At 40.8% G+C, this 1153433-nt stretch overlaps 1 protein-coding gene and 2 long non-coding RNA genes across 5 annotated transcripts; all 3 read right to left on the reverse strand.

Annotated features, from left to right (window-relative positions):
* Positions 1–67056: 67056 nt before the first annotated feature.
* On the reverse strand, positions 67057–79958 carry LOC122462164. Its single transcript, XR_006284554.1, has 3 exons — positions 79853–79958; positions 72230–72315; positions 67057–68520 (listed from the first exon to the last, which is right to left on the reverse strand). It is a non-coding gene; the product is annotated as an uncharacterized LOC122462164 (long non-coding RNA).
* A 103375-nt stretch (positions 79959–183333) lies between these two features.
* Positions 183334–722825, reverse strand: NCAM2 (neural cell adhesion molecule 2). Of its 3 annotated transcripts, none has more exons than XM_037905715.2 (18): positions 722578–722825; positions 434642–434716; positions 431435–431641; positions 427699–427842; positions 418802–418939; positions 408301–408418; positions 401714–401874; positions 386433–386578; positions 356064–356214; positions 332463–332650; positions 325530–325626; positions 312087–312260; positions 269828–269947; positions 264129–264250; positions 242407–242587; positions 205562–205766; positions 201816–201935; positions 183334–190742 (listed from the first exon to the last, which is right to left on the reverse strand). In XM_037905715.2, exons 1-18 carry the CDS (start codon positions 722627–722629, stop codon positions 190631–190633), a joined length of 2511 nt encoding a protein of 836 aa, XP_037761643.1. In that variant the 5' UTR covers positions 722630–722825; the 3' UTR covers positions 183334–190630. The 3 variants fall into 3 exon arrangements, 2 of the variants coding, with proteins under 2 accessions (XP_037761643.1, XP_043394267.1); XR_006287979.1 differs by having other exon boundaries at positions 190727–190742; positions 201816–201930; positions 722578–722782; XM_043538332.1 differs by lacking the exons at positions 183334–190742; positions 201816–201935; positions 205562–205766 and adding an exon at positions 225322–229586 and having other exon boundaries at positions 722578–722784.
* A 288624-nt stretch (positions 722826–1011449) lies between these two features.
* On the reverse strand, positions 1011450–1029901 carry LOC122462165. Its single transcript, XR_006284556.1, has 3 exons — positions 1029891–1029901; positions 1019673–1019678; positions 1011450–1011733 (listed from the first exon to the last, which is right to left on the reverse strand). It is a non-coding gene; the product is annotated as an uncharacterized LOC122462165 (long non-coding RNA).
* Between the last annotated feature and the right edge of the window lie 123532 nt (positions 1029902–1153433).

Here is a 1153433-nt window from a genome sequence, read left to right on the forward strand (position 1 = left end):
GTCCCGCTCTGTGCGCCAGAGTTTGGTCCTGGCGGAAGTCATGAGAGTCGGAGACCTCCTGGACTACGACCAGGGAGACTGGCTGGATCCCCTGACGCTCGGCGCATGGGGCCTCTCCAGACCTCGTACCCCCCGGCGCGTACTTCAGGAAGTGAAGGCCGCCTTGACGCCCGCTGCTCGGGCTTATCTCAACCGAGCCCTGCGCGAGGGTGCACCCCGCCCACCCTCTACCCCAGGCCCGCCGGACCTTTCAATTGGGCCCCTACCCCGTAGATCCCAACAAACCCCTCACCCTTTCACTGCGAGCCGGCTGCATGAACTGCAGCCGGTCAGCTTCCAAATCGCGCCATGGAAATATCTATACACACTCATGCTTCACACCCTTCACGCCCACACCCTGGTGTCCCGCCCCAATACAAAGTGGTGGGACCTCCTGCCACCTTTAGAGGGTGAGCAACCCCAGTGGGCCAGCCTGTATTCCACCTTGGTCCCGAGGCCCGTCGGGGACATTAGTTGGCGGCTCCTTCACGGAGCTCTGAGCACGGGCGTGTTTTTGACATGGTTCACTGCCATCCTGGATACTTGCCCTTTTTGCAACGTGAGGAAAACCCTGGCGCACGTATATTTAGAGTGTGCCAGGCTGCAGCCCCTTTTCCGGCTCCTCACGAATATTTTATTACGCTTTTGGCTACACTTTTCCCCTCACCTTTTTATTTACACACTCCCCATCCGTGGCCCCACAAAATCACGAGATCTCCTGGTTAACCTCCTCCTAGCCCTAGCTAAAACAGCCATTTATAAAACCAGAGAGGGGAGGTTGGCTAATGAAGCGTCCTGTGATTGTAGGGCCATTTTCCGATCCTCAGTACATTCACGTATCCGGGCGGAGTTCCTCTGGGCGGCGTCCACCGACTCCCTTGACGCCTTCGAGGAGCGGTGGGCGCTGTCCGAGGTTTTCTGCTCGGTGACCCTGTCTGGTTCCCTCCGTCTGACCCTTTGATTGAGGGGAAGAGCGAGAGACCCCAGCCCTCGCCGTTGCCGCTGTGGATACCATTATTGTTGTCACCTAGGAGGGGTCCTATCACACATGGTGTACGTCCCCCGCACACCCAAACCGCCCACCCCACAGCCGTGCCCATCTTGTCGGGCACTCTCAGGAGATGAATAATCGGTGACACTGGGCGTGGCACTAGGTAACTCGAGGGGGTGGAAGACCATGAGTATCGAGGAAGCCCCCCGCTCTGGTCCCAGGCTAGCCTGAACACTCCTCCCTCCTGAAGGCTGCTGTGTTATACCTTCTGTTTGCTTTTGTTTTGTTGCATAGTTTTGCTTTATCCTTTTTGGTGATTTCTTGTAAGTGTTACACAAATAAAATTCTTTTGTGCTTCAAAAAAAAAAAAAAAAACACTCTCCTGCTACCCTCTGCCCATGATATATCACACTTCCTTTCAAAGTCAGTGCCAAGGCTCTCACTGACTTCAGTGAGAACAACATCAGGTCTGTTATAAGATGTTCTCTTTAAAATAAACATTCAAAGCCCTATCCTACTCAGAGTGAGGTCAATAGAAAAACTCACAATACTTCAATGAAAAGAAGATCAGCTCTTCATACTCTACAATACAAGATCTGCTCCAGTTTTCAAATGAAGCCATAGAATTTCCATTGCAGTCCACTCATTAAAGCAATCAGTGCATAGTCCTTAGCCTTTTCAATGGATGATAAACATATTCCTGAGTTTATTTTCCAGTGAAAAGACCCGGGGGAAGTGACCAACATTAGCTATTTCTGTGCACCTTTCTTCTATATGAGATGATTGTGCAACCTATACTGCTATATAGGTGCAAGGTTAGATTGCACAATTAGGGCATCTTTTAAAAAAATACAACATTGGAGCAGTAGTTGCATTCCTTCTCGTATTCACTTCCCTATCGGTCAATAGAAGAGCTAGTAAGGATTCAATTTTCTGAAAAATCAGGCCCTCTGTGTATATGGGCACAAGTCAAACTATGTCATAAATGTTAACCTGGAAACATTGTTTCATATTGTGAAGTAACAGTATATGTGAACATTAGATTGTTAAGTAATGTCTGGCCCTCCTCAAATCGTGTATAAAAACATTTACCAACTTGGGAGGAAAAACATTGTGATAGTTTTTCTGTCAAGCTCTAGCGTAAGCACTAGATAAGGAATTACTGCTGCAGAAGTCAGCCAAAACTTCCTTCTTGACAGCTGCTGTGCAAGCTTTGTAGGATATCATAAAACATATGTTTCCCTTTTCTCCCCCAAGGACTGCTCACATTATTTTACTCATACCATACTCCCAGTTTTGAGGTCATAACCACCACATGTGTGAAATCTGCAGATCCAAACTTGCATTGATTAATTTATTCTATATCATACCTACTTTGATAACAGTTCCTGCAGAATGAAAACCTAAAAAGTTTTCATAAGTACACAGTACAGATCAGATAGTAAAATAAAAGCTTTTTTCAAAAGCGATATACATAGCATAAGAAAGACTAATTAAAATACCAGGGGCCATAAATACATGACAAAATCAGCTGGGGTAAATCAGCACAGCTCTATTAATGTCCATGGAGATATGCTGATTTATAGCAGCTAATGATTTGGCTTCAGATGTTATTTTTAATTGAGATACTAATAACTTGAAGAAAAAGTTATCATTTTCTTATAGTGAAATGGTATATAACATTCTTTGCAAAGATACCACTATACAAAACAGATACTTAATTTAGTCTCATCTATTTTAAAAATGAAAAGCCAGAGATGGGTTGTATCATTTCAAAATATGAAAATCTCTTCATAACCTGGATATACTGGGAATAAGTGATAGTGTCAAATTATTTCTTCTGAGTATTTTTGTAAGTGTAAATAATTGTGTTTGTGAACAGTTATGTAAAATATTTTAAACTCATTGTCATTTACCATAAGAGCACTTCTCAATTAATAGTGGATAAATCATTGAATAGCAATAGCTAAGTCTTAATACAAACAAAATCCATCAGTATAAGCATATGTATTATGTCACAAGGCTATAATTAATTAATAAAGCAGAAGCAAAATAGAAATCACAGCCAGAAGTAATTACGTTATTCCACAGCTTCATTTGATAGTTTTTCTGAGACATTGCCATGAGAAGAAGAATAGCTATAAGCTTAGCTGATGGGGCTAGATGGTGCAGTGGAGTGTTATACTGTCAAAACCCATTGGCCTTTTAGTTGTGTAAATGGGTTCTGTATTCCAGACTTGTACAGTTGTAAAATCCTAGAAGTAAATTGAGCTAAAGGAATTTCTGTGAAGAACCAGTCAGAAACATATTAAAATGTTGTTTGAATAATTTACGATTTGTAATTGTAATGATGTGATGTATCATTTGTGATTATGACCAGCTTTTTTCATTAGCTTTTCAGAGTTAATTTCAACAAATGAATTCCTGTTTAAAGATCAGTGTGCTGTGTAAGACTGAGATTGCATCAATGTGGAACATTTGATGAGAAGAAGAGTTTCTGTTTTTAGTTGACATTTTATGGCCTAAGGTGATAACAGTTAAACAAATGGGAGTTGTGCTTGTTTGACATTCTAGATTCCCTTAAGCCTATATTCTAAAGCTGTACGAATTTTTCAGATATGAAATTGAGCTGCCTTAAAGCATGATATCAAAAAATATGGATCCAAGTGGCTGTTCTTCATTACCCTTCCTACAGGATTGATTATATATGAAGTTTACTAAGGCAAAACAAACAATTAAAAACAAAAGCTTTATGGAATGCCTGTAGTTCTTAATTACTCTTAGCCATGCCCTTTTTTCTCTGCTTTTCAATCAATAGAAGTAGTGGTCTCGCAAAATACCAATTACATATTTTAATCAGAGACTTACCACCACTGCACATTTTGCTCACATGAAGTTGGGAACTAATGGTGCAAACATGCTATAAAGCAAAGAGTTACTTTACAGTGTTAAACCTGTGAAAAAGCATAGTGCTCCACAGCCTATTTTCTGAGCCTCTTGCTCACTAGTGATGGGGCAAGAGTTTTTATAGAATACTATAAGAACTAAATATAGCCCTTGATAACCTTGAGCTCAACTCAAAATCAAAAATAAGTTCTGAAAAAGTTTAACTTACCCTAGTTTCAGTTTGCTTGAAGCTCTGAACTTCCAGGTTATCACTAGGGCAAAAAGTATCAGTGTCATAATACTGAGAAACAGAATCTTCTTATAATATTTCAGGCCTGGCCTCAGATTGGCAGTACAGGAAATCCTGAAGAAAACAAAAAAGCCTATCTCAATAAAGTATTCAGCCCACTTTTTCAGACTTAGTAGTTTCATACAGGTGAAAAAACTTTTGGACAAGCATCTGAAAATATTTCAAACTTTTAGATGCTCAGAGATCACTTGTTCAAACTTAGTACTTTGACATAGGCACAATTAGATAGTATTGTGCTGGTAGATCCGGTTTTCTCCAGCATTGATAGCTTCAGTTGTAATATTTTGGGAGTGCTGACTGGCTAACTAATGGAGTGTGTGGAGTGAGTTCAAAAAGCAGTACCTCTGCACAATAGACAGGCACACTCACAAGGGGTGTTTCACCTGAAGTTGGTCCTGATGCCTCACTCAGCCCTCGCTACTGGCTCCAGGTAGCTGTGCGTGCACCACAGTGCCAGACCCCAAGACCTTGCCTGAGCTGGCATGCTAAACCTAAGGAGGGGTAGCAAGCTGTGATCATTAGTGAAAGGGCATGTCTGGTGCTCCAACTGGATAAAGTATCCTATGGTGAAGCCAACAAAACAACTTCCAAAATACAACATTGATGGACCCAGTGCTGGAGGAAGCGAATGGATAGTTTAGAACAATGTTGCAGATGGATTATGATACACTGGTCAAGGAGAAAGCTAAGGACTCATGGTCAAACACATGGCAAATACTGAACCATAGAAACTTAATGAAAAATGGAAAGAGAAACAAAATTATACGAGCTCAGTCATTGCCACGAGAAACAAAGACTATGTTCATTGCTCAGATACCGAGGCAGGAGCAAAAAAAAAGTATGTGATTGGCGCAAACATAACATGCAGAACAAGGAATTAAAGAATGAACACAAAGGATAAGACATTTATCAGATCATAAGAACATTCTACCAGGCTGGACCATTTTTGATAACAATGCACATGTTGAAAAGTTGAGCAGGGAAACGTTGGTTTAAAACAAAATGAGATGGGTAGACAAAGGAGAATTCTACCATGATGAACACAGGATATTGACACTGGGAAGAGAAGATGGTGGACACCAACATGGAGTCACATTGATGCTAAAGCTGAAGGCAAGCCAGGCTCTTATGGCATTTAAACAGATAACTCTTTGTACGCTGAAGGCAAATCAAATCCTGTGCAGTCATGATAGTACAAGTATATGTGCCCAAGGAAAAAAAAGACTAATTTTATAACAATCTTCAGAAAGCAATACAAGAAGTTTCAAGACCAGACTTGCTGTTGGTGATCAGAGATGTAATGTGAAAGAAGAAACATATTGGAATTTTTGGGCTGGAGCAATAAGCAGATTCAGACTCAGTGAAGAAAATGAAAAAGGGAAAGGGTTACTAAATTTCTGCTGAAGTAACAATCTGGTGATGATGGACACACTATTTCAACAAAGAAAGCTGCAGAAGAAGTGGTCCTGATGGGCAAAGAAAGACCATGACAGACTTTGTACTTGTGAATCACAGGTGAACATCAAGTGCGTTGTCGTGCAAATCATTTGCAGCCAATATTAGAGCAGATCATAAGTTAGTGCATCAATCAGGTGGATGCTGAGGGCAACTGAAATAGTGCTGAGAACTTAGATTTATGATGTGGACAAACTGAAAGAGACAGACATCAGGAAAGGATACAAAGAAATCACATGGAAAAAACCATGGCTCTTGTGAAAGAAGAAAAGAGCATTTAAGAGACATGAATCAGTATAAAATATGGGAGTACAAGAGCAGTTGAACTAGTACTGGGCTACAAAGCCAAAATGAAGAAACCAGCGTGGATAATGGATAAAGTTCTGCTGCTGAGTGACAGGTGTAAGAAGTTGAAGAAGAATACAAAGGAAGAGACGAGTCTAAGAGCTGAGTACAATAGACGGACCAGAAAGATGAATCGGAAAAAAGAGACAGAAACAACTGGATAAGTGAAAATGTGAAGAGAAATGCAAGATGGGTTGTACTGAGTTAGAGATATCAACAGTGAAAGACAGACAAGCAGCAGCAAATAACTGAGGGTGAACAAGAAGAAGCAATGGACAACATATTTTGAAGAGGTGTACTATGTGCACAACACCATAAATGAACAGTCCTGGAGAAGCTTTCCAGTACAAATGAGGGAGAGCAGATTCCAGGATTCTCAGAAGGAAAAGTAAAGATCTCAATAGAAAGTTTGAAAAAGGAAAAGCTGCAGGAATGTGACAAAGTGTTACAAATAGGTGAGGAACACATGGCAAAGGCAATGCATGACAACTCCAAGAAATTGATCAAGGTTACAGAAAAAATCTACAGCAAGTTGATGAGTGTAGTCAAGAAGCTGATGAAATGACTCAGGACAACCATAGCAGACAAGGATGCACGCTATTGGACAGATCTGTTCAACTTGGTACTGGAAGCAGTATTCTTCAGAAGTCATGGCTGTAGCACTGAGAGATTAAATGAGAGGAATTATGTTACGTCAGAGGTATGTGAATAACTTCAGATATGCAGATAGCAATGACCTCAGAGGATTGACCAAGTAGGAAATAAGTGACAAGGTAGACCAGGAAAGCAGAAAATCTGGATGGAAGATCAGCATGGAGAAGACCAAAACTTTGGCAATTGCAAGAGAAGGGGAAGATGCAAAGTCAGAGACAAAACTGGAACATGTAGAAGAATGTATGTACTTTGGAGGTCTAGTGTTGAAGAATGGGAATTGTGAAGATGACATAAAAAAAGAAGAATCAGACTAGTCACTACTGCATTCAAAAAAATCTGCAAGTTTTGGAAGATGAACATTTCAATACAAAAAATAAAATCACTGTAAATGAGACAATCATCATGCTGATACCAACTACAGGTTGGGACATTGGAGTATGAGGAAAGCTGATAAATGTAAGGTATTTACTGCAGAAATGAATACAATTAGGGGAAGACTGAGAGTTTCAAGACAGCAGAATATGAAGAAATGAAGTGATAAGAAAATGGCTAGGACAAGAAATAATGGTATTATTGAAGATTTGAGAAAGATAACTTCAATGGTTTGGACACACGTCAAGAACAAACCCAGAAAGTGTGTCATACATGGCAATACATAATACAGTGCAAGGAACTAGAAACAGAGGAAGACCAAGGATGTGTTGGAAAGACATGGTGATCAATGGCATAGGACAAAAAGGTTTTAAAATGAACAAAGCTGTGAAGCTAGTATAAGACACAAGGAGGCAGAAAAGCTTCATTCAGCCCAATCACTGCTGAGCTGAAAAATGGTGATCAAACAAGAAGAAGAAATTGCTGTAACATTGTTCCTAAAGAAACAAACTTGAGGAGTCAGCATACCTGGAAATAGCAGAAAACCGGAAGACCTCATGGGGATATGATGATAGAGACAAAGGATAGGCTCAGAGTTGAGCTACCACATTGAGACTCAGGAGATATAGATTCAGTTCCTTGGCCTGCTACAGATTTGTTGTGTGAAGTTTGGCACTTCACAGTCTATATGTGCCTCATTTCCCCATCTGTAAAATGGGGATAAGAGCACTTTTTATCTGAAAAAGGGGATTAAGGCTGCACAACCTAGTGTCATACATTGTGATATCCTCAGCAAGCCAGTCTGCCTAAATGCCAGCACCTGTGTGTTGCTTTCTTCCCAAGAAGTTGCCAGCGGTTACAAGTTACAATGCGTCTCTTTCTCAGCACACTACCTTTTTTCTTAGGATAAAAATATTAAATAGAAAAAACTATATAAACAACAAAAGTTCCTACATATTTACCAAACAAACCAGAAGTCACCCATTTTCAAAATGGGAAGTCTGGTAGGCCAATGTCCCTTCTGACGTTTCAGCAGGATTTGGGGTATATTTTTGCCTCAACAAAATGAAGACAGAGTCTGTTTAAACTCATTTTTTACATGCTCTAAGTTTGTTCTGTGTCTCTTGGTCTCTGAAAAGCACAGTTTTCAGTGAGCCAAAGAACCCAAAAACATGTCTTAGCCGTAGACCACAAAGGAAACTCAGAATCTACAGAAGTCTTAGATTTTGCTTTTTACATTTTAAAATGCAATGAAGAGACACTAAGTGAAATCATGATCCCATTGAAGTCAATGGCAAAGCTCACAGTATTTAAAATAATATTGTCTATATTATACTCAAAAAAGCATATCAATTCATAATTAAATCTAAAAGTCCATATTTCATCTAGACACAGCCGGATGTTTAAAGGCCCTAAGGTGATCTTTCATACACCTTACATTCTGCGCTTACTCAAGACAACAGGTAAATTAATATCATACTTTAAAATCTTCATTTCTAAGTTACCTGCTCTTGGTCCTTCAATCATTCTCTTAAACCACACACCTAAAAAAAAGTTTTAATATAAGAAATGGACTGAAGGAAAATAAATGGAATAATAGATTTCAATACAGAAACTACAGCTGGTTGTCATTGTTTTATGTAAGTTCTAAACATCTGGTCTGGAAAATATTCCATTGCTTATATATTGTAATGGTACAATGTGCTATTAGTAAAACCCTCGATGTAACACCACACGACTTAATCTTTTGGCAGAGTTTAATATTTTTGAGGAAACGTTTTTTGGGAAGGGAGAGGTGAGATACTTTTTTATCAGTTTAAACTGCAGGTGCTTGCTCTAAAATTATTGAGCTTGATGGGTGCCAACACAAAGTCTATGTTAACCATGGTGTCATGAATCTGAGTGCTAGCTGGGAAAGTATAACATCCTAAGTTTCTTGATTCAGAATTCCTGTCATGCTTGTTATTGCAATGTGCAAAGCATACTGATTCCGTGGGGGATGAAAAAAAGCAACATGATAAACTGATGATTTATTTCCTTTGAGATCAACAGAATGCAGAGAACTGTGACAAATGAGGGATCTAGTGGGACTGTGAAACATTATATTAAAACGTCAAAGGCCTGATTACCTTATCTTCTGTAATTTATCACTCTTTCCTCTCATGACTTATCATCATTGCAAGGCAATATCTGAGGTCTAGAAAATATCTGCAGATTGGCCCTGTAATGCTGAAATATATAAGGTCTTCCCAGAATCATGGAAAATTAGTTAAAATAACAAACTCTAATGCTGATATGATTTCTTTCTCTTAAAAGGAAGTCAGTGAACAAGGATGTGCTTCAGACATGTAAAACCTTAGTATAGGAGTATGTAAAAGTAATAAATATTTATTTCTGACAGCAATCACCAATTATATTTGTTTAACATTGTGGAAGTTGAAAGAGTACCAGAATACTAAGGGGATGAACATTATTTCTATTGGTCAAAAAATTGGATGTGCCTCAAAAATATCACCTTCCAGCTTTTTATATATAGATATAGATATATAGGGAAATCACAGATAGATTGAGCTTAACTAGTTTAACTCCACATGAACAGAGTTACCCCAGAGTAAAATCAGATTAACACCATGGTGAAAAATCACAGAGCAGGTCCTCAAGGAATCAATTTTGAAGCACTTAGAAGAGAGGAAAGTGATCAGGAACAGTCAGCATGGATTCCCCAAGGGAAAGTCATGCCTGACTAACCTAATTGCCTTCTATGATGAGATAACTGGCTCTGTGTATGGGGGAAAGCAGTGGATGTGTTATTCTTTGACTTTAGCAAAGCTTTTGATATGGTCTCCCACAGTATTCTTGAAGTATGGGCTGGATGAATGGACTATAAGATGGATAGAAAGCTGGCTAGATCGTCGGGCTCAGCGGGTAGTGATCAGTGGCTCCATGTTTAGTTGGCAGCCGCTATCAAGCGAAGTGCCTCAAGGGGTGGTCCTGGGGCCGGTTTTGTTCAATATCTTCATTAATGATCTGGAGGATGGCGTGGATTGCACCCTCAGCAAGTTTGCAGATGACACTAAACTGGGAGGAGTGGTAGATACGCTGGAAGGTCAGGATAGGATACAGAGGGACCTAGACAAATTAGAGAATTGGGCCGAAAGAAATCTGATGAGGTTCAACAAGGACAAGTGCAGAATCCTGCACTTAGGACAGAAGAATCCCATGCACTGCTACAGACTAGGGACCGAGCGGCTAGGCAGCAGTTCTGCAGAAAAGGATCTAGGGGTTACAGTGGATGAGAAGATGAATATGAGTCAACTGTGTACCCTTGTTGCCAAGAAGGCTAACAGCATTTTGGACTGTAAAGGTAGGAGCATTGCCAGCAAACTGAGGGACGTGATCATTCTCCTCTATTCGGCATTGGTGAGGCATCATCTGGAGTAATGTGTCCAGTTTTGGGCCCCCCCACACTACAAGAAGGATGTGGAAAAATTGGAAAGAGTCCAGTGGAGGGCAACACAAATGATTAGGGGGCTGGAGCACATGACTTATGAGGAGAGGCTGAGGGAACTGGGATTATTTAGTCTGCAGAAGAGAAGAATGAGGGGGGATTTGATAGCTGCTTTCAACTACCTGAAAGGGGGTTCCAAAGAGGATGGATCTAGACTGTTCTCAGTGATACCAGATGACAGAACAAGGAGTAATGGTTTTAAGTTGCAGTGGGGGAGGTTTAGGTTGGATATTAGGAAAAACGTTTTCATTAGGATAGTGGTTAAGCACTGGAATGGGTTACCTAGGGAGCTGGTGGAATCTCCTTCCTTAGAGGTTTTTAAGGTCAGGCTTGACAAATCCCTGGCTGGTATGATTTAGTTGGGGATTGGTCCTGCTTTGAGCAGGGGGGTTGGACTAGATGACCTCCTGAGCTTGAGGACACTTAACAGTATTAGTTTTGATTGAACTAGTGTGCTAGAAATAGAGCGTAGCCATGGTAGTACAAGAGGCAGAAGGGGCTAGCCATCCTGACTGTGCACCCATCTGAGACACTAGGCACGTGGGCAACTAGGCACATTGGGGGCAACTACTCCCTCCCATTGCTCTGAATACCAAGGATACACACTATTTCTAGCATGGTGGCTCAATCAGAGTGAGAGCAGATATGTCTCCCTGAGCTGGGAATTACACCTGTAGCTCAAAGTGCAGACATAACCTTAGACCCTATACTCCTCGTGTGGTATATCACAACAATTCTTCAGTTGAGCTACACCAATTTACAGCTGCTAAGAATCTGGTCAATAAAATCTGCTAGCAATGCTTTAAGTGGCTGTTGCCCCACAAATCTATAACCTTCTAGTAATTTAAAATCCCATTTTCTATTCAAAGAATCCATTTCCAAAAATTGATTCATTTGTTATTTTGACCTTTGTGTATATTTTTAGCAAAGATGAAGGGGGGGGGGGGCAAGTTAAATGTCGGAAGGCAGAGTAAATTGTGTGGTGTGCCAGTGAGAAATGAAGGATTATAATGCAGAGGCGAACAAGCTGATCTCTTTATTGTTCATCGCAGACATTCTAATCTTTGGAATTTTTAAAAAGTGTCTAATTTTTGTAAAAAAAAAAAAAAAAAAAACAACCCCAACTGTTCTGGGATATTAGCTGAACACCTCTGAAACTCACTTTCATACATCAATCTCTTAAGGATTTTTAAAAATTTTATAAAAGTCTTCAATAATTATGACTGCATATTCAGATTTCACCTCCTTACTGTATTATTTTTGCTTACTTGGACAAAAAATTACCAGCAGCTATGGTAACTAAGGCATGCAGACTTTAGGAGTGTTTGTTTCCTAGCAACAATGGCCAAAATTATATAACCAAAAGTTTCCTTTCAATTCTGGATTGTAAGAGCCAGAGCCATAAGGATCATTTTATATCTCTCAAAACCAGACCGTCATAATTAAATGTTCAAATATGTAGACCTACTGTGCAAACAGAAAAATAATATAGAATTATTCAAATCACCTACAGTAAATAGTATTTTTAAAGGCTGTTATTTTGAAGTGTATGCATAATTTCTCTCAGGGCACTGCAAAACTAATTAGCATAAAATTTATGGCAAGGTTCTACCATCATTACAGTGAATAGTATTTTACAAATATAAGTCCTATTGGTTTACTTGGAGCTACTCATGAAGTAAAGTACAACTCAATTTCTATAAATGTGGCAGTTTTTGTACATTTTATGCCCTATATTAGCTAAAGATATGTTTTGAATTTGATAACATACTGTACCACATTAATGCATTTATGCTAGTATATTTAACTAAATTATTAATATTTTAACTGACATGCCATTTTGTCTGTGTCAAACTCCAGAGTGCAGTTGTTTCCTACGACTCCATCACTTAATACAATTGAGCGGGAAAAAAAACTTAGTTTTTATGGAGAAACTGTAGTTAAAGCACAGCCACTCTACACAAATAATTCATACATAGACTACAGATTTGCAAAGAAACATCTTGTAATTCAGCGTGTTATATTAGAAGCCTTGTACATGCACAAGACATACTCAGTAATATCCTAACTTTATTTGAGGCATCTTGCTTCACACAGCCTCTGCAGCATGGCAACAATCCCTTTCATCCCATGGTCCGAGAGGAAAAGACTCATTCATGGCCAATACTAAATGGAGGCAGACACTATAGTTAAGCTGAAAATGGACTCCCAAGTGGAGGTTGTCTCTTTGGTATAGTATCCAATTTGGGGAAAGAGCTGCAAGAGACAAATTGTGATTAATTTAGCAACTGTAACAAAAATATTACTAAGGATTATTATCCAGGAATATACAATACAACTGAGATTTTCCATTAAAATCTATTATTTTAGCAGCTTAGAGCTGGTCAAAACATTGTGCTTTGTAACCTTCTTTTTTAAATGTAGGAGAAAAGTTAAAATTTTCATGAAAAAGGTTTTCCAAACCAGCTCCACTTACAATATGCTTTAAAAAAGATTCAAGGCTGAAATTTCTCGTGATCATTCACAGGTTTTGTACTCTTTTAACTATGTCAGTTCAAATACAGTTACGGTTAAAGTGGTTCAACAACCTAAGGGTAGACATAGTTATCTCAGTATAAAGGTGCTTATATTGGTATAGCTTATTAGCCTAAATTAAGAGCAATAAACTGTGCCAATATAGCACTGTTATAGTGGTATAGTTGCATTGTTCACATTTCAGGGTTGCGTCACAAACTGTATCTGTTTCTGAACTGATAAATTTAAATTGGTATAAAAACTGTGTGTAGACAGTGTGGTAAGTGACACATATTTTTCAGCTAAACCTTTTTAAATTGGAGAATCATTATCTAAGAGCAATATGACTTTGCCTTTTCAATTGTGCCCAAAGGAAAGTTTCCTGGCAAGTTTTCAAGGCAGGGCTAGGATAGAGAGGTGTATTTAGTCTATGGGGCTGTATGTCTAACTTTAAGCTAGTGAGTAGATACAGATTTCAGTGGGGCTCCATGAAAGCTTAAATTAGACATCTCCTTGAGTATATTACTGAACAAGGGCCTTAAGGATTTGAGAATTACTCTTAAGAGTAACATCAGCCGAAAGAAGATAGATGGATTCTCCCTCAAATTTAAAATTAAGGTACAGTATCAGTATTGAAGTTTAATTTTGAAGGTTGAGTCATAGGACGCCTTGTTCCAGGAAAAAAGACCAGTCATCTCTGTGGTGTTGGCTGAGAAACTGCAGCATAAGCCAAGAGCAATCAGACTCCCAGAGTGGGATTCACAAAAAGTTATTAAGCATATGAAATGGGATTTACAAAAGTATTAACGTAGAGAACTCCAGGGTGACTTTCCACCTGGGACTCTCTCACATTACTAAGTCCCTCCTACAGCACTCTTGTAACTGCAGGACCAAAAATTCTTAGTGTGTCTCAACCTAACAATTTCTGTAAACAGAGGGAAAATTTGCCTCCTGCTCTTATTTTAGAAGTTACTTATTAAAGCCAATTCTTGGAGGCTAATACCTACAGACACATTTACTAGATTTTTAAAATATTTTTATTGTCATGTAAAGCAAAATAACTACATCTCCTTTCACTGTTTTTTTTTTTTTTTCACAATTCAAGACTGATATTTCAAACCTTAGCAATTTAGCAAACAGTCACAGATCATCACTACTGAAGTTTCAGGTAATGAACCTACGTTTATAGGTAACCCCTATGAAAAGTCATTCTTTATCCTGTTCTGTAAGACTAGATGCCAAGCATGTACATCTTGCCACGAGTATACAAATTCACATTGGTAAGCTTTCCATAATTTGTCAAATAAAAAGCTGAAGGAAACATTTATTTATGTTCAAAATGCAGGAGTCAATCAATGACTCAATGTTCTCAGTTTTATCTTTTGAGATTTTTTTAATTGACATTAATCTTAGCTTAATTAAAATACATTTCCTTCCAAGCACTTTAATAATGTACAGTTCATGAAACTAAACTGTAAAATATAGTATTACACCGTGCAGCTAAATACGCAGAAAAAGTTAAATACCTTTGAGTTATGCAGACATCCTTTTTATCATGCCGATTAGTGTTGGTTTGTAAAACTACAGCTGTATTACTATACTAAAATCTTTTATTTTGCATTATGTAATGTGGAGCACCCTAGGTTTTTCACCCTCTCCCACCCGTCATGGTGCATATTCATCCATACCTTCAGACTTCTATAACATCACCAATTCAAAGACTTTTCTAGTTATTGACTTTTATTATAAAGAATTTTAATTCAATACCAAGTATGCGTGATGAAATAACTAGATTTCTTACATGCTTTTATAGAAACCAATATACAGTATCAATCACAACATGATTCCCAGCAGCTAAGAAGAAGGTCTGTCTTTTATACATATTTATAAAGGGTTGGCACACCCACCTCTTGCGAGTGCCCCCTTGTTTGGGTATGTGTCTGCACTTCTTTCAGTCCATGGTGACCCCTTCTGGCAGTTTCTCCCACAGTTTCCAGTCACTCAGCCTCTGGCTGGCGTATTAGTCCAACAAAGTCTTAAAGCCAGTGGTGGGCAACCTGCGGCCTGCTGCTTTAAAAATTCCCTGGAGACTCTTCATCCACTTTAGTGTGTTCTGGCCCCAGCTCTCCAGCTGGGCCTAACAGTTCAGATCCCCTTCCGGTGGTTTATCACTGTCCAATTGTAGGGCACTTCCCCTGTGGCTTATGGGGTGGACCCAGGCTCACCCACTACTCCAGATCCCAGCACAGGGACCCTAAGAATAGCAGCTACACATTGCTATGTCCCTTTAAGAAAACTGCTTTCAGTTATCTGGGTCACTTCCCTATGGTCCCAGCTTTCACCAGTGCTTCACCTTTACCTCAGGGTTCTTCTATGTTCAGGCCCAGCAACAAGCCAGGAGCTCTTTCTCACTTCTCCAGTCCCTGCCAGCACTGAGCTGTCCGTTGTCCTGCAGTCCTTCAGCCCACTAGGAGCACCACCTTCGTTCCTCAGACTCCAAGCAGCAACTGACTCTGGTCTGCACGGAATCTCCTTTTACACTAGCCTTAATTCCTCTGATTGGCTAGCCCATTGCAGCCTCCCCCTGATTGCATAGGATGTGGCCAGTTTGGAGGACTCCTCTACTACTCTTTTTCTGGGACAGGTGTGACAGGAGCCTGAGACCTCCAGCAGGAAGCCTCTAGGCCTAGTCCACCCTGTCATAATATGATTGTACAGGTCAGAGCTCTAAAAATGTTAGATTTCATCTGGAGAAATGCAATAGTCTCTAACTACTTATATGTTAAAACAGTAAATTATGATTTTTATAGTTCAATTTTTAGATTATGTGACAAAGTTCCTCCTCTACCTTGGTGGGTCTTGCGCTTTTTGGCGGATTTGCTCGCCTTGGAGTTTCATGGCAGCCCTCAGTTTGGTCGTTTTCGTGAACCCACAGTCCAGATCAACTCCTCCTGTGTCTGATCAGGAGTTGGGAGGTTTGGGCGGAACCCGGGCCACCCTCTACTCCGGGTTCCAGCCCAGCCTAGTGCCCTGTGGAAGGCAGCTGTCTAGAGTGCCTCCTGGAACAGCTGTGTGACAGCTACGACTCCCTGGGCTACTTCCCCATGGCCTCCTCCCAACACCTTCTTTATCCTCACCATAGGACCTTCCTCCTGGTGTCTGATAATGCTTGTACTCCTCAGTCCTCCAAGAGTATGCGTTCTCACTCTCAGCTCCTAGCGCCTCTTGCTCCCAGCTCCTTACACACGCACAACAAACTGAAGTGAGCTCCTTTTTACACCCAGGTGCCCTGATTAGCCTGCCTTAATTGATTATAGAAGCTTCCTGATTGGCTGCAGGTGTTCTAATCAGCCAGTCTGTCTTAATTGTCTCCAGAAGGTTCCTGATCATTCTGGAACCTTCCCTGTTACCTTACCCAGGGAAAAGGGACCTACTTAACCTGGGACTAATATATCTGACTTCTATTACTCTCCTGTAGCCATCCGGCCTGACCCTGTCACAATTATTTCAGAATTTTTTTTAATAATATCCCTTCAACTTGGTTTCAACTTGAACCTGCTCTATTTGTGTCAGGTAAATATATTTTTCTCTCTTAGTTTATATGTTTTTTTAAATTATTTTATCAGGAAAGCTTTTTGAGATTCCTGCATCTTAGTTTTAGAAGGGTATCAGACACACAAGAATGGCAGCAGCACTACAAAGCTTTCTAAATATTAGATACAGATAAAAGGATCCAAGATTCAATTCTTTTCAAGATTCCATTCATTTCCATTCTGTGTTCTGCTACACATGTTCAAAGGTGGAACTCTGAGGTGCTCAAAAAGCAGTTTGGTGATGAGGGAGTTGAAACTGAAATACTATACTCAACTAGAATATCTACAGTAAGAACATTTTTGGGATAGCAGTGCAGCCACCATATACCGTACAAAACAAGAGCAGCTATCTGTATAGAAAATATGGAAAGTGTCAAGCATGCTATGATGTCATGATGTGGGGCCACATCCTTGTGACTTCAATGGAGTTATGCTATGAGGACCCCAATCCTGCAAAGACTTGGGCACATACTTAACTTTATGCATTGCAAGTAGTCTCAGTCTTCAATGGGACTACTTTCAGTGCATAAAACAGATGCATAAGTTTTGCAGGACCAGGGCCTAGCTAAGCAACTGGTGTTACCTTTATTTGTGAAAAGTTAATTTGGATGAAACACCTGGTAGTCTTAGCACTCTATTCACTCTAATAGACAGATTCAGATCCCCATTCTGTCCTAGGGGCCAGGAGATGAGGTGCACTTAAAATCTAGAATTTTCTGTCTTCACTTCTCTAATGCTAACCTTCTATAAATGCTTATATATATACACACACACACACTGACAGTTTTAAAGTAATCAAACAAATACTTGCCCTTATAGCTCACATTTCCCTGCTGAGTTTAGCAAATGAGAAAAAAGCAGTTAGATATAAAACCCTATAAGCTACCAGAACACAATAGAACCAAACTTAATTTTGAACTCCCTGATAAACATCTGTTCTTTTAAAAAGTCCACCCTTTCAGCAATTATAAGATTACCAAGGAGCAAATAAACATCCAAATAACCTTTATTTCATTTCATCTCCCACAGAGAGACGCTGGAACATCTATTGTCATATCTCTCTCTCTCACACACACATCTTCTCTGTTCCCTTCTGTTACCTCTAAATTGTTTGCCTCCTACATGTATGCTTCAAAGAAAAAGTCTTAACTTCAGCTGTTTCCCCATTGATGTGTGTCATAAATATAAAGGGAAGGGTAAACACCTTTAAAATCCCTCCTGGCCAGAGGACAAATCCTTTCACCTGTAAAGGGTTAAGAAGCTAGGATAACCTCACTGGGACCTGACCAAAATGACCAATGAGGAGACAAGATACTTTCAAAAGCTGGGAGGAGGGAGAAAAACAAAGGGTCTGTGTCTGTCTGTGTGATGCTTTTGCCGGGGACAGAACACGAATGGAGTCTTAGAACTTAGTAAGTAATCTAGCTAGATATGCGTTAAATTATGATTTCTTTAAATGGCTGAGAAATTAAGTTGTGCTGAATAGAATGAATATTCCTGTCTGTGTGTCTTTTTGTAACTTAAGGTTTTGCCTAGAGGGATTCTCTATGTTTTGAATCTAATTACCCTGTAAGGTATTTACCATCCTGATTTTACAGAGGTGATTCTTTTTTACTGTTTCTTCTATTAAAATGTTTCTTTTCAAAAACTGAATGTTTTTTTAATTGTTCTAAGATCCATGGGTTTGGGTCTGTGGTCACCTATGCAAATTGGTGAGGATTTTTACCAAACCTTCCCCAGGAAGTGGGGTGCAAGGGTTGGGAGGATTTTGGGGGGAAAGACGTTTCTAAAGAACACTTTCCTAATAACAATAAACCCAGATAAACGTTTGGTGGTGGCAGTGGAAGTCCAAGGGCAAAGGGTAAAATAGTTTGTACCTTGGGGAAGTTTTAACCTAAGTTGGTAAAAGTAAGCTTAGGAGGTTTTCATGCAGGTCCCCACAACTGTACCCTAGAGTTCACAGTGAGGAAGGAACCTTGACAATGTGTTTTAGCTCGGAAGTCGACCCTAATCTGTGCCGGTTGTAAAAGTGTTGTTTGTGTAAGTCACCTTAAAAATTATCCTCTTGTTAATCGCCTGCTTCCTCCAGGGCTGGTATCACTCAGCATAAATTAAGGAACTTTTCTTCTTCTTGTGAAAATAAATATCTGTCTTTCTCCTTATGAAAGAAAACACTTTATCTTTTCCCAATTCCAAAAAAATGTAGGAACAATTAACACTTCGGCATTTTTTTATACCCTGAAATTTCTCAACTGATGTGACTTTACTGGAATTTGCTAGTGTTTTAATATTTATAAAAAATATTTTTGCATTACTGAGACAAAGGCTTTCCTTTCAATTCTACTAACTCAGACAATGAATGTTTCAACTAACTGATCTGGCTAACTGATCTCTATCTCATGAACCATGAAAGGCCAGATTCTTCTTCCTCTAGGCCACATTCTGATTCCCTTACTCACATAAAGTATTCCACAAGGAGTCCCACTGGCTTCAATGTCACATCTAATTCTGACATGGTTAGGCAAGCACAGGACTGAATTTTAGCCAATTAAAGTTGAATAATAGAATATCAGGGAAGAGCGGCAGTAGTTGGAGCAGCACTATTCTTCCCTTACAGCAGGGTACCAAATTTAGTCCAGGAAATGAAGTGCATTTCAGTGACAGGTTGTACAATGCAAAACTAAATACAAAGAAGTACGTAGCCACTCAGTCTTAGATTTGTGGAACTACAAATAAAACTAGTATTAGTGGAAACTTAAATGGTTTACACCACTTTGTTCTGCAATGTACAAACATAGAAGAAACATAGACAGTCTGACAGTAAGCAGAACTTGGTGAGGTGATGTGTGGATTAGTTTGCTAGCCCATCACTGCAGGTTTAAAACCTATTTTAGGTAACAAGAAGAAATGAAATGAGATTGGTGGTTCACATCCCATCCCCTGTTATGCACCTCATAAACCTACCTCTCTATTCAGCATGTTTTGTTGTCCCTCTCAGAAGAAGTCTCAAAATGCAAGGTTTGCACAGGGGCATATTAGTAAAACTATCTGGAGAGGCATAAGCAATTCTTCCCATGCATGCCATGTCTCACTAATATGAATCTGAATTAGGCCTGATGTATACTCAAATGGTGTACCGACAGGTTGGCATGTTTTCATATGCAAGTCTACCTCCTTGAGATGAAACCCTCCACATTATGAAGCATATTATACCCCTTTTTGAAGTGGCATAACCCCTCTTCCAATGGAGTGATATTGGCACAGTGGAACTAAGGCCTGGGACAGGGAACAGGGGGGTTGGATAGGCCTGGGAGTCTCGGGGTGCCTGTCAGTGGGAGGGGTGTGGATAGGGGTCGGGGCAGTCAGGGAACAGGGAGTGGGGGGGTTGGATAGGGGGTGGGAGTCCCGGGGACCAGTCAGGGGACGGGGAGCACCGAGGGTTGGACAGGCGTGGAAGTCCCAGGGGGGGCTGTCGGGGGCAGGGCTGTGGATACAGGTCGTGGCAGTCAGGGAACAGGAAGCTGGGGGGTTGGATAAGGGGTGGGGTCCTGGGAGGTGGTTAGGGGTGGGAGACCCAGGAGAGGGCGGTCAGGGGACAAAGAGCAGGGGCGGTTGGATGGGTCAGGGATTCTGAGGGGGGCAGTCAGGAGGCAGGAAGTGGGAGGGGGAAGGGGCCAGGCTGTTCAGGGAGGTACATCCTTCCCTACCTGACCCTCCATACCGTTTTGCAACCCCGATGTGGCCCTCAGGCCAAAAAGTTTGCCCACCCCTGCTTTACAAACACATTAAGTACCTTGAGTTAACAAGCAATCAATTAACTAATGACAAAAAATTCTAATGTAGCCATATTCTAATGGCATTCGAACAACAGAGTTGCAATAGGGGAAGAAACCAATGGGAAGTTGTAAACTTACTAACACACACTTGTTGATTACTTTTTCTGTTATGATACCATTGCTGTTAGTGTGTAGACTATACCAATTTATGCCATAGTACAGTTACACTATCATTTACATAATTTCTGAAATTACCCTCTATGTATGCATATTACATACTAGTAGTAATAATTAGCATTTTCATAGCACTTTACATGATCAGAGCCTGGTACAAAAGTTAACTAATTTTCACAAGCCAACTGGTATGCAGGAATTATCATTCTGTTTGTATAGATGGGAAAAATCAAGGCACTCAGAGATTTGAGGCCTAACTCAAAGACTCTAATTGTCTTCAATGGGCTTTGGCTCAAGTCCTAAGTAATTTATCTAAGGTTACTCAGTGAGGATAATTTTTTCTATGGTGAGCTGAAACTTGGAAAGTTCAGGAAAGGTGGTTAAAAAAAAAAAGCTTCAAAGACACCATTAAGCAGAATCTCACCTCATGCATCATAAGTAGAGTAGAACCACATTTAACCTGCTCTCCATTATCTGGTTCTCTTTTTTAACCGAACCACCAGCCACCTGGTACTGAAAGAGGTGGGGCCAGGACTGACTGACCACCACCAATTCTCTGGTTTATCCAGGGTGTTAGTTATCCAATCTGGCCTTAGTCCCATTTAGATCAGGTTATAGAGGTTTCAGGGTATTGATACATCAAAGACATAGCCACAGATCTGAATAGAGATCAACTAGCAATAAAGGTTGTAAACACTAGGAGGAAGACAGAAGTGAAAAACTAATTGAAAAAAAGGCCCAACATCATGCCAAGACTTCAGTGGGAGTCTGAAAATTCCTGTGTGATATCTGTACTCAAATTTGCTCCTTATGGATTGGACTATATAGGCACATCAGAATACATGTGATGCTTCATGTCATTGTTGGACACAATGCACAGCCATACTCAGTAAATCCAAACTAGAATAAGAGAGTTTCTGATTCTCAGCTCCATATTTATTCTTCTGGATCACGCAGCCTTTCTGAATACCCATTTACAGGTAATTATTTACATTTTAAATTCTCAGCAAATGTTTGTTGTGCTCTTTTGGGTCACATAAGAAACTGACACTATTTCTCAACATATATTTCTAAGGCCAATAACCCAGAGTGAATTGCAATAAATTTCAATGTGATAATTCATGCTCAAATCATCATGCCTCAGTAAAAAAAAATATTATTTACAACAACTCTTTCCTATCGCAAAGAACCTGTTGCTATCTGGCAAGACTATTATTCAGTATATCAAAGTAACATTTATAACCATACATTTTCAAATTTAATACATATTCTGCACCCCTAGTATTAAAAGCAATGTTAAGTAACATCTTATTTACTACAGGAGCAACACATCATAGATCTCTTCGGTCTTCGGATTGAGGATCAGCAATCCCAGGAGTAACTTTTGCTTGTAAAGAGTTTTCCTAAGTATCTTGATCTAATAAAAGTAACAATCAGCCACCTAAAGCAAGCTTTGTCTTGGTAGTAATCAGATAAAATAAATCATTTGATTCTATAAGAGCGCCTTAGCACTGATGCATTTCAAAAAGAAATATCTTTGAATACATACCTTGCTCAAAGAAAATATTGTTGAATAAAAACCCCATTGTATGATTCTATGTACCCTCATTTCAGCAGCTTTGTTTTAGATCTCAGGAAATGTCATCCGTAATTTTGAAAGAGGAGTTAGTTTGATATTTTACAGCAATGTAAACTTCTGTATAACTTCTTTCTCTGATGAAAACACAAGCTGGAAGTCAGGAGACTTGAGTTCTATTCCCTGGTTTTGATATGGACCTTTATATGACTTTGAACAAGACACCTGAGAGTTCAGTGCCTCACTACCTCAACTGTAAAAATGGAGCTAATAATGATTCTCCCATGTGTAGTGCATTTTGAGATAATCAGATAAAGGGCACTCTGTAAACGCAAAAAAATATTTTTTATGTTGTTGTTCACCATTTTGGGACCTGATCCATGTTATCTGTGCATTTAGAAAAGCAGCATCTGCATGATATTGTTGAAATATTCAAAATGTCTTCACTTTCCACTGGATTGTTGTGCAATCTTAAAGTCACCATGGAAACCATAGTCACCCTTATATATATTATATACACATAATATGTAGTGCTCAGATACTCATTCTAGTGGGCATATATTCCAAGTGCTACATGTTTTCTGAGATTGCTTTGAAATCTCTGTAGCTTCTCACCACAATCCTGTAGATTTCTTCTATCTATCTAACAACAGAAATTGTAGGATCTAGCCTTAAGTGATTTATCCTAATCCCATCTTTTGCAGAAAATAATTTAGGTCCTGTTAATTTTACAGTTAAAATCATTTTATGCAGATCTGTGTTTTCATGGATCTCTGGTCCATAACATGGTATTTGGAGGTAATATGTCCATGGATATACTGCCTTTGGCATCAACTGCATTCTTGACAGCCTCACCTGCACTCTGTCCACTAAGACTGGGTCAACTTTTAATATTCCCAATAGATGAGAGGATTCAAACAGCTACTTTTTAAATCCACCTTCCAAATAATGTTGTCTTCTTTTCCACAAAAGTTACACTGGCCAGAGGCAGAGGATGGGCAATAGTCATTGCTGAAATAGTGGGAAGTTTAAAGTATGCTGTCTTTTGATCTAGCTTTGGGAGCTTTATACCGTTGGAATGAGGATGTTCCTTGACTCCAGTAAGATACACCTCACTTGCTTCTAGCCCTGTAGAAAATATGATTAGTGGATCTGATCCTTTGGGGTGTGTCTTACAAGAAAAAGTTCTAAAATTCTAGTGTGGACAAGGCAGTGTGGATTTTTAACTGCTTGTTGATCAGGTTGAATTCAACAAGCTTAGCATACAATAAATTATAACTTCTTTTGTTCTGCAACTCTAGCGTAGACATGTAATTCAGAAATTTCTAGCTAACAGTCTAAATAAAAAAACAACAACATAACCACATTTTTATTCTATTCAAGACCAAGCCTTAGTGATCCAGCCGAGCTAGTGTTTATTAAGCCTGGTCTACAATTTTGATCGTTACAACTATGTCACTTCCGCAAATGCCATAGCTATGCTCAGCTAAACCCCAGTGCAAATGCAAGGTCAACAGGAGAATGTTTCCATTGAGTTAACTACTGAAATCTGGGCATGTGGAATACCTACAATGATGGAGGAAAAAACTTTGCCATTGCTGTAGGAAACATCTATACTACAGCATTACCACAGCATAGCTGCAGCACTGTAATTGTTTCAGAGTAACAGCCGTGTTAGTCTGTATTCGCAAAAAGAAAAGGAGTACTTGTGGCACCTTAGAGACTAACCAATTTATTTGAGCATGATCTTTTGTGAGCTACAGCTCACTTCATCGGATGCATACTGTGGAAACTGCAGAAGATATTATATACACACAGAGACCATGAAACAATACCTCCTCCCACCCCACTCTCCTGCTGGTAATAGCTTATCTAAAGTGATCATCAAGTTGGGCCATTTCCAGCACAAATCCAGGTTTTCTCACCCTCTGCCCCCCCACACACACACACAAACTCACTCTCCTGCTGGTAATAGCCCATCCAAAGTGACCACTCTCTTCACAATGTGTATGATAATCAAGGTGGGCCATTTCCTGCACAAATCCAGGTTCTCTCACTCCTCACCCCCCTCCAAAAACCACACACACAAACTCACTCTCCTGCTGGTAATAGCTTATCCAAAGTGACCACTCTCCCTACAACGTGCATGATAATCAAGGTGGGCCATTTCCAGCATAAATCCAAGTTTAACCAGAACGTCTGGGGGGGGGAGGTAAGAAAAAACAAGGGGAAATAGGCTACCTTGCATAATGACTTAGCCACTCCCAGTCTCTATTTAAGCCTAAATTAATAGTATCCAATTTGCAAATGAATTCCAATTCAGCAGTTTCTCGCTGGAGTCTGGATTTGAAGTTTTTTTGTTGTAAGATAGCGACCTTCATGTCTGTGATTGCGTGACCAGAGAGATTGAAGTGTTCTCCGACTGGTTTATGAATGTTATAATTCTTGACATCTGATTTGTGTCCATTTATTCTTTTACGTAGAGACTGTCCAGTTTGACCAATGTACATGGCAGAGGGGCATTGCTGGCACATGATGGCATATATCACATTGGTGGATGTGCAGGTGAACGAGCCTCTGAAAGTGTGTAGTTGTTATTTTCCTACAAAGCCCATAGTTTAGACATAGCTTTAGCTTTCTGGCATGTATTTTTCTTACTTTAATGAGTTATAATGTAATGCTTGTTTTTATCCATGATGTGGTCAGATGCCAGTGTAATGGGTGCACCATGAATAAGTGACATAAATAATTAGACTTGAACATTGAAGGATTTTAACAAGCAGGGTGTTTCAAAACCCAAGTGTTCAAGTGAAGGGGTGTGAAATTTACCAGAACACATTCCTAGCATCTCCAGTCAAAGAACTCCTCAGAATGTAACCAAATATATGGAACTAATGCCAAGATTAAAAACAAGATGCCCTGTTAAATTAAGTAATCAATTTCAGTATCAATATCTGTCAAGGTAAAGGAATTAGGATAGTAAAGCACATATTAAATATTGCTTTAGTATCCCTAAAGCACTTAATTAAGCTTATCTTATAAAAATCAATGACTTCACATTTTGAACTAGACTTTCTCACCTAATTTGCTATTAACAATTGATTTCCATTTAACACAAGCAACTTGTGTCTCAGTAATATAAAGAAAATGGAAAGTACAAAACTGGATATGCAAGTAAATGAGGCATCAGAGTGGACAAACTTGTGCATTTTGTTCCACAACCAGTATATTTCAGGGTGTGGCATTTAATAAGTTTAACATCATGTAACAATTCTTGACAAAAATGCATCAGTGCTATATAACAAATGCAAGGTATTTAAACTAAGTTTTCTGGTAGCGTAAAGAGAAAGCAGAAGCTAACTGTCAAACCCCTCACTCTAGGGTGTTCAAACATTTCAAGCAAGCAAGCAAGCAAGCTTTATCCCCCAAAGCTAAATGGATATGGCTGACTTTTTAGAAATGTTAATAGCACCCAGAGGTGCACTCTAATTCTCATTGATAAAAATAAGAATGACCAGTTGTGATGGAAAGAGAAAAAAATATTGGTGGCCATCCTTCAGGGATAAGGACCCTCCAGGACTGCACGCTCTTCCATCGCTATGATGAAAACTGTTTTTGAAAATGTCTCAAAGCAAAGCTGACAAGATTCACATGAGATGGTGTGCGCCACCAGTCTCTGCTATAACAAAGAATTTTATGAGGAGGCTGCTGGTAAATTGCACTCCTGTCTAGAGTTGTGTGAATTTTTTTTGGCCAAAACCAATTTTTGGCTAAAAATGCTGATTCAGCAGCACTGAAGTATTTTAGGACTTCATGTCCATTTCACCAAGCTATTCATCAAAAAACAAAATCCAAAAGTTAAAATATTCTGTTTTGACATTTTCAAAATGAAACAACTTTTTCTTTCAAAATGTCTCAATTTTATTTCAATAAACTAAAAAAAAACCCTTTAAAATCCTCAAAATCAAAATGAAAATGTATTTCCAATTAAACATTTCATTTGACTCATATATATATATATATATATAATTTTTCAAATATTATTTTTGAAAAATTTTGAAAAAAAATCATTTTCAGGTTGACCTGAAACTCTTCCCCCCCGCCTCAACCCCCCCTGAATTCTCAGTGAACTGAAAAATCAGTTATTTAACACCAGATCTTGAGTGGATGGTAGCTGCAGGTGGCCAGTTCCCCATGTTGATATCCCCAATGTCTTCCTAACAAGTGTAAAACCCCTGAAACACCGATGTCCTTACGGTCTCTTTCTCCGTAAGATTACTACTTCCTCTGAATTCATTCCTTCTACAGCTGCCTTGCAGCCTCACTTAAATAAACAGAATTGCATGGAACATAAATCAAGGAAGAATTTGGACACCACATTCCCCATATGCTCCCTGCATAACACTTTCCCTCATAAGTTCCTACTATTCCAGTAGAGACATTAGAGGTTTCCCCATGTTTTCTTCCACCACAGGACAGTTCTTTCTTCCTCTCCTCCACAATAAGAAAAACCTGAGACATCATTTAAATTCAGAGATCCAAAAAGGAACAGAAAAGGGATGGACATCCTACCCCCATCCTCCATGAATTCTAAAAAACCTAGCAACAGAAAATGCAAGATAATTGGTCGCTGATGCAACAGATATGGATGGGTGTCAGCTTTGGGGCTGCCACAGAACAAACTTTCCTTATTTTATTAATCCAAGTAGCAAACTGACTTGTTTTACTTCAGCAGTAAACAGCTAATTTAATAAATAACATGAACAAATCATTCCCAAGAACATCATGCCTTCATGCCTCCCTCTCCCCTTCCCCCCCCCACACAACTCTAGGGCATTTTTTCTGTAGGTGTTTTCACAAATAAACAAATACATAAATGTGTTCTATTAGCACTACATTTCCAGGCTCAGACAGTCTATGTCCCTAACATCTCTTTGTCTACAACATGTTCACATTGATGTAAGAATCATAGAAACATAGACTTTAAGGGACCATTATGATCAGAAGGGACCATTATGATCATCTAGTCCAGTGGTTCCCAAACTTGTTCCGCCGCTTGTGCAGGGAAAGCCCCTGGCGGGCCGGGATGGTTTGTTTACCTGCCGTGTCCTCAGGTTCGGCCGATCGCGGCTCCCAGTGGCTGCGGTTCGCTGCTTCAGGGAGCTGGTGGAAGTGGTGGCCAGTACATCCCTCGGCCCGCACTGCTTCCAGAAGCTCCCATTGGCCTGGAGCAGTGAACCGCGGCCACTGGGAGCCACGATCAGCTGAACCCATGGACACGGCAGGTAAACAAACCGGCCCGGCCCGCCGGGGGCTTTCCCTGCACAAGCAGTGGAACAAGTTTGGGAACCACTGGTCTAGTCTGACCTCCTGCACAACGCAGGACAGAATCTCACCAACCCACTCCTGTAACAAACCCCGAACCTACGTCTGAGCTATTGAAGTCCTCAAATTGTGGTTTAAAGACTTTGAGGTGCAGAGAATCCTCCAGCAAATGGCCCGTGCCCCACGCTGCAGAGAAAGGTAAAAAAAAAACCCAGGGTCTCTGCCAATCTGCCCTGGAGGAAAATTCCTTTCTGACCGCAAATATGGCGATCAGCTAAACCCTGAGCATGTGGGCAAGACTCACCAGCCAGACACTCAGGAAAGAATTCTCTGTAGTAACTCAGATCCCACCCCATCTAACATCCCATCACAGGCTACTGGGCATATCTACTGCTAATAGTTGAAGATCAATTAATTAATTGCCAAATTAGGAGTCAGACGTATATAGAAGATGTTTGATGGCCATGTTCTTCAAATGGTCCAACAACACACAAACAATAAAAGCAAACAACAAAGTGAAACTAAAATTGTAAAATAAAAATATTAAAAACATAAGTAAAATTAATTGTCAAGCAACTTTCTGGATGTTTGCTCATATGGGCTAGATTGTAGCCTGTTCTATGCACCAATACAAGGGTGTAAAGGAGTGTAAGGTACTTCCTTTCTCTCTTGTGCCAGTATGCTGTTCCACCACTTCCAGTGTGAAGGGGCTAGGAGGCTCCAGAGAGCCACTTCATCCTTACTTGTGTCATGGTCTGACTTGGTTTCTGGAGAGATTGGAACACCTAATGTTAAGCTAATACAATACATAAATCTATACCTTTTATGGACATTATGCATAACTCAAAAGAAAGAATTAGGTGAGCATTCTAATCCCTTGTTATGTTTTCTAGTAGGGATAACCCCCCCCCATGAAAGCCACATCAAAGTCACGATTCTGAAAATAAAGAAATAAAAGCAGGGGGAAGGTGCGTATGTGTGTGTGTGCCCGCACAGACATGCATGCAGATGTGCACTCACATATGTAATATTTTTCCTCTCAGCGCTCTTAATAAGCAGATTCTCCCTCCCAGGCCACTCTCATAGTCAACTCAGCCTGCACCAGTCCGGTTTAGTTAGTCAAAGGAGGGCAAGAAATGCTTTAAAAAAATAATAATCAAGCAGTTCTTAATCAGTCAGGTTATTTTTCCTCAGCTCAACTTTATGCAGCACACAATCAGCTTCCTTTAGGCCCCTAATTTACCATGGTTGACATCATATTGTCCTGACAGTTTAGAATGGAAAAACAGGAAGCATCCACAAGTTCAAAGTGCAGGCAAACTCCTGTCAATAAGGGAAAGAGAAGCACTCACATTTACCCAACATGTGAAGATCCCCTTTCTGGAACCCTAAAACAAATTTAGCAATCTACAACAGGAAGACCCCCTCTCCACATTCCACCTCTTTCCTTAGTGTGTTTCCCTGAAAGAAAACAAACCAAGCCCTCTTCCCAACTTGGTTTCATTAAGACTTTCTCCAAACCTACCTCTGTTGCTGGTGCCTTGATTGCTTCAATTATCTTTCTCCCATGATTACAGAATTCGTCCTTCCTTCTAGTGCTGCTGCCATGATTGCATTTTGAGTGTGGTAATACATAATGTAAAGGTTTGTTGTGCTAAATGGCATTTTATTTTTTATTACTAAGTGTACCCTCATTAAAATTGGTATTTGTACTCTTAGTCTATGTAATGCTGATGCGCACTTTAAGAGGGAAGAATGGCTGTGTGTTACAGCACATCATGAGACCTTGGCCTAAAGTTTTAAAAGTGATACGATTTTGGGTGCCTCAGTTTTTGTGTGCCCAAACTGACACCACATAGAGCTTGATTTCCAGAAAGTGCTGAGCAGCTACCCTCTTTAAACTAGGCCTAGTTAAGGTGTCTCAAGTTGGGCACCCAAAATCAGAGTCACTAGTCACTTTTGAAAATTTGGAGTCTGGGCTCTAGTTCTCATTCTGCCGTTGACTTTTTGAGCAACCTTCGGGAAATCATTTAACTTCTCTGTGCTACAGTTTTCCCATTTATAAAATGAGGATCATAGCACTTTCCTATTTTACAGACGTGGTGTGAAAAGTAATTAGTGTTTGTAAAGCACTGAGAAAGCCTAGAATGGAAGTGCAAAGCATTCTTATTTATTCTGTTGTGCTTCTTAACAGTAGGATGTGCAGAAGAACCAATTAAAATTCAATGTTTGCCAATCATGACCAGATGGTGACTATAGCTACCTCCAGTTCTAAATAGTACCAACTGGATATGGGACTATGAGCTTGGATATGGGACTATGTCACTTAGTGCTGACTTTTTAATGGGAGCCAGTGCAAATGTCATTACCTAACCCAATGTAATTCTCCCCATCAACCAATATTAATAATGCAAAACTTCACTGTATTATTATGGGCACACAGAGAAAATGAGAACAACAAGGCATCAATCTTGAACAGAGCTCTGTGCAAGAGAATCCCTGTGTGGAATTTACGGCAGGATCAATGCCTGGGAAAATACCCAACCCAGTTAGCCTACATAAAGGAGAAATTGCTCATTTTGAATTTCCAATCAGAAAATATTTGCACCTCTGATAACACATTTGTGTGTTGATTCTCCAATATAATTCTTTTCTCTTATGCTTTCTACAATCTGGAAGGCCACTTAAGGCATGTCTACACTGCAAAGAAAATCCCATGGCACCAAGTCTCAGTGGAAACATGTCCCAAGTGGCCTTCCACATTGTAGAAACCTACGTAAGACTACAGATGCCTTAGAACTTTAGTTTTCTCATCTTGTGTACAGGCTTCAGCAGTGCAAAAGGTTATTCTATTTTTGTTAAATTGAGCCCTTAAAGAATAATATGGAGCTTTCAGCCTGACCAGAATTGATCTGTGTATTGATATTGTTTTGCTTAGTTAAAATGTATAATACAGCAAAAAGTGGGTTGGTTTTTTTTCATATGAGAGTTATGTGGACCAAATGCACTGACAATGTGATAAAAAGTTCAGTCTTCAAAATTAATGTTTGTAGTACATTTTTAGTAACACTTTATCCTAAGTGTCCATTATCCAGTGCTTAACTAAAGCTAAAAAAACATGAAACATTTACAGAAACACATGTAAAATGTACATGAAAACTCAATGAATTCATTATTAAGTTGTGACACTTAAAATGTTAGCTATTTAAACATATATCTGTAGAGAGAGAGAGAGAGAGAAGCAGAACAATGCAATTTAACATTTTTCAAACATCAGTGAAACCATTTACTGTTACTTTAGAGACATTAAAAGACAGGACTAGGATGGAATGCAATTTTTTAAAAAATACCAATAATCCACACAAAGTGCATTATCAAGGCATTTTTTATTTCCTTTCAAAATTAGCAATTGGGCTAGAATCTTAGTGGATATTGACTTCTGTTGCATGTTAGTAAATTACAACCCAGAATTGTGTGGGGGAGGAGGGCATTACTACCTGGAGTTTCTCATGTTTAGCGTTGAGAATAAACCCAGCAAAACTAAGAATTTCAGTTGTCTTTTCTCTGTTATTGGAAAACACAGACTGAACATATAATGTCGTGGAAGCTCTATTTCCATTCTCATTTCTAACCTATCGTCTTTTCTCAATTACTCTTTCAATTAAATACGATGTACTCAAGATGGATATTCAAATAAATATAACATAATGAAATGCTGGGTTACTCATTAGGTTAACCTCATTAGCATGAGATTAATGTAGTGATAAATAGATCGAAATGTCTTTAAGTGATGACAAACCCAAACAGATAACTAAATACACTCCAATTGCTAATTATATAGAAAGAAATTTCAATTTTGAAAGGTATTTAATGTGGTATGACAACTCTGCTTCATCTTTAGTTAAAAAACTGCATTTCTCATTGATATTTTAAAATAAAATAAAAATTGTTTCTTATAAGGTATCACCACATTACCTGTAATTTATTGTGATGAAGTGTTTTCTGAAGTAAAACCTGTGTAATGAACCTATTGTCTGAATTGGGAGAACAACATGGGATAGGGCTGAATCATTATCTCTGCCTTTGTATATTGAAACAACAAAAATCTTGTCAATTCCTGCTGGGGAGGACTGAAGAAAGGGCAGCGCCACTTATGAGGCACCTCCACCCCACAGAAGCCTGTCCACAGGGGTTTGTAGGGATCAGGACGTGTGGCAGGGGAGTGGATGGGGCAAAGGAACCATCCACATATCCCCACATAAGCTCTGCGGTTAAAACCCTAAGCTAGCATTACCTCTCCTTCATGCTTTGGAAACCCCTCCAGGGGAACTCTGAAAGCACTGGCTAGCATTTCAGTCCCTGACAACATGATTCTGACTGAGCCATGCTTCCATAAAGCCGGAGAAGAGGGTTGCAGGGGGCAGAGCCAATGCAGAAGCATAGGACCTCTGTGTGAATGGCCCTGTCTTCTGTGAATGCCTTGAGTATAATCACCTGGTTGGTGGGGGCAAACTCTCTGCTCATTCCACAGCTGGAAGTAAACCTCACCCTCAGAGAGAACAATGCCAGCAAAAGTTCCCCTGAGTTTCCAGTTTCCTGTGCAAGTACTTCACAATGAAGGGACACTCTTCCAGCCTGTGGTTGTTCTGTGTGAGTTTAGTCTCATCCCTTTGCCCCTGTGTCTTGAATGCCATTAACAATGCTAACTTTGACCAACCATTTATCAGTTTTTTCACCAAAGTGTCCCTGTTAGGAATGCCCTTCCTAACCCTATTCATATGGTGACAAGACTCAGGGTTTGGTGGTGGGAAAAAAAGGGGGAAATCCTTAGAAGCTCCTCAGAGAAGGGATCATTTTCCTTGAGTGTTAGGAAAGTTCCTAGCATGTAGTGGGTGCTACCTTAAATGAATAATATTTACTACTACAAATAATACTGATTTTTATATATGCATATTAAGGTATATTCCCTTCTCCCCTCATCTGTCTTCTTAGATTAACAGTGACCATCTCTACCACTGTGTTTATATGAGCCTCACCTGGCTCAATGGATCCCGCCCCCGACCCCATTCCTGAGTTAGCCTTCAGGTACTATTATAATACAAGAACCAAAAATATTAAAAATCCTGGTTATACTCCCCATGGTACCCAACCAGCCTGTAGACACTGCAAGCCAGTAAACCATCCTGCCTGTGACTTCAGTTCTAGAATCTTCCACAAGATATGGGATCCGGGGTGGAATGTACAACATGAAACAAGAAGATTTTATATGAATGTCTGCTTTCATTTTGAAATGTACAACTTTCAGTGGTAGCACTCAGAATTAACAGCCAAAACTGAGGTTGCAGCAGCGACAGTGTTTCAGAGGTGAGTAGGATAAAAATTACAACCATCCTACTCATAAATAGACGGACATTTCCATTTTGATGGATATCTGCCTAGATTAAAAGTTATCTTGCCCATTTCTAAAAATGAACTGCAGCATGATCCCAGCTAGCTTAAAAAAAATTGTATTTAGATTGACTAACACTCTATTGTCTTTATTAAATGAAAACCATGAGAACAGTTCTGAGTGGCCAATAGCAAGATCTAAACTCACATTTCTAGGAATTTGTCCAACAATCCATGAGATGCAATACTCAGTTACTTCATGAAGGAAGGATGATAGTCTATCATTCTTCGCATTAAAAAATATTTACCGAACAATATGCAGCACTTAATTCTGGGTCTGCAGCTCAGATTGTTGTAAGGATTTAGTGTTCAAAATCAGAGCTCTATGATTGGTCACCTAAGTTACCCAGCACATTTCTTCTCCCTTATTATATTTTTGGACCCAGGTTTCTTCAAACATTTGGAAAAAAATCATTTTAAAATTCAATCTCTGTAAATATTCTCCAATATCTACTTGAAGCTGACAGTTTCTGAGAGCATTTTGCTCAATGAACTTTGTCAGCATCCTCAAGAGACCTGCTAAACTGGCTTGAGGACTCCTTTGTTGCATCAAAGCTGTGCAAAAGGATTGTAGCTGGACCAAAATCAATATTCAATCTTAGTTACACCTCTGCAACCCCATTTTCTCCAGTGAGATTGAATACATATAATTGGAGGGAAGACACAGTATTTGTAATTAGAATTTGGTTAATAATTCTGTTAGCCATGATGAGCTAGAAGAGAATCCATTTCCAATCCAATCCAATCTCTCTGAGTTTTGTTGGCTCTGTAGGACTGGTAGAAATAAAGAAAAGAAGTACAACCATATTTTTATCACCAAAGTAAACATCTATAACTCTGAATACACACAGAGAGCACATCTGTTGCCATACTGATATAGTTACTTTTCCTGAACAGAATTACACTTTAACACTGCCTCATTGGGTATATGCAGTACAATACAGATAATTCATCTTATATTCATGGACACTGGGTAATAACATAAAATATTAAACAAATAAAAAACTTCTTTGGAAGTGAGCACCGAGGTATATAGAACAGAAAGATAAATACTGAGGCAAAGCCAAGCCAATCAATAGCGAAGGCAATGAGTCAAAGTCTGTTCTCAGATAAGTATGCTGAACTCCAACTGAAAGCAATGGAAGTTGTGCATTCTTATTTGATGTGAACTTTGGACAGGAGTGTTATATGCATTATGCAGAAAATAAAAAAAAAATCTCATTGTTATGAACATCATACAAGTTTCAGGGTGAAATCCAGACTCCACTGAAGTTAATAGGAGTTTTGCCATTTATTTCAAAGGGGTCAGGATTTCAACCACTGACTGTAGTGGGGAGGTGTCTTGGAGTACTGCTGCATGTACTGCACCCATGAAGACAGCTGTCTCCATGGCTGCAGATAACAGGAAAATGAAAGAGAAAACATTTTTCGTGGCTGTACAGACTTTGCTCCAATAATTGCATCTAGAAAGAGTCATCAAAGCAGCATCTCATCCAATTCTGTTGATGTCTGAATATTCTGATTAAACGAAAACTAAGATATATTATGTTAATTCCTTCAAGCCAAATCAGATTTTAACCCTCAATAAAACATTACTGTATGCCCCCACAGAATATCAGAGACCCATTAATACAACCAATTAGGAGAGAGAAGTATTTTTACATCTACTATTATCACCCATATCAATAAGAAAGACATAGACAGTCACTAAATACGTGAGGTTAGAATGTTATTATGTGATTGACATTTGTCAAGACTTCAACAGTGAATTAATTATAATCACTGCTATTATTATTTCTGAAATATGACATAGACACAGGTGATTTTATAACAAAGTATGAGAAATATTTTCCTGGCCTCAGGTAACATATTATCCCACATGGGAAAATGAACATTCAAAGGAAAAAGTAATTTCTTAGGGCATGGTTACACTAGAGAGTTTACAGCAGCTGCTATAAGCTGATGGTGGTAGCTATGTCAGCAGGAGAAGCTCTTCCACCAGCATAGCACTGTCCACTCCAGAGCTTATGTCAGTGTAACTTATGTCGCTCAGGTGGGTGATGTATTCACACCCCTGAGTGACATAAGTTCTGCCAACATAAGCTGTAGTAAGAAAAGGAGTACTTGTGGCACCTTAGAGACTAACAAATTTATTTGAGCATAAGCTTTCGTGAGCTACAGCTCACTTCATCGGATGCATTCAGTGGAAAAGCTGTAGTGTAGACATAGCTTAACTAAATACTTCCCTAAGGGAATTATTTCTTATTTTATCTGCTGCTAAAGAGTTGTCATAATATTAGAGCACAAATTCTTAAAAATTCTCCTAGGATTGCCATAAACTGTTGAGAATTTTTGCATTTATTTGTAGTCTTTTGTGTCAGGTAAAACTACATTATTCTATATTATTTTCTCATTTTTTCTTGATTTTTGTTACAAAGCAGCTTGATATAGTTAAAGTCCAGTGGCTCAGCAGGGAAAAATTTTTTGTTTTTATTTTTAATGTCAGAGTTTGAATTTAAAGGTGAGCACCAAAATTATTTCTGGGACATTGGAGTCACATGAAACTACTGATTTTTGCTTTCCAATGGTTCCTCCGCCAGAGCTGAATTTGTATCCCACAATGAAGTGACCTGTAGCACCCAAACTGGTTATGCCTGCTTGCAAACTTTAATTTAGTGATGTTAAGTTGTATATTTTTATCTTGATGAACCAGTGGCCACACAGGTACCTGGCGTTCGTATCAGCCCATCACATTAGGATTGTTGAGGCTGTGACCTCATAAAAGTCTATGCCTTGGCAAGCTAGAGGAACTGAGCCAGTTGTGCTTTGACTTGTGCCATCAGCCCAGAAAGCTAGAGGTGCTGAGCCAGAAAGTTCACAAGAGTCCTGGCATCTGCCAAGTAACTAAAGATACTGCAGCAGTAGTTCACAGATGCCCTTGAATTATCAGCTCAGTATGCTAATTGTGGCTTAAAATAAGGGGGGTGGGGGGCAATGTGGGAATGTAGTTGCCCCCTGTCTGCTAAAATCAGGAGAGTTTCCCTTCTCTCCTCTTCTGATGGGGTAGAGGATGCTCATCTCTCCCAGCATAGTCCTCCTGCTGCTTTTTCCTTTGCTGGTGAAATAAGGACTCATTAGGTAATCTAAACGGGTATCAACAGTGAGCAGCTCATACCTGGCTGAAGAGTTTATAGGGCTCCAACTCTACCCACCATTAAGTGGGGCTGCACAAGCATCTGATGCAAGAAGAATCTTCCAAGCTAGGAGTCCCCATCTGCCTCTGTCTCCCTTTTATCTACAGGCAGATCTGTCCCTCTGCTGATCCCCTCATCCCTTAAGAGAAGAGGGGAACGAGGAGAAGCCTGTCACCTCCAGGTTTTCCTTCCCCTACAGGGTAAAAAGAGGCCCTGACATTGGCTTCTTTTTTAAACAGAATCCAGTGGAAAACAGATCAGTTCCTTCTCCACAGTGTCCCGCTACTGTGCATGTGCTATTTTGAAGATTTAATAACAAGCTCTTGGCTACTTATAGGGATACAAAACAAGAGTTGACACAGGAAAAGATACTAAAGAACCCATTTTTAATTAACTTTAAACTTGATTTGGTTTAAAATCTTGAAAATTCAACCTGTTTTTACAGATCTTGCACTGTCATTCTGAGGAAGATAAAGTATATTCTGCACAAGAGAATATCTGCTTTAAGTGAAAAACTCAATGTCACCTTGAATATGGAACCAACCCCTCCACAATATCTAGTTAGTGAGGGTCAAAGTTTATATTATTGTGTATTTGCTGTTTTATTTAATAATTTTTCTGTTAAGGTTTTCATGCCTTTTTGTATACTGGTGTAAATAAATCTTCTGTGTGTATTACCCTAGGAGTGAGATGCTTAATTAGAGAAGTGAAAGAGGCTAGAAAGATACTTATAGCCTATTCTGTCTGCCTTCAGGGCCTGTTAAATGATCAGTGAGAGATACAGGAAAGATATCAAGAAGCTCCACTATGTAAGGTAAAACAATTAAGTGGCAGAGACTGCACATAAATCAAAAGAAAAGACCCACCAATACAATTTGTTACAAACTCAGGCGGTACTAAAGGAAGTTGTCCGTGACAGAGCCATATTGGCATTTCTGCTGCGTTGTGCCCAGTGCAATTTATTCTCTACAGGGATTTTAAGTATCCTCCTATGCAATCATTTGACTGGCATTTTGGAAAAATGCCATTTTCCTAACAGTTGATAAAACTGAGGCTAGATTATTCAAAGAAATGACATAGAATTTGTCACCGACCCAAAGTCACTGTTTTGGGCCAAGATATTTAATTCACTATGGTGCATAAGTAAAATGGGAGGATTCTACATTTTTCATTCCTCTTTTAATTAGATCATGAGTTTTCAAAAAATTGCTAGTGAACAGTTACTGAGGAGAAGGGTGTCTGAGCACAGAATACTGTATCTCGAGTACAGTGGCCATTTCCACTGTTTTTAATTTGTTTACTCCCAGTTTACTCCACTGTTTTTAATTTGTTTACTCCCTGTTCTCGCTTTTCACTTCTAACATTCTCATCTCCAGCAGCCAATGTTATTTATAAACAAGGTTGTATTCCAGCTTCTATACTAATTTGCCCCCAATTTTTTGCTCATAACTTCCCTTTTGAGCTGAAATTTTCCATATTTGATCTTAGACATACGTGTATTCCTCAGTAGATATACTGGCTGAGCCATTTTTAAGTTGTGTGTGCAAGGAAAAAAAACCAACACTGTCCATGTGTTGTGATGAAACTTTACGCTTGCATTAATGACACACACGTGAGTCTAGACCTGGGTGCGTTTGGCTTGTTTTAATGGCCAGACTGTGATTAGATCTGACACAGCTGTGCAGGGAATTAAGGATTCCTTGATATTTCATTGAATGGCTATATTAGGGCTACCTAGATATTAGCTTTGGGCCCTTGGGAGCGCAGGAGCTACACGCTTCTCCTGAAAGGAAATGGGCCATGGACTTCAGGTAGACCCAAGCACATGCTTAAGTGCTGTCCTGAATAGAGATGCTCTCCTAAATTGGGGCCAAAATATTTAACTGAGCCCTAACACGTGAAAAACAGTCAAGTTCTTGACTCACTGCATATTTAAACATTTGCATTGCATTTGAATATGCAAATTTACACTCTGGCCCCTATCCCACAAGCTTGTGCAGATGTGTTCATGCAGCCACACAGAATCCCATTGATTTTATTCAGGCATCCATTTTTATGGAGCAGCTTTCAGGATCGGGGCCTCTATGAATAATTCTTAACAGTATCATTTCACACAGGTTCCTAATGCTGATACTCAGCCCAAACTTCTGGAACAAAATATTTGCCATTATTTGAATTATTAACATTTGAAAATATTATATATAGTCATTAGACCTGAATGTTTCACTGAAATGCTTTACTTAAAAAAAAAAAATCACTGAAGGACTGCAGTAGCTTTACAAAGTGTGTGTTTCAATTCATTAAGTTGCAAGGCCATAGCAGCTGCTAGAGGAAGAACTACAAAGCTGCACAAAAAAAATATTTTAAAGTCACCATATCTCCAGTGGCAGAATCTATGATCTAAGAGAAAATAATAATAAAAAAGATTTAAAGTTTGTCATATTTTTCTTTGATTTCTCCAGAATTTGAAAACCCTTCATACCTCTTTTCTTAAATTCTGTATAACCTTTGGTCATTTAATTTGTATAGGACACTTAGAATACATGGAAAACTAGCTATTTCAACTGTGTAATAAAAAAGTGGATTTTGCCTTTTCAGTTCTTTTCTTTACACCACTTCACTGTGCTTATAGTGCACATGAAAGGGTGAAATAGATACAGACTGTAATAACATCTCAGAATGAAAGGAGCATCAGCAGCTATCTATGACCAGTGTCCTATTTGTTTAGTGTTGGGACCCAGTTATGTTATTTCCTATCTCAATTGCTTGTCTTTTTATGTGGCCCTGGTGAATACAAACACTTACATCGTATGACATGTTACAGTACAATCTCAGTAATCCACAGCTTTTGAAGAATACACAACTCTTAGATCATGAGTTGAGTCCATTCTGGAGCCTCCCAACTTTGAACACATACTTCAAAACTACCAGTTCTTCCATTTACAGAGCTACTGAGGTACACATTAAAATATTGATTTTGAGTCGCTAGCCCTGTAAGTGACCTGCAGAATTCATCTTATAGAGAACCAATAAATTAAACTGGACAGATTCTTCCACTGAATGTGTCTCCCACTGAAGTCTTTAGGAGCCATGGGCAATGATACTGCTGGGCTAGGGGGACTCATCTCCATCAGAATAGCCCTCCTGTTGCTTCTTTACCGGCTGGTGAAATGAGGACTTCTCAGGTAACCTAAATTGGGATCAGCGGGGGGGTTGTGTTGCACCACTACATCTTACTAGTCTCACTTTACAGTCCATAACTCAACCCCACTAAGATTTCCTCTCCAACATCATATCAGTCTGGCTTTTGTTTCCATCACTGATGTATGTAACCAAATGACTCAATCTTTTGCAGCCCTGTATTGGCTATCCTCCATTGCGACAATACACACTTCTAGTAGTGCTTTCCCTTCATCATTCATAGTGCATATGCTGCATTTTCCTAAACACATTTCTTGCCCCTTTCTGTTTTAGCCTCTGTGCACATTCAGATCACCCAGCACCAACAACAGGCTCCTCAGAAGCTGTTGTGTTCACTAGTACCTGCAAGTCTTGGTGGAAATTCTCCTTCTCCTCTTCATCACATTCTTGTTAAGGTGCATGCACTGATGTCACACACATGACCCACTTTAACTTGGCTCATACAACCATCAGTCTGTCACTTCCTCTAATAACTTTAAAACACATCTTTCCTCAACTCTTCTCTCACCCACCCCCCTCCCCCCCGACACCTTATGCTTCCTTTTGTCATCTGTGTAGGTTAAGTTGAAAAGTGCTTGGGGTCCAGTTAGAAGGCCTCTTCATATATTGATCTATCTACATTTGTGAGCTTAGAGGAACCTAGCATTGATTAGAAAAACAGCAAATCCTCTTAAATAAATTCCTTTACCTGCTGATAGAAGTCCTCTATTGCACTGAGACCCAAAAGTATCATTCTGCAAACCATTAGCTGCCTGTGTTTGAACTTGAGCACATGGAAAAGTGTGCATGAATTACAAGCTGGCCTGTTTGACCCTAGTTCTTATTAACGTACCTCATCTTAGAAGTTATATTACTTGACCCTAAACAACAGGATACATGTTTGTGCTTTGATGGAACTATTTATTAATCTTGGGTAATCAAAAAAGCCATATTTGTTTTCTTTTTTCTTCTCAACTGTATATTCTTCTATTATATTCCCAGCTTTTGTGCCCATTTAAATATACATATTCATTTAACAAAATTGAGAAATACTATTGTTTTTGAATGAATGAATGGTTATTGATTAGGATATTAATATTAAGTGATCTGATCTAAGATTACTGCCTGAGTAACAAATACTTTACTGAACGAACTGGATGTTGAAATAGTAGGCAACATTCCCTCACTACAAATCCAAAAGCAGTTATAAAAATTAATAATAAGCCTCTAATAAATTACTAATGAATTAAAACATAATTATATCAATTTAGTTTGCAGGTTTCTCCCTAAAATCAACTGGCACCCTAATACGAATTAATACTTAGGCACCCCGTCATCCCTTCTTTAAGCATCATTAGATAATTGTCTATTTTTCCCCTTAGCTGATAGCGAATTGACTCAGTAACCACAGTTACTGCACTGGCTTCCTTTTACAGATACTCACTATATCCTTCCCAGTGTATCAATACATTTCTTTTTCATGCATCATATAACCAAATACTATGTTCAGTTGAAAGCCCTCCAGGCTCCTCAATCTTGTTTCTATGTGATTCTTTTTTTAAAAAAAATGTTGAAATGCAAATGTAATCCCAGTGTAGGAAAATTAATGCATTGCATCCATATGAAATTCATAGGACATTTCACATACTACAGAGTTTTAGAGACAGCTCTTTTAGAAGTTTGTCTGTATACCACTGAATGCTAACACAGTATTAGATATCTAACTGGAGATGCCTTTATATTTATTCCACCTGATTATCTGTGGGGGAAGTACTTGTAATCTAAAGAACTCATGTTTTAAATCAATTACAAATTAACAGCCCAATCCTGCAATCTTTATTCACACGAATAGTCCTTCATGAAAGTAAGGACTGGAACATAATTAACATATTCAAATTCCTTGCTCAAATACATATTACCATTTGAGAGTTGATCTCATTCTCTGATACAGATTCCTTGTTGTACTTACCACATTGGTTCAGTTTGTAGCAGCATTTCCAATATAAATAATTATTTATCAGGAGATCATATTTTTGTCATAGAAATTCCTATCAGACTGAGTCTAGGCATATTATCAAATTTGGAAAAAAATATTTTTGAATATTTTTTAAGTTAAACAGGTTAGTGGTTCTATATATTTCTACTCTCTCCTCTTCCTCCGATTTCTGTAAAAAACCCCAACAAAAACCAACACCCACAAATATATAGGGTTGCATTCTCGTCACAGTTACACCAGCATAATCCTGGAGTATCTTCACTGACTTCCACAGAGTTAATAATATAACTGTGATGTGTATCTAGGCCTAATTCTTTTTTTCACAAAAATGTTGAAGGCCATGAGTTAAAATATGAGTAGTTGCCTATAAAGAGTTTATTTAACAATTACCAGTGGAAGGATACCTTGTCCAGACAATTGCCCACTGTGAATGCAGAGTACTATCTTAATAACCAAAAGCAAGGGTCTTCCTTGGCAAGGAGCAGAATCTTGCACGGAGTTGTTCCTTTACTGGAGGCATCCACCTTCCTGCTGGGGGAAGGATGTTCCAAGGGGAGCAGTGGGGGCAAAAAACCTAATTGGCATCACAACTGAGCTTGATAAGTTTACGGAAGGGATGATATGATGAGACTGCCTACAATGGCATGTCGCCAATCTGCAACTGCTAATAGCAAATATCTCCAACAGCTGGTGGTGGGACACTAGATAAGGAGGGGTCTGAATTACTACAGATAATTGTTTCCCAGGGTCCGGTTGGTGCATCTTGCCCACATACTCAGGATCTAACTGATCGTTATACTCTGGGTCTGGAAGGAATTTTCTCCCAGGTCACATCAGCAGAGACCCTGGTTTTTGTTGTGGTGGTGGGGTTTTTTTGCCTTCCTCTGCAGCATGGGGCCCAGGTCACTTACAGGTTTAACCTAGTTACAAGTCTCTGTAACTTGAAGTCTTAAAATCATGATTTGAGGACTTCAGTACTCAGCCAGAGATTAGGTGTATATTACAGGAGTGGGTGGGTGAAGTTCTGTGGCCTGCAATGTGCAGGAGGTCAGACTAGATGATCATGATGGTCCCTTCTGACCTTATAGTCTATACTGCACTTTCTCCTCCCCCCAGCTCCATCCTCTTCAGTGGCCTCTGCTCCTAATGGGTAGTAAAGAGCGGGCGCTCTAGGTCTTACTCCCCCACACACATACCCTCTTCCAAGCTATGGAGAAGAAAGAGAACTTCAAGCACTTCTATTCTGTCTGTGGCCATTACTGTTTCTTCTGGCCAGGGGGAAGATGCTCCCCACTCACCTGAAAACACTGGGAGATGGTACTCATGGAGCAGTAGTAGTGGAGAAGTACTTCATGGAATTCTCTGTAATGGAACATCAGCCACTGCTGTAGGAGAAACTTTTAGTTTTGAAAAATAATAGGGGGAAATGATCATTCATCCTTAAAAAAATAATTCAAATGTAGTCAATGCACAAGATTTCATCGAGTTTAAACTATATGGGAAGTTGGAAGAGCGTGTTTTACTGTTACTGAGATAACTCGTAGTGTGTGGGGATTGAAGGGGAAGGATAAAAATCTCCAGTTTTGAATGCTACATTTCTTAAAGGATTCCCTTTAAAAAAAATCCTTAGTGAATTAACAGATTTACCTGTAAATTCTCATAAAATTTATTCTGTACTCAAAGAGTAAGAGCCATAATTTAGGGGAACATATTTTTGGTGACTGAATCCCTGCTTTAAGCACAAAATTTAACTAGTGCTTAACTATGGAGTTGCTACTGATGCTTCATAGTGATTTGAACCTAGAAGATAAGGCATCTTCACTTGGCTCAGCATCTCAAATATTTTACAGTTTCAGTTTCTCTCCAGTTCTCTGCCGAGGAGAGGAGAGAGATCTTTCTACCCAAAGATTCAATTTGCTCTGGCTCTGTTAGCCTGTCTCTCTCACCGGCACTTCCTTCCTATGCCTTCTTATACTACCTGTGTTAATGGACCAATTTGCTCATTAGACCTCCTCCAGCCCATACTAATCAGGGTGAGTCAGGTCCATCCTAGGGGTAGTTAATTTGTATTTAAGCAACCTGAGTGCTGGCTCAGCATCCGGTTCCCAGAGCTCTGTCACAGAAAGCAACAGTTTTACTTCTGGAAGTGCCACCTCTGATTTACCAAATGTTTAATGTCAAATGTACTAAAAAGAATAAGAATGGCATACAGGGTATATCTTTATACATGTACAGATTAGCTCCCAGCAAGCCATATTACTCAATTTATATGTTTCAACTGTTAATTCACCTGCTTTCTTTCAAGAAATATTTCTAAGCCCGGCAGATTCCCCACATCATCATATTTTGAAAAGAGATTTAAATTCAGTTCTTAATTTTATACTGAAAAAATCAATTTCTGTCCCAAGAGCATAAATGGCTAAAAACAATTCGTCACTTTCTCCCAGAATTAAGGTTAACTGATCTACGGTACTTCTTGTAATCCAACATAAACATTTTACTATTTTTTATCTTTTACATAATTCCTACACAAGGACTAATTTTAACACTGAATTCACTAAGGAGCAATACAGGAGATTGGTCCAAAAATGAATAGGATTAAATATACATTCACCAGTATCCTTTATATTTTCCCATCAAAATCTTGTCAGAAGATCAAAGATAGTTGTTCAATAACATCCTTTTGAGTTTATTACAAAGTGGAACCTTTTCAATGAAAAGAGGTTTTTTTTTTGTTTTGTTTATTTATTTATCCATTGCTTTGTTTTGTTTAATTTCTCAGGACACACTCTTCTTTAGTGTAATGAGAAATACTGAAGGCTAAGTCAAAAAAGACAAATTATCTCTTATTCCATTAAAAAGGGCATAACACACTCCCCCCCCACCCCTTCAAAAAACCCACCCTATACTAAGAGACATTTTAGTTTGCATGGTTTAGCACTCAAAACTCTGGGAACACCAGAAGTTAAGGTTCCATGCACAACCTTAGCTCTGTCTCCCTGTGTGTATGCATTTCAATGAAGTCTTTGATTGCATATCACATACTATTTGTCAGCTAATACAGTATATTATTTTCTCTGCAACTATATGACATTCAATCAAAGGTTATATATGAAGTGCCTACCCCTGATTCTAGGCACTTTTCCAGCAATTAAAATATATAATAAAAAAATAAAGATCATTCAAAATTCAAATAGATGCTGGACTGCCCATAAAAAATCCACAACAATACTCATAATACACATTGGAAAACTCTTTGCCTTCAGTCCCTAAGAATGCATCCGCTACAAACATATTAGGAAAGAAACATGAACTCTGCAGTATGCACTGAATATTTTCTAGTTGGTGAATGGGAGAGGTGGGTTTCAGAGCCTTGGCCTCTTGTAGAAAAAAACTCTCCCACCAGCCACCTTCCTTTAAGACAAATGGCTATGTAAAATATTACAGCTGGACTAGACAGATGTTCCTAAGCTTTTGACTGCCAGAAGCTGCGAGTGGACAACAGGGGATGGATCCCTTGATAATTGCCCTGGTCTGTTCATTCCCTCTGAAGCATCTGAAGCAATATGATGACTCAGCAAGCACTACCGTTTGCAGAGTGCTGCCATTTTGATGCGCATACCTGTCAAAAGACCTTTTCCTTATATTAAAGATTGCAGCGCCGCAGACTCACATCTTGAAAATAAAGCGTTCTTGCAATTTATCAGACATGTAGGGGAGGGGCTTCCCTTAGTGGGCCTCTGGTAGCTGCAGGCTGCTGAGGAGACTAATGCTATTTCTGAGACTAACACCCCGGCTATGATGCAAGTCCTTTTACGTATTTTTATTCACATGTTCTGTGTTACAGCAAAGTGAAACCATTTTTTTAAGCCCCCAAAGAATGGCATTTAGATATCAGATACATGTTCAAAACATTTTTGATTTACTTTCTGTTTTTATAGTTTTCTTGTAAAAGGATCCAGTGTCCATCCAAGTTAACTAAATATTTTGATTCAAGCAAATAATTCTGAAAGGGGGAAGAGCAAAAATGATATAGCATAGTGCATGTAAAAAATGCACAACAATTTTAACTGGCAAGGTTAACATTTCTGGGCATTCAATCTATCTTGAGAATATGCATTGTTGGATCTTGGTACTACCAAAATACATTTCCCTAACAATCAGTCACCACCATGATTGCCATTGTTGATCTGTAGAGTCAGTAACTGAATCTGTCCACAGAATGCAACATACGCTATCTTAATATTATATAGCCCCATCTTTGGGCCTAAACACATTGAACTGTCATATGTGTGTTTACATCATTTTTACTTGAGGGGACTAGTGAGAGTTTTCCATCTTTACTTGTTTTTAAAATACATCCAAGACTAAACTATTGTATCCTGAAAACTCCATTTCATGTCATACTTTGTCTCCTGTTAGCATGGTTGCAAAGAATAACAAATTTAATAACTTTTAAACAGCAAGGTATTGGAAATACCAGCATTAGAAATATTTAAATTAGACATTTGATATATAATTCTTCAGTTCCCATCAAATGCTGTCTAGCTTTTGTTGCCCACTTCAATGGACAGGGATATGTGAATTGTATTTTTAAGGTGCTTTCTTTGATGTGAAAATAAACAACAAAGTTCAGATAAGAAAATTCAATATATTTGCTGTGTACTTCAAGTCAACGAATGAAATAGATGAAGTGCACTTGTTTTATTTTGACAGGGGAAAATATCACAAGGCACATTCAAAATGAAATGTAATAATTGCAGGAAAATATACTTTAATGTTATTATAACAACAGGATACTGGAGATGAAAGAATGGAAACAACATTTCAATATCTCTGCTAAGGGATAGCTGAAAATTGTGCACTGAAACTGTACTTTTTACCTTGATACAGGTCCAGTGATGAATCTCAAAACACTTTTCAGTTACCTGAAAGTTCACAGCATTCTTTCTTCTCCTTGGGCTGCCACCTTGATGTGGTGGAGAAGCTTGCGTATACTTACGACCCTAAGAGTGATGCACTCGGGAGTCCTTTACTGCTGGTTGGGTCACCCATGGCAGCAAGGTCGAAGGCGAGGTGCCAGACAAAGTGCAGCCCAACACAACCCAGTATAAGACCTCAACAGCAGAACAGGCAGATGAAGCAGGATCACCTCTCAATGGCTGTGAAGGCAGACGAAGGCTGCAATGGAGGAGAAACTCCCGGTCGTCTTGGACCTCCTTGCCACTGGACACAGATGCCTTTTCTGCCAAGAGTTGTGTTGCTGCTGGTGCACAATAGCTCCCCAACACTAAACTACTCATGCACAGGCTTCTTTCACAGGAAGAATTTCTGCCCCACCCTTACCCATAAAAGTCCTGCAGCAATGGGCAAGTGGCAATGGGGATAGGTGAAATGATCACCAGGAGTCCCTACTCACAGACCCACATGCAGGTGCTGCCCTCAAGATGCTTTTCATGTGCCCCTGGACTGAGATAGGGGCGTGTTTTCAGCAGCAGTGGTCATGACTGAGCAGATCTTTTTAGGAACCCCTTTGTTCACCCCATATGGGAAAGGGGCTATAAAAGATGCCCCAAACATAGGCTATCCCACCATCCCTGACTGCATAACTGCATCCAGAGGGATTACTCCCAATGCAGTCATAAAACCAAAATGTTTCTTGCAACTTGGAATGTCCATACCCTACTAGACAGATCAAAAGGTGAAAGACCAAAATGCAGAATGGAAATTGTTGCCTGAGAACTCTCGAGATATAACATCAACATTGCTGCTCTCAGTGCAACAAGGCATGCAGATGAAGGCCGCTTAAGGGAAGAGGGCAGCAGTTACACTTTCTTCTGGAAAGGAAAACCAGCAAGCGACATGTGAATATAAAGTGTTGGCTTTGCAATCAAAAACCTTCTAGTCAACTGCCTGCCTGAGCTCCCCATCAGCTTCAATGAGCGCCTTATGATCCTCCCCATCCAATTGGTCAATAAGTCATTTGCCACTGTCATCAGTGCATATACACCACACTTGACACTGGAGAACAGAAAGAATCCTTCTACACTGACCTTGATGAAATTTTGTCATCCATTACAAAAACAGATAAGATAATCTTCTTAGGGGACTTTAATGCAAGAGTTGGCCAAGACTCTAACATATGAAATAGCACTGTTGGGAACGAAGGAGTGGGCAAGACCAATTCCAACGGCATCTTTCTACTCAGCAAATGTGCAGAGCATGACCTTGTTATCACAAACACGCTCTTCAGAAAAAGCAACAAGTACAAAACAAGTTGGCAATACCCCCGCTCAAAACTGTGGCACCTCCTAGACTATGTCATTGTAAGAACACAGAATCTAAGAGATGTCTAAATCACCTGGGTCATGAGAGGAGCTGATGATTGCTGGACTGATGCTGCCTGGTGAGGTCAGTCATGGCCATCAGAATTGCACCGAAACATAGAAAGCAATCCAAATCACATAGACAGCAATACAAAATCCAAAGACTTCAATCCTAAATGCATCAAGAGAACTTCCAAACACTCATCAGTGAAAAACTGACCATGTGCACACCAGGAAATGAAAACACAAGTGTTGAAGAAGACTCGGAAGCTCTAAAACAGACCATCCATAAGGCTTGTGGGGAATCCATCATCCTTGTTACGCGCTGCCATCAGGAATGGTTTGACAATGACAACATTGAGATTACATCCCTTTTGGACCAGAAGAGAAAAGCTTTCTGTGACTGGCAAAACCAACCACTATCCAGTCAGAAGCAGAGCTCTTTCCATCAGCTCAAAGCTGAAGTTCAAAGGAGGATTCAAGAAATCAAAAACAAAGTGTGGGAGGACAAAGCAAAAGAAATCTGAACATTTCCTGACAGACATGATATTTGGAGCTTTTTTTGTGAGACAAAGGCCCTGTATGGACGAAGCTCATGTGGCCTCACACTGCTGAGATCCAAAGATGGTAGTACCCTTCTTAAAGATAACAAATCCATGAAAAAGGACTGGAAGGAACACTACCAAAAGCTTCTAAATCGAGAATTGACTGTCACCGACAACACCGTCGACTCCGTCCCTCAACACACAATCTGGGAAACTCTTGCCAACCCACCAACACCTGAGGAGGTCTTCAAAGCAATTAAACAAATGAAGAACAATAAAGCACCAGGTCCTGATGGCATACCAGCTGAAGTACTGAAAGTGGGGGGAGAAACCCTGACTGGCAAAGACTTGTCAGAGAGGGAATGTCCATTTTTGAGGAAAATAGCCTTGCCCTGGATGCAGAAAAATGCCAGAAAAGAAAGGAAAGACAACTGTCACGCAGCAATTGCGGCCCAACCCTGTCTTCCAACACCATCCACAATGTCTGCCAATGAGCCTGTGGCTCAAGGATCTGACTCCTCAGTAACCAAAGGACCCATGAAAAATAAAACCTGTGAAAGAAATCATCCTCAAGGGATCGCCAGTGATGATTACAGTATTCCTTAGCTACAGGAAATATAGAGACATTATCTAGTTAGCTAATGCAATTATTGAATAATTGTTTTTTAAGAGTGATTGCTATTGTTCAATGGCCTGCACTTTACACTGTCCAAAACAGGTTAAGAGTAACAAAAGTCCAGCTTGGTAAAATACTGATACAAAATGGATGTTTAAGCTAAAAACTAATTTGAGATCTTCTAGGCTTCTGGTGAGGTCAGAAAATTGCTATAGCTACTGATAGAAGCAGTGCTAAAAAAAGACAGATGAAGCCATAATTGGAATCAGCAGATAACTGTGTAACTTTGATGGGAGGAAGTTGCCACCTCTTTCTGGACATTGCTTTTCTGGGAGTAACTTGGTAATTAGCTTAAACTAGCTAGCAGAATAAACAGTTTGAAGGAGCTAGTTTTAGCTTTATGGCTGATACCTCCCCAAAACTTGCTCAGAACATATTATTTATCATCATGCTGTTGCACCTTCATTGTCCCACATGAAAAGACCACCTTCATCAGGTTTGGCTAAATTCCTGAGCAACAATGGAAATATGAAGCCGACATTCCTGATGTTACCTCCTCCTTAGCATCCCTCCTAAAAGGAATAAAGAAAAGTGTAAAGATGAAATTTTTATTAACTTTTTAAAGTTTCAATCACTTTCAAAGTTTTTCTACCTTCATATTTGTATTTAGTGACAGATTTAAGCGTTTTTGTCCCCCATTCCTCCTAACTTCTACTAAAATGGAAGTATACCAGAGTTAGCAAGGATTTTAAAAATACCTTATCTCAGCTGAGCCCAAGACACCTCTTCCTAATCAGTTCAACATCTATAAAATTACAGATTTCATTTCCTATATATATATATATATATATATATATATATATATATATATATATATATATATATATTGGATTCTGTTCTATTCTATGCAGATTCTTATGCTGTAATTGTCACCACAGGATCTGAGCAAAAAATTTACAAAGGAATAATTTGGTACATTTTGACTTCTTTTTTCCTGTTCACATGTTGTCCATCAAATTTCAAGATACTGTTGTTATTAGAAATTATTCATTTTCCAGGATTTCTACACAACCCTTTGGAGCTTGGTAAATATTGTCCCTAGGTTTACATCTACAGCAACACACCACACCACACTGTAACTCCACACATCAAATTAAGCTCAGCAGCTTGTTTTGTTAAGGACCTAATACTTGGTCTGTTTGTTTCACAATTGCGAGATGAGTTGGAGTGAAATCACATAGAGCAGTCTGAGCTCACCAATGTACTGAGAACTAAATGCATTTTAAAACTATTTTCAATTTCTAGGCAGAGAGGTTCATTGGCTAGATGGTGTCATTTCACCTGAGGCTAACAAAGTATCACTTCAAGCTCCACAGAAATGTCAACACACTGTAGAAATTATCAAACAGATTTCTTCTCTCTACAAATGAAAACGAAGGTGAAATTAAAGAAAAGTAATAATCTGCAGCCAGATGGTGCTGTGTAATTCGCAAGGGGGCATTCATAGCTCTGTAACATCTTAGCTGCTACTTGTAATATAAATGATGTGAAATAATGGGGAGAACAACATACCAGTTTTCAGCAAAGGTGGCCTAACTCTGCTCTCTTTGAGGTTGATAGCAAAATTACCATACAGGATCATATCCAGATGTATTAGCTTTAAAGTGTTCTCATAATCTTTATCCTTCATTACTTGTACAAAATATACTACAGTGTATTTACTGTATCGTCAATAAAAAACTATTGTCAGAATAAATTACTAGTAGAACGATGCAGACTACAGTGCATAATACAGCCTCTAACAGATACTAGAGCTCACCTTTCCTTAATATCTAAACAGCAGGTGCACTCCGTACCTTCTAAATTTCTGTGCAATCACTATCACACAAACTCCACTGACTGCAATGTACTACTGTGTAATAATAATCTTGAAATTATTGCATTTCATGCAGGAGAGTCTGGTTATAATTTAAAATGATTCAGGTTTATGCAGGTGTGTATCAGTTATTTTTATGCAACACTGAAAATATACAAGGAATGAGAAATTATACTATCTGTTTTCAGTTTTAATGAATACTGTACTGGAATGTGTAGAAGTACCATGAGTTAGCAGTTAGAATCCTCTTGTCAAATTACACAGATGAGCTGTGATAACTTTGCTATGGATTCTTTATTTGCCGACACAGTACAAAATCCGGGTTGCCAGGTTTTTCAACAACTAGCCCTCTGGCCTCTCAAAACAAGCTCTAAACAACCCACTTCTTAGCCAACAAACATTAAGCACTGCACTGCTGTTTAAAAGTTATAGTAACACAAAATAGCAGCAATGAACTTACAGACTGCATAATATAACAATGGTACAGAGGCTTTGTTCAGCCAATTTTTCTAGCTGTTGGGTATACATATACTGAGAGTAAAATAGACTAATGTTCATTATGGTGCTACTTTTCATTTTTAGTTTAGCTGGCTATTACCATAGTACAGATCTCTATCTTTAGGTGTTTTGTTTTGTTTTTACTGTGTTGAAGTGGCCTGTGTATGTCGCAATTAAAGAAAAGTTCTCCACATAAAAAAAGTAAATATGAGCTTAGCATCTCCGCTCCTCAGACAAAACAAGTTCTCTCCAATACTCTGCCTTTGTCTCTCTGCACAGTGTGCTGGCAGCTGTAGTTCGGAGCCCCTTGTCAGTTCTTCAACTTGCATCCTTCTTTATTAAGCATATCACTACCATATTTGCAAATAGCTTCCTGAAGTCTTGCTGAAAACAACACGGCAACCTGATTTACTCATATTAAATAGCTGAAAGAAATGTGTCTTTACAGTGTGTTTTTCATTGTTGTTTATACTCTCTATTTTCTGGGGCATGTAAAACTACATATGGTGTTGTGCAACAGTTTTTTTTAAACAATAATTATACAATCTGTTTTCAATTTGCCCAAGGTTTATGACTTATATGAAAAGAGACTTTTTTCCTGATTTGCTTTTGAATAGCCTCAATCCAATTATAAAAAAAGCAAAAAAAAAAACCCCAAAACCTGCAGAGATGTTGAGCAGTGCTGCAGAACGTGAAAAGCCTGATATGAATATCTAAATACAGGGGGGGAAACATGCACTAATAGTGAGCCAAATAGGTGCCAAATTCTATTCTGTTCCATGTTTGAGATACTGGGCAAATGATCAAATAAATTAATTAGCATATTTGCATATAACCATAAACTTAATCTCATGGTCAACACACTTTGTTTCAAACAATGGTGAGAGTAAAATTAGGAGCTGCACAAAGTTGGTAGCTCTGGTGGAGATAGCTGGGTGGGGGAATCTGAATAGAAATCTAACCAGTAGCTGGGTGAGTGCCTGATGGGGCTGTTGGTACTTCTGGGGGTTAAGCTGGTGCTAGGGCTTCTGGAGGGCAGGTATTTGGAGTAGAGATTGTTGGAAGGATCATGGGGCTCTTGATGGGGAAATACAGGGGCTGGGATTCCTGAGGTATAACTGGGTTGTGGGGAACCAGGGTCTCTTGGAGGGGAGGTAGGAGGGTTATCAGGCAGCTGTGGGAAGCCTGGTATAGTTGGCTGCAGAGAGAAGGGGAAGGGAGTCTGGGGCAGGTGTGTAACACCTCACCTTGTGCTGCTACATGGGCCTCTGCTACCACCTCCCCACTGCTTGTTCCTGGCCCTGATCCAGCAGGGAGAGGTGGAGCTTGGTGGCTTGCTCAGCAAGCACAAGAGCAGCCTCCAGTAATCAAAATGCAAAACTGCAGGTAAATGCTTGCTGCCTTCCAGAAACTCAGAAGCCTGGTGCATGAGAGTCCAGATGCGACTGACAACGGGGCTGCCAAATGTGTGGCGGCCACTCCAGCTTCATGACATTGTCTTTAACTATAGGTCTGCAACAAATAGACAGCAATATCTCTGTTGTATGGTACCTGCTGCCTCTGGGCACTGTATGAACCACTCTGTGGAAGATCACTGGGGCTAGATCTCTACAAATCAGCTGGGAGAGATCTGGGGCTGATAAAGGTAAGTAAAACATATAAGATTATGATGGCAAAAATCTGACTGTAGAAGATTTAATGAACCGGATCCTCACCCCTATAAAAGCCACATTGTGCCCCCGTAAAGTTTCCCTAACTGGGCAACTATCTCCCCATGGTATCAGAAATAGCATAACCTGTTGCTAAATAGTCCTCCCCTTGCTCCCCCAGAATAGAGAGTATGTTAAATATTGGCCTGGGGAGGGGTCATATCTGGAGTGCTGCTGCTCTCAGTCAGTTGCTAGGTGATGAGAGGACCCTTTGGGCATCTTCACAGTGCACTAGAGGGGACTGCTTAGTTGTTATACATCAAGATCTGCACTAGACATAGCTTGGTTGGACCCACAAATTGGGGTCTGTGGATTCCCCCCCTACCCCCCCCCCGGCGTACTGTAATCTGGACAGAATTAAAAGATGAACACTGGGTGATGATTTAGCTCGACCTTTAACACCAAATGCACAAAGATGTGCAGGATGATTTCAATGTACAAATGTCTAGATAGAAAGTTCAAATAGACTCATGTTTGTTTTTCAATGGAATCTGCCTGCATTTTGGAAACAAGGTTCAGCAAGTCAATAATATTGTTCTAAGTAAGACCCCATGATGTGTGCCAGGATCATCTAATACTGTTCAGAACTATGACCAGTGTTGGAAACCAACATATCACAGCGAGTGGCTAGTGAAATAGCTTTGTTTATCTGCACAGACATATTGTACTGATAAGTACAGCATAGGTGTAGGTCCCAGATAGATTCTTTTGCACGTGCTATAGTTCTACTGAGATTATGCCGTTTTACAAAGAAAACTGGGGAGATGAAAAATTGACCAACTAACTTGCACATAATCGGTTTGAGATTGATCTATTGGATTTATTGCTCTTGAAAGGTTCTAGTTCAGCTCATTATACCTCTTGTTGTGGATTTCCCTAGGTTTATATGTTAAATGTAAATTTGTGACATTTAACAACAGAGCAGTGAAAGAACAGAGAAACATCAATTTACAAACAAACAGAACGGCCTTGTTTGAATTCCTTCAGGTACAGAAACAACTTGTTAAAGAATTGAAAAATCAACATCTGCCCTACATAGCCTGATGAAATACATGTAAGGTAAAATGTCCTACCTATTATTCAAGACAAATATTTTCAGAATTCCTGATCTGAATTTCCTGTGTTTATTCCTAATGGCAGTGAATCAAAACTTAAAAAAAAAAATAGATTATTTCTTTTCATGGTAGTTTGAATTTTTTTCTGTGGTTTGCTAAGTTAAATTTTAAAATGCTTCCAAACTCAAAGTCTGCTGAAAAATCCCCATCAAGCAAGAGTGTAACAGGGACTGCATGGTGAAGAATGGTTCCAATGACCCTCCCTGCTTTTCATCTTTCTAGGCTCACTCATACCATGCAATAAAATATGTCTGCATAGTTCTCTCTCAGACGCAGCAGGGTAACCAAGTCTCCTATGCCTGAGAGCCTTCACATTGTCCACTCAAAGGGAGATCTCCTCCCTCATCTTCAGCCATGGGAAAGGACTTCCTGTGTGCAGAGCCCGCATAGCAGATACTATACCATCCCTCGCCGCATTCCATGGTGAGGGATGTGCCTAAAAAGTTATGAGGGATAGGAGGTGGAGTGGCCAGAGTGCTGTACTCTTCAGCAATCTTCAGCTGTGGCAGCACCCACTTGGAGTTCCAAACTGCTCTAACTAGGAGCATGATACATTAAAAAAAAATTGTCTCCACTCTCTTCAGCTCTGCTAAGCAGAACTTTGGCACAGTTAAGGATCTGGACTTCAGAGCTGAATAATGACCTATGAACAGAATTTGCTTTATATCTTGTATGGCTCCAGTCATAATAGCAACGGTCCTAACAGAAGGTGAGTTTGCAGATGCAGTCCCATCATCACCAGCACAAAAGGACTTTCCTCACTTTTCTTGTTGGGCCCAATTTTCTGTGCCTACTCTGCTTATAATGGAAATGATAGGCCTCATTGCCAGTTTCACCCATAATAATTTATTGTTTCTACAGCATTAGACACACATCATGGAATTATAGTCTATGTCATAAAAGAACAGAGCTTTCTAAAGGAATGCCTATTTCATGTGTTCATTGTTATTAGCAACAAGGTTATAGGAGTTTAAATTATTTAAATTAATCCGTTAATCTAAATGCACTGCCTCCAAGGAGGGATTTATTCCAGAAGTGCTGATTCTACATATTGGACAGGGGACATTGAGTGCTCTGAACTGGCTAACCTAACCCCTCACCTAATATTAGCTCATAATAAAAAATGACATGTTTAATCAAATTATTTAAATTCAAATAGATGAGACCAGACACTGACTATTTCCAGAAATGCCTATTCAGCAGTGATGAACAAAATGCATAGACAATTTATAGGAGTCTTTGTGGCTTAGATAGGCAGTGCACTAAAAGTTATTATAGCAGTCTGTGTGACCAGGACAGGTAGATCTGTTGCATGAGCTAAAAACGCTATTATTCAACTGCTGCAAGAGTAGGCAGGTATGTACCAAGATGACATGAGAGATTCAACACTGCTAACCTCAGTGGTTAGATTTGCTCATAGAAAGTTGGTAATTTATTTAGTACCCATGCGTAGCTAGTCATTTATAAAACTTTAGCATTTGTATCTATTTATATCTGTATCTCATGTCATAGCTAAGGATTTCTGAGAAGCGAGCTATTTGATATCCTTAGACATACTTGTCTGCGTTTCTCACAAGAAAGACATGGTGCTGTCATTCCTCTCCAGCTGCACAAGAACCCCACCAGCTTCAAATGGCCCCTCCAAAAAGCCACATGCACAAAAATCTCATGTCTCATACAAATGGCCTATAAAATATTTATTATGAGATTCTAGTTAATATATGCCTCTAAAGAACTGCATTAAAAATAATCAGGTTAGCAGTAGCATGTAGGGATGGCACAGCATGAGATTTGGCCTTCTCCTCTGTTACCATTCTTGAGCAATGTGTTTCTAATGTGGTCAGTGCTTTCCTAAATATTTTTCATGGCAGAAGCCATTTTTTAAGTGGTAGTGCCAAAAACCTCGTCTAATTTCAAATTTATCATAATTACTCTGCCTTAAAAAGTGAAAACAACATTAATAAACATACAGTCTCATGGAAGTGTTTACTTAATCATGGTGCAAATGCAGATTGTAACAAATTTAGCAGGACTGATTTGCTTTTTCTCTGTACATATTAACCCCAATATATTTCTTCTACTGATGTAAACAACAGCTCAGCCTGTAAATCCCTTCCCCTGCCCCCTTCCCTGCCATTGCCAACATCAGGAAGCCCTTCCTTTTCCAATGTCTGGCAGTCATAGACATGGTGCATCAGACAAAGGAAGCTATTTGAATCCACCTCTACTAGAAGGAATAGGACTACAGTTGATCAGAAATTTTCTGGCAAAACTTAATTTTTCCATTGACTTGAAGGGGCTTTGGATAGTACTCATAGTCAGTTATTTTATCTGGCTTGCTATGTTAACTTTTCCAGTTGAGCAATGGAGATGTCCGTTAATCAAGGTTACATCTGTAGCCTTCCCAATCTCAGGGGCTGTTGCCATGGCAATGTAAAGTAGCCAGTTTTTAGCAAAGAAAATACATCAACCAGAATAATAATCAATGAAGTTCAGGATAATCTGGGGGTAGGCCTTAAAATTGTCCAATAGGGTTACTCAAATCTTTTCCAATAACGTGTTAGAACCAGGCAAAGTGAAAGCATTTGTAGTAAGTCAGACCTTTCACATCTGGCTGTCTATCTAGATTACCCTTTCAACACAACAGTCAGACTTTTAAATCAGTTTTATATAAGCTGTTGGGCACCCAATAAAGAGATCCTGCTCTCAATGAGAATTTTTCATATTGCTTTCATTGGAAGCAGGATTGGCCTCAAAATCTAGCAACAAAATTTTGTCTTCTTGAAAATGAAGTGAGAAGCAGCAAGATGTAAACTTAATAATGACATATAGCAAAAGGTCGTTTTTCTATTTTATATATCACCTTCACCATTCCACTATCAGGGATAGCATAATGGAGAGACCTTATGTAGCAGTCACCTTTAACGACTGCCAGCCATTATTTTTATAGTCACACTTAACTATAATTGATTCTAGGGAAGACATTACTATTGATTCTTAGTACTCTTCAGTGGAGCAGGCAGTTGAAAGAAAGGTGGGTATATATATATAGTGGGTACCACAGAATTCACTACAGCACCCATTAAAATCAAGAATTACTTACATTTAAACTTTGATTATATTATTGTAGTGCTCAATGGCACTGATCAGTAAAAACACATAAGACAACAAATTTTCCAAATTGATCCAAAAGGTAATCTTTTCAGTCCCTTCCAATAGCAGCCCATGATATCTAATTAAAAAAAAAAATAAATTCCATGGGTGCAAGATGCACCGAACATGATATAGTTTAACAACCAAAGGTGTGGTGCAAACAATTTTACAGATGTGATTAACTTCAGATAAGTAGTCTCATTGACTACAATGGACTTTGCACATTAGCATTTCATGCACAATGCCCAATAGTTAAGACCTCTGTGACAGATTCTCAAGAGACCTTAACTCCCATTTAGGAACCTAAATAAGTGGCAAGAGCTCAGCATTCAGAAGCTACCACTGAGACGAATGAGAGTGAGTGCTGAACTCTGGCCACTTATTGAGGCATTTCCGTTGGAGCGGAGGTCTCTGGAATATCTGGCTATCTATCTGTTGTTAAACAGTAACAAAAAGAAAGATTTACGACCCTGTGCAGACTAAAGAAATGTCATGACAACACGTTTTTCATTACTCATTCTTCCCATTAACAATGCAGCTCACCTCTGCACACAACAAAAATTGCCAGTACTCTGACCACACAGACACACACTTTCTATTAAAATATTGTGTTTCGGTTAGACACACTGACCTCTTAAAGTTGTCAGAGATTAGATATTAATTATTGATCATGTAATAGGTCAGATTGGACATTGAACTTTATATGCAGGGTTTTATCTTTAAAGACAAATTCCATTCAAGTGCTTAAGATTTCTTGGTGGGAAAAGTAAGTAAATAATAATAAAAAAAAAGTTAAAATTTTGGAAGATCACACTGCAGATTTATCCGAAACCAGAGTTTGCCAAATTGCTAGTGAATAAGTAAAAGGCCATACTGTAAGTACGCTATTAGAGGTGGTCAAAATTTTTCGGTCAAAAGTGATTTTCCATGGAAAATTTGGTTTTTGACTAAATGATTTTTTCTATTAAAAATGCTTTTCCTGAGCAATTTCAATTTTTGGTAAAAAATGAACATTTTAAAATCTGGTGGTTTTTTCTGTTTTTTTTTTTTCTTTTTTAGTTTTCATCTGCAAAACACAAATTTTCATTCAAAAACTGAAAAAGAAAAAAAAAGATTCTGAATCGCTGCTGTGTACCACAAGAGAGATATCACTCAGGTGCTTCAGTGCCTAGTCTCTTTAGGGGCTGCTCTTCATCTCACATAATGCACTGTGCAACTGCTATGATGTACCCTTATCTCTACTCACCAAGAAAGGACAATATGGAGCCTCAGGGGAAATTTAATCTGGCCAAGGACCTCAGCCTCTCAATATTAGATGCATGCATCACTTGAACTCAGCTTCCAGGAGGCACCATGGTGACATTTCGGAATCAAAATAGTTTGGACAAAATATTTGAAATTTAGATTTTTTTGGAAAACTCTAAATTTTCAGTGGAAAAAAAATTCTGACCAGGTCTAATAGTAATGCACCTTTACTTTTGTATTATTGCAGTGTCTAGGAGCCCCAGTTGTGGACCATGACCCAATCATGCTAGGCACAGTACAAACACAGAACAAAAGTAAAGATGGTCCCTGCCCCAAAGAACTCATGAAGATCTACACAATCTATTTTGAGTGACTGCCTCATTTCGGGTTGGCTTTTAACAACAAATGGCAGACTGACCGTTGTGTGTGGTTGGTTTCATTGACCCAAAGAAAAGCTCAGCTTTCAAAAGCTTAGGATATAATGATTTAGTGTCTGAACAGAACTGTATCGAAAACAGAAATGTGTTTAATCTGGCAATATAAGTAGCTAATAGGAGTGCAGAAATGAGTGGTGATGGAAAAATTTGTATAGTGGGGATGATGAGAACCATTGAACCAAACTGTAAACCCTATGTATAATGGAAACCACTTCAAGCCAGAGGGTGCTGCAGCACCCATGGCAGAAATTACAGAAAATAAATATGAAATGCATTACTTTCCCTATCATGTTATATTGCTCATCATATGTAATTCTCATCCTAAACTCTAATATCGAGGAACTATTCCATTCACATAAAATGACAAAATAAAATTAGAATAAAAAAACATTTGCCCTAATCCCAAATTCTTTGTGCTTTTCACAGTTACACATTTAACACACAGATACTTTCAAATGAAGGCTCCAGGAGACAGATGTTTCAGTGCCCCACAGTATATAGTCAGTTTCAAAGTGGCAGCAAGTCCAAGACTTCACTGAATGGCCATGGTAGTCACTACATACCTTTGATACCAAGTATCAGAGGGGTAGCCCTTACACACAGCCCCCGCAACCTGAAGTAAATACTTACCAGCAACTACACACCACACCACGGAAACACTAACCCAGGAACCAATCCCTGTAACAAACCCCTTTGCCTTCTCTGTCTCCATATCTACTATAGCGACACCATCATAGGATCCAACAACACCAGCCACACCATCAGGGGCTCGTTCACTTGCACATCTACTAATGTGATATATGCCATCATGTCCCAGCAATGCCCCTCAGCCATGTACATTTGCCAAACCAGACAGTTTATACGCACAAGGATAAATGGACACAAATAAGACATCAGAAACGGTAACATATAAAATCCAGTAGGAGAACACTTCAATCTCTCAGGACATTCAATAACAGATTTAAAAGTAGCCATCCTTCATAAAAAATAAATAAATAAAAAACAGACTTCAAAGAGAAACTGCAGAGTGACAATTCATGTGCAAACTTAACACCATTAATTTTAGCTTGAATAGGGACTGAGAATGGCTGGCTCACTACAAAAGCGATTTTCCCTCTCTTGGTATTGACACCTCCTTATCAATTATTGGGAGTTGACCACATCCACCCTGACTGAATTGGCCTTCAGCATTGGTTCTCCACTTGTAAGATAACTCCCTTCTCTTCACGTGCCAATATATATTTATGCCTGTATCTGTAATTTTCACTCCATGCATCTGACGAAGTGGGTTTTTTACCCACAAAAGCTTATGCCCAGATAAATCGGTTAGTCTTCAAGGTGCCACCGGACTCCTCAATACCATTGATAGGTACTTTCAAAAATGAGTGCATGAGAGAATTAAGGTAAGTTATAGCACCACACCTAACACTCTGATTTAGGAGTACCACTGATATGCCAAGATGTCTTTCAAAATGTACATGCACATTGCCATACAACTCTGCTTGGGATGTTAAGAAAACTAGTACCAGACTTGAATAAAACTATACTTTTAAGAACACTGAATACAACAAGAAAAAATATGATTAAATCAAGCATTAATAAGCAAAGAGTTACCACAAACAAGTTCAATTAAGCTAAATTAATATCACATTTAAATAATGAGAAACCCTTTCAGCCTTGAACAATTAAAATAGTCAACAACCATGTCTGAATCTTTTCAAAAGCAGTGAACTCAAAATATGCAACTATTAGAACAGAACAAAATATAAATTATGTATGAGAGAGGGAGGGGTGCAGACCAAAACATTACTCTCAATGAAACTATAGCCTTTTAAGTAAACAACAAACTAATCACCCTGGGGAACAATGTCAAAAGCCATATGAATTTTAGAAAAAATATTATATAATTACTAAAGGGGGTATGGAAGAAAATATTTCCAAGATCCTAGAAAGTTCATGGGATTGATGATGGAATACAGAACCTTTTCCTTTAGGTTATTGGCTTGAATCCAGCCTAGACCAGTAATAAATGGAAGTTACCTCTGTTCTGCTATTTGCTCATTCATATTCAATATGTTGAACAAGTTGGTGGTCAGTCCAGTTTCTAGTGAACATATCTATGTAACAAAAATCGTCATTGCAGTATTAACCAATATAATATTCTTAGCATAGCTTATTGATTAGGGCTCCATTTCAGGAAAGCAACTCATTTCAGGAAAGTACTTTATCATATGCCTAACTTTAAGAATATCTAGTGAAGTCAAAGGAATTTAAGCACATGCTTAACTGTTGCGCTGAGGAGGGATGGACTTAAGCACATGCGTAAGTGCTTTCCTGACCTGGAACTTGAAATGCTACAGGCCAAAAATTGATTGCGATACCATCAGAGACACACTAGCAGTGTATTTTCTGTCTATTTCTGTCTATTTTGCTTGTGCACTTTTCACCATCTAATTGCTGATATTGAAAAGCATGTAATATTTTGTTTGCTTGGGTGAGTATAGGCTGGAGGCAGCAGCCACACCAAAGAATAATGATTCAATAATTGAGAGAAAGAGAGAGACCGACACACACAGGACTTATACAGGACTTTATTCTGATTGGCACAACAAATAAAAAGTGCAGTATAGAAGACAATAGGCATAATAATATCTCTAAGAGCCAACTGTTTATATATTCAGAGAGATGGAACTCTGTGTAATATTGCCATCCAAAGGCTCCAATGAAAGGAAATGTAGTTTTCCCTAAAGCTCACTTAAATTTCCTTTTGCTTAAACTATTTTCCAAAGGCCAAAACTGAGGTACTGATTATTCTGGATAAACCTGCAGCATTTTATTGTTCAAAATATAAACAAATGGACACCTCTGCCACCAAGAAAATTAACTACAAGTACATGTGACAGTAGGTAGCCATTACATATTTTAAATGCTTGAAATATCACACCCAACAGCTTCATTGCCCATGAACTACAGTTCCCACTATGCCACAGTCAAATCCATCACTTAACCCTATTTTCTCCATAGCTCCAGAGAAATATACTGAATGTTTAGCTTAAAACAAAAGGATTTGATATAAACACCACATATTTTAACAATAACTATCTTTTTAAAATTAAATTAGTGGGATTTATATCTTTATACACCTTAATGATGATTCTGTAAATATAGGTTTCAGAGTAGCAGCTATGTTAGTCTGTATCCATAAAAAGAAAAGGAGTACTTGTGGCACCTTAGAGACTAACAAATTTATTAGAGCATAAGCTTTCTTGAGCTACAGCTCACTTCATCGGATGCATACTGTAGCTCACGAAAGCTTATGCTCAAATAAATTTGTTAGTCTTCAAGGTGCCACAAGTCCTCCTTTTCTTTTTTCTGTAAATATACACACTGTGATGCTGCCAAACTAAATGCCAGCTCATGACAGGGACCCTATCTCTCAAATGAACAATGACAAATACATAGCTGGAATTAGTCCAGCTCATCTGTATATTAGTATTGTTAAAAGAGATGTTACGTTTATAAGAATGTGTTTAGTGTTTAGACTTTATGAAACATTTGTAGGATGCTGCATATATTAATCTCATTTACAACATCTGCTTCCCATGTCAAAAGGTCATACCAAGTGTTTGCTTGGAATCCTCTGTAATCATGTAAGTCTTCAAACAAAAAATAAACATTAGTTAATGTAAAATGCTGGCATCCTACAGAAGGCCCATTGAAGCCAAATGAGCCCTTGTGAAACATCAAAGACTTTGTTATTGCATTCCTTCCCACTCCCTCCTGAAGAGGAGACATGCCTCTCCCATCAGCTTGAACTCTGTGGGGAAGGGAATAAAAATTCCTTAACAAGAAGAAACTGTATTTTTATGGTGCTTGGACTTTGGGAAGGTAAGATTTGTAAGCATAAGAAAGGGATCCCCAGATTCTTAACCTGGGTTATCCCTAAAGGACATAGAATTTCCATATTATGGCAGCTTCTATTACTTTTTGGAACCTAAGACTAACTCATTTGTGTATATGTTTACCTGCTTTAACCTTGTAAATTACTCTCTCGTTTCCTTTTCCTAGTTAATCAATATTTAGGTAGTTTATTATAAGACTGGTTACAAGCATTGTCTTTTGTGTGATATCTAAGGTACAATTGACCTGGGGTAAGTGACTGGTCCTTTGTAACTGGGAGTAACTTGAGTATTGCTGTGATCTTTGGTGTAAAGGGCCCTCTTTCACAAAGGCAAACTTGCCTTTGTGGAAAGATAGACTGGAGTATCCAAGGACACTGTCCGTGACTCCATAGTTAGACTGTTATGGAGCCTGAGGAATTTACCCTTGTAGGTTGGTAAAATCTAAATATGGAACTTGCAGCCAATTTGGGGTTTGTGCCCTGCTTCTTAACAGAATGCCCTGGGGTTGGAACTCTTGCTCCTGAGCCACTCCCAGACAGCTAGACACACACTATTTACCACATCCCACCCTTACTCACATTAGTAATCCCATTGACTTCACTGTAAATGACCTAGGATGGCAAGCTCATTTTCCTGTTCTGGAACACTGACAAACTCTATACAACAATTCAGGTGCATAGATACGGTTGCTTATTAAACTCACCAAAATTAGATCAAAACTTTACCTGTGGCATTGTGCTAGGATTTTGCCAAGCCAATGGTCTAATAAGAATGCAGAATTGCCTTATAACATGACTGAAATCATTGTAGGGTTCAGCATTTTATATACAGTCTTTATTTAAAAAGGCAGAAACATCCGTGATTCAGAAGAATTCAATGTATTTAAAATATAATAAAAAATAACTTATACTTCCTATCAGTATAAGTGTATTACAAATATTGCTATGAAAGTTAATTTTTAAAGGAAAATAGCTTAACTGTGATTTTCAGTCAAACAGCCAGCATAAACTCTGGTCTCTAATGCACTTCTCTTCATAATCCACTTCAAATAACTGATAAATGGATTAAAAACGAATTAAGTTAGTTAGAAAGCCCAATGCTAAAAATATACTTCTAAATTTAGTGTTCAAGTAAATAAATGTGTGCATATATACACACACAGACACTTCTATTTCATATAACACGTTAAATGGACTATTCTGTTTGTGACAACAGAGTTCAGAGTTATTCAATGCATTGTCTTGTTTGTGTGGCTTATTTTTTCATGAGGATTAATTGAAAAATCTTCCTTTCTCTGCATAGTCTGTCAATTTTTCACTCAGAACTCTGCATATGAACAAAGACTCTGATCTCCTTTACACAAAATATCATTACTATGCCTCTATTTTAATTGTGCACGTGTAGTTTCAAAGTGGCAAACTGTTCCTCAACATGCAAATGCTGCACTGAGAAAAACATTTAACACATGCCCTGTATATAGCACTAGCCCCTATTTTTGCATTCGGTGAACCACTGGTTTAGTTTAGTTTTTTGTGAATACAGACTAACATGGCTGCTACTCTGAAACCTAGTTTAGTTAGCAACTTGAAGTCTGTGCACACACTGTAGAACTATTACACTTCACAGTATTCACATTATCTCTCAGATTTACACATATTCCAAACTAGTCATATTGAAAGAAGGTGCTATTGGGCTGTTAGGAATACAATCCTGTCCTGATAGTGCCTATCACCTCCAGAGAAAGGGAAGTGCCTAGAAAACGTAAAAGGAAACTTAGTTTGATAGCATCCTGTCTGGCAAGAACTCACTTATCAATAGCTGGGATGTGAAATCCTCACTTCTGTATTGTTTTGTCATTATAGTTCCCACTTTGCTATTGTTTGTCTGTATACTCTCTGTCTGGTTCTGTGATTGTTCCTGTCTGCTGCATAATTAATAAATAATCCCTGCTGTGTGGCTCTAGAAAGATACAGTTACCTAGCCCTGTGAATAAAAGCCCTGATGAATAAAATCTGTCAGTTGCTATAAGAAATGTTACTCCCAAGCCCTGACATCTCCAGCGTTTCTCCTTGACTATTTTATTTTTCCACTTGATGAGCCTTTCAGGCTAAACTGGGCCTGTTATCCACAGCGGACATGAAGGGTGCACAGCTGCAGGGACTAAGTGCTGGTAGCTTGAGACATTATGTTTGTGTGTGTGATGGGTAGATGCAGGCAGAATTATTTGGGAGGTTGTGGGGGAAGATATTATCAGCCACCTCTACAGCCCCAATCCTGCAAGCTGATCAGCGTGGGCAGACTCTTATGTCCAAGGGGAGTCCCATTTAAATTGAAGCTCCTCATGGAACAGTCTGCAGTATCATGGCTGAGCTCTTGACCCTGTGAAGTGATAGAACATCTAGAACTCCCAATAATTTCAGGGAGCTGAGGACACTCTGTACATCTGATAAGAAACACAGTGCCTCACAAGGTAAGGCCCATTAACAGATATATCTGATGCTCCCAGTGTCAAAATGCTAGCATGTTTGCAGGAGTAAATCCCTAGCCTTGCTCTAATCCACTACACACCTTCCCTTTGGGACACAGAGCGCCACCACCAGCCATGGTAGCCAGTCCTCTTTCATGCTCAAATAGTGCTAGCAGGAGCATTTGGCCTGGTTCCTACACAGGTGTGCAAGTGATGGACAAAGAGTTTCCCTCTGCCCCCTTCCCTTCCAGCACAGATAGTAAGAAGAGCAGGTCTAATGTGACCCTTAACATTTGTGGTTGCATAAAAAGTTGGTCATTCTCCTACAGGAAATTAAAATAGAGGAAAATATTATATTAAGTGTATAGTCTTCTCTCTCAGTTAAGCACTACCACAGCATTTCAGTTTATACTCAAAAATCAATCACAATTGCCCCTAATCTGTGTAGTGCATCTATGATAGTCCTGTGCAGCAAGACAACTGAATATCGCTGTTGCTTTGGAACCCTGCTCCTGGCATACCTTCTCCGCTGTGAATCCTTATAAGGTTTTATAGAGGGAGTTTGCTGTTCTGTGTAACACTCTCCATCAATGCTAATGCATATTTTTACAACAGCACTTGCATAGACCTGTTTCAATCTATTAAATTAGACAAGTGAGACTTTTACCATCGTCTTGAAGAAGGGATGCATCAGCTGTTTCCAAGTTCTAAATATTCCATCTATAACTACAAGGTGAAGTCTATAGTCATCATGTGAGGAAAAAATTGTCCATGCACATGGAAACAAAAGATGCCCCATTGTTTTAGATTAGCAAGCAGTGACGATTCATAAACTAAGCTATATTCAAGGGTTCTTCCTCCTGCATTTATGTCTGAGGAAAGCATATATATGCATAGGAAGCAAGTACACATACATAAATGTGAGGCACATACAGTGCCATAAATAGCGTTTTGCAGCTAACATTTTATGAATTATGAATTTTTCCCTGGTGGAAAATTTACCTTTTGTAGTAAAAAGTATTATTTTTTCAGTGAAATGAGAGTATTCCATCTGTAGCATTTACTTTTCTCCTCCAAGCTTTTTCAGCTTAGGTCCCCACTTTTGTCCTGTTGTTAGGACAGATCAGAAAGCAGTCCCCTTTGGGGCCACCCATATGAACCTCCAGGTGCCTCTGGAAAGCCATAACCATTGGGGCTACATGCTTGCTCCTTGTGGAACTGAATGTTCCATTCAGAGCTAGTTGAAATTCTTTTGAAGAAGAATATTTTGGTGAAAAAGGCCCACTTTATAAAAAGTTCTTCTGTTTTTATAAAGAATTGGCCCCATCTTGTCACTACTTTTCATTTTTTCACTAAATATTTTCCTGATACAATATTTACTCACACACACACACAATATTATTGAAATGGTTACCAAAACCAGTTTTTTTTTGTTAAGGAAAAATGTGATAACCATTTTGATAACATTTTTCCAGCAACATTTTTAACAAAATTCAACAGGAAGTACAACAGTTTGGGAAACAAATTAAACCTGGGTCCATTTTGAACACTCTGAAATGAAAACAAACAAAGAAACAAACCCACCACCCTTTAATTCACTTCAAAGTAAGACTTTATCAATAGCTATGTAAGGGCATTGCACCATAGTGTCTGAGCACTATCCACATATAATCAAAAGCAGTAGGGAAGAACCTAGAAGTCTCTGGCTTGCCTCCCTTTTGTGGATATGTTTTTATGGTTTAAAACATAAAAAATCAATCAGCTGTCCTCCCAAAAGGAGTTTATGTTTTATCTTTTCTTGGGGGTGTTGGGGGGGGGGAGGGAAGGGAGGTTGTTCAGATGGGAGTGTCGATATTATGAGTATCATTCTTGCTATGGTGGAAAGGCTTTTTTTCCCCAGACAGGAAGGTTTTGCAGGTCTCATGACAACAAAGAGACTCAGGATTTGCTAAATCTCCTCTGGAAGTTGTATCCAGGTCCAGATCCTTTTGACCAGCAATCCTTTGTCCCTCTCTCTCATTTACTTTGACCAGTGTTTATATAACAGTATAAGGAACCACCCTACTCCCGTTTTGTTAGACTGCTGGGGACAGCCCTGAGGCTCCTCCATGCATTTTATTTGTGCAGCTATTTTTTTTTAACTATTTACCTTGTTTTAGCTCTACTGTATCTTTTTTGTTGATATTGGCACTAAAAATAACTTTCCATACTTCTTAGTTTACAGAGCTGGTTGAAATTATTCAAAATTTTGAAGACATTTTGAAAATTGGTCAAAGGAACATATTCAACAAGATTTTGTTGATTTTTCAACCCAGAGTAGAGCTAGCAGAAATGTTCTGAATTATGAAATTTTGAAGTTAAAATTTTGAAAAAAAAAATATATACTATGAGAAAAAATATTGAAATATTTTTTTCACAAGAAGTTTGTCCCTGGATTTTTAGACTCGGTCTATTAGTTAGAGTTCCATATGGATATAGTGTCCAGTCAGTTACAGTCCCTTATGATGCCAAACGGCTTGTTCTGCTTCATTAAAACAAGTTCCCTCCCCAGGCAGGGTTTCAGCACCAGGCTTCCTACAACAGCAAGATGTAGATTTCAGAGACAGTTGTGTCCACTCTCTTCAGTGCTCCAGGGAGAGCCATTTCATGAAGTCTAGTTCTTCTTGTGAAGACATCGCCCTAAAGGCAAATGCTGATACATTTGACTTAAGACTCTTCTAAAGGAAGGAGACTATGTCACAATAAGTTAAACATCAAGTTTTAAACCCACTAGAACAAAATGTGTCAGTTCAGGCAGATGTTCCAATGACTTTGCCAAAAGCATCTGAGAAATAATATTGAAATGGTTCTCAGATCCAAAGACTGGCTCCAGAAATCCAAGAGAGAAAGCCAGTGTGGACCTCAAGATCACCAACAACCCAGAATTTCAGAGAAGCATACCAGTTCAAGCAACTCACCAGGTTCCAGCTCTGAACACAGGGACAGGAAGTGTGATGTCATTTACAAGGAAGATCAGTACAGCCCTTGCATCAGCATACTTTGAAATTCCAGTTCCTGCCGAGTCCCATCTCGAAATAAGACCTTTGGTTGGGCATGGGTGCTTTTTTTGTCTTTTGTTTTTGTTCCCTTATCTTTTCCAGACTAACTTTAAAATGAATTATGTTTATTTTCAGAAGCAGTCAGGAGATTTACAGCTTGACAGATAGAGCACTGCATAATAGCCAGATTCTTTGTACTGTAAATCCAGAGGCAGTGAAATTTGTTTTGAGTAATTCTTGTTCCTTTGTCTGAGAAGCTGTTGGAATAATACAGAACATCTGAGAGGTTATGGAAAACAAATAAATTATGAACACCCTAAAATTATAACAACAATAAAAAAGCATTATGGAATCATCCTCTGGACATTAATAAAAAAATCTGTCACAATGCCTGCGGCGTGTTTTTTATGTTTTTCATTGTGTCAGATGTAGCTCTCATCCATAAACTAGAAATGTGAGCAAGTTCAAATTAAACATATATTTTCTGTGTATCTTCTAATTCAACTGTCACCTTCTGACTTGTTTAAAAGGAAGCTAAAGGGGAAAAATCACTTTGTATCTGTCACTTGCTTTGATTGAACATATATATTAAGTGGTGTTTTCATTTTGCTGATGCTCCAGTCAATATACCTGCAATGTTTCCTCTGTGTTAACCATAAGTTTGTGCTGGGCCCCCTTGGGAGGAAAGGGCATGCAGAATCTTTCACCACCTTGCATTCCTGTGTAGAGATCATGCTTAATTACAGCCTTTTTGTTCCCTGCCCTGAGTTCAATGACTATATGTGAAGCTAGCATTCGCCTTGCTTGCCTACTCAAAGGAACGTGGAGGACTGTCAGGCCTGTAGGGGCAGGAGCAGATTGGGGCAAGAGCAGTCTCTCAGACCTACCAGGCAGCTGGGTATATCCCCCGAAAGGTAGTGACATTAAAGAGACTGAAGTGGCTGCTTTTACTACGAACCTATAGCCTGCCTTGGGCTCACCCGGTTAGGCCCTCGCTTGGAGGTGGTTGAATGGATGGCTCCTCCCTGCATATCCTTGTAATAATCAGTAGATAGGCTTGGAAGCACTGGATTATTGGTAAATGTCAGTTAAAATCAATTTCACTGTACGCACACAAACCAATGGAAAATATTTCTATCAATAATAATGAAACTTTATAGACAGGCAAAGTAAGAAAAATGCTACTTGGGAATTTATCAGAGTTTGATGTAAGGACATATACTTTGTATATTTTGACACGATGTTGACAATTTGTGTTTTAACAGTTTTAAAGCTTTAACTTTTCGAATCTCAACATCTACTGTCATTAGATAATTATTGTCTGACCCCCGCCCCATAATTTCCCTCAATTGTAAAATCTCAATCTATAAAAAAGAAAAAAAATGATTAAAAATAAGCACCAACATTATGCATCAACTTATAAAAAAAACATAAAAATCTAATTCTGCCAAGCCTATCAATATAGATGGCGTCTCACTGGAAGGGAATACATTCTATGCCTTTTCAAAATCTAACACGGCAGCCATGCTCTTCCTGCATTCCCGGAGGCATTATGCGTGCCTGTACTACAATGCCTCCAGGAGATCCAGAACACGTAGAGATGCTCAAGACTCTATCTTAGGCACAGAAAAAAATGACAATTTTTGAAAGTAACCTGCCTTTTCCCCATGGCATTTATTTACCACTAAGTACTTTATCAGCATTTTACAAACATCAAATAAAAAATAAAGTTGGAATGTACTTACTATATTTCCCCTGCAGCATATATCTAGCCTTTATTGAAATAATTTATCCATTACTCTTGGAGATTGAACTTTCAGTGGCAAGTTAAAGCACTGGTCGTTTAAATAGTAAATATCGCTTTTGTGTTGCAACACTGTCCCTCATCTAATTTGTTTCTGTTTTTCACAAAATTACGTTTACCTGTCAACATTTTTAAATTATCTGCTTTATGCAGGAAATGTTTATCACCACATGGGCCCCTGAGAAATAAAAGCCACCACATTTTCTCTATTACCTATCACTATAATTCCAAATTAACGTGATATCAATAACAATTACATCCCAAAGCACAAATTGCTGCATTTGATAAAAATTAAATTATGCAATTTCCTCTGTGATGTCTCCCATTTCCTCTTTCTTTCCAGGGATTTTTGAATTATTTATGTTGCTTTGTTTCTTTTGCAAATGTTTGAAATCTCAGTACAACCTAGTTCTTGCAACTGCCTGCTATAAATATACCTTCTGCTACCTGTACACCATCTCCTGAATCTGTCCTTTTTGAGATTGTACAAACACAGTGTTGTTGCTTAGCCTGATTTCAACTGAAAATAAGTCACTGTAATCAATGGAATATTAATCAGTTCAAAGGATTCAAATATGCTTTAGCAAAGGCAGAGCCATTCTCAGCAAAGGGAGTAGCTTCACTGCCAGAATTATGTTGCCTAGAAACCCACAAAGAGGTGTCTCTTACAACACTTCCAAGAACTCCCACCATTACAGCCACCTCCGTGCCTGGGGTATGGGACAGCATGACTCTGTCCTTTAGGCCCTTTCTAGTGATGTTACTTTGAATTCCCTGGGCTTGCAATAGTTGCCCTTTGGAGACTTTGTGGTGGGTTGGGTAATTTCTGGTATGTTTAGTAAGTGTGTAGGAATTTTAATTATTTTATAGATTTTTTATGTGATGCTTTCATCCTTAAAATAAATGTACTCTGCTGAAAGAGAGCTGTGTGGTGACTTATAAGTCCTGGCACACACTGTTCATAGATCTCAGACAGAAAGAAACACACAAGTATTGGCCTTTAGGAAGACTGGCTTGTTGGGGATATCACAGTGTATTGGAGAAAACTATTCAGCCTTACAATCCCCAGTCAGAAGGGAGTAGGACTTGAGTCCCTGCCCAGAGACAGGTGATGGATGAAGGCCTGAGATCTGACTTGGCACTCCTGGAGTGGACCATAAAGAGGGGATATAGGTTGAAGTTGAAATCACCAAGGATAAGGGTGAGAGTTTGTGAAGAGAAGGAGAGCCAGGAGTAAAAATTAAATGAGAAAGAGGAAGGTGATCAGTCATGAAGGAGGGTTGGGGGGAGGTGATGTTTACATAAGAGAAGAAGCAAAGGGAATGTTGCTTGAAGAAGGTGAAGGAAAGAGAGAAAAAGTGAGGGGCTGAAAGAGGCCAGAGAGAAGTCAGACACCACATCACATTTCTGAGGGATAACATTTGATGGGAAATACATAAAGAGTGACTTTTGTAAGAGAAAAGGAGTACTTGTGGCACCTTAGAGACTAACAAATTTATTTGAGCATAAGCTTTCGTGAGCTACAGCTCACTTCATCGGATGCTTATGCTCAAATAAATTTGTTGGTCTCTAAGGTGCCACAAGTACTCCTTTTCTTTTTGTGGATACAGACTAACACGGCTGCTACTCTGAAACCTTTTGTAAGAGAGTGGCTGTACAGGCAGATTCAGTGGTGGGGACCCAGGTCTCACTGAGTGCCAGGAAATGCAGGGATTGAGAAGTGAAGAAGTTTTGAAGGGTAGTGATCTTCTTAGAGATGGGATGGGCATTCAAGTGGGAACAGAAGAAAGAAAAGAAGGGAAGAAAAAGGATGGGGATGGGGGTAAGACTTAAAAGGTAGAGATGGTGACAGAGACGGATGAGGGGGGTGGTAAGAGTGGTGATGGAGAAAGGAAGGGCCAGGGGTGTGGGAGATGTCACAATAGGAACATGTGGCAATACGGTGTAGGGTAAGGGAAGAGAGGATGAAAAAGACAGAAGAAGTGAAAAGTGGAGTGTAGAATGAAAGGGGAAATGAAGATATAGGGAGGGGATGAGGTAGATGGTGGAAGGAAGAGGAAGATAGGGATTAGGCACAGAAGTGTGAGGAGCATGGAGGCTAGTCAGAGATCCGAATGAATAGTAAATCAGTTAAATATGAAGCAAATAACTGAGTTACTTACATAAGCATAAGATCAAATCTAACAGCTGGCAAGATCAGTCAGTGAGTCACAAATGAGGTGGTTACAGTTTCAGTCATTCAGCTGAGCTGGAAGTTAATTTGGGAGGCAAAAAGAAAGAGTGATTATTTCAGAGGATATAGGAGACACAGCTAGAGACTAAAACACCATCCCCGGGGGATGAGAAGGTGGGCTCCTGGCCACACTGGGCACAGCCTGTGGTGCACTTGGAATTTTAAGAGAGAAAGGGTCGAGGACCATGGTAACATGACAAACACCAACAAGACCACAGAGTGAAGCTCTAGTGAATGCAGTGGGAGGATACAAACCCTTGGTTCCATGAAGCAGATTCTGTCCTAGTTGGCCACAGAGTATGGCTCAGTAAACTGGTGATAGCATTTTAATGAGGAAGGGTGTTTAGTTCAAAAATGTTTATTAAATGCTTTAGAACCTGTGATGAATGGTGCTATTATATATAATTCTTTCCATTTTTTATTTTTATTTTTTTTACAGGCAGGCTTGTGGGGGCCCATCACTATAGTCTCTGTGCAACACACATATTAATTATTTCGTTATATAATTATTAATCATTAGAGACAAAGGATTTATGTATGAAGATTTACTCTCCACAATAGTAGGCACAGACTAGAGGGGAAAAGCAAGGAAGTTAATGAAGTTCCTGAGGGAGACACAATATAAGGTTACTCATCCACTTGCCCTTTTCGCACTATCCCTCTCTCTCTCTCTCTCTCTCTCTCCCTCCTGACTTTAGGAAATCTCAAATGAGAAAAACAATGCATGCTGTGAGATGAGTAATTTAGCCATGTGTCATGTTTTCCACTTTGATTTGATTGACTCTGATCTCTTAAACAAACACCAGAATCACTGAGTAAGTAAAGCATGCTTGGCCAATGAACATAAACCATGTAATAACAAGCTCACTTCACCTGCCCTGTGTTGTCCACCAAACCTCATAATGATGGCCACTAAGCTGCAATACAATCTGTCTCTGCAGCAGCTCACAAGGAACTACCAAACAGGTGGAATATAACTCTCTCTAGGCTTGAGTGATTCTCTGTGAAGAAAGTAATTAATCAGAACAGTGATAGGAGTCAAGGGGGCACTCAATGTCTGACACATGTTCAGATGAGTCTTATGTTTAGAGTGTTTATATCCAGTGACCTTTTGAGGATGTTAACAGAAGTAGCAAGAAGCAATTATGTTCATTTCAGCTGCAGGTGGTTGAGAAGTTTTGCTAGTCAGGTAAAAAGGGAAACATTTATTTATAACTATTTTGTGAAAACTACTTCCCTTGTCCCCTGCCACTGGTGAAAATACAAAGACTTGCACCAAAGTAGGACAGACTCATAGATATTAAGGTCAGAAGGGACCATTATGATCATCTAATCTGACCTCCTGCACAATGCAGGCCACTGAATCTCTCCCACCCACATCTGCAATAAACCTCTCACCTATGTCTGAGCTATTGAAGTCCTCAAATCATGATTTAAAGACTTCAAGGTGCAAAGAATCCTCCAGCAAGTGACCCATGCCCATGCTACAGAGGAAGGCGAAAAACCCCCAGGGCATCTTCCAATCTGCCCTGGAGGAAAATTCCTTCCCAACCCCAAATATAGTGATCAGCTGAAACCCTGAGCATGTGGGCAAGATTCACAAGCCAGATGCCCAGGAAAGAATTCTCTGTAGTAATTCAGATCCCACCCCATCTAACATCCCATCACAGGCCATTGGGCCTATTTACCATGAATAGTTAAAGATCAATTAATTGCCAAAATCATGTTATCCCATCATACCATATCCTCCATAAACTTATTGAGTTTAATATTGAAGCCAGATAGGTCTTTTGCCCCCACTGCTTCCCTTGGAAGGCTATTCCACAACTTCACTCCTCTGATGGTTAGAAACCTTCGTCTAATTTCAAGTCTAAACTTCCCGATAGCCAGTTTTCGCCATTTGTTCTTGTGTCCACATTGGTACTGAGCTTAAATAATTCCTCTCCCTCTCCGGTATTTATCCCTCTGGTATATTTATAAAGAGCAATCATATCTCCCCTCAACCTTTTTTTGGTTAGGCTAAACAAGCCAAGCACCTTGAGTCTCCTTTCATAAGACAGGTTTTCCATTCCATCCTAGTAGCCCTTCTCTGTACCTGTTCCAGTTTGAATTCATCCTTCTTAAACATGGGAGACCAGAACTGCACACAGTATTCCAGATGAGATCTCACCAGTGCCTTGTATAACTGTACTAATATCTCCTTATCTCTAATGGAAATACCTGACCTGATGCATCCCAAAACCGCATTAGCTTTTTTCACGGCCATATCACATTGGCAGCTCATAGTCATCCTAAGATCAACCAATACTCCAAGGTCCTTCTCCTCCTCCATTACTGCTAATTGAGGAGCCCCAGCTTATAACTAAAATTCTTGTTATTAATCCCTAAATGCATAACCTTACACTTCTCACTATTAAATTTCATCCTATTACTACTAGTCCAGTTTACAAGGTCATCCAGATCCTCCTGTATGATATCCCGGTCCTTCTCTAAATTGGCAATACCTCCCAGCTTTGTATCATCCGCAAACTTTATTAGCACACCCCCACTTTTTGTGCTGAGGTCAGTAATAAAAAGATTAAATAAGATTCATCCCAAAACCAGTCCCTGAGGAACTCCACTGGTAACCTCCCTCCAGTCTAATAGTTCACCTTTCAGTATGACTCGCTGTAGTTTCCCTTTTAACCATTTTCTTACCAACCTTTCAATTTTCATATTGATCCCCATCTTTTCCAATTTAACTAATAATTCCCCATGTGGCATGGTGCCATAAATATAAAGGGAAGGGTAAACACCTTTAAAATCCCTCCTGGCCAGAGGACAAATCCTTTCACATGTAAAGGGTTAAGAAGCTAGAATAACCTCGCTGGCACCTGACCAAAATGACCAATGAGGAGACAAGATACTTTCAAAAGCTGGGAGGAGGGAAAAAACAAGGGGTCTGTGTCTGTCTGTGTGATGCTTTTGCCGGGGACAGAACAGGAATGGAGTCTTAGAATTTAGTAAGTAATCTAGCTAGATATGCGTTAGATTATGATTTCCTTAAATGGCTGAGAAATTAAGTTGTGCTGAATAGAATGAATATTCCTGTCTGTGTGTCTTTTTGTAACTTAAGGTTTTGCCTACAGGGATTCTCTATGTTTTGAATCTAATTACCCTGTAAGGTATTTACCATCCTGATTTTACAGAGGTGATTCTTTTTTACTTTTTACTTTTTCTATTAAAATCCTTCTTTTCAGAAACAGAATGCTTTTTCATTGTTCTTAAGATCCAAGGGTTTGGGTCTGTGTTCTCCTATGCAAACTGTTGAGGATTTTTACCAAACCTTCCCCAGGAAGTGGGGTGCAAGGGTTGGGAGGATTTTGGGGGGAAAGATGTTTCCAAAACAATGCTTTCCTAATAAAAATAAACCCGGATAAACGTTTGGTGGTGGCAGTGGAAATCCAAGGGCAAAGGGTAAAATAGTTTATACCTTGGGGAAGTTTTAACCTAAGCTGGTAAAAGTAAGCTTAGGAGGTTTTCATGCAGGTCCTCATATCTGTACCCTAAAGTTCAGAGTGGGGAAGGAACTTTGACACACGGTATCAAACACCTTACTGAAATCTAGGTAAATTAGATCCACTGTGTTTCCTTTGTCTAAAAAAATCTGTTACTTTCACAAAGAAGGAGATCAGGTTGGTTTGGCACGATCTACCTTTTGTAAAACCATGTTGAATTTTGGCCCATTTACCATTGACCTCAATGTCCTTAACTACTTTCTCCTTCAAAAATTTTTCCAAGACCTTGCATACTACAGATGTCAAACTAACAGGCCTATAGCTACCCGGATCACTTTTTTTTCCTTTCTTAAAAATAGGAACTATGTTAGCAATTCTCCAGTCATACGGTACAACCCGAGTTTACAGATTCATTAAAAATTCTTGCTAATGGGCTTGCAATTTCATGTACCAATTTCTTTAATATTCTTGGATGAAGATTATCTGGGCCCCCCGATTTAGTCCCATTAAAATGTTCGAGTTTTGCTTCAACCTCAGATATGGTAATATCTACCTCCATATCTTTATTCCCATTTGTCATGCTACCATTATGCCTAAGATCCTCTTTAGTCTTATTAAAGACTGAGGCAAAGTATTTGTTTAGATATTGGGCCATGCCTAGATTATCTTTAACCTCCACTCCGTCCTCAGTGTTTAGCAGTCCCACTTCTTCTTTCTTTGTTTTCTTCTTATTTATATGGCTATAGAACCTTTTACTATTGGTTTTAATTCCCTTTGCAAGGCCCAACTCCACTTGACTTTTAGCCTGTCTCACTTTATCCCTACATGTTCTGACCTCAATAAGGTAGCTTTCCTTGTTGATCCCTCCCATCTTCCACTCCCTGTATGCTTTCTGCTTTTTCTTAATCACCTCTTTGAGATGCTTGCTCATCCAGCTTGGTCTACAACTCCTGCCTATGAATTTTTTTCCCCTTTCTTGGGATGCAGGCTTCCGATAGCTTCTGCAGCTTTGACTTGAAGTAATCTCAGGCCTCCTCTGCCTTTAGATCCATAAGTTCTTCAGTCCAATCCACTTCCCTAACTAATTTCCTTAATTTTTGAAAGTTAGCCCTTTTGAAATCAAAAACCCTAGTCACAGATTTATTTTTGTTTATCATTCAGTTTGAACTGAATTAGCTCATGATCACTTGAACCAAGGTTGTCCCCTCCAACTATTTCTTCTATGAGGTCCTCACTACTCACCAAAACCAAATTTGCACCAAATGTGACAGGCAATTTACACTGTGATAAGATTGGTCTAGATTTGGAAAAGTGGTTGAGGTTAGCTCACGGTTAGTTATCACATTTCAGGTAACCCCTAATTTTATGTTGATAATGCAGTGTCTCAAGCCCAACAAGGAGTAAGTGCCATGATTTCAAAAATTACTAGTGATTCTGCTGTCTTAGTTTGTGGCTGCCCAAGTTGAGGTGTCTTAAAAGAAGCATCCGCCTGATTTTTGGAGGTAGGGTGCTCAGCCCTTTCTGAAAATCAGATCCCATCAAGGTGTCTCAAATTAGTACTCCAAAATTGAGGCATCTAAAGTCACTGATTACTTCTGGAAATCTTGGTCAAGATTTTAACTGTTATAGCAGACAGTTGTGAGCACTTGTTCACTGGCACAACATTAAACAGTTAAGTGTGAGCCAGGGTTTCATGTCAAGTTTTCATTGGTGATTCCCATTGTAACAACCACCATTCAAAATCTTTTTAACCTTTTATTAAAAGACACAAAAAAGAAGGAAAAAAAACAGTTCAAGCATTAGGAGCTTAAAATATTATGTAAGGCTTTTAATTTAATATTATTCCTCATACGTTTTAGTTGTATAGAGTCTTTTATAGGGCCTCCCATTTAACTGTTCAATTTCTAGAATTTTTCAGCTCATTATGCCAACCCATGACTTTACCAGGATCCTTGCAGTTTACTGTTACTGTTCTTTTAACTTAAATAGTTAAGACAGCTGTTTGGTATTTGGCCACTCAACCCTCATTTTGTGTCTAAAACTCAATACAGCTCTTTGAGTTGCATAAGCAATGAGATGCCTTTGTATAAGTCAATAGCATGCCCTCTTCTGGACCACTGTATTTCGTTATGGTTATCCTTTCTTATAAAAGGATATAGCAGAAAAAAGGTGGTTCAGAGACTGACTTAAAATGACTAGAGGCATTCCATAATATCCGTATGAAGAGAGATTGAAAAGTTGAGACTTAATTTTGAGCAGATGCATTGGCAAGAATATGATAAAAATATACAAAATAAGGAATGCTACAGAGAAGATAGGATAAATAGAAGTATACTTTCTCATAGTACAATAGTGAAATGGTATGAAAAAAATATTAGAGGAAAAAATGTTTAAAACATACACTCAGGATTGCTTGTATATGCAGTTACTCAGGAAATTGATTGAAACAATAATCATATGATTTTAATCTATCAGAATTGAGAAACCCTAATCATGATCAATCCATATATTAAAAATAATATTTAAATAGATTTGAATAACATATAATGCTAAGGAATTCATGATCTGTTTGTTGATATTGGATGAGAAGAAAAAAAGGCTATACTTGTCAAATACTTTTTTTATTATCTATTTGTTCAATTCTACGTTTTTCAGCATTAAAGGTGTAAACTGAATTACAGTATTTATTAAAGTGCTGCCTAAAAATGCATTAAACAAAAAATAGCCACTATCTCCGAAATGGAAAAATCAACAGTTTTCCACATATCTTTCCAAGGATGTTGCATATCGTATGATTTTCTACCAATTTTGCCTAAGTCATCAGCTCTAATCCTCTGCTGGCAGATAGGACAGCTACGAAGAATCAAGTCTTAATGGATAAATAAAAGGCTGACACTGAAGTCAGAGGCTTGAAGGGACAGCTTATCAGGGCCCTCAAAACTAGCAGAAGGGCCCATGCTTCCAAGTGTAGTGCTGGACTCCTTATTCCCCCGTGGTTGTTTAAATATACAAAAATAGTTGTGTTGCATTATCTGATTAAAACAAGACATGCCTTACAGTAGCCTAGAACCTTCTCAGAGCTAGTGTGACTCCTCTCAGTGGTTTATGCAATGAGCCTTCTTCTCCTTGCTCCAGAGTCCCTGGGTTACTTGGAGACACAAACAAACTCCCCAGTCCTCCAGGCTAGTGTTGGTTGTGAGGGATCTGGAAGACAGATGGGTATGCAGCCTCTACATCTACTGAAGTCACAAGTCCCTGTGGGACACCATAGAGGCCAGGGACACCATCTGAAACTTTATTGAGCCTTTTGGAGTTGAGAATAGCTCTGATACCCCCCATTGTACTTCTGTACAATGAAGAAGATAAGTTCTCTATGTTCTACAATTTCTACTGAGGAAACACTCTCTATCACATTCATACCCAGAATGAGAGATATTTTCATTTTGGATGAGATTATGTTTTATGCAGTCATTGGAGCTGTATGACTGGATAAAGAATGGATGGGGTGGAGCCCTCAGCTCTAGGGAGTATCCCGGCTCACTATTTCCCTGAACCACTTGTCTGTGGTTGATGAAAACCATTCCTCTAGGACATGGGAAATCCTATCCCCTATCTTCAGCTCTGGGCGGAGGCCTATCCAATCTTTTGCATAAAGTGGATTTTGGGGGGGAGGAGGACATCGGGCTGGGAACTTCATTGCATCCATTCAGGCATCAGCTACAAATGCTGTTGGCTATGTACACCCTCTTCAAAATGGAGCCAAAATCAGGGTTATATCCTAAGGACTTGGAGATCCTCCAGCTAGGAAAGAGATGCTCCTGCAAAGGAAGCTGCCAGGACACTCAGGGTGACAGAGGAGGCCTCAAATCCCTCTCTGAGAGAGTCCTCCATCTTTCTATCCATGGGTTCCTCAGGATGGAACTCTTCTTCTGAGGAAATAACTGTATCTCTGGTGAGGGACGCTTTCATAGCATCAACCTTTGGTATATCAGCAATAGAGCCTTTTGGTTCTTGAATGTTACAGAGCCTGAGGTTGCTCTGGTTAATATGCTTACCTGTATCAGGCTTGTTCCATTCATCCCTAATCACACCCTCAATGGAGGAGTGAAGATGCATTGCAGCCTCAGAGGAGGCTTTTGAAGGAAGAAATCTACTTTGAGGTTTACTCACAGGAGCCTGCTCAGGTTACAGAGCTCGACAGCTCATCTTCCTGAGTGGAGGAGGGAAAGTAAGAGTCATATCTCTTGGATTTTTTCTACTTCTTCCTCCCACCCCTCACCCCACCTCTTTTTAGCCTTTTTAGATTTCTTAACCTTTTTAATACAGTTTGAGAGCGTGGAAGCTTTTCTGAAACTTAGGCAAGGCCTTTTGTGGCTTGCCTTCCTTAGGGCCTGTAGCCCTCTCTAGAGGTCTGTCTCAGAATCCTGCCCCACTGGCTCCCATTCCCCGTTTGACGGGGTGAGGGGAACTCATCACAGCCCTCTTGGTTGGTTTGGGGCGGGGGGGGGCTGCACAGAAGCCCTGCTTCTTTCCCCAGGATGCTCAGGACCCACTTTAAGATGGGGAGGGGGGACTTGTGGCCTCGCAAGCCTTCCCTCTTTGCTCTGTAAGGATCCCCTGGGATTTACCCCCAAATCAAGTGATCAGGGTCCTCCTCACTTTTGGAGCCTCTCCCCGCTCTGGACTGGGGTTTCTGGTCCATGCTCCCCCTGTTGGAGTCACGGCTGCCTTGGTGGGCTGGGGACCCTACATGCCTGTCTCACTCATGGCCCCAGGATCTAATGGAGTTAGGGATGGAAGGCTGGGTGCAGGCTGGGCACAACTTGCTGTCTGCCAAGCTTGGAAAGGCTGCCTCACATCTACAGCACCACTTGGATTTAAGTCTGTGCTTTCTTGGCTGCACTTCTATGCCTTTATGGGACAGAGAAATTGGCAGGGAGACAGTGAAGCGGATGCTCAGGGCGGGTTAAACCCATGAGAGATTGACCCAAGGAGGGGGAAGAACACCAAGGATGGAGAATACCGCTCCCACTGCGCAAAAAAATTAGGCAGAAAAATTAAAATAGGAGTGAAAGAAACCATCATTTTCTGCTGAGGCAGATAATTTGGCACTAGAGGGGTGTGTGGCCAGACCATGTGGAGCCAAACAATTATTTGCCTCCCTAATCAGCAGAGAGAGGAGACCAGCTCAGGTGTCCAGAACTGTGGGAGACACTGGGCTGCAGAAAGGACATACAGTACATAAAATGTAACACATTTAATTTGATAATGCAAAACCAAAGCTACTTGATTGATCTATACTGATCAATATCAGTGATAATTAGAGCTCTGTGAAGTGACAAGTTACCATTTTTCAGTCCAAAGCTTGGCAAACTGGGTCTAAGGTGAACTTTTTGCTGTTGCTGCCAGTGAACAGAGTTCTGAGCAGAAAAGTAATGACTTGATGTGCCATGGGCAAATAATGAATTGGCCTTCTTCATTGCTTTCACAATTTTTTTTGTCCCTTATATTGGTCAACAGAGCATTGTGTGGGGGAAGCGATAGGCTGTTGTATTTTTGGAGGTGGGGGGAGTTATTTTTATTTATACCTAAGAGCCCAAGTCATAAAAAGACTCCAGCATGCTAGGTGCTGCACAAACACAGAACAAAAAAGAGGGTCCCCAGCCTAATAAGTTTGCAATCTAAGTATAAGACAAGAGACAACAGGCAGCTACAGACAGACAAATGGGGAGCGCAAGGTTCTTCTGCATTTAGCAAAATGCATATGGAGAGGTAGAAAATATTTCACTGTTTTTATTAATCTCACAAACTTGAAAATTTTCCACAGATTCACCAAAATGCATCTCTAACCATTGTGGTGGAAAGATGGTCTTATGTTTAAGGCACTGCACTATAACACAGTATATCCAAATCATCTTCATAACTCTGCCACCCACTTCCAGTGTGAACTCATTAATCTGTCTGTGTGAATTGTCACATTGCTGAATTTCACCTTGTGTTCCTCATTTCTCCATCTATTAAATTAATATTACTTCTCCCCGTCACAGGAAAGTTTTGAATATTCATGTGTATGTTGACTGTACATCTGTTTAATTTTAAGCATGGGGTTTTCAAAAATGCTCAGCATGGGCCTAACTCAACTTACATTAAAGTCAATGTTGCAGCTCCCAGTGACTTCACTGGGGGCAAAGTTTGACCAATGACAAAATGTTTTTGAAAATTCCATCCCCAATTCATCTTGCATCTTCAGCTGGTTTCATTCTGCTTTTGTGAGTTGAAGTGCCTCCTTCATATTAAATTACTAAATTTGAACCTTCAATATTCCCGTTGTATGAGAAATTCCTGTTTTCTTTCTTGTTGTCATCTATCTAGCACACATTTTTTTTTGCAGGAATCTTACTTTTAATTACTGACACTGGTATAGCCCTCCCAAAAATATATACACCGTATTTAAAATTAACAAACTGTTACTTTGATAAGAGCAATGCTTTAACACTTGATGATTGCACAGCTGTTTACTTTTTTCCCCTCTCTTCTGAAAGTTACTGTATTGCAACCTCTGCTGAATAAATAAGTGAGAATTTAGTGTTTTGCTAGTGGGGAAGTCTCAGTTCCCAGTTTATCTTAAACAATCATTATGGAAAATAGGAAAGGTTGACAATCATACGCCCCTGGAAGCCAATACTGCAGGATCAAGCCCTAGGTCGCTTAGAACTATGTGTTTGCCAGTGCCAGATTTTCCCTTACAATATAATTTCTAGCACTCTTTAAAAGCTTTCTTTTTAAAAAAAAAAAAAGTGTGTTGAGCACTAGAGCTTCCTAATAGTGCCAATCCCCTCCCCCAACTCTTCCTACCCATTCTTGATCGTTATTAATTTCCTTCAAATATTTATAGACAAATATCAGAGCCTTCCTGAATTATCACTTACTTACATTGAAACTATTTCTTTTAGTCTTTTCATCATAACTCAGTCCTTCCAGTCATTGAAGGACTATTTGATGCCCTTTCCTGTACTCCCTCCATTTTCTCTACATCTTTCTGGTAATGTGGTACTCATGAAATAAACACAGTATTCCAGGAATAGTTTTGCCAGAATCACAAAAGATGAAATTCTCTTCTGTTCAGAGGGCCAGTAAAACACCCGTTTCTCTCTTTAGCACTTAAGTCCTATTGTGAGAACAAAAGAATGTACTTGTGATTAAGCAAATCCAGATAGATTTTGCACCAAGACTGTCATACTCTGTCAGAGTCTGATGACAGGAAAAATCCAGTCTCTAACTATAACAAAAGAAAAAAAATCCTGTGACAAGGAATTAATAAATTAAGTTGTTCCTTGAGAAACAGAAGTTGCCAATACTTTACTGCTTAGGGAGCAACACCTCTGCTGAATGGATCTGCTTCCATCGAGACAAAAGATACAATACACTCAACCAGTCACTGCATGCAAGTCCATCTTACAAATCATGCTCTCTGTGGTCAAAGATTTGAAAGGTAACTTTAGATAATCACACAGCTCTGAGTCCACATTTTCTTGGCTTTGTGTACAGTTATTATTTATTGTTTGCATTAGAAGAGCAGTGGAGAATTTGGCCCTCCATGACTTACTTAAGGTCATGCAATAAAGCTACAGCAGAGTCAGGAATTGAGACTCAGCTCTTCTCAGTTCCAGTGTAGCATCTTATTTATCACTCATGTGGCAGTGCTGCCTAACTGCCCCGAGGCTGGGACCCCATTGCGCGAGTTGTTGTACAAACACGGAATGGGAGACAAGCTCTGGCCCATAAAAGCTTACAATACAAACAGATTAAAGACAGACAGCACGTGAAAGGAAGAAAAGGCACAGAGAGGTGAGGGGCTTTGCCCAATCTCATACAGCAAATCAGTGGCAGAGCTTGGAACAGCACCAGAGGCTCCTGACTCCCTGTCAAATGCCCTGTCCATTAGACTCCACTGCCTCCAGGGGACAGAACCCCTGTCTGATATTAGACAGACATACACACAGAATATTTGTCTTATGTATTTTGCTATGGTGGCCTATGAAAATCTCCAGCAAGGAGAAAGAGATGTCAACCTAGTAAGTTTAACAACAGGGCGGGTGGAGGGAAATCAGTAAAACTGTCTGCGAAACTCGTTCAACATATTTTCAGTTCTTTATTCTTAAATACTCTCCCCATCAATCTGCTCAGGGGTAAGGAACAATATTTAATTTGTAGCTTGTGGATGGAGATGGAGCAGGTGTTACTTCATGTGCAAATCTCTGTTGCCTACCAGTATGTGATCAGACGAGCACAGATCAAGTTTAATATCATCTCATACGCCCATATCTGAACTCATTTTTACATATCTTTGAAGTGTTTTTTCTAAGCTTTGATGTCAACATAATAGCTGCATGTTCTCCCAAATTGCAACATTTAAATCACACAGAGATGTTCCTAATCTGTGTGATAGTGGAGAAAATTGCTCTCTAAAGATTTGCCCTTGACAAAGCTAAATACTACTGGAAAAATTAAAAAAAAAAAAATTCAATGGAAAACATTCCATCCAATCATCCTCTGTTTTAGTTAAAATTCAGTGCAGGAGCAGAACTATCACAGGCAAAAGAGTGGATCTAGTGCTCAGGAGTACGTGATGTGGAGAGCACCAGCCTTACATGACTGGAACCCCTCCACTGCAGCTGCATTTTCCTCCCTTCCCCCACCAGCTTTTGAGGACATTATCTTTAGGAGACTGAAGTAATACTTGCGCGGAGACTTTCAGCTACTCACACCCCCCGCCCCCAGAATACAAAACAGAGCAAATAATCCTGATTACCCAGTATTGGGTAAATAGGTAACTAGGCAAAGATAAGTCCAGGCAGACACTTTGTGTCAGAAATCTCCTAAGACTGCGCTTATGCACATTCTCCCCCCAAATTAAATTTAAAAACCTATTTTACCTCATTTTATAATACCCAGGAGCAAACCTATGTCTATCCTTCTCAGTACTTATATGTACCCTCACGACACCACTCTAAGGCAAGGATCTACTATTATTCCCTTTTTACAGATGGAGAACTGAGGTACAGAGAAAGTAAATGACTAGACCAAGGTCACACATGAAGTCTTTGGCAGAGTAGGGAATTGAGCCAAGATCAGCACCTGAAGGAAAGTTTCCTGAAGCTAAACATAGGCAAAACATAAGTGAGGACAATGGAAACAAATAAACACGGGGGAAAACCTCTCGTTATACTTCCTGCCACCTTCCCGAAATTCCTCTGCCCCCAAATTCACTCCCAACGTACTCATTGCCCCTCACAGCATTTTTACCTTCTCTCCCTATCCTCCCCTATATTCACCTGCTCCTCAAAGTGTCACACTGTCTCCGAATAGCACAAAGGAGTTAGTGGACTCATCCCCCCTGATAATAATGGGCTTATGATGGCCATTTTGAAAAAAGAGCATTGCTTCATGACTTCCTCTACAGGGAAAGAGTTTTATGTTTCAACCTGTAGTATATGCCAGGTTGAAGCATCACCATGGGCAGCTATTCATCACTGTATCCTACGCTTCCACTGAGGAAGCTATAGATACCAATAAAGATGAATTCTATTAGCAGCTAGCAGCACCAGTGCAATCTGTTCTGCCACACAATGAATTTATTATACTCAGAAATATGAATACAGCACTAAATTGTCCCAAAACTGGCTTAAAAACTATTCTCAGGCCCCATTTTATTCTGGAACAATAAATGGCAACTCTGAAGATATTTACTCTCCCGTTGTGCTTCTCGCAACATTACCATCACTGGCAGTTGATTCAGGCACGTTAGAATTCTATCGGGAAACCTGGATATCCAAGGATGACCACATAAGGAAGGAGATGGACTGTATATTGGTCCAGAATCATAATATAGCAGGGTCATACATGGTCTATAGAGGTGCAAATCCTGGTAAATACTGACCATAGTTTCCCTACTACTAAAATGTCAATTGCTCCAATTTCAACATAAGAATTCACCTATTATGGTACATAAGGAACAACATATCTGTGAAAATTCAGTACGTGGTAACAAGTTCTCTGTCACAGTGAAAAACACATTTGAAGCACTTGGTGCCTTCCTGGATGACCTAGAATTAGCCTGGATAGCAATAAGGAATGAACATTTTGAGTGCACATTTAACATTTAATGAAAACATTAATGTCCAGATCTGGATGCATTAGCAGAAGATGCAATCCCTAAACCTGAAACTTGTGTAGGTTCATCTACACTGGATAAGGTTCACACTGCCAGACCCAAAGGCACACCACCTTCACTTCTCCATAAAGAGCACCATAAAGCCCATAAGCATAGCATTACACCAACTGTTTGTCTGGGCGTGGACCACAGGGAAGTTACCAGCAGAGTGGAAGGAAGAGATCATTATACCTCTCTATAAGGGGAAAGGCCCATGCACTGTATGGTAACTGTAGGCCAATAACTCTACTTTCTGTCCCTGGAAAAGACTTTAAATGTGTCTACTAGTGCAACTCCAGTATTAGCTTGTGAAATGCCATCACCCAGAGCAATCAGGTGTCACTGCTATATAGTCTACAATGGACACTATACTTACTCTCCATCTTTTATCTGAGATCCATCATGAATTTATCTTGTCTTTGATAGCAGCATTTGTAGACCCAAAGGCAACAGAGCTGTCAACAGAGCTGCCTTGTAGAAAGCCAGATTAATGTAGCCTGATCTATAGATTATGTATTAATTATATTGATTACTTAAGAATTCCAAGTTATCACTTTGAGGATAGTTATCACTTTGGTCCTGAGATCAGGCTCAATTTTATTAAAATTACTATATAGTTGGGAACCCCAGTGTGCACAGTTGCAACTTTCAAACTATAGGAACTCTTCTATATTTACAAATAGTTTATTTATGTATTTAGCAAAGTCACAAACACTAACTTAGTAAGGTAGATAGGGACTACAGAATGTACATCTGCACATCCTCACACCATCACTTGCAGAAAGACCTGAAATGTGAGCCATCATCTTCCTCACCACCATCACCTCCCCCCTCATCACCAGTAGCCATCTTTCTGCCACTCCCAGGGGCTACGTATCTCTCTCTCCCTCTGCCCATAGGCTAGGATGTAACTTTTATAATATACGCTGATTCCACTATGTCTAATGTATATTCAGTAGAGGCATCTCCCCTCTTCCTTGTTTGTATCTCCTCATCCTACTAATATTGAGGTGTCTTTCTTCTATAATTTAGTATATTAATGACATCAACTTATTATCATATACATCAATTCGTTGACATGGCACTCTTGCAGTTGGATGTTCTTTCCAAAACTTTCCAAAAGCTGGTGTTAACTCATGTTTCTGTGGCTGGCTGATGTCATTATGGACAAAGTTCCCCCTTACACACTCTACTTCCAGTTCCCCAAAGCTTAGGGGTTACTGTTAGGCTGGTTATCTGTGCCTCAAGCCTTATGCTAACTGCTGAAGCCAGTGTCTTACAGGATACAGACCTGTAGGTTCCTTGCATTACTGCTGTATATAATAAAGGCAAAATATAATGAAGGCAAGGCAGTGAATATAATAAACGTAAGCTAGCCCTATAGGCTACATGAGGCATCAGTGTTTCAGACATCTTCCAGAGGCTAATTCTAGATCTACATAATGACTCAGGGGCATGAAAGCAACGGGGGTCCCAGAGATCCCTCAGGTTTTACACTAGCTCCGGGGTGAAGCAGGGATGTGTCCTGGCCCCAGCCCTGTTCTGCTGCACAATGGATTGCCTCCTTGAACATATCTCCACACATACCAGTATAACTGTCAGTTCAAACTCTTTTACCAACCTGGATTATGCAGATGATGTTGTTCTCTTTGGTCAGGAAGCATATGATCTCAAAGATGCACTGGAGAGTTTCCACCACAGGGCAGCTGTCTTTGGGTTAAGGGTTTCTTGGGCAAAAATAAAAATCCAGAGTATCAACACAAAGGTTGTGATACAAGACACCTGTACTTCTGGACAAAACATGGAAGTAGCGGATGACTTCCTCTACTTAGGCTTTAAAGCATCATCAAATGGGCACAGTCAGACAGACATCCTGAAGAGACCTGGTTTAGTAGCCTCAGCCATGAAGAACCTGCACAGGGTCTGGAGCCAAAAGTCGGTGGAACTATATACAAAAGTACAGATTTATCAAACTTGAGTGTTTCCAGTCCTCTTAAATGGATGTGAAATATGGACATAGCTTAAAAAAGACATCAGAAGGCTGGAGGCATTTCATATACATAGCCACTGGTAACTACTGGATATAACATGTTTGACTTTATCAGTAATTGGGATGTATACTTCAAAACTGTCTTTGAGAAGATTGAAGTCATCATTGCCCACAGCTGGCTGACCCTTTTTGGTCACGTTGCTTGCCTTGGAAACACAGTCCCCACACATACAGTTTTGAAGATCAGACTTGAGATCAGGAGGAGACACTGCACAATTACTGACTGGCTGTGGTCACATGGTCACCCGTTATTCACATGGCTTCACCAGGTCAGTAACAATCTTGTGGAGCTCCGAGATACCTGGAATAAAGTTGTCCAGTAGGGTCACAGATACTTGGTGCTACAGATCTCTGTTGTCTAAGCATATTATTGCTGTGCGTAAGGGTAATATTTCATTTATGAAGAAAGGAAAATGATTAATCCTAAATATTTAATTTAAAAAATTATCAGAACTACCTGAGATTCACCTCTGCCACTTTCTATGTAAATACACAGTTGTTTTTTTTTAAAAAAATATACGGTGACATAGACCTGAAACCCTGAAACATTTCCAATTAAAATGCACACAAAATCCAAAACAAACTACGGAGAAAATACAAAGGGAATAAAACCTAACACTGTGTTAAATTGCACACTGAAATGTGTGTGTGTGTGCGCGCGTGCGTGTGTGTAAATATGTCTGTTGAAGCTAATGAGGGAGACCAGGTAGGTGAGGTAACCTCTTTTATAAGACCAACTTCTGTTGGTGGAAAGGACAAGTTTCAGCTACACAGAGCTCTTCATCAGGTAATTTCAGAATAAAACGTTAATTCTATAATTCTATAATATTAACTATACAACTTTTTCACCTAAATTATTTTCAATGGCCTGAGCTCAGTCTTACAATTTAGCTTGGGCAATCTCTGACTGGTGCCTTCAGAAACAAAACTGATCTGTGCTCTTGTAGAAGGTAGAGTCAGCAATAGGTACAAGGGCTATGGCAGGAAGCTATGATTCCCCTCTCTAAATCACTCAACAGAAAGGCTAGCTACGCACATTGAAGGCACACAGAGATCACAATAATCTGAAGATACAAAGCTCCATCACATTATTTCAGCTTTCCCCATATTTCCACAGAACTAATTCAAGATTAGTTTCTTACTAGCACCCCAGTGTGTCCTTTATCACAATCCTTCTGTCACAGGGTGGTACTGTCCCTTTTCGAGCGTACCCGTGCATGGTCACCTGATGCCAAATGGACTATATGAATAGGTACCTGGGCAAATCTGGCTTAAGAGTCATTTAGGAAAGGGGCAGAGAAAGCAGATACAGAGCTCTCACTGCCAGCTCCCCGGCAACAGGGAGACAGGCCAGGAGCAGAATACTCCCTGCAAGTGATTAGGAGGGAAGGAAGTGGGAATGTGCTGGGGAAAGCCCTAGGTTGCGGTGCTCAGGGAACAGAACATGGAGTATTCCTGCAGGAAGCCCTAAAGCTGGAAAGATTGAAAGGTAAAGGGGAAAGATCCCTGGGAGCTGTAGCTCAGGGTGGGCTGAGGAACTGTTTTTGTTGTATGTGCCTATGTTTGGAGAAATAAAGCTACCTGGAAAGAGACTGTGGGCATGGCAATTGTTTCTTCGGGAGCTGTGGAGAAGGACAGCTTGTTACACCTTCTGTATTTTTATTTCTAAGTAGCTCTGCATGAAGACACTAAAGAAGCAAGCTTGAATTGTACAGGTGCTAGTTTGCACTGTACTATATAACCAATGTTGGCACCACAGTAAAATGACTCAACTTCTGGAGCTCAGAGACTAAGGAACTAAGCAAATCTATTTCAGTGCTGCAACTTCTCCAGGTAGCTGTCCACAGCTGGATCAAACTTCAGTCAGCACATGATTTAGTAGAATAGAGTGGGATGGAACAGAAGAGTGGAATTTTAAGCAACACAGTATATGCGGACGTAAAATTCCCATCTGATGAAATATATATGGCAAGATGAACATGACCATCTCTATTGTCTTCCTTACTCCCACTGCTTGAACTTGCTGTAAAGCTAAAAGTGTCTCAAAAACAATTCTGTAACTGCTTTGAACTCTTTCCTATTAATGCAACTTTAATGTGCCAGTGAAATGTGTGCGCCTAACTTTTGCAAAATATATTTATCTTTTTTTCCCCTTTTCTTTGTGTGAAGGATGTGCACTGGTTATTTTAAATCACTTCAGAAATATGTAATAGATGTAAAAATAAAAGTATTTGTAAATCCTGTGAAAACAATCAGAGCTAAAAAAAAACCACAAGGCAAATGCACTGTTATCCAGCTTAGGAGCATAAGTACAGAGAATTATCATATGAAAAAATGGCACATTCAAAAAAACAGCTATGCTAAGCTCTTTGATCACCAAAAAGTTCCGTTAAGAAATATAAAAAGTATTAGCAAGGAAAAATTACGACAAAAACAGGGGAAAGATGCTTGATTGAAAAAACTAATGTGTTGTATCCAGTAATATACATTGCAAAACATTCCACATACTGTCAAACGATTTTCCCATGCACAGAGGATTTAGATAGCCCTGGTCTACACTACGAGGTTTGGTCCAATTTAGTCACGTTAGGTCGATTTTATAAGCAATGCGTCTACACAACCAACCCCGTTGCTTTGACCTAAAGGGCTTTTAAAATTGACTGCTGTACTCCTCCCCGGCGAGGGGAGTAGTGCTCAAATGGACCTTGCTGGGTCAAATTTGGGCTAGTGCAGACACAATTCAATGGTATTGGTCTCCAGGAGCTATCCCAGAGTGCTCCAATGTGACCACACTGGACAGCACTTTCAACTCCAATGCACTAGCCAGGTACACAGGAAAAGCCCTGGGAAATTTTGAATTTCATTTCCTGTTTGGTCAGCATGGTGAGCTCAGCAGCACAGGTGACCATGCAGTCCCAGAATCGCAAAAGAGCTCAAGCATGGACCGAACAGGAGACACTGGATCTGATTGCTGTATGGGGAGAAGAATCCGTGCAGGCAGAACTCTGATCAAAAAGAAGAAATGCTAATATAGATGCCAAAATCGCACAGGGCATGATGGAGAGAGGCTACAACAGGGACACACAGCAGTGCCGCATGAAAGTTAAGGAGCTCAGGCAAGCCTACCAAAAGACGAAGGAGGCAAACGGTCGCTCCAGGTCAGAGCCCCATACATGCCGCTTCTATGATCAGCTGCATGGCATTCTAGGGGGGGACCCTACCACTACCCCACCACTGTCCATGGATACCTGCAAAGGGGGAGTCTCACGCAACAGGGAGGAGGATTTTGTGGATGAGGAAGAGGAGGAGGAGGAGAATGTGCAGCAGGCAAGCAGAGAATCCGTTCTCCTCGGCAGCCAGGGCCTTTTCATCAGCCTGGAGGCAATACCCTGGACCCTGAAGCCAGAGAAGGAACCTCTGGTGAGTGTACATTTGTAACTACACTACAAGGTTTAAAAGCAATTGTGTTTAATGTTTGATTTTAGAATCAGGGATGAAGAATTGGGATGCATTCACGGCCAGTACAGTTACTGGAAAAGTCTGTTAACATGTCTGGGGATGGAGTGGGAATCCTCCATGGACATCTCCATGAAGCTCTTCTGGAGGTACTCTGAAAGCCTTTGCAGAAGGTTTCTGGGAAGGGCTGCCTTATTTCATCGTCCACGGTAGGACATTTTACCACGCCAAGCCAGTAGCAAGTAGTCTGGAATCATTGCAGCACAAAGCTTGGCAGCGAATGGTCCTCGGTTTTGGTTGCATTCAAGCAACATTCAGTCTTTATCTTTCTGTGTTAGCCTCAACAGAGTGATATCATTCATGGTCACCTGGTTGAAATAGGGGAATTTTTGTAAGGGAACAGTAAAAGGACCCTGTTTGTGCTGGGCTGTTTGCGCTTGGCTAAAAGGGATCATCCCTGAGAATTGCCATGCGGTGGGGGTAGGGGTGAAGGGATCATCTGAGAGAATAGCAACACAGTGGAGTGGGGGGAGGGGTGTGTTGCACATCCACCCAAAAACTGTGGTCCCTCCTTTTAAATGGCAAACCCAACCAGCATTGCTTGCTATGGGAAAAGAGGGTGCTGCAGTTTGAAACCATTCCCACATGTTATGAAGGTGGAAGAAGCCAACCCTGAATACCCTTTGGCTTACCATGGCTGACTGGAAACCAAATTCTGTTGCCCAGCCATGTGTGACGTGTCACCATATCGGCATGCACTCAATACAAAAGGCAAAATGCAACCTTGTACCTAAAGCACATGTGCTGTCTGCTGTGAGTTGCTTGATTCATTGTGAAAGAATCTCCCTTTTGTTCTCAGAAATGTATCTTCTTAAATTCTACTCTCCCTTTTTACCCCCTCCCCCCCCGCAGGTGCAAATGTTTCTACACTCCCCTTATCATCTCCATCCCAGAGGTTATCGCAGATTAGAAGATGAAAAAAAAAACACTCATGGTGACACGTTTTCCAAGCTCACGCAGTGCTCCCTCACTGATAAGGCACAGCTGAATGCATGGAGGCACAGTGACAGAGGCCAGGAAAACATTAAGTGAGTGTGATGAGAAGAGGCAGGAGGCGATGCTGAGGCTAATGGGGGAGCAAATGGACACGCTCAGGCATCTGGTGAGGCTGCAAGAAAGGCAACAAGAGCACAGACCACTGCTGCATCCACTGTACAACTGCCTGCCCTCTTTCCCAAGTTCCATAGCCTCCTCACCCAGATGCCCAAGAACGCAGTTGGGGCAGGCTCCAGGTACCCAGCCACGCCACTCCAGAGGATGGCCCAAGCAACAGAAGACTGTCATTCACACATTTTGATTTGTAGTGTGGCTACAAATCAAAAATGTGGCCTTGTCCTTCCCTCCTCCCCCACCCTACCTGGGCTACCTTGTCAGTTATCTCGCCTTTTTTTCAATTAATAAAGAAAGAATGCATGGTTTTAAAACAGCAGTGACTTTATTTCCTTTGCCAGCTGTGATCAAAGGGGGAACGGTGGTTGGCTTACAGGGAATTAAAATCAACAAAGGGCGGAGGTTTGCATCAAGGAGAAACACACACAACTGTCACACTGTAGCCTGGCCAGTCATGAAACTGGTTTTCAAAGTCTCTCTGATGCGCAGCACACCTAGCTGTGCTCTTCTAATCGCCCTGGTGTCTGGCTTCTCAAAATTGGCCACCAGGTGATTTGCCTCAACCTCCGACCCTGCCATAAACATCTCCCCCTTACTCTCTCAGATATTATGGAGCACACAGCAAGCAGCAATAACAATGGGAATACTGGTTGCACTGAGGTCTAACCTAGTCAGCAAACAGCACCAGCGAGCTTTTAAACATCCAAAGGCACATTCTGCCACCATTCTGCACTTGCTCAGCCTATGGCTGAACTGCTCCTATAGTTGAACCGCAGCCTATAGTTGAACTACTGTCCAGGCTGTCCAATGGTAATTTTCTGGTCTGGGAAATAAGTCCCTTCTTGCAGCCGCTCAAACAGCCCAGAGTTCTTAAAGATAAGCGCGTCATGTGCCTTTCCAGGCCATCCCACTTTGATGTCGGTGAAACATCCCTTGTGATCCACCTGTGCTTGCAGCACCATTGAGAAGTACCCCTTGCAGTTTACGTACTGGTTGGCAATGCGGTCCAGTGCGAAGATAGGGATATGTGTTCCGTCTATTGCCCCTCCACAGTTAGGAAACCCCATTGCAGCAAAGCCATCCACTCTGACCTGCACCTTTCCCAGAGTCACTACCCTTGTTAGCAGAAGGTCAGTGATTGCATTGGCTACTTGGATCACAGCAGCCCCCACAGCAGATTTGCCCACTCCAAATTGATTCCCAACTGACCGGTAGCAGTCAGGCATTGCAAGCTTCCACAGGGCTATCGCCACTCGCTTCTCAACTGTCAGGGCAGCTCTAATCTTGGTATTCCTGCGCTTCAGGACAGGGGAAAGCAACTCACAAAGTTCCAGAAAAGTGGCCTTACGTATACGAAAGTTTCACAACCACTGGGAATCATCCCATACCTGCAACACTATGTGGTCCCACCAGTCTGTGCTTGTTTTCCGGGCCCAGAATTGGCGTTCCACTGTATCAAACTGCCCCACTGCTGCCATGATGTCCCAATTGCCACATCCCGTGTTTTCAGGAATGTCTGTGTCCATGTCCTCCTCACAATTGTCCTCGAGCTGGTGGCACCTAGCCAGGTTCTGCACATATTGCAGGATAATTCATGAGGCGTTTACAATGCTCACAACAGCAGCGGTGAGCTGAGCGGGCTCCATGCTTGCCGTGCTATGGCTTGCCTGGGTAACCCAGGAAAAAAGGCATGAAATGATTGTCTGCAGTTGCTTTCGTGGAGGGAGGGGAGACTGACTACATGTACTCAAAAACACCTCTGACAATGTTTTTGCTCCATCAGGCATTTGGAGCTTAACCCAGAATTCCAATGGGCAGCGGAGACTGCGGGGACTGTGGGATAGCTACCCACAGTGCAACACTCCATAAGTCGATGCTACCCATGGTATTGAGGATACACTCCACTGACAATGAGCTTAATGGGGACATACACAATCGACTATATAAAATCGCTTTCATAGATTCATAGATACTAAGGTCAGAAGGGACCATTATGATCATCTAGTCCGACCTCCTGCACAACGCAGGCCACAGAATCGCACCCACCCACTTCTGCAAAAAACCTCTCACTTATGTCTAAGCTATTGAAGTCCTCAAATCGTGGTTTAAAGACTTTAAGGAGCAGAGAATCCTCCAGCAAGTGACCTGTGCCACATGCTACAGAGGAAGGCGAAAAACTTCCAGGGCCTCTTACAATCTGCCCTGGAGGAAAATTCCTTCCCGACCCCAAATATGGCGATCAGCTAAACCCTGAGCATATGGGCAAGATTCACCGGCCAGATACTACAGAAAATTCTTTCCTGGGTAACTCAGATCCCACCCCATTTAACATCCCATCACAGGCCATTAGGCCTATTTACCATGAATATTTAAAGATCAATTGATTACCAAAATCATGTTATCCCACCATACCATCTCCTCCATAAACTTATCAAGTTTAATCTTAAAGCCAGATAGATCTTTTGCCCCCACTGCTTCCCTGGGAAGGCTATACCAAAACTTCACTCCTCTGATGGTTAGAAACCTTCGTCTAATTCCTAGTCTAAACTTCCCAATGACCAGTTTATATCCATTTGTTCTTGTGTCCACATTGGTACTGAGCTTAAATAATTCCTCTCCCTCTCCGGTATTTATCCCTCTGATATATTTATAGAGAGCAATCATATCTCCCCTCAACCTTCTTTTAGTTAGGCTAAACAAGCCAAGCTCCTTGAGTCTCCTTTCATAAGACAAGTTTTCCATTCCTCGGATCATCCTAGTAGCCCTTCTCTGTACCTGTTCCAGTTTGAATTCATCCTTCTTAAACATGGGAGACCAGAACTGCACACAGTATTCCAGATGAGATCTCACCAGTGCCTTGTATAACTGTACTAATATCTCCTTATCTCTAATGGAAATACCTGACCTGATGCATCCCAAAACCGCATTAGCTTTTTTCACGGCCATATCACATTGGCAGCTCATAGTCATCCTATGATCAACCAATACTCCAAGGTCCTTCTCCTCCTCCATTACTGCTAATTGAGGAGCCCCAGCTTATAACTAAAATTCTTGTCATTAATCCCTAAATGCATAACCTTACACTTCTCACTATTAAATTTCATCCTATTACTATTACTCCAGTTTACAAGGTCATCCAGATCCTCCTGTATGATATCCTGCTCCTTCTCTAAATTGGCAATACCTCCCAGCTTTGTATCATCTGCCAACTTTATTAGCACACTCCCACTTTTTGTGCTGAGGTCAGTAATAAAAAGATTAAATAAGATTGGTCCCAAAACTGATCCTTGAGGAACTCCACTGGTAACCTCCCTCCAGCCTGACAGTTCACCTTGTAGTAGCACCCGTTGTAGTCTCCCCTTTAACCAATTTCTTATCCACCTTGCAATTTTCATATTGATCCCCATCTTTTCCAATTTAACTAATAATTCCCCATGTGGCACGGTATCAAACGCCTTACTGAAATCTAGGTAAATTAGATCCACTGCGTTTCCTTTGTCTAAAAAATCTGTTACTTTCACAAAGAAGGAGATCAAGTTGGTTTGGCACGATCTACCTTTTGTAAAACCATGTTGTATTTTGGCCCATTTACCATTGACTTCAATGTTCTTAACTACTTTCTCCTTCAAAATTTTTTCCAAGACTTTGCATACTACAGATGTCAAACTAACAGGCCTATAGCTACCCGGATCACTTTTTTTTCCTTTCTTAAAAATAGGAACTATGTTAGCAATTCTCCAGTCATACGGTACAACCCGAGTTTACAGATTCATTAAAAAATCTTGCTAATGGGCTTGCAATTTCATGTACCAATTTCTTTAATATTCTTGGATGAAGATTATCTGGGCCCCCCGATTTAGTCCCATTAAAATGTTCGAGTTTTGCTTCAACCTCAGATATGGTAATATCTACCTCCATATCTTTATTCCCATTTGTCATGCTACCATTATCCCTAAGATCCTCTTTAGTCTTATTAAAGACTGAGGCAAAGTATTTGTTTAGATATTGGGCCATGCCTAGATTATCTTTAACCTCCACTCCGTCCTCAGTGTTTAGCAGTCCCACTTCTTCTTTCTTTGTTTTCTTCTTATTTATATGGCTATAGAACCTTTTACTATTGGTTTTAATTCCCTTTGCAAGGTCCAACCCTACTTGACTTTTAGCCTGTCTCACTTTATCCCTACATGTTCTGACCTCAATAAGGTAGCTTTCCTTGCTGATCCCTCCCTTCTTCCACTCCCTGTATGCTTTCTGCTTTTTCTTAATCACCTCTCTGAGATGCTTGCTCATCCAGCTTGGTCTACAACTCCTGCCTATGAATTTTTTCCCCTTTCTTGTGATGCAGGCTTCCGATAGCTTCTGCAGCTTTGATTTAAAGTAATCCCAGGCCTCCTCTGTCTTTAGATCCATAAGTTCTTCAGTCCAATCCACTTCCCTAACCAATTTCCTTAATTTTTGAAAGTCAGCCCTTTTGAAATCAAAAACCCTAGTTGCAGATTTATTTTAATTAATCCTTCCGTTCAGTTTGAACTGAATTAGCTCATGATCATTTGAGCCAAGATTATCCCCTACAACCATTTCTTCTATGAGGTCCTCACTACTCACCAAAACCAAATCTAAAATGGCATTCCCTCTAGTTGGTTCAGCAACTACTTGCTGAAGGAATCCATCAGCTATCGCATCTAGGAAAATCTGAGCCCTATTATTATTACTAGCACTCGTCCTCCAGTCTATATCTGGGAAGTTAAAGTCTCCCATGACCACACAGTTTCCATTAGTATTTACTTTATTAAAAACATTAAAAAGGGCTCTATCCATATCCAGATTAGATCCCGGCGGTCTATAGCACACCCCAAGCACTATTCCAGGGGAAGCTTTAATAGTTTTCTTCCCCAATGTACTTTTTGCCCAGATGGACTCTGTCTTATCCATTCCATCGCTTTTTATTTCATTACATTCTACCTCATCATTGATATACAATGCTACTCCACTACCTTTACCTTTATTTCGGTCTTTCCTAAACAGCACATAGCCTTCAATACCTGTAGTCCAGTCATGACTACTATTCCACCATGTTTCTGTTATCCCTATAATATCTGGTTTCACTTCCTGCACCAGAAGCTCTAGTTCCTCCATTTTGTTACCTAGGCTCCTCACACTGGTGTACAAACATCTTAATTTTTGCTGTTTGGCCTCGCTCACATTCTGTACCCTATTAGGCACGGTCATTCTACAGCCAGTATAACTGGTATCCACACTGTCTTTCCTCCTTATATACATTCTCCTACCACAGCTGTATCCTTTCTTACTTTGTTTTCTCAATGCTAAAATCCGGCGTGGAGATTACCTGGACATCTCCCAACCATCTCCTCCAAATTGCTAGTTTAAAGCTCTTTTAATCAGTTGTGCCAGCCTCCATCCTAGAAGTCTATTTCCTTCCCTACTCAGATGAAGTCCATCCCGAGAGAATTGTCCTCTGTCCATGAATGCCTCCCAGTGGCCATACATCCCAAAGCCCTCCTTATAACACCACTGCCTAAACCATCTGTTGACAGTCATAATCTTGTCATACCTTTGTTGCCCTTCTCTAGGAACAGGCAGAATCCCACTAAAGATTACCTGAGCCTCAATTTCCTTAAGTGTCTTCCCCAGCCTAGCATAGTCTCCCTTAACACTTTCCAGTGAGAATCTAGTCGTATCATTTGTTCCCACATGAAAGATAATTAGGAGGTTCTTTCCTGCTCCCTTTAGGATCCTTTTCAACCTCAGGTCTACATCCTGTATCTTAGTACCTGGAAGACAGCATACCCTTCTATTCTCTGGATCAGCTCTGGTTACAGGCCTGTCTATTCTTCTCAGTAAAGAGTCCCCGATCACACAGACCTGCCTTTTCCTGGTGACGGTGCTATTCTCCAGTCTATCTCCTGTTCCCTCTGGCTTTCTGAAGATCGACTTCTATAAAATCAACCTAATTTCATAGTGTAGACATACCCATAGTTATTTGTAATCAGAAGAGTTGGTTGGGATTTTTTCTAGTCAGTTCACCAGTTTTGATGAAACTTTGGTCTGGAATGTTTCCAAGGTCCAGGATGAAATTTCTATTGGAGAAAGAAAAAGAAACAAGCCAGAATAGCCCAGCGGTTAGGGCACTCACTGGGGATGTGGGAGACCCAGGTTCAAGTGTTTACTGTGAATCAGGCAGAGTCCTATCACTGAACTATTGGCTATTTGGAAGGGGGAGGGAATGTCAGATTTTTTTCCCCACAAAAAATTTCAAAATGACTCATTTTCATTACAATGTAGATTGAAAACAAATTTCAAAATCTCAAAGATTGTAGCAAAATTAACTTCTTATTTTCTAGGAAGTCCTAGCAGTTAGTGGTGCGCTGTGCTATTTGCTGTAATATTTAGGTCTGAAGCAAGCAAATTAAAGCCCAACAAGGCCCCACAGGAACACTGTGCCCATAAAGGATTAAATAAAATATTATATATTTGTATTTCTCTAAAAAAAATTGCAATTTAATATACTCACAACAGTCAGACCACATTCAGAAACTTGAACTTCAATCCTTGTGAAACGTCAAGGTTGGTGTGAGGCATTTGATTTGGATCCTTGAATCCAAGCCCACCCTTCTGCTTTGGGTTCTATGTTAAATCCAAAACCAGAAGGGAGTTATTTTATGACCCTCTTTCAGATGCAACTGAAATCCTATGACAACAGCTTACAAGATATTGGTACCACTGATTCCTAACCTGACTGTTATCCTTGATTCAGTCTTGGAACCTGACCCTTAAAGCTAGTATAAATCCAGGTGTGAACATCACCGTTTTAAACTTTTTCATAATACTGTAGTGAATATAATATTTTGCATTACTGTATATAATGCCATGCATCTTAAAGCACTTTAAAATTATGCATATATATGTCTAACACAGTGCATCCAACTCTGAGTTAGTACTTAGCAGCAGTTTAACAGAGTACAGAAATGTGATCAGGTTTAAAGGTATCCTATAGTTCCTAGAGATTCATATTCAATACTGGTGCTGTATTTCAGAACAGGAAACTGATTATCATCTGGAATATGTAGAGGGTTTTTTTTGTTGTTATTTTACTATCGACTAATTGTGAGACAAAGAGATTCTTGTGTATCACATGGTGCACAACCTGATCACTGTAGTTTATTGTAAAAATACAGTTTAAAATTACGTTAGGAGTAATTTGACACTATTAGTAACTTACAGGAAGCAATCTTTGTAATGTAACACCTACTGAAAATAAACTCACTTACTCTTACAGCTGTTATTTGCATGGTTGCCACACCTGAAATACTATTCCAGTTAATGCCAGACATCATCTTGCTTCAAAAGAACAATATACTAAGGGTAAAAAGATGTTAATATCCAAATATTAGCGATAATGCCTATGCTAATGTATACAAATCAAAACCTTATTTGAATATTCATTTTGCTACACTGTTGCTATTTACAGTATTCTATTGAACATTTTCTGACTTCTTAAAAAAGAAAATTATTAAAAAGACAAGACACAAACTAAAGTAACAACATGATGCCAGAAAAAGTTTATCTAGAAAATGCTAGAATACCTACTTCATTGCCAGCCAATTTTTTCTCATTGTTCTTTAAAACAAGTGTTGCAATACCGTATGAGCCATCATCATCAAACAAGTCCTTTAGGTAATACTGGAATTTAAAGACATTTTCTCTCTATGAAAATAGTAGAGAGCAATCACATATATTTTTTTCCTTTAGAGTGCTGTATATAGTACATAATTGTTGTTCCTCACAATGATTGGCACTAATTATATATCATCACTCCTGGAAGGAGGCATGCCTTTCAACTGTCTCTAATTTGGCTCAAAAATACTCCTTGTTCCTCCTCCATCCGATGTCTGCAATTTATAAAGTAGAAAATAATGTCAAACGTTGAAGTAACAGTTGTGAGGTTTCCTTTTCCAAGTCCCCCCTCACACACATACACACACACACACACACACACACACACACAGAGTCACCTAAATGCACAGTCCTAATTGCTCCTTTTCAGAAACTGTTCCTTCACATTTTATGAATATTATCCCTGATGTCTGCTTGACAGATACTAGAGAGAAATATGGAATACTGCTAAACTACATATGAGCTGAGTCTTTGTTTGTGCAGGATAACTATCTGGCAAATGGGCTGAATATATATTGGTGGTTTCAACTATATCTAAACAAGTATATTGACAACAGCACTATGCTGCTGTTAAACTTGTATCAGTCACTTACTCTATAATTTTCTGTGCTGAATGTCTCAATTACTGGAGATTCTGTTTTGCTCCTTAATGATCCGACTTTTGCAAATTCATGGATATGGACTTGCAGCCACAGAATCACCAGTCTTGCTCTCTAATCCACTAATAAAAAAATTAAACCAGGTAGAAAAAACTTAGTTGATATAAAACAAGAAATGTAGTTTACCTTTGGTTACATTAGCATTATTCACAGAAACAAACAAATACAATGGGACCCTGATCTTGAATGGGTCTGTTAAGCACTACTGCAGTACAAAAATATATAATAAATAAATAATAATAATAATGAGCAAATGAGCACTTATAATTAATGTTATTTATTGTATTATTTTGAAATACAATCAAAAGGAGGATGCATAATATATTACAGCAATTACTTAGTTGAACTGCTGACACCTTAATCAAATTCTGCACGGAATAATAACTCACAGTAGTTTCTCAGTTTCCTTCCTGATTTGCCTGAATCTCACAATGTCTTATAACATATTACAGTAACAAAGATGGACAAAATGTTGTTTCCTTTGGAAAAAAAATGGTGAAATTTGAAAGTGACTCCAGAATGACAGACCACATGGATGATGAGTATCTAAAGTACTTACATGGGCTCCATTACCATCATATCTGTGCACCTCAATTTTTTTTTTAATTAAGGCAAAGTTACAATGAAATGTTAACAAGTTACATCATGCATTACTTATTATTCAGGATCAAGTTAATATTCAAAGAACCTCGCTAAAGATTCTGGCTTGCAGTCTGTGGAGCCTTCCTCTTCTGAATATGGTCAAATGTGACCACATTTCTAAATACCTATACTCTTTTTGGTGCTTCTCCATTCCATAACAAGGACAAGGAGTACTTGTGGCACCTTAGAGACTAACCAGTTTATTTGAGCATGAGCTTTCGTGAGCTACAGCTCACTTCATCGGATGCATAGCATATCGTGGAAACTGGCAGCCTGGGCTGTACAGAGCGATCACGGAACCAAGCTCTTCCAACCGTCCCTCAGGCTCGCGCACTCGCTACAAGTCTCTCTCCAGGTCTCTCCAGACTCTCCAAGTCTCCTGGAGAGAGACTTGTAGCGAGTGCGCGAGCCTGAGGGACGGTTGGAAGAGCTTGGTTCCGTGATCGCTCTGTACAGCCCAGGCTGCCAGTTTCCACGATATGCTATGCATCCGATGAAGTGAGCTGTAGCTCACGAAAGCTCATGCTCAAATAAACTGGTTAGTCTCTAAGGTGCCACAAGTACTCCTTTTCTTTTTGCGAATACAGACTAACACGGCTGTTGCTCTGAAACATAACAAGGACAGTCCATGTTTTACTCTAACACAGTTCCATAGGAAGAGAAGTCACATTTTTCCAGTAATGTGCAATACAAAGTGTTGCTGCTAACTTAAAAAAAAAGAAATTAATTTATCATTCTGTTTGAAATCTAGATCCTTTACTTGATCATTAAGTAAGCAGGCCATGGAATGTCTGGAAAGGTGGTATTAGGTCATAAAAATGAATCATTTAATGATTTCCTCCCAAAACCATCTAATCCCTGGATACAACCACCATATGTGCAAGTACATTCCCTTTTCCCCACAATGCCTCCCCCAGACTGCCTCACGTAGTAGAAAAATATGATGGATCTTAACTGAACTCAAATGGCATTGATACAGTAATTTATAAAAAAAATTCGTTATGAACTACACAAACTGAAGATGTATATCCCCTTTCCAATATAGAGACCAACTCACTTGCCCAACTCAATTTCTTTTTTCCAGATCCATCTCCCATCTTTCGTATGGATTATTTTCTTATCAGCCAAACTGTATAAATCTGAAAAATTAAACTTGTTGTTCCAGCTTGCTTCTGGCTCAACTCCTCAAATGTGATTAAAGGACTAGACAGAGCAGTTTTGTGTCTAGATTTCACAATAAAATGTTTGACTTGTAAATATTAAAAATACAGGATCCTTATCATATTTACATTATTACGTTTGTTGGCATGATTTTAAATCAGGATCCAGGAAGAGCTGACCAAACTGAGTAATCTCAGTCCTTACCCATAACAAATAATCACTTTTACGTTTCCCAGGGATAAATTCCTGATTATCAATTAAAGTAACTAAGGGAGAAGGCTTAACATGATTTTTTTTTTAAAAAAATGTCCAAAGCTGCTAAAGTGATCTGCATGAATGAGGGGTATTTTATTTTTGGTGTTCTAAACATCTTTTTAACCCTTACAATTACTTTTTTGGGGGGTGGGGTGGGGGGGAAGCTATATTTGAGATCCAGGTTTATTTGAGTTTTACCCAGTGTGTGGATCGTCTAGTGATAACCCAGTTGATCACATCTTTTAATTGTGATGAACAATAATAAGCTAAATTAGGGAATGGCGGTTCATCCCACTTTGTGGGATTATACAAACATTTGTTTTGGGTCAAATGATGCACTTTATTTGATCCAAAGCAAAACGTTTCCATTTCAGGAGCAAGCACGAGCAGGAGCACGCAAGAGGGGAGGGCTCCTGCCACATACTGAGAAAGAGGGACGATCAGCGAGTTATCTCAAGTCCCTATACACAAATGCAAGAAGCCTGGGAAACAAGCAGGGGGAACGGGAAGTCCTGTCACAGTCAAGGAATTATGATGTGATCGGAATAACAGAGACTTGGTGGGATAACTCACATGACTAGAGTACTATCATGGATGGATATAAACTGTTCAGGAAGGACGGGCAGGGCAGAAAAGGTTGGGGAGTTGCATTGTATATAAGGGAGCAGTATGACTGCTCAGAGCTCAAGTTTGAAACTGCAGAAAAACCTGAGTCTCTCTGGATTAAGTTTAGAAGTGTGAGCAACAAGGGTGATGTCGTGGTGGGACTCTGCTATAGACCACCGGACCAGAGGGATGAGGTGGACGAGGCTTTCTTCTGGCAATTCACGGAAGTTACTAGATCGCAGGCCCTGGTTCTCATGGGAGACTTCAATCACCCTGATATTTGCTGGGAGAGCAAGACAGACAATCCAGGAACTTTGGAAAGTGTACGGGACAATTTCCTGGTGCAAGTGCTGGAGGAACCAACTAGGGGCAGAGCTCTTCTTGACCTGCTGCTCACAAACCGGGAAGAATTAGTAGGGGAAGCAAAAGTGAATGGGAACCTGGGAGGCAGTGACCATGAGATGGTGGAGTTCAGGATCCTGACACAAGGAAGAAAGGAGAGCAGCAGAATACGGACCCTGGATTTCAGAAGAGCAGACTTTGACTCCCTCAGGGAACTGATGGGCAGGATTCCCTGGGAGAATAACATGAGGGGGAAAGGAGTCCAGGAGAGCTGGCTGTATTTTAAAGAATCCTTATTGAGGTTACAGAGACAAACCATCCCGATGTGTAGAAAGAATAGTAAATACGGCAGATGACCAGCTTGGCTTAACAGTGAAATCCTTGCTGATCTTAAACAAAAAAAGAAGGTTAAAAGAAGTAGAAGATTGGACAAATGACCAGGGAAGAGTATAAAAATATTGCTCGAGCATGCAGGAGTGAAATCAGGAAGGCCAAATCACACCTGGAGTTGCAGCTCAAGTCAAGGAAAGTGTGGGCCCCTTACTGAAAGAGCAAGGCAACCTAGTGACAGAGGATGTGAAAAAAGCTAATGTACTCAATGCTTTTTTTGCCTCTGTCTTCACGAACAAGGTCAGCTCCCAGACTACTGCACTGGGCAGCACAGCATGGGGAGCAGGTGACCAGCCCTCTGTGGAGTAAGAAGTTGTTCGGGACTATTTAGAAAAGCTGGACGAGCACAAGTCCATGGGACCAGATGTGCTGTGTCCGAGAGTGCTAAAGGAGTTGGCAGATGTGATTGCAGAGCCATTGGCCATTATCTTTGAAAACTTATGGCGATCGGGGGAAGTCCCGGACAACTGGAAAAAGGCTAATGTAGTGCCCGTCTTTAAAAAAGGGAAGGAGGAGGACCCTGGGAACTACAGGCCAGTCAGCCTCACCTCAGTCCCTGGAAAAATCATGGAGCAGGTCCTCAAGGAATCAATTCTGAAGCACTTTGAGGAGAGGAAAGTGATCAGGAACAGTCAGCATGGATTCACCAAGGGCAAGTCATGCCTGACTAATCTAATTGCCTTCTATGACGAGATAACTGGCTCTGTGGATGAGGGGAAAGCGGTGGACGTGTTGTTCCTTGACTTTAGCAAAGCTTTTGACACAGTCTCCCACAGTATTCTTGCCAGCAAGTTAAAGAAGTATGAGCTGGATGAATGGACTATTAGGTGGATAGAAAGCTGACTAGATTGTCGGGCTCAACGGGTAGTGATCAATGGCTCCATGTCTAGTTGGCAGACGGTTTCAAGTGCAGCGCCCTAAGGGTTGGTCCTCGGGCTGGTTTTGTTCAACATCTTCATAAATGATCTGGAGGATGTGTGGATTGCACCCTCAGCAAGTTTGCAGATGACACTAAACTGGGAGGAGAGTAGATACGCTGGAGGGTAGGGACAGGATACAGAGGGACCTAGACAAATTAGAGGATTGGGCCAAAAGAAATCTGATGTGGTTCAACAAGGACAAGTGCAGAGTCCTGCACTTAGGATGGAAGAATCCCATGCACCGCTACAGACTAGGGACCGAATGGCTTGGCAGCTGTTCGGCAGAAAAGGACCTAAGGATTGCAGTGGACGAGAAGCTGGATATGAGTCAACAGTGTGCTATTGTTGCCAAGGTGGCCAATGGCATTTTGGGCTGTATAAGTAGGAGCATTGCTAGCAGATCGAGGGATGTGATTGTTCCTGTCTATTCAACATTGGTAAGGCCTCATCTGGAGTAGTGTGTCCAGTTTTGGGCCCCACACTACAGGAAGGATGTGGAAAAATTGGAAAACATCCAGCGGAGGGCAACAAAAATGATTAGGGGACTGGAACACATAACTTATGAGGAGAGGCTGAGGGAACTGGGATTTTTCATCTGCAGAAGAGAAGAATGAGGGGGGATTTGATAGCTGCTTTCCACTACCTGAAAGGGGGTTCCAAAGAGGATGGATCTAGACTGTTCTCAGTGGTAGCAGATGACAGAACAAGGAGTAATGGTCTCAAGTTGCAGTGCGGGAGGTTTAGGTTGGATATTAGGAAAAACTTTTTCACTCGGAGGGTGGTGAAACACTGGAATGCGTTACCTAGGGAGGTGGTGGAATCTCCTTCCTTAGAAGTTTTTAAGGTCAGGCTTGACAAAGCCCTGGCTGAGATGATTTAGTTGGGGGTTGGTCCTGCTTTGAGCAGGGGGTTGGACTAGGTGACCTCCTGAGGTCCCTTCCAACCCTGATATTCATGATTCTATGATTCAGGCTTAAAAAAAAAAGGAAAGGAAATTTAGCAATGAAGGGTTAGGTTCAAAAGGTAACTTAGGTGCATGCACAAACTGGTGGTGGCACCTGCTACCTCTTTACACCCAATATTCCAGTGGTTAGAGCACTTACCCAGGATGTGAGAGATGTATATGCAAGTCCTCACTTTGCTTGATGTGGTGCAGGGACTTGAAGTCAAGTCTCCCATCTCACAGAAGAGTGCCCTAACCACTGGACTATAGACTGTTGTGGGATGTGTCTCAGTCTCTCCTGTTGAAGCTATTCCACTTTGTATAAATAATTAAACATTAACTGGGGCTGAGAACAACAGTGACAATACTTTAGAGCCTAGTGATTCGGGCACTCGCTTGATATATGGGAGACCTGGGTTCAAGTTTTTGTTCCAGAGCACTGGACTACTGGATATAAACGCAGCAATACATCTACTAACCTCATTTTGTGAATGGCATCTAAGTTCCAGTGTGACTTGAGCCTGAAAAATTGAATTGTTTCATTTCAGACATGTCAAAATGTCTATTTTTTTTCCCCAACCAAAACAATTAGCTGAATTTTACACACATTTGCTAAATGTTTAGGTCTACCCAATTTTCAGTGAAAAAAAGTTTTAGCTGAATAGTTTCTAATGTACTATTCTTCAAAACCAATTTAGAACAGCCATACTGGGTCAGACCAATGGTATCTAGCCCAGTGGCCAGTGCCAGATGCTTCAGAGCGAATGAGCACCAAAAGACAATTAGTAAGTGACCCATCCCTGTGACCCAGTCTCAGTATCTGGCAACCAATATCATGGTTTTGGAAAGCCCAGTTCAGGATTTTTGAACACTTAGGACTGGCTACATTGTGTATTTTCTTTCCTTACCCAAACCCTATACACTACCACCTACAGTGATGAGATAGAGTTGGTCACAAAGTGAACATAATTTGAAACAGCATTATAAAAAAACAACCTCTGCCCATATCATCCGCTGCTCCCTTAAGTAACCAAAGTTCTCTTTCTAGCTGTATCCAGTATTCTGACTGGAGGTAGGATATGACTTCTTACTTATTGGAACAAGATTTCCTTACAACTCCCCTACCACAGCTTTGCAAATTAGTTCTGCCTCTAGGTAGGCTCGTATGTTGTCCTCCAACCTGCTTCACTTCTACAGAACAAGACATGTTCTTTCCTTCTCAGTTTTCAGCCAACTTTTCTTTGTTTTTAGTTGATGTCCTCTTCTGTTGTTGGAGGGGTAACCTTCAGGAAGGGGTTCCCCAGGTTTACCAACAGCAGCAGGTTTTTTTTTTTTTCCAGTAAAGATGAACTCCAAAAGGGCAGACATTTTGCTGAAGCAAAAGACCAGAGACAGGGTTGCCAACTTTCTAATCACACAAAACCGAACACCTCCCCTTCCACAAAGCTCCTCCTCCACTCACCCCATCCCTCCTCCCTCTGTCACTGGCTCTCCCCAACCCTCACTCACTTTCACTGGGCTGGGGCAGGGGATTGGGGTGCAGGAGGGGGTGAGGGCTCCGGCTGGGGCTGTGGGCTCTGGGTTGGGGCCAGAAATGAGGGGTTCAGGGTGTGGGAGTGGACTCCAGGCTGGGTCAGGGAGTTGGGGTGTGGGAGGGGGTGAGGACTATGGCTGGGGGTGTGGGCTCTAGGGTGGAGCCAGGGATGAGGGGTTTGGGATACAAGGGGGGCTCAGGGTTGGGGCAGGAGGTTAGGGTGTGGGAGGGGGTGCAGGCTCCAGCTAGGGGTGCAGGGTCTGGGGTGGGGCCAGGGATGAGGGGTTTGGGGTACACAGGGGGCTCCAGGCTGGAGCCAAGGGGTTCAAAGTGCAGGAGGGGGCTTAGAGCTGGGGCAGGTGGTTAGGGTGCAGATTCTGGAAGAAAGTTGGGTTGGGGTGCAACCTGGGGCAGGGGGGTTGGGATGCAGGGTGCAGGCTCCAGCCGAACAGCGCTTACCTCAGGCAGCTCCCAGTCAGCAGCACAACGGGACTACGGCAGGCTCCCTGCCTACCCCAGCTCCGCTCAGCTTCCGGAAGCAGCTGCCATGTCACATTGGGAGCTGTGGGGGCAGTGCTGGAGGGTGGGTGTAGCATGTGGATCTTCCCTGATTTCCCCTCCGCCTAGGGGATGGACATGCTGGCTACTTCCAGGAGCTGTGCAGAGGCAGGAAGCCTGCCTTAGCCCCACTGTGCCGCCAACCAGACTTTTAATGGCTGAACGGAGCCGCCAGGGTCCCTTTTCGACTGGGCGTTTTGGTCTCAAACTGGATGCCTGGCAGCCCTATGGGAGCCCCTTTCTCATAAAGTTTCTGTTCCACTGAGAATCATCTCCTGCTATAGTCCTTTAAACTGAAAGAATGGAATTCACAATCAAACTTATGGATCCAGCTGTGTGGAAGTCAACAGGGTTACATTTGCTTACATCAGGTCTCAGTTTGGAGCAATCTCTAAAAAGGCATTGCAACTATAAGATTAAATTTATGAGAAAATATTTAATGCAAACACATTGAATGACTTTTTAATTATTAGCTATTAAATATTTAAGCATAATCACTTAGCATTTGGATTTTATTATTCTCACTGTGTTCTTACAAAACGTAATACAAATTTCCAGGTAAGAGGGGGAGTATGCACAATAACTTGCAACCATTCATAGCATGCTACTACTGATAATTTTACTATTGCTATATACTTAACAAATACAATGACTTTTTCAGAACTAATGTTTTCTTGGGATTCTTACAGGGAATGTAATTTGGCTTTTGCTCTTAATTCTTTCTTTTTTCACAGATCGACACTGTAGCAATAGTTACTGTAAAAAATAACAAAGAGGACTTAATCCAGCTCTCAGATATGCTGCTGCTAATTATTATTTTATAAACAAAGAATTGCCATGCCTTCCTACACATCCCTAGGAACTGATCATTCAAGATATGCATCATGTGCACCTGAGACCTGGCTTGAGCCAAAGGATCCATCTGAAATCCACACAAATCAAGAAATTCAGAATTAAAACTGAAACTTGAGGCCAGATCCAGCCAGTCGTAACTACTAGCAGAGGAGTGCACAGTGCAACTCAAGAAGGGTAGAGCACATGAAAATGAAATATCCTTTTTCTGAGTAAGGACAGCCAACCTGAAAATTTTCAAATAATAAAGGTCTGCCAAGTCTGAGCTATGTGGGATCACACAAATTTACTTAATATAGCCCACAACTGGGTCTGATTACATCAATAGATTCTAGCAAGAAAAGGAGTACTGTATAATTTAGATAATTAAATACAGACTTTTGTATGGGTGAGGGTTAAAATGAACTACATTCCATCTACTACCTAAAGGAAAGCATGGGGCATTGAATGATCAACACTATGAAGGTGATAGATAGCAATATAGAATACTCATACGACAATAAGGATGATAGTTGACAGGAAAGCATCATAGAACAAGCACATAATTCATACAGATCTTTGGTGCTTGTTATACATTCATGTTCTTAGATAGGTACTGCACATTTATGGCAAAATTTCCCCTTTTATTATTGTAATTATTAAACTAGTGATAAGTTTTAGTCTGGATTATGCCCAGTTTCTCTTTTAAAAACAATAATTGTTCATTCCACTAGCTGGCTTATGCGAAAGTTGGTTTATCTGCAGTTTATACGTTATATACACTTTTAACAACAGCTACTGAATTACTTTATAGAATGTAATTGCACAGTGCTTCAGGAGAGAATGCATTTAGAACTTGTATAATAAAAATAAATGGCAAGAGTTACTGTGACTATGCTCAGTTAAACATAATTTCCCCCCCTCCCCAAGTTCCACAAGCAATTAGACTAAGCTGTTTGTAAACTGATGTTGGATGGGAGTTACTGAGAGACAAAAACAATCTTTACCAGTTTAAGTTCTTTTTTTTTTTTACATAGCTGCATAATTTACTAAATATGCTCCTTTAGGCTAAGAGGTTGTACGCTGAGTTTCAGTTAGGAATGATTTTATAACTATATATATAACCTAGTTGCAAAACCCTTGGGAAACGGATTTTATAAAATGTGTCTTACTATAGTGAATCTATTATCAGATGCTTTTATTACTGATTTATGTATTGTCCCCCCAAAATTATTACAAAAATCCCCAATTAACTTCTTACTATATATATATATTATATACACAAATGCACATTGAAGCTTGCCCGTGAATAGTAGGATACTGGAGTTGCAAATGTTTTTCTGTAGGTAGATGATCTCAGCTCTTAAACCTGCCTGTTTCCTATTAGAAAAAAAAAAAAAAAGCAACCTCATCTGTGATTGCACAGTGTTTTTTTAACTGAGTTTCTTTACTGAATACAGAAATTTATGTACATTCTGTACTGTCATGCCCCATATTTAAATGAGGTCATCTCCGAGTCCTTGCTTGTTCCCTGGGACAGGTTTCTCCGGACAAATCTATTTGTTTGTGAATAAAAGTAATATTTAGTTCACTACAGAAGCTTAAACACCACAGCCATTTTTAAGGTTCATACCTAACAGAAATGTGCTGGCCTTGTACTTACTTCAGTTGAGAAAACAAGGAGCTATGCTTGTTTTCAGAAACTAAGACCTGATCCTTTTCCCATTCAAATCAGAAACCAAACTCCCATAGTCATTAGTAATGCAGGATCCAGCTATAAACGTCTCACAGAAGAGAAGGCAAATAGCTGAAAGCATCCTGTTTCATAAATGACTTGATGGCCCTGTTATTTTTCCTGCATTAATGATCCAGTGATCATTTCAAGGTATTATATCTTGTGAACCAGCAGGGATAGAATGTAATGATATCCGCCACTGGAAAGTGCTGAATTCTAGATTTCCAAGGTATGTTGTCAGCGCTTTCCAGCTTTGGTAGTCTGTGATATCAGAACTTAAAAATGCATTATTAGGATCATACTATTGTTTATCCTCTACCTGTAAAGAAGAAGGCTGGCCAGTGACACAGCCAAAGTTCCCTCACAAGGAATGTCCTAAAACAATGTGCACAGTAATACATTTACAGACAGGGAAAGCATGCAAGTACAAAACATGCAACAAACCCAGCAGCATTAAAAACAAGCAGTTCCATATTGCAAACACAGCATATCATGTACCACGTCATGTTTTGCCCAGAGAGAGCATTCTTGTTTGAGGATGTTCTGCCTTCAGCATAAAGGTACTTAAACAGAGTTTCACCATAAATCTTATAATCAACATTCTTAATTGGAAATTTGTGCAATGCCTAACATAGTTAAGCCTTGATCTGGATGTAGCCTCTAGGAACTGCCGCAATATTAAATAATAATATAATAAAATAATGAGTGTTCTTTCATGAGTTGCCTCCAAAACAGAACTTCCCCAGTATAGATCACCTGGTCTGAATCATCTGATTTAATGATAATGTAATTGTATTTAATTTTTTTTAACTATAACCTTTGAATACTCTTTCTGCCTTTCTTCTTTTCAGCACAACGCTTTACATTCAGACAAAGCTGCTTGTTTTCCGGAAATAGTCAAATATCATTGCAAGTTTTTGCTCTGTGATGGGTGCCGGGTAACTTTGTCATAACATTACATACTTAATTTGTATTGCATGAATTTTAAAAGGTTTAGTTAGACATTAAGCCATTTAATTAAAAATGGAATTAACATCTTATTTTAGAAATCCTCTCTGTCAAGGACATATTTTGTATGGTATATTAAACCTTTCCTCTCAGGAGTGCCTTCTTTGTGAGTTCCAACGGACTAATACACACCTACATACAGGAGAAATAAGTGATTTTTCCCCCTGCTCTTGCATATCTGTAGATCTAAGAGATTTAGTTCTCTTTACCCTCTGCTGTTTAATATAAGCAAAGCTGTGAGTAACATAAACCATAGATCCAAGTTTCAGTTTATGGGAGCTTCTATCTGTGAGTTTTACTTTTGAGTTTCAGATTTGAAAACAAAGGCACAGCTGCTCTCAGAATTCCCAGGCACTGAGAGTGCATAATGCACCATCCCTTTGGTTGGTGCAGTAGGCTTTCCTCACTGTGAACCTGGTCATCTCAGCTGGGTCTTGAAGTCAGTAGACTCCCATTGACACTAAATGAGCATTTGAACAGGCCTTGGATCATACAAAGGGGATACGATTATGACCTAGCCTCTGCCCAGCCCTTCCTTGGTTTTTTTAGGTGATTTCTGTAACCAGAAAACATAAGGACTGTGATTATGGCTTGCTCTTGAACAGCAGGTATGTACACGGAAAGCAAAACACTATTTTCCTCTTATCTCTCTTTGGACTCCCCAGCAAAGGCCGGTCAGGATCTAGGCCTTACCTTGGAACTGCCTGAGAAATAAAATATGACATAAGCCTTCCTTCCCTTGTTCCCTTCAAAACCCGTTACATGAAGCATTCTGGCTGTAATGAAAGCTACTCCCTGTTCTGCATAGTTCAGTCTTTAGGAGGCTTGTGGTTTTACCTAAGAGCTCTTTGAGGCACAGATTTCTTTCATTTGTCTGACACATTCTAACTATTGTAAAGAGCCACAGCAACTTAGGCCATGTCTACACTAGCGTGTTTACAATGGCACAGCTGTACCGATGTAGCTGTGCTGCTGTCTGATTGCCCGTGTAGCCGCTCTATGCCTGCAGGAGGAGAGCTCTCCCGTCAACATAATAAAACCACATCCATGAGCGGCAGTAGCTATGTCAGTGGAAGTAGCTCTCCTGTGCCTTAGTGCTGTCCATACCGGCGCTTCTGTTGGTGTAACTTATGTCACTCAGGGATGTATTTTTTCACACCTCTGAGTGACATACAATATACCGACAAAAATGGTACTGTAGACATGGCCTTGGAGTGCTATGTAAATAACGATGATCATAAAAGTTCCAGAAAATATATTCTGAGGAAAACCAGAGTGTTTAAAAGCTTTACAGAATGCATCCAGGTACAGAAAGAGTCAGAAGAGAACACAAAACAGGACATGGATACTTCAGTACCACAGTTCTTCATAATGCAGAAAGGCCAACACTTTCAAATTCTGTTGCCTAACATTGGGCACTTAAATCTATATTTAAGCATCTGAAGAAGTGACCTGGTTTCCTGTGGGTTGAGTTCCTGTAAGTCCCATTAAAGTCATTGGCATTAGTGAATTCCTGAAAATCAAACTACTTTAATTTAAATGCATAAATATGGATTTAGAAGCCTAAATGTAAGCACCCATATTTGAAAATATTGACCCATATCTTTCTGGACTTGTCTGAAGCTATTCAATACTACAGTGTGCTCCGATATGTTCTGGCTGACCACTGATTTCTGAGTAAAAGCTAAAGTTCTTGGTTTGATTGCAAGTCCTAAATGAACTTGTCTAGAGCACAACTGTCTCCCAATATGATTCTGTGGCATTTGTTATCAACCAAGATTCTCAAGTGAGTAGTCCTTTGGATTAAATGAAAGAGGATCGGTAGCAGGTTGTATTCTAATTGGGGTCTGACTTTGGAATTCAATCTTGGTCTGCTAGTGCCCAGATTTGATTATCCAAAGGATATACCTAGGCATGTGTAGCGGGGTGCTGGTGCAAAAGCATCTAGTTAGCCCCTGCCCAATCAAGTCCAATCAAGGGAAGCAGATTGGGGCTGAAGGAAAAGGCCTGATGCAAGCCTGAGGATTGGCAACACCTGCTGGCCTGACAAGCCAAGGGCTATAAAGGCTGGGATGGAGCCAGAAGGCGGGGGCAGCCAGGAAGAAGTCAGTCAGGGAGGGAGCTGGAGGCCTCCTAGCTGAAGGCTGACTCTGCCTGTACAGTTGTATATAGATGGGCACTGGTAATGGGACAACCTTAAATGAATAAAGGCAACGGTGTTGCACAACCCTGAAGCCTCTCTGAGCCTTAATGGGGAGAGCAAGCAGGCCCCAGGGAGAGGGGCATGTTGTGAACCCTGTTACAGCATGTTTCCAAGGCTTTTTCTAGATGAAGTAGTGGATGTTGGGTAAAGATGTGGGGTACACAGCTGGGGAGATAATTTGACATCATTGGGCTAAACTGTAAAGCATTTAGTAGTTTTTTGTTCTTCTGCTTTGTTTTACACTCTCCTCCCTTTTACATTTCCTCATAATTTCAGTTCTAGCATAAACCACTCTAATGAAACTTAGAATTAATATCTCAAGTGCAGTCCCCACTGCCTGCACAGAATATCCTGCTCAAAGGCTTTATTTGCTATTGATTCCAATGTGAAATGACTTCACAACTCTTCTCTCCGAAGGTAAACATTTGATACAATTTCAAATCATATGCATAAACTACCCGCTAGCAACATTACACTTCTCACAAATATCATTTGCACTAGCACTGATCTTACTGAGTGTGGCAGGTGTAAAGTAAGTGGTCCTGGTGCAGTAAATCAAACGGAGGGAACTGCTTGTTTTGTGTTTGTCTCTGGTTTGGGTGCTTTTTTGCATTCTCATTATCCACGGCAGTTCCCTAGGTGGTTACTGAGTATTTTCTAACACAGTGAATAAATTAGTTTCATAGGTAACTTATAATATCTTGTGAATACATTTATAGAATGAGTTATATGACTAGTTTAAATAATGTAATTTAAAGGCACTTTAATACGTTTGAGTCAGGCGGTGGTAGCAACCACAAACTTACAACTGTTTATAAGGCAGGGATCACCAACCTTTGGCACGCAGCCCACCAGGGTAAGCCCCCTGGCAGGCCAGACCGGTTTCTTTACCTGCTGCATCTGCAGGTTTGGCCAATTGCAGCTGTCACTGGCCACGGTTCGCCGTTCCAGGCCAATGGGGGCTGCGGGAAGTGGCACGGGCCGAGGGATGTGCTGGCCGCTGCTTCCCGCAGCCCCCATTGTCATGAAGTGGAGAACCGCAGCCAGTGGGAGCTCTAATCGGCTGAGCCTGCGGACGCGGCAAGTAAACAAACTGGCCTGGCCCGCCAGGGGGCTTATCCTGGCGGGCCACTTCCCAAACGTTGTCAAGCCCCGCTGTAAGGATTTTATTACCTCACCCTGATATAACAGAAATCAACCTTTGACAGTAAATGGTAAAGTCCCACATTATTATCACTGTAGAAACTACCAGCTACTTATGGCTAAGAATGGAATTTCTGATTTTCAAGAGAAAAAAAATCAATATTCTATTGCTTTTTCTTGTGGCTATAACAACACAGGTTTTTTGTTTGTTTGTTTGTTTTTGGAGGGGGGGTGGCGTTCTGACTGATTTGCAGACCATGTGTGTGCGTGAACACATGTGCGTGCGTGAACACATGTGCACACAAACACATACATAGGTGCACATGCATATTAATCCTAATTGTCTCAGGTTAACTTAAATATATAAAATGACTGTTTAAAATGTATTCATCTGTCAATTCACCAGTTTGGCAACAGGAATTATTTCCAAAAGAAGAGGGATTTGCTTTCCAATTTTCAGATGTCTTGTAGTTTCCTTGCCTTGCATATTAAAAAACCTTTATTTTTTGAGGAAGAAAGAAGTCTTAGGTTTCAGTGGAATGGTTTTAACAACTACATAAACAAGATTATGTACAAAACCAGAGTCAGTACCTTAGGCAGAGAACTGCTAAACTCCATCAGTCTCCACTGGTATGTCTACATTGCAAAGAAAAACCTGCAGCACCGAGCCTCACAGCCTTGGTCAACTGATGCAGGCTCATAGAGCTAGGGCAGATGGTCTAAAAATAGCAGCATAGATGTTCCTGCTCAGCTGGAACCCGGGCTCCGAGACCTCTTCTGACACTGGGTGTCAGAGCTCAGGCTCCAGCCCAAGCGGGAATGACTATACTGTTATTTTTGCCACCACAGCATGAGCCTGAGTCAGTTGACCAAGACTCTGTGCCCTGGGTTTTTCTTTGCAGTGTAAACACACCCCATGACCCTTCCTAGTACCTATTTCTGGTTGCTAAGTGCCTGTAGTATCCACAAGATGGCACTGTACCACACAATCTATGGCCAGTTGCAGGATATGCCCATTAAACTCTGCAGTATTTAGGCTTTAAAAGAGAAAATGATCTTGGTTAAGACTTTCCATGCTTGCACTTCAAAACAATGGGGAAAAAGTATAAGTTAAATTATGTAGCAACATTAGCTATCTCATCAGTAAAAACACTCTTGTTTTAGTTGTGTAACATTAACTGGATGTGGTTGAGAATATTCATCACATTGACACGGAATATTGTATCCAATACCATTCTTTTAAACATTACTGAATCACAGTATTTTCATTATTATTTTATTATAATAGTTACTCAGTAGACCATAGAGTGCATTATGTATTAGTCATTTAGGTGCCAAGTAACAAAGGCACTTAGGGGACTACATTTAGGCAGGTGAACAATTCAGTTGACTTTAACAGGATTATTCATGTGCTTAAAGTTAGGCACCTATTGAAGTGCCTTGAGGAATCAGGGCCATAATATACAACATTCTCTCATATTCTATTTTATGCTAAAAGCTTGTCGATAATCTCTTCATTGGTTTGAGGGCAACTACAAGTCTTGCTCAAACCAAATGCCTGTTCCATGGCTTACCTACAGGCCTCTATCCAAAGCCCATTGAAGTCAGTGGAAAGACCCCCACGGATGTCAACAGTCTTTGGGTCAGGCCTTATGTGGAGTGCCCTCTGCAATGGAAATCTTCCATGGTTTAGGAGGAAGCTGGCTGTGTATCTTTGGTCACACAGTGGGGCTAAAACTTAAACTTTGTAGGTTGGCTGTTCCACTTCTCTCCCCTTCCTCTTTCTGTAAGGGACTGGCACACTGGAGCGGTTGTAAGGAACTGGATTTTATTTTCAACACCAGTCACGAGTTACCACCACTGCAGTGAGATTAAGGGACAATGGGGGCGGATTCATAGCTCTCAGGTTCACTCTTTCAGGCTGCCTGCAGACTCAGCAAGGCAATTGACTTGGTTACGTTCTGTTCATATTTGGAAGGCTCCCTGCAACCATAAGTGTTAATAACTTATTTTTTATTTAAATGAAATCTTAGAATCTGACTATGCCACATATCCACATAAACACATCAGGAAGGTCAGATTCAGTCCACAGGTCACATGATGACTCCCCTGCTTTAAAACATATACCAAGATGGCTCCTCTGGAGATGGGGCTATAAACAACCACAGATTTTTATGTGACCTTGGATACCTTACTTGTCCCCACCTCCATACCCCAGTTTACCGATATGTAAAACAGGAATAACAATACTTACCAACATGTTGGAACTGATTTGTGCTGGGCAGTGAAATATTATGTGACAGCCCCATCCCTAAGAGGCTTCCAATGCAGACATGGTGTCATAATGTATTAAGTGTGAGGATTATGCACTAACAGAAATATCCTTTTCTAGGTCCAACATATTTAAAATTATAAAAAATACAAAGTTCCCAGGAAAAGCTTTCGTAATGTGAATGTGACTAATCTTTATTTATCCTGCAACATTGATTTTATTGAACACAGAAATGCTTCCTTCAGAAAAGTCTGGAGACTAACCACTTACTATAAGGCATTTATTGTTCTGGGTTTTTTTGTTTGTTTATAAGACCATTTGTGTTTCATTCACATATTAGCTTACATTAAGATGTTCAGCTTTCTTTCCTGACAGAACATGAACTAGAAAGGAAGTAATACTTACTCACTGTCTATATATGGACACTGAAGTTCCCTCAGAGGCAATTTATTTGGGGGAGGAGGGTTATTAAATCATCTTGCAAGCTAGCATCCCGAGAGCAAAGTAAGCCAATTTTTAATATTGTAACTGGCAGCTTGGAAGCAGTCATTTTAAGAAATAAATGCAGATCATGAGACAAGCCTACTTGGTACTCCAATCAGCATTCTCAAATGGCAAAATGACAAATACTTCGTGATTCAAAGAATGCATTTTATATAATGAAGTGAAATTAAAAAAAATCAGAAATCATGCATAATTAATATGTCCGACTAATAACTTTGACCTAGAGGACTTAAGACGACCACAGGACCCCAATAGTGTACTTTCAGTAGATATCCCTAATGGAGCTACATTAAGAAGATTTTAAAAAAGCAGTTTATTTGGGAAAAGCCAATGAAAATCATTACTTCTCTGTTACTCAGTTAGGGATATTTTCATGAGCAGAAAAGTTGATGCACAGTCAATGCTTCTTTTAGGAAATCCTGTCTCTTGTTACCCCTTGCTCTCACATCACTAAATCAAGGAAGAAAAAAAGAGACCGTGGATTCCAGACAACTGACAAGCTTTCTATTTCACTCAAATCCCCATAAAGTTAAATCCCCTCTGAGTAATACTGTGTTTCCAGTCAAATATTAGTTTTCAAAATGCCCCAACTCAGTTCATGGTGATGCTCACAATTTTTATGTCATGATGCTTTTATTTATGTATTTATTTATTTTTGAAACACAATGTAGATTTATTGGTATCAGTTGTGTTTGTGTTGAGAATATGTTCTTCCCTATGAAACAATTGTTTCAAATACATGTCTTTTTTTTCAAATTATTGGTAGGTAACAATTAAGACTGATATTTGGATCATCTTAATGTCAGACTGAGAGACAGATTGACGCAAACACACAGGACATTTTAGTAATCTGCCCATGTAGGGATGCCAGCCTCTGCACCCTGAAATTTAGAGTGAACAACATATACAGAGCCTTGCCTGTCACAGCAGAGTAGTCCAAAGTTCAGGGTAAAATTTTCAAAGATACCTAAGTAATTGAGGAGCCAAAGTTGGATTTTCAAGAGCATCTAAGCAGGTTAGGCGCTTAACTCCCATTAAGAACAAATGGAACTGAGAGGCCTGTCTGCATTTTTAGGACCTAAAGACCTTTGAACATCTGTTCCTTAGCAGCCTAAGCCTCAAGTGGGAGTTTTGGAATTTAGGCACTTTTAAAATTTTTACCAGTAGTCACATCTTAACCTGATAAAGCATGACCCAGCACCTTGCATCTGCATAAAAAAAGCAGTCAAATTCCTAACCTGATAACAGGATAAAGCTTTGGTAATATGCTGAATGTGAGTCATCTAATTCAAGTTCTAAACCAAGATCACACAAAGATTTTTGATGGAGCTCACAGGGAAAATGTACAACCAATAGAGATATCGGGGGAATAATATTCTTAATTTTCATAGCAATTATAGGTAAGCATAAGAAAAGTAAAGGACAACTGATTTCATCTCACAAGCTTGTTCAGCTCAGAAATGCCTCCCACAATCCATACAAATGGACAAGCAAACCAAAATATCATAGGATAAGCAGACGAAGCTCAAACTGAAACAGTAAAACCACAAACTTGTTGGCAAAAATATCTGAAGGGCCCAGTGGGTAATACAGACAGGTAATTGTATGCAACCAGAGTAAAGGTTGCAGTGCATGTCTGAGGTGCTCAGTAGTTATGACAGTGGTAAGATGTGTGCCTGTGGGGGGCAGAGTAGAGTACAAACTGCTAGACAGCTTATTATATCATTTCCACGCTTTTGTGATTTTGGTCAGAAAATTTCACAGGAAGCAAAAAAATTGTTTAATATGCAAAATAGATTAGAAAAGTTTTCCTTCTTCAGATAGTGCTATAGAGCTCGCTCACTATTAGTGTATCAATTTTATTTTTCAATCTCTATAAACCTCATCTTGTAAAGTATTTCTTCTTGCAACTTACATTTCTGCCAGCATTTGGAAGAACAGTAAAGCAAGAGAGGTAAGAGATTGAAGTAGCATATGGCAGGACAGACAGTACAATATCAGCTTTATAGAGACTGCTAAAATAAACTAATACCAAACAGTTCTTACAAGAGTGTGTGTTGCTTATTTTATCTTTACAGGTATTTCATCATCCACATGGAACACTTCCTGCTGCCTTTCAAAGATAACTGATGATGATCCACAGTATGCATTCAGTCTTTTGTGACATTCATCATAGAATATGATTCTTAAACCTTTGAACCAGTGAAATAAAAATAATCAATCTGATTTAGATCATTATTCTTGAAAATAACTGATGCAGTCACCCCACTTGCTTGGATGTGTGCAATTCACAAAGCAGCATTCTCCCCTCCCTTCTCTGAGCCAAGTTAAAAGTTTCCAAAGCTCTGTCCACATTTTATTTGGGTTCCATGGACAATAACCACCTCTTTGCCCATACCTAGGTAGGACTCTACCCCATCTATATAGTGCTGTGGTTCCCACAAGGAAACCTTTCCCAATAGCTCACCAGTTGCTGAAGTCCCACCCATGTTCCACTTGGGTTGCTGAACTGTGATTTACTGAGCCATGGAACCTGGATGAAATGTTGCTTTAAGTATAGTGGGACAGTAATGTACACCTTTCTGTATGTATGTAAAAGTCTTTTTGTCTATTATTCTTAAATGGGAAGCTCTAAAACCAGATTTCTGCCAAGCAATCTGGGCATGCCCAACATAGACAAAAAGCCCAGGAAATTTGTATTTTCTAAAAGCAGCGTGTGTGTGTGTGTGTGTGTGTGTGTGTGTGTGTGTGTGTGTGTGTGTGTTTGTTTACGGGGTGAGGTGGGGGGCGTTATTATAGGACTGGTCAAAAATTTTTGTTGAAACTATTTTTCAATCATATAAATTTTTCATGACGTGTCTGCTTTTCATGGAAAATTTTGATTTTTCAAAAAAAAAAAGAAAATCAAGACACCTGAAAACAGACATCTTCTGCCTTCTGTCAGTCCCATCAAATGGGGTCTACTGTATGAGTCCTCTCCCTCCAGCGTGCTCTATCCAGTGTTATATTCTCTATCACAACACATGCTAACAGGTCTTCTTTTATGACATCCTGCCACTTCTTCTTGGGTTGGCCTCCCTGTCTTTTTCCTTCCGTTTTGATCTGCTGGATTCTCTTACATGCATAATAGTCAAGACTGTGCTGTACATGAGCAAACCATATGAGCCTCACACACCTTTCTTTTCTGATTTATGTGTGTTACTTTAAGCATGTGTCTAACATACACATTCCTCACATGATCTTTCTTGCTTACGCTACTCACCCACCTCAACATTTACATTCCTGTGGAATAGGTCATCTGCTCATGTTTCTTCTTTGTTGCCCAATTTCCAGCACCATATATTCTCTCTCTCTCCATTTGAGCTAGGCATTTATTATCCTAGCTCCAATTTTATCCTCCATGTCCCTGGATTCTGGAACCCAGTTACTTGAAACCTTCCCTTTTTCGTATTGTCTGCCCACCTGGTTCTGTTCTGAAAACAGAAATATTTCACCCCAAAACTGACTTTTTTGTTTTTGTTTTTAAATTTTTTGCTTGGGATTTTCTAATCCAACTATTAAAATCTCACATTTTTAATAATATCAATGAAATGTCCACACTGGTAAGTAAAAAGCAATCATTCCTCAGTTTATGGTTAGCCATCATTTTACATGTGTTATTAAAATTTGCTTCTTGAAATCTACTGATAAAGAAAGCTTGTTCTATCACTTATAGGGTATCTTAGGTCCTGACTCTGATCATTACTCCTAAAAATAAATTTCTTCAAATATAATTTTTATATAAGATTTAAGTGAGTTTTCACTATATGGGAAGATGGAAAAGTCTGAATTATTGCACTACTAAGATCATTTATGACGCAACAAAAAACAAAACCCTACAACTGACAGGGTACTAAACTTCTTAAGAGATCAATTTTAATTAATTTTGACTTGTAAACTAATTAACAAATTTTCTTGTGAAATTTCGGAAAATTCATTTTATATTCAAAGAGTTAGCTCCATACATTTGCCAAGCATACAGTGTTTTTTTCAGACATAACACAGTCCCTCCCTGTTTTAGGTGGAAATTTCAATGCAACCTTAATTATGTTAGCAAAACCATCACTTTTCATAATGTATAGAGTCTTATATCCAAAACACATTATGACCAGATCCTGTTTACCTCAGAGGGACCACTCATGCAAGTAAGAGCTGCAGGATTGGAAATTCATTTGGTTACAATCAAGCAAAAAACAAGTATTTGTATTTAAAACATAAAAGGGCCACATGAGAGGCTTTTAATATAGAATGTGTTGTCATTTTTCTATAATTAAAAAAAAGCCGCAGGAACCTTCAAAATAATACCATTTCAATTAGGAAGATGGTAAAAGATCAGTTTGAAAATAATCTCATAGGGCTGCATATTTAATGAATTACCTAATTTCCTTTCTTAGTTTATTAGATATTAAAATGCTGTATTTCAAAGTCAACAAAGAAAAAAACTTAAATACAGCTTAAGTTGATAAACATAGGAATGTGGAGCCATCTGACATATGTTTCAGGTCTCCTTTTAATGAGAATGAAACTGTTCAACATATAGAAGATACTAATTTAAGATAAAAGCTATACATTATATTATGTGTGCAAATACATAATATAATGCATATTACACACAAACACACACACATACATATATATACACACACTTCACAGATTAAAAGCTTAACTTAAAAAGTTCAGATCTCCTCTCAGTAGATGCCTTTAGGAAGATCATTCATTTCATGTGCAACCTACATAGTACAGACTGATTAAGCAAATCAGATCCGAAGACATTCCATGGAGAAGCCTTTATAATGTTATTCCCTTGCTTCAGCTCTAGAACCTTCCATTATAAAATATGAAAAATGTGAAAATCATGTGGTTTCAAACTCCATTACAAACACCAACACTCAGCCCACTTGTCAAAAATTTCACTGAACCATCCCAAACCTAAGGATATATAAAATATATATTTACACCTCTAGAGGCAAGATGGGTGAGATAATATCTTTTATTGGACCAGCTTCTATTGGTGAGAGAGACAAGCTTAGACAGAGCTATAACTATACAGCATATTCATAACTTCATATTCATGTATGCACATTGCACACAAAGAGGCACTAAGCACTATGGTAACTCCACCTAAACTGAGCCAAAAATAGAACCTCCCACTTAGCTGTAGAGAAATCTAGCAAATCCTACAGTCACCAAGACTCACAGGAGTAAAGACCATATGGATTCCATCACCAACCCTAGAAGAAGGGGGAAATGTTGTAGTGTTCTCATTCCAAAGATACTCCATGAAGATTTATAATAGGATTGCAAGGCATCAAAAAGAAAATGAAATATTGGATGCATTAAAGTTACCGTTGTCTAGAAAAGTTTGCTCTCTTTTCCAAAGCAGTGTCACGCTCTCAAGAGTAAAGAATTTCGAAATCTGGCAGGTGTTTTAAATTTTTTCACCGAATAAACACTGAACCATTTGCTCATTTGTCTTGAGGGAATGAGAAGCAATAACAACCTCCACTGAGTGCTAGTATAGAATACGCTCTGGAAATGGTTAGTTAAATAGTTACAACTGTCTATGCTGGCTGGCCATACTGTGTTTAAAATGTGTTGGCATGTGCTATATTTAAACTGTGTTTACAAATGAATCAGCTAACACAATTTCATTGCCACAGCAGAGTTCTGAGGGGACACATTGGTCCCAGATACCAAAGAGCAAAGAAATGAGGATGCCTATGTGGAAAAGATGCCACAGCTATCAGCAAGAGAGCGGAACAGAAATAATCACCATCTCTTCTGAGACCTAGAGAATTGTCTGTGTTTTATATCCAATTGTTTTCTGTCATCCATATGCTCAGGAGCACTCTTGACAGTGAAACATATGTTTAGTAATATCCTGTGAACAGCAACCCCAGAGTTGTTTTCAGCATAACTGTAGTGTGAACGGTTGAAAGAAGAAAAGTTCAACTGCAGAAAATGGTAAATAGTCTGAAAGAGAGAGTACAACAAACAAAAAGAGCAATGCTATGAGTTATGACAATTTGTCAATCCTGACTTTAAATTTCCTGGGGCAGGTTTATTAATATACGTCAAAACTCTACCGTGATTTCAGTTTTGTGTTTTAAATTCCTTGTTTTGGGAGAAAAGGAAGAAATAAAACCAGGATCAGTCAGAAAACATGTACTAATTGCCTAGAAGATTAGGAAGACTTTCTGGGAAATACTCACTTAAACGGGATTTTACAGGTTTACACAATTGTTGAGCAGCTCACCCAACCGGGTTGAAGGAGTCAGATGAAATAATAGGTGCTGGCACAGCCTGATAGAGGACTTCTTTGGTCTAAAAAGCCCACAAAAGATTATGCCCAAATAAATTTGTTAATCTCTAAGGTGCCACAAGTACTCCTCATTTTTTTGCTGATACAGACTAACACGGCTACCACTTTGAAACATTTCTAGCTCTGGTATCGTTGTCCAACAGCTAATTCTTGGGAAAGCTCAATGCAAATCTATCTCTACATAGTTCTTGAAAGTGCAAATTAAGTAAGTAATGATTATGGAAAGGATGAAAGGCCTTTAAGTATCTGAACAAAATATAAACAGGGAACCTAAGTGCAATGAGTCAAATCTACCCCTGGTCTATCTCCTCACTCAAAAGAGTGACACAAGAGATGAACTTGCTCCTATTAGACAAATCCTCTGCTGCTGTAAATCAGCATAGTTCCACTGACCTGCAACACCTGAGGATAGCCTTAAGTCTCTAAAAGCAGCCATTACTCAAACTTTTTGCTAGAGAATTATTATGAAGAATAGAGTTGGCTGGGAATTTGATCAAATTATTTTGAGGGGGCGTGGTGGGGTGGGGGTCAGAAAATGACTGTTCATCAGAACCAAGACTTTTCACATGAATGTATAAGTTTCAGTAAAACTTTTGTTGGGAAAGGTTTCTCAAGACCAGAGTGGATTTTCTGATCAAAACCAGAGGGGGGGGGGGGGGGGGGGGGGGGGGGGGAGAGAGAGAGAGAGAGAGAGAGAGAGAGAGAGAGACTGAACCACATTCCAGTAGCCCAGGGGCATGTCACTCAATTGGGATGGGCAGACCCAAGATCCATCTCAGCTCCAATTACTATTTAATTATTTATTTGATGTAGAACAGCTGCAACAACAGAGACTGAGAGAAGTCCACCCCAGTAGTCTGGTGATTAGGCCACTCACCTGGGATGTGGGAGAATGGCAGCACAGGAACTTGAACTGGATCTCCCACATGCCCGATGAGCACTCTAACCACCAGGCTACTGGTTTACTGAGGGCGGAGCTTTTTGTTGTTTACAAAATAAATTCAAAAGATTGTGGTTTCATCCCCATATGGAACAGAAACATTTATGAAATCTCAAAAATGTTTGTGGGATCAGACAACTGTTTCTTGCCCAGCTCTAAAATGTATTTTAAAAAAACCTGGATACCGTAGGAATGCAGAACCAATGGAAAAGTTATTCCCTATTAATAATCTTAATGTCTAGAGGGTCACAAAAACCTAGCAATGCCACAGAAACCAGAAATACAAATCCATAAACTAATTCAGAATAATTGTATTTTTAATGGATCATATTCCTTCCTGGCTTCTTTCGAAAACTTGTCACCGCAGAAAAATATTCAGTTTAGATTTCCTACAGGATTAATAATCTAAGATCCAGTTCTGCATTCTGATTCATGTGGACAAACCCTTATGAATTAATGAAGAACATATAATTCCCTTTAAGGATAGTACACACACACCCACACACAAAACAAATCTCTTACCTAAAAATTATTATTTTTAAGGATATGGTTTAGTCATGAAGGTCACAGATTCCATGACTTTAATAGACCTCTGACTTCTTCAGCTCAGGCTTCCAGCCCCAGGGGGGCTTGGGCTGTCAGTACCCACACCTTGTACCCTGAGTTTGTACCTTTTTACCCCCACCTCCAGCTTCGACTTCAGCTTCAACCTCCTCCCCCCCATCCCCAGGCCTGGATTTTGTACATTTTTACTGTGACTATTCTGTGCATTTTGATTTATTTTACCATCACAAAATCTTATCCATAATTATTTTTAATGCAAGTCATTGTAATTTGACAGACTTGCTATATAAAGCCAAAAAATCTGACTATAGTTTAAGGCCCCAATCCTACATCAAGATCTCCTAGTGAGGACCCCGAGTGATTATCCCATTTCCCGCACTGGAACTAGAACAAGCCTAACTCTTCAACAACTAGAATCATTATAAAATCTCATTGCAATGGATGTAGATGGGGATACCTTTTTCAGGGTCTTGATTGTCCCTTTTTAAAAGTAACTGTATCCAATTTCTGTTTGTAGTAACAGATCTAGTGTCCTGTTATGGAAATCTCTCTCATTCCCCCCCCCATTGTTATCTGATGCTTATGGATCTATCAGTGGTAAGCATATCTCCAGTGCCAGCTGACGCAATGGGTATGTCGCACCATTGAACTGAGATTTCAATGGATTACCAGATCATCAGCAGAATATTGCTGCAACACAGATGTAGGAGTGGGGAATAAGCAGCTTAGCAGTTAATGTATTTATTTTTAAAAAGACACTAAACTGAAAGGTTTTATCTCAAATTTCCAAGTCCTTCTGGAAGCAAAGGTAATAAGTAACACAAATTCACACTGGACTTCTTAACTTAAGGACTATGGCACCTATAAGTGAGAGTCATCCATCAGTAGTCAAACCAAAGAGACAACATAAACAGTTATTTTCATTAAATTTTCCCACTGCCATTTCAATTTCATCCAGTCACATATTTCACTGTGGCTCTGAACTCCCAAATGCTATATTCCAGCCATTCCCACATAGGTTTGAATTTTCAGCGGTTTGCTAAATTTGATCCCAGCAGCCTAGTTAGTTACAGCAACCGAAAAAGAGTCATATCATCTGACATTTACAGAGGTCACCATACAACAGTCAACATCTAGGGTCAAATTGTGCCTTTACAACCATCCCTGTGTACCAGGGCTTTGCAGTCCCAGGAGCCTCTCAAGGGCCATGTTCTCTAGGTGAAATCCTGGGAGACTGTAATCTGCTTTTGGCCCGTACTAGTCGTAGTTTACTCCTGCATCAGGCTGGCTGCCAAGGCTCCACCCACTGGCTGCCAAGGCTCCACCCACTGGCTGCCCCTCTCCACCCTTCTGTTCAGGGAGGAGGAAGGTAACAGCCATGAATCCCATTTAATATTTTTTCTAGGGCCTGCATTGGCTAATTGGGGAAGCCACACAGGGCATATGGGTGAGAGGGGAGGAAACATCTTACTGGGCACTATGCCTTTGTGTGGCTGCGCCATGATCTAGCCTTTTGTAATGTTACTATGCTATCTCACATAAGGCAACGTGGTATTTTCAGAAACAGGACATATCTTAAAAACCATAGGGCATGGCAAGATTTGGGTAAAGGTTTAATTTTTAATGACAAACTATATGTAGCATATTTCATTCTGAAGGGTACGAATGTGCTTTAAGGGTGAAATGTCCTAAGGCATCTATGTAATGTAGGAGCATAAGTCCCATTGACTTTGAACAGGATTTGTGCTCCTACACGAATGGTGGGATTTTTCTACACCACACTTGGATGCTTTAGAAAAATCTCACCTGCCTTGTACCAGTATCCATTCATCTCCACAACGATGCAGCCATATTTGTAGTTGGAATGTGGCAGATAATACAGTGCTATCAGCATTACAAAAATGTTTCTAGAACTTGAAGGCTGTCAACAGATTAAGCTAGACTCACTCCAGAATATAGACTGTTATTAACTTTAATGGAGGTCCTCAGGGAGGAAAGTTTGTCAGGAGACTAGACTGTGATGGCTGCAAGTGAAGAGATCCTCACCTTTTTTGCCATGCAGCCATAGGAAGCTAATGCAACCCAGAAAGCGAGCAGTGTGATTAAGAAGGGGGCCAAAGATGGCCAAAGACTGTGTAGATTCAGTGTTTCCCCTCAGCAGCACACATCAGCCTGGCTCTTTGGAGCCACCTGTAAGAGTTAAAACTGCTCCCACCAGGCAGAAATGCTGTCAGAGAATGGAACCTCTGTCTATCTTCTCTTTGGGTGAATCCCCTCTGAAATGCGAGACAGATAATTACTCACTGTGCCAGGGAGCTAACAATGATCTCTTCAAGGAAGAAAAGAAAATTTGGGAGTGAGGACAAGACCTGCCAGTACTTGAGAATGAACACAACTGAGATGTGCAGAGAGTGTGCCAGAATCAGAGAGAGCTTTATTGTAACCCAGTAAGTCAATGAGATAATACTTTGCTTCACATAAGTAACTCCTTTAGATTTAATAAGGTACTTATTGTCTCTTAATAAAATATCAATTAATTCTATTTTGTTAAATGACAGTTAAAAGTGCACTATAATAAAAGTGCTATAATAAAAGTGCAATTACGGCTTATTTAAGGCCCAGCCCTAAAAATACTTAAAGTATTATTGGGGCACAGTGCATAGAGTCATGAGAAATCCCCCTAGCTGCCCTAGCCTAGTAAGGAAGGGGGACTCTGGAGGAAGCTCGAAATGCTATGGAGGTGGCAGAATAAGTAGAGTGCTCTCCAGTGGTCTGAGATCTCTACAGGAGGGGAGGATGGCAATGAATGGGCCAAGGGGAGAGACACATATTCACCCACCAGTCGCACAGGGGTTCTTCTGAGATATTATCTTTCTTCTACTTCCCTCCATTTTTGGGAACCCAGAGAGTAATGATAGGACAGGGGAGACACAGACAGCGTGAGACTCTGTGTTGAACTCTTACGGTACCTTTGTGCTCTCCTGATTCTGAGCTGCTTTTAAGACTAGAGAGAGACATGTGGTACACCGGGGACCTACGCTATGGAACCTTTCCTGGGCTGCCCTGTGGGTCACAATATTGCCTAGAATCTCCACAGTGCTCTACACTGTGGAAATCCTACTCACCATCAGAATCAGTGTTTTTAGAGTCCCCTTATGTAATTCTGGTCTTTCTCTATGGTGCAAAGGGCCACTGTGGGAGTAAATTTGCAGTCACAGGTTCTCTGTATAAATGTCCCTGGAAAGCCACAGATTCTCGAATAGGTAGGTTTTCAGGGCTGGCCCCAAGCCTAGTTCTTTAGTTTGTAAGAACCCATCCCACCTCAAGGAAACAAGTGGGGAGAAAAAATTGTGAGAAGCTTGCAGAGACTTTCCTTCTCTTTAACCCCTCTCAGGGTGTTTCCTTCAGGAGGGAGTGATCAGGCCCTTTGATCCCTATAGAATGAAATTAAGATACCATATTAAAGACTCTTCTGCACAACAAAATGAAACTGCATGATCAAATCACCCTTAATAAATATCCATAACAGATAACACAAACATACACAGAACAGAGACAAGGAACCTAACTGTGAGGCATAGTTATTCAGTGGTTAGGGTGGTCACATCTAATGCTAGAAACTTTGGTTCAATTCCCCGTTACCCCTGAGACTTCCTGCATGACCTAGGACAAGTATTTTGTCTCTCTGTGCCTCAGTTCCCAATTTGTAAAATGAGAATAATAGCACAGCCCTTCCTTACAAGGATGTTATGAGGATAAATCCATTAAATTGCAAGGCGCTCTGATATGACTATAACGGAGACCATATCATTTGTAGATTTGGAACTACCACAATCCAATAATTTTATATAACTTTAGGAACAGTATTTTTTATTATCTGAAATTAGTTCTGTCCTATGCCTCAGCACAACACATACCCTGAAAAAGCCCTGTGCTTCTGTCCTCAAAATGCCATGAAATTGATTTATCCACCTGAATCTGCATGAAGCTAATGCCTTTCTTGTGATGATTTGAGAGAAAGCATGTCCAAGACTATTTAAAATGTTGTCCCCAGCAAAGTTTTGTTCAATAGTGAATTTCCAAGGCTTACATTTATTAAATAATGTCTATGTACTTAAAACAGATTCTAAAGCCCAGAAGGGGCAATTATGATTATGTCATTTGTTCTCCTATATTACATAGGCCAAGCAAGGTTAAGTCATATGATCAGGTAAGAGTCAGTTACCAAGTAAGGCATCATCCAGCCGCTGAAGTATAACTGTACTTCAAGTAATAAGACAGCTTTATCTAACAGCTTTAAAAAAAAATGAATCCTAAACAGAAGAGCTCTTGTGTCTAATTATATGGGGCTACTCACTGTATTTAATTTATGCATAAAGCAGTTAGCTGTATTTTCCATGAGTTCTCTGTGTGGTTAAATTGGTGCATTGTTTGCATTGTGTTCATTAGAGCTGAATGAATAATTCACCGTTAATAAATTATTTGGCTAATGAAGCCTCTACTTCTGCTTGGGGAACAGTCAATAGCAGATCACAATTTCCTTGAATTTTTCGTTTGAGGGTTTTTTTAATATCATTTTGAATTTTTTACTCTGTGGGTTGAGCATACATTTTCAAAATTCAAACTCTGTTCCTTGGACAGATAAAACACAGAGATTGTGTTCCCTAATTAGATAACAGTGCAAGCACTTCTGATTTGAATGTATGTGAATTTAAAATTTTGGTTTCTACAAATCCTAGTGCATGTGACTTTGAACTTTGTTTTCCATTAACATTTGTATTATTAAATAGCAATCATTTGAATGCATGATAGAAAAAGAATGTAAAACAGCACAAAATGGCTGACATGAATGCATTTAAAAATCCAGATGAATACTAACAGATAGTATTTTGCATTATTCACTCAGCTTTAATATTCATTTGTAAAAAATCCATAAATGCACAATGATGATTGAAAGCCTCGGCAAGATTTGGCCAACTATGCGGCCGAGCATAAATTTAAATTGCAACATAGACAGAGGGAATTCCTTTTTCACTGCTCATGAAATGTTACTAACTGTGCAAGTCACCACAGTCTGTCAACTTCCTTCATCTTCTACAGAGAATTATTTGATAGTGACAGACTGTTTTGTTTGTGGCACACAATAGGGAGACTTTCAGAACACTTGCTGCTCATGGTGATAATTCTGATACTGCCATAGCTGATGTCCTAAAACTGGCTGCCTTTAAGTTTTCTGTCAGTGCTATGACACATATTTTGGCAGTGGGACAAAGGGCACATGGTGAATTTTTATATGAGAAAAACAGAAGGTTATGAAACACTGGCAATTGCTCTTTGACAATGCAGTACTGATGTGTGGAGTGGTCCAACACAGAGATATGTATTGGGAACAAAATTCTGTGGCTTTTGACAGTACATACAGATAGAGGGGAACCCCTAAAACAATTGAAAAGTCTAATTCTCCACACATACTATAGAAAATATGTCCTAATATAAAAGTAGTAGTGACATAAAAAAGATATGTTTGCATGTTGCTGGAAGAAATATCCAATACTGTACATTAAATAACTTGCTCAAAATATGTTTTTAATGAAAGGCATTGTCATCCTGGTTCTATAATGCAGTTAGTAGATAAGAGACCTGCTCGGGAACTAACATAGCCATTAGAAAATCTATTTTAATTCTGCCTATACATCAGCAATTTTTGCTCATTTTAATAGTTCTCAGTTTGTTTATGATTGTATCGTTCATATCATGTGCCAGGTGACAGCCTCGGGAACTTCAGTCCTCTATTCAGAGATAGAAGCGCATGTGTAGTGACAGTAGAAGCATTAACATATTATATTCCCAATGTTCTGAACAGGTTGGGATCTCCAGGATTTATTCAGCTCTTCTCCTGCTAGCAAGACATGAAAATTTGCCAGTTATGGTGATGACTTTTGTAATATGGACCTATGCCCACTACAAACTGGACTAAATCTACCAATTCATTTCATACAGATCAGCAAGCAGTGAGAACATGGTAATGACTTTTTGTCACTCTGAACCTGGGTAGAGTTCGAACTACTCAACGTTGATAAATGCAAAATAATGCACATTAGAGGGAAACATTTTAACTACACATATACTTCTCAATGGGTTCTAATTTAGCTTTATCAAATACGTAAAAAGACCTGGGCATCTTTGTGGGTAGCTGACTGAAATTCTCTGCTCAACAAATCAAACCTAATGTTAGGAGGCAAAATGGGGCACAGAATAATACAGAAATTATAATGCTATTTGATACATATAGCAACGGTTCTCCCCCATCTGTGGAATACTGTACTCAGTACCCATTACCCCATCTTAAAAAGGATATTGCAGGATTAGAGAGAGAACACAAATTAGTGACAAAAATGGTTAGAAACATGAAAATACTCAAATGAGGAGAGATTGTAAAGACAGATTGTTTATTTTAGAGAAGAGACCTTGAGGGGCAGAACAACGAATGCTAATTGGAAGGTTGATCAGGAACTTCTATTCTCCTTGTCTCATAATACAGGAAAAGAAAAAGAACGTTCAACAAAATTAAAAGGTGGAAAACTGAAAACTGATAAAAAGGTAGTATGTTTGCACTGAATGCGTGGTTATACTGTGGAACTCTTTACCACTGGATGTTCTTCAGGCCAAGGATTCAACAAGAGTCAAAGAGGGATTGGACATTTATACTGATAATGAGCACAGACAGTGTCATAATAGTAAATATTAAACACATAATTTTAGAAGGAATATAACACCTCATGCTTCAGGGCTTAAACTGAACTCTATTAGCGATTAGGAGGAGACTCCTCTGGTAAGCAGATTATACCACATCCATCTAGTTCAGGATTTTTTTTTTTTTTTTTGCATCTTTCTCTGAAGCATCTGGCATTGGCCTCTAATGGATTTAGGATATTGGGACTACATCAACCATAGGTCTGATCCAGCATGGCAAGCCCTATGTTTTTTATTGAGTTGCAGGGGAAAGACACCATTGAACAGGGATCAGCAACCTTTGGCATGTGGCCCGCCAGGGTAAGCCCCCTGGCGGACTAGGCCAGTTTGTTTACCTGCCGCGTCCACAGGTTTGGCCCATTGCAGCTCCCACTGGCCGTGGTTAGCCGCTCCAGGCCAATGGGGGCTGCAGGAAGCGACGTGGGCCAAGGGATGTGCTGGCCAACACTTCCTGCAGCCCTCATTGGCCTGGAGCGGCGAACCGTGGCCAGTAGGAGCTGTGATCGGCTGAACCTTCGAACACGTTCCAAAGGTTGCCGATCCCTGCCATAGAACCTATTAAATATTTTTCTGAGTAATCTGGCTTCATGTGCATTTCTTTCATATTTCCCCCGATTATCCATTTCCTTTCATTTGAGGACACATTCCCAAAATAACACACTACATAACTGTCCCATTGTACATTACAGAAGTCAAGTTGGTGAATGCAAATTAGATGATTTTTATTTTATTTTTATGCACAAGTAACAAATCAAATTTTAACTGAAGCAGGGTTTTTAATTCTGAAATGTGTCATAGTCTGCTCTGTTTTCCAGCACAGCGCCAAAAAACAAAGAATGACAAAAACCTAAAAACTGTCATGCTTGCCCCCCCTAAATTTCACAAATTTTGTTTAAAAATTATGTTACTAGTATCTGGTTCTTTCCCTTATTGATGCCATAAATTCTATTAGGAGATGCACCACTCTGTAGAACCTCCACCTCCCCTTTTCCTCTCCCCCAACTACTTTGTTCAGATGCATAAGTCTTGAAAAGCAATGGTTAGGATGTGTAATGGAGGTGGGGGTGAAACGGGTTTCAAAGATGCCATGCACAGTGAGCTGGGAAGCAATGTACTAAACCAGCACACTCTTCTGCAGCATGCTTGTAGGGCTGGGGGACATAGTGGGAAGTGATTGGGTAACTAGTATCAAGCAACCATGTATGCAGAGGCAAATAGCACAGCTGCTATACATCCCACCTTCTGATGTGGTTTAGTGTGTGTTGGGGGATAATAAAGGAGAAGATTCATTTCCCCCTCAGCCTCAGTCCCCTTCACATAACTCATTTTCTTGGGCTTTGCATAGGAAACAAGATTTAGCCCTACACTAGTTAAATACACAGACACACTCCACAGCTGATGTAAAGACACATAAATCCATTTGAGTCAATACAACTACACAGACTTAACGCAGCAGAGGATCTGGCCCATAAATTAGTCATAGAGTGTAAGGCAGGAAGGGACCACCAGATCATCTACATTGTCACCACCTTCTCACACTGTAATATACAACTCAGAATAGCACAATTGAATTGTTTTGTGTCTTTTCATAATTAAACATAAAAATATTAATTTATATTTAAGATCACAGTCATTTTCAAGTCAGTATTATTTAGTTCAAGAATATGACAAGCCTCAGTCACAATTCTTTTCATTCAGATTAATGAATGAAAATGATTTAAAGCATCATATTTCACAGAAACACACACTGGAATACATTCACCCATTATTTATCTCCATGTGGAAAGGAAGTAAACTATTTGGACTAACAGAACATGGGAAGAAATTTGTGGGTGGGGAAATGAGAGTGTGTGTAAGGGAAACTGGGACAAAGAGAAGTAAACTTGTAAAGGTAAAAATGTAGAATTCCAACAGAGCCACGATTCATAATAGAGATCAATACGGATGAGCAGCTTTTCACTGATTATGACAGACAGCAATAGGAGAGCAATAAAGCCACAAAATGTAGGATATTTATGCCCCCTTTGAGAGTCTCAACTATGAAAATAAATGGATTTATTAAGAGGTGCTCTTCCTTTTCTTTTTTTTGTTCACTCCATGTGGGGCATGGACCCATCTAACTAGACACCTTTCTTGTATTTATTTGGATTTAAAGGCTTCTTATAACTATGGCGTAGTAACTGTCTGGATATGTTGGCATAGATACATGCAACAGGAAGCATGGTCAGAGCATCTGTGGGGCATGTATTTAAACAAATAGATGTGTAGCGTCATTTCCTTCCCCACCCCCATTTTGTTAACCAATAGGCTTCTCCTTTTGTTTCAGTGTGACCTGCTGTAATCCTTAAACACACAAGTTTTACCCTGAGAAAAGCCCTGATCTACAGGCCATTGAAGTCAGTGGAAAGATCTCATACCACTTAACTATTTCACCATTGATCGTTTTAGGAGAACATCAGCTATTCTGCCTATTCTACCATCCCAAACAGTCTCCTATTCCTGATCCAGTGCCTGAAGCCACAGCTGTCCTCTACTCCCCTGCCAGGCCCTCCACAGCTTTCACTCAATAACTTCTATAATGGATTTCTGATTTGCCAGTAGGAAAATATGAGATTCCCACCCCCCAACCCATGCAATCTGAAGCAGCCACACTGCTACTCTAAGTTATGTTCAGCACACACGCACACACACACTATATAGGCTTACCATTGTTATCAATAATTTTGTATTCTTTCAGTAAATGTAAAGCTTTGACTTTGCATAAACCTGATAGGTTTGAGAAATACTACTTTGATCATTCAGATTTGTCAGTGACTGCACTTATGCCATTTTAAATCGGTTTCTTTGTTGTTCTAAATCTGGTGACACTTTTCAACCAATACTGGGAATACATACAACTTATTTCATTGCAATTCATGCAACATAATTTGGTTTTAAAATAAATTTGCAAAAGATACAAAGACCATGACAAGTACAGTCATCGATAGCTGATGTGAATTCAAAAGAAACTGTTTAACTGGAGAAAGGGGCCAGGGATTTGTCCCCAGAGACATCTGAAGGACATGAAGACCTCTTACTTTGCCATTGAACGTCACTGTTGTTGCACACTAAATAAAGATAAAAGGGCCAGTATACCTTTCTTTAAGAAAAAAGTGGCTCAGCTATGAAAAATTGTGAGTATGTTGGCACCTCTCCAGAGAATGCTTCTGACGGAAGAAAGAGTTAAACAAGCGGAGACCGAAGCAATAGAACAGACAGACAAATTCCCATAACAAAATGAGAAAAAGGAGACTTGGGAGGAAAGGGGTTAATGGAAGTTTCATAAAGAGGTTATAATGCTCATTAGAACTGACTAATAGCAGTCTCTCCTGTTTCTTTTAAAGGGACTTACCACTTAACATATGCTAGTGTGGGCTGTCACTGTGCATGACAACGGCACCTGTATTTCTCCTTAGTGTCCCAGCCAGGGCAACAACATTCAGGCTACCAGCTCCCCAGCTGTTGCTTCTCTTGGGCAGAGACACACATCCCTTTCCCTCCAGACTGGGGTATTTCCAGGCTACACAGTTCCCTGCCTTCATTGTGCATTTCTCAGCACAGACAGGTTGTTCAAAGACACCTGCTTGCTTTCTTTTCAGAGACAATTAACTGGTATAATTGCTACAGTGATACGTTACCACACAGCTCTTTCTAAGCAAGCCTATTGTATTCATAAGGTAAAAGCAGTACAGAGAAAACATTAAAGACAATAAAAGAATCTATACACATACTAATAAGCTTCCCAGAGTTAACCCCAGCTCTAACATGGGCTCTGGCAGCAGCAGTCCTTCAAACATCACACACTCAGGGTTTCCTTTGTGGCCACAAGTTTATCACAGTCTCAGTTCAGAACTAGCACCTAATCCTTCCAACCCTTCCCGAAGAACTGGAGTCCTCCATGGACCAGGGGTCCTGTCCATTTGCCATAAAATAAAAAGGCCCCGGACCAGTTTAAAACCGGGATATTTATCCAAAAATCTTTTTCTCTGTTGATCCCTGAAGAATCCAGTAAAAATGAATATATGTACACCTCTCAGGTGTAGGCAGTCTGGGGAGTTCAAAGGGATAACAGAGGAAGTACATTAGCATCCCCCCCCTTTACTAGAGAAGGTACATACAATGCCACAACAACACATACACAATTGCATTTTTTAAATCAATGTACCCCAAAGGTATTAACCCTAAATCAATAGTTTATCTTAATTCCACAGGGTTTGTTCAGGTTATTACAGGATATTGTCAGTCTGTCACTTGGGCATTCAATGAGTCTGCAAAAGCCATTCTTCTGTTAGGTCAGCTGAGGTTTCCTCTAGCTATAGCTCTGCAGTCCGCCTTATCAAATCAGAAGCAAACACTTCTTTTTTTCTGCCAGCCTTAAAAATGGAAGCCTGTACACTACATCTGACAGGTGAGCAATGTGTTTCCATTGACTATGAACATGGTTTGTATGCTATGTTTTAAAATACGTTTTTTTAATATTAATCTCTCGGTTCACATGGTACTTGTGCACACTGATCTAGGCCCAGACACATTTTACTTTCGCTTTTAGAAATATCAAGAACTGCCTAAAAACCTACCTCTTTGGGGAACAGAAAAGTTGGGTGATTTAACAGAGTCAGTGCAGAGATCATCAGTGCAGTCCCTTCTTCTCTCATGCTTATTGTTTATTGGCCCACCTTTCCACTGACACGAAGTGGGGGAGGAGTTTTGGCAGCTGTAATACCATCAGCAAATCACCACTGACATAAACAACCCTCAAGGCCAGGGAATAATTTGGCATGTTCCCAGATTTGAGAGGCCTGTCCCTATAGGGAGCCAAACTGCCAGCTCAACCCTGCTGTACATATGATGGTGAATAACTTGTAATTATTAAGGGGAAAAATTACTAATTTCCACCCTCACAGTTAGTTTACATTTTTTAAATTATAATCAAGGACAAGGGGGAAAAAAGAGAGATTAAATCTTATATTCATATACTTCTAGGATTCCAAATTGGGAGAGGTCGGGGAGTTGGTATAATCGTAGGATTCTTAAACCCAAATATCCAACTATGGCACAGTATTCAATATTGTGGTATAACAGGGCACTGGGCCCTCAGGCGCTGGCTTTAGTGTGGGTCCATAGGTGCAATTACACCTCCTGAAATCAGGAATGGATTAACCAGTGTGAACTGGGCACATTTGCACAGGGTCTTCATCTCACATTTGGCCCAGTCAACCCTCCATCATGATGGAGTAGTAGCCAGGCTAGATCTGAGTGGCACTGTCACCCAATGCACCAGGTCATAATGCCTGGAGTGGGGAGCCATGCCTGGCCCTATAGGAAAGCAGCCACTGCTGTGGTGGCAGTGTTGGGCAGGCCCATGTTCCATCCCTGACCCTCCCTCTCCAGGCATTCCCCCCACATTGGTTTTAGGGTTGTGATGTCATAGCAGAGGATTCTGTTGTGTGTGGTCAGTGCCACACACAGGAGGAAGAAGGAGAAGCAGCAGCAGCAAAAAAAGAATGCAGACCTATGATTTTGGGTCCTGCCCCACATTTACACTAGAATTTAATATAATGCACCCATTGACTCAGGAGGCTACATCTGCTGTCTTCTCTGTCCATTTCTGTCTCTCTCTGACACATACAACTACAATTCAATTAATCTCCTACCCCTCCTCTTTTTTGGGAAACACCTTGCCCCTGCACTGCTCAACACATACTCCAGCCTTGCACATGACATGTTTTTTTGGGTGGTGGCTCCATTTGCTTCAGCTATCTATTCCACAAAGGAACTTTTTACTTTTATCATGAACAAAGGGCAGATGTTACATCCACCAGCTTTAACCAGGTTTCTCCAAACCCCTAGCACAGCAATATATAGCATTAAAGTTAGCAAATATATAAATTACTCCTGGGGGAATTCTGTGTCAAAAAAATTAAAATTCTTCACACAATATTTTCACATTCTGCAAAATTCTGCATATTTTATTTGTCAAAATAACATAATATAACCACACCAGTTTCAATAACTTTTGGTCATTTATTCCAAAATACCTGTCAGCAAGTATGTCTCACAAACAAAAAAGATTCAGAATTTTTTTTTTTTGGCAAATAGATTCCTTACTAGGCATATTAATATGGAACTCTGATTAATAATTCATCTAAACTACAACACATAACTATTTCCCACACCCTCAAGAAGCAGTGCAAAGCTGTGTGTATGGGGGCGGGGGGAGTTAGGGGTAACGGAGGAGCTGAGGGAGAGCGAAATAATTGCTGGGAAGGAGCCTGGGTGTGACCTGGAGGATTGTTGGGTATGGGTGTGAAAAGTATGGAACAGGTTTTTTGTGGGGGTAGGCAGGGATTGTTAGGGAGCTTCCCCCATGCAGACCCTGGCTGACCCCTAGCCTCTTCCATTCATTCAGGCACATGTCCCTCCACTTACACTCAGAAACCCACTCCCACCATCCTCATATGGCCCTGCACTCCCTCCCCGTCCTCATGTGTCTCTGTGCCCCAACTCAGACACTCCCCCATCCCTATGTGGCCCTGAACCGCCTCCCCCATCACCATGTGGCCCTGCACCTCCTCTCCCACTCAGTTCCTGCCCAAGTTTGTCCTCCCCCATTAGCCCTTGTAAGCCTGTGTGACCCCCCCCGCAGCACCTCATGCTGTCTATCTCCCCATAGTCCCTGTCTCCGGACCTGCCCTGACAGTCATTGTGAAGAAGACAGGCTCTTTCTCTTCCCTAGCTTGCTGGGAGCTGCTGCTGTGGTCTATGGCCACAGTGCCCTCTGCTGGGAAAAAGGCAGAACTGCAGTAACTTTTCAGGAGAAGCCTTTTTCTGCACAACAAATTTAAAAAAAAATGTGTGGCTCATTAATTAGGCACGCACACAGTGGCATAGAATTTCCCCAGGAGTAATCATAGAATCATAGAATCATAGAATATCAGGGTTGGAAGGGACCCCAGAAGGTCATCTAGTCCAACCCCCTGCTCAAAGCAGGACCAAGTCCCAGTTAAATCATCCCAGCCAGGGCTTTGTCAAGCCTGACCTTAAAAACCTCTAAGGAAGGAGATTCCACCACCTCCCTAGGTAACGCATTCCAGTGTTTCACCACCCTCTTAGTGAAAAAGTTTTTCCTAATATCCAATCTAAACCTCCCCCATTGCAACTTGAGACCATTACTCCTCGTTCTGTCATCTGCTACCATTGAGAACAGTCTAGAGCCATCCTCTTTGGAACCCCCTTTCAGGTAGTTGAAAGCAGCTATCAAATCCCCCCTCATTCTTCTCTTCTGCAGACTAAACAATCCCAGCTCCCTCAGCCTCTCCTCATAAGTCATGTGCTCTAGACCCCTAATCATTTTTGTTGCCCTTCGCTGGACTCTTTCCAATTTATCCACATCCTTCTTGTAGTGTGGGGCCCAAAACTGGACACAGTACTCCAGATGAGGCCTCACCAGTGTCGAATAGAGGGGAACGATCACGTCCCTCGATCTGCTCGCTATGCCCCTACTTATACATCCCAAAATGCCATTGGCCTTCTTGGCAACAAGGGCACACTGCTGACTCATATCCAGCTTCTCGTCTACTGTCACCCCTAGGTCCTTTTCCGCAGAACTGCTGCCTAGCCATTCGGTCCCTAGTCTGTAGCGGTGCATTGGATTCTTCCATCCTAAGTGCAGGACCCTGCACTTATCCTTATTGAACCTCATCAGATTTCTTTTGGCCCAATCCTCCAATTTGTCTAGGTCCTTCTGTATCCTATCCCTCCCCTCCAGCGTATCTACCACTCCTCCCAGTTTAGTATCATCCGCAAATTTGCTGAGAGTGCAATCCACACCATCCTCCAGATCATTTATGAAGATATTGAACAAAACGGGCCCCAGGACCGACCCCTGGGGCACGCCACTTGACACCGGCTGCCAACTAGACACGGAGCCATTGATCACTACCCGTTGAGCCCGACAATCTAGCCAGCTTTCTACCCACCTTATAGTGCATTCATCCAGCCCATACTTCCTTAACTTGCTGACAAGAATGCTGTGGGAGACCGTGTCAAAAGCTTTGCTAAAGTCAAGAAACAATACATCCACTGCTTTCCCTTCATCCACAGAACCAGTAATCTCATCATAAAAGGCGATTAGATTAGTCAGGCATGACCTTCCCTTGGTGAATCCATGCTGACTGTTCCTGATCACTTTCCTCTCCTCTAAGTGCTTCAGGATTGATTCTTTGAGGACCTGCTCCATGAGTTTTCCAGGGACTGAGGTGAGGCTGACTGGCCTGTAGTTCCCAGGATCCTCCTTCTTCCCTTTTTTAAAGATGGGCACTACATTAGCCTTTTTCCAGTCATCCGGGACTTCCCCCGTTCGCCACGAGTTTTCAAAGATAATGGCCAAGGGCTCTGCAATCACATCCGCCAATTCCTTCAGCACTCTCGGATGCAATTCGTCCGGCCCCATGGACTTGTGCACGTCCAGCTTTTCTAAATAGTCCCTAACCACCTCTATCTCTACAGAGGGCTGGCCATCTCTTCCCCATTTTGTGATGCCCAGCACAGCAGTCTGGGAGCTGACCTTGTTAGTGAAAACAGAGGCAAAAAAAGCATTGAGTACATTAGCTTTTTCCACATCCTCTGTCACTAGGTTGCCTCCCTCATTCAGTAAGGGGCCCACACTTTCCTTGGCTTTCTTCTTGTTGCCAACATACCTGAAGAAACCCTTCTTGTTACTCTTGACATCTCTTGCTAGCTGCAGCTCCAGGTGCGATTTGGCCCTCCTGATATCTTTCCTACATGCCCGAGCAATATTTTTATACTCTTCCCTGGTCATATGTCCAACCTTCCACTTCTTGTAAGCTTCTTTTTTATGTTTAAGATCCGCTAGGATTTCACCATTAAGCCAAGCCGGTCGCCTGCCATATTTACTATTCTTTCGACTCATCGGGATGGTTTGTCCCTGTAACCTCAACAGGGATTCCTTGAAATACAGCCAGCTCTCCTGGACTCCCTTCCCCTTCATGTTAGTCCCCCAGGGGATCCTGGCCATCTGTTCCCTGAGGGAGTCAAAGTCTGCTTTCCTGAAGTCCAGGGTCCGTATCCTGCTGCTTACCTTTCTTCCCTGCGTCAGGATCCTGAACTCAACCAACTCATGGTCACTGCCTCCCAGATTCCCATCCACTTTTGCTTCCCCCACTAATTCTACCCGGTTTGTGAGCAGCAGGTCAAGAAAAGCGCCCCCCCTAGTTGGCTCCCCTAGCACTTGCGCCAGGAAATTGTCCCCTACGCTTTCCAAAAACTTCCTGGATTGTCTATGCACCGCTGTATTGCTCTCCCAGCAGATATCAGGAAAATTAAAGTCACCCATGAGAATCAGGGCATGCGATCTAGTAGCTTCCGTGAGTTGCCGGAAGAAAGCCTCATCCACCTCATCCCCCTGGTCCGGTGGTCTATAGCAGACTCCCACCACTACATCACATTACTACAGAGTAATAAACCTCTGAATACACAAGAGCAATTTTTTTGCACAAAAGCTACACTAAAATAAGATCAGGTTGAGTTCTTCATGAAGGTTATACAAGGGAAGCCAAAGAAAAAGGTTCCAGAATATACTGGTTTCAGAGTAGCAGCCGTGTTAGTCTGCATGTTAGTCTGGATGCATCCGATGAAGTGAGCTGTAGCTCACGAAAGCTTATGCTCAAATAAATCTGTTAGTCTCTAAGGTGCCACAAGTACTCCTTTTCCTTTTTGCAGAATATACTGGTTTCCTTTCTGAGTTGTCATATTATTCCCAGCTTCACAGCAATGTTCCTGATGACCTATTGTAGAGTGTGTGTGTGTATGCGTATGTGCATCTATTGAGAAATAACACTAAGGTGATGATGCAAACAACTGACCTCTGGCTGGCTAAAGGCTACTGGCCTGTTGGTGTATAGAGATCTGCATAATACATAGGTACTGAGAAACAGTTATGTAGTTATTATTTAAATCAGGCATGCAGAACCAGACTTCAGGCAATTGCATATGTGGGGGGAAAAAAAACACTGTACAGCTATGCCTCAGTAACTCAAGACCATCCCTACTCTTTGACTGGCTGAGACGCCTTGATTTCAGTATAGCATTTTAATAATCTGAATTAATGCAAGTTTTGAAAGAGAGAATGAGCCTTGCCTGTGATGTTCAGCAGGAAACATTTGCTTTCCATGAGAATGAGAATTTCTTTGGCTCTGCTGTGTTAGAGATTCTCAAAGGCTTCATGTTTAATTCTTTGTAAACATTTGCACTGTACTGTAAAATGCAAATACAAGTGCAATTTTCAAAACATTGAAAATCAGATACATAAGAAACCCAGTTATTTCTGACGAAACTATTTTTTTTAAAAAAGGGTGCTTATGAAGTTTTTGTTTGTTTTTCTGTCTCCCAAAAGATCTCGCTTGCACACAACTGACAGAGTATTCAACAAAAAGAAAAGGAGTACATGTGGCACCTTAGAGACTAACAAATTTATTTGAGCATAAACTTTTGTGAGCTACAGCTCACTTCAGCTTATGCTCAAATAAATTTGTTAGTCTCTAAGGTGCCACAAGTCCTCCTTTTCTTTTTGCGGATACAGACTAACACAGCTGCTACTCTGAAACCAGAGTATTCAACGTCAGCTAACAGCGCCAGTTGCACTGCACAATTAATTACATTGTTACTAGGCAGAACATAGTCTGGCACACACAAATTAATATTATCTCAATCCAGGACATAGCCATTACTTTCCTTGACTGCTGTGGTGGGATAGCTATATTTCACAGCAAAAGAAAGCATTTGAAAAGAACTCAACTACAGTAATGTTGTCATTGTTTTGAGAATGTGAATTTATCTTTAAAGAACACTCATTGTGTAATACTTCCCAAGCATGAAATTCTTGTCACTTTTTTGTTTGTTTTTTGGGTTTGCTTCTCTAATTTTCAACAGACTAACCATTGCAATAGCTGGAAGCTTTGAGGAAAAACTATAAAACAAGACCAGTGTTCATGCTCCATGACCTCAAAGCAATATCCATTCTGGATCCCTAACGGAAATGATCAAGGCACACAATTATAGACACTAATGAATCAGATGACAGAACTGAACTCTTTTTTATAAAAAAGAATGTGATTTTATCGTTTAGAGATTCTCCATCAGATGTCCAAGGGAAGCAGATCATTCAGCAACCATCAGTCAGATGAAGCAGTTATTTCACTTATTAAATTAATCAGGCCACTTCTCATGTTCAAAAACATGTTCCCTAACAAGTTGGATAGTTTTCCCAGCTCTCTTACAGATGGCCTGGATATTTTCATTTTACCAATGTCTTAAAAACAAATAATCTCAGGAATCTAGGAAGCATAATCAGAACATTTTAGTTTTGTTGAGTGCTTAGCAAAGTATAAGGTGATATCCTCTAGTTAATGTCCTGTTCTTCCCTCAGGTTTATTTATTTTTAAACAAAGTTACGTCATTACTGTAACTTGCAAAATTACGGCAGAGTATATTTTTATTTGTAATTTACTTTCAATTTGTTTTATGTATTGTCTCTAACATATTGCTAGATTTCTTCAAACATTAAGCCCTAATAAATAATTTGGGCCTGTTTGATATTTTAGAATGATAAAACAAAAGTAAAGTCTTCAGGAAAGAGCACTGTGTTTGTCTCCTCTGAAGCCTTGTCTACATTAGGGAAGAGTTTTGCAACACTTCTCAGGGTTACCAATAGTGTTCAGCTCCAGCAACATTAGCAACATTGCAGTCAAAGTACATATGCTGTGCTGGCTTCAGCGGACATTGTAAGCATAAAATGCTGGCAGGAGCTGATGACCTATCTACACTAAGTCTCAATGTCGCTATCACTAGTGGAGGTGAAACAGCATTAATAATGGGAAATCTAGCAAAAAAAATCACTTAGTGATAGAAAAGTCTTTAGAGTCTGTGCTTAACTCTAAGAAGAATGACTGATGAATGTGATTAAAGATTTAAATGTGTTTTATATGAAAAAAACTAAAGGCCTCATAGTTTCATAGGTGCACCCATCAAACTTGTTCATGTCATTCATGGCAAGCATGATGCATCAGAATGGGTACTCAAAATAGCATTTTTTGTTTGTTTGTTTGTTTTTAAGTATGGAATGGGACAGATCTGAACACTGTTAATATGCCTACTCTGCAAAGGCAAACATGTTTCCTGGTACTGTGAATGGTGAAAGGTTCAATCAATGGTGTGAAACATTCTCACCTCCCAATCACTCAACGGGATGAGGACAATGCATCTCCCTGGAGGTGTGCAGCACCTTTCATGCTGCCATTGACTCATGGCTTAACTCTAACAGACAGGAATTAAATTCAAGGTCCAGATTTCTGCTGTTCTTACAAAGGCAGACCAGCCAATGATTTCAGTGGCCATGCTGCCTGCATTGAGGCTGCAGGATCAGCCTCTAGATCATCGATGTATAGCATCTGATACTGTGTGATGAGCAAGAAATGTACTCATTACTTCATAGCATTTATTTTCATTTCTTTTGAGAGTTTGTAAGCAGGTAGCTTGAAGCTGGTAATGTGCTCTTCCTTTCCTTGAGTACAAATAATTCAGCCTCTTCTTTTTGTAATTACACATGATCCTACATCCTTTATTTTTGCCAGAGGCTTATGATGTGCCTTAATTCCATACTAAAAATCATTAGTAAAATTAAATACAGAAGCTAAGTAAGATCTTTTTGAATTCCATATACAATTTACCCTTCCAGTTTTATAATTTAACAAGTTATGATTAACTGCACGTACAGTAGCTGTGGTACTATGCCTAGATTTCCCTACTGGCTGTTGGGACACACTGAGACTAATAGCTATTTTCCTCCTCCCCTCCTCCTCTTGTCACCAAACTCTTAATTAGGAGGAGCAGCAACAATACAAAACCCTTACAAATTACTTAGCAGGGATGGTGTCATTTAGTTGCAGCAATATGAAAGCAAACTACGAAGCAGCCTTCATTACTTTGGGGTTTTTTTGCTGGACAGGTGTCAGTGGAGGTGAGTAGTATTTTTAATATTGTTCAAGTTGAAGCATTTATAGACAGTATAAAACTACTTTTTTCTTCCAGTTCCTTACCTCCAGCAGAATGGTTTTAAGGTGCTCTGACTGCATAGGAACAGATTACGTATGTCACTGTGGATTGTGGCATCAGCATGAGGAGCTAAAGGGGAAAGACAATGGACATTAGTATTGTTATATAACATGAGGCATTTACAAATGCATGATATCACTGATAACTGATAGTAGTTAAACAATAAGCCAGCATTGTCAAATTTTGTTGCCTAAATTTAGGCACAAACATGAAAGTGGTCTGATTTTCAGTCCTTCCGACTAGTGCCCACTGATTTCAAGAGCCTTGATGTGCCCAGGACGCTGACCCTCTGCATATTGCTGGGAGTGCTAGCACTGGGGAGAATTCATGTTACACTTTTTCAAAAGGTGCAGCAGGAGCCACTGGGAAATTTGGCTGTACCACTGACCTTAGGAGCTATTGTCTCCACAGGTGTAATGCTCACAGTCATTGACTCTTGGGTGACAAACTTCTTTCTTTCCTAACTCAGCTCAGCACTGGTGCAGTTCTCAGAGTTGTGGGGGAAGATTCTTGTTTGCACAAAGGGTTGGACAGAAGAACCCTCACACAACTTGTGTTACCTCTACAGGGGTAGCCAGGATAATGGAGCATCTGCTACCTAAACACAATGTCCCAGGAACATTAGCAGCACAAGAACCACTAGGCTCGTCAAAAGGGAGTATGATGTGGCTAGGTATAGCCATAGCTACTCCCTCCTCTGCTATATCCAGTAGTGTCTTTAGGGTTGTTTTTGGTGAGGGAAAATATACACAGAACCTTTTTCACTAGCATTAATGGCTGATTTATCTAAGTGTGCTCCCACACTACTTTCAGAAATATTCTGCCTGCTTCTGTTTTCCGCAGGCATAAAACAGCGGTACTCTGCAGCTCTGCACCCCACTAACGTGTCCGTAAATTTTAACCTTGAAAGTAATGTAAGAACTTTTTCCATTAATGTTTACAGGAGTTACACATGCATGCCACGGGGAGACTAGACCCCTAACTGCTTTTATTATAGGATTAAAAACCTGGTTAAACTGAAAGCTGTGGTGTTTTAAGGCCCAATTCCGCTTTTCTCAGTCAAGCAAGACTCTCATAAGAAGAGAATGTTTGAACTCAGGAAGAGCACTGAAATAAAGTCAATATAAGAAATAACATACTTACCATCAGTGATTAGAGTCAGAAATGTTTCCAAAGGGAAAATCTGAAGCCTCTTTACAAATATTTAATGCCAGCAGATACTTGGTAAAATTCCCTGTGAAGATACTCGGTTTGCTTGATGTCTTTCTAAAGAACACTATGTGAGGGAACCATAAAACTTACTGGTTTCTTTCCTTTTCATATATACACCAAATGTCTCCCCACTTTTTGTTCTCACTCTTTCAAACACACACCTCACACACCTGACTCCGAAACGCACCCACATGCACATTTCCCCTTAAATGTTGGGATTGTGAACCCTCTATCTTTTTGTCCAGATTTTTTGTCAGCTTCTCCCCCCTTTTTTCTTTAGGAAATCATTTGTCAATCTGTCCTTTCTTCAAACTGTAATTCCATTCTGTGACCAAAGATTTGAGAAATCATGTACTTATATTTGGCTTATTGTATTTTTCAGACGATAGTGTCATATGGTAGTTTAACATGTCATGTTACACTGCACTCTGTCTGCTGAGACATTTGAAAGCATGCAATTTTACTCAAAATCATAAGGAAAAATATCCTGAAACCTCTGAAAACTGGATTTAAAAAAAAAAGTAAAGTTTCAGGGCAAATGTGCATTTTATTATAAACAGTTACTCTCTCATTCTAGAGAGAAAAAACGTTTTAGTATCATACAAAGGTAATCAGGCATTTTTATATCAGCCATTATTACATTTTATCCTTAGTTCTTATTTTGCCCTTTTCAAACATGCCACAGTTAGATAAGGCCTAATTCATTTTCTCTGCCTTTTATAATTGCTATATTTTTATTATCTTCTATCTTTTCCTGGGCTCCATCATTGAGTTCTGAAAATTAGAAATGTCTTCTTCATCCTTTGCATGATATCTTGAATGATTCATTTCCATAGAATTATATTTTCAACATCATCAAATCTTTAGTTACACTTTTTACAACACAGTGTGAGAAGCCTCTTTTGTTATAAACCATGTACTTCTGAAAAGGATTCATTTTTTAACCAACCCTCCTTAAATTGTATTAATCTTTCTGAACTAATGAAAGTCACAATGCACTGTTAGAATACCAAAGCACTTAAAAGTTTTTTGAGGGGGTCCAACTGAAAAGTCAAAGCCTTTCAGAGAAGACTGCCACATATTTTTCCTCCTGACCAAATATCACAACAAATAGCATATCATACAAGCTGGAGCCCTAAGAAATATTCGAACCACTTCTTGCAAGGAAGAGCCATATCTCTTGTCCGGTGAGAGCCAGTGAAAAACAACCCATTACTTGTGGAAACTATCAGCACCTATTTCACAAGAACAAACCTGCCAACCTCTCTGAACAGTACTACAGCCCTCTCAATCCTCAAAGCCAACCATCCATGCAGAACTATCACTCTGTCTTGAACCTCACATTCCTAAGCCAAAATAATTGAGAATATAGTAACAACCAAGCTCCAAAAATGTGTGACATCTGTCAACATCCTGGATGCTTTGCAAGTGGATTTCTGACAGGAGAACAGCATGGCAACAGCTTTGGTAGCACTAAAAGATGATTAATAGATTCACAGATTCCACGGCCAGAAGGGGCCATTGTAATCATCTAGACTGACCTCCTGTAATGTCCCAAAAATAGTTCCTAGAGCAAATATTTTAGAAGAAAAAAATAATAATCTTGATTTAAAAATTGTCAGTGGTGGAGAATTGCCCATAACTTAGTAAATTGTTTCAATGGTTAATTACCCTTACTGTTAAAAATCTACACCTTATTTCCAATCTGAATTTGTCTGGCTTCAAATTCCAGCCATTGAACTGTTACACCTTTCTCTGTTAGACTGAGGACCAATTATTAACTATTTGTTCCCCGGCTAAATACTTATCAATTGTAATCAAGCCACCCTTTAATCTTTTCTTTGTTAAGCTAAATAGATTGAGCTCTTTGAGTCTATACTATACGGCATGTTCTCTGAACCCTCTCCAATTTATCAACATCCTTCTTGAATTGTGGACACAAGAACTGGACACAGTATCCAATCAGTGGTCACACCAGTGCCAAATAGAGTTATAATAACCTCCCTACCCTACTTGAGATTCCTCTGTGTTTATGCATCCCAGGATTGCATTAATTCTTTTGGCCACAGAGTTACATACTAGGAACTCATGTGCAGATTATTACCCACCAACACCACCAATCTTTTTCAGAATCACTGCTTCCCAGGAGAGAGTCCCCTAACCTGTAAATATGGCCTATGTTCTTTGCTCCCAATGATGTTCTGTCCATTGCCAGGATCTCCTCATTTCAACGGACAGCGATCATGTCTAAGTGGTCACACTACTCAACCCCTCCTAATCTTTTGAGGCAGTTTACCACAGATGCTGCTGTTCCATTTGTATGACCTAGTGAAACAGATGATCCCCAGTCTATTCCCACCTATCTGACCCAGCAATGGTCATGGGTAATTGGTCCTCTCCTCCAAAAGCTCTCAATCTGTAGGGTTTGCCAGTGACCCATCCTGTGTACCTTATACCTTCAACATCCACATAAGATCACTTAGAAAAGTGATGATAGGTCACAAGCTCTATTGTCAATAATCTGCTGACCCCTATCTGTATCTCTCATTTTTTCACAGATGCAACCAACACCTTCATAAGGTTGTCACAATGCCTCAAAGAGATTGGCTTAAACTAGACAAGACCAAAGTGATGCAGGAGAGAAAGGGGAAATGTGTCAAGCAATGAGGCACACACTGTCCTCCCTCTTTGACAAAGTTTTCTACCCCTGCCCCCATTTGGCAAAGTGATGTGAAGCTTCAGGGTTCACTTAGCACTTAAGCTAAATGATCGGTTAACATCACTGGCTAAAATCATTTTTGTCCCGCAGCAGCTTACTTGGAACCAATACTCTTTCCTCCTGAAAGAGGGTCTGGACAGTGACCCATATATTTGTTACCTCCAAAGTGGATTACTGCAACACATTGTCTCTGGAGTGAAAGGTAGCAGCAATGTGGAGGCTACAGGTCATGCAGAATTCAGCAACCTACCTCCCATAGAAGCCAAGCTTCTGTGATCATATCGCCCCATCCATCCACCAGCTTCCAATTCAATTTCCTTGACAATAGAAGGCCACTCGTGGACAGGACCCTGGTTACATCAGGGACCTCATATCAATCCCTCATCTACTATGACAGCACTACATCTCTGGGACTAAATCTTAAAAAGCCCAGGATGAAAGAAGGCAAGAGCCAGAGATAAAGCATTCTTAGGTAAAGAGATTTAGCTGTGAAATCAACACTAGACTGATCCAGAAATGGACTAATTTTAGGGCACATTGCAGGACCCTCACTGTCTTATAAGCATTTGCTTCATAACTGGAATAATGGCTATACATTATACTCCAGGCAGAGCCTAGTAAAGGAGATTCCTCTAAAGAGCTCACAAAGCATATCTGATTTACCTGTGCAGTGTGAATCCTAAAGTAGTTACAATAGGTAGGTAGGTAGGTAGGAAGAAAAAGTAGTATTGTAATGACAAAAATAGGGTATCATTAAAGTGTGTTATATTATATAGATACAACTACCACAGGTGTCAATATGAATGTGATAAATTGTGGTATATTATGCAGCATCAGCAGATACCAAGATATTCGAAGCCAACCCGAAAAACTGTCTCCACCAGCACTGGTTCAGTATCCGCAGTTTTCTTGCTATGGTCATATTATTAAAATAGAAGACCAACGAATTTCAAAGCATGTAAACCAAGCAATGTCAGTATATGGCCGGCAATCGCATGGGCATCAGAAACTATGGTGGCATGATAAGATTGTGTGTGACAGACATAAACTGAATGTACAGATTGACCACCTTAAAGACCTAGCCAGGGACTGATCTGGTTGGTGCTAGATCTGCAACAAGGCCATGTCATTTTGGGATTCGACATGCTACTGCTGATGAATCAATATTCAGTGTTTTAGCATCTAACAACAAAAGGAGTATCCAATAAAGGAACTAGTTGGTTCAAGTTGGCCAGTTCTGTTGGACTTCTCTTAACATTATTTCCACTGGGGCTGTAATGCAGATGACTAAAGATCTGCAACTAGCCACAAGGATGATGAATTAGGTGGGCTGTGGGATCTTTGATTCAGCATATTTTTTTGTTTCTATGGACTTTAGTTAGAACCTTAATGTTGCCTCACATAGAGTTGTTGTTTTCTTCCTTTTAACTCAATGCCACAATGCAATATCACATTTTAAAAATATTTTTAAAATATGTATCTTCGGGGAATTAATGTGAGCAAAAACACTCGAGCAAAATTTTACATAAGTGATTTCCTCTACTATTTTGGTTTCTCCCTTATTTCCCCAAATTTACTCAAAACCAGGCAGTAGATGCATGTCTGACAAGCTGAGAAAGGAACATAAGAACTGGGAGAGCAGAGGATAAAACAGACCAAGGAATAAAATGTCAAGTTTTCATTACTGCTGAAATTTTTCATTACTGCTGAAATTCACTAAGAATAAAAGGATAATAAAATGATGGTATTGTGACTCAAAGTATACCCTACAACAAGCCCTCAGAGTCCTGATTTCCTCAGAAGTTTACAAACTTAATGAAAAGTATTTTTATTGAAATCCCTCAAGGCAAGTTATAACTATTGATTCCAAAGTCTGATATTTGAAGTTTGAACGTTAGGAAGCAGATGGGCTGGAAAGATTTTTTTTTTTTTTTTTTTTTTTTAGGTTTCAGAGTAGCAGCCGTGTTAGTCTGTATTCGCAAAAAGAAAAGGAGTACTAGGGGCACCTTCGAGACTAACCAATTTATCTGAGCATAAGCTTTCGTGAGCTACAGCTCACTTCATCGGATGTGAGCCAGACAGTTCCAACTTGGAAGTAATCATCACATGAACACACTTTTAATACTTATAACATAATGTTAAAAAAACAATCCATCTTGCATGGCCTTTATGTTACACATTTGAACTCTACCATCTCCCTCTAAATACATCATCTTGTAGAATAGATACTAGGCTCTTTGCTTGTTGATTACCATTCACTAAAATCAAGAATTTCATATAGTCAAACACATTGGATAAGCAAGCAGACATCTGGAGCAACATAAGCTATAATAGCAACAAACAATACCTAGCACTTATATAGTGCTTTTCATCCATACATTTCAAAACACCTGTCAAAAAAGTGGATTAACATTATTATTCCCTTTTCACAGTTGTCAAAATGGAGTCACAAGAGATGAAGTGAATTGCCCAGGACTAGACAGTGAGTCAGTGGCAGAGCCAAGATTAGAACCCAGGGCATCCTGCAGTCCACTCCTCTGCTAAGTCCACTATTTGACATAACAAAATTTACCTTGCCAGAACTGAGGATGACTATATGCTATATTTATTTATATATAGTGCAATTAGAGATGTACACTATTCCCTTTCCCTTAGGGCTCTGCTGGGAGGTGACAGCCGTAAAGTGAAGTTGAAGCTTAAATGGAGAGCTGTCACTGAAAGATACCCATGGGATGTGTCGAATCATTGCATCATTCAGGTCACGTCCCCTGACCCGCCACCACTGGACATTTCTGAAGCTGAGCTGGCCAGCTGCAAGTTGCAACACCCTCTGGCTCTACTCTCTGTTGCTGTTGTTGTTTCCTTTCTTAATACTGGTGGAAGTCAAGCCCATCCCGTAGAGTTATATTATCTTTCATAAAAATTCAGCTTACTTCTCGATATATTTTTCCTGCTTTGAAAGGAAAATTGCAGTTTATGTTTGGTAGCATTTCAACAAAACTAAAATACACTTTCTAGAACCTGAAAGCAAAGCTCTCATTGGCTTCAAAGGGAGCAGGATCAAGGCCATAATTATTCACCTTTTCAGACCCGAAAACTGACATTTTAAAAAATGGTTTACAAGACAAATGTCAATTGAATCATCAAACTACAAGTGCTCTGGTTTTATGCTGCTGGAAGTACGTGCAAGTGAAACATCAATAAAGACAACAGAGATGGATTGGGATTAGATAACCAATTCTTCTTCGTCTAGGTGCCTACAAGGAAGGTTTTTATAATGTTAAGTTTTGTCTCTCTCCCTTAGAATTATTGAGCCTCAAGGTGAAAGCTCACGTATTTCACCCTGACCATGACACCCTCCCCACCCCCACAGTATCACATCTCTTCAGTGGCTCCTTGAACTTCATCAAATTCAAACTCCTCATCCTCACTTTCAAGACTCTGCACAATTCCAGACGGCCTTATTCTCAGACCTTTCCTCCTGTCAACTCACCACCTTCCATCCTGTGCTCTGCCCACTCTTCTTCCTAGGTAGGTCCCTTTTCCCATCCGTACCTTCATGTGCTCTCTTTGTTGTAATCATGTTTGCTCTTCATCTAATTTAGGACACAATCCTGTAAAATACTGAGCCCCCCCTTGCAAGGGGCTGAATGCTCCTACTATTGGTGGTAGGTCAGGGAGCTCAGCTTCTTGTTGGATCAGACCCTTATATTGTGACCTCTTTAAGGTAGAGGCTTTGGGTAAAAATTTGGAAGACTTTGGGCCTCAAATCCCACTGATTTTCATTCCAACTCTGGTGCAGATCCACAGCTGGTGTAAATTGTCATAGACAATGGAGCTGTGACAATTTACACCAGCTGAAGATCTGCCCCTTAACCTCCTAAGTGCCAAAGTCATTTTTAAAATGGAACTTAGGTTTCTAAATCATGTGGGGTTTTGAAAAAAATTACGCTTTTTCCTTTTCAATTATTATAAAACACCAAGCAAATATAAGGCATATTGTATATATTAAATAAACCATCACCCTCAATAAAACACAGCACTGTTAAACACAGTGTAAATACTAGGCCACCCCCACCATGCCCACCAGCACACACTTTTGCCGATGTTAATGCATCACCCAATTTCTTACTTCTGGAAATGTGATACTGAAGACCATACTGGTTTGTTATGCAGAAAGAAGCCGCACATACTGTGGACTTAAAGGAAAGAGGCATCAGAGTCATGGGGGTACTGGCAAGCCTCAACCAACAGATGTGCGTCTGATGTAGAGCTGTCTCGGGGACAATAGGCAACATAAGGATAAACTGAGGGAGATGTGGATTAACATATAAATATATAACGTTCTGAGTGGTGTGAAGTGACCCAGGAGAGAGAATGGCAGAATATTTTATTTAAAAGGAGCATATGATCAGCATGGTTGATCAGAAAATTAAGCTGCTGGGAATAATGGCTGAAATCCTAGTGCTGCTGGCCATGTTAACACATTGTTCCTGGTGTCAATGGGAACATGTCCAGGTCTTGATCCTCCCTCGTATTTGCTCCATGGAAAGAGGTAAAATGGCTCAAATCAAAGACATCTGCTAGAATCACTGAGTACCTTGTTTACTAAATCCAGCAAGAGGAAAAGCCTGCAGTAGCTCAGCTGTTCTCTTGCTGCTGTAATTGGGAAATTATATTGGATTTCATGGGACACAAAGAAAACAAAAACAGCATGAAACATCAAAATGGAAAGCCCCCAGTAAGAGCTGAGGTCAGGACATTTGTTTTATTTTTCTACAAAATAGAGCACAAATAGGGGAAGCAAACAGAAAAACTCTAATTTCAATTTTTAAAAAAATCTATGGTATATGTATGTTTCGACCTAAAACAAGTATATGTTTTTCATTGTTAGCTCCTAGAAACACTCTTGAGAAAGCATGAAAACAGTGAATATGATTAAATGGTGAGCATTGTCTCTTCGATTACGAATGAAATATATTGTTTCCTTTGTATTGCTGCTTTAGGATGTATTCTGCCATACCAGAAATGCATGAATAGGGTTCTATGGTTTTACAGGTTACTTCTTTACTTGTCTTTTCACATCATGCGCATAAGACGACCAGAACACAATCAGGCCTGGTCTACGCTAGAAACTTTTGCTGATATAGCTATGCCAGTTAGAGGTATATATATATTTGACATTGGTGTAAACATATAGGAATACCAGCATAAAGGAGCTTTTGACTGGATAGCTTATTTCACTCACTAACTAGTATAAGGTACACCACCAAAACAGCTTTTTTCTTTGGTGCTAATATAAGCTGTATCTACACGAGGGGAGTTGCTAGTATAGGACATGTTTCCTTCATTGAGAGCTGGCCTTAGTGACATTTCTTATCATATAGTCCGATGCCGTTACAATCGGCAGAGTGTAGGCTCCCTATATATTTTCTCATCTAATTATTCGGCCCAATTAAAAATGTCTCAGCTAACTTGCCAACTGTTATTTTTCTTTTTATCTCACATACAGCACCGCCGCTGCTTTTTCAAGTGTCTCAGAGTTCCCTAATTCCCTTCTTCTGATCTCACTTGTCACCCTTGTGCCAAGAAATAGCAGATGTTGAAACCTCACAGGTCAGCTTTGCATTGGAGGAGAATCAGTAGCTAGTTCTACACTTAGTGCCACTTGTTTATTTTATCCTATATATAATCCTGGAACTGTGAGGATCACAGAAAACACACAGGCATTCCCATCTTCCAGCATCCGTTCCCAGGAGCACCTCTGATATCACTTAACCAGAGTAAATTCTTGAAAGAGAGAGCTAATGCTCCTACTGATTGTCTGAGCTCCCCACATTGAAACTGTATCAAAAAAAAACCCCACCACATTTCTTCCAAGACTAACAACTTACTTGCACTCTAAGAAAACACCGCTATATATAACAATGCCATCTGATAGCTCTTGCTGTAACACAATGTAAAGTTCCCCCATTTGCCACACCATTTTTATTATTTATATAAGCTTTATTTTAATTTCTTAATTTGCTGTCTACTGTTATGACAATAACTTCAAAAAATGCTGTACAAAAATTATTAAAACGATACACAGCTTAAACCTCAAACAGTCCGGCCCTTCAAAAACTTCCCTGGCTGGCGACATCCAATTAATCAGAAAGAACAAAAAGCAAATCAGTACAGCAACAAAATAATGATCATCCTAGAGCCTGCCTGAGGGGGGCGGGGGGTGGAGGAGGTGGGGAAGAAACCGGAAGTTCACTAATTTTAGGCTCTGATGGAGATCACAGAAGAAGTTCCAACAAGGAGGAAGGTCTTCAACTGAGAACACTCAAACCCAACCTCAGAAAGCAGAGCATCAACCACAGCCCTTCAAGAGACAATCAGACCTCAAGTTTCAGGGCAGCATATAAGGAAGAAGGCAGTCTCTTAAATCTATGGGTCCCAGACCATCCTTTCTTTTTTATTTAAATACATAAGAGAATGCATAGCTAATACTCTGTGGACAGTTGCTATCTATTCAAGTCAGAGTAGCAAAAATAATTAAGGCCAAAACAGCAACACATTCTCCACCCTATCACTATACATAAATCACCAGAATTGGAAAAGGTGCGAAAAAGGGCAACGAAAATTATTAAGGGTATGGAACAGCTTCCCTATGAGGAGAGATTAATAAGACTGGGACTTTTCAGTTTAGAAAATAGATGACTAAGGGGGGATACAATATAGGTCTATAACATCATGTCTGGTGTGGAGAAAGTATACAAGGAAGTGTTATTTACTCCTTCCCATAACACAAGAACTATGGATCACCAAATGAAATTGATAGTCAGCAGGTTTAAGACGAACAAAAGGGAGTATTTCTTCACACAATGCACAGTCAACCTGTGGAACTCTTTGCCAGGGGATGTTGTGAAGGCCAAGACTATAACAGGGTTCAAAAAAGAACTAGTTAAATTCATGGAGGAGAGGTCCATCAATGGCTATTAGCCAGGATGGTCAATGATAGTGTCCGTAGCCTCTGTTTGCCAGGAGCTGGGAATGGGTGACCAGGGATGGATCACTTGATGAATACCTGTTTTGTTCATTCCCTCTGGGGCTCCTGGCATTGGCCATTGTTGGAAGACAGGACACTGGCTAGATGGACCTTTATTTTGACTCAGTATGGACATTCTTATGTCCACACCCCCACTAAACATGAGTGAGTGGTGGTGTGATATGTTGCAATGTCACTCACTCAAATTTGGCTCACCTGCCTCTCCATTGTGACAGAGGGGCAGCTGGACCAAACTTGAATAGCACTGTGACTGTACATGCCAGATCACACCACCACTCACTTACACTGAGGTGGCCAGACAAAATCAGAGCAAGTGGCGGTCAGGCCAAATCTGAGCAGGTGGCATTGCAACAGAGTCGCAGCACCACTCAGGTCTGGCCCAGACAAAAAGTGGTCAGGTAATGTCCTGGGTGCCCCCTGCCAGTTCTGTGCCTTATGCACCTAGTCCTTACTACACTGAACTCTCATGGACTTCAATGAGAATTTGCCTGAATAAAGACAAAGCAAAAACTGGAAAGGATTTCAGGATTTGCATCTCTGTGTGTTTCTCACTGAAAAACCTTTTCAGTATTGTTATATTATCAAATGCTGTCTGGTTCTCCTTTATCAGTAATAGATCAAACAATAACATCTTCCATGAGACTCTCAAAGCATTAATATACTATGGCTCTTCACACTCCTATAAGTGATTGGGGGGCATGGCAGGGACCCATGTTCCTGTTTGTCCATCACCTAGCACAGTGGGGTCTAGGTCCATGACTGGGGCTCCTATGTAGCACCACCATACAAATAAATAATAATGTCTTTAAGTAATATTGTTTCCATACAAGAGATGCAGAACTGAAGCACAGATGGTAACATTTTCAAAAGTGCCTAAGTAAAAAGAAAGCTTCAGTTTCATTGACTTTCAAATGTCTATGGGATTCTGACTCCTAAGTGAGGTAGTTGCTTTTGAAAATTTGACCAGGAGAAGTTAAATTCTCCCCACCCGCACTCTCCATGGAGAGTCTTATCAGGTCTCATGCATGTCTCCTCATCAGGTCTCATGCAAGTTGGATGTTGCTTGTTTCTTTCAATACCTGTACACATCTGCACAAAGGCCACATGTGATTTGGCCTTAAACTACATTGGCTGCAAGTGAAAGGATTTTGCCCTGCATGGAAAAGGCACATTATGCGTTATTATTATTTGTTTGTTTGGGGTTCTGTGGGATGCATTATAGTTCATACAACACCACCTTTATTTTCCCCCTAGGTATTTATGGAAATAATTGTGTTTAAGTTACATAGAAACTATATGGAATAAACAATGTGATCAATCTTCAGGAGTGTAGGGGAGAAGGCATATGGCAGACATAGTTTTGGGATTAAATTAGGAGAGAGTTTTTGCTGTTGATTTTACAAATAGCTAGCTGGCTCAGAAGATTTATACAGCCTTTCACTGCTGCAGACCATGGTCTGAATTTGACATGTGTGTGTATGAGAAATAAAAAGATAGGCACCATCTGAAGTCTGCTTGAAAGGCTCAGAGCATGATTAGCTGGGGAAGGAGGAGTTCCAAGTCAGGTTGCATTGACAGAGTTAGGTTCAGTGTCTGCTTGGACTACACTTGGATGTTGCCTTCAGCCTCTCAGTTTCAACATTAAGTACTTTTCGGAATTGGGACACTAAACGAACGTAGTCCCATTGACTTTAATGAGACTAAAGGCTTAAAGTTAGGTATGTGCGTAAGTATTTTGCTGAATTGGGGACTTAAAGATTATGCCGCAGAGTCAGGAAGGCACGCCCACTCAGAGTGCTGAAGCACATATTTAAGTCCCTAAGCACTTGTTCCAAGTTATGTGCTTAAAATCAGTCCTAAATAGAGATGGACTTTAGCAAGTGCTTAAATGCTCCCTTTAGGGCTCAATTCAGGAGAGCATTTAAGCACATGCTTAAATTTAAGTATGAGCTTATGTGCTTTGCTGAATTGGGCTTAAATTATCTATAATATTAAATTAACAAACCAGTCCCCAGCCAGTAGAACACACATGGCAAGCCTTTTTTTTTCTTTTTCCTGAGATTTAAGTCACAAAATATACATACTGTAGTCATAATATTAAAAAAAAAGATCCCTAAACTTTCTGATTACTAATAGAAGAGGAATTTGATTAGCATATCGGCATAAAAGGAAAGCCCTTAAAGTTGCTATGAAGGTGTTCATAAAAAAGGTGAAAATGAAAACATAGAAGGACAATAAAATGTTATTACCAGGATGAACTACTTTAATGGAGATGAAAGTCACATGAAAGTTACTGAAAACATGTAGAAGTGGAGCAGTAAGGAAAAGGAAGATCTATTTACAGAGAGTGTTGAAAAAACAAAAGGGTGTTTTCTGTGAAGTGTTCTTGATTTGGGGACCTGCTCCCACCTCAGTCTGCCAGAGATCAGATTTGTGAATGTTCAGGCTTCCCTGAATGTTCAGGCAAAGTCCATCTTTATTCCTTTGTTGTTCAGAGTGCTGAGGCCAGAAGTGGCTATATTTTGGGGGGGAAGGAGACTGGGGTATCAGGCTTTTGCTTATGTTATGATTTTTAATTTGGGGGTAGGTGCCCAGAGCACTGGATGGGCCCCTATATGTATATTTTTGAAACATGGATAAATAACTATGAAATCACAGTTTGAAATCAGCAGGGAGAGGGAATGAAAATATTACTTTGGAGAGAGAGTTACACAATCAAAATGATAAGACATGAACGCTCAAGAGAACAAAAATAAAAGATAATCTCTCTCTCTCATGCTGAGTTTCATACAGCCTTATTTACCGCTGCAGTGACACAAGCTAATTATACAGTTATCAAGAGATAACATGGCACCAATAGCGCTTGTCACCCCACACTGTGTAATTACCATAGTTTCTAATAAAATTACTGCAAGGGGGCCCCAACCTCTCCAACACTGAAGTCCACATTGCCTACTTGCCAGGAGAGTAAGGGCAGTACCTCATCTTCATATTAATGCACTTACGCTTTTAAATAAAAAAAAAACACACACAATTTGCTTGTTCTGGTATCTCTCGAATGAATACAAATTGCTTGTTTGAGTTCAACAATAAACATCTGCAATTACACCTTGTCTTATCCTTAGATTGTCAGCACTCTGGGACAGAAACTGTCTCTTTGTTCTGTTTTTTAAGTGCCTAGCACAACGGGACCCTGGTCTGTGACTGGAGCTCTTAGATTCTACTGCAACACAAATAATATTAATTCGTGTAAGGCTAACACCTAGATACGTCTACCCCCAGAATCTTAGTCTAATTAAGAACAAGTGCAAGAAAAACAGTTATTAAAACATGCTTCTGCATAGACCAGATCTTACTTTATGGTTCAACTCATTTTAAAGACAGGGATCATGTGCAAAACTGAAAGATAGTTTTTGACTGGTGTGGGTCCAACTCTAATTGTACACATTTGGTTTTTAAAATTCTTTAAACCTAGGCAGACACTTAAATTGTACGGTTACATTTTGATTAATCAAAATATTTTTCACCAAAGTAGTAGCTGAGAGAGGCAGCAGAACACATCGAGAACAAATTCACGTCTGTTTCATCTTGCCAAGACATTGTGCAATCATCTTTAGAAGGGATTTTCGTAGACTAGACTGTTTACACTACATAGCTTGTCACCCCTAATCATCCTTCCTCAGTTTGACACTAATGTATCCTACAAGGACAGCCAGAAGTTGTGTAAAAATAAAGATTTTTGGCAAAGGGCTGGGGATGTCAAAAATCTTGTAAGTGATTCAAGGTGACTGTGTCAAATAATGTACTTTAGCCATGGTAGAATCACAAATTGATGTACAAGACAAATATTTTGTCAAATTCTCCCTAACATTCCTAGCTCCTCTTCCTTGTCTGTTTTCAAGAGTGAATTTCAGGCAGCTTTAATTCTCTATTGTTTGGAAGCAAAACAAACAAATATCGATTTATCCATTAATTGCATCATCTTCCACTAATGCCCCATAAGCTACGAGAGAGACAGGATGGGTGAGGTAATATCTTTTATTGGACTAACTTCTGTTGCTGAAAGAGACAAGCTTATCTTTTTTTCATATCTGGGACCAACATGGCTGCAACCATACTGCCAATCATAAACTAGAACAGGGATCGGCAATGTTTGGCACACCGCCCGCCAGGGTAAGCCCCCTGGCGGGATGGGCCGGTTTGTTCACCTGCCGCATCCTCAGGTTCAGCTAGTCGTGGCTCCCACTGGCCATGGTTGGCCGCTCCAGCCCAACGGGGGCTGCGGGAAGCAGAGGCCAGCACATCCCTCCACCCACGCTGATTCCTGCAGCCCCCATTGGCCTGCAGTGACGAACCACAGCCAGTGGGAGCTGTGATCAGCCGAACCTGCAGATGCAGCAAGTAAACAAACGAGCCCGGCCAGCCAGGGGGCTTACCCTGGTGGGTCGTGTGCCAAAGGTTGCCAATCCCTGAGCTAGAATTAGGTCAACAAAACAGAGGGGAAGGGATAATGACAAAGAATTTCAGGGGCAAAAAAAAATGATCTTCCCACATCTCAGGTTGGGAACACAAGAAAGGAGTTCAGAAATTGTGTGACACATAATATTTCTTGTTAACTTATTATAATGCCTAGAGTTCCCAATCTGAATTCAGCACTCATTGTTTTAAGTACAGTGCAAATTTGCTCTGAAAGCTTAAATTTGATTGTAAGATCAAGGCAAAATAAATGGTCTTAAACAATAGGGCAGAGAAGGGTCAGGGAAAGTGAGGGTAATAGAGATAAGTACATATAGTTACAGAGTTACCTAGTGCACAACTTAGTCAGGCAAGCATTGTGGCTCAGTCTGTCAAAACTAAGTATATACTATAGGAAACAAAACATGTTTATTAGGCTACCGATTCAACTGAACAACTCTCTGCAAGAGTCAGTTCTCAACGTTTTTGGATGTTTTTCTAAAATGTATATTTTAGGCATTATTTTGGGGAAGCTTTATAGCTTGTGTTATACAGGAGGTCAGACTAGATGATCACAGTGGTCCCATCTGGCTTTGAAATCTGTGAATCATAGTAAACATATGGAAGAGCTGAGAGCTTGAAGGTCAAAGAGGCCAAATCTACACTACAGACTAGGAGTATGATTTGCTTGCTCACGTACACATACTACTTCTAGATGCCATTGAAGATCTATTGGCATGTTTCACCCAGCTCTAATGCAATATGGCTCATATGTCCAGTCAGTACTATCAAATCCTGCTAAAACAGTGAGCATCAAATATCTGTGACTTGTTTGCAAGCATTTTGTTACATACCAAGAATTATTAGCAGAAATCATTAGGTCAATATTCCTGATCAAAACTATTTAAGAAAATGCTTATCACTTTGTAATCAATTCACAAACAGAAATAGGCACAAATAAAGTATTCCATACAAATTAGTCACCAAGCTCTAGTCTAAGAACATATGGTATGATGTTTCTTTTTCATCTTCCTGGTATGTGTGCGCCCTGCAATCTGTCTCTGGAGACACTTTCAATTTGATATATTAAAGTAACAAGGCACCTTCATTTACCACATAAGTGGAGAATGGACTTTAAGTAGTCATATGGCTGGATGTGCTTATTTTCATGATGATGAGTTTATTGTAAGGTTTTCTTTTTCTAAAGCTTATTATTGGTTAATCTGAAGCCACCAGAAAAACAAAAGGATAAAGCAAAAAGAAAAGGAGTACTTGTGGCACCTTAGAGACTAACCAATTTATTTGAGCATAAGCTCAATTGTTAGTCTCTAAGGTGCCACAAGTACTCCTTTTCTTTTTGCGAATACAGACTAACACGGCTGTTACTCTGAAAAGGATAAAGCGTCATTCATAATGTATTCATGTATTTTGGTAATATTTAAAGTTAAATTTAAAAAAAAAAAACAGAAGAACAAACTCTGATTGACAGTAGAATTCTTCTATCTGCACTACAGACCTCTGTTGAATATTCTGCATGTAGAACAAGAGCTAACTAAGGTGCAGAGATATTTAATGGGGACTGGAGAGGAGAACTTTCCCATTAGATTGGAAACTGAGCTGCCAGTACAATATGAATGGTCATTTAATTTTTCCTAATATTGCAGCTTAAAAGAGAGTCCCATGTTTCAAAATTATAATGCTTATAATTTAGTGGAAGTGACACTATACTTACCTATTGACTTGGGGCTGTTATTCAGGATTAGATTGTGCCCTGCAAACTGCTAGGTGCCCAAGTTTGGAGGAGGGCACAAGAAGCCTTCTTGCTTGGGCCTTGTGCAGCAGCAAGTAACAATTGCATTGTCAGTGTTCCATGGAGCATAGAAGCTGCATCCTCTGGGATGCAAATCCCAAACAAGATGAGGAAGAGGGTGGCTTATGTCACCCACATACACACAGGCCAGAGTTGACTGAGTGTGCAAAGAACAATATGCTTTGCTCATTGAAATGGGTGTAGCAGTAGTTGAATTCTACTGTACACCATGAACTTTCTGCCCAAGCTCCCCCTTGGGTGGTACTGAACTACACTTTGAGGTTCAACAGGGAGAGGACTAGAATCCAGATCTTTGGGGTGCAGGATGGACAAAGTCTCCAAATCCACTACCCAGCAACCATGGCAGGGCCACGTGGATTATCCCATAGACCCTGTGGAGCTAAGCACCATAGGAACTATTACCTTGTAAGGATGGACTGATGACTTCTCTCATGGCCCTGACTGGTCCAGGCATCCTATTTAAGAATAGGAGCAGTTCCAGGAAGTGGCTGTGCTAGGAGGTGTACTCCCTGCCAGCTGTAGCTATGGACCTGCCTATCATCTCACTCTTGGACTCTCAACCCTGGCTTGGAACCTTGAACTCCAATTCTGATCCTGACCCCTGGCTTCAGAACATGGAGTCTGAAACTGGCTTTGATATTGGAACTCCAACTTTGGCTTTTGACACTGGTTTTTACTACTTGGGCTCTGACTTTGACCCTGGGCTTTAGGGTGACTCTGGCTACGGACCCTGGTTTTGCCCCTTGAGCCCTGTCTCTGTTCCTGCCCCCCAGACCTCAGTACTAGAATCCTGACCCTGACCTCAAACTTAGGCTGTCTGTCTTGGACTCTGACCCTGGTTCTGACTCCTGACCAAGGCCATTGGCTGTGACCACTAGGCATGACTGCTCAAGCCCCTGTCATGACACACACTGTATCAAATAAGAGGATGTGTCTTAAGGGTACAAATGAACCCTACACTTTATGTAACTGTGTGGAATGACTCAGCACCAAACTAAGTTGACAAGGAGAAGGGGTAAATTGATTAAATTAAAGAGCAGTCAATTTAGAACAGATACAAGTGAATTCTACAATACCATTCCATGCTGTATAAAACACAAAATGAAGAATTACATAGGAGTAGGATGAACTCTAAAAAAGAGCCAGCAAGAGAACGTGAAAACTGCCTTCTCCAAACGAAACTAGACAGAAAATTTGGGCAAGCCATAGTTGGCCTGATTTGAAAATGGCCTTAGCGCTGCTGATGTATCTGACTTAATGTAACTACCCAACAGGAATTCAATCAGTTACACTATGATCATCCTGTCTTCTATTATCTGCACCAACGCTTAGGTCTGATCTATGCTTAAAACTGAGGTCAACCTAATTACAGCATTCCATCCAGGAGTGTGAAAAATCAACACCCCTGAGTGTTGTAGTTATACCAATGTAACCTCCAGTGAGTAGATGCAGCTAGATCAATGGTAGAATGCTTTCACCAACCTAGCTACAGTCGTTTGGGGAGGTGGGGCGCCTACGGTGATGGGGGGAAAAAAAACCTTCAATCATTGCAGGCTGTGTCTAGACTTATATTATGGCCTTCTGCCAGCATAGCTACAACTCCATAGCTATGGTACTATTGTCCCCATAGTGTAGACACAGCCTTCGTTCTTGATCTGTCCTGAACAAAAATCAGGACAGCTGATTATGCTGCCAGTGGCAATTAGTCCAGCAGGGGATGGCCCAGTGGAGAATCTTATGATCAGTAGATATGTTAGCAACCAATAAAATCTATTCAAAACCAGTAAGAAACTATTAAATGAAATCAGTAACAATAAAAAGGCAAACAAATGATTATCTGAACAAAACATCAAACAAAAGCCTATTTCAAAATAATTCTAATGAAAAAGCGCACACATCTTCTAAATTAGAAGTGCATAATTTAAATCTGCCTGGAAGCAGCTGTAACTTGCCCTCTGGCTATTTGCTCTAGTATTCATTATTGTGGCTAATTCCTATTTAATTCCCAAAACAAGTCTGTATTATGCCTCAGCCTGGTATACAATGCATGATATTGCAGCAATGCAGAACTATTTTTAAAAGAATGTGTAATCGAAACACAAGGGTTGGTTATGGCAAAGGATAGGGGGATTTTTATTTCCATCTACAAGGACTGTTCCACTGACACCAATGTAACATCACTGAGTTCAGTGGAGTTATTCCTTATTTACAGTGGTGTAACTAAGAATAAATTAGGCAACATATTTTAGTAACTCAGGATAGCCCACCCATTATACACCATGGACAAGGATTCACTGACCTCTTTGTCCCACAACATTCTTGGAGGCTCACACAAAACCTAGTTATCAGAGTAAACTCTGCCTAATTACCCATCTCCCTCCACATATGGGGCAGAAGAACTGCTGTCTTTCCAGTTATCCATTGGTGAAGAAAACCCAGTTTGGCATTCCTGAATATAAAGCTGATTTTGTTCTGCATTTCTCCCTCTTCACTCTTTCAGTGGAATAAAATCTTAAAATAAACAGCTCTTTTTTAACCTTACCTGCACATTTCCCCTAGGGTTGCCAACTTTCTACTCACACAACACTGAACACCCTTGTCCTGCCCCTGCCTTGTCCCTCCGCTAAGGCCCCTGCCCCACCCCTTATCCAAGGCCCTGCCCTCCGCTCACTCCACACACACCCCACTCTCCCCGCTGTCACTCACTTGCTCATTTTCACCAGGCTGGCTCAGAGGGTGGGTGAGGGCCTCAGCTGGGGGTGTGCACTGTGGGGTGGGGCCAGATTGGGGGTGCACGACGGGGCTCCAGGCTGGGGGGGTGGAGCTGAGGGGTTCAGCGTATGGGAGGGGGAGGGGGCTCTGGGCTGAGGCAAGGGGTTGGGTTGTGGGAGGGGGTATGGGCTCTGAGCTGGGGATGTGGGTTCTGGGGTGGGGCCAGAAATGAAGGGTTCAGGATGTGGGAGGGGGCTCCGGGATGGGGCAGGGGTTTGGGGTGCAGGGTAGTGAGGGCTCCGTCTTGCGGTACAGGTTCTGGTGTGGGGCCAGGGTTGAGGGATTTGGGCGCAGGAGGGCTGGGAGGGGGATCAGGGCTGGGGTAGGGGGTTGGGATGTGGTGGGGGGGGGTTAGGACTCTGGCTGGGGGTGTGGGCTCTGGGGTGCAGGAGGGTACTCTGTCTTGGGACTGGGGAACTTGGACAGCAGGAGGGGGATTATGGCTGTGCCGGGGGGTTGGGGTGTGGGTGGGTGAGGGCCCTGGCTGGGGGTGCAGGCTCTGGGGTAAGGCTGGGCATGAGGGGTGTGGGGTGCAGGACGGTGCTCTGGGCTGGGACTGAGGGGTTTGAGGGTGGGAGGGGGATCAGGGCTGGGGCAGGGGGGTTAGGGTGTGTGTGTGGGGGGGGGGGGTCGGGGTGCAGGCTCCGGACGGTGCTTACCTTAAGCAGCTCCCAGAAACAGTGGCATGTCCCCCCTCTGGCTGCTACCTAGAGGCACGGCCAGGAGGTTCTGCACGCTGCCACATCCTCAGGTGCCGCCCCTGCAGCTCCCATTTGGCCACAGTTTCCAGCCAATGGGAGCTGCAGAGTGGTGCTTGGGGCGGAGACAGCACAATGAGCCCCCTGGCTGAGTCCCAAAGCCTAACAGCCAGAGGGGGGAATATGCTGCTGGTTCTGGGAGCTGCGCAGAGCCACATCAGGCAAGCCCCATTGCACTGCCAACCGGACCTTTAACGGCCTGGTCGGTGGTGCTGACCAGAGCCGCCAGGGTCCCTTTTCAACCCGGCATTCCAGTCAAAAAAAGGATGCCTGGCAACCCTAATTTCCCCAGAAAATGCCAGGAGCTAAACTAGGTCAAAGAAAGCAGACGGGTATGGAGTTCTAAGTTTTCTCCCATGTGTTCTATTAAAGGTGTTGGTGTTCTGTTAACATGCTACCATACCCAGTGGAACCCACTGAAAACATTAAGGGGATTTTTGTTTCTACTTCCATGTCCCATGTTTAGAAGAAAACTGGAAACCATCTATGGTATAAAGTTGTATTGAATTTGAGAGATATGGACCAAGAGTTTCCAAAACGACTAGTGACAATTATTGAATATCCAGCTTAAGACATCTTAATGGGACCTAATTTTCAGAGAGCTGGCAACTAAACCTATTCAGAAAATGGGATGTTTTTCCATGGAAATTTTTTGCATTTTTTTGACAAAAAAATACAAACACTGATTTAAAAAAATTGCCCCGAATTTTGATTTTTCCAACAAAATATTGATTTTTTTAAAAAATGAAAGCAGACACTTTCTGCCAATATTTTTCTTTGGTTAAAAACCCATTTTTATGTTGAAAATTAAATTTCAGCAAAAATGCTATATCAGCCCCACTGAGTACTCTTGCTCTGAAAATTAGGACCATTCAAGGTATCCCAAGTTGGACAACCAAACACTACAGCACCCAAAGTTGCTAGTCACTATTGAAAATCTTGGCTATGGAACTTGAGCTTACTCAGCAGTTTAAGAGTTAATCAGTCAAGAAAAAAGGTTTAAACTGTCTCTTCTTCCAGCAATTTGGATGTGACTTGGAATAAATCAACCTGATTAGTAAACAAAGCCACAAAGTGTGTAGTTGATATGAATTGCATAAAATGATGTATTGTTAATCCTCCGATTGCATTAGTTCTGTCATAACAAATGACAATTTTTAATTATTCACCCAGAAAAATATGGAGAAGATTTCATTTTCATAAGCACTGGAAGTTTTGAAAGTTCTACCACAGATCAAAAAGTTTTAGAATATTCAAGAAAAATGTTTAAGAAATTAGTAATTTCTCCTCTATCTCACATTTAAATGGATCATAAACCTTAATATTTTCTCAATTATCTTAAATTATAGAATGCATAACCATAGTATTAAAAATAACTTTTCATTCTGCCCTATTAAGTAAAAAGTTAAGATATTTATGATGCTAAACAGAAATCAGCAGTGTCCAAATAAAAATTGGATTGTTGACTGACTGTTTTAATAGAGGTGAAAGAAGGATGCGTTTATCATCTGTCTCATGAATAGCATTTACCAACATAACTATTAACACTAACCAGCATAGGACAGGAATTATTCAGTAGTGAATCAGGCCCCATTTTTACAAGCCAAAAAGCTAATGTACATCTTAACCATCTCAACCATCTTGTAATATTGGTTAGCATAATTCCCTTGCATTTGTGGATTTTTCTAGGTTTAAGGCTTTTGATTTCAAGAAAGCACTTGACACATGCTTTAATTTACGAACATGTACCGATGACATAAATGGTATTCAGTTCATGCTTATTGCTTTGCTGAACAGCAACATGGAGCTATGTGGGTTTTTGGGGAGGAGTTCATCCGTGGACCAGTCCACACAAGAGATCCACTTTCTGGACACTATAGTGCTAATAAGCGGTGGTCACATAAACACCACCCTATACCAGAAACCTACTGACCGCTATACTTACCTACATGGCTCCAGTTTTCATCCAGACCACACCACATGATCCATTGTCTACAGCCAAGCTCTACGATACAACCGCATTTGTTCCAACCCCTCAGACAGAGACAAACACCTACAAGATCTCTATCAAGCATTCTTACAACTACAATACCCACCTGCTGAAGTGAAGAAATAGACTGACAGAGCCAGAAGAATACCCCAAAGTCACCTACTACAGGATAGGCCCAACAAAGAAAGTTACAGAACACCACTAGCCGTCACCTTCAGCCGCCAACTAAAACCTCTCCAACGCATCATCAAGGATCTCCAACCTATCCTGAAGGATGATCCCTCACTCTCACAGAACTTGGGAGACAGGCCAGTCCTTGCTTACAGACAGCCCCCCAACCTGAAGCAAATACTCACCAGCAACCACACAACAAAAACACTAACCCAGGAACCTATCCTTGCAACAAAGCCTATTGCAAACTCCGTCCACATATCTATTCAGGGGACACCATCATAGGGCCTAATCACATCAGCCACACTATCAGAGGCTCATTCACCTGCACATCTACCAATGTGATATATGCCATCATGTGCCAGCAATGCCCCTCTGCCATGTACATTGGTCAAATTAGACAGTCTCTACGTAAAAGAATAAATGGACACAAATCAGACATCAAGAATTATAAAATTCAAAAACCAGTCAGAGAACACTTCAATCTCCCTGGTCACTCAAATACAGACCTAAAAGTTGCAATATTACAACATAATAACTTCAAAAACAGACTCCAACGAGAGACTGCTGAATTGGAATTAATTTGCAAACTGGACACCATTAAATTAGGCTTGAATAAAGACTGGGAGTGGATGGGTCATTACACAAAGTAAAACTATTTCCCCATGCTTATTTTTCCCCAACCTGCTGTTACTCTCAACTTCTTGTCAACTCTTGGAAATATCCTGATTATCACTACAAAAGTTTTTTTTCTCCTACTGATAATAGCTCACCTTACCTGATCACTCTCGTTATAGTGTGTATGGTAACACCCATTGTTTCATGTTCTCTCTGTGTGTATATATCTTCTTACTGTATTTTCCACTGCATGCATCCGATGAAGTGGGTTTTAGCCCACGAAAGCTTATGCTCAAATACATTTGCTAGTCTCTAAGGTGCCACAAGTACTCCTGTTCTTTTTGCTGATACAGACTAGCATGGCTACCACTCTGAAATCTTTAAAGCTTGCTCCCGGTGCCCTGCAACAAGTGGATGAATAAAAACATAATGTCCTGGTCCTCACAGGTTTTCTGTACATACAGGCAGATATTAACAAATGAATAGAAACCACTATGTGCTCATGAACAATTTGCAACAATTCGCAAAAGATGTGTCAGAGAAAGTATTTCTTGCCACTTGTTTTCCCAACTCTAGTAAGGAAAAAAAACATGCCCAATTTTAGAGTGTAAATAAAATATATATGAAAATATAACAACATTTGCAGAATGTTTCTTTCTCTACATATTTAAGAATCAGCAGAGTGCAAAGGAAGACCCAAAATTTCAAGAAAAGCCATCATTCTACACATTCAAATTCCTAGCTATGCGAGGTTTTCCCACACAGCTGTTTTGGCACATGCACACTACTCGAGGACAACAGTTTCATCACAGTGGGCACCTCCACTGAAACCAGTGGAGTTACAGCAGTGATGAATTTGACCCATTAGCCAGAACTATCATATGGTGTTTGATCTACATTCAGATCCTGTCTTTTTTTTTTTTTTTAAACCATGACATTTTAAATATACTTTACTGAACTCTTTAGGGACGTGTAGATTCAGTCATCTTTCAAGATCCTTCTACTTTCACATTTATAGTTACAGACCTGGAAACTCTACAAGTCAATAGCAGGCTTGTGTGGGGAGATCAGAATATCTAGTACCTGTAGACCTCAAACGAAGTCTGGGCTTCATGGTGCTAGGTGCCATATATACACCATAGTAAATGAAAGTCCCTGGCCCAATCTACATAGACAAGTTGGGAGGAAGGAATTGATCTTTTTCCATTGTACGGATGGGGAACTGAGACACAAAGCAATTAAATGTCTTACCCTACATCACACAAAATGTCTGTGTCAGAGTTGGGAATGGAACCTAGCTATTCTGCGACCCAGTACACTGCTTTAGTCAAAAGGACATCTTTCCTGTCATCTTACAATGATGATGAATTACAAAATGGGCTCAGATAACTCTGTGCCATAGGCTGGCTGGGGTAAACATGTGACCTTGAGGGTAAACAGAAACTTCAGGGGAATTTAAATTGTTTATCTATAAAGCTGGTTTTATTTTCTATAACTTGAGTCAATCCAGCAAAGCAGTGCAATAGTTCCTCACCTGTAGCATTTAAATTGCATTAGCATAAAGAAGCTCTAGATTTAGGTTTGAAAAGAACTGATGTGAATTAAGAATTATGTACCTCAGGACACATGATTTTATATATATATATATATATATATATATATATATATATACACACATATACACACATACATATATACACACACACACACCAAATAGAGCCTTTCAGGGCACTGGCTTAGGGTGTGAGAGGTAATAGGATGCAAAGCTTTTTGCTTCCAGGTCACTGTTCTTTATACAGTCAACAACAAGTGAATGTTGGTGCCTGGCAGTTGGCCAACCTATGTGAAATGAGTTGGTGGTTAACTAGGAACTGGACCAAGGAAAGTGTCAGCATCAAAAGCCCACCACAACTGGTTCCATTATTGGCCATCTCAGTAGAGAAACAAAGGAGGAAAGTAAATGGTGTAATAATTGAGTGACCTACTTCATCCCTAGAAGTGGTTCCTCCAAGTCTGGTTGACATGTTTCTGTGGCAGTGTGGAGAAGCTGCTTCTGCATGAGCTGCATTTGTTTTGTGGACAAATAGAGGACTTCAGTCTCCATGCTGTCAGCCTAGCAGTTCCCACCCTTAACCATCACCAGGAACTAGTGTGATTAGCTGATTCATTTTTGGCACTGCTCACTTGGCCTGAGGGGTGGTCCGCTGAGTGCCAGTATGCAGGGGCTGAATATCCAGGTGCTGAGGTAAAAAAGGCCAGCACCTTTCATCAATACTAAAGTCACACTTTGAAAATCCCACAAAGCATCCATTTGCAACTTTACATGCATAAATACCTTTTAAAAATCTGGCTCTTGGTGCTTACAGCTAGTATCACAGAATTGTTCTGTACATGCTTCTTGTCCTTTTCCTTCATAATACTAGTGTACAGCAATGCTACCTTGGTGCTCTCCAGCTCATTTGTATGAGCTTGGCTGGGGGTGAGGAGGAGGGTTAGAACAGAGGGAAATCCAGTGGTCCTGGTTCTACTAACTCACATAAGTGTTGCAGGACCGGGTCTTTAAACTGTAAATACTTGTTTGTTTATTTGTGGATCTTTGAAATAACAAAAATCATCAATAGCATTTCTTTTAAGAAGGTATGATGCACTTGTCTAAACAGACAGTATCATTCTATTGTCAAATTAATTTATCTATTATTCTGCTTGATTTGAATAGCTTGTCAGTAGTCATTTCTTAATTAAAGTCATTACTCTTCAGGTGATTAGACAGGCTGCAATCTGAGTAGCCTTCAGTAGTTTTATTTCCAATAACAGTCTAAAAATTAACAATCAAGTTTATACTGTGGGTGGGATTCACATCTTTTAGGTGCCCTGCCACCAAATGGAACTCCCAACCCTGAGTTATATGCCAAAGCCCTATGTATATGTATATGCCCTATACAATACACAAGGAGAGTTAGATGCCTACGAATGGGACTCATAAAAGCCAGCACACTGAGTGGGTAGCTGTCTAAGCTAGCCAACAGGAAATGCCTAAGTCCCACCCTTCAAAGGGAGTTAGGTGCCTCCCTCCATTTGGGATTCACAGTGTAAACCCTCTCCTGAAGTTAGACACGTAAAGCCAGGTGAGTGTATTTCATAGAAAACCAAGGAGGGGAGGGGCACTGTCCTTTTATCCAAAATTCAAGTGGTTAGAGCACTCACCCAGGCTGAGGGAGACCTGGCTTCTTATCCCCACTCTGTCTGTCTGGAGCAGGGATTCAGTCTCCCACCTCCCAGGAGAGTGCCCTAACCACTGGACTATATGTCTCTCAATCTCTCCTGCTGAAGCCGTTCTAAAGTATAATTAAACAGTTAAATTTAAATAGTTTTCGGAGTGGGGGATGGGAATCTGGGTCTCCCACCTCCTACATGAATGCCCTAACCACTGGTTATAGAGTCACTGTCTCTGTCCCAAGAAACAGGTCACATATTCTGTCCCCTCATTTTCAGAGGCCCTTCACATTGTCAAACTGGTGGGGTTCCACTGAACAGGGGTAGCAGGATTGGGTGGAGGTTGTAAGGGATCATCACTGACTGTGCTTTAAGCACAGCTCCACAGAGGTCTAGACACAGGACAGGAGATGAGCAGGGATTAGGATGGTGGATCAGCATGGAGAAGATCTATTGACCATTTCCCTTCATGCCCCTTCAGAGTGAAGGCACAGCAGCAACAGAAGCTGCTAATTCCCCATGTTCTTTGGAAAACTAAACCTTGGAATTAAATTTGGCCCTGTAAGAGTATGTCTGTACCTCAGCTGGGAGAGTGCCACCCAGCCGGGGCCCACAGATTAGTGCTAGGTTTGCTGGTCTCAGTCGCCATCTTTGCCGCAGTGCTAACACTGTTATTTTTTAGCAATGTTAACTCAAGTGAAGCTAGCTTGACTCTGTGTACCTGGGCTGGGAGGCTCACTCCCAGCTGCAGCGCCACTGCACCCTGAGGGGAGTGAAGCTTCTCTAAAAATAGGATGAAGGTTCCTTTGGAATACATTCAAGCCATTCAGAGCTTTCTTTCCACCTCACTCTCAATGGGCCCCGCTGTGTCTATTGAATTTTTTGTCAGATATTGCTTTTAATCACCAAGATTATAGAGTGTGATGTCTTAATCACGGGTTCACTTTAGTTGTATTAGAGACTGTGGCTCCTTAAGTCACTTTATCATGTGAAAAATATTGAAACCCCAGCTGGGACTTCACACATTGCCATTTCCGTTCCTGCACAACACTGGGATACATATCACAGATGGTCCATCCTTACAATGATTTATTTGTGTGTATATCATCTCAGCTGTTTTGGCAGCACTGGATGGGATGGGGCGTTTGCCTGGCAAAGACTTTCAAGTGGGTACAATATTCTGATCAAAGGGATGCAACTGTGATGAATACTTCTGGAATATTTTCTAACAATGGCACATCTGTGTTTATTCATATGCAACTGTGTATTTTCTGACCCGAGAAGTGGGGAAAATACAACAAATGCCATATGGTACTGTATGTAACATCAATGGAGTGATGATGTGTTTCTCTATAATACAGTGGTATCTGATCTTTCTGTATTTTAACATGGACCCTACACAAAGTGCAGAGGAAAGACTGTACAAATGCTAATCTAACATCTCTAGATGCAGACTATGTAGACATTACCAGTACTTAAATTATACTTTCATTGTCATTTAAACCCAACCAGAATTAACATATAAAATCGAGATATATGGCATATCTTCATTTACAAACTGCAGCTTCTATTAGAGGAAATTACTTTCCCCTGCAGTTTTAAATTTTGGGAGGTTTCAAAATGAGGGCAGCTTCTGTATCAGCACAATAGAACAAAGGTAAGCTCAGGTTCCTTGCTACAACTGCTGCTCATGATATTCTACTGCATTATTGTATATCTCCGACTAGCACACACCAAATCCTCTGACGAGGCAGATAATCACTTGCTAACAGCCTCCTAAAATGATGAGAATAAATGATGGCCAACCTGGCTGCAAAAGAGATGTTATAGGGAAATTAACTTTATTTGGAATGTGTGTAGGGAGTGATTCTTAAAGGGTATTTGTACTTGTCAAATGGATGAAGTGTGTGGGGGGTTGTTTTATTTTTACCTTTTGTGGCTACCAAATGTGGGTAGCTTCCATTAATAACTGAATGGTTATGGTATGGCTAATAAATGGGGTGTTATTAAGAGAGTGTTTCTTCCCTAATGAGCTGTTTGGGGCCTGAATCTGGACTCATTTACATTTGTGTAAATTAGGAAGTGTAAAACAGGTGTAAAGTCAAAATGAGTACACATGGTACCCAGACAGGAGGCTATGTATGGCCCAGATGAACTCAATATACTTGGAAACAGGATCAGCTGTCTTCATTTACTAAATAGATTTTGAAAATAATCACATCAAATGTTCTCTCCTTTAAGGATGTCTGGCAGTAGCTGAATAAAAAAAAAGCTTGCTAAATACCATTTATCTGCATGAAAAAGGTTTGTTCCAATAAAATAGCAAATTGAAATAAATCACTTAGAGAGCTTCTCAGACAGCCAGTACATAGTAGTTCACTATATTGCAGTCTTAATCTGCATCCCTAAAAATTCAAACTGAAGAAAACATTAAGTCTGGCAGTTCACAATCAAACACATTTCAGTCATCATGACAAGGAGTGTACATCTGCCAGAAGCAGGAGCTGCTCAAAAATGCACAAGACAGTCCTAGACAATTCCACCTCATGATAGATGCACCCTATACTGAATGTTGCTAAAATCTGCATGCTATTACAGCCAGATTTTTAAAGGAGGCCCATAAAACACACCTTAAAAGCATCATGCATATCTGTTTTTCTGCACAAAACCCTACATTTCAGAAGTCTGCCCTGAAAATGTGGTCCTCTACATTAAGGTGTAGTCTATGATGGGTAAATGTCAGAAGATAGAGTGCATATAGGGCTCCAGTCAGGAATTTAGGAAACATGGAGTTTAATACTCTGCTACAGACTTCTTGTGCAACCTTGGGCAAGTTACTTAGCCTCCTGTGCTGCAATTTGCATTTGTAAAATGGGAATAATAGCACTTCCCTACCTCAGAGGGATGTTGTTAGGATAAATACATCGAAGACTGTGAGGTGCTGAGGTACTACAGTTGATTGGGGCCATAAAAATACCTTAGATACACAGTTAAAGCAGCAATTTTTTAGCCTCTCATTTTTAAGTCCAATTTTACTGAAGGAAAGCTTGCCTCCTGCAAAAGTTTCCAGATACACAAAAATCTTTTCTCTCCAGTCTACAATAATTCTTTGTTCATATACAGAGCTGGGAGGGAGAATTTTTTGGACATTCCCAAGCCAGGCAACAGAGCAAGTTTTTACCTGGTTGTTGGAGGAAAGGAAGAAGCCAGAAAGTCGCTTCCCCCTCTCTCTATTGTACTCTCTTACTGGCCTTGTAAGAGCCAATCACAACTTCTGTCCCTGCCTGCATTCAGAGGACAAAAGTGCTTAGAACAATTGTTCCCAAACTTGTTCCGCCACTTGTGCAGGGAAAGCCCCTGGCGGGCTGGGCTGGTTTGCTTATCTGCCGCGTCTGCAGGTTCGGCCGATTGCGGCTCCCAGTGGCTGCAGTTTGCTGCTCCAAGCCAATGGGAGCTGCTGGAAGCAGCACAGGCCAAGGGACGTACTGGCCGCCGCTTCCCGCAGCCCCCATTGGCCTGGAGCAGTGAACCGCGGCCACTGGGAGCCGCGATTGGCCTAACTTGCAGATGCAGCAGGTAAACAAACCGGCCCAGCCTGCCAGGGGCTTTCCCTGCACAAGTGGCAGAGCAAGTTTGGGAACCACTGGCTTAGAAGCATGGAACATGATGAAAAATCGGAAAGATGGACTGTTTAGTTTAGTGAAGGAGACATGCTAGAAGTATACAAAATGATTAATGGTAGGGAGAAGGTAATCCAAGTGCTCCTACTTACTATTTCTCATAAGGGAATAGCCAATGAAAATGAAAGGCAACAAATTCAGAAACAATAAAATGATTTGTTTTTAAACACAATGCATCATGTGGAACTCATTGCTCCAGTACAAAAGGGAATCCACAATTTTAACAGGAGAAGTCAAAAGTGGATTAGTTATTTACACATAGAATGAGGACATCAACCATCACATTAGATAGTTTGAAAAAAAGAATATAAATCCTCATGCTACAGGGCATATAAAGCCATCATTTGATAAGGGTTAGAGGGAATCTTCCCCTGTCGGCAAGTTAATCCATAATTGTCAGTTACAGGGATTCTTACCCTTCCTCTGAAACAACTGGCACTGAGCACTATTGGAGACAGGGCACCTGATTAGATACGGTATGGCCATTGCTATATTTCTGACTCCCTATGCTGCAAATTACTGAGCATTTTCAGAGGCTAGTGTTAAAATCAAGTCCCCAGTTCTATAACAACCTCTGCATCAACTAAAAATGCAGCTAACACCAGTTAAAGAGAAACTAAATAAAGAAACCAAAGAGAGATCAGTAATATAACCAACAATAATGCAATATCCCCATTTTGCACCACAAAGACTTCAGTGTTGTTGCATGCATTTCAGTAATGCCTAGAGGCCGCAGTCAGAGAGCAGGGCTGTATTGAGCTAGGCACTGTATCAACACTATGAGAGGCAGCTGCTGCCTAAAGAGCTTACCATCAAAATAGGGGGAACAGATGACTGGTAAGACAAAATAGCATCAAAATAGGGGAAACAGAGGCACAAATAGGTGAAGCAGTGTTGCCAACGCCAACAATTTTATCATGAGTCTTCTGATATATGTTGTTTTTCTTAAAGCCACAGGCTCCTGGAGAGAAACTTTCATGAAAAAAAAAGTTTATTTCTAGCCCGCGTGGGGGCAGAGAAAGGCTCAAAAGCCAGAGATCAAGAACCCCATGATGATTATTTGTAAAATATCATGATTTTAAAGCTAATCTCTTGTTTGGGAGGGCTGACTCAAGATTTTTGAATGCATGGGGTGGGCTGGCAATACTGTGAAGTGACTTGTTCAAAGTCACCCCACAGGTCAGTGGCAGAGTCAGGAACAGAAACCAGCTCTCCTGAGTCACAGTCAAGTGCACCGACAGCTAGACAATACTACCTCAGTTCTACCAAATTCTAAACAACCTTCTTTGTGTCTGAGAGGGAAAAAAATTGTATTAACTGTATAAAGGAATACAGACCACGTTTCACTCACAGTTTTAATACCAGCAATACTAGGATGAGTCCTGAATATATGAATCAGTGACTCAGAGATAATGTTAAATAAAAGAGGAGACAAAGGGCAACTTTGCCATTATTAAATGCAATGTTTGAGTAACTTCACCATTCATCAGGGTTGCAGCATGGAAGAGGTGTGTGTAGAGTAATTCCTCCCTCCCCCAGATGGTTTTTAATAAATCAAACTATAACTCCCTATATAATCCTGTCAGTGCTCACCAAGGAAACTGGTCTGGGATGGACCAGTACTGAGCTGAAAGTCTGCTAAGGAAAACTTTGACACCCCCTTCTCTTTGAGCAGCCCTGCCTCTAATCAAGCAGGAAACAGGGACAGGATGAGAAATTGCAAACAGGCAGGAAAAAAAAAAATCAATGGAGAGGTCCAGATGAGCTCCCCCAGGAAGGTATGAAGTATCAGGAGCAATTTCCTGCAGTAAAGGTTTGCAATAAAAAGTTTGTACCCAATAAGAATTTATCTTGAATCTGCACACAACTAATTCAGCAGCATGGTAAGCCATGGTTTGTTAAAATACCAGTCCTTCTATTTCACTCAATTCCACAGCCCCTGGTAATCACAGCAGATTGTTTTACATTATTTTCTACCTGCTGTTTGCCTCAGCCTCCTGCCTTCCTCTATTTATTTCCTATTTCAGCCTTCATCCTCAATGTCCCTCTTCCCAACTCCCTTGCCCTTGTATTTGTTCATCCCCTCTTGACAACCTCCACCACTTCTACTCCTCCCCACAATAAATTAATGAACCAAAAGGAAATGAACAGGTTTAGTCCCCAACATAATTATTACCCTGTTTGCTGTGCTTGCATAGTATGTGCTTGCATGTCATTTTCTCCATACCCTTTGTCTGGTGTGGTGTGGTTTGGTTTATTTATCTTACAAAATGTAAGGGCCAAGCACCATGTCTTTCTATGTGGTAGGAAAGTTCCTAACACAATGGAGCCTCAATGCTGAACAAACCGTGTGGGTGTTAAAGTGCTACAAATAATAATAGCTTTGTTTCTCTGTATGTACCTCTAATCATGATCCATTCACCTTAGGGACAGGAGAGGAAAACCTAGCAGGAGCCAAGAGTACTTACCAGCTGAAAAGCAAGGAGACACGCCAGGCAGTAACTGTTTACAAAATGGCCCCTTTAGGGCTGCCAGTCTTTGGCTCTGCCAAATTTAAAGGGCCAGACCCAGAAACTCTCTGCAGGAAAAGTAGCTCTAATAAGAGTGTAATCCTGCACTAGGGACATGTAGAAGGAATCAGATAGTTGCCAAGAAAGGTGTTTCTGGGAAAGGAGCTGTTGCTTCTCAATTGGTGTTTCACTGGGTATTTGTTGTGACATTTGATAGGTTGCTAGGGCCATTGGTGGGTGGTGTTCTCTGGGGAAAAAAAGATGTATTTCTCTGTACAGCATGTTGGCTGGTTGTTGTTCTTCATACTAGAGGTGGCAGCATTTCAGGGATGTACTATGTATAGAGAGAATAATCTTGCTATTCTTGAAGTTAATGGTAAATTTCAATTGAGGTTAATAGTTTAAGCACTTTGGGATCCTTTTGGATAAAGGTGTTATATAAAAGTCATTACTATTACTAAAAATAATCTGGTTTGACTTTTCCAGTTTACCAATGGACTCTTATTTATTGTGGCTCCAAAAATCAAGACTGATGGTCAGACCTAGATTCAGGGTATGCTTTTTTTCATCCTCCCAGTTAAGAGTCATCACTTTCAAAGGATGCAGTGAGCTAGTTAACCCTTTTGTGATTCTTTATACTGCAGGAATGTTTAGAGGCTCCAGCAGAGATCACTGCCATATTCAGTTAGGTGCTGTACATACACACATATAGTGAACGACATTCCCTGCCCCAAACAGCTTACATTCTAAGGCCTCAACCCTGCAAACCCTTATACACATACTTAACTTTAGTACTGTGAGTAGTCCCATTAAAATCAGTAGGGCCATTCATGGTAGTAAAGTTAAGCATGCACATACGTGTTTGCAGGATTGCCAGACAAAAGGTGTGAGTAAAGAAACATTACTATCCCCACTTTACAAATGGAGAATTGTGCCACAGAGAGATTAAGTGACTTGCCCAAGCTCACAAGCACCAGAACTGGACAGCACCAGAACTGGAGCCTGGATCTCCCTAGTCTCAGTCCAGTGTCCTTTTTGTTGATTTGATAGCCCTCTATTTGCTAGCAAATTATGAATTAGGACCTGCTTCGCCTTTTAAGTGTACATGGTAATACAGCTTTACCGAGAAAACAAACATAAGACAAAGTATTTGAGTGATAAAACTTCACTGAATAAGTTTTCATAGCATTGTGTGGACTTGTATTGGTGAATGCCAGGGACATAACCTTATAATGGTGGAGGTGAAAAGATAATCTTCATCTCAGTCACAGACAGCCGGAGAAAAGATATTTTCAAGAAGCAGACCAACTTTTTTACTTGAATTCTAACAATATATACACTTCTCACCTGAAAACAAATCTTCTTCCTGGTTGTCTTTCAATATCACCAAAGCTCCGATGATTATTTTTAACATCCTCTCTCTTCTTTTTAGGCAATATTAACATGAAATTCATAAGCAACCCACCCAGTAGTTCCTATTTACTCTCATATTTCACCACTTCTAGTACCTCCCTTTCATTTTGATTCTGCAGATTTAGAATGAGATCTTCAAAGGCACCCAAGTGATTTAGGAGTACAACTCTCATTAAAACTCAATCCGGCTTGAAACCCTTAGCCCCAATCCTTCAGTGAAGGTTACTAGCATGGACACTGCCTTGGCACTCCACATGGTGCAAGGGTCTGCACAAGCAGATTGCGTTTCAGAATCAAGGCCTTAAACTGTTTCAGCAAATACAAGCGTGTCTGTTTAACACTGCCAAGTTATCCACTAACTGAAATTAAATTAACTAGGGGGTTTCTCTCTCTCTCTCTCTCTCTCTCATAAGAGGATGTTTTGATCAACAGCATAAGAACATATTTCTCACCCTACACTGGGAGTCAAGATAACTGTCTACACTTTCAGCACATTATAACCTGTCTACTGCATATGCCCTTTTAAAAATATAGGCAGTACAAAATACTGCAGCCAGACATGTCATGCATACCAAGAAATCCAAGCACATTACGCCAGTCTCACAATTAACACAGACTTCCCATTAGGGAATGAATTGATTACAAAATTTTGCTGAAGACATAAAGAGCTGTGCATAGTAAAGCTCCATCATCTATCACAGGTGTAGTTCTGGCCTACTTATAACAACATATTTTGCAATTTATTGCAAGGTGGCCTTTTAATTAAACTTGCTGTATGTCACATGCAAGAAGCCTTTTCAGACCAGAAAAGCTTTTACTTTCTTTTTAAGACGGCTGTATGTCTGAGTCCATTTACAAAAGTTTTTTCAATAGTTGTAATGTTTATTTCTTTTATTGCATTGGAAAGTGTCCTAGCAGTACATAATGTTGTCCTTCTGTAAAGTGCTGTATGATAACTTGGTCTTATACTATGTGAGTGATTGCTTTTCTTCCAGAGGTGAACGAGGATGTTCAAACACAAGACTTGTTTGTTACTGAGCTAGCCCATGAAACACCTCAAAGAAATGCCCTCTTTGGTCTGAGATTATTAAGAAATAGAGTGTCCCTCAACAGAAAAAACTGAATTCTGGTAGATTCATTAAAGGAGCATTGTCAGGTCCAGTCTGGTCCAAATTTTTATCATGTCAAAACAAATTTTACAAAGCTAACTTTCTACTCTGTTCTCGTCGCTGCAGCATCTTTTGCTGCCTTAATCGCATAACTAACTTCTGCCACATGTGGTTCATTCTGTCTCTTCAGCAGAATTATTGCTATGATGATTTTTTTAAAATTCCAGTAAAAGACTATTTTTTGTTTAACAAAAGATTATTCTCCTACAGTGAATGAAACCCAAAGACTGCAGTACTGTGCTAAAGCACAATTCAGGAAAGCATTTTTAACAAGAAGAGCACTTAAATGTGTGTATAACTCCAAGCATCTGCTTCAGTGAGACTCTGGCTATGCCTGCCCTTACAGTGTCGTGAAAAGTGTACACTATATGTGTAGCTACATGCCTCAGTGAAAGGCTCCCCTTCAGTGTGAAAGACGTACCCTTCAATGGGTCTTAAGCACATGCTCACAGTTACACGTGTTTAAGTGCTGTCCTGAACAGGGATGGACTTACACATGTGCATATGTGTTTTCCTGTGCCAGGAGGATCCAATTCCATGCCATCCCAAATGTGAAACTGACCAGTCTCTAAATAGAAAAAAGAAATTATATTTTATTGTGCTTTCAAGTTTTATTATAGTGTCATTAGTAACACAGTTGAGGAAATTGTTCTTGTCAGAATATCTGACAGTGTTCTCCTAAGTAGCACTCAATCATTCATGAAAGAAGCCATCCATTCTCCCCTACCTGCATCTTTTAACCATGAGTAAAAGGTTTGAGAGCCACGAAAGCATGGAATATAAGAGCAGAACTGAAAAGGACAGAAAAGCTAAGGCTGGCTATACAGCTGCCATACAATAGAAACAGAATATTAATAATAGAAAGTGGTTTTGCGTTTTCTTTTTGGCTATAGATGAGGGGAAGGCTTGTCTTGTGGTTAAGGCACTGACTTAGATGCAGGATATTTGGGTTCAATTTCTGGCTGGGCTACAAACTTACTCTATTACTTTGTCAAGTCATCTAATTTCTCTGACGCCAGATCATGGGGTTGTTAAGCAGTGTTTTAAACAATTTTTTTGAAAAGTTAGGCACATGCTTATACGTTGCTGAATCTGGGCCTCTGGGCCTCAGTTTCTCATCTGTGCAATGAAGATAATAATACTTTCCCCTTTGTCTGCCTTGTCTATTTGGGCCCTGTTCCTGCAAACACGGAGATGCTTAATTTTGCATATGTTGATAGTCTCATTGATTTATTAAGTCAGCACATGCTTCAGTGTTTGCAGGATCAGAGCCTGGCTGGGAGGTGGTGGATGCAGCTGTACTGCTGGCTAAGTCTATGGCTGTTCCTAAGTATGAGCTCCAGACATGGTCATTCGTAGTGGGGTAGCAGCAATGCTTAGGATCCAGTGGGGCTTAGGATGCTGACCTTTAGGTGCCAATAGGCCAAAAAGCAGGGATCACAGGCACCAGGGGTTAGGCAGCAGCTTAGCGGCAGGTTTGAAAATGCCTGTGATGCCTAACTTGGAGACTTAGACACCTATCTGCCTCTTTAGGTACCTAAGTACTGTACTTTTAAAAATCTGTCCCTATGCTCTTTGGGACAGGGCTATTTCTTATCATGCGCCTAGCACACAAAGGGGTCCCATTCTTGGTGTTACTGTAATAATACTAAGCTATGCTATATTTGAGATAAAAGGAGTATCGTACACTGTAAGTTTACTGGGACATTTCTTAAATCATGTATCTTATTTTTTGGCAATACCCACACAATTTTGGTTTGTTTCAAAAATACTGTAAGGCTTTAAAATGTTCTGAAAAGGTGAATGTCCTTGAATTAATCCTGCCTACAGAATCAGCCCCTCACTAGCTGATAGACACTTAGCAAAAAAGTAAATGTAAAATGCACCACTTCATGAAAGTAAAAGTATCTTTACTATTAATATACAAATGGTGAAGAGTGACAAATAATTGATATACTTTAAGCCATACTTTCTATGTCTTTCATAAATACAAAACTTCAGCATTTGCAGTATTATTAATTATTATTATTATTATTTTTACAGTTTAGATATATATATACAGCATTTCATAGGGACATAAGATTTTGAAACAATAAACAAACTAGCCCCAGTGGTAGCTAACTCATCAATATATAATTCAGATGGTATATACCATAAGTGGGCTGTTGACAACGTGTGGAATAACAAAAACAATATATGGTATCCCTTAGCTTATACTGTACACAGCATACAAAATACATACCAAGTGCTCATTGTAGCAGGAAAGCTATTTTTTTTAAAGTCTTCTCTAAATAATTTACATATTTGTAGCGAGAACTCTATACCATGAGCAATAACATTTCCTGAAGGAGTAAACTGTTTTGTTTTATTTTTTGTACTGACTTATATACATTCTGAGGGGTTATTCTCCCCCACTCCCACCCATAGTTTTCTTTATTTTTTAAATATAGCCTAATTACATGGCAAAATTATAGGGTCTATCTGAGTTAATGTTCTCCCTTCGGTAGCTTTCAGAGTTCAAAAATCCCCTGATTCGGGCTAACCTCTTCAGCGGTCTCTTCTGGTTTAGCAGCTCAGTTTCTCTGCCACCACCCTATCTTGCTGCAACCTCACATCTTAGCAGCTGCTCCCTCTTCTAGATTGATCAATCCTTTACACCAGCTGCCTCTTTTTCTGGCTTTCCTTATTTTTGTCAGCTTTCTTGCACTGCATCAGGTCATCCTGCCATGTCTCCAATCCCAACTGTGATTTAAAATCTGCCAATACAAATTTGGCAGACCATATTTATTTCATTATCTTGGGCTAGAAAAGGCAAATCCGAGTTTGAAATTCAAACAGCATTGGGTTCACAATATTTTTTAAGAGGAAAGATACATTGGTAAACTACAATCTTTAAAGGGCCTGATCCAAAGCCCATTGAAGTAAGTGGAAAGACTCCAGTTTGTATCAAGCCCAATCCAATCTTCTATCAATTGCTCATTTACATGTATGGTAGAAATTCTGCAAATCCTTTAAAACTTGGTGGTTTTCCAAAAGCAATCAATTTGATTAGGTGCTTCCTTAAAATTATATTAATATCTGAAAAATGTTGCAGTGAAGTGTGAAGGGACTTTTTTTACAGGACTGTTAAAAAAACAAAAACAAAACAGAAATATTGACTTAACCATGGTAGTTTTCCACTTAGCACTGCTGCCGTCTGCAGCAAACCAAATTGAGTTTAAACCTCCCCCCAGAATACGTCTTTTACCTTTATGACAAAGTCAGGTAATCACCATTTGTTACTTAGAGAGAAACATTTATTCATCTCCTTACGAACTTTGAAAACATGCTAAGGAATGGGATAAAATTGTGATGCAATTTTGAGATCAGTATTAAACCCTAATAAGGAAAAAATTCCCTATGAAGAGAGCCAGTATAAGGCTGATATACCACAAGTCCCATGTGTGTCCTAATGGTATGTCTACACTGTAATTAGATACCTGTGACTGGCCTGTGCTAGCTGACTCCGGCTCACAGGGCTCTGGCTAAGCAGCTTGCGGTGTAGACATTCGAGCTTGAGCTGCAGCCCGAGTTCTGGGACCCTTCCCCTTCCCAGGGTCCTAGAGTCCAGACTCCAGCTCAAGCCCGAACAAGGGAAGACTGGGAGGGGGACATGATAACAGTTTTCAAGAACATAAAAGATTGTTACGAGGAGGAGCAAGAAAAATTGTTCTCCTTAACCTCTGACAAGGAAAAGAAGTAATGGGCTTAAATTGCAGCAAGGGCAGTTTAGGTTGGACATTAGGAAAAACTGTCTCTCAAGGAGGTTAAGCACTGGAATAAATTGCCTAGTGAGGATGTGGAATCACCATCATTGGAGATTTTTAAAAGCAGGTTAGACAAACACCTGCCAGGGTTGGCCTAGATAATACTCAGTCCTGCCATGAGTGCAGGGAACTGGACTAGATGACCTCTAGAGGTCCCTTCCAGTCCTATGATTCTATGATCTACACAGCCATTAAACAGTCCCTTACCCCAAGTCCTGCAAGCCTGAGTCAGCTGGCATGGGCCAGCCATGGGAACTTTTATTTGCAGTTTAGACATAGCCTCACTTCTGATTCTCCAAGGTGATTCAAGTGGGAAGAGCCATGAACACATGTAGAGCCCGTTGAAATCAATAGATAAAATCCTGGCCCCCACTGAAGTCAACTGGATTTTTATCATTAACGTCAATAAAGCCAAGATTTAACTCAATGGGTTTCTATACAGGGATTCCCCTCCACATCCCTGACGGTCAACTTGCAATATTTGTGTCTGTGGGCTCATACGGTACATAGGCCTGGTTGTGGTTTTCTACACAAGAGTGAATTTCACCCAATACCTGTAGAAAATACTCTAAATAAATAAGTTATTTTCAGAGACAGCTATAACAGAGACAGTGAAGCCATGAATATTTCCGCAGGTAACATTCACAATGGTTTTACTCAAAGTAAAATGGTGGGGAAAGATTCCAGGGTTCCTTTCAGATCTGAAAGGGGCTGTTAACATTTTAGAGGGAAAGGGAGGACTAATAACAGTGTGGAGGATCCCTAGATGAATCTCAAAAAAGCTTCAACTTGAGGCATTTGGTCCGAGTACCCCCACACAAGGCAATGCCTTCCCCTACCTAAATCCTGAACACACTATTCTCTACCTACCGCAAAAGCATTTAACAATGGCTCCAGCAAATTAGAACAAAAGTGCTACCTCTCCAAATCTTTTACAGGTTTGGGGTTTTAAATATTAAAGTGAATTGAAAAATATGATTGCCAGCTTAACTTAGATACATTTTACATTTCTGAGGAGGAAATTATATCAATGTAAAAATTTCAAATCTTCTAAACAGGATTAGTAGGCAAATTATTGAAGGAGATTTGTTTTTTGTTGTTTTTTTTTAATAAAGCAGAGTGGCATGCTATTCAAAGGCACAAATACATCTTGATTATCTGCTCTGAGAAATGGAAAAAATGACATGATTGTAATATTACCATTCAATGATTGGCACTTAAATGAATAAGGACTTGATCGATTTCATTACCATCATGAAAAGAAAGCCACTTTTCAGATAAACATCAGTTCAAAGATTGAAGATGTCAAGTGAAATTTACTATGCCGTGAACTGTTGTCAAAACAGCCTGTCTACATGACTGTCGTATGCTAAAGTTGTACATATCTATGAAGAAGATAAAAACTAGGCCCTGATCCCACAAACTGTTCCAAGCAAGTAGAACCTTCTGCCTATGCACATCCCCACTGAAGTCAATGGGGTGCTGCATGGGTGAAGGGTCTGCCCACCCTGCAAAATAGCTTTCAAGATTAGGGCCTAAATAAATTAAGCTTTATCACATCAGGTATTAGCATCAACAGAATAGTAAATATTTCTGGGGCCCCCACGAAAAACAATAAATCATTGGTGAGGGGGAAGGAACAACAAAAATACTCTCCATAATATATTTTTAGAATAAATTGCAAAAATATAATCGCAAATAATTTTTAAAAAAATATTGTGGTAAATCAAAATGCATCTCCTACTTAAAAAAAATCTAAGCAGTTTTCACTCTTTTTCTCTTTATCTGTTGTTGAATAGAGATTGTCTTTGCCATGTTTCATGTAATCTGCCAAGAACTGTCAAAAATTTAAGAGACTTCTTGGCCTCCTTCCCCAAACTAAAACAGTGTAACAATTCAGGTTACTTTTACCAATAGTTATATTCAGTCAACTCTTCTGACATTTCATACTAACACTTAAAATTACTTTCAGACAGTAAAAGTGACATTTATACAGATATGTTTTCAGTCTATAATAAGAAAGAAAAACAAAGAAAGGCTGTTATTCCAGTTCTACACATATCTTACAATTTAAACTACAAGCTGCCCTCATTTGGAAACATTAGCAAAGAGAGATATTTCAGCACATTCTTTCATAATGTAAAAAAACAGTTATAGGTTTGCCCTTCTCCTGCATGGCATCGATGACGAGAGCAAGAGAAAACCTATTAATCTTCAAATCAAAGAGTACACTTGGAATAGTCTATCACTAATTTAGCTCCATCTGATTCTCAGACCATCACACAGCACCCCGGGCAAGAGACATAACTTCAGGAAAAATAAATACTTCTGGGAATACCAGTTGATTTGTAATGTAGTGTACTCAGACATGCTTTAGCTCCTATTAATATACCGAACAACAAAATATATTTGTAGGGTGGGTTTTTGTTTTTGTGTTAATTTTTAAAGAGTTGTACAATCCTAGTAATAATAAACATGCTGTATAGAACTTTTAGATTTTCAAATCCCTTTGCACTTGTTTTCCCCCCTTACTTCTCTCCCTGCAATTTAGATCCATACCCAAGCAAAAATTGCCTTCACAGATGAAGAACCAAGGAAACACCCTGGGGTTTGCAGCCACGGAAGCCACTAACAAGATTCAGGGGGAATCCCTTGGCAAGCAACTATAGTCTGGCCTGGATTCTGCCACCCTTGCTTACAGTGCAAATGTACCTTATTGTGTGAATCATCCCATTTGTTTCACACTGGATTATTTGTATAGTGAGGTTTTCCTTAGCATAAGTGAGAGTGACGGGATCTGGCACTCTAATGGCAGAAGCATGAAGGGAATGGAATTCCCTACTTCCTTGATGAGCCTGGAGAAACTACTGTTGGGGAAGGTGACAGTGTAGAAGGTGGAATACACAAATGACTGTCCCACCAAGAAGATTAACTGACTATTTTTCTCCCTGCTCCATCCCTCGATGCTTGAGCCCCACCAGCCTACTCTTCTACAATTGCTTGAACAGTGTGTTTCCCCTTCCTTTACCTCAAGCTATCTGAATGGTCCAGGATACTGCTTGGTTACACACTCACACAAAAAAGGGCTTCAGTGGAAAGGTCTCTGGCTCTGAGCATTTTTGCCAGTGGGAGAAGCTCCAGCTGCATGTATGCATTCTGTATGGGGAGTGGCTCTGTCAATTACAGATTAGGGGCCAGCCCCACTCACTTTACTAAGGATTCGCACTGACTGCTCAGTTCCAGAAAGACACGAAGGAGAAAATTAGCAGGCTAATTGTGCTGCTACCTGCTCAGTGCATGGGAGCAACAAGGCAGGCTTCTGAGGAGCCACCCCTTCAGCTTACCTTGACCCAGAGGCATTGGCTGAGCATTATAAGTAACAGACTTGCAGCAGAATCATAGATCATCTTTCACAGCCTCCGTATTCCAGTGCTACCTCCACTACCCCATTATTGTCTCATGATTCTGTTTAACCTATTTCCCCAACCATACCGGCCGTCTGCCCTGATATCTTGACTCATTGTGCATTCTTCCCTAGGTGATGGCCAAGAAGGATTTAAAAAAAAAATCACAAAATTGTTGGGTTCTTCTTGACTAATATGTCAATTTTAGAAGCAACCCAAGGAAAGGAAGCCAGGGACCATGAATTTCAGCACATCTGCAGCAAGAGCTCCATTAAACACATTAGTGTTTAGATGAGTTGGGACACTAAATAATAATTCTCCCAACTTACAGGTAATTTCCCACAATTCTTTTTATCGTAGTTGAACTACAAAGTCATCTGCCTTGCCACGACGACCCCATATCAATTAAAAGTTACATGATCTTCTCCTAGACAACCAAAGTACTATGACTATGAACCAAATTTAGATGTAGGTTACGTGGGTGTCACTCCACTGAGTAGAGTTAAACCTTCATATAACAGATCTGTATTCAGTTATGGAGCAGTTCTACCATGGGATGATCCACAACTTGCCCCTGAAGAGCAGATATTTTAGTTAGTGGTCATTTGTTGACTATGTCTGCCTCTTCCAAAGTCAAGGCTTGATTAGTATAGAAGATGATGGATACTGAGGGCTGGACTGGGCACAAAATGTTATTCCTCCAATTGGTAATAATGAAAAATCAATTGTCAGTAGAGGAGGATTAATTTTTCACCAAAGGAAGAAGATTATCTGATCATAATAGTTCATAGCTGTCACTACCAGCATAAGTAAAAGTGATTGTCTTGGAGACTGTGGACCTTAAAAATATTTAGACTATTGGATACCACAAATTTAATAATTTTATAATGTTCTTAACCATTTAGTCTAAGTTCTTCTCTTCCTCCTTTCTTGATGTGTTTTTTTATAATACAAAGGATATGCAATTATTATTCCTATGCTACAAAACAAGTGCTGTGTTAAGGACAACTGTTTAACAACATGCCTACTGGGTTGGGATGAACAACTCCTTTGTTATACTGAAATGCAATACTTTATTCCTTGACTAGGTGGTTAAAACTAAGAAGGACTGATATATATCTATAAGTACATGGAGGCAACTAAGTTGAGCTCATGTTTATTTTAAGATTTCACTTGAAACCAAAAGCTATCATAAATCAGTTTTCTTTTCACACAAAAAAACATGTTTCCACATTTTAGTTCACACATGATCTCCCAAACATTAACACAGAATATCTGAAAACTGAGTAGCCTTTCAGAGTCAAACACTCATATAGTTTAGACGAGACCAATTTTTTTTCTGCAAAATATTCAACCAGTTTTGTTTTAAATCTGTACATCATGTTTATTACCCTTGTACTATATTTAAAAACCAATGTGCAGGTCTGTCACCATCTAATAGTCAGTCTTTCTATTTTGTGTCAAATGATAAAATACAGCCAAGGTGGCTATTCAACTTTTGCCAGCCCTCTGTCTCAAGTTTCATACTGAGACTGATGTTTCCCCCCTTCTTCTTTTAAAGGCCACCTAAACCTTTTGTTCTATTACCAGTGGAAACAAATACAGGAGTATATGGCACTTTCTTTCATGTGTTTAGCTTGCACTGTAGGATGTGGAGCTATTTGTTGTATTTCTGTGGCTGGGGGTAGCTTGGTAAAAGTGGTTTTATAAATAGATCACCTTTGTAATGTAATAAATTACAGTACTTTTTCTGCAGATTCAAATTGATACCAAGGGACTGTGGTCAGCAAGGTCTACATACTAAAACATTAACAAAACAAAATAGAGAGGTACTGTAGACAGAAGTAGTTTGATCATATGTACACGTGTACTAACTATTCCAAGCTTAAGTTGCCCAAGAAATTAAGGTCAGCTGTAGAGTTTTGGTCACAGGGTTACTCCAATCCAAATACTTTTTTTCAGACAGCTGTAGTCATCTTTTTATGCTTTGCTATCATCTTCTTTTGACTGGATGATGTCATTAGAAACTTTGATTTCTATAGTTTCTGGATTTAAAGCTTCTTTCCCATTTTCTTCTTTTAGTGGCAGTTTCCTGTGAGAAATGAGAAAAAGCCATGATTTACTTAAAATAATGCACCGAACTGTTTTTTTTAAAGAACAATTATATCCGTTATCTGTAGAGTTATATACATATAAAGAACTAAATTATAAGCACCAAACTGTTTTTTACAGAAAATATAAGTGCAGTATCTATTCATATAAAGCCTCTAAGGGCTAAATTGTGGAGGCTGCTCCCTGCAACACACTGCAATGCAGGTAGCTAGTTCATGTGGACACAGGCACTGACTTTACAATGTGCCGGGGGGTGCTCACCCCTGGGTCTGCTCCAGCCACCGCCCCCACTCCACCAAGGCCTCACCCCACCCACCTCTTCCCACCCCTGCCCTGCCCCACCCCACCTCTTCCTTCCCTGTCCCGCCCCCTCCCCTGAGCGCATTGCATCCTTGCACCCGCCCCCTCCCCCCGCAGAGCCTCCTGCGTGCTGCGAAATAGCTGATTGCAGTGGGCGGGAGGTTCAGGGAGGGAGTAGGAGGCACTGAGCTGCTTGTTGGTGGGCACGAGACGCAGGGGAGGGAGGTTCTGATGGGGGGCTGCCGGTGGTTGCTCAGCACCCACCATTTTTTTCCTATGGGTGTTCCAGCCCGAAGTCGGCACCTATGCAGGTGGATAAAGGAGTGCACTGTTATTTCCCTGTGTGGTAGCCTGAGACAGGTATGAATCTGATCCCGTACAACCAGTGGATTAAGATATTCCTCATTAATCCAAACAAAGATCCAGAAATAAGTTGTGCATTTGTTAAAAAAAAACCAATATTCTTAGATGTATATAGAAGTCTTTCATGCCCTTGCATCCAGAGAGTGAAATCCTGGCCCCGTTGAAGTCAATAGCAAAATTTGCATTGACTTCAGTAGGGTCAGGATCTCACCTATTGCAAGAAGAGAGCAAGTGTAAAAAGATCTGACAGTTTATTTAGGAAGTTTCAGAAAATGGAAGGAAACACCAGAAAGCTGACCAAGGCCCTGATTCAGCAAAGCACTTAAGCAAATGCTCAACGGGACCGAAACACATGCTTAAGTGCTTTTCTGAAAAGGGGCAGACCTAGATCAAACATTTTTGCTGAATCAGGGCCTAAATCAAACTTGATTTTATAGAAGAATTAGATTTATCCTGGGCGGGTTGATCTTGTGACTGATAATGTATGCTATATTAAAAAGCGAAATGGAAACTTGAGTCATCATTACAAGTCAGTTCATTATATCAAGCTTGTTTTAATTAACAGTATCTCTTCAGGATGACTGACTACTCACATCTTCAAGCACAAAACACAAACACATTGATCATCTTCACTTCTCCCATTGATGAAAGCCATTTTTATTTGAAAGCTAGGCATGTAGACCTTCAGGATGGGATTTTCCAAAACATTCACTGCTGACTTAACAATGCATTGGAGTTGCTTCACTAGTGATTCCAATGGAGTAAGAGTTCGGAAAATGCTAAACAATATTTAAATTCCTTTCCTTAATCTACAGAAAAGATTTTTTTTTTTTTAAACGGAGAACATGAGACATCTGATTTTATTCAAGAAAATTGCTAAACTCTTTAGTCTAGAGTGCATTGTTCTAGGGGCATCAAGGTAATGTTCAAAGCCTGTTTGAAGACCCTCTTAGGAAAACCTTATAATCACAGTATCTAATATTAATAAAGAAAACTAACCCCCCAGTCCCTGGTTTTATGAAATTTAGACTTGCTGAATGAACAAGAAAAAAACAATTTATCAAAAGGTTAAACAAATGAGCACAAACTACCTGAAAGACAATAAAGACAAGACAAGGAGGGGATTTGTGACTTTGAAGATGAAAATCTAAAATAATTTTTGAGAAGCTGAAGGAAAGGAAATGCCTCAAAACACAAGTGATTGGGCAACAGACAGATGGATTAGGTGAGAAATTAAATAGAAGCTGATTATGCACAAGTAGTAGACTTGGAGCAGGTCACTAACAATTTCAAACTACTTCAAATAGAAAAGTTCCTGTGACACCATGAATGTAGGAAAATGAACTCCAGATAGCCACGTTTTTAAAGATCGGTGTGAGAAGATTGAAGAATGGCTTTAATTACAAAGGAGAAAGAAAGAAACAGAACACTTGACAAATCTAAACAAGCTTAACAAGCTTGTTTTTTAGGTTTGATATATACTTTAAAAAAAACCACAACTCCAGTTGTAGTCAGTTTAATAAAAAATAAAATCTCACAAGATATTGACAACGTTTAATTTTATTTTAAGTGAAGGCAATATTTTTTGTTGGTTTGGAGTTTTCCTGTATCCCTTAAATTACATTCAAATGTTAATTTGTATTTGCCAGAATTAATATTTTTCCCATTTGAATTCAAATGCTTTTACTTGAATTAACGTGAGACTGAAAAGTAGAAAGCAATTGTTAACTTGTTTTCTGGGCTTGCAACCTACTGTGATGACAAAAAGCCCATGGCTCTCTGTAATAATTTTTCGGTTTCCTTAGATAACTAAATAATGCTACCTGCGTAACAGTCATAAAAAGACTCATTTACTTCACTGGGCTTTGGATCAGGCCTTAACTTTGTAATTCCAAAGGTATTACCAATACTAGGGAGATAGAATTACAGAACAATAGTTTTCAACTATTTCAGGACTGTAACCCATCCATCACAAATGACCCATTGGTATGACAAATTATATTCCAATATTAATATACACACAATGGTCATGTTGCATGTGTTACTGCATTCATATTACAAAAATAAAATGAAGTACACTTCACTTTTCACAAAGTAACTACAATTGTAACATTTAATTGGTTAGTTCTTGAATTAGAGAGAAGTTTGCGCTTGCTTATTTTTGAATATTTCAGAAAGGTTTTAAAAAGGTCCCTCGCCAAAGGCTCTTAAGAAAAGTAAGCAGCCAGAGGATAAGAGGAAAGGTCCTCTCATGGATGAGTAAATGGTTAAAAGACAGGAAACAAAGGGTAGGAATAAATGGTCCCTTTTCACAGTGTAGAGAGGTAAATAGTGGGTCTCCCAAAGATCTGTACTAGGACCTGTGCTGTTTAACATAATCATAAAAGATCTGGAAAATGGGTTCAACACTGAGATGGCAAAGTTTGCAGATGATACAAAATTGCTCAAGACAGTTAAGTCCAAAGCTAACTATGAAGAGTTATAAAGGGGTTACAAAAAATGGATGACTGGGCAGCAAAATGGCAGAAGAAATTCAGTGTTGATAAATGCAAAGTAATGCGCATTGAAAAATATAAATACCAACTATACCTACAGAAAGATGGTGTCTAAATTAGCTGTTACCACTCAAGAAAGAGATCTTGGAGTCATTGTAGATAGTTCTCTGAAAACATGAGAACAATGTGTATTAGCAGTAAAAAATGCTAACAGAATGTTATGAACCGTTAGGAATAGGATAGATAAGAAGACTGTAAATATCATAATGCTTTATATCCATGATATTGAATATTGTATGCAGTTCTGCATGCAGTTCACCCCATCTCAAAAAAGATATTAGAATTGGAAAAAAGTACAGATTGGGGCAACAAGAATTATTAGGGATATTGAACAGCTTCCCTGTGAGGAGAAATTTAAAAGAATGGAACTGTTCAGCTTGGAAAAAATACAACAAGGGGGGGATAGGATAGAAGTCTATAAAATCATCATGGGTGTGGAGAAAGTGAATAAGAAAGTGTTATTTACCACTTCACATAACACAAGAACCAGGGGTCATCTGATGAAATTAATAGGCAGCAGGTTTAAAACAAAGAAAAGGAAGTACTTCTTCACACAACACACAGTCAACCTGTAAAACTCATTGCCAGGGAATATTGTGAGAGCCAAAAGTACAATTTGGTTTAAACAAGAATTAGGTAAATTCATGGAGGCGAGGTTCATCAATGACTATTAGCCAAGCTGCTCAGGGATGCAACCCCATGCTCTGGGTATCCCTAAGCCTCTGACTGCAAGGAGCTGGGATGGGACAACAGGTGATGTGTCACTCAATAATTGCCCTGTTCTGTTAATTCCCTTTGAAACATCTGGCACTGGTCACTGTCGGAAGACAGGATACTGGGCTAAATGGACCATTGGTTTGACCCAGTATGGCCATTGTTATGTCTTTATCCTGGTGGTGCATAACTGAATTAAGAGTCAGCTGTGACCTATTTTCAAATCTCAAACCTATTCAAATACCATGGCTTAATAACTTTTCATGTGACTGATGACAATACTAGCTCACAAAGACATATGATTGTGTGTAGAAGTATGTAGTTCCTTACCTTATTAGTGAGAGAGGTCAACCTCGGCACAACTCTAATATCAACCAATGGAAGACAGTGCAACTGGGTTTTTACGGCTGGTATCACATATTAAATTCAATAAATTTGGTCTCAAATCCCATGAGGATATCAGGATCTGCAATATCTCAATGCTAACTGTGCTCAAACCTTTCTTATCCCTCTCACTGTGTACAAAGTATTCTACAAATTTTAATTTCATCTTGGTTCAATATTCAATTAGGATTTCTTTTGTAGATGACAAATTACATCTTTATAATCTTTGGAAAAAATGATTTCAAGACAGAATGAAACTAGGTTGTGATTCTCGGCCCATTCTCCCCACAAGGTTTTTAAATGTTATTATTTCCCCTCCACCCAGTCAAAAATAGTGAAGCATTTGCCCTACATACTTATATTAAGATCATTCAGGAGAAAACATATCTGCCAAGTACTCTGGCTTTGACAACTAGCTTTTGTCATTCTATAAAGTGATTTAACTAGAACAAGACTGATTTCTTTGTGCAGCCAAAACTCTATTTGCAACACTTTCCTCCTTGAGAACCAGGGTACTTGTGTACAGAGAAGAGTGTAATCTGAGCCTTTTCCATCACCATACACTAGACTTTGAACTGCCTAGCATTAACACTTTTATCCTGGACCCTGCTATGATTGCTTTGTGCTGGTCTGTAGCCACAAAGCGGTTGGAAAGCCTGATTAGCTGACTACCTGAGGATTAGGAAATACCCAGTTAGCGTAGGGCGGATGCATATTTCATGTGCTCTGTGCTGGGTAATAACATGAAAGGACTGCATGTTTTTTAAATTAAAACTGACTCTTTACTGAGATAACTATTTGCAGGGATATTGTAACTGCAGCTAGCATTATAACCATGACTAGGTTCTAGGTGATTCCTCCAAACTCTTCCTTTCTGTAACCTGGGCTCCTTCCTTCAGGTTCCATGCCTGTTGCTACATCTTTTCTTTAAGATTTGTTGTTGTGCTTTTGTGCAAGCACGTGCTGACTTGCTTGGGCCAGAAGTTATTAGTACAGAACGCATCCTAGGGACATGTCCTTTACTGCCAGTCCATTACAGCCTGTTAGGCTTCATAGTCCTTCAAGCTGGTTGGTTTTCAAACCAGTCTCCCACTGGTTTGCGTTACTGCTGTTGGCAGGGAACTTGTTTCCACCCTGATGCTGCTTGCATTCTGTTGGATTGTGTCCTGTTATTCATATACCTCAATTCTTATGACTCTCCTGCATGAAGTGAGCTTATGGCTGAGGCTCTTCTATATCCTTTTTGTCCTGACTGTGGCCCAGTCTCTCTCTGGACGTGCTGGCTGTCTGCTGCTACTCTGCAGTTATCGTCAGTTTTGTGTCCATCGCTGTCCTGAGTCTGTAGCTACCTCATATAATTGGTGTCCCACTGTAGCCTGGACTGTTGCTTTGTGCTATTACTTTGAGTGACTATTGGATGGTTGAACCCAGACCTGCTCATCTGTGCATAGTGGCCTCAGGTCCTTTGCTCCTTTGTAGTAGCAGGTTGCCTGCTTAGCTTATCATTCTCTTAACTGTTTCCGTGTACTGTGATTGTTCCTCCACGTGGCTGCAGCAGGGGACCCCTCATCGGAAGCAGAGTCTTGATTCTCCAACCCATCAGCCTCTGTGCTTGGCAATTATGTTGTCCCTGGGAGTGTGTATTTCAATGATCCAACATTGCCATGTATGGATCCCTTCCTGCCTCTTTGTCTTTGCTATTGGGGTCCTGGCTGTCTTTCTTGAGGACTCTGCTTTCCTATTGGTTTGTGGGTACTCAGGGGGAAGACCTCTTGTGCTCACATTCCCATTTGGTGCTGAATCATTTGAATTCTGCTGCATTATAAGGCATGGTGTCTGGGCCAAGTATGCTCTACCTCACAAAATTCAGTTTTCAGAGTTCTAGTCCTCCAGATAGTCCATTTCTCAGAAACTGGAGTAATAATCTCAAACAATTTCTCTCTACAGTTTCATTCTTTCTGGGATCAGACCCCACCTTTATCAACTGTCCCAGTGTTTCAGGCATTATTCTTTGCAGCAATGGGCTTGTTTAGATCAGTGACTTTCAACCTTTCCAGACTACTGTACCCCTTTCAAGAGTCTGATTGGTCATGTGTACCTCCAAGTTTCACCTCACTTAAATACTTACAAAATCAGACATAAAAATACAAAGGTGTCACAGCACACTATTACTGAAACATTGCTTACTTTCTCATTTTACCATATAATTATAAAATAAATAAATTGGAATATAAATATTGTACTTACATTTCAATGTATTGTATATAGAGAAGTATAAATAAATAATGGTCTATGAAATTTTAGTTTGTATTGACTTCGCTAGTGCCTTTTATGTAGCCTGTTGTAAAACTAGGCAAATATCTAGATGAGCTGTGTACCCCCTGGAAGAGCACTGTGTACCCCAGGGTACACATGCCCCTGGTTGAGAACCACTTGTCTAGATGGAGAGTTAGTGAACAGCAAGCCAGGGTACAAGTTGACATTGCATTAGCTGGCTGTGTGGACCCTGGTACCACACACTGAATGTTCCCTAGTGTGCTTTGATCTATCCTGTTTGATCTACTCCTGTTTGAGGCAGGTCTAGACCAAAGCACAGTATGGTACTTTAACTTTGCAATAGCAGGATCGACATGGTCAGTTAGTGTGCAGCTTACTATGTACTAACTCTCCATCCTTCCCCGCCCCACCCACTGCAATGAGAAAGTAAAAAAACTTTACCCTCATTTCTCATGAAGTCCCCCATGGTCAGCTCTGTATAGACACAATTCCTGCTTCTACAAGTCTAGCCTGAGTCTCTCCAAGCTGCCTGTTAGCTCTGTTTCTAGGCACTGTGTTGTTTACCTGTCAATCACTCTCTTACTTGCTGTGGGTCTCATTAGACTGACTGCCGCCATGTTTCACACACCATGTGCTGGGTAATATATGAGAGAAATCCATGTTTCTACAACTAAACAACTTTTTATTAAGGGAACTATGTACAGAGATATTGTACCTGCAGCTAACATCCTAGCCATGGGCACAGACTGACTTCTGGTTCCCCTTCCAAACCATTCCCTCCTGCAATATGTGCTCCTCCCTCCAAGTTCCAGGAAGGTTGGTACGGTGCAGCTGGATCTATGCCACTCTCTTGAACCCCACCCTTTGTGTAGTAGATAATGGTAAGAGGACAGGGCTGTGCCTAGAGTGTCCCTTTGCTACAGCTATTACAGGCTACCAAATGACCCACTGGGGGTCATTGCAGCCAGAGGAGGTTAGAGCACCCTTAAGGGTGCTCTAATTTGGGCTGGAGAGCAAACCAGCTCCCAGGATCAGGGATGGGCAGGAAGTGACCTTTGCCTCTTTCACATCATGTTTTGTGCAGAGTGCAGCTTATCTGGGCTCAAAGATCTAGTCAAACAATTTTTACTGTAGTCTTCAGAATGTTCTGAAATTTGGCTCTTCTGTCATTAATGGCTGCTAGTACGCCCCAGCATACTAAGCCTATATGACTTATGTGTAACAGTATGTACTCTCCACATTACTTTACACTGCCAGCATATCATTGATGAAGTCCCATCAACTGTGTTCTGTCTTAAGCATTTCTATAATGCTCATCACAGTAATACTCTATAACTGCAGTCATATTACATAGTTACACAGTTATGACATAACACAATTCAGGAACACAGAATTATCCAGTGACAAATTCTGCTGCAGTTGTTTTGTGTTGAAAGCTTTTCACTGATGTATTCCCAACAGAAACGGACTATCTAGACAGGTATGAGTTTTCTATAGCACTCCTCACTGTAGTATCTCAGCTCATCCCCAAAAATCAAATCTGTATTGCAGTGGACCAATAAAATAGTATTGCTGGATATATCAGTTAAATTATCCAGCTGAATGTCAAGTATACACTTTTTTATAGTTGGCCTATTAGCTGAAGCTTGAACTCTTCATACACGTGTTATTTAAAAAAGAAACATACCTACATGGCTACCACTCTGAGAATTGATGTATGTATCAGCAAAAAGAATGAGGAGTACTTGTGGCACCTTCGAGACTAAAATTTATTTGAGCATAAGATTTCGTGGGCTAAAACCCACTTCATCAGATGTATGCAGTGGAAAATACACACACAACATGAAAAATGGGGGTTGCCATACCAACTCTAACAAGACTAATCGATTAGGTGGGCTATTATCAGCAGGAGAAAAAAAAAGTTGTAGTGATAATCATGATGGCCCATTTCAAACAGTTGACAAGAAGGTGTGAGTAGCAGTTGGGGGAAAATTAGCATGGGGAAATAGTTTTTAGTTTGTGTAATAACTCATCCACTACCAGTCTTTATTCAAGCCTAATTTAATTGTGCCCAGTTTGTAAATTAATTCCAGTTCTGCAGCTTCTCAGAGTCTGTTCTTTAATTTTTTTTTGTTGAATATATTTTGTTGTATATTTATATCTTCCTACTGTATTTTCCACTGCATACATCTGATGAAGTGGGTTTTAGCCCATGAAAGCTTATGCTCAAATAAATTTGTTAGTCTCGAAGGTACCACAAGTACTCCTCGTTCTTTTTACATCAATTCTTGTTAGAATCCCCTAGCATTTCCCCACCAATGTCAATGGTGGCCAGTAGCACCAGATCTTCCCTGATTGTGTAGGGACTCCTACATTTTGCAGTTCTGTGTGATGGCAAGTAAGATGCCTTTTCTGTATTTTCAGAAACAGACAACGATTAAGAACTTGTTTTCCTTTACAAAAGTTATTTTATTTTCTATAGAAATATTCAGTTTGCTGGTTTCTGTCTCCACATCATTTACTATTTAAGGGTCTTTGCACAGCAATGAGAGATTTTTTGCTCTCATTCACCCAAAGATCACAGAAGCTTTAGCTCAGCCTCTTCTTCCATAAATATAAATCCATATTTGAGACTTACTTTCTGGATGAATTTCTTTAGTAATTGATCTGTCTTTCTTAGATTCACATGGTTAGGGCTCCAGTACCAGTAATTATGCTGACATTATAGCTATTTAAATATCAGTCCATTTTCACAAATAAACCCAATTTTCAAGAGAAGAAAAAAAATAAGATATGTACATCACAAATCCTCATCACAATGAAAACTTAGTGGCTGACTTTGAATAGTGTCACACTTATTTGTGATCTACCATAAAACCAGTCACACACTCTGCACACATCTTGAAGAGATTATTTAAAATGGTAATAGCAATAGTGTTGCTCCACTGAATTTGCTCTATTGGCTATAATACGTAGAACAGAGGCCAGAATCTGGTGCTCATCAGAATTCAGACTTTTGGATTCTATGGATCCAAAAGCTCTTCCCCCCATAATGGGGCAATTGTCTCCAGAGAACCTCCTGCTGGCAATGCCCTGCCTATGTTTTCCCTTCCGGGCAGGGCCCCTTAAAGAACTCCACACAATCCAGAAGGTATGAGACAAAAGTCCCCCATTGAAGTCCTACGCTACAGAAGTTCAAATACATTCAAAATAAAGTCTCTTTTGCCCAGACTCCAGCTGGGCCCAGCCCTTCCTCCCTAAGGGACTGTCTTGTCCTGCTCTCTGAGCAACTGGAGAATATGCAAGGCCTGTCTGTACCCTCTCCCTGCTCCAGCCTCTGACTCTCACTAAACCTCCTCAATCTCCTCTCTCTTTGAGTCAGGAGCCCATTAATCTTTGTCCCTGGAGCTGGATTCAGTCTCTCTCCTGGAATTATTAGTCCCTAGTCCTCATCCCCAGAGCTAGCATACAATCAAACAGACCATTTTACTTCTTGCAGGAGCCATTCTTACCCCCTGCAGCACTCACTGCTTTTCTCCAGGCAGCTACAACTCCTCAGGCTTTTGTTCTGCCTAACACTTCTAGCTCAAATACTAGGCTCATACTCCAGCTCCCTTCCCTAGGGTCTACCCCATGTGTCTCTCTGTTCTTCCCGTACATCCCCAGACCTGGACTGACTTAATTAACTCATTCATTGCTACCCATCTGGGGAACTGAGCGGATCTTGGCACAGGTGCATTTCCCCTTCAAAGGGCCAGCCACCCTGTGACATCCCCTTGATTCTTGAGCCACCACAGACTGTGAGGTCCTTGTAGCCATCCTGGGGAGCTCCTTAGCTACTCCTCAGCATGCAGCTTTCAGCAATAGAGATGAGGGGTGGGAAGTGAGCAACTCAGAGGTGCCAATACCTGAGCACAGTTCCACCAGCTATACCAAATGTTCTTGCACAGACAGCTGGGCTCTGAGTTACACAACTGTAGAGTATGTGTGGGGTGGGACGATGGGGATAACCAGAGAAGACCTATGTTCACAAAGGGCAGACAAGCAGCTTTAGGATGCAGCTTGGGGAGGACTGCATTCATTTGGAATGTATCTCTAGGACCACCGGGGAACAAGAAAGGGAATGTGTCCTACAATTTTCGTATTTCCTTCCACCCTCAATGCCAGAAGCAATTAAAAGAAAGGCAGGGGTCTAAAAATTACGACTGCCCCCTCCCATCTCACAGCAGCAGGGAAGGGCTGGACAACCCACAGCTTCTGTTGTGCTGTGGGTTAGACAAGTGAGTGGTAAAGGGATGGAGCTGTCCTTCCTGAAGCCATCGCTGCTAGAACAAAATGCACTGATAAACAGAGCGTACCAGCATATCCCACAATTCTATTAGTGCTACTTTTTTTTCCTTGCACATCGCTGAAAATATACTCAGTTATTGAAAAGCTGTTAGAAAGACCAGGCTACATACTCAGGTTCTGTGAGTGGTGTTGTTTCATTTGGCTCATTTACTGGACTCCCATCTTCATGATTGGTAATTCTTTCATCCTCTGTTCTCATTTCCACTATTGGCTCTTTTGATCCATCTTTCCTAAAAAATATTAAGAGTCTTAACCTCCATCATTATGGTCTCAGAATACATTACACTTTATTAATTACCATGATCCCTCCTTTCAAAAAGTCACTGAAGAAAAAGCAAAACCAATTATCAATGATTAATACTGGAATACGTTCAACAGTTTTGCTCCTGATTTCTTACAACCTTCAAAGCATTCCTTCACTGTGGCTGCTTATCTGGCCTAAAAGCACATATGCGTACCATAAAATCTCAAAAGAGCATTTGTTTACGAGTACATAATAAATGGACAGCTTCTCGCTCGCAAAAGATCTTTACTGACCTCAGCAGAAGCAACAAGTAAAACATAAGGCTTGATTGTTATTTGCACTATGGCCCCTTTACAACACTCTGGCAGGGTACTGAGCCTTAAAGTCGGTATATATATATAAAGCTATGGCCATTTTAGGGCTTCTCTCCACTGCTGTAGCAAAGTAAAGAAGGCTTAGTGCAAAATGTAAATCTGACCCTTACTCATAAGACTTGAATAGCTCCCACCAAACATTTAAATCATCTTGAGAAATATATTTTTTCTCCTGTCTCACACTTCTCCTGTTTACGAACAGATGAAGACTCCCCACCCTTATGCTACTGGTTTTTTTCCCCCCACAAAATCAGATGAATTCTAAGCAAATTGTGTGTTGGGGTGGTTGCTCGCTATGCACTCTAACAGTGTCCAGCACAATATGTCCCTAATCTGGGCCAGAGCATCGAATCACTACAGCAATACAGAAAATAATGATAATTAATAACTAATACAATTTTATGTTAGAAATGCAGGTAATTGTGTACCCCAAAATGTTGTGATCTTCCAATACAGAAAGAACAAACATCCCTTTCCTCTCCTTGAGATCACATTCTGAATCCGGTTCCTAGGAACTGTAATCATTTGAATGCCGAAAACCCAGGACAACTGACATATAAGTGGCCAATCACTCATCTTTAGCAATCTGATTTCTAGACCGGTTGCAGTCCAGAAATTAGCCTGGTACTAGCTCCTTGAGCTTAGCCTGGGTCCCATGACAAGGGATATGTCTTAGCTTACCTCATGTCTTATATTTCTATATTGTTGCCAGAAAATACAGTATAATTCTTACATAGAGACTTTACAAATGCTCTTACCTATCTGAAATATGGATGGAGAGCTCTAACCCTGAGTGGCTAGATATTCTCAGAAAGAGTCCTTCTTTCCTACCAGCTATGCAGACTGCTAGAGAGACAGGTAATGGGAGTGTAGCAGAAGAAATAGTGTAGACCATATTGACCAGCTAGGGATCTCTGTGTTACAGTACTACTCAACAGCCCTTTACATTCTGTAAAAAGGATGCTTAACCAGTTTTCATATACTTGTGAAAATGACATTTAATTTGCAATGCATTTAAATTAGTCAAACATTTATTTTTTTAAGGCATCAACTGGAAGTGATCAATTTAGGAAATATTTGAGTGTTAATTAGGAGCTAGCTAACTGCCAACCTTTTCATAGAGGCACACATTTGAATGAGGCTTACTTCAAGTACGTGCAACAATTATGGATCATAATTAGATTGAGGAAGAGTCTTATAATTTCTACTGATTTTATCCTATATATTTAGAATCTTATTCCCAATGAAAAAAATGTATATCTCCAAATCCTAGAACATATGATTTTATTAGAAAGCAGAATGGATGTAGAATGTGCTTTCATTTATAAAGAAATAATTTATATACACTATGCAGAAAAAAATACTAATTGCAGGAAACACCTTACTTTAGTTCTATCTTAGTTGCCTTGTAAATTCTGCATGGGCTATATTTCTACAATCAGTACATATGGAACATAGTTCTTGGCAATACATTTCTCAGATATCAAATGTAATTAAAAAAATAAATTGAGAGTGCTACCTGCCCTACTGAAAAAATATGCAAACATCCAATGTCTTATGTTAAGATGCCTAGTAGATGTGAAATAAATGGAAATTGAGACTGCTCAAGATTGTCTAGAAATTTTAGATTGTCCTGCATTACACTGTATATGATGTGTTGAAACATGCTGAAATAAGGATATAGGACTGGGATCATAAGACAACAAGACAAGATTTGCATCTCACAAGACCATCCCAAGAGAAAAATAAACGTAAATAAGTAAGATGTCATGCCTACCAGAAAAGAGTCTTGAAGAAATCCTAGCAGAAATCTCTTTTTTTATATGTGCTTACTGGTCAGCTTTGTATTTTCTTGAAGCTGCATATTGTTGGTAAATCAGATATTGACTGATCAAATGAATCTGGGTTTGCTACTTAGATATAAAATGCTTATCAATTACATTTGAAACTTTAGCACATTAAGGTCCTGATTCTGGAAATTACCTAAGCACATACTTAAATCCCTAAGTACTTGTCCCCAAGCCTAAGAGCTTTGCTGAATAGGGATGAATTGCTAAATCAGAGCCTAAGAGCTCTGTTCTGTCTTTAGATGGTGTATCTATTGAATCTGAAGATATGGTGTTATTAATAGAAAAGGCGATGCTATTATTTTCTCTTATTGTAAGCCACATAAAGATAGTATACTTGCAGAATTTGTTACATGCCTACTCAATTATGCTAGATGGACATGTGAGAAGGAATGTTTTCAGATCTAAAATTCAAGGGAGGAAAACATTTCAAAAATGGGAGGAAGTTAATTATAGATATTATCTCCTTCAAATGCTTTGGAAACTTTGTAAAAATTGGGAAATAATCTTGACTTATATGACCAGGACATACATGGATGACTTCCATAGCTCTCATTGATCTCTCAGCATTTAAAGTAATTTCCTTCCACATAAATGAACTGTACCTTCATATACCTCCAATGCATATGGCTCCCCCCGACCCCAAGTAACTGGCATGCTGTTTTTTCTTAGTCACTTATTTTATTTCTAGCAACTATTTGCAGTAGCATTTCAGCAAAATCCCACTTTCTATTAATTTATAGTTCCACTATGTCCTTCTTATAACATCTAAACTTTTTCCTTTTTTTTTAAATGCCCACAAAAAGCATCATGTCAAATGGCAGTGGTAGCAGCTGTTCAGCTTTTCTAGTATTAGTTCTACTTGTTAAGATAAAATGTTCCTTCGCATACTTCACAACAAGCCAGTGTGCCCTTGTCTCTTTTCCCAGGGCTATTCAGTGGCACCAGTCTCGGAGGATGTACAGAAGTCAGAATTTTGGCATCACAGCTCACTGCATTTGGAGCTCTAGGACGAGCCGAGTGTGTGTGGCGCTACAATGGCTCTATCATCTGTTCCCCATGAAAAGGTGTTCCTGTGCATATTAATTACTCAGGAACACTGTCCCTCTTATGGCAGAATAGTTTAAATAGTCAAAACAGGGAATTTTAAAATCTTTTAAAAAAGCAACATTTGCCATCAGTTACCATAAACCGGATATACCACCATTGTTGTCGTACAGTACAAATATCAGGATAACATGAAGATTCATTGATTGTCCCATGTAGGAGAAATAACTTATGAAGCATGACTTTCGTCATATTGCAAACTTGACACAAAGGTACTATACACGTGTTGAACAGACAAACTTTTTGTTTTAAGCATTTTCCTGAGATATATTATTGATACTCACAGGTATGCAGCTTTTCCTTCTTCTAGTTCTTTACTCTTTCCACTGGAGCCACTCTTTTTCCCACAAATTCTCCTAGTGATGCACATTAGCAATCCACATTGCCGTACGAAGAAGCAGCTGACATCAGTCACAACAAGGATTAACAAAAGGGCTGCTACTCCTAGGCCAATGACTGCACCGAGCCCAAGGCCATTAAAAAGGGTGTCTTAAAAACAAAGAAAATATTAGAGTTTGTAAATAAAGTCTCTATTGGAATATAACATTTTTGTTCCAACAATTTAAGGAAGTCTTGGACTAAAAAGAAAAAGGAAACCCCAGTCTCACTAAGGAACCAATTTTAAATCAATGTAACTAATCAGGCATCTAAAATTAAGCATGCACATAAATTGCTGCAGGAGCATGGTCCTAAATACATAATCTCTTTATTTTATAATGTTTTCCTGTGAACCAAATTCTACACATGTGTAACTCCCCTTGACTTAAAGGGAAGTTGCCTATGTGCAAATGAAAGTAGAGATTAGCAGTTTAGAGGATTAAAAAGTTTATCCCCAAAATATAGATGATTTTGAGATTACATTCAGGTGTTTGAGAACAGGTTTAGCTGAAAAATAAAGAAGCTTTTTAGAACATGTGTTATCTAACTGATAATCCATTATATCATATCATCCCACAACACCAAGGACTCACAATGTTAACATGGAAACCCATTTTAAACATTATACAAACCTCAGTTTTTAAACTGAAAATTTAATAAAACAGAAATTGCAAAGTTACTTAAATAGGATTATTTTACATTGAGAAGGAGGCTTCAAAACCTGTATTTTCCCCTTAAAAATCCAGGTTTGAATTAAAATTGAAAGAAATGTGTTAAAAGAAGTAAACATGGGCCCTAATCCTGCAAACACTTACACACATGAGTAGTCTAAGAGAAGTCAGTAGGACTACTTGTATGAAGAAAGGTATGTGTGTTCTTAAATATTTTCAGGATCAGGGCTTTGTCTTGCTCTCACCTGCACCTTAAAAAAAAACACTTTAAAAATAATTGTGAAAAAAGCATTTTGCAGTTGATTTGAATACCTATATTCTAGAGTCCGAGGCAAAGCTAATTTCTGGATGTACACATCTCTGGAGACTGGCTTTTTAATGGAAATGCAGGATAAACTGAATTTTACACTAACACCTACCGTGAGAGAGAGAGAGAGTGAGAGTGAGTGTGTGTGGAGAGAGAGAGAGGTTTAGGAAGGTCATAAAGTTTTATCTGCGTACAGAAGAAGAGGAATTGTGTCTGACCTCTGAGGTTGGAAAGCACCTCAACAAGAGCTCATGACATGAGGACTAAGGGATCTAGATAAAAACAATGGGTAGTGGTATTCTAGCCAGTGACAGAATCCATACATAAATTGACTATTGCTATGCTTCTCATGCTAGAATCCATGAGTAAATTACACAAGGAAGTACTAAATAGCACACAGCAGTGTGTTGTTGCTTGCTCTGTGCTATCTTGCCTAGCAACGATGTTCCAGATATCAAGTCAGCAAAGTACTGATACCCTCCCAGCTGCTCGAGTAAGGGAAGGATTTTGTTCGACAGTAGTATAAACAAGCGCTGTGATGACACAGAGCAAAATGTATAATCGCAAACTGGCAAAGACTTTGACAGTGTTTTTACCTGTCTCTCTCCACTCCTCTACCCCGACCAGCACTGCCAATATACTTTGGAACAATTTTAGTTAAAGCACATATTGTGTAGATGGATTTCTATTTTTTGCTTAAATTCCTTAACTAAAATACAATGTATTTGGCCATTATAATAAGTTGATGTTGCTTGTATATACTAAATCACTGCATTATTTTAACAGGAATATATGCTTCATTAATGTATGTTATGGAGCTCTAAAAAGGCTGTTTTAAAGGGAGCTGGGTTTTTCTAATTCTGTTGCAGTCAATGTCATGCCATTTTGTATGGGTTATTTTATTATAACACCGTTATTTAGAAGTTTATCATGCAATAAAACAGAATTCAGTATTTTTCCCTTTGAAGTCTTTTCCCAAAAAGTGTAACATAGAAAGGAAAACACTAGATAACAGCTACACTGCTAGCATAGCCCCAATGAAAATAATGCATCATTTATGCAATGTCCCGGCCAGCAGTCTTGGAATTCTGACATTTGAAATGAATTAGTTTCTTTATTTTTGATGTAAAATTTCCAAGTTAAAGTTGCCAAGTATGACTTCTAATACCTGAACACATTAGATAAAGACTGACATGCCTTGACTTACAGTACCCCTGTAACTATGAAATGCCTATACATTCAATGGGTAATTTACATACAAATATATTTTGAATTAATAATTTAATCCAGATTGTCAAAAAGACTGAACTGTGCACGCACTCAAACCTTATGGAAAAATATAGATTTTAATAGTGATGAAACCAGCAGAGTCCTATAAAATGTAATGAGGTTCTAGAGAAATGGCTGTAAATACCTACAGAAAGTAATATTAAATGAGGTCATTTCTACATAGTTTTGAACCATCCTATAGACTTTTGTGGAGTGGAAACTGTGCCCAATAAAATCAAACAAACATCCACCCATCTCTGGAAAGAGTCTCGTTTTGTAGGTCTGTTCCATAAGGAGCTAAAACTCCCACACAAGTTTATTTTTAAATCTCAACCAAGTATCATTATTATGTCAGAGGATAATGTGTGTCACACTTTCAGCCAGAAAAGACAAGCAAGCATCTAGTGATTGAGGAGGCTGCATAACTAATTCTTCCTGATCACAAAAACCCAGCCATCTGAGGGAAATGCCTATTACCACAGCACTGGTGTCCTCCACAAGGAGATTCTAGCAATTGTTTATGATTCAGGATTGGCTGAGACATCTTCTGAGTCATTAATATTTGATTGATGTATATTTGTCTGCCTCTTTGTGTTAGAGAAGTTTCCCTTTCATTTTCAGCTGCCCCCCCCCCCCCCATCTGAATGTTTGTAAGTAAATTATGCAGATGCAAAAGATCTGAATAGGTACTTATGCCAGGAAATGAAAGACGCTGTATGTTAATCGATGTATCGCTACAGTCTCATCTGGTATCAGTTTTCAGAAAAAAAATCTATGCTGAAATCAATGTATTTTTTTTAAAATGACGTTGTCCTGAATCTCCTGGAAGGAGCTTCTTCCTTCCCGTATACCTACAGAACGACACAGCAGAATCAATAACTAATGAGGGTGACCATTGGCAGGGACGGGGAACATGTCACATGCTTGACTGCAGTACATGGTTCCAAGAGCAGTGTTTTGGTGTGAGGTGTTGGTTGGAAGGTGTGCTTGTTAGGAAGAGGCACACATAGCTTAGTTTTGGAGGGATAGTAAGATGTACCCACAACATGGCATCGGCTGCAGCCATCATATGCTCCATGAGCAAGATGGCTCAGGGACAAACCACACAGCCAGTAGCAGTCTGCTTCCCCACTGCCTTACTCTTACTGTGTGCTGGTACAGCATCCTGCACAATGGGGCTCAGATCTCAGCTGAGGCCTACAGGTGCTACCACAGTATTACTTCTACTACTAACAAGAACATTTCTATAGCGCTCAGTATTTCCTATTTCAGAACTGAAATCATTCATCCACATAACAGACAATCAATAGGCGCATTAGCGCAAGAGCATTTTATTATACTTGGGTTTTATAGCTTTGACTATAAGCACACAGAGCTTTCTAAGATCTGAAAGTAATTAGTTCTTTCATCTTGTTACCTGCTAGCTCCTGCACATAAAACATAACTAAATGCTTATTTCTGACTTTATCTTAGATAAAATGACTCCAATATTCGCAGAATTCCTTTTACTATCCTATACTACAGAGGGACCACTGCAAATATTGAGGACATGCTATCTAGTGATCAAAAGCAAAACGCACTGTTTTGGCAAATTAAATTTAAAAAGCAGATATGACAAACTAATGTAATGTTGGATTTAAATCTGAATCTCATAAATTAATCCTTTCTTTCTATTATTTTTGTTCTTTTGCTCTGACACAGATATGGGCTGTTTTTGGTTTGTTTGCTTGCTTTTCTACTTTATCTCACTGAGAAAATAAACAACCACTTTTTACATTTTAGGTTCTTGAAGCAAAGCCCTATTTCAGTAACTTTTCAAGTTCATTTCAGTTCAGGCTATTCATTCAGAGATTTACATACTATTTATCAACAAGACTGAAAAACAAGAGTGTTGGCACAACATGTTATCCCAAACATCCTTTACTACGTACATGACTGGAAGAAACCATGTACTGAAAATAAGAAAAAAAACATGGTTTAAAATCTAGGAAAAAATGCTCATTTTTTTTCTTCACTCTTTCCTTATACCCATACTTTATTTGGGCTTGATAATCCGTTTTTTACTTAAGAAAAACTCCCAGTAAAGTCAGTGAGCATTTAGGATGTGAAAGGCATTCAGGGTGAAGCTCTTAGAATGCATCAATGGAGGCTCCATGTCTCAGGAACAGGCACTCATTATGGGTACAATTCATTCAGCATATTATTTATTGTGATGATTATATTTCCTTGTGCAAACATCCTTTGGATAGGCAACATTAACCCTAGCAGGGCTGTGATTCTGGGAAGCCCATCACTGGCCTGTGTAAAGGAAGTGGAGGCTCCTTAGCCTCTCCCCCTTTGATTGGGTATAGAGAGGCTAATCACTCCTGCCTTTCTGAAGCTCTGAAAAGTAGGTGCCGAATCGCCTGAAATGAAAATGTGAAAAAATCCATGAAATATTTCATAACTTTTCACCATTTTGTATAGCACTAATGATATCCCAGCAGGCATCACTGCAGTTCTCTGAACATCTGTCCTTTGTGATGCAATAGATCAAAATGTGTAGGTGTTCATCACTTCATCGTGAGCTCAGTCTTCAATAGCAATTCTGGAAATACATCAGCCCTACTAGTTACATAGATTTGGACTGTGCTCCTGAGAGACCCAAGGGAACTTTCCAGACATGGATCTCCCTCAACCCATGCAAATACACGCTGGACTTCACAGCCCCCAACCAATTCTGGAACCCAAGAAGAGTCTGGGGACTGCTCGGGGGCGTGGGTGCTGAAAGACCTGGTCAGTTTAAGGAGAAGTGACAGGCCAAAGCTGGGAGAACCACTGATGATTTCTGGATTCCAGCAGGATCCACCAAGCTTAAGAGGCAGAACTTGTAGTCTGGTCTACAGGAACCGGGCAAGCCTACTCCCCTCAATGGAACAATGAGGGGGAATCTGCATGAAACAATCCTCAAAATAAGTCCATCCTCTCAAGTCTCTGCCAAATGATTTACTGCAGAAGATGATGATGTGGCCCTTAAGATGTGCCATACTGGTTCAGACCTAACTTCCATCTAGCCAAGTATCCTGACTCTGACAGTTGTCAGCACCAGATGCCTCAGAGAAAGGAAAATGAAACTCTGTAGGCAATAATTATGTTGTAACCCGCCTGCAGAATTTTCCTCTTCCGATCCATCTGTTAGTGTTCAGCTTATATCTTGAGGTATAAGGTTTGTTTTTTATAATTTAAAGAGCCTTTGTAGGTTCACTTCCCACATATAAATCTCTAATACTTTTGTGAATCCATTAAGATCTTGGGCCCAGTGTTTCAACCGTGGCTGCTAGCTGCTCCATATATAAGAACCTAACTTTAGTTTGAAAATTATGGATTCAGCATTATCGTGTAGCAATGAGTTCCACAGGTTAATTATGAATTGTATATATAGTATTCCCATTCATTAGTTCAAAATTTTCTCCATACAGTAAATCTTTCTTTTTTGTTTCCTCATTATCATTCCTTAGTTTCTCTTCGCTTTGACACTTTCCTTCCCTCACTTCTGACCCCTGCTTTTCTTACTGCCTCCCCCTTTCTCTTCCATTCATTCTGTCTCGCCTTTTCTTCTTCTTACTACAGCAACCATGTGATCCCTCTTCTGTCCTTGGTTTCCTGATGTCTGTGTCTTTTCTTCCCCCTTTATTCCTTCATGCAGACTTATTCTTAGAATACTTGACCCTAGTTAACAATTTTCCTCATTTTGCTTCTGCACACCTATCTTTACCTACTCCACCAAAGTCTGAGGCTGGACTTGATGGTTGGGATGCCATAGGTTTGCCATCATTGCTTTTCTAATACTGATGGACCCATTATCCTATCCTGTCATTCCTTACTATGGACATTTAGGAATAAACATTAAATTAGTGAAAAAGTGCATCTGTTTTTGCTGCTTTTTTTTTTTTCCTTTCTGTTTCTGAATTATTGTTTAAGGATGTGATTTTTCAAAAGTGACCAGCACTGGTTTAACTCTGCTCCCACTGAAGTCAATGGGACTCAGCGTTAGCCTAACTCAGCTTCCAATGAAGTCAACGGGACACTTTTCAAAATGTTCCATAATGTATCATATTGACTTAAAGTTCTAGTTGCCTTCTGTGAAGAGCTACAATAGTAATATATGTTTAGATTCTTTATGTGCATGGCTTCCCTACTATATTGAACACTTAATATACATCCTATTAATTCTATGTTAATTTGAGTGAATTGAGTCTGAGCATATTCCTTGAAAGGTTTATTATATACCCATCTTTAGTAATCGAACCATAACCATACCTTTTAAAACACTGATCTGAAAAAAAAAATCTATATTTGTCATGCATTTTGATTGTCATTTGTCAAACCAATGCTGCTTTTAGTATAATATGCTTTTAATTGCGCAGAATGTGGCATTAAGAATATGATATACATTAACGTCATGATAATGAAAGGAACTGCCAGCTTCAAAAAAGCACCGCGTGCATCCACTTCTTCAAATAAATACTTATCAGAGGACAATGATTCATGAAACTTTAATAGTAGAAGTGGTGCAAGTTCTTAAAATAAACGGTGGAAAGTTTTGGCAATCTCTAAACTCGTCAATACTGAACTGTATTTTCAGCATCTAGTAATACTTTTGTTTAGCATCAGAAAAAAGTTTTAAATAAAGTAGGTGGGACAAAAACAGAGGAATTCGGCAATTAATTCAGAACTTCCTCCTAAGTGGGGAGAAATGAGTGGAAATATTTAATTTTGTAGACTCCAACTAAGTATTTATTGATTCCAAAACTTGTGCTTTATGACCACCCCTGTAAGTAGTTACTACAGGTATTCTGAAGGCTGCTTTCACTTGAATATGCACACATAGCTGCACAAGGGCAATTCATATACTGTCCTCTACATCCAGAACACAGAATCTATTGCTTGTCCACAAGGGGAAAGCATTCTTACAGGCAAAACTTGTGTATTCAAATAGATTTTGTTTGTGTAAATTCTATTGCTTGCATGTCCATGTATCACCTGTGTATCATGCCTTCTGTGATAGAGCACAAAAAGTACACATACAGGTACTTATGCACAAAATTGTACATACACAAATGATACTTGAGACCCCCTCCCCCATAGGAAAAGCCACCTTTGCACTTACAAGTGTTTTTATTTTTTCCTCGATTGCAGCTTAAAAATATTGGAGCTGATTCTCCATTGCCCTCAACCTTGCAGTTATTTATACCAGTGCAATGGTGTAAAAGCCTGCCATTCCCATGTAGCATTTTACACCCATTTTGAACTGTGTAAATGACTGCACAAGATGTAGGGCAGTGGAGAGTCCGGACCATTGTATTATACCTAGAATCCACTAATTCCTTCAAAATACGGTGCCCCCCCCCCAAAAAAAAAAAAAATGGAGAGTCAGAAAGCTGAAGGAACCGATAACTATGTGGTAGAGAGATTTTCTGAAACTACTAACAAAGAAGGTGGCAGGTGGAAGGAATTACCTTGTTTGTCCTCTCTTTCACACTGCCCTCTTGTACTCATTGCAATAGAGGTTGTCCATGATACCAAATGGCTGGCATCCCCACATCAAATATCCTTAAAAACAGTATCTAAAGTCACACTAGATATTGTTATTGCATCTATAAAGGCTGGGACTTAGCTTTGATTTAATGGCTTCTTGTTTAGTTCATTAAAAACTCTTGCTTTTGATTTTAAAAAAAGTATCTTTTGACAGGCATTCAAATAGCAAGAATGTAGTATTGCGTTATTTCAAACACATAAGGATAATGCTAAATATTATCCTTTTCTAGACTGTAAAACTGGAAAATAGTATCTGACCTTATAAGATTCATGTGTTAGGATTTAGCGGTTTAGGGCTAGACAGTACAACTCTTACTCATATTGGTGAGTAATTAATGAGTAGTACAATGGAATTCACTTGGTACTATCTGTGTGATAAAGTGTTCAGTAGAGTGAGGAAGCCTTATAGAACAATCTTTTACATTAGACTCTTATAAATTATTATTACCTTTTTATTAGAATTCAGATTACATATTCCATTTATTCCTCCTCACTAGGGGCCTGCTCCTGCCCTCATTGCAGTCAATAACAAAACTTCAATTATGTAGGATTGGGGACTAGATTCTTAAATGCCTTATATTGCCATTAAAGAATAAAGCAACTACTGTCTAGCTATCTAGTTTCTGAGCCGCTACACTTCACTATCATTCCTTACCAATGTAAGTTGGATTTTCCTGTGTCTTCTGTGTCCAATACTGATAGAGACAGAAGTATACAGTGTGTACAGAAGTGCAAAAGTATTCTAATGATGGGCCAAGAAGGAAATAACATTTGTCCAGGTCCAATCAGTCAAATAAGAAAATGGTTTTGAATGTTCAGTTTCTTCTGTTGGACATTAAAGAATCAATACTTCTTTTTTCTGGTCAATTCTGGTAAAAAAATTTCTGGTAAATTCAGTGTTATTTTTGATGGAAATGTATATATGAGTTTGCCAATGCTGTGACATTTTGACATGCAAATCAAAAGAAAATTATGATGTGGCTGAGTTTAATTTCAATGGCTCAGATAGTGAGATTATATCTTATTCAATACTTCATGAATATGAATAGTTTGGAGTCTGAAAGGCCAGTAGTTGGACATTTGTCACCATTTATGCTTTCCTTTCACAGACATACAGTTTTTGTATGTCTAACTTACAGGAGCAAATCTAGAGAGGGACGATAGGTGAGGTAATATCTTTTATTGGATCAGCTTCTGTTGGTGGAAGGGACAGCCTTTCTAGCTTACCCAGATGTTGTCTTCAGGTTTGGGATACATACTCAGTGGCATAGCTAAATAGAAGGTGGAACAGATTGTTTAGGGTAAGCAGTCCACACATATTTTAAGGGCCCATTAAAGGTGCAGTCGTCCATTAACACTGCTGTAGTCATAGGACAAAGAAGGGGGTTAGTGGGTTACAAATGGTTGTAATAAGCCTTAAAACCAGTGTCTTTATTGAAACGATGATTTTTAGTGTAGAGCAAATTTTTGAATTTAAGCTCCCAGGTTCATCTTTTGAAAGTGTTGTGCAGGTTTCCTTTGAGGGTGAGGACTGATAGGTCAGACATGGAGTGATCAGTTTGTGAAAAGTGTTCATCCACAGGTGATATGGTATTTTTGTCTTTTATCATTGTTTTGTCTGAGTTCATGCAGATCTGTCATTTTACAACAGCATAGCTCTTATTTACTAGTGATCTATTATAGGCTAGCACAGGAGGCATTCCTGTCCTAGCTGTCTTTTTTTGTAGCAGTTGTCACCTGAGATGTTGATGATGACTTCTGTTTGACAAAAGTATATTGTGTATTTTTATCTTATTTCTTCTTTACTATATGTTTCTATTTTGTACAATTTATCAATAATTATTGCTGCATTATTTTTGGATATACACATAAAATAAACTATAAAAATTAATATTTGAGCATAGTGCTGAGATTCAAGACCATCTGAGGTCTTGCACAGTTGTAATTGTTTTGTAAATAGAACTAGGGGAAAGAAAATTAAAAAAAAAATTACATGAACACCTTATAATGAAAGAGAAAAGCAGCCCTGCTTACCCCTTCAGCCAGTCAGGAGCACCTTCCTTACTCCCTTGGTCCCTGCCAACAAATGAATCTATTCTGTCCAGCAGCTCCTTTTATGTGAGCCTACTGGGCTCTGATTGGCTGCCCCCTGCTGCCTCTTCTCTGATTAGCTGCTTTCTCAGAGCCTCTCTAGGCAGCCTGGAGGTCCCACCTCTATTGCTCTTACCTGGGGTGGAGTGTGGTAGGAGCATGAGGCCTCCAGCAGGGGGCCTCTGAGCCTAGTACACCCTGTCACAATAACCAGTTATGCCTTGTGTTGCTTGATACGTTCAGCAACACTCTGATTCTGATGGTCTTTGTGAAATAAGATCACCATATAACTCTGCCTGCTGTAGATATACTGTGAATGTTAACCCAAACTCTTTCCTTGTCATTATATGACAGCAAGTCAAATGCCTACCAAATGCCCCAGTAATAAATTAGCTCATTGCTAGTTATGGCCATAAGCCAGCTAACACTGAAGTCAGTTGCATGACTTCAGTGACAAAATGATCAGATATGGAAGTATGTGCTGTAAATAACAGAAAATGTGGGTGGAGGAGGGGTTGATATTTTCAGTTTCATAGTTGAGAGTGTCCATTTTAGAGCTGATACAATTTCTGAGCTATGAGCATCAGAAATTATGCTTATCAAGAATGTTATGTTTTTCTTGTAAATCCAAGAGAGGCTTTCCTTTGAATTATATATACCGTAATTACCTCTTGTAGAAAAGCAGTCTTTCCAAATGCATTTGTCCTCTACTTTTTAGGCAAGGATTGTCCCTTAATGACCCTTTTAGACAAATGAGTTATTAGGGCTTAATTCTCCTTTACACTAAAGCCCTTTTATACCATTCTGGCAATGTAAAAGGATCTAAAAGTGGATGTAAATGAAATAGCCACAATGGTGTACAGGGACTTCAGAGTCCAGTACAGGGGTGTCCAACTGATAGCTCTTGAGAATGAAAGTGCTAACAAGAAAATATATATTTTATTGTTAATTGAAATGCGTTCCTGGAGCCATGGCTTTTGATATTTAAAAAGAAGGCTTTGAATTATCCCTGGCACCTCAAATGCCCCCCCCCCCCCCCCCGGTAGTTCCAGGAGCACTTCTGCTCTGACCTGGGAGTACTTCATGCAGTTCTGGGTCTTTCCTTTCTGCAGCTGCTCAGCAGCTCCCCGGTGGATACCTACTGTGTCATAGGGGAGGAAGAAGTAAGGGTATATCTACACCACAATATAAGCCCAGGGTTCAAACTCAGGCTTAACCCTCTTCTGGCTACACATAAATTGCGCTAAACCAGGGTTCAGTCCCAAGACATCACTGTGTTGGAGGGTCCGAATCTGAGTCAGGTCAAGCCCTATTGCTTTGCAATGTAGATGCAGTGCTACTGGATTTGTGCTCTGGGAGTCCACCAAAAGTATCGCACAGACTGAATTTCTTTGTCTTCTGGACAGTCAAAGTTTCCCACACTGCACCACAAACAAAGAGCTACAATGGCCACATTGGAAGAGCACTAGGCAGTCTGGGATATGGGTGGTTAAATTTTGGCCTGCGTAATGCAGTGTAGATGCCCTTTGTTTGTAGTGCAGTGTGGGAAAACTTGACTGTCCACCAAACTTGACCTTCCAGAGGACTTAGAATTTGGACAACGCAATTGTGGGATACTTTTGACAGACTCCCAGAACACAAGTCCAGTAGGACTGGGGTTATAAGTGAGTGTAGACACTCAAGTTTCAGGTTAACAAACCCAGGATCTGCTAACTTGTGTTCTTCTAACACTGGGCTTTTGTTGTAGCGCAGACATACCTTTGGTTGCTCAACTACCTGCTTCCCTGCTAGATTGTGAGTGCCCCAGAAACAGCCAGATAGACCATTGACTAGTTCTGCCTGGGCCTAGTGCCTAGCAAAGAATGGCTGTCCTTCTGCACAGAGCCATCTGGGGAAGCCCAGGAGAGGTGGAAAGGAGAAGAAACTGAAAACCCAACAACCAATTATCTGATTATCTGCCCCAGAGCAGGTTGCTTCAAATTTATGCCAGCTGACTATGTACTAGCTGGAAAAGCCTGATCACTACATCCTTCGGAGTGCAGCTTGTGGCTCCTTGGCCTTCTTGAAATAAAAATTTGGCTGAATATAATATGGATGAAAAGGTCTAGTTGGCTGCTCAACTCTATCTCCACTGTCATTACAGAACTTGAAAGATTTATTAGGGCTAGGGAGACAGACAAGTATGCACAACATTAATTATGTGAAAGGGAATGCTGTGTGTCTCTCCTTAAAATAAACATACACACAAACACAAAAAAAAAAACACACAGGAGGAATTCATCATTTATATTCTTCCTCAGAACATTCCCTGTTTTAGGGGAAAAAAGCCAGATTAAAAAAACTCCTGTATATTGGGTAAAATTCACACCTCATCTATCCTGAGAAAACAACATTTTTTTTGACAAGTGCATCTATATGAGTGCACATGAATTTACTGAGGAGGAGATAATCTGATGGGCAATATCATGCCATCAGTCTTTAAACAGGCCTCCCCATTGACTTCAAGCATACATTTGCTTAAGTAGCAATGACACAATAGTGACCCATCTAAAAATAATGCAAAATAAAGAGGTAGAAGTATTCTGAGAGAGTAGCTGAGCTAAGGTATTAACAAGTTTCGTCACAATTTTTACTCTCTTTACCATTAGGAAGTGACACCCATAACCTAGACAGCTTTTGAAATACAAGGTGGAATTGAAATTGGTCATTAAACATACTTCCAAATTTGTGATCTTTGTGGTTTTTATTTCAGGGGTTAATTTACATATGGACATAGTACCATAGCAACATTTATTAAGAATAAAGATTTCTGGCTTGTCCCAATTGATTTCATAACCTGAAAAAACAGGGAAAAAATGGATGACAGAAAATTGCATTAAAGGAAGGTACTAGGGTCTTAAAGAAATAGGGACAGATCATCAGTGTTAAATGCTAACACAGAAACAGCATCTTGGAGCCCTGTATGTATTCATGTCCCCTTGACTTCAATGGCCATTTCAGTTATGCAGGGCTTGGAGGATTTGGCATTTAATAGTGATGTCTCTTCAATGCAAATCCTTACACCAACTCATGCTGGATGAGGATGAACATTAATTCAATCACTAACACAAAGACTTGAGTTTTAGGCCTGGATTTTCAGCTGCACCAGTACTGCACTCAGCACAAGAAGGGGCAAAGCTGGCTCTAAGCCAGCTATATGATCTCATGACCACTGGAGGCTGCCCTTAGTTATACCCAGCTGCAACAAGGGCCATTCTTCAGCTGGGGATCTTTAGAACACACCCAGCTCTCGGAATGCCCTCTTCTCCTTCCTACATGCTTCCTCCACTGGGAAGCTAAGAGGGGATAGCGTAGAACCAGCCCAGAATTCCTCCATACTGTATCCAACTAGGGTAGTTTTTGTGTCATGAGCTCTACCACTGACTCATTATATAGCCCTGGGTAAGTGACTTAACTTCTGTGCTTGGTTTCCTAATTTTAAATTGGGAACAATATCATTTACCCACCTATCTCATGGAAGTGTTGTAAGGATCAGTGAATGTGTGTGGAGGGCTTTGAAAAGGTATGGCTTTATATAAGTGTTGTATTACTATGAAGTGAAGAAAAAGGACAATGCCTTTGTCTTGCCACCTGTTGAACCCAAATCATGGTGTGTGCACCCCACGCAGTTTTGATTAGTAACTTGTGCCAGCTGATAGTATTATTCAGAGAGAATACAGTCAGAAGGCCTGAAAGGGAAATAGGACCTATGTTAATTGGTCACTATATTTGGACTGACAAAGCATTTAAGGGTTCCGTGGGATTTTCTGCCTGTTCACTAAAGTTGGGGCAAATACAAATACAGTAGTTGTGAGCTCATCAGAACAATTTAAATTCTAAATACTATTGCACAATTACTGTAAAACCTAATCTATACAGTTTTTGTACTGTATAACTATTTTGGCTACACAGTCTGATTTTCTTTTTACACAAATAACTATGTCGGTAGAAGCCTTAATGTGAATGCAGTTATACCGCAATCAAGGTGCCTTCTATTTATTTAGCTTGTTCCCCTTTTCATATGGCAATAAGCTATACTGTAATAAAGCACTTTTATACTGTATAGTTAAAGTGGTACAACGTGTGCGCGTGTGTGTGGACAAGCCTTAAGGGCCACTAAAACCATCTCCAGGAAGAGACCAGTAGTAGCTACATAATTGCTCTTCTAGAAGAGTCGTATAGCAGCCACCTAACATAAGCCAAAATAAGAATGGGGGAAATGGTATATATGGATTTTAGTGATAAAATATTGGTGTTAACTGTTGAAACAAAAATGTTGTCCATGAAGTTCCGAATTCTAGTCAGCCAAATATGATATAAGGGAAATACAGGACAAGGACAAGAGGTTTCACCAGTAATAAAGAAAATACAGATAAGGATGCTTTCATTCAATTTTCTTTATTACAAAAATGGAGACAGAAAGGGTACATAAAAAAAATGGACATTGAACAACAAATGGAAGACATGCACAAGGTTACATACATTTCTGGACATTATGTTTGTAATGATGCTGAGGGACATTACATGTACAATATGCACACATTCTTCAGGGAAAAAGCTGAGGTGGCAGGAAATGCCAATAGAGCAGAATGTCAGTGAAACAAGAAAGGGATGGGGGGAAAATTAAAAGTTAATGTTTCACAAATTAATTATTAAAACCCCAGAAACTGTTTGTATTTAGAGTGTTTTTAGAAAATAAAAATTCACAGAGATTGTAGCAGTTAAAGTATTTTTCACACTAGCAGAGTGAACACATAGTGTATAACATTTTCAATGAAACAGTACTGAAAATACGCAACTGATCAGGTTTGCTAAGCTTGTGTTACATTTCAGTTGACGTGCATCCTGATAAAAATGACATGCTTTATAAAAATAACTATTTTCCCATGGAGAAAATGTGCACATTGGATTTGTAAAATAAATATGCTATACTGTTCATTTTAATAGCATAAAATACAGAGTGCCCCTAATGCCACATAATAATGCCAATTTTAGTTTTTCTCAGGATTATGTACTAAATATACACTGTATAAAATAAAGGTGTATAAAAATGGGTGTAACTGACACCAATTTTCAAACCCAGTGCTGGAAAAACTGTTAATTCCGTAGGAAAGTTCCTAAGGCCCCAGTCCTGCAAACATTTATATATGTGCTGAATTTAAACCTATGAGTAGTCCCATTGACTTCTATGAGACAACTCAGATGCTTAAAGTTAAGGACATGCATAAGTGTTTGCAGGATTGGGCCTTATACAACTGCTCCTTGCCTACACGCTTTTATTTAATTGTATAAATTGCTTTTAGAAATATATTATATGATAGATACTAGTTTATAATCTGCTGATGTTTACCAAGTAGAGTCCTAAAATAATCATGCTATTCATGTGTTAATTTCTCAAACCTTAAAATGCCTGAACTTTCAACTAGTACATATAGCATATGAATAGTAAATTGATACCCATCAAAAGCAGACTGTGATAACTTATATCATTCATTTGCTAATTTATATAAAATGCATAGGATGATATCACAGGTATATGTACTATTGTCTGTTAAACTTGTATACTCTCAATTCAGATTCAGTCAGAACAATAATGCCATGCTCATCTCCTACAGATTAACATAATTACACTTAATTTAGTGAAGTAATTTTACTCTTTATTTTATGGGGAAAAAATTCCTCCCCCCGCCTCCCCCCATAGAAATCTATGTAGACACATCTACACCACTGTACACTGTCATATATTGTATTAGTTTTTCTACTAGTTTTCTATGGACTGATATGATTAGAAGTCAAAAATAGTTGGACTACTTCTTAAAAACCAAAAAGAGACTATTTGGAAAATGCATGGGTTAAAGGGATGACTTTGGAGGGATATTTGGCCTTGCACCATTAAAGTGACTCCTGCAAAGGTGAAATACACCCTTGTTCATAGTACCCATGAATGGGGTATATTCTACACAAATGAATTGTGTGTTCCAAATAAATTTACGATGAAAAAATATTTACCTTAATGGTCTATTTCCATTACCTAAATACAGCTAACATTTATTATTAGACAATAGTTAGAAAATATACAGGTTTTCTAAGGATAAAATGCTGATCCCATCAAAGTCAATAGCAAAATTTCCATTGACTCCAGTGGGGCCAGGATTTCACCCAATATGTAATTTAAAATGTACATCTGGGGAATAACTGCACCGGCTACTTTATATACTTCCATGGGGAAGGCAAGGCCCAGGCAATAATAGATAACATTATGCTGGCTCTTCTGAGATTTATTAGGAGCTGAAAGGAAGATGGGGTGCAACTATGCAAGAAGGAAGCACAATCCAAACAGCTGACCATGGAGCCTCAGTCTATCTCTGACTGCTGTGAACAGGGTACATGCTGAATATGCCACTGGTGTCATAAAAAGGAAGCATGCAAGTTAGAATGGTAAAATGAGGAAAAACAGCTGATTTAGAATGAAAATGTAGATGTTAAACATCCTGGAGGAGGGAAGCACATTCTGAATGTGATTCTGAGAAGTACTTTCCTTGTGTGAATCATTGCACGATGTATGTCCAGTACAGAGGCAAAGCATGAGAAAACCCAGAGAGCAGTCTCAATATTTTGATCACATTAAACACAGCTTGAGGTCTCCTCATGTTTACCCTTTCATGAAAACCTTTTGTCAAATAGGTAATAAACCATTTAGTGCTCACATTTGTGTAGCTTCTTGATAGAAAGCTGGAGATAATACTGTAGAGTCAGAGGTTAGCATATAAGGCTACATATGCTAAGTGTCCAATTCTGCAGATATTATACGTGCACTTCCTACTGTAGTGAATAGAACTGTTCTATACATAATGACCACAGCATATCAAGGATTGGGAAAACATTCTGGTAGATACAATAATAAACCATGTTTAATTGCAATAAATAATGTCAAGAGAATCCAGTCATGTAAGTGCAGGCTTATTAATTGTTTTCCCTCTATTTTGCTTTGTACATTTGAAAAACGTGGCAAGACTTTAACAAGGAAAACACACAGGCCCAGATTGTTGACCCCGCAGAAGCATAAAGCAGGCTTATTTTGACTTAATGGCAAGCTGGAGATTCCCCCACAGCTTTGGCGAAGGGGGTGGGAGTGGTCATGGAGTGAGCACAGTGTACTCAGATGTTCTCCAGAAGCCATAGTGGTCCCTAGGAGGTCATTGTAGATGTCCACAAGACATAGCAGTTTTGAGGCTGTTCTAACTATTTCCAAAGGCCAAACTGTCCTGTAACAACCCAGGTGACTGAAGAAGTTAAAAAAATAGCATATAGTCAGCTCCACCTGTTGTGGTTCCTCTGCAGGAGATTGGAGCCCATATCACGTAAATCATTACAGTATAAGATTCCCTTTTGCCCTCTTATTCTTGTTTATTTAAGAAGATTATCCAGTAGAACCTCAGAGTTAGAAACACCAGAATTATGAACTGACTGATCAACCACACACCTCATTTGGAACAAGATATGTGTAGAAGGCAGCAGTAGAGACCAAAAAACAAAAAACAAAACAAAAAAACAAATACCGTACAGTACTGTGTTAAATGTAAACTACTAAAAAAAGTTTTTAAAAATGATGTGACATGGTAAGGAAACTGATTCTGTGCTTGTTTAATTTAAATTAAGATGGTTAAAAGCAGCATATTTCTTCTGCATAGTAAAGTTTCAAAGCTGTATTAAGTGGATGTTCAGTTGTAAACTTTTGAAAGAACCATAATGTTTTGTTCAGAGTTACAAACATTTTAGTTATGAAGAAGCTCCATTCCTGAGGTGTTCATAACTCTGAGGTTCTATTTTATTAGCCCTCTCATTAGCTGGTTTTACACTTACAGTTGTATTTCAACACATTATGAACAACAACAGGAGGACACTGGGTGACAGGATCATGATTCTGAATTTGACTCAGGAAATTACTATGCAGTTGAATTTGGTTATTTGCATACTATACATCTATTATGTTATTCCATTAGTTTTAATGTTGTAAATGTCATTCTCTGTTTTTTAAATATAAAGTTTACATTTCCTGGGTTTTATTTCAGTGTCGTCAGCTCTCTAAATCCATTATAGCTTTGAAATGGGACTTTAGTATGGTGATTGTTTATATTTAGCTAGAGACAGAATTTGGGTATGTACATCATACATACAAAAATGTAAACACACAAAAATACAGATAAACACATTTTATTTCTAATGTATAAAATATAGGTAGCTTTTAGTGTGTAGTATTATACTGTTTTTATTTCTCTTTTTAGCCGAATGTTTTATATTCCAATATCTCTATTGTTATAAATAAACCATTGTACTCTGGCTTGTACTCGTATTATGTAAATCATTTGGCTGATAAATTATTTGTACATGTTTGTAACTTGTCAAAATTCAGGAAGCAAAAAAGATACAAAGGAAACCTCTTTGGGGAAGAATACAGTCCTACACTTAAAAAGTTTTTTTTTTAAATTGTAGCATATCTAGAATGAATAATACTAAAACTATTGTTGCTTTGAGTTGCATCACAATATTGTGGAGGTTGTTTTTGTTTTTGTTTTTTAAAGTTCTCTGGGTCACTAACTAGGATTTCAGGCTCAAATTCAGTAGCAGTGTAATTTAGGACTTTAAATTATGTTAAATGGAACAATGTCTAGGTACATGACAACACTGGGGAAATGTTACATTTTCAATCATAAAAGCTAAAAGATTTTTTAGAATTACTATATTGTAAGAATAAATTTATGTACCTAACATTTAAGTCCTAATGACAGCAATGTATCAAATTAAATCTGTGCAGATCTATATATCACTTAACTTTAGTTTGAGTTATAATCTGAAAGTTGATACGTATATACCTGGCAATTATTATTTCACCTGTAAGCACTTCCATTCTCTCTACTTCCCTGCTCCTTCTTGTGAGAAGGTATGATATTACAATTTACTGTACAATAATCCTATTTTACTAATGTTTTAAGGATAGGCTTCTCAAACTATATTACAGACCAATACATACACCTCTATATTATCTCAGGAAACTACACAGTCTGAATTATAGACCAAGGGGTTATACTGAATTTGATTCTCCTCTTACTTGCACTGGCTGAAAGACAGTGTAACCTCATTAGGCCAGATCTTTGACCTTACTCTGGTGACACAGAGAGGCTGTAAGAACAGCTATTCATCCCTGCTGTAGAAGATATAAACAGGGGAAAAGGAGTGGGGTCAGGTGTCCTTATGCCCCATGAATCTCCAGCTGTACTAGGCAGCTAGCTGTAAGTTACCAATAGCCCTGAGATTTCTCTAATTTAACCTGGTGATTGGTCCAGTACCTAGTTGATCCCAGGGCCCTTTATTTTCCAGGGTGGAAAATATTTTCAGTGCCCACCCACCACCCAAATGGAGTAAGCTAAAAAACAATTTAGTTTTTTTAAAAATTTTAAATAAACTCCATTATCACAAAGAAACAAAAATGGGGATTTGGTAACCGAATGTGATGATCTAGTGTCCAGGAATGTTGGTGCCTGGGATGGTTGCCCTGATTGCAGGCCCCTAAACCCAGCCCTAGTCCCAGGATCAGGGGAAGAAGTACAAGTGATATAAAGGTTTCAGAGTAGCAGCCGTGTTAGTCTGTATTCGCAAAAAGAAAAGGAGTACTAGTGGCACCTTGGTTAGTCTCTAAGGTGCCACTAGTACTCCTTTTCTTTTTAAGTGATATAAAGCTTTCTCATTGTCTCCACTCCCTATGGGAACTATGACATAAATGTGCTCCCTTGGGGATAATGGAATCCAGGTTGCCTCCTAAGACACAGATTTAACTCCCATTAAGGTTTTACTAAGTTTTCCATAAAGCTTCAGAGGGTCTTTAAATAGCTTCGAGTTCATCAGATTCTGTGTGCCTGCTCATTATTTTTCATTTGTCATCCTAAATGTCTGTCTGCAATATCAGAATTGTTTGCTGTGATAACAGAGGAGTACTTCACATGGGGAACAAGGAGAAGGTAAACTGTTTAGAAACAAACATTTTGCTTTTGCACATATGTCCTTAATAGGTTTTTGTTTTGTTTTTTTAAGAGGGAAGAACAAAGGAAATATATGATATATTACACACATTAAAAAAAAATGTTAAGGTTGTAAATCAAGTACTCAAACATCAGGAACTGCAAAATTAAGGTTGCCTATGCCTGTCCTTGTGTGCATGCACTTTGATAGTTTTTAATAATATGATCACATACTATTTTTTGCACAGGACCCTTCCCTCGTTCAGTGCAGAGAATGGCTGGTGCTCACTAAATAAGCAGCTATTCAAAATTTTGTTTTCTCTTCCTAATTCAATATGTGGCCCCAGGACTTATTTACTGCACACTATTTAAATCCTGTTCTGAAGACAGAATTATTAATTTCCTCAGGGGCTATTCTATGGTGCTCATTAATATAATATCTGAGCACTTCACAAAGATTAGTAATTTATTTTCCTAACATGCCTGTGTAGTATTATTTCCATATTACGTATGGGGAACAGAGGTACAGACAGATTAAGGCAGGTTACTATTGTCTATGTGGACTGTCACAAAGGGGACACTTTTTGCCAGTGTGTTTTACAACTGTTTTGCAGACAGAAGAGGAAAGTTGAAAATCGAGCATCTTGGGATTCATCTGAGATAAGCATGCTCTAGTGGTCACAGATCTCTCTGCCCTTTCTCCCCACCAAACCTGATCCTTTCTGCCTGCCCCCCCCCCCCCCCCCCCGCCTGTCTCTGTCGTGTCTCTCCCACCCTTAGCTCTTCATCTGAGTCTCCTCCATGCCATTTCCCTTTCCCAGTCCTAATCACCTTCTGCAGGCAATTCCAGGCTCCCCTTCTGAGTCACAGTCTTTCCTCAAATGTGGTTCCCAAGCCCAGTCTCCCTCAATGGGGCTCCTCAGCCAAGAACTCTCTCGGCACCTTGCCCAATAAGTCCTAGTATCCCACTCACCCAGGATCCTTATCAATTTTAGTGTCCACTCACATCCCATTAGGTCTTCCAGCACCCTGGTGCTCCTGTTTTCCTCTGACTCTCAGTTCCATTCTCCATGTCCAGCCAGTCCCAGTCCCCCATCCTCTCCTAGTTTTCTGTCCCAGTGCCCTCCTCCCCACTAGCTCGCAGCCCCATTCTCCTTGTCCCAGTCTACTTCCTCTGACATTCCTCATGCAGCTTTTGCTCTCTGCCTTCCAGTCAGTTTGCTTCCTCCTATATAGGGGGAGCACTGAGAGCACAACAGAGAAAGTCTTCCTGCTCTTAGGTCCTGTCCCCAGGACCAAAGAGGCCACTGGCAGCAGGAAATAGTATTTGCAAGGAAACTCCAGTTCAGACCCTGTATCCTTGGGCTGAAGTATGATCAGCAGAAACAGATTCTGAGAATTTAGCTGCCAAACTCAACAAATCTCTACTGAAGGTGTGTGGACTGAAAGTTTCAGACGTTTATAACTAGGCCACATTTGGGCATTTCTACATGGGGACAGCAAAAGACACATTCCTGATACAAAGGCAATATGTCTACAAATTTCCAGTATCTGCCCCAAAGCAAGGAGGCACTAGAATTTCTCAACAAAAAGTTTGTACTTTTTTTTTTTTAGCATGGGAAAAACAATATATTATCCCCAAATCTTGTTTTCAGAAATGGCTGAAGAAAACCTGAAACTTTCCCCCAACAAAAAATCAGCCTGAGCCAGACAATTATTAAAAAAAATAGAACAAACTGTTAGAATTTGGCAGTTATAAGCAACTGAAAACAGGTTCTTAGACTGGAGTGTGTTAGGCAACCTCAACTACAATCAGTACTTACAACTCCACCTATAATCCAGATAAATATAATAGTTTCTATGAAAAATAAACTGCTTTTTCAGTGCCAGATCAAACAGTCATTTCTGGCTTCAGGCTCCAACACGGCACAACACTTGAGCACATCTTTCGCTTAAGTTAGGGGGACTCTGAAGCCCCTTGCTGAATTGCAGCCAAAATGCTTAATTACCATGAGTAGGTATATTGACGAGAAAGTCTGATTCTCCACTCTTTCACACAAATTTTATGGTGGTGTAACTCCATTCAAATTAATGGAATTGCACTGATATAAAAAGGATGTAATATAGTGGGGATGGGGGGAGGGGGAGAGAGTCCAGGGATGAAACCTTGGCTCCACCTAAATCAGTAGGATTTTTACCATTGACTTCAATCGGGCCAGGATTTCACACAAAGTGGTTTCTACATCAGATCTTAAGATTTCTAGTTGTACTAGATATTTCAGTTTATAGACAGGGATGTCTTTCTATAAATGCATGTAAATCAGTTTTGGGAGTTACACATATGTATTTTGGGAAAAGGATACTCTCTTGTATGAGAGATCAGCCATGCAAGATCATTTTTCTAAAAGACCATATCTGATATGATATACTACAAGTAGATTTATCAATTATCTTCTAAAGTGAAAGCTTTCAGGAATTATTTGAAACTGGTAAAAATTGTCATTTACAAGTTTTTAAATATGTGAAAACATTCCTTTACATTGGTGAAGATGCTCAGTTTTTCTTTAGCAGATATACTGATTTGGGCCAATCTTTCTTCAAATATAAGGTATATTTATAACCTTTTTAAAAAAGTACAGAATGAAAAAAAAGGAAAAGGTTTCAAAATATTGTATAATTTTGTTCAATATCTCAATGTTTTGTCCCAAGATCATACCATCCTGAAGAACTGCACAATTTCACAGCAGTAATTTTACTTTTTGAAAAGAGTTCTTAACACAAAGCTCTAGTTTCTGCCTTACTCTGGAACTGCATTGCTTTCTAGGATTATGAAATATGTAATAGGATTATGAGTTCCACCTCTTTAGTCTCTGATACCATGATCAGATCCATACGGGTAAACCTTTACATCCATGTGGATCCTCACCATGAATGAATCTCTATGCACAAAGAAAGGTCTGCCGACGGGAATCTAACTGCATGATCTGGCCTACTTTTTTAAGTATACCAACTGTGCAATAAACAGTTCATATGAGTCATAACTATGTTTACTGTTCTTTGTTAAAGTTCAAGATGAACTCTGAACTTGTGTTTCATGACCAACACATGCTATGGAAATAAGGGTTGGGAATGGCAGCTTTCCTTTTTCGAAAAGCAGGTACAGGGGCCATAAGTGGTCATCACCTTGGGGTATAACTGTGAAGGACCTATTATGTGGATAGAGGCATTTTGGTAGAGAGGAAGAAAGAAAGTAAAATAGATTAACTAGGGAAATTTACAAAGCTTAACTGAGATAGGGATGAATACTTTAAAACAATCCTATATTGTTAAAGCATAAAAAATTCTAATATGCATACAGTTTAGTATTAAATACCACAAAAGTAGCTAATGAAGCAGAATATTTGACAGAACAAATATTATATAATGTTTTTAAAAGGAAATACATACAGAGGGGCATATATGGGATCAAAATACTCTCATGACAGACACACATGACAAACATGAGAACCCACTGCACCAACAATGACATATAAAAGTCTACGCACATATTTCTTAGGTAAACAAACTATAACTGAGAAAAAATGAATAAAATCATGAACACAGAAGAACAGCCAATCATTGTCAGTTTGTGTTTGTTATGAGACATATGGTTTGTGTGTTGATGAAAAAGCCACTTGTGAGAATTTTTCAGGCATTGATTGATCAGTTACTTCCATTATGATATTAATTGGAAATGTATACTTTAGAAGAGCTCCAGAAAGTCTAATTTTTATCCAGGTCTTTATTTATTTCACCCTTAAAAATAACATTCCTAGGGAAAAGAAGAGAACCTGCTGCTTGTCTTATTAATAGTCTCAAAACATGGACAACAGACTTATGGCTACAATGAAAGAAAAACTAGCAGCATTTGGCTGCCATGATTGGCTTCCATTTTCACCGTTAGTGGCTTCGCAGCATCTATCTGCATTGATGAAGATTGTTATAGAAAATGAGGAGTATAAGAAAAAAGTAAATTAGAGAAAAAAGTGGAAAGGTTGTAAAATATGTGAAATAAAGTACAAATTAAAAGAAAAAAGCAAGAGTGGGAAAGAAAAAGAGAAAAAAAATAATTAATGCAATATTTACACAATGTCAAAGACAGTCACTCAAAAACAGTCTCTCTAACAGTAAAAACAAATTATGTTGAAAATATTGACAAAAGTTGTACTTTTTAAAGTGAAAAATGAGTTCCTTTGAAGTTGTAGAAATGACAAAACTGGATACCAAAATGTTTAATCCACAAAAGAAGTAGCACCTCTATAGTAGCAACGCATGCTTCCCCACAATAGCCCAATAATCTCTGTCAACATTACTTTGTCGGAAACACTTTCATGGGCATGAGGGATATTCACTCTCCTTGCTTCAGGACCTAAGCCAGCACAGTACTTATGGACATTCTTGGTTTTAAGCATAGGAGCAGTCTCATTAAGTAAGCCTAAGTGTTTTGCTGAATTGGGTCCTCAATCTATCGTCTCTATACTGAGCAAGAGTTTAGTGAACATTGGGGGTGGGGGCACTGAAACCTTTCACTTCAATATATTCATGACCCCTTTTATTCACTTCCACAAAAACTCAAATGAGCTCATCTTTGTTTGGAAAAATGTGGAAAGAGAAAGGGTTATAAATGCTCAACCAAAGATGAATTTACCTGAGTACTTCTTGTGAAGTGTTTGACAAACATCCTAAATCAGGAAACAGTCACCTGATTGAGGAAATCAAACACCCAACATGAATTACAAACAGCGGATACTTGAAGCAATTGTGAAGTGCAACCCATAAGCTGAAATATTTTCACTTACATTAATTGTCAAACAATTGTGAAAAATGAACAAATTCGTAAAAATGAAGTGTCTGTTCATGGCTTATTCATGCTCACAAAGAAAAACTATGTTTGCTAAATAAATTGGTTATGCAAATTCATCCAGCTCTTATGTTCAGCCTGCCACAAGAGTGCCACTTTGTGTGGCTGGTCTTTGTAATATTGTTTACTTAGAATTTGAATGAGACTGTTGAACTCATTTCAAACAGGCCACTGAATTAATATTGGAGGGTGTAGCCTTCCAGACTACTGGGAAAATGTTCCATGTCCAATTACCCATCTTCTCAGACTTTTAGTCATCACAAATGCCACTTTGGATGACCATTTCAGTGTAATGTACACATAATGCTTTACACAATTCCCATGGGTATTTATGGCTGTGGCGGAGCTAATTTCAGTATATTACGTTGAATATTTATTTTTCTGGCATCCAATCTATACCCCCAATTATGTAACTTTGTCTTGTAATACAAAATGTTTATATATTTGAAACAATAAGGTTTCTGAGAAAACATGATGAAACAGCAATTAATATAGGGTTATGGATATTGACCAAAATAAGAAAGGTAGGTGGATTTATAGAAAACAATTCAAGTGTAGAAAATCTGGTCTAGAGACAATAATATCATTGGCCACATTAAATTCAACTGACTTAAAAATGTGAATTTCCAAGACTGGCAATCATGAAAGTAGGAGGAAACCACAAGAATCAATTATAGTCTAAACCATACTGTTTACATTCCTTATTATAATTATTGTTGTCATTATTTCAATGACAGTAGCACCTACAGGCCACAACCAAGATGGGGCTTCATTGTGCAAGGTACTGGACAAACGCATAGTAGGAGATAGTCCCTGCTGTTAAGAGCTTGTAGTCTAAACAGACAAAAACAGACAGAGGGTGGGAGATAGGAAGTATCTCCCCACCCCCCCTTTTGCAGATGTGGAACCGAGGCACAGGAAGTATAAGTAACTTGCCCAAGGTCACACAAGAAATCTGTGAAAGAGCCAGGGCTTGAACCTGCATCAAGTATTATCAATGCATTTAAACTTTGCTTACAACATTAATAACCTTGCTCTTGTGTGCATATGATTTTTATAGAAACAACGGACAGTCTTCAAATATTCATACAATCAAAAACCCATTTCCATGAGAATTCTTGTAATAATGAGTTGAAAAGACACAATGTGATCAAACCAACCAGTTACTGGGAATGGGTGCAGATGTTCATGAGACTGGGTCTGCAGTATTTCATTTTACACAGCATACTTTTTTTCCCAGTAGTCATGACTATCAGACCTTTTCAAAAGCAACATTTTTCTTTATGAAATATAAAAGAAATCAACCTGGAAAGAAACCGTTTTTTTTTTCCCTTGAGACTTGTGGAAGTTATTGTGCTAAACTTTTAATATCTAAGAAAACCTTTGACCAGCTTAATTGATTTCTGACAGCTTTTTCATATAAATCTTTCAGACATACATTTACATCAGAAATATTCTTTAAAATGTCATCTCTAATTCGATACAGGAGTGGACTTTTAAAATTGTAAAGCAATATGCTAGCAATTACATTTAATATGACAGCTAACTTTTGTGAATGAAAGTATTGTATATTTAAATGGTAGTTAAGCATTTCAATATTCTGCTATGCCTAAAAAGCCTATTTTTATTCAAATGATAAGATAACTTTTAAAAATTGCCCCATTTGCAAGGAAAAAAATGTGAAAACTATTATGCATATTTTTTGTTGAAGTAGAAGTTTTGTGCAATTTGAGTTGGGATGGGCCCTCTATTAGTGATAAGAGTCTGTGGCAGCAGTCATGCCTAGTAGTAGGGGAACATGGGCCCTCCCACTCCACCAGATTCTGACCAAGCGGCCCTCTTGGGCACTGTAAGAAAGGCATCTACTACCTGCAGTCAGCTAACACACTTCTCTGGGTCTCTTCCTACTTCTCTGTCCCTCCTGGCTTCATGCTGTAGTCCTGCTTCTGGGGATACTGTCCTGGTGTAACACCTCCATAGCAGCAAGCACAGGTCTGTTTCTCTCTGCCTGCCACCTTGCTGTGCTGAACAGACTCCCTTCTGAGCCCCTTCTCCAACTAGAGTATACCCAGCAGGCCTGCCAGGGTGGATTTGCCTGGGTCCACAGTTGTTCCTCTCCCAGTCTCTCTCCACTGTGGGGTCTATCTACCCCATGGACCTCTCCCCTTAAGTTCAGTGCCGGAGTTTCCAAGTCCAAGGCTTGCATTCCCCCACCCCAAGAAAAGAAATCTGCATTCTGATGTTTATTCCCTGGCCTATGGGCTACCTAGAAGGTGTGGGATTGAAAGGCTAAATACCATTTCATAATCCATGGGTTGGTGTCTTTCATGGAATTTAGCTAGTGGCGGGGTGTGTGGTCAGTTATCAAGAGGATTGAGGTTTCCCAGTAGGTAATACCGCAATGCTTCTATGGCCCACTTCACCCTCAAGGCCTCTTTTTGCATAATGAAATAGGCCTTCTCTCTGAGAAATAGTTTTTAGCTGACATAGAGGATTGGATCCTCTTCCTCACCCAAATGTCGGGACTCCACTGCCACTAACTCCATGTTTGAAGCATCTGTGTGGGATATGAACCATCATGTGAAGTCAGGGTGGCAGAGGACTGGTTCTTTGACAAGAACATGTGAGGAACAGTAGGGGGGGGAAATAAACATGAGGAAATAGTTCTACTTTGTGTAACTATTTCCCCATGTAAATAGTTGTACTTTGTGTAACTATTTCCCCATGTTTATTCCCCCCACACACACTCACTGTTCCTCACACATTCTTGTCAACTGCTGGGAATGGCCCATCTTGATTATCACTACAAAAGGTTTTTTTTTTCTCTCCTGCTGGTAATAGTTCACCTTAACTGATCACTCTCGTTATAGTGTATATGATAACACCCATTGTTTCATGTTCTCTGTGTGTATATATATATATCTTCCTACTGTATTTTCCATTGCATGCATCAGATGAAGTGGGTTTTAGCCCATGAAAGCGTATGCCCTTTTAACGGAGTATCCCAGGTACATTACTTCATGAAACCCCAACCGACTCTTGGCTGGATTTGCCATGAGGCCATCTTTCTCAAGGGCTTGTAGGGCCATCCATATTCACTCGAGGCGTTTCTCTTGTTCGTAACTGTAGTGATTATATTATCTATGTCGGCTGCCACGTGCCGGCCATGTGGTCGCAGGACTATGTCCATCAGACATTGGAAAGTGGCCACTGCCTCATGAAGGCCAAAGGAAATGGTCTTAAAATGGTTCAGTCTGGCCAAAAGGACTTGTGAAGGCCATTTTCTCTTGCGATCCCTTTGTTGGGGCGGATCTGCCAGTAGCTCTTGATCAGATCCAACATCAAGATATACATTTTGTCCCCCACTTGCTCCAACAACTTCTCAACTTGATGCATGGGTTATGCATCAAATGTGGACATCATGTTCACTTTTCTGAAGTTGATACAAAACAGAGTTGTCCCATCTGCCTTGAGCACCAACACATGGGGCTTTGCCACCTGCTGTGAGATTCTTCTATCATCCAGAGGTGCAACATCACTGGCAGCTCCTGACATACAGCATCCCACATCTTCCTGGGCAGGGGGTCAGTGGTTCTGGTGGATCTTCCAGCTGGGCTCCATAGTGATTTGGTGACAAATCAGCCAGGTTTGTCCAGTTTGTGACAAGAACACAGAAAAGAAATATCAGACCACCTATCTGAACCCATTGGGCCAGAGCCCTTCCCCCAAGGGAATTGTGTCTGAGACCTGCAGTAAGATAATCTGCAGACCCAGCTCTAGATTGGGAGGAAAGGTGTTATGAAGTAAATCTGGGTCTCTTTCTTTTCACTTCAGACCCATAGACCTTCACTGGGCTACCATCTTGGATGGACCCTTCTTCCAGGCTCTGAGGGGCAGCTGTCCAGGCTTGCACCTAGCTACAATCCATGAAGGGGTAGCAGTGTTGAAAATGACTATGCTGCTCACACTTGAAACAACTGCCTGCCTGTAGGGCTGCTGTCTTTCCCCACTACATTGGGGATGTCACCTTAGCTTCCACACTCCCTGGCTCACTAGGCCTCTGTGACATCAGTCATTCTTGTTCAGTGTTCAAGTCTCTGTTGCAGAAGGGATTTGGGTCTTGCCCCAGCCAGCAGTCTCCTGCACCCAGTTCCCTCCACTGCATTTGATCTTTCACATTCAGTGATGGTCTATCCTCAGGGCTCCCACCCTTGGGGGTTGGGGTGCCTGTTCAGCTGCCACAACATTTTCAATGAGGCCTACTGCCTTTGACAGACCATCTGGCTGGTGTCTCTACACCCACTCTTATCTCCCGACCAGAAAAAAACTGGATAAATTACTTAAGCACATTATCCTCTGCCAATTGTACCCAGTTCACCCATCTGGGATTAGACAATGCCAGCAATAATATTTCAGGCACTGGGCCATGACCTGGTGGTGGGCCCCTGGTAGGAACTTTTCTCTCTGGAAGTGTTGGCAGTACATCTCTGGGGAGATATCAAAATAGTCTAAAAGAACAGTCACAATCATATGGTAGTCTCAAGCATCCATGGGATCCTTGGGCTGGCCCGGTCAGGTATGAGGACCAGAAGCATAGCCCAGTGATCTGGCGGCCATTTCACCACAATAAACACATGTTCAAATGTCACTAAGAAGGTTTTGGGGTTATCTTCTGTGCCTATATCTGTTAGCTTGACCAGGATCTGTGACATCAGGACCCTCCCATAGACTCTGGCCTCTGATTAGCAGTGGCTCCTGAAGGTTGTAGGAGTGTTGCCATCTGCTGACCCAAGTATTCTTGCTATTCTTGATGTTGTGTGGTCAGGTCTCGAATGAATTGCTGCTACTGCTCCTGTGGCTGTTGAGCTGCTTTCTGCTGGTGTTGTGCAGCCAACTGTTGGAGTAACTGGCTCTTTTGCAGATGTTGCTTGGTTGCCTGTTGACGTTGGCTCTCCACAGTCCATTTCATCAGCTTCTCCAAATCTATGTTGTCTTTTGATGAGGTTTTTTGTTTGTATTTTTCTCTGCTGGCCTTCTTTTTGTCCTTCATGCACTGGGGTGCATCAGGATTGGACTGTCATGCCCACATTCTCCACCAGCTGTGAGCGGGGATATGCCTCCTCACCTACTGGTCAGAGACTGTAGCAACAGCTCCATCTAGGTAGGGGACCCCAGGCCTTCCACTTCATCAGGTACTGACCCAGGGTGCCATAAAGAAGGCATCTGCTATCTGAGGTCCAGTAACACGATCCCTTGGGTCTCTTCGTACTGCTCTGTTCCTCCTTGGCATGTGTCATGTCACAAACCCTTGCAACATGGCCCATGAGTGGGGAGTCCTGGCTTCATGCATAAATCCCTCCCTTTGAAATTACTTTCCTGGCATAATCCCTCTGTAGCAGTGATTGCAGGTCTGTCTATCTATGCCTGCCACCCTGCCGTTCTGAAGAGACTCCCTTTTAAACTCCTCCTCCAATTGAAGCACACCCAGCAGGCCTGCCAGGGTAGGGCTTCCAGGAACCATAGTTGTTCCTGTTCCCCTGTCTCTCCACTGCAGAGTTGATCCACCCCATCCCAGGCACAGAATGTAATTTGTCAATTGTTGAGAGCTTTTCTTATCTTTACTGACCTGTAGTTCTTCTGGCTACATAGGTATCTGGATACCTATATTTCAAAAGTGCCTAGAGATACAGAGTCCTGAATTTTTCAGTGTTCAGTCTGAGACACCGAATAGGGTGGGGGCTTAGCACTTTTTGAAACACAAGCCTCTTTAAAAATTTCTCAAGTGAAGCACCCAAAACAGTGCACCTAAAATCATTAGCAACTTTTGAGAACCTACGGCTGAGTATTCTTTATCTTGTTTAGTTAATGTTCAGATTTAAAGGCCCTCCATTTATGAGTACCAGTGGGGGGTTTGTATGCTATTATGGTTTGTTATCAGACATTTGGTTCACCTCAAAAAGGAGATTAGTAACCTTGAATGCAAAGTTCTTATTAGATAATGCTGTGATTTCATTATTGTGATTAGACATCACTGTGATCACATTACTACACATTTTTTCCTCTATGGACTTACCTGGAGTTTCATTATGCCATGTTCACTCAAAGCGAGTAATATTTTATCCTGTGAATATCCCCATTGCAATCGATGGAATGATGTAGTAAAATACTACATGGAATATGGCTCACAGAAATCAGTGAGATTACTCACCAAATAAAGTGCGACTCTATGTGAGTAAAGTAGGCAGAATTGTGATCTTGCTGACAGACAAACCGCAAGATGCTTAGCGATTTGGTGTGATTAAACAACTAAAAGACTGGCCTATGCAAACCTCTGGGTCATCAAAACTGTGCTGGAAATCTGCTAATATTAGCACTATGTGTGATATTTCAACACTTCTGCTTTCAGACTTGGATGAACAGAAGTGAAGATGCACAGAAATGAAAATAACAAAGAAAACTTTTTCACAGATCAAAAAATGTTAATTTCAGTTACAGGTGGCTTTTCACTTTATTGAAACTAGTCGCTCCACTCCTCATCCAACTTTCTCACTGTACAGGGATAGGGAAGATATGGGTGTATTTTCATTATTTCTCTATTGTTTTCCATTACAGTAATCTTCCCATAGTTTAACATTGTCTTGAGCCACCATATGGGAAGAATTTAGTTCTTTTGGGAAGGATGTGCAAGCCTTTTTTGACATTTCTCTCAAATGTCCTACTTTCTCTGGCTGTGAGTGTGGCTAATAATAATAGTGTGAGGTTGTTTGTACATTTCTCTCTCTTCTGGAGTCACATCAAGAGCTGTTCTGTCAAAGTCTGTTAATGGTTTCTAGCCTCCCCAGCACAAAACCATTAGAGTTTCCTCAGGGAATGGAGTACACAGAGTTATTCCTACACTACACTGAGAGCTTGCCATTTCAGTTAGAACAATACTTAAATCCTGTCTGTAACTAGATAATATTCTTATTCAACATATTTTTAGTATTCTTTTGCAGGATTCCCTTAAGTGCAAAACATGGCATGTTTGCTATGGCTATTACATCACCATTTTGAGGGGACTGTCAACTTAAATATATTTCTTGTTGCCACTTTGGATAAGCATTTCTCTAAGAATACAATATGGATTGGATTCCTAGCTGTGGATTGTATACTCATAGTGTAAAACAAATATGAATTCACCTAGCTCTTTAAGGTCTCACTGTCCTCTAGACTATTCTGCTTCCCTTCAGCTCTCTTCTGATTGTGATTGACAAAGAAGCTTCTGTTTGGAAATGCACTAGTGTTGCTATTTCTAGCTCTCTACTTCTCCTGTGGACTAGACATTTGTTTAGGATTACGCTTTGCATGCTTTGTATGTGTGTGCCATGTTCTCTGAAAGATTCTCAGGGACATGGTGCAAGTTTTTAGAGGAATTAGTTTTTTCCTAGCCTTCTGACTTTGGGATCACATCATCTATCAAACTACTGATAATTGGTTTCAGATAACTTGGTAAAGCTGTGGGGGTTGTTCTGCCTTGTATTAGATGCACTAATATGGGTGGCTGCTTACAGATTTACTGTTTCAGAGAGCACTGATACCTTCAATGCTTCCTTTAGGATGACTTGTGTTTTGTTCTTTCTTCTAGATTTGGCTGAAGACAAATGAGTAAGGGCTGAAAAGGCCTTCATGGGTGCACTGGAGAATCTTTTTATCTTGGAAATATCACCCACGGGTTTTAATTAACACTGGAACACCTTAGTTCAATTGAGGCCTGCATGTTAGATACTAGCTAGTTCAGGGTGCTTTATGGGCCTCTGACCTGAAACAGGTTTCAGAGTAGCAGCCGTGTTAGTCTGTATTCGCAAAAAGAAAAGGAGTACTTGTGGCACCTTAGAGACTAACAAATGTATTTGAGCATAAGCTTTCGTGAGCTACAGCTCATCCGTGAGCCAGCTCATCCATGTAGCCAGCAGTTGACATTGATACAACCTCTTAGCTGAAAGTATTGCTTTAAAAGTGGTCTCATTCTGAAAATAGCATAGTTTCATTCAATAGATCTCCTTCCTGAGTGTATCCGGAGTTACACGTGCTCACTAGTGACTAAAGTAAATTTTTACTACTTTTTGGTTGCTGGCAGCACTGAAGACCCAATACAATTCAGAAAGGCTGAACGTGGATTCTGTTCCTTCATGTTCATTATCTACAGAATTGTTTAATAAGATTTAGCTACTTGACCACAGGTGCAAACCCAGTGAGGGCAACGTGTTTGCATGTAGATTACTGAGCACATAACTGAAAGAAAATGCAGTTAAATGCATATAGCTGAGGACCTAACATGGCCTGAAAAATATTTGTTACTGGCAATGATATAAAAGGAGATAGGATTCTGGCATGGCTTTCATGGAGACAGATTAAGGCCTGTAGCTGGGAATGCAGAATAAAGGCCAGGAGGGTAACTAAGTCAGGAAGGCAGCACTGGAGAATGGAAATCCTCCAATGAACACTGTCAACTTCCTTGGCAAAAAAATAGAACAGATGTTTAAAAGAACTGAGCAAAACAAAATCCACAACAACCTACCATTTTTTGTATCTTGAATATTTTTTTCCCCCCAAATCACTTTCTTGGGCTTTTCTGTAGGTTGAATCCCCGTATGACATTACATTTGTGACTTTTGACATTGTGGTGTTAAATGGAAGGAGTGATTTAAAATCTGCTAGAAATCTGCAGAGAAGGCTTTAATGGATATGATAAGTTCCCAGGATTGTCACCATCCACTTGGGGGAATTATTTCTGTGATTTTTTATGTTTTATTAAGAGTTTTAAACCACACCTGAAGCAGAAAATCTCAAGACATGCTTATCTGTGGGGCCAGGAAAGTGCCTACACAAATGTCTTGGACGCAGATGGAAAAAGGGGCTATTGTATTCATACTGACTTCCTAACTCTCTTAATATAAAAAACCTGTTGCATCAATAGAAAAATATGTTGTAATACATTCCCTTCTAGATGAACCTTTAGATCTCATAAAGCTGTCATATCTAGTCAATACTGATGATATAAAGTATCTGTTTGGCATGATGAACACTGACATCTTTGCTGCTATCGGGCACAGTGTGAAAATCAGAGAAAATATCACCTATTAAATAGATTGTCCATCTTTGCCCATCACTAAATGACTTTGGTCAGGATGAGTGAAGGTGCTTTAGCACAACTGACAGCCATTTGTTCAAAAGGGTAAGCAAGATGCTCAACACTGACAGCAAAGGTCATTCTGTTTGTGGGAACTGCACAGAGATTCTGACTGTTTCAAGGCTGTTAATACAACACATCAACATTGGGGGCAGCAGTTAAAATAAAAATGGCTCCTGAAACCGGTATAGTAAAAAAATTGATACATTGGGGAGGAAAAAAAAAAAAAAACCTGACAAAGCTGCCAGTCATTTTTCTCCTAAATGTGAGCAGAGTCTTCTGGAAAAATATTCAGATCATTTAAAAATGGTTCTACAGAATTCCTATGGGATGTTAATTTCACACCCACTTTATGCTTTGCAAAAGTAGTTGTCAAGGAAACTAATTAGTTGCATAATCATAATTGCAGTAATTACCTGTATCTAAGGGACTATACGCTACATGTTCAAATAGCTGCAAAAGCATGTGCATAAAATGAAAAATGCTCCATCTCCATTTAGATGTTGGTTACCTGAATTGCCTTTTATACACAAGTATAGAGCTTTGTTACCACATGTGCAGGTATTTTGTGTTTGTGTCAGTTGTTGCAATTATTTATGATTTTAAACAATTATAAACAATTGTAAATGGGTAAGCTTGTGTTTCATTTGATATATCTATATCTAAGAAGCATTAAGGTGAAACTTTCATACTGTTAAACAATTCCAAATATATCAAACATATAAAAGAAATTGGTTGCCTTTCTTCTGTTTTACACAAGGTTCTATCACATTTTCTACTTGCAAAAGTTTTTTTCATTGAGACAAAAGCTTTTTTCATAGAGTCATGTGAGCAAGGCCAGAAGGGACTATTGTGTTCATCTAGTCTGACCTCCTGCATAGAACTTCCCCCAAATAATTGCTCAACAAATCTTTTTTTTTCTTACAGCCCACAGCTCCTTCTCCATTTTGTCATGAGGTGAAATCTTAATGCTGAACAGTGACATCACAATGCTTCTGTGGCAAACAGATTGATGTCATGAGGCATCCCCTTTCACTGCAGAATCAAACAGAAGTAGACTGGACTGTGAGGGAACTGAGCCCCTGTCAAAACCCTAACAAATGTCCACTGACTTACACCGACCAAGGGCACACACCAACACCCTGCTTACACCAGGGCTTGATTTGATCCTAAACTATTCTTACTAAGTTATGTGAAATGCTTCTTAACTATATATAAATTCCAGAAATACAACTTTTAATGTCAACAGATCATTTCTGATAATATGAGAAAAGCCATTCACATAGATGCCTAAGTCACTTCTCTTGAAAATATGTTTTCTAAAAAAATCCACTAACAATGTAGTGGGTTGATTGTTTTTTAGCAGCCGATAAGATAACAGGAGAAAAAAACAGTGTGTTAATTATCTGAAATATTTCCGGTCTATAGCTCATTTGGAATCAACACCAGTTAAACCAGTGCTGTTCATACATTCAGACTCCATAGGAAACACAAGTATTGCTATGGTATTACTTTTCTCCTTTGTTCCCATTGGCCTTGATATATATTTGGCAAGTTTTATATTTTAGTTTAATGCATTATCTGTGTAATTTATAGGATTAGATGCTGCAAAAGGTTAGCACCTGATTTTTAAACTTAAACGTTACTGCCATAATCCGAACTAAAACCTTGCAAACTCATAGCTCTAAAATTAAGATGTGTTTTAGTTATAGCAGATCAGAAAACATTGCAAAATCCTAAAAACTAAATTATGTCCGTTGCATAAATTAAATGAATCAAATTAGACTGCTGAAAATGATGCATAGGAATTCGTGAGTTGTGCCTCAAATTTCAGTTTGAAATATTTTTTTTATAGGTTACATTTTACCCTCAAGAATTTAATAACTGAAACACCACTAGCCCTGAACTACTTTGTGTTTTTTGTTTTTAAAAACCGTTAACACCCAATTACGTAAGCACTTATGCACATGAGCAACTTTATTTATAGAAATAGTCACGTTTGAAGAGTTGGAACTTTAGAACTGTATCCTTAAAGAGGAACTAAGGAGATTAAATCAAAACAGCCCTAGTTAAAGGCTTGATCTTGCAAGGTGCTGAGTATGCAACCTGCTCAAGCAGAGCCCTTAATACCATGCTTAATTTAAAGCATGAGTAGTCCGATTGACTTGGACTGAACCCCAGGATACCAACACATAAACAGATTTACAACAAACAACATAAACCATTAAAAAAAAAAAAACTTACAAAGGTACAGCAAGTGCATTTCTGAATAACAACAATCTCTCTTCTTAACTGCCAGCAACTGAGTTTGGGGTTCTGTGTTTCTTCTGAAATTATGGATGACTTTACTAATACCAATAGTAGTGAAAGGAAAGGAACCTTGACTGAAAGTCCTTTGGGGCAGGGACCATCTTTCTGTTATGTGTGTACAATGCATAAGAGCACAAGGGGGTCCTGGCCCATGACTAGGGATCCTAGGCCCCATAGTAATATCAATAACAACAACAAACTCCTCCACTTTAGTGGTTATAAATCCAATTTTTGCTGATAATAAAGAGTACTGGGATCTCAAGTCTAGGCAGTTAAAAAGTTTTCAGTTCTCAATAGGCTTAAATTCAGAGACTGCAGCAAAAACGAAAAAGCAAACATGTTAAATACTATCAGCAGAAAACAACCAGTTCAATATTACACTATATTTTAAAATTAACTTACCAGTAATAATATTGGGCTTTGGTGGCATGCTGAACTCATACAATGTTGGTTCGGAATAACCCAGTCTATTGGCAGCAGTAATTTGCACTTCATAACCCATGGTCCACTGCAGATGCTCTAAGATTATGTGGTCTCTACTACCCTGTACTTTTTTCTCTAGCCACTGGTCTTCCTTATCTTTCTGTAAAGATGCAAATATTAGTTTAAATCATCACAAATTCATATACTAAAGCCACAATTATTAATATTGCATATCCTAAATTAAGCCCCAAATCTTCTTCAAAGGTTATGAGTTCTCACAGTCCATTTTGCCTTCAATATGAGTTGTAGTAATCAGCTCCTCTGAAATTAGGACATTTTTTACTTTGGTCCCTAAATATGGATTTAAGAACATATCATTAGGTGTCTGAGTTTGAACAGTTTGTTATAAATTTGTATTTTGTTCAAGTACTGATGCCCATTTCAAAACATAGAAGAATCACAACATATTTGTTCTTGTAAAGGTATGAAACTGCTTCATTTAGAATAAACAAAGTTTCAGTGATTTTTATTATAATCAATGGTTATTAAAAGAAAATTCCTAATATAAATAAAGTTGACCAGTTACCAAATGCAGTAAATAAATGCTCATAAAAACATAGTTGTGACTGCATCTGTCCTTCGTTTCAGTGCAGAACTCTGAACAATGATAGAAATTCAGTGGCCCTACATTAACACTGAAGCAAACAGCATATCCCACTGATGTAGGTTATGAACTCATTTCTAACATCCGGTAGGATATATAATATCATGTACAGTGTATTTTAAAGTTTTCTGAATTCAAACCTTTTATGATTATTAACTTTCATATGGAGCATCTAATTTAATTGCATGTAATTAAATAATCAGTGTAAATCTGCCTTATTTTTATTGAAGTTAAACATGTATGTAAGGCCCTCATCAGTGAAAGTAGCAAATGTTATTTGATAGAAATTATATTATGTTTAAAAGATGGATATATAAAAATGTTATACTGAGATCTTAAGGTAGACACATAAACAATAAAAAATAAAAAAATAAACACATTGTATTGGTATATTTGAGGCAGCGCTAGAAGTGCTGCCCATAGTTACAAGGAGCCAAGGGCTGAAGGTTACAAGGGCTGAAGGTAGAAATGAACTGGCTGGGCAGGGAGACTGCGACTGGAAACAAAGAGTTGGGTGGGATAAGTGGGATCAAATGAGGAGCCAAGTATAGTGGCAGGAGAGACTGAGACAAGGATACTTGGATCGTATGCTGGGGGAGTATTCAGATGAAGAGCGTAGGGAGCCAGAAGACTGCGGCTAGCTGGGCAAGAAGACTAGGCCAAGGAGCCTGGGAATGATACAGAAACGATGAGTTTGGGGAGGGAGAGTAGGACTGGGAGCAAGAGTGGAGGAAAGACTGGGACCCAGACAGGGAGCCCTGAGATGGACTGAGATTAGTTATGGAAACTGATTGGGACTCGGACAAGGTGGTGGGGAGAGAGATAAGACTGGGACATGGATGTATTTGGAGGGTAGAGGTAGACTGGGTTAGGCTTGGGAGAAAAGGGACAGAAGGGTCTGAGTCCAATAAAGCACCCTCCAGAACCTGAAATAGAACCCAACCTTCCTGAATCCCAACTACCTGCTGATGTCAGCTAATATCTGTGAAACCCACTGGCAATATTTGTCCTAATCCCCATTTAATGGCTGGTCCACACACAGAGTGACAAACTACATTGCTATTAATTACTCCATTAGTGAAGTGGCAAGGGGTCTGTGTGGTGGATCTAAAGGTTCAAACCTGCCGATGAGAGTCAACATGACACTACACGTTAGAATTTCTGGTTTTTAGTGGTTGTTTAAAAAAAAAAACCTAGGAAATTACACCTAATAAACTATGTTAAAAGAATGTTATGATTGCAAAGTTAAGCCCTGAAAAGTTAAGAAAGTAGTATTATATAAAGTATGTTATATGTTCAAAGCTCCTAATGACTTGCAGATGTGTGTGTGCTCAGCACTTCTGCAAATCAGACACACACAAGTTGGGCACCCAGAAAAAAAGGAAAATGCATTTAGTTACCATCTATAAAAAGCTTGGTTTAAGTGAGTTGCCTAGCATCACACAGGAACCCTGAAGCAGAGGCATGGATAGAATCCAATTCCCAGGGCTGCATTCAAATTCCTTAACCAGAACACCATCCTTTCTCTTCTTACAATCCCCTACCTCATTCACTACACACCTTCCAATTTCTGCCACAGATGAGGCAGAAGTTCTACAAGCAACAGCCTCTTTCACTACAGAACTCTCATCCAGACCCAGAACAGGTCCATCATGTGAACTGAATGAGGCTGGGGTCCTGTGGAAAAAAATAGCATGTGATTATATAGTTAAAGACTGTAAAATAATATATACACACAGTGGGGCTGAATTAAGATTCACAGGCAATCTTAATTCTGGCATTTCCTATCTTTTGAGTGTTTGAATTTGTAACCTTAACATTTTTAAAATAGTTTTTTGTGTGTAATACATAAATGAAATTTTGGTGATCATAGTGTACAGCTATAGAAATCACAGCACATTATGTTTGTATATGCTTTATATCTATATCTATCTATCTATCTATATTCAAGTGCATGGGCTATAGGTCTTTTTCCTAAAGTCTGTATCTGTGCCCTATGGTAACATGATCTATACTCTGTGGAGCCCATTTCAAAATTGAATAAGTACATGAATAAGCACAAGGGCTAAGGGCCAAATCCTGTCTCTACTCCCTAAAGCCCATGTATCAGCAGAAACCCAGATATAAAAGCATTGCAATGGGATATCCACCCCACACAAGGCAGAGCAGATTAAGTGAGGTTAATTAACTTGAGAGGCTGCAACTGAGGAAGAACGAAGGATTTTTAAGCTCACTGAAGATAGAACTCAGCTGAGTAGAAAGAGCTGATATAAAGCCAGGAAGTTGCCCACACAAAGGGGCTACAGGGAAAGTAGGCTGCAATCATCCCCTCAGGGTAAAGATGTGTGTTTGAGCTACAGAGTTCAGTAGTTTGCAGTTACTTTCTGGGATGAGGGAGTCTGGGTCAGTAAACTCAGATTTGGTCCAGAAGATCAAGAAGGAAGTTGCAAGGAGTCCAGGAAAGTAGCAGCAGGAGATGGCAGACCACAGTTATCAGATATAAGGTCCCTGGACTGGAACACAGAGTAGTGGGCAGGCCTGGATTCCCCTACCAGCCACTAGAAAAGCAGCAGTGTACCTGGCCTTGGACTGGAAGGCTGACTGGAATGGCAATTGGGCTGCTGACCCAATGGGACTTTAATACCCTGGAAGGGGAGGACTATAGTGACCTGGCCAGAGGACTGAGTCACAAAGAATAAGCACCCTGAGTCTCAGAGAAACAGAGAGACGACAGGGCGAGGAAAAGGGAATCAGACCTAAGTGCAGCAAATTCCCCGATGTGGTCACAAGGAGACATCCTATTCATGAGTGTACCCAGTGACAGGCATATTCTTTACTAAAGAAGAAATCCAAGAACTGAACTCAAGGACAACATTATGTAAGAAAGATTTAGCAGTATGTTGCTAAGACAAATTGGAAACAATTAGAATAAAGGCAAAATTGGGAGAGTGAGCTGCCTGGGATTTCATCAAGCTTTGCTACCTCATCTTTCCCTAAACACAGGTAAAACCTGTGTTCAAAGCCCACCAATGGCATCTTAGGTAAACAGATAAAAAGAAGAGCAGAAGATTCCTTCACTATCACTGATAATCTCATATGAATTTTCAAGAGTCCTTTACTCAGGATATTACTGAGCAATATGCTTAAGTTAATTTCTTTGCTAGAGTGTATGTGCATGTATGTGGGAAACCCATTCACTATTTCTATAAATCTCCCTGTTTATGCTAAGCCCCTTTAATCGGTTACTTTAGAAGCAGAAAAACAGAACCATAAAGAAAGATTTCTACCTCATTAGGCTTTTCTTGTTATTATACTGCTAATTATTATTTATTATTTATAGAATGCTGTACACAGTGCTTTACCAACACATAAAAGACAAGAAGCTCCTTTAAAGCAAGGGCTTGCAATCTAAAATCTGTTCCTTTAGGTACAAAGGCCTCCTATTAGTATTACTATTAGCAGTTTCGTCTCTAATATACATAAAGAAATGTAAATCTTCAGATGTTACAGTTAGAACAGCAGTAGCTTCAGAGATTGCACTGTGGGTTTTAATTTTTTTTTTTGGTAATACTGCTTATTAAGTAGATCACAGATGTTGTAAGCCTGGTCAGTGGGCACTATTATGACTGAGATTTTCAAAGCTGTCTAGGAGAACTGAATACCAAATTCCATTAATTTTAAGGCTTAGGGGACGAGTTTTTTTTTTCAAAGTATAATCTCTTTGCTGAAACAAACCTCACACAAAGTCATAGACCAAAGAATATTATTCACTATATGTATAATGCCAACTCCTTGCTAAGTGCTTTACAGACAGGTATGAAGTCAAATGGTAAAATTTTCATAAATCTCTAAGGGTCATATTTTTAAAGGTATTTTGGTGCCTACAGATAAGCTCCTAATGAGTTTATGAAAAGCACCCAGGAATCTAATCCTCATTGACTGACTTAGGCCTTTTCTACATTACAGAGGAAATTCGATCTAAGCTATGCAATTTGAGTTACCCGTGAATAGTGTAACTCAAATCGACTTAGCTTAGATCTACTTACCAGGGGGTCCACACTACGTGATGTCTAGGGGAGACGCTCTCTCATCGACTCCCCCTACTCTTCTGGATCCGGTGGAGTACAGGAGTTGACGGGAGAGTGATCTGCGGTTGGTTTAGCGGGTGTTCACTAGACCCGTTAAATCAACCGCTGAGGTATCGATTGCCACTCGTCAATCTCCTTGTAAGTGTAGACTAGCTCTCAGACTCCTAAGTGACTACTGGTCAAGTGAGTTGTAGAGACAGATGACACCATACACATTAGTAAAATACAAAGCAAATTCAAGAAACTGGCAGTTAAAGTGGAACTCTGAGAAATCAGATCCAGGTACTCAGCTGCCATGTGGTACGTGTCCCAGAGGAGGAAGAAAGAACAACATGCTGACTTCTAAAATATCCATATAAGTAAACAAATATTTCCTAGTGCAGTTAAAAAAAAAAAACAGAACCAAACTGAATTGAATCCCACCACAGCCTCCAATCCAAAGTCTTGCCAATGAAAAAGCTCAGAGCCTTAATATCAACATTGTGACAAGTGAAAATAGGGAACAATCCTCAAAAGGAAACAACTTTCTCTAATCCTGAGATAGCTTTATGGATACACTGCACAAAAGAATGTGAGCCTTTGGAGAAAAAAAAAGACAAAAGACCTTTATTTTTCATTGTGGTATCCAGCCAAACTGCAAATAATTTACAAAGGAAAGCCAAAAATGTACGGTACTCCAGTGGAACTGATGGATATTTTTGACTTCAAAGAGACCTTAGGTGAGTCTTTAAAATCACCATGGGAACTAAGCAGATAACCAGTGTGAAGTAGAGATGGGAATAGGAAATACCAGAAAACTTCATGAAAGAAAGAAAGAAAACTGCATGGTGAATATTAAAATATGTGGACTCCCAAAAAGCAGAGAAAAACAAGTTAGTCAATACTTGGTTAGCAGCATCTTTGAAACTACTATTGGTCGGTGACTCACACTTATTTCAGGCAGCTGGGGACTGCAGGTAGGCGATAATGCTCTACAAAGAGATTTAAACAATTCCTGTTTAATACTGATGTATTAGTTTCTTTTGTCGTTTTCTTGCTCTTGTTGGGACCTGGCAAGACAATACGCTGCCAAGGAAGCAGGGTCTGAGAACTCATTAGGAACAAGCCTCGCAGAATAGGGAGGAGAGGCCTATGGTTATTGGACCAGCAGCTATGTAGGCTGTTACTTACTGGAGATGGCTCAAAAATTCAATAGGCCAAATTCCCTGCTGGTGTGAATGGGCAAAGCTCCACTGAAGTCAGGGGAGCTGCACTGTTTGCCAACTCTGACGTTTTTATCACATCTCGCAATATTTGATGCTCTTCATACAGCCCCACCTCCGGGTGATTATGTGAGAATCTCAGCTTTCAGTGGACCAAAAAAAAAAAAAGTTTCTGATCCTCATGGTTGCAGAGAAAAGCTTAGAAATGTGACCTGAATGCAACATAAAAACTCAAAAATCAGGAGGAAAATTCAAAGGACCCCAAAGAAAGTTGGGTATGTCATTACTCAATTCTAATTCTCAACTACAATGGGACCAGGGGTGTCAGGGAAAATCTTTGTTAGCTGAACAGTGGCCTGGAGGAGTGAAGGAGGATTTCTCCCTTCCAAATCGATATGGAAACCCCCCTTACACTAAGCCTACGTATTTAGGCTTAAAGCAATAGGTGAGGATTTGGGCCTAAAACAATAACCCAGAAGTGTTTCAAAAATCTGTATTCAAAATTATATACTCTGCAGTATATAACAGAAAGATCTGTGCTTCAGAATTACTTGGTTAAGTTTATGAAAGTTTATGAAACAGAACAATTATCTAATGCAAAAACTCACAGGAGTAGGACAGGCAATTTACATAATACAAACTGAAAAAATGCCCTGGACTAGACGGCTTTGCTGTGATCTTCTATGAAAATCTTTTATGAAAACTTTCCTCAGTCTTAGCAAGAGTCTTTGTAGAAATATTAATAATGAAGGAACTGATCCCAAGTATCAAATAAGCAATTGTAAAACACTGCTCCCAAAGAAGGAAAACCTGTTGATTGATGTTCAGCTTATTATCTAATATACTTGTTAAACACACAAGCAAAGATGTTGATCAAGAGGCTGGCAATGAGGCTGGAGGGAGTTATAGGAAAGCTAATTAAATGGGACCAAAACAGATCAGAGAGGGGAAGCAGTCAACAGATAACTAAGAAATTTAAACAGCATCCATTCATTCTGATGAAAGCATCATGAACTTATGATTGTATTTCTTGTTGCGGAGAGGACTTTAGGCATCCAACAGGAAAAAGTCATTTAACCGAACTAGAGAAATATGGACTTTGGCCAAACCAAAGCAATATCTATCTATGATTACAATGCTCCAAGGTACTACTTTAATGGAGGAGGCAGTTGCAGTGGGGAAAAAGCAGTTGCACTACATACTGGTCATGTTCTCAAGGCTCTTCCCCTAGTTGTCCCCCCTCTGTCCTCTTCTATTCTCCTTAGTGGATGTTGTATTTCCCCTTTCTTGGCAGCTTTTCTGTCATTTCTCTCTTCCTCATTTCATCTCCTTCTCGTTTACCAGATTGTTGTTGTCTTTCTTTACCCTTTGCATAGAGGCTCACTTCAAGCAGTAGGAGTAATGGAAGAAAATAAGAAAAGAAAAATTTAGATGGTCAAACCCAGGTAAAACTTCCCTGTAGTAGCTCTGTCGAACTGTTGAATTTTCTCCCAAGGGAAGTGCAGGAAGGCTCTTCATTTAGGAAGTTTAAAACTGGACTAGACAAAGTGGTATGGGGAATAATCCTTCGTCAGCAGGGAGATAATCTGGATGACAGCCTTTTATTTCTATCCTCTTCAACAAAACAGAATGAGAAGATTTTCTGGATGTTTCTGCTAAAATATCTAGCAATAAAATAGTTAACAATGACTTTATCTAAACTTTCATCATAGGCTTGATTGTTAATATCTTATGGAGATGATGCGATACTACACTTATTTCGGGCTGCTACATTACGGAGACGAGTACAATGGCTCACACTGGGGAGACTTTATTGGCAGGCATAAAAGATAAAAAACGATCTTTTAAAATAAAAACTTATATTCTGCACAAAGTGCCATCAAAAATACTGAAGAGATGCTATGGCTTGCTTCAGACCCTCCTCACAGATGAAATAAGATTGGGTAATGACACATGTCTGGGATATACCTTATCACTCCTGCTGTTTCATCTAGTTATAAATACTTAGCTGAGCAAATAAGAATTAACAGAATGAACCTAGGACTGCAGTTGTGAATGATCGAGCATAAAATTGATCTGTAAGCTGACTCTGTATTACTGTTTCTCACTCAGCCTCTAACATCTGTACCTAAACTAGTGTTAAAATTGGGTAGATTTAGCTTTGCACCTAGATACAAACTAAACCTATAAAAACAGAAATGCTCCCAGGAGGATCAACCCTTTCTAAAAACAGTGAACTAAACCAAACTCATCTAGTTTTGTTGGCATGGAACAAAACTTAAATACCTATAAAGCCAGATAAAGGACTTAAACAAAGGCAGCTCTTTTGCTTTGACTTAAATGTTGTTCACAATAAGAGCTGAGAATTGGTATGGGGTGGAGACATGGAGTGGACTATGCTATATTAGAACTGATTCTCAGTTCACTCGCCCACTCATCACACCTGCAAGGTCTCCCCTGGAAAATAAAATGAATAAATAGACAAGAAATACAATTTTATGCAGTTTTTTCTTTTAACATTCATTCATTCTTGCATAACCATGATGAAAAAAAATGTTTTCTTGACTCACTGATTTTTTTAAAACCTGGTATGTCACAATTTCATGACATTTCATAAAATAAAAATGTAGAAACACACACTCATAACAATATGGACAATATCAAATATTCTCTGTAGATATATATCCCCAGAGAATATTTGATATTGACCATATGTGTATGTTATGTGTATGAGTTTCTACATTTTTATTTTATGAAATGTCATGAAATTGTGACATGAATATATACAATTCAGTATACAGGAATGATGTAGGAATGATGTTTTGCAGCAGGTTGGAATTGTTATTTAAATCAAATATTTTATCTGGACTCTGTATATAGTACACTTAGTAGCCACAAATTACATAAAACAGATGCTTTAAGTGAATGTATTATATTTTGGTCAAAGGGCAGACCAAAGAACATACGATACACAAACTTAAAGTTCCAAGCTTATCCGATATAGGCCCAGAATTAAGTAACATAGGAACATCTCAGAACAGATAAGTGAGAAGAATTAAGGTCTTTATAGTGTGTACATACATTAAATCCATATCCTGACCTGACATTTTTAACATGTATTTTATATCTTTCTGTACATAAATATCTAGACATACTATATTTAACTGGGAAACTCAGCTTCACACAACTGTGTTATATCTTAAGAGAAGGTTACTCACCCTGTGCAGTAACTGACTTTCTTCAAGATGAGTGTCCCTGTGGGTGCTCCACTCCAGGTGTTGGTGTGTCCCTGCACCTTCACTCGGAGATTTTTACAGCAGTACTCGTACCGGTTGCGCACGAGCAGAGCCTACCCCCCGGCTCTGAGTGTACCTTAATAGTACATGTGCGAAACAGGTCTCCTCAGTTCCCTCTCTACAACGGAGGCTACCCCAACTCCGAAGTAGAGGGGAGGAGGGTGGGTAGTGGAGCACCCACAGGGACACTCATCTCAAAGAATGTCAGTTACTGCACAGGGTGAGTAACCTCCTCTTTGAGAGAGAGATGTCCCTGTGGGTGCTCCACTCCAGGTGACTTAAAAGCAGTGTACCTCAAGGAGGTAGGGACTTTGGATTTGGTAAGAATGTGGTAGATAATACAGCTCTGCCTAATCGTGTATCAGAGAGAGGGCCCTGAGTAAGGCCCTTACTTAATGCTTAACGAATGTGTGTTCAGAAGACCAAGTGGCCAATTTGAAGATGTCAGCCAGAGGAACTTTGCGTAGAAAAGCCACGGAGGTAGCCACTGATCTAGTGGAGTGAGTTCTGATGCTGGCAGGAGGCGTAACTTTCTTTATCTGGTAGCACAGTTGGATACACTCAGAAATCCAGTTTGAAGTCTCTGGGTAGAAAAAGGTGTCCCTCTGGAGCGCTCCGCAATGGACAAAAAGAGTCTGGAAGAGTTCCCAAAGGGCTTGGTTCTATCCAGATAGAAGGACAAAGCCCTGTGTACATCTAATGTATGCATTGTAGATTCAAAAGAGTTTGTATGTGGTTTAGGAAAGAAGGTTGGTAGGTGTATTAGCTCATTGATGTGGAATGACAAATGCACCTTTGGAAGAAACTTGGGATGTAGTCAAAGGGTAACCTTGTCCTTGAAAAATAGTGTATAAGGTGGGTCTGCCATGAGAGCTGCTATTTCTCCTGCCCATCTGGTGGAGGTGATTACCACTAAGAATGCTGTTTTCATAGAGGGGTGTAAGAGGGAGCAAGTGGCTAGGGGCTCGGATGGTTGTTGAGTTAAGCATGACAATACTAAGTGAAGGTTCCATAGAGGGGTAGGAGGTTTAATGTCCAGGTATAGGGATTGTAGCCCCTTAAGAAAATGCTTGCTGATTGGATGAGCAAAAACAGAGGTATTATCCATCTTGTCATGAAAAGCTGTAATAGCAGCTAAGTGGACTTTGATGGAGCTGAAAGCCCGATTGCTTGAGGTCTAATAGGTAGTCAAGTATGAGAGGAAGAGGTGCAGAAGTAGGAAGATGTTGTTTTGTTGAGCACCATTGTGTGAATTGCTTCCATTTTCAAAGATAAGTGATTTGAGTAGATTGTGTTCTGCTACGTAGGAGTACTCTTTGAACCTGCTCAGAGCATGCTAGTTAGTCTTGGGAGAACCATGTAGGAACCAAGCTTTGAGATGAAGATTAGATAGGTTGGGATGAAGAAAATGGCCATGTTGCTGCAATAGGAGATTTGGAGTGAGGGGCAACGAAATTGGTGGGCAAAGTGATATTCTGGTGAGGAAGGGAAACCATGGTTGTCTGGACCACGACGGGGCAATCAGAATTACCGTGGCATGATCTGTTCCTATCTTCGTCAGAACTCTGTGGAGGACAGGTATCGGGGGAAATGCATATAGTAAGTTCGGGTCCCATGAGATCATGAATGAGTCTCCCAGGGAATATTTGCCCAGTCCCACTCTGGAGCAAAATTTGGGACATTTCGTGTTTTTCGCAGTTGTGAAAAGGTCTATGGTTGGGTATCCCCAAATGTGGAATATGTTGCAGATGATTGTGTTGTTTATCTCCCATTCATGATCCCAAGGAAAGCGTCTGCTTAATTCGTCCGCTGTGGTATTCATAGCTCCGGGAAGATAGGCGGTTGATATCTGGATGTTGTTCATAAGGCTCCAATTCCAGAGCTTTATAACCTCTGTGCAAAGCGAATGAGAGTGAGCTCCTCCCTGCCTGTTAACATAGAACATGCAGGAGATGTTGTCTGTCATTATCCGTACCTTATGGTTCCGTATCAATGGGAGGAAGTGACGGCAGGAGTTGTGTATGGCTCGAAGCTCCAGGAAGTTTATGTGTAGAGAGGTTTCTGTTGAAGATCATAGCCCCTGAGCTGTTTGGTGGGACATATGTGCACCCCACCCTGTGAGGGAAGCATCGATAGTCATTACGAGGGATGGAGCATCCTGTAGAAAGGGGACTCCAGAGCAGAGGTTCGAGGGAACTGTCCACCACAGGAGAGAGTCTTTGACTCTGAAGGGTATGGATAGAGGCTTGTTTAGAGCATGTACATTCAGTCTGTAAACCATGGCCAACCATGCTTAGAAGCACCTCATGTATAGTCGTGCATTTTTGACCATGAAAGTGCATGAGGCCATGTGTTCTAATAGTTGTAGACAGTCTCGAGCAGTGACCTGAGGACTGTTGCGAAGTTTCGTGGCCAGTAGTTTTATGGTGTTGAAGCAGTTGGGAGGGAGAGATGCTAATCCCATCCGGAAATCGAGGTATGTGCCTATGAACTCCAAGTTCTGGGTAGGAGATAATGTGGATTTGTTTTTGTTTATTTGTAGGCTGAGAAAGAGGAAGCAAGTGACAGTGAATCGAAGCGCTTCATCGAGCGTTGCGGCTTTGAGGAGATAATTATCGAGTAAGGAAATATTATGACCCCTTGTCCCTGAGGTAGGCAGTGGCTATGGCTAGGAGCTTGGAAAAAACTCGGGGGGCGGTTGATAGGCCAAAGGGTGGCACCCTGCATTGAAAATGTATCGAGCCAAGGGTAAAACGAAGGAAACATCTGTGGGCTGGATGTATAGTCACATGAAAATAGGCGTCCTGTAGGTTGATGGCTGAAAATCAATGACTTGCTCCAGCGCTGGGATTATGGAGGTGAGGGTAACCACTTTGAATTTTTGCTTTTTGATAAATTTGTTAAGCCTCCTGTGGTCGATCGGTTGCCACCCCCCGGTTTTCTTTTCTGTTAAGAAATAATGGGAATAAAACCCTTTTCCTCTGTGTTGTTCGGTCACGAGTTCCACGGCTCCTAATAGAAGGAGGTGTTGTACTTCTTGGAGGAGCAGTTGCTCATGAGAGGGGTCCCTGAAGAGGGACGGGGAGAGAGGGTGGGTGGGAGGCAAGGATATGAAATGGATAGAATAGCCAACTGTGATGACCTCTATAACCCATTTGTCGGTGGTAATGTTTTTCCATTGGTGGGAGAATGGCCGTAGGTGGTGTCCAAAAATAGGACATGGGGTGTAAGCGCTGAAGTGGGAACATTGTTTTCTATACTCTCAACCAAGGCTTCAAATCTGCTTATTAGTCGGAGGGGGTTGAGACACTGCCGAAGGATTTGGGCGGCGACACTGGTATCTGGGTCTCTGGAATTGCTGTTGTTGTTGCTCATGTGACCTATGGAATTGCTGGCTGTATGCGGGGTAGTGTGGACGCTGGTAAGGTTGATATCTGAATTGTCACCTTCTGGTTGTAGGGGTTTGAATTCCGAGGGACTGGAGAGTTGCCCTTGAGTCCTTCATTGAGTGAAGTACGTCGTTCATCGTGGAGGCAAAGAGTTTGTCACCATCGAAGGGAAGTTCTTCAATGGTACTCTGGACCTCTTGAGGAAAGAAGGAGGAGGAGAAGAGCCATGAACCTCGGCGCATGACAACTGCTGTAGCAGTAGATCTTGCTGCAGTATTGGCTGCATCAAGTGCCACTTGAAGAGCAGTACGTGAGATGATTTGTCCCTCGGAAACTAGAGCCGTAAATTGTTGTTTCTTTTCTTCTGGAATGTCATCAATAAAATCCATGAATTTGTTGTAATTTTGTGGTCATATTTTGCCAGAACGGCAGTATAATTAGCAATGCAAAATTGTAATGTAGAAGATGCATATACTTTGCGTCCGAGCAGATCTAATCGCTTACTCTCCTTGTCAGATGGGGTGGAGCAGGGAAACTGGTGCTTGGTCTTTTAGTTGACTGTGTCTACTACCAGCGAGTTTGGTGCTGGGTGAGTGAAAAGGAATTCAGAGCCCTTGGAAGAAATGAAGTACTTGTGATCCGCCCACTTACAAGTTGGTAGGCTTGCAGCCGGAGTCTACCAGATGGCCTTAGCAGGTTCCAAAAGGGCTGTGTTGATGGGTAATGCAATCCTAGAGGAAGAAGAGGGTTATAGGATGTCTGTTAACTCATGCTGCTGTTCAGGAACCTCCTCCAAGCTAATTCATAACTCACTAGCATCTCTTTTGAAAAGATCTTGAAATTTTGAGAAGTCGTTTGAAGATGACGGGGGAGGAGGCAATAGGGCTTCATCAGGCATAACAAATGGCTCTACTGGGTTGGAGGCAAGTCGGGACTGATCCTGTAGTTGTGATGGTGCTGCCTGGACCCTTACGTCAGTGGCAGGTTCATCAGCTGGCGGTGGCGGGCAGGTTTTGCGCCTGGCTGTGATGGTGTAGCGAGTGTTGTCTCGAGGATAAGATGCCCATGGAGCCCAATATTGCCACTATGGTGGGAAGGGCATGGGTGGTGCCATCGAGGTGTTCACACACCATGGGGCAGGATCCTGAGAGTATGATCAGGTGATTTTTCTATGACGTCTATTGATTGGGTCTGAGGATGGGAGATCTGATAGGGTGAAAACTCCCCCTGCAGACCAGCTTTCTCATCACTGGAGGAAAGCTGTCTGGACCCTGACTGAGCATTTGGAGAGAGGTAGGCATTAAATAGGGGTGACTGCAGGATAGGTGACACCAGCAGGTCCCTTGACTGTATCAATTGTGGTCCTGGAACTCCTCTGTGAGGTGAGGGCTGTGGAAGAGGAATCTGCTGTGAAGAATGGTTCCTCTGCACCGGTGCCCTGAGCATTGTTTCATTGCTCAGTGGGAGCTCAGTGGGAGACGGTGCTAGGAGAGCAAGAATAGCCTATGGGGGGTCAGGCATGTCAACATGCGTCGGCACCGCGACGGAAGCGGTGCCGAACGGTGCCACGAGAGAGGCAGGCAACTGGAAGCCTGAAGCATCGGCACCGGAGCTTCATGCTACTGCTACTGCTGCAGCCGCAGGTGGCTTTCACGCGGCGCAAGAGGAGCCCAGCCCATCATAAGTGCTCAGCCGGGAAAGCACCAGGAGGGAGACTGTAGACCTGCCCGGAGAAGTCTTGTCCCATGAAGAACCCTTTGCAGGTGAGAGAGGGTGCCGTTTCTTTGCAGTCTTCTTGTCTTTTTTTGGTGGGGGGGAGCTGTGGCATGTAGCTATGTCAGCACCCGGGTCTGAAGCTGACCGTAGAGATTTCTGGAGGAGGAGCAGTTTTAATCTCAGCTCCCTGTCCTTACGTGCCCTGGATTTAAGTTTGCTGCAGTGGGCACATTTTGGGGGGATATGGGACTCCCCCAAACATTCTATACATTTTGAATGGCCATCTGAAAGAGGGATGGCATCATTGCAGTTAGAGCAGCGCTTAAAGCCTGGGGAGCCAGGCATGTTGGAAGCGGCTGCCGCTGACAGGAACAGATTTTTTTTTTTTGTAGTTTTAGAGAAAGACAGGAAAATTGCTATCTAATTACTACTGGTAACAAACTAACTAACAGGGAAAGTATATGAACGAAGGAAGAGAAAAGTCTCTAATGAGTCTGCTGAGCTCCGTCTCAGGCCGGGGACAGTAGAGAAGGAACTGAGGAGACCGGTCATGCACGTATACTATTAAGATACATTCAGAGTGGGAGGGCAGGCCCTGCGGGTGCGCGACCGGTATATGTACTGCTGTAAAAATCTCCGAGCAAAGGCACAGGGGATGCACCAACACGTGGAGTGGAGCACCCACAGGGACATCTCTCGAAGAAGAACAGTCCTTTGCTCATTTTACTAGCATGTCTCTTCTAGACAATTGCTTTTCGCCCCTCTCATCTCCACTGAGATATTATATAACCTACTCGACTGCAAGCCGCTTAAATAGGTCAATTAAGATTTAGGGATTTGTGATATAGACACTGTTGTTAGTCCCTCAGGCTATTACTGCAAGATCTGCCACCTCACTCTCAACTGATTTTGAACTACCAATCTTCTCTGGCTACGGTTAGTCCAGGAAAATCACTTCACATGCCAAGTTTACAATTTGTATAATTCCACGGCTATCATCAAACAAGAAGTTACATAGTAAGAAACATGCATGACAAAAACTATTTATGAAAGAATATGTTTGCCTATTGACAGAGCTAACACTAAAGGTAAATAAAAAATAGCTCTTAAAATAACTTCTTGCAGCTTGCTAGTTTCTCTATAATGTAAGGTCCTAGCTATCAGCTGTTGAATGCAGTGAAATACACAATTTCATGCCCCTGGTTTCTTTCACACTGACCATCCATCTGGACTTGTACCTCTCCTTTTATACTCCAGTGCTGGTAAAATGACCTCCTGGTTACAGCTAGTGAGGTAATACTGGGCTGATGGTAGATGGTATAGTCATTCATAGCATATGCAGAAGTTAAGACAAATGCAATGATAAAACTTACACTCATTGAGTCAAATTCACTACTTTTGCAGGTGGTAAATTTGTCCCCCACCATGTTTAAGTATGCTACAATATGTTGGGAAAGGAAATACAGTTTTAAGTATCTTGTTAGCTACTTTTTATCCTGCTATTGTAATAAGTAAATAAACATATTTTCTAGCCCTTTTCCTTTTAAATGAAGGTCTCAGGAAATGAACAACCACTGTAATGTCGCTAACAAAATGAATGACCGCCCTGCACCTTTAAGCAGGGTTTTTTGGGGTGGGCTGGCCCAGTGAAGGGAGCAGTTCTTTATGGCTGGGGGTGGTGGGGTGGGGAGAGGTGAAAATTGCAGCAAAAGAGGCAGAGTGGTGGCTAACTCATCCCTTGGGAATACAGGGTTTGAAGAGGAGCAGCAGGGTGCTGGGAGCCTTCCTTTTTACACAGACCAAAGCCCTTCCCCCCCTTCAGTCCCAGGAGAAAGGCAGGAACTAAGAGGAAGTCTCAGTAGGACTCCTCTGGGGAACTACAGCTTAATTGGGCTTCACTCCAGGTGGAAGCAGAGCAGTGAGCAGGGAGAAGGAGGAGGGAGAAAATCCTCCTCCCACTTCAGTCCTGGAATGGAGAAGCAGGGCCTTGTCCCAGCATGGCTCCAGGCAGACACAGAACAATGAGAGCGGGGAGGAACAGGGAGAGGATTAATTCTCCTTTTACCCTGGTTCAGGCGGGGCAAGGCAGGCATAGCAGAGTGAATTCACAAAGGGAGGTGCAGTTGAGTACTGAGGCAGCTCGGAGTCAGATTCTATCCCTAAGTATACAGAGGAGGAGAGGGAAGGGGAGTGAGGCTGTGCGGTGCACAGAGGTTTAGGGAATAGGGTTTCTGGTTTTACCTGCTGTGGGCAGGAGACAGCAGGGGGTGGAATTTTGCTTCTCCCTCCCAATTAATGTCAGTGGGACAGGGAACTGGGGAGGAATCAACCCCTGCAAAGGGTGGACGGAGTACATTGATTTGGGCCGGGGTGAGTCAAGGGCAGGATTCTTGCAACAAGAGTGAGTGGCCCGGGGAGCCTGGGATAGTGCCTTTCATTACAAAGGGCAGCCTATCAGGCTTGGGCCAGGGGAGCTCAAGGTGAAGCACTCACCCAGACAAGTGAGCTGGCTGCGTTCGATGGTGGGACAGTCAGCCGGGATTTGATACAAGTAATCAGGGTTATTGTGTCTGAGGTTGTTTCCATAGCTTTGCAAGCCATACAAGGTATAATGGCTCACCCAGATCTAGGACATTCAAATCAGGTGACTGCAGTACATTCCACTCAGGTGATTTCAGGAGACGAGGCAGACACAGAGGGCGGGGTGAGTTAAATCAACAACGGATAAATGTTTCCAATTGTAGAGGTGTTTGAATCTGCTTTGGGGAGAGGTACATGAGGTGGTTTAGGGTGCCATACCAAAATGATGTGGCAAAGGTGAGGACTGTGGGCACTAGTGATTCCTCTGAAGCTTATCCCATCATGTGTTGGGTTTTTTGGGGTAATCATATGGGCCAGCAAGAAACTGTCTCAGTTTGTCTGGGGAGGCCCACCCCATAAGCAGATGCAGAGTGTAAGCAGATGCAGGGTATTGCACAGCTGATACAGGCTAACTAAGTTCCTCCAACATGGGGACAACCTTGGGAGAAGTGTCTTGCTAAGGCTGCATTCTTTAGCTGTGCTTGTGTTACCGCTGAAGCTTACCCAGAGAGAAGCCCGGCCTTATCAGATATATAAATATAATCCGGTGGACATGCAATACATTCAGTAAAAAGAAAAGGAGTACTTGTGGCACCTTAGAGACTAACCAATTTATTTGAGCATGAGCTTTTGTGAGCTACAGCTCACTTCATCGATGAAGTGAGCTGTAGCTCACGAAAGCTCATGCTCAAATAAATTGGTTAGTCTCTACGGTGCCACAAGTACTCCTTTTCTTTTTGCGAATACAGACTAACACGGCTGTTACTCTGAAATACATTCAGTGGCATACATCTAATCACAGCAGTTGCTGTTGCAGAATTGGGCGGGCATGCAATACATTCAAGGGCATACAGTTCTTTATAGCGGTGGCTTTTGCAGCATCTGTACATTCAGGCATGCATGCAAACCATGTTTTGGGTTTCATACATGACAATCCTGCCACGGTGGTGAGGGGAGGTACAGGACGCAGGGTCGAACAAATGTGACGTGCAGGTAGGCCCTGTTTGAACAGGGCGTGGGTGACAGAAGGAAGGTGGTGCAAGGGTCCAGCTTCAAGCATTGGAATGGGCGAAGGCCTCCTGTGGGACTACCCCAGCAAAACCAATGGGTCAAATGTATGTGCTGGGTTTCTTTTAATGGGGATTTTTATCCTCTTTATATAAAATAATAATGATTAAAGTCAAGGGTGGGTTTTGGCCATGTTATTAAGGCAATAATTCCACAAGAATGAATTCGGGGTACAGGTGCAGGGCCATTCAGCCAATTGCCTATGGACAAGTTGTCAGTTTCCCCCAAGGCTAGCTTCAAGCAGCAGTAGAATAGACTATGGCCTCTGGTGGAACTACCCCAACAAGGCTGTTGGGTCAAATTTGTGGGCTGGTTTTAATGGGTTTTTTTATTATTTTTATGTACAATAATAATAATTAAAGTCAGGGTGAGGTTTGGCCACGTTGTTGAGACAATAATTCCACAAGGAGGAATTCGGGGGTACAGTGGCAGGGCCACCCAACCAATTGCCTCTGCACAATTTCTGTATTTTGCCCTGAGGCTTGGCCCCCGGAAGGGCTCCAGGGAATTACATTGCTTCATAACCTCTCTGGGGTTGACAATGGCATAGCACACGCCTTGTCTCATTTTCAGCTCCACAGTTTTCTGGAGTTGGCACCAGGAGCCAGCCGGGAACCCATGCAGATGCCACTGGCGCTATGGAACCTTGGCAAAGAATGGTTGTCAGTGTGTTGTGGAGATCAGTTGCTCCGTGCAACGTGGCAGGGCTGTGAGAGAAGTTTTAATGATTCCATGCAATTTCGGGATCAGGAAGCCGGTCATCAATACGGCCCTTTACAGAGGAACAGGTGCTGCGGTACATGCTGTCATTGGCAACATGCTGTCAACTGGCGTCCTCCACAATCTCAAATTGCCTTTCTGCCATTACATTCATCAGTAGGCTAAATGGTTATCCTAATCCTTGCAGTGTTTTTTGGTTTGAAGGTTTTTGGCTGGGTGGTCACGTACTGGTGGCCGCAGGGTGGATTGTTGTTGTTGTCCCCTCATGGTTTACATACTTAGGGATCTTGTGCAGATCCTTGGCTACGTATGTCATAATGGACAGGAGGCAGCCTTGTTCGGGGCTGCATTCTTGACAGCATTTTTTGGTGCTTTCAAGATCAGTGAGCTAGTACCTGGATCCGGTAGGGACTCAACCGGAATGGCTTTGCAACTGTGGGATATACAATGGCATGAGCATTCAAAAATGTAGCACTTGCGATGGTCAAAGACAGATCAACTCAGCTGGGGTGAATCTGTGATCTTCCAGCAGGGTGGTGAGCCTGGATCTGCCCAGTTCAGGCTTTGAAGGCCTACAGGGTTATAAGGCCAAAGGGGGAAGGCCCCTTTTTATGCATGGTGAGGGGAGTCCCCTCACAGCATATCAATTTGTTACTGTGTTGAGATGGGGGCTAATGAGGATGGGGCTGCCAGCCCATGAATTGGGATCCCCCTCATTCAGAATCAGGGCAGCAATGGCAGCAGCACAGCTAGGTATGGGAGCAGAGACAACCCAGGCAATTGGGCGTTGGCATTCAGTTGCGTACCGAACGTATGTCAGACCTCAGGCGGCAAGTCAGCATTAGTTTGTCGTAATCTCATTACAAATATTGGACGACCAGTCATGAAGATGGTGATGTGGATCTGTGGGCATAGTATTGTCTTTTGGGCCCATAGGCACGTGTTCAGGTTGCCCAAGGGTTTGCAGCTGGGCTTCAGTGATGAGGCGATACTCAGCTGGCATGCAAGGAAGAGCATGTTATGGGATCAACTAATACCAATGCTATATTCTGTGCGGGCCAGTCAGTGGCCCTCCAGACATAATTGTGGTGCATCTTGGGGAAAACGATTTGGGAATGCTTAAAGAGGTGGAACTAATGCTCAGAACAAGAAGGGACTTGGGGCTGATCCTTGAACTTTTTCCAGGAGTTAACATGATTTGGTCAGACATCCTTCAGTGCAGGGTCTGGCGGGGGAGCCATGAGCCCCACAGTGTGAACAAGGCAAGGAGATATGTGAACAGAGAGGTGGCCAAACTCCTTGGGACCATAGGAGGGACAGTAATTTCACATCCTGGTATAGTATATGGGGCAGCAGCATTGTTTTGGAAGCATGGGGTTCACCTGTCTGACTTAGATGCTGTCCTGTTTTTAACTGATATAAAAGATGGCATTAGGAGATGTCTGGGAACCCGACTGGGTATGGGGAGGAGGCAGCCATGCTAATTGCTGGTGCCTCCTTGTGGCAGATGTCCAGTCCTCCATAGGAAAGGTATACAGTGACCGGATAAATGGCTTGGAAAAGGACTTAAAAAGAGGTGTTCATTAAAGGAATGAATGGGGGGGCAGTTGGGAACTCCTATGATTGGTACGGCAGCCAACCCCCCATCCTTATAGCCCACCTTAACCCTCCTACGAGGCAGGGGTGGATGGTAAGGTCCTGGCAATGGATTTGCTGGAGGGACAAGGAGAGAAAAAGAAGGGGAGCTGGTAAAAGCCCCCCCGGGGAATTATGGAATAAACATGGGGTTACCTGCACTGTTACCTGCCTGGTAGTCCCAGACATCTAATAATAAAGTTGCGGCCTGATTTAACCCATGTCAAATGTCTCCTGTCCTTCTTTCGGCATAGCAAGACAATGGTTTCTTGTTTCACTTCAGTGCTCAAAATCAGGAAAAAATAGGATGGAATGGGATGCCGTCACTTCCTGCAAAGAAGCCATGTGTTTTTCTTCTTGTTTCGACCCCTACACATTCTTATTTGTTTTCAGTAAGAAATGGTGGCATGACCACCTGCTACTTAACCCTAACTGAAGTGTGCTTCAATTTACATAAACAGTGTAATAGAGGGGGTGCCTCCATACCTTTTATATCATGACCTTTTTTAACACTACTCTTTATTTAGCCAAATTTATTAATAAGTGGTAGAACCTACTTAGTTAAAGATATTGGGAAGATCATAAACGAAACTGAAACATCTTTGAAAAGGAGTTGATCTGCGTGGCAAAGAGGAGTGAATTGTTTAAACCTGCTAGATTTGAGAAGAAATACTACAAATCAGACATCCACCCAATAGAATCATATAATTACCTGTTAAAGAGCTGATACATTTACTATGATATATGAAAGTCCTTCCTCATTGCAATCTATCTGTGGATCAGAATATCTAAACTAAACTTTAAATGTGTAGAAAAGGTAGAAAATGCACAATGGCAAGACAACTTCCAATGGTAGTTCTGTTAACCTAGAGAACAATTAAGCTGATTTAAGTTGCATTAGCACATTAGGATGCCCTTACATGTGTATAACACTACAAATAAACACAACCATAAAAGGCTAATTATTTTGTTTCAGAATATTCTTTAATCACATACTGTGGAATCTAATACCAGCTCTCTCTTATGTATTATATTATCTTATTAAACTTTTTAGATTTGAAAACAAAACAAACATTTTACTTACCATATAATAAAACAAAATCTCAGAAAGTTTTCTGACTTTTCAGTCACATATTTAGTATAGTAATCTGGCATTAAAAACGAGGTGAAAAGGAGTAACAATAACTACTATAAATTTCAAATATACAAACGTTTTTCTTCAGCTGTGTAATAAGCAATCTATTTTAAAACAAAGTATTGACATTTTCCATGAAACCTCTTCTCAACATTCAAAACACATAATATAGATCAAAACATTCCCCAGTGATTAATGGAATACTTACACTTCTGTATTTCACGATATATTCCAATATGGGGGATCCTCCATCATCCTGTTTAGTTATACTAAGTTTAAAGCTCTTTCCACTGCCTGGCTGTCCGTGAATTGATGGAGGACTTGGCTCACCTGAGTATTGGGGTGGTGGGGGCGGGGAGGAGGGAAGAGAAGAAGAGAAATTCAATATTTCTATTTTATATGTATTTATATTATATTTCTACTGTTTGTTTAATTAATATTATTAATCAAAACCTTCATAATCAAACAGGATGTTTTCAAAGTTTCTGTAACATACTTAATGATACTTAATGATCATCCTGGCATCAGTGCTGTCACGTTTGTTACAAAACATATAAAAGACTTGTACACTAAAAATAAAAGGGATTTAGAATAAAAATAGTCTAAGTCTCTGTGATTTGATATTTCTTATCCTTTCAAATTTAACTTGTTTAAGAAATGACTCCTTATGCAGACACTAATTTAGAGAAGCAGCTAGTTAATTTTAAGCACATAAGTAATCCCATGCTATTCAGCAAATCGTTATACACATCCTTAACTTAAAGCATGTGCTTAAGTCCCATTGGTGGAATCTAAATCATTATTAATGGACAATAAACTGTCATAAACAGCAGCAATAAACTGTCCCAAAGCAAACCCGAGGCTCTTTTAGATTATAGAATACTATCATTTTATTAAGAATGAATTTGAAGAAAAGCATTTTGTAAGATCTTGAAATGTATGAAATTTTACTTCAAACACGCTCTATTTTTATAATAAACCCACCCTTTGATGTTGACCCTGTTGTTTCTTACAAGTAGGTTCTATTATAATAGGAACATTTGTGCTGAAATTTTGATCAGAGTACGTTTTAAACCAGAGCATAAATACAGGACGCAAGAGTACTGCCATTGTTAAAAGGAGAGAGCTGTGTTTTGGTCTGCTGGAGCTCAGGTGCATGTTCCATCATATCTTTACTCTAAGTATCTGATCCCTTCCAGGAAAAAACAGGGCACTGCCATATAGAAGAAACTTACTCCTAGAATGCTTCAGAGGGCAAGATTCTTGTATATTTCACTACTAAACCTGTTTAAAGTTTTGCCTGAAAGCTGTTTTTCAAATTATTTTTGTTTTTTAAAGTAATCTTTTTTTTCTTTCAAATTGTTCTGAGATTTTTTCAACCAAGAAAAGGAAAAAAAAAACTGTTTTCTAAAACTGAACATTTTTAGTCAAAATATTTTTTTAACTTTTGGTTTTTCAGTGAAAATTTGAAAAACAAATCACAGGAAATTTGGGGGAAATATTTTCTTTCAAAATTTCTCCTCAAAAAACTATTAGCATTTATTAACTACCTCTATTCAATACCTTTTCTTCACCACAAAATGAAGCAGGTTGGCTGAGCAAAAGGGTGGGATGATAGTGCAATTGTGAATGTAAAAATAAAAAATGTGTCTTAGGCCTGTTTTTCTCAGGTCATCAAGAAGAGAGGCTAAATGTGCTGCAGCTTTCTTGAGAGACCTGCTGTGAAAAAAACTGGAGACACTGAATGTAGTTTAATTAGGCTGTAACTTTATTCCTAAATGTCTGGGAGTATCCAACTGTACAGTGCAGGTAATTCCATAATTATTTACATATACCCAGAGGGCTTCTGGCAGCTCTTCCTCTTACTCATCCTGGTTCCCAGCCAACTTGCTGCTGCAAACTCACCACACTTCCTTGGATGAAGAGTAAGGGGTCTAAAATAGGAGGGGGGTTGACTCCCGATATACCAATCATAGGAGCCCAGGACCACCCCCCCTGTTTTTGCTCCTTTAAAGAATACCTCCTCTAAATTATTTTCCAATTCATTCTGTCTGAGCACCATATCCATTCCCTATGGAATTTGTGATGAGACATATTCCCCACACTGGCCCTGAGAGGGCTGAATTAGTCCAAGTGGGCCCAATCAATCAATTAGGATGCAAATGGGGGAGACTTAAGCTGGAGGAAGCTAATTAGAAGAACGCTCACCTATGAGGCAACAGGTGGGGCTTCTACAAAGCCACGAGGTTAGCAACAATGTGGAAGGCATCAAGTAGGAAGCCTGCAGTCCTCCTCCCTGAGATAAGGGAGAAGGAAGGGAAGAAGAGGCCAGAGGTGAGAGCAGTAAGATGGTGGAGCTACACACCTTAACTGTTCACTACAGGGCCCTAGACTGGAAACCAGAGTAGAGGGTGGGCCTGGGTTCCCCTACCAACCACTGCAGAGTGATACTGGCAGTGATCAGAAAGACTGCCTGAGTCACTGTGGGAATGACAGGGTCAGAACAGCAGGCATGAGGACTGCCTGATGCCATGTGGACAGAAGAGACTTTTAAAGGGTTCCCAGAAAGGGAACCCGATTAATGACCTGGCCAGAGGGCTGAATCACAAAAGAAGCAGCAGCAGCTCCTCGAGTGAGAGAGGAGCTGCAGACCAAGATAAAGTGACAGAGAGATAGGGTGCAACTACAGGAAGGGGCTTCTACCTCACATTGCTAATCCCCAGAGTGGCCAGGAGGAGGTGCCATCCAGCAATGAGTAGAGTACCCTGTCACAGAATTCCTGCAATGGATATCTCCCCAGCTTACACAATGAGTTGTGACTTCATAGCCTAACCCCCTTTTGTTTTTTGCCCCCACTAAGCCTCCAACCTGCTGTGGGCTTGTGAAAAACCCATTTCATCTTGGTGAGGGCAAAATTCCTTCCCAGACCTCCAAGAAAGGAGCAACTAGTGTAATGGTCACACAGCAGGTCCTGAAGAAACCTGGTATTTTAACTACTGCCACAGGTGGAAGCTGTTCAGCCTGGTCCAGGTAAAAAGGGGACCTTTTGCTGCTGAGATGTGGGCATAAATAGTTCCCCTTTCTTCCAGTTATCTGGAGGGGGCATGGGTCTGTGTCCCCACATTGACCTGTAATTGAGCTGCCTGACTCCCAAGCAGGTAGCTCTCTAGTCCTTAAAGGGGCAACACACCTTCTCTGACAAGCCAGACAAAGGGCCCCAATACTTAATGTGTGGTAAGGTCATATCAAGAGGCCAGGTTTTTTTTGTTTTTTTTTTTAAGTAATTTAAAGGCAGGCTATAGTTCAGGTCACTCAACTTAGACGGTGCTTCTCTTTAAAGATAGTGTTAGAGCAAAGTAATAAAATGGGGAACTGTATTTGTAAAATAATTATTATTCTGAATATGTAGATAACTGATGTAAAAAACTTATTAAACATTAAGCATATGAACCTTCCCTGGGATAGTGAGGTAGGTACAGTAGTATTTTTTAAGAGAAACAGAAATATGAACATGATGGGACAACAGAAAAAGGAGTCAAAAATGGTTATGTTAGATTATTCAGTTCTTGCTCTTTAGTACCACATATTTAAATTTGAATTCAGTTGTTTAATACTCTTTGTTATTCTAATATATTGTACCAAACAAAAACTTCATTTACTTCGATGTAGAAATGAATGCACTGATAATTAGTCATACTTGCTGTGAACTGTTGCACTGTATAACTGAACCACACAACCCTGAATTTGAAAAGCTTTCTATGAAACTGCTACCAAAACCAATGCTGACTTCACCAGCAGTGAAAAGACAAATGGGTTCTAACTACATATATCAAAGTACTAACAAATCTATTTAACTTTTCCCCCATAGCCTTGCAAACAAAAGTGCACCCATCACTGTGGCATCAGAGTGCATTTAACATACCTTAAATTACATGGATTAATATTTCCAGACTAAAGGCCTGATCCAAACCCCACTGAGATCAATGAAAATCTTTCCAATTTTATCAAGGAGTTTTGGACCAGGCCCCACGTAATTATAAACAGTTAATATAAAAGCTGCTGCTATTCAGAATTACTTTAACTTTACAATTATTTTGAAATGTTTGTGAGTTTGCAAACCATACATGATTTTATGTATCCTAGGTGTTGTAACCCCATGACAGGTTGTGATAACTTTACTTGGTGTGAATGGGCATGGCAAAAATTGGCCTAATGGCAACAGTATATGCCTTTTGCTATAACTATTTGTCAAAGGAACAAACACTATACATGGCCATCTGTCACTGGATAGCTTCTAAAGCCCAGTCTGCCCGTGACTACTTTATGAAGTACCTCCCTGGGGGTAATTGAGAGTTGGCTGATTAGTAAACAAACAATTGGACCTGATAAAGGTTATCCAAGCTCAGCCAGAGCGGACTCCAACGGGAGACAGGAGACTCCTGTGGAGGGGAACCCCAAGGGAAGCCTGAGCCAGAGGAGTGAATGGGGAGCTAAGAAGGAGAGCTCTCTGGGGAACCTACCAACACAGGCAGCCGGTAAGAGACGCTCCTGGAGAGGGGAGCCTCCTAGATGGAGGGCTGCAGCCACAAGGCCTTCAAGAGGACCTGGTCTCAGCCAGCAGTCCCACAGACACAAGCCAGAATACCGGCCCAGCAAGGATCACCTGCTGTCTCTGGAGAAGAGTTGCAGTGGCAGACCTCTCCAGATTCCAGAGGACATATTTCAGTATGGGTAAGAGACCTAACACTAGGGGCAGAGACTGGAATTCAGAGAACCCTGAGGAAGAGCCTGGATGGAGGTGAACACTGAATTCAGCAGTAGGACATGGACTAAGCATGACCTAGCGTGACCAAATTGATCCTGTATTCACACCCTACACACTACTGTAATAATCTTTGCACAAAGTACGCCTTGTAAAGTATCATTTGAAAACTCATAATTCACTGGTCAATAATATTGTGATGAAATGTGTATGGCATCATTTTATGAATTCCCCCCGAATCACATTGGTGGAGCATGTTCAAACTCACGTAGCAGGTCTTAAATAAAGGGATGTGTTTATCTGAAATTTACATATAAACTATAAATAAAGTCCTCAGACAATGAAATGGGGAAGGCAGGGGACAAAGGAGATCTGAATTTCAGTGAACATGGGCAAGGGATAATTTGCTGGGAGAAATGTCTACTGAAATGGCCACATTCTATTCTCATTAAAGTCAGAGGTACAGCATGGGTATAAATGAGAACAGAATTTAGGCTCATATGCTTTAACATTATGTTCTCCAGGATAAAACATTTAAGAGACTTTTTTCTAATATTCTGATAAATATAAATAACTAGAGAAATTTTCCAATATAGGGTTATCAAAATGACCTGAAAATGTGATTTCTGGGATCATCATAATCTGGGGCAGGGATCGGCAATTTTGGCATGCAGCCTGCCAGGCAACCTTTGGCACGTGGCCCTGGTGGGCCGGGCTGGTTTGTTTACCTGCCGCATCCATAGGTTTGGCCAATCACAGTTCCCACTGGCCGCAGTTTGCCGCTCCAGGCCAATGGGGGCTGCAGGAAGCGGCTTGGGCCGAGGGATGTGCTGGCCGCCGCTTCCCACTGCCCCCATTGGCCTGGGACAGTGAACCGCAGCCAGTGGGAGCTGCGATCGGCCGAACCTGTGGATGCAGCAGGTAAACAAACTGGCCCGACCCACCAGGGGGCTTACCCTGCCTTACCCTGGTGGGCTGCATGCCAAAGGTTGCCGATCCCTGATCTAGGGGAATGTGGTATTGTAAACTGCGCATTTTACTCATAGTGAATCATTTTTGAAATTATGAGCTGAACTAGAGGTAAAATAGGCTTACAAGAGTACAAATAAACTAACTTTTCATTTAAAAACAAAGGCATTACTCACGAACAGGTAAAGTCTGAAAGATCTCAATTTTGCTATACTCTCCTTGTCCTTTTCCATTTACAGCCGCAACCTTGATTTCATATGTTGTGTTCGGTTCCAGATTGCTAAGAACAACCATTGCTAAAAGGAAAGGAAAGGAAGCGGTGAAACAAAAACTGACAAAATGATTAAGACAATAACATTTCCAAGGCCATTTTGTAATTCATTGGCTTTGAAATTAGGAGTCTAATTTTACAATGTTTTATTTACAAAAGTGAAAAATAGTCATCTGGTTCAATGCTAATAGTTCCAAATGGTTTTGTTACTACACAATTTTTGCTGCAATTAAATAAGTTATGCCATCTGCGGACATTAGTGTAGGATTTACAGAAGTCAGGTGCAAATATAAAGAGCTTGGTAGTGCTTCACATTTCTATGAGATGCCGGGCCTGATTCCCCAGTAAGACTGGGACAACTCCATTGACAAACAGTTGCCCTAGACACCATTGGATGATGCCCCCACTGAAGGGACACACAGGCTATGTCTACACTAGAATAAAAGACCCCGGCATGGCCGTGGTTGGCCCACATCAGCTGACTCAGGCTTGTGCTGCAAAGCTAAAAATGGCTGTGTAGACACTTGGGCTGGATACTGGGATCTGGGACCCTCCCCCATTGTGGTGTCCCAGAGGTTGGCCTCCATCCTAAATGTCTACACAGCTATTTTACAACCCTGACATGAGCCCTGTGAGTCAACTGACCCATGTCAGCCGCAGGTGTTTAATTGCTGTGTAGACATACCGTCAGGTGGCATGGGGCTGCTTCAGTGGTTATTCTGACATCCTCCCACTCCTGGCCACCTGTATGGAAGATGCAGATCTGGAAAAGAGGTCATGGGTTCCCTTACTTCCAACTGAAAACTGGCTGCTGTAGCACCTTCCTTGGGACCATTATCAGCTGCTGTAAATTGAGCGGGACAAATAAGAAAGTGAATGACAAACACTTGGAATGGGTTTAAACTACAGGCTGCCAGTTTATTAATTATACCTTAGGGAGGGGACTACCCTGCTCACCCCTAGCTCCAACATAACAGGGAGTTATTTGATTAAAGCTAGTTACAGGGCTTCAGCCACAAACCAAACAACAAGTTGGGGTGAAACCTCTCACCACCATCCCACATAATGAGGAGGATGGAGAAACAGAGGCCACAAAGCTGTGGGGGGAACTTCATTCTGCAAAGACTTCAGACCTCCTCCCCACATGTGCAAGATCCAGCAATGAAATCCAAGGTCCCATTTACCTCTGAGAGCTGTCCCGTTTAGCCTGTACCCACACTGCACACCAGCTACAAGTTGCAACAAGTCAGTAGTCTTAACAACACTGTATGAACTTTGAATCCTATTGTTCCCAATCTAACTGTGCCTCCAGGAGGCTGCAAGAAGGGCAAAACAACCCACCAAACCACATGGCAATTTGGTCCTAGGAGAAAAATTCCTTCCTGATTCCTAAAAATGAGTGATCAATCAGGCCACAGCATCACACGCGGTACACCCTCTAACCTACAATTGGGGGAGGGGAGGGAGGAGGGCAGGGAATGAACTGGAGAGTAAGAGGCTTTTGAAAAGCCTGAGATAATTTAAAGAGGCAAAGGGGGGAGGCACATGGCAGCCAGTCACCTGACCCCATTCCCATTGCCCAGCCAATGGCTAGGCAAAGCACCAAAGTTGGGTGGGGAGATAGCACCCCCCTTCCTGTGATGCATGTGTTTTGGGCTTCCCTCATTGCCTGCTGTCCACACCAGGTCCTCCCCGACTCAGGGTATTAGATAAGTTTTTCAGACACGTCTCTATCCATCACCAGCTCCCTCACAATGTAAGCTGAAGCATGCTCTCCTAAGACAGAGCACAGTGTCCACCCTTGCCCTTTGAATGTAAATTATCCATTTGCCATGCTGTGGAAATTCCACTTTGTTTTACTAACAAACCTCTAAAGAGAGAAGATTCTTGTCAAGAGCAAAAGAAATTTTCTAAGTCCTAATATCAAGAATTTGAAAGTTAACTGATCCCATCTGTAGATCCTTGAAGAGAGGTCTATGGAATGCCTACAAGCCAAGGCAATCAGGGACATTCTCAACAAATGATTCAGAAAAGAAGGTTGGCACCTTAACCTTAGATACATAAATATGTCACCTAATATCTTCAGCCAGCTGTTGAAGAGCACTTAAAAGAGCAAGAGCTGATTACCCAAGACGTGCATCAGTAAGTGCCATGTATTAGAAGGGAAAATCAAACCCTAGCCTGAGTATTCCATGCAAACCAAGCTTGACTCTAGAACTGTAGCTGTACTTCAGGATGAAATTATAAGCACATGCTTAGAACAGTAAAAAAGTTGCATGAAATGAACTATACTCCTAATAATACAAACATACAGACAAGGTATAGCAAATCAGCAATATAATCTACAAAAGAGTTGGATTTCAGATTCTCTCTGGAAACACAGTACAGTATATTATGAAAAGACTTGGCATGATCAATGCAAATGTTATTGATGTCACATATGTGCCTTGAGACCTGAACACAACAGGAATCCACAGAACATGATTTCCCTGCTCCTACATAGAAGGGGTACTCAGTTGCCCTGACAATAAAGTTCCCTGTTCCCTCCCAGGGTTCAGATCCACATGGGGAAAAAGGATGGAGATTTGATGTGCTGCAAGAGAAGCACATCAACCCTCACCTGCCCTGTAGAGCTAGGGCTGTATTCTCTTTATTGTGCAGTCACCTTTGAGGGGCAGCCACAAGTCTTTGGTAGTGCAACTCCATTGGAGTCACTGTGCCAGGGAGCCTTTTTCTTTCTTTCTTTTTTTTTTTTTTTGCAATGGTGAAGTATTTCAATGGTTGATTTAGTATCATTTTTAAAGTTTTATTTATACTGAACACATATTGTTTCTGTTATTACTTTTGTTATTTTATTGACTCCATATTTATTATCCTGTCTATTTTGGATGCCTCTTGTTTTCTGTAGTAGATAGAAGCCCCGTTACAAGTGGAGCTAAATGAGTTTAATGAGTTTTGGAAAACAGGAATTTACACATTTCACACTTTATTATGAGCATATTATACGAATTAGTCATTGACACATGGTGATCATTTTCTCACAAACAAAGCTGCAGAGTTACGTCTGACAGCATTCCTTAGTTTTGTCATTCTTTCATATTTTTTTAAGAAATAAACTAAATTATTAGCAATTACCTATTGAAAAATAAAGACATTGGATGAGAATATTCATATTTTCAGAACAAGTGTAATTTTACAATATATAGCATTCAACAATAGCAAGATGAAATGAAAAGAGTAGAATAAGCAGCAGCACTGTTTGATGTGCCTTTGAGCCATGACTGCTTTCCACATCTGAATAATGGCATTCAGAATAAACCTTCGGGCAAACAAAAAATTAGTGGCACGGCAAATGTTTTTAAAATTTAAACAGCATTAAAATGTAGCTATGAGTCTGCCCTTTATAAAATCCTAACGTGTTAATAACCCCATAAAATCCAAACGCCCAAGCCTGCAAATACTTACACACATGATTGAGTCTATGGGACTACTGAAACGAGCAAAACTATTCATGTCTTCAGTGCTTAAAGGACCACGGCCTACATTTGAATCTCCTACATATCACTGTACATTAGATACCTTGATCTGAAAAACAGCTTTATGAAAACAATATGCTTGAAATCTGACAGCATAATCTGGCCCCAAGCCTTGGCATCGATGGAAAGTTCTACCAAAAAATCTGAGGGTATGGTGTAGCCCTTGACTGTTTTATGATTGTATTCTTAGAAAAAAGGAAGAAATTAGCACAAACCATAATATTTTGTAGAACCGCTTACTTTCGTCAAGCAGAAAACAAGCACTAGAGTAATAGGCAGGTGGTGGTAACTACAGGAACTATCCAACTACTGAAGGGTAGAATGTCCAGGGCTTAATAGGATCTCAAAGAAATAATGGACTTTCCATTGCCAGATAATGCAGTTTATTACTTTGTAATGAAACAATGGGGATGGGAGAGCATTATTAAATACAGTAATTATCAAGAATGTACAATGTATGCACCCATTGCAGTGGAATCTGAGTACAATAATGCCCAGTTCCTCTCTCTCCAACTTCAAATTGATCTCGTTCTCTCCTTAAACAGGGTTTATAGTCTCCAACGGCAAGTCCTAGATGACTGTGAATGACTCAGGATTTTTATCAATGGTCACCTGGGCAAACTTTCACAGGCATCAGTATAGTGCTAAGGTTTACATTTGCAAAGCATCTCCACAAACTAAAATAAACTCAGAAGAAGTTTTACTAATGTGTGCACCATTTACTATATACATGCATGATACTGTTGGCAACAGGATCATGTCCCGAAGAGCAGCAGTAATTTAGGGCCATCTTCTGCCATCCTTACTTACATTCTATTCTATTCTATTGAAGGTTCATATGTTGCCCACCTCCCTATAGCCACTGAGCATTATCCACAAGTGCTCTAAGTGATGTGATTAGCGTTTGTCATATATGACTCGCAAATAGTGGGATGCATTAAATAGCATCTTACTCTGCTCCGCTGGCAGACTCATTCACTTTGGTGGGATTACTAACAGAGTAATTGCTCAACATGGGTAGGCCTTATTCATGTCAAGTCATACATGTTGAGCAATTACTCTGCTGGGGGAAGAAGAGCTTCTCAGGTTTTGAAGGCATTATTGGACCTATAAATATGGTACAGACACCCTAAACTGCCGAGGCCTTGTTATTCCCACTGGTAAGGAGTTAGCTATTGGTGTGCAAGTCATATGGTGCCAGCCAATAACTCTGAAGGATTAGAAAGGCCTTGTGCAAGAGGAGTGTGACCCAAAATGGTAGGAGAAAAGCTACAAGGGACGTAACACTTAAAATAGAGAAAGCAAGAAAGGAAAAGGAAAAAAATCAGTCTCTGCGTGTAAAAGTCAAACAATATTTCAGCTGCAGTCCATAAATGTTTCAGCTTGAGAAGTCTCGTTCATTATCACAGGATTTTAATGGCTATGAAGCAGAATAGTGCATTTATATAAAGTGCAAAGAGTGCTACTGCAAGGTTAGCAGTGAAACAAATGGTGTCATAAATCTAACCACATTTTTAAAAAAGATTTTCTGGTACCAAGATTAGGTTGTTTATATTGCTTGGTTATCATAATAGGATATGAGAATGGAATTATTTAGGTTTTATAGTCATATTAAATTGACACCCACCCTCCCCCCCACAAGACTGCATAGCATAAGGACTCCCTTGTGATTGCCACAGATAACATAAATCATCACCCAACAAAGGAAAGCTAGGGTACAAATAATACAGTTATAGTACATTTAATCCCACAGTAGATACTTTTATGAGGACAGTTAATAGAAATATTATATACATTAATACACTGAGAAGATTGTGGAGTTAGCTGTTGCACAGAACAGCTCTCTTCTGGTCTCTGTTTCTAATTCACTGAAGAAGTAAATAGCATAAAAAATCCTAGACAAAAGTTGAATAACTGCTATGTGAAATTAATCTTCTGTTTTGATAACTTCCAGAATCAAGTGGAACCTACCGCTAGCTACAAAACCAGAGTCAGACCATGCTCTCAGATGCATATCTTAGAAGGTGGGAGCACTGCAGAATTTCTATTAAATGGGAGAAATTTCTGTCACAAAGAGGATGATTGATCCTAGGACACATCATCTCTCCTATCTCCAGGTATGATTCTCCATTATGTTGCACCTTGTAGTAAGCAAGCATAAGAGAACTACACCAGTGCCAGCATGTGGAAAGTTCTCATTTAGTAGTGTTTTACAGTCTGTTTGCCCTCACCTGGTAAGTGACTACATATGGTGCAAGGCAATAGGGAAACAGGACTACTGACTTCTGACAAAATTGCTTTTCTCAAGCTCCACAGTGTTGGGCAGGAAGAAGGGAAGGCTTCCCTCCACTGCATCATCTCCCTTGAAACCTGTGTTTCTTTCTTTGTAAGATTATGCCGACCCACATAATCGTAAACTGGTTCTATGCTGTGAAGCCCCCTGAGGGTGAGAGATCTAGGGAAGCAACTGGAGAAGAAAAGGGAGTAAACTATGCCAACATTAAGAATGGATCTGGGAGGATAGTGTTGAAATACTGGCAATCTGTACAAATGTCCCTGCCTTCTGTTGATGTCAGGAGATTTGAGGAATTTCTCTGCAATCCTTGGAATATTATGGGTTTGGAGAATTATGTCCCCTGTCTGATCTATGTGTGTATATGTGAGGGAAAGTCTTAAACCCCCTCTCTATACCAATGATCCACAGAAGTTCTAACAAATTAGCCCTCAGAAGATTGATCTTCTGATCTAGGCCACAGAAGTTTTGCAAAACAGAGAGAGGGGATGTATTCTGATTGGAAATAAATTAGAAAGAAAAGAAATTTAGGGATTTTGCTTCATAGTAGGAATTGTGTTGATTCGTATTCAGAAACAGTCTCATTGTCCCAATTCCATCTGTCTGCCTTACCCAAATAACAACTAATTTCACTAATGATGATTCAAGCATCTGGCTGTAAATGTCAGAATTTGACTAAGACTATGTGCTGCACTTTAATAAGGAAAATATTTCAAGCTGCGTACTAGATTGGTAGAAAAAACATAACTAAGGGTCCAGTCCTTATTCCATTGAAATCAATGGCACAACTCCCATTCACTTTCATGGAAACAGGTTTGGACCTTATGTTGTCTCTGTTTAATAAAAATTCAAAACTAAATGCAGACCTGATAAAAATCAGTGAGATAATGGCTCTGTCCGAAAGTTGCACCAATCTGTAGACTATAATGTAAAATTATTACAGTGTTGAAATAAAAAAAAGTGACAGCTTAATTACCTGTGAATCAAATATACTGTTACATGGATCATTTCATTTTAAAATATAATTTTCTGTAACTGATTAAAAAACTGCGCTTGGCAAAAGCATATTAAATGTTTTGTACACAGTCACCAAAACACAATTACCCTTTAAATATTTTCTTTCTTCACATATTTAATTTTCATTATTATTAAGTAATTTGAGGATTCCAGGATGTCAGGTACACAAAATGAATCTAAAGAAACTGCAGGAACCTCATGCCTGAGGATAGCTCAGGGATCATCTTTGATACATCTTTTCATTGAATTAAATCTAATAAGAAATGCTAATAATACACAAGTGGAACAATTACTGTTATAATAATTTGAAGAGCCGGAAATTAAAGAAAATGAAGAACAATGTTAGGACCTGATCCAAAACAAAAAGAAGTCAGGATAAGTCTCTACATTGACTTTGACGGGCACTGGCTCAAACTCAATGTACACAATAGCTAATAATGTTTAATGAATATAAGTGGCTGGTTCTATAAATGCTGTACTCTAACTTGGATTTAAACTACAGTAATATGCTTTATTTAGAGAGGGTGCAATCTTTATTTAAAAGTCACAACACTGAATTCCTGAGACAGTAGATTTTTACTCAAGTCTAGTATTTATCTGTTTTCTCTATATACCATTCAAGGACACCACCCATATATTGTGACGCAAACAGATGGAATAGCCCAGATATCAATCCAGAATTATCAGGACTTCATAATGGAGTTGAAAACAGGGGTTCATTCCACAACTGCTAACTTTCATGCAGTAAATAAGCATCCTGACTTTCACAATAAGCCAAAAATCAAGCTAATCCCATTTTAAAACAAGTCCAAAACAAGCCAATCACTAAAAACCCCAAGACTCTATGTGACTAGATCCCCCCAGTGTGCAGTCTGGGACTGTGGTGGGCCCGCTGTGCACCCCGACTCTCTCCCCACCCTTGTCCCCACTTGTCCCCACTTGCCAGGAGCCGATCAAAAAGAAGCAGCAACAAGCTGCAACAAGCTACAAGCCAAACAAGCTACAAGCCAAAAAGCAACTCACAAGCCCAATTTCTGTTTTGTTTTTTTTTTAATGAGTTTGGCATGTCTGGTTCATTCAACAACTGAGTCAACATTAGTATCAAGAAAGCAATTGTGCTGTCCTTAAAACATTCTTTAGGATATAGTTTCTTATTAGCAAGGATTAGGTTTGCATGAGGAGACTTATTTATATTCATATTTTCATTTTCCATTTCATTTTGTTCAAAGAGCAACTTTCAACTACATTTACTCCAAATTATGGCTCAGCAAACAATTCAGTGAACCTGGAGACATAAACAGAACCATAATCTGAGAACAGAAACAAACCTATTTAGATGGATCTGTGTTATATGTGGTCAGTGAATTGTTCAGCTAGCCTGGATGAAATATCAAAAATACGTTCATGAGCTACATTTCAGATGATGTGTTGAAAAGACAATAAGAAGAAAAATGAGGAAACATACAATTGCACCAAAGGTTTATAGAATATAGACGAAAAATAAAAAGCTGCTAATGTTCCTTATTAGTGATGTCTCTTATTGTTATCAGGTCTTTTTTTTTTTTCAAATTGTTGCATCAAATAATAAAGGACAGTTAAATCAATTAATGGTATAGAACTTGATTCCGCCACCCTTACACTGAATAGTAGTTTACTTGGTGAACAGTCCTATAGACGTCAGCGGGATTATTTGTGTTGTCAGAGACTAACTCAGAGTAAACTTAGTAGAACCTGACTCTTAAATGGTGATTGTCAAGAATCATGTAACTGGGGCATCTGACTTTAGTTATCCAAGGACATTTAGATACATATTCCAGATTTAAACATTACACAAACATACTGAAATTTCCTTTCAGGCACTGCCTTTCATGTTGTGCAGTTTCCCGTTGCTTTCATCCTTAGTAAAATCTTTTTGGAGCACTGTTAAAATATTTCTTGCAAATAGGAAACAGTCCCTTCTAGGTGTTCACAGTTCACTGCTTCAGTTGTTTATTGGTGTAGGTTTTCTTAGCTATTGCTTTCTTCATATCACTGCACTTGATTTAAATCACTTGACTGTGATAACAGTAAGGAAAAACACATGAATAGAGCCAGCCAGCTTTCCCTGACCTGACTTGACTCTGTGTCTGAACATAGTAAGTAAATCTTGAGAGGGGCTCCCTCTTCTGCAGCTGCCATTCTCTATGCTGTGCTTCTGCTGCTGCCCACTCCCTTGCTGCCTCCCTGGACACCTAAGCCGGGGCGGGGGAGCGGGGGGAGGGGGAGGTCAGAATCTCTCATGTTGTTACTTAGCTGAGGGACAGAGGAGTGGTCTGAAGAGAGATGGGAACCAGCTGTCAGTTCTGAAGCTGAGCCATCTCTCCCTATGCCAGGGTAATGGGGGGGGGAGGGCAGAGAAGCACTGCACTCACCCCCCAGTGGAACACGTTCTGGCCCCATTCTCAGTCTTCTCTGTACTCTCACAGAACCTTAGGATGGCAACAGGACACAGATGGCCAGGGTTACTGCTGCTTCGTGGTAACTCAACAAGACTTCCACAGGGAAGAGAGGGACTAAGATATGCAAAAGGGTTGGAGTTTATATGTATGAACTCACTCCTTCCTTCTTCAGCTGCATGTGACCTGAGTATTGCAGAGCTCCTGAAGGCCCATTTCTGCACCATCCTAAAAATTCCAAATATCAATCACACTGGTGCAGAGCTCCAATGTGTAGAAATAAGGGTCTCTCAATTACCCTTAGGATTCTGGTCACAATCTTCTTTACATTGAGAAGGCTTGTAGATATCTGTGTGTTCTTGTCCTGATTGGGGGCAGGGGGAAATCTTATTCCAATGGGACCATTTGTGATGCTCCTATCTTTTAATCTTCATTTTATTATTATGCCATCAGGAGAACACAGCTTGCCAACGCTTTTAAAAGACATACAGATCTATGTCATAACACTACCTCCACCATGCTTAATAGCATGGACCCAATCACCCTTCTTTTAGGATTTTTCCATCCCTTCTCCATATGGAAACTTTTCCTACAGTGTAGAACATGTATATTGATATTTCATAAGACAATAAAACTTTGTTCCATAACTTTCACCATGTCCCACATCACTTTAGTAAATTTTAAATAAATTGCTTTGTACTTAGTGTTAGTTTCAGCAGGCTAGACTCACATTCAATTCCTTTCTCCTTATCACTTTCCTCACAGTTTTTGAACTGATGTCAGCAGTATTTTGCTCCTTAAGCAATTTTGCAACTTCTCAGGCTTTACACCCTTCTGATTTCTTCAACTATTTCTATTCTGTTCTTTCACACAATTCTGTAGCTCGGTAAGTCTCATAATTTGCTGGCTTGACAACACTCTTCCTATTTTATAGCATTTTCTGTCGTCCACTTAGGTACTCAGAGATGTTGCCTTATTTTTCACAAGATGTGTTTTACTTACAAAATGATATTTTTCTACAACAAGGCCAGAAACTAGACAATTTTTATCATGATTACAAGATACTCCTATTCTTCCCCTCAGTTGAAGCAACAACATGTGTGAAAGCACACCAATCCATCTTTTCGCCTTATTGAATAGCTGAAAGGTACCTGTTTAAAATGATTTACTTTCTTTTCTTCTCCCTCTCTCGCTCTCTCTCTTTTTTTTTTTTTTAATTTTCAGTATGCCTCTATAAACTTCCTGCTGACTAAAATTTGGTGCTCAGTGACATAAATGTTCGCCAGTACAATTGTTATATTTACTAACTGATACTGGTGCCTTGTAATAGCTGACACATACAACAACAAAAAAGACAGAACAACATAGAACACATTTATCAAGTACAGCAGCAGCAATACACTGTCTATACATTTTAGGGCCAAGTATACACAACTGTTAATTATCACTCCACAGGAAGAAGAGTGGTGAGTGAAACTAGGACATACTTGATAAAGCTGAATATGTATAGAAGAGCACATACTAAAATAGAAATACATGTTCAGCTTTATGCAAACAATTTAGCTGCATTTTAAAGACAACAGATCATTTGCACCATATGATCTCGTGTTCTCTGGTGCAGAAACTCCATGTTCCTTTCCAACAATCATTAGCCTTTCATTCTCTCCTGGTATTTCTACATATCATTTTATGTAGTCTTTCCTGAGAAAGTTAGCTGGGTTGAATTTTTCTGTGCATGGGGTTTTCTGTATTCTGAATTTGTTCACGTTGAAATGATTTCTTACTTTTAAACTTATCTCCTTTGATTGCTTATCATTTATGGTCCCAAGAATGAAGACCCTGATCCAAAGCCCATTGAAGTCAGAGTCTCAGAAAGACTCTGACTGACATCAGTGGCCTTTGAAGAATTGGGTCCATAGAACCCAGTTCTGTTTTCAGTTATGTGAATGCAAATATTTCTGTACTTCCTTCTCTGACTGGTGTAAGGTCTGAAGGAAGCTGCATCCAGCCCTCAGTCAGAAGCACAGTTCTCATGCTGCAGAACCTTGCAAGTAAGAGAGTGAAGCCGGAAGTGGATGGAGATTCCCACTGTTCGCAGAAATGTCCAAGAAAAAGACTTCCAAGCCACGCTGGGATGGGGAAAGCAGACATTCTTACATATGGTTCCTTCTGGAGATATGACGAGTGTCCACAATAGATCATTAACAAGTGTTTAACCTTAATACAGCTTTGATTGTCATTGCTATACTTTTAATAGAACCAACGTTATGGCAGGATAAAATTATTACTATATATATAATCTGAGAAGGTTAAACCCTTTTAGTAAATCAAGTTCAGATCATAGTTTAATTTCTTTTAAAACTTTGATGTAACAAATAATTCTGGGCCAAATCATGCAGGTGTTGTGCTCATGAAAACTCTTACTTTCATTGGAGATATGAGCGCCTAAGGGCTGCAGAGCTGGAACCTCTATTTGTAAATCAAAGTTTTACTGAATAAATGTACTATACAACAATAAATGATAAAGAATAGGAACAAACCATATTATCTTACTATAACAAGGCACTGACCCTTTAAGGGACCAGCATTGCCATTACCCCCTGTTATGATGTCTCATCTCCCTTAAGGCAAGGCATTCTATGCCTTGTTGTTTTTATGGAGCATGTGACTGATCATGTGGCAGACAGCATTGCCTGCTGGGAGAAGAGACAGGAAACAGAAGGCAGATCTTGGAGAAGAAAAACAATTCTCTCCACTAGGAGACCTGAAGGGAAACAGTATAGCTGTTTGGTCTGTTGTGGTAAGGGCCTGACAAAGGAGCTTGAGGATAAGTCTACACTGCAATAAACCAGCCATGGCTAGCCTGTGTCAGCTGACTTGGGCTCATGGGACTCAGGTTGAGGGGTGTGACGATGTGACACAGCAGGGAGGGGGGAGTGTTGACCTGGGAATGTGCCCTGGGGACGGGAGACCTAAGAGCCTGTTACCTGAGCCAGGAGGGGGAGGGGGAGGTAACACCTCTGCCCAGGAATGTGGACGGAGGCTGCAGCAGGGAACCTGCTGGGTGGGTTTAGTTTCAGTTTGGGGCTGGGTGGAGGAACACAGGGAACCCCAGGGCTGGGGTCTAAGCTCCCTGCTCCCCCAGAAGGACTTGACTGAGGGGTCCTGGGTGTACCCACAAGCTCTGTTTTGGACTGTGTTCCTGTTGTCCAATAAACCTTCTGTTTTACTGGCTGGCTGAGAGTCTCAGTGAATCCCAGGAAGAGGGGTGCAGGGCCTGGACTCCCCCCACACTCCGTGACAACTGGTGTCAGCGGTGGGATCTACTGCACCCCGTGAACGGCGCTTCCTGCAGTAAGTGACGGGGGAACAGTAAAACGAAGGGGGATTGACGGGAACCAGGTGTGCTGAAGATTCAGAGAGAGACGGTTCCAGGGGGCAGTTAACCCCTGGGAGTGTGTGACCAGAGAGAAGGACTTTTGCAGTAACAGGGTCCCCCGGGGGATTGCAGCGAGCGGTCCCAGGGGCGGAGGAGTCTGCAGCTTGACCCTGGCAAAGAGGTGGTGACCTCAAGAAGGACTGGCACACTAGGGGCTTTTCCTGGAAACCGTGGAAAGCAGCCCGGCCTGCGAGTGGCCAGCCGGGAGATGTACGCTAAACGCCTTAAGAGCGACCTGGTGGAGCTGTGCAGGCAGAGGGGGCTGCGCATCGGGAGGTCCACCAAGGAACAGCTGATTGCCCAGTTGGAGGAGAGGGATCGCTTGGATGACCCGATCCCTGTCCCTGAGGGAAGCCGCCTGGCGGACGCAGCGTGGGCCCTGGGGCCTGACCAGGCTGGGAGGGGTCAGACTGCTGCCCAGGACATCCCGAGACCCTTCCTACCTATGCCTGGGGGAGGGGTTGTGGGAAGCCCAGCGAATACCGAGAGCACCCTGACCCCGGCAGCCAGCAGGGGATCCTCCCGGCGGAGCTCCCCATCCCTGGAGCGGATGCGGCTGGAATGGGAGAGGGAGAGGAAAATGAGGGAGCTGGAGGATCATGAAAAACAACGTCAACATGAGGAGAAACAACGTCAACATGAGCAGGAGGAGAAGGAGAAACAACGTCAACATGAGGAGAAACAACATCAACATGAGCAGGAGGAAAAGGAGCGGGAGCGTCAGGAGAAGGAGCGGGAACGTCAGGAGAAGGAGAGGGAGCGTCAGGAGAAGGAGAAACAAAGACAGCATGAACTGGAGCTGGCCAGGCTGAGGAGCAGTGGGGCCCCGGCTGCGGTGAGTGAGGGGGGACCCAAGACTGCAAGGAGCTTTGATAAGTGCTTCCTGGCCCAGCGGAAGGAGGGGGAGGACATAGATAGCTTCCTGACGGCCTTTGAGAATGCCTGCGAGCTGCACAGGGTTGACCCTGCAGACAGGCTCCAGTTCCTCACCCCCTTACTGGACCCCAAAGCCGTGGAGGTCTACAGCCGGATGACAGGGGCAGAGGCAGGGGACTATGAACTGTTCAAACAGGCCCTGCTCCGTGAGTTTGGGCTGACCCCCGAGATGTACCGGAGAAGGTTCCGGGGTCAGCGTAAAACGCCTGAGGTCACCTACCTACAACTGGTCAACAGGATGCAGGGATATGCCCGCAAGTGGACAGCGGGGGCCCAAACTAAAGAGGACCTGCTTGACCTGATCGTACTGGAGCACCTGTATGAACAGTGCCCTTCCGACCTGAGGCTGTGGCTGGTGGACAAAAAGCTAGAGAAACCCCAGCACGCAGGGCAGCTGGCCGACGAGTTTGTGAACAGTCGGTCAGGGGGTAGCCGGGAGGAGTCCCAAAAGAACAGCCCCCCCCCCCCCCCCGATGCAGAGAGAGTGTCACCATGGGGCCTCCCAGCGGGGAAATAGGGAGAACCCCCTCCAAAGGGGAACGCCTGGTGTCGGGCCCCTCCGACCCGCTCGAGGGGACCAACGTGACCTGAGCTGCTATCACTGTGGCCAGAGAGGCCACGTACGGGCCCAGTGCCCCGGGCTCAGGGACAAACTGAGCAGACCCAACCTACCCAGGGTTAACTGGGTAGGGACTCAGCTGGACGAGGGGCAGGCGACCCAGGAAAGGGGGGCTACCAGTTTGCCACCTGCTCAGGAGGGAAGAGTACCCCCAGCCAGCCCCGCCAGAGGGCCGGATGCTCCGGACTCAGGGTGCTCAGTTTACAGGGTGGGTGCGGGGCTGTCCCTCCGGAGAGAGTGCCTTGTTCCCCTGGAGGTGGATGGGAGGAAGGTCAATGGATACTGGGATATGGGCGCGGAGGTGACGCTGGCCCGGCCCGAGGTGGTGGCCCCAGATCGGGTGGTGCCCAACACCTACCTGACCCTGACGGGGGTGGGCGGGACCCCATTTAAGGTGCCCGTGGCAAGGGTACACCTGAAATGGGGGGCCAAGGAGGGCCCCAAGGATGTGGGGGTACACCACCATTTGCCCACTGAAGTTTTGATGGGGGGAGACCTAGAGGACTGGCCAAGCGACCCCCAGACCGCCCCGGTTGTGACCCGTAGCCAGAGCCGGCGAGGGGCACTGCGACCTGACCCTGGGGAGGGTACCACACTGGAGGCGCGAGACCCTACTCGGGTGGGGAGGGAGCGCCGAGGGGCACGGCTCAGAGAGGCTGAGGCCTCAGACCTGGCCACGGAGGGGGAACCGGGCCCCATCCCTTCCCCAGCCGCTGAGTTCCAGGCCGAGTTGAGGAAAGATCCCTCCTTGCAGAAGCTCAGGGACCTGGTCGACCTCAGTGAGGGACGGACCATGAGGAGAGGCTGCCAGGAGAGGTTCCTGTGGGAGAAGGGGTTCCTGTACCGAGAATGGGCTCCCCCAGGGGAAGGGGAGTCCTGTGGGATCAGGAGGCAGCTGGTGGTCCCCCAGAAGTACCGCCGCAAGCTCCTGTCCCTGGCCCATGACATCCCCCTCGCAGGGCACCAGGGAATCCGGCGCACCCGGCAGAGGTTGCTACAGAACTTTTACTGGCCCGGGGTCTTTACCACCGTCCGGCAGTATTGCCGATCCTGTGACCCCTGTCAGAGGGTGGGGAAGGCCCGGGACAAGGGGAAAGTGGCGTTGAGACCTTTGCCCATCATAGAGGAGCCTTTCCAGAAGGTGGCCATGGACATCGTGGGGCCTCTCAGCAAGACGACCCGGTCGGGGAAGAAATACATTCTGGTGGTGGTAGATTTCGCCACCCGCTACCCCGAGGCAGTGCCCTTAGCTTCCATTGAAGCAGACACCGTGGCAGATGCGCTCCTGACCATTTTCAGCCGAGTGGGGTTCCCCAGGGAAGTCTTGACAGACCAAGGCTCCAACTTCATGTCGGCCCTGCTCCGGTGCTTGTGGGAGAAATGTGGGGTCCGGCACGACTGGGCCTCAGCGTATCACCCCCAGTCCAATGGGCTGGTGGAGAGGTTTAACGGGACGCTAAAGATGATGCTGAAAACCTTTATGAACCAGCACCCGCAGGATTGGGACAAGTACTTACCTCACCTGCTGTTCGCGAACAGGGAGGTGCCCCAGGAGTCTACCGGATTTTCGCCTTTCGAACTGTTATATGGAAGGAGGGTGAGGGGCCCCCTGGACCTGATGAGAGACGAGTGGGAGGGGAAGGCCACTCCCGATGGAGAGTCAGTGGTGGAGTATGTCCTGACCTTCCGAGGGAGACTGGCTGAACTCATGGGCCTGGCCAGGGAGAATCTGGCCAGAGCCCAGAGGAAGCAGAAGGTCTGGTATGACCGCACGGCGCGGGCCCGTGCCTACGCCACCGGGGATCAGGTGATGGTTCTCATCCCCGTGAGAAAGAACAAACTACAGGCCGCCTGGGAGGGCCCGTTCAAGGTCGTCAAGCAGCTCAATGAGGTAAACTATGTGGTGGAGCTGTCGAACCGGGCCCACCACCGCCGGGTGTACCATGTGAATATGATGAAGCCATATTATGCCAGGGGGAATGTGGTGTTAGCTGTGTGTGGTCAGTGGGAGGAGCAGGGAGATGACCCTTTAGTAGATCTGTTCCCTGGGACCAGAGCTGGTTCCCCCCTGGAAACAATTCCCCTCTCGGATCAGCTCACCCCTGCCCAGCAAGCTGAGGTCAGGGGGGTGCTGCATCCGTACCGACAGCTGTTTTCCAACCAGCCTGGACGCACTAATCTGACTGTCCACCGGGTGCAGACAGGGTCGCACCTGCCGATAAGATGCTCCCCCTTCCGAGTCACAGGGAAAACTGCTCAGGACCTGGAAAGAGAGGTCCGGGACATGCTGGCTTTGGGGGTGATCCAGCCATCGGCCAGCCCTTGGGCCTCGCCGGTGGTGCTGGTCCCCAAAAAGGATGGGTCAGTCCGGTTCTGTGTGGACTATCGGAAGCTCAATGCCATCACTGTATCGGATGCCTACCCCATGCCCAGGCCGGACGAGCTCCTAGACAAGCTGGGAGGAGCTCGGTACCTTACCACCATGGACCTTACAAAGGGCTACTGGCAAGTGCCGCTGGATGCAGATGCCCGGCTGAAATCGGCCTTTATCACCCCTCTGGGGCTCTATGAGTTCCTGACCCTGCCTTTCGGCCTCAAGGGAGCGCCGGCCACCTTCCAGCGCCTGGTGGACCAGCTCCTGAGGGGGATGGAGAGTTTTGCCGTGGCGTATATTGACGACATCTGTGTCTTTAGCCAGACCTGGGAGGACCACGTGTCCCAGGTTAGACAAGTGCTGGACCGACTCCAGGGGGCTGGGCTGACTGTCAAAGCGGAGAAGTGCAAGGTGGGGATGGCTGAAGTATCTTACCTGGGCCATCGGGTGGGGAGCGGCCGCCTAAAGCCGGAACCGGCCAAGGTGGAGGTGATCAGAGACTGGCCCGCTCCCCACACCAAAAAGCAGGTTCAAGCCTTTATTGGGATGGCAGGATACTTACCGAAGATTCGTGCCCCACTTTAGCGCCATAGCCACCCCCATCACTGAGCTATGCAAGAAGGGGAAGCCAGACAAGGTGGTCTGGACCGAGCAGTGCCAGGAGGCTTTCCGGGCGCTGAAGGAGGCTCTGGTCAGTGGCCCAGTTCTGGCAAACCCAGACTTTGACAAGCCCTTTGTGGTGTTCACCGACGCCTCCGACACGGGACTGGGGGCGGTGTTAATGCAGGAGGATGAAAAGGGGGAGAGACACCCCATCGTGTACCTGAACAAGAAGTTGCTACCCCGGGAGCAACACTACGCGGCCATTGAGAAGGAGTGCCTGGCCATGGTGTGGGCCCTCAAGAAACTAGAGCCCTATCTCTTCGGGCGACACTTCACCGTGTACACCGACCACTCTCCCCTGACCTGGCTGCACCAGATGAAAGGAGCCAACGCCAAACTCCTGAGATGGAGCCTGCTCCTGCAGGATTAGGACATGGACGTGGTCCATGTGAAGGGAAGTGCCAACCTGATAGCGGATGCGCTGTCCCGGAGAGGGGGTCCCGAACTTCCCCAGGTCACTGGTCACAGTGACCCCGCTCAGTTCAGTCTCGAAGGGGGGAGAGATGTGACGATGTGACGCAGCAGGGAGGGGGGAGTGTTGACCTGGGAATGTGCCCTGGGGACGGGAGACCTGAGAGCCTGTTACCTGAGCCAGGAGGGGGAGGGGGAGGTAACACCTCTGCCCAGGAATGTGGACGGAGGCTGCAGCAGGGAACCTGCTGGGTGGGTTTAGTTTCAGTTTGGGGCTGGGTGGAGGAACACAGGGAACCCCAGGGCTGGGGTCTAAGCTCCCTGCTCCCCCAGAAGGACTTGACTGAGGGGTCCTGGGTGTACCCACAAGCTCTGTTTTGGACTGTGTTCCTGTTGTCCAATAAACCTTCTGTTTTACTGGCTGGCTGAGAGTCTCAGTGAATCCCAGGAAGAGGGGTGCAGGGCCTGGACTCCCCCCACACTCCGTGACAAGGGGCTACAAAAATGCAGTGCAGACATCCAGGCTTGAGCTGGAGCCAGGGGTCTGGGACCTTCCCCCTTCTTGTGAGTGTCTGGGACTTGTATGCTAGAATTTTGTAGCCCCACAGTTTGAGCTCTCTGAGTCTGAGTCAGTTGACATGGGCCAGCTACAGGTGTTTTATTGCAGTGTAGACATATCCCAAGTGTCCAGAAGCTAGTGAGAAGGCCAAGAAATGTCTGAAACAGGTGTAGACCTCTGCAGCTAAGACTGGTAAAAAGGACTATTCACAGACCTTAGCGGCAGGCAGAACAGGTAAAATAGCCAAGTTGAAGGTCTGTTGTGATCCCTGTTTTTCTCTGTAACATGGGGTAAAACACCTGAGGCCAGACATGGATGGGAGATGGAATCCTATGCAAGTATTGGAATATAACTTGCATATTAGTAAGCTGGAAGTGCAAAGGGGAGATTTTATTTTGCGACTCCAGTTGTGTTGTGTGTGATTACTCCAGAGGTGCAGAGTGAGGGGAAACTAGAGCTGGCTGGGCATATGGTGGGGGAGCAGGTAAGATGATCTTTTAACATTTTCGCTTCCAGAATAATATGAAAATATGCTAGTAATATTCCGTGCATTATTACTGTGTATTTCACCTTAAGAAGTCATCTGAGACAACCCAATGCAAAAACCTTTGATATTTCCTAAACAAAACAGCAACAAAAAGTCATAAGAATAAAATTAAGGTTGTAAATATTTATCTATTAACTTAAAAATATTAAAACTATCTATTGTAGAAAAAAACAAATGTATTTGTATAAAGGTATATAAAATATACTCATGTCTCTTTATATAGATGTTCTAGAAAAATATAAAATAGAAAATTTCTTATTATTAATGATCAAGTTTGTTAGAGCAGTGTGTAACAACCAACCAAGAATGAGGCCCCATTGTACAAACACAGAGTTCTAGATGGTCCCTCCTCTGAAGTGTTTACGAGCTAAATGATGAATTCACAGTATTACAAATTCCACTTGCAAAAATAAAATCAACTGCCCCACACAACCAGTATTTTACCTTTACCAGCTGAGACCCAATCCATGACCACCATCCACACTTCTCCCCAAACTCTTGAAAAAAAAATTTGAGCTTTGCAACATTTCAAAAGTTTAACAGATCAAGGTTTGACTGGAGCCAATTCCTAAATTGAGGGAACTTAAAGGGGAAGGTCCAGTTTGAGCATAACTGGCAATTTCAGCTGTGACAAAACAGTACAGGGTCAGGAACGATGGGCTCTTAGGAAGCAAAATCCCCAACTGCTAGGGTGACCAGATGTCCCGATTTTATAGGGACAGTCCCAATATTTGGGGCTTTTTCTTATAAAGACTTCTATTACCCCCCACTCCTTGTCCCGATTTTTCACACTTGCTGTCTGGTCACCCTACCCTACTACAGATGGCCTTATTCAAACCTAATACCTTGAACTGTGAAATAGTCACCACAAGGAAGCCAAGAGGAGCCAGTACAATTCATGCACCACTTGTGTTAGTCCAATTAATGCAGAATTCAATTGCGTTCTTGTTATCTTACACTTCCAGGAGACCTCAAGATGTTGCCTCACATAAGGGCTTGATCGAAAGCCCATTGAAGTCAATGGCTATCTTTCCATTAGCATCACGGGGCTTTGGATCAGGCTCAGAGAGATCATTGCAGTAATGCCTAACCCTGAGGTGACAGAAGCATGAATCACTGTAGCAAATTCGGCATCTGACAAAAATAATTACACTTGCCCCTCTTACCAAATTAATTTGGAATGATGCACTGTTTGTTGTAGGTGCCATCCAGCTCTCCATTAGTAGACAGGGATCAAGCAAGACTCCTAAACTGAGAATTTATGCCACAGATAAGATTTGCATACCTTCCAGCAAGGCTGTTGAAATTATACTGCCAGTGCTGCGGATGTCCCTTCTTCCCTGCCTCCAGTCTAATAATACCTTTCCCTCATCCGGATTAAGTGTGATCTGTCATGTAGCCCTCATCCAAGCTGTAATTTATTCCAATATTTTAGTAACTGCACAAAGATACCTGCTATATTTCTCATACTAGAAAGGAGTGACGGCACTAAAGGAGTTAATGCATGGACTGCTAGATGGCCATTGTCATGTCAACAACATCTTGTAATCAATGGTATCAGAGGCTGCTGACAGATCTAATAAAATCAGCCTGGATGCAATCTACTTCAAAGAGATCATGGACCAGTGATAACAACCATTCCTTGTCCCATAGCTGGATCTGAAACCAGAATGACTGGAGTCAAGGAAATCCATAACGCCCAAATACTACAAGAGGTGCTATTCACATATTATTACTGTTTATGTATATGAAGATGTATAATTTAAATGCTATCTTCCACATTTTTACATGTCATCAGTGTAGCACAGGTAGAGTAGGGGCATTAGGGGACGAGAGCTGAGGAAGCGTTGTTCTAAGTCAGCCATAAAAATGTTGGCATATTGTGGGGCCATGCGGGTACCCATAGCAATGCCGCTGATTTAAAGGTAAACATTGTCCCCAGATGTGAAATAGTTATGGGTGAGGACAAAGTCACAAAATCACAAAGTTCAGCTACCAGGTTTGCCGTGACCTTATCTTCATCATCTGGACCCATGGAAAAGGAATTCCACCATGATTGAGGAATTCCACCATGATTTCAACAATTTCCATCCCACCATCAACCTCAACCTGGACCAGTCCACACAAGAGATCCACTTCCTGGACACTACGGTGCTAATAAGTGATGGTCACATAAACACCAACCTATACTGGAAACCTACTGACCGCTATTCCTACCTACATGCCTCCAGCTTTCATCGCACGCCCTGGTTCTCATGGGTGACTTTAATTTTCCTGATATTTGCTGGGAGAGCAATACAGCGGTGCATAGACGATGCAGGAAGTTTTTGGAAAGCGTAGAGGACAATTTCCTGGTGCAAGTGCTAGAAGAGCCAACTGTGGGGGGGAGCTTTTCTTGACCTGCTGCTCACAACCAGGGAAGAATTAGTGGGGGAAGCAAAAGTGGACGGGAATCTGGGAGGCAGTGACCATGAGTTGGTTGAGTTCAGGATCCTGACGCAGGGAAGAAAGGTAAGCAGCAGGATACGGACCCTGGACTTCAGGAAAGCAGACTTCGACTCCCTCAGGGAGCGGATGGGTAGGATCCCCTGGGGAACTAACATGAAGGGGAAAGGAGTCCAGGAGAGCTGGCTGTATTTCAAGGAATCCCTGTTGAGGTTACAGGGACAAACCATCCCGATGAGTCAAAAGAATAGTAAATATGGCAGGCGACCAGCTTGGCTTAACGGTGAAATCCTAGCGGATCTTAAACATAAAAAAGAAGCTTACAAGAAGTGGAAGGTTGGACATATGACCAGGGAAGAGTATAAAAATATTGCTCGGGCATTTAGGAATGAAATCAGGAGGGCCAAATCGCACCTGGAGCTGCAGCTAGCAAGAGATGTCAAGAGTAACAAGAAGGGTTTCTTCAGGTATGTTGGCAACAAGAAGAAAGCCAAGGAAAGTGTGGGCCCCTTACTGAATGAGGGAGGCAACCTAGTGACAGAGGATGTGGAAAAAGCTAATGTGCTCAATGCTTTTTTTGCCTCTGTCTTCACTAACAAGGACAGCTCCCAGACTGCTGCGCTGGGCATCGCAACATGGGGAGTAGATGGCCAGCCCTCTGTGGAGAAAGAGGTGGTTAGGGACTATTTAGAAAAGCTGGACGTGCACAAGTCTATGGGGCCGGACGAGTTGCATCCGAGAGTGCTAAAGGAATTGGCGGATGTGATTGCAGAGCCATTGGCCATTATCTTTGAAAACTCGTGGTGAACGGGGGAAGTCCCAGATGACTGGAAAAAGGCTAATGTAGTGCCAATCTTTAAAAAAGGGAAGAAGGAGGATCCTGGGAACTACAGGCCAGTCAGCCTCACCTCAGTCCCCGGAAAAATCATGGAGCAGGTCCTCAAGGAATCAATCCTGAAGCACTTACACGAGAGGAAAGTGATCAGGAACAGTCAGCATGGATTCACCAAGGGTAGGTCATGCCTGACTAATCTAGTAGCCTTCTATGATGAGATTACTGATTCTGTGGATGAAGGGAAAGCAGTGGATGTATTGTTTCTTGACTTTAGCAAAGCTTTTGACACGGTCTCCCACAGTATTCTTGTCAGCAAGTTAAAGAAGTATGGGCTGGATGAATGCACTATAAGGTGGGTAGAAAGTTGGCTAGATTGTCGGGCTCAATGGGTAGTCATCAATGGCTCCATGTCTAGTTGGCAGCCGGTGTCAAGTGGAGCGCCCCAGGGGTTGGTCCTGGGGCCGGTTTTGTTCAATATCTTCATAAATGATCTGGAGGATGGTGTGGATTGCACTCTCAGCAAATTTGCAGATGATACTAAACTGGGAGGAGTGGTAGATACGCTGGAGGGCAGGGATAGGATACAGAGGGACCTAGACAAATTGGAGGATTGGGCCAAAAGAAACCTGATGCGGTTCAATAAGGATAAGTGCAGGGTCCTGCACTTAGGACGGAAGAACCCAATGCACAGCTACAGACTAGGGACCGAATGGCTAGGCAGCAGTTCTGCGGAGAAGGACCTAGGGGTTACAGTGGACGAGAAGCTGGATATGAGTCAGCAGTGTGCCCTTGTTGCCAAGAAGGCCAATGGCATTTTGGGATGTATAAGTAGGGGCATAGCGAGCAGATCGAGGGACGTGATCGTTCCCCTCTATTCGACATTGGTGAGGCCTCATCTGGAGTACTGTGTCCAGTTTTGGGCCCCACACTACAAGAAGGACGTGGATAAATTGGAGAGAGTCCAGCGAAGGGCAACAAAAATGATTAGGGGTCTGGAACACATGACTTATGAGGAGAGGCTGAGGGAACTGGGATTGTTTAGTCTGCGGAAGAGAAGAATGAGGGGGGATTTGATAGCTGCTTTCAACTACCTGAGAGGTGGTTCCAGAGAGGATGGTTCTAGACTATTCTCAGTGGTAGAAGAGGACAGGACAAGGAGTAATGGTCTCAAGTTGCAGTGGGGGAGGTTTAGGTTGGATATTAGGAAAAACTTTTTCAGTACGAGGGTGGTGAAACACTGGAATGCGTTACCTAGGGAGGTGGTAGAATCTCCTTCCTTGGAAGTTTTTAAGGTCAGGCTTGACAAAGCCTTGGCTGGGATGATTTGATTGGGGATTGTCCTGCTTTGAGCAGGGGGTTGGACTAGATGACCTCCTGAGGTCCCTTCCAACCCTGATATTCTATGATTCTATGATTCTATGATTCATCCAGACCACACCACACAATCCATTGTCTACAGCCAAGCTCTACGATAAAACCACATTTGCTCCAACCCCTCAGACAGAGACAAATACCTACAAGATCTCTATCAAGCATTCTTACAACTACAATACCCACCCGCTGAAGTGAAGAAACAGATTGACAGAGCCAGAAGAGTACCTAGAAGTCACCTACTACACGACTGGCCCAACAAAGAAAATAACAGAATGCCACTACCCATCACCTTCAGCCCCCAACCTAAACCTCTCCAACGCATCATCAAGCATCTACAACCTATCCTGAAGGATGACCCATCACTCTCACAGATCTCGGGAGACAGGCCAGTCCTTGCTTACAGACAGCCCCCCAACCTGAAGCAAATACTCACCAGCAACCACACACCACACAACAGAACCACTAACCCAGGAACCTATCCTTGCATCAAAGCCCGTTGCCAACTGTGTCCACATGTCTATTCAGGGGACACCATCATAGGGCCTAATCACATCAGCCACACTATCAGAGGCTCATTCACCTGCACATCTACCAATGTGATATATGCCATCATGTGCCAGCAATGCCCCTCTGCCATGTACATTGGGCAAACTGGACAGTCTCTACGTAAAAGAATAAATGGACACAAATCAGATGTCAAGAATTATAACATTCATAAACCAGTCGGAGAACACTTCAATCTCTCTGGTCACTCGATTACAGACCTAAAAGTTGCAATTCTTCAACAAAAAAACTTCAGAAACAGACTCCAAAGAGAGACTGCTGAATTGGAATTAATTTGCAAACTGGATACAATTAACTTTGGCTTGAATAGAGACTGGGAGTGGATGGGTCATTACACAAAGTAAAAGTATTTCCCCATGTTTATCCCCCCCCCCCTACTCCCCACTGTTCCTCAGACATTCTTGTCAACTGCTGGAAATGGCCCACCTTGATTATCATTACAAAAGGTTCCCCTCCCCTCCCCCACTCTCCTGCTGGTAATAGCTCACCTTAAGAGATCACTCTTGTTACTGTGGGTATGGTAACACCTGTTGTTTCATGTTCTCTATGTATATAAATCTCCCCACTGTATTTTCCACTGAATGCATCCGATGAAGTGAGCTGTAGCTCATGAAAGCTTATGCTCAAATAAATTTGTTAGTCTCTAAGGTGCCACAAGTACTCCTTTTCTTTTTGTGAATACAGACTAACACGGCTGCTACTCTGAAATCAGTATTTGAGAAGTGTATTTTATTCGAGAAAGGAAATTATTTTCCCTTCAAGGGGGAAAACAGTCAAAATGATTATCATGAAAATTTACTGGACCTGGCAGATAAAATTATATATATATTATTTAAGTAGATGTGCAACCAGTCTAAAGCTTGTATTACACATCTGTTCTGAGAAATGTAGCCTCTGGGAGTGGAAAATGAGATTATTTATTCATTACAAAAAATCAGTGAATTCTGAAGCCAAGAAACTTTAAAACTCATATTATTATTTTTTTTTTCATTTTATACAGCCCTTTCAGATATGTAAAATCATTGTATTTTCTTTCTCATATTCTAGTGCTCAAAACCTAACCAGTCACATGGACTTTGTTTCACTTAATGCTCCTGAATTGTAATGAACAAACACTGTATGACTTACAGCAAATAGTTACATGTAATAACTCTACCCAGATGTACGGACACTCTTTTCTCAACCTGTATATTATATAATTTTAAAATTAACTTTAATATTTTTTAAATACAACATGTAACCCACAGTACCATTCAGTCATGAGGTAATGAAGATGAGTATACCTTTAGAACGCCTTTCCTCTCACCTCAACAACAACACTACAGATCCCTCTCTCATCCTTCCATCGAATGTATCAAGTCTTTACCCATTCTCAGTCCATCTGTTGTGTGGCAGAACACAAAGATTCCTGCCCTATAGCACTACTGCTAACTGTAGAGCCAGGCTGCTGGCTTTTTACCAGTTATTCCTGTGCCCCCAGACTGAGCTCCTGGTGTGAACTAGCTCCATATATCTAGTCCCAGTACAAGAGTGTGGTTGGGAACAGATAACAAAATGGGTCATATATTTGGAGCTCAAGACAGAAGAATGAGAAAAGGTTATATGCTATGGAAAGGTGACAAGAGAAGAAGGGAGATGTAGTGAGACTCTTAAGGGATGGAAGAGTTTTGCCTGACCTAATCTTCCATCAAACAAAACTGTTATTTCAGGTCTGGATAGGGAGCCTACAATCATTTCTCCCCAACCTCCTCCCCCCCGCCCCCAGCCCAATCGTTAGGAACTAGTCACTTTTGTAAGTGTTACATCAAAAATCTCCCACAGTATCTATCCAAGGCCCCCATGAGGCACCCATTACTACAGCACTTGAACACCTCACAATGTCTCTGTGAGGTAGGGAAGTGCTATTATCACCATTTTACACATGGAGAACTGATGCATGGGGAGACAAAGTTCTGGAACAGCCTTCCAAGGGAAGCAGTGGGGGCAAAAGACCTATCTGGCTTCAAGATTAAACTCGATAAGTTTATGGAGGAGAAGGTATGATGGGATAACATGATTTTGGCAATGAATTGATCTTTAACTATTCATGGTAAATAGGCCCAATGGCCTGTGATGGAAAGTTAGATGGGGTGGGATCTGAGTTACTACAGAGAATTCTTTCCTGGGTATCTGGCTCGTGAATCTTGCCCACATGCTAAGGGTTCAGCTGATCGCCATGTTTGGGGTCGGGAAGGAATTTTCCTCCAGGGCAGACGGAAAATGCCCTGGGGGTGTTTCACCTTCCTCTGCAGCATGGGGCACATGTCACTTGCTGGAGGATTCTCTGCACCTTCAAGTCTTTAAACCATGATTTGAGGACTTCAATAGCTCAGACATTGGTGAGAGGTTTATTGCAGGAGTAGGTGGGTGAGATTCGGTGGCCTGCATTGTGCCGGAGGTCAGACTAGATTATCATAATGGTCCCTTCTGACCTTAATATCTATGAATCTATAAAAGTGACTTTGGTCACACAAGATACCTATAACAGTGTAGAGAATTGAACCCAGTTCTCCCAGGTCCCCAACCTAACACCCTAACCACTGGAACAACTGTCCTTGATGGTTTTCAGACTAGAACATTCCTGCTTGCACCTCAACTAAAAAAACACTTGCAACAATGCACTTTTAGCACACCTATCTTTTCTTTTTTGGAAGTCACAATGTGCTACAAGCTGCAAGATTACAAATTAGGTGACTATTTCACAAGCTCCCAGTGATTTTTTTTTTCTTTTGAGACTTTACAATGATTTTTGCTCAACAGTCTATACAATTCTATAATTGTTTATGATGTTGCAGGATTGACACGTTCTTAAAGACACAAAACCCCAAATAGGGGAACCACTTCCTTAATCAGCTAGCCCAGGATTGCCCAAGAAAAAATGTTCTATCATAGCTACTTCACAATTCCATGACAACATGTAAAACTTTTAAATTCACAATTTTAAGCCAAAGAAATATCTGCATGGCACAAAGATATGCACATTTCCATCACTGTTCAGTGTATTGAAGAATTCAAGACAAATTAATTTATTTTATCAAGTCCCACACCTTCACTGAAATGGCTGCTTAAAATTGTGACACCTTTCAATTTGGCTAAAACTCTGCATATAGTAGCAGGGTAGCAGGAATAAACAAAACAACATGTATACAATCCCAATGTATTTTCACCTGTCTTTTAATTTTTGGAGAACTGTGTACTATAATGCACAGCTGCATTCACTTTTATCCATGATCCATGGTTGATTTATTAAATTTACCCAATCTCCAAAATAGGCACATATTCTTAAACCATGCAGTTAATTTGAAAGGCAATAAAAGTAATGAATTTCACTTCTCTGGATTTTGCTTTTCCCATCTTGTTATCAGACTCCTAAATGTGCATCTTTAATTAACACTAATAGACTAATGAAATGATGTCCCTTTCATGAGGCATAGTTGTGCTGCTCCAGGAGCAGCCTAAGAAGCAGATTGTGACGTAGAGTGTCTATGTCACAATCTGATTTCCATTTCCTTCCTTCATCCAGGGGAGTACATACCCTGTGCCCATCCACTGCCTGGTGCAGCATACATCTCTCTGTTGAAGGGGGTTGAGATGAGAGTGAGGTGAGACTCCACCCATTCTTGATCCCCACACAGGAGAAGGCAGGGATGTAGCAGTCCCCACATGTGGGAATGATGGAGGATGCAGTAATCCCCTAGAAGTTGCTATCCCCCTTCATCCAGCTATCCACAGCATGGGTAACTAGCAGAAGGGAGTAAGGGGTTGATTTGCGCTCTCTTACTCTCCTGGGCAGGTATACAAAATGTGCCATAATCTAGCCAGTAGGATGACATTCACCTTTGAATTTTATGTCCAGGGACATCAAAGGCAGTAAGAAGAGGTCCTTTAAATACATTAGGAGCAAGAGAAAATTTAAGGAAAGTGTAGGTTCTCTACTTAGTGAGGAAGGAGCGCTAAAAACTGACATTAAGAAAACTGAGGTGTTTAATGCTGATTTTGCTTCCATCTTTACTAAAAAGACTAATGGTAACCACTGGTCAATACAATTAATATTAATAACAAGGGGGAAGCAACAGAAGTCAAAAATCAGCAAAGAACAGGTTAAACAATATTTTGATAAGTTAGATATATTCAAAGTCAGCAAGGCCTGAAGAAATTCATGCTAGGCAATTTACAGAATTAGCCAAAGCAATCTGGAAACTGTAAGCAATTACCTTTGAGAACTCCTGGAGAATGGGTGAGTTCCAGAAGACTGGAAGGGGGCAAACATAGTACCTATCTCAGGAATCGGCAACCTTTGGCATGTGGCCCGCAAGGGTAAACCCCCTGGCGGGCTGGTTTGTTTACCTGCCACATCCGCAGGTTCGGCTGATCGCAGCTCCCACTGGCCACGATTCACCATCCCAGGCCAATGGGGGCTGTAGGAAGCGGCACGGGCTGAGGAATGTGGTGGCTGCTGCTTCCCGCAGCCCTCATTGGCCTGGAGTGGTGAACTGCAGCCAGTGGGAGCTGCGATGGGCCGAACCTGCTGACGGGCTGTGTGCCAAAGGTTGCCGATCACTGACCTATCTTAAAAAAATGGGAAGGGAGAGGACCCAGGCAATTATACCTCAGTCAGCCTAATTTAGATATGTGGAAAGATACTGGAACAAATTATTGAATGTGTAAGCACCTGGAGGAAAATAGGGTTATAAGGAATAACCAGCATGGATTTGTCAAGAACAAATCATACCAGAGAAACCTAATTTCCTTCTTTGGCTTCTTATACTGTCCTCGTTGATGTGGAGAAACAGGAGACTTGCCATATCTTGATTTTAGTAAGGCTTTTGACAGTCCCATATGACATTCTCAGAAGCAAAGTATGGAACTGTGGTCTAGATGAAATTATTATAAGGTGGCTACACAACTTTTTGAAAGACTGTATTCAGAAACTAATTATCAATGACTTGTTGTCAAACTGGGAGAACTGGTATAAAGAGAACTGTGATCAATGGTTCTCAATGTCCAGTGAAGGTAGGAGAAGTAGTAACGGGCTCAATCTGCAGCAAGGGAGATTTAGATTAGATATTAGGAAAAACTTTCTAACTATAAGAGTAGTTAAACTCTACAATAGGCTTCCAAAGGAGGTTGTAGAATCCCCATCTTTGGGTATGGTTTAGGGTTATTTGATCCTGCCACAGTGCTGGGGGGCTGGACTTGACTTCTCATCATCCCTTGCAGTCCTACATTTCTATGATTCTATGATTATGGAAATGGCCAGCAGAAAGCCTCTGTGGCACTTAAAACCTCAAAATACAGCTTCAATGGCCCTTAAGTGACAGACAGACCTTGCACTAACCCTTTGCACAGGGATGAATTTCATTCTTAACATTCCTTCTACACCCCCACTGCATGGCTATACAAGGTGGTGGTTTACATAGCTATACTAGGCTCCCATTTCTTACTGCTGCCAGTTGGGAGAAAGAAAGGGGGAGGAGATAAGAACTGAGAAAATGTTGGTTCATGTAATTATGTTGGGAATTGTAATGGAGGAAGGGTTAGACTATTCATTCCATTCTCTCCAGTTTTGTCACTGCCCCACGCAGCAGTGGTAATTCCATGAAAATCTTGGTAATTCCATGTCAGTTAATCACTTTGAAAAGTATTTGCTTGCACAATATTACACCTGCCAGAAAGTATGTTGTTTTATACTACAAAATGCAGCTGAAGTTTATCTAAGCATAAATATTCGATGTGTACTTTACAGTTTATAAACAAAGTGGAAATGTAAAATAGATGCAATACTGCTGTGAAAGGCAAAATCTGCAGCTGCACCATGCTTTCCATCTATCATTTATTCATATCCAATATTGCATTACATGACCCTCTTTCTTAACAAGGTTAATTCATATGAATCAAATCAGCAAGTCTACCATAAATGATCAGCATGTACATTGTGAATTTCTAAATATCAGGAGCTTACTTTAGATTATATAGTGAAACAGACTTTAAAACAGGTCTCAATGTGCATTAGCAAAAGTGTAGTGGGAAAATATGAGAAACACAAGTGGTAATAGCATACCAGATATAGCGAAATTTGTTTAGAATAGTCATACTTTGCTTAGTCAAACATATTTGCTACACATATATTTCTTATGAAAAAAGAACTCTTTTATTTGTTTCTAGAGGCTTTCAAATATTTGTATCCCTATTCTTAAAGAGCAGCACAATATAAATCAGAAAGAATGGCACACATTTTGCAACGTGCTTTCTCTCCTCTATTGAAGGCAATAAGACACAAAATTACAAGCTACAGAAGAACAAGAACATCAAGAATTGGCATGGTTATATCTGCATAACACTGAGTTACTTTTAGGTATGCACTCAGGTTGTGAAATGGATTCTCTGGGTTTTCTTTACTTCCTGAGTCATTTTATTCACCTTTGATAGTCAGAAGTGTACACACTTTCATCCACTTGAGGATTAGATTCTATATAAAAACTTCCTGAAATATTCAGACTTAGCTTTCCCTTTACTTAGATGTCTTCTGTATAAATGTACCAACTGGCCTTAAATGACCCTAATCTACCATGTAGTTTATTTTAAAATATTTATTTGCAAATCAGAAACAAAATCAACCTTTCTATGCCATATAAGACATCTACATTATGAAGATGAACATGGATGCAGACAAAGACTAGGTTATAGGCAGAGTTACATGGACTAATTTGCATATGTGCGTCCATGCGGACACATACACATAAAAGAACTAATGAATTTGAAGGTTTTGCTTATTTGGAAAGAAGGTTGAAAAAGAAAGTTTCTAACATACAAACACACACATCCCTCCCTTTTGGTAATTATTTGCAGGTTTTTTGGTGCTTCGTGTATTCTGTACCGTTATGTGATTGCTTTTATCCATAGAACTTTGATTTATGAGAGTGGAGATTATAGTTGTGATTTCTATTCTTAAAGTTGCACATAAAAGACATAATGGTGACACCACCACTGGCTGCTAATAGTACAAAACTATGTAGGAAACTCAAATGCTCAGACAACGGACTGACAATAATACCGCTAAGCCTAGTATTATGGGTCTACCATTTCAAAACTGATCAGTGATTTGGGGAGACTTGATGCCCAATTTCAGACACTTAAGTGGTCCCAATGTTCAGAAAGGACTATGTACTCACCCTCTGCAAGCCTTTAAAACCTCCTCAAGTTGGACACTCAAATCAGTGGTACTCCAAACTCCTAATCAGTTTTGAAAATGTATAAGATCTGACCAATATGCTTCCCATAACCAAACTCAGTTAAACACTCTGGCACCAGAGTCATACCAGCATATTTTAATTTTAAATGGAATATTTTATGGGTGACTGCCTTCTATTTTCTCAATTTCAGTTTTGATTATTACCTTTTATTATACAGTTATAACTGAGTAAAAACATTTAACTACCCATTAACTCCCCCCCCCCCAAGATGGATCAAACCCATTCTGACACTAAGCACACCAGTATTTACACCCGACATGCTGTTGCAATAATCTTTGTATAACATATGCATTGTGAGGTATCATCTGAAAACTAATAACACATTGATCATTAATATTCTTGTGTGATGTATGTGTGTGGTGTGAATTGAGAGTTAGGACATATGCTGGAATGATTACTAAAGTGTGTTTAAACCAGGCATGCAGGAAGGTTGGTAAACAGGTCTGCCCCAGTCAAAGGAATGTGTTTTCCCCATCTTGGAGTTACTTCCAAAGTACTTTAAAAGACAATGAAAATGTATTTACATATCATGTAAACACACCCATCAAGTTAACAACAGGTGGAGGCAAACCTCATACTAACTAGTGTGGGAGAAGACAGCATGGTGTGTCCACCCAGAAGGAGAGAAGAATCTTTTTTCATGAGTTTACTGGTCTACTGGCTGAACCTCAAGTGATAAGTACCCGAATCATATGATTGTATACAATATTACTGTATTAACAAATGTATAGAGTGAAGTCTTTAATTACACACTGGTGACTGATATCACTGTGAAATGTATGTATTAGCACTATATAAGGAATTATTGATACTCACTGATATTAGACTCCACAGTTTGCCCAGACTTAAGGGAATGTCGCAGCTATCTACCTGTCTCCTATGTAAATTAAGCATGGTGGAATCAGAAACAATGGAAACCCTATTTACATAGACATCATACAGGAGGTTGGGAAGCCCACAGGAATGGAAGAACAGCATGGGAGTTCCTTCCTCTTGACATAAAGTCACTGAACTTTGGAAGATATAAGAAAAGACAGAAAGCATCTTTGGTATCCATCAGACAGACGCAAGAGGCTAGAGATCTTTTAAGATGAAAAAGATGGCCCTTAAACTAACGGTGTGTGGGGGGGTGTTCAAGTATCTGGAGAGGAATACGAGTATGAATCCAACGTAGGTAAAGATTTTTCACCAAAGGTTGCAAGGGAAGCCAGCACCCTGAACTTTTGTGGAATGTCCTGACTGATCTAAGCTGGGAAGAAGAATGACTGGTGAGAGAAACTATCCTGAAGAAAGCCTGTAGCTTGCTAGATTAAGTTTTAGACTTTTAGAAGTGTATTTTGTGTTTTGACTTGCAACTCTTTCTTTCTTCATTCCTTATACTTGAACTCACATAATCTTGTGTATACTTTGTTAATACATGTATTTCAGTTTTACCATAAACCAACTCAGTGCTATGTTTAAAGGGAAGGGTGTACTTACCCCCTAGTTTACAGGAACAACAAACCTTATTATTTCTCTGAGCTGTCCAGGAGAGGGCTGGACAGTTAAGAGAACACAGTTTGGGGAAAATTTAGGACTGGGAATTTGTTGGGATTATTTATTCATTGTAACCAAGGTGGTGGAAGCCAGAGTGTGACTGGTGTGTTGCTGACAGGTTGCTGGGTTCAGTCTAATGGACCAGAGCTGCAGCTATACACAGTCACTTCAGGATGTGACCTGCATGCTGGTAGGCTGCTTGTGAGGGAGCCAGGTGAGGAACTACAGCCACAAAACATGGTGAGGGTTACAGGGCAGGCAGTGACCTAACCCCTCACTGGTCTGAATTGTCCCCCAAAGACCATGGCACCCATGACACCCTTAAATATCATGGCATTAAGGAAACTTCTCTCTTTCCAGCAGACCTACAATGGAGGGGCAGGAAGGTCCCAAAATAGTAGTTCTAGTGTCATAATTAAAGTGCGAATTTAGTAGGAGTTCATCTTGTAACGTGTAATAGTAAGTTAAAATCAAAGTAACCATTTTAGTATTAGGATAACAAACCAATTCTGCTTCTACTATATATCCTTAATCTAGTATGAACATTTTCCTCCCACAATGCAAGTTTATAGTTATAACTTGTGGAACTTTTTATGGTTTTCACTGAAATAACTCACATATGAGGCAGGTAATTCCACTGTTTAAGCATTCATCGATAGCTGGCAGGTGCTTTGGCAAGTAGACCAGAGTGGCCATAATGATTAGTGGTAATATCACAGGCTCACTGCCTGCACATGCCATGGCTTTGTGATCCCAGGAATTAGTGCTACCGTGAAGACTGATACTTTCTAAAATGCCCATTTAATTAATTTAAAGTAAAATATCTATCTGGGATTTTAAAAATAAAAGGTCTGATTTTCCATTACCGTGCATCTTGTGCAGCCATTTACAAAATGCCACCATAGTGATTTGTTAGTATTTGACACACAGTTCTGCCTCATTTTGAATTGGTGTAAATGATGGCCCCTTGGGAGAGTCAGGTCATAAAAGCTAGACTCTAAACCCGGACGTGTATTTTGTGTAGCTTGGAGTATCATTTAAAACGTAAACACAAAAAACACCACCATGATAACTTCTGATCCCTTTAAGTTCCCACAGTGTGTTCATAATATTCTGCAACTGGATACACAGTTCTCACTAAAGGGAAAAAAAAACAAAACTAAATTAAACTAAAACAGGATTGTCTTGGGACAGACATCTGGCTATATCAGAGTAACCAAGCTTTCATAGATTTTGGATTGTTCTAAGTGGCTTGCACTGTACCAGGCATTTATTTACAACTTTTGCTCATTGGAATGGGCTCCTGAGTTATATATCTCTTGCCATGAATGTCTCAGCCAGAGATCATTTGCACAGTCTTTTTTTCAACATGGTTCAGAAATGAAGAAATGGGTAAGACAGAACATATAATCTAAGAAGCAATGGGCAATAACTATCAACAATCAGACACTGGATGACCTCACTATGAAAATGCCATGATAATACAAAGATTAGATTTCAGCACAAGAAAGGACACCTTATCATAATGTGTTTTTCATATAGAGATGTGGATGAGACCTCCATGGAAGATCACATAACATAAATCTATGAAGTCTCTTGAGGGTACATTTATTTGAATTATGAGGCATCTGTCAAATAAGTCTAAGCATTTGTTTGGAGACAGCAAAGTGAAGCTGAGTAGTTTTATCCTGAAGCTTGAACTGCACACAAAAATTACTACAATTTTACTACAGGTACACCTGGAATACCATATATTATGAAAAGTAAAACAGAATAACATCATAATAAATTGATAGACCACCTTTTATCCTGAAGGATCCCAAAGAGATTTACAAATTATATACATTCTCTCTCTCTCTCTCTCTCTCTCTCTCTCTGATACAGCCACCTCCAGCGAGGAAAGGCAACACCCACATGTATAACTTCAGGGGTTCAGCCATCTCATCAGTCACACATACACAACTCCCATTCACTTTAATAGGATTTGCAAGTAAGGGAGGATCAGCCCCAGGCATGGCACATAGAATATTTGGGTAAGGGCAAACCCTTAGTCTATTAAAATGTGTATAGGAAAGTTTAATAAATGTGCCCAGACCAGACATGGCCTTTATTTATAAAATCTCATGAGAAACTGTTCTCACAATAAAGGGGATGGAATTCAAGGTACCAATTTAGGAAGGATGCAAGAGGAATTGACCCTACTGGCATTTGAACTTGGGAATGTAGATATTTCAAGTCTGAGATGCATGGCTTCAAGAGCCTAAAGGAGGACTGATATTATTTTAAATGCATTCTCGAGATAGATAATAAAGTGAGCCATGGTACTTATAACTTGAGAACTATTTGGGAGCAATCTGTAAAAAGCTACATATTTATAAGTGCAATATAAATTTTCCCTTACATATTGTTCCTAAAGAAAACATGGTTGAAACCTAATTATTAAGTGTTACATTCCTCTGTGTGTGTCTTTCTGTCTCTGTTTAAAATCACCCTATTGTACCACTTGTAGCCCATATACTGACAAAAAATCCTTTTGTAATAATGAAACATGGAACTAGGCATTTTTATGAAAATAAACATATTATTCCTCCTTCTATTTTACATTATAATGAAGCACTGGAAGAATATCATAGATATTAGGAGAACATACCCTTCTTACAGACAGTGCTGTTCAGTATTGACCCAAAGAATATATTAAAATGAATAAAATTGAGTTATGAATGATAATATGTTAATCTGCATTCCCCTTGGGAAAGTGTATATATAGCAATCTATCCTAGCAGAACATGAATAGTATGGTTTACATTTCATAACTAGGGCAGCACCAAGTTAGTTGAGGCTTGATCCTCCTCTGCCTTGTACATTGTGCAGTCATTTATACTTGTGCAAAATGTGTGGGAAGGGATTGTGAAACACTACCTATGAGGGCCTGGTTTACCTTTACTTTGCACCTAATGCTGCCATTTGCATCAGAGGTCAAAAGAGTGTAAACCTCTATCATTCTGCTTTCATAGCATTTAATACCAAGTTTTCACAGATCTAAATGACTGCAGAATGTGAAAGGCAATAGAAAATCATGCCCTGACTTTTTGACTTTTACCTTCTTATAAATAGTAAGGAAAGTTTGCAGACACGTGGTACACACAGACAATGGCATGTAGCCAATCTGCAATTGCTAGCAGCAAATATCTCCAATAGCTGATAATGATACACTAGATGGGAAGGGTTTTGAGTTACTACAGAGAAGTCTTTCCCAGGTGTCTGGCCGGTACATCTTGCCCACATGTTCAGGCTGGCCAACTGATTGCCATATTTGAGGTCAGGAAGGAATTTCCCCCAGTTCAGGCTGGCAGAGATCCTGGGTTTTTTTCACCTTCCTCTACAGCATGGAGCATGGGCCACTTGCAGGTTTAAACAAGTATAAAGGTGGATTTGCTAGAACTTGAAGTTTTTAAATCATGATTTATGGACTTCAGTAACTCAGCCAGAGGTTAGGCATCTATTACAAGCGTGGGTGGGTCATGATGGTCCATTCTGATTTTATAGTCTATGAGTCTATTCTTCATTGAGGAGTAGGTAAGATAGCAGGGGTGAAGGCTTAAAAGAAAACTGGTTATGAATTATCTAAACACACAAAAATAAACAGTCTCAAGGTTTATTACAGTTGAAGACTTTTTTCTCATTCAAAACGACAAAAACGGGGGAAAGCATTTTCATTGGGGTGGGGGGAAGAAGCAGCAGCAGCAGTTGTAGGCTGACAAATGCAGGAGAAACTGCAACCAATCTCAAAGATATTTTTTTGAAAACGTTCTAAACAACTGAAAATAGCAATTTAATATGGAAGTGCTATCTCAGTGTTAACTACAATGACATTGAAAATGGGATAAAAAGTAACAAAGGGGAGTTTAGAAAGACTTTTAGAAAACATGCTGAAGCAGTCTGAAAGTAAGAGAATTGAAGGAACGAGGTGAAGGCCCGTATCTTTATACTGGGTCCTGCAATGTTAGTGATCACGTGTCACAGAAGATCAAAAAGAATATTTTATGGTAGTTTTGGCTTGGTGAACTTCTTTGTCTCTGTAATGAAGAGATACTCAATAGAGGGATTTTTGTTTTGTGACTACATTACATCATTAAGAACAGCCAAAACAAAACTGAAATGCAATACACTTGCAATATCTGCACTGTTTTACAATTAAAATAAATCAGGCACATTTTATTGCTCTGTCAAACAGCATAGTATAGGATTACCAATCTGTGTATGCTGTGGGCTGTTAAAAGTGAACATTTTCCTCCAGTGGTCTCAGAGATATTGCAGTAGTTTCCTATATTTACAATAGTTTCAAGGACTGTACTGTAGCCATAAAATATTTTACAAATCTTTATTAAAGTCCTCGGTGTACTAGCAGAAACAATGATTTACTATATCATCCTCTGTTAACTATGGATACATGATGAATTTTTTACTCTAATCAACTGCAAACTCAACTCTCCCTCATATGGTCAGACATTCAATTTTTCATCTATTTACAAAGCACAGAGGCTCTCTGAAGTTCAAACATGATTCTTCAGGTTTTGGAGAGGGGGGCTCTGAACTGTTACTACTAGCAGAAGTAGTCACAAATATTACCGACCTCTGAGATATCTGAGGATAATCTGATTTTTTTCCCCACCTCTCAGTGTTGCAGTGTGGGGCAGAGTCGCACAGTGGAATGGAGTGTAAAGTAAGAGACTCAAGGGAAGTGAAGCTGGATAGTTGAAAGGAAATAGAGTGTGACACTAAGGGAAAGAGAGGGGAAATTGTGTAGAAAAGGGAATAAAAAAGCGAATACAGAGGGGAAAAAGGGGACAGCAAGAAAAAAATGGGGAGCATTATGAGGTTTAGTGTCCCATATTACCATTCATTCTGAGGGGCTATGTACCACATTGCATCAGTTGAGTGGTATGGCTATGCAGATCCAAGGAGTTTCACAGTCTTGTTCACAGAGGGGCTGATCACAAACAGCAAGTACTTGTGCTCACTCTCAGTTTTCACAATGAATTAATGTACACTTCAAAGAGATATTGTACTAAAGCAATCCCAGCAATCAATAAGCCTTTTTCCCCTAACTCAAAACACATGGATCAACTATAAAGTATAATGCCCCCAAAAAATCTTTCAAAATCAAACAGTGGAAAACATGGCAAATAGACAACTCCAGGAACTACTGATAACAGGATCGGTCAATGCAATTACTTTTTTATGTAATCAGTTCATCTCTGTACACTCCCAACATTAAAAACAAAGACTAAAATTCAAAGAAAGTCTTCTGGGGAGGTGTCTTAACATACTGTGATACACAGTTAATGCTAAAGCATTCTCTTCTTTAGCCTATCTCTCAGCTTAAATTAAGCATCTTGCTAATGTCACACCCAGATGCCAACTGTATTGTCTTTGGTAACAGGGTCCAGATTACATTTCCCTATATCACAATTTTCCACATAGCAATGCAACTTAATTTTTTTCATCACTGAGTGTTTTAGTGTGTTGTAATTATCAGTGGAGGCTCCTAGTCTCAGTTCATTGCACCACCCTTACTTGAAAACAAAAGGAAAAATGGGATGGGGAGAGGAGGAAGACCACCCACAAACATGCCATCTGGAGGAAATGGATTGTCTTAATACATCTTGTTTTCCCTAGACCTGCAAAACTTCTGAGTTCTGAGGCTAACTACTACTGCTACTGCTATTATGTTGTGGTAAAATGCACTACAGCCAAGACACTATCCAACTTCCACAAAACACTGATGCAATATAGAGTGTTCAAATGAAAACAAATAAATAAATAAAAACAACACTACTACGAAACGCCAAAGGTCGACTCTCCCTCTTATTTTCTCTTCTCTACTAAAACTTAGGAATGAAGAACAGATGGAGAACAGGAACTAAAATAAAAGTATCACACTACATATGCGACAGCAGAAGCAACAGATTTCCCATTGACATTTCAGACTTTGGATTCCAAACTGAACTAATGAAGCTCAAAAGGTGTGGTTCTGATACAATATGCATCAAATTGTTCAGCTACTTTTTTAAACTTCTTAAGTCAGGAAACCAGGCTGCAAATCTGGCAAGATCACAGTCTCATCATGAAAGTTGCAATCAGGCCAGAAATGTAGTACTTCCAATCTTTTCTCTCGTGGTATTTCCACTGAAAATTATGAACAGCAAAATCTTACAAAATTGGAGGGATGGCAATAACTAGAGCTCTGGGATATACTTTTTTCATTTTATTTTTTTAAAATTCATTTTATTTCATTATATCCATTAAAATATTTTATTTTTATTAGATTTACATTAATAAAATACCTGAAATCACCATATATAAATCCCCACATCCAGCCCTGCTATCCACTTTCTGCCCCACATCCAGCCCTGTTCGCCTTCCCCCCACAGGGACCAGGCAGCAGTGCATGGATCATGCACCCTTGCCCTAGTGGTGGCACCAGCTCCTCCCATCCCCTCACCCTCAGTTCCCTACCAAGCCAGGCTTCCGGAGGGTCATTTTAGCATCACCAGCCCTTGAATGCTACTGCCAGCGACAGGGACCAACTTCTCCACAGCCAGCTCCATGTGGCTCTGCTCCCCGCCAACAAGGAGAACAGCCTGGCCTGAAATGGTGCCCCTGTTGCTATCCCGTGTGCCAGGTCAGAATGTCATTCACTCCTATTTGACATCAAATTGGGGTGAGTGGTGTTGCAGCTTGGCACCCAGTGTTGGAACTCAGGGGTGCCATTCCAAGCCAGGCTCTTCTCTTTGTCAGCGGTGAGGCAGGGAGCAGAAAAGCATGGAGCCACGGCAGAGAGACTGGTTCCTGCTGCTGGCAGCATCATCCAAGGGCAGGTGGTGCTAGAAACTGTGGCAACTACAAAAGGTGAATTTTCACTTTACACACTGGTTTGTTTTATTTCATGCTATTTTACATTAGTGATAAAGACAGAGCTCTAGAATAACCAATCCTATCTGAATCTTTAAAAATGGTGGATTTGGTTCAGGTTTTGAGTGAAGGCTTAGGTCAGCTCTTATTTAGAGATCTGTAGTTTAACGCTAGAGCTCACACTGACTTACTGCATCACCTTGTCAGGAATTAAGGTGGGAAAATAATTTTGGGGCAGCAGCGAGACCAACAGCAGCTGGGAGAAAAATAACTATTTTTAAAAGTAATCTTTAAATATCTAGTTAGACTCAATTGACTACCCTGAGATACTCAGCAATTAAAAAAAGTCCAGCACAGGTCTAGGCACCATTTAAGACCCATTCAGGTCTTAGATAGTTGTGAACATTTGCACAATACACCTGGTTTTAAGATCACCATTGAAAAATTAATTACATTTTCTGCAGTAGATGTCTTATTTTTTTCAATACTGCTCATAATTTTTGTAGTTTACAATCAAACTGTTAGAGGTGGATGGGAACTGGATTTTTTTATTTCACAGGGAATTCTGCAATTTACAAAAAAAAAGAGGTCTAAATTGACTGTAAAACAAAATAGATAAAGTTGAAATGTTTTGTTCCAATTTTCCTTTTTTATTTTAGATTATATAACATAAAACTTTGAAACAAATATAAATTCAAAATGGAAAATTTAAATGTCTGATTCTGAAAAGGTCAAAATGGAACATTTCAATGACATGAGAACACCTTTTTTCAGTTTTTTTTTTTTAACAAGCATTCATCAATATTGAAATATTTCTGCAAATATGTCTACCACAGACAAATTGGCATGTTCCAATAGAAAAATATGCCATCAGAAAATTTCCAAACCAGGTCTGAAAATTGTTTCCAGCTGTCAAAATCTCATCCTTAAATCCTTAGTATCTGTATCATTTCAAGTTCAGAAAGTTTTAATTTTAAGATATTCCCATTTGAAGAAGGTGAACATATATATATATATATATATATATATATTTTACAATGGGAATATTGTATACGTTATATATAAAATGTGTGTGTGTGTGCATGCATGCTTGTGTGATCCTTTCATATCTGGAAAACTGTCAAAAAGATTGTGTTCAAACTTTCAAAAATTCACATTCAGGAGAGTAAATCTGGAAAACGTAAGAACCAACAAGTGAAGGTTTTATGAAGTGAAGAGGTGGGAAAACAGGATGTTTGAATATATATCTCGTACACCCTTAACTGTAACAGTCAAATTGACCAAAATCTTAACATATTTCTGGGCAACAAAATAAATGAGCCACATTCTGATTCAATAGCTATAATAATACCATAATAAAGATTAAAAGGAGATGATTTGGGGTTGAACCCCTAATCCTATCCTCTTGATTTGACTGGACTATGCTAAACACAGAACATGTGTGTGAGTGTCAGAGAGATTGGACACATTTGTGTTCCCCTAATTCTGTAGACCATGAAAATTAGTTCAGCCCCTGTGTAAATCAGGAGTCTTGGGTCTACTCTAACCTATACCAGCTGAGAACAACACCCAAGGGCAGGAGAGGGCCTGAGAGGGATTGCTGTACTGCAACACCTTCTGTCCAACACTCTTCTGTCCCCTCTAGGCATGCAACTGACTCGCCGATGCCAGGGGAATCCTCAGGTGACTCTATTTAGATGAGGCTTATAGGCATTTTGTGTCTTCAGAGTGGTGCCAAGTGGCCACAGCGTTGGCCAAGTTCTGGCCCATCTGTCCAGCATCTCAACCATGCAATATCTCAGGACATTTATTTTAGCACTAAAGAGATACGAGTTATTAATATTTTATAAATATGTTTTAAAACATATGTAACAAAGATTAACTAGTATATAAAAGGTTATAGAGTAGCTAAAATCAATAATTCATCATCAGGATTTAAATAGCACACACTAGCCCTCTTAATATTTCTTAATTAAATGCACAGTGAAGCATATTCAAGACTCTTAATTTAATTCTTCTGTGATTTCCCTTCTTTGTGATTGATCACTTTGCAAACTGTGTTCTTCATATTGCATAACTGGCATAATAAATAAATCAAAATCATTACTCTTTGAATAACTTTAGGTTTGTTTACCAGACTTCTGTAAAACCAAGAAATAATGTCAATGAACTTTTAAAAGGCTATAAAAGGCCAGATTCTCAGCTTATGTAAATAGGTTTAGTTCCACTGAAGTCAACAGAACTATCTACAGGAACTGAGGATATGGTCCAAGAAGTAATATTGATAGGTGAGACAAACTCAGTTAACAAGAATTTATATTATTACTCCTTGATAGTATCTTAATAATTTTTTTTAACTTTTTTACAGACTCACTTTGAACTCCATGGGAGCGCACTACTTTCCAAGTTTCTGAAGCAACTTCTTTCACATCCACTTGGTAATGATGAATGGGCACACCTCCATGTGAATCTGGCTTATTGAAAGAGACCTTGGCAATAGTCTGTGACAACTCTATAATTCTTACTCCGTAGGGACTGGATGGCACATCTAGAAAAGAACAAACATCAATTTAATTCAACAGTAGTAATCAGATAATCCACAGAAAGCACTTGATAATCCATCTCAAACAGCCTCCTCAGAAAAAATAGGTTATAAAATATTTTAATGCATATGACTTCAGGTTCTGTCTTAAACAGTTAAGTTTACATTATAGTCCAGTGATATGAAACCACAAGTAAAAGAAACAAACATTCTTGTATGGACAATTAAACAGTGTTAAAGTGCATATAAACATACTCCATTTCACCAAGGAGATGGTTCTCTTCTGTCTTTCTTTCATAGTACAATCAAGCTAATTTAGAGGAAAACAAGAGTGGATTGACTTTTTTTGTTCACTATTAGGGCTGTTGATTAATCGCAGTTAACTCATGCAATTACTTCAAAAAATTAATCACAGTTAAAAAATTAATCACGATTAATTGCACTGTTAAACAATACAATACCAATTGAACTTTATTAAATATTTTGTATGTTTTTCTACATTTTCAAATATATTGATTTCAATTACAACACAGAATACAAAGTGTATCGCGCTCACTTTATATTATTATTACAAATATTTGCAGTTTAAAAATGATAAACAAAAGATATACAGTAACTCCTCACTTAAAGTCGTCCCCATTAACGTTGTTATGTTGCTGATCAACTAGGGAACATGCTCATTTAAAGTTGTGCAATGCTCCCTTATAACGTTGTTTGGCAGCCGCCTGCCTTGTCCACTGCTTGCAGGAAGAGCAAACCATTGCAGCTAGCTGGTGGAGGCTTGGGGCAATGTGCATCTCTCTCTCTCTCTCTCTCTCTCTCACACAGGGTGTGCGTCTCTGTCTCTGTCTGCCATGCTGTTTCCCCTCCCTCCATTCCTGCTGCCTTGCAGAGTGTGAGGCTACATTAACAACAATGGGTTAACCCTTGAGGGCTGAGTCGAATGCTAGTTCATCATTTAGCAGTAAGGCATTCCCTGGGAAATATTCCACCCTCTTCCACCGTCTGACTTCACCACCTCAACCAAGCTTCATAATCATCATTGCTGGGTACAGTATTAAACTGTTTATTTAAAACTTATAATGTGTGTATATATATTTATATAATATAGGTTTTTGTCTGATGAAAAAAAAATTTCCCCCTGTTTACATTAATTCTTATGGGGAAATTGTATTAACTTAACATCATTTCACTTAAAGTCGCATTTTTCAGGAACATAACTACAATGTTAAGCAAGGAGTTACTGTAGTATTTTTCAATTCACTTCATACACATACTGTAGCGCAATCTCTTTATCGTGAAAGTGCAAATTACAAATGTAGGGGGGGTTTGTTACATAGCTGTACTCAAAAAACAAAACAATGTAAAACTTTAGAGCCTAAAAGTCCACTCAGTCCTACTTCTTTTTCAGCCAATCACTAAGACAAACAACTTTGTTTACATTTACGGAACATAATGCTGCCTGCTTCTTATTTATAATGTCACCTGAAAGTGAGAACGGACATTTTCATGGCACTTTTGTAGCCAGAATTGCAAGGTATTTACATGCCAGATACGCTAAACATTCATATGCCCCTTCATGCTTCGGCCATCATTCCAGAGGACATTCCAGAGCTGACGACGCTCGTTAAAAAAAAATGTTCATTAAATTTGTGACTGAACTCCTTGGGGAAGAATTGTATGCCTCCTGCTCTATTTTACCTGCATTCTGCCATATATCTCATATTATAGCAATCTTGGATGATGACCCAGCACATGTTGTTCATTTTAAGAACACTTTCACTACAGATTTGCCAAACAGTGTGAGATTTCTAAAGATAGCTACAGCACTTGACCCAAGGTTTAAGAATCTGAAGTGCCTTCCAAAATCTGAGAGAGATGAGGTGTGGTGCATGCTTTCAGAAGTCTTGAAAGAGCAACACTCCAATGTGAAAACTACAGAACTGAACCACCAAAAAAGAAAATCAACCTTCTGCTGGTGGCATCTGACTCACACGATGAAAATGAATATGTGTCGGTCCACACTACTTTGGATCATTATCGAGCAGAGCCCGTCATCGGCATGGACACATGTCCTCTTGAAATGGTGGTTGAAGCATGAAGGGACATATGAATCTTTAGCTCATCTGGCACGTCAATATCTTGTGACGCCATCCATTACAACAGTGCCATGCAAACACCTGTTCTCACTTTCAGGTGACATTGTAAACAAGGAGCGGGCAGCATTATTTCCTGCAAAAGTAAACAAACTTGTTTGTCTGAGCAATTGGCTGAACAAGAAGTAGTACTGAGTGGACTTGTGGGCTCTAAAGTTTTACATTGTTTTATTTTTGAGTGTGGTTAGTTTTTGTACATAATTATATATTTGTAAGTTAAACTTTCATGATAAAGAGATTACACTATATTATTTGCATTAGGTGAATTGAAAAATACTATTTCTTTTGTTTTCACTATGCAAATATTTGTAATGCAAATATTTGTAATAAAAATAATAATATAAAGTGAGCACTGTACACTTTGTATTCTATGTGGTAATTGAAATCAATATATTTGAAAATGTAGAAAACATCCAAAAAATTTAAATAAATAGTATTCTATTGTTCTTTAACAATGTGATTAATTGTTCAATTAATCAGAATTAATATTTTTAATAGCTTGACAGCCCTATTCACTATATAACTAAGTAAAGGGGAATAGCAGCTTTTAAATCAAACTTAAATCAGCTATGCTTTCTACCTAAATAGAGAATTCAGATTCTGTATTCCTATAAACAGATTAATCTGCCATAAAAATAAAATATTAAAGCAAAATATAAAAATATTCATACAAAACTATTTAGCCATTTTTATAAAACTCTGCAGTGCAGTCAAACATATACATTTCTTTTTCCTGGACTGGATTCCAAAGTATTGTCAAGGATCTTTCTGAAAGGTTTCTGTTCTATTTGCATTTTAAGGATTAATTTGCAGTCTAACTTGGAGATGAAATATGTTCTTTGTAATCAAAAACTAGTGCACAGTTTTCAAGGCAGAAAAGAACAATAAAAATTATTAATTATAGGTGTTCTGTTGAGATTTTAAGATATTAAATAAAAGTGAGAAATTTATTTCAGAGTCTCTACATTTTCAGAAGCAGGAACTCGGCTTTATATAACATGTCCCAACTAACTAAAGAGTCTTTTCTTTTTCTTTTTTTTTTCAAACTTGCCTGGTCCTGTAGGTTTTTCATGTGATTCAGCAGATGAGTACTGTACATGGGCATTTTATATACATGGTAGTGCATGACAAGTACTGGCAAGCATTTTTTGTTGTACATGCAGAAGACAAAAAAATCACATGTGATTAGACTCTTTTTATATATTTGAAACTGGCCTCTATGCAATTTGCTTCCTACTTGCATATTTCACATTCTACTATTCATTATCCTACAATATAAGAAGAAATTTATTCCTCTGTTTCAGAGTGGTATGTCAGAGACATGTACAAAGCTGTGCAGATGTCTGAAGATGACTAAAACTTATCCATGTACTAAACTATTCACATAAAATGAAGTCTTCATCTACGAATGATCAAACCATCTGGGATGAAGTAAGAATCAATATGAACTTCTGTCAGCACTTAATATAATTTTCAGTTCATTTAGACACAAGATTCAAAAAGCTATTTAAAGACACATCCATCTTTCTAACTCTCATTGAAAATGGGAGATAGAGGAGACTATAAGTGACTGTTGTACCTCTGTGGAGACAAAGGGTGACCCAGTGGTGAAGGAACTAGCTTGGAACCTGGGTACAATTCTGTCCTCCACCACAGAATTCCTGTGAGACCTTGGGCCTGTTACCTAGCTTAGAGCGCCACAGCTGTACCGATGCAGCTGCACCACTATAAGGTCTCTCGTATAGCTGCTCTATGCCGATGGCATAGAGCTCTCCTGACGACATGCTAAAACCACCTCAATGAACAGTGGTAGCTATGTCAGCAGGAGACACTCTCCCACTGACACAGTGCTGTAAACTACCACTTATGGTGTGTGTTTTTCACATCCTTGAGCAACATTAGTTTTTCTGGCATAAGTGGTAGTGTAGACATGGCCTTAGTCTCTCTTTGCCTCAGTACCCCATCTGTGAAAGAGTAGGAAAAGCACTTCCCTACCTCACAGAGGGGCTGTGAAATACAATAAAAAGATTGTCAGGTGCTCAGGTATGATGATGATAGGTGCCTTATACTTTCATACCTTCCCTTACCTTCATCCTAGGAAACACATAATTCCACGCTCCAACAGGCCTTCCTCTCCTCCAACCTCTGTTAGCCACTGCTGGTTACCCTCTTAAAGAGACTCTTATCCAATAGAGTCTGCTGCTAATTCCCAAAACTATCCAGTGGGTTCCTCTGTCCTACTCTTTTAGTTTTGTATATAATTCATTATGATAAACATGACATATGGGAGGAAACATCATAGGAGCAGAAAGGATTTTTGTTTTCTTTCTTACTGCAGATCTGAGTATAATTTCTGCCAAAAGATTAATGTTCAGTTTCTTTTTGTTACTGCGCATCAAGTGAAGCTCTTGTGAAGACCTAGCAAAATATTTTTCATGATAGCTAACAACGTGCCAAAATGTTTAAAAGGGAACTACTTAAGAAAATGTGAAACACCCTCAAACACTTACTCATAATGCACATTAAAGGCACATCCTTTAAAGAATGCCATCCATGCATTTCAAAGAGTAGCCAAGTTCTATTCTGTTACAGAATATGGAAGTATAGAGAAGTGCAATACACTTTAGAAAAAAAAAGTCAGTCATCCAAAGAAAGTAGAACAGGACACTATTACTGGACACAACCAAAAAAACCAGAGTATTATTTTCCTTTAAATAATAGAAATTAAAATATCTAGTATCTCCTTTGGGATGGGTAATAGCATTTTTTTCCCCAATGGAGAGCAAAAAAAAAGAGAAGAAAAAAAAGAGCATTAGCAGACTCATGAACTGAGTCCAGTTTTGCAGTTAGTTATCAAATATGAACTCAATCCTGCAAAACAGTGAGCATTCCCCTGATCTACCTACACATTTATATGCATATTAACTTTAAGCATGTGAGTAGTCTTCCAACGGGACTACTCACTTGGGGTCTGATCCTGCAGCACTTAAGTTAACGGGAGTTTTGCCAGGAACTTCTATGAGAGAAGGATCAAGCCATTGTTCAACGTTCAGAATGTGTCTATTAACTGCTTTGTAGGATTGGGGTCACAGTACTCAACACTTTGCAGGATCAATCTTTGGTGAGAGGGTCTCTCGTTCTCTCTCAAAAAAATAGTGAGGCTTGTAACTATCAACAGCAATGTTAACCTCCACAATCTATCTCAGGAAAGAGCCTGGCTCAGAAATCTCATTTATTTCAGCAGGATTCTTCAGAGGATAAGGAACAACTCACCATGAATAAATGTGGTCAAATCTGGCTCTATCAGTTTAACTGAAGCTTCATGTAAAAAATAGAATGAGGATTCAGGTATAGATATTTAGATAGTGACGTTCCATTTTTTTCTTTCTTTTCCTACAGCTTCATTCTCCCCTCCCTAGTAAAACTCCATTTACTTTAATAAATTCACTCTGAATGATCAAAAACATCAAATGGTACAAATTCAAGTTGAATGAAGAGATGTGTTTTCCAGTCCTGCTCTCTCTCTCAAACTGTTTCCAAACCCTCTCTAAGGTGGGATGGACAACTGCTTCAAATGCCTACCAACTTCCCTGCAAGAAATATCTTCAACTTTGACCCAATAAAAGCCGATTTGAAAAGACAACCCTCACCCACCACCCAACTGACAGGGATCTGTAAGCTGTGAAATTTGATCACGTGACAGATGTCACTGTTGGATGAACCTTACCCTGCTTTGAGCATAACTTGTCTCTGCAACAGGAGTCTTCCCTTCACCTCAGGCCCTGACACTCAACCCTTTCTTCCCATTCACTTTTCATCTCATGTCTCTTCATCTCACCTTACTGTTGTAATGCTTAAAGGCATTTTTGGTGAAATATGATAGCATGAGAAGTCTCACTGTTCTCCATGCAAGTACAGAGTATATTTTAACCTCAATTTCATTTCAGAATCTCTATTCTTGCATGTTAACAAAGGGATTATATAGTCAATCTCTCATTGTTGAAATTACACACATTACCCCTTCTAAATTACCCCTTCTAAATACTGTTAAATGTTTTGTTGAATATTGAGCATTTTCATGATCTACACTATGTTGTGTGTGGTTTTGCACAATGACAAGAGTTTGGCAAGTCAACTCTGAAATTCACCAGCAGAGCTGTATGAGGTAGCCTAGCTTGCAAATTACCTGTGTGCACTATTCACTGCTGTAGCTACTGCCATGTTACTCATGTCAGGGCCAGATTAAAGCATAGGCACAATAGGCCTATGTGTGGAACTGCAGCTCCTGGAGTCATGTGATGACATCAGACTCTCAGCTGCCTTTTTTTTTTAAATAAAAGATAGCCCTCATGGATGCAAAGAAAACATGAAATTAATGTATCTTGTGCCTGTCTCAGTCTGCAAACAGACAGAACCAACAGCTCCAAGAGAGGTGAACTGACCCATTCATCTGAACTTTGAACACTGCTGCTACACCAAGAGAACTAGGAGGTCTTGTGTAGGAGTGTGGCTGGGGAGCCCCAAGTGAGTTTTTCCTGGATTGCCTTAATTCAGTCCAGCATCATGCTGATAAGCATCAAATTCATACTGATCTTTCTTCCAAAATCCTTGTGTTTGTCTCTTCCTGGCACAAACTTCACATAAACCACTTTTTGTTTTAAAAAAATATGGACTCAAATGATAAATTTCAAGATCACTGTTGGCAATGCAACTTTCTATTCATGGTTCACAACCATTTGAAATAATACTACTAAAATCTCAACCAAAAGGTAGAATGTGTGTTTAATAACCAATGTCTTCTTCCTGCACACTAAGATTTCACATAATATTATGCTTCAACTGGACCTGGGCAAATCCAGGAATGGATGTTCTCACCTCAGGCTCTGAAAGCCAATGGGACAATCTGCCAAGCTCACCTGGTTTGTCAAGCCTAAGCCTGTCCTAGAAAAAAAACACACAGTTTTAGTAGACTTCTGTATTAAAAGTTGAGGCTATGATATGAAATAATGTATTCAGAGTGAAAAAAGATGAAAAATAATGGGACTTTTGCATTCTAAAAGTTGTTTGTTCAGCTATTCAAATACTCAGGCAATGAAGAAGGGGAAGATACAAAGGGCCTAGTATTGCCAGGAGTTGAACACCTCCTGGGAGGCACTGGGCAACTCCAAATTAGATTGCTTTAATGGGAATTGAGGATCGTCAGCACCTTGCAGGATCACACCCTAAAAATAAACTAAAATAATCCAGTTGTTTGTATAGCTGTAAATAAAAGTGTCTGGAGTATAGACTGGTTCAACAGCTCTGTATAACTAGGGTTAACCATAAGAAACAGTACAGCTGCAAATTTGTATCATCACTGAGTCTAATATTTAAAGTTTGGCAGCAGAAAAAAGAAAATAGCATTGTGCCTCAGGAGCACTTTCCAATTTACAGAAAGTACAACCACAAATAAAATAATATTATCTTACTGGCTGGGGGAAAAAAACTGCCCCAGAATAGCACACCAAGAAGCAAGTGAATCCTGTAGTGCTTTAACAGAAAACAATTCAGTAAAACAATAAGTGTTTGGGACTTTTAGCATAGAAGCAAATTTGTTTAATGCTGTCTGCTTAATGGAAGTTTATGTGTATATGTATATATATATATATATATACACACACACACACACACACAGAGTACCCCAGGATTAATGCTTCCAATTAAAACCAGAGGGTGAAATCATGGCTATACTGAAGTCAATGTTACCTAGAATGAGCATTGTTAAGAGGACTCCCTAATCAACCAAAAGTAAAGCAGTCTGGACAGTAAAACTAGCAACCAATCAGCTGTCAATGATCTGAATCCTCTGATTGCTCTGTTCTTCATTATTCTTGGATTTTCCTCTCCTCCTTCTCACCTACTTCTCATCCATGTGTAAAGTTCAACGTATTTTTTTTTAAATCAATTAGTTAAACTGGAGCATGTTGTGTGTGTAGACAGGACCTGAGACTGAAACTGTTTCAGGCAGGGACTGACATTTACTATGTCTTTGTACAGTATTTAGCACACTGGAGCCCTGACTTGACTAAAGCCTGTAGATACTACTGCAATATAAATACTAAATAAATAATAATTAACTAATAATAGCACTGTAACTAGAGCTACTAGCAGAAAGTGGGTATCTAATACAATGTGAATTTCACATTTTGCCATTTACAAAGGCCAAATACAGTATATGATTAATAATGTAACTGAATACAACATTTTTCAAAACTAATAATAATTCTTTTTTCATATACTGTTCCTCACTAAATGTGGCTTGATTTATCTTGATTTGAACAGAACTTTGCTACATATTTTTCAATAAGTGCTGGTCAACGACTATACAGAAGCGATTGAAACAAATTACTGCCACAGGTGGAAAAGTGCTAATCTGAAAAATTGACATCAGTCTCATCTGTGGTATAAACGAATAAAAAAGTAGAAATAAATCAGTGGTGGGAGTATAGCATTTGTGCAATATTTGTTTTGCAAACATTTTTGCCCTTGACTTGAATAACTTTATTATACTGAATTTCCTGTCTGTCAAGTAAGAATTCACTGCAGCAAGTACATTCTTATAAATGTCATAATTTTTCTTAACTAATATTTTGAAGCTGATATTAAGGGTCATTCTGCAAAAAATTAATAAAGTTAATGATAAAACAAATGTTAATTGCTTATGACTGTGAAAGAATGACTTGTAGCCAATATAGTCAGCCTTTAAGAGCTGATGAGCCATTGTAGCAGCAAGTGAAGTTGGAGAGAGAGCGCAATAAAATAATCACTCACCATTCTGGGGTTGTGTTGTGATGTTGTTTTGTGACTTTGGGCCAAAAACCTCAGCTGGTCTGAACTGGCGTATCTCCATTGGCTTCCAGTTTACACCAGCTGAAGCTTTGGACCTATGTGTGGTGATAATACAGTGTAATCATATATTCACAACATTACAAGGAAAACATCACAAAGCAGTTCTATGACATGACACTGATTATGTTGAAACTCTTTCTGATTCCGCTAGCTGGAATTTTTCTCTTTCCCTCTTTTCCCCTCCTGAATGCTAGGAAGGAGACTGGAGGTACTTTTTTCTTTTCTCTCTTCCTCCTTACCTCCTGGATTCATGGACTGAAAGAAAGGTTCTAGCAACAAGTTGTTTTTGCATTTCACAGTAATGGGAAGGTGGTTCTGACAGCTTACATACTGTCGTACCAATTGCCCTGCTCTCCCTGAGAAAATACACCTGAGATCAGTGTTCTGCTTAGTCTACCAGAAACACAGGCATAGCAGTAGGACAGTTGAGTCAAAATCTGTGTATGTGGCCCTGAAGATATACACTCTGAGGAAGAGTCATATGTTGAGTATCACTGACTTAACACCCGACCCTGGTATGTTGCTTAATGCTGTGAAGAGTTTCATGGACTTAAATGAGACTCTTCAATGTAGAACAGACTTTGCCTAGTAGTGAACGTTCACAAGACTGGGGTTTAGTGTTGGATGAGTAAAGAATTTGACTCACATATCAGATAGGGGCAGAAGAAATACGTGGATGAGTGTACGTAGTTTGTCTATTACAATCTATGGTGTCTTCCTGGAAGACTTGAAGAGCTTGAAAGCTTGTCTCGCTCACCAAGAGAAGTTGATCCAATAAAATATATTACCTCAAGCACCTTGTCTCTCTAAGGGACTGACATGGCTATAACAAACCTGCATATCTTCCTGCAAGCATAATTCTTAATATTAGTTTTGTTTGTTTGATTGATTTTAAATAGAAACAGGTTAGTTTGCAGATGAACTAGTTATTAAAATTAAATCACTTAAGGACCAGTGCTGCACAGCAAAGCACACATGGTCTTTAGATTTTTCAAGATTGGGTCTATATTGTGTATTTTGAAATTAAGTAGACATATGTACTGCAGCAGGATTAACTGCAGCAGGTGATGCAGCATTGGCAAAGGGAACTGTAATATGTTTTTAATACAAAATACTATAATCTGAAGTACACATGGGATTATTTTTTTGGGCTGCTATAATTTATGCACCATTGGTTTTCATAACTTTTCCTGACCATATGTCTGTGTTATATCTAATGTAAGTACACCCTATGCGAGATATTAGCCCCTTCTTTATGCTTTATGCAAGTACAAAACACTACTTTAGGAAACACTATACATGAGAGATGATTGCGTCTGCATAGACTGCAGGGAAATGATAAATTGATTTTTTTTGAAATGGTACATATGCCATAATTTAAAAAATAATTCTGAGAGAATTTGCATGGCAGAGTATCTCTAATTACATAGGTTGGAGAACTAAATTGGGGAAACTTCATGAACTTAAGGCTCGGTTTGAGAATTTATATCTTCCACACTTAGCTTTGGAAATGAGAACAGAAGTGCTAAAAAGTCAGTGTTTGTCTGTCAAGTCTATAACACCGACTTTAACTTTGACTTCTCTTTTATGAAAAACCACAGTATTTTACAGTAAAGCTCAAAAGACTGCATGACATTATTGTAAGCTGTGGGGATGTGGACCATTATTGTAGGTCTAATATCACTGCTTTGGGGAGGTTGCTGACCTGTAAACGGGGAAAAAGGTTTGAATGGAGGGAATCAATGTCTTGCCATTGGGGAGGAGGAAATATGAGTTTTTAACAGCTGGGAGGGTATAACTGGTTTATTACAATAGAGGAAGCATTAGGAGCCAAGAGGAGAGCTGGACGTGTGTGTGTGTGTGTGTGTGTGTGTGTGTAGCGGGGATAAACGGGGGATAGGAAGAGATATTCATCTTGTCATATTCAAATTTCATTGGTTTCAGAGTAGCAGCCGTGTTAGTCTGTATTCGCAAAAAGAAAAGGAGTACTAGTGGCACCTTAGAGACTAACCAATTTATTTGAGCATAAGCTTTCGTGAGCTACAGCTCACTTCATCGGATGCATTGGATTTCATTGGAATGCACATGACATAACACAGGACAACAAGCATTTCTTTATGCCCTGTCCTGGAGTCACACCCTCTTCACCTGGGAAGAGTTGTTTTTCTATATTATTTCAGAGATTTGGTCTTGGAATTGGATTTCTCTCTTTTACTATTTTATATCTCTACAGATGTGAAGATTTTTGGAGAGCTAATCATTGAAAGAGCTTAGGGAAATAGATTTACTGTGCAAGTATTTTCTAATTTTCAGAAGTACAGACCTTTCTTAGTTATGGACTAAACTTTTAACATATCAAATGCACTATTTTAACTGAGGACTAGTCTAAAGTCTTGAACCCAAATAAGTGGGGACACTAGAAGATAATCAGATAAGTTGCTACATGTGTGTTTTTGGCCTAGTTGTAGAAGCTTACTCACACAAGTAGTCCCATTATATGTGACCACTTCAGTAAATACTCACCAACATGAGTAAATGTTCCACAAGCAGATCTTTTCTGTTTTATTTCTACACAACTAAGGTAAAATATTTTCATTTCTGGGAGTGGATTCTAAGTTGTGGGAGGTTCTGAGTTGTGGAGAGGCTGAGTGAGGAGGTAGGGCAAGGAATTCGCTTTATGTGTAATGCTTGGAGCCTGATGGTGTTTCTATGCAAAAGGCAGATGAGGAGGTTAAAGGAATATATATTTTGATTCACTGACAGGGGGCAAAGGCAAACCAAAGTAGGATCAAAAATGTTTTTTCTCGAGTGTTTACCAGGCTCACTTAAAGTTGGATGGAAAGTCTACTTAATTTCTGATAAATAATACTTTCAGCTACTGTTGGCAGCACAACTGTTTTGATAATTGTTACAAGGGAGAGATGTACCACAACCAGAAAGATCAAAGATGTTTAAAACCGTCTTTTCTTTAGAGGTAATGGGGTAAACTTTCAAAGCTGTGCATGGTTTCTACACAATAAATCCCCTTAATAAATAACACAATTTGCTTCTGCAACTCTTGAAACACTGAAATAAAAGTGTAGTCTATAGTGCAATGTGTTATAAAAGTTTAAAAGTAAAAGGAAAGGAAACATCAGACAGTCTCCCTTCAGTCTGTAAATGCATAAAGTAGCAATAATACCAAATATATATATTCCCACTAGGATTGTAAAGAGTATATCTTATTCTTTAGCCTTACATTTTATTACAGTTGCAACAAAGCAGATTGCAGAAAAATATTGTATAAAATAATTCCTTACACTACTAAAAGACAAAACAAAAACACCAAGACCTCCTTTATATAACTCTAGTTAGCTAAAGTAGAAAAAATGATCTATGACCAGCTCCTCAGTGGTTGTAAATTGGAATGAGTTCAGCGGAACTATGCTGATTTATATCATCTAAAGAATTGGCCCCTACTGTTTTTTGATCCTGTAAACTTGGTGAAGTTTCACTGCTCTATTTTGGCATTTGACATGTGAGAAGTGAAAAAATGCTATGAAACCAACTCTAGTGTATTCTTTTAGTCATTCAACAAGAAAAAAATCCTTCCATATACTCAGTACTCTGCAAAACCGAGCATATTTGTGAGCACTGCCAAAGGGTGAATACACAAATTTATTTTAAAATTAATCTACAATCCTCTAGATGAATTTAAAAACATCCAAAAGTTCTGTTGCAATTAGCATCCAAAAGTCTGACAGCTTGAATGAATTTAATCCTAAATCCTTGGGCCAAATCCTGCTCTAAATTACACCTGTGCAACCCATGGATTTAACTGGACTTCTAAAATGAAGGAAAAATTCTGTACTTTTAGTTGGCAGACCTGGACTATACATCTCTTGAAAATAGGCTTTGCTGCAGTATTTCAGCACTTTTAGTTCTGATCCTGGTCCTCACACGGAAACACTGGATGCAAAAATGAAAGAGATGGACCTGATTCTCCTTTTCTTACACTGGCATAAAACAAGACTAACCCCATTAAAGTTAAAGTTCAGTGCAAAAATTTTGAGAAGATCTTATTTTGTGAGAACCAGTTTGTTTTACCTACACAATGTCACATTTTATGAGGACCAAAAAGACAGTTCTAAAGGCTCCAGTGGAATTAAGTGAACGGAAAAAGTCCAATTGTACTTCACAGTGGTAAAAATACAAAGGCATGGATATAGTAACTTGGACACAATATACTCACCGGCTTGCCCAAGGGTGTATTCCTGATGTCTTGTTCCTATTCTGTTAGTAGCTGTGCAGTTGTATCGCCCAAAATCATTGTCAGATGTGGGAGCAATCTTTAAAAGAAGCATAAACAAATTTTAAATATTATTTTCTAATGATTAATTACAAAAATGCCATTGACCTTCTCAAAATTTAAATTAATTCTGTTTAAACTGTATTAGGATGTTCCCTTATTTTACCTTATCAAATACATTTCACAAAATGGTGACATAAATGTGGTAGATCTATAACAAATTCTCTCTTTTTCAAAGCTTGTATGAAAAAAATATTAATTAAACAACAGAAGGACAAGGTGAAATATTTCAAATCCACAGTTACACCACTGAATGGAAAACACCCTCTAGGGAAGTTAAAGGCAACATGACCTCTCCTTCTGTCCATAATATGCAAAGGAGGCCACTTTGTCCCAGGAAAGAGGAAGGGACCAGGCTATGAGCCCTCTGGAAACATTTAACCTAACATTAGGGGTAGGTGGTGGCTCAAAGAGGTAGGTGAACTGTCTTCCAGGACATCTGGGCCCTCACAAATGGACACTGCAAGATTCAGGGTATGCATAGCCTTATCTGTGATCATTGGACAGTAGCATGGCTGTGAAATATTGGTAGGGGAAAGGTGTTAAATGTATTTCCTCATTTGAGTAATACTATTTTAATTTAAAACAGCGTTTCTCAGATGTGGCCACCAGGGGCTTTCCTTGTGTCCACAGCCTCTTGGGCTGTGATGGTGGGTGGGGAGGGCAAAGCAGCAGCCCCTCTCCCTCCTTGTTGCTCCTGGATGCACCACCTTGATGTTGGTTGCTATGGAGATACCTGGAGCACAATGCGGGAGGACCAGGCAGCCAGTGAGTGTCTCCACCTTCCCCGGGGAGGGGAGGGGGGGGCTCAGGCTTTGGGTTCAGCCCTGGGGTAGTGAGGCAGCAGCCTTTTCACTACAGAATTCTTAGCTAGCACTAAATCAATTACAATGATTTGGACATGTATTTGTGCATATTTATTTGTTTTTCCTACAGCTAATTAAGTATTTTAGGAAAAAGTGTGAGAGCGGCCACCTGGAACAGTTGGTGGCTGCACTATGAGGCCACCAAATAATTTGTCCTGTGAACCCCTGATTTAAAACACTGGATTCTTAGAACTTGTCCATATAGAGAGTTAGTGCATGGCAAGCTGGGGTATAAATCTGCAGCATACTAGTAGTCACATAATAAATTGCAGTGTGAACATAGCGACTGGGCATTAAAAGTTCCACAGAGCACTTTGACCTACTGTTGTTTGAAACATCAATGGGTCAAAAAGCACTATGGAACTTTTAGTGCCTGGTAGCAGTGTCCAAATGGACAACTAGCATGTAGCACACTAGAGCAGTGGTTCTCAAAGCCAGTCCGCCGTTTGTTCAGGGAAAGCCCCTGGCGGGCTGGGCCAGTTTGTCTACCTGCCACGTCCGCAGGTTCAGCCGATCGTGGCTCCCACTGGCCATGGTTTGCTGCTCCAGGCCAATGGGGGCTGCGGGAAGGGTGGCCAGCACATCCCTCGGCCCGCGCCGCTTCCTGCAGCCCGGAGCGATGAACCGCGGCCAGTGGGAGCCGCGATTGGCCGGACCTGTGGATGTGGCTGGTAAACAAACCAGCCCGGCATGCCAGAGACTTTTCCTGAACAAGCGGCGGACCGGCTTTGAGAACCGCTGCACTAGAGCACTGTAGATGTACACCACAGCTTGCTATACACTAACTCTCCATATAGACATTCCCTTAGTGGTCATTTTTTTAAACAGAAGTTGTGACCTTACAATTTGTATGAATATTGAGGTTTATGATCTCTCTCTATCTCCTACAGATAATGTAGGGACCCAAGCCTGACGTCCTCTTTTAAGCAAAACTCCCATGGTGTTAATGGGATTTTTGTCTGAATGAAGGACTCAGATTAGGAATTCAGGCAAATTTATAGTCACCATTATGTAAACCATTGCACATTTTCCTGATTACTAACTTATTTCTGCATTACACCATTGGATTCAACACTTCACTCCCCTCACAATATATATATAAAAATACTATTAGCGCCAGTAATGGCTATAACAAGCAGAAACAGATTTGTTAAACCCAAGATATCATATTCAGAACATTTCTCATTACCTCTTCAAGGACTTTTCAATCATTCATTGTCATTATTGATACACTGCAAAGGGAAGAAAGATCTAATAGGGAGAATAAGCAGGTAAATAAATGAGAAGGAAAATCAGGAAGGATTTCTTTCCGGGCATTACTTTTTAAGTTGTGAAGCTCTCATTTTTTAAAAACAGATATTCTAAGACACCACAACGATGCATTTTTCAGTCACCCACTCACAGTGACCCTTGAGTTCTCACTGCTCAGGAGCCTCCAGGGCTGGCCTTACCATGAGGCAAACTGAGGCGGTTGCCTCAGGTGCCAGACTGGATGGCGGGGGTGATGGGGGGGGCGACTAAGACCCAGAGTGTAGAAAATTGTGTCTGCTGCTGGTGCATATGTATTCTCTCTGCTCTAGATGCACAGAGATGGTGGAGTGCTGTGCTGGAGGAAAGAGGGCACAAGAGACATAACAGGCAGGCAGGAGAAAAGGTGAGAGGAAACAACAGAAAGCAGCAGGAGCTGCAGGGAGAGAGAGGAGGAGGAGGAGCCTCTTATGTACCTCTCTAGCACCCCTAGGAGCCTGGATGGATTAACACCAGCTTCTCAGGGAGCTTCCTGTTTCCTGCTGCTTCCCTGAACCCACCTGAGGAGAACAGGTAGTCAACTGAAGTAGTAGGAACCAGCTGGGCCCTTAAGATGTTGATATCTTCCCTCACTCAGGCCCTGCTACAGCCTGCTTATTTGTCCCCTTCAACTGAGTGTTGAGAGCCACTATAGCTGGCACAGAACAGCAGTCATGAGTGAAAGAAGAAAACACCCCTCTGGGGCAGCATTCAAAAAAACAAAGAAAGCAAAGGAAGCTTTACTATCTAAGCAGGAAGGAGATCTCCTGAGACACATAGACATAAATGTTCATGGTGAGCCTTCCGGCCCCAGTGAGGATGTGAGTGGTGAGGAGATGCCTGATCTTCCAGTTAGTCAGAGTGCAGGTGACCTGGCAGCTACTGCAACATCCATATCTCCATCTCAAATGGATGCAACCATGCACATTCCTGAAGAAAAATATAGATCAGAGAAGAGTGTGGTAGAGGCATAAGAAACAGCTGCTGCTGAGTTTAGTTCCTTAAGTCTAGATGATGCAGAACTGTGGACCCACTTGTGCAGTAGCCTGAGGGACTTCCTTGTACTGCATGGGCCACAGCAAGTGAAAAACTTCATGTTCCCCCCAGACAATGAAAATAGACACATTACTGGCATGAAATCCCCAATGGTGACAAAGTAGAGAGGTCATGGCTTATGTACTCAAAAACCCAGAATCCTGCATACTGTTTCTGTTGCAAACTCTTCCAGTCTAATGTTCCAGCCAAATTGGGTTCTATAGGAACAAAGGACTGGAAAATTCTGGCTAGAAATCTGGCATGGCATGAGAAGGTAGCAAATCACCAGAGAGCATTCCATAGGTGGAAAGAGCTTGAGATGAGACTAAGGTTAAAGGTCACCATAGATGATCAGCATCAAGAGAAGATTGCATCAGAGTCTCTTTACTGGCAAAATGTTCTGAAAAGGCTCATTGCCATTGTGAGAATGCTTGCTACCCAAAACCTAGCACGGTGTGGCACTTCAGATCAGCTGTATGTGCCAAACAATGGAAACTTCCTTAAAACTGTGGAGCTGATGGCTGAGTTTGATGCTGTACTCCAGGAGCATCTAAGAAGAGTCACCACCCAAGCAATGTACACACACCACTACCTTGGAAAAACAATTCAAAATGAGATCATACAGTTACTGGCAACAAAAGTCAAACAGAAGATTGTGGCAGATTTGAAGTCAGCAAGATATTACTCTATTATTCTGGACTGCACACCTGACATCAGCCATATAGAACAAATTACTTTAATGGTGCATTTTGTAACAACAACAGAACCTACTGAAAATGTCCCTGCAATGGTGACTGTCAGAGAGCATTTTCTAGAATTTATTGACATTGATGATACTACAGGAACTGGTATGACAAATGTGCTTCTTAAAAAGCTGGAAGATACGGGAATTGTGATAGCTGACATGAGAGGTCAGGCTACGATAATGGTGCCAACATGAGAGGAAAGAACAGAGGAGTGAAGACACAGATCCAAGAGTTAAACCCTCGAGGTTTTTTGGTCCGATGCAGTTCTCATTCATTGAACTTGGTGGTCAGTGATGCAGCATCAGCTTCTAGTGAGGCTGCTGAATTTTTTGATGTAATTCAAAGCATCTATGTATTTTTCTCTGCATCAACTCATCGATAGCAAATTTTGAAGCAACATCTGGGAACATCCTCTCTGACACTGAAACCACTGAGTGCCACACGACAGGAAAGTCGAGTGGAGATGATAAAGCCTATCAAACACCAAATTGGGAAGATAGATGATGTCATAGTTGCTATTATGGAGGGTAATGCTATGACAGAAACTGTTCGTGGGAGAACAGTGGCAGAGGGAAATGGAATCACCAGAAACATACATAACTTCAAATTTCTGTGTGGCTTAGTGTTGTGGCATGACATCCTGTTTGAAATAAATGTTGTAAGCAAGAGACTCCAAGGTGTTGACCTTGATATATCTGGAGCAATGGAACAACTGGGCAAAGCAAAGTCATACCTACAGTCTTACCGGTCAGATGAGGGATTTCAAAACGTTCTGAAGAGTGCACAGAAGTTGGCAGAGGATCTTCACACTGAAGCTATTTTCCCACCCATTCAAGAATACAAGAATCACCAAAGGAGAAGACATGTTGATTATGAGGCACGGGACAATCCCAATCCCAAACAACAATTCAAAGTTGAATTATTTAACCAGGTGCTAGAGAGGAGTAGAACAGGAAGAAGGTAGAACTGAGACCTTTCAAAGTTTTGGCCCAAGCGAGGGTGCCTGGGGGCATCATTTGAGCTCCCTGCCTCAGGTGCCAAAATGTTGTGGGCCGGCCGACCCTGGGCGCCTCAAACAAACAGTCAGTGGATTCATGCTTTAAAATCAAACTTCCTCTATGAACCTCCTTTTCATGTGACATAACTACAAACTCAATTTAAAAGAAGACAGTCTAAAGATAGTGACATAGAATAGCTAGCTAGCCAGTAGTGTTTGTCTGTGTCAAATTCACAGTGACTTTGAACCCATTTTCTCTTACAGTCTCTTAAAATCTTGTTTGCATGATAGTAAGCAGATACTATCCTGCTCCCTATGAAATCAATGACAGGGTTTTCGCTGACCTCAAGGGAAACATGATAAGGCCCACTGACAACTTAGAAGCACATGTGTCAACAGTAAGCACTGCATTGTATTTTATAGACTACACTGATTTGCTGAAATTACACAGGAAACTTTCCCACAATCTATTCAGCACTAAATTATCAAAGAATTAGGAACAAAGCAACTCATTAGGATTAGATTTAATGCAAAAATATATTAGCAATCAGATATAAAATACATTTGTTTTACTCACACAAATGGAAGATCTAAAACATTATGTCTTGTGTAATTTTATATATGTAATACTGAGAAATTATCTCTCCCCAGGAGTGATAATATTCTTTTTCACTTTTAGAGCACTTTTCATTCAAGGACACCAAAGCACTTGATATATATTAATTAATTTACCTTCACAACACTCTTCTGAGGAAGACTCTTTCTGACTCTTCAGGGGCTGCCCTACTGAAACTATGAGCCAAATGTATGTTAAAACTTCCTAACTGTTTTCTACTGTCTTTATAACTTCAGTAGAATAACTAGATCAGATACTTATCTGAAATAATGTACATGTTAGCAATGCTACTTCATTCCTTTCATTTTACATATTTTTGATGTATTTTGTTGTAGTGCATCAGGATGCCAGTACATAACCTTTATTTCCATATTTACTAACTTCATTGGGGTCCATTTCCCCGATAAACCAGAACTGGAAATGGACTTAGGGAAAGGCATTCCCTAAAAAAGGCGGGAAACAGGACTGGTGTCTGGTACAGTGAGGAGACAATCTCCTGTTCTCCACCTCCTCAACCTCACATGAGAAGAGAGTGCTGGAGTCCAAGCAATGGGCTAGGGACCAGCTGTTGAGTGGGGAGGGGCTGACATCAGTCCTGCCCCGGGTGAAAATTATTAAGGAAGGAATCATGACCTGCACTGTATGAATTATTGCAGGATAGTTCCCAGATGAGTTAAGTTAATAAAATTGTTGGGGCCTAATTAAATCACATCCTTGGCATCTTCTTTTTCCTCATGTGTGGCAGACAACATAGCTTGTTCGTGACTTATTGGGACTGGCTCTAAGAGATAAGAAAGGACTTTAGTCTCTATACACAGCCTTGTTATGGAGACTTACAACAAGAAAGACAATTAGTTTTGTATTGCATATACCTGTCTGCTTTGAGCTGGACTGAAATGGCCAAAATTTTTTCATGCAGGCACTAAATCATTGATAATATCAATCTACTGAATCTGTTTTACTATTTTTTAAATCTTCATGTTTTATTTACTACTTTGCAAAAAACTCAGGTTATATTAATGTTCACTGAGAGTGGTGAACTGAAGGCAAGACAACTGATTAGAACCAAGGACTTCTTTCTAGCTGATCACAAGGAATGTGGAGATAAATAGCTCATAAGATTTTTTTCCCTCTGAAACTTCTTCATTACATCACAGATCTGATCCGCAAGTGTTTTATACAACCCCAGTAATAATTCCTGACCGGTGAAGAAATTAAATGACTCCACACTGATAAATGTAATGTGATAATTTACATTTAAAGCCTTACCTCTAATATCAGCTTTCTTCCTGCACTGTAAGTCTTTAAATGGGTAGTATTTTTTGCCGGTAAAACCAATTTTCCTCTTCTCCAGTGAACTGAAGCTATAGGATTAGATAGTACTTCACAACTTATATTGATAGGATTGCCTTCCCAAGAATAATACAAGGTTTGATTTGAGACAAATGTTGGAGCATCTGCAAAAAAAGAGAGTATTAAACAAATATGTTATCTGCCTCTGTTTCCATAAAAAATGCAACACATTTTTATTCAAGTATATACTATTGAGGTTATCATAGAAATCTGAATTTAGAAATGTGTCATTTCGTAATGTGGACTGCTCCAATGTCAATTCTCATCTCTGAGTTTCTCACGTAGTCATCTTGGATCGTTCTCTGAAACCATCCCATTAATGTGCAGTGGCGGTCAAAAAAGCTAACAGAATTTTAGGAACCGACAGGAAAGAAATAGATAATAAGATAGAAAATATCATAATGCCATTATATAAATCTATTGTATGCCCAGACCTTGAGTACTGTTGAATACTGTGTGCAGTTGTCCAGCTATACCAAAAGAAGGACAGGAGACACTTGATATGGATTTAATCAGGCTGCAACTTTATTATTAGATGTCTGGGACTACCTGGCAGAAAAAAGTGTACAGTTAACATAAACCTTGTTTGTTTTGTAATTAACTGGGAAGGCGGCTTCCACCAGCTCCCCCTCTTTTTCCATCCAGGTCCCACCAGCAAATCCATTGTTGGGACCTTACCATCCACACCCCCTCATAGGAGGGGTAAGGTGGGCTACAAGAAAGGGGGTTTGGCTCCATGCCGTTCCTACCATAGGAGCCCAACCCCCCCACCGTTCTGTTAATTTAACCAACGCCACCTTTTTAAGTCCTTTACCAGGCCATTCATCTGGTCACTGGATGCCTTCCCAGTGGAGAACCTGCACTGGACATCCGCCCCACACTTACCAAGTAAGTTGTGACATACAGCCTACCACACCTTTTGCGCTCAGCATAATAGGTCCTCCCTAACACCCGCTGTGGGGAAGGTGAAAAAAACCTACTCCACCGAAGCCAATATGGTGGTGAGGGGAAAAATTTCTTCCCAGACCTCTCAAAGAGGAGTGACTACCACAATGCCCACAGCAGGTTCAAACCCACCTGATAATCACGCCTTAAGGGGAGGGAGGGTGGGTGCTGCCTTGCCTGCTGCATGGAGAAAGAGGTTTCCAATGCCAGAGCTTGCACCTTTAAAGCCTTCCACTCTTACATTCCAAGGGGGTGAGACAGTGCTGCAAAGCAGACCAACACCACCTATTTGCAGCAGTTTCTGAACTCTGTTCTCTCCCCCTTTGCTCCATGCTTGCCATAAAGTACTACTGTCTTCCTCCAGCAAGCCTGGACAATGGCCCCCCGCTTTTGGTGCAGGGCAGTCATTCTTGTTGTCCCATCTATATATCTATATCAAATCTATACCTATCTATAGATAGATAGATAGATAGATAGATAGATTAGATTCATATGAACTGGAAAAGTTGAAGAGAATGGCAAAAAAAAAAAAAAAGATCAGAGGGATGGAGCAGCTTCCATATGAGGAGAGATTAAAAGGACTGGGACTATTCATTTTAGAAAAGAGACAACTAAGAGGGGATGTCATAGATATCTATAAAATCATGAATGCTGTGGCAAAAGTGAATAAGGAAGTCTTATTTACTTATTCCCAGAACGTAAGAATCAGGGATCACCCAATGAAATTAATAGGCAGTGGGGTTAAAACAAACATACGTAAGCAGTTCTTCACACAATGCACAGTCAACCTGTGGAACTCATTGCTAGGGGATGTTGTGAAGACCAAAATATCAGTGGCTTCAAAAAAGAATTAGGTAAATTCTTGGAGGATAGGTCTAACTGCTATTAGTGAAGACGCATCCCCATGCTCTAGGTGTCCCTAAACCACTGACTGCCAGAAACTGAGACTGGACAACAGGACATAGATCACTGGATAAATTGCCTTGTTCTGTTCATTCCCACTGAAGTATCTGGTACTGGCCACTGTTGGAACACAAGATACTAGGCTTGAAGGACCTTTGGTCTCACCCAGTATGACCATTCTTATGTTCCTGATGGATTCTGGATCTCTTATTTTGGAAAAATTCTCTTCCAGTAATACTGTATTAGATGAGGCCCTAGTTAATCTCTTTCAGAGTATTTTATTTGTTACTGCTCTAAATAACTCTATACCATATCATTTGAATCCTTCTGAGCTCTGACTTGACAAACTGCACATAACTACCTTGCTGCTAGCTTGTTGGAAGGAAGATATCTACATACTTAATTTAGAGAAAAAATTACTAAAATTGGTTGCAGCTTTATTATGGCCAAGAAACGATGAACAATTAATGGCCAGTAACAAGAAGCCTATGAAAGCTAAATCTTAGAAATGCAATGGAGGGCCTGTCCTAGTCTCCAGACCTATAACCTGAAAGAAACTAAAGCCACACCTGGTATAATAAAGTGCATCAGGGATCAACTGCCCAAATGTTTATGTATATTATGAAAGCAGCCTAGTTGTTGTACTGAGAGCATAAGCCCTCATCTCACATGGCAAAACTTTCATCAATCTCTTGTGGTCAGCTTTTTGGAATCCCTCTCTTACCTGTGGTCTAAAGTGGCTGACAAAGGGTACATTATGACACAAAGAGGAAAATCCAAAGCATCACAAGAAAGCATCTGTAAAACCTGAGGTTAGAAACACACATGTATTACCCACTATCCACTCTATCCTGAATCTTGATGATTAGTATCCTTGTACTTAGTTAGGATGAATTTAATCCTAGTCCTTTAAGAAAACTTTAAGGGAAGGGGCAGGACAAAAGAAGGCTGCACCGCTGCTGCATACATGCCTTTAAAATTGCCAGGTTAAGCAGGTGGCCAGCTGGGGAGTGTGCAAGCCTACCTAGTTGCCATGCTGACCACCAATAGGGAATTGGCAGATTGTGATATGACCACTACAATCCTGTCTTCTCCCACTTAGGCCATGTCTACACTTGGAGCTGGGGGTGTGATTCCCAGCTCCTGAAGACATACTTGTTCTCGCTCTCAAAGAGCTAATGCCCGAGAAACAGTATTGTAGCTACAATAGCATGGGTATCGGTGAGTGATGGCATGGACTCGCCACCCCTGATTAAATATGTACAGGGTCCATGTATGCACAGTGTTCGTTCTTACACTGCTGTTTGCCACCACCTATGCAGTGATCCAATGACTGGAAGTTGAAGTTAGACAAATTCAGACTGGAAATTAGGGGTACAATTTTAAAAGAAATTAACCATTGTAACAGTTTATCAAGGGTTGTGGTGGCTTCACCATCACTAACAATTTTTAAATCAAGACTGGATGTTTTTCTAAAAGACATGCTCTAGGAATTATTGTTGGGACGTTCTAGGTTATGGAAAAAGGCAGACTAAATGAGCACAATGGTCTCTTCTGGACTTGGAATCTATGTTGCTGTGGCTACATTACTATTTGTAGCGTGCTAATTGATGAGAGATAGAGTGAGTATGTCTACACGAGCTGCTTCAATCACACCTCTTTCTCCAAGTATTGATGTAATCTCAGTGTTCCTCAGGGTAAAACAGGCATCCAATGGCCCCCTAGCTGAATTAAAGGAAGATGATGCATCCCTAGTCCATCTCCTGCTTCCGTAAATAATCCCTATCAATCTGAAGGGGTTGGATGAATTTTAATCTCATTGTTGCTAGTGAATTTTTTAATCACACTCTTGTTATATTTTAGGGGTATTAGAGAAAAATTCAGTGTGTTAATCAAAGTCAAAATTAAAAATTTTTAGTCTTTTTCATTTTGGAAGAAAAAAGAACATATGTCCACTGAGAACATATTCTAGAAGCTGATCACATAGTAGTGCCATCTCTGGAATCTGAATGTCTGAAATTTGGCTTTGTTTATATATGTAAATGGTTGTTAGCCGTCTTATAGCCTAGTGGGCAATCTTACCTCTATTATATTCTGCTTTCCATTATATTCTGTTTTATTATATTCAGCAGTAATACAAGGAACCTACAGGCTTGTATCCTGTAAGACATTGGCTTCAGCAGTTAGCATGAGGCTTGTGGCTTATGAACCTTGGCATAGATTAATTTAGGTAACTCATAAATTTGGGGGAACTGGAAGTACAGTGTAGGGGGATTTTCTTCCATAATGACATAACCTGAGAACATTAACTGACACCAGCTTCTAGAGGTTTTGGATGGAACATCCGACTGCAAGAGTGCCATGACAACAAATTGACATATATGATAACGGGGTGAAATCGTAAATACACTAACCTATAGAAGGAGGACACCTTAACATTGATAAGGGGAGGAAATACAAATAAGGAAGGGGGGAAGAAACTCCTATTAAATATGCATTAGACATGGTAACGTCAGCATAACATATTATAAAAGTGGCATGCCAGGGGAGCAGGGGAGAGAAATGTAGCCCTTGGGAGGGCCCAGAATGATGGCTACTGGTGAAGATGAGGAAGATGATGGTGATGAGGAAGATAATGGCTAACATTTCAGGTTGTTCTGCAAGGGATGGTGTGAGAATGGATGTTCAGATATACTTTCTGTGTTATCTCTATCTACCTGACTGAGTTAGAGTGTGTGTGACTTTGCTAAATGTATGAATAAATTAATTATTTGTAAATATAAAGGAGTTCCTATAGTGTGAGTGTTGCAGTTGTGCACATCGGGGTTCCCAACTATACAATAATTTTTAATAATACTGGACCTGATCTTGGGACAAAAACCTGTCAACCCTCGAAGTGATAACAGGGATTTTTTATTCTTAATCTACAGATCAGGCTACAGCCTCTATAACTAACTGAATGAAAGAAGATGGTCTTGTGTTTACAACTGAACTGAGATCTATGAGCACTGGGTTCAGTGCCTGTCTCTGTCAAAGACTTCATATGTGACCTTCAGCAAGTCACTCACTTTCTCAGTTCCTGGAGTGTAAAAGAGGACAATTAATATTCCTCTCCCCCATCCTTTTTCTGTTTAGATTTAGATTTCTATTTAGATTGTAAGATCTTTGGTGCAGGAATAGCCTTTTCCTATGTATATGTACAGCACCTAGCACAACAGGGCTCCAATCTTGACTGAGGTCTCTAAACACTACAGTAATCCAATAAGTAATATTTGAAGATCCAGTAGTACACTGTCACCCTACTGAAAAAGCAGAGATGGTATATCCACATATCTTCAGCATGTGTACTTGAAGTCTCCTCCTCAAGAGGGTAGCTTAGCTAAATGTGGGTAAAATTAAATTGAAATCAACACTAAAATGTATTACACTATTAGAAAATGGTGGATCTGGAGGGAAAACTGTAAGTCCGTGAAAAGACGAAAATAATCAGTTTATATTTAAGGGGAGTGTTAGGAGCTTTGAGACCAGAACAAATGCTGAAGGCTAGCCTTAGGAATGGTTTAAGTATGTGTTTTTTGAAATGCAAATCTACAAATTCCTTCCATATTTGCCTTTGTGAAAGAGCATCATCTTTTGGTGTAATTCCGCTACTGTTACAGGTGTATATACTGGCCTTGACTGACATCACTGGGAGTTCTGAACGCAGTAGTCAAGGATGATGTATTACTGAGAGTAAGCAAAGCTTTTCAGAAGTATTCAGCTTTTTCCTTTTCCAAAGGGCAGCAGCTGGATCTAATTTAATAAGGAGTGAAAAATATGTGTTCTCATGGCCATATTTGAGTTTTGTAGTAGAAGCAGGAGCTCATCTTACTCTTCCAAAGGTTATAATACTGAGTAATTTAATCACACCTTGGTTCATGCAATACTTAAATACTTAAGTCAGAGCTATGGTACTTATATGTAATACCTAAAGGGCAGATTTTGGCCTGAAAGTACTTTTACATGAAGGATGAAATAGCAGAGGAGCTGCAGAATTTGATATTTCATATTAACAGAGCTTTGTGAATGGGAAAGCTTGCCATAGCATCTGCCTGCATTATGATTAGATGAGTTCAGCACTCTTACAGCACTAAACCTGAGTGCTATGGCGACTGCTGGTATGATGGGCTGATTAGGGAGAATGGTCAGGAGGGTAACTGAAAAACTGGCACTCCCCCAGCAGGCAATTTTTGCATACCCCAAATTATATGTAAGAGTGACACTGCATACTAGAGCCAAGAAAGTGTGTGTGCACCATGTCACACCACAGCAATATGTGCCACAAAATGCAGCAATCCCATCATGCATTTTAGATATGCAATTTCTATTCCATAGCACATAATTTCTCAAAATTACTTGATATTTCTGAACTAGTGGACATTAGGGTGGATGCAGAAGGTGGCAAGTTGTTCTGTCTGGTCAGCAGTAACTTTTCCACCTCAAGGTCTGATTTTTGATAGTGATATAATTCAGGCTGGTTGTGTGCTGTTTCTAACTCACTTTTGATCAAATCACATCCCCTGTATCAAGGGAGGTTTTATAAGGCAAATGAGGAGGTTGTGAATTTCTGTAGGTACACACATCTTGGAGAACAGAAGACTACCGGGGGAGACATCTATCAACCTCTTAAAAACAAAGACAAATCCAAGTTTCTGAGACCTACATTATTTATTCAATTATGTTTTTAAAAATGGACTGAATCTTATGTTCAGGGCACATACACTCATGCTTAGGCTTTTATGGGAATAGGGTGCCATAGAGAATAGCAGAAGGAAATTACAAATAGGACCAAATGTCCCTCAAACAAAGTTGCTTCTGAAATCAACAGTTCAAAAACACTTGGCATTCTAAACAAAAAAAAGGTCTCTCAGTTTTCCCAATCCCAGAAGCCCTGAAAAGAGGTCAACAGATCTGGGCTTTGGCAAAGCGATGTGGGAATCAAATTCCAAAGTCCATGGTCCTTCATGGTAAATTCCATGCTTTAAGACCCTTCATGAGCTCCTTCCCTCTTACCAACCGGGAGGGATTGTTTGCAAATCTGAACTCATAGAGGATGGGTGAGGGTCCAGATGACTGAAGAAGGGCAAACATAGTACCTGTCATTAAAACTGGGAACAAAGAGGACCTAAGGAATTCTAGACCAGTCAGCTTAACTTCACTGGAAAGATACCTGAACAAATTATTACAATCAATTTGCAAGCACCTAAAGGATAACAGCATTATAAGGAATAACCAGCATTGATTTGTCAAGAACAAACCACACTAATTTCCTTCCTTGACAGGGTTACTGGCCTAGTGGGTAGAGGGAAAGCAATAGATGTGATATAACTTGATTATACTAAGGCTTTTGACACAATCCCACATGACATTCTCCCAAAGAAACTAGGGAAATGTGGTCTAGGAGAAATTGCTATAAGGTAAGTGGCACAACCAGTTAAAAGATGATACTCAGAGAGTAATTATTAATGATTTACTGTCAAACTGGGAGGATGTATTTAGTGGCGTCTCACAGGGATCAGTCCTGGGTCCGATACTATTCAACATTTTCATTAATGGATTCGATAATAGAGTGGTGAGTATGCATATTCAATTTGCAGATGATACCAAGCTGGGTGGGGTTTCTAGCACTTTGGAGAACAGGATTGGAATTCAAAATGACCATAACAAATTGAAGAACTGGTCTCAGTTCAATAAAATGAAATTCAATAAAGATAACTGCACACTACTGCACCTTGGAAGAAAAAAATCAAATGTACAACTACAAATGGGAATAATTGGCTAAGTGGTATCAGTGAAGAAAAGGATCTGGAAGTTATAATGGATCACAAATTGATGATGAGTCAACAATGGGATGCAGTTGTAAAAAAGGCTAATATCGTTCTGTGATGTATTAATAGGAGTGTCACACGTAAGACATGGGAAGTAACTGTCACTCTCTAGTCAGTATTGGTAAGGTCTAAACTGGAGTAGTGTGTCCATTTCTGGGGGTCCTACTTTAGGAAAGATATGGACAAACTGGACAGAGTCCAGAGGAGAGCAACAAAAATGATTAAAAGTTTAGAAAATCGGACCTATGAGGAAAAGTTAACAAAACTGGGCATGTTTAGTGTTGAGAAAAGATAACTGAGGGAGGACCTAACAACATATTTGAAGACTGTTAAGGGCTGCTATAATGAGGACTGTGATCAGTTGTTCTCTATGGAGCTAGGACAAGAAGTAATGGGCTTAAACTGAAGCAAGGGAGATTTAGGTTAGATATTAGGAAAAACTTTCTAGCTATGAGGGTAGTTAAGCTCCGGAACAGGTTTCCAAGGGAGGTTGTCTAATCCCCATTATTGAAAGATTTTAACAATAGGTTAGACAACACATGTCAGGGATGGTCTCAGTTTACTAGGTCCTGCCTTGGCACAGGTGATTGAACTTAACTCCTCAAGGTCTCTTATAGCCCTACATTTCTGTGACTCTATGATTTAGCTAGGGTATGGAATCATGAGAAGAGAGCAGTGATCTCTGAGATAAGCAGGACCCAACCACTTAAGATCTTAAAAGACTATAATCAATACAATAAATTGCATCATGAAGTGAATAAAAATCTAGTGCAGATTGTAGAGCAGAAGGTATACTATGCATTTTCTTCAGGAAATGCTCCTCAAATGGGCTCCCATATTCTGCAGAAGCTGAAGTTTCCCAGTGATGTTAAGCAACCCATCCCAAAGGAAAGGGCATTACAGCAGGAGAGGGTGTCAAGGCTGAATCCCCACTCTGTCACTCTGAGTGCAGGAAGTGGGGGTCCGCAAGGATTTAAAAAATTAATACTTGCCACTCCAGGCTTGTATTAAACCCCCAAGGATACAGCTTTTCTCTGACTGTGCTTGGTAAACGCTGCCACCATCCAAATGCAAAAAAACAAAACCAAAAACCAAAAACCTTGGACCCAGGAAGGAACACTTGGGAATTCCTCCTGTGAGGTACCCTCAAGACCTTTCACACCCACTCCAGGGAAGAGCTGAGAAAGAAAACAAAGGAAATTAGCTGTTGCCCCCAACTAATCAAACAGCATATTCACAAACCAAAAATCCAATCCTGTTCTTAAAAAAGGTAAATCTTATTAAAAAGAAAAAGAAAGAAAATACATCTTAGGCTTTTTGCTGGATCTTAAAAGAAACAATTACAAAAACTAAGCACCCAAAATATCTTTCTTGGGGTTCAGCTTAAAGGTTACAAGCAAACAAAAGCATCTGGGGTTAGCACAGAGGAGAACCACAAGCCAAAATAAGAAATAAACCTGATAGTGTCTAACTAAACATTCCCTATCCAAATTATTTCTTCTAGGTATGGAGGATACTTTTTCATACCTGGTTCAAACCTTACAAGCTTTTCTGCTTATAGCATTGCTGCTCTGTGTCCCTGCAGCCCAGAGAACAACAGACAAAGGGAAAGTTTTTTCCCAATTTTAAAAAGTTCTACCTTCCCATTTGCTCTTTTGGTCAGGTGCCCACTCCTTTTCGTTTACCTGTGGGCTTGTTAACCCTTTACAGCAAGAAGAGAACAGACCAAGAGGAATTTTACAGCTAACTGTATCGCTGGGTGTCCATCAAAGGGAGCTACTCCCCTCCCCCTCTTCATGTATCACAGAGGGCATTACAGCAATCCTGTCTCAAGGTGAAATGGCAGTGAGCACTGTGGCAAAATTCACATTCAAAACAAAATAATGTTGACACCCGAGTCAAGCACAGATTCATCTAAGTGGGACTAGATGTCACATGGAGAATATAACCCCCATAAGTTGCTTTTTTACAACAAAATTAAGGATCATATTATAATGGAAAAAGCCCTGATGTAAGTATGTGTGCTTTTATATGGCCTGTATTGCCGTTAATTGCTTATTGTATTGTATTATGTCCTGATGAAGGTTCAGTAGTTAGCATCTGCCTCACAAAAATACACACAGTTTCTTACAGAAACATTGTATGTGTTTCAGAAAAATAGAAATCATTAAAATAGAAGCATATTTTTGAAATTACTGAGGCTGGAGCATATAAACTATAAACTTCTGCAAAATCAAATCTGGTAAAAACGACAGTATTCTAGAAAACTGAGGAATAAGTTAAATGCCCCAAAATTCTGGTGACAAAGGAGATTACAAATCAATTGAATAATAAAGCATATCCAAGTAGAAATGAATGGAAAGGCCTTCTGATAAGTAAATATCTCCTTAAGCAAACACAGAGATGATTAGAAAAGTTCAACTAATTGCTACATTTTCTTTGTTGAATATTTTACCTAAATCCATTATGCAGAATTTACAGAGGATTTGAAATATACTAGTATTTAGAATACCTATTGTCTTGTCATACATAAAGAATAGTTCACATATATTAGAAAGTTAAAATCTTTGGAATACAATTATGCACTTCTTATACACGTATAGCATGGATGCATTACAAACCAGAGATTAAGCGGATGTGCAACATAGGTTTCATTTGTGCCTGCCAGAAAATAGATCCAGGACTGACCTTAAATACATCCCACCTTTTTCTGCAAGATATGCTTCCCTAGACAGACAGTGAGCTGGTTGCAAAGCAAAGCAAAGCAAGCACTGTCAGCAGAAAAGTAAAAATTGGACTTCTGTACTTTAAAATACAGATGATCCAGAACCTAAATTCCAGATCTGAATACACTGAACTTTGATTAAGTTTAGATCAGGGGCCAAGCTTAATGGCTGGTCCATAAAACTGTCACAGACTGAACCCCAAAACCTAAATGCAATCCCCAAGGACTCTGGGGAATGTTGCAATCAGATTACCTTTCAACTTTGTAGATCTCTACTGAAAAGAGAGCTGTAGAAAAGCTACTATTGATAGTTACTACAGTTGGACTAAAAAAAATTTATAAATCTGAATGGTAAAATGAGGAGGAGTATCTTTGGGAGGCAATTCAACATACAGTGAACAAGAATACACAGCACAACATAGTAAAGGCATGTAATTAAGCTAAAGTCACTGATTATACTAGGATCCTTTAATAAGACTATTTCAATCTTACAGTGACATTTAAGAAGTTCAGAATAGGGTGAAAAGTAAATTCATACTGTTCTTGTTCTTTTTAAATAGGAAAAAAAATAGTCTTAAGTCAGCATTGCAACTAGGAGAAGTTGATCTGCATAAATTATGTAGAGCAGGAAAGCCTTGGCTCAAATCTGTCTCCATACATTTGATTATCCCTATTAGGCTTAATGTCTCAGAAATCGCAAGGGGAGCACAGACTAATACATCACTTGTCACATCCAGAAGGTAATTCAATTAATGATTTCATAGATCCAACCCTAGTGTATGTTCAGAGTCATATGCAGAATTGGATATGGCAAATTACCTGATTCAGCATGTGTGCTGAGGGACCTATAACAGCCAAGTGGTACACTGAATCACATTTTTGCTTGTTAATAGAAGACCAGAGGTTTTCAAACTTTTTACTATTTTTTTCCCAAGGAAAAAATATTCAGGACAGCAGGATGACACTATAGATATAGTGGACCAGATTTAGCCTAGGTTGATGCTGGCTTTATGCCCAGGCAGCTACCCTGTGGAGTGGTAGAATTGGATTGCATTAACTATCCTCCTGATGACTGGAGGATAGATAATGTGACACCAGCTTTTAAAAGAGGTACCACAAATGATCCTGGTCATTAAGGGTCAGTGAGCCAAACTTCAAAACCAGGCAAATTGGTTGAAACTACAGTAAAGAACAGAACTATCAGACACAGAGATGAACATGATTTGTTGGGGGAAGAGTCAACACAGTTTTTGTAAAGGCAAATCATGCCTCACCAATCTATCAAAATTCTTTGAGGGGGTCAACAAGTGTGGGGACAAGGGTGATTCAGTGGATATAGTATACCTGGACTTTCAGAAAACTTTTAACATGGTAACTCAACAAAGGCTCCTAAGCAAAAAAAAAAAGCAGTCATGGGATAAGAGAAAAGATTCCCTCATGGATCAGTAACTGGTTAAAAGACAGGAAAGAAGGATAGGAATAAATGGTTAGTTTTCACAATGGAAAGAGGTAAATAGTGATGTCCCCCAGGCATCTCTACTAGGATCCATACTGTTCAGCATATTCATAAGTGATGTGGAAAAAGGGGTAAACAGTGAGGTAGCAAAATTTGCAGATGACACAAAATTACTCAAGAAAGTTAAGTCCACAGCAGACTGCGAAGAGCTACAAAGGGATCTCACAAAACTGGGTAACTGGGCAACAAAATGACAGATGCAATTCAGTGTTGATAAATGCAAAGTAATGCACATTGTGAAATATAATCCCAACCATACATCCCATATGTTGGCACCCAAATTAGCTGCTACCATTAAAGAAAGAGATCTTGGAGTCATTGTGGGTAGTTCTCTGAAATCACCCGCTCAATGTGCAGCTGTAGTCAAAAAAGCGAACAGAATGTTAGGAACAATTAGGAAAGGGATAGATAATAAGATAATAAATATCATAATGCCCCTATATAAATCCATTGTTACACCCACACCTTTAATACTGTGTACAGTTCTGGTTGCCCCATCTAAAAAGTGTATATTAGATTTGGAAAAGATATAGAGAAGAGCACCAAAAATGATTAAGTCTATGGAATACCTTCCATACGTGGAGAGATTAAAAAGAGTGGGCCTGTTCAGCTCAGAAAAGAGACAACTAAGGGGGGATATGATAGAGGTTTATAAAATCATGACTGGTGTGGAGAAAGTGAATAAGGAAGTCTTATTTACCCCTTCACATCACACAAGAACCAGGGGTCACGCAATGAAATTAATAGGCAGTAGGTTTAAAACAAGCAAAATCAAGTATTTCTTCACACAACACACAATCAACCTGTGGAACTCATGGCCAGAGGATGCTGTGAAGGCCAAAATATAACTGGGTTTAAAAAAGAATTAGATAAGTTAATGGAGGACAGGTCCATCAATGGGTATTAATCAAGATGGTCAGGGATACGACCCCCATTCTCTGGGCGTCCCTAGTCTCTGACTACCAGAAGCTGGGAGTGGACAACACAGAATGTTTCATTCAGTAATTGCCCAGTTCTGTTCATTTCCTCTGAAGCACCTGGCATTGGCCACTGTTGGAAGACAGGACAGTGGGCTAGATGGACCATTGGTCTGACCCAGTAAGGCCACTCTTATGGTTATAGAGCTCCTGGTCCTCCATAGTTACTAGAGAAGACTAGGATGTGTTGCACTGGGGATCACTAGAACTCGGAGAAGCAGAGGGAGTTCACAGACTTTTTCCTACAGACCTTTAAGAGGTCTGCAGCCAGGGAAGGCACCTACCCTGCAGTACTTCTAAGCAGCTGCCTCCTATAACAACTCCTTTGCTCCTTCCTAAAAAATGAGAATTGCACAATATGGGAAGGCTACATGCCACATGAAATAACAGCCTCTATCTTCTCTACTTTTGTTCCCCGTCATACCTATTTTGTAAGGTGCAATATTTTGGGATCAACTACTTTTTCTATAAATTTAAGTGGAAAAGCCACTGGTTGACAAACTGGCCACCATCTTCCCTTCATCGTGAAACAGCATCCGTGATATCTGGATGACAGAGGTAAGACCGTGTAGTCTGAAACAGTCCTTTAATGCAACCAGAGCACTCACACAGAAACAGTGTTGCCAACTCTTGTGGATTTTATCTCCAGTCTAGAGATATTGGTGTGGTTTTGTTTTTGTTTTTTCCTGAAAGCTCCATCACCAGGAATCAAAGTGAAACAAAACTGGAAATAAATATAAAACAAAACAAAACAAAACACAATTTGGCTTACAACTGTATATTCTGAATAATGTAGTCTGTTTTTGCTTTCAGATCATAGTATAAGGTAGGTGTCCAGTCATTCCAAGGTGTGTCTTTTGAAAAATGAAGGAGGGGTTGGAGAGGAGAGAGAAATTACAAAGAACTCAAGCATATTCAAAAGTAACAACTCTAAAGGTTATGTGCTGAATGTTCCACTTAAACATTTTGCATACTGCTATTGCTCATAGGTTCATTCTCTAGGTCACAAAGTCCTCACAAGCCCTCATCCAGTGAGATGCCACAGCTGGAATCCTGATGGTGATGTCACACATACCATCGAACCATACTAGATTTTCAAGCCTACCTATAGTATTAAGGTACAGAAAATTCTACTTTTTTCTGCATATAATTCTGTAACGTTTCTCTTTGTTTTATTTTCAACAATAATGGGGAGCTGCGTGCCAATCAGTGGGCCATGTGTCATATGTAGATTCTTTGGACGGCCACAATTCAGTTGTTATGCTGGGCACAAATATAGCATGCAGAGAATGTAGCTATCATTGAGAACTGGCACATCCTCCAGCCTCCTTTGGCAGGGCGCCTTAGACTGGTGATGAAGCATCAGGAGCTGAAGGCCTAGAAAAGTATTGGTGAGGTACTAAACTAAGACTCTTTTAGTTTATATGTTTTAGATGGTTGAGGAAGCCTTTAAAGAGTACAGGGAGGAGTCAAAACTGAATGAAGATGAATGATTTCTCTCTTTACATGTTTAGAGAATCTTCTAAGAGGCATGTGAGAGGAACTAGTGTCAAATATCACAATTTTGCCCGCACTTACAAGGAGTCTCGCTCCTAGTAATCCAGGGCTTTCTCGTAGTTCTCCAGCAGGCCATGGCCATACTGAGTGAGAGCTGTCCCACAGCAACAGGAGACAATTCTCATTTGGACCACCATGTGCTTCCATTCAGTGGAATGACCTGATAGTAACTAACTCCCTCTTGCAGTTGACTCAGTGCTCCTGATGATCTGTCTTGATCAGACCATGAGGTAGGGAATCTGACAAAGAAGATCTGATGCAGATACTTGTACTGCTTGTGGTAGTGAAATCAGAGCGCAATATGTCCCAGGCTTCTTTTAACCCTGTTTGCCAGGTGTATGATTGTGTATATAATACTATACATTCATGTGTGTCTCCATGGTTTGTTTTTTTGTTTTCTTATTTGTCTTCTCTCCATGAATCAAATTGCCCAAGATAGCTGTCTTGATACTTTCGTAAAAAAACTGAAATGTGTAAAATTGTGAATATGATGTGAAATAGTGGAAAATGTACAGTGACATATCACTGAAAAAAAATTATTATTTTTGCTTAGCTCCAAATACGGTCACACAACCACATGAGGTAGCTAAGTACCATGTTCTGGCAACCCATAATATCATCTTAGAGAAAAATCTAAGAATTATGCATAAAAGAGATACCATGGTGAAAAGTGTGGTCTTAAAATTTGAACAGAACAAAGTATTTTAAATTGATATTTGTAACCGTGGTATTTTCTGAAATGCAAAGGAAGACATATGTGATGGGAAAATAGCTTTTCCTTTTTTCAAAGATTGTTTTACTGGATATGTTTATTACTTTACTAGCTGTTCTTTTACTACAGGAAATTTAATATTTCCTAGAAGATGATACTTTAAAGTAGGTTAAATGAGCTAACTTCTACCTTCAGCTACACCAAGGCAACCTCAATAAAGGAACTGAGTTTGCACATACATAATAGAAAATAAAATTTGCTCCAATATTATTTAGCATTAGTTTGTCACAGTGAGCATATTTGGGTCTGTGAGGGGAATAGGGGACACCTATCCGAATTAAATGCAATTTATTTTCTGATATTGAGGTTATATCTAATGTTTTAGTTTAGGATTTCTAGCTAGTTTAAACTTAAATGTAAACCTAAACTTAAGCCTTAAACTTAAACCTGACACTTCTCAGTATCTCCAAAATGCTGATTCATCTCAGATGCTAAAATGTGTCAGGCTGAAGTTTAAACTAGCTACTAATATTATATATATATGTGCAGTTCCATGTAATCCTGTAATCCACAAACCTCTATTTATTATACATGATATTTCGGTTATTACTTATAATGACTTTTAGTGTGTACATTAATTTGATATTGACTTTGGGTAATAAGTATAATTTAATAGGACATACTTTCAAATGGCTCAAAGTTTATTCTGGAACATTTTAAAATCTGAATGGTATCTAAAAGGCTGCTAGAATACAAAACTCCTGCTACTTAGTAGAATATAAATCCAAATGAGTTGATCTAAGATTTATTCTTCATAAATTCAAAGAGAACTCAGTCACATGTATTAATTTCTGACTCTTATGAAAAAGATTGTATTGCAATATTTAAAAGTATCACTCTGGTCAGCTGCATTACTTTGAATATCATGAAAGGTAAGCAACACACACACACAGTTACAGTGACAAAAGAAATGAGCTGCAACACTCTTATTACATTTTTGAAAAAAGTATTAGATTATAATTATACCTTTGCACTTCATATTTAAATTTTGCTATTTAAAGAGCAGCATCTCTTTAAATAGCCACCAACCAGCAGTTGGTTTTAGCCCATTAGATGTAACATGAATCCATAGAATAGAACAACTTGCAAACTACTGTAAGGAAACAGGTTTTTTTGCTTAGAGAATACTGAATTTAAAAATAGCCTACTACCAGGCAGCACTGTTGAGGCAAACACACAAACAAGTAAATTTCATCTGGATGGAAACAGAATAGCAAGTGTAGCTACGTTCCTCTTGTAAAAAGAAAAAAAAAGTCACCATGTTATTAAAACTACACTTTAAAATTATATTATGCTTGCGAGAAAAAGCGAACAAAATCCATAACTAGAGTTCACATTTTAACCTTGTGCTTATATTTCAAGTATTGTCTTAGAACATTCACATGAGCTAGGACAGTGGTTACCAAACTTTGGGCTGTGGCCAGTGGACTGCGACTCAGTCCCGGGTGATCTGCTGGTGCAACTGCATTTTCCAGTCAAGTTCTTAGTAAACCTTTAACTCCATGTGACTCATGTAATCTTGTTCAGTTTTATACAAAACTGTGTTTTCCTTGTTTGAACGCCACATTTCGCTCTCAACATTTTTATAAAGTGTAGTTTTTCTAAAACTGTTTGGTTTCAAAGATCTTGAGGCATTTCTATGAGTGCATATTGCTAGGGATTTCTAACATTAGAATTGTTTCCATTACAAAGAAAAGGAAACACATACATTGTTTATTTACAGTTTATATACAATTTATATGTATGTAAAAATTAAAATTAACAATTTCCTTAATAAGTGTTAATAGTGGGCCTGATGCAGATGCACAGGTGGGCCTCAAGGAAAAAAAAAGGAACCCCTGAGCTAGGGAAGAGATAGTCCCATTTTACAGATGGGGAAATAGAAGAATGGAAAGGTTGAGCCACTTACTTCCCCAAGATCACACAAGGAGTCTGTGGCAGAATCAAGAACACATATCTTGACACTCAGACCCACGCCTTAACCACAAGACCATCCTTCCTCTCTGCTTAGGAGTCTTGGAGTAGTGTTTTTATAGATCCTTTGTAATGTGCCTGATCCTTTCGTCATGCACCTAAAACTTTTAATTCCCTTTAGGTCTTCTTTGCTATTATAGCTGTGCATAATGTTCACGGTTAAAGTAAAAGTTGCAAGTTTTAATAGATTTCCTGGGTTTTGTTTTCATGTTAAAACCTCAACATTTCTTTAGTGTAGTTTACATTAAACAATTATGACCATAATTTGACAAGGAGCTGTGTAACCAAAGTCAATTTTATTTTAACAGTACCTGGTTTGATGGGGTGCTTTGAAAATATTTTAAAATGTTTTGCTACTTGTGTCCTTGGGTGCAGCTGATATCATTTAAATGTCTCCCATGCCATATCTCTGGGTTTAACATCCTATTCTCTAGTCCTGCATGGTTTATACCATTGAGACTAAACTGTGATTAATCCTGACCTTTTCCTTTCTTTTTAATTAAGAAGTTTATTTTATCAACCTCACCCTAACTCCTAACCTAATCAATGTAATCTCTAATCATAGGATACATATTTACCCTTCCTCTTCCCCACAGCTCATCCTAGACATCTTAAATCCCTTGTTCACAAGTGGCTTAGGCTCACAGGGCCAAATTTGTAAAGGCATTTAGGTGCCTAAAGATACAGATAGGAGCCCTATGGGATTTTCAAAACTGCTTAGGTGCTTAATTCCCTTTAATTTCAATCCTACTAGACTCCTATCTGCATATTTCAATTCAATGCCTGAATACCTTTAAAGATCTATCCCAATGGGCCTTTTTCAATGGAAGTTAGGCTCCTAAGTTCCTAAGGCACTTTTGAAAATGGACTTAGACTCCTCTGTCACTTAGGTTCTTTTAAAAATTGTATGGCTTGTCGGCATGAGCATGTTCACTATTGTGTCTTCGTTCAGGTTGTTAACAGTCCTTCTTCACTTCACTTCACTGCCATGTCAGTGAAGTGACATAGTAGTGTTAAGACTTTGCAAGATTATCATATGACGTATAAGATTAGAATTATTCATGAACGAAAAGAAAGAGGAACACAAGTGAGCCTAGCACATAGTAAATCCTAGAATTCTAGGTAACAGTGTGTCAGTATATAGAAGTTTGGGAGGAATCTGGTATATAATTGATGTGATGCATAACCATCATTAACATATAAGGGGATAGAGCCAGCCTATCATAACTTTGCTTGGAGACTCACTACTAACAAGAAATTCTTGTATCAGCTTCTATGAAAAGAAAGCGAATTGGAACAATACATTTCTACTCTCATTAGTAATATATAACAGTACAAACATAACTTAAATGGAATATCAATTGGAATCAAACATGCTAGGTCATTTGTTCTTATTACATTAAACCCTGAATGTCTGGGTTTATCTGCACTGCTTTTCAATCAGTTCTCTAGGCTGGACCTCATTTGTAGTTCAACTTCCCTTTAAGTAATGCAATACCTTTGAAAAGCTTTAAAGTGAAATGGCATTGAGCCAATGAATTTGCATAAACTGCAACACAGTACAGTTCACTAACATAAAAGAAAGTGAAAAGGTCCAAGACGATAATCTGCTCAGCATCTTAAATTCAGTGCTCTTACATTAATGAAGTTGACTTCAGCTTGCAGACAAAAACAATGACTCTATTGCCAATAAGAAAAAAAAGAATATGTTAATGACAGAATCATCATAGGCACTGTATAGGATTCTTTACAGATACATTTTGTAATGTGTTGTAATACCATTTCTTTGTTCATTCTGTAGCACTGAACGCAATGTCAGCAAGATGAGAGACAAACTATGCAATGATGATGTTTAATATAATTTGGAAGAAAAGCAGCAGTAGCATAATGCTTTAATGACTATTTCTTTTTTTTCTCTCCACAAAGTAATATTTTGCTATGAAAGCACATATGTCTGGAAATCACTTGTTCAAATCTCATTACTGCATGAAATATGTACCACATTGCATTCAGCACCTTGGTATTAAAGTTTATGGTGCTAGGTAAAACAAAACAAAACAAAGAACAAAAACTTAGAATATCAGGGTTGGAAGAGACCTCAAGATATCATCTAGTCCAACCCACTGCTCAAAGCAGGATCAGTCCTAATTTTTGCCCCAGATCCCTAAATATCCCCCTCAAGGATTAAACTCATAACCCTGGGTTTAGGAGACCAATGCTCAAACCACTAAGCTATCCGTCCCCAAAACTTCAGTTGTGCAAAGAAAGTCCTCGTTGTTTGGACATGCCAGCACATCATACATCTGTAATCTCCCTGATCCATGTTGTCAGTGCATCATTTTGATTTCAGTGAGGACAGAGGAAGCTTCAGAGGCATGAACAGACTATTAAAAAGGGTCATTTGGGGTTGACCAAATTCTATGCTGGCCCACTGATGACAACCCAGTACAAATGTTAATTATTCTGCTGAACAGTTTGTAACAATCATTTCAAGAAATCAGTGTGAACCATTACTAGAGTGAGGAAGATTTCCATCTTTTGGTCAGCATTCTGTTATTTTTTTAGGATTTCTTTACGTTTCTAGTCTTCATTTTTTTCAGAACAAACATGGGTGGCAGGTGAACACCCACCATTGGGAAGGCTAGCCTGCCTTCCACCTCTTCTGCCCTCTTCTCCCACCCACTGGAGCCCTGAGTGTCTCCCCACGGCTGGAGGAGCCCTGGCCCCCCAAAGCTCCAGACGAAGCCGTTGGCTCCACCAACACCCACCCGCTGGCCCCAGCACCACCCTGGGCCACACCTGGCTGCTGGCAGGCCAGAGCTCAGGGCCACTAGCTGGAGCTGAGTCCCTGCTGGCTTCAGGTAGAGGGGGAGGGAGGGCAGGGACTCAGGATGCAACATGGGCAGGGCCATGGCCTGGTCAGGGGAGGCTTAACCTGCCCTGGCCTCTGATACCTGCCACCCATGAGAACAAACAGATTCTCATAATAAAGAGATTAAAAGTATTAATTAGAAACACTAAAGTGTTAGTTGTGTAGTAATCTTGGAATTTTAAAAGGAGCCTAATAGTGTTAGAAGCCCAAATCTCATGGAAATTCAATGGGATTTGCATGCCTAACTCCTTTAAGACTCTTTTGAAAACACCAGCCTAAAGAATCTTTTGCTTATGCTTTCTATATATTAGGAACAACACTAGTATTAGTCGTGAATTACAGTGTAATATACATTTATGTCTCTGGATTTAATGAAAAAATGCAAAGGCATATACTATTCTAGTATATAAACCAAAGAATTAAAAACTCCGGGATAATCCCAGTGTGTCATTGGTAGATTAGTACATTGACTCAGGGATTCCTGAGAATCCCTCTGTAGCCTTCAGCAAGTCACTTAAATTCTGTATCTGAGTGTCTTCATTTGTAAAATGGGGAATACTTTGTTTTCAGTAAAGTGTGCAATACAATAATTATAGTACCTATTTCCAAGAACTGTATGGGGATTAGTAAATTTGTTTTTAAAAATACTTAGAAAGTGTAAAGGACATTGTTGTTATTACTATTGAACTGCTGAAAAAGTCGATAAATTTAAGTAATCTGGAAAATCACAAAGATTCTACAAAGAACCTGTTCAATACAGACTTCACAGAAGCTCGTAAAGAATCACTCCTTTTCACCATTTTGCTGTGGGAGTGCAGCATAATTTAATGGTGGAACAGTAGGGTTGTCAGAGGAGATCTCCAGCCCAAATATCATCAAGTGACTGGAAACAAGAGGCAGCTACTGGATGTTACATCAGCTACAGACAAGGAATTTATTTGTGGAGGAGAGAACTACATTTTGTTCCTGATGATTTTGACAAGATTGTGGTATGTAAAAAAATAGCAAGAGTGTCCTGTGAAGAGATAATTTTGAAGAGATCATTTTGTTAAAAAAAGTTTTATTATGGGAACTGGATGTCTTGGGAGATTGATATTGGAATAAAGACGCTTCCATCCCTAGGACACTAATTTAAATATGGCTAAGGTCAGTAGAAGTCATTATCATTTGGCAAGATCTCTGTGGTTTGGGCAAATTAAGTTGTGGTCTCAGTTCATTTACTCGCGGACAAGTGTTCCCATGATAAAAAACTTCACTACGAATGGCAGTCTAATCAGAATAGGCATGAAGACAGAACTATTCTCTCATCACTAGAGGTATACCCTTCATGTCATGAGTAAGTTTCACTGTTTAGGCAATGTGGAGAAATTTGCACTCCTGCTACCAGAGCACACTTGCTCTGGAAATAAATATTGTACGTCAGTTATCAGTCTCACAGAACCATCCTTAAGTATTATGGTCCTTTACAAATATTCAAAAGTTAATATAAAAAGCGTAAAGTGTCAATAAAACACTGAAAGTGATAAAGAATTTTCATCAGGTCTAATCATATAATGCTATGCGAGGTCAAAACAACAAGTCATGCATGATACATTTAAAATGTTTTCATCTTAAATCGTGCTAATATATTAACTGTCCAAACAAACAAACCAACCAACCAACCCACCAATTACTCGCCGATGGGTTCAAAGATTTTTCAATTTTCAATGTAGAAAGTTTTCTGGCATTTCAAATTAGTTTGAGCAGTTAACCACATCCAGATTTAACAGTACATGCCAATAAATGTTCACATTTAATACCTCCTGATTAGTTTAACTTAAGTGTTAAAAGTAAATCTACCACACTACTGCCTCTCACTGAGAAGGAAGACGGTACTACAATTCAATTTAGGACATCTGCTATCATACTAAAACTCATACTAAGACAGAGAGCTTTGACTACATTATTCCATTGTGTTCGTCTAGAGATTATGTTATTGTGCCCTTCAGTATTAACTTTGTGCTTCTAATGTGCTCTTAAATTTCTGTAGCTCATATGTTTCATATAATGTGGCCCATGAACCATTTCTATAATTGGATAACTCTACACTGGACACAGAATATAAAAGCAGAATTAAAACTGATTTTTTTAAAAAGAGTAGCCACTTTATAATTTCAGTTGAACAATATATTTCATGTCACCGTAGATTTGTATGACAGGAAAACAGATCTTAATGACAGGATTTTAAAGGAACACATCAGAGTATTCATTTTTTGTTCCTTACACCAGTGACACAGCAAAAGCATTTTAAATTAAAATGTACACAAAGGAATACATTTTCTGTGCACTGAGGGGTAACACTGAAATGTGCAAGGAATGCATCTTTTAAGAGAGTACACTCTCAAAAGCATAAGAGTATTTCACATATCTCAGAAGTCTCCAAATGAATATTGTTCATGAATAACTGCATTAAATCTATTTGTATAGTTCAGTTTAACAGCTTCTACTGTATTTGTTTAGTTCTATTTGTGTTGGCAAATCTCTCCAGCTCCTGTATCCAGCATAAATTACTTGCTCCAATTCTTCAGTCTGAATATTGTTCATTTGTCTTTTTGGACTCACTTCCTGTCAGAAAGGTGGCACATGCAGCCTACTGTGAGATCTGCGTCAATGCTACTTCAGGATTCACCCAACTGGGATTCAGCAACAGCAAAACAATCATTACTCATTTTCCCTTCCTCCCCACTATAGACCCAATCCAATAGCTACTGAAGTCAATGGAAAGATTCCCATAGACTTCAGTGGATTTCGGATGAGGCCCAATATACCAGTCAGTCTCAGAACGAATATCACTACTGTTGCTTGTGAAGTTTCTACCAAACAAAATTTTGATTGGAAGTGGCAGGATCAGTGGGGGTGGGGGGATTTTTCACGTTTGAACTCCAAGAATGGTTATAACAAAAGGAGGGGAATAGTTGAGGGGGAAGAGGAGTGTAATGGGGAGAGAAGTGTAGAATATTCCCAACATTTTTAACTTTAGAAACTTCAATTCAAGACTGAGATGCAGCTCAGATGTGTTATTACTTTATTCCCCAAACCATTTGCACCCACAGCTAGTCTCCACCAGCCTGAAAGTCTTGAAAAAGTTTCTAAGTTCATTCATAAGGTATGGCAGTGAGGGAAGCCACCAAAATATCATTATGGGTGAAACTCTGACCCTCATGAAGTCAATGGCAAAAATCTCATTGGCTTCACTGGGGCCAGGATTTCATCATGTGTGTTCAGAATTGCTAACTTTGGAAGGACACTTTTTCTTAAATTATTCGAGTTTAAGCATGAATTACCAGTAAAATTTGATCTTCTATTAATAATGTATCTTTTTTTTTCTTTTAAAACAAATTTAAAGAGAAAACAAAGTGTTAGAACTTACATTCAATATCAAGGTACATGCTCTTTTGATGCCCACCAATTCTACTTGCAGCTTCACAGTCATATCTCCCTGAATCTGACAACTTCACATCTTTAATATGCAGTGACGATTTTCCATGCTGCCCTTTGACTTCTATACGGCCATCTGGGCTCTGTTTATATTGATTCAAGAAAGAGAAAGGGTTTTATATAGAGATAGATATGTATATGTGTATTTGTTTTATATATAAAACACCATTAATAATTATGACTGAATGTACAGTATTTGTTGTGAAAACATCTCATAATGTACGGTGAAATAAATATTAATGACTAAGCAATTTCAAAATCTGTCAAACATACAATTTAAAACAAAAATCTAAAGACAAGAAAAGCTCTGATTCTAGACTCCATGGTCAAGAGAATAAATACATTCTTAAAGGAACACTGTCAATTAGTTAAACCCCCAAATTACCATTTTAAGATTGATATCTGTCTGTTCAATTATAAAGGGCCTGATTCTGATCTCACTCAGACTGTTGTAAATCAGGAGTAACTCCCATCATGTCAATGGAATTATACTGGTTTAAATCACTGTAAATAAGATTACAGTGTCTCTCTCAGTTCTCCTTCCTGTCTGAGAAACTGAAAAATCCAAAAATGAAAAAGCAGCTATTGATTTAGCTTTTCTGCTAAAAGTACAAATCAACTGAGAAATCATGGTCTGGAAACACTCTGTGAACCACTGGATTTCACTGGTGATACCTATGATAACATAACATAGAAGTAAACTGTGATAAACAAACAAACAAACATATATACATGTTGGCTTCTGCTTTACCAGGAAAACAAGTTCAATATTTGCCAGCCTGGGGGTGGGGGAGGATATATTGAGGTTGGGCAGAACAGGTAGGAAGAAAAATATAATTTACAAGCCTATAAGGGTATGAAAAATAAAATAGACATTGAAAAATGTTAAGTACTTGAGAGTGGCATTTTAACTTCTGTGAAGTAACATTGTCCAGAGGAATGAGCAAAGGGTTAGGAGTTTTGAACTCCTCAATTCTAATCCTCACTCTGCAGTTTATTTGCTTTATAGCTTTCAACAACTCACTTCACCTCTTTGCCTCAGTTCTTTCATCTGTGAGATGGGGACATGATACCTACCTCTCAGGAATGTTGTCAGGAGTAATTAGTTAATGGCTGTACAATACTTTAAACATCTAAAGCATTCTGAGGTCCTATCCTGTAAACACTTGCTGTCGGGCTCTACTGCTTACTATCATAAGTGTTCCTATTGTGGCTGCTAGTGTTTGAAGGATTTTACCTCATGTCTATATGATTATTTTCTGAGTTAATGAAGGAAAATGACATGCAAATCAGTTCACAGAATTGTTCACATCAACACAATATCAGCAATGTATACGCCGGAATCATGAAAGAAAGAAACCTGTGGTCCTGTTCCCACCTCAGAATCCAATAGCACAGACCTCGTTTCTTGTGCACAGTCCCATCAAACTCAATAGGATTCTGCATGGGTGCAGGGGTTTGCAATAGTAGCTGCCAGTGCAAGAATATGCCCTAAAATCCCTCAGACTGATAGAAGTAAAACAAGATCACTATCTCCTACTATGTCGATCTTAAATGCTGCAAATTATATTAAACAAATGCATATATTCAAGTCATCAGGAACATTCATACAAATGTCAGAATTTACAGTCACTACTGAACAATTACTAGACTAAAAGGTCTTGATACATCATGTTTTGTGTAGATTTTGTTGTTTATTCGTTTGTTGTAATCTTTTTTAAATTTTGTTTTTAAAATATTTCTATTTATTTATTTGCAGATCTGGCATGTTTTCGATTTTTGTTTTAATATTTGTTAAAGTTGATGGCTGTTGTTACTTGTTTGGATGCTGCTTAATTGGTTCTACTTTAAAAAGTGAAATAAACAAATGGATAATTCTACATCAAGTTTGTTCCTGTTTAAAAAATAAATTGAAGCTAAAATGTTTTAGCAGTTTACAATACATTCAGTGACTACTCTTTCTGATTTTACCTTGAGAACTGCAATTGGATCATATTGGGTAACTTTTAAAATTGCTATCAAGAGACTTCCTATACTGAAACGACCTTATGACTTGTGAATGTAACTTTAAGTTAAAAAAAGTCAGAGGTACAATAGGGAGAAGTTAACGGCACTATCCATTCATTAACAACTGTCATCATACAGGAGTAAGGTAGTTCAATAGAAAGGAAAAAATGATCTGATTGATGCACAAGATGTAAGAGCTGATGTTAGGTTTAATACCAGGGGGCAACATTCTCGTTCAGGACCATGAAACTCTGACTGAAATATAGGTCTCTTCATTAAAATTACACCTACTTAATTCAGATAAACATACAATAATACATTTGTTCCTTAGAAGAATCTAAATCTATCCTTTCAGATACATCAATACAGAGTAATGAGAGATGGCATAAGACAAATATTGTCTTTGCACTGTTGGTTTACTAAAGCCCTGCAAAAAGAATGCAATTTTTTTTAAAAAAAAGTTCCACTTAAACAATGATGAAGGACCTTTTCATTGTACAGTGCAACAAATTCTCTCTGAGAAATTGTAATGTGTTATATTATCTTTAGACAAATATATCTGCTGAAATTATTTTACTGTCTGACTTTTACGAACAGATTGGGGCAATGGTCTCCTGTTTCCAACAGTGGCCATTACCGCATCTTTTGGGGAAAAGGTGCAAAAAAGCCTAAGTAAACAATTACAGAATTAAAATGGTTAGCACAGAAGTTCCTCCATCAGTTGGTTTATGTCCTGAAGGATGGGAGTTTGTATCCCTTCCAATTCTTGGGGTTTTTATTTTATTTATAATACTATCTAATGGAACTGTGAATATTTCCATTATTCATATAAATCATAGAATCCTAGATTAGGGTTGGAAGAGACCTCAGGAGGTCACCTAGTAACCCCCTGCTCAAAGCAGGACCAACTCCAACTAAATCATCCCAGCCAGGGCTTTGTCAAGGCGGGCCTTAAAAACCTCTAAGGATGGAGATTCCACGACCTCCCTAGGTAATCCATTCCAGTGCTTCACCATCCTCCTAGTAAAATAGCGTTTCCTAATATCCAACCTACCCTTCCCCCACTGCAACTTGAGACCATTGCTCCTTGTTCAGTCATCTGAACCACTGAGAACATCCGAGCTCCATCCGCTTTGGAACCTCCCTTCAGGTAGTTGAAAGCTGCTATCAAATTCCCCCTCACTCTTCTCTTCTGCAGACTAAACAAGCCCAGTTCCCTCAGTCTCTCCTCATAAATCATGTGCCCCAGCCAATCCCATTTGTTTGTTTTTGATAATAAAAACATCTTCACTTTTATTTGTTAAGTAGCAGTACAATAGCTTTATTAATTACCAGTGCCACTCCTTTAAACCTGCCAAAGCTGAAATTAGGGACTTGGTGTTTAACGAAGACCAAAAATGTGGGGAAAGAAAAAAATATTCACGACGGAAACCCAAGATGATGCCTGATTTATTCCTCAAGCATAAATAATTCCTACAGTAACCTCAGTTTCCTGATTCTTTATTTTGGAAGTACATAGATTTTAATAATGTTTCACACTACATATGTCCAATGTAGGTCTCTTTTGGGCTAAAATGAATGATGTTCCTCAAAATGAGAAGTACGACTATCCAATACAGAAAATATTTCTGCAAAGTGTTAGAATAATCCCAATGAATCCAAAGCATATGTTCTTGAAATCAATTGGAATTTTGCCTAAGGACTTCTGGTTTCTCTGTGTATTTATGGCATCATGGTTTCAGAAAAGGAAAATATATTATACACACACAATGATCAACATTGTATACAATGGTAAACATTATAAAGGAAACATTTAATTTAGTGTAAAGTTAGTTTTATTGTAATATTTTTCTGTAATTGGACTGTAATGCCATGGCAGGATATTGTGTGTTCACACATTACAGTGATTATCACCACAGAAGTACATAATAAATAAAGCAAATATTTTCTTTATAAACGTTGACCACCATACCTCATTGTTCTAAGTTTCAGATGAATTTTGTCTATTAACTTTGTTAGAAGAGTAAGAAGTTATGACTATCTCCAAACCACCAGAAATGGTCAGCAAGGCCATATCTCCTTATCAAATTCTAAATAAATTTAATAGGCCAAATTCTTCTCTCTGTTCCACCTGTGCAAACCCACTATAGTTAATCAGTTAAACAGGTACAACTGAGAGCAGAATTTACCCAAATATGGATAACTAATCAAGATGTTACAACGTTTTGTAATGCTAGGGCTAGAAACAGGGCCATCAAAACTACCTACCTATAAAAGTGTATATTCTACTCTGATACTCTACTGCTCTGATATTCAGGCCCTCTACCTCAGTCATAACCCAGTGGGCTTTATCAGGGATTACTCTGTTTACTTTTCCTTTATAAGTCACCAGTATGGCTTTATTAGGTTTAAAAAGGATATAGGTAGAGGAAATAAAAATGCTATGGGAATATACAGTATTTCAAGAATAAACTGACATGTCGATATATAAATATTTCTATTTATTAATCTTCATTGACATAATTTGATAATTAGAAAATATATATTATAGTGTCTTGTTCATTGCTATTTCAATTCCATTGTGTTTCTCAGAAAATTAATTGCTAACTCTTTAGGCCTAGAATAGTGGTTGAAGATGCTTTTATGTCACTGCTACCAACCAAAATTAGTTTACTCATTTACTCTCAGTTTGTTGACTTTTTAATGTACATATAAAATACAGTGTCTCCTATTAAAATAGTCAGAACTTGTCCAGAGATACAACATTAATACCACAGCTACCTCCTATACTTAGTAAAGAGAAAATCTATGTGGTAGCTGAGATCATTATGCGGTAACTGTTGTCAAATGATGACTTCAGTATGACCACTGTACTTTGTATTTCTTAAACATATGAGGGTGAAAGTCATCCCCATTTGAAGTTATATTGTGGCCAACAGCAATCAGTTCTACAATTCAATGCTGTAATAGTAAACTCTTATCCAGAGGGTCTTAAAAGCTAAGTTGGGGCACAAATTATCAAAGTCACCGAGATACTAAACCACAACTTATTAATTAGCCAATAGATGAACATAAACTCAGACTGGCACTTTCCAGGAAGCAAATGCCTGCTGTAAGTTGTTCACAATGATCAACAATAGATTATGGCATAGCAGTAACATTTCCGATTGCTGAAAATGGTAGGTTCTCTTCTCAGGAGAGCCAATACGTAAATGATAATTATAATTGCTTTTTGTATAGCCTCTTTCATAAAAGTAGCATAAAATTTAATTGTTATCCAAAGTTCTTCTGCCATGTAAAACCTGGTAGATGGGGGAAAAAAACCTAATATATGTATTTTAAAAAACTGCATTCATCCCAGTTCTCTGGGATCACCAGAGGAGCATAGAGGGCAAGCGATCCCAGAAAAAGCAGTTCAGACAATCCCATTATCTATCTAGGTTTTTATACAGATGCCCATCACTGTGTTATCTTTCTGGATGGTTTCCAGGGCTTGAACACTTCAGACCCCCAGGCAATTATGTATAGGCACTATCCTGCTGGGCTTGTCTGACCCCAATACCCATACATAGCCACAGCAGCATGGTGGGATTAGTCAATACACATGGTGATGTACAAGTGTGGGTTGCCAACCCAAATGTGGGCACTCAGCCTGTGGGAAGATGTTACCAAGAAAACACAGGAGAGGAATGCTGATTCAAGCAGCATTAAGCTTACTGTATAACCCTTTTTAATGTGGTGTTCTACAGTTCTTGGATGGGAATGTACTGCCTAGTGTAGCTCCTCCCAGTCTCTTCTCCTCTACTCCAGGCCAGAACCCCTTTTTCTACCTGGCCCATTTTTTCTGGAAGAGAGTGAGGCTACTATACAGATAGGAGAGTGTTATGCATAGCTGCCTTTTCCCTTCATGTGGCCCTTCTCTGGCTTATTCTGTTTTGGTCATACACACATAGGAGAGCACTGTGCCACAGGAATTTACAAACCAGTATATTTAGACACAATAAAAAACGTCAAAAAAACAAGCTAAATTTGGAACACCATATACTTCAAAAATACACCAGCTTAACGAAAGTAATTTTAAAATTGATGTAGTAAAACCTGGGACAATCCAGACAAGGAATCCAGACATTCTGTGGCATTGGCTACACTGGAGTTTCACCCACTTATGGGAGGTCTCAGTATGGCCCTATGACCTCATACAATAATGTTGACTATATTTCCAAAATCTTGATCTATGACACTTTCAAAATGTAGCCAAGTAGGACTAGAAGCTAATGATCTGATAAATGAGAGTTCAACAAAGCAATCCATCCCAAGAAATCTGACTGAAACACGTAAAACCTATTCAGTGAACTGGAAAGTTTAACCTCTCACAGCATGACAGCCCTAGCATTTTGAATAGTGATAGCAATCTAATTCCATCAGCCTTATTTACAAAGCTCTAGAGATTAAATATTCAAGGTACAATAAACTGTCAAGAGCAAAATGAGATTGTTCTTTATAGATGCTGAAGTGAGCTCAAAGTTAATAACTGTGTAGAGCCATGATAAAAAATAAAAATCTTTCCAAACAGAAATCAAGTTGAGAGGTTCTCTACATAAATACAATACCCCTGCCCCAAAATTCAGTTCACCCCTAGTGAATTCTATCAAATACCTTAAGATGATGACATCAGTGTGGTTACCCGGTTATCTGTGGGCTTTGCAATTTATTTATTACTTGTATTGCTTTATATATCATCTGTTACCTGAATTTTCCTGCTGTGATCCCTGGAACTTCCTCCTGATAGTTGGTGTCCCATGTATTCAATTATTGGCAGGCTGCTGGGTGGAAAACATCTTCCAAGTCTCCCAAGACAGGAGTGGGGTTGATGAGAACCTCATATTTAAGGGTTCCAGAGGAGACATGCTGCTTTCAGGAGTCTCGAGGAAATTACTAAGAGAACAGTATCCAGGGAAAGAAAATAGCAGCTTTTGGTGCAAACCAACTTTTAGGACTAATCATGTGCTCTGATATAGAGAATGTCTCCAGGGGCATGATTCCAGTGATGTTACAGATTCAAGTATATAATTTCTCAGTTGTTTTGTGTTGGCGGATAGTTCACAATGAAATGATGGTTGGAAACTCTTTTCTTTTCTTCTTGCTTCACAATTGTAGCAGGTTGCCACTGGTATGACTTGGGGGCGTATTTGTTGGTTGAGTTTGATTGATCAAACCCTTCTCTAACTCCAACTGTGGGATTACTGGACCAAATGAGATGGCATTGTATATTTGCCAGAATGTGCATTTTGAGTTGGCTGGGAGTAGCGTGGCAGGTGAGAACAGCTGCATGAAATGGTGACTGGATTGTGGCTGGGCTTTGATAGTATTGTTTGTCTGGTGAGAGCAGCTGTGACATTGTGTTGATTATCTTCTCTCCTATAGAGCTCAGTATTCATGCGTTTGGCTGTGAAAGGATCTATTTTATATTATTGAAGGACAAGTACAAGATCTCTAATAAAATCTCTAAATTTAACATCTAGACAGGTTGAAATTACTTTATTTGTTCTCATATTAGAGTTTAAAACTTGTTTTTATGACTAAAGGATCATGACTCCCCATATCACTCTATTAGAGTTCAGTGCCTGTCACTGTATAGAGAGATCAGGCATTTCTCACTGACAACTTGCACCTTCTGTGATATGCTTCAGTGTTGTTTTGGATACAAAGAATGCCATGTTTCAGCTACCAAAATGATGAAGGAACAAGGGTCTAGTATTTAAATGTTTTTTTTCTTAAATACATTCCCATAATTGTCCTGGAAACACATAAAAGCCTTTGCAACACTTGCAATATTTCTGGTCTGAAATCTTCCAAAGTAGCAGTCACAGATGTCAACAGTAGCAGAGCCCAAACAAGAAGACACTTTGACTTTATGCTTAGTTCTTCATTCTTCCATTTTCTGCAGTCAGATAGTTCCTAACTATAAAAGCAAGGACCCATTACGATATGGTTTAGTGAAATTTTGAACACATGATATTGAATTTTCAAGAAGAGGCACAGTAATTGAAGTTGATGAACAGAATCATCTTTGGAATTTCATGAAACACAGCCATTGTCAGGAAACTTGCTGCTTTCAGTTGCTGTTGAATTGTCATCCATGAAAGAGGAAAAAGTTCAAACCAGACACTTGTGAGTCATTCAGTCTGAAGCATCTCAACCAGCAGATATAGAATGGCCCAGTAAGCTGGTCCTTGAAGTAACAAGGTAGAAGAGAAGAATTGCCAACTGAGTTGAATTGGATTAGGATAAAATTCCAGAAGTCCAACAAAAATAGGTGATGAACAATTCCTAGTCTGAGAATCTACCTTTGACGATGAGAAAGGGCTGTCATTCACAACAGCCATCAACGTGCAGAAGCTGATGGAAGCTCCCTTCTGGATGGTACATTCACAACATTCCCCATAGTCTTCAGGTAAATGTATTCTATCCATGCACCTGTTGAAAACAGCAGAAAATTCCAGAGTATTGCTACGTGTTTATGCCTTAATGTCCAGTGAATCAGAATAATGCTACAGCAGAGTCTTGGAGTTGAATGATTTTTATGGAAGACCTTGGGAGTCATCTAGAACAGCAGCTGGCTTATTACAGATTTCAAGCAGGTAGCAATCATTGCAGCATGCTACAAATTTCTGAAGGGGTTGAAAGCTGCTTATTCCACATGGGATAACTTATTCAGACTAAGCCAGTAACTGAAGGTCTACAGTGTAATACATAGGAAGTCATGAAAAACTAGTCTTGAAGTAAATGAATTTTGTTGCTTTGACTTTCTTTCCATCTGCAGACATAGTGGCTACTTTCAATGAACTCAAAGCGGAAATGCAAGCAGGTACTATGCAGATTTTTATAATTCAGGAAAATTATATTCTTGAGAGCTCCAGATGGCATTTAAGAAATGACAACACGATATAAACTATATAAACCTTGATTGCTTCGTGCTGGTGCTTACTTGCAACATTTTAGCTGGTGAGTAGTCAGGTGACACAGCACATACCTAAATCAAACACTATGGCATAAAACAGAAGGTCGGGCTGCTGTTCTTGGAAGAGCTCACTTTGGTTTGCTTTTAATCATGAAGGCATGTGAAAGGGAAATGATAAGGAAAGAACATTGTATCTGGTCATTCAAAATCATCTCCTGTAAAGGTGCAAATCACTAAGGAGAAATGGCTGATGACTAATAATGATGAGTTATTAGCAGCATGCGATAGAATCTTACAGAAAAGCTGGGCAAAACATGCCTCTGTGGTAACAGAAAAAGGGGAAAAATAAAAATAAAGAATTAAATAAATTGTTTCAATCATCTGCCCTTTGTTATTAGAGGCTCCGTTCCTGCAATAAACAATTTTATTCAAATAGATGTCAGTTCTACAAAGCAGGATGAGCACAATTCACAGGAATAAGATCATAAAACATAAGTCTTATCTAATACAGATCTTCTTTAGTACAGCCATCAAAAATAATAGTTTTACCACAGAATCACATCTAATCTTAAATGCAGTTACTGAGATAAAATAATCTGGCTACAAGAGGATCAGCCACAGGTGGCTATATTACACCTTTGTGCTCCCTATGGAACTGCTCAGCCACAGTTCAGACTCCAGCAGAAATTGGAGTAGACAGAGAATCCATTATGCTAGTGGGAGACTGCCAGAGCACACACATAGTCCCAAAGCATGTGCAGATACGGGGTCTGATCCTGTTTAGATTCTAATACCTTCACTCACCAGAATCTAGCTACTAGTGATCAGTCAAACCCTATGCATGTGAACAAGAATCACCAGTATGAACTATCCATGGCAGCAGTGGTGGTAAGTAGGATCACTCTGCTCAAGAACTTTGCCCAGATGCCCTTTTTACTTAAATCAATAGCAAAACTGTCAAGATCAAACCTCCACATGTTTTGTAACTGTTTACAGGAAACTATTCTTTCAAATAAAGCACTTTTAAAAAATCATAATATGGGGGTACAATTCTGTGTGTTGACTCACAGAAAGTGGTGATAACATGGCTCTAGATACGTTTCCTGCTTGCTACAATGATATTACAGAAACACTGTAAAGCTATTTCGTCACCTTACTTATCTATGGGATCCTTTTTTAAACCATACACTCAGGGCAACATTTAACCGTGGCCATATGTATTCCAGCTCCATGCCCTCCTCTGTTTGATTCAGTGGATTTTTTTTCTTTTTTAACTCATAAAAATATTTTGGAGATGGCACATATGCTGATGATCGCCACACAGGATTTCTGAAGGCTGTCATAAGGCACTCAAAACTCAACAGTAAATGTCATCAATCTTCTACACTGAGTAAGGATATGAATGGGCCAACAGAGTGCGGATCCTGCATCTGTGGTAAGACCCAGCAGCAAAAAGGTCAAAATGCTATATGAGCTTATTTATTTAATTTTATTTCTTGTTAATGTGTTACACTTTGGGAAACTGTAAGGTGGACTGAGAAGTGGAGAGCTATGGGAAGAGATCTCCTTCTCCCAGGGAAGATAACTCTGAGTTCACTTAAATTTTAATATCTTGCTCCTCATTCACAGAGGCACTGTACATTTATAATTGTGTATTTTAAAGGCTCCCACGGCAGCTTCACTCATTCTGGCAACTTTCCTAGGCACAATTCTACAAAGCACTGAGCACTCCCATGAGGTGCTGAGCTCCCTCAGTTCCCATTCAAGTCACTAGTAGAGGAGAACACACACACCTCACAGGTGTGCAAAACATCCTGCAGGATTGAGACAACAGAATGGGGCTGGAGATGGGCAGGCCATCTTCTGCAAGGCACTTCCCCTCACCCCACAGATAAGCTAATAAAATACTTGGAAATGCTGAGAGCTGTGGAACATTGGTGCAATTATGGGTGGGTGAAGGGGCATATTCCTCTCTGTCCTTCAGCCTGTGGGGACCAACAATGTTTTTCTCCTATGCACTTTCAGCTGGCTGAAAGACACAACAGAAAGCAGGACCTATTGCTGCTGAGTGCTGCAGCCTCAGCAAACTCTTCCTCCACTCCTCTTTCCTCTTGCCGCAGAGTTGGAGGGGCACAAACCATGTATGCCATGGTATCTACAGAGGAGTTTTTATACCAGGTAAACCCATGTTTTTTTGCCACCAAGGGAAAAACTAGTTAATTCCAGTGTAAGGCATTTTCTATTTTTAAAACTGCTTTGTTAATGAACACCACATCACACTTAGTTTTAGCTACATATTCAAATTGTGGTCCTGTATCTTATCTGACAGTGGCAAGCAGAGAGAGAGAGAGAGAGAGAGAGAGTGTTAATACAAATTAATTTGCCTTGCTTGCTTGTGGCCTGTGTTGGGGGCTATGTGCTGAACCAAGAGGCTTGCTAGACTTGGCAGAATTTAGAGGCTTGCTAGGGTTGGCTGAGTTTACTAACAAGGCTCTAGCCCACTACCCTTTGATCCCTAATCCCTTTAGTAATCCTTGACAAGGAGGCGGGACTAGCTCAGGGAGAACAGGGGTTTAAAAAGACAGGTCCAAAACAACCAGATGAGCTAGTGAACATGGGAGATTTGCAAGGGAGTCTAGAGAGGATGTGTTAGAGACAAACTCATCTAGCAAACATACTTTAAGCTTAGGTCAATAACGCCCCCCCCCACCTCTCCTCCCCCCAACCAAACAGCTAAAAACACCTACAAGAATAAAAATAATGCAGGCAGAACTCCATCAGCAGAGTAGGGGCAATCCAGTTTACTGCACTCTTTGAAGTATGTATGATTAACTGCCTTGTGGGCAGGTGGCATATATGTATGTTTGGTGCAAGCAACTCATGGCCCTCAGAGACCGAATACGGGTGCTTTAGACCAGAGTGGTTGAACTGGAGGAGCTAAGGGAAACAGAAAGACACATAGAGGAGACTTTCAGGGACATGGTAGAGTGGTCCCACGCCCTTTCTGTCAGTCTCTGTGCTGTTGAGGACAACAAAAGTCTTGGGGAATGAGAACATCAAGCTGGAGCACAGGGAAACAATCCCATAATTGGGACTCCCCTTCCAGATGATGTCATGGTATCCTCTAGCACTGGGGGACCCAACATTAGGAAGAGACAGGCAGTAGTAATGGGGGATTCAATGATCAGAAATAAGGATAGTTGGTTTTGTGATGACCAGGAGAACTGCATGGTGAATTGCCTGCTGGGTGAGAAGGTGCAGACCTCATGAGACATCTACACAGACTTACCTAGAGTGTTGAAGAGGAGCCAGTGGTAACAGTACATATAGATACCAATGTCATAAGGAAACATATGAGAAAGTTCCTGAGGTCAAACATAGGCTGCTAGCTAACAAATTAAATTCCAGGACCTCCATGTCAGCATTTTCTGAAATGCTTCCAAATCCATGCACAGGACCAGTTAGGCAGGCAGAAGTGCAGGGTATCAATGAGTGGATGAGACAATGGTGTTGGGAGGAGGGAGTTAGGCTTACTAGGAACCGGGAACCTTTAGGAAAATGTGGAGCCTATAACAGAACCAGATTGCTGGCATGTAAAATTGAAAAGGTTATAGATGAGCTTATACACTAAGAGATGGGGAAAAGGTGATGGGTCGGAGGAGCATACAGTTTGGAAAAAGACATATCCCCAGTGAGTGTCTGTGTGTGTGTCAATTACCATGTTACCAAATTTTGCAATTTTACTGTGAGCAGTGAGATTTTGCCTCCTGCGATAGGAGGTTTCACTTGAGGGACCAAACAAGATCTTGTCCCCATTGCACTAGGCATTGGACAATCGCATAGTAAGGGAATCCCAACTCTGAGCAGTTTACAATTTAATGCAAAAAAAGGGGTAAGTTTGTGATGAGAGAGCTGGAAATGGGCCCACCAAACTCATCCCATATAAAGCCATCAAACATCCATGGATTGGAACAATTTTCAATCTCTGTTGATTCTAACTGCTGGCCTACAGTCAAAGGCTCTGCCATGAACTAGAAAACCTTTTGAAGTTTATGCAGACAAGATCTTCCACTTTCTGGACACACAAGAAAAATCTCTTACACCTGGCACTCAGCCCCAAACATACCTTACATTAAAGCATCCCACCCTCTTCTTGAACAAACACCTCCTGTTAACCAAAATGCATATACTGAAAATAAATTAAGACAAATATTAACAAAATCTCCAAAATCACTTCTGAACACAGTATTTTGCAATATAAAAGCATCCCAACATTTCAATTATTCCAGGTCCTTAGTGTGATTTTTAAACATTTATATATAAATTTCAAAGTTATGGGAAACTTATGTATAAGTTTGAACCCATAACTTTTCAGATTTACTTCAGCTGTAGTATGATGGGGTGTCCACCCCATACAAGGCTTGACTGGGTTAAGGTGGCACGGTGGGCCAATTAACTCCCCAGACTGCACCTGGAGGAGGAGCCAAGGAGCAGGAATTGATTAAATGAGTCTCAGCTGGGGAGGAACAGAAGGGGCCTGTATAAAGCCCAAGAGCTGAGAGCAGAAGGGGGCTACTTTGTAGTCACTCCATGTGAGAAGGGAGGTGCATTTGGATCTAGGATAGGTAGCCCACAGTTACTCCCTGGGAGGAGGAAGTTGGGAGCTGGCAAACCCAGAGGAGGAGAACCAAAAAGTCTCAGGGGAAAGGCAGCAAGGTATAGGATAGGGAAGATCCTTGGTTGCTGAGGAGAGGGACCCTGAGCTGGAACCTGGAGCAGGGGGTAGGCTCTGGTTTCCCTCCCAGCTGCTGGGGAAGTGGTGCAGACCAGATAATGGAGAGCAGTCTGCCTACACCAGTTACCTTGAAAGAATCTGATGCCCCAGGAGGGGAAAACATGCAATTACCTGGCTGGAGGGCCAAGTCACAAAATGGAAACTGCAGCTTCTGGAGCGAGAGGGATGATGGATCAAGAGGGTCCCAGAGGAGGGCATAGCACCTGGAAAGAGCTAATCCCCAGAGTGACAAGGACCCAGGTGCCCCTAGTGATGAGTTGACCCCGTGACATGTAGGAATAACATGTGTGGGGGAAAGCATGCTGTTATCTGCTATGTGGATCAGTCCATGTTGGGAGACCCATCAACCTCCTTTGCTTGTGGGTTACACAATTACCTCTAGACAGCAATGAAATGTTGGGCATCAGGATTCCTGGTGTCTATTTCCTGACTCTGGGAACAAAGTGTGTTCCAGTGATAATAGATAGCAGCCACATACAATCTGACTCCTGTTTGGATCATTTCCAGGGTTTGAACCCATGACCTTTGGATGTAAAAGCTTGAGCTGATACCACTTCAGATAAAGACCTACATGTACTAGTCTGGAGACAGTAATAGTCATATACCTCTAGAACGTGACAGAGAGCCAAACTGAGTTAATGCATTTATCCTTCTAAAGGGGAATGTGGCAAAGCAGATGAGACTTGGCTCTGTTGTGTTAAAAGCTTGGGTTCTAGTCACAGAGCTATCTTTAGCTTCCCAGTGAAAACTCTGAATGATCTTACCTGTAAAATGGGTGAATGAAAATTATTCACTTAAAGGTAGCAGTATGAGGTTTTAGTTAATAGAATTGTCGTGAAGGGCATATAAATGTTAACAAAATGTCAAAAAAAGTACTGGGACTAGAACTGTGTCTTTCATTTTATAGTTCAGTGCACCATTTCTCCAAGGTTCCCCCAAACCATATATAGAGAGAGGACCTTAACATATTGTCCTGAAACCTCCTGCGGCAAGGGCCAAACTCACATTACTCATAATACATTTGTGAGAGTTGCAGCACTCCACCTCCTGGCTGACAACAGGAAAGGGCCCACCATGGAAGAGTCATAACCCATGTAAGAACACTGAGGGAACTTTCCTGAACATGCTCAATTCAGCATCGTTAACATCATTGTAAAGACCCTATGTGCTATATATGATGATCAGATTGGGTCGAGCTGTTGCCCTAGATTTGAGGCGTGTATATACCCCGGAATGTGACAAAGCTAATTGCAATCATATTATGTGCACTCAGCCACTATGAATTAATGAAATAGAACACCATATAGTTAAGGGTTAATTTGGAGACAGGTTTTCAGAAGCAAGGTCATAATTACTGGCAGTTTAATCAGTATGGGAGGAGGAGAGGAAAAAGTAAATAACTGAGAGTGAAAGAAGATATCTGGATGGATGGCCTTTACTATCAGAGACATCTAGACTCAACGTTTATTGAAAGTTAGGAAAAGTGATAATTTAGTAGGGGTCATTATGACCTATGTGTTTAGTAGAAGTTAGTTATAAAAAGTTCAGATAACAGAGTGTATTTGGGAGCAGTCCTCTGGAGCTATCCTGGGAGAGACACTTTCCTGTGATCTTTACTCCCTGGCAGGGAGGCGTTTGGTCAGCACTGACCTTTTGTTGATTACTCAATACCATCTCAGAATATATGTAAATATCTGGGATGTTCTAAACCTATTGCTTATGTCTGTGTGTGCTTAAATCTAATAAACTGCAGTGTTCGGCAAGAGCATGCTTACTTGCATTGCTCCTTGATCAGACAGAATTGCTGAGTTCCTGTTGATTTATTCCTTACACCACCTGGAGTGAAATAGTTAAGTTGCCCCTATTGGGGGTGCTGATAATCCCTGGTAACAGAGTCCATGGGCAAGATTCAGCATTGGTATAAGTGGATGCACCTCCCCCTCATTTAAACAGAAGTCAACTCTGCTTACACCACTATTAAATTGTATCCCATATTGAAAGGGGGAGGTTGCAGCATAGCAGCACAGAAAACTGATGTGGAATTCTGCTAGTGTAAATAAACATGACATCTTTACAATTTTCTCTGACCAACCTGATTAAAGCACCAAAACTCATGAGATTCATGGAGGCTTTCTTATTATTGAATTGAGTTCAAAGAAGCAATCATAATGTATTCAGCCGAAGAACTAGAAAAACAAGTAGTGAACTGAAGAGAGTGTTTGCATGTGTCCTCCTCTATGTGAAACTGCTAAGTTTCACAATTCTCAAATTAATTTCAGTGGCAGATAATGTTGCCATGGTTAAGATTATGTAGTGTTTCCATTATATGTTATTCTTCTTTGTGGTTTGCATCTTAGAATAAAAATTTTTTTGGACTACCACTTCCCAAAGTCCAGAAACAAAGTCACTCAAACAACTCTCAAAAGAATGTGTTTGTTCAAGTGTAAATTACATGAGTGTTTAAAAAAAAAAAAGTTTAAGAAACACTTTTGCCCCTCCACTTTGGTAAATGACTCATCTGTAATATGGTTTGATTGCTTTGGGATTTTAACAAATATAGTAGCCAAAAACAGTGACAATTAACAAATTATTAATGTTCAGTGTATTTGCAGTAATTAAAAAAAAGTCATAGAAATGTTTACAACATGAGCAGAATACTTTTGTGGAATAAATTGGCCTATCGGTTCAGTAATTCTTGAACACAGAATTTCCACGAGTCTCAGAGTTACTTCAATTGAGCATATCAAACATCTACAAAAAGATTTAAGGGCCAGATTCTGCCATTACTCACAATATGAGTAGTCTCACTGAAATTAGTCTGAACCTATAAGATACTATTCAAAATAAGTGTTGGAACATCTGGACCTAAGTAACTAGATATATTTTATACTAGAAATATGTTTTCAGAATCAACACATATACTAAACTACTGTTTACTTGCTAAAGTATGAAAGCTCATAAACAGAGTCATTATAGTTTCCACTTATGCATTTTCATGTTTCCAAAATTAACAGACATTAAACATATGTATTTAATCAACATGTCATAACTCCAAATGGGGCCACTGAAATGTATTGGTTAAACAATATTCATTCACATAAAATTAGTCTACACATATTCATAGCAATGTTATAAGGCTGTTATGTTTTTTGAATGTAAATTCCCATACTAAACATTTCCTCTTTTTTATTACTATAAAAAGTGAATGTTATGTTCAAAGAAATATTAAGATTATGATAAATATTGGAAAACCAAATACATTATAAATTAAGATTCATGAATTATAAAACCAGAAGGGATCACTGCAAACATCTAGTCTGACCTCCTGTTATAAGACAGGCCATAAGACATTTCTATAAATTAATTCCTCCTTGAAGTAGAGCTTATTTTTTAGGGGAGAAAAATCCAATCTTAATTTAAAATTTTCCAGTGATGGGAACCACAACACTCGGTAAGTTATTAATTACCTTCACTGTTAAAAAAAAATCTTATTTCCAGTTTGAATTTGTCTAGGTTCAATTTCTAGCTATTGAATCTTGTACCTTTGTCTGCCAGATTGAAGAGTCCTCTATTATCAAATTTCTGTTTCCTGTATAGGTACTTATTGACTGTGACCAAGTCACCTCTTCTCCTTCTCTTTGTTAAGCTAAATAGATTGAGTTCCTTGAGTCTGTCACTACAAAGCATATTTTCCAGTCCTTTAATCATTCTTGGAGCTCTTCTCTAGTTTATTAAAATCCTTCTTGAACTGTTAACATCAGAAATGTACCCAGTATTAAGGCTGAATCTCTGTCTGTAGATTCTAATTCCATCCTTAACTCATCCTGTTTTGCCTGAGTATTATAATCCTGTCTGTGTGGTTCTTGACACAATACATTATATCAGCTGCCTGTAATGTATAGTGAGGTATATTAAAGGTCTAGCAGCAATAAATTAAAGAGTATTCCATAGGAGTAATTCCCTCACCTTTGACATGTGTGTCACATCATTGTCAGTACTTGCACTTGGTTTGTAGAACCAGAGAATTCTATAAATTGAAGATTCATTTTTTTAAAAGCCTGTTAGCTCACTTGCCCCACCTTCCGGACAACACGAGATAATCCTCACGTACAAGTTCTAGTTCTTTGCCTAATTTAATTTTAAATGGTTTAAGGAACAAAGCTTCAAATATTTGCCTTTAAATAATGTTCTAGAATATAACCAGTCTCTGTTTCCGGGAGTTTTTCTTCAAATTTATGTTAATTTACCTATGTATTAAATGCCCCTTTATTACTCCTACACCCTCTTGTATCATGATAAGTAACTCCTCACCAGGTGTACACACCTGTGCTAGGTTTGTGGAATATAGCACTAAACATATGTACATGGGCAGGGAATTCTATATCCAAAGACCACTGAAATAAAAAACTGGTCATAGAATAACCTAAAACACAGAGCTGGAACTGCTGAAACATTGATGGTATTAGAGGGCAGATTCCCCTTACAGGATGAGGTTCAACAAGGAGGTCTCAAACAAAGACAGATTCTTCCCCATTATACTGTTTTGTTTTGTTTTTTTAAAAAAACAACAACAGAACCAGCTTTATAAGTAGTCAGTATACTAAGCAAAGATAAAGCTTAATAAGGGACCACTCATCTCTTATCTAGCACTGTTTTATGTCTACATTTCAAACTGTTTCACAAAGGTTAGGTAACAATTATTGATATATTATTAACAAGGTAACTGATGCACAAAATGTTTAAGTGACTTAATAAGGGCCAGATGGCAAAACAGTGGCAGACTCCAGAATATAACCCAAGTTTCCTCACTCCCAAAGCTACTCTCAGTCTACTATATCACAGTTCCCATGGTGAAAGAAGATTCTGGAAAAGGGACTCCTACAGTAGATGAAACTCTGAAATGACACATATTTCAGAACTTTCTGGGTGACACCTTACAATACACTACCTCATGTCTCCTATCCTATGTCCATTGCATGACTGTAACAACTGAATGCATTTTCAGAAACAATATCCATCCTTAGTTAAAGAAACAATAGCTATTGAAAAACTATATGAAAATCACTGGAACATAAAATAACTTCTGCTTACACAGAAGCCCACAAACCAATACGTTGTGCTATTGTGTTTTTGCTGTAGTAGCAGTTAACTAACATTAATTTCCAAGCTTTACTGATATAATAGGAGATGCTGGTGTATAAAGAAGCTTAAAAATTAAAACCTGTTAATTTCATTCTCTGTTAGTGTAACAGAGGTAAACGCATCGGTGAAGGGTAAACAGGGGAAAAAAACTGTATTTGTAGCGAAATAAATTAAAGGTGGGTAAGGTAATGTCTTTTATTGGACCAACTTCTACTGGGTGAGAGAGACAAGTTTTCAAGCTTACATAGAGTTCTTCTTCAGGTCTGGAAAATGTACTCGGAGGGTATGTCTGCATTGCAATTAAAAATCCATGGCGGCCCACACCAGCTGATTGGGCTTGTGGGGCTTGGGTTAAGGGGCTGATTAATTGCAGTTTAGATGTCTGAGTTTGGGCTGTAGCCCAGGCTTTAGGGTCCTGCGAGGTGGGAGGGTCCCAGGGCTTGTGCTGCAGACTGAGCCCAAATGTCTACACCGCAATTAAACAGCCTCTTAGCCTGAGCCCAGCAAGTTGGACTCAGCTGGTGCGGGCCAGCTGTAGGAGTCTAATTGAAGTGTAGACATATGCAGAGTGTCACAGCTAAATACAAGGTGGAACAGATTGTTTAGCATAAGCAGTTAACGCATATTTAAGGCAAAGTGGCCAGTTAACATCTCTCTAGTCATGGCGGTGGGGGGGGATTATTGTGTAGACTGAATATTCACACTGGATTTATGGTTTATTACAACAATCTATAAACCACTAGCCCCTACCCAGCAACTATGTTCTGTTCTTTTGTCTTCCATTTCCCCATATGTTTAGCTGTTACACCATAACACAGCTTATGCCAACCTAACTCTGTAAGCATCTACACCGGGATTGGCAACATTTGGCTCGCAGCCCACCAGGGTAAGCCTCCTGCGAGCCAGGCTGGTTTGTTTACCTGCTGAGTCCACAGGTTTGGCCGATCGTGGCTCCCTCTGGCTGCGGTTCACCGCTCCAGGCCAATGGGGGCTGCAGGAAGTGGCGTGGGCCGAGGGATGTGCTGGTCACTGCTTTCTGCAGCCCCCATTGGCCTACAGCGGCCAACTGCGGCCAGTGGGAGCCGCGATTGGCCGAACCTGTGGATGCGGCAGGTAACAAACCAAATGTTTGCCAAATGTTGCTGATCCTTGATCTACACTAAAATGTCACTCCCACTGATGCAACTTGCCTGCTATGCCGACTTAATAATTCCACCTTTTTGAGAAGTATAGTGTTTCAGTCGATGTAGCTTACATCAACTCTTACTGCCTTTCAGAAGGTGTCCTACAAAGCTGACAGTTAAATCAGTGCAAGTGCTCCTGGTGCTGACATGCACTGCCGACACAGGGAGCATACTGTGGACATGAATAAAGCAATCTAATTACTCTGGTTGGCTTTACGGCAACATAATTTAGGTCTACGTAATTTTGTAGTGCAGACATACCCTAAGGAAGAGTTTTGTGTAAGTTTGAAAGCTTGTTTCTCTCAGCAACAGAAGTTGGTCCAATAAAAGACATTACTTTACCCACCTTGTCTTGCCAATATTCTGGGACCAACATGAACACGGCAATATTGCATATAACACAGAGAAAGAAAAGTCATTTACAAGCTTCTGGAACTTTACTGAAAACATTACATGAAATATTACAACTCATAAAGTACTTGACAGCATCCATTTCATGTGTAGTTAGCACATTACCAGAAGGATTAAATGGCTGACATCTCTAAACTTGAAATTCAACTAGACAGGATATATCCATTCATTTTCATAATGTATTAACAAAATGTAAACTTTGTATTTAAGTAAGTTTAGAGATCGGGTCAAACAATAAAGTAAATTAAGACTTGGTCCAAACAAATAACTTTTTATGAAAAGAGAAAGAGAGACCCACAAACCTCAGAAAATAGCCCAGTAGTTAGAGCACTCAGTGGAGGTATGGGAGCCTCAGGTTTAAGTCCCTACTCTGCCTGATATAGTTTGTCTCAATGTCTCCTGCTGGAGGTATTTCTCTTTGTGTATATACTCATGGGGACACAGAGACACACATTAACTCTGCATCTTGGTCGTCAGCACAGTCACCTGGGCTGTGGGAGACCCAGGATCACATCTTTGCTCCAAATCGTGCAGCTCAGGACTTAAACTTGGGTTTCCCAAAGTTCAGGAGAGTGTCCTAACCATAGGGCTGGGTGGCCTTTCTCTCTCTCTCCCTAAATTCCATCCTGGACCTTACAATCCTTTCCTGACAACGTTTTTGTGGAAACTAGTATTTCCAGAAAAAGTTGGTTTAATCAAATCAGTATTTTACAATGAAAAATGTTCAGTCTAAAAATTCTCAACCAGCTCTACTTACTATTTTTTTAAAAAGTGCCTTATTTCGAGTCTGAATCTGTCTAACTTAAACTTCCAGCCACTGGAGCTTATTATACCTTTGTCTGCAAGACTGAAGAGCCCTATATTACCAAATATCTATTTCCCAAGTTTGCACTTATAAATAGTGACAAAATCAGTCCTTAACTTTCTCTCAATAAGCTAAATAGATTGAGCTCCATGAGTCTTTCATCTCAAGACATGTTTTCCAATCCTTTAATCTTCTCCAAATGCTCTAATTTTTCAACATCCTTCTTGAATGGTGGACACCGGAACTGGACACAGTATTCCATAGCAGTCACAGCAATGCCAAATAAATAGGAACTATAACCACTCTTCTCCTGGTTTATTCCTATTTATTCATCCAAGGATCACATTAGCCCTTTTGGCCACAGCATCTCACAGTGAGGTGACATTCAGCTGAATATCTACCATGACCCCCAAGTCTTTTTCAGACCCACTGCTTCCCTGGATAAAGTCCCACATCCTGTAAGTATGGCCTATATTCATTGCTCCTAAATGCATACATTTACATTTGTCTATATTAAAATGCATATTGTTTGCTTGCACCCAGTTTACTAAGCAGTCCATACCAGTAACCTATTATTTAACACTTCCCAAATCTTTGTGTTGTCTGCAAACTTTATCAGTAATGATTTTATTTTCTTCCAAGTCACTGATAAAAAAGTTAAATGGCACATGGTTTACAACCAATCCTTACATTACACTATTACCTTTCTCTACCAAACCTGTAATCTGATCAGAAATAAATATCAAGTTAGTTTTCTCAAAGTTTTGGGGTCGCTGCATCTCTGACCCTTTTGTGGCCCTCTTGGGAGCACCCCCACTAAGATCTCTGGCCTCCAGTTGTCACCTCTCTTGGGGTGGGAACTCACATTCCTCTTCCTCTAGAATGGGGATGCAGGCTGCAATTTCTCCTGCCCTTCACTGTTATCACTTTAGCAAGCCTGAGGTTACTTCAGCACTTGTAGTCCTGTTATCTCCCAAGGTCTATGACAGGTTTTACCAGTGATCAGCCAGACTTCATAAAACAAAGTATTTATTTACAACAAAAGCGTTAAAGATAAAACATAACTTGAAAACAATGAACAGCTTATATGCATGCCTGTCTTACCAGTTGTTACCCATCTTCTATATCAGGGAGCAGCAACCTTTGGACCACGGCCTGGCGGGCTGGGCCATTTTTTTTACCTGCCGTGTCCGCAGGTTCGGCCAATCGTGGCTCCCACTGGCTGCGGTTCGCCGCTCCAGGCCAATGTGGGCTGCAGGAAGCAATGCGGGCCGAGGGATGTGCTGGATTGGAATACCCCTAACATCTGGCTGATCCCACTGGAATACCCCTAACATCTGGCTGAGTTACTGAAGTCCTCAAATCGTGATTTCAAGACTTTACTCCCTCTTGGTGAAAGTCTCATGTCAGTTCTAAGACTGAGTGAATGTGACCCCTTCTCTATAGCAATCTTCCCATTTTATGCAATTCTCAATTCTTTGTCCGCAGGGACTCTTGAACCCACTCAAAACCAGTATATGTAACTTTCCGCAAGCAGTGGTACTTCTGCAATCTTATTTACACATTTGGGGATTAACAGTAATTTCCCCCTAGTTAGTTAGTTTCTGATAGTTCATTCATACTAGGTGACTTTCTCTCAGTTGCTGCATTGCTTATCATATTTCAAGAAAGATGTTAACTCCTTCAGTGGACAACAATGCAAGGTGAGAAGGAAAACTGACTCACATTTCTTTCATAAAATTAAATCAGATGACAAGATCTGTTTTTTTAATAAACCCATGTTGATTGGCATTAATTATATTCGCTTTTTAAATTATTTATTAATCAAGTCCCCAACCATTCATTCCATTATATTTCCCAAGATCAATGTCAGGGTGGCAGGCATATAGTTACCCATTTACCCTTTTGCACATTAGCTTTCTTACAGTCCTCTGGAATTTCTTCAGTATTCCAAGACTTATTTCAAACCAACACTGACAGTCCAGAAAGCATCCCAGCCAGCTCCATTAAAACTCATCATCCGTTATCCGCCATCTGTTATCTACCCAGATACACTCAATAACTCAACCTCATAAGATTTCTGGAGGCTGCCAGAGTCTGGAATGACTGAATGGAGGCCTAGAGGCTGGAAAAGGAGCTGTCTAGTTTGCAATGGTCGGGACAGGTGTCTATAAATCTGACAAGGAGCTGCTGTGCAGCCAAGTGGGTATGGAGTAGACAGGCCCTAGAAGAACCACTAATGCACAAAGATCTTAATCTTCATCTATCATTAGAGGTAGATCACTGATCAGTCACGTTAACATGATTAACTAGGTTCAATGAAGTATGAGGACCACAGAAACCCTAGAGCAGCCAGCTACAATCTTTTCTATGATTTTTTCCCAAAAAAACATTTTGGACATGTCAAAGTTAGCAAGATTGTCAGCACCAAGAGATGATTTTGAGCAGACATCAAACACTAGCTTTCTTAAAAGAAACCAGGACCCTGTGATCCCAGATGAAAATGTTGCTTGTTTCAAACATCAATAAACTCTAATACTGCACTACTACTGTTGGCTATCCACGAAGGACATGGATGCTATTCACAGGTCATGATGGGGACACTCCTGAAACTTTCAGAAGCTTAGACAGTCAAATTAGCCACTCCTAAAATAAACTCAGTCTTTGCTCCTCAAGATATTGACTTGTCTTTCTGACAGGTGACTACTCAGTCTAGGTCTGAGCAATGTGATATATACTGTAGCAGGAAAACTCTTTAGAGAGAAAAAATGCAGTCCAGTAACTGAGTGTCAGGAACCCAGATTAACTAAATTATGCACCATCTGAAACTATGCTTCATAGATGCTATGATGGTAAAGGCAACATAACCTATCCTCACCTTCTGCATAGCCATGGCATAAGACTTCAAAACTCTTTACATCACAATTGTTTGAATTCAACATTAAACATTTGCATCCAATGCTGTAGCATATTTGCTATCACTTCTTATGTCAAAGATCTTCTATAAAGTAAGGTGATCTATGAAAACAAATCTTGCAGAAGGCATTCAGGCACCATTATATATTGACAGTTGGGGACAAAAGAATTGTATCAAGTCCTACCGAAACATAAAATCAGTGGTATTTCAATACTCTTCCTCTCCAGGATGCCTGGAAGTTCAATGATCCATCAAACTCTGAGGGCAAATCATGAAAACAGGTCAGTGTCTTGACCTCAAATAGAGGAGGAAATGACTGGTCCATAACAAAGGTGTAATTTCCACTTTGCCAACATCTTGTCCCAACTCCAATATGAGATCCACAGAATCCCACAGAGTTCCAAAGCTAACCTCAGCCTAAGCCCAAAACAAGTGTATACAATTCTGGCATCTTTCACCTAAACCTCAAGTATAAACGTGGGTTTGGGTTTTTTAGTGTACTGTATGCAGCTTCTGTGGGACTATCTTTATCTTCTTTGACAGTTCCACAGAATGAACACTTTCCATTGTTTTACCATGCAACATAACAGTAATATGAGCGGTAAATATTTTAAATCTTCAAGGCCTTTCATATTAAAGTGAGATTATTTCTGCCTAACCCTTGTTTTATGTAATCCTTATTGTATGCCTAAAACATGGTTTAATTTCAAATTTACAAAAAATTTAAAAACATTTTTGGAAATAACCCTCCTTTAACTATAAATATAAGTTTTCAAGTACAAATCTCCAGGATATTTAAGCTAGTTAATTTAAGACTGAGGGATATTGTTTGTACTGTCTCCAAGTCTATGACGTCCAGCAGATTCTGTGAGTAAATACAAATAGGATTGTTTTATAATAGGTTGGTGAGTCGTCATCTTCTTTTTTTTTTTGGTCTAAAGAGATCTAAGCTAAATTTATGAAACCAACTGAACATGAGCTCCCAGAGTGGTCATGTAGCAAAAGGGGCTAATATATTCCTTGAATGCATTAGGAGGAGAGTGTCAAACTGGAATATGGAGACACTGTATTTGTATATGGCATTGGGGAGACCACTACCGGAATAGTGTGTCCAGTTCTATGTCCACCCTTTAAAAAAGGATGTTGAAACACTGTAGAGTTTTCGGAAAAGAGCTACTGGAATAATTTGTTGTCTGCAAAACATGCCTTACACTAAGCTTCATTTATATACCTATTAAAGGGAAGGTTAAGAGGCAACTTGATCAGTTATTTACAAAGAGAGGAGGCACCTGATTTTAGAGAGCTCTTTATTTTAGCAGATAAAGACATACCTTGATCTAACGGCTGGAAGTTCAAGTCAGCCAAGTTCAAACTGGAAATAAGATAAACACATTGGGGGACAATTAAACATTGGCAACAGATTACCAAGGGATGTGATAAATTTTCCATCAAATGGAGTCTTTATTTGAAAGATGTGATGTTTTTCTTTAAAAAAAATGTTTTAATTCAACTGTAGGCTGGTGGGCTAGACGCAGCATTCATGGGATGAAATTCAATGGCTTGTATTATCAGGAGGTTGGATTAAATAACTATAATTGTTCCCTTTTGTCCTTAAAATCTGTGAACAACTGTGAGGGTCAAACAGTGGAAATAACAGACTCTGTCAAACAACTAACAAAATCAAAACCAAGGAATATCTACGACTGCCACAAGCACTCTTAAATAACCCCTGTTGTGCCTACTTACTGCAGCACACATTTTATCAGAAGATCTTAAAACAACTTAATCATGAACAATGATATTCCTTTATTTATAGCCTAATGATGCATTCTAGTCCACTTATAATGCAGGTACAGTTTTGGTTGGTTGGTTTATATAGGATATACCCATTATAGTTCCTTTGTTATGACTGGATTCTGTCCTGGTTACCCTTCCACCATGGCTGTAGTGCACTAAAGGGGTAACACCTGAAGAGACCCCTGGGATAGGTGGAAAACCACAAGCCTTGTGGGCATCACAGGCCTCACTACTGCTTCTCCACACATACCTTCAAGGGGCCTCTTGAATGGTTAGTCAGCTATACAAGCTGAGGAATTAAAAAGGGACCACTTTTGGTTTCTCAGTATATTTTAATTGTACTGTATAACATACATGTCAATTCTGTTTCATAGGAATTGTAGTGGTCTATTTATACACTTTGAAAAAAGCAATTAAATATTTTAATGTAAAATAAAAATGTTATCACAAGAGTAAGCTAGCTACCTGATAAGGCTTTTGCGCTGTAATTACAAAACTGAACTGACTAAAAGGGGCAGCAAAAGCTTGCAATAAAAGCCAACAAACTAGATATTACACTCTTAACAGCATTTGCAGCTTAAGCATCTATTTATGAAGACCAAATTCATTGTCAACTCTAATATTTTAAAGAACTACTTTTGATAGTTTGAACACAAACATGTTTAATGACATACATTTGTAATAATATAGTTTTATCTACTTAAATGAGAGCTCTATCCAAAGCCCATTTAACTCAATATGAGCTCTTTACATTAACTTCCATCGGCTTTGGATTAGGGCCTAAGTGTCTGTGTAGTGTGTTAAATAATTGTATTTTTTTTAATTTATATCTATATCTATACAATTCTCATGCTATTGGCAATTTTAATATTAATATGTTTCACAATTTAAAACATTTTTATCCTCTAGCTTCTAAATATCATTGATGGAATCTACAGTTGTAAACATCCCCATGTACATTCAGAAACTTTTAGGACCTAGATTTGATTTGCAAATGCTGAACAAGAAGTTTGAATATTTATTTTCAAAGAGATGGTTCATTTAAATAAAAAATGCTGAGCAACCTTCAGATTTTTAATTTAGTCTCAGTTATTCATTCTCAATTAGAGATAATTCAATCAGATTGGAAAAATCTGCACAGCAGTCAAAACTCTATCCATGGCAGAATAGTGGATCAAATTAAAAAAACTCCACTTAGTAACTTTTTTTTAAAGATTACATTCTTCCAAAGATGAGGGTGCCAGACCCAGAAACAACCAAAAATATATGGCATGCACCAGTATTCTTCTTCTTGCTATTATTGAGAAGAAATAGTATAAGAGACATTACTGAAAACTTTATTTTCTCATTCACTTTTAGCTCATCTAATAGCATGAAGTAGAACAAGCAGAACAAGTTAAGAACTACTTCCCAAGAGTCACATTCGAGCACATATTGGGTTGATTTTGTAGCCCAGAAGCCCTGTAATCTCACTCATTATACATGCTTATTGACAAACAAACTTGGTGGAAAAAATGCTAAAAACGGTGGCATCTTTCCATTCTTTTTTAAATGAGAAACAGATGACTTGTCTGACAGATTTTACCAATGGAAAAATGATACTCTCTATTGAGAGACTTTAATCTGTAGCCAAACGTACTTCTTTTCTAAACTGGCTAGTGATATAATACTATCATTTCCAAAGGAAGGAAACAGCTAACTTTAAATAAATAAAGCTAACAGCCACAATGTCCTACTCGCTAGCAATAGGAGACAATTGATACAATTTTGCTAGAATCTTTCAATGAGAGAGAAATATAATTGGGATACATACTTGTGCCGACCATTTGTGAATGTGGTGCTGATGTGCTTAAAGCTATGGTGGTGATTATACCACAGCAGTCTATGTCAAAAAATGTGCTAAATTTAAAACTAGTGACAATCACATAAGTGTCCTCTATTTTTATATATTATTTTTTTCAAAGGAATTAGAACTTTAGAAGTAAAGTCATAATATGCATTGGGCCAATGTATTCCAATATTAGTTTTTAGCCAGTAGAGATCAGTGACAGAGTAGGCTCACCTCATTTACAGTGCAGGTAGCTCCCTGAACTGACTAAATAAATACTACCCACAAAGCTGAACAATAAATTATTGGGCTCAATGCAGGAATTACTGGAGACATTTTATAGTCTATGCTATGCTAGTCAGAATTGTTCATTATAATGTTTCATTTTGGTGTTACAAGTAATGTATCTATAAAAGCTCTTTTTTAAAATAAACTCCTTTTTCAGGATACAATCGAAATGTAAATGTAAACAGATACAGAGAGGACACACCCTTGGTTATGAAATTACCACCATGCCACTGTAATAAGGTTCAGATACAAGTGAGTTGGGGAAGGTATAAGTAAACTCCAAACTGAATAGCCAAGTTTCCAAGCTGGTGACTTATTCTCTGCCCCATCAAATATTGTCCGGCTGAGCAATGAATGAAGTAAGAGGGACATTCAGGGGTAAAACCAAAAGGCAATTGTATAACCCTCTCTTTGACCTTTTACATGCAGTATGTCAAGCACACAAAAGGTAGCTAAACTGAGTTTGTTCATCACTACCTTTTTAGATTGATGCACAATCTAAAAAGAAAGAGGTGCAACATGGATCAATACTGACACAGAGAGTTTTTAACTTCCACACAATGTAATGAAAGCATAATACTGTATGAAATATAGGGAAATACTTAGGTCCAGATTGCTCAAAAAGTTATCAAGCTATTAATGGAATTTATTTCAGTTCACTGGTTGATATGACAAAGCTATCCCAAGGTATATTCCAACACCAGAAATTTTGCCCTTTGTACGCACAGTAGAAGGATACTACCATAGGCAAAATTTAACCAAATATATTTTGGTTGGTCTTTTGCTTCTGTTTTAATGTATACTTCTTGCAAGGATTGTGATATAAAATTATATGTCCGAGTACAAATATTAATTTATATGGTTTTACTGAAATGGGAATATCTCATCCAACCAGAGTACAGGGAGTAAAGGAAGGGCCTCAAGCAAAGGTCACTTAAAGTCAATGAAGATCTTTCCATTATTTTCTTTTCACTTTAGATCAGACCCTTGAGGAGGCAAAAATGTGCATTTTTCTTCCATTCATTAATTCTCTGTACTCTGTTTGGCTCTGGAAGAATCTGACTGGCAGAATCACTGTACAGTTATTTTTCAGTAATGGTACTATGACTACGGAAATGTCTCTAACCTGAGCGGCTACTACAATCCATCTGCTCTGTTTCCTGTACTCAATATTCTCATTTTTGCCACCAATCAAGATGCCATCTCACTCCCTTCAAATGAAGCAGAGAAACTCCAAAATGTACATGAAAAAAGGAAAAAATACCAGAAAGCAAATAGCATTGTGGAACCACTGAAAGGGAAATTGTTAAATATTTGCCTCAGTCCCCTCCTGCGGCCCTGCTCCTGTTCCTATTGCAATCAGCTGGAGTCTTGCTGTTGACTTGATTAGGGGTAAAATTATGCCTTTTTTCTAATACCTCTCTGCCCTTCACCGCTACCCTCCTGTGCAGTTCTTGTTCCCACAATAACTGTAATCTATTTATGTTTTTGTTTATATCAGAAGAATCTTATCCTTTCCCACCCCATTCAGTTGTGAAAGAAAACATTGTAGAAACAAACGTATTGCAGTTATGGTGGGGTGAAGAGTCTTTCTGAGCTTTATGAAGGAAAGTTGGGAGCAAAAGAAAAAAAATGAGGATAGAAGAATAGATAAGAGGAGTAAAGAAAAGGTGCAAAGGTTTAGGCCAAAGTCTTCAAAAATGTTCTTCATTTTGGCTGCCTCAGTTTTTGGGTCCCCAACTTTGCACACCTGCAGATTGATTTTCAGAAGTGGTGAGCACCTAAAGCTCCAGCTAAAGTCAATGGGAGTTGTGGGAGAGCCGCACCTATGAAAACTGGGTTCTACATGTCTCAAGATGGGCACCAAGAAATTAAACAACCCAAAATAAGAGTTTAACTCTCAAAAAGTTTAGCTTTAATTTTTGACAGTTCGACTTTTAGTAATTTGACAACATATTTTGTTTCATATTTTCATTTCTTTCATTTAAAATGTTAGGATTTTTATACCACAGTGCTATGACCGTGTACACATAAAGCATCCTCCAGTTCTAATAGAAGCCTATTAATCATTTTCTGCATTAGTTTTAGACTTATAAAAAAAAGACAATACATATTTAGACTTTTTATCTCTAATCCTGTAGAAACATACATGAAAGGCTACTTTACCTTGTCACCTTCAGAAAAAGTTATTCCATCGATGGCTCTTTTCCAAGTAATTTCTGGGACAGGTTCTCCTTCTGCCTCACATATCAGTGTTGTTTGACCATTTTCAAATGTGGTTTCATTTTTAAGATGTATTATCTGAGGCTGTACTGTTAAAAGTATAAATTATATTACTCATTGTGCATCAGAAACATTATATAACAGTCTCTTTTAAAATGTCCTTTTTGTTTTAAAATTTCATTCATGTTTACTCCATTGGGATTATCAGCAGCACTAACACAGCAAAACAAACTGCAAAGTGGGATTTATTTGTCAAAACAATGTAGGTCAAAATTGAATACAGACCTTGCATTAACAAGTTAAATACATCCTATGAAAACAAGAAACAAACAAATAGCATTAACGTAATATTAAGGCAGAGAAATCAAGCACTCAGGAGCGCAGACATGAAATGTTCTTGTTGAAATCTCAACTTTATTTCTGCTTCTTTATACTTATGCCTTAAAACACTGATATTGAAATGATCCCGAGTTTGAGGCCTGCTCTACACTTAAAATTTAAAGGTTTCAGACTAGCAGCCGTGTTAGTCTGTATCCTCAAAAAGAACAGGAGTACTTGTGGCACCTTAGAGATGAACAAATTTATTAGAGCATAAGCTTTCATGGTCTACAGCCCATCCACTTCATCGATGCACAGAATGAAACATATAGTAAGAAGATATATATATATATACACACACATACATACATACAGATACGCTGGAAGTTGCCATACAATCTGTGAGAGGCTAATTAGTTAAGATGAGCTATTATCAGCAGGAGAAAAAAACTTTTGTAGTGATAGTCAAGATGGCCCATTTAGACAGTTGACAAGAAGGTGTCTAAATGGGCCATCTTGATTATCACTACAAAAGTTTTTTTCTCCTGCTGATAATAGCTCATCTATAGCTGACCTAGTTACTGCAACTTAGGGAGATGAATTACCTTTATTCACAGAAAAAGACATTCTATTGCTGTAGGAAGCATCTACCTATGAGACTGTAGCTGTGCCATGGTAGTACCTGTAGTGTAGCCATGCCCTGAGATCACTCTGATATTAAGACAGATCAATGTCCTATACTACATTAACTTTGAATCAGTCTAAACCATAGGGAGGAAAAGATTTTAACCTGCTGAATTTAACCTTTCATAACTGTAAAACTATTGAAATAATTTTCTCCAAACTGGGGCCCTGATCCTGAAGAGATCCATGCAGGCGGACTCTTGACAACTGGAAATCCACATGGATGCAACGGTCCACATGCATGGACAACATTACAGGACCAGAGCCTTTACTTCTGCTAAATTATTGTGTGCTAAAGCATCAGTCAGAATACAAGTCCCATCGTGCTTGGTGCTGTAAAAACACAGTTCCTGCCTCAAAGAGCATATTTTAAAAAGATAAAAAACAAACATACAAAAATAGACAAAGGTTGTGGGAAAGGGATATAACATAAACAAAGTGATTAAGATAAAGATGGCCATACATCTTGTTATTTCCGTTTTTTCGATATATTTATTCTATTATTAGGTTTTTGCTGTCTTCCACACACACAAATCATCTTGAAGCAAAGACTAAGCATGAAAAAATTTAGCCTGATAGTTGAACAGTTTACAAAGTAATGTGTGAGAAAACAAGGTTCCAAAATTATTGCCGTGATTTCCCCTAATTATAATGTTCAGAGTGGAAGCCGTGTTAGTCTGTATCAGCAGAAAGAACGAGGAGTACTTGTGGCACCTTAGAGACTAACAAATTCATTTGAGCATAAGCTTTTATGGGCTAAAGCCCACTTCATCAGATGCATGCAGTGGAAAATGCAGTAGGAAGATATATATATACACAGAACGAGAACATGAAAAAATGGGGGTTGCATACCAGCTCTAAGGAGACCAATCAATTAGGTGGGCTATTATCAGCAGGAGAAAAAAAAATGTTTGTAGTGACAATCAGGATGGCCCATTTCAAACAGTTGACAAGAAGGTGTGAGTAACAGCAGGGGAAAAATTAGCATGGGGAAATAGTTTTTAGTTTGTGTAATGACCCATCCACTCCCAGTCTTTATTCAAGCCTAATTTAATGGTGTCCAGTTTGCAAATTAATTCCAGTTCTGCAGTTTCTCATTGGAGTCTGGTTTTGAAGTTTTTTGTTGAATAATTGTGACTTTTAGGTCTGTAACTGAGTGTCCAGGGAGGTTGACGTGTTTTCTGACTGGTTTTTGAATGTTATAATTCTTGACGTCTGATTTGTGTCCATTTATTCTTTTGCATAGAGACTGTCCTGTTTGGCCAATGTACATGGCAGAGGGGCATTGCTGGCATATGATTGCATATATCACATTGGTAGATATGCAGGTGAATGAAACTCTGATAGTGTGGCTGATGTGATTCTGCTTTAGGCAACTTGCCTGTATAGCATCATATAGGATTTCCGCTGCATATCTAGGGACCAAAAGAAGTTCTCTTGGATGGCAATCAACTACCTTAATTACAAGACTACCGTTTCTCTTCTTACAATCCTTTGATGCATTATCTTCCCACTTCCAAACTTCCCACTTCCAAAGTAAACAAGACAGGGGTCCTCTAGCCTCATTCACTACACAATCCTGGTTCATTCTCGGAACACCATTGATCTTGTATATTGAATAAGGCAGGGGTTCTGTTGGAAAAATAGTGTGTGATCATATAACTAAAGGTTGGACCTTCATGCATATGCAACAGCAGGCAAATTTATGGTTGTACTAGTCAAATTAATTTTAGCCTCTTTTATGTTTGAGTATTGGACTCTGCAACTTGAACATTCTTTTAAGAGATTGTAGTGTTTTGCATGTAGCGTTTTCCTAGTTTTTTAAAAGAAAACCTCAAATTGCATCCTGTAGAACCATACTGACCTTCCCATTGGTCCACAGAACAGGCCTTTACCAATTGAGCTAAAGGAATAACCTATCGCAGCAATATGCTGTTATCTTCAGTGTAAACCAGTCACTATGTAACACATTTTATTATTGGTTTGCACAAGTATTTGTTAGACAGGAGAAAAATATTAGATTGTATTACTGGCTTAGGAGGGGAATGCTATCCAGTGGTTACAAATAGCTAAGCCAGGTACCCAGAACTACTTCACGAAAGCAGTGTCACAAAGTGGGTGGATAATACGTGCCTTATTCTTAAAAGAAGTACTAGGAGGCCTTGCCCAATAACAAGAACCATGATGTGCACAGAAGTAACACCAGTCAGTGGAAGACCAGAGGCTACAACTCATAATTTCCTCTTGGCCACTGACACAGCACATCTTGAGCTAGCCCAATATTGCCAGCCATAAGAGTTCAAAATTTATAAGTCAAAGCCAAAAATGAGAGATTATAAAAATTATAAACTGCAGTGGAGGACTTTTTTCCCACTCTTGTCTCTGGACTTTTTACTTCTTAGAGGAAGTTCCCACTGCCAATATCTGTGTTTCTTTTCTGGTTGAAAATTCAACCTTAAATATATACACAAATATGCTCTCCTGCCCCACAATACTACGCAGAGGGTCAGGAGTTACTCTCTCCTAACTTCTATGGCAGGAGACATGCCATTCTATTGCTCTCGAAATTCTTGCTCTGTCACCCTCCTGCCTCCCTCCCCACCCACCAACCCCTTCCCTTTACAATCTCTTATTTTCCCACATTTTCCAAGTGTGCTCTCTTGGTCTCTCTATGCCGAAAAGTACCTGTGGCTGATAATGGGTGCACCTGATCAAGTGCTAAACATGGTCTAGCTGCCAGGCATGTCCAATATCAGTTCAGAAAACTGGGTTCAAACAAGGCTTCATTTTCTTGCATCCAACAGACTCTCTACCACCCCACCACATCCCCCTGTCCCTCTTTATTCCCTAGTCTCCATTCCTGATCCCTCCACGTTCCCTATCACTATCTCTACTCACATTCCTTATACCCGCCACATCCTCCCTCCCTGCTGTCCCTCATCTTCCAGATCCTCACATCAGTTTCATGTCCTGCATTTGAACATTCCCCTTTTCTCCACCTGGATCACATGTATAGTGACTAAAGGGCCACCCTCTTTCTGAATGGCAGGATGGCTTTTGCCTCATTGGAAACAATGGGAGGTGGTGGCCACCTTTACTAAGGGAATCCTCAGGTTTATCAGCTAACACTGTAGGGAAATGGTGGCCATCTTGGTTGAGGGCAGCCTGTGGCTTCAGTCCCATTGACAAGAATGAGAGATGATGTCCATTTTGACTAAGGTCAAAACTGCATCTTTGAAGATAGAAGAAAATCATGTTAAATCTTAAAATAATCCTCATCTACCACTCTCCTATTCCTTTTCTATAGGAAAGATATAAAGCTTGATGGTCATCAACCACAGAGCTAACCTTACAAATTGTGCGTTCCCCCCTTTTGTAGAAGTTATTCGGATTAGCACATGAATATTTTCCTAAATTTATGCATGACAAACAATTCAATTTCCCCAAAGGGATGCATGTTCTAAATCTCACATCTAAAACGCCTTGATCTTTACAGGTTCCACTATTCTAAATTTCTTAAAGATCTTCTTCCAGTGGGTCTTCTTTCCACTATAAGAGGAAAAAATTCAGCTTGACATTTTAGACACAAGGAGCTGACATTTAACGGACTAACCACTGATTAATCATGGAATATTCCTAGCTGACAATTATTACTAAGAAGAAGGAGAAAAGCTTGAAAGGGAGAAAAGGATACTATTTCATTGTCCTGTTTTTATAGGCCATAAGATCATAATTCACTATTGACCAAAAGGTCTTCAATGTATTATGGTAATTGGTTAACTTTTAATTATACAGGTAGGATAATAAGATAGTATTTAAAAAAAAGAAGAGTACTATGTATTTATGCCACAGTGAGGTTCCAGGACTTCTGTGGATAGGAAAACTAGAACAGACTTTTTAAATCTGTAAATGTTCTATTTCTGATTGGACAAGAACATTCTCAAATTAAATTGATACTTTCTTACAATGCTATTAACCAGACAAGCAAATAATGGAATTAAATAATTTTGGTGCCAATCCAGACATGCCACTAATGAAATTATGGAAGTTTGGGATGCTAATCCAGAAAGGTTGAAGGTGTTATGTTTCTCCTGCTACAAATACTAACGCACTTACAATAAAATGTACTAACAAGCTGTGATCTTGCTGAGATATGTGTCTGGAATGAAAGAAGATTCAGGAAAGGACTTGCATGCAAGCTTAGTTAAAGTGAAATGTTTTATGCAGAAAACAAAATGGATGGTCCCCTGTAAGAAAAAAAAAATATTACACAAATGGGACGCTAACAAAGAGACTAAACATATATCAGAGAAACAGCATTTAAAAGTAAGTAAATATGTCTGTTGTCTGAGCAATCATGGTCAGTAGTATTTTATCAGTAAAGCTGACATTATTTCTCCAGAACATAAATTTTAATCTACAGAACTATAAGTGTCCATCAGAAGTATTCATGGAAGATTATATGGAACCTTTTCTAATCTGTGACACTAGTTTCCATATATACCCACTTAAATAAAACACTGGGTTTGTTTTTAGTTTGCTTTGTTTTTTTCAGCTTTTAGGATTCAGGTTTTCAAGCTTTTATCTGCAAAAGAATGAGGGCTAAAAACGTTATTTATTTTTAAGATGAGATTTTCACATAATCAAGGATGTGACACTTTAAGAAAAATGCCAAATATTGGAAGATTCATAACAGAAATCACAAGACCTGGCAATACTATAATGTTGTTGGTTGTCCTTTTCTTTAACGTCTTCAAAAGAGCCCACAGTTTTACCTAGGGTCAAAAAGTTCCTGTAGGATCTTCGGACAAGGGGTTAATAAGACTCGGGATTAGGAAAAAGTTTAAGATCAGAGACACTGCTGCGTCTGGAAAGAATTGCCTCAAGCCAGCTAATCATCAAGATATAGGACGGTGAGTTTGGTAAATATGCTGCAGGCCAATGAGAAGCCAAAGAAGAGGCAGAACTACCTGAGATGCAGGTTCCTGAGACAGCACTTTAGGTTCTGAGGTAATCAGGACTTACAGATACACTTGTAAGGAAGGACTGACTTGAACAAGTCTATCTTGAACCCATGGGCCATGAGGGAGCAGTCTTCTTCTGAGCAATTCTTCAATATCAAATTAAAACAGTAGGAATCTAAGGCTTCCTCTTCTGAGAGCACTGATATCATTGTCTCTATAGCAAGGCATACTAGACTGTAACATGTTTTATCTCTTCTCTAGGGGAGAGAGAGAGAGAGAGAGAGAGAGAGAGAGAGAGAGAGAGAGAGAGAGAGAGAGAGAGAGAGAGAGAGAGAGAGAGAGAGGCAGAGGAGTAATAAGTAAGGCAAGAGGTAAATTTGAAAAATGTATAAACTAACTATGGATGACAAAAGATCTTAGCCAGCTCATGGAATTAGACAGGTTGTATTGCAGGTGGCACTTGATGCTGAGTGGAATGAATTGGGTCACAGGTAGTTAGAAAGATGCCTCCTACATGCACAGCCCTAACCACTGGTCCCCCTGCCTCTGGTACAGAACACTTTTTCTTTCTGGGAATGATAAATACCTGAAATTAGATTTAGGATATTGATAACTCCTGGGTGTGCAGAGTTCACTTTTCTCCTCTGTAGAATGCATGGAATTCCTCCTCTGGGTAGATTTGTAGTGTTTGATCAGGGAACTTCCATTGGCCTCTTTTTCTGAAGTTTATTAACCAATTTAATACATACAGAGAAAACATTACCCACTTGCACTTTAGCCACTATAAAGTCTTCAATCAACATGGATGATAAGTCTGGAGGTAATGACAGAAGTGGGGGGAAGAATCATGTCCCAAGGACACATCCCATTTTAGAGCTACTGCAGCGTATCTATTTAGTCCTGAAAACCAAGGGTAGCTGAGACTCCTTCTTGCAATATGTTGGGTTATGTCTAACAAAGGTAGAATAGGAGATGGTAGTTGTATCATCTCACTTGCCTGAAGAAATGGGGAGAAAGAAATAGCAGTAATATATTCTCTCCAACACTGTCATACAACTCTTTTGCTGGAGGGCAATTGCCAGGAACTGTGTAATGGCAATGAAAGCTTTGCTGAATCTCTTGCACATTGAATTGATAAACACTGGCTATTTTATCTTCCTTTCAGGTATAACATTTAAGCAGCACTTTGCTAAAAAAAATGATAGATTTGGCAAAAAAGTTCTATCTTAGAAAGTTTTGAAATGAACAGAACCAATCATTGAAAACAGAACTCCTTTGGATTCTAGTGTCTGTTTTTATTGGAGAACAGGAATTGAAGTCCATAATCAACTCTCTTTCTTTCCCAAGACTTTGGTGTAAATGAAATTCTGATAAAATCAGTTGACAACAGCAAAAATGGAGGGGGCTGCAAACATGCAGAATGGCAGAATCAAACTGCCAAGTGACCTAGTGAGGTAACAGCAGTGATGTCTGTGAGCAACAAAAGAAAAATAATAGAAACAAAATTTAAGTCCTGTACCCAGAGAGGAAATAAGCATCCCTGATACAAAGCATGGGCACATACATAATTAGAGTTAGTATTTTTTTATCTGGTCCCATTAATACACTTACTTTAGGTAAGCAAATATTGCAGTCCCCATCTTTGAGAATTAATGATTCAGAGAAGGGGCTTAGGTCTGTATGAGAGGATGGAGAGATTTGCAGGAGTGCTCTAGGGGGTTGAGCTTTGTTGGCTGAGGCAGGGTTTAGCTGGTAGTTAGTACCTGTGCTCTTGTAATATATGTCAGGGCACCTACAGCTTTTGGGTAGTCACCTCCTTTTTATAAACACACAACACAGAGACAGAGATAATGGCCTAGACAAATAAAAAGTAGAACTATAAGGTAAGATTGAAAAGAATGAGGCCTGGGTTATGACAAGAAAGGAGACAAACAGAAAAATAAAATCTTTTACATCAGTATGTATTTACAAAAGTCCAGATAGCAGAAATATTGGAAATGACAACAACAGAAAGAAATAAAAAATCAGTTAACACTCATGTTTTCCAGCAGGTGTGGAAGGATCAAACAGAAATGAATTTATAGCAAAAACCTTGGTGCAAGTCTTAAACATTAATTTGGATGAGACCTCCTAGATGGCATGAATATCAATACGAGCGCCACTATGGCAGGAAAACAGGATGACAGAGAGAGATTACCAAGACCGGCTCATGATCAGCAAGAGATCCTCTATGAGGGAAATAGCATGCTTCTGATATCTTCCTGATAGAACCCTCATCACAGAGAACAGATATAAAATCCTAGCAAAGATAAAAAAAATATTGTGTTCCGGAATGTAAAGGTAGAAGTTCTATAATCTTCCAAGTTTAGGATTTTATATAAGGAGAAAACATATTTTGGGGGAGTGGAAAACAGCAAAATAATTGTTGAATAAAATAAAAACTGTAGCCCATATAACAAATCCAAAGATTGATATTGATAAGCACAGACATAAGCATGTTAACTCAGAAAACACAGCATTAGAAAACTTTTACTACCCTCTCGGCTACATCCTCTGGAGTTTAAAAGTGCTGAGTTGTAACTTATTACATTACTACTTAACCTTTATATTGCTGTAATGACAGGCTTCAACCAGATCAGGGCTTCACTGTGTTGCATACCCTACAAACATATAGTAAACATATATAGTCCTTGCCCCAAAGGTCTTGCATTCTAAAGAAAAAATAAATAACAGGTGGATGAGACAGACAAGCAGGCAGTAGGGTTTCAAGGACAATAAAAAAAAACTGATAGGATGTTTTAGCATAGATTGGCTGTGTGCACAATTCTGAGCAGTAATCAGAAGTTATCTTCCTAATCATTATCAGACTGCAGTTTTCTGAATGAACTATGTCATTAAAGGAGAGATTTGAAGGAGAATATGTGTTGTCTTTACAGATTATGACTAGGAGTTTTCCCTTTGTGGAGGGACAACACGGAAGAAAGGGCAAAGAGTCTCGTGGGAGAAGAGGAATATCAGGCAATTGAAGCTGGTATTGTTAAGAGTGAATGCAAGGCGTTGCAAAAAGGTAGTATGATAGAGATTGTGCAGATACTTGTAGGTTATGATAAGGGATTTGTGTTGGATACAATCTTTTTCTCTTATTTTCCCTCGTTTCTTGGAAACAGCAGAAGGATTATTATAATTGAAATACACCCAATAGATCATATAGCTATTGTGTGAGCCCAGTGTCATACAGGAGCCTCCTACACCTGCCCAGTCAATCCTTACATCTGGTGAGGTGCTGCTGCACTCTGGCGGCTTGGCCACTGGGGACCCTAATTCTACTCCTCAACCCTCCCCTTGTCTGTCCCATGCTACTGTCACCCCTTTCTTCATCCCTTTCTTGGGGGATGACCCTCAGGAGGTGGTATTTGTATTCCCCTTCCTTGCTCCCCTGCTGGCTGCTGTGCTCCCTCTGCCACTCACTCCCATGCAGTGATAATGCAGTGTACATGGTGCTGCACCAGCGTTCTGCTACCATTGAGGGAGGAGTGCTCATGCCCCTGCCCAAAGGCTGCTGGGCCACTGATGGTGCCCCGCCGGAGGATGATTGGGAGTCTGTGGGCTCAGTTGAGGCTACAGAGCTCTCAGACTCTACCATGCTCTAGGACAAGCTGCGTCTGTTGTTGGTGCAGCTCACTCTCCAGTGGTGGGGGTATTTTAATCTTTTACTCCAGGCTGTGAGAGCTGTGATGGGGGAAGGCAAAAGGACCAGGAAACAGGATGCCACAGCCTACCAGTGGGCCTGCAGCTTCTGCAATTCTCTGATTGCATTTGGGGTCAACCATGGGTGGCTGTATGGCTCCGTGGGGGTGGGCAGTGGCTGTAGTGTGAGTCTCCACAGGTGCCAGGTACTTTCCTTCCTTTGGGCAGGGGGGTTCTCTGTGATGTTTCGGAGGAGGAGGAGGAGACTCAGTGGTGAGCTGGAGCCAGTTTGCACCGGTTCACTGGAACGGGTTGTTAAATTTAGAAGCCCTTTTAGAACCGGTTGTCCTGCGAGGGACGGGTTCTAAAAGGGCTTCTAAATTTAACAACCGGCCAAAAGTGGCGCATTAGGCGCCAACTCCGTGGGTGCTCCGGGGCTAGTGGAGAAGCAGAGCGTAGCGGCACATTCAGGGGAGGAGGCGGAGGCGAGGTGGGGCCAGGCGCGGGGCGGGAAGCTGCCGACCACCCACCAAATTTTCCACGGAGTCAGTGCCTAAGGCGCCACTTTTGATGTGATCAGTGGGGGGAGCGGCCAGTTCCCCCCTAGCTATGCTACCCTGCCCCTAGGAGCCAGAGGGACCTGCCAGATGCTTCCTGGGAGCTGCCCCAGGTAAGCACCACTGGGACTCCCCACCTCATCCCCCGGCAGGTCCCTCTAGCTCTTAGGGGTGGGGTTGGCACCCACTACGGTGGCCCACAAGACCCTTCTGCCCGGTTCTGGGGGCAGTCAAGGGACAGGGGAGGGGGGTGGATGGGGCAGGGGTCCTGGGGCGGGGGGCATCAAGGAACGCGGGGGGGTTGGATGTGGCAGGAGTCCGGGGGGGGGGGGGGGGGGTGGACCACGACCCCTCTTGGGGTGAGGAGGGAACAAGTTGTTAAGATTTTGGCAGCTCATCACTGAGGAGACTCACACTGATTCAGCTGCCAAAGGAGATGAGGAGTACTTCAGCCACTTCACCAAGCTCTCAGATGGGGCGGCAACCCTATTTTCCCCACCCCTATTGTCCAAGATACTGGGTGTTGCCAAGGTCATGCTGGGACGCCTTCTGCAGCCTCCAGGTCTGTGTGGAGGAGCTGATTCTCAAGCTGGTTAACATCGATGACCTGATACTGGGCCCGGCGGTGCAGCAGGTATGAGTTCCTGGTCCTAGGTGGGGACTTTAACACCACCCTGGGGCCGCCTTGAGAAACAGAAATGGACATTCTCAGGAACACCACAGACTATCACTCTCTGGTGGATATCTGGTGCAACCACCACCTGGATGACTCCACCGCCTTCGCTTATGTCCAGGTGGAGGACACTTGATCATGCCCCTCAGAGTTGAACCTCATTTATATTTCCTGATTTAACATCTTGCAGGAGCACTCCTCCAGCATTATGCTGGCCCCATTTTCACACCACCACCTGGGGGCTGTGACAGCCTCAATGATATCTGAGAGGCTGGGGCTGGCCTACTGGCATTTCAATAACAGACTTTTTGAGGATGTGGGGTTTGAGGCATCCTTCCAGGAGTTTTGGCTGGCCTGGCAGAGGCAGAAGCAGAGGCACACCTTTGCCTTGGCACAGAGGTGGTGGGACCTGTCCTTTTGCAGAGAGTGTCAGGAAAAGTGGGATGAACTTTGGGCCCCCAATGACCATCTGGCCCGGGGTCCCTTCATTTGATCCTGCATCCAGCTTCTTTGGGAAATGAATTGTGGCTCCTGCTTCTTCTACACCTAGAGAAAAAGAGGGCCAAAAAGCACATCACCTGCCTCCTGACAGAGGACAGTATCCCTCTCATGGACCCAGTGGAGAAATGGGGAAGGGTTAGGGCCTTCTGTGCCAGCCTATTCTCCCCAGATCCGACTGATGCCAACACCAGTGGGGTCCTGTGGAACAAACTCCTTATGGTCAGTGTAGGCGACTGGGACCAGCTAGAGCACCTTCTCACTCTGGCCAAGTTCTTGGAAGCCCTCCACCTGATATTCACCACAAATCTCCAGGCATGGATTTCTACCACTAATTCTGGGACATTCACTGTCTGGACCTCTTCACCATCTGGGTCAAGTTCTTAGGTATAACAGAGCTCCCCCTGTAATGTTGGCAGGCTGTGTTGAACTGCCACCTAAGAAGGGTTACCTTCATGATCTAAGGAACTGGCATCTGAGTCTGTGTCTCACTCCTCAACACAGACTACAAGGTCATAGCGAAAGCCATCTTGCTGAGGCTGGGGGTCTGTGCTAGTAGACATGACACACCAAAATCAGATCTACATCGTCATGGGCAGGACCATCTTTGATAACCTCTATCTGGTCTGGGACTAACTCCATCTTGTGTGTTGGGATAATCTGTCACCACCCCCATCCTGTCCCTGGACCAGGAGAAGGTGTTTGACAGGATAGATCACAGTTATCTCATGGGCAGTCTGTGGGTATTCGGCTTTGTGTGCTTTCTCCAGGCACTGTACACTTCTGTCAAGCTCAGCTGGTTCTCACCCGTACCTGTCACATACGGTTGAGGAGTACATCAGGGCTGCCTGCTGTCCAGCTAGCTCTATACCATTGGCATCGAGCCCTTCCTTTGTCTCCTCCACAAGAGGAGGATGGGGTTGGTACTGTGGGAGCCAGATTTATGGGTGGACCTGTCGGCAGATGTCAACAATGTGCTCCTCGTAGCCAGGAACCTGGGCCACCTGCTGTGGGTAGAGGTTTGCACCAAGGTCCTCATTTGCCCAGGTAACAGGGTCAAGAGTTCTGGCCTGATAGTTGGGGACAGGTGGCAGGCATGCTCCCTCCCACTCGCACTCCATGCCATCTGGTGGGGTGTGGGTCCTCTGCTCTATCTTTCTGTCACTGATCCCTCCCCACTGGAGGCTTGAACTAGAGGCCAGAGTGGCTGACCACTTGCAGAGATGGATGGGCCTGCTCTGGTGCCTTTCCTTTTGAGGTTGGGTACTGGTGCTGATACTGTCTATGCTGATACTGTCTATGCTCTGGCACCAGTTCAACACCCTGAACATGCCCTCAGGAATTCTAGCCAGCATCCACAAGAAAATCCTAGGGTTTTTCTGGCTGGGGCTGCAATAGGGTCTCTGTGGGGGTCCTGAGCTTCCCCCGGGGGAAGGGTGAACAGGGCCTCATCTGCATCCACAGCCAGGTCCACTCCTTCCACCTTCAGGCTCTGTAAAGATTCCTTTACACTAGAGGTACTTAGGCATGGAGCATACTAGCACATGCCTTCCTCCACCACCTCTGAGAGCTCCAATCTGACTGGCAGCTCTTTTTTCTCCCCCCAGAGGTCTCCCCCGAGACCTCTCTGAGCTGCCAGTCTTCTACCAGGACCTCCTTAGGACCTGGAAGATAGTCTCTGTGACCAGGTCTGTAGCAGCTGCTGATGGGGAGAACCTCCTTGCAGAAAGCCTGCTGCAAAACCCCCATATCCATGTACAAGTGGTGGAGCCCCCCTAGGTGCATTGGAAGTTGGTCCTAGTTGGTACCACCCACCAGAGTCAGAGTCCTCCTGGACTATAATAAGAGGGACGGGATGGGCCCCATTGTGCATGTCCAGTGCGTGGGGATGCCCACCCTGTGTTCCCTTCCAGACTCTGCAGATGAGTGTGATCGAGTGGACACAGACCCTCTTGCCCATTCTTCCCAAACTTAGCCCCTTCTGTCCTGTTCCTTCCAACCTATTTTACTTCCAGTTCTCTCTCTTCATTACTCCAGGCTTCTCGTCCCGGTCCCATTCTCCTTGCCTACCCACTCCTAATCACCACTTCTCAGGCTTCTCATCTGAGTCCTAGCTTCCTTCCTTGATCAGTCTCAGTTTCCATATAGGATGGTCTGTGCACGAGTCATGCCAATGATGTATACAGGCTGATGTAGAAAGCCATTAGACAGGCCAGGGAAAGTTTAGGCTGAGGGTTAGTGTTATAGATATGCCATTTACAGAGACCAATGTTCCCAACATCCTGCAGAAGTGGTGCAGAGGGGTCATGATTAATGATTGGTTGGGATGTGGATTCCACTTTCCCAAGCCCTCTTCATGCCATTCTCTTAGATCCAGCTTTATACAGATGGAGTGGATTTAATCCTTAGTATTACTCCTATAAAAAGGTAGAAATTAGCCCTTTTTAAAAATAAACAAACAAACCTGGACTTAATGGATAAATTGAACAATACAGTAGTGTATTTGTTTTCAACTTTGTTGCCTCAGTCATTTCAATTGTTAATATTTAGTGTTAATGTCAATGAATATTTATGTATACTTTTTGTTTTAATTATGTATTTTCAGGATTATAATTGTCAAGTTCTTTTATATTTCAGAGACTGTCCCCCCCACCAATAAATAGAAGCTTTTTTCTACTATACTACATTTTTAATTTAACAATTTAAGTGACATTATTTTATGGTGGCAACGCTATGTACTGACATAAATGTGAGAATTTTGTGTGTCTTCTCTGGGATTTATTTTTTCCCCTTCTTTCTTTATCTGACATTGTGAACCTGAGATGTTTCTTTACCTTAGGGCTTTAGTGAACAAATTATAGCCTTGATCCTGCAGTCTGATCCTGCAATCTTGACCTCTCCACCCGCACAGAGCCTTAGTGTCTGCAATAGAGCTCCATCTACAGGGAACTCCATTTAAGCTAACAGTATTACTCCTGTGTAAGCAGAAGGGTCCGCCCACATAGGTCGGTTTGGAGGAACAGAGTTCATAAACAGCAATAAGATTTTTGACTTTCTCACTTAAAAACAAAAAAGTATATTAAGATCAACCAACACATTTTTTAAACAAATGAATAAAATACATAACAATAAAACCCCTGCCTTTGTATGGTTTTATCTGGCTTAAAAAATCTGTATTTAGAAGGCTAAATATCCTGTTTTTCACTCCCAAGGCTTCCCCTCCTTCTGGCCCTTCATTTTCTCACAGTCCAACAGCCAACTTTTAGAAGGAAACCAGAGAAAATTAACAATTTACCAGTTCAGTGTTCTGTATCTGAATTGTAGAACAGCAGATGCTGAAGATAAAAGAATTTTCAAGTCAAATTCAGGAGTAAAGGTTAAAGTGGCCATCTCAGGGAAAGCTTTCCTTCTAACCCAATGCCAAAAGTTGGCTGCTGCATCAATAGGAATCTCCTGGGGGCACGGTTCTGTATAAACTCGTGAATTATAATTTCAGTTACTACTGTTCCTCAGTAACTGTTGCTTGTATTTAACAAATAAATAAGAAATAAACTTAACTGGCATTTGGACCTTAAAAGTTAATTCTTTATAGCTTCACTTGGGCTTCTTGATACTTTATTTTCTTCCATGGATTGATGTCTACAAATAAAACTGTGACCTCAGTATGGGCCTAATATTCAAAAGGTATCAATTGCCAGTGTTCCACTGACTTCATTTTATACTCAGTGAGGCTTTATCCTGATATGTCTTTTTATATCAAATATTACAACCAGATGCAATCAGATAACTGACAAAACAAAAACAAACAAAATATCATGATAGTATATGCCATGAAATACTTACCAAAAACTTGGAGGAATGTCTGTTTTTTATCATTTCCTGCTTTATTTTTTGCTCCACACACATAAGGACCTGCGTCAATATTTTTGATATCTCTGATTGTTAATTCTGTATTGCTTCCTCTCAAAATATATTTTTCATTTTCATCAATAAGTTTGCCATTCCTGAAGAATAAAAGGGATTTATAATCACTCAGTGTATCTCATAGTCTGAAAGACCACATTCAGTTTTCTGATTGAGAAGTGTCAGTCCCTTCAGTGATTTTCACCGGAGGACGTGACTATTTTGCTAACATAAAAAGCACACAGAAAAATGTGTGGTAGAGACTAGCATTATATTTGGAAAGCTGTTGATTTCACTCTGATGTAAATTATTTGAGTGGGTAATTGGATGTCTTTATAAATGTGTCCAAATTCTGGGCATAAGGGAATCATTCAGGACTGTATCTTGATGCTCAGAACTCCTTGCCATATGATTTTTATTACCATGTTCTAAAATACAAATTAATTAGAAACAGTATAACATTTTCATTCCAATCCATTTTAACATTGATTTAATGACACTACTATTCACATTAGTGCAATAATTTATAAAAATGGTTTCATACTACTTACACATATAGTACACTGGCACTTGTGTCCGTTTTTTTCTTCTCAGCTGTTGTTGGCTAGTCGCAAATCAGTAAACAAACAAACCTCCAGCCACTGGGATATGTGCAGTGCAGATGGTTTAGAAATAATGAAACCTGTGAATACTCTGATGGTTGATCAGTACTTGACCAACTCATTTCATCACCCTGGCATATACACGATTATATTGTGCATTCTTTCTACTAGAATGTAATCTTAACTTTATTTCTCTTCACTTTGCCATATTTGCTCTAAGCTTCCTTTGACCTATTTTTTTCTGTTGCTCAGTTATGCAGCTTCTTCACATAATAAATTAAAAAAAAGTGCCTGATTGTCACAAGTGCTGAGCTCTCTCTGACTTCCATGGGATTTGGGGGACCAAATCAGGCCAGTTTTTTTAGGTGCCTACATATGATTTAGGAGCCCAGTTTTAGTCACCCAAGTTTAAAAATCGGGGCCATGGTGATTTTTAGTTTCTTTCTGATCATTTTATGGTGACAGTCATATTTATTAAAACAAATTCTAAAATAATTCAAAATATATCTTATTTTAAGCAAGAATATAGATCCTTTCTAGGGAACATTAATTTTATGCCAGCAGCAGTGCATTGATAGAGTTATCTTTATGTCTTGTATTTTAAGAACAAAGTTAAAACTCACTCCAATTTTAATCCATTGATGCTTTAATTTTATAAACTTGATGGTGACACTCATTCATCTCTTTTTCAATGTGAGTTACTTTATTTGTTTAGCAGACTTACTTCTGCACTCAGATATTTCCATACAATTTCCAGTGTTTTCAGTAGGAGATGCAAGGGAGTGTCTGCCGTAAAAAATGGTTCCAAAATGTCTCTTGTCACGAACGTTTCCTACAGCCAGGAAGATTTGAAAATAGAAACTGGGACTCCCAGGGAACGGGACAGACTTAAATTGATACTGATATTAGAGAACAAGAAGCTATGTTTTACACATTAGAAGATTATTTCCTTTGTGGGTTAATTCTAAGTCTTGTAACTAAAGATAAAGGGCTTGATCCTGCAATTAGTTGCACTGATTCCAATGAGATTACTCACATGAGTATGGCTTGCAGGATTGGTCCACACTTATCTTACAAACTTGGGAAGTTTAATTCTGTTGGAATTCTTCACTCACTTATTCTGGTTTTATACTAGTGTAACTCCATCAACTTCAGTGGAGTTACCCTAGATTTACACCTGTGTGACAGAGGAATCAGTCCTTCATAGAAATGAAATTTTAACTAGGTATATTCACATATTAAATAAAACAAAAACTAATCTTTGCTTATCTTTCTTCTTATATACCTCCCAAGACTAATATGTAAGTGTTCTATTGGACTGGTAGGGAAACACTGACACATTAGCTCAATTCCCTTAATCATGCATAATGCAATCCAGAATGCGACTGGAATTTAAAATAATGTTTACTTATACTCCCATAAGAACATAGCTAAGACAATTGACAGACAGATGATCAATAACTTAAAACTCTATCATATAAATACCATACAAAGGAGGACTTTGGTTCCAATCCTGAAGCTCCTGGTTTGGTCAGCATTTTGCTTACCGAGTTAAACACCACAAAGGGACCTTACAAGAGGGCTAAATGTTATTGGTACAAGGTTAGCCTGGCTGTAACTCAGCTGACTTCAGTGGTGAAGCACCTGTTTATGCCAGGGCTGAATTTGACCCTTAATTGTAGCAGCGTGTGGGAAGCTGAAAAGAAAAACCCCAGAGGACAAAGTGAAAACTGAATTTTTAACTCAGTTGAAATCTGGCTCTATTCAACTGTAAGGAAGAAAAGATTATGCCACAATAAACCAAAATCTTTCAGTCGTTACCGAAGAAAAATTTCCACTGATGTCAATGAGAGTTTTGGCTGTGTCAGGATTAGGTCATAAAATATATTCCAAAGAATTTTGTGAGATGAGTAATTTAAATAACTAAACAGGACTAACACAATACTTCAATAAATCAAAACTCATTATTTCATTTGAATGGTTGTCATATGAAATTCCTATTGTTTTCAAACTCATATTACTCATTCAACAGCTGTTTTGGCAAAAAAAAACCCAACTCCATATAAAATTGATACTAAATTTTACATAAAATGTGAACCCATTACTCTCAGAAGTCAGTGGAGATTGAGTAAGGGGTTCCCGGTCTGGCCTGTATGAAGAAATAGTCCTGATGAACCATATTTACTGATAGTAATGCTATGTAGATAGAGTATTATTGGGAAACCCCACTGGAATTTGTGTAATGGAGGATGCCCAGTTCCCAGTCTCCCAGGCCAGCAGGATTTTGCCCAGAAAATCCCTGAAAATCCAGTACACTTCTGCAGGATACTTAATTGCGCAGGTTATCAGTGAAAAAAGCAATATTTATTATTACTTCAGTTTGTGGAATCAGAAGTACCTGTTCAGTACTGTAAAAACCTACAGTATTGTAAAAAACCTATTTCTTCCTTAGTGATTGTTACCAAGCATATAGCATAAGTGTGTAGATATCTTGGCATAAACACAAATCTTCGATTGCTTTTGACATAAATGGTAAATAAATTACAATAATAGTACTCTGCATATTTCTAGCACTTTCCATCTTAGGATCTCTATGTGCTTTTTATATAGTACCCATTTTACAGATAAGTAAACTGAGGCACAGAGAGGATAAGAGACTTGCTCAAGGTCACAGAACTCAATTGCATAGTTGGAAACAGACTGCAAAATCATGGATCCCAAACAATAGATCACATTTCTTCTCATAGTCTACTTTAAAATCTAATAAAATCAAACTCTGGTGGGGGAGTGAAGATGAATTTAAATGGCATATTTCTGATAACTCTGGAAAACAAATGCCAAAATAACATTGTTTCACCAAAAACAGAAATAGCACACAGTACTAAACAAGACAAAATTACATTCTGACCCCACATCTGAACAAAAGCTCTGTGTAGCTCTAAGCTTGTCTCTTTCACCAACAGAATTAGGTTTAATAAAATATATTACCTCACCCACCATATCTCTACAACGTCAATGAAGCAGTAATGCTGAGGAAGTGGTTTGAATTAAGTTCCAAATATAGACTTATAGATCAGTCTCTTGCAAAAGCATCCTCATATTGCCTACAAGTGGCAAGATTTTGGTGGAGTAAACTTTAAAATTAACTTCTCAGAAATAATAACGGAGGTAAATATTTTGATCTGTTTTTTTTTTTTCCTCAATACAGTCAAGCCTGATCTATTAATTTCAGAAGAAACTAAATCTGAATGGATTTTTTTTTTGGTTCAGTGGCAATTCCAAAAATAAAATAAAATAGTTTTGAGTCAACCTGAAAATATTTTTTAAAAAATTGGCTAATTGAAAAGCGATTAAAAAAATCAATGTTTTGTTTAATCCAAAACAAAATGTTTTTCATTTTAAGCATTTTTCCACATTTTTATTTAATAAAAAATAAAATTAAATATTTCAAAACAAAAAGCTGATTTGAATCGAGAAATCAAAATGTTTCATTCGGAAAATGAAGTGTTGATTTTTTTCACAGATTTTTAAAAGATTTTTTTTCACCAAAATAATGTGGGTAAATCAATATGAATTTGTGAACTATTTGGGTCATCAAATCTCGATTTTTTGTTGAAAAAAATAATTCAGCTGAAAATTTTGCCCAGCTCTACTTAAAACTCATCTTGAGATGTCTCTGAGATGAGCATGAGAACAAGGAAAAAAATATCATCAGATAAAGAAACTGATTAGTCAACGGAAGTGAAATCAGAAATGAAATTGACTATATGCATAACAACGTGTGGAATCAAGTTTGCTCCATCCACCGAGGAAATAGTTGAATTCCCACCTCCTATTATTATTACTTATTTGTATTTCAGTAGCATCTACGTGCTGTCACCAAGATCAAAGCCCCATTGTAGCAGGCATTGTAATAACACATAATCAAAGACAGTCCCGCTCCCACAGAGAGCTTATATTGTAAATAGACAAAACAAATAAAGGGCAGGAGGAGAAACAGAGAAGTGAATGGACTTCCCTAAGGTCTCAGAACACAGGTCAGTGGCAGAACGAGAAATAAAACCCAAATCCACTGGCTCACTACCACATTCACTGGACAACATAGTCTCTCAGGGCCTGAGTAATGCTTTATCCACTACAGGGATTGGAAGGTTTACAACAACCATTTTCCTTAGTGAGGGGTCATTCTTGCTACTGAAGGAAGATCTGGTTCACTAGTAGCTGATCCACAGACTATTTGCATAGGGCCTTCTGTAAGGTGTTTCATTTGTTTGTGTATTTTACTGTGATACTTTCAAATTAAAGTACACTAAAGATATGGCACCGAAGACTGACAATTCTAAACATACAGCTCCCCAAGACACAAGATGACTGTGTCCATCCTTCTCATCTTGAAAATGTAAACCACCATGTTGAATTGTCTTCTTGCAGTGAGGCAAATGAGGATATCAGATTTCTAATGAACTCGAGAGAATTCTGCCCAGCTGGGAGCTACATTTTATAACGTTACCTCAAAGGGATACCAAGTTCCCAAAATGTGAAACTTTTGTTTGTGAATTCCACATCACCACTTCAAATAATTTGGGTTTGCATGATTTATTTTATTTTTGTTTCATCAGATAGAAACTGAATTCTCATCTATATTAGTGAGTGGGGCAAAGATGGCACTTATTTACACCTTCTGCAATCCAAAGGAATTCATGTCAGACAAAGTCAGCACACCATTTGACACATGCATCAGAAAGCAGGTGTCAGTCAAGGGGAACCAACATCTACCTAAGATGAATCTAACAGAATCTCTTAAGTTTCAAATGCTGAGTAACAATGAGAGAAGATAGCTGAGGAGAATCCCTATGGAGTCCAGTGCACTCTGAAAGATGTTCACAAATCTCTTGATCCCTTTGAAAGAGCACATGGGGGACAATTCATTCAAGCCCCAAACAGAAATACGTGTCCATACAAGGAATCTGAGCTATTTCACACTCAGACACCGGATTGCATCCTTTGTGAATAGATCAGGTGTTGAAACAAAAGGCATGTAAGTCTGTTCCATAAATATGCATGGAAAAGCTGAGAAACCAATGAAAAGTTTTCAGAGAGGTAACCATGTTAGTCTGTATCAGGAAAAACAACGGGGAGTCTTTGTGGAACCTTAGAGACTAACAAATGTATTTGGGCATCAGCTAGAACCCACTTCATCAGTTGCATACAGTGAAAAATACAGTAGACAGGTATAAAAGCTGAGATCCTTAAAGACGTTATGTGGCAAATTTTCAAAATTGCACAATTTTAACCATATAAATCTCACTGACTTCACCTGGAAGATATACTCCATATCCCCCAAACAGTTTTCTGTTTTTTACAGATTCAGATTTGCAAGAGTATCCACAACTTGTCTGCAAATAATGGAATCAAATATCCAGACAAACTAACACAACACACAGAAGCCATACCTGTTACTGAATATCTGGCTGCACTGGACGATCAGATGATTAAAATCAGCTTAAGATAGATCTTCTTTTACATTTTATTGATGTATCATATAATACTGTTACTCTGTGTGTTGGACATGTATTTATAGCATTACATCTGTATTCAGTGTTATTTTAAGTATTTGTATATGGGATTGGAGAGTGAAAATTTCATGGAGAAATTCAGAAATATATCTGTTGCCTTTTTTAAAGTTATAGGTTCTTCAGCTTTATTTGTTTCTCCTTTAATGTGAGACACATTAAAATATGTTATATATTTTCCAATTTCTCTTTCTTGATGATAAACATAGTTTGATCACATGTGTGTTATTTAATTTGCCCAGCGATTCCTGATAAACAGCCATAAACACTATGGAGGTAGTTTATTTCAGTATGATACAAACTCGTAACACATTTCAAATCTTTCTGATATAGAGATCTAAACTGAATTTACCTATGCCAGCTGATTTCAGGTTCAGGAGAGCCAGTGGCTCTACAGAATAAAGTAATTGCCTCTCCTCGATCTGCTGTAGCATTAAAGGACTTCTGTAGTAAAATAATTGCTGGAGGAACTGAAAGAAATGTAAAAAAATACATGTGAGGTAAACTAATTTAAAAAAATATAAAGGTTCAATTGCTTCTGTGGAAACTTTGAACAGAGCAATCCTTATTAAGCATTTAATTTACAAATACAAAATGAAGTCAGCTTACAGTATCAGATAACACTAAGATATTTTCAAAGTTGTATTTCCTTCAGACGACATTAATCATTATTATTTCATTGTAATGTTATCAAACCACTTGTGTATGGTTTCTTTTGAAGTAAACTAACAACAAAATGAATATAAGCATCTTTTTCTCCTGATCTGTTTTATTAAATAAGATTTAAAAGTAGCTGAAGGACCATAGCTACTGTGTGCATGTCAGTGCAGAGAGACTGACTAGTGTTAATTAAACTACCTGAAATGAAAATGTCTCTCTTTTCTCCTCCCTCTGACTCAATCGTGCAGCTGAGAGGCAACCATGCACTGAAGTGAGACAGCACTTTCAAATTAGGTATCAACCCATAATGTTCTTCTTGATTAAACATATTTAATTCCTCTAAACAAACTATAGTATATTTTCTGGACAAGAATATCATCAGCTTAAAATGATACATTGTGCTAGAGTTCTCCATATACAATCCATATCTAAAATTACATTTCCAAAAATTCTAACTAATTATTGTGTCCTGAGAATTGCATATTTTGCATTTTTGACATAATGCAATTATTACTAAAACAGTAATTTGCACTGAATACCTCACCAATATTCATAATAAAAAGCTGTTTCAAGAAACAATAAAGCAGAAGATGTAATTTAATATCTCCATTCATGATACTAATTTTATTATTCTACTGGAATGGACTTAAGATAGATGGTATGAATCTTAATTTCCACAAAATTCATACTCAAGATGAACTAAAAGCATCTATTATATAATTAGAGAAGTCATAGTTAGACATCTCTGATAGGTAATCAAAAATCCCAAATCCTCTGTGGCCAAGCAGATTTGAAATCACATATGTTCTTTGCTTGTACTGTACCAAAGAGAGAAGCTCAAGGACTTTGACCTGAATTTTCTGCCATCAAGTTCACTTTGCTCTGCTGCCTGACTTCCACACTGCCTGTGCTGGAATGCCACCCCACAGAATAAGGAAAGGAATGGGGGGGGGGGGGTGTTGGAAGAGGACAGAACAGGGAGAACAGAAGAGCTATTTTCCACCAAGCCCAATTCTCTGCTGGCAAGGATATCCTGTCAGCAGGATAACTTAGAGCTGCTCCTGTGCAGCTTTAACTTATGTGGTGGCTGCTGGGTGAGGATCAGGGAACCATAAACAGCTCCCTGTCAGAGTCTCCTCCCTCCACTGTATCCAAGCTCTGCTTGGCCAGAGGAGAGAATCACGCCCTTTTGCTTTAAGCCAAAGACTTTATTTTCACAGACAGATCACTGCCTCCCACTTTCAATTTCAAAACATCTCTCTGGCAATTACAGAAATTTCTTATATGGAAAAATATTAGGCATGTGTTCAATGAATTTCTAGCTCTTTTGTGTTATGCTCTAGCTCCTGGACCTGAGCAGGAACCAACTCCAGGTAATCAGACAGCTCTTTGTGGACCAACAGCAAGTTCTCCATTGACCACAAACTCCACTGAAGTCAAGAATTTCAAGATTATGGACTCAATTCAGAAACTTGCTTAATCATTTCAAATGATCAAAAAGAGATATAATGAAGTAATTTTATTCTAAGCCTCATTCTTTCTTTGTAGGCCCAAGGCTTGCAAACATTTGAGCTTCCCATCTTTCTTGATTTATCTGTAATTTTATTTTTGGTCCAAGCGTATTAGGTACCATTAAGACAAGATGGTAATAAAGAAGGAGCCTAAGAGAAAAACAACAAACTCAAAACTCCAGAAACTAATATTTATATATCAAACACATTTTCTTTTAAAAAAATTGCTTTTTAACTTTCGTTTGTTGACCTGGATTTTGTTAGCATTTCACCTGTTGTACAATAAAGTCAAGATAACCAATCCACTGAATAGCCATTCAATGCTAAATCAGTTCTTGGAGGGTTCAGAATACATCTTTCCCTTGTCATCCATGAACATTAATTAGAGAGAATAATTTGTGGAAGAGAGATCATCAGGAAACACATACCTTATAATTCGGCTTGGAAGGATTAGTTTTTAATTGGTTAATGTCAGTATTATATATATAACCAATTAAAAACTAATATATATTCTATACAATTTTGACTTTAAAACTAGAAAAATAAATGAACTGAAGGATGGAAAGTGATGTAAGATCAACAGGTCCTATGAATTTTCATTAACCAGAAGTTCTAAATTCCAGCCCTGCTTTCAAGGACACCCAGAGAAGTGAGAAATAGCTCAGTAATCAAACTGAAATAGATTACCACTAAAATATTCTAACACTAATGTAAGGTACAGGTTCAGCACAGAATTGTGTTGAGATACTACACTGATGGGTGGCAATATAAAGTCCTAAAATACCTATATTAGTGTTCTACATGTTTCCCACACCCTAGCTCCAATGACAGAGAACAAGTGGCAGTACATCAGGCCTGCTTCTTCTCCCACTGAAGTCAACAAGCCTGTTGTCATTGACTTTAACGAGAAGAGTATGAGGCCCTTACTGCCCTTCTGTACTAGTATTCATGTCTTCTGTCAACTGTAATTCAGTTGCCCTGTACCAGCATGTGATGTGAAGATAAATTTACTTCTTGTCCCATCATGTCTGTACAATATACAGTGGGCATAAATGGCAAAAAGTACATAAGCACCATTTCAGGTATTAGAGTAATCGTGAGAAAAAGCAAGCTCCAACTTTATTCTATGACACCAACCAAACTGGGTGCACTATGCTCTGAAGGAACCTCTCTCTTCATAAATCAAAGTGAAATCAGGTGCTGATGTGCAAATGTACATTTCAGATGTTCTATTTTTAATATATTTCAGACAATGCACCTGACTTGCTGTGAAGAAAATTCTGGAGAGAAGGTATGCATCCCTAATCAAATACTGGAATGTAATGACTGAAGACAGGAAGATGATAATGAAGATTTTGTCTTCAGATAGAAAGCTCCAATTATACTGTCTTCCCGGTCATAGATACAAACTACAAGAGCACAATAACATCAGCTCTTTCCATCACAAAGTACTGCATTATTTTTCTGAGTACTGTTTCCTGAAATGAGATATTCAAATGGTGCAATAATAATATGCCAATAAGTTATACTTTTTATTGTATCATGTTTATGATTGGACATAGAAATATTGTATTCCCAAAACAAGGAACCTCCACAGTTGACTGTCAATTATCTAGACAGATATATTACAAAACTTTTTTTCAGGACATTCACTGCATTTTCCTCTCCTCACAAATTCAAAAGGAGGATTTGTATTTATTTTTAATGTAGTTTGAGAACCAAGCTATCAAGATATTCAGCAGAGGCTCTCTGTCATCCAACTGTGGCCAGAACATTGAATACTAAATAGACTTATTTTTTCTATAAGCAATTGACCTGACATCCACTCGTATGAAGAGATGATGTTGGGTTTCAACTCATTCCTTCATTTTAGTTTGCCATTTGCATCTATTCTACCTGTAGTAAGGCAACATTATGACAACCAGCCTAAGACTTGAATTAGTGTCCTCTATGACTGCAATCCCTCTCTCCATTAGACACTAAATATGGAGGCTGGTGCCTAATTTTAGGCATACAGGTTTGACCATTTGGGCCAAAACTGCTGTGTCTCTCTGGAAAGCTTATAGGATGATTTAAACCACTTTACTTTCCCCATTATTCTATGGATGACAGGCACCAGCCTGGTCCTCCAGTTTACAGTGGATGTTCTACATTACAATAGCTGCCAACAGTCCCAAGAGACATTTCTGGCTGCCATGAATCATCCAGGTGGGAGAGATGATGTGGCCGCAACCAAGCGGGAATCGTCAAGTGGTCCTCTTGGTTTGTTTTAAGGCTCTTTTGTGTTGCCCCAGGATCTGTGCAAAAATGACACTATCATGCAATTTTCATTCTCCCTGTAAGTTGCTTGTTCCTCCATTACCAAGCCTGAAATAGTAATAAGTATATCATTCTTCTTGACTGCGCAACAGAATCAGAATGCAAAATCTTTCTATTGTATTCACAGTGACATTTTCTAAAACAGTTTCTTTACTTGGTGCATTTGTTCATATTTGCAATGACACTGAAGTCTGAAGGAATGATAAATGGAGGGCATAACTGCTATGTAGCAATTATTAATCTTGAGAAAGCATATGACTTGGTTTTGTGGGAGTTAGTATTTGGACTCTTGAGTTGGATGGAAGGGGGGCTTCAAGAAGTGGATGTGATAAAGGAAGTGTATAGAGCCTCAAGAGTTACGGTGTTAACAATACATGGAATTTCAAAGAGTTTTGATATGACTGTGGGATTGAGACAGAGCAGTGTGTGGAGTCCACTTCTCTTCATTCTAGTTATGGAGTTAATTTGTAGGAGAATCAAGACTGTGGAGACACAGAGAAAACAAATGTATACTGAAGATCTGGCCCTTTTGATTGACAGAAAAGAGGGACTGGTAAATATGATATCAGAGCAGGCATCTGTTTTTGAAGACCATGGTTTGAAGGTAAACCCAAAAAACCATGAAGTTATACAAGTAGAGACAGGAGAAGAAGAAAGAATGAGAGAAAGAGGACAGCAGGAAAGGACGTGGAAGATCAAGGATACATGAATGACTTTGTCAAGTTAAGTTTGAAGAGAAAAGGACTGGAATCACAAGATTTATGAACCTGCACTATAGATCAGAATGGCGAAGAACTGCTGGCACTCTTACCCCATGTACATAGGAATTGGAGTCGAGACGTGAAGTGAAAAGACATGCTGTATATTTTTAACTTGATAAATTTTCCTTGATATTTCTTTAACTCTACCAGCCTCAAACATGACAGCAGACTTTTATATGGATAGTTTATGTTTCCGGAACATTTTAAACTAAGAGCCCATGATCCATTTTTAAACAAAGAGGGCTAGATCCCTAGCTGGTGTAAATTGTGAAAGCACCATTGATATAATGGGGATTCATTGATTTACACAAGCTGAGGATCTGGTCCAATGTTCCCTACATTTCAGCAAAAGCCCAAATCCTACAGGAGACTGAGCCTTGAGAGATACTTGAGAGCTTTTACTGAAGCCAATGTCAGCTCAGGGTGCTCATTGCCTTGCAGGATTGGACTCACAGTTATTACAGTTATATAAAATACTAAAGGGGGTGAGGGGTTAATCAATATTATTATCTGCATTTCTAATCTATGTAGTGGGTGGATATTCAATGAGATACAAATCCATATCCCAGGCTACCCTAGTGGTAAAGTATAGGACTCACATATTTTTATGGTCTGAAAAATGTACTGGTCTTGAAAGATGCCTAGGTTAAACCTCTTCTGGTCTAAAAGAACTTGTAATTTCCATAAAGAAGTAAAAAAAAATAATACAAAAAATTAAAATTAAATTTAAAAAATCACAATAAAATATTGCATTTCCAACAACCAGAAGGACTAATGATTCAATAATTAAACCTTAAAGCCCTGAAGGTTTGTTTATCATCTACAGTGCCAAGCTAAGGACAAATTTGTTTAAACAAATAGGTATTGTGTTGTATGCAGAGTCCTATCAATGCCACACTTTCAGTTGCCCATCCAACACCTGATCACAAGCCCTCTGCCAAACCATCCCTTTTACCTCCTTCTCATTCACATGCATCAACTCTCTTACCCCAATTCATCTTCTGAACTGCCCTACCCTGTATGATAAGTGCCTCCTAAAGACTCCTTTCTCCACTATCAAACACTACTGTCTGCTGTACTTCTGTTACCTGTACATAATCTTGTCCTCTCTGCTTCCCATGAGTCAATCTCACAATCCCCAGCGTATCTCTACCTCGATCGAAGTACCCCTATGGACCACATCACCTCTTCCCATTTGCCAGACTCTACTGTCATCCCATTCCCTACAAGTATCCAGTCCTAACCTGCTAGCTGCATGACTCAACTTTTATATCTCTACTCCAGACTAGCACTTAGTCCAGCCCCCTGAGTATAAAAGGAAGACTGTTAGACACTCTTCAGAACAAAAACTTTTAAGCTCCACTTTTGATAGAAGACCCACCTCTGCAACCTCAGTATATTTTTCAATTTATTGTCAACATCTAAATATTTTCCTTACTTGAATGTAACTTTAAAAGGTGAAATTATTTTTTTTCAGATAACATCAGATTGTTACATTTTAAAAATGTAGGCTTTGACTCTTTATTTAATCTAAATCAGTACGAGTGTTACTGTCTCACAATGAGAATGATCTTCCATTTGTATAGTACTTTTTCATCCCAAAAGGAATCCAAAGCACTTTGCAAACACTCTTTATCCTGTGATCCCTTCAAATAACATAAAACTGATATTTATCCACCTCTCTGTTGAAATTCATCAATGATTTAATAGCACTCATTAACACTACACAACATTTTAGACCAGTATGTGAAGAAGAAAATACTTTCCAAATGAAATTGCAGGGAGAATTTAGGTAGGTGGGATGTAATTGCATCCTGGGTCAATATTTCATTAGGGACACTTGATTTAATAACTCGGCTCTTAAGAAAAGCACTCTGGAATCTTTAAAGGTACCAAGGGACCAGCACCTAAGTTTTGTACCTTCTTTGAAAGACAGTTCTCTTAATACTACAGTAAATTCTAATCCCATGTTGGGACATTGTTCATTACTGACCACATGTTTATTTGTCTGTAATGAGCTATGCATACCCACAGAGCTGAATAAATGATAACAACACTGACTTAGAGGGACAAGTGTCATCTCCTGAATTACAAATACTTCAAGTAGCTTCCTGGGTTTCCCTCATGGCTAGCCAATACCAACACAGTCAAATCCTTCTTAGTGTATGTGATTTCTCAAGATAGCTCGCAAAGTGGCATGAAAGCAGCCACCTAAATGAGGGAAATTCTATATTCTGAAGATATATCTATATTTTAAAATAGGCAAATATGACCAAGTGCTATACTTCAGCCTTCCAGTACAAGATTGATACTATAACCACCATTAAAATGATGAATCTAAGTCTGTCCATCTTAGGTATTTATGAGGTGGTATTCATATTGGTATCGAGTACTTTAGTACAGTGTTTCCCAAACTTGTTCCACCGCTTGTGCAGGGAAAGCCCCTGCCGGGCCGGGCCGGTTTATTTACCTGCCGCATCCGCAGGTTCAGCTGATCGTGGCTTCCAATGGCCGTGGTTCCCTGCTCCAGGCCAATGGGAGCTGCTGGAAGTTGCGCGGGCCAAGGGACGTACTGGTTGCCACTTCCAGCAGCTCCCATTGGCCTGGAGCAGCGAACCTATGGACGCGTCAGGTAAACAAATCAGCCCGGCCCGCCATGGGCTTTCCCTGCACAAGCGGCAGAACAAGTTTGGGAAACACTGCTTAGTATATGTTGTTTATTTTTGTTCCTAATATCTCATACTACAGTGAATTAATACTACAGTATTTATATATTTGATAGGTGCTTTAACACCTGAAGAGTTGCTCTAACTCTCCAAAAAATTTTAAAGTACTCTGAGAATTATCGCTTAGAGAGATCCATATATGCGCAATTTGTTCCCTTTTAAAACTGGCTTCTTTACCTATTTGCTCTCCATTCTGGCACTTCCCTAGTACCAAGAATTCAAATGTCCAAGGAGCCATGAAGGGTAGGGCAAGAGAAGGGTCTAGAAAACAATCAGGGGGCTCCTGCAGCAAAGGATGGGGAAGGGCTCTGTATAGGTGGAACAGAGAGATGCTGGGGGCCAGGATGATTAAGAAGAAGGGGGGAAAAGGTGAGTTGACGTACAGCATCAGCTATTTCTGCACCTTCTGCTCCCCAGTTGGCCTTTCCCTGAAGAACTCAATTAAAACAGTATTAAAAATAAAATAGAAGATTTCACAAAGCTCCAAAACTGGACAGTATCCATGCACAAAAAATCCTCTTGCATAGCTCTCCTATGCTTTTTTAAAATTATTTTAACTATCTGACTATCCCATTTTTATTTTATGGAAGACGAGAAGGTACTGTGGGGCTGCATTTGTAAAGGTTTTACAGGCAGAGAAAATTGATGCATTTTTGCTGAAACAGATTCAGAGACATTTCCCTTTCTTGTTAGGTGTCATTGCAATGTATTTATTTATTTTTATTTGTAATGTTACTTTACAGACCCAGTTGGAAATAGATTTAGTACACTTAGCTTCATCTTACAGAAGCCAGTCATCCTGATAAATCAAGGAGGAGACTCTACAATGTGAAATGATTTTAGTGTTGCTCAGTTGGTAACTCTTTTGCCTCTAGATCGTAACACTGAGTTCAAAGCTAGAAGTGTTCACTGATAAAGATGTTGGGCCAGATTCAGACTGAGTATGAAGAGGTACAATTCTACTGACATCATTCACTCACACAAGGTTAGAATTTGGCCCACCATTTTTAATGCAATACGTTGTGCCAGACACAGCCTTCCTCTCCATCTCTTTTTAAAAGTCCAGTATGAAGTGAAAGATTTCATAGCACTCTTCAAAATGAGAAGGAGATAACTCCAATGTTCAGGTCAACAATTACCTGTCTTGATAAATTACGTTCCAATATCCATGCTGTGAGTGAACTCACTGCATAATGGTTGCTCTTTTTCTGTACCCAATGATGGAACTAACAGCATTTATTTCATTTACTTTGTGAAACACTCAAGGATAACTGGAGCATTCAATGCATTATAGGCTGTAAAGCTTTTTTTCTCTTCAAATCCCCTTTATTATATATTATAGTCAAGAATTTTTTTTTCCAAGTAAGAGACACCCAGCCATATAGGGTATGTCTACATCTGAGGTGGGCGTGTGTGCTTCCCAGCTCATATAGACCTACCAATGCTAGCTCTGCTTGAGCTAGTATGATAAAAAACCCAGCAGTGTAGACAGGTAACATTGGTGGTGGCCAGGCTAGCTCCCTGTATATGTGGTGGGGCCGGATGGATATGTACTCAGGCAGCTAGCCCATGCAACCCCAGCCACACTGATATTTTTAGTGCACTAGTTTGAGCCAAACTAGCACAGATAAGTCTATGTGAGTTGAGAATCACACGTCCCAGCTCAAATGTAGGCTTACATATAGAAATACTGTGATATAGTAAATACTATAGGCTAGACTATGGGAATTGCACATAGCCAGGGCTCAGGAGTATTGCACACAGAGGAACCAGAGGGAAACATTTCCCCTTATATACACAGAGCATGCACACTCCTACACCCTTTAATTGGTAATCTTCTGCCCTCCTTCCCACTCCCTTTCCGTGCACTATTGATAACAATCTAAAGACGTATTGCTTTAAATATCACAGCTATTGTTTACCGCTATGGATTCAAGGAATACCCGTGCAACGAGTAACCTTTACTCACACGAGCAGTCCAGACTTCAATAGTTTCATTGATACTCAAGTGAGTAAGGGTTTGCATGACAGGGTCATTCAGAAACAAGACATTAGATATTAGAAATGGCACTTAGATACTAAGGAGCTAGTATAATAGACATACCTAAGTTAGATAGAACCTTGCTGGCCAACAAGTGAATAGAGACCCATTCACATATGTTTTATTGTGCCGACACTGACTTTAACAGTGAGGTCAACCTACATATTCAATTTTATGCTTGCACTTTCATATTCCTTGTTAAAAGGGTTTCTAATAAATTGTTAAAATTTATTATGACTTAAATAATAGTGGCATATCCATGGTGTATCCAGTTAATTCAACTGTAGTCCTACAGTTAAAAATTATGTTCATGGTGTTTAACCAGGTTTTAAATACTGACAATTCATAAAATAACTGTGTTACTGTGAAACTGAATAACTGCATAAAATGAAGTGGTTTATAACAACACATGACATGCATTGAAAGATATATACCTAGCTAAATTACGGCATGTTATAATCTGAACTCTGATCTTGGTGTGGTTGGCTATATCCTGCAAAAGATATTTTTTTTAAACCACTACATTTACACATAACATTTACATACATTTATACCATTAAAGGAGATATGACATCTCCTTAACTACATAATTATATTAATTAAATTAAACATAAAAACCCACATAAGGTAAATCTCACAATGTACAAATTGTAAACAGTAAACAACTCAATTTCTATTTAAAGAAAAACAATGTAACAACTATAGTATGTAGCGATCCTGCAATACGTGGCCTAATTAAGATTTCATAGAAGATGATGAACCCTATTTAAATAATGTTATAATCAATGAAAGCAAGACCTCATTTCAACTTCAGAAAAATCACTGTACACCTTACCATTCACGATAACTGTGATATCCCGAAAGTCGATTTCTCCTCTAGCTTCCACTCTTCCTTCACATCTATATATTCCTTCATCACTTTTATTGATATTAAGAATTTGGAGGTTGTTGTTTGGTAACATCACAAATCGATCTAGAAAGGCATGTAATGAATAAAGTGATATCGGTAAATTAAGACAGTTTTGGGAATACTAATTTAAATTACTAAGATAAATGAACTTGTCTAATGAGGTCAAATAGTTCATCAACAAAACACTTTCAATTTAAAATTCAAATGTAATATCATAACTTAAGTTATTTCACCCCAAAAATATTGGTTTATCTTTTGTTTAAATTCAGTTAGGATTTTTTCTATATAAAATGGAAATGTAGTTGTTCTTCTGTACATTTTTATTCCAGACTTGTTACTGCAGTGCCAATGGAAGCACAATATACCTACAGTACATTCAACCAAATATTCAATGCTGTGCTATTTTTTTAAAATAAGATATATTATATGCATCCTCCCTCACACTCTATTCAGTTCTTGTCAAGGACCAACTACCCTGCTTTTCCAAATTAATGTTAATGGGTGAAATCTTGGCTCTATTTAAATCAATGATAAAACTCATACTGGCTTCAATATGGCTAGGATTTCACCCAATATGACATCATTTATTTCCCAATTCTGCAACTCATTATGTGCAGGCAGCCCCCACAGAACCTTGCTGACTTCAGTAGGTGTCCACCAATACGAAACAAGTTGCAGAACTGGGATCTTATTGCAGATGATATGGTGATAATATTATGAAAAAATGTGCAACTTTTGTTTTTTGCAACAGGAGAAATAGAATATTGTAATAGGTTAGCCCAGAAGTAGAATCCTTAGCTCATTTAATGTCTTTTGTAAAACTAAGAATCTGACTCAAATTATTACAAAGTGAATGAGATGCTTATTTACCCTAGACTGGTAAAATGATTAGAGAAACATAGAAATGTCACACATCAAACCTTAAAATTGTACAGATGGAACTAGATAATGTTTTTCTAGGTACTAGTTGTCTCTGTTCTTACTAAACAACTGTTTGTACAGGATCTTTCAGTTTCAGCCAAAAATTTATATTAAAACTATTTTTCTTACATATTATGACCCCGGATCATGTGTCTCACTGTGAGCTTGGCATTTCAAGATGCTGAATACACCAACCCTAATCCAGCAAAGCACTTAAGCACATGTTGAACTTTAAGCAAGTGGTTAAGTCTCATTGACTTCCAAGTTACATAGCTTAAGTGCTTTGCTGAATTGGGCCTAAGCATGCACTTAAGTGTTTTCTTGGATCAGAGTCACCACTCTTAGCACCCTATAAGAGGTGCAGATATAAGAGGCAGATGGATTTAATTTTTCAAGTCCCTCAGTCTAAATCAGCCATTATCAGCTCATGCCTTTTGAGAGACATATTCCTCCTTAGGTCACTATATGTGGTTCTTGTGGTTACTGTATACATGGGCCTCAACTCAGCAAAACAGTTAACCAAGTGTTTAAATTTAAGCATGTGCTTAAGGGATTTGCTGAACTGGGGTCCTGGTGCTCCACTCCCTTTGTCGAGTTCTAAGTATATCATGAAGAAAGACACTGGCCATTAAGATCTAATCACTGATTTTCAAATCAATACAAGTCACAATCCAATACACCTAGAAGTAAAACCCATTTCCTGGTGTGATGCTCTGACAGTCACCCTTCAAAATGTTCTCTCTTTCAAAAGGTGTGTGTGTGGGGGGGGAGGGGGATAATTTCTCTCTTTAGACTTTTGTTAGCTTTTTATTTGTTGAAACACAATTCTTAGATCATAAAAAATGTACATTTTCAAACATTTGGAAAGTGCTGTTTAAAGGATTAATTTAATATAAGAAAAGCTTCATCCCTGCTGGCTGGATGTTCTGTCAACCACCAGGCCTTTTCAGCTAAGGAGGCTATTTCGATTTCATCAAGGAAAATGAAATGAAAATGAACTCTAACGTTGGGTGACTGCGGAACACCATAAATACCCTAATCTTGTCATGGGATAGACTGGAGAAATGTGTGTATAATAACAGGAGAAATTCTTATGAGTAAATTAGGTTGACCAGCTGAACAAAGCTCTTTCTACATCCCATACTACATACTAGCATTTAGGCAGACAGATTAATACACAGCACAAACAATACCTATCGGAAAGTTGAAAAAGAGTGGAAAGTGAATTGAAATGATTTCTCAGAAAAGCCACACACCACTCTGTATGACGTATCCACTGATAGAGGTGGAAGGAATTACTGCCTTTCAAGACATAACACCAAATATTTAAAAGAATTGTTATCTACCTTGCATAGTAATTATGTAAAGTCAGGCTGAACCAGTAAACTCACCTGAAGCTTTGCAGTCATGCATTAGACCTAGATAACGTGATTCACATAAATAATAGTATGCTCAGAGCAAAGTTCAGAGCATCCAACCGCTCTAGCGGACACCATGTTTATACAAGTACTAATTTATGATACATCCCGTAAAGTACTATATATGATATACCCATAGGTTCACAAATATATAAACTGTATGCTTTTGTAAGGGGATCACAGTCAATGGATGTGGGCAGTTAACAGCCACCAGACAATGCCAGCTCATCACACACGACAGTCAACAACATTCACTATAGCCTAGGCCAGTGTTTCCCAAACTTGGGACTCCACTTGTTCAGGGAAAACCCCTGGTGGGCTTTCCCCTGGCCCACGCCACTTCTGGCAGCCCCACTGGGCGCGCACAGCAAACCGCGGCCAGTGGGAGCTGCGATCGGCCGAACCTGCGGACGCGGCAGGTAAACAAACTAGCTGGGCCCCAATGGGGCTTTCCCTGAGCAAGCGGCGTCCCAAGTTTGGGAAACACTGGCCTAGGACACTAAGGGTATGTCTATACTGCAATTAAAAACCTAAAGCTGCTCCAGGACAGCTGACTTCAGCTCAGGCTAATGGGCTATAAAAGTGCAGTATAGGTGTTTGAACTCAGGCTGGAGCCTGGGCTTTCAGACTCTCCCCACTCACATGATCCCAGAACCCGAAGTCTGGCCTGAGCCCAAATGTCTACATTGTAATTTTATAGCCCCACAGCCTAAGCCCCATGAGCCTGAGTCAACTGACCTGGGCCAGCCTTTTACTGCAGTGTAGGCATACCCAAAGCAGGATGTGAATACCCATAACTAATCAGTAGACAAGCATGAAGCCCACACAAAAACATGCTGGAGAGCTAGCAAGGCACCTCCACGAAAGACTTGCTGAGGACAAAATGCTGGAAGTACTGGAAACCATTAGGGCTTCCACCAGTTCTGCCACTGATGCAGCTGAAACAATGGTAGTATGAGTGTTTTATGGTCCTCCCCCTCCCTGTCTCACCCTAAAATTTCCTTTTAGAGGCAGGGCCTGAAAGCAGCTGCCAGCCCACCCTGAGTACAGTAGTTTTCCAGAGAAAGGGTGAAATTCACTTCTGTGATGGCAGCCAACACAAGCTCAATGCACCACTAAACTCCCCCTTAAAAGGACTTATGCAGGCTCTCTGTATCAGGATTAATTTCACCCAGAGTGCACACAAGAATGCACCATTTTCCTTCCCATAGCTGCACAGTTCTAATTAGAGGTGTGTAAACTCTTGATTTAAAGCAGGAAAATACTCAAAACCATCCTGGGTCTGTGTTCAGCTTGTTTCCAGGAAACAGTGATGGCTTTCATAAATGTTGTTTCTTCAAGCTATCAGCAGAAGCTTTTTATAACCTCAACCCTCCTCTCTGTTTATTGGTTCACTTTACGGCATTCATAATGTAATTTGAGTCAAGATCACTGAGATAGGTCATCGGGTGCAAATCACATGGCATTTCTTCAGGGGCCCTAAATTGGTTGAGCCTATCCAATATGATCAGTCCAATAGGGTCAGCCCAGTTCAGCAGAAGTCTTTTTCATTTGTAATCTCAGAATGAGAGAGGCTGTAGTTTGTTTAAGCTTTTTGATAAAAAAATAAAGTCATCATAATCTATCTTCAAATGTCAGGGGAAGAACCTTAGAAAGCAGAGTCCTAGCATACTTGTAATTCCACTGTTATTGGAAATTTTTCCTTATATTTTATATACTGGCTCCCATATTAATATCTAGATTTCTGATTGGGAAAATCTCTTGAAATAAAAGTTGTCTTGTTGTATCAGGCCTAGTCCCTTAGATTATGTTCCTGAAGCAGGCCTTATATTTCTCCTGTAATTGGCCTGTTATTAGGCACTATCTTATTATTTTATATTTTGGCTCATGTACCATGTTTATCATACTTTTAAAAGGAGAAGTTTTCCTCACTGAAATAAGACTTCTGTTGTAACATCAGGACGCACGCCTACTTCCTGTTTCATGTTTTGTGAAGCAGTGATCCCGTATGAAGAAGTATGAATGGGTTGAAAAACCATACGAACTAGTTTCCACAAAAAAAAAAATCTGCAAACTTTTTTTGCACTGAACTTGGAATGGTTTGCACACCTGTAATTCTAACAGTCTGAAGAATCTCTTACAGACGTAAATTGTGATGGTTTTGAAGAGAGTTACACCGCATATTGAAATGATCAGAAAAAAAACCCAAAGGAACCAGACAAAAAGGAAAATATATAACATAACAGCACACCACAATACATGACAGGGGTGAAGGATACACCAGTACACCTTCAGAACAATATCTCCGCAATCAGCTATGATGTAGACCAAAACAACATTTACATACAGTAATCCTGAACCTTACAACAATGTCATATCCAGCAAGTGGTAACTGCATGTATGACAAATCTATGCAATTGAGCACCGGACTGTTGAATAGAAAGATTCATGCAGGTGATGTTCAGACTAGCCCTTGGTAGTTAGTTCCTCTTGTGGCTGACTCCAGTCAGTCCCAGAGACCTGAATGCCTCCATATAGCCTTGCAGTATTTGTGATAGGCACTATGGAGTGGGCAGTGTGCTTAACTCCTTATGCAGCAATACTGCTGTGCAAAAATAAAGAGTAAATCACTGACTTGGTGAACAGAACAAGGTGTGATCTATAAAAAACAGTTGCAGGCCACCTTCATCTCTAGTACCAGGCCTTTGCCGCCTGCACAATGGAATTGTGATTCATGACAATTAAGCTTTTGAGGCTGACATTACAGGAACTCTACAGAACATGCTCAGAGAGTTCTACATTCCATTGAGCTATTGAGCTCTTACATCCAACTTTAAAGATACAACATCAAGTCAAGAAAGAATCTTTTAACAGAGCGTGGGCTCTTTCCAAGGTCATGGTCTCCCCAGTCATTTTATTTAATTTCCTTGGTCAAAGGATGATGGAAAGCTGACCTCTCTGTCCCTCATTCCCTCCCTTCATAGATAAACAGGAGAAGGACTATAGGTGTCGGGACTGAACAGATGTCTAGGAGTTTGGCTCTGGGGGGAGAAGTAAAACTACTTTAGAATTAGGAGTTGCCATTCCCAGTCAGCTCTACACTTCCTTGTGGAACAATTCTTTAAATCAGGGGTCTCAAAGTCCCGGCCCGCGGGCCTTCTGCGGCCTGAGAACCTCCCCACTGCGGCCCGCAGAGGAGAGACACATGCAGACACGTTGCCGGCAATGTCTGCTGCAGGCGCCGGCCCCTGCAGCTCCCATTGTCTGGGGAGAAGGATAGAGATACCATCACTAGTTGCTGGGCAGAGTCAGCCATGGAGGCAGCCCCACTTTTTTCCACAATGAATATAAACAAGTCAAAATACCGAACACAACTATCTGAGGCACACCTTGCTGCAATCCTGAAGGTTTCAACTGCTCAATCACTGAAGCCAAATGTCAACAAACTGACAGAACTGAAGCGTTGCCAGGTGTCTGGCAAACACTAAAAACTCTCTGGCAGGCGAAGAATTGTATAAAGTTACATGGTAGTTTTATTATTTCTGAGAAATTCAAAATAAAAAATACAATATAAACATTTTGTTTTCTGAACACTATCTTCAGTGACATTATTGGTCCGCTGAGAGGATCTGAGGACTAGGGATTACAGTGGACGAGAAGTTGGATATGAGTCAACAGTGTGCCCTTGTTGCCAAGAAGGCCAATGGCATTTTGGGATGTATAAGTAGGGGCATTGCCAGCAGATTGAGGGACGTGGAAAAATTGGAAAGAGTCCAGCGGAGGGCAACAAAAATGATTAGGGGACTGGAACACATGACTTATGAGGAGAGGCTGAGGGAACTGGGGACGTTTAGTCTTCAGAAGAGAAGAATGAGGGGGGATTTGATAGCTGCTTTCAACTACCTGAAAGGGGGTTCCAAAGAGGATGGCTCTAGACTGTTCTCAGTGGTAGCAGATGACAGAACAAGGAGTAATGGTCTCAAGTTTCAGTGGGGGAGATTTAGGTTGGATATTAGGAAAAACTTTTTCACTATGAGGGTGGTGAAACACTGGAATGTGTTACCTAGGGAGGTGGTGGAATCTCCTTCCTAAGAAGTTTTTAAGGTCAGGCTTGACAAAGCCCTGGCAGGGATGATTTAGTCGGGGATCGGTCCTGCTTTGAGCAGGGGATTGGACTAGATGACCTCCTGAGGTCCCTTCCAACCCTGATATTCTATGATTCTATGACTGGGACTGGCCCTAAGGTAAATTGAATCTGAGACCCCTGCTTTAAATGTTCACTTCTGATTCAGTAAACAACCTTCCTTTCTGGCAAGCAGATCAGTCTCCTGTGTGGATAGCACATTCAAGCATTAGGAACTGCCAAGACTTTATACAGCCTAAATAATCATAGTTAATTGTGCTAAATCATATCCGAGAGGTTTATTCACTTTGTCAAATATAGCAGAAATATTTTCACTTTATAACTAAAAAGCCAATCACAGTGTATCTCTCCACAATGCAGGTGCTAAAAAAGATTTTAAATGGAAACTGCTTCCCAGTGCACAATAAAAAGCTGCATAATATAACTGGAAATTATACTTTCAACAGCAGATGTCAAATTATTCTACATTTTAAGCTTTCTCTAAACAAAAAATGAAAAAGACAATTAAAATAATGCATATTTATCTCTATAATAAACTAATCTTCTAGTACACATAACATTTAATGAATTTAAGTATTATATACTATAGGAATAATGATCAATTGGTTACTAGAGAATAATCTCTTCTCCACCATCCACGGTAGTATGTCCAGGTGATACTGTGAACACTCACACAGCTCAAACTCTTCTAGCTATATACTATTTAAAGCCCCAATTCCTACGGCAGGAGCTGCTATCTTAGGCCCTTGCAGAATCCCCTTGAATTTTAATGGAGATTTGTATGGGCATAGCAGTTTGTGCTAGGAGATCTCAATGCAAGATCAGGGGATAAAGGAACAACATTTTTTTCTGTTTTTTTTTAATCCGTTTTTCAACCATATACTGTTTAAAATCCTAACATTTTATATCTGTCTGGCTCAAACAGCTAAACAGCTTTATGTCCTGTCACATCTTAAAAGAAAATGAAACAAACTCAAAATTACATTATGAAATGCAGCATGGCACACTGGAAATATTTAAAAAATTCAGATTAATTTAAAATGCACGATCTTAAGAAAAAAATTTCAAGATTTTCTTTTTATGATTAAGTCTTCTAAAACAGGGTTGATTGGTAACCAGAACAAGAACTAGAAGTGCAAAAGCAAATTAAATTAACATACTGTAGAGTATCCCTGATCTTTTGGAGAAAATCTCACATTTGTAGGCTTTAAACTGTAACACTGACAAAAAGACCGCTTGCTTAATTGTTCAGCTACTGTTTAGTTCCAAAATCCTTTAACCCTTACCTTCTTTAACAATTCAATTATATAAAAAAGTTGCATTGCTCTTCTACAGGTAACTCTTTCACCATGAATTCTGCACATGTGACTATGTAGGTAACGACAGAGATTAAACACAGTATGTAAGTAGCAAATCCAATTAAAACTCTGCCTGGCTTTTGTACCATGAAGGTTCACACAAGAATCTGAAACCACCCAAATAAGTGATTTTTCAGCTTTACAATAAAAAGCCTAATAGGTTTATTAAATCTGCTCTTCTTTGGCTGTAATCATACCTTAGAGATGCTACAGTTCCATACTTTCATGCCACTAAATAAACTTTAATTTCATTTTGAATTAAAAAGAATATGAAAAAACGTATCTTAATGGCCAGCATGAGGGATGTACAAACTCAACCTTGCATTTTAGTCCATTTAATGCCAAAGCTGTGAGAGGATAGGCAGGTAGGCAGATAGCTCTCCAAAGATGTTTTCTGTGCATTGTGAGGTACATAATAATTGTGTTGCCCCACAAAGGCATAAGAGGCAGTATTGGGACAGTCAATTGCCTCCTAAAGACATCACTAGTGTGTGTAGTGGATACTGAAGGCCACTAGTATACCACATCCAATGAGAACAACAGGCATGGGGGAGAGAAGATGATCCAGGGTTTATGGTTTGGAATGAAAATCATACACAACTCTATAGACCCAACTGTACAATCCTTAAACACGTTGGTGAGAACTCACTTGCTCAAGTAGTTCTATCGGCTTCAGTGGGACTACTCATATGAAAAATTGCTCACAAATGGGCTGACAGTCCTTGGCTGAATTTTGCTTTAAGCTTATTGTGTTAATATGAAACCAAAGTGAAACTGAAAGCACACACTTCAGTAAGATATCTATTCTTGATTTAAAGCTTCAAGTGATGGAGAATCTACCACATCCATAGGTAAAATTAAAGTTTATGCTTAGGAATTCTTCACTGCTATCCCACATTACAGTTTTGATATATCTTCTTTTAAATAATATTTTAATATATAATTAGAACATATAACCTAAAGAGTTACCAAAATACTAACTGTCAGCAATAGTTGTGACTTCCTCATTTCGATACAACCAGCTGACAACAGGTGCAGGTGAACTAGTAACATGACAAATCACTTCAGCATCTTCTCCTTGCCTGAATTCTTGTGGGGTTATTATGTCTCGGAAAGTAAGCTTTTCTAAAAAGAAAGAAAACTGAATTTAACAAGCGTTTCCTGTTTTGTTTAGCAATACAAGTTACATGCACAGTTACTCTGAATACAGCATCAAATCATAGAAATTAGAGATGTGAAAGCTAGTTCATTTTTTCTCTGAGTGCAGTAGAGGACTGTTCCAGTGTATTATCTATGGCTTTGGCCAGCCTAGGCATAAATGTTCCTGGTAATGAGAATTCCACTATTTCCACTGAGAAATCATTGCATAATATCTTAGAATCATAAAAATGTAGGGCTGGAAGGGAGCACAAGGGACCTCAAGAGATTATCTAGTCCATTCCACCACCACTCCCTCTTAGGCAGCACCAAATAAGATCATCCCTTACTGGTGTTTGTCCAACCTGTTCTTTAAAACCATCAATGAAAGGGATTAGACAACCTCCAATTACGTAACCAATTCCAGTACTGAAGTACCCTTCCAGTTAGAAAAAATTCTGCTGATATCTAACCTAAATCTCCTATGCTGCAAACTAAGACCATTACTTCACCTAGTTTCTGTGGACTTGAAGAACAATTGGTCACCATCCGCTTTACAAGAGCCCTTAACATATTTGAAGACTATGAGGTCCCCCATCAGTGTTCTTTTCCCAGGACTAAACATGCCCAAGTTTGTTAACCCTTCCTCACATGGCAGGTTTTCTAAACCCCCTTTAAAATGTTTTTTGTTCTTCTGTAGACTTTCTCCAGTGTGTCCACTTTTTCCTTAAAACATGGTGTCCAAAACTGGACATAATAGTCCAGCTGAGTCCCCACCAGTGCAGAGTAGAGTGGTATAATTACCTCCCTTGTGTTTAGTAGAACACTCCTATTAATATGTCACAGAGTGATATTAGCTTATGTTTTTTTGCAAATGCATTGTATTGTTGGCTCACAGAACTACCGCCTAGATAGTTATTCCCCAGTTTCTATTTGTGCATTTGATTTCTCCTTCCTAAGTGTAGTGTTTTGCACTTGTCATTATTGACTCTCATCTTGTTGATTTCAGACCGATTCTCCAATTAATCAAGATAATTTTGAATTCTAACCCTGTCCTCTGGAGTGCTTGCAATCCCCCCCATCTTGGTGTCATCCAGAAATGTTATATGCAATATGTCCACTCCATTATCCAAGTCATTAATTAAAAGATTGATTAGTGCCAGACACATAGGGGACCCCATTAAATATGCCCTCCCATTTTTATAGCAACCCATTAATACCTAGTCTTTGAGTATGGTATTTCAACACGTTATGCATCCACCTTATAGTAATTTCCTCTAGACCAGATGTCCCTAGTTCGTTTATGAGAATGACATGTGGGATAGTGCCATAAGGATCTTTGAAGTAATCTCTTCAGTTTGAATATACAAAATAATTTCTTACTTACTTCTTGCTTTCAACATTTTTGGGCTCAACTGTGGAACTCTTACTCATACTGTGAGCATTAATTACTCCAGTGAGTAGCCTTGTTGACTCAGTTATTTGGTGTTTTTCTTCAAGTCCTGGCTGCTGAAGGCAAGTGATTGTGAGAATTTAAGTTTTCATGGGGGAGCAGTAGTGTGGGGGACGACTTTCTAGCTATCATGTTGTGGAGAAAAGCCTGACATCATCAACTGGCTCAAAACCCAAAAGGCAAATAGTAAGAAACCCGATTATTTTTAAATTGTGATTTTTTTTTAGCCAATAAGACCCATTTTTTGGAGATCTGATTTTTGAATACTTGGGGCAGTAATACCATAAGTAAGTATTCAGTTGTGTGAGTAAGGGTTGCATAATTTTAGCTGCTATTGCAGAATAGCTCAACAGCTACACTGTGGCTTTTAATCCACCACCTTCTTTAGGCACTACTGTGGAACTGTACAGACCTAAGACGAGCTCTGGAGGAACTGCTTCTCAGTGACACATCCTCTGTCTATGCAACTCACTGCATATGTGTAGTGCACAAACATGTGCCTCCTCTAGACAGAGCAGATTGCTTTGTTTTCCTCCAATCCATCAACTCCAGTTCATGGCTGTCATAAAAGACAAGGAGAAGGCAGCTCTACATCTCTGTCCCCTATCTCTCCCTGTTCCCTTTTCAGAGATGTGAGAGCTGGAGTAAACAGTGCATGTGCTACCCAGAGCACAGACTGCTATCATGTGCATCACTTGTGAAGATGAAACTAATAAACTGATCCAATTGTCCATTAAAATCAACGGAAAAACTCCCATTGACATCAGTGAGCTTAGGATCAGACCCAAAAGGAAATCATCTTGCTGATCCTCTGCAACATATCATCTAGCCCTAAATGTGCTAGCTTTCAGGCAAAATTTCTGTCAGACTTCACACCTTGTGTTTGGCTTTTTATGATTATTTTTTTGTTCCATCCTGAGAACTATTTACAAAAAAAAAAAAAAAAAAAAAAGAACTACTATGTCTCTTCCTAACAGTTTTCAAAGGATTTCTACCTTGCACAGTAGTCAACTTGTATAGTGTCTGGCAGTTTTAAGCATAAAAATGATGACTTTTACAGATTATGAAATCCGTTCTTCGAACTACCAACTTTGCAACCATCATGTAATTGCTTGTAATCAGCCTGAATGGTGGTTTTATCAATTACATTTATTTTTAAAATTATCTATCATTTGATATCTGCTGCACTGTTAAAGCTGCAGTACTTTAAGATTTTATCTTGCATTTACCTGGCACATTTCAGTTCATAAGTCTTGGCCTGACCATGAACCATATCCTGCCATGAATATTTATGCAAAAGTCACCATTCAAATCAATAAGGAATTCTGCTTAAATACTAATGGCACAATATGGCCCCTCTTTTTGGTTTTGTGTTAGCCTTAAGCCTCTTCTGTATTATGTATTTTGCATTGATGTAAAGAATTCTAATTGATCTAATTGATGTAAAGAATTCAGTTCAATATTCCGTACTTTTTAAAGTGATGTCAATTACAACTTGACAAAACGTCTGTAGGATGCTTTTACATATTCATTTTGCATCATGCAGTATATTTACATTTGAAGAAATAATCCTCCATTAATTGTTTAACTCTATTTTAAAAATAATAATACTTTGGTGGTTTATAAATATTTATACCTCATCACATATAGGCTTTTATGTCACATAAGTCCCTTATACAACCAAGAACAGGAAAAAAAATAACATAAAAGCCATTGCAAACTCTTTTAAACTGTATATGTTGTGTCTCTTGCACTCCAAATCAATGCACAATTTGACTATTGTAAGAGGATTTATTTTGGTGCAGATCTATCTCCCTCACAAACACATTTTGTCCTTTTCATGATAGAGAGGTATATATGGTGCATCCTCATGATAAGACTTTGTATTTCAAGACATCAGGTAACTGATGCTATACCATACTGGATTAATGTACTCGATATCAATGCCATTCAAGTCTTTTTCACAGTATATATGCTTGACTGCAACAGATACAATCTATTGCTTCTAAAATTAGATTTATAGAGAAGGGGTATATATTAATTTAGTGTTAATTTTCTGTATAGCAAATGGAATTCAAAATAGATCCTCTCTTTTTATTGTTAGTTTTTCCTTTATGTTTCACTTACGATAAATTTCCAAAACAACAGTAGCTTCTTGAGTCTGTCCTTTTGCATCAGTTGCTTGACACCGATATATCCCAGCATCTTCTACATTTGCATTGTAAATGGTTAGCCGTGATCTAACACCTTCTTTTTGAATGACCACTCTTTGACTAGACACAATCTTCTCTCCTTGTGGATTGTACCAATCTATACTGTCTGGCTCCCCAATCGCTAAAAAAAGCAATGTTAAAAGTAAAGTTCAGCTATAGACACTAAGTAGCATTCAGTTGAGTTCTTTCTTTGCAATATCCAGCTTGTCTTGTCTGTAGGAGAAACACAAGTTATAAGACAGACAAAAGAGAAACCAGCAAGTCTGATGGCCATAATTTAACTATTTTGAGTATTAATAAGAATTAGGAAAATGTTTATATATCCAGCTAAGCCAGATAGCACCAATTACATTGTCCAGTAACTATTTGGGATATCTGTGGGTATTTTAGAAATAAAAGATTTGGATCAAACCTTTGCCCAAAATCCGAACAAACTTTTTACAAGATTCAAAGACCAAAATCAGAGACCTTTCCCTCCTCCATGACATACTCTAATATTCAAGTACTAGCAAATTTGTCCTACTTAGGTCCCAGCCTATGTTCAAATTTAAAAAAAAAGAGGAAAGAAAACAGAAACTGCCCCCCCCCCTTTTTTTATTTGCTCTACTGACTTTTTTTTCCTCAGAGATGTGTTTTCACTATGTTCTATCTGAAACAAAAGCAAGTTTTTGGTTACATGTCAAATTACCATGGCGTACAGCCATGGTAATAATCACATTTGTAGAAAGAAACAGATTTTGAACCAGAATTACAACTTCATTTTGACAGTGTTTTTAGAAAAAAATTTCTTTTTAATAACTGTCTATGGAACAAAAGCATTTTGGCAAACAAAATTTGTAAGAACATTATACAACATTATAGATGCAATCAGATACATGTTTACCTATTTGTATTTAAGAGTAAATATTTACATGTTTCCATATTTAAAGGTTACATTCTAGTTTTAAGTTGCCATTGGACTAACGTTTTTAAGTGAGCCAGGAATTGGTGAGCAACCACTGGCCTATATTCAAAGAACAGTCCTTAAAACCGTATCATACTTTTCAGAACTATCTGATTTCCAGCTGGTTGAAGCTGTTTTTTCCTCTTTTTCTTTTTTTAACTCACAGTGAATAAACTGTAACCCATCTAACTGCCTGAGTGGTTGGCATAAATCCCCTCAGATATAACTATATGCTAGATATTCAGATAACATTGGGCCAGATTCAATATCAAATCCTGCTACTACCACATTCTGCATCACAGAATTGCATAGACCATCCCCCAACTTGGAATAAAACTAAAATCCCAAGGCGGAGAAGTTTACTTCTCTGCAGAGGTTGTTGTATAGCAGCTATGTGACATCAGATCACATCCCTGCTAAGGGAGGAGAGCCTGAAACCCTTTTTGCCCCGATGGATTATGAGAATGACACCGGTGAGTCTCCCAAGTAAGTGAAAAGCCTCCCTGACCCTGTGGCTGTGGGGATTGGTTTCTGCAGGTGACTGACAGTCAGCTGTGAAGAGCTCAAAAAGGGTGCATGCCCCAATGAGCAGTGACAGCTGAGAGTTCCACAAAGGTTCAATGGACTTGTTTGACTGGACAGGAGGATATGCCAGCAAATCTAAGACATCCCCCAGTGAGACAGGAGTGGTAAAGGACACAGGATCAGTCTGAACCAACACAAGATTCTGATCTGGTCCTCTGCTTTTGGCTGTTTGAAGTTCTAGATAGTTGTTGTTAACAAGGCTTATGAGGACATGTATTTTGCACACTATGAGTCATCCGATGATGAGTCATTTGAAAATAATAATGAACTCTTACCTAATAACATTTAAAAGATAGGGCAGTTCCACTGTTACTGCAACAAAACTGTAACATTGTTTACAGATTATTGATTAAGCAAGCTGACAAAACAGGTATGAATATTCTCATCTTAATGCACGGATAATTTTGACCACAATGATGGCATAACTCTAAACGCACATTTTATATTATATATAAAATTATTTCTAAGAAAAATTACTGGCCTCATCTTGAGAGAAGCTAAACACATCAGTCACAAATTTGATTTATAAAACACAACCTCCAGGTTCCCTGACTTTTTTTAAACATGGTCAATTAATAGCAGAACCATGACTCCAGCAGGTGACTCAGTCCTATCCATAATAATAAAGCAACTGTCTCACCTATGCAGGTCTCAGCCTTACACTGGTTAAGACCTTGGACCTCACTAATTGAACAAGATACGACAGAGATATGAAGTGAAATCCTGACCCTTTTTAAATCAGTAATAGTTTTCCACTGACTTCAGTGGGGCCAAAATTTCAGTCTTATAGCTGGATGTCAGTAGCAAACTAAAACTACTTCAATGCCACAGAATGAAGCCTGGTAAAACTCCCATTGACTTAAAATGGGTCAGGATTTCATCACCATCTCCACACTAACCCTCTTAACATCTCCACATACACCTTCAATTAGAGATGATAAAACAGACCCATGTCAAAACCCACATGAAAGCATCTTTGATGTATGAATTTTTTTTTTTAATACTTTTCAGGTTCAGGTCATTTTGTTTAAGAAATAAACTATTTGGCAAAGTTTTCTAAAGTACTGCTAAAACTTTCCCTGGGTAAAAAGTTGATTTCATGAGAAAAAGTAATTCTAACTTTTCAGGTTACATATGCTCTGTTGGATACTGAAACAGTCACTCAGGTGTAACTTCCGAGCAGCATGCTATGTCTAATTTATTCATTAGCTATTTACCAAAAATTATTCAATTATGATCTTATATATTCATTCTAATATTAGTGTTTAGACAAGTAAAATTATTTTAATAGAGCAAAAAAATTTACATACATAAATAATTTATACTGATGGAAATCAATTTCAAAATAAGTGATTTAGTCTGTTTGGCACCTGAAATCAACAGTCTGTAGACTGAAAGCATACATTATGTGAAGCCAATGTAGCAGGACTTGCTATTTATCACAACATGCAAGTAGTCAGAATTCAATGCAAATATTGAAACAATATACTTTAAATATAAATATTTCTAAGCCAATTAATAACATTCAAATTATGAAAAAGTTTGATCTGAAAATTTAGCAAAACATACCTGGAGATATAATGAAATACATACCTGTGCATGTGAAGAATTTGGATTCGCCCACGCTAAGCTCTACCTTGCTAAGTGAAATCGTCACTTGAAGAAGAGCTGAAAAATACAATGTAAATACAGCATGAATACATTCTGCATGTATCAGTTAAAAGATGCCTACACACAGTATATGTACTGTACAAGCAGCACAAAAAAGATTGAGTGTCAGCTAAACATAGTATCTCCCAAAATAGAGTATTTATAGCAGTGGGGAGAAAGAAATCTAAGAGTAAGTTAGAGATCACGTTTTAGATGCAAACTATAACATCCCAGTAAAGTTAACTTGATGGGGAATGTCCTGGAGATCCTAAGTATTCAGTTTCTCTCTCTCACACACACACACACCCAAGAGATAAAAAACCCTCTCAAATACATAGCCACTCTATGTGAAGGACCAAAGCAACACCGATACTTTACACGCTGCTTATTGTAGATGCAGCACTGAAAGCACAAATGAACTAAGAAACCCTTTTTTCCAGAGATGGAATACAACTAACACAGGGCCTTACTGAATCCTAGAGTAAGTAGGTGCATCTGCATAAGTCAACTGTATGCACAGAATTTGGCTTACATATGCACGCACATCAAAATGGAATACTAAAAGAAAAAGTCATACTAATTTCAAGTTCTACTAGAAACAGAAAAAAAGTAAAATATCTGCCAGATGGAAAAGAACCAAAGTTTTAGGGAATGAAATTTTATTTACAAAGGTCTGAGAGTATTATAAACAAAAGAATTATAGGGTGATTGGGACTCTAAAAATATTAGATAGTGTCTTTTCAACATTTTTTTAGTTTTGAAACACATGATTGATTCATCTATCTCAAAGGTGTGTGGAAGTGACTGAACTCCTTTAAAACCATGATCAGTACAATTGTGTACAGTGAATGCTAAAGATGGCCAATTAGACGGAAGATTTCACCTCACCAGCTCCTTGATCCACCGTTATCATGGGAGTCTGAGGATATATCTACTTTAGAACTAAACACCCATGGCTGGCCCATGACAGCTGACTTGGGCTTGCAGGCGTGGGGCTCAGGGGCTGTTACACTATGGCATAGACATTTGGGCTTGGGCTGAAGTCTGAGCTCTGGAACCCTCCCCCCTCGCAGGGTCCTCGATCCTAGGCTCCAGACTGAGCCCAAACGCCTACACTACAATTAAACAGCCCTTCAATCTGAGCCCCGCAAGTCTGAATCAGCTGACACAGGCAAGCTCAAGGTTCTTCTTTGCAGTGTAGATGCACCCTAGAGGACAGTTGGGGGTGAGCAGAGTTACTATCAAATTTATTTTATATGACAAAATCTTTTTCTTCCATGAATATGTTACATTTTATAACACTTTGAAAAACTCCTTGTACAGTACTGACTGTACTGCTGTTAACTACAGAATAAAAAGTGAAAGCATAAGCCCAAAAACAGATTTGAAAGAGTATTTCATACATAATATAGCGCCATATGGCAATTATTACCATCAATAAAAGACAATCCAAACAATTATGCAATACCTGTTCTAGCTCTACATAAACAGCTTGGATAAGGGAAGACACAGACCATATTTGAATTTATAGACTAATAACCTATTTCATGTAAGACAAAGTGGTCCTCTCCGTAGAACTTCAATAATGGCCTAAAACATTTACAAATCAAAAGTTCTTCTTAAACCCACCCTCAACTTTTAATGAATAACAAGTGGGCATGATTTAAGTCATTATCTTCTTAACTACTTTTAATTTATTCAGTTGTTCTGAACAAGAATGAAATGTTTGAGTGTGAACTTGGGGGATTGTCTGTGAGGGACCCTCAACTATGGAACACCTTTTCTGAGGGCATCAGAATGAGCTCAAGTCTTCCCATTTTCAGAGGCTGATACCAAACCCATTGTGACAGGGTGCAGGATGCAACCTGGATTTAGGGTAGCGCTGCTCCCCCATAACTCTCTAGCCTGGGCTGTCACTTACAATGCTATGTTAGTGACATGCAGAAAACTCCTCTGGGAACTATCATCACTCAGTACAACAGCATGTGCAACCCCAAACCCAGCTATATTGCATGAATGCTCCCTGAGCCACTCACAAAACAGAAAGGCACCAGCAAATCTGTCAACCCCCAGCCTTGCACCCCGAGAATGTTCCATTCCTGGTCAGAAGCCAGACCAGTAGATGTTTATTAAGCAGTCCATCCCTCCTTCCATGTGGAGAGGACATTCACTATCCTTTGTAAACTGAGTTGAGATTTCCCAAGCACTTCAAGCAAAACACACTGTTTTAGGTAAAATATAAAACAGATTTATTAAGTACAGAAATATAGATTTTAAGTGATTATAAGTGTTAGGCACAAAAGGTCAAAGATAGTTACCAAAGAAAATATGAGATAAGTGCAAGTCTAAATCTCTAGTCCTTATTTGTCTTGGCAGTATTTGAATCAATCAGTTTTCTCACCCCATTAGACGTTGCAGTTCTTAATACACAAGCTTCCCCTTTAAGGCTGGGACCAGTCTCCTCAGTTCAAGTCTTTGTCTTCTCAATCTCTTGTTGCTTCCAGCATAGGTGCAGGAGGAGAAAGGCCAAAACATGATGCCACTGTCCCCCATTTTATATCCTCAGTCCACGCGCCTGGAAAACACTAGCCCAAGCATGTCCTGGTGGACTTTGCTGAGTCACAGGGTTGAGCAATCTCCCATTATGTGATGCTTGTGCAGCTCTCTTATAGTATTGTAAATCCCTTGTTTACAACTCCCCTTCTGATTAATGGTTGCTTAACACCTTCCTGGAAGTGGATCCCAATGTAGCAGGAGAGACCCTCAAACTTACAAAATATTTCAGTAACAACTATATAGGAAAAATCTCAACTTTATACACACTAATGATATACATATTTGGACAAAACAATGGGTTCCAGCAGATCATGACCTTTCACATGATACCTCATATGGCATGCTTTGTATGAAATATATCATATTTAGATGACAGGAGTGACTATGGGGGCTCCACGCTGCTGCTTTCAGGTACAGAGTACCTCCCCCATCTTTTCACAACAGCTCTCCCACAACAACAGAAGAAGACTATATTAATTATATTAATAAAATAATAACAAAGTGTTCAAAGTATAAGTGGTCAAACCCCAAAATAGCAAGCACACAGCCCATTTCAGGTTAAATTATATGCTCATCTAAATATTGCATCTGACACTCCATAAATGTTTGGCACTCCATAAAAACAGTCAGACAGTGAGAAAGGTTGTACAAATAGAAGTTTAAGCTCAGTTTGTTGAAAAGTCTGGGAGACTTATTGATCTGACAAAATAATTCAAGACACTATATGTTTATACATGTGACTACAAACAAGACCCAGTAAACAAGAGATGAACTAGTTATCTAAAATGTTAAACCCATTCTTTTAGAGTTCCCTTTTAAGTTTCATTGCATAGAATCATAGAACTGGAAGGGACCTCGAGAGGTCATCTACTTCAGTCCCCTGCACTCAAGGCAGGACTAAGTATTATATGGACCATCCCTGACAGGTGTTTGTCCAACCTGCTCTTAAAAATCCCCAATGGTGGAGATTCCACAACTTCCCTAGGCAATTTATTCTAGTGCTTAACCACCCTGACAGTTAGGAAGTTTTTCCTAATGTTCAACCTAAACCATCCTTGCTGCAGTGTAAGCCTATTGCTTCTTGTCCTATCCTCAGAGGTTAAAAAAAAACAATTTGTCTTGCTCCTTGTAACAACCTTTTACATACTTGAAAACTGTTATCATGTCCTCTCTCAGTCTTCTCTTCTCCAGACTAAACAAACCCATTTTTTTTCAATCTTCCCTCATAGGTCATGTTTTCTAGACCTTTAATCATTTTTCAAGTATCAGAGGGGTAGCTGTGTTAGTCTGGATCTTTAAAAGCGGCAAAGAGTCGCTTATAGTTAGTTCAATCAGGGAGGATGAGGATGAGGGAGGATGAGGCCCTGATTGAACCAATCCTCCCTGATGGAACTAGCCTCGTTATCCCTAGCCTGATTCTTGCTTGCATATTTATACCTGCCTCTGGAAATTTCCACTACATGCATCCGACGAAGTGGGTCTTCACCCACGAAAGCTTATCCTCCAATACGTCTGTTAGTCTATAAGGTGCCACAGAACTCTTTGCCACTTTTAATCATTTTTGTTGATCTTCTCCAATTTGTCCACATCTTTTCTGAAATGTGGCACTCAGAACTGGACACAATACTCCAGCTGAGGCCTAATCAGTGTGGAATAGAGCAGAAGAATTACTTCTTGTGTCTTGCTTACAATACTCCTGCTAATACATCCCAGAATGAGGTTTTCTTTTTTTTGCAACAGCGTTACACTGTTGACTCATATTTAGCTTGTGATCCACTATGACCCCCAGATCCCTTTCTGCAGTACTCCTTCCTAGGCAGTCATTTCCCACTTTATATGTGTGCAGCTGATTGTTCCTTCCTAGAGTGGAGTACTTTGCATTTGTCCTTATTGAATTTCATCCTATTTACTTCAGACCATTTCTCCAGTTTGTCCAGATCATTTTGAATTTTAATCCTATCCTCCAAAGCACTTGCAACCCCTCCCAGCTTGGTATTGTCTGCAGACTTTATAAGTGTACTCTCTTGTGCATTTTCAAAATTAAACTCCATGTGTGCTGTGCCAAAGAAACTAAACACTTACTTTGCTCCATTGCTGGGATGACTATATTGGAATTCAGTGTGGAAAATGCCCTGTTGTTGCAGTACATAATTCTTCATTAGATATTCTATTTCCCCTCCTTCTCCAGAATAGAGTAGCTGACCCTTGAGAATAAACTGGGTGGACTCCTTTGAATAGTTTCCAGAAGCAGCCAACACCCTACACAGTTAAGGAAAGTTTCTTACTCAGAAGACCAAACATCAGTCAGAGATCACCAAAGAGGTTGTAGTTCAAAGTTGTCATCCTTTTCCTTGGCTAACAGGTTTTATTGGTTGTTGTTTTATCAGAGCCAAATAAAATTAAACTATCAAGGACAGGTCACACAGAATGACTATCATACCACTTGCTGTCATACAGTAAGCTATTAGCTCTTCATGGCATGGACTGTCTTTTACAGTATGTTTCCACAGTGCCTAGTACAATGGGATCCAGTTCTTGGTTGGCTCTTATGCACTACCAAAATACATACATTACTCTTGTTTGGAGCTTGCATAACTTCTTTTTAATGTAGGTCAGTGGTAAAGGAGGAGGTTAAAGCAAAGCCAGAATCCAGCATTTTGGTCTGCAGAATGAAGAGAATGTGTTTCCAGATGGTGTGTGCAGCTTCCAGTTGCAAATGGCACTGCATTGTTTTTTCCTTCCCTTTCCCTTCCCCCGGGTCCTTCACCTTTTTTTAACAAAAAGATAACCTCTGTAATAAACAGGTGGCCTCCCTTAAGGTCAGGCTCTGTGACCTTCTGTAGACATATAGTCATACATTGTCTACTGGATGAGGTCTTTATATATATGAATTGAGTTCACATGCACTAGCTGGTGATCTATACTTAGGCCATGCTAATAATGTGCACATGGGATGACTGCTCCCTTTCAATTTGCATCATTGTGTACACACATCAGGGGCTCGGGGCACACTAAGAGTATGACGTTCTGGGAGAGTATCCCATAGTCCTTTGCTTCGCTGCTGAGCAATATGTATTCTGGGATTTTTCTCACTACATATTATGGGATGCACAGGAGAAGCCAGGTGGAAGCCAGTGGAATTCTGGAACTTGGGGTCAAACTAAAAAAAAATCTTGTGATTCTGCTGTCTCACCCCTGTTTCCTTTTTTTTTTTTCTGGATTGCTGTCAGCCAGCATGGACCCAGCTATAGATCTGCAGCACTATGCCAGTAACTGTTGTGACGGGGCAAGGCCAGATGGCTATAGAAAAGTAGTGGGAGATAGATATATTAGCTCCAGGCTAAACAAATCCCTGGTACCAGGTAAAGTGAAATGGAAGCTGCTCCAGATCAATTAAGACACCTGGGGCCAATTAAGAACTTTCCAGAAGGCAGGGAGAATGCTAGGTTGATTGGGACACCTGAAGCCAATCAGGGGCTGGCTGAAACTAGTTAAAAGCCTCCCAGTCAGTCAGGTGGGTGTGCATGCCAGGAGCTGTGGGAGGAAGTTGTGCTGTTGGAGAGGCTGAGTAGTACACAGCATATCAGGCACAAGGAAGGAGGCCCTGAGGTAAGGGTGAAGTGGAGCTTGAGGAACTGAGGGCTGCTGTGGGGGAAGTAGCCCAGGGAATTGTACATGTCATGTTTCTAAAAGGTCAGCTACCATAGCTGATACTATTAGGGTCCCTGGGCTGGAGCCCGGAGTAGAGGGTGGGCCTGGGCTCCTCCCCCCACCTTTGCCCCCTGATTCATCACTGAGACTGGGAGACAACAGAGACTGTGCAAGGAAGCATAACTTCTCCTCACCTCTCTTGCTGGCTTATGATGAAAATGGCTCAGTAGACTGTGACCCTTGTCTCTAGAGCGAGAAGGGTTACGTGGAGGGTCACAGTGAGCCTCTGAGGCTAGCAAAATCCACCAGGAAACATGGGACTCATGGAGGCAAGGACAGAGCTTTGTCACACTGTGAATACTCAGACACTGTTCGGGCTTTATCTGAGCTCTTGAAGCAACATGGCTTTAGTTTTGGACTTCGCCCATTGCACCAAGCAGATGCTGTGACTGCAGCAGCGGCTTCTCCAGCAGCACCAGCAGCAGCAGCAATGGAAAAAGGAGGATGACACTAAGCAATTGCTACTACGGAAGCTGTTCCTGGATCAGCTCCACGCAGTGCAATGCCATTGCTTGGGATTGCCCCAGAGCCACGGTGGCAGTGTACCAACATGCCACACTCTCTACCTGTTGAGAAGCAGGTTGTCATTGCCATCTGGAAGCTGGTAACCCTTGAACATTAGCAGCCCATAGGCAACTAAATCAGCCCAGGGAGATTGACTGTTGGGGCCATTACTGTGTGCAATGTTGTTGTAGCCAATATCAGTCCCAAGATATTAGAGACCAGGTGGGTGAGGTGATACTTTTATTGAACCAACTTCTGTTGGGGAGAGAGACAAGCTTTCAAGGTAAACAGAGCTCTTCCTCAGCTGTGGTGGGCCTGGTTTCAATACTGGGGTCCTGACACTTAATCCTCAGGTCTGCTGGGGCCATTGTCACACAGATGCGTGATACCATGGATAAGGTACTTTCACACTGGGTTATAAAACTTCCTAATGATCAGGAGATTAAGTCTCTGCCTTGTCTTGTTCTTAGGCCTTCTAGCATTGAGTGTCGGGTCTCAAAGTTATCAGGGGAATAAAATGGCTTTAAAAGAGTTGGGATCCCAGCTGCAATTGTTCACACTGCCTGGAGCTGGGGCCAGGGAGGGGAATGGCCTCTGGAAGCACAGCTGTGGAGGTACAGCAGGGAACATATGCTGGTGTTTCCAGTACCTTGTACTGTCCAGGAGCTGAAAAACATGGCTGGGTCCTGGTTGAGGGCACAGGATTGTCTGTGGGTCCACTAGCTGTACGATCTGCAGAAGAATACGCTGCTTCTGTACTGCCTCCGGAGTGGAGTCGCCTCTGCATGTTCCTGTCTTTCTCTACAGTGTCTTTGCCATGGCAACGCTGTCTCTGGAGAACTGCCTGTCTTTTTCCCCTCTTCAGCCTCAAATACAACCTCCACCTCTCCCTTGTATTAAGCCTGGGGGAGAAGAGATTCTGCACTTAGATCTGTGAACATTGCAATCTGAATTCTCCATTCCTTCCCCCTCAGGTTAGCCAGTCGTTCCAGCCATTGATAAAGGCCCTGTCCTTGAGGGTCTGGGTGCTGAAGGGACTGTGGCTGAGGGAGTAGGAAAAAACCCACAACAAGCAGCAGTTATTGTTCATATTGCAGGGAGGCTATGATAGCATTTTTTAACATGCATTTCTGATTTTCCCTCCCTGAGATTCTTCCCAGTCTTAGAGGAACCTCAGAGCTAGGGTGTGGAGGAGGGGGCTAGAATAGGATTTTGGGGTAGGCAATATATACTGTTTGAGTTTGCAGTTATGCCTTGGAAGCTGGGTGCAGGGGAGCTGGGAATTATGTTCCCAGTTTGGCTTTGCAGTTTTGCTGTGCCTTGGAAGTGCTTATGTGGGGCCAAAGGGGTTAGTGGGGGGCATCTAGGGGCAAGCTAGATAATAATCCCCTCTACATCCCCTTTATGCTGTCCTAACTCTTGATGACATTATATCGAGGCAAGTGACTAGGACTAGGTGACTAGGACGTAAATGATAACCCTTTTCAAAAAGACTAAGGCAGACCAACAAGATATGCTGTGAAGCTATTCACCAGAATGGCCCCCCCACAGCACAGAAGAGCTGTAGGAGAGGAAGAGAATTGCAAGCTATACCGCAGGCAATGACCATTCCATTATCCCACAAAATGTCCACACCAAATGAAAACAACTTATCTGTCTTAAATTCTGCTTACCTCCCCTCCAGACATGCTGAAGGTGCAGAGAAAAATGGACTGGATTCTCCACTAATTGATTGAAGCCAGTTCCCAGTCTCTGTAGGTCTATGAAAACCCATTAAGAGCTATACAGCTATGATACCCCTAAGGTAAACTTCTTTTCCCATATGAATGCTTGTTACTGGGTATATATACTTCAGCAGAGCACAGCAGCCTTAGTATCTTTACAGGCATGCAATGCCGCAGTCTATGTCATGTACGTTGATTATGCTAACCAAACTCCTTTTCCTGGAACCATTAAATCAATAAATGGTGTGAATTTCACACAAGTGAATGTTTTCACTAGTTAAATATGCTGTTGGAGGGGACATGTAGTACAGATTGCAGTTGCACCATGCTGCCATCTGCCATTTTGAGTAAGCGAATGGGTTTGGGGGGAGCATTTGCCAGGCTGGGGAGAGGGATAGATGAGTGTGCGCCCTCCATGGCATTGGCTTGTAAATGGTTGGTAGAGCTTTAGCACGAGATAGAAGCAGATTGCCAAGTGGGAGCAGCCACCATTTTGAAAACGTGTATAGGGAGGAGCGAACTGAGAGTGTGGCTGAGGGAGGGAAAGAGGCAGATGGGGGTGGAGACTTGGAAAGGCTCCTAGCCCACATCTGCCAAAAATAACTGCAGCTGTGCAGCAGCCAGAACGGAAGTTAGCACAGCTGTGTAGTACAAGAAGAAATTGTGAGGATAGACACTTACATGCTGAGGTACCGTCGATACATATTTATTCCAATGACTGGCCTCAAGAGCTTGCTGCACGAACACTTCACCCCAGACGGAGAGATCTAGAGTCTCAGCATGACTCCAAGTGGCTGCTTGAGACATGGTGTAAAGGCTTCTGGAGTAATAGTGTTTCAATACTGATACAGTTGAATTGAGGAGCTCCATGCCAGTTTTGAAATGAGGGAAGGGACATCCAGTCAACTTGACATTAGAGAAGTGGCGGGCACACAGGTAAACAGACTGAGCATCAGTAAGGGAAACTCACAAAGCACTGTGGGATAGCAGTTGGAGGGCTGCCAAAATAGTGCTATGGCAGCTTTGCAGGCACACAAACAACAGACTGAACTAACTCAATTTGCATCAAAATTAGTATACTCTGAAAGGGGACTCCAGAGTTCTTAATAAAAATGTGGAGTTGGTGCACTCTAAGGAATTGTGTTGTGTATACACAGGCATTTTCATAGTAGACTAACTAAAGTTACAGCAAACAAATGCCTCCCTCCTCCTGCCCACCCACCACGTACACAAGCCCAATAAATGATATACAGTATAATACATTTTCAATATGATAAAATGAAAATTGGATTGGAACAAATCTAATTTGCCAAAATGGGAATAAATGTGCTTAATTCCCCAGTTACTGCACAGCTGAAGGTTTGTCCAGAGGGATCACCGACATACAGGTTAATATGCTAGAAGACCCATACATTCCAGCTCATAGTTATTAACAAGGAAAAGAGGTTTGTCTCTTATCTATTGTGCTGAACACAGTACAAATGAAACTAAGTTTGTATGGCATAGCATGACATAAAATGAAGTAAACTGTTAAAAATGCCCATTGAAAAGGTCATAAATAAACCATTTCACTAGAAATCTCTTTTCTGAGACTAAGAAGCAAGTATTATATCTGGAAGAAACTGAAAAAAAACATTTGAATAAATTTATTCCAAAAGAGTCACCGTTGTCTGCTTTAGCATACGTCTACACTGCAGCTGGGAACATGCCTCTGAGCCTGGGTAAATAGATATGCTCTAATTCTGCTCAAGCTAGTGCACTGAAAATAGGTATGTAGAGGTTGTAACTGGATGGGCTAGCTGCCCTAGTATAGACTCAGGGTATTGGACAGGCTTGCACTCAGGTATCTAGACCATACCGCTGCTCATGCCACAATATCTATGCTGCTATTCCTAGAGTGTGTTAGCTTGATCATACTTGTCTTCCTGGGCTAGGGGGCACCCTGACGGCTGCAGTGTGGACATACCTTTGTGGACAGACTTGCAAAAGTGTTCAGCTCCTAATAAGCATCTAAATGAAGTGACTATATTTTCCAAAGTTCTCAGGATGCAAGCGCTTCCATTAACCACTCTCTTGTGCAACCAGAGGACATGCGAATTGTGCAAGGCCGGAGCAATTACTCATTTTCTGCTGAGTGGAATCAGGCAATCTCTGTGTAGATGCTCTCATAGCTACAACCTCTACATACCTATATTCAGTGCACTAGCTTGAGCAGAATTAGAGCATATCTATTTACCCAGGCTCAGAGGCATGTTCCCAGCTGCAGTGTAGACATATGCTAAAGCAGACAACGGTGACTCTTTTGGAATAAATTTATTCAAATGTTTTTTTTCAGTTTCTTCCAGATATAATACTTGCTTCTTAGTCTCAGAAGACAAAGTTTTCTAGTCCTCAGGACCATGAGGCTTACTGGCGGAGCCAGTGACAAAGTTCCATACCACAGCTATTAAGACAAAGAATAATGTTCTGGCTTGCAGATGGTTCTGATGCTCATGGAGCCAGGAGCAGGACACAAATACAGGCACATCTTCGGCTCCATTACCAATAGCAGATTCTTGCTCTGAGACCACTGTCAGTCCTAGAACTGCAATCTAATTTTACCCTTCCTCCCTGCAGTCCATGGAGATGAGGCAAGCCCCCTGAGATGGACAGTTAGGAAGCTGTGTGATCTGACAGACGCACTGTGGAGCAAAGGAAAAGAGTTTGAGACCAAGTGTAGAATGTGTATTTTTGTTATACTCTATGGAAGCAATAAATCATCCAGAAGTCCATGATGTACCCAAAGCATTCCTCTTTATATTAACCTGTCCATAATAACTACAAGAGGAGATGGGAAGTAAATCCTAGGTTCAGTTTAGCCAAACTCTGTATAAAAGCATGTTATCCAGTCTCACTACAAGTTACACTACAAATAAATCTGGTGATTGAGGGACCTCAAAAAGTCAGAGTCTGGATGCATATCCCAATTATGAAGAAACGTATAGAGCTCCTCTACCCCCAACACAAGCACCATATGCATTTAATGGTGTGGTAAAAAAAATCAGTCTTGCCGACTTTCTTCAGGAATTAAATATCTTAGCATCTCAATAACACTGTTTGGAGAGTTTAGTTACACAGCATATCTTTGCATTTAATAAACTGATGGCACTATGCACATTCTGTATATTAAATGATATGTTCTAGATAGGTTATGAAAACAACATGTGCTATGAAAGGTCAAAGCAAAAATAGGAATGGAATATACTTTTCCTCCAAGAATGAAATATACTTTTGAAATAGTCCTCTCTCTTCTCTAGCTTAAGAGTTTAGCAAAAATGCTCAACCACATTTAGAATTCTAAGCATAAACCCAATAATAAACTCTATAGAGATATAGTAGCTACATCCCTGAAATCAAAATGAAATCAGATTCTACATATGGTACTTTAATATTTACAAAATAGGAAAATATCAGACCATCTGCCCCATTTTTCCAACCTAGCCAACATTGTCCTTTACTGGCATTGCTTTATGTAAATAGGAATAGAAAAATATCCCTTTATGTAAATTAGAACAGGAAAATATTGTCTAAGTGATTAGTCTAGCAATCTGTGCTTTTGAGGTAGTCAAGCAGAGAGTCCATTACAAGGCTAGCAGAAGCTCGCTCATCACTTATTTGTAGTGTGACATTTAATTAAAACTAAAATATTGTGAAGAGACTACATAGCACAAAAAGTTTTACATCTCATCCACGTTTATTTCAGCGGAAACCACTTAGACATGTAAGGTATTAGGTAACCTGATGATGCCAATATACAGCAGCATGCATATTTTTAAGTTGTTGCTGTACATCAACAACTAATAAATTAAATTACAGGCAACAGTTTGTATCAAGACTGGTTTCAAGGTCTCTGGATGCATGAGTGAATGCTTTGTCCATCTCGTCAATTAAGCTGTTCCATGGACTCACGCCAGCAGAGAGTATGTTTATAACCGTGTTACAGAGAAATCAGAATTCAAACATTTGCTACCTGCTGGTTCTGAGAAAATACTGCTTCTTCCTATGTTTCCAAGGATATTACAGTGCAAGCCAATGAACATTTACAGTGCATTCCTGGGCATGCCACTTGCAGGGGAACATGCTGTGAAAAACACTGCTACCATAACATCAACTGTTGTGGGGAAATAATGAAGGGAAGTCAAAATACGCACTCAGCCTTAGGGAGGTGTTATTGTACAGTAGTGAATAAAGTAGAATGGGAGAGGAAGCTGGATGGGATATACAATCTCTCTCCTGTACAATGCCGTCAGTAGTGACAAAGAGTTGTTACCATTTGTAATGGGGTAGCAGGATTCTGATGTTGAGCTACCTGCTTAACTGGTTTGGGAAACATCCAGGGTGACACTGATACAAGAGGAAACTAAGAGAGGGGAAGACCTGAAGGACATTCCCTAGTCAAACTCCAGGAGAAAGCTTGAGATCAAGTTCACATTAAGTTATCGGAAGATTTTGTTTTGGTTTTAATTATACAGTCGCACCCAAGGAAGAGTTTGAAGACTGACAGAAGGTCTATGTGTTCTGTTAAGTACGAGGAGAGGTTAAGCTCATCTGTGCCCCCCAATAACTATTCAGTAGTCCCTTCCATGACTACAAGATCCAGGCTAGGACTGATGGGAAACCCTAGCTATTTCAATAGGCAGCAAAGGCTGTGTTTTTAATTAGTTTGTTTGCTAAAGAGCAGGTCTCTGAGTTCAGTGGCTTGAATAAAGAATTCCTGTTCTATTCAGTACAACAGAATCCTAACTCTTCTCTATCTTAAGAGTCATGATATGGTCCAATTGCAAGATCTCAATTAAGAATAGTTCAATATCCCAAACCCACATAAGTAGGTCAGCAGAAGTAGTGCAGCTCCACCAGGCAAGAGGGGGACAGGATTCGGGGAGTTTGCCCATCAGAGAGCATATTATCAGTGGATACTTTCAGAGGGTTTTGTTGGAAATGGTGGGGGTAGACTGATGAAGGGGCAAGGTTGGTGAATCTATAACTACACAGATCCACTGGCCATTCACCCCTAAGGCCACCCACAACCTGAAAGAAAGTTTCATTCCATCACCACCCCAAATCAACAAGTGATTGCTGAGTGCAGCAAGGACTTGCCTTCAGGTGAGGTTTCAGGAAAGATTCAACATTGGCATGTCCAAATCCTTATATCTGCCTCCATTTTCATGGTTACCTAATGATCATGCAGCATTTGAAAAATAAGAGGGGGGTGGGAAATGTACAGATTTGGACAAAATCTATTTCAGTTAGGTATGAAAAGATTTAGATCAACTATACTCCAGCTAATAATTTTAGCAAATGGCATTTTAATTCATTCTGTGTCTTACAATTTACAAAACCTTACCATGTCAGTCAATTTATTTTTTTTTACTTAATTTCTGTTGCATTAAAATAACTGTAATTTGGAAAATGTTGATTTTATAGAGACCCTGGATGTAAGAATGTAATTTCTCATGAAGATTCTATAGCAGAGGTGGGCAAACTCTGGCCCGCGGGCCATATCCGGCCCGTGAGATCCTCCTGCCAGCCCTTGAGCTCCTGGCTGGGGAGGCTAGCCCCTGGCCCCTCCCCTACTGTCCCTCCTCCCCCACAGCCATGCTGCCACGTGGGCAGCAGGGGACAAGGAGCAGGGGTGTGTGGAATCCCGGGGGGGCAGTTTAGGGTGGGGGGTCCTGGGAGGGGGCAGTCAGGGGACAAGGAGCAGGGGGGTTGGATGGGTCGGGAGTTCTGAGGGGGGCAGTCAGGCGGCAGGATGTGGGAGGGGGAGGGGACGGGGGCCAGGCTGTTTGGGGGGCACAGCCTTCCCTACCCAGCCCTCCACACAGTTTTGCACCCCGATGTGGCCCTTGGGCCAAAGAGTTTGCCCACCTCTGTTCTATAGCATACACTCAAAGAACTAGTTATTAAAGAAATTCAAGACCACTTGAGCATAGTTGGCTTGTATATCCAGAATGAGACTCATTTAAGTCTGAGGCTGAACACTGATTGCAGTCATGTTTGTACAGTTTTGTTTTATAATAGATTTGGTCCCTATTACCCAATGAATCTTAGATCTGTTCATTTTATTAAAGAAAATCAAGCCATTACAAACATACAAACAAACAACGAACCACAAAACAATGATAAAGTTTGCTCAGCTTCTCAAAATACTGTCACTTATCTCCTGCATACAGTGTTGTATAGGTGTATGACACTATACACAGATAGTAAAGACAGAGGGTCAGATTCTGTTCTAGTTTCACCGGTGTAAATCCAGAGTAACTCAGTCGAGATCAATGGGGTTCCATTGGAATTATACAGGAATGCAGCGTATGACACACCATCCCTATTCTGAAGAGTGTACAATCTACTACAAAGATGAGACAGGACGCTGGAGGAGAGGATATCAGCAAGAGGGGTACAGAAGAATAGACAGATTAAGATTTTACAGTTACTTGGTAAGCATAGTATGCACCATATTAATTAATGGTTTTTGAGGTCATATTTGACTGCTGAGATCACTGCTTGCAACACTGGAACCTAGAACATTGGTTGCATCTACACTTGAGTGGTGACATGTTGATTGTATACTAATGTGGTTCTGGGTGAATTAATACATTGTTGGGCAGTTAAGAGTAACTAGGTATCCTAATTGAGAAACACTGTTCAAGTTAAAAGTTGAACTGAAAAGAACCCAGAGTTAAAATTAGGAAGCTGAAGCTCCCTGGACTCAGTACAAAGGGGTAGATTCCAGTCTATATTGGCTACAACACTTATTCAATCAGAAAACCTAGTTTGTTAGATTTTGGCTATAAAATGTAACTGGCACATCAGAGAATTCATAAAAAAAATATTCCCTTTCATGCTTATATCAAGACAACTGGGATGCAGGCAGAGGCAGTGATGTGCAGAGCCTTGAAAGTGAGAATAAGGAATTTGATACGTAATCAAGGAAAGAAGCCATGGGAGGGGTAACTTAGAGGAGCAGAAAGGAAGATGAACTTGTCAGTGCTTTTTTGCACAAATGAGAGAGAAACAGGGTAGTGTAGTAAGGGGGTGTGGCCTCCTTCAGAGATTGATGGGGAGGAACCTCTGCCCACCCCTCGTGGGTGGAGCCAAGACACCCCCACCCACCCTGCTGGAAGCAGAGCGGTATGACCGGAAATATAAAAGGTGGGTCATGCAGCTTAGTTGGGCTGGATCCACTGGAGGAAACAGATGTGTCCCTCCCACTGCTGGGGCTGGAGGCTGAAGAGGACCCCTGCTTTGCTGAGGACCTACCAGAGCTGCCGGCCATCCAGAGCACTGGAGGACGACTCTGAGCCACAGGTACACTGTGAGGGGAGTGTAAGTAGCAGCTCAGGGATACCTGACAGTAGTTTGGTTGTGTTGTTACCTGAATCCCGGTCACCATGTTTCAGCTGGACCTGGTGCAGTAGGGCGGGTCTGGGTCCCCCTAGATCCCTGATGCCAACCACACGCCATGGTGGCAGCCTCCGCAACTTAGGCCAACAGGCCTGCGTTTACCAGCTATCTGCCAGAGCTAGGACATCAGACTGCCCTGAGACCCTAGACTGTCTGGTACTCTGCCCTGTCTGAGGGCCTAAGACCACACAGCTGTTGTTGCTCTGCTCTGCCTGAGGGCCTGAGCTGTTTGGTGCTCTGCCTGGCTGGAGGCCAGAGCCCTGGACTACTTGCTGCTTCACCCTGCCTAAAGGGCCAGGGCATTAGACTGCTAATCCCCTAATAAGCCTTGCCTAGAGAGGGTCCCGAGAACAAGTGGGTGTGGCCTCCCTCCGAGATTGATGGGGAGAGACAGCCACACACTCCTACAATGACGATGAGATATCTGTCAGAAGGAGCAATGTCCCCTTTAAGCAAGCATATAGGTCAAATTCCCTGATGGCATAAGTCCACTGGTCTCAACTTGGTCTTAAATATTAACTAGGCTTATATAAATGATATGTTTTTGCCTTTAGGAAACTATTACATCACAACTTTTCATCCCAGTAGGACTTGTTTCTTTTATGCTGGAGCATGAAGAAGTTAATGATAACATTTTAATAAGTATCGGGCTTCATCCCCTTCATTGTTATTTTAAGTTTCTTTCTTCTTATTGTCCCTGGCTTTTTCAAGCCTTTTTCAAGCCTGTGATACTCCATGTAGCAATGGAAGAATCTTTAAGGACTCCGAGCTTAAGTTAAGTAAACAAAATTTAGATGCTTAAACTATTTTTTTTAAAGTGATTGTTGTAAAAAATCAGGCCCTCCCTGAGATTTCTATTACTTCCTGGTTTTAGTATAGTTACGAACATAAAAAAACTATGTGGCTGATAGTTGTTGGTTTTTTGGGATATTTTGTTTCCATTCTGTATCCTGGCTTAAACTAGGAAGTAGAAAGGAATTGTTAAATGTTAACTCAGCTTTTTGTACATGAGGTGTTTCAAAATAACTTTGAATTTAGGGCAAATCTTCTAGTTCTCATTTTTATCTGAACCATTGACTCATTTCTAGGATTAATTCAGCAGAAACAGAATTACAAAGATGATATACAAATGACCTATCAAGGTTATAGGTTGGAGAAAAAGAGAAGATATGAACAGAGCAGTTTCTGTATCAGATCAAACAGCTAGGAAGCACATATATGTATGCTGAAGAATTCTATTTTAAAAGTTCCAGTCCAAAACAGAGCTGAATTAAAGAAAGGCCTTATGGATGCAAAATGCTAAGTAAGCCTTAGTGAAAAACAGCAAGTAATTTATTTAGTTCAAAGATAAGTTAGCCACGGTTGTAGGCTTCCTATAATGCAATCAGCAAGCCCCCAGCATTTCCCAACTTTGGAGAAGATTACAGTATTGTTAGCTTGTAACAGGGTGCTTAGAGAGCCAGGGGGCCTAGTGGTTGGCATGCCTTACTTCTGCCTCCCTGTTTCTCTGGTCAAAGTGCCTCCGTTTTTCAGGCAGTGGGGGTAGGGGAACCCAGACCCTCCCATTTCACTAGGTCAGCTTACCCAGGGCCCAGTGTAAGCTGATCCCTGAACAGGAGGCACTCAGAGCAGGGAGTCTAAATCCACCGCCCTGGGCTATTTCCTACCAGACTCCCTTCAGTTTGGGGCATTGTCATCATCGTCCCATTTGCTGGGATGGCTTGCCTCCTGTTGTGCCCTCTTGACGATCTTGGGCAGCATGCTGCTGTGGTCCTAGGCTCCTTCAGGTGGGGCAGCCATGAGTTTGGTGAAGTCAAATGGGCCACGTTCTCTGGGATGCAATCACCCAGTTACCTGAGGCTCTGAGGCAGTGGTAGGCAACCTGTGGCCCATGAGCCAAATGTGGCCCATCGGTGTAATCCGCTGGTCGGCCGCCAGACAGTTTGTTTGCATTTGCATGGCTGCCTGCAACTCCCAGTGGCCGTGGTTTGCCATTCCCGGCCAATGGGAGCTGCAAGTGGCCATGCAAATGTAAACAAACTGTCTGGCAGCCTGCCAGCGGATTACCCTGACGGGCTGCAGGTTGCCTACCACTGCTCTCCTCCATAGTCTCCCTTGGCTGGGCAACAGAAAATGCTTCCTGGTTGCTGCCTTAGTCAGCAGACTAGTGATCCTTCTTTTCAGGTAGGGTGGTAGCTAGCTCTTGCCTCTTTACCAGTCAACCCTGAAGTGGGCCCAGCTTTCTCTTTTTCTCCCACCTCCAGGCCAGACATTGGCTGCAGGTATAATGGAGCAGGGTGAGATGTGCCCAAAGGCTCTCCTTAACCCCTGCCATGCTGGTGGGCAATATCTCAGCTTCCTCACACAGCTATTAATATAATAGTCACAAAGGGAGACTAACACATCATTAATATAGAATACCAAACAAAAAACAAAACAAACAAATCAGCAAAGTATTTTGCTGCATACCACCACACCTGTTTTTTATCTTCCATAATTACAATCTCTTTGGGGCAGGGATCTGTCTTCCTACAGGTTTTTAAAGCACCTAACACAATTTTGGCGCTATATAAATAAAAAGTTATTAAAGGAATGAATGAACAAAGGCCGAGGAAAAAGGTCAACACTAGAATTTAATCCAAAAGCATGTTATCTGCTTCTAGCTAAAATGTGTATCAATACTTCAAAAAAAGAGGAATCACTAAAATCCTGACTTTGCCTATTTTACCCATCGTAAGTAAATAGACACCTTGCATAATCATTAGTCAAAATTTTGTTGAGTAAAGGTCTAATTAACATGAGGTAGGGTGGCACGGTTGACCCAAAAAATCTGAGAGTTAAAAACAAGTAATTGGTTCTCTTCCTCTTAGATAAAGGCCCATCTAATTGCTTTTTCTATTGTCCAATTTCACTCCTACTAATTAAATATTTTTAAAAATCAGTTGAAAAAACACCCCCATATTGCCAACACTATGCCATTTCATTCAGTACTTTCAAAGGGGCTTCATTGGAAATAAGTTATTCCACTGGACATCGAAAAGGGGCTTGATAGACTCCATGGGGCCTTCTTCTACTGAGAGCTGGATAGGTTTAGCTTTCTTGCTACGTAATGCAAGCAGAATTGATGGCATATCCAACTAAGCTATCCTGTAAGAAATTCAGAGCACATTTCATCTTAAATTGGAGTGTGGCTTTCTCCATTATTTTTTTTTTTTTTACTCAGCATTGTGTTAATTAATGATATTTTCAGAATCTTCTCTTATACTTCTGTCAAATGCATGTAGCATTATATAATAATTATCTGAATTTTTCAAAGTTTAAAAAAAGTTCTTTGACAATTCTAATGCCCCATGAAGTGATGTAGCACCATATTCCCCAGTACTGTATCCATGAATGAAGTTTCAATTGGGCTAATGATAATTTATGTTACCCATACAAGTGTGTAAGTGGCTTGATCATCTGCCTGCAATTTGGTTTGTGCAAATATCTACAAGTCCCATAAACTGCACCTGCAGTCTCAATAAACAAATTTAAACTCTATGGAGGTTGGTTAGTTTTTAACTGCATGTTGGCAGGACTACCGGCTCATTATGAGTTGCTTCTCTAGAGTGTTAAAGTACTGAGAGATGTTTGCTACATTTTTAATTGCTTGACATCAAGTTTCAGGATTAATTAAAGAGTACAGCATAAATTTCCACTTCATCATTTTATCATTAAGGGCATTTGCTTTGGATTTATCAGCAAGAAATAGTCCTGATATAAAGAGAGATTTTCACTTGATCAGTAAAGATTATTAGTTCATTATACCTGGTGCCTTGTGGAAGAGCGCATGATTTGTAGGTAAACATGGGAGTTTGTGTGTCATAGCATCTACAACTTCTACATCTGTTAAAATAAGCTAGTTTTCCCTGATGGAAGAGCTAGAACTCACACAAAGTTCATTTTGCCCCATGGGACATTACAGATGGCTCATGTTGGTGAAAAGGTTGATATGAGAGACTCATTCTGATGTAGTCTGTACAATAACAACTATGAATTCTGAAACGTAGTCTGATCAGTAACCATGACAATATTGTACTGAATATTGTTACCTACACTCTGGGAGGCATACAGTAAAATCGAAATAGCTTAGCCACTGTTGTGTTGGAGCGGAGACAATATTCAGTTTTAATACATCATATTCCTTGAACAAGGTTTTTTTATTATTATTATGGCTTCTCAATTGTACAAATATATATCAGGCAGGGAAAATGCTATAGTTCAATATAAAGAGTAACTCACTAAAACTATTTTTAGTGGCAAGACCTTTTTTTTTAAAAAAAGGATGTCTAAACCTAGGTTCTATTTAGGCACTTCTCTAGGTCACCTGATTTTCAGAGACACTGAGCATCCAGCAGCAGCCATTAACTTTAATGGTTGCAGCTGGAAGCTCAGTACTTCATAACACCTCTGATAACCTGGCCACTGATTTAAAAGCCTAAGTATGTATTTAGAAGCCTACATTTAGGTACTTGTTAAAAAACACCTTCAACCAATATTTCAATCTTATCTACTGTAGCATCCTTCAGTCAAAGCCGCTGAAAACAACTTACAAAACAAGAAAAGCCAGGTCAGAGAGGTCTGATATGACCTTTGATTTAACCAGCTTAATTGATTTGGGAAAGCCTGTGTGGGATGACAAAGATTTTCAACAAATGGAGTGTAATAAATTGTAGAGGACTTCATCCATTTCTAGCTACAGAAAGGACCCTTTTAAGGCAGCTATTTAAACTACATGTAGATTATACTAAAGGCATTTTAGTTGGAATTATAAAACACCATAAAATATATAAATAGAAAGCATGTGAGGTTTAAAATAAAATAAACTACTTAGTAAGATCTCATTGAATTTATTAACTGTGGAGAAATATGATGGGGAAATCTTAATCTTAGATTTAATGTTAAAAATTGACTTTGCAAACACTGCAGACAATGTGGATTAACCACCAGATAGCACAGGATTATAACACATTTGGGCAGATGAAATAATTGAATAGTCAGGTGAACACTACACTAGAAAAACATACAAGTCTCTCAGCCTATAAATGTTCCTGTGAGCAAGAGCAGGGGAAAGGAATAGAGTCTTAAAATGTTGTGATATTCAACAGAACCATATTCCAAAAAATTTCACGTGATGGAGGCAATGAATAAGGCCCTGATCCCACAGGTTATTCCATGTCCATGCAAAAAGCCTTATTGAAATGAGAGGTCTGCCCATACTGAAAAATGCACAGGATCAGGATCTAATTTACTGTCATCAAAATGTATTGTAAGAAGATGACAGAACAAGCCCAAACTCTGTTTACTCTAAGGATTTAAAATAATTTGCAGAACTTCAGGAAGGGCTATGAGACAAATTGAAAGATTGACTATAACCTGTGGAATATTGAGTATACATTTATGGATGATATCACCCAAAGAAAAATATTAATGCAAAATAAAACTGGGCCCACTGCAGAGTCTTTTAGGAGTCTTCACCATTTACAATCCCTTGGCATTCAAGGAAAATAGAATAAAAATGTAAACTATGGGCCTGATTCAATGCCAATTACAGTAAATGGAAATAATTCCATTGGACCAAGTTCAATATCAATTTACAATTATATTATTTCCAGCAGCCTAAGACACACTGAAAGATGTTCAATCAATTCAACTGTTCAGGCCCTGCACAACCCCACTATATACAATTTTGCTGAAAAAAATAATTCAGCCATTTAAGTGTGGATAAGCAAAAATAAATTAGATTTAAGAGCATAGTAGGCTTCAAAGCTAGACGATTATCTAGAATAAATATCTGAAACAGCTAGGAATCCACTTCAAGGCAAAACAAAACAAAAAAGTTGGAAATGAATTATCTACAGCATAGCAAACTACAAGGAGATTTCACACCCTGTAGACATTGTCTGAACTTCCTTAGTTTCCAAATGAGCTTTAAAAGTTTTATTTGACAGTAAAACATACAAAGAAGATATCAGGAATATCTTTTGATATAGGCCTAATTTGATGAAAAATGTGTTTTCATTTATTTTTTACAATTAAGTTTAATAGCTGGAGTATATTATATGAACTCCGCTTGGTGCTTTCTCTCCAAAGTTAAATGGAATTAAATTTAAGAGTGACAGATCCCAGTAAATTTGACCCTGGGACAAATTCAACGCTGACTAAAATGAACAAGCAAATCTCCAAAGTCAGTAGAAGTAAGTCCCTTTACTCCAGGGCTGAATCTGGCCCAGTCTCTAGGATGATCAATGTAAATGATGAACAATGATATTTGTAATTAACTATACATTGTTTACCACTCATAACATAGTCACATGAATCAAAGTATGACCGAATAAACCAGGAAAGAATGATAAGGGAGACAGAAGAAAAGAGTCAGAACAGCCTCCACCTCCCCGTTTTTATGCCTGCCAATACCGACACTGGAGGAAGCACCACTTCCACATCAGCATCGTTCCAGGAACAACTTGTTTCATACATTACCATCAACCATCACCAGTATAGGTTAGATCCTAAAGACAATTGAGATAATTGCATAGTGACAAACACAATAACAGTAATTATAAATGGCGCCAAAACCAAATACTTCGAAGTCTGTCCATTGTTACAGGCACTGAAGGCGAGGGAGATGGAAACGATACCACATGATAGAATGTTGGGTTATATTTTAAAGTATTTTAAGGATTTCTGAGCATGAACAAAACAAAGTATTAAAATGTTAGCATTTGTATGATTTAGGGTTAAATTGGGATTGTCGGCACAAGCATGAGCAAGGGATAATGCATAATCTGCACCATCTGTGAGCTATTGTGACACTTTTATGACACACAATTCCTCCTCTGCTTCTTTTCTCCTGAAGGATAGCAATTAATTGTTGACCACAAAATGGCAGAAAGCGGAGGGGAAGAAAAAGTGAAAACTCCATCCATTCCTGCCCATCCCCACCAATTTCTTCATTATTTTCCAGGAGACCTTGGAAACCCAGAAGGAAAAATGCTTGGGGGCCAGAAAAGGCTTGCCTTTTCTTCATCCCATTAAATGTAGTTCGGGTTCAGCTGAAATACAATTTTGAAAAATCACTTTTTCATTTGTCACTTGTGTAATCAGGAAAAGTTTGTGCACATACCAAAATAATTCATCGACTCAAGAGTCCAAAAGGGACCATTGTGATCATCCAGCCTGACCTCCTATGAAGCACAGACCATAGAACTTCTCAAAAATAATTCTTAGAACATATCTTTTTGAAAAGCATCCAATCTTGATTTAAAAATTGTCTGTATGGAGAGTATACCACAACCCTTGGTAAATTGTTCCAATGGTTATATTACCCTCACTGCTAAAAATGTATACCTTATTTCCAAAGAATTTGCCTGGTTTAAAATTTCCAGCCATTGGATCATGTTATACCTTTCTCAGCTAGATTGAAGAGCCCACTTTTGAATATTAGTTCTCCATGTAGGTACTTATGCACTGTAATTAAGTCACCCATTTTCTCCTTGTTAAGCTAAATAGACTGAGCTCCTGGAGTTTATCACTATAAGACAGATTTTCTAATGCTTTAATCATTCTTGTGGCTCTTCTCTGAACCCTCTCCAATTTATCAACATTCTTCTTTACGTGTGGACACAAGTACTGGACACAGTATTTCAGTAGCGATCACACCAGTGCCAATCAGAGAAATTAAAAAACCTCTGTGCTCCTACCTGAGATTCCCGTTTATGCATCCCAAGATTGCATTAGCCCTTTTGGCCACAGCATGCACTGGGAGCTTATGATCAGACATCTTTTTTTAGTCAGTGTTTTCTAAAATAAAGTTCCCCAACCTCTAAGCATGGCCTACAACCTTTGTTCCTAGATGTATACATTTTACACTTAGCCACATTAAAACTCAAATTATTTTCTTGTGCTTAGTTTACCAAGCGATCCAGGTCGCTCTTTGTCAGTGACTTGTCCTCTTCATTATTTATCACCCCCCACAAGTTTTATGTAAGCTGAAAACTTTATCAGAGATGACTTTATGTATTTGTCCAGGTCATCATAGCATATCAGGGTTGGAAGGGATCTCAGGAGGTCATTTAGACCAACCCCCTGCTCAAAGCAGGACCAATGCCCAATTTTTGCCCCAGATCCCTAAATAGCCCCCTCAAGGATTGACCTCACAACCCTGGGTTTAGCAGGCCAATGCTCAAACCGCCAAGCTATCCCTTCCGCGTCCCCCGCCCCACCAATTCCTGCAGCACTGCATTAGAAACACTCCTGCTCAGTGATGATTCCCCATTTACAATTACATTGGAAACTATCAGTTAGCCAGTTTTTAATCAATTTATGGTGTGTTGTGTTAATTTTATATCATTTTGGTTTTTTGGTTTTCATCAAAATTTCATGCACTACCAAGTGAAATGCCTTCCAAAAGTCTAAATATATTACATCAGTAACTGAACATGAATATTGTAACCCAAGGCTGAACGCATACAGTCTCCAAAGCAGCAGCAGACAACATTACACTGGGAACCCTAGTAGTAGAGACCTTTTGTGGGAAGTTGGGGAGAGAGAAAGCCAGGTCAAGATCCTGCCCCTTGCCTACAACCTTCTTCCAAACTCAGCATATGGACCAAGTGACCCATCCCCTTGTTTAGGGGGCACATTGGGAAGGAGCTCCTTTCAAGTGCTTGATTTTTAAACCTAGTTGTTTGCATAAAATAGTTATTGTATAGTACAAAAAAATCTCACATAGCTGATGCAGTTTCACAGATATGGTAGGAGGGAAGGAGAAAGAGAGAATGGAATAGATCCCACTTATGATTAATTTCCTAAACATATATAGGAAATTAGACCTTTTTATTAGCTTAAAGTGAAGCACATATAACCCATAATTATCATAAATGCAAATAAAAAAATCATTCCTTGTTGTAGAGGACCAGGTGGTTAAGAGAAGGCAATCTGCACTTCAATAATGTTTTGTGTAATATAATTAGCTTTCTTACATATCAAGGAGAAGACACTTCAGCTTTTATACAAAGGATACTGAAGTATGGTTATTAGGGCAACCTGTGGTAGTAGAATAGGTTCTCTTGACATAATTGTGAAGAAAGGACTACCACATATTTATCTTGTAAACAGAGAGAAAAAAGAGACAGAGATTGTCTATTCTTTATAGACTCATCTTTTTCACCAGAGTGGTGCATAGTACTCCTTTCCAACTGTCTATTTCCTATGTTTATATTTTTAAGTAACCTATTTTAAATCCTATTGTAAGTGACATTCAGAAGACAAAATGTGGTTGCATAAAGGAAGTGGCCTTCTAATAAAGAGAGCAGAATTGTAGACAGTGGATCAGATCACATCCTCTGTTGGTGAAAATCACGATAGCTCCATTTACTTCAAAATAAACTGTATCTTCATAACACAAGATGTTACACTAAGTAATTGCCTACCACTATCACAGCATACAATTACCACAAGCAAGTAGATCTGGCCTGGACAATTTTTTTTAATTAGTTTTTTGCATGTAATAGTTATTGTATAGTACATAACTTCTCACATAGCTGATGCATTTTCACAGATGGGTGGGGGTGGGGCAGCAAGAAAAAAAATGCAGTTTCAGTGACATTGACAAGCTTTGTGAATTCATGTTGATTGGGTCGGGGGGGAGGAATCCAAAATATAGAAATGTTTTGTTTCAAAATAAATTTTGTTATTCTTGGTTCAAACTTTTTTATGACAAAATGTACTTTAATTTCATTTTAAAAAAAACATTTTAAAAAGATCAAAATTGAAATGAAATATATTCATTGAACCAAAGTGATTTTTTTTTCAAGTATCACATGTAAAAAATTTCATTTCAGTCTGCCCCAAAACTTTTTTTTACTTTTTGAAACTGACAAACAAAAAGGTGTGTTATTTACTTAACAAGCAAATAAGACCTCACTATTCATCCCTCTTGAAAATACAGTGATCTCTATAAGATGCACTAGAGCATGAATCAACAATGTTTGGCATGCGGCCTGCCAGAGTAAGCCCCCTGGCGGGCTGGGCCAGTTTGTTTACCAGCCACGTCCAAAGGTTCGGCCGATTGCGGCTCCCACTGGCCACGGTTCACCGCTCCAGGCCAATGGGGGCTGTGGGAAGCGGCGGCCAGCACATCCCTCAGCCTGCGCTGCTTCCCGCAGCCCCCATTGGCCCAGAGCTGCAAACCGCGGGCAGTGGGAGCCGCGATCGGCCAAACCTTTCGCCGTGGTACGTAAACAAATGCGTGCCAAATGTTGCCGATCCCTGCACTAGATGCATAAACCACCACCACGACCACAATAACCCTAACACATTGCCAGTCTACTGAATTACTTCTTGAACCCATATCTGGTGATTGGCCAAGCCTGCACAGCTGAATGGGGATTATTTGAACTCAACCTCTGAGCCCTCCTAAAACATCAGTCATAAAGAAGCAGCTTTGCATATGGAGTAATTTATTTTTCTTCCCCAAATATAGCCTATGCCAAACTGACCTGCTTTAAAAATGTAGAGAAAAGAAGCAAGGGACATGAAAGGTTTCTACCAGCAAAGGAATAGGTCAGCTCTCTATTTGGCTGGCTCCTTTTTAAGCCAGTTTAGTAGAGTTCCTTGAACCAATCCAGAGTGCACAGGGTTATATTAAAGCATGGCATTGTAGGTCCAAGCTCCTTGAGTCTCAGCCTGAAATCAGAATCTCAGTTTTCATTGGGAGAGCAAAAAAACTTGTCATCCCTCTCTGACACTCGGAATATTTTGAAAAAGGTGACCCAGGTGTAACTGATGTCTGCATGAGTCTGCAGAGTGATGGAAACCATATTTGCAAGAGATGTGAACTGCCCCATTCATCTTAATTTTGAAGCCTGCCGCTCCCCCCACCCCTTAAAATGGCATAGTGCCACAGAGCACAGGAATGTACATTAGGGTTGCCAACTTTCTAACTGCACAAAACTGAACACACTTGCCCCGCCCGTTCCCGCAGCCCCTGCACCCTGTTTACTCCCTCCCCCTCCCTCCATCTCGCTCTCCCCCACCCTCACTTGCTTTCAATGGGCTGGGGCAGCGGGTTCGGGTGGGGGACTGCGGAGGGCTCAGGCTGGAGCCAGAAATGAGGAGTTCAGGATGCGGGAGGGGGCTCAGGGCTGGGACAGGGATTGGGGTGCGGGAGGAGGTGAGGGCTCTGGCTGGGGGCGCAGGCTCTGGGGTGGGCTGGGAATGAGGGGTGGGGAGTGCAGGATGGGGGCTCAGGGCTGGGGTATGGGTTTGGGACACAGGAGGAGGTGTGGGCTCTGGAAGGAAGTTAGGGTGCAGCAGGGGGCTCTGACCTGGGGCACGGGAGGGGACTTGGGGTGCAGACTCTGGCTGACCGGAGCTTACCTCCTGGAAGTAGCCGGCATATCTGCTCCCTGAGTGCTGGCTCCGCAGCTCCCATTGGCTGCAGTTCCTGGCATGGACTAGGCGCCGGACATGCCAGGTGCCTCTGGGAACCATGCGGAGCCAGGGCAGGCAGGGAGCCTGCCTTAGCTCCACTGCACCACTGACTGGACTTTTAACGGCATGGGTCCCTTGTCAACTGGGCTTTGCGGTCGAAAACTGGACACCTGGCAACCCTAATGTACATAGGGAACCCTGGTTTCTATTTTTAGTGCCAGTAGGCCTCTGGATCGTCTTCATCTGGTGTTGAAAGCCCCCAGTGGCTTCCTCTATCTTCATCTGTCCAATGTCAGCACTCAGAGGCACAAACCCTATAGGTAACTGATTTGCACAAATGAGTATGGATCTTCGTGCCTACTTTTCTGTGTAGAAATTGTTTTCTGCTCAAGAGGAAAGGACGGCCTCCTAATTATCTACATCCTGCCACCTTCCCCCTGGCGCCTCACATAATGGTGATTACCCAGAGGGAGAGTAGGAAATCTCCTTTTTGTTTCATTAAGTGTTTCAGACCACTTTTAGGCAATTTGTTAGATACATTATTAATCACCTAATCACCAGGTACCCTATTGTGTGTTTTTTGACACATAGTAATTGCTTGGACATACCATCCTAAATTTAGCTGCAAAAATGTTTTCTGCAGTTACAACTTCACCCATTAACATCTACTTTGCTTTGAACAGTTTTCTTCCTTCTCCCTCATGTCCAGGTATACACATCTCAAACAATAGTTGTTTCCCCTATAGAGTATTTCATGCCTTTCTCAATCCTGGATGTTTGCAAAATGTACACTCAGACATTAAAATCCAACAACAGTCACCAACTTATTACCATTGTTTTCCCACTTTTGCTAATATATCCATGACTTGATAATATTTTACAACATGCATATGTGCAAATTACCTTGATAACCTAATAAAAAACATCTCTGGAATAAATTAAACTCTAACAGCAATAAAGTGCTGACCCTGAGACAACTGAAGTGGGAGCTTTCCCATTAACTTCAACAGGTGCAGCATCAGACACTAAATAAATTTATTCTGGAGAATTTTTTAGAAAGAGACGTTTGAGGCATATGATGCAACTTCCATAAAGAGATTAATTTTCTCTCTTTAATATAGACGTTGGTAACTATCTGTTTCTCTAAAGTAAATTCAAAGTTATAATCCAAACAAAGTGTTAACAAATACAGGAATGTGTTTACTTAATAAGCAATTACCTTGTTATATTTATGTGCATGTAATACTCTTCCATAATATATAAATATGATTCAAATAATTATTATATTATTTCTGAGTTGTACAGTTCTAGAATTATTGCCTTCTATGCTTTCTTTAATGTTTCCATACTTATAATGTGTAAATAATTTAAAATGCAATGAGTCTGGAATTCCTACAGTGAGTCTGGAAATTCTGCGTTAAAAAAAGGCTATTTTTTAAAAAGTTAGTTTTAGTGCAACTGAAAGGTGCCAGATTGAGAGCACCTGACTCTTACTACATAAAAGAAAATACAAATTCAAGACCCCTGTCATTCCAAAAAAGTAATATTTTAAAATACTCTCCCATCACAACAACCAGCTCTGTCATAGTCAAAACTGACAACTTTTGTGACAGCCCTAACAGAGAGGTCAAGGACTCAATGAATATGGAAACTGATCTAATGCTAGTCAACTCAAAAGAGGCTTGAGACATGCAGAGGAGGAAGTGTGAGGAACTTGTACTGCTACCTCAAACGTTGCACGTTTTGTGGATAAGCAGAGAACTTCAGTAACCAGGACTGCCAATCCAACACTTGAAAAGATATGATTCTCTTCAACACTAATCCTGAAAGGTGTGGAGTGTTCTCAATGGCTTAGGGAGAATAAAGCAGCCATAGGACTTTTCTTTTCTTTTCTTTTTTTTTTTTTTTTTGGGGGGGGGAGGGAGAAGGAACATTCATAGGAATCACTATGTTAAAACAAAAGTTAAGGATACAAGGTCAGCTCTCAAACAAAGAGCTGGGAGAACTATTCATAAACTACCAATGTATTCTATAGATTTGTTCAGTTTGTTTGTTCTAACTGTATTCTTTATTTTTAATTGTTCCATAAACAATCTGTGACCTTGATCATATGCAAACACTTATGCAGATGAGTAACTTTATGTGCAAATAATTCTATTTTGCATAATACTAGGCATGTGCATACATAGTTGCAGGATCAGATAGCATGTATGCTAATACAGTCCACCTTTTGCGTTGTTTGTGATCTATGTTCTTTTCTTTACTATCATTGTGGCATTGGGTCGCCTCAGTCAATGATAATGTTTTTGTTTATTGATTGAATGCATGTAAATGTAGCAAAGAGGGAGAAGAAACTATCAAGTCACTGGACATTTGATTCTCAAAAGGAAAAGGATAGAAATAATGGCATTAGAAGGAGTGACTGGATATGAGAATTTTCAGGATGTTTAAAAGTTTTTCCTCCTCAAGCCACTGGAGTTAGGCCTTGACCGAGAAATTACAGCTAAAAATATTTGGTGATCTTATTGGCTGGAATCAGGTTTAATCATACATTTATGCAACAGAAAACTGACTCTTTAACAAAAATTATAATAGCATGTTCTGATTTATTTTAAAGTCTCTTTAACAGTATAATAGTTCTTCCCTGATGATGTTTAGAAGGGTGTTTGGGAAAGACTCCAGAGTAGCATCACTTCATCTACAAACTTAATTTAAAAAAAATACACAGAAAACTTATGTTTGATGGAGAAAAAATATTTTTAATTGCATTGCATTCATAATAAATAAATGCAGATAGTTTAGCAGGTAGCTCTGGGAAATATGCTTAAATAAACTCATAGGAAAACCTTACCAAGCCTAGCATTCCAAAGAACCTTATGTATTTCTCTCTGTTAAAATCTATCCCTTAAGTCACTTCCTAATACAGATCAAAGACCCACACAATAATTTAAACTGGAAAATAATATTATGAGTGAGATTTCACGAGTCCAGATACACTCTTTAAAAACAAAAAAGATTTTCACAGTACACTTAACATTCTACATCATGGGGGTCTTTTAAACTAAGTATTAACAGCAATCTTGCCTTTTCTCCTTTTTGCAGCAGATGCTTCTTGCTTCTATCTATAAGACAAACAGATGCATGCAATTTTTGGTACAGAGAAGGTCACTAAAAGGAACCGAGTAGCTAGAATAACAAGTGTATCTTGTTTCCCAGAACTATTATTGTTTGGAACCTAAACATCAGAATACCCCTTTTTTTTTTTGGTAAACTAATAAAGTCAAGGATCTTATTTGTATGTTTGGTTTTTGCCTCACCCACCTCCCCGTCTCCCCCACAATATTATCATGCACGAAAACATATGGGACCAGATCCTCTGCTGATGTGAATGGACATAAATCATTTACACTTGGTGAGGATCTAGCTCATGAGGTAAATAGTAATTTTGTAAGCTAATGAAATAAAGATCAGATTTTGTCAGTGTAGCATGTTTTACAGCCACAAAATAAGTCATTGCACATTGTTCAGTTGAAAACTTTAACATAATACTTCAGATATTTTGAGTAGTGTAAAATATTTCTATCATACAAAAAGCTCACTCCTTATTTCCTTTGCAGGAACCTGTCCTGTGAATTAGCAAACCAGTTCTTCCCAATGCAATATTGCCTCTAAAGAGCTGTAGAATCATCTAGGAAAAACCAGAACTGTCTATATGAATCCCACAAACATTCTCTATTTGTGAGAATGCACCTCTTAAGGTTTAGCATCCACTTCAGCATGTTTTAAGACAACATACTGCTAGTATATATGAGCTGGTTTATAGCCGTACATGTATGTAGATGTTTTATATTTACAGTGTTATCTTTTTACAGCTGCTGTCATTCTTGCTTTCCCAGGACCCTTCTGAAAATGAGACACAGGACCGCTAGGAATGTTCTTTTAAAAGCTATTTCATGAAGTGAAATGCACATAGTGGGTATGAAACACATAAAAGTCTCTTAATCCTCAAAACCTTCACTTCTAATGATTATTGAATTGCTTTTTTCCATCCTACTGGTAATTGTACTGAAAATTGAATACTTTTTAAGGGCAGTATAGTAGGGAAATGTTGTGCTTACAGGTACATTGGGTTTTTGCTCATTAGATGAATCTGGAAGGTAGGATTCCAATTTGGCTTACTTGGACAGGCAGTAAGACCAGATGCAAGACTTTAATGCTGGGCACCATTAATCCACTTTCTGAACCATTCAATCTCTCCCAGTATACACTGCCTTCAAAATCAGCAATTAAATATAATAAGCAATTACTGCACTCACATAACAGAGAACTATCCAGAATAAAGCACAAGGCAGAATTCCAGATACTTTTAGCTCCTATTACTAGAAACTTCACAGAAAAGACACCTTTCAGAAGCAGATTCAGGATAAAACAAGTTTGCCCTGAGCAAATAGAATATCAGTCTGGGCATCTGATGTGATCAAGCAGAACTCCCACTGGCTTCTACAGGAATTGAACCCACTTATTCCAGGTTCAATTGGTAAAAAATATTTAAGAGACAGTTCCACTATTTCCAAGGACTAATTGAAGCTAAGGGAGCACTTTCCGTATATTTTCTTATGTCTGCCATGTAAAACAAGGCTTGCACTGATTATGAAATTTGTGTAGTGTCCCTCAGGGAACGTCCACAATAAGAACCTTGTGAGTTAGGACATGGCAGAAAGTGTTAATGTACAGTAGCCTCTACAGGGAAAACTTCTCAGCAGCATGATAGTCTTATAAAATAAAGCAGTCCTTCCGCTGCTTTGGCAATGCTGTCCTGAGTGCTAACTATGATCCTTCTTCAATTGTGAGACTGACCACCAGCACAACAGAAGGGCCAAAAGGGAGTGATTAATCTCTTATTTAGACAGATCAGTTACCCTGAATTGGCCCCACATCACTTGAATTTGTGACCAGAGTACATCTGACTCCACATCTGAGGAATAGGTCTAGCATAGCTGCTTCTCTTTTTTTTTGAATTGTAGAAAAAAAAAATTAAAAACAACTTTCAAACCAATATCCAGATATTCTGTAAAAAATAAGGCCTGGCGCTGACGTAGCATGTCAGGTGAAGATGCATTTCGTCGATGGGAGAATGCTCCTCGGTCAAATAATTACTCCACCTCAAGGAGACGCAGAAGCTATGTTGGCGGGAGAGCATCTCTCACCGACATAGCGAAATATAGACACCACTTTAAGTCAATGTAACTTACATTGCTCGGGGGGGGGGGGGGCATTTTTTTCACACCACTGAGCGACGTAATTTGCATCAACTTAAGCAGTAGTGTAGACAAGCTATAAATTGTAAAGTAGATACTGGATAAAAAAAAAAGTGTCATCTATGACGTATCCCAAAGAAAATTGCCCCAAGTGCAGTGAAATGTAAAGATTTCTGCATCTCTCTGGGCAGATTTCCCTTTTCACATAGTTTGCATGTGAGCAGTTTCCTAAACTAGCCTTCTTTGGCTCTCAACTTCCAGGATGAGTGAAAGGAAATGCTAAGCGCCCCAAAGAAAACTCAGGTCAGCATCCATTATTCTTAGGAACTTTACCCTGAAATGGGAGCCTATAACCAGGCCAGCCACCTCCCATGCACCCCCTCATGGCCTATGGTGATGCTACAGGCATCCTGCCTCAGTTTCCTCCTTGCACTGTTGTAAAAAAATTACCATCCTTGGGGATTAGTTTTATTAATGTAAAATAAATTCCCCATGCAACTCAAAATTTCCAAAGTCCATTCCTAAGGCCATAAAACACAAGATTTCTCTTCCACATATCCCTGCCTGAGGCAACTCCCTTGGTCTCAGGGTCTTCCCTGCAGGAACCTTTTCTCACTCTCTGCAGCCTCTGCCACAGCTCCCTGGGCTTCCCCCTTCACAGCCACCTGCTGCCATGAGGTAATTACTTGATTAAACCCAAGCACTTTTTTTGTAAGTGCCGTATGGATTATAATTTCTATAATTACTGAAAGATTTCTTTGACAATTTAAAATGTGTTTCACTTCTGTTTCAAATGTCCTTTTTCCACATGGTTAATCTTCTTTACACTGAAATGTGTTCCTTCTCCTTACTTATTCTCCTTGGCCACAGCCCAGCCTGCAGCACTGTGGACCCCCCCCCACATCCTGCTTTCATAACTAGGCATCACTTATTTCCTCCTGTCTGCTCCCACCTATCATGTTCATTCTCTCTGTGTTTTTTTTTTTCTTACACCTCAAGTACCTATCTGTATGGATTAATTTTGGCCTATTGCTCTTTTCTCTCTGCCTTCTCACTCTCTGTGACAGAGATGACAATTTCCTGCAATATCCTTGAAAAACTCTATTGAACTACATTTAGGTATCTTTGGAATACGTTGTAGTAAATCAAAGAATATGTATAAGTGTGGTATATATAGTATTAGACTATAATGAGTAATGTGGCTGATAAGAATGGAACGTGAAGTAGATTTCCTGAGGAATCTCTAGGAGGAGGTGAATGCAAATTCCCCACCCCAGTTATGCAAACCCAGACATTTGAAACTATGCACTGAGGAGAAGACCACTGTCTGATTACCTGTTCCTGGAATCTCAAGATCAAAGGCCCAAGCTGCATAAAGGAACAACTGAACTATTAATGGTTGTGCTAGTTCTGAACTAAGGCTGTTATTAATTTGTTACCACAGAAAAACTCCTTTGTGGGGTGTGAAGGACTGACTTCTACCAGAACCGTTGTTGGAGTTGGGGGGTGATCTTTGGTAACTTTATTAGCATACATGTAGGTTCTTTCATTGTTTTAGCATGTTTTTTCTGTCACATTTTCACTTTAACAATAAATTTGCATGCTTATAAAGGGCTGCATGATAACTCATAACTGCTGACAATTTAGTTGTTCATAGCCTTGAAAGAGAAAGCAAAATGCAGATGCTAGCCTCTTTAGAGTGACTGTCTTGCCAGGGATATCACAGAGGCAAGGAACTGCAGTCTGGAGAATCTCTGGTCAGGACGGAGAGAGACCTGGATCTCTACCCAAGAGACGTGGTGATTGAGGAGATGGGAAACTACAGTGGGTTCCCTCAAGGAACCACAGAGGGGGAACACAGTTGCAGTTGCCCTTAAATGGTGGAATGCGTGGGATCTATTGACATAAGTGGGTGAATTGACGTAAGTGCCAACAGCAATGAATACAGGCACCACAGAAGGAAAAAGCACAGTGGAAAGTCTCAGTCCTTTCAGGAAAGGAATAGCAAAAAGAAAGAGAGGGGAAATGAGGTTTGAACAGCTGAAGAAAGGTCAGCTGCTCCAGCTATGCAAAGAAAGGTAGCGTGACACTGAGGATGGACACAGACTCAGCTAGTTGACTTGCTTTATTCTGATGACCAGAAGAGGATGGTCCATGTTTGCAGGGAACATCCAGCCAATGACAGAGGAAATTCTGTAACCAACACCGTGGAGAGAAGCAGAGAAGAGGCTTAATTAAACTCAGTGCAGCAAGGTTTTTCAAGGATATTGCAAGAAACTGACTTCCGTCACACTGTCTATTTCTATCCACTTCTAAAGTTGCTCTTTGGATCAGACCCAGAATGAGCAACAAACTCAGTACAGTGAGTGGTGGTAACCAATTCTGAATTCTTGTGACTGGTCTAATTGTCAAAATGAACTGAGTAGCAAACTCAGCTCTCCAGAATGGTTTTCTAATTATCAGGAAGAAGTATATGTCCATGTATACATTTATGAACAAATTATAAAGAAGATCAAATAATCTCTACCAGCTCAACCCCCCAAAAACCTATTAAAAAAGTAAATATAGTATTTGACAGAACTATTTGTTTATTAAAATACTATAAAAATCTCAAGTCAATGTAACTCATCCATTAAAAAAAGTCAGCGTTTTAAATTTTAGAGGAACAGCCAAACAGTCCTCATGAATCCGTTTCAGAATTATAAAAAAACAACATTGTTTCAGGCATAAATATTCTTTCATTTCTGTTTATGCTTCTAAAAATTAAAGGTTCCAGGAAACACTCATGAGAAATAACCTGCCTGCAATCATAATGAAACAGACTGGCTGTGGAACCCCTTTCATTTAACCCCTAAAGCCCTTTGATCTTCTAGTGCTATTGTATGGGTGCTAACAAGTTTCCATTTCTAATTTTCCATCATGGTTTAGGAAATTAATTTCCTTTCAAAAGATTGTTTTGAAGGTTTTCTTAATTAAGTAGAGAACAGGCATGAAACGGATATGAAATTAGCTAGACACATTCATAAGCAAATAACCTGTGGTTCCAGGCAACCATAGGTGTTAAAAATCAATCTCTTCCTGGAACTGAATATGTATTTATCAGTGCTGCTATAGTTTCTTTACTTAGATCTTAATCTGTTCAAATTATGAGTAGCTTAAAATAAAATACACAGAACCTTAGAAAATGAGGCTTTTCCATGAGTAATAACAAATAAGCTCTGGATCTGAGACTGAAAAAGTCTTTTCCTCTGATCACGCAATTGAGATTAAGAATTATAAAGGCTTTATGGAGACCATCCTGTTTCTATTGCTCAGCAGAATATTAGAAGAATGTTAAAATTTCAATTTCCATTTATGCTTGTCAACTGAACTTTTTAAAGAATGACACTTCTTCACAATTTGAGATATGCAAACTAGTAAGAATCCAGTTCAAATTTCCTTTTCTTATACTATGCAAAATAAATCCAAGTTCAAATCCAAGTAAATAAAAATATTCCACTGATATTATAATTAAAAATAGGGGGACAGTTCTAACCTAGGCAGAGGAGCATTTTCTAGCGGTAGGGTAGTAACAGTCACATTGGAGTCAGGATTCTTAGGTTTTATTCCAGCCTCTGCTACTAACTCATCATTTGTGCTGTAGTACAGGTCACTGAACTGCTCTATGCCTCAATTTTAACATCTGAATGAATGGCAATATTTTGACCTGTATATCACTTTTTGAATCACAATGTTATATATTAAATTATGTAGTCAGGCTTCTAGAATCATACATTCTGTGACAAGACATCTCCAAAAAATGAGTAGTTCCAAAAATGGAAGAAAAACAAACATATGATCCTGTCAGAACCCTTTCACACTTTTAGCAGCAATTTGCATTTACTCTTTTTTTCCCAAAACCAGAACCACTCCCCAACATAGAAGTAAATTACATCTGAAAACCCCTTCTACGCATATATAGAAATGGCAGCCATCAACTTGCTTTTAAAAGTGAAACACCAACAAACAGGAAATAAGTCAATTGACTAAACATAGGACGGTGACAAGCATGAGGATACAAATGATATTTTCATTCGGTAGGGATGACCTTTCATAATCCACTTTGGGATCTGCTTTGCTGTAATCACTGAATACTGAAATGTCTTCACTTAATTAATCATGAACATATTTCTCAGATTGCACTTCCCAAAACTGAATTCCTTGGGGCAAAATGTGCATATAGTACATCTTCCCAAACAATCAGGATATACCTGTTTCTGCTGTTACAGGGGCACTGCCACCTTCAAGGAGCCAGATCCAGAGTCCAGTGAAATCAGCGGGAGTATTTCCCATTTGATTTCTATGGGCATTTGGATCAGACCCATACGCAGGGGGAGTGATGGTGCCACGATTAAGCCACGTTTTCCCTCCCAACACTGCCCCTTTGCCTAATTTTTCTGCAGACAATTAGGAACCTTCTGCTACTTTCCATGCCACATAAAAGGAAGGGAGGTTATAGTCCTATAATTTCTCACAAGTTTAAATAGCATTTTCAGGGCTCATTTAAAATTGGGGAGGAGTGGGAGAAGACAGTGCAAGCCGATCCCTTAGGACTCTCTACATGATACAAAATTTTAAAGAGTAAGAAGATTGACTAATGAAGAGGATTAAGGAATTAGGTAGTCATGCTTATTACAAATTGTATTCTTTAGTTCATTCCCCTACAGAAAAAAAAAATACATATTCCTGGAGAAAAATGGGAATAAATATCAAGCACTAATAAACCATAAAGGAATATTATTATGGATAGAGACAAGGGGAGTTTAGTAGATTTAGAGGTTTCCTGTAGCCCTTTAGAAATAAATAAATACATAAATAGCTTTATTTAAACTTAATGTCTTTCATGCTTCAAAGGTATTCCGGTTGCGTTATTATATGTAGTTAAATTCCTTTTTTCTATTTTTGCTAGTTGTTTGAAAACCATAAAAATGAGATAAATACTGGGGGAATGAGTAGGGTGAGACAGTTAAATAGGTTAATGCACCAACCATTCACCTACAAATAACTGGCCTTCAATCTGGCTCATTTCACAAGTAAATGTAGATTACTTCAGATGCTGGCATAGTCCCAACATTTATTTTTATTTACATCACAATTAACTACAAATGACAGTTTCTTTTCAAAGGGGCAATGGTGCTGCAAACAAGGAGCAAACTCTATTTGCAGAACTTTGTAGAAAAGAAAAACAAACACAAACTTTGGCAGATTAAATATCAATTATTTTATAAAATGTAAGGATAGTCCTTTAAATGTGCTACAATTATAGTACAATTCAGTTCAGTGGGACTTTACTGGCAAGTAAACTATAATATGAGACAGACCCTCTGGGTACAAGTCAGAGGCAAGTATCATCTCCACAGGATTGGGCTATACATCGTGTTTCGTGTTTTATCCCCTGTGTCTATTACATTTGTTACAGAAGGTTGCTAAAGGCCCTGTGTCTTACTTGCATACGAGCTGATAAAAATCTAAGTAATTTCCACCATTATAAATCCCTAATTGTTAGGTTATATCTTAAAACTCTAAGTCCAAGTATGTTCTGCTCAGAAAGGAGAGGATTAGGAGCTGAATTTGTCCCTCTCTTACTCTACCACCTCCTTACTCTATTTCTGCCTCTGCTCCCATTCTAAGTCCCTTCCATCTTCTCCAGCAATATGGAAAGGACTCCCAACACCCTCCTAGCATTATGCCACAGCCTCCTCATCAGATTTCCCGCTTGCTTCTCACTGAGGAACCACATTAAACTTTGTGTCAGATTCCCTCCTCTTTGTCTTACAATTCTCATCCAAGACTTCTCTACCTTGTTATTTCTTTCCTAGGAGATTAGTTAGGACTCAGCAATGAAAGGGAGGAAGACACAAGTAAAAGAGGGGCTTTGTGACAGGGTAAGTTGTGCAGGATGCAACTATCTAGGAAAGATTCCAAATGCTGCCCAGCATCATTGGGCAAAAATGCCTCCATCCTTCCACCACAGTGCCCTACCTCTAAGGGTTCACATCTCTCAAATTCACAATATAATTTGAAATGGTAATTCTGGCACAAGTTATCAGCCATGCATATATTTATAACTAAGTATATGCAGCCTTCATTGTGTTTGTAGGTCAAGCTCATTGCATATACCAAGGGCTCCTTGCATTCCTGCTTTCCTCCCCACATGCTCCTTGTGTTCCATCCTCCCATCCGCCATGTTACTCAAATAAGAAAAGAAATACAGTATTTGATATGAAGAAACTGTCTGACCAAGAAACAGGAGGGATTTCAAAATCCAGCCCTCAAATGGATATCACCAGTGATAGGTAAGAATGATGACACAGAGGAACTATGGGCTTTCTTTGAGATATTTGCTGGGAAGCAGTCACTTGGACCAAAAGGACAAAGAAGAGAAGAGTAAATACAGCCATACACATGGAAATGGACTGAGGAAAGAAAAAACCTTTAAAAAATGAGACAAGCACAAGTGACACAACAAGAAGACCACCATATGCTACAATGAGAATATGTAGAAAAAGATAAAGAAAGACGAGAGAATAGCTTCACAAAAATAGTGAGAGAAGCTGAAGATGAATCACCAAGTGGTGGCTCCAAGACACTATTTCAGGTGGGTAAGCAACTGTCATCACAGTTCCACAGTCACGCTGGTATCATAAAATTGAAAGATGGAAGATAGTTAAAGGAAGCAGAACAAAAGGAATGATGATGAGAACAAGTACTCAACCAACCAGAGCTAAGAATTCCAACTGATGGATGTGAAGAAGATGAATTAAATCTCTCACTGCTAGAAATTTCAGAAGCAGAAACTGAGAAAGCAATCAAGCAACTAAAAAAATAGCAAAGTTCCTGGTCAAGATAAGATCACTGCTGAAATGCTGTAGTAGTACATGAAATACATAAACTCTGTAATATATTTAGGAAGAAAGAATTCTGCCCAAAGGAAGAAAGGTGTGATAGTTTGGAAGTAAGATGTTATGTGTAAATTACCAAGGAAAGGTGTATGATAATTGGCAAGGAACAATACTACCTACATACCTGGAAAAGTGTTCTGTAGTATACTATTGAAGAGAATCAGATTGGTCCTTGATGAAAAACTGTGTACTGAGAAAACAGGCTTTAGACTAAAAAGACTGTGTATATCACATCTTTACCCTGAGATGGTTGATTTAAAAAGAGCTTGCTTACCAGAGAAGATTAATCTTGAACATCATAGATTTCACCAAAGCTTTCAACTGCATTCAGAGAGATTTCTTTTGGAAGTTCTTGCAACTGTTTGGGCTTCCTAGAAAGATAGTGTTACTGGCCAGATTCTGTATGAAGGCACAAAATGCTGTGTGAGGACAGAAAGTGGAAAGACTGATTGGTTTGAGATCATCACTTTAGTGCAGCAGGGTTACATTTTATCACCAATCATTGCCTGTACTGTGATAGATTTTTTGTGTGCGAAACATCAAAGGAAGATACGAGTATAGGGAAATTTCAAGATCTTCACATTGTTCTGTTGGACACATACAATGATGCCATGAAAAGAGCACTGCCAATGTCAAATGTGAGGCTGTCAAATAGGATTAGGAATTAGAAAAAAAAATGCTCATTGTTGAAAGAGAAGTCAGTATGTGACTGATAGTGAAGAATATGGCATGGTTAATGAGTCTGTATATATTGGAAGCACAGTCAGTGCTGATGGACGACTCCATAAAAAGATGGAAGCAAGAACTTGGAAGGCAAGTGGAGGCTTTTAATGACTGACAAATATCTGGAAAAATAAGGAGATTCACAGAAGAACCAAGATCAAGTTATAGAATGTCATTGTGATTCCCACATTGTTATATGCTTCTGAAACTTGGAAAATGCTAAATGCCCAGAACAGGAAAATTAACATATTCCATTAGAGATGCTTATTAAGAATACTTGGTATCCATTGGTGGTACAAAGTAATCAATGCTAATGTATTACAAAGGGCTGGTGAAGAGACTATAAAAACAATTATTCAAGAAAAAAAGGTGAAGTGATTTGCACATGTTGTATAATTGTCAAAAAACTGTATTCCTACACAAGCCCTTAAATGGATACCACCTAGTGGAAGACAGAAAAGAGGAGGATAACAGATGACACCTAAGAAAACCATTGAAAAAGATGCTGTCATGAAAACAGACTAATGCAGCAAGAAATTTGGTATTAAACAGACAGTGCTGGAAACACTGGGTTGCCTCATGTTACAAGACATGAGATCATTTCATAAATCTAATAATCCTCCCCCACCCTTTCACGGACTCCCTGCAGCCCCTTCACCACTTCCCTTATGCCAGGGGCTGTGTGTGACCCCATGCCCTTCTCCTCAAATACCATTGCCCCTTATTCTCCCCTATCCCCGGTACAGGGGTTCTGTGTACTCCTGCATTCCCCTCTTCTTCCATAACCAGGTCCCTCATTCTCCTCCCCCTACCAGGGACTCTGTGTCCCTCCATTCTCCCCTGCCTCCCCATGCCAAGGGCTCTAGGTTCCCCCATTCTCCCTTCTCCTCCCACACCAGGGTTCCCATTCTCTCCCCATGCTATGGGCTCTGTGGCCTCCTGATTTTCCACTTCCTTTCCATTCTCCTCTTCCCCCCATTCCAGAGGCTTCGTGTGCCCCCACATTCCCCCTCCATGTGCCAGAGGCTGTGTGCGCCCTCAATTCCCCCTTCCAGTATTCCAATTTTCCACCAAATCAAAAGGATTCTTCCTTTTGATGCCGAGAAAATTCCCTAAAATTTTGATTAGTTGTGGTGTTGAAAAGTTACTGTGTTACATCCAGACAGACACCAAAGAGGGAAAGTCCATCAAGTTGAGTGTAGGGCCTTGCTTTGCTCAGGCAATTAACCAGAGCTGCTAAGGAAAGCTATTTATCTATTGACAAACTGGCAAAGAATGGGATATAATACTCCCAGAAGCTGAGAGATTTACTGTCTACTGTAGGTCATGTTGGCAACCACAGGACTAAAGTTTCCATGTAAACTTAAAACTCCAGTCTGTGCCAGCTTTTCTTATATCCATTAGAAATACCGTTTTTACCTTAATACAATGGCTACCATTAAAAAGACAACATTTAACAATTCACTCCTATTACTTTCCTATACGTAGAATAAAATAAAATGAAATGATGCATCTCAGATATTGTGGTGTGGTTACTGTGATAAAATGTTGAATTTTTTTTTTTTTTTTTTAATGCTAGTGGTTGAATACCATTGTTTCTTCCATCACTCTCTACTGAAGCTTGTCCAATCTGGCATACAGTGGCACACAGAAAAGGCAAGAACTGTTTTGAATCAGCATAATCAAGTTAAAAATCTTCCTTAGTTTTTAATATTTCTCTGCATGAATTTAATTTTTATTCAGAGAATTGTGAGCTGCAGTTCTGGATGTCCTTGAATGTGGTGAAAATGCTGGTGGATTTTAAAACTTACTTTCCTTACATTTTTCTTAACTTTTCTGAAAATATGCATGCCCGGTCATCCTTACAAAAAAAGAAATCTATATCCCCAATCACTCTAGAAGGAAGAAAATTAGTTTCAGGAATGAATTGTCAGACACATGGTCAATTAACCTAATGTGTCGCTGTGAAACCTTTCACCCAAACAGACCTAAAGACACAGGATGTTGTTGTGGTCAGGTTCTTCAGCCTCTGAGACTACTGCCTCTTTTCAGAATTCCACCAGCTCATGTAGAGTGACTTAGGTTACACATTACAAGATAGTCATGATCTTGATTCAGAGATGGACCAGGTGGTATCTGATCAATTCTTTATTGGTAATGAGGCTAGCAGTGGGAGTAAGGAACACAAACATGCATTCATACATCTGTATACTCTTGTAATACTAACACATACACCTTTTAAACTAGAGTAAATCTGTTACTTGCTGGAAAAAAAATAAAAAATACCAAGTAAAATAATGTTAATAAAAATCAATACTTCAAAGTTGTTTTGAGTCCAACATTTTGCTCTGAAAACTCAGACCATATTTAGGAGGAATAAGTGAACACTGACAACAGCTGAATCTAACCTATGTGGCACTTCAGCCTCCGTTGGCCAGTCTTTCAAAAGGGCTCAAAACATTGGGTGTTGAGTTCTTTAGATAATCTGTCATAAGTGTCACAAAAGCAGCTGCTGAGTTCTGAGCACTCTTGAAAATCTGAACCTTATATGACCGCCTCTAAGAAATGAAGCCCCCTGAATATCTGGCAATTGTAGGTGCTATATGCATGAAATCTCATCCTCAACTCTGGTCCTGCAGCAGAGTTCATAGAGCCACAGAACTGATACCAGCAGCTCGTGTGTTTCAGGCTCTGGTGTTGGAGGATTTAGAGCTGTGTGTATACCCATTCCCTAAAAGTAAATTAATTGCTTTGTTATTCTGAAAGAAAAACATGTTAATGCCTTTCACTTTATCTTTGAAAATCAGCTAATGTAAGTATGCACCAGATCAAACTTCTCATGGTATTTTTAATGCAAATTCTTACTCCTGCTGCTTAATAGGTGGCCAACACATAAAACTCAGTTTCCAGGTGAGAAAGTTCTTCTTATTCCTTTCAAATCAAGTAAGGCTCAAATACAATTAACGCACTGTAGCAAACCCACATGCAAAAGTTTTGGAAAGCTTTATGTAAATAAGTTAAACAGTTACTAACTCATATGCAAAGTGGCAAAAAAAAAAGTCAGTTTTAGATACTTATTTTCTAACCAGGTTCTTTGGTTAAGAGAATGCTTAATCATTTCAACTGGATGTGATCCTTTGTTATCTCAATGTCTAGTGATGCCAAGGCATATTTTGAAAACTTTGTCTTCAATAGGTTAAACTGAAAAGCAAAAGTCATTTTCTTCCAGAATTACAAATTGTACAATAAAAAGACTCAATATTGAATTTCTGCAGGCCATAGCAGAAGAAAACAAGGTGTTTCACAAGTAGTGAACTCTGAAATAAAGTTATTTTAAAAGATAGAAGGCAGCTGGAGACCAGAAAGGAATGGAGCCACTTGCAGGACAGGTATGCAAGTTGTATGGGAATTGTTGATGAATTTGAAAAGTGACCTAGTTTCAAAGAAGTTTGTCTCCTTATACTACTGATCTTTTAGCTGCTACAGTAAAACACTCCCAAAAGCAACCAGCTATATAATCCTACACTAATGCCAGTAAATATCAATGCTGGAAGACAGGGATAGGACCTACACCCATTATTTATCTATTTGTTCCCAAAGAAAATAGGCAGCTTTAAAGGACAATGAGACATCCCTTGACACAATAGACTGTCATAAATTTGTGATCCTCTTCTACAAATGTTCACCGTTAGGGATTTACAAGGTCTGTAATTGATATTATTAATATCTTGATGAATAATATAATTTGGTCCATGCTGTGTACTTCAAACTGACCCCACTCTCAGAGCTCCTGGCATCAACACACTGGAACTATCACACTATAAATTGGTTAGTCTCTAAGGTGCCACAAGTACTCCTTTTCTTTTTGCGGATACAGACTAACACAGCTGCTACTCTGGAACACTAAATAAGATTACTGTGCTCTACCTCTAATCAAATCAATCCTGCCATAATACAAGGTTAGGGACTAGAATAGTAGATGACCCAACGGAGTTTCCAAAAATACACCACAGACAGAATGTAAGATGTGCTTGGAATCTGGATGAAATAAAAGGATGCATTACTAATAACTTTTCTCTTTTGCTTGTTTTAAAATGGTGTCATTTTAACAGCTCCTGTGGTCAGACAAATATGCTAATGTTTTGCCTCTTAGTGTGAGCTTTATAGCCCTTTGGATCACTACCAACTTCTGTCACACTACCTATGGGCCAAAAGATCCCCTACATGCAGTATTCCACTGTATAGGACTAGAAACACCATGAGTTTGAACTCCTGTGCTTACATATTCAAAAGCGATTAGTGATTCTGGTGCCTCACCTTGTGGGTGCCCAACTTGATACACCTTAAAAGGACTTAAATTTCAGAAAGTCCTGAGCACCCACCCACTGAAAGCCAGCCATCTCTAAAGATGGTCTTATGTTGGCCATCGAAACTTGCTAATCACTTTTGGAAATGTAGACCATGGAGTTTCCACATCATTCCTGGGAATCTGAGTATGAGAAAAGGAATGGTTTATCATACACCCACACATAGAACTGCATTCATGTTATTGGTATTAGCTAATAGATTTCTTCCCTATTTTCCATCAATTTCTCAACTGGATGGCTAGATTTCTTATGGTTCCCAGTTCATGTTGTCTTTACTTCATGGTTCTGACCTCACTACAACTTACTCCTAGTCTTAGTTTCTGTCTCTGAGTTGTTTGCATATTACTGCAAAGCAGGGGAGGTTAAAGATCAGTTCATTATTCATTCCATGGGATACAGGTTTCTGCTAGATGCTAAATTATAGCTGTATATGTAACACACTGATGCAGTATGTGTCAATCCTTCTCTAGTATCTGGTACACATAAAAGGATAAGAGCCTAGTACTGTTGCCAGATGATGAAATTAAGTGGTAGAGGCCAATGTGTTTAATACAAAGGCTCCTGGATATAAACCTCACTGAGGATACAAACGGGATTGTTACCTATTCTGTTTTACCTCTCCAGTCTACCCAAGAAAATTTTAAAGCTTATATACTTAAAAGCAAAACAACCTCTCGCCCCACCTCCCCCCCAAAAAAAACATTGTCATAAATATAAAGGGAAGGGTAAACACCTTTAAAATCCCTCCTGGCCAGAGGAAAAACCCTTTCACCTGTAAAGGATTAAGAAGCTAGGATAACCTCGCTGGCACCTGACCAAAATGACCAATGAGGAGACAAGATACTTTCAAAAGCTGGAGGGAGGGCGAAACAAAGGGTCTGTCTGTGTGATGCTTTTGCCGGGGACAGAACAGGAATGGAGTCTTAGAACTTAGTAAGGAATCTAGCTAGATATGCGTTAGATTATGATTTCTTTAAATGGCTGAGAAAATAAGCTGTGCTGAATAGAATGGATATTTCTGTCCTTGTGGCTTTTTGTAACTTAAGGTTTTGCCTAGAGGGATTCTCTATGTTTTGAATCTAATTACCCTGTAAGGTATTTACCATCCTGATTTTACAGAGATGATTCTTTTTACTGTTTCTTCTATTAAAATTCTTCTTGTAAGAAACTGAATGCTTTTTTCATTGTTCTTAAGATCCAAGGGTTTGGGTCTGTGGTAACCTATGCAAATTAGTGAGGATTTTTATCAAACCTTCCGCAGGAAGGGGGGTTCAAGGTTTTGGTGAGGATTTTGGGGGGGAAAGACGTTTTCAAACAACGCTTTCTCAAAAATAACCCGGTTAGATGTTTGGTGGTGGCAGTGGAAGTCCAAGGGCAAAAGATAAAATAGTTTGTACATTGGAGAAGTTTTAACCTAAGCTGGTAAAAGTAAGCTTAGGAGGTTTTCATGCAGGTCCCCACATCTGTACCCTAGAGTTCAGAGTAGGGGAGGAACCTTAACAAACATAGACTTATGTTAATTTGATTGATTTTCCAGAAAGTTAAAGTATGGCCAAAAACATGAGTCTAATTTGCAGTGTTGTTCTAGCCAGGTTGGTCTCAGAATATTAGAGACTCAAGGTGGGTGAGGAAATATCTTTTTGGGTGAAAGGCACAGGCTTTCAAGATACACAGAGCTCTTCTTCAGGTCTGGTTTCTGGTCAGTGACAGAAGTTGGTCAAATAAAAGATATTGCCTCACCCACCTTCTCTCCAGGGAGATCTAAATAGATGCATAGTCTTTCCCCCTCCACTAATCAGAAGAGTCATGTATCAATTACTGAAATGAGGTCCATGCCCAGATTATTCTTTACACTACAAATGGTTCAGTTTATGTCAGATGTAAATATTAACGTGATTAATTTGATATTTATTGTGTTTTTAATGGAATAGGCAAGTGACCCTCAGAGGGCATGCAATGCTTGAGTGAAAAAAATAATAGCTGGTGTACAATTTCCTATTCCTAAATGACTGGCATTATCTATATCACTACTTAGGATAACTTTTGGCTTCATTTTAAGCCCTGGCAATTCCCACTGACAGAACGCATCTCAGATTCAGCTCCTCTGATGAGAAGGATTGATGCCTTTTCAATACTGCTGAGAGCTGATATAAAATGGAAAGTAATCTCTCACTCTCACTGTCTATTTAAAGACTCACATCTTTCCAATTATTGTCATGAAAAATCCAATTTAATTGTCATTTCATTCCTTGATTATGTAACTGAAAGTACACGTGCATAAGGATACGTAGACAACAATTGTTGTTCACTGTGACAGCAAACTTATACAAGTAAATGCATACAAAATAAAGATGGCCTACAAATATGGTATGATTTAAATTCTAGGAATTGTGTGCTAATTAAATCAGTGGTTTGGCTCCAATGGGTACTACGGTCCACGATGTCTAAAGTTATCTAAAATGTTATATCAACACGGCACTTTCATTTAAGCTTATATTTATGTGAAATTGTATTAAAATATGACTATATTGTTTTCTTTCCTAGTGTAATGTACTAAAAAAGTTAATATAATAAAATTGAATCTTTTTAACCATATATCTTCACTAAAATGTTACTACTTGAATAAACAGCAGGTGTTCATCTTCCTGAAATAATTATGCAGTCTCTCCTTAGGCGCATGAGAAACATCAAGTAGTTAAACCTAAATAAAGATTTGAGAGCAATTATATTTTTGCACTCACATAGACCATTGGGGTTTGTAAAAATTCAAGCCCTTTGGTAGTGTATCTTTGCTGCTAATGCTTAGTTTGTCAGAAACATTTCTCTTGATGTTTGTAAGTGTGAATCTGCTAAAAGACAGATGTCTGACAAATTTAAGAAAAAAAATGTACAAAGGAGGTGATACAGAACTGAAGTATTATTTAGTTTTCCATTCAACATACCATTGACTTCTGATAAAAATGTAAAAGCATATTTATTTCCATAAATTACATTCCTGGAGATAAGACAATATGCATATGTTCTTCACTGAGTTGTTTGATTTGACTAAGGGAACGGCCTATTATGAAGCTATTACTGCTTGAGAAAACACCACAAGGCAGAGACTTATCACATTAAGCCAATTTATTTTTATAACACAAAATCCATATTTGATCAGTATTTATCTAAATTGAATTTGGTTTGTGTTCTGGAGGTTCAAAAAACTTCGACTGCTGAGACCAGAAGAAGAGCTCTGTGTAAGTTCAAAAGTTTGCCTCTTTCCACCAACAGAATTTGGTCTAATAAAAACATAATACCTCACCCACCTTGGGACCAACAGGGCTACAAGAACACTGAAAACAACAATGGAAGATATTAACTGCTGATGTTGTTTGTATCTGCAAGTTAGTACTAATATTACAGAAGGAAGGAAATTAATTAGATTCTGAAAATTGATTAGCATTTTTGGACCATTGCAACAATTTGTATGGCACAATTTGTACAAAAAACTGATTCATGGTTTGTTTGTTTTGGTTTCTTTGGGGTGTGGGGTGGGCGGTTAAAGTATTAAATTAATTAAGTCATCTGCTTAGTGTGCCAGGGATTGCACTAATGCAAACACTGTTCAGCAGAGGACTTAAAAATGTGAGAGATCTCCATGCCTACAAATTTAATCTGTGCATATTTGATGCTGAATGTCTTCTTTGTTAAGTACTTTATACCAGTGGTTCTCAAAGCCGGTCCGCTGCTTGTTCAGGGAAAGGCTCTGGCGGGCCAGTCCGGTTTGTTTACCTGCTGTGTCCGCAGGTTCGGCCGACCGCGGCTCCCACTGGCCGCGGTTCACCGCTCCAGGCCAATGGGGGCTGCGGGAAGCAGCGCGTGCTGAGGGATGTACTCGCCGCCTTTTCTGCGGCCCCCATTGGCCTGGAGCAGCGAACCGTGGTCAGTGGAAGCAGCGATCGGCTGAACCTGCGGACGTGGCAGGTAAACAAACTGGCCTGGCCCTCCAGGGGCTTTCCCTGAACAAGTGGCAGACTGGCTTTGAGAACCACTGCTTTAGACTATCCTCAAAAAGGAGCCCACAATACAATAAAACCGTGTTTTAAGTTAAAAAGTGACTCAGCAAAAGTAACATTATGGGGGGTTTTAGCGAGTCAGGACTCACCAGCATGGCATCTCCTGCTGGTCGTCCAGGGAATTAGCTCTTGCAACCCGGAGCGCCCTCTGCAGGCTGGTGTGCTGCTTGCCTCAGGCCCCCGTGTCCCTCTTGGGCCCTGGTGCCCCTTTATCTTGGGTGCTGCCCCCTAGCAGTACACCCTCTCTCCGGGTCTCCCCACCCAGGGGAACCCCCAGCCCTCTATCCCCACCTCACCTCAGTCTATGGCTACTGCCAGTCACCATCTAGCTCCTGCTCATTGGGGCAGACTGCAGAGTACAAGCCATTCATCATTGGCAAAGGTGGGTTTGGACCTGCTGCCTTTGCCTAACCCCTGGGCTGCAGCCTCTGCAACCCCAGTACCTGGTTTGGCCTTTGACAAGGCCTGCAGCCTGCGGAGTTGCCAGGCGGGAGCTCTCCTGCTCCTCTCGCCTTTCCCCAACCCTGCTCGGTTGCCTGTACCCTCAGCTCCCAAGCAGCTAGGTCCTTCTCCCTCTGAAGCTAGAGGGCGAGTCCCTGCTTGAACTCCTAGCTAGCAGCCCTTTTATAGGGCCAGCTGCGGCCTAATTGGGGCATGGCCCCAGCTGTGGCTGCCTTCCCCATCAGCCTAGCCTCTGGCTCACTGCTCCAGCCCTCTCCCAGGGCTGGCTGTAACCCTTTCAGGCCCAGAGCGGGTGACCACCCCGCTACAGGGTTCCATTTTTTTGTCTCAAAGTCTATGTAAAATGCAAGTCCATTTCCAAGTAAAAAGGTGTTTTCTTTCAAATTGGCAGCCCTTCAAACTCCATGTGGGACCTGGCAGTCAAGCTGGGCTCTTTCTTCTTATCCATCATTTATAATAAAGGAACTCCAGGGCACAGTCAGCTACAAATGTGAAACTCCATTTTCCCTAAATTATGCCTTTGGTGACATTGTGAAATCCCATTTCATTCAATGAGTTTGCACAGATGTAAATGATTATTACGTTCAAAGTACAAGACCAAACAAGATGATGGATGTTCAAAAAAGAAGGACCTGGCTTCTATTCTGTCTTAGCTGTATTGGTTCTTCAGTACTAAGGGAAGTAAAAAGTGAAAATAAAAATATTAAACTTGCCTTACTCTCTAAAAGCAGATAAGTCTCTGAGTACACATCAGGAACAGATACATTCACAGTAAGAAGGTGCAATTTTACAGTCACTCTTCAAAGAAGAATAACTTTAAGTACAGCCACGTCCTTGCTTAAAATAAGATTGCTTCATACACAGATGATAGCAAGGAAAAATATCATGTTCCTAGTAGGGTGTGACTATGTTAATGAGATAATGTTATATTACCTTGGGAATGACTTCTAATACCATACATTAACTTTTTGTCCAAGCCTAGATGTTTCCAGAAGCCTGAGCTGAATCAGTGTTGAACATTTCTGCAGTTAATAAAAGTGCTGTGCTTTCTCTCCTGGCAAACCTGACTTCTTAATGATTACATAATTTGGAAGTGTAGACACTAAGATCCTTAAAGACTTCTTCTTGTCTGACATTGATTTAACCTTGGAAGCAGAACTGGAATCTGAGAATGTTTTAAATCTTAAACTATTATCTGCAATATCTGCTTCCTAACATCAACCCAGGCAAGGCACTTGAGAAGATTTTAGGAAAAGAAAAGGCAATGGATAAAATAGATTAGCCACACCTGTGCATACAGTAGCTTATCTCCAACAAAATACAGCTTTACATGACATTTACTTTATAGTTTGGAAGTGCAAATAATCAATTCTGAAACAAAAGACTAAATCTAAACAGTAAAGGTATGCACGGGGTGTTAAACAATTTAATAATCTTTCCAATTGTACACCATTACTGCCTTGTGCAATATGATTTACATTTAACCCATTCATTTTGTATCACGTTCCAGAATTTTTAACAGAATATCAGAGATTATTTTGCTTGTTAAATATACATTTTTGTGTTTACTCCTTAGAAAGAAAAACACACATTTCTTATCATTGTACAATAATACAAAAGATGCAAAATATTGAAGATAAAATGAATGTGTTCCTATAAGTTGTCTACAGAAACTAAAAAATTATAGTGAAGCATCTGTATAAGAGGATTATTGATTAAATCCTTCTGGTGTAGCAGACAAGTTATTCTGGCTACTTTGCCATATGTCTAGCCCATGTAAGCGGCGAAATTTATGGCACTTTTAGCTACTGAATCAACTCTATCTCCCTACAAAAATGAGACAAACTATTTGTGATATTTATTTTATTTTAGTGCAGATCAATAAACAGACTTCAAATTATTAGTGATGATTTGTTTACCTAATCATTCAAAAAGACAGGCAGTTAATTTTGCTATTGCTCTTGGTATCTCCCTTGATTTAGTGATGGTATTAAAACATCTGAAACCTGAAGACAAGGAGGGACATTTTCTATAACATGTCAAATTCCACTAATAAATAAGGTCTTTATGGGTTCCCACATGCCCGGTGTTCTTTTGAAATTCTGTCTGTTTGACATTAGCTGAAGACACTTGCACGTATGAAGTACTACTCATTACTGCAGAGCCTTCCATCTAATTTAAGAAATGCTTTACAAATGTTAATGATTAAGCCTCAAGACTACTGTGAGATAGGTATTATCTTCATTTTAATAACATTACTTTGCACTTGTATAGCATTTTTCATTTAAGATCTTAAAGTAACATATAGATACGGATGAGCATGATTATCAAAGTTTTACAGATGAGGAAATGGAGGAAGAGAAAAGTGAAGTGACCTTCCCAACAACACTGACTGAGACCAATGATTTCACCACAAGAACATTATGTGGATTTTGTTCAAAGTTTATCTGATCTTGTGGATGTCTCCATTCTCTGCTTTTCATCCTACTCCCTCCCATGTTGCAACCCAACCAGATTCTTTCCTCACCCTTCCATGCCCCTAATGCTCAATTTCTTCCTAATCCCCTAAAGGATGTCTACCCCCTACATCATTCACCCACTGAAATGCCAAACAAGTTGATAGGCCGCCAACTCCTCTACCACCATCTTAATCTCCATAACTCTTCTGTGCAACCAAATGCCCTCTGCCTTTGAGGAGGTCTCAGATCTGGAACTCTGTTTGTTTCTTTTTGTTGTCTCCCCACTCCACTTATTTAAACCTTGCATTCACACGGCCCTCTCCAAAGCAAAAGCGAAGTAACCCAACAAAAAAAGAAAAAAAAAACATTCTCCACACTCTGATCTCCTGTAATTCACAAAGAACATACAGAATCGCTAACATGAAGACTCACTAGAGTCACTAGAAACACATGAATCTCTGCATGTGAACAATATCCCAACCTGCCCAGTGCCCTACCTATTGCTTTAAAGGAAGGCAAATTCCACCTCAGAATGCTTCTTGCCAAAAGTCTGAGTTAGATTACAAGATAAAACATTCTTTCCTGTCCCAGTTGAAAAATTGGCATATGCCTTGAGACATGATGACTCATATCCTTTTCAAGCTAGCCAGTGTTAAAACAAATGCTATGCCTATTCAGATAAATGATAAACCTTACCAAACTATTTGTTTCAGAAATATCCATGGCAATGAAGTCCAAAAGTAGATTATACACTGTGCAAAAGACAATTGTCCATGACAGAGTTTTGCATCTTCCTTGGAAGCAGCTGGTATGAGCAACTGTTGGAAACAGGATATTGGTCTATTTGGAATATTTACCTAACCCACTATAGCAGTTTCTATGTAATAACATTTAGTTTTTAATCTTTGTAATGCTGGAATTTTTCAGATTACCAGTCATGCCATCTGAATACTTAGAACATGTCCACAGAATACATCCATTCCTATGTCCCTAACAAGGTCCACAGCTATGGAAGGAGGCTTGCTTTGCAGGCAGCTGCCAACTTTGCAATCCTCTCTCTGCTCCAGTGTTGCCTTATGCCCCCATAGCTGGGCAACAAAATATTTTTCAGCCTCTGTAGCACAAAAATGTTTTTGAGAGAGCAACTTTAAAAGGACAAATATGAAGCCATTTGCACAGCCCCATAACTTCACTGTTCTGCAAATCTCTGCCTGGTCCAGGTAAAAGAGGGCTTTTCCTGCATGAGCATGGACCTAAATAGTCCGCCCCTCTCTTCTAGTCACCTGAGAGGCATGAGTCAGCATCCCCCCGCTTACCTGGTCTGTAGCTGCCGCAGCAAGTCACCTTCAGGTTATCAAGCCCTTTAGGGGGCCACACACCTTTTTCTACAAGCCAAAAAAATGGCTCCCACCAGTTAATGTGCGGTTAGGTCATCATCAAGAATCAACATCAAGTTTGAAACATTATTGCATTTCATTCTGCTGCAACACATATTTTATGTTACCACCATCTCATTTGATGGATATGAATATACTGTGACAACTCTAAAAATGCACACTGTGTACCAAGTTTTAAACCAATAGAAACAATTTAGCAAAAAAATGTACAAACCCACTTATAAACAAATCAATTTCAGGAAGAGATTCTGGCAAGTTCTTTTAATACACAAAAATGCATTTGTGATTTGTGTGTTATAAAGGAGTGTTAAAAATGCTAAAACGTCTACCTCACTGTGGAGTTAAATTAAGAACCCAGGCATTGACATTCCTCTTATTTAGTAGTTTTTATCCTCAAGTTTGTAGCGTCCATTGCTTGGTTAATAGGGACTAGGAGCTGGGTAAATAGAGTAGTGCAACTTTCCTGAATATTTACTTGAACACTTAATGGATTGTGTTCTGTATCTGTGTGGCTGCACAGGGTAATAAGGCTCCAAAACTCACCCACCTGCACTGCTGTGTCATATCCACCCATACTGTGGCTCTGGCAAGGAGAAGAGCATGTGGGGGCTGAATTCTCCAACGGTCTCCCCAAGAAGTAGAAAAGGAGAGGGCTAGAAGTGCTCTATGTATTATTTAGTGCAGCTGGTTCCACTAAGGGTTTTGCCTAGAGGCACAATCTAACTCTACATAAATTAATTTTGGAAAAGTTTCCCCTCCTTTTTTAGTTTGATTTCAATAAACCTTAAGAGGGCTTAGTTTTACTGGAACAAATATTTGCAAACAGAGAAATTCAAAGTTGCATTCCATGAAAAAGAAATGTTAAATGGGTATATATGAGGTGTGTATCCCAGAAGTGACTGTGCACTCGTCAAAAAATTTATCACTACTTATCCACTGTCAAATAATACATTTGAAGAAGTTGCGATCAGCTCATGGATAATTCCAGAAGCAGAAAAGTTAGGCTAAAGTGACTAAATAAATTATTCATCATGAATTATTTTCTCAACTCTAGTAGGGATGACCTTCACTCATTCATCTCACATTAAGTTCAAATATTTTTTCTGAAAGGACCTATACCCACACAGTCTATAGGGCGACAGCCTCTCTCTGACTTTCTTAAGGTAAATTTCATAGTTTAATTTTTAGATGAAAAACTAAATCCTGATTATGCATCTGGATGTGTGCAAGCACAAGTGCCTTCCCCATGGATGCAATGGCAGGAACAGGGTCTTAAAAGATAATCAGGATTGCCACAGTACCTAAGTGAAGAAGATTGTCTTTGCTATACCAATGAGTCTATGAGCACCCTCCGAGAAATATACAACTTCCACTGAGTAGTAGTTACTTCTAATTTATATCTGCATTTTTGGCTCTGATTCAGCAAGGTATTTAAACACATGCCTAACTTTAAACACATGAATAGTTCCATTGACTTCAAATGGAACAATACAATCTTGGAATCAAGGCCTTAGTTGGGATTCTTAAAAGCAACTAAGTGATTTAGGAACACAAGGAACACATATTGAAAGTCTGTAGGATTTGTGCTCTTACTTCAAGTAGACACGTTTGAAAATCCGACCCTTAGTTTATAGCTTGCTCCATGGACTCTAGCCACAATGGGAGTGCTACATTTAAAGACTGCAGAATCAGGCCCCACGTTAGTGCAAGATACAAAGACTGGCAGCTTCTCTAGAGCAATGCATGATTGCTACCATGAGTCATCTTCAAACTTTGTTTCTTTGCAAAAAATAATTTCACATTTTAAAAATTAGGCTCCCCCACCCTGCAATTCAATATACCTACATAGAAATTATATTAAAATGAAATCTCTGACACAATCCAGCAAAAGCAAGGAAATGTAATGAATGCTAAATTGGACTATATAAAAGGAAGAAAAAAAGTAATGGTCTAACACAAAGGGCTATTTTTTTTTACTGTCAGATACATTTTTTTTATATACTGAAATGCAGTGTGTTCTAATATACAATAGTGCAGGGATTTAGTGGCATATTTCTATTGCTCGGTATATGGCATACCTCAAAGCAGGAGCAAGTATCCAAATATTTTCCCAGGATTTGACTTTATCATAGGGCCAGATTTGGTGAAAACTCTGTCTTGCTTCCATACTTCATCCATATTTTATACTGGGGAAGCCAGACAGAGCTTTTATAGAATCTGGCCTATATTTAGACAAATTTTTAAGAAGTGTTATCCATCTTGAAAGGTCAGAACAGTTCCAAGGGAGTCCTTTCAGTCTATCAGTTAAATACTCTGTACAACATATGTGTTTTCATACGTATTATATAAAACAAGCATTTACCTTCTAGACTAGACCAGGGGTGGGCAAACTATGGCCCGGGGCCACAACCAGCCTGTTATAAATATAAAGGGAAGGGTAAACACCTTTAAATCCCTCCTGGCCAGAGGAAAAACCCTTTCACCTGTAAAGAGTTAAGAAGCTAAAGATAACCTCGCTGGCACCTGACCAAAATGACCAATGAGGAGACAAGATACTTTCAAAGCTGGAGGGGGGGAAACAAAGGGTTCTCTCTGTCTGTGTGATGCTTTTGCCGACCAGAGCAGGAATGCAGTCAGAACTCCTGTAAAAAGTCAGTAAGCAATCTAGTTAGATATGTGTTAGATTCTGTTTTGTTTAAATGGCTGATAAAATAAGTTGTGCTGAATGGAATCTATATTCCTGGTTTTGTATATTTTTGTAACTTAAGGTTTTGCCTAGAGGGATTCTCTATGTTTTGAATCTGATTACCCTGTAAGGTATTTACCATCCTGATTTTACAGAGGTGATTCTTTTACTTTAATTAAAATTCTTCTTTTAAGAACCTGACTGCTTTTCATTGTTCTTAAGATCCAAGGGTTTGTGTCTGTGTTCACCTATGCAAATTGGTGAGGATTTTTATCAAGCCTTCCCCAGGAAAGGGGGTGTAGTGCTTGGGGGGATATTTTGCGGGGGCAGACGTTTCCAAGTGGGCACTTCCCCTGTTCTTTGTGTAACACTTTAGTGGTGGCAGTGTTTAACCTAAGCTGGTAAGAATAAGCTTAGGGGGTCTTTCATGCAGATCCCCACATCTGTACCCTAGAGTTCAGAGTGGGGAAGGAACCTTGACACGGCCCATCAGACCTTTTGATCCAGCTCTCAGCTCCCGCCGGGGAGTGGGGTCGGGGGTTTGCCCCGCTCCAGCACTCCAGCTGGGGCGTGGGGTCAGAGGCTAACCCCACTCCACGCGGCTCCCAGGAAGCAGCTGGCATGACCCCCCTCCAGCTTCGAAGTAGTATGTGGAGGTTTGGCCAGGCGGCTCCTCTGCTGCTGACTGGCCGGGTTCCCGGCCAATGGGAGCTGCAGAGGTGCTGCCTGCGGACGGGGCAACACGCAGAGCCTCCTGGCCGGGCCTCGGAGCTGGAAGCAGGACATGCTTCTGGGAGCTGCTTGCGGTAAGCACCACCCTGAGCCTGCACCCCTGAGCGCCCCCCGCCTCCATGCCCCAATCCCCTGCCATAGCCCTGATCCCCCTCCCACTGTCTAAACCCCTTGATCCCAGCCCAGAGCCCCCTCCTGCACAGCAAACCCCTCATCCCCAGCCCCACCCCAGAGCCCTCACCCCTCCTGCACCCTGAACTCCTCATTTCTGGCCTCACCCTGGAGCCCGCACCCCCAGCTGGAGACCCTCACCCCCTCCCGCACCCCGACCCCCAATTTTGAGAGCACTCATGGCCCGCCATGCAATTTCCACACTCCGATGTGGCTCTCAGGCCAAAAAGTTTGCCCACCCCTGTTCTAGACCAAGACTCAGCTATTTCATTCTTTTGGATACGTACATAATGAAATGTCTTAACAACTTGACAAAACATTTTTAGCAATGTATTAATCATCCACAGAATGGTCATTCATATTGGTAATGCAAAGATGAAAAATTAAATGTTTTGGGTTGGATGAAAATAGTTTGCATGTAAAATGTGGGAGTTTAAGATGTTCTTATGCAGGTATTTTATAAAACATTAAAATAACACAAAGCCAAATTCATAATAAAAATATGAGATTATTTTTCTCCATGGGCTATTCCTAGGGGAATTGTGTGCCAAAAATTCTGCGCCAAAAAAATAAAAAATTGTGCACGTTTTAAAATTCTGCAAATTTTGTCAAAATAACACTACATAATCACACAAGTTTTGATTATTTTGATCATTTATTTCAAAATACTTGTCAGCTAGTATGACTGTAACAATACACACAAACATACACAAAAATTCCTCCAGGAGTAGAGAGATAAAGAAACCCCTATGACAACCCAGTTCCTGTTTCTCTGCCCCTTCCCTGATCCCCAAACCCAGCTGGGGTTCCAGACACCCACAACCACTCCCCCACCCCAGAGCTCAGCTGTGGAGTCCCCCCAAACAATACCTCCAACCCCCTCCCAGAGCCCTGCCGTGTCCTCACAGCTCAGATACCCACACCCCCTTGTCAGATACCTGTCCCCCCTCCCCCTAGAGGCTAGCCGCAGGGCCCCCCAGGCCCAGGCACCTGCATCCCCTACCCCCTAGAGCAAAGCCATAGGGTCCTCTAGCCCAGACACCCACCCCCTACCACCCAGAGCCCAGTGGTCCAGAGGGAGAGGAAGCCTGAAGTTTGGTCCCAGGTTTGTGTGGAGTTTCCTGCATGCTGCCGCTGCCACCACCTCCTTCCCTCTGGGTGCGTGGTGAACTGCAACTGCCGGAAACGCTCCAGCTCCTCATCCCCTTCCCCCACCCCCCCAGCAGTGTCTTCTATGTGCTAGCTCGGCTCTGCCAGATCCAGAGGCCCCTAGTGGCGGCCAGCAGCACTGCAGCCTATTTCTGTGAGGGAAAGGAAATTCTGTGCAAAAACCATTGATTTCTGCAAAATTCTGCATTGTGCAGTGGTGCGGAATTCCCCCAAGAGTAATGGGCTAAATTCTAAATTCCACACCTTATTGTCATGTGCTATTTCCATGGATGTAGTACCCAGTGACCTCAATCAGGGACCAGGATTTCCTTGAGTTAGGTGCAGTACATAGGCATAATAAAAAGATAGTCACTGCCTGAAAGAGCTTATTCTAGTGTATAATGCAGCTATAACAGATGAAGTTAATGGAGTTATGCCAGACTTGCACCAGATGGATGATTTCACAATTCTGGCCTTTTATTTCTGAGTGACTCCTGTTGCTGTTAATAGGAGTACTGCATGTGGAGGGAGAGAATTACACACTGCTATGTAGGATGCGTGTACAATTAAAGCACTTAATTGAACTGAGAAGTTTATGCATTTATTTAAATGTCTATTTACTAGAGCCATAACCCTGTTCCTCAGTTCCTTTACCGCTGCTACAATGAGCATTTGTCCTCCACAGCAGCTGTCAGCAGAATACCTATTTGTATGGAACACAAGAACATACAAGTACATCAGCGATAATAATAATAATACCTGACACTTATATAGACCCATTCCTCTTCTTGTGCTTTACAAACTCTATGTACTGCGATTATTTCACTCACCGCTGAAACTCAGGAGCTTTGACAGGGAGTGGAAGGTAAGAAGACTGTTCCATGGCAGCAATCTTTGTTAGGTTGGAGAGGCTATTTTCTCAATTACACTGCCTTAAAGAGGCCAAAAATTGTATAATGTATTGTTTTGAAGCGCTGGTAAAACAAAAGTGTGCTCTCAGGCTAGTTCCACTTATGCCACGTTTCAGCCTGAAGCAAATGTGTATGGCTGAGTTTTAAACCATTGAAAACAGGTTCTCAAAATGGAAGTACTCGCATAAAGCATTGCAATTCTAATGTGCGTTTCTGTCTCTCCCCTTGACATGCCACTGTGCTGAAGTGATTGCTTTCCACACTCTGGTTTATTTTCTTGATTATATTTGAAATACGATTATTCTGAATGCTAAGTCCTGCTCCTTAGGGTTGTTGGAATTTGATCTTTTCAAATGTGCTTCTTTCTCCTGCTCTTTGTTTACCATGTATTTAGCTTGGGTTTTTTCCCCCTCTGTATGCAATACTACATACTGAAACTCCAGTGCCTCTATTTTCACTCTGCAGTCAGCCTTTTCCTCTCATTTGCATCCCTTAAATACATACAAGTGTAAAAAAAGAATGATCAGAACAAAGGGCCATTCCTACTGTGGTGACTTAGCTGTTGACTGTATTGTACAGACACAGTACTACCTTGGTCATTTTCATTGTCTCCTGTAGGTTTATGGCAGTTATCACCATGCACCTTGTTGTGATTCAAGCAAACTCAAATGATTAGAAGAGGATTTTCTCTTCGATATTTAAAATGCACGTGTTCCTTCTCAGAACGTACAGAGTGTAACTTAGTGAACTATATTGCCTTATCCACTACAGTCATTTGGTTCATTCTTGTTCCATGATCTATTAATGAAACACCTTATGCTCCCTCTCCTTTGCAAACATCAGAAAGCAAATCAGCACAAAAATTTCGCACATTTTGAGTCAACACATTCAGTTTTCCATTGCTCCTTTAGATAAGTAGGTGTTCAGAGTGGGCAGGTGGGAGGGCATATGGCTCAACCCCAAATGAATAGACATACTTTCTTTTTTAATCCATCCCCAGCCAGAACCACGAGGCCCTGCCAGTAGGTATGCTCCTAGTGGCTGGCAGTCTATTGCAGTGTGCTGTGACCCCTCTGTGGGTGGAGCAGCTGCTATGGTTATGTAGAGGTATAGGATGTAGCTGGAGAGCGCAAAGGGCTACCATTCACATAGCAGTGAAAGGCTGAGAATGCTAATGTAAGCGGGGGAACAGTCCCACTATTGTGGGGAACTTTCCTGGCTTCTGCACTACCCCAGTGAAGTAGGCTAGCGAAAGGATCTGAGTCCTCGCTCCCACTTCCTTTACCCAGTGGCCTCCCTGCCCTTGAGGACTCCCCTTCCACTCTCCTGTCTGGCAGAGTCCTTGTAACCCCATCTAGGCTGGGCCCAGGATTCCTGGGGGGCTCGACCCCCAACCCTGCTGTGCTCACCTAGGACAGGGGTTAGGGTGTCCCCACTCTGGGGTACTCTTTCTGCACTGGGCCCTTCTCTGACCCACTGACCATTACATACAATTTAAAGCAATGCAAGTTATTCAATCAACAAATAATTTTAAAAAGAATGAGGAAAAATTGGAAAGGTTAAAGGAAACACATCAACTAGCTCTGTGGCAGGGAACATCACAAACAGTGTCTCTGGAATGTCAGGGCAGTTCACAGTCTGTTCCTTGTAAGTCCCAGGCCTTCTTCTCAGGCCCTGGCTGTGCTGTAGGGATGCTGTGGGTTGGATACTTGCTCTGGTGGTGGCCACACGCTCTCAGGCTCTAAGCGGTAGGACCCTTCTTCCCAGCGTCGCCCCCCCTCCCCCGTCAGGGTTACAATCCAAGCCTGGCCTGCAGAGCCCCTTGGCTGAGGCGTCTCCCTGTGCTGGGACCACTGCCCAGGGTCCCCCTCACTCTCCCCAGCTGCTCACCGCACCCAGCTCCAGACTGCTCCAGCCCCAGCTCCACCACTCTGTCTCAGCGTTGCTGCTGCTCTTTCTCCAGCTCCCTGGGCTGCTTCTTTGGCCCCTCTGCCTCTGGTTGCTACAGTTCTGCTCCCAGGACAGGTCTGCTCTGCAGGCTGCTTCTGCGACTCTGCTCCCAGCACTGACCTGCTTCTTGGGCTGCTTTTCTGGCCCTTCTGGCTCTGGTTGCTGCAGCTCTCCTCCCAGGGCAAGTCTGCTCTCTCTAGGCTGTGCCTCTGGCTTTGGAGCTGCAGCTCTGCTCCCAAGACAGGGTCTGCTCTCTCTGGATCTGGCACAGCTCTGCTCCCCAGCTCAGCGTGGGCCCCTGCTTTCTCCTTAGCTCAGCCCCACTCTGTCTGACCCAGGCAATTCCAGCTCACACGGAGGACGGGAGCTCCCTGGCCTCCTGACTCCCTGATTAGCCTGCCCACCCTGTCATTCAGGCTGACCTGGAGCATTGGCCTCTCCCCATTGTTCCTGGGGGCTGTCAGTCTCAAGGTCCTGATTTCCCATAGACCCTTCCCCTTTTAGTACTGGGAGCTAGCTAATCAAAACACCCGCACTGAATGTTAGTAAGGGGCCAACAGTCCCCTTACACTAATAAGAACATTGAGCTCCCTGCTGCAGCTAGGAGGTGGCTCTGGCTTGCCTTCTGTTAGGTGGATACACAGTTATAATCGAACCTAATTGTGTAAGACAAGCATTCCTTGAATTAATGCAGAGAAAAGCACCATGTTTGGGGGGCATGCATAATCAAGCATTGGGTAGATCACCCATCATGCTACACTAAGCCATACTTGCAGCTGAGGTAGCCCTCTACTGGTCCTCAGAAACAGTGAGCTGCAAAGACAGCACCAAGACACCTTTACTCTTTTCCCCTAAAGTCTAGATGGACCTGAAAATTGGGGCCTGTGCACTTTAAAAGAGTAGATTTTATGTCTCAGTATGAAGCACATAGTAGGAATCCAAAATTATGAACAGCTAATTAAAGAGATTTCTTGGCAGCAGTATTTGAGAAAGAAGGAAGAAATCCAAGGTTTCAGGAGACTGGGGAACACTCTATAAAGCAATCTGAGTACTTAAGTGACAAAGAAGTGATTAGAAGTTAGAAATTAAGTTCTGGAGTTGTCTAGTCTTCTGTGCACAGACTGCAGTATCCTCTTCTGAATTAGCAGTCAGCATGCTCACCTGGGTGGTGACTTCTTTCAGTATCTCAGGAATTATTTCATAATAAAGCTCCCAGTGCTCATTGTCTCCTCTTTCGTTCATTGTCTAATGGTTTGGTCTCATTAAGTTATACATCAGCTTGCCAGGGAAAACCTGCTTGGGACTCCCATTGCTGTGCACTGCTCACATTCATCTCTTTTAGAAAATGAATTCAATTTGTTCTGTTAGCTTAATCATAAAAATCTGACCTACTGAAAACTCAGAGCTACACACAGAGAAAGAGCCATTAGTATTCATAAGTGAAACTGTGGATGTCCTTATTAGTGAGCATTAGAACCTGTATACTGCGGTCTATAATGCATCTAATTCTCATAATCTCAGCATGCAGATATATTGGTAAACACCAGATGAGTTCACATGTAGCTGTCAGACAAGTTCAGATAGGGAATGCTCACTATTGTCCAGCTATACCGAAGGAGGACAGGAGACGCTTGATATGGTTTTAATCAGGTTGCAACTTTAGATGCCTGGGACCACCAAGCAGATAAAAGTGTACAAGGCAGGTAACCCCACGTTCATTCAATAACTATATGGAGGCTTCCACCTGCTCCCCCTTTTTTTCTATCCAGCTCCCCAAGCCAACCCATTGCTGTGACCTTACCATCCGCCCCCCGCCCGTCATAGGAGAGTTAAGGTGGGCTATAAGAAAGGGGCTTGGCTCCCTACCATACCATTCATAGGATCAAGCAAAAAAGCTGCCTGATAGACATACAAAGAGGACAAGGATTGGACTTCAGAGGATGTTTGGGGAGACAAGACTGAAACAAGGAAACCTGGTGTTGGGGGGAGATTGGGTCTGGAGGAAAAAGGAAAACTATCATTGGGAGTTGAGAGGAGGCTGGGAGTGGGAGCCGTGGGGAGGAGGAGGAGGAGGAAGTTGGAACTGTTTGGGCAAGGAGACCGGGACTAAGAGCCAGGGAGCAAAACATGATTACATATTCAACAGTCACAAATACTGAAAAGCATCCAAGAAAGACAACAGAATTGCTGTACTAAAATAATCACTGAAAATTATCTGTTTAAATAATGTCAGATTCTTAGAAAAATCAAGAGAAACCCAGTAGATTGCTCCCTTATTAAAGAATATTTCTCTTGAAACAGCCAGTCAGTCTCATGTACCTTTTTGTGATTCCAAAAGTAGAAGTCACTGGGATGCACTTTTTTCTTCGTGGTCTGTTGTTAAATTTAGCTTTATTTACAATGTTGTGGATCCCTTTGTGAAGCTAAGTGGCACTCCTATGTAATAAGGGAAGTGGTCCCTTTATGCCCCACAATTTTTTGGCAGGACTAGGGAGTGACAATGAATACTGGGCCATCTCTGGGAGGCAGAGAACAGCAGGGGCAGAAAGCACACCTTCTGTCTTCAGAGCCAGTGATGCCACCAATTGACTGCCATGGACATTTGGTTCTGATCAAGGGAAGGGAGGCTGACTAACTATGAAATGGCTGCATTCAGACCTTGGGATGAACAAAGCACAGGGAGTCAAAATATGGGCTTGGGGTCCTGGGGGATGGCGTGTCAACTGACCGAACCCTGGACCCAACTGCCTCCTGCTATGGGATCTGTGCCCCCTTCTGTAATCCTGCTGTCTCGGGGGAGGAAAAGGCTATCTAAAGGTACATTGCAGATGGTATTACTACTGCTGTTGGCCACTGAAGTGGCACCTTTGCACTGATGGTGTATACACCCCCAAGGAACCTAGGGCGTCCCTAGAATCATTGAAGGAGGGCAGGGGTCTCATCCATCTTGTTCAAAAACAACACCCAACCATTGAAGTGCAAATCTTTTAAGGCCTGTTGCACATTGAGAACATTGCCTGAAATCTACAGCCAGGATGTCCTTCTCATGGTCACCAGAGGACATAACTCTGGCCAAAGTGTCTGTGACATCCAGCGCAGACTGCAATGACATCTTGGCCACTAAACAGCCTTCATTGACATACACCTGAAATTCCTCTCTGGAGGTTTCAGGCAGCTGGTCCACAAACTTAGACATAGCTGTACAATGTACAAAGTCATTCTTGGACAAAAATGACCTCACCTTAGAACAAGTGGAGGAGTGTGACCTCCATGACCAAGGGGCATCCCATGGATTCCACGGACTGCACTGAAAAGGATAGGGAATTGGTGGGCCAGGGCCCACATCCCAGCCATGAGATGAGTGGCAATCCTGGTGCACAAAGTGCTCCATAAACAGTCCCCAGTGTTGGTCAGGTGATTGCGGGGGTGCGGGGGGAGAGAGAAGATCCCAATATTGACACCAAGGAGCCTTGGGTTTCTGGGGATAAAAGTGGAGACAGTCTTGAGGAAGTGAGTAAATGGTCTCACTCATTCTTCAGCCAGAATGATGGAGGGATCAGCACTGATGAAGGAAGTGGTACCATTGGCACTAAGTATGGCAATGGTGGAAGCCGTGTTGTCCCAGAAGTCAGCAGCAGAACCAAAACAGTTGACTGTGCCGAAGTGGAGGGCAGTGAAAGCTGCCATGATAACATCCGCAGGGCTGACAGTAATGGTGCTGATGTCCTTTGTACCAAACCTGTTACTGGCCCTTCTTCCACAGACTATGGAAATGGAACATTGGGGTCTGGTGCTGACAGACCCAAAGGTTCAGTGGCCTATCCAGCCAACAGGGCTATATATAATGCAGCCTTGGCCAAGTCCTGGACCAAAGGAAGTCAGGGCAAAGATCTGGTATGCTGCCAATGAGGAAAAAGAGTTGGGGTTGGAATCATCCTTGATGGTACTGGACTCAACCAGTATCCTGAGGCCAGAACCAGAGCTGATGTTACAGGGTCTCTAACCCCCACTACTCAGTACCAGGGCGTAGTTAGAGGCAAATGCTCCATCCCGTCCACCAGCATTAACCCTGTGCCAGTCCACAGTCTTCCTAGGGGAGGTGGGAGAGTCCCCACAAAACCTAGAGAGGTCTTGATTGGTCTTATGCAACCTTCTCTTTAGTGTACTCGAAGGGAAATGGCTCCTCTGTCTCTTCAAAGAGACACTCCTGGGCGTGAGGAGGCAGCACTCATGAAATCAGAGGGAAACCTCCAATCTGACAACCGCCTTGGTGCCAAAGCAGGCCGCCTGGCTTGTTCAAGCAGATACTGCGTTAGGTAAAAGTCCCTAGCCACATGAGTCTGTTTTGTGAACAATCTCCAGGTTGAACGCTGCTCCTTGACGTGGCCCTCACCCAAGCACAGAAAGCACAGCATGAGGGGATCATTGTCAGGGATTGCTCTATGACATGACAGACAATGTTTAAACCCTGGTGAGGGCATCACAGGGGACTACGTAACTAAATACAACAAACACAGAGTTTAATTTAGAATCACTTACCAACAAAAAAACCCAAAACAATCCAGGTGAACTACACGCAAAACCAACCCGAAACAAAACAACAAAAAACATTTTGGGTTGAAAGACATATTTCATTTGACATGAAATAATATTTGTTTTTTTTTTTTTTTGTTTTGGTTAAAAAATGTTTAGTTTCTAACCAACTATTTTTCATATTTTTCCATTCGGCCCATGAACTGAAAAAAAATCAATCATTTGCCAAGCTCTAGTTCTACCGCACAGATTACTTCTCCATCACAGAGTTTCAGTGCTCCAAACAGGCATATTGTTCTGCTCAAGCATTGCAAGTTGCAGAATTAGGCCCTATGTTGTACGGCCTAGCATAACTGGACTCCAATCCTAACTGGAGCCTGTAGGCACTACTGTAATACAAATAAGATTTAGTTATATCAGAATTTAACTAGTTCTTCTAACATTCAAATTTTCCCAACCATTCTCCAGCACTTTCCAGGTTGTAATGAGTCATTTTAACTTTATAATACATCTATCCAAGAAGGATCCTTAAAAAACAGTGACAACTGCAATCACTAACTAATATTTCAACTTGAAATATTCCAAACAAACTATAGAAGAATAAACACTAGCTGAAACCTTATCTATTTTATGCATATTAACAGGTATAATTTATAGCACCATTTTTTCTCTCTACAGGCCGTGCAAAAAGCTACTAAATATGCTCCCACAGTTATAATTTGAAGTTCTACTTTTCATCAACAGATTACAGTAGCAATCTATAGATTCACTACAATGTACTAGGTATGTCCAAGATTGCTACAAGACCCTATACAGAGTACCAATATTGTATGGGTGATTGTCCTATTTGAATTTGAATTGACTTTTAAAAACACAACAGTCTTAAACAAAATTGTTCCAACTATTTTGCTACCTCTTCACATGTGTATTGATTTCAGAATTTGGTTAGCAAGTTGTCACCAGAGTATTGTCCTGACAACAACGGGAGCTGGAAAGGTCCTAGGGCAATCATTTGTGTATTTTCGCATCAGATTTAATAATCTAAGTGTTTAGATGCTCTAGACAGGTACTACAGAAAACCCTTAGATTTAATAACAAATAGCGCAGTGCATAAACCATGAAGGAATACTGGACACCATATACATTTCCTTTTTCTGAATAACGTATTTATCCTTCTCAAACTAAAGGTTTGAGTCTGATTTTATCTCTGCACATACACGGCACTAGAAATGGGAATAATCTATGCATCTGAGAAACAAGTAGCACACTGTGAAAAAGGCTGCTGTGCCAGGATACTGCCCTTTTCCCAAAAGGTGTATTAAATCAGGCAAGCATGTCTGATGTGCTTCTGCATCAAGGTAATAAAAAAATGCATCAGAGTTTGATGGAAAGTGAGAAGTAGAAACCTTATGTGCCAAACACCCCCGTTTGAAACTAGTGCATCATTCAGGAGCAGATTTCATGAGCACAAATATATAATAAGCACACAAACCTCATCAGGGGCTAGATTCACAAAAGGACTTAGGTGCTTAACTGCCACTTTAGGCACTTAAATCCCAGAATCAGGCCCCATTGGGATTCACACAACCTCCACTCAACTGCTGCCAAACCTGTAGGTGCCTACATTCATTCAGCAACTAAAGTTTTGCAGTAAAAGTCCCCTAGGTGCCTATGTTTCTGCCTGTTTGTGTGGTCACTACATCCTTATTCTAGAAATCTGGATGCTTAAGCCCCAGTGTGATGCATGAACTGAGGGAAGAGGGGTGTTCCTTCATCTAGCTCACCTGTGTGGCCCAATGTGGTAAGCATATTCAGTGCTCACCTACCAGATTGGGTCCAAATAGACAAGCTTACACAAAACAGAGGTGAGGGGTCGAGAAGGAGCTCCCCCATAACTTAACCCAGTGGTTAGGGTACTTACCTTGGAGATCCAAGGTTAAAGGTCCCCATCTTCCCCTCCCCTCCCCCCGAGGGGGGAATGAGGGATCTACCATCTGGCAGGTGAATGCCCTCGCCACTGAGAATCCCAAGCAGAAGGAGGTGGTCCCCTGAGAGGGGCATGGTTTAGGACACATCCCTCATCTTGGCATAGGGAGGCCACTTGTCTGGTATTATACTGGACAGTCCTCTTTTTGAGAGGTTTGCCCCTGTCCAGTACCATCACAAAACCAGATGTGGTTTTGCTCAGTACTGGACAGGGGAAGCCATTTTGAACAGCATGCTGCTCCACCCACACTGGTGTAATCTTGCAAGCATGCTGCATGCCAGATCAGGCCATCAGGGTGAGACGCTCTTGAAAATGGCATCTCCTATGCGGTGTGGCATCTCTCTATGCAGGGAGTCACCAAATGATATGGGTTTGGTGAATCTCACTCTGAGGTGCCTGTCTCTCCCCATTTGTTATATTGGAAGCCTAGGTACCTAACTCAGGTTTTGTTAATTCCAGAAATTCCTAGGCACCTAAAAGTTAGATGTGTGATGCTTTGCATGGCTCTGTCTAAATTCCTTTGTCAATCTAGCTCCAGATATTTAGTTATTGAGGAACTGTTTACCTACATTTGATGCTTAAGTCAGGTACATCTTAGCCATTCTTTGCTTCATACTGGTCCATACCAGTACTTTTCCTTGACAAAGGCCGATGGTGGAAAGGAGTAGGGACACATAAGCACTGTGATGATGTAGCTGCTGTATTGTGGTGGCCTGGTCTCCTTTCTACATATTGTGGCATTATCCTGGTTCTAATACTATTTCAAACTAACATGAGAACTGAAACTCCAGAGATATGCACAGAAGCTGTATAAATTTATTTTCAACTCCAGCATTTAGAAGACCAGAATCTGGATCAATTCTTATGTACAGGAGCTAAAATGGTTTATGAAGCCTTCTCTACATCTTGGGGAAAAACATTGTCTGGTTAGTTGGTTGGTTCTTCTTTGTTTTTTTAAACAATTCAAAATAAGGTTGAAGTTATTTGTTTTCCAAACAATTCCTCCCTTCTTTCAACATTTTAAAACCTTTAATTCAATTTCTAAAACTTAATTTCCTGATGCAGCACTGGAAAACTGGTTAGAAAGACTGGAAGGAAAAAGTGTAAACTAAATCTAAAGGTTGAAGAAAATAAATAAAAAGGGGGAAAAGGCACATTCCAATCCCAATTGCTGGATGTGTTTTGAGCATATTATTACTTTCCCCTCTCCACTATTTAGACCATTGCCAAAATGTGATTTTACCTATGCTTCACCTAACTTAAAGATCTACATTTAAAATTAAGAATTGAGGGACATGGGTGCAAATAGAAGGTAGGTCAAGGGATGCACATCATCCCCTTGCAGACTGTCATACATAGGTGGTAAAAATAATGCACACAAGACCCTGCCCTTCTGTGAATCACTCAGAGGACCTACCAGGTTTGGGGCAGGAAGGAGGACCTTTTCTGAAGGGAATGGGGGAGGCAAGTGTCACCAACATAGACAATGTCCTAGATTTCCTCCCCGCAAAATCACCTCACACAGGTTTTTCCATGGAAGGCGGTGATGTTTTTAGGCCTTCAGGTCTACTGTTTTCAGCCAGGTGTTAAACTCTGTCATGAGTATGTTAAATGTATTTCATCTTTCAGAGTAGCAGCCGTGTTAGTCTGTATTCGCAAAAAGAAAAGGAGTACTTGTGGCACCTTAGAGACTAACAAATGTATTTGAGCATAAGCTTTCGTGAGCTACAGCTCACTTCATCGGATGCATCCGATGAAGTGAGCTGTAGCTCACGAAAGCTTATGCTCAAATAAATTTGTTAGTCTCTAAGGTGCCACAAGTACTCCTTTTCTTTTTTTGTATTTCATCTGCTTATCTCAGACAAGAGTAGACATGTAACACACAACTGTATCTCTATGCTACAGGACATTTGATGGTTATTTATCCCTTGCTATACAGTACTGTAGTCTCCTACCCAGATCCTATTTGCACAGTTGCATAAAAAGTATTTAAAAGGTTTTTGCTCATTTCAAGGATTCTTTAGATCCTGTATATGACAAAACTCAAATGGATTCTACATACATTGGATCTTTTCAAAGGAGAGACCCTCCCATCTGTTGTCTGAACAAACATCCCCGTTAGGATATGGTCTATTCATTTTTTAATAGATTCCTCACCCCAGGAATTGACTTTTTCCCTGACTAACTTGTCAGTTTAGTAGATTATTTAATAGACCCGATAATAACCTCATTATATTTTACACACAACAGCAACAATTATGCTAGATGGCCAGGTTTAGACTGCCACACTATTGATGCATGATATACATATTTTGTCTTTGTTGGCTAAGCTGGTTGGCACCTCTTGACTGTGTAGCATCCGATCTATCAGAAAATGGACAATACAACCCTATTCAAAACTGTGGCCTATACCTTGGCAAGGCTTTGGGCCAGATGCTCTGCTTTGTTCAATGTCTGCTGGAAATAAGTGGAGGTTTATCACCAATGAGTCAGTTGTGTCTTCCTGATCTGGGTCTAGATGCAATTTAAAGGAACTTTGGCCTGCTATAATCTATATCAGTTAACTATGGCACTCAAGAAGCCATTCACAAACAGAGGATTGAGGCTGCCTCTTTACTGTCATGCTCTGACCACATTTCCTTCCCCTAATATGTGCCCCTGCAGCCTCCTATGATGAAGCTTCAGAGCATTGTGGCATAGATCCAGAACAATGTGATAATAATGAACTACTCTGATATAAACTGCAGTCAAAATATGCAAAAGGCATTTTCATTACCTCATTACAAAGACAGATTAATAACCATTGGTGTGTAATCATGGAAAATTATGTTGTATACTGTTTGAATGTATAACATGAGATTATTACATTAACGTATATAAATAGTAGGAAAGAAATAATGTAATTTTTCATAATTCTCCTAGTAAGAGACAAAATGCAGTAATTTAAATATTATACAGGCACATTATGAAATCGTTACTGAGTCATTCATTTAATTTTCTCTGTATATTAATCTGCTTAATCAAATTTAGTTTAAAGCTCAAAAAAAAAAATCCAGAATGAAGATCTGATGAAAAGATATCAGAAAGGAGTAGATTCCAAAGTGTACAAAATTACCTTTATATTTGCTTGAATGTAATTTCTAATCTTAGTAATATTGTTCCATTGCAAATGGATTTTAAATAGAATATTGGGCAGGGGGAGGTTTGTAACATACAGCAATTGGTGGCACCATTGTAGTCCTCAATCGTGAGGACTACATTAATGAAGCTAATCAACAACTGTTTGACACTACCCACTATAAAAAGAAAAGGAGTACTTGTGGCACCTTAAAGACTAACAAATTTATTAGAGCATAAGCTTTCATGGGCTACAGCCCACTTCACTGGATGCATAGAATGAAACATATAGTAAGAATATATATATATTCACACACACACACACACACACACACACACACACACACACACACATATACATATACAGATAAGTTGGAAGTTGCCATACAAACTGTGAGAGGCTAATTAGTTAAGATGAGCTGTTATCAGCAGGAGAAAAAGACTTTTGTAGTGATAATCAAGATGGCCCATTTAGACAGTTGACAAGAAGGTGTGAGGATACTTAACTTAGGGAAATAGATTCAATATGTGTAATGACCCAGCCACTCCTAGTCTCTATTCAAACCCAAGTTAATGGTATCTAGTTTGCATATTAATTCAAGCTCAGCAGTTTCTCGTTGGCATCTGTTTTTGAAGCTTTTCTGTTGCAAAATTGCCACCCTTAAATCTTTTACTGAGTGGCCAGAGAGGTTGAAGTGTTCTCCTACCAGTTTTTGAATGTTATGATTCCTGATGTCAGATTTGTGTCCATTTATTCTTTTGCATAGAGACTGCCCAGTTTGGCCAATGTACATGGCAGAGGGGCATTGCCGGCACATGATGGAATATATCACATTGGTAGATGTGCAGGTGAACAAGCCCCTGATGGCGTGGCTAATGTGATTAGGTCCTATGATGGTGTCATTTGAATAAATATGTGGACAGAGTTGGCATTGGGCTTTGTTGCAAGGAGAGGTTTCTGGGTTAGTGTTTTTTGTTGTGGTGTGTGGTTGCTGGAGAGTATTTGCTTCTGGTTAGGGGGCTGTCTATAAGCGAGGACTGGTCTGTCTCCCAAGATCTGTAAGACTGAGGGATCATTTTTCAGGATAGGTTGTAAATCTTTGATGATGCGCTGAAGAGGTTTTAGTAGGGGGCTGAAGGTGACAGCTAGTGGCGTTCTGTTATTTTCTTTGTTGGGCCTGTCCTGTAGTAGGTGACTTCTGGGTACTCTTCTGGCTCTGTCAATCTGTTTTTTCACTTCAGCAGGTGGGTACTGTAGTTTTAAGAATGCTTGATAGAGATATAGTAGGTGTTTGTCTCTGTCTGAGGGATTGGAGCAAATGCTGTTGTATCTTAGAGCTTGGCTGTAGACAATGGATCGTGTGGTGTGTCCTGGATGGAAGCTGGAGGCATGTAGGTAAGTACAGCGGTCAGTAGGTTTCCGGTATAGGGTGGTGTTTATGTGACCATCGCTTATTAGCACAGTAGTGTCCAGGAAATGGACCGTTTGTGTGGATTGGGCTAGGCTGAGGTTGATGGTGGGATGGCAATTGTTGAAATCATGGTGGAATTGCTCAAGGGGTTCTTTTGCATGGGTCCAGATAATGAAGATGTCATCAATGTAGCGCAAGTAGAGCAGGGGTGTTAGGGGATGAGAGCTAAGGAAGTGTTGTTCTAAGTCAGCCATAAAAATATTAGCATACTGTGAGGCCATGCGGGTACCCATAGAAGTGCCGCTGACTTGAAGGTATATATTGTCCCCAAATGTGAAATAGTTGTGGGTGAGGACAAAGTCACAAAGGTCAGCCACCAGGTTTGCTGTGACATTATCGAGGATACTGTTCCTGATAGCTTGTAGTCCATCTATAAAGGACACAAAGAAGACTCTACACCACAACTTACCCAGGAATGTAAGGATACCATCAAATCCTTCCCCAAACTACTCCAAACTCATCCCCCAAGAACCCAACCCGGAGGCCTTCTACATGCTTCCCAAGATACACAAACAAGGGAACCCAGGCAGACCCATCATATCTGGCTATGACAGGACACTTCCTGTCTTGTGTGCATTATTCTTCCTGAAGAAATATCAGGACTCATGGAAACCATCCACAAACCACTCACCACACAAAGGGTCAGTTTCCTCCAGGACACAACCGACTTTGTCCACAAACTCTACAACATTAACAAGCTCCCTCAGGACCCCATCCTTGCCACTATGGACGTCACTTCCCTCTACACCAACATCCCTCACAATGACAGCACTGCTGTCTCCTCAAATATTTACAAGACAATGGACAACCCTCAGATATCCATTGTCAAACTCATCCATTTTATCCTTACCCATAACAATTTTACATTCAACAATAAACACGTTGTCCAAATCATGGAACAGTCACGGGCACTAGGATGGCTCCACACTATACCAACCTATTCATGGACCACCTTGAGGAAGAATTTTGGGGCAAATGCATTACAAAACCAATGATATACCTGACATTTATTGATGATATTTTCATCCTCTGGACAGATGACTTAAACTCTCTTATAGATTTCCACCACAACTTCATCAGCCATCACTTGTCCATTTAACTCTTTCTGGAAAAGTCCCACACTACCATCAACTTCCTGGATACCACAATCAGCTTCAACAGTGGAACTCTCCGGACAACTATATACAAGAAAGCCATGGAACACCCCACTTACTTTCACAGATCCAGTAGCCACCCCAAATAAACCACAAAATCAGTGATCTACAGGCAGGCACTCACATATCACAGAATATGCTCCAAGGAGAAAGTCCAGGATATATATCTTAACACACCCAAAAGTGCCTTATTCAAACAAGGACACTCCACCAGAGAAGTAGATCGTATCATGGGACAGGCCACACAAATAACTTGAGAATCTGCTTCAGGAACAAAAATCCCACCCTTTAAACATAATATTTGTGATAATTTTCCCCTGTGATGCAGTTTTGCTTTTAGGTATAACTGGAAATAAAGTAAAGTACATTTTCATTTAGCTGATCATATCATTTGAGCTTGTGTACAGACAAATTAATTTCAAGTATGTGAGTAATGGTAATGGTGGCTTATTCAGAATAATAAGGAAAAGTATACTCTTGAAAGCCTATCATATAAAGCTATCATTTTCCATCTTCTTTTTGTTATAAATCTTGAGAAATGCTATATTTTTCCATCTCAAAACATAGTGGGTTTTTTTGTGAAGTAGTAATATGACTTCAGAAGTTTTTGTCTAGACCAAATCATATATGATTAAAGAGAAATATTTTACTTACAAAGACATCTTCACACTGGGTGGTCACAAGTCTATAAGGTTTTTAGTAGCCCTTTTGTCAGTTTTCCCTGGGGCTACACTCTTACTGAAATTTAGCATGCTGCCTTTAAAGGCAAGGAAAGAATCAAAGATTTAATTGAATGGTTTTGCCTACATAAGCAATCTACAATTGTCAATATAGAAAGAAATCAATGAAAACAAATTCCTCCTTGGTTTTCTTAACTTTTTCCAGTTCTGAAGCCCAGAAGAGAGACTGAAAGAAAACCAAAGTCAAATACCAAGAAATGAAATGCAGACTTAGTTGTGAATGTGCCTTTTTTTAATGGGGTGGATAGTTTCTGCAAATACATTAAATTGAGAGGAAGAATCCTGGTCCATTCAGAGTTGGGAGAACTGATAGTTCAAAAATACATGAACTACTTCACTGTAATGCTAAATGGCAGTGTCTATGCTGCAGTGAAATCTTGCATCAGCAATCTTCAAGGGCCAACATTTTATAGAATTGCATTTTGCCCCAGGTACCTAATTATTGGTTATTGATAAGGGGCGAATTTATACTGATTCCAAATGACTTTACATCAGACCTTATTATGCAACACTGAAGCAGTTATGGATGAGCTATCACTTGGAATTTATGAGTGAGTACTTCTACTAAATCAAAATGAACAGATTCACTAATTGCAAATTTGTTAACTGGCCCATCCTAGCATTTACACACAAACAATTGTGGTCTCCCTCAACATCTCAGCTAATCTTAAACAACGTGCTGCAGCATGGTCTTATATTACTTGCAACTAAAATATCACTTTTTACAAAATAGAATTCAGTATATTTAGTATCACAGAAAATACCATAATTTAAATGACACCACAAGTGTCAAACAAACGAATATAGAACATTTTATGATTCATTACCATTGCAACTTTCAACATTTGGTCTCCTAGTCATTACTGTGAATTAGTGAGGCTCTATGATGAATGTTTCCCAAATTATCCCTTTAATTAGCAAATTGACTATGTGAAGTCAGCATACCAAGAGCTGGAACATGGCTGAGAAATTAGGGCTTTATGCTGTGTCATTAAAGTAAATGGAAAGGGTTCCCCCCCACCACTGAGTTGAATGGGATCAGGATTGAGCCCTTAGAGTTAAGCACACTTTTGTGAGCATTCCAAATAGCAAATTTTACATGGGTCTTGTTTTGGCCCATTCAGGATGGGCAGGAGATCACCTTGGCTGTGAATAAAGACTCATCAGGTCTCCCTCCCTTTGATTCTCCCTGATCCGCTATAGCCCCAGGCGCTGCATCACCCTTTTAAATGGACAAATGGGAGCACCTGTTCTAACACAGAAGAGCTGGATTTACATCATTTACAGGGGCCAGCCTCCTTGTGACTACACCTTCCTGGATTTTGAGAACTGCCTGGAGTAACATGTACAACTTTACTGATGTGAGTTGTCAGTATTGCAAAATGTCAGAGTGTCTTAGCGCTCAGCAAAGAGGCCACATTATTAGACACACCACAGAATTATTTGTTCTTAAGTCACTATCAAAATATTCAACCTTATACGTAACTGGCTGTCATAGTTTTCAGGCTACACGTAGATGGATAGCACTAGTGATACCACACCATCAGAGGCTCGTTCACCTGCACATCTACCAATGTGATATATGCCATCATGTGCCAGCAATGCCCCTCTGCGATGTACATTGGTCAAATTAGACAGTCTCTACGTAAAAGAATAAATGGACACAAATCAGACGGCAAGAATTATAACATTCATAAACCAGTTGGAGAACACTGCAATCTCTCTGGTCACTCGATTACAGACCTAAAAGTTGCAATTCTTCAACAAAAAAACTTCAAAAACAGACTCCGAGAGACTGCTGAATTGGAATTAATTTGCAAACTGGATACAATTAACTTAGGCTTGAATAGAGACTGGGAGTGGATGGGTCATTACACAAAGTAAAACTATTTCCCCATGTTTATCCCCACCCCCTCCCCCCACTGTTTCTCAGACGTTCTTGTCAACTGCTGGAAATGGCCCACCTTGATTATTACTACAAAAGGTCCCCCCCTTCCCCGGCTCTCCTGCTGGTAATAGCTCACCTTAAGTGACCACTCTCGTTACAGTGTGTATGGTAACACCCATTGTTTCATGTTCTCTATGTATATAAATCTCCCCACTGTATTTTCCACTGAATGCATCCGATGAATTGAGCTGTAGCTCTCAAAAGCTTATGCTCAAATAAATTTGTTAGTCTCTAAGGTGCCACAAGTACTCCTTTTCTTTTCACCATTGTAAAATGTTTCATTCTTGTTGGCAGAAGATCAGTTATAGCAGAAGTGAGGGTAACATTCTCTTATAACTTTAGCTTGAGCGATGACAGAAAAACCCATAAGAATGAGGTCTGTTAGAGTAGCTGTACTGTGCTCAGCTTTTGTGATTGCAGAGTTCCCCATTTTCATTTGATGATGTTGAGGTCAAGCAATTTTTCAACACAAACTGCTACTGACTTATGGAAGTATATTGTTGAGCTGACTCTTCACCTGATTATAGATCACACAAGCAATATATGCACATTTGAAATCACAAATCTGGACTGAAGCAGCTTGTGATGATGAGAAATGAAACAGATGCATCAATATACCTAGACAATATATAGGATGTTTGATTTTAAAATGTTGTTTTGTTGTTCTTTGCTCTTTTAAAGATCAATGACTTTGCTGTCAGTGCAGCCCTATGAAAAAAAATCCATTGTGCTCAGCAGTTCAACGTGTTCCTAACCTATATACTAAATACTTGTGTTGAGGTGTATAGGGGGATTTCTTCTTATCTGAATTTGCCAATCAATTCTGTCTCTTCTCTCTATGGTTATATTTAGCTTAAAGGTTCTACAATTCTTTCAGTGTGGACCAGTCTCCCGTCCCCTGTACTGTCATGGGATATCACCTCTAATCCCATTTGTCGTCATGCAACCGTGTGGCAACTAAGCAATAACTTATAATGGAACAGTCATATTAGGAAACTATTTAATGTATATTCGTCTGTTGAACAAGCTTTCTGTCCTTTTTTCCCCCCAAAAAAAGTTAACCACTCTGTCTGCTTTAACTGTTCCTTTTCATCCCCCTTCCATTTGTTCAGTTCCTCTCTCTTAACCTTTTCCATTTTACATGTCTCTGTCACCTGCATGTTTCTCCTCCTCCCCTTGCACAGCAGTAGTCCCTAGTGGAGGCCACTAGGTGGCTCCTCCTCCTGAATCTGAATGCCTGCAAACGCAACCTAAAGAAGGGAGGGTGCTTGTGACCTGAGGGTGTGGACCACTAGCAAAAGCTACGTGAACCACATTTTGAGAATGACTGAGTGACTGCTTTTGCTCAAGTACAGATGCAAACCCTACCCCTCACCTCAAATACACAGATAAAAATCAAAAGCACAAAGCTTTAAGGGATCAGACAAAAGAAACTATTTTTCAAATTTTCATTATTTTTTTCAGCCAGCCCCTAGCAACCTCTTGCCCCTAGGCAGTTACACTATAACATTATATATCATAGTGAACAACATGGAATGTCGGCCGAATCCTAAGCTTATCCCCTTCCCCTACAACAGGCACATAATTCAGAACAAAAAAAAAAAAGTTGCTTAACATAAAAATACCCTTTCTTCTTTTTAATAGATTTGTGCTAAGTCTCACAATCTGACTATGAAAAGAAATATTTCAGTTTTAGCTGGTCTCAAAACCATAACAGAATCATGAGACAAATGTACAGAAGCAGGTCCTTAGCCTGTTAAAAACTTTAGCCCATTAAAAAGGCTTCTTCTGATGCAAATGCAATTAGAGTTGATATATATATACAAAATGTTCTGGATCTGATCACTCAGTGTGTGTGTGTGTGTGTGTGTGTGTGTGTGTGTGTGTGTGTATCTATATCTATATCTATATCTATAAATAAACAGAGGGTTGGAGCCCAAATGTTGTAGATTGAGCAGCACTGGTAGTGATATAATATGCTCCTTGCAGTTTGCATAGTTACTTAGGAAAATCCTCTTACTATAATAGTATTGCAGCTTTCAGAGATACTACTTTTTAAAGTCTAAATATGGAGACATGTCATGGCTATGGAGTCCTGAGGTGTTTACACTGGCTAACAGCAATGGAAGCTCTTTCTGGATAGAAAGGGCCCTGAGCAAAACTTAGTAAATAAATATTCTAGCTGGCATTGGGAGTGTGTGATGTTTCTTGGGGCACCCAGGATTGAGAGTTGCCATATTACCCCCTGCCTCTAGCAAAAGGGAGGTTTTTTTTTGTGGTAGCTGTTTGTCAATGGGAGCTTTATCCTGGACTTCACTGAGCATAAGAATGGCAGTATTGGGTCAGACCAATGAACCATCTAGCCCAGGATGCTGTCTTCTAACAGTGGCTCGTGTCATATGCTTCAGAGGGAATGGACAGTAAAGGGCAATTTATAAAGTGATTCAGCCCCTGACATTCACTCCCAGATTCTGGCAGACAGAGGTTTAGGGAGTCCCAGAACATGGGGTTGCATCTCTGACCATTTTGGCTAAAATAGTCATTTGATTAACCTGTCCTTCATAAATTTATCTAATTCTTGTCTGAACCCAGTTATACTTTTGGGCTTCACAACATCCCCTGGCAATGAGTTCCACAGGTGGATTGTGTTAAGTAGTACTTCCTTTGTTTTGGTTTTAAATCTGCTGCCTATTAATTTCATTGAGTGATCCCCTGGTTCTTGTGTGATGTGAAGGGGTAAATAACACTTCCTCATTCACTTTCTCCACATTATTCATGATTTCATAGGCCTTCATCATACCCTTACCCCTTATCTGTCTCTTTTCTAAGCTAAACAGTCCTACTAGTTTTAATCTCTGTTCATACAGAAGCAGTTGCATACCCCTTATCATTTTTGTTGCCCTTCTCTGTACTTTTTCCAATTCCAAATATACCTTTTTTTGAGATGGGATGACCATAACTGCAGACAGTATTCAAGTTGCAGGCCTACAACAGATGTATATGGTGGCGTTATGATATTTTCTGTCTTATTATCTATCCCTTTCCTCACGGTTACTAACATTCTGTTAGCTTTTTTGACTGCTGCTGCACACTGAAGTAAATGGGACCTTAAGCAATTTGCTGAATTGGGGCTATAAATCCCCCCAAAAAACTATCCTTGACATTTCATATTCCTTCCAGTAAATGGGACCTACCATTGAGTTTTATTTTAGTATTGTTCGACCTGGATGAACAATGAGTTTGTTTTGATGAGACAATTAATGTGATCAAATTGATCGATTAATGTGTTATTACCTAATTTTTATAAACATTTTTACATTATGTAAACATCTAGATTGGTTTGCCAACAGGACTTTTCAGAAAAACTGCTGTTCCAGGAACCTATTCCATGCACCATTTTTTACCTTATAACTAAGACTACAGTAGTGACACTGACTCCCTGTGCTGACTAGGACACATTGTGTTTTATTAGTCTGAAGTCAGTGACATTTATTTGAAGTGCTAATTAAAATGTTACTCAATCCCCCCCCCCCCCCCCCATTTTACTCATCATTACACTGATTCAAGGTCATATTATTTGTCCAGTACTACATACTTTCACTTAATTGGTTTGTCTTTTATGTGTTTTCAGTATACCTCAGAAAACGCTACCTAGCAACTAAGTGTAATTAACTTCAAAGGGACTTATGAACTACTGCTGCATTGTCATCAATTTGGCGAAGTAAGCTAATAGTCACGACAGCCTAATACATGGTTTAAGCAGTATTATTTCATAACTCACAGGCACTGCTTCTTGTCAAAGTGTTTCACTTTTGTTTTAAGTGACAGTTAAACATTTTTGAGGAGCAGATTAAATAAAGTTACAAATAAGGTTTATTACAATATTTTAGAAGTTCTATGCATAAAAGGTAAAGTAGGAAGAAAGATTTAGCATATCAGAAATTTCTATTTGTGAATTTAAATTACATCTCAGCAGGAGTCAGCATAAAAGAAATTCTGAGTTTTGCATTCATTGGCTCTTTTTTTTTTTCCATGCGCTTTGAGCCTCTTAAAGCCAGGAGGAGGATCCATGGCACTTAGCCAACAGAAGCACCTCAGCACTCCATAGCCATGAGAAGTCTCCAGAGGTTAGACATCTCTATCATGGTCAGAATACTGCATTTGATATTCCACAGCAGCTCCTCTCCTTGGAGGGGAAGGAGATCAGATCATATAGTTTGATTGCATCCAATGTGATAATCATACAAGACAATAATGAAAGTTGATTGAAATGACATGGAGGATACAATTGCATACATTTTTCTCTTCCTCCTCCTGCCAGCTTGCCCCTAAAAGGCTAAAGAAAGAAAAAATAGCTAGGGAGAATTCAGAAGAAGTCAAGAACCAGAGGTATTTTTGAATATCACGCCAAACTCTCTAAAGCATTCTAAACAACATGCCGTGCTGACCAGAAGTATTGAATCCAAGTAGGAATAATGAGGGACAACTTCTGAACCCCATTCCTGCCACCTCACAAACCTGAAGATTATTCATCTATTTATAACTGAGGATCTGAACAGAATTATGATTTTTCAAGTTTCTATACGCCAGGTCCAATTCCACATCCCAATGCTCTAGGTCATCGATTTCATTCATAAACTCAGTAATGTATTAATCCACAATCATTTGGGCTTCTTCTACAAAACTTTATATGGCAAATTTCCTTACCTCCCCAGAATCACCCTTGCTCCATAATAATTAATATAGATAATTTATATCCATAAACATACAAAAAAACCAGACGTTAAAATATGTTATTAAGGTTGCAAAGTTAGGAAATGCCAGATGGATGGACTAGAGAGCTCTCTCTCTCTCCCCCTCTCTCTCAGGCACTACCGCACAGTCACTTATTTTTCAATAATAATGTTTTAATCATAAATCATTTCTGATTTTGTATGAGTTTTTATTAAAACTTTAAGCCTTTATAAGGAGAAAGAAAAAAAATCTAAGAATTAAAAAAAAAAACAGTAAAATACATTATAAAAAAGTGCAGTAAAATAAGCTTACACTATCGATATATTTTTCATTTATTGGGGTAAAATTTTCAAAGGCACCTAAATGACTGAGAAACCTACATAGCCTTGGAAGTAAATGAGACAAGCTCCTAAGTCACATATGCACATCTGTAAATGTTTCCTTGTATCTACTTCTGAACTGCCTGCAACACCTACACAGCTTGGTGCTGAAATAAGTTCTGATAGTTCAGCTTCGCAGATTCATTCAATTTTTGTATTTTGAGAAAACATTAGAAATGTACAATATAAAATTAATCACTTGAACAAGTGAAATGATATTCTTATTTACATCAACTTGTTTATTTTCCAATTAAAAAAAAATCAGGACTCTATTCTCCGACTGGTGTGAATACAAGTTCTGAAAGTGACAGATTTAGGTTTTTTAGTTTTATGTGCACCAGTTTTTAGGTTTAAATTCTTCCATTGAATCTATTGGTTAAAAAATAAAGTGAGTGTTTTTCTCACTCAAAAACTATTTACATCAAAAACCTGGGCATTATTATGTTGAATAATATATCCTAGGTAATATTCTAAATTATGTAAAGTTGGTTGTGGAATTCCAATTCAGATTGTCTTTATTTAATTTGTCTTTCACACTTTTTGCTTCTTTTGTAGCCATTTATACACTGTTCAAAATGGATGCAAAATGCCACCAAATCAGAACTCTTCATTTATAATGGGAGTAGTATTTTACTCCCACTTTGCACATGAGTAATCGAGTGCATAAGTTGCAAGGCAATTAAGAATCAGGCCCAGTGGTATTGGGCTTTTTGCTTGTGCAGGGAGTGTAGGATCTGGCCTTTTAAAAATGTGTTCATAATAGTATGTAAATCCTATATGCAAATCTCTTTGAAGGTCTTACATTTCCTTAGCTTTTCAGTATAAAACCTATCCGTACATAAATCAATCTTATTCTTGTTCCAAGCTTCTGTGTCCTTTGCCATTTACCTGAAGTCACATTTGTTCTAATATTGACTTTTATCCTACTTCCAGCTTCCATGTCCTTAGATTTAATTTAAATGACAGCTAAACTTAAGCTTCCCTATTTTTAGCCATTATTTTATTTTATACCAGCGTTCTTTTTAATACCCCCAATTTTTTATTCTGAAATATATCTTATTTCTTCCCAGGGGAAGAAAATGTAAGGGAAAAAGGAGTACAGGAAAGGGCTATTTCTCTAAGAAAAAATATTAAAGGCACAAGAGCAAACTCTCCCACTATAAACACAAAGTGAGGAGTAACCGGCGAGGCAGTAGTATTTCTGGGGATCATAGTGTATCACAAATTGAACATGAGCCAACAATGTGATGCAGCTGTAGAAAATGGCTAATATCATTCTGAAGTGTATTACCAGGAGAATCATATATCAGATGTGAGGTCACTGTTTTGCTCTAATCAGCACTGGTGAGGCATCAGCTGGGATATTGTGTCCAGTTCAGGTCACCATACTTGAGGAAAGATGTGGACAAATGGGGCAGAGTCCAGAAGAGAGCAACAAACATAATTAAAGGTTTAGAAAATATAATCTATGAAGAAAGGTTTAAAAAAATGGGCATGTTTAGTGTAGAGAAAGACTGAAGGGAGACTTGATAACAGTCTTCAAATAGGTTAAGGGTTGTTATGAAGAGGACAGTGATCAGTTGTTCTCCATATCCACTGAAGGTAAGACAAGAAGTAACAGGTTTTATATGTAGCAAGGGGCTGTAGATGCACCACTTCTATGTGGGGGGAAGTTGTGGAATTCTGCCTTTGGAGGTTTTTATGAACACCTGTTGGGAATGGTCTAAATATACTTGGTTCTGCCTCAGAGTCTGTGTGGGGGGGAGGGGGGAGCGAGAGAGAGAGTAGACTAGATGAGTTGTGATTCCTTGATACTAATATTTACACACTGCAATCGACCACAGTGGTCAAACCTATTATAAAAGCTTTCTGAATTGCTTTTACATCCCCAAATCACAGACATAGTTTGACTTCTATATTTTTTTTAGGGGGCAGCTCTAGCCAGGCCAACGGGGTCGCACGGGCGGGGGGAGAGGGGGGAGGGCGCAAATCCCGTGCCTGCCTGAGATTTGCAGCTGGGGGGGGGCAACACCTCCCCACTGTTCATTTAACCTTCTCCATCAGTAGCTGGCCTTCCATTTCTAATTCATATTTATAAGATTTATACTGTGCTGATGTAACAGGCCAGAGGGATGCTGAAGTAATGTTATGTATAACTCTTAACACTCTCCTTGTTCCTGAACCTCAGCTTATCTCCTTACTGAAGCAGAGCCCTGAGTTGTGTCTTTTCAGAACTTTCTAGAAAGCATTGTATTTAAAACCCTGATAATGAGGTATTAATAGTTCCTGGCCCATTCCAAATAGAGTACCATAACGTTTCTTAACAAACAGGTGATTAAAGTACCCAGGATGTGGGGTAAATAGTATTTCAAATACTATGAATAACTTTTTAAACTAAAGCTAGTAGACAGTAAATCTAATAAAAGTGTTGCTTATAAAAAACTCCACCAAACTCCCTTTTGTGACTGTTACATATTTAAATTTAAACACAAGATTTCAGCATAAATTTACATTTCTATACCTTTGCACACACAAACACAACCTCCTCTGATCTTCTGTCAGAGATAATTTCTCAGATTTTATATAGTGGCCATAACATGTAATGTGTGTCACCAGGACTTTTCAAAGTTTAAGAATGGCAGTAACTCGCTTTTCCAAACACTTCAGAACCCTGTCAGCAAACCAACAGTCTGAGATCTACACAATCAGCTGCACTCCAACCCTTTATGCTAATAGTTGGCTGGCCCCCTAAAAGTTGCTAGTGAAACAAACAAAAACAAATCTGTAGTCTGTATCCAGAGTGCACAGGTGTCGGGATCAGCATTTAAATCATGTATTTCCTGGATTACTATAAGTACTCATTCAGCTGGGCACTGTATTTTCCTCACAAGCACAGATAAGTGAGGTAAAAATGTACAAGCCCTCACCTCAATCAGTTCTGCTCCTGTTCGCTCTTTAATTGAGACAGAATCTCAGTTTAGAGCAGTAAGCTGCTACTAAATGCAAGTTCCATAGACTCAGTTGCCTCTAGAGGCAATAATTGCTTCCCTCCCAACTCTCCTAGGTCCCTGCAACATACTGTAAACAAAGCATTATCCTTAGAGAAGGACTCCCTAGTAAGTAAAACTGGAATTACCCTGCACTCTGCAGAGATACAGACTTTTCCAAATAAAAATCCATTGATCTTTCCCATTGCATCTCTGCCTTACTTGGGGCTTCAAGAAGTGGGGAGGAGGGAAAAGAAGTGATGAAAAAAGATGTGGGTTACCCCAGTTTCAGTGCAAACAGGTCAGATACATTCGTTTTAGCACCTCCATTAGTGCACTTCACAGAGGGTAACTATAGTATCTATAAAAAGAAAAGGAGGACTTGTGGCACCTTAGAGACTAACCAATTTATTTGAGCATAAGCTTTCGTGAGCTACAGCTCACTTCATCAGATGCATCTGATGAAGTGAGCTGTAGCTCACGAAAGCTTATGCTCAGATAAATTGGTTAGTCTCTAAGGTGCCACAAGTCCTCCTTTTCTTTTTGTGAATACAGACTAACACGGCTGTTACTCTGAAACCTATAGTATCTATATTACCCATACTCTCAAAATAGAGGTTGAATGGGTAGGATCAAATACACAGCATCAAAATACTACTACAGTCACTCACAAAATCCCTTCCATTTACATGGATGCTCTTGCTACTTTTGATTAAATGAGGGTGTAGTGGGGTGATTTCCCAACTCCTGGAGAAAAGGGTTAAAAAAAGGAAGTGAGAAAAGGGGAGAGGGCTGCTGCTGGGGAAAAGCTGATTGGACAAACAGCCTCAGCTGTGGCCACGCCCCAATCAGGGCCCAGCTGGGCCTTATAAGAGGGCAGTGGGCCAGAAGCAAACAGTCTCCCTCTAGCTGCCTGAGTGCTAAAGGGTACTGGAGTGAAGCAGGGCTGGGGAGCTCTGGGCAGGCAACTCCCCAGGCTGCAGGGCCTTGTACAAGGCTACTGGAGGTACTGGGTTGCACGGGAAGGCAGCAGGTCAAAACCTCCCTTGCCTATGATGACTGGCTTGTACAAACTGCAGTTGGCCCCAGTGAAAGGGGGCTAGATGGTGACTGGCAGTCAGGGCCGGTTCCAGCTTTTTTGCCTCCCGAAGCGGAGAAGGGGAAAAAAAACAAAAACCCAAGCCTGGTTGAGCAGCCGCCGAAGTGCCGCCGAAGAGGAAGAGAGGGACTGCAGGGCCTGCCACCGAATTACCACCGAAGACGCGGACGTGCCGCCCCAATGACAGATGGAGTGCCTCCCCTTTCTATTGGCCACCCCAGGCACCTGCTTCCTTCACTGGTGTTGTTGTTTTTTGTCCTCAGCACAACTTAGACTACTGCTGTAGTTAGACACCAGTCTTTCAAATCCCCCATATTTTTTGTGCCAATATAGCATTCTCTCCATAAGCACTAATATCTGGTTATAATATGACAGGCGTTTAGGAAACATGGATAGGTTAAGACAATAGTAGTCAAATATTTTTAACTCTATAAATGCCAAATCATAGGCTAGTTACACTGAAATTGTTTTTCTTTCACAACCAACCTATGCAATAGTTTTGCTATGGTGATTACCCTCTCAAAGAACCTTCTGTAGTAAGAGTGGGACTTTAAAAAAGCTTTGAAAATCTGCAAGTATGTGCGAAGTCTGTTAAATTCTGTATCTGGACTTTCCGTCAGTGGAAATTCCCTCGTTATTAACTGAGTGTGTGAGGTATGTCTCCATTTATTTGGATCCAGTTTCAAATTTACAAAAAAACATACATTGATAAGGCTCCAGGATAAAGACCATGGTCAACGCTTCTCAGGCACAACAGAACATTCTACAATAAAGGTAAAGCTCATCAGTGCGAGAGAGAGAGAGAGAAAGAAAGCGCTCTCTTGGGGGCTGGCCCAAGTCTGTGGTATGAACAGGAGACCATTAAAAACCCCACTGCATTCTGCTCTGTGTAAGATGCATTTTTTTGACCATGTCTTCTCTGACAAACATAGCAATGTGTGTGGATACAATATCCCAAAACAAACATAACTACATGCACTTCTTCACCTGGGGAGAGGATGAAAGAACAAACGTGATAGACATTAGTCATCTTGCCTAAGGCACTACTGGAAGGCATTCTATGGTGATGAGTGTGCAAAAGAATGTGCATATATAATAGAATAAAGTAGCAACTTAAGATGATCAGACCCTCCATGATATTGTTGGAAAATATTAGCATGTTCCAGGAACTCCTCCATGTACACTAGACAGGCTGAATGGAACATGCCATGCAATACTCTTTCCATAAGTCTCTCAAAGGTGCAGTGACGTTCCACAAGCCTGACTTTTGGATCCACTTCCACTCAACCCACTGCTAAGATCCAGGGTGGAAAGGTCAGACTGAACCGACTACAATACACAGAATATTATCTATTCAAGTCAAAGGGTAAAAATTATCTAAAACAATTGCAGATTTATATAGTCCACACAGAATGTAGTGCTACCATCTTTTCTCTTCACCAGAATTATGGGGGAGGCCCAAGAGCAGGATGAAGGCTCATTTCTGCCTTCTTGAGATGCATTTCACCAATGGCTTTTAAATCTCTTCTTTCTTTGAATTGATAACTGGTGAGGTCCTTGTATAATAGGTTGGCATTCCACTCTTGTGCTGTTCTAGTGTAGTATACCTTTATTGAATTAGGAGAACAACTTTGTACCAGAATCATTTTCAAACATTGCTGCTTATCATTTAAGTGTAAAGAAACTCTGGGAGCTCACCTTCACCCCTTTCTCCTTGTCCCAACATTTACTCAAGTGACTGGTAACTTCTTTACAATTTTTGGCTTTGTTAGAAAGATTCAACAAGGGATCAGGTGCTTGTTTCTGTTCTATTTTTATACACATACATTTTAGCAGCTGTTCAATTCCTCCTTTTCCTTTACTGGAAAGCTACCCCATAATTTGGTGGTAATTATGGTTTCAGACTCCGGGGCTAGGATAACTTACTCCCCGCAGAACAGTCACCTATAAAGCATTTGTTTCACCTGGCTCACTTCTTTAATGGGAATTTTCACAGACAGAATTTGCAGAACACATTTACTGGCATCTATTATATGGTTATTAGCCATAATGAAATCCAAGCGAACTGTGAACTCATTCACTATCTCAGCTCTCCAGACCTCTTGCTCAAGTTCCAGGCATTCTTATATCCAGTTTTCCCTGTTTTTGAACAGTCTCATATTCTCAATTTCCTGCCTCCATTTGAGACCAGACAGGCTCTCCTAGGACTTTCAGCAAGTCCAGGGTAATAATTTCCATACTGAGCCTGTGCTCACAATTCCTGTGCATTTCATGATCTCCATTATATATTCAATAGCTAACCTCCTATTCTTGTTATTTAACTGTCCAGATTTAAACAAAGGACTGTGAGATTTCACCCTGTGCCTACCAAGTATGCCTTGCTTCAGGCTGGTGTCACAGCATCTTCTGAAATGAAGGAGGGGCTCTCATTAGGTACTTAGTCTTGCCTTAAATATGTAAAAATCCTTTTCACGGCCAATCTTTTCACACTACCTGAATTTAAAGTGAACTGGTTACATTAATGTGGGCATACTTGCTAATTTCACTTGTTTTAATACCATATTTAACATTCAGGCTGTTTCAATTTACTCTGGGGAGCAGCCTGGTAGTCCCAGGTAGACTGTAAAAGGTGTTTTAATGCCATTTTTACCCAATCTGCTCCTGTCTTAAGCAAAGCACTGCTCAGGCAGATAGAGGATTCTGGCCCCAAATCTCCAGTAATAATTCTGGCATTCCCTACTCCCTTCTTCTGTATGTTACAGATACTCCAGGAAATTGACATGATGAAGTAGAAAATTTCAATTACATACAGTTTGACAGAATGTGAGATCCAGTGACCCTGCTGCTTAAACAAATGCAAGTCTGTCTGTACTGCAGCACTAGGGAGGGCTGATGTTATTCCTTTACGTTCTTTCTTAACAAGAAAGCAAAACGGTAAAGAAAAGAAAGAAAAGAGTGACACTAAGCTAACACAAAAAAGTTATTAACATGAAAAAGCAGTCAAAATGAAATGTCAGTATGCTTTGTAGCTTTGGAGTCTATAAGAGTCCTGGGAATACAGTATACCTACAAGTTATTGTTTTAATATCAGATAATCCAGTAGTAAGCAACAAAGATGGAGTTAAAACAAAAAAAAACATGATATTTTTAACTCTAAGGCTTGTATGGTGCAATGTTCATAAAAGGAGAGCAGCTTGAGTCCCATCACATTTTGTACAGGCACAGAGGAATTAAAATAGCAGAACCAACCAATGGTTCATGTAAATTCAATCACCTTTCTCTAGTAGTTGCCAATGCTGGATGTTTCAGAGGAAGCTATATATTGTCCAGTGCCAACCTAACCATGCAATACAACACTAAGAGAAGTTTCTTCTAGACTCTGTCGTGACACAGGGACTCACAGTCCATCCTAAAGAAGAGGCATTTAAGAAACAACTAAACTGTGGAAACAAAAAGACTTCTACAGCGCGTCAATGCTGGCTTTTGCTCCCTTGTTGTTTGGAACAACCTACAGCGCAGGCACAACTGCTGGCTGAACAGTGTATTGCTAGTGAACACTGTTGCAGACACCAGTCCACCGTCAGCTTAAGCCCTCAGAAATAAGGATTTCCAACTCTAGTGATTTTATCTTATCTCCTATGAGTGTAGGTCACTATTTTTTACTTCTCTAAACATTGGAATTTAAAAACCAGTTAGGTCATTTGCTTCCGTAATATCATGCGGCATTGAGTGTTTTAGTTCCACTGGCTGCTTTTTTAACCTCTAATTTCAATTTGAGCCCAACACCTGTTTTTCATAGTAATTTGTTAGAATTGCTGGATTCAGTTTTTATCACTGTACTGAGATTTTAGACAACGAAATCTAGTTTTAACTGAAAGACGCTAAGTCCTAATTGCCATTTTCTTCAGTGTATACTCACTGCCCAGTCAGGCAAAGCTCCTATTGAAGTTGATGAGTAAGGAGAGTTTAATACAGCTCTTAAATCTTTTCTTCATTAATATGTCTGCAAAAGGGCAGTCTGGTTGCTATCTTTAGATTGTACTGCAATTCCCTTAAGTTAATCAGGTTGCACAGTGAGATGTTACAGGGCCTAAGTAAGCATCTTTTTACTAAAATATTTTAATTATTGCACATTCACTGGATAATGTTCCTAGTTTTATATTATCTTAGTGGTCTCATGATTTTCAATTATTGAGTCCCATCTTCTGTGATTAGCTCTTACAGTATGCTGCATTAGAGTACCAATAGAAGCCACAATGGCTTTTTAAACTACATATTAAGCACTGAAGGGGGCGGAGAACTGCTTCTTGAAAGATGATGTAAAGATAATTTGCTCATTAAACATTGAATTTTCTGCTAAAATTCTAACTTTTTCTCTTTATACAATTATCTTAATACTACCTTGTACCTCTATAGTACTTCTCATGAGTAGATCTAAAAATACTTTACAAAGATGAGTGAAATATTATCATCCACCTTTTATAACTGGGAAATGGAGGCACAGATGTTAAATTACACAAGTCAGTTGCAGGCTCAGGAACAGAATCTATGCCACCCAGTCTAGTCCTCTGTTCATTGGTGAGTCCTGCTTCCCTTAAAGAGGTTTGATATATCTTACAACTTTTCTGTAAAGAGTATGTTTAAAAAGAGCCGATTTCACTACAGAAACTTTAAAAAAAAAGGGGGGGGAGGGATGGTTTGTTCTGAGTTATAACTATTACACAAATCAACTCTAAAATTTAGAGAGTTCAATCCAGATGAAAATCTTTTATGTTAATGACCCTCTGAGCTGCAGGATTCCCAGTTTAACTTATTCCAGAGCAAGTTCAACCAAAATGATTATAGCACAGTTATACCATTCACTCTAGTATTATTATAATTTAAAAGTATAGGAGTCAATTTAAAAGACAGTTACACTGGAGTAAATCTGAAATTAATCAATTTAAGTAAATTGAGTTACTTTGGATTTACATCAGTATATTGAAGAACAAAATATGCCTCTCTCTGTGTGTGAGAAACTTTTGAAAACATTAACTAAAGCCACCATCTGGTATGCAATATCACAAACACACACACACACACACACACACACACACACAAAAACAATCTTATGGTCCTGTGCTGACATATTAAATATAAGATAAGCTCACTCAGTGCCAAATATTCCACTTCTTGTGAACCCACAAATTCCATTCAAGTCAGTGTGAGTTCTGAGAGCCCAAAATATGCAGGAGTTCATGAATTAAGGTTAAACATCAACACTCCAAAATATGATCAATATTTGTACAAGAAACTCATCTATTTTCAAGGTCTTTGATTTATGGCTGACATAAGAAGCTGTTCCTTTTAACTCTGCCTACACCAGTGTAACAATAAAAAGGTAGGTTTCAGAGTAGCAGCCGGTAGATATTGAAGAAAGACTGTTGCAATATCAAGCTTTTTTTTAAAAAAAAAAACACACACACAATAAATAAAATTTGGCCATTTTTTTTCTTTTAGATGAATAGTTGTTAAAACTTTCATTTCTCATGTTAACTATGGCTCTGTGGAACAAACTTACATGTTTATCATCTCAAGCTTAGACAGTTGCGGTAGCATTTGTTATTGAAAAATCCAGCCACTTATTTTTGTTGACCAATTTTTTCCAACAGGCTTGAGTCACTATGTCTCTGAATGACATGTTTTCCCAGGTGATGAATTTAGTTCTCATATTTTTAAAAAAGCCATCAGCTTCTGGGTCACATTCTTTCCTATTCCATCTTATTTTTTAAACTCTTCAAATATTGTTTTAAAACATATTTCATATACACATCATATAGACTCTTTACAGCTACTAGCACATCTCCATCACCATATTAAGAAACAAAACAAAAAAGCTTCAATGTTTAGGGTAGTTACTGACGGCGTTTTTTTGGTTTGTTTTTTAAGATCAGAGGAAGACTTAGAGCCTGCCCTAGATGAGGAGTTTGGAAGAGCAGAAGCTTCTTCCAGAAGGGTCAAATCCTAGTCTTCTGCACAAAGCCTTAGTAAGGATCTTCACGAGATTCAGAGGAAATGGAATCCTCCCTCTAAACTTTGACCATGGACCATCAGTAGAGCCACTCCACACAGGTTTTATAGGCTACTGTGCACATAGAAAATCTTGACTGTGGGTGTCAGCTTCCCAACATAACCAGCCGCTCTTAGTCACTCAAGCACTCTCCTCTGAGCTACACCATCCCTGTCTTTGCCTTGCAGATTGACAGCAGATGAACCCAGACCCCAACTCCCTTCAAAGGGCCCCCTGTGGAATCCAGCTCCTGATCCCCGGGTAGCCACAGAAATCCCAGCTGCTCTGTTCCCACAGGAACAGTGTACTACAGTTTGCCAGTTTTACCTTAGACCCCTGGTTGTATAGTAAACACAGCACCTGAGTTCATCTGGAAAACAAAAAGAATTTAAGAAATAATAGAGATTCAAATAAAAACAGTGTGAAAGGTGGGACCAAATGGTTACACATACATCATCAGAACACACATTCTAAGGCCTAAACTTAACTAACAAGTTATCCTCCTGTCTAGAGTCCACCCAAAGTTCTCGTTAGCATTTGCTAAAGCCCTCTCTAACGTGGCTGATCAGCACCCAGCCTCCCAGCCAGGGTTGAGATCCCTTTTTCATATTTGACACAGAATTCCCCCGGGAGTAAGTAATAGTTGCATCTCTAAATTTCATTTGTTTGTTGTACAACACAATGCATCTAATTACCATACTATATCAAAATATCTGTCACAGACTGAATGGCTGGGTTAGCTGAAAGGAGATACAGTAAGATGTATTATGGATACGAACAGATGCTGTGTTGAATTCCTTTACTGAATGGGTTATGGCACATTTAGTACTAGTGTGAAGTCACAAAATTTAGTGAACCAGAAATTCACTTCTTAGAAAAGAAAAATATTTTTCAAAGGTTATTTAAATCTTATTTCTATGCCAAATCCACTTACAGACTAGCTAGCCAGACATTCTTGGTTTAATTAGTTTTCATTATAGATTTGCAGTTTACCTTTCAAGAGTTACTGTCGCAATGGAATACTTAAAATGCATTCCATCCTCATAACATCTTTGGATTCAAAACACTGTCCCTTTAAGAAGGTGCTATAATGTTTTTAGAATGAAATGTCAAAAAGGATACCTAGGGTGTGACTTACAAAGGAGGGTGGTTTGAAACTCAGGTACTAAGAAGACAACTAAAAAGGCTCTGAGGACTGAAATTAAAGCTCGTTGCTCCATAATGATTTGGGGGCACACTCAAATCCTGCACCATTCATCTATTCTGCCCAATGTGCTATATTCTTAGGAGCGGGCACAGCAGTGCATTAGACACCATTAATGATTTCCTAGGACTTCAGGGAGAAGTTTTAGGGTATTTCAGTGGCCAGATTATAACAAGGTAACAGATAGAGTAATGAAACTGTGCAATAGGTCACCAAAGAAAAAAAAAGCCAGTGTTTTATTAATGATACAGAACTATTTTGGGTCATGGTGTAAACTAGGGAATAGTTTAATTTTGAACTAATATAAATTTTATACTGAATATATTATATTAGTGCTAATGTTTTCCTCCTAATTATCACCATGTTTCTATTGCATTTAGGTAACAATAGGGGAGCCAACAAGAGGCTAATTCAAGACCAGTGAATTTATGATTATTAATCAAGCACACTAATCTGATGTACAAATTCTCTGCCCTAACTGAAAATGGAGTGACATCAAACACAGTGGAGGTTTATATTTTGCCTAGATATTCTTATCTTTTATTCTCTGTTATCTGAATGCTTCATCTGAAGCATAAACTACTTGCCAACTGCTATGACAAGGATGATATAACAAATTTTACTCACCACTGGGGGGAAAAAAATCCACCCTGATGTGAGGACAAGCAATTTTGCAAGGGTCTATTCTTGATGCAACTCTCTCCCATCACAAGGTCCACTCTAACAACCTGTAACCCTCCTTAGCCCCACAATTCACTCCTCCCCGGCCCCGAGATGTTCCTATATCTCAAAGCCATGACCATATGCAGTGTTATCCCGGAAAATTTCTCAACGCGGCAATTCATTGACATGTGGAAAGCAGCATTACCAGCACTCGCTAATTAACATGATACTATCTATCCATTATAATCACCAAAATTAATCAAATGTAATACAAAAATTGAGATCAGAAGGTTTTTTTTTCACATCGCAATATGAAGAAATTAACCTACAGGCCTTGTCAATATTCGCAATCACATTCTGGTTTCTTTTTATACATTTAGAATATGTTCAGACACACATATAGTCATGTACAAGAACTTTTCCCATTATTAAAAATTAGCTCCTTAACAAACAGGACTTAGAGCCAACAGATATATTCATTTTTCAGTCTAGCAGTGAACGTCCACAAAGTGGGAAGAGGTGCTGTCCTCCCTTTTTGTTCCCTCCATCTTAAGTCATATAAAGGAAAGTTTACATACATATAAAGGAAAGTTCATAGAAAGTAGACATGTAAAATATCTGTAACTTCATCTCCTGTCTTGCTATTGCAGGATTGTTTCTTGCACTATATTTGCTAGTACTCTGTCCAGTCTACTTTCAAATGATCCACACAATGATTTTTCCACAGATTCTACTGGGAAATTAGTCCTCCTTTTAATAGATCTCATTCTCCTCTGCTCCCCTCTTTCCCACACTCATCTATCAGTCTCCACACTTGCCAGCTCCTGTATTCCCTTATTCTGTTCCATCTACAGGAAACTCTTCCCGATTCAGGACCACTTTATCTGTTCATCACGTCTTTATCTTACACATTGCATCTCCTTGAGCTCACCTAGATCTGTCAGACTCTCAGCAACACAGATCTGCTGATGTCCTTGCTTTCAGTCATCTCTCCTCTCACTCTCTTCCCCCAGATCCACAGCTGCTTCATTGGAATTGGACTCCTTCTCACTCCCTGTTGATTACAGTCCCTTTCCAGCCCCACGTATTTTCCTCCTTTGAAGTCCATTGTATTTTATAGCTCATCTCTCTCCGACTTAACTATCATTCACCTTCTCCTCCCCCACATTACAATTTGACTGATTACCCTGCTTTTCTCCTTAATTCCCTATCCGCGGTTTTGGTGCCTCACTTTCTGAAATGAATTCAGTGCAGTTGCCACTGGCAAGTGCTCCTAAGACAGAATTCCAGACAAATTTCTGCCAAACTTACATTTTGGCATACATTTGTTTGTTTTGTAATACATGAAAATCTCACTTTCGGGAAGTTACATGTGACTTTTCATGTCAACCCCCACCCCCACCCCTCGGGAGGGCACACATTTCATTCATTCATTCCCACAGTCTCCTTGATTTTATTTAGCTGGCTACACAGATGATGAATCTTAAATTTGTAGCTGTAGTGCATTTCAATTCTGAATACACTGGAAATATTTACTAAGACAAATTAAAGGGGAATTTCCTTTGGAATTGTCATGTAATTAGAAAGTCAACATCTTCTGCTTACCCACTAATTATAGAAAATTGTATTTGATAGCTGCATAATTATTGAAAGACAATTTCCTATTCCTCTGAGATATTTCCTCGTCTTTAGTGCTGTTTAAAGGATATTTCAAGATGTCTGCTCAATTCTTCTGCATTTAATTTTAACGTATGCATAGTGTAAATAAAGCATACTGTATGCCAATGGATTGCTTCTATGTATCTGCCAACCTAATTTACATTGCATTATTGCTTCTGTTGCATACAAATTCCTAAACTTTAATCTCTTTCAGCAGACAAACATTTATGATCTCTCTTTAGAATGATGTCAAGTGAGGACCAAATAATACCTCATGCCAAATATTTGATCCTCCTATATAACGTGACTTATTTTCAAGTCACGTAAATCAGAACTAGACATGAATAGAAAACAAGACTAAGGCATCTATAAAGGAATACATTTATTATCCCCAGCAGGCAAGAAAATTCAGTTAATATTGCAGAGAAAAAAGCGTTAGGGAGAGTGTATGTGCGCATGCGTGTGTGTATTTTGAATAGTAAACATTACCAAGAAATTGACATTTCCCTACCATACACTGACCATATTATCTGAGAATGTAAGGTATCACTAGATATTTTATGCCCAAAATTCAAATACATCCTATAAAGAATCCAATTAGGCATTACTAAAGTAGATCGTACTCTTGTCTTCATTAGGCTTTAGACTCTGGACTTGGGTTATTTGTTATGGTCTTCCTATAAGGGAAGAAAGGATAGGGTGGAAATTTACCTTGACACAAACAACGTAAGATAAAAATATTTAGTGTATGTGAATGGGAAAGACATACACTACACAGTTAGTCTAGATATAATATGGAGATAGGAGGAAAAATGAAGTGAGTCCCTAAATTTAAACAGAATTAAATGTTCTTAAAAGATACTCTTTTCTAATTCTTCAGGGCATGATACCACAATATATGCTTACAACTTAGAGGTACTACATTCACAAGACTTGCCGGTGGTATATCTCATCTGAAGGCCTCTAATAATACTTTATAGAAGTCTTGTCATCAGGCTTCAGGTATACTATAGTCTAAAAAACAAAACAAAAAACTCAACAACACTATTCCTTGTTCTCTAGTACTGCAGATGCCCCTCTCATAGGACAGACCCCAACTTGAACACTTTTAAAACAGTGTTTCTCAAGCAAAATTTAATCCAGACCTTTAGGGCATTAAAGTTAAGATACATACAGAGAAATTCAGCTGTTACAATGAAAATATATGGATACTTCTCTTCAATCCTCAGAACATTCAGGACATTTCCTGAACAGTAGGGAAAGGACTCATGAATTTTACTTATCAATGCTATATGGAGCAGAGTGAAGGTACAATCTGAGCTGCAGTTTTTCCTGGGCAGGAGAAATTCAGACCCTTTAAAATCTTCATTTAGCCAGGTTTTATTGGTTTTTAAAAGAACCAGTTTCAACACATCAGGGGTCTAGGCAAAAGGGTTGTAGCACATAAATGCATTTAATACCTCGCTCCCTAATGCTGCAAGAGTTGTCAGCTGAGGTTAAGCGGTTTAGCTAAAGAAAGTCATATTTAGGCTTCATTGATTTGGCCAGGAAGGCAGCTCTGTCTATCATGCCAAGCTTCTTAGTTCCAGTTACTCTAAGGAACACACAAGCCAATACAGGAATACACACTTAATCCTTGAAGTAGATTCATCATCTGCTATTTTGCCAAATGATCCAGAATTAAAGGCTTAACTCTGGAAAGAATTATTTCCACACTTAGATTTTGTCCATAAAATAAAGCCCTTATGGATCCACTGCACTGTCCAAACTGCAAACAAGAGCTGACAGTTTGTTCATGAAATCCCACATGAAGGTCCTGTGACAGCAAGACATGGTCTTCAGGAGAACCCTTCAATGAGATATTGTCTATATGATCCCCATTAATTTTGATGGCTGTGCTCCATTTTCTGAGCTCCAGGGAAGCATATCAGAAATTTAAAAATTGAGTGGCATCGTGGTTTAGATAGTCAATGTGTCAGGGTCAATCCACACCATCCTGGCTATTATGTTTGTCAAAACCTCCTGGAGTACCAGGAGGGAAGGGAAGGAAACAAGGCAAAATCTGAGAGCAATTACTAAGGACTAAGTATTTATTCCTTCACTCTGAACAATTTCATATGAGCCTTGTGAAGAAAGAAATCTTGACATTCCAAGATTTTTGTCAAAAAGATATAGCACCAGAGTTCTCCCCGGTTTGAGGAATATTTCTGGGGCTAAAGACTTTTTTACGAAACAAGTTACCAAAGTTAGAGGTTTGAAGCAGTAACCTCACGTCAAGTGCACATCTGTGTCTTTTGCTTTGTTTTTTTCTCCCTCTCCCAATTTGTAGTAGGCTTCCAAAAAAAAAAAAGGCCGCTCTGACCTCTCAGATAATGTCTCTCTCTCTCTCTTTTTCAGATAGGAATTTCAAGTACGGAGAAATTAATCTTTCTTACTACTGCTGTGTTGGTCTATGGTCCATTGTCTCCAACAAATATTTTGTAAGCAGGCCCAAACATGTTATGATGCTGGTAGACTGACTACATAGAATCATAGAAGATTACGGTTGGAGGAGACCTCGGGAGGTCATCTAATCCAGCCCCCTGCACAAAGAAAGCCCAATCCTAACTAATTCCACCACCTCCCTAGGTAACACATTCCAGTGCTTCACCACCCTCCTAGTGAAATACTTTTTCCTAATATTCAACCTAGACTGCCCCCACTGCAACTTGAGATCATTGCTCCTTGTTCTGTCGTCTGCCACCACTGAAAACAGCCTAGATCCATCCTCTTTGGAACTCTCCTTTCAGGTAGCTGAAGGCTGCTATCAAATCCTCCCTCACTTCTCTTCTGCAGACTAAATAAGCCCAGCTCCATCAGCCTCTCCTCATAAGTCATATGCTTCAGCCCCCTAATCATTTTTGTTGTCCTGTGCTGGTCTCTTTACAATTTGTCCACATTTTTCTGTAGTGGCGGGCCCAAAACTGGACACAATACTTCAGATGTGGCCTCACCAGTGCCGAATAGAGGGGAATAATCACTTCCCTCAATCTGCTTTCCATGCTCTTACTAAGGCAGCCCAATATGCTGTTGACTCATATCCAGCTTTTCATCAACTGTAATCCCCAGGTCATTTTCTGCAGAACTTCCACTTAGCAAGTTGGTCCCCACCCTGCAGCATGGGATTCTTCCATCCTAAATGCAGGACTCTGCACTTGTCCTTGATGAACATTATCAGATTTCTTTTGGCCCAATCCTCAAATTTGTCTAGGTCACTCTGGACCCTATCCCTACCCTCCAGTGTATCTACCACTCCCCCCAGCTTAGTGTCATCTGTGAATTTGCTGAGGGTGCAATTCATCCCATCATCCAGATCATTAATAAAGATGTTGAACAAAACTGGCCCCAGGACCGACTCCTGGGGTACTCCGCTTGATACCGGCTGCCAACTAGACATTGAGCTGTTAATCACATGAGCCCGATGATCTAGCCAGTTTCTATCCACCTTATAGTCCATTCATCCAATCCATACTTCTTTAACTTGCTGGCAAGAATACTGTGGGAGGCCATATCAACAGCTTTGCTAAAGTCAAGGTATATCACGTCCACCGTATCCACAGAGCCAGTTATAGCATCATAGAAGGCAATCAGGTTGATCAGCATGACTTGCCCTTTGACTTGCCTTTAGTGAATCCATGTTAACTGTTCCTGATCACCTTCCTCTCCTCCAAGTGCTTTAAAATGGATTCTTTGAGGACCTGCTCTATGATTTTTCTTGGGACTGAAGTGAGGCTGACCAGTCTGTAGTTCCCCACGTTCTCCTTCTTCCCAACCCCCAACCCTACCCCCACCCCGGCTTCTTTTTTTTCTTTTTTCTTTTAAAGATGGGCACTATATTTGCCTTTTTCCAATAACCTGGGACCTCCCCCAGTCACAACGAGTTTTCAGAATTTATGGCCAATGGCTCTTCAATCACATCAGCCAACTCCCTCAGGACCCTCGGATGCATTAGATCCATACCCATGAACTTGTGCATGTTCAGCTTTTCTAAATAGTCCTTAACCTGTTCTTTCACCACCGAGGACTGCATACCTCCTCCCCATACTGTTCTGCCCAGTGCAGCAGTCTGGGAGCTGGCCTTGTCTGTGAAGACCAAGGCAAAAAAAGCATTGAGTACTTCAGCTTTTTCCACATCATCTGTCACTAGGTTGCCTCCCCCATTCAGTAAGGGTCCCACACTTTCCCTGACCACCTTATTGTTGCTAACATACCTGTAGAAACCCTACTTTTTACTCTTCACATCCCTTGCTAGCTGCAACTCCAGTTGTGCTTTGGCCTTCCTGATTACACCCCTACATGCTCGAGCAATATTTTTATATTCCTCCCTAGTCATCTGTCCAAGTTTCCACTTCTTGTAAGCTTCCTTTCGTATTTAAGCTCACTGAAGATTTCTCTGTTAAGTCAAGCTGGTCACCTGCCATATTTGCTATTCTTTCTGTACATCAGGATGGTTTGTTTCTGCACCCTCAATATGGCTTCTTTAAAATACAGCCAGCTTTCCTGGGCTCCTTTCCCCCTCATATTAGCCTCCCAGGAGATCCTAACCATCAGTTCCCTGAGGGAGTCAAAGTCTGCTTTTCTGAATTCCAGGGTCTGTATTCTACTGCTACATCTTCCTCCTCCCTAATCCTGAAGTTCAATACCAGGTAATTAGAATAGCTTAATGTTTGGGAAGAAAGGGAGTACAGTTGGAGAGGCAGGATGCTGCCCGAGCTCCTGCTGTGACTGCTTGGTTAGGAGCCCCAGCAGGAGAAGAAATGGCAGGTATAAGATCTCCCATGAGTTGCCTGCTGCTATATATTTGCAGTGGGAGTTGTGGATCCAGGGCATGTGTCTTTTTCCAGTCCCACTGTTACACTCTGCACCCCTGTCTTGTACTAACCATGTCCCTATCCAGGAGGGCCCATACCCCAGCTTGAATATTTTTTCTTTTATAAAGTCTCTCACACATTCATATGTGGAGCACACCAACAGAAAAAAAAAAAAACACAGAGGCAGGGAAAGTGAAGGCTCCAGCAATGGAAAAGGTGAACCCAGTTATTGGCACAATGACAGACAAATGTATTTTTAAATCATAATTCGCCTGGATTTGAAATTGAATTACTGGAAGCAGAAGGCCCCTAGCTTTTCAGTTATATTTGCATTATACATTCCTTGAAATAAGGCGTATTGTTAAACTAATGGGATTAATAGGCACTAAAAAAAAAAAATACACCAAAATGGAGCATAATAGCCAGTTTTAATACTGTGCACACACCGAGTCATTTCCTGAAAAAAATGCCATCTAACTCCTCACATAGCTTTTAGACCTGAAATGTGAAACATTTAATTTTCTTTGTTATTACTGAAAATGGCAATGAATGTTTGACCATGGAGAACTCTAATCACCACACCTACAGTACAAACCCTCTCTAGTTTGTGTCATTTACAAATTATGTTTACTTGTCTTGATTTGTAACATACAGTATTTCTCTAATGTAGTTTTCCCTTCATCAGAATTTTTAAAAAAGAACTGGTGTTTTTTTCAGTTGTTGAGAGACATGAAGTGCACTGGGTCTGTGGCTCTCAACCTTTCCAGACTACTGAACCCCTTTCAGGAGTCTGATTTATCTTGTGTACCCCCTGCCTGTTTCACCTCCCTTAAAATCTACTTGCTTACAAAAATCAGACATAAAAATACAAAAGTGTCAGAGCACACTATTACTGAAAAATTGCTTACTTTCTCCTTTTTACCATATTATTATAAAATAAATCACTTGGAATACAAATATTATACTTACATTTCAGTGTCTAGTATATAGAGCACTATAAACAAGTCATTGTCTGTATGAAATTTTAGTTTATACTGACTTTGCTAGCACTTTTTATGCAGCCTGTTGTAAAACTAGGCAAATATCTAGAAGAGCTGATGTGCCCCCTGGAAGACCTCTGTGTACCCCTGATTGAGAACCATTGCACTGGGCAATTAACCCTGTATCATCCACCATTTCACAAGTTACTTCACAGGCAATATCCTGGTCAGCATGTTAGGAGGAGCCCTTTACACTTAAAGGCCTGTCCAAAATTTCCAACCTACGTGCCTGAAGTCTTAATACTCTCCTAAATCCATATTTGGGCACTTTAAAAAAGGCTTAATTTTCAAGAGCACTAAGCACCTGCCGACTTCTTGACAGTCACGGCCTTTACTTGGCTGCATAGTAGAGAAAGAGTTGGTCCTGCTTAGTTTACAACCTTGGCCTTGTGGAGTGTGTAAGCAGAGACAACTCATCTGATACTATTCCCTATGGATAAGTGGGAAGAAAGGGGTTAGAGAGGCAGGGAATGGGAGGAGCCCTGGATTTATTCCCCACCTCCCGCACTCAGTGATTAAATATATAGTAGGGAGTATATTGCTCCATGAAAAGGAGTGAAGTAACTTATTCCCTGTTTCAAACAGAAGCAAGGAAGGAACTGTGTCTGAGTCACACTTCATTCTCTCGTCTGGTCCTAGGGCAGTGCAGCTTTATGTTGTACCTTACTCTGGAGAGATTGTAAAGTTACAATTTAGCCCTGAAGGATTTGTGCGTGCTCTGCACTTCTTAACATCGGACTACCATTTTAGGTACTAAAACATGGATTTAGGAAATAAACATCTCTTCAGGGTTACAGACACCCATGAAATGATGCAGCCTTTCTGTCATATGCATGTTCACTGTCCAACTGAGGGAAGAGAGAATGGAAATCCAAAAATTTCAGTTTCTACCACTTCACTGTCCATGGCCTGGCTTCCAAAAGTCTCAAACAGTGTTTTTATGAAGTCAAGTTGCTCACTGTTTTAAATCATCTATAAGAAGAGTATGTGTTTATCGTTTCTTAAAGTCACGAATGGTTATAAAAATACAATCAATACAACCCAGTCATTGGCGGACAAATGAGAAAATAGGCCATCTTCTCTAAATTATACAGAGTTCAGGTTCAGTATCTATTGGTTACTCTCATTAAATTAATGTATTTATTAAAGATTAAAGTTTTGTGGATAGTCTCATTAGGGCAGAACAGTAAAACAAACCTTTCAGTAACTAACATTTGGATTCTCCCATAAACTTCCCCTACCCCAAAAGGAATTCATTTGACCAAAGCAAGGGAAAACAAACTGGAGGACAAAACAATTTCTGATAAATGTATCTTGCTCCAGTTTCTCCGTGGGGTAGAAGATGACATTACACATCTTTCAGCTACAGAGTCCCATAGGTAAATTCTCTCACCCAGGGATACCACATAGTATTGTGGTTCTCTTTGGGGAATTAAAGTTCAATATTCCAGTGCACTATACCAGTGGTTCTCGACCAGGTGTCCGGAGGCCCTGGGCGGCAGAGAGCAGGTTTCAGAGGGTCCGCCAAGAATGGTCCGTGTTAGACTTGCTGGGGCCTAGCGCAGAAAGCTGAAGCCGAAGCCTCACCGCATGGGACTGAAGCCTGGGGCCCTGAGCCCTGTCACCCAGGGCAGAAGTCGAAGCCTTAGCAATGTAGCTTCGCAGGGGACCCTGTGGCATGGGGCCCCAGGCAATTGCCTGGCCTGCTAACCCCTAATGCCAGCCCTGGCTTTTATATGTAGAAAACCAGTTGCTGCGGCAGAGGTGAGCATGGAGTTTTTATAGCATGTGAGGGGGAGCCTCAGAAAGAAACATGTTGAGAACCCCTGCACTATATCATCCCATTACAATATGTACACATCTTTCAATACCTTATACAAAAAAGTATTAATAAATAATCCAAGTACAATTTGCATGTATACTTTACTGTTTCAGAGCACAAATGAGTAACACCTCCTTATTAATTTACAGCAGGATTTTCTGACCCCGGGCATAAGTCTTTTTTGGGGGGTAGGGCCGTGTTTTTGTTTGGTTTGGGTTTTACTCCAGCTTACCTGGCATGTCAGCACCAATAAGCCATTATATAGTAGGTCTTTCACTTCATATTGCATGTGCCACAAAAGGCTGTAACCATCATTTTATTCATTTATATAATGTGTGTCTATGCACGCACACACACACACAGACCTGATAACTCTGTGCTACTTGTGATGGCAATACTTATGAACACAGAGAGAAAAATGGAGGAAAATATTATAGACGTCTTGTATCTCCTAATAATATATCCTACTAACATGTATATGTTCAGTATATTCTTTAGACTTTGAAGTTTCAGCCCTACACTATTTCCAATACTGGAATTTTAAAAGAGTGCTGTCAAATAAGAAGGCTGTTCAGATATTGCTCTAGTGGTCAACGATGACAGACTTTAGTCACTGGTTACTTACAGATAGCAAAAACTTATTAGCAGTTTCCACATACAAATGTCTAATATCATAAGATGCTGAGTATATCCTAAGAAACTTTAATGGAAGATAGACCAGCTCAGAAGCTAGGGATGTGTTAGTGCTTGATCTGCATACCTTAACTCAGGAAAGACCACTATTGAGTTCGTTAGCAGTTTTGTCTGAGAAAAAAAAATTAGCAACGAATCCTCTAAGTAATGCATTTACTTAAATTTGTAACTCTTTTTCATAGGAGGAGAACAGAAGCCACTCGTTATAGAGTAAATTATAACTTTGAGTGATGTTATTTCTTGTTTATCTTTGCCATCAGTTTTTCCAATATCATACTAACCTAACCTAATTCATTATAATATGAGTCAAAATTATTTGAAAACTGTAGTATCATTTTGATACCATACAGTGAAAGAAATAAAGAAATATTAAATATTATAAAGGTTGAACATTTTATCACCTTAGTATTTTATGTTACTAGATTTCAAAATTTACAATAAAATTTCAGCTAGAAGCTCTACCTACATAACACAATCCTTGGGTGTCAAAAAGAATTGCTACTGGAAAAATTATACATATTAGAATAACATTTCTACATTCATAAATAAAGTACAAAATACATACAGAAGCAAAATAAAATGTTAATTTTATTCTGGTCAAAAAGCATTATTGTTTGGGTTTTGTTACAGTCAATACATAAAGGAAATGTATTTGATATATATGAAAAATAGGTTTGATTTCACAAAGTGAAATAAAAAGACGTATGACAGGAATTATGCAAAATAAGTTAAAATCACTGAAACTTGATAAAAGTATCAGAAACAAACTGTTTTAAATTAAAATCTTTAAGACACCATGAATTATGGAGCCCACCAAGCAAACAAACGGACTTCCACAGTGGCATACAGCAAGAATAAGTTAAAGACATAACAATGCAAGGCCAATTTTACTTAGAATTATATCAGTGCAACTCTGCAGCCTTCAGTGAAATTGTACAGGTGTATTTCAGGACAACATTTGGCCCACAACATTTACATTACATATAAAGCGCTAATCCAACTAAAATCTGAGCACTAACCTTTAATAGATCTCATTGTGCAACTATCAATCTGGAACTTCAATTTTGTATCTGAACTAATTAAAAATTAAACAGGACATTTTCTTACCTCTAAATTGAATCTCTGGGATTTATATACACCATTCTGCACTGATGGACTTGCCCCTTTCTATTTTATCAACAAACAGATGGACCAGTCACATTAAAGCATTTTCCACTGAGAAGTGAGACATGAAAATGACTGTTCTGGTTCAGTGGATTTCTACAGAGTTATTCTCTAAATAAAATAAAACATTAGAAAGAGGAAACAGACATAGACCTAATTATAGGACAGTCTCCAGATTGGTATATCTGAGTCACTGAAAACCAATTTACTACTAGAGAAATGTCATTTTCTGCTCATCAGATGAGCCAATCAGGAATGATTAGTTCCGATTAGTACTTAGTGAGGACAGAGAAGCACTGTCAGATTAAAAGACTTGGCATCTAAACATGTATTGTGATATTATAATGAGTTCAATATTCAGCAAACTGAGAGGTCACTAAAAGGCAAATATCCAGAAGACAGAATATCATCTGGATTTTTCATCTCAGGAGGATGGACAGAACACAGAAAGTGTGTGATTTAGTGTAAAGCAGTTTTGCTTTATAGGCTACTTACATATCAGATCTCAGAAAAAAAAAAAAAACTTGGAACAGGAGATGTTAATGTATGCTTCTACATGAAAAAATCTGTCACCCGCGCTGAGTAATCAAGTTACAGTGGAGTTTCTCCAAGGACACCAGATGCACAGATATAGTTATTTTTTTTTCAATATATTTAGCTATTCTCAGCTTTTCTTTAGTAGTTCAAAGTTGAATTGGTAGATGTACTGTAAACATATAAAAACTGCACATCTTTGAACATCGGTTTTTAATGTCAATTTGCTGCTTGTAAAGCAGGGATTGGGAACCTTTGGTACGCAGCCCCCACCAGGGTAAGCCCCCTGGCAGGCCGGGCCGGTTTGTTTACCTGCCGCATCTGCAGGTTCGGCTGATCGCAGCTCCCACTGGCCACTCCAGGCCAATGGGGGCTGCGGGAAGCAGCGGCCAGCACATCCCTTGGACTGTGCTGCTTCCCATAGCCCCCATTGTAAAAAAATAAATACATAAAAAAATTAAAAAGTTATTGGCAAACAGATAACAGCTTATTTCTATCTTATCTGGAAAGGGACCATTTTGGCTAGTCTGAACGATTTGTTTGTTTTGTTTTCATTTCACACAAATAAATTAGATGCTACCATAAAGGCTATATGAGTAATAAGACAGATATAGATAAGTGTGAGCATGAGGCAATAGAGATAGCATTATCTTTATGGAAGGATAAAAAAAATGATTGCAGGGGAAGACTCACATTGTCCGGCTATACCGAAAGAAGGACAGGAGACATTTGACACGGATTTAATCAGGCTACGACTTTATTATTAGATGTCTGGGACTACCTGGCAGATAAAAATGTACAGTGCAGGTAGCCCATGTTTATTCCATAATTACCTGGGAGGATTCCACCAGCTCCTGCTCTTTTTCCATCAAGGGAGGAGGAGTGGATGCTGCCTTGCCTGCTGCATGGAGAAACTCCAGGGCTTGCATCTTTAAAGCCTTCTGCCCTTACATTCCCAGGGGTTGAGTCAGCGCTGCAAAGCTGATCACCACCCACCTTTTTACAGCAGTTTCTGACCTTTTGTTCTCTCCCCACCCCTACCTACCCAACCATAAAGCACTACTGCCTTCCTCCAGTAAGCCTGGACAACATCTCCCCCCACTTTAGGTGCAGTGCGGTAATTTCAACAATACTCCTAGTAAAAACAATTGCTACTTTTTTAAAAACTCTTGTGTATCTTCCATCCACACACAATGCTTTTGAAAAAAGTTCTAGATTCAGTCAACAAATAAAGTATAATTTAAATGAAAATGCTTTCATGAATAGGGAAGTGCAGCTAAATATGAGGATTCTTCCACAATTGCTGTAGCAAGGCCTGTTACGCACCTTGGAAGCTTACCAAGTCAAAGTATTCTGGTTCTATAGAAGCTAATACTGACTTGTTTTCCTTCTGTACAAGTTAGTGCAATCACATGCATTCAAACAGAGACCTACACTCTTAAACTTTCTGGAATACTGAGAATTATATATAACTGCCTCAAAACTGGACTTACAAGAGCCACTGACATAGATCTGGTAAAAAATGTGTTTAAAAATAGAACACCTGATGATGTGGAAGTTTTCACAAAAAAGTCTACAGTTTAATTGAAAATATTTGTGTTTCCTATTTTGAAGTAAAATCCAGACAAATTTGAAAAATAAATTGATTTTCCCCACCATAACAACAGAACAACTTCATTTGCTCCACTGAGTGGTGAAAGGGGATGGGTGTTGTCATATAAAAACATCTTTCCTCCTGAGAAAGGCTGTAGCTTGACTAGCTCTAAACCTTTCAGAGACAGCGCTACCCTGTATTCTCTTCTTGTAGGTGGAGGCTTCACTGTACTTACAAGGGTATGGTTCAAAGAAGAGAGGCAGCTCACTCAGAACGGCTACTAATTTTGTTGAAAGGGTGAATGTGCCTACCACTGTCATCCATAGCAATTATAGCCAAGTGATGGTGCAAGTCAAAGAGCAGAGAGATAGACAGAGATGAACCTAGTTCCTATCACTCTGTTCATCTTCTTCTAGTTTATGTTGATGAATCCTGCATCTTGCCTGTGCCCTGGAGGCATGAAATCATCTTGCTCAAGTTTTTAACAATCAGATGAATGGGCAGGAGGCATAGAATATAAACAGCCACATTCCCATTGAAAAAGGGCCTTTCTGCCAAACAGTGCCTCATTACTTTCACCACTGATGTTTACCTTTCTTTGTTCCAGAGAAATGACATTAACAACATTTCGCTGGGTACACACTGTCTCTATTTAGTTGCATTGTAAGTGCACCATTACTCATCAAGACTATCATCTATCTGAATAGGTGGAAGACACCAATTTGATAAGGTACATTATTATTTTCCTGTAACACAGTGCACATTTGCGTAGCTCTGCCATGAACAATAATTCAAAGAGATAGTATTTTGAGATCTGAATCTCGGCCTTGGTACTGTCTGAAACACTTAACAAAAAAGGTGTTATAAAACACTAACACTATATAGTTGGAGGAATTCAATCTTCACCCTCTCTCGCATCGGTTCTGCTAAAATGGCATGTACCTCCAGTAGGTGCTGTATCTTCTGGATACTAATTTAAGTTGTGACTCTGATGCAGAGCTAAATCAGCTGAACACAAACCCATGGAGACAAATCAGCATTGACCATTATCTGCCACAGAGTGGCAGCTAAGATATCAGTTTCCCCATGAAATTAGAACAGGGAATAAATGTGGTCTTCACAGAGAAAAGGATGATGGAAGATGTGTTGTTGATATCATACTTAAGGTATTAGAGATGGATTCTTTGTTGTCCATGAAGATGATACATCAAAGAACACCTTTATTTGTCATTATAGCAGAGACCGCAATGCTTTGTTCTTCTTAGAAGATGGTAAAGAAATGTCAAGATTAGAATAGATGGTTACACTTTTGAAAAATCAAAGGCAAATTATTTTGGATAGAAAACCCTCTAGCCAGGGAAGCAGTGGTGGGAGGATGGATTCTCTTTTAGCAGGTGTTCCTGGCATCAAGTTTGCAAGGATTCTCAATAGATCTAGATTCTCATTGGATTAAAATCTTACGTCCTAAGAAACTGACTGCTTTTGGTTCTCCCACTTGGTGTTTATTAGTACTTCATCCCCATGTGGGGTAGCTGTACTAAAACTGTTCATAGGACATTTTTTCAAGCAGTGTGAAACTTAGATCTTTAATACTTTGTTGAACCACTGATTTGTGTAGCAATGTATCCTTTCTTTCTGTCATCAGAAATCAAAGACGTATAGCCTTCTGAAGTAGAGAAGATAACTTAAGAGTATGGTACTGTTTGATCTATCGCATTAATCTATTTGGCCATGAGGTAAATAATATGTTTTAAAAAATAGCAAAGGGAAAATCATGAGGCATGGGCTAACCATGTATCCTGCACCATTTTATCTTGCAATTACAGGCCCAAAAAGGGGGGAGGGGAATTTGTTCAGGAATTAAATTATTTGAAGTAGATTCAGTATTTAGATGCATAGAAGTTGCATTTGTTTATTGAGATATTTTTGACAGATAACTTCAGGAAATGCGGAAGGAAAATCTTTACTTTCTCTTTCTGAGAAATAGGAATAGGTTTGTTTCAAATTCAAATTCCATATCCAGTTCAGGTTTCCCCAATAGTAATACCAAATTCAAAAGCCGACAAATCTTGAAGCTAATACTACTGTAACAGCAGGGCCTACCTAAAAATACTGCAAGTTTGGGGAGAGCAGATGGAAATGTCCTAGGAGGGCCAATACTATCTCTATTTTAAAACATCTGCATGTATGTCCAGGATTGCAGACAGACCTATTTCCACAAATCAAGACGTGCTTGCCATGATCCCAATGCTTTTTGGCCTTAGAAGAGTTAGCTATGTGAGGATGACCTTGATACATCTGCCCATGTAATCCTATCTATAATAAACATTCTGGCCAGAGCGCACAGATTGCAGCAGTATACAACAGTAGTCAAAAACAGGACATTCAGCCTCTCAGCGTATATGTGGACCATACATTAAAGACAATGGGTGGCTTCTTGAAGGTAGAAAAAAGAAAACATCATGTGAATCAGATATAAAAATTAGTAGCAATTAAGCAGCTGCTTTGAGAGTAAACAAAGTGTTGTCACAAAGGTTGGTAAAAGTTCATTCAGGTTCAAAATCAACCTTCACAAGCTATTCTGGTGAGCTTTACACGCACATGTACAGAAAGTTCCCAAGTATATGAGGTTTGGATCTTTATTATGGAAGAGTTGGGAGGCCAAAACAACGAGTAAGGTGAGCCCTATACATCTTCATTAGAGAGAAATAAGATTCCTGCTATGGAAAGTGGGAGGGAGAAGTTAGAACCCAAGCATTTTCTGCCACTTCCTACTCTTGCCCCCCAGAGTTTGCCACATTACAAGGGCCCTACCAAATTCATGGTCCATTTTGGTTATTTTCATGGTCATAGGTGGTGCTGCTTTCAGAGATGGGCAGCTGGAGAGCAGCGACTGCAGGCCGGGAGCCCAGCTTTGAAGGCAGAGCCACTGCCAGCAGCAGTGCAGATATAAGGATGGCACGGTATGGTATTGCCACCTTTATTTCTGTGTTGCTGGTGGCAGGGCGCTGCCTTCAGAGCTGAGGGGCCAGACAACAGCCACCAATCTCCAGCCGCCCAGCTCTGAAGTGAGCGCAGACGTAAAGGTGGCAATACTGCAGTCCCCCTAAAATAATCTTATACCCCCCTCTGCTTGCAACTCCCTTTTGGGTCAGGACCCCCAATTTGAGAAACGCTGATCTCCCCCACGAAATCTGTATAGTATAGGGTAAAACCACACAAAAGACCAGATCTCTCAGGGGGAGACCAGATTTCATGGTCCGTGACGTGTTTTTCATTCACATGAATTTGGTAGGGCCCTACACATTACAAATTGATCATCTGTAAAAATATAGAGAAAATAAACTGCAATCCTACTGAAGTGGACTCATAGCACTCATCTCCCAACAGAGGAAAAAACAACTTTAATGTGATTGGTCTTTCTGCATGCCAATACAAATGAAGAAAGGAAAACCTATCAGTCCAGATTAGTGGATCTAAGGAGCAGAAATGAGGTGAGCATGCTGAGTGCTGTGCAAGGAAAATATATATATATATATATATATATATATATATATATATATATGGATAAATTGCCAAATAGTATAGATAATCTGCACTGATTAATAGACACAAACTTTAAACATTTTTTAAAAATATTAGAATGGTTACATTATTTATTCATGCTACATGTCAAATAATACTGCACCTACAATTTCATAGAAAAAAAATCACTAACTTACCTATTTGCAGTATTAGTCAAGCCACAAAACAGATCACATTCCAGTTGAAGGAAATACAGTTGGTTAGGTTGACAAAAGCCAGTTCGTTTTGTTAAAAATAAAAAAAAAAAGGAAATTAATATGCATATTTGTTCTAGAAATTTATAAAGATTCAACATAATTTTCCTTAATGAAGTGTCTCTTATTTTACCTCATCTTAACACTTAGGATTTTTATTTGTTTTAATTTGTGGTGCAGTAAAAACAAACAAAACAAAATCAGCAGGGACGAAGGCAAACCAGAATGATCCATATGCTTATACCCTATACAAGACCAGCTACTTTCTGCACAAAAGTAGTCTAATAAGTTATTATGTTGCAGTTTTATAAACTGCTATTGATATTTATCCCATGGGTTGTAAGACTGCAACCACATATGGCAACATTAGAATTAATCTAAAAATATATAAACACAAGGCACATATTGTATGCTGGCAAAAACTGACACCAACAGACAAACACAGAGGCCCAATCCCATAACCACTAAAGTTTGATGGAAATATTGGTACTGATTTTAGTGGGATTAGGACCAAAGTCCATACAATTTATACTTAGATCAGTGGGATAAAAATAGAGTGGGTAGTGAGGAGCAGGGTGGGGGGAAGGAAATGGGGAGAGAGGGAGCGGCATTTTAAAAAATGGTCCTCCTGGGACACAAACAACACGAACGCGCTGGCCAGCAGCCACCGCAGCACAGAACTAAGGGAGGCACATCGAATTCCATGAATAGTAAGGAGGGGACACAACAGGAAAAGTCTGCACATCACTGACTTAGATTATACTTTACATTTAGATTGTAAATTCTTTGGGGTGGGACTGACTTTTTGTTCTGTGTTTGTACAGAGTCCAGCACCATGCAGTCTTGGGCCCATGACTTGGTAGAGCCGGTCAGAAAAATTCCAACAAAGTATTTTTCTTTAGAATTTGTCCATTTCATCAAAATTGAAACATTTCAAGGACATGCTTCTGACAGAACACTGCCTGGTGTCCTGCCAATTTGCCTGACTGGTGGGCTGATGAGGAGCAGAGACCTTGGACGCCTCAGATCCCAGGCTTGCAGCTCCTTGGCATTTGGAGTTCCCAGGACTCCAGCGTCCATGGCAGTCTCCCAGGCAGACTGCCATAGAACCTGGTCTGTTTCCTTTTTCAGAGAATAGTGAATATTTTGTTCCAAATATATTTTGTTCTATATATCAAAGCCCTCCGCAAAACAGTATTAATTTTCTTCATCTAACTCTAAGCCTAGGTGTGATGTTGTATAAAAAGAAAGATAACTAGTTATGCTATTACAGTTACCACTGTTACAAAATTGCAATAAATCTTGTACAAAGTATGTCATGTAAGGTATCAATGGAAAACTTATAATCTGTTAGGTATGATTATCCTGTTTAAATCCATATATCTGAAGTTATGCCTACTGGCTATGTGTTTCCATCCCAAATGTGTTTTGTTCTTGGAGGACACCCACAAGACATATTTACATCCAAGCAATCCCTGTGTTGATGGGCTATTGAACAGACTCGACTCGCCCAGTGAGCCCCTCCTGGAGATGTTTCAGAGAATGTCTGAAGGGTGGTTCCAAAGAGGATGGAGTTAGGCTGTTCTCAGTGGTGGCAGATGGCAGAACAAGAAGCAATGGTCTCAAGTTGCAGTGGGGGAAGTCTAGGTTGGATATTAGAGAACACTATTTCACTAGGAGGGTGGTGAAACACTGGAAAGGGTTACCTAGGGACGTGGTGGAATCTCCATCCTTAAAGGTTTTTAAGGCCTGGCTGGACAAAGCCTTGGCTGGGATGGTTTAGTTGGTGTTGGTCCTGCTTTGAGCAGGGGATTGGACTCGATGACCTCCTGAGGTCTCTTCCAACCCTGATATTCTATGCTTCTATGATTCTAAAACCGAGGCAATGGCCGTCCCATGACTCAGCAAGGAATGTAAGGGCATGTGATTTAAGACTCCCTCTTTTTTGCCACCAACTTTCCAAGCTCATGGGCTGAGGATATAAAAGAGGAGACTGACATCACTGCTTTGTCTTCAATCCTGCTCTACTTCTCTGGACTGTGATTTCTAACAAGGAAACTTTGAATGAAGGACTGATGACACCCAATCTTTTAGGTGATCCAGGGAGACTTATTGAATGCTATTATCCTGATCTACAGACTCTGAAATCAATTGTAATGTATATGTTTCCTTTAATCATTTAATAAGTCTCCTTTTCTTTTTATTAATAAATCTCTAATTTTTAGTTTACTAAAGGAATTGGCTGCAGCATGGCATTTGGTGAAATCCTGAAGGCACATTTTGACCTGGGGAAGTGGCTGGTCCTTTGGGATTGGAAGAACTTGTTATGTGACTTCTGGTTTTAATAATCATTTATCACAGAAGTCCAGTTGCCTTGGTTGTAAGCCAGGGGCTGGGATTCCTAAGGCCTTTTTGTGTGTTGGCTTCTTGTTAACCAGTATGGTGACACATTAGCTCACTTTTGTTACTGGCTTGGTGAAAGCTAATTACAGAATAAACCACCGGTTTTGGGATGTGTGGTCCCTGTTTCTTACAGTCTGTTCTGAATTTAGCAGTGACCCATACTAGGCAGTGTGACACTAAGCACTACCACAGGTATCGGCAACCTTTGGCACATGGCCTGCCAGGGTAAGCCCCCTGGTGGGACAGGATGGTTTGTTTACCTGCCACATCTGCAGGTTCGGCCGATTGCAGCTCCCACTGGCCACGGTCCACCACTCCAGGCCAATGGGGGCTGCGGGAAGTGGCGCGGGCCGAGGGATGTGCTGGCCGCCAATACAATACAATAAATAATTTATTAGTTTGCTCAATCTAAATCCAGATTTCACCCATCCTCATAATCAGTAGTATATCATGCTGCGATAGGGTGATCAGATGTCCCAGTTTTATAGGGACAGTCCCGATTTTGTGGCTTTTTCTTATATAGGCTCCTATTACCCACCACCCCCCGTCCCGATTTTTCACATTTGCTGTCTGGTCACCCTATGCTGCGAGTAGTCTGATTGAAAACATGGATATGGCAAGCAGAATGTGGTCCCCAATGAGTCACTTAACAGCCTGGGCCCACAAATCATTGCTCACGTTAGCAGCCCCCTTGACTGAAACAGAGTTACTCACAAGAGCAAGTATTTGTACGATTTGGCTCTACTACTTCTCCATTTTCATCTTTGTCTAGTAAAAATGATATGCAGAAAAATCAAATGCAGGATAAAATACACATTTAAAATATACTGAAACTATCACCAAAGATGTTCATAATAAAATGTTATGTTTGATTCAAAATCCATTATGCTGGCATGAACAGCTGAATTTCTCTAAAATGTGCAGTTGCAAATTGTTATTACAGTGGTAATCAATATTTTCTGCCTATCTGTAATTGGCTAATATAACAATAATATAATATTAAACAAAGGAAATAAGAAAAACAAAATCACATAAACAGCACCTTTCATCAAAGGTTCTCAAAGTACTTCACAGACTACATTATTATAGGGGAGGGTTTATAGTAACACCTATTATTAAGGTTGCCTGCCTGCCTGCCTGCCACTTCCCATTATAAGACCTTGTTTTCAGTTGGGTTGTAACTTGGTCAAATTTCAACAGTTCAGGCCAAGGTGGGTTTTCCTTTTAGAAAACGTCACCCAAAAGGATTGAGCCATTTCTAAGAACAAGGCTCAGGAAAGCTTGGCTGTTTTGTCCGTATTAAAATATGCTGGCAATTTTTTAAAAATAGCTTTAGTCCAATTCCTTGGAGCAGAGGGTTGAAATCGAACCTTTTTGTCTGGGATACACCTTTTGCCATCCCTGTGAAAACCCACCCAAATTTGAACTTTGAAAAACAATCTGAGTTTGTACATCCCTAGTGGAAACTGCTTAGATTTTAACAGCTCAGTATCCCCAAAAGATTCCGCCTAAGCATGCTCCAGCCTGGGGCTGAACAAGATTTGCCTTCTGTTGTAGTGGGACATACTGGGTCCAGGTCTGGGCACCTTAACTCAGAGAAGAGGTATTTTATTCTGTGTTCTCAGTGCTCTCACTGGTCCTCCTGCTGGGCCCAGGCAGCATGGAAAGTAACCATTCATTTGAATGCTCAGGGGACCAGAAGCCTTGGTGTTGAGAGAAGACAGGAGCAGAGAATGTGATTAGGAGACATAAGGAAATGGGCCATACTGGGAGCCACTAGGAGAAGGGTAAATGGGACTGGTGGGCAAGGAGATTGAGGTAGCAGTCTATCCAGCACATGGAAAGGTTCCATCCCTGTTAATGGCCCGTCTGGGTGTCAATATGATGCCACGTGATGACATTTTTTCTCCTTTTAAAATTAGAAGTTACACAGATACACCCTACATTAAAAGAACACTATTAACATTGCCAAGTTAATCACTCGAGAGTCAGGAAATGCCAGTAATAAGGTTGCCTGTGCATTATAATGCAGTCTTTAATTACGTGATTACATACTATATTTTTCCCCACAGGAGATCTCTTCCTCATTCAGTGCACAGGATGGACCTGCTCTGTGGATCTCAGGGTTGTGTAGAGAAGGAGGCTGTTGTCTATAAGAGCCCTGCTTCATTCGTTGCAGAAGTTGGAAGCTTTGTAATGAATGAAGCTAGGAATTGCAGAAGAGAAAGGTCAGTTTCGTGGCTAGGTGGAATATTGTCCTGGAGAACTGAATTCTGTCTTTGCGTCTGCCACACAGGTCCTATGTGATGCAAAGGAAGTCACATAAAGCAGTGTCTCCCAAACGTTTCAGTAAGGTGACCCATCAACTGCATTTTTTTTTGCGTCCCACCCAGGATCCAAACTTGCAGGTGACAGGGGGAGCAAAATCATAACTCAGTGTCTTCCTCCACCACTGCTGTGTTGTCCTCCTCGCCATGCTGAGGGGGTGTTGACTACCTGCAGCAGCTCTCTCCACCCTGGCATGAAAACCTTACTCCTGGCCTGGTGTGAAGGCCTGTACTCCTCTGCAACAATGGTTCCTGTCCTGCAGGGTGAGCCCTGCTCCCCACTCTGGGCATTGCAACCTGGCTCATGGAGTGGCAGTGGCACTTGGGTTTGGCCATTCAAATTTGGCCCAGCCACCCTGCCATCACAATGGAGGGGCAGACAAGTCAAACCCGAGTCACCCTGCAACCCCATGCATGAGGTTGCAACACTCGGAGTGAGGAGCCAAGCCCAGCTACATGGGACAGGAGCTGCCACTGCACGGTGAGTTCAATCTCCAACCCCCCACCCCCACCCCTGAGCCTCCACTCATACTGGGCCTGCAACCCATCTGCAAACTTCCCTTGCACAATCCACTTTTGGAGTATACAGACTTAAGATACTCTTTTCATGGTTGGTCACTAATTGTGTGCTCCTCTTCTTCTGGGTGACCCCCTCCCTGCAACACACACGCACATACACCCATCTCTTCACCCCAAAATTAAAATGCAGTGGTGGTTAGAACTATCATGATTCTTTTATGGGAAGTCAAGTTTGGTGGCCTGAGCAAATTAGCTAGTTTGGATAATTATAATATACTTTATCTACGATACCTACAATTTCAACTGCAATATCAAAGGAAACACATATTTTTTACTCCTCTGCTATGCTTTTGTGCAATGTCCCTGTGAGCTTTAAACAGCTTCCAAGTATGATACCCAAAGGTATTTCTCATACAGAAGGAAGAATGCAGCTACTGAGTTTCAAAAACCACTAATTCTGGCACCATTTAATACAAATGTCTCCAATCTAATACAGATCAGCCCTTCTTAGGTTGCAAGAGCAGACAAGGTCACAACCACAGCCGGAATGTGGTAGGCATTTCTTTGTTAAATAGCACCCCACCTTCAATAAGTCAAAGATTTAAAGAGAAAGGCATCCACATTAATGGGTACAGTTAATATGCAAGATACAATGGATAGAAAAAACAGATATAATCAAAAGAGGTAATTTACATTAATTACACTGTTTCAAAATCACCTCCTCTATTACATCTGTGCTTACAAAGCTTTAGCAGGCTGGCAAAATTGAAAAAGGTTATTGCACAGAAACAGAAACCCTAAAGCTATGCATTTGCATTGCTGTTTCAGACATCTAGAGAGCTATTGTGTATTAATTTCCATACTACTGTACTGTGATGATACAGAATTTAATACTTTGAGAAGAATAGTCCTTGAAACAATGTCATTTTTAAGTTAAGTTTAAGTTTTACATAAAAAGCAAAAACTTGTACACTAATTTCTTATGAGACCAGATAGCGTGAACATGCTGGTTTACTTGACAACAAACTCTCTCCATGCCCTTAAACCTAACAGAATGCCTGCAGATAGCTTGGTTTCATGGATATTCAGAGTACATTGCAGCAACTTGTGTGCTCATCCTAGAAGTGTATTAAAAATATGACCTTATATTCCGTAAACAATATCCTGTTTCACGTCGTAACAGGGTCAACTAAAAGAGTATTGGAAACTAAAAATTCTGAAGATTGTTGCCTTGCACACCACATGCAGCAAGCTGCAGTAAAGGCTGTGTGAGTAGCTGTTTTCACCTTCAGTGGACATAGAAAACAATTAACATTCTCACCCTGTAACTCAAGACACCAATAATCAAAGGATCTTTTCAGGTGGAATTCACTGGTGTGTTTCACCACCTTTGCACTGGAATAGTAGGTGTAAATGGGCCATAAGCCCCCCCCCGTGAAGTACCCCAGGTACAGGTGTCCCTCTTTGAAAGCTGCAGAGCCAACTCTGTGCTCTGGTTCCACTCCCCCATCCCCAAGCACAAGGTAGAGTCTGGGACATGTTGATGGGCAGGGAGAACATTTCTCATTGGCAGCATGGGAGTGGTTAGAATGCTGTGTGTCACAGGGACTCCTGCAGTCTGCATCCAAGTTAGAACAGCTCTCCAGGCTGCTCTCACCTGTACGAGAAGCCATGCTGGCCCCCCAGCAATTCTTGAACAGAGGAAAGTGCAAGCTGTCACACCTTGGCCCCTGCACTAGCCCCAGGACCAAATGTTAATCTTAAAGCATACCTCTAAAAAATACATGTTCAAGGGAAGACTTTGGGATCAAGATATCTAAGACTTTATTTTGTTGTAATTAATTATTTTTACAAGTCACTAAGCCAGTTTAAAAATAGTTGTTTATTTTGGTGCCTACACAATATACAATACTGTAGGTTGGCTCTGTTAAATGCTATTACCAAAGCTGTGCTGTATTCATTGATAATGCTGGCACACCAGCAGAATGTTAGGCAAGATAAAAATGGATGGATTTGAAACAAACATTTAATATGAGGAAAAACTCATTGTTTGCCATGCAGGAATAATACTTTCAAGCTCTTAAGAAACCACACCAAGCCATAGAAAACAACCAGCATACCAGGTAATAAAACACATTTTAAACTTTCCAGACGGTCTAGTGTCTGAAATAAAATTTTACAAAATTTTGGATTTTAAAATGCCTCTCAAAATGGATAGTTTTTAATAGCTTTTCAGTGCTTTCAGGTTGTGATAAGGAGTATATCATCTTCTTATAATAAGTACTCACTATCATTGAATTAATTTGGTTAGAAAGAACCCCTAGTGGTCATTTAGTCCTGGTTGATGGCAGGACTGATTTCAAGTTCCTTAGCAACTCTCCCTGATAGGATGAGGTCAAGTCTAGCCCTGAACATATCCAGTTAAATTGTTTCTGTAATTCCCCTTTCACAGCTCATTCTACCACCAAGTTGTTCCTGTATATTTTTTTAATCCACCATGCTGCCTTTTAATCCTCCTCCTACTACCGTCTTTTCTTTACTAACTAATGCATTATTGTTCCCGTCCACTTCAACATGTCCTTTTGTACATGTGGACAATTATCTTCTCTCCCTTCACTCTTCTTTTATGTAAGCTAAATGCACACAATTTTCTCTATTCTGTCATCAGAGGTCTTATTTACCAAACCACATTTATCATTTGAGTTACTCTCCACTGAACTCTAATTTGTCTTTTTAAATTGCTGCCCTAAATAAACACTACACTCCAAATGCCGCCTAGTCAGGGTCAAGAGCAGCAAAATTATTTCCTTGCTTGTTTTACATTGATACTGCCATTAATGGCACCTAAGATAACACCTCTCTCTCCCTCTCTCTCACACACACACACAGACGCACACAGTGTCTTTATAAAATAGTTTAACTCTCATTTTATTTATTGTATACTATAACCTCCCGATGCCTCTCAATACCACTTTACTAATTTCTTTTTCTTAATATTATAATATTAATAACTATAAAATGTTCTAGGCATATGTAGAATTGATAAAACAGTATTCTAAAAATCTAATCTGTCAACTGCAGCAACAACAAAGCTAGTCTACAAAAACTGAAATATATCCCATTTCTCTATTAATCCTTTCTTCCCTTAAGCCACATGGTTAAATGTGGGTTAAGGGAAGTAAACGTGGACTTTAGACTTGTTCTCCTTCAGCACGCTTTGTACATTGTGCCACACCAGATGGAGAAAGATTCCAGACTGAGAACTCTCTTTCCTATCGCTCTGTTGTATGACCTCAGATGCATAAATCTAGACATTTTCACCCCAGGTGGATTGATTTAAATCACCAATTTCATTCATGATTTAAATCAGCAAGCAGGATATAATCCATTTTAATTGTGTTTTGAATTTATATTTTTAGTTATTTCCCTAAAGAAAGGTTGGTTCTCATTAAACCATTAAAACCGAATGCAGCCCTCACAGTACATTTGATGCTTCTTCTTGTTAACCAGAAGCATATGCTGTAACCAATTTTTTAAGCAATTCTATAGCTTAACTTACCTTTATTCAGATTCTTAATTTTTAATTTTTTATGTTAGAAAATGTTGGAAGATGCATTTCTTATTCACTAGATCATGACTAACTTTTTACTTGTGATGTGTGTCAAGCACTAATTGGATGGAAATCCAAATTAATATAAAATACACAAAAAACCCCAAACATTTTTATTGAATTAAAACTACCTTAAAAGTGCTGGACAGACAAGAAAAAAAGTTTATCAAAATGTATCAGAACGCGTTTTGCATTTAAAACTAATGGATTTGTTCAACAAAGTATTATCTGTAGTTACTTACTGAACTAATTGTTTCTAGTTACCATTTTAGAATTTATAGATCTAATCCTCTCATACCTAGTTTCTATTCATAGATTGAAAAAGGAAAACAAGCTTTCTTACCAATTGATTTCTTACCTTTGAATGAACTAATCATTTAATTGAATAAGTTGAATAAACGGAAATGAAAAAATCTTCTCTTTGGACCTCATCAAGACAAATCCCTTACTATCACAAGCAAACCTGTCATATAATCCCATTCATGAACTGAACTGATCACATTCCATTTTAAAACTAGTTAGGTAGTTTGCCCATGGGCACTACTTCAGAAGCTCTGGCTAAACATTCTTGCTAACTGCATTTTCTAAACACAGTTTGTCCTTGCCCATATTTGTGTCTAAACCATATTCATTAGCAGTTTTGCTGCAACCATTAATCAGCAATGGGTAAATTCAGGTAGGCAAGACTCCAGAAAGTTGTCTTGAGAAACTGTTTATTCTCTTCCCTTTCTTCTCTCAAATTTTACTGAAAGAAATCATGTAATTTGGTAGAGCTGTGAATTATTCCCATTTTCAAATGATATTTCATTTTTACTTGCATTAAGGTAGCACTAGTAACTCCATCTAAGATCAAGGCCTCATTTTACTAGGAGCTGTACCAGGTACATTGTAACACTGTAAGCACTCAGAAGTGGGGACTATACATAACTTGACAAAGACAGACAGGGAGTGGAAGGAAGTATCATCCCCATTCAGAGAGAGATTAGACAATTTTCTCAATGGTACAAAGGAAGTCTTTTGAAGGGCCAGGAATAGAACCCAAATATCCTCAGTCCAAGGCCCTATTACAAAACTATCCTTTTCAGCCAATTTTCTAGCCAACAAAAGTGTTATCCGCATGGCTGCAGATGTATAACTGACAACTCCATTTTCTTGAGAGCCTTGCTGGAGTCAAGGCATTTGCATGAAAAAACTTTAGATATTTCGTGCTACTTTTACCATAACTTAGCTTTTGTGACTTTATTCTGTAAACCTACTAGAGCCAGGCTAGCCAGTTATTCAGAAATACAGTCAAACCTCCTTTTCAAACCGTCTATGGAATACCTCGATCTGCAAGTTATTAATTTTAAATTAATTCTCAGCTTCACTCCCTTTGTACTGTATCACTAGTACTTTTAGAAACAGCCTCAGCTGAGGAATCGTGTGAAAAACTTATTACACTTTCTAAGTCTCTGTGACTTATTTGTTAAAATAAATGGCATTATGCCCAGTTATAAACAGTGTTATAAATTAAATATGTTCTGTTAGCAATAACTCAAGTCTGTGACATTTAAGAAAAGATACATCTTATTTAATGCTGACTTTGCTACCATTGAACATCCTAACAGAAGAAACTATTCCTATTAACTTTTTATTCATCAAAAAGACCACTACTTTGAAAACTTCTTAGTTGCAAGATGGAACAAATTTAGACAAATTGGCTCTAGACAGCTTTAGCTTTTCCCCGTGCCAATCTCCTCAATCAGCTGCTGATTCAGCAAATAGAAAAGCAAAATACTTCCTTTGAAGCCACTGCTTTTCAATGTGTCAGGTGTCAAGGGATGTCACAAAAGCAAAGCAGCCATCACTCTAACATCCAAACTGCAAAACAGGGTATTACTATTATCTTATTGTCTCTTAACAATTTGAAAAGTTAGTGTGCCGTGGTCACTTCCAAACTTGGGGCTATCAGCTGCCAGTGACATGTGCCCTCCCACATACTAGTGTAATTTGAATTGTCTCACACTTAAACACTCAAAACGAACAATTCCATAGATACACAGAAAAGGCTGGAGCTCTTAAAATATTTGCCAAATATAGTGTGATTAAATTACCAATGTACAGAATTTAAAAACAATTCACTTTATCTTACCTGACAGGAACCATATTTCTCCTGGAAAAGTTAAGGACAGCACATATACCTCACAAACTTTAAAGAATACAGCTCCCTGTGGTAATGCAACACTGGGTTTACACTGCCATTATGTTGTCAACAGAATCCTAAATGCAGGTATTGGAAGGATATATATATACACATACACACACTTCCAAATTGGCTAGTACAATAACGGCAATGCAGTTATATTATAAATTTTTAAAAAATCAGAAAGGATTAGTAGAAATACAAAAGGACAGTACATTTCTCCATGTAAAAGAGGACATATCATAACTCTGGGGGAAAACCCCAAGCAACTACATACTAGATAGCTGAAATAAATATGTAGCTTTAAAATATATTTGTGATTTCAAAGTCAACCCAAATATACAGCTATGTAATAACTCCAGCTCTAATAAATGAAAATGATTCAAGTATGAAAAAATAATCACAATTTGAAGGTAGAATATCCTTATCAGTTCAGTATATTTTTTGAATTCTCTATATATAGTAATGTGGAGCATGTAAGTATAATTCTCTCAATTTTCTTTGTTGTTTTCTACACAGAGCAAAAAGTACTTACATCCTAGATTACTTTTATTTTCGATTAAGAAAAAGCAGCAAAGAATGAACAAATTTAAAAATATCCAGGATCAGTCATCTTACATTTAGCATTGCAGTGTATAGAAAACAGAATCACAGCTACATACACAATGAGTAGAATTAAATGAATCATCTTGGAGGACAAAATGTACATGTAAATGGCCAATGGAAATAGGAAGAGACTATTTGGTGTACAGAAAGCTTATTCACTTACCAGACACCATACGCTCCTTAAAAAAGAAAAATCAATCTCCACCCTACCCATCCCCACAAACCTCCCTGCCCCGGACTCTGTGTTAAGCACCAGTACTGCGCTCAACAACATACAGTGAAAGACAAAGGAAGATATGTTCTGCTTAGAAGAGATTAGTTTTAATACACTATTTTCTTTTTCTCCTTCCTGAATACTGCTAGCTCATCCTTCTGACATAATTATTATGCTAAAAGATATTGGGCATACTCCTGTAGTCTTTACTCTTGCAAGAGACCAACTGAAGTGAATGAGAGTTTTGCTGGGGCAAAATCTCCAGGATACATTTAAAGTGTCTTCATCATTCTTTTCATACTCAGAATTACCCATTTTAGAGCGCCAGTGAGGAATGCGTCAGCAGTCATTATCAGGAAATCCAGATAGCTAGCATCAAGAGGTTTGGGTTTTGTGAAAATGCAGAGTATTCGAGTTGGCATCACTTAATAAGGACCCAGAAAATAGGGTTGTCAGCTTAACTGGGATGAGTGGCCATGAGCTGATTACTTGAAAATCATTTAAATTCTGTTTTATTGAGACCTCCAAGACCTTATGTTGGATTGTAGGGACAGCTGGATGCTGATTTGGCAGTTTACCACTCAATTAAATCTGAGGATAAAAGTCAAGTTAACATGCAGCAAACCCAAGCTGCTCTGAGCTATATTTGGTGCACACAGTACCTCTTGCCATGTTCTCAACATATACAGAATGAGTCTCTGCAAACTAGGAAAGCAAGGATTGTAGATGCACTTGACTCACCTAAATACTAGCTCACTCAAATTGCCAAAATACCTGAAGTGTCTCAAAGGCATCAAGGGAGGAAGAATTAATGATGAAAATAGGACAATTTTGTTCTTGTGGTCTTCCAGTAGCAGGGGATCCATCAGGCCAGAGGCAGTCTATTGTGTAGTTTCATCCAAGAACATTCACAGAGAGAGCTCAACAGGGTACTTTTTTGTCCAGAATGTACAGAACTTCAGAAGAACTCCAGAATGATATCTTCTGAAGCAAATATAACCCTATTACATAACATTAATTCCCCCTTCTCCAGATGGTTGAATTCCCTGCTACAAGATGAGAAATTTCCGATTAAGAGCAAAATTGGCCTGTTCTCATGCGCAGATTCTGTCCATCTGAAGACAGACTACTGTGAATTAACAAGCAATCCACAAATGAGGAAGGGCGGGAGAAGAAGAGACAGGAAAAGAAGACTCAAAAAGGATGATGGTGGATTTCAAGACTGATGACCAAATGCTTCAGTTAATGAGATGGCCACCTTGTAATGAGTGAAAAGACCCCCAAAGTTTGCAGAACTCCTTATGCAACACACTACTCTATCCCCATTAAGTGGAAATTGACCTACAAGGGAGTTTCTAACCCAAAGGCGTTTTACCCCATTTGCTAAAGACCTCAAAGATGGCTCTTCAGACAAAGCTTGAAATGATGGACTTTGATATTTTAGCTCCCTTGTTCTTTCCTGCATATGCCACATATAAAGCATCTGTCTTTCTGAATATGTTTGTTATGACCAAATAGCTTTTGTTTGTCAGCCTTATATCAAGGTGAAGTTATATAATCTCCTTTAGCGGCGATGATTTTAGACATAACAATGGTAAGCAAATGGCTTAGTTAATGTGATATGGAGGAAGAATTTTGAAAAGAAAAGGCAAGTACGAGCCAAACTTTATCAGGGGGAAAAAATGGTACTTTTGTGGGCAGGCATTCAGTTTGTCTAGAGCACCAACTTCTGAACTTATGCAAATACAATAGAACAGCAGGTTCAGAGAAGGTTCTTTCCTGGAATATGGAAGCAAGTATGAGAGTTGTTATGTATCTAAACTTCTGAACTGTGGCTCAGTTTTCTCTACTTTATAGGTGATTCATTCAGCACTAGAAATTAGTTAAGCTATCTCCATTAAAGCTATGGATATGGTTGTCAGACTCCAGAATCATTGATTTCTTGGGCATCAGACAATCCTAGTAGAGTGGATAACTGAACCCAATTTCAAAGTGTGCACATGACACAGCAGTCATCCATTTTTCTTGTTTGGTTTCTGCCGACAATAACAATGTAGGTGGACTATAAGGACCCATGTTGCCTGATCCCTTAAAGTTAAACAAAAATGAGCGGCTGGTTATAGATGAAGAAGTCATGTTGTTACAACAGTGTCTTCAAAGGAAGCATAATGATCTTTCATATCTGGTTATCTGTCAGGTCATCTGACTGTTTGCCTGTTTCACTGTCAAGGTTCCTTCCCCACTTTGAACTCTAGGGTACAGATGTGGGGACCTGCATGAAAACCTCCTAAGCTTACTTTTACCAGCTTAGGTTAAAACTTCCCCAAGGTACAAAATTATTTTACCCTTGGATTTCCACTGCCACCACCAAACTTTATCTGGGTTTACTGGGAAACGTAGTTTGGACATGTCTTTCCCCCCCAAATCCTCCCAACCCTTGCACCCCACTTCCTGGGGAAGGTTTGGTAAAAATCCTCTCCAATTTGCATAGATGACCACAGACCCAAACCCTTGGATCTTAGAACAATGAAAAAGCATTCAGTTTTCTTACAAGAAGACTTTTAATAGAAGTAAAGGAATCACCTCTGTAAAATCAGGATGGTAGATCCCTTACAGGGTAATTAGATTCAAAACATAGAGAATCCCTCTAGGCAAACCCTTAAGTTACAAAAAAGACAGAGACAGGAATAGTCATTCTATTCAGCACAGCTCTTTTCTCAGCCATTTCAAGAAATCATAATCTAACACATACCTACCTAGATTACTTACTAAGTTCTAAGACTCCATTCCTGTTCTGTCCCCGGCCAAAGCATCATACAGACAGACACAGACACTTTGTTTTTCTCCCTCCTCCCAGCTTTTGAAAGTATCTTGTCTCCTCATTGGTCATTTTGGTCAGGTGTCACCAAGGTTACCTTTAGCTTCTTAACCCTTTACAGGTGAGAGGATTTTTCCTCTGGCCAGGAGGGATTTTAAAGGGGTTTACCCTTCCCTTTATATTTATGACATTCACATATATGCAAACCTACCAGTAAAGGGAAACAAAATGGGTACCTAAGTAAATGTCTAAGTTTTCAGAAAGATCTCAAAACATTTCCTTGGACAAACTAGTTTCACAAATGCCAATATTTGTTTTTTCCCCAAGAATGACTTCAGGTTTGGAACAATGAGAGTCAGGGGGAAATAAGAGTCCAGATGATAGGATGTGATACAGCAGTTTTGTCACTGCACTGATGGTAGGCCTTACTTAAAGGCATATTGGCTGGCTATGGAAAGATCACTCATGTACAGAGCACTCATATACAGAGTATCCCTTGGTGATGTATAGTTCTTTTAGCAACTCCTATACCAACCAGCACTCTGTGCTGCCATTGTAAGGGGATGCTTTATGTGCAGGTGATCTGGGTGCATTTTCAGGTTCTCAGGATCAGGGTCATTCAGAGCCACCTGAAGGCAAAAGAATTAATTGTCTCAGAAAAGCAGAATGCACTTACTCTCCCACATCTGCAGAGCTATTTCTCAGTTATGCAATTCCTGCACTCCAGTTGGATGAAAGCTAGTCTAAATTATACTAGCAGACGAGGCAGGCACACAGCTGGCCCAAGATCAGTGAAATGCAAAGGCCACTTTTATATACACCTCTCCTTAGCTGTGCCGGGCACTCCTTGACAATACCAGGAAATGGGGAAATACAATCATCGACAAAGAAGCTCCCACCCAACACATTTAACAAAAGATAGCAAAACAAAAGCTTACTGCTTCCTAAAACACAACCATACAAGCAATATGTTTTTCTCATGTGTTCTCTCTTTACAAAGAGTCCTTGTCCGGCCATACCAAAAGAAGGACAGGAGACCTTTGACTTGGGTTTAAATCAGGCTAACTTTATTATTAGATGTCTGGGACTACCCAGCAGATAACAGTGTACAGTGCAGGTAAACCCATGTTTATGCATAATTACCTGGGGGGCTTTTATCAGTTACCCCTCTTTTTCCATCTAGGTCCCTCCAGCAAATCTATTGCTGGGACCATACCATTCAACGCCCCCACCTCCCTCGTAGGAGGGCTGTAACAATGGGGGTTGGCTCCCTGCTGTACCAATCATAGGAGTCCCCAACACCCCCCCCCCCCCCCGTTTGTTCCTTTAATGAACACCTCTTTTTAAGTCCTTTCCAAGCCATTTATCCGGTCACTATATACCTTTCTTATGGAGTACCTGCACTGGACATCCGCCCTACGCTTAAACAATGAGTTGCAACATGTGGCCTACCGCCTGTCATGCCATGCAAGAAAAGACCCCTTCCTGAACCTGCTGTGGGGAAGGCAAAAAATCCCCAACTGCACCTAAGCCAATATGACGGTAGGGGAAAAATTCCTTCCCAGGCCCCCTAAAAAAGGGGCGGCTAGCATAATGCCCACAGCAGGTGTTGACTAAACCTGGTATTTTACCACTAAAGGGGAGGGAGGGTGGGTGGTGCCTCAGCCTGCTCCGTGTAAAAGGGAGGCTTCAGGCGCAGAGCTGCCTTTTTTAAACTCTGCATTCACAGGGGATGAGTCAGCAACCATGCTGACCCCTCCTTTTGCAGCAGTTTTCATCTTCCCCTACCCCCAGCCATAAAGCACTGTTCCCTTCATTAGTCCGGCCAGCCAAACTCCCCCCACCCTCGGCATAAAGGCACATTGCGGTGTGCTCAAACTCAGCTTGCCAACAAGATAAAGCACAGCTGCCTAAATATGAAGACAGATTTTAGAAAATACTTTCAATAATAGAAGCAGTCCCATTTCAATCTATACTAACTTTTATAACACCTTTCATTGATTCAAAATACTGTCCACTTTATGAACTGTTATGACTCAAATAGAATTTAAATGATTTTTCAACATGAAGTCAAAATACTACAATTGCTCATGTTATGTCTCTCTCAGTACCATTAAGAGAGAGAAAGGACAATTGTTAATTACATGCATTATTTTATGCTCAAGACACAAGAAATCAAGCCCCAGCTTTTTCTCCTCCCACCTCCAAAATGTTGCTCTTTCTCACTGTGAAGCACTACGTTGGCATAAATGTTCTGTAAAGTGAAAAGAACAATCAATCCTATGTTTAATAAGGAATCATTAATATCTCAGTTTCTGTATGGGTTAAGTTTTTCACTTTTCTTTCTTCTGACATTAAGCGTACTTCCAGAGACCAGGTTTTGTAGCAAAATTCACCCTTCTGCAGAAGGCCAGCACAAGGTCTATCCACGATTTCAGTCTCCAAACTAGGGCTGAAATAATTTAAGTAGAATATAAGCTTCGTGATAGCCTTCTTCCCAAACTTGGCTACTCCCAAGGTTTCTCTCACTCTGTTGAACTGCAGTTGGGAGGTGCAACTGCACCACACGTAGACTGTGAGCTAGGTTTGATTGAGCTAGCTTGCTAAAAACAGCAGTGTAGTTGTGGTGGTGCAGGCAGCAGCATAAGCTAGCTGCCCGAGAACAATCTCAAGCAGAATGCTGGTCTGTACTCAGAGCGGCTACCGATGCTGCCAGCCCATGTCCCCGCAACTACACGGCTATTTTCAATGACCTAGCTCAATCAAAGCTTAAACATGCCGCAGTTACACCTCATTATTGAAAGGTAAATATACCTTCAAAGGACTTGGTGAGAGACTAACAATATCCTGAACAGACCTCATAGAATTAAAATAAATTACTGAAAAAAATTAAACCTTAATAAATTAGGGTTAATACCTTTGGGGTCTGTTGTATTAAAAATGCAAACGTGTAAATGTTGTTCTGGCATTGTATGTACATTCTCTAGTAGGAAGTGCAATGCTCATGTAATTCCTCTGTTATCCTCCTTTTGAAGCTGCCCCCTAGAGAGGTTTGTATATTCTAGTTCTCCAGGGACCAACACACAAAGAGAGGGGATTTGGATAATTAGTCTGATTTTAAACAGTCTCATGACCTTCTTCCTGTTCCAGCAAGCAGGCAGGACCCCTGGTCCACAGAGGGTAAGGTTGGAAGGACTGGGCCCTACCAAGTCCTCATAGGACTAGGTGTTCATTCTGAGCTGAAACTCTGTTGTACTTGAAAAGGAGTACTTGTGGCACCTTAGAGACGAACCAATTTATTTGAGCATAAGTGAGCTGTAGCTCACGAAAGCTTATGCTCAAATAAATTGGTTCGCCTCTAAGGTGCCACAAGTACTCCTTTTCTTTTTGTGAATACAGACTAACACGGCTGTTACTCTGAAATCTGTTGTACTTGTAACAACAAGGAATCCCCTAGAGGGGTGAGGGGTGTGATTGAAGGACTGTTCCTGCTAGAATCCTTGTTAGAGTGAATTCTGGTAAGCTTATTGGCATGTGTGTAAGTTCTTCTTTTTAATGTTTTCTCTGTAATACTTTTTACCTCAAGAATAAAAGAATAAAAGGTTCAGTGGCCCTTACCTGTGACGGACTTCTCAGCCCATATGATAGGTTGGCTCTCTCTAAATTGCCATTCCCATCTCCCTTAAAATGGGAGTAATAAGACACGTGCCACAGTGAGTCAGCAAAGCACACTTAATATTTCAGCAGGATCACTACCTGATAGGGTGCGGCTTTCAGACCAACATTGCCAACTTGTTATTCTCTCGTTAATTACTTATTTTCTTCAGTAAAGAGACACTTTAACTAAATAAAACTGGGGGGTGGGGGGGTAGAGAATCTTTCCTCCATGTTTACATTATTTGTTCCTAAAATATTTTACAGCTTTTTTAAAAAAAAAAAACCCAAACAAAAACCAAACTCAGTGTCATTCATCTTAAGAGATTAAACCATGTGTGCACTTTCCAGGTGAAAATCTAATAAAGTTTAGGTTAAAAAGCAGTCTGAAAGAGATTGTTCTCTCTGCAGAGAAAAGGTTTAAAGTTAAAACTAATAGTGCATTTAAGGGATGACTATCTAGACAACCACTGACTGAAATAACCCTACTTCCCCACCTCTACTCCCTTTTCATGCAGGAAAACTACTGAAAGGGTTTAAATGCTGTAGGTACATTTTTATACCAATAATGCCAGTGTAAAGTCTTGTATATCTCAGTTTGTAGTTTGTTCCATTTTCTGTCCCAGAGAAAGTAACAATGTATGAATGCCAACTATGAATTGTTAAATTTTGCTAAAAGTCCCTATGGAAGTTTTTAAAGTGTAAATCCTAAAGTTGTGCTGCTTTGTTCCAATATTCCTTGCCACATTCAGTTTAACCCAAGAACTGTATTCTCAACAGTACACAGGCACTCCAGATTTGCACTCTGCACTCCCCAGCCACTGCTAAAGATCTGGGCCCACAATTTTAATGGACATGTACTACATATACATACTTTAAGTCACCATGAAAATGTATTTCCTTTTTCTCTGAATATATGAAGTGTTCCTTTTCATGTAGACATTGTTATGTGTATGGCTTGTGTCTAGCAAATAAATATTAAGTTGGAGAAAGATGAAGTCCTGTTTTAAGAGTGCAGTCCTGATCCAAAGCCCACTGTGGTCAATGGGAGTCTGTTCATTGATTTAAGGAAGTTTTTGATTAGGACCTTAATGAGAAGGACCCCACTTAGCAAAAGTAAGATCTTAATCTAACTACCAAAAAGGTTACTACTGTATTACATATAACACCTAAAGGATTAAAAATATTACCTTGATAATTTTGTAATCTTTTTTTTTATAAAATATCTGATGGCACCCCAGCCAATGGAATAATCCTCCAAAAAAACAATTCCATGCATTCTTCCTTACAACGACACTGTCTAAAAGCGGCGGCAGCAGCATCTTGCTGCTGGTGATTCGTTCTGACAACTTACATGCTGTACATGCTCCTTTATGCAAAAGATATTATTTCAGATTATCATTAATTCCTGTAACATTTATGAGGTTCTGGTTATTTGCCTGGGTAGGTCTTTAGGTTAATCTATCAGAACATTTTGACTTGCAACTTTTTAAAGTTGCATAGGTACACATAAATCATTCAAAAGAAGGAAGTGTTCACTTTGAAGCATTCCAAGTCACAATTCCCTCTCCTCAACAAGTCATATATCCCCTGCTTGCGACAGGAACCACAAAAGTTGGGAAGGTCACTGATTCCAAACTAGCTATTCCCTATCTTATCAGCTGTGTTTTGTTGCCTAGGAGACAGACTTCCCCAGCTACGCTTTCAGAATTATGTTAAAAGGGGAAAAAAATACCAACTTGCTAAAATCATTAGGAGAAACCTATAGTGACCGTTAACACAGTTCCCTGTTGTTTTCCTTAGCCAGCAATGTGTTAATCACAATAGACAGGAATATGTATAAATAATGCATTAACTAACAGATGTCCAATCAGGTGCTTGAAAATTTATAAAATTACCAGACAAATATGTATTTTTTCCATGATATAGAAAGAGGAACTAATGGGATTATACACAACCTTACTGTAAGTATTAGCAAGCATTAAGAAATTATCAGAACCAAGACAAGGCTGGGATTAGCTTGTCATACTGCAGGATCGGGTTCTCACAGAAATTGTGGAAACTATTTCCTTTTTTGCTGTGTGCTAATTGTATAATTTTCTAATGAAACCAATCATTGACTTATTTGTAATCTCTATTTAATAAATTCAAACTAGTCAACCATTATAAAATTAGACAAGATATATATCTATAGATACCAATTACTGAATTATTTATCAATTTGTGGATTTTAATTATTAATTAATTATTATTATTATTATTATTGGAACACTGATCTTCAGTTTTCAATACCTATTTCCACCTCAAAAATAATGATAATCTTCTCTTTCACGTCTGTTCCCATCTCTGCTTCCATTTTAGATTCATATGGTCTCCCAAGCTTCTTGCAGTCAGAACACTGTTGCCCATTTTCCAATCCAATGTGTAACTGTATGAATCTAAAGTCTTGCTGGTCTCGGAGTCTTTATTTATTAAGGAATATAATTCAACATTTTCCTCTTTAAAAATAGGTTTTTTTAAAAATAAATATAATAAAATTTATTTTAAACCTCTAAGAGAAACAGCATAGTATGCTGTATAAAGCAGTATAAAGTATGTTTAGTAAAACAAGTAGCTATGAGATCCATTGCTGCTTCTTTTATCTTAGAGGTTTAGAAAAATAAATATTATTTTAAGGTGAGTATATTCTTTATAAAAAAGAATAAAAATACACACAAAACTTCCCTTCCCCGCCCCCATATGTATGGTTGATTATGAGAATGTCCTTTCCACTGATGATTGAGCCATCTACTGATCATTAAAATGTCAAGTGACTCCTCATGCACTGTCCAACACAAAAGTCACCCACCTAGTTTAAAGATGCTTGGGAACATCTTCATCCCTGCATCTGAATTGTATAAAGTAATTGGTTCCAAAAATTAAAACATTTGGATTGTTGACCCATTTCTGCACTCGTAACATACCCAAACTGCCACTCGTAACATACCCAAAATACCCAAACCACAGTCAAGTATTTCCTTCCTAACATCCTGTTCATTAAAAAGATAATATCTTTCCAATATGTCAACATATCTTCCCTAAAAAGGCATTTGGAAGATAAAGCAAAGTGCCACTGGATTATCCAATATACACAAAATATTAGCATACTGTATTCTGTTCAGCCACTGTGATATAAGTGTGTGATTTGTGTTTACCACTAAGGCAGTGGTGGGCAACCTGTGGCCTGTCAGGGTAATCTGCTGGCAGGCTGCCACAGTTTGTTTACATGTGCATGGCCGCCCACAGCTCCCAGTGGCCGCGGTTTGCCATTCCTGGCCAATGGGAGCTGCAGTAAGTGGTGGCCAGCACATCCCTGTGGCCCATGATTCTTCCCGCAGCTCCCATTGTCCGGGAATGGCAAACCACGGCCACTGGGAGCTGCAGGCGGCCATGAAAATGTAAACAAACTATCTGGTGGCCCACCAACGGATTACCCTGACAGGCCACAGGTTGCCCACTGCTGCTCTAAGGATATGTCTACTCGGCAATTAAAAATTCTCATCTGGCCCATGCCAGCTGGCTCGGACAAAGGGGCTTGGGTTAAGGGGCTGTTTAACTGTGGGTTAGGCATTTGGGCTCAGGCTACTGCCTGAGTTCTGAGAACCTCCCCCCACCTCACAGCATCGTACTCCCAGACTCCAGCCCAAGCCCCAAAGTCTACACTGCAATTTAACAGGCCCTTAGCCTAAGTCCCAGAAGGCAGAGTCAACTGGCATGGGCCAGCCACGGGTGTCTAATTGCAGTCTAGCTATACCGTAAGATTCTCTAAGTTATGCAGATGGACCAGGTCCAGACGCACTGTGAAAATTATGGAGACGTCCCATTGCAACATGATAGTTCCACTTCCCATCTCTTGCACCAAGTGAGTCTTGGCACATGAGATAATCTGGGCCATACTTTCTAAGTGACAACTGAAGAGAAGGCATTATTTTCCTAATACCTTCTGTCAGCACTAAATCTTCCAAATTTACAAAAGTTTCTTTAAAGTCTGAGATTTTCAAGAAGTTACAAAAAGTTTTAACTATGCAGCTCTTGTTAAATCTGGTTCCAATAGAGTCAGGCAACTAAAACCTTGTGAAACATTCTGAAAATTCAGGGAGGTGGTATATCAGCAGTTGCACATTTCAGCAATTTTCACACTGAGTTGGTGGCAAAATAAAATATGTTCCCCAATAAATGTACAGACATCTTAAGATTCAGGCAAAACTGATACTAGGTTTTGCAATCTAGAAATATATCTTGAGTTGTACTGGGATTAGAATTCCTAAATTTAGATAAGTTGTTTTTCCAATTGCCACTGCTTAAAATTGTATCTTCATTTTCTCTTAAAGTTCATACATAAGTCAGGAAGCTTGCATTGCAGATTCCAAACATTGTTCTGCCAGTGACCTCCTCTGGTAGCCTCTAGGGAGAGAAGAAAAATTCAGTTTCCACACTAGCTCAGTTCGGGGATTTTTCTCAGCAAATAACTGTCAAGCACACCAAATTATGTATGATTACTTTCTTAGTTTTGTTACACAGACTACTGCCTATTGGGAACTCAGCTTATTTCACCTCCTTTGAAAGGCTGAGTTCTTCAAACCACAATAGCAATTAGGATAAAACTAAGTGATTTATCCATCAAGTCACAATTCCCTTGTGTCCAGTTCTGTTCAGGTCAAGAAGTTCAGCATTAGCTTTGATCTAGTATGGTAAATTTAGTTGTCACTACATCAGACACAAATTAAACTATGCTAGAACTATATCACACCATTATTAATCAATCTTTCATGCAGATAAATTCTCAGTTCACAAACAGAATGACAGCAACATTGAACCCTAGTCTATACTACGGGGGGTGGTGGGGGGGATCGATCTTAGTTACACAACTTCAGCTATGTGAATAACGTAGCTGAAGTTGACGTACTTAGATCGACTTACTGTGATGTCTCCATTAAACATAGGAAATTGAGGCCCCACCTAATGCTTCTTTCTTTGACGTTAGCTGACTCAGGGTATGTCTTAACTACCGGCCAGATCGGCGGGCAGCGATCGATCCCCGGGGATCAATTTATCGCGTCTAGTCTCGACGCAATAAATCGACCCCCGAGCACTCTCCCGTCAACTCCTGTACTCCTTATAGATATGGAGGCAGCTAACACAGGGAAATAGCTCACAATGTTACAACAAACGTGTCTTTCATGCATTTCCCTCTGGCTCAACTAGATTCAGGAGACTACACTTCCTTGTGATAATAGCTTCTCGGCCTCTTAAAAGGCACAAACCACTATGTTGTTCTACAGTATAGTTAGAAATTAAATGGTTCTTTTTACTACCTCTGAGCACCACTTGTTCTCAGATACCAAGAGACACCACCATGTATCTCATAAGGATCATGCACTGAGCCCACTTGTACAATCTCATACCCCTATTTTATAGCTTCTCCCTACCAGAGCTCTGATTATTCATAATTTGAGAAATGAGCAATTTATGACTCTCCCACCACAGAAACTTACTTTCCAGGTGATGGAAATATACTCATTTGCTCGGTGTCCATAGCCCTTGCTTGTGGACAGTTCTAGGCACTTCAGATAAATGACCTTGTTCTGTCCTCTTCCAGGTTTACACAGACAGACATGAGCAAACAGAAATCCATTACTTTCTCAGCTGCGTCCCTTCAGTGCAAAAGGCAGTGGATTACATTAGTTTTGTATTGTTGTATGTTCTTCTATTTTTCTTGGGGTGTGGGTGGGGTGGGGTGGGTTGTAACAAGGGAGAAGAAGCTACATGTACAACCAGAAATGAGCAACACTGGTGTCAAAGCAGGACACTGTGAGGAAAATTGACAACATTCTTCAGAGAGCAGCCTCTAATGTTGATTCCAACACCTGGGAATGGGAGGAAAAACTGCCATGGCTGCAGATCATAAAAATGACCCCATTTGGATTTTTTTTATTCCTGTACTTCTGGGTTAAAAAATAAGGAATATGTGTCAAATAAAACAGTGCAACAAAGATGGAACGCCTGGCTAGTTGTCAGAATGAAACATTATGCAAAATGCTCCTCAGAAGGCAAGGACTTTGAAGATGATGATATGGACATGAATATGTCTGAACAGTCTGCATCAACAGGTTAGTAAATTTATTTTTGCACCATTCTTATGGATTGCCTCCACGACTCAGCATGCTAGTAAATAATTTAGATTTACATTTGTGTTTTGGTGGATTACTTATGAATTTCAAAATGTTTGCGTTCAAAACAGAATTTGCATGTTAGTTTGTAGGAATAGTTATTAATTATATTTTTACTTTTACTATTGGACTTCCGAAATGATTTTTTATTACTCAATATCAACAAACATCCTAGGTGAAGATTTCCTATTTAAAAATAAAGTTTTATTAGGCATTTATGAATTTTAAGATTTAAAATTGTCCCCCTCCCCGCCCAAGATGTTTGGTATGTTGCTAGAGATAAAGGTTTAAATAGATTTAGATAATCCTTATGGTTTATCAACTATTATTCCTATAACACTGGGTTTTGCATAAATTATTAAATTTAAACAGTAGCACAAAATTACAATAGGAGGAATCTTTCATTTACAATTTTTTAAAGCAGTGCACAGAATAATAGTGATTGAGAGTAACTAGTTTATCATTTTGTTTCAGGGTCCATCTTAGACATAAAAGGTTAGGAATGTCCAGCATCTGCAGTTTCTTCAGAGTCATCTGCTGGTACCACCAGCAGTACTCCAACTAAACGTACATCAACTGGTAAATTACCTATATTGAAAAAAAAATACAACAAAAAAAGCACTTCATCGTTCAGTAAAACCATGGATGAGTTCATAACCAGAACCAGAAAAACTCCATAGATGAAACAATAGCTTGGTTCATTTAGGCAATACTTTCTCGGTTTCATTTTGTTCAGAACAAACATTTCATTGACATAGTTCAATCATTACGACCAGGCTACACTCCACCTGGCAGAGAAGACATTGTTGGAACGTTGCTGGGTACAGTGTATGAGAAGCAAACTGAACAGTGTGCAAAAAACATTGAGAGGAAATTTGTTAATCTGAGTCTTGATGAGTGGAGCAGTGTACACAATGATTCAGTAATATGTGCTGTGTGGCAACAGAAGATATATCATTTGTTTCTGTAAGATGGAGTTGTCTATCAGGAAATGACCATGCAGCAGAATGCCAAAGAAGCAGCAATAAAATATATAACAAACTGGGGGGGAGGGGGTAGGGAGGAATATGTAGGTTTGTCACAGACAATGCTCCAAATGTAGTAAAGGTAAAAAGAACTCCAGAAGGAGACAGCGAAGGAAACCTGAGACTTATAACATATGGATCATTAGCATAACATAAGCAGTGATCATTCAATGAATCTTTTAGCCAAAGACTTAAACTCCAGGAATAAAAATCAATTGTTGAAATTGCAAAATACTTCCACAACCACCACTTTGCTTAAGTTTCACTGAAAAGAGAAAGCAGATCCAAACAAATTCTCCCCCAAGATGTATGACAAAATTTGGTGGTTGGTTGTTTTGTGCTATTTATTAAGAAGTAACCTATGTTGATTACAACTTGTGAAGAATATTTTGACAGAAAAGACTGAACTATCATAGCCAAATAAGTTAACATTGGACTAAAGTGAAATGCAGAAAATATGTTGAATGTACTGAAACCTATTTCTGTACACTTGGACAAACTGAAGAAAGATTGATGCTATTGACATTTGTAAAGAACTTCAGGAGACACTGAAGAAAGAAATACCTGACCACAAAGTTGGCAGACTATGAAGCAAATGGATCCTAGAATATCAGGATTGGAAGGGACCTCAGGAGGTCATCTAGTCCAACCCCCTGCTCAAAGCAGGACCAATCCCCAATTTCTGCCCCAGATCCCCTAAATGGGTCCCTCAAGGATTGAACTCACAACCCTGGGTTTAGCAGGCCAATGCTCAAACCACTGAGCTATCGCTCCCCCCGTACTTACTCTACTTTATTTTCTTGCCAATATTCCAAACCCAAAGAACCAGGGTAAACATTTAACTGCTGAAGGTGCTGCTGCTGTTATGATATGGACAACTAATAATCATCCAGCAAACATGCCAACCTTAATAAATTTGCGGACCAGAGGTTACCCATTCAAAGCAATACCATGTTTGGTGGTGATGTTTTAAAGAAAGCCACATCACTGAACTGGGGGAGGTCACTAGCTAAGCACATGGAACCAGAGATTGTTGAAGTGCTAAACCAACTTTTGACAGCAGTAACCTCTTCTATAGTGACACCCATGTCTCCATGAGTTACAACTTGTCAAGGTTCCTTCCCCACTCTGAACTCTAGGGTACAGAGGTGGGGACCTGCATGAAAGACCCCTGAGCTTATTCTTACCAGCTTAGGTTAAAAACTTCCTCAAGGTACAAACTTTGCCTTGTCCTTGAACCCTATGCTGCCACCACCAAGCGTGTTAAACAAAGAACAGGGAAAGAGCCCACTTGGAGACGTCTTCTGCCACAAAATATCCCCCCAAGCCCTACACCCCCCTTTTCTGGGGAAGGCTTGATAAAAGTCCTCACCAATTTGCATAGGTGAATACAGACTTAAACCCTTGGATCTTAAGAAAAATGAAAAAGCAATCAGGTTCTTAAAAGAAGAATTTTAGTTAAAGAAAAAGTAAAAGAATCACCTATGTAAAATCAGGAAGGGAAATACCTTACAGAGTAGTCAGATTCAAAACATAGAGAATCCTTCTAGGCAAAATCTTAAGTTACAAAAAGACACAAATACAGGAATATACATTCCATTCAGCACAGCTATTTTACCAGCCATTAAACAAAAGGAAATCTAACGCATTTCTAACTAGATTACTTACTCTTAAGGAATTATGAAGAGCATTCCTGATCTGTCCCCGGCAAAATCATTACACAGAGAGACAGAGCCTTTGTCCGTGCCCCCCCAGCTTTGAAAGTATCTTGTCTCCTCATTGGTCATTTTGGTCAGGTGCCAGCAAGGTTATCTTAGCTTCTTAACCCTTTACAGGTGAAAGGGTTTTGCCTCTGGCCAGGAGGGATTTTATAGTTCTGTATACAGAAAGGTGGTTACCCTTCCCTTTATATTTATGACACAACTGAATACCAAATTCAGGACAAACTGCTGAGAAATAGGGCAAGCACACCCCAAAGCTGGTGGTTATTCTCCCATAAGATATACCAGCCCAGCAACAAAAGTAAACTTCTGTTTCATCACACTGGCTAAGAAGTCAGAAAAAAATGGTCTCCTTAAGTATTCCAGTCCTTGTATTACCACCAAAAACACTAGACTAGTGGTTATTTAAAACCAGTTTCATCAACCAAAGGGTTCTTCTGATCCCAAAGGACTAGCCACATACCCAGGTCAATATGTATCTTAGATCTTACCCAATAATCATGCTCTTTAGTATCTAATATCTAAAGGTTTATTTATAAAAAAGAAAGAAAAGTGAGAGTTAAAATTTGTTAAAGGAATCGAATACAGACAATAATTGCAAAGTTCTTGGATCAGGCTTCTAGCAGTGATGGAATAAACTGCTGGCTTGTTAAGTCTCTGGTTGCTTCCAAATCATTGGAAGACCCTCAGTCCTTTGGTTAGAATGCTCCCATTGGTATAAGTCCATAGTCCAGAGGTTTGAGCAGGAAAAAGGCAAACTTAAGATGCTTCCAGGGCCTTTTATAGCTTCTGCCATCTGGCAGGAAACCCATTGTTTCAAACAAAGCCCTTTGCAAAGCTTGTGGAAAAATACAGGTAACAAGATGGAGTTTGGAGTCATGTGGGCAAGTCACATGTCTATGCCTGGCTCACTTAGTCATAACAGAGGCCATTACCCATATTCTAGTTAGAACATTCACAGGAAAGTCCGTCAGGTGTGGATGGGGGTCTTCCATGGCCAATTGTGAGTTAAATATTCCTTGATTGGCCATTCAACTTGAATGGTCCCTTCACAATATGCTGGCTAAATACCTTGTGGGGGTAACCACAGGAGCAAACACATTTGAAATACAGGTACATAGTCAATATCCATAACGTCAGCTACAAAAAATGATACATGCATACAAATAGGATAATCATATTCAGCACATCATAACTTTTCCATAGACACCTTACTTAACACACTTTGTACAAGATTTGTTGTGATTAGGTAATAATGGTAGCAACAATGATCTACATAGTCATCTTTTCATCAGATAATGTCACATACGGCACAGAATTTTTTATTCAATTGGACTCCATTCAAAATTGAGAAATCAACTGCAAGCTGAAAAAGCAGAAATACATGTATTTTTTTCCTCTTCCAGTCAATGAATGAAAATGAGGGATGGAAGGAGAGAGGGAGGAAGGGGATGAGTTCTACTACTTTGAAAAGTTTGAAGGACAGCATAAGTAATTTAGCATATTGTTGTGACATTGTCAAGAGATTTAGACAAGTATGAGCTTGAGCTCCAGTCACTTTCAGTTAGGCATATTTGAATTTTTTCCCAGGCCCACCTGAAATAATCAGTATAATTTCCTGACTACAGTTAATCCTTCTGTTCATTTAAGAAATCATTTGTTTTAAATGTGAAGCATTTTCATAAGAGAAATTTATGCATCCAAAAAACATTTAAGATGGTTTTAATAAAAATAAATGTTATATGCTGCTTTGGGTGTTTAATTAAATTCCAGGTACCATCTTAGTGCAGTTTGACACAAATCAGGAGCAAAAAGTTAATTATCTAGTAAATAAGCAATATACCATTAACCATTTTCTAACACTAAAAATGTACAATTAAGAATCTGAAACTATTAAATATAACTATTTAATTCCTTAAATAAAATATATACAGTATACCAGATGCAGTGTAAAGGTTCTATTTAATTGTAAAATGTAAATCAACATGTTTTATCAAGTTATATCTACCAATGAGAATGCACATTTCTTTAGAAAATAACTGAAGTACAAATGGAAAAGTTGATTAAAGTCAATTACTTAAATTGAGGCTTGTGATTTAAAATCACCTTGATTATAATCAATCCACCTGACGCAGCACCTTAGTACACAACAGGCTAGAGCTGTAGATTTGCACCCCAGCTTGCCATGCACTGATTCTCTGTATAAACAAACCCTTAGATTCCTAAGTCGTCATTTAGGTACCTGAGCTGGATATTTCAAAGTGTCTACATTATTTAGGAACACGAGTCCTATTGAATATCAAAGGCAAGTTCTAGCAGTGAATACAAGATATTGTATTATGACATAGAAACAAAGTATGAAGACATTGAAATCACTAGCCAAAGATTATCCAACAAAAGATTGTAGTCCACAGAGTCAGAGTTATCTGTTGGTTTCATTTCAACTATTCTACAGTGTACAGCATGTGTATGGCATGTGCTTTTAAGTGAATGATTCTAAAAATAGCACTATAGTATATCAGCTTTGATGTTTCCATTTCAAATTGCTTCCCCTCCTACAGAGTTGAAAAATGTGTGCGCTTTACATTTTTCCATTGCGACTCTGGAATAAAATTGCTAGAGACTGGGCTGCATATGGGTAGCTACTGTAGGCAAACCATGCAACTTTTAAAAAATAGGAAAAATACCCTACCAACTGGAACAAGTTTTCATATATTCCTCTCACTGCTAGGTATAACCCAACTAGTACAATGAGCAAACAACTTTTAAAAAGGAATGCAGTCTCAGGTGGATTGTGTTGATTAGTGCAATATCACAGAAGTATTAAACGTGAAAATGAGAGTACTTCCACATTCCTTTATCAAACAAATGAGAAGGGGGAAAAATGAAATGAGTTACAAGGGTTTCACATGTAGACTTGTGATGAGACGCAGCACAGATGGAGCAAGTGTAAGGTTTGAGTTATAAGTATCCCTTGAATGGTATTACCTGCCCAACTCCTAATTCATGTTCAAATATTTATAGCTAGCAGACTTTCCTGTCTCATTTAGGGTTGCCAGGCGTCTGGTTTTTGACTGGAACACCTGGTAAAAAAAGGGACCCTGTTGGTCCTGGTCGGCCCTGTTAAATGTCCGGTCGGCAGCACAGCAGAGGGCTGGGGCTAAGGCAGGCTCCATGCCTGCCCAAGCTCCACGCAGCTCCCAGAAGTAGCCACCAGGTCCTTGCAACCCCTAAATGCATGGGCAGCCAGGCAGGCTCTGTGTTCTGTCCTCGCACCAAGGGCCCGCTCTGCAGCTCCCATAGGCTGGGAACCACGACCAGTGGAGCTGCGGGGGCAGTGCCAATGGAGCCTCACTGGCCGTCCATGCATGTAAGGCCTGCAGGGACCCGACGGCTGCTCCCCAGGATATGTGTAAGTGCCGCTGGGACCCCGCACCCCAAACCCTCTCTGGCACCCCAACCCCTCATCCCCGGCCCCACTCCAAAGCCCACACCCCCAGCCAGAGCCCTCACCCCCTGACACACACACTCCAAACTCCTCGGCCCCAGTCTGGAGCCCCTTCCTTCACCCCAAACCCCTTATCCCCAGCCCCATCCCAGAGCCTGCACACCCCCTGTACCCCAACCCCTTGCCTCAGCCCAGATCCCTCTAGTGCACCCTGAACCCCTCATTTCTGGCCCCACCCAGAGCCTGCACCCCCACCCCAGAGCCCATACCACCTGCACCCCAACCTCCTGCCCCAGCCCAGAGCCCTCCCCCACACCCCAAACCCCTCATCCCCGGCCCCACCCCAGAGCCCGCACCCATAGCCAGAGACCTCCCACTCCCACACCCCAGCCCTCTGCCCCAGCCCCAGCCTGGTGAAAGTGAGTGAGGGTGAGGGAGAGCGAGCGACGGAGGGAGGGAGGGCGGATGGAGCTAGCGGGGCGGGGCCTCAGAAAAGGGGCAGGTGTGTTTGGTTTTGTGCGATTAGAAAATTGGCTATCCTAATCCCATTCAACAATAAAACTGTTTCTCTATACTTTTAACTCCTTTGTAAGCTCACCATGAAGAGTTCTATCATTCATTGGACATATAGTAAAACATCTCAAAGCATCTAGATCATTAATGGCTTATTAATTCTACAGTTTTGAAGAGGGAAGTAGCCTCATTTAAAAGTATTTCAGGGACAAAGTGTTTTTTTGTTTCTTTGTTTTTTGGAAAGTGTGCATTAGCTGTTAACCTACAGTCCCTCGATACAGAAACGATCATCCATGTTTTTTAAAAAATCACCGTAAATGTTACTCTTTCTTCATTGTTGACTTAGTTCTGGATAGTTACTAAAATACTAAACTTATTACTTAAAGAAACAAGGAAAGTTAAGAATGAAATAGGAGCCATGCAGGGAGACATAAAACACACGAAGATGCTGCTAGTAATTTCAAATTTATATACACACTAACTGAACAATATTCAGAGGGGTAGCAGAGTTAGTCTGTAGCAGCAAAAACAACAATGAATCCTTCAGGCACCTTAGAGACTAATAAATTTATTTGCGCATAAGCTTTCCTGGGCTATAACCCACTTCATCAGATACATGGAGTGAAAAATATAGTAAGCAGGTATAAATATACAGCAAGTGAAAAGATAGGAGTTGCCTTACCAAGTGGGGGACAGTGCTAAAGGACTTCTTTTTGCACAAACTGGACACCATCAAATTAGGCCTGAATAAAGACTGGAAGTGGCTGGGTCACTACAAAAAATATTTTGCCGTCTGTTGATACTCGCACCTGCTTGTCAACTGTTGGGAATGGGCCACATGCACCATGATTGAATTGGTCTCGTTGCACTGACCCCCCCACTTGGTAAGGCAACTCCCATCTTTTCATGTGCTGTATATTTATACCTGCTTACTGTATTTTTCACTCCATGCATCCGATGAAGTGGGTTCTAGCCCACGAAAGCTTATGCCCAAATACATTTGTTACTCTAAGGTCCCACAAGGACTCCTCATTGTTTTAACTGAACAATGAGTTCCTGCAGCCAGGATAACCATTATCTCCCACCGTGCTTTTCCAAAAATAGCACCTCCAACATGGTGGGGCCAGATAAAGAGGTGTATTGACAAAAGGTTGCTTGACAGAGGACCTAAAAGCATACCAGTCATCATAAGAAGCATTGCACTCATGAAATTAAAAAAAAAACAAACAAACTATATGCCATGGTATATATGGTATATCCTTGCCTATTCCCATGAGAGCAAACAAAGTACTATATAACCACTTTAAAAATCAAACACAGAATAAACAAGTAAATCTGATCAAAAAATACAAGGCCAAATTCTGCTACCAGATAATTTTAGTTCATATTGTTTCAGAGCATTGATATATAACAAAAGTGAATAACATTAAATTGATAAATATCAGCTGAGATTCAACCCCAGAATACAGCCCATCACCACCCCCTTCAGTAAAATCCCTGATGAAACTGAAAAGCCTTGTAGTATTCTCTGAAAGGCAACTTATTTTAGATCTTTCAGACTGTAACAGGGATCATCTGCCCCTTTAAGGGCCAAAAGGCCCTGAAGCCAACCACCCTGTTCAATCATCAGGGACAGCTGGGAAGGGGTCAGGTGCTTTCTATAAACATCTGAGTTGGAGAGCACCTGCAGCATGTGGACAGGTTCTTTCATCAGGGCTTAAAGCAGGGAGATCAAAGAGAAAAGTGTGCCCTCCTTTCAGCATTCAGAGAGGCATGGGGAAAAGCCTCTGGGAACTGTAGCCCTTGGTGGGCAGAGCACTGTAGACCTTGGTGGGCAGATAACATTTTCATGTTTTGCTTAAGTTTCATGTTTGAAGAATAAATGGTGTCCTGGAGAAAGGGGCTGAAAGACTCTGGCTGTGGCAGAGAGTCCCTTTTGTGCTGGGGAAAACAGACCAGCAGCCCTAAACACAGATCAATGAGTGTAAGTCAGTGTTTCCCAAACTTGGGACGCCGCTTGTTCAGGGAAAGCCCCTGGCGGACCGGGCTGGTTTGTTTACCTGCCGCATCCGCAGATTCGGCCAATCATGGCTCCTACTGGCGGCAGTTCACCAAACCTGCGGATGCGGCAGGTAAACAAACAGGCCTGGCCCGCCAGGGGCTTTCCCTGAACAAGCGGCGTCCCAAGTTTGGGAAACAGTGGTGTAAGTGAATTCCAGACATATCCAATCTGCAAGCCAAAGAAATTCAAATTTGGTGACCACATCCAAGAACACTTAGGCTGCTTTCATCTAATGGAGAGGTTCAGACTCTGACTTTAAGGCCAGAAGGGACCATCATGATCATCTAGTCTGACCTCCTGCACATCACAGGCCACAGAACCTCACCTACCCATTCCTTTAATAGAGCCACAACCTCTTGTTGAGTTACTGAAATCTTCAAATCATGGTTTAAAAAGACTCCAAGTTACAGAGAATCTACCATGTACACCAGTTTAAATCTGCAAGTGATCTATGTCCCATGTTGCAGAGGAATGCAAATCCCTCCCCAAAGGTCTCAGCCAGTCTGACCTAGGGGAAAATTCCTTCCCAACTCCAAATATGGCTGTCAGTTGGACCCTAAGTTTTTCAGCAAGACACCAGGAAATAATTCTCAGTAGTAACTCTAGCATCCCATCATTGGCCATTGGGAATATTTGCTACTAGCAGTCACAGCTCAGCTATATACCATCTATGCACTCTCATCCTGCCATCCCTTCCATAAACTTATTAAGCTCAGTCTTGAAGCCAATTAATTCTTTTGCCCCCTCTGATCCCCTTGGAAGGCTGTTCCAGAATTTCACTCCTCTGATGGTTAGAAAGCTACATCTAATTTCACACCTAAACTTGTTGATGGCCAGTTGATATCAGACAACTTCCACTGACTTATGAGTTATTCAGACAGATCTGAAGATAGACTTTTACTCCAGAACAACTTAATGGGCACACAGCACTACAGAATGAAAATGACAATGACCCTGAAAATGCACAACAGACTTCAACTACAATAGTCTTTGGAGAGCTAAGAAAGCAGAAAAAAAGAGGGGTGCACACAGATTCTAGTGGCAAACTGATGGAAAAGATAAACTAGTTTTCATGATAAAGGAATTTCAGGAGATGTCATTTACACTTGTTAAAATCTCAGCTTTTGAATTGTTGCATCTGAGATCCACACAGGAACCAGTGAACTGAACTAGGCAGATGGATATACAGCTAAAAAGAGCAACAATTGACGAAATGCCATTAACTGCATGTAGGGTTGGGAAGGAAATAATTTTCCTATCCCATGAGAAATTTTGAGATCTAATTTTTTTCCCTATCCCCAAAAGTGAAATATCTCAAATTTTTGAACCAAAAAAAAGTTGAACCAAAAATGGGGAGGGGGGTTTCAGATGTCTTGAAAAATTGAACTTTTTTTCATTTTGAAAACGTCAAAACACAGCATTGACAATTTTGAAATCTTTTAATTCCTCCCCTGCAAAAAATGAGAAATTTGTTGAAACTGACAATATAAAAAAATATTTTTATGTTTGACAAATCAGCATTTTCCAAAGTTTCAAAATAAAAAAAAAATTCCCAGCCAGCTCTAACTGCAAGTAAGCACCTATCACCAAATACAGCTTTAGCCATTCTACTATCAAGATTATTCTTCAATGTTTATATAGTGATAGGGATGTCTGCCACTGTTATATACAATATTAATGAATTCCTGTGGAAAAAAAAGGGATCATATAATTAGACTATGTTATAATACACATGTGGGTCAAATAAAGCTTGCATGGCAATTTTAATTCTTGCATTTCTTAACTTCTTAGAGCTTGCCTTTTTTAACCTGAATGTTCTCTTAACCTATTCTCATGTGAAATAATCATAGGTCTGAGTTTAGTCTATATATCATTTATTAAAACTGCCTAGTATATCTGACCTTCATTGAGGTGACCAGGAAACCCAGTCCCTTGGTGGAAGAAGATGGAAAACAACTATATTCCTTTTCCTTATTTCAGGGTTGGTATAATTAGGACTTCTTGTTTTAAACAGCTGATGTTTGATAAAAGCCACTAGGCATATTAAGGACCCTCATGAATTTAAAAAGACGTCCTCAGCAGTACCCTTCTTCAAAGTTAGCTATCAAGACCAAAGACAAACAAAACCCCTAGCAAAAAGAAAAGGAGTACTTGTGGCACCTTAGAGACTAACCAATTTATTTGAGCATGAGCTTTCGTGAGCTACAGCTCACTTCATCGGATGCATACTGTGGAAACTGCAGAAGACATTATATACACAGAGACCATGAAACAATACCTGAATACACGAAACAAGGAGGTATTGTTTCATGGTCTCTGTGTATATAATGTCTTCTGCAGTTTCCACTGTACGCATCCGATGAAGTGAGCTGTAGCTCACGAAAGCTCATGCTCAGATAAATTGGTTAGTCTCTAAGGTGCCACAAGTACTCCTTTTCTTTTTGCGAATACAGACTAACACGGCTGTTACTCTAAAACCCCTAGCAACAGTAATGATTCTGGAAAAAAAAAAAGAAAGCTATGTCCAGAGCTGTATTTAATCATTTACCAAGATGAGGAAAAAAAGTTTATAGAACTCACTTTTGATTACATCAGTCGAGCACAACTGCTTGCAACATCTACTAATCAACTTCAAAACCTTCCATTCTGTTTTACTCTCTATGTTAAACCTTTTATCCTAACAAAAAAAGATGCAACACCACAAAAAACAAACAAAAAAAACAACCCTACAATTACCTATAAATAAAGGAAGTCAGATATGATAAACATTACTGGAAATCTACAGATTCACACTGGAATATTCATGGGCTTGTTAAGTGCTTTGCATACATGTTGTAATAGGTTTCCTTCACTCTTACATAATGTTCCTGTTTGCCTTTAAAAAAACAAACATTATTTCGTATCAATGTGCAACTATACATAATGTGTTCATACATGTTGGCTATTATAAATTATAGACCATGGGCCAAAAATCAATGCTTAATCTGAAGACACTGTAAATTTTGGATTTGGTCTATGAAACTGAGGCCTCTCTCATACAAGCACATACATTGATCATAAATTAGCAAGAATTTACCTAAAGATTCCATATGGTGTCTCTTGTGCCAAATGAATCTAATTTCCTTTGACAGGGTTACTTTCTTAATGAATAGGGGAGAAGCAACAAATGTGTTATCTTGACGTTAGTATGAAATTCTCAAACAAACTAGGGAAATGTGGTCTAGAGTACAGCAAGATGAGTGCAAAACTGATTGAAAGACCACACTCAGAGAGTAGTTACCAATGGTTTTCTGTCCAACTGGCAGGATGCACGTAGCAGCATCCTGCAGGGGTCTGTCCTGGGTCCAGTACTAGTCAGTATTTTCCCTAATGACTTGGGCAATGAAGTGGAGAGTATACTTATGAAGTTTTCAGATGACACCAAGCTGGACTGGGTGACAGGCACTTTGGAAGACAAGATTAGAATTAAAAACGACCTTGGTAAACTTCAGAACTGGTCTGAAATCAACAACATGAAATTCAATAAAGACAAGTGCAAAGTACTGCACTTAGGAAGGGAAACAACAATCCAATACACAACTACCAAATGGAGAATAACTGGCTGGGTAGTAGTACTCCTGAAAAGGATTTAGGGGATATATTGGATCAAAAACTGAATACAGGTCAACAATGTGATACAGTTGCAAAAAAGACTAATATTCTGGGGAATATTAACAGGAATGTCTTATGTAAGACACTGGAGGCAATTGTCTTGCTCTACTGGGCATTGGTGAGGCTTCTACTGGAGTACAGTGTCCAGTTTGGGCATCACACTTTAGGATAAATTTAGGAGAGAGTCCAGATGAGAACAACAAAAATGATAAAAGCTTTAGAAAACATGACCTATGAGGAAAGGTGAAAAAAGCTGGGCATGTTTAGTCTAGAGAGAAAAGAAAACAGAAGGTGGACCTGATAACAGTTTTCAAATATGTTAGGGGCCGTTACAAAGAGGATGGTGATCAATTCTCCATATCCACTGAAGGCAGCACAAGAAGTAAGCAGCTTAATCTGTAGCAAGGGAGGTTTAGGTTAGATATTAGGAAAAATCTGTCTAATTATAAGGATAGTTAAGTATTGGAATAGATTACCAAAGGAGGTTTTGAAATCCCTGTAATTGGAGGTTCTTCATAACAGGTTAGACAAACAACTGTCAGGATGGTCTCGTTATACCTGGTCCTGTTTCAGGGCGAGGGAGGATGGATTAGATGACCCTTTCAACCCTTCCTTGCTATGATGCTATAGAAAATATTTCAGTATTTCACTTTACTTACAATTGGGAAATTATGTAATAATCCAGATGCCACTGTGAAGTAACTGGTAGTAAACCTTGACTTTTTAATGGCTACCAATATGTTTGGTTATTCACACACACACACACAGATAAAAATGAGCTTGGTGGTCTTTTAAATGTGTTTTCTTATCACATGATATATTGTCACAAGGACTGAAATGCTGATTCATTCTTTTCTCAGAGGCAACCCAGACTATCATGGCTAACTTAATATTTTGATGAGTTTCACTGGCATAACTAGGTGAGTAAGGTTGCACAGTGCTTTTCTATATTGCCTCTTTCTGGATTATACTAGCAGTCATTTTAATGATTTCATTGTGGGTCTCCCCGCTACAAAAATGGTAAAGATAATAAAAGAAAGCTTTTTTAAAAAAATTTTATTTACCACTGTACATCTAACAGATTTCTGGCACAATTCAACAATAGTTCCACTTAAATAGTAAAAATGGGAAATGATAGGATACAAAACAGGATACAAATAAATAGGATATTAAAAAAAAACATTAATGAAAATGTTTATCCAGTGCCAGTAAGTATTTTGGATTTGTTTAACTTGTTCAGTGCTGCTTACATCACTTCTGAACTCATCTGAGTTCTCAGCAACATTTAAGAGATTTCTCATGGAAGTAAGAGACAGATGTCAAGTTTGTTACAATCTGTGCAAAACAGCTGTTCTTGAATGTAACCCCACTTGCTAGTTACAACCACTGGGGGAAACAATGAATAACTACATGCGAAGGGCAAACCTTTTCTGTAGGGCCATCATTCCACTATTATGGCTAAAATTCACCATCTGTTCCAACACCTAAACAGATTTTTTGTTTGTTTTTTCCTCAGGTTGATGTTTTCTTGACCTGGGACATCTAAGTATGCCTCCAGCATTACAAGTCTTTACACGAAATACAACAGGGAACTACATTACCTTATTCCAAGATTTTTACATGCACAAGCTAATGCTAAGTGGGAATACCAATCACTTACCACCAAACACCCACAAAATAACATTTATAATGTGATGTATAGGGATTTTTAGCTGTGAAAATCCCATTAATAGGATTCACATAAATAAATCCCCCAGGTAGTGCCTTAAAAGTAGATGCCAATGAGTTATTTATAACTTTACAAGTCTTTTGGAATGACTAACAATTGTACCACTTTAATGACATCTTCTGAGAGACTGTGTACATAGAAAGTGCATAGCCTCAAAATAATTCATATGGCTGGAAATCTTTTTATGCCAGTTGTCAAGGTTCCTGAACTCTAGGGTACAGATGTGGGGACCTGCATGAAAACCCCCCTAAGCTTATTTTTACCAGCTTAGGTTGAAACTTCCCCAAGGTACAAACTATTTTACCCTTTGTCCCTGGACTTTTTTGCTGCCACCACCAAGCGTCTAACAAATATAACAGGGAAAGAGCCCACTTGGAAACGTCTTTCCCCCAAAAATCCCCCCAAGCCCTACACCCCCTTTCCTGGGGAAGGCTTGATAAAAATCCTCACCAATTTGTATAGGTGAACACAGACCCAAACCCTTGGATCTAAAGAACAATGGAAAAGCAATCAGGTTCTTAAAAGAAGAATTTTAATTAAAGAAAAAGTAAAAGAATCACCTCTGCAAAATCAGGATGGTAAATACCTTACAGGGTAACCAGATTCAAAACATAGAGAATCCTTCTAGGCTAAACCTTAAGTTACAAAAAGACACAAAAACAGGAATATACATTCCATTCAGCACAACTTATTTTATCAGCCATTTAAACAAAACAGAATCTAACGCATATCTAACTAGATTGCTTACTGAGTTTTTACAAGAGTTCTGACCTGCATTCCTGCTCTGGTCCTGGCAAAAGCATCACACAGACAGAGAGAACCCTTTGTTTCCCGCCCCCCCTCCAGCTTTGAAAGTATCTTGTCTCCTTTTGGGTCCTTTTGGTCAGGTGCCAGCCAGGTTATCTTTAGCTTTTTAACCCTTTACAGGTGAAAGGGTTTTCCCTCTAGACAGGAGGGATTTAAAGGTGGTTAGCCTTCCCTTTATATTTATGACACCAGTATTCTGTGAGTTAAAATGAATCTTCTAGAGACTGCATATACTTTTTCCATTGTAGAATCCAAGTTCAATATTTTTATTTTGAGGTAACCAGTTTGGAAGCCTATTTTTCAATGATTACTGATTCATGCCAACAGACATCTTATTTAAAATATTGGAAGATAATTACCTTTGTGACAAAAAACAAACAACGAATCCTGATGTAAGAAAAATTCCCATTGAATTCAAATTAATTTTAGATTTCTAAAATGAGACTTTCAGCAAGGCTCATGTACACAATTTAATATCAGCCTGCACAAGTTCCCCTTCACTCCACGTCCAGCACTGAAGATTGAGAGGGGGATGGCGGGAAGAGAAGAGAATAAAGAGCTTAGAATGGTGGAAAACTATGAACTTATAAAACTCCGCAGGCGGACACCAAGAGCCTACACATTCAATCAATGAAACAGATTATAAAATACTACCTCCAAACAAACTTCCCTCTACAAAGTCTGATCAGCCAATCACACAGGGCCAAATGCAGAATTCTTCTCTCTGGCAAAATTCCCGTTGAAATAAATGAGGGTTTTGTTTGAGAATGAATTAAAGATTTATTCCACTGTTACCAACAGCCTCTGAAAGCTTCCTCATCAAAATTAACTCTTTCACCATACCAACTATGCAACACTTAAGTCCTTGCCCTATGTACAGGGGTAAAATGTCACACTTATTGGATACCCTTTAATTTACTTTTCATTCCCAGGAGAAACAAAAGTTTAGAACTGAGAGAACAGTATACTGACCACATACTAGTACTTTTAAAACTATATGCACAATAAAATGTAATTTCAGAACGATGTGACTTAAGCAGTTGGTACACAAATAGTCGCATTGATTTCAGTTAGCCATATGGTTAAACCAAGCCCACGCTAAGAACCTTGCTGAATCAAGCCCCAGGAGAGAATGAAGGAAGCTTTGCTTGAGTAATGACCGCCAGATAGGATTACTGGGTCCAATCCAGCTCCCACTGAAGTTAGGGGGGAAACTGCCATTGATTTCAATGGAAGTTGAATTGGAGCCCCAAAAGTACACTGTAAATATAAGAACTAGTCCCCCCCACACACTTTTTCCCCATCTTGAGAAAATATTTAAATATCCTTAATTTACTATCAAAAATATTTGGCAGGTTCCCTGGGCAAGTGTTTTGGAGGCTTCAGTGTTAATGATTGAATCATAGATCATCAGGGTTGGAAGGGACCTCAGGATGTCATCTAGTCCAACCCCCTGCTCCAAGCAGGACCAATCCCCAACTAAATCATCCCAGCCAGGGCTTTGTCAAGCCTGACCTTAAAAACCTCAAAGGAAGGAGATTCCACCACCTCCCTAGGTAACCCATTCCAGTGCTTCACCACCCTCCTAGTGAAAAAGTTTTTCCTAATATCCAACCTAAACCTCCCCCACTGCAACTTGAGACCACTACTCCTTCTGTCATCTGCTGCCACTGAGAACAGCCTAGATCCATCCTCTTTGGAACCCCCATTCAAGTAGTTGAAAGCAGCTATCAAATCCCCCCTCAGTCTTCTCTTCTGCAGACTAAATACTCCCAGTTCCCTCAGCCTCTCCTCATAAGTCATGTGCTCCAGCCTCCTAATCATTTTTGTTGCCCTCCGCTGGATTCTTTCCAATTTCCAAAATCATTAATGAAGATATTGACCAAAACCGGCCCCAGGACCAACCCTTGATATCAGCTGCCAACTAGACATGGAGCCATTGATCACTACCTGTTGAGCCCGATGACCTAGCCAGCTTTCTATCCACCTTATAGTCCATTCATCCAGGCCATACTTCTTTAACTTGCTGGCAAGAATACTGTGGGAGACTGTATCAAAAACTTTGCTAAAGTCAAGGAATAACACGTCCACTGGTTTCCCCTCATCCACAGAGCCAGCATTTTTTTGATTCTTGATTTAGCTGACATACGCAGATTGAAAGAAATTAAAAGAACCCCTGTAAACACAAAGGTTGCAGAGCTTTGTCTGGATTGGTGGGAGGAGGAGGGAGAATAGTCGTTCTTTTAATGACTTCTCAAGGGTTGGGAGGGGGAAGCATCACCAGAGATAGTGGGAGACTCTGGTGTGGCTTTGGTAAGCCCTTGAGCACCCAGAGCAGCCTATAGAATCACTGCCACCTCCCATATGAGCCCCCCTCCCCTGAGATTCTGGGACTAGCTGGTGCCCTTTTTAGGCTGTTTGGCAGCAAGGAAGCAGGCACCTGAAATGATTATTTAACACCTGGGTGAAAACAATTTGGGATTTTGTCAGTGGGTTGATTTAATCATCAGGACAGAGAGAGATAAAGGGTACATCCAGGACCTTTTCCTGGGAGAGACTGTAAACTGGTCAAATGCTGCAGCAAAGGGTAGGATGAGGAAATACCAGGCCTCCATGGATTATCAAGGCCAGAAGATGTGGGAATCAGTGGGAATGGCGAGGATCAGTTACTACCCACCAAAACTCTATTTGGCACCTGGATTATTCAGGGACAAAGGGGTACACCTCTCTGACTGAGGATCAGATAAGTTTTTGACTGATGTTAGGAAGGGAACATGGGCGGTGGGTGAATGAGCCGTTGGGGGAGGCTAGTCACCGGCCCCTCCCCATCTTCCCAAGGCTCCACCCCAACTTCCACCTCCCCTCCTCACGGCCACCGACCCCCGCAGCACACCCCCAGCCACAGCGTGCCAGGCGGACAGATGGCGTGGATGGAGCACCCACAACCGCACCGCTGGCCAGATCAGCAGCATGGTCCCAGCGCCCCCAACTCCATCCCCAGAGCACCAAATGGGTGGCACGACATGGTCCTGCCCCAGTGCCACCAGCCGCGGGCCTGGCAAGCACCAGCCTCACCCTGCCTGCTCCAGCCTCTCTGCCATGGAAGAGCTCCAGGAAGGGAAATGGAAGCAGGCAGGAGGAGGCATATCAGGTTGTTTGGGGAGGTACAGCCTCACCTGTCCTATGGTAATAGTTCCCTTCCGTGGGCGGTGGGTAACTATCTGGGAACACAGCAGGCAATGGGGGAGACACCCAAGCTAATTACTGGCACCTCCTTGTGGCTGGTGTCTAATGCAGGTACTCATTACACAAGGGTCTGGTACCCTGAACAAATGGAATTGGAAGTGGTCCTAAGGGAAGGCATCTGCTAGAGAAGCTGGGGAACAGAACTGGGGCTCTTAACATCTCCTACAGTGAGGAGACAACCCTCTTTCCCCAGTTATTTAATGCTTACACAAGAGAAGAGTGGTGGGGTCCCAGCAACAAGCTAGGGACCAACTGTGCCAGGGTAGAGATACTGACAGCAGCCCTCCATCAGTGGAAACAATTAAGGAAGGAATCATGACAGAGTTATTTCTGGAAAGTTAATAAAGTTACAGCCTAATTAAACCACATCCCTTGCATTTTATTTTTCTTCACACACGTCCAGGATAATGAAAGAAACTACAAATAATGATGGTGAAGCAGTATAGTTGCTGCCCCACCCAAACTGAGAATATAAATACGCTAACAGCCAAGCAAAGAGCCAGTGCTGCACACATTAAATTACAAGGTAGATAGCCAACATTTTATGTAAAATGTAAAAGTTATTTTTATTTTATTGTTTTACATTGAAACCCCACTCTGCTCAGACAGCTTTACAAAATTTTTCTAGGCCTATATATATATATATATATGCAGAGAATCTCCTTATTTACTTTTTACATACAACACCACTAGTACAAACTAGACACTTAAAATGTTAAGATTCACAAGGTGCCACATAATGTTCTTAACATGCTATTAATAATTTTGTTTCAAAGTGATACCTCACATAGAATATTATAGAGCAGGGGTGGCCAAACTGTAGCTTGCAGAGCCACCCACGCATCCCCTCGTTCTCCACCTACCGGACTGGGTGGAGGAAGGCTCAAGGCTTCTGCCCTGTGGCAGAGTGATGGGGCTAAGGGGCTTCTGCCGGAGATGACTGGTGTCCCCCGCAACACCTTGAGTCATGCCCCCCCCTCTTACCCTCAGTGGCCCATCCCTGCAGCTCCCAGATGTTAGCGCCTTGTGGAGAGGTAGCGGCAAAGAGCTGGGAGCTGCAAGCAGGGGCCACTGCGTTAGTTCCGTGAGGAGAGGCACCAGCAAAAACAGTGGCTCTTCCTGCAGGTCTCAGCTGTCTGCCGCTGCCTCTCCCCATGGCCGCAGCTCCCAGCTTGCCAGTTCCAGCAGCTGCTGTGCAGGGAGGCGGCCTGGCGGCACCATGTGACTGAGTGGGGCCAGCAAACCATGGCAAAAATTGGGAGGGGGGCTCTGGCCTCTGCCCAGCGGGGAAGGTGATCTCAGGGCTTCAGGCCTGCAGGAGGCACCCCAGCTCTCCAACTTCTGAAGACTGTCGTATGTGGTCTGTGCGGTAAGTTTTGCCACCCCTGTTATCGAGTGCCATGATACATCAATCTACACTACTGGTTCAACAGCTACACTTTCAAACAGCTGTTCTTTTTCATACAGTAATTTTTCCAGGTATACAATACCTTCCACATAATATTCTGACAAGCCAGACTGCTTTTAGGTTTCATAAGGAAATAAAATTTGTTGACCACACTGTATTTGTGAAGTACTTTATGTTGGATTTCCATATATTTTGTTCAAAATATGTTAAATAAGAGGGGGTAAATTATTAGCAATATTCTTGGAATGGATTTTAATGGTTTCCTCTCTGATCTACTTTTCTGTTCTACTGTATACATGTTCTTATCCCACCCTCCTTACTGTAGAATCTGTGCACCTTTTACTAGTGCATTAATCAACATGAATAAAATTTGTCACATGTGGTTTGTTGTTTTCTCTCTCGTTTCCCGAGAGGGAGAATCGTGTGCATTGTGTATGGTTCCCACTCCCCCACAGCCTTTTCCCGAAATTTACACCCTGCTGTGTGTTTCTGGTAGAGAAGGCAGATCCATGCTCCTCAAAAAGCCTGAAGGAAATCATGACAAATTGCAACCCTAAGATCCATCATCTATATTTGTTCAACGTGACATTAATAGAGTCTGAACTCATATGTTGAAAGAAGTTCCTGCAAGAAAGTCCAAGCAAAGAAAGTTTGGAATTGTGTAGAGCTTAATTTGCAGCAAAATGAAGATGTCTGCTTAGCGTGCACCAGTAATGAAATAAGCGAATATGATGTTTGGTTACATTAGTTAAGACAGAGGAGAAAGAAAACTACATGTTAACCACAAGACCAAATTTTAAAATATTAAAAAATTATGACATCAGCCCCCCAGTTTCACAAAATCTCACCTGCTTATTTCAGTGACAGTCCTCTTCCCTCTCCCCCTCCACCCCCCCGCTATTTTTTACTCACTAGCCCAGCAGACAAAAGACAATTGTGTGTTTGAGCTGGGCACTATTTTAGCTCACACGTTACAGAATTAATATCTGTACTGCAATGGCAGACACAAATTGTGGTGACTTTCTTGCCGCCTCTTGGTAGATTTGTACCTGTTTATACCTAGGTTGAATTTAGCCAAACAGTTAAATTCTACGACTGGGTTTGAATTAGCATTGCCCTTGCCAGCACAACTACTGTTTTAGTCATGCTGCAGTAGGAAGAGCAATCTGTCCTTCTGCTTTCAGGCATCAGCTGATTTGCAGGTGAGAGAAAGGAATTTCCCTTCCCACCTGTAGCTGGCCAATTGCCTTAAAAGGGGTTGACCTTTTCTGAAGCATCAAACATAGGTGATTCCTAGGAGGCAGGACATTTGACTTCACTGACCAGTAGTCTGACCTGGTATGGAACACTATGTGCATATAGGCTACACCCATAGGCTGCTCAGTCTTGGGTGCTGTTTTTCAGCATTTTATATCCTTTCATGTGTAGATCCTTAAGAAGGAAACTAGGATTAATTCTTTAGATGATTTGTTTGTGCAATAAAGACTATTATACATGCAAGGGTATATTATAATAGTTGACTCTCAGTGTTTTTTTCCCCCTTAGGAAGGAGAAAAATGGCAGGCTGGTCAACAATACTGGCATTTTAGGAAAATAAAACAGACTTTGTCTAGTGGGACTCCCTTCCTATCGGACAAAGGGACCACATTGGAGGGGTGCATGGATCAGCGTTCACGTTGCACTCCCCATCAGTACTTGGGCCAAGCCAGGGAAGCGAATGACCCAATCAGAAGAACATTGCACCCAATATTATTTAATCAATTTAAAAGTTGCATATATCAAGGCATTTCTGTGCTATACAAAAAAATACATTTTTAATATACCTTGTCCAGATCAAATGAAAGCAGTTTACTTTAGTAAGATATATATGGGTTAATGGTCCCTGTTTCATATAATAGCTATTAAAAAATACCAGTGCAGCCAACTAGCACATAAAAATGCCTGTTTGGGGCTACAATATATTTATACAGTTCATGATTTGAAGGAAATAAAAATTTCTAAATATATTTCCTAAGATTCCCTACAGACATTGTAAAGGAATCCCTACAGCGATCTATCAGTCTTGCTTACTAGCATTATTCGGTTTGGTACTTATATATACTTATTTGAACCACTCCTTTAATTAGGAAAGAAACAGAATACAGTATTTTAAAGATTAACCTTTTCCCCCCAGATTAACACATCCCCCCCTCACTAGATGGAAATGCACACTTCCTTAAACAGAGTTGATTCCATTTTTAAAATATGTCCTGTTATAAATAATTAGTACCATCTTATTTCTATATAAACGTGGCCTTGAAAAACAAGTAACTATATCTACTATCAATACAATTTCAATATAATTTAAATCAAACCTGAAGCATATCCTCCTAGCTGCTGCTGTTTCTATTCTCTCAACTGTGTATTAATAAAGTGCAGCTATGAATAGATGCTGGTGATGAAGAATACTGGTGTTTTGCATTAGCTATAAGGTGTCTTTATCCAAGTGCACACAGTTTAAAGTATTATAATTAAGCAAGAATAGTTGTAATTAAATGAGGGACTTGATTTTAAATAGCAAGAAAGATATTACTTTTGCCTTAAACTGGAATTGGATACTTTTCTATATTAAAATTTGCAGTTTTATCCTGAGCTGTTGATAGCTGAATTTGCCTAGTCCCTCCTTCAAAGAAATGCATGTTATGATTTTTTCTGCAAACAATATACTCTCAACTGTGGACTAGAAATGTTCACATTGTTCTGTCTGAAGACTAATTAGTCAATATTTGAGAATACAGTAGTGCTTTTAATGAGCAACTGGAATGCAGAAAGAGGAATTAAAGCTCATGTATACAAGAATATTCATACTGGGTCAGACCAATGGTCCACCTGGACCAGCATCCTGTCTTCCGACAGTGGCCAGAATAGAATGGAGTATGCTTCCTTGAATTCCCTCCCAGACTTCCAGTAAATCTTCTATTTGATGTAATCTAAAGTCTTCCAAAAGCAAGGGCATTTATCTACAGATGCATCTTACTTACATCCAAGTTTCTCAGATAGCTACAACCTTTCTAAAAAGAAGCTAGATAATAGAGTTGGGAGGGTTAAGATAGAGCACCCAGTTAGGGTGAAATCCTAGCCCCACTCAAGTCAATGCCCAAACATCCATTGAGTTAAATGAGATGGACTCCAGTTTCTTACCAAGCCAAGCACTTCAAGACTGCTGCCCTGTAGACTGCAGATATAACAAAAGAACTTAAGCTGTGAGTTTAAATCAACATTTAATTCTTGTTGCAGTCCATAAATTGGGCACTGGCCAAGTAATGGTCAGAACAAGTACAACTAGTCTGACACTTGCTCAAGTCTTCCTGAAGGTTGTTCTGTTTCAATCAACCAGAACCAGTCTGCTTCTTTTTAATAAAATAAACTCTTGTTCGGCTGTTGAGGAGTTAAAGAATTCAGTGGAGAGGGAGAGGGGTGAGAGATGGGAAGAGAGAGATAGAAGACAGATGGGAAGGAAATTTTAAATTTAAGAGACAGAGGCAACAATGCAGTCATTCCTGAAAACAATGATTTGGAACAATATCCAGAGAGAGGAGCAAATACTCCATTATAGGAAAGAAAATCCCTCCCACATCTCCTCTCCATTTTAAGTACTGTAAAAGGAAAGATTCTTGGACTCTAAATGGAATAGTTGAGACACCCTCCACAAATGATTTTATATATAAGAAAACTAAGCCATAGCTTCAGTTAAGTGAATATAAATACTTCCTTTTTCACCAAAAGGGTTTCTTGGGGCATGTTTGTAAAGCACTCTGGAAGCTCTCCAACAGATGGACACTAAAAGTGTGACTGCTTGTGAGCAGCCAGGAAAGATTTGTACTCTATGAATAGGCTATTATCATACTGGAGGTGAAATGGAAAATGTCTGGATACTGTAATATTAGTCTACTGTATTAATATAGTTGGAAGTAAGTAAACCCTTCAAGAATATTGGAATAAAACAAAATTAATCTTTTAATTCATAGTATTATTACCGTTTGCATTTTAGTTACATTTAGACGTCTCAGCCAAGATCAGGGCCCCATTGTACTATGTATTGTACATACATATCATAAGAGACAGTCCCTACCTCAAAGAGCTTATTACAAATTAATTAGACAAAGGGTGGCAGAAAGTAAGCATTATAATCCTGCAAGACACTGAAACCAAGAAGTCTGTGGAAGAACTGGAACCTCAAGCCAGCTCTTCTGAATCGTAGGTCTGTGCCTCAGCCACAAGGCCATCCTTCCTCTCAACAGTATGGTGAGCACATCACATTCAGCATATTTATATCACGGCCAGACTCTGTCTCTCTGCTTCTTTCAAATACTGTTCCAACTACCTACCCTCTATCAAATCAGCTCCTGTGTAACACTAAGCAAAATCCATCTAAATTCAATGTTCAGTCTTACTTATCTTAGCACATGGACTCAATTTCAAAGGCATGAGCTTGGAGCATTATTTGATTAGTTTCTACAGAATCCAAATTCCTTTGCTCCTTCTCTTCCAGGCCATGCAAGAGATTTGCAAGGATACTCATTTCACAACAAAACATAAAAGAGCTGTGACACATTTTTATTGCCATTCATGCACTCTGGACTCCAGAAAAGAAATCAAAGGTGCTGGCCCTAATCCCTTTTAATGTCACTTTATGGTCCAGTTAAACAGCTCCACACTTCTATCAGATTGTAGTGTCCCATTATGGTGCAAGTTTTGTGGATTCCTAGTATTTCACAGATCTGCTGAAACAGTTTGGAATCAAAATTTATCTCCTGACTTTGCATACTTAAATGGGGGTGCTAATTTTTTTCCCCCAAAAAAGAAGGCAGCGTACTTTTTTTTTTTTTTAACACACAAGCATAGCAATTTCTGCAATGTTTTTCCACATCAGAGCCATTCTGATCTTAGAAGCTATGAAGAAGAAGAAAAATCTGTAAATAAGAACAGAAAAGTCTGTAAATGTTCATCTCACCCCTAAATTCCCTTCTTCTCATTGTTCAACTTATTAATTTCTAGAGTAGTCAATAAGTTTAATTGTCCAAGCCATTTCTAACATTCTTAAATCTTTTCCATTAAACAACTTCCAGGGGAGTCAATTTTGTCTCTTCCATTTTCTGTTAAAAAAATATGGTCAACATATATATGCAATAAAACAATCTGGATCATTTGTAACTGTGATTCTATACCTTTTCATGGAATCTCAGTGAACTCACACATTGGAATTTTTTTTCCAATTGACTATTTTCTCTATTCCTTGGGAATGAAGCTTCCTTGAAACTTCACTTTACCTGGTGCTCATAGAAGTGTAGGACTGGAAGGGATCTCAATAAGTAATCTAGTCCAGTTCCCTGCACTGAACACAGGACAGGTTCCTTTCTACGAAGTTGAAGGAGACTGCTTTTAGACAGCTTTAATTTTTTTCAGCATGCTAGCTACATTTACAATTTAATTTCAGGCAGGAACCACAGGTCTTCCATAAAAACTAATTTTCTACCTTGGACTGTTACTTCATACTTTTAAAACCAGTTGTCCATGAAAGTAAAAGATTTGAACTCAAGTTCAGCAATATTTTTTTTTGTTTTTTTTTACTGGGGCAGCAACGTGTCACTAAATATAGTATTACAATATTACAAATATTACAACCCACTCTAGTTTAATTAGAAAAATGTACAAAGATGGTAGATGGAAAAAAACAAGTTATAACAAAGCACGTTTTATAATTCATGGCAGTGTGGGACTACATCTCCTTCAGGTCATTAACCAACAAACAGTTTTTTTCTCACCACTCCTCTCTTGACAGTTTATCTGCTTCTCTATCAAATTACATTTACTGTTATCTAGTCCTAAAACCACCTAAAACTACCCCTATCACATACCATTGGATGCTTTACAGCTTAGGAGAAAGCTCACCTCAATTCAGGGATTGGCTACTCTCCGTCTAAGTTTTAAGTGTCCAGCATTACTAGTTCATGAAACTTTGAAAGCACCATTGACCCTGTCATAAATATAAAGGGAAGGGTAACACCTTTCTGTATACAGTGCTATAAAATCCAGCCTGGCCAGAGGCAAAATCCTTTCACTTGTAAACAGTTAAGACGCTAAGGTAACCCCCCTGGCACCTGACCCAAAATGGCCAATGAGGGGACAAGATTCTTTCAAATCTGGAGGCGGGGGGCACAAAGGGTTTGGTCTGTCTGTGTGATGCTTTTGCTTGGAACAGATCAGGAATGTAAACCTTACAACTCCTGTAAAGTTAGTAAGTAATCTAGCTAGAAAATGTGTTAGATTTTCTTTTGTTTAATGGCTTGTAAAATAAGCTGTGCTGGAGGGAATGTATATTCCTGTTTTTGTGTCTTTTTGTAACTTAAGGTTTTGCCTAGAAGGATTCTCTATGCTTTGAATTGGATTACCTGTAAGGTATTTACCATCCTGATTTTACAGAGGTGATTCTTTTACCTTTTCTTTAATTAAAATTCCTCTTTTAAGAACCTGATTGCTTTTTCTTTGTTCTTAAGATCCAAAGGTTTGGGTCTGTGTTCACCTGTACAAATTGGTGAGGATTATCATCAAGCCTTCTCCAGGAAAGGGGGTGTAAAACTTTGGGGGGTGATATTTTGGGGGAAGACGTCTCCAAGTGGGCTCTTTCCCTGTTCGTTGTTTAAAACACTTGGTGGTGGCAGCATACTGATCAAGGACAAGGCAAAGTTTGTACCTTGGGGAAGTTTTTAACCTAAGCTGGTAAGAATAAACTTAGGGGATCTTTCATGCAGGTCCCCACATCTGTACCCTAGAGTTCAGAGTGGGGAAGGAACCTTGACAGACCCTCACTGATTAACTTGTGATTATGATCCCACCCATTTCAATTGATTTTAACATATTTCTGTGGGAAATGGGGACAATTCAAACTTAACATAGTCCAATCTATTTTCAAACATGTTACCATGATGAGTAAGAAAGGGTACATTATCGACACCAGACCATTGGTAAACCATATTGAAGACACTTCATGAAGAACTTTTGATAGAAAATTATTAGAATCAATTCTGCTTGTACAGTAGATATTAGATGGATTTTGTCCCTTTTTTACTGTTTTTCAGAAAACGCTCATATTTGCTTTTAAGAACACTTTCCCCTGCTGCTTATTCCTTGCTAAAATATGCAGGGCTTGATTCGTCACTGTGTTACTCCAGTTTCACAAGCTTGTAATCTATTCACAACTTGTTTCCATAGGGGAAAAAATTTTGAAATCAAGCAAAACAATATACACATGATTAATCATAATGTATCCATGACTTTCTGGGCAGCAGCTTACATCCTATAAAGTTCAACTTGCTTGACCTAGCAGGCTGACCTAGAAAAACAGTGAGTTTGCCACTTAATCTTCCCACAAACAAATTTATGTCACAGGCGTGAACTGCAATTTCCTACTAGAAAATGCTTATGGGAAATAAGCCTCCTAATTTATCTTTGGGATTATTTATAATTAATGAGCAAAAAAGGGAGATCTCTATTGAGATTTCTGGAGAGTGCTGGAGCACCGTTTGGGGCTTCACATCTATTTCCATTGTGTTTTTGGAAGGTTACCCACCACTTTGGGGACCTTCTTGAATCTTCCTCCTCAACAGGTTTTATTCAGAATGCAGTTTTTAATCTTTATCCTAGAATGGGTCCCTTTTCCTCACACTGCTGATCGTAGAGTAATGGGTTTGTCATCCAGTGATATATGGACAATTGAGAAAGTGGCTAAATCCTCTCCTTTATTATCCCAACAATGGTCCTGATCTATCAGAGTACTTAATGCATGCTTAACTTTAATCATATGACAGTACCATTGATTTCAATAAAATCAAATGCGTTCCGCGATTAGGACCAATAAACCTGAATTCGGTTCGGCAGAATTAGGGACTCTATTTTAGCTAGTACAGCGGCAGTGGACTACCTAGTTAGGCATTCCACTGCTACTAGAGAGGAGAGTATTTCGACACCCTCTCAGATGATATAGCCTTCACTACTGTAGAAATCACACCCAGATTGCTTGCAGGACCTAAATAGTCTAAACTCTGCAGAAACTCATTTCATATTGATTGGAGCCATTATGTCATTGAGTGATAAAATAAGCAGTAGAAACACAAACTCTAAAAAATTAGGAGATACTGTTTTCATGTAGGTGTCTCATCATTTTTTGTGAAAAATAACTATTATAAAGAAATGTATGATACATAGCAGTATTGTTAAATTATTCAAAGTTTTCCTCAAAGCACGACCAATACTTTAGAGCAGAGGTGGGCAAACTATGGCCCGCAGGTCACATCCGGCCCGTGGGACCTTCCTGCCCGGCCCTTGAACTCCTGGCTGGGGAGGCTAGCCCCTGGCCCCTTCCCTGCTGTTCTCCCTTCCCTGCAGCCATGCTGCCGTGCGGGCAGCACACCTTGCACCTGCCCACCTCCCAGGCTTTCCAATAAGCCTGTCCTGATGTTCTGAGCGGCTTGGTAAGGGGGCAGGGGGTTGGATAAGGGGCAGGAGGTCCTGGTGGGCAGTCAGAGGGCAGGGAGCAGTTGGATACGGCAGTCAGGGGACGGGGAGCAGGGGGGTTGAATAGGTGTGGGAGTCCCGGGGGGCCTGTCAGGGCAGGGGTGTGGATAGGGGTTGGGGCAGTCCAGGGACAGGGAGCAAGGGGGGTTGGATGGGTTGGGGGTTCTGAGGAGCACAGTCAGGGGGCGGGAAGTGGGAAGGGGAAGATAGGGAGCGGGAGCCAGGCTGTATGGGGAGGCACAGCCTTCCCTACCCAGTCCTCCATACAGTTTTGCAACCCCAATGTGGCCCTTGGGCCAAAAAAGGTTGCCCACCTCTGCCTGAGAGGGCTAAAATTACAATTTAAATGAATTAAGCTATAACAATGTTCCATTATTATGTTTTATGATATGTAAATTGTTGCAGCCTAAGGGGAGATTATATTGCTTGAATAAGAAAGCAATATGTACTAGATTAAAGATATGTGGTTCTCTGATTTTTTAAGAGTCTCCAGATTTTTGGGTGTACATTTCAATGGATTGCCATTCCTTTACTGTATAGCAATTTTAATACTGTGGACAAAATATCTTAAAAGACTGGTCTTTATTTTATATTCTTACTCTTTTTATCCAAATGGAGCAAAATAAGCCCAATATTTCTTTTTTGTTACTGGCCAATTTATGACAAGAAAGACAGCATGGGATTAGGTTGGGAAGATTAGATAACAATAAAACAGAGGTTAGCAGGAAAGCAGACATCATAAGTCACAACAGAAGTAAGTTTTAAGGAGGGATTTAAAGAAAATTAAAGGTTGTGGGGCTTTACAAATTTTGATGGGGGGAGCACGGGAGTAAGTGCAAAGGTGCTTGAGGGAGAAGCAGATGGGCAAGCGAGAGACTCCCTTTCTTAGTAGAGTGAAAGTGGTCGGGGTGGGGAGGGGTCACTGATTCAATACCCAAGTAGATCTGTGTGCAGCTAAATGGAAAAGAGCCTTAAAATGAAAGAGAAGACTTTTATGTTTGATGCAGTGGAGGATGGGGAGCCAGTGGATGAGTGCTAAGACTGGACTACTGCAAGATCTGTCATATCATATACGCTAAATACCATGACTCAGGAGTAAGATAAGGAGGAGAAGCCAATTTCTATGTTGAGACACGTATGTGCATTCTGCCTTTAAATACTGCATGCGGAATGTTCAACAACAATCAATTTTCAAATTTTTATAGCTGATTTCCAAACTTTTATAAAAGCGGAATATAGATCATTAAAATGCAAACATAACCACAGAAAAGCACACTATTCATAACGCTACTCCCCATTTAAATTGTGGCATTGAGAGGAACTGCTACATCACATACAGTCTCTCCCTTGAATCCAATCTCTATAGCCTACTAATGGAACTTGGGTTAAATTCTATCAAAATCTTCTATAAATATTAACCCAGCACTTATACACACATACACACGATGGCTCCACAATTGTGCATAAATATCACTAATTCATTCTCTAGGTGTAACTACAAGATTTTGTCGGCCACAAATCATGGAAATATTTATCAAGTTATTTCATTAGACCTCTAAACAATTTTGATCTCTTACACAATGAAATACATAACTAGAATTTTACAACTTAATTTTTGATACAACTTCCAAACATTATCTCAGTCATTAGCAGTCATTAGAAAATTTTAAATCCAACCTTTGAACTATCACTATTGGAAGCCACAAGAATGTAGTTCAACTACTAGTGTACACCAATGACTTCCTAAATACCCAACATGAATGTGAAATCCCTAGGTACGAAGAAAAGATATTCCGTCTCTTGATCCTAATTCCACATATTAATAATTCTGATATATTTAACATTTACATGGCTTTGTAATAACTTGGCAATTCTTTACAAAATGTTATTCCTTATGTCAAGGGCTTGCACTTACAAACAGTATTGCAATTCTAATAACTCACTATTGTTCTAAAGGTAAAAATCAATATCTATTTCATGAATATTGTGTAGATCCTTTTTACAGTTAATGAAGACTGTTTTTTGTATTTTACACAGGATGTAGTACTAATGAATATTTTCTTTTACTCATCTCCCAAGGTATTTTCCTTTCGAAGCTTATTTTCATGGGTTAAATTGATTAAATACTATAACCACTATCATTCATATGCATAGCTCACTGATTCATAATCTTACCTTAATCATGTACAAATATATTTTAGAACACAACAGGATTATGGATAGCGTACGTTTCATAGATATATTCTTTCGGTGTCCTTGTGATAAAGGCAAATGCAAATAGCATAATTTAGATGCAGCCTATAACATGTTCTTTTCACTCCTGAAAGGCCAAAATCCATCTTGCATGTGTAATTTATGATCTTGGTTTTAATGAGGACTTTGACAGCTGACAGGAAAAGTATGACAGTTTCCTTTCCAAGTACACCTAAACTCTGATTAAGAAACTGTGATACGGAATGTTAAAGGCCATTTCTGTTGTCCTGTGATGCTCATTTTGTATAACCATTGTAAATGGGGTTTATTAAGTTTATGTAACCAAACGTGTTATTAAAACTTGACGCATACAGCATGTATTAATTTCATTTATGCTAGAGAGGAAGGTTAACTGCTTCTGTGGTAAAATTTGACCTTTGAATTTCAGTTAAATAGAAGAGCCCATTATTCATGCAGTCTGATTTTCTTCCCTTTTGTAATATAAAAATGAGTTTAATTTGAATTATTTTATTATGCCACAAAATGTAAAACTCAGAGGAATAGATAAGGAAATCCTTATTGCTATTGATGTTGTGTCTTGCTTCCGCATAGTGCTCTGTGTACCACAATACTGTTTTTGTATTTGGATTTAAGGGTAAAGTATTCCTTGGATGTGCTAATCAATGGCATCGTGATACACATTTTTATTCTGTGTATTTTTTAAAGGAATACAAAATGTATAACAGAAAAAGTAGAAAACCTATGCAACTTGCAAAACTGTCTAGTTTGAGACATTATCCTGTTCCCACAGAGAGAGCATATACATCTGCTCTACTGGCTGGATTTTCAGAACAAGACACATCCAATCATAAACATAAGTATTTTCACGCGTTATTTTTCATATTTATCTGGCTATTTGCAGTCACAGTTACCAGTCTGTGTGCACAATTATAGTATTTGTGGGCTCAAATCATATGTGCAATTGAGCATGCCTAATTTAGAAAATCTGGCTGTAAGTGTCATAAGGATTTCAGAATGACTATCTTAAAATGAATAAAAATACAAGCTGCTTTTGAGCGTTAAGTCTACTGGACTAACTCTCCACCAATATTTAGGAGGAAAGTTAAATCAAACAGTACATTGTCATTTCTTTGCAGTTTTATTCACCATCTGAAAAAGGAGTAAATATATATATATATAAATCACATTTATTATATTTGAATGGTTTTTTTTTAAATTTACATAATGCTAGTTCTTTACCTTCTTCCCATCGTATAGTCTTAAATGACTAGAGTGGGTGTTTATTTGATTTCTTTAGGTTCCTAGCTAGTAGGAGAATTTCAGATTTTATACAGATTTTTTTCTACTAATATTTCACACAAACTCATTTATGCTTTAATAAAAAGTCTATGCTTACTGTGAGAACAAACAAAAAAGTGACAAGGAAATAGCTAGTGCTACATCTGCAGACACTAACACCACCTTCCGATATGTTGAGCTTCTACAAGAAAGCTGAAATGCTTTGAATAGGCTATGCTCCTCCATTTGTGTTTGCAGTTTGAAGCCAATGCAATTTGTGTCATCTGTATCACTAAACGGAATCAGTATCTAACTTTAACCTCCTATTTCTGAAAATTTTGGCCCCCGTGTATAAAAACTTCACAATAACTTTGTCAATGTATTGAAAGTCCAAATTACTTCAACAACACTGAAGCAATTTTGTATTGAAGTGACAAAGCTTTTATGCCACTAAGAAAAAATATGTTTGGCCTCTGATACATGCACATACACATATGCGTATGATTACTTTAAACTTGTGACCAGCCGAATAGAAGTCAAAAGGACTGCAATAAGGCAATTGCTGCCTGGGGTGTTTCAGCACAATAGGTGCACCTGCCTTAGAGTCACCTTTATTCATTCATGCAAAGGAATGTTGTTTTGCAGCATCAAAAAATCAAACCCTTTTATTCATATGATGTGCCACAATCCGGAGATCCTTCATAGTAAAAACAGGTCCTCAAGACCCCAAAGTAAATATGCAGCAGCGCTTCAATTCCATTCAAAGGTCAACCATCCACAAAACATTAACCATTCTGTTCCCGTTCCTTTAGGCTCTGTTCCAGGGTCTCACCCTCCAGGCCTTCTTGCCTAGGAGTTCCAAGACCTGCTTTTTCTCCCCAAATCTGGCCTCACACAACATGGCTCTTTTCAGAGTTTCTCTCCTCCAGTTTTCTTCATCTGTGAATCCTAGCGACACTCAGGGGACCCCTCCATCTGGAACCAACCCCCTTGTTCCTGGGCTCTTCATGCATACCTCTATAGAACTGGCCAAGAGAGATACTGAAAGCAGGTTAAGTTGAACAAGTGGAACTTTATCAAACACTGTGTACTGCTCTGTCCATGCGTCTGAGTTGCTTCCAGCCTAACTCCCTGCATTCCTTGTTCCTCTGGTGTCCACTCAATAACTATACCTCCAGGGAACAGGTGTCCTCTGTGTCCAGTTCTATTGATCACGATTCATCTTCCCTATTTTACATTAACAATAAATAATTGATGGCCAGAACTGCTACCCTGTGTCCCCTTGGAGACAGGTTGCTAGCACAAAGCCAAATTGGAATCTCATCTTTATCACAGACTCAGCTGGGTCCATAATCTGAGATACTTTGGTCTGCTCAACAGGCAATCACACTGCGAGTGATCGATCTCTGTCTCCCTGTCACCTGTCTTCAAGTCTAGCAAACTTTCTCTCTGTGGAGTCTCCTCCCTCCCTCTGGGGTTGGCCTGCGGATGGTTTTCTGTCTCTCCACTCTGATTATCTCTCTCTAGGTGTTGTGTCTCCTTACGTGTAAGTAAGGCTATGTCTACACTGGCAATTGAATGACAAAACTCTTGTTTTTCAGAGGTGTTAACTCTCCCTTCCACCCTCAGAAAGACAAAAAGGTTTGCTGACGACAAGCGCTGGCGTGAACAGCGTTTTGTTGGGAGGAGCCCTCTCCTGCCGACAAAGCTAACTCTGCTTTTTGGGGGTGGAAGTTTTTTTTGTTGACAGGAGAGCCAACAAACAGCGGCTACACTGCGTGACTTTCAGTGGCACGGGTGTAGTGACACAGCCATATCGCTAAAAGCTGTGTAGTGTAGACATAGTTTAAGTGTCTCCTGTTCCTTCGTATCACTTTTCCCCCTTGCATAGTTATCTCATATGGCTTGGGTGTCACTGAGTGCATCATGACTCCTTTAGTCCACTCCTTCTCCAGTCTCTTTATTGGCTGGATCCTCAGAGAAGTGCCTGTCTCCGGGGCAGATAGGTCCTTGGCTGACCTGTCATATTCTAGTGCCTGTTTTCCCTGATTGTTGGCCATCTCCTCTCAGCAGTGTCCTCATCCTTCTGGCCCCAACAGGTCTTCTCTCATTGGTACTCGGTTTTTGGTCCTTCATCTTAACAGCGACTGAACTAAAGTGTTTTGGCACTCCTGTGTAATAAAAATGCTAATAAGGAGTCTGGACCAGAAGAAATCGCTTTGCTTAACAGTCTCAGCAATTTTCACAAATGATTCTACTTTAACATTACTCTGTGGGTATGCTGACCAGGTGGTGTGGTGGTCAAAGTCCCAATTTGAGTACAAATTCACTGAATTCTTCCCAGGCAAATTGGGTCTGTTGTTGGTGACAATGCCACCTGGAATGCCATAGCTCGCAAACTGGGCCTTCAATTTCCCAATCACAGACTTGTTTGTTGCATCAGGCAGGGCATTGACCTCCCAATTACACTGGACTGTTATCAAATACTGCTTTTCCTTGAAGTCCTCTCCCACCTTTTCTTATGGTTGGGCACCTCATATATAGTAACTATTTCTTCTGCTAGCAGTTATCACAGAGCTAGCACGTATCAGACCCTTCTATTAGGGAGCAGAGTTGTGTATCCATTCCTAGCCAGTAAACACATACAAGCCCATCTTAGAGAGTGATCGATCAATGCGCAGGTGTGAGGCACGCATTTTTTTTCCCCATGGCATTATTACATAATCAGGCAGTGAAATGGTTCTCGGTCTTCAAAATATGATTCTGTCCTGCATTCTTGACCTCATCTTTAATCTGAAAAGATGATTCGGCTCCTACTATTACTTAGCTTTTGTCTTCTGGTCACTCTGCTAGTATTGCTGTCTTGACTACTGTTGTTGGATGTTGTTTTCTCTAGCCTCTTTGATTTCCATGAGTTTCATTGCTGTAACTAGGAGATTGAAGCACGTTAATGGATTCACTATGTCCTGATCCCCTTCCTCCAACTTGCTGATCCAACTACATATGTCCTGCTCAGAGAGTCAGCTAACACCAGTAAGCATCCTGGACAATATCTGATCTCTATCTGATAGCACTGGAGGCTTATCAACATGTGGTGCAATCTCTTTGGAGCACTAAGAAGGGGCTTTGCCATGATTACCTTGATGGATTTGTGGTCTGATTACACTGTTATTGAGTAGTCATGGAGTAGTGTACTGATGGACTCGCTCCATTCCAACTATCAAATCCAGAAGCTCTTTTACTATGTTCAGTCTCTCACAAGGCCATGCTGGCACAAGTGACCAGTTGTTCCTGCAAAAGAGCTACACCCAATTCTTTCTCTCATGCATCATACTGGAGTATCAGGGGCTATCGTGGCTCACAGTACTTCAGGACAAGGGCATCAGTCATTTGTTCCATTGTGTCAAATGTTTGCTACCGGAAACCTGCAAAGTCCCACTCAACTTTCTGCCCTATGAGATGACAAATGGGTACAGCCAGGTGTAGACATAAAATTGATCAATCCTACGATGTGCTCTACCTTTTTTACATCAATTGAAGTTGGCATGTCTGACTCCCTTGATCTTGTTGGAATCTGCTTTCAGTACTTCTGCTGTGATTAGCTGTCCAACATATCTCATTTCATGCTGTTTGAGTTGCATTTTTCCTGGGTTGAGTTTTATGTTCTTATTCCTGCATCACTGTAGAAAGAGCTTGTAGTACTCTGTGATGGTCTTGTTCAGCTTCTGTATCAATGCTTCCTTAACCTACAGTGAGGATATAATCTGCAATTATTTTCACACCAGCAAATCCTTCCAGTGCTTGGGAGAGTCTTCTCTGGAAGACCTCTGGTGCTGGGCTTATGCCGTTTGGCAGGCACATCTGTAGCAACCAAACGGTATTTCAAAATTTGCCAGAAGGCTGGACCCTTCATCCAGGCTTATGTTGCCTGGTCCATTCGTCACATCACAGACCATAAAGATTCTGGCTTTGGAAAGTTCTGGCAAGAGATCATCAATTGTGGGCAGTGGATAGTGGCATCTTTTCAATGCCCAGTTCAGTGGCTTTGGGTCTATGCAAATGCTTAAATTTGCCTGATGGAATCTTTACCACCACCATGTTACTTTTTCCAGATGGTACTTTATGATATACTGTCTTCTTTGAAAAGTGAGCAGGCTGCCTTTTACAATTCTGTGTTATCCTACACCTTTCTGGCTTCTGACTGCAATCTGTGCCAGGTCTGAGTTCAGTTTCAAAACAAAGAAGTTCTATTTATGTCTTATTTATGCGTGAGGCAGAGCTACACTGGCTGCAGACTGCTCTTGCACACTGAATTACATAGGCCACTGGAACTGAATTCCTGTTCTGCAGACTGACTTCTTGCACACTGAATTACATAGGCCACTGGAATTTTCCTTCATGGGAAGCAGAGTTTCCACTGTAGGGTCTACTTCCAATCACAGCTTTTACTGGAGGCACCCGTTGCCTTTGAAAACATCTGCATCTGCTTTTAAAATTCTCTCCATTATCCATGGGACTCTCCCTTTTGCTTCTTGCACTGAACCTACATATTTCTAACACTGCGCCCTACCAAATTTGTGGTGTGAATGGCTGTATTCCCCCAAGAGGGGTCTGTGGTGCTTGCCATCCACCAACACCACAAGCTTCTGTTGGTACCATCTTTTATTTTTTGGGTTAGTTACTATAAGGTCACATTTTGTTATGGGCTGCATTATGCTCTCACTGTACATCATTAGAATGTGCCTGCTCTTTGTAATGGATATGCTCAAGCCCAATTCCCTCTGAGGAATCACATTACAGGAAGCCTCGCTATCCAGCTGAAAATGCACAGCCTGTTTCCTTAGTAACATCATTGTATGCATGAAAATTGGTATTTTCCCTTGTTGCTTTCCTGTTTCAACAGCCTGAACCTGATATAATCTTAGGCTTAAGGAGAGAGAATCATGATGTCATCACCGCTGTTTGATGAGAGTGTGTGTACATATAATTTGCCTAACAGCTTTGTCCAACTCAAATATATCTTACCTATAGTGACATTAACATTAAAAATGACTAAAAAATAGCATTTATAATTCAAAGTTGTAAAAACAAAGTATTTTCAATTAAGTTTTACACAGCATCAACCAGATGTACAGTGATTTAAAGAAAATCAAGTGAAAAATATATAATTTACATTGACTTGATTTAAAAAAAAATAATCAATCAACGTTGTGAGAAACTCAAAGAAATTAAAATCCAAAGCAAGACAAAGAAGCAAGATACCTCTTCACAAAGATTTTCTGTCTCTGTATGGACACATATACTGTATTTTTCTGTAATCACAGTTCCATAGTTAAAAATGGAGTTGTGCTCTTCACGTAAAAGCAGAGATTCAACCATTTATTACACACAAGGAATACATAACACAGTACTTACTGTTTGGTCACAGAAAGATTTCATTTTATTCATTCAGAGAATTTGCAAATACATGTTATTTGCAGAGTACAAATTCATATAGAATGGGTTCTTTATGAAATTTACCACTTACTGTTAGACCATTTTTTTTCAAATGATCTCAGGAATAAGATATAGGCTCTTCAAACTTCCTATACAATTAAAACTCACTGATATACTATTTATGAGCAACATATAAAAACTTAGTTTGGGATGAATAGTCATTTTTTGCAGATAGTCTTCATAGCTGAAAGTTTCTGCTTCAGCTTGGGATGATTAATAGAATAGACTTCCACAAAGAACAGTCCTCTTTCAAAATGGTTATTGACTTATATTGTTCCCAACAGCAGTGAATCCACACTGCCCTCAACTGAGATGGCCCCTTACAGCATAAGGAGACAGCAGTTTGGTTCAGCTCCTCCCATTAGTCACATCAAGAAGGGGGGAAATGAAAAAAAAAAATCTCTTTAAAAATCAGACAAATTTAACTTATCACTATAAACACTGTTATACACTAATCAAAACTGTATGTTTATTGCATGGTCTGTGTGTTGTCCTACTCTAACATGTCTGGACCTATTAAATTTGGCCCTAACTCTTAATTTACTGGGTTTGTAACGCTCGTTTTGGGGATAATTACAATGTTTTTACCCTTACATTACTGATATATACTCTTAACATTAACTCCAGTGTGTATTTGAAATGTGTTTTATGTTACACAAATTTTAATTGTATTACCAGGATTTGCTCACAACTGAACTGTGTGAACTTATTGCTGTCTTTACCTCCCCAATCCTTGTTATTTCCAATCATTATGTCATGTCAGATAATAATTGTACCGTACTTTGTTTTGGGGAGGGGGGTTGGGGGAGATAAGAGGCACTCCTCAGTCTATGCTATAAAGTGCCTAGCACTTCTGTATCTTGTAAAAACAAAAATCTTCTGAACAAGTAGATTAAGGGGAAATAGGGTTTATGGACCAAGCCATAGGAAACTTCAAAAACAAATGCAAAAGCCAAAGCGTACTTGTGATGTCACTTCTATCAAAATAAGATTGTTTGGCCCAGTAAGCTTTATCAAGCGAGAAGAACAAACTTATGAGGGTGAGAACAAAACATCTGATAGTGAGCATCGGCCACAAGAAAAAATATGCTTCACTGGACACAGAGTATATAAAACCATCACCCCAGAAGATGAAAGAGTTGTCAGTTATGAACAACTGAAAACACTGGGTTAGAATGGAAAGCATCATGCAAACTTAAGTGGCCACTGCTATTCCTGTTATAAGTAGAAGGTTTTACAAGTTCAAAAAACAAATTAAGTAATTGAAGGGTTACAGATCTTCAGAACACGGGGGGGAGGGGGGGGGTTAAAAATACTTATAGAAAATAAAATATTTTAAGGGAAAAAATACTGCTGTAAACAAATCCATCTCCTTTTGCAGGATAGATAACTCACATTTCAGTCCTCTGACTAAGTCAACAGGCAGCTCTTACATTTCCCCCTTCTAGGTGTAATTATGCAATTCTTATCTACATCTTCTTATAGCTGTTTTGAGTGTTGATAGATTTAACTGGTAGAGTCCTCTTTCTTCCTTCCCTCCCACCCCCCGAATTTTTAAACACACCAATCCAGGTATGTAAAGCTTTTTTAGTAACTGACTCTGATAAGCTGTTTATTTTTAACATCTAGCCCTCTTCCTCTTTGTGTAGCTAATACATGTCAGTCTGTGAAGTTTTTAATCTTATGTCAGCAGGTTTTTTTTCTGCAGCACTAGCTGTGTTCAAAGTTATCACCTCAGCCATTTGATTGCCCACACTCTTCTGTAATGATTATAGGTTTCCTTGCTGGTCTTTTTAGGGATGATATTCCAATAGCAGACAGCACTTTTAAAAAAGTGTCACACTACCTTATAGAAAAAAGCAATTTCCCCAATTTGTAATATGGCAGTGGCTGCCAAACTATTACATGCACCATTAATGGTCTGCAGGACACTTGGTGGTGATCTGTGGAGAAGTGGCTGGTCACACACCAACTGGAAACGAGGAAGAGAATCTATATTACATAGTTGGACAAAACACCTGTCAGGGATGGTCTAGGTTTACTATGTCCTGCTTCAGCACAGGGGGCTGGACTTGATGACCTCCCGAGGTGCCTTCCACCCTATTGAATTTTTATGATTCTATTATTTTATATGCCTGGGTTATTCATTACACAGTTTTAGCATAGAATCTGCACTCAGTGAAAGCAGCTGAAAGAGGCAAGCCAGCCTCATTGCTTCCACTAGGGTTCTACTATGTCATGGTCAACGAATAGGAAAGCTGATGCTCTAGTCTAATCGTTATGAGAGAGAGTTCTGAGATGTCCACATACCTGTGGAAGTGACTTAGGCCTGGTCTACAGTATGCGGTTATTTCGGAATTAGCCGAGTTACCTCGAAATAAAACTGGTTCCGTCCACACGACCATACCAGTTTTTTTTCGATTTAAAGGACTCTTTTCTCCAATTTCTGTACTCCTCCTCGGCAAGTGAAGTAGCGCTAAAATAGAGATCGCAGTTCCAGGTTACAGGTACTGTGGACGCAATTCGATGATATTGGCCTCCAGGAGCTAGCCCAGAATGCTCCCTTGTGACCGCTCTGGACAACACTCTGAACTCCGATGCACTAACCAGGTAGGCAATAAAAGCCCCAGGAACTTTTGAATTTCCTGTTTGGTCACCATCAGCACAGGTGACCATCAGCACAGTCCACCATCACAGGTGACCATGCAGAGTCCACCATCTCAAGAGACCATGCAGTCCTGGATTCGCAGACGAGCTCCAGCATGGTCTGAACGGGAGGTTCTGGATCTCACTGCATGTTGGGGAGATGAATCTGTTATGGCAGAACTACGTTCCAAAAAAAGGAACTCAAATACATACGCTAAAGTCTCCAGGGCCATGACGGAAAGAGGCTACTCCAGGGACACAGAACAGTGTTGTACAAAAATCAAGGAGCTCAGGGAAGCATACCAAAAAGCCAGGGAGGCAATCAGGCACTCTGGGTCACAGCCCCATACTTGTCGCTTCTACCGTGAGCTGCATGCAATTATGAGGGGTGACAACACCACTACCCGACCACTGTCCGTGGACACCTGCAAGGGGGGAGTAGCACGGAGCGAGGAGGATGAGTTTTTGGAGGACGAAGAGGAGGAGGAGGAGGACGACAGTGCACAGGCGGCAAGTGGGGAATCTGTTTCCCCCCTGGGCCAGGAACTATTCTGAACGCTGGAGCCTACAGTCTCCCCCCACTCCCAAAGTATGCTCCCAGACCATGACCCTGGAGAAGGCACTTCTGGTGAGTGAGAGCTTGATCAGAGCCACATGGTGGTGGGTGGGGGAAACCCAGCCACGCTGGGCTATTTGCGCTTAGTTTAAAGGGCTCATCCCTGCTCAGAGTCTCATCGGAGCCCCGCGGTGTGTGTGTGTGGGGGGGGGTGGGGAGGGTGTTGTGTGAAGCGATCATCCCAGAGAGCCCGCAGGCTGCCTGCAAGCTGAATTCTGTTGCCTGGCCATATGTGATGGCTTACTCACACCAAAGTGGCAGGCACTTCAGTATAAGAGGCAAAATGCGACCTTGTACATAAAGAACATGTGCTGTGTACTATGAATTGCCTGTTTCACTGAGAAACAGTGTCCCCTTTGTTCTCTAAAATGTATCTTTTAAAATACTACTCTCCCTTTTCCTCCTCCTGCGGCAGGTGCAAATGTTTCAATGCGGTCCTTATCTACTCCGTCCCAGAGGCTGGTCCAAATTAGAAGGCGGAAAAAACAAACTCGGGATGACATGTTTGCCGAGCTCATGCAGTCCTCCCACACTGATAGGGCCCAGTTGAATGCATGGAGGCAAACAACTGTGGAGTCACGTAAAGTACTACATGAATACGAAGAGAGGAGGGACGTGCGCGATGAGAGAAGGCAGGATGCTATGGTCAAGCTCATGGGGGAGCAAACTGACGTGCTCCGCTGTATGGTGGATCTAATGCGGGAAAGGCAGCAAGACCACAGACTACCACTGCAGCCTCTGAATAACCGCCCTCCCTCCTCCCCAAGTTCCATAACCTCCTCACCCAGATGCCCAAGAACACGGGGGGGTGGGGGAGAGGGGGCGCTACAGGGACCCACACAGTCAACCCCAGAGGATTGCATAAGCAGCAGAAAGCTGGCATATCCTAAATTTTGATTTGGTTTCTGGACTTGTCCTTCCCTCCTCCTCCACCCCACTAACCCAATACCCCCTCCACCGTCTAGCTTCTGATTTCTCTCAATGTTTTGTGCAACAAATAATAAAGAAGGGTTTTTAAACAATTGTGACTTTATATATATATATATATATATACACACACACACACACTGATGTGCAGCGCGCCCTGCTGTGCTCTTCTAATCGCCCTGTTGTCTGGCTGTGCGAAACTGGCTGCCAGGCGAGTTGCCTCAACCTCCCACCCCACCATAAACGTCTCCCCCTTACTCTCACAGATATTGTGGAGCACACAACAAGCAGCAATTACATTTGGAATATTGGTTGTGCTGAGATCTAACCGAGGCAGTAAACTGTGCTAGTGTGCTTTCAAACATCCAAACGCACATTCTACCACCATTCTGCACTTGCTCAGCCTACAGTTGAACTGCTCCTTACTGCTGTCCAGGGTGTCTGTGTACGGCTTCATGAGCCATGGCATTACGGGGCAGGCTGGGTCCCCAAGGATAACTATAGGCATTTCAACATCCCTAACAGTAATTTTCTGGTCTGGGAAGTAAGTTCCTTCCAGCAGCTGTTCAAACAGACCAGAGTTCCTGAAGATGCGAGCGTCATGCACCTTTCCCGGCCATCCCACGTTGATGTTGGTGAAACGTCCCTTGTGATCCACCAGTGCTTGCAGCACCCTGTGTGGTTTATGTACTGGCGCCCCAGTGTTCTGGGGCCAAGATAGGGATATGCTTACTGTCTATTGGCCCGCTGCAGTTAGGGAACCCCAGCACATTAAAGCCATCCACAATGGTCTGCACATTTCCCAAAGTCACTACCCTTGATAGCAGCTGGTCAATGATTGCTTTGGCTACTTGCAGCACAGCAGCCCCCACAGTAGATTTCCCCACTCCAAACTGATTCCCGACTGACCTGTGCGTAGCTGTCAGGTGTTGCAAGCTTCCACAGGGCTATGACCCCTTGCTTCTCAACTGTGAGGGCTGCTCTCATTCTGGTATCTTTGCACTTCAGGGCAGGGGACAGCAAGTCACAAAGTTCCATGAAAGTGGCCCTACACATACTAAAGTTTCTCAGCCACTGGGAATCATCCCATACCTGCAACACTATGCAGTCCCATCAGTCTGTGCTTGTTTCCCGGGCCCAGAATCGGCATTCCACAACATGAACCTGGCCCAACAGCACCATGATCTCCCAATCGCCACATGCCGTGCCTTCTATGTCCATGTCCTTACCACTACAGTAATCGCACTGTCGTTGCTTCCTCGCCTGGTTTTGCAGGTACTGCACATACTGCTGGCTAATGCACAAGGTATTTACAATGGTCAAAACTGCAATGGAGATCTGATCTGGCTCCATGACTATGTCGCTTGCACGGGTAATCCTGGAAAAAGGGCGCGAAATGTAGGAGAACAGAGTGGCAGCAGAAGCTGTGCTGTTTGGTTCACAGTAGCGGAACAAAGGCTGAAAATGGTTGTCTTCTGTAGCTTTCACGGAGGTGGGAGCCCAGGACAGACAACACGGAGAAGCTCGGAAGCGTGGCAATAGCGGGAGAGCAGAGTTGGCGGCGGAAGCTGTGCTGCTCGGTTCATGATGGCCAAGCAGAGTTGAGTTGGAGAGGTGGATTCATAGTAGCAGGAGAGCAGCGGTGTACCATCTGCTGAAAGCAGTATGGCATCTGCATACCAAAAAGGCACAAAACGATTGTATGCCATAGCTTTGACGATACACACCCAGAAACACCCACGAGAATGTTTTTGCCCCATTATGCACTGGGAGCTTAACCCAGAATTCCAATGGGCGGCGGGGACTGCGGGAACAGTGGGATAGCTACCCACAGTGCACCACTCCGATATTCAATGCTAGCCTTGGTACTATGGATGCAATCTGCCGAATTCATGCGCTTTAGTGGGAACACAGAAGATTGAATGTATAAAATAGATTCCGAAAATTCAAATAGAATAATTTCAAAATAATTTTGTACTGTAGACGTACCCTTAGTGACATTTTGATTTACTGTCTTCTTCTTTGGAAGGTGAGCAGGCTACATGTAGAGTGCATACACTCTCCTAAACTTATTCTTTTACTATTCTGTGTTCTCCCACGCCTTTCTTGCTTCTGACTGCAATCTATGCCAGGGTTCAGGTCAGTTTCAAAACAAAGAAGTTTTATTTATGTCTTAACTCCCTTGCATGAGGCAGAGCTACAGATATATATTTATATAAAACACACACGGGTTTCAAATATCTAGTTCAGAATATCTCTGCACAGGAACTATTTAGTTTTTAAACATATTCATATAATAGTCTCTGTGTTTCAGTTGTAAGAAGGGAAAAAACAGCATTGTTTTTGATGCAGACATTTAACTTAAAACCATAAGCAAGATGTCACCTGGAGGGAAGGGGAAAAGAATAAAGCCCTCTGAGTCACAAATGTCAAATCACAATCCATGATTTAAATCAACATTTGCCATGACAACCGTTATACTCAAAAATCCAAGTGGAGGTTTTGAGTGTGCAAGGAATAGAGGGTCAGGGCTTTTAAGTACACCATAAATTAGACACTCTTCCTTATCAATAGCATAAACCTAAATAACCTAACATGATGCGTTACGTTTTCCATTTAACATTTCAAAACACCAAAGTAGGTGCATTACAACACATTTTCCATTCTGAACTGGAGATTGAGTCATTCATAAGTCCAAAGAGGGACTCAACTGATGCAATAGCTGAAGCACCTGCTCAAAAGTGCTAGACAGTCAGAGCGCTCTCTGGCTAGCTGTGGTTTTAAACATCTGCAGACTGATCAGATCGAAATGTAAGACTCAGCTCTCAGAAACCCCACATGGATTTTTGACACACAAGAACTCAGTGGGGTCCATAAAAACAAATGAATGGATTAAACTCCTACATATATTAGTTTATTCCCCAATCTCCATTACAAAGATGTATAAATACAAGCCGTTGTGACTAGTACAGAATAAAAATAATTGTACGCAAGTTGTTTCTAAAAATGTGAGGGCAGCAAAAGTGATGTGACATGTTGCATCCTTTTAAGTGAAGCGAATGGCACAACACACTCTGGGTTGTCTACCGTGCTACAAATGAAGTGGCACATCACAGGTTAAAAGCCAAGTTTTTAAACTGGAAACAGTTTTTAAAAAACAAACAAACTGTGCTTTGTTTTGTTTTTTTTAAACAGATTGAGTTACTGTTTCGAGAACATGCTATATATTTTATTTCATTTCCTGTTTAGCTAAACAGTACTTTAAGCAGCCTAGAGATTTAGACTAAGATTTTTGGCTTCCCTGGAATTTTGGCTGCAGGGGTAAAAGGAAAGGCAGTGTTTAGCTATTATTGTTCGTCACTATTGTAGGCAATTATATACTACATGAGAAATTCTCACCCCATTGGAATCAATGAACAAACTCCCATTAACTTCAGTAGGGCCAGAATTTCACCTTATGAAAGGTTAGGAAGCTGGTTTTAGGTTGTATGCATAAAATTGATTTAATTAGCTTCTCTGTATCTCTCATTATCATACTATCAAAGCACCAGACACCTGTTAATGAATAAATATTTCCTAAAAACACCTCAGGTGTGGTAGAGCAATGTGGTAGGTTACTCTCCTTTTACTAAAAATTAACATGGACAGAGGTCTTCTCATGTTCACAGAGGAATTCTTCTGGCAGAACTAGAAATAGAATCCTGATCTCCCAATCCCAGCCCAGAGCCTTAACAAGAGGCTTTCTTAACAAGGTTCCTTTCTTCCACGAGGGATATGGTAGATACAAAAAACCCACCCATGTACAGAGACATATTTGGGTATGCATCAGGTGGGACAACACAATATAAAAAGGGGCAGCAATGTTAAAGTTTCCATTCCATTTTTTAAGACATTCAGAATTCTCTTATCAGCTGAAAATGTTCATCCTACATATAAGGTTGAAAGTGAACTTTTTGGAAGTCTGAGCAACACTGGTTCAGCTATTTGAGCACAAATAGAATAAAAAGAAAAGAAGACCACCCTTATCCAACCTCTGCAGCTGAAACAGCCGGGGTTCCATTTTGAAACAGCCAAGTTAGGATTTTGGAAGCTGAAATTTAGCAGGAAAATATCTCTCTACGAAGAGAAGTGTCCTTGGTTGTTCTCATGAAAATTAGTTTTATGAATTATGAGCCTTTCAAAAAATTGCCAACTGAATATGCACACTAAATTTTTTCCTCTCAGCTGAAGAAGTACTCAACTAAGAGAGGATTTCCTGAGCGTGCATGTTTGGCTAAATTAGCTATGTACTGAAAAATGTAATGAAATAGGTTAGTGCAAATTGGTTTGGACAGCTGGGGCTGAGAGAAAAGTCCCTGTTGTCCTGCATAGGAAGGGCAAGATTAAGGCATAGGCACTATAGACTTGTGCCTAGAGACTGCTCTTCTGGAGTCACGCTTATGCTCAAATAAATTGGTTAGTCTCTAAGGTGCCACAAGTACTCCTTTTCTTTTAGCAGATACAGACTAACATGGCTACTACTCTGAAACTTGTCATGATGAGATCAGAATCTCATCTTTCCATTCTAAAATATGTTTCTTGCCTTCCTGGATGTTAAGAAAAGCTTGAAAACATGACTCAGGAGTCAATGCCTGTCTGAATTTGTAGATAGCCTGAGATATCAGCTGAGAGAGGTGCAAACTGCCCCATTCATCTTTCTGAAACTTGCAGCCGCCTAATGAGGACCAGTGCTGGCACTTTGTGGGGCAGCAACGTTGCATGGTCATTTGGTTCAAAAGCTGACAACAGGTCGTTCAAAAATGCAAGGAAATCCTTCCGATTAAATGTAGTCTCAGATCTATACTCAAGACTGAGCCCACACTGGTACAGATTAAAAAAAACAACAACAGACGATCCAGATGTAGTAGGAACTAGTTCATACCCATGACCTTTGCTAAAAATGAAAAGTTTGAAATCAGATGGTATTTGGCAAAGTTAATATCGAAAGAAGTTTGACTGAAGGAAAAAAAAAACATTTGTGAGTGCTGCTGGTAGTTTGCCCTCCTATAGGAAGGCATTAACAGCTCTCATAAATAATGGGTCTAATGGCTCTCCACTGAACTCTCAAAGACTATAACATTCTATTTCTGACTACTTTGTCACAAGATGTCATGTAGAAAGCACAATGCCAATGTGTAAAACAAATCTGTGACCACTTGAGTTATGTTGCAAGACAACCTTTTTTTCAGAATTCAGAAAGCCTTATTTTATGAGGTTGGTACGGAAAAAGTCAAAACAGATCATGCATGTGTAGAAGAGGACTGACTAACACTAAAATTTGAAGCATTAGCAGGATTATGAGCACACTGAGTTAATTAGTTTTTTTTTTAACGTAAGTTCTTCATCTCGATCTCTGTAAATACTTAGGATTACAGGGGACCCTGATAGCTTTACTTTGTAACTTAAATACTCTCCATGTAAGCTATTTTTAGTAGAATGTGTATACACACACACACACACAAATAGTAGGCTGAAATCTCCAAAAGCATACATCAAAGGAAAGCAACATAGATTCCCTTCTATACTCAAAAGCACAGGGGGAAAAAAAACAAAACAAAAAGCCCCCACAAAAAGTCTTGTTGTCTACTGTTTTTTGAACAGAGTATGCAAAACAGATCCCATACCCAGAAGAAATAGCCTCCAAAGTGGAATTTCACTAATGGTATATTTTCCAATGAAGATCTCCACTGCAGAGATTCAACAAAACTAAACATTACTAAATATCAAAAATTCCTAAAAAAATATTTGTATAGTGTGCAAACTTGTAGTTGTTTATTACTGCATCATCTTTATATGAAAGTAGTTCATAGTGTGCTCTAAATTCCCAAGTTATGTTATATATTAATCAGTTATGTGAAATGGCTCAATACATTACATAACTGTTTTACAAGTGTGGGGATGCCTTCCTGGGTGCGGAAAGAGAGGAGAGGAGAGTGTGAAGAACTATCTGGGAAGACACAAAGCGGGATAAATGCTTCCCAGAATCTCAGCTTTTTGTTGTGTATTTTAGTTATTAAAAATAAGTCTCTGGCTATATGGTTGCAAAGAAAACATTGAAAATGTGACTAAATGTAATGGACACACAGTGAGTCTGCAGAGAACCTGAAACAATAGCTCTGAGGTGTACAGCTCTTCTCACCTCAGTTGGTACTAACCCACGTGCCAATTATGATACTTTAACTATCAACATTGTTAGCCATTTCATTGCTCATAGAAGCATGTGAGAAAGGAAAGATATAGTGGGAAGATCTACAAAATCTATTTTGAGGGACTGCTTATTATGAATAGGTCTTTTGTAAGACAGAGATGCTGAAGGGGGATGTGATTGGTTTCATTTTCCTGAAGTGGTCTCAGCTAAATTTGGAACAGGCTGTTGTATTGTATACTTTATGTCAATCTATTGTTGACAGGATGAATGCAAGAGACAGAATGGGTGAAAGATTAAGAATTAAAATGATTAATTTTGACAGCTGAAGAAACGCATGCCTTCCTGATATTTAGAATAATGATGCTGAGTTTGAGAAGAAAGTTTGAACACTAAAAACTTACAAAGTAAGATGAGAGCAGAAGAGTGAGACAAGCACGCAAATGCCCTTATATAACATGGTCCACTGGGCTTCAGTACATATGTATGTTAATCAGAAAGGGAAAATGAGGCTTTCAATCACTCATGAAAAACTGGAAAGAGAGGAGAGGCCTACCTACCCAGGTCAAGAAAGCATCCTTTATTTCAGCAAAACACTTAAGCACGCAGTTGACTTTTAGCATATGGTTTAAATGATTTGGAAGTGATTGTGCAACTGCAAATCCATTGAGACAGGTTGAAAACCAATAACGAGAGAGAGAGAGAAAGAGACAGTGCGAGCACATGTGCGCAAATGAATGAACTCTCACTTTTGAGATGTTTTGGGCTGCTTAAATGCGCAAGTAAGATGGAGTGAAATCATTTGTTCATGAGACTCACTCAAATTAAAGACAGCTTTCCTGGCAATTAGTGGGGAGAGTCAAAGAATCTTCAGGAATATTATGAATACAGATACCTCATTTTTATGCATCTACTAGGATTATTTATGATACTACAAGAAAAGGATCAGTTAAACTTTGAACATTGAAGAAGTTGAATATGGTGTGTTCACTACAAATATTACACAACATTTCTTGTCTAACCAATTGCCATTAGCAGCGTGATTTGAAGACAGCTGTATATGTGTAAATTCTACCTGGCAGAAAACAGCAAAAGAAACCTTTGTCCTTTTCCTGTCTCATCTGCATTGTGAGATAGCCCTTGGTTGAATATGAAGTGAGAGCTCTCAACATTATCCAGGAAAAATGTGAGCACTTCTCTAACAAGAACAATACTGAAGCACAATTTGTAACCATCAACCATCTGTAATTTGTTTACAGAGTAATGCCAAATACAGATTGAGAAATGAAAAAAATTCTCAAAATAAATGTAAGTTGTTTATTTGATACAAAGCAAAATAGACCTTCAATCTGTTTGTGTCCAGGATATGCTGGTGATATAGATCTAATAATGGCAAAATAAGAGATTTCATTTCTTTCTTAGGACTAACAATAAAGAGCAGAACTCTTGACTTCATATAGCACCTTGTTGAAATATATACATAAAGTAGGAGGATCTGCGGTGTCAGAAAAAACAAAGAAAAAAATTCTGTTTCTCATATGCCAGCCAGATGCTGTTTCATTTTATGAGAAGTAACCCTCCATGATTCTAGACTTGTGTTACTACCCAGACATATTTGAATTGCATCCAGAGTAATAGCTGCTCTTCTGTTGCCATGCTGATTTTCCCTATGTAGTTTTACTTGTAATTAACACTTCACACACATTAATTATGCTACACCATAGAGTCTACCTGATATATAGCACCAAAAATAAAACCCAAAATCTTTATGTGATGATATTCCCTGACAACTAAACTAGTATTTCAGATTTTGACATTCAAGAGTAAATTTTTCCCCCCTCCAAAACTGGGTATGGGGATTTATCTGTTCATTCCTCATCATAACCTGAGCTGCATAGCTAGAACCTTTTTGCATGTTTACAGTGTAAATAGAGAAGAGATCAATAGTGTCAATAAAAAAAAAGAGTTATTCAGTAGAATACATGCAGTAGGGCTTTATAAATATCAATATTAACAAAATTATGAAACTATGAACCATTTTATACTACAGAGTTTAATGTGTTGGTAGTTAACTATTACACCCTATGGGGTCAGGTTTGGGGGGGAAACTATTTTAACTTCTTTTTTATGATGCAAGTCAGTTGATAGATTCAGATGTAGCCACACGCAGAGCCCTGCACAGATACAAAATTTGTATCCGCATCCAATCCGCAAAAATGATCCACGGATATCCGCATCCATATCCACAGATATAAGCGGATATCCGCAGATTTGCAGGGGTCTACATATTCAAACTTCCAAGCAATGACAATTATTTTCCAGATTTGTTTTTATCAGCATGAATATATCAGGTGTGGAAAAGTTATAAACTCCTTCGGAATAAGATTTTTTTTAAGTCATCTTAACAAAAAAACCTATTTTTTGTAACTCCCTTTCCTCAGCGTCCTGTCAACATCTTTCAACATATCTGTATCAACCTATTTTATAAACAGATACCGTTTCAGTTGTGTTTTTTTAAGCACACTTTTTATATTTGTTCAGGTAACACTGTGCTTTTGTTGAAAACTAAAAAACCCACCAAAAGACCTTTATTTACTACATGACATATTAATATCCTCTTTATTTGTAAGGTCAGAATAAGTTTAGCACAATACAATGACAAAGTTCGATCATGAGCTAACGCTGACCATCTGAGTAACCTGAAGGGTATTTCTTCAGGGAGTTCATTATGGCTATCAAGTGAATTTGACAACTATGAAGTCATAAATTGATAATAAGCAACATTATTTTGTTAGAGCATTATGCAAATCAAAGCATTTATTTTCAGGTATTATAATTTTTCTTGCTATTTAGTACAATATAATTTCAATTAAGTACGTGAATCCTTTCTGTATATTGCATTCTCTTAAATTACAATCATTAAGTCATAAGAATTGATGATTGAAGTATATTTTGCCTTGTATATTTAAAATCATAACCAAACTGATAAAAATGCAGGGAAAATGATTTTTAGAATACAAGAGCAAAATCCATAAAGAGCAGTGACAGAGAGCGAGAGAGAGAGAGAGGAAGAGGGAGGGAGAGAGTTATACAACTACTAACATGACAAAATCATCTTTACTTGTACAATTATGGTAACAATAGCAGCTTAAGTTCAATATGTTCTATTGTTTTTTCAAGTAAACTTAGGTCTTGCATCAGTATCAGGACATCAACTGGCGTTTTGCCACAGACTTCAATAAGTGCAAGATTAAGCCTAGATGTCAAGATGTAATTCATTACAAAATAATATTTCCACTGAATCACTGTAAACTGTAATTATTTTCAAATATAAGCAGCACTGAAACTAAAGTATTCCAAGGCAAGTTACAACATCTTCCTTAACTGAACAAAATAATAATAATAATAATAAAAAAAAATCAAAGTTACACTACAACTGACTTTGGAGGAAAATACTGTAAGATTTGTTTGCCATATTGTGAATGTATTGTCAGTCAATACTTCTAAAAAATACCCATTCTAAGCTAGGAAGGAGAGTTTGAGTACTTTGGCTAAGAGAAGTGCTACCCAGCACTTTTAGCTTTACTCATAATATCATCAGCACACTAATTTCCTACTTACTAATTGCCATGCTTGCTCTGTAAACTTACGGCTCAAGGTATTTTAGTTTTAACAGTCCATTTTCCCTTACCATGTTTTCCTTGGATAGTCACTTGAGAGTTGATCTTGTGAGGGGCTCAGCTTCCACTGATTTTGATGGAAGTTGTGTGTTCAGAGACCTTTCTGGGGTCGGGTCTTCTGGCAAGATGATTCCCCCCACCCATGTCTATCAGCATTTTATGGGCCCAGCTCTGCTTCCACTAACAATTTTTAGTGGGATCAGGATCAGATCTTAAATCAATTCTGGAATTTAATTTGACTTAAACAACTACAGACCACCTCACACACAAAGCACACAAATTGAAAGAAGCTCAGCTGTTCAAAACGCTGGCCATGGTGGGCTGGGAAGGAAATGGAGGAGTCAGAACTGTGCTACTTTCAAGTTTGTGTTTAGAAACACAAATCTGATTGTCAGGGTTCCTTCCCCACTCTGAATTCTAGGGTACAGATGTGGGGACCCACATGAAAGACCCCTAAGCTTATTTTTAACAGCTTAAGTTAAAAACTTTCCCAAGGCACAAACTTTGCCTTGTCTTTGAACAGTATGCTGCCACCACCAAGTGATTTAGACAAAGAACAGGGAAAAGACCACTTGGAGTTCCTATTTCCCCAAAATATCCCCCCAAGCCCTTACACCCCCTTTCCTGGGGAGGCTTGAGAATAAACAAGAAGAGCACAGACCAGCCTTGGCTTTTTAACACCCCCAAAAAACCAATCAGATTCTTAAAAACCAGAACTTCATTAGAAGAACAAAAAAAGATAAGAGAACAACTCTGTAAGATCAGAATCGAAGATACTCTTACAGGCAGTCAGATTCACAACACAGAGAATCGCTCTAGGCAAAACTTTAAGTTACAAAAAGACACAAAAAGAGGAATACACATTTCCTCCAGCACAGCGAATTTCACAACAAAGAAAACCTAACGCATTTTCTAGCTAGATTACTTACTAACTTTACCGGAGTTGGAGGGCTTGCATCCTTGATCTGTTCCCGGCAGAGGTATCACACAGACAGACAAAAGCCTCCCCCCCTCCAGATTTTAAAGTATCTTGTCCCCTGATTGGTCATTTTGGGTCAGGTGCCAGCCAGGTTACCTGAGCTTCTTAACACTTTCCAGGTAAAAGGACTCTGCCACCGGCCAGGAGGAATTTTATAGCACTGTATACAGAAAGGTGGTTACCTTTCCCTTTATATTTATGACACTGATTCTGAACAATTCTCCTAATTTAGCTTTTTTAATTAACAGGAACTTTTAGAAAGAAGTCTACTTCTATCTAAAGTGCTCTGGCACACAATGGCCTGAAGAGGGAGAAAATCATTTCCCTTTGAAATTTGGCAGCTTGTGGCCAAAAACAAGTTCGGAACTGGCTGAACTTCACAAGAAAGCTGTGATTCTGCTCTGTACAGCTTCTTTTTCCAACAGTTCATGAGACAGCTGGGCTTTCATTTTTGTTGTTTTTGGTTTTTTACCTTCACTCAAGTTAAGGATTTGCTTACCAGCTTGTGAGAGGTATGAAGTTGCACTGCCCCAGGAGGAATTTTGGCTCAAACAGGCAGAATTCCACCTACTTCCCCAATATTCAGGAGGTAGCATGTTTGTTGTTAACCACATTTCAGAGCCTGAAGAATGACTTCTCCCCAGCCCTACCCCCAAGCCACTGTGCACACGGCCATTGCTGCTGACTAGTGGGGAAGAGAGATGAGATCACATTCCTTACTCCTTTCTGGCCTTCCCAAACCTTTAGTCTGTCACTTCCCACCCCACCCCCCAGACTCTAGTAGAGAGAAGCCCCTAATACAGGGACTGCCCCTGAGATCCAGCCTCACTACTGGCAAGCAAGGGTGGGCGAGACTCCTTGCTGATTCCCCCTTGTGCACCCATAGAGCAGCTGGGCAAAATCTGGTGTTAAATCTGGAGTATTTGAAAGACTTCAACTGAGTTGGAAGTAGGCAGCAGAGGAGCAGGATGTGCCCATGTCAGCAGTGGGAATTCTTTTTTTCTGCTAAAGCATATAGTGGATCATTAACAGAAGTATTAAAAATATTCAACACAGTAGTTTTCCCACTTACATTAATTTCAGTCGAAATAAGTAATGAACAGAAATTCAATACCTTTGCTGAATTATATATACCAGTGGCCCCATTAAAAAGTTAACACTAACCAACAGGCATATCTCAGTATCAGAGATACCATTGCTGTTTCTGGACATATTCTATATAGGGGTGTGACGCTCTGTACCTCGGGGGAACACCCTACATCCCAATGTCCATCCTTATAATATGATTGTGTGGTATCCAATGCAAAAGTTGTCATGTTGGGTTTCTTCAGAAGGCTCATGATGCACTGAGCATTGTTGTTATAGTAATGTTATAGGTTGTAATTTCATGTATATATAAGGCTGAATATGTGTCCTCATGGCTTAAAACAAGCCCAGGCAAAAATTCCCCAAGAGCAGAGGGGCAATTCACACCTCATCAGGGCATGTATGGGACTAACCCAGCCCAGCTTCACAGGAATAAAGGATACTGGCCTAGGCATCAACAAAGGATCTGTTGGACTCTCGAGTGAGACACCCCCGCTTTCTTTGGTCAGTTTTGGCCTATGATGAGGTAATGCTCACCTGACTCTGAAGAGGTGCGGAGGGCAAAGCCAAGAGGGAAGCAACATGATAAAAGGGAGAGATGTTTCCCATGCTCTTCCTCTCTCTTCCACCTCCATCAACAGACATCACCATCAAGTGACTGAAGCGCTGATCAAAGAGGAGAGCCTGGCTGAAGGGCAACCAGCCAGCCTGTGGTGAGAAGCATCTAAGTTTGTAAGGACACTGAAAGTGTTAAGATCAGCTTACAATGCATTTTGCTTTTATTTCATTTGACCAAATCTGACTTGTGCTTTGACTTATAATCACTTTAAAAAAATCTATCTTGGTAGTTAATAAATTTGTTTGTTTATTCTACCTGAAAGAGTGCATTTGGTCTGAAATGTGTCAGACTCCCCTTGGGATAACAAGCCTGGTACATATCAATTTCTTTGTTAAATTGACAAACTCATATAAGCTTGCAGCATCCAGCGGGCATAACTGGACACTGCAAGACCGAGGTTCTTAGGGTTGTGCCTCAGACCGGAGATATTGGCTAGTGTCATTCGCTTGCACAATCCAAGGAGCAGCTTAAATGCCAGAGGCTGTGCATAAACAGCCCAGGAGTGAGGGTTCTCACAGCAGAGCAGAGTAAGGCTGGCTCCCAGAGTCAAGGATTGGAGTGACCTAGCAGATCAGTGGTCCAGATAACACCAGGGGAACATGACAAGGAGAAACACTACATTTCCTTTAATAGACTTTAGAGAGTCATATTATAGTGTCTGCCAGCAGTGAATGCTCTAGCTAAGTGTGCAGAGGCACTTTCATATTATTTTCCTTCATGTTTCAGAAATTACACTGCAGGCATGAGAGGATTACATTTCTATAGCTTCATTCCCCACAGGACTTGGTGGTACATTAGTAGTGCCCAGTCTTCCAGTATTTGAGCAGATCAAAGGAAGCCAGGTGACATTCTTATTGTGATTTGGCATTTTCATAAAGGATTTGTTTGGCTCCTTTTTAAATTGAATTGTATCACTTTACATAAAGGAAATCCAGAAAAAAAAGTTAAAATGTAGCAATACAATCATTATTTCTTACTGTATATTAAAAATGGGGCACATATTGCTTTGGATTTTTTGCTTCTTAAAGCCTGATTATGTATAGTGCTTATTTATTTCTTTGAGTTTAAACAAATCCAGGATTTTCTTTTATTAGATTAAATGTATACCACATCATGAACCTACATGCGTTATGTTTATGCTGTGCAATTTACATAATCTTTGGGAATTAAACAGGTTCCACTCACTTTCCTTTGTGATATTTTAGAGCAGTTAAACATGCTAGTAAGTTATAGTGTAATAATTCACAACCCGGGAAATTTTGGCACACAGATATAGGGTGAGTGCAGTTAAACACACAAACGGTATGGTGTAACTCTCACTCTTGATTGTCTTGTTATTATTAAATGATCTTGTTCTATAGAGTTAAAGATTAACATTAACCAACAGTTACCATACTGTTGTATCTGAGATATAACAATTTTCCTTAGCATTGTGCTTTTCCACTGCATGATAGCATGAAAAATATGCACAGTTTTTAAAACTCCTCTTGTTTCTTTTAATAGCATTAATCACTATGCAAATACTGTACTTATTTACCATGGTATACATGAAGAAACTGTGCTAAAACTATTCATGAGCATAGAAGCCCTGGAGTGTGAAAAAGACAGATTGCATCCTATTATGGCACAATAGAATGTCCTGGCACTAATAGATGGTCACATATCATAATGAAAGGGGACATGGGTATCTGAAAGAGAGACCTATCTGGCCTCAAATACCTACATACATATAGGTGACATATTAAGAGATACTAAGTAAGGCAGACATAATCCACTGCACACACACTACCATCAGCAGTAAGTATTACTGTAGCTAACAGCAGTTTTAACAAAGAGGTTATCCCTGCTGAGAGGAGCAGTAAAATGTGTCACATCACTCAGCACGCTTGGCAAATGGCAACCTGCTCTGTGATGTAAGCCTGCATCTTGTGTTGCATATATTTCATAACCTACCTGACCGACCACCGCTATACACATTGCAAGTATTTGGCCCACATTTACGTGTCAGTATATTGTTCCACTCAATAATATCTAATCCTATAATCTTCCTCACCTCTAACGACAGCATGCCCACCCACAAGAGAACTCTAAGACAAGATAAATAGAAGAAAAGCAGTTTACATTAACTGTACATTTTGATATAAACTGTATATTAATATATTCTGATTAGATGAACAATTCCCTATAATTACACTATATGGTATTATTTTTCTTCTATTTATCTTGTCTTAGAGTTCTCTTGTGGGTGGGCATGCTGTCGTTAGAGGTGAGGAAGATTATAGGATTAGATATTATTGAGTGGAACAATATACTGACACGTAAATGTGGGCCAAATACTTGCAATGTGTATAGCGGTGGTCAGTCAGGTAGGTTATGAAATATATGCAACACAAGATGCAGGCTTCCATCACAGAGCAGGTTGCCATTTGCCAAGAGCGTTGAGTGATGTGACACATTTTCCTGCTCCTATATATATTATATATATAGGCTCTGTGCAGCCCAAAAGTTCATACCATTTATTCATACCAAAATTAATCTGAGGGTGGGAGGGTGGGGGAACCTGGAGCTATGGACACAGATAAAGTCTCCATACTCACACTGAAGGACCAAAAATATTGTAGGCAACAATGAAGTTATTAAAAATAACAAATTTTAACCTCTTCAATTAAGCAGTTTCCTAGAATCATAGGACTGGAAAGGCCCTCGAGAAGACATCTAGTCCAGTTCCCTGCACTCATGACAGGACTAAGTATTATCTAGACCATCCCTGACAGGTGTTTGTTTAAACTGCTCTTAAAAATCTCCATTGATGGAGATTCCACAACCTCCCTAGGCAATTTATTCCAGTGCTTAACCACCCTGACAGTTAGGAAGTTTTTCCTAATGTCCAAACCTAAACCTGCCTTGCTGCAATTTAAGCCCGTTGCTTCTTGCACTACTCTCAGATGTTAAGAAGAATAATTCTTCTCCCTCCTCATTACAACCTTTTATGTACTTGAAAATTGATATCATGTCCCTCCTCAGTCTTTTTTTCAGTTTAAACAAACCCTTTTTTTTTTTTTCAATTTTCCCACATAGGTCATGTTTTCTAGACCTTTAATCATTTTTGTTGCTCTCCTCTGGACTTTCTCCAGTTTGTCCACACCTTTTCCAAAATGTCAAAACTGGATACAAGACTCCAGCTGAAGCCTAATCAGCATGGAGTAGGGTGGAAGAATTACTTCTTGTGTCTTGCTTACAACACTCCTGCTAATACATCCCAGAATGATGTTTGCTTTTTTTTGCAACAGTGTTACACCTGTTGACTCATATTTAGGTTGTGGTCCACTCTGACCCCCAGATACCTTTCCACAGTACTCCTTCCTAGGCAGTCATTTCCCATTTTGAATGTGTGCAGCTGATTGTTCCTTTCTAGAGTGGAGTACTTTGCATTTGTCCTTATTGAATTTCATCCTATTTACTTCAGACCATTTCTCCAATTTGTCCAGATCATTTTGAATTGTAACCCTATCCTCCAAAGCACTTGCAACCCCTCTCAGTTTGGTATCATCCACAAACACAGTTTAATTGTGCCGAATCACGTCCTTAAATTTTGTGATGTCAATGGGAGATCTGTATCGGGGTAGCCATGTTAGTCTGCATACACAAAAACAACAAGGAGTCTGGTGGCACCTTAAAGACTAACAGATTTATTTGGGCATAAGATTCTATGGGTAAAAAAAAAAACCACTTCAGATGATTGATTTTCTCCAGAGTCCTTCTCTGCATCCATCATTCCAGCACAAGCCTTAAGGTAAAGAATCTAACTTGTTATATCTACCCTTATTACACAAAAAGTTTGCTCCGAAATGATAAAAATCTCAATAATCTCTCAAATCAATTACCCTGATTATCCCACATCTGTCCCCTTGTATAGTCATTGACATTTGGATAAAGTGAGTGCAAAGGGGGTGTAACCTACCCTGGTAACTTTTTGACAGTCACTTTGCACAGGTGCAGAAAATGACAAGAAGCAAGGCAGAGGAGTACCAGATCCACTCTATTTTTGAAACATGAAAATAAATAACCTCACAAGAAAAGTGACCCTCCATTTTGTATCAGTCACTAGTCCCGTACTTCCCCCAGGATGTAAACATTTGCACTCTACAGTCTGCTACTGAGTTAATGAACTGGTTGCCACAGACAACATCTTGTTAAGTTCTCTTTCACAGATGAATTTCCAATTAGGTAGGAGCGGGAAAACAAAACAAAACAAAACAAAAACCTTTTGCAACAGGATAGAAAGAGTTCATTAAAACTTTCTGCATATCTTCACTCAAATTGATATATTTTTTATTATTAAATACCATTCATCATTTGAAGAAGCTTTCTAACCACTAGTTTAAGTACTTAGGCAAGTTCTCCAGACTTTTTTCCATCTTTCTTCCTAATTGGATACTCTTATTATCCCTCATTAATGATTCTCTCAGCTTGTAAAGACCTAATTTTTTGGTGTTTGTCTATCCACTATTTCCTCCCATACAGTAAGCGTTTTGTTCAAGCTCACAATGCGGAATTTCAGTCTCCTTCAACCAAAATATGGATTGTATCCAATTTTTGTTTCATTCTGTTAAGGCCTGAAGAGTCTATTTTCATATCCCTGGACTGTGTTTTAAGTTAAGATGAAATTACCAAGGTTGCTTCCGTGGGACCAATGATGTCTGATTCAATATAAAACTTTTGCAGCTGTTTAATTCTGTGTTTCCAAGTTATCAGAGAATCCCATTTTCTAGAACAGGTTGTATTCCTTAAAAGCTAGTCTAATTATACTAGCAGTATTTCATAGGCTTGAGGAGACTTTATATGAATTTCTCCTACATGAGTATCTGCTCTAAAATTCGAGGTTAACCTAGAATTCCTTGTTTGTTCCTTTCATCAATTTATAGTGAAGAAATCAACCGTATTTCATCCTATTTAACCTGAATTTCAGGTTTCAGACAGGAAAGAAGAAATGGCAGCATATTGCTTGCTTCTTGATTTTCAGCTCTCAGAGTTTCATGCTGTGTCAACTTTATAGTGTTTAATTCTAACTGCAATCACCAACATTTTAAAATGTGACTAATAATTTTTTGGGTGCATCAGTTACTGGTTGCCAAACTTGCTGCACCTTAAAGGGACCAGATTTCAAAAACTTCTAAGCACCCACCTTCTGAAAAATCAGAACTCTTTAAGGGGCCGGAAGTTGGGCACTCAGTAATTGATGTACCCAAGATTCACTAATTCCTTTTTTAAAATATTGGTTTACAATTATTAGGTTGTGTTCACTTGTCCTCAGCTGGTGTAAAGTGGCATAGCTCTATGAAATTCATTGAAGCTATGCCAAATTACATCAGCTGTGGTTTGTGGCCTTTTGCACTGCTCTGTAGTTTCTGTATCTACACATGCATACTAAGAATGAACTGATTTCCTTTGCCATCTTCTATAACCTTCGTGACCTGTGAGTGAATTAATTGATACTTTATTAAGGAGTAAATATCCTACTGGATCAGTAGCTAGATTTACAATGATTGTTTTAAAGGATACTAGGTCTGTTTATTAAATCTTGATAAATGCAAAGAAACCAGCAGGCATCTGCCCACCCCCACCCCAATATACTGTAGCATTACAAAAATCTTAAATTGAAAAAAAGGAATGACAGGAAAAGTTGTCTTCTTACTAAGACAAAATTTACTTAATTATTTTAGCACAGGAATAATTTTGTGTTGCACATAAAATGTGTGTACAATGGATCACTATAATCTTCACTAATCTTTGAAGATTTGGAGAAACATATAAATTTGATTGGTAAACAATACTATAAATACAATGGAGAAAACATTAATGTAATGTTCCTCATCCCCAATAAAGTTTGAATGAAATACGGTTATCGCCTGATATTGTGATACACATCACCATTTGACAGAAGTCATATGCAGAAATTAAAAAAAAATATTTTGTCAAGTGCAGACTTATTAAAATACTCTAGATACAGATTTCCCTTTTGGGCTCATTTTACCAACTTTGAAATAGGAACTGCAAACATCTGACTACAGTAGTTTCTCTGAAGAAAGTACTTTGTAATGTATCATCTGTTGAAATGCTATATTATAACAATACACCCACAGTAAACCACACAAGGTAGTTTTATGCCTGCTAGAATGACAACAGAAATGTGGGGGGCCGGAGGGGAAGGCCAGTTATTCTACCTTCTCCATGGTGGAAGTACACTAGTTTTTCAAAAGTCTGAGCTAAATAACAATTCTAGTTTCCTGTACACACAGACCAATAGATGCTGCATGTAAAAGTCAAACATAATGGTTATATATGTCCTTCTCCTTTTTATGCCCACTGGGTATGACATGATGAATAATTAATGGCATTATTTGATCCTAAATGGCAATACCAAAACCAGGAAAGGAAAAAATATTAACTTTAAGTATTAGAGGAAGAACTGTTATCATAAAGACAGGAAGCCTTTTATCTCTTTGTATAAGAGATGCATACATTTTTTCACATATTATATATTGAATTTCTGTAATTCGTTGTGAAAACAGCCATTTAAAGTACATTTTAAGAGTGCTAATGATCAAAGTTTAATATAATTTTATTTAATAAAGAAAAAATCATATTTATCTTAAATATAGTTTAGATAGAAGCTACTGAGGTAAAAAGATTATTTGTTACTTGCTAAATATTGTCCTATGATTTTACATGCACACACACAGTGTGTGTGTGTGTGTGTGTGTGTGTGTGTGTGTGTGTGTGTGTGTGTATAGAATAAATAACTAACTCACTCTTAGGGAGTAGCAAGTATCAATTATTTTAAAACGCTATAAATTATAGTTATAATCTACAGCAAAAATATTTAGAGTTGAAAACATACTTATGACTTGTATTAATTCTTCTTAAACTATCGTTGTATACTCTAAAACCAGAATCTAAAAATCACCTTGTTTATGTTCATTATTTGTGTCTCAAACTTTCAAAACAAAGTGTTCTCAATTTATAAAATCAAAGTGAGGATGGTTTTATAAACTGCTACTCCTGAAACTCAACCTTAGAGTCAAGCAAGGTTCTTTCTTTTTCTCACATAGACACTATTAATAAAAGCTCTGTTGGTCAACTTGATTCTAAATGAGATCCGCTGGTGTAACTACTTTAAACTCACCAAGATCTGGATTGTGACACTACAATCTAGCCTGACTAAGGGGACACTATAATAGGGGCAGGAACCAGATTGTGATTCATTCATTCACAAACTGGTCCCTGCTTCGTCCTTGCTCCAATGGGAAGTCATCTTCAAACACTCACCCCGATGCTTTATTTAATTTATTTATTTATTTGAGGGAGGGCATCGATTTCTTCACTGTTCATACCAACTCCAATATGCTCTGCCTACTCCCCTATTGCCACTCCCTCTCACACACCCACTCCCTGTGTGGAAGAATCACAATCCAAAGACAGCTGCTTCTCCCCATGCAGATACTGGTGATGGGACAGCCTGTGCAGAAAAGTAAAGGGTCTCCTTGAAACCCCCACACTGCTCTGCAAGGGTGAGCAGCAGGGCTCATGATAGAGCCCTAAAAAGTCCTGTTGATGATGCACAATATAATCCAGTTATAATCCAGTTTACTAAACAGGAAAATGGAATGGGGAAAGCAGGATGTATTAGTGAAGTGGCACTGGGGAGGAAATGAAAGTCCTGCAGCAGAGTGAGTTGGCAGATTCAGAGAGGCAAGAGCAATTAACAGCAAATCAGCAAAATGTAAAAGCACCAGAAACAACTTTGTTCTGTCATCAATATTCTTTAGTATGTACAAAGCAGTCTTCATTTAAGTTATTTTCTAGCCATTTATAAATGGCTATCTACCACTTCACTAAAAAAATATAAAAGTTAAAAAACCTGAAACAGATTCTAAGGTTTTACAGGCATTTATCATTAATATCAGCATCTTTCCTGTTCTTTGGTGTGAATATCCCTTGTTAAATGTTTACAATTTGAATCTACCCTCTCAGGGTTCCTTCCCCACACTGAACTCTAGGGTACAGATGTGGGGACCTGCATGAAAACCCGCTAAGCTTATTTTTACCAGCTTAGGTTAAAACTTCCCCAAGGTACAAACTATTTTACCTTTTGTCCTTGGACTTTATTGCTGCCACCACCAAGCGTCTAACAAATATATAACAGGGAAAGAGCCCACTTGGAAACGTCTTTCCCCCCAAAATCCTCCCAAAATTCTACACCACCTTTCCTAGGGAAGGCTTGATAAAAATCCTCACCAATTTGCACAGGTGAACACAGACCCAAACCCGTGGATCTTAAGAACAATGAAAAAAGCATTCAGTTCTTGAAAAGAAGAATTTTAATAGAAGTAACAATAAAAAGAATCACCTCTGTAAAATCAGGATGGTAAATACCTTACAGGATAATCAGATTCAAAACATAGAGAATCCCTCTAGGCAAAACCTTAAGTTACAAAAAGACACAAACAGGAATATACATTTCATTCAGCACAGCTTATTTTATCAGCCATTTAAACAAAACAGAATCTAACACATATCTAACTAGATTACTTACTAAGTTCTAAAACTCCATTCCTTTTCTGTTCCTGGCAAAAAAACACACAGACCGAGAGAATCTTCGTTTCTCTCCCCCTCCAGCTTTGAAAGTATCTTGTCCCCTCATTGGTCATTTTGGTCAGGTGCCAGCAAGGTTATCCTAGCTTCTTAACCCTTTACAGGTGAAAGGGTTTTTCCTCTGGCCAGGAGGGATTTTAAAGGTGTTTACCCTTCCCTTTATATTTATGACATGCCCCTTTTGTGATCATGACCTGATTTTCTATACATCCGTCTTACAGACTAAGACCAAACTTTTTAGAAGTGACACGTGATTTTTGGTGCTCTACATGAAACACTTTGTAGGCGACTGGTTTTTCAGAAGGCAAGTGCTCAGCACTGTCTGAAAAATCAGGTTCTTCAAAGTTGGGCACACAAACATTTGCCTCTTGAATAATTTGGGCATTGATAATACTCTGAAAGTCACTTCGAATTTATATGAGCCTTGTTTCTTTCCATCCATGTCTCTTGACAGATACTTATATAGTATCCTCCCTAAATGGAGAGACTACCATATTAGGTTAAAACTGTCTGCAGAAAATCTTATAGTTTAACTATATATGGTCTTATTTCTTCTTTGTCTTCCTTCCTTCCTTGTCTACACAATTCACTGTACATAGCATTACCTTATGTGTTAAACCAAAGTATCGACAGGGATGTAGAGCTCCACGCATCAGAATAAAATGGTGGAAATGACACACTAGCTTCACTGCACCAACATGATATAAATAGCTTCATGGGACTCATGCAAGTTCCCGCTATGAAAAAAGCATTACTACTCCAAGATATACTAACCAGACACTAATTGTTTAAGCCATCCTTGGAGAATATCGTTCCCCCTTTCTCTCTCCCTCCTCCCCCGAGTTTTCTCCAGGATTTCACTGAAGTGCAGTACACCAAAATACTTTCTCCCTCCGGTACAATATAAAGGTCCTCCTGACTGATTATGTAAGAAAAATCATAGCATATGATTATACAAGGAGAGAGAAAAATTATAAATATAGATGGTCCATCAAAAACCACAGTAAACATTGTTACACTTTGGCAATTTGCAGTGTGATAAGGTGTCCTTCTTTCAGACTCCCTTGAAACTTCTCGTTCTATAATAAATCAGAATATACTTCTGTCTTAATTTCATTTTATTACAAATATTTTGATCCAATTTAAATATTGCACCAGGTGGACACTCTAGAATCCTTTTAGTCTGAGAAAGCACATCTCTGGGTGATACGCATAACTGATGGTAAGTGTTGAAGTGAGTCCATCAGGCAGACTCTATTTTCCTTTGAAAGAGAGGTGAGATTATCATTTTTGTCAGAGCGAAAAAGAGAGGGGAAGGGTGGACTCTTCAGATCTCATCAGCACAGATGTTTTAAAAAAAGCCTTAGGTAACGAATGCAAACCAGTAAACTTACCATCCACTGGGGGATGAATTTGAAAGTTATCTTTAGGGATGAGGTGGAAGAACATGTGGTAAAGCACAGTTTGATTAATGGCAGCCAGCATGGATTCAGACGGGAGAGGTCATGCTTAACTAACCTTCTTTAGTTCTTTGAAAATTTTACTGCCATAATAAATAAGGGGAAAAAAATCAGTGGATATACTCTATTTAGGCTTGCAAAGAGCATTTGACAAGGCTCCTCACCAGAGATTAATGGCCAAGTTCACAGCCATGCATTCAATGGTAAAACTGTGTTCTAAATATGAAGTTGTCTTAAAAATTAAGAGAGAAAGGAAATCCATAGAAGACTTCTAAGATTAAAAAAACTATTACAACTAGTTTGTCCCAGAGGTCATTTTCAGGAAATGAGCAATTTGAAGTCTGAAAACAAGTCAAATTCAGATCTCTAATGAGAGGGTGCAATTCCAGAAGCATCTAACTCTAAATTAGAAAATTAAGAATTTGGATCATTCAAGTAACTGAGCAGGCAGCTGGGAAATACTGTTCAATACAGACACATATAGCACTTAGTGTGTGAGCAAAGAACCAATCTCGGAAATTTACTGTTTCAGCTAGCATGTTCTAAATGTTGGACATGCGACACAAATATGCAAAATGATGGATACAAGGAACAAATACAAGGAAGCTGAAGATGGTGTGTGATTGATGAATACATATCACTTTCTGTCAACCTCTTACACCCCTCCCCACCAATAATTTCTCTCTTCCACCACAGAAATTCCTTTTAATGTACAAGTTCCACAAATTCTGTCCTACCAACCCAACACAATGTTTTTTTTGTTTTGTTTTGTTTTATTAAAAGCTAATTGCTGATGATGGCCCAGAGGCACAGAGAAAACTAGAGCAGGAATGCTGGGAGGATTCAAATAGGAAGTACAAGAGTAAAAGCATTTCTCAACTGCCAAAGCTCAATCTGCTGAGATTCCTACATACAAGCTAGTGTGCAGAAAAAACAGAACACCATACATGCATAAGGGGAAACAGGAGGTACTTCAATAGCTAAGTCTTGTAGTGTAGCTTTTAAAAGTTAATTTTACTTTAAATCTGTCTAAATCTAGGCAGTAAAAGTTCCAATGATAAAAAAAAAATAGGACTTCAGCAGTGTCATGACTTTGTTTCAGACCAACCTAAAGTTAAACTGACTTTTATATTCTTCAGGGGTCACCATGAGCCACTGAAAAATATTGCCATGAGAGTAGAAGCACTATCAAAGTTTCAGAGTGGACACGTTATCTCCTCACCTTGGGCCATCTCCCACAGTTTTTAACCGAGGCAAAACTCCCACAAACATGAATGGAGGTTTTAACAGACTCAAGACTACAGGAAGAGGCTTCCTCTGATTTTTTTTTAATACAAGGCACTTAGATAATAACCAGTTTGTCTTACACTTGTATCACCCACATTTAGCAGCAGCACTTATGATCTACCTAATGTTGGACCGGGGTGGGGGGGAGGAGCAGGGAAGTGAGACATACCACTGGATGAATGATGCCATCTTCTTTTTGTCATAGCTACCTCTCTATTCATCCATTTTGACACAAGTAATCATGGTGTCTCCAGTTCCCAGTGCAAGGAGATAAAGTAGATTTTAAGGTGACATCTCACCTTTGATTTGCTACTGGGCATTCTCAGATAGCTTGTAAAATATGCAAATACACTTATGCATGCATAATAATTGATTTTACATATTGCAGGGTGATGCTTAGGAAACAATTAAGTCCTGTGATTTAAAAATCTTCTCACTGCCTTTTTTACCTAAGAAAAACATAGAAACTATTTTCTTTTAAATCTCTGTAAATTCTTTGACATGCCTTTCCAAAATAAGTTTATTTGATCCCTCCTTTTGCCAGTGCAAGATTGCTCCCTACAGTAGTATTAAACCCTTTGTCCAGTCCACTTTTAAATGACTAAACACTTTTCCTCCCATGTGTCTAGGAGATCTCACTGAAACAGGATTTCAACCTTATTACTTTAGAACAAAGCTTATAAGGACACAGGGAAAAATAGGAGTCATAGAAATAGTGGGAGGAGAGGGAAATAATGCATCATGCCATGCAGCTCTGCACAGAGCATTTCTCTGCACTTTGCCTAACATATAAAGAACAAGGACAGTGGCTTTTTTAACCTTGGACTAAAGACACAAGGATAGCAAAATGCCAAATAGTTCTTAAACTGACACAAGTCCACTTCTTCCCCTCACGGCCCTCATTCCAGTTTTTCTCTGCTTTCTATTTATATCCCTGCTCTAGTTAATATTTTCCTTGCCTATCTTATTGCAAAATGTATATATACATGCACACATTTTTAAAATAAATTCTCTCTAACCTTTTCTGCTTCCAAATATATTATATCCCTAAGACACTTTTTCCTCAAGGACAATCAAACAAAAATATAAAATGTCTAGGCCAGCTGATTCAGGATAGACAGGATATGGTCCTGGTTCATAATTAGGTATGGAAGAATAATATTTTTAATAGATAAATGTTAGCAAGCATTGATTTCACCATAAGCACACAAAATGACAAAAAAAAAGCTTCCATTGATAATAATCAAAACTTAGAGATAGGCAAAGTACAAAAAATGCTGCTTGAGGACGTAAGAGTTTCATTTAAAGCTGTTTATATATTTTGACATGTGATGTTGACAAAGTGCGTTTTACTGGTGGTAAAGCTTTAACTTATTGAATATCATCTACTAACATGAAAAAATTATTGGCTGATCCCCCTGTCCTATAATTTACCATAACTGTGAAATTCCAGCATCTGAAATTCCAGAAGGAGTGATTTCTTTTTGGGAAGATGGCTCAAGTACGCTTGAAATTAGGGCTTATTCTGGGAAGTTAGATTCAGTTTTAAGTATGAAGTAGCTACAGCCCCTCTGCCTGGATGGTGTCAGAAATTCATGCACATGAAATACACTGTCAGTATCAGATACTATTGTATTATTGTTTTGGTTTGGGAATTATTTTTTGCCTAACCATAAAGATTAATTCTCTCCACTGTGCTTAAGTTTTGCAGGGGTATCGGCTCAGTGCCCAATCCTATGTACTTTGAGTGAAAACTGCAATAAATGGTTGTACTGTAACTGATTCACGTATCCTGTTGGACATGCAGTGAAAATACTTCAAATTAAGGCATTTTGAGGGCAAGGTCATTACTGGAATCAAATGGCTCTGAACATTCAGTTGCCAAGGGGTTCACATTTTTTATTCTACTGAATTCTTCCGGGAATCTCCAGGGATTGTGGCAGATGGCTTCTGAAAAGTCTCCTCATGGTAGAGGAAAATGATTATCATAAAATGGAAATTATCATCTACACTTCACAGTAGTGACTGATATTTGAAGTTCTCTGAGCTACAAAGTGTATTTGAAAATTCTCAGAATATTTTACTCTTTTAGCAGAATATGTTCTAGCATTCAGGAAAAATAAAGGCCTGGTCTACACACAAAAGTTGTAATGCTGTAAACTGTACGGTATTGTTCTAGAAGTAGAATCCCAACCCAGCCTCAAATTCAGTGTGGATGCAGATGTGAAACTGCTTATACATGTGAGTGTATATTATACACACCTGACAAAAGCATATATATTTTATTTCATAGGATGTTCACCCCACAACAGCCCTGAAAGGGTGAAGGAAGCTGAGAAAGGGGCCAATTAGTGAGAAAGGCCACACAAGAAGGGTTTAGGCTGGAGAAGCACCCCTGACTGGAAGATGGCGCTCAGATGAGCAGATGGGGACTATGCTAGTATAAAGCCGGGAAGCTGGCAACAAAAATGGCTGCAGTGAGGAAAACTGCAGCCACCCTCTGTACATTACAGGGAACCCAGGGAAAGAGCAAAATGCTGGGAACCTGTCCCTGAGGGTAGGGCCTACCCTGAAGAAAGAAGGATGGAGGAGAAAGACTGTGGTAGGAAAGTAAGAAGCACTCCAGGGAGAGAGCAGCAAGGTGGGGGACTGAGCAGATCTTGGCTGCGCTGTAGGGTCCCTGAGCTGGAATCTGGAGGAGTGGGTGGGCCTGGGTTCCCCTACCACCCACTGACAGCGTGGCAAACCTGGACAGCATGTCCAGAGAAACTCTAAATCCTGGAAGGGGAAACCACAGAGTGACTTGGACAGAGGACTGAGTCCTGAAGAGGAAGCTGCAGCTCCTGTGGCAAGAGAGGGGGTCGCAGAGTGAGAGAAGAAAGGAGGGTAAGAGACTGCAAAAGGAGTGGAAGCTACTCCACAGAATAACCAAGAGGGGGCACCACCTGCAGTGAGTGAGTACCCTATACACCAAGGGTTCTACAGGTAAACTATTTGGTTAAAACAAAAACAAAAACAAAAAACACCTCAAATCCACAAATCACATTTATAACCAAAATAGTTATACTGATCCCAGAAGCTATGTAGACCAAGCCTCAGTGAGAAGTGAATCTTGAGGAATGTCAATAAAGGACATATGTAATGAAGTGACAAGAGTAAAGTCAGTTGAAATTAACTCAAAAATCTGAAGTATTTAGGCTTTGCCATGCGGGTTTGAATGGCTCAATCCATGAAAAAAAAATATATATATATATCTTCAGTTGCACACAGATAGCCCAACCAGAGACTGGCTTGACAAAAAGGTTCAAGACCAGACCCAGTGCCTGCTCCTTGTTTACACAAAAGCCTTTTGTAGTACCTGGACAAAGCTCTGGCAGCATAAAGGGGCCTTAAATTGTAAGCAACTCACCTCCAAGACCCTTTACACTGCCAGAATGGTGTTAAGGGTCCTTCAAGTAAAGGGGAAAAAAAAATCACACCTGAAGGTCTGAGGACATAACTATTTCGAAGTGAACTGTAGTGAAGTCTCCGAGTAGAATGTTTAATCAAAATGTAATAAAAATAAAGCCACAGTAGTCAGCTGACATATTCCATAGCTACTAACAGTTTAAAAATCTCAGAAGACAGCTCTCCAATGTGAAGTCAACTGACAGAAGCTTCATCTTTTCAAAACAAAACAAAACAAAAATCATGAAGTAGAGAACATCTAAAAATGAAACGTGGTATTCTACAAGAAGAAATAGTTCTGCAAGATATCTAGAAAAAATAGATGTTAAAAGGAAACCACTATGTTTTCCCGGATGCACATTAGCTGTAAGTTACATAATTATGTAATTTACAATATCGCTTGGTAGTACTTGTAATCATGTCCTTTAGCAGTACTATACCTCTCTTCTTCTAATGGAAAGAAAACAACGGAATCATATCATGATTTTAGTTATTTCTTTGCAATTACTACTAGGAACAACTGTACCTAATTTGCCTAAATTTTCCACTTATTCAGGCTCATTTTGAAGCGAGACTGTGTACTCAAGCTTTCCTCAGTTTGCATTCCACACCTAGATTGGACAATAAAAGGTCTTCTGCCTCATTAGTAAATTGTGTTTATGTTCTGATCCAAAATCAAGTTCTCTTGATGATAAAAACCTTAATGAGCTGCAAATGTATATTGTGGGCTCTCAATATTTTTGTCCCAAATAAAATTGAAAGGACTCAAAAACAAAAACAAAAAACCCCAAACCCACACAAACAAACAAAAACTAAGAAGAAAACTGAAACGGAGGAACAGAAAATAGAAGGCTTTTGAAAATAGATTCTGGTTGGGGAGGGGGGGAAAGAAAGGAGACAATGTTTCTTAGATGCAGAGTTTGTATAAAAAGAACACAGGAGGACAAAAATATTTATTCAAACTAAAAACACAGGGTAGAAGAAACTAAGAAAAAAGTTTCAAAGGGTATGAAACAAATCTAAACTTAAAGTCTACTATATGCACTCCCCCGCGTGCCCCCCCCCCCCCCCCAAAAAAAAATGAGTTTCTATACAGAGCTGCCATTTGTTTCACTCTAACTTAATGGCTCAGTTTTCTTTTGGTCTCTCCTCAATTCTGTACTATGAAACAAAGAGGCACTTCTGGTGTTATCAGTTACACTGTTACGCTGTTGTTGATAATCTGCTGGGCTGTAGCTGTAAATATTAGTTATATAAGAAGATCATATTCTGAATTTGTATAAGTGTAAATCCAGTGTAAGCCCATGGAAAAGTGAAGTTACTCTGGTGTGAGGGAGCTCAAAATATGTTCCAAGGGGTATACAGCACCCCCATGTATAAATCAAAGTCTTTGAAAAGAGTTACAGCTTCAAACTGTGATCATCTACACACTAGTATTATCACCTATTGCACATTTTCTTCCAGCAGTTGCACCATTATGTTATCTAGATGCTATGTATACGTGTGTTCAATTAAGCAGAGCCACTGTTGCTTTTTATTTTGTGTGGTTGTATTCTTATCTCCCAACCTAAAACAGACATGTCCTGTGCTTCTGGTTTGGAGAGACAGTTTCTGGCTTCAAAAGTTATATACAGTATTTCTCTTAAATTAGGTGAACTGTATTTGGCCCAAATGATATACCTGCCTATGTTCCCCTATCCCGTAAGACCAGTATTACATGCACTTTTCCACTTATTTTTTATCCTACCATATGTCGCTTATTCTGCACACCATGTCATAATACTCTTTAAGACTGCACACACTAACTGTGATGTCTAGAATACATTTCCAGCAAGTCAATGTTACTCCTGCATTATAGAGCTACAGATAATTTATAAAAAGTTATGCCATTAATAATGACAATCATTTGGGTCACCACTACTTTTTCAGGGTGGAAGGCTGTGGAAAGGAAAGTGTGGGGCATATCTCATTTGCTATACCTAAGGCTACACAATTGCTGTGCCACCTATTTCATACCGCTATTTACTGCTATTCTGCGTTACAAAGCTACTATTAACATTATAAGGCTCCTCAATTCAGAGGTGACCTACTTATGCTATCACTTCCTTTTGAGGGAGTCTTGACTGTTTATGCCTGTCACAGGGCTTTTGAGAGAATCATCCTCCCCAACATAGAATATGCCAGTTTTCCACATCCAAGAAAGTCTACTGCATTATTTGTTGATGAACAAAACCAGAAATGCTATGTGGGCACACACAATTTATTCCATTCAGGTTTTGGACCAAAAAAAAAAAAGGTTGGCTATTGCTACAGGTATCAGTATTCCAGGTAGGAAGAATTTGATAATGCAGTGCAGTAGGGTGCTACTGTGATTGTTTATACTGAAAAGGAGATAGGAACACTCATATCAAAACAACTTCTAAATCTGAAAGCCAATGATTTGGAAAAAGCCAAACACCAGGAGACTTGCCTTCTGCTGCTCTTGCTACAAAATAAAACTAGAAATACTAAAAATAACAAAACTTTTGCCCCTCACAAGGTATGGTCGTATTACTAGTAATGCATAGAGGAGCACTTTCGTATCTGCAAGTAAAGATCAGAAACAACTAACAGTACCCTTCTCTGCAACCTCTATTATGTCAGTTTTAGATGAGTTATGAAGCTGAACAAATTATATCCACACTATCATTCTGCCTGTCATGCCAATTGCATTGTCTCTTCATGATGTGGCCTACATAGTTAAACCTTGTCTATGCTAGGAAATTGACCCTTTGCTGACAACTAATGCAGAAGATTGTTTAACTGCAAGTGGAGGCAAGACCAAATGTTTAGCAATATTGTAGAAAGTGTGGTTGAGATTCATTCTGACTGCTTCACTATAGTAGCATATTTCTTCAAAATATACCATCACTTTTCTTCCTCTAGTCCACGTCCTTCTGTGGTAGCAAGAGTGGAAGCTCCCATTTAGTCAGGCTGCTGGCATCTTAACCATGTGTCAATTAAACCTGTTCAGGATTAAAAGACCAGAGGCCTCTTGTGCTTTGACTACACCAGAGCTTCAATCAACCCTACCACCTATGGAGCTGCACTAATAATGGCAATAAGGTGAGAAAGTTTAGGAAAAAAGTAGATACCATTTAGACTAGACCTTGCAGATTCAACCATAGTTACTGAAATAGTATGAACAGTTTGGTCCTGGCTACACTTGCAGTTACACAGTCTTTTCAATCCGTTGAAGCAGAACCCATTCCCTGGAATTGACACATCTTATGGTGAAATCCTGGTTCCACTGAAGTCAGTAGCAAAACTCTCTGACTTCAATGGGACTGGCAATTCACCTTTTGTGCATGGTTTATGGTATTATCAAACCCAAATGATCTAAAATCATGAGTCAGGGCCCCAACAATTATGAGATTGGTTTAAAATTGATACTTTAAAATGTTGTGCTCTTTACCTACTGTTTTTTTTTTCCAGCTTTTATGGTATACTAATGCTTTCAAGCATGTTGTCAAGCTTTCTTCTGGAACCATGAGGGCTAGAATTGTATCTTTGAAAAAGTGAGATTTTCCCACACTCACCTGACTTAAGAAGTTGGGGCTTTAAAAGTAACAGGAGTTGGCAACTCTGCATTCATGTGAACCTACACCAACTACTACTACCACCACCACAAAAAAAAGTTGTGTGGGGTAATCTTCTTGATTAGCAAAGTTGGTCTTTGCTGTATCATTACAGTTAAAATAACATAAAAATAAAGCAGAGGTAAAGAGTCCTTCATATTCTTGGAGTGCTACTCAAAAACCATTAAGCCACTCACCATAGATTTCTGATGTTAAGTAAACATCACGGAAAGAGATACATTATGAAAAAAGTAGAGTTATGGTCATCAACTCTTTGTTAGCATCATCAATGTGAAGAGTCACAGTCTAATCAATTCCTTCTCTTCCAATACAATTTCTTATTTTTATATATCCCTCTCACAATCAGCTCACAAGTCTTGTTCATGTAGGCCAGGGATTGGCAACCTTTGGCACACAGCCCGTCAGGGAAATCCGCTGGCAGGCCAGGCTGGTTTGTTTACCTGCAGCGTCCACAGGTTCGGCCGATTGCAGCTCCCACTGGCCACGGTTCACCTTTCCAGGCCAAAGGGAGCCAGGGGAAGTGGTGCAGGCCAAGGGATGTGCTGGCCACCCTTCCCGCAGCCTCCATTGTCCTGGAACGGCGAACCATGGCCAGTGGGAGCTGCAATAGGCTGAACTACGGACTCTGCAGGTAAACAAACTGGCCCAGCCCGCCAGCGGATTTCCCTGATGGGCCACGTGCCGAAGGTTGCTAATCCCTGATGTAAGCACACAAAAAGACTGAGGGAAGAGTTGTACATTTGATTATATGGGCACTTGCTTATCTGACTATCACTTCTTGTTGCCCATTTTTGTCTTATCTAGCATTAACGTTTGACCCACTGAAAATGTGCTCACCGTGACTGTACGTGGTGGGTCCTTTGACCAGCTGGCCAAATGAAAAGGGTTTGCTGCCTAATAATGGCTCCTTTTGGAACTGGTGGCAGAGGGAAAGATTTACCTGGATGACGCAAGGAGAAACAGGAAGTGGCCGGACCAGATGGAGGGGCACTGTCCTTCCAGGTGACCAGAGATGGGGTGGCATTTCTACAATGGGGGCAGTTCTGGAGGAGCCTGCTCACGCTGGGATAAGGCTGGCAATACTCACCCTCCAACCTATGTAGTCAGGGTAGAACTAATTTCTTCATGATTTGTGGGGGTATTATGCTGATTGTCCTCTCCTTGCGGTTGTATTAGGAATTTTTCCCTCACGGCTAGGTTGGCCAATGTGTGAGTGTGGGGAAGTTGTCTTCCCCCACACCAGTGCTTAAGGGACGTTAAGTCAAAATGTTGCAACTTAACCAAAAATGTGACAGATGTCCAGTGCAGGATTATGGAAGGGACCCTGACCAGATCAAATGGATTGGAAGGGGATTTAGAGGAAAACAGCCCTTAAGGAAGCTAGAGAAGGAGAGCCCTGGGCTCCTAAGGTATGGTACTGCAGGGAGCCACTTCCCTCCTTCCTCTTCAGCCCCCTTAACACTTACACAAGGGAAGGGTAGCAGGAGGCCAGAAATGGGCTGGCTGACACCATGTTGAGAAGGGGAAGGACTGACAGCAGACCTCCAAAATAGTTGGAAATAATAAAGTAAATAATGATGACCTGCGCTTTACAGTTAATTGGTAGGTATTCCCAAATATTTTAGGTGAATAAAACTATGGCCTATTTAAACCACGTGCATTGCCTCATGTGTCTGTGTCTTCCATGTGGCTGGACAATGGCATTGCTGCATCTCAAAGCCCCTTTTTTGAAAAGGTCAAGAGGTTTCAACCTTCAAGAACATCAACCACAAATAAAAGAATGGATTTCTTCTTCATCAAGTATGTCAACAGAGTACATTGTTAGAGGCAATGGTGCAGACATTGCTAAAGTAATTAAGGATGGAGGACTTACAGGTGGCAAGTTTCACATCTTGTATTTAGTTTGTGAAAAATGTCTGGCAGTCTCAACTGCTAAGAAAGTCTTCTTCTGGTTGAATATAGTTTAACTTAGAGGCAAAACAAACTGACGGGATGTGAATACAAGGTGGAATTACATATTTCATTAACAGAAATAAAAACGTATGAATACTGTTTTTTTAAAAAGTTTGTATCCCTTCTTCAGTGTAATTTGGTTCAACACATATGTATACTCCTTTGCCTAAATGAGAGAAACCTTCTAAGTCAGCTTCCTTGAATCATCTAACACAATAAGCTTCTGGAACCTCAAATTAATTTTGATCAATTAATTTACTTGAAGCACAAATATTCATTAGCGATCCCAAGGCTAGCTTTCAGAATGTGACTGAGCAGTTGTAGGGTAATGTCCAGTTTAGCAAGGTGATCAAAACCCTTATTGAATGAGATTGTCACACTAATGGCTTATGTTTGCACAGCTTGCATTTGAATTGAAAGACATGCATTGCTCTGTGAAAGTTAGGAATCTTCAGATCAAAAAAGCAACTAAAGTAAAGAATAATCTTTTGAGGAATTGGGCACAGCATCAGCAGCAATTCCCCAAACAGCTTTCAGGTCCTATCTCTGCTCAAGATTTCCCAGAAGCACTAGTAGGAGCAATTCCTAATTCAAGAATTCACACGTCAGCCTTTGGAAATGATTTTCACAAACTTCTTCAATGGTATGCCAGCCACAAAATGAGCAATTTGTTCTCCAAGTGTTTTGCTCTCAAAATTCTTTGCTGTTCCTGTCATGAATAACTTCAATATAATGTGAGCTATTCATTTTATTCCTGGAAGGAGTCATATTGACCTGATCTTGCCAGTTCACTTTTTGAATTCTTAAATTCTCTACCAACAAGCAAATGTTCTGAATGAGTCTAACATATCAGAAGATGACTCTGCAGTCCTATCCAAAGAAGCAGAGTATATCATTTTTGAAAGTAAACCCCAGTTGATTTACAGACATGAGTGCAGCCCTGATAGAAGCGCTGAGTCTAATGAACTGCATAACAGCTAAAGCAAGTTATACTGTCTGCCAGGATTGACTACTCTTACCCTCTTGGTCCTTGTCCCATGTGACATCTACTGTACCTTTCTCTTCTCCCTCCCCTTCTTGATATCAGTGTTTAATTAAAAAAATTAACACTTGCTGACAGAGCCGTCCCTAGGGGAGTGCAGAGCCTGGGACATCAGAAAGTCGGCACCTATCTGCTGGGGGGTGCTCCCCCCCACGCCGCCCAGGGTCCACTCCCACTCCATCTGGTAGGCTCTGGGAGGAAGAGGGAGGCGCTGATTGGCAGGGCCAGCCAGTGGGCAGAAGGCACTGGGGGGAGGGGGAGACTCTGATGGGGGGGGGGGTCTTCCTTGCCCCCCCACCTGCCTCTCACCTCCCTGTTTGCCTCCTGACCCGCCTCGCTCACCCTCCTCCCGCCCCACCTCCCTGCCCATGGGGCCTCCCAAAGCACGGGGCCTGGGGGAGTCACGCCGATTCGCCCTACCCAAGGGATGGCTCTGCCTACTGATATCTTGCTTTGTTCACTGTTGGACAGCTCTGTTGCTCCATGGCTGCAATGCATCAGGGAGAAAGAAAGGGCATTCTCACACTTCTATGCAGGGCATGATTAACTCAAGAATAAGCCTAATATTGTTAGCCCTTGATGGTAAGAAGAGCAGAGTAACAAGGAGCATCCTAAATACAGAAGAATATATTTGGATTCTGTTTGACAACTGTAATGGTTTTATCTGGAATCAGCCCATACAGAAATAACTCTGGATAAGAAAAAAAATGCATTAATATATGTTCCATGAGGCCCATGGCTGGGAACAAGAAATAATAAAACCAATTACTAGACCTTATTGTTTCGCACAGTGCGTGGGTGGGTTCCAGTGGACATATACTCAATTTAGTACATTTTTCATATCACTATGTGTGTGGCAAATTAACTTGTAGTGCCTAAGGCATCTGTTCATTGGTTACAGCTTAATTATTTTCCTACACAGAACAACAACATACAAAGGAAACCTTGCATTTTTTTAAACACTGTTTCCATAAAACAGGTTTCATTTTAGGTACAAATAATATTCTTTGTACAGAAAAACAGAATCTTTGTAGAAAATAAAGAAGGTCTAATCTATGAATAGGTTTCTTGAAATTCATTTGTGAAGAGCCAATTGTCTGAAAAAGCATTTATAAATACAAAACTGAATTCCAGTGGGTTCCCCCACTCTTAGTAATAATTTTAGAAGTATATAAACAAGCATATTTAATCTTCTCTTGTATTTTTTATAGTTGAAATGATCATTTGCTTGATCCTGATGATTCTTGTATAAGCATAGCAGGCTATCAGCTAGGACCTAACTGCCAGCAGATGCTTCCACTCCAACTTCACTATTCATTATTAAGTGTTTAATTTTGTACATTTTCCTCTTCCATTAAGAGTGGAAATTCAAAAGACTTTTTGAAAAGATATTTTATATGATGGAAGGGCACAACCAAAGTTTTAAGGCAGTTGCAGTGAAACTTCAACATTAAGCTCGCATTTTATGTAACATAAGTGTGTAAAAATTCCAAGAGACGCATCTTCTCTCTTAAAAACAGACTTCATTTTTCATTAAAACACAACTTTAGTTAAACTCTGCTAGAAAGAAAGTAATAAAATTTGAGGTTATTTGACTAGAAATACGAGTGCAACAGAACCCCAGTAATTTGGATAAATGATTGGCATTCTGAATAACATCACAATATGGTGGCTAAATAATACATTTTGGTAAAATAAAGATAATTTTACAGTTATTTTTTTCTTTATTTAGTGAGAAGTGGTTGATTCTTGATAATGAGATTTCAACAGCGCACTCTGCTATTAAATCTCTGCTTAGAAGTTGGGGGAAGCAGTCATAATAAGTGTGCAATTTATGGGACATGCCGATTAGCTAGATGCAAACTGGTGAGGCTCGATGGTATAACACTTTCATTAAAAATACTTGAGTTCTTCTAAAATAAGAGCAAATATACTAAAACATAAACATTCAAAGAGGATGGGAAATAAGCAACAAGAAATCCCCTTAAATGAAGGAAATTATACTCTAAAACAAATGAAAACTTGGTGACATAATCAGAAGGTTAAAATGTACAAGAGGAAGACAAAGTAAATAGGTGGAGGATGGATATATATATAACTCCCCGCCCCCACAATCTGTTCTGTCTTTTCTATTTAGATTTTAAGTTCTTTGGAGAGGGATGGTCTCTTACTACAGTATTTATACTGTTCATAGATCAATGGGGCCCTTGTCATAGTTGAGCCCTCTTCTCACTAAATACAAATAATTAGTAAATGGTTTTATTACCTTGTCAACATTTTTAAAATGGCTTTGTGATCCTTCTGTCATGCTTGAAAGAACTCTAAACAATTTATGTTTCTGCCAAATAATATTTGCTCTCAGCTGTGTTAAATACTGGTTCAGTTTGATTGAGTTTATTGCCAGTGTGGACCTCCGTAAATAGGTCTCATTGAACGAGTTCAGATACTCATCCCATGATGCATATTTTGCTTTTGCTGTCTCCTGGAATCTACCATATGTGGAAGCTGTGCTGGGAACTCTAGGACAGGTTCCCAGAGAGAGTTCAAACTGTAGTGGTTTAGAGTATTCCAGTGTGGACACAGTGCAAAACTACAATGTTTCAGGGAACAAATCAATATAACTAAATGTCAGAGTGAACTATTTGCGCTAAAAATCAGTACCATCTCACTGGTTCAATCAGGGATGTTTCAGTTCTCTTGTGTAGACAGCCTAAATATATATAAAAAAAGGTCTCAGGGAGCTACATTTTGACCACAAAATGGTGGAGAAATATGTTGGAAAATAATGGTGAAAAAATGAGTTATTATAGACCACCAGGAGAGAGAGAGAACAATAAAAATCCTGGGACCAACTCTCAAAGTATTCTAAAAATCACAGGTTACTATGTTCATGGGGTATTTTAAGTACCAACAGTTAAACAACCAGGCAGGCAATATCAAAAGAGTTTCTTAAATTTACATAGAAGACACTTATCTCTTAAGTGTCTCATTTCAGGGGGGATCACTCATGTTAATCACAAGGTTACTTATGTTCCATCCATACTATTTGGAATCTCCTCATTTTTATTGTGCATTTGAAATAAAATTACACAATCATGAAACTGCAGTTATAGAAATAATTCTTTACACTGACTGAAGTAATCGTACTGCATTTCAAGTTTACTGAATGAAAAAAACACCTTCATTATGTGTGTTTGTGATCCATTGTGTCTCACATCTGCACCTTGGCAGGGTAAGAGAAATAGTAAACGATGACTTTCTAGATAACAAACTGAGACACCAACCAGAGCAGACATAATCCAGGATCTACTTCTTACAAGGAACAAATTGCAAATATGGAAATAAGAGAAATCTGGAACTACTAACAAATCTATTTGTTTTCCAGCATCTTAAGGAAATGAATAACAGAATGCAGCAATGGCATCACACATCAGGAATGTCAGACTATCCAGTAAGTGACATATGTGAAATTAGTCTGGTATTTTCAGTCCAATTCCCCATGGACAGATGTGATGGTTTTGTGATCTGGACAACTGGCACCATTGACAGTTTCAGCAAAGAGGCCAATAATTGAATGGAAACTTGCAATTATTTTGCCTGTTCTATGGCTAGAGGACTGCAGGCTCCAGAGTTGTCAATAAGTCACCTTTCTCAAACACTAAATTCAGATGAAAAATCCAGATAAGTTTAAAAAAAGAAAAAGGAGAAAGCCAATAAATGGAGGAGTGAAAAAATGAGTCATCTAATATAAGAGAAAGCAGTCACAGAGTCATATCTTGCTACAATATCTTACTAACAAACCATTTATATAAAGTCATAGATCAACACAGCGACGATGATATTTTGTCCGATTACAACTTTGAAACCTAAACCACCACCACGTACGACAAGATGAAATTCTAATAAGATATATTCTCATATCAGCACATTAGGTCATAACTTGCAAGCCTCGGCATGCTGTTCAGTGCACAGCACAAAGATGCCATTCATTGGCTTCCATTTTACACAAACCCTTTTATATCAGAGTGCTTTATCACAACTGGAATGTCATCTCTGACCCTAAAATTGAGAGTATTACTCAAGCAGACAGCCAAGCCCATCTGTCAGTTTTCTCCCACACATCCAGGGGAAAGCACTAAAGGAAAGATATATAGCCTGACTCTGTCACCTCACACTTTTATGTATTCATTTATACCTGTGTATAGCATATCAGAACGATAGCATTTTACTATAATATTATAAAGATGAAAATGACCACATAAGGAGTAAGACAGAGTATCAACCTTGTTGTTTTAGTTATTACACATAACTACTAGGCATAGTTATACATCTACCCCACTACCCCTTCTTCAGCCAGCCGATCATCCAATCCACACAGACTCCTTCTACCCAGTTTCCTTAAACTTTTAAAGATAAAAAAGTATTTTAAAAGAAAGTGGAAAGAACACCAACTGTAAGATAGTATTTGCTGTATTTCTTAAAATAGCTTTGTATTGTAATGTTGATATTTTTAAACTGCCTCATTAGTGCAGTAGGAATTCTGTTTCAATTGTAGTTTGAACATTCAGAACAGAGGCTTATCATGCCCTTCTAAGAAAAAATGCAAAAAGGAAACACTGGTCTCCAGGAATGACCAGTTTCCAATATATACCTCAGGACCTGTCTTCACAAAACCCAAAAACACCACACAGCACACCAAACAAAAAAAAAACCCACCACACAGCACACACAGTATCAAGTTTGAACACTAGTATGATGAGCAGGTTTAGGTGAAATGGTGCTGATGACACCTGACCAGCCACCATACTTCTGGGCAAATGTTCAGCACTGTGTCAGTTGATCACAATTAAGCCCTAATCTCATCACATCTATCACCTTCCTTTATACATTCTTTCCAGGGCCAGTTACATTCTGTGAATGAAGTTGGTTTAAAACGTCAGTCTAGGGACTAGCATTTGTTTATATGGTATTTATCTGGTTACACAAGTTAGCCCGATCAGTACAGAAAATCTGAATTCCCAGATCACTTTCCTGCTTTCTACTTATCACTATATTACTCATATTAAACTAAGCTAAGGTTGAAACTTTCTCTCTGCATCACATGCAGACTGTATAACAGATTACAATTTGACTGAACAAATTAGTAACTTCCCTTTAAATGACATCCTATTTATAAATATCTACAGCGAGGAGGCCTATGAATGTCATAAGGATGGCCTCCCAAAGTAAATCTTAAATTCATTCCTGAAAAACAGTATCCATATCAATGAGGAGACTAACATCACAAAGGGACAGAATGGAATGGGGCACATAAGAACAGACAGAACTGGAAGGACTGAAGAGTAGACTGGCAAATGCACAGACCTTGGCACACTGTAATCCTGAGGCTACAGAACGGACTAATTGTTGATGCCAGCTCAGTCAGAATGGAGGTAATACTGAGTCAAGAAAATGAGGATGGGGTCTTTCAACCAGTACATGTTGCAAGCAGTGCCTTCTCCAACACTATTATTCACACCTAGAAAAGGAAGTGTTGGCTCTGGCCTGGAAGTGTGGATAGGTTTCATACATACCGGTTTGGAAAAAAGTTCAAATTTGTCTCAGAAGACAAGCTATTACAGGTGACTTTTCCACCCATATCTAACTTCTGAAGTGGTATAAAGGTGGGTAATATGCTTTTTCATCCCTTATTGTTTTAATGTACAGATAAGGCTGAAACCAAAAGCATGGACCTGAACAGTCCATAACACTGGTGTGAAGTTTTAGTAGGTTGACCCAGGCATGAGTATTTAGAGGCACAAACCAGAACTCCAGCTTTAAGCCATGGGGATTTCAAAATACGATGCAGACCCAGCAACTCGTGGTCTATTATTTACCACACAGGTTTTGGCAATACAGCAGATGACCTGCCTGAACTATCATGAATGTGATATAAACAACATAACATAGTAGACGAGCATGTTTGTTCAATTCCTTCATTAAGGAATTGAGTTTTGTGTTCTGTAGTGAAGCTTCACCTCTTCATTTGCAGTGGCTCTTGGGACTGCATTTACTGTGATTAAAAACAGAGTGAGAACATATTTGAAACAAGCAAAGAGCAGGTTATAGTGGGGAAGATGGTACTTTAAAGAATTAAGTAATTATGCCTAACACATTTCGGGAAAGAGACTAAAATAGATCTTGGGATTGTAAGAATTATTCTTTTTTTGTGGAAAAAACGGCACAGAGACCAGCAATTGATAAATACGTGAGGTAGGATGTCCATGCATGCCATGGGAATCGAGTGGAGGATCATTCTGGCTAAAGACTTGTGTGATTTGCCTAGTCACCGCTGACTATTATTAAAAGGCAGGAATCTTAGGTACTTATATGATCACATTACCCTCCAGACACCTTGCCTCTGTGATCTGTTCCTCCCCAATTACCTTACAGTAGCATTTTCCAGAGCAAAACACCACACACAAGGATTTTGTCCTCAGTCAGTTAACAGAAAAAAAGTGAAATTGATGCACAATTCAAGGGTGAGACAAGAGTTCATTAATTCCCAAAAAGTTCACTATACAAGTGTTTTTAAAAAGATGTATGCAGTGTTGTAGTAGCAATGTTGGTCCCAGGATATTAGAGAGACAAGACCAGCTTCTGTTGGGGAAAGAGACAAGCTTTTGCGCTTACTCAGAACTCTTCTTCACATCTGGGAAACTAACTCTGACTGACACTGATAAATGCAAGGTGGAAGAGATTGCTTAGCATAAGTAGTTAACACATATTTCAAGGGACCATTCAAGGTGAAGTGACGTGTTAACACCCCTCCAATAATAGGGAGGAAAGGAAGGGGGATGCATCCGATGAAGTGAGCTGTAGCTCACGAAAGCTTATGCTCTAATAAATTTGTTAGTCTCTAAGGTGCCACAAGTCCTCCTTTTCTTTTTACGGATACAGACTAACACGGCTGCTACTCTGAAACCTAGTTATAGTCTGTTTCTAATAAACCATAAATCTAGCATCTCTATTCAGACCAATTTCTGTCGGCCCAATAAAAGATGTTACCTCATGCATCTTGTCTCTCCAATATCCAGGGACCAACACAGCTACAACAATACTGCATACATATATACACTATATACATCTTTATATTTTAAGACACCAGAAAAAGCTCAAGTGTCTAATCTATTTTTTCCAGCCTAGAGGTAAAGCCAGATAAGTCCAAAAGAAATCTACATGAACCAAATATCTTTAAAAATTCCGTTCAGGGTTACACTTGCAATTTCTGTGGGGTTACAGGAATGAAATTCACAGCTGAATTTTGTCCCCTGAGCATAGAAAGTACGCCCCTCACCCCCCGCCCCCAAATGGGAAGCCACTGTCGGTATTAATGGTGACAGTCAATTCTAAAAGAGTCAGGTCGGAACAACACAACTGAATTAGAAGTGTAATCTTTCTAAAAAGCAAACAGATGAAAGATTTCCATAGTCTAGCTCCAATTATGTCAATAACATTACACCTGGGATAAATTTGGCCAAACATCATCTGGATAATAGAAAAGTTGTTTGTCTCTGTCAGCAGTTTATATGAGAAGAAATCAATGCCAAGAGAGAGAATGTATCAAGATTTCCTGAGAGATTAGTTATAATGATTTAAAGCCTTACAATCTTAAGCTTTTTGTTACCCTCCGACTGCTCTAACAGACTGGAAGCAAGGAAGACTGGTAGAAAAACATTTCCATTCAAGACATCCAACATGTGCATCTTTCAAGCGGATCTTACATGCCATGCTCAAGTATTAGACCCTTTAAATGGTTCAAGGTTAGCTCATAAGCTCATTTTAATTATTTCTGTCCTAACAAATACTCACTACTGCCAAAGAAATGTCAATCCAAGGGCTTCAGCTAATAACATGAAAAGTGTTCATTTCTTGTATGGTACTGTTGCTATTAAGACCTTCACAACTCCTATTTGTCAGTAATTAACATTACCACAGTTCACACAATATACTTTTTACAAAAAAAAGGGGCACACTATCAGTGTGGTACCATCTGTTAGAGAAAAGGCAAAACTGTAAACATTAGTTGTAGAATGTCATGAGGATTCCATCCCAAACAAGCATTATCTGCCAAGGTCTCTATAATAAGATCTGTTCTTCATATATGGGGAGCCCGATCCTGACACTGAATCTCTGTCTGCTGGCACAATAATCTGCCCAAATGTATGTGATTACTGGATCAGCCTCATGGTATGGATAATGCAGACAGTTATGAAAATTATGGAAAACTCCTTCTTTTTAAGACAGTAACCACAGTAATTTTTGCTCAGGGGGCTTCAAAAATAGAAAGGAAGACATAAAAATATATAAATAAATCAAGATTTATTTTGTCACAGTATCTGAGTTGGCACAATTATTTCCTGTTCAGTAAACAAATCAGTAATTCCCCTTTAAATAACATCTGAAGTCTGATCCTGTGAAGATACCAGTTTAACTTTCAACTTGAAAAATTGCCGATACTGTTAAGTACACTCTGATATGGTGACTGTTGGTAAACGTACTCTGCATGACAGTTTTATGGAAAACAAAAATTCCCTTGATGCTATGACCCAAGGAATTCAGAGGGGAAGTGGAGAAGGCCGAAATAGGGCCTAATCATGAACTATTTACTCACATCGGTAAGCAGTTATTGACACAAGTGGCTGCACTGAAGCCAAAATTTATAGGAGCACACATGTAAGTGTAGGTTACTTGGCTTATCAGTTGGTACAAATGTGGAATTGAATAAAGTTTACCTTTCAAATGAAGTACAAGCCATATTTCACAGTTTCCTGTAGTTGTAATATAAAATAATTTTTAGGCACATTAGAAAAAGACTCCAACTATAATATAATACAGGATAAGTACCTTTTGAAATACAACACAAGTGTTCTTTAAAACTAAAAGGAAACAGTGGTTTGAAGGATTTATTAGAACTATGAGAAATAAACCAAAATCATAAAACTTCAGACAGGAAGCACTTAGTGAAACCACCTGGAGGAGTCTGCTGCCACTCAAGGCGTCTTCACCTACTTTCCAACATTAGGATTGGCTCTGGTTAAATCACGCTTAAGTAATCAATGCTGGCATGGGAGGGATGCTCAACCACGGCAACAAGGCAGTGACCCAAGTTGGTGTATCTTTTAGGAAGCCTCTTCCAGCTAGGCCCTTGTGGCCCCAGATGCAACGTGAAACTGCCCTCCTTTGGTTAAACACCCAGGAGAGAGCACCCATACAAACATCTGTAGGGCCAGAATACCCTATGTTGTCCCTGTCACTCTGCAGGGGATAACAACTTGTGGATTCATACAGAAACAGATCCACCTGTTCCCCATAACTTCTTCTGCCCCCTGCCCCTTCCCCCGACATACATAATCTGTCTGCCCAAAAGAGCTGCTGCATGTGACCACCACACAAAGCCTTCACAGAGCTGGGCTTGGCATATGTAAAATTGCTAGCACCCCCTACACAGGGTCCTGAAGTCCCACCCTCAGATAGCAGAGGAGCGTCAGTTCTACGGAATCTGGAAGGATTGATGACGTTAGCCCATAAGGGTCTAATCCTGCTTCCTCTGATTTACTGAGGGCAGGATCAGTCCCTAAGCAATATGACAATGTTATCTTACAGACAGTGATCAACTGGCAGGACACCTTTCTGAAGCTAACAGAACCCTAATGTCTCTGTGTCCAGTTTCATGGTTGGTTTGTCCCATATCATGGCTATAAAATGAAGAGATAATCTAACATTAACATACTTCTAATTTATGTATAAACAAACAAGAAAATAATCACTGATATCATTGAAAAAATATATATATTTAAGAAATGTTAACACTTCAAACAAGCTGCCAAGATGTGGATTAAGAGAGAGGGAAACATATGAAGGTATGTAAAAGGCATAGAATGCATCTCTCTCTCAGTTTCTCCTTCCCTCAGGGCTCCTTAAGAACTACATAGAGTCCAAAAGGTGTAACACAATTCCACTGCTGGTGTTCTACTTTAAGTCCAAATAAACTTAAAGTTTTTTTCCACACAGACTTAACATAAAGTTTCTTCCAACCAGACTCCAGATGTCCCTGGTCCTCCCGGAGGATCTGTTGTCTGTAGTTTTCCACCATCTCTCCTCACCAAGGAATGTCACCGTCTTTCTTCTTTGGGCTGTGCAGATTCATATAGGTTCCTGGTGCAGAACCTTTTTCACCCTGTTCTCAGGCTACTCCCAGTCCCAGTCCCAGTCCTTCCTACCTGAAGTACTGTCTTTTCCTGCTCTCTGAGCCACTGGAGAAGATGCAAGGACTAAACTGACTTCTTTCACCTTCTCTCTGCTGCAGCTTCTGGTTGCTCCCCCTCAATTAAACCTCTTGCTCACTTTTATAATCACTTACTTCCTTTTCAGCTGGGTATGCCAATTGACAAGGAAGGCCACCCTGTTAAAATATGCTGGACAAGAAAAAAAATAGGTTTATCAAAACATTTTGCATTTAAAACAAAGGAAATACTACCTGTGGTTAGTGAACATAACTGATTGTTTCTAGGCACCAGGGCCCAGATCCAGAAAGGTAAGCAGGTACCTAAACCCCAAGCTCAGATGCCTACATTTAAAGTTTAGGCACTTAAATCCCAGGTTTGACTCCACTGCAATACACAAAACTCCTGCCAAACCTTGTAAGCACCTAAAAGTATTCAGCAACTAAATTTTCAGGGTAACAATTTCCTAAGTTTCTTCCTCTCAGCATGCACACTGCTGCCTATCTCACACCTAACCCCAGATCAATTAACAAAGGGGTGAGGTGGGAAGATAGACATCCAGCCAGCTAAGTCACATGTGGGGCTCAATACAGTAGGTGTGCTCAGAGGCCATTCAAAATCCAACCTGAGGAGCAGGTGCTGCTGCCCACCTTATAATTCTTTGACAAGTGGTTAGACCATTCACTTAGGATGTGAGAGACCAAGGTTCAACCCTCCCCTCCCATCTCTGCCAAAGGGGGAGAAAGGATTTGAACAGGGGTCTCTCACCTCAACAGAGAGTGCCTTAACCACTGTGCTATGGGGTATTCAGATATGGGACTCCCTCAGTCTCTTCTGTTGAAGCTGTTCCAGTTTGGATAAATAAAGTGATTGGAGCAGGGGGACTGGACCGGACTCAGAGTCTCCCACAGGTGTACAAAGTCATTCTCAATCTCACTGTCAGTCTATGGTTCTGTCAAGGCTGAAACCCCACTCTGTCACTCCGAGTGCAGGAAGTGGGGGCCCGCAAGGATTTCAAAAATTAAAAATACTTGCCACTCCAGGCTTGTATTAAACTCCCAAGATTACAGCTTTTCTCTGACCTTCACTTGGTAAATGCTGCTACCACCCAAATGCAAAACAAACAAACAAACAAAAAAAACTTTGAACCCAAGAAGGAGCACTTGGGAATTTCTCCCTGTGGGGTACCCTCAAGTCCTTTCACCCCCCGCCTCCAGGGAAGAGCTCAGAGGAAAACAAAGGAAATTAGCTGTTGCCACCAGTTAATCAAACAGCATATGCACAAACCTCTTCAGACACCAAAAATCCAATTCTGTTCTTTAAAAAGGTAAATTTTATTAAAAACAAAAAGAAAGAAAATACATCTGGAACTTAGGCTTTTGCTAGATTTTAAAAGAGCAATTCCAAAAATCAAACACCCAAAATAACTTTCTTGGGGGTTCAGCTTAAAGGTTACAAGCAAACAAAAGCATCTGGGGTTAGCACAGAGGAGTTCACAAGCCAATAAGAAATAAAAGAAATAATCCTAATTGAGTCTTTTTAGACATTTCCTAATTTTACTCACATATCTGAGGCTCCAGATAAGTAGGTTTGAAGTATGAATTGATAATCTATAATCATGCCTGTCTTAAAGCTGGTTACAGTATTACTGCTCTGTGTCCCTGCAACCCAGAGAACAACAGACAAAGAGAAAGTTTCTTTCCCAATTATAAAAGTTCTACCTTCCCATTGTCTCTTTTGATCAGGTGCCCACTTCCTTTTCTTTTACCTGTGGACTTGTTAACCCTTTACAGGTAAAGCAAGCAGAGAACAGACCAAGAGGATTTTACAACTAACTGGCTGGCTGGGTGTCCATCAAAGGGAGCTACTTCCCCTCCCCCCCCCCCAGTATCAGAGGCGCCATGATTGTTCCGCTGTGAATAAATACATAACTAGTCACTAGCCCAGAGATAGAGGGCGCACGAGCATGAGAGTTATTCTGTAGTCCAGTGGCACCCACCTGGGAGATGCTAGTCCAGTCTCTCTGCTCCAATCCCTGTTTCATTATCTCCAGTGTAGCAACTTACAGCAGAGCTTTAGGGAGACCCACATCAGAATAGCTTTCCTGTTTCTTGCATTTTCAACTCCTAACTGTCTCAACACTGAATCAACTCATCATTGAACTGAACCGCATATGCACAAACCTCTTAGGACACTTCTGCAGACTGTGAATCTGACCCTCTGTAACTCAGATTCTGTCACTCAAATGGGGATACTTGTTAGTTAGCTCACAAAAGGATATTTTAGTATTAATCAGAGCTAGTTGAATAATTCACTCAACGTCTTCCTCCTCACAGAATGTCCACAAACAGATGACAATTTCCTTAAATTATTCACTATTCAAATGTACTTGAACTTTTTAGATATTTTCTTTGTTAGTTTAAAATATGTATGTAATACCAGATACTCAAAACTGGTTAGTTGTAACACATCATACAGTATTGTTTCTGTTCCCTAATTAGTTGAGTGACATTCTTTTAATCGGGAGGAGAGTTTGAAGACACAACCATGGCTTAAAATGTCTCAGGGAAACTTAATAATTTAAAAGAACTGCTACATAATCAGGATTGGGATTGAATACAAACTGACTGCTTTCTCTCCCGCACAGCCTTCAGCTCATCATTATTCTGTATGCCACAGAACGATTTATTATTTCAGTGCAAAAAGTTTAATATTCTCTTGTCACATTCACCCTAAATAACTGCAGGTGTATGAACAGTCCCAGGCAAAAATGGTGCTGTAAGCTGCTTTTTGTCTTGATTACCTTGTCACTAAGGCTCTGGTGCGATGTATTTTAGGAATCCTGTCCATGTCATAGCATTTACTAGAATGTGATTCTCTCACATCATCAAGGTCACTATGTAATGGCATTTGTGGTCCAAGAAACAAAGAATGGAGGCTAGAGTGTAGGAAAGGGTCTCTAGGAACCCTGTCTGCCTGCTGTCCCAAGCAGCACCCCGTTCAGTATCACATGTATTTGTACCAGAGGTTATACAGGTTTAAAACTCACGGTCCTTGACTACATGACTGTAAAAATTAATGAGTTGCAGCCATGCTTCCATACTCTTGTCTTCACTTTCTGCAAGCTGAGTGATTATTTTGCTCATATGAATACTTGTGGAAAATAAATTTTAAAGTCAAGCTAATACATGAGTAACTTCCCGCTACCCTAATTTATTAATTAGCTAATATTTTACAATGCTCTCAAGAACTGTAAAAGATTTCTATTCTCCGTCCTATGCAGAGCTTTGGCTACAAGCCAACAGCACAGAATATAGATTAGGGGGTGCAAATGCAATGAAAACCCACTTTTGCACTCCCTTGTCTTAGACAGCTCCATATCAGCCTAGAGCACAAGCGTAAGAGCAGCCAGAAGGTTACCACAAGTTACCATGGCTTCCAACAGTGTAGGAATAAAGAGGGCAGGAAGGCATGAGGGGTAGAGAAGAGGGGATTTAGGGAAGCTCTGCCTTTGCTTGCCCTCTATGTTGACAGTGGTCTCGTGGATGGGGGAGTAGTATAGACGTCTCTTTTACAGTTCTATGCTATTAGATGTTCCCTCTTGATAAAAAGAGGAGTTCTCTAGTGACCTTTTCTTCTCTTTTCCGTCTCTGCTTGCTTCAGGGAGGAGAGCAAGGTCCATGAGTAGAGGTCAAGGTTTTCAAGAGACACTTTTTTTTTTTATTTTGTATGCCCAACTTGACACACCTTAAAGATATCTCAGATATTTCAGATATTTCAGAAAATGCCAAACACCTGCCCTTTTTAAATCAGGTCCCATTTAGTGGGCATCTAAAAGTCATTAGTTGCTTAGAAAAAGTCTTGGCCATGAGCTCTAAGTCTAAAATAAATAACATAAGAAGTAGAATCATAGGGTTAGAATGCCATCGTTTGAACCTATTGGCTCTTGTCCTGTCCTCTGTGGCAAGAGAGGACAACTTCCCACCCCCCAAAAAAACTTTTAAATAATTAAATAGTTAAATAGACAACTGTATCGTTTCCTTCCTTAGCTCTAATAGAGACAATTGTAGTAGTCAAAAGAGAGGCAGAGTTGCTGATAGAGTGCTTTCATTTGGTGACTTGCAGACTTGAGAACAAACTCCACCGCAGCCAGTCCCAAACCCAGTTAAAAAAAGAAGGGGGGTTGGCATCAAGTTGGCAGCATGCCATAAAACTTTGCCAAAGAAACACAAGAAATGTGTCCTTTATAGACCCTATATGAAACTAGTGTGTTCCATGGAAGAAAGCACAGTGTGTTGGATCATATTAAAGAAGTTCTGTATTAAAATCACAAATCAGTTTGATTCCCCATAGTTTAAATTCCACGGTATTACTAATTAAGAGTTATCCTGGTTTTTAGCACTGTTTCTCTCCCTCTATGTGTGAAACTTGCAAGCTGCTAATTTTGTTAGTACATTCTAAGACAGAGTCTGTTCTCAAAGCAATTCTTTGTAACAACAACTACTCACACAGAGAGAGACTCAAAGCAATACTCTGTAACAACACAAACAGCACCCAGAGACTCCCTTTTGTTGTATTCATCTCGCTTTGTTAACAATTGTGACTAAAATAGAGATAGAGGATGTATGTGGATGGATGCTTAGTGTGGATAATAACTGAATGATCAGGGAGGTGCCAGCCTAAGAATCCAGTGTTCATCGGCTGAAGAAGGCGTCAAGTGGAAATAACCAGAGGACCCCCGGAGGGCAGACTGGAATCCACCAACAGCTTCAGGGATGGGAGAACCAAAGAACAAGATAACATCTGGCAGCACACAGCCATCAGGAATGTGCCATCTGCTGATTGATTCAGCAACAGCATGATGAAGCAATTCCCATAGACTGGCATAGGAAGAAATTCTTATAAAAATGGACTCTAGAAAGTGAGAACTTTGGGGTCTGATTCTGCAAACCCACTTCCAGGAGCATCAGATGAGCATCTGACAAGGCCCTGCTCCCTCCTCATGTCCAGGCCACCTGGCCAGTGGCTTGGCACGAGCAACTCTAAGGCTGGTAACTATGATAACAACCTTGCAGAATCTGTGTGTGTGTGTGTGTGTGTGTGTGAATAAATATGAAATTGAATGGAATGTTATAGCTATAACTAACTGCTTACTATGATTCTTTCTATATTCACAATAAATGTGGCATTTTGCCTTTTCTCCTTTAATAAGATCCTGCTGGTTTTTATTTTATTGGTATAACATTTGCTCTGGTTGTGCATTCTGGACACATGGTCAAAGAAGAGGGTCCAGAAAATAAGATGTGTAGCTTGGAATATAGGGACATTAACTGGAAAGAGTGCAGAGTTGGTTCAGACACTAAAGAAAAGGAAAGTACAGATTGCCTGTGTTCAAGAAACTAAATGGAAGGCAGCAAAGGCAAGAGATACTGGGGAAGGCTAAAAGTTATTATAGTATGGCATGTTGAATAAGAAAAATGTAGTTGGTATAGTTTTAGACAAAGTGATGCAGGAATGTGTAGTGGTTGTGGATAGGAAAACTGACACAGTAATTTTGGTTAAGTTAGATCTAGAAGGGCCCCCTAAACATTATATGGTCCTATGAGCACAAGAGGGATGTGACAAACAAGGAAAAAGAGGATTTCTAAGGGGTGGGAGTGTGTGTGAGAGAAGGGACACTGTTGTTCAGGTGATAAAGAAAGTCATCATAGGAGTTGAACTTAGTGACACATGGGGAGAGATGCTAAATGCTTCAAAAGATCTCAGCAGCTGTGGATATGGCCTGTCCAGGTACCTTCCCCATTCTGAACTCTAGGGTACAGATGTGGGGACCTGCATGAAAGACCCCCTAAGCTTATTCTTACCAGCTTAGGTTAAACACTGCCACCACCAAAGTGTTACACAAAGAACAGGGGAAGTGCCTACTTGGAAACGTCTCCCCCCAGAAATATCCCCCCAAGCCCTATATCCCCTTTCCTGGGGAAGACTTGATAAAAATCCTCACCAATTTGTATAGGTGAATACAGACCCAAACCCTTGGATCTTAAGAACAATGAAAAAAGCAATCAGGTTCTTAAAAGAAGAATTTTAATTAAAGAAAAAGTAAAAGAATCACCTCTGTAAAATCAGGATGGTAAATACCTTACAGGATAATCAGATTCAAAACATAGAGAATCCCTCTAGGCAAAACCTTAAGTTACAAAAAGACACAAAAACAGGAATATACGTTCCATTCAGCACAACTTATTTTATCAGCCATTTAAACAAAACAGAATGTAACGCATATCTAACTAACTGTTTACAGGAGTTCTGACCTGCATTCCTGCTCTGGTCCCGGCAAAAGCATCACACAGACAGAGAGAACCCTTTGTTCCCCCCCCCCCCGACTCCAGCTTTGAAAGTATCTTGTCCCCTCACTGGTCCTTTTGGTCAGGTGCCAGCGAGGTTATCTTAGCTTCTTAACCCTTTACAGGTGAAAGGGTTTTTCCTCTGGCCAGGAGGGATTTAAAGGTGTTTACCCTTCCCTTTCTATTTATGACATGGCTATAAGGAGAAGGAAGGGGCAACTATTTTACAGGACACCGAGATAAATGATTTGGTAGTTGTTAGTGGACAAACTGAACAGTTTTAGTAAGAAGCAGAGCACATCAAGGCTTAGCACTAAACCACATTTTGTTTCCTTTGGTACTCAATGCACTCACAGAAAACACCCAGAGAGTGGCACCCTGCTACATGCTTTTTTCCACTGCCGAGAGCAAAGAGGAAGTGGAAGAAGATTTAGAGAGATGGAGGTGTGTACCTGAAAAAAAAATGGCATGAAAATCAGCAGAAATAAAAACAGAATTGATGATACCTTACAGGAAGACAACGGGACTGTAAGTCTGGGGGGCCATCTACAACCAAAGGCACAGAAGTTCAAGTACCTAGGTATGATTGTACAGGATAATGGTGAACTCAACAACCAACTTATAAGCAGAATAGGAAAGGTATGGACTAAATGATGAGAAGAAGCAAGTGAAGAATACCTATCACATTGAAAAAAAAAGATCTATAAGATGGTAGTTAGGTCTGCACTTTTGTATGACTCTGAATCCAGGGCCCTGAGGAAGAGACTGGAGCAGATCTTGAATAGTGGAACTGAAAATGTGAAGACAGATGCTTGGAGTTACAAGGATGGACCATAATCAGAATGAATCAATGAGGGGAAATGTGAAGGTGGTACAAATCAGAGAAAAGCTCAGGGAATCCAGGCTTAGATGGTTTGGACATGTGAAGAGAAGAATGGAAGAATATATGGGAAACAGAGTGTTAAACTTAGAATTGGAAGATAAGAGAAAGGTTAGAAGACCCAAAACTAGATATGGGTGGAGTTTCTGAGGAACTGCTTCAAGCCAGACTGGAATGAAGCAGAAGGACTCAAAAGAGCTGACCGCATATAAATGGGACTAAGGCTAGAATAAGAATCAGAATTTAGAGCTAAAAAAGGTGGTACTTTAAAATGCTAACAAAGACGATTTCTGTGTATATGGAGAGAATGTTGGAATTTGATTGTGCCCATTTTATACTATGTTTAGCAGAGAGTATGATCTAATAGCTAGAAGCTGAAGCTAGACAAATTCAGACTAGAAATAGAATCACAGAATATTAGGGTTGGAAGAGACCTCAGGAGGTCATCTAGTCCAACCCCCTGCTCAAAGCAGGACCAACCCCAACTAAATCATTCCAGCCAGGGCTTTGTCAAGACAGGCCTTAAAAACCTCTAAGCATGGAGATTCCACCACCTCCCTAGGTAACCCATTCCAGTGTTTCACCACCCTCCTAGTAAAACAGTTTTTCCTAATATCCAACCTAGACCTCCCCCACTGCAATTTGAGACCATTGCTTCTTGTTCTGTCATCTGCCACCACTGAGAACAGCCTAGCTCCATCCTCTTTGGAACCCCCCTTCAGGTAGTTGAAGTCTGCTATAAAATACCCCCTCACTCTTCTCTTCTGCAGACTAAACAATCCCAGTTCCCTCAGCCTCTCCTCATAACTCATCTACCCCAGCCTCCTAATCATTTTTGTTGTCTTCTGCTGGACTCTCTCCAATTTGTCCACATCCTTTCTGTAGGGAGGGGCCCAAAACCAGATGCAATACTCCAGATGTGGCCTCACCAGTGCCAAATAGAGGGAAATAAGCACTTCCCTTAATCTGCTGGCAATGCTCCTACTAAAGCAGCCCAATATACCATTAGCCTTCTTAGCAACAAGGGCACACTGTTGACTCACATCCAGCTTCTCGTCAACTGTAATCCTCAGGTTATTTTTCTGCAAAACTTCCGCTTAGCAAGTTGGTCCCCACCCTGCAGCAGTGCATGGGATTCTTCCGTCCTAAGTGCAGGACTCTGAACTTGTCCTTGCTGAACCTCAGATTTCTTTTGGCCCAAACTTCCAATATGTTTAGGTCACTCTGGACCCTATCCCCACCCTCCAGCATATCTACCTGTCCCCTCAGTTTAGTGTCATCTGCAAACTTGCTGAGGGTCCAATCCATCCCATCATCCAGATCATTAATGAAGATGCTGGACCCCGGGGCACTCCGCGTGATACTGGCTGCCTACTAGACATTGAGCCATTGATCACTACCTGTTGAGCCCAATGATCTAGCCAGCTTTCTATCAACATTGTAGTCCATTCATCCAATCCATACTTTTTTTATTTGCTGGCAAGAATACTGTGGGAGAGGTATCAAAACATTTGCTAAAGTCAAAATAGATCACGTCCACAGCTTTCCCCATTTCCACAGAGCCAGTTATCTCATCATAGAAGACTATCAGGTTGGTCAGGCATAACTTGCCATTGGTGAATCCATGTTGACTGTTCCTGATCACCTTCCTCTCCTCCAAGTGTTTCAAAATAGTTTCCTTGAGGACCTGCTCCATGATTTTTCCAGGGACTGAGGTGAGGCTGACGTGTCTGTAGTTCCCTGGATTCTTCTTCTTCCCTTTTTTAAGGATGAACACTATATTTACCTCTTTCCAGTCATCCAGGACCTCCCCTGATTGCCACAGAGTTTTCAAAGATAACGGCCAGTGGCTCTGCAATCACATCAGCCAACTCCCTCAGCACCCTTGGATTCATTAGATCTGGACCCATGGACTTGTGCATGTCCAGCTTTTCTAAATAGTCAACCTATTCTTTCATCAATGATGGCTGCTCACCTCCTCTCCATATGGTGCTTCCCAGTGCAGCAGTCTGGGAGCTGACCTTGTCTGTGAAGACTGAGGCAAAAAAAGCATTGAATACTTCAGCTTTTTCCACATCATCTGTCACTAGGTTGCTTCCCCCATTGAGTAAGGGTCCCACACTTTCTCTGACCTCCTTCTTGTTGCTAACATACCTGTAGAAAGCCTTCTTGTTACCCTTCACATCCCTTGCAAGCTGCAACTCCAATCATGCTTTGGCCTTTCTGATTACACCCCTGGATGCTCGAGCAATATTTTTATATGCCTCCCTAGTCATCTGTCCAAGTTTCCACTTAAATAAATTAAGTCTGCATCCTTAATAGTGACAGTAAATTCACATTGCAACAACTTAACTAAGGATGTGGTGGATTCTTTGTCACTTGAAACCTTTAAAATCAAGACTGAATATCTTTATTGTCTAGCTCAACCAAAAGTTATGGTCAGACTAGAGGATCACAGTGGTCCCTTTTGGTCTTAATCTGTGAAATTGACACATTGATTAAGGCTTTTTTTTCCTGAATATATTCTCCTTGATTTGAGTGCACAATTTGGGGAATTAATTTTTCTTAATAGTACTTTGGCAACTTTTTTCGAGAATGATGTCTGCATTTATCAATAAGATTGGACTGCAGTTTGTATATTCACTGGATTTTTTGTCCTTTTAATATTATGGTTAACAGATGAATACATAAGGACAATAGCAATTTTTCTTCCAGGACTGATCTTTGCAAACAGACAAATTAGATTTCTACTGAACCTAGCTGAATCCTCTTAGTTATCCAGAGAGATATGGCCCTTTATTTTGATTTTTTTTTAATATTTGTATAATATCTTGATTCATTTTTGGTTGGCATGTGCAATGTGTGCATTTCAAAAGTTCTTTCCAGTTCCACAGATATTCCCCATCTATAGTATTAGGAATACTACCAGAATGGGTAAGCTTTAAGGTACCCACTATGGATACTATGGGAGGTATAAATATTTTAAAAACAATTCTAAATGAATGTGTGGATTAATTCTTTTTATGAACTACATAATTATTTTGCCCCTATTATCAGTGTAATAATTAACTTCTAGTGATCCAATGCAGGAAAGTATCCTTATTCAGGAATACACCTCTACCCCAATATAACACTGTCCTCGGGAGCCAAAAAATCTTACCGCATTATAGGTGAAACCACGTTATATCGAACTTGCTTTGATCCACCAGCGCGCGCAGCCCCACCCCCATAGAGCACTGCTTTACCACGTTATATCCGAATTCATGCTATATCAGGGTAGAGGTGTAGCACATACGGGAGCACTTTCCTAGATCAGGATACTCAATTAGTATTTTCATGTGTTGATGTGTATATATACAGACCAAAAATCACCCTTTTTTGATGGTTCCCAAAAGTTTTTTAGCTATTGCTTAACACAAAGCATATTCATTCTTTCCAGTTACAGATATATCAGTTTGCTATCTAGCTTGCATTCACTTTTAATTTGAATTAATGTGTTCTGAATATTAATTATGCAAAGCTGCCAACCCAGCGTCCCCAGTTTTTTTCCCCTCAGAGTTTTTTGTTTTGGAAGAATAAAAGATCATTATTCCTCTAATGTCTGCCTTCCAGGCATCCCCACCACATAGAATAGCTTGGGGCTCCTTGTTCATTGAATTCTAAAATTGATTCTGTTTCTACTCATAAGAAATCATAAAAAGATTTCTCTAATGTGAGAACTACATTCAGACTCCATCTAGAATTGCCTTTGGGCATGTCTAGATTGGCAATAGCTTGTATAATTTGAGCATTATCAGATATAGAGTACATGTACATATACACACCTATGCACATATTAAAATGTTAACATGTCTAGTATATATTATCAGATATTTTGGGATAAGAAATCTATTCTTAAATCCATTCTAGATGTGTTGTGTTAACTAACCTCCTAATGTCTACTAACCATAGGTCTTTAAAAAGATTTTAACTCTGTCTTATGCCTGACTTAGCTTCATTGCTCTTTGGCTCTCCTGCAGAAGGTCAAACACTTGATTAAAAGTCACTGTCACCAGCAGATATGACTGAAACAGTATTTAGCTCAGAAATGCATTTGGATACATTATAGATAAGTCTGAGGACTTCAGGCTTGATGAATATACATTTCCTAGTATAATTTTCTGATTATGTAGTATGATATCATATTGGCAAGGATACTACCATATGCCATGATTGACAAACCACATAGCAACTAAGTAGCAATATAGTCAGTCAACTATTCTATTATCAGTGTCATTCCTGTCTTCCTGATTCATAATTTCAGTGTTTCGTATTACTTTTGACTCTTCTCTTTCCTTCTAACCCCATAACCAGTCTCATGTTAATTCTGTAGCTTTTTATGGATTCAGAGATATTAAGACCATACATGACCACAGGAATCATCTAGTTCTTCCTCTCTTACATGACAAAATCTGCTCTCTTTCTTTCTACAGACCAAATTGTATTAGTCATCATTCATCATAATTTATAAAATCATTGGACCTTCTAGCTAAGGAACAAAAGTATTACTGTTATGAGACCTTAAATAGATGTATTTTTCTTAGTTCCATTAGGCCGAGAAATGGCAAAGGAGTTTTGAACTACACTTATTGGTCCTTATTAGCCAGTGTATGTTGGCCTTTATGGTTTAAGTAGTGCATTTCTGCCTAGGAACATAACATATATCAAAGGCTTCAATACTCAAGAACTTATTATCTTGTATGCTAATTTGTGAAACATCTATGTGCATGAAACCTTAATTGAAAAAAAAAAAAAAAACTCTTGAAGCCAATAAATGATCTCCACAACAGTAGTTCCAATTTAAAACCCCTTACTGATTATGGGGGACACTGGAGCAAAGACACTCACAGTTCAGAAAATCTTGAAGCAGATCAAACATCTTCTAGCTAGTAAGGTCATTTGACACAAATACTTAGCTTTTGGGAGGACTTAATTTTTATTAACAAAATTATTCTCAGTAAAATTTAGCAAGACGAAACTCTAATGGAAAAGAAATTATTTCCTCATGTCTAAATTGCATATATGGTATTTGTTAGTGTTTATTGGCCTTGTATTTCTAGAAATATCACTTATGTGATACGAAAACATGTTAGCATATGAATCATCAGTTCAGCAATCATGGACCTGCTTAATCTTGGCCAGTAGTTAGATCTCAGCCTTTAGCAATGAATATAAGGTTACTGTTGGTGTTCAAAAATCAATGAATCTTCTAGAGAGAAAGAGCAGTAATCTAGCAGAAGTGTCTTTCATTTTAAATCAAGATTGTGTTAAATATATTACTCCAATCATTGTTTATCAAACTTAACCCAAAAGAACAATTGTCCTTAAATATTAAATAACAGGAAATATTTTGAAACAATTCTATTCACTTTAGGGGAAGTTAACCACTGCCAAAAGCAGATGCCACTCAAATTCAAATCTATGGAGTTGCATCCCATTAGGCATATAGTGAATTTGAGCCTCTACATTGTCTTTTTCCTCTCTCCCTCTCTCGTCATTTATTTCTGCTTAATGTCATAGGGCGAGATTCTGTGCTGCATCTCTCAGAGGTCCAATACTGAACTTACATCCCAGGGGAGTCTTTAAGTCACCTTTGCACTCTACTGATCCTGGACTTCTCTGAGGACTCTGGCTCTGCCCCTGCTGCCCCTAACATGAGGTCTCCCACTCCTCTGCCATTATTTGCTAGGGAACCCTTGGAATGCAGCCTTGCTAGATGCATAGTTCCTGCACCAGGGAATCCTTCCTCCAGCTGGAAATGGGGCTTTTAGAGACCCCTTTTTACCACTCCTGCCATTTTACCAAGCATAAAGGGGCTAGAGTAGGGGTAAGGGTCATAGTCATTATCCTTACGTAAAGAAAAGGAGTAATTGTGGCACCTTAGAGACTAACCAATTTATCTGAGCATAAGCTTTCGTGAGCTACAGCTCACTTCATCGGATGCATACTGTGGAGCTGTAGCTCACGAAAGCTTATGCTCAAATAAATTGGTTAGTCTCTAAGGTGCCACAAGTACTCCTTTTCTTTTTGAAAATACAGACTAACACGGCTGTTACTCTGAAACCTATCCTTACGTATTACACCACCAATGCCACAAAACTCGAGAGACACTTCCTCATTTTCAGGAGATTTGAATAGACTCCTCTGATTTACTGGTGTAGTCAGCAATGTGGGTGGTAGAGATACTTATTGTACACACCCCTCAACAATTTACTTTGATCCACCTGTCAGATTGGGGAGCCAAGCAGAAAATCAGTTGCACAATTTAAATAAAGTGCTGCCCCAGTTCCCAATTGGTGCCTCACTCTGCCCTGTGCTTCAGAGAAAGCAGCAGTGCTGTCGACTGGAATTACTTGAGTAGACTTACACTATGAGGCATTCCTGATTTATATGGTCTTTTATCCCTAACTCCTTTCACTTATCTCTTTGTTAAGGCACCTCCTACATTGCTTCTTTCTGCTTATTCTTCATTGCCTTTTTCTGTCTTGCCTTCTATTTTCTATCTAAATATTTGTCTAGGTACTTACATAACCTTCAGCTCCCATCACTGTTTCATCAAGGAGCTGAAGTGTTGTTATACCCATTTTACAGATGGGGAATTTAATTACAGATTGAGTGACTTGCCTGAAGTCACACAAGAACTCTGTGTCAGAACCAGGAACTAAACCCAGACCTTCTGAGCCCTGGAATGGTGGTAGCATACAGGACCCTGGTTACACAACAGACTTCAAAGAGAAACATACTGAATTAGTATATTTCATATGAATGGATACATGGCTCACCAAATTATGTGTTGACAAATTATGGCCTGATTCGGAAGAACTCCACTGACCTCAGCAAGTAGTGAATTTAAAGTGTGAAGTTTATTTTGTTGGACAGCTGTGGAGTTCAGCAGTACCTCATGACCAGAACATGTGTACTGAAGCTCTAGTAAGGAAGGACATGGGACTAAACGTCTCAACATGGGTAACTCCTGCATCTGGTGAGAGTCTTGACAGCTGTCCACCACAGTCAGTTGCTTTAGAACAGAGATCCTCAATCTGTGGGGTGCACCTTCCTAGTAATGTTAAGGAGGGCATGGCTGGGGCCTGGACCAGCCCCCACAGGGGGCGGGGAGAAAGCACTGCACAGCCCATGCCCGGGGGCCTCAGCTGCCAGTCCAGGTCCCCGGCCTTGGTGCCCCTGGCTGAGGGTCTGTTCCTGCCCCCACCCCCAGCTGTGGCCCCAGCTTTGCTCCCTTTCCCCTGTCCATGTCCCCCCACCCCCAGCTATGTGGGGTGGGGCAGACAGGGATAAAGGGGGGATGTAAGGTAAAAAGTTTGGGGACCACCGCTTTAGAAACTTAATTGTGATAACGGTGTAAGAGGAAGATGAGCAAGAAGGCAGGGGATCAGCAAAGAACAGCAGACGAGCACTTCACAAAACAAAGATTATGCAAATATCCTTAGCGGCAAAAAACAGAAAGAGCAATCAGAAAATATATGGTAGAGAAACAGAGTATTTTATAGATTACTACGTTCAAAAAAATTGAACAAGTAAATAGTAAAATCTATTTAAGTGCAAAGATTACTGAAGTAACTAATTATATACCACTTTGTCTTGACAGCAAAGACTAAAGTTCAAAAATGCTTTATATTTTGGATTCCAAGAACAATATTTTCTAAACTGCTGTAAGCATCTTAAAATGCACCATAGCTTCCCACTAATAAATTCCACTCCGAGCCAGTTGTGAAGTTATGGAAAAAACAAGTAATGTAGTGCATTCAAGAATGGGAAGTTTATTTTTCCCCAGTAACATTGATCCTGTATTCTGAACTAGAACTACCATAAGAAACAAACTTATTTGCGTCCAACAAATGCTCTAAAGCAGTGGTTCTCAAAGCCGGTCTGCCGCTTGTGCAGGGAAAGTCCCTGGCGGGCCGGACCGGTTTGTTTACCTGCCTCGTCCGCTGCTTCGGCAAATCGCGGCTCCCACTGGCCGCGGTTCGCTGCTCCAGGCCAATGGGGGCTGCAGGAAGCGGTACGGGCCAAGGAACAGGGCCCTTCCCTGTTAAAAAGGGGTTTTTAAAATAAACGTATTTAAAGCTAAATTTGAAATTGACAATCTATGTTAAAATCTAGTAAAATTATTTACATTAAATTCACAAATAAATATTAAGTAGTACATGTCTGCTGCCAAGTTTTAAAGAAATGCGAACAGCTGATAGAAGTCACTGGCTGGGCACCTAGAATCAGGGTTTCTTGAATCACTAAACCAAGTGAGCTGTAGCTCACAAAAGCTTATGCTCAAATAAATTTGTTAGTCTCTAAGGTGCCACAAGTACTCCTTTTCTTTTTGCGGATACAGACTAACACGGCTGCTACTCTTAAACCAGCGTTTGACAGCAGTAGCCCCTTCTGCAGGTGCAGAGACAATATTTTCTTTCTTTTATTTTACTCAGCTAGTTCAGTTCAGTGACTAGTTGATTCAAAATTAAGAAACCAATTGGGAGTTGAAAAAAGCAGAAAAGCTTGTTTTTCCTCTTTCAATCTATGAATAAAAACTATATATGAGAGGGTAAAATCTACCCATTCTAAAATCTTGAATAGCCTGGCTACCCAATTCAATTCACCAACTATACTACACAAAACTACACAAAACCATTTAGTTTTAAATGCAAAATATATTTTGATCAAACAAGTATTTAAGGTTTTATTTAATAAAAGCATTTAAAATGCCGTTTGTGTTTTTCACTTTAATTTCCAATGAAATAGAGCTTGACACAAGTCACAAGTGAAAAATAAATCATCATCCAACAAATAAGAAATCCATGATTCACCATTTTTAATATAATAAACATGTAAAAATTAAGCATCTGAATAAATGCAAAGTTAAGCTACATGATTGCTTAAATAAATATATAGAGAGATAGCATGTCCTCCTGGTTAGCAAAAAGACGCACCAAATTTAGTGTAAAAGCTACATTTAGTTGCAAATAACATGTTTTAATGGCTACCAACTCACGAGAATTAATCTCTCTTTAGGAAAATAACTAAAAAGTACAAATGCAAAATATGGTTAAAATCAATTATTTAAATTAAGGTTTCTTGATGCTGATTTAAATCATGATTAAATATCTGCAATTAAAATCAATCCACCGTGCTATCATCCTGGCAGAACACTCCATCCTGGGAGCAGGAGCCACCTCATATAGAAACAATACCGATCAGTTGAGATATCAATCTAGTCCAGGGGTGGGCAAACTACGGCCTGTGGGCCAGATCCAGCTCACCAGCCATTTTAAGCTGGCCCTTGAGCTCCCGCTGAGGAACAGGGTCTGGGCCTTGCCCCTCTGCAGCACTCCAGACAGGAAGCAGGGTCAGGGGCCGCTCCATGCGGCTCCCGGAAGCCACCGTAACACACACACACACACACACACACACACCTCCGCGGCGTTCCAATGGGAGTTACAGGGGAGGTGCCTGTGGACAGGGCAGCGTGCAGAGCTGCCTCGCTGCGCCTCCATGTAGGAGCCGGAGAAGGGACATGCCGCTGCTTCTGGGAGCCGCTTGAGGTAAGCGCTGCCCGAAGCCTTCACCACTGAGCCTCTTCCCATGCCCCAACCCCAGCCCTGATCCCCCTCCCACCCTCTGAACCCCTCATTCCCAGCCCAGAGCACCCTCCTACACCCTAACTCCTCATCCCCAGTCCCACCCCAGAGCCCGCACCCCCAGCCAGAGACCTCACCCCCCCAGCACCCCACTCTCCCCCAGAGCCCCCTCCTGCACCCTGAACTCCTAATTTCTGGCCTCATCCTGGAGCCCGCAGCCCAAGCAGAACCCTCACCCCCTCCTCCACCGCAACCCCAATTATCTGAGCATTCATGGCCTCGCATACAATTTCTATTCCCAGATGTGGTCCTCGGGCCAAAAAGTTTGCCCACCCCTGTTCTAGTCAAAGAACCAGGTCCCACAACATTCAATATGATACACCTGGTTTTATTTATTTTCAGGAGGAAAATCAGAATAATTTTAGTCTTTGATAATTAATGGCAAAGGTACACAAAAATGTGTTAATCTGTTGACTTCAACAATAGTCAGCAGTATGGTAATGGCTTGCTGTTCAAAGAAGATATATTCTTATCCACTGAACCTTCTGCCCTTGACTATTTTTTCAGAACAATTAAATCATCTGATTTCCTGTAAGGCATTTTTCCATTTCTACTGTTTAGTGTTGATACGTAAAGGTAGCTTTGCTCATTTATTTAGAAGACAGAGGCTTCCAGTCTTGCACTACTGGTGATCTCTGTGAACACCCCTAGAGAGGAAAAGTGCATTTTGATTGCATCACCACAAGGTTATTCTTGTCATTGTAATACTGGTTAGTGGAGCATCAATGTATATTATACAGCCTGAGACAAGACATTTCTGGCATAAACAAATGAAAGAGTTCAGGTAAGTATCCACAATTATACTGGAATTCATCAAATAGTTACGCTAGCAATTCTGCCTAATTCATTACAAATATATTATATTTCCAACCATATGTTTATAAAAACTTAGCACTAATATTTTTTCTTTAACAAACAGTGAAGTGAAACTGGCCATCTGTGAGCATTCAAGATCCCAGGCAAATAAAACTGCATAAAAGAGATGATCTTATACTTCAAAATTAACATAATCATACTGGAAACCTTGGGATTACCTAAAGCAAGGTTGCACAGCACACCTATATGTAAGTCATTACAGTGACAAGGTGGTGAAGGACACCTCTCTGGAAGGTTATCATTAGGGAGGAGATGGTCATATTTTTAGTGCCTATCTTAAAATATTTCCAATATTGGCAATAATTCCTTCATAGGATAGCCAAAAAGAATACTCATTGTAACTAGATACTTTATCTTCTTACAGACAAGATTCTACTCTCACCCACACTGATGTAAATCAATGTTGCAGGTACTGTAAATACAAACTGCACTTCAACATACTATCTTCTATCACACCTTAAACAGTCTCACACTTCACTACGGGTATAATAATTGTTCAAAGCACTAGCAACAGAGATTTGAGGCTATGTCCAATGTTTCTACAAGGCACAGCAATATAAAATTGCATTTGTCGCCATACTGTCTTTCAGATAGCACCTCAAGAATAATGCTGACTGGCTTTCATCATGTATGTGCATCCACTGCATTGTTTTTAAATTTGAGTTTAACAAATTCAGTGCCTGTTAGAGGTGTTTCTTGTCCATATCAGCACCTGTGCGGACTGAAGTAATCATCAGTTTAGTCACAATACAGATACAGGAGGGGCAGCAGTAGTGAAAGCCTCCCCACACTGCCCCGTCAATGTTTCAATCCTGACCTAGAGGAACACAAAGCTCATCCATGCCTACTCAGTCTTTATCCTCTGCAATAAATACCCATTCAACAATGAAAATTAGTGCCAAGAGTAATAGTACTACTTTGTGATGAAGACTTGTGCCCACCAGAATGTGGACTGTGATGATCAAGTCAATTTACACAGGCCACTGAACTGACACCTTCTCACTGTCAGAGTAAGCCTGGGTCTGATGAATATTAGAAGCCTAGAGTTCTAAGACTCTACATTATATATCAACCTAAAACAAAAGAAGACGGGGAAAAAAGGCATTTGCTACTCCTCTCCTGCAGGAAACAGATAGTGAGGGCTACTCCTTTCTAATCCCAATGGAGAACAAACTTCAGTGGAAGGCAATAACTCTATCAGGGACTCTTGAAATATGTCCTGGGGGAAATATTTTTTCAACCACTTCCTTAATCTCATGCTCCCTGACCAAACAAAAAGTAAGATCTATAAAGGTATATTTGTACACTCTCTTGCCACAACAACAAAATATATTTCAGTTCACATTAACGCACTTCTGTAGATTCAGATTGCAAAACACTGGAAAACAATTTATTCCCATCATCACTTCATTTATGTAGGGAAATACATCTCAGCAAAAAGGAGGATTATGCATTATTTAGAGCCATCATTTCTGAGCTCCTATTAGTTTAATTTGAATTTAATATGGAAGCAGTCCACGTAAAACTACCCTCCTCAGAAAGAGCAAAACAGAATCACATTCTCTAGGAGTAACTGTGTTGTTGTTGTTTCCATTAGCAATGACAAATGGAATGCAACTTTGTTGATTACTTCATCACATCAATATCAAAACACTTTCCCTATTATCACTCCCTTCCTATTTTCCTCAGTTTAAAATTGAAGAAATCTTACCATTATCAAAATTACTCTATTTTCTGTTTCCTTGTGTACGAGTCCATATGAACATGTTCAACTCAAATTTTGATATGTACGGTTTCTTAAATAGTCCCTATTTTAGATCATCTTTTGTATTTTGACAAGAATCTGGGACTCCCAGTGAAGTCAGTGTTCAAATTCAAGAGTAGGACTTGGACCTTTATTTTTTACTCTATTACCTGATCCTCTTTGATGATATGGTTGTTTAGAAGCCTAAACACAGGAACGATAAAGACCCTATTCGTTCTTTCACAGACTCGAATTAAACTGTTCACCTTCTTATTTGTGAGCAAGGCAGACAAGCAGGACAACCTGTATACTCCAAATGAATGGAAGCATACTTGCATTCAACTGTCATTCTCTAAAGTAAATTACCTTACAGCAGAACTAGTTAGCTTGCATCCTGCCTTTCTCAGATTATTAATTGCGAAGATGATCCATACTTGTTTGTCAAGCCTCTGTACAACATTCACAATACTGAGCCTCCACTTTTCATTGCAACATCAGTTTATCAACTTTCATGCTGATATACTTCTGATTGAAAAGGTAGTAAATTCCTAGGAACTGCAGAGATTGATTTAATTTATACCTCTTTGTCTTGTTCTCTCATGTCCTATGTAATTCTATCACATTCAATTAGACTGACACATCATTAACTTTATGGACACAGATTATTTCCCAACTTTCATCATAGATTTCTTCATTGTAAAATTAAGCCCAACTCTCTATTCACTTCCCTTTCACCATGCATCCTGAGAAATAATTTCTTATGCTTATGTAACAATCCACAGGACAACATTCAGGTTGTTATGCTCCAAAAAGTTAAGATGATTACTTCGGAGGACCAAATCTGCATGATTGCCTGAGTGATCATCTGAACAGCAAACCTTGAATTTAATGGTATTGAAAAATGATACCATTTTAAAGCAGAAAGTAAGCTGGAAACAGTTTCTAGTTTATTATCAAGCAATAGCAGCTCTGCTCTATTAACAGAGAGACTATTAATACTGTAGAACACTTGCAATTTTATCTAGTCTTGTTTGGAAAAATCCTCATCAACATAACAGATGAATGTTACTGAAGCTCAGTATTAAAGATAGAGTACCAGAAAGTTCAAAATGTGAGAAATAATGAATTAAAGTAGCTAATAAGAAAGCCCATTTGTTTTTTTAAAACCACTGACAGTGCTGCGTAAGAGAAAGATCAGATGCCACTGCTGGGGAACTGGAATTCCAGAGTGTGAATGATTTAGGCTTGATAAAAATTGAAATTATATCCCCCCTCTGCCAAAAATTCATATTTTTAGGAATAAGTGGTGAATTTATAAACCTGGTGGTAGCTTTTAAAGTAAGTTGAAAGTGGTAATAAAGTTGAGAAGGTTCATATTATCTACTAAAAATGAATATAATCTTACTTTCCTTGTCACATTTACTAGTAATCAAAGCATCTAAAACATGTCCATGAGCTAAATCAAGATGGAGTTAACAGGCACTAGATACTAAAATGACAAAAGAACAAAGTTCTTAGTAACTTGGTAACCACAGGTGATCAAAGCATGTGAAGCCAATCTGATAAAAAGAAATACATCTGAATTTTATCTAACTTGTTTTGACAAAAGTAAGTAATTTATAAATAATAGTTATTTTAGACATTTGACTGAATGGGAGAAAGAACAACAGTAAACTCATTCAGGATTACAATTTTTAACCTGAAAATGTTGCCTGCAGTAGCTGAGGATTTTAGGAGGGAGAACTGGTATAAAAGATGGTCATACAAGTCACAGATGTTAATAACTGTCTAAAAACATTTTTGCTTTAGCATCTGCTTTATAGAATGCAGTATAGCATACTTTAATTGAGCTGATCTGCTACCTGCTGAGCTTGTTATGCTTACAGATGAGAGTGCTGTCTGATTAGCTATATTTTATTATACCTACAAATTTAAAGGTGACAGCTCACTATGGAAGTGTTATAGGGCACGCAAACCCTTGCAGCAATGTACTGTTTTGCATATTTTAAACAGATATTTTCTACATTCTAAACTACATGGATCTTTAACACAAAATAAGAGGCAAATAATAAATAAATGCATTCAAAAATCATGCAATCTCTTTGGCATTATCCAGAGCTATTGTTCATACCAGCTTCAATGTTATCTGTTTAAAAAAAAAATGTACCAAAACTCTTCCCTAAGAAGTCTAAAACTACTATCAAACCTCAGTTTATAAATAAAACAGCAGGAATTTCCCATGCTTTGAAGTGGTGTCATGTCCATATAACTAAACTGTCAGTGACACCTGTTTAGAGAAAGGTCTCCCCCTGTGTAACGGCAGTGGAGGAGAAAGAGGTTTTAAAATATTAAATGCTGCTTTCTTTTCATTCCATGTCGCCAAAAAGGAAACAATTAAAACAGGTTACAATAACCTAAACACTGAGTTCATTTCATCATTATTAATTTTAGTCACTGCCAAATATAAAGGCCTGCAGAATGGGCACGAGTACAGACTTCAATACCATGACAAATAGTAGCTACCTGATCAGATAATGTAAATAACGTAATACAGACAATGTTATGTTTGTTACTTATATGACCTTATATTAAAAAAAAATAAGAAAATAAAGACAATGTTATATAATAACCATTCCCCTTATTACATTTTTACTAGCCTCTAGTTTACAAGTTGCATAGGTCATGAAATGTATAGTAATTTCATCATCCACAGCTAAATGTCAATCTAGCACAACAATGAATAAAGTGTATGTCACATTAACTACAATTAGTTTATTTCATTACACAAAACATCTAATGCTGAATGGTAACACATTTAGTCATCTAAGAGCATCCCAGTACACTCACTGTTCTCAGTTTAACAAATTTATTTGAGCATAAGCTTTTGTGAGCTACAGCTCACTTCATCGGATGCATGCAGTGGAAAATACAGTGGGGAGATTTTATGTACACAGAGAACATGAAACAATGGGTGTTACCATATACACTATAACAAGAGTGATCAGGTAAGGTGAGGTATTACCAGCAGTAGAGCAGGGGCGAAGGGGAACTTTTTGTCGTGATAATCAAGCTGGGCCATTTCCAGCAGTTGACAAGAACATGTCAGGAACAGTAGGAGGGGAAATAAACATGGGGAAATAGTTTTACTTTGTGTAATAACACATCCACTCCCAGTCTTTAATCAAGCCTAAGTTAATTGTATCCAGTTTGCAAATTAATTCCAATACCGCAGTCTCTCGTTGGCGTCTGTTTTTGAAGTCTTTTTTGTTGAAGAATTTCCACTTTTAGGTCTGTAATCGAGTGACCAAAGAGATTGAAGTGTTCTCCGACTGGTTTTTGAATGTTATAATTCTTGACGTCTGATTTGTGTCCATTTTTTCTTTTACGTAGAGACTGTCCAGTTTGGCCATTAACTTAGGCTTCCCTCCCCCCCCCGCTCTCCTGCTCATAATAGCTCACCTTACCTGATCACTCTTTTTACAGTATGTATGATAACACCCATTGTTTCATGTTCTCTGTGTATATAAAATCTCCCCACTGTATTTTCTACTGCATACATTTGATGAAGTGAGCTGTAGCTCACGAAAGCTTATGCTCAAATAAATCTGTTAATCTCTAAGGTGCCACAAGTACTCCTTTTATAGAATCATAGAATATCAGGGTTGGAAGGGACCCCAGAAGGTCATCTAGTCCAACCCCCTGCTCGAAGCAGGACCAATTCCCAGTTAAATCATCCCAGCCAGGGCTTTGTCAAGCCTGACCTTAAAAACCTCTAAGGAAGGAGATTCTACCACCTCCCTAGGTAACGCATTCCAGTGTTTCACCACCCTCTTAGTGAAAAAGTTTTTCCTAATATCCAATCTAAACCTCCCCCATTGCAACTTGAGACCATTACTCCTCGTTCTGTCATCTGCTACCATTGAGAACAGTCTAGAGCCATCCTCTTTGGAACCCCCTTTCAGGTAGTTGAAAGCAGCTATCAAATCCCCCCTCATTCTTCTCTTCTGCAGACTAAACAATCCCAGTTCCCTCAGCCTCTCCTCATAAGTCATGTGTTCCAGTCCCCTAATCATTTTTGTTGCCCTCCACTGGACTCTTTCCAATTTTGCACATCCTTCTTGTAGCGTGGGGCCCAAAACTGGACACAGTACTCCAGATGAGGCCTCACCAATGTCGAATAGAGGGGAATGATCACGTCCCTCGATCTGCTGGCAATGCCCTTACTTATACATCCCAAAATGCCATTGGCCTTCTTGGCAACAACGGCACACTGCCGACTCATATCCAGCTTCTCGTCCACTGTAACCCTAGGTCCTTTTCTGCAGAACTGCTGACGAGCTATTCGGTCCCTAGTCTGTAGCGGTGCATGGGATTCTTCTGTCCTAAGTGCAGGACTGCACTTGTCCTTGTTGAACCTCATCAGATTTCTTTTGGCCCCAATCCTCTAATTTGTCTAGGGCCCTCTGTATCCTATCCCTACCCTTCAGCGTATCTATCTCTCCTCCCACTTTAGTGTCATCTGCAAACTTGCTGAGGGTGCAATCCACACCATCCTCCAGATCATTTATGAAGATATTGAACAAAACCGGCCCGAAGACTGACCCTTGGGGCACTCCACTTGATACCGGCTGCCAACTAGACATGGAGCCATTGATCACTACCCACTGAGCCCGACAATCTAGCCAACTTTCTATCCACCTTATAGTCCATTTATCCAGCCCATACTTCTTTAACTTGCTGGCAAGAATACTGTGGGAGACCATGTCAAAAGCTTTGCTAAAGTCAAGGAACAACACGTCCACTGCTTTCCCCTCATCCACAGAGCCAGTTATCTCGTCATAGAAGGCAATTAGATGAGTCAGGCATGATTTGTCCTTGGTGAATCCATGCTGACTGTTCCTGATCACTTTCCTCTCTTCTAAGTGCTTCAGAATGGATTCCTTGAGGACCTGCTCCATTTCTTTTTGTGGATACAGACTAACACGGCTGCTACTCTGAAACCTGTTCTCAGTTTGCAGTTTCTAAATGACAGAATTGAGAATGTGGCAAAGGCTAAATTCCCTGCCAATTGTTTTGCTTTTTAGAAGGCACTTAGGCTCTAATTGCCCATGCTTTTGAGGGAGGGGAAAGGATGTCTCACATTAATGCTAATGTGTGTTATACTCACACTTCAATTTGCACATGGATCTGAAAGCAGATTCTTCGTAACAAGATGGTGGCTTTCCATTGTATCAGTAGCTACTTACTGAACATTAGGCATTCAATTAAATGGAGAACTTTTTGTTAAAACTTCGGAAATATTTGGAGAATTTGTTAGGGTGATCGAAAGTCAAATTACAGTACTAGTTAAAACTGGAGCTACGAAGGATGAATCCAGCTCTTTGTGTTTAAGAACAGCCATACTGGGTTAGACCAATGGTCAGTACCAGCCGTGTCAGAGAGAATACACAGAGGGCAACTGTCAACTGATCCACCCTCTCATCCAGTCCCAGCTTCTGCCAGTGAGAGGTTCAGGGATAGCCAGCTGCAGCCCAACCCTCAAGAGCCCAAGCCAGCAGGCCTGGGCCAGCCACAGGTTTCTAATTGTAGTGTAGACTAGTGGTTCTCAACCGGGGTCCAGGGCCCCCTGGGGACTGCAAGCTGGTTTCAGGGGGTCCACCAAGCATGGCTGGTATTTGACTTTCCAGGGCCCAGGGTAGAAAGCTGAAGCCCCACCATGAAGGACTGCAGCCTGGGGCCCTGAGCTCCAGCACCTGGGGCTGAAGCTGAAGCCTGAGAAACTTAGGCTATGTCTACACCAAGCAGCTTTTAGAGATACCAGCAGTGTCACTACAGCCGTGCCGCTAAAAGGCACACCATGTGGCCGCCGTTTGTCGCCTCACCTGCCAACAAAAGACTTCCACCCCCAACAAGAGGCGTAAGCACTGTCAGCAGGAGAGCGCTCCTGCTTACACAGGCACTTGTCATCAGCAAAACATTTGTCTTTTGTGGTGTGGAGTGGGAGGGGGGTGGTTTAACATTGCTGAAAGACAAAAGCTGTGTCATTCCGTTGCTAGTGTAGACATAGTCCTGGTTGCGTGGTGCTTCTTGTGGCATGGGCCCCCAGGCAATTGCCCTGCTTCCTACCTCTTAATGCCAGCTGTACTTATATGGAGAAAAACAATGGTTGTGGTACAGGTGGTCCATGGAGTTTTTAATAGCATGTTGGGGGGGCCTCGGAAAGAAAAAGTTAGAGAACTCCTGCTGTAGACAGACCGTCAAACTGAGGCTTCCTGAGGTGTCGCTTAACCTGCAAGCTCAGGCCCTTTCAACAAACCCTCTCTAATCGTTATGATTCCACACTCAGGCTGAGCTCTCTCCCTTTTATGAGGCCCAGGTGTCCATTAAGTTATTACCTGACACCTCTTAGTCCCACCTACCTCTGGCTGAGAAGCAATTACAGCACAGGTGTTATAGATGTGACTAACTTTCTTTTAACCCTTCCTAGCTTGTGACCCCATCGCAAGTCAAAATCCAGCAAGGTACATAACCCAATTCAGTGGAACTACTCAAATGCTTAATTAAGTGAACTACTCATGTGTCGAGAGTCAGGGCACTTACCTAAACTTGCTGAAAGGAGCTGTATTTTTTTAAATCACTTCAGCCATTCTTCTTGCTCCTTTTTGAGCAAGTTTCACAGAAAGCAACTTTCCAAATTGGATGCACAAGCATTTAAGAAAAATTAATTAAGAACTAACCAATCTAACCAATTAAGCACTAACCATCTAACCAACCACAACACTGCTTGGATTTCAAATATTTGCAATCAATCCAAAAAGTAATTTTATTTATATACAAGTTATTAACTGAATTTAAATAATAAATAAATTCAAATAACTAGTGATCTATTCACATTTATTCTGTGGGGAGGAAAATAGACTAAATTAATCTAATAAATTAATCTCAGATCCAGGTTGTAATCAAATAGTTTAAAATCCAATAAAAATCATTTAAAAAGGCAGCAAGAAATATTAAGGTTTATTATTATTCCCAGATTAAATGATCTGACTGACACCAGTTTTGCTCTTTTTATTATCCATCTTTGGATAAGTTTATTAATACACTTCAGAGTACACAAATATTAATGGCAAACCCCTCCCCCCCAACACTATCAGTTCATCCAATCTATTTTCCGTTCGGGTTATCATTTGCATTGAAGTGTCAGATTATTCAGTGCAATGTACAGAATCAGGTATTCTACGTTTGTTTTTTTTTTACATTGGGTTTTTACTGGAATATGTGGTGTACAATCTATCCTGGACCACCATAAATTATTCTTGGTCAAAGGTGAGGTAAGGGAAAAATATATTTAATTTTGCAGAGAGCATTTCAGGAAGAATTGGAGATAATTGATTTCCCTTTGGCTCTCAGTAGAGCCCAAGACAAAATCAGAACCACCACACTCCCTGGAACTTAATTATACTTACTTTTAAACTTTTGCAAGCTATAAATATCAAAAAGAGAAACTTTAAAGTAATTTCAGTCATTGTGTGGGTTATTTTAACTCTGAAGTACATATTACTCCAGCAGGCTGGATATTTTCCCCACAATAGCAGGAAATGCAATTATAACATGCATCTGAGTAGGATGGGGGGAGGGATAGCTCAGTGGTATGAGCATTGGCCTGCTAAACCCAGAGTTGTGAGCTCAATCCTTGAGGGGGCCATTTAGGGATCCAGGGGAGAGAAAAAAAATGGGGATTGGTCCTGCTTTGAGCAGGGGGTTGGACTAGATGACCTTCTGAGGTCCCTTCCAACCCTGATATTCTATGATTCTAAGAATGAGTGTCCAAAAAAGAACTTAATATTGTGGCTATCCTTTGGTCACAATTTAATGCTGTAATCAATCTGCTTTTGTTAGCAGGATGACTTTAATCTCTTTAAAGAAGCTGAGTCTGGAACTGGGAAATAAGGGGTAAAACTGTAAGTGTCTCTTTTGTGAGAGACTGATGTGCTGACCTCCATGTTCAGTCATGCCTAGGTAAGAATAGTATCTTTTTAGAATTATTTCTATTACAGTATTTTTAAGCAGCTACTATAAGCTGTTGGATAGGCAGATTTATACTTCAGCTACAAAGGCTCTCAGTATGCCTGCAACCATGTGGCCCTGAAATCCCAAGGAACATTCCTATTTTCAAGGAACATACCAACATTCCCATCAGTTTTAAAAGAATGCTTGTTTAGTTCCATTTTGTTTGTTTGTGGTTTTATTGGTAAATTCCAACAGATTCTTTTCAACGGGACTTTGCAGATACAGGCTTCATTGGGAAACCCTTACTTTTTTCGAACTAGTCAGAAAATATCCAGATACTGCAGTAATGGGTATCAACCAAAGTTTTGAACAGGGATCGTAGAAATCCATTTGCCATGGAAAATCTGGAGTTTGTGTTTTTATAGAAAATCTTTAGTTTTTGCATTTTCTGAAAAAATAAAAAGATACAAAGCAGAACCCCATTTTTCCAAACCTCCATTAACCAGCTCTCCATATTAACCAAATCACTAGCTGCCCAGGACTGACAGCGGCTGAGGCAACCCCAGCCCCAAACAATCAGCCCTTGGCGGCTCGGGCTCAGGTAGTCAGCCCTGGACATCTAGTAGTTTAGTTAATCTGGAGAGCCAGATAATGGAGGCTTGGATAAATGGGGATCTACTGTATATCAATAAAATGTGTTCAACTGATGCCTATATATATTGTAGCTAGTGAAACTAAAGTTCAGTGTTTCATTTTAATCATGGAAAAACACAGATTTTTATTATTTTATTTTATTGGAGAATTTTGGTTTTTTTATCATGGAAAACTAGGATCCTGGTTATGAAGTATTTAGATAATGTACCTTTATTTGTCTCTCTTCCCTTCATTCAGCAGGGACTGAACTTGTAATTATTCATGTGATTATTCACAATAAACTTCAGCTGAACAATTGCAGTGTAATTTAGTTGGCTGAGTATATAGTGTATATACACAAGAATGGTCCACCACCAGTCATATATTTCCACTCTGACAAGACTTCCCATTGTGCCCTGATGTCCTCTGCTCCCCAGCACAATTTCAAATCCCCTCTTTCAGATACATTTCTTTGAATCCTACCAGTAACAAAAAAACTGACACTGCCTTTCCCTCTTAAAGTTATCATTAGGGCCCTACCAAATTCATGGTCCATTTTGGTCAATTTCACAGTCATAGGCTTTTAAAAATAGTAAATTTAATGATTTCAGCTATCTAAAACTGAAATTTCACAGTGTTGTAATTGTAGAGGTCCTGACCCAAAAAGGAATTGGGGAGGGGGGGTGTAGCAAGGTTATTGTAAAGGGGGTTGCGGTACTGTTACCCTTACTTCTGTCTTCAGAGCAGACTGGTGGCTGCTGGCCAGGAGTCCAGTTCTGAAGGCAGAGCCGCTCGCAGCAGCAGCATAGATGTAAGGATGCCATGGTATGGTATTGCCACCCTTCCTTCTGTGCTGCTGCCTGCAGAGCTGGGCCCTCAGTCAGTAGCCGCCACTCTCCGGCTGCCCAGCTCTGCAGGCAGCAGCGCAGAAGGAAGGGTGACATGCTATGGTATTGTCAACCTTACTTCTGCACTGCTGCTGGCAGGATGCTGACTTCAGAGCTGGGAGTCTGGCCAACAGACACCGCACTCCAGCCGCTGAGCTCTGAAGGCAGCGCAGAAGTAAGGGTAGCAATACTGCAACACCCCTAAAATAACTTTGTGACTCCACCCCTGCAACTCCCTTTTGGGCAGGATCCTCAATTTGAGAAATGCTGGTCTCCCGCGTGAAATCTGTATTGTATAGTGTAAAAGCACACAAAAGACCAGATTTCACAGGGGGAGACCAGATTTCACAATACATGATGCATTTTTCATGGCCATGAATTTGTCAGGGTCCTAGTTATCATGATTGCTCAAAGACTGGTGCTCCATTAGAGAAAGACTTTGCTGGAAAATGATTAACAAACTAACAATTGCTTTCAGCTCCAAGCTGGAGCTGGCTATAAGGGCATTTTTATCCCAAAAGTAAGCATGCAGATTCCATGTTTAACTCCTGGCCATTTGCATAGACAAGTTTCTTTCTCTGACTCCCTTTGTATGCAGGAAAAATTCAGAAGCAGCTGGAACTCAGTAATATAGGTTTTCCCACCTGGAACAAAAGAATAAATATCTTACACAATTGCTGCGCTATAAAAGTAGCATATGTTTTAGTTATTGGATGTAGATGACATTTTATGTTGAGTGACTCATATAAACAACTACAAACGTGGCCCATCTTGAGTATTACAGTACATACATATACATCAGAATTTTCACAAGAGGTCAGTTCCCATTTAGACACTGACATAAGTGGCCAAATTTTCAGAAGAGCTCAACATGCAATGTGGTGAACCTTTAAAAAAAAAACAAAAACCAAGCCCTTATTTATTTTTTCATTTAAAGATTTGTTTTTAGATAGTTGGCAGCCAACCAAAAAGGTGAACAAATTAAAGATGAGGCTGTGAAGCTATATGTACAAACAAGCTGATCTTCAACAGTGCTGAATACTCAGACAGCTTTTAGGATAAATCTCGGCATTTATACAACAGCCATTGTACTGGGCAATGTGGAGCTATACTTCCCCAATAGGCACACCAGGGACACTGTACCTCAATCTCTGCCAGGGCTGCCCCTTGCACATGCCGCAGTGCATTTGTTCCATTCTTTAGGAGGGAGCATATTGCTCCATCTAGTGTGCCAATCCAGTTCTGCCACAACCTCATCTCCTTTCCAACCCTTCTAGGGGCATATCTACACTGCAATCTCACAATTGATTGCAGCATAGGTAGGCATACCCAGGCTAGCTATATTTGTGTTAGTATTACTAAAAATAGCAGTGTAGGTGTGACAGCACAGGTTTCAGTGCAGGCTAGCAACGTGCTTGTACAGCCCATGCTGAAGCCCACGCAAAGTGTCTACACTGCTAATTTTTAACAATGGTAGAGGAGATAAAGTTAGTGCAGATACGTCTGCCTGAGCTATAATCATCCCTAAAAACTGCACTGTAGATATACCCTAGGAGTCTTGCCCCCCGGGGGAAGAAGAGAACAGGAGCAAGACATCCCAGGACTCGTCAGAACACAGAGACTGCAATTGTGAGAGGCCTTCATAGTCCACGTGCTCTGGGGATTTCTGCAGAGCCACACAAGAGGGGAAAGCACCTTACCCCTCCCTCTTCACCTTCACAGCTGTACACAATCTGGCCCTCTGCCTTCAGTTTCATTTGTGAACACTCAGCACCTCTGAAAATCAGGCCATTAGTATTGGTCTCTCAGGTGCTAATCAAATCTGGATCAAACCTCAGTTTTTTCTATTTAAATCACTGTTAATTATATTAAGCACCCACATATCTGTATAATTGGTATAAAGAGGCAAAAGTGGCAAGGGAAATCTGATCTGTGTCTAATAACGATACAGATATACACTTTTAGCATGCTATGGGACTCAGAGCCCAGTCCTATATCTTTAGAGCATAAATATCCACCATGGCCTGATTTCCAATGACCACCTCTGCCTCCCACTGACTTTTAACAGGATTTGAAAGTCAGGCCAGAAATTAATTTCTGAAGTTCATTTTAATAATAGTTTACCTGAAATAAAACAAAGTCATTGTTTTCATTTTTTCCCAGCAATGTGTGCCAGCTGAGGTGTTCAAAACTTCTCTCTCTAGATTTTTCCTTTACATTCATTATTTACGGTAGGTAAGCTTAGGTGCAAAGTTACTGGAACACCTGAGTTCATCTAATTAAAAAGTTGCAGTGTAAATGTTTCAGGCAATTTTCATGCAATTATCCCTAGGGAACTGCTAGTAGCAAGAGTTGTAAATAAACCAACAGTGAAAAAAATATCGTTTTAAAAGACTGTGTGATCTAATTAAACAAAGGAATACTTCCCTTACTTAGGACTGACAAATTCACCTCAACACTTTAGTTACATTCCCTGTTAATTTCACATTTATTTCCTAAAAAGTTTGATATATCTTTTAAAAACTACAATGTTATAAAAACTCTAAATGACATGTTTCATATTATTGCATTTAGTCATGTGAGAGCTCTGAAAGGTTTTCTTTAGCCCAAAATGCTGGGTTTTCTGAAAATCTTTGTTTCAAAGCCAAGTTGGAAAGCCACTTCTCCCATGAGTTTCAATAACCACACACATGCACAACACTGACAGACACACAGAAATACACTGGGATTATCTCCAGGATCCAAGAATCTAAGAAAATGTGACTGAGTGAATAATGGCTATTTTGTCTGCGTTTCTGACAGTCTGAAGTAAGTCTTCCAAAAAAATAAAATAAAAAAGCAGCATCCTGGCAACAATAAACTGTCAATCATACTATTTCTTCTTTTAATAAAGAATAATGCAAAAATGTAAATTCAAAATTATGCCTTATCTCTTGCAGGAGAAAGGAAAGGGATGAAATGTATGCATAGATTATTATAATGATTATGTTTCTGGTTAACAATATGATTAATATAAAGAAAGGATTACATTCATATATAATCTAAGTGGTTTTGTGTTAGAAAATAACACACATTTGTATGAAAAGTGGTAGTCAAGAACACGCCTCAACGCTTTCAGTTAGCTAATATGGCTATTGGAAAAATGCAACAACTCCTGATGCTCTCATGTGATTGGAGGAAATAAGAAAGGTCTGCAATGATGCTGAATCCAGGAGAAATGTTCTTTATCTCAATAGAGGTAACTTAAACTATGAACCAACTGGTGTAACTGGGCAAATCACAACTTCATTGATTTCAGTGGAGATGTGCTGCGCACTAGGCCTAAGCACATGGCACTTCAATATCACATATTGGCACAGGATTCAATTATATAATGCTAAGAAAAGACAATCAAAAGTACATATGTAAAGGAACCATAAATAAATGTGGGCTGTATGTACTATATATACTTTACTCGGATATGCCTGGGATTCCTTGCATCTCCATATTAACTTGGGCAGCTATACTTTAGTTTTTTTCTCTCTCAATGAAGATATAAACTATTAATATCTGCTTCCTCTTCCATAGTTTTAGCAGCACATTGGGCTGTAGTGTTTAACCTCTTCAATGGACGACTGGATCAACTGACTTTTGGAAGTCATACTATTTCCCATATTCTCAATGCAGTCATAAATTCCTTCATGCTGACTTGTAACACATAAATCTTCAAAAGCTGAACCTTTTTTTAGTCAGTGTAGACATCATATATGTAACAGAAAGGGACAAAAAAAACCCACTTCAATATTATTCTTAATCTGCTTGGTCTCATTAGATTTACTCTTTAATGCAAGAGAGAAATTATTAAACTATGGCAAAAGAATAATGGGGGGGAAGTGGGTCAAGATTCAAGCAAAAGCACCAGCTCCTTAATTAAGGGTGTTTCCACACATTTATCTATAAAGTCCAATTAGATTAATGTCTACTTGCAGAATCAGACTTATTTATTCAGGTTATGTGGGGGGACCTTTAATCCTCCAGACTTCCAAAAGTTTATACAACATTTTCATTTATCTGATGCATGAGTAACAAAACCTTTTTAGTTTTTTTCTTTGGCATGAAATATATCCTCAGTAGTGGACTTAGAGTGTGAGCTCAAGTTCTCTAACAGCTAAGTTATATTTATTTTGGTTATTTCTCAAAAGTCATTTGCTTTCAAGAGAATAAGGTAGATGGGAGGCACTTGCCATCCTCTGCAAGAAAGAATAAATAAGTCCTTGAAAAATGTAGAACTTTCCTTATACATGGAGGAGAAGGAAGCAGTAACATAGAATTATTAGGGAGGAAACAGACCCGAGAAAGGCATAAAAGTAACCAGACAATGCCAAACTTACTTAGTTAAAGTTCATATTTCAGTGATTCCAGATTCCAACATCCAGAATATTAAGCTATGATTCCCATACCAGTTTTCATTTGTTGTTTCTTATGTCAAGAGATCATATAAATTGCCCACTTTGGAGGGACTACTGTCTCAGGGGAGTTGTCTATATATTGTATAGAAAATTAAAAATAACCATGAATATTACTTTCTTAAACTATTTTCAAGTCATAGATTACTTCCTATAACACTAGGCCAATTTCTCAGAAAATGTTAGCCTATTATGTGTTACTAGAAGAGAGCCTTATTAATCAGTTATCCCATTATCCCTCAGCCTACTGTAATTTAATAAATAATAATAATACTTAGAACTTATATCTTGAAACAAGGTTTTCAATCTTCTCATCTGGTACACTCAGTGTCACACAATTTCCTTGTTAAAATTTGCTTCTTTTTTTTTTCCATTTGTTTTAGTATTAGTGATTTAAATCACATGTGTACCTCCTGGCACAGTGAAATCAAAAGCTCTTCTGTTCACTGCTGCTGCTCAATAAAGATCCACATTTTAAAGGCCAGAATGTGAGCCACTATCAGTATCTGTACAGGTGAGTTAGCAGACATATGGCATACCATTACTTGTCTGTATTGACCATTCATATTACAAGTCATGGGAAAAGGAAGAGAGCAACTACTATTCTCTCTCCAGGTGGGCAGAGAGTGTGCAGGTGTTGAGAGAAGGTCTTGGCTCCTTTACCCAGCACAGCAGTCAGCTCAGCTGAGGCAGCAATATCCTGCACCAGATATAAGGGGGGAACCAGGCACCAGATTTGATCTGATCTAGTACTGGAGCAGTGCAACTGTACAGGGCCACTTATTTAGGGTTTCTGACAAAGCCACAGTATACTCTTAATATCTCCCAGGTATCGGAACCTTGCAGAGCGAACAACAGACCTAGCTCTGATTCAGGATGCATGTGTAATGTATTTTGAGAGAAGGTCTTGGCTCCTTTACTCAGCACAGCAGCCAGCTCAGCTGAGGCAGCAATATCCTGCACCAGATATAAGGGGGGAACCAGGCACCAGATTTGATCTGATCTAGTACTGGAGCAGTGCAACTGTACAGGGCCACTTATTTAGGGTTTCTGACAAAACCACAGTATACTCTTAATATCTCCCAGGTATCGGAACCTTGCAGAGCGAACAACAGACCTAGCTCTGATTCAGGATGCATGTGTAGTGTATTTTCAATTTCTCATTAGTTACTAGTTTTGAAAAGACAATACAATAGCAAATGCTGAAGATTAAACACATCATAGCGCTTCATAGCAAAACTGTCTGCAGTTCCTTTTTTTGCAACACATTCCTTGCCACTTAAACTGAACTTCCATAAATGAAAATAGCTCTATTTAATTATGGTATCAGCCATGAAATACCACTTATCTATTGAGTTTTAGCTGTTAACTGATCAAGTTGAGGATGTGATATATTGTTGGATGAAACAGAGCAAGGAAGTGGATCCATGCCATGTAATAATTGCACATAATCTCTACAGCGCTCGAAGAAAAGGAAAAACCTTGGTCAGCTACATCAATGCAGAACCTATTTCTTGGATCACCTCACTGAGTCGGATGCCATATCGGCACATGCCTATGTCATAATCAAATGCATTGAGCTGGGAAGCTAATTAGTGAAGTGGTTATATCTATTTCCTTTCTAAGATATAACTTAGAAGGATGGAGGTCTCATTTTTCTTAATGCTAAATTTAAAGGAAAAGAGGCCTTACTTTCTGTTAGTTTCACCCTCAGTAATACACAATTTATCCTTTGGGGCAAGTTTATCTTCTGCAAATTATGACAGCAGTACTATATTTCATGCTTTGTAAGGGAGATCCATTGTTTGCTTTAGGTTACTTCTCTTTCCCCCTTCCTTTCAGTGTTCATGTTTTGTGTATCTCTCTGAACAGTAATTCAGGGAGAGCATAACAAACAACTTAATGTTTTAACTTTCAGTACATAAGAACAACATTTATTTTAATGCAAGTATTACTAGATTGTGCCCTTTACTTTTTATATTAAATTCCCAGAGGCCTCGGTCAGGTTCTGGGTGCTGCTGTGCTTGGTGGACTGCAAACAGGCAGAATCCTAAAATCAAATCAGCAAATGTGGACTCTTGAGCCCTTGTACAGAATCATTGACTTCAATAGGTCTCCATGCAGGCACAGGAAACAGGTTTGGGCCATAGAGGTAGACATAGTGCCTGCCTTTACAATCCAATACATTGAAACAATAATAATTAGGTTTTGAATGCACTTTCATCATCAACCCTGATTTTGTAACACTGATCAACTTGTAACTTTGCTGTAAAAAGTCCTCGGCCTGTGAATGATTTTACATCAGTTTTAAACTAAGAACTGAAGAGCTCCTGCCTTTCCACTGTATTGTGAAAACAGCAGTATTAAAATGTATATTAAAAATAAAACCTGCTTTTATTTCAGAAATATATAGCCTCAACCTAAGTGCCACGATTAAAAAGATATCCCTTACTCAGGACAATAGATATGCTACTTTTTTTTTTTTTTTGGGGGGGGGGGGGGAGGAGCCAAAATCACCAGGTGTATCAGAAATAATCAAGTATGCCACAGGACTGAACAAATTAAAAAAAGAATAACAGATTGAACAGAAAATAGAAAAAAATTGTGTATAGCAAATATTTCTCCAGATAATTAGCGCAAATCAGAAAAGCAATTCAGACATGCACGTATACAAGGCTTTAAAATAGTTTAAACAGCTCTGCAGGTTTTACCAAGACTTCCCACCTCTCCATGTAATAGGGTGTAATTCCACTCTGTAGAAGAAGAGGTTAAGGAGCACCTCTGGTCCAAGGCAGCCCTACCCTGCTACACCTGCAAAGCCTGAACAAGCTAGAAGGAGGGCTTAAAAGGGGATGCAGAGCAGCTCAGAAGGAGGCAGACAGTGGAAGGCACAGGTGCTGAATGAGGGGTGCTGCCAACCATCCCCTGGCTTGAAGTAGTAATAGCAACCCAAGTGCATGGTTTCTGCCTTCAGCACCCCCACTATACAAATTGTTCCTGCACTGCTGGTGGAAGGGAGCAGACCTATGCTCTGAGCTTTTGGGAAGGAGTATCCCAGGAGCTCTTACTGCCTGATGCTTGAAGAATCTGAGCAGACAAAACCTGCAAAGGAGGGACTGATGACTTTTGAAGGTTAGAAACTGTATTTTTTATGTGTTCAGATCTTTATTTACCCTGCAAGAAGAGGGGACTGTGTTGCTGGCAAACCAGGTCAGTCCAGAGCCATAGGCCAATTCACTTGTGTTAGTGTAGATCTAAGTGATTGTTCATGTATAAGTAGTTTGGGTGTTTAAAATTCATACAACTAATGGGATGTTTCTTGTATTGTTTTCACTTTTCTATTCCTGTCATAGTGTAATAGCAAACATTTACATGATAAATACCCTTGCAACTAAATTACCCATAAAAGAAATCTTGTGAAATGTGCATTCCTCACACACCATCATCAGAGGAAAGGCCCACTTGGGTAAAGAGACTGTCACAGCTTGTCTTCTGTGAGAAGAAGATATAATATGGATTCAACGAAAAAATCCTTTATCACTAGACTGTTTGGATTCTAACAGGGCATAATAACTGAACGAGAAGTCAGAGATTATTCTGGGTAGCCCTGGATAAGACATTTGGGAAACTGGCAATCTATTTCATCACTGCGTTACAAACTGTGATTTATCTGTTGTTATATTGTACCTGCTTTAACCTCTCAATAATTCTCATTCTTTTTTCTTAGCTAATAAACCCAACCCTACCATAGAACTGGCTGCCAGCATTGTCTTTGGTGTAAGATCTGTAGTACCAATTGATCTGGGGTGAGCGATTAGTCTCTTAGGACTGAGAGGAACTTGATGCGTTGTGATTTTTGTTTAAGTAACCTGTTACCACAAAGTTCAATTTGTCTGAGCGGCAAGATAGGGGCTGTCTGTGACTCTACAGTAAGACTGGGATAATGGCCCAGGAGTTCACATTTGTTACTGACTTGGGTGAAATCTAATTATAGAACAGGATTCGGCAACCTTTGGCCCGTGGCCCGCCAGGGTAAGCCCCCCGGCGGGCTGGGCCGGTTTGTTTACCTGCCGTATTCGCAGCTTCGGCTGATCGTAGCTCCCACTAGCTGCAGTTTGCTTTCCTAGGCCAATGGGGGCTGCGGGAAGCGGCGCGGGCCGAGGGATGTGTTGCTTTGTGTTTTTTGCTTCTTTTGATGAAAAGTCTAGATTTTCCATGGAAAAAAGTCCATTTTCCATCCACTTCTCCCCAATATTGCAGTAACATTTGTCTATAATCAGGAAAGCTAGGCAAAGCATTCTATGATGTTAATTGACACTGAAGCTTCAGTTTGTCTAAAGGGGTAACACAAACACAGCAGGAAGTCCATATTTCTTCCTGAAAGATGAGCTTAATACATATATCTTTGAAAATTTAGGCATATTATATATATATATATATATATATATATATATATATATATATATGCCATCCTAATGGCTGCCAGGGTGCTTTTATTTTTAAAACCATAATCAACACTCAAAATAGACATAGAAGGAATTATTCTTTCTTTATAAAGCTTAACCGTCTGTGATACTTTTCTCAAATTATATAATATGTAACTTTATAGTCATACTTTGCACTTCAGACATAACTGATATGGATAGCTTTGTAGTTAGAAGAACACAAATTCATTTGATTCTTGTGCCTTCTGTCTGGAAAGACTTTCTTTCTTTCCTGTGGCAAATTGGCAATTCAAGGAACATTTCTTTGCAATGGGCTACAAAAATATGCTTGAAGAAAGTACATTATGCTAACTTTGAGCTGCCAAATACATATTTTATACCTCAAGCAATATGCAGAATATGAATGTGAAACACTTCAGCGGTATTTTGATGGCTAAAGTCAACACTCATTGTTCTTTATAAACGGAAGTAATGCAGCCATTAATACAGCTATGCTAATGGAGAATTTGGCAACTGCTTCACCCTTTGAAGGTGCTTATGCATTGGATCCTCGTAAATTGCACAGCCATCCTGGTATTTATGCAACATGAGATACAAGATGAGTAAAAGCAGCTTAAAATTAAATATATTTCACCTAAATGAGGAGAGGTTTTAAACATTAAACAACTTATCTGACTAACAAACTCTGACATCCTATTTGTTTAAAGGAAAAAAAAAAAGGACTTTATCTGAGCGCACTAGTTCTATCTGTTTAGTTGCTGGCTATGACATGCTGCCACCAGGTGGAGATTGCTTAATGAGAAACTACCTATTTATCTACAGATGTATAAGAAAAATAATGTAAAAATATAAAATTGTTAATGGAAATAAAATAGTAAATTATTTAAATCATATTCTACTTTCTTCTGTGTCTGATGTAAACTTAAACTGAGCACAGAAACTTGACAAAAAAAGAATCTGACCATCATAGACCATAAAAGTTCAGATTGTACTGAAATGTATTTAAAATAATCCAGTTTGGTGAGCATTGCTGAAATATGTGCATCCCTTGAAAATCTTCTCTACAGACTGTTAGCACTCCTTTGTTTGAATCATGGGGAAGAAAAGACTTAGTAGAAAAAAAAAAAGATGTCAAACATTAATACACAGAGACCTACATTAGTACACTACCACCCAAAGTCAACAGAATTATTGCTTCTTACCGATGTAGAAAATAGAAATGATGCAAGTTCTTCTTTTTTAACAAAAAAAAAAAAAAAAAAAAAAAGAAGAAGAAGAAGCTGCAAGTTAAATAGGATTTGAACAAGTATGCCTAGCTATTTCCTCAGACCACAGGACTGCGGCATAAAATGGAAAGAATATGCCATTCTGCTCAGTCAGCTCTACTACCCGTGTCTTTAATATGTAATGGAAACATTACAGGGACACAGTCAACTTAAAATAAATAAGTCGCACTTTCTGAATGTGATGTACTTATGTTGCGGGATTTTTTTCACCCTCTTCCTCAGATTTACACATGGCGGGGGATCCCCTTTATATGGGTCTTTCTCTCCAGGTGAAGGGAAGAGGGGTGATCTGGTCAACTCCCCCATAGTTGGGCTAAGCAGATTTCTAAGTATTTAATACTGCTTACAATATTTCTTGTGATGTCATATAAGGCCATGTCTAGTGTCACGGGATATCAGCGTTTTCTGCTTTTGTTGTTGTCGTCTTTTGAATAATGACAGTATGAATATGGGATTTTTGTGTTTTACATTTATATGCTCCTCTTCCCTAAAATGTATCCTTCCTTTGTTCCTATCTTGCATCTTTTTTTAAGTAAAACGCTCTACTGAAATAAGGATATGTTATACACTGATCCGTCGCAGCACCCCATTACATTTCAACATGCTACTAAAATAAAACACAGCATTTTGATGATTGTAGGTGGAGAATAAGCAAGACCAAATTAATTTAAAGAAATAAGAATCTTCTTTTCACACAAATACAACACTGTACGTGCGAGGTAATAAAGAGAGAGGAAAAAATCAGCCAGTGAAGATTATGCTCATAGAAGTGTTTTTAAAAGAATAGCTTATTGACTTAGAAATGAATATATGAATCCAAAGAAATTTTTAGACACATTTGGATAAACAATGTTGAGACTGCTCAAAGAAATCTGGACCTCTATGTTCCATCTAATCTCACAGGTGGCAGGTAACTAGGGCTAGAGGGATCTTAGATTTCCCAAATCTATTATCTGAGCCACGTCGCTGCCCTGGCACCTGTCCAATTTGGTGGGAGATGCCCCGCGACTGGTGAGGTTAGGGCCAGCGGAAGTAGAGCAGGGGAGAAATCCTGGGGCCCTGCATCTGGTGACAACAGTCAGGAAGAAAGTTGAGGGTGGGGACCAGACATCATGAGGAGAGGGTCCTGCCTGTGTGCAGACGTGCTCATCAAATGACGCTGTGGCAAGCTCCTCAAACTCTACAGCCAGTGAGAGCCAATGGGCTGAGCAGGGAGCCAGGCCCAGCCCTGCAGAACAGGAGCCACTGCTGCAGGGGAGCGTGGGGTAGTCTCAGCCCCTACACTCCCCCAGAATATTTTCACCAGTCACCTACATCTAACTCCCCTTTCTTTTCCATTCCCTCCCTAGTGCCCTCCTTCCCATTTACGTATATCTTCTCCTATTTTACAACTGTACCTCCCCACTCCAATGTGTTATGTCTATACAGTATTACTTGGTTTTGTATTGTCAGGTCTTGCAGCTTTTATGAGTTGTAAAACTGCATAATTCTATTGTAGATCCTGTGATGCATGCAGTATTCAGAAACAAATGGAAGCTCTAAGTCATTTATCTTTTTTTGTATTTTTTATTGTTTCTATTTTAAAAAAAAATCAATAAAACAGTCACAAGGCGAGTTACATGTGATTTAAAGCTCCCACCTGTCTAACCTGTGTTTAGGACCATACACATACAGCTTTTTATAGTGTGTGATTTTTAAAAAGCCAACACTTACATCTAAATACAGCAAAGGGGCATTCTCTTACTAATATTGGAGTGATTATACTAAGGGATGATAGAATGTTGGTATGGAATAGATTGTGCTAAGCATATGAACATGCCTAGTGTGAGGTAGATGTTTCCAGAATCCTGAGAAGACTTAGTCGAAGTTAAATGCTCATGGCAGTCATGGTTGTAAAATTTTTGCAATGGGAAAAACAGGTGGGTAGAATCAGTATTCAAATGAGTGTTATGTAAATTAGAATTGCAGTGTATCTAATGCTTTACAAAAGAAACAGCCTTCAAGAACCTAGTTGTCTTACAAAGCAGTCAACTGTATTTTCTGTCAATTTGTCTGTATCTCAGGTCATCTCCAAAATAAACACTGAGGCTAGTCCATTCAAACAGTTATTAGACACTGCAGTGGGTCAAAAGCTTTTCAGGTAAGCAAGATTGAAAAAAAAATGTTTCCTACAGTTGTAATTACAGACAGAGTAATAAATATCTTTAGCAATATGTGGATATTCAAAAAGATTACCAAGTCAAACTTAAATAGAATTTCAATAACCATGTCAAGCAGAAACTCTTTTCTTTGTGAATATTTCCTGCACTGCTGGTAGTCCACAGAAACCAGATATTTCTCATGAGATAAATTTAACAAGTAGTGGCTAACCGATTATCCATGTTCATTATGTTTGTAATTGTTGAAAAATGAGTGGCAAAGCAATGAAAGCTTTTACAAGTTTTACTGTAAGCTCCAAAACTGTCACTGATCTGCATAAGTAAAGCAACCATAAATGGAAGAAATAGTGAACGTTTACACTATTGCAGTACGGAGTCTGATGATAGATTCTGCTAATGTTGCTGTTGCTTGACAAAATTGCACACTGAAAATTCTAGGCCAACATCACTTTTCATATGCCATTCTCTTGAAAAAAAGATTGTTGACTTAATCTTCATTTTGACACAAAACTTGTGAACTTCATTTTTATATGGTTGTTGATCACAAGTCCGTTTCAGGACACTATATTTCACTTCTTGTCTCAAGCAAAGCAGCTTCTACAATGTTGAGTAAGATTATAAATGTAAAACACCTAGAAGAATATTTGCATTTTTTGGTGTGTTCCAATCTTTGTGATCTTTTGAGTGTCCACAATATATGGATTCAAATTTATGGAAAGTATTCACAGTGTCATATAAGTGAACAAATCAACTGTCAGAGCAGTTATGAGCCACTGACTTGGTTTGTCTTTAGAAACTCTCTTGATATGAGGTTCCAAATAGGTCACTCTTTAGGCTGAGGTTAATGATGAAAGGTTTTTTTTTTCCTGGGAATTATACCTCAACAATTATGAAGTGCAGTAGCAATCTGATTTACTGATCACCAAGATTAGACAGTCACTTGGACAATGGACAGAAAGCACCACTGAGTACTCACTGCAAATGAGTGCCCAAGTTCCAGAAAAGCTTCCTCTCATTTCACAAGCCGCATCAAACCCAAAACCACAAGTCAACTGTGATACATTTCTATGGTTTGTGGCTCAATCAATATCATATCTGCTATGCTTCTTCCAGTCATCTCATTGATTTCTGTAAACTGGAGGACGTTCTCTCTGGTGACATTACCGTGCAAAAACCTTAAGCAAAGGGTCACATTCCTTTTACCCATGTTGTCCATTCTTTCATCTGTAACCATGTTAACTAACCTTGAATGATTGAGCTGTTTCATAAGTGTGACTTATTTCATACCGAACACACTCTTACTGCTTTTAGCGGAGATAAAGGAACTTTGGACAGTAAAGGAATAAGGAAAGTCCAAACACATGTGTGGCTGGATGGGGGGCTGCTTCCCCACAGCCCATCCCTCTTTGGTTTTCTCCTTAGTCATGGCCTGGGTAAATGGGGATGATGTGAGTTAGTAGGCAAGGGTGTGCATACAATAGCCAAACTGAGTCAAGCCTAGGTTTCGAAAGAGCCTCTTATCTCTGGTTAGCTCTCCTTTCCTTTAGTTTTAGATTAGGATCTGTGCCACATATGATGCTACAGGTCTGATTCATCACCTATTTTTAGAAGTCAGGAAGAATTACTTCCCGTTGGGCCAAACTGTCATGTAGCTCAGTTGGTTTTTTCACCTTCCAGGCAGCCTCCAGGTAGAACAGTTGGGTTAGAATCAAGAGGATTTGTGGCTTTCAGAATGCTGTTATAATTATTGACTCATCACAACTTGAGGCCAGTGTCCAGTGTGGGGAAATGCTAAAAGGGACAGCTCCTGAAGGTAAATGAGACCTAGGATTGTGCAGTTGAACCTTATGCTCATGGGAGTAGAGGAGCTTGAAATGTTTGCAGATTGAGGAGCCTCCAGTCAAGTATCTTCTGAAGTTTTAAGTTACTATTTAGGGGCCTAAAAAATGGACTTAGGAGTCTAACTTTAGGCATCCAGTCAATTGTTCTCTGAGCACAGTGAGACAGGTTTTTCCAGTCTGATGAAGTATTCATTTCTTTATACTTGGTTACAGGTCGGGTGTCTAAATATAGGATTTAGGTGCCTAGCTTTAGGGAGACCCAGGTTTGAACATTTAAGCCAATGTATTTATGCTAATTATGTAAGCAGTGTGTTTCATAATGTCTTTAACTGTTTGTTTCCTTGCTGTAAAGTGATTGGGATTTGTAAATGATAAAACAGGTTAATATGTTACTGTTAGAAACCTGACTGACTATTGAATTTAAGATTTTTGTTCCTGGAATATGAACTAGTATTTCAAAGTTAGAAGTGTTGTTGCAGAAGAATTAAAGTAGATAAAAGCAGCTGAGGGGATGTAAGAATAGGTATCATGCTACCACCATGGGAGTGATCATGATAATGAGATGATTAATATTAGTATGAGAGTAACAATGCTACTATATATTACATTTTGAGCATAGTAACTGAACTAGAAGCTACTAGAAACCTAGAAAGAGTGGACACAGTAAATAAAATGGATGTGCCTTTTCTTTTGACAAAAATGGCTCCTGCCTGAGCACATGCTGAATGTTAAACAAAGTGGTATATAAAATACTGAAGTAATTGTATAGGAAAATGCTTTGATACCCCAAATACCATTGTTTGGTAATCTTGGGCAAAGTCTGACTTTAAATTGCTCTAAGGTGTGGAGGGCGAGAAGAGGGGTGAGAGAGATAGGTGGGAAGTGGGTGGGACCATGTCCATGTAGATCCATAGTCCAAAGCCCCTCTAGATGAGAGGAATGTATATGTGCAAATGCTGTTACAACCAATAGGCTATAGTGGTGGCCAAAATGGAACTGTAATGGTGTTCCACATCTTGCCAACTGAGTGAGAGGATTCTATTCCACCAACTACTGCACAGATTACAGGCACAAAGTCGGTTTCCTCTGGGTTTGTAGAAAAAACAGCATTTTGTCTAAAGTGACAGCCTTAACTTTCTTAAAACAGACCTGAGCAAACAGTGGAAATTTCCATCATTTTTCTCCAGAATGAAAAAGCAAACTTTCATTTAGCATTCATAACATTAAAGAGATGGAGTTCCTACTTTGATCCAAACAGATTTTACATACACAAACTGTAGTTCAAATTTACCCCTCTCCTGGAGTTTGCTTTTTATTGTTGACTTACACAGTGCAATATAAATATCAGAATTAGCTTCCTCCTCTGAACATTTCCTGCACATTTTCTTTGCAGGGCCTACGCTGCCTGATGCTCAAAACTTTTATTGCTCCCAGATTGGAATTAATTGGGCTCAGCTAATCTAACATCAGAGTGAGTCAGCACAAATAATTCTGCATCTCCACAAAGACTTCTAGCACCTGACATCAGTGTGACAAAGACAAACTACTCTGCAGTCGTATGTAAGGTCCTAAAAATGACAACATTTTACAACGATCCTTTTGTATCTGCTTACTATCATTCTAGTGTTTGAGCTTTACTAGCAAGAATACTTACAAAAGTGCATTTTTAAAATCTCATGGTAGAAAATTCACCTTAAGTGAATTATGACTTGTATATTTCATCACAAAATTCATAATTTGTAGTATTTCACTGCATGTCATCAAATCTAAAACACAAAAACATTATTCAACTAATCAACACACTATAAACTGGAAATACAAATTGTTCACATGCCATCTGCAGACTAAAACTTATTTGCTAAAGAAATAATGAGTTAATTATGAATGACAAATACATTTTTAAATGTTGATTTGTTTGACAATTTGCAAACAGAAAATATACCAATAATTTGAATACATTATTTGTTGTGTATTATTCACTCAGCTCCATCTAATGGGGTCATGTACTTTGTTCCTGATTGACAGCTGCTGCTTGATCAGATTTTTCTGACATTTTAAATATTTTTTTCTATTTTTACAATACTTTTTCTACCCTGAGTCTCAGACAATGTTACCCTAATGATTACAGCCAGGCATGGGAGGAGGGGTGTATTTTTGTTTTCTACCCCTTTTGTAACAATCCAGAAGAATTGGAATAATCATGAAATACACTTTCTGTAAACAGTACTGAAAACTACTACAGTTTTGTGTGTCACTTTTATCAGACAGCAATCCCGCATGCTATTATTTGAGAAATTAATCAAAGCTGTTTCTTAAAAATCAATCTTAAAAAAATTCTACAAATTGAATGTTTTTGCACTCTCACCCTCTCTCGCCCTCTCTTTCAAGATGTGATACAGCTTGAATATTTCTGTGAATCCAAAATATACCCTAGCACTATTTCATGAAAACAGTTCATTTGTCTTAACTAGTTAACTGGTCAAATTACACTGAAACTGCATTTGTTACAGCTGACATTCAAAAGTTAATTACTGACATAGATTTGGCATCTATCCCAGTACAGAAAAAGGGATGTATGGATTAAAACTACTTTGCATTCTGGTCAGAAACGCACTCTAGCAACACGACAACGAAGAACTTGGACTCAGAAAGGATCTTTTTCACAGGATTGCTTTAAAGGCTGGAGATTAAATAAGAAATCCACCTTGTCAAAGTGACAGATTTGCTCTGGAAAAGTTAACAATTAAGATTAGAAAAAAGAAATATATATTGCATGTGACAAATCATAGTCTGTAATACAAATAGGGCTGTCCTTGTTGAGCAAGTCATCCTAAAGCAGAAGCAACTGTATTTAAATTCAAATAGAACAAAGAAAGATTAATTTTACTCAGATTTCTCTCATCTGCAGAAAATGTTTACTCAATATACAATGCTAACAGGTTATGGAACATATAATTGCAAAGCGTAAAGACTTTCAAATGTAGTGTTAAAAGTTAAAAATCTTTGCAACGTTCAAACTTGCATTTTTGGGGATTACCGTACTACCTACAAGGCTGTGTGGTCTAGGGACATAGAGCAGGTGAGTGCTCTTCCTGGCTCTACCCCGAATCACTTTGTAACCATGGTCAAGTCAGATTACCTTTCCATACAATCATATTACTCAGGTGGAAAACAGTGTCAATAGTAACCATTTAACTTAGAGGTGGGAGAGAGATTATGTCTCCCTAACAGTGTAGAGGCAGGGGGTTATTTTGCCCCAATCCACCTTTGTGGTGTGGGGGGGAGCGGAGAAGAGAATGGAGGCATAGTCTCTCTGCTTCCCAGTAGTACTCAGCACATGACAGGAGTGTCTGGTATTACTTCCAGACGCTCTAGTGGCCCTGGAATAGGTGTCTCTGTGTGGGACAAAGGCAGGGAAATGCACTGGGGAGGGCACTAGCATGGCTGTAGCAAGGGACACTTCCCAGCACACTCCCCTCAAAACACAGGAGGCATTAGTGAAATCCCTGCCCCACTGAAGTATCTGGAAGTTTTGCTATTAACATCAGTGGAGCCAAGATGTCACTCATTGTGTCTCCAGCCACCTCCATTTAGGTGGCACATCATCTTCTGCAGTGCAGCTCATCTAAGCAAGAAGCATAAATCAGCCCTTATTATTTTGAAATCCTCAGTTGAAAGTTCCTAGATAAGTAACATATTTATGATTGTTGTTATATGGCTAATTCCAAATAGCACTTAAATCTAGGTGAAAAAGTTAGATGGGACTCAAAGCCATGAGTTTGTGAAGCTGGGAATTGGCAGAACATGCTGAAGGAAGGACTGCTATCTCTAAATGTCGCCAGTTATAACCATAAACAACATGTGCTCCACAAGCAAAGTTGTATCACGGAGCCTCTGCTAGCCATCCCAAACTTACCTAATATGCAATACAAGCTGTTCTGAAAACCAGCATGACACTGGGGCCCCAGAATGAACCCTCCTTTGCAATCTACCTCTTGTTCCTGTTCCTCCTAGTAATTCCTCTTCTCCCATCTCCAAGACCTAAGCTGAAATAGGTTACATTGATATTTACAGAGCTTCTCCAGTTTGTTGCAGTAGATGTTCAGTATCATGTGAATATAACTATGGATGGAACACACCCATTTTCTCTCTGATTGCTCCTTCATCTCCTTTGTGTAAGGAGTTGTTTTGGAAATATGTGTCAAAGCTAGTATTCCAGAACGCTCCCTGTATCAAAAAATGTGGGTGAGAGCATCCACCTGGATAGTAACTTCCACTTTTGTAGGCAAATATTGGCTATTTGGTTGTATGTACAAGGTTCCTCCCAAAGTGCCTTCTTTTAAATAAAAGTATTCCCTATCAATTACTTTTAGTATTTCCTTGATTTTTTCTAATCAAAATTGTTATGGCTTTATTGTTTGTTTAATTCTTGAACTAACATTACCATTATGATAAAATCTAGCACTTTCATAATGTGTACACTTAAAAAAAATCCATAGGCCTCAAAGCAAAATACTAAGATGGCCGTGCATGATCATCCCTGTTTTAAATAAAGAGAAACAGTACTCCATAGTGCAAAAGTCACTCTAAAATGACTGATTTGAAAAATCAGTAAAGAGTAGGAAACAGAACTCAAGTATATTGACTCTTAGTCCAACAACTTTAGTAATAAGTCTTGTTAGAGAGATATACAGCACCCAGGTTGCCGAGGTCATGGGGGTCAAGAGGCTGCAGAAGGGACAAGTCCACCTGGGAGGCGGGAGGAGGAGGTAAATGGGGCTGCGGAGTGGGAGCCAGGGGCTCAGACATGTCCCCTCTCCACCCTCCCAGCAGCATAACTCCTACAGGGCCGCCGCCACTCCACCTGCTGCTGCTCTGCCTGCTGAGCAGCTGCCCTCTGCTCAGGGAGCAGTACTTAAAGGGTGGCAAAGAAAGTTCATCAGGGTGCCATTTTCCCTAAGGCCAGCCCTGGAGAGATACAGAAGTACTGGAAGGCTCAAAGTATGACCTCCCTTTTTCTCATATAACCTATTCCAAAACAATGATACAACGTTAGCAGTCCCACACTCAAGACCAACCTGGAAAAACAAAATGATCTGTTTTCCCACAGAGGGAAAACAATTTGGTAAGGAGAAAGAATTTGTTTTCGTCCTTCAAAGAGATAAACCATGAGCGATTATTTCAAAACTATGAAAAACAATCTTGACTGTATCATATTTTATTGTAATTACTCCTACAGAGCCAGAGTACTGAGCTGAGTGCATAAAGCAATGTTTATATCAAGGTCTTATGAAAACTCTGGCAATTTTTCTTAAATTTCCCAGCAAAGAGAGTGTTTGCTTAGTTGTTTTTTAAATCAATGACTACTCAGAACAGACTCAAGAGGATATGCTTCAGAATATAACAGATATATACTTTTGTATGTCCTGTGCTTAGTCTTTTCAATAATGTAGGGATGGCATTTAGTCGGACATCAGTACACATATTTTGGGCCAGCTGCAGTCCTGGGAGAGGAATTGCACTGGAGAGGAATTCATCCCCTGGGGCAGGACAGATAGTGATACTGCCAGGGTCCTCCCTTGGGTACTCTGCAATGGGAGCGAATATTTAGGTTCCAGGTGGGTCTCCACAGAAGCCCTTGGAGGTGTGCTGAATCACACACTGACCAACCAGTCTGGCTCCAACTCCCTCATGCAAGTTTCAAGGCCCCGGAGATAGAGGCTGAGGGGGTAGAGGATATTCTTTGCTCCGAGAGACTGAAGGAGTGAGATTAGTACACTAATCATCACCTTTGTTGCCAGTTATGCTACTATGTCTTATTGCTGTGGTTCTCAACCAGGGGTCCACACCAAGCAGGTGTCAGGGGAGGGTGGGCACCAAGTATGGCCAGCATTAGATTTGGTGGGACTCAGGGCAGAAAGCTGAAGCCCCACAACATGGGGCTGATGCCCTGTGCCCTGAGCCCCACCAGTGCCCAGGGCTGAAGCTGAAGCCTGACTAACTTAGCTTCATGGGGCCCCATGTGGCATGGGGCCCAGGCAGTGCCCTGCTTGCTACTCTCTAATGCTGGCCCTGGCTTTTATATGCAAAAAAAAAAAAAAAAAAAAACAGTTGCTGTGGCAGAGATAGTCTGTGGAGTTTTTTTTTTTTTTTTTACAGTGTATTCTGGGGGAGGGCAGGGCTCAGAGAGAAAAAGATTGAGAACACCTGTCTTGTCATATAACAGAGGCAGGATGATCTTGTAGTTACGACACTATTGTGCAGATCAGATGTCCTGGGTTCAACTCCTGCATTTACCATGGATTTCCTCCGTAACCTTGGGTAAACAGTTAGTTACTCTTTGTTTCATTTTGAATTAGTAAAATGGGGAGATTAATGGGGAGCTGAAGGTTCTCGATATCACCATAATATAAATAAATAATAACACAATAAACTCAGTAGACTACGAACACAGAAACAACTAATTTGACTATGCCACAAATGTTGCTGACTTGCTTCTAAGTTGGTAAAATGTTATCACAGTTTATGTGCAGAAAAATAGTTATCCTTCAGGACAACTAAGAAAAAAAACCCTCCAGGCTTGATTTTCTTCATTAATATCACAATACTTCACAATTATAGTGGCTTTTATGTAAGAATATCAAACCACCTTACAAAAAGTGGCTAAGTACTTGTATTCCCATTTTATAGATTATAAAACCGAGGTACACAGATGAAGTAATTTACCTAGGTCACAGGATATGACAGTGGGAGAACTAAGAACAGAGCTCAGGTTTCCTACTTCCTAGTTCCGCTGCTCCAACCACTAGAAAATGGTGCTTCCTTTACCTCCTTTCCAAAGTATTTCTTCACTATTAATAGGTCCTCTCTTTCCATGTCAACAGCTGGATCAGAGATCACTTTATTCCTCTGTTATTATGAAGAAGATCAATGGTTATCTTGACCAGAGACAATGCAACAATTGTTAATTTAACAAACCTGAGATATCATTTCTTATGAGATGGTACATTTTCTCTGCTGTCTAAAGAACATCACTTCTTAACTGACTCACCACATAACTGGCTAGCATATATATTTAAAGACAAATAGCATTAAGAAGGAAGGAAAGATTCCACTTTTGCTTAGTCTTGGGCGCCTCTTCTAAGACGAACAACAATGTCAGTTATGAGTGTTGATTTCAATAGCTGAACACCCAGGCATTAAAAATTGGATAGAGATCACCTACTTTAAAATAGACTTTTATATCTTTCCTGTACTGTGGAAAAACATGTTTTATTTATTTATTTATGTATTGTAATTATTACCAGCAGATCAAGCACTAAATTTCTCAGTATAACCAGCTGTTTTGATGCCACTTGGACCTGTGGATCACTAATGTGCTACTTTAACACTAAACCAGCCCTCCTACATCTAAAAGGTGAGCAGCTTTGAGTGAGACGATTTACCCCCATTAAAAAGAAAATAATACTGCAGAAAAATTGAGCTTGGATAATTCAGTTACATTGTATTCGGTCAGTGAATGGAAGCACAGCTCAAAGGAAAGACTTGTGTCAAATGAGTGTAGGGCAAAGCTCAGAGTCAACTCAGTGAATCTTTGAGAATGACCACACCGCACCCCCCGAAGCAGCGGGGACATTGTCTGCTGAAGGAAGACAGCAGTGCTTTATGGAGGTGGAGAGAGGGCAAAAGGAGATCAGAAACTGCTGCAAAAGGTGAGCAGTGATCAGCTTTGTGGCACTGATTCACCCCCGCCCCAGGAATGTGAGGTTGGAAGGCTATAAAGGTGCAATCCCTGGGTATTGGAAGCCCCTTTTTCCACACAGCAGGCCTCATGGGCTGAGGGATGGAGATGCTCATGGGGAAGCATCCACGCATGCAGGTGGGCAGGCTGTGTTTGCTAGTGGGACCATCAGCAGTGCTGTGCGACAAGTGGTCAGTGAAGTTGTTTCCGAGGTTGTTTCAACAGCATTGCAGAGCTTTCAAATTATATGGGTTCACCCAGAACCAGGATGTTCTTCTCCACTGAACTCAACAGATGGGGGCCATACTAATTGCAGTATGATCTGCAAAAGACAGAGGTTGCGGGGGCAGGGCGGGATTGTTGGCATGGGTGATATCCTGGCTTGCAGTGTGGCAAAAAGTGATTGTTGCAAGGGCCTCAGTGAGCTGTGGGGTCTGGGTTCAAACTGTCCCTCTGTGAGTTTACTTGCGGGAGACAGGAGTGGGCCTAGCGGGGTAATAAATAGTCTAGGCCTGGGAGCAGACAGACAGGATCTCTCTGTCTTGTCAGAGACCCATAACAGACCCGTCTGAGGGGCACACCCCTGAGGGGGACACTAATGGTGTTATACAGCTACTTCAAGCTAATTTGCAATTGTTGCAACAACTTCAGGCATCTCTGAATGAGGGGTCTGGACGGGGTGACAGGGTGGGCCCAGCATGGGCTCAAGTTTGGGAGGCAGGAGATGGGCAGATGGGGCAGATCCCCCGCACAGGTATGGGAGCCCCTGGTGGGGATGAAGCCCCTGGGCACATTTTGACTCAACGGCTGTTAGGAAATACAACTTCATGGGATAGACTAGAGGTTCCTGTGGGGGGCTGGGGAGGTGCAAGGCACTGAGAATACCCCATAAGTCAGTCTCAAGTACAGTTATGCCGGGGTGGCTGACCGATGGAGTTCACCTGCTCAGTACAATTAAGGATACAATCCTGAGAGGGGAATACATGGACATATTATCCTTGTCGCACAGGGAGGTGTTGACAGAGAGTAAGCATGGGCAGAGCAAGCAGAATAGAGAGCTGCCCAAGCAGCCAAGCGTGCCTAGAACATGGGAAAATTGAGAAGCTCCCTTCCTTATCTATGCAGGTGTGATAGTACAGGCTTACCCGGAGAGAAACCCTCCCTTGTTTAAGTGTATGGACATAATCAGGCGGACATACAATATGTTTAGGGGCATATCCTGGTTTAATTATAATGAGCAGTTTAGATTGAAGGCAGCAACACAAACTGGGATCCGGTGGGACATACATCATCACACACTGTGATTGGAGTGGATGACTCCGAGGGGACCAGGAGTTCACACAGACAGTAGCTTGTTCATCCCATAGGAAGCTCGGTAGGGGCCTGAGTCATGTAATGATATTTGCGGGCATTTAATGACCATGGTTGTTTTTGCAGTACCTGTAAATTTAGGCATGCTTGCGAGACATGTTTTGGGACCCATTCAGCCCATTCTTGCCAGAGCGGTAGGGGATGGTCACAAGGAGGAAACAGGATTGCGGGTGGCTCAAGTGCAAGCCAGAGGTTTGGTTCGGTTGGAACAGATTATGGAACACAGAACACAAGCAGGGGAGGGGGACAAGCTGAGGGTGGTGCAATGGGCATGGGCACCAACACCAGTTAGGTCGGAGGTGTTAAGGGTTCTCCTCTGCGATTACCCTAACAAAACAGATGGAGCATATTTGTGGGAGGGGTTTACTGTGGGATTTCAGATCTCCATTTCAGAGAATAGGACCCATGTGATGTCAAAAAAATTGAAGTCAGTATTTGGGATGGGACATATTGCTCAAGAAAAGATTACACAGGAATTAAATGAGGGCAGGGTGGCAGGGCCATTTGATCAATTATCTATAGAAAACTTAAGGGTTTCCCACCTGGGTTTGATCCCCAGGACGACTCCAGGGACATACCAATGAATTCATCACCTCTCATACCCAGGAGTTGGCTCTATTAATGATGGGATAGACCCGGCGATATGTTCGTGCACTATTCCCCCACTGACGAAGCCATTTGTATGATTAGGTCTTGTGGCCCGGGGACACTAATGGCTAACATTAAGTGTGATATCACTTTTCGACTGCTGCCGGTGCACCCATTGGACTTTGACCTTTTGGGTTTCTCTTTTGAGGGACAATTGTATTGTGACAAGGTTATGCCCATGGGCTGTTTGGTATCTGGTTCAGCATCTGAAAAAATTAGTACAATGTTGCCCTGGGCAGTGGTTTCGGGCAGCTGGACTATGCCAAGTAGTGCATTATTTAGACGACTTTTTGTTTGTGGGACAAGCTGGGTCAGATGGGTGTGTTCACCTGTTGGACACATTTCAGGTTCTGGCTAAATGACTGGGGGTACCCCAGTGGAAGAAAATACAGAGGGCCCTTCCACTATGTTGACCTACCTGGGGATCGAGCTGGACACCAGGGAGTGCATTCTGCGACTCCCTCAGGATAAGCTTCTGGAGCTATTGAGATTGCTCAGGAAAGCTGTAAGAGCCAAAAAAAAATCCATGCTGCGAGACCTGCAGTCTATTCTGTGGCATTTGAACTTTGCCTGCATGGTTGTTGCCCTGGGCGAGCATTTTGTGCCTGGATTGTGGTGGCAACAGTGGGCATAGCCAGGCTACACCATTACATACGAGTTAATAGAGAAATGAAGGAAGACTTGAAGGTGTGGGAACGTTTTTTGAGCCAATTTAATGGGGTGTCATTGTGGAGGAAGTAATGGTTATTATGGGGGGGGAGAGGGTTTAAAAATCCATTCGGATGCTTCAGGGGGTACAGGTTTTGGCGTGTTTTATCAAGGCAGGTGATGTGCCCAGAAATGACCTGCTATCTGGATGCAAATTGGGGCTGTGCGTGATATGACTTTCCTGGAATTTTTCCCCATTTTAGTTGCAACAGTTATTTGGGGACCGGAGCTGACTAAGTAAAGGGCATGTTTCTGGTGCGACAACATGGCAGTGGTACAGGTTATTAATTGCCAAACGTGCAGATAACAGAGGATTATGACGTTAGTGAGTTCTACAATGTTTAAACCTTAACATCTGTTTTTCTTCCAAGCACATGCCAGAGATGAATAATGGCATAGCAGACACCGTCTCTTGTTTTCACTTTGACAGATTTTCTGAGCTTGCACCAGAAGCTAGCAACGAATCCAAGCAGATGCCACTGGCTCTATGGAGCCTCAGTATATGATGTTATCAGTGGCATGGAAATTCTTGGCTCCAGGCACACAGCTCAGCTATAAAGGAAGTTTAATGAGTTCTTCCAATTTCAGGATCTGGAATGCTGGTCACAGATATTGCCCACTACAGAGGGGCAGAGGTTGCGGTACCTGGTCATTGACAACCCAGCTGCTGACGTCCTTGACGATCCTGGCATAGTGCAAGGCACAATGGGTTATTTCGGGAGAATGGGGCTTCACATATTTGAGCTGCTATAAAAGAGGCCATTGGGCAATGTCTGGAACCCAACTGGGTTCATGGGGGAGGCAGCCAAGCTAATTGCTGGCCCCTCCTGGTGGCGGGTGTCTAGTGCAAGTACTCCATAGGGAAGGTATCCATTGACCAGATAAATAGCCTGCTAAAGCACTTAAAAGGAGGTGCGGGATAAGGGAACAGAACAGGGGAGGGGGGAGCCAACCCCTCCCCATTCTTATAGTCCACCTTAACCCTCCTACGAGGGGGTTGGATGGTAATGTCCAAGCCACGGATTGGCTGGGGAACCTGGATGGAAAATGAAGGGGATGGAAGCCCCAGGTAATGATTTGAATAAACATGGATTTGCCTTCACTGTGCACTTTATCTGCTGGGTAGTCCCAGACATCTAATAATAAAGTTGCAGCCTGATTAAAATCCATATCAAGTGTCTCCTGTCCTTCTCTCAGTATAGCCAAACAAAGTTAACTATTCCCACTCTGTTCATACATTATCTGAGACAATAGTCACCAAATGTAATATATAATAATGTATATACTATAATACACAATGTAATAAGTTCATGACAAAATGATTATTTATCATGACAAATATTAAAAATACACAAAAATATTTAATTCACAATATCTTACTCTTTTTAATAAATATGTAAATGATACTCTAGATGATGTATGTAACAAGAAAATATGTGTGTGTGTGTTACAAATATGGTAAGAATAAGATTCTGCCTTCCAAGTTTGATGTGTCCCTTCTCTGGCAGACCGCTTCATGTCCTCAGAGATGCTAAGGTCTCACAAGCTGTGCCTTGAGCTCTCCTCACATTTCTTTCATGTGCTGCTGATTTTTAGATTAAATATTCACAGATGAAATTATAAAATTCATTATACACAGTCAGCTTTTCCAGCATTGTATTTATTAGTAGAAATAGGACACTTCTCCATAAACGTCCACATCTATGGGTTAATACGGCCTTGTGTTAGACCACCAAAACCTGCAGCTAAGTCCTTTGAGTTGCGGAGCAACCCCCAGAGATTTTCAGCACTGTCAACTCCTCTTGAATTTAATGTGAGTGGAGGGTACTCTGCATCCTTCAGGATTGGACCCACTCACATTCAGAATCTTGAAAATAGTCACAAGGACATTCAAGTTGTGATTAAGCAGTATAAAACAGTTCAGTATAAAACAGAAGACATTTTGAATAAGGCTTATATATAAATGTTTCTAAAGTGGTAGCATCATGATATATTCTCCTTTTAAAAACATACACACAGAAAAGAATACTGCTCTCTAGACTGACCTAGGCAGATTGGGTATAAGCAAGGAGATATCCCACTTTCAAAAACAAAAGGCTAAAATGGGTAAAAAAAACCCTTCTTACAATTTATGTATAAACCTCAAATAACAAACTGAAATCTGAAAGATGACCTGGTGACTTTCCAATTCAGCTGCAGAAGGTGAGATCATGCAAAAAGTCAGGAGCAAATGTACATTTCTTCCTGCCCAAAAAGTTAGGACTGACAAAGCTGAACTAAAGCAGGATGAGAGATGACAAACTTGGTGCAGAGATGGTCTTTTTGTTCTGTGTTCGTAAAGTACCTAGTTCAATGGGGTCCTTGTGTATGACTAGGGCCCCTAGGCACCACAGAAGTACACATAAATAATAATAAATGTATAAGAACTGCCTGTTTTCTAGATCTGGTCAAAAATTTTCATCAGAACTCGAAAAAAACAAAACAAAAAAACCCCCCAAGAAATGGAAAATAGCTTTTGTTGGGCTATACCAAAAGAAGGGCAGAAGACTCTTGATATGGATTTAATCAGGCTGCAACTTTATTATTAGACATCTCGGACTACCTGGCAGATAAAAGTGTACAGTGCAGGTAACTCTATGTTTAGTCAAATGACTCCCTGCCGTAGCAATCATAGGAGCCCTGAACCCCCGTTCAGTGCTTTAACCAGCACCTTCTTTTAAGTCCTTTACTAGGCAATTTATCTGGTCACTGGATGCCTTCCCTCTAGGAATACCTGCCCTGGACACATGCCCCACATTTACAAAATAAGTTGCGACATATCGCCTAACCACCTTTTCTCCTCACCAAAAAAAGGTCCTCCCTCACACCCACTGTGAGGAAGGCGAAAAAACCCTACTTCACCGAAGCCAATATGCTGTGAGAGAAAATTCCTTCCCAGCCCCCCTAAAAAGGAGCAACTAGCGCAATGCCCACAGCAGATCCTAACCAAACCTGACATTTGAACCTCTAGGGGAGGGAAGGTGGGTGCTGCCTTGCCTGCTGCTTGGAGAAAGGGTTTCCAACACCAGGGCTTGCACCTTTAAAGCCTTCTGTCCCTTATATTCCTGGAGAAGAATCAGCACTGCAAAGCTGACTGCCACCCACCTTTTTGCAGTAGTTTCTTACCTCCTTCTCCCACCACCAGAAAGTACTGCTACTTTCCTTTGGGAAGCCCAGACAACGTTCCCCCCGCTACAGGTGTGGTGTGATCATTTTAACAACACAGAAAAATGCCTGAAAATGTCTGGGTTGCCATAAAATGTTAAGTTTTCATCAAGAAATTAATCTCCCCCCCACCCCATTTTTGGCTTTTCAGTTTTGTGATACTTGAAAAAAAATCAAGGAAATTTTTCTACAAGAACAAAATTGTTTGTTTTCATCAAAAATGGTCACAGGAAAAAATAATTTATCCAATCAGCTCTACTGTTAACATATAACACAAAGCAGAATGAGAATCCAACCACCGTCCCAGCTAACTGAAGGTATCACAAACTAAGTACTCATAGGGTGAACAGAATAAAGGAAAAAGTTCCCCAGGTGTCAGTCCACAGAGGTCTTTTCTTACACTCCTATGTCTGGAAGTACACACAACAAAATATATAAAAAACACATAACAAACAATAGTTTTAAAAGCATCAACATGCCAGCAAATAGAATTTTCAGCTAATGCTCTTGGCACAGCAATAATATTCAGGAGGGGAATGAACTCCCACCAAAAATAAAGGATACTTATGCAATCTCATTTTGCTATGAATGGTAAAACCAGGCTACTTCAACAATGAAGTTGTTGTAAAAAAATAGCAAAATAACAATTGTAAAAAGAATCATATAAATCATACAGCATACATGATCAAAAATAGTCAGAGAATTCTAATACAAACCCATGGATGGGTGTGGGGAGAGGAAGTGAATTTTACCCAAGTGCTAAGAAGCTGTTGGACTCAATGCCTGGCACATAAATTGGCACAAATCCATTTAACATCCCATCATTCAGCCACAATGCTTCAATGACTTAGCAACATGATCTGAATACTGAATGCTTTAAAAATAATTTTGATGGGTGCCACAAAGCCATAGACCATACCAAAAAAGAAAATAAAAAAGCCTCTGAGACATACACAAACCACAAACAGTGCATTTGCCTTGAAACGTAAATGCCCCTACAAAAATATTCTTTCAACAAAGCTTTGACCTGGGCAATGATGAGCTAAACCGGTTTATCATTAAAAGACACAAAGGTCAAATGTTCTCATTTGTTCCAAAAGTAGTCTAGTACCTACAAGACCTATTTTATTTTGATTTTATAAACAAAGAAACCACCTTCTTTGTAATCAGTGAGCATGATTATCTCAAAAAGGATCAGTCTATTACATCGGCATGTCACTTGGTCCTCTTATACTATTAGAGAGCACGAATGTTCCTGAGATACTCACCTGAGAAGCAGAAGTATACCCACTATTTAGATTCCATAAAGGTATAGCTTGGTCTTGATCTTGTAACCTTTACTTGAGATATTTGCCTGTTTACTTAGTAAGGCTCGCAGAATAAGGCCCTCATGGTGCACGTTATTCACAGCTGTAAATAGCTCCTGAAAGCTGCAACTGAAACAACACCTGCATCTGCAAGCCTCACTTGAGAACAAAACTCCCATTGACTCGAGTGAGAGTTCTGTGCATGGAAATATTGCAGTTTCATACCTAAAATTTAGTCAGCAGAGTTCCTCATATTAAACAATTTCACAAAATCAATAAATAAGTATAGAGATAAATAGAGCATACATTCAGAATATATTACTATAGATAGTCCACATGAGAAAAATTAGGATATGAATTTCAAACACTCAAAGCAGGGTGCTGACACTGACAACTCTGTATTTGTGTAGAGTGTGTATATGCATTATTCCATTTTATATAAGATCTTTTATTATTGATGATTCATGTTGAAGGAAAGAGACCAGCTTGACTTTCAGATCACAGGCTGAGTATAAAACACTGAAATTTAGAGACTAAAATAATTTTTACTTATAAAGTCAGCATATCTCACACGGAGTCACTGAGAGGCAACAACATCTTGATATAACTGACTTTCATCTTTGTAATTTTCAATTCTTTTTGTATATGCAAATCAATAATGTAATGTTGAATTTTCAAAAAAGTAAATTCCTTTCACTTATATCAAAATATAAATGCAATTAACAGGTTGAAAACTGCTTGAAAACATGCAGGTATTTTACAAATGGAACAGGAAACATTAAGAGCCAGGGGTCTGTAGTACTGAAGTCCTCACATGAGTATCAGGGTCAGGCCTCAAATTCTCCACTTTTATATGCAGATGCAACACCCAGTGACTTCAGTATTGGTTGCACATGTGTATCAGAGGGGAGAATTTGACCCCATAACCATAATAAATGAATACAGTAATATCTGACTGTATTCATCTATTATGTCTCATACACAGTACATGCTGGAGCAAAAAAAAATATTTAATTATGTTATTTGCCAGAAAGTACTATTCAACAATGACTTTTTCTGCATATCTAAGGAAGCATTATTTGAATGTGAAGTGCTTGGAAAAAGATGACTTGTCAATAACTTATCACTATGCCTAAAAATTATGAAACAAAAAAGTTTATGTACAATTAGCCCCCTGGGCATCAACCTAAAATACAAGAGTCCATACTTTTACTGGTTGGACACTATTCTAACCATACTTCTAGTATCCACTTCATAAACACTATATGAATGTTCAGTGACTCAAAGAAAATGGTAGGTACTATTTTATTTCTACCAATCACCCCTCAGCATGCCATAAACAGAAACAAATATTTGATTAGTTTTTGTTTATTTTGCTTTGATTATTTAGTAGAAAAAGTACAGTACCTTTTATTTATAGTTTAAGAGAAATTCTAGAGTTTGCATTATTCATGAGCAAAGAACAGAACCACCCCTCTGTGTGATTTATTAAAGTGGCAATCCTGGAGGTACTTTGGAAACACCTGCATATAATCTGTACCACAAGGGCAGAAGTGCTGTTATTTCTCATTGCTCAATACCTCTCTCTCCAAACACCTCATCTCCATTTGAAATTCCTCATTTAAAACGTAGGCCAGGTTTAAAGCCACCCTCAAAAAGCTCTAAACAATGTTGGCCAAATTCAGCCCGGCTGCAACTCTCTTGAAATGAATGGATTTGAACCTGTCTACATCATGTAGGGTGACCAGATGTCCCGATTTTATAGGGACAGTCCCGATTTTTGCGTCTTTTTTCTTACATAGGCTCCTATTACCCCCACCCCCGTCCCAATTTTTCACATTTGCTGTCTGGTCACCCTAACACCAGGCCTGAACATGGTCCAGTGTGTTTTAATAATGAGAACACTAAGGGAAATTTGTTTCACTCTGGATTCCATGATACGTTCCAAAGAATGCTATTTGAATAAAACACTGAGGACACCATCATTTTATCTAGTATAGCGCCCATCTACTTCCATTTAAGAATTTCAGTCTACACAAAAACCCCACAATTCTTCTTTGTATTTAAAATAGGGCTGTATTGTAAATATTCAGTGTAAACTTCATTGATTAGAAAAGGAAACTGCAGATGCCAGAAACAGAGTATATTATTATTATTAATATCTTATATCTATGTGTCATTTCTCAACCCAGAAAATTCTAAAGAGCTTTACAAAATGATATATCATTAAAGAACCACTTCACAAACTGCTGAAATGCATCCACCTTTGGTAGTTGTTTATGAGTGCTCAGCAACATTGTACAACTGTTTAGAACAAGAAATAAAAAATAATCTACCCAGATGAAATTACATAGAGAATTTTAGGTAGGCAAAACACAAACAAATTTAGCCAGTATATAAAGGAAAAAGGATAACCTATTTTTCAGAGAAGTGTTATGGTACTATTGATGCCCATGAACCATCAGAACCCTATTTTTATATCTCGTCTGAAAGGTGGTATTTGTCAGTTCTGACTGGGAAGGAATTATGCCCCAACCTACTGAATTATCAAAATCATTTCCTGAAGCATCCAGATTTTCCTTGGATGTTTTCTGTTCAAGTGCTGACCAAATCAGACCTGACCCTGTTTACAGTATGAGAGCGGAGGAGATCACAGCCTGTCTTTAATATGGCTGCAGGCTTACTGAAAGATCTATCAATGCATTATTTTACAGACATATTCAGAACAAAGTTCCTCTCTTAATCCTATTTGCAATGTTCTCAACAGGTCACATTAAATCGTACAGGAAATCATTAACAATATATTTCTATTCTAAAAAAAATGAAGGATAAGGGAAAACATTACAAAACTATTCTACAGTAGTTTGTTTATGACAGTGTAGCAACTGCAGATAACCCAAAATTCATCACATAGAAACACGGTTCAGTGCATAATCATTCCTTACTGAAATTAATCACATTGGCAACAAGAAGGAAACAATTCCTTTTAGAAGGCCAAGTGCTGTTTGTTATCCTCACACATATAGTCTCATTGAAGTCAATGGAAATACTCATCTGAGTAAAGTGAACAGAATTTGGCCACGGCGCCAATAGTTTTCTAGAAATTAATAATTACAGTACACATATCTCACTTTGCAGTAGATCTTACTTTAGACTCAGAAGTTCAAGACACTGCTTCGGTGCCAGGTCATTAAAGCTGTAAATTCTGAAGCATAGGTGTATCACGATGTATGTTCTGTTAATTAAGTCCTTAAAGAAAGTGTGTTCCATAAATCACATCAAAAGTTATCCAACTAGATGGTATCTTCCCAATCTATATTTCTTCAAAATCCAAACTGTTTATTGTGTCTCCAAATCAGAAAGCTACTTGTGCAAGTGCTAGGGCCTGATCCAAAGCCCACCGAAATCAGTAGAAAGACTCCAATTAACTACTCTAGGCTGTAGATCAGGCCCATGGTGCTTCAGTGGAACTACTCACAGGCCGAACTACTCACATGCTTAAAGTTCACCATGTGCTTACGTACCTTGCTGAGCAAGGGCTTATAAAAGTATATTTGTCTGTATATATTTGTTATTGTTTCTGTTTTACAAAACAATAGAAACTTTTCCAACAGAAAAGATAAAACACCTGTGATTTTTACTTGGTAATGTTTTTTTTTCAGGGGGCAGTGTTAGTTTTGGCAGGGTTTTGGTTTTGGTAGGGGCAGGGATGGTGTCCCTAGCTTCTGTTCGCCCGAAGCTGGGAATGGGAGACAGGGGATGGATCACTTGATGATTACCTGTCCTGTTCTGTTCATTCCCTCTGGACCACGTGGCACTGGCCACTGTTGGAAGACAGCATACTGGGCTAGATGGACCTTTAGTCTGACCCAGTATGGCCAGTCTTATGTTTTTTTGTTGTCTTGGTTTTGTTTTGCTGAGTGTTAATTATTAAATTATTGAATCTATTTGAATATGTATTTTATTTTCAGTAAAATAAAGGAATTTTGAAATCACATCTGTCAGCACAAATTGCTATCATCAATCAATGTATAGCTATCTTATGCTCTTTTGGATCGTACTGACTAACCTCCTATAGTTACTTTCACTGCACAAGTTAAGAGACAGATTCTGATCTGTTACACTGGTGTAAATCCAGAGAAGCTGCCCTGAGTTAATGAAGTTCTGAAGTCAGTGGAGTTACTTTGGACTCACACCAGCGTAAATGAAGTCAGATTCGAGTTCTAAGGAAGAAAAACAAGCATCTCAATCTCCTGTCTTACTTTTGAAGGTATCTGGTTTAAAAAAAAAAGTATTAATTAAAGTGACTAGAGAGTATTTAATAAATAATCATAATAATTTGTATAAGACCAGTTCATAGTACTGGACATCTTTAAAAAAATAACATTGGGCTCATTTTGGTTACCAATGTAAGAAAACTATTCAAAATATCAATTTGTTGAAGTGAAGCATTATCTTGAAACTGGCCGTCATGAGATTACTGAAGTACTACCAAATAGCGTTCTAAATGCTGAACTTGTAATTGGAAATTATTCTGAGTTAAAATTTATCCACTGAAAATTCAATTATTTATCAACAGGCTAGAGGATAGAGTTGTGGGATTTTTTTTTTTTTTTTAGATTTAGCTATCATAAATGATCAAATCTAAAATGCTTGATATTAATAAGATACTTTTAAGATGACAGGCATAATTTTAGACTCTACGCCTTAAATGTGCCTTCAAAAATCTTGAACTACTGCAATTTAATAGAATATCCACATTTTTCTTGCCAAGCCACTTCACTTTGTGACCTTCAAAATCATTAAATTGACCCAGTCCAATAATTATAATTTGTAATATGGGCAACCCTAGGATATGCTTCATTAACCAATTACCCTCATTTTATAAAATAAATAAATGTTAAAAAAATCAAAAATGTCCTTTAAGATGAGATGGGACAGATCCTTATCTGGAATAATTTGGAATAGTTCCATGCCTAATATCTGGATATAAAGGACTATCTAAATTCCATAACTGAGTGAAATATGTGTCTTCATCTCTCATACTGTACCTTACAATGCAGGTACAACAGCATAATTAGCCACAAATTGTAATTTAAACAAAAGTATAAGTCATAATTTTCTAAAATGTCGTCATTTTAATAACTTGACCTTTCTGAATGGGAATCTGTGGCATCAGCTGAATGTAAACATCCTTCAGTAATTTAAGAAAACCATGTACAAACATAATACAATCATTAGGGCTGGACAACCTCTGCAGAAAGGTCACAAAAAAGGCAAATAAATATAGTGTTCATGTTCCAAGGTCTTTTTAAAAAAAGCAGGAAATGCATTTTCTCCTGCAAAACATTTATAATTTGGTCATTGCTCTATGTTAACACTCATAAAGCATGATAAAAGTATTATTAAATAAACAAACAACTCCCACTAGAAAACAAAACAAAAACATTAATTCAAACTCTTAGGAAGAATCAGTACTTTCTCTCTAGTACTTTATTCTATAAAAGAGCACCTGGGAGTTCCTCTCCATTTTTTCCACTTCATAGTGCTGTTGCAAACTAACTAAAATTCCTCCACTCTCCAAATACAGGGATGTTTATTTGTTTGTAAGAAACGTTCAGTTTCTTCACCATCCATCTTCAGGTGACACTTCTGAAACAACCCCTTCCTTGGTAAAAGATCACTCTGTTGTAGCTTCCAGGTATCCTTGTATCCACCCAAAATAGGACTCTTCCATCAGTTGGTGAACAGTAGACTCTCAGACATTCCGGGTTGGCAGCAGTGCACTTCCTTTTGGGGGAGATGAGGGTAGGAGTGTATTTTATTTTTATTTTGTTGCTGATGTTTTATAAATGCGTAACTGGGAGAGAAAGGAGATTTTCTAGGTACCAGAAGGTCCCCAAAACCTTGACCCAACCAGACGTTGATATCTGGGGTAAAATCCTGGCCCTACTGAAGTCAATGACACAATTCCCATTGACTTCAGTAGAGCCAGTATTTCATCCCTGCAATCTCACTCAAAAACAGACTGTGTGACACACCTGGCCTCTATTTTGAGAGATGTTCGTGATTGATGAATAAACCCCTATTAGGACTTCCTGGAAGGAAACACTGCATGTGGCTAGCAGGAAGCACAGCAGCAGAACAGATTAACATCTAAGAGGTGAGAACTAAAAACATGCTTCTTTCCCCATATTACATCAGAGAAGGATGAAACTTCAAGCACAGGGAATGACAGGGAAAACCGTTTGATAAGCATACAAACGCATCTCTTTCCACAGCATCATCGTGTGTGTTTAAAATAACTGAAATTTGACTGTAGCAGTTTTTGTATTCCAGCTTAATAAAAGGGAAGGATAATAGTGTGGCAACTCAGAGAAAAGTCTCCTACCCTTTTGAACATCGACATCTTGAATGGTAGCTGCTTCATTCACTATCAACCAGTGTCCCTAGTTACTAGTAAAGATTGAGTAAACCTACTCTCTTTTGTTTGCATATTTCCACATCTGTTAAAAGATCAATTTATATATAGCCAAGTATTGTTGGGGGGTATTTTTGGTTTTTGGTGGTGTCCCCCCCGTACTAATTTAATGTGGGCCTTTACACACTGGAGGATTGTCTAAGCATCTATGAGAGGTTACAAAAATATATATCTTTTTTAGTTGCAGTTTAATGACATTGCCAGTGAAAAAGAACTTGCTTCTCTGTGATGAAAGTTAGGAGTGGGAGTATTTGGCCTCGTTAGCTAATTATGACATTGATAAGCACTTAAGTTAGTCAGTTTTTCACTTCTGTCATTTGCTTACAGTCAGCTGCTTAGTTCAAAACGTTTTGACTGCTTAAAAGGGAATACATCATCATTTCCTTTCCCCAATCTAACAGCACTTCCCAATGAAATAGTTTCAATCATGCTTCATAAAATCCACTGCAACTATATTGCTGGAAACATAAATCCTCAAGCTAGGTTTTTAGTATTTCCAAAGCAAATGACGCCAGTGATTGTTGACTGGCTTATTTGTGTACCCACCCTCCTTCTCTATTAAAAAAATACAATGTACATATGATTCAGGTTGTTTTTTTTAAATACTTGTGCTAGTGATGTGAATGTCCTTTCTACTGCATCCCCAAATACTCAGACTCAGTAGAAAATAAATCCCAAGTGTTTACAGAGCAGCCTTTCAGATTGTGAAAGGCATTTCAAGAAATCCTTCAGTTTTTGTCATTTCCTTTGAGTAAACTTTTATCTATACATTCCTTGCCCAGACAATGTTTATTTTTCAGAAATGCTGATTTTTTTTCTCCTGTACCAACCTAAATAGAGAGATTTTCATTACACAGATGCTCCTCTCACTCCCATTCACCATTTATTGCAGCCGATTGAGGTTGTTTGTTCCTTCCACATCTAGTCAGTCTCATTCTCCCTGATTTTCTAATACAATTCCCTTGCTCTACAAAAATAGTGGTTTTCTGTTGACAATGACACCAGATATTATATTATATATGTACCAAATACACACACATACCTCTCTCATTTGTCATTTTTAAAACTCTTGTTCAGTCTCCCTTAATGCTATTTGTAAATTTCACCCCACTGCGTAACTCCTGGCATTTGCAATGCTAGATTTCAAGGCTATGTAATCCTTTCCAAGAGCAGCTAGAGAATAATCACAATTTGCAAACTTACTTTCTTCCATTCGCTGCCTTCCAGGCACTACAAACACCACCTATATACCCTCTACACCTAGCTGGGTCAATGCAAATTCTGAGGGATGCTTCCCCCACCCCTGTGTATGGCTATGGTGAAAATCCTCCAGACTGTTACTGAATTGTTAATTGCAATAGCTCCAGAGCTCACTCAGAGATAGTGAAAGCACAGAGGCATTTCTGCATAGATCGAGAGCATCTGATGGCTCTTTGCTCCTTACCACTTCTTAAACAAAATGTCCAGTGTGCCAGGAGCTTTAATCGTAACTGCAATTAAGTGGGGATATGCAGTGCTCTACAGCCCCAATGCCTTTTTTAAAAAAAGGTGCAACAGTTCGCACAGGCACTTTACAAGCTAGTGTATAAAATCTCTCTGCTGTAGATAGTCATTCCTAACGCTCCCTGGTCTGTGTGTGCGTGCTGCTAATCTGCATCTGATTGTGTCACTTCAGCTCCTATGGGGGCGGGGGAGAGGGGAAGAAGAAGACGGGGAAATGAAAGGCTTCACATCCAAAATGTCAAGCTGTGCTTGAAGAATGATAGAAGACAGACTGGTTTCAGACTCTCACTCTCTTTCCTTAATACAGCCAGATACTAAGAGGTGCAATCACCTGAATGGAGCTCTACCACCCCCTGCTGGCAGAAAAAGCAATGGAGGGGAAAACTGTCTGGAGCACCAGTTCCGACACCATCCCTTGACTGATTTTTTTTTAAATCCCACCCCCCCCAAAAAAAAAAAAAAGAATTGCATGCGACACACATACACACAATCATTTTTCACCAGGTCCTTGACTTTAGTGTGGTGATTCCAGATATAATTTGTAGATCCTTGTACAAGGGAATAGGGGGGAAGGAAGAGACTGGTGTAGCAATCTAGTTCAGTTTTAAATTAACACCAAAAACTTGTCTGAACAGTTTGAAATAGTGTAATTAGTTTACACAAATGGGCACAGTCAATGTGTCACAACCACAAGCACAACCCCTCCTCATCAGTCCCCCTTGACCTTCTTGCTCCCTAAAAGTAGCATAAATCCTGAAATAAATGTATAGGTAACACAGAAAACAACAAATCTATATCTTAGGGACAATTGCTGTAGGATGTGTATACTTGTACTGAGGAAAATTAAAGCAAACAGTACATACAGGTGTAATCTTAGTATATTTCACTTCTCTCCAAACACCTTCGTTTTTAGCATTATTTTATTTTAAATGTTATACACACACCCTATATCCAAAGATATAGATATTCACATATTCAACTCACTGTCACAGATACCCTGCTTTACTGATCACAACAATTCATCTTCACTTTGCAATAGACTGAAATGAACCATCCTCAGCCACTTCTTATTACAGAAGGAGAAAGAACTTGACAGGGAAGCTTCAAGTATTACTTCTCACCGACAACGGAGTGCAGGGGGGAGCACAAAATCCTTTTTCCTAAAAATAAAGCCCACGTTGGCTGCACACAAAATAGCAGACCTGTATTTCAAAACATGCCACGGTTTGAGGGGTTTTTTAACTGACACAAACTCTTGCCAAAAAAAAAAAAAGCAAACAAACCACACACACACACACACCCCACCAACCCCAAACACATTAATTATTAGAAAAAAAGATTTAGAAAAAAAAAAAGACAAGATCCCAAGCAAAGCAGCTAAGTGCAGTTAGCATCTTCCAGCTCTTTTTTTCTTTTCTTTTCCATCTAAATGACTTTTTTTTTTCTTGGAGACGTTTTTAAAGAAATAACAAAACACAACTTTGGGGCGTGGAGAGGTTAAACAGGCTTCCTCCCCCCGATGGCCTTTGGAGTGAGACATTTGCTTATTTTTGGTTACTGTAATTAGGGCGCATTCTGGTGTGCAGGGTAGCTAGGAAATGCAAGAAAGCCTCGGTCCTACCTTGCCCGCAACTGAGGAGCAATCCGAGCAGGTAGAGAGAGAGGCGGCTCATGTTCAGGAGCTCACGCTGGTGGACAGTTCCCAAGTTAGAGGTGCCGAGCACAGGAAAACCCAGCCACCGCCGCCCGCTGCCCGCCGCCGCTCTGGCCGCCGCTGCCGGCTCGCGCGCACAGCCCGGGCAGCGCCGCTCGCCAAGTGACTGCCAGCGCCGCTCCGCGCCGCACTATATCAGGGAGGCGGCGGAGGAGGCGGTGGGGAGGCGGAGAGGGAGGGTGGCAAGTATCGTGTATCCCTCCGCGCGTGCTCTCTTTCTCTCTCTCCCACACAGGCGCAGGAGCGGGGATTCCTCCGCCGCTCAGCCCGCGGATGCCGCTGCCGCTGCCGAGCTCCCTTCCCCGCCCGGCCCCGGGGGCTGGTGCAGCCCGGCTGGAGGGAGGCGCCCCGCGGCATCGGTCCGGCCTCTCCCATGCACCCCGGGGGAGCAGCTGCGGCTGGGCCGAGGAAGCTACCTGGGGGTTGCACGGGGCGGGGGGGCTGCGAGGTTGCGCCTCGCTCCTGGGGCTGCCAGTGCCGGGGGCGTTGCCGGCAAGGGGCACGGGGCTGGGCGGCAGCGGGGGCACTCGGCGGGGAGCCCCCTATTCGCCGGCCGGGCAGGTGAGCAGCGCTGGGGTTGCAGCTCGCTCGTGGCTCGCAGCCGGAGCTCGCCTTTGCAGGAGGGCTTGTGCCTGTCACCTGCCGGATTCGGGCCAACGTGCGTGGGGTGGGGGTGGCGGAGGTGGGTGCATTTGGTCTTTCATTCGTGGGGCAGGCATAGGTGCTGCTGCCGTGGGGGTGCCGCCCCACCCCTGGCTTGAAGTGGTTCCCATCATATACAGGGTTTACGGTTTGGTAGGATGGCTCTCAGCACCCTTGCTTTACAAATTGTTCTAGCACCCCTGGGGGCAGGTGAGAAGGCCTTTGCATGAGGATTGTGCCCCCCACGCACACACACACACACACCCTGTTGTGAGCATAATGCTGTGGTTTATCTTGCTCTTGTCCGCCTTTCTGTGTGTGTTACAATATTCTAATATCAGGCAATGAGACATATGGGACCCTCATTTATGTTTTTAAAATGTCACAGATCTTTACACCTATTCATTTACTTGTCTAGGAAATTTCCTGTTTTGACTTTTTATTAGCAAAAAAAAAAGGGGGGGGGGGGCTCTCTACGATTTGTAGGAGTCTATTTTGAAACCATTCTGCACTAAAGCATACCGCTTGCACTCTACGTTTCCTGATACTATGGTCTCATTACAGACCTTGCTCTATGAAGAGTCCACTTTTAAAAAAAAAAAGAAGAAAAGACAGGAATTTTTAACCAGCATGACTTTGAAAAGGTAAAATCCATCCTGTTCTTTATTGAACTTTGGTCTCAGGAGCCTCATGAATGAACTTATCACCTTACTCCCTCTCTGATACATGCTGGGAGATAGAAGCAGATTTATTTTGACAGAAAGCTGTGATATGTAATTAACAAAAGACTACTCCAGTTTAACACTTCCATAATATTTGAGATCCTTTTCCCTCCAGCCTTTTATTTGGGGATGGGGGGGGGGAACTGTTTACAGAAAACTAACCTAAAGTAACATGATAAATATCTTCAGCCTGACACTTGCTGGGAAATATTCATAAAGAATTGGAGCTACAGGAAAGGAAGATTATACCATTAGCTAAACCTTGCTGGACACAACAAGAAATATAATACAGCTGAATGGTTGCCTTTAGTGGATGACATTTAGAATCCTCAGAAATATATTCAGATAATATTAATAGAGAAAAAAGTGAGACACTTGTGGTCAGTGGTTAATCTTTACTACATAAATCAAATATGTAATTATTCCAAGGATATGCTAGGCCACCCTGTTCTTAAGGGGAAAAGTTTTTGGAGCATACATTTCAAAATGAAAAAGAAGCAGCTTCTTGCACAATGAAAATGAGCTTGGTGACTGCCATTCTGTATGAAGTATTACTGAAACCGATATATGGCAGGTTCAGCAGTCTTTGACTTCAGTAGGCTATGGGTCTAATCCAAGCCTAAAAGGGAAGACTCCAATTGATTCCAATGGACTTTGGGCCCTCATTTAGGAAAGCACTTCAGCATATGCTAAATCCATACTTATGTGCCTTCCTGAATAGGAGGGTTTTTCTGAAACATGGTCTTCATGCCTAGCTAGAAGACTTTGAGAAGAAGGCCGGGGGGTGGGGGGAGTTACTGCACAAGACAAGAACCCCTTTGCATTAAGCAGATTGGATTCCATTGCCAAATTAGTTTACTGTTTGTTTTAATTTTATTTTGAAAACACTACCATGCAACAACTTGATATATAACAGAACTTTGGTTATTATTATTAGGGCAAAAAAGCATTAAAAAAACAAGACCAGAAACTAAAACGCGAAAACAGACAATACGGTCATCTTGACATTGACACTTTACATAGAGATTGAAATAATATAACAGAGGTTCATGTAACACATAGCCTATGATCTTAACTTACAGTAAATGGCAAGAAATCACATATGAACTTCATATTCGTCATTTAAAAAAATTTGCTGATGATTATATTCAAAAGATACTACAGTAGAAGAGGAGGCAGGAGGTCAGTGGTCACAAACTCCAATTAGAATGCCCCAGTTGGACAGATAAAATTGTAATCCTTTATAGATTCATATGACCCCAGATTTTTTGTACTTTCAGTTATAAACCTGCTAAGAGTTTCTCCATCAGTGCTGTGTCCAAGTGTACAATTGTTATTGCACTGAACTGGGATTAGAAAACCATTTTCTAAGTCTGACTCTTTATTCTGACACTGTTACTAAAATACATTTTCCTGAAGCAGCAGACTGCTCAGATATGGGCTGTTTGAGCAAATAGAGCTAAAGGGATGGGCATTTTTTTTTTAATTGAAGAAAGGTCAACAATGAAGTAAGATGTAACAGAATATCACACTCAGAACTTCAATAAAGACTACAAGACAATGTGAGAAATTATCATACCCGCTACAATCCCCATCTAGGTGGTTTTTGGTGATCATGACAGCATGTTAAATGAACAGAAGATTTGAATTTTGAAGCACTGTAAAACTTCAATCTATATCAATATAACTAGTGTCTGCCATTCCTTGGATAAAATAGATACTGTTCCTTCAAGAGAATGGACCATACTGGAACAGTCATCTGTGAGTCTTTTACATAACCATTTCTTAAACAGTAAGGGCCTATTTTACATGCGTAACAAGGGCACTGATTAAAAAAAAGTTCAGTTGTTCGTGATTACATGCTGCTTATTCAACATGCACATTGTTACATAAGGCCTGTAATGTAACTACCATCAAACGTAACACCCCCAAAAGGTGATGAGAATATCCAACTCTATAACATTCTGAAACAGAGTAATAATCAGTCTCAGAAGTGGCTTTAATGTGAAAGACTGAAAGTCAATGTTCATATGTCACCACAACATTTAAAGAACAAAACAGTAGTCACTGGGAAAAATTAATCAGAAGGAGAAAGGTCATTGTCATAATTTAGGGGTAGCCATTATTGGATCCATACCTTATTATTTGTGTTATCATAGCACCTAGGAGCTCCAATCATGGACCAGGGTCCCATTGTGCTAAACACTGGATGAACACAAAACAAGCCAATACATTCATTTAATTTGCAGTAAAGGTGATAAGTTTCACAAGACAACGCAAAACAAATAACATGTCTCTGAAACTTGCATATTACTATTTATTACGAAACAGCAAGGGAGTTCAGCAAAGCTCTGGATTTTGAATATTCAAAACTATATTAAGTCATATGCTAGATGCTTCATACAAGGATGGTTTGGCTCTAACATTGTATAGGAAATATAGGGGGAAATATCAAGGGCTACATTTTGCCACTTTTATTCAGGATGAGTACTTAAGTGGTGCCATTAATTTCAATTAATTTCAGTGGGACTACTTGTAAACTACTAGTCAGCATGAGTAAGATGGCAAAATTAGGCCCTGAACATATGGTGGCAAAATCTCAGCTGGTGTAAGTTGTCATAGCTCCATTGATTGGTGTAAATAGTCATAGCTCCTTTTAAGTAACTGGAGCTATGAAAATTTACATCAGCTGAAGATTTTTCCTTCCTTTGTAAGCTCTATGAGACATGGACATTATTTGTAAAGGCTTTCACTTGCTATCTGAATAATAAAGTAGCAATTATTTTTAAAAATATGATTCAATGCATGCACATACTACATAAATATAATTAAATACTAAAACTTAAATTCTGCTGATAATGTTGTTGTATATTGAATTATGGGTTCTTTGTTCACATTCCAACTGGTAAGAAAACCAACTAGCTTTGCCTATGTATCTTGTACAGTTTGAAATTTTCATGAAGTACCTTGAAAATCAGTTAAGTACCTCTGGGGACATATGATCATGGTTGGCAATGATTTCAAAATAGACGATGGCATTTATATAACTAAAGATCCTTGTATTTAGAAACACTGACGAACAATTGTAAACAAATCAAAATGTTCTAGAATAATTGCCTAACACTTCAGTAGACGAAAATGAAATAAACTCCTTTTTGTTTGTTTGTTTTAAACATATAGTATCTTTGTCTTTGTAAGAAACTGTCTTCAAACATTTTGACTAATTTTCTGAAGTGTATGTGAGCCAAATTGCTGATCTTCACCAAAGTGAGTAATTATCCCAAAAACGCTTATTTCTTATGAATACCGAAAACACAATTAAAGAAGCACTTTAACAGTGAACAATAGCATTACAATGGTGAGGAAATGATATACAATAAACAAAAGACAGTTTCATAAGTATTTGCACTACTGTTATGTTTCAAGTTCTTAACATCTTACAAAGATTTTCATAAAGATCTAAAATTACCACCATTTAGATTAAAACTTTATGGGTAACAGTCACGTAAAATTATAACATTGTTTTCATTATATTTAAATTCTCCTTAAATAAAGGATTCTCCTTTCAGCTGGAGAAATTTAAATGGTTTAGAAATTATTCTGATGTGTGCAGAGACTTACAGGCTGCCATTATGGAGATAATTGCCTGTTTTATTCCTGCGTTGGAACAAAGGAAAGGGGATATATTTAAATAATATATATATATATAATTTTGTCCAGTTAAAATACTGATTAATATTTAGTGACAGTGAGGCTGTTTAAAGTAGATTGTATTAATTCTGATACAATACAAAACACTGTACTCACAGAAGAAGCAATAATATGGTGCATTTGTATAGCACAGTGGTTCCCAAACTTGTTCCGCTGCTTGTGCAGGGAAAGCCCCTGGCGGGCCGGGCCGGTTTGTTTATCTGCCGCGTCCACAGATTTGGCCGATTGCGGCTCCCACTGGCTGCAGTTCACCGCTCCAGGCCAATGGGGGCTGCGGGAAGCCGTGGCCAGCATATACCTTAGCCTGTGCCGCTTTCCACAGCCCCCACTGGCCTGGAGCGATGAACCGAGGCCAGTGGGAGCCGCAATCAGCAGAACCTGCGGACGTGGCAGGTAAACAAACTGGCCCGGCCTGCCAGGGAGCTTACCCTGGCTGGCCGCATGCCTAATGTTGCCGATCTCTGATATAGAAGATAACCTTCTTGATTTAATATTAGTAAGGAAGTCTGATTTCATGGTGCTAGACATGGTGTAAGAATATAGAGAGATTAGATAGGTATTCTTGGATTCTGCTCAATTTAATTATATCATAGGCCTGTGTCTCCGCCTTCCTTTTTCTGGTGGAACCTGTGCAAATATTAACTCCCATAGTCCTACCTGGTCAGAGAGACCAGGTCTTGTCCTACAATTTGTGCAACTTGTACGGAGGCCTTAGATAGACATCCAGAAATGAATGGGATTGTTCATTTGTTGGGGGAAGATTTTATGGCTGGGGACAGCACAGAAGGAGAGTATTGGCATTTGGAGGAATCAGGAAGAGTCATCTTCCTAGGTTTATCGTTCAAGGTGGAGGTAAGATCATATATGAATTCTGAGAGAGGGTGCTGAAAAGCAGTAAAAGAAGTTCCAATGAATGAAGTCTTTGAAACTTCTATGCCCTGTGAAGTGGAAAATTTAGAATGTGCTTAGGGTTGATCCCAGGAGAGAGAGAGAAAGACTGCCCAGAGTGATTGGAGTAGTAAGAGTTCATTTGCATGTCCTCTGGAACATAGAAGTTGCCATACTGTGTGAAAGCAGTGGTCTATCTAGTCCAGTATTCTTTCTCTGAGAGAGGCCAGTACAATATGTTTTAGAGGAAGGTGGAAAAAAAAAACATAGTTGACAATTACGGAATTACCTGACAATTCAGGATGTTTGTTTTTAACCTCCATCAGTTAGTGGGGTCGTGTGGCCTGAAACATGAGTTTATATACCTAATTGTTTTGAATTTTAGCTTTTATCGTATAATTGTGGATGTTCTCATTATTCATATCAACGTCTAGTCCTTTTCTGCAATCTTCTAAACCAGTGGTCCACAAACTTTTTTTTCCCGCAGACCACTTGAAAATTGCTGAGAGTCTCAGCGGACCACTGAATGATCTTTCCAAATGTTGTTTGTGCCTTTAGTTAACTATTGTAAAGTGCTTTGGATAAAAGCGCTATATAAAAAAAAACTTAATAATAATTAACTTTTTTTTGTTCTACAAATAAAAGCACACAACTCATATTTTAATATCAGTAGTCTTACCTTTCTAATGTGATGGATGTGCACTCTCTCCCCCGTCATGACAGCCCCCAAGCTGGGTCTGGGAAGGAGGGCGCTATCTCCCTCTCTCCTGCACCACAGTAGTCCCCTATCTGAGGCTGGGAAGGAGGGAGGTCTCTCCCTGACAGCTGCAGCTCTGGAGCTGGGGAAAGTCATCTCTTTCTCTGGCCGCTGCAGTCCTGCACATCCCAAATTCCCCCCACCCCCTATTCTCACCCCACTGCCTTCCCCCACCTACCCCTTATTTCCCCTAAGGCCACCACCTCACATGTGTGTCTTCTCCAAGGTCCAGGCACCTAATTAGTGCCTGCACGGCTCCACTAATTAGGTGTGTGACCCTTCATTCTCTTGTGTGAGGCCACCCAGGCGCTCACCTTAGAGGGAACTATCCGTGGACCACCTGAATGGAGATTGTGGACCACTGGTGGTCCACGGACCACAGCTTGAGAACCTCTCTTCTAAGCTCTTGGCCTCAATGATACCTTGTGTCAAAGGGATTCATAGGATAATTATGTGTTAGTTGAAAAAATTATTTCCTTTTAGGAGATTTAAATTTGTTGCCTTAACATTTCATCCTTGCTTTTGTATTGTGTAGAAGGATAAATAAGAGAACCCAATTTGCTTTCTCTAGACACTGCATTACTTGTGTAGGCTACCATGCTTGTTTGCCTCCTTTCAAAACTGGACAGTCCTGGTCTTTTCACTGTCTCTGTCTGTCTTTATATGGAAGTCTTTCTGTGCCTCTAATCATTTTTTTATTATCCATCCATGGCCTATGCAATTAGTTATATCTTTTTGAGATAAAAAGGCCAGAACTGAACACAAAACTCCAGATGAGGGTGTATCACTGATTTAAACAGTGAGATAATGATATTTCCAGTGTCCTTTTGTATATACCCAGTTGTATATTCTCAATTTTTATATACCCTAAGATTCTGTTTGTTTGTTTTTACCATTGTGCCATTTACCAGGTGATCTGTCAGCTCAGTACACAGCCAGTTTACATGACCATATGGTTCTGCTGCATTGTGTAAAGTTACCTAAACTATGGCAAGTATATCCTTATGAAAAAAAACATAAAATACACTTTCATTGTCCTTAACTAGAGCCAAGAGATTTATCCAGAATTTTCCAGAAATTATGTCAATAATGTACTTCTTTCATAGTAATGTAAATACCAGTTGAGTGAGCAAATGTCAGGGTATTCTGACTGTTATCCTGAGTCAGGCTGAAAATATCTTATACTGTAGAAGATTAGTGTATAATCCAAAGTACTTTTCCATGTAAAATTGTTTCTTCCCTTGCAGCTACATATCACATTACTGAGCTCATTTAGACACTCTTAGGAAGAATTTGTTTTCCCTTAAGGCACTTCTGATGTATCAAGAACAGTAACTATTTATCATTAAATGTTTGAGATGTCTGGCAAACAAGAACTCACTTAAAATAATTAATTTTAAAAAACAGCATACACTAGTTTACAGAACTTGACTACAACCAATGGAGAAATTAAAAGTGGCATAAATATTAAGGCAGAAGAAAATCTAGAAAGTATTTGAGTCCATTTGCTGTTTTTAGAATGAATCAGCATAAAATGGGAAAGACCTATGTGCTTTGTGTTCAGATATATTTTCTAAATGTAATATTGATAAATGTTGTGATTAAATGACAAAGGGTGAAATCCTGACTTCTTTGAAGCCAATAGGAGTTTTACTATTGACTTCAATGTAGCCAGGATTTTACGCAATACATTTACTAGCTTCTTTGTAACAATTGCATAAATAATTCTTTTTTCCTTTGTGTGTGTGTGTTTTGTTTTTTGGTTGTTTGTTTTTAATCATACAAATAAGTGCTTCCCAACCTGGTCCTAGAGCTTTGAGCCCTTAAGAAAGTTCAGCTAGACAGCCAGTTCTTTAAAACATCATTAAGGCCCCAATCTTGCAAATTTCTCTGTTCAGGTAGACCACTACACCCACTCAGAGCCTAGTTGGCTTCAGTTAGGCTCTGCACAGATGCAGGGTTCTGCCCACATGGAATAAATTGCAGAATGAGGGCATACAAAGAGTCAGTTTTCAGAATGTCCCTGGTCCAATTTATCTGTTTGCATGCCCAATTTATGCCCACAAAAATGTGCAATTTCTGGTTGGCAACAGACCTATAGCAGTGTGGGGTATCCATCTTCCTGCCATATATAACAACCCGCTTCTGGACAGTGAAGGGTGCCCTCATGTATGTGTCTTTACACTGAAGTGTCAGGATGAGGTGCTCACAAAGCTCCAGAAATGTAGCTTTCTTCATGAGAAAGGTTCTGGACCCATTGCTGGTCATCACAGGTCAGCTAGATGGCATGATCTCATCACTCTGTGCTTGTGGCACTGCACCAGAAACACCCGTCTACATAGAGAGCACCAGCAGCTATGCTGGTTGTACAGAGCAGCATCTACCAGTGCAAGTCTGCAATACCAGGGTGCTTCTTCTTTGCTGCCTCCTCCATCATGAAATCCATCAGGTACCTTTGGTGGGTCAAAAAACACTGCTGAAATGTCCACTGACACCTTGCAGAAGCTCTGTCTTTTTCCTGACACAGCTATGAAAATGCAAGCAAGATAATTTCTTCAATCAGTGCCTCCTTCATGTTGCTGGCTCTGGTATCTGGGAGCACAAAGACCAAAATGACTCCCTGGCAGGCTGTTCAAACTTCCTGTAATATGCAGAGTGGGCAGTAAAGTTTTTCACAGAGCATCATGGTCAGAGAGCTCCAGTGGTTACATTTTGAGAACGCTTCAGGGACTCTGGGATGTGATTGGTTTGACTTGGATTAGCATGCAGCGTAGATGCCAGAGGCCCGGGTTAGAAAAGTTTTAATATAGGGTTAAGAACCATTGTAGAAGCTCAAGCCCAGGGTTCTCTAATGTGTGTCAGTTGACTCAAATCCCACTATCCCTGGGCTTACATTGCAGTGTACACACACCTTTAGTGTCATGGTTCCCAAAGCTGCAATGGGAGGGGTTCTCCAAGTCCCCCTGAAGGGCTTCCCCTTCCTATACCAGTGTGTTTGCTTTAGAAGTCATGCTGCCATTGCCAGACTCCTTCTGTTTCTGTGCTGTAGCAGCAATGGGGAGGGACCAACTTAAGTTAATGCTGTTTCAAGCACATTAACTCCCTATTGACTTTTCAGGTGAAAATCTACAGGCTCAGAAAAAAGATGATATTATGGACAGCATCTGGTCCCCTTCTTCTCTCCTCTTAGCTTTGCCCTTGAAATTCCAATGTCCCAGGAAGAATGATACAATGCCAGAAAACCATGGCAACCCCCTGCATATGCTCCCACAAAGAGAGCACACTAAAGCTGGGGCCCAGTTTGCAAAAGAGGAAAGGACAACCAAGACTCCAAGTCAGCATTATCTTGGGCTGTGTAGGCCACTGCACAGTAAAACCACCCTTTCTTGGAGGGTGATTCTGGGGCAGGGATCAACAAGGGAACTCTCCTAATGGAGTCTTTTGACCTTTGGGTCTCATTCTAAGCTCTGTATCACGATATCCTTCTCTCAGATGCTTTTAATATATATATATATATATATTCATTCATTAATTATGCCCATGTCTGCTTCCTTTCACTGTCCCTTTGATACTTTTGTCACTTACCATGCTCAGAAACCCATAAGGATGTAATTTGTTTACTATTATTGTCTCAGTCCATGTTTGTTCCTTGTCTGTATGCTGCTAGATATCAGTTTTTGGTGTGAACATATACACAGTCACACTTGGAACACACAATGGGATTTTTTTTTTATTATCACCTTATAGTGTTAGGAACTCTATCTAACACTGGAACATTGCATTCTGAAACTTTCTGGTGGCCCAGGGATGTAAGAAACTTTTGTTTACTTTTTGTAATACACAGAACAGAAAAGCAGTGAGTTACTGGGTATAAATGGGGTCTTGTTGATCCCAGCACAGTTCCCCAGTATACAACTCAATGTAGCTCCAGACTTTGAACAAGTTCAGAAGGAATTCTGTTAACACAATACCTAAGCCAAAGCCAAAAACTTCATTTTTCACTCCTCATTTATTCAAAACTCTAAAAAGCCAGAAACCTGCAAGGAAGTAGTATGTTCCAGAGTTGTACTGAACTTTTCATTTCCCTCTTTTACATCAATTCTATAGGGGAAGCAACTCAATGATATTATTTAGGATTTAGTTTTTCATTGTGGTATAAGGTGAGTCTACATCCTGCTCTGCATGCTCAGGTAAACCTCCTATGGTCCTCAGTGGGATTGCTTACCTAAGTACTATTCATTGTGAATCAGGGTTGCAGAACTGAGCCCTTTGTGTCTTCTTTGGCGATGGACAGTTTATTACAGTGGTTCTCAACCAGGAGTACAGGTACCCCTGGGGGGCATGCAGAGGTCTTCCAGGGGCTACATCAACTCATCTAGATATTTGCCTACTTTTACAAAAGGCTACATAAAAAGCACTAGGGAAGTCAGTACAAACTAAAATTTCATACAGAAACTGACTTGTTTATACTGCTCTATATACTATATACTGAAATGTAAGTACAATATATATATTGCAATTGATTTATAATTATATGGTAAAATCAGAAAGCCATTTTTCAATAATAGTGGGCTGTGACACTTCTGTATTTTTATAACTGATTTTGCAAGCAAGTAGTTTTAAGTGAGGTGAAATTTCAGGGTAGGCAAGACAAATCAGAATCGTGAAAGGGGTACAGTAGTTTGGAAAGGTTGAGAGCCACTGGTCAATTATATTTGATACAGCAATCTGTGTTTCCCTGATTGCCCTAGCAGTCTGGTTTCTTCAGGAGCTATGCTATCATTGTGATACCTCTGTGGCATAAAAGCCAGGGACAGGCTCAGAAGAAGGTAATGCTCTTTAAATTGGACTATACTCACATAAGTACTTCTCAATGTGATTAAAAGTTGCAGACCCAGACCCCTAATGCATTTAATGCTGTTGTTTTGAAATGTGGTTTAAATCATAAAGATAATTGCTCCAAACATACACTAGCCTCTTGCCATCAAAATTGCCTTGTAAAGGGAATCAACAGAACTTTATAGTGGGGGTCCATATCCAGGTTTATAGTCTCCTTCTTTTGAATATAGTTTCTCTACCTTCTTTCTCCTCATGTGCACCCTTTTTATAAGAGACAGACAAGTGCATGTAAAAACAAATCCATCTTTGTACAAAATGTGATGTATTTACCCTCTTTGCTGTTTTTGATATTAAAAAGATATTTGATGGTTGTACCTATCTGATTTATAAATGTGATTTGTTTATACAATTTTGTATTTTTATAAAATATTTATATAATTTCCTAAAAATCTCCAATCCACAAACAATCCAGCTTCCACATGGCATACAAATATATATATATTCAACTAGAAAGATGAATGCTCTGGCAAAAAAAGAAAGTCAGAGTCCATCAGATCAGCTATGAGAGATGTGTCTGTTACACCCACAATATTTCATTGTAAGATCCTACAATTCCAGCCAAGCATTTCACTTCCCTGAGTGTACAGCTAGTTATATTTTAAGAATGAGGGAAATGACTGTCTACTACACTGAGGTATTTATAAAGTCATCATCCCCATAGTGTCTGAGTGTCCCCAAGCAGGAAAGAAAATCTCTCTCTCCTTTTTCTGCAAGTAGGGATAGCTAAAAGGTAGCTGAAGTGTATGTGTGCATGTGGGAGCAGCTACTGTAGGAAAAAAAAAACTAGGGCAAAGAGATGAACTTTGTATTTAGTTCTGAATGCATGAGAGGTCTGTGGTTATTTTTATGTCTACAGGAATTCCATAGTCTAAGTCCAGTTCCTATAAAGTTCCATGTCCTGCAGTCATGAGCCTTCCCATATTGATCAACAGCTTCGTAGTCCAGTGGAACATAGCTATCAGTCAAAGTTGTGGAGTGAGGCACATTGATTCAGATAGCCAGAGCCAGATTCAAGGAGAGATTTTAATATTAAAACAGACCTTTAATTGGATGCTGTAGCTAGTGGAGAGAGAAGCACTCTAGGGTGATGTGTTCATGGCAATCTGTGTAACTGGGCACACATTCTGTGCCAGCTGAAACTTTTTCAGACTACTAGACTTGAATGACATTGAATTTAAAAATCAATGGAAACATGGTGTAGTAGATGCAGCAGACGCCCCTCCCCCTCTGGGTCAGAGGGAGGCCACACTGCGTCACTACGCTGTCGGGATCACTGCCTAGTGTCTGGGGGAATTAGCAAATAGGCCTCAGCGTCCCAGCTGGTCCAGTAGGGCTGAATCCCAGATAATCAATGGACTGCGACCCTTAGGCAGGAACAGGGCCTCCCAGGAGTCCGTATGCTCTGACCCTTAGGCTGGGGGAGAACAGCCAACAGTCCATAATCCCTGGGCCCTTTTATCAAGGGCCAAAGCAGTCACCACAGTCTGTGGGCTCTGGACCCGTTTGGCCGGGTCATTTAACTCTGGGCTGTTGATGCAGGGGCAGAGCAAACCCAGTGGTTGGGCGTCCAAGTTCTGGTGGATGGCCAACTAATGCAGGCCTCTTCACCTGCAGACGGGAGGCTGTATGCCATCCCTGGGGATGTGGCCAGTGGAAGCTGGCAGGTCTGCGGCAGACACAGGTTTTCCAGCGACCAGGGTGTTGCTAGGCTCAGCAGCAGAGTCAGCAGCCTGGAGTGAGCAGGATACGTCTGCCTCCCTCAGTGTTACAGCCCCAATTAAGCTGGAGGCTCCACCCTTTATACTTCCTGTTCCTGTTACTCACATCTGGTGGGAGTGGTGAGGCATATCTGGCTCTGCCCACTTGGGTACAGGGGGTGGTTCCTCCCCCTCTGGCTTGGAGGGAGGCCACACTGCCTCACTACACCTGGATATGCACATGAACATAGCAACGGCCATAGTGAATCAGACCCATTGTCCATTAAGTTCTGTACTCTGTTTCAGATAATGGCCAATTTCCAGAGGAAGGTGTAAGAAACCTCCTTATCCCTTGTAGTTAGAGAGTGGTTTAAGCCTCAAAGTGTGGGGTTTAATATCTCTTCAAAAATCTATGTTAGCATTAACTACTATAAATTGATATTCTTGTTATTCATATAAATGGTTGTTCCTTTTAAATCTTGTTAAGTTCTTGGCAATGAGTTCCACAGTTTAAATGTTGTGTGCAAAGGTTTTTCCTTTGATCAGTTTTGAATTTGCCATGGAGCTAATTCCACCAGGTGCAACTGATCCAGCACAGTAGCTTATTCCAATGTCAAACTGAAGTCTATAGCACAATCTTAATGAGCATGTGAGCGAGTATGCCAGTGTGACAGTGTCCCCTCTGGAGTGTTGCAGAGTCCACTTTGTCTGGTGGTACGGTTAGTCAGCTCTTCTTGCCTGAGTCCCTATGATAGTCCCATTCTGGGCTATGAAGGTTGTTAGTCACAGTTCAACTGGGATATACACATTTACCCTTATACTTGATGGGGTTAACTGGACCTTGTCCTCAGGGGATGCTACAAAGCCCTTCGATTCTTAAGACTCTGAGGTATTAGTAGAGGAACCCAGGCCCACCCACTCTACTGGGTTCCAGCTCAAAGCCCTTAAACAGGCAGGCAGAATCAAGCCTCAGTAACTCCTCCTGCTGTGCCCTGATCTCTTTCCTACTTCCCTAAGTTCTGTAGGTATCTCCAACCTGTAGATCTGATCAGCCCTTATCTGGGGTGTTGTCTCTGGGCAGCTTCTCACCAGGACTTTCTTTCTCCAGCTTGCTTGCTCCTCTGGCAGCCCCCCTCCCCTCTGCTTCTCTAGCTTTTTTATTCTCTCATTTGCTGTAAGGCTGCCAATCATCACTAGCTGGTGTTTGCTATATTAACTCCTTGTATGCCAGGCCAGCATGGGATCTATACACCCCATGACAGGGCACAAGCAAATAATCTATGTTTCAATGAATGCAGCCTAATGTAAGGTCTTACGTCGAGGAATAAAGAATGCAGTCTATGTTTACGTGATAGAGGACTCTGTCCTGGGAAGCACTGACTCTGAAAAAGACTTGGGGGTCATGATAGGTAATCAGCTGAACATGAGTTCCCAGTGCACTGCTGTGTCCAAAAGGGCCAATGCAATCAATGCAATGCAATCATGATTCATGGGGGAATCATGAGTAAGAGTAGGGAGGTTACAATTCCTCTATATTTGAGACTGGTGTAACCTCTACTGGAATATTATGTCCAATTCTGGTATTCACAATTCAAGAGGGATGTTGATAAATTGGAGGGGGTCATAGAAGAGACACAAGAATTAGAGAACTGAAAAACATGTCTTATAGTGAGGCCTGAATTTACAATTCAAATTTAGGTCAACAGAAGCCTCTTTCTGTCAATCTAGTTATGCTTGTGTTTACACTGAAATTTGTCTTCCACCGATGTAAGTGCCCCTGTAACGGGGTTCACTCAACACTGAGGTGCCTCCTGCAGGCTGTCCTGGGGATTAGCTCTGTTCACCAATGCACCCTCCTCTGGTGGTGCCTCACCGCTGTCACTTTTGTTCCAGGACCCGCGCTTTTCTAAGGCCAGCTGCATTCTCTTCAGCAACACAGCCCTCCACATGTGCCACATACGGTGCTCCCCCACACCCGGGGGACCGGCAGTCTGCTGTTCAGCCACTTCCCTTCGTGGCTGCTGCAGCATATTGTCTGGCCACTTCCTTGTGGTTCCAGCATCCTCTTTGACTTTGCCTAAAGGCCTCTGCCTGCAAACCCCAGCTGCCAGCCAGGAGCTGTCTCTGGCTCCCCCAGTCCCTGTTCATAGGACTTCTCTGTCCAGGATTCTGGCAGTTCTTTCAGCCCTCTAGAGACACAGTCCTTCCTCCCTGGGCCCTCCAGCACAGAACTGCTCTCCTCTGCCCTGCAGCTCCCTTCTTATATAGGCCTGCTTGGCCACTCCCTTCAGCCCTTCTCTGATTGGCTGCCTCCTGCGCAGCCTCCCCTAGGGCTCTATTAACCCCTTAGAGCCCAGTGCAGAGCAGGCATCCCATCACAGCCCCATTATGCGGACGTAGTGACACCACCTCCCCAACTGGCGTAGAACCATGGCCAATGTATGGAGGTCAATGCAGTGTGAGTGTAGACTGTATTACTTGACCGTAACAGTCTTCCAGCTACTGTCCCACAATGGCTGCCACTAACTGCTCTGGTCACAATTGTGAGCTCCACTCCCCAAGGGTCACATAGACCAGAAGCATCCCCCACCTTTAAAGCATCCCCGCCTGCAAATTTTGGAATGAGTTTTCCTGATTGCCCAGCTGAGCAAGTGTACCTAGCAGTAATCCATGGTTGTGTGCAACTGCCCAGTTGAAGATGTTGGCTACACACTCCAGATATGTTCTTCCTTGTAGCAGACAGAAGATATTGGATCCCCTGGGCATGTGGGGAGAAGAGGATATGCTGGAGCACCTCCAAACCCCCTGTAGAAATGTTGGCATCTATGAGCCCATTGCCTGGGGGATGTACAACAAGGGCCAGCAGCAGTGCCATGGGAAAGCCAAGGAGCTATGGCAGGCATACCAGAAGACCAGTGAAGCTAACAATTTATTGGGTGCAGAGCCACAGACATGCATCTTTTACAACGAGCTCCATGCAGAGACCCCTCCACCTCCCGACCATGAATACCTCAGAGAAGCTTGAGTCACAGCCCCCTGGCCATGAACAGCAAGGAGGAGGAAGTGCATGAGGAAGCAGAGGTGGAATATGGAGGACAGGGGACTGGGGGATCCAGCTGTGCAGCAAGCCAGACTTATTTTTGATGCCATCGCAATCCAGCCACTCCCACAAGTCAAGCACAGGCAAGCCCGATGCTGGGGAAGGAACATCAGGTACGCATGTAAATAAATTTTCCATTACAGGAATGGCACCCCTAAGTTAGCAGGACACAGATTTCTACTTTTCTTTAATTTACTCACACTGGAAGAGGCAGCGGTACAACAAAGAGAAGTAGTGCTCTTGTACACTTACTACCCATCAGATCAGTGTGAAACCCTGTAGTTGTCAGAACTGTACAGTAACCCCACCCACAATAATAGATGCATTGTCATTGATACATTCACAGATAAGCAACAAGCACGACACAGTTCCTAGCAGGCTCCCAAACTGCTCCTCCAGATTGAGCACAGTACACCACAACACAATACTGTGGCCCACTGTTAAAGTGCTCTTTAAAAGCCTCCCTAGGCTTTATCTTGGTTTATTTTGTCTGGTAATCCTGGTGTCTGGCTGTTCTAACTCAGCAGACAGCTGTTCCACCTTCACCTTCTAAACGTGCAGCAAGTTTTCCCCCTTTGCTTCACAAATATTATGCAGGACACAATGGACAGCTATAACCATTGGGCTATTTTTTGCACTGAGATCCAATCTGGTGAGTAAATAATGCCAGCACCCTTTCAATCTACCAAAAGCACATTTGACTGTCATTCTTCATCTGCTGAGCCTGTAGTTGAACTGTTCCTTGGTGTTGTCAAGGCGGCCAGTGTATGGCTTCATGAGCCAGGAGAGTAAGGGATAGGCTGGGTCCCCCAGGATCACTACTGGCATTTCAACATGACTGGTAGTAATCCACCAGTCAGGGAAAAACGTCCCTGCCTGTAGCTTTTTGAACATTCCTGTGTTCTTAAAGATGAGAGTATCATGTACCTTCCCTAACCACCCACACTGATGTCAGTGAAGCATCCCTGATGATCCACCAGTGTTTGCATAACCATGGAAAAGTAGCCCTTTCTGTTGATGTACTCTGTGGTAAGGTGCTCTGGAGCCAGAATGGCAATGTGCATGCTGTCTATTGTGCCACTGCAGTTCAGGAATCCCATGGCTGCAAAGCCATCCACTATGTCCTGCACATTGCTGAGAATCACAATTCTACACAGTAGGGGACAATTAATGGCCTTGAATGCTTGCAGGACAATGGCCACCTCAGTGCATTTTCCCACTCTGAAATGACTTCCAACTGACCAGTTGCAATCTGGTCTTGCAAGTTTGCACTGAGTGATCAGCACTCGCTTCTCCACTCTCAGTGCTGCTCTCACTTTGATGTCCCTGTGCTGGATGTCTCAGAGCAAGCTCAGCACACAGATCCAGCAATGTGGCCTTGCACATCTGAAAGTTAAGTAGCCACGGCTTGTCATCGCAAGCCTGCATTATGTTGTGATCGCACCAGTCAGTGCTCATTCCTCAGGCCCAGAAACAGTTCTCCTCTGTTTGCAACTGCTCTGTGAATGCCACAAACAATTTTGAATTGATTATCCCTACATCCCACAGCAAACTGGCCACCTGGAAATCATCATGTTCCCGACAGTTTTTCTTGCAGCTCTTCAGATGTTGGAGGATCATAAATCCTGTGCTTACAACACTCATGGTAATAGTGCAGAGCTGTGCAGCTCCATGCTTCTGTCAGAGATGGCAGACAGCAACAAGTCCCAAGCAGGTTCATGGGAAATTGCAAATAGGCACAAAAATTATGGGATGGAGAACACTGACTTATGGGAAGTTGACCCTTTTCTCCCACTCACCCCTGCACAACTCGTTTCTGCCCCACCATGCATTACGCAAAAGACAGTGCACTGAACCATGGTGGGCTGCACCCTGGAACGCTTACCCATGGTGCACCTCACCGTGCATCGATACAAGGACTGCTGGTGAGTTTACACTGTGTCAACATAAGAAGCCAACTATGCATGCGCACGAGTGATATACTAACTGTGGTGGCTGTATGCTGATGTAACTTACATCAGTGAAATTGTGTAGTGTATACATGGCCTGAGACTCAAGTAGCTCAATCTTTTTATCTTTGCCAAGAGAAGGTTAAGGGGTGACTTGATCACAGGTTTTAAGTGCCTACTTGGGGAACAAAAAGTTGATAATGGGCTCCTCAATCTAGAAGGTAAAATTTAACAACATCCAGTGACTGGAAGATGATGCTAGACAAATTCAGACTGGAAATAAGCCTTCCTCCAGCCTTCTCAATATTGTAGTGAAAGATAGTGTACATTTCCCAACCCCTTCCCTGCACCCCGCAATTTCCAGTGCCATGATGGGTGGTAAATCAGTCCTCAGGGTTATGGGAGGCTTTTATACTAGAAGTACAATTTGGAATTCCACTTGCTGAGCAACAGGCAGCCTCTCTGACATACTGTATGTCACCGACTTTCACGGGGACGACTCTTTGAGCCGTCATGCTGTCATGTTCTATTCGGTCTGTGCTCAATATGTTGATTTCAAGAACAGCTTCAAATGGGGCCCGTTACAGTCATCTAGCCTGGTGGGGAGCTGTGGTAATATTTGTAAGATTATGTCCATTCAATAGTTTATTTTACATTCTGAATTTGAATCCTTTTTCTCTTGTACATTGTCAATTCCAGCTAGTGTTCTTCTCCCCCCGCCTTTCCCAAAAAATAAGTGGGTAGCATTGTTAGGATATAGATATTCAGGCCTGTCTGCAAAGGCCTGTACTTTAAGAATTTAGGGGTATTCTTATCACTTGGCTAGTTCTAGAGGTATAAAAGAGAGAATCAAAATCACTGTCTGCTGGTGTAAGGGCCTTCTCTTACTGTGACAGTCTGAGGCCCTGTGCTTAGGCTAAGGCCTTTGGCTAAGCAGCAGAGGCAGCCATAAGCTCGGAAGCGACCGGTCACATCCTCACATTCCAAACTAGTCACATTGAAAGAAGGTGCTATTGGGCTCTTAGGAATACAATCCTGTCCTGATAATGCCTATCACCTCCAGAGAAAGGGAAGTGCCTAGAAAATGTAAAAGGAAACAGCATCCTGTCTGGCAAGAACTCACTTATCAATACTGGGATGTGATATCCTCACTTCTGTATTGTTTTGTCATTATAGTTCCCACTTTGCTATTGTTTGTCTGTATAATCTCTGTCTGGATCTGTGATTGTTGCTGTCTGCTGTATAATTAATTTTGCTGGGTGTAAACTAATTAAGGTGGTGGGATATAATTGGTTACATAATCATGTTACAATATGTTAGAATTGATTAGTTAAATTTCAGGAAAATGATTGGTTAAGGTATAGCTAAGCAGAACTCAAGTTTTACTATATAATCTGTAGTCAATGAGGAAGTGAGTGGGTGTGGGTGGGAGGGGTGAGTGTGTGTGGGGGAGATGGCAACAGGGAATGGGGGTAAGGAAATTGGAATCATGTTTTGCTAAAGGGGGAGATGGGAACAGGGAATGGGAGTGGGGAAACTGGAATCCTGTTTTGCTAAGGGCAGGAATGGGAACAGGGACAGAGGTGTAAGGCTCTGTGGTGTCAGAGCTAGGAAGGAGGATACTAAGGAAGGAAACTGGAATCATGCTTGCTGGAAGTTCACCCCAATAAACATTGAATTGTTTGCACCTTTGGACTTCGGGTATTGTTGCTCTCTGTTCATGCGAGAAGGACCAGGGAAGTGAGTGGGTGAAGGAATAAGCCCCCTAACAAGCATGTCAAGGGTAGCCTCACGGCTTGCCTACCGTTGACTTGCTACACCAGCAGAGCTGCACTGCTGTGAAGCGCTTCAATGAAGACACTATCAATGCTGATGGGAGGGCTTCTCACACCAGCGTAGGAAATCCACCATCCCAAGAGGTGATAGCTCGGTTGACGAAAAAATTCTTCCGTCAACCTAGTGCTGTCTACACTGGGATTTAGGTGAGCTTAATCACACCACTGAGGGGCATGGATTTTTCACGCCCCTAGCCAACATAGTAGAACCAACCTAATTTTCTGCAATAGTCCAGGCCTTAGCTGAGACATTTCATTTCTGCTCACTTTTCCTGCTACATTTCAAACAAGTCCTCCAGTGGTCACAGGGGCTGTCATTAGAGGAAAATTGTTTTCAGCTATGCAAAATGATTTTTTTTTAAATGCTAACAAACTCTTAACAAAATCTTGAAGTTTGTTAAAAAAGTTAGAAAAGATTTATACAAATGATATGTGTCAGTCATAAGCCAATGTTTTATACAAGGCCAACTTCACAAATCTTTTCCTTTTTTTTTAACTTAATCCTTAATACAAATAATAGATTTAAAAAAACTGAATCAAAAATAAAAGTTTATTTCCGTTGACTATAGTAACTAGATGTTTCCCCACTTTTGAAAATCTGTCAGTTCAAAAGTCAATTTGCTAAAAACACACTGGCCAAAATCTTGAAATCTCTTTAGTTTAAATTGGGCTCCTGAGTCTTTTTTTAGGCAAAAGGTTGTCATTTTGAAAAAGTATTGAGCACCAGGAACTTCCACTGGGCCATATTGCTCCATAGATTATGAAGCACAGCTACCCAGTATTTGCAAGAATGAATTTGATTCTAAATTGATTTAATGATATTGTCCTTTGACTCCAATCGCGTTTGTGGATGCTCAGCACTTCTGAAAAATGAGGACACTTAAGTACCCAAATATGAATTTAGAAGTCTAACTTTAGGTGCCCAAATTTGCAAATTTTGGCCATTTCTTTTAAGTAAATAGACAGTTTGCAATCCAGAATTCCTTAGGCTTCAAAAACACCTTAGTGGGAGTTCAGGTTGCACACTCAATGTCCTTAGGCTTAAACAACACTATTTGATGATGAACATTATGAAAAAAATGTCTCTCCTACCTTACACATCGCCACCAGCCAAGAGAGGGTGGCTGCATTTGTAGGAACTGTTTTCATTCCTTAGCAATGGCTTCTGAAACAGGAATAAAACAGAAAAGAGAACATTACTATCATTACTAAAGATGAGTTATCCTCTTTGTTTGTTTAACAGGCAGTAATATGTTGTGCATTTAACAGGAACACTAATGCCTGTCCTATAATTCTAAGAGGCTGAGCTTACAAACACATGTGAGTTTACTAAAGTAGGTATATCATCAAACCCAAAAGTTACTCAGACACGTAAGTGTTTTCTGGGTCAGGCTCTAAATTTAAACAAAAAACAAATACCAGCTATCAGGCTTTTTTTTTTTAATTTATGGCCAGATCCAGAAAACTCTTATGCACATAAGCAAATTTTGGTACAGCTTGAGCGCCATGATTTTATAGGCATAACTCTGATTGCCAATGACAGGATCTGTGTGCTCTATTCCCTGAGCACTATGCTGAATGTTTACCCCTTCAAGTTCTCTCAGGCTCTGGCACACAAGTAGAACAGGTAGTTGCCATAGGCAGCAAAATATTAAAAGAAGCAAAATATTTAGAGACTGTTGATTGGGTGAGTAACTGCAGCCTGTGAGAAGAATATATTTTTTTAATTTATTTTGGGCAGCAGAAATCTGAGTCGGAACTGGCTAGAGGCAAGACATCAGCAGCGTATGTGTGCACACTTGGGGACAGAGAAGAGAAAGACAGATGTAAATATCCCTCAGTACATATCAGTTGCACCACTTAGCCAGTTATTTTAAATAGCATATCAGCATTACATCAAAGACACAGAATCAGAATAATTAACACTGAGTTAGAAACAAACTGTTTTTTAGCCTATTCTCTTTATTTTCTTATTGAAAAATTGCTTGATTACAAAACATACAATTGAAAGAGGTCAGAAATCCTTAAGTGGATTTCTGTAAATTTGCACCCAATCCTGCTCCCACTGAAGTCAGTGGGAGCTTTGCCACAGACTTCTGTGAAACTGAATTGGCCCCTTTGAAGTTTTATGATAACCTTTAGTTGCATAGGGTTACTTGGGTTTCACAAAACCCTACCAACTATCTTAGTTATATGATACTTCTAACATTTTACAACCTCAGAGATTGAGAAATTATTATTCATTTAAAAATTGACTGGCCTCTGGAAATCAGGTTATAAGTACACAAGTTTATATTATATTTAAAAAATAAAAGAGGACTCCCTGGTTGGGAAGAGTGGAGAGTGACAAGGTGCTGTCCATCAAAAAGATTGCTGGCAAAGTAATATGATTATTTCCTGAGTGATTCATGAACTGTGAAATACCATTTCTTTTTCTCTGCTCATACACAAATATTGCACAAGCTCCAGACCAGAAAATATTAGGAAAAAATAAGTAAATATGTAAAACAGCCTGTCATATCCCAGAAGAGATGCTTTTAACCCTTAGTTACCTTATCTAAAACACAGCAACTGTCCTGCTTAAGAAAAAGAGAATCATTTATTTTTCTCTATGCAAAATGTTTACCCTTCCTCTTTTTCTGATACGGATTCCTCCCTCTGTTTGTCTTTTTTGGTGCATTGGACCAGAATCTCATTCATGTCAAGTCCTTTTTAGTTTGCAGTATAGTTGTAGCTGTGTCGGTTCCAGCATACTAGAGAGACAAGGTGGGTGAGGTAATGTCTTTTATTGGACCAACTTCAGTAGGTGACAGAGAGACAAGCCTGAAGAAGAGCTCTGTGTGGCTTGAAAGCTTGTCTCTCTCACCAACAAAAGTTCTCTTACCAGTTAAAGGTATTACCCCACCCACCTTGTCACTGAAATGTTTTTTAGATCATTTTGGAAGCATAGAGGGGCTGTATAACAGGCAGAAATGGCCCCCGAGAGTACCATCTGTGTAGAGGGATTCTTTAGCCAGTGTAGACCTGTCATAAGGTATCTAAACCAGCCCTGCATCCCACTCCCAGCACAGGAGTAAACGCTGGAGCACCCGCTGGGAAAAAATGGTGGGTGCTGAGTACCCACCAGCAGCCCACTTATCAGCCTTCCCCCTTCTCCCCAGTGTTTTCTGCCTGCCGGCAGCCCCTACAGCTCAGCACCTCTCCCTCCCTCCCTGCACCTCCCACCAGCCATGATCAGCTGTTTCGCTGCATGCAGGCGGTGCTGTCAGGGAGGACAGAGGAGTGAGAGCATGGCGCACTCGAGAGAACCGGTGGAACGGGGCGTGAAGAAGCGGGGTGGAGCAGTGGTGGGAAGAGGCAGAGTGGGGTGGGGGCAGGAAGAGGCAGGGCAGGAGTGGGGCCTTGGGGGAAGGGTTGGAGTGGGGTCAGGGCCTGTGGCAGAGCTGGGGATCGAGCATCCCCTGGCACATCGGAAAGTCGGCGCCTGTGCTGGCTGGAGTGCACTGCACTACAGCTGCTCTGCTTTGCAGGGCCCACAGAGGCACATGGGAAGCAGATAATAAAGAGTAGTCTCGGGGCTGCTGTAACATACACCGGGATCCAAGTAAGGCCATGCGTGACCCCCAAAAGTCAGGAACACAAAGGAGATGAAGTCAATTTTTCTCCCAGCACTTGCAGCTTCCAGGAAAAGAGTAACAGATTCAGCCCCATTGTTTTATATGGTGATGTTTATTATATTGTTTTTACAATGGATTTTCTAAATTTATTAGTTATGAAGTTATTGCACAGAGCCTCAGCCATGTTTTTTCAGAGTAGCAGCCGTGTTAGTCTGTATCCACAAAAAGAACAGAAGTACTTGTGGCACCTTAGAGACTAACAAATTTATTAGAGCATAAGCTTTCATGGGCTACAGCCCACTTCATTGGATACATAGAATGGAACATATAGTAAGAAGATTTTATATATATATATATATATATATATATATATATACACAGAGAGAGAGAGAGAGAGGGAGAGAGAGAAGGTGGAAGTTGCCATACAAACTGTAAGAGGCTAATTAATTAAGATGAGCTATTATCAGCAGGAAAAAAAAAACGTTTGTAGTGATAATCAAGATGGCCCATTTAGACAGTTGACAAGAAGGTGTGAGGACACTTAACATGTGGAAATAGATTCAATATGTGTAATGACCCAGCCACTCCCACTACACCCAGCTGTAGCTCAAGAAAGCTTATGCTCAAATAAATTTGTTAGTCTCTAAGGTGCCACAAGTCCTCCTTTTCTTTTTCCAGTCTCTATTCAAACCCAAGGTAATGGTATCTAGTTTGCATATTAATTCAAGCTCAGCAGTTTCTCCTTGGAGTCTGTTTGTGGTGGTTGGCAGATGCTTACTTGATGGCCAGTGATTACTTCTTTAGATTTTTACAGTGTTCCTTTGCAAAGCTCAAGGCACTTGTACAAACCATTTTGAAAATACAGACACAATTTCCCATTGGCCCATAAAGAGAAAGATCAAGAGCTTGTCAGGAACAATTTTGATCAAGGTGTGTATGAGGATGTGCAATTTCCCTCCAGAAAAAGAAAGGAAACTAAGAATACTAACCAGCTGAAATGGAAAGAGATGTTACAAGCAGCAGCCAGTTGCAAGTCCAGTTAGTTTGTATTTTTTTTTATAACTTTAGAGTTGCAGCTTTTTGTTTCTGCCAAATTTCTAATGAAAGCACCTCTGCAGTTGGGAGAGTTAGTAAGGATTAGGAATTCACCAAAGGAAGTGTTGTTGGGGAAGAGGCTGCCTCTGTGTTTTGAATACTACCAATATGTTACAGTGGCAAATTTAATACATACACTCAAAGTCATTTTTTCACTGTGAAATAAGTTAATGTACAACGACAGAACTTGATCACTGTTTTCTGCATCACTGGTAGTAGCTCTGTTGTCTCCCTGTTGGATAAGTCATTAAGGGAGTGTGATGGGGTATATAAAAACCACACTGGGCAACAAGGGGTTAAGGAGAGGCTCTGGGCTCAGCCAGCTCCGCCCCACCTCACCTGCATTGAATGCACAGACTGGAGGAGGACTTTAAAAACGGTAGCAGACAAGTTTACTTTTGGGCAGATTGTCAGCCCTCAGCTCCTGAAGAAGGGGCTGGCTGAAGGCAGGAGCTTCCCAGATGCTTGCTGCCTGACGGCCCCTGAGGGAAGGGAGGGCTTGATTTTGATGCACCCTAAGAGGGAATCATTCCCCACCACTTTCCTATTCACTCTGTATATTTGTATTAGTTCCCCTTGCTTTTTATTCATGGACTCCCCTGGAAGCGGAGAGACTTTAAAAGTGAGTTGGTTGCAGGAAGAGACAGACCATTGCAGAGGTGGAGTGACCATTGCAGGAGACACCCAATGAGGAGGGAGGTGTTATGCCATACCTGGCTACAAGGAGGAGCTAGCAGTGAGTCAACCCTTTGCCCTACATGCAGGGATCGGCAACCTTTGGCCTGCGGCCCTCTCGGGTAAGCCCCCTGGCAGGCCTGGCCAATTTGTTTACATGCCACATCTTCAGCCAATTGCGGCTCCCTCTGGCCGCGGTTCGCCGCTCCAGGTCAATGGGGGCTGCGGGAAGCGGTGTGGGCTGAAGGATGTGCTGGCTGCTGCTTCCCGCAGCCCCCATTGGCCTGGAGCGGCGAACCGCGGCCAGTGGGAGCTGCGATCGGCCGAACCTGCAGACGCGGCAGGTAAACAAACCGGCTCAGCCCGCGAGGGGGCTTACCCTGGAGGGCCGCGGGCCAAAGGTTGCCGATCCCTGCACTACAGGTAGAACATGAGCTATAGCCAGAGGCTGAACTTCTGATACTGCTAAGTTACCTTTATGAAGGCTGCTGGTATACAGAAATACCCTAGTTGGAAAAGGGGGGATGACAGCATCCGGGGCAGCTGCTGTTTCTTTGACAGTGGCAATGATTTTAGATTTATGAACCCCTGTGTCTTTATTCCTTTCTCCTACAAAGGAAATCTCAATTTTCAAAAATGGGGCATACTTTCAGTCTTTTTCCACTAGCTGTATGGCAAATGCTGCTTGTTACAAACATTTCTATTAGGCAAAGGAGGAGATTTGGAGTTTTTGCAGGGTTGCAGTGTCGGGGGGAAGGTTCTGTAGCTTCTATTTCTCTCCTTGTTTCTATAGCACTTCCCCTAACCAAGGCCTTCTCATTTAGGCCTTGTCTCCACTGGGATTTCAGCCACTGGTGTAGTTGTACAAAAGCAAACCTCCAGTGCAGTTTACATCAGCACAGCACAATTTGCAATCATGTCTATTTCAGAAGCCTACACAAGTGTAGCTACAGTGGTGGATGACATTCCAATGTAAACAAGGCCTCAGTCCTACTACCCAGGCTATATCCTGCTGTTTTTTAGGAGACCCATAATAAACTTGCTGTTCAGTGGTCTGGCTAGAACCAATTGTCTCCCCAGCCTCTGTGAGGGTGGCTTTCACCTCTTCTGCTTCATCTTTTTTCCATTTCAGAAGGATTTTGCCTAAAAAGGCAAGAGTTATGAGCCAGAGTCTGTCAACCTTTTTTCACCCTGAGTAGTACTTTATGCACTGAATAGTCACATTGGTTTCAATTAGACTATTAATGGAGTAATATACTGTTCACCATGAGTAAGAGTGACAGAATGAGGTCCTGTTAATAGCAAACTTCCCTAACATATGCTGCACTCCTTCCTTTCCTTTCCTTTCCCGCTCCCACTAGAGCAGGGGTAGGCAAACGTTTTGGCCCGAGGGCCGCACCTGGGTATGGAAATTGTATGGCAGGCCGTGAATGCTCACAAAACTGGGGGTTGGGGTGTGGGAGGGGGCGAGGGCTTCAGCTGGGGGTGCGGGTTCTGGGGTGGGGCTGGAGGTGAGGGGTTGGGGGTGCAGGAGGGTGCTCTGGGCTGAGCCCAAGGGGTTCAGAGGGCAGGAGGGGGATCAGGGCTGGGGAAGGGGGTTGGGGCACAGGAGGGGGATCAGGGATGCAGGATCCGGGTGGCACTTACCTCAAGCAGCTCCCGGAAGCAGCGGCATGTCCTCCTTCTGGCTCCTATGTGGAGGTGCGGCCAGGCAGATCTGTGCTCTGCCCTGTCCGCAGGCGCTGCCCCTGCAGCTCCCATTGGCCATGATTTCCGGGAGCTGGTTTCCTGCAATGGGAGCTGTGGGGGCAGTGTGCAGAGCCCCCTGGCTGCCCCTACACGTAGGAGGTGGAGGGGGGAACATGCTGCTGCTTCTGGGAGCTGTACGTAGCCCTGGCAGAGCAGGGCAAGGCCCCAACCCTGCTCCCCAGCTGGAGCTTGAGGACCAGATTAAAATATCTGAAGGGCCAGATGCGGCACCCGGGCCGTAGTTTGCCCACCTCTGAACTAGAGAAACATGTTGTCACACATTTAACTAATGCAGTATCCTTTGCCACAAATGAAGGGTCATTTTTTTCTATGACAAATAACAAAATAAACTAAATTATTAAGAAGTCCAGTTCAGGTTTGAACAAAGCAGTGCATCTTGTTTGCTCCCTGTACTACATTTGATGCAGATGTAGGCAGCCATACATTGCCTACGTTAAGAGCAAGGCTCTCCACAGACATTACTGAATTCATAGGAAAAGGGAATGAGATTCTGTAAATTGGAAAAAGCTGGCATCTCAGAGTATAGAGATAAGGGATGTTACGAGAAACTACTCGTGGTATGAAATCTCTGTGGCTCAGTATTTGATAATAAAAGGAGAAGGCTGTTGATGAGAATTTGTTATAGAATAGTCATTCTAAAAAGCACAGCAGATCAAGGTATTGAGAGCAGAAATGTAAAAAAGGAATGGAAAGACGACATATACATATGTATTGCAGTAGTGCCCAAACAACATTCAGGATCAGGTCTCATTGTCCTAGGCACTGTACAAGCACTTTAACAAGACCCAGTTCCTGCTCTAAAGAATTTGCATTAGACATAGATGTCAATTAATCAGGCATAATTAAGGGAACAGTTGTGCATGTTGTGCACACACAGTAAAACCTCCTATATTTAAATTGCCTGTAGAAAATACAGTATATGATCATGTCATTAAAGGTTGTGTATTAATGCATATACACAAGGGGAAAGAATCAAGATTGCAAGTTAAAACATGCATTTCCTAACTTTGAGTTCTTGCTTTTGTAAACCAAATAATGTTTTAAAAATTGTGTATAACATACCCACAAACACGAATATATAAACTTAGCTGTAGTTTTGTACAAAAACCCGTTGTGCACAACATGTGAAAAGCAATTCTCTTCTTCCTCCTAGTGACAGATACTAAATAACTGATGATGTAAATGTGGAATAGCATTTTTAGCAATAGCAATAATCCTTTATGTTAGGTTTCTAATCAAGATTAAGGGACAAATCGTATCCCACATTGGCTATTGCCAGAGAAGGGAAAGAAATTCCATACATTCTGCAGCAAGTCTTCGGTAGGAATAATTATTAAAAAAAGAGTATTGAGAAAAAAAAACAGAAATGAAAAAATATTCCAGCCTAAACTGAAATCTGTTCTTTTTAGCTTCTCTTTTGGACTTTATATTTGACCTTTAGTTCTGTGTATCAGTTTCCCCATCAGTAAAATGGAGATAATACACTACTTCTAAGAAGGGCACTCAGAGTCTTAGCTCATTAATTATGGTAAAGCACGTAGGCCCTCAGATGGAATGCACTATTGAAGTGCATATTATTAATTATTATAATATAGGAGGAAAAAATTGTGAAACATAAAACTTCAGGCATAGAAAAGGATGGGAGTTTTATGGAATGAGGCTAACAGAATCCAAAAACAAGTTTAAAGAAAGTTGAAGCTGACAGTGAAATGAATATTACAGGAGAAAGTAGGCTTCTGAGGCGTGGGTAAAACCTTAAAGAGATAGCAGGGGTAATGTATTGGTAGAAGAGACAATGCACAGAATTTAAATGAATTTGTTCCATCAGTATTCTCAAAGAAGGAAGAAGGTTGATGAGAGAATTGATGACAGGGACACATTTTTACCAGGCGACCAAAAAAAAAAAATACTGAAGAAATGCAGTATCATATGAGAAAGATAATTACCCCCATGAATTTGAAAGTGTTAAAGCATTGTAACCAGACCAGTTCCATCCTAAAGCTGGGAAAGATTTTGCAAATTAGGTGGAGGGAGCTGTCACAGTTTCAGGGTAACAGCACTAGTATTCCCATTCTGTGGTCCTCCCGTGGCACCCACTTGGGCTCCCAGCTACTAGCCATCACCTCTTTTGGGCAGAGACCTACATCCTACTCCCTTCTGACCAGGGTTTTAAAGCTGCACAGCTCCCTGGATTTATGATGTGATATTTTGATATCCCCCAGCAAGCCAGACTACCTAAACAGGATCCAGCATCTGTGCTTTGTTTTCTCTTCAAAACATATGACAGGTATATTGCTGTGACGGGTTCAGTCACAGAGACCCCCTTGGGACTGTCATGTGACGTGCTGAGATTACCTCTGATCCCATTTTCCCTGCCAGCTTGGGACTCCAGAACCCTGCCTTATTGAGCCAGACACACTAGCCTGCTGTAACCCAGACTCTGGGTCTGGTCCACGCCCCCAAAGCTGCAGGCTTTAACCAAAAACTGCTCAACAGGTTACCTATCTCTGGCACCCAGACACCCATTCCCAATGGGATCCAAACCCCAAATAAATCTGTTTTACTCTGTATAAAGCTATACAGGGTAAACTCATAAATTGTCCACCCTCTATAACACTGATAGAGAGATATGCACAGCTGTTTGCCCCCCCAGGTATTAATCACTTACTCTGGGTTTACTAATAAACAAAAGTGATTTTATTAAATATAACAAGTAGGATTTAAGTGGTTTCAATTAACAACAGAACAAAATAAGTTACTAAGCAAAATAAAGCAAAAACATGCACATCTAAGCCTAGTACATTAAGAAACTGTTTATAGGTAAAGTCTCACCCTCAGAGATGTGCCAATAAGCTTCTTTCACAGACTAGACTCCTTCCTAGTCTGGGCCCAATCCTTTCCCCGGTACAGTTCTTGTTAGTTCCAGCAGACACCTTAGGTGGAAAACAGGGATGTTCTCATGACTGGCAGCCTCCTTTGTTCTGTTTCACGCCCTTTTATAGCTTTGGCACAAGGCAGGAATCTTTTGTCTCTCTGGGTCCCCACCCCTCCTTCTAAATGGAAAAGCACCAGGTTTAAGATGGATTCCAGTATCAGGTGACATGGTCACATGTCCTGTGAGACCCCCAGCCTTCATTTTTCCAGGGCTGGCCTGCAAGCACCCAGGAACGTTTGCAAGTAAACAGACCATTTATAACCAATTGTCCTAGTCAATGGGAGCCATCAAGATTCTAAACCACCATCAATGGCCCACACTTTGCATAATTACAGTAGGACCTCAGAGTTATACTTTATATGTCTAAGCTTCAGATGCAAGTATCCTACATACATACATACAAATAGGATGAACACACTCAGTAGATTATAAGCTTTGTAATGATACATTACAAGAGACCTATTGCCTAAAGCATATTCCAGTTACATCATATTCACACTCATAAGCATATTTCCATAAAACATTATAGAGTGCAACATCACAATTGCCTTCATTTATAAGTTACCACACAGCCTTTTCTAAGCAAGTACATTTATTTTTCAGATAGCATTATAGAGAAAACATATTAAAATAAAGGAACCTACACATATGCTACAGAGCCTACTAGAGGTACCCATCAGTCTTACGGGATCCTAGTAGTTCAAGTCCTTCCAATGCTCCCCTGGACAGAAGGTTAAGAAAATAAGAACATAAGACTGGCCATATTGGGTCAGACCAAAAGGTCTATTTAGCCTAGTATCATTTCTTCTGACAATGGTCAATGCCAGGTGCCCCAGAGGGAATGAACAGAACAGGCAATCATCAAGTGATCCATCCTCTTTCACCCATTCCCAGCTTCTGGCAAACAGAAGCTAGGGACACCATTACTGCCCATCCTGGCTAATAGCCATTGATGGACCTATCCTCCATTAACTTATCCAGTTCTGTTTTGAACCCTGTTATAGTCTTGGCTTTCACAGTATCCTCAAGCAAAGAGTTCCACAGATTCACTGTATATTGTGTGAAAAAAATATTTCCTTTTGTTTGTTTTAAACCTGCTGCCTATTAATTTCAAAAAACCCTAGTTCTTGTGTTATGAGGAGAAAATAACACTTCCTTATTTACTTTCTCCACACCAGTCACAATTGTATAAACCTGTCATATCCCCCCTTAGTCCTCTCTTTTCCAAGCTGAAAAGTCCCAGTCTTATTAATCTCTTCTCATATGTCAGCTGTTCCATACTGCTAATTATTTTTGTTGCCCTTTTCTCAACCTTTTCCAATACATCTTTTTTGAGATGGGGCAACAATATCTGCACGTAGTATTCAAGATGTGGGTGTACCATGGATTTATATAGAGGCAATATGATATTATCTGTCTTATTATCTAGCCTTTTCTTAATGATTTCCAACACTGTTTGCTTTTTTGACTGCCGCTGCACATTGAGTGGATGTTTTCAGAGAACTATCGACTAAGACTCCAAGATTTCTTTCTTGAGTGGTAACAGCTAATTTAGACCCAATCACTTTATATGTATAGTTCTGTCCCTTTGCTGCATCGGACAAAAGGCCCTGCAGTAGTTTAAACTCAGTCTATTTTTCCAAAAGTCCCTTCTTTATCTTTGGATCTCTGATCTGATTTGAACTAATATATATGTGAGCCTCCTCAGATGGTGGTACTTCTCTGGAGGTGTCACATTCTATGTGAACTTTCCTTGTCCTCTCCCACCCAATGTGTTTAGTTTTTGGAGGAGCTGCGATAGCTTTCCCACATGGAGTAGAACAGTCATACATAATCTATTCTTTTAAATCAATGGACCCCAAAGATACTGTGTGGGGTTGCAATATCTGGCACATCTCTCCCCTAGAGAGGTTATATACAGTCCTGACCCACAATAATACATAAACTTAATACAATCAGATCTTTCAAGGACATTGCAGGAAATTGCCATATCTGTCACAGGCACCACTGACAGAAATCCATAAAAAAGTAACAGGAAAGAAAGCTAAGGCCTAGAGAGAAGTAACTATTATACACATTTTAAAGATAGATTTTAGGGGAGTTCAAATAATAATAATAAAACCCCATACAAACCTATATGCTTGACTGCATTTTTGTGGAAAAGTACAGATAATTCTGATCAGAGATAGATTAGAACAGCACAAAGGGAGACATGCATTATTTGAAGATTATCAGCATGATTTCACAAAAAGAAGACCATACATGACAAACCTGATTGTATTATATGCTCAACCAAAATTCTAAGAATTGACAGGGAGAAGTTGTGGATATAAATTTACCTCTCATAGAAAAACTACAAGAAAACTTTTAATATACAACCATACAAAAGACTACATTCTGCAAGGTCAGCAAGTATTGTGGGAGATGTGAGCTGCTTATAAGGATAAAGAACTGTCTTCAACAATGAAGACAAAGAGTAGCAGTGAGAGGATACACTGAAGAATGGATAGATGTGACAGGTACAATGCTACAAACATCCGTAGTAGGTCCTATTGTGTTCATTTTATATATCTGTTGCCAGGAAGAATGGATGCTTTAAAAGATACAAAATATACAGATGGACCAAATCTGGACTAAAGAGAGAAATGTCAAGTCTACACAGAAAAGAACAACCATATTTAGAAAAACCTGAACAAACAAGTGTCTTAGATGCAATTCAAATTGGAAACATTATTATGTATTCCCAAAAATATCCACAATGTGCTAGGAGCTTTTATAGTACAATTGAAATGGAGAAGGTCCATCAAAGAGGAAAACAAAAGTAACTATTACAAATAAATGTAGTTATAGACAAAGAAACTAGGTCTCATTTCTTGGAAAAGAGGCAGTGACATATTTGAAGTATACATAATTTGGAAATGATCCTTTCTACTACAACAAGGATGAGCTCCTGTCATGTATTTTATATGAACCTAAGAACCAGAAGGGAAGGTTGCAGCCTAAAGAGAAAGGTATATTTATTATATGGGATAGACCACAGAAGTTAGTACTATCAAGTTGGGCATAAATATTTAAATAATGTAAACAATTTTTTGTTAAAAGATAAAACCTTTTAAAATAGGTTATTGCTAATTTAGTATGACAGGTTGAATTTACTATAGGTCAAGGATGTGCTGCAAATATTTGAAATAGGAGTGTCCTCATGTCAAGGGTCCATGTCCTGGCAGAGATGGGGTGAAGGACTGAAGAATCTATTCACTTAAATAACATTTTCACAAGGCCATAGATTTGGGAAACAAGAGTATTGAGTTTCATGTGCTGGGAATGTTATTCCTGAAAAACGTATACTGACAGTATATTACACATTCCAAGGAAGGAGGCTGGGGTGATAAAATGCTTTTTTAGGCATAATATTTTTTTCCTCCCCCAAGAACATTTCTTAAATATATGTCCCACATTGTCCAATCTGATCTGTTGCAAAAGCAAAACAATGGTTCTTCACATGTATTTTTATTAGCTGGAAAGATCTCCGGCACGCATGTCTTTACACAATCCAGAGGAGTCAAAAATCCACGAGGGGCAGGGAAAATTCACATCCACATTCCCTTCACTTTGTTAGAATAACTTTAATCATAGACCCCTGGAAACTCCTATCACATTCCACTGCCCCATATTAAATGTCTGGTCCTTATCAGTCTGTTAGTCTCTTTGTTCCTTTGAAAGGGATTCTCCGTCAAGTGTATGCGAAAGTGTGCTGAGAAAAAGAATACAAGAGATGCTAACAGTGGTGCATTAAATGGACTAGGATTCTTAGTCCACGATACCATGAACTACTTTAAAACAAGATTATATTTTACAGATGCATTTTTCAAGAAAATAGGATTTGAAGACACACAATATGCTACAAGAGCATGAACTGTGGGAACAGTCTTAAAAAGACATTGTATAGAAGAGACTGGAATTTGCCAGTCATAAATTTACTTTTTAAAATATTTTGTATGACATTTTCTGAAAACTTAAAAACTACCACAAGTTTCCTGCATATTTAACTCTGAAGTTTACAAATCAGCATGGGTTTGCTTAAAGGTTATTTTGTAAAATGAAATTTACAGATTGGCTTCTTTTGAATATACATGTGCTTCACATCCATTTAAAATAATCTCAGAATATTTCAAAGGACACAATTAAAATTTAGAGAGACTCAGCTTTAAGCATTTATTTATACACACACACACACACACACACACACACACACACCATCTCCCAAGACATTTAGACTACTATAGGCCCAATCGTAATCCCACTGAAGTCTATGGGAGTAAGATCAGGAAACTAAAATGTGAGAATGTATGTTAATGTTTTTGCTGTAAACAGGTTTAATCAGCATGAGTTTGGGATAGCTGCTTTACTCCCTTTTGGTTAAACTAGGATTACAAATCTTCCCAAATGAGTGCTAAAAAAACCTTTACACCACACCATACTATCATGGATTTTGTACGTGTCACAGGATTGGCAGCTCCAGTTTCTAGCAAACAACTCCTCAGGTTACATAGCCTGGGAAAGGATCCAATGCTTTCTTCCTCCTAGAATGATGAACCCAAAACCAAGAACGAAACCTAACCACCATGTTCTGCCAGCTCCAGTTCCTGACTAACAGGATCCTCTGTGATTGCTCACCCCCTACTTATCAATAAAATCATTAAGGCTAAAGTAATATTGAGATTGGGACAAAATAATACAGAGCCATATGAATAGAGCAGCACATCAACCCCGCTGGGCTATAGGGGGAACAGTTCTTGAAGGACTCTCCTTCCCACAAACAATCCCATGTCTAAACCTTAACTTGAGAAGCAGGCTATTTTTTCATATGTCTCACCACATCATAACCTAAATCAAAGCCAAAGAAACATACCCCTCCCTTCCCAAAGGGAAGTCCTGCAATCAGGGTGGGGTGTGTGGTGGTGGGGGGGGGGGGGGATTTTAACAGGCTGCCTCGCCTTTCCTTGGCTGTTTCTGCTGCTGCTGAGAAAGCAGCCGGCTAGGCTGAAGTGACAAGGACAAGCAGCACTTCCTTATATAAAAGGGTTGTCTGGGGGTTAGAATCCATATGAATCCACCTCAAGCAGAATTCATTTACAGTCTGTTCTACACTGGAGATCTTTATACCTCAGCAATACATAGCTGTAAAGAGGTAATTTCTGAATTACTGTTCTTAATTTCCACTAAGTCATAATTGCTATACTCCACAGTATCTGTTTGTCGACACATTCTATTCATGCAACAGGAGTTAAAATGACCCAATTCTGCAGATTACGAGCAATGTGCTGTATCAATTTTTAGATGTAGTGCCAATATTTATGACATAAAATATCCTTTTCCTCTCCTCAAGGCATGAATACCTCTCCTGTTAGTAGGAGGATTGACCCTTGTTGACCCTGTCACATTTTAGAAGCAGAAGAAAATATCCTGCTGCTGAAAACTTGAAATTAGCATATAAAAATTATGCAGTTGTAACTAATTCCAAGAAATGATTGCCCAATGGTTAAACAAAAGATATGATGCTAGATTTTACTTAAGTCATTGATTCTTCTTCTGTTTCTGCTGGTCCATTTAATTTTTCAGGAAAATACAGAAGCACATAGGGTCTGTGATAAAGGAATGTTTACAGGTTGTGATACAGCATGGCCAGAGGGCAGCAGCAGGGTGATCCTATTGGGACCCAGGAAGTGAGTGGGCAAAGCCCGCCCACTGCTAAAGGATCCCCCTGCAGCCTAAGAGGGGGATCCACAGGACCTGGAAGCCAAATAATTATGGGGGACAACTAATGAAATAACAGGGACACGAGTGCGGTGAAAGGGTCTAACAAAGGGAAACAGACGGGGACACCAAGCAGAGAAACCCGGACAGCGCCCACTGCTCCTCGAAGGCATCAAGGGAGTCAGTGGACACCACCTAGAGGAACTCTTCCCGGATACATGAATGGACGGAGGGTCAGACATAGGCCCCGCAGTCACAGGAGACTCCATCGGCCAACCTCCTCACCCTGGTTTTATAGATGGCCATTTTAGCCAGGGCCAGGAGGAGGTTGACCAGGAGGTCCCGTGACTTTGTGGGGCCATGGATAGGGAGTGCATAAATAAAAAGGTGAGGGGAAAAGTGCAACCAAAATCTTAACAAAATGTCTAAGAGGAGCCAGAATAGGGGCTGCAGCCTGGCACACTCTAAGTAAATGTGCGCCAGCGTCTTCCTCATGCTGCAAAAGGGGCAGGTGTCCAGGATAGGGGTAAACCGTGCCAAGTACATGCCCGTGTTCATGGCCCCTTGAAGGAGCCACCAACTTATATCCCCAGCAGGCCTCGGGACCAGGGTGGAGTATAGGCTGGCCTATCAGGGCTCCTCACCCTCTAGAGGTGGCAGGAGGTCCTTCCACTTTGTGTCGGGGCAGGACGCGAGGGTGAGGATGTGAAGAGTGTGGAGCACAAGCGTGTATAGATGTTTCCTTGGCACAGTCTGGAAGCAGACTGGCTGCAAATCATGCAGCCAGCTCATGGTGGGGGGTAGCGGGGGGAGAGAAAGGGGGGGGGGGGGGGGTTGGTCGGGTCCACAGGGCAGGGGCAGGGGCGTGCCCTCTCTTAGGACCCAGTCAAGGTAAACCCGAGCAGCGGAGGCAAAGCGGCCCTCAGCTCCTGAAGTACGCGCTGGAGAGTACGAGGTCTGGAGAGCCCCATGACCTGAGTGAGCATCAGGAGATCCAGCCAGTCTCCCCGGTCGTAGTCCAGGAGGTCTCCAACTCTGGTGACTTCTGCCATGACCAACCTTTGGCGCACCGAGATGGCCGCCACGGACCTGGTTGCTCAGTACAGTTTCCAGGTCCGGAGGAGGTCCTGGTAGAAGACCGGCAGACCGGAGACGTCTTGCGGAAGACCTCTCAGATGGAGATAAAGGAGCTGCTGGTCATATCAGAGCCCTCAGAAGCAGCGCAGGAAGGCGTGCGCCAGTACACTCCATGCTGGACTACCCGCACCATAAAGGAGCCTCTGCAGGGCCTGGAGGCAGAAGACATGGACCTGAGTGTGGAGACACTTCAAGCCCTGCCCTCCCTCCTCCAGGGGTATATGGAGAACCCCTGCAGAGACCCAGTGCAGTCCTGACCAGAAGAACTCCAGAATCGATGTCCGGAGGTTGGCCAGGAAACCCTGGGCCAGGACCAGGGTGTTGAGCCGGTACCAGAACATGGACAGGACTAGTTGATTAAGCACCAGCACCCTCCCTCGAAGGGAGAGGCACCGGAGTAGTCCTGTCCATTTCCAGAGTCGCTGTGTCACCCTGCCCTCTAAACCATGCCAGTTCTCTGGCAGAGACAGATGCGTGGCAGAAAGGTAAACACCGAGATAGAGCAGCGGACTTGCGCTCCACTGGATGGCCTGAAGCGCGGGTGGGATGGAGCTCGCCTGCCAGCCGTCCTCTACCACCAGGCCATAGCTCTTGACCCAGTTGACCCAGGCAGAGGAGGGTGCCAAATAGATGGCCTGGCAAGCCTCCACCCGCGCCAAGTCGCCCAGGTCCTGGACCATGAGGACCACGTTGTCGGCGTACGCCGACAGGACCAGCCGCAGCTCCGGCTCTCACAGCACCAACCCCATCAACCTCCTACAGAGGAGACAGGAAGGGCTTGGTCGCCAGAGCGTACAACTAGCCCGAGAGGGGGCACCCCTGCCATACTCCTTGCCCGAAGGTGACCGGCTCGGTCAGGGTCCAGTTGAACCTGACCAGACACTCTGCAGAGGCGTACAACACCTGGAGAAAACCCACAAACTGGGGTCCGAAGTCAAATACTCGCAGAGTGCTCAGGAGATTCACATGGTCCACCCTATTGAATGACTTCTGGTCCAGGGACAGGAGGGTGAACAACAGACCATCCGTACTGGAAGAGGTCCCGGACCAGATACAGGTTGTCAAAGATGGTGCAGCCTGGGATGGTGCAGGTCTGGTCTGGGTGGACCACATTCGCCAGCACGGACCCTAGCTGCAGCGAGATGGCTTTTGCTATGACATTGTAGTCCATGCTGAGGAGCAAGACGGGACGCCAATTTTGTAAATCGTGGAGGTCCCCCTTCTTCGGCAATAAGGCGAGCACGGCTCACCTGCACAAAAGAGGGAGGACCCTACTTCACAAGGACTTGGCCCAGACGGTGACTAGGTCTGGGCCGAGGACATCCCAGAACACGCAGTAGAACTCCATGGTCAGCCCGTCCATGCCCGGAGATTTATTGGCGGGCATGCGGCGGAGGGCTTCCAAGAACTCGGCCAGAGTGAGAGGCAGCTCTAGCTAGTCTCGGTCGCCCACGCTGACGACAGGGAACTCATCCCAGACCACTCTGCAAGCGATAGGATCGGTCGGATCGGGGAGAAAAGGCCTGCGTAGAAGGCCCTAGCCCTCCCGCACATCTCCACCGGATTCGTGAGGGGGGGTGTCGTCCTCTGCCAGAAGGCAGGTGACGTGTTTCTTGTCCCCCTCCTTTTCTCCAGGGCATAGAAGAAGTGGGAGCCACGATCCATCTCCCGAAGGAGACAGATGCGGGATCGAACAAAGGCGCCCTGGGCCCGATGGTCTTCGAGGGCCCGGAGCTCCTCCCACTTCTCCCAGCATGCTCCGCAGAGGGATGGATCCTTGGGGATGGCGGCCAGATGCCTCTCCAACTCTAAGATCTCCCATTCCAACTGTCTGTCGGCTGGTGCCCCGGGTGTAGTCACAGCAGAAGAGCCGGGCATGCACCTTTCCCAGGTCCCACCACCACTGTGCTGAGGGAAAGGCATGCTGCTGCCCTCGCCAGGCCAGCCAGAACTCCTGGAAGGACACCATGAAGCCCACATCCTCCAACAAGCTGTTGTTTAAATGCCAGTAGGCTGGCCCCAGCCTCTCCACGCAGAGAGAGGCCGTCACAATGGCTAAATGTTGATCAGAGAATGGGGCCAGCCAGACGCTGGAGGAGTGGGCCCGTGAAAGTTGGAAATGTGAGAAATAGATGCAATCCAACGAGGAGTGGCACAACTGATGGGCCTCCACCCAGACAAAGGTGAATGTCGAGATGTCGTCCGGGTGGTGGTCGCGCCAGATGTCCACCAGGGAGTGATGTTCGACTATCTCCCAGAGGACGTCTGTGGCGGCCGAGCACTGCTTGGTCCTCGAGCGGTCCCGTTCCTTGAGGGTGCCGTTGAAGTCCCCGCCCAAGACCAAGCACTTGCGAAGATCCAAGGTGCCGAGGAAGGCGGACGCCTGCTGATAGAAACGCAGCTGCTCCAGGCCCGATGTCGGGGCATAGACATTGACCAGATTGACCACGAGACCCTCCATGCGGACCCGGAGGTGCAGCAGGTGGCCCGGCACAGCATCGGCAAACCCCAGCACCTCGGGCCATAGGTCGGGGGAGAACAGGGTCGTCACTCCAGCCGTACGAACTGTGAGATGGCTAAAGTAGACCCTGTCCCCACATTCCAGCCACCAGCGGTCTTTGACGACTGGATCCGCATGGGTCTCTTGTGGGAAAACCACAGAGTACCCCCCCCTCCCGGAGGAAGGAGAGCACCTGGCTCCTGCCGAGACCCATCCTACAGCCCTGGGTGTTCAAAGTTGCGAAGATGATAGGTGACATGAGGAGGGCTGGGGTGGGGGGGGGGGGGATCCTCGCTGGCAGGGTCACACATGGCCCCCATCAGGCAGTGCAACAAACCGTGACCTACCCCGTAGGTGAGTAAGGAGTCACGGAAGAGGTGGACCCACTGGTAGGCCTTGGCAGCCTGCTTCCTGGTCCTTTTACCCTCCCCCATGTGAAGGATTTGATGAAAATCCCTCCATCGCCGGAGAGCGAGCTGCACCTTATTACAGGAGCTGCGGACGTCTTCAAGGAACTCCTGCAGCTCTTCTCGCAGTGTATGGGGGGCCGGGGTCACTGGCCCCTGGCTATCCTCCGGAGGGGCCTCTGACACAGCTCCATGGTCCACCGAGACGGGCAGACAAGGGGCAGACCCCTGACGTGGCACCCGATGGGCCGGCGCCATGCAGCCCGCCTCAAACCCCGGCTCAGTAGGGGCAGTGGAGGGAAGATAGCAGCCTCTAGTGGGTTGGGACAGGGAAATATGAAGGTTGCTCCCTGGGGGCTATCCTCTGGGAAAGAAGAGGTGACAGCCCCAGGGGCGGCAATGGCATCACGGGAGGTGGAGGGGATAAGGACAGGGTTGGCATCAGGGGCAGGACAGGGATCAAGAGCAGAGTCAAGAAGAGGGGCAGAGGCAGGATCCTGGGCCCCAGGAGTTGGGCCACGGGGCCAGTGCCCTGCCGGGGTTCAGAGGTCCTGGATGCTCCTCCGTGCCGGGCCAAGAGGCAGTCCCTCCCGACATGCCCCATAGCCCAGCAGAGGTAGCACCAGCCCTCCCCCATTGAATAATCCACCCAGTAGTGGGCCCCAGGTATGGGACCAGGAGGGCCCCGTCTACTGCCTCTCCGTCACGTGCCACCGGTGGCAGTTGAAGTGCCGGCAGAACGAGAGGATGTGACGAAGGGTGGGGTCTTTGCAACCCAGTGGGAGAGGGCTAACAACAGAAATGGGTTTCCCCAGGGTTGAAAGGGCGGGTAATAGGGCGGTATTGGGAAGGAACGGAGGGACGGAGGTCAGGACCAGTCGGACGCCCAGGTCTTCCAGCAGCTCCATGGGGATGAACACCCCCCTCCCCCCCACTGCCAGGCTCTTCTCCACCACGTCCTGGGCAGCAGCCTCCAATGCTGGGAAGAATATGAGCTTTCCATACATTTTGGAGGCTGCCACGATGGCCGTGGGCCCCACCACCCTCACCAACACTCGCACGTAGGTCTCCACGTGGGGAAAGGCAGGCACCAGGAGACAATGGATGCCGTGCTTCCTGGTCAAGGTGGGGAAAGGAGCCCCAGTCGCCATAGATGGTAGCAGAGGTGTTGGGCAGGAGAGATGACGTAGCGGCAGACGGGGGGCAGCCGCCACCTGGGCGTACGCCCTGGGGTCGAGGGAGGGGCACCCGCAGAGCTGGTGGAGGGAGCAGCAGGGAGGGATGCCGCGGCCAGTGGCAGGGCCACGGCAGTGGGGGCAGCCCCTGCCATGAAGGGCCTGGTGGGGTTCTTGCCCTCGCCCTTCCCGCCAGCTGGGGGGGCTACCCCAGAATCTGAGGGGGTGAGGGACGTGGCAGCAGCAGAGGTCACCCCATTGCCTGCTGCTGCCGGTGCCCCAGGGGGGGCAGTAGCAGGCGGTTTGGCAGTGGCGGTTGAGGTAGATGCTGGGGGGGGTTATGGAGGGGGAGGCAGGGGAGGGGCAGCGGGGTCTTCTGGAGGGGCCTCACCCACCTTGTCCCCTGCCATAATGAACAGGGAGGGAAGGGGAAAACACCAGAGAGAGGAGGGGAAAGGGGAAGCAGGTCAACCTCTCCTCCCTGCTAGGCTGCAGGCATGGGAGGAGGGCGCCAAAAGGGGTGGGCTGGACGGGGGAAGGGGCGGGCTGGACGGGGGAAGGGGCAATCAAGGGCTAGGGGTAGGTCACCCACACGGGGTGGGATTCCAGCTCCTCTAGTTGCAACTAGGGGAGGGGGGGATACAACAGCCTTGTGGGGTGCAGTGAAAGGGGTCTAAACTAAAATGGGGAGTGGCACAAGCGCATAGGAGGGGGGCAAGGGTGCACAGAGCGAGGGGCTAAGCCGGCTGGAGGTAGGACAGGGGAACAAAGGGGCTAGCTTCAGAGGCTGGGGCAGGGCTGCAGGGGGAAAAGGGCGGGGCAGGCAAAAGCTGCAGGGGGAAAAGGGCGGGGCAGGCAAACAAACTGAAGCTACTAAGGGTGGTGGGGCAAAGGGGAGGGGCAAAAGCCTGCAAGGGGCAAATGGGGCAGGTAGCAAGGGGCAAAACTGGGGGGGGGTCAGTCCAACAGGGAGGCACGTGCTCCCACGTGTGCTTGCAAAAAAAGAGTCCTTGTTTGGGCTGGCTGCTGCTTCTGGTGGAAATGGTGGAAAGCAGGGCGTGGCAAGCCAAGCAAATAGTCAGAGGCAGGAGCTGAGTCCAGAGGCAGGAGCTGAGGCAGATGGTACACAGCCAGTAGGGTGGTGGAGGGGGGCAGTGGTGGGGTTGGTGGGGGAGGTTGGTGGGCGACACAGATGGATCGGGGGACAGGCTCAATGCCACACCCCTTGTGTCCCCACAAACACAGTCAAAACCCCCACCACAAGAGCACAGTTTGAAAGTTACTCAGTCCAGAGTTGAAAGGCCCTCTCCACGGTGGCCAGAAGAGCCTCTGCGCAGTCCCCCACAGGTAGATGGTCCTCTTTGTTCTCCTCCCTGAGGCTCCAGCAGGTCCTAGGCAGCAAGCTGTGCAGCAGCAGCTCCAGGTGGCAGTCCGGTGGTCCGGGCAGGCAGAAAGGACCCCTCTCAGGTGGTGGTGGTGGTGATGGTGTCAGCAGCAACAGCTGGGGTCCCTCACTCCCCTCCTCTGGGGAGCGGGCCAGCAGGCCCCCCCCACAAGGGGCTGTAGTTGGAGCAGTAGCAGCAACCAAGGGTCGGGGAGGTCCAGCAGCCAAGAAGGAGGGGGTGGTGTCTGGCCCAGCCAGGGAGAGGCAACTGGAGCAACAGCAGCAGCAGGGAGTCTAGGGCCTACTACTGCTGTAATTAGCAGCAGTACCAGCACCAGCAATTGTCTCCCTCCTTGCTCCCTCTAGGCCAGAAGGCAGCAGGAGAGTGAGATAGGAGAGAGATAGAAGCCCCAGGCTGAGAAGAAGCCTTATTCCCTGTAGAGGGAAGAGAGGTTGCTATAGATTAATTAGAGCACCTGAAGCCAATTAGAGCACCTGAAGTCAGTCACCTGATTTAAAAAAACCCTGCTTCAGTCAGACAGTTGAAGCCCAGTGGTTTGGTGTTGGAGCAGAGAGCAGTTTGAAGAAGTGCTGTGGCAGGCCAGAAGACCAAGACCCTAGGTAAAGGGAAACCTGGCTTGTGCAGAACAGAGGGACTCCACAGACACAAGCAGAGAGAGGGCAGGAAGCTGCACAAGCTGAAGGGCTGGAGAGGGAAGTAGTCTAGGGAAAGGAATCGCTAGTTCAAGTGGTTTGCCGTTATCCTTATGACCCCTGGGCTGGGACCCAGTGTAGAGGGTGGGCCCGGGTCCCTCCCTCTCCACTCTCCTGCTCTGGGATACTAGTGGGACAGTTATCACCCCAGATCAGGGGTGAGAAATGGTGCCATGAACCCCCCTACAAGAAGAGACATCATGGGACCCATCATAGTAGTGCTGGCAATTTGCCATACGTGGTGTCACGGGTGGGATCACCATGCTGTGGACTTAAACCAGGGTTAGCTAAAACCATCCCATCCCTAAGATGGGCGACATGGTCAAGGCCCTAATACAAGCCACCGCGGCCCAGCAGGAGGTTACGTGGGTCCAAGCAACCGCTCAACAGGAGGTGACTTGGATACAGCAGGAGACTAGTTGATGAGTCAGGCTGCCCAGGACTGAGCCCTGGTGCAGGAGCTGGTGAACCAGATGAAGGCCCTTATGGAGCTGATCCGCAACTGTGACAGGACCCTGTTCAATCAGTTTAAAATGGTGTAATTAGCCATATTATTATAGTTAACCGAGTCGTAGAAATTAGAGATGGAAAAACCTATTCGAGCTTTTTGTCAAGCTCTCTGCCAAAGCAGGATTGTTTCTTAGATTGCTGCTCACAACAGGTGATTTTTAGTGCTGTTAAAAATTAACTCTGTTAAAAAACACAGTACAAATTGTGAATATGTTTCAAGATCCCTGTGAAGATTAATATTAATATTTGAACATAATGCCACTATATAAATCAGTGTTACGCCCACAACATGAATACTGCATGTAGTTCCAGTCACCCCATCTCAAAAAGAATATTAGAATTAGAAAAGGTACAGAGAAATGCAACAGAAATGACTAGGGGGATGGAACAGCTTCCACATGAGGAGAGATTAAAAAGACTGGGAAATCCTCAAAGGGACTATGATAGAGGTCTATACAAATCATGACTGGAGTGGAGACAGAGAATAAGGAAATGTTATTTACCCCTTCCCCGAATGCAAGAACCAGAGGTCACCCAATGAAACAAATAGGCAGCTGGTTTAAAACAAACAAAAGGAAATACTTCTTCACACAACTCACAATCAACCTCTGGAACTCATTGCCAGGGGATGTTGTGAAGGTGAAAAGTATAACTGGGTTCAAAAAAGAAGTAGTTAAGTTCATGGAGGAGGTCCATCAATGGCTATTAGCCAAGATGGGCAGGAATGCAACCCCATGCTCTGGGTATCCCTAAGCCTCTGGGTATCCCTAAGCCTGGCACTGGATTGTGGAGGATGGATCACTCAATAATTCCCTTGTTCTGTTCATTTCCTCTGCCCCAACAGTGGCTGGTGCCAGATGCAAGACAGGATCCTGGGCTAGATGGACCCTTGGTCTGACCCAGTATGGCTGTTCTTATGACTCTGTCAATGGGTAATGAATAGTGCTATGGAGGATCAGAGCCTAAATCCATTAGATTTAGTGTAGTACATAGTGCTTAAGAAATACTATGTGCTTTTCAGTTGCAGAAACCACTCACAATGGGCTTTATAGAAGTTCTCTAGTCATGTGCTGGATCCCACAATATGAAAACTTGATAGGAGTCTATGAAAATGGAGATTTTCTTTCCATTTCCCCCCCTCCCCCAAACATTCTATGAACATTTTGACGACATTTTGTTTGGTCACAACAAACATTTGGGTGGGCCTGCACAACCATTGTGCATGTGTGTAATGATACCATCTTTAATTACACCATCATTTTATATGTTTATAGGACTCTTGCTACACTCAGTGCCCAGGTTGAGACAGTCCTGTTAATATGTCCTTTATTTGTGGCCAAATTCTATATGAAGTCAAAATAGTATAAATCTGGATTGAACTGAAATTTGGATCATTGTAGCCAAAAAACACATTCACATTTAGGCCCTGAGTGGAAATGTCAAATAGCATATGGCAAATAAGATGTGGCGCTATATACTATGGTAATGAAAACAAGATAGGCTAAAAAGAGAAATGAGAGAGGGATTTGATAGATGGATAATACCCTTAGTTCATTCATTCAGTACACAGTATTGAAGCTGTGCACCAAATGAGGCAAGGACCACTTTTTGAACAGGGATGATAAAATACTAAACAGTTGCCTCAGTCACTGTGCACCGTCCAGCATGTGCACTAAGGTCCAATCCAGCTTCCATTGAGCTTTGTGGGAGTTAGTTTAGGTATGGAGTGAGACAGGAGTCATACAGAAAAACATACGTCATACAGTACGTCATACAATACATGATCATATAGTTAAAGTCAGTATTGCAAGCCATGCTCATAAGGAGACAAACAAGTTTGCATAGCAGTCTTAACTTCAGCGTTTCCTCACTTTTGAGTACTTCACTTTGCAGACCTTCAGATTCTTTCAGCAGAATGTGTATTCAAGTTAAGTTATATATGCAGTAGAAAATAATGAATAAAGTATGGTATACCACATACTAAGAAGGAAAATTTAATATTTTCCTGTTCATCTTTATCTCACATTATTTCCCTTGCACATAAAATTTCTGAACAAAATAGAGTCCAGTTTGAAGGTAATATGCAAGACAAATGTGTAACAAAGCTTATACAGTCCATGCTGCAATATAATCTGTGCAGTTGCTGACACAACATCACCACTCCAGGTTTCATTTATCCCTTGTCAGGAACTATTGATTTGGGATAGGGTAGAAAGTTCTTCTGTATTCAGTGCTAAGCAGCAGTATCTCTGAACCATGTTACACAGTAGAGAAGCAACTCCCTGTCTTAGGAAGTCAGTAACACTTACACTTCAGTGGTAGAGGCTGGTACAGTGTCAGGTTCAGTTTATTAAAACTGCAGTTAAGTAACAACTGAATTTCCAAGGGTTTATGGAAACATAAGGGCAGGCCTAAAGGTCTTCTTATAAGAAGATAATTTCTACTTTTTGTTGCTAAAATTCATGTAGCTTTCACTGCTTCATTTTCTACTTTCTTCTGGTTCACAGAACATATAATCTTCCTCAACAGCTGTGTCTGGCAACAAGAGAAAAGCCTGTGCCATGAATGCCTACGGGATATAAAATGGACTAAACTTCCATCTCTTTTGTGGGCTACAAGAGGAAAGAACTGAACTAAGTGGTGTCAGTACTGAGCAGGAAGCAAAAATAAACTAACTCACTTTTTTCCCCTGGACCACTGCATCATATCACATGAGGAAAAGGTGAACCGTGCCCTTCCCGTTAGATATACCAGAACAGAGGGTCTTACAGCTCTTGTAGCTCTGAATAGAGAGATCAAGCACAGCACTTGGCAATACACTTGCCATTGTGTATCTAAGTTTTAATCTTATGAAAAAAGCAAAAAAAAACCCTTACATTAGTTCTGTTTTCAAAGCAATGGAGTAGGCAAAACTGTATCACTCTGAGTCCTGGATGGCCTTATGCTGTATGGAATGCATATTTTGAAATGTTGTGCTTAAATACATATCATCGTCCATATATTGCAAGTCTAAGGTCTCTATTAATCAAGAATGTGCTATGCAACACTGACATTTCTTTGTTATGCTAATTCTTTCTTCCCAGCTATTTCTGGAACATCTGTTATGTGTTGCAAGTACAACATCGACAGACCCCGGTGGGGAGGATCGAACCTGGGTTCTCTGGAGCTTACTTCATGAGCCTCTACTGCATGAGCTAAAAGCCAAGTGCCTCTTAGCTAAGGCTTTAGAGCAGCCTCATTTAACTCTCTCTAAGTGGTCTCAGTGCAACTAGATGGGACAGAACACCACACCCAGGAAGTGTGTGGGTTACACAATGATAGAGCCAAGTACCCCATCATACATAGTCACACTAGAGGGCAACCCTCGATTTTACTATCTGTTAAAACATTTTGCTGCATCCGTGCATGATATCAACAGAGGCCTCTTTGCTAATGCAAGCAAAGGGCCCATAAGTTAATTCATTCACAGTGCCCATAAAACATTCTGGGCCTAAGCATTGTGTGGGAGTACTATATACTGCATGGTGTTCCCTAAGATTTTTACATGGAATATAGGAAAGAAGAAATTAGTATAACTTGGTTAGCTCTGGGTAACAGAAGCCTAACAAGAACATTCTATAGCAGGGATCGGCAACCTTTGGCGCTGAGCTGGTTTGTTTACCTGCCACATCTGCAAGTTCAGCTGATCACAGCTCCCACTGGCCACGGTTCGCTGCTCCAGGCCAATGGGGGCTGTGGGAAGTGGCTGCGGGAAGTGGCTGTTCGGCCTATGCCACTTCCCACAGTCCCCATTGGCTGGGAGCGACGAACCGTGGCCGGCGGTAGTCACGATCGGCCGAAACTGCGGACTCGGCAGGTAAACAAACTGGCCCGCCCAGCTAGGGAGCTTACCCTGGTGGGCTGTGTGCCAAAGGTTGCTGATCCTTGTTCTATAGTAAGGACTACTACAAGCAGGATACTTCTAGACAAGGGTGCACACTTCTCCTCCACTTGAAGAACACAAACCCAAAGCAGGAGTGTAAAGGAGAAAGGAATGGAGGAGCAACAGTCAGCCAGTATACAGCAAAGAAGAGATGCATTATAGAAGTTTGTGTTTCATTCACATGAAAGTCAAACCAGAGACAGGAAGATAATTTTAAGCTCACTCAAGGGGTTGAAGAAAATATATTTTTTATTACAGGAATGCCTCGGGGCCCCATGGTACTAGGCATTGTACTGAGATATAGTACACAAACTGGAAATCTTAGTTCAAAACAAAACCAGCGGGTGGACAATACTGTTAAGAGGGGGCTGGGGATGGAAGGGAGGATAGGATAAGATAACGGTAATGAGTGTTTATTTTCAAGTAGAGGACATGGATAGCTTTGTGATCAAATGAGACTCTGCCAGCCTGTGAACGATCACAAAAGAACTATTACTTGTTTAACATGAAGATTCTGACACAGAAGGCAACCACAGCAAGGAAATGCAATGTTAACACATGGATACTACCCTTTACGTATGTAAATACATATTTATGGATTTTATTTCCCTTCAGTCACTGTCTCCAGTTTACATTTGCACAAGGAGTCCTTAGGAGAACTGAAAGGCATTGAACAAAATCAATATAAAAAGAAATAGCCTTAAATATTTAAAATTACACCTTTAGCTGCACATGCTCTCAGATCAGCTTGAAAAACAGGTATGGATTCTGGGGGCTTACTCCAATCACATTTAAGAATTCATAGGATAGGCACCACAGTGAAGGGCCTGCTAGAAATCCATTAGATTAGATATAAAGCTGTATTAATGGCCAAATCCTCTGTCCGGTGCCTAGGTCAAGTAGTCAGGCTGCATGATGGGCAGATGAGCAGTGGGTTAAATGGAAGAATTCCTTCCTCCCAGGCTGCAAACATGCTTCCTGGGAGACACTGCAGCCTTCATCACCAGCTCATTTCCGGAGAGTGGTAAGGAACAAAGATCTGCAAATGGTCTCTCTGCTGTGGTGGAAGGCTTGCTCTGAGGTCCCAGGCTACAGAGGAGGACACAGTCCTACACTGCATCTGGAAGTGTACCTCAGTGGAAACATTTTGATTCCACTGGCAAGGGGCCCTTTCTGGGTCTAAAGGAAGGGCCTTCATTTGGCCCAGAAAATGCCCAGTGAGGTTGTTAATTAAACAAATCACAGAATGACACAAATTTGTAAAGCTCTTTCTCTCTCTGTACAAGAAAAAAAATGCCATTTTCAGCTTTTAATTACAAGGCTCATCACTGACAAATGAATAATAGGCGAAGTCAATGATAGCATCTCTCATTCTGGATGATTTGGCCTGCTATCTAAGGTTAATCCCTGATAAACTGGCCAATATATGGCTGAAGGTCATCCACTATCTGGCGATTTTGTGTGATTTAAACAAAATGTGTGTTAGAATCCTCAGGTAGTTGTTTTACAACAAACTGTAGAACTTTTCCAAAAATACTCAGTGAAATGTTTCCAGAAATCAATACAATATTAAAAAATGATTTTTTTTCATATACACACATACACATATATATACACACAAGCACACCCTGCACACCAGTGCCAATCATCATAATAATTATTTATAATGATTTTGTTAATGTCTTTTGTCTGTGGGTGAACATCAGCTACAAGAATAGGATATTTAGGGCTTCTTGGGAGATTCTGAGACACACCATGCAAGCTACAGCTCAGTCGGATCACAGCATCACAATTATGAACCTGTGTTTGAAGTGGAGATGACACTTCCATTCTAAACTATTTTTCAGTGCAACTTTCTAAAACAACTTTTTTTGTGCTTTAAACTTCTTCTGATTCTTCTCATTTCCTAAAAGCAAAGAATTTTGGAAAACTTCCTCAAATTCCATTCAGCAGCTTTGGAGTTATTCATATGTGAAGACATCTTTTGTCAGTAAAGAAATTTTCTAAGTCACTTTCTGGGAGCAGATAATTCAGAAATGCATTTCCTTTAAAACTTCTATCTTGGTATGTATAGAATCTGGAGTGAGCATTTTGCTTTGTTTAAAAGAACAGTTTGCTTTTGAAATAAAAGTTATGAAATACTTTAAAATAGCAGAGTTAGCATGTCCTACTGTATTGCACAATCATAGAAACCCAATTTTGAATTGGCTTGCTTTTGTTCAATTAAAATCTCAGTAAGTACTGCATATAGTTTTTTTTTCCCCTTCAAAATTATGTAAATTCACTTGATTGGAAACATTCTTCCAAGCATTTTCCCCCTTAATTTTAATCAGTACCATATTTACTGATAAATGCATGAAGTCTCGGGTGAAGCAGTGCTTAGGGCACCATCTTGGAGTGTAAGTTCAGAAGGAGGGAAAGCAGCAGCAGCAAAGGAAAATGGGAAGAAAGGAGGACTTGGAGTTGTGATTTGCTGGCATTTAGTTGCAGCAGCCATGCCAGACAACCTAGAGGAAGGGATGTAACTCTGCAGACTTGTTGTGCATTTCTGAACTATTAAACTATGAGACTCTTAGTAAAATCTTCATCAAGAGGCATGAGAAAACCACAAAGGCTACTCCCCCCCGCCCCTTAATTCCAAAGAGAAAACCAATAGGTGGTCTGATTTTTATACTTATTTTTTAAAAAATAAATAAATCCAGTCTAGAGACCCTTTTACATAATTTAAGCCTGAAGGGTTTTTTTGTTTTAATTTTGAAAACTTGTTTAGAATGGAAATACTGACAAAACCTTAACTCTGGCATTGGAAGTAAAATGCTGCAATAAAACGGATATCCATAACCACTGATCTACTGTGATCTCTTTTGTAAATATGTATTTGGGACTTTTTAAAATGAATTTAATACTATTATTTAGTTTTATTGTGATTCATATTTCTATTAACATACATTTTGAAGCAAAAAACATCAGGTACAATATCAGATTTGGTGTGTTAATGCAATTTCTTTTTGTGAAAAAAGCAAAAAGCGTATGCTTTATTTGGAAAGACAATGTAAAAGAAGAGAATGTTTGCTGAAGTTTTCATTTTTTCAGCTCATGAGTTTCATTGCTTGAGCTCAATGGAAACAAAACTCGGAACGTAAAAAGAGGAAGCAAAAAGCTGTCTGAGGGAGTGTCATAGAATCATAGACTTTAAGGTCAGAAGGGACCATTATGATCATCTAGTCTGACCTCCTGCACAATGCAGGCCACGGAATCTCACCCACCAACTCCTGTAACAAACCCCTAACTTATGTCTGAGCTACTGAAGTCCTCAAATCATGGTTTAAAGACTTCAAGGTGCAGAGACTCTTACAGTAAGTGACCTGTGGCCCATGCTGCAGAGGAAGGCAAAAAACTGCCAGGGCCTCTGCCAATCTGCCCTGGGGGAAAAATGTCTAATCCTTTTTTGAATCATCCTAAACTCTTGGCCTCAGTGATACCTTGTGGCAGTGAGTTCCACGGCTAACTATGTCTGGTGTAAATATATGTTTCTTTTTATCAGTTGCATATTGGTTGGCTATCAGCCTTATGCGACATCCCCTTGTTCTTGTGCCATGACACAAGGTGAACAGGAACATCCAACATACCTTCCCTATCCCTGTAAGTATTTTATATACCTCCTATGTGCCCTCTTCTTTGTAACCTAAACAGTCCTCATCCTTCTCAATCTCTCCTCTCCTCAGTCTCTCACTGAATGGGGCAGGGTCCTATGGAAAAAAACAGCATGTGATCATGTAATTACAGACACTATTATAATACATATGCACAAGAGGGACGAATTAATGGAAGGGTAAACACCTTTAAAATCCATCCTGGCCAGAGGAAAAACCTTTTCACCTTTAAAGGGTTAAGAAGCTACGATAACCTCACTGACACCTGACCAAAATGACCAATGAGGAGACAAGATACTTTCAAAGCTGGAGGGGGGGGGGAACAAAGGGTTCTCTCTGTCTGTGTGTTGCTTTTGCTGGGACCAGAGCAGGAATGCAGGTCAGAACTCCTGTAAAGAGTTAATAAGCAATCTAGTTAGATGTGTTAGATTCTGTTTTGTTTAAATAGCTGATAAAATAAGTTGTGCTGAATGGAATGTATATTCCTGTTTGTGTCTTTTTGTAACTTAAGGTTTAGCCTAGAGGGATTCTCTATGTTTTGAATCGGATTACTCTGTAAGGTATTTACCATCCTGATTTTACAGAGGTGATTCTTTTACTTTTTCTTTAGTTAAAATTCTTCTTTTAAGAACCTGATTGCTTTTTCATTTTTCTTAAGATCCAAGGGTTTGGGTCTGTGTTCACCTATGCAAATTGGTGAGGATTTTTATCAAGCCTTCCCCAGGAAAGGGGGTGTAGGGCTTGGGGGGATTTTGGAGGGAAAGACGTTTCCAAGTGGGCTCTTTCCCTGTTATATTTGTTAGACGCTTGGTGGTGGCAGCAATAAGGTCCAGGGACAAAAGGTAAAATAGTTTGTACCTTGGGGAAGTTTTAACCTAAGCTGGTAAAAATAAGCTTAGGGGGTTTTCATGCAGGTCCCCACATCTGTACCCTAGAGTTCAGAGTGGGGAAGGAACCTTGACAGTGAGCATATTCTGTTTATAAATGGAACCTGTGTTAAAATAGTTGAAGATTATATAAGTGGAAAAGCTAATAGACCAATCCTGGCTGCCATTTATATCTACCTGGATCAACAACAACAAAAAAGAATCACTGTCCAATGCAGGATGTGTGCCGCCTCAACTGTGGCTCTGGAAAGCTTCTACAGTGAAGGGCTTCTATCGATTCTTAGTGTATATCTACCCTGCAAGAAAAAAACCAGCAGCACTGATTCTCAGAACCTGTGTCAGTTGACTTGGGCTTGTGGGGTGTGGGCTGCAGGGCTACAAATTTCAGCATAGACATTTGGGCTGGAGCCCGGGATCCATTGCAGGGTTTCAGATGCTGGGCTCTAGCCCATCCCTGAACATCTAGAGTGCAATTTTGAGCCCCACAGTTTGAGACCCACGAGCCTGATTCAGGTAAGTTGGTCTAGCTGTGATGCTGCAAGTCTTAGTGTAGCCATACCCTTTGTGAGTGGAGGTGAAATGGGACATTCTGGGCAGAACATAGGTCAGGAGATACATATATTAGAACATTCACATACTGGCCTATTCCTGGTGGCATTAATTTGAAGAAGGGGTTGTGTGTTGGGCTATGGTCAGTCAAAATTCAGATTCACAACAAGCTGCTCCTGTAGTGTTAATGTGCAATTTTTTTCAGGCCACAAACAAAGATTAACAGAAATTGGATGAATCTATTTCCATTTGTGTCGTTCAATCTGTGGCATCAGTTCCAATGTGCTTTCCATAACATCCTGATTTTACTTTCCTTTTAATGGCTAGGCATAGTGAATTTGGCTTCGGTCAGCAGGTCCTTTTAAGAACATTAGGGCAATAACCTATATCCACAGACAAATCACAAAGGGAGGATATGGACATGAAGTCCAGAGTGGTAAGTACAGGGGAGGTAAATTGCGTATGAACAGGAGGCTTCGCCAATCTGTTCCAAAAACAGGCCATATAAGCTTTAGCTGGTCAAAACTTACCTTCTTCTTTGGGTTTGGTTTTATTTCCAAGGTAACTCAAAATTAAGCATACAAATCCAAGCCTTCTCCCCAAGTTTGGTTGTTCCATGGTCCTTCTGCAATGATTGTCTGGCCTACCGTCAACCCACTCCTTTCTCTTCAGGGAACGACTCTCACCTCCCTAATATCAAGGTATGATAATGAGCCACCTGCCTCAGTGAGTCCACAGAATGAACATAGACTTATAGATATTAAGGTCAGAGGGGACCATTATGATCATCTAGTCTGACCTCCTGCACAATGCAGGCCACAGAATCTCACCCACCCACTCCTGCAATAAACCTCTCACCTATGTCTGAGCTACTGAAGTCCTAAAATCATGGTTTAAAGACTTCAACATCAACATTTTCCAGCAGAATCAACACCTCCCAGCAGGGTGAGGTGTTTCAAGCAAATGCTGCCATCCTGTTCCACCAAGTCATGGAAATATTCATTCTTTATTATGTCAATTGAGGAGTACTTATAAAAACACATGTAACTAGAATACTACATACAGTGCAACATTGGTTAACAAAATGAGTTGCAAAGTGGATTTTATGTAGGGGAATTCATGTTCTTTAAGGACCCTAGGACAATGTGGTGGCTAAAAGAGAACATCAGACAGATGTTCTGAACCTTCTCACTTTAAGAAGCTGCTATCAAACCAAAGGAACATCATGAAAAGGATAGGATACAGTAACAGGGAGGCTGTGTTGCAGCAAGAACCACTAATGCAACTGACTACAGATTACAACTGACTTTTTCAGTGTAAACAGACTATATACATAAAGGATTTCCGTTCATTTATACAAAAATATAAATAATTTAATATGCAATAATTAAACACAGGAAAATTGAAGTAAAATAAAAAGAGAAGTGTGCTCTGTATAGAGAAGACTGGAATTGTAAACACCTTCCCTGACCTGCTATGAGTTAATGGCAATAAATGAGCATGTGTTTGAAGGAAACAAATGAGTCACTTCTACTGACCAAACTTTGAATTTTACAAGAGTGTTTACAAATTAAAAAAAAACTTTTCTTTATTGTACAGTGGAAAAATATTGATGGGATTTGCATTTTCATTATAAATACTTTGGTAAGGCAGTCAGGAGGGTTTTGTGCCTCTGGGCACAATCAGCTCGAATCCAGAACACCTAGGAGGTTTGTAATGCCTGGAGATGGGCAGGTCCTTAAAAGGGCACATCTCTGCTCAATGTAGGGTGGCACTTTGAAGGAGCAGAGCTGCAAATTAGAGCTCTCTGGTAGGAAGCAGAGACTGCTGACTAGGGAAACAGCTTGAGAGCCTGGGGTGCCAGTTCTTTGCTCTTCCCCACCTCCAGCTTCCCAAATGCAAAGGACTCTGCCTTTTGTGAACTGCAGAAGTATACTGACCCTTTTTTTGGTTTACTTTATTGTCCCCACAGCTTTTAAGAGTGCAGATGCCCTGGACAGCACAGCCCCAGACTGTGAGAAAAGGGCATTTCCCACCCTCTCCTCAAGGTAGTGCTAGGGAGGTATATCCTTCTAGAAAACCATATGGATAACCACCATATACGTCCAGCAAAGTGTACTAGCTGTTTGATGTGGAAATTCTGTAAGGAGCCACTTTTTGAAGAAAATTATTTCAACGTGAATTTCATTGTGGTGTGCTGGGCATTGTTTATTTTATTTAGATTAAAATACCCAGCATGATGCCTATCCACTCCTCTAGGTGTCTTGAGATTTATTTAAACTTGTGGTCAAAATAACCTCCCAAAACCGTAACAGTGTTTGCACACAACATTGAATTAAATTTCTGAGACAGTAATCTGAAGCTGCAAAAATATACCCCACCCAAAATGCCATTCCCTTAGCCTTCCCCCAAAGCTCTAGCATAGAGGTGCTTTTTTTTGCAGCATACCTTGAAGGTCAACTAATTCTAGCTATTTTTGACCAGTAGTCTAATCTGGAGCTGATAAAGGTCGTAGCAAGATCTGTGTTCAAAATAAAAGGTCTGCAATCTCCTAGCCAGGCACAGTTGATCCAAGTTCTCATGGGTCTCTGCTGTAATATGATCATATAAAACCACTCATGGATCTAAAGCCACCCATAAATTGCAAACTCAGGGGACCCAGGATGGATGAACCCCCTTAATCAAAGGGACTCATGCCATTTTCTTTGGCTAAGGGACTAATGCCATATTCAAACCAACATATTGAGATTATTTTGTTTTCACCGATTCATGCCCTAATCCCAACCAGACATTGGAAAAGGTGTCTCAAATAGAGACAAAGCTGGGTATCTACCCACAATGAAAATGCAACACCTTATGCATAATTAACAACCCCTCAATGATCCCATAATTCACTTGGAGTGTGAGGGATGACAGAATGGCACTCTGCCACACCTCATACTCTACAGCCATTGGGGAAATGAAGCAATGTCCCACAGCTACCTCTTGTGATCTCTGAACAAAAAGAAGAAAGCCACTGAAGGGCAGTCCTATCTACTTTGAATAAGGTCCTCAGACATGTCCAGATTATCTGATTATCAATCACATTGAAGAAAGCGAATAGATCCAATGATTAATACTGCTTTAAAATTTCCTGTTGAAACTGTTGGAGAGAAAATGGGGGGTTAATGCTTTTTTTTCTTTTTTTGCAAAAAGTACCCTGCTTTCCAGGGAAAACTTTGATTTTCCATTGAAAACAATGAAACCTCTGAAAGCCAAAACGTTTTTCATTTTTTGCCCAAAGATGGAAGAATTTTGGGCAAAACACAAAATAATTTGACTCAGATAAGCTGCAGGAGTGCCTCATGGGAGTTGCACAATGATTGCATCATATTCTTAGTCTCCTCCATGGGTTGACCTCCTCAACTGGATTTTTTTCTCCCTTGTAGCACCACAGCCATGGGACTGCCCTAAAGCACTTCCTTCCCTCCCCAAGGACGATGTACATGGTGTATCATGGGAGATGTAGAGTAACCATGGAACCTGGCCTGTAGAGGAGAATGAGAGTATGAGGCAGCTGAGGCAATGAGGTAGAATTTCAGATGAAAAATATTTTGGTTTTCAAATGAGATTTTGTTTTTTTCAATTTTGCATTAAAAAGTGAAGATTCACGAAGGGGTGGAGGGGAGAGGAGAGGAACTATATTTTCTGTTCTAACAATATTGACAAACATTTGATCTTCATCAAACAATGCTGTTTCTACATCAAAACTAGGTCTATAATTCAGACTGACCATAGTCAAGATATGCAGAGGCACCTAGATACTGCAAGGTTAGTCTTGTCACAGCCTTCTCAACAATCTTAATAATATAGGGAGGTATGGCTAGGAGATAAAAATTAGCCAGATAATCAATGTCAAGCAATGTTTTCTTCAGTAACGGCCACAAAAATGATTCCTGCAAAGCAAATGGCAGTCTGTCCTTCCTAAGAAAGGTGCTAACAATCTCTGCTGACACTGAACCTGGTACTTCCACACTAGCCTTCAACAGGCAGGAAGTGCATAACTCCAAAGCTGAGGTTCTGGCAAAAAGCTCTAACACCACCATTACATGAGCAAAACACAGGCTAAATTTCTAGCAGGGAATGTTTACCATATGTTCCCCCCCAATCTTGCTCTGCACCTTGACCTGACACTGACTGATCTGATCCACACAGCAAGAAGTTTCTATTGCACTTCAGTTTGGTTTCTGCACTAGAAACTTAGACAATCTGGAAGTTTTCCCCATTGACACTTGAAGGATAAAAGTCATGGCCAAAAAGCATCATTATAGTTCAATTTAATACCCTTTGGACATTCTGATAAAAGTCCAGGTTGAGTCTGGATGAACAGCCCATTTGTCATACCAACAAAAGGGAGTTAGATATTGATTTAAAGGATTTGGAGTGGGTTGGGTGACTTATTCTTCATCCAACTAACTGATTGATATTGTTAAGACATGCTGTATGTGTAATGGCAAAAGGATTTATAAAATATGCATTTTTAGTTGTTAACGTGGACCTGGATAACTTTAAGTTTAAGGGTCTGATCCAATTCCCACTCAAATGAATGAAAGACTTAATTGATTCAGTGGGAATTGGATTGGGTCTTAAAGATCCCATCTTAAAGCCATGTAAAGTCAACAGGTGATTTGCATGTATAAGATTGAAGAATTTGATCTCATATTCTTAAATATTATCCTTAAGGCTACTTTAAAGGTCTAAGAAAAAAGAAGAAAATCCTTCCCTCATCCTGCACTCTGTCTGCCACAGAGAGGAACAGCAGCAGTGGCCCCAGTGTTAAGAGCAGCACAGAGGAAACCAATTGCAGAGCATAAGAAGAACTTTATTGAATCTACAAATTCATTAACAATGCTGTATATTTTATATGCCAGTAGATGGCACTCTTTATATTAACTATTCACATACAATATATACATATCTTCTGTATTCCCATTAGTAACACTAAGAAGAAATTTTATTCCCCCCATCCCAAAATCACTTTTCCCTAGATTACTTTCCCACTCTCTTTCTTCTCCTTCACAGAGGTTATTAGCTGGTGTACCTGTAGCCCCTCAAATAGCAGCACTATGCATGTGGGTCAGTAATCCCCATAATTACTGACATTTGTCAGATTTTTATTTTAGTTACTTGAAGTTGTTGTTTTGGAAGGTCAAGTGAATCCTACTTCTTTAAAACACAGAACTAACCAACTAAAATCACCACATTGAGCAAGATCAACTGGAGATGCCAAAGCCTCAAAATGGGAGCAAGAAATGATGACCAGACTTTCTGCCATATCAGACTCCATACCTGAGAAATGGATGCACAACATTACAGGTAGGGAATTATCAGCTCTATACTGCCAAATTGAACTTATTTCCATAGCGGTCACATGTCATCAAGAATCTAAACCCAAATCTATCAAAGTGGTTTTGATTGGCACCTGGATCAGATCACATCACATCAGACCCAGATGCCACAAAAAACTGAATGGGTTGGAGGCGTTAAACACAGCAGGCCTGATTCTCCATTCCAACTGAGATACACTCAGTGCAGGAATGGAGGAAGGGGCAGTAAAGATGGTTTTAAAACCACCTTTGTGCCTTCTGTACTCTGAAATAACGTACAGCAACTTTAAGGCTGCTCTGGTGTACACTTGGGCTTCTCATTACTTTGTAGTGGCTGCTGACAGTAAACAACAGCCAAAATGCAGTTGTGCTCTGTTCCTTGCTTCTTCCTTCCCCTTAGAATGCTCCTTGTTGCTTGGTTCTAGGGTTCCCACTCTCCCTCACAGTTATGTTAAAAGAATTATTAGTATATTAGCCGGAGTTCCCATAGAACTTTGTGAAGTAAAGATGAGAGAAACAATGATAATTAGTAATAGATAAATTTATACCTTGCTTATACAGCAAAAATATGATTTTTATAAGCCTATTGTTGTGACTGCAAGCAGAAAGCCAGTGCAGAGACTTGAGTACAGGTGCAATATATTTACTTATATACTTATTTATATATATTTATTTACTGCCTTTACTACCAAGAGCCGCATATCTTCCCTCTGAACCTACTGGAGCTTAATTTCTTAAGATAAAGATAGTTGACTGATTTATAGATGAAAATATAAGAGTTATGGCCACAGTAGCCTGTCCATTTACAAATGATCCAAGTGACCACTACAGGTCTCCTACTTAAATCTTTTTATTTACTTATCATTATTGTTATTATTTTTATTATGATTTTCTCTGGAGTCTGGACCTTGATTATACCTTGATCAAGACATTTGGACTTGAACAAATAATTGGCTATCCCTACTTTAGGTTATCCGTATGCCATGGTGACCTGCAGTGATGATGCACTAGGGGGAGGTGATCAGGTGCAGTAAGTGTGACATTGTATTCCATGATTATTACAGATATTTAAATATCTAGGTGGGAGGTGGTAAGAACAGGACAATGGCTGAGCGGTGCATTTTCACAGAGTACTCTAGAACCCTTGCAAGCTATAGCAGTGCCCAAGGACAGATCTTGGAAATAGAGCCATATAAAGGGGCAAAGGCCATGACCTTAGTACAGAGGAGATTGGACCATAGAGTCCAAACAGGAAGGTATGTTTAACGTTATTTCTTTCTCATCCCAACCCAAATGTCAGTTCCAGGATGGGCTGAGTCAGAAGCCAGCTGGCAGTCTCCTATGGGTACCAAGAAGCCATGGACTCTTGAGCAAACACACAAGTGGGGCTGATTTGAAAATGTTTGTGGAAAAAAGTTTAAATAACATTTTTTATTTAAAAAAAGGAATCTTTCAACCAGCTCTATTTACAAGACACAGTGTAGATATTAAATTCACCAGTGTAGCCAAACTCAAATGTTGAAAAAAATCACGAATCAGAGACAGAGATTCATGGAGTTGGCTTAAAAATAATGAGATTTAGGGGAACTGACGGGGGAAAAGAAGCACTGCTCACCCCCACTTTAGGTATAATTATTTCAAGCTAGAAGTGCAACCTTAAAGTGCACACCAAAATATGGGCCCCCCATGTTGGTTGTCAGAAAGGAGAAAGTAAATTGAGGCCCTAATTCCTGGGTGTCATTCTTTCCCATTGCATCCCCTAACTACATTACTCTCCTACATTCCTCCCAATTCTCCTATAGATTTTTCTCTGCACCCCAGTCCAATATCCTGCCACAATTACGTTTTCCCTCCATGCCTCTTCGGAGTCCCCTGTGCTACACCTAACCCACTTACATTCATTTGCCATCAATATATGTTGTCCTTTTTCCACTGTCTCCCAAACTTCAGATTATCCCTTTCTGTCCCCCACATTCACCAGCACACCTTAAGTGTTCCTGTTTGCTCAGTTTTCCGTCTAGTTTCAAAACAGAACAGAGGAAGTTATTATCTCCATTAATTAATTCTCCTGTATTATATTTTACAGATGGGGAACCAAGAAATTAAATTACTTGCCCAAGATCACAAAAGATGTCTGTGGCAGTTATGGAAATTTAACTCAGAGCTTTTGAGTCTTACTGTAGCCCATACTCTGAGGAAGAATAGGCTTCTGGTTAAGTTGGGTGATCTGTAAACAGCTAAAATTCTCAAGTTGAAATTATCCTAGCTCTCATATAATAACAACTCAATAGGACTATTTATTTGAGCAAATTCCATTCAACAACCAATTGCAATATATACACATCACATTTAGGCTCTATGCAAACATTCAAATGAAAGCATCCTCCACAGTGCATCTTATCTTGGTACAAGATATAGATGCTCAAACAGAACAGCTTCATGCCATCTCTTGTTCTTTCTTGTCCATGTTCTGACAAATACTTCATTTGAGGAAGCTGAGCCAACACAGGGCAAGTTACGAATTCCACGAAGTTCTACTGCGTGTTTCAATTTAGGTGTTTCATCCATGTTATTAAATCATTACTGTCTTCTTCACTAGACCTTGGTGAATGGGGTTAGCTGCAGACAGGTTCTAGTCATGTTGCGTGCCCAGTGCTTGGAATCAATATTCATGATAAATTTAGCAAACAAACTAAATTTCACATATGCTTGAGAATGCACTGGATACTGTGATCAGAGGGCTATTCACCAGATCATAACAACACACACACACAACCAAGTTAAATTTGAACAATGGAAACAGTTTATGAAAATTCAGCAGTGTATTCATTTTCTCTTCTGCATGCTGGAAGATTTCCCTGATTTACTGTTGCCTCAAGCAATAGCTCATCTGAGCCTTAGGTAAATACAGCATAGCAGTAAAGTCACAGACATTAACAGTGTCCTGAATAGGCAATGAGAAATTATTCTTGTTTAGAAGTTTTAGGCAGGCACATTTGTCCCAGCCACAGCACATTATCCACTCAGAGTATAATCTTTAATTGCTTTTTATTCTTTTGAGTATTGGGTGCTATTGGGTGTTAACATTGCTGTTTGGGAACACTTCCAGTATATCAAAAGCAAACCTATTAGTCTTCTCTGGCTCACTTTCTCTGTGATTCCCAGCATCATATGCCTTGTACTGATAAACGACATTAATTGGCTAGATATTTCATTCTCTTCTTACAATACTACTTAGCGCTTATATAGCCTTTTATGCTTTCAGATCTGGACAAATATTAACAATGTAATCCTCACAACAGTCTGTGAGGTAGTTAAGTATTATAAAGATTTTACAAATAGGGTAACCAAGATATTGAGACATTAGTGGCTTGATTTTTCGGAGGTGCTGAACCCTCATTTGACTTCCATGGGACTCCACGGGAGCTGGAGGTTGCTCTGTACCCCATCTCTGAGAATCCAGCCATAAGTGATTTATCCACAACTAGAGAACAAATCAAAGACAGAGCTGGGATTAGAGCACAGTACTTCCTAACTCCCAGCTAGAGCTGTTTGAATACTACAGACATAACTCTGATATACAGTAGTTTGATATGTCAATGTTCATGACCGTTGTTACTTGCTATTTGTGAACATTCAAGTGTCTGAGAAACAGTTTTTCTTTGTACAAATACCCATGTGGGAATAAAAGTATTCATTATTCAGATCCAAAATACAACATATTCAATATTCTCTGTTTCCAAAGCTTGTCTCCAATCAGTAAAGAGAAACAATACCATGTGATTTAGGTGACTGATCATACAGAATGAATATCAAATAGTGAATAGCCAAAATGACAGCTTGAAAACAACTCTTAGGTTGACATTTATTGAACTCAGACTGCTCAGAAGTGATGTATAAACACAAAATGTCTAAATTCACAATGAATGATCATAGTGACTAAGTCACCCAACTCTGCTCCCAAGCTAGTGTTCAGACAAGTACACTCTGTCCTCCAATGGCAATTAAAACCAAACAAATTAATCCTTTAACTCATAGTAAAGATGGATATCATATTTATCTCTATATATCATAGAAATATAGGTCTAGAACAGAGCTCAAGGAATCAAAGTCTATCACACTACACCGAGGCAGGACCATGTAAACCTGACAGGTTTTTTCCAACCAATTTTTTTAAAGCCTTTAATGATGGGGATTTCACAATCTCCTTTGGAACTCTGTTCCAGAGTTTAACTCCCTATATAGTTGAAAAGTTTCTCCTAATATCGAGCATAAATCTCCTATGCTGAAGCCCATTACTTCTTGTCCTGCCTTCAGTGGACATGAGAAACAAGTGATCACAGTCCTCTTTATAACAGCCTTTAACATATTTGAAGACTTATCAGGTCCCCCTTCAATCTTTTCTCAAGACTAAATATGCTCAGGTGTTTTTTTTTTTAAAACCTTTCCTCATAGATCAGGGTTTTTTTTTCCTAAACCTTTAATCATTTCTGTTGCTCTTCTCTGGATTCTCTCCATTTATCCACATCTTTCCTAAAATGAGGTGCCTAGAATTGGACACAGTACTCCAGCTGAGGCCTCATCAGTGCTGGGTGGAGTGAGACAACTACCTCCCACGTTTTACGTACAATACTCCAATTATTACACTCCAGAATATTAGCCTTTTCACAACTGCAGCACATTGTTGACTCATATTCAATTTGTGATCCACTCTAATCCCCACATATTTTCAGCAGTACTATCACCTCACCAGTTATTTCCCATTTTGTAGTTGTACATTTTATTTTTCTTTCCTAAGCACTTATCTTTATTGAATTTCATCTTGTTGAATTTAAACCAATTTTCCAAGGTTGTTTTGAATTCTAATCCTGTCCTGCACGGTGCTTGCAATGTCTCCCAGTTTGGTGTCATCTGCAGATTTTGTAAGCATATCCTCAACTCCATTATCAAACTAATTAATGGAAATATTGAAAACAACTGTATCTACCACTGACCCCTGTGGGATACCACTGGATATACCCTCCCAGTTTCACAGGAAACACTTGATAACTACTCTTTAATGTGAGCGCACAACTGGTTGAAAGACAAGACTCAGTCATTTCCCCTAGACTGCATTTCCTTACTTTGCTTATGAGAATGTCATGTGGGATTATGTCAAAAGTTTTGCTGAAACCAAGATATATCACATCTACTACTTCCCTGCATCCATGAGGCCAGTAACCATGTCAAATAAGGAAATTAGATTGGTTTGGCATGATTTGTTCTTGACAAATCCATGATGATTATTCTTTATAACCCTATTATCCTTTATGTACTTACAAACTGATTGTTTAATAATTTGTTTCAGTATCTTTCCAGGTATCAAAGTTAGGCTGACTGTCTTATCATTCCCAGAGTCCTCTTTGTTCCCCTTCTGAAAGAGAGGTACTATGTTTGCCCTTCTCCAGTCCTCTGGGACCTCACCTGCGCTCCTAGAGTTTTCAAACATAATTACTATTGGTTCGGAGATTGCTTTAGCTAACTCCTTAAGTATCCTAGGATGAAATTCATCAGGGTCTGCTGACATCAGGCATCTACCTCATCTAAATATAGGTCTGTGTGTGGGGAATACACATGCATGAGTGACTCGTGCGTATTCACAATGGCTGACTTGCTAGTGAGCTAAATGTACTTGCGAAACTTTTTAACCCTTTCTGCAAATACTTATGAACAACAAAATTGCTAGTTCATCTTTGCCACTTACTACAATATTTTATGTAAGTTTGTTTAGCTGTTTAAAGTGCTCTCTTGTCACATCAGTCCATGATCTCATTATCACATTTGAAGTTGTACTGAGAGAACAAGTCTATTTTTAAACACAATGTAAAGTAAAATACATTATTTTCTTTTAAGTTTCTGTCCTTGCACACTGCGCATATTTCCTTTGTTGACTGGATTGTTACAACTGCATCAATATCCTCAACACAAACCTGTCATTTCAGTGCTTTACATTTCATTTCAAAGGGTGTATTCTATATTCCTTGTGAAATCTCACCTCCCACTCTGATGCCAAAGGATGTCTCTATATGAAATTTAGTCTTTACAATGTCAAATTATGCAAGAAAAAGTTGCATTGCATTGCAAAAGACATTAACTTTTTTCCACTTTCAATCTGAAAAGCTCTGCAGGTTGGTTTGATTCACCAATTAAATCTCAATGAGGAGATAAGATTTTTCTGGTTTACAGTGATACTGGCTGTAATACAAATGGTAAAAGTATACTTCTTACGGAAGACAGTAATGATATTGCTAGCATGTTGGTAACCTGGAAGTCCAGTCATGCGGCTGAAAAACTCCTGTTGCCCCTTCTTCCTCTGAAAGAACAATGAAAAGACCAGTGGCAGATTTTAGCTGACTAATGCAAAATACAACAAATATTTATGAAGTATGAGCACTATTGTCAGTGTATTCATGAGATTAAATTAGATCATCATCACAGGATCATGGAAGTTGTACTTTCTAGCTGCCAAGATTTTTGGGAGGAAACATTTTATCACAGGGTTCATTTACATCATGTACAAAGTTATGCACCATAAGATATCACAAATGTGAATTATCAACACTTAGACCAACAGAAGTGTAGTCTGGAAAAAATGTAGTCTGGAAAAAAAAGTGCAAAGCTGATTAGAAAGTGGTTGGAACATTTCAACTTTTCACTGAAAAGTTGAAAACTAAAGTATTTCAGCCAAACACTGAAAAAGTTCAATTTAGAAATTCTTCCATGGTGCCTCTTGGTCGTTTTAATTCACATGTCTGAGGCTTCCATTCTCCTTTAGAGGACAGACTCCCTGGTTGGGCTACATCTCCCATGGTGCCACACATTGGTGAAAGGAGATGGGCATCATGGAAGTCGATGTCTGGCTGGTGATCCCAGTTTATAGAAAATGAGGATACAAGGCAACTGAACTGTAATTACCATGAGGCACTGTGGCAATATAACTGAATAGAAATATTTTGTTTTGGGGCCAAAATATTTCCGTTTTTGATGAAAAAAATCTAATTTTTCCTTAGCAAATGGACACTTCTGGTGAAACAATATTTAATCAAAACCCCAATTTTCTATTGAAAAACTATCTTGATAGATGTTATTTTTTACTATTCCTAGGAAATACCAATCCCACCACCTAATGCACAAACAATAAAAGACCATATGAAGCAGGCAAGAACATTTTGATCATTCAGATAACTTTTACTTGGCAAACTATGTGATCTATATTGTTTTTACCTGGCAAAAATAGTATATGATCTATGAAATATACAAAAATAAAACACACAGATATGTTACTATGAAGTAATTTAAACCCCTTGTAAAGACATGTTCTCACATACATGACCTTGTGAAATGCATTGGACTGTATTGCAAAATATTTGTTTGTTTCCTAGGTCTTCCACAATTATTCTGTGTGACGTTGAGTAAGACCCATAATCTCTCTGTGCCCCAAGCCTCCATCTGTTAATGGAAGATAATATTTCATTTCTCTCACACTTTGCCCATCTTTAGGACAGGATTGTCTCTTAATATGCAAAAATATGGCTCTTAGCACAATGGAGCCCCAAACACACTGCTAATGCAATACAACTAATAAATAATTCTAATAACTTGTAACATGTCCTGTTATGCATATTTATTTTTACATTGATCGTTATTGAAAACAAAATGGGGAGGGGGATATAATTGCAAGTCTTCACATGCTATACAAATGTAATCAATGTATCAAATAATAAGGGTTGTCAAAACACCACTTTTTGTTCCTGAGTAACAGAAACCAAGTGTTTATGCATAAAGGACAGTTCAATTGTTTAACAAAGTTCATATGTTCCTAAATTTATTCATGACAAAACAAAAGAGCAGTAAAGTTGAGATTTTGAAATCAGAATTGGTTAGATTAGGGGCTTCCCTGCCAAATTAAGGTTTCCTATTTGTTGAAATAAGTAAATAGCCCAAGAACATATTGGTGACACATTCACTGACAAATATACTGACAATTTCACTCTTGAAGCAATGTATAGGTGTCTTTATTACGTAATATACATTTGAACTTTTTTTACACAGATCATAAATAGACAACTAAGTTGTTTGCAGTCACACCTTTGTTAACATTAAACATCCAATTCCTACTTACTGTATATCTTCTTAGGAGAGAGCTACATAGCATCTTCTCAAAGGTACACCTTCTTCGAGAACATTCAAGCCAAAAGTGCCTTCTTTCACCCATAGTTAGAGGCTCCTCACTCCCTCTAATTGGGTTATATGGTCTATTTGGCAGTTTAAAAAATCAGGAGCCAGGAATGACTGAGCATCCTCCTGTCTCTGGAGCTATAAAGCCAATCTCCAGAATTTACTAATTTTCTGAATGCTGCTAGGAAACCAGTCTTTCCCCCACTCAGAAAAGTAAAATAGAAACGTATATAATGTTCTATGTATCAAATAAATACAGTGTGGCTAGTAATATCAAACCATGTATAATGGTAGTTTTAATCCTGTTTTAATATAGTCAATTTAAGCCCAGTCCTGCTGCCTAAAATTACTAGCAACATTGCCTTCAGCTGCACATTACCCACAGAATAATTGAATTAGACCCAATGCTAGGTTAGAAATAGCTATTTGTAAGAACTTCTCTAAGTTACAGCTTGCAGCTCAGAATGGTAATCATCACTGAAAAGAAAAAAGAGAACGAGAAAATGCTTCACAGCAATAGACTGAAAAAAGTTGTAGAAAACTGTTCACATCAAGAAGCAATGAAACCCTTACTTACAAAGCTTTTAGACAGTCATAACAAAAACCACAAAACTGTGTGAAGGATCTTCCCAGTTATCAGTGTGAGAAGGTTAAATTATGTTGCGAATCAGAAGCTGCCACAGCAATTCACTTCTATAGTGGGTAGAATGGAACTCAAAGATGAAGCAGTGATGATGTAATCACAATATTTTATTTAGCAGGTCAGTCCTTTTATTTAGTAGAAGAATGTATAGAGCAGTGATATGTCAGTAGCTTGGCATTTTGACTGGTGGGATGTTTCTATTTTAATGTAATCCCAGTTAAAGTTCATGCACTAATAGGTCTCTAAAACAGGTCAGTACTGTTTCATTGTATTTAATATTTAGCAATATTGTTTTATCACTTAAGCAGCAGTTTACGATAATTACATTCACCATGTGGCTGGAAGTGCAGTCAACCTAAAGCAGTAGCTCTCAACCTTTCCAGACTACTGTACCCCTTTCAGGCGGCTGATTTGTCTTGTGAACCCCAAGTTTTCTCACTTAAAAACTACTTGCTTACAAAATCAGACATAAAAATAGAAAAAGTGTCACAGCACACTATTACTGAAACATTGCTTACTTTCTCATTTTTACCATGTAATTATAAAATAAATCAATGGGAATATAAATATTGTACTTCTATTTCAGTATGATACTCGAGGCAGTTTTTCACTTGTGAGCCTTGTCTGAAGCCCAAGCCCTGCCACCTGGGGCTGAAGCATGTAATTTAGCTTTGCATGACCCCCTGTGGCATGGGGCTCCAGGCAACTGCCCTGCTTGCAACCCCCTAACGCCAACCTCTGCACTTGCAACCCCCCTAAACCCATCACATGACCCCCTCCCAAGTTGAGAAACAATGACCTAGATGAATTAAGTACCCCCTGGAAGAGGTCTGAGTTCCCTGAGGGGTACACATACCCCTGGTTGAGAACCACTTCCCTAAAGAGTGTAGTGATTGCCTTCCTGCTCCTTAATTTAAAGGCATACGTTAAGTGTCCAGTCTCTGAATATTGCTCCCAATTTCCACAATCTGAGAGTTTGCTGCCCCAGTTTAATTAAGGAGTAAGGCCCTCAAGTCAAACTTGAATCAAGGTCTCCCATCTTTTCACCATTAATAGCACCCATAAGTGTGGGTTTCTTTACTGTATGTAAGCTAGATCCTATATACAAAAATGTGACCCACATCCATTCTGCTCAAAAGGCCCAAACCCTCTGTTCAGTTTAGCCACTTTTCCAAGTACGCTAAATAGTTGGGGCTTTCTGCTCCCATTCAAGTTGATGGCAAAGCTCTCATTGACTTCATTGTGAAAGGATCAGTGTTGGTCTTGGAGGTTGTCACCCAGGAAGTCACTAGCAATCATTGTGCAGCTTTTTATTGGCAATAGGCTAACTCAGAATGATAGGTCTTAAATAATTTTTAAAAATAGCAAAACTAAGGCTCAAGATGAGTAGAGTTCAACCGTGTAGTGCAGAGGTGGGCAAACTACGGCCCACGGGCCACATTCGGCCCGCAGGACCGTCCTGCCCGGTCCCTGAGCTCCTGGCCTGGGAGGCTAGCTCCCGGCCCCTCCCCCGCTGTACTCCCTCCCCTGCAGCCACTCCACCGCTGCTCTGGGCAGTGGGGCTGCACGCTCCAGCAGGGCAGCGCGACAGCGTGTCTGGCTCCGGCTGGCTGGTGCGGTGGCTAGACATGCTGCTCTGAGTGGCATGGTTAGGGGGCCGGGGCCAGCGGGGCCGGGGGGTTGTGTAAGGGGCAAGGGGTTCTGGGGGGCAGTCAGGGGACAGGGGGCAGTTGGATGGGGGGGTGGTCAGAGGATGGGGAACAGGGGGGTTTGGATTGGGGGTGGGTGCCGGGGGCGGGGGTCCCAGGAGAGGGCGGTCAGAGGTCAAGGAGCAGCGGGGGGTTGGATGGGTCGGAGGTTTTGAGGTGGGGAGGCAGGGGGTGGAAAGTGGGAGGGGGTGGATAGGGGGCAGAGGCCAGGCTGTTTGGGGAGGCACAGCCTTCCCTACCCAGTCCTCCGTACAGTTTCACACTCCGATGTGGCCCTTGGGCCAAAAAGTTTGCCCACCCCTGGTGTAGGGGCTACCACTGAGTGTATCTGGTAACAGCCCTTTAACAGCCCTACTGGAAGCAGAACTTTTTTATACTCCCACAAAGAAGAAAAGGCGGAGACTCCATATAGTCTACCAACTTAACCATTGGTGTCAATTTTATGTGGAAGGAGCTCAGATACTCTGATGATGAAAATAGGAACAGCCATTCTGGGTTCCTGCCTTCCAACAGTGGCGAATGCCAGATGCCCCAGAGGGAATGAACAGAACAGGCAATCATCAAGTGATCCATCCCCTGTCGCCCACTCCCAGCTTCTGGCAAACAGAGGCTAGGGACACCATCCCTGCCCATCCTGGCTAATAGCCATTGATGGACCTATCCTCCATGAATTTATCCAGTTCTGTTTTGAACCTGTTATAGTCCTGGCCTTCACAACATTCTCTGGCAAAGAGTTCCACAGGTTGACTGTGCATTGTGTATTTCCTTGTGTTTGTTTTAAATCTGCTGCCTATTAATTTCATTGTGTGGCCCCTAGTTCTTTTGTTATGAAAGGAATAAATAACACTTCCTTATCTACTTTCTCCACACCAGTCATGATTTTATAGACCTCTATCATATCCCTCTTTAGTTGTCTTTTTTCCCCAAAATGAAAAATCCTAATCTTATTAATCTCTTCTCATATGGAAGCTGTTCCATACCCATAATTATTTTTGTTGCCCTTTTCTGAACCTTTTCCAATATATCTTTTCTGAGATGGGGGACCACATCTGCATGCAGTATTCAAGATGTGGTCATTTCATGGATTTGTATAGAGGCAATATGATATTTTCTGTTTTATTATCTATCCCTTTCTTAATGATTCCTAAGATTCTGTTAGCTTTTTTGACTGCCGCTGCACACTGAGTGGATGTTTTCAGAGAACTATCCACAATGACTCCAAGATCTCTTTCTTGAGTGGTAACAGCTAATTTAGACCCCCATCATTTTATATGTATAGTTGGGATTATGTTTTCCAATGTGCATTATTTTCCATTTATCAACATTGAATTTCATCAGCTAGTTAGATCAGTTTCCTCCCAAATAGAAAACTGTGGGAGGGAGCCAAAGGACAAAAACATCTTGGAGGGATCATCTTGCAGTGTTGCCTTCAGTCATTGAAGGGGGAGAAATTTGTGCCCCCAGTCTCCATAAAGTTCCACACCCAAAACACACAAATCCCAAGGAATCTACATGAATCAAAGACTATTTGCTGGACCCCCTGGCAACCTTCCTCACTCTCTGGCAGCAAAATTCCAATGAATCTGTGTAACTGGGACTTCTCCCTGCTCCAGGTCTCCTTAAAGGGATTTCACCCAGTGTGGAGAGGGACTACAGAAAAGACAATATAACTTTGGGAAGTTTTGTCTTTTTTGAGTAATCTCTATGGGGATAATAGGTGCTGAAGCCCTGTCTGGATGCGATGAATGCATCATTCAGGATGACCATACATGCATCAGAGAAGTAGGGGCACATTGTTTTGGTCAACTGAAGACAGAAAAAGAGTATTTCTAGCCACTGCAATTGCCTTGGTTCGAAGTGTTGCAATGAATGCACAAGGCTATTCCCTTGATTATCAGAAAGTGGATGTCTTCAATAGAAGATGAAACCATAATTCCCACCACTTCCTCAAAATATTTTCCCCTTCTTTTAACCATCAACATTCATCTTCAGATACAGCTTGATCTAACTTGTTTTCGTCAAGACTCCAGTTTCTCTCAAACCCTAGGATAACTGTGAGGCAGCAGGGAAGAAGAGCTATAGAGCTGAATATGTTACCACTTCAGTTCTGTTCTTGCTGTCGGTATTGTATTGGATCACTTGTATAATCTTGGGCATGTTACAACTTTTCTGTGCCTCATTCCATCCATTTTTTTCAAATGTGTGTAATGCAAATTTTACAGGGGTTGTGTGTGGCTGGATTGTTTGTGAAACTTGACCACCACCAAGTGTAAAGCACAGTGTTGCACAAACAGGAAATTCAAGCACTAATACCTGCAAAAGAGTTGTGAACCCAAACTTCCTCCTTTGTGTTTATATTTCTGAAGAATTCTAGTCAGAAAGAAAAGTATCATTTACTTCTAAATCTCTCTGCAGGGGTAATGACTTATTTACCTTTTGTTGACTACAGTGTGTCAGTGTGAGATTATCCTAGTCAGTATAATTAGTGTCTAAAAAGGTGCTGTGCATATGCACATTGCACATGAATATATAAAGCAATTATAGGTTTCAGTAAAAACAAAAGCCCTCATACAATGAGATATTTCTAATGAAAATATTAGATAAGATGCATCTCCTCAGGTACAGTCTCAAGATGGCACTTAGGGAATTAAGCACGGAAGTCCTGTTATTTTTAATAAGCTGCAAGCACAAATCATTTCATGGCATATTGAACTTGTTTTGTCCCTACCTGATCTGTGTAGAAATGATGGATAAGCTTGGCTATGTACCTCAGTTTGTTTAGACAGCTAAGGGAATTCAAGAAGAGTGGCTAGTGATTCTATGGAGTCCCTATTTGGAAGCTACGTTTCTTATTGGGCGTTGAGGGGAGAACACAAGCAGCACCCAGAGAAGACAGTTAAAATAAAGCTCAATGAGTCTTTGCTCGACTTGGATTCCAGAACCTCATTACTTGTGTATATTGTCACCACCAGCCAACATTGTGCGTGTTCCTGCCCTGAAAGGTGTGGAACAACCGATCCTCTTTCAGAATCACTTACCAAAAGCCAATGGCTGATTGACTGGTACTCAGAACAACTCATTTCTCCAGGCTTTTTCTTTAATCACTAAATCTCCAAATTGATACTCAAGTCTTCTCCAAAGGGTAGAAACTGTGAATAGCACGCAAAAGAAGATACAGGAAATTGAGAGGGAAATGAGGTGCAGGGAGAGATGAAAGAAGTTGGTGTCAGTGAATAAGATTTAGAGAGAAGGGAGCTGGTTGATAGCCTGATCTCTCATGGAAAGGAGTAATAAGAAGAGACAGAAGAAAAGTTAAGCAGGGAGACTGCAAGAGGAGGAAAAAAAGTGAAGAACATTCATTGGTGCTTATGAGAGGGCTGCCACAAATTTAGGGCTAGATTGTTCCCTGTCCTGCTATGGCCACACAAAGGCATAAGGGGGAGTAAGGAATATTCTTCCGTGTAATTCACTTAAGGTCATAACTGCAACCCTTGACAACTTAGATTGCCAATTCTTTGAGGCATGGACCTTCTCTTCCTATGTGATTATACAGTGTGCAGCACAGTAAGGGAACCTGACTGAGGCCTCTGAATACCACTGTAGCATAAATAATATATAAATCAATAGTAATAACAGTGCATGCTCTCACACACACACACATACACCCCTTCTGATCTGACATAATCCCGAGGGCCTCGGCGAAATAGTTCATCTTAAAAAAAATTAACTACCACAAATACCAAAGAATAAATAAAAATTTAGCTAATTTATCATTTATTTTAAAAAGGGTATGGGAATCTGATGCAGAAGCTGTCAGTGACTAAGGATCAACCACATCTCAAAACAAGGCTTTTCAAAATGGGGAGTGTTAAAATGTGGCAGATACGGGGGAGTGTGTGAGGGTAATTAGAATAAGCTCCATACCTTAGGTGCCACTTCCACTAAAGCTCAATCATCTTTCAAGCTGAACCACAATAGTGGAACTCCTTGGGACAGGTGGTGTCATTTTTCATAATACAGTAAATGCATTTATGTATTTGGACTGACTAGTTAAATTGTGAGTACATTCATGATGTTTTAGTGTAAGTATTGAAGCTAGGGATTTTGTTTTATTTATTTTTGGTGTCTGAGAAGTGTTTCTTGCTCAAACGAATGCAGATGATATAAAATACTATAATGTTGTTGGGCATTGAAATATGTGCTTGAAATTGGTGTAATCCTGCATTCAATACTATTTCATAGCTCAGATGCTCTAACTTTAATTTTCTTGTCTGTTATTGTTAAACCATGCTGGCAAGGCTAATTCCCCACTCTGGCACTTCGAGTACAGCAGTTGGGGGCCTGCAAGGATTCTAAAAATTAATACTGGCCATTCCAGGCTTGTATTAAATTCCCAAGGTTACAGCTTTTCTCTGACCTTGGATTGGTAGATGCTGCCACTACCCAAGTGCAGAACCCTTTTGAGAGGCTAGGAAGGCGCACTTGGGAATTCCTTCCTGTGTGGTACCCTCAAGCCCTTTCATCCCCCCTCCAGGGAAGAGCTGAGAAAGGAAAAAAAAAAAAAAGAAATCAGTTATTGACACCAGCTAATTAAACAATGTGCACAAACCTCTTAAGACACAAAAATCCAATTCTGTTCTTTAAAAAGATAAATTTTATTTTTAAAAAAGGAAGAAAATGCATCTGGGAACTCAGGCTATTGCTAGATTTTAAAAAGAGCAACTACAAGGATTAAGCACCAAGAATAGCTTTCATAGAATCATAGAATCATAGAATATCAGGGTTGGAAGGGACCCCAGAAGGTCATCTAGTCCAACCCCCTGCTCAAAGCAGGACCAAGTCCCAGTTAAATCATCCCAGCCAGGGCTTTGTGAAGCCTGACCTTAAAAACCTGTAAGGAAGGAGATTCTACCACCTCCCTAGGTAACGCATTCCAGTGTTTCACCACCCTCTTAGTGAAAAAGTTTTTCCTAATATCCAATCTAAACCTCCCCCATTGCAACTTGAGACCATTACTCCTCGTTCTGTCATCTGCTACCATTGAGAACAGTCTAGAGCCATCCTCTTTGGAACCCCCTTTCAGGTAGTTGAAAGCAGCTATCAAATCCCCCCTCATTCTTCTCTTCTGCAGACTAAACAATCCCAGCTCCCTCAGCCTCTCCTCATAAGTCATGTGCTCTAGACCCCTAATCATTTTTGTTGCCCTTCGCTGGACTCTTTCCAATTTATCCACATCCTTCTTGTAGTGTGGGGCCCAAAACTGGACACAGTACTCCAGATGAGGCCTCACCAGTGTCGAATAGAGGGGAACGATCACGTCCCTCGATCTGCTCGCTATGCCCCTACTTATACATCCCAAAATGCCATTGGCCTTCTTGGCAACAAGGGCACACTGCTGACTCATATCCAGCTTCTCGTCCACTGTCACCCCTAGGTCCTTTTCCGCAGAACTGCTGCCTAGCCATTGGGTCCCTAGTCTGTAGCGGTGCATTGGGTTCTTCCGTCCTAAGTGCAGGACCCTGCACTTATCCTTATTGAACCTCATCAGATTTCTTTTGGCCCAATCCTCCAATTTGTCTAGGTCCTTCTGTATCCTATCCCTCCCCTCCAGCGTATCTACCACTCCTCCCAGTTTAGTATCATCCGCAAATTTGCTGAGAGTGCAATCCACACCATCCTCCAGATCATTTATGAAGATATTGAACAAAACCGGCCCCAGGACCGACCCCTGGGGCACTCCACTTGACACCGGCTGCCTTGAGGTCCATCTTAAAGGTTACAAGCAAAACAAAAACACTTGGGGTTAGCACAAAGCAATCCACAAACCATAACGAAATAAAAGGGATAAACCTAATCATGTCTTCCTAGACATTTCCTGATCTACTTACATATCTGGGTTTTTCAAATGAGTAGTTTCTATGATACTGATGATTTTTTCATACCTGGCCCAAGCTTTTACAGCAAAGCTGCTACCATGTCTGCCTCTCCCCCAGAGAACAACAGACAGACAGACAAAAAGGGAGACACTTCAATTTTAAAAAGTTCTAGCCTTCCCACTGGCTCTTTTGGCCAGGTGCCCACTCACTTCCTTTTACCTATGCATAGCACTGAGACTTTTGAATCCTTTACAGGTAGAGCAATTAGACAACAGCTACTAAGAAGGATTTTATAGATACTGGCTGGGTGGGTGTCCATAAAAGGGAGCTACCCCCACCGCTTCTTTATCACACATGCTGTTTCTCTCTTCTATATTTGAGTATAAAAAGTTCATTCCTTACGACAGGTCTACTGGTGAAAACCTGCATAGAATAGTATACCAATGAGAGAAGGGCAAGAATGGAAATGCTCAACCACGAGGTTATTGAGAAGAGAATAAATTGGAATCAACCAGATAACAGAATTCACCTAGCATCCCAAAATGAGTATATTATGAGGGTACCAGTACTGTTGTTGCCCCACAGGAAAGACTGCTTGGAGAACCACCAGCTTCTTTGTTACCTTTATTCAGTTACCACTGTACAAATATGATATGGTGTAGGCAATCATTAGAAAGCTTGTTCTGATCAAGACAGCCCAAATGACAAGCACTGCAGGTTTTTGGATTTTATTTTGTTTTTAAATGGGCTGATGTGCGTTTATATATACCTGATCATGCTAATAAATTTTGTAATAGATTTTCTAGTTATGGGGAAATTGCATTGCTAACAGGAGGGAAAAACTCTTTTTATAACTGATAGTGAAATACAGTAAACTTTGTGATGTGTGCATGCATGCACACTCTTTGTACTAATGAAGGAACAAGCTTTGTTTGTATCCCTTAGATCTTATTTGCTTTCTATTAAATTACTACCTTTGAAGCTGCTTCTATTTTATTGAGTCGAAACCTTGTAATTGAATACCCGATAAGAACCATGGTTTTTACTCAAGTTAAATAGCTGTAGTTACACAGTGCCTACTTTAGATTGCCAAAACGGGTTTAAAAATGTAGGGGTAAATCCTGGCGTGGGGTTATATTTTTATTACACTGTGTCAAAGATCACTTCATATTCAACACTTTGGGATCAAACTTGCAAACGCTCACTTTGCATCATGCTCATTATCATGAAGAACCCCACAAAAATATATCTGGTAAACATGGACAGTTTTGTACCCATAACATTACTCAAGAATGGGAATTATGTGTCTTCTCACTATCTATCTTTTTTATTATTTTATTATTATTATTATTATTATTATTATTATGATTGCAGCAGCACCTAGGAGCCCTTGGAATAAACAGGAATCCCATTATACTAGGTGCTGTATAAACCTATGTGTTTATACAGCATCACTATCACAGAATGGAAGCACCTCAATCATTAGTAGATTTTAGTCTCAACATGCCTGTAAGGCAGGAAAATATTATCCCCATTTAACGGATGGGCAGCTGAGGCACACGGTAAAAAACGTCACACTGGAAAGTGTGTGTGTGCACCAGAAAATGAACCCCAGTTTTCTAGTGCCCCATTCAATCCTACCCTCTACTATTCTAGCTATTGTCTGAATAATACCTTCCTCATCAAAGCTGGTCATATATATATATATATATATATATATATATATATATATATATATATATATATATATATATATAGTACAGGTAGGATTATTTTTCTACCTTGGACTGAGTTACTTATGCTGTGACTCTGAATGGGGTAGGAAAAAAACCCAGTGTGATGCTTTTTCTCCATCTTTACAAGGAATTATTTTGCTTGTATTCCTTTTTTGTGATGAGGGGTTAGAGGGATAGAAACAAAGCAAGAGAAAGCATAGAAAAGCAAATCTGAGTGATTTGAAGCATCAAGGCATTATTCTTAAAGCCCTGTTGTTCACCAAATGCAAACCAATAACTGTTATAAATACAAGTGACAAAATATGAACCAGCCTGCAGAAGTGGCAATATAGGTTTGCCTATGCTAAAACTAATTTTAAACATTGTTAATATATTGTTTACATAAATCAAAACCTATCACATTTAAAGTGGACAAAAATCAAAGATCTCACTTACAAAGTTTTAGAAACACTTTTACAATGCTATTTATACAATAAATTTGTTTTATACTTTTTGTAACTTCTCTTTGTCATTTTTGCTAATTATCAAAGATATTTAGGGTAACATTTTCAGAACTGCATACATTTCATTTTCAGAATTAACTGAGGTACTTGGGAGCCTAAATCCTACTGGACTTAGGGTTCTAAGTGCCCAAAGGTACATCTAAACTGCAACTGGAGGCGTAATTTGCATCACGTGTAGACATACCTGTGCTATTTGTACTCTGGCTAGCTTGCTAAAAATAGCAGTGAGGATGTGGCAGCGTGGGCTAGCAACATTTGTACGTACCAGGTGGAGGCTTTGCTCTGCTGTAGAAAAAGCAAGAGGTTCAGACCCCACATCAGATCAGTTGATAATCCTATACCATCTCACGGTGTAACCACTAGCCAGATCAACCCTGAACTGGGGTACCAAAAAATCTAAAAAAAAAGTGCAAGAAATTTACATTTGTGCAGTTCAGCATTTTAACCCCTCCCCCCCAATAGGAGCCCCAATCTGCAACTTCCAATATGTCAATTATCAGTGCACAAATATGTATCTCTCTTCCTAACAGTTTATTAGCAATATCCCTCTCCACAGTCTATTATTCCCCTCTCCAACATATCCATCCATTCCTCTTCTCTCCCAAACCATTGGTCACTCTCCCCTTCCAGTATCACCCTCCTTCAACTTCCCCTAAGTAAGGTTGGGCAGAGCATTAGTTCAACATGATTTGTGTATGTTGGAGATGTTCCAGATCACTTTTCTTCCATGTTTTATCCCTTCCCTACCTCTTGGGTATATTTTAGATTATACACTCTTGAGGGCAAGGACAATGCCTTTGTCTAGGTTTGGAAATAGCTTAGCATAATGTGGGTACTACTATAATGCATCAATGATAATAGAGAAACTGGTGCAAGCTGCTACATTGTGTTCATGGCTATTTTATCTTTTAAGACTATGTCTGTGACAAAAGAATCCACTTGTTCATGTTTGGAGCAACTTGCCAGCTAAAATCAGCAACACAAGGGCCTGCAGTTCTTTGATTCTGCTTTCATTAATAGGAGTTATTCACTGAAAATTATAAAGTGTTTCCCAGGACACTATTATAATGTATTAATCCCTCAACAGGATAAAATATTTAAAGTGCTAGGAAAACAAGTACAGATGTTTTTACGCTTCAAGAAATTTATGAAAAAGAAATGGAAATATAGATTCTAGGCAAAGGTAAATCATAATTTTTGGCCACTAGATCATCATTAAAGAAAGTAATGTGTTCCTTCAGAATTCTAATACAAGTTGCTATCTTATGTATATCTAATGATATTAACATATTATACAATATGATTTAATATTTTAAAGAGCATTCAAGGTATGGTAGGTTCCTCCCCAAAATAGACAACAAATATGATCCCCGCACCAAGGAGCTTAGAAACTGAGGGCCAATCCTGCAGACACATTGGGTAAACTCTCGGACCCTTTGAAAGTTTTGACATCAACTCAGTGGAGCCAAGATTTCACTCGAAGATTCCATTGGAGTTAATGGAATTGTTCCTGTCAGTAAAGTTACTCTTACAAACATTTAAAGGGTTGTACCCGAATATTAGGTCTCATCTACAGGGACAACAAGACAGTAAGGAAAGAAGGAATAGGCAGAGGTAATATCAAGATAACACAGTTAAGAGCTAGTATATTGCATATTGAGGTTATTTTTAATCAATTATTTTATACATTACTCAGATTTATTTATTTATTTATTTTTGCTATTCAAGAGGAAGTCCATATGGGACAGTGTCTTTAATTTCTGGTAATTAGGTTGTCGGAGGGCAGAGCTGCCTGAAGTGCTCTCCTGCAGTAGACATCAGCATGACAGACTTGCTTCCTCCATTTCCCTTCTTTAGAATCCTCAGGAATACTCCAAGCTATTTTCCTGAATATAAATATAGCCCTTGTGGGGTTCATTTATAGTAATGTCCTATGCACATAAACCATAACTAAACAAGTCCTAGAAGTCCATCAACAACCAGCCCCAGTGTCACTCACCACATACCAGCTCCAGAGTCTCATCAGACCTCTTCCCAGCCTTTAGCCCTCTCTATCCCTCCAATTTCAGCTTTCCAGCTTTGACAACCAGCACCTATTTCTTTCAGCCTTCAGCTACCTCTTGCCTTCTCTGGCCTGGCCAGGACTGTCTAGCTCAGAAATATGAGCATACTAGCCCCCAACTGGCTTCCTAATAAGTCCTTCCTCTTTCCATGGAGGGCAGGCAGAGACCCTTCTGCTCTCTACAGCTTTCCCCAGAGATATCCTCCAATCTCCTACTTTCCAGGTAGCTCTCAACTACATTTTCTCCTCACTAAACCAGCCAGCTCTAACTCATGAAGTATTTCTCTTTCCTGTGAGCCCAGGTATCTTCTTTTAAGTCCAATTGAAATGAGCTGATGAGTCACAGTTGCACTTGCATTGCTCTCTCTTAAAAGGCCAGTCTAAAACAGTGACCCAGAAAGCTAGTAACAGATTATAGTGACAAAAATCTAACATATTGGTCCAGCCAAAATAGAAAGAAATCAGTGGACACACATACAGTGCACACAGAATCTTTTGCAAATAACAAAAAATTGTAAAAAATCAAGTATTAGTTGTATTATAAAATTTAAAAGCACAATTTTCTTACTACTTACTTTTTCTTAGGCCCTTTTTTTCTCGCAACTCCCATCAGTAAAGTTGCACACATTAAGTGCTTAAGTATTTTCAGAATCAGACCTTCTTTAGACAAACAAACAAATATGGTGTCTGCAAACCCTCTTGACATATAGCTCATACAATCAGTGAACCAGAACAACTACCATGTGATCAACCATGACCAATGAACCCAGCTTACAAATCCAAACTAAGTACTAATATTTTCTTAAACAGTGAACAAAATCAGCACACAACTTCAATGGTATTTTTCAAATCTAAACTCTTTTCTAAATGTGACATTTTGTTTGCAGTGTTGTTGTAACTGTGTTGGTATCAGGATATTAGAGAGACAGGATGAGGAAATATCTTTTATTAGACCAACTTCTGTTGGTGAAAGGTACAAGCTTTCAAACTAAAGATACTGGAAAGGTATTCAGAGTGTCATAACTAAATACAAAGGAATCCTACAGCTATATATAAGAAACCCATGGGTCACCACATCGACCTTCACTGATTCTGTAATCACCCCATACACATCAGGAAATCTTTTGTCTACAACTAGGCACTCAGATACTACAGAACAGGATACACACCTTAACACACTTAAAATCTCCTTCGTCAAACAAGGACACTCACCAGAGTACATCATGGAGTGAGCCACTCATATATCCTGAGAGAACTTGCTTCAATACAGAAAAAACAACAACAACCCTGTGACCACACACCCCTAGTTGTCACTTATCACGCACACTGGAATCCATATTGGGTATCATTAAACAATTAAAACCCATACTTGATATGAACCATATCCTGAAAAAAATCTTTCCTGAATCCCCTCTTCTGGCCTTCAAACAAACAACCTTGAAAAGCTCATCATTAGACGCAAGCTCCTTAGACTAATTAAAAGCAGCACCAGACCATACCAGAACATGCAGACATATCTCCACTGCTACAATGATCAATACTCTACACAAGATCCTTTCAAGATCCATGGCTCCTACACATGCCTGTCACAACATGTGGTGTACCTCATCCAGTGCATTGAATGTCCCAATAATAACTACGAAGGTGAAACCAAACAATCACTATGTTCTTGAATAAACTCATACAGAAAAACGATAAAAGAACAAGAACACCTTATCACTAAGGCTGCGTAAAAGTCCTGGGTATTTTTAGTAAAAGTCATGGACAAGTCATGGGAAGTAAACAAAAATTCACGGCCTGCGACCTGTCCATGACTTGTACTATATACCCCTGACTAAATTTTGGTGGTGGTGGGGGCGGTCTGGGGGTGCCGCGGGTGCTTGGAGGGGGGCAGCCCAGGAACCCCGCTGGTGCTGGGGGGGAGGGTTGGCAGGGTTGGCAGGCTCCTTGTGGCTCCTCAGAAGCAGCGACATGTCCCTCCCTCAGCTCCTAGCTCCGTGCACTGCCACAGCTCCAATTGGTTAGGAACCACAGCAAATGGAAGTTGCAGAGTTAGTGCCTGCAGACAGAGGCAGCATGCAGAGCTAGGAGGGACATGTTGCCACTTCCAGGGAGCCCCCAAAGGTAAGTACCACCCAGAGCCCTTACCCTCTCCTGCGACCCAACCCCCAGCCTTGAGCTCCCTCCCACATGCACCCAAACTCCTGCTGCTGCTGGTCATTGGGGATTGGCCTGAGACTTCCCCAGCAGCGGCTGGTGTGGCTGGCCTAGGGGCTGCCTGAGCTGCTTAGGTGTCCCCTGGGCCAGCTGCACCAGCCTCTGCACAAGTCACAGATGTCCCGTAAAGTCACAGAATCCGTGATTTCCATGACCTCCATGACAAACTCACAGCCTTACTTATCACCCGTTTCACAAAATGAACACTCCATATCTGACCTCTCAGTCCTTGTCCTCCAGGGAAATCTGCACAAGACCTTCAAAAGATGAGCCTGGGAGCTTAAATTCATTTAGTTTTTTTAGAAATTAAAAAATCATGGTCTTACTAAAGTCACTGACTGGTTCTATGGCTTAACGCCCCCCCCCCACCCTCCAGCTTTTTGAAGTGATGCCTGAGGTGTGGGTCATAGTCTGCTGATCACCTATTACATGAGGCCAAGATCAAAGGCCCAACCTGTAAAAAGGAAAGACTGACCTATTCGTGGGATTTCTGGTTTTGAATCTGAGACATGAACTTGTAACTATAGGAAAAAAACAGTTGTGGGATTTGAAGGACTGACACGTACCAAAACCTGAGATTGGAGCTGGGGTGATCTCTGCTAAGTTTTTTTGGCATGCATGTAGGTTCTTCTATTGTTTTTAATATGTTTTCTCTGTACTTCACCTTAAGAATAAATGTACTTGTTTATAAAGATCTGTGTGGTAACTTGTAACTGTAGGTCATTACACTGTTCATTGTCTCTGAAGGGAAAGTTAAATGTAGATGCTGGCCTTTCTGGGCAGTCTGGGTTGCTGGGAATATCACAAGGAACCACACAGCATGGAAAAATCCCAGTTGGGAGGTAGATGGATGCAGGTCTCTAATTCAAGAGGGGTGAAGGCTGAAGAGCTCAGAGCCTAGAGTGGGTGCCCTCGGTGGATCTTGAGGGGAAAATACAGGTGCAATTGCCTTGAACTGTGACAGATAGCTTTCTGGGAAATTTTTTTCTTTCGTTACAGAAGGAATTGAGAGACAATGGTGATGGGCATGTTATAAATACCGAAACAAACAGACTATTAGCATCACCTCAAAAGTATCTTCTTCCCAGAAGAGCTGAACTGAACTCCCTTAAAACTGTTTTTGAGGAATCAGAAGGTGATACTGTTGAGCTGCAAGAGATTTACTGTCCTTCTGGGAGCTAAAAGCAATACCTCGCTGCAGTCCCAGCCCCTACTAGCTAAAGTGAGACACTGGGAGCTGGTCTACACTAAAGCTGTAAGTCGACTTAAGTTACCCTACTTCAGTTACGTGACGTACGTAACTGAAGTCAGTGCAACTTAGGTCGACTTACAGTGGTGTCTACACTCTCCCAATAACTTACCTTCTGTCTCTCAGGGAGGTGGAGTACCAGATGTCGATGGGAGAATGCTTTGCCATCTACTTAACTTGTCTTAACGAGACCCACTAAATTGACACTGCTGCATTGATCGCACAGTGCTTATTTAGCCAAAAGTATAGAAAAGCCCTGGGTCAGATTTATTCCTAGAGTCAACAGTTAATTTGGCTCACTATCCCTGTGCCTTTTACTTAATGGTGCACAATGTCACCAATACATGGACAAAGCAGCTCTTCTATCGTTTAGCATTTTTTATTTAAGTAAAGATGGTATCAAGTGGTGGATGACAATTCAGTGATTATACATGGTTTGAGGTTAGAAGAATAATGTTTTCAGTCTCTGCATTATCATTGTGATTCCTCCCTTACATTATGTTTGCAGATCGGTGCCTGTTTGTGCATCTCAACAGGTGAATACTGTATTTAGCTAATTTGACATCACTTGTTTTGGCAGCCCTCTCACTTAATTTAAGTGAAAAGCTCCCTTGCATATTATGCAAATACACAATTCAGCCTTGTGATGAGAAAAGAATATCACATTTTTTTCTATTCTAATTTGTCCCACTGGGACAAATTGAGAAGTCTAATGAAATTTGCTTCCTTCCCCTTTTATTTTTAAAATAACATAGTTGTCAACACACAGAAAGTGAAATAATTTTCTGTGTCATACACATTAGCAGGAAGTCTAAACAAGCTATATTTGATGTTATCTGACCATTACCACCTTCCTAGAAAGATCCAATGGGTACAATATTACCTTATTTATACTATGAATTTTGTTAAGGCACTGTTGAAATTACTGTGTTATTGCATATCTTATTGCCCAGAATCAGCATTAATGTTATTACATTTCTTCTAAAATCACCTTATAAGAGCATTCAAGCAAATGTGTCTGGCTCAGGTAGCTTTCTCCCATTTCCTCTCAGAATGCAGCTCATGTGTAGAGAACAGGGATGGCCTGAACACAAGAGATCCTGGCTTTGTTCCCAGTCCTGACAAGTAAGTGTACTTCCTCTGTGCCAGTTAATCTAGCTGACCAAATCTTCTACAGAAGGTGGGGGAATAACACTTTCCTACTACACAGACAAACTGGGAGGGTTAACGTTTAAGGTTCCAAAGATAAAAGTGCTAATTATTATCCTTATTATCTGAATCGTTGGCTGCTAGCCTCAGTAAGTTAGGACTGGACAAGGCAAATACCAGGCCTTCATTCCCAGCAAAAATATCAAATGGTTGAAAATAATGGACCCAGTCCTACTCAGCATGAAATTCCCATGGCCATCATTGCAAGTCCAATTGCACAGAACAGTTGCAGGAGTAGGCCCAACATGAAGGAGCTTGACGGTCACATTTCAGTGTGGTATAGTTCTGTTGCACCACTGACAAATAAATAAAATAAATAGACAAGCTTCCAGTTCTACTGCGTTGTTTGATGGGGCGGCATAACATGTAAGCTGAATGGCTGCTGGAAGCTAGTTTTCTCCCTTTAACAAGTAAAATGGGAAAGAAGCCAAATATAATCATTGAAAGACTGACCTATAGCCACAACAAGCGTGCATAACTGATCTTTACTGATCACAAAAACATGCTCAGTAGTTGGAAGCACTGTATTATTTAGTAGTACTATTGTGTTATTAACTGGGGACACAATCTTGTTCTTCCAGTTTTAGTCACAGTTTATTGATAACTGGATTGATGTGGCTGGGTTCATCCCTTCATTTTCAACAAATCGCTTCCTTATATTCTGACCTGGTTGAGAAATTCAGCTTGATGCTTATGTTGACAGGTGGTATTAATTTGCAGTGAAATCATGCTGTATAATTACTAGCAATTCACACTGGTCAGGGGGCATTTAGTTAACAAAATGAAGCTATATTAATTGTGCTGTAGATACCCAGTTTATGATAGTTGACTTAAATCTCAGTAAAATATTTTCAGTTATAATTGCGGTTAATAGCCCACTCAATGGTCAAGTTACTGTGTTTTACTGCTATAACGGTAAGAAAGAGCAAAACTTTTCACACTAAATTTTGATTTCTTCTACAATGAGACCAATCTATTGTGACTTAGTGACCTGAAGCAATGAAAATATATATACATAATGGATGAAATGTATAAGTCAATGACAAATCTCTCATTGTCTTCAGTGAGGCCAGGATTTCATCTCACTTATATGCACATAGTGCACATGGAGTTGCAAAGTCATAACAGCACTATTTGGATCTTGGTATGGCTGACTCTCTAGATAATGTCCTCCCCTTGACATTTAATATTAACATTGTGAACAGGAGCACGTTCACTTCTGTTCTTGGAATAAACCAGATGGACTGAAAAAAAAAGAAAAAGTGTTGGGCATTGTTAGCAGTACTTCTTTAATTCTGCAGCCTTAAACACTGTCGTGTGGAACTATATATGTCTCGTGAAAACTCTTTTGACAGTGGACTATATGGCATTAAATTATAGTTGTATAGGGATTTCTCCTTGCATCTTCTTGAACATTGTTTACCAGATAACATGGGATTTTTTTCCTTTTATGGTTTTTAAAAGAAAAACAAACAAACAACAGTTCCTAACTGCAACAGTAAGTAAGGTACCCAACACTCAGTGAATTGAATGGAGAGATTCCCATTGATGTCAGTGGCATCTATTTACACTCCTGATCTATGTTCACTTATTGTCAGTTTGACAATATTTCTACCCCAATCAATTATATATTTACAATGTAGTATGATTTGTGTATGAATTGGAAAGGCCTGACCTAAACCTTGACTGAATTATCCTGATTGAGAAAGGTCTCAACCCTGAATAACATTCTATTCAGGGCTTAAATTCAGCTGGAGCCCACTGGAGCAGAGCTCCGGTAAAATATTTTCAAATCCACAGGAGCCCCGATGCACACCACCGGGCTAAAGTCCTGAACCCCAGTGCCTGCCGTAGGGCTAAAGCCCCAAGCCATGGTGCCTGTTGCAGGGCAGAAGCCCCAAACTCTGGCATGCCCTGCGAGGTTGAAGCCCCAAGTCCTGACGTCCTCTGCCCCCTACCCCACAGGGCTGTAGCCCCAAACTCTGGTGCCTACTGTGGGACTAAAGCCCTCCCCACCCTACAGGGCTAAAGCCCTGAGATTCCCAGTCCCACAGCTGAACCTGAAACTCCAAATGGGGAGGGGGGCGTTCTGGGAAATAATCTCTGGGAATGTAAACCCTGATTCTATTATTATTTTTGCATAATGTCAAATCCCAAGGTTCTCACTCAGTCAGACCGAATTTCTCTAGGTTCTTATACAACACTCATCAACATGACATCACCTCTGTATATGCCATCCTCTTCATTACACACACACTTACACAATGCTGTTTTGTTATACACTTTAGTATTTTGTGTTTTCTTTTTAATGTGGGTTGTTTTTATATCGTATCAATTTAACTCACACCCAAAGAAAGGATTCTGCAGGTTTTTTTTGTTTTATACAATTATAATTCTAGCTATTAATATTAGACTGTCACAGAAGTGCATTTTTAAAAGCTGCTTAGGCTACTTCTATACTGGCATGCATACTTAGTTACTTGACTGTGTACATGTTCACACATGTTCCCCATACCTGCACTGAGCATCCACATATGGCGTGCTGGATACAGGCATAACACTGTGTACACACATCAACCCCCATCCACACTGCTGCTTTTGTTACATGTTTTGTTAGTGCTACCATTTTGGAGGTGGTATCCCAGGTTTCTGTGCATCACAAGGAGACACTGTAGGAACCATTTTGCTGTGTGTTGTAGATACTGTCCCCTGCCTTTGTACATTTGCCGATGGCAGTTCCTGCTCACCTCTCCCTCTGGCCAAATTGGGTGGAAGACATGGAGAAAATGGATGATGATCTAGTTCTGCTCCTGTTCCTTGTTGTGGACAAATGTTTGTGCACTGGGGTAGGTGATCAGGAAGATGCAGGATGGAATCTGGGCCGTTTTCTAATATGCTGAAGACAGCTGACTGGGAGGGTGAATAACAATCCATTCTGGTCCCCTGGGACAGATATGATGAATGCTGGAATTGACACAGTACGCCCAAAGGTGGACCATCGCTTCTGGTGCAGGACAACCAGCACAGTGTGGTGGGATCACATCATTTTGGAAACCTGGGATGGCCAGCAGTGGCTTCAGAACTTCTAAATGAGGAAACACACTTCCATGGAGCTGCACGAAAAGCTTGCACCACATCTCCAGCACCAGAACACGCAATTCAGACCAGCTATATCAGTGCAGAAAGGGGTGGCTATTGCCCCATGAAAGATGTCAACCCCAGACAGCTATCAGTTAGTTGCAAACCACTTTGGGGTTGGAAAGTCCATTGTCGGGGCCATGGTCGTGCGGATGTGCAAGGCAAACAACACTAAATCTACCCATGGTGGATACCATATGCAAAATTCCAGAAATAATAGCTGGATTACAGAGGATGGGACTTCCAAACAGTGCAGGAGTCATCTATGGAATGCACATGCCACTACTTTGCTAACGAAAAGGGTGAGTGAGTGTGTGAACTGGAAAAGTTATATTCACCACAGAGGCAGATTGATGAACATGGGGAAACACTGGAAAGGTTCATGATGTCAGGCTGCTGAGGAGAACAGGATTGTCCATAGGTAGGGGGATAATGCACTTTTCCCCCCAGAAACTACATTGTTCTCTTCTGTGTGTCTGTGGCAACAGTTATGTTGGGGGACCCCTCATATCCACTCCTAACTTCGCTCATGAAATTATACCCTGACATAAATGAGCATGGAAAAAAGGGAATTCATCTACAGACTCAGCAGCTGTAGAACGGTTATGGAGTGTATTTGGTAGCCTGAACTCTCATTGCTACTGCTTACACACCCGTCTGGATGTCAGTGTACCCAGTGTCATTCACATAATCATCACCTGTGGAAAAACGGGAGTGCTTCTATCTGGATTGGGCACAGGACAAGTCTGGTTTAAAAACTTTGCACAGCCAGTCAGATCCCACCCACCTGCACAGTGGTTCTCATGCCCAGCACACAAAGGACATCAGAGATCCAATATGTTCACACTTATTGGAACAAGAGGGAGGCAGAGAGAGACCGTTGCCTTTGCCGAAGGACATCTTCACACCCTGTGCAGCTGCTGGAACAGTGCACATTAAAGAACATTGGCAGACACTTTTGGAGCTGCATAGCTTTTGGAGAGTTTTATTCTTCTGTGGCCAGTGGTCATTAGCCATTTGTTCCTGTAACTATTCACCCATTATAGAAAACTACAGGACACTGTAAGTATAGAAGCACTGGGTTAGCACTTTAGGGTTTGGGTTTGTGCTGTGGATGATGGCAGGCGAGTTGCAATGCAATCATTATGCAATGCTTTTGTCTTAATTGCCTTCACTTGTTTACCAACCTGTGTTATCAGAACCATTTAATCTCTCTTAACAACCTTATGAACATTTTGGGAAGATGGTCAGTTAATTCCAGGGGCTATGTTGCCAGTTTGTAATTTTGTCTGTAGAAGATGGCGATTTTCAAGATACCAGAATGGAAAAGAGAGGTGGCTTTTCAGTCCTGTGGAGGAGATCCAACAATTTATGTCAGAGAGATATTTCGGCTAATGTTCACCTGTCAGCATATTGATGAATGGAGGAGTTTGGTCAGTTATGAAGGTGGACCAAGAAGATTTGCACTGCTGTGGAATCTCAAGATCTAGGTGGAGTTTCTACCACATCAGAAATTTGCTGAAACATTCTTACAGGACTGGAAAGAAATTTGAATGAAAATTGACTATATTCTCAGCTAGCAGATGGAGTTTCCATGGAAAGGGAGAAGTGAACCATGAGCACCATGCACTCCCCCACCCAGCATCAACAGAAAATCTGGCCCTTCTGCCTGCCTAACAACCATAGAATCATAGAATTGTAGGAGTGGAAGGGACCTCGAGAAGACTAAGTATTATCTATTCTAGACCATCCCTGGCAGGTGTTTGTCTAACCTGCTCTTAAAAATCTTCAGTGATGGAGATTCCACAATTTACCTAGACAATTTATTCCAGTGCTTAACTACCCTGACAATTAGGAAGTTTTTCCTAATGTCCAAATTAAACTGCCCTTGCTGCAATTTAAGCCCATTGCTTCTTGTCCTATCCTCAGAGGTTAAAGAGAACATTTTTTCTCCATCCTCCTTGTAACAACCTTTTATGTATTTGTAAACTGTTATCAGTGGTGGAATGGACAGGGAAAAAAAGAGACACTCCACAACTGTATTTCATTCCCTCAAGTTTCAGATCAGCACCACAAGCCACTTGCTATCCACAACAAATCAACACTTCACTGCATTTGTCCAACTACCAGACTGGATCCTTTTCCCATCCTCACCCTCCGTTTTCACTGGCTTGCACAGAAGGCTTGGTGCAGGGAGAGGCCAGACAGCAGGCAAAGGGACAGGAACAATTTTTGAAATCTTCCTGTGGAGAAAACTGCTGTAATATTCTTTGGACTATCAAACTCTTGCTGGATCTTATTCTCCTCCATCACATTCCACATGGTTCCAATTTATAAAGGGACAGTATGATTGGGGGTTGGGGTGGGGAAGCACTGAAACTGGGTAATATTCCCAGGAAGAAAAGCTGGCTGTTACTAACCTTAGACAACCAACCATACCTTTTCTACAACTCTCCCATCCTCATTCAAGACATTTCTAAATCAGCCTTCTCCCTTCTCCTGGTCTGCCTGGACCCCAAGACCATTGCTGCCTGTGTGCTGGCTGAGAAATGCATTGACCCAGGGGCACAATGATTGTTCCTTAATAATCTGTTTTATAGCTTCTGCCAAATGTGTAATAGGAATTCATGGGAAATCAATAAACTCATTGATTTATAGTTGTGTCTTGCTCAGGGACCATTTCAGGGTGGACCAGAGCAGGGACTGCACTTAAAATCAGGGATGTAGCGAGAGGGGATATTGGTGGCGGGGGAGGGTCCATTGTAACATACCAGCCTCAGGTTCTAGTTCCAACTGTGGCTTGGGGTCCTCCTCAGGCTTGTCAGGGGGTTAGCGGCAGGGCTTCCTCAACTGGCTCCTCCAGTAGAGGTTCAAAATGACATTTCCTCAACCTCTGGATCTTCCAGGGCATCCTCCATGGTCCCTGCTGTTTCCAAGCCCTGGCCCTCATTGGCATCCCATCAGATGATGAGGCTGGCAGGGTTGAGGAGAGGGTCATGAGGCTCTTTAGCCTCTGTACTGGGACCCCTTGACAATACCCAGTCCAGCTCAGTGTGGAAGGGGCATGTACAATAAAGCTTCCCAGAGCCACTGTTAAGAGCATCTTTTTTCCTCCAGTACAGGAGCCTCAGGTGCTTGATATGTTCCTGGCTCTGGGCTGATGTCCACTTAATGCTGCCTGCTCCAGCCTCTGTTAAGTTTCCCAGAACTGGTGAATGTTCCTGCTGTACCAGGTGAAGTCTTGGAGTTCGGAGTACTCTGACCACACATTGATCAGCACTTGGATATAGTTGATGGGTCAGGGGGCTGATCTCAGAATCCATATTCACCTGTACTGAATAAAAGAGCACAGAGGAAAGCTGTTCTGATGTGGTCAGCGCAGCTTGCTACTACCAGTGAAAACGAGTGGACAGGCACCTTTATAGATTGGTTAAGGGTCAGGCAGAAAAGGGTTTAGTGCATTGTGGGAATGGAGGTGGAGGAGTATTGAAATATGTCACCTGGTGCACGCCGCTTACCCCCTCCACACTGGTATGGTTATGGGGCCATGCCGCAACCCTCAGGCATGTTAGCTTACTTGCCCTGTTCTCTCTTTCAGACACAGGCTTCTGGGGTTTAAATGTGGACAGTAGGGGGATTATGGCAGAACCAGGCACATGAACATGTGTACTGTCACTAGTGTGGATGCGTATGCAATAACTGATTTGAAAGATTGAGTTTTTCATGAAAATGTTTGCAAAAAAATTGCCATATTTTGTCAAAAAGTTGGAATTTGAATTTTTTTGATCAGCTCCAGTAGAGAATTATGTCTGAACAAAAGCAATTTCTCTCTCTCTTCCTACCTCTTTTTTTATAATGTAAGAGGGAGCACAAAACTCTTGAGAAGAAACAGTCAGATAGGAAAAGTATCTGTTTCCACCACTCCTAGTCTATATCTCAGAAGAAATAAAATAGATTGTTATTCATTGCTGAAATATCTTTTTTAATGCTCCTAGCATTTCTTATTGGCATCGCAATCAGCAGACTTAGCAGCAATAATGAAAAGTAGAAAGGTGAGAATGAAAAGTGAGATGAAAAGAGAAATGCTTGAGCAATAAAGGAACATATGTAAGGCAGACAGGTGGGATTGCGGTAGTTAAAGGTCTGTCAAGCTTTCCATTACCACAGCAGTACAGCCCTAACTGAATGTTAATGTAAGTGAACCACTTGGAAGACACCCTTGAAAGTCTTCAGAAACTGTTGAGAAAATAAGAGAAGCTAAAAATACATGAGAAATAGACAAGGTGTAAGGAAGGAACAGAGATAATCAATGCCTGAATGGTAGGAGTAAGAAATACACCCATATATGAGTGAGAAACATGAGAAGCAAGAGAGAAAATGAATGCACTGATCTCATCTATTTCTCTTTTAGAAGCTCAGCCATAAAACAGAAATAAGTGAGCCAGTTTGAGAGCTCCTATTGTACGGGGAGACTTTGGCAAACCAGTAAAGTGCCTGAAACCACTACGGCTTACTGCTAAAAGCAGCCAAGTCAGCAGGCTGTAAATTGGCCATTCAGCCGTCTCAGTTTAACCAAGGCAGGAGGGGAGGGGGGTTTTTGGGTGCCACGGAGAGGGCAGCTTGTCCCCGCGTCCTTCCTGATAAGAATTGTGTTGAAGTTGCTGATGCATGCATTTTAGAAGAGCAGGATGTGCCCCAGGAATGTCTATCAGGGCCTCAAGGCTGCAAACTCTGGAAAAACCCACACCTGGTTAATCGATAATCAGAAGGAACCTCTTGCTTGACCATTGAAACTGCTTACTTAACGAGTTTGCTTTAAGGGACATGTCATTCTATTACTAATGTACAAATAAGGGGAAAAAGTTTGAGGTGGTGGCACTCTTCAGGACTGGACTCTCTCTCTGGATGCATCTTGTGTTCCCCACCGGCAGACGGGCTGCCGCTGTGCCACTCGAGAGCCACACTCAGCTTTGGTAATTATCAACCGTTGGGGGTGTTTTACTAACCTGTTGCGGACGTGTGCATAAGTGCTCGAGACTAAGTAAAGTTTAGCTTTAAGTGAAAGCACTCTTGTGTTCTCCTGTTTGTTCCAGCCATCTATCGGTTGGACGGCCGTCTCTCCCTTGATTTATTTTCTGACACCACCTCGCACAGAGTAAAAGTTACCAAGAACTTTGGGTTGAAAGAACCCCGGGTAACACTATTTTAAAAGTATAGTTTTATTTTGTCATGTAATGATAAATGGCCAAACTGGTTAATTTAAAATATGTATGAATGAATGGGGGCGGGGAAATCACTTTTAGGCTAAAAATGTACATACCGAGTTTCAGCCTGCAGCACATTCTTATGGCTGATTTCCAAATAGCTGAAGAATGGGATTTACAATGGGAAAGTTGACAGGACCTTAATTATAATGGCATTAGATGGGTGCTACTATAATTAATTTGTTCAGATAAGGATAGCAACTGAAACAATGAGTTTTAGGCTACAATTAAGACTGTTTCAATACCACCCATCACACTTTTGATATTGTAATGGAAAGGTCACAAAACTAGGGATGCTAAATTTTCTTCCTGGCTTATACCAGCCTTAAATACAATTGAAAAATCCAACAAAATAGAAAGCATTTGCTCTTCTCTGACAGATCATAATTTCTTTAACATTAAATAAGACACTAAGTGCTGTAAAGTAGACTGGTGGGCTTTTATTCAGCACATTACTTTTCTCCAGATCCTGGTTCCAAATTACTCTGTCACCTTCCATTCACTCTCAGTGGGCCCCCTTAAAAAATTACATTTTGAAAGATCAGCCCAGGAAGTTCCCACATGCAAACACTCATTTTAAACTGTAGCCAAAGCAGAAATATAGCAGTCTTAATTTCTGCTGTAAAATGGGAAAAGGAAGGGTTAGGCTCACAGAAACTTTTGAGGAGTCATTCCTTGGTCATAGTAACGGGGTAACCATCCCACACAAAGCAGAGCAGGTCAAATTAGGCTAATTAGCCTGATAAACTGCAGCTGGGGGAGAGCCAGGGCTTGAAAGGCTAATTGATGATGAAGATCAGTTGGGCAGGGGCAGCCTGAGCCAGCAAACTGGGAACAGAGGAAGGTTACAGGGGAAGTAGTCTGTAGTCACTCACTGGGAGCAGAGAGCTTGGGCTGGAAAACCTGGAGGACAGAAGAAAAAGCAGAGTGGTAGGAAGGAGTACAGGGTAATAGCCATAAGGTCTGGGAGGAAGCAGACCATAGTTGCTAGACATAGGGTCCCTGGATTGAAGCCTGGAGTAGTGGTGAGGTGCGGTTTCCTCTAGCAGCCCCTTGAAAAGTGGCATAGGAACTTGCCTTGGATTGTAAGAGTACCTGGAGTGGCATGAGGACAGCTGGTCCACTGTGACTTTGATACCCCCAGAAAAGGAAATGTGGACAGTGACCTGGCTGGAGGGCCAAGTCACTAAGGGGGAGCATGCTGAATCCTGGGAAGTAAAAGGGGATGCAGCAAGAAGAAATGATGTAGGGGGGTGTCAAATGTGCCTGGAGCAAATCCCTGAGCAGCTAGGTGCCCTAGCAGTGAGTGAACCCCATTACAGTTATATTCTAGAACTTGCCAACCTTATTGCTTGTTTTCACTTGGGGGGTACCATTTTCAAATGGCTGACATACTATGCATGCTTATTCAGATTCTTTAGTTCCTTCCCATCAGTTAACATAGTGGGAATTCAATAATACACTATGTAGGCTGAGAAAACATTAGCTGGATATTGTGAGTAGATAGAATAATTCTATTTCCTTTTTCTGACAATGAATCATCATTTCTTTTGCATTACATCTTGTTGGATGCATATTTAGATGATTGTAGTCTGAATCTAGAAAGATACTTCAGGCAATTTTCATGTAAAGCTTACTGGACAAAAAACTTGGTCTTCTGTAAATTTCCAATTACATTTTTGTTTGGTATGAAGCACTGAGTCAATGTGAATATTGTTTTGAGGATTTTTCAGCTCATTCTCAAGAGAAACTATTCCAGGTTTTTCAACTTTCTTTTTTAGGCCAAATGCTGGATTTTCAATAATTACACTGAGTTCCTAGTATACAATATGCATCCTCCTCCATAGAGGAGTCATGTAAATAGAACTCATTACCACAAGAGCACAGAATAACCAGGGCCATCTTAAGGATACAATGTAAGATACTTCTTTGACTTAGCTTCACATCAACAAGAGAATTAAATCCTATCTGTCCAGGGGCAGGAATTATGCCCTTGCTGGAGTTTCGCAGTTCTGTAGGGCTCTCAGACATCCCAGCAATCAGCATGATACAAGTGACTGGTTGGAAGATGGTAGGCAGAATGTTAAAACCAGAATTTGCAGGTTCCCCTTCATGTTGGTCTGAAGGCTTAGGTTGGTTTTACATTGGAGAAGAGCCAATAGCATTTAGCAACAGATATTATTATTGATATTTAAGATTTACACAACAGTACACCAAGTTTGGCCCAATTATACTAGGCACTGTACAGACTTAAAAAATTGGCCTGGTCTGAAAGAAAAAAATATATATAAACACACTTGGATAGAAAATATCATTAAAACATTAAATAAGAACATTTAGGTTGCAAATTCAAGCATGTGATAAAAAATGCCAGATTTATAATTGATAGTATAACACTAATTCTGCCCCATGGGCATCCAAACAGCAACTTCACTTGCAGTACAAGTGAGAAAAAGAAAATGGTACTTCTCAACAATTTATATCTCAGGAAAAACCTTAACAAAATGTGGAGGGCCAAAGAAAAGGCACTTCTGGTCTTGAGGGTTTCTCCCTGTCACATTTCAAAGGCCTGTTGCAGACAAAAGAAGTGTTGGAACTTCCCCAAAAGAGTTGCAAGAATCTCTTCTAATGGGAAGCATTGGGCAATGTAAATATAAAGATTGCTACCACTTCCAAGTATAATGCAATTTTTTTATTGAAAGATATAGAACCAGTAAAAAGGAAACTTAAGGAGAAATGATGAAGACATGTTAAAACTTCATTAGCATGAAATTATGCTGTTGTTCTTATTGAAAACAAAACAGACATTCACAAAATACAGAACAGAAATAGGATTTTCTAGGTATCTTTTAAAATTTCAGCTTGATTTTAAAACTGTTATAAAACCGTTTGTTCCTCTGCTGCAAGAATGTGACCTCAGAGGCAAACAGGAGATAGGAAAAGAGAATCAGAGAGGTTAGCTGCCAAATTCAATGGGCTTACATAGGATGTACGTCAGCGAAGAATTTGACTGTAAGCAACTGCACAGCCAGAGAGAGCATGAGTATTGGAGCTTTGATAAGAACTGAAGTCTGAATCAGGTGGTCTTGCCTCCTAGTCATGTGTGCCAACCACTAAATTTTGCCTTTCTTGCTTTCTGAGAAGTCAAGTTCTCTGCCTTTTTTTCAGAACTACTCAGTTAAACAGTCTAGGTCAGTGGTTCCCAAACTTGTTCCACCGCTTGTACAGGGAAAGCCCCTGTCGGGCCGGGCCAGTTTGTTTACCTGCCGCGTCCACGGGTTTGGCCAATCGTGGCTCCCAGTGGCTGCAGTTCGCTGCTCCAGGAAATGGGAGCTGCTGGAAGCGGCGTGGGCCAAGGGACGTACTGGCCGCCACTCCCTGCAGCCCCCATTGGCCTGGAACAGTGAACTGTGGCCACTGGGAGCTGCGATTGGGCGAACCTATGGACGCGGCAGGTAAACAAACCGGCCCAGCCCGACAGGGGCTTTCCCTGCACAAGCGGTGGAACAAGTTTGGGAACCATTGGTCTAGGTTAAATGCACAGCACACAGGCATGTAAACACAGGCAGGCTTTTATATGTCAAAAAGAGGTGATTTAAAATAAATGAGAATACGTTGACCTTCTCATTATAAATACTCTTGTATTGGCTGAAAGAGATGCCTGGAGGAAAGCTGCACACCCTGGCAGAAACCATTGACCATAATATGCAGGTTATATTTCAATCCAAAGAGAGGTTCTGACAATATCAAAAGGCTATATAGGAGATAAATCAATTTAACTTGTATTTTCTTTGTACTGCTAAATATAAATCTTTTACAGACCAGTGCCTACATTGTATTACTTTACTACAATATTTGGAATAGTTTACATTCTTAATTCTTCCAGTATTGTAGTGTCATTTTTATGATGTTGATGGAATGAAACTTCTCGTCCTGCATAGGATAAGTGAATGGCAGGACTGTATTGTTAAGTCAATCATACATATTTGTACATTTTATATGCCTTGTAATTCAACTCACATGTAGCAAATTGCCTTCTGATTATCCTCTTCACCAACAGATAACAAGGACTAATAGTTTATATCTTTGGTATCCTCTTACCTATAATGGCTTGAAGCTCTTACTAAATTTAGAGTGGGTGAGGTACTGAAGCTACTTTATTTGTCTTCCACCTGGAAAAGGGTGAGAACTATAAATAACGTTTTTGAAGCTTCCTGTTTTTGCAAAAAGTCAAATGGGCGAAGTGTTCCAGAGCACTTAAGTGAATGAGACTGAAGTCACTTGGATACTCTCAAAAACTTTGCCCAATATGCCTAATAATCATGATAACTGGTTGAATGATGGAGGTCGGAAGCAGGGAAGGCACTGCTGGGTTTTCTTGATGTAAATGCTACTTGCAGTTCAGTAAAGGCAGGTCCTGAGAGTTGCTGAGTCACCCCAAATGCCTATTGTTTTCAGCAGGAATTGGGGGTGCTCAGCAGCTGTCAAAAACAGACCCTTAGTATGTCTACGCTGCAGCTGGGACCATTCCTCACAAAAGGAAGGAAGGAAAGTAGCAAAATATGGACCCTGGTCTTCAGAAAAGCAACCTTAGACTCCCTTAGGGAACTGAAGGGCAGGATCCTCTGGGAGGCTAATATGAGGGGGAAAGGATTCCAGGAAAGCTGGCTGTATTTTAAAGAAGCCTTATTGAGGGCGTAGGAACAAACCATCCCAATGTGCAGAAAGAATAGCAAATATGGCAGGCGACCAGCTTGGCTTAACAGTGAAATCTTCGGAGATCTTAAACACAAAAAGGAAGCTTACAAGAAATGGAAACTTGGTCAAATGACTAGGGAGGAGTATAAAGATGTTGCTTGAGCATACAGAGGTGTAATCAGGAAGGCCAAAACACAACTGGAGTTGCAGTTAGCAAGGGATGTGAAGGGTAATAAGAAGGGTTTCTACAGGTGTGTTAGCAATAAGAAAAAGGTCAAGGAAAGTGTGGGACCCTTACTGAATGGGGGAGGTAACCTAGTGACAGATAATGTGGAAAAATCAGAAGTACTCCATGCTTTTTTTGCCTTGGTCTTCACAGGCAAAGTCAACTCCCACACTGCTGTCCTGGGCAACACAGTATGGGGAGGAGGTGAGCATCCCTCAGTGGTGAAAGAACAGGTTAAGGACTATTCAGAAAAGCTGGACATGCACAAATCCATGGGTCCAGATCGAATGCATCCGAGGGTGCTGAGGGAGTTGGCTGATGTGATTGCAGAGCCATTGGCCATTATCTTTGAAAATTCGTGGTGATTGGGGGAGGTCCTGGATGATTGGAAAAAGGCAAATATAGTACCTACCTTTAAAAAAGGGAAGAAGGAGAATACGGGGAACTATAGACTGGTCAGCCTCACCTCAGTCCCTGGAAAAATCATGGAGCATGTCCTCAAGGAAACCATTTTGAAACACTTGGAGGAGAGGAAGGTGATCAGGAACAGTCAACATGGATTTACTAAGGGCAAGTCATGCCTGACCAACCTGATTGCCTTCTATGATGAGATAACTGGCTCTGTGGATATGGGGAAAGCAGTGGATGTGGTATATCTTGACTTTAGCAAAGTTTTTGATACGGTCTCCTACAGTATGCTTGCCAGCAAGTTAAAAAAAATGGACTATAAGGTAGATAGAAAGCTGGCTAGATTGTCGGGCTCAACAGGTAGTGATCAATGGCTCGATGTCTAGTTGGCAGTCGGTATCAAGCAGGGGCGGTCCTGGGGCCAGTTTTGTTCAACATCTTTATTAATGATCTGGATAATGGGATAGATTACACCCTCAGCAAATTCGTGGACGGCACTAAGCTGGGGGGAGAGATAGATACGCTGGAGGGTAGGGATAGATCCCAGAGTGACTTAGACAAATTGGAGGATTGGGCCAAAAGAAATCTGATGAGGTTCAACAAGGAAAAGTGCAGAGTCCTGCACTTAGGATGGAAGAATCACATGCACTGCTACAGGCTGGTGACCAACTGGCTAAGCAGCAGTTCTGCAGAAAATGACCTGGGGATTACAGTGGATGAGAAGCTGGATATAAGTCAGCAGTGTGCCTTTGTTGCCAAGAAGGCTAACAACATTGTCATAAATATAAAGGGAAGGGTAAACACCTTTAAAATCCCTCCTGGCCAGAGGAAAAACCCTTTCACCTGTAAAGGGTTAAGAAGCTAGGATAACCTCGCTGGCACCTGACCAAAATGACCAGTGAGGAGACAAGATACTTTCAAAGCTGGAGGGGAGGAGAAACAAAGGTTTGCTCTGTCTGTGTGTTGTTTTTGCCAGGAACAGAAAAGGAATGGAGTCTTAGAACTTAGCAAGTAATATAGCTAGATATGCATTAGATTCTGTTTTGTTTAAATGGCTGATAAAATAAGCTGTGCTGAATGGAATGTATATTCCTGTTTTTGTGTCTTTTTGTAACTTAAGGTTTTGCCTAGAGGGATTCTCTATGTTTTGAATCTGATTACCCTGTAAGGTATTTGCCATCCTGATTTTACAGAGGTGATTCTTTTACTTTTTCTTCAATTAAAATTCTTCTTTTAAGAAGCCGATTGCTTTTTCATTGTTCTAAGATCCAAGGGTTTGAGTCTGTGTTCACCTATGCACATAGGTGAGGATTTTTATCAAGCCTTCCCCAGGAAAGGGGGTGTAGTGTTTGGGAGGATTTTGGGGGGAAAGACGTTTCCAAGCAGGCTCTTTCCCTGTTATATATTTGTTAGATGCTTGGTGGTGGCAGCAATAAAGTCCAAGGGCAAAAGGTAACATAGTTTGTACCTTGGGGAAGTTTTAACCTAAGCTGGTAAAAATAAGCTTAGGAGGTTTTCATGCAGGTCCCCACATCTGTACCCTAGAGTTCAGAGTGGGGAAGGAAACTTGACAGACATATTGGGCTGCATTAGTAGGAGCGTTGCCAGCAGATTGAGGGAAGTGATTATTCCTCTTTATTCGGCACTGGTGAGGCCAGTTTTGGGCCCCCCACTACAGAAAGGATGCGGACAAATTGTAGAGAGTCCAGCGGACGGCAATGAAAATGGTCAGGGGGCTGGGGCACATGACTTACGAGGAGAGGCTGCGGGAACTAGGCTTGTTTAGTCTACAGAAGAGAAGTGAGGGGGGATTTGATAGCAGCCTTCAACTACCTGAAGGGGGGTTCCAAAGAGGATGGAGCTAGGCTGTTCTCAGTGGTGGCAGATGAGAGAACAAGGAGCAGTTGCAGTGGGGGAGGTGTAGGTTGGATATTAGGGAACACTATTTCACTAGAAGGGTGATGAAGCACTGGAATGCGTTACTAGACAGGTGGTGAAATCTCCATCCTTAGATGTTTTTAAGACCTGGCTTGACAAAGCCCTGGCTGGGATGATGTAGTTGGTGTTGGTCCTCCTTTGAGCAGGGGGTTGGACTAGATGACCACCTGAGGTCTCTTCCAACCCTAATCTTCTATGATTATGCTCCCAGCATGGATGGACAGACACATGCTAGCTCTCCTTTAGTTTGCATGCTAAAAATAGCAGTGAGCCTGTGCAGTAGCTCATTTGCCCAAGTACCCCAGGGTCTCTGCATGAGTAACTTTAATTCAGGCATTGCCTAACTTTCAGATTGCAAAGTGAAGCACTCCATTCTTTTAAGGGAATTCTTTGGCTGTAGTAATGTAAAGAGCTGGCTACAATATTTTTAAGTCATTGACATTTTGAATCTTTAAACTTTAAAAAATGCAGCATTATGATTGTTTTGACCAGTTCTAATAATGTTTGATCCAATAATTTTAGAGGTTTTATAACTCCCCTCTTTTACACACACGATGTGATTTGTGGGGCCATATATTCCAACAGCACATGTCTATCCTTAAGGCCTTTCTTTCATAAATAAAGACCACTGGGGTGCAAAATTTTTCCTTGTGAGTCAGGAGTAGAGTCTACAGACTCTCTGCTGTGCAAACAATTTCTCATTTACTCTGCACTGCTGCATAAGGTGTTTCTTTACAAATAAGGTCTCAGAGCATAAACCCTGTGCCACTGGTGCATGGAAAAACAATCATGGAACTTCAAACATATTCCAAATATAAATGCTGCTATAAATCAAATACTGCTACAAGCTGCTTATTTTCCATGTCAAACATTGCACACAAGAGTATCTTTGTGTGCTTAACACCTGGTATTAGGTGGTCTCTTCCAGTAAACTTATCTTTAAAATGCACACAGGCATCAGAGTTCATTTCCTGGAGCATCTGGGCTGGGGCCCAGCATTCACCCAGGCCACTGCTCTGCAACATTTGGTGACTTTCCCTCACCAGTGTCAGTCCTAAGATAAAAAGAAAAGGAGTACTTGTGGCACCTTAGAGACTAACCAATTTATTTGAGCATATGCTTTCGTGAGCTTGAACACAGTGCTTTGCATTTTCATTCCTCTAATTTCTCTTTTTGAGAGCCTATTGTTTCATGTTTAGTGAAGGTTCCAAAATCAAAGTCTGGAAACATGAAATTCTTCGTTTATGTACAGAGCAGATATAGCATAAGCACTGGTGATGCAGATTGCCTCACGATCTTGATGAGGAGGTAGTAGCTCTAGAAAGAGGGGAGAGAGTTCAAGATGGTAAATCAATTTCCATGATCATTTGTTCCTCTCCTCAATCCGCTGAGATGCTGATAGGGTTGCCACTTAGTGCTAATGTGGTGATGTGGACACCTTTTCATGAGGAACTGGATTGAGACCATCAAATCATTTCACAAATGCTACAAAACAGCTATGGTAGATTTGGTTACTGCTGGACTAGATTTTTGAATTTTCACTCTGAGTGAAGCTCTCTCTGATCTGTGCAGCATATAATTTCTCTGTAGTGAATCTGTGATATTTTGCGCTAGTTCTGTATGCACACCAGTAAGAGCTCTGACAAAATGAGGGCAAGATTTGCAATGGAATTGCAAGCTGTAAAAGAAAGATCTACAGCGTGTGAACTTCAGAGGACCGTTTGGTTGCAATAGGCTCCGTATGCTATTACCCCTGAGCAATCTACTCTCCTCCTTATCTGTTTCCTTCAGAAATATGGTAGTTTTAAAAGCTAGAAACATTGGAGACAACTTTGTACTCCTCCAAAAGTTGTAGTAGAGTCATTTATATCAGATAAGCCCTTGTGTCATAAGTACTAAAGGAAAAAATGAACCTTGGGCTACTTGTTCCATCAGCAGACTCAGCATGCAGTGCCACATGTAGGCTTAGTAATTTATAACAGTATGTAACTGAAGTTATAAAAATAATTTTACAGCTGTATGTTTACCAAGATTATCTAGGTAGGTCTGGATGGCCTGGGGGGCTTTTCTCCCCTCCACTTTTCTTTCCCTTTTTGTAGCAACAGGACACATAGGACACACATAGCTTCTAAGCAACTGCATTAGAATTCTATTTAGTTTTATTATTTAATAGACTGCACTGATAAACTAACTGTACATTTTACTGTGCAGACCAGTGGACAATAGTTATAGATGTTTCATTTCAAGAGGCTCTTATGATCCAGATTTTTGTTGCAACCTAGGAGTACAAAAAATAGTAAATGGAAAAAGGAACGGTTTCTCAGTGCAAGTTACCTAATGGTTTTGGGAATATTCTTCACTGGATCAATTTTATCCAAGACAAACAGCTATTTACATAAAAGTTAATAAGATATAATAACTCAGTGTCCTATTATTCTGCTTCAACTTGATGACAAAGTAAATACTTCAAAAAGGAGCTGTTTACAAGCTTTACAGACATTCCCAAACTTTTGTAGCTGGTGCTTCCTTTCTTCTACGGTGTTGTTGAAAGTAGTAGTGACTGGGGAAGGGAGGAAAGGTGAAATAAAAATTAAAATTACACTAATTAGCTTTGATGTTTGATAAATTGCTCCAATATTTCAGTTTGTTGTCACTGTATTTATTTATAATGTAGCTTTTTATTGGTTATTGCCATAAATCCTATACAAATCAGATAATTCATATTTTCATGACACAGTAAAAGGAAAATTACAAAATGTGAGCACGTGTGTGTGTGCGCACACACATGCAGACATATTTATTTAAAACAAATACAATATTAAATGTGTGCAAATGTCCTCTATTGTGGCCAGTAAACGCCATCTGATAGCAGTGATGTCTAATGTGTACACAGGCTTGTAGAGGCTGAATAACACTTGTTGAAATCCTGCCCAAGCTTAGAAATAGTTCTTTCAGCTGTGCATATTGCTTAAAGCTTTCAGCTTCAGGCAATACACCACCATCGCATGATCTATCTTGGGCAATATTTTACTGCTGTCACCCTTCAAGGCAGTACCAATATGTACAGCAGGTAGATGCGTGTGTGTATTACAGACAGTCATGTTCTAGCAGTATTAATAGACTGAACCCAGCTACCAGATAAAAACTGTGTTACTGCATCCAACTTCAAATATTTTCCTCCTATCTTTTGACCAAAGGTTATGGCAAGATTTCCTTTTCTGATTTCCCAGTTCATCAGACTATGTTTTTTTGTTGAACAATCTCTGCCTCTTTTAGATAACCAGAAATCTTCTGAAACAATGCTGTCTTCAAAGACAGCTGTTGCTCATGGAGAGAGACTGCTGTGTTTTTTGGTTTTAATACAAATTCTAAACAATCTGCTCATCTTCTATAAGATATGTGCAAGTTCTTATGAGAGGAAACCTGTTTCTGCAGGTAATTCAGCTTTGAAAAGGAATCTATCCAGAAGGTATAGATCACTTCTGTATTCCTTCTATAGCTGAATTACATGCAGAAACAGATTTATTTAACTAAATTATGTGTGTGAAGATATATATTAACATACATAATGAATTAGAAAAAAATAGTAAGTTTTCTAGAAATAAGAGTTGGCTTCCTATCTTCTGCAAGAAAAGGATTCTTCTTCCAATATAATGGAGTGTTCTAGTATAATTACGTTGTTTTAAAAAATACTCAAGTAAGAGTTCTGTGAGGACCTCTCTTTCAGATTTCCTGACCAGCACACTAGAACAATTAAAGAAAAGTCTGGCCAATGCTCCCATAGAATCCATCTCTAGTTCTGTCCTGAGTTTCGTATATGCTGAGACAAGACCCTGAGACATTATACACACAGTACTTTTTTACTCCTACAGCGTAATTGTGCTTTGTGTCTTTGTGACGCGGGGTGGTTTGGCCCAGTGTGGGCTGGGTACCCTCCAGCACCAGTCATTGTGATTCCCCGTTAGAGCAGGTAGATTGCAGTATGGTGGGCTCCGGACCCCTGACGGTGCCTAGCAAACAAACAGTCCTTAGCCCGTGAACCACCGGGCTGGGGTTGATAACAGCAATTGGAGTTCCAGCCCTCTGAGCAGGGCAGAACACTGATCAGCCTGTAGCCCCAGGGTGGGGCTGAGGCTGGGCAAAGAAATAGGCTATGACCCTTAAGCCGCCCAGGTGGGTCTGGCAGGAGCAATTGGGGCCAAACAGTCTATGGTCCCTGAGCCTCTGGGCTGGGACCAAGAGGAAACAGCAAGCACACCTCGTGGCAATTGGGGTGTGGTAGAGGAACCCAGCCCCTCCCAGTGCTTCGAATTCTGACCCAGGGCCCTATGAAGCTGGGGACTTTCCCGCTAAGGGTTTAGGCATCGGCTTCTACTACATCCCCTGGGTCACTTCCTACCTCAAATTGTGTCCCAAAGGCATCTCCTTGGCTGGTGGTGTCCTGCCATCCCCATCAGTCTCCACAGTTGGCAATCATCTGCAGCATAGTCCAGGTTTTCAGACTCTGCCGCTTGGAGCATCACCGGCACTTCTGGAGGAGCCTGTAGTACACATCCTTCCTCCTCCTCAGTCAGCCCCAACTGAGCTGGGCTGCCTCCTTTTATCTGGCTCTTCCACCTGGAGCATGTGCAGGAAGGAAAGGGGTGTGGCCTCCTGGGCCCACAGTGATTGGTCTGGCCCTGTTGGCCCAGTGCAGGGTTGGTACACCCTGTCACAGTCTTGTTTTAACCAGCTCCCTATTATTGTAGGACAACCACCACGATATTGCAAATACAACTTCTCCTAAGACTATTCTATCTTATTAGGTTAAATTGTTAAGATGTCAGGTCTTGAGGCCAGATTATTGCTGGCTTTGCATTGTTGCATAAGGGGAAGAATATGCAAGAAGACTTTTGTCTGGAAGTCTCCTGTTCAAGGTCCAGATGGAGTATGGCTTAGGAGTGAAACCCCAGCTCCATTCTAGTACCATCAATGTTTGACTTTACAGGCTGGGTAAGGTGAGGATCATGGCCACATACACAGACTCCAGCAGTGACTAGTGATGGCTAGGCCCAGGCAGAAGATCAAACTGTATCCCTAAAGGGTATTAAAAGCTGCTGTTGTAACATGTGCTGCCTGGTGTATTCTATGGAGATGAAGCTTGCTTATGATTATACAGAAAAGTTGAACTGTAAATATGCCCAAAACTATTTCCTAAAAATAGGCTTGACAATAGTCAAGAAAGGCCTACTAAAATATAAGTAAAGAGAAGTGAGACAACTCAGAGGCAAGCTGAAGATAAGTTTGGATTTCACCCCAGGTCACGTTGCAACCATATTTTGGTTCTAACTGGTTTTGACATGTGTTTTGGGAAATGTTATTTAAAACACTAACACTTTATCTCTATTTGATAGTTATTGGTATGGCATTTACACAGATGTTAATTAAGATGACACTTAATGTTAACAAGCCAATAGCAAGGGAGACAATATTTAACTATGGTAAAAAGGTGGATTTAATGTTAATTAAGGCACATTATTATAATTGATTATAAAAAGGATTGATAGGTACCCCTAGAGTACCATTAGAGAGGATTATACCTATTTTTGTCATTTTGGGAATGACCATCCATAAATGCACCATTTCATCTTAAAATGTGAGTATCCATGCAGGGTAGTCCTATTTTAATGCCTGTTGCTTAATTATTTTATACTAAATAAAGTATTTAAATTTTATCACTGTTATTCACAGTCCTCTACTACATTAAATGATCTGTAACAGCCCTGGAGGCTCAAAACTTATGATTTGTTTGGTTTTATTCTTTGTTTTAACCACTTACCTGGAAACACACACATCAAAGGTGGCATTGGGAGCTCCAAGAGGAATTCTAGATGAATCAACCCAACTGCAGTGGGACTCCTGTGTCAGGGCAGTCCCACTATACCTCTTATTTCCTCTCCCCTACCCCACTGTGCCTTTAAGGCACAACACAGCCCTGAATGTGTCTCTCTCAAACCAAAATCCTTATTCCTAGTTATAACCATCCTGCTTGGTTTACCCTATACAATTCTTGTCTCTCATGAGTTTAAATCCTTTGGGAATATTTGCCAATAATTATCTTAGCCCTCCTTAGCCATTGATTATCCAAACTATGCATCCTTCATCTTTAAATCTTCTCTCATGATAGATAATCCCAGATGACTCAGCGCAAAGAGGAAACAAACATTTATGTAACTTTATTGAGTCATAAATAACTAACATTGTCACCAGAAGTATTAAATATTTACCCTAAAATAAATCACTTTGTATACGAATTCTTAAGTATTGGGACATGGGAAATGGTTCCCTGTAACCAGTGCATCATTAGTATAGGGCAAAAGTGGTTTGAATATTCAAACTTCTGTTTTTGTCTCCTGAGCCACCTAAAAGATATTTATCCCTAAAAACAGCTTATAATTCACAAGTGGGTGGGCAATGCTGGGGGATGGGTGAAGCAGAAAGTTAGACAGAAGGGTTATGGGGAATAAAAGCATCAGAGGTGCAGAGAGAAATCTCTCTCATTTTCAGATGTGGGTTTTGGTTTGGGGATAGTCAGGGATTGGCAACCTTTGGCATGCAGCCCACCAGGGTAAGCCCCCTGGCAGGCCGGGCTGGTTTGTTTACCTGCCACGTCCGCAGGTTCAGCCGATCGCAGCTCCCACTGGCCGCAGTTCGCTGCTCCAGGCCAATAGGGGCTGCGGAAGTGGCTGCGGGAAGAGGAATGTGCTGGCCACCACTTCACGCAGCCTCCAAAGGTTGCTGGTCCCTGGGCTAAGTGATGCACCTGCCATGCTGAAGGAACCCAGGATCTCTTCCATTTAGCCATGCTTCAGCACTGAATGTAGCTGCATATTTTGACTTCCACTGGATTGAGTGTGCTGGGACTTCTAAAATTCCAAATCTCACATCTGTATGATTATACAATGTTTGCTGGTTAGGGATTTTGTCACAATTTGCATTGGATTTTGTAATGTGTACATTCTTGGAAACTTGAAAAAAAAAATAAAGGCCTTTATCAACCAATGTTGTACATTTGATTTGATATACAGTAAGGACACCAGGACAAGACCTGTGTTTTCTAAGGTATCATCAAGGCTGATTCCCCACTCTAGCACTTCAAATGCAGAATGTGGGGGCCCGCAAAGATTCTAATAAATAATACTGGCCACTCCAGGCTTGTATTAAACTCCCAAGGTTACAACTTCTCTCTGACCTTGGATGGGTAGATGCTGCCACCACACAAATGCAAAAAAAAAAACCTTTTTGGAACCCAGGAAAGTTTACTTGGGAATTCCTTCCTGTGGGGGGACCCTCAAGCCCTTTCACCCCCCCTCCGGGAAAGAGCTGAGAAATAAAACAAAGGAAATTAGCTGTTGCTCCCAGCTAATCAAACAACATATTTACAAACCTCTTAGGACATCAAAAATCCAATCCTGTTCTTAAAAAAGGTAAATTTTATTAAAAACAAAAAGAAAGAAAATACATCTGAAAACTCAGGCTACTGCTATATTTTTTTTAAAAAACACTTACACAAATTAAACATCAAGAAGAACCTTCTTGAGGTCCATCTTAAAGGTTACAAGCAAAACAAAAGCATTTGGGGTTAGCACAGAGGAGACCACAAGCCAATAAGAAATAAACAGAAAGAAACCTAATAGTGTCTTTTTAGACATTTTTGATCTACTTACATATCTGGGTTTCCAAATAAGCAATTTCTAGGTATGATTCAGATGATATTCATACCTGGTCTTCAGCTTCTTACAGCATAACTGCTGCCCTGTTTCCCTCTTCCTCAGAGAACAGCAACAGACACAAAGGGAAAGGGTTTTTTTTTTCCGATTTTTAAAAAGTTCTAGCCCTCCCATTGTCTCTTTTGGCCAGGTGCCCACTCACTTCGCTTTACCTATGCATGCAGTCAGACTTTTTGACCCTTTACAGGTAAAACAAGTAGAGAACAGCTACCAAGAGTGATTCTATAGGTAACTCAGTGGTTCCCAAACTTGTTCCGCCACTTGTGCAGGGAAAGCGCCTGGCAGGCCGGGCCAGTTTGTTTACCTGGCACATATGCAGGTTCGGCCGATTGTGGCTCCCAGTGGCAGCGGTTCCCTGCTCCAGGCCAATGGGAGCTGTGGGAAGTGGTGGCCAGTACATCCCTCGGCCCGCACCACATCCAGCAACTCCCATTGGCCCGGAGCAGCGAACCGCGGCCACTGGGAGCCGCAATCGGCCGAACCTGCGGAAGCGGCAGTTAAACAAACCGGCCCGGCCCGGCAGGGGCTTTCCCTGCACAAGCGGCAGAACAAGTCTGGGAACCACTGAGCGAACTGACTGACTGGGTGTCCACAAAGGGGAGCTACCCTCCCCCGCCTCATTTATCACAAGTGTATAGATTGCACGGGTAGGAAAGAAAAATCAATGTTCACTAAATACAGAATGACAAAGCTGGTTGGTTTTTAAAAAACTCTGTTTGTTTTACCATTTTCTGAGAAGAGTTTAAGTATGGTCTTCAGGTTTAATTTCATAATAACTACAATTGATATTGCCAAATTAAAGATTAATTATCAACTGACTTTATGTTTTTTTTTTTAATTAAGATCTAAAAAGTCAGTGGCAGAGCCAGGGTTAAAAATTCCTAAGTCCCAACACTCTGCTATAGGAGACAACTCCTAGGTTACTTAATCAGTGCCGGAGAGTGGCAGCTGCTGGCCAGGCACCCAGGTCTGAATGCAGTGCCACTGCCAGCAGCAGCAGAGAAGTAAGGGCGACATAGTATGGTATTGCCACCCTTACTTCTGCGCTGCTCCTGGTAGCGCTGCCTTCAGAGCTTGGCACCCATCCAGCAGTCGTCGCTCGCCAGCCACACAGTGCTGAAGGCAGCACAGAAGTAAGAGTGGCAATACTGTGACTCTCCCTCTCTCCCTACAATAGCCTTGCAATCCCCTTTTGGTTTGGGATCCCCAGTTTGAGAAACATTGACTGAAGGGTGTCACATATTTATATTGTGCTGTTTTAAAGTCCATATTCATGCTTTGTTACAATTCTGTGAAATTGAAGATTTAAACATCAAACTGTGAAATTAAAGATTTTTAAAATGTGACGAGCCCTGAAAATTATGAAAATGGACTGAATTTGGTAGGGCCCTAAATATGAAGCATGCTTCAAGGTGGCCAAAAGAACATGGCTGGATTCTGGTAAATCTGATGTGAGATAAGCAAGACATTTGACTTCAGCAAGAAATTAGCATGTGTATGCAGAAGTTTCAAAGTGGCTGGTGGCTTTGGGGATCCAGCTTGCCGACCAATGCAGAGAGTGAGTCAAGTGCCTCAAGACTGACTACTGCAAAACCAGGGACAACTGCACCTGAGGCAGTTTCCTGTTTACCTGCTTCTTGTGCAAGGAATTTGATCAGGTGCTGGGAACTGCACCAAGTAGAGAGCCCACAGTGGTGCATGACCGTCTGCCTAGCAGGGATGGCATGCTTATAATCCTGCAAAGAGGGGCTCTGCTGGAGAAGAGCCTGCAGTCACTGGATCAAGCACCTGAAGTAACCCTGATGCTGACACTGGTCCCAGATCAGGCTAGGCCACTGGAGAAGCCACAGCATATCCTGGGTCCATATTCAGAGGCCCTGTGTCAGAAGCAGCCCACAGCTGAAGCAGCATCAGTAGAAGTTGTGCTGGAGCTGGAGCTGGAGCCTGAGCCTCATATGCTTCAATATATAATTTAATATTAATATATTATATTTCAGGATATTATAAGACTGGAAGGGGGTTGTAGTGAGTTTCCACTGGGGGTGGAAGCCATGCTACTTCCCTACCTCCATTCCTTCTCCCTCCAATATCATGTGCGGATTCAAAATGAGTCCCTGGAAGTTGGTGGGAGGGGAAAGAAATTAAACAAGCAGTTAGCGTGATTTCTTTACAACACACATGCTTATTGTTAGAAAGATGGGTTGAGGTATTAAACTTAAGAACCTTCCCTTCCCTTTCATGGAAGTACAGTGCATTTTATAAATTGGCCATGCTGGAGTGTCCCACTGGTGATGTGATCCCACCAGTCTGTACTTTCGGCCCTGCTCCAGAAGCACTAGTCTACATATGTGGAATGTGCTGCAGCCGTAATGAGCAGCATCAGCTGGATCACAGCTTCCATGTCTCTATCCCACTCCCCTCCAACTAGTGCCTTTGATAGGGCAAATACCATTGATGAAATGTCTGAGTGTCTCATATATGTTGTCCCTGATCCCTGAAATAGGAGTGACAGCATGAGCAGCAAGAATTTGTCCATCACTGCTGAATCAGTGTTGCTGACTCTGTTTACAGGAAGCATGCAGACCCCAAAATAGCTAAAATTGATGTGTTGAAGCGCTAAGAGAACTTCTGGTCAAGTGCTGTAGGACAGACAAGTACTCTCACAACACACAGTTAACCAAGTCACAGCATGGCTACAGTTAGGAAGGGTGCTAAAAACCCTACGATATGACTCTCAGAAACAACCATGTCTTAATAATGTCTATGTAGTAAAGTGTGGACATGTTTGCACAGATGTCTCAGTTAAGAGCAATTTCACGTGTATTTCCCCCCCAGTAGTTGAGCAAGGGTACCTCTTCTCAGCTTTCAGCTGCCCAGCCCCTGCCTTTCTTGGGTGGACACCAGCATCTCGTTCCCTTCCGAGTGGCTGCACAGTTCTCTGCCCTTCATAGAATCATAGAATATCAGGGTTGGAAGGGACCTCAGGAGGTCATCTAGTCCAACCCCCTGCTCAAAGCAGGACCAATCCCCAATTAAATCATCCCAGCCAGAGCTTTGTCAAGCCTGACCTTAAAAACTTCTAAGGAAGGAGATTCTACCACCTCCCTAGGTAACACATTCCAGTGTTTCACCACCCTCTTGGTGAAAAAGTTTTTCCTAATATCCAACCTAAACCTCCCCCACTGCAACTTGAGACCATTACTCCTTGTCCTGTCCTCTTCTACCACTGAGAATAGTCTAGAACCATCCTCTCTGGAACCACCTCTCAGGTAGTTGAAAGCAGCTATCAAATCCCCCCTCATTCTTCTCTTCTGCAGACTAAACAATCCCAGTTCCCTCAGCCTCTCCTCATAAGTCATGTGTTCCAGACCCCTAATCATTTTTGTTGCCCTTCGCTGGACTCTCTCCAATTTATCCACATCCTTCTTGTAGTGTGGGGCCCAAAACTGGACACAGTACTCCAGATGAGGCCTCACCAATGTCGAATAGAGGGGAACGATCATGTCCCTCGATCTGCTCGCTATGCCCCTACTTATACATCCCAAAATGCCATTGGCCTTCTTGGCAACAACGGCACACTGCTGACTCATATCCAGCTTCTCGTCCACTGTAACCCCTAGGTCCTTTTCCACAGAACTGCTGCCTAGCCATTCGGTCCCTAGTCTGTAGCGGTGCATTGGGTTCTTCCGTCCTAAGTGCAGGATCCTGCACTTATCCTTATTGAACCTCATCAGATTTCTTTTGGCCGAATCCTCCAATTTGTCTAGGTCCCTCTGTATCCTATCCCTGCCCTCCAGCGTATCTACCACTCCTCCTAGTTTAGTATCATCCGCAAATTTGCCGAGGGTGCAATCCACACCATCCTCCAGATCATTTATGAAGATATTGAACAAAACCGGCCCCAGGACCGACCCCTGGGGCTCTCCACTTGACACCGGCTGCCAACTAGACATGGAGCCATTGATCACTACCCGTTGAGCCCGACAATCTAGCCAACTTTTTACCCACCTTATAGTCCGTTCATCCAGCCCATACTTCTTTAACTTGCTGACAAGAATACTGTGGGAGACTGTGTCAAAAGCTTTGCTAAAGTCAAGAAACAATACATCCACTGCTTTCCCTTCATCCACAGAACCAGTAATCTCATCATAGAAGGCGATTAGATTAGTCAGGCATGACCTTCCCTTGGTGAATCCATGCTGACTGTTCCTGATCACTTTCCTCTCATGTAAGTGCTTCAGGATTGATTCTTTGAGGACCTGCTCCATGATTTTTCTGGGGACTGAGGTGAGGCTGACTGGCCTGTAGTTCCCAGGATCCTCCTTCTTCCCTTTTTTAAAGATTGGCACTACATTAGCCTTTTCCCAGTCATCCGGGCTTCCCCCGTTCGCCACGAGTTTTCAAAGATAATGGCCAATGGCTCTGCAATCACATCCGCCAATTGCTTTAGCACTCTCGGATGCAACTCGTCTGGCCCCATGGACTTGTGCACGTCCAGCTTTTCTAAATAGTCCCTAACCACCTCTTTCTCCACTGAGGGCTGGCCATCAACTCCCCATGCTGTGATGCCCAGCGCAGCAGTCTGGGAGCTGACCTTGTTCGTGAAGACAGAGGCAAAAAAAGCATTGAGTACATTAGCTTTTTCCACATCCTCTGTCACTAGGTTGCCTCCCTCATTCAGTAAGGGGCCCACACTTTCCTTGGCTTTCTTCTTGTTGCCAACATACCTGAAGAAACCCTTCATTGCATTATTCCCAGCAGAGACAGGCTGCCCAAGCACTGCTGCTTGCTTTCTCTTCAGAGATTGATAAGAGTCATTGTCAACAGTTATAAGTTACCCCCCTCCCCGCCAAGAGCACTTATGCAAGCATATTTTATTCTTGAGGTAAAAGCACTTCAGAGAACATATTAAAACAAACAGGTACGTCTACACTATGAAATTAGGTTGATATTGTAGAAGTCGATTTTTAGAAATCGATTTTATACAGTCGATTGTGTATGTCCACACTAAGCGCATTAAGTCGGTGGAATGCGTCCTCGCTAGCATCGACTTATGGAGCGGTGCACTGCGGGTAGCTATCCCACGGTTCCCGCAGTCTCCACCAACCACTGGAATTCTGGGTTAGTGCCTGATGGAGCAAAAGCATTGTAATGGGTGATTTTGGCTACATGTTGTCAGTCGCCCCTCCCTCCGTGAAAGCAACAGCAGACAATCGTTTCACACATTTTTTCCGTGCAGACGCCATAACACGGCAAGTGTGCAGCCTGCTCAGTTCAGCTCACCGACACTGCCGCTGTTGTGTCCTGGGTGCTGCTGGCAGCAGACGGTGCAGTAGTTCTGCTAACCTTCGCCATCCACCGCTTCCGCTGCAACTCTGCTCTCCTGCAGCTCGGGGGATCCGTTCTGGTCTTCCTGGGTGCTGCTAACTGTCGTCATACACCGTTCCCACTGCAACTCTGCTCTGCTGCTATTGTCTCAATAGTGAATTTCTCCATGTTATCTGTCATGGGCGCCCGGGTATGTGTGTTCTTCCTCAGGAAATGTGCACGGTGCTAACCATCGTCCTTCACCTCTTCCACTGCAGCTCTGCTCCCCTGCAGATGCCATACCACGTTAAGCATGGAGCCTGCTCAGATCACTGTGGCAGTTATGAGCATTGTAAACACCTCGCACATTATTCTGCACTATGTGCAGAACCAGAACCTGCAAAACCAGGCGAGGAGGCGACGGCAGTGCAGTGATGAGAGGGTTGAGGACATGGACACAGACTTGTCTCAAAGCACGGGCCCCAGAAATTTGGACATCTTGGTGGCAATGGGGCGGGCTCATGCTGTGGAATGCCGATTCTGGGCCCGGGAAACAAGCACAGATTGGTGGGACCGCATAGTGTTGCAGGTCTGGGATGATTCCTGGTGGCTGCGAAACGTTCGCATGTGTTAGGGCACCTTCATGGAACTTTGTGACTTACTTTCCCCTGCCCTGAAGTGCAAGAATACCAAGATGAGAGCAGCCCTCACAGTTCACAAGTGAGTGGTGATAGCCCTCTGGAAGCTTGCAATGCCACACACTCAGTCTGGGAATCAATTTGGAGTGGGCAAATCTACTGTGGGGGCTTCTGTGATCCAAGTAGCCAACGCAATCACTGAGCTGCTGTTATCAAGGGTAGTGACTCTGGGAAATGTGCAGGTCACAGTGGATGGCTTTGCTGCAATGTGATTCCCTAACTGTGGTGGGGTGATCGATGGAATGCATATCCCTATCGTGGGACTGGACCACCTTGGCAGCCAGTACATAAACGACAAGGGGTACTTTTCAATGGTGCTGAAAGCACTGGTGGATCACAAGGGACGTTTCACCGATATCAACATGGGATGGCCGGGAAAGGTACATGACGCTCACATCTTCAGGAACTCTGGTCTGTGGGAATGGCTGCAGGAAGGGACTTACTTCCCAGACCAGAAAATAACTGTTGGGGATGTTGAAATGCTTATAGTTATCCTTGGGGACCCAGCCTGCTCCTTAATGCCATGGCTCATGAAAGCATACACAGGCGCCCTGGCCAGTAGTAAGGAGCTGTTCAACTATAGGCTGAGCAAGTGCAGAATGGTGGTAGAATGTGCATTTGGATGTTTAAAAGCGTGCTGGCACAGTTTACTGACTCGGTTAGACCCCAGCGCAACTAATATTCCCATTGTTATTGCTGTTTGCTTTGTGCTCCACAATATTTGTGAGAGTAAGGGGGAGACGTTTATGGCGGGGTAGGAGGTTGAGGCAAATCGCCTGGCCACTGATTATGCACAGCCAGATACCAGGGTGATTAGAAGAGCACAGCAGGGTGCGCACGCATCGGAGAAGCTTTGAAAACCAGTTTCATGACTGGCCAGGTTACGGTTTGACAGTTCTGTATGTTTCTCCTTGATGAAAACCTGCCCCCTTGGTTCACTCTACTTCCCTGTAAGCCAACCCTCCCACCTTTGATCACTGCTTGCAGAGGCAATAAAGTCATTGTTGTTTCAAATTCATGCATTCTTTATTAATTCATCACACAAATAGGGGGACAACTGCCAAGGTAGTCCCGGAGGGGTTGGGGAGGAGGGAACCACTGGGTGGGGTGGTGGATGAGGGGAGGAGGGAAGGACAAGGCCACACTGCACTTCAAAACTTATTGAATGCCAGCCTTCTGTTGCTTGGTCAGTCCTCTGGGGTAGAGTGGTTGGGTGCCTGGAGCCCCCCCACATTCTTGGGCGTCTGGGTGAGGAGGCTATAGAACTTGGGGAGGAAGGCGGATGGTTACACAGGAGCTGCAGCGGCGGTCTGTGCTCCTTCTATCTTTCCTGCAGCTCCACCAGATGCCGGAGCATATCAGTTTGATCCCCCAGTAGCCTCAGCATTGCATCCTGCCTCCTCTCATCACGCTGCCGCCACCTCTCCTCTTGCTCCCGCAACCTCTCATCTTGCTCATCCCTCCTGTCCTCACGTTCATTTTCTGTTTTCCTGGACTCTGACATTGTTTGCCTCCATGCATTCTGCTGAGCTCTTTCAGTGCAAGAGGACTGCATGAGCTCAGAGAACATTTCATCGTGAGTGCATTTTTTTTGCCTTCTTATCTGCTCTAGCCTCTGGGACGGAGATAATAGGGGGAGCGTTGAAACATTTTCAGCTGCAGGAGGGAAAAAAGGAAGAGTAGTATTTAAAAAGACACATTTTAGAGAACAATGGGAAACTCTTTCACGATGAACCAAGCTTTTAACATAACATAGCACATGTGCTTTCGGTACAACGTCACATTTTACCTCTTATATTGAGGGCCTGCTGGTTTGGTGTGAGAGATCACACACGCAGAGCTGGGCAACAGAATTCGGCCTGCAGGAAGCCATGGTAAGCCAGAGTCTTTTGGCTTCGTCAACCTTCATAATATGTGGGAATGTTTTCAAACAGCAGAGCCCTCCTTTCCCATACCAAGCACCCGTTGGGTTGGCCATTTAAAAGGAGGGGCTGTACTGGCCGTGAATGCATCCCAAGTCTTCATTACAAATTAATCATTAAACATGCTTGCTTTTAAACCATGTATTATATTTACAAAGGTACACTTCCCAGAGGTGCCTTCTCCGGCATCATGGTCCGGGAGCCCACCTTGGGAGGTTTGGGAACGTATTGGCTTCAGGGTGATAAACAATTCCTGGCTGTCGGGGAGAATGGTTTCTCCGCTTGCCTGCTGTGCGCTATCCTCCTCCTGCTCCTTGTCCCACAAAACCTCATGCCTGTTGCATGAGACTCCTCCCTTGCAGGTATCCACGGAAAGGGGTGGGGTAGTAGTAGGGGCACTCCCTAGAATTGCATGCAGCTCATCATAGAAGTGGCATGTCTGGGGCTCTGACCTGGAGCGGCCATTTGCCTCTTTGGTTTTTTGGTAGGCTTGCCTGAGCTCCTTAATTTTCAAGCAGCACTGCTGCGGGTCCTTGTTGTAGCCTCTGTCCATCATGCCCTTGGAGATTTTGGCAAATATTTTGGCATTTCGTCTTTTGGAACGGAGTTCTGATAGAATGGATTCGTCTCCCCATACAGCAATCAGATCCAGTACCTCCCGTTCGGTCCATGATGGAGCTCTTTTGCGATTCTGGGACTCCAAGGTCACCTGTGCTGATGAGCTCACCATGCTGGTCAAACTGGAAATGAAATTCAAAAGTTCCTATGTACCTGGTTAGCGCATCTGAATTGAAAGTGCTGTCCAGAGCGGTCACAATGGAGCAGTCTAGGATAGCTTCCAGAGGTCAATACTGTTGAATTGAGTCCACACTACCCAAAATTCGACCCGGCAATGTTGATTTCAGCGCTAATCCCCTCGTCGGGCAGGAGTACAGAAATTGATTTGAAGAGTCCTTTAAGTCGACCAAAATGGCTTCGTCGTGTGGACGGGTGCAGGGTTAAATCGATCTAACATTGCTAAATTTGACCTAGACTTGTAGTGTAGACCAGGGCAAAAGAAACTATATATATACTGGTAAGCTTACCAGAGGACCCCCTCCCCAGTCCTAACATGGGCTTTGGCAGGAGCAGTCCTTCAATAGCCCATCCATGCTGTTTCCTTTTTGGTCACAAGTTCATCACAGATTCAGCTCAGAAGAAGCACTATCTTATGTGGCCTTAGCAGGCCCAGTGCCTCCAACCCTCCTCTAAGGAGTGGGGCTCTCCATGGACCAGAGGTCCTGTGTATTTGCAGGATCTGGAAGAAGGTCCTGAGCTGATTTAAAATCAGGTTATTTATTCAAAAATACTTTCTTTGTCTGTTGGTCCCTGGAGAATCCAGTTTGAGGTACTATATGCAAACCTCTCCAAGGAGTGGCTTCAAAAGTCAGATACGAGGAAATTATTAGCATCCCCTTCCTACTAGAGAAGGTATTCCACAATAACACATACACAATCACATTTTTATACAATGGATCCCAAAGGTATTAACCCTAATTCAGTAAGGTTCAACTTAATTCAGTAATTATCTTAATTCATAAGGTTTGTCCAGGATATTGTCAGTCTGTCACAAGAGGTATGAGGTGCCTGTGTATGCTGGAGCATGAATTTGGAGAGAATAGGTCTGCAGGTGCCAGACCCTCAGACCACGTTTACTATGCAATGTAGACAGACTCTTGTTAAAATCCCAACCTAGCTCTGATGCCACATTTAGCAGCAAGACTTCAAGGTAAATAAACTAGCTATGATATTAGGGATAAAGTCTCCCTTTTAATAAATGGAACCAGCTTCAGCTAACACTAATGGAATATTGAGACACAGAAAATGCTTCTGTATTTTCTCCAGGCACTTGTACAGGATATATAGCTTTGTATTTACTGACCACTTTTATACTTTGAAATAGAGGAATAACTGCTGATATCGAATTGGGATACAGTTCCTCTAAATTTCTTATTTCTTCCTTTGGTATAGATGAAAGCCATAGGACATCAGAAAGATTTCAATATCATACATTTCACAGTACCTATAGAACATTTGACTAATCACCTCCTACAGGGCTCTTTTACAGGAATAGCATGCTTTTTTTTCTTACAGATATACGTTGGAATTGGCCTTTACCAAATTAATAACTCAGAGTTGTAGGTCTTTCCTTTCCATTCATAGGATTTAATGTCCCATCTGAAATGATTATTAGTACCATCATGACATTATCTCATTCACTGAAACAAAAAATGTTTTTTGGTTTATGTATTAGCTGGAGGAGAAAAAAAAATATCCATTTCTTGTGACTCATTTAATTTTCCTTCCCTGTTTTCCACAGGTAGTTGGTGGATGAGAAACATTTAACTTCAAAAGCACAAGCCTCTACCACTTGAGCTCAAATAGGAACTTGATTATGTAGTAGCAGCTGTAGGTTCTTATCACCTTATTAGGAGTTCCCGACCTGTTTTTGATGGATGCACTACCCATTTGTCACAGACCAGTCTACCACCACCCACATATATCATGCTTTGACACAAATGTAACTTCTCACATACTGTTTGTCCACTCTTTCCTTTCTGTCCTTTTCTATGCACATTTCTAATTTTGCCTTCCATGCCTCCATATTTTCTCTCCTGAGTATCTTTCTCCTAGCACTTTCCTTCCCTTCTGCCTTTGTGTGCTCTCTCCCTACCACAGTTCTCTTTTCCTTCTCTATATCCCTCCTTCTGCATCACCCATCTCCAGCACTCGTCTCACTGTTTTATCCTCCATTTTATCCCCATATTCCATTTCTCTCCCAATCCTTATTCTGTTCCTAATATCTCCCTCCACGTCTCAAGTGTTGTCTCATCTGTGCCTCTTACCTTCTTTCCTTCACTTCATTTTGGGACTTCTGCCTCATTGTAGAAGATTGCCGCCTCCTTCACAGACAGTCACTGCTGCTTCCACATCTGCTCTCTCACTCTCACAATCTCTATGTCCCCAGAGTTACACAGTGCTGCTCAATTCCTCTTGTCTTGAGACTACAGGGAATAGCTTTTTGCAGTATCACCACTGAGGTCTCACCCCACCCAAGGGAGGGGAGAGACCTCAGTGGAACAGCAGCAGCTCCTGAGGAGGGATCAGAATCATGTCTCATTAATGGGATGTTCCAGAGGCTGGGAGTCCTTGCTTTTCTTTCCCCACTAGACTGGGTAAGTGAGAAGCCACGCGTGCGCGCGCGCACACACACACACACGCTTAGCCGCTGTGTTACACAAATGCAAACCTACATTAAAAAAAAATAAACATTGACATTGCAATTTCAGGTCTAATTCTGTCCTTTGTTACACCCAGTTCAATCCCTTAGTTTAAGTGATGTGTGACAAGGGCAGAACTGGACCTTTAAGAACTCAGTTTTGCACACACTGGGTAATAGTTCCATGTAAATTTATGTAAGCAGTGTTCTATTCTGAAAGTCAGTGTCGGATATGATGGACAGCCATAGTGAGTAACAGCAAATTATGTGAACATCTCTGTAATGAGTGGTGTGTGTGTGTGTGTGTGTGTGTGTAAAAGTAGTTTAGTGTTTTTGGAACATGTATTTGATTTTGTGACTGTAAAAAAAAAGAAAAAGAAAAGAAGAACTTTGTAAAGAAAGACAAGTCAGTATATATCAATGCACATTAACATTTTTGTGTACATAGAGAATTCTGTTTGTTATAAACTCATGACTGCTGGATATGTTACATTAACACATTCAGTGCTGTGATGTTTTGAATCAATGCTGCATAATTCATGCTAAAATACCGGGCAAATTAAGAGGCTGAATTAATCTTTTTCACGTTCACCTCTTTAACATAGCTATTTACATTTCTAATATGTATTGTTAGCTGTGCTTTGCTGCTTGTCTTCATCAGTCTCTAATTTCCATATACCAAGACCTGACAGTCTCAGAAATATTGCAAGAAGCGAATATTATTTGTAAACTTAATCTTAGTTACTATAACCTAAAAAGGTATTCATAGGTTTCAAGGCAAAGAAGAGAAGTTTGAGAGTATTTTGAAGTTACATTCTCAAGAGTGTTCCTTCCCAATATGTGACATTAGTCACTCTTTTTCCATTTCTAGTGTCTCAGAATTATTAATTTGGGAACCAGTAAACTTATATTAATCCAGATGATATTTTCCCTTGAAACTATTTTTATCTCAGAAATATCATGTAGTGGGAAAATGTATGTGACAGCATAAGCACAATCTCATAATGAATTAAATTTCCACTGTCACATAGACAACTCCTGTACAGTTTAAAAGGACTTGGCCCTAAGCCCTATGTATTGGGCCTTACAACTCACTCCTGGGCCATTTGGAATCCAGAAATTAGAAACCAATACCAATATTGTGAATGGAAGCTCTACTACAATTTTCCATACTGACATCCTAACTTAGGCCCTGCTCTGCTAGATGGCCAGAGCACTGCATGTGTGTGGATGAACTTGCAGGACTGGGATCCTAGTTCACCTAGTAGTTCTTTTATATCTATATATGTCTAGATATGTATAGTTCCATGTCTTCATTCATTTAAAATATTTATTTCTACTTCTAAATCCAAAATGCCTCTTTCTGCTCAAGTCATTCCTCCCATCCCCCAAACACGTACACACGATTACCGTCACTCTCTGCTTTTGATACAGGATCTATCACTTGGAATCACAATGCTTCAGACTGTTAAAATGACATGCTACTACTGATTTTCATGTCATTATTACTTGTAGCACTTTTATGCCCTGGTACTCATATTTTTAGAATACTGAAGATCTCTCCAGTATAATTTAAATCAGATGGGTATTTTAGAAAATAGTCACCATGATAATCCAAAAGAAACATAATGTTATTCTTTCTGCATCTGAGGATGATAAAACGTATCCCCTGAAATTTAATTATTCCTCTTTGCGTATGGATAAAGTTTTCATTATATAGCTGACAAAAAATGACTTTCATGCAATGTGTGCATGTCAATATATTCTGAGTAACTCTTTCTTATAAAAGAAAAAAGAATGACATTTCTTTTAACTGCACTAATTTAACCAGTCTTTCAATGCAATATTTTAATCTTATCAGAATTATGACTAAACCTTGAAACAAATATTATCCTATGAGCATCATCTTTCCTACTTTGAGTTTTAAATCATTCTATCAAGAAATTTAGCCCTACATCTCGCCTGAAAAATTATAAGTTCTTTTCACTTGTAAACTCTATCTAAAAAATTGTTTTTGCAAATCTAAATATCTCTTATCACATAATGGGATTCTGGGCCTATACCTGGCCTCTTCTTGGGGCAAATTCTGCAAATACATTCTTGAGCCTACATGTTGCATGTGCAAATAATCAAGTTTCTGATACTTGAGCACACTGTTTAAATAGCTCTACACTTGCATGCCCAGCCCTATATTTGCATGAATAAACTTTAAATAGTTCAAAAGTATTAGGTCCTATTCAGGAAAACACTAAAGCAGGGATCGGCAACCTTTGGCACGTGGCCTGTCAGGGTAAGCCCCCGGTGGGCCGGGCTGGTTTGTTTACCTGATGCATCCACTGGTTTGGTCGATCGCAGCTTGCACTGGCCATGGTTTGCTGCTCCAGGCCAATGGGGGCTGTGGGAAGTGGTGCAGGCCGAGGGATGTTCTGGCTGCCGCTTCCCGCAGCCCCCATTGGCCTGGAGTGGCCAACTGCGGCCAGTGGGAGCTGCAATCAGCCAAACCTGCAGATGCTCAGATAAACAAACTGGCCCAGCCTGCCAGAGGGCTTACTCTGGTGGGCCGCAGGCAAAGGTTGCCGATCCCCTTCCCTATTAAGGAAATCACATAAATACATGCTTAAAGATTAACATGTGCTTAAGTGCTGTTCTGAATAGGGATGCTTTCTTGACTCAAGACTGTTGTTTACACAAAGGCAATGCAGGCAAAAGCATATGTAAGTGACTTTGCAAGTGCACATTGGAAAGCCAAGGTGTGGAGGTGGGGAGGGTGAATATATGCCAATGTGCTTCTCTCAGTTACACAGTGAAAGAAGGTACACTTTTTTTTTAGTAATTTAGGTTGATCACTATTTGCTAAGAGCCGTATATATTTTTATTTTTTGGAAGATCTCTAATTAAACCACTGCCCTCTATTCAATACTATGAAATCTTAATAACTGCTTCCTCACTGTATGCAATCAGGCATTTAATTTTTTGATAGTTAACATTCTAAAACCTTCAAATATTTTTAGTTTTTCATTAGTACTACCCCAGATTACAAAGTTATTTGCTTTCTCTCTGTGGCAATTGAGTATATTTTAGCTAATTGTTCATGATGTAAAACCCTTTTTTTTGCTTTAGCTAGATTAGCATTAAAGATCTTTGACCCCATAATATTACTGTGCCTTGTTTCTAAAGATAAACATTTTGAACCTAAAGTATTCTTACATCACATAATCACTGACAAGCAAATACAAATATTTTTAATTAATTAATAAATTTCCATCATGCAGTCTCAGTAAACCTGCCCCACCAATTTAATCCCCTCATGTAGAATATTCATATAAAAACTAAAGACATGGAGTAAATCTGTGCATTCAAGTGATTTCTGGGTAAATTCCCTAAGGTGATAGAAGGGTACCACAGAGTGTGTATACGTTCAAGAATCACTTCACCAACCCCTGAAATGTGGAATCTGTTTCTCAGTACACCATAACTTTGGACCGAGAAGGCGGAATACCATATCTAACAGGAATTCTAGGCACAATTTAAGAAGGCAACGGCATATTGCAATTACCGAAGCTGGAATCTGGCTGGGACAGCAGAACTAACAACACTACTCTTGCAAAAAGTGTCATAAGATATCTAATGACCACAACTGACCAGTACCTCAGCTTTAAATTATTCAAAAGACAAAATAAGCACATGCTATTGTATAATAGAAAAGAGAGTTTGTTTCCTAATATTTCTCTTATTCAGATGGGGGGAACCTCCACAGTTTAACAACTTGAGAGTTGTCCATCTCAATGGATGAATGACATTTTTAAAGAAAACTCCACCATGAGAGCTGTGCAATGTATTGGGGAAATAAAGTTTAATTTCTGTTGTCATTTCTATGCCTGCTACTAATGACCACCATTAGGCATAAAGGGTAACAAATCTCATTTGTGATAACAGCAGCAAAGGAATGCTTTGAGACTACAGCTGAAAGCGACGATTCTAAATGCAGTCAGAGATTGTAAACCGTTTTCCATCTTTTTTAATATTGAGTAATCAATCACACTAATTTTTTAATATATTAATAAAGTTCAATATATTTACAGTGCTTGTATGACTCCCATTACTATAGTATCTGAGCATCTCATGACCTTCAATGTATTTCTCCTTGTAATACCCCTGCGTAGTAGGGAAGTGCTTTTATTCCCATTTTACAGGTGGGGAACTGAGGCACAGAGAGACTAAGTGATTTGTCCAAGGTCACACAGGAAGACTGATGCTCAGCAGGGAACTGAACCCACATCTCAAATTCCAGGCTAGTATCTTAAGCACTGGTCCATCCTTTGTCCCTAATCAGACAACATGTTTTAGTTTTAAAACCCTGAAGTGGTTTATGATTGTTAAAGCAGGATGGAAAATTTTCTATAAACTCTCACACACTGACAATGACAAATGATTTATATTTATTGGAGATACTAAATCAAGCTGTTAAGATCTAATTTAAATTAAATCAACTAAGAGCTAATTTAAATTAAATCAGCTAATTGTTCAAATATTTTTCTAGACATTTGCAATAGATATCAATCCTTCTAACTTCAGCCTCATTTGGAAAATGTATACATCCCTTTAATGTCAGTCGGTTTAGATTAGAATAAATAGAAGGAAAAAAGAAATGAACAGAGAAACTGTGAAAATGTTCTTTGCTGTTAAATATTCAAAGCAATTTGAATTGGAGATGAATGTTAAAGCTAATAAAAAGTCCATGTCCTACTCTATATTTAATTTATCAATATTTTCTCTTACAAAGTCAAAAGGAACATTTGGAAGGTCATTAATTTCTAAGATTTTAAGCAAACTGTCTTTCGATGGTTGGGTTTAGTGCGTGGATGATGGGTGGTGTTCGTTGCCTGATTAGATGATCTGGTGGTCCCTTCTGCCCTTAAACTCTATGACCTAACACACTTTTAGGTACTATAAAATATTACAACAACAGGGAGATCAACACACCACCAGGATATGGATGATGTTACAAGAAGTCAGCAGCATCTAAGACTACATTGTCTCCTTCACTGAGAGATTAGTAGAAGTGCCTTAAAGGCAACATCTTTCAAATGCTTGTGATAAGTAACTGTAGTTACTCTAAAGCAGAAGTAACTGCTTTTGATATTCTAATGGCTTTAGAAATAACACTGTTGAGATATCAGAAGAATTAAGTGTAGCTTTCCCTTCAGGTACCAGATTTTTAGTAAGTAAGGGCCTTATCCAAAGTCCACTGACATCAATGGAAAAACACATTGGGATTTGGATTATGCCCAAAGGAAACTTCTGGGAATTCTGAGAAATTTCCAAAATCAATACTAGGCTGTGGGAAGTTAATGCCACGCGCTTGATCTCGTATAGCTTTGTGTCTGGCTTTTTGAATTTTGGGCAAGAGTTGTGTGCCTCTTACTACCAATTCTCCAATTTAATGACAGTAGCTTCTGGAACATTGTTTTACTGTAAACACAGTTTATGGCTCCCAGAAATCAATAAATTATTATTAATTTATAAAAACACAAAAGTAATCTTTTATAATTAATGAAAAATTAAATCAATTGCAATCCAAAATACACAAACTTGTAATTTTTGAACCTACTCTTTTTTGGAGCGATAATGACTTCTGCTGTTCTCTAGCTGATACCCCTTCTTCCAAATAAGCAAATACATATTAATGTTTCTGTTTGACTTTAACAAAACTACCGGGTACATAACAAATTACACCAAAACCTTGAAAAGTATTTTTACAATAATATGTCAAAGTATTGGAAAAGTAATGACATTACTTCTAAAGAATTATTAACATTTATGGATGAAAAAACAGAAAACTTTATATACAATCAGTATAAAGGCTTCTGAGTCCTTTTGCTGACAATCAGATTTAAGAAGTACAAAAGCCTACAAAACAGGCAAGGTTACCCCCCCAAAATAATCTAGAGAGTAGCTAGATTAAGTGCATTTAATCCCATACCTTGCTGTACTAAATCCTATTCCTTGCAGCAAATCTCTCCAATTTTCTCTCATTTCTCCTAGTAACTGTTTCCTTAAAGCAGTGGTTTTCAACCAGGGATACTTGTACCCAGTGGTGAGCTGGAGCCAGTTCGCACTGGTTCGTGCGAACCAGTTGTTAAATTTTGAAGCCGGTTTAGAACCGGTTGTTAAAGGGGTGAGCAAACTATGACCCGTGGGCCACATGCAGCCCACAGGCCCGTCCTTTCCATCCCGCCTGAGCTCTCGGCTGGGGAAGCTCCCCTGAGAATTTTTACTCACCTGGCCTTCGGTGGCACTTCGGTGGCAGGTCCTTCAGTGCCGCTGAAGACCCGGGGCGACTGAAGGAACCGGTTCTTCAGCTTCTGGCAGCTAATCACTGCTCGTACCCCTAGGGGTACCAAGAGGTCTTCCAGGGGCAACATCAGTTCATCTAGATATTTGCTTAGTTTTACAACAGACTACCTAGAAAGCACTAGCAAAGTCAGTACAAACTACAATTTCATTCAGACAGTGACTTGTTTGTACTGCTTTATATACTATACACTGAAATGTAAGTACATTATTTATATTCCAATTGATTTATTTCATAATTATATGGTAAAAATGAGAGTCAGCAATTTTTCAGTAATGTGCTGTGCCATTTTTGTATTTTTATGTCTGATTTTGTAAGCAAGTAGTTTTAGGTGACGCTTGGGGGCACGCAAGACAAATCAGACTCCTAAAAAGGGTATATTAGTCTGGAAAGGTTTAGAGCCACTGCCTTAAAGGATAAGCAAAGTGTTAAATCCTGACCCCATTGTACTCAATGGTGAAATTCCCACTGATTTCAGTGTGGCCAGGATTTCACCCAAAACAATTACAAGGGGGGGACAGTCTTCTTAAAATATATTAAAAAAGGAATATATTAGTAGCCCTAGTTTAACTTTTAAACACAAGTGTGAATCTGTGAATTGTATGCCACTTTTACATGGCCAAGTTCAGAGCACAACTTCGTGTAATGCTGTTTGCTTTTAACACCAGCTTTGATTAAAACAATTTGTTCCTCATCAGCAGGGTCATCATTATTTTCCATAGTGATTTACAACTTCTGTATGTCAAGCAACTCTATCATGAATTATTCTAACATCTAATCAAAAGACAAGAAAACCTGAAATGAGTCCAAAAATGTTGGACATACTCACCTTGGCCCTTGGCACTATAATATTCAGGAGGTTCCAAATCCTGGTATACATTCACACACCTAGCCAAATCCCCTGAAAGAAAACCACGTGTACAATTTAAACCACTTCGCAGCCTTTTACAACTCCCTTACACATACCCACAGGATACCTGCACTTTCATTAAAGTATTCGAATCCTCTCATATTCCACCTCACTGCTAACTATACCTTTTATCATGAAAGCCCTATGCCCTGACAAAATTCTGCATAGAAATTACATGAGAGGGCGCAAAACAGATCTAGCATAATCACAGCTGTCATGCACCTCAAAGTAATGCACACAGGTTCTCCTCACAACCATACCTTTATGAAGCAGACCCAACTACTGTCTCCACCATTTAGTGCAGATATATCTAACACATTGACTGCACCTGAATTTAATTCAAATAATTCCCACTGGCTACTGCCAACTCCAGAGGAACAGAAGCAAAGTGGTGTGGACTACTTTTTTTGGTCTTTAATAGTGTTAAATAGGATCTTGTGGCTGAGAGTGAATGGGTTGTAAAAGGAGATAAAAAGCTTGTACATTTCAGGATCTGTGGGGTTGGCAGAGCAAAGTTACGAGTCTTAACATGGTGTACCGGGGTACTGCTGAAAGAAGACAGAGTTAAGGTTGCAGGGCAACTTTAATTGTGCACTTGCTGTTTTGCAAAAGTTTGAGTTTTGAGTTCCGCAGTGGGATGATATTCCAGCAAGCAACTTCAGTCCAAGAGGTGTGCCCCTCTTCAAGAAACAGAGAGGTGTCAGAGCTTGTAATGTTTTCTATGCCATACACAATACATTTTCTAGCCAGCCACAAACCTTCCGATTTCCCCATTAATGTTCTTCCAATACTTATTAATAGCTTTCATATTGATACTGTAGCAATTATTCAGATACTCAGCCAAGTCACAGAAAACTACCACAGGACCTGGACATAAATCTCTGAATACACCCAAATCTGCTCTCATAGACTGTATGAGCAGTACACCAGGATAAGACCCATGTCATTTCCTCCTGAATGAATCACCACCTCTTAAATCATCACAGCCTCTTTAATCATTAGTTAGACGCTACAGACTGGGCAATACATGATGCCAATGCAGGCCATCTCTTTCCTTCCAAATCAGCCTGTAATTAGTGATCCCCACATCACAGTGTACTCCTTGATTTCCCATAAACTTCTGAAACCTTGTGGTCCCAGGTGTGATGTTTTGGGGTTTAACCCAGACCGGTTAGGGGCTGTGTCATGGCCTCCTCTGCAATTCTGGGTGCCTTAAATGCTATGCTACTGTATCTTGCAGCCCTGATAGCAGCAGCCAGCGTACAAACATGCAGGTCACAGTCCAGCTGCTACTGCCCATTTACTCTTTACAGCTGAACCCCCAACATCCTCCCAGTCCTGAACATCCCCCAAATCATCTACCTATGTGACAATCTGCTGAGGTTCCCAGAACTGTGAGCTACTGCGTTACCCCTCTCAGCCTCAGCAATTGAGAATTTTGCTACTGCTAAGCTGTGAGACAGCTCCCTGACTCCAGCTTGTCTGTCTTCCCAGACAACTTTTCAGGACTCTGCCAGGCCTAATTTTGTCTTGCAGGTAACAAATAGTGAACCACTATTCCCAAACTCCCCAGAGACATCTCTCTGCAGTGTCTAGCCCTCTCCTGGAACACACACAGGAATAATTATGTTTGTTGCTCCTTTAGAGAGACAATACTCTGCAGCTCATTAATTTAACTGGGTTTGACAAACACTCTTATTTCAATCACAGTGCTGAATTGGTTTATAAGTAAAAGTAAAACAAGTTTATTAAACAAAAAGTTACATGTTTAAGTGATAACAAGTATAAGGAGTAAAGGTAGAAAAAAAGGGTTACAAACAAACAAAAGTAAAAACATGCTTCTGAAACTAAAATTTAACATAATCAAGTTACAATCTTTGCCTAAGCAAGTTTCTCACAAAATTAGGTTCCCAGAGACTTCAACCTCCTGGGCTGAGGGACCCAATATTCTGTGATTTCAAGAGCTGAGGCCCCTTGGAGCCTTCAAGTGATGGACAATGGTAGCGTTCTCTCTCCTTGCTGTTTATAGCCCAGTAAACATTTGAAATGTTTTCTTTGAAAAGTAAGCCGGAGCGTCTTTCTCCTTCTGGGGTATAGATGCCATGCTGTCTTCCCAAAATTCATTAACCCTGTTTCAAGAGGCAGGAAGTCTTCCCGGGGTGCAGTCTCAATCCCTCTTGTGATTCGTATGTAAGTAGGGCTTCCATTGTTTTGATTCCACACTGCTTAATTTACAGTGGAGACTGGTAGATAGTTGCCTTCCCTCCTGTCTGGGAGAAGCACTTTCTCCTTGTTATTGGTTACAGACTTTAAAAGCATATCACTGAGTATCCATAATTTGTCATGTACTGTTAATGCAGACATTTCACAATGATATTAGTCACCAGGGTGTCACAGGCTTTCATAAAGACCTTTCTCAATACACTTTTATAATGCAGCAATATTGTATTCAAGGAGCTGATTCAATTCCTTATCATTTGGGGTTCAGACCCCTGTCTCTGTAGTGAAGAGAGTATCTCCCTCACTTGCTAGGTTAATGACTTTGGATACCTTTTATGCAAATGTCTCTGCCTGATGACCAGGCTGGTCAGAGAAGAAAATATATATTCCTTTGTCTAAGGCAGACTGTACTTATGCATTATTTGCCAAACACATACATAATTCTAGCACATACTTATAACTCTTTTTACACATCCTATGCATACATCACAGAAGAAAATGATCAATGAGTTATTAGTTTTCCAATGATATACTGCATGCCAACTTTTTGGTCTGTATCATGATGATAGTGTGTTAGGTGTGCTGAGTATGTCAGGCCTGACAAGAGATGCTGACACAAAGTAGTGAACCACCACGGAGCCTCTGTGTCACATTAAGAATCACCCAGAATCCACCTTGGCAGTTCACATTTTTTTTCCTGAGCTGTCAAGGTACCTATCAGTGCGAAACCTCCATGCAATCAATGGTGTGCAATAACAGTAGTGTTGTATGTAAGACATGGGAGGTAACTGTTGCACTCTACTTAGCACTGGTGAGGGCCTCAGCTGTACTGTGTCCAATTCTGGGTTCCACACTTCAGGAAAGATGTGGATAAATTGGAGAAAATCTAAAGGAGAGCAACAAAAATGATAAAAGGTTTACATAGCCTTCCCTATGAGGAAAGGTTTTTAAAAAACACATATTTTAGTCTTGAGAAAAGAAGAGTAAGAGGAAACCTGATAACCATCTTCAAATATATTCAGGGCTGTTATAAAGAGGACTGTGATCGATTGTTCTCCATGTCTACCCAAGGGTAGCAGAAGAAGTAATGGGCTTAATCTGCAGCAAGGGAGATTTAGGTCAGATATTAGGAAAAACTTTCTAACTATAAGGATAGTTAAAGTCTGGAACAGTTCTTTTTTTTTTTCATCTAGTAATGGCCATAGATGTAATCCAGTCTTGTAATTTTTCCTAGTTTATTTTATTACTTAATAGTTTGAGCATTGTTTCCATGTTTTATGGTGCTACATAAAAAAGCTTAGTCCATCAGGCTTTGACCAGATAGGAAAATGCATAATACAGAGAAAACAAAGGAACGTTTGGGAAACCAATAACAACTCATGGATAGAACATAGTGATTTGTTGATTATCCATTGGGGCCAAATTCTCTCCTAGCATAAGTCCATTCACTTTAATTGTCCTTCTGTATCCAATATTGTCACTAACCTAGTATAGAGGTAAGAAGACTGTAGACAACAGAAACATTTCACTTTGATATCTAAATGCATTGGCAGAGAATGAAGGTGAAAACAGAGGAGTATTATGTGGCAATAAGAAAGACAATGAAAGATTAGTCCACTATCTAATTATGAATTGACTGAAGTCCATTTCTGGAGGAAGCATGTAGTACATTTTGAAGATTATTGCAATAAGTTCCAAGACAAAAGTTACAATAAAGAGTCTCTAATTTCATGAATGGTGAAAAGTAAATTAGATACTTAAAGTTACTTCAATTTTAATAAACAAATATATTTATTTTTTAAATAGCAGGTCAGAAAATTTATTTTTAGTAAGGATGTGTGACTCAAGAGAATTCAAGTAAGACAGGTTTTCTTTTTTTAAAAAAAATGGACCAGATACTCTTCTCATTTATTCCAGTTTTATGTGGATGTAACTCTATTGTCTTGGAATTATTCTAGATTTACACCAGTTTACATAAGAGCAGCAGAACCCGTGACAATGTTCTTTCAGAGAAAATATGTCTGTCAGTGATTATTTACATACGGAATATATTATTTCATCCTGCAAAAGCACTCAGGGTACATTTCTGGCCCTACCAAAATCAATGACAAAACTGCCCGTGAGGTCAGTGGCACCAGAATTTTACACATACTCAGTCTGGACTTTGGTCAGTGTTGCTTCAGTAGCTGTGGCTGCTTGAGTCTCACTTTTCCATTTCAGTATCTCTTACATACTTGTAGTTTAATCCTATATACTCCATGGGTCAGATTGTGGACATTCCTTAGTCAAATGCATAGGGTGCGTGACTCAGGTCCCAGCACATGGGCTAGCAACAGTTGTAATCTCACCACTCTGCTGTGCACAGGGACTCTTCCTTCCTGTCATGCATTAGTCTGTAAGCCACCCCAGAAAGGACAGGGAGGAGGCAGGGCTGTGGCGCAGCTCCCCTCTGCAATGTCCAGTAGAACTGGGGGAGCATGATTTACCCTGCTAACAGGTGGTGCATTCATCATACATGCTTGTGAGCTCCAGGAAAAATCATGCCTCAGAGAGTGTGGTTCTGCGTTGCCCTCACTGTGGGCCAATACCAGTCAAACCCAATGTGGCCTCTGTGCCTTTTATTCAAACCGATAGCAACATATTTCTGTTATTTCCTTAATGTTCTTAATTTAGACATGGGGCTCTCATGCTGGACTGCAAGGGATGAAACAATTAACACACTAATCCTGCAATATTTAAATCATTAGCATATTGTCTCGCATAAACGTGAGCAGGTGGCCAGGAACAATTGTTAGCCTATGCTCCCCATATGATGGTATGTGCACTGGTAGTACTTTATCAATATTTTTATACTTGCTATTTAAATACCCCCTTTAACTCAAAATACTTATTAAAATGATTATGTTCTAGGTTTTATGAATGAGAAGATTTAGGATCAAATACATCACCTTAGGGTTAGCTGTCACTAAAGACACTGAGAACTGCCTTCCTGTTCATGTATATAACTTCTGACTGACAAAGTAGGTTGTTTACCTGTGTAGAAAATGAGGCATGCTTGCACAGAAAGCAACTTGAGAACACTTTTTATATGAAAACTCAGAAGTAACTAATATAGAAAAATTAAAAATGTATGATACTTTTAAAACAAGTTCCCTATTTTTCAACAGCTGGTGAGCAAGCATTTGTTAATTTTTGTGACCTATTATCTTCAATATCTATTTGTTTGTGGTCTCTGCTTTTAGAAGAATTGGCATTAATTATAAGTGTGGAAGTAATTTAAAATGTCACTTCAGACTTTTACAGCTTGAAACAGTTCATCCTTCAATAATTAAGTCAATAAAATTAACTTAATTTAATTTAAACAGTGATGCTTCTTTTTTAGGCCTTGTGGAGTGATTACAATTAGTAATTCATAATTAGTATTTCATTGATGTCCATACACCGGATTGTCAGGCATCATCAAGATACAGTGATGATTGGAGGTAATTTGATAAACATTCAGAACTGTTGCATTAATGGCTTGCTTCCCAGTTATGTCTGGAATTAATGAATGCATTTAAATGTTATGGAAATGAATTTAAAGGACAGTTCAACCTTAATTATTATACAATTTCCCCCCAACATTCTAATTATAACTTCACTAATTATCAGATTTTAGTATAAAAATAAGATTTATCTATAAATGTAAAACTGGAATGTTGATAAACAAGTGTGTTTCCTAAAAATGTACTGACCATGTTAAAATAACAAGAGGTGCAGTTTTAAAGTGATTTAGAAAATAATTAATGTCTTTTTCACCCATTCACATTTAATTTTCTAGAAGAGTAATAGGAGAGAGTGAGTGAACAATGAAGGCCCTCTTCGCTAGTTTTAAATTTCTTATCTTAGCCCTTTCTAGATACTATTCAGGGACTGAGGGGCTAATCCTACATTGACTTGGTGTTTAAAGGTGTGTACAGTGGAAGACAATGGGGCCAGTTCTGCTTCCATTTAAATCAATGACAAAGCTACCATTGATTGCAATGAAAGTAGGAGGGGGTTCAAAGTGACATTTGTTCTTGAGAATCCTGGGTGCATAAAACTGCTTCCTTCACACATGGAAGACACTCATCCCTATATACCCCACTGCTACTACCAGAAGCACGTTTAGAAAAGTGGGAGTATTTTGGGGTAGATTGTGATACTGACCTGGGGAAGAACAGTTGTACTATGATGCCTCTTGTTAGAATGTGCAAAACTTCAGTTATAAGAAAAGGGGGAAACAAATTGCCAGCTTTAAGAAGGAAGGCAGATGCAGCAGTCAGCTGCCAAATAACTAATTTAGGGCTGCTCCTTTTTGTCTGACAAATTTAAATTGTCCAGCTGTTAGAAATGCACACTAGGAAAGGTTCCTATAAAAGATGGCCTGACACTGAGGAAGTTTAACAGCAACTAGGTGGTTATAAAGGAGAAAAAAAGGCTTGAATTACTACTTTTAAAAGAGGACAACTGAGCTTTTTGATAGATACTCCTTAGGTCTTTAAGTTTGGTGCTTGGTATTTGGGGGTGGGGGAGAACCACAACTCTTGTTTTGCTGATAGTTTGTTCACTAAAACGAGGATACAAGCTTGACTTCATTTCTCTCTTGCATTTAAGTGTGGTGATACATTCACTCAAGGTACAAGAAGTGGGATTTGAATAATAGAATATCATAGAATATCAGGGTTGGAAGGGACCTCAGGAGGTCATCTAGTCCAACCCCCTGCTCAAAGCAGGACCAATCCCCAATTAAATCATCCCAGCCAGGGCTTTGTCAAGCCTGACCTTTAAAACCTCTACGGAAGGAGATTCCATCACCTCCCTAGGAAACCCATTCCAGTGCTTTACCACCCTCCTAGTGAAAAAGTTTTTCCTAATATCCAACCTAAACTGCAACTTGAGACCATTACTCCTTGTTCTGTCATCTGCGACCACTGAGAACAGTCTAGATCCATCCTCTTTGGACCCCCACCCCCCTTCAGGTAGTTGAAAGCAGCTATCAAATCCCCCCTCATTCTTCTCTTCTGCAGACTAAATAATCCCAGTTTCCTCAGCCTCTCCTCATAAATCATGTGCTCCAGCCCCCTAATCATTTTTGTTGCCCTCTGCTGGACTCTTTCCAATTTTTCCACATACTTCTCGTAGTATGGGGCCCAAAACTGGACACAGTATTCCAGATGAGGCCTCACCAATGCCAAATAGAGGGGAATGATCACGATCTGCTGGCAATGCTCCTACTTATACGGCCCAAAATGCTGTTAGCCCTCTAGGCAACAAGGGCACACTGTTGACTTGTATCCAGCTTCTTGTCCACTGTAACCCCTAGGTCCTTTTCTGCAGAATTGCTGCCTAGCCACTCAGTCCCTAGTCTGTAGCAGTGCATGGGATTCTTCCATCCTAAGTGCAGGACTCTGCACTTGTTCCTGTTGAACCTCATCCGATTTCTTTTGGCCCAATCCTCTAATTTGTCTAGGTCTCTCTGTATCCTATCCCTACCCTCCAGCGTGTCTACCACTCCTCCCAGTTTAGTGTCATCTGCAAACTTGCTGAGGGTGCAATCTACGCCATCCTCCAGACCATTAATGAAGATATTGAACAAAACCGGCCCCAGGACCGACCCTTGGGGCACTCCACTTGATACCAGCTGCCAACTCGACGTGGAACCATTGATCACTACACGTTGAGCCTGATGTTCTAGCCAGCTTTCTATCCACCTTATAGTCCCATTCATCCAGCCCATACTCCTTTAACTTGCTGGCATGTATGCATATATATGGCTATTTGGCAGCTGTTTGCTGCATCACCCTACTTTGCAGCTATTAAGTATTCCTGTTTTATTTTTCCTCACTCTTATAGCTTACAAGTTGGAACATCCTCATCCATCCACAGGCAAACATACACCAGAAAGCAGGCTTAAAAATCAATATGTCCATGCATGAGATCTCTGCAGCATAAAGAATAGCACAAAGCAGCCAGTCCATCATTGATATCTGAAGGGAGCAGGGTTATGCAACATCTTAGGGATCTGATGACATTACAACATGCTCATAATATTCTGTTATGGTTACCAATACCCTTTAAAATGTGAATAGCTTGATGATATACAGTAGTCTTTACCTGTGTGGCATTATGAAGAACACAACACAGAATCACTAAACTTGCTTATAAGCCCATGTTTTTATGTTTTCTGAATCTTTGTAGGGGTTCAACTACTCAAATACAATTCCTCTCTATCCTAGGCATTTAATTTGTTTTTAGTTATTTAAGAGAGCTTTTCACAACGCCCTCAGATGCAATTTCAGCAGGATTTCTTAAACAAATTACTAGATGTAAATTACTGACAGTGAGAACTGAGAAGAGACAGGTACATTGCTATAACTCAGCATGGTGCCAGAGGCAGTTGTGTGGCTTCAGACTGAAGCTGCTAAATGACCTAGATGCTGCCCCTAGAAAGAGATCTTTAAAGACTCAGTATTTCAGTGCTAGAGCTGCCAGAGTCAAACTGTCAGTGCTGTGAGCTGATAACTCTACTGCTGGAGAAACAGCAAGTGGAAGACAGACAGCTATGTGAGGGACACCAGTAACAGCAGGAGCCCGTACCACCTCAGCACTCTGTTTGACATGCCCATTTAGTTTGTGATTGGGTTGTCTAACTCTGAAAAAGCAGAACATGTGCCGAGACTGAGAGGCCTTGTATGAGTGGATATATATTGGGACACATTATCCTTTTATTGGACCTGCGCAACTCCATTGATTTCAGTAGGGTTGAGAAGGGTGTGAGTGAGCACAGAAATTGGCTATTCTAGTTTATTGAGTTTGTGACAAACGTGTTGGGCATTTGTTCCTATTTAAGCATTTTACATTGTAAACACAGTGGCAGTTTTATTTTCTTTGAAAGTAAAATATTACAGTGGTTCCAAAACTCGGCATGCTCTCTTCAGCTTTTTGCAAAGAGGTACAAGAAGAAGAAAATGGATATAAAAGTGAAGGACAGCAACAACAACATAAGTTAGATGTATGCTTTTAGCTCCATTACAAGCCTTTTAAAGGCATGGCAGGCCAGACTTTCACAGCTATTTGGGCATCTAACTCCCATGGAAATCAATGGGAGTTTGGCACCTAAATGCCTTTGAAAATCTGGCCTTTCCTGGTTCAAAATGTAAATTAACAGATTTGTGTACTAGCACTGCCCTCTACTGAATGCACTCAGAACAGTTCAAATCTGTATCCATCTATGGCCCTTATTACCATATTGGAGTAGCTGATACAGGTTTCAATTAATAAAGAATTAAAATATAATTAATGCCAATCAACATGGGTTTATGGAAAATAGATTCTGTCAGACTAACCTGATATCTTTTTTTGATGAGGTTACAAGCTTGGTTGATAATGGTAATAGTGTCAGTGTAATAGACATCTGTCACGCATTTGACTTGGTACTGTATGACATTTTGATTAAAAACCTAGAAAGATATAAAGTTAACACAGCACACATTAAGCTGGCTAACTGATAGGTCTAAGACTGTAACTACATTCAGAATCATCATTGATTGGAGGGGTGTTTTTTTCTAGTGGAGTCTCACAGGGATTGTTTCTATGCCCTGTGCTATTTAACTTTTTTATTAGTGACTGGAAGAAAGCATACAATTATCACTGATGAAATTTGCAGATGACACAAAATTGGGAGCTTGGTAAATAATGAAGAGGACAGGATTCTAATACAGCGAGATCTGGATCACTTGGTGAACTGGGTGCAAGCAAACTATACATTTTAATACAACTAAATGTAAATATATACAAGTAGGAACAAATAATGTAGACCACACATATAGGATGGGGGACCCTATCCTGGGAAGCAGTGACTTTGAAAAAGATTTTGGGGTCATGCTGGATAATCAACTGAAGATGAGCTCCCTGTGCAATGCTTTGGCCAAAAGAGCTGAGATGATCCTGGAAACATGGAAATATCAGGTAAGAGTACAGAGGTTATTTTACTTCTGTATTTGGCACTGGTGCAAACACTGCTGGAATACTGTGTCCAGTTCGGGTGTGCATGATTCAGGAAGGATGTTGATAAATTGGATAGGGTTCAGAGAAGAGCCAAGAACATGAATAAAATATTAGAAAACCTGCCTTATAGCAAGAAACTCAAAGAACTCAATCTATGTTACTTAACAAAGAGAAAGGTAAGGGGTGACTTGATTACAATCTATCAATACTTGTATGGGAAACAAATATTTAATTATGGGTTCTTCAGTCTCACAGGGACAGGTATTACACTATCCAATGACTGGAAGTTGAAGCTAAACAAATTCAGCCTGGAATTAAGGCTTAATGTTCTTTTTTAATAGTGAGAGTAATTAACCATTGGAACAATTTACCAAAGGTCATGGTAGATTCTCCATCACTGACAATTTTTAAATGAAGATTGAATATTTTTCTAAAAGCTACGCTCTAGGAATTATCTGAGGGAAATTCTGTGGTGTGTGTTATACAGGAGGTCACACTATAGCCTCATAATAGTCCCTTCTGGCCTTGGAATGTATAAAAAACATAGTATCTGAATACCTCACAATCTTTTAATGTATTTATGTTTGCAATAGCCCCCTGAGATAGGGAAGTGCTATTATGTGGAAGAAGAGAGAGACTATGGTCCAGATCATTAAAGGAGCAAAAAATATTTGATGTTTTCTTTAAAACCCCATCTCATTGAGGCATGTGATTAACTGAGAATCCCAGCTTTCATTTTAAAAAAATAAAAAATAAAAATATCTATTTCTCTAGCCCTCATGCTTGTGGGACAAATATCTTGAAAATGTGACCCCAGTGTACCCTAAGAGCTCAAGAAACCAGAAGGCAAACAAAAAGAGCCCCAAATTTATTATTAAGGGAAAAGAAAAACTGTAATTGCTTCATGATTTTTGACAGTTCAAGGTTGGCACTACTGCTATCCAAACTACTGTGGTGAAGTTTGGAATGGCCATAGTCAGTTTTCTAGATGCCCACTCTCGTAAAGAAAAAAAGGGGGGAAATATTTCTTTTGGGGGCACAAACTAAATTAAGTAATGTATTAAAATTTTCCGTTACATTATTTTCTGACGAAGAAACACAGTTCATATCCCTAACGGTCACTATCAATATACTTGAATATATATTTTTATTCAATTTATCATTTTTTCAATTAGGTGGTAGCTTTAAACATTTATTTTACAGTGAGATGATGTGTAATATCTTTGGAGTTCCCTTGAGTAGGTATTCCTTCTGGTTCATTGTCTTAAACAGTGCATTGATTGATAAGAGGCTGTGAATGTTATTCTTCCGCCTTACTCATAGGTATAAAAAGGTTAAAGAATCAGTATGTTCCTTCTCAAAAGATACCATCGGTCTTGATTTACAGGAGAGATTTGTTTTTCAGAACATTGCTCTGTTACCCTGAACATTTCTTCTGGGACAGCTGAAATATCATAGCTTTTCATTTCAAACAGTTTTTTAAAAAGTTATAGCTAATGAATGTAGTTCTGTGTTTACCAGGAACGTACAGTCGTATGGAGCAAGTGTTCAATATGATAAACAGGGTCTAGAGTGATTAAAACAATCAAATAAGTGAAGAAACTATTACTGTTGCTCTTTTTCTCAAAGTGAATGCAGTTACTAGAAAGAATCCTCCACTTTGCTGTTTATGTAATCTAGTGTAATCCTTCTGCCAGTTGGAGTAGGCAGCAACAAGGTCTGAGTTCAGGGGTTCCTCTTAACAGCACAAAACACAAGTGGCTTGAGCCCCCGACCTAGAAATCTGGGAAAACTCAATCCCACTCTGGGCACCTATAAGAGGCAATATTTACCCACTCACAAGCACTGAATCTCTGTATGACTAAAAAGGAATTTTAATAAAAGGGAAAAGGAACCAAGCATTAGTTTGTGAGAACACCACAACCATGTCAAAAGCAAGCAACTGTACGCAAACCTGACCCACAGTGCATTGGGCAGCGTCCCTTGCCTCTGTTTTCCACCGTGTGGTGGGAAAGTCCCTTTAACACATTACTCCTCTCTCTCCTCTCACAGTTGGCTGTCACTGGTTAGTGAAAACCCAGAGTTCAGAGATATGTTCACAGGGGTTCACCTCCTACCCCAGAAAGGGGCGAGGGTGTCAAGCAATGTCTCTGTGGTTGTTGTGCACTTCTGCAACTGGCTGTTCGCTATTGCTCCCACTGGTTTTCTCTGCCACTGGTTGTCATGTGCTGCGGCTGCTACTGGACATTCGCTGCCACTTCTGCAATGCAATGTCGTGAGGCTCCACAGATCTTCAGTGATTTCACTGTGTAGCAATGAATCTCACTGATGATAGTGCCTCTGCATTGTCTTTTCTTTCACCACTGTCCTGACGCCAGGTTTAACTCGTAGCACCTAGTGGGGCTGCGGGAAGCGGCGCAGGCTGAGGGATGCGCTGGCCGTCACTTCCCACAGCCCCCATTGGCCTGCAGTGGTGAACCGCGGCCAGTGAGAGCTGTGATTGGCCGAACCTGCGGACACTGCAGGTAAACAAACCATCCCAGCCCATCGGCGGATTTCCCTGATGGGCCACGTGCCAAAAGTTGCCGATCCCTGATTTAGAAAATCTTGCTCTTTCTGGAACATTGGATCATCGGATTCATCCTCTGAATTCAGACTAAAGGATATAATATTGTTCTGATGATCATGGACATTCATTCTAGAATGATCTTGATTTAAGCCAACAATCCCATTGAAATTCAAATTCATGAATAGTGGAACGCTATATGTGGTAACAATCTGTTAAAGACCAATAAGAAATTATAGTTTCCCGACTGTTACAGGGTTTAAATAAGTTGTGAATTCTGTGAGATATCATGCAACCAGCTGGCCTCTGAAGTTTTAGAAAACCAGTTTTGTAAGGGGAGATTTTAACAGCCCAGTAAAGTGCCTAGGCCTCTGCCATTAACTAGAATATCAATTGACACAAGCAGCAAAGCTAAAAGGCCTTTGCACCAACCTTACCATAGCTAGGCAGGCCAGAAGGGGAGGGGGAATGACCATGAGAATTGAGGATTATCCTGCGCCATCCTGTTGGGCTTTCTTTTAAACTGCTGAAGTTTGTGGTTCTGAAAGACAGGAGGAAGTCTAGCTATATTTAACTTGTGGTGTGTGTTTGTCGGGACCTATGAGATTGCAGGTCCTGCAAAACACATCTGTATAATGACTTGAAATTTCTTGCTTAACAAACTGCTTGCTCTGTGGTTATCTTTGATTGACAAGCTATGTGGCACTTACAAGAATAAAAAGGGGAAAAGGTTTGAGTTGGGTGGACTCTTCATGGACACATCTCAAGATCCCCAGCAGCAGATGGAAGGCCAGTAACTGGAAATCTGTTGACGACTCACTCGAAGACCTCTCCAGACTTTTGGGGTAACTATTGGTTGGGGTGGGGGGCGGAGGCTCTAATCTGTTGCTTATTGCTTGAGACTAAATAAAGTGGAAGTTGTAAGTAAAAGCACCCTTGTGTTGTTCTGCTTGTGCCACCAATCTATCAGACAGACATGCTGTATCCCCATTGATTTATTTCCTGACACCACTTCTCAAAGATTAAAGTTACCAAGAGCTTTGGGGTCAGAAATACCCCAGGTAACAGTATGTGCCTTAGTTTTAGTCCAGTCCATAAAAATCTGAATGCAATAAAATCTCCGTGGGGAAAATGTCAGCCTGTCTAGCTACTCTAGTTACTGTACTTCACTGTGTTAACCATACTGCCCGCAGTTCAACACTGTCAATAAATGACAACAATGGCATGAGTAATATGTAGTTATTGCTCCATCTAATGAGAAAAAATGTTCTTTGATTGTCAGAAAAAAGTATCATTTCAAAATCTTAGTAGTAGGGGCCTCTGTGATAACTCAGCAGGCTAAGAGACTAGCAAGCTAGATAAAGACCAGTGTAATGAGGGGTGTTGTTACTGTATATTTCTGGAACATCACAACACAGAATGAAACCCTATTCGGTAAGGTCTGAAAATGAACTTTAAGAGAAGCAGCTGCAAGTCTCCTTGCTGTGTACATAGCAGCAAAATGAGGTCAGACACATGCATGGAATTAAATGGCAGATTGCAACTTTTATTAAACTTTAACATGCTTCCACCTTTCATCCAGATCACACCACACGATCCATTGTCCACAGCCAAGCTCTGCAATACAATCACATTTGCTCCAACCCCTCAGACAGAGACAAACACCTACAAGATCTCTATCAAGCGTTCTTATAACTACAATACCCACCTGCTGAAGTAAAGAAACAGATTGACAGAGACAGAAGAGTACCCAGAAGTTACCTACTACAGGACAGGCCCAACAAAGAAAATAACAGAACGCCACTAGCCATCACCTTCAGCCCCCAACTAAAACCTCTCCAACGCATCATCAAGGATCTACAACCTATCCTGAAGGACGACCCATCACTCTCACAGATCTTGGGAGACAGGCCAGTCCTTGCTTACAGACAGCCCCCCAACCTGAAGCAAATACTCACCAGCAACCACACACCACACAACAGAACCACTAACCCAGGAACCTATCCTTGCAACAAAGTCTGTTGCCAACTGTGTCCACATATCTATTCAGGGGACACCATCATAGGGCCTAATAACATCAGCCACACTATCAGAGGCTCGTTCACTGCACACCTACCAATGTGATATATGCCATTATGTGCCAGCAATGCCCCTCTGCCATGTACATTGGTCAAACTGGACAGTCTCTACGTAAAAGAATAAATGGATAAAAAAATCAGACGTCAAGAATTATAACATTCAAAAACCAGTCGGAGAACACTTCAATCTCTTTGGTCACTCGATTACAGACCTAAAAGTGGCAATTCTTCAACAAAAAAACTTCAAAAACAGACTCCAACGAGAGACTGCTAAATTAGAATTAATTTGCAAATTGGATATCATTAAATTAGGCTTGAATAAAGACTGGGAGTGGATGGGTCATTACACAAAGTAAAACTATTTCCCCATGTTTATTCCCCCCCGCTGTTCCTCAGATGTTCTTGTCAACTGCTGGTAATGGCCCACCTTGATTATCACTACAAACGGTTCCCACCCCACCCCTCCGCCCGCTCTCCTGCTGGTAATAGCTCACCTTACCTGATCACTCTCATTACAGTGGGTATGGTAACACCCATTGTTTCATGTTCTCTGTGTATATAAATCTCCCCACTGTATTTTCCACTGAATGCATCCGATGAAGTGAGCTGTAACTCACGAAAGCTTATGCTCAAATAAATGCATTAGTCTCTAAGGTGCCACAAGTCCTCCTCCCATTACCCATACTCTCCTCAACCAGGCATTTAATTGGTTCTGGGAGAGAGGAGAGGTTACAGAGCTCTTAACGATATAACCCATAACTAGTACAAGGGTTACAGGGCTCCTTACCAGATAACCCATAACATGGGGTAGGCTCTCCTTAGCTTACCCACCCAGGACTCAACTCTCTCTGAGTCCTAGCTCCCTCCCACCCCATCCCATGAGGGGGACAGCGGGCTCAGCAGGGTGGGGACCTTGGCCCATGAGGGCCACTAAGTCTCACCCAGTCACATGAGCCCAGGTCTCAACACCAAAATCTCAGGTGTTTGACCTCTGGTAATTTCACTTTATTCTTTTAAGCAGACTGGAAACTGGCACAAGTTGTGACGAATAAACAACTCCACCCCAGTACCTCAGTTAGGCTCTAAGCACCTTCCTACTCAACCCACTGTGGCTTGAAGGTGCTGTGAGGAAGGCAAAAAGACTCTCTGGTCCTCTGCCAGCTGGCCCGTCAGAGAAAAAAATCCCTGCTGACATCTTAAACAGGCAATAGGCTAGACCTGCAGCATTTGTCAGGATAGGTTCCCTTTCTGGGTTTGGGGCGGGGGCACTGGTCTGGGCTGAATGAAGGGAGCCGAAAGAGGCTCCACGTGGCTCTTGCACTGTGCTAAATCCTGGGAATGGGGGATCAGTGGCCAATCAGCATCCCTCTCCCACAGCTGACCAATGGGTGCTACAGTTTCCCAGGGGGCGGAGCTGTCTCTTGTTCATTGGTGAGCATCTCCCTCCCTTGCTACTGAGACTGTCCCCCTTTCAACGCTGGTCCTATCAGTTTCGCCCATGCAGGTGGATGGAATTTTATCCTTGTAGGTGCACTGGGGAGTTTCATTCTGAGAAATGTTAGTAATGGACTGCCCAGACTGACAGGTATGTCAATGTAAGTGCTAACACATATGCAGTTGATGAAAAAGTGTAATGAAAAAAATAAACAAGATTATCTTGAGTATAGCTGAATCATTTTTTTCATTCCCTCCAGTTTCAGGGTAAGCCTGAGAAGTCACTTTCCGTCCTTAATTTTAATACAAAATACTTTCCTTATATAACCTGCCAATTTTTTTTCCAAATCAGATCTCCTGAAGTTGGTGTCAGGAGAATTTACATTTCCTAACAGGAGATTTTTCCTGAACTCCCCTTGGGGAATTTCTCCTCACACAGAGAATATAATGGTACTGTCAGCACACTTCCTCAGGGTTTCACCTATGGGGGATGTACATTGAAGTTCAAGCCAGACTTCACAGGAACACAGCCAGTGAACACTACTGAAAGAAGTGCTAAAATCAGCACATCACCTAGCTGCCCTGCCTACATCCCTTTCCTGGCCAGTGATGTGCAGGGTGGCTTTTCTGGGTGGCTTTTGCTCCTCTGTGATGTCTCTGACAGAAGGGTGGTTGTGATAGTTTTTTTTGATACCACAAACTCCCCCAGCGGATATTTCCACTACCACAGACCTCTGTCAGAGCCTATGCCAACTTTCATCAGACTAGATCCTAGGATGAGTCTAGCATCATATCATAATCTACACAGTGGGCCATATTTTGCCCTTAGGTAAGCCTGTGCATCCCCACTGAAATTCATGGGGTGCCTGTATGTAACTGATGGAAGAATATGGCTTTTTCCCCACAGAGCTTTACAGAGTTAAAAATTCCTTTGCTGTTCATGGAAGAAATTTTGAGTTTTTAGCTGTCTGTTTCATGCAAAACAAATTCTTTCTTAGTGAGTTATGCATGAACACACACATCCCTCCTCCCCTGGAGGAAGTGCACTCTAGTAATCTCAAAGGATAGCTGATATGGGTTGTTATTTTTTTAAGTTGGCTCTGAGAGTCACTTTCCATGAAAATTTAAGCTGAAAACCTTTAATGTGGCAGCACTAATATCACACTGAAAGCAAATTAAAATACAAACTAAACAGTGTTAAGCATAACATAGATCAACCTGTAGAAACTTACAAAATTTGGAGTTCTAAAGTACTGCACTTCCCCCACAAGAAGTTGGTTCTGTCTCTGTAGTGATCCCTCAACCTCATGCCCCTAGAAATCCTTTTTCTATATTTTAGCAACATCATCTGTTCCTTAATCTGGAAGCCATCTTTCCAAAGAGTGTGTCACCATTATTGTCCCTCAGGTGAAGGAGCACTTAACTGGACTCCCCTCAATGATGTATCTGGACAGGACTGGTGTTGAGCAAAGCAAACTGTTTTTCAGGTGTTGTGCACTTTATCTCTGCAAGTGTCCTAACCACTGTTAGCTGGGGACAGATGGATCAGGAAAGGAAGTGAACCTATCTAGCAAAGTATATGGTATTTCTGTGTGTGCACATGTGTGTGTGTGCGGGGGGGAGGGGTACTTCCTCTGTAATTATAAAAAACAATAAAACCATGCCTTCCTATCTCCTCCTATATAATTTTTTTCTGGAATCATCTATTAAAATTAATTCTGTATTGTTTGCAGATTAACATCCTTATACTCTTTAAATTTTAGAGAATTAAAACATTTCACAACTTTCAAATGTCCCAACTAACCATTATTAATTTAAAATTCTGTGTAATGCTCTGATTTGTATATAGTATTAAATATACCAGAGACATAAATTGTTCTTCATGTCACAATGATTGAACCGGTAACAAAGTGCGACTAAGACAGGGTGTTAATAATTATTGCCAAAGTAAGTCATGTCAGAGACTGAAAAAAGATTAGAGGCAGCAATGCCATTCCAGTATGAGACTTGATGGTAACATTTATTTGTGGGTTCAATTCATCTGACCTCATATGGATCCTGAGTGTGGATGGGTTGAGGAAGGTCAAAATCCAGCCCCACAATCCACAACGTATAGTCCAACATAGTAGTCATGCCTGTTCATGCCATTTCCATGATCACAGATTCATAGGACTAGAAGGGACATCAAGAGGTCTTCTAGTCCAATGCCCTGCCCTTAAGGTGGGACCAAGTATTATCTAGACCATCTCTGACAGGTGTTTGTCTAACCTGCTCTTAAAAATCTCCAACGATGGAGATTCCACTGCCTCTCTAGGCAAATTTATTCCTGTGCTTAACTAACCTGACAGGTAGGAGGTTTTTTCTAATGTCCAACCTAAACTGCCCTTGCTACAATTTAAGCCCATTGCTGCTTCTCCTATCCTCAGAGATTAAAGAGAACAATTTTTCTCTCTCCTCCTTGTAACAACTTTTTATGTACTTGAAAACTGTTACTATGTCCCTCCTCAGTCTTCTCTTCTCCAAACTAAACAAACCCATTTTTTTCAATCTTCCCTCATAGGTCATGTTTTCTAGACCTTTAATAATTTCTGTTGCTCTTTTCTGGATTTTCTCCAACTTGTAGACATCTTTCCAGAAATGTGGCGCACAGAACTGGACACAATACCACTTTTGAGGTCTAATCGGCATGGAATAGAGCAGAAGAATTACTTCTTGTGTCTTGTTTACAACACTCCCACTAATACATCCAGGAATGATGTTTGCTTTTTTTGCAACAGTGTTACACTGTTGACTCATATTTAGATTGTGACCCATTATGACCCCCTGATTCCTTTCCCCAGTACTCCTTTCTAGGCAGTTATTTCCAATTTTGTATGTGTTGTGACAAAGTTCCTCCTCTGCCTTGGTGGGTCCTGCCCTTATTGGCGGATTTTCTCACCTCAGAGGTTCACGACAGCCCTCAGTTTGGCCACTTTCGTGGTTCAAATCTGCCATTCACTCAGTTAGCCTCATCACTGGCCAGCATGGGGAAAGGAAGAAGAACAATCCCCGCAGCCTCTGCTGATCCACCTAGTGGATCAGGGAACAGGCCAGAGACCTTCTCCTCTGGTGGAATCCACAGTCCAGTTCAACTCCTCCGGTATCAAATAGGGAGTTGGGGGGATGGAGTGATGAGGGGAACCCGGGCCCGCCCTCTACTCCAGGTTCCAGCTCAGGGCCCTGTGGACTGCAGCTGTCTGCAGTGGCTCCTGTAACAGCTGCATGACAGCTACAACTCCCTGGGCTACTTCCCCATGGCCTCCTCCCAACACCTTCTTTATTCTCACCACAGGACCTCCCTTCTGATGTCTGATAATGGTTGTACTTCTCAGTCTTCCAGTAGTACGCCTTCTCACTCTCAGTTTCTTGCACCTCTTGCTCCCAGCTCCTAGCATGCATGCCACAAACTGAAGTGAGCTCCTTTTTAAACCCAGGTGCCCTGATTAGCCTGCCTTGATTGATTCTAGCAGCTTCTTGATTGGCTGCAGGTATCCTAATCATCCTGTATGCCTTAATTGTTTCCAGAAAGTTCCTGATTGTTCTGGAACCTTCCCTGTTACCTTACACAGGGAAAAGGGACCTACTTAACCTGGGGCTAATATATCTGCCTTCTATCACTCTCCTGTAGCCATCCAGCCCAACCCTGTCACATAGTGTAACTGATTGTTTCTTCCTAAGTGGAGTACTTTGCATTTGTCCTTATTGAATTTCATCCTATTTACTTCAGACCATTTCTCCACTTTGTCTGGATCTTTTCGAATTTTGATCCTATCCTCAAAAGCACTTGCAGCCCCTCCCAGCTTGGTATTGTCTGCAAAATTTATAAGTGTATTCTCTATGCCATTATCTAAATCATTGATGGAAAATATTGAACAGAACTAGACCATAACTGATACTTGCGGGACCCCACTGGATATGCCCTTCTAGAATCACTGATAACTGCTCTCTGGGAATGGTTTTGAGATTGATATGTTGATCTAGGTTGATATGTTGGGATTACTCAATCAACATAAATTTAGCATTCATGGCACCATCCCTGGCCCATCCTCACTTACATTCCACAACATGCAGGGATGTACAAGAATCTTGCATGGCTGTGCCCTTTGTGATGCCTGATTAGCCCCAACACATACACAATAGTCTCCAACAGAATCCTGCTGGGAAGTTAGTGAAAATACTTAAAGAATTTAAATAGAAAACAATGCAAAGCTTTGTCTGATTTTCCAGTAATATTTGTATCTTTAGCTAAGCACAGACATAAAGAACACACTTTTGTACTCTATTCCTTTGTAGCCAATTTGTGGTGATTATTTTCATCATAACACTCAACATGGGTCAGATCCTACCAACCCTGTCTGACACAAGTAATCTCATTGTGCTCTTTTTTTTCATTTGTAGAAGACAAAGAATTCCTTTAATGGATAAAATAACCTTTCTAGAGTCCCAAAGCCATATGGTAAAAGTCACTGGCCCATGTGTGTCTCTCTTTTTATATATACTGAAAGGCTTGTCCAGAGGACAAAGCAAAATGACTAGTTACTCCCCTCTCCTCTCAGGGGGTCCTACACAGGACCCCTGAGTGTCAATGGCTGGGCGTCTGGGGACAAGATGGGGGAACATTGTCTTTTTGATGATACATTTTCCTCTCAAAGAGTGATGGCCAACTTAATCACGGGACAAGGTTTAATCTTACATTTTCCTTCACATGCCAGTGATGTGACAACAATCTTAAGGTAAGTCACCATGAACGCCAATGATAGCACCTGACCAAGTAGTTTAGTTGCAGTTCCCAATTTTGTGTAAGACTCCCACTGAATGAATGAGATTATCTGGAAAAAAATAAGGTACTACTGAGTGGGAGTAAAAGGTGGCAAAATTGAGCCCTAAACTTGCAAGAAACCTGATCTACTCACAAAATAGGCATAGTAATATATAATAAATTAGTTAAGTGGTGCATAAATTATGCAGCCCTTATGCCACAGCAAACACATATACAACAACTTTTCCCACTTATTGGCATCCTTTGAAACAAGAAAGAATGATAAATATTAAAAGCCTATTTTTTAAAAAAAAATCTTCAAAATAGCATGTGCATGTTGTTGCTGATTTAAGCTTGAAGCCTTTAAAAATATTCTTCCAGTAAAAACAGCTATTTTGCATATGTTATATGATTATCCTGATATAATCCTGGGGGACCACAACTAATATGAATTAGAAAAGCGAAATATAAACATGAGCTACTTTTATACCAACACTCCAACATTGTTTATATTTTCAAGTAAACTGTCAATCAGCAAAGGAGGAACAAATATAGCATTTAGGAAGATACTGAAACAATTATGAATTTCTGAGAACTATTTAGAATCATATAACATTCTAGAAGCTTCCCTTAATTACTGCACACCTCTAAAGAGGTCCAAGCCATTAATGGACATCCAGTTAGAAGAGTGTATCAAAGCTGTCTCAATTACTTTTTGCAAAATATGACTCAGCACACTTGAACCACATCCCTATGCAAGTGTTATTTTAAGAAAATGTGTAAAAACATTTAATACTACCACCTCAGATGTCTCTTGAACAGATTCCCTCAGTGGACTTTAAAGACTGATAAGAAGCTTGTTTCTGGAGAGGCAGCTGGAATCTACACCTATTTCCAAATCTACACACCTATAATAGGTTTCAGAGTGGTAGCTGTGTTAGTCTGTATCAGCAAAAAGAATGAGTACTTGTGACATCTTATAGACTAACAAATTTATTTGGGCATAAGCTTTCCTGGACTAAAACCCACTTCATCAGATGCATGCAGTGGAAAATACAGTAGGAAGATTATATATATACAGAGAACATGAAAAAATGGGTGTATCTATCTAATCTAATCTATCTACTGTATTTTCCACTGCATGCATCTGATGAAATGGGTTTTAGCCCAGGAAAGCTTATGCCCAAATAAATTTGTTAGTCTATAAGGTGCCACAAGTACTTTTATTAACAGAAAGGGCGTTTAAAAATTATCTTATGGAAAACCCAATCTCGGCATTCTTCCCAGTCTTGGCTGCTCTCAGGGTCTTTCCTGTGGCAAGAAATTTTGCCTCAGTTGCCTGAAATGCCTTATAACACTTTAAACACTGCAGAAAAACCTTGGGAAGGGGTTTAAATTTGTGAAATTCATAACTTGCTTAATTGGACATAAAAAGAGTGGTGATGGTGTCAGGACACTTTGGGATGCTTAGAGTAGTGATTAGTTTTAAGAATAAAGCCTTAATTAAAAACAAATTAGTAATAGTTTAAATTAGAAAAATCAATAATGGCAGCCATAGGGTAAGATAATTCCACTTCCTGTGGAGAATGACTAAGAAAAACTCCATAGAAATACATTGGAGCCCATAGAGATACATAGGGACTTCCAGGCAGGAAGTAGCGAGGGGTCATTCACAGGTCAGTTAAGAGAAACCCCAGAGGCATACATGGGAGCTCATAGGAATGTATGGGTATGATGCAATTGGGAGGACGGATTGCACCACTTCTGGGTATGATTCAGCAAAGTCCCATAGAGATTCATTGTAGTCCCATAGAAATCTATGGAGTGCCTGTCAGGGGTGGAGCCAGCTGAAAATTGGAAGCGGATTATTTTTTTCAAAGATTTACTGCTTACTTGTCTATTCTTGGTTGGAGGGCTGTATCTGTGTCCTTTCAAGGGAAAGCTAGCTAGATACATCTTTTCCTGTCAACTCCTTTAGGGCGAACCACAATCTTGGTTACCAGCTTAGATAGTTACAAAGGAACGATTTTAAATTAAAAGTAGTAATTTTAGGCAACATCATTGGTGTAGGATTATAAACCCAAATCTTCTGGTAACATTCCCACAGGACCTCTATGCCCACATATACTGCTGTCACCTCTCTTGTAGTTAAGGGTGTTGCCATACCTACTTCAGGTCCTCAGCAGTAATTAACCTGCAGCTCGCTAAAGGATTCCAGATTCTGTTAACAGGCTGGAACAATAGGAAAACTCTTCCACTCTGTAACTGTGTTGTTTGATTGTGAGACTTTAGCAAAAAGGAACACATAGCTTGATTCTGCTCTTTATTTTAACATAGATAACTTGAGAGTAGATCTAGGTGAACTTTTGTTGGTGAATAGTACATTTGCAGAAAAGTGCATATTTCAGGGTACAAACCTTTACACATTCAGGTCAGATTTCACAAGTAATTTCAGTGCCCTGAAAAAAACCCTAAAAACCCCAAACATTTCAGAAATGTCAGTGATTGGTTTTGAAAACATCAAATTGAATTGACATTTTCATTTTTAAATGTTACTTTAAAATTGACATTCTAAACTCTTTTTTTGGTTAAAAAAACTCCCCAAAGTAATTCAGTTTAATTTTGAAATAGATTTTTTGGACCAGCCACTGAACCAAAAAAAATTAATTATTTACTCAGCTCTAAGTGTGTCTGTATACTAGTCCTGAGAGGTTCCAAGCACTCTCTGAATCAGATTTCTCTTCTATAGCTCACAAATTGGTAGCAAAGTCCAGTCTGTGTTTTGTGCATCTCCAAGTTTTCAAGTTCAGGGGGAACATGTATTTAAGCGCCTGATCTTGCAAAGAATTGAGCAACTTCTGTGATGTGCCAAGGGCCTTCAACTCCTAATGAACTCAAATGTAAGGTGTTCAGTTTTGGCCTCAATGGGTTTAAGCTGACACCAGGAGGAATGTCAGAAAGACAGGCAGAGAGATGGAATCAAGTAGGGGTAGACTGGTTAGAAATGGAAAAAGGTAGATCCTTGAGTTATCAGCAAAAGAGATGGCAGTTCAAACTATGTGATCATATGAGATCTTCCAGAGAGGATGTAAAGGGAGAAGAACGGGGGCCTGAAGATAGAACCCTGCAGGACTTTCGTGGACAGTGCAGAGGGAAGAAAGAGGAGGACCCACTGAAAGAATGATCAGAGAAGCTAGAGGAAAACCAAGTGAGAATTACAGAGTCAAGGGAGTACAAGATTTCAAGAGGGCATTTGATCAACAATGTCAAAAGCAGAGAGATTAAGGAGGACTGAAGTGGAATACAGACCTTCAGAAAAGATTATTAGAAACTATTGGGGGAGCTCTTTCACTGTAGTGAAAAAGCTAGAAGGAAAGGGATCCAGAATGGAGATGGAGGAGAGGAACTTGAGGCAAAAATTGTTAATAGTGTGTTCTGTGAGTTTAGAGGTGGAGGGAAAAGGCAGAAGAAGCAGTAGCTGGAGAGGTTGGACCAAGGGTGATTTTTGAGGATGGGAGTTATCAGGGCTTGATTACCATTTGAAGGGAAAAGGGTAGAAGACATTGAAGGGAAAAAGGGACGGAATCTGAAGATTTTCATCACTTTTTCAATTTTATCTCTTTTGAGTATACAGTGTGCAAGGAAGATTGTGCATTGAGATTTGCCTCCATGGTTCTGCAGCAGTAGGTTCTTTTGCCCCATATATGTTGGTGTGTAATTCCTGATGACATTAATGGATGTTACAAGAGAAGATGCAAGAGTATTTACAACATAAATCTCAGGTGAAATAGCAAGGGAGTTATCTTCTAGATAGGTCCACTTTCAGAGGAAAGTTTTAGTTCTGATATGTGTTTGCACAGTGACATTTGTATGCACACCTTTGATAACAAAGTGGCAAATCAGCTACATTACACATTCTTCAGAATATTAAAAGACAGGAATTAAACCGTTGAGAAAAAATAATCAAACAATTAGCTGTTAAGAAAGACACTTTTCAAGTCGTCATTGTCAAATAAGCAGAACTTTTCTGTACATTGAATCACAATCCCTAAAAGCTTGTGACTTTTCTAAAAGTAAAATAATCTAGCCTGACATACATGAGTGGTAGCTTTTATGCTCTATGAATGTACGTGATGAAGTCAAACAGTATTTTACCTTGACCCAATCCTAGACAAAATCCTACATTTCAATAGCATTAAAACTTTGTTGAAATCTGACAAAATCCAGCAAATTCAAAATTAATAGGATCTCAAGCTTCACATTTAAGTCTAACGACCTTACACTTATTGTTTTGTTTTGTTTGAGTGTTTTGCATGGCATTTCTCTCTTTTGCTTGACACTAAAGTACATTAGCTTACACACACAGGGTTATACAACAAACATTCAATAACTATTCTAGTCTTACTATCTGAAAAATAAATACATGATTCAGAATGGGTGAATATATGTGAAGGCATTTATAAAAGTCTGTTTAACTGCTTAAATATGAATTTTGTTAGATGTATTATTTAAAGGGGCTATTGAGTACACAGATTTTGGTAAACATACTAATTACAAAACTACATTTACCAAGATGGACAATAACAGCTTCCATCTCTTGTCTAAATTTTTTCGTTTTGTGGATTGTAAATCCCAGAAAGTAACTAGTGTAAAGGCAATCTTAAGGTGCTTCAGTTACTAAAATGATGTGCTAAATATCTTTATGAAATTTTAATTGCACAGAAAAGGGCATTTCTAAATGAAACCTGTTTTTCATTTTCAACATATCCAATGGCAATAATCCACATATATACTAATGGTGTGTAGAATTAATCTTGTTGACTGCAAAATTCAGGCAATGGATTAGAACATGAAAAGCTTCCAAGTACTTTATCTGGTCCATTACTTTATCAGCTGCGGACCCTCAGAAGTTCCTTAAACTTCCCAGGCTTACTTCCAGGGTCTGCTTTTGATTCTAAATGGGAATAGTCCTCACGTAGGGGGTTGCTGATTGAGGTACCTCACAGCAGCCTATGGCCATTGCTTTTCTTGAGACAGGATTTGTAGCTCTACCTGCCATAACTGATTGGTGTACATACCAGTTAAACACTTGGGGATGATGCTTAGGGATTCAGTATACATCTTCATATCAGCTAGTGTAGGATGAATTTAAAAGTCCATGTGCGAAAAGCAATGGGATATTTCTTGCTAACAGTGCTGTTAAACATGCTGTACCTAGTACACCTTGAAGGGTTAAAGATAGTTGTTACAGTGAGGCAGGGTATTGTATTAGAGATTCTGTGACAACCAAGGGGGAATGTTTTCTCACTGGTTCTTGCCTATGAATGTTTTGTATAATGTTTATGACTTTTGTGGGGGAGAAGTTACTGTAAACCAAGGACTCTTTTCTTTGCTCCTCCCCTGACATATTCAATATTTTTCTAATATAAAGAATACTTCCATCTCCATGAGACCAAGGCCAATGGGGAGTTGGGGGGGCAGGAAGGCCATTTGGCCTGGACCTCAAGCTCAAAGGGGGCCTCAAATTTAGACACTTGTTAATTTTTTGGCATTTAATAAGTTTTGCAACTAGTTCTTATGCGCATCCCTGTCGGACCAAAATGTAATATACACTCTCAGCTTAGAGCTGCACATTTAAGCAAATAAGAGATGTGATTTGGTAAAATACATACTTTTTTTGTTAACCGATATATATTTTGTCATATTAAGGAGTTAAAAATGTTCATAAATATTAATAAAAATATATCGGTTCTGATGGCACAAGAGCATTTGAATGGGCTGGCCATGCTTAATATCAACTGTGACATTGCACAAAAGCTAGATTTTTCCTCAATAATTAGTGCATTTGCACAGAAAAAGGCTAGAAAAGCATTTGTTAAATAAAAACAAAAATTCAAATTATGTCTTATTCTTTTTTTGGTGCCTTATTTTGTTTTCATGTATTGTCATTTGTTATTTTTATTATAGCTAGGGGCCTCAAAAGCTGGAAGTGGCCCAGGCCTCTCTGGACCTCTGAGAGGGCCTGCATGTGACTCACTTTAGACATTCATATACATTACTTTCCAACAAAAATCCCCCACATTAATACAAAAGCAACATATGTTTCTTACAGAATCTTTTTCTTATTAATTTGCCATTTGTCCATAGCACATTTGTTCAACATATGAAGATGTATCACACAAGACAATCATTAATATTACATGACTGTTGATATTTAAAATAAAATTCCATAGGCACGTTTTTATACCATGTTTTAGTCCTGGGCAGTTTAATTCAGTTAATCACATTCAAGTATCAGTCATGCAGAGCTGTGCTTGAGAAGAGAATGTCATTGTAAAAGAAGCAAACGTCGGTTACTCCAAGTTTCACTACAGATGTGTAAAAAAGGGGCAGATTTACAATCACAGAAAGCAAAGAAATTGAGTTCTCTCTTATTCTGTTCTGCCTAATTATTGCGCTTGTCTGTGTTCAGTGTGTGACATGATGTTATGTGCTGCCTGAAATGTTCTAAAATGAATAGACAGAATAGGGCAGGTTATAGATGAATGGGAAGTTTTAACTCCTTGTTTTTGCCCTTCTGGGTTGTCATCAACAAATCAAGTGGGAGTTTGATTATTCTGCATTTAAAAATATTTTGCTTCTTTTTTGCAGTTATTTCTTTATACATATCTCTCTCTCTCTCACACACACACACACAGATAGATAGCCTTTCTAGTGTCATCAGTGGGCACTGGATCAGGCCCTTAGCTCTAATTTCATCTCATAAATTAATTTTGCCACCCCTCTCCCCTCCCCCCCGCATCTATGATAACATTCTTCTCTGAACTTTTACATGCCCAGAAAGTAATGCAGTATTTCCAGGTGTAGTCAAACCACAGCTCTACAGAGAGTCTCTGCTCTGTGATATATGGGATATGTATGCAACCTTGTTGATCATTTTTGTTGCTATAACAAATTCACATGAAAACTGCTCTTCACTCGAGCTGGTTGAATAATTAATTTAGAACAAAAATAGATGCAAATGTTGACATTTTCTTATGCAATGATTGATCTTTAGTATTTTGATTATGCAGCCAGCTGTATTGTCCACTATCAGTCTGGATCTGGGTTAGGCTACTCCTTCCTGTTCTCTACTTCCCATTGAATGCGTGTCTTCATTAATTTTTCCTCAGGTGTATTAGCTTATATTTGTTATTTGCTGCTTACTTTCTGTTCTTTCAGGCTGATCTTTTTTGTTGTAATTAGTATGTGCAACTCTTCTCAGTCAATACCCGTGAATTTCATTAGTATCATGTTTATTTTCTCTTACATAGCACCTTCATTAATAGATTTGGAAGTGCCGAGTCCTCCACGACTGAAGGCTTTAGCATTCACTTCAAAGGATGCAGAATCAGTCCCTAAAACCAGACACCTCACTCCATTTTGATATTGAAATAGTCGCTCATTGTTTATGCTTTTACCCAGTTCTCCTAAACAATGCTGCTCTTACCTAAGCCATTTTGTAAATGTTTTTCAAGTGAGCTTTTCTGAAGATCTAGTATCAAGTGCTTTATAAAAATCCAATTATGTTGGGCTAGACTTTCAAAGAAAGGTACTTGTATTTGTACATGTAGTTTTGTTTGGGCCTAATTTATGCATACAAGTATCTACTTATACATGTGAAAATCTTCTATTTGGCACACCTATGGTTGCTTAGCCTTCAAATTTGTATTCATGTAACTGCATCTGTCTAGCTTAGAAAATCTGGTCTATATCTACTTCATTCCTTCAACATACACATTTTGTAATTCTATCAGGAAGAACAATCAAGTTAGTTTATGTGGTGTTTAGTTGCTGCTTGTAATTATTAGAACTGGGAGCACCTGCTGTTGGGAGTCTGAAAGGACAGGAAACAGGAAGGGGGGGGAGTTGAGGAGGTGGAGTGAGAGCTACTGAGGGTGCAGCGGCAGCATGGTAAAGAGGTTTCCACTTTAAAAATAAAGTCCTGCTGAAGTTTGTTAGTACCTTGCCTGGTTGCTACAACATTTTGGTGACGAGGATGGATCTTCTGCCTCTGAACCCACCTGCACCCTTTCTGTGAAGCCCAGGTGAGCCTCGAATTGCTTTTACTGTCTGGATCCATATGTTTGAGACTTATCTGCTTGCAATCAGTGCTACAGAGATTTCTGAATTAAGAAAGCATGTTCTGCTAATCCACTACCTTGGAGCAGAAGGGCAGTGTATAGTTTACACTTTTCCCCTTGCAGATGATAAATATGAGACTGCACTCACTGCATTAAAGAACTTTTGTGCCAAAAGTGAATGTAGTAGTTAATCGCTACAGATTTCGCCAGCGTGAGCAGAAAACAGGGGAGACTATGATGCAGTATATTGCTTCCCTGAGGAGTCTGATTGTAACTTGTGACTTTGGGAATATGGCAGATGAGATGATTAGAGATCAGCTCATTGAGAAAACAACCATGCTTCATGTAAGAGAACGCTTATTTCTAGAACCACAACTTACACTAGAAAAAGCAATAACCATTGCTACTCAGATTGAGTCAGCTACAGCTGAAGCCAAAATAATGAGCATGGATACAGGAAGCACAGTCCAGGCTGTGACTCCTTTGCAGAAAAGTTCACTCTCACGGCAGACAAACAATTACAAGAGGAAAACTAATGAAAAACCACCGAATCAGCAAATTCAAAATACAGTAAAATACAGTAAAAGTACATGCTTTCACTGTGGATCCCCACAACCCCTTGCAAGCTACACAGGATGTCCGGCAAAAATAGCTCAGTGCAATCATTGCAAAAAGATTGGCCATTTTGCTAAAGTATGTTGCAGCAGCCAGTTCAATCAACAGGTGCATGCAGTTACAATAGAAGATGTTACTGTGCTGAGCGTGAACAAAATCACTACTGCACATATTGAAGAACAAATAAAGTGCACTGTAAACATTTCCGCCATACCCTCAGGCAAATCACACTCTATTCAGCTAATGTTGGACACTGGCTTAGCAGTATCTTTACTACCTGATTCCATCTATTTGCATTACTTTAAAGATGTGCCTCTTAGTGAACCCAAACTTCACTTGGCGTGCTATTTGAAAAAAAACATATTCCAGTACGTGGCTGCCTGCCAACAATAGTTACTTTTGGTGATTGCTGTGTAACTGCAGAGTTCTACATTGTCCACAAAGGCACTCCTATCCTTGGCAGAGATTTATTGGCTGCTTTAAATCTCAGGGTAGTTAATGGATGAATTGATCTTCCTCAGCAAAGCACTCTTGCGGTACACACACCAGTTTCAGCTGGGACCCAACACCAGGTTGAAGAGAAACTCAGCTATGCTTATGGGTTTCTGCATAAAGTTAAGGAATAATGTGATGCCTGTATGACAGAAGTTATGGTGCTTACCATTTTCAGTCAAGGAAGCTGTTTCAGAGGAACTGAGAAAACTTGTTCAAAAGGACATTATTGAAGAGATTGACTCCTCAGAATAGGTTTCACCTATAGTAGTGATGCAGAAGAAGGGTGGAGGCATTCGCCTTTGTGTGGACTTAAGGGAGCCAAATAAAGCTATTGTGATTGACAGCCATCCTCTTCCTCACATAGAAGAAGTATTTGCAGAACTCTGTGGAGCAAAGATGTTTTCTACTCTTGATTTGCAGAGCGCATACTACCAGGTTATGTTGCATGAAGATAGCAGAGACCTCACAGCATTTATTACACATGAGGGACTATTTCATTTTAAATGTGTTCCATACCATCTCGCATCTGCCCCAAGTGCCTTCCAAAAAATGATGTCATTGATTTTGAAGAATCAACATGGAGTTCAGTACTATCTGGATAATATTCTCGTGTTTGGAAATACTTCTGAGGAGCATGACAATAACCAGTAGTCTGTACTAAATTGCAGCAGCAAAGCAGGCCTCAAGCTCAATAGGTCCAAATGCAAATTTAGACAAACTGAACTCTCCTTTCTGGGGCATACAATTTCACAGGCTGGACTAAAATCCTGTGTCACTTGCCACATGCATGATAAGACAGCAGTGACATGTACCCCTCCATTACAGCCTGTTCCTCTTCCTAAATCTGCATGGGAAAAAGTGGCGATTGACATTGTAGGACCCTTTGATAGTGCTCCAAGTCACTGCCACTTTGCCATCACTTTAATAGACTATTTCAGTAAATGGCATGAAGTAGTGTTTACATCGCAAATCTCTTCTGCTACAGTAATTAAGTTCCTCTCTTCAATTTTTAGCAGGGAAGGTAACCCCAAAGAACTGGTTTAAGATAATGGTAGTCAATTTACTTCCCTGAAGTTTGAAACTTTTCTAGCAGAGAGGAACATTTTACACAGAAGGTCATCCCTGTATTACCTTCAAGCCAATGGGGAAATGGAATGGTTTAACAGAAGTTTGAAAGAGATTTTGCAAACAGCTAATCTGAAAAGGCGATTGTGGATAACCTTCACTACTGATTTCTTGCAAGCATACCGGGCTACACAACATGCCACAATGCAAAGATAGCCCGCAGAGTTACTGCATGGGAAACAGATGAATACTAAACTGAACATTGCTGGATTGTTAAACGCATGCCCTGATGCCCCAACTGAGGATGATGTGAGAAAAACAGTTGAACAGAACCAAGCAAAGTATAAGGCTTTCACAGACAAGTGGCAGAGTGCTAAGGAGCCAAAGTTTGAGTGTGGTTCCTTCATTAGAATATGAAAACCTTGAATTTTATGCAAAGGGGACCATAAATTCACAGGTCCTCTTAAAATCATAGAGAAGAAGGGACCTTACACCTATCAACTTTCTGATGGGTGGGTATGGAATGCTTCTTATCTTGCACCTGCCTATGCACCAAGAGGAGATTGTGCCAACACCAGTTCTGCATTCATTGACTTCACTGTAGTATCAACACAACAAGATGTTGCACTAGAACAGGGGCTTGAGAGATGGCCTGTCAAACCCAGACGACCACCTAGAGACTACGTTATGTAGTATCTACAGTGTTTCCAGTGTAATATTTCTGCCAACAGTATAGTGTTTTGTTTCATATTTGTTCCTGTGGTTAGAAAAACAATGTTTATTTTAATTGGGAGAGTTTCTGAAGAGAGGAGGGAATGTGGTGTTTAGATGCTGCTTGTAATTATTAGAACTGGGAACACTGGCTGTTGGGAGTTTGAAAGGACAGGAAACAGGAAGTTGGGGGGGAAGTTGAGGAGGCGGAGTGAGAGCTACTGAGGGTGCAGCAGCAGCTTGGTAAAGAGGTTTCCACTTTAAAAATAAAGTCCTGTTGAAGTTTGTTAGTACCTTGCCTGGTTGCTACAATAGTTTAGCAAATATTATTCTTTATGAACTCACACTCATGGTTCTCTTATATAAAGGATATAGATGTATACAATCTAAAGGATATTATTTATATCACAGAAGCACCAAGAGGCCACAACCAAGATCGGGGCCCCATTGTGCTAGGCACTGTTCCAATACATAAGAGACAGTCCCTGCCCTGACACACTTACATTCTATATAGCCAAGATAGAAACCAAGACAAAATGACTTGCCCAAAATCACACAATCAGTCAATAGCGAAGCTGGGAATAGATCAAGAGTGTCCTGAGACCGAGTCCAGTTCCTGGTCCTTTAGACCAGTGGTTCTCAAAGCCGGTCTGCCGCTTGTTCAAGGAAAGCTCCTGTCACGCCAGACCGGTTTGTTTACCTGCCGCATCCACAGGTTTGGCTGATTGCGGCTCCCACTGGCCACGGTTCGCTGCTCCAGCCCAATGGGGGCTGCGGGAAGCAGCGCGGGCCAAGGACATGCTGGCCGCCCTTCCCGCAGCCCCCATCAGCCTGGAGCAGCGAACCACGGCCAGTGGGAGCCGCAATCGGCCGAACCTGCGGACGCGGCAGGTAAACAAACCAGTCTGGGGCTCCAGGGGCTTTCCCTGAACAAGCGGCTGACCGGCTTTGAGAACCACTTCTCTAGACCACGGATTAATATCTTTTGACTGGAAATTTTGTTTCAATTAGTATTCCTGGTACTGAAATAAGGTCTATTGGTAAGTAATTCCTTGGATTATTCTAGCATCTCTTTTGAAGATAGATACAACATTTGCTATGCTTCACTCTGCCAGTATTAGAGTTGATTTTAATGAGAAATTGAATATTTGTTAACAGCTCAACCACCTCATTGTGAAGCTCTTTCAGAACCGTGGGCAGTATACCAGCTGATACTGGTGACTTTTTACACTTTAGTTTACCAGTTTGTTCCAGCATCTCTGACCATTCTTCATCATCTTTGCTTGAAATGATTAGGTCTAAGGTATTATCTCTGCCATCATCCTCTTTATTAAAGGATTGATGTGAAGCAGTTATCTGGCTTCTCTGCAACATCCTTTTCCTCTTTATCTGCACTCTTTTCTCCCTGATGGTTCATCAGACCAGTAGTGTAGCTAGGAGTGGAAATTTGGTTGGGTCCCAACTTTTGGGTGGACTGGCAATGACAGATTGTGCTAACTCAGCTTCTCCCCTGACACCACTCCCACTTCCTGTCCCTGGTGCCCCCAGAGACAGGGCTTCACCTGCCGAGCTGGACACACACATGGGGTGGCTCAGAAAATGGCCAGGCAGAGCTGCTGGAGAGTAGCTTTCTGAAGGGTGCGCACATAGCTATATCCTGGATTTCAGGTGGCTGAGTAATGCTCCGGCCACTGTGGCAGCTTGTAGCGAAGCGAAGACTCACTCCTGCTGGTCATCCAGGGAATTAACTCTCCAGCGTATGGAGCGCCCTCTGCAGCCGGTGTCTCACCTACCGCTGGCCCCTGTGTCCCTCCCAGACCCCGCTACCCCTTACAATGGGGATCTGCCCTCTGCAGTACCCCCACTATGGGTCTCCCCTCCCAGGGGAACCCCCAATCCTCTAAACCCACCTTGCCTCAGTGGCTACTGCCAGTCATCATCTAGCTCCCCCTGACTGGGGCAGACTGCAGTCTGTAATGGCCACTCATCATTGGCAAGGAGGTTGGACCAGCTGCCTCTGCCTATCCTCAGGCTACCCCTCTGTAGCCCCAGTACCTTTCCTGGCCTTTAACAAAGCCTGCAGCCTGGGGGTTTACCAGGCTGGAGCTCCCCAGCTCCCTTTGCCCTTCCCCAGCACTGCTCTGCTCTAGGTACCTTGCTCCCAGGCAGCTAGCCCTTCCCACTCCAGGGCTAGAGTGAGACTCCTCCAGCTTCTGGCCCCCAGCCAGATTGTGGCCTGATTGGGGCGTGGCCCCAGCTGTGGCTGCTTCTCCAATCAGCCTAGCCTTTCTCAGCCGCAGCCCTCTCCAGGGCTGATTTTAACCCCTTCAGGGCCGGAGCGGGGTAACCACCGTGCTACACAGCACTACACCGCTGCTCAGATTTGGGTGGGCCTGGATGCTAAGTGGGGTGGGCCACGGCCCACCCATGGCTACACCACTGCATCAGACCCAGCATTTATCTCAGGCTTTCTGCCTTGGTATTGTTAAATAATTTCTTGTTTTTGTATCCTTGGCTATTTGCGTTTCAAAATTCTTCTTAGTCATTGTGATGTCTATCTTACATAATACCTGCCATAGTTTGATATTTTCCAGTGGCTTCATGGAGACCAGATTTCTGTTTTCATAAGCATAGCTACTTGACTCAAAAAAATCAAACCAAATTCTAATCAGTTTACAGTTCATGACTAAAGTTTGAGTCAATTTGGAGCTAATCATGTGTTTCACAATCTCTAATTTTGATTAGTTTTTAGAAAAATAAAAACCTTTGAAAATATTGCAATCACATTTTCACTGTTCCTGCTAACTAAAATTATGGCTGTGGAAGGAAGGAATAGGTGCATTGACTCAGGCAGGTAGTTTATTACACCTGAAAGAAAAAGCAAGCTACTCCTTCCATTAGAAAGCAATTTTATTAAGAAAGAGTATAACATTTCTTTGCATAAATGTATTATGCTTACATCTGAGAAAAGGAATAAACTACACGAGAGATAATATTCTGTGTATGCTACCCACTTATGTACTCTATCTTCCTATCTTTACAGATTCCATGTTACTAACGTGTACATTTTTCTAACCTTCATTGTCTGTTGGCTCCTGGAAAAAATGAAAACAAAAAACCCGAAAACAAAACACAGGCCAAGTTTACTACTGCTGTGAATTTGTGATCAGATCTGCTGACTTCAGTTAGGTTGTAACTGCTTATGCCAGCAGTGAATATGACCCCCAAGTCACTTCTACGTCACAGGAACATAAGTGTGCTGGATACGGTACATGCTGTGTACTTCTATTACTGTAGTGTCTTCAGCATAAACTACATGTAGTATGTGAAATGTATCAAAGTTGTCATGCTTTCACAATACACTTCTTCTAAATACTTCTTCAGAGTACTATTGTTCTTATGTATTTGTGAGAACAGGAAAGGCTCCAGGCCTGAATTGTATCCATATCAAGTTGCTATTTCACGCAGGCCCCAAAAGTGGCCATTTCACTTCCTCAGCCAATGTTTCCAGGACAACTGCACCCCCAAAATCTGATGCAGGGCTAAGGTAATAGCCATTTCTAAACGAGGAAAACCATTACAAGTTCCCAAGAGCTATCAACCCATCTCTCTCCAGTATGTCACATCCAAGCTTATGGAGCTACTGATTCTGATATGCATTAATGAAGTTATTAAACCACAACTGCCTTTTGTTCAGGCTGGTTTTAGACAAGGATGGGTGTACCTAAGATCAACTCATTTACACTGATTTAGAAAGTAAGCACAGACAATTTGGTGCTCTCACACAGGGAGAAGACAGCTGCATTTTTTCTATTAATTAAAGATGGTTACTAACTTAGATGTGTACTGTAGCTGCTTAATATTGATATGTTCATAATAAAGAGACCAAAGACTGACAAGTTTTTGTATTTCTCCAGCCATCTTACAACCTGCCCTGCAAATGGACTCCCTAGATTTGCAATGCCTCTTGTTTTAAAGAAGTTGGAGACAAGTAACAGACCTTGAAAGGCCAAGCAGAACAGTACATGTACCATAATAGAACAAAAGGCTGACCTGTTTTCTTTGCTCATTGCACCACCTAACACAATACTATCCAAGGCCAAGCAGCTCAAATATGATAAAAAAAAATGTTATTTGTACTGCTGTAAAACTCGCAGTAATTCTTTGTACGCTTCAAAACATGTGCCATTGTATCAGTTCCCTTCAAAAGCCTGTCGCAAACCAGTTATTTTAATAGTGTGCTGTTTAGATTTTAAATGCATTAAATATCTATCAGTACACCAAAGTAGTTATTAGACCCTTATTGCCTTACTGTCTCAGCAAACTCACAAGTATTTCTTGATATATTCAAATCATTAATGAATGAGGCAGATCATTATGTATATAATATAGTAAACATTTGGTTGTCTCCATTACCATTCGTAATAGGGAAGCTAAATAGAAAACTCTTTCATCGTTCTGTTCCAAAGTCTTCTCTAAAGCAGCATACCTACCAGACTTAACTACACTAGTTATAGCTTCAAACAAATATATCATGGTAAGAGCCTGCTGGCAGCACCTGTCACTTGTACAAGGAACTAGTGGCAGGCAAAATGGAGACAGTAATGGTAATGTTTAGAATGATAAGAATGTCATTGATGCTGTTACCATAAGGATTACTGGGCATTAAGACATGTAGTTCAAAGACGGTCTTCATGTTCAGCGAGCAGTGTGGCACACACTGGTTGTTCTTTTGTTACAGGGTGCTACTGTTCAAGATTGTTCTGATTAGTATTGTTAGTTTTCTCTACTTTGGAACCTTCAAACAATCCATTATATAGATAAACAAACATAAGAACTCATTCAGACAACATTTAAGGGAATCCAGAAGGGTACGAGAGTGCCTCTCTTTTAAAGCTGGGCTCAATTTTTCCACTTAAAGCACGGATTCATCCTCTTTGTTTTGTATGAAGAATACAGTATATTTTCTGCACTGTTACCAACTTTCATGATTTTATCATGAGCATGAGTCCTGAGATAGTGAGATTTGATAGTGATATTTGAGCTTTTATTTAAAGACCCAGCTCTCAAAGAGACAAATTTCAGCTTTTCGTAAAAAAAAAAAAAAAAAAAATCCTAGCCCTCATGGTTGCAGAGAAATAGTGGAAAATGTGAGCCATGGGTATCTGAGCCTTTCAGATACACATGGCTCACATTTTCCAGGCAAGTAAAAGAAAAGAGGCAAATATGAATGCCCAAATCATTATTTTTTAAAATCTCATGAATTTTAAGTCAGACTTGTGATTTTTAACATTAGAGCTTGGCATTACTACTTTTAATATTTTTTCTCTAGAATTTCACCTTTTTCAGCCTCCTTTTGCTAACAAATAGCTAGTTCATTAGCCCGCACACTTTCCATATGGTTAAAACTCATTGTAAGCCAGTGATGAATGTGGTTTTGAATAAGTTAGGTTATAATTAAGCAAAGTAATTACTGATTCATCCTTCTGCCCCCATCTTTTACATTATGTTCATGAGTTTCTTTTGCTCAAAATAGCTACCATTTCCCATAATTTACAGTAGGACTGATGCTACCCACTGGGATGGAAGATGCAGACACCCTTGGTAAAGCTGGCCTCACATGCTGCCAACTCACAATTGTTCCTGTATTTCTTAAAGCCCCAGCTTCTGAATCAAGAGATTGCATGAGAATCTCAACTTTTATTTTTTTTTAAAGAGCTTCTAGCCCTCATGATTGCAGAGAAAAGCTTGAAAGCCATGCAGCAAGTGCAATCTAAAAGCTAAGTAACCAGAAAGTAAATGAAAAGAACTCTTTAAAAGACTGATTGACCCGTGATGTGTGTGGCGGGGAGTGGGGGGAGGGTTGGGGAGTACTTATGACTTCTGTATGCTTATGTAAGTGTTGGGAGAAGAGAAGGAGCAGATCCTTCCCTAAACCTCTTGGGCTCTTTCTGCTTTTCCTCCTGTGGAAAAATGGCATTGGTTCCTCCCACCTCCTCTCCAGACTTGTGAATAACACTGAGAAGTCCCCGCTGGAGGTTCATCTCCGCATCTGGAAGGGATGGGGAGAGAAGAGGAGCCACTGGAGCTAAGTTAGTCACCTCTTGTTAGCAGAAAGTGATGCAGCAGGCAGGCAGGGTATTAGGAAAGATCTTTCCTGGGCACGCAGGGAGGCCCCTGAGCATGCTGATTACTATATGCTGAAGCTCTAGAGTTTGAGTGAAAACAGGTTGATGCCAAAGTGCACTCGGGGCCCTTGCTGTCTCCCAAATTACTTCCTGTGACCTGCTGTGCCTAGGGCAACCCTCACTGGAAATGCCAAGGTCAGGGCAGACTGCAAAAGGGAGAGGGGACACTCCCCAAACTGATGGGTAATATTCAAGTTACACTCTTCAGCTAGTCACAAACTGTGCTCCTGATCCCCCACACTGGTTATCAAGAAGCAAAACAACAACAAAATAAATAAAAATCACACAACCCCCTTTATTGCATTTCAGTTCTCTGGCTCCCAACCAGCACCTAGGTGCAGTAAGATGGCCTATTTAAAAACTCTTCTCACTATACAAAATGTTCCTCTGAACCCCAAAAAGCCAGCCACATTGCCAGGTCAATATTAGGTTGGATCTTACTCAAAATACCATGCTGTCAGCCAATCCTTTAGTGTCTAAAACTAAAGGTTTATCATAAAGAAACAAGAAAGAACAAGAAGAGAGTTGTTAAATGGCAAAGCAGTCACATACATACAAAGATTTCAAAGTCCATAAATGAGGTTCTTAGCAATATTGGTGAGTTTGCTGGCTTGAAAGTCCTGCTGGAACATATCCACAGCTTGGATGGGTCATTCAGTCCTTTTTTTCAGAGCTTCAGTTTGTAGAAAAGTTACTCTGGAGGTAAGAAGCAGGACTGAAGACAAAATGGAGATAATGCAGCTGCCCTTTATATTCCTTTTGCCATGTGACTTGTGCTACTTCCTGTGTCCCAGACACAAGCTTGAGCATGGAAAAACCTTAGAGTTCTGTCCATAAGCATGCCACATGCCTTTCTGGCTCATACGTTGTATCCCAGTAGTTCCTTTCAATGGGTCCCTTGATGGGCCATCAAGCAGGCTAGCCAGTGCTGATGCCAGTCTGTCTGGGGGTGTCACCCAGATACACAGCACAAGTTTGAAATACAGATATACCCTGCATATCGATAACTCATAATACAAAGGTGATACAAACATAGACAAGATGATCATATTTGGCAAATTACAACATTTTTGCAGATACCTTACACGACATATCTGGCACCACTCGTAAAGTGTCTCCCATATTCCATACAGCATCACACATCCCTCCTGAGACCCAACTCTCTCCCATTCCACTCATCATATTAACCTCCAACCCCAACCTGGCTTGGAAGAACTAGGCACTTCAGTGAAGTTGAGAGACAAGGAGTGAAATGCTGTAAGGAAGTTCAAGAGAGATGCTGGAGTAGGCATGGGAGGGAGAAACGCAGAAAGGGGTAATGCCTCTTCTCTATCCCGATCATGAGTGTAGCACGAAACTATGAGGGAGGCTGCAGGAGGGAATTGTTGGGAGGTGGCACCAGGAAATCAGTCTATGACCACATGGCAAGAATGCTCTCTGCAGTTGCAACATCTCTGTGAATAGATCTCTTAATAAAGAACCTGTTTAGTTTTAGAGGCATGGAGTCATTTCATGTTATTACCCAGCATGCAGGGACATGAAACAAGGAGAAGCAGTAACTTTTGGCAGTCAGAGGGTTACCCCAAGCATGGGGTAGAATCTCTGACCATCTTGGCTAATAGCCATGAAGGACTTATCTTCCATGAAGTTATCTAGTTCTTTATTGAACCCAGTTATACTTTTGGCCATCACAACATCCCCTGGCAACACGTTCTCCAAGTGAATTTTGTGTTGCATGAAAAAGTACTTCCTCTAGTTTGAATTAAACCTGCTGCCTATTAAATTAATTGAGTGAACCCTGTTTTTTGTATTGTGGGAAAGGGTAAATAACACTTCTCTATTCACTTTCTTCACACGAGTCATGATTTTATGGACCTCTATCATAGTCCCTTTTACTCATCTCTTTTCTAAACTGAACAGCCCTAATCTTTTTAATCTTTCCTTTTATGGAAGCCATCCCATACCCTTGATCATTTTTGTTGACCTTCTCTGAACCTTTTCCATTTGCACGATATCCTTTTTGAGATGGGACAACCAGAACTTGACACAGTATTCAAGGTATGGGAACACCTTTATATAGTGGCATTTGATATTTTCTGTCTTATTTTCTATCCCTTTCCTAATATTTGCTAACATTGTTAGCTTTTTGACTGTTTATGTGCATTGAGCTAAAGTTTTCAGAGAACTATTGTGCACAGTGATTCCAATATCTCTTTCTTAAATGGTAACAGCTAATTTAGAACCCAACATTATACATATGTAGTCGGGATTATTTTCTTCAATGTGCACTACTTTGCACTTATCAGCAATGAAATTCAACTGCCAATTTGTTGCTCAGTCACCCAGTTTTGTGAAATTCCATTACTCTTCATAGTCAGCTTTGGATGTAAGCTAGCTTGAATAATTTCGTATCATTTGCCAATTTTGCCACTTCACTGTTCACTCCTTTTCCAGATCACTAATGATTTTGTTGAACACCACAGATACGCTTTTCAGGATCCCACTGTTTACCTCTCTCTATTGTGAAAACTGACTATTTATTCCTATCCTTTATTTTCTAACTTCTGACCAATTACTGATCCATGAGAGGACCGTCCCTGTTATTCCATATCTACTAAGTTTTTTTTAAGTGCCTTTGGTGAGGGACCTTGTCAAAAGCCTTCCTAAAATCCAAGTACATAATATTGGTTGAATCACCCTTATCCACATGCCTGTTGACACACGCAAAGAAATCTAATATATTGGTGAAGCATGACTTCCCGTTACAAAAGCTGTGTTGACTCTTTCCCAACAAATAGTGTTCATCAATGTGTCTGATCATTTTGTTCTTTACTATAGTTTCTACCAAGTTGCCTGGTATTGAAGTTTGGCTCACTGGCCAGTAATTCACAGAATCACCTCTGAAGCCCTTTTTAAAAATTGGTGTTAGATTCGCTACCTTTCAGTCATCTGGTACAGAGGCAATAGATTACATACTGCAGTTAGTAGTTCTGCAATTTCATATTTGAGTACTTTCAGAACTCTTGGGTGAATATTATCTGGTCCTGGTGACTTTTTACTGTTTATTTTATCAATTTGTTCCCATACCTCTTCTACTGATACCTCAATGTGGAACAGTACTTCAGGTTTTTCACCCACAAGGATAGCTCTGATGTCAGTATCTCCCCACATGCTCTGCAGTGAAGACTGATGCAAAGTATTCATTTGGCTTTTCTGCATAGTTCTTGTCTTCCTTGAATGCTTCTTGGTCATTTAACAGCCCATAGCCCCAGTACCTGTTTGGCAGTATTCCTGCTTCTGATGTACTTAAAAAAAAATTCTTACCATTAGGGGTTTTTGTTTGTTTGTTTGTTTTGCTTCTCACATTCTTTCTTGGCCTGCCTTCTTATACTTCTACACCTAATCTGCTGGAGTTTGTGCATCCTCCTATTATCCTCAGTAGGATTTAACTTCCAAATGTTAAAGGATGCCTCTTTTGTCTTTTATGGCCTGTATTACTCTGCTGTTTAGCCATAGTGGCATTCTTCTGGACCTCATAGTGTTTTTTCTGTCTTGGGCTATACATTTAGTCTGAGTCTTTATTTGTTATTTTTAAGTAATCCCCATGGTATTTGCAGACATTTAACCCTTGTGACAGCTCCTTTTAATGTCTATTTAATGGGTGTCCTAATTTTTGTGTAGTTAGTTCCCCTTTTTAGAGGTTTTTTTATTATCCTCCCCCTACAATTATTGTAATTTACATGATTGTAATGATTTAATTACATTAGAGTCATTATCACCAAGTGCTTCAGCTATGGTTACTTCTTGGACCAGATCCTATGGTCCACATAGGAGTAAAATCAAGAATTGACCCTCCCCTTGTGGATTCCAAGACTAGCTGCTCCAAGAAGCAGTCATTAATGGTGTCAAGACATTTTATCACTGCATCATGTCCTGAGGTGACATTTACCCGATCAACATGAGGATAGTTGAAATCACGTATCGCTATTGGGCTTTCTGCTTTAGTAGCCTCTCTAACCTCCCTTTGCATTTCACAATCATTGTCACTATCCTGGTTAGGTGTCAGTAGTATACTCCCATTGCTATACTTCTTTTAGTCAAGCATGGAATTTCTATCCATCAAGATTCTATGGTAAAGTGTGTTTTGTATGTAAGATTTTTACCTTATTTGACTCTATTGCTTTCTTTCATATATAATGCCACTCCCCAACCAATGCAATCTACTCTGTCATTCCGATATACTTTATGCCCTGGCATTACTAGATCCAATCAATTACCCTCATTCCACTGAGTTTCTGCGATGCCTGTTATATCAATGTCTTCATTTAATGACAGAAACTCTAGTTTAGTGTTTCTCAACCAGGGGTACATGTACATCCAGATATTTGCCTAGTTTTACAACAGGCTACAGATGCTCCCCGGGTTACACAAGACCCGACTTATGCAAATCTGCACTTACGAAAATGTTCCATAAGCTAGAAATAGGAGAGGTTTTTTTGGTTTTGTTTTGTTTTTTTTGCGTAATGGCAGGTATACGTTTCCGTATAAATTTGATTACGTGAGGACTTCTGGAATGGAACAATTGCATAAGTCGGGGAGCGTCTGTACCTAAAAAGCACTAGCGAAGTCAGTACAAACTGAAATTTCGTACAGGCAATACTTGTTTTATACTGCTATTTACACTATACACTGAAATGTAAGTACAATATTTATATTCCAATTGATTTATTTTATAATGTTATTGTAAAATGAGAAAGTAAGCAATTTTCCAGTAATAGTGTGCTGTGACACTTTTGTGTCTGATTTTGTAAGCCAGAAGTTTTTAAGTGAGGTGAAACTTGGGGTACGCAAGAAAAATCAGACTCCTTAAAAGGGAGAGATACTGCTCTAGTTCATCCATCTTGGTATTTAGACTTTTAGCATTTGTATATAAGCACATGTACATTTTGTCACTATTCAGTTGCTTGCCTTCTGTCTTATTTTTAAATAAGACTGTTTCATTTGAATGTTCCTCACTAGCTCCTACCTATACTTACCAACTTCTTTCCTATAATTTTTACTAGCATATAGCATTCCCCCTTTAATAAATTCACCCCAAAGGGACATCTCTACCTAAATAAACTGGGCACCCCTGCCTATCTACTGCTTTTTTTTTTTTTTTTTGCTTTGCTGTTGACATTTCTGTGGGCCCTCTTCGAGAAGAGAGCAGTAATGAGAGTGAGTAACAGGGGAAGAAATTGATGAGGGATGGGTGTATGAGGTGCAGAGAAGATTGAGAGTAAGAATTGGTGGAAATCATTTGAGAACTGATTTCTTCATAAGGTTTCTGCCATTTTGAGCATGATGCTGGGTTTGGATCCATGGTGCTCTCAGGTTTTGATAACAAAGCTGAACCTGCATACTAATTTTGCTAGCATGAGGACCCTATTTCGGACACTAATGCATCAGCCCATCCAGTAATGGGCCTTCTTAGAAAGGCTTCCTTCCTTCTAAGGCTTCCTTCTCTTCAGACACTAAGGTTTTAAACTGTCCAAAACCAACAGTTTATTGTAGCAAAGCAAAATAAATGAATTAATCTCTGGATTAACTGAGTCTTCACTTTTCACTACAGAGATTTCTTTTTTGGCCATTTTCCAGATCTTCCTAGCCCAGTGGACTTTACACTTTATGGGTTACCTCAAGTGCACCTTTCTACAAGTCTTTCAATTCAATGGAAGCATTCTGAAAGACCCTGTTGTTACCGTTAGGCTTTTTATTTGTTTTTTTATCTTGCATGTATATTGGTAGCAAGTGCTTTCAAGGGAACTGTTCTGCAACAAATTCTGGAGAAAACTAAGCACTAAACTGCTTTTGGATCTTAAACAGCACTGGATCATGGGGTCAGAGAACTTTGTAATAAAGTAGGAACAAAAGCCTCCCAATGTGAAGAGGAAAAATGTTATAACTAATTTTTTAAAAATCTGGCAGGGTTCCTGTAGGTCATATCCTGTTTGGATATGTTTGTTTCTAAATAAAGGCACCCTATGCTGAGTTTCCTCTTGCTGACACATTCTAATCCATAAGGCTTTATTAGCACACCTACACATTCGAAAAAAATAGCTTACTATGGCAGCACAGCAGGAGCAACAAAGCAAAGAGACAGGGGTTGCAATATGGAACTAGGGCACTTCACCCAGCTTTGTTCAGAACTAGCATTTTTCCTTCCCCAAAGCCAGGGTACATTTACATTTGAAGGAATACTTTAGGGTAGAATGTTATTGTTAAGTGAAACTGCTGCAGAAAAACATGTGTCATCAGGCGTGGTCATGGGTTTGATGCTGTAAGATTGAATTAAAACTGTTTATATAATTAATATTGCCATTTTAGATAACTGAACAAATCTTGTACAAAGTATGTCATGCAAGGTGTCAATGGAAAAATTATTTGCTGAGTATGATTATCCTGTTTATATGCATGTGTCATATTTGTATCTGAAGTTATAGATATTGACTATGTACTGGCATCCTACATATGTGCTATATTACTGAGCAAAACCCACCAGATAAAATCTACATTGAAGCCAGACAGCACATTGTGAATGAACTTTTCAAGTTGGTGGCCTATCAAAATGTAACCCTTCTGCCCATCAGAGTTGGCAGCAACAAGGGCCGGTTCAGTATCTACGGGTTTCATTCCAATAACACAATGCAAAACCAGCTCGAGCCCCCACCCAGTGACCTGGGACAAATATATACCACCCCCGCTGGGCGCCTCCAAGAGACAATACTTCCTCTCTCGCAAGCACAGAGTCTGAGTGTAGCAAAAGCCTTTTAATAACAATGTGGCATTATGTTGGGGAAACACCACCAACAGGATTCATAACACAACCCATGAGCAAAAAAACCCCACCCCAAGCAAATTGGGGCGTGACCTTTCCCCTTGGTTCTTGAGTCCAGCAACCCAAAGACACCCAAAGTCCCAAAAGTCCCACAACCCAAAAGTCTCTGTTCCTGGTCAGTGCAGCACCAGAGTTCGAAAGTTTATCTGCAGAGTTTTACCTCCCAACCTGGGTGGAGATGTGAGGGGGAGGATTAAGGGGCACCTTACGTGGTCCAAAGCTGATTGCCCCAACCTCTCCATGGAGCTCTGCTCAGCTCTACCAGCCGCCGCCATGAGCTGCTTCAGCCTCCCGCGAACCGCTCTGCTCCAAGAGCCGCTCCAGCCGTCCCACAAACCACTCTGCTCTGCCAGCTGTCCCACAAACTGCTCTGCAATATATCTTCAGGCTCCCCTACTACTTAACACAACAGTCAGTGATTTCAGCTCTTAGTAAGTTTAGCTCTTCTGTGATTTCAGCTTGTAGTAGAGGAGCCTCAGTGCTGGTTCACCATTAGCCCAAAGTGAATTCAGCTCAGCAATCTGTAACTAGACTCCTAATGGAATCAAAATTAGCTCTCATATTCTACAGTAGCAAAAGGAAGAAGTACAATTAGCCTGTAAAGCCCTCACCAGAGGGGCCTATTCCACCAGGTATTAATACCTATCCTCAATCTTTCTCAATTCACTGAGTTTTGGAACCCATGTCCCTTGCTTAGTGAGTGCTACTTAATTGATGGCGAGTCCCTCCATCATAACAAAAGGCCAAGTACAGTTCCACTTTCCTTGATTCACATAATCAGGATAATAACAATTTATTCTTCCTGCCCCAATAACAGAGAAACTGGGGATCCCACAGCAACCAAAGTGACCATTTGGGCAGCTACGGGCTCATGCTAGGTGGGTGTGCCTATGCAAATGAGATCACCCCCTGAAGTTCTTTTCCAAAACTTGCCACAACTCACCACCAGATGTCAGGGTGGAGCTCATCCTGACTCTGCTTACAAAAGAATACTTTTAGCTCTCACAGTGGGTCATAGCAGAAGTTTGTCACCATCCAGTGAGCCTTCCTGTGGACGCTTTAGCCAAAATATTGGTAATGGCTTGTGATAAATGAAGGGAAGGGGGTAGCTCCCTTTTATGGACACCCAGGCAGCCAGTAGCTATAAAATCCTACTTAGTAGCTGTAATTACTCTACCTGTAAAGGGTTAAAAAGTTTCACTGCTATGCATAGGTAAAAAGAAGTCAGTGGGCACGTGGTCAAAAGAGCCAATGGGAAGGCTAGAACTTTTTATATTTGAAAAAAAGACTCCCCTTTTGTCTGTCTCTTGTTGTTCTGTCAGGGAGAGGCGGACAGGGCAGCAGCTATGCTGTAAGAAGCTTGGGCCAGGTATGAAAAAATCATCAGTATCATACCTAGAAACTACTAATTTAAAACCCCAGATATGTAAGTAAATCAGGAAATTTCTAGGAAGACACAATTAGGTTTATCCCTTTTATTTTGTTATGGCTTATGGATTCCTCTGTGCTAACCCCAAGTGCTTTTGTTTGCTTTAACCTTTAAGCTGGATCTCAAGAAAGCTATTTTTGGTGCTTAATCCATGTAATTGCTCTTTTAAAATCTAGCAATAGCCTGAGTTCCCAGATATATTTTCTTTCTTTTTTTTATTAATAAAATTTACCTTTTTTAAGAACAGAATTGGATTTTTCTGTCTTAAGAGGTTTGTGCACATATTGTTTAATTAGCTGGTGGCAACAGCTGATTTCCCTTTTTCCCCTCTTTCTCAGCTCTTCCCGGGGGGGGGGGGGAGTGTGAAAGGGCTTGAGGGTACCCCACAGGAAGGAATTCCCAAATGAGCCTTCCTGAGTTCTCAAAGGGGTTCTGCACTTGGGTGGTGGCAGCATCTACCAATCCAAGGTCAGAGAGAAGCTGTAATCTTGGGAGTTTAATACAAACCTGGAGTGGCCAGTATTAATTTTTAGAATCCTTGCGGGCCCCCACCTTCTGCACTCAAAGCGCCAATGTGGGGAATTAGCCTTGACATGGCTGCTCCTATGAATCATTAAAACATGTCAGGGTATGTGACCTACTCATGTGACAATGGGCTCCATCTTGTGCCTGTAATTTTCCACAAACTAATATTGTAAATATATTGTAATTTCGCCTCTTTCCTGCTCTGATCTCTGGACTATGGACTTACACTAAAAAGAGCATTCCAATCAGTGGAGCAAGGACCTTCCAATCTTTTGGAAGTTACCAGCAACTTTACAAGCCAGCAATCTGTAACATCACTGCTCCAAACCTGATACAAGATCTTTGGAATGATGGTAGGTGTATGATTTCCTTAACCCTATAAATAGATCTTTAAATATTAGATACTGGAAGAGTGGCAACATTGTCATTATTGGGTAAGATCTGAGTTATATATTTACCAGCCTATGTGGCTGATCTCTTGAGATCAGAAAAGCCCTTTGTTTAATTAAATTGATTTTAAATAACCACTCAAATTCCAGGGTCTGGGTGGTGAAATGAGTACTGGAATGCCTGAGGAGACTTTATTTTTGACTTCTTGTTAACCAGTGTGATTAGACAGAGAATAACCACCAGTATTGGGGTGTGTCTGCCCTATTTCTCAGCAGTTTGTCCCGAATCTTGTATTCTCAGCTGTAACCCACTGGGGCATGGTGACAGTGGGGGAGTGGAATCTTTTCTTTTCCAAGCCTCCAAAGTACTGGTAGACCCCGATAACCAGTTCAATTGTCTGCAATTGTGATAGCATCTTGTTGATGATAAATGGTCCTATCCTCTGCAACCAGAGCCTATACCTGGACTTTGAACATCTTAGTTTGCCGCTAGAGGGGATTGGATATATACTCTAAGTGAGCCCCTCCATTTCTCAATACCCACTACCTTCTCTTTTGTTTTGTTTTGTTTTGTTTTGTTTTAAAGGATTTATTTTTCTCAGATGTGCCCTGCTGTGGAGACTGCTTTGGCTACGCAAACAAGGTTTATTTCCACGAGGAGTTCATTTTGGCTGCATGATGGTTCTGACACGCCAATGCGGACAGCCCTCCTCAGTTCTTTCTTTGCTATTTTTTTTTCTGAATCTGTGGTCTCTCTTCTACTTTGTCACTTAATCCTTAATCTGTCTTCCTGATGCCATTCTATTTCATTTCTGCCTATAATCTTTTAACTGCCTTCTTCTTTCAAGATCAATTCTCTCTACCTGCAAAACACCTTCCCCTAATTCTAGTTGCTTCTCTACCAAGCAGTCCCTTTGTTCACTTTGTCCAAGACAAGAGACCTTATGGGCAGTGCAGCACATTAAAAGGAAATATTAAACACCTACCCATTAAATGAGCACCAAACATCCCAAGCACTCAGTGAGACGGGTCCTGTAGGAAAAGATACTATGATCATGTAATTAAAGACTATCATAATTAGAGCTGAGTGAAATTTGCTTTTGGGGCCCAAAAATGCAGGTTAGATTGACCAAAACAATTCATGAATACAGATCGATTTCAGCAAATTGTTTTGGTACAAAAAACAAAATTAGAAATGCTGAAACAAGCCACTTTGACCTTTGATTGTGGAGTATCCCTTAATTTTATTTAAGAGACCATCTATATATTTTTTAAAATCTTGACATCAAAACAAAAATGTGACATTTCTGTTTTCCGAAACATTTTTGTTTCAGGTAGACTGCAAATTAAAAGAAATGTTTTGGGGCATGAATCCAAACAAACTATTAATTTATTCACATATCCTAGTTACAATGAATATGCACAAGGGATCCAAATTAAGGCTGTACAGGAAACTTTAGTTCTGGCATTTCCTAACTTTGTGTGCTTGACTTTTGTAGCCTTAATGTTCTCTTGATGTAGCGATAGATAGATAGATATAATAAGTAGAAATAAAGTGTGCTAGATGCTTTCTAAGCACTCAGGAAGATACAGACCATGGTCTAATAAGTTTATGATCTAAATGTGCATGTAGAGGAAAGGTATATCGCCCATACAAGATGATTATCAGGGTGATGTATGGCACACGTCTTTTTAGTTACATGTTTGGTTATTGATTTTTTTTCACAACCCTTCCTAGCTCTCACTGGGCACATTGTAAGCTTTATTGTTTCTTTATGTGACAAACATCAAATCATCCTTAAACATAACTCTATACCAATTCTCTGTGGGTTGAATGATACAGTCAACTTTGCTGATTAATTCTTGCCCAGAAAAAACAAATTCCTCTTCCTAAACTCAAAAACTCTCAAAGGTACAGGGCTGTTTAGATATGTGAATAAGTGACTATGAACTGACAGATATAACCACCCTCACACACACATTAGCATGCATGATCTACTACATGCATGACTAACCTTCTCTTCTGGTAGTAATCTTGGGAGGCACTCAGGGATAGATTCACAAAGTATATAAAGACACTGCAATGCAGAACTAACACCACAAAGGGATTTAATCATGTCAATACTAGCTGTTTCAAAACCTAACTTCTAGGGACTCCACTGCCCAGTGGAATTCACAGCCCCAGGTTAAATGTCCAGGGACCCTGTGCATTGTATGGTGGAGAGTTAGATGGGGATTTTCAGAAGCCAGTGTGCTGAGCAGGGAGCCATCTAAGCTAACCAAGAGTGAAAAGCAGAAGGAAGGAGTGGGTCTCAGGGCCCAGATCCACAAAGATACTTCAGCATCTAGCTCTCATTGATCTGGGCCTCTAGGCACCTGACTGAGACTGGAATGAGGCACTTCTCTTCACTCAGGATTCATTCATGAATCCTCTCCTGGAGTTAGGAAACTAAACCCTTTCTCATGGGGTGAAGGTGGTTTGGAAGCCAGAAAGATAAATGACACGTCCCCACACACATCTCATTTTGGTCATTAGCCCAATGGGAGATCTGTTTTCAGGATCAGCCATTTACAGACTGATCACAGCACATTAAAAATGAATTGAAACCTGAAGTGTGGGAGATCTGTTTTCAAGCCCCTGCTATGCCTGATTTGAAGCAGAGACTTTAACCCAGGTCTCCAACATTGCAGGTAAGTGCCCTTAAGCACCTGGATATTGGGTATTCTTGGGTGGGTGTTCCTCAGTTGCTCCTGTTGAAACTGTTCCAGTTTGTATAAGTAACTAAATATTCACTGGGAGAGAGAGAGAGAAAATGTTAGGGCTTGACTCAGTAGCCTGGTGGTCAGGGCACTCAACTAGGATGTGGGAGAGTCAGGTTCAAGTCACTTCTCCAAATCAGGCAGAGTGAGAATTCAAACCTGGGTCTCTCACACCCCAACTGAGTGCACTAACCACTGGCCTACGAGAAGCTGAAAGAAAATCCAAACTCTGCCATTTGAGAGTTCTATCACGAATGAGGCTTAATTTTACTTAGAAATTGCTATCAGCCTTCTCTGTCTCCTCCTTACAGAGCTGACAGTGCAAGCGTGGCTGCCTGGGGCTGACAGCAGAAGCCCCTCTTTTGGACTGTGGCTGTCAGCCTCGGGCATGTTGGGGCTCTGGCTTACAACCCTAGATGGTTGCTCCCCTGCCAGCCTGGGAAGTGTGAGAGGGGACCCCACTGCATCTCCCCCAGGCCTGGGGAGGGTAATGAACCCTAAGACGAGTAGAGGTGAGGCTGAGAGGGCTGAACTATGGCCTGGGAGCTGCAGGGGTGCTGAAGTGAGGAGCGTGGGGGCTAATGGGGTGGGAGGGTGTATTGATGGTTCGTGCTGAGCAGATGGGGTGAGTGCTGGGAGGGTGAACTTAGGGCAGGGGGGGTTGATGGGATAGGGGGCCTGAACTGATGGGGCTGTGGGACTGAATTGACAGGGGCATGAATTGAGGACTGGAGGACAAGATTAATTGCTGGGCAAGAGGTGGGCCGAGGTGGGGGTGAGAGCTTCTGCAGCTGGGGCCAAAATCACCTTTTCCAGAACATGAGAGAGTGGGCAACACATGCACACATGCACATTGTCACATGCACACACCCTGGGGATGTGCAGTGGGAGTTCAAAAATCAAGAAACAAACTTAATATAAAAAAATCTCATGATTTTTTATCTCTTCAAGTTGGCAATACTGTAATAAATTCCCACAAAACAGTTCAATTACCTTATACCAGGTCTTCAGCCAACCCTGCACTCATTATCAGGAGGTTTTGATGCCATCTTCCTCAGTAAGCCAGTAGAGAAACTCATTTCTTCCTTTTACTCTAGGTTCCAACCCAGCAATCTACTCCCTCAGATTCCTTAGGCCACAGCCTACATCAGCCTATCTCTAGGCCCTTTTCCCAAGGTCCTCTTTCCACCACAGACTCTTCACCCCTTCCCAGGTTGTGCAGAGTTCTTTCTTGCTAGAGACCCCATTCCTGTCTACTTCACCCTAAGTTCTCTCTGCGTGTATCTCTCTCTTCCAGAAACCCAATCCCCAGGCTGCCTCCCTAGGAATTTACCCTTTTACCAAGGCTAACCAAAGGGGCTGCCCGCATGATCTCCCTATGTCTCTTCTAACCCTAAAGCAGGGGTTTCTGCTCAGAAAAGGATACTAAGGCCTACTTTCTTCCCTTCACTCCCCTGTCTCCTTTCTATAGCCCTACATTCCTTCCCTTATTAGTCAGCCTGCTCCTTTCAAATGAGACTCATCCTTAATTCAGCCACCCAGCCCCCCTTCAGATAATCCTAATCCTAAATTGAGCCAAGACCACCCTCCGGGTGCAACTGGGCACACAAATTGTTCTTTGGCTCCAGTTAACTCTTTCACTGCCAATGGGGATTACACACCACCCCACAGACTGTCTTTGTTTTATTTGTTTGTACGACTGGCAAAATGAAGATCTGATTGGGTTCCTTAGGCACCTGAAATAATAATGAGGGGGCAAAATAACTGCATACAGAAACTCAGAGTTTTAAAATACTGATGAATATAATCTTAGAACAAATCTAGGCCTATGACTAACCTGGGGAAGAATCCAAGATTTTACTATTTGTCCCACAGTATGACAAAAAGTCTGGGAGGAATTACTTATAACTTCCCACTCTGCCTCTGTTATTCAGTTTATTTTTGAGTGTTGTACAAACCCTATTCCCGCTTGATACTTCTTGTTTATTTTATTCCCATTCACATTGGTCCTAGTGTAATTATCCTGGTACTGTATGCCCACCCAAATTATTACCTTTCCTCCTATATGCACTCTCTTAAGTAAATATCCAAAATATTAATGATATTGATAATCTAAATGTGTCACCATTCTTACTTTGAATGTCTCAAACATTCTTTAGTCCAGGGCCAGAATGCTAGTAAGTAACATTTTGGTTTGTATTTAATCTGTTGGAGGTTATTCTAACTCTTCAATCATTTGGTGGTCAAATGGCATCTTTTCGGGCCAAACTGTCAGCTGGACTCAGTTTTATGTGTGTGCAAACCCATCTGTCCATGTAAACGCTGCAATTGCACATACAAGTAAGCGGCAGCCTCTGGGGCCTATAAAAATATGGCCATGGAATCTCCAATTTCAGGAGGTCATAAAATATTATGTTTAATCTCAATTTCTATTTTTTAAAGTATGTTTCTAGACCTTTTGTATTGCAAAGAGAGCCTTGATGCTTAATGTCAACCAGTCACTTGAAAATATAAACCAGTCTCTAGGATTGAAACTGGTCAGTGATATTTTCCACCCCTTTCCTAAAAATCATAGGTTATTTTTGCCCTGCTCGTCTCCTCTCTCCTTTTCCACACATACAGCTGTTCAAGGCTGGCCTTTAGGGCTCATGGTGGAACTCATGTCTGTGGGTCCCCTGATTAATTTGTAGAATCCTAGACCAGTTCCCTACTGTATGCTGAATATAAAACTAGAGCCACCACATACTTGCTCCCTTCTGGCTGCAAGGCAGTTTTCTACAGCTGAGCTAGATCCTCTGCTGAGCAGTTTATATAGCCTCTAGCCACAAAGAAGAGAAACCTAATACTAAAGAGCAGTATAGGGCTAAACAGGGAGTGAAAGCTAGTAATTCGTACATTCTAATCTTGGCACTGACACTGATTGCAGATGTGGTCTTGGTAAATCAGTTAACTTTTTTTCACAGTTCTTCCCATCTGTAAAGCGAATCTAATAACACTTACTTGCTGCTTAGATAATGTTTGTTGGGTGTTGCATAAGTGCTAAATATCAGAGTTTGAGCAAAATAAACAAAAGAAATGGGGAGACTATGTAAAGAAACCTGGAATACAGGAAGGAGGAAAAAGACGAATATTGCAAGCTCTCATGGTCTTATCTCAAGTCTTATTGTGTTTGATATCTTCTTATATCTAGATATCTTCTTATATATGATATCTAGAGCCACGGCTCCACAATTTAAGTGATTAAGTAAGATTCCTACCTCCTGTTCTTTTGTCAAGTAATTTTCTAGTTCTCACAGTTGTGGAAAAAACTTGAAATTGTCCCCAGAATATGACCTACATACTCAAAAACATCAAGGCAAATAAATAGAGAAACCAAAGCTTTTTGAACAAGTCATGATTTTTAGGTCAATCTCATGAATTTTTGATGGCTGATTTATGATTTTAGATCCCTTGCAGTGGACAATATAGGGAGAGATAGCTGAGACTTCAGAGAGCAAAGGAGATGGAGAACAGCAGGAAAGGAAAGAGATAGCAAAGGATGGAGTGAATGTTGTAAAGAACCTGCTGGCTCATTGCTGGACATTATTAACTCTCAGTGCATGCAGCCATCAGGGACGTCCTTAATTCCTTCAGTACAGGAAAGGAAAGTACTGCCAGGGGTGATAGGTGACTTGATGCAGAAGGGAGGCAGGGGCTGTGTGGGAGCAGGAGTAGTAAACCAGAGGCAGCAGAGTAGGGGTTGGCTGCAGAAAGATGGCCAGGGATTTTGGAAACTGATGCTGAAGGCCTGGCAACCAGGCTGGGAAGGGGACCAGCGATGGCCATAGCTTGTGCGTAGCTAGGAGTGGCCTGCAAACAAAGGTGTTGTGTGGATGGGTCTGAACAAGACTACATGTGCTGGAGCAAAGGACAGGACTCCAGCCAAGGGCTGTTGGGCTGTGAATGACTGCCTCTGGTAGGAAGGTAGCGTGCAGTGAGTATCTCTGGAACTAGGCTGAAGGAGCCCTTAGGGGATGGATTGGGACCATGTTTCACTTAAAGCAACTGAGTGGAGGGTAAATGCAGTATTTTTCTGGTAGCCCCAGTAAAGCATCTTCTGTTGTGATAAAGTGTTTATGGGAACCCACTGAGGGCTAGAGCCTGAAAGGCCTTGTTCTTGGAGCATCAAAAGCACTTCCCTCTAAGCATGTGTTCCACCCAGCCTGTTACCAAACAGGTGAACAGATAGCAAGTGTGAAAAATCAGGATGGAGATGGGGGGTAATAGGTGCCTATATATGAAAAAGCCCCAGATGTTGGGACTGTCCCTAAAAAAATCTGGTCACCCTACCAAACACCCAGAGGACTGGTATACCACACTGCAATGGGGCTGGTTAGTGTGAAAGAGAATGCTTTCTAAGGCGATGCTGCTTTTCTAAGGAGAGGGAGTGACCACAAACAGACAGAAATGAGAAGAAATACAAGAGAAATATCAAGATGGATACACTGGGCTGGACACTGAAGGAGAAGAAGAGCTAGAGAAATGAGAGAAGAAAATGAAGGTGGAAAAAACTTAACTTACTGAATTTATTTCATCATACTGCCCCAAATAAAACATATTATACACAAAATTATGTAAAAGTATATTAATGTTGCAAAGTCAAGCACTCAGAAAGTTAAATGCCTGAATTAAGTTTGTCAATGCAAACTTAATTATTCCCCTTTGTGTGTATGCATTATGATACAGTCTATAATTACATGATCACAAACAATTTTTTTTCCACAGGACCCCAACATCATTCATTTAGTGAACAGGATGGATGGTGCTCACTAAATGAGCAGCTGTTCAATACTTTGTTTTCTCTTAGCTCAATGTCTGGCCTTAGGCCTTATGTAAGGCTCACTATTCAAACCCTGCTCTGAAGACAGAATTATTAGTATCCTCATTGGCTTTTCAATGGTGCTCATCACTATAGTGTTTGTGTGCTCCACAAATATTAATATTTTATTTTGATGACACCCTTATGAGATGGATGGGTATTATCCCCATTTTTGCAGATGCAGAACAAAGCACAGATAAATTAAGGTCAAAAGTATCTAGAAATGTTGAGTGCCCAATTTGATGCCTAGACCTATTTTTTCAGAGTAACTAACCTTATAAAGTTATTTATTGTTCAAAGCACAGCTCCCATTGATTTCAGTTGCAGTTGTGAGTGTTCAACGTTTCTGCAAAGTCTCAAGTCAGGCACCTAGAAAATGAGGAACACACAGTTACTGACTACCCGTGACAAGTTTTATTTAAGTGACTTGCCCAGCACCACAAAGGAACTCTGTGGCAGAAGCTGGGATAGAATCCATTTATCCAGGCCAACATTCAGTTCCCTTAAGCATAGGAGCCGACTCCATGGGTGCTCCAGTGCCCACCGGGAAAAATTAGTGGGTGATCCACACCCACGGGAAGCCAAGCTCCCCCCATCCTTCCTGAGCGCGCCGCATCCCCTCTCCTCCCCCTACCTCCCAGTGCTTACTGCCCTTCTGCCACCTAACAGCTGTTTGGCAGTGATTAGGACTTTTGGGGTGGGAGGAGGAGGAGTGGGGACGCAGAGTGCTCAGGGGAGGAGGTGGAGAAGACGCACGGCAGGGGCGGGGACTTGGGTGAAGGGGGTGGAATGGGGGCAGGAAGGGGGCGGGGCTGGGTGAGAAAAGGCGGGGTGCGGAAGGGTCTTTGGCAAAGGGGTGGAATGGGGGTGGGGCGACAGTGGTGCAGGGGCGGGAAGAGGTGGGGCCAGGGGCAGCGGGTGGGGGGCGAGCACCCACCGGGCAGAGAGGAGGTTGGCACCTATGGCCTTAAGCATGAGACCATCCTTTTTCTTCCTGCAATCTCCTGTCTAGAGCTACAAAATCAATATGTTTTCTTTTTTCAACTGAATAGGTTTTAGTTGGAAAATGCTGTTTCACTGAAATCCAAATGTTTTGTGGGATCGTGTCTATTCTGAAAATATTTTTGATGGGAAAGTTTCTTAACAATTTAAAACTGTAATGGAGTATCATTTCATTTAGACTTTTATATTGGAATAATCAGTTTATAATTGGAATCATCAGGTTAAAATGGCCACTCTTTGTCAGGAAAGAAGATGTGGGTGAAAAGCTACATCTTGACAAAGAAGCAGCTGGGCAGTACAAGGTGTATATTTCTGGACGAAAGTCTGGGATTGGTAACTTACTGGTGTTGCTATGCAATATAATACACAAGTGGCTGGTTATAGCACTCATATACTATAATTGGGAGTAAATTGCATGCTGGAGGCTGTGTGTAAGTAGACTAGGATTGGTAGTTACAGCAAAGCTGTGTAAAAGGCACCCCAGGTTGGAGAACTGGGGGGACACAGCCGTTCAACAGTCCTGATTGTACCCTGGGTAATGTGACACTATCATTTGCTTCTTTTAACCTTTTTCAGGATTTGTAACCCTGGGTAATGTTTTGGTAGCAAGTGATGTTTTAATTGATGTCTTTTGGTCTGACCTGTCTGCAGCAGGTGCAAATGTTTGGTCACAGAGAAATTTAGATATAACAAACTATTGGTGACATATACAGTAGCTGAAAAGAAGTTAATCACATGAGCATTTCATCAAGAAATAACTGTATATATTAAGATAAATAGAACTTTTAAGACCTTATATAATGCCATCTGGTGATGCCCAATAATATCTGATGTAATATGTACTGCAGTAATGTCACATCTATAACAATTATTCTTTAAATGTAGTCAAGCAGTAATAAGAAACTTTGGAAATGAGTTAGACTGAAACAATCTGTTGTAAGTGTAAGTGGCTGACAAGAATTGAGGCATCTAATCATGAGACCATATGGGTCAAAACTATTTAGCTACAAGCTAATTAAATGTCTTTTTTAAGTACAGATACAAGCATTTTATAAGTACAGAAATGACACATATTACTAATTACACAATTACTTTATTATGGAGCTGTAGAAGGAAAAAATCACTCAAGTCTAAAAATGTCTAGTAAAGAATTACTTACTGGTAGTGTTGTTAAAGTCACAATATGACTTACATAGATTGTTTTAAGTGTTTATAAATTCTATGTAATTCCTCTTCAGCATGGAAATTTTAAGTTAAGTATTGGGAAAAAAAATGACTAAGTATGGTTTGGCTATTGAACAGGCTGCGATGGAAGGTAATGGAATTGCCGACAATAAAATTGTTCAAGGCTAGACTAAACACCCACATATTAGGGTTGTGTGGAAACAATAAAATCAATCATACCACTGTGCTGGGGCTGGACTAAATGACTCACTAGACTTGCAACAGAAATTATTCTTAATTAACAACGGTAAAATGCATCAAGTATTTCAGCTCTTTGAAAGACCCCCTGAAAACCCTCTTCCATAGCAGCAATCTCACATTCATCAGCAATCCTTCAGTAGTAAAGCAGAGGTATGCATACAATGATGAGTGGGCAAACAAAGGATTATATAAAGAAATATATTTTAGATTCAGTTTTCTAAGGAATTAGTTTAAACAATGAGAATTTTTAAAAAATAATGTAGATATTTTTCCACTGTTCTTTTAATCTATTTATTCAGGCAAGTAATTAGGTGAAGTTTTCCCCCAAACAGAAGTGTGCTATTAAAAAGTAGTGCGGGTGGTTATGGGTAAATGTTGTCAGTCAACCCTCCCTTCCTCCGTGAAAGCAACAGCGGACAATCATTTCGCATCCTTTTCCCTGGATTGCCCGAGCAGACACCTTAGCACGGCAAGCATGGAGACCGTTCAGCTCACCGCAGCAGTTATGACCATCGTAAACACCTCACGCATTATCATGCAGTTTATGCAGAACCAGCACCTGAAAAACCAGGCGAGGAGGCGACGGCAGCGCAGTGATGAGGACATGAACACAGATTTCTCTAAAACTGCGGTCCACAGCAATTTGGAGATCATGGTGTTACTGGGGCAGGCTCATGCCATGGAATGCCGATTCTGGGTCCAGGAAACAAGCACAGAGTGGTGGGACCGCATAGTGTTGCAGCTCTCGGATGATTCCCAGTTTCTTTGAAACTTTCACATGCGTAAGGGCACTTTCATGGAACTTTGTGACTTGCTTCCCCCTGCCCTGAAGCACAAGAATACCAAGATGAGAGCAGCACTCACAGTTCACAAGCGAGTGGCAATAGCCCTGTGGAAGCTTGCAACACCAGACAGCTACCGGTCAGTCAGTAATCAATTTGGAGTGGGCAAATCTACTGTGGGGGTTGCAGTGATGCAAGTAGCCAACACAATCACAGTGTAAGTAGGTTGCAATTCCTCATGCCCTATCTGGTCTGGAGGGAGAGGAACACAGGTTCCCACCCTCAGAGAGGAGAGGTTGGAGGCGTTAGCCCTGAGTGGGGGGTACTCTCAAGGAGACCTTGAAGGAGTCAGAAAGGCAGTGACCCCAAAACTATGATAGCCCGTTGTGTGTATTTGATAGGTATGGACCACAACAGAGTAAAACAGAGATGAGATAAATAATGTTCTATTTCTTATAGAACCACAAACCGTTCACATTTTACTCACTGTGTTGTTCTCATGTTTCATAAGGACACATGGTTACATGGTGTGACAACGTGCTAAGGTTGTTTCAATGGTGAGCAATAACGTTATTTGGCTGATGAATCTAACTTTTTTCCTCCTGGGCTGGTGGATTTCAAATGTAACGTAGGCTTGGTCATCGCCATCAAATCCAGCTATGTTGAGAGTGAGACTTATTAGGTATTTTATGTAATATATATTGGCTTAGGTCAGATATGTCATTTATCTTCACTTGTGAAGAAACCTTAGAATTCACTTTTTGCAATGTCACTGGTGACTTATTAGTCTCATCACTTGTGAAGATAAATATCATATCAAACCTAAGTCATTATGTGTTCCCTATACATATGAATCCAGAGAGCGAGAGAGAGAATAAGAGGATATTCCCAGGTGGTGTATGGTAAAGGGATATTAAATTTTCTGTTGTAGAAATTGGACAGTTATTTTAATAAACATTGTTGGTACATTTCTTCTTTGACACATTGCTTCTGGTAAAAGCTACTAAAACACTCAGGTGCTTCCTTCATACCTGCTCTGTTCATACCTGCTGTGTTCTGATACCAACAGTGAATGGTAGAAACCCTCTACCAAGACGTCAAGCCTTCTTAGCAGAAATGGAACTGGGCGGGACGGGGGTGTGTGTGTGTGTGAGAGAGACTGACTGACTGACTCTCATTTGTCAGATTCACAGAAGAGCACAATCCCCATTAAGAAATGCAATTTGAACACCACTTAAGCCTGTCTTTTGTCCAATTTCATGGACCTTTTTATATCACTCAATTTATAGGAAAAACTTCAGGAACCAAGTAGAATAAAACAAGATTAGAGGTTGAACATCCTCCTGGTACCTCTCTAGGGGAGGCTCTGTGTAGATTTGGTTATGAAATACCACAAACCAAGTGAATGTTGTTTTCTGTTTTGATTCCTGGTTGCTGAGAGCATTCCTGTACTGTGTAGTGTCCAGTGTCTGGAATTAACTTAAGCAGTGGTGTGACAGCTTGAATTAGAATCAGTTCAGATATGGCGTTTGACATGACGCAGATTCACAGGAAAGTCAAAAGGGGTATCAATGGTGGTGTCATAACTCAAATCCCCATGAAATGCTCTAACAGCTGGAGATGTGTAGGTTGTCAAGATACCTGCTTTTGTCGGACTATTTTCTGGTAAACAGAATGCCCTCTTCTTAAACACTGAACACTTTCTCTGTGCTCATGAAGGCAGACGGAGTTAGCAGACTTTCTTTGGATTGATGGACTACAGCAGGAAATCAGTGCCTGCAAAGCAGGTTTGATCTTGAGCATGATTTCAATAGAGAGGAAATCTAATTGTGCCCCTGGCACGTTTATTACATTGAAACCCATCGTGTCCTAGTGTGACAGTTGAGGTCAGTTTAAGGGGCTCAAGCTGGCAACTTAGATTGAATTGTCTGAGCTGGAAGCTGGATGATCTTAAGGCTCTAGTTTCCTGAAATCACGCCTCTTACAGGTTGAAAGAGCTTGTTTGCTCTTCAGGGCATAGTTCTGCATCCATATCATTCCTCAGTCATTTCTCTGAGGGAAGGATGACAGGAGGGGAACCCTTTATTCTAGTGTATGTCCTTCCCCCGCCCTTGTTTTTGCTTATGAAACAGGAAAGGAGCAGGGACCATGTATGTGCACACTGAGGCATGCTGTGTTAATTTAGATGAAATGAAGGGACCAAAGGTGTTAACACATCCCAGACGCTGTCAAATATTAAACAAGTTCTCTATACAGAGACCTCAGCCTGATTAGTGCTATGGCACAAACATCATTTAAAAATCTTGTTAACCTTTTATTAAAGATACAGAAAAGAAGGGAAAACAGTTAAAGTATTAAATAAAGCCTTTGTTTTAACAACATTTCTTTTCTCCTTTCCCTTTAGCTGGAGAGAGTTTTAGAAGGAGATCCCCCACCCCGGCCCCTTGTTTGACAGTCTCTCAGATGGTAACAAGCATGGTAATAACTGCCTTTTTGGATAAAAGAGAAGCTATTAGTTGAGATGGGCTGGAGCTTTTACTGCTGATGCTGTTAAAGTCCAATACCATTTCATGCCAGGTGGTATTTAGAATTCAGCTGGGGCTGGTACAGGTGGCATTGGTATCAGAGTCCCTCTCTCTGGCCTGGTCTGTTAAGACATCCCTCAGGAGCAGAATGAAAAAGGCTCTTGATCCCAGGAAATGGTGAGAGTGGTAGCCATGATAAGCAAGCTTGCTCCCATAGCCTTCATCCATTCTTTTGTATAAGACCCGCAAAGGGAGTCATGGATGAAATAGCCCATGCCCTCATTATTTTGTCCACCAATTAGGCCTGTCACCTGACACCAGTTTTGGTTCATCAGTTTCCAGTTCCACATCTTTTGTTGATACCAAGCATGATTTCAATATCGTCCTTGAATTATATCAACATGGCCTTTTTTATTTGGACTAATTTGGTCTCTGTCTGGTTCTCTTGCACCTGTTTATAACATTATTATGGAAAGCAAGTTGACCTGCTTTCCATGAATACTTGTTATAGGTTATTGCAATACCTTATGAACATTCACATACTTCTTAAAATTGTGCTCACAGTTTAGAGTATGTGTGGCCCATTTATCACTAGAGGTCTCAATATCTGATTGGAGCCTTTGTATATTACAACAATATAAATAATTTGTGTGTGCCTGAGACATAGTCAGAGGGTAGAAGTTAGAGACCTAAAAATAGGTTAATATAATCACAAACCCCAGAGCCTATTTGTCTACTCAGGTAGGCATGATTAACTTAAATCAAATCTCCAGTTTATTTGGAGATCTGCTTTAAAAAAATAGTAGATGTTTTACTATCCTTTATTTACAGCATGTCTACCTTGACTTCAAGGTTTTAGGACTCTTCAGATTTTACAAGAACAGCCACACTGGCACACTGTTTATGTAGGGTTCAGCGAAACAGTGTGAGTGATCTGAATAGAACATAGACATGGATTCAGATTGACAAGCTTCTTTCTTTTCTCCTTGGTTTGGTAGGCCTCACTGGCAGCAACCAGAAGGAATTCAACCCTCAAATCAAATATTTTCCCATAATACTGCCAATGAACTAAATCACTATCTGATAAAATATCCTTGCAGCCTTGTACTCCTTCTATTATCATTAAAAGTCAGTCCTCATTATGGCATGGAGTGAGTCAGATCACAATACTGTAAGTGCATTAACTGATTTTTTTTTTTGGTAAGTTACAAGGAGATGCAGGCAATGTCAGGTCATAAAATGTCTTTTACTTAATATGATACTGTCTCTCTTTAAAAATTACTTTAATGTGACATTGTCCAAAGTGTAGCTTGTTCCAGGTCAGAATGAGAATTTACCCATCCCTTAGTCCTTATAAAAAGGGTAGAGGGTTGTGCTGCTCTGATATGATGTGATTCATATTAGCTACAGAACCTAATATGCTGCAGTGTGCAAGAGACCTTAGTACTAAAAAGTATCAGAGGGGTAGCCAGGTTAGTCTGTATCCACAAAAACAAGGAGGACTCCGGTGGCACCTTAAATCTGTTAGTCTTTAAGGTGCCACCGGACTCCTCGTTGTCTTTGTATTAAAAAGTAACTTGCATCCAAGTGAGTACTGTATTTACTAATAGTTACAGGACAGGCTGTCAAACACTTCTGGTTAGTTCAACACATTTGAATTACAGCAGCAAGGAAAAAGGCAACTAATTCAAAAATATTTTTGACATACTGAGCTTGTCTAAAGAATAACGAAGCAAGAAATGTCAGAAAATTGACAAGTAGTCAACAGCATTAAATCAGCTGAGAAACAGGACCTTGTTCATACTTTGTTAAAGCAGAATTCTATGGGCCAAAACTTCCCAACCCCACACCTGACCAAGCCTGAGTAGCCAAGTTCAGTTAAGAGGTATTATGTGAGAGTTGGGGGAATTCTCCTCCCCCTCTTCCTTTTCGGGTTGCAGAACTATTTCATAAGTGTTACTGAATCCCTGAAGCTGCGGTAGCTCCTACTGTAACCTCCTATCAGTAGGGATCATTGGCTATATAGTAGGTGATAAGTTTCTAGTGTCCCCTTGGGGAGATGGTGGGCAGTACTTCTGTCTTGTAGTCAGAGGCACAGCCTGACGTGTGCTATTCAGGGCATCTGCCCCTTTGCAGGGGGAAGAGGGTGGGAGTCAGAGCAGTCCAAACCAAAAATTAAATTGTGAAGCCCATAAAAACTGATTCCTAGGCCTTCAGGAAGTGAAGGTGGGAGGGGGAAGTACCAGACCTCCTTGTTTCTGAGGGGGCCTGTGCAGCCAAGGCCATTTTCAGGATTGGCAGGCATCACAGGTGCACCAGGTTGGGGCAGATTTTGCTCAGAGGAGCTCTTTAAACCCTCACTGACTGGGATGGGGATCTGCTCCACCACATACCCTGCCTCTCAAGATGGAGCTTGGATCTCACCACCCTATCCCAACTCCTCTACTTTTGCACTGTCCCTGTATTGTACCATAAAATTATAGGGCTGGAGAGCTAAGTACCACAGCATAAAGCACAAGAGTCTCTGTCATTGTGTTTAGACATTCAGGAGAACATGGTCTGTAGTGAGGGAAATGGCATTACCTACCAAATAGTATATTAATGATTCTACGATCCATTTGACTGCTATTGGTTCCTTTTCAATCACATAATGGGCTTTCTTCCAGGAGAATAGCTCCCACCAAGGTACATATCTGGGTGCTCCTCACCATTCACCTCTTCTAGCAGTATAGCACTCAGGACTACATCTCAGATGTTTATAATGTAAACTACTTTGAAAAATCGGAACTGAAGAGGACTGGTTCCTGGAACAATCTTTTATTAAGATGTTAAAGGCTTTCTTGTCATTCCAGTGCACCTTCTTTGGACTTCCACTGTTTCTCAGGTCCATCAGAGTGTTGCCTGATTTAGGGTGTTAATAATATTAATGACAGGTTTCAGAGTAGCAGCTGTGTTAGTCTGTATTTGCAAAAAGAAAAGGAGTACTTGTGGCACCTTAGAGACTAACCAATTTATTTGAGCATAAGCTTTCGTGAGCTACAGCTCACTTCATTGGATGCATTCAGGGGAAAATGCATTTTCCACTGAATGCATCCGATGAAGTGAGCTGTAGTTCACGAAAGCTTATGCTCAAATAAATTGGTTAATAATATTCATGTGGATAATATGGGTTTTAGGCTCGCCAATCTGTTTGATCAGAAGATGAAAGTTCTTGTCCCAAATCAGGCTCCATGGAATTTACCAAGGACCTCGGGAGTATGACAGGAAGCTCACACTGAGACAAATAAAGACTTTTTATTAAATTAAATGAAGTAGTAATTAAATGGTGAAATAATCAGAGTTACAAAGTTACAATAATATTACTGCTATTCAAAAGATACATATGGTATTATATGCTACAAAGCTTTGGTTATATACTCACACCCTTCCTTGATAACCTGGTGGTAAGAGACACAGGACCAGCCTTGCCTCTGGTGGTTCAGGTTTCTCAATTTTTGAGTGAGAGGTGCAGCGCTTAGAATGATAAGAGCTATCAAAGCTAACTTAGAGTTTACTTAACTAACTGAAACTTAAAATCAAAACCTAATAAACAAAACTAAGAACAAAAACTTAGGGAAACCAAGCTTAGCCTAGTCCCCTTGGAACTTAGAAAGTTAAGAAAAACAAGTACAGCCTACTAATAGTAGTAGTCGTCATAGATGGAACTCCCTAGCAAGGTGGGTTACCTCTTTTATAGGGCACCTGTGCCTGAAAACCTTCCTTCTATGCCCAAATTTCATTCCTCCCTCACAAAAATGTTCGGGTACACTTACACCGTAGGCTAGTGTGTTTGTATGTATTGATGACATGTACATACGCACCTATGTTATTTTTGTTCTCCAGTTATTTCAACTCTTACCTTGTGGTGTACCTGCTAAGTCTGTGGCTACAGACTTGGAAACTTTTTATGCCATTTTTCCATTATCTATCTAGGTGAAAGGTCTCAGACATATGTAAGCCAACTTTGCTATCTGGGTGAAAGGTCTGAGACATAGATATGCTAACTTTGCCTTAGCTCAACATACAGGATATGGCCTGTAGGTCCCTTGCATTACAGCCAAACTTACTTTAAAATAAACCTATAAACCTATTACAATTAATCAAGAAAATATATAAGAAAATATATATCTGCAAGAAAGCAGGTTAATCCTATAGGCTACACGAGAGCCGGTGATGGTGGCAAAACAGCTTGTAATAGTCAGGTAGTCCAAGAAAGCATCTTACCTGATTCTTCATTTGAGAGAATGGACATGTCTCTAATGCCTGCACTTCACTAATTAACGGCCTAAGTTGGTCTCCTTCTGTGTAAGTAACTTCTTAATTGGTTAACTTGCATCTGGCTGGATTGGCCATGAGGCCCAACTCACCCAGGGACTGAAGGATGGCACATGTTTGTTGCAATATAACACTACATTGGCAGTATGCCACTGTATATGTGGCTTGAGCACCTTGGCCATTGAACATTAAAGCAGTTCCTGTAAACCAAAAGGCATTGTCCAGAACTGGAAGAGCCCTAAGGGTGGCAAGAAGGTTGTCTTTTCTTGTGATTCAGGAGACAAAGGGTTAGCTCTCTTCTTTCTCTTTGGGGAGTTTAGATGTTGGCTAGAATAGAATATACAAAAAAAATAACTTTTCACTGCTGTTGAATGTGGAAGTTGGTGTTAGAAAAAATGAATGTATGAGGTTTTTGTTTATTTTTTCAAATTGACTTAACTGTAGTGTGGGTAGGATGTAAACAGAGGCATTAAAGAAGTTAATTTGAAAATTGCAGTTATAGTATGTACGTTCATCCTGTCAGTTCCCTCAAGCTAAGCAGGGTCAGAGTGGGACACTTCTTAGATTGGAAACTAGTCTAGTAATACTTAGGAGCTGTAGGGAGTTATACTGGTGATTCAATAGGTATCACTCTTCTTTAAGTTGCTATGGAACTGATATCACAGCATGGTGAGAAAAGGTCCTAACCAGGTGGCACTCCTTGTAAGAGTAAGGGTCTTAGCCCTGGTATCCCAGTCAATTTCCAACAGGGGTAACTATGTTCTGTGCATCTAAACGCTCTGCACTTTCAGGTGCATAAGGCATTTTTCACTTCCTGCTGTAAACTACTGTTTGGTATAGCTGTGCCATGTTAGTTGCTGTATTTCACACAATAGATTTTCCTCTTTAACAGTGGATGAAGTGATTCTCATGTATATTTAAGTTTTTTGAATGACTCAGAGATCCTTGGAGATGAAAAATGATAAGTACAGTAAATGTAAGATAATAGCCATTAACTACCACACTTGTAAACTGCTCTATTTTTGCTGGAGAATATGCCTTTTTTCTGAATCAGTCTCTTAGTAAACATAGTCTAACGGTCTCTAAAAATTTTCCATTGCAGTTTTTGCTCTACAAATAGAGAAATCAGACTTTATTTTAAAAAAATCAAGGAAACTATATTTTTATATAGTAGGAGTTTGATTTCTTATTTATAAATAGAGGAAAATAACTAATAGCAGAAGCCTGATAGTCTAAAAAAACAGCATGTTACAGATGCACTGAGACTCTGCATAAGAGATTACTGAATTGATACATTCCCCTAGAGGGACACGATGAATATTTTATTTGTACTTCATCTCTGAGTAGGATTTATTTTCTAATAAACTACTTGTACTCCATGGTCTGGTGGCCCTATTGAATGGGGGAAGCACACCTTGGTCTCCCAGTTCAGGCTGCTTTCACAAGGTAATTCCTGGGAGCTCCACAGACCAGTGTTCCATGTGAGAGGCTGCAAAGAACATATATACAGATTATCGGTGCAGGCTGTTTTGGGAGAATATGCACACACTATTTTTTTTTACATGGCAATTTGCCTGTGACAGACTACAAGTAGCAATGTTTGTGTTGTCACAAATTGAATGTGTAACCGAATACTGAAATGATTTTCCTTGCGTCTTCTGTAGTAGTTGTGCAAAATAATGGTTGTTTGGATTTTGCAATGACTTCAGATTAATAGCAAATATTCACGATCAATTTGCATTGAAACCATTGTTAGATAAATAATAATTACTTGGCCAAGTATTTGTTGAAAATGCAAAGTCAATTAACTTTTGCATTGTTTTACATTCAGTTGTAATTTTGAAATGATCAATCATTGTTTTTCATGGTATTTATGCATTTTTAAGCAACCATAATACACAGCTGACATTTAATGCTTAAAGAATACCTTTAAAATTGTGGTAAAGCTCAGGACTTTCAAATGGTAAATGTCAACAGTTTAATGACAACCACTGTATACTACTGCACTGTTGTTTGCTTATAAATGTAGATGAGCATTTACTCAGAGAAATGAGGTATAATAAATGAACATATTAAAATAGCACATTTTCCTATTTTGGTGAAATTGGGCCAGATCCTGTAATCCCGGTCAGGCAAATCTCCCAGTTATTCAAAGGTAGGCAGTATTAGTCACCACCCAGAGTGACGGGCACTGCAGAGTCACAAGAGGGAGCATCTGGAGGCATTCTGTCTCAGAGGCAGTGTGTCTCCCTGACTTGTTCAGCACCTAAGGGGAATGTGACAGCTGCTTCACCTTCCATCCTGCAAGTGCAGATGGCTCCTTTCTGTTCACTGGTCTCACTCCGTGGGACAGTGGTGGCCATGGCTTTACCTTGTACTCACTCTCCTCTCTTCTGTGGGGTGCTATGTGCCCCTGGTGTGTAGGGAAGGGTAGGGACAAAATCCATCCTCTTCCACACTAGTCCAGGATAGAACTGGTGTATGGAAGGACTCATACAATCCCTTTGGCCCTTAGGCAGGCTATGCAGAGTGTGGGGGCAGAAGGTTCCTTGTACACTACTCCCAACTCCGTGTCCGCAGAATCTAATCCACAAGAGCTACAGAATCAAATTCATTACTGATTTATCTTTTTAATACATAACCAATATTTGCATAGCCAAAGCTATCACCTCATCAGAAGCATTGTTTTTGATGCATAGGAAGCATTGTTTGTGATAGATGGTCACACACTTCATTACTTATGTAGGCCAAGCTTAAAACTCAGCAGCCTCATCACCACTCTAATCTGAACTTTGGCTGTACTAAAAACCTGGAAAAGCTTGACATGCACTAAAATCAGACTTTTCTGATATCGTTCACAAAAATCAGTAAGGTTATGACCAAAGAGTGGAGAGAGGAGGAGGGAGCCCAGATAAGGGGAGAGGCTAGCTGGCGTGTAATGAGGGTCCCACTAACCCTCACCCTAACTGTAACATCTCACTTTAATGCTGAAGTAACTACTTCACACCTGCCTCTTGAATGACTTTAGTGGAAATCAGTGTTTTCCCATTTTCAGTTTTTCACAAAAATCAACAGGGTTTTGCCCATTAACACTTAGAATTTTTCCTGGACTTTTGGAAGTTCTCGGATGCAGTTTTCAACAGTTATTGCTTTACATACAGACAAACAGAATTGACACAGAGTTGAGTGTAGGACTTCATTTCACTCAGCCAAGAATCAGTAATTTATATAGCCAAATCTAACATCTCATCAAATGTTTATTTTTGTCAGCTGCTATTAACCTATTTAAATGATGAATTGTTGTCTACCCCTCTAACTTCATACATTTAAAAGAATTATTTATATGTATAACTGTTGTAGTCCCTATTAAAAGTCAACTACTGCCAACAGTTACCACACAGTAGTATCTGGTATACTCAACAGGATATGGTGCAAAGTCTGTTGCTCTGGTTTATGGTAACTATTTGGTAAGTGTTTTGATATTTCACTGGCAACCACTGTTTGCAATAATTACTATGAATTTACAATTTTCTATGATTCTGACTTAAATACAATTCTAAAATGAAAATTATTCTGCATTATCTTCTCTTTCCTTGTTAATTAGTGAATGTGAATATTGTAAAAATAGCCAGTTAGCACAGTGATGGATGCAGTAGAAGAACCTAGATTACCAGCTAGTGGCTATCTGGTATAATATAAATAATCTGTTTGTCTCATCTCTACTATCTGTTTAGATGTGTGTCTGAGATATGAGATTTCAAAGCTGTTATAGGAGATTTAGTAGCTGCTACTAGTTCCAATAGAGATCATATATCTAAATGTCCTAGACAGTTTTGAAAATATCACATGTGATTACTGGATTGTATTTAATGAAGGTTAAGTGCCTTCCTCCTAGGAGCCAATCTACAATAATTCCACTGTACTGAAGAGAAGCCCAACATTCTGCTGTATGCATCTTTATAATGGCCAGCACTAGACATTGACTTCTTCAGAGGCAGAATGAACTCTCCATTTATAACTGATGAGGCTTTAGATGAGGTTAAGGCCAATATTTTTTAAAACTCTATGCCTAAAACTATGCTTTTAAATCCATTTTAGGCATAATAATTGTCCCAATGTACTGAGCAGCCACAATTTCACATTCACATTAATTTAGTGCCAAGTATCAGGGGGCAGCTGTGTTAGTCTGTATCCACAAAAACAACGAGGAGTCTGGTGGCACCTTAAAGACTAACAGATTTATTTGGGCATAAGCTTTCGTGGGTAAAAAACGCACTTCTTCAGATCCTGTATCTATAATTTTCTCTCCATGCATCTGATGAAGTGGGTTTTTTACCCACAAAAGTTTATGCCCAAATAAATCTGTTAGTCTTTAAGGTGCCACCAGACTCCTCATTAATTTAGTGGGTGCTAAGCACCTGTGAAAATTAGTGGAGTTTTACTAGGTACCTAAATATGGGCTTGGGAGCCTACCACTAGACACCCAATTTCTTAAAATCTTCACCTAATAGTTAAAACAAACATGTCCAATGAGCTTGGGGAAAAGAGTGACATTCAGACAGAAAGAGTTTAAAATTAAATTGAGAGAGTGGAGTTGCCTACTTGCTCTGCTCTTTTTCTGTGAAATGTTTTTGATCAAGTTCTAAATAGTGCACCTAAAGCCCAAAAGGCCACTGAAATGGAAACAGAAAACGTCTGTTAGCCAAGCCAGCATATCTTATTTATTAACAGTGAATCTGCAAACAATTGCTGTACTTAGGCAAACTTTACAAAATGTAAGATTTAGCCAAGCATAATGTCTGGCAACTCATGTTCTTTTCTAGGGCTAGACTGTGAAATGTGAAGGTGGCATGGAGCAGTACTGACCCAGTGGGAATGTAGGGAGACATCTGCTTCCCTAAACTCCCCAGGGTGCAGAGGGAGTGTGCTTGCTACTTCATCCTTGCCATGCTGTCTTGAGTGGCTCAGAGCTGAGTGCCAACCTTAGGGCAGATTGTCAAGAAGTAGGGCACAACCCCCAACTGGTTGTATGTTCTATAATTAGATTTCACCAACCTAGAAACAAGTTTGAACTCCTAAAGCACTAGGACAATCTTACCATGGAGTCACAACAGTCTAGTCCACCCAGTGAAGCTTAACTTTCATAGATGGTCACTTTACACCAAAAATCATAACAATATTCGGGTTACTCCCAGTCCCAAAGGACCAGTCACTTATCCCAGGTCAAATGCAGATCCGAAACCAATGTTTGTAACCAATCCTATTGTAAATTTAGGATTTATGAACTAGGAAAAACAAATGAGTTATTTACAAGGTTAAGGTAAGCATACACATACAGGTTTCAGAGTAGCAGCCATGTTAGTCTGTATCCGCAAAAAGAAAAGGAGTACTTGTGGCACCTTACAGACTAACAAATTTAGTTGAGCATAAGCTTTCATGAACTACAGCTCACTTCATTGGATGCATGCAGTGGAAAATACAGTGGGGAGATTTATATACACAGAGAACACGAAACAATGGGTGTTACCATACACACTATAACAAGAGTGATCGGGTAAGGTGAACTATTACCAGCAGGAGAGCGGGGAGGGGGCACCTTTTGTAGTGATAATCAAGGTGGGCCATTTCCAGCAGTTGACAAGAACGTGTGAAGAACAGTGGTGGGGGGTGGGTGGGAAGTAAACATAGGGAAATAATTTTACTTTGTGTAATGACACATACAGTCAGGTTTCCAAAAGTAATAACTTCTGTAGCAAGGAGACTGTATAGATCCTTTAGGGCTAACCTAGGCAAAACAGTTTGGAAGTCCTTGCATATGCTTACAAATTCTCACCCCTCAGAGTTCAACCACAAAAGGAATAACTTCTCCTTAACAGGTATTTTTATTCCCTTCCCCCAGCATTGAAGCTGTAATGAGACAAGGTCTTGGGCACATACCCTCTTCAGGGCTGTGGGGGAAGCAATCAACAAAAGCTTTGTTCCACAATGACCCATTTGGATTCAATAGCCTTTCCTCATGGGCAGGAGAACACCATCTGTAGGAACCCAGCACTTTGCATTAGGTTGCTCCCACCCCCATCCCCAGTTGGTGAATTACATAGTTTCAGAACAAACATTATAGTGTGTGACAGGGTCAGGCCAGATGGCTACAGGAGAGTGTTCCTATTGGGATCCAGGAAGTCTGCCCACTGCTAAAGGATCCCCCCCTCAGCCTGAGAGGGGGATCCACAGGACCTGGAGACCAAGTAATTCCAGGGGACAACTAATGAAATAACAGGAGTGTGGTCAAAGGGTCAAACGAAGGGAACTGGACGGGGACACCGAGCAGAGAACCCCGGATAGTGCCCACTGCTCCTCGAAGGCATCAAGGGAGTCAGTGGACGCCGCCCAGAGGAACTCTGCCCGGACGGAGGATCAGACATAGGCCCCACAGTCACAGGAGTCTCCATCGGCCAACCTCCTCACCCTAGTTCTATAGATGGCCATTTCAGCCAGGGACAGGAGGAGGTTGACCAGGAGGTCCTGTGACTTTGTGGGGCCATGGATAGCGAGTGCATAAATAAAAAGGTGAGGGGAAAAGTGCAACCAAAATCTTAACAAGATGTCTAAGAGGAGCCGGAATAGGGGCTGAAGCCTGGCGCACTCCAAGTAAATGTGCACCAGGGTTTCCCTCATGCTGCAAAATGGGCAGGAGTCTGGAATGGGGTGAACCGCGCCAAGTACATGCCTGTGCTCACTGTCCTGTGAAGGAGCAGCCAACTGATATCCCTGGTGGGCCTCGGGACCAAGGTGGAGTACAGGCTGGCCCACCAGAGCTCCTCACCCTCTAGAGGTGGCAGGAGGTCCCACCACTTTGTGTTGGGGAAGGACGCGAGGGTGAGGAGATGAAGGGTATGGAGCATGAGCATGTATAGATGTTTACTTGGTGCGGTCTGGAAGTGGACTGGCTGCAGATTATGGAGCCGGCTAACGGTGAATGGGCGGGAGGGGGAGGAGGAGCTGATTGGGTCTACGGGGCAGGGGCCTGATGAAAAGGTCCAGAGGGCCTGTGGTGGAGGGTGGGAGGGGCGTGCCCTCTCTCAGGACCTGGTCGAGGTAAACCTGAGCAGCGGGCGGCAAAGTGGCCCTCATCTCCTGAAGTACTGACCGGGGAGTATGAGGCAGGGAGAGCCCCATGCGCTGAGCGAGCATCAGGAGATCGAGCCAGTCTCCCTGGCCATAGTCCAGGAGGTCTCCGACTCTGGTGACTTCTGCCAGGACCAAACTTTGGTGCACCGAGGGGGACTCCGCCACCTGCACATGGAGCTGGGGGTTGTGTAGCAGGGACTCTGGGAGGAGATCTTCCCCCAAGGAGGCCGACGTGGACCTGGTCACTGAGAACAGTTTCCAGGTCCAGAGGAGGTCCTGACAGAAGACCGGCAGACTGGAGAGGTCTTGCAGAAGACCTCTCAGATGGAGATAAAGGAGCTGCTGGTCATATTGGAGCCCTCAGAAGCGGTGCAGGAAGGCGTGTGCCTGTACGCTCCATGCCAGACTACCTGCACCATAAAGGAGCCTCTGCAGGGCCTGGAGGTGGAAGACATGGACCTGAGTGTGCAGACACTTCAGGCCCTGCCCTCCCTCCTCCAGGGATAGATGGAGAACCCCCGCAGAGACCCAGTGCAGTACTGACCAGAACTCCAGAATCAATGTCCGGACATTGGCCAGGAAACCCGGGGCTGGGACCAGGGTGTTGAGCCAGTACCAGAGCATGGACAGGACTAGTTGATTAAGCACCAGTGCTCACCCTTGAAGGGAGAGGAACCGGAGTAATCCTATCCATTTCCGGAGCTGCTCTGTCACCCTGCCCTCTAAACCGTGCCAGTTCTCTGGCGGAGATGGATGCGTGGCAGAAAGGTAAATGACAAGATAGAGCAGCAGACCTGCGCTCCACCGGATGGCCTGAAGGTAGGAGGGAGCTCGCCTGCCAGCCGTCCTCTACCACCAGGCCAGAGCTCTTGACCCAGTTGACCCGGGCAGAGGAGGCTGCCGAATAGATGGGCTGGCAAGCCTCCACCGGTGCCAAGTCGCCCGGGTCCTGGACCATGAGGAGCACATCGTCGGCATATGCCGACAGGACCAGCCGCAGCTCCGGCTCTCACATCACCAACCCCGTCAACCTCCTATGGAGGAGACAGAGGAAGGGCTCGATCACCAGAGCGTACAGCTGGCCCGAGAGGGGGCACCCCTGCCTTACTCCTCGCCCGAAGTTGACCAGTTTGGTCAGGATCCGGTTGAGCCTGACCAGACAATCTGCGGAGGTGTACAGCACCTGGAGAAAACCCACAAACTGGGGTCCGAAGACAAATGCTTGCAGAGTGCTCAAGAGATACCTGTGGTCCACCCTATCGAATGCCTTCTCCTGATCCAAGGACAGGAGGGCAAACGACAGACCATCCATACACCTGAGTTCCAAGAGGTCCCGGACCAGATACAGGTTGCAAAGATGGTGTGGCCCCAGATGGTGTAGGTCTGGTCTGGGTGGACCATGTTTGCCAGCACGGACCCTAGCCACAGCAAGATGGCTTTTGCTATGACTTTGTAGTCCATGCTGAGGAGTGAGATGGGACTTCAATTCTGTAAATCAGGGAGGTCCCCCTTCTTCAGCAATAAGGCGAGCATGGCTCACCTGCACGAAAGAGGGAGGTCCCCGCTCTGCAAAGACTCGGCCCAGATGGTGACTAGGTCTGAGCCGAGGATGTCCCAGAACACAGGGTAGAACTCCACGATCAGCCCGTCCATGCCCGGAGATTTATTGGTGGGCATGCGGTGGAGGGTTTCCGAGAACTCAGCCAGCGTGAGAGGCAGCTCTAGCCGATCTCGGTCACCCACACTGACCGTAGGGAGTTCGTCCCAGAGCACTCTGCAAGCGTAGAAGAAGTGGGAGCTGAGATCCATCTCCTGAAGGAGATGGATGCAGGATTGAACAAAGGTGCCCCGGGTCTGGTGGTCTTCCAGGGCCCGGAGCTCCTCCTGCTTCTCCCGGCACGCTCCGCAGAGGGATGGATCTGTGGGGCTGGCGGCCAGATGCCTCTCCAGCTCTAAGACCTCCCGTTCCAACTGCTCTGTCACTGCATCCCTCCGTCGGCTGGTGCGCCGGGTGTAGTCACAGCAGAAGAGCCAGGCGCACACCTTCCCCACGTCCCACCACCGCCGTGCCAAGGGAAAGGCATGCCGCTGCCCTTGCCAGGCCAGCCAGACCTCCTGGAAGGACACCACAAAGCCCACATCTTCCAACAAACTGTCTTTGAAATGCCAATAGGCCGGCCCCAGCCTCTCCGCACAAAGAGAGGCCGTCACGGTGGCTAAATGATGATCAGAGAACGGGGCCGGCCAGGTGCTGGAGGAGTGGGCCCATGAAAGGTGGAAACGTGATAATTTGATGTGGTCCAACCGGGAGTGGCGCGACTGATGGGCCTTGTCATAAGTATAAAGGGAAGGGTATACAGTGCTATAAAAATCCCTCCTGGCCAGAGGCAAAATCCTTTCACCTGTAAAGGGTTAAGAAGCTAAGGTAACCTCGCTGGCACCTGACCCAAAATGACCAATGAGGGGACAAGATACTTTCAAATCTGAATGGGGGGACAAAGGGTTTTGTCTGTCTGTGTGATACCTTTGCTGGGAACAGATCAAGGATGCAAGCCTTCCAACTCCTGTAAAGTTAGTAAGTAATCTAGCTAGAAAATGCATTAGATTTTATTTTGTTTTTTGGCTTGTGAAATTCGCAGTGCTGGAGGGAATGTGTATTCCTGGTTTTGTGTCTTTTTGTAACAACGTTTTGACTAGAGGGATTCTCTGTGTTTTGAATCTGATTACCCTGTAAATTGGCCATCCTGATTTACAGAGGTGATTCTTTTACCTTTTCTTTAAATAAAATTCTTCTTTTAAGAACCTGATTGCTTTTTCATTGTTCTTAAGTTCCAAGGGTTTGGGTATTCACTTGTACCAATTGGTGAGGATTATTATCAAGCCTTCCCCAGGAAAGGGGGTGTAGGGCTTGGGGGGATATTTTGGGGGAAGACGTCTACAAGTGGTCTCTTTCCCTGTTCTTTGTTTAAATCGTTTGGTGGCGGCAGCGTATCAGGTTTTTAATCTAAGTTGGTTCCCAAGGCAAGAAATAAATCTGTGCCTTGGGGAAGTTTTAACCTAAGCTGGTAAGAATAAGCTTAGGGGGTCTTTCATGCAAGTCCCCACATCTGTACCGTAGAGTTCAGAGTGGGGAGGGAACCTTGACAGGCCTTCACCCGGACCAAGGTGAACGTCGAGATGTCGTCTGGGTGGTGGTCGCGCCAGACAACCACCAGGGAGTGATGGTCGACTATCTCCTGGAGGATGTCCATGGCGGCCAGGCACTGCTCGGTCCCCAGGTGGTCCTGCTCCTTGAGGGTGGTGTTAAAGTCCCTGCCCAGGACCAGGCACTCGCGAGGATCCAAGGTGCTGAGGATGGTGGACGCCTGCTGATAGAAATGCTGCCGCTCCGGGCCTGATGTTGGGGAATAGACGTTAACGAGGTTGACCACGAGCCCTTCCATACAGCCCCAGAGGTGCAGCAGGCGGCCCAGCACAGCCTCAGTGACCCCCATCACCTCGGGAGAGTGTTAGAAGGCATATATATTAGTCCCAGATTAAGCAGGTCCATTTTCCCTGGGTAAGGTAACGGGCAGTTCCAGAACAAGAAGGAACTTGCTGGAACAAATTCAGGCAGGCAGGCTAATTAGGAACCTGGAGTCAGTTAAGAAGCTGCTAGAATCAATTAGGGCAGGCTGGCTAATCAAAGCACCTGAGTTTAAAAAGGACCTCACTTCAGTTTGTGGCATGCATGTGAGGAGTGAAGGACCCACCTGCTGAAGAGAAGAAAGAGATTGACAGAGACAGAAGAGTACCCAGAAGTTATCTACTACAGGACAGGCCCAACAAAGAAAATAACAGAACGCCACTAGCCATCACCTTCAGCCCCCAACTAAAACCTCTCCAACGCATCATCAAGGATCTACAACCTATCCTGAAGGACGACCCATCACTCTCACAGATCTGGGGAGACAGGCCAGTCCTTGCTTACAGACAGCCCCCCAACCTGAAATAAATACTCACTCGCAACCACACACCACACAACAAAAACATTAACCCAGGAACCTATCCTTGCAACAAAGCCCATTGCCAACTGTGTCCACATATCTATTCAGGGGACACCATCATAGGGCCTAATCGCATCAGCCACACTATCAGAGGTTCGTTCACCTGCACATCTACCAATGTGATATATGCCATCATGTGCCAGCAATGCCCCTCTGCCATGTACATTGGTCAAACTGGACAGTCTCTACATAAAAGAATAAATGGACACAAATCAGACATCAAGAATTATAACATTCAAAAACCAGTCAGAGAACACTTCAATCTCTTTGGTCACTCGATTACAGACCTAAAAATGGCAATTCTTCAACAAAAAACCTTCAGAAACAGACTCCAACAAGAGACTGCTGAATTGGAATTAACTTGCAAACTGGACACAATTAACTTAGGCTTGAATAAAGACTGGGAGTGGATGTGTCATTACACAAAGTAAAAGTATTTCCCCATGTTTATTCCCCCGCTCCTCCCCATCGTTCCTCACATGTTCTTGTCAACTGCTGGAAATGGCCCGCCTTGATTATCACTACAAAAGATTCCCCCCCACCCCGCTCTCCTGCTAGTAATAGCTCACCTTACCTGATAACTCTTGTTACAGTGTGTATGGTAACACCCATTGTTTCGTGTTCTCTGTGTATATAAAATCTCCCCACTGTATTTTCCACTGCATGCATCCAATGAAGTGAGCTGTAGCTCACGAAAGCTTATGCTCAACTAAATTTGTTAGTCTCTAAGGTGCCACAAGTACTCCTTTTCTTTTTGCAGATACAGATTAACACGGCTGCTACTCTGAAATATTTCACGTGAAAAATCTCACTGAAGGACATGGAAAAACACCCAATGATTTTTGCCTTTTTAGTAACATTAGCTCATTAAGATACTAAACAATTATGGATATCAGAGAGTGCAACTGGAGACATTTATCCTCCACTTGATGCATATGCAGTACTGTATAAAACCCATTAAATCTGATGAGATTTATAGGTATTCATTAAGCGGAATAATAGACCCCTGTGGGTGGTAAAGAGGGAGCAGAAGTCTGAGCACAGGATCAGAAACCAAGAACTTTAGTTCTAATTAGTGCTGAGTGAACAACTGGCAACAAATTATTTGTTTGGCAAATTTTGTGCCTTTTTCTGTTTTATGAATTAGCTGCCAACTACTCATGATATTCTTGAATTTGTTCTTTCTTTACAACTATTTCGTGAATCCCTTGTTTGTGTTAAAAAAAAAAAAGCTTAAAGATTCTTTGAGAAATATCCACTGTGAACATTGTGTTTGTAGTCACATGGTACTGTTTCTAATTCATGAGTGCATTAGGTAAAGTGATAAATAAGAAGGGGTCCTTGAGAAAACCATTGTGGCTCTGATTCCTTCAGGGAGAAGGTGAAGTGGGGAGAGAGAGCACATTATGGGAAGATTAAGAGGGCTAGCATTTTAAATCTTTGCCTTGTCCTCTTTTACACAAAGAGGCTTCTGGGCAAGTACTGTACAAGGATCCCAAATTTAATAATATTGAGTTCTCCCCTAAAAGTGCCTGTATAATGTAAATTAATTGGCTGTCCAGCAGACTATACGTTCACTCTTCTCTTGTCACATTCCTATTGTGTAAGTAAAAGTGATATTAACTGTGAAGGTTTCAGCCAGATACTTTTCTTGCTCATTTAATTGCTTGTATGGCAGGGCTCTGACCAAGAGATTTAGGTACCTGTTGTACATTTTCCCCAAACCACATACAGTACTACATAGTACTTCATGTATTTGTCAAGTGTGTAGATTGGACCCATTAGCCTACATCTCATGTCCCTGTCATTCACCACAATAATGATTCATAGGCACATGCACACTGCTATATGCAAAAGGTGTGCTCACATATTTTATCCCCTCTTGTGTTCACTCTCTGTTAGTGCCAGATCTTTTGCCTTGGCTTTTGGAATAATATCTTACTGCTATCTTAAGTGCTCTGCCTGATATACAAACGTGTTTCATGTGTGTTTATTGTATTATTAATTTACCATTTTTCCATATCTATCACTTTCACCACAATCTCTGCCCATTTGCAAAGGGTATGTGTGATAGGTTCCCCCCTTGGTGCCACTTGCAACTGGCGTACCACTGAACCCACCTGACCCACCAGCCTGGGTTCCCTTAATACTGTACTGCTGTGCAAAGCCCTCCTTCAGGCTTCAGACTGCACTTTACCAGCACACATACAGGTAGAAACACACCCAGCTGCAGAAATACACAGACGTTGAAATCAACTCTGCATGGAACTGCTCAGTACTCAAGTTCACACACCCCTCTGGAGAGTAAACACAAAATTATAATGTCTGGCACTGCACAGAGAACTGTACAGTGTAAGCTCATAGAATTTGCCCCCTCCCTCAATGTGGAGACGACTATACACAGCTTTCTGCCCCAAGTTATGATTTCCACACACACTGGTTTTAGACAAAACAAAAACAAGCTTATTAACTGCAAAAGATTTTAAGTGATTATAAGGGACAGTAAACAGATCAAAGCAGATGACCTAGCAAATAAAACAAACGTGCAATCTAAGCTTAATATAGTAAAGAAATTGGCTATGTGTAGCAAATTCTCACCCTAAATGTTGTTTTAGGCAGATTGCAGAGATTCTTGAAGGCAAGCTGCACTTGCTTGTAGCTTAAAACTCCAGTTATTCCTTTCACAGACTAGACAACCCTCTAGCCTCGGTTCAGCACTTCTCCCCTAGTTTAGTCTTTCTTTGTTTCTCCAGCACTTCCAGCAGCCTTCTTTCTTGGGCAGGGAGTCAGTGAAGAACACTTTGTCTCCCAGTTTGATTCCCAGGCCTGGTCAGTGCAAAAACACTAGCATTATGATGGAGTCCAGTACCCGGTGACTTGGTCACATGTCCCTGTAGGGCCACCACAGCCATGACTCAGAGGCTGTTTGAGGGTCCCCAGGAAGGCTCCCTGGTGGGAGATTAGAATCTTCTAAGGCCTATTGTTCTCCCTAATGGCCCTTCCCAGCCAGTCATCTAGACTGATTGCATTCTGCCTAGTGTGTTTTTCCCAGGTGTACACACATTTGTAATAGATGCATAGACTATATTCCTAATTTCAGATACAAAAATGATACATGCATACAAATAGGATAATCATATTCAGTAAATCATAACTTTTTCAATGGTATGTCACATGACCTATCTTGTGTAAAATACATCATAGTTATGCCCTAATCATATCATAACAATGTCTCCATGAAGAATATGGGGCTGTAGTATCTCAGTATGATTTGTCAGTCTGTCTGGAGTGGCTCAAGAGCATGAGTACTAACCTCAGGGCAGACTGTGGAGAAGCAGGGCACAAACCCCAAATTGTCTGTGAATGCTGTACTTAGATTTCACCATCCAAGTATTTAGTTCCTTGGGCACTAGAACACCATAACCATGGAGTCACACACAGTCCCTTTGGATACTCCAGTCTAACTTGCCACCGAAGCAAGCCTGCCTTTGTGAAAGATGGTCCTTTACACCAAAAATTACAACAATATTCAGGTTTCAGAGTATCAGCCGTGTTAGTCTGTATCCGCAAAAAGAAAAGGAGTACTTGTGGCCTCTTAGAGACTAACAAATTTATTTGAACATAAGCTTTCGTGAGCTACAGCTCACTTAATCAGATGCATGCTTATGCTCAAATAAATGTGTTAGTCTCTAAGGTGCCACAAGTACAACAATATTCAGATTAGTCCTAGTCCCAAAGGACCAGTCTTTTACTTCAGGGCAATTGCACTTTAGCTCCTACACCACGGACAACACTTGTAGCCAATCCTATAATAATGTAACTAAAGATTTAACTAAGAAAAAGAAATGAGTTGTTTACAAGTAAATAAAAAGCAAGTCAATATGTACACATAAATGAGTTAGATTTCAGAAGGTAATAGAAGTTTCTATAATAAGCAAGCTGTATGTCCTTCAGGGCTAACCTAGGCCAAGCACTGAAGATCTTTTGCTGATCAGTGTCCAAGCAGCATAAAGATAGTTTCTTCTCATTAGGGGTTTTTATTCCCCTTCCCCAGAGTTCAAGCTGATGGGACAAGTCCGCATGTATGTCTTCTCTTAGAGGGTGTGTGTGAGAGCAACCAACAAAGTCTTTTGCCCTCTGATATTCCACAGTGGTTTGTCTGGTGTCTATGAGCCTTCCTGTGGCAAACTATCATTTTGCACTTGGTAATACTTCTCTCCTGATGATGGGATTTTACAGTTACAAACACTTAAATATTACCATATTACATGGGATAAAGACGTTATAAGTGAGATTTAATGCATTCATCAATTTACAATCTGTGACACTGAGCCAGAAAGGGTTAAGCAACTAGCAGGCTAAATGACTCAAATTCAACCTTTAAAGACCTATTAGAAAAGTATATACATGGTAATTAGGGCTATTCCTTTTAAATAGCTAACAAAGGCATGTTACATAGACTAGAGATTTGAAATATAAACTTGTATTGTTAGAAAATTAGAAGACGATACTGCTTGTATTTGTCTGTGTTTACTTATATCTTGTTAGAGGGTAACAGTGTAACCAGATGGTTCCTGTCTGTTACTATATTCTATTGATTCAGAGATCAAAACGGAATATTAACATTTTAGATTAAACCTGAGTGTAATATCATTGTCTAAATTTCTCTTTGAAGTTTTTAGTACACTTTCTATGAACTATTTAATCGATAATTACCTTATGCTGATGAATGCAACTAATTACCTGCATATAAGTAGGAAATAGGTTTACTTCAAAGCCACACTGTATATTACCTATTCTTCACCCAAGGAATACATGATACCAAGAGGCCACTGATAGTCTTCCAGAGATCTATTAAAGAACTCTAGGACCCGATCTTGTTATCTCAGATCTGCTTCAAACTTGGTCAGAGGAAGCTTGCGTCACAAGACGTAGGTCTCCAGCTCCAGCCTGGTGGAGCCTTCTAATTCTGATGGAAGAATGTAAACAAACTCTATATATGAACTGCCTATTTGGGCTGTCACCTACGGAATTGATTCTGAAGGAACTTTTTGCAACTCAGTAGCTCACCATCTTTACTGTGAAACTGACCTAAGAACTTTATTCATACCTGTATGTATAGTGATCTTTTAACCACAATGCTCTTTTCTTTTTAATGAATTTTAGTTTAGTTAATAATAATTGGCTGTATGTATACACTTGGGTAAGATTTTAAAATATTCATTGACCTGGTGGGTAATGTGTCCGATCGTTTGGGATTGGTAGAAGATGTTTCGGTAATCTTCATTGTATTTGACTTGGCTGTCTGGGTGGGTGCTCAAGGTTGATTTGCTTTAAGGGAGCTGTGTTTTGGGCTTCTGGGTAACCAGTAAGGTATTGTAGAAGCTATTTTGCTGCTGCCTTGGTGAATCTAGTTATTGAATAACCACCAGTTTGGGGAATTATCTGGCCCATTATTTGCTGTTTGCCCCGATTGAACAATCTCAGTGTCCGTTCCCCAACCCCCATGAGGTGAGGTATTATCTTTTATTAGACTAACTTCTGTTGGTGAGAATAGACCTGACAAAGAGCTCTGTGTAGCTGGAAAGCTTGTCTCTCTCACCAACCAAAGTTGGCCCTAAAAAGATATTATTTCTTCACCCACACTGTCTCTCTAATATACTGGGACTGACAAGGCTACAACAATGCTGCCTACATTATTTCATATATTGTTTGTCAATTACACTTAATATACTGGCCTCCATTTTCTACCACACACGGTGTCCCTATTCACCATACTCATTAGCCACAGCAATTAAGTAGTGTGTGTGTGAGAGAGAGCATTCAGTCCTGGTTACAAAAGGTGTGGCATATATCTAATCCTTCTCTTATTCCTTCTTGTGCAATGTGAACAGGTGTGTGCTTTCCATTGCAGCCTGCTTGTATACTTCCAATAAAATCACATGCTATCCTTCCCTGAAGCCCCTTCTCTTGTGCACTCAAGGACTTGTTTCCTTGCTCTCAAAGCACCATGCAGCTTAGAGCTAGTATCAAAGGTAACATGCAGGTACTTCACCGCCATGATTTCTTGCTGTTGCACTTTTCCCCTTTCTTCTTCTTGGGCTTGGTCTACACTATATAGTTACTTCTGTATAACTATGTCACTCAGGGGTGTGAAAAAGGCATACTCCTGGGTGACATAGTTATATTGACCTAATCCCCACTATGGACAGCACTATGTCGGGAGGAGAGCTTCTCCCGCTAACTAATGATCTTTCTCTAACTTCCATATTCTGCTATACTTCTTGATGAAGCATATTTTATTTGTAATGAAAATATTTGGTTTTATTAATGCAAAAAAATAAACTTAAATTATGCTAAATGTACAGCACTCTAACTGGATGACCAGGCACATCCCATTGAAATGCTGGCAGGCTAGGAACCTCTCTGGTCCACTTTACTTTTTATTATGTAGAAAAAGTTACAAGTAACTATTGAAGATGATTTATTCTTTTGTGTATACAGTCATTATAATCCTGATCATTTACAAGCACTTCTATTATTTACTTTCACAACAATCTCCTCGGCATTACAACCACTAGCCTTTCCTTCACAGCTAGAGCTGGAAAATACAACTGCACTAATTATTTGCCTTTAGTCAAAACTCACTCCTTTTTTTTCTCCTTTCTTTCCTACTGCTTCTAAATCCTATGAAAAGAAATTTTCTCAGTCATGATAAACTTAAATATTAGTCAAGGGACTGCAAGATTCATGGAAATACATATTATAACTTCTGGTGGATAGAACATCTTAAAATATATCATTCAATATATCTTTCATTATGCCAGCTTGCTGAGGTATATCCATGTTTGAAGTTGTGTGCAGTATAAATCTTTACCTATTGTTACATTTCTAGATTTCATCCTATTAAGCCTATTGCCCATTAATGTTATCCAAAAATGTATTGTGACAAAGTTCCTGCTCTACCTTGGTGGGTCTTGCGCTTATGGGCAGATTTGCTTGCCTTGGAGCTTCACGGCAGCCCTCAGCTTGGCCGTTTTTCCTGAATTCACAGTCCAGGTCAACTCCTCCTGTGTCTGACCAGGAGTTGGGAGGATTTGGGGGGTTCCAACTCTGGGTTCCAGCCCAGGGCCCTGTGGAATGCAGCTGTCTAGGGTGCCTCCTGGAACAGCTGTGCAACAGCTACAACTCCCTGGGCTACTTCCCCATGGCCTCCTCCCAACACCTTCTTTATCCTCACGCTAGGACCTTCCTCCTGGTGTCTGATAATGCTTGTACACCTCAGTCCTCCAACAGTCCGCGTTCTCACTCTCAGTTCCTAGTGCCTCTTGCTCCCAGCTCCTCACACGCACACCACAAACTAAAGTGAGCTCCTTTTAAAAACCCAGGTGCCCTGATTAGCCTGCCTTAATTGATTCTAGCAGCTTCTTGATTGGCTGCAGGTGTTCTAATCAGCCTGTCTTAATTGTCTCCAGAAGGTTCTGATTGTTCTGGAACCTTCCCTGTTGGAGGACGGGACCGTCCCTCGCTTGCTCCTCAGCTATCTGCTTTCTTTTCTTTCCTAAAGCCCCCTGGCCTGGATTTTTCTTACTTTTGGACCCTGCCTTAGTTTACCCCCCCGAACGGGCCAGACGCTTTTTTGATTTGGTTTGATTTTCTGTCGTTTTATGCTTTTTTTTTTCTGAGTGCTGACAGGCTGCCATCTTGCAGCCAGCACCCCCCCCCCTCGCCTGCTTTCGGGCGCAGCTATTTGTTTTAGCTGAAACCCCCGGAGGAGGGGGGGAAGATTGCTGATTTTGCTATCCGGAGGGGGGAGTGGAAGCCCCCAGACCCAGCCGCTTTGCTGGCAGCTCGGACTATCTTTACAACATTCTTAGCATGCCGGAAGCCTTGGAACACAGCCAACACGGCCGGAGAAGAAGGATTTCAGAAGACAGGAGAAATAATTTAAGAAGCTACAAATCATCGTGAAGGGGGCCGTAAGACTGAGTAATTTTTCGAATTCTACTCTCATGGGGGGGAGTTTGACTGTGTTTTAATTGCGTTTGTGGGGGCACAGGGGGTGTGTCATAGAGCCGTCCCCCTGATCCATCGGTGCCCCCCACACCATTACTACAACTGTCATGGCCCCCCCGCCGTCCGTCCCTGCTGGCAACCTGCCATCTGCCTTCGGATCCAGCTGTTTGCTTTGAACTTTGCCTTTCGGACCGGACATAACAGCTGACCAAACGAGACTCTTTGGACAAACGTGCGTGGGTCTACACCCCCCCGCCCCCCCCCCCCCCTGGACTGCTTATTTTACAGCCTGCCCCTATTATTAGATTTCCCCCCCCCTCCCTGTCCAACCCATTTGGCATTCCCCCCCCCCCCCCGCCTGCAGCCTAGCAGGGAGGAGCGGTTAATTCGCTCCCCCTCCCCCCTCCTCCTTCCGGTGTCTCCCCATCTCTCCCTGCTCACAATGGCAGGGAATGAGAGAGGCGAGGCCCCTTTAACAAATTTAGCTGTTTCTCCCCCACCCCCCCCCTGCCCAACCCCCAACCTCGCCCCCCCCACCACGATTGTCCAAATACTTGCCACCGCCCCCGCTGGGGCACCGGCAGCAGGAGGCACCAGAGTGATTACTGCCGCTGCTGCGCCCACTGCCCCCTCAGGTTCTAGGAACCGCCCGCCAGCTGACCGCAAAGGCCAAGGCGGGCAGAAAGGAAAAGGCCCCGCTAAAACATCTGGGCCCTCCATGGCAGGGGCTGCCCCCACAGCCGTGGCCTCGTCATCGACCGCGGCGCCCCTCCCCGCAGTTCCCTCCACCAGCTCTGCGAGTGCCCCTCCCCCGGGCCCCAGGACATATGCCCGGGCGGTGGCAGGCTCCCCCTTGCCTGCCGCCTCGTCATCTCACCCACCCACTGCCTCCGCTACCATCACCAGCAGCCAGGGCCCTTTCCCCACCTTGACCAGGAAGCACGGTGCCCCTGGCTGCCTGGCACCTGAAACCAACCCTCCTCCTACTCAATCCATCGCTGCTCCCATCCGGGCCCAAGAGACACCTTTCCTACAACGCCCGGGCGAGCAAGGGAGTCCCACCCTTGCTATTACCAATTCAGCAGAGCCTATGGAGGAGGGTGTGGCAAAGATATTACCGGGTACAGGAGAGGGCCCGCCCCAAGGAGAACCCCCCGCCCCTCATGCTGTCTCACCGCTACCCCCCCGAACCCCTGAACCATTGCCTCCGCCCCCCGACACGACCCCTGCTAACCAACCCGCAGACGACGCTATGGAGGGCTGGACCCTAGTCCAGGGGAAGCGAGGCAAGCGGAAGGCTCGAGCTCCGCTGCATCCATCCGACGTGGAAGACCCCCGGAAGACCAGGAAGGGAGGCACTGATTTTGAGCCTTCCGCTTCGGCCATGAGTAAGATCCATCTGCTGGTGTCAGGAGGGGAAGACAGACTGGCATTGGAGGGCAGAATCCCCCCTCCACGGGAGACCCTCCCCTCCAAGACCCCTGAGGATGCCCCTTCTGTCCGGATACCACCTGAACCCCGCGCGAACCCCGAGGTGACCGTTGAGGCGGACCCTAGAGGAGAGGCCCTCGGGGTAGCAGGAGTTGGCCTCTCCTCCGTGTATGCGGAGATTGAGGCCCTAGATTTGACCCCGGTCACCCAGGGAGAGGATGACTTATTGCTGGCTGGCCTCGATCTGGGCAACCTCACCCAAGCCCCCCTTTCCCCATGCTCCCTCCCCCTAATTGCCTTCCCGGGCGAGCACCCTGCAGAAGGTGGTCCACCACCTGATGCCATGGCCGCCAAGACCACCACAGAGCCAGCGCCTAGCGTCACTGGGAGCCCCCTCCCTTACCCCTTAACCCTAGACTCTGCTCAGGAGGCACCTTCTTTTAGCCGCTCGCCTCCTGAAGCCCAGAGCCTTACCTCTGCCCCTGCCCCCACCCCTGTCCCTGCCCCATTTACCTCCTCCTGCAATGCTATCGCCGCCCCTGGGGTTCTTTCTTTCCCGCCTTTCGTAGATTCCCCCCAGGGAGCAGTCTTTGCACTTTCTAGTCGCGACCCATTAGGAGTTGCAATTTTTCCCCCGCCATCCCCTTCCACCCCAAGGCGTGAAATGGATTTAATAACCCCAGCCTGTCAAACGCCCCGTCGGTGGTCCGCACCCTGCCTACCCGCCTTAGCGGACCACGAGGCTGTATTAAGAGCCCCACCAGGGAATACCCCGGAAATCGTAATCCCACCCCCCCATGAGCTGCGGCATGCACTACGGAAGTTCTTAGAACACACCCGTGGTGTCCGCAATAGGGTACAGCTGGCTCTCCAGCTATGGGGGGACTTTGATCAAATTCTTCAGGCCACAAGGGCCCTTATAAAGGAGGGCGGGGGCAAGGAAAGCGCGGTGCTGCGGCCTATGAGCAGGCCTGCGGCTTCCGGAAAGATCTACTCATCCACGGGATGGGACACAGGTTGCTACGCAACCCGCCGGGGGCCACGAACACCCCCACCAATGAGAAATCCCCACCCCCCCAGCCCTCCTCATGACGCCTCTTATTATTGCAACCTTGAATACCGGGGGCTGTAGGATGGCTCTCCGCAGGTCCCAGGTACTCTCTTACCTTCGGGAAGGGGGGTACTCTGTAGCTTTCCTGCAGGAGACCCATACGGACCCGACCGTCGAGGACAGGTGGCGGCTGGAGTGGGGGGACGGGGTCTACCTTAGCCATTTCACGACTTGGCAAGCTGGAGTGGCGACCCTGTTCTCCCCCACCCTACGGTCCGAGGTGCTAGGGGTCACTGATGTCGTGCCGGGCCACCTGCTGCACCTTCGAGTCTGTATGGAGGGGCTCGTGGTCAATCTTGTTAACATCTATGCCCCGCAAACGAGCCCAAAGCAGCCACAATTCTACCAGTGGGTGTCCGACTTTCTTGGCACCCTAGATTCGCACGAGTGCCTGGTCCTGGGAGGGGACTTTAACACCACCCTCGAGGAACAGGACCGCTCAGGGGCCGAACCGAACCCAGCCGCCGCGAACATTCTCCGAGGAATAGTTGAGTATCACTCCCTAGTGGACGTCTGGCGTGACCATCACCCAGATGACACCTCCACGTTCACTTTTGTCCGGGTGGAGGCCCATCGGTCACACCACTCTTGGTTGGACCGTATTTACTTATCCCGTTTCCATCTTTCACAGGCCCACTCCTCCACCATTCGGCCGGCCCCATTCTCCGACCATCATTTAGTCACCATAACGGTCTCCCTCCGTGCAGAGAGACCGGGGCCGGCCTATTGACACTTTAACAACAGCCTGTTGGAGGACGAGAGTTTCGTGACATCCTTCTGGGAGTTTTGGCTGGCCTGGCGAGAGCAGTGGCGTGCCTTTCCCTTGGTGCGGCGATGGTGGGATCTAGGGAAGGTACGCGCCAAGCTCTTCTGCCGTGACTACACTCGGGGCACCAGCCGACGGAGAAATGCGGCGATAGAGCAGTTGGAACGGGAGGTCTTAGAGATGGAGAGGCACCTGGCCGCCGACCCCGAGGACCCGTCCCTCTGCGGAGCGTGCCGGGAGAAGCGGGAGGAGCTCCGGGCCCTCGAGGACCACCGGGCCCGAGGTGCCTTCATTCGGTCCTGCATCCACCTCCTTCGGGAGATGGACCGTGGCTCCCGCTTCTTCTACGCCCTGGAGAAAACGAGGGGGGCCAAGAAACATGTCACCTGCCTTCTAGCGGAAGACGGCACCCCCCTCACGGATCCGGAGGAGATGTGTGGGAGGGCCCGTGACTTCTACACAAGCCTTTTCTCCCCGGATCTGACCGATCCTGGCTCTTGCGGGGTGCTCTGGGAGGAACTCCGCACAGTCAGCGTGGGCGACCGAGACCGGCTAGAGCTGCCTCTCACACTGGCCGCGTTCTCGGAAGCCCTCCGTCGCATGCCCACCAATAAATCTCCAGGCATGGACGGGCTGACCATGGAGTTTTACCGCGTGTTCTGGGACATCCTCGGCCCAGACCTAGTCACCGTCTGGGCTGAGTCCTTGCAGGGCGGGGTCCTCCCTCTGTCGTGCAGGCGAGCAGTGCTCACCTTGTTGCCGAAGAAGGGGGACCTCCGTGATTTACGAAACTGGCGTCCCGTCTCACTCCTTAGCACGGATTACAAAATCGTAGCGAAAGCAATCTCGCTGTGGCTAGGGTCCGTGATGGCGGACGTGATCCACCCAGACCAGACCTATAATGTCCCGGGTCGCAGCATTTTTGACAACCTATTTCTGTCTCTTGGTCAGGAGAAGGCGTTCGATAGAGTAGACCATGGGTACCTCCTGAGCACTCTGCAGGCGTTTGGATTTGGACCTCAGTTTGTGAGTTTTCTCCGGGTGCTGTATGCCTCTGCAGAGTGTTTGGTTAGGCTCAACTGGACCCTGACCGAACCGGTCAGCTTCGGGCGAGGAGTGCGGCAGGGGTGCCCCCTCTCAGGCCAGCTGTACGCTCTGGCGATCGAGCCTTTCCTCTTTCTCCTCCGCAGGAGGTTGACGGGGTTGGTGCTGCGGGAGCCGGAGCTGCGGCTGGTCCTGTTGGCATATGCCAATGACGTACTCCTTGTGGTCCAGGACCCGGGCGACTTGGCGCGAGTGGAGGCATGCCAGGCCATCTATTCGGCAGCCTCCTCCGCCCGAGTCAACTGGGTCAAGAGCTCTGGCTTGGCGGTGGGGGACTGGCGGCAGGTGAGCTCCCTCCCACCCGCGCTTCAGACCATCCGGTGGAGCACGGGTCCACTGCTCTATCTCGGCGTTTACCTTTCCGCCACACACCCTTCCCCGCTGGAGAACTGGCAAAATTTAGAGGGCGGGGTGATAGAGCGGATCCGGAAATGGACGAGGCTACTCCGATGTCTCTCCCTCCGAGGGAGAGCACAGGTGCTTAACCAACTAGTCTTGTCCACGCTCTGGTACCGGCTCAACACCCTGGCCCCGGCCTCGTGTTTCCTGACCCACCTCCGGAGATTGATTCTAGAGTTTTTTTGGTCAGGAATGCACTGGGCCCCTGTTGGAGTTCTTCATTTACCCCTGAAGGAAGGAGGGCAGGGCCTGAAGTGTCTGTACACTCAGGTCCGCGTTTTCCGCCTCCAGGCCCTGCAGAGGCTCCTTTATGGTGCAGGTAGTTCGACATGGAGCATATTGGCGCACGCCTTCCTGCGCCACTTCCAAGGGCTCCGATACAACCGGCAGCTCTTTTATCTTTGTCCGAGAGGTTTTCCGCAAGACCTCTCCGGGCTGCCGGTCTTCTACCAGGACCTCCTCCGGACCTGGAAACTGTTTCTAATGACCAGGTCCGTGGCGGCCACCGTGGGAGCAGATCTCCTCACGGAGCCCCTGCTACACAATCCCCAACTCCGTGTGCAGGTGGCAGAGTCCCGCTCAGTGTGCCAGAGGTTGGTCCTGGTGGAAGTCACGAGGGTCGGAGACCTCCTGGACTACTACCAGAGAGCCTGGCTGGATCCCCTGACGCTTGCTCGGCGCATGGGGATCTCCAACCCTCGTACCCCCCAGCGTGTACTTCAGGAGGTGAAGGCCGCCTTGACCCCCGCTGCTCGGGCTTATGTCAACCGAGCCTTGCGCGAGGGCGCACCCCGCCCATCCTCTACCCCAGGCCTGCCGGACCTTTCCATTGGGCCCCTACCCTGCCGATCCCAACAAACCCCTCACCCTTTCACTGCAAGCCGGCTGCATGAACTGCAGCCGGTCAGTTTTCAAATTGCACCACGGAAATCTTTATACACACTCACGCTTCACACCCTTCACGCCCACACCCTGGTGTCCCGCCCCGATACAAAGTGGTGGGACCTCCTGCCACCTTTGGAGGGTGAGCAACCTCGGTGGGCCAGCCTGTATTCCACCTTGGTCCCGAGGCCCGTTGGGGACATCAGTTGGCAGCTCCTTCATGGAGCTGTGAGCACGGGTGTGTTTCTGACACGGTTTACCCCCATCCTGGATACTTGCCCTTTGTATGTAATGTGAGGGAAACCCTGGCGCGCGTATATCTAGAGTGTGCCAGATTGCAGCCCCTTTTCCGGCTCCTCACAAATATTCTATTGCGCTTTTGGCTTCATTTCTCCCCTCACCTTTTTATCTATATACTCCCTATCCATGGCCCCACAAAATCGCGAGTTCTCCTGGTTAACCTCCTCCTAGCCTTGGCTAAAACAGCCATTTATAAAACCAGGGAGGGGAGGTTGGCCCAGAAAGCGTCCTGCGATTGTAGGGCCTTTTTCCGATCCTCGGTACATTCACGTATCCAGGTGGAGTTCCTCTGGGCGGCGTCCACTGACTCCCTTGACGCCTTTGAGGAGCGGTGGGCGCTGTCCAGGGTTCTCTGCTCGGTGACCCCATCCGGTTCCCTCCATCTGACCCTTTAATTGAGGGGAAGAGCAAGAGACGCCAGCCCCAGCCGTTGCCGCTGTGGATACCATCATTACTGTCATCTAGGAGGGGTCCTATAATACATGGGTGTCTACCCCCTTCACCCCCAAACCGCCCACGCCGCAGCTGTGCCCATCTTGCCGGGCACTCTCAGGAGAGGGATAATCGGTGACACTGGGCGCGGCACTAGATAACTCGAGGGGGTGGAAGACCACGAGTGTCGAGGAAGCCCCCCCTCTAGGCCACCAGGTAACTCAGGAGGGTGGAAGATCACGAGTGTCGAGGAAGCCCCCCCACTCTGGGCCCAGGCTAGCCTGAACACTTCTCCCTCCTGAAAGCTGCTGTGTTATACCTTCTGTTTGCGTTGTTTTGTTGAATAGTTTGTTTTGTTTTCTTTGGTAACTCTTTGCAAGTGTTACACAATAAAATTCTTTTCTGTTTCAAAAAAACCCAAAAAACAAAAAAACAAAACCTTCCCTGTTACCTTACCGAGGGTAAAGGGACCTACTTAGCCTGCTCTCCTGCTGCTGCCCTCTGGCCTGAGCTTTCCTTGCTTTTTGCCCCTGCTTTCGGCTTCCCCCCAGACTGGGCCAAACGCTCTCCCCACTTTCTTTTCTTTTTGCTGTTTTTTTTTTCTTTCTCTGCTGTTGCAAGAGTGCTGGCCGGCTGCCAGCCGTCTGTTAGCTCCCACTTGCACGCTGCTGCCCCCCCAGCTGAAACCCCTGCCCCTGAGAGAGGGGGGGCCTGCTGGCCCACTCCATGGAGCGGGGGGAGTGGAGGGACCCCGCCCCCAGACCCAGCCGCTTGCTGTTTGTCTGCGGACCCGTCTCTGGCTGAGAGAATTTCTTATCATCTGCTCTGGCATCTCTGGAATGTTGCAGCTGTGACCCGGAACAGACAGAGAAAAAGCCGTCTACTGGAGGCACACCATCTGGGGAATCTACAAATTGCCGTGGAGGGGGCCCAAGACTGAGTAACTTTTGAACTGTGCTCTCATGTGGGGGGAGGCCTTGACTGTGTCGTGACTGTGTTTGTAGGACACAAGGGGTGTGGCACGGAGCTGCCCCCCGATCCATCTGTGTCCTCCCAACCCCCACACCACTATCCTCATCACTGCCCCCTCCATCGTCATTGCTGGCTGTTTAACATATGCCTCTGGACTTAGCTGCTCGCCCTTATTCCACCGTGTGGGACAGAAGCACCAGCCAACCAAACAGGACTCTCTGGACAAGCGTACGGTGGTTCATGTGTCCCCCGCCCCCAAACTGCCCATCCCAAAGCCTGTCCTTTTTTACCTGACCCCAACTCCTGTTAACCACTTGCCACCGCCCGCACTGGGGCATCGGCAATGGAGGGCACCGGGGTGACCTCCACCGCTGCCATGCCTACCGCCTCCCCAGACTCTAGGGGAGCCCTCCTCCCCCAGCCGGCGGGAAAGGCCAGGGCAAGAAGAAGGGGAAGGGCCCTGCTAAAACCACCAGGCCCTCCGTGGCAGGGGCCACCCCCACTGCTGCGGCCCCGCCACCGACCACGACATCCCTCCCCGCTGCCCCCTCCACCAGCTCTGCGGGTGTCCCTCCCTCAGCCCCAAGGATGTATGCCCGGGCGGCGGCAGCCCCCCAACCTGCCGCCTAGTCATCTCTCCCGACCACCGCCTCCGCCACCATTAACAGCAGCTGGGGCCCCTTCCCCACCATGACAAGGAAGCACAGTGTCCGATGCCTCCTGGTACCCGCCTCGCCCCACGTGGAGAGCTACATGTGGGCGTTGGCGAGGGTGGTGGGGCCCTCGGCCATTGTGGCAGCCTCCAAAATGTATGGGAAAGTCGTCTTCTTCTTAGCATCGGAGGCTGCCACCCAGGAGGCGGTGGAGAGGAGGGGCCTGGCAGTGGGGGGGGGGTTGTCCCCCTAGAGCCGCTAGAGGACCTGGGCGTCCACCTGGTCCTGACCTCTGTCCCTCCTTTTCTCCCCAGTGTTGCCCTGTTACCCGCCCTTTCCACCCTGGGGAAACCTGTTTCTGTCATCAGCCCTCTCCCGTTGGGCTGCAAGGACCCCACCCTCTGTCACATCTTTTCCTTCCGCTGGCAAGTGCAGCTTCTACTGCCGTCAGCGGCGCGTGACAGAGAGGCGCTCGAGGGGTCCTTCCTAGTCCCCCACCGGGGGCCCGTTACCGGGTGTATTTCTCCATGGGGGAAGCCCGGCGCTACCTCTGCTGGGTGTCAGGGCATGTCCGGAGGGACTGCCCCTTAGCCCAGCAAGGAGGGGCACCTGGGATCCCCGAGACCCGGCAGGACATTGGCCCCGTCATTGCCGACGCCCCTGGCCGCCCAATGCCTGATACCTGAACCTGCCCCCCCTCCTCTTCGGACCACCACTTCTCCCGCTTAGGCCCAAGGGGCACCTCCCCTACAACGCCCAGACGAGCGGGAGAGCCCTGCCCTCGCTGCTGACAATCTGGCGGGACCTATGGAGGAGGGTGTGGCAGAGATACCACCAGGCATGGGAGAGAGCCTGCCCCAGGGAGAATCTTCCCTCCTTTATGCCGCCCCACCGTCCCCCACCCCCCAAGTCCCTGAGCCATCGCCTTTACCCCCTGACACGACCCCTGCTAACCAGCCCCCAGATGATGCCATGGAGGGCTGGGCGCTAGTCTAGAGGAAGCGAGGCAAGCGGAAGGCTCGAGCTCCGCCTCATCTACCCGAGGCGGAGGTCCCCCGGAAGACCAGGAAGGGGGGCACCAATGCCGAACCTTCCGCTTTGCCCACGAGTGCGTCCCATCCACTGGTGTTAGCCGGGAAAGACGTGGTAGCACCGGAAGGTAGTGTCTCCCCTCCACGGGAGACCCTCCGAGACCCTCGAGGAAGCGCCTTCTGTCCTGACACTACCCGAAGCCCCCGTGAACCCTGAGGCAACCGTCGTGGCGGATGCCAGCGGGGAGAACCCCAGGGTGACGGAAAGTGTCCTCTCCTCCATGTTCAAGGAGATCGAGGCCCTAGATCTGACCTCGGTCGCCCAAGGGGAGGACGACCTTTTGCCACCAAAGCTCAATTTGGGCGACCTCACTCCACCCCTCTTTTCCCCATGCTCCCACCCCCTAACTGCTGCTTCTGCTCCCACCTCTGAGGAGCCCTTGGACTCCTCCATCGACCCGGATGCTGATGGCACCCCGCTGATGACCACCGAGTCTGCTCAGGTGACAGCCGGCGCCACGCGGCCGGGACATGAGTCTCCAGGGGCACCCCCCGTTGGTGCGGAGCAATCAATTTCCTTCCCGGATGGGGGCCCAACAGAAGATAATCCACCTTCTGATGCTGTGGCTGCTAAATCCACCATAGAGCCCATACCTGGTATCACTGAGAGCTCCCTCCCCACCCCCTTAACCCTCGAGTCTGATCGGGAGGCGCCACCATCCAGCTGCTTGCCAACCGAAACCCAGAACCTCGCCTCTGCCCCTGCCCCTGCCCCTACCCCTATCCAGTCTACCTCCTACGATGTTATCGTCAACCCCGGGGCTGTCTCCTTCCCTTTTCCAACTGATGACCCCCAGGGAGTGGCCTTTGCGTTCTCCTGCCCCGACCCATTAGGGGCTCCTATTTTCCCTCCATCACCCCCTATCGCCCCAGGGCTTGAGGCGGGCCTAGAAGCTCCAGCCCATCAGGCACCCCATCGGGGGTCCGCACCCTGCATGTCCGTTTTAGTGGGCCACGGGACTGCACCACGGGCCCCGCCGGGGAACAACCAGGAAACTGTAACCCCACGCCCCCATGAGCTGCGAGGAGAGCTGCGGAAGTTTTTAGAGGATGTCCGTGGCTCCCACAACAAGGTACAGCTTGCTCTCCAGTGATGGGGGGATTTTTTTTCAAATCCTCCGGGCCACAAGGGCCCTCATGGGGAAAGGTAAAGGGACGGGGAAGCAGGATGCTGCGGCCTACTGGTGGGTCCGCGTCTTCCGTGACCAATTATTCATGGGATGGGTCAAGGACTGTTGCGTGGCCCGCTGGGGGATGTGAGCATCCCTGTCAGTGAGGATCCCCCCTGCCCCCCCAAGACACCTCTCACCATCGCAAGGTTGAACACCTGGGGTTGTAGGATGGCTCTCCACAGGTCCCAGGTGCTGTCCTTCCTTCGGGAGGGAGGGTGCTCTGTGATTTTCCTGCAGGAGACCCATACGGATCTGACCACCGAAGACAGTTGGCGGCTGGAGTGGTAGGACAGGGTCTACTTTAGCCATTCCACGATTTGGCAGGCTGGAGCGGCGACCCTGTTCTCCCACGACCTACGGCCCGAGGTGCTAGGGGTTGCCGAGGCCATGCCGGGTCGCCTGCTGCATCTCCGGATCCATATAGAGGGGCTTGTGGTTAACCTCGTTTGTCTATGCCCTGACATCGGGCCCGGAGTGGCTGCAATTCTATCAGCAGGCGTCTGCCTTCCTCAGCACCTTAGATTCTCACAAGTGCCTGGTCCTGGGAGGGGATTTTAATATCACCCTCGAGGAGCTCCGGGAGATAGTTGAACATCACTCCCTAGTGGACATCTGGCGTGACCGCCACCCGGATGACACTTCCATGTTCACCTTTATCCGGGTGGAAGCCCATCGGTCGAGCCACTCCTGGTTGGACCGCATTTATTTATCACACTTCCATCTCTCACGAGCCCACCTCTCCAGCATTCGGCCAGCCCCATTTTCTGACCATCACCTAGCCACCGTGACAGCCTCCCTCTGTGCGAAGAGGCCGGGGCCAGCCTATTGGCATTTTAACAACAACCTGTTGGAGGATGAGGGCTTCGTCACGTCCTTATGGGAATTCTGGCTGGCCTGGCGAGGGCAGCGGCGTGCCTTTCCCTCAGCGTGGTGATGGTGGGACCTGGGGAAGGTGTGCGCCCGGCTTTTCTGCTGCAACTACTCCCGGGGCACCAGCCGACGGAGAAATGCGGCCATAGAGCAGTTGGAACGGGCGGTCTTAGAGCTGGAGAGGCGTTTGGCCGCCAGCCCCGAAGACTCACTCCTCTGTGGAGCGTGCCGGGAGAAGCGGGAGGAGCTCCAGGCCCTCGAGGACCATCGGGCCCGGGGCGCCTTTGTTCAATCCAGCATCCGCCTCCTTCGGGAGATGGATAGCGGCTCCTGCGTCTTCTATGCCCTGGAGAAAACGAGGGGGGCCAACAACCACGCCACCTGCCTCTTGGCAGAAGACGGCACCCCCCTCACGGAACTGGCGGAGATGCGCAGGAGGGCCCGAGCCTTCTATGCAAGTCTTTTCTCCCCGGATCCGACCGACCCTAGCGCTTGCAGAGTGCTTTGGGAGGAGCTCCCTATGGTCAGCGCAAGCGACCGAGACCAGCTAGAGTTGCCTCTCACTCTGGCCGAATTCTCAGAAGCCCTCCATCGTATACCCACTAATAAGTCTCCAGGCATGGACGAGCTGACTGTGGAGTTCTACCACGTATTTTGGGACGTCCTCGGCCCAGACCTAGTCACCATCTGGGCCGAGTCTCTGCAGAGCGTGGTCCTCCTTCTTTTGTGCAGGTGAGCTGTGCTCACCTTATTGCCGAAGGGGGACCTCCATGATTTACGAAATTGGTGTCCTGTCTCGCTCCTCAGCATGGACTACAAAATCGTAATGAAAGCAATCTCGCTGCGGCTAGGGTCTGTGCTGTCGGACGTGATCCACCCAGACCAGACCTACACCATCCCGGACCGCAGTATCTTTGATAACCTATTTCTGGTTCGGGACCTTTTGGAACTCGGGCGTAGAGACGGTCTGTCGTTCACCCTCCTGTCCCTAGATCAAGAGAAGGCGTTCGATAGGGTGGACCATGGGTACCTCCTGAGCACTCTGCAGGCGTTTGGCTTCGGACCCCAGTTTGTGGGTTTTCTCCCGGTGCTGTACGCTTCCGCAGAATGTCTGGTTAAGCTCAACTGAACCCTGACCGAACCGGGGGTGCCCCCTTTCAGGCCAGCTGTACACTCTGGTGATCGAGCCCTTCTTCTGTCTCCTCCGCAGGAGGTTGACAGGGTTGGTGCTGCGGGAGCCGGAGCTGTGGCTGGTCCTGTCGGCGTACGCTGATGACGTGCTCCTCGTGGTCCAGGACCCTGGTGACTTGGCGTGGGTGGAGGTTTGCCAGGCCATCTATTCGGCAGCCTCCTCCGCCCGAGTCAACTGGGTCAAGAGCTCTGGCTTGGCGGTAGGAGACTGGCGGCGGGCGAGCTCACTCCCACCCGCGCTTCAGACCATCCGGTGGAGCACTGGTCCGCTGCTCTATCTCGGCGTTTACCTTTCTGCCACGCATCCCTCTCCGCCGGAGAACTGGGAAAATTTAGAGGACAGGGTGATAGAGTGGCTCCGGAAATGGATGGGACTACTCCGATGTCTCTCCCTCCGAGGGAGAGCGCTGGTGCTTAATCAACTAGTCCTGTCCCTGCTCTGGTACTGGCTCAACACCCTGGTCCCAGCCCCAGGTTTCCTGAAGAACCTCCGGACATCAATTCTGGGGTTCTTTTGATCAGGAATGCACTGGGCCCCTGTTGGGGTTCTTTATCTACCCCGAAAGAAGGAGGACAGGGCCTGAAGTGTCTACACACTCAGGTCCGTGTCTTCTGCCTCCAGGCCCTACAGAGGCTCCTCTATGGTGCAGGCAGTTCGGCGTGGAGCACACTGGCATGCGCCATCCTGCGCCGCATCCGAGGGCTCCGATATGACTGGCAGCTCTTTTATCTCCATCCAGGAGGTCTTCCACGAGACCTCTCGGGGCTGCTGGTCTTCTACCAGGGCCTCCTCTGGACTTGGAAACTGTTTTTAATGACCAGGTCCATGGCGGCCACCGAGGGGGTAGATCTCCTCGCAGAGCCCCTGCTACACAACCCCCAGCTCCGTGTGCAGGTGGCAGAGTCCCCCTCGGTGCCCCAGAGCTTGATCCTGGCAGAAGTCACGAGAGTTGGAGACCTCCTGGACTACGACTGGGGAGACTGGCTGGATCCCCTGACGCTCGCTCAGCGCATGGGGCTCTCCAGACCTCGTACCCCCCGGCGCGTACTTCAGGAGGCAAAGGGCGCTTTGCCGCCCGCTGCTCGAGCTTACCTCGATGGGGGTCCTCCTCGAGGGCACGCCCCACCCATCCTCTACCCCAGGCCTGCCAGACCTTTTAATTGGACCCCTGCCCCGCAGACCCAATCGACCCCCTCACCCCTTCACTGCGAGCCGGCTGCATGAACTGCAGCTGGTACTCTTCCAAACCACGCCAAGGAAACATCTATACACGCTCGTGCTCCACACCCTTCACGCCCTCATGAAGGCTCATGTTTAGTCCATCCACCTGGAAACAGTCAGGGCACACCCTGACCGTTGTGTAGGAGCAACACATTGCTCCGTCCAAGGACGAGGACCAGATATGAACCCTGGGAAGTTAATTAAGGACAGTAATCGTGGGAAGCTTCCTTGGCCTGGCCTCAAGGCCTGAGAATTAGGATTGTAGTAGATAGAGGCTGAAAAATAAGAATATTAATCAAAGTCATGCATTCCTTTGTTGTGTCTCTTTGCGGTGGAAGTAGGTAATGCGCAGGGGGGAGAAATATAATAAAAGGGAAGGTGGAAAGCTGACAGGCAGCAGCCCATTTCAGCTGACCAGCTTGCTTGCTTGAATAAATCTGTGTTCTGTCTCATCATTGAACCGCCACACCCTCACCCTAGTGTCCCGCCCCGACACAAAGTAGCGAGACCTTCTGCCACCTTTGGAGGGTGAGCAGCCCCGGTGGACCAGCCTGTGTTCCACCTTGGTTCTGAGGCCCGTCGGGGACATCAGTTGGAGGCTCCTTCATGGAGCTGTGAGCACGGGCACATACTTGGCGCGGTTCACCCCCATCCCAGATACTTGTCCATTTGTGGTGTGAGGGAAACCCTGACGCACGTATATTTGGAGTGCACCAGGCTGCAGCCCCTGTTCCAGCTCCTCACAAATCTCCTATTATGTTTTTGGTTGCATTTTTCCCCTCACCTTTTTATTTGTGCACTCCCCATTCGTGGCCTCACAAAGTTGCGGGATCTCCTAGTTAACCTCTTCCTGGCCCTGGCTAAAACAGCCATCTATAAAACCAGAGAGAGGAGGTTGGCCAATGGACTCTCCTGTGACTGTGGGGCTGTTTTCCAATCCTCGGTCCGTTCACATATCCTGGCGGAGTTCCTCTGGGTGGCGTCCACTGACTCCCTTTTTGCTTTTGAGGAGCGGTGGGCGCTGCCCGAGGTTCTCTGCTCGGTGTCCCCATCCGGGTCCCTTTGTCTGACCCTATTACAATCTATTAATTTACATCTCCAGCCTGAGTAAAAACACATTCCATACTCTCTCACAGTCAAATACACACCTATTATATGCATCCATCATTCTGCATATATCTACCCAAGGAAATTCCAGCACAATTACACCCCAGAGACACTTCAGGATGCCTACATTAACTTAATACTTAGAGAATGTGAACAGTGCTTGATTTCACATATGTCACACATTCTTTGGAGTTTAGGTTTCCTTGAATAATTGTTAGCTCTTTGCTTAGATGTTGTTTATCTAAGTGCTACTAGACCTTGTACTGTATATTCAAAAATGCTGAAAAAATATTTGTTAAATATCTGTTGATACTAACCCACCCATATGACTGTAATACAAATGCTCAGTAAAGAAAACTGAACATAGAAGTATTTAGTCTTTTTATACTCTGACATGCACAGATTTTTGCATACATTGCATAGTAAGCTTTGACTTTGTTTCTTAACTTCTGCTACTGAGACTTCAAAATCCTCCTAAAACAGACTGAGTAGGCAATGCAGTGAGTATGGGGGGACTTTCAGCACCGCAGATAATCAAAATCACTTTCACTTGTGGGCTCTCTCTCTCTCTCTCTCTGCTTTATTTCTTTATGTCACAAAACCCCCAAACTTTTGGTACTATTTAGTTGGTAATTAATCTCTGTTCAGGGGACACCTGGAGCTCGAACACTAGAATTATTAATGGTCCAGACAGAGGTACATTGTAAAATGTGCCTAGCACTTCTATACGCTTGAGTCAGCTCAGTGCTAATAGTCCCTTATTATCAAGAGTAGGTTCCTTATTAAAATAACAAAAAGCCAAGATCAGTCTCTGAACATAGCTAGCTATCTCAGGTTACCCCCCTACTGTTGTATTGACATGCCTTACAATCTTATTTCTCAGAATATGCCCTCTGTGGTAGGGAAGTGCTATTATCCCTATTTTACAGATGGGGAACGGAGGCACAGAGAGCCCAAGGTCACCCAGGAAGTCTGTGTGGATATGTATAAACAGTTGCTGAGAGTGAGTGTTGCCGCCTGGCTTGACGGGTTTGTGCTACTGGCGCTCAGGCTAGCACACTGAAAATAGCAGCATGCATGTTCTGGCTTGGGCTGGAGCTCAGGCTCTGAAACTAGAACCTCCAAATTGCTATGTTTAGCATGCTGGCGTGAGCCCTGTTATCCCAGGGAAAGAATTTCCCCCAGGTCAGATGGGCAGAACCCTGGGTTTTTTTTGCCTTCCTCTGCAGTGTGGGGTATAAGTCACTTGCTGGTTTGAGCTAGAGTAAATAGTAAATGCTCTGTAACTTGAAGTCTTTTAAATCAAGATTTGAGGACATCAGTAACTTGCCCAGAGATCATGGGCCTACTGCAGGAGTGAGCAGGTGAGCAGCTGTGTAAGCATAGCCAGGTGGAGCATGGAATTGTACCTGTGTCTCCTGAGTCTGAGTGGCACCCTAGCCACTGGGCCATCCTTACTCTTTCCTTGAGCATACAGCCAACTAAGTTTGTTGGGGATAGTAATATGCTTCTTATACTGCATGTAAGGTTGATATAGTTTTAGAAGTTTCACACTGTAAGCACTGTACAAGTAAAACTGTTTTTAAAGACATGTTTACTCAGGTTACTGTTTTGCTTTTAACATGTAAAACATCAACCTCTTTAGTTTTTGAAATTTGGATTAATATTACAGCAGGGACAACTATATGTGAAACTTACAGATGCAATTACTTTTCTTTTTAGAGGTATATCCAGCTGAAATATTTTGTGACCATCTGTGCCATGGATGCTAGCAATTAGGGCTGTCAAGCGATTAAAAAAATTACTAACGATTAATCACACTGTTAAACAATAATACAATACCATTTATTTAAATGTTTTGCATGTTTTCTACATTTTCAAATATATTGATTTCAATTACAACACAGAATACAAAGTGTACAGTACTCATTTTATATTTATTTTTGATTATAAGTATTTGCACTGTAAAAAACCCAAAAGAAATAGGTTTCAGAGTAGCAGCTGTGTTAGTCTGTATCCGCAAAAAGAAAAGGAGTACTTGTGGCACCTTAGAGACTAACCAATTTATTGACTCACAAAAGCTTACGCTCAAATAAATTTGTTAGTCTCTACAGTGCCACAAGTACTCCTTTTCTTTTTCCAAAAGAAATAGTATTTTTCAATTCACCTAACACAAGTACTGTAATGCAATCTCTTTATCATTAAACTTGAACTTACAAATGTAGAATTGTGTACAGAAAATAACTGTACATGCCAGATTAGATTCATATGCCCCTTTATGCTTCGGCCACCATTCCAGAAGACATGTTTCCATGCTGGTGACACTTGTTAAAAGAATAATGTGTTAAATAAATTTGTGACTGAACTCCTTGGGGGAGAATTTTATCTCCCCTTCTCTGTTTTACCATCATTCTGCCATATATTTCATGTTATAGCAGTCTCAGATGATGACCCAGCACATCTTGTTCATTTCAAGACACTTTCTCTGCAGATTTGACAAAACACAAAGAAGGTACCTGTCAAGGTTCCTTCCCCACTCTGAACTCTAGGGTACAGATGTGGGGACCTGCATGAAAACCTCCTAAGCTTACTTTTACCAGCTTAGGTTAAAACTTCCCCAAGGTACAAATTAATTTTACCCTTTGCCCTTGGAATTTCCACTGCCACCACCAAACTTTAACTGGGTTTACTGGGAAACGTAGTTTGGACACGTTCTTCCCCCAAAATCCTCCCAAACCTTGCACCCCACTTCCTGGGGAAGGTTTGGTAAAAATCCTCACCAATTTGCATAGGTGACCACAGACCCAAACCCTTGGATCTTAGAACAATGAAAAAGCATTCAGTTTTCTTACAAGAAGTCTTTTAATAGAAGTAAAGGAATCACCTCTGTAAAATCAGGATGGTAGATACCTTACAGGGGAATTAGATTCAAAACACAGAGAATCCCTCTAGGCAAAACCTTAAGTTACAAAAAAAGACACACAGACAGGAATAGTCATTCTATTCAGCACAGTTCTTTTCTCAGCCATTTAAAGAAATCATAATCTAACACGTACCTAGCTAGATTACTTACTAAAAGTTCTAAGACTCCATTCCTGTTCTGTCCCCGGCAAAAGCAGCATACAGACAGACCCAGACCCTTTGTTTTTCTCCCTCCTCCCAGCTTTTGAAAGTATCTTGTCTCCTCATTGGTCATTTTGGTCAGGTGCCAGCGAGGTTACCTTTAGCTTCTTAACCCTTTACAGGTGAGAGGATTTTTCCTCTGGCCAGGAGGGATTTTAAAGGGGTTTACCCTTCCCTTTATATTTATGACAGTACCAATGTGAGATTTCAAAAGATAGCTACAGCACTCGACCCAAGGTTTAAGAATCTGAAGTGCCTTCCAAAATCTGAGAGGGACAGTGTGACCAGACAGCAAATGTTAAAAATCGGGACAGGGAGTGGGGGGTAATAGGAGCCTATATAAGAAAAAGATCCAAAAATTGAGACTGTCCCTATAAAATTGGGACATCTAGTCACCCTAGAGAGGGATGAAGTGTGGAGCATGCTTTCAGAAGTCTTAAAACAGCAACACTATGATGAGGAAACTATAGAACCTGAACCACCAAAAAAGAAAATCAACCTTCTGCTGGTGGCATCTGACTCAGATAATGAAAATGAACATGCGTTGGTCCACACTGCTTTGGATTGTTATCTATCAGAACCTGTCATGAGCATGGACGAGTGTCCCCTAGAATGGTGGTTGAAGCATGAAGGGACATATGAATCTTTAGCCCATCTGGCATGTAAATATCTTGCGATGCCAGATATAGCAGTGCCATGAGAATGCCTGTTCTCACTTTCAGGTGACATTGTAAATAAGAAGCAGTCAGCATTATCTCCTGCAAATGTAAACAAACTTGGTTGTCTGAACGATTGTCTGAACAAGAAGTAGGACTGAGTGGACTTGCAGGTTCTGAAGTTTTACATTATTTTGGCTTTGAGTGCAGTTATGTACCAAAAAAAGTCTACATTTGTAAGTTTTACTTTCATGACAAAGAGATTGCACTATAGTATTGTATGAGGTGAACTGAAAAATACTATTTATTTTGTTTAACTTTCACTGTGCAAATATTTGTAATCAAGAATAATATACACTTTGATTTCAATGACAACACATAATACAATATATATAAAAATGTAGAAAAACATCCAAATATTTAATAAATTTCAATCGGTATTCTATTTAATGCTGCCATTAATCATGATTAATTATTTAAATCGTGATTAATTTTTTGAGTTAATCGTGTGAGTTAACTGGGATTAATCGACAGCACTACTAGCAATTCAACTAGTTAATCTGTCCCTGATAAAATAACTGCCCATTGGGAAAATCCAAAACACACAATCTCTACACGTAGCATGGAGTTGCTGAATTATCCAGCCACAACAGATTTGGACACATTTGTCTTTCCCTGTTGAATGTTAGGGAAACTGCAGTAATTAGTTGTGTTTTAAGAATGGAGGCAACTGTCCATTTATTACCCCTTCTCCTTAGTTTTAAAAGTATTCCCAGTTCCCGTTACTCGTGGCTTTTTCAGAAACACTCAACATTGGCCTTAATCTCTCCTCTTAGAAGATAACTGTAAAACTCCCATTGGCTTCAGTGGGGGCAGAGTTAGACCAACGCTGAGTGCTTCAGGAAATCCCATCCTAGACATCTGTGTGTGTGTCTGGTTGAGACTCCATAGTTGAGGTTAGGTTGCATTTTCATTTCATACAAAATAGAAGCTGAATCCTTGTTTTAAGTATGTATATAAATACCTTAAGAATTATTAGAAACTTTCAAAAGAAGAAATATTTTAACTGTGCAGTTCCAATAAGAGCATCGGCTCTTCTTTTTTCATTTTATACTTACGCTAAAATAATCTGATATATTTTCTTTGTTACTCTAGCTTTGCTCTTATTGATGGTTCCAGTGACCTTGCTTCTAAATCACCAGTATTTTCCTCTGAGTATCATGGATTTGAAATGAACACAAACAATACTAGAGAAAATAAATGTCTAAGGTCACAAACATATTTACAAATTCCCTTCATTTTATTTTTAATCACCTTTTTCTACATCTTAATCAATGCTAAAGAATCATGCTATAGTTAAAGCTAACACTGAAAGTTGATACTTGCAAAACAACGTCTTGGAGCTAGGAGAGATAAGGTAATAGATAAATTAACTAATTAATGCAAATGATTTTTACCAAACTTTAAATCTTCTCCAGGAGAAAAGTCATAAAAAGGGAAAACCTGCAGGGAAAAATAAGAATTATTCATCATGTTAAAGAAACCATTAAAAACTGTTAGACCTTAGGAAAGATAGCAGGCATGATTAAGCAAACATTTGTCTCTGAGAGTACTGCTAAGGATCCAGTAGGATGGGTTTGGAATGAATCATTAAGTACAGTACAGAGAAGTTGATTCACATCATGTGGCAAAACCTTGCAGTAACCAATGACTGCCCCCACATATGAAATCAAATCATTATACAGTTCATTTTTTTATACTTGCCTTCAATACACAGATACAGCAGGAGAAATTACTTTGGCCTTAATGTGCTGCACATACGTTACTTTTTGTAAGGCATAAATTTGCTTAATGTAGCGGTGACCAACCAGGTTTCTGGTGCACGTAGAGTAGGAAGACATGAACACAAATCAGGACAGGCAAATGAATGTGAATAAGATAGAATGCAAAGGAAAGGAAGATAGGAAGGGATATGATGGCAGTGCTTTGGCCAGAGGCTTGTAAGCATCATTGTGTTTCAATTTTGAAATTCTTATGCAACTGCAGAACTTTTTTAACGATTCACTTAAAAACCTCAGTGAACCAGTTATCGTAATAACATGCCCTCCAAAGATAGTGATGCATGCACAGGCTACTGAAATGGAAGCATTTTAGAAGTACGAATTGAGAGAACTGTAAGAGAACCAGCCACGTTAACATCTGTATATGCAAATTATCACAGTGTTTTCTGTGATTAAACCCTTTGCCTGTCTCCTTGCCAATCTCTGTCAGCATTTAGAAGTAACAAGACTTGCATCCTCCATAAGGTAAATAGCTGAACTGTTGGAGAACACACTGAGCAAGTGGAATGAATTGATTTAAAAACAAATCATTGATATAACTTTTGTAAGAATAGTAGGTGAAATCTTGGTTGCATTGAAATCAGTGGGAAAACTCCCATTGACCTAAGTAGTGTCAGGATTTCACCCTATGTGCGTGTTTATTGTCTCCTGTATCCCGAAGTATGTTGACTCTGCTGTATTTTCTTATCTTGCATTTCTGACACTGTTATTGTTTATGGAAGGAAATGAATGTATGATGTGAACAATTCTGTTTAATAAAACTTAGCTCTTAAAGTGTCCTAGTCATCATCTGGAATGCAGGCACCAGGTGTTAAATCAGCAATTGCATTTATTCAACATTCCAAGATTTGCCATTTAAATATATTCCTATTACTCACTACAGTATTTGAATTTCAACAGAATCTGTAGGATACTGCTAAGAGGCAGAGTGGAGCAAGTTATGCCCAGAACAGAGTTGTGCAACCAAAAGTAAGCATCATACTGCAGAAGAATTAATGGCTTATTTGGATATTATCCCTACTTTTGTTCTGGTGGATTCTTTTGATGTTTTGAGGTCTATTGAAATCCTAATGGTGGTATACATAAGGGGAAGGTGATTACCCACAGTAGTACTGGATGAAAAATACAAAACTATTACACTAAATTGCTTCACCTCTGTTAATATCCTACTTAAGCTTGCTTTCCATGAACATTTGTGTGATCAAATTATTTTAAAATGTGTGTGAAAACCTAATATGAAAGTTGTGAATATACCTGCAAATTTTAAATTTGTGTACAAGTATTTGCACAGCACATTTCTCAGTTGGAAATATAAATACTATGTGACTATCTGACTAGCCACAATTAAGCAACACAACCTACATTTTGAATATTTTTGATCAATCCCAAGAGTAAAACAATCAAACATATTCCTTGAATAAGTATACATATTAAGAAATGTAAAGATATTGTGATCTTTTTTCTCAGATGTCCTGTGAGCAGAAGAGACTGATGTTGAATACTTTATTTGTTGCAGATTATTTGTGCAGCTCTAGGACAAAGCCACATTCTGATTGGCCAGTCAGAACTTTTCTATGCCACTAATCATACATCCATTCCTAACAATGCAGTTCATGAATCCCATCCACAAAAAGAAAGAGAAAATGTCTATGCCCATTAGGCTTAATTGGTTGGGAAACAGTTAAAATGTTGCATTTTTTTTCATTGTCTCCTATCTGATATGTTACCATTTTAAACTGATATTTAAAACACCCAAACATTAGGTGGAAAGTTCAATGTACTGCATAAACTTTTCTATTTTCCCATTCACACGCAGCTGCCTTTAAAGAACGCCACCATACTGGGAAGATGTGTTGCATAAACCCATGAAAATCTATTGTAAAAATATTTTTGGAAAACTATATATAAATGTTGATGTCATTCTCTAGTAATAGGTCACTTGGAGATGTGCAAAACACTATTGGAACTCTTCTTGTGTTGTAGTAGTTACTATGTCTTGATCTATACATAAAATTTAGGTAGACATAGGTCAGATGTCTGAAACAAACACACCCTGACCAACATAGCTGTGCAGAGCAAACCCTCAGTATAGACACAACTGTGTCTATGGAACAGTTCTTCTGTCACTATAACTAACTTTGTTTGGGGAGGTGTTGTTCCTACACCAGTAGAAAAAACACTTCCTTCAGTGTGGACTACAGTTACACTATGTAGTTATAACTCTTCATAGTCTGCTTTGGACTTAACTATCTTGAGTAATTTTGCATTGTCTTCAAATATTGCCACCTCACTGTTTACCCATTTTTCCAGATCATTCATTAACATGTTGAACAGCATTAGTCCCAGTACATATCCCTGGGGGACACCACTATTTACCTCTCCATTCTGAAAACTGATAATTTATTCTTATCCTTTGTTTCCTGCCTATTAACCTGTTACTGGTCCATGAGAGGACCAGGGCCGGCTCTAGGCACCCGCAAAACAAGCCGATGCTTGGGGTGGCACATTTCTAGGGGCAGCATTCTGGCGCCGGCCATGCCTCCCCAGCTCACCTCCTCTCCGCCTCTGCCTGCTCCCTTGAGCACACCGCAACCGCTCCGCTTCTCCCCTGTCCCTCCCAGGCTTGCTGCGTGCAAAACAGTTTTGCACGGCAAGCCTGGGAGGGAGGGAGGGAGAAGCCAAGCGGCGGCATCCTTGGGGGAAGCGGCAGCGGTGGTGGAGTGGAGGCGAGCTGGGGCGGGGAGTGGTTCCTCTACCCCCCATTACTTCCTGCGCTCCCCTGCACCCTCGCTCATCTCCGCTCTGCCTGCTCCCCTGAACGTGGTGCCTTTCCCTCACCTAAGAGGGAGGGGGGAGAAGTGGAGTGGCGGCGCGTTCAGCGGAGCAGGCGGAGCGGAGGTGAGCTAGGGCGAGGAGTTGCGGGGGGGGGCGGGGGAGCCGCAGGATGCAATGGGGGGAGGAATGCAGCATGCCCGGGGGAGGAGGCGGGGTTGGGGATTTGAGGAAAGGGGTGGGAAGGGGCAGAGTTGGGGTGGAGTCGAGGGAGCACGAAAAAAAAGTGGGGGCGGCCAAAATTTTTTTTGCTTGGGGAGACAAAAATCCTAGACCCGGCCCTGGAGAGGACCTTCCCTCTTATTCCATGACTGCTTAAGAGCCGTTGGTGAGGGAACTTGCCAAAGTCCTTTCTGAAAGTCCGCATACACTATATCTACTGGCTTACACTTGTCCACAGGTTTGTTGACACCCTCAAAGATTGGTGAGGTATGATTTCCCTTTACAAAAGCTGTGTTGACTCTTCCCCAATGAATCGTGTTCATCTATGTGTCTGATAATTATGTTCTTTACTACAGTTTCAACCAAATTAGCTGGTACTGAAGTTAGGCTTATTGGCCTGTAATTGCCAGGATCACTTCTGGAACCTTTGAAAAAAAAATGGTATCACATTAGCTATCCTGCAGTCATCTGGTACCAAGGCTGATTTAAGTGATAGGTTATATACCAAAGTTAGTAGTTCTGCAATTGCATATTTGAGTTTCATATTTCAGAACTCTTGGGTGAAGATCATCTGGTCCTGGTGACTTATTTCTGTTTAATGTATCAATTTTTTCCAAAACCTCCTATACGGATACTTCAATCTGGCACAGTTCCTCAGATATGTCACCTAAAAAGAATGGCTCACATGTGGGAATCTCCCTCACATCCTTTGCAGCTAACACCAATGCAGAGAGTTCACTTGGCGTCTCTGCATGGCCTTGTCTTCCTTGAGTACTCCTTTAGCATCTTGATTGTTCAGTGGCCCTACTGATTGTTTGCAGGCCTCTTGCTTCTGATGTACTTAAAAAAGGTTTTGTTAGTTTCGTTTTTTTTTTTTTTGAGTATTTTTGCTAGTTGCTCTTTAAATTGTTTTCTGACCTGTCTAATTATACTTTTACACATGACTAGCCAAAAATTATGCTCCCCTCTATTTTCCTCAGTAGGATTTGATTTCCACTTTTTAAAGGATGTCTTTTGGCCTCTAACCACTTTTACTTTTGTTGTTTAGCCATGGTGGCACTTTTTTCCTCTTACTACATTTTTTAATTTGGGGTAACCATTTAATCTGAGCCTCTATTATGATATTTTTAAAAACAGGTTTCCATACAGCTTGCAGGCATTTCACTTTTGTGACTACAATTTAACTGCCATTTACCTAGATTCCTCATTTTTGTGTAGTTCCCTTTTTGGAAGTTAAATGCTACTCTGGTGGGCTTTCTTGGTGTTTCTCTCCTCCCTCTCCTCCAAGGATGTCAAATTTAATTATATTATAGTTACTCTTACTGAGTGGTTCAGCTATATTAATCTCTTGGACCAAATCCTGTGTTCCACTTAGGACTAAATCAAGAATCGCCTCTCCCCTTGTGGGTTCCAGGACTTGCTGCTCAAAGAAGCAGTCATCTATGGTATCTAGAAATTTTATCTCTGCATCCCGTCCTGAGGTGATATGTACCTAGTCAATATGGGGATAGCTGAATTTCTCTGTTATTGAATTTTCTATTTTTATAGCCTCTCTAATCTCCTTTCACAATCATTTCACAATCACCACCACCATAGGCGCCAACTCCATTTGTGCTCTGGGACTGGAGCACCAATGGAAAAAAATAGTGGGAGCTCAGCACCCACCAGCAGCCGCATGGATCAGCTCCTCCCCCCTGGCCCACCCTCCCACCTGTCAGCTGCCACACCGACCAGCTCCTCCTCCTCCCTCCCAGTGCCTCCTGCCGACTGCGATCAGCTGTTCAGCAGCATTTAGGAGGCACGGGCGGGGGGGGGGGGGGGGAAGGGGGATGAGCAGGGGCAGGGGGAGGATGCGGGGCAAGGGTTAGGGCTTGGGGGAAAGGGTGGAGGGGGGGCAGCGCCTGGGGCAGGTGGTCTGTAATAATTTTGCTACTATATTCTTCTTATTCATACTTGGAATTTCTAACCATAGAAATTATATGGTACAATTTCATTCATTTAAGATTGTTACTATATTTGACTCTATGCTTCATTGCTATGCTTGTGTAGTATCCATAATATAGACACATCATTCGGCATTGTTGAATGTATCAACTTAATTGATTTATAAACCAATATAGTTAAATTGGTGCAACCCCCAGGTGTGTATACTATTGAGTGCCTTGCATCAATTTAGCTTAAATTAAGCTAAATTGATATTAAAGATGGGTTTAAGCCAAATTGATATAAAGCTGGGTTTAAGTAGATTTAATAGCCCCTACACTGGGGTTTGCACAGATTTAACTATGTGTATAGACTAGGCCAAAATGACTTGCCCAAGGTCCCATAGATTTTTGGAATAAATGTTGGTTATCTACATAGAACTATTAACTGTGTGTATAGTTCAATATGGCTTTTATCGAATAGAGAGTGCCTCTAACTCATTCCCTTAGCTAACATAATGGCATCTAAGAATTGTTTGTGAAGGCAAGTGATACAGTATTCTAAATGGAGTCAGAGTATGGCCCAGTAGCTCCTCACTTACAAACTAGTTGAATCACTGAAAGGAGTATTAGTTTTTTTTTTCCTCTCTCTAAATGTGGTATACTTAGTTGCCATTACATGGTCAAAGAATGAGAGTTGCAGTCGCTATGGAGTAAAAAGCCATCTTGTCCTATAAACCAAGATCATAGCTCTGTGGTTAAAACCAGAATTTATTCCAAAGACTAAATTAAGATTCACAGGAAACATGATAAAAACACTCTCCACTTTTTGTCCCAATCTTTCCCTCTCAAAAGAGATTTAATAGGATACTCTAAATAGCAGGAAGGTGGTGAGGGTTTATATAATCTGAACCTGATTAGTAAGTGAATGTCTTTCTTTTTGACATAATATCCATTATGCAGAAAAGAGGATGTGTGGCAGGAGGGTAGAATTAAAATATATAGTTGCTTTGACCCAGTTTCCTATTGAAGTATAAGCCTACAAAGCTAAAGATTAGTCCATCCAGAAAACAACATTATTCTCTACTAGTTTGGCTGGACTGCCTTGGGCCTAGAGAGAGAGGGCTTCTACAGAGGAATGGACAAAAATGCCATGCTAGACCACATCGGTGTCCATTTAATCAGATATCTTATCTACAATAGTGGCCAATACCAGATGCCTGAGAGAAAGATGCAGGAACCTTGTTCAAAAAGGACAGGTGGGAGGAAAAAGGGAGGAGGTGTTGCATTATAACATCAAGAATAAATACACTTATTGTGAGATCAGAAGGAGGTGAGAGGCAGATAGTTGAAAGATATATGGGGAAAAGAACAGGGGTGATGTAATGGTAGCAGTCGCCTATAGACCACCTAATCAGGAAGATGAGGCATTTCTGGAACAAATAACATAAATTTCTAAAACGCAAGAGATAGTAATGGGGGATTTCAACTACCCAGACATTTATTCAGAAAGTAATGCAGCACAATGCAAAATGTCCAATATGTTTCTGGAATGTATTGGAGACAATTTCTTGTTTCAGAAGGTTTAGGATATAATCAGGTGACAACAATTTTAGATTTGAATTTGACTAAAGGAGGAATTGGTTGTGAATCTGAAGGTGGAAGGCAGTTTGGGTAAAAGTGACAATGAAATGATAGATTAAATGGCTGTAAGGAATAGAAGGCATGAGAGCAGCAGAATAAGGACAAAGAACTTCAAAAAAGCAGACTTTTAACAAAGTCAGCGAAAATTGGTAGGTAAGATCCTGTGGGAAGAAAATGAAAGGGATAAAGGATTTCAGAAGAGCTGGCAGTTTGTCAAAGAGATAATATTAAAGTTGCAACAGCAAACTATACTGATGTGAAGGAAAGATAGGAAGAAAACTAAGAGTCTAAGATGGCTCTATCAGTAGCTCTTTAATGACCTGAAGATCAAAAAAGGATTCTATAAATGTGAAAACATTGAGAAATTGCTAAGGATGAGTACAAAAGATTAGCAAAAGTATGTAGGGACAAAATCAGAAAGGCTAAGTCACAAAATAAGTTACACCTAGAAAGGGAAATGAAAGGCAATAAGAAGACATTCTATCAATACTTTAAGAACAAAAATAGACTAAGGAAAGTATAGATCCTCTATGTAGTAGGAAAGAGAGCTAATAACCAACAACACTAAGAAGGCAGAAGAGTTTAATACTTATTTTGCTTCTGTCTTCACTGAAAAGTGTAATGCTGACCAGGTACTCAACACAATAGTAATGATGAGGCATGTCATAAATATAAAGGGAAGGGTAACCACCTTTCTGTATCCAGAACTGTAAAATCCCTCCTGGCCAGAGGCAAAACCCTTTCACCTGTAATGGGTTAAGAAGCTAAGATAACCTCGCTGGCACCTGACCAAAATGACCAATTAGGAGATAAGATACTTTCAAAGCTAGGGGGGCGGGGGGCACAGAACAAAGGGTCTGTCTGTCTGTGTGATGCTTTTGCCGGGACCAGGTCAGGAATGCTCTTCAGAACTTCTGTTAAGTTAGTAAGCAATCTAGCTAGAAATGTGTTAGATTTCCTTTTGTTTAAATGGCTGGTAAATAAGCTGTGCTGAATGGAATGTATATTCCTGTTTTTGTGTCTTTTTGTAACTTAAGGTTTTGCCTAGAGGGATTCTCTATGTTTTGAATCTGATTATCCTGTAAGGTATTTACCATCCTGATTTTACAGAGGTGATTCTTTTACTTTTTCTTTAATTAAAATTCTTCTTTTAAGATCCTGATTGCTTTTTCATTGTTCTTAAGATCCAAGGGTTTGGGTCTGTGTTCACCTATGCAAATTGGTGGGGATTTTTATCAAGCCTTCGCCAGGGAAGGGGGTGTAGGGCTTGGGGGGATATTTTTGGGGAAGACGTCTCCAAGTAGTCTCTTTCCCTGTTCTTTGTTTAACACGCTTGGTGGTGGCAGCATAGGGTTCAAGGACAAGGCAAAGTTTGTACCTTGAGGAAGTTTTTAACCTAAACTGGTAAGAATAAGCTTAGGGGATCTTTCATGCAGGTCCCCACCTCTGTACTCTAGAGTTCAGAGTGGGGAAAGAACCTTGACAAGGCATAAGTAATAAAAAGTCAGAACGGGGGGGAAACAGGTTAAAGAATACTTAGATAAGTTAGAAGTTGATGTGGCCTGATGAAATTCACCCTAGGTATTTAAGGAACTAGCTGAAACAGTCTCAGAACCGTTAGTGATTTATCTTTGAACTCATGGAGGATGGGTAAGGTCCCAAAGAACTGGGGAAGGGCAAACATTGAGAAATTGCTAAGGATGATTACAAAAGATTTTCAAAAGTATGTAGGGACAAAATCAGAAAAGCTAAGGCACATAGTACCCATCTTTAAAACTGAGAACAAAGAGGACCCTGGGAATTATAGACCAGTCATACTAGCTTTGATATGGGGAAAGATACTGGAACAAATTATTAAACAATCAATTTGTAAGTACTTGTAATAGTGTTATAAGGACTAGCCAGCATGGATTTGTCTAAAACCTAATTTCCTTCTTTGACAGGATTACTGGCCTAGTGGATCGGAGGAAGCTGTAGACATAATATCTTTAATAAGGCTTTTGACCTAGTCTCACATGACCTTCTAATAAGCAAACTAGAGAAATGTGGTCTAGATGAAATTATTACAAGTTGAGTGCCAAAACTGGTTGAAAGATCATACTTGGAGTAATATCAATGGTTCACTGTGAAACAGGGAGGACATATATAGTGGATTCTGCAGGGATCTGTCCTCGTTCTGGTATTATTCAGTATTTTCATTAATGACATGAAAGTGGAGTGGAGAGTATGCTTAGTGGATGACACCAAGTGGTTGTGGTTGCTAGCATTTTGGAGGACAGGATAAGGATTCAAAGTGACCTTAACTAATTAGAGAATTGGTCTGAAATCCACAAGATGGAATTCAGTGAAGACAAGTGCAAAGTACTACACTTACAAAGGAAAAAACAAATGCACAGCTACAAAATGGGAAATGACTGTCTAGGCAGTAGTGTTGAATAGGATCTGGGGTTATAATGCTATATGTAAGATATGTCAGGTAATTGTGCCACTCTACTCAGTGCTGGTGAGGCCTCATCTGGAGTACTGGGTCCAGTTCTGGGCTCCATGTTTCAAAAAATATGTGGACAAATTGAAGAGGGATTAGAGGAGATCTACAAAACTGAGAAAAAAATTAGAAAACCCAACACATGACAAAAGGTTAAAAAAACTGGTCATGCTTAATCTTGAGACAAGAAGACTGAGGGAGGACCTTGTAACAGCTCTTGACAGATTTGAAGACTGTTAGCAAGAGGACAATAATCTATTGTTCTCCAAGTCCATTGAGGGTAGAGAAGTAATAATGGGCTTAATCTGCAGCAAGGGGGATTTAGATTAAATACTAGGAACAACATTCTAACTATAAGCATAGTCAAACACTGGAATAGCTCCCAAGGGGAGGTTGTGGAATCCCTGTCTGTGGAAGTTTTTAAGAATAAGGATGGTCTAAGTATCTAGGCCATACCCTAATACGAGGGTCTGACTAGATGTGCCCTTGAGTTCCCTTTCAGTCCTACATTTCTATTATTCTAATAACTGTGAATATTCTAATTATCCAGTTTTAAAAAAAAATTCTAATAAACTCTTGTCTTCAATGATGTCTTGTGGCAATGAATTCCACAGGCTAATTGTGGGTTGTTGTTGTTTTTTAAAGCCTTTTCTTCATACCAGTTTTAAATGTGCTGTCTGGGCAAACCTGTACTCCATTTTTAAACAGTATAAGCTTGATATTCTGTTTTACTCAGATGCTTGTTTGGGAAGAAAGTCCACCACAAGGTGGCAGACAAAATTAATTCAAGAAAATTTGCAGCAATATTCCTTTTCATCCCAGTATTCATTCTGCACTAGTTGTCACTTCCTATTAGTATGGATTGCTGTCAGAGTGTGCATCAGAGAGAGAAAAATGCTAGTACACAATTATTTTACACCTCTAACAATAGCTGGACCATCAGTCTGACTTGATTTTGTTTATGGCAAGTATCTTATTATTCTATTGATGACATTTTCACAGTTGGCTTATCCTGTCACTAGTGTCCTGGGGGAGGGGCGGGGGGGTGATACTTATTCAATTTGATTTCTCCTCTTCTTGAGCATGCTGAGCAGTGGATAGAGGCTGAGTATTCAAACTTTTGCTGTTCACATGGACTGATGATAGAGTGGATTAATAAGGTTCTTCCAGCACCAGCCTCTGTTATTGCCCCTACCTGGAGCAGAAAGGTGGAAGGCCTAGAGAGCAGTGAGATTACCTTTCTGCTGCACAGTGCTCTCCTTCCTGTAATTCCCTTAAGGCCATCCCTGAGACTTGCTTTCGGTTTGTGTTAGTGTTAAAACAGGAACAGTCCCAAATGTATTAAAGCAAGGCACATAGTGCCACTATTGACTGCTTTGTTATACTGTCCAAAAGAGTTGTTACAGCATGAACATTGATGCAAGCACTGTTTGAGCGCTGGGGCAATCCATGCAAAACATGTAGCAGATTCCCTGCTCTTGAGAGTTCATAATCCAAAGGCTGAGGTTCTAGCATTGAAAGCAATTCAATAAACTACCATACAACACAAAGATGGAGAGGCAGGTGGAAATTAGAACTGGGAAATGCCATAGGACTGGTATGTGGTGGATTGGTGCATATAGGGGACATAACATGAGTTGATTCTCAGAATTAAATATGAGCTAAATTTACTGGAAGATTTTTGTCTTAGTCATAACCTGAAAGTCATTGTATAGGCTGAAATCAGAATGAGCTTCTGCTGATAGTGCTGGCACTGACTGAAAGAAGAGGATTTTGTTAATAGGGCTCAATACTTTTGTAAAAGAGCCATATTCCAAACCTCCTTAGAATTACAATGGGGTGTATTTGGGAATCCAGCTTCAGTAAATGGCAAGATAAGTAACCCATTAGTAGTGAGTGGGTTGAGAGAAAAACTGAAATATCAGTTTTAATGTGCTTTTCGAAGACAGACATCTTAGTTGTAACCAGGGATTGAACTGTGAACCTCCAAAGCTGAAAACACTAGCATCTACTGCTTGAACTAACTAACAAGATCTTGTAGCTGGGAGCTATAATACTCTTACTTTCAATGGATGTGTAACACACACTGAACAGTGGGTTGCACAGTCATGCCCAAGTGAAGCTGAAAAAGAGGGAGGGGGTTGTGATGGCTGTTCACTTACCCCTCCTTGCTGTTGTGCTGAACTGCGCTGGGACTTGGTAGTACTGATTAATTTACTTGGCCTCGCTAAGCACTGAGCTCTATTCTGCAGAATTTTAGATGCTTCACTGTGTGGAGCTCTTCTTTATTAAAACATTTTGGATGTTTTCTTAGACCTTGTGTCAACAGGGATTTGTGTGTGTGCATATATACCTATGTCTGTTATGTATATCAATTATAAAAAAGGTGTGTTATTTGTCATAAGAAGCCACTTCCCTGTATAGAAATAGGAATAACCAGTTCCTGGAATCTTTTCTTGATTTAAGGGAAAATGGGCTATCCTCATCAAAACACTATAAAGTATTAGTAAGAACTTCTTTGGAATAGAAGTCTCAAGGTAATGTAATGACTTGTCTTCCAGAGAAAAGACTCTTGATTCCCAGAAGTCTGCCTCTTTGCAGAGTGAGTAGCCAATTGATTTGGTGTTAAGGAGTGTTTAAAAGACTGTCTTAACCTTCAATTCGGGGAGAAAATGGATACTCCCAGAACAGAAAGAATCAGAACTAGAAAAATAGGTTAGAAATTCAAGCTAGGGGTTGGTGGGGGAAGGATGGGAGGATGAAGCTCTTTCAGCACTGTGTGAGTCAGATAAAATGAGTATCTATTTAATAAGATGTGTTCTAATATTTCTTGTAACAACTCATTCTTATAAGATGTTAGTCTAAGTCACAAGAACATGCTGAATTTCTTTTAGTATGTCTTATACGCCTTTCAGGACCCAACATCTTTCAGCAGAATATTTTGTACAGCATAGGAAGAATGTACAGGGTTCTCTGGCATCAGCTGTTCCTGTTACACTCACTGTGATGGATCTACAGTGTGGTTTGGGTTAAAGGTACAGAGCTGAGAGCACATTCCCTGGTTTAGACTTGTAATAAGAAACTAATTGCACAACGACAATCTAGAACATTGCATGAACTGAATGGCCTTATCTGCTTATAACTTGCCTTATGTCATTGCTGAGGAAAATTGCAGATATCAGTGCTGAAGAACAACCTTGGCTGTGCCCAATCTTCTGAACACCTGGAACAGATTGGCTATTCCACAACCCAGGGCAGGGGGAAGGGAGATGGGAAAAGGGTCAGAAGAGAACCAGATAAGATTTATTTTACTTCGTGTTTTGCTTCCTGACCTGTTTCTCCTGCCAGTTCTTTTTCTCTTGTCTCCTTTCTTTTGTTTGTCTCCAGAGTTAGTTATTGCAGCTGTAGTAAATTGTTTGAATTAAGGAGAACTTTAATTAAATTGTGAAAAAAACTACATACATGTGTCCTCAGTCTCCCTTTCTCTAGCAGAAGACTGGAACATCTAATTAACTTCCCAAACAGGTTGTATTCACAGTTAACAAAACTCCAGAAGCCAAACTTTCTGTTTAGTAAGAATACAGCCTATTATCTTGACAGGACACCTGGCAGAAACCCAAATTACTTGATTAAAAAGGAACAGAAAATTGGGCAAGATCTAATTCTGTGTGTCTGCTCTACTTCTGCTGCCACTACATCAGCTGACTCACTTCTACTGCTGCCACTGCAATTTGCTCCGACCTCTCCAACATAAAACCTCCTGGGACTTGTAAAATGCTGTTAGAAGTACTTGTGATCCCTCCCACCCTTCGTTGGACTACTGCTCTGCTTTTTGCCCATTTGCATGGTATTGCTGTCACAGTTCCCTAGTCCCACCTTTCTCATTTGACTCTCCTAACAGGAAAGATCTAGTGTAAGAGAATCTCATTTCACTTCTAATTTCAAAATGGAAAAAAAACAAAAAAACCCCCACACCTCTGGAGGAAAACAGCTTCTCCACAGAAAGCAATATCTTTTCCCAGAGATGGTATCTTTATACCCTGATTTCATTTGCTAGATCTGTCTACAAAGGCCCGCCTTCCCCATATCGTCTGTTTGAGAATCAGAGTGGAGCTGATTACACAGATGGTGGTTCAAATTGCCAAAACAGCAAGTGAAATTTATACTCTGCCCTTTTAGCTCCCCCTCTGCCATGACACACAGTCATTTTTTTCTAAGCAAAGATCAATTGTACACAGATAAAAGATGGCTTTTCACTATAAGCAAAACTCCAGAGACTTTTTTGTAACATTTCTCCAAACTGATAAACCAATTGACCTACCATTTTTCATGATGATTATTTCATTACGAAACTTTTCAGATAATAGCAGACAAATAACATACAGTAATGCTCTATGGAAAATTGCTATATCTTGTATTGTCCTGTTTGTTTTTTCTCATTCAAATTACTCAACGGTCTTTGCTCATATATTTTTTTAAACATTGTTTTATTTTCAACTTTTTAAGTGCACTTATCCTTAAGCAATATAAATTATACAAGCAATTAGCCAAATTCAGATGTAATGGAAGTGGGGACTGTTCTGTTTGTAGTCAATGGAGCTGTACTTACAGGAGATCAGAATTTGCCTGAAAGTGTAAATGAGGATAAATGGACACCAAGGATGCCTTTCTCGCTAACAGCAACTTAAGGCTATATTTGCAATTACTCAGCACCAACAACCGAAACAGATTTTCAAAAGAGCTCAGCTCCCATGTTGCATCCATGGTCAGATAAACTCCTTTGAAAATCTGGCCAGAGTTGGTACTGATAATGTATTAATATTTGCAATATACTAATATCCCAAAAAAGTGCAGACCACTGGCAGAGTGCAACTTTTGGCTTTTAATTTCTCCAGCCTCTTAGTGGTCTTCAGTCTTTTCTTTTATACTGATCTAATGCCAGCAATTTGCAGCACTTCCTGGGGACAGGAAGTATTGGCCTACATCTCAGATGGAGTGCTCAGGACAGGCATTTATTATTCCCTTGTCTGTCTTGACATGCACCCAGGAGGTGTTGTGTGCAAATGGAGGGATCTCTAAGAAAACCGTGGATCAGATCCTAGAGTCTGGCCTTTGTGTGGCTGGCACAGCTCTGGCAGAGTTTGGTGAAAATCTAGCTTTAATCAACCTTCGGTCTCCTAGTTCTGGGACCACTCAATACTGGGTCTGAAGGCTGTTTTGCCTTTCACCATATTTTTGGGGTACCCAAGTTGGGGATGATGGGGTGTAGGGACACTCCAGCCACACCCTGGAAATGCCCCTAGCATAAAGGCCTGGGGGAGAGTGTGGAACATAACTACTGTAGCAGTTCTATACCACAAGAGTGGCACAAAGCTACCAGTATACAGAGGAAGATTTAACTCTGTCTGTCCTATCTGTGAGTTGTAGTATGTGCGCCCTCCCCCCCTTCTTTTAGTTTAGATAGAGAGATTTAAGTAAGCACCACAATTGTTTGGAGTGTGTTCAGTCCTAAAGGACTGTGTGTCTTATATCTGCATTATTGGTATTCACTTTTTCTTTTGCAGTTTGTTGCCATGGAGAAGGGAGAGTCTGGTAGTCTTATGATTTGTCATCTCAATTTACTATATTCTATGATTTCAAGACATCTTGTGGGGTTCTCATTTTTTTCATGTTGCAACTTTATTGTATTGTCTCCTGACATAATTTTGTGTCTTAGAGCAGTGTTCTAGAAATCCTCTTGTTCAGTTTGAACATCTTAGCATTTTTGTCATCTTTATTTCTCTTACATTTGTTCCAAAAAGAAATGATAAATGTTTGTCCCATTCTGCTCTGATGGGATGGCTCACTATACTATATTATTAATAATAAAATCACTTTGCACTTCTGTAGGAATGATGGCCCCAGCTGATGATCTCAAATCATTTTACATATATCTGTCATTTATATCTTGCAGTTCCCTGAGATGCAGGTATTATTTCTTATCCTCATGTTACAGATGGGAAACTGAGGCCCAGAGAAATTAAGTGACTTGCCCAAGTCCACTCAAAAATGTTAGTGGTAGACCCAGGATTTAAAGCTAAATCTCCTGTTTCCTTGGCCTGTTCGTCAACAATATCATTCTTCTTCCATAGCTAGTTGTTTAATAATGTATTTGGTATTTTCCTGTGTGTTCATCAGAATCATTCTTCCCCTCTTTTTAATTCCTTTTGACTAGCTTTAACTGTTTCTCTGGTTAGACTGAAAGCATTACTTGCTGAAGAGATTGAGGTTATGTCTTTAAATTTAAAGTATCTTTTAATCTGATTGGCGTGTCAGAGTCTTACATGCTTTTTTTTTTAATTATAAAGAAATGAGATAGCTATATGCTTATGTTATATGCTAGTTCTGTATTTTCTATATTTATTTTTCTTTAAATTTGTTGTAAGGTACTCGGAGAAACATCTGATCCCACTTAATGGTTTTCTGTTTTGTATTAGCTTTTTCATTTTTTTCTCAGGAAGACATCAATTCCTTTTTCTGACTAAAATGCATATTTCAATGAAGTTTCTGTCATATTGATGATCATTTTTGTTAGCTCGTGTCTCTGAAAGTATTTTCTTCCCCCCATCCTGAATAAAGATTTCTATAGAGGATGGTATCTCAATATTATCCATATTCTTCTTCTCTTTTTTTTTAATCTATATTAAAGCTGACTTCTTTTTAAATTACGTATGTTTGTCTAGTTTTCTGGGGGTCAGTGCATCTTTGGGTGCAGTATCCAAATATTGAAACTGGTGTCAAAATTGTCATATTGGATTGTTTAATAATCTGCCTCCTCCCCACCTTAGTGGGACTACTAAACCATGAATTTTTGTTTGACGCAATCTCTTCTGATCACCCCCTTCCCTTTGTTCTTCCCTTCTCAATACCTTTCAGCACTTTTTTCTCTCTCGTCCCCCACCTTTCTATTGCTGTATTGAGGCGAGGAAGAACACCTCCTTGACTTGTACCTTGTTGATGGTGACTAGAGTCGGGCAGGGCACTGAGGAATCGCTACACATGGAGCTGAAAGAAGCCAAGGAGTTGCTCAGCTCTCTGGAGTAGGGGACAGATGCTGGCGAGTGGGCTGAGCTTTGTTGTCCAGCTGGCCAATGTGAAAGGAGCTGGGCAGCACCTTCAGCTGACCGGGGAAAGTGATGTCCAAGTTGCTTCTTACACTCTTAGCTAGTTACAACGTGAACTGGGAAGCAGAGTCCAAGCTGCTCTTTCGTTTTACCTCCCTCCTTGGATGATATGAGGAGTGGAATTCCAACTTGTTCTAGACTCTGCTTCCTCTCCCTTTCTGTCTCTTGGGAGCTGAACCCAACACATTACTCAACTGCCTTCTGTTCCACCAGTTGATATTCAAGCTGGGAAAGGGGAGAAGCAGCTGTGGAGAAACTTGGGCTCTCTTCCTGGGCTCATTTGAAAGGAACAAGTTGGAAAAGGAGGAGCTGTGAAGCAGGTTGAGCTCTGCTATGCTGGTGCACGTAAAAGAAGCTGTGCTCTGCTCACTGTCTCCCATCCAGTCAACTGGAGCAGTGCAGTTAGTGCTGAGTAACTCTGAAAATCAGGCTATTTAAGTGAGGTGTCTAAATATAGATTTAATGTCTAATTTTAGGTAACCAACTCTGAAAAAAAATATACAGCAATACAATATGAATGTATAGTGACTTCACTTACTCCATCCCATGAGCCTTCAGTCACACAAACAGTAGTCTGCATGTTCTGTTTCTACCTCTGTTCTGGGTAAGGTGTCTCAGAAAGGTACCAGTGTGAAAAAAAAAAATACAGCAGCTGCATCCTATAAAAAGCAGTGGATGACAGTCTTCAGAACCACAGAGAGAATCCTCTGCTGAATATTTGGAATCCTCTGCTGACCTTAACAAAAGTCATAAAATATCCCAGTTACGTCAATATCCAGTGTTCAGAAAACAAACAAACAAACAAGAAACAACACATAGCAAAGGGAAGGAGAGCCAAATGTGCACCTGGTAGAAAGGCTGTGAATTTTCCAGGAAGGAATTACAACAACGGTTTAGCCATTGGCTGCTACTACAGCCTTGTAATAGCCCTTGCTACTTCTGCACCCCAGCTCTTTGGTAGGGCAATGGTCAGAGGAACACGTATCATTGGATCTATTAGCTATGTCCCAACTCTTCTGTCTAGGTGCTTATATGACCCTCATCACCATGGTATGTTAATGCCTCACAATTGGGTATGTCTACACTACGAAATTAGGTCGATATTATAGAAGTCAATTTTTAGAAATCGATTTTATACAGTCGATTGAGTACGTCCACACTAAGTGCATTACGTTGGCTGAGTGCATCCTCACTACTGTGGCTAACATCGACTTACGGAGTGGTGCACTGTGGGTAGCTATCCCACAGTTCCCACAGTCTCTGCCACCCATTGGAATTCTGGGTAAAGCTCCCAATGCCTGGTGGGGCAAAAACATCGTCGCGGGTGGTTTTGGGTACATGTCGTCAGTCACTCCTCCCTCTGTGAAAGCAACAACAGACAATCGTTTCACGCCTTTTTTCCGCGCAGACGTCATACCATGGCAAGCGTGCAGCCCAATCAGCTCAGCTCACCCACACCACCGCTGTTGTTTCCTGGGTGCTGCTGGCAGCAAACGGTGCAGTAGGACTGCTAACCGTCATCATACACCGCTTCCGCTGCAACTCTGCTCTGCTGCTATTGTCTCAATAGCGAATTTCTCCATGTTGTCTGTCATGGGCTCCCGGGTACGTGTGTTCTTCCTTGGGAAATGTGGGCAGTTCTAAACGTCATCCTCCACCGCTTCCGCTGCAGCTCTGCTATCCTGCTCTCATGAATGCACCTCGCAGGTCCTCTCGTCGTTCTCTATAAATATCTATTCTTGTGGCATCCGTCATCAGCCACCGCTTCCGCTGTAACTCTGATCTCCTGCAGACGCCATACCACGGCAAGCATGAAGCCGGCTCAGATTACTGTGGCAGTTATGAGCATTGTAATGACCCTGCGCATTATCCTGCAGTATGTGCAGAACCAGAACCTGCAAAAGCAGGCGAGGAGGCGACGGCAGCGCGGTGATGAGGACATGGACAAAGACTTCTCTCAAAGCACAGGCCCCGGCAATTTGGACATCCTCCTGGCAATGGGGCAGGCTCATGCTGTGGAACGCCAATTCTCGGCCTGGGAAACAAGCACAGTCTGGTGGGACCACATAGTTTTGCAGCCCTGGGATGATTCCCAGGGGCTGCGAAACTTTTGCATGTGTAAGGGCACTTCCATGGAACTTTCACTTGCTTTCCCCTTCCCTGAAGCGCAAGAATACCAAGATGGGAGCAATCCTTGTAGTTCACAAGTGAGTGGCAATCGCCCTCTGGATCTTGCAACGCCAGACAGCTGCCGGTCAGTTGGGAATCAATTTGGAGTGGGCAAATCTACTGTGACGGCTGCTGTGATCCAAGTAGCTAACGCAATCACTGAGCTGCTGCTATCAAGGGTAGTGACTCTGGGGAATGTGCAGTTCACAGTGGATGGCTTTGCTGCAATGGGATTCCCTAACTGTGGTGGGGCGATAGATGGAACCCATATCCCTATCTTGGGACTGGACCACCTTGGCAGCCAGTACGTAAACCGCACGGGGTACTTTTCAATGGTGCTGCAAGCACTGGTGGATCACAAGGGACGTTTCACTGACATCAATGTGGGATGGCCAGGAAGGGTACATGGAACATCTTCAGGAACTCTGATCTGTTTAAACAGCTGCAGGAAGGGACTTACTACCCAGACCAGAAAATAACTGTTGGGGATGTTGAAATGCTTATAGTTATCCTTGGGGACCCAGCCTACTCCTTAATGCCATGGCTCATGAAGCCATACAGAGGCACCCTGGACAGTAGTAAGGAGCTGTTCAACTATAGGCTGAGCAAGTGCAGAATGGTGGTAGAATGTGCATTTGGACGTTTAAAAGCACACTGGTGCAGTTTACTGACTCGGTTAGACCTCAGCAAAACCAATATTCCCATTGTTATTGCTGCTTGCTCCACAATATCTGTGAGAGTAAGGGGGAGACGTTTATGGCGGGGTGGGAGGTTGAGGCAAATTGCCTGGCCACTGATTACATGCAGCCAGACACCAGGGCGATTAGAAGAGCACAGCAGGGCATGCTGCACATCAGAGAAGCTTTGAAACCCCGTTTCATGACTGGCCAGGCTACGGTGTGACAGTTCTATTTGTTTCTCCTTGATGAAAACCTGCCCCCTTGATTCACTGTACTTCCTGTAAGCCAACCGCCCTCCCCCCTTTGATCACCACTTGCAGAGGCAATAAATTAATTGTTTCAAAATCATGAATTCTTTATTAATTCATCACACAAACAGGGGGATAACTGCCAAGGTAGCCCAGGAGGGGTGGGGGAGGAGGGAAGCACTGGGTGTGGTAGTGGATGAGGGGAGGAGGATGTTGCTTGAATGCGAGCAAACACCGGGACCATACGCTGCCATGCTTTGTTATGCAATGATTCCAGACTACGTGCTACTGGCCTGGCATGGAGGACGGAATAAGGCTGCCTTCCCCAGAAACCTTTTGCAAAGGCTTTGGGAGTACCTCCAGGAGAGCTTCATGGAGATGTCCCTGGAGGATTTCCGCTCGGTCCCCAAACACGTTAACAGACTTTTCCAGTATCTGTACGGGACGCAAATTCATCCCAAGTCTTCAGGGCAAATTAATCATTCAAAACGCTTTTTTTTTAAACCATGTATTATATTTACAAAGGTACACTCCCCAGAGGTGCCTTCTCCAGCTTCATAGTCCGGGAGCCCGCCTTGAGAGGGTTGGAAGGGTATTGGCTGCAGGGTGATAAACAGTTCCTGGCTGTCAGGGAGAATGGTTTCTCTGCTTGCCTGCTGTGCGCTATCCTCCTCCTCCTCATCATCCTCATTTTCCTCATCCCCAAAATCCTCATCCCTGTTGCATGAGACTCCCCCCTTGCAGGTGTCCACGAACAGGGATGGGGTAGTGGTAGCCCCCCCCCCCCAGAATTGCATGCAGCTCATCATAGAAGCGGCATGTCTGGGGCTCTGACCTGAAGCAGCTGTTTGCCTCTTTGATAGGTTTGCCTGAGCTCTTTAATTTTCACATGACGCTGCTGTGGGTCCCTGTTGTAGTCTCTGTCCATCCTTGGAGATTTTGGCAAATATTTTGGCATTTTGTCTTTTGGAACAGAGTTCTGATAGCATGTATTCATCTCCCCATACAGCGATCAGATTCAGTACCTCCCGTTTGGTCCATGCGGGATCTCTTTTGCGATTCTGGGACTGCATGGTCACCTGTGCTGATACGCTCACCATGCTGGCCAAACAGGAAATGAAATTCAAAAGTTTCCGGGGCTTTCCCTGTGTACCTGGCTAGTGCATCTGAGTTGAAAGTGCTGTCCAGAGTGGTCCTAATGGAGCGCTCTTGGATAGCTCCCTGAGGCCAATACCATCGAATTGCATCTACACTACTCCAAATTCAACCCAGTGATGTCAATTTCAGCTCTAATCCCCTCGTCGGGGAGGAGTACAGAAATAGATTTTAAGAGCCCTTTAAGTCGACAAAAATGGCTTCATCATGTGGACGGGTGCAGGGTTAAATCGATCTAACGCTGCTAAATTTGACCTAAACTCGTAGTGTAGGCCAGGGCTAATAGATTTAATCCTCACAACATCCCTCTGAGGTAGAGAAATCTCATTCCTACTTTGCAGGGAGGGAACTGAGGAACAGGGCCAATTAACTTGCCCAAGGTCATAGAGGAAACCTGTAGCTGAGATAGGAATTGAGCTCTTGTGTCCTGCATGCAAATCCAGTATCCAAACCACTAGACAAGCTTTATTTTTTGAACCCTACCCCCGGCTTGTCCTGCATCTCCAAACTCTGCTATCCAGCTCCATGGCACTCAAAGTATGTAGATCTAGAGTATGAGGTCTCTCTCATATCCTGCCTCTCTCAAGCACATTGGAAACACAATGGTTCTTCTGTTTCTACACCAGACACAAAGGCATGGGCAGGACTGGTCCTTAAGACACAATTAAGTTCCCAGATCATTATGCTGAATCTTGGATTTGAAACTCTGCTTAACCTATGGGTATGTTTGCTGCTGAGTGTTGAAGCTGAGATTTCACTGTGAAGCTTTTATAATATGTTACGGTGATGCCACTACAGCTAATGCATAATTCAGTAGGGATTTTCCCCTTTTTCCTTATTTGTATTTCCTCACCCTATAATGTTCAGGTGTCCTTTTATAGGTTAGTATATTGACATGTGTAACCACCATTTCAGCTCATGATCATATACATCACTCCTTGCTTAAGTGGATTTGCAGTTATTACTTCCATGTTCCTTGTGGTAGCACTTACTGGAATGTTCTACCTCCTACCATTGAGCAAGCTCTCCTTAGTTCCTAAAATCTAAAAGGTAACCATTGATCTATGCCAGGGGTTCCCAAACTTGATTCATGGCTTGTTCAGGGTAAGCCCCTGGAGGGCCAGGAGATGCTTTATTTACCCGCAGCTCCCATTGGCCGAGAATGGTGAACCGCGGCCACTGGTAGCTGCAAGCAGCCATTCAGGTAAACAAAGAGTCTCGTGGTCTGCCAGGGGCTTACCCTGACCAAGCCATGAACCAAGTTGGGAACCCCTGGTCTATGCCAAGGGTTACAGCCTACTTAACCACACTTATGCTACCTTACTCTTCATCTACTGTATTGCAGGATGTAGGATACTGTTGGTTTCTTGACTTACATCTGAATATAATGAAAGCAGCTTAATATTATGAAGGCAAGGCAGTGAATATAGTAAAGGCCAGCTAGCCCCATGGACTACATAACTTTTAAAACACATTTTTTAAAAATGACTATTTAGATTAGAGAGCAAGAACCATCTTTCAAATCATGTGTATATAGTGCCTAGAACAATGTCCTCCCTCCCCATCCCCTCTGATCCCTGCCTAGGGAATTTGGGCACTACCACTGTACAAATTCTAATTAATATTAATTAAAAATACCCTGATGTATATCTGTTTCAATCCAAAATGAGTTCAGACAACTAAAATTAACTATACCAGTCTTATTTAAAAATAGTGGGCATATCAGTAGTGCATGCTAAAAGAGTATTTTTCTGATTGAAATGTTTCCACATATTTTTCTCCAACATTCATAAAAAGGGTCAAACTATCAAAATAATCAAATGAAGATACATCATTATTTCTCATTTGCTTCTCTTTAAATTTTAGACTCAGTTGAAACAATTCTTTTATCTTATGTGGAGTAGAACTATTTCTCCAGCTAATTAGTTCTCCTGCCAGAGAGTGTTTAAACTCTTTACTAAATTATTGACTATCTTTGCCTTTGCCACCATTTTCTCATGCAGCTTTGTAGCCTTTCATTGAACCTTGGAGTCTGAAATTTAATCTTTGTACAGTGCTTTGAAGCTTAAAAGTGCTGTTTTATGTGGGAGGTATTTATTATAATTCATTTTTTAATGTTTTAATTTCTGACTTTGAGGACAGAATCTGAGACTTACAGTTTGTAGGAATAAGATCTCACTTTTCTCTTTCAGTTGGGTCAAAACTGGATGTATTTTTGGTGAGTTTTCAGAGTGAATAGATCGTGTTTATTTTGCTGACTTTTCACAGTGTAGCCAGTGATGAATCACTACTATTAGGAAGTGAATGTATGGATTAAGATGGAAGGATTATCCAGGGTTATGCCAACTATGGAGATACTAGATAAAGCTGAATTTCGACTGCCATTATAAGCCTTGTTTTCAATGCTGTCTAACTATTGCTTGGAGCTAGTGATTTCTTTCCAAATTTATGTGTTTAAAATAGATTAGGTTATAATTTTACATCAGATTTTCTAAAATTTCCAATTAAAGACTTTCAGATGGTGAGTAATCAGAAATTACCTTGTTTGTAAATTATATGTTATGTCTCATGAGCTATAGGTCCATATGTTCTCAGAATATCAAACACTCCAAATTTCACAAACATTTGCACTCAAGTATACACATACACTTAAGTATGAACCAATTTCTTAGTTTCTTAGAAATTGTAATTGACAGATATATATAATCTGTCTCGTTATGGACTAGATCTCCAGCAGCCACTTAGCAATTAAAGTTCTAATCATCCAGCAACTAACATTTTAATGAGTAAACAATTAGCACTTACAGTCTAAAATTCTAAAGCCCTGATTTCTGCAAACACATGGAGGTGAGGGAAGATTTCCACAGGAACAAATGGGAATTAGATGCAGAATTGCCACTAACTTTCAGTGGGAAATAGGTCCCTGACTGCCTTTTGTACTTTTGAAAACCTATATGCTTGGTGTGTACCTGCATTTCAAAACTACCAAGAGTTAGAGCAGTGGTTCCCAAACTTGTTCTGCCGCTTGTGCGAGGAAAGCCCCTGGTGGGTCGGGCTGGTTTGTTTACCTGCCGCGTCCGGAGGTTCAGCCGATCACGGCTCCCAGTGGCCGCGGTTTGCTGCTCCAGGCCAATGGGAGTGGCTGGAAGAGGCATGGGCCTAGGGAAGTACTGGCCGCCGCTTCCAGCAGCTCCCATTGGCCTGGAGCAGCAAACCGCGGCCACTGGGATCCGTGATCGGCCAAACCTGCGGACGCGGCAGGTAAACAAACCGGCCCGGCCCGCCAGGGGCTTTCCCCGCACAAGTGGCAGAACAAGTTTGGGAACCACTAAGTTAGAGACATCAGAATTCACTAGGCAAGCTTTGTGATTGGTCACCTAAGTCACATGCTGTTGTCTTTTTTCCCTGATCGGCTCGTGTAACCTTTTATAAACTTAATCTTCTTCCTTCCAAAACCAATTTAATTTCATCATGAAATGAGTTGTGTTGTAAGAAATCACAGCTGTGGGTTGGAAGTTTCCTTACTGCAAATATTTTATGAACAAAATAGCATCTATATAAATGTTTGTAAAAAGTGAACAAGAAAGGACACAAACCTGGCTGAGTCAAACTGTGAATCAGAATTGGCAAAAGTGTTCATGGATATTTCCCCAGTTAATCACTCTGTCCTATAGAAAACATACTTTAGAGAGGATGGTTTGTTTTAGCTACCCAAATTATGAAATTCATCAGTACAGGGGCTTAAGTAACGTCAGCACTTAGTCAGCTGATGTTCCATAGGAATACCAAAATGTATTTTACTGACCATTTATTTTGTTGAGTTTGTGAAATTAGCTGTTTTTTTGTTTTAGGTTTTGGGTTTTTTTTCTATTGCTGTTTGAAATAATTTGATACTAATCCTTCTTCTCTTCCCCTCGTCCATTTTCTGTCACTGATAGTTTCTATATCAGTCCCGGTCTGATTCTCTTATGTTTCTCAAACTTCTTTATGGATTTATCATCCAGAAATGGAAAACAACAGAAAACAAGTTGAAGGCCTTTCTTCAGTTTACATCTGGCACAGACCTCCTGTAATTTTACCTGTGCTTATCAGCCCAAAATATTGGTGGGAGTGAAATCACTTCATTTAGTGAATATGAATGGAGTAAGTGAAATGCTAGTAACAAGTTGGCACAGAGTTGGAGAATGTTCTTCGGCTTCTCTAAATGGTACAATATAGCTATATCTGACCACTTTTTATTCATGATTGTCCAAGGCAGTGGCTCCCATTGTGCAAACATAAGTCTAGGGTTTGGAACAGCCTGAGCATTATTAAGTGTTAAAGCCTATCCACTTTGATTGAAAGAAAGTAGCAGCAGGTATAGCTGAGGAGTAGTAAGATCACTGTGCTTATTAAAATGGAGTATTAGTTTCACTTGTCTACCTGGAAATACTGATAGATCCAAAGAGAGTTTCAATGATAGCACTGTACTACTAGTACACTGCATCAAAGGGACCATTATGATTTTTTTACTGTCTTTGAGCATCATTACAATCCCAAATGTTCTCTCATATAACCTTCTCTCAGGTCATCTTTGTATACAGATCTTATATTTCTTGCTGAGGGCATCTTTTGGCCAGATTTAATGTATAAGGTGATTCTGATTCAAAACTGATTGGCCGTTTCTGGAGGGGCAGATCTGTATCTGGAGGGAAGAAATTTTACTGTGACTGGGTGAGTGTTTGCCAGTTTCACTTACTGAAGTGCTAGAGTGACTGAGAGAGCTTTGAGTTCACAGCTGCAAGACAGGTCCATGTTCTTAATGAATCCATTGTTGGTGGAGGTAATTAATGATTCCCTATGGAAAAACCAGATGTTAGCTTCACTCAGAGTAACTGCTTTTAAGCTACTGCTCAAGAAATAATCTCTCTACTTTGATTTTGCTAACTATAGCTCTGTCATTATCCTGCCAATTCAAAAAAAGAAACGGCCAGGTAACGGAGTCTTTATCAAAAATCCTTGGATTCCTTGGTGTCTTTCAATTAGGCTTCAAACCTGGATAGTGTACAGAGAATGTGCTTGTCTCTGTGGTGGTGATCTATCTCCAAGTGCCTAGCAGAGAGAGGAACTTTTATAAGCAAGCTAGTTGAGGGTCAATCCATGAAAGACAATAATGGTGTCAGTTGTTCAGGGAAGCAGACAGAGAATGTGATGGGGTTGATGTCTGTCCATGTCATTAATGGGATTTGCCTATCCCTTGTTTTCTGGCATTTTCTATAGAGCCCTCTATTCTGGAATTAATTTCACCAATTGGTCCAACAAAATCCAAATATATTGACCTTCAGAGCACTAAGTAAAATGATCTGTTTATCAGGCTTTTATCTGAAGGGATGGTGGTAGGGTAGAGAAAAATTCTGTGGAGCTGAGCTGCATTATGGATAACCAGTTGGGATTGGGATGAAATTTGGACACTTCTTTTGGGTATGCATTTGCCAATTTGAAACAACCAACAAATTCTTTTGTGTGCCTCTATCTTTTAAAACCATATCTATATTTTCATTAAATATACGCAGTTTTGATATATTCAAAATTTAGACATCCCTGAAAGTCAGGCAGGTGAAATCAGATAAAACGGTGGGGCTGAGGGAAGTGTCTTTAATTCTGTGAAACTATGTGAAATGAATTTCTGGGCTCATGCTCACTCCCTTTATATTTAAATCTCTGGGGTGGAGTCTATTATTTTTAGTTTACAATGGTTGACTATTATGTAATTTTTTTAAAATTACATTATCTCAGAGATAGTTGTTATGATCATTTATATAACTCAGAAAAATAAAACTAGCGTAGTTGTTCAAACCCATTCTGTGGCACCTAGAGGGGGGGAGAGGTAATTAAGACTTTGTTTCAGCTGGGGAGAACAAGACTGGATGATTCCTATCAAGAAAGGACTGCAGGGCAACAGTGGGAAGAGATACAGGAAAAGTCAGCTGAGAGTTTTCACACCGTAGGAAAGGAACCACAGAGGAGAGAAGCCTGTAGGAAGAAACTTGTACCCTGGAACTGCCCCTGGAGGGGGAGGGCAGTGCTGGGAAGGATACTCTTTAAGGCAGACCTGGGAGAAGACAGATTCCTGAGAACAAGCTCTGAGGGTTAGCAACTTGGGTGGAGCTGGGCCTCTAGGGAGAAAGCCCTGAGAGGCAACACTCCGTAACAGAATGAGGAGGAACTCTGAAGAGCTCAGGAAAGAGGCAAATAATCAGATGAGGATTAAGCCTGGGAAATATGAAAGAGTTCCTTTGAGTTTGGACATTGTTACCCAGAAGTCTGGAGGAGGAGGGTGAAGCACAGGGGCTGTAACACTGTCTTTTTACAAGGAAGTGCTCCAGGATGGTGAGTCTGACAATGGAAAATGTTCAATCAGCTGTAATCAGAGCATTGTATTGTGACTTCATCTTTCATAGTAATGAAGTCATTATTTATTTATTTGTTTTATCATGTACCTAGGAGCCCCAGTTATGGACCACACCCCCGCTGTGCTAGGTGCTATACAAACACAGAGCAAGACAGACCCTGGGCCAAGGAGTTTACAATCTAAGTATAAGGCAACAGAGGAGTACAGACACAGAGAGAGCACAAGGAAACAATGAGACAATACTGGTCAGCATGATAGGCAGTGGTCTCAGCACACTAACAGCCTATCAACTGTCATTTTTTTATAGGCTTCCTGGCAAAGGAAAGTTTTAAGGAGCTCATGGAGGGAGGATAATGAGTTTGGAAGAAACTTCTAGTAAACATCTGCAAACCTAACATCACATTGCTGCTGGCTTAAAAGAGCTCTGGATGCTAAAATCCCAATCCTACATTTTAAAGAGATGTAGGATTTTTTTGAACTGAGCTTCATGTTGGCCCAAAAGTTTGGAAACATTAACATTTCCTAGCTTGTTCATCTCTAGTGAATATTCATTTGGAGACACTTCAGTCCCAACTATCTTTTAAAAAGATATTTCTTGTGATATGCTATGCCCATTGTCATACTTTGCCTTTTGTTTTAATATGGGGAATATTTTAATGTTAATTAGGATGAGAGTTTTGCAGCACTAGGTTGGAGCACTGCAGTTAAACTAAGTGGAAATACTCTTGGTCACAAAATTAAATGGCCAAATTTCCTGATCTCTGAAATGCTTCTCACTGGCACCTCAGAGATAGGGGACCTGAAAGTTTCGCTTCACTAATAAGTACATAAAGATTCAACAAAGTGGGGAGATGGACGTGGGCTGGAATGGAAGAAACAGAATGGAAGAAGTAGAGGGAGATAAATAGCAAGGAATGGGAGCTACGTTTGCCATAGGCAGCACATAGACTTGGCGGGTGTGAGGAGTATGAAAAGAGAGATTTAATCGAAAATGGAGGGTACCAACTTTTCACACACACACCCCATTCTTATGAAATGGGAAAATGTCTCTTATGGAAACAGACTGGAATTGAGTCCACATAATTTATTCAATTTGTAAACTGAGTGAAACTTGATTCAGGCCTTCAGAGGTGAATGGGTAGTAAGCTGAATCACTGCAGAGCCCTAATTTATCTTTATCTATCTATCTTGCCATTGTTGGGTGGAGTTGAAGGTCATGATTTCCAGCTTGTATTTATTCATATCGATATTGTAGCTCAGCTCAATGGCAAGACAATGAATGAATCTAGTCTATTATTTTTACAGTAGGTGGATGTCTCCACTCATTATTCCTTATTCATTTTTTTCAAAGCTATTTTACGACTATATACTCTGAAGCCTAGAATGTTACTTTACTGCTGTGACACACAATCAGTAGGACAAGACACCCCCTGAGGCTTAAAATCTTCACATCAACTTAATCTTTTTTCCCTCCATCCATTTGTCTAGCCAAGTGAAACTGTTTTGCTTGAATATACCAGGAACAGTATCTAATAAGGTAGACCATATGATAGCTTTTCCTTTTTTCTTTGTTTTAAAGAAAACAAAGTAGTGATTGATTATATAAATAAATATAAATGTGGCTTATGGGAATTCAGTAAAGAAGCTAGATGCCACTCTGTCCCTACACCCTCCTTGCTCAGAAACTTGCATTCACATCTGCCCATGTGAGTGAGTTTGGTAATTTCATCAGACCTTTTTTAGGCATTAGTGCACATCTCCTAACAAACAAGTCATTTGATAGTCTGCTTAGGGGAAGCCTGTACTGAAACAGCAGAGTACTCATGGAAGAAAGTTGGCACATTTTCAACGCTAAGTTTATAAATATTTGCCTATTCTGAATTTTTTTGGTCACCATTTCCAATTTCTGGATCTCACAAATTCTTTGCATTATTCCCCGTTCAAACTTAAATAAAAAGAGGGAATATTCTTGCCATTGAAATGCATTCAACTGAAAAGTGTTGAAATATATTCACTTATTACAGAATAATTTATAGTATTAAATGGTTGATTTTTGTTTCCCATCGGTCTGTGGTAATTAAAAAACAAACAAAAAAAGCACATTATATACCAGGTCAACAAGCTGTTGAAGAAAGATCAGAGCAGAGGATGTGAATCTGTCAGAACTTAGACCTGTGGGGTTTAGCCATGCCATTACTGCTAATGATTTGGGACAAAAGTCTTTTTTGTTCATTGTGGAAAAAGAGAATGTAGGTAAAAAGTAGAGCTCTAAATAGAAAACTAAATACAAGCGCAGAATGACTGTGGGGAAAATATGTTTGAAGGAGATCTGAGTTCAGCGAACAAAAAGATGCTACATTTGCACATAGTCCTGAAGCCTTAAAATACAGGTAGGGGGTCAACAAAAAACTCACCATCAATGGAGAGGTGGAATTTTTAAGGTCTAGAGCTATATGCTTTTATACGTTTTGATTCTACATGCGCTTTCTGCAGATGCCCATATAAATGGTATTTAGAAATCTAATTTTGGGCATGTAACTGTGACAACGCAAAGGCAGGTGTAAAATGCATGTGAAAATACAGGCCTCGATCCACTGTAAATTTGAACCCCTAGCACAGGGGCTGGCGACCTTTGGCCCGCGGCCCACCGGGGAAAGCTCCCTGGCAGGCCAGGCTTGTTTGTTTACCTGCCATGTATGCAGGTTCAGCCGATCGCAGCTCCACTGGCCACAGTTCGCCGCTCCATGCCAATGGGGGCTGCGTGAAGTGGTACGGGCTGAGGGATTAATGCCACCATATCTGCATGAATGGCCACCATATCTTTCCAAATGAAGGGGGGCTACAGGGAGCCAATTTCATAGGAGCATCCCTAATTTATGTGAGTTTAGGTTCAAGTATAGTTGTGCCCTGTCACATTCCTTCTTTTCTCTGTTCCACCCACGCTTGCCCCCAGTACTCCCCTTGTGGCAGGGTAGGCAGCGGACATCTGGCACAGGAGGTGGCAAAGCCAGTGATCAGTTGCTCTGCACAAGGATAAATCTCCAAATGGCTATCTCTGTCCAGTTTAAGACCACTTTGTGCTGCTTACTTTGAGCAAAATGGCATTAGCGGACCAGAAAACCTGGTCCCCCATTGCTCATGATCATCCAAGTGACTTCTAGTAATAGCAAAACTAAAATGTAGGACCAGAGCTTCAGCTGGAGTAAATTGATGTAACTCTGTTTACTCCAATGCAGTTACACTGAGAATCTAGTCCTGAACATTTTTGAGCGTTTGCAAAAATTAGCTGTATGAAAAACTGCCTCATTTACTACAAATCCCATTCACCAGCATCTGAAACTGGGTAAATTCATTGCATTTCTGTGATTTGTGTTTAATCCTTCTCTTTTGCCTGTTTTTTCTTATGTTTTCTTGTTGTTTCACACTCCAAGCCCAAAATCCCAATCCACCCTGCGCTTTGTTTATTATTTTTTTCTCCCAAAAGGGTAACACAACACTGTCTTTCATTTTACTTTCAAAGTCCAAAAACAAAAAAGGGGGAGGGAGAGATGGAACTAGATAAGTGATTTATAAGCCTCAACATCTGTATCCATCCTCTTTCCTATGGTAGATATTCTCATTTGGAGAGTATGATTGGACTCATTCATAACAGTGATTTTCTTCACAGAACAATTTTTTTATAAGCAGACGTTCACAATAACTGTGTGATTGCATGTTGCAATATTGGAGGACTTCCTTTACACTTCAGCAGAAAATGTATTTCAGTAGTTCACTGTAAGTGGCTATTATTTTTACTATTATTAATGTTACAAGGCACAATCCTTTGCGTTTACGAAGCACCCCTAACTTGGCTGGTCTAGTTTCCCCCATGCACTTGTGCATTTACCTGGAGGTCTGCTGCTCCATCTTTTTCTCCCTCAGAGAATTAGTCCATAATATATTTTTAGGTTGCACCACATGAGGGTAAGTTCTGTTCAGCTCTGCCTTCGAGTATGTACTTTTAACAGGCACAGATATGGGTTAGTCTCTTGCCTATCTTATATGGGGAAGTAACTTAACTTGTCCTTTAGTCTAGATCCATAAATCAAGATGTCAAACAAATGGAATAACAGCATACAGGAGCAAGTGATTTGTCATCAGCAGGATATGTTGGCCCATGGACTTTCCATTTAAAATGCTAGAACGACTGAGTCACTCTCAAGATGATTAACTGTCACTGGACAGTTACTTAGATTCTATACCTAATTTTCTGAAACCATGAATGTCCATCATCAGCTTAATCAAGGCATTTATGAGCCAGGAAATGTGCAAAGTGGCCCCTTCTGCAGGAACCCAATCCAGAATAGCCCTTGAAACATATTCACTGTATATGGGGGAAAAAGGTTCAGTGATAATGTGGCTACTGGTGTTTCCCAAATGGATAGTACCGTGCAATAATCCTGTGATTTCTAAAGCGTACTGACCATCCAAATGTGCCCACATTACATCCTAGGCTAACCGTAACCAAAGGAGAGTGAAATATGTGCTTCAACCATTCTTATTAGTGCATGGCAATGAGTGCTGCCCCCTAGTGCTCATGTGAGTGATTTCTGAATTATATCCAGGTTGCATATACTCTGCATAAATGTACACAAACACATATATAAGTATCATTACATAGCTGGACAGATTTACATTATGGAAATGTTTAAGATGAGAAACAAAATTAAAAACACTTCAGAATCTCAAAAATGTAGGGCTGAAAGGGACCCTGAGAGATAACCCACTCCATCCCCCTGTGTTGAGGCAGGGCCAACCCTAGTGTAATTCTAAATCAAAAGTACAGTAAACAGTATTGTATGAAATACAGTCTACGGAAAATAAATACAGGGGGTGTCAAGGTTCCTTCCCCACTCTGAACTCTAGGGTACAGATGTGGGGACCTGCATGAAAATCTCCTAAGCTTACTTTTACCAGCTTAGGTTAAAACTTCCCCAAGGTACAAATTATTTTACCCTTTGCCCTTGGATTTCCACTGCCACCACCCACCACCAAATTTTATCTGGGTTTACTGGGAAAATGTAGTTTGGACACGTCTTTCCCCCCAAAATCCTCCCAACCCTTGCACCCCACTTCCTGGGGAAGGTTTGGTAAAAATCCTCACCAATTTGCATAGGTGACCACAGACCCAAACCCTTGGATCTTAGAACAATGAAAAAAGCATTCAGTTTTCTTACAAGAAGACTTTTAATAGAAGTAAAGGAATCACCTCTGTAAAATCAGGATGGTAGATACCTTACAGGGTAATTAGATTCAAAACATAGAGAATCCCTCTAGGCAAAACCTTAAGTTACAAAAAAGACACACAGACAGGAACAGTCATTCTATTCAGCACGGTTCTTTTCTCAGCCATTTAAAGAAATCATAATCTAACACATACCTAGCTAGATTGCTTACTAAAAGTTCTAAGACTCCATTCCTGTTCTGTCCCCAGCAAAAGCAGCATACAGACAGACGCAGACCCTTTGTTTTTCTCCCTCCTCCCAGCTTTTGAAAGTATCTTGTCTCCTCATTGGTCATTTTGGTCAGGTGCCAGCGAGGTTATCTTTAGCTTCTTAACCCTTTACAGGTGAGAGGATTTTTCCTCTGGCCAGGAGGGATTTTAAAGGGGTTTACCGTTCCCTTTGTATGTATGACAGGGGGCATATGCTATTTTGTGATGCTTTTATACATATGATAGTATACCCACTAATTATACTCCTAAGTTAAAGAAAGTGCTGTTTGCTGTACAATAAGCAATCCTTTTAATGTTGCTTTTCTAAAAGCTAAAGAGGTGTTGAATCTGTTCTTTCCTCCATCCCCACCAGCGAACAAAAAGCAGGGAAGAGTGCAGGGTTTGAATGGTTCAGCTTTTTTTTTTTTTGAAAGATGGAACAAGTCCTTAACCACTGTATTACTGTGAAGATTAAGTCTTTTGAAAATTATGTTACCTAGTAAAATTGACACACATATATTATTAACAAAGAATTTATTGATCCACTTACCAGAATGTACATTAATAAAATTAAGTCCTCACACAGCCTCAAAAGGGGTGGGGGGGCATGGTTGGGAGGACTTCACAACTAATTGATATGATTTCTAAAGGCTGGTTCACAAAATCATTAGTGCTAGAAATTAATCTTTGAGCTATATTAGCTCAGAGACTCACACTTTCTTCACACTTTCCAAGCACAACCAAACTGCCATTAAGTTCAAGGTGCCCTCCATGATGCTTCTTCAGAGAAGCAAACTCATTTAAAAGAATGGAGTTTTGTATCGGCACTGCAAAGCTATAGATGGAATAGTATTCTGCCATGCCTCGCATGGCTAATGGCTTTATGCTCATAGAATGAGCCAAATTCAGCTCTTTTACACTGATGCAGCTCCACTGAGATCAAGGGATTTGTATCCATGTCAGTCACAGCTGGATTTGGACTATTTTAGGTCAGTCAACTTCTGTTATGACATACGGTATAAAAGATAGGGTTTTAGTCCTTTATCAAACTGTAACAGGAACAAACTTTGCCCTTCAGGTTTGGTTTTGCTCCGAGAAGTACCAGAACGTTGTTTTAGTGCCCCCGCCCCCTACTTTTTCCCTCTCTACCACTGTTTTTTACTCCAGGATGCAAGGTGTTTGTTTGTCCTCAACTGGACTCAAGGAAGGCTTAAGTTCTTCTTGGTACTTGACCTTTAGGGGAGTCACCACCGTCCTTCACTTCCCTTATCAGTTCTATTCTGGGTGGAGGTTCCATAATTCTTGTCCAGAGGACTCATTTAGTGCTTGAGGTGAAAGTTTTGCACCGTCCTATCTGCCCTCAATAGACACTAATGTAACACAGTTCAGTAGCAGGCTCTACTACCCTAATTTCCCCACACTGCTTTTATCAGCAACTAGTACTAAACCGAGTTATTACTAGTTTGCTGCCCCATTTGAATTCTGCATATCTAGTTTCTTCATAGAAATGTCCAGGCCTAGGAAACCCCAGATAATATGATATTAGGAGTGTATCAGAAGGGCCATGGCACCCCAGGCATTCTTAGAAGGTAAGCTACAGCTGGCAGTGGCAGCAGGTTGAGTTGCTGCCACCAAAAGATGAGGTGAAAGTTGGCATAGGACTTACGGTTTAGATAAAACAGTTTACCCATTCCTAACAGGCACTTACCTTACTGTTGTCCCCGTACTAAAACTCAGTAGGGGTGTTTGGCTGGCTGCCAAAAGTAAGGGGAAGGGTAGATTGGAAATCAGGATCTTGAGACTTCCAATCCACAGGAACAATGGGGAGAGGCTAATGCTCCAGGTCAGCCTGACTGACCGGGCAGCCAGGCTAATCAGGGAGTCAAGAGAACAGGGCAGTTCCTGTCCTCCATGTGAGTTGGAATTGCCTGGGTCAGACAGAGTGGAGCTGAGCTAAGGAGAAAGCAGGGGCTCAAGCTGAGCTGGAGAGCAGAGCTGGGCCAGAGCCAGAGCTGTGCCAGAAAAGCAGCCCAGGAAGCAGGTCAGTGCTGGGAGCAGAGTCACAGAAGCAGCCCACAGACCAGACCTGTGCTGGGAGGAGAGCTGCAGCAATCAGAGCCAGAGAGGCCAGAGAAGCAGCCCATGGAGCTTAGGCAGAGTGGAGCTGGAGCGGGGGATGGAGCAGCCTGGAGCCCGTTGCGGTGAGCAGCTGGGGAAGCGAGGGGAACCCTGGGCAGTGGGCCCGGCACAGGGAGCTGCCCCCAGCCAAGAGGTCTTGCAGGCCAGATTTGGAAGGGGATCGTAACCCCGACAGGGCGGGGCAGATGCTGGGAAGACAGGTCCTGCCATCTAAAGCCTGAGGGTGTGTGGCCACTGCCAGAGCAAGTGTCCAACCCGCAGCATCCCTGCAGCTTTGTCAGGGCCTGAGAAGGAGGCCTGGGACGTGTGAGGAACAGACTGAACTTCCCTTACATTTCAGAGACCCTGCTTGTGATGTCCCTGTGCCACAGAGCAGGGTTATGTGTTTTCCTTTAACCATTCCCATTTTTTTCCTTTTATAAAAAATTGATTGCTGTTTAATAAATTGTATTTGCTTTGAACTGTATGTAATGATCATTGGGTCAGGGAAGCATCCAGTGCAGAGAGAACACCCTACAGTGGGGACACCCTAGCCCGTGCCCTAAGTGACCATGACAAGGTTGGGAGTCGAGCCCCACCAGGAATTGTGGGCCCAGCCTTGTTGGGGTTATAGGACTCTGCCACACAAGAGAGTGGAAGGGGAGCCCTTGAGATCAGGCAGGCCTCTGGGTAAAGGAAGTGTAAGCGAGGGCTCAGATCCTTTCACTAGCCTACTTCACCGGGGTAGTTTATAAGTCAGGAAAGTTCCTCACAATAGTGGGACCATTCCCCCGCTCACATATGTAACTTGACAGCTATAGGAAATGGCGGGGGGGAGATGTTCACAGTGTAGAAAATGGGTAGGGATCCATCCCAAATTAGCTGAATTGAACAACATAAGCAACTAACTATATGCCATTAAAAGAAGCTGTCAAAAAAAAAAGCAGGTGTACTGCATGAGTGATGTAAAGCCCTGGGCAACTCTAACCTACTGTATTTTCTGAGCTCAAACTATTGTCAAAACATCACATAAACACCACCTGTAACTGTTATGCCTTTACATTTTTTGTGAAGCATTGGTAATATTTTCTTTTAAATATTTCTCACAGTGCACTAAGACTGTACTTGTTCAATGCATGAAATTATGTATTGATGTTTGGTTTACAAAGTTATAGAATATTGTAATTACAAGACTGGATCAGACATGTTGCCTATCTAATGTCTGACAGTGATGAGTGCTTCAGAGGTGGATAATTATGTAGTAATCTTCCCACACGGGAAGCGTTGGGGGTAGCTGGCCCACTGAAGGAAGGGGGCCAAGACAGCCTACCTCTGACAGGCACCACAAAGGGGAAAAGGCAACTCAGGTTCAGCTGGAGTAGTTAGCCCATTGAGTAACAGGGAGGCAGTTAATTAGGCAAAGAAGCACCTGGGCATGATAAAAGTCTGAGGACCTCAGTTAGAGAAGGACTCCTGAAGAGAAAGGGAACTTTTGGGGAATCTGAGCTGGTCAAAAAATTGGGAGGCAGGCCAGCTGGCTTGGGAGAGACCCTGAACGTGCAGGGAAAGAACTAGAGCTGCCCAGGCAGTGAAGAAGCCTGAGACTTTACAATAGAAGGAGTGACTGCTGAAACCTGAGACTTTTGTTTTGTGACTTAAGTTTTATATGGGCTGTAAGGTAAGGGTCTTTAAACCATTGCACGCGTGATCATTTCAGAAGGCTTTATTAAGTGGAGATACTTTACTGCAAAGTACAGTGTTTTGACTTCTCCTTGGATGTATGTTTAAGAGCCCTCATTACCTCATCGAGGGGGAAATTGAGGCAGGCCACAGCAGAGCCACACTGAGCTTCAAGGGGGCACTCAGGAAGTGATGGTGATCCTTCTTCTTACAGGGAGCTTCTTCATAACATAGTCAGTTAGTGGTTAAAGCAAGAGAGCTATGTTACAGTCAGTATATTATAGCTGGGAACCCTTATATTGTCCTATTGAAGTCAAAGGAGTTCCATGTGATCTGTTGTAGGATTGAGACCAGGATCACAAAGAGAAGAGGACTCCTTGAAACGAATCATATCCATATTCTACTCCTTCAGCCAAAAGTAGAGCTAAGTGAATAACTGACTTCCCAGTTTGGTAGAGATAAGATAGGTGAGGTAATATTTTTTTATTGGAACAACTTCTGTTGGTTAGAGAGACAAGCTTTCAAGCCTTATAGAACTTGTCTGTCTCATCAACAGAAGTTGGTCCAATAAAAAATATTACCTCACCAACCTTGTGTCTCTAATATCCTGGGACTGAGATGGTCTATGCTGCATTCTCAGTTAGGTGACAGTTCCAAAAATATCAAAACAAAAAGTTCAGCTTGACTCTAATCAAATCTGAAATTTTTCAGAAAGTCCATTTTGGGTCAATTAAAATGTTTTTCTTAAACTAAAACTGCTTGGAAACAAAACCTTTTAAAGGACTAGAATTGTAAAATGAAGGAGGGAGGTGTGGTTGTAGTGGCTCCTTATAACATTTAGCCCAGTGATTAGGGCACTCATCTGGGAGGGGGAGAAGCTAAATTCAAATCCCTGTTCCAGAATGTGGATCTGAATGAGGGTCTTCTACATCCCAGATGAGTGCCCTGAAATTATAAGGGGTGTGTGTGGGTCGGTGTGTGTGTGGGGGGCAGCACTACCAGTAGCTGCAGCTTTTTCTATTTTGTGAAAATATGTAATCCCTTTGTGAACCTAAGGGTGTTTTGTGGGCATATGTAACGCCGACAGACCCCGGTCGTCAACGGGCAGGATTGAACTGGGGACCTCTGGAGCTTAGTGCATGAGCTAAAAGCCAACTGGCTCATAGCTAAGGCTGTAGAGCAGACACATTTTATCTCTCTCTAAGTGGTCTCGGTGCCACTAGATGGGACGGAACACCACACCCAGGAGGTGTGTAGGTTACATTTGTGCATGTGGTGAATTCATGAATAATTCTGGGTTGACTGAAACTGCATTTTTGAGTGAATAAGCTATTTGTACAAAATAACTTTGCCCAGCTGTAGCAGGAGTCTTACCTTATGGAGTTTACTTCTCACTTATTTTTTTTGGAACTCAGAGGTAGACTTTCGAGAGAGATCACATGCTTGTTCTTTTATTCAGTTCCTAGTATAGGTCTCTGAAGTCATTCTTGATCGCTTTAGTCTCACTGTGCCTGCTGGCTATGTTTGGCTCTAACATGAGTGACAATAAGCTTCTTTTCTCCAATTGCTTTTAAGATATCAGCCAGTCACTGTGAAACATTATAGACTCCAGCTCTCATGATGAGATAAAAACAAAATATAGGACAGGCATGCAAACATAATAAACTAATGAATTCTCAAAATCATCAAACTCATGCAGGCGCACAAACCATAACACTCACTGAAAATACTTGTGTTGAATGTACTAACCTAAATATCTACACATTCTATCTGGCATGCATTCTCTAAAGAAAATACTTTTCAGTACCAGTTCACTCTGTTTCCTGATGAGGCTAACATTTTTTTTTTTAATCTGACATGAGATTTGACACATCCCAATAGTTTTCCTTTGGTTAATACTTTCGTTACCATATAACTGCAACACTGGCTATTAGATTAAAGGAAAAAAATATAGAATTAATATTTTGTTGTTTGTTTCTAGTTAATGCACTAAGTGTTGTGGAGAGGAAGAAGACATGATCTCTGCCCTGAAAAGCATTAATCTGACTTCTGTATGTAATCTTATTTTTGGAACTGCATTAAACAGTTGTAACCTGATCTATAGATTATGAATAAGATTTCCCACTTATCACTTTAGGGGTAGACAAGTTTTTGACACTACATCCCATATTCTTCCCAGTGATCGGATCTGATTATGACATAATTATAATGTATTTTATGCAAGATAAATCATGTGAAGTATCATTGGAAAAGTTATGATTTGCTGAATATGATTATCCTATTTGTATGCATGTATCATTTTTGTATCTGAAGTTATGAGTATTGACTATGTAACTGTATTTAAAATGTAGTTACACCTGGGTAGACCCCACTAGACAAGATGCTTTCAGTATGGATTGTGGGGAAGCGCCTATTCAGGGCAATGGGCCATTAGGAGAAAAAAAAAAAAACAATAGGCATTAGGAGAAGCTTATTTCCCACCTGGGGAGCCTTCCTGAAAATCCTACAGACAGCCCTGTGAGTAATGGCTGCTCTGACTCTACAAGGACATGTGATGAGACCACACATCTCTGGTCTCCATCTTGGGATGTCTGTATTTTTCCACAAACTGGTTTGGGGCCCAAGCTTTGGGAACAAAGGATTCCTGCCATATGCAAAAGCTATATAAGGCAGGGAGTGACATCTGATGTTCTTCACTCCCCACCCAAGAAGACCCCTGGAAACATCTGAGGAACAAAGACTGAACTGTGGAAAGTGCTGGACCCAGGGTTTCTAGCCTGTGAATGAAACACCTGGGGATACCAAGTCTAAAGCAAGTGCAGCTTGCCCCTTAAACTGCAGCCTGGTTGTATCATCTCTTAGGGTAAGAATCTGCTATTCATATCCAACCTTTTAGTATATTAAGCTTACTTTGTGTTTATTTTCTAGGTAATCTGCTTTGATCTGTTTTTTTATCTCTTATCACTTAAAATCTTTTGTAGTTAATAAACTTGGTTTTTGCTTTATCTAAACCAGTGAGCTGGAGTGAAGTGTGTGGGAATCACAACGCCGGGGCAAAGACTGTTGCATATTCCTCTCCATGTTGAGGGAGGGGGTGAATTTTATGAGCTTACGCTGTGAAGCACAAGACATGTTTTGGGTTTATACTCCAGAGGGGGCGTGTGCCTGAGGAGCTGGGAGTTGCCTTAGCTGTAGCCTTCCTATGCAGGTCCTGGTCAGAGAGCCTGCATATAACTGCAGCTCGGTGTGTTCCTAACTGTGTGCAGGCTGGAGGGCTTTGCAGCTTGTCACACGAGTAATGTGAGAGGGAGCCCAGAATGGTGGGTCAGGGGGTTCAGTGATATCCCAGTTCCAGTTGGCACCCTGGGGGGGAACCCATCACAAGGTACTTGTCCCAAGATGAGGCCCAGTATTAAAATTATTATATAGTTTTGGAACCCCGATGCGCACAGGTGCAACGCTCACACTATAGGAATGCTTTTATTTACAAATAAATAATTTACTAATACATTTAGCAAAGTCTCACACACTATATAACTTACTAAGGTAGATAGTGATAATACAGAAAGTACATCTGAACATCCATACTCACACCCGCATCCTTTGCAGAACAACCTGAAATGTTAGCCATTATCTTCCTCATCACCATCACCTTCCTCATCTTCACCAGTGGCCATCATTCTGTCCCCTCACAAGGGCTGCATCTCTTTCTTTCTCTCTCCCTGGCCTACTGCTCTGGGATGTCGTTTTAATAATATATTATGCTGACATTATCATGTCTAATGCATATTCAGTAAGGATTTCTCCCTTCTTCCTTATTTGTATTTCTTCCCCTTACCAATGTTCAGCTGTCCTTTTTCTATAGGTTAGTATATTTATGATTTCACCCCATTATCATATGTCAGTTCATTGCCATAGCTCTCTTGAGGTCGGCTGTTCTGTCCAAAACCTTCGAGAATCTGGTGTTAGTTCGTGTTTCTATGTTTGGCTTATCACTTCATGGACAAAATTCCCACTTCCGTTCGATTTCCAGTTCCCCAAAACTTATGGGTTACCTAAATTTATCTATGACATAGTTCATAGGCCTCAAGCTTCATTCTAACTGCTGAAGCCAATGTCTTACAGGACACAGGCCTTGTAAATTCAGTCTGGGAATTACATTATTCCTATCCAGGGTACGAATATAATTCTCTCCTTTGATTTATGTATTTAATAGCTAGCTATTAAATGTCAATTACTTCTCTGAACCTATATATGCTTTATATACTCTACAATCAATATAAGCACTGACTCTGAAGATAAAGTAACCCATACAAGCAATGGCACATACTGTCAAAAGAAATGTCAGGTGTCCATATTAGCTGTCCATCAAATCTGATTCTGCTGATCTTTTAAAACTCACATGAACTTCATTTGGACTTACATATGTGTGAAGACTGTAGGAACAGGTTCAATATATAATTCTATTCAGAGTTCTATAATGGTATTAGTCGTAAGTTCATGTTTTACCAGCTGAAATTCTAGTCAGTTGAATACTGCAGTGACACATTCATACTGATATAGATCCAGTGTGATTTAGCCAACATATTGAAAAGTGTGCCTTAATTTTGGGTGCCTCTATCTTTGGATGACCAGTCTGACTTGGTTTAAAGTAGTACGATGTTCAGAAAGTGTTGAGCACCCAGCCTGGTAATTGGGCCCCTTGTGCTTGTATATTGTGATCCTGTCTTTTAATTACAGGACCACGTGCTTTTGTGCCACAGGACCCCTGCCTCATTCATGTTCTGATCCCAAGCCCTTTGAAATCAACAGGAAAGACTTCCTTCAGTGCACAGGATAGGATATACAGGACATCTTAATTCTGGCATTTCCTAACTTTTTAGTGCTTGACTTTGCAATCTTAATATAACTTTATTGTTTTTCTTGTACATAATGTATTAAGGCCCAATTATACATTCCCCAGTATTGCACATATATCCCTGAAGTGGGGCTTTGATATAAAATTAGTAACACAACCTAATAATTTTATAACTTAGTCATTTTAATCTCCAGATGTACGCTTCAGTTTGGAAAGGTAAAGCTTACCCAGTATTGGCTACTGTTGGAATTATTAATATTTCAAATTATTAATATGGGAAACCACCAGACACTCATTTAATCATATTTTTTTATTAAATCGAAAGGCAAAATAGTATTTAAACAATTGCTCTAAACATGCCTAAAAAGCCAAAATAATAAGCAATTTACTATATTCAAACAGTAATAAAACATTTATAGGTATTTGGTGATGATACTTACAAACCGGGTAAAGCCGGGGGGTGCTTAGACACATACTGGTCGTCTTGAGCATAATCAGGCAGGTATTAGCAAGGAGTCTTTAAGAGTTTGCTTTTTACACACTTTAACAATCAAGTTATGTCTTTGACAATCACTGTCTTCAGCTAAAAAGACAATTTGAGACAATTCACTCTTATTTCTAGTCTTAGTCCAGGTGAGATTCACAACCTCCTTTCTTCCCAAAAGCCTTTCCTCCCTATCTTCTCCCCAAGAAGAAAAGTGAGAAGGTTTTGTGCTTCATTTCTTTTAAGACAGTTTTTTCTTTGTCTTGTTACTGCAGCTCTTTATTTTATTACTTTTTTTGAACCATATGTCCTTCCCACACTATAGGTAATAAGTAATACTACCTATTCTCATGGCCTTTTTTTACTTGCTGATTGGGACCTTTTATTATGTATAAACAGTTGGTGGAAGATCCACCATCAACTTCTAATTGGGGTCAATTCTAATGACATTAAATTCTAGGTAGAGCTGGTCAGAAACTTTCTGACTGAACGTTTTTCAGAAAATACCAATTAATTGAAATGAAAACATTTTGCAGGAGCATGCTGATTTTGATAGGTTTCAAAACTTACCTGTCACACAGGTCTTCATCAGAAACCTGCTTGGTTTCTTGTCAGCTTACCCACCCAGCTCTTCAGCAGCCTGACCCAAATTGGGAACCCAGTGATTCCAGGGTCCTTGGCTCCAGGGCAGCCTGTCAAAAGACTTTCTCAGGGTTGTGGACCCAGGGTTTCAGGAGCCTGAAATCCCCCAGGGTCTAAGTTTCCAGGTCTGCCACAGGGAACCTGGAAACCCTAAGAGACTTCTAGGATTTCTGCCATGGAGTTGGGAGCCGGGAAGCCCTGGGGGCTGCAGCCGAGCAGGGAGCCTTGGAGCCTCCAGGGGGAATTCCGCTTTGAATATTTTTAAATAAAATGTTTTTGGAATTTCCCTTCCATGAGCAACTTCAGAATTTTTTTTTTTGTTGTTCCAAAATGGAATTCCCCCACCCCCAACTTTAGAACTTGGAGCAGAAGGGAAATTGTGACTTTCAGTTAGCTGTAATTCTGGGTTCTGTCAAATCCCTGACGAAGTGAACTCAAACTTTCCTACTGGTCTACTTCAGACACAAACCTCTGTCAATACCATGAAGGTCAGCAGATTCAAACCAGTGAGGAGAGAATTCCAGAATCAAGAACTCAATTAATGAAAATTCTCAGTTAGCTCCTTCCCTGTTAAGACCTGGTTGCTGTTACCATGAATGCTGCAGCCTATTTCACATTCCACAGCATCACAGAAAGAGAGAATCTGTCTCTATGGTAACCAGAATCCAAACCATAGGGTGCATTATAGGCTGAGGTCAATGCCCTGAACTGCATTCAGAAATGAATTGGAAGCCATCGTAGACTATTGCAAACAGATGTCTAATCTCCTTTTATTTAATTTTCCCGGCTATCCCCATGTAGACAAAGCCTTAAATAACTGGGCAGCTACGACTTTTGCTAGCTGAACCTTTCTAGTGTTTTTTCCAAAGGAATACCCCTGTTTACTCTGGAAGTGATGACAAAGGTATCATTCACTGTGATGTGATCTATATTGGAAAGGAAAGGGTCATCACAATCTCCTAATCTGGCATAATGTAAATGAGGGGTGGGAATCTTGCTGATATTAGCCATGAATACAGTACAACCTTTGTGAAGCTTAATGACAAAAGGCAGGTAATACCCTCTCCCCATCTCCATCTCTATATTATAGAATCACCTGTGTCTCACTTGGATTGAACCTCAGATAGACACAACAGAAACTGAGAGATTACTCAGGCAGGTATGATGAAAGAGAACTAAACCATATCCTCTACATAGTGAAGGCTGCACAAGCTACCTCAAAGCACTATATGGAAAATTAGCAACACTAGGAGAAGACTTCCTGAGTAAGTTCCTACCACAACTTGCGTAAGATCTGCTGACATCCTATTCTCCTTCAGTGAAGCATGAACCGTTTCCACCAAAATTGGGTGGGTCTCCCCAAACGTGAAATATTTTGGTCTACATTGTGAATACTAATCTAAAGTTTTCCAATTTTCTCCAGCACCCGAGGGAGTGGAATTGGCCATGATAAAGAGATGATGATGATGTATTTGGCCCAAATGAACTCAGTTTTGTCTGAGAGGTTTACGTCAATCTCATTGGAAAACACTCAACTTCACATCTTAGCAGAGCTAGCCCAGACTCGCTAAGCTGTCAAATATGAAGATCAGTTTAGTTCTTTGTTGTTCCCACTATATGAGAACTCTCACGGCCATGTGGAGAGTGATCACTGGGTGTTTAAGGTTCTTGCAGCAGATTTGCTTTATTCTGTTTACACACACACTGCCTCTGAAAAGCTCAGCCTTTAAAGGCACAGTTCTCAATACTGCACATAACATATGATTTCAGAAAACTTTATGCTATATTTTCAGAATCAGCTGGGTCATAACTTCTGCCACCAGAACTCTAGCTTCCTCCCTTCTTGCTTCACCTATCAGAGGTCGTCTGAACATAAAGGTTTACTGTCAGATTAACACAGAAAGAAAAGATATTTGGGGGCTGCTATATTTAGAGACGAGGGCAAAAGATAATCCTAGTGCAATGCAAGAGAAGATATATTACTTACTAGGCCAACAGAGTGGTCCCTGGTTTGTATGCATTATGATACAATCATTAATTACATGATCGCATACTATTTTTTCCACAAGACTTTTGCCTCATTTAATGGTGTGCATAGAGTGGGTGTTTGTAGCAATGCGATCAATGCACCTCAGAATCTGCACCTTTCAGTTAACTGCAATTTAAAGTTTTTTTTGTTTTCAAAATGTATGTATACTATGTATATTTATTGGATGTACAGCATCAGCGCCCTTAAACAGTTTACTCCAGTTCTAGAGATTATTCGGTCTAGTGGTATTCCTCATTAAGTATAGGGAATGTTGCTGAAACCAGTAACATTTAAAAATTGACTGAACTTTTTCAGTTACCCACTGTCTGTCTGTATGTATATGTATTAAATACACTTCAGCTTTTTCCAGTTTCAAATTTAGAAAGTAATAGGCAAATTAACATATTCAAAGAATGAATTAAAAAAGTTGTTGAAAAATCTAGCAAAAATTAAAATTACTCTCTTTTCATTTTAAAACTGTGATCATATCCTTGGCCATGCAGTGGCCCATTTGCACCACTCAGTTGGTGCAAAGGAGCTATAAAGCCAATTTAACTGGTTACCTAAGGATTAGAGGTATCCCTAGATAGAATATAACTAGCTATCACAACTCTCTGCCACCTCTTTACATTGCAATCCCAAATTCAGGGGACAAATAAGGGTATTCCTTAGAATAATGCTCAACTGCTCACAATTTAGAGAAACACCTAGGATCAGAGGAATGCATAGATGGTGTAAAGCCACCTTTGACCCCTACCACTTAGGTCCTGTCTCAAGTGCAACTCAGTCAGACCCAAAAATAGAGGCCTCCATATGTAGTGAATTTTGTGTTTGTCGATAACATAGATATAATATAACTAAATTCCACACACTGTGTATCTGTTCCTATATTCTTCCTGAGCATCAGAAGCTTACAGTTTAAAGTAGAGAACTTTTTGCCCGAACTTTCTACTATGAATGTCCTTGTAGCTATTCAGCTGGAGCCAGCTTTTTTGAAGGAAATAGTCATTGTTTATTCCTTGGCATTATATAGATGGTTAGTTGTCTGACTGGCTGTTCAAAGCACAGGGATGAGCTACTCATCTGTGGTATATAACAAGCTGACAATATGGATGTCACACTTCCTACGGATTGCAAACAGACCATGAATTCAATGCTGTGTGCAACTTTGGTTGATCTTAGCTGTGCCTACTGATAAATGGAATATCCTCCAGTAGGCAAGGTAACAGATAGCAGATTGCTTCCTGAGCAGGCGGGTCTCTCAAACAAGCTCTCCCTGGGGAAAATAATTCAATTCATAAAACATTCTCTGCTCGTGAGAGGCCTAGGAAGGGAATAGAGGTGATACAGGTCAGAATTTAGGGGAAATGACAGAATGAGGGGTTTGGATAACACTTGTGGAACCTGGCTACAACCAATCTCTCTTCAATCAAATTGACATTAATTTTTAAAGTAGGGAAATTATTAAAATATTTCCTGTTCAGCAGAGAATTTGAATTCAAGGTATACTTGAAATATATATATTTTTGGTTGCTTAATTTAATCTTGATCTGAGTGGTAACCAGATGATACCTATTGCCCTGCTGTAAAGGCATACAGTAGTTTCAGTAAATTAATTTTGCTTAAATTAGGTGAAAATTAGCTAACAGTTCTTGAGTGGTTTTTATTTATAGACAAATGCCACTTTTTTCCCCCTCTTAGAAGAAAAGACGATGTAGGAATTTTGGAAAGGGAGGAATAAGAGGAAAGAAATCATAATATGGAGCAAAAAGGTAAAGGACGACACCACTCCAGGGAGTGACAGAAAATTAAATGTACCAAAACCTCCAGTGTTCCATACAATCACTTCAGAGTCTGAGAATGTTATTCACGTCTTTTGAATGTTCTCTTTCCATCCCTTCAGAACTGTGACTTCTTTGTCAAATATTTCACACTGACTATTTGTGCTGAAGATAAACCCACATTTTGAAATCCATGAGTCATGTTTAGGGTCCTACCAAATTCACTTATCATTTTGGTCAATTTCACGGTCATAAGATTTTTTTTTAAATAGTCAACTTCACTGTTTTAGATGTTTACATCTGAAATTCCATGCTGTTGTAACCTATGGGATCCTGAACCCAAAGGGGATGATGTGGATCTGACCTGGCTCTTGGAGTGGCCCTTGCAGGGGAAGAGGAAGTTCCATCCTTCTCCAGCCTGGGCTGGGACTAGGAGCTGGAGACCAGCACAAGGAAGGAACCTCAGGCTGGGGAGCCCCCAACTCTGCCCCCTGTCTGCAATAACCAGATTTCACAATCCATTACACATTTTTTCACGACCGTGAATTAGGTAGGGCCCTACTCATGTTATTATAATGGAGCCATGTTGAGTCCATGACATGTGCTCAGCAGGGCTATTTGTTTAATGAACCTGCTGATTTGTGTGTACTCATGTCCCCTTTAGAGGCTGTCTTCCATGAGGATAAGGGACTTACTAGTAATAATTCCAAGGAACATCTGAGTACTGTAGAAAGTGGTGGTTGTGATTCAGTAGGTGGCACTCTTCTCTGAATCATTGCTGACCATTGCCCCAGACTTGTGCTAAGGAGCACTGTGGACTTGGTGATGCCACCAGTTGAATGACACACAAAATGGAAAATATGCTGCACATAGTCATCTAAGATCTCATGGCTCTCTCCTAGGAGTCTAGATGTTAGTTAACCTTTGGTAGCTTGGCCATATTCAGTTAGGGATAATTGGTTACTGCATTTTGTCTCTCTAAATGCCCTGTGCAAGTTCAGCTGGATAAAGTGTTTTTTTTTTCACTTCCTCTAAATTGCTACCTTCTGTTTCTGTGAACCACTGCTGAGTTACAGCTCATCCTAGTGGAGTCTGCATTTCAATGGTGGCTGAAGTGATCCTTTTACATAGTTATTTGTCTCGGAACCCTCCATGTTGGGATCTCTTACAGCCTGCATAGAAGGGGTGTTGCCACCACTGTAGTACTGTCCACTTTTCTCCGCATCACCCAATAGAGCTCAGGACACATTCATGAGGAGGAGACAGGTTGAGGTGGTTTAGGTCAATAAGCACCATCACCCCAACCCCTGGGAAATCTGCTCAGGAGTTGATACATTCTGAGGCTCTACTGAATTTTGAGTAGCATTTGTCCATGTTGTCTTACCTACTTTGGGGAAGGGGCTACTTTAAGTTGTGTGTTTGTATCTAGTATAATGGCTTCTTGGTCTATAAGTGGGCCTCCCGGGCACTATGGTCAAACAAATAATGAATAGTATCCCTTACTCTCCACCCCTCTTATGGAGGATTTCAGGACCTTGAGAGAGGTCTTATCAGTAGAGCTGGCTGAAATTTTTGAACACTTTTTTTAGTGTAAAAAAAAAAAAAAAAAAGAAGGGGGCGGGAGCTTCCCCCCCCCCCAAAATTAGGATTTTTCACAAAAGTTGTCCTTCTTTCCAAATGTTTGTGTTTTTTTCTCTCTTTCTCTCTCCCCCTTTCCATGTTAAGGAGAAACAAAAGATTTAGCCTTTTTTCAGTAGCAAAAGAAGGATGTGTGGAATGTAGGGGAAAGTGTGTGGAAGGCGTGGGGGGAGAACTGGATAAGCAAAAATGTTCAAAATCTAAAATGTTTGATTTTTTTTTACAAGTTTTTGAATGAATAAAAAAAATTCCTTTTTGAAACACATAGAATGAGAAGAACTTCAAAATATCTTGAGGTGTTGTCTTTTCACCTTCCATTCTTCCCTCTCCCACCCATTTGTCAGCCCAGCTCTACTTAGCAGTATAGCTCCAGAGCCATACTAATAGGGAGCTGAGGACAAGGATGGGAGAAAACATAGCTCCCCCCCTCTGCTAAAAGTGGAGCAAGAGCTCCCTCTATCTCTCTGGGCTAAGCAGCGCTCCCCCAGAGATCCCCCTTCTGCTTGGCCTGTGCAGTGAGTGCTACCCCTCCTGTTTGTCTCATTAGCTAGTTATTGAGGGAGCACCAAGTGGGAGTCAAGTAGCAGCATGGAGGAGCATGACCACCACACAGATGGCATAGTCTTGTCTCTGGAGGATTCCTTCAGATCATTGGGTTCCGGAGTCTAATTCTCTGGGAGACATCCTACCATGAATGGAAGAGTGTGTAGCAAATCCATATGTAGATGGAACCCCAGAGGCTCCCCTCCTGCTCTGACTTTTTCTTGCGGATGTGGGCAATATTATATGGTAAAGCGCTTTGAGATCCTTGGCAAAAGGCACTTTAGAAGTGTAAAGTATTTTCATTGTTGTTTGTTGCCTCCTGATTTCGAGTGATCCAGGACCCTGTGTTGCCTTTCATGTTGGATACCTGCCATTTGTCAATCCTCCCTTTCTCCCCAAAAAGATATTGAGGAATGGACCAAGGCCACAAATACAGTTGAAAATACCCCTGTGCCTGATGTACAGCTGCAGCCTGTTTGTAGGCCCCAGGTTTATATAACACAGCCATACTGGTCAGACCAATGGTTTGTCTAGCCCAGTACCTTGTCCTCTGACAGTGGCCAATGCCAGATGCTTCAGAGGGAATTAACAGAATAGGGCAGGGATTGGCAACCTTTGGCACGTGGCCCGCCAGGGTAAGCGCCCTGGCGGGCCAGGCAGGTTTGTTTACCTGCCGCATCCACAAGTTTGGCTGATTGAGGCTCCCACTAGCTGCGGTTCGCCGCTCCCGGCCAATGGGGGCTGCAGGAAGTAGCGTGGGCCGAGGGATGTGCTGGCCGCTGCTTCCCACAGCTCCCATTGGCCTGGAGCTGTGAACAGCGGCCAGTGGGAGCTGCGATCAGCCGAATCTGCAGACGCAGCAGGTAAACAAACCAGTCTCGCCCACCAGGAGGCTTATCCTGGCGGTCCACGGGCCAAAGTTTGCTGATCCCTGGAATAGGGCAATTATCAAGTGATCCATCCCCTGTCATCTACTCCTGGCATCTGGCAAGTCAGATGCTTAGGGGGACCGAGAATATGGGGTTGCATCCCTGAGCATCCTGCCTAATAGCCACTGATGCACTATCCTCCAAGTACTTATCTAATACTTTTTTTTTTAACCTAGTTATAGTTTTAGCTTTCACAGCATCCCCTGGAAACGAGTCCCACAGGTTGACTATGTGTTGTGTAAAGATGTGCTTCCTTTTGTTTGTTTGTTAAACCTGCTGCCTATTATTTTCCACTCTAGAAGTAGTCAAGTAAAGGTTTTCTGTTTGCAATTTTGTTAAAACTATTTTGCTGGATGCTTACCCCACTGGGATTCTAATTAAAATGAGGTTTTGGTATTCGAGATTTTAGTAATGGGGCACCAGATCCTCAGAGTAACTACCTTGATTTCAGCTGTTTCATTAACAAGAGTACAGATCACAATTAAAAATGTAGCTTCCCCGTCCTGCTTTCCTCTCTTAGTACTATCTTCAGAAAGGTCCAGAACTAGGAGTATAGGTCAGCATTAAGACAGCAGTTTTCCCTTCTCCTGCCTCAGTCCTGTTAAGTTCCAATCACAAAAATTTCTATCACATCCTCTTCTGGTGTAAATTAGTGTAGCTCTGCCAGATGCAAATGTGGCAGAAGATTTTGTAATTGCACCACTGGATTGGAACTTAACAGTACTAAGGTGAGGGAGGGAAAATTTGTTGCTTTTAATTCTGACCTCTATTCTCTGTTTTGAGCCTAATGACTTTTCTAATGGAAAAGAATCACATACTGTGACAGGGCAAGGCCAGATGGCTATAGAAAAGTAGTGGGAGATAGATATATTAGCTCCAGGCTAAACAAATCCCTGGTACCAGGTTAAGTGAAATGGCAGCTGCTCCAGGTCAATTAAGACACCTGGGGCCAATTAAGAACTTTCTAGAAGGCAGGGAGAAGGCTAGGTTGATTGGGACACCTGAAGCCAATCAGGGGCTGACTGAAACTAGTTAAAAGCCTCCCAGTCAGTCAGGTGGGTGTGCATGTCAGGAGCTATGGAAGGAAGTTGTGCTGTTGGAGAGGCTGAGTAGTACACAGCATATCAGGCACAAGGAAGGAGGCCCTGAGGTAAGGGTGAAGTGGAGCTTGAGGAAGTGAGGGCTGCTGTGGGGCAAGTAGCCCAGGGCATTGTACATGTCATGTTTCTAAAAGGTCAGCTACCATAGCTGATACTATTAGGGTCCCTGGGCTGGAGCCCGGAGTAGAGGGTGGCCTGGGCTCCCCCTCCCCACCTTTGCCCCCTGATTAATCACTGAGACTGGGAGACAACAGAGACTGTGCAAGGAAGGATAATTTTTCCTTGCCTCCCTTGCTGGCTTATGATGAAAATGGCTCAGTAGACTGTGACTTGACTGTGACTGTGACTGTGACTTGTCTCTAGAGAAAGAAGGGTTATGTGGAGGGTCACAGTGAGCCTCTGAGGCTAGCGAAATCCGCTAGGAAATGCAGGACCCAGGGAGGCAAGGACAGAGCTTTGTCACAATACTTTACCAGCTGCTTATCTGCATTCATCTGCTAGTTGGAGGCTGGCATGGCAGGGAATCCAGGCTATCTCTGCCTCATGAATTAGGTGGAGACGTGACTGGCGTGGATAGACTCATTTACTCAAAATCTTTGCCTACATTCAGCTTTCTGTGTTAGAACTTCACATCTAAGAGTTTACATACTGCTTTTTTTGGGATAAATAGGTTATGTAGGTTTGTAGCCAAGATCTGTGCCCTTCTGCAGTACAAATGACCATAATCATTCTGATGAAATCTAAGTGTTTTATAAAACACTGACATATTTTATTGGTGATTGAGTGATTCTTCATAAGTTTGAAACTGCTGTCTGGCTCCCAGGGGGATTTGTGCCCTAATTGGTAATGATTTCAGGTTTAGTTTTATTAACATAACTACATTTAGAAACCTAAATCCATATTTAATCACTAAATAGGTGGCTTAATTTCCAGAAGCGCATAGTACACACAGCTCAGCTCCTCTGGAATTAAGGTCACCTGTTTTATACCTAATGATGGGTTTAGATGCCTAATTTTAGGCACTCCCCTCTGAAAATGTTGGCCTCAGTCTTTCAAATGGCTGTTTAATATAAATAGCAATGCCCTAAAACAAACAATCAAACAATACGTGTGTGGATGTGGGAGAGGGGATCTAAAATTGCTGATAAGATTAGATATTAAAAGTTTCATCCTGCATTTATAACGCTATGAGAGAGTCATGTATGTAGTTGTGAACCTGGATTCTTTTGTGTTTTGCTGTGCTGCAAATCTAGATTTCTTGCACTCTTTCTGTAAGTAGAATTCAGCAGCCATTTTGTTAGTTGAACTCCAATACAGACTGCCAGAAAACAGATATGTTTTCTCTCTCTCTCTCATGGAGACTTTTATTCATTCTTTTTGTTCTTTAATCTAAAACAAATTATTCAGACTGAAGGTATATATGTACAGAGAAATGTAACCCTTCAAATATAGTTTTAAAACTAATCTGAGGAAATTTGATTTGGACCATGCTATTGAAGTAAGAAATCTTTTTCACTTTGAATACTAGTTGGTAATACACTTTCTTATGTGATAGCCACCACCTTGACTGATACTGAACTGGGGACCTTCAGAATTAAGAGCAGAAGTTAGTACAGCTTGAGTTAGGATTGAGTTTACAAGGTGAGAACTGTAACAGACTGTCATCCTCTTTGGATCGATCTCAGTGCCAGACAGGTACTACACACCGACAAGTGGGTTACATTGTAATAGTTGATTTTTAGTTTTTCAACAAACATGAACAATCAAATCAGTGCACTAAAACAGAGTATTTTAAATACAACATGGATGTCAGCCAAAACAAGCAATATCTGCAAAAGGCAGATTATCTCATTGTGATGATTCTTAATCAGATACTTGACCTGAGTAAATGCTAATGGAGTTATACATACAGTGGACACCTAGAGGAAAGCATACTGTATTTCATTGTTTACAGTAATCTGTGCAAGCCTCACTTTGCTTTCAGACTCACTGATTACCCTGTAACTCAGCTAATCTACCAAAACCTAGCCACAAGGGTGCAGTTATGTAGCACAAGCAACCACATGGAATTTATATAAATAAGTCTTGCTGTCTCAAGAGGCTTTTCATTTTTTTAATGTCACTAACATTTTGACAGTGCTTCAGCCTTCTTAATAGTTATGTAGAAGTGCAGTGGGAAGCAAGGAATTCTGATTTTGTAAATAGAATAACTTGACATCCTTTCTTCAGAGAGGCTTATAGAACCTGTTATAATAATGTATTATTTCTATAGCACCTGCAAAAGGGATGAGTGTCACGTTAACAGAGCTCTGTAGTTCCAAAGTAGGCTTTGGTTTAATAAAGTTAGTGTGCTGCTTTTTTTTTTTTTTAAATCTAGGTACAGAATTTAAGGAATAAAGATCAAGAGTAGTAGCTGGTGTAAACAGGTGTAGTAGTATTGGATAATACTATGCTGAGGACCTGCGCTGAAGTATGTGCTCAGAAGCATGAATCCAGCTTCCGTTACAGCTTCCCCAACACACCATGATAGAATTTGGTTCAAAGTAGAATTGTTTCATGTTTAAAAGTTGTTTTTTGCCCATCCACACTGAAACGTATTCGTTATAATGTTTAATTTATTGTATTACTATTAGGGCAGGGACTTTTTTGTTTGTCAGTAAAGAGCCATCATTGATGCTTTGTAAATAATAATTAGAATTCTGTGTGCTTATACAATCTTCTAAACAGTGAACAAATACATTTTTTGTTACTGCATTTTTATTGTAGGTAATAAACACCCTGAGTTTCGTACCTGTGGTCTGCTCACAAGGGCATGCCCTAGCCCCAGAAAGAGCTTGAGTGTGCTAAGTTCTGTGCTGCTAACAGCGACTGCCTTTGGGGCAGGGAGTTTGTTTATAAACAGAGGCAGGGTGATGAAAATAATAGAAGTCTTGTCATTACATTTAAATTAAGGATGGTTAGATGATCCTGAAAGCATTGCCAGGTACTCCAGGTGAAAGATAGGAAACAAAGTGTAGGAATAACTGGTCCTTTTTCAAAATGGAGAGAAGTAAATAGTACTGTCCCTCAGGGGCCTATACGGGGACCAGTGCTGTTCAACATTCATAAATGTTTTGGAAAAAGGGGTAAAGAGTGAGGTGGCAAAATTTACAGGTACAAAATTGTTTAAGATAGTTAAGTCCAAAGCTGACTGCAAAATGTGACAAAGGGATCTCATAAAACTGGTGACTTGGCAACAAGATGTCAGATGAAATTCAATGTGAAATGCAAAGTAATGCACATAGCAAAATATAATCCCAACTATACATACAAAATGATGGGGTCTAAATTAGCTGTTACCCATCAAGAAAGAAATCTTGGAGTCATTTGCAGTACTGGCTGCTTCTGGGGCAGTTTTGGCACCACCCCCCAGCAACAGGAGTTTTTTTTTGGGGGGGGGGGCTCAGGGCTGGGGATTGGGGTGCAGGGTGGTGCTTACCTGGGGGGGGGGCTTCCCTCCCTCAGCTCCTAGGTCCATGTGCCGCCTCTGCCTGCAAGTACCGCCCCTGCAGCTCCCATTGGCCATGATTCCCAGCCAATATGAGCTGCAGAACCGGGGTTTGGAGCAGAGTGGAGGCAGCAGGTAGAGCTAGGAGCTGGAGGTTGCCGCTTCCCAGAAGCCAGTAGGGAACCTGCCCCAGCCCCGCCACTCCTCCCCCACCCCCACAGCACCCATGAACCTCCCTGGGCCACCCCGCCCCCCGAGTACCCATGGCACACACCCACTCCCGGGCCACCCCACCCCCCAAAATTTTAGTCATGGGTATATTGTAAAAGTCATGGACAGGTCACAGGCCATGAATTTTTGTTTACTATCTGTGTCCTGTCCATGACTTTTACTAAAAATACCCATGACTAAAATGTAGCCTTACTCCTGGGTGAATTCTCTGCCAATGCACATGCACAGAGTTTATGTCCCCTCGTACAGTTCTTTGCTTCCCTGAAGAAAAAATACTTTCTGATGGGGAAGCAAAGGGAAGCCACAAAAGTGGTCATGTGATCCTCCCCAGCAGTATGTTTCAGGTGCCCAGGGCAGCCAACAGAGAGGTAAAACACTGTGGGGCAGGGGCAGGACTGGGGAAGATCCAGCTGGTGGCTCCTACTCTGCGCCATTACTGTTGCACCCAGAAAACCCCAACAAGCCCCTGTGCATCCAGATTTCCCCGCATCCAGATCCCTCCACTGAGCCACCTGCACCCAGATTGCTCCCAACAGAACCCTCTCAACCCACAATTGGATCCCCACACACTAAGTCCCTCCAGACTTGGATCCTGCATGGCTCAGACTGCCTGCCCACACCTGGTGCACCTGGCACAGAGGGGCAGGGCCCTGGGGTATTTCTGGGGCAGGCCCAGCCCTTGCGCTGTGTCAGGGTTGGGTGCAGCCTCTGCACTGAGTCCATGTCCCGGGAAGGGTGGGGTGGGGAGCTGCACAGTGATCTCACACCTCTGTGCCCCCAGTGGCCTATGATCCTCAATGCCATACTAGAGCCTTCACATTTATTTGCGAAATATTTGCAGAATTTTTTAATTTTTGGTGCATAATGCCCTCAGGAGTAACTCATTCTCAATTTTTATGTCTTCTAAAACTGATCTCCAGTTATCAGTGGGACAGATGCAACTGAATAATGTAGCTGTCCTTAATATACATCAAGACCATACCAGGGAACTAGATGTAAATAAGATTGCTGACAGTTATCCAGACAGCTACAGTGCGATGTAATGTCTTTAAACTGGACCGTTAGTGTAGACATCTTGTAGGTGATTGCAATGATTTTAATAGTCTGCAACTCATGATAATGTTTTTATGTAGTTCATAACAATTTAATCATTATTAAAATAATAAAGATACCAATGATAGAAACACATTCAATAACTAGAATATGAAAGTGTATAAATATGCTGAAACTAGCATTACCCCAAAAAATTGGCAGAGTTCCCTTGCCCCCAAACAAACACACACACACACACACCCCTTCAAAAGCACCCACTGGCAAAAACAAAAGTCAGCACCTATGCTCTGCTCTCTCCCTTCCTTCTCTACCAGGGTCCCCATTCTCTACCCCATTCCTGGGGCTTTGTGTGCACACATTCTATCCTCCCCCCTTCCTCTTCCTTCTGTCTGGAAGACAAGCCATTCAGGGTGTTAACATTTTTAACTGTTCTGGGAGGATGGACAGAGCTAAGATGAGGGGTATTATGTTGGAAGATGTTAATGGCTGCCATCAGCTGCTCTTTGATCTATAGATGTAGAAGCTACAGCAGGTACATGATCCTGGAGGGGGTACCTGAAAAGAATTTCATCTGCATGAAGTGCCGCCTGATAGCGCTGATGGAAGAAAAGATCTGAGGATTGGAGATGGAGGTGGAAACTCTGGTTGAGTTTAGAAGGGGGTTCGAGGAGATGATGGATCAAAGACATGAGGAGGCTGAAGGGAAAAGTTCAGACTTGCAGATGGAATCAAGACCAAAGAACTCTGAGGGGATACTGCTGGGTGAGGAAAGTAGACAGTAGAAGCGTGTGACTAAGAGAACCAGCCAGAGGAAATGACGGGCTAGTGAAGGAGAAATAGAGCTCAGGAACAGGTTTGTGGAATTGGAAAATGAAGAAAGGGCACAGCAGGTGGTCACTGAAGGTGAGAGGGCAAGGAAGAAGAGAAGAGCAGCTAGTCCCATAGGAAGAGGGGAAGAGTCAATGGAGATAACACCACCAAATATGAGCCCCAGGAGGATACAGGATGGGTTGCAGAGGATTGCAAGGGACAATAGGAATCGAGAGGACTTGCAGCCAGAGGAAACAGGGGATAGACCGAAGAATCGCATCATCACCAGGAAAAGGCAGGTCTTACTGAGAAGAATAGACAGACCTGTAACTAGAGCTGATCCAGAGAACAGAAGGGTGTGCTGTCTGCCGGGTGCTAAGATATGGGATGTGGACCTGAGGCTGAAGAGGACCCTAACGGGAGCAGGAAAGAATCCACTGATTGTCTTTCATGTGGGAAGAAATGATATGGCTAGATTCTCACTGGAACATATCAAGGGAGACTATGCCAGGTTGGGGAAGACGCTTAAGGAAATCGAGGCTCAGATGATCTTCAGTGGGATTCTGCCTGTTCCTAGAGAAGGGCAACAAAGGTGTGACAAGATTATGATGATCAACAAATGGCTCAGGCAGTGGTGCTATAAGAAGGGCTTTGGGATGTATGACCACTGGGAGGCATTCATGGACAGAGGACTGTTCTCTCGGGATGGACTTCACCTGAGTAGGGAGGGAAATAGAATTCTAGGATGGAGGCTGGCACAACTGATTAAGAGCGCTTTAAACTAGGAATTTGTGGGAGATGGTTGGGAGATAGGTAATCTCCACGCCGTATTTTAACATTGAGAGGGAAGAAAATGAGTTAGAAAGGACACTGCCATGGGTAGGAGGAAGGGTAGTGTAGATACCAGTCTAATAGTTGATACTGGTGGTAAAATGTCTGTGCCTAAATGGGTAAAGAATGTGAGCAAAGGCAAATGGCAAAAATTAAGATGTTTGTACACTAATGCGAGGAGCCTAGGTAACAAAATGGAGGAACTAGAGCTACTGGTGCAGGAAGTGAAACCAGATATTCTAGGGATAACAGAAACATGGTGGAATAGTAGTCATGACTGGACTACAGGTATTGAAGGGTATGTGCTATTTAGGAAAGACAGAAATAAAGGCAAAGATGGTGGAGTAGCATTATATATCAATGATGAGGTAGGCTGTAAAGAAATAAGAAGTGATAGAATGGATAAGACAGAGTCTGTCTGGGCAAAAATCACATTGGGGAAGAAAGCTACTGGAGCCTCCCCTGGGATAGTGCTTCAGGTGTGCTATAAACAACCGGGATCTGATTTGGATATGGATAGCGACCTTGTCATAAACATACAATTAAGGGTAGCATAAAATCCCTCCTTTACCTGTAAGGGCTTAAAAAGCTCAAGTATCCTGGTTGGCACCTGACCAAAAGGACCAATAAGGGAAGAAGATCCTTTCAAATCTGTGGGGGAAGAGTTTTTTTTTTTTGTTCTCTTTTTGTTGTGCTCTCTCAGAACAGAGAGAGGGACCAGGAAGGAAAAAAAAACCTCTCCTAAAACCCTACCTGAAATAAACATCTAAGATTACAAAGATTGTAAGAAAAGGAAGGAAATGTGTTAGATTATCTTTTGTTTTAGCTTGTGAATTTTGCCTATGATAAGAGGGAGGTTTTATTCCTGTGTTTTGTAACTTTAAGTTTTGCCTAGAGGGGAATCCTCTATGTTTTAAATCTTATTACCCTCTAAAATTACCTTCCATCCTGATTTTACAGAGGTGCTTCTTTTACTTTTTTCTTTATAATAAATTTCTGCTTTAAAGAACCTGAATGGTTTTTAGTGTCCTAAAAACCCAAGGGTCTGGTCTGTGCTCACCTTGTTTACCTGTTTGGTTGGTATATTATTCTCAAGCCTCCACAGGAAAGGGGGTGAAGAGACTTGGGGGGATACTTTGGGGAAACAGGAACTCCAAGTGGTCCTTTTCCTGAATCTTTGTCTAACTCACTTGGTGGTGGCATCCAAGGACCAGGAAGAATTTGTGCCTTGGAGAAGTTTTTAACCTAAGCTGGTAGAAATAAGCTTAGGTGGCCTTTCATGTAGGTCCCCACATCTGTACCCCAGAGTTCAATGTGGGGAGGGAACCTTGACAGACCTCCTAATGTTTTTAATGAAGTAAATACTAATGGGAATTGTGTGATCATGGGAGACTAACTTTCCAGATATAGACTGGAGGACAAGTGCTAGTAATAATAATAGGGCTGAGATTTTCCTGGATGTGATAGATGATGGATTCCTTCACCAAGTAGTTGCTGAACCAACAAGAGGGGATGCCATTTTTTATTTGATTTTGGTGAGTAATGAAGACCTCATAGAATAAATGGTTATAGGGGACAACTTTGGTTCTAGCCATCATGAACTAATTCAGTTCAAACTAAATGGAAGGATAAACAAAAATAGATCTGTGACTAGGGTTTTCGGTTTCAAAAGGGCTAACTTTAAAAAATTAAGGAAATTAGTTAGGAAAGTCGACTGGACTGAAGAACTTGTGGATCTAAAGACGGAGGAGGCTTGGAATTACTTCAGGTCAAAGTTGCAGAAACTATCAGAAGCCTGCATCCCAAGAAAGGGGAAAAAAATCATAGGCAGGAGTTATAGACTACGCTGGATGAGCAAGCATCTCAGAGAGGTGATAAAGCAAAGCAGAAAGCCTACAAGGAGTGGAAGATGGGAGGGATCAGCAAGGAAAACTACCTTATTGAAGTCAGAATATGTAGGGATAAAGTGACAAAGTCCAAAAGCCATGAAGAGTTGGACCTTGCAAAGGGAATTAAAACCAATAGTAAGAGGTTCTATAGCCATATAAATAAGAAGAAAACAAAGAAAGAAGAAGTGGGACTGCTGAACACTGAGGATGGAGTGGAGGTTAAGGATAATCTAGGCATGACCCAATATCTAAACAAATACTTTACCTCAGTCTTTAATTAGGTTAATGAGGAGCTTGGGGATAATGGTAGAATGACAAATGGGCATGAGGTAGAAGCCAAACTGGAACAGCTTAATGGGACTAAATCGGGGAGACCAGATAATCTTCATCCAAGAATATTAAAGGAAGTGGCACATAAAATTGCAAGCCCATTAGCAAGAATTTTTAATGAATCTGTAAACTCAGGGGTTGTACCGTATGAGTGGAGAATTGCTAACATAGTTCCTGCTTTTAAGAAAGGAGAAAAAAAAGTGATCCGGGTAACTAAAGGCCTGTTAGTTTGACATCTGTAGTATGCAAGGTCTTGGGGAAAAAATTGAAGGAGAAAGTAGTTAAGGACATTGAGATCAATGGTAATTGGAACAAAATACAATACGGTTTTACAAAAGGTAGATCGTGCCAAACCAACCTGATCTCCTTCTTTGAGAAGGTAACAGATTTTTTAGACAAAGGAAACGCAGTGGATCTAATTTACCTCGATTTCAGTAAGGCATTTGATACAGTTCCACATGGGGAATTATTAGCTAAATTGGAAAAGATGGGGATCAATATGAAAATTGAAAAGTGGATAAGGAACTGGTTAAGAGGAGACTACAATGGGTCATACTGAAAGGTGAACTGTCAGACTGGAGGGAGGCTACTAGTGGAGTTCCTCAGGGATTGGTTTTGGGATCAATCTTATTTAATCTTTTTATTACTGACCTTGGCACAAAAAGTGGGAATGTGCTAATAAAGTTTGTGAATGACACAAAGCTGGGAGGTATTGCCAATACAGAGAAGGACCGGGATATCATACAGAAAGATCTGGATGACATTGTAAACTGGAGTAATAGTAATAGGATGAAAATTAATCATGAAAAAGTGCAAGGTCATGCATTTAGGGATTAATAATAATTTTTGTTATAAACTGGGGCCGCATCAGTTGGAAGTAACAGAGGAGGAGAAGGACCTCGGAGTATTAGTTGATCACAGGATGACTGCGCCGCCAATGTGATATGGCAGTGAAAAAAGCTAATGCGGTCTTGGGATACATCAGGCATGGTATTTACAGTAGAGATAAGGAGGTGTTCGTACTGTTATACAAGGCACTGGCTTGTTTAGCCTAGCCAAAAGAAGTCTGAGGGGAGATATGATTGCTCTCTATAAATATATCAGGGAGGGAGAGGAATTATTTAAGCTCAGTACCATTGTGGACAAAAGAACAAATGGATATAAACTGACCATCAGGAAGTTTAGACTTGAATTTAGACAAAGGTTTCTAACCATCAGAGGAATGAAGTTCTGGAACAGCCTTCCAAGAGGAGCAGTGGAGGCAAAAGACATATCTGGCTTCAACACTAAGCTTGATAAGTTTATAGAGGGGATGGTATGATGGGATAGCCTAATTTTGGCAATTAATTGATCTTTGACTATTAGCGGTAAATATGCCCAATGGCCTGTGATGGGATGTTAGATGGGGTGGGATCTGAGTTACTACAGAGAATTCTTTCCTGGGTGTCTAGCTGGTGAGTCTTACTCACATGCTCAAGGTTCAGCTGATCACCATATTTGGGGTCGGGAAGGAATTTTCCTCCAGGGCAGATTGGCAGAGGCCCTGGGGTTTTTTTTGCCTTCCTCTGCAGCGTGGGGCACGGGCCACTTGCTGGAGGATTCTCTGCACCTTGAAGTCTTTAAACCACTATTTGAGGACTTCATTAGCTCAGACATAGGTTCGGGGTTTGTTACAGGAGTGGGTAGGTGAGATTCTGTGGCCTGCGTTGTGTAGGAGGTCAGACTAGATGATCATAATGGTCCCTTCTGACCTTAACGTCTATGATTCTATGAATATTTTTAAAGCAAATTTTAAACTAAGGTCCTGTATACTAACATGTTCTGAGTAAATATTACAGTAATGCACAACCGTTTTTGTCGGTAAATTCAGAAACTGACAGTATATAACTGGGGGTTGTAAAATGCCTGTTAAATGGCTTCATTACCACTTGAATGGCTCTTTAACAGTTTCAGTGTTGTGCTAATAGGTCTGGAGGCTGGAAGGCTTTTTCACTTTTAAGTACTAGTTCCCTCCCCCACCCTCCGAGGAAGACTCACCAGGCACCAGCAGCCAGCTGTGGTGGGAGCCTGCAGGAAGGGTCAGAACAGGGATAGGAAGATTTAGTAGGGTGGACACTAAGACCTAGGGGTGCTCCAAATTGTTGGGTGCCCAACACAGCCGTGTATGCTGTGTATGACTAAAGACAGCCTTGCCACCCCTGATTTCCTCCTCTCAGCTTGACTAACAGAGAAACAGAATGTCATTTAGTTACAGAAGGCCTCACTTCACTTGGCTAGTAAATGGGGCTATCACATGAGCCTAGTATGAGTTAATGGTTGTAGGACTGGGCACAACATTTCCAAACACAAAAAAACGCAGCAGACTTGTTTGTGGCAGCTGTCATTATTTAGACATTTCTATTTCCTTCAGTCTGTCAAGATACTTTTCTGCATCCAGTCCACATGACAGTAGGAGTGTGTAACTGATACATTTGAGTCATTGTCACTTGAATGTCCATCCAGAAATTCTATCCAGCTGAAACTATGACAGCGCTAGAATATGAAAATAATTTCCTACTTGGTGGCACGTCCAACACCACTGTGCAGAAATCACTCTTCACATTTTCCACTGATATTTTCCACATGTGATTGGGTGAGGAGCATGCAGCATGTAGAATATTATTATTTGATGGCCACATAAATGTTTACATTCGTCTATCACTTACTGCCTGTCATCTTGCAGGTGCTTATCTTTTTCTTATTTCCTGTGTGTGTTCTATGTTCCCTGTACACAGCGTAGTTGAATTTGTTTCAGTCCCTGGATATTAGAAAAGGTGGGTGAGGTAATATCTTATATTGGACCAACTTCTGTTTGAGAGAGACCAGCATTGGAGCCACAGCAAACTCTTTGTCAGGTATGTGGAGCATCACAGATAAAGGTAAGGTGGAACAGATTGTTTAGCATTCACACACATTCTAAGGGACCATTCAAGGTAGAATGGCCCATTAATACCTCTGCAGTCATAAGACAAGAAGCAGGGGTTAGTGGGTTACAGATTGTTGTAATGAGCCATGAATCCAATGTCTCTGTTCAGTCCATGATTTTTAGTGTCTAGCAGAGTTGTGAATTTAAGTTCCTGGACTCTGCTAGACATTGGACATTTTAGAAGAAATATAAAACCTCTTCCATCAAGGCTTACACTGGCCTCTAATCATTTGCCATTTGAGACAGGTTCCTGGACTGATTAGACCACAGTTCTTAACCAATATGGTAATACTTACATTCCTAATGTGTATGTGTGATCTTCACAAAATACTTACCCTTCTGTTTTACCTGCTTTGAACAGTGAAATGGTTAACAATGTTGACTTTTAATATATCATAATTGGCAACTGATTCACCACCCATTGAAATAAATGAGGCAGTTCACGTATCTCATAGTTTAGGCTCTCTGAAAACTCAGGCAAAAATCACTTCATCAGTTACACACTAGGGTCATGTTTCCAAGATTTTTTTTTTTTTTAAACAACCATAACAACTAGAAAATTTCTTTTTTGTATCAAGGGCACACACCCCACTTTAGAAAACCTCGACTTCCCTCTGAATGATCTCTTCGAACTAAATAGGACTATTGAAAATAAAATCATACCCAGCAAAACTGGCTGACATACACAAGCTTTAGATAAAACACACACAACAAAAGTGGTACATTTTTATTAAAAAATTTTAAAGAGATATTAAACATTTGAAAATATTTGGAGTTTTTTAATATGTTGGCTTTTTATTGAGGTCTTTAGATATTTAATATGCTGTTTCAACTAGGAACATCTCATTTCATTATTTTTTAAAAAAAGTAAAATTGGCATCTGTGATGGAATGCCAGAAGGAAGAATTGTTTTTTTCCCCTTCACCCCCAACTTTCTTTAAGTTGTACAAGTTTTCAGATTCTCTGCAATGTATGGCAATTTTCTTCTTTGATGTAGGTTTGGTTGCTTGCTTTTAATATATATTTCTTTTGATCTCAATCTCTCTCTCTTTGTGTGTGCAGTTTTTCTCTCTGTTTATAGTTGTAATGAAATGAACTGAGCTAGAATAGTGACATCTCTAGCAGGAGATTTGATTTTGTTTGGATGGTTTATTTAGATTTCATACTGTTTCTTGATTCTGAGTTTGTTTTTTATTCCTTACTCTGTGGTGATTATTTTCATTTCTAATGGTGTCTTTCCCCTTCCTCCCACCAGAGTACCTGGTGGAGGGGAGGGTATGAGTGACAGAGATATTTTCAGAACTCAGCCTTTGTTGCCTTGCAGTGGTTGTACGTAGTTACACCTTGAGGGTGTTATTTCAAACCACACATTTATACGATCACTGGAAGAAATTCTATGCAAATGTTGCTTTCTAAGTACATATGGTGCTGGTCTGTGATGACCAACCCCATGTGTTAGGGGTTCTTTTTTTAAAAAAAATTGATTTAGGGAACAGATAAATTGGAGCAAAGTCCATACTCAGGAGTCAGGATTGTCAGGAGAGATGTTTGGGTCAGGCTTCTGGAATTATGTGATTCACGCTGGGTATACTCAGATGCTTACCTAAGATATAGTCACTGCCATATTAATTATATCCTATTTCCATAGCCACTCTCCTACTAGTACCTATCTCGGCAGCTGTGAGGCAGGTCAGAGAGGACCTTTTACACTCACTTACCAGCTTCCAGATTCCTGGCACCTCCTATGTGCCCTAGTATTCCTACTAACTGTGTGCCATTCCAGTGCTAATGGATTTTTGTCTTCATGAAGGGAGGGTGTGACATCAACAATATGTGGGAATGGAGGATGAGAGGGATAATTTTCACACAAACAGAGGAAAAAACACTTGAAAATTATGTGGAAATAATTCCTTGCTCCCATCTGTATGTTAGCAGGGTACTGATTGCACGTGCTATTTTGTGAGGGAATTTGCTGTAATGTAATTAAGGAGCCAACACAATCAAGAACATACTGCATTCAGTGATTAAGAAGATACTCATTTCAGTCAGTCTAATGATCTGCCATAGTGAACTTACTCTGCAAACACTGGGGGGGCTGATTATCCACTGTCTTGCACCTTGCAAATATGCCTGTGCAAAGGGAGGGGAAAATGTCAAAGTATAAATGTCTGTGTTTTGTACCACTTTGTGGGGGGTATAAATGAGGTGTTTATACCCCTGCAAGGGTATAACAAGATTTCTCACATGTTGCCAGATTTTCTGTTTGTCATATCACCAGATTTACTCAGGTGACCTACATTAGAATATAGCTGAAAAAGTGCTAAAACTTCCTCTCTATCTGCAGAGCCATTTCCTGCAGATGATGGTTTAGTTTCCCTAGGGCTTGTACAGGTTGGTGAAAGCTATACATCCCTACATCACGGAGGCCCTCTGTGCCCCATAGGGGATTTTCTGCAAGAAAAGTGTTTCTATTACCATCCTCTATAGAATTTTGTTTTGGGGGGCAGGTGGGGTAGAAGATTTCACTTACAATGGGGGCCAACAGAAATGCCACAGTAAAGGCTACAGAGGGAATGCACTTGACTAATATATCCCCCACTGGTTCTTCCTCTGCCCTCTGTGTGTCCTGCATTACCTACTTTTGGACATGTACCTGTCTCCTACAGCATGTTCCTCACATCCAAGTGCAACTGAAGCTGCAAGTGCTTTGCCATGCCTCAAGCTTCCCCAGCTGGACTTTCTACCCCCGGGAGTCTGTGCATTGGCATATAAACAGTGAATCTGCCCATATCTCTAAAAGGGATGATTTTCATTTTCAGAGAACCACCCAATGAACATATCAATTACAAAACCAAATGGGTAATATTTGTAAACAGTCTGAGTCCCGATGCCAGTCCCATGAGAACTTTCAGACATCAAGTTAGCTGCAGAATCACTCCCTTCCTGGGTTGTGGCTTTATTGGTAACTCAAAAACTTCAAACTAAATACCTGCTCTGAGTTTGGCTGCTCTGAGTTTACCTCCAGGGTCTCCTCTGCAGCTCCTTAATTTCCTCTGGGCCTAAGAGATTCCCACTTCACTATGTCCTTTTTGGAGCCATGTACAGGCAGTCATTACAGTGTGTGTGTGTGTGTGTGTGTGTGTGTGTTAGGGGGCGAGGGGCTTGCATCCAAACCTGGAGTGGCTCTTATATTCCTCTCCATATACTTTGCTGCTGCCACCCTGTTAGTCTTGCTATAAAACCTTTTTATATGCTCAACTGCCTATATGCTCCCAAGATGCATGTTGTGAGAGCAGATACACAAAACTGGTTAGAGTTGCAGCCTGTAGCCCTTATATGCGTGGCCTCTCCTATGGTCAGATGACCACAAGAGAGGCTGCTGGATTTCTACAAGCTGCTCACAGAAGCATGAGTGTTGGGGGTGCTGCTGCACCACGTGGCTTAAAGTGGCTTCCATTATATGTAGGGTTTACACAACATTGGTTCAATGGCTCTCTGCACCCTACTATACAAATTTGTTCCAGCAACCCTGCACAGGAGCACATTTGCAGTAGGGAATAGTAGCATGCTGCTCACCCCATTCTCATTGTTTTTCTTCTCCCCAGACTAGCCTGGCACTGTCAGATTTAGAAACACTGATCTAAGGAGTAGAGTTATATAAGGAGGCAGGGTGTGTGTGTTTGTGTGTGGAATTTGGGTACCTTATTCCCTTTGAAAGTCAAGGTGTGGTGTTGGGGGCTGTGCCTTTAATAACAGAGCTTTCCAGCAAGAAAATATAAGTGGGAAGGTGAAGCTCTTCTTGTTAGACACAGCTAGTTGGAACCAGATACTAATTAAAGTGGATCTCTTGCAAGCACCTTAATCACTGAGTGATCACAGAACACTGCATGGTACCAGGAGCAAGAAGAAATGGAAAAAAAAATAACTTCTCTATTCTTCTGCTCGGGGTGAGAGCTCCAAGAGCTGCAACTCTCTGGAAATGTGGAAGATAACTGGAGGAAGTTCAAACAGTGCTTTATTCTGAAACTTCATGCAATGTGTGCCAGTAAAAAAGGAAGACTTTCAGAAGGTAGCCTTTTTTGGATAGTGGCTGGTTTTGAAGCACTTGATGTGTTTAATAGTTTTTAGTTAATTCATGCAGAGGAGACTAATATGAAATTATTACAGAAATTTTGAGGAGTACAGCGCTCCTGAAAGATGTGTGTTTAATTGCAGGGTACAAAATTAATGTGAAATGGTAAAAGAGATTGTAACAGAGGTGAGGCTGAACAGCCAGTCTTGCAATTTTGGGAGCCAAGTTCCTAATGATAACCCAGATCACTATGGGAATCAGGAACAAAAAGTTTAGACTAATTGGGCGGGGAGGGATGGCAGGAATAGCTCGGGGTTTGAGCATTGGCCTGCTAAACCCAGGGTTGTGAGTTCAATCCTCGAGGGGGCCATTTAGGGATCTGGGGCAAAAATTGGGGATTGATCCTGCTCTGAGCAGGGGGTTGGACTAGCTGACCTCCTGAGGTCCCTTCCAACCCCGATATTCTATGATTCTATCCCTTGAAATAGCAATTAGAATTTGACAAGCAATTGAAGTCACCCAGTCCAGAATGAAGCTTATGGGGGGTTAGGGTTGCCAACCCCCCAAGATTGTCCTGGAGTCTCCAAGAATTAAAAGATTAATCTTTGATTAAACATTGTCATGTGATGAAACCTCCAGGAATACGCCCACCTAAAATTGGCAACCCTAAGAAGGGTAGACAGTGCTTTTATACTGGAGACATAAGAGAAGACAAAATAGTACAAGAAAAGAGACCCGAGGCAGAAAGGCCTGTGCAGGTCAAAGTCAGAGTCCAGCAAAAACAGCACCTGGAGCTGCACTCGCTGTGGCAGCCAACACAAGTTAAGACAATGCCCAGCATGTGAGAAAAGATATAAGAACTGCCCTTTGCAAGAGGATGCAACCACTAGCAGAGCGTGGACAAAGAGGAAGACGACAGCACCACAAGCTCAGATTACTTTTTCATTGGCGCAATGGACAATATTTCAGCACAAGGTGAACGGAGTATCAATCTGAAAGCCAATGGAAAATCTGTTCCTTTAAATGGGACACTGGTGCACATGTTGCCAGAAACACTGTTAGTAATACTAAAAGAAAAGCGACAGGTAGAAAGTAAATGGATAAAACTCAGGGTTTACAGTGGTGAGTTAATCCCTACTAAGGAAGCATGTGAACTAAATGTAGGGGGTAAAATATTAGAAAAAATAATTTTGTAAAAGGAAAAGAGTGCCCATTATTGTGTTTAAAAAGTGTGTCAAGTCCTTCATCCCATCAGGAAGATGCACTCATTGGAGGGGCAGGGAACCAAAACAACTGTGAGAGTTTGAGGATGACTTTCAGGAGATAGGAAAACTCTCAGTGCAGAATAGAACGGAGAGAGCCCAATTATCCCACAATTCACACCTCAAGAAAAACTCCCCTTTCCCTGAGGCAGAGATTAAAAGAAGAGCTAGATAGACCCCTTGCTCTGGGAATCAAAGTGGGTAGAAAAACTGACAAAGTGGATACACTTGGACAGTGTAGGAAAAAAAGATGGAAACCTTTGCTTATGGATAGACTCATAAAATTAAATATATTAAAAGGGAACACTTTCTACTACCTATAAGGGGAGACTTTTTTGGGAGATGGCTGGTGGCAAATATTTTTCTATTTTTGAAGCATCGGTAGAGTTCTGCCAGGCACCCTTGCAAAAACAGAGCACACCACTGTTCACATTCAACAACCTCTTTTTGGGAGACACTTGATCTGCAGACTGCCATTTGGGTTGTGTTCAGAACCTGAAATGTTTCACTGGAAAATGCAACAAATGTTTGATGGTCTAGAGGGTACTAAGGTATATATTTGACTTCTTGCGCTGAGGAAACAAAGAAGAAGAGCATGACCAGGGGCTCCAAGGAGTTTTGGAAAGAACCAAAGCTGCTGGGTTAAAGCTGAATGAAAATTATGTGCAGTTGAAATAAAATATCTGAAAGATAAGTTAACACATAAAGGTATATAGATAGATCACAGAAAGGGTGAAACCATCACCTGTGTATCTGCCTCAACAGATAAGGAAGAGATACAAAAATCCCTTGGAATGGTGAATTATGTAGAGAAATTTGTGCCTAATCTAGCTGTCTGAACCAGCACCCAGAGAACATTACAGTTAAAAGATGTCCAATGGACATATTGTAAATCTTAGTGAAGAATTTGGGAAACTGAAATGGTTAAGAGCGGGGGTGGTAGAAGCATCCTGACAGTGGGGGAGACACCAGTGCCCAAAACATAGCCCTGTCCCTGCACCCTCCCTTCCCCAAAGGCCCCACTCCCACACTGACTCTTCCCTCCCAAGACCCTCTCCCTGTCACTCACCTTATGGCCGGTAAAAAGTGGCCCTCCCTGTTCCAGCGCCCCTGATTAAGAGACCATTGTCCTGAGGTACTATGACAGTAAGCACAAAACTAAGTTGTCCACAGATGCCACCGAGGGTATTGATGAAGTCCTCTTACAGAAACATGGTCAAATTGGAGACCTGTGGCTAGTGTGTCACAGGAACTAACAAAAACTGAATGTAAATAGTTTCAAAAAAGGAGGCTTTGATCTTAGGTCAAGGATGTAAAAGCCTCTCTTATCTTTATACATGTGAGACTGGTGTTAGCTGAAACTGACCATAAATTATTTATTGCCGTTGCCAAAAGATGCATGGCAAACACTGCCCCAGAGACTACAGAGATAACTTTTTCAGATTCAAAATGTGTGATTTCAAATTGAATACAAACCTGTTAGAGATTTGGTGGTTGCAGACACAAACTCTAGAGCATTTGATAAAAGTGTAGTGAAGCAAGATCTAGAGCTAGTTTTTGGACATGTCAGTCTGATTTTTTTAAAAAATCAATTTGCTTTCAGACAAAATGTGGATTGTGATTGCCAAAACTACTGCTCGTGGTGAGAACCTGCAGAAAGTAGTCAAGGCTATTGGTACAGAGTGGTTGTGACAACATACTCCCAGTTCCGATCATCAGTGGATCTCTCAGTACTAAATAGGATTTGATTTAAAGGCACCGGGATCGTGATTCCTTTTTAACACATTTTTTCCTGTAACATTAAGATCATCTAGGGATCGAAAAATCTAGGAGAACTGGCCTCGAATGAATGGTGACACTGAGGAATCTGTTAGGGAGTGATGCATATGCCAAAAATACAGGCCTAAGTCAAGCAAAAGAGTCCATGTTGTTGGCACACAAAAAATTACCCCCTCGCCCCCAAGCAAACTAGGCATAAATGTGTTTGCTGGGTGGGAAAGACTGTATTTGGCATAGACTTCTCACTTCCCTCAGACCCTTCCTAGAAGATGATACAGCTAAACAGATGATTGTGCATAGTAAATCTATCTTTTCTAGACAAGGTATACCTGGCATAGTTACTTTTGACAATAGGTCACAGTTTCAGTAGTTTGCAGTGAAGAATAGGTTTAGACATGTAACCGCTAGTCTCTGTTATTCCCAATCCAATGGGTTAGTGAAAGATTGTGTCAGACTAATAAACACCTACTGAAAATCTGTAGAGTCAGACTCTGATCTGTATTTAGCACTGTTAAATTACAGAATGGCAACAGTGAAGCATGGGTTGTCAGCTGCTGCTGCTGTGTTCCACCAAATACAAGAATGCCAGCACTGCTAGAAACTCATGTCAGTCATTTGGGGGGATTTTCAGATATACCAAATTGGAACAAGATTCAGAATAAACCACATCTCTGGCAAGAATCTTAATTACTGAGTGATTGCTGAACACTACAAATGGGAATTGGGTTCTTAATTACCCTTTGTGCTTTGACAATCTCCCACTTTAAAATCTTAACTCTGAATTATAACATTGGGGTTAAATGGCTATAATTTTCCAATAATTCTTATTTGGAAAGTAGCAACTTAGATTTCTCATCCTATCTTTGATGTTTTAACTGACATACTGGTAAAGAGTTCAGATATCAACACTGAAATTTGAACTGCTGTTTGACTTCCCAGTGACTGTTTCAACATAATTTTCTTTGCTAGTTACAGAACCATGTAGATGCACATTTGGTGCTGGAAAATGCAAGAAAAGTGATTTAGGGGCTAATTATATAGACAGTTGTTTAGCAATAGTGGCTGCTGATGCACAGATGCTGGTCAGTGTCAGAATACTTCCATTTAGCTTTTGCTGCACTCTATGGAGTATGTCTAAATCTACATTCTGTGCAAGCATGCAGAGAACCACTTGCACAATTCCCAAAGTTTATTCATGCTCAGGAAACAAAGCGATGTTCTGAGGTATAAAGTGCATACCCTTGCTATGTGACTGCTGTTCCTTATTCTGTAGAAGCTCCATTGTCTCTGTATTAGGTCAGAGGGTGCAGAAAAATTGCTTTAGACTCTGAGATGGAGTAATGTACACTGTAAACCAAGATGCCTGCAAGGGAAAAGAAACAAACAAACCACATGCATTACAATAAGACCCATCATACATTCTCTTCACCACGCCCTTTAGACCTAGTGGTCATTGTCAGATGAGTGCATGGTAAAGTGCATTGTGCACACATGTCTACATTGTTTAAAAACCCTAGTGTATGGGTATTTCCATGTGGATCTGGAAAATAAACTAAATATCTTTCACAATCCATTGACAGAGAAGTCATTGTCAGGAAGAGGGTGAGAATGCATGAGAAAAATGACCCAGTTCTAGTTTTGGCTGCCTTTGTAATAACATGATAAAAACAGAAGACAGTATTAAAAGAGGCCCACCTCGTTGGTATCCTGACTGATAGTCCAATATGGATTGTTCAGAAAAGGGCCCATAGTTTCTCTTTCCCCAAGCTAACTCTACATTAAGGACTGAGGGGGAGCAGGAAAGCTTGTGTTGACTGAGAGTCAATTTTCTTAAAAGGATAACATATAGGGAGGGAGAGAGATATGATATAACATGAAACACTCTGACCATGATTATACCTGCTCTTAAGAGTGCACATGTGCGCGCGCTCTCTCTCTCGCTCTCTCTCTCTCCAGACTGTCTTAATGATTGATGTACCCGACTCAGATAATCACCAATAAGAAGATTATCATTTTTACTAATGCTACTCCATAGTTTTTCATAAATCAGGTAATTCCCCCAGTAGAGAGATTTAAAATTTAAGGCGGTTAGTTATATCCATAATGGATTATTTCTTCCACACATTGTTAGAACCACTTAAGCTCCACCTTCAAGCATAGGAAGTTTAATATTTATATTTTTAAAGTACTATTAGAAGGTAAAGTTTGAAGAAATGTAAGACACTTTTCGATTACTATTTAGAACACAAAACTACTTGTTTAATACGCAAGTTTCATTCTTCAAATAAGTGTTTAACTCCTTTTTTTATTTTACCTTTAAATTACATTATTTTCTCTGTGCACTTTGGCATTAAGATCTCGCTAGGCAAAAAGTGGGTATACAAAGTTATGTGTTGGGTTGAACCTTTTTATGGATTGAGTTAAAACTCCATTGAAATTGATGGGTGTATGAATGTGCCTTTCACTTAAGATAGTTGTGAGACCATTAAGTGGCCATACCTAAAGTAAGGCCTAATAGAGCCTGCCCAGGAGTTTTGCACTGTGTGGGTGACAGGTCTTTTTTCTGAGTAATGTTTTAGGTAAAGTGTGTGAGGGAAGAAAGAACAGAAGATGAGGACAGACAAGAAGAGAGAGAAGCAGAGGCAAAAAACTCAAGAAAGCCAGTGTGTCCTTGGAAAAAGTTTGAGAGCATGCTTCTGGATTTGCTGGCTAAGGAGGCTTGTGGCTGTGACCCAAGAAACTGCTTCCTTTTGTTCCTGGTTCCTGCTACGTTCAGAGAAGCAGGAACTGGCTATTCCTTGTAAATAAGTAAGACTGCATCAAAGAAAATACCGACTGGAATATTCCTGGAGTCCCACACATTCACTAGCTGCTCAGTTTACAAAAGGGCAACAGTACAATAAGTACCCATAGTTCCATCAACTTAGAGGAAAACAAACTGTCCAACTTTTTGGTGTGCTATTTTTTTCCCAAGGATAAACTCAACTTTCAGCCAACATTTTCAAAAGTGGCTACTGATTTTGGGTGCCCAACTCAAGACTCCTTAAAGTGGGCCCAAGCTGTAGAGAGAGGACACTCCACTCTTTTAGAAAATCAAGTCCCTTTAAGACATCTCAAGTTTGGCACTCAAAAAAGGAGGCATGCTATTGTATTTAGAACTTGGGAAACATGGAATATTTTCATGAATGTAGCTACAGCGAATCCCATATTGAGGACTTTGAGTATCGGGGTAGAGACTCTGAGCTAAAATCTATATTCAGTGCACAGTTGGAGTAGGGCCACCAGAGTGATAGGTCCATTCTGACCTGTGTTGTTAAGCAGACAGTTGGCTGAGTTTTGGTCCAATGTGAGTTTGTCAGTGGGCAGGGGTAAGTTGTCTACCAAAATAACAAGTGCTGTCTTGGTACCATGCCTCAGCCTGAAACCCGAGTGAGCAGTATCCATGATGTGGCAGCTGACCAGTAGTGACACACTTTTTTTTGTGGTTAACTTCATGATTAGCTTGCTTAGAAAAAAGGTTAAATGGTGGCTGGTAGTTTATGCCATTTGTAGCATTAAATGGTGCATTTTTTAGTGTTGCTCAGATTGAGTTCTTTCAGATGGGTGTAAAGTGTCCCTCAAGAAAGTAGGTCTGACAGTCAGTGTTAATTGGGGTCCTAGACATCCTCTGCTCTTTTATAACCAAGAAATGGCAGGAGGAAATATCATAGACAATGGACATGATTGCTGTCAGTTCTTCCGTGAATTCTTGTGGGATTGAACCTTGTGCTGCCGGGTTAAAACCAATCTCTAACTATTAGAGATCATCAGAGGGGGAGATTACCCCACATCTGCCTACTGTAGAGTTTTTACACCTTCCTCTGAAGCATCTTGTTCTGGCTACTGTTAGAGATGGGATACTGGACTAAATGTACCTTGGGTTTGATCCAGTATGGCAATTCCTATGTTCCTATGATTGGACTGAATTCATGAAAGTAGGTCATTGTATTTCTGGGCCTGCTCTTGGCTCCTTTGGTGGTATATAGGGCCATCTGAGGTGTAGGTGATCATCTTGATGAATTATGATGATTTCTCACAGTGAAAATTAAATGTCTGAAGGATATTAGAATCAGATGAAATCCAGGTGTGATGATGTAACAAATTTCCTATCTACTCTGGATTCAGGAATGACTGTCTTTCATTGGCATGACTATTTTGAGTGTTCATGTGTGCTATTGCGAGGTGATTTGTGTGTGTGTGTGTGTGTGTGTGTAGCAGAATTTCCTGATACATTTCTGATATTACTGTTTTATCACGTGGTTGCAATTGATGAGATCTGGTATGGTGTACTAAAAAAAAATGTAGGTTTCTGAGAAGCGTCACTCTAGCTGAGTGCAATTACAGAAAGGTATACTCATATAGCAGGGCAGTTTTGTGCTGAGAAATGACTCTCCTTCCGTGTGTGTGTGTGTGTGTGTGTGTGTGTATGCATTTTGGCACATATAATAAAGACTTGGAAAATCTCTTGGTGACACATTTCTGTATATTTTCTCCTATAGTTGAATACTGTAAATCAAAGATGCAGTGTACTTTAACTGAGTCATTTAAAAAGCCCTTAGAATTTAAATCTAATTTTATTTTTCACCAGTTTTACTCTAGTGTAAAGCATTGATTTCAGTGGAGTGACTCCTCATTTACACACTTGTCAGAAAGCAGAATCAGGCCCACAAAGATTTGCAGCCTTTCCCTGCTCTTTTTTTAATACAGACTTTGCATTCATAAAGAAAAGATAAATTAAGGAGAGACATTAAACAGATGTCATTATCAAGGCTTGGAAAAAGCTGAACTACTGCTTATAATCATTCGTATTAAAAGCTGTTCTTCAGAAACCCAAGCATTTGATGGTTTGATTGTTATGATGATTGTCTTAGAATACTCATTTCCTAGCTCTTAATATGTGGTGGTGATCTGAAAAATTAAAAAGGCAAAAACATTTTAAAAATTGATATTTAGAGTTGAAGTTCAGGGAAATAAGTGTGGGATTAATGATGAGTCTGGTCTCTCTTCCTGAACAAACTTTTTTTTCCATTTAGATCTTAAGTTTAACAGTTCCTACCAACTGCTCATAGCTCTTTTTTTCATATTGATATTCACAATATTTTGAAAACATATTATATATATTCAAAAAGTAGAGCTTCCAGATTAATAATTAGAAATCTGACAGAACATGCCCTACTTAAACAAAATTATTTAAAAGAAACAGAGACCAAAGTGCACTTGCTAAAACTGGGAGCACTCCAGAATTGGATGTGAAGCACTATAGTAAAATTCATGCTGGAAATGGAATCTGCATTAATAAATGGAATCTAATTAATAAATCATTTTATGTAATTCCAAATTATTATTCAACATTGGCACTAAAATACGATCTGCACCTGATAACTCCAGTAAGAAATCAGAATTATAAGCAGTGTGTGCTTGTAGTTAAGGTTGCCCACCATTTTCTGTTATCAGACCCTACTTTTGCTTGTCTAGAACATTATCAAACTAACAGTTTGGGCTGAAATTTTCCACAATGGGTATGTTTGCTAACTTTTTTTTTTTTTTTTAAATTTCAGCAAAAATGGTTCAGCCAGTTCTCAGCATGAGATTAGGGAAAAAATACATTGTGTTGTTTGTTTGTTTGTTTGTTTGTTTGTTTGTTTAAAAAATATGTACAGCCATCTTATTGAGAAGCTCTGGCTTTGGACCAGGAACTTGAAATTTGTCAGAGAAGTGGTCCTGTCTGGTTTCAGAGTAGCAGCTGTGTTAGTCTGTATCCGCAAAAAGAAAAGGTGTAGCTCACGAAAGCTTATGCTCAAATAAATTTGTTAGTCTTTAAGGTGCCCCAAATCCTCCTTTTCTTTTTGAAAAAATCTCAATTCACATATGCTCAGTAAACACTTGCCAGATTGTTCCATCTGCATTGAGGATACTCCATCTCCTCACAGCACCTGTGCGCAAGTCAGACTGCATATGTACCATCCCCACAGAGCAACTGTGCACACTCCATCCTTCCCCTGCAATTGCTGCTTCTGACTGCCAAGGGCTGCTATGGAACAAGATCTGAGAATACAAAGGCTCTCTTCAATGTTCTCAGTACCCCCCTCTTGGAGCCCAGGTAGTACGGGGGGGAGGGGGAAGCCTGACTGGGATGCAGAGGAGCGAGAAGCCAGGACTGGGATGAGGAGCCAAAGATTGTGAGGGGATGAGGAGATTAGGATGCAAGTGTGGGCAAAGCAGGGACATTGGGACTGGAAAGTGGAGGTGAGGGGGTAAAGTGGTGCAGGGGACAAGGAAGGGACACTGGGGCTAAGACCCAAGACGATACATCAGGAGAAACTGGGACTGTGTCAAGGAGATGGGACAGGAGAGCCTGCTCCTCTCACAACCTGAAATAGAATCTACCATTCTGGAGCTCCAACATTCGAGGTTGCCTAGGCTCATCCTTCCCTCTGATGACTTCCCCATGCTGCTCTCCCAGGTGGCCACTAATGAAACTGCCTGGTGTGACCCTGAGAAGAGCAGCTGTGAATACAGGGTTCTGGGAGTGCAGGAGTCAGGGGCAGAGTAGTGTTCTCATCTATCCTTCTGATTTGAGGGTAAGGCCCCAGGCAAAGGGACACATGCATCCTGGAGATGAATGCACGGCTGCACACATGGTGTCAACAGGCAGGCTTTGGCTTCCTTAACCATGGGGTGCTGTTCTGGGAAGGAGGATTGCTGACAAAGAGATGGAGTCCACCTGACCAAGAAGAGGAACAGCACCATTGGACATTGACCAACCTAGTGAGGAGGGCTTCAAACTAAGTAAAAAGAAGGGCATTTGACAAAAGCCCAGGTTTTTTAAAAAGTAACCTTAACACAGAACAAGATTTTTTTTTTTTTTTTTTTTTTTTGGGGGGGGGGGGGGGGAGAAGGTCCACGGAAATAGAAAATTACAATAAGGTCTTAGGAAGAACAAGAGAAAAATAGGTACGTGTGAGAATCTGCTCACCATCTTAGATGCCAGGAGTATGGGGAATAAATAGGAAGTGTTCAAACTATTAGTACATAAGGTAAATTATGATTTAATTGGCATAATTGAAGTGTGGTGTGATAAATCTCATGACTGATATACAGGGTATTTCCTAACTTTGGAGTGCCTGACTTTGCAACCTTAACATTTTTAATTTTATTTTTTTGCATGAAAAACCCATCCTAATTTTTATAAGATTATATTGGCATTTAACCCATATGTGTCTGTTTCTACATATTAAAAAAGAAAGTATTTATATCTACCTATTTCCATCCCTTTTAAGGGTGTTGGCAAGATTAAATAGACTTTAAAGTTGAGCTATCTGAAAAATTTCAAATCTTTGGAATATTTAACAATTGTGATTTTTTTTTTTTGCTTTGACTGGTCTGTATACTGTAATATTTTTTCAAAAATGTGAAATATTGATGAGAAATAGTTTTGAAACAAATTGAATATTTTAGCAAACATGTTTCTGCATTTTGCATTCAGTTGTGTTTTAAAGCTGTAAATTGCTATATAATTGCTTATTTTGTTGTAATAATTCATTTTTAAGGTCTCATCAGAAATAACTCTCTCCTAGTAAAATGCATGGAACACTATCTTTACATTTCTCTCTCTCTCTCTGAAAAGAGAACAGATAACCATTGTGACACTGTACCCCATATTCTTCACAGTGATGAGATATGATTATGGCATAATTATGATGCATTTTGTACAAGACATGTCATGTAAAGTGTCATTGGAAAAGTTATGATTTGCTGAATACGAGTATCCTATTTGTATGCATGTATCATTTTTGTATTTGAAGTTCTAAATATTGACTATATATCTATTTCACATATAGTCACACCTGGGTGACACCCACTAGGCAAAATGCTTCTAGTCTAGAATGCCAGCTGTGTCAGGCCTATTCAAGGTAATGGGCCATTAGGAAAAACAATAGGCTTTAGCAAAAGCGTATCCCCCAACTGGTAAGCATTCCTGAGAACGTTCCAGACAGCTTGTAAGTAATGGCTGCTATGACTCGGCAAGATATGCAAGGCATGTGACCAGACTACATGACTCTGAACTCCATTTTGTGATGTCTGTATTTTTCCACAACTGGTCTGGGAACCAAGTTTGAAACACAAGGTTCCCACCATATGCTAAAGCTATATAAGGCAGGGAGTGAGATCATCTGTTGTTCTTCACTCCCCACACAGGAGGACTCCTGGTAACACTGGAGGAACAAAGACTGAACTGGGGGGAAAGCTGGACCCAGGCTAAAGGGAATTCTAGCCTGTGTATGAAAACCTGGGGATCCCAAGCTGCAAAGCAAGTGCAGCTTGTACCTTGAGAATCTGCAAGCCTGCTTGTATCATCAGTCAGGGTGAGAGATTGCGAATTCAGATCCTATCCTTCTAGTATGTTAATTGTAGTTTGCATGTTTGTTTATTTGCTAGGTGATCTGCTTTGATCTGTTTGCTATCACTTAATAGTTTATTTTATATTTTAATCTAAACCAGTAAGTTTGGAGTGAAGTGCTTGGGAATCTTTGCTTAAGGAGCAGGAGTTGCTGCATTTCCTCTCCACATTGAGGGAGAGGCAAACTGGATAATAAATTCATACTGGTCGGGGTTTTGACCAGGGTAGGATGGTACAGCTCTGGAGTCCGTGCCTGTTGAGCTGGGGTTTATCTTGGCTGTAGCATCTCTATTGTTGGTTCATGCAGTGGCTGGTCAGAGCGCCTGCATGTAACTGCTGCTGGATGTGTTCCTACCTGTGTGAATGCTGGTGGAAGTGTAGGACCGGGAGTGGGTCTGTAGCTTGTCACACCAGCGCAGCGTGAGAGGGAGCCCAGGCTGGTGAGTCAGAGGGCTCAGTAGTACCCTAGTTCCTGGAGGCATCCTGAGGGGAAAACCATCACAACCATGTCATCCAGACTGAGACACAGTGACTCCCAGAGCTGCTCCTGAGGTAGTAAAGTTATGCACAATCCCTTACTCGGGGATGCACAAAAAAAGCATAATCTAACCATTAATTAATTAAATGGATTTAATGATTTTTTTCCATCCTCTTTCTAGCGTAGAGAGAGGCAGGCAGAGCACTAGTGTCCCACTCTCTGCACTGGCTCACCAAAATCTCTAGCATTGTATTCAAAGTCTTCCATGGAACTTTCCGTAGCTACCTGAGAATCATCTTTTCCTGTTCTACAAGGACTTCCCATGATAACTATATTTCACTGAAGAAATGAATCAAATCACTCAAGCAATCTGAGAGAAACCGTCACAGGAAATATATCTGAGCTATGGATATCAATCCTGCAAGATATAAGAATGACCATGGAACTAACTAGTTTCTGAATGAACTTTCTCTCAAAAAGAAACATACAAAAAGTATAAACCAATCCAAGTTATTCTTTCTACTAACTGGGAAGAAAGTACAAGAGACATTGTTGTTTTGTGTTTTTCAGTATTTGATAGGTGCTTACAGGCTGTGATGATGTCGATGGGCCAAATATGTGTGTCGATAGATTTTGTGTAAGACCCTAACCAGGCTCTATTAAGAGCTGGCACTAAAGTCCTTGGAAAAATTTCTGACAGAACATTTTTTTGTTGGAAAATCGTGATTTGTCAAAATTGAAAAGTTCTGTTGGAATATTTGCATTATGACAAAATTTAATTTAGAACAAAACAAAGTGAAACTGTCAGAATTAAACATCAAAAGTCAAAATTGAATTATTTTTTTTAAATTCAAATATTTTCAAAATTAAATACTTTTTTAATTAAATGATATTTTAAAATTAATTGTTTTGATTGACCCCAAATTAAATTTTTGAAAAGTTCAGTTCATGAACAATTTCAAAATTCTTTTCATTCTGATTTTGAATGAAAACAAGTTTCAAGTCTGCAAAATTTATTTGTGCGCCAGCTAGACAGGATGTGCCAAAAGGCCCCAACCATATTGGACAGCCATAGTCTTAATATTAGTTTGTGAGGGGGGAAAGGAGAATGCGCGCGCGCGCACATGTGGGCATGAAGTAGTAAAATAAATAATGCCCTAATGTTTTAGGATAAACTTTCAGGTCAGAAAGAACTGTAGTAAGCAGAATAGATTATTCCCAAAGTCAATGTACCATATTGTTCATGTCTAATAAAAATGCAGTGCATAGAAAATCTGTGCCTTCAGATATGAAAATTAATGTTCCCATATTGTGTACTGTACTTTGGAGATTTGTTCAGGTTTATATATTTTGAATAAAGGCTCTCAAACAACTAATGTAGAGATTGTACCATTTTTACTAATTAATTGGGAATATTCTCCCAACTAAATGGATTTATTTTCTCTATATAATTTGTGGACTTTCTTGATAAATTCTGATAACTGTTGTCATGGTCCCGCTGTAGGCTACCCCTTCTGACACCCTTTTCCTGTCCTTCAAGTGCACCTCTTAAAAATGACAGGCCCATACCTCCACTTCTCTGTGGGATGGAATTAATTTGGAACACATGACTTAGCCTTGGTGCCTTCCATTCTCTTGGGGGGGTGGGGGGGGAGTTGTAGCCTGCTTTCTGTAGACCATGCCTCTCTGTTAACCTGCAGCTGCTGACAACTTTCCCCTTCTCTTTCTACAGGGAGGATATTTTAACTGATCAGTTTCTTTTGATCTCACATTCTCAGCCTTGACAAAACAGCTATGTAACCAGGGTTCCAACAGAGAAGTTCCCTCATCACAGCTATTAATATGGCTGTTAACTGGTGATGATTTTTTTTGGAATTCTCCTTATCTAGTCCATTGTGTTGCTTCTCCTGTTTTGTTCCATTGGTTCCTCCTACTTGGTTCCCCTTTTGAGCTAATAACACCTTAGCAAACAGATGATCATAAACACAGAGACATGCACAATATTCATAACCAATAATAAAGATATTTCCTGGTTCACCATCACTTTTTTTCTTCATTTTAACTGCTAAAACTCTTCTAGACATCATGCTAGTGACTATCCATTGGCATGTTATTTGTTAAGGTACCAGAAGAAACAGAGCAAAGTGATAAGTACAGTGTTCAATCAAGGCAAATCTCTTATTAAAACTTGTTTAGCATCTTACTTCACAAAAATCCCAAGGTAAAAACATACTACTTTTTGAGATGTTAATGGGTTTCTTTCCATTGATTTCAGAAGGATTTTGAGTTGGACTCTTAATGAAGTTAAGAGTGTAAGAATTTGGTCCTTGGTGTTTAAAGGAAGTTTGGATTTAGGGAGATTTCTTTATGCAGGAGATACAGAGAAAATGGCTTCTCTCATACTTCCTGTGGGTCTGTATCCAATTGCAAAGCCAGGCTATTATCACAATGAACTCAGGCATCTGCTAGAATAGCTAGCATTCTAAAATGTGGAAATATATATATATATATATATAAATAAAAAAGATTTGGCATAAGCCTTTTCCGAAAATGATCTCAAATGCCATTTTTCTGAATTTTTAAGAAAAAAGTGCCCATGGTTTTGGATCTGTTGCTGTTCTGACAGTGTTCTTGTTGTCAGTTACCTAAGGTAAACCAGTACTAATTTCAGTACAAAAGTACTAAATGTTATTTTCTTCAGTATAACAACTTGATTTATTTGGACATTATAAGTGACATCAGACGCTTGTGACTCTGACTCTGCTTCAAGTCCAGCTACTGTAGTTTCCAGCAGCAAATAAACTATTTGTGGACAACTGATGAGCACAAAATCATGTATCTATCTCACTTCCAATTTATTTCCTGTTAAAATTCTGCAAGACTTCAATTGAAGCCAATCAGATTCCATATAGACTGACTATTTTGGTGGTAGTGGTGGGGAGAAGAAAGTTTTATGTCCAAATTTATATTACAATGAATTTAAAAGCAATTCAGAAGATTGACTTTTGGCAGGATTTTACTTATGGTAACAGGAGAATGGGACCTGTCTATTAAATGATGAAATTGAGAAAGCTTTTGCCAAGTACAGGATGTACATCACTGAAATGTGAGTATTATGAACCTTGCATAGAATAGGTTTTCTCAAATAAAAAACCCTATCAGAACTGCCAATTTTAATATAAAATACATTATTTGTTTAAAAATCAATGAGTTTTAGTATAATTCATGAAAATGGATAGCACATTTTGTTCTGGTCTAGCCCTTCATTTCTCTTTGGTGAATTGGGAACTGATCATTATGTGTTCCCAGATATTTGCGAAGAATATATTCTTCTGAAACCACAAGTTCTGGTGCCACAACAACAATTCACAGTGATCTACCATTAGTTAGCTGTGAACAGCAAAAGGCATTTTTAGAGGGTATCATAAAACATCTGAACAGCAAAAGCAGCTAAATGAAAAACAGAATCATCTCAATAAAGGTTTGATCCTTCTGTCTTTACTGAGATAAAATTATGGAAAATCGAATGTGTAAAAATGCCAGTCAAATCCTCTTGCCTTACTCATGAAAGTAATTTCTTTGACTACAAAGAGCTCACTTCTGTAAGTAAGGAGAGCAGGACTTGATCCTGTATTTATAATTTCTGTGGCAAAATATTTGGCTTTCCACCTATGGTGCCATTAAGTTACATATCAAAAATGCACCTACAGCAACTGGACAAACTCAGAACACATCATCACTAACTGGGGATATGTGAACAATGAATGAATTAGATTCCACAAGGAGGAAACACTGGGCCAAATTTACCCAGTTGTAACAACACTGAAATTAGGCCAGATCTGAATTTGGTATGTTTTCTTTCAAAGAATATTCAATGGGTTCAATATAACAAGCCTTCAATGTAGTTACAGCTTGTAACATTCCTTAATAAATCCCAGCTTCCCGTCCCCCCTCCCATTCTTATATCAGACACTGTACACAGACTTTCTGCTAAAATGAAAACAAACTGATAGAGAATTTGTGCAGTAGAAGTAGTGTTGAATTGTTCTTTTTAATTAATCTGTTCTTCATACCTAGTGAGTCAATGGCACTGATGCCTAAATTGACAAGTGTTTTTTTTTTTTCCTTTGCTTTTTCTTTCCGTTTAGGGAGAGGGCCTTTATCTTCTTTGGGACCATGGCAATGCCTTTTGATATGTGTTGTCCTGTACCAAGTGCTCTCTTGGCAGCTGATAAATAATTATGAATTGTGACAGTTTTGTCTTACTGAATAAGTTTCATTTTCAATCCTATTTTAGTAATGACCAGAATTGGCATCTTTTGAGACACAGGACTTTCATTATACACTCTGGGCATGTAGAGTGTGTGTATATATAAATAATGTTTTCAGCAATGCACCTCATACTATTCTTCCTTAAATTTTATAAATACCTGGGACAGGTAGAAGTACTACTCTGTAGTTTAACAGCAACTTCTAATTGAGAAATCTACAGCACAACAGCCCCGGGCCTTAGCTCATCTCTCTGCCATCTGCATGCTACCAGTACAAGTTTCCCATTTTTCAAAAGCTGGCGGCTATGATAAAGTGCATACCCCAGGCCCACAGAATAATGGGGTACTCTGTTAATTGCCTGAATCTGCTTGGAGCTGCTGAGCAGAGCTTGTCCAACAGCTCCTTAGCTTCTTCCTTGTGATGGGGTTGTTTTATTGGAAAAAAATCTTGAAGAAAATGGACAGAACAGTTGGAAAATTAATTTGAGAAATATTTTCCAGTAATGGAGATTTTATATGTAAGAAGCACTGAAGGATGTCCAGGGCTTGATAAACGGTAACCTACTCATGCTACAATGGAATTTGAAAGCATGTACATAAGGGCAGAATTTGACTCCATGATTATACTGAGGGTTTTACTGATGGTGAATAAATACAAATTGAAACAACAAAACTCTTATATGGTCCTATGAGAATCACAAATAATGGAAAGTTAAAGTTCTCAGCCTAGATTCTCAGGTCCACTAAGGCCATTTTATTCTGTTCATACACAGAACAAAGTGGCTTTAGAGTGGGTGGAGATACCAGTGGATAACTCCTCCTGCAGAGGGGAACTCTTCACTTGTAGAAAGCTGGCAGAGGATGCACTATTACCTCCTGGGCCAGCTGCCCTCACATCCCTGCTGTAAGGAGAAAGAGGGAGTTTGGTAAAGAGACCACTCAGTGCACAAGAAACACACTTTACTTAAAGTACTGCAGGCTGTGACTGTGGTGCTTTATTCAGTTTTATACAAATGAATGTGTGTGGGGAGGACACATGGTAACTAAAACAGAAAGTAAGGGAGGGGTGGAGCATGGATCTAACCCAGAATACCCTGAGTAACTCAGACAACCCCTTGGTGACCATTTTACTATGGAGAGTTGTGGCAGAAAGCATACCTATATTCGCACCCTACACATTTTAATAATCATTGTACAATATGTGCCTTGTGAGGTATCATTTGAAAACCAATAATTTGCTGAACAACTATATCATGAAGAAATTATGTAGCAACATTAAATGTAAAGTTAGGAATTCATCCTTCAATACGTTAGCACATGTTCAAACCCCCACACAGCCTTTACTAGGCAAAAGTTGTTAGAGATCTGTCCTAAACAAAGGAATGTATGTTTACATATACGTAGTAAACAGGGCACTTGGGACAGCAAGAGGGGGAAGTGGCAGGAGATAAGGCAAACCTGCTTTTCAGCATACAAATGGGAGAAGAAAGTGTGTAGTGCCACCTTCACCACCAGACTCCATGTTGCCTTCTTTACTGCTTGAATAAACTTTGCTTTGCTTTTGAGGTAAGCCTCAGAATAATCCACTTCAAAGGGTGATTGGACTATACAAGTGAGGATGAAAACACTCCAAGGTATCTCTCTTTCACCTGGAGAAGAAAAAGGATCAAGCCTTTTGACTTTTGGAGGGATCCTGCAATACAAATTTGGTTAGCCATGTTGCTGGGAACATGTGGTAAGGATTTTACCTTGAACCAAGTTGTCATAAAAATAAAGGGAAGGGTAAACGCCTTAAAAATCCCTCCTGGCCAGAAGAAAAACCCTTTCACCTGTAAAGGGTTAAGAAGCTAGAATAACCTCGCTGGCTCCTGACCAAAATGACCAATGGGGAGACAAGATACTTTCAAAGCTGGAGGGGGGGAGAAACAAAGGTTTGCTCTGTCTGTGTGATGCTTTTCCCGGGAACAGAAAACGAATGGAGTCTTAGAACTTATTAAGTAATCTAGCTAGATATGTGTTAGATTCTGTTTTGTTTAAATGGCTGATAAAATAAGCTGTGCTGAATGGAATGTATATTCCTGTTTTTGTGTCTTTTTGTAACTTAAGGTTTTGCCTAGAGGGATTCTCTGTTTTGAATCTGATTATCCTGTAAGGTATTTACCATCCTGATTTCAGAGGTGATTCTTTTACTTTTTCTTCAGTTAAAATTCTTATTTTAAGAACCCAATTGCTTTTTCATTGTTCTTAAGATCCACGGGTTTGGTTCTGTGTTCACCTATGCAAATTGGTGAGGATTTTTATCAAGCCTTCCCCAGGAAAGGGGGTGTAGGGTTTGGGGAGGATTTTGGGGGGAAAGATGTTTCCAAGCGGGCTCTTTCCCTGTTATGGATTTGTTAGACGCTTGGTGGTAGCAGCGAAAGTCCAAGGGCAAAAGGTAAAATAGTTTGTACCTTGGGGAAGTTTTAACCTAAGCTGGTAAAAATAAGCTTAGGGGGTTTTCATGCAGGTCCCCACATCTGTACCCTAGAGTTCAGAGTGGGGAAGGAACCTTGACACAAGTCTACTTTAAGTTTTAGCTACTAGAAAATTTTATTTGTATTCACTTAGATTTTTTTTTATCTGTAGTTAAACGTTTTATTTTTTAATCAAAACTAATCCAGTGTTATGTTTTAAACTGGGCTGTTTGGTAACTCCAGTTAAAGTAGCATGCTGTTGGATATCAAGCCCTCAAAGGGGCATCAGTCGTATAATATCTGAACTATCCAGGGGAGGACTGGGCAGTGCAGGACACACTTTTGGGGGGAAATTTGAGACTGAGCGCACTGGTGTCACCCTGCAAGTAGGGTGTGTGTTGCTGACAGGCTGCTGAGGTCAGAGTTGCTGGACCAGGACTACAGATATACACAGACACTGAAGGCGCGAACTGCTTGTTGTTTATGAATGGTCCAGGTTGGGAGCTACAACAGCAAAGAATTGTGAAGGCACCCCAGGTTGCAGGACAGGTGGTGCCAACATAATCCCTCACTGATTTGGATTGTACTCTAGAATGTGCCAAGAGTGTATCATGATATCCTGGAGCAGTGGTTCCCAAACTTGTTCCCCTGCTTGTGCAGGGAAAGCGGCTCCCATTGGCCTGGAGCAGTGAACCGCAGCCACTGGGAGCCGCAATCGGCCGAACCTGCAGATGCGGCAGGTAAACAAACCGGTCCGGCCCGCCAGGAGCTTTCCCTGCACAAGCAGCGGAACAAGTTTGGGAACCACTGTCCTGGAGGAATGTGGTGATGTAAGTTGGAACTGTTGTATTTCCCTGCAGCTTTAACTGATGACACGGTGGGGTATGTGACACCTTACAGCCCTCAGCTCTCTGCTGCACATGAGCAGATTTTAGGCAGGATGGAGAATCTGCCTCATTATATCTGGAGCTTAGTTAGAGATGCAGATGCACCGGGTCCTTGTAAGAATTTGCAAATATAATTTGTTCCTTTTAAAAGCATTTAAAAAGGCCTTCCCCTCTGAAAAAAAAAACAACACTTGACAATAACCTTTTCAGGCTAAATTAGCATGAGTTCATTGTGGTAATTTTTTATATCACTGGTAATGTGCTGTGTAGTCACCAGATAATGGTGCTTTTCATAGATGATGAGAACTCATTATCCCAGTCTTGTAAGAGGAATGCATCTTATCACAGGTGCATGACTGCTATTCTTAATTTCATCTGAGATCATGTCTGACTAAAGATAGAACATAGGATGCCTTGGTTGTCTGTGGGGTAGCTTGCTAATAGGTAACTGTCCAAATCACTCACTGTGAAGTCTAGCTGTGTTCTGTTTGCCCTTTACAAAGAACATAACTGTTAATAGTCCTAGTGTAAGTTCAGAAATTGAAAACAAGAGGCCAGATCTGTCTTATCATTTCTATCCCTCCCTCGGTCTTATTGTTTCTATCCCTCATCTACTATGGTATCATAGAACCTTACAAAAACCCCAAACAGGTAATTTGTTGACAGTCACTCCTTTCTACCCTGTGGCAGGTAAGGTGCTGTGTTTATCTGAAGGTTTTCGTGTGTGTTTACCTACTATGCTGGGAAAGCTAAGATGAAGAGATGGGTCTTGTAGTTTGATCTGCAGGTGGCAAGATTTGAGGCTATGCTGATCTCTTGAAGAGAGTTACATAGCCTTGTGACTATTTTTGAAAGAGCTCTGTTGCCAGTTTCCATGAGTCTGAGTTTTTAGATGTGGTTAGCTCCATTGCTCCTGAGGATGGCAGTTGTCATGGGCATGAAAAGGCAGTCCCTAAAGTAGCTCATGTCTTGATTGGTGAAGGCTTTGAAGATTGGCACCATGGTCTTGTACAGGACTTGATGTTCAACGAAGAGCCAGTGTAAGTACGAAGATACATTTTTCTGCCTGAGTGTTGTTTTACATACTGGTGGTTGCATTCTGGACTAGCTGGAGCGATGTGAGAGACTATGACAGCATGGATCACAGCAGCCAGGTCTATAATGGTCAGCAGTGGTTGCAGCATCCTAGCCAGCAAAAAATTTCTACTGGCTGCCACTATCTACTTGTGCTTCTAGTAGCTGCAAGAACTTAATAGAACTAGTTGTTTGAAAACAACTTCATCACTTGGAACTTTCCCAGACTGAGTTTCAGCTAGCTCTCCTTCCTTGATGACGAGTGACGACACTACGTTGAAGCCTCACTAATTTCAGTGGGCCACCATGTATTTGATGCAGTCTGCCTGTATGCCATCAGTTGCAGGATTGGAGCCTTACATATTTTGTCACAACTCTTTGGATAATTTTGCTCTAGCTCTTTTTCCAAGATCAAATAGACTTTTTGCAATTGGTAAATGCTAACATTAAAAGTGGTCACGTGTAACAGGGTCACAAAGGGGAAAATATTTTTGATTATCCACTTAATTATATATTTAAGTTTCAACAACTAATTGTTTCACTCTAAAATTACTTTGTCTGGTTCACTTACAGTACATTATACAGCCAGTAATACTTTTTACTTTCCTTTTGTCTTTGTCACTCTCTCAGCATAGTATTTCTACCTTAATTTTTTTTAGTTCAATTATAAAAAGTCACCTTTACTTTATCTTCAGTGAAACTGGATAATGTATATAGCTGTCAATCCCTAGCTAAGCTCCCTGTCACAATAAATGATAGGTGATGGACTGTTCATAGTAGTTTTCAGATATCCCTCTTGATTTCATTATCAGTACAGTACCTGATGCCTTTTTAGTCCTACGCAAGACTGATGTAGTAACAAAAAGGAAGGTCAAGCCACACTCCAAACCAAATATCTCTAGAGAGCAATGCAGACTGTTGCAGTATAAAAATGTGTTTAATCTTTTTTGGCAGTATTGTGCATGCAGAATTAGTGCAAGTCTCTAATGATACTGCTATATCATGACCTGTTGCCAAAAGTCAGTGTACAGTTGAGGTAATAGTACAGAGTGATTGATATTTGGAGCAGGAGACCTATTTATTTGTAGTGTGTTACTGGAGAGGAATCCCCATCAGGGATCATGGCCCCACACTGCAAGGAACTATACACCCTAACAACAAAAAGATGATCCCTGTCCCAAGGAGCTTATAGGGTCAGTGTAGCTTTTGCTGCCATAAAATAGAAGCTGCACACAGGATTTTGGGTCAGCCATTTCTCTCTTTCCAGAGAGCCACACTCTCATTTGCTATGTCTTAGAATGGCATAGCTTGCCTGAGCAGTTCTTGCACCAAAGCAGGAGGCCATTTGATCACTCACATCTGTCTCAATACTGCTTCTAAACCAATGTACAGCTTTTCCCTACATGGGCAAATCCACCTACTGGATTTAGCTAATAACATCACTTGTGTTTTATGAGCAGGAATTTCCTCAGGCAAGAACCTCTCTACATTTAACTCCCCACAGATTTACGCTGCTTCATGTTTCTATAATCCTTGCAAGTTTCTTATAATTTTTCTTCAGAAACAAATCTAACGGTTGATTTGGTGATGAGTGACTTAGTTTGTTTTCTGTGTAGTAAGGCTTAATTGTTACAGAATCTAAAGCATTTTTGATAAGTTGGATCAGATGGGAAGATTTCAGTAGCCTCTCACTGAAACTGCAGTATTTTTTTTAATGACACCCTGTGACAGTGAGTAGGACCCACAGTAGAATTCCTCAGTTTGCTGCAGAATGATGAAACCACATTAAAAGGAGTTTATTTTACCAAGTTAAACTAAATTAATTCCCAGGGAGTTTTAAGAACTATTTTTCACTGCACTGTAATATCAATGATGCTTCACTAGCATAGCCATCTCAGTATGCAGAGTGGCATATGTAATCCTGGCCTATGTTTAATTGAAAGAAAATCCTAAATAGATGAGGATTTGTATAACACGGATATTTAACTTGTGTTCTGCCAGTGACATGACTCAGCATGTTAGAGGAATTCTCCGCTTCTGCTTTAAGGTAATGTCATGGGGTGTAAATACCCCATATTGGCCCAGTGACCAAAGAGCTAATATAGGCACTGCCAGCCACTGCTAGTTGGAAGCCTAATAGCATCTGGGAAGATAGAAGAGTTGAGAGGCAGAGGATGGAGTGGCTACCAGAGGAGTGAGCAGGTTGGAGAAAGGGGCTCCTGCCAGCAAGCTACTAAAGAGATGCCCAGAGACAACAGCCCAGGATTTAGAGCCTGGAGCAGTCCAGGGGAATCTCAGGGCATTGTCAGAGTTGCAGAATTCTGATCCGGCTTATCGAACTGGAGGTCACTGAGCTGGAATCAATGGAGAGGGTGGCCTGGGTTTCCCTACTAAGCCGCTGACGGACATGGAAATGAAGAAAGGGTTTTCAGAATCCTAGGCACCACAAAGAGACTGACAGTCCCACTAGGCTCAGTGAGCCCTAGGGGTTGTGCCATGCTTGGCCAGAGGGGGTGCCATTGCACTGATGCACCACCTCCCAGACAACTTTAAATATGATCTGTGCCTGTGGAGCAGCACAAGGGGGACTTGAGAAGGGTCAAGCATCTAGTTAAATATATTTTGCACTGGATTATTGCTATAAAATTAGTACTATGACACTATATACATTTAATTTTTCTAATTATAATCTTTCAATCTAGCAGGTGACAAAGTTTTTACATAAAAAAAATTCAGAAAACCTCCCTTTGATTAAGTCTTAATTCTATCTCATCTATTTGATCTAAAAATATTAGCTCTCCATCAGTGGTGTTTCTTTTTTAATAGACTCTATAAAATGCCTCACAACTGGTGATTTTATACATGCTTCCTAATCACAGTTCAGTAATAACTAGAGTCAAAGGCTGATGGACTCTTCCACATACAGGAAAGGATGTGGACATTTCAACAGGTGAATTACATAATCCTTCTCACATAATACCTTGCTACTATTATAGAGGTAATACTAGTCAGTGCAGCTACAAAATCAAATTCTGATTTCCATATTTTAAAAAAATCTGTATAATAGAACTATTTAAACACAGGTTTTAAAAATAATTATATAGGATAAACAATTCTATTATAAATAATCCCTAAATATATTAGAACATGAAAGTGCCATGTTGGAGCTTATAGCAGTACCTCTTTCTGAAGATAAAAGCTAGAAATCATTACATTCAGTATCATTTTGATGAATTAAGTTAGGTACTCAAAAGAGGGAGTATCACAGTGCTTACTATTTCAAAAAATTATTAATCACATTAATGCCATCAGCATGAAGTAGTTAGCCATAAAGACTCCTTACACCCAAAGTAGCCAAATCACATTTATAACAGTAATACTACTGATTTTTCAAAATAAAGTATCACATCACTGAGAAGCTATGGTAAATGATACCCAAGTGGTTTTAAAAATAACCAGATTATTGGTTATTTTCTAAAACTGTACATGAAAGAATGAGTGTCTACTACAGGGGTCCCTGGTGGAGTACTCAGTGATTTTGTGTATTTTAGGTAATATACATACACACACAATGGATTCTCAGAAAAAAAAAATTGTCATTGACCCCCAACCACTTAAAAATGTCCTGAGTATGTTAAAAGTGGAATCCATATTTAATTTTTACTAATAATTCTGATTATTCTTTGAGGAATCTTACCTCTGTATTTATCATAGTCCATACATTAGTGAAACCCCTTTATGTGCAGCTTGAATGATAATCTTATAATTAGCAAGGTTCTGTATCCTTCCTCTCTAATATTGGGCCAGACTCTGCTGTTACTCAGTAGGGAATAAGAGTACTTTACCATCTAGAGATGTGGTGGTTTCTCAATCACTTGAAGTCTTTAAATTAAGATTGAATTTTTTCCCTCATAAAAGCTCTGCTATAGCTCAACCGGAAGCTATGGGATTGATGAAGGCAGGAGGTCAGATGAGAAGATAATGGTCCCTTTTAGCTTTAAATCCTATGACTCTACTCAAGTGTTTTCACAGACTCTCACAAGTATGGATATTAGAATCCAACCCATTATCATGTCATACATCTACATGCAAATTTGTCATTAAGAAAGAGTCTTAATAGAAATTCCTCTGTCCTTGTATTAATTATTATATTGGACCTTCCTTCCAGCAGTGGAGGGTTCACTAGACCCGTTAGTTGTCTCCTGCTTAGGCCCTCTAGGCCAGTTGTAAAATTTACCAAAGGTTGTAGATGTCATTTTCAATTGATTTTAATGTTGCTTGTTCATTTAATAAATAACATTTAAAAAGCAGTGTTTGAATAGAAGTTATGCTGGATCTATGATTCTATTTTAGCTACTTAGGTTCAGAGCGGTGGTGCATCTAATTCAGTATTTAGTCTCTGATAGAGGCCAGAACCAGATATTTCAGAGTAAGGTGAAAGACCCCCACCAACAGCCAGATGTGAGACAATCTCCCTGGGAAGTTTCCTCATAATTTCAAATAGTCAGAGATTGGCTTAAACTCTGAAGCGTCAGACAAGTTCAAGGCATCACAACCTAGCAATTTGTTACTACATCTTTTTTGCTTAGTGTTGATAGGGCCTAGATTTTTTAAAGTGGAAATACTTTACTTATTCTTTTATCTTGAGGATTATAGATGTGTAAAATTTGGCAAAACATCAACAAACATGAAAGCATAGTAAGCCCTGAAAGTGTCATAACTTTTAATTAAATGGTTGCATTATTTTTTGTTCCCAGTCACTTCATTATTGATTGTAAAATGTTGTTTTATATTCAATAAAGTCTTGAAGTTTTTGAAAGTTATATTACTGGATCCAGCCATGTTTCAATTGTGAAACTAAAGCTAAAAATAAAATTTTGAAATAAATAAAGGATTGTACCAGGGAAATTAATACTTTAGCTATAATCAGAGAGAATCCTTAGCTAAGTTGCGAAGTATTGCTGACCTGTCCTACCTCGAGAAAGATGTCAAATGTACGGGGGTTGCATCACCCGACCCAAAATTATAGATCTTTGACCGGTCCCCAGCATTTCAAATCCCTAGAGATATTACTAGGCTCAGTGTAACCATAAAATACAGTATAAGAAAATTTATCAACTTCAATGAGCTGCTTACCTTGAACTGCTGCTCCCGACCAACTCTGCTCCTCAGGAACAAGGAAATTGACTATTGCAAGGATAAAATCATGGGAAGGATATCATGCACATGCTCCAGTCTCTATACCCCCCACTCTGATGTCATAGAGAGGCTATGCACTCCCCGCAAAGGGCTTGGGAAGAATATCCCCAGATCAGGTACTGTATTGGACAGCCGTAAGTGACCCTACTGCTGTCTGCTCCACAAACTCTGCCATGGGGAACATGCAGGGGATGGAGAGATCAGGATCATTACCTGCTGCTGTGGCCATCCTGATGTGTGCTGCAAGCCACAGGTGACAACTAGGAGGCTGCCATATCATAGAGTAGCATTTTAGTTTGTTTATTTTTTACACTGGAGTCCTTCTCAGTCCCTGCAACTGCCTGGAATCAAGATGGTGAGAAGATGGCCTAAAGCCATCTCTGCTCCCCATCCAGTGCACACCATAAAATGGCTTATGTCTCCAGAATGCAAAGCACTGATTCTGGTGCCATAAATGCAGAAGACAGTATTTTCTTTGGGGCTGGGACAAAAGTATGGAATCGGTTCCTTCCCACAAGGGCTATGGGTATGTCTACACTACGGAATAAGGTCGAATTTATAGAAGTCGGTTTTTTAGAAATCGGTTTTATATATTCGAGTGTGTGTGTCCCCACAGAAGTGCATTAAGTGCATTAACTCGGCGGAGTGCTTCCACAGTACCGAGGCTAGAGTCGACTTCCGGAGCGTTGCACTGTGGGTAGCTATCCCACAGTTCCCACAGTCTCCGCTGCCCATTGGAATTCTGGGTTGAGATCCCAATGCCTGATGGGGCTGAAACATTGTCGCGGGTGGTTCTGGGTACATATCGTCAGTCCCCCCTTCCCTCCCTCCCTCCGTGAAAGCAAGGGCAGACAATCGTTTCGCGCCTTTTTTCCTGAGTTACCTGTGCGGACGCCATACCACCGCAAGCATGGAGCCCGCTCAGGTAACCGTCACCGTATGTCTCCTGGGTGCTGGCAGACGTGGTTCTGCATTGCTACACAGTAGCAGCAACCCCTTGCCTTCTGGCAGCAGACAGTACAATACGACTGGTAGCCGTCCTCGTCATGTCCGAGGTGCTCCTGGCCACGTCGGCTGGGAGCGCCTGAGCAGACATGGGCTCAGGGACTAAATTTTTGGTGACTTGACCAGGTCATTCTCTTAAGTCCGGCAGTCAGTCCTATTGAACCATCTTATGGTGAGCAGGTAGGCAATATGTCCTTCTGCACCGTCTGCTGCCAGCCAAAGATGTAAAAGATAGATGGAGTGGATCAAAACAAGAAATAGACCAGATTTGTTTTGTACTCATTTGCCTCTTCCCCTGTCTAGGGGGGAAGGTCATTCCTCTAGGTCACACTGCAGTCACTCACAGAGAAGGTGCAGCGAGCTAAATCTAGCCATGTATCAATCAGAGGCCAGGCTAACCTCCTTGTTCCAATAAGAACAGTAACTTAGGTGCACCATTTCTTATTGGAACCCTCCATGAACTCCTGCCTGAACTACTCCTTGATTTAAAGCCACCCCCTTTGTGGATTTTAGCTCCCTGAAGCCAACCCTGTAAGCCGTGTCATCAGTCGCCCCTCCCTCCGTCAGAGCAACGGCAGGCAATCATTCCGCGCCTTTTTTCTGTGCGGACGCCATACCAAGGCAAGCATGGAGTCCGCTCAGCTCACTTTGGCAATTAGGAGCACATTAAACACCACACGCATTATCCAGCAGTATATGCAGCACCAGAACCTTGCAAAGTGCTACCGGGCGAGGAGGCGACGTCAGCGCGGTCACGTGAGTGATCAGGACATGGACACAGATTTCTCTGAAAGCATGGGCCCTGCCAATGCATGCATCATGGTGCTAATGGGGCAGGTTCATGCTGTGGAACACCGATTCTGGGCTCGGGAAACAAGCACAGACTGGTGGGACCGCATAGTGTTGCAGGTCTGGGACGATTCCCAGTGGCTGCAAAACTTTCGCATGCGTAAGGGCACTTTCATGGAACTCTGTGACTTGCTTTCCCCTGCCCTGAAGCGCATGAATACCAAGATGAGAGCAGCCCTCACAGTTGAGAAGCGAGTGGCGATAGCCCTGTGGAAGCTTGCAATGCCAGACAGCTACCGGTCAGTTGGGAATCAATTTGGAGTGGGCAAATCTACTGTTGGGGCTGCTGTGATGCAAGTAGCCCACGCAATCAAAGATCTGCTGATATCAAGGGTAGTGACCCTGGGAAATGTGCAGGTCATAGTGGATGGCTTTGCTGCAATGGGATTCCCTAACTGTGGTGGGGCCATAGACGGAACCCATATCCCTATCTTGGCACCGGAGCACCAAGCCGGCGAGTACATAAACCGCAAGGGGTACTTTTCAATAGCGCTGCAAGCTCTGGTGGATCACAAGGGACGTTTCATCAACATCAACGTGGGATGGCCAGGAAAGGTGCATGACGCTCGCATCTTCAGGAACTCTGGTCTGTTTCAAAAGCTGCAGGAAGGGACTTCATTCCCAGACCAGAAAACCGTTGGGGATGTTGAAATGCCTATAGTTATCCTTGGGGACCCAGCCTACCCCTTAATGCCATGGCTCATGAAGCCATACACAGGCAGCCTGGACAGTAGTCAGGAGCTGTTCAACTACAGGCTGAGCAAGTGCAGAATGGTGGTAGAATGTGCATTTGGACGTTTAAAGGCGCTCTGGCGTAGTTTACTGACTCGCTTAGACCTCAGCGAAACCAATATTCCCACTGTTATTACTGCTTGCTGTGTGCTCCACAATATCTGTGAGAGTAAGGGGGAGACGTTTATGGCGGGGTGGGAGGTTGAGGCAAATCGCCTGGCTGCTGGTTACGCGCAGCCAGACACCAGGGCGGTTAGAAGAGCACAGGAGGACGCGGTACGCATCAGAGAGGCTTTGAAAACCAGTTTCGTGACTGGCCAGGCTACGGTGTGAAAGTTCTGTTTGTTTCTCCTTGATGAAACCCCCCGCCCCTTGGTTCACTCTACTTTCCTGTAAGCTAACCACCCTCCCCTCCTCCCTTCGATCACCGCTTGCAGAGGCAATAAAGTCATTGTTGCTTCACATTCGTGCATTCTTCATTCATTCATCACACAAACAGGGGGATGACTACCAAGGTAGCCCAGGAGGGGTGGTGGAGGAGGGAAGGAAAATGCCACACAGCACTTTAAAAGTTTACAACTTTAAAATTTATTGAATGACAGCCTTCTTTTTTTTGGGCAATCCTCTGTGGTGGAGTGGCTGGTTGGCCGGAGGCCCCCCCATTGCGTTCTTGGGCGTCTGGGTGTGGAGGCTATGGAACTTGGGGAGGAGGGCGGTTGGTTACACAGGGGCTGTAGTGGCAGTCTGTTCTCCAGCTGCCTTTGCTGCAGCTCAACCATACACTGGAGCATACTGGTTTGGTCCTCCAGCAGCCTCAGCATTGAATCCTGCCTCCTCTCATCACGCTGCCGCCACATTCGAGCTTCAGCCCTCTCTTCAGCCCACCACCTCTCCTCCCGGTCATTTTGTGCTTTCCTGCAGTCTGACATTATTTGCCTCCACGCATTCGTCTGTGCTCTGTCAGTGTGGGAGGACAGCATCAGCTCGGAGAACATTTCATCTCAAGTGTGTTTTTTTTTTCTTTCTAATCTTCACTAGCCTCTGGGAAGGAGAAGATCCTGTGATCATTGAAACACATGCAGCTGGTGGAGAAAAAAAAAAGGGACAGCGGTATTTAAAAAGACACATTTTATAAAACACTGGCTACACTCTTTCAGGGTAAACCTTGCTGTTAACATTACATACATAGCACATGTGCTTTCGTTACAAGGTCGCATTTTGCCTCCCCCCACCGCGTGGCTACCCCCTCAACCCTCCCCCCTCCCTGTGGCTAACAGCGGGGAACATTTCTGTTCAGCCGCAGGCAAACAGCCCAGCAGGAATGGGCTCCTCTGAGTGTCCCCTGAAGAAAAGCACCCTATTTCAACCAGGTGACCATGGATTATATCTCACTCTCCTGAGGATAACACAGAGAGATAAAGAACGGATGTTGCTTGAACGCCAGCAAACATACACTGCAATGCTTTGTTGTACAATGATTCCCGAGTACGTGTTACTGGCCTGGAGTGGTAAAGTTTCCTACCATGAAGGACGCAATAAGTCTGCCCTCCCCAGAAACCTTTTGCAAAGGCTTTGGGAGTATATCCAGGAGAGCCGCGAATGCCAGGGCAAAGTAATCCTTTCACATGCTTGCTTTTACACCATGTATAGTATTTTAAAAGGTACACTCACCGGAGGTCCCTTCTCCGCCTGCTGGGTCCAGGAGGCAGCCTTGGGTGGGTTCGGGGGGTACTTGCTCCAGGTCCAGGGTGAGAAACAGTTCCTGGCTGTCGGGAAAACCGGTTTCTCTGCTTGCTTGCTGTGAGCTATCTACAACCTCCTCCTCCTCATCATCTTCTTCGTCCCCAAAACCTGCTTCCGTATTGCCTCCATCTCCATTGAAGGAGTCAAACAACACGGCTGGGGTAGTGGTGGCTGAACCCCCTAAAATGGCATGCAGCTCATCATAGAAGCGGCATGTTTGGGGCTCTGACCCGGAGCGGCCGTTCGCCTCTCTGGTTTTCTGGTAGGCTTGCCTCAGCTCCTTCAGTTTCATGCGGCACTGCTTCGGGTCCCTGTTATGGCCTCTGTCCTTCATGCCCTGGGAGATTTTGACAAAGGTTTTGGCATTTCGAAAACTGGAACGGAGTTCTGATAGCACGGATTCCTCTCCCCATACAGTGATCAGATCCCGTACCTCCCGTTCGGTCCATGCTGGAGCTCTTTTGCGATTCTGAGACTCCATCATGGTCACCTCTGCTGATGAGCTCTGCATGGTCACCTGCAGCTTGCCACGCTGGCCAAACAGGAAATGAGATTCAAAAGTTCGCGGTTCTTTTCCTGTCTACCTGGCCAGTGCATCTGAGTTGAGAGTGCTGTCCAGAGCGGTCAAAATGGAGCACTCTGGGATAGCTCCCGGAGGCCAATACCGTCGAATTGTGTCCACAGTACCCCAAATTCGACCCGGCAAGGCCGATTTAAGCGCTAATCCACTTGTCAGGGGTGGAGTAAGGAAATCGATTTTAAGAGCCCTTTAAGTCGAAATAAATGGCTTCATCGTGTGGACAGGTACGGGTTTACATCGATTTAACGCTGCTAAATTCGACCTAAAGTCCTAGTGTAGACCAGGGCTATGAAAGACCAATAACATCACTATCTTCCAATCCAAAGGCAAAAAGCACTTCAAACTTGCTTCCTCCTAATATTTTGGTCTTACTCATTTTAAAAACAAAACCAAGAAGTATCACTGTCTCCTTTGAAGTGAAGAAGGGAGAGGAAACCCTACTAATTGTCTAATATTAGACTCTGTTTAAATTTAACTTTGGGAGGTGCTCAGGTACTGCTTTCCAGAGAAAGTATTTTAGATCTGTGGCCCCCACTATAGGGGAGATTGCAAACAAGTTTGCGTAAGAACATAAGAGAGGCCATACTGGATCAGACCAACAGTCCATCTAGCCCAGTATCCTGTCTTCCGACAGTGGCCAATGTCAGGTGCCCCAGAGGGAATGAACAGGTAATCATCAAGTGATCCACTCGCTGTCTCCCATTCCCAGCTTCTGGCAAAAAGCTTGTACCTTTACTAAATGTTAAGATGTTCCTACAAGTATGTTGCAACCAGAATGCTTGGCAATATAACAATACATATGTTTAGCTAGTTATGTTACAAAATGTTAAAGTTAATCAAAGAAATTCCAGGTTTCTGCGTCCATCTCTCAAGGACAAGCAGGCATCAAGAAAACAGGCCATGTAAAACATTCATGTTTTAGAAGAGGTCTGATTTCTTGGGACTCCCTCCAAGACCTTTTCCACTTAGCTTATCCAGAACACCTTGTCCAGTTCTGGAAGGACACTTCATCCAGTTCTCTGGGATCCAAAAAAACCTCAATTCAACTCTAGATTTTGTCATCCAGGTTCCTTTATTTGGCATACATCAAAATGACACTGAGTTGATTGGACTCAAATATACGGGGTGGTTAAAGGGTGTACCACACGTCCAAAGTTACACAGAAAAATTGTTCCTTTGTATTGTGGCAGAGCTCCGACCTTGTCCCCGTGGGTCCCACGCTTCCAGGCAGTTTATGCTAGCTTCAGAGGCTCACTGCAATCCTCCACATAGACCTTCTCTCTCTAGGGCCAGGGATACAGTTTACTCAGCCCTTTTCCATCATAAGCCAGCAATGGAGGTCGGTGAGAGAATTTCCACAGTCTCTGTTGCTCCTACAGCCTCATCCAAAACAGTTTAGCCTCCTGACCTGACAGGAGCCTGTTTTCCTCTCCCAGGAGGTGTTTCTGCAGTGGTGGGTTGGGGGGAACCCAGGCCCGCCCTCTACTCCAGCTTCCAGTCCAGGGACCCTAATGGTAGCAGCTGTTGGCAGCCAACCTTTTACTGCCAGAGTTGCTACATTTCCCTGGGCCACTTCCCCACAGCTCTCCTGCTTCACCCTTAACTTAAGGCTCCATTACCAATGACTTGAGGGTGTCTTCATTAATCAACCCTTCAGCCACACTTCCTCTCCTCTGACTCCTCTCTGCCTGACTGGAGTGAGCCCTTTTATATTATCAGAGGGGCCTTAATTAGAATCAGGTGGTCACATTAGCTTAATGGCCTCACCTGACTCTTTGCAGGTTAATTGGAGTCAGGTGTTCTCATTAGCCTGGAGCAGCCCCTGCCATGGTCAGTCAGGGAACAGAAAACTGTTAGTCCAGGCCAGTATATCTGCTTTCTGCTACTGCTGTACCCAACTGGCCTGGGTCTATCACAATATATATTTACACATTATATTGCATCACACATTTTTGGAATGGCTTGGTTACTTTGCAGGAACCAATCCCTAGGCATCGTGCTCTGTCCATGCATTGTCCATGCTGGACCTACTCTTTACTTCATTTCTACATTCCCAACTTATCTTGGGTATTGTTAGTAAGTGCTTCCCAGAGTGCTCTCCCTCTTATTTTAGCTGGCTCAGACATTGTCTTTTTAGCCTACTGATCTATTTACTTTTCTTATTTAGCACACATATATTATTTTCAGCCTAATGATCTGTTTACCTCCATAATTCTATCCTCCAAGAAATGAAGTCTCCCTGTTAATTACGCATGTCAGGCTGGGTCCCAGCTACATGATTTTGAAAGGACTGTACAGTGTGTTATCAGAGCAAAAAATCATGGTAAAGTGGGCTTTTCCAACCCCTATGCTCTTGCAAGAAAACCTGCTTGTGTCCTTAAATTTTAGAGGAGAACATGTAGTTGGAAGTGTGTTGAACTTTGTCTTAAATTTTAAAAGGACAAAACCTTTTGAAATGCGTACTTGCAAATGTTATCTAAATGCAAGGCTCCTAATATCATTGCTAGGTAAATGGTAAAATGTTTTGAGTACCAATGAGAATTCTAATAATCTTTTTAAACTAGTGTAAGAATCCATTTAAAAATAGAATTTTATATTAATGGAGGGTATATTTCTGGCAGTACACAAGCAATCTGTCACCCAACTCAGGAAGAAAACAAAAATCAACTTTCCAAAGATTTTTATGTAGAATCAACAACTTAAAATTAAATAACTTTTAAATAACTTTTAGAAAGTGTAGATTGATCTATGAATGGTGTATTAATTATATTGATTACTTAAGAATTCCCAATTATTACTCTGAGGTTTGACAGCTTCTCATGCCAAGATCAGACCCAGTATTATTAAAATTACTGCTTAATAGGGAACTCCGATGTGCACAGTTGCATCACTCACACTTTACGAATCCTCCTGTATTTGTAATAATTTATTACTACATTTAGCAAAGTCAAACACTCTAACTCAGCAAGGTAGATAGAGATAATACAGAATGTACATCTGAACATCATATATTTACAGCATCCCTTGCAGAACAACCTGAAATGATAGACATTTTCTTTCTCCTCATCATCAACTTCCTCATTGTGACAGGTCACCGCCGGGATGCAACCTGGAACAGGGGTACCACTGAGCTCTCTGACTTACCAGCCTGGTTTCCCTTTTACACTGTGCTGCTCTGACAAGCTGCAGACCACTCCTGGTTCTACAATCCCACCGGCATTCACACAGGCAGCCAGTCACTGCATGAACCAACAATAGAGAGTCTAGAGCCAAAATATCCCCAGTTTAGGACCCCACAGCTGTACCATCCTGCCCTGGTCAAAAACCTGACCAGAATGTATTTATTACCCAGTTCTCCCCTCCCTTGGTGTGGAGAGGACAATGTACACCAGCCCTTGTTAACTGAGTTGAGATTTTCCCAGACACTCCATTAAAAAACCCACTGATTAAGATAAAACAAGTGTATTAACTACAGAAAGATAGATTTTAAATGATAAGTGATAACAAACAGATCATCTAAGAAATTAATCAAAAATGCAAACTAAGCCTAATATACTAAATAGGATTTGAATCAGCAATATCTCACTCTGACTGATGATACAAGCAGTCCACCAAGTTTCCATACACAGGTTAGAAATCCCTTTAGCCTGGGACCAGCACTTCCCCCAGTTCAGTCTTTGTTCCCCAGGTGTTTCCAGGTGTTCTTTTGTGCGGGGAGTGAGGCTAAGAGATGATGTCACTCCCCATCTTTTATAGTCTCTCCAGCTGGTGAGAACCCCTTTGTTTCAAGCCAGGTTTCCAACCCAGTTTGTGGAAAAATACAGGTACCAAAATGGAGTTCACTATCATGTGATCTTGTCACATGCCCGTGCATGCCTTGCTGAGTCATAGTAGCCATTACCCATAGGCTATCTGAAGCATTCCCAGCTGGGGGATTAGCTTCTCCTAAGGCCTATTGTTTTCGTTAATGGCCTATTACCTTGAATAGGCCCTTCACAGTCAGCTGTCTAGACTGGAAGCATCTTGCCTAGCGGGTGCCACCACATTTGAAATACAGATACATAGTCAATATTCATAACTACAGATACAAAAATGATACGTACATACAAAGTGGATAATTGTATTCAGCAAATCATAACTTTTTCAATGACACCTCACATGAGACATTCTGTACAAGGTGCATCATGATTATCTCATAATTACATTATAATCATACCATTATTATGAATATGCAGAGCATCACACTCATCATCCTGGCAACCACAAAGGGTTACATCTCTCTCTCTCCTCCCTCATAGCCTAGCCTGGGATACAATTTTTATAATATGTTATGCTGATGCCACTATATTTAATGCATATTCATTAGGGGTTTCTCCCCTCTTCCTTGTTTGTATTTCCCCATCATACTAATGTTCAGGTGTCTTTCTTCTATAGGTTGATATAGTAATGATCTCAATTTATTATCATATATGTCAATTCATTGCTATGACACTCTTGTGGTCAGACATGATGTTCCCATCATAAAATATCAAAAAGCTGGTGTTAGCTCATGTTCCTGTGGTTGGCTGGTATCACTATGGACAAACTTCCCCCTTAAACACTCTATTACCAGTTCCCTAAAACTTAGGTGTGACTCTTTAGGCCATTTATTGGTGCCAAAGACCTCAAGCCTTATGCTGACTGCTGAAGCCAATGTATTTCAGGATACAGGCCTGTAGGTTCTTTGAATTACTGCAGAATAAAATAAATGCTAAAGCTAGCTCTCTATGGGCTAGAAAAATCTTTAGCTTAAAAAGCTTTTGAGAACTAACAAATTTTATAAGAACATTAGTGTTTGGACTTCTTGAAAACAGAATTTCATTTTCTGTCATGCTATCAAAATTGAAAGAATATCTCAGAGAATAGGCTGAATAAAAAGAAAGTTAAAACTAGTTTTGAAAGTTCTGATCCTTTCCTGTTAGAAGAACAAAAACAATTCCATATTCATTAATGAACTACATATTCATAAGGTAAAGATGCTGCTACAGATGACCACCAAGGCACAGAGCCAGTGAAAGAATGACAGCAACCAACTTGAATATAAACAAGCCTAAAGGAGGCGTATTTTCCTATAATTTCATGAAAATAGGAAGAATTGTATAAAAGACTCTTAAGTTAGCACATCCACCCCCAACCACACACTCTGCTAAGTCAGCAAGCATTCCACAACTCACCCTGTCCATCTCTACATGCAAACAGCCACAGATACAGAGAAGACCCAAGAAACCGCCAACCTTCTCAAAACTTCAACATGGATTGGTGAGAGAAAGTTAACTAAGATGGTGCCAAAGGATTAGATTTAAAGTCTTGCAATGATTTTATTGAGATATGAAAATGCTGTTGTAACTGAAATGATTAACTGTTCTCCTGTTAATCACCAGACAGTTAGACGATATATTCCTCGAGAGGAGACAGGGACTAACCACTGGTAAACAGAGAAATCATGGATTTAATTGGATTTAAGATTTTTAATATTTGTAATTGATCTGCATTAAGACAACTCTTTAAATGGCTTCTTCTAAGTAACTAATTTAAATGTTTTCAGTTTCATAGGATTTAATGAAGGTTGCTTATTTTAACCAATTATAAACTATTTATTAATTAGATAGGCTTCACTTAACCTAAACAAATGTATTTTCCCATGCATAAACAGTTTTAAATATCCATGTGATACTAAAACTGAATTCTCCATTTTGGGAAATAAATTTTGGTCTTAATTTGCAAAGAGGAAAGTGTCCCCTGGGGTTATTCACTCTCAGGGGTATAGTCTCTGTTAGAAGCTCTCCACAGAGAAACATGCAGAAGAGAGAGTAACAGAAATAATAGTTTATCATTTGTGTTCAGTCATTTATGTTGTTTTGTTTAAATGTTTTATTTTTCTTTCTTCAATAATAAAATAGCCATGGCTAATATTTGGGATTATTTTGCTTGTTCTTGACTTTGCTGTCACCAAATGTATGTAAAAGAACCGCTGTGACTAAACAGTGGGGAGCCATGTCTGAGTTAGCAGTAAGAGAAACAATTAGAAAGAGCTGGCTTATCATTTCTTGTTTCTCATGCCAGTAAATGCAATAGGGGTCCTAATTTTTACAAGTTTACATTTTAAGGCCTCCCGTGCTTTTGATTAAAGTGCTTGTATTATTTGGGGAACCAATGCTTCAAAAGTAACAAGGAATAAAAGGAAAAAAGTTAAAGATTATGAGATGGATTTACAAACGTGTAAGAGAAACAAACAATGAAAATTGATTAGTACATTGTTCAAATCCTGCTGTTTCCTTCTGTCTCTTAGTAGTTACATTCAAGGGTATTTCCATGGAGCATGAAAATCAAATGCCTATTACATGAATGGAAATTTGTGGGGGAGTTATTCTAGGTCAAGTCTGGATGTTGCATGCCAACATTTTGTTGGAATAGTTTAAAGAAATTCAGACATCTTCTTGTCCTAGCTATATCTTTCCCCTATCTATAATGCCCCACATTGGCTTTTATATAATATAACTAATTTAGCTGAGATTAAGAAAGTAGAGGTCAATACAAAAGTTAATTAGTGGTAAGTAATTGACTGTAAAAATTGAAAAGGAGTACTTGTGGCACCTTAGAGACTAACCAATTTATTTGAGCATAAGCTTTCGTGAGCTACAGCTCACTTCATCAGATGAAGCTGTAGCTCACAAAAGTTATGCTCAAATAAATTGGTTAGTCTCTAAGGTGCCACAAGTACTCCTTTTCTTTTTGAGAATACAGACTAACACGGCTGTTACTCTGAAACCTGTAAAAATTGAATTAGCATCCAGATCTTTTACATGCAATAGTGGGTATTGCAAAAAATGCCCTGTGAACATACAAAGTTTTCTAAAAAGTCTGATGTTTAAGTGGTCACTAGCAAACATGAATTTCTAAATTAACTTGGCCTCCAGAGGCCATTAAAATTAGTATTAGGTTTTCACTAGTACTGGGAGAATCCTAATAGATTAAAAGGGCAATTGACTGGGACAGTCCTTCTGGAGAGAACCCTTTTGTGCTAGAGCCAATTAATCCTATGATGGCAATAACACTGAGTCTCTTGCACCACATTTTAGCTGAGAGTAGGCATCACATAAGTAACATATTCGTCTTTGGAGCGAGGGTGGGAACTCTGGATGCTGTCTTGGTACAAGAGCATTTCATGCAAGAACTGTGAGGTTACATCAGTCTAATGTTCAGCTGCCACTCTACCTAGAAGAGGATAATTTTAAACATAGCCTTCAGAGGAGCAGAACCTCAAGAAGCATGAAAAAATAGTGTAGCCCATACTAAATGTGTAGATGCATAGGATCCTTTTGGTCTCATTTGGACTAAACAGAGGTATAGAGAGAACCTCTATCAGAATTGTGTGTGTAAAGTAATATGTGTGTCACTGTAGCTATACAACTACAATGAATCTTTCATGCTTTCCTCTGTTTAATAACAATATTTTAGAATTCAATCAGCAATTGGTTTATAATATGCCTTTATCCATTGTGCATATGTCCACCTGTATTAATATTAGTTATTTGCATTGCAGTAGTGTCTACAGGCTCTAACCAAGACCAGGACCCCATTGTGCTAGGTGCTGTACACATGTAGAGTATGTATCCCAGAGAGCTTACAATGTAAGCAGACAAAGGAAATATCTCTAAAATGAGGAACTGAAGTATTGAGAGACTGTGACTTCTCTAAGGTAACTGTCACAGGGTGTATCTGCGCTATAGCACTGGCCAAATGTTTCATAGTCGTGTAGGTAGGTATAGTGTAAATGAAATTAATGGTAATAGAAAAAAAGAACAACAAAGGCAGTGGAGTGTAGGTAGGCCTTGCCTGAGATGAATAATTAAACACCTGGGGGCATGAGGAAGGTCTCATTCTTGGAAGATGTGATTAGGGAGGTATATGAATCATCAGGCTGAAAACAGAACATTTCTGCTAAGTAAGATGAGTAAATAGGTCAATAGCCTAAAATGGCAATGTCTGAGCCAGTAAAGATAAGAGGGAGAACACTCAGGGAACCATTGACTACACACAAGATAAACATGGATAAAATAAATTAGGAATGTAAAGATGAGATAAACAGTAGGTAGAGCATGGACAATGCATGGACAGAGCATGCTGCACAGGATTGGTTCCTGAAAAATAAACAATCAAATGCAAAAATGTGTAATGCAGTGTATAGTAAAGGCAATGAGATGTGTAATGTGTATAAATGGAAAGGGCTTCTGTGTAACTTTGGAGCTGTGGTGTACGCTGCATCCACACTCCCCTATCTTTGGGTCTGATTAACTCAACATAGTGTTGCTATATAAAAATACCTGAGTAGCAAAGTCTGGAGCCAAACTCAGTTCTTGGGAAGCTGAGTGGAAAAAGGTCTCATATAGAATCCCAACAGTAGGTACCTCTGTCTCAGTTTACCCTAATTACTAAATTCAACTGGGTTTGACATAGGAAACACAATCCATTTTGAGAGTCCTGTTTTTTAACCAAAGATTCAATGAAAATACAAATAAACTTTCACCTCAGCATCATAGGTGTGAGTAATATTTAGTCTCAGTTCATCCCCATCATGGTCCACCAATCCCTCCAACAGGTTGGCGTCAGGCCTCTTGCCACTAGCTGGTGAGAATCCTTTCCCAGAGTCATAGGGTTACCAACCCTCAAGGATTGTCCTGGAGTCTCCAGAAAAATTAAAGATTAGTCTTTAATTAAAGTTTATGTCAAGTGAATGGTGAAACCTCAGGGTATACGTCCAACCAAAATTGGCAACCCTAGTCATGGGTCTGCAGACATCTGTCAACTGCAACTCTTCTCTGGGGCAGCATGTAGTTCCTGACAGGCTGTTCTTCCTACCACCTTCCTTACTCCAGTGAGCTCTCCTGAGAAATCCTCTCCTCGGGAGCTTCCTGTCTCTAGGAGCCACCACTTCAACTGAGTCCTGTTAATCCTTTATCAGGGCTCATTCACTGCCAACCAGCCACCAAGGGATTATTACTTCCAGGAGAGTGGAGTGTCTGAGTTGGTTCATTCTCCCTTAGTGGAGTTTGCCACAGGTAGGCTGGTTCCTGACTCCCCTGAGAGAGCCAGCCCATGTGACAATTAAATATGAAGTCTGTGGCATGGCCTAAGATTGAATGCAGGCCTTTTGAGTTCCATACCAGTGCCTTGACCACAAGACCAGCCTTCTTCCTTTTTTGTTCAGACATCAGTTTTCAAATTCAGTATCTCTGTACCTTAGTTCCTCTTCTGTAAAAGGGAGGTAATATTTCTCGTACATTTTGTCTGTCTTATCTACTGACTATAGTGAAAGCTCTTTGGGGCGGGAACTGTTTCTTACTATGCCTTACAACAGTATCTAACACAGTGGTCACCCCATCTCAGATGGGTGCCACTGGAATATAGATAGTAATAATAATAAACCCTGATTAAAAATTCAGAACGTACCTATGGTGTCCAGGGTATGAAAAATCCATAACCTTGAGTGCTGCAGCTATGCCAAGCTAAGCCTCTGGTGTAAGTGTGGTGAAGGTGATGGAAGCATTCTTCCATTGACTTAGCGACCATTGCTTGGAGGGGTGAAATGACTACAATGACAAAATAATCTCTTCCATTGCTGTAGTGTACATCTACGCTATGGGGTTACAGTAGCATAGCTGTTGTGGCATAGTTATGCTGCAGTAACCCCGAAGCATAGCCAAGCCCTATAATGTCTCTTGCATAGTGCTTTGCTGGCACACTAAGATACTTGGAAATGGTAGAATTGGATTGATTATCATTAGATTGAATCATTAGTTACACCCATGCAATCCCATGAAGTCATATCCCATTAACTTCAAGGAGGTTGCACAGCAGTAATAAATGACAGAATAGTTTTTAGCTATGCAGCCACTGCTTGGCTGATATTCTTAAGATATCTGTCTAGGTCTAGGTTTGATAAGATTACCTACCACTGTAGAAAGTAGAAGTAAACTCAGATATTTTAATGGTTTCACATTTAAGAACATAAGAATGGCCACACTGGTGGGTCAGACCAAAGGTCCATCTAACCCAGTATCCTGTCTTCCAACAGTGGTGCCCCAGAGGGAATGAACAGAACAGGTAATCATCAAGTGGTCCATCCCCTGTCACCCATTTCTAGACAAGATTATAGTCTCTAGGAACCAGGTTTAGTGCCATGATTTCAAAGGTGAAAATCAGTGTAGCATTTTCCCATCTCTTCTTATAGTAAGGCTTGGAATTCTCTCTTACTTCCTTAATCTCCCTTGAGCTTCAAATTGTGTTTCTTTAATCCTTACCCGTTCTTTCCATCTGATTCAAGTAGTACTAGATATTGTAGAAACATAGGTTTCAGAGTAGCAGCCGTGTTAGTCTGTATTCACAAAAAGAAAAGGAGTACTTGTGGCACCTTAGAGACTAACCAATTTATTTGAGCATGAGCTTTCGTGAGCTACAGCTCACTTCATCGGATGCATTCAGTGGAAAATACAGTGAGGAGATTTATATACACACAGAACATGAAAAAACTCGTACAGATACAGACAGACATCATCTTCCTTTCCAAATGCAAACAGATGGACATCGTACCAAAAGGATTGAAGGTAAAAAAATCCATTACAATCTACATACCACACAAACTATGCTGACAGCTTGTGCCACATGCTCTCAAAGAAACTGCGGAACCACCTGATCAACATCCTCTACAGCAAACAGGGAAAGATTAAGAATGAGCTCTCAAAACTGGATACTCTCATAAAAAAACAACCTTCCACACAAACTTCCTCGTGGCTGGACTTTACAAAAACTAGACCAGCTATTTACAACACACACTTTGCTTCTCTACAAAAGAAAAAGGACACTAAACTATCTAAACTACTACATGCCACAAGAGGCCACAGCAATGGTTCCCTTAACCCACCCAGCAATATTGTTAATCTATCCAACTATACTCTTAGCCCAGCAGAAGAATCTGTCCTATCTCGGGGCCTCTTATTCTGCCCCTCCACCCCCACGAACATGATACAGTTCTGTGGTGACCTAGAATCCTATTTTTGATGTCTCCGACTCAAGGAATATTTCCAACACACCTCTGAACAACATACTAATCCACAGAGACCTTCCTACCAACACTACAAAAAGAAGGATTCTAGGTGGACTCCTCCTGAAGTCCTGAAAACAACAGACTGGACTTCTACATAGAGTGCTTCTGCCAACGTGCACAGGCTGAAATTGTGGAAAAGCAGCATCACTTGCCCCATAACCTCAGCCGTGCAGAACACAATGCCATCCACAGCCTCAGAAACAACTCTGACATCATAATCAAAAAGGCTGACAAAGGAGGTGCTGTCGTCATCATAAATAGGTCGGAATATGAACAAGAGGCTGCTCGGCAGCTCTCCAACACCACTTTCTACAAGCCATTACCCTCTGATCCCACTGAGGGTTACCAAAAGAAACTACAGCATTTGCTCAAGAAACTCCCTGAAAAAGCACAAGAACAAATCCGCACAGACACACCCCGGGAACCCTGACCTGGGGTATTCTATCTACTACCCAAGATCCATAAACCTGGAAATTCTGGATGCCCCATCATCTCAGGCATTGGCACCCTGACAGCAGGATTGTCTGGTTATGTAGACTCCCTCCTCAGGCCCTATGCTACCAGCACTCCCAGCTATCTTCGAGACACCACTGACTTCCTGAGGAAACTACAATCCATCGGTGATCTTCCTGAAAACACCATCCTGGCCACTATGGATGTAGAAGCCCTCTACACCAACATTCCACACAAAGATGGACTACAAGCCATCAGGAACACTATCCCCGATAATGTCACGGCAAACCTGGTGACTGAACTTTGTGACTTTGTCCTCACCCATAACTATTTCACATTTGGGGACAATGTATACCTTCAAATCAGCAGCACTGCTATGGGTACCCGCATGGCCCCACAGTATGCCAACTTTTTATGGCTGACTTAGAACAACACTTCCTCAGCTCTCATCCCCTAATGCCCCTACTCTACTTGCGCTATATTGATGACATCTTCATCATCTGGACCCATGGAAAAGAAGCCCTTGAGGAATTCCACCATGATTTCAACAATTTCCATCCCACGATCAACCTCAGCCTGGACCAGTCCACACAAGAAATCCACTTCCTGGACACTACGATGCTAATAAGCGATGGTCACATAAACACCACCCTATACCGGAAACCTGCTGACCGCTATTCCTACCTACATGCCTCCAGCTTTCACCCTGACCACACCACACGATCCATTGTCTACAGCCAAGCTCTACGATACAACCGCATTTGCTCCAACCCCTCAGACAGAGACAAACACTTACAAGATCTCTATCAAGCATACTTACAACTACAATACTCACCTGCTGAAGTGAAGAAACAGATTGACAGAGCCAGAAGAGTACCCAGAAGTCACCTACTACAGGACAGGCCCAATAAAGAAAATAACAGAATGCAACTAGCTATCACCTTCAGCCCCCAACTAAAACTTCTCCAACGCATCATCAAGGATCTACAACCTATACTGAAGGAGACCCTCACTCTCACAAATCTTGGGACATAGGCCAGTCCTTGCTTACAGACAGCCCCCCAATCTGAAGCAAATACTCACCAGCAACCACATACCACACAACAGAACCACTAACCCAGGAAGCTATCCTTGCAACAAAGCCCGTTGCCAACTGTGTCCACATATCTATTCAGGGGACACCATCATAGGGCCTAATAACATCAGCCACACTATCAGAGGCTCGTTCACCTGCACATCTACCAATGTGATATATGCCATCATGTGCCAGCAATGCCCCTCTGCCATGTACATTGGTCAAATTAGACAGTCTCTACGTAAAAGAATAAATGGACACAAATCAGACGTCAAGAATTATAACACTCATAAACCAGTTGGAGAACACTTCAATCTCTCTGGTCACTCGATCTCAGACCTAAAAGTCGCAATATTACAACGAAAAGACTTCAAAAACAGAATCCAACGAGAGACTGCTGAATTGGAATTAATTTGCAAATTGGATACAATTGATTCAGGCTTGAATAGAGACTGGGAGCGGATGGGTCATTACACAAAGTAAAACTATTTCCCCATGTTTATCTCCCCCCCCCCCCCCCCCCCCCCCCGCCCCACTACTTCCACAGACATTCTTGTTAGCTGCTGGAAATGGCCCACCTTGATCATCACTGCAAAAGGTTTCTTCACCTCCCCACCCCCCGATCTCCTGCTGGTAATAGCTCATCTTAAGTGATCATTCTCCTTACAGTGTGTATGATAACACCCATTTTTTCATGTTCTGTGTGTATATAAATCTCCTCACTGTATTTTCCACTGAATGCATCCGATGAAGTGAGCTGTAGCTCACGAAAGCTTATGCTCAAATAAATTGGTTAGTCTCTAAGGTGCCACAAGTACTCCTTTTATTTTTGTAGAAACATAATGTTTGAGTGAAAAGCAGTCCTAATAGGTTATTTATTGTCCTTTTGTCCTATGTAGCAGGTGCTTCAATCACTTCTGATAGTTGTCCTTTTCTACCTCTACATTCCAAAAGAGTAAATCGTCAGTCTACCAGCAAGATTTGTGGCAGTTATGACCACTGATTCAGACCACTTTGATCGTCTGGCTCAGCTCAGGTAATCCTTCTCCAATCTAAGATTTTCATCAGAAACCATCATGCCATTCTGAAAGTGGCACAAGCATACAGTTCTGGTTTCCATATTTTAAAAAGGATGATGACAAAAATGGAGAGGGTGAAGAAAACATGATTTTGACAATTAATTGATCTTTAAATATTCATGGTAAATAGGCCCAATGGCCTGTGATGTGATGTTAGATGGGGTGGGATCTGAGTTACTACAGAAAATTCTTTCCTGAGTATCTGGCTGGTGAATCTTGCCCATGTGCTCAGGGTTGAGCTGATTGCCATATTTGGGGTCTGGAAGGAATTTTCCTCCAGGGCAGATTGGAAGAGGCCCTGGAGGTTTTTCGCCTTCCTCTGTAGCATGGGGCACGGGTCACTTGCTGGAGGATTCTCTGCTCCTTGAAGTCTTTAAAACATGGTTTGAGGACTTCAGTAGCTCAGACATAGGTGAGAGGTTTATCGCAGGAGTGGGTGGGAGAGATTCTGTGGCCTGAGTTGTGCAGGAGGTCAGACTAGATGATCATAATGGTCCCTTCTGACCTTAATATCTATGAAAAAAAAGAAGAAGAAAAGAGCCATGTCACACATAGATACTGGCCCTTTAAGAAAGAACAGGGCCAGTGCACCTGTGCCTGGTCAGCTGACCCTAAATATGCTATAAAGAGAAGTTATTTGGGCCCTTTTGGGGAAGGCCGGGTGAAGCAATCTGGAAGTCGGTCATGAAAGGGGCAGAAAGTATACATGGGGCAGTGTATCTCACCAATGTGGTATACAGAGGTAAAAATCCCCTCCCTGCTCCTACTCACTACTGCCCTGTTTATACATTCAAGGATCACATTAGCTATGTTGGCTACCGCATCGCACTGAGAGCTCATGTTGATTTGTTTGTCCATTATAACCCAAAAATCCTTTTGCAGTGTCACTGCTTTTCAGGATACAATTCCTCATTCTGTAGGTATGGCCTGCATTCCTTATTCGTAGATGTATTACTTTGCACTTGTCAGTACAAAAACACATTTTTTTTTCAATGGACCCATCTTACCAAGTGATTCAGATCACTCTATATGACTATTCTGTCCTCATCATTATTTACCACCCCACTTATCTGTGTCATCTGCAAATTTGATCAGTAATGATTTCATATTTTCTTCAGATATTTAAGAAAATGTTGAATAGCATTCCCCGTGGAATCCCAGTAGAAACATGTCTATTCGATGAAGATTATCCATTGACAACTACTTTTTGAGATCTCTCACTTAGTTCTTCATCCATTTAACATATGCTTTATTGATATTGTACACTGCTATTTTTTAATCAAAATGGTGTGCGGTACTAAGCCAAATGCCTTATAAAAAAGTATATTACATTTATGCAGTTACCTTTATCAACCAAATTTGTAATTTCATTAAAGAATGAAGCCATGTTTGTCTGACAATACCTATTTTCAATAATACCGTGTTGACTGGCATTAACAATATTCCTATCCTTTTCTTCTTTTCTGTTATTTTCCCCAGGGTTGATGCTTGGCTAACCAGACTTGCGGTATTCAGGTCATTCCGCATGCCCTTTTTAAAATACTGGCACAACACAAATGCTCTTCCATTTCCCTGATGTTCCAAGATGTATTAAAAATAAAACAACAATAGTGGGCCACAGATGATCTCAGCCAACTCTTTTAGGACTCTTAGACTGGAAAATACATAATCATCCTCATGTGATATGAATACATCATCTGGCTTCTTTCCACATACAGGTTTCTTTGGATCCAAGCAAGTTCATATTTTCAAGGATTTGTTTGTCATTTTGATTTTTTCCTCTAGGCCGACCCCCTGTCACAATGCAGGAGGCTCTAAACTGGTTATAATATCACAATTCTAGATGAATTGTTCTCAGAACTTCTGCAAGACAACACTTGCAAAAACTGAAGAAAAAAGCTATTTTTGCCCCCCTCTGTGTTCTCATATGACACAAAGACACTAATGAACTGAGTGTGTCCACTAGTTTGCAGGCCCATAATAAGTACAAGGAATCCACGGGACTTGTCAGAGAAAATATTATGCAGTTTTGGATTAGGGGATGCTTGATTATATATGAGTTGGCATTTTCTCCCATTCATTATATTTTATTTGTATACCAGCTTTCCAAAAACTTAAGTGAGGGCTTGAAACTTCAAAAGTCTCAACTGCTCATTCATCTGTTTCCAGGGGTTTATAGATTGTTTTTCCCTCCAATCCCTATAGTAATGAGATTGTCAGCCTGACTAAAAGGTATTTTGAGGGTTGGCAGCATTGCTTAAAATGACAATTTATTGTAAAATGCAAGGGGACATAAATTTACTCTGCATCTATTAATTAAGCCTATTTCTCTCAATAATAGATGTGGAATCTTTGATTCACTCAATTCCATCTTCTCACATGAAAGAGTCTTATGCTCAACTGTACACCGTGGTATTCATATATCTTTCTGTACTCAAATAATTCTGTGTGGTATCCATTGAGAAAAAGGTTTGACATGAAATCGCTTTAAAGGAAGGCAACAGCTGAAAATATCTAACACACAAAACTTTCTTTAGCCATTCAGGAAAATGTCTGTCTACCCATTAGCAGAAACAAGTACAACTGAACTGTACTAATTCACATTCATGGGGGAAACCCACTGTGAATTCTCTCAAATTACTGATTAAGCAAGAACAATGAAAAAGACCTAGTGTTTGATCTACTCTGTGTGCGTGTCTATGTGTGTGTGGGGGTGTTAAGAAACAACAATGTTGGTTATCAGTTAAATATTATTGTTTTGTTTTGTTTTTATTACAGGTAAACAGAATTATTGTCCATAATAGTTAATTCCTTAAATAAACTGAGCACCTCGAGCTTCATTGAAATCAGTGGGAGTTGATGATACTTTGCCTCTTGTAGCGTCGAGCCCTAAAAGTTAGGGCATCTGATATATAAAGAAAAAGCATGCTTCAGAGATGAAGTCGTGTGTAATGGGTTAATGTATACATATAGTCATTCTACAAGGTAGATCAATGATTTCTTTAATCAGTTCATTGCACTTGCTCCATATTTCAGCTGTCAAACTAGTAGAGGCAGTAAAGGGGAAGATCTTAAGCTGGTGTAAATTGTCATAGCTCCAGTGAAATCAAACTGTAGTTTTTACATTTATTTTAATTCCTTTATTCTTGTTGTCATGGCTGTAGGGCTATATGCATCTCTGCCACCTTTCAGGTCCAACTGAGTGCACACATAGACTCCCTTATGTGTTCGATCTCTTGCCCTTTCCTGTCTTGGGGTGAAGTTTGCAATTTTTCCACTCTTAGACTGGAACCCACACTCATTGCCCCATGTGTACTAACTGCTGATCACCCTGTATGTCTGGCTTTTTTGGGCACCTCAGTCTCCTCCCTTCAGGAACCAGAGACCAGTGATAGAATGACCAGCAGCCTACTCAAAACAAAGTATTTTATTTAGCAGTTAGAATAAAAAGTTACAGAGAAAAGGATTTTGGATTTTTAAACACCAGCCTGCATGGTGTTACCATCCTACAATGGCAAGCCAGGAAGACTTATCTTCTTCAGGCAATCTCATGGGTTCCTGTATCTGAGTGTGTATCTCATTCTTTCTCTGATAGTCTGTGTCCTTACATCAAACAAACACCCCTTCCGTTGTCCTCCAGTCCCCACTACTGTCCTACAGTTCAGACTGGTTTGGGGGCTGCCCAGGAGAGTGGGCTAGAGCTCTGGCATTGTCTCCTAATGAGCGTTTAAGTGTAAGTAGTTAGGTGACTATTAGAAAGGGTCTCCTCCATCTTGCTTTTGTTGGGTAGGCTCTGCTACCCAGAAAGACCTAATGACAGATCCAGATACACAACTAATAATTATAAAAGGGCACCACCATATTTGTTACTTGTGTGAATGTTTGTATACTGAGTATCTGGATTTGCAGCTAAAGTAATGGAAAAAAATATACTGGCAGCAGTCAAAAGAATCTGAATAGGTTACCAGAATGGACAATTATGATAAGAGATTTTTACATACCAGTCTTACAAACCAAAAGACAAACAGAAATCACAATAGCATGCAAGAGGGAGTGCCATGGTAGAGCAAAACCTCTTCTGATCTTTAGGAATGTTTCCAATTTAAAGACCTGTTGCCTCACGTCAATATTGACAGAATAGTTATTTCAGGAATTTCTGACCCCCAATCCCAATTACTATACCGTTAGGGAAATGTCCTGGTTTTTGTACAGTCGGTGCCGTTAAAAAGAGTCCTTTGACCATTAAGTAAAGTACGACATATTAATTTCAAGGATCTAAAGAGTTAAAGGTGTTCATAAACTTTCACTGTCCAACATTAAACAGTGATAAATAGGTTTGGGGTTAGTTTTAAACAGAGGCCTTGGTTTTACTAGGTTATTTGGCAAACACCCAAAAGCATTCATTCAAGTTGAAAGTTTATTGATTAAACACACAAAAAGAACAAGATATTAAAACAAGCATTTATATTGAAACTGTGGTTGAGTGATTATGCAAAGCAAACTGCAGATCTTATCAAAGTCTCTCTCCTTTTTAGTCAAAGTGTCAGAGTCTCTTTTTTCAGAACACCCTTTCTTTGATGGAAAGGGAAAAGGTTAATTTTACTCTCAGTCCTGATGCGAAGAACATTCACTTATCCTGTTCTTAAAAGACAGGTGTAAGGTGGAGGAGAGACAGGATAGAAAAGGTGGGTGAAATACAGCTTTTGTTGATGCCTTTGGAATACTGTAATGCTGGTTAGTTATAAGTGGATGTTTTGGTTTGCAAATTGACCACAACTCCTGCGGCTTGGAACATGGCTAGTTACTATCTGATCAGGGCCATCATCTGGTTGGATTCTTTCTCCTTAGACAAAGCATATTTGAATGAATGCAGTATTATTGACTTCAGGATTTGATGGAAAACAAAGAGAGTGAGATAAGATAGGAGGACAGAAAGAGTGGAGCAGAAAATAACACAGCAGGATCATACATGCTTTTGCAGTGCTGGTAATTAGATATCCCCAACTAGTGATCTTGAGGATTGGATGCCATGATAATGTGATGACTTTCAGCACTCACAGGTGAAAACAAAGTTCTTTAAACAAGAGTAAGGCCAGCTGGCCTTCATCTTGTGAAGAAAGTAGTTTAGATGAGTTGAGAGGAGTTGCAGTGCTGGCAGATTGGGGGATAAGCTGGTGGGGGGAAATGATTCCTTTTATTGTTTTAAACATCTTTTTTAAGAATCCCAAAGGAGTAAAAGTGGGTGGCATATCTTACCAGCATTATTTTGTCCACCAATTAAATTCCTTTCTGTAAGGCCAAACTTGGCATAGATAACCTTGTTCTCACATTTTCTTGTGTACAAAATATGATTTCTCCACAGTCCTTGACTTATATGAGTAGCTTGTTTTGTTTGGACTAATACAGTTTCTCTGTATGGTTTTCCTGCACCTGTCCAAAACGTTCATCATTGTAAACAACTTGACCTATTTTTCATAGTTATTGTAACAACTTATGAACTTTCCCATACATTTCACAACTGAGATTAGGATAATATTTTAGGTTCAGTAATCACAACAGATATTACCAGTATGAGCAAGCATTCCCTATAGTTAGAAAGGGAAATACCATTATTATTAACTTTACTTAACAGTAAAAGATTAAAAGGAAACCTAGGGAATCCATATTTAATGTATGGCCGTGCATTTTTCATATATAGTTGAATACATTAGCTACTCTAAAACATGATATGATGATTAATGTAATATAGTTTGATTAATGTTTTCTTATTATATCAAAATTAGTTTCTATACAGCATGGGCCACATCCTTAGCTATTGTGAACTGGCTTAGCTCCATTTAAGTCAATGGAGATTGCTAGTTTATGAGAGCTGAAGATCTGGTCCTATGTCTTCAAAATAAGACAAGTGGTACCCATCCATAATTAAGGTTATAATAGACTTTCCATTATACAAAGAAATGATAATGTCCCTCTGCTATTCTTTAGGAAAAACAAACCAGTTTGCAGGTGATGTCAGAGTTGATATTTGGTGCTGAATCAAGTTGAAATAACCAGCCATGTTTACAGATGACAGGATTAAAAAATCATCTTTGTCTTCTTTGTGAAATATGGGATAAAATGCATCCGGAGAGAGAACACCATTGCCAGATGTGGCTGGTGCCCCAAATAATTGGTTAGGATTCAAATAGCAAACTCCTCCCCACCCACACATCACCTCTCTTCCCCTACATGTTGCTTATATTGTAGAACTGAAAAACTGCATCATCATCAATGTGAGGGGAAGTGTCACAGAATAGTGGGGGGGGGGGGGTTGGGGGAGGCAGTTTTTTGGGGGGAGAAATAAGGACTTTTGTTGTGGAAAAGGGGAATACAAAAAAGAGTATTCTCCTCTCTCACATGCACTGTTCGCGTTTCAGAATGTAAACTGAAACATATTATAGGTCAGGGCATGATAAAATACTATTTATCCCTCTTTCATCTCCTCTCTGTTTTCTCCTAGTCCTGACATCTTCCCCTCCGATAGAGCCCTTAGCCTATAATCCCCATACTGTTTCAATGGCCTTCCCTCATTCTCCACAAACACCAATTATTCATCCACACACTCATTCCCAACTGTCTCCATTCCCTGCTTCACTTCAACTGCCGCACACGTGTACACACACACACACACAATGCCTTTAGTCTGAAAAACCCCTCCTCTCTTTACTTAACTCCTTCATAGCTCAGAACAACCACTCTACTCAGCTCTCAAACGTCTTCCTCCGAATACCTGGAGGCTCAACTTCCCTCCCACTTCAGATTCAGAAATCCCTTCACTCCGCAACTGTCATCATCTTCCCCAACTCACAAATACCCATACTCATTGACAGATATGGAACAGAGGCAGCAAGGAAGGAGTGTGGCTGCAGCGAGCGTATGCAGAAAGCTCTATAAGCTGCCTCTGTGGGACTAATGGAAAATAGCCAACAGGAGTGATTATTCCCTACTCTATGCCTCTTCCCTAAACTGCTTGGAAGCCATGTGCTGCCATGTCCCCATGGACAAAATAAGTGCAAAGAACCCTAGACTTTACTTCTGTGAGGCTGCTAAGAATGAGAAGTAGCATTCCTGCTGCATGTCTCCTCCCTCTGCTGGCTTCAATCTGTGTTGGAAGGCCAGGAGACCCTGTGCCATCTGGGTGTAGCCTCCAGGAGGTTCAGCAACTTCAGCTCTACCAGAAGGCCTGATGGCAGCAGTTGGTACTGCACCCCCAGCCACTACCTGAGCCACACTCCACAGAGTCTACAGTGTACATATATGTAAGTGTGTTATACATCTGGAATTATTGATGGGGCTTATCTCCATCAGCCCCAAATGACTGACTGTTCCTGGTCAGCCCACAGTCCTTCCATTGCCCACAGTCCTTCCATCACCCGCAGTAAGTACCACTTAAATCTTCAGCATAAAAGTCTAAATGGAACTTAAGCAGTGCTTATGCTTTGTACTGGCCCTTCGCATGCTGATGAGTGGTACAGTTGTGCTATTAATTCTAGCATAGTGTGTGAGGTCAAAAAAAGGTGTGTCAGATTTGGCAGCTTTATAAAGCCACTGTTCGGTTTCAGAACTCTGCCAGAACTTAGTTGAGGGAGCCAAGCAGACTTCAAAAACCAAGTAGTTTGCAGCTACATTTTCATTATAGGTCTAGTTGAATCAGATACAACAGGAATGAAGACTCGACACAATAAATTCGGTTCAAGTGGAGACCGCAACCTCATGAATTGAAACCTGAAAGGATTTAATCCCCTGATTTCGACAGCTAACCAGCAGCAAAAATAATCCAAGGCCAGAGTTCCAGTCTAACCACAATAGGAGACACCCATCTGTTGGATCATATTAAAGAAGTTCTGTATTAAAATCACAAATGAGTTTGATTCCCCATAGTTTAAATTCCAGGGTATTACTAATTAAGAGGTATCCTGGTTTTTAGCACTGTTTCTCTCCCTCTATGTGTTAAACTTGCAAGCTGCTAATTGCATTAGTACATTCTAAGACAAAGTCTGTTCTCAAAGCAATTCACACAGAGAGAGACTCAAAGCAATACTCTGTAACAACAGAAACAGCACTCAGAGACTCCCCGTCCTTTTGTTGTATTAACAATTGTGATTAAAATAGAGATAGAGGATGTATGTGGATGGATGCTTGGTGTGGATAATAACTGAATGATCAGGGAGGTGCCAGCCTAAGAATCCAGTGTCTATCGGCTGAAGAAGGCGTCAAGTGGAAATAACCAGAGGACCCTCGGAAGGCAGACTGGAATCCACCCAACAGCCTCGAGAATGGAAGAACCAAAGAACAAGATAACATCTAGCAGCACGGAGCTGTCAGGAATGTGCTATCTGCTGATTGATTCAGCAACAGCATGATGAAGCAATTCCCACAGACTGGCCTAGGAATGAATTCCTATAAAAAATAGACTCTAGAAATTGAGAACTTTGTGGGGGGGGGGGGGGTCTGATTCTGCAAACCAACTTCCAGGAGCATCAGATGAGCATCTGACAAGGCCCTGCTCCCTCCTCATGTCCAGGCCACCTGGCCAGTGGCTTGGCATGAGCAACTCTAAGGCTGGTAACTATGATAACAACCTTGCAGAAACTGTGTGTGTGTGTTTGTATGAATGAATGTGTGAATAAATATGAGATTGAGTGGAATGTTATAGCTATAACTAACTGCTTACTATGATTCTTTCTGTATTCACAATAAATGTAGTATTTTGCCTTTTCCTCTTTAAGAAGATCCTACTGGTTTTTATTTTATTGGTATAAGACACCCACATACGAAGACTACTGTTAGCTTACCACCTCTCTGCCTATTACAAACAAACACTGTCATTCAGCACCCTTGTTGAAACTACAGCCACTTTTACCTCAGGTGTGGGTTCAGGACAGAGTCAAAGGGATGCCACTAAAGGCTTGTCTACAGTGGCAATTTACTGCTCTGCAACTTTCTCGCTCAAACACTCCCCTGAGCACAGCAAGTTTCAGTGCTGTAAAGCACCAGTGTAGACAGTGCACCAGCACTGGGAGCCGCGCACCCACCACTGGGAGCTACGCCCCTCATGGAGGTGGGTATTTTAGAGCGCTGGGAGAGCTCTCTCCCAGCGCTCTGCCGCGACCACACAAGCCACATTAAAGCGCTGCTGCAGAAGCACTTTAGCATTGCCAGTGTAGACTAGCCCTTACTAGCACTGCATATTAGAGCCCAGCCCATATTCAGTTCTTTAGTTCTTTATCCAAAATAAACTTTTAAGGGTTTTAAGTCTACAGCCATAGAAATTTTAAATTTGGAGAAGACTAGATAATTTTACTGAATGTTAACTTTATATCTAATTTCATAATATAGTATTCTGATAATAAGTCCACTACTAAGAGCTGGTCAGTTATTTGTTGCAAATAAATTAATTTTGCTTGGGTATTTTGTTGTTCGTGAACTATCTATGTAATTTTTATTATATGAGATGGCTCTCCGGAACTTTTCTCCAAATAACTTTTCCTTCATTGAAATGTATTGATATGTGCCAGAGAAAAAAGTACTATGTGCTAAAAAACAGATCAGAAAGGACAAAATAATGATATACCATATGCTGTAAACTCAATCCAGCAAATAATTTAAGGTCAATGGGACTACTCACACAGTAAGGATTACTTATCTGAGTAAGTGTTTGCAGACCTGTGTAGTTAGAACAGGAAAAATGATACAGTAATATCTTTAAAAAAGCACACATCACATAATTTAAAAAGAAATTAGGTGTTTTTTTTAAAAACTAAATATGATAAGAATGGATGTTCCAGCCCAAATACGCATAGTTTACATCAAACAGACCTGACCTTAGTGGCTAAGCCAAAGCAGAGCATTTTTAAATAGTGTAATCTTTTATGACTTTCAGAGGATTTTGTTTTTCTAAAATAATTTCTGAGAGTTCTACCTATTATGAAAACTTTATCTAAAGACCAACATTATCTTGCTTACTGTACCCTTCACCGGTTTGGGCAAGGACAAGCAAATATCTCTTTTTACTTTGCAGTGGCAAAGGATGTGGCATGTACATGTCTGTATATTTTTACTGACAGATAATATGTATAGTACCTAGATGATGGTGATATCATGTAATAAACTGCAGAGTCATGTGATAAATAAGCTCTCATATGGTTCCACAATTTATCATGTAACTTTGACCACCTCAGCTACCTTCTCTCTCTTCTTGTGTATCATACACACCAACAAATAATTAGTAGTACAGTGTTTGCCCAGCTGTAATGACTCCCAGCTTTGTGTTTTAAGTACTACTATACTTCTTTTTCTTTGTATTACAGAAGCACTTAGCAGTCTCAGCTGAGATTGGGGTAGAAAGGAAAACAGAGCGGAAGTGACTTGCCTAAGGTCACCCCATCACAGCTGTGATTAGAACCCTCAAAAGTCCCTGTCCACTCGACCACAGTCTCTCACTGCTATACCACCAAGGCCAGCCTTAGGGAAAATGGCACCCTGGCTGATATTTCTTTGGTGCCCTTTAATTACTGATCCCCAAGCAGTGGGGAGCTGCTCAGCAGGCAGAGCAGCAGCAGGTGGAGTGGCGGTGGCACTACATGTGTCATGCTGCTGGGAAGGTAGAGAGGAGAAACATGGGAGTGCCTGGCTCCTGCTCTGCAGCCCCCTTTATCTCCTCTCCCTGTCGCCCATCTCAGCAAGGCCCTTCTGCAGTCTCTTGACCTTGGCGCTCCCCCTCCTCCCGCAACCACAGCACCTGAGGTGGTTGCCCATATCACCCATCCATAAGACGAGCTCTGTATACCACCACCCCTCTTTTAAAGAGAGAAATTATTCAGGATTTTTTTCAGGGTAATATTGTAGCAGAATTGTGTTTGCAAATAAAATGTACATAGTCTCATATTTGTTGAGCTTATATGTAGTATACTGAAGCAGCCTGGTATTCTTCCTTTGTTGCTGGTTCATTTATTTCCAATAAAAGTAGAATTATCAGTTGAGTAGCCAACAAAAGGTATCTCAGTGTCTGTTTAATCCTAAATGAAAAATATCCATCAATTACAAAAAAATGAATAATCTCTGTTTTGTTTTCAGTTGAGTTGCTTGATTCTTCCCTAGGAGAGTCTTTCCCAGGGAATCCAGCTTTACATTTTGAGAGATGCTGCTTTGGACCACCCACTCAAATTAAAAGAAAGGAGTAGAGCCATTTTCTGACAAGATCTTGGAATCATGGAAACGTCTAAAGACTATTATGTTGAGAAGTGCCAGGCACTGTGAGTCCAGGGATTAGTCATAAACTTTTGTATCTTTAAATGTTATCTCTATCTTTGTGACCTGATAATGTATTCTAGCCCCATGGGAGAGGGTTATTGAACTTCCCCCAACAACTAAAATCAGTGGGGGATAATTATTGAAAATTCTGGATCAGTTAAACAACTCCAGAGAAGTACCAGGCCCTGGGGGGAACTGCATAGACTGGCTGAGATCTGTGAGACAAAGTAAGAGGTCAGTCTGAATTGGCTGAATGCCCCTCATTTGGATCCAAGAACTAACATGAGGTTGTAACCGAGAGGGTAAACCCTTCCTGGAAGGGTTGGAAAGTCTGGAACCTGCTACGGTGTCCATATGGAAGATGGGTGGCACCTAGTAAGCTTAGCATGTGGATAGACTGCTTGTTGGTTTATTGTACATTTTCTCTGTAATAAAAAAAGTTGTGGCAACTTGTTGCAGTGGATGAGAAGGTATAATGACTGTGTCTCACTTTCCGGGGAGGAAATGTAACCCAGTGGCTCCACGCTATGTACAGACTCACTGGCTATGTCCCACCAGGTCTTCTAGAACAAGTTCCATGGCAAAAGTTGTCCAAAATCTCAGCTCTGTAGTGAGCAGTGACTCAGCTCAGAAACAGCCAGTACTTGCCCATATGCTGTATCCATACTTCTGAGTCTTCTGCCATCTTACTCCACTCCCTTCTCATCATTATCACCAGCCCTGGCTAACCAGAGCCAGGAGTGTGAAACTTCAAAAGTACAGCTGCCTGAGCCCGGACATAAAAGCCCCAGGCAGTGGTTCCATGCGCTCCTGCCAGCGGAGGGATCATTGCTTGACTGGACACATCATGGCGGTGGTGATGAGAAAGTAACAAAAAGAGTTCCTGCCAGAGTTCTTCCCATCGGAGTGGGGAGTAGGGAGATGGGGTGGGGGAGCAACAAGAGGAGGAGGAATTAAAGAGAGAGGAGAGGGAGAATCTCCCAAGAGAAAGGGTAGGACGAAAAGAGATCTCTTTAAATGCAACATTTAACTTAGCTAGCCAAAGAGACACAGTATGCAGTTAAGCAAGACTTCAAAATTTGCCTCTTACCAGTGAACCTTTTACTCTTGGCCCATGACATTTAGCTGCTACTGTGCGTGGAGCTTCAAAGAGTACCATCAGCTATTTTTTCCAGCCTGAACCCTGAGCAATATAGCATAGAATTACTTTGTATGGACTTTCTGATGCCTTGCCCCTCATACAGTGGTAACCTTGTGCTTCCACTGCACTTTGAGGTCTGACACAGCCATGTATGGGATCACAGAGTTTGTTACATGCTTAATATAGAGGGTGTTGAAAATTTTAAAGCAGGTTTTGATCTTAAAGACTCAAATAGTGGCAGACTATACCCAACACTTACTATTGATAACTTTTCTGTGGTATTACAGTTCTAATTTCTCATTGTCTTAAATGTGATCTGAAAAGCTTTTCCCTTGCCTAGATCAGATTTCCAAGTTCTGTGTTCCTTCTGAAATGTTTAGACTCTTTCAAGGACAAGAATTTTCAAAAGTGATGAGTGACATTGTGTGCTTCAATGTTTGGTTGCTTATCTTAAGACATTTTGAATGGACCTGATTTTCAGAAAGTGTGGAGCTCTCTGCCTCTGCAATTCATAAAAGATGGACATTCAAAATAACTAGTCACTTTTGAAAATCTTGGCCTCAGAGCAAACCAAGGATCTACATTACCGCTTTACAAGAGGAAAGTGATATCACCAACTACTTAACTGTTTCAAAATGCAACTCATAACTCAGGTTTTGACACATACTTGATGGAGAAACAAATGGAGTGAAAGGGCGAAACAGGAAGCAATGAGTTTATAGCTGTTACAGTATGATGATGTTATTCAGGGCTTTGAAAGTGAGGGAGAGAAACTTGTATATGCTGCAGAGAGACTGGAAACCAAGTGAAGAGATTTGGAGTGGTATGGCTGGACAGCAGGAGAGAAATTACTTCTGTTGGGGGCATTGTCAGCAGGGAGAGGAGAAAAGAGCTAAAATGTGGGGAGACCAATAAAGAAGGAACATTGAGAACAAGTTTGTACTTTTACCTAAATAAAAAGGAGTGCAACTTGCTTTTTTTTTTTTTTTTTTTTTTTTTGCAGGCTCTGCAATTGTGTGGAAAATATCTGGAGTTTATCTTGTTTGGTTTTGTTAATTTCACAATAAGCAAGAAGTGAGTTTTGCTAACAAAAACTGCCTTGTCACTAAACAAAACTAACACAGCTCACAAAAACACACACACAGGAGACTAGCAGATATAGTGCTGAGAAAAGGAATTTTATAATTGTATTACTAATGGATTTTGTTAGCATTTAGAATTTACTCAGGATTTCTCTGTCATGTGATTAGTTACAAACAATAGATGTTGCCCTGGGCATACTTTTAATAATTTTTCATTTTTTCCTTTAGTGCAGTGCAGTTTAGCTCAGGGAACTGACTCACTTCTGATAATTCAGCTACAGAGGTGATAGGAGTTATTCACCTTGTTAGTTTATTTAGAATATAACATGCCTGGAAAATCTCAATACTATTTCCATTACCATCCGGTAATGGTAATATGGTTAACTATATTATCCAATTAATATGATAATCTGGGAGTTGAGAGAATATTAGAAATAGTATTTTACATATATTGACATACATATTAAACTTCAACAAAACTGTGAAACACAAGCAAGTATATCATATATTAATAAACATTAACAGTTAAAAGGAGGCTATCTAGTCTCAAAGTTTATATATGTATACATATGCATAGTCTGGGCCTAATAAATTTAATACTGGATATGAAATATAATTTAACTAATGAAAAAGTAACTACTATGCTTAATTTAGTTGGGGAACAGGTACTATCTGAGGTTTTCTAAGAGGACATCCTGTGTTTTTGAGGAAAGCCTGTCTGTATGACAGCATTACCACCAGTCATGGACAAGGAGCAAGAATCCTGGTCTCTGCTCTCAAAGGGAGAAATTTACACCTGTGCAGAGAACTAGCATAAAGTCTATGCCTCATTTAATCTCACCTAGACTATGTTTTCTGGATTTAAGTGGTGCATAGGTCTTATGCTCTTTGCACAGGAGTGAATTTCATCCAAAGTTGCCATTAGGAAAAGACTATCAGAAACTGTGAGTGTGAGTGTGGGGGGAGGGGGGCGGGGGGGGAGGGGGGCGGGGAGTATCATGGAAAATGTTGACTTTGGGGAAAAAAGTCATGAACCAAGATATTCCAAAAAACAAAATATTTTGATTCAGAAATGTTGATGTGAAACCTCGTGGGAGCTGTAGTTCAGGTTCCTCATTCTCCCTTTTTCCTCTATAGGCCAGGCTCTTTGGTCAGACCACACCTTCCATGATACACTACTGTGTCTCTTGGTGAGACGATGCAGTGCATCATGGAGACCCATAGTCACGGTGCATTATGGGACATGAAGTCTGGCTCGATAGCCTGGCACATTGAGGACAATTGCAAAATAAGTCAACCAAACTACAATTCTCATGAGTAGAGAGGTGTGTGGAACCAACTGACCTCTTTGGTTTCTTCATTAAGTTTATAAGCGTGCACTATTCAGAAAAGGTCCACTAATCAAGTTGGGCGTGAAGGTGACTGAAAGCAACCCAAATTGATTAGGTGGCTCAGAATCCATGCATAGCTATGGTGAAGGAGAAGGAAGATAGTGGGTCTCTCTCCAACAGCTGCAGCATAGGCTCATGCATGTTCCTTGTATCAGAATTGTTTTTTCTGACCAGAATTTCTATTCTGACATTCATAAATCTCCTCAGTAAACATCTTTCAGTTAGAACACTGTGGCCATTTTCCACTTATTGTGCAGTTTGTATAAATTGCTCTCAAATAATAAAGCATGTGCTGGTGTTGGAAGTTTGCGGGGTGTTTAGGTACAAGTATTGCAAAGAACTGCACCATAAGTATTTTATAACTGCAAGCTGTAAAGGTTCCACTAAAAGGTTTCCATTTATTTTTATCAAGATAAGTAGAGTCTGGGCTATATTTTTCTAACCAACAGGTTTGATATTGTTATGCACATAAAACAATGATTGTATGTAGCACTGCACATGATGTTTTCAATGGCTTTCCTGGACAAATGTATTTGGCCAACATGTTTAAGTGAAAAATGCAGATTTGGTGACACAAAAATGTGTTGCAAATTCATGTCAGTTTTACTGAATTGTCCATGTCGAGTGCGGGAGGCCGATCCAAAAAGTCAAAACATTTATTTTCAGAATTATTTTCCAAAAATTCTGAAATATATTTTCAGTTTGACCCAAAATGAATGATTTTTTTTCTAGCTAAATCACCTGCCTCACTTTAAAAGGAATTAAGCAACCCAGGGGGCATTCTCTGTGGGTGCCCTCAGCTTTGGAATTCTCCTCCTTTGCTCTGAGACAGCCCAAATGTATTGATCTTCAGGATACACTAATTTAGTTTGTTGCAAGTGGGTAGAGGTGAGTGAGATAAGAGCTGGTATTTGTGTATGATGGGGTTTGGTTTGATATCATTGGTTGGTTATTTTTCTTGCAGGTAAATAGCTGGATTTGTGTCATGGTATTTTTTTGTAGGACTTTCTACATCCGTGGATATGTGTCTTTGTTCAAAATTTAACTAAAAATGAACTTGTATCATTATAGGTATTTTGTCACTTGTATATAGATTACATACAAGTACACAGTATATAGATTAATAGGCATTGGCCATAATATTTTAGAAAGATACATTTTATTTTACTGATATTGGATATTAGTAAATGTATTCATTTGAAATAAATGTCAATTAAAGCATAATGTAACCATCCTTTTAGTACTTAAATAATATTGCTTAATTAGCGTGATTATGCATTTACTGTTTTATTGATAAATTATATTTTTAAATGGATGATCTTTGAATAAACTTATGTGAACCTGAACTCTTAAGCTAATTTTGTACCTAGTCTAAGAAAGAAAAATATTAAATGTTACTAATGTCAGTTTATATTTTTGAATTCTCTTGTATTTTAAAAATGAAGAAAAGGGTAATTGAATGCTAGAAAAAGCTGATCTAATCATATGTTCCACATCTCTGATTTATCAAAGAAAATTTCCTAATTAGCATTTTGACCTTTAAGGAGATAATTTCATTAATAGTAGATCAGACAGGAACTGTAGATTAAAATACTATTTTTTTCTGAATTGTAACAAAGCCTCCTTTAAGAAGTTTTTAGGTTCTCTCCTTATCTAATTATGCTTTTGGTTCTCACCAATCTATATTTAAATCAGTTCTAATATTGTTGACATAAGTCTTAATTCTAAGCAAATGTGGGTAGATGCAACCCCAGTGAATGCAGCGGAGATGGATCCTCTTACCCCACTTCTAAATCTGTCCTTGTATTCAATAGTGTAGCAGGGAAGAGAGAACAAAGCAGTAATGGAGCACTTCTTCATAAGCTAAAACAAATACAGTAACCAATATAAACATGACGGGTTGGGTTCAGTTATGTTTACTTCAAGAGATAGTTTCAGATCCACTTTTATTGTTTTGCAAAACAGTTTATCTATCCCTGTTAAATATAATTACACTGTCACTGACACTATTCTTCCAAAAAAAAAAAACCACTTTAATTTCTGATTTTAGTTTAAAATTTGTGTAGCTTAGAAAACATCAATAGTTTGTGCTCATGTGCTGGGGCCTAGCATGCGAACCTCTTCCTCATGCTGGTAAGCAACTACTTATATGAGTAGTCCCACTGAAGACAATAGGATTACTCAAGAGAGTAACTGTTCACCAGTGTGAGTAAGGGGTTCAGTATGGCAATATTCATTCATTCATTCGTTCATTATTTGTATTATCAAAGTGCCAGAGTCTTGGGCCAGGACCCCATTGTGTTAATCTTTATATATATGTTTATCAGGTAAGGAGTGGGCAAAAAATATGTACAGTGGCTTCTCATCTGTTCTAATAATCTAGATATGCATCAGTACATGCTTGACTTTTTCAGTTAACTGAGTAATTTATTACTGTATAAACTAATATTGGCAATGTCAGATTTCCAGAGCTTTCATTCTCACCACCATACCTTTCCACTGAGGTAATCTTGCTTCTATTCTATTCTGTAGGTGTTTGCTCTGATGACTCATTCTGTGATAAGTTGGAGGAGCAGTGAATAACTAGACTTGTTGGAGCACAAAATGTCTTCTCTGCTGGCAATGGCGGGCATGTCTCTTGTTATAGTTGCTTCTACAGCTTCTTCTGCTGCATGTTCATCACAATAGGCAATTACTGCCAGCTCTGATGAGGCTATTATGTCTGTAATTCTGGTTTTGGCCTTGATTCAGCAAAAACCTTAAGCATTCACTTACCTTCATCCTTATTCAGCAAAGCACTTGAAAGCACATGCTTAAAGTCCTGTTGAAGTCACTGGGATTTAAATAAGTGATTAAACTGCTGTGTTGAATTGGAGCCTTCTTTGGTTAGTACTGTATTGTATAGTACAGTGGTTCCCAACCTTTCTGTGGGAATAGCACATTCCTATTCCCCACAGACTGTGGTGGGCGCCAAACACCCCGCTGCCGAGAAGCAACAGCGGAAAGAAGCCTCGCCGCCGAAATGGGCGGCAGGTGGTTCTCAGGCGGGCAGCGGCGGCATTTCGCGTTGGGGACCCCTGGTATAGTAAGTCCTCCAGGACTTCCTATACACTCGTTATGGAGTCTGTTTTTATTTTTTTCCCTGTGAAGCACTGCATGCTGGAATGGAGAAATAAACTTGCTTAGGACAGGGAACAGTCACAGGCTACAGCTAGAAAAGAATAGGAAGGTTTGTTTCCTATTCATGTACATAGTTTCCATTCTTAAGAAAAGGTATATCTTGAAACTGGTCTTGCCTGTCAGCAAGATACCACAATTACTGGAAGAATGCAATCTTACTCCAATGTTAGGACGTTGTGTATGTGCAGCTACTGCACCTGTTCTTTTGTAGGTACTGCATCTCTCTGCTGTCTTCCATTGTGTTTTCAGGTTGTAGGAATATACGCTTACATTGGATGTTAGAGAACAGGCCCAGACGGTATGACCAAAAAAAGACTGAGATCATGACAAAGAAGGGTTGTTTGTGTTAAATCTGAAGTGACCTCTGAAATACCTGCATTATTTCATGTAAGGTTTAGGTTGAAGTAATAAAAAAAATTAAAATGGTTAATTGATATCAGGTGCAGTAAATAATTGTTTATACAGGTTTGTTTAATTTATTATAAAGAAATCCTTAGTTTAGTAGCTAGGATAAAATAAGAAGGAACCCTTGAAGAGAGGGAACCAGCTGTTAATATTGTCTTAGCCAGGCTAGAGGACAGCTGTAAACTGCCTCATCTGGTGTCAGTTAAGGTCTGATAATGAGCAATGACATCACTTGTTTATTTTAGGTTTTTAGGAGTTTCTTTGTCAGAGCTGTTCCTTCCTCCTCTAGTCACACCATGATGGCAACATATCTCTCAAACCCAATACTCTTGTGACTATTTGGCCAATGCTTATAACTGTATTGTTGCTAGGATATAGTGAATAAATGTATATATACTTGTATTAATATTTTGAATGTAATCAACACCACATGGCCTTTGACTAATAAAGGAATGCTTGTGTAGAAGCTGAGTCATGGTAAACATTATTAAATTTATTGGAAAAAATATTTCCAGCACAGATGCAATTCAAGGTGTTTTGAGTTTGTTCGATAATGCCCTAAATAATTCTACCTTGCTTAGGGCTGCATTTTGCCTGCCATACTCATACTGAGTAATACCTTGCTCTGAGGAACCTCAGGGCATGTCTACACTTACTGGGGATTGACACTGTGACAATCGATGCACCAGGAGTAAATTCAGCAGTTTGAGTGAAGACCCGCTGAATCGACCACAGATCGCTCCCCCATTGACTCTGGTAATTCACTGGAATGAGAAGAGTAAGGGAAGAGAGATGCTTTGTTTACCTGAGCATCCGCAGGTATGGCTGCTTGCAGCTTCCAGTGGCTGCAGTTCGCCGTTTCTGGCCAATGGGAGCTCCGGGAAGCCATGGGAGCTGCGAGCGGCCGTACCTGCGGATGCTCAGGTAAACAAAGCATCTCGCAGATCACCAGGGGCTTACCCTGAACAAGCCGCAAACCAAGTTTGGGAACCCTTGGTATAGCAGAATCAGGCACCACTGAGTCCTTGGAATATAATTTTCAGTTCCCTGGTTAAAATACAAGGTGATTGATGTCAGCGTGTTTTCAATTGATGTCAGCGTGTTTTGTATCCGCAAAAAGAAATGGAGGACTTGTGGCACCTTAGAGACTAACAAATTTATTTGAGCATAAGCTTTCGTGAGCTTTCATAAGCATCCGATGAAGTGAGCTGTAGCTCACGAAGGCTTATGCTCAAATAAATTTGTTAGTCTCTAAGGTGCCACAAGTCCTCCTTTGCTTTTTGCGGCTACAGACTATCATGGCTGCTACTCTGAAACTTGACTCTAATACTCTGTTCATGCGATTCTTACTCAGACAAAATTCATTTACTTCAACAGAAGATTTGCCTGAGTAAACACAGCAGGGTTAGGCCCTATGAACATAGAAATCCTTCACCCACCAATAAGACATTCATATCTGGGTTGGGATGGGGTAGCCATTTAACCATGAAATGCCATCATTTACAACAGTTCAGAAGGGAGAATGAAAAATGGCTTAACTGGTTGAAACTGGTAGGGGCTAGGAAAGGGAATATAAGGGAATGTAATTACCCAGTTGGAATTTGGTTGTTGTACTACCATTGTGAAAAGTGCCAGGGGATTTTTAATGACCACAATGGTTGTAAAATACTAGGGGAGTGTGTGTTACAAGTCCCTTTCTGTGTTGATCTGCAAAGTTTGCCACCTCTCACATTTTGCAAATGATGGGATGTCAGCTGGGACTGGAGCCAGTCTGGTGATGGTGGGTGAAGCCCTTTAGCAAATTTTAGCCCTGCCTGAGGGGAAACTCCTTTTGAATGGCTACCTTTCCTACTTGCCAGCCTTCTTGGGATGGATGACTAATCCGGACTGCTAAAGGAAAAGTTCTTTCCTCCTCCCTTCAGCAATCGGAAGCCATTCTCAGAGAAGGGGAAGTGAAAAGAGAGAAAACCAAATAGCTCGGGTCAGATCTGCTCCTTCCTCCCCTCCTAGGAACAATGGAGATGGAACCTCTGCTCCTTTTACTTGCAGCACCCAGCCTGGGAAGGAGCAGAGGGCAGTGAAAAGTCCCAGAAAAAGAAGAGGTGAGGCTAGGTGGGCTGAACTGAAGGTAGTCTGGGGGACAGGAATGATTTGGATTTTGGGAGGGGGCCAGGATTAATTGCTGGGCCAGGGACAGACAGATATGGGGGTGAGAGCTTCTGCAGTGGAGGCCAAAATCATTTTATTCCATAAATTTTGAAGAGTGGCTAACACTAATTGTGTGTGTGTCCCTGTCCCTCTCCCTCTCTCTCTCTCACACACACACACACACACACACACACACACACCAGGGGATGGGCCGCGAGGAGTTCAGGGCAAGGACAGCTCAAAAATGAAGAAAGACTAAAAAAAACATGTAAAGGTTTTTTGGTTTTTTTAAACCTCATGATTTTGGGGGTGTCTGACTCATGATTTTTGATCTTTTGAAGATGGCACTATCGGAGATGTCTCATGCAAGTAACCACAAGGGCAACCCTTGTTTAGCTTGTGAAGTTTTACAAAGTGAAAACCCAAAAACAATGGCTGCAGGAACAGAAATAAATGTTAGAAGATAAGGCATCATTATATATAACCTTATTTCTGACAGCTGCTTGCAACTCATCACGGACGATCAGGTGGTAAAATATCAGCCCAGTATCACATTTGCATATAGTGTCAATTTGAGTTGCAGCTGTAATCTGGGATGTTTACCATTTTATAATAATTCTTTACTGATGTTGTAATAAAGTAGTATTAAAAAGGGCCTACAATAGTCTACAAATGGCAGATATTGATTTGTATGATAGAATAATATGTCACTAAGGACAGACTATAATGAAATTTGGTCTTTTTCCCCCCACAACATGTTCTTGTATCAATGAAAAATGCTTGTTCATGGAATTATTTGAGTTCAGATGGTGATTGTAATGAATGTTGGAAAAAATCTGATGTACAATGCATCTGCCTTTCAATTTCTCTTCCCATCTTCTTGCCCAGCCCATGGGGGTCCTATTAGAGATAAGATTGTTTGAATTATATATATATATATATATATGTACAGTGTGTATGCGTCTACTCAAATAGTCACCATCTGAACTCAAATAGTCAGATAAAAAAATAAAAGAAAAAGAAATAGGCTGTATTACAGATACAGTTAGGGTCACTGGACATTGGAATGCTATTGTTTAGAGTCCTAGAACAACTGAACATGTGTTATTGGTAGATTCCACAGTCAGAGACAACCATGTAAACTTCACTACAACATGATGAATCTGTAAGATAAAAGGAACTAGCAAACCTAGACAGAGGATCAGATAGAGGACCTATTAGTTTTTGCCACAGCCTGAATTAGTTCAGATTGTGCTATGAAACTCCTTTGTGTTCTCCCAAAAAGTGGAGAGGGATGATTGTGAGTCTTACGTGCTGATCTGTAGGGTTATGAGAAGATAATGTGTTCTTATGTAAAGAAACAAAACACTTTGTAATGTAGATATTTTTATATACCCGAAGCATTGCTGCACTGCAAGATTATGTAGTAGATAATCTGCTAACCATTATAAAACATGATCTACTTTGGTGTATGTTTGTACTGATAAGAGCTTTTTGAAACCTTGTTATGGATTCAGTTAAAAACCAGTTGAGATTGACAGGTATGAACGCACCCTTCAACTAACATAACTGTAAGTATAAGCCCCCACCTCAGGTAAAAGGAGTGTAGGTACCTCTCCAGGAGCTTTTGGCTGAGTATTGTTTTGGGGGCATGGCATGGGAAGAGACATCCCACAGAATCTGAGAACAGATAAGAACAGAGAGAGATGGAGAGGCAAGAAAGCCAAGCAGAAGCCTGTAAACAGTGTGACCCTGTAAAAAGCTGGAGAGAGTACTTCTGAGTCTGGTGATGGCTAAAGAGGCTTCGGGGCTGTAAGATAAGAAACTGCTTTTTTGTTCTTGTCTCTTCTTGCATTCAGAGACACAGGACCTTGTACATTCCTTGTAAATAAGCAAGATTACATCAAGAAAACAACAGATTCCATCAATTTCTACTTCCATCTCGATTGTCCCCAGAGCCCCAAACTTTGACTAGCCGCTTGGGTCAAAAAGAGGTATGAGTACTTTAGATAGGTCAATAAAGAGGTGGGGGTTTTTTTGTTTGTTTTTTTAAGTAAAGAAGAGGCAGGCTAAGGAGAATGGGTTTTAGTTTTGCAAAATCTGCTCAGCCATTTTTTTGAATGACTTAAGCCAGGGGGTGATTTGTATCAGATCATTAGAGCTGAAAAAAAAAATCCACTTTAGGTGATTCAGGAAAAAGGTTCTAATTTTGTTTTCTCCCTAGTATTCATGGAAAAGTACACAATAACCAATGTCAACTTGTGATTTAGTGAGTTGAAGTAACTCCCGAAATGGGAATCTCAGCCCATGTAGAAGTGTGGCAGGTTATGGAAGGGGAATTAGAAATGTGGCTAGCAGAGGGCAGTAAGGGGAGGAGGAGGAGGACAGAGCAGATACCAGCAATACAAAACTGGAGGGATGGGAAAGAGATGGAAAAAGTGGATGAGATGATAGTTTTAAAATTATTATATTAACGCCTTTTAAAAACATTTTCTGTTATTTACCTTTGTCAAAACCAAATTAAACTGCTGGTTTTTAGCTCTGCCATTTAGACTCAGACAGCTTCTCTTCACATAAATGTCAATCTTATTTTAGAACAGCATTGAGACATCCTGTACAGTACAATTCTGTTCCATCTTGATTATGTAATGCTAATTAGTGTATAAAAGTGTGCTTTATAGCTGTGATACTTGAGAATTAGATTCCAAATTGCAACACTGTGCATCCATTCAATAACTTCAAGTTGAGTTAAGGTGAGGATACTTAGAGTGAGATCTGATCATTATTGGCCAGATTTGTGACCCATCATAATACAGCTACTCAGGAGGAGATAAATTCCCTCCACCCCTACCCCCTGCTTTTTCTCTCTCTCTCCTGTGCAGACACAGTAGCACTCTCCGTATGAAGGCTTAGGTGCAGGGGAAGAGCAAGGGTTGCTTGCCCAATATATAGGACCAAATTAAAGAATCTTTCATTGTTGTTTACCCACTTCCAAACAGGCTCAAAAGAACTACTGTTTCACATCAATATTCTGACTGGCCCAGGAGCTTTATCCCACAGCCCCTATTATTCAACCATCTGCACAGATTACATGGGAGTATGTATAACCCAGGCAAAAGCAGGCATGCAAGTGGTCAGGTGGTATGAGTATATCCTGCTTCTCCAAGACACCCTATCAATACATCCAAATAAGATGGAAATACTGTGTGACCTTTGCTGTTTTTGGGAGAGAGCTGGAGACAAAAATTGTGCCCTCCATTTTCCTCCTTATTGTGGCTCTTTATAATCAATTGAAGACATGGCCTCTTACATAGGCATTGTGGCAAATTGCCGGCACTACTATGATGGGTCTCATGCTTTCTCTTCTTGGGTGGGGGTTCAGGGCACTGTTTCTTACCCCTGAACTGGGGTATTAACTGCCCCACTAGTGTCCTAGAGGAGGGGAGTGGAGAGGGAGGGACCCAGGCCAGCCTTCTACTCCTGGTCCCAGCCCAGGGGCCCTAGGGAGAGTGGTAAACCATGAGAACTAGCAGTTCCTTTCCCTGGGCTACTTCCCTCTCCTGCCCTTCAGCTTGTGGTGCTTCCTGCCCTCCCTCTGCACAAACCAGGTGTCCCTTTACCTACGGTCTTGGTCTTCTTAGCCCACCGCAGTACTTCTCCAAACTCTCCTCTGCTTCCCTCCAAACTGCTCTCTGCTCCAACACCAATCCACTCTGCTTCAACTCCTCCTCTTGTCTGATTGAAGCAGGGTTTTTTTATCATGTGACTGGCTTCAGGTGCTATAATTAATTTACAGCAAACTTTCTTCCCTCTATAGGTAATAAGGCTCTCTTCTAACATTCTCCTGCTTCTGCTCGGTGACCCCGTCCGGTTCCCTCCGTCTGACCCTTTGATTGAGGGGAAGAGCGAGAGACCCCAGCCCCAGCCGTTGCCGCTGTGGATACCATCATCATTGTCACCTAGGAGGGGTCCTATAATACGTGGGTGTCTACCCCCCCCCACTCCCAAACCGCCCACCCTGCAGCCGTGTCCATCTTGCCGGGCACTCTTAGGGGGGGATAATCGGTGACACTGGGCGTGGCACTAGGTAACTCGAGGGGGTGGAAGACCACGAGTGTCGAGGAAGCCCCCCCGCTCTGGGCCCAGGCTAGCCTGAACACTTCTCCCTCCTGAAAGCTGCTGTGTTATACCTTCTGTTTGCGTTGTTTTGTTGCATACTTTGCTTTCGTTCTTTGGTAATTCTTGTAATTGTCACAATAATTTTTTTTTTCTGTTTCAAAAAAAAAACATTCTCCTGCTTCTGCTCGGTGACCCTGTCCGGTTCCCTCCGTCTGACCCTTTGATTGAGGGGAAGAGCGAGAGACCCCAGCCCCAGCCGTTGCCGCTGTGGATACCATCATCATTGTCACCTAGGAGGGGTCCTATAATACGTGGGTGTAATCCCCCCCCCGACCCCAAATCGCCCACCCAGCAGCCGTGCCAATCTTGTCGGGCACTCTCAGGAGAGGAATAATCGGTGACACTGGGCGTGGCACTAGGTAACTCGACGGGGTGGAAGACCACGAGTGTCGAGGAAGCCCCCCGCTCTAGGCCACCAGGTAACTCAGGAGGGTGGAAGACCACGAGTGTCGAGGAAGCCCCCCCGCTCTGGGCCCAGGCTAGCCTGAACACTTCTCCCTCCTGAAGGCTGCTGTGTTATACCTTCTGTTTGCTTTGTTTTGTTGCATAGTTTTGCTTTATTCTCTTTGGTGATTCTTTGTAAGTGTTACACAAATAAAATTCTTTTCTGCTTCAAAAAAACAAAACAAAACAAAACAAAACATTCTCCTGCTTCTGCTTGGTGACCCCGTCCAGTTCCCTCCATCTGACCCTTTGATTGAGGGGACAAGCGAGAGACCCCAGCCCCAGCCATTGCCGCTGTGGATACCATCATCACTGTCACCTAGGAGGGGTCCTATCACACGTGGGTGTACGTTCCCCCACCCCCAAACCGCCACCCCGCAGCTGTGCCCATCTTGTCGGGCACTCTCAGGAGAGGAATAATTGGTGACACTGGGCATGGCACTAGGTACTTCGAGGGGGTGGAAGACCATGAGTGTTGAGGAAGCCCCCCCACTCTAGCCCACCAGGTAACTCAGGGGGTGGAAGACCACGAGTGTCGAGGAAGCCCTCCCGCTCTGGGCCCAGGCTAGCCTGAACACTTCTCCCTCCTGAAGGCTGCTGTGTTATATCTTGTGTTTGCTTTTGTTTTGTTGCATAGTTTTGCTTTATCCTTTTTGGTGATTCTTTGTAAGTGTTACATAAATAAAATTCTTTTCTGCTTCAAAAAAAAAAAAAAAACCACTCTTCTGCTGCCCTTGGCCATGCTGTATCACAGCATCCAAAGAGTTTTTTCCAAAGAACAACTCACCGTGCTGTAACTGCACAGCAAATGTTGAATGAGGGGTAAAAACTGCAATTTAGTAGAGTTCTTTGCTCATCAACTGCACTTGAGTAGAATACGTTGTCCTGAAAAAAAACCTTTTTTTTCCTGCCACAACACTATTTTATTTTAATTTTTAAAAATGTTTAAGTGACTGTAGGACTAGAGAAAAGTTTCAGGACTTCCAAACCTCTATTCCTAAAATGTAGACCCTAGCACTCTCTTAATCTTTAACCCACATGTAGGCACCATTTACTAGAAGGGCCTCTGACCATAATTGGAAGTGTTCCAGTTGGGAAGATCTGAGTGCTGCTGTTAGCCTTAGAGACCACACCTCCCATGATGTCTTACGGAAGAGAGAGAGACTTCCTCTTCCAGGGAATGCAGGGCAAGCATGTGGTGGGCTCCATTTTGGAGAGGCGCTGAGATTGCTTTATGGAACTCTGTCCAAACCAGGAGCCACTGCTAAACTGCTTCTAGAAAGCCAGAAACTGCTGTTGAGAATCTCCTGGGGCTTTGGTCAAGCAGGGAGCCTCAGGGGCTATTGATGTGCCCAGAGCTGACTGAGTGACCACTCATGGGAGTTAGCAAAAGTTGTACCTTGTAAGAGGTGATCTCTCTTCAAAGGTTTGCTGTAAAATGGGCACCTTTATGATGTACAGAAAGGTTACTGTTGTTACCGATGTTTCATGTTTAATTTTAATTGCTTTTTAAATTAACATTATTGTGACACATGGCCATAAAGGGTTAAGCATCTCACAGGCTAAATGACCCAGATTCAACCTTTAAAGACATGTTAGAAAAGTATCTAAATGGTAATTGGTGCCATTCTATGTTAGATAGGCTAGAACTTTGAAATGCAAACCTGTATTTTTAGAGAATTATAGGTAGTATTAATTGTATATGTTCACTCATATCTTGTTAGATGTTGACCATATATACAGACAGCTCCTGTCTATTAATATAGCTATTGATTCAGACCTCAAAAGGGAAAATTAACATTTAGATGAAATGTGGGTAAAAAGATGTCATGTCTATATGTCTCTTTAAATTACCTTATGTTAATTAATGTAGTTAATTACCGGTGATGTTTAGGAAATAGAAGGATACTTCAAAAGCCTATTGTTCATCCAGGACTGTATGGTCAAGAGGCTGCCAGAAAACTGTATAAAAATTCTTGGTACCTGATCCTTTCATCTCAGATCTGCTTGATGCTTTATGCAGTGGAAGCTTGAGTCATAAGACTGAGATCTCCAGTCCCACCTGGATCACCCTGGATCTGAACATTGGACTATAACCTATGGACTAATTCTGAAGAACTCTTTGTAACTACAAAGCTCACCATCTCTACCATGAAACTGACCTCAGAGTTATATTCAAGTCGGTAAGTATAATGATCTTGTAAGCAGTACTCTCTCTTTCTTTTTTGATAAATCATAGTTTAGTTAATAAGAATTGGCTGTGAGCATGTATTTGGGTAAGATCTGAAATATTCATTAACTGCTCCTACGCTCCAGCTGGGGAGTGGAGTTGGGGGATGCTCGGTGTGCGTGTGCACTGCTCCTTGCAGCTCCCGGAAGTAGCGGCATGTGTCCCATATGGCTCCTAAGCATGGGGCAGCCAGGGGGCTCTGCACACTGCTCCTGCCCCAAGCGCCACCCTCACAACTCCCATTGGCCGGGAACCACAACCAATGGGAGATGCAGAGGTGGTGCCTGTGGATGGGGCAGTGCACAAAGCTGCCTGGCCGCGGCTCCGCAAACAAGCTGGAGGGGAGATGTGCCTCTGCTTCCGCCAGCTGCTTGAGGTAAGCACTCCCCTGAGCCCCTCCTGTGTCCCAACCACCTGCCCCAGCCCTGATCCCCCTCCCACCCTCCGAGCCTCTTGGTCCCAGCCTGGAGCACCCTATTGCACCCCAAACCTCTCTTCCCTATCCCCACCCCAAAGCCTGCACCCATCAAGTGATTTTAAATACTGTACACTATTGTATCAAAATATTAACTATATTTAGTAAAATATGATTTTCTTGATTTTCTTTTTTGGCAGGGAACCTGTCATAAATATAAAGGGAAGGGTAAACCCCTTTAAAATCCCTCCTGGCCAGAGGAAAACTCCTCTCACCTGTAAAGGGTTAAGAAGCTAAAGGTAACCTCGCTAGCACCTGACCAAAATGACCAATGAGGAGACAAGATACTTTCAAAATCTGGGAGGAGGGAGAAAAACAAAGGGTCTGTGTCTGTCTGTCTGCTTTTTTTGTTGGGGACAGAACAGGAATGGAGTCTTAGAACTTTTAGTAAGTAATCTAGCTAGGTATGTGTTAGATTATGATTTCTTTAAATGGCTGAGGAAAGAACTGTGCTGAATAGAATGGCTATTCCTGTCTGTATGTCTATTTTGTAACTTAAGGTTTTGCCTAGAGGGATTCTCTATGTTTTGAATCTAATTACCCTGTAAGGTATCTACCATCCTGATTTTACAGAGGTGATTCCTTTACTTCTATTAAAAGTCTTCTTGTCAGAAAACTGAATGCTTTTTTCATTGTTCTAAGATCCAAGAGTTTGGGTCTGTGGTCACCTATGCAAATTGGTGAGGATTTTTACCAAACCTTCCCCAGGAAGTGGGATGCAAGGTTTGGGAGGATTTGGGGGGGGGGGGGTGGAGACGTGTCCAAACTACGTTTCCCAGTAAACCCAGATAAAGTTTGGTGGTGGCACTGGAAATCCAAGGGCAAAGGGTAAAATTAATTTGTACCTTGGGGAAGTTTTAAACTAAGCTGGTAAAAGTAAGCTTAGAAGGTTTTCATGCAGGTCCCCACATCTGTACCCTAGAGTTCAGAGTGGGGAAGGAACCTTGACGGAACCCCATTCCATTTTTTAAAAACTCCTCTCTCTTTCTTTGCCTTGTTTTCATTTTGCCACTGGAAAAAGAAAACAGACTGTAAATAATAATAATAATAATAATAATAATTAATAATAAAAAATAATAATATTTATTGTTTCATTATTATTCATTTTAAAACCTGAAAAAAAACCACAAGATTATTGGGGGTGGGGGGTGGGCACGGCTAGGAGAGGAACATTTCAAAAATACATTTTAATTTTCAATTAAGATATTTTTTCATTAAAAAAATCCAACTAGCTCCAAAAATAAGGTGATGGATAGAATGGGTAGGAGATGGAAGGAGAGTAAAAAAGAGATAGAATAATGGAGGTTAGGAAGAGATTGTGCCACCAGCTGGAGTTCTGCACTGTGTCAGGAACTTCTCTGTGGGATATAAGTTTAGGGGACCTAACTGCCTTCAAAGTTCATTTCTTACTTCTTGAGATGGGCTCAAGCCACATTTGGATTGGGATCAATAATCTGAATGTTCCCCAAACTTCAGTACTCTTTGGATCTAGCAAACAGATATGTCCCCATCTCTGTTGCCTGTTTTACTACCTGGGTCCTTATAAGGCAAAACAATCCGACACCAAATGTTTCTATGTTGTATGTTTGCTAGGAAAAGTGGGCCCTAAACCTTGTTAGGTGAACCCTAAAATAAAACTTTCCTAATTCAATAAATCTCGTCATTCCTACTAAAAATGTATAGACCCCCAAAAGAGAATTAAACCCAGTGCTTCCCAGTCCTGCTTTTCTTTAAATTTCTGATAATCCTGGGACTTCCAGACTCCTGTTGAAGTATGGAAGGTGATGGTTTTGTTGACTTTTTTGATGGAATAACAGCAGCAACAACAAAAGCCTCACTTTATCTGGACTGGATATTTAACAAAATCCACACATACATGTGGAAAACCAGTAAATTAGGAACAACATTTTAACCTTCCTCTCATTGCTTCACCCCTCAGGCATCTTTGAACTGAATAGTCTTTTCTCCCATGGTAGTTTTCTAGTGGGTAAAGATTTTCTGTGGTCTGAGGTCTCCTGGTTGAATAAATTGAAAATCAACATTCTTCTGGATTTAAAAGATTATTTATATGAACTTAATAGGATTATTCTAAAATTAAATAAATAAATATAAGAGCAGAATGTAATGAGATCAATATATCATGAATCATTAGATAGCAAAGAGTATTTGATCTCAATAATTACATTGGGATAATAGATACTTTTTCTGAAATTATACATTTTGAAAACCTGGTTAATATATTTTAGTAGCTACTTGCTCTACAGCTGTTGTGAGCAATTTGCCAAATTCATATGAGAAATGCATTTGAGCAAACAATTTAAAAAAGTCTCATGTCATAAAATATGCACTTTTTAAAGAGCAAGTGCTTAACTAATAGGGTTCATGGTCTTTTGAAGCCAAGCTTTATGATGTTCCTGCTCTTAAGAACAAATTAATTAGATATCAAAATGTCACCTGCAGTGAATAAAATCTCTAAATACTTAAGTGGGAGCAGTGTATTACCAGCAGAACTGGAAGTATGTGCTTCTTTTGTTACACCTTATTGATTTAATGATGACTGAAAAGGGGACTTCCAAAATGGTGTAAATAGAAAATTTAAGTTTATCAGTAGACAAACCCCATTTCCATGGGTGGCAGGTGAAGCTTCCCCTTGAGGAGGTTAGCCCTGTGCCCCACCTCTTCCGGCCAAGGTCATGCCCAACTCGCTGCTCTCACCCCCCATCCCCACCCCGTGGTCCCAGTTGGGGAAGGGAGGGAGGGGGGTGATAGCTCAGTTGGGGCCACAGAGGAGCCTGAGAGTTCAGCAGTGGCTGGGACCCAGCTCTCACCTCGGCTGGGACTGAAGCACCACCCCATGGCCACTACCCTGCCCATGGTCCCACCCCATTCTGTCCCTTCCCCTGTGGCCTGCCCCCATTCCACCCATGGCCCCACCCCCATTCTGCCGCGTCCCTCCTGGCCCCACCTCCGTTCTGTCCACACTCTACCTCTTACCTCTGAGGCCGTGCCCCCGCTTACTCCTTCAAAGCTCCCCCTACCTGTGTGGCCCCAAGACCATAAAAGTTCTCAGCCCTCGCTGTGGTGCCGGCAGAGGAGGAGAGCTCCTCCAACCCTGTGGCTATGGCAGGGGAAGATTTTTCTGGGGGAACCAAATTGGCCAGGGCCTTTCGGCATGGATCCATGTGGCATGGATCCATCCACCCTCTGTAGCAGCATGAAGTTTTGGGGTGGCTTAGCCTTCCTCAGCCACATTATGTACTGCCTATGCCCATTGCATATTTAGAAACCGGATCCACCTCCCCATTAAAGTCAGTGGGAGTCTTTCCATTGACTTCACAGGGTTTTGGAGTACAGCCATTGTGAGAAATCATTTGATTTCAGGATTTATGTTACAAACCAAAAGCTTAATGGTTAATGCCATTAATAAAATTGTATCACACTGTTTGTTTAAAATGCTTTTGAATGTACTTAAACATTAAAAAAGCCCAGTAATAGCTCAGGCAAGAGAGGGAAGAGATTATTTCCTGCTAATCCTGTAGAGTTGAACTTGAGAGTTTTGTCCTCTGTCTGATCGTCACTTCAGTCATCTTGCAGAATTTATCTTCTCTTTGGAATACAGCACTTTTAAAAATCAAACTTTCCCTCTGTAGTCTTAGAGGGAAGTATAAACTTTTAAAGCCTACAGTACAGCTTTTTGAAGAATGGTTCACAATGTTAGAATGAAAGATGGGACCAAACTTAGATCCTTTTGTTGAACCCCTCAATTTTGGCATTTGGAATGAAATGTAAATTAGTTCTGAACCTACACCCTTGTTATAATTTTGCAAAGCCAAACTGTGAATAATCATAAATCCCATTGATTTTGGCCCTTGTATGGTCATATCTAATCATTGCAACTATTAAATTGAAATTCATAGCATGCACTTATGTGCACACTATAAGGTCTATAGGACATACTGCATCCTGCAACCCTTACCTAGTATCCCTTCTGTTGTGACATATATAGAAGAGTTGAACAGCTTAGAAAGGGGTAGCAGGGAATCTGAAACTTCAGGAAGGGAAGCAAAGCAAATGAAGCATATTTCCCATTTCTCCTGAGACTGCAGAAACACCTTCTGACTGGCTGAGTGTGGCTGGAGCTTGGCAGATATTTATAGGAGGTTATGCTGGGATCAAGGACAGAGGATTCATCCTTTCATGGATCTCCTGCCTCTCATTCAGAAGGCTGGGGCAGACATTTTTGTATCATTGTTCTACCAAGGGAACTGTGTCAGTTTGCGGCATGCACTCAGGCAAGGGGCAGAGGCTGGGAAGACTGAGAACAGGAGTGGGTGAGCAGGCTGGGTAGAGAGGGGAACATGCACTATCCCCATTCAAAGCCTATGGTGGTTCCCTGGGCAGCCATGTCATGATAAGTCTCTGCTATTATATGCCCATTAGAGCTGCCTTTGCAGGGTGCTGAGGGTTGCCAGGGTCAGATCCAGTGTGGGATCACAGGGCTTCTATGTATGTGGCTTTGTGTTCCCACAAATTCTGGTGTTTTTGCCACATTTGGAGATGGGCCAATGAAGGGACAAACTACATTCCTCCTAATGAACAATAGAGAAGGATCTCCAGGAAGAAACTTCCTCCCAGAAATCCCCTTCCTACAAGTTTCCCCATGAGAGGTGATGAATTCGGACCTAGGACTCAAGATGAAGTAAGATACAATAATGGCAAGTTGGGTTTATATAGGTGTGAAGTATTCTGTGCTTAGCACAGTATTTCACATTTGTACTCTTATATAATGTTGAGTGGTAATGAATTGGTGCATTGTTCAGCAAAGATCCAGTGCAATTCTGAAAACTCAATTTAAAAACCACACATCTGTCTGAAAATAAAATCATCTACTATTGCCACTAGTACACTGACTGCTATGATGGAAATATAGAAGCAAATCATTTGCATCTTATTTTTAAGTTTGTTTATTTTGGACCAGACTGTAATATGCTTACTCACACTGAAATCGTTCCTTACTCAACACAGACTACTTGAATGAAGTAAATGGGACTACATCTCTAGTAAGATACTACCGAACCTGATAGAGATTATCATCATCTGGCTCTTTGTGAGATGGGAATATTGCTATATATCATTTTGTGACATTCCTTTTCTAGGACTGTATAATACATAATATAATAAATAATGTAGGATGTTAGTGGTGACCAAAGTAAGTAAATCAGGTAGAAAAAATATCCAAACTGGGGAATTGGAAGAAGCAGCGGATTAGTGCGCTCTCACTCAAACCTCTGAAAACCTGGCTTCAAAGCCTATTTATAGCCTGGGCTGGATTTAGAGGCAGGCAACCTAGGTGACCGCCGGGAGCACTGGGCACTGGGCTTTACTGTTAGCAACAAAAGGGAAATAGAATGTTTGAAGTAAAATTTTTCAGGTATTCTGTATGTGGATTCATTTTGCACCAACTTCCTAGAATGTTCTGAACTTTTGTACAACTTCTTGGAACCTTACAGACTTTCTGAGAATTACATTTTCCTTGAACCTCCTAGAATGTTGTCAGTCATGCCCTCATGTTATATAAGGGATGAGGCATCACCAGTTTGTCAGTGAGATATAAGAACACAGTCAAGTGAAGTGAGAGCCCAGCTGCGATATTGTGAACCTTGTTTTATTATGTAATTCTAAAAGCGTACTTGTGTTTTAAGACTTGAAGAGTCTAAAGAGCAACTAATAAAAGACATAATTAATGAGATGCCAGAGATATGTATCGAACTCTATCTACGCAACAATAAAAGAAATACTGTTACTTCTTTCTCCATGCTTAACACATAACGTTTGATGGCTTTCTAGGACAATGGAACATAGACTTTTGCTCTCCCTAATACTGTCTGTTTTTCCCCGTAGAAAATAAGATGGCCCAAGGAAGCCTTCAGGAACTCAGTATAGGAAGCAAAAAATTCAATTGCAGTCTAGTTTGCAGGAAGGGGCAAATGTGATGGGAAAATATCAGAAGCAGAACAGCATAGACTGGACTTTAGGTATCGATTATCCCAGTGCAGAAGAAATTGAGGCACAGAGCATAAATGATGGAAGTCTTATTACTAAGGGATTAGTAATACTAATCCTATTACTAATTCCCATTACTAAGGAATTAGTCCTATTATGAAGGGATTAGCAGACCTGAAGATAAGGAATGGAAATTTGAGGAAAGTGATGAAGAATTGTCCAGGTTTCCTGGTGGCATAAAGGAGAGTGATGATAAAGAAGAATGTGGCTCATGTGAAAAGGAGAGTAATGACAAAGAAAAATCTGATTTACATGGAAAGGAGAGAAACAACAAAGAAGAATCAGCCTTGCATGATGACAGAAACAGCAGGGAGAAAAATTGCACACTACAAATTGATACATCAGATCCTGTTTTATGGCCAGTGATCCTAAACTCTGCCAATATCGGTTGTACAATTTTGAATGGGCCAGACATTTCTAGTAAATAAGCAGAAGCGACACTTCTCAAAGTCACACTGTGAAAGAGTGTATGAGAATGGTGAGAAACTGAATCAGCGTTGGCTACAACTGACAAAGTGTGCTGGTTTTGTTGCAAAATATTTGACAAGAAGGCCTAATGATTGTTTGCACTTTCCAGGTACACTTACTGGCATAACTTGGCTGATGCTCTGAAGCAACATGAAAAGTCATTCAGCCATTTTATGGCCTCTTCCAAATGGATGGATGTCGAGCCAGGCTCAAGCTGAATAAATGCATAGACGCAGAAAGCCAGCACATTATTAATGTAGAAACCCAGCACTGGAGGAATGTGCTCGAGTATCTGATTGCAATTACACTGTTTGTTGGGTAAGCTGTTTACTGAACATAACAGTAATTTCCTTGGTTTAGTAGAGCTCCTTGGGAAATATGGAGATATAATGCATGAGCATCTATGTCGAATAGTCTGTAAAGAAGCAATGGACCATTACCGCAGCAAAACAATTCAAACTGAATTGATTGATCTTATGGCAAGGAAGGTGCATGATAACATATTGATGAGACTCGACAAAGCGAAGTACTACACCGTAATAATGGACTGCACTCCTGACATTAGTCACAGTGAAAAGATGTCATTTCCAGTAAGGTTTGTTGATCATGAGGATGGCTGTGTCCAAATAAAGAATATTCTATCTATTTCCATTCTGTGGACAACTCTATTGGAAAAGTCCTAACAGAACTGTTTATGAATGTTTCGAATGAGAATAAAATAAAGCATCAGGACTGCCGCAGCCAAGGCTACGACAATGGCACAAACATGAAGGGAAGAAACAGGGGCATCCAGGTAAGGATTCATGTGCTGAATCCAAGAGATTTCTTCGTGCCTTGTCGCTGCCATTCCCGCAACCTGGTTATGTCAGATGCAGTGTCATCTTCTTCAGATTCAGTATCTCTCTTTGGAGTACTGTAAAGGATACATGTCCTGTTTTCAGCATCAATTATCAGGTGTAAATTCTTCACAGACAACATTACAAATCTGACTGAAGCCGCTGACATTAGCTGAGAGAGCCACACTAACAGCATAAGGCCAGTGAGGTACCAAATGACTGAGGTTTATGACACCCTGATGGAACTGGTGCAGTGGAGTAAAGTCAAGGCCAGAATCTGACATGAGGTGCAAAACCTGGTAAACCAGATCACTGACTTGAAATTTCTGGTCTCAATTGTAGTTTGGCATGATATCCTATTCCAAGTAAATGCTGTAAGCAAAGCATTACAAATTCAGTTGACGGACGTCGTGACCACTACTACATTGATGAGAATGGATTTGAGTATGCCATCACGGCTGCCAAAGAAATGGTGGAAAACTTAGGAGGTGAGCCTGTCTTCAAGGAAACTTGTATTCATTGGAAGAAGGGACAGTTTGGTTACCAGGGCAGAGATGAAGTGATGGGAAGCTTGGAAGAAAAATTCAAGAGGAGGTTTTTTGCTTGCTTGTTAACACTGCTTGAGGGTCCATTGAAGTAAGATTCTGACAAATGAAGCACTATGAAAAGACCTGACGGGTTTTGTATGACCTTAGTAAACTGCCGGCAGACAGGAAAACACTCTTGAACAATTGTACAGACCTTCACTGGACGCTGACACTTAGGGAATGTTCAGATGTCAATGATAAAGACCTCTATGTCAAATTGGACAACATCCATCACATTTTGCCACATGGAAAGCACTCTCTACTCCAAGTCCTCCAAATCATTCATGATGCAGAGCTGAAGGACACTTTTCCTAATGTGTGGATAGCTTTGAGGATTCTGCTTACACTGCTGTCACAGTCGCGAGTGGTGAGAGCAGAATTTCAAAGCTCAGGCTCATTAAAACGTATCTTCAAGTGACGATGGATGATGAGAGACTAACATCAGTATGTTATTTTATCACCTGAAAATACCATTGGCCAGTCTTTGGATCTCTCTGAAACTGTGCTTCAGTTCATGAGGGCAAAGACGAGAAAAGCAACCTTTTGAACTAAAGAACTAGGGTTAACGTTCTAAGGAATGCATCCGATGAAGTGAGCTGTAGCTCACGAAAGCTTGTGCTCAAATAAATTTGTTAGTCTCTAAGGTGCCACAAGTACTCCTTTTCTTTTTGCGAATGCAGACTAACACGGCTACTACTCTGAAAAAAAAATTCTAGGGCTGTCACCTACTGTAACACTAATACTAGTGTCATAAATATAAAGGGAAGGGTAACCACCTTTCTGTATACAGTGCTATAAAATCCCTCCTGGCCAGAGGCAACATCCTGTTACCTGTAAAGGGTTAAGAAGCTCAGCTAACCTGGCTGGCACCTGACCCAAAGGACCAATAAAGGAACAAGATACTTTCAAATCTTGGAGGGGGAAAGGCTTTTGTCTGTGCTCTTTGTTTACATGTTTGTTCTCTCTTGGGACTGAGAGAGGCCAGACAGAAATCCATCTTCTCCAATCCATCCTAATCCAAGTCTCCAATATGGCAACCAGTATAGGTAAGCCAGGCAAGGCGGATTAGTTATCTTTTGTTTTATGTGAATTTTCCCTGTGTTAAGAGGGAGGTTTATTCCTGTTTTCTGTAACTTTAAGGTTTTGCCCAGAGGGGGATCCTCTGTGTTTTGAATCTGAATTCCCTGTAAAGTATTTTCCATTCTGATTTTACAGAGGTGATTCTTTTACCTTTTCTTTAATTAAAATTCTTCTTTTAAGAACCTGATTGATTTTTCTTTGTTCTTAAGATCCAAGGGTTTGGGACTGTGTTCACCTGTACAAATTGGTGAGGATTATTGTCAAGCCTTCCTCAGGAAAGGGAGTGTAGGGCTTGGGAGGGATATTTTGGGGAAAGACGTCTCCAAGTGGTCTCTTTCCCTGTTCTTTGTTTAAAACGCTTGGTGGTGGCAACATACTGTTCAAGGACAAGGCAAAGTTTGTACCTTGGGGAAGTTTTTAACCTAAGCTGGTAAGAATAAGCTTAGGGGGTCTTTCATGCGGGTCCCCACATCTGTACCCTAGAGTTCAGACTGGGGAAGGAACCCTGACAGCTGGTCTACCCAATGTTGGTGCCCAGATCAATTTCTTGATATTAGTACATTTCAGTTATTCTTAAAATTAAAAAGTTTCTATAAGCTTAGAGGAAACAGGTTTTTTATTTGTTTATATATGGCATGAATAATTACTGATCTACGGATCCTAGCATGCAAATGCTTTGTCTTATATCATAGGGATAAATCATACATGCAAACCATGCATCAAAGTCATGAAATGGGCTACAAATGCAATAAAAATAAGATATTCAGTTACAAATGGAGGGGGAAGTGACAAAGATGCTCCTTGCCTGGGGTGTCATTTGGTCTAGGGCCAGCCCTGCTTATAGCACATGAGAAAATGAATTTATGCTCCTCATTCCTGTCAATAGTGGGTGATATTCTCTTTAAGTATGGTCAATAAAGTAGGCCATATGGTCCACCTTACTTGTATAAATTGGCGATGAGGGGCTGGCTCTGTGGGTTGTTGCAAAATCTAAGTTCTTTTGGAGCAATGCTGGGAAAAAAAAGTTTGCTCTTGAATCCGACTTGGGTTTGTGGCTGTCAAGCTATACAAACTCTAAAACAAAAAACTGGAAAAATTGGATTTGCCTAAATAGAGTCTCAAGATATATTGTATTAAAACAAACAATTTTATAATAAAACAGAATAAATATGTAATTTTAAATGTTTGTTAAAATTAGCTACTTCAAACCAAAACTGACAGTTTTAATCTTACTCATAATTTCTATGTATATTAATTATAGACATAATTTTGCATCTACTAAATATAGAACCCAATAGCATTTTGCCTGAGTTATAAGTGCAGAATAGGGCCCATTGTTAATTAGAGAACTTAAATGAATATATTACCATTTTTAAAGATAGTCATTTTTCCTTCCCTGAAAAGTTCTAGACTCTTTAATTGAAATTCATTTTAAATCCCTTTTCAAATTTCCTGGGAAGCTACCTCATTTCATGTCAGATCATGGTCCAGTTTAAGACAGCTACATAGGAGAACCAGGAGGAGTAAAATCTACATACACCCCTGAGCAGTTGTGTCAATGTTCCATGCATCATGTCTGGAGTGCAGGATGAAGAGCAGTAGGTGCATCTTCCTCCTCCCCCAAAAAGGGGCCAGATAAAGATGCCTCCACTGCACTACCCACTACAGATGATCTGGTGCAAAAGGGAAAATAACTTGCATCCATTTAAAAGCTGCAGTAAGATATTTCTTCCCAGGAACAAGGTGGGGAGCAAGGAAGGAACTGTGCACAGATGGAGGAGTATGGGGAACTTTTAAGAGCTTGTCTTCACAGTGAGTTAGTGCATGGCAAGCCAGGTTGTAAATCCACAGTACATTAGCTAACTGCACACTATGGAAATGAACCTAAAACACAATTCCTCCCTTAAACTCCTCCTAGTGCAGCATAACTATACCCCACCCCACCCCACTGAGCAAAGGCATAATTTAGCCCTTCATATCTTGCCATGTCAGTGGCATTGTTCATAGGGAGGGAGCAATCCTGTAGCTGCTACACAAGTGGACCTCCCACTGGGTTTATGTGGAATGGCTGTAGGACTGGGCCCTTTGTTAGGTTAAATAAAAAGTGTTTTTACAGTTTGTTTCTTTCTTGTTTTCTTTCAATCTGAAAACCTTTTTATTCAGGGACAGACTTAAGTAATGACCCAAAATCTGCCCTGAGTTGTACTCAGGCATTGATGAAAATGCATAGGCAGAAATGAGGGCAGAAAGAGTCCCAGCTTGTTTGTGATCCTCTTTGAACTGAAATGAACCAGATTATGGTAACCAAAACCTTCCAGGCAGAGGACGGCTCTTGCTCCAATTGCTGTCAATGGCAAAAGTCCCATTGATTTCACTGGCCTGAAATGTTAGAATGTGGGTGGAGTACAGGATGAAATTACATGCCAAAGTTTGTTCGTAAATAATCATTCATTTTGTACCGTGGAAAGGATTTTGCATTTTGTAATCATGATTAAATAGGCTATGCTTTGGAAGTTTTTCAGTGACAGCTTGTTTTTTAGAGCTATAGCTCTGTACTAAGAAGAAAAGGAGTACTTGTGGCACCTTAGAGACTAACCAATTTATTTGAGCATGAGCTTTCGTGAGCTACAGCTCACTTCATCGGATGCAGAAACAGTATGCATCCGATGAAGTGAGCTGTAGCTCACGAAAGCTCATGCTCAAATAAATTGGTTAGTCTCTAAGGTGCCACAAGTACTCCTTTTCTTTTTGCGAATACAGACTAACACGGCTGTTACTCTGAAACCTGAGTTCTGTACTAGGTATCCTTTTAGTCTGTGTTCAAAATAATTTAATATAAATATACCCTAAACAATGAAATAAACTGATTTTCACATTTTAGATGGTTGACTTTTCACAGTGAATTACAAAAGAAGACAGGAGCATCACAACAAATACACAGTTCCACACCATATCTATTAAGTTGGTTTTCTTTCCTCTCAATCATTTTTCGAATCCTTTAACTGTCAGTATTTTAATGAGGCTGTTTATAGCTAAAGGAAAGTGCAGATTGGATCAGGTACTGCAGGGAATTTGTAAGATCAAAGCCTAGCATTTCAGTAATCTAATAGTGCTAGATTGTGCTGAGAACTAAAGAGTTTTAGTTAAATAAAAATTATTGACTTATCTTTAGGGTGCACCTTTGCATATCTGCTTTGCATAAAAATGTGAAGCATTTTCTGTAAAGAATGTTATACTGATACTAACAGAATATGAAGGGCTTTTTTTTTAATGAGAAAGCTTTGTCCTGCTTTTATTTACTCCTGACAGAACTGACAACAGTCCACTTGTTAAGAGTACTTTATGTTAACATATAATGATTTAATGAAATGACATGTTTGCAGTAGACTTACAGTAAACAGTACTTCTTGATAGCATCAGGAGGGAATCGGTGAATCAATTGTTCCATACATATATTGTTAATGTCAAAATATTTGTAGAAAAGTGTAAGATTATGGAATGAGAATTTTTATAACACAAGGGAAAACTAGAATGATCTAAATCATTTAAAAAAAAGTCTGACACAGCTCTGAACTCTTGTATCTTAGGCTTACTTTGAATTTTGTACTGACAACATAAGAAGTCCTCTTGTATTTTGTTGACTGAAAGAGGCTTTTTTTTATGGGTTTGGCAACCACAGACTTTCAAAATAGTTTTATGAAAATCTGGATTATTCCTCTAGGAGCATGAAGAAATATTTTGATAAAGTGCAGCAAATTCACAGAGATATTTAAATGGGTAAAATGAAAATGTTCCTTATTATGGGAAAGAGCTACTGTAATTCTAGCAGAAGCTGCTGCAAATAAATATATGAAAGAAATAATTACTAGTTTTACGTAGTTGGCATTCTGAAATGCTAGAACTGAAATCTGATCGAAAAGCAATTGTAAAAAATCACCCACTTGTATTTTTAAAAAAGTAAATAAAGATAATTTCAGGGTGTAAACATTTATTCACAAAATATTACAGCAGGAGAAATATATGATTTCTCTGCTTTTCGATACTTATCTAAACATTTCCAGCTTTTTAAACATGTTTTATTCCTTGCTATCTTTCATCTGAAACAAATGAGATGCCAATATATATGAATTTAGATTTACAAGGTGAAAATAAGCTGTCTGCTCTCAATAAAATTGATCAAGCACAGCAAATTAATTAAATAAACGTTTTTATCAAGGGAAGCACTTGTTGAAATGTTTCCATCATATAACTTTACAAATTTGAAATAGATCTGCAAAACAAATTGTAAGTGATGCATTTTCAGTTACTTTTCAGATTTTTAAGGAGCGCAAGATTTGTACAAAGATACCCTTCTAATTGTTTTCCTTTTAATTACCTCAGTGATGGCAACATGTGTAAGTTGCCAGTCACTTTTTGTGTAATCTATGCAGTGCATTGTCAGTATAAGTATATTATGGGGGGGTTCTTTTATTTTAAATTGGCTTACTTTTATCAAGCCCTTTATTAGGCCTTGATCATTACTACAGAGTGTGTACAGTGGTCTGCACACAAGATGTACACTTGGTAACACTAAACTGCATCTATTAAAGAGGAAATAATAAATTAAGACCCCTTTTTGTAGTTTTGCAATTTATTTATTTATTAATTAGTGCTTAGGGACAGTTGCCAGATTGCATCTTTGGAAACTGAAGGCCTCAGTTCATCTTTAGTAGAAATACAGCAGGGTCAGTGCTGCTACCATGTGCCCCACTACAATGTGCTACAGTTGTGTTCTGGAAGGACTACTTCTGGAGCTCAGACTGCACTGATATCCGTCTACATGTCCATCCTATTCACGGATCTTCTGCTGAGATTGCCAATGACTTTGATTGACGATTGTGTCGGTGTTGGTTAATGGTGTGATGCACACTTGACCACTTAAGATATTTCACATAAACCATAAGCAAGTATCTGTTGGTAATTAAATTAGACAGCTAGAGATTAAAGAGTATGTAATTTGACACGTTACTATTTTCTAGCCTACTAAAAGTGTTTATCTACTATTTCTGTGACCTTGCTTTCTACAAGCACCTACTATTGTATCTCATATCTGACCAGGGTATGAGAAAGTGATTGCTGCATGTATAAACATAGATCTTGGCATTCACATTAGGAAAACCCATCATGCCTGTCCTATCAGAAATTTTATGGTATTGATTTCTGTACACTGTCCTTGCATCATTTTTCTACTTGGTGAGTTCAGATGACAGCAGATGCTCACATATGTGCACCTCTGTGTATATTGGATAGTTAGTATACATTGCTAGGGTAGAAGCATTAAAGTATGTTAGATAGTTTTACACAATTTTTGGACACTTAATCTCCTTACAGAATTCCACAGATAATAAAAAGGCTTTTACGGATTTGTATTGGCTTTGTTTGTGACCAACAAATATTTCACCAATAAAAAAGGACCATTATCATTTTGATTATCTATTCCTGTGTCAGTCTGTTTCACAATTTACTATATGGACAATCCTGTTATTCACCTGCTGGTTTCACTTTTGTAAGGCCATTGTCTACATTAAATTACTGAAGTCACTCAACCAGATTAAATGTAGCTATATTAGCCTACATGGTGGATTAACATAGTAATGCAACCAGCTTGACAACATTAATCCTCAGCATTTTGGTATCAGGAGTTTGATTTCCCACTGAGAATTCAAACTCTCAGAAGATGACAGTAAGTTCGGGTAATGTAAGTCAGTCATGCTGCATTTGGGAACTTCTTTCTTTACATAGGGGACGGAGGAATTAAGTGGTTTGGAGCTGTACTGCTTCAGCTAATTACAGGTAAAGAGTTTGGGAATACAGCTATGCCAATTTCCTACTGAGTTGTAAGAGAAAAAAAAAACATTTGATTTGTGGCAGTTGCAGATACTTTGTGAGTATACTTTGTGAGTATAGCTTGGCTAAGTGATAACTAAAGGGTAAAGAGTGCATAAAGACCAGGCTGGGAAAATCCTACAAAAATACAGTTAGTGAACATTTGTTTCAGCTCTGAACAGCTGTTTATTTAAAGCATGTTCGTGTTCCTTAATATTCACTGATAATGAATGTTCATGCAAAGAGGTATTTTTTTCAAACAAATATTTAGGAAATGACTGTTCTCTATACAAATACTCAGTTTTGCATGCAAAAAAGGCCATTCACATGCAATATTCAATATTCCCCCGGTTATTGTTCTCCTGTTTCAAAAGTTTCAGCCCCCCAATCAAGAAATAGGAACAATACCATTGTAACTTTGCCAGCAAATTAGACACCATAAATAGTAAATTTGTCAAAGTGAACAGTTCACAAAAGAAGCAACAGGCTGATCATTGTTTGCCAAAGTTTCTGGCATATATTTATTTATAACAAATACATTCACAGAAATTAGAATCAATTTGCAGAAAATTGGTGAATTTAAAAAAAGTCTAAATTCATCAGTTAATTTGTTCCTAGTGAATAATTGCATTATCTCTGACTAGCACCATATATAAGAGCTGGAAGGATATAAACAAGGAAGGAAAGGGATTATTTAGAGGGTACATGAAATCATAGCTAGGAGTAACATGATAGAATTAAGTAACAGAAAATTTAGATTCAATATCCATAAATACTTTGACAGTCAAATATTTGCATGTGAAATCTGTTAAAAGTGTCTCACAAGGAAAGGTTTGAAGTTTCATGATAAAGCATTAGAAAACATTATACAGAACAATCTGTCATATCATATAGAGTCTAGTAACTGCCTGGGCTAGATAATCTCTCTCTCTCTCTCTGTAAAAAGTACATTCTCTTTTCTATCTCTATACAAAATATGGAGCCTGAAGATAATATTAGAATTGTATTAAGAGCAGATTAATATTATTGCGCAAATCAAAATTGCAATAATGTAGTACTATTATGGCATTTTCTGTTCTCATAACAAATTTTTTCATCACAATTATTTGTAAGAGCTGGGGTAGGCAAACCAGTTTGGAAAATGCAAGAACTGTCTGGAAGTTTTACCCGTTCTGCAAACTGAACCTAAACCCTGTCCTAGTTCAGATCAGTTTGGATAAATATCCCTAATCTGACTCCCAACATAACCACCTCTGCTTTCCCTCCCGTTATAACTGAATTACACTCATGTTTCCCTCCCTCCCTGGCCTCCTCTCTCCTTCTCATGAAACTCCTCTCTTTCCCAACCTGTAACCCAGCGAAGGGGGCCTCAAAAAGTCTAGAAATCTTTGAATTGACTCTGGGTTTTGAAGATATCCCATCACTATTAAGAATTGAATGACTCCTATACTCCATAGTCTCTACGTAAAATATTAAATGGACACAAATCAGACGTCAAGAATTATATCATTCAAAAACCAGTTGGAGAACACTTGAATCTCTCAGGTCACTCAATTACAGACCTAAAAGTCGCAATATTACAACAAAAAAACTTCAAAAATAGACTCCAACGAGAGACTGCTGAATTGGAATTTATTTGCAAACTGGACACCATTAAATTAGACTTGAATAAAGACTGGGAGTGGACGTGTCATTACACAAAGTAAAACTATTTCCCCATGTTTATTTCCCCCCCACACACACTGTTCCTCACATGTTCTTGTCAACTGCTGGAAATGGCCCATCTTGATTATCACTACAAAAGGTTTTTTTTCCTCTCCTGCTGGTAGGAGCTCACCTTAACTGATCACTCTCCTTGTGTATGTATGGTAACACCCATTGTTTCATGTTCTCTGTGTATATAAAATTGTCCTCCTGTATTTTCCACTGCATGCATCCAATGAAGTGGGCTGTAGCCCACGAAAGCTTATGCTCAGATAAATTTGTTAGTCTCTAAGGTGCCACAAGTACTCCTGTTCTTTACACTCAGATATGTCACTCAAGGAACTTCTGTATTAATTTAAAATGTTGTTCGACTTGGATCTTCTGAGAGTATTACGCATTACAAAGGTTTGTCTCAGTGCCTTTTTTAAACCATTTTTAAAAGCAAATCTGAAATTCCCCCTGAATTCTAGGTACATAAGCAGTTCAAACTAGTGGCACAATTTGAATCCAATTGTAATTAAAGGCTTTTCAGGTACCAGATGAAAGGCATGGTATAAGAATCTATAGAGAGAGATTAAATTTTAACAAAACGTCCGGTTCTATTTGGGGTTCTTTGGCACTAGAAGCCATATAAACTTTGCCATAAATATTGTTGATGAAACACCATAGATAAGTAATCATATAACAATCACTGTGTTATCCTTAACATTTCCAGCATTCTATTGCTGGCTGGTCATTCTACTCCTTTTGCTTAGGATCATGGTAGGATTAGCCATGATAGGCTGACTGATATATTACAGCATATTGAAAATAAGTAGTGCAGGCTCTCTTATCTCTTATAGAACTCACTAGCTTGACATTCCCATTTTGATCCATCACATTCTACTGAAAATGATGAAACAAGAAAAGAAAATGGAATGACATGAATAGATCCTTCAGCCAAAAATAGAAGTGGGAGACAGAAATGAAACATAAGCAGTCCAATTTTGTTACAGTTTGTAAATTTGAGAATATACGTGATCTGATTTTTTTCTGACTGACCACATATATGTTGTTCCACATGAAAGACAGACCACTTAGGCTATAATGTGTTGCCTTCTGATTTGCATTTATAAATAATGAAAAATAACATGACAAGAATTGTTAAGCAACATAAAGCAAATAAAACAAAGGAGGCAGAAATAAGGTTTCTACATTTTGCTCCCGAATGGTTATATCTAAATATATGCATCATTATGGTATAATTCAGTACACCTCAACTCAGTAACAAGCAAAAACTAATGTAGTTGTTCCAGCTCCTATTTTTGCTAAATAAGAAACTCATGAGTAAAACAAAACAAATGAAACCGTATTTCTACTTTGACTGCTGTGTGATTTATTTAATTCTGATTGAGCTGATTAGATGATTTATGCCATTGCACATCTGGACTGCAAATATTTTTTCACAGGGCTGCTGCCTAAGACATTTTATGTATTTGTACCCTTATCCCCCAAAGCTGTGATGGATGCAGAGTGCCAGTGAAAGATGTTAATCAATAGAAGAGTGATATCCAGGTGGAGGAAGCTCTAGTGCTGAGTGGTGAAAAGTCACAGGAAGACACCAAAAACGCATGAGAAACTTGTAATCTGATGACCTACAAACCAATTTGGGTTTTATGAGTTCTTGCAGCAATGTAAAGGGAAATGTCTCAGTTTCCATCAAATTCAGTTCAGTTATATTGGTATAAATTTAAAGTAACTCTAGTGAAATCAACGTAGTTACTCCAGATTTATACCAACCAAGGGACCCTCATTCAAGGTGGCCACTATTTTCCTGCAGGCTTCTGCTCCTAGTTAAGATGTATTATGTCCCTTTTTTGTTCAAAGGGACTGAAACCAAGCTGCCCTTTGAATTATGGCTATCTTCAGAGATGCTACATTAAAGCAAGCAGACAGGACTCTTAATAAGGACAGGTCAAATGAGTTCAGGAGGCGGTGATGCCTAGCACAGTCTGTGATAGTCTATATCCTCTCTCACTGTGCTCACTACTATTTTTATTAGCTGCTGATATTATTTTATTACTGTTATGGTCTTTTGGGGGAATAAGTTTTTAGATGTTCAAGTGGAAACTTTGTGTGGTGTGATTATCTAGAGTGGACTTATGTTCTCATATCCAGGAAGAGGAAGCGCTCTGATGCTCTAACTTTTCTCAGTGTATCTCTGCAGTTTCAAAACATATGATCATAAGCCATGAAATGAAACATTATTAAAATCTGTTTTACGGAACTTTTACCTCCTTAGCCTATTACGGAAGGCTGCTATTTTCAAGGGGTATTCTCAAGCATAACAGAATATGTAATATAAAAAAAAATATAAGACGTTCAGAATCCTGGTCTATTTCCCTAAGTTCTGAAGGTCTAGATTCTATGGGCCACAGGCTTGGCAGTTGCTAGTTAATTGACTTTAGTCATTTACACCAGATGGAGCTTTCATCTTGTATGTCTATTTTCCAATGATGTGCATATATATCTTGTTAATAGTCATCATTATGCCTTTATAGCAAGAAAATAATATACTACTCTAGGCTCAGTACTGCCCTCCTTATTGGACAAAATTCATCTATGCAATAACCTCATGGAATTTGGCCTATGCATTTAAGGATCAGTCCCTTTGAAGTTAACAGCAATTGAGGCAGACAGGCATAGTCAGATGCCTACTACTTAAGTGTTTTTTTTTTCTTTTTTTTTCTTTTTCTGGAACTGTTAGTAATAATTTTCTGAGCTGTGAGAGTAAGAAGTTCAAGCTCAACCCAGAGTTCATGAAAACCTATATTTTCACAAATTATTCATAAAAATTAAGGATGGCAACGAGCATCTTTTCACTCCTTTTTCTCATTTAATGATGGGTTTGGGTACAGTTACTATTGTTATCCTTTGTTAAAATAGCAAGGATCATCAGAATCATAATAAGGACTGAGGACAATAACACTGATTATCTTTTCAGCTGTCAGAAAATTCAGACTCTGGAACTCATCTTGCTACTTCAAAAATTTATGGACAATAACTCTGGGGCCAGAAGGGAAGAACCCCCCAAAACTGTTGCAGTCGATTATTTATGGTATTTCTACTTCATTTCTATAAAAAAATCAAGCTGGATACAATGCATTTAGGGGAAAAAGGTCTAGAAGATATGAAGTAATGAGGCTATAAAAAGTAGAATTCTTTTCTGCGAAGGAATATCACTTGCTAATTATCATTATGGAAAATGTGATTTTTACAGAGTGGATGGAAAATTCATATGCTCCTATTTAATAAAAACATTAATATAATTTACATCCTAATTCTGCAAGCACTTATGGAGATGCACAACTTCTGATATTTAAATATTCTCATTTGAAGTTAAGGGGAGTATTTGTGTGCTTCAATTTAAGCACGTGCCCATCTTTGGGGTCATCGTGTCAAGCTAAAGATAGCATTAGTAAACTACACTGATCAGATCCTGAGCTGGTATTAATGGGTATAGCTGCATAGACTTCAGTATGTTATGTGAAAAGGAATTCAAGTAATGCCCATGATGTTGAGGGTGTCACTCAATTCAATAAATAGCCAGAATTTATCCAGTTCATTTATTGCAAAACCTTAACCCAACAGTATCAGTAGAGCCTTGCTCCAATTAGTCATTGCTTTCAGCAAAGATTTTGACTTGTCCACACTGCTTCCCAAGCACGAAATATTGTACAGTAAATGTTCTCTTGGCAATATAAATAAAGAAATTATGAACCTGAAAACAATGACCTAACAGGTTTATAAGGTCAAGAAGGCCAAAAGGGCTATAATTTCAAAAGATTTTTGCTTTTGTTGTCAAGGTTCCATATCTGTACAAATTTGTTTTTCTGTTTGTTGTTCTTTCTTTGAATAGTAAATAAAAGGAGGCAGTATTTCTTTGAAACTAAATCTAGAGTACAGGTAGCTCATTATATATATGAATGGATTGTATGAATAAGCAGCTGCAGGCTGGCAATTACACACAACTCTAACTGTGCCCCTGTGTGAATTACATGCTTTAGTACAATTATTAATTACATGCTTGCATACTTTTGTACAGATAACACAATATGGTCTCGTCTACAGGCAAAAGTTGTTTCTCTTTAGTTATACGGACATAGTTAAAGTTGTATAACCACTTAGTGTGATACAACTATACTGGTATAATTATGCTTACACTAATGTAGCTTATTGCTATATGGGAAGAGCAATAAGCTATCTTGGTACATGGCACTTTTATAGTGGTGTAACTGCATTAGCAGTAGGGGTTATATAACTATTTCATTTTTAAAAATCATGCTCCTGATCAATATAGGTATACTATTACAAAAACTGTGTACACCAGACTTATAACATCATACAATTTGTTTATAACCTTAGGCCTAGTCTACACTAACGAGGAAAGTCGATCTAAGTTACACTTGTTAAGTTATGTAGCTTAGATTGACTTACAGTGGTGTCTACACCGTACTACATCATACTGTGCTCTCCCATCAACATAGCTTCCACCTCCTGGGGAAGTTGACTGAAGTCAACAGGAGAGCACCCTCCCATTGACTTTTTGCATCTTCACTAGACCCACTAAATTGATGCACACTGCATCGGACATAGCAGCACCAATTTAGTCAGTAGTGAAGACAAGCCCTTAGATACACATGTAGTATCTTCTAATATATTTTACTTAATTTGTATTTACCAACAACCACCCTGGACACTAATCTCAGTTTCTGATTCTTTTATTGTCCAGTCATTTAATTTGTGTTTCAAAGGAATTTGTGGCCCCATAATGTACATAAAGTAGTTTATAGTTTGGAGCTCAGAACATACCTGAGGTTATATAAATAAATGATGTAAACAGCAATTTACAGAAAGAAAAATAACAGTCCATTGTTAATAGGAAGTCAACCTGGTATTTTAGCCAATAAATCATTTTGTAACTATCTAAGAATCAGACAAGCAGGTGAAAAAGTCTATATGAATAGCTTGGAGTGGCATTATTCTACACAAGTGAGCACTTCAGATGTTCAATGTGGCTATGTCCTACTTCCCTGAAAGGCTAGCATTATTGTATGTTTCTGTCTGGGTTAAGGATCTGTATGTGTGTCTGTCTGAGTAGGTTATCTAAGTACCACCTTTCTTTGAACTGGCCCTGGGACTCCAATTATTAATTCTACATATTCAAAGGGGGGAAATACATTTTAAGGATAAAGGAGAATGTTTAAATTGTCTTAATACCGAAGATTTTGGAAGATTTTAGTTGTATTGAACCTTTTATAAATTAATATCTTATACTTTTTCCCATTTTTGTGTTGTGGAGTAGCACATCTTTATCAAGGTCAGTGACCCTTCTCCAGAACAGCATTTGTGGGAACCTCATCCTGCATAGACAAAACCAGATGGATAAGGGTGAGTCATATGCTACAATGACTGAAGACCATTTGAATGGACTAGCTTTGATGTTTTGTTTTTTTTATACAGGATTGACCCAAGACACTAGAAAACTTCATGACAATACAACTGATTGCTTTGCAAGAAAGCCAGAATCTTGAATCTGTTTTTCATATAATTGTATAATGCTCGTTTCCATAAATTTATCATTTGAATTCTGGTCCCACCCACCTGTCCCAGTTATAAAATCCTAGATCTGTTACTACTTCCTATCTGTCCAAAAAAGCGCTTTGGGGTGTGGTTTTAAAACAACAGAAGTCTAAGGCAAAAATCAACAAACAACCCTTTATATATTTTAATGTTTATCTTTTATAAAAATAGCTCTGGCAATTTAGATAACTAAACCTCTGTTGCAATTTCTGACACATTTTTGGTAACTCGAGACACACTGTTTGGCTATGCATATGAAATCAGCATTTTCCTCCTTTGTTTTGAAAAAAACAACAGTGACTTTAAATGAAAGTTTAAAATTTGAGGCTTCTTTGTTTTCTGGAATAGGATGTATGAGACTTTTGTAATCAATATAGAACACTACTGATACACCACAAGAAAACAGCAGCCTGGTAATAATTAACATGTTGCAGTTGTATGGTTTTATGATGCAAAACAGAGAGATTCTACACCTCACCAAAAAGAAATCCATAAGCTCTTTATCTAATCAATGCTTCATTTGAAATATTAATTAATGTAATTTATCATTTGGGAAGTGCAGAGCAATATTACAGGGGAATTATTGAATTAATCTCTTGAGAATACTGTTTGTTGTCTTGATCTGATTTATTATAATTAAACCACCTATCTGACTTAAACCCACAAAATCAGAGGAACTTAGAAGATGGAAACTCAGTCCTTTCCCTGTACAGTTTGCTGAGGCAGAGAATTGCAACAGCTATGGGTTTGGTTACAGCTGAGTAGTAAACAGCTTTCCTGTCCCACAATTTTTTTGGAGATATCTAAAAATGTGCTTGTCCCAAATTTTGATGGAAAATAAAAGTCTTTTTGATTTCCATAAATCATCATCTCCTTATGTGCACTTTGATAAAGAAAAAAAATGTAAAGGCAAGGTCCTGTGTTAGACCTAGTTTTTCCTCAGAATTCACCCTAGATCTTATGTATAAGTTTATCATTATCCTACTTCCATTTGATGATTTTGGTTTCCTCATCATCACTCTTTGCCAGTCCAGGTAATGGGTAATGTATCTTTCCTACCAGTCTTGAATATTGAACATTTTCATGAACCAAAAAACTTGGGGAAAAAATCCAGTTCAGGTCAACTGAAACATTTCATTTTAATAATTTTGAAATGTTTCATTTCAAATTCAACCATTTTCATTTTTTTATTTTTTTTTACTATCATTATCTTTAATTTTAAAATGAAAAGTCATTTCAAATTGGAAAACTGGAATGTTTCATTCTGAAAATATCAAACTGAAAAATTTCAAAACTTTCAAAACTTTTTTCAAAATGTGTCTAGTAAAAAAAAATTGAAATTGGCCATTTCATGTGAAAGGTTAGGTTTTGACGAATTGGTATTTTCCAATGAAAACATGTTTAAAAAATTCACTACTAACTCTAACTTCAATCCTTTGTGGTACTGAACACCTGGGTGATTCTAAATACCTTCAACTCCTGTTGAATTCACTGGGAGTTAAGAGTATGAAGCCTCACCCAGGTGCTCAGAAAATTGAAGGCAATTCAGTAGCATATCCTGGCAGTTTAATAGCACAGTGTTTGGAGAGCCAATACATAGGCACAACAGGACAGCTTTTTAAAAACTCACTGCATGTTACTGTCTATACCAGGGATCAGCAACCTTTGGCACGTGGCTCGCCAGGGTAAGCTCCCTGATGGGACGGGACCGTTTGTTTACCTGCCACATCTGCAGGTTCAGCCGACGGCAGCTCCCACTGGCTGTGGTTCACCTCCCCAGGCCAATAGGGGCTGCGGGAAGTGGCGGCCAGCACATCCCTCAGCCCGTGCCACTTCCCGCAGCCCCCATTGACCTGGAGTGGCGAACCATGGCCAGTCAGAGCTGCGATCGGCCAAACCTGAGGATATGGCAGGTAAACAAACCAGCCTGGCCCACCAGGGGGCTTACCCTGGTGGGCCACGTGCCAAAGGTTGCTGATCCTTGGTCTATACCATTATGTTCACCACTTTTACAGAATTATGACAAATTGTGTAAAAAACTCATAATCTGCTAAACATTATTGTCCTGGTAAAGTGTGTGTACCAACATTATATGTAAAGGTATAAGATTTTACTGTATAACATTGCAGTAACATATTATAAGATAGAAAAGCAGGTCCAAACCAGTTTTCAGAGAGAAAGACCCACTGACACCCCAGCCAGGTGTTAATAATCCATCATCTGTTTAAGTGGCCATTCTCTGGTGGGGGAAGGCATGAACAAGAAATTTGCATTTCATTACAAGGACAGTTCAACTCTCACATCCACAAGAGACTATTTGTCCCTCAGCTAGTATGTTTCTAGTACAAGGAATTGAATTATAAAAAATGGAGAAAAACACTTGACCTCACTCTCCTTCATCTCTGCTCATGACATCAACAACTCATGAAGAACTAAACTTCAGGGGGGGATGAAGGGGGAGTCCTGGCTGAAGCAAGCTAGTACAGGCTGCTATAAGCTTATGGTGAGAGAATTTTTTTTGGCTTTTAAGTCCACTTACATTGTTAAAATACAAGCTAAATGCCTAATTTATCTTTTTATTTTCTTTGTAACCAGTCCTGACCTTTATGCCTCAGTACTTGCAGTCACTTAAAATCTTTCTTTTCTTTCTGTAGTTAATAAATTTGTTTCACTGTTTTATCTAATCAGTGTGTTTGGATTAAAGTGTGTGGGAAATTCCATTTCAGATAAGAAAGCTGGTGCATATCATTTTCCATTGATGATATGACAGACTTTATATGAGCTTGCATTGTTCAGCAAGGTGCTGGGCAGTACAAGACACACATTTCTGGGGGAAAGTCTGGGACTTGAGTATCTGCTCGTGTTCTTTTGCAGTGTAACTCATGAGTTCCTAGCTAGTAGCACTCAATACTGTGTAGCTGGGAGCAAGTTACTTACTGGAGACTGTGTGTTAACTGCCCAGCAGTGGTTGTTCACCAGTAAAGCAGTGTAAAGGGCATCCAAGGTTGCAGAACTAAGGAGACAAAGTGATTCAGCAGTCCAGATGGTACCCTAGGTGATATCACCCTACGTTTCTTTATCTGTATAGCTCTGAATCACAATCTTAAAGGAAATGTGTGCGGATTGCATAGCAGTGTCAGGAGTCAGAATTGCCCTCAGCCATTGTCCTTAATTTTGACATCCCTGGATGGTTTCCCAGTATTTTGCTGTGTTTCCCTAATTTTTAAAGTATCCTTTCTCTAGAGTGAATTTGTGCAGTGTCACTGACTTAATCGGTCTTTGTTTTCATTGATGCTAGGGACTTCTCATGGTAAGTGACTGTATAAATTTGACTGTATCATGTTTTGCCTTGCAGAGTTTAGATTGTAAATTGGCATGATATTTTGATATTTGGGACTTGATTTATAACATTAACTGAAACAATAAATTGTGTATTTTATTTTTACCAGCAAAACATGTTCTAAGTCAGAAAGCTCTCATTGTTATAGAAAAACCGTGATCTCTTCAAAGCAAAAAAGCTATCAAATCAGAGTTATTCAGCCATAACTGTATGATGCAGTGATATAACTCAGAGCAAAGAGAGGCCTACTCTACATTACCATACTGTTCTCCAAGAGAGGGACACATATATAATTTATAAAGAAAACTAACTTAAAAAGCAATTCAGGAATGGTCAAGAGAGAGGAAGGGATCAGATTCAAAGTTAGGATTGTTTACATTGTTATTGTATCTCAAGTTATCATTTTATTTACAGAACCAAAAGTTGTGCTAGGTGCATCACAATACAGGTAAGGTGACATGTTCACTTCCACAAAGAGCTAGGAATCTAAGGTCCCAGCCCCACAATGCCCTTCCTGCAGTCTCACTGAAAGCAGTGGAGCTCTGTGGAGTGTCTATCCACATGGAGTTCCTTACATTATTGGGGCCTAGTTTGAGATATTATGTCACAGAAATGGGGCAAGAGGTAACAAACCTGGCAGAGGTTTTGCGAGGAAGGCCGAGGGTAACAGAAGTAGATCTACTGGGAATTTTTTGACCAAATGTTTTTTCATCGGAAAATGTCAATTCATTGACATCAAAACTGTTTGCAGGAAAGGGTTGGTTTTGACGAATCTCCCAAATAAAAAAATATTTTATGGGGAAGAAAAAGTTTTAAAAATTGTCGAAACATCCTGATTTGACATTTTCCATACAAAAAATTCTGGTTTTTTTTATTTGAAATGCCTTTTTTGCTTCAAAATATTAGTTAATTTATAATATAAATATATAAATAAATGGAAAGATCAATATCAATACCAAATGTTTCAAAATTATGGAAAGAAAATGCTTTGATTGACTCAAAGCATTTTTTTTCAGATTACTGGTTCATGAAAATTTATGATTTCTGCTTTTCAGTTGGAATGGGAAAAGATTTCAAAATCTTGAAAGCTCTTGCAGGACAGGAAAATACTTTACCACCTATCTTTAAACAGCAGTAATATTGCATGGTTACTCAGTGAAGGTTAGAGCACAGGCTGATCTAGAAAGTAACAGTTTTTTGTTTTGTTTAGTGACATTTATTTTTATTTATATAAATATATATGAATGACATTGCTGAGTCATGTCTCATAGGCATTTGGTTATATGAGAGAACACCCCTTAACTGAGTCAATAGCAAAAATAAATAAATAAATAAAACAAATCTGCAGCATTATATGGAGGAATCCGGTAGCTATAAATTCAGAGCAGTTATATGAGTCGTATATGCTGTATTAGTAGTGTATTGCCCCCAGTATTTGTCAAATAGAGAGCGAAGGGCAGATAAGAGGTTGAAATATATAGATAAGCCTCTTCCCCTTCTGGTACCATCATTTCTGATTACATTGATAACCCACCTAATTTCCAGTCCCTTGCAGCCCATATCACTGTCATGAAAGGACATGCCAGACTCTGGCCCCTCCCATCCTGCTTCCATGCCCTGACTTCATCTCTGTCTGTTCTGATGGTGCCCCTGGCCACACCTTTCAGGCCCTTGCCTTCACTCATTGCAATGTATCACAGGGCTCTCCCTGCCTGTGAGGAAAGCTAATAGGATTGGATGTATGGACACTGGCTGATACATAGAAATGTATGTGGAAACAATAAAGAACCATTGGTAAGAATCACAAGAAAAATGAAAAATATTAATTACCAAAGGGACTGTTAAATAAAAATGAGTGTTTGCAAGAAAAATAAATAAATACATTAAATAAATTTCTAGAATCCATCCAAACTTCAATTAAACCCCAAAAAGATTTTTTTCCTCATGAATAACTGTACATTTTAAAAGGAAGTATTTTCTGTTAGACCCTTATGTGTGTTAAAATGTGATCGAAATTTGTCCAGAAAGCAAATGTAATTTAAAATTATGATATTTAATAATACCTTCAGAAAGGGCCAAAGATTAGTGGGACCAAGTCTTGGGGGAATCATGCATTTAAAGTATCTGTGCTATACCTGATTTTATAGCAACAAGTGAACCAAAAAATGCTTGTAATGTTACAAACTTATGTGCTTATCTGTTAATTATTTTTAACATCCCTTACAGTAATGAGTGGTCAGGCCTCTTGTATTGAATATATATAAACACATATCTATATCACTATTACGTACATGTTTGCTAGAAAGCAAACATAATTCATAATCATTTTATTCTGTCCCTCCGGAAGGTGGCAAAGATTAAAGATTGTAGGCCAGGGAAGCACATGGTTATGCTGCTTATGCTGTATCCGATTTTTAAAATGACAAAATACAAGATGTCTAATGTCACAAATTTAGGAACTGATCAAAACCCTATTAAAGCAATTGGAGTCTTTCCATTAACTTAATAGGATTTGGGTCAGGGTCTTTCAGCACATCTGGCTTGACAAAGAAAAATGACCATCAGTAAAAATAATTACAAGAAACGCAAGCAGAAAATTTTACAATAAAAAATATTTCCTCTTATAAAAGTTTAGTGAATCATTAAAATTCCTTAAAAGCCAAGATCTGACTAACTGCAAGAAGTATGAATTGCATACAAACTCACAACCAGAATGGGAGGGAGTTTTTGATACCTTGTGAAAAGTCATCCTATTTATTTATAAAGCCCTAGACATAGGGAAACTGCAGAACAAATATGCACACATACCTGCTCTTTTAAAATTATTTTATAGGAAATAACTTGTACACACATGTGCACATATACACAATTCATGAAACCTTCTTGTATCCAAGCTAACAACTTAAAACCAGGAGACGTGCAGGTCCCAGTCATTCATGCAGATCCCAGTGGTACTGGTCAAAAAACCTGCAGCTCTCCTTTGTAAAACCGCCACTGGTACATGATCAACATTTATATTAGAATACTGAATTATTTCTGGTCAAAATATTGGATTGTTTTCCTAAGCAAAGCTACATGCCATCTTTTATTTAATCCATATGAATTGATCTGGGTCCTGATTCCTGAAAGCAAATCTATTCAGGAGATTACTTTAGTACATGCTTAAAGCACGTGCTTAAGTGCTGTCCTGAATCGGCATCTTTACTGAGCGCTTTCGCAATGGAATAATAACGATGACTAAGAGATTGCCAAGGAGATTTAATAGTGTTTAAAGCTATATATTTACGGGACTCTATACAATTCCAAGGGTATGTCTACACCATGAAATTAGGTCGAATTTATAGAAGTCGATTTTTAGGAAGCGATTTTATATAGTCAATTGTGTATGTCCCCACTAAGCGCATTAAGTTGGCGGAGTACGTCCACAGTCCCATGGCTAGCGTAGACTTTCAGAGCGTTGCACTGTGGGTAGCTATCCCACAGGTCCAGCAGTCTCCACTGCCCATTGGAATTCTGGGTTGAGCTCCCAATGCCTGATGGGGCAAAAACATTGTCGGGGGTGGTTTTGGGTACATGCTCTCAGTCGCCCCTTCCTCTGTGAAAGCAACGGCAGACAATCTTTTCATGCCTTTTTTCCGTGCAGACGCCATACTGCTGTCAGCAGACGGTGCAGTAGGACTGCTAACCGTCATCGTCATCCACCGCTTCCACTGCAACTCTGCTCTCCTGCTCTCCTGGTGCCATAAATCCACCTCGCAGGTCCTCTCATCATTCTGTGTAAATATCTATTCTCGTGGCATCCATCATCATCCACCGCTTCCGCTGCAACTCTGCGCTCCTGCTCTGCTGTAGACAACATACCATGGCAAGCATGGAACCCGCTCAGCTCACCGCTGCTGTCATGAGCATTGTAAACACCTTGCACATTATCCTGCAGTATGTGTAGAACCTGGAAAAGCAGGCAAGGGGCGATGACAGCGCGATCATGATAGTGATGAGGACACGGACACAGACTTCTCTCAAAGCATGGTCCCTGGCAATTTGGACATCATGGTGGTAATAGGGCAGGTTCCTGTTGTGGAACACCGATTCTGGGCCAGGGAAACAAGCACAGACTGGTGGGACCTCATAGTGTTGCAGGTCTGGGATGATTCCCAATGGCTGCAAAACTTTCGTATGCATAAGGGCACTTTCATGGAACTTTATGACTTGCTTTCCCCTTTCCTGAAGCACAGGAATACAAAGATGAGAGCTGACCTGACAGCTGAGAAGCAAGTGGCGATAGCCCTCTGGAAGCTTGCAACGCCTGACTGCTACCGGTCAGTTGGGAATCAATTTGGAGGTGCCTTCTCCGGCTTCATGGTCCAGGAGCCCGCCTTGGGAGGGTTGGGAGGGTATCGGCTCCAGGGTGATGAACAGTTCCCGGTTGCTGGGGAGAAGGGATTCTCCACTTGCATGCTGTGCGCTATCCTCAGCCTCCTCCTCCTCACCATCTTCCTGATCCACAAAATCCTCATCCCTGTTGCGTGAGACTCCCCCTTTGCAGGTGTCCACAGACAGTGGTGGGGTAGTGGTAGCCCCCCCCCCCCCCCGAATTGCTTGCAGCTCATCATAGAAGTGGCATGTATAGGGCTCTGACCTGGAGTGACCATTTGCATCCTTTGCTTTTTGATAGGCTTGCCTCAGCTCCTTAACTTTCATGTGGCACTGCTGTGTGTCCCTGTTGTAGCCTCTGTCCATCATGCCCTTGGAGATTTTGGCAAATATATTGGCATTTCATCTTTTGGAACGGAGTTCTGCCTGCACAGATTCTTCTCCCCGTACTGTGATCAGATCCAGTACCTCCCGTTTGGTCCATGCTGGAGCTCTTTTATGATTCTGGGACTCCATGGTCACCTGTGCTGATGAGTTCTGCATGGTCACCTGTGCTGATAGGCTCGCCACACTGGCCAAACAGGAAATGAAATTCAAAATTTCCCTGGGATTTTCCTGTCTACCTGGCCAGTGCATCTGAGTTGAGAATGCTGTCCAGAGCGGTCACAATGGAGCACTCTGGGATAGCTCCCAGAGGCCATTACTGTCAAATTGAGTCCACACGGCCCCAAATTCAATCCAGCGAGGTCGATTTTAGCGCTAAACCCCTCACCAGGGAGGAATACAGAAATCGATTTTAAGAGCCCTTTAAGTCGACAAAACAGGCTTGGTCATGTGGACAGGTGCAGGGTTAAATCAACCTAACACTGCTAAATTCAACCTAAACTTATAGTGTAGACCAGGGCTAAGTAAACTCTAGAGGTTCAGCTGTATGTGCTCAGTGTATAGTTAGCTCCTGTTGAAGTGAATGAGAGTTTAATGACTTCATCTGAGAGAATGATTAAGTACTGAGTGTATAATGGAAGCCTAGTAGCAACAATATCCTGCAAATGATGATCAGGCCCTGATCCTCCGCATGCTTTCTCAATGGTAGGAAAGATGGTCCAGTATTTAGGTCACTAGTCTGGGATTCAGGAGACGTTGGATTTAATTTCCTGCTCCATCATAGACTCCCTGTGTGACTTCTGTCAAGTCGTTTAGTCTCTGTGAATCTGTTCTTCCTCTCTGATGAAGATAATAGCGCTTCCCTCACAAGAGAGATAAATACATTAAAAAGATTATAAGGTGCTCACCTACTATGGTAGTAATGAGAATAGAAGTACTTTTAGATTCAATGGGACTGCACATGTGGTTAGAGTAGAGCACGTGGTTCAGTCTTTTCCAGATGGGGGCCTTAAATATGGGCGATAAATGGCCACACTGGGAGTTGATGGTACCATAGTGAAAATAAGGGTGTATATGAAATACAATACTATGAGGGTATGATATTGACAAAATAACTTTAAAAGATCATTTCTAGATACAGGAGTGAAAACATGGAAGCGAATGGTTTTGGCGAGAATCTCCTGTATGCTCATTTAACTAAAAATGACTTTTTAATAAACAGACATTTTTCATGTTAATAATATGGAGTAGACTAGAACATTTTTTCAACAAGACTTCATAAGGATTAATTCATGTGAATAGTCCCCACAATCTCCCACACAGTCTATCATGTTAACAATCTGCTGAATTTGATGGACTTACAGGGTTGATTGTAATGCCTATAAAGGACTCATTATAGTCTATAGGGTCAATGATACATGTTTTAAAAACTCCCTAAGTAGGTACAGTGCTTACTAGATAAATCATAATAGCTTTAATAATCTGCATTTTAAAAAGTCCCTATGTCCTATTTCTACAAACTGCAATTCAAAAATGTCTATACATATGTACAGTATTTACCATTACTTGACAGACTGTAATAGCTCCTTTGAAAGCATTTCAGTCTGTCATGTCAGTTTTCACATACTTGTCTGAAGGACAGTTTTCCTTTAACCCCTTAATTGGCATCTGGGTATTCATCTATTCTACATCTTTAACAGATGTGCCCATAATATGCAATAGCACCAGGAAATGGTTTGCTATTCTAGGTGTTAAGAAAATTGCTATCAAGATAGTGTGAAAACAGTCATACTTTGCTTGTCAGGATTTACTGTTAAATGACAATTGTGGACATTTTACTGTAAAAATCTGTTTCTCAGGCATTGTCAAGAATTACAAATAGGTAAAACGCTAATGTTGACAATGAAGCTGGTATTTGCATTTAGATATTCTTTGGATAAGTTGCGTACAACATGAAAAGATAGAGAAGAATAAGTACGAATGTATTAAGAGAAACAAAATGCAAATACATATATCAAATTACAGGCCTTTACTAAAGAATGTGTGACAGTAATTTAGTAGTCATAATGTAATCACTCTTTATTTACTGTCACAATTGCTCCGCTTGCAATTGGAATCTCTTACAAATATGTTTAATCATACGTGTGAGTTTGCTTCTTCTGAAAGGTGCTGGAGTCACAGCCCTGAAGATTGAAATCTCATCAGAAGGCAGGTATCAGTAATGTGTGACATTGTCTGTCTTTGGCCACGGCTGCACGTGGAAAACTCCCGTTGGCCCAAAGAGGGTAGCCTGGTTGTACATTGACCCTAGCCCATTTGAAATCAGTTCAGAAGAGCCCATGAACAGCATAACACATCAAAGTAAAGTATGCACATTGTCAGGTCAGTTATAGGAGACTGGTTTCTGGCATCAGCTGCAGACCATTTTTCATGCCACGTTGACGTTTCAGAGAAATCTGGGCAGGGCAAGTGGGCCCACCACAGGTACCTCAATGACAAGCATGCTCTGGGTTAGTCGAAGAGGTCTGTGAATAGTGGTAGGCTCTGGTTTGCCCTGATCATCGCAACTACTGTGGCTGTAGCATCCTCACAACGGATGTGTGGAGGAGTGATGCTGCTTAACACAGGGAGCCATGGTACTGGTGTGGGTCTAATTGTCCCAATTACAATGCACATAGTTGAGTGTAGTTTTGTGTCAACTAACTGATGTGAGATAAATGGAGCCAGACTGGAGCACAGTATTCTGCTGCGGTGGGTGAAACCAGATGATGGGAGAGTTGTGTGTTAGCGCCCCACGCAATGCTGGCCAATTTTCTTGGAAGGTTAGTATGCTTCCTCATCCTAGCCACAGTTTTCCTCTGGTGGTTAAAATATGTGAGAGATCTATCTAGGGATACTCTGAAGTAAACTGGAGGGGGTTCATGTTTCAGGTGATGTCCATTGAGAAAGATACTCAGTTTTGGGTCTGCTCTGGCATTGTCAATGTGGAACACACTTGAAAAGATGGAATGCAGCATGTCTACACTCATATTCCTTATGGTGTCATATAAAGCACATATAATACACATCCTCCTAGCATGGATATAAATAGTGTAGATGGTGAGGCACTGTTTAGGTGAGTAGAGTAAAGAGATACCATGCCTCTCTTCATGCTCAAGCAATGTTCCCCCATCTAAAAATAGCAGTGTAGTGTCCTGCTGCTTCCCCACTGTCAAAGCCTTTCACTGACATGTGTAGCTGCACACCACAGTGTGGACACAGCCTACTTTTCACTGTGGCATGTAGCTACACATATCCTACATGCTGCTGTCAGTGGTATGCACTATAGACATAGCCTAAGTCCCATCTAAGCAGTCTGGCCTTTCCTTTTTCTGTACTTTTAATCCACTTCCTCTTACTCAAGTAATCTCTAACAAGGCACATTTTCAACCAAAGACTGTGTCCCTGTAGTCTGAAAAAACATGTTGAAAAACTGTTCTCTGCAGACAATTTTGCAAAATAATATTGACCATAAAATGAGAGTTTGTTAATCAGAAGGGCTTTAAAGCTAAGTGATAACAAAAGACTAATAAATAATATAAGTACAACCATATATGCATATCTTGTGTAATCCTTGCCCTAGTTTGTAATTCTCCCTTTGGGGGAGGGGGTACATTAATTCAGTAATGAGGGATTCTTCAGTCTCCAAACTGTAGGATGGAGAGGCAGAACTTTTGACTGGCTGGGATGAGTCTCCAGATCATTCCTTCCACTCAAGTGCCCCTCCAAAATTGTCCCTGCCTCCAAAGGTGCTGTAGGTTGAGAGTCAGGTCCTCTGCAGACTGTCCATAGCCTGATTATTTTTTTCTACTTTCCCCTTTTCTGGGTTCTTTTTCCCTCAGATCTCTACTGTTTTATGGCTCGGTGTTACTGGTTTATTGTGGGGACTTTTACCAAGCTCTCCCCTTAGATTAGCCCTGACAATGGCTGACAAAAGTATAAAAAAGGGTAAGAGAAGGGTCTGTCTCATGTGCTCAGCATACTTGGTTGAGTGTATCAAAAGACTATAGTGTTCCTTTTGGTCCTCCAGCCTTGATGATGCAGTGGTTAGATAGCAGGCTGCTGCCTGCCCCTAGCACAGTACGGCAGCAGTCACAGGCAAACGAGGGGCCTGGTAAGACAAGACACTGAGTAAAGGGCCTAGGACATGGGACTCAATCTGCAGCCACTGACACAGACCAGGCCCCATGGCTGGGTGAACCACAAAGGTCCTAGGAGCACCAGTCAGCGGAACCAGCGCAGGGTAAAACCCCAGGGCCTAGTCAACTTCCTTCCTCCCCTTTATCAGCTTGGGCATCAAAATCGGGGGTTGTGCATATATGCAAGACACCCCTCTCCTAGCCAGTGGATATGTTGCAGTCAGGACACCCCCTCTGCTCTTCAGGGGTCTAGAGAACTGCCTGTGGCACAGATTAATCAGTTTCCTGCTGTTACAGTTCAGGGAACTGTATTCCCCTTCTCTGGTCCCCGAAGGGCATGAACTAGTGTTGTCAGACATCCGGTTTTGTTGACTGGAACACTGGTCGAAAAGGGGCCCTGGTGACTCTGGTCAGCACTGCTGACCAGGCTGCTAAAAGTCCAGTAGGCGGTGCAGGAAGGCTAAGGCAGGCTTTCAGCCTGCCCTGGCTCCGTGCGGCTTCTGGAAGTGGCGGCCGTCCCCCCTCTGGCTCGTAGGCTCAGGGGCAGCCCGAGTGCCAGCTGCCCAGCCTCCATTGGCCAGGAACCTCAGTGCCTGTGGACAGGGCAGCATGTGGAGCCGCCTGGCCATGCCTCCACCTAGGAGCCAGAGGGGGGACATGCTGCTGCTTCTGGGAGCCATCTGAGGTAAGTGCTGCCCAGAGCTCACACCCCTCACCCCTCCCACACCCCAATCCCCTGCTCCAGTCTTGAGTTCCCTCCCACACCCAAACTCCCTCCCAGAGTCCACACCCTGCACCCCAAGCCCCTACCCCAGCTCTAAGCCCCTTCCTGCACCCAAACTCCCTCTCAAAAACTTCACCCCTGGCTGAATTCCAACCCCCTTCCCCAGGCCGAGCCACCTCATTCACCCCAAATCCCTCATCCCCAGCCCTATCCCAGAGACTGCAGCCCAAGCTGGAGCCCTCATCCCCTCCCACACCCCAAACCTCACCCCAGCCTGGAGCCCCGTCCCACACTCCAAACCCCTTGGCACCAGCCCATAGCCCCCTTCTGCACCCCAAACCCCTCATCCCCGGCCCCACCCCAGAACCTGTATCCCCAGCTGCACCCCTCACTCTCTCCTGCACCTCAACCCACTGCCCCAGACCAGTGAAAATGAGCAAGTGAGCGAGGGTGGGGGAGACTGAGTGATGGAGGGAGGGAGGGTGGAGTGAGGAGGGTCAGGGCCTCAGAGAAAGGGTTGGCAGGGATGGGGCTGACAAGAAGGGACAGGACAGGGGGCAGGCCCAGGATGTTTGGTTTTCTGCAATCAGAGAGTTGGTACCTGCTACCGATTCTAGGATCCCAGCTCTGAGCTGTCATCTCTTTTGAGTGGAGACCCATCACTCTTTCCCTCCTGGCCAGGTTTTTTCCAGGCTTCACACTTCCCTGCCTACACTGTGATATTCACAGCAAGTCAGACTGCCAAAACAGGTTAGTAACTGTAGCTTTACTTTCTTTCCAGAGGCTATGAGCTACATAATGGCCTGCAGTTATAAAACACCACAAAATTCTTTCTAAGCAAGCACATTTATTCTTAAGGTACAAACATTATAGAGAAAACATATTAAAACAGGAACTACAGGCATGTTTAAAAGCTTACCAGAAGTCTCCCCAACTCGAATCTCAGGCTCTGGTAAGTGTTAGTCCTTCAAAACACAGAACTGGGTTTTCCCCATGTTTACAAGTTCCTAACTGTCTTAAATGCGGAATAAGAACAACTATGAATGTCAGTCTTTCCTTTAAAAAAAGAAAAGGAGTACTTGTGACACCTTAGAGACTAACCAATTTATTTGAGCATAAGCTTTCGTGAGCTACAGCTCACTTCATCGGATGATCTGATGAAGTGAGCTGTATCTCACGAAAGCTTATGCTCAAATAAATTGGTTATTCTCTAAGGTGCCACAAGTACTCCTTTTCTTTTTGCGAATACAGACTAACACGGCTGTTACTCTGAAACCAGTCTTTCCTTTATACAGCTTGAGTCTTTGATCTTGGCCTCATGTAACAGGTTATCAGAAGACACTGGCTCACTCCTTAGGGAGTAGCTTCTAAAGGCTGGTTTTTTTTCATTCACCTCCCCTTAAATATTTCCCAGGAAAAACACTTAACACCTTTTGTTCTAAAAGTCCATTCTTGTCCAGCACATTGTTCAACACAGTTCTTTGACGTTCATAACAGTTCCTAGAGATCACCTCACATTTTCCCCCTACAGAGGTTACATACAATTCTGGCTCACAATAATACATGAACCAATGGTTTGATATGTAGGACCACAAATATACTTAAACTTAATTCAGTATGGTCTCCCAAGGATACTTCAGGAAATTGCATATGTATTAGACCTGCCTCTTGCCCTGTCTTCCTATCATAATGGGGTTGTGGCAGCCATTTTGGAGTAAAAAGATCACTTGCCACAGGCAGACATTTTAGAACAGGCTCTGGGTCTGCCTTCTCGGCAGCTCTTTTAGCATCCCCTCAGTTTAAAAGCATAGGCTCTCATGATTCTGAGTACTCAGCTCTCTCCTGCTTGTCTTCCCTTGTCATAAATATAAAGGGAAGGGTAAACCCCTTTAAAATCCCTCCTGGCCAGAGGAAATCTCCTCTCACCTGTAAAGGGTTAAGAAGCTAAAGGTAACCTCGCTGGCGCCTGACCAAAATGACCAATGAGGAGACAAGATACTTTCAAAAGCTGGGAGGAGGGAGAGAAACAAAGGGTATGTGTGTCTGTCTATATTCTGTCTTTGCCGGGGATAGACCAGGAATGAAGCCTTAGAACTTTTAGTAAGTAATCTAGCTAGGTACGTGTTAGATTATGATTTCTTTAAATGGCTGAGAAAAGAATTGTGCTGAATAGAATAAATATTTCTGTCTGTGTATCTTTTTTGTAACTTAAGGTTTTTGCCTAGAGGGGTTCTCTATGTTTTGAATCTAATTACCCTGTAAGGTATCTTCCATCCTGACTTTACAGGGGGGATTTTTTTTTTTTATTTCTATTTACTTCTATTTCTATTAAAAGTCTTTTTGTAAGAAAACTGAATGCTTTTTCATTGTTCTCAGATCCAAGGGTTTGGGTCTGTGGTCACCTATGCAAATTGGTGAGGCTTTTTATCCAACATTTCCCTGGAAAGGGGGGGGTGCAAGTGTTGGGAGGATTGTTCATTGTTCTTAAGATCCAAGGGTCTGGGTCTGTAGTCACCTAGGCAAATTGGTGAGGCTTTTTACCAAACCTTGTCCAGGAAGTGGGGTGCAAGGTTTTGGGAAGTATTTTGGGGGGAAAGACGTGTCCAAACAGGTCTTCCCCAGTAACCAGTATTTGTTTGGTGGTGGTAGCGGCCAATCCGAGGACAAAGGGTGGAATATTTTGTACCTTGGGGAAGTTTTGACCTAAGCTGGTAAAGATAAGCTTAGGAGGTTTTTCATGCAGGTCCCCACATCTGTACCCTAGAGTTCAGAGTGGGGGAGGAACCTTGACATCCCTCTAAACAAAGTAAGAGTCAAAAACACAGACATAAAACAAAGAACTCCTCGAGAATCTCCAGGAACTATTGCTCTATGCACAGTTTATTGAGTCTATTTTCAATAAAACTTTTGCCATTCTTGGGTATGTCCCATGAGCATTCGGGAAATAATTATTAAAAAGGGATGAGGAGGAGGTCAAAGAGACAGAAAATACCTGAAAATATTTTTGAAGGGGCTCTAAAATTGACCCTTACATTCTCAACTTGGTCACCCTGCTTAAGGCTGAAAAGGTGAATGGTAAATCCAGTGAAGATAAAGTGTTTGACTAAAAAAAAATGTTTAAAAAGTCATAGCCAAAGTGTTCACTGACAGAAGGGTGGAATCAGTTCTCTGTAGACACTATGAAGTGGTCTCAGCAGCTCTTAAGGCCTCAGCTGAGGCTACTTTTTTCATCAGAGCAGTGCTTGCTTGTACTCAGTCCCTTTTTGCTGACATTCCCCACAAGATGAATAATGCCAAGGGGCTGGGATCCTTGTTAAAGGGAATGTCCCTAACATCTGCTCTAGTTTCAGACACCTCACTTGATATGTTCAGGTCCTCCACTAGATTGATGGCATCCAACAAGGTGGTAAGTCAGCACGTATGGCTATGGGCATGTAAGGTAGATATTTCAGCAAGACAGGTTTTTTTGTAACAAACCAATACTTGGAGAGAATTATTTGAGGGGAACCAAAAGAAAAAGCTGCATCCAAAGCGCAGGACAAAAACAAAAAATCTCTTTCCACTGTTAAAGATCTGTTTTTTTCCCCTAATGAGCTTTATTAAGATGTTTTTCCTCTTCAGTCCCCCCTTTTGTATCTACAGACTTTCATATAGATATGGTAGGAGAGACAGCAGATACTCTAAGAATAGGTGGGAGAAAATCCATTAAGGCCAGCTGTGACTCATTCTCCAGGAATGCCTCTAAGTGTAAGCAGGTTTCAGAGTAGCAGCCCTGTTAGTCTGTATTCGCAAAAAGAAAAGGAGTACTTGTGGCACCTTAGAGACTAACCAATTTATTTGAACATAAGCTTTCATGAGCTACAGGTCACTTCATCGGATGCATCTCACAAAAGCTTATGCTCAAATAAATTGGTTAGTTTGTAAGGTGCCACAAGTACTGCTTTTCTTCTTTCTAAGTGTAAGTAGTCTACCTCCAACATTCCCCTGGGGGATGGGGCTGGGACGATTTATACACAACAAATCTTGCATGTTGGCAGGGGGTTAGATTAGCCAGCCCTTGCGTTCCCTTCTAGCCCTGTGGTTCTATGATATGGAGATGACAACCTGCAGTGATTCTGATCACACTATTTTTGCCCAGACATCCCTGAATTTCAGACCTCATGGAAAGGACTGTGACATTATGACCCACTCTGGATCTTCTATCATAAGCCCATCTGGTCCATCACAACTCTGCAGCTATGAACCTGACTGCCTTGCTCCTGAGAGGTCACATTTAATACATAATAATAATATTAAAAACACTAGGATATACCACTGACATTCTCAATCCTACTGTAATCTGAAAAGCTTTCCACCAATTCTCTCTATACAATAATATGGAGAAGATTTGATTTCTGATGCACACCAAGAGGATATACAGCAGGATCAGAACTGGTTAAATTGTTCCTAAAATTCTCACAAGCAGGCCTGTCTCTGAGGCTACAGAGCAACTAATTCAGATCTCAGGCACTGGTTATATTCTCAGTTCTGGCACCCGAGGGTCAACCCACATGACCCCATCACCCACGTGTCCTCGACCCCCCAAAAGCCTCAAAGCTACTGCCCTACTTAGACTACCTCTAATTCATGACATAATTCCATGGGGCCTTTCCTAATATTAAATGCACTCCTGTCCCACTTGTGAACCCAACTCTGAAGTGCAACTATATTTCGTAGAATCATAGAACTATAGGGTTAGAAGGGACAGCAAGGGTCATCTAGTCTAGCCCACTGTCAAGATGCAGGAATTGTTGTGTCTAAACCATCCAAAACATATGGCTATTCAGACTCCTTTTGAAAACTTCCAGTGAAGGAACTTTCACAACCTCCTTAGGCAGTCTGTTCCATTGTCCTACTGTACTTACAGTTAGTTTTCCCCTTCAATTAAGGTCACTTTTCAAGTGGCCATAACATCAGCATGACGGTATCAGAGCTGGGAGTCCTCTCTGTCCTCCCTCAGACTTGTGTCCATTCTCCCCTCCCTTCCCCCCCCCCCCAATGAAAGGATGATACTCTGGACAGACCATTCACTCCCGAAACTAATTTCCTTCTTCCACCAATCCCAGGACATTTTGCTCCCCTCTTTTTGCCTATATATAGCCCATCCAAAAGATAGTGTTTGGCACACCTTAGATGTTCAGAGGACAATTAAGATTTATATTTAGAGGACAAAGTCCTTTAGTAGAACCTCCACTTTGTTCTAATACACCACAGGATTAGGGGACAAAAACAGTCCAGGTCCTCCCTAGCTAGATATATTAGGGGGGATTTTCCAAAGCATGTAAAGCTAAAGGGTAATCTCGCCATTCAAGATTAAAGCACATTCCATGAAGGCAATGGCAGCTTAATGGGCCGATGAATCCAGTGCGCTATATGAACAGTTTTGCAGGGCACCAATCTTGGGCATCCCTGCACACATTCACTAAATTCTATCAGCTTGATAGTCTTCAGTCAGATGAAGCTGACTTTGGCAGGAGGGTTCTTGCAAGCTGTAGCTTACATTTAGCCTACCAACAATTGATAGTGATAGGGGGTGGGGTACTATTACTATTACAAAAAAATCCCATCACTACTGAATTTATGGACCCAACCCCTAATGAGAAAATTTGTCTTCCTTACACGGAAATTTTCATTCTGGGTAGGTGGATTGGTCCATAAATTCATCCCACCCTGTACTTTTCATCTGCTTTCCTCCAGGATGTGATTGTTCAAGGCTGTTGTATTGTTTTCCTCCTTTTTTAGGTAGACCTGATGGATAGCTATGTCCTTACATTTAATCTGTAACCCTCAAGATTATCACAGTTTGTATTTTTTTGTGAAGTTGGACAGTTCTATTTCTTAGTTGTTGGGTGGATTTTCTGCTATTGTTAATATGTGAAAGAGTGTTTTATTCAGCTACAACAGTTAACAGCTTTGGAAGTAACTCTCTGGAGGGGCTTTTCTGTGGGAGGAGTTATCTGGAGAGTCAGCCCAGCCAATGAAAACATCTGGCTTTTCTTACTATAACATGGCGACCAAAGAACCCATCACTACAAGCATATAGACCCATCCTCCTACCCAGAATAAAAGAATTCTGGCTAAGTGAGACACATTTTCTCATTTAATACTGTAGATACAAGGTGGGTGAGGTAATGTCCTTTATCTCTTATGCAAAAAGATATCAGAATTGTTATGTCTATAATAATTATGTTGAATTAAGCAAGCATGTAGATTCCATCAGTTCCTGTGGGCATGAGAATGTATGGAATCCCTGTTCAACTGAAACATGTTTTATATAGTGAATGACCTAAATCTCTAGCAGTTGCTGAGATATGCTTGGATCAACAGATTCTCTATCCCTAAGAGGGTTTTCAGGTAGTCAAGAATCTCCAGAGTGCATCTGTTTGCAGGTTGGTGATGCTGCTATGGTGGCTCTACCCCACCTAGGCATTGCCTCACACTGAGGAATCCTTAGCTGGCCAGGTCCACTGGATTAACAACCATTTTTGTGGGCTGTAGCACCAGGGGGAATCTGACCCAATATAGCTGAACAATTAGCATTTGATGTAGCCAAAGACAGCTGTTACATGGCCTGATCCAGAGAGGTGCTGAGCATGTACATACAACTCCCCTTAGCTTCAGTGGGAGATGCTCAGCACCCCGTTAGGATCAATCTCATATAATGCATTGATCATGCCATGATTCCTGCGTAAATGTTGCTTTAAACTAGTTAATATGTTTTCAAAAATAAAATCATCATTTACATTTCCTTTTACTATTGTGTGTGGATTTTGTCAAGAGATTAAAATAATCATACACCAAATGGCATAGTAATGGCTTTTAACCAACTTTAACAAACCAAAAAATGCTTTCCTCTGAGCCTTGTAAATGGTCTTGGTTCTCCTGAAGAAGTTCTGTGATTGATGTAACAATGCCACCATCATTCATGCTGTAATGCCATTCAGAGCAGGAGGCGGTTATCCACATCTTTGGTGGGAGAAGGAAGGGGTATGTAAAGGAAACAAGAACAACAGCAAAGTAAGGATACATTTTTAGACTAAACTTCTTTGAACAGCAGATGTTTTCTCACTTGCACATAGAGAGGGGTAGCTGGCCATACAGGCGACGCAAGACAATCTTCACTCGTAAGACAAGGTAACCCTTTGCATACTGCCATTGCACTCTGTACATTTGCTCTTACTTGGGGGAATAATAATAATAAATATGCTGATCTCTGGGATCAGTGCTTGCTCGTATGCGTGCTTGGCAGCTTGTACCGAGTTATATCTCTTTTACCACAAACTACACCCCACAGGAAAAGGTGTGTGTCCTAAAGAATTGCATAGGCATAGCAGACAGTCCACTCTTATGCACCATAACAGGATACTCCCTTAAGTACAGGTTGCAGGGAAACTCTCCTACACCATTCTTTTCTCCTTGTGTGCCTTGTCAATGATAATAATGAACTCTTAGCCCCCAGTTCTGCCAGCACTTCTGCACATGCACAATTTTAAGCATATAAGTAATTCCATTGTAGTCAATGGGACTATTCAGGGGCTTTAAATTAAGCATGTGCAGATGTGTCTGCAAGGTCAAGGTCCGAATGTGCTGAATGTGTCTTTTCCCTTGGTTTGTTTTGGGCATCCAGCACCTTAAGCTAAAACTGCTTGAATTTTATATATTATTGATGCAAGTGGCCTCTAATCAAATGCTGTTGAACCTTGAAAACAAGTTTAGGTTGGCCCGTGTTTTAGCTAGAAGTAAGTTTGAGACAGTTCTTAATTTATCTGAAAAGAATTGTCACACCCTAATGAGGGAATTATAATAGCATGCCGTACTGCACAATTTGCAATATTGTGTTTGAAAATCTCTGCATGATCATCCAACCTGCAGAGCATAATTTCAGAATCCAGTGATATAATTAAAAATAAATGGTCTTTCAATCATTGCAAAAAATTGCCATTAAAAATATGGGGATCATCCCCTGAGCAACCCTAAAATGTCTGATCTTTGCCCTTCCTGTAAATGTATTCCATGCTAAGCTGTCTGATGTGTGAAATATATAAAAAGAACATAAAAACAAAACTCCGGAGTTTAAGGTACTGAAACTCATCCCTATGTAGTGTGATGAAAGTATACCCCAGTGCTTTGCTTTATCTAGACATATTACCTCTCCCTTTAATAACACTAATAAAACAACGCAACCATGATAACCTAGAGAGAGTGCTTGTGTTCAGCGTATGTGTGAATCTTTTTCTCACTGTGTGATTTCTTGCCCTTATTCCAGGTCTTTCTCTCTGTCTTTCATAGCGTGTCACTTATTATTTGTTTCTTTTTCAAAGCTTCCATATACTATCAAGGAAATGAGGTGTGTTGTTTATTTCTGACACCCTGGGTAAATGGTATTGGTACTGGTAGACTCTGAGGAGCACCAGAGTTTGATGCCATCCTTGTATTTGACCTTTGTAATGTGAACAAGTTTCATACCATTAAGGCTGATGAACTATATTGAATGAAATATATTTAGACAAGAAACTAGACTTGGGGAACGCTTCATTTTACTTGGATTTTTATTACTATAGTTCTGTGCTCTTTATACATATAAAGTAATTCTCAATGGTTTCAAGAATCCAGTGTGTACTTCTATATTTTTGAATTATACAGATCATCTAGCTGAGGACAGAAGTGCATGAAGATCTAAGAGACAGCAGAGAGTTTCCAGGGGCACTGGAGTTTTCCCCATCTCAGCTGCAGCCAAAAGAGACCTTATTTCCCCTCCCCAACCTACCCATTTCTTTGTCTTCCTGCCACCGTTTATTCAGATAATAAAAAGAGACAAAACTTCAGGATCCCAACAGTGGTGGGGCCAAAGATCCATTTCCGACATCTAATATACATTTGTTTATGCTGACCAGCATCCTGCTGAGGTTGTGGAGAGTGATTATACTCTCACTTATAGTGGGAGGGCATTGTAAGTAGACAGCACAGAGCCAGTAGTGGGAGATATTGGCTGAAAATGGGGAATAGTCAGGACAGATGGATAATGTGCTATTTCAGCAGGCTCCCTAGAAAGGCTCCCATCAGTAAAGCTCTTTTCTCTCACCATGGATCCTTGATGGAGGCAGCAGTAGAAACACCATCTACCCTGCAGAATATTGAACCTCTTCTGAGACAAAGAGAGCTTAGTTGGGGAAAGGAAATATGCTTTATCTCTTTCTGCACCAGCTCTGACGTTTGCCTCTGTTCCTTAAAATGACAATATCAGGTTCAATTTAGCCCAAAATTAGACTCAGGCATATAACACAAACTAACAAACAAACAATCTGCAATTAAAAACCAAATCCAATAAAAGCAAAAAGTGAAATAAACATTCCCTTACAGTGTTTGCAGCCCATTTTGTAACCCTGTGTTTGCAACACAGCAGCACCGTGCCACTGTATCAGGGCTCAGAACTGGGTGGGAATTTTCATGGTCCAAATTCAGTGAATTTCCAAAAAATGAACAGTATAAATAGTGAAGAATAAAGACACAGGTTGTGTTAGTAAGAAAGTTAAGAAAATATGTATTTGCAATGTATGTGGCCTGATTCTCCACTGCTTACCAGTCTTATTTGGTGGTTCTTGCATTTACTTTGCATCCCCTTTACACAAGTGTCAATGACTATACCACGTGCAAGGCAGTAGAGAATTAGGTACATAATTTTAACCTGGTAATGTCCCTTTAAGAAACGAAAGAGATCACAAGTTGTGATGCACGCCCATGTCCACACAGGCTGAGTATGTTGCCTGCTGACTTGAGGAGTAAAAGAACATGACTAAAATCAAATATAAATTTCAGACTTTGGTGTCCATATCCATGCTTAGGCATCTAAATAAACAATTGTTTGATTTCCAGAAAGGCTGAGCACTCTCAACTCTCACTGACATCAACAGGAGCTGTGGTTGCTAAGTATTTCTTAAAACCAAAGCTCATTTAATAGATGATTAAATATAATTTTAGCTGTTTAAATTTAAGATTCAGATTTGACTATTTTGGCTATGGCTGTCATAGTTATGGGATTAGCTGTGCCTCTGCACACTTTCTGGTCAGTGCACCGACCTAAGGACTGAGCCTCCTTCCTTTAACTGTCTAAGGGTGGAATCTAGCAATTTGCCCACTCTTAGACAGAGGTCCAGATACCTTCATATGTAACAATTGCTTATCACCCTGCAGGTCTGACTGGATTTGGGGCGTGTGCATTTTTTCCCTTCGGGAACGTGTGACCATTGATAGTAGTGACCAATAGACTTCTTGAAACAAAGTATTAGAGAAAAGGATTTAAAAAAGCAAAATAAAATGTAGACATGCCTGTCTTAGCAAAGGTTTTATCATCCTGTACTGTTAACCCAGACAGGCTTAGCTTCTTCAAACACCCCCAGGGCTTCTTGTGTCTGAGTGTGACTCATTTTGGATCCTTGCTGCACTCCAAGCAGTATCCCATGAAACTCTGCCAACGTTCTTTGTTTTGCAGGTGTCTTCTCCAAGTGTTGACTGGCTTTGGCCCCTCCTGGTCAAATGAGTTCTGTAGGCTGCCTAGTGGGGACCGAGCCAGAATCTATCTACCTGAAATATTCATATGGCTCCCATCAGCATAGTATATGAACACCTCACATTCTTTAATGTATTTATCCACAGAACATCCTTGTGAGGTACAGAGTTTATATTATCTCCATCTTATGGATGAGAAATGGAGGCAAAGAGAGTTTAACCGATTTACCCAGAGTCACACAAGAAGTCTGTGGCAGAGCATAAAATTGAACCCAGGTTTCTTAAGTCCCAGGAAAGTATCCTACCCACTGCACCTTCCTTCCTTTCCTCTCTGAGTTGTCAGAACTAATAGCCCTGGCATTAACCCTTAAGTGGAAGCTGTTAGGTGCCATCTTGAGCCATCTCTTCCTTGCCTTCCTGCCTGACCCATTCCATGTGTTTCCCATTGGGAAGCTCTTAATCAAAGATATTCATGCAGAAACCACCTTGCCAGAGCCAGGACAACATTAAGTATTAGCAAATTGTTAAAGAAATGCCTGTTGTTGTCACAGTTTTGAGGTTTCAGTATTCAGCAAATCACGTAATGAGACAAAAGTACATCTTTCTGTCATAACTTGTCAGAGACAACATAACAGAACCATGTAGAAATGAATATGTATCAGCTTTAACTATAAAACTCCAGCACATAGTACTTCTCTCTTAAGTTCTCAACATTTTTTTTAGGTTAATTGAAGCTCTTTTGTACCTCATTTTGCCTTTTTCCTAGTTAATTACTTAAGGCAGAAACCACTTTTCATTTTGGTTTATGTTAGATTCTTAGGGCCAATGTAAAATGCTAAGGTTTCAATGCCAACAATATGTTGACCACTGCCCCCAATACCCTCAGATGTCCAGCTGGTCTGAGCTCAGTCCAGATGTTGATGAGAAGAAGAAAGTATTCAGAGAACCTAACTGGAGCTTTTTCTTCACCTTCCGTTGAAGGCATTTATCCTTCCATTGTTAAAGCAGTGTAAATTCTAACAGGTCTTTCTGGACTCGTTGGTGCTCCTGGACACTCAAATAACAGCAGTGACCAGAACTGACATTTTCCTATCTTTAGATATCTGAGAAACAACATCCTTTTCTATCAGAGGTGAACCTAATAAAACCTAATGAATAGAACTGAATGACCTTTGTTTCTCTACATTGCAGGCCACCTTATGGAGGAAATTAATATTTTTGTCAACTGTTGCTATTTTTTTAACCAAGAAGAACTAATGACCTTTTTGGTGACCTCTGATAGAGTCTAGTCAAATAGGCACACAGAAATTAATTTTGTTCAATCAGTGAATGATGTGGTGCTAACATGTACAGATTTGTGTACAGTATGTTTCTGTATGCATATGGGAGAGGGATATAATGATGGGGTGATTCCCAGCATTCCACAGGAAAACCTGGTTCTAGCCCTGGAAATTCTCAAGTTATTAGATTTTAAAATAGTGAGAATTTAATGCATACAATACATATTTTAGGTAATTTTATTAAAATTTAACAAAATTATTGACTATTTTTCTCTGCAACTGAATTATGTACAACTGGAATCATCTTACTAACGGGGCATAGCTTTGCAGATGGAGGATTAAAAAAAAATAATACCAGCCAAATTTATAGAAATTGTAAAACACTTCTAAAAGAGTTTTCCTTTTAAATATGCCAAGTACATGATGGTGTGGTATAAATGTTTTAACAACACTCATTTTGGATTAACAATACAATCCACTCGTGGTGTGCCACTCATGAGTAATGCAGATGTTCCAAACTCATCCTTTGGATAAAATCTTCATACCTTACTACATCACCACACGGTGCATTACTATCACAGCTCTTCCTGTTTATTTCTTCATCTCTTAATGGGCAATCCTCTGCTCCACCAACAGTTGCAACCCTGACCCCATGTTTAATCCACCAACCATGACAACCTTGACCCACATTTCTCCATTTCTCCCATGACCATCTTCACACTTTTTTCCATGCTGGATTTTGTGCATAGAACATCCTTCTGAGCTAGTCCACAAGGTCACTACTCTCTCCTGAAAAATCACTTCTCTACTCCCATCTTCAACATATTTTCCAACTAATAGTGGCTCAGTGGAAGGGCAATTTAGGACTAGTTTATGCTAATTTTTAAAAAAATCTAAAAACATCAGTTTGCATCACTGATTCTTCTCCTCCACCCTTCATCTATTGCTTGATTCCTTATGCCATAATGTATGACATTCCCCCACTCCCTTACACTAATAAGCAGTTACTGCTAGTGGGACAGCTCATATGAGTAGCTACTCATCAACATGAGCAAAGATACCATTAGAGTGGCTTTTAGACAGCAAGATCTTTGAGGCAGGGATTATGTCTTGTTACATGTGTGTACAGTGCTTAGCACATTGCAGGTGCTGCTGTAGTACCATCATATGTATTTGTAGGCACACAGACGAAAGACATGTACATAGATTTTTTTATACTTGAGTCTTCTAACATAAAAGCAATGTAAATGCCATTGCCACTGTTACTCATAGCAGCACCTTTTGGGGTTGTATTTCTTGAGTCCTTTTTGCTGCTATATTAGCCTAATTCGTTATCATATTTTTCATCTTGAAATGGCTTTCTGATGGAGAAGTAGTGAATAATTGTTTTGCAAAAATCAAGAGTCAGTTGTGATTTCAGAACTCCAAATTGGTTGCCTTCTTGGTAGACTCCTTTTTTTGTTTATTTGCAGTTGTATTAATCTTTGTATCCCTGTATGTGATAAATAAATGCATTTTTAATCTCCATATATAACTAATCTGCTCTTCTGAAATGTGCCAGTATGTGATAAAGAGAAGGGCCATTTTCAGCTTCTTCTTTAGATTTTCCTGTGATGCAAGGAGACAGAAGGAGGATTGAGTCTCAATCCCCTGGGATGTGTTGCTGTTGTAATGAAATTAATAGACCTGGTAAAATGAATGATTCATGAATGCAGTCCCAAGTGACAAAGCTTCCCAGTAGAGTCCAGCACAGACCAGCTATCTGCTTGCAATTAGAAGGATTAAACACTAGCCTCTTCTTTGTAGTAAAATATAATAATAATTAATAATTAATAAATATCACTTTCTCAACCCCCCAAAACAAACTAGGAATAAGAAAATAGGAAGAGTTTTAAATTAAAAAATGATTCTAGATATGTAAGGGAAACGGCTTGAAGTGCAATGACACTTTTTTTTTAATTAAACAGAGGATTTTACTTTCTGTGACAAGCTGAAATATAAACACTTACATTTCATGCACTCAGTACCTGCGTTTAGCTGTATCTTTCAGATTTTGACAACATGGGGATGTTCTGGGTCTGAAATGTTCTTTATTAAAAGACCATTATCTTTCAGTACCTAGATTCTCATGACTTGTTCTACCTATATCTTGCTCTAGGGTTCTCTAGATATTTTCAATATATGCGTCGAACCCATTACAGCATGATCGTCATCTCACCCATGGGGTTGAGTGTTCCTTTCACCTCTGCGCTTGAGACCTCTGAGATTGTGGCTTCTGAGGGATTTCACCTGTTATATAGATGACAAATCCTGTTTGTTTCTCAGAGATGTTATGGCTAACAGAGTATCCATTACTTTGTCAAATTAATTATGGTGAGTACACAAAACGCAAGCTATTGCTTCTGTTAAGGTTACCATAAAACTCAGTCTCAATTTCTTCATTATTTAATACTCCATAATACTGCTGCACTGCACTTCAGCATACAAGCTGAATTAGCCCTGGTCTACACTAGGAGTTGAGGTTGAATTTAGCAGCGTTAAACTGATTTAACCCTGCACCAGTCCACACGACGAAGCCCTTTTTTTCGACTTAAAGGCTCTTAAAATCGATTTCCTTACTCCACCCCCGACAAGGGGATGAGCGCTGAAATCGGCCTTGCTGGGTCGAATTTGGGGTACTGTGGACACAATTAGACAGTATTGGCCTCTGGGAGCTATCCCAGAGGGCTCCATTGTGACCGCTCTGGACAGAACTCTCAACTCAGATGCACTGGCCAGGTAGACAGGAAAAGGCCCGCGAACTTTTGAATTTCAATTTCCTGTTTGGCCAGCGTGGCAAGCTTCAGGTGACCATGCAGAGCTCATCAGCAGAGGTGACCATGATGGAGTCCCAGAATTGCAAAAGAGCTCCAGCAGGGACCCAACGAGAGGTATGGGATCTGATCGCTGTATGGGGAGAGGAATCCATGCTCTCAGAACTCCGTTCCAGTTTTCAAAATGCCAAAGCATTTGTCAAAATCTCCCAGGGCATGAAGGACAGAGCCCATAACAGGGACCTCAAGCAGTGCGGCGTGAAACTTAAGGAGCTGAGGCAAGCCTACCAGAAAATCAGAGAGGCGAACAGCCGCTCTGGGTCAGAGCCCAAAACATGCCGCTTCTATGATGAGCTGCATACCATTTTAGGGGGTTCAGCTACCACTACCCCAGCCGTGTTGTTTGACTCCTTCAATGGAGATGGAGGCAACATGGAAGCAGGTTTTGGGGATGAAGAAGATGATGATGATGATGAGGTTGTAGATAGCTCACAGCAAGCAAGCGAAGAAACCGGTTTTCCCGACAGCTAGGAAATGTTTCTCACCCTGGACCTGGAGCCAGAACCCCCCAGATCCACCCAAGGCTGCCTCCCGCACTCGCCAGGTGGAGAAGGGACGTCTGGTGAGTGTACCTTTTAAAATAGTATACATGGTTTAAAAGCAAGCATGTTGAATGATTAATTTGACCTAGCATTCGTGGCTCTCCTGGATGTACTCCCAAAGCCTTTGCAAAAGGTTTCTGGGGAGGGCAGCCTTATTCCATCCACCATGGTAGGACTCTTTACCACTCCAGGCCAGTAGCACATACTTGGGAATCATTGCAGAACAAAGCATTGCAGTGTATGTTTGCTGGTGTTCAAACAACATCCGTTCTTTATCTCTCTGTGTTATCCTCAGGAGAGTGGTATCATTCATGGTCACCTGGTTGAAATAGGGTGCTTTTTAAAGGGACATTCAGAGGTGCCTGTTCCTGATGGGCTGTTTGCCTGTGGCTGAACAGAAATGTTCCCCGCTGTTAGCCACGGGGAAGGGGGAGGGTGGAGGGGCTAGCCACGTGCTGGGGGGAGGCAAAATGCGACCTTTTAATGAAAGCACATGTGCTATGTATGTAATGTTAACAGCAAGGTTTACCGTGAAAGAGTGTACCCATTGTTCTATAAAATGTGTCTTTTTAAATACCACTGTCCCTTTTTTTTTCTCCACCAGCTGCATGTGTTTCAAGGATCACAGGATCTTCTCCTTCCCAGAGGCTAGAGAAGATTAGAAGGCGAAAAAAACGCACTCATGATGAAATGTTCTCTGAGCTCATGCTGTCCTCCCACACTGACAGAGCACACACGAATGCGTGGAGGCAGACAATGTCAGAGTGCAGGAAAGCACAAAATGACCGGGAGGAGAGGTGGCGGGCTGAAGAGAGGGCTGAAGCTGAAAGGTGGCGGCAGCATGATGACAGGAGGCAGGATTCAATGCTGAGGCTGCTGGAGGATCAAACTAATATGCTCCAGCATATGGCTGATCTGCAGGAAAGGCAGCAGGAGCACAGACCACCACTACAGCCGTGTGTAACCAACCGCCCTCCTCCCCAAGTTCCATAGCTTCCTCGCCCAGATGCCCAAGAACGCGGTGGGGAGGCCTCCGGCCACCTAGCTACTCCACCCCAGAGGATTGCCTAAGCAACAGAAGGCTGGCATTCAATAAGTTTTAAAGTTTTAAAGTGCTGTGTGGCCTTGTCCTTCCCTCCTCCACCACCCCTCCTGGTGCTTCTCTCCTCCACCACCCCTCCTGAGCTACCTTGGCAGTTATCCCCCTATTTGTGTGATGAATTAATAAAGAATGCATGAATGTGAAGCACCAATGACTTTATTGCCTCTGAAAGCGGTGATTGAAGGGAGGAGGGGAGAGTGGTTAGCTTACAGGGAAGTAGAGTGAACCAAGGGGAGGGGCGTTTCATCAAGGAGAAACAACCAGAACTTTCACACTGTAGCTTGGCCAGTCACAAAACTGGTTTTCAAAGCTTCTCTGATGTGTACCGCACCCTCCTGTGCTCTTCTAACCGCCCTGGTGTCTGGCTGTGCATAACCAGCAGCCAGGCAATTTGCCTCAACCTCCCACCCTACCATAAATATTTCCCACTTACTCTCACAGATATTGTGGAGCACACAGCAAGCAGTAATAACAGTGGGAATATTGGTTTCTCTGAGGTCTAACCGAGTCAGTAAACTGCGCCAGGGTGCTTTTAAACATCCAAATGCACATTCTACCACCATTCTGCACTAGCTCAGCCTGTAGTTGAACAGCTCCTGACTACTGTCCAGGCTACCTGTGTATGGCTTCATGAGCCATGGCATTAAGGGGTAGGCTAGGTCCCCAAGGATAACTATAGGCATTTCAACATCCCCAACTGTTTTCTGGTCTGGGAATGAAGTCCCTTCCTGCAGCTTTTGAAACAGACCAGAGTTCCTGAAGATGCGAGCGTCATGTACCTTTCCTGGCCATCCCACGTTGATGTTGGTGAAACGTCCCTTGTGATCCACCAGAGCTTGCAGCGCTATTGAAAAGTACCCCTTGCGGTTTATGTACTCGCCGGCTTGGTGCTCCGGTGCCAAGATAGGGATATGGGTTCCGTTTATGGCCCCACCACAGTTATGGAACCCCATTGCAGCAAAGCCATCCACTATGACCTGAACGTTTCCCAGGGTCACTACCCTTGATATCAGCAGATCTTTGATTGCGTTGGCTACTTGCATCACAGCATCCCCCACAGTAGATTTGTCCACTCCAAATTGATTCCCGACTGACCGGTAGCTGTCTGGCGTTGCAAGCTTCCACAGGGCTATGGCCACTCGCTTCTCAGCTGTGAGGGCTGCTCTCATCTTGGTATTATTGCACCTCAGGGCAGGGGAAAGCAAGTCAGAAAGTTTAATGAAAGTGCCCTTACGCATGCGAAAGTTTCACAGCCACTGGGAATCGTCCCAGACCTGCAACACTATGCGGTCCCACCAGTCTGTGCTTGTTTTCTGAGCCCAGAATTGGCGTTCCACCGCATTAACCTGCCCCATTAGCACCATGATGCCCACATTGCCAGGGACCGTGCTTTGAGAGAAGTCTGTGTTCATGTCCTCATCACTCTCGTCTCCGCGCTGACGTTGCCTACTCGCCCGGTTTCGCTTTGCTGGTTCTGATGCTGCATATACTGCTGGATAATGTGTGTGGTGTTTAATGTGCTCCTAATTGCCAAAGTGATCTGAGTGGGCTCCGTGCTTGCCGTGGTATGGTGTCTGCACAGAAAAAAAGGTGCGGAACGATTGTCTGCCGTTGCCCTAATGGAGGGAGGCGCGACTGATGACATGGCTTACAGGGTTGGCTTACAGGGAATTAAAATCAACAAAGGGGGTGGCTTTGCGAGAAACAGAATGGCCCCCTCAAGGATAGAACTCAAAACCTCAAGGATAGAACTCAAAACTGGGTTTAGCAGGCCGTTGATTTCACAGAGCGAGGGAGGGAGGAGAAAATGAATACAAAACAAATCTGGTCTATTTCTTGTTTTGAGCCACTTCATCTATCTTTATACATCTTGCTGGCAGCAGACTGTGCAGTACGACAGCTAGCCGTCATCATCTGCTGGATGCTCGGCAGAAGGCGTTGCAGTATGACTGCTGGCCATCATCTTCTGCTGGATGCAAATTAAAAGACAGTGCACTGCCGTTAGGACTCAATTGCCATGAGACAAAACTTAAAAGGGAAATGACATGGCTGAGTCACTCACATGTTTGCCCAGGCGCCCCTGACCTCATCGAGGTCGGTTAAAAGAGCACCCAGGACTATGTCGTCGACGGCTACCAGTCATACTGCACTGTCTGCTGCCAAAAGGCAATAAACTGCTGCTGTGTAGCAATGCAGTCCCGCATCTGCCAGCACCCAGGGGAAGTATGGTGACGGTTAGCTGAGCGGGCTCCATGCTTGCCGTGGTATGGCGTCTGCACAGGTAACTCAAGAAAAAAGGCGTAAAACGATTGTCTGCCCTTGCTTTCATGGAAGGAGGGAGGGAAGGGGGGCCTGACAATATGTACCCAGAACCACCCGCCACAATGTTGTAGCCCCATCAGGCACTGGGATTTCTACCCAGAATTCAAATGGGTGGCGGAGATTGTGGGAACTGTGGGATAGCTACCCACAGTGCAATGCTCCGGCAGTCGACGGTTCCCTCGGTACTGTGGACACACTCCGCCGACTACATGCACTTAGAGCATTTGTGTGGGGACACACACAATCGACTGTATAAAAACATTTTCTACAAAACCGACTTCTATCAATTTGACCTAATTTCATAGTGTAGACATACCCTTACACTCACAGGAAACACAAAACAAGACAAGACTGTCCTCTAAGAGACTGTCACAAAGCAAGAGGATCAATACCATCAGAACAAGATAGGGCACACCTAAGAATTACAATCTACAGTTCAGACAATACAAAGATTTTATACAAATCACTTCATAGATGATTTGGTGTTGTATCGCTTTGAATTTGGGAAGCTTTAGGATTATGCTAGTGCTGTGGTCAGATCATCACCAGGTGCATTTAGTGATCAGGTGAGATCTCAGTTTGAAGTTGGTTTGACTTCAAAAGGCTCTTGCAGGTAAACTCCAGGAAATACTGTGATTGAATGAACTATCTATTTTTGTAAAATAATTTCTGATGTTCAGATGGAATGCACTATATACAACAAATACAATGTATTTTCAATATTTATTATTTTATAAACTAAAGAATTTCAATCATTTTCTTTATCCAAAGGAAGGTTCAGAGATGACATATTTATGGTCAGGAAGTAGATGGAGAGATAAATTCTGATAGTGGAGAGCACTTTAATCTAACTTGCAAAGCCATAACAAGGTCCAGTGGCTGGGAGCTGAGCCTAGACAAATTCACACTAGAAGTAAAGCACTCATTTTTAACAGTGAGAGTGATTAAACTTTGGACTAATTTATGTACGGGTTATGGTGCATTCTCTGTCATCCGAAGTCCTCAAATCAGGATTACCTGTGTTTCTCAAATACATACTCTAGCTCATCCAGAAGTCATGCGTTTCATGCAGGAATTATGGGGTGAAATTCTGTGGCCTGTGTATGAAGGAGGTCAGCTAGATGATGATAATGGTCCCTTCTAGCCTTAAAATCTATTAATTATATGGAAATATAGGGAGGTGGATGGTCAGGACGAAAGCTATAGTAGATGGTCTTCTCAGCACAAACACTCTCTAAGCATAAGTCAAATGTTTTTTCAAAGTGACTAATGATTTCAGGTATCTCAATTTGTGGGTCTCCAAACTTGAGACATCTTAACACAACCTGAACTTTTTACAGAGGATGGCTACTCAGCACTTTCAGACAAGAAGTCCCTTTTAAGATGTCTCAATTTAGGCACCCAAAACCACTAGTCACTTTAGAAAATCTTGACCTTTTACTATCTTCATCATTATAGTTTCCGAATGTATACTTCATCCCTATAAAAACTTGTCCATGATAGATGTTCTCAGAGTTCACCAATATTTATGCATTAACTCAGAGAAGCCAAGCAGCAAGAAAGGAGACTGGATCACAGGTGCAGAAGGACCTGGTTTTAAAGACAACTGTTTTCTAAACACAGCATTCTCTCCTTTTGTGCAAATTTCAGGTGCTGAGCATATCTTGCAGAGACAAGGAAAAAACATTTGCTTCTACTATAGCCATGGCAAAGAACTTCCCAATGGACCTATTCAGTGTAATGAACTGTCAGTTTATCATCTCTCTCTATATCCCAAATTCGGCTCAAATGTTTTTTTTTAATTCCTTTTTGTTGAAAAACTAATTGTATTAAAACCAGTCTCTCATCTTTACAGGCAGTGTTAGAGGGCCCAAACATCCTCTGGTATGACCTTGCAGAATTTGACTGTATATACAAAAAGGGTAGAGAGGGAAAGTTAAGTCTTCAGCCCATGTATAAGACCTATAGGTTCTTGAGAAAGCTCTCCATGAGGCATATTCCCATTGGAGGGAAATTATTATTGAACTCTCACAGGGGGAAGGAGACTATCAACTCAATTGAGATATGCCTCAGCTTGGCAAACTGAGCTTAAGAACATTTTCATATCCAAATATCAAAGCGTTGTTTTTTGGACAATGGGATCAAGAAATTAATTTCTGAGCAACCTTAGGAGCATAGAAAGGTGCAAAGAATTTTACCTCTTGGTTGGGGTTCATGTTCTGTGGCTATAGATGCTATGGTGTCTCTCAAATCTCTGATATAGATGAAAACACACCATACCAAAACACTGTACTTGGTGCCAGATTCATATCCAATGCTGAATTCATTCTAATGTCCTGGTTCTAATATCAGAAGTCTTCAATGGGTAGGATTTACTCATCTCAGAATCCTCCAGTCTATTTCTTACTGTATTTCAACTGGTACAATCAACAAAAAGCATTGTGGCTCTGAGGTGAAACTATTGGAGACTGGTGTTGGGGGCCAGCAGGAAACCTGTCTGCTGTGGGTGGCATTCCCTACCACCTGGGATAAGGGGAGTTTTGTCTTTCACATTCTGAATTCAGTGCAAGGAAATACAAAACTTCCCTCTGTCCAAGATTTTCCTTTTTAATGGATATGTACAGAAGTCTAAATAAATAAGTAAGAGCGACTGCAGAATAGTCTGTCAACATTGGATTTGGAACACAATCACCAAAAATAATCCCACTAAAGAAATCCACCTAAAGTGCAAGATGGGTGGAAGCTTGTTTTCTTTTGGGACAGAAAGGATGCTATTATTGATTGTGTATTGGTACATTAGAAATGCACAGATAGATTGGAAAATATGTATCTTTGTGATGGATCATCTTCAATAAATGAATTCTTTCAGTCTTATATTAATCTTATCATTTTGCTGAACAGATTGCATGGACTAGTTGTTGTGGAAGAGTATGTGCTGGAATGGTTCCATTTACTCCTTTCAGACAAGTTCAAAGCACTAGTGATGGTTATTCATCAGCTATAATTGCTATCTGAAGTCGTATCAGGCCAGTTTTATTCACCAGTTGTTTTCAGTGCCATTTGATACAATCATTAGTGGCCACTATGCTGCTGATTCTCATAATTTAACTAATGTTAACCAGTGATCATTCTGTTTCATTGTTATGTTATTTTACTGTCTGGATTTAGATTGTGGACTGGATACAAATTGTTTGAGGATCAATCTCTATAAGATGGAGGTTGGACAGGGAAAAGATCTTAGCATATCATGGTTTCTCCTTGGTTACTCTCTCTGTTGATGGAGTTTTCCCACAGCTGCATTGATTAGATACACAGTCAAGAAGACATTTACTTAACCTTTTAATTTGTTTGGTGCTCCTTATATTATGAGCTCCTCAAGGCAGGGAGCAGTCCTTCTCAAATGTCTGGAAATCATCTATCACATGTTGGGCGTTACTATAGTCCAGTAATAAACATAATAATGGGAGCTGAAGCTGGAGTCAAATGTTTATGGGGCAGTCAGATGCTGTTCTTGAAAATGATTGGATGTGCTGCTTTTTCTTTCAGACGCAGACTCCATAGCAGTCCTCCAGGACCTTATGACCTTGAGATTACTCTATAAACTAACCTTGAGAAGCACTCACATTCCACAATGCATTAAAATGGCTTCTCTAGGGCCTGTGTCCAGGAGGGTGACACCTGCCCTCTATTCTCAGCACTGGCTGCTTATTATTTAAAAACCGTAGGATACATTTTCTGTTATACTGAGTTATGTTTTTTTTAAGTTGCTTCTGCATTTGGTCCTTTGCTTTATTTGGGGGCTGCATGTGAGAGGGTCCCATGCCAGTGGAGGGGGCCACTCAGCAAATAAGTCATATGAAATGCACTTTGCTCAAAAAAATAAAATAAAAGCTTTTCTTTGAGGTTCACGGTGCACAGGATGGAACAAAACACAGGGAAAAACAAAGGTTTTCCTGAAAACAGAAAGACTATTTCAAGGTAGTCCTCCAGCAGCTGGTTGGCTACTTAAATCTGACTACAAGGTACATGTTCCTACAGAAGTTTATAGATTGTAAATTCTTCAGGGTAGGATCAGTTATTTATTGTATGTTTGTACAGCATTTAGCACAATGGGCCCAATCTGGTTGTGGCTGTTAGGCCTACCATGATATCAATGTTTGTTGTTGTTATTTTTATTTATCTATTTATTTATTTATTTGTTTGTTTGTTTGTTTTGTTTATTATTACCAACCTTTTTGCCAGATGGCGAGTAGCAGCCAAAAATGCTGTGTTCAAAGTATCTATGGTCTTTTTTGACAAATCACTAAACTGCCTCTATCTCCCACCCAGACACCTCAGAAAAACTGAACACACTTGGGTACCCTTACCAGGCAGAATTTCCCCACTTACAAGCACTCCAAGACTGTGTACAAACAGATAATTTTTTATTAGGGAAAAGGGAACAGAGTTATAAACTTGAGGAAACACAGCAACAGACTGCATACGCAAAGAGTGGAATACAATCCTCGACCACCTTTCAGTATCCTGTCGGTAGCGTGTGTAACTCCCTTTCCATCCACCACTGAGAAAATCCCACAGGTAACAGTCCTGTAACTGCACCACCTCACCTATCCACCAAACTCCACTCACAATTTAGATCAGGAAGTAGCAGTGGTCCAAATGTCTCTTTATAGGTTTGTCTCCAGTCCCCAGGGAGTTACTTGCCTGGTTTCCTGGAGGTGCCACCATCTAACCAACTTTAGTGACTCAGTTTTATTAATGGGCTTAGTAGGTGGGACCTCACCAAAGCCCACTCAATAGTTCTGCTTCTGTCCTCTGCAGTGTCTCTTGCGACAAAGTCTTCAGTCTGTGCAAAGTCTTACAGCAAAGTCCCCATGGGAGGAGAGCTTTGAGCAGAGTACCAGGTGCTTGGAAATAAGTTCTTTGTCACAAGGTAAGAGCTCTCCCCCACCTTTGAGCATCCCTGAGAGCTCATTATTCCCCCAAATCCAATTTCACGTGTAGATATGGAGACCCCAAAAGTGTCACTAGTGGGACTGTATGTAGGTGGGCTATGGAAAGGAAGATCTCAATGCCAACATTTTTCCCTTTTCACCAGTAAACAGAGTAGAGAGCTTTGACACTTCTGGAGCTTTTGGTCATAGCACTTATGTAATTTATTAATTGTTATTGTTTATTGTTAATTAATAAATAATCCTTATGTGTTATAGTAATTTATATCTTTTAATATTCCACTTTAATGTAGGATTTACTCTGAGTTTAGGAAAAATTAATGTATAAATTACAATATAAACTAACTAGTTGGTGTAAAAACTTTAAGATAAATTGATATGTTACATGTGTGCGTGTATATGAGAGAGAGAGAGAGAGACTAGTAATATACTCTGTCAATATCCATCAAAGAACATCTATTACAGAGACTTTTCTCTCTTTGCATGAATGAGCCATCAGTTCCCAGGCCTGCTTCATACCTCTGCCCTGTACCCAGGTGGGTAATCACAGCTAGGAGTGCGCTACCTGCCTATTCATATTCAGGTTCAATCCTGTACCATATCATAGGTCTGTTTGTTTTTGGTTAGTTATTTTTCTGTTAAAGCACTTAAAAGACATTGGGCATTGAGGAGTCGATCATTTAAAATGTATCTATTACATTTGTGGGGAACTCTTTCTCTTTTTCTGATCCCCACCTAGCTTTATCTGTTTGACTGTCCCTTCCTTTGCTTGGTGCTCTCAGCTACTTGACTCTTTCCCCTTATCTAAGCAGTGTGAAACTCCTGTGGAAAAACAAATCAGCTGCTGTATCACACCCACAAACATTTTCTATTCAAAATGTATTCCAAAATGTTCTCTATGCACATGAGGAGGTATTAAAGAAGCACTCCGAAAACTGAGTCATTTACCACAGACATTATTCTTTAAAAGCGTTTTAATGATGCTGTAAAAACTCCTACAACAGCATTCAGGCAATACAGATGCACTCCTGGCAGTCAGCATATTTTTAAAAGACTTCCAGTGTAGGGAAAGGAGTGAGGGAAACAGTCTTTGAATCCAAAATATACATTTTGTCAAGTTAAGATTTGGACATGACAATTTATCTTTCTTTCTTTGGCTGTTGAATTTGATAACCTCAGAGTTTGTTGTTGTTATTGCTGTTAGGTTCAGGCTGTGCTTGACTTTATGTTCACCAGCTCTCAAGTCTCCTTGCATGCATAAAGTTAAGCACAATAATAACTTGTGAATAAGTGTTTGAATGATCAGGGCCTTAATCAAAATAGGACTGAAAAGTTTTGGCAAGAATGTTGTTCTCAAGTCAGACCAACAATGATGCAAAATAATTATAGTTCAATGAAAGAGCCATGATGATTCAGTGCTTTCATTTTTTTAATTAGAAAATTATTTGAATGTTTCTTTAGCTGGTAAGCTGTTTGGGACAGAGACTTTGATGTATGTGTGCACAGCACTTAGCACAGTGGGACCGGTCTGGTGATGGAGTACTAAGGCAATATACATTTAATAGCATTGTTGTTGGTTGAGATATGTTTTAAATATTTTGCTTTTATGTAGAATTGATACTGTAAGTAAGAAAACTAAATTTACAGATTACAATATAACTAGTCTGTTACTACACAAAATTAAGGTGTATTCTTGTTCAACTAAAACAATATAGTAAATGGTAATATATTCGAGCAATATGCAGAAAAGAGCAAAAATACATTACCTAAATCAATTCACGCTGAGCTAGATTCACAAAAGGGCTTGGGCACCTAACTGCCGCTTGAAGTGCCTAAATCCCAGAATCAGACTCAGCTAGGGATTCACAAAACTCCAGCTCAGTTGACATTAAACACGCTACGTGCCTGTATTCACTCTGCATCTATTTTTTTGCAATAAAAGTTCCCGAGGTGCCTATGTTTCCATCTGTGCACTGCAATCCCACATCAGGTATCCAGATTCCTAAGCCCCAAGGTGATAAATGAACTGGTGAAAGAAATGTATTCCTCTGTCTAACTCACCTCTGAGGCCCAATCTGGAAAGTGTTCTTAGAGCTCATCTACCAGGTCAGGTCCCTATAGGAGAGGAGCAGGACATCCCTCATAACTTTTAGTCCAGTGTTAGGGTACTCACCTGGAATGTGGGAGACCCCAGCTCAAGTCCCCTCTCTGCCTGAGGGGGAGAAAGAATTTGAACAGGACTCAGCCACTTCTCAGTTACTTGCCCTAGTCACTGATCTACAGGATAGTCTGATTTGGGGCTCCCTCAGTCTCTCCTGTTGAAGCTGTTCCACTGTGATTAAATAATGAAAAAGTCATTGGGCACGTACAAGCAGGAGAGAGAGAGAGAGTGAGCATGGGAATGACTTTGTAGTCTGGTGGTTAGAGGACTCACCTGGGAGGTGGAAGACCCAGGACTTGGTCCCCCTGCTCCAAAGACTTTTTAAAATTATTTAGCCACAGCTTCAACAGGAGAGACTGAGGGAACCCATCACACTATCCCATTGCCCAGTAGCTTGAGAGGTGGCAGATCTCTCTTCAAATACGTATTCTCCCTCAAGTGGAGGGATACTTGAACCAGGTGTCCCCCAGGTGAGAACCTTAACCACTGGGCTAAAAATTGTGAGGGAGGTCCTGCTCCTCCCCACTCCCCTCTGGCGTCTTGCAAAAACAGTGCAGGTGCCTAACCCCAAAAGAGGATTTGCAGTTGGAATCCCAAGGAGAGGGAGGCACCTTCCTGCAGTCTGGCCTTGGGTGCCTATTTTATGAGAGGGAATGGGTCTTAGGATACACCCATCCTTGGCTAACTTAGGTGGGGAGCTGCCTAGTGTGTTGGCTTGCATGAATCCCATTCTGAGGCACCTATCTCTCCCCTCCATTGTATAGAGATCCTGGACACTGAAACTCATGCTTTGTGAATCCCAGTGATTTTCTGATCTCCCAAAGGTGTTATCACCTCTCCTAATTTCTTTGTGAATCTAGTCCACCATGGATAAACCACAGATTCAAATTAAAAAGTCACATTCATCAAGCGAGAACAAAGACTATACAGTACAATAAAGGACTGCTAATTGATCATTAAGGGTTTGATTCGAAGGACACTGAAGCAATTAGAAGTCTTTCTATTGACTTCAATGGGATTTTGATCAGCACCTCAGGCCCCTGTCCTACAAAGACTTATCCATGTGAGTTCAATGGGGGCTACAGACAGTCTTCAAGTTACGAACCCTCATAATATCATCACAGGACATAGCATCCATATTTTTTTCAAGAAATCAACATGATTTAAATGTTTGTAGCCTCGGGATCCCTGATTTGTAAAATACTATTAGTA

Source organism: Chelonia mydas, chromosome 1 (genome assembly GCF_015237465.2).
Source record: "Chelonia mydas isolate rCheMyd1 chromosome 1, rCheMyd1.pri.v2, whole genome shotgun sequence".
In the NCBI taxonomy this organism is placed as follows: domain Eukaryota; kingdom Metazoa; phylum Chordata; order Testudines; family Cheloniidae; genus Chelonia; species Chelonia mydas.

Excerpts from the sequence above, each read along its gene's own strand:
- NCAM2 (XM_037905715.2), bottom strand. The coding sequence starts at position 722,629 with ATGAGCCGCCTCTCTCTCTACCTGCTCGGATTGCTCCTCAGTTGCGGG. Across the intron at positions 264,251-269,827 it reads CTTTCAGACTTTACCTGTTC|GTGAGCCAAGTCCTCCATCA; the intron begins GTGAGTAATGCC and ends CCCAATACTCAG. Across the intron at positions 242,588-264,128 it reads ATATCGTGAAATACAGAAGT|AAAGATAAGGAAGACCAGTG; the intron begins GTAAGTATTCCA and ends GCATCTTTACAG.